Source organism: Bos mutus, chromosome 1 (assembly GCF_027580195.1).
Source record: "Bos mutus isolate GX-2022 chromosome 1, NWIPB_WYAK_1.1, whole genome shotgun sequence".
Classification (NCBI taxonomy): domain Eukaryota; kingdom Metazoa; phylum Chordata; class Mammalia; order Artiodactyla; family Bovidae; genus Bos; species Bos mutus.
The window spans coordinates 37,471,473-38,624,905 of NC_091617.1; the positions used below are offsets into that span (position 1 = coordinate 37,471,473).

The window sequence follows — 1,153,433 nt, forward strand, 5'->3', positions numbered from 1 at the left end:
AGAAGATCTCAGTGCCCACAAAATTTTCAGCCCCTTATTCCTGACACAATTAGGCCATATGTGTTTTTAAGCACTAAGTAACTTACTTTATAGATTTAAGGGTCTAGATCTGATAGATAGAGTGTCTGATGAACTATGGAATGAGGTTCGTGACATTGTACGGGAGATGGGGATCAAGACCATCCCCATGGAAAAGAAATGCAAAAAAGAAAAATGGCTGTCTGGGGAGGCCTTACAAATAGCTGTGAAAAGAAGAGAAGCGAAAAGCAAAGGAGAAAAGGAAAGATATAAACATCTGAATGCAGAGTTCCAAAGAATAGCAAGAAGAGATAAGAAAGCCTTCCTCAGCAATCAATGCAAAGAAATAGAGGAAAACAACAGAATGGGAAAGACTAGAGATCTCTTCAAGAAAAATTAGAGATACCAAGGGAACATTTCATGCAAAGATGGGCTCGATAAAGGACAGAAATGGTATGGACATAACAGAAGTAGAAGATATTAAGAAGAGGTGGCAAGAATACATAGAAGAACTGTACAAAAAAGATCTTCATGACCCAGATAATCACGATGGTGTGATCACTCACCTAGAGCCAGACATCCTTGAATGTGAAGTCAAGTGGGCCTTAGAAAGCATCACTACGAACAAAGCTAGTGGAGGTGATGGAATTCCGGTTGAGCTATTTCAAATCCTGAAAGATGGTGCTGTGAAAGTGCTGCCCTCAATATGCCAGCAAATTTGGAAAACTCAGCAGTGGCCACAGGACTGGAAAAGGTCAGTTTTCATTCCAATCCCAAAGAAAGGCAATGCCAAAGAATGTTCAAACTACCGCACAATTGCACTCATCTCACACGCTAGTAAAGTAATGCTCAAAATTCTCCAAGCCAGGCTTCAGCAATATGTGAACCATGAAATTCCTGATGTTCAAGCTGGTTTTAGAAAAGGCAGAGGAACCAGAGATCAAATTGCCAACATCTGCTGGATCATGGAAAAAGCAAGAGAGTTCCAGAAAAACATCTACTTCTGCTTTATTGACTATGCCAAAGCCTTTGACTGTGTGGATCACAAGAAACTGTGGGAAATTCTGAAAGAGATGGGAATACCAGACCACCTGACCTGCCTCTTGAGAAATCTGTATGCAGGTCAGGAAGCAACAGTTAGAACTGGACATGGACCAACAGACTGGTTCCAAATAGGAAAAGGAGTACATCAAGGCTGTATATTGTCACCCTGCTTATTTAACTTATATGCAGAGTACATCATGAGAAATGCTGGACTGGAAGAAGCACAAGCTGGAATCAAGATTGCTGGGAGAAATATCAATAACCTAGGATATGCAGATGACACCACCCTTATGGCAGAAAGTGAAGAGGCACTAAAAAGCCTCTTGATGAAAGTGAAAGTGGAGAGTGAAAAAGGTGGCTTAAAGCTCAACATTCAGAAAACTAAGATCATGGTATCTGGTCCCATCACTTCATGGGAAATAGATGGGGAAACAGTGGAAACAGTGTCAGACTTTATTTTTTTGGGCTCCAAAATCACTGCAGATGGTGACTGCAGCCATGAAATTAAAAGACGCTTATTCCTTGGAAGGAAAGTTAAGACCAACCTAGATAGTGTATTCAAAAGCAGAGACATTACTTTGCCAACAAAGGTTTGTCTAGTCAAGGCTATGGTTTTTCCTGTGGTCATGTATGGATGTGAGAGTTGGACTGTGAAGAAGGCTGAGCGTCAAAGAATTGATGCTTTTGAACTGTGGTGTTGGAGAAGATTCTTGAGAGTCCCTTGGACTGCAAGGAGATCCAACCAGTCCATTCTGAAGGAGATCAGCCCTGGGATTTCTTTGGAAGGAATGATGCTAAAGCTGAAACTCCAGTACTTTGGCCACCTCATGCGAAGAGTTGACTCATTGGAAAAGACTCTGATGCTGGGAGGTATTGGGGACAGGAAGAGAAGGGGACAACAGAGGATGAGATGGCTGGATGGCATCACTGACTCGATGGACGTGAGTCTGAGTGAACTCCGGGAGTTGGTGATGGACAGGGAGGCCTGGTGTGCTGCGATTCATGGGGTCGCGAAGAGTCAGGCACGACTGAGCGACTGAACTGAACTGACTGAACTTACTTTATACCTGTATCCCAAGAAATAAAAAAAAACAGTGAAGTGATAGACAATTTCCAGCCAGTGCTTTAATGATCACTCCTTATGTGAGAAGCAGAAAGACCCTAGAGCACACTGGACTTAAAGCATCTTATTTTTTGTTAATAACAGTGTTTGAGTTAATGAGAACCCCTCTCAGATTGGTGATACTCTGTCTTAGAATGTCCTGGTTGGAAAAAGGGGACTTGACACATTTCTGATTTCATTTAAGAATTATTTATTTCTTTTTTGTACTTGACACCACTTTGAAGGTATTGAGGAACAGCAAAAACAGCACCTCACAAGGACAGTGAGTTATCAATTACTTTTAATTACTCCCCAGCTCTTGCCTTTAATTACCTACTATGTTAGCTGGGATTTATTGCACAGTAATAATAGTGATGCTTTGCATTTACATTGCTTTTTTCTCCAAGGAGTTCAAAGGACTTTATAGATATGGTTTCAGTATTAATATAAAGAATAAAAATGTTGAAAAATATTTTCATGAATAAAGCAATTGTAAAGTAACTATATTCTCCTTTTTCAGGTAGAATGTAGTCTAGAGATAGTTTATAGTAAGAGTCAAATCTGAGGGACCCTGATAATAAAACTTCCTCCTCTACTCTATATTTTACATGGCTCTCATATTTACTGATTAAAAAATACTTTCCACGATAGATAAAATAAGAATATCACAAAATATTAACTAATAATAATCCCATGGGAAGTGCAATACTCTGCTCACTCTAAGATTTAAAATAATGTATATGAACTTTTTTTTAGTCTAAAAAAACTTAGTGTAGTAGTGAAATATTTTGAAGACACCAAAAAGATAGTAATTTCACTTTTGGGCCTGTTGATTGTAAAATACATAAATAGAAAATTTACTATTAGTTATGTTGGAATATTTGTTATTTCATCCATTATCCTAAAAATAATAGAAGTGAGGGTAGCTCTAATTAACCTCATTCTATAAATGCAGAATATTATTCACTCAGTCTGCATTTAATGTGCTTATATCTCTATTGCTTCAGACCGTATAACCTTATTGCTTTTCAAAGGTCTATCTCCCAAGATTGAGAACAACTGGCCTAAGTTTCAAAGCCAGGGTCTTCAGGAACAGTTGCCCATACACAGAATAATTATGTTGAACTCAAAATGAAGAGCTGAAGAACATCACTCAGCATTCAAGAGCTCCTCAGCAGTTGGTGAGCTACCCTTCAGGGTTAAAGCTACTTATACATTAAAACAATGGAATTTACATGCTTCAGAGGTTTTCTTTCCCCTTATCTTGTCTGTTAGAATTAATAAGTTAGAAGCATTCAGCTCAGAATGGAGGCTTGATTGCATGCCTTTTGCTAAGGATCTGAGACGTGAGGAGACTGCAGTTTGAGACATTTACAGAGTGCCTTTTGGACCTGAAAGTGCCTTGCATAGTTTCCATCTTTATACCCTATTATTTGTATTTAAATACACTCTATTGCTTATAGAGATACACTAAAAATTGTAAGGCTTTTACATCTAGGCTAGAAATCATAATGAAAGCAAAATGTTTTGTTTTTAATTGGTCTTATTTGAGTAGTAAATTATGCCACACAAGATAAAAAAAGCATGAGTATTATCTTCTTTTAGAATTTTGTTTACTAGTCTTCATCTCTGGTTGTTGTAGATAATCCTAGAAAACAAGTCAAGTTTGGAAAAAGGCAATGGAATTTTGATTAGGAAGCATGTATTTTTAATTCTAGTTTAGATTTTATCTTATATTGTTTTGAGATAAAATTACTAAACATAGGAAAAAAATTTAACATCTTTCTTTTAAAGAAATTGAAAGGTTGGAAGCAACATTTTTTTTTATTAGATACGATATTGAGAGGGAAATTCTAAATCAGTGATTGCCTCTGAATCAGTTACTTGATTATATTAATTATCTCTTCTACCTTGGTTCTCCATTTACTGAATGAGGTTAATTATAGCTACCCTCACTTATCCCATAGGATTTTTTAGGAGACTGGATAGAATAATAAATATACCAGTATACCTAGTGTGAGATAATCAGAACACAAAGTATTATACTATAACAGAATTTTAGTAAAGGAATGTATGTAGTATAAAAATGAATTTTTAAATGAGAATATTTACTCTAAAAGGAAGGATCTCAGAATTGGATGAAAAGAGAGTAAGAAGGTGGAGAGGGCAGGGATGAAAAAAGATAACAGGGAAGGGAAGGGATTAGATGATTCTAATAAGAAAAAGAATATAAGATCTCTGCTATGTCATATTATTGGAGATAATTCCAGCATTGGGTTTGGGCTTTGAGAACGACAGGACACATTAGTGGGGTGGGGGCCCATGGAATTCTGAAGGGCAAGGAATACAGTACATTACTGGGATCTAAACTGGGTATGTCTAAGGCTGAAGTTATTGGCTGTCCCCATATACTAGCTTCTGCTCCACTGTTTCTCCTAAGTTGTTCAATGAGATGATAATTCTACCCTGAACCCAGAAGTGAAGGCTTTAGTCATTGTTCTCGTTTCACTCTTCTTTATACTGCATATCAAGAAGTCTTCCAGTGCTATCGAATTTTTTCCCACCACTTCGCTTTCAATTCTTTCTGCCTCTTTGCTGTCAGCACTGCACTGTAGTCTTGCTACTCTGGTCTTCTACCTGGTCTCCAAGTCTCCAGTCATTCCCTTTTCTGAGAATTCAACAGACCATCACTCCTATTGCAGAATTACTATCCTGGGGTCAGATCTCTCTCTTCATCAGTCTTTGGTGAATCCTCACTTGCTACTGAATTGAACTTAGACCCTTTAGTACACTCTACCTGAAATTGCCAGATGTCCAATCCACTTTCCAAACTCACTATTTATACTCTAATCACACTGACCTTACACCGTCTCCCTTAATACCTTGTGTTTCACTTATACTTGAAGGTTTTATTCCAGCTATTCCTGTGCACTCTAATTTTTTTTTTTTTTTTTTTAGTTTAGTCAGTCTTTCAAACTTCCCCTTGAATTTTGACACTGGGGTGCTGGAGTATGAATTGAGTGTTTGCATCTCCTCTCAGCTCTATGTTCAGTGATATTTCATTAACAATTTAAAACCATCCATGGTGGAAATGTTTACACAATAAGTAACTAACAAATAGTAAAAATCAGGTACCACTCCCCAACCAGAACCAGTTTTAAACCAGCACATCACTGCTACTACTTCTAAATCTTTGATTGTTCCCACTGACTTACTTTCTGTATCTCTCAGTTGAATCCTTCTTTATGTATTAAAATAAATACTTTTAAAAATCATTTAATTTATGGCTTGACTTCCCAACCTGATAGTCTTCTGCAGTTCATTAGCCAGGTCCCATATTTTCCTGTGTATCTTTCTCAGTATGAAGAAAGGTACTTACTAAGTGAAGATGGAAGCATTAGTATACAGCTCTTCTAGGCTTCTCTGGCTTTGAAGATTATTGCCTTTTACAAATTTAGAAATTATATATTACTAATTTTTTCTTTCTATCCATTCAGTGCTAGTGTGATGTCTCACTTGTATGTATCCAAAACTGTTTGAATCACCTCTGAATTCTCATGGTGAATGGTAAGCAAATACAGACTTTTACATGATGATAAAGAGCCATATTAAAGTGGCTTTTTTCTACATTTTATTCCTAACATAGACCAAACTGAAGGTGTAATTTTATCTAATAATGTAATTTTAATACTGAACCAATATCTTTGATGTTGGTTAGAATTTGTGTGTCTCAGATATAATTTGGAAGTCATGTAGGTGAATAAAGCTACTAACTAGCTAACATGTACTGAGCATGTACTATGTGCACACACTGTGCTTTTTACATATACTTTCTCATTTAATCTTGATATCATCTTTCTGAGGTTAGTACAATTAATATGCTCATTTTATGATTGAGGAAACTGGCTCTGTTATAGTTATGTGACTGTACTCAACAGCACCAGCTTATTAGTAATGGGATGGCTCTCAGCCATTCTGACTCTCGAATTCTCAACCTTAATTCTATGCAAGAACAACACTTATTCTGTAAATTCCAATCAAGAACAACTCTACCATTATAGAACTGGTGGAATTGTACTGTATTTTCAGTGTTTGCACATACCAAGTCAGGAATATTCTGAATATTAAGCTAAATTTTTCAAACTAGTCTCTTAATAATACTTCTTTTGATTAGTGAAGTTTTATTTTCAACCTACTCTACTGTCCCGTTTTAAGATTAAATATATACATGCTATGCTATGCTAAGTCACTTCAGTCGTGTCCGACTCTGTGTGACCCCATAGACGGCAGCCACCAAGCTCCCCCGTCCCTGGGATTCTCCAGGCTAGAACATTGGAGTGGGTTGCCATTTGCTTCTCCAATGCATGAAAGTGAAAAGTGAAAGCGAAGTCGCTCAGTCGTGTCCAACTCTCAGTGACCCCATGGACTGCAGCCCACCAGCCTCCTCCATCCATGGGATTTTCCAGGCAAGAGTACTGGAGTGGGGTGCCATTGCCTTCATATATATATATATATATATATATATATATATATATATATTGTTGTTGTTTAAGTCATCACTTCATGGCAAATAGAGGGGGAAAAGTGGAAACAGTGACAGATTTCCTCTTCTTGGGCTCTAAAATCACTGCAAATGGTGACTGTAGCCATGAAATCAGAAGACAATTGCTTCTTGGCAGGAAAGCAATGACAAACCTAGAAAGTGTGTTGAAAAGCAGAGACTACTTTGCTGACAAAGGTCCATATAGTCAAGGCTATCATCTTCCCATTGGTCATGTAAGGTTGTGAGAGCTGGACCATAATGAAAGCAAAGTGCCAAAGAATTGATGCCTTTGAACTGTGGGGCTGGAGAAGACTCATGAGAGTCTCCTGGACAGCAAGATCAAACCAGTCAATCTTAAGGGAAGTCAACCCTGAAGACTTGTTGGAAGGATTAATGCTGAAGCTGAAACTCCAGTATTTTGGTCATCTGATGAGAACAGCTGACTCTTTGGAAAAGTCCCTGATACTGGGAAAGATTGAGGGCAGAAGGAGAAGAGGGCATCAGAGGATGAGATGGCTGGATGGCATCACTGATGCAATGGACGTGAACTTGGACAAACTTCGGAAGATGGTGAGGAACAGAGAGGCCTGGCATGCTGCAGTTAATGGGGTTGCAAAGAATTGGACGTGACTGGGTGACTGAACAACAAAAGCATCACTTAGGAAGCTCTAAAAACTATTTTTTAGTGGAGGTCTTACTTTGTGTTTCAGTGCTAATCCAGATGGTCTTGAAATTAAAAGCGGGTAGGAGAAGGTGTGATCAGATCAGATCAGATCAGTCGCTCAGTCATGTCCGACTCTTTGCGACCGCATGAACCGCAGCACGCCAGGCCGCCCTGTCCATCACGAACTCCTGGAGTTCATTCAGACTCATGTCCATCGAGTCAGTGATGCCATCCAGCCATCTCATCCTCTGTCGTCCCCTTCTCCTCTTGCCCCCAATCCCTCCCAGCATCAGAGTCTTTTCCAATAAGTCAACTCTTCGCATGAGGTGGCCAAAGTACTGGAGTTTCAGCTTTAGTATCATTCCTTCCAAAGAAATCCCAGGGCTAATCTCCTTCAGAATGGACTGGTTGGATCTCCTTGCAGTCCAAAGGACTCTCAAGAGTCTTCTCCAACACCACAGTTCAAAAGCATCAATTCTTCTTGTCATCAAAGACTTTATAATAAGCTGCTTGAGAAATGGCAGTTAGCATTTCTGCTACCTGAACACAGCAACCCACTTCAGTATTTTTGCCTGGAGAATCTCATGGACAGAGGAACCTGGTGGGCTACAGTCCATAGGGTCACACAGGGTCAGACATAACTGAAGTGACTTACCATGCACGTACATGTAGAACAATTAGAAGATTAGTTGGTAATTAGGTAATAATCTCTACAGTACTAATTGATAGAATATAAAAATTATAAGGTATCCATAAAAGTGAAATAACTGGTAACATCTTCAAAGAAGTGGAAGTGAAAACTTGAAGGTTGGTTTTGGAGGGCAGCAGATGCACAGATATGCAGAGTACATCATGAGAAACGCTGGACTGGAAGAAACACAAATTGGAATCAAGATTGCCAGGAGAAATATCAATAACCTCAGACATGCAGATGACACCACCCTCATGGCAGAAAGTGAAGAGGAACTCAAAAGCCTCTTGATGAAAGTGAAAGTGGAGAGTGAAAAAGTTGGCTTAAAGCTCAACATTCAGAAAACGAAGATCATGGCATCTGGTCCCACCACTTCATGGCAAATAGATGGGGAAACAGTGGAAACAGTGTCAGACTTTATTTTTGGGGGCTCCAAAATCACTGCAGATGGTGATTGCAGCCATGAAATTAAAAGACACTTACTCCTTGGAAGGAAAGTTATGACCAACCTAGATAGCATATTCAAAAGCAGAGACATTACTTTGTCAACAAAGGTCTGTCTAGTCAAGGCTATGGTTTTTCCTGTGGTCATGTATGGATGTGAGAGTTAGACTGTGAAGAAGGCTGAGCATCGAAGAATTGATGCTTTTGAACTGTGGTGTTGGAGAAGACTCTTGAGAGTCCCTTGGACTGCAAGGAGATCCAACCAGTCCATTCTGAAGGAGATCAGCCCTGGGATCTCTTTGGAAGGAATGATGCTAAAGCTGAAACTCCAGTACTTTGGCCACCTCGTGTGAAGAGTTGACTCATTGGAAAAGACTCTGATGCTGAGTGGGATTGGGGGCAGGAGGAGAAGCGGACGACAGAGGATGAGATGGCTGGATGGCATCACTAACTCGATGGACGTGAGTCTGAGTGAACTCTGGGAGTTGGTGATGGACAGGGAGGCCTGGCGTGCTGCGATTCATGGGGTCGCAAAGAGTTGGACACGACTGAGCGACTGATCTGCTCTGATCTGATCTGAGATGCACAGATATAGTCAAGAGAAGAAAAACAGCAAGTCAATGTGCTTAGGCAGAAATTGAACATGATACATTTGGTGACTCTTTGCTGAGGCTGTAAATTTCTGAATACTACTGAATTTTAATCCCAACACCTTTCAACATCATTTGTACAAATCTTAGGGCTTCAAGGCCATGACATACTTTATCCAGAAGAAACAGTTGCCTTGCTGACAAGGAAAGTCAAATTAAAGGCAGTGTTTACATCTTTATTTTGTTATGCATGTCAGCTCCTAGATACTCAAGCATTCATTTTCTTCTCCTTGCTCCTCAATCTTTTGATGGTGTCTGGCAACTGAAAGCTTTGGGGCCTTTGGCAGAAAGCACTGAAGCCTTTGACTGGGAGACTGTTGCAGGCTTGAGACTGTTGTTTTTGAACCAGTTATTGTCCTTTCTTTTTTCCAAAGTCAATTTATTACCTTGGAGTCTGTGATCTCACACTAGAGAGACAGTCATTGTCTCTACAGTGCTTTAAAGTCATTTTCCCCTGTGATTCAGCGAATGTCTGATTGCCCTTCTGCTCTTCTCCTATTTGTCTTGTTTTGCTCCTAGACAGGATTCCCACATTCACCCTCAGATTTGGGTAAAGGTAGTAAGTGTTCTGAGGTAGTTCTTTCTCTGCTTCTTGTTGTGTAAAGTAATGTCCTCGTTTAATTTATGGTGACAGGCTTTCGTTAAATTGTTCTTCTCTGGAGCCAACATAAGAGTGCATTCACTGAACTGGAAGGGGTTGCCTTTTTGTCTGGGTACTTCCCAGATGACTTGCTTATTCAGTGACCTCTTACCTCTTTCCTTCTTGACCTGTTTGGCTGCATGCAATCTTTTCTGATCAGTGGGTTGCTTTTCTTACTAGCACTCTGATAGACTGGGAGGAGAGTACAGGGAAAACTTTCTGTCCTTCTCCTCATTCTGCAGCATTTCTTTTTTTTTCCTGGTACATTTTAATTTACACAGTCACTCAATCATAAACATGGACAGCACTCTTTCCCAGGCCTCAGCTTTCCTCTTGTACATTTTTTTTTGGGGGGGGGCGGCGATAATTATTTATCAGCTTCTGGTTGGATTTCCTCCCAAGTTCTCAATATTGAATCTGGTTCTATAATGAATCTGAGTCAATATCTCCTTAAAGAAATTTTATAAAAAGAGATAAGTCCATTCAAGTTTTAATGCTCTCTTAAAATTCTTCAAAACAGGGGTTTCACCTGCGTGCTAGATGTGGAAGGCTCTTTTTGTTCCAAATGAGGCTCTCAGGTCTTAGCTTTATAGAAATTAAGTGTTGGGATGTATTTTCTCAGGTAATGATGCTGAAAACCCAGTCTCTCTGCACTGGTGCTGGATTGAATCTTGGAGATAGAGTTTTGGGTAAAATACAAAGAATAGTTTTATTGCTTTGCCAGGCAAAGGTGAAACTGTTTAGCTTGGATTGAGACTTGAACCCATGTGCCGGAACTCAAACCCAGCCAAAACCCATGGTCCTCCAACTGGGATTACAGACCTGGTTTCAGGAATGAATGAAACTCAGCTTCTTGATATCTCATCTCAAAAATAATTCACTGAGAGAAAAAGTGATAAGAAGTGGATTTATTCAGAGAGAAACACACTCCACAGATAGAGTGTGGGGCATCGCAGAGGGTGAATGTGGCCTCAAAATATGGTGGGGTTAACTTTTATGGGCTGAGTAATTTCTTAGGCTAAAGAGTGTGAGGATTATTCTGACCATTTTGGGAATGGGATAGAGATTTCTAGGAATTGGGTCACTGCTCACTTTTTGGTCTTTGTTGGTTGGCCTTGAAACTGTCATGGTGCCTCTGAGTGTGTCATTTAGCTTGTTCATGTGTTACTACTGAGGATCAAGGTCTCGTCAATGTTGACTTGTCTGCCATCTTGGACCCATTTGATTCTGAGCAGTTTATGTTGTTTATGTCAGGCTGTGTCATTCTTTCAAACACTGTGCCTTGCCTTCTTCCCTCTTGTTTCAAAGTGGGGACACAGCAGTCTCCTTCCCTTGAAAACTGTTTGTACCAACCCAGGAGGATTTGGTAAGGGATTTTATGGCAGTAGTTCAAGGGTGGGATTGCTGATAAGGATTAGGGTGTGTGCAGGGCCTGCACTCCTTTAATCTGGTCTCAAGTAATCTCCTGATGGGCTTCTCTAGTTCCTTTTAACTTGACCTCAGGTGATCTTCTCAGGAATGAAGAATGCTGACATCTTCCATTTGGGGGAATTTAGTTCTACAGGGCTTCCCAGGTGGCACAGTGATAAAAAATTTGCCTGCCGATGCTGGAGACACAAGAGACTCAGCTTTGATGCCTGGGTTGGGAAGATTCCCTGGGGGAGGAAATGGTAACCCACTCCAATATTCTTTCCTAGGAAATTCCTTGGACAGAGGAGCCTGGCAGGCTCTGGGGCTGCAAAGAGTTGAACATGATTGAGCAGGCATGCACTTAGTTCTATAAAGAGCTCAAAAGATATTGTTGTGTGTTTTCCTTGAGGCAGAACCAGGACCCTGCCCCCGAGGCTGCACTGCTGTTTCTTTGCATCTGGATCTCCCTTGTCTCTGCATCCATTCTCTTCCCTGATTAGCAGCTCTTTGAATCTGCCCTTTGGAATTCATAGAAGGTAATGAGGCTAGAGTCTGTTTTCTACAACAAGAAATGGGGGGCACAGAAAGGCTTCTGTGCCCCAGGAGCCCCACAGGGTTCTGCTCAGTTTCAGTATGAAACCTGAAACATGCTTACTTGGCCTGTGGCAAAATACAATATTTCTGGTTCACTCATCTCTCAAGAACTCTTCCCTAGACAACATTTTCAAAATCCATGAGAAATTAATTATAATAAAATTTAAACTTTGGAAAAAGCCATGCTTTCCATTTTTCTTCATTATTTCTAAACCAACATGAGAAAATAAATAGAAACAGTGGGACTTCTTGATGACTATAAAAATATGCTTTTATGGGTAGAGTGTGGGTAGAGTGTAGTTAGAGTTATTGATGGTAAGAGTTGTGCTGGTGTTTTAAAATGTCCCTGAGGCTTGTTTTAATCAGGTAAGTAAGACACACAGACACAGAAATGACTGTTATGAAGGAAGAAGTGTTTATACTCACAAATTCCTAGAAACATAAAGTATGGGACTCTATGTAAAGGGTGTCCCTGGTGGCTCAGATGGTACAGAATTCACCTGCAATGCAGGAGACCCATGTTCAATCCCTGGGTTGGAAATATCCTCTGAGAAAGAGAATGGCTACCATTGCAATATTCTTGCCTAGAGAATCCCATGAACAGAGGAGCCTGGCGGACTACAGTCCAGGGGGTTGCAAAGAGTCAGACATGACCGAGTGACAAAACACTCTCCCATGCACACTATATAGAGCCACCTGGCAAAATAACAGAGCTGATTAGGAGGCAGAGGGAAAGGAATGCAATGTGGGTAAGAGCCTTTATTATAGTTTTTGAGGGAGTGAATGGGTGAGCCAGTGTAGATGGACAGTGGCCTTGAGTATAAGAGCAAGATAGAGGAGGTGATTGTGAGATGTGGGTTTGGGATTGTTTGGTTTTCAAAGTACACTCTCAAGTGAGTTGTTGGCTATCTTTAGGATTTAACTAATGGTGGGAGGGGCAGTCCCATCCAGTGTCAGCAAAGTCACAAGATGTTAAAGCATGAGAATAAAAAAAACACGCTTAATACAGCTGGTAAATATTTTTTAAAATGTCTCTTGTAAAAACAGCACCCACAAAACACAATCAGATTTGTAGCACTTGCTGAATTCCACTGGAACTTGAGCAATGCTATGACATAAGAAAATCCGTTTTTAAGGACAACTTCTCTGACATGGCTATGTAGGAGGCCTTTGGTAAAGGAGAAATTAGAGTTAAGATGATAGGTAGGGAGTCATGATAATATTCCACTGTAATCACCAGAGGCTCACCTTGGTGTTGGGAGTGGATTTCAATCATCATCAAAGTTTAGGACTTCTTCCCTATGTATGATGAATTACAAATCAGATTGATTATATTCTTTGCATCCAAAGATGGAGAAGCTCTATACAGTCAGCAAAAACAAGACTAGCAGCTGATTGTGGCTCAGATTATGAACTCCTTATTGCCAAATTCAGACTTAAATTGAAGAAAGTGGGGAAAACCACTAGACCATTCCGGTATGACCTAAATCAAATCCCTTATGATTATACAGTGGAAGTGAGAAATAGATTTAAGGGACTAGATCTGATAGATAGAGTGCCTGATGGACTATGGACTGAGGTTTGTGACATTGTACAGGAGACAGGGATCAAGACCATTCCCATAGAAAAGAAATGCAAAAAAGCAAAATGGCTGTCTGGGGAGGCCTTACAAATAGCTGTGAAAAGAAGAGAAGTGAAAAGCAAAGGAGAAAAGGAAAGATATAAGCATCTGAATGCAGAGTTCCAAAGCATAGCAAGGAGAGATAAGAAAGCCTTTCTCAGTGATCAGTGCAAACAAATAGAGGAAAACAATAGAATGGGAAAGACTAGAGATCTCTTCAAGAAAATTAGAGATATCAAGGGAATATTTCATGCAAAGATGGGCTCGACAGAAGGACAGAAATGGTATGGACCTAACAGAAGCAGAAGATATGAAAAAGAGGTGACAAGAATACACAGAAGAACTGTACAAAAAAGATTTTCATGACCAAGATAATCACAATGGTGTGATCACTCACCTAGGGCCAGACATCCTTGAATGCGAAGTCAAGTAGGCCTTAGGAAACATCACTACTTACAAAACTAATGGAGGTGATGGAATTCCAGTTGAGCTATTGCAGATCCTAAAAGATGAAGCTGTGAAAGTGCTGCACTCAATATGCCAGCAAATTTGGAAAACTCAGCAGTGGCCACAGGACTGGAAAAGGTCCGTTTCCTTCCAATCCCAAAGAAAGGCAATGCCAAAGAATGTTCATACTACCGCACAATTGCACTCATCTCACATGCTAGTAAAGTGATGCTTAAAATTCTCCAAGCCAGGCTTCAGCAATACATGAACTGTGAACTTCCAGATGTTCAAGCTGGTTTTAGAAAAGGCAGAGGAACCAGAGATCAAATTGCCAACATCTGCTGGATCATGGAAAAAGCAAGAGACTTCCAGAAAAACATCTACTTCTGCTTTATTGACTATGCCAAAGCCTTTGACTGTGTGGATCACAATAAACTGTGGAAAATTCTGAAAGAAATTGGAATACCAGACCACCTGACCTGCCTCTTGAGAAACCTGTATGCAGGTCAGGAAGCAACAGTTAGAACTGGACATGGAACAACAGACTGGTTCCAAATAGGAAAAGGAGTACGTCAAGGCTGTATATTGTCACCCTGTTTATTTAACTTATATGCAGAGTACATCATGAGAAATGCTGGGCTGGAAGAAGCACAAGCTGGAATCAAGATTGCTGGGAGAAATATCAATAATTTCAGATATGCAGATGACACCACCCTTATGGCAGAAAGCGAAGAAGAACTAAAGAGCCTCTTGATGAAAGTGAAAGTGGAGAATGAAAAAGTTGGCTTAAAGCTCAACATTCAGAAAATGAAGATCATGGCATCCAGTCCCATCACTTCATGGCAAATAGATGGCAAAATAGTGGAAACAGTGGCTGACTTTATTTTTTTGGGCTCCCACATTGTTGCAGATGGTGATTGCAGCCATAAAATTAAAAGATGCTTACTCCTTGGAAGGAAAATTATGACAACCTAGACAGCATATTGAAAAGCAGAGACATTACTGTATCAATAAAGGTCCATCTAGTCAAGGCTATGGTTTTTCCTGTGGTCATGTATGGATGTGAGAGTTGGACTATAAAGAAAGCTGTGTGCCGAAGAATTGATGCTTTTGAACTGTGGTGTTGGAGAAGACTCTTGAGAGTCCTTTGGACTGCAGGGAGATCCAACCAGTCCATCCTAAAGGAGACCAGTCCTGGGTGTTCATTGGAAGGACTGGTGCTGAGGCTGAAACTCCAGTACTTTGGCCACCTAATGCAAAGAGCTGACTCACTGGAAAAGACCCTGATTCTGGGAAAGATTGAAGGCAGGAGAAGGGGATGACAGAGGATGAGAAGGTTGAATGGCATCAACAACTCAATGAATATGAGTTTGGGTAAACTCCGGGAGTTTGTGATGGACAGGGAGGCCTGGCATGCTGTGGTTCATGGGGTCGCAAAGGGTCGGACACGAATGAGCAATGAAGTGAACTGATGATCTCCTTGCAAACCACTAGAGCAGTTACAGTTCCATTGATGGTGATAAAATATTACCTTGATAAAATATTACCTAGTATAGATCAATGAGTGAAAGAATGAAATAAAATTTTCATTAAGAATTTTAGGAAGTAAAGAACAGTTTGTGAAGAATTTTACTTTTAGCAGCTATAAAGTAAGAAAGTAAACCAAACATTTTATTCTGAAGTATCTTTAAGCCATGACAGATATTTAGAGTTCTTAAAATAAAATTTTAAATAATTTTGCCTCTAGTAATTCATTTCATGTTTTTTTAAAGATACTTGTAAGTGGAAATCTTGATATCCTCACAAGCTCATAAGTACTTCCCATAGATATCTTTTAAAAAAGAACTGAAGAAGATAAATGGATAGGAACATTAGTTTTCTGATAAAAATGCTCTTTAATATTTGGAGACAATTCTCCATGGGTTTCTTACCTTTCTGTACATCTTTTAGACAGTTACTGCCTTTCACAAAATGTTTTCCAGAATATTTATGCAGAAAATATACTTGGAAAATAGAAATAGTGTCACTGCTGGAGCAAAAGTTGGTCAGGCTTATTGTCCATTATAAAAAAAGAAAGAAAGAAAAACCCTGGGTTCCCAAGTTTAGGATTCCTCTTCAGTCATGCAGCCCCTGTATTATGTACCTGCGTCCTGCTCCCTCTGTGTCACTCTGTGGGAATGGAGGCTCAGGGAACCAGCATGAACGTTGGCTGTCTGGCTCCTCAATTGCTGTGAGTAATAACTTGCCCTTTGCCTTTGACCCAGGAATCCCACGTCTTCTACCAGCACTCATGAAATTTTGGTAGGCTAATTTGTTAGTTTGCAGGCAGGGTATGATGTCAGACCCTTTATGCTTCTTGATACCTAGAAAAACTTTACACACTTGTACCAGGGTACATTGTAAGACTATTCAGGGCAGAATTGCTTTTGATATGCCCAAACTGGAAAAAACTAAATATCACAGAATAATGTGTCTGATCACAACAGACACAAGTAAGCTGTATTTTTAGACACAGATTCATTGGTATTAGTAGTATAAAGAAACAGGAAATATAATAAAAGTCATGGTAGTGGTGATCAGCAATGGATAAAGAGGATAAATTGCAGAAGAAACTCACTTATAGAGCCATTAGCACCCCATGTCCTCATCTAGGTGGTAGATACATGGGTGCTTGCTTTATATTTATTCACCATTCTGTGTATTTGTGTCTAATGTACTTTTTGTGAGAGTGGTATTTCACAATAAGAGTTGTTAAAAATTACTTTAGAAAGAATTCCTGAATCTATTATTCTTTGGTAGTGATAACCCAACATGTGAAAAATGTAAACAAGGAAAAAAGGAAACTTTATATTAAAGATTAAATAAACCTTTACAGTCATTAACCACACAGTTTTTAAAGCTTTGTTGAATAAGATTCCTTGAAATGCTACTGTTAAAAATTTGAAAGATTAATAAGATTGAGATGGAAATCAGAGTTTGTTTTGAGAATGATTCTTGTGTGTTTTTCATAGTGTTTGACTTCTGAGAGTAAGCACTGTAAATGTACACGTAAGATGAATGTGCTTTACAGAAGGCAGTGGTGATATTGCCCATTTTCAAGAAAATATCAGCATAATTGCCCCCGATTGATCTACTTTTAAGGAAAAAATGGTCCATTAACAAGGTAGGTATTTGGAATTATTTATGTTATCTCTGTGTGTTATGCTTTTGAAAGAACATAGAATATATGGTCATTTGATAAAAAGCATGTCGTGGTTAAGAAAATTTTCATTTTTCAACTCCCTTATGTTCATTCCTATGTATTAAATATTAATATTTCCTTGATCTGCCAATGTATGCATCTCTAGTATATCCTCTTTGCTCATTGCAGTATTTCTTTCTGTTTATTAAAATATACAGGAGATATACTCTTTTCAATCTTAAATATTTTTAAGGGAGAGGCAGTTTTCTTCAATTTGTCAATAATATTTAAACGAACAATAGAAGTAATAATTATGAGACTGATTTAGTGATGTAGTATGTTGAATGGCTAAAACATTAGAGTTTTCTTTATGTTTTAAATGGTTTGAAATCTTTTCATCTTTAGCTGCTGAAAATCATACTACAGTTTCATAGGAGGTGCTATACTCTAGGGATGAGGAAATGAATGCTAAACAAAAGAAGAGACTAACACAAGCCTATAGCATTAACAGTGGGATTCAAAATCAAGAAGTCAAGATTCAAACACAAGTTCAAAGCTCTTTTCTACTAAATCACAAGTTCTTAGTCCCAAACCAAAGCCATCAGTACTTAAGGAAATTCTTCTCTGGCACTGCTCCCTTCTTTCCTCCCTAAGGCCCCCGTTTGTTGCCTTACACTCGTCCATTGAAGTTGAATTCACAACTCTCTAATTTCAATCTCAGTCCTGTTCTCCAGCTAGGGTGTGTATGATGGAGAGAGAAGAATGAGAGATTTCTGGAGCCCTGAGGTCTGATTTTTCATTAGCATAAATATAAGCAACCAGGACAACAGAGGACTCAGCAGCAGATGGCTGTAAGTTCCCCTCTTGTTCAATATATTCTGAAACGGAATTAATTTTTAATATCACATATTAGCAGTCATCTAATACAGAGGTAATCTCCTTGAAGTTCCTTCCGGTAAGCACAGATGCTGTTGATGAGTAAATGGAAGTCTGAGTCTAATTGAAAGTGTTTTTCCACCTTTTCCTAGGATAGGCGTTTTGGTCTGAATTTTGCTGGTGTGTACTTATAAGACACTCAATAACTGTTAACTCTCTTAGGGTATGGCTGAGTGAATGGATCATAGTATAGTGGGGAAAGCACTGGACTGGAAGTCAGAGAAACTGAAATCTGTTCCTTGACTTTTTTGCTAACGAGTGGTGTGAGTGTAAATAAATCACTGACTGTCTTGATTTTAGTTTGTGTAAACAAATGGATATATGAATTAATCTGAGGATTTCTAAGATACTGTTAACGAGTTCTGTTTTTCAGACATTGTAAATGATAAATACTACTCATTGTCTTCAGCTATTCAAAGTAAAAAGATAACTATGTTTTTAATTCAATGATTTAAATATGGTATATTCTTTATGAAGCCCAGTTACCTGACATTTTTATTGCACATAATAATAAACAAAAATAAACACAATTTATAGAGCCCTTAGTGTGTTTCAGGAAATATATTAGGTACTTTATAAACACTATCTCATTTAATCCTTTATGAATTAGTCATTATCATAATTTTATAGATGATGAGACTTAAGCTTTGAGAGTTTGAGCAACTTGACAAGGCCCAGAAGCTGCTCCTGATTGGTAAGCCATGACTTCAACTCATTTCCGTGTTACTCCAGAGGCAGTGTCATAACCACAGCTGTGTACCTGAATGGAGCCTGATAATACAAGGTTATCAAAAGGAATTACTGGTTCAAGATAGGAGGTCTTAAAGTGGTTTTAACCTTAATTAAAAAAAAATTTAAAGGTAATATATAGTTACATTCTTTGTGCAAAATTCAGATAACTCATGGCAAGATGTGAAACTTCCTCTTTAGACACACTTCCACTCCCATTCTCCTTTCCAACAGTGTAATTGCTATCTATAGGAGAGTTTGGGAGGTGGTATTAGTGACCAAAAGGAAACCCAAAGGGCCTCCGAAGGATAATTGTTTTCTGATTCTTAATCTGGGTATCTGGTAACCCAGAGATACCCAGTTTTGTGAAAATGCATCAGGCTATATACATTTATGGTTTGTATACTTTGTGTATGTACATAATATTCCAATAAAAAGCTTATCCAAGAAAATGTCATTGTATAAACATACTGTATGATTAGTTATCCTCTCTTTTGGGGAACTTCGGGAAAAGCCTTATAAAAACTGAGTTTTCTCTTTATTTCTTGAGGATCCTACCCCATAATTTCTAGAATCCACTTTGGTTTTACCGTTTGTTGGGAGCCTCCTACATACTCAGAAAGCTCTGTGCAATGTGTTTCTCTGTGTCAGGCTGCCCATATTCTCAGACGAATACCTAACTTCAATCCATGCTTAATTTTTAATCTTAGTTTAATTCAAATCTCAGATTTTCACAGTGGATCATGTCAGGAAGAATACTTCTTCCTCATCCACTTGGTTTCTATGAGGAAGGATTTTACTTAAAATAGTGTAATCTACATGAAGCTCTGAGTGGCAGCTTTTGGTATTTGTTTCCTTTTCCAATGAGTAGCCTAACACTTCCATTTTCATGTCTCTTAGAAGGCACATGCTGACACAGAGCTCTTGCCCACAGTTGACCATAGAGGGCTTCATTGTTTCTGCTCACCAACATCCAGTGCTCTTCTCTGGATATGTGGAAGGCAGAATTTACTGGTGGGGTCATATTTATTAGTTTTGGACATGGCTCAGGATTGACAGTGGTATGCATTTTTGGAGCACAGCATGTGATTGCCAGAAAAACTGAGAGACTTTTCAGAACCCTGTCTTATCTTTTTACCATAATAGGCAGCAAAGTCTGAGATGCTGTTGCTCCTTCAGTTTTGATTCCAGAGAGAAGACTAGAACATAGAGCTGAGTCTCATCTGACCTGTGATGGATACATTAAATGAGCAAGAAATATGCCTTTGTGGCTTCAAGTCACAGAGATTTGGGGGTCATTTGGTGTTGCAGGACCATCTGGGCTCTTCTGACCTATCATCAGGAGTTAAACTTAGTAGCTGAGGCTCTGTTCACGGGTGTGAGGAGTCATTCAGCATTGCCTGTATGGGGCATGTGTGATAAGTCGTTTGGTCATGTCTGACTGTATGACTATGGACTATATACTATGGACTGTAGCCCACCAGGCTCCTCTGTCCATGGGATTCTCCAGGCAAGAATACTGGAGTGGGTTTCCATGCCCTCCTCCAGGGGATCTTCTTGACCCATGGATCGAATCCATGTCTCCTGTGGCTCTTGCATTTGCAGGCAGATTCTTTACTGCTGAGCTACCAGGAAAGCCCTCCTGTATGGGTGGGTGAACCTAACTCTCAGGTTGAGCTTTTAAGAATTTATTTATTAAAAGCTCAGAAGTTTATTTAGAGGCTATATTCTACCAAACCAATGTAATATGTGATAGAGATTTTTTAAAATGTCTCTTGTTTACCTTGCTCTTCTGCCTTAATTGTTGGTTTAGAATTTGTATGGAGTAGAGGAGCATTGTCTACTAGACTGCCTCTGTTGTAAATCTCTCAGGTTTTGAAGAGGACCAAGTGACCAGGAAAGGAACTGAAGAGGTAGGTAGAGAGGCAAGATCATGCCTGGTCTCCTGGGTAATGTTAGCGATTTGTCTTTAATTCCATTAGGAATTCAAAGAAAGTTTCAGGCAGATATGTGTCAAGACAGGATTTGCATTTTTCCAAGAACAGTCTGATTGGTGTGTAGAGAGTGCATTAGAGGATATGAAAACAGACCTGGGACTCTGGTTAAGAAGACATTGCTGGAAATCCTGACAAAGCATGGTGGTTGCCCAAAGACAAGAAATTATGTCGTGGTTAAAATGATGAAATAAACATGTCCTTTTTTCTCTTATGGTTTGACTCGATCTGGGGATACATTTTAGAATATTTAGAGGAATGGAAGCATCACATAGCCTTTGGGCAATCCTCCAAGTGTGTTATTCTCTCTTCTCAACAATCTTCCAAGTGTGTTATTCTCTCTTCTCAATCTCTTTGTTTCTCTCTCTCTCTTGTATTATGTATGCATGCACACACACATACAGAAACTTACACATAGCTTTTGATTTGAGATTATATTTTCGATAATAATTTTAAACTCCCAAGTTCTGTATGTGCTTTAACAATCAGTTGATATCTCTCATATCACTTAAGCATTAATGAGGACCACATTATCTCTATCCTTTCAAGAGGGTCTGAAGCCGGCTCTATATCACCTCTGGCTCACAGCCCCTTTGTAACAAGATATCTCTGTCCAGAGCACTACTATCTTGCAAGGCACTCTAATCTCTATCTTCTCTCATTTACAAAGAACCTCCTACACAACACAGATTCCCTTGTTATGAGAAGCCAATGGCCACAGAGAAAGGAAAAACAATTTTTAGAGAAGGAGATCCTTCACCGTAGAGGAGGGAATCTCTGACTGCTTGCTCAAGCTGGCAACAGGTCTATAAAATGCCAATTAAAAGGGACCAAGTGGCTTGTGGAGGTGAGGTACTTACTGCTGGGCACTCCTCTCATTTCTATTTGCTGCATAAAAGTTAGCAGTAAAGTGAAAATCTTCTTTTCCACACAGCACATATATCTGATTTGAAGTCCACATGACCTTGGATGAAAAGATGCCTAATGAGATTCTGTACATGAGGCCAAGGTTTTCCTAGCAAGAACATTTGGGATTATTCCAACACTCAGATGGGTGATTGATGCACTAAAGTTCTACATTATAGAACTTAGACACTGTGGTTTGAATCTGGAAAGATTTCAAAGGGTAGTTTACAAATATTCTGCTGCCACAATTAAAAACAATTCTCAAAAAGATATCCATAAAACATCTACTCATGAGCCCTATAAAACCAGATATAAAATATATAACTAATAAATTTTATTTTTTTTATATGAGAAGAGTTTGAAATCTCATTTGATATTGGAGAGTCCGAGTCCATAAAAGGTGAATTTTGTTTTGGGATAGCTTTTAAAATAGCAATAAAATAGTGAAAAGTGTTGTATGCTAAAGCTGCTTCAATTATAAAAGAGAGAGAAGGGGCAAAAAAACTCAGTGTATCTATATAAAGATTTTTTTTTTCCTAAAGCAAACATACGCTTACTTAGAAGTGTTAACTGAATTCAGTTTCACATTAAAAAAAAGTGTGAACTCATCCGTTTGCATCCTCAAAATTATCTGACTGACCAATAGATGGCGCTCTGATCTTAATTCTGGTGAAGATTTAATGATATAAACTGTGGATTTTTATAGAATTAAAAAAGGTTCACCGTGTCTCATTCATTCAAAGAACAATTAATGAGAATCCACTGTGGGCTAGGACTGTCAGGTCTCTTTCCACAGGGTCCAAGACCACTGTAAGGTAAATAAAAACTTCAACTTCTTTACAAAGTAATAATAGTTATTTATATTGCAATGTATTAAATACCGTCAAAGCTTAATGGCTTGCAGTAACAAGGATTTATTACTAATCGTTGTTTTTTCAGGTGAGTGGGTCCTCTGCTGGTTTCTCCTCAGCTCCCTCTTTCGTGTAGTTATATTCAGCAGGAGGATCCCCTGGACTAGGTCTGAAATGACCCAACTCCCATGTCTGGCAGTTGTTGCTGACTGTACTCGGGCGTAACTACATCTGCCTCCATGCAGGCTAGCCCTGTTTTCTCACCTGGTGGTCTCAGAACAGTGCTTCATATGGGTGAAGACAGAGTCATAAAGCCTCTGAGGCCTGTCTAGTCTTGTAAGTTACATCATGTCACTTCTGCTACCTTCTACTGATGAAAGGAAGTCCAAACCGGATTCAAGAGGTGAGGAAATAGTCTTCATCTCTTGATGGAAAGAGTGGTAAATCACATTGCAAATTGACATGCATCCTGAGATGAGAGGACTTAAATGAATCATCGTAGAATAGGCACTGCAGTCTAGTTCCTGCAGTCTCCTTGTAGAAACACTACTGGAGATGCCAGGACTTGCTATTTTTAAGGAAGAAAAGTGATATATCTTTAACACAAAATGTCCATTGGGCTAAGGAGGCTAGTGTTTTGGTGGAGAGTAAAGGGGTACGTGGATTTGGATTATCCATCATGTATGCTATGTGGATCCATTCATTATTAGTCTTTTCCATTATTCCTAGATATTTAGTTTTCTTTAGCAGTTGACTAACCTTGTAAGAGTCTGTTAACTCTTAATCTTCTGCAGAAGGTAAGGTGATGAGAATGGAATGAGACAGAATGAAGTAGTGAGCTACCCTGGCAAGTCAGTGTGATATAGTTCTAGTATTTGTTGGTATTATACATAATCAGATAATTAACTTTTCTACACCAACATTCAATAAGCATACAAAAATACATTTTATAAGTTACATCTCCTTTTGTTATTATTTCAGTGATTATCTTCTGTATGTCAAGACTTTTACATATGTTACCTATGCTTCCAAATGTTATAACAGTCCTGAAAAGTGTCAGTTCCTCTTTTACACAGAAACTGAGGCCTAAGTAAGATAGGTGAACTTCTTAAGCAGACTATTAAGTATATGACAGAATTTGGACATCCAGGTGCCTTCTCAGTATCCATTCTTCTCTTCTTTCTGAGCATCGAAACCCCAATTTTGCTGAAGATTTCAGCGTGCCCAGCCAAAGCTACATTTCACAGTCTCCTTTGCACAGTCGAGAGAAACTAAATGGCTGATGAAATGTAGCTGGAAATTGTTTCGTAGGGCTTCTGGGAAAGTGCCTGAGACAGAGGACTGACTTGGTTGATATGTACATTCTTGTATTGGTCCTTCCTACTGGAACAGGATATGATGCCTGGAGCTCCAGCAACCATGATGTAAGCATATGCATCTAGCTAGACTCTTAGGATGGTATAGCAGAGACTTTGATGAAACATGGGCTCCTGAACAAGCTGTAGAGCTGCTTTATCAGCTTTTATATTAGAGGAAAGTAAAATTACCATCTTGCTTATTTTATTTTTCTTATATAGGAAGTTATACTCAATTCTAACAGACACCAAAATATAATTCTACCATCCATCACTTTATCTCAATGTTTTATTTAAAAGAAAAAATATAAAATTTGAATTATAAAAGTAATAAAATATTATTGCCGGTTCAAGAATGTCCATGCACAATCACAAGCCTCAACCTCTGCAGAAGATTAGAAAGAATCTGAACTCCTCGATTCCAGCCCCTGTAAACTTGTATTTCCAAGGCTTGCCTTCCTGTTTTCCAATTTCAGTCCGTGGCTTCCACAGTAACATTTTCATGCTTCTGCCTCGGAGAATGAGAGTCCTTGTCTTTGCTTGAATTTTGTGGCACTAAGACTCCTGCAGTGCTCTGACCTTCAGTCACCACACCTGAAATCAGTGTGTCTTCAAATTTCAAGTGAATGAGAATCACATGGTATATTTGTAAATTAAAAAGTTCATTTTCAGATATACCATAGAGAATTTGAATCAGCTGTTCTCCAGCAGGGTCCAGGAATTTGCATTGTACCATATACTCCAGGCAGTTCTTAGGTATGTGATTCACAAGTTGACTTTGAGAAAACCTGCTAAGCCTTTCCCCCTATCCAGTGCCTTGTACCGTGCTATCTGACCCAAACTTGCAACGAGGTGGCAGATGACAATTATATGCGGTTATGTTTTCCTCTCATATAAGCCCTACTGTGGTATGAATATCAGAGATGATATCTGAAATTTAGTAAGTTAGGGTAATATAGCTTAGTTTTTGCTTACTATGGAAAATTTCTTACAAGTATTAAATTTGTACTAATTGGTATGGCTGGCACAAATTGAACCAGATGGATAGGTAAGTCTCCTATTTTCACAGACTTCCAGTTCCAAGTTGGCTTTTATATGTTTAATTATTAAAGATTAATTTTATTTTGCAGAACATTCACAGAGAATTGCCAATACCTTTTCTCATAGGACATAATTTAAAAACTTTAAAAGATGAAAATTTTAATAAAAGTTTGAAAATGTTGCCAATATTTTTATAGACGCTGTGAAATTATTCCAGTTCAATGCTGCATATTAGAGGCAAAAGTTATAAGAAACTGAATTCTAGCCACACCTTGAAAGAAAATATCTCCAGTGGCAAAATGGGCCATTTCCTGCTTCACAGGGGATGTGTTCTTGAAAAGTGCAACAAAATGCCAGGTGTAAAATTAAAACAGTCAACTTACATGTTTTAAGACAGAACTGGACTTTTTACAAAATTTGTAATTTTGTCTGACTACCTCGTTATATACTACTAGCATTTCCTACACGCTCTTATGTTCTTTAGTTTGTTCTTTTCCTTCACAGTTCCCTTTCTTTCAGCTAGGTTTAAGTTGAATTCCTCTCTTTTGTAATATGATCACTACTACTGCCGCTGCTGTTGCTATTACAACTATTACCACCACCACTACTACTGCTCCTGCTTTATCTCCAACTTCCCCAACTGTTTATCACCTCAACACAGTGTCAGTGTTACAGGTGTGCTGTCAATTTCACCCTTTTATCGACACCTCTCCTTGTTCCTCTATGACTGGCTGGTCTCTATAGAGGCCTGGTGCACAGTTACTGTCTAGACGTTTCTGTTCTTCATTACCCTGAGGATTCTATTTCTCTTTCATGCTGGATCTTATTCTTCTAATTCTCTTCCCTGGTCTTTCTTTCCTCATTATGATGGAACTCGTTTCTAGCATCCTGAAAGAGTTTGCATGGAAGGTAAACTTTTTGAGAACTTGCGTGCTTGAAGATGTCTTTTTTTTTTTTTAATGCCATCACTCTTAATTGCTTGTTTGACTGGGTTTAGAATTCTAGGTTGAAATTAATGTCCCTTTGTATTTTGTGATCATGATGCTCCATCTTCTTGAAGCTGACGTTTTAGTATTGAGAGATGCAATGCCATTGTATTTCTTGATCGTTGTATGAACTGTGATTTTATTTATTTTTTATTCTTAAAGCTTCTACAATCTTTTTGTTGTCCCCGGTGATATGAAATATCATACATACTTATACATAGTATAAGTCTATTTTATATATATGTCAGAACTTTGGTGAACATTTTCAATCTAGTGATTCAATTTTTTCATTTTGTGAACTTGCACTGAGTTGTTTATTGTTTTTCCTTCCTCTCTTTTTCTTGTATTTTTCTCTCTAGAACCTATTATTTCAGTGTTAGATTTTATGGATTTAATTCTGTGTTTTTTTTTTTTTAATTTTTCTCTTCTATTTTCTATTCCTTTGACTTTTTGCTATACTTTCTCAGGTCTATCTTCCGACTTTTACATTGATTATTTAATGATTGCTATTGTAGAATGGCTTCCCACTCCAGTATTCTTGCCTGGAGAATTCCATGGCCAGAGAGCCTGGTGGGCTACAGTCCGTGAGGTCATAAAGAGTCGGACATGACTGAATGACTAAAACTTTCACTTCACTTTCATTACACTTTTATTTTCTAAGAGCTGTTTTCTTGTGTTTTGTTTTCTGAATGGTCTTTTTATTTCTTCCTTTTTTTTTTTTTTTCCAAGTGTCTGGTGCAGTTAGCTATCCAATATAGATTTGTATCTCTTTCCTTAAAATAGAGTTGCTGATAGAAAGTGACTGCTCAGTCAGGGACCACATTTCCAAGCTCCTCTTGCATCTTGTTAATGGAAAGTGAACAAAAGTAACATGTTTTTCTAGGCTAAAGATTTAAGAACTAGGTATTTTTCCTTTTTCCTTTCTTTCTTCATTGGTCAGATGGATAGATAGACTCTAAGGACCAAAGGGATGGAGAATCCAAATTACTATGTGGAACAGAGCCCTTCCCTCCATCCTATTTCTAATTGAACTTTACGTAGGTGAGAAGTAAATATCTATGATGTCAAGCCTTTGAGATGGTAAGGTGTTTCTATTGCGGCAGTTAGTATACTTTAATTAATGTGTTATTTTGGATTGATTGATTGATGTAATATCTTCTTTTCTCTTAAACTATTGATGGTATTTTAAAAATCCACTTTTCTTCTACTAGTGTAGTCTTGTTTTCCCTCATGTTGCTTTTCTGGGTGTTTGTCACTGTCTGTCACTTGGGCCCTTGCCTCAAATATCCTTAGTGGCCATTCATATTTAAGAAGAAGGCACACACACACACACACACACAATCCTGTTTGGAAGTTGTGTGCATGTGTGGGGTGTCTGGACTGTGGGCTTCAGAGTAGAGTGATTTGACAGTATGTTTCCTTGGGAAATTCTTTGTGAGAGCATACTGTCTACAAATCCCTGAAAAGGTGTTTTGACATCCTCCCTGGAGGGTATAGTCTTCACAGCCATTATTCAGAGAGACAGTGTGAGAGAGAGGGCTTGGGTGAGCCATAGAATGATGGGAGTCTCAGTATTTAGTATGGGGACTTTTATTTAATTCCCCTGTTTTTATTACGGCACCTCTGCCTGCAGGTGTAGCAGAGACACCCTCAATTTCACTCCAACCACAGAGTAAACGTCTAGTCTGCCAGAGTGAGAGAAGAGTTGCTGTCCAGCCTCCACAGGGTGAGGGTCCAGGAAGACCAATGGTTTCTCAAAGAGGACTTTCAAACAACTCTGCTGTTTGTATCATCACTGTTACCCACAACTCTCCCAGAGATACCTGGTTCACTGAATCTTGGGTCTTTGGGGGATTCTGTTGCATATATCAGATTGCTTTTGAGCCTTTGCTACTGCTGGCTCAGAATTCAGCTTTCTCAGATTTGCCAAGTAATTTACACTCATCCAGCTGCTTCCTAGCTTGCAAAACGGTATCATTTTTGTCCCCTTTCCAAATATTCTTTGTCTATGTGAGTTCATGCCTTTATTAAAAATTACAGTGTGTTGGGCTTTTAGAAGACAGCAAAGGTCTAAAAGTGCATTAATTTGTCATCTTCATCTGGAAAGATTAAAAAAATTTAAATTAAAACCCACTCAATTTTATAATTTCCCAAATAGCAGGACATCCAGTATTGTTGCTCCTCTCTTCTGAATTGTTCAATGATCTCAGAAGATTACTCCCAGGGGCAGATCTTGCCTACAGTTGCCTCACCAAGAGAGAACTGGGGAATGACTGATTTTCTGGTGGGAGTCATTTTTTTTTTTTGGCTTCCATTGTATTCGTAGCTGGTGTACAGTATTGCTCTTGTAAATCGGTTTGGCATGGCTCATGGCTGCATTTATGCTCTGCTTTCTGGTGGTCTAGATTTCTGCATAGATTTTCTGATGGAGGTTAGCCTAATTCCTTCAGCCAAGAGTGGTCCATAATTTCTCTCAGAGTTGCATCCTTTTAGTCCATACTCACGTGCTCAGGTGCTGTTTTCAGAATGTGGCACATATTGGCTAAAATGAGCATCCAACTTCAGCTACAGCTGACCTAGAACGAAGCCTCACTGAATAAGCCCGGGGACCCAATTCAGATTCCTTGTCCATAATAAGTGCTTCTTAAAGCACCCCAGGGACCTTTTTGGCCAAGAGTCATTCTAGAAACCCAAAGTCTGGACACTGCTTGATAACTTTTAGCCCCAGACATAGGAGAAAGCACAGATTTTTCTGATTGGCAGCACTTGTATGAAATTTGGAAGGTAAGAGAGAACCAGAAATCCATTATTACTCCTCTTGGCAGTTCAGATATGTGGGTCTCAGCTGAAGTGAGATTTTGCAGGGGCCTCCAGTATTGTCCTGTGAGTGCCTCAGCTCAGTGCTAGAGGCAGCTCTGATTACTGTCAGTGTTTTCCCGTGGATTCTGCAAACTTTCAAACTCTGAATGCTAGTGGTCCAGTTTCCTAACCTCTGTTTCTCCAGCATGTCCGACAGTTTGGTAAGCACATAACTTCTTGTATTAATTCTCTTTGTGCTTAAAAAACACAAGTGGCCCGATTATGACTACTGTTGCACCCATCTTCTCTCGTGGCACACTTTTCTCAGGGCTTTGACGGCTTGTTGTCTACACCGAGAGGAACATGGTAACTTTCAAATGGAAATTCTCCTTGGGGGAACCGTGTGTGGGTTGTGAGTTAATTTCCACTGAACTAGGTAGGCACCCTGCTCCACACAAAAGTGTGGGGGAAATCCAAGAATCACTTGTAAATTATTTGAGGACTGCCTTAATTCTCCAACGGGGCCACGATATATGTTTAGAGGGAAAAAAATCAATTTCTTTAGGTAAATAAGTGAAAAGTTTTAATATTTTCTTCAGAAATCAAAGTTACATTGGTAGGCACTATACAAATGGTATAGCAACCAGAGCTATAATTCAGTGAATCCCAGCCTATCTAATTTAAACTTATTATTGTCCACACTGTCATCCTGTGGAAAAATTAGAAAACATTTTTTGGCTTCTTTTTCCTAAAGAGCTTTGATTATTGGATTTCTCTATTCATTATGGAGTCTCTTTTACATTAAATATAATAATTAATTTCTTAGTGACTTATTATTTTCAATTCCATTACTTCTGTTTCACTGGAGGTATAGTCTAAAAAAAATGCCTGAAGAAAGAGAATACATAATTCTAAGAGTTGCTGCTGCTGCTGCTAAGTCGCTTTAATCGTGTCCAACTCTCTGCGACCCCAGAGACGGCAGCCCACCAGGCTCCCCGTCCCTGGGATTCTCCAGGCAAGAACACTGGAGTGGGTTGCCATTTCCTTCTCCAATGCATGAAAGTGAAAAGTGAAAGTGAAGTCGCTCAGTTGTGTCCGACTCCTAGTGACCCCATGGACTGCAGCCTACTAGGCTCCCCTGTCCATGGGATTTTCCAGGCAAGAGTACTGGAGTGGGGTGCCATTGCCTTCTCCGAATTCTAAGAGTATAACCTTGTTATATCAGGTTTATGTATAAATTTATAAAGTCATTATATATTGGAAGAATCCATTAAGGTCAGGTAATTGAAACTTTTAGAATAGTCTTTTCAAAATAGTTTAAATATACAGAATATTACTTATCTCTTATCATTTTAATGGCAACTGTAGATAGGTTATGGGTTTCCCAGCTGGCACTAGTAGTAAAGAATCTGCCTGCCAGTGCAGGTAGACTTAAGAGATGCAGGTTCAATCCCTGGGTTGGGAAGATCGCCTGGAGGAGGGCACGGGAGCCCACTACAATATTCTTGCCTGGAGAATCCCACTGATAGAGGAGCCTGGCAGGCTGCAGTCCATAAGGTTGCACAGAGTTGGACATGACTGAGTGACTTAGCATGTATGCCCGTGGGTAGATTATAAAAGGATCTTCTGATTGATCCAAATATATTCTGATCCCAAATCATGAAAGTTCAGTTCAGTCACTCAGTCGTGTCCAACTGTTTGTGACCCCATGAATCGCAGCACGCCAGGCCTCCCTGTCCATCACCAACTCCCGGAGTTTACCCAAACTAATGTCCATCGAGTCGGTGATACCATCCAGCCATCTCATCCTCTGTCGTTCCTTTCTCCTCCTGCCCCCAATCCCTCCCAGCATCAGGGTCTTTTCCAGTGAGTCAACTCTTCGCATGAGGTGGCCAAAGTACTGGAGTTTCAGCTTTAGCATCATCCCTTCCAAAGAAATCCCAGGGCTGATCTCCTTCAGAATGGACTAGTTGGATCTCCTTGCAGTCCAAGGGACTCTCAAGAGTCTTCTCCAACACCACAGTTCAAAAGCATCAATTGTTCGGCACTCAGCCTTCTTCACAGTCCAACTCTCACATCCATACATGACCACAGGAAAAACCATAGCCTTGACTAGATGGACCTTTGTTGGCAAAGTAATGTCTCTGCTTTTGAATATGCTATCTCGGTTGGTCATAACTTTCCTTCCGAGGAGTAAGCGTCTTTTAATTTCATGGCTGCAGTCACCATCTGCAGTGATTTTGGAGCCCAGAAAAATAAAGTCTGACACTGTTTCCACTGTTTCCCCATCTATTTCCCATGCAGTGATGGGACCGGATGCCATGATCTTTGTTTTCTGAATGTTGAGCTTTAAGCCAACTTTTTCACTCTCCTCTTTCACTTTCATCAAGAGGCTTTGTAGTTCCTCTTCACTTTCTGCCATAAGGGTGCTGTCATCTGCATATCTGAGGTTATTGATATTTCTCCCAGCAATCTTGATTCCAGCTTGTGCTTCTTCCAGCCCAGCATTTCTCATGATGTACTCTGCATATAAGTTAAATAAGCAGGGTAACAATATACAGCCTTGACGTACTCCTTTTCCTAGTTGGAACCAGTTTGTTGTTCCATGTCCAGTTCTAACTGTTGCTTCCTGACCTGCATGTAGCTTTCTCAAGAGGCAGGTCAGGTGGTCTGGTATTCCCATCGCTTTCAGAATTTTCCACAGTTTATTGTGATCCACACAGTCAAAGGTTTTGGCATAGTCAATAAAGCAGAAATCATGAAAAGACTGTAGTAAAAACCTCATGCAAGTTACATGTTTGAAACTTGTAAAACATTTACCCATGGAAATAAATTTTTTTTTGTTTATGTGATATTTATATCCTACTTACTCCAGAAAAGACTGGGAGAAGCTCATGTAATTAAATATAAAATAAAATAAGAAAACTTTAAAATTGAAAGGAGCAGAGGGATAAATAATAAATGTTCCAGGGTATCCAAGGTTTTTTTTTTTTTAAGGGAGGTAGATTGGTATAAGTAAAATAGAAATTAATAAAACATATATCTATGTCCTAATCTTTCTGCTGGAAAAAAAAACTTGATTGTATGAATTTAACCAAACTTTGGAATCTCACTATCTACGTCTGTGAAATGGATGTAAAGTGTAAGTAACCTAGCCAGTGATTATATTCCGTGACACTGCCTTACTGGAAGATTGCTTCCTCCTCAGCTCTCCTTTGCATTTCCTCTGGGATCCCTGGTTTGGCAAGAACAGGGCAGCTCTAAAAAGTGCCACCTGTAGACCAGCAATTTCTCTTCTACTTTTGCTACATAACCTGGACCAGTTGCACCAGCCTCTGCCTGTGCTGGCGCTGAGCTCCTCTCATATGCTGACCTCCATGTCATTCACACAACCTGTGTGTGCTGCTGCCAACCTCTTTTACCTCCCTGACTCTTATTCATCTTCCCTTTCACTAGCCAGGAAATTGCCTTCACTTGTGATTTTCAACTTGAAAGCTGTTACATTGCTAGTGATGGCCAGTTCCTCTTGATGTTGCAACTTTGTGTTGCCCAGGGGACAGGACTTTTGGCAGGCTAGATGAAGGGATGGTCAAGCCTGTTCAGACCTTCATCTGGAACCTCTGGTTCCTCTGTAATCCCCATCTGGCTCTTCCATCTGGACTACTCGTCACTCACACTGGGTTCTTCTCTGAATTCCCAGAGATTCTCTCTAGTCTAATTCATCTTTGGGAAAACTTCCAGGCCTTTATACAAGATTACATCCCAGTTGGGACACGAGTTCATACTTTTCTCCTGCTGGTCACAGGATCCCAAAGAAACACAGTAACACAGCCTTACATCTGTTATGTCTGCTAATGAGGTTTCCCGTCCCAGAGCCAAAGAGACCACCAGAGGGCATTGTCTCCTAATCTTACATTCCACTGGAACACTCTTGCGGAATGCAGCTACAAACCTCTGTGTTGAAAGCAAGTTTAGATCCACTGTGAAGCCTAAATGAGATAATAAGTAGTTGCAACGATTGTTTCTTTGAAAGTGAAAGTGTTAGTTGCTCAGTAGTGTCTTTTGCAACCCCATGGTCTGTAGCCTGCCAGCTCCTCTGTTCATCAAATTCCCCAGGCAAGAATACTGGAGTGGGTTGCCATCCAGGGGATCTTCCCAACCCACCGGTTGAACCCCTGTCTCCTCTAAAGTCAGGCAGATTCTTTACCACTAGCGCCACCTGGGGAGCCCTCTAAATGTTACAGATTTTATGTATTATTTCATTCAATTCTCATGTACCTCAGATTATATTTGTGAGTTTCTCTGCCAATAAGATTTAAATGGTACTGCTTCAAATACTAACAATTCCATGGTCCCCCCCACAAGTTCTATTAATTTGTCTGTGTTGCTGCTGCTGCTGCTGCGTCGCTTCAGTCGTGTCCAACTCTGTGTGACCCCAAAGACGGCAGCCCACCAGGCTCCCCTGTCCCTGGGATTCTCCAGGCAAGAACACTGGAGTGGGTTGCCATTTCCTTCTCCAATGCACGAAAGTGAAAAGTGAAAGTGAAGTCGCTCAGTCATGTCCAACTCTTAGCGACCCCATGGACTGCAGCCTACCAGGCTCCTCCGTCCATGGGATTTTCCAGGCAAGAGTACTGGAGTGGGGTGCCATTGCCTTATCTGTGTTAAATATTCACATTTCTCTCTGCCTATGTCTCCTGAAATTGTCTGTTTGTACAAATCAGCTTAGTTTTTCTGAAAAAACCATAGGACATCCATTTCATTCACACAAAGTCTCTCGGGGAATCCACAGGTAAGGGTCAAGTTGTCATTTTTCTTTTTCCCTCCAGACTTTTTTTTTTTTAATTTTCTTCCTTAAGAACCAATCAAATTCCTTCCTCCTTTCTCTCTCATAACAAACAAATGAATGTGTTTGTTGCTTGAGCTTTCTCACTCAAGTTACTTATTCTTAAACAATGGGAAAAAGAAATCTGAAAGTGAAATCTTGGTGAAATAGTTTGGACGTGTGAACACTTTGGCAATGGAATGTTTATAATTTAGGAACTTTGAGCATATGCAAAAAGGCTCTTAAACTAATCAGAATTTCATAGGCTTGTTCTCTAGCAGTTACATGTGGAGTGAGTTAATTATGAACCAGTGCCTAAAAAAGTTTAGCACACTGAGAAGATATCAGCGATATCTCAAATGAATATTAATGTTTTGAAGTGTCTATGTAATTGAAATCAATTTGAATGTAAAAATAATTTGAAAAATGCTAATGCAATGGCAGAGTCCTGCACAGATAAATATGTCAAAACACAGCAGAATTTCTCTGAGGCTAAGGCAGAAACCTGTATTGCGAGCAGACTGTCAGATAGGTAGATTTGACTTTATTTTTGCTCCTTTAAGACTACCTTTTAGATTTTCCTATTTGTATTTTTACTGAGAAGATTTTTGCTTTGGCCTTGCTGATTTTTCTGGGAAATAGTACTTCTGTTTTTACTTTGACTTTGTTTAAAGTAAACTGACTTATCTAAATGTCCAAGTACTGGTTTAGGAGTCATAAGTAAACTTTAAAGTGATTAATGATTTGAAAAATATGTTGGTTAGATAAATACTATATTATTCCACTGATATGGGGTATCTGGGCTTCCCTGATAGCTCAGTTGGTAAAGAATTTGCCTGCAATGCAGGAGACCCCGGTTCAATTCCTGGGTTGGGAAGATCCACAGGAGAAGGGATAGGCTACTCACTCCAGTATTCTTGGGCTTCCATTGTGCCTCAGTTGGTAAAGAATCCGCCTATAATGCAGGAGACCTGGGTTCGATCCCTGGGTAGGGAAGAAAAGATCTCCTGGAGAAGGGAAAGGCTACCAACTCCAGTATTCTGGCCTGGAGAATTCCACGGATTGTATAGTCCATGGGGTCACAAATAGTCAGACACAACTGAGCAACTTTTACTTTCACTTTCATGGGGTATCTAAAATAATTAAACTGGTAGAAGCAGAGAGTAGCATGGTAGTTGTCTGGGGCAGTGTGGCGGGAGAAAAAAGGGGAGTTGTATAGGCATAAAGTTTTGGTTATGTGAGATGAATAAGTTGTAGGGATCTGCTGTCCAACATGGTGCCTGCAGCTAAAAATTTTGTAGAATTTGTAAAGAGGATAGATCTCATATTAAAATTAAGTTTCTTACACAAAATTAAAAAAAAAAAACCTAAAAAACAGTAAAAGAGAGGCATGAGGAAACTTTTGGACATGATGGATATGTTTATTATCTTGATTGTGGTGATGGTTTGCAGGTCTATATATCCAACTCATTCAGTTCAGTTCAGTTACTCAGTCGTGTCTGACTCTTTGCGACCCCATGAATCGCAGCACGCCAGGCCTCCCTGTCCATCACCAACTCCCGGAGTTCACTCAGACTCACGTCCATCGAGTCAGTGATGCCATCCAGCCATCTCATCTTCCGTCGTTCCTTTCTCCTCCTGCCCCCAATTCCTCCCAGCATCAGAGTCTTTTCCAATGAGTCAACTCTTCCCATGAGGTGGCCAAAGTACTGGAGTTTCAGCTTTAGCATCATTCCCCCCAGAGAAATCCCAGGGCTGAGCTCCTTCAGAATGGACTGGTTGGATCTCCTTGCAGTCCAAGGGACTCTCAAGAGTCTTCTCCAACACCACAGTTCAAAAGCGTCAATTCTTCAGCACTCAGCCTTCTTCGTGGTCCAACTCTCACATCCATACACGACCACAGGAAAAACCATAGCTTTGACTAGATGGACCTTTGTTGGCAAAGTAATGTCTCTGCTTTTGAATGTGCTATCTAGGTTGGTCATAACTTGCCTTCCAAGGAGTAAGCGTCTTTTAATTTCATGGCTGCAGTCACCATCTGCAGTGATTTTGGAGCCCCCAAAAATAAAGTCTGACACTGTTTCCACTGTTTCCCCATCTATTTCCCATGAAGTGATGGGACTGGTTGCCATGATCTTTGTTTTCTGAATGTTGAGCTTTAAGCCAACTTTTTCACTCTCCTCTTTCACTTTCGTCAAGAAGCTTTGTAGTTCCTCTTCACTTTCTGCCATCAGGGTGCTGTCATCTGCATATCTGAGGTTATTGATATTTCTCCTGGCAATCTTGATTCCAGCTTGTGTTTCTTCCAGTCCAGCGTTTCTCATGATGTACTCTGCATATAAATTAAATAAGCAGGATGATAATATATAGCCTTAACATACTCCTTTTCCTATTTGGAACCAGTCTTTTGTTCCATGTTCAGTTCTAACTGTTGCTTCCTGACTTGCATACAGATTAAGTTGTAGGTTTTAAATGTGTTCAGTCTTTTTTTCACATTAGCTATGCTGCAATAAAATTGTTTTTAAAAAGAAATATGTATGGTGAAGAAATTAAAATATGTTGATATGTTTTTTATTGTGCTATAATTATATATAACATTATATTAGTTTCCAATGTACAACATACTGATTAGATATTTGTGTCTATTATCAAAGGATCACCTCCATAAGTCTAGTTAACACCTCTCATCAAATATACTTAAAACCATTTTTCCTTGTGATGAGAATGTTTTTGTAAGCTTTTTATTTTGTATTGGGGTATAGCTGATTAACAATGTGATAGTTTCCGGTGAACAGTGAAGAGACTCACCCATATACACACATGTATCCATTCTCCAACCCACTCTTCCACGTGATGAGAAGTTTTAAGATCGACTCTCTCATCAAATTTCAAATATAGTGGTATTAATACATATTAATTAAATATAGTGGTATTAATCATAATCACCATGCTCTACATTGCATCCTCAGGACTTATTTATGTTGTAACTAGATGTTTGTACCTTTTGGTCGCTTTTACCCATTTTAACCACCTCCCACCACCACCTCTGGCAACCACCAAACTTTTCTCTGTATCTATGAGTTTGGTGTTAAATTTTTTTTTTTTTTTTAGGATTCCATTTGTCTTCCTCTGTCTGACTTACCCCACTTAGCACAGTGCCCACAAGGTCCATCCATGTTGTGGCAAATGGCAAGATTCCCTGGTCATTTTCTTATTAAAGCCTCTACAATGGTCATGTGAAAAAGGCAGAGGAATCAAGACTGTTCCCATTTTGTGGTTAAAAAAACCAAAGCTCAGATACATTACCCAGGCTACTGCATAATTCTTTACAGTTATATTGTGCTTGACCATTTTAAGGTGATTTCAGATATTAATACATTGTCTCATTTGAGAGTGTCTTCTACATTCTATGCAATGAATTATCAAGTTCTATCCATTCTCTCTCATTTGCTTTTACACCTGTCAAAATCTTTCATTCCTTGATTCACAGTATATCCAGCTTTTTTCCTAACTTCCAGTCATATGGAATCTACCCCTTTCGAATCTCCAATAGCATATAATTGTTTCAATCATATGATCCCTGCTGCATGGTTCCTTAAGTGTACTATTTTCCATATCTGATTTATTGATACTTCTTTATGACAATTCTAGAAATTATTAGTTTTTAAATACTTTCAAAGGCTTCCCAAATGGTTTTCCCATGGCAATTACTCAAGAAATGCTTGTTAAATCAATAAGACATTTCCTCTTTCTTCCTATTGTCTATCATTGATCTCCTTTCTGCCCAAACTTAATGCTATCTACCTATCAATGTTTTCCTTTGTCCCAGTCAAAGCAGTGATACTATGCACACTTTTCAGTTTAAAAACGAATAAACTAAAACCAAAACTAAACTAAACTTCCTGTGATTCTGCTGATATAATTTTTTTCCCGCTTGAGATTCTCTCTGAAATTCTCCTGAGCTATTCTGACCTAATTTATCTCTCCCTTCTTCACCCTCTTGTGTTTAAAGCGTGCATCTGTATGGCTGTATTTCTGTTTTCTGATTTTTCGCGGGCACTTAGAGGGCAAGTTAGAAATGATATGTGCCTTCCATGCTGATTACTCAAACCAAATAAGAAGACTGTAGAATGCTGTATTATTAGTGTGTTTTAAAATATCCCCCAGGTGCCTAGCACAGGATGAGGCAAATGGTAGGAATTGAAAAAGAATTGTGTTGAGCTGAATTGATTCACATAACTCATTTCCTGGGAGTCTGGCTTCAAGATTACATTATGCTCCACAGATATTTTCTTTAATGTGTTCTTCCATCTTATGACATTGCAAAACAGTTTGCATTCATTGTCTAGAATATTTAACACAAGAGTTTATTGACTTTGGTTTTATTTCCTGACCAAATTGGAACCCTTTGGACTATAAATTGGGTTGTAAATCTGATGTTATTAGATTTTCCATTACAAAATTACATTACCCTCATGTTCTAAATAGGTTAGATATTTTAACTATTTCTAGTTGTCTTCTGAAAGATCGTAACTCTATGGAAACTGAGAAATTTCCTTTGTAATTCCAAAAAAACATCAAGAAAAGAGATTGACTTTTCAGCACTGTAATATGGTCTTAGTGTGATAAAGTTTGATATCAAACTTCCTTAATGGAAAAGAAACACTCCAATATTTGTAGACATTTATAATGTCTCTATGGTCAATAGGAAGAAATTGATTTTTGTGTAATACTCTGCTCTGATTTCACTTCTGAGTTTATATATTCAGTGTTTTCCACTGTGTCTGACACATAGTGGGTTTTCCTTAAATACCGGTGGAATAAATACACGACTGTATCAATGAAAGCTTTCATGTGTACGTACATATTCTGTTTGTTCCATTTGATTTTTTGATTTATGATTTTATAACAAATTTGCAGTGAAAAGAATATTCCAATATTTTCCAAGTAAGGTTCATGGAATATCAGTCTTATAAGAAATTGATAAATGTTACTCAAAGAAGTGGAATGGTTCATGGAAAATAAAGAAGTCTCAAGTTAAACACAATTAAACAAATTTTTTTTTACAGCCAGACTTCTTGTGACTTTATATGCTAATCTGTACTAGAACTCTCTAGTATAGTATGCTGTATTACCCAGATTTAATCCCAGTAATATTAGAGTTCTTGGTTTTAAGTAACAGAAACACAACTCAAAATGGCCTGGCTTAAAAATAGAATTAATCTGCTTATGAAATATTCAGGGGTAGAGTGACTTCAAGCATGCATCAGTATGTTTGCATCAATTTCCCTTGCCCCAAGTCCCATGTAATATGGGGCAGAAGAATGCCTCATATGCAGTTCATTTACCCACACTAACTTTGGGTAATTCATTATTCTTACAGCAAGCAGTAAGCAAACCTTTTCTTTGTCTGAGGAGGAGTGTTACCTCATCCTTCAATAGCTCAGTGCAAAGACATTCCTGATAAAAGGCACCGTGTGAAGGGCAGTTATGGCCTTTCTTCCTGGCATACCTAGTGAGATGTGTAGAAGCAGGAGAACTACATGAAGGACTGTCACCCAACACCTAGCTTAAAGATATCACTTTAATCCCATTTCAACCAGCTGAGAAGTTGAACAGGAAATTCTGGAGTTGGCAGGGTTTTGTAGTATTTCTGAAGTTATGTCACATATACAATTGTCTCCTTTGTGGAGCTATGCTCATACCAGGAATGTTAGTTGCTCAGCGGTATCCAACTCTTTGTGACCCCAAGGACTGTAGCCATCAGGCTCTGCTGTCTATGGAATTCGCCAGGCAAGAATTCTGTGGTGGGTAGCAATTCCCTTCTCCAGGGGATCTTTCTGAGCCAGGGATCGAACTCGGGTCTCCTGCATTGCAGGTATATTCTATAGCATCTGAGCCACCAGAGAGGTGCTATACTAAGAGCATAAATTCAAGTACAGAAAAACTATACATGTGCTTTGGGGACACTGGGGTTTATTATAAAAAGGAGACAACATCTTTTACCTTTTATGATTGAAGAATGTGATTGCTTTGGTGTGAAAAAGAGGATAAATGAGATTATTTGGTTTTGTTAGGAGAACACTTAGCTATGCTTTCTTTTAATACATTTGACTTCCAATTATTAAGCAATTGCTCAGCATGCCCTGTAGAGTCCTCATGAAAACGAAGAGCCTGAAAGGTCTTCAGTGGGCCTTGTTCTAAATCTGGCTTCCACAGTGGTTTGGCAGTTTATCAAAAGCCACATTAATCCTTATAAGTAGTGCTTGATTGTCAAAAGACAGCCCCCTTATTCCAGCCTTGTAGATTGAGCTACACTTATTATTTTCCTTGACTCCTTGTACAGAGGCTGCATGATTACCAAATGATCATGTGTAAACAAAAGGCTGTTTTGTGCTGATAAATGAATCCCCACTGTTGCACAAACCCCTAGGAGTCTGCATTAAAAACAAGTTGAGATGCAAAACCAAACCTAACATTTATTTTAACAGCAGGCACTTATCATTGGTGACATTACCTGATATGGCTGATAATCTAAAGCATTATGATTTTGGAGCAAAGTTTGGTTCATAAAGACATACAAGGAGATGAACCATGGGTACTACTAGAAATTTTGAACAGTCCTTTGAATAGAATAATCTTATCTTCATTCATCATCCAGCTAGCTCTCTCCTCTCCCTGAAATGAGACAAGGTAAATGCACAACTCCCATTAATGCTAATAGCAGCTTCAGAAGCAAATCCCTTGTTCCTCCATAAGAGAGGATAGTTGCCCTCTCTTGTTTCAATATGCTATAAACCTGTGTCAGTCAAAGCTAATTGGTGAGAACTTGGAAGTACATGCAATTTGAAATTAATCTTTTTAAATAGTGGCCAATATGATTGTTGATGATAGCAAGTCACCGAATAGAAGGAAATAATGTTTCTTCTTGAAGTGCTGACTCTGGTGCTGTGTGCTGTGCTTAGTCGTTCAGTCATGTCTGACTTTTTGTGATCCCATGGACTGTATCCCACCAGGCTCCTCTGTCCATGGAGTTTTCCAGGCAAGAATACTGGAGTGGATTGCCATGCCGTTCTCCAGGAGATCTTCCCAACCCAGGGATGAACTCATGTCTCTTAAGTCTGCCTGCATTGGCAGGCAGGTTCTTTACCACTAGTGCCACCTGGGAAGCCCCTGAAGTGCTGACTCTGGTAGGTTGATACAAAGCCTTTACTGTTCCTGAGCCAGATTATCAGCTTGCTGTTTCTTTTTCTGATACCAGCCTGTCGGGGTATGTTGGGTTGGCCAAAATGTTCATTGAGGTCTTCGACTGACCCAATACCTGAGTAAACCGGGAAGGAAACCTATGGCTAAGGCATGGCAACTAGCACTTTTCTATAGTGGAATGTACCTCTGATACATGAAAAGTAAATTGAGGCATTTCTGTACTTTGTGAGGATAGGAGAGTAGCTTAATAATCTCTGCATCCCAGTTACTTCATCTGTAATATTAACTCTTCTAATATTTCACTCGCAGTGTTTTTCCTGAAGGCTAAATGAGATAATGTAATTACAGCAATGAGGGGTAAAAATAAGATGCTTGTAGAGCCTCCCACTCAAGGTTACTGAGAGATGATTCCTAGGAAGAAGGTGAAACTTCAGTTCAGTTCAGTCGCTCAGTCATGTCCGACTCTTTATGACCCCATGGACTGCAGCATGCCAGGCCTCCCTGTCCATCACCAGTTGCGGAGTTTACTCAAACTCATGTCCATTGAGCCAGTGATGCCATCCAACCATCTTGTCCTCTGTCGTCCCCTTCTCCTCCTGCCCTCAATCTTTCCCAGCATCAAGGTCTTTTCCAATGAGTCAGTTCTTCACATCAGGGGGCCAAAGTATTGGAGTTTCAGCTTCAGCATCAGTCCTTCCAATGAATATTCAAGACTGATTTCCTTTTGGATGGACTGGTTGGATCTCCTTGCAGTCCAAGGTATTCTCACGAGTCTTCTCCAACACCACAGTTCAAAAGCAGCAATTCTTTGGCGCTCAGCTTTCTTTATAGTCCAACTCTCACATCCATACATGACCACAGGAAAAACCATAGCTTTGACTAGATAGACCTTTGTTGGTAAAGTAATGTCTGTGCTTTTAATATGCTGTGTAGGTTGGTCATAGCTTTTCTTCCAAGGAGAGAGTGTCTTTTAATTTCATGGCTTTAGTCACCATCTACAGTGATTTTGGAGCCCCCCAAAATAAAGTCTATCATTGTTTCCCCTGCTTCCCCATCTATTTGCCATGAAGTGATGGGACCAGACACTGCTAGGTGAAACTTCAGGACCCAGCTTGTCTGAGGAAAAAGAATTAAAAAAACATATATATACAGAAAAAAGGAGTGAGGGATTTGACATTCCCATGGAAGAATCCAGAGGACTGAGGGAGGTGAGAGAAAAGTTGAATCCAGTGGTATAGAGGGATGATAAAAGATGAGGCTTGCACTTGACAGAGCCTTTGGGGAAGGGAAATGGCTAAACAGCGTATGATACCCAGTGGTATATCTGATATATGGCCATCATCTGTCCCTGCGACATCTCCAACAAATCTATAATGTTCACTAAGACATTTGCATAACTGAATTGTCTGGTGAACATAAGTCTTGATTCTGGGTATGGAACCCATGGTTGACTCAAGAGGAGGCAAGATTCTCATGTTTACCAGATGTTAATGTTGAAAATTTGAACTGAGACATCCAGAGAGACAAGAGGTAGGAAATCCTTAGTGACATGGCAAACCAAAATGCAAAAATTCAAAGAAAATGGTAATAAGTAGTTAGTTACTGTTACTTGCTCAGTAGTGTGTGACTCTTTGTGACACCATGGACTGTTACCTGCCAGTCTTCTCTGTCCATGGGATTCTCCAGGCAAGAATGCTGGAATGGGTTGCCATTTCCTGCTCCAGGGGATCTTCCAGACCCAGAGATCGAACCTGGATCTTCTGCATTGCAAGCAGATTCTTTACTGTCTGAGCCACCAGGAAAGCCCGATAATAAGTAGGGACACTTTAAACTTATGATAAGAAAGTGAAAGGATAAAGTGGAATAAAGAAACAGGACAAGGACATTGAACAGATCCTTTTTGTGGAGAGGACTGTTTAGGAGGAAGTTGTCCTTTGAGGAAGTTGTCCCATTACTCCTAAGGGGAAAAGGGATGGTGGTTGTCACTTCACTTCAAGGCCTGGTGAGGAAGGCCCTCAATGGGACCAATCAGAGAGCCTGATGTGTTCTCTCCTGTTTGCATACACCTTGCATGGATACCTGAGAAAGCAGCTTGGCCTGTAGCAGAGTAGAGAGAGAGTGCTCACAGAGAGCTGCATTTGGGAAGTTATAACACACCTCGTTGGCTGGTACTGGGGCAAGAAATGTGTGAGTGTTTTTCATGGCTCAAATCTGGAGAGAGAGAGTTGGCCTGGAACTGTTTTAACAGTTTCCCAAGGGAACCCCCTGGGGAGGTGAGCAGTTACCATCCAAAAATCTATGAGTTGAGTGGACTGAACTGCCAGAGAAACAGGACTCAGAGAACAGCCACTAGTCAAACAACAGGTGTCACCCTGCTCAAAGGAGCTTTGGTAGGACAGGTTCAGGGTAGGAGGCTCCAAAGAACCCTCAAACATGCCCAGGAAACAGAGTCAGCTTTCCACATCTGCCAGACCTACCTAGGGTGCATGAAGCCAACTTGGCACAGCAACAGTAGCCTATTAAGAACTTTCTAATTCCAAATAGAAAAAGGAGTTCGTCAAGGCTGTATATTGTCACCCAGTTTATTTAACTTCTATGCAGAGTACATCATGAGAAATGCTGGACTGGAAGAAACACAAGCTGGAATCAAGATTGCTGGGAGAAATATCAATAACCTCAGATATGCAGATGATACCACCCTTATGGCAGAAAGTGAAGAGGAACTCAAAAGCCTCTTGATGAAAGTCAAAGTGGAGAGTGAAGAAGTTGGCTTAAAGCTCAACATTCAGAAAACAAAGATCATGGCATCTGGTCCCATCACTTCATGGCAAATAGATGGGGAAACAGTGGAAACAGTGTCAGACTTTATTTTTCTGGGCTCCAAAATCACTACAGATGGTGACTGCAGCCATGAAATTAAAAGACGCTTACTCCTTGGAAGGAAAGTTATGACCCACCTAGATAGCATATTCAAAAGCAGAGACATTACTTTGCCAACAAAGGTCCATCTAGTCAAGGCTATAGTTTTTCCTGTGGTCATGTATGGATGTGAGAGTTGGACTGTGAAGAAGACTGAGCGCCGAAGAATTGATGCTTTTGAACTGTGGTGTTGGAGAAGACTCTTGAAGAGTGCCTTGGACTGCAAGGAGATCCAACCAGTCCATTCTGAAGGAGATCAGCCCTGGGATTTCTTTGGAAGGACTGATGCTAAAGCTGAAACTCCAGTACTTTGGCCACCTCATGCAAAGAGTTGACTCATTGGAAAAGACTCTGATGCTGGGAGGGATTGGGGGCAAGAGGAGAAGGGGACAACAGAGGATGAGATGGCTGGATGGCATCACTGACTCGATGGACGTGAGCCTGAGTGAACTCCAGGAATTGGTGATGGACAGGGAGGCCTGGCGTGCTGCGATTCATGGGGTGACAAAGAGTTGGACATGACTGAGCAACTGATCTGATCTGATCTGAGTCTTACTTTTCTTAACTGTCTCCTGCTCATATCCTTCCCCCAGCTAGCAGGGTGTATGCCAACAGCTTGCAAGTGAGGAGGCGATGACGGAAGACAGAATGCAGGGGTTGACAATACTCCCTTTCCAAGAGGCAGACAGCCCACTGCTGTACCAGACTTGAATAAGGAACACTGGAGGGCTCTTATCTTGAATTGGGATTGATATCTCGGTCTGGATACTTTTTTGAAAAGTTTATTTTATTGGAGTATGTTTGATTTTTAATATTGTGTTAATTTCTCCTGTAACAACAAAGTGATTCAGTTATACATGTATATACATTCTTTTCCATTGTGGCTTATCACAGCATATTGAATACAGTTCCCAGTACTGTACAGTAGGACTCTGTTCTTATCCATCCTATGCACAGCAGTTTGCATCTGCTAATCACAATCTCCCAGTCCATCCCTCCCATGCTCCCCTTCCTATTGGCAATCACAAGTCTGTTTTCTATGTTTGTGAATCTGTTTCTATTTCATAAAAAAGTTCATTGTGTTATATTTTAGATTCCACATGTGAGTAATATCATATGGTATTTGTCTTTCTCTTTCTGACTTACTTCACTTAGTATAATAATCACTAAGTTCATCCATGTTGCTAAAAATGGCATTATTTCACTCTTTTTTATGTCTGAGTAGTATTCCATTTTATGTATGTATATGTATATATATATATACATCTATATATATATACATATATATATATACACACATACCCCACATCTCCTTTATCCATTCATCTGTTGATGAACATGTCACTTGCTTCCATGACTTCGCTATTGTGAATAATGCTGCTGTGAATACAGGGGTGCATGTATCTTTTTAAATTATAGTTTTGTTCATGTATGTGCCCAGGAGTTGGAGAAGGAAATGGCAACCCCCTCCACTATTCTTACCTGGAAAATCTCGTGGACAGAGGAGTCTGGTGGACTGCAATCCATGGGGTCGCAAGAGTCGGACATGCCTTAGTGACTAAACCACCACCACCACGTCCGGAAATGGGGTTGCTGGATTATATGTCAATTCTAGTTTTGTGAGGAATCTCCATATTGTTTTCCATAGTGGCTGCAGCAATTTACATTCCCACCAACACAGTAGGAGGATTCCCTTTTCTTCACACTCTCTCCAGCATTTGTTATATGTAGATATTTTAATGATAGTCATTCTGACCAGTGTGAGGTGGGACCTCATTATAGTTTTGATTTGCATTTCTCTAAAAGAGTCAGACATGACTTAGTGACTAAATAACAACAAATAATTCATGATGTTGAACATCTTTGTATGAGCCTGTGACACATCTGTATGTCTTTGGAGAAATGTTTATTTAGGTTTTTTACCCATTTTTTGATTGAGCTTTTTTGTTGTTGTTGTTGAATTGTAATGAACTGTTTGCATATTTTGAAAATTAATCCCTTATTGATAGTATTATTTGCAATTATTTTCTCCTAGTTCATAGATTGTCATTTCATTTTGTTTATGGTTTCTTTTGCTGTACAAAAGCTTATAAGTTTGATTACGTCCCGTTTGTTTATTTTTGCTTTTATTTCTATTGCCTTGGGAGACTGACCTATGAAAACATTTGTATGATTTATGTCAGGAAGTGTTTTGCCTATATTCTCTTCTAGTTTTATGGTTTCATGTCTTATATTTGTCTTTATTGGCTTGGATACTTTTAATATCTATACTGAGATGATTTTTTTTTTGTATATATAGTAAAATGATGACCACAATAAACTAGGTAACTTCCATATCCATCACCTTACATAGTTATTATTCTTTTTTTCCTGTGATGAGAACTTTTAAGATCTACTTTCTTAGCAACTTTCAAATATATAATATAGTATTATTAACTATAGTCCCCATGCTGTACATTGCTTGTTTGATCACCTTCACCAATTTTGTCTACACATTGCCCCCACCCAGTCTTTGGTAGCCAATGAAACTGTGTTTTTCGACTTAAACTGACTATAGTAATGTGTGCTATCTTAGCATAAGCATAAAAGTCATAGGACCTGCAATGGATGTCTGAAGCCTCATTTTTGGAGCAGCAGCAGCACCTAGAAACACATTAGAATATAAATACTCAGTCTCTACTCCAGACCTCCCATACCAGGTAGGAGTAGGGCCTAGCCAGCCCTCTCGGTGACTCTGATGTGCACTAAAGTTTGAGAACCACTGAGCTAGAGAAATGAGGCAGCTCCAGCTTTACAGGGGCTTCTTACAACCTGCTAATAAAACAATATAGCAAAAGGGTGGAGAAATACAGTCTACACTTCACAACGTAACCACTGGGGATTATATGAGGAAATGAGTCAAAGATTTTTCATGATAAATGTTGGCTGACATACTTTTTTTCCTGCCAGGATGTCTGCCTGAATTTTGTGGGCAGCAAAAATCCTAGTTGGGGTGAATCAGCTGGGCAGGCTGCAAAGTTATGCTGACACTTGGCCACAGAGTCAAGGGGAAGCCTCCCCATATCTGCTAAATCCAACCCATGCATGCCGAGTCACTCAGGTGTGTCCAACTCTTTTGCGACCCTGTGGACTGTTGGGGATTTTTTTCCCCAGGACTTGGAAGCGACGAACCTGAAAGAATGACACTCGGACAGTCTCTTGCAAGGACTGACAAGTTTATTTCTGCAGTCAAGCTTTTTTATAGAAGCAGGAACAAAGAGCTTAAAGTATACGGCCAGCAGAGCGCATGCGGAGTTTACACATAATCAGTAAAAACATTTCAAGGACAGCGCGCTCTAAATGACTCATGGGCTTATCCACAACCCGCTCTCACAAGTAACATCCCTATTTATTATTAACTCTTGGCGCCGAGCATAACCAAAGGCAGAAGATGTTTTTCTGTCCGCAGTGCAAAGCCAAGTACTTCTGGCCCTTCTCCATTTTCCCAAGGACTTTCTCCTTTTACGGCTATTTTGCACTACACTTCCCAACAGTGGACTGTAGCCCATCAGGCTCTTCTGTCCACGGGACTTTCCAGGCAAGAATACTGGAGTGGGTTGCCATTTCCTCCTCCAAGGGATCTTCCCAACTCAGGGATCAAACCCGTGTCTCTGTGGCTCCTGCACTGACCAGCAGATTCTTTACTGCTGAGCTACCTGGGAAGCCACTGATCCCATGAGGGTTCCTGTAACTGAGGTGTAACATTTAGGCACGAGGAGGATAACCACAGGCAATATCCTAGTTTGTCAAAGACTTTCTGTTATGTTAATATATCCATATTGTACATGGAGCAAAACTTAAGTAAAAAACAAATTTAAGAATAGAATCTAAACACTTTCTTGGATTAAGGAAAGTAAGGACTAGCTGTTATAGCTATCAGTAAGTATGTAAAAAAAAAGTACAAATAAGCGATGAACAGATTTTCGAGCCCAAACATTGTGCCAACCCTATGTCATTTGTTAAATGAAAATACAGGTTGCCTCACAGAGGTATTACCAGGTGATGTGAATTATAATAGGTGTAGAAATGTGAAAATTAAAGAATTCCAAGCCCTTAAATATTAGGTCTAGTATAATATTAAAAGAATTTAAAATAAAATGTAAATTAGGAAGTACAGCCACTTAGAACAATGAAAATTTCATTCAAAAGCACTAGTATTTTTAAGAATACTTTTACAACATAAGACAAATATCCATAGTAGTACAAAGTTTTGCATGGTGATGGTGATATGTTTTCTTATAGCTGATTATAGTAGCGTAACAGCCAGGCTATGTAACCTCCTAGTTGTTATTTACTATATTATACGTTACTATACTATTCTGTAGCCTACCAGGCTCCTCTGTCCATGGAATTTTTGAGGCAAAAATACTACAGTGGGTAGCCATTCCCTTCTCCAGGAGATCTTCCCAACCCAGGGATTGAACCTGGGTCTCCTGCATTGCAGGCAGATTCTTTACCATCTGAGCCACCAGTGAAGCTGTAGTATAGTAACAACCAGGCTATGTAACCTCCTGGTTGTTACTATATTATAATATACTCTAGGAGAACAGAAGCCCTTGGTTATTAATGTGCTTCAATTTTTCTTTAAAAAACTGAGTTTTAAAAGGTTTACTTTCATCTTAAAATGAGTTTTTTCCAGAGGAATACTTTTTTGCATGGTTCCATTGAATCAAAAAATGATGGTGTGTGTATGTGTGTGTGGGTTTATGTGTGTGTGTGTGTTTGTATGTGTGTGTGTTTATGTTTGTGTGTGTAAGGGAATGGGTTGAGGTAGGGATATCATTAATTAAAATTCACCTTGTATAAAAGTTCCTTATGAAATATGCTTTTTAAAAATCATTCTCTCATTTCTCATTATTATGCTTTTTCTTTCCAGCTGGGTTGTAAGCTCCATTTTGAATTTCTCATTTTATTCAATATGGTGTAATAAACACAGTAAAGGCTCACCAAGTGTTTATGCAAACACTAAATAAGCTAGAAAAACACTTTTCACTAATACCATCATCTGTCTATTGAAGTCCTTTTTGTCAGTCCCTTAGCAGACAGGTGATTGAGTTAATTTGGGGTTAGGGTAGAAATAACCTAATATTTCAAACAATTTCACTGGGAATAGTCAGTACAAAGGTCATTCAGAAGCAGCCAGAGGTTATCACTGTCTCTCCCTATTTTTGCGCAGCAAGGCCCCTTTCTTTCAGAGAAGTGATTTTGAAAATTACTAAAATTCTCATCTTAAAAGCTTCCAAAATAAAATCAACTGTCCATGAAAATAGTATCAAAATATTATACTTGGAGCTGTATAGCATTACATTATCAAATGTGTATCCAGCCATATATACTGACTGGAGGAGGAAATAGCTACCTATTCCAGTATTCTTGCCTGGAAAATCCCATGGACAGAGGAGCCTAGTGGGCTATAGTCCTGGGAGTTGCAAGGACTTGACTGAGTGACTGAGCCCATACATACATACTGGATTTGGGTTTATCCCAAGAGATAGTAGGCTTATTGACACCACAGTCTTGCAGATATAGTTAAGTTCTTATACTTGGTTGGCTGCATAGTTTCTAGTTCCTCAATTAAGAGAGGAGGGATAATAACATCTGCTGGGGATGCAGAGGAAATTAAGTCATGTTGGGAAGCCAAAGTGAAGCTCTTTGGCTTCTGCAGAAAGACCTGATAATCGTGTCATGGCTGCACTTCTCTAAGCCTGTGGATTGAGAGTTTGACCTAGTGACAATCTGAATAGCAAAGCATGTTTTTTGTTAGTGCCAATTTTCCTGCAAAAGCATATTTTTGATTGGACTGCAGTCGAAAGCATAATTAAATGTTGCAGAGACTCTCAGAACTTTCAACCATTCTCTTTTTCCTTTTTAATTTGATAACACAAACAAGTCTAATGTTTCCTTTTGCTGGCTCCAGATGTCCATTGTGAATGTAAATGATGAGCCAGTAGCGCTGATGCTTCCACAGACCCGATATTCAGAGTAAAAATGAATCGCTGCACATCCTGCAGGTGCCTCTGCTGAGGGAATCTTTTCACTCTGAGGACATTTAACAGACAGAATATACAGCTGGTCAAAGAAAGCCTTTAGGCTATTTCAAAGTTTCTATATAAAATAAAATGCTTCATAAAGTTTGCTTGAAAGTAGAATTTTATAAAATATGGTTATCTCCACTCTTTCATTTTTATTCCAATAATCCCAGGCTCTTTTCAAGGCTGAAAACACTATTTTTAAGAATCAGGTAAATTTCAATATTTGGAATTCTGTCAGTGAGAAAAACTTCCATTTGGCCTGTCATTTGGAGGTTATATTCAAGTTAACAACATCAACAGGAATGCAGTGATTCTTGTATCTTGTCAATAATTGCTGCTTGCAGTTTGATTTTGAGCTTTGTAAGATCTCTGCAGCCAGTCACATGTTTGTGCCAGAGCCCTTCAAATGACACCTAATGAGAACCATTTATGGAGATGGCAGTGGTGTTTGGGGAGAGAGCTGTTCATATACTTAGCATTTAAACTAGAACACACTATCTGATTTTCTCAATCAGGGTCTGGGATTTGGGAAGAGTCTATCGCTGAGTCCAAATTGGCTATTGAAGTACTTGTGACTGCAGAATTTGGAATCAGAAAAAATATCTGGAGAGTGTTCCTTCCCTTCCTCTCCTCAGAAGCCCTGAACAATTGTACTCCCTGTGTCTGCTGGGCTCTCTTGTGATGACTCAACTGTATTCCTCTTCCCTCAAAGATCCCTGTATTCTGCAACAATTTTATTCCTTTCTAACTCTGTGCTAAAATCCAATTCTTTCAACACAGCTGACCACAGCAAGAGGAAAACAAACAGATGGAGTTAATTCACGCTAAGATGAGAAAGTCTGCTGGCCTCCATGGGGGTATTTGCTTCATAAAAATGGTTTCTTGAGATGCTAAATTTATCTATAATTTGCAGAACCTAGAAAATAAAGTAAAGAATTTCAATTATGGAGAAGAGTCTTGGATTAAAAAAAAATTTTTTTTTTCAGTATTTGGACCATAATAGATTAGAAAAAAGATTTGTAAACTTGCCTTATGCTGATCAGAAAAAACCAGATTGAACTATGATCAAATGATTGGCTTCCCTCCGTAGCTCAGTGGTAAAGAATCTACCTGCAATGCAGGAGACCTGGGTTCATTTCATGAGTCGGGAAGATCCCCTGTAGAAGGAAATGGCAACCCACTCCAGTATTCTTGCCTGGAGAATCCCATAAACAGAGGAGCCTGGTGGCCTCAGTCCATGGAGTCACAAGAATTGGACACGACTTAGCGACTAACGCAACCATGATTGAATGATTAATACATATAAGGAAAAATGTCTCTCAAAGATTGGTTGCTCCTGCAAGTATTTGAAAAGAACATTCACAGAGGCACATTTTGGCAAGGCCAGCTGTCTGAGTAAGCTTCTGATTCCTATTTCATTCCCAGTTAGTTTTGTCTACAGAGAAGAAATGTGCTGACCATATAGACTTGAAGAAAGCATGCAGGACTTGTTTTAGTTATTTTTTAAAAAAATATAAGTCAGGATAGGGTCAAAGAAACAGAACAACTACAATTTAAAAAAAAAAATAGAGATTATACCTTATACTATTGTGGGAGATGGTAAACAGTTTCTGTAAAGCTGCAGAAAGCGTTTTTCTGGCAGACAAGGGAAGAGAATCATGGGAAATATAGTTCCAGCTTAGCTAAATTGCTGTGGTTCAAACCTGTTCCACACAGAATAATAACACACTGGCCTTCTGGTTTTGTGTATCCTCTTCATAAATGTGTTGATAAGAATCTGACTCTAAGAGATGGATCTGCTCTTGGTGAATGACAAAATAAGAAACCTGGCTGAGGGCCAGAGCCTGGGGGGGAGTTTATCCCACAAAGTTACCAAGTGACACTTGGTGAAGGCTCTTAGACAGCCTACATTATCCCCTAGGCAGTGCAGAGGCAATCTCTCATCATTTTGCTTCTGGTCACTCTTCTTTTTCCTTCTGGTCATTCTCTTTTTCTTTTTGAATTTCTATACCTGGAGTGTCTCATATTCCCATCTCAGAGGTTACCATGGACAGCGATTTTTCTTTGGTATCCAGAAGACAGATATATAGCTATACAGATATATATATATATCAGTTCAGTTCAGTCACTCAGTCGTGTCCGACTCTTTGTGACCCCATGAATCGCAGCACGCCAGGCCTCCCTGTCCATCACCAACTCCCGGAGTTCACTCAGACTCACGTCCATTGAGTCAGTGATGCCATCCAGCCATCTCATCCTCTGTCGTCCTCTTCTCCTCCTGCCCCCAATCCCTCCCAGCATCAGAGTCTTTTCCAATGAGTCAACTTATATATAATTTTTTCCAGATTGTTTTCTGAGTTGTTACAAGATATTGAATATTGTTCTTTGTGTTATACACTAAACCCTTACTGCTTATCTATTTTATATGTAGTAGTGTGTATCTGTTAATCCCATACTCCAAATATATCTCACCCTACCCCACTTCTTTCCCTTTGGTAACCATGAGTTTGTTTTCTATGCCTATGAGTCTGTTTCTGTTTTGTAAATAGATTCATTTGTATTATTTTTTAGAACCCACATATAATTGATCATATGTTTGTTCTTCTCTCTCTGACTTACTTCACTTAGTGTAATGTTCTCTAGGCCCATTAGTGTTGCTGCAAATAGCAATATTTCATTCTTTTTTATGGCTGGGTAATATTTCATTTTTCTTTCTTCATTCATCTGTTGACAGACACCTAAATTGCTGCTATGTCTTGACTACTGTAAATAATGAAAGCTGCTAACTTTTGAAAGGATAAGTTGTATCAATATAAAAGCTATGTTTTCTCCTTATATGCAATTCTTTTGGCCAATAATTGTCCAAAAGTTCAAAAGCTATGTTATTTTGTCAAATATAGTCTATTTCAACATCACCTGCCACCTCAGGGGTTGTGATGCCAGACAGTAAGTGGCCATTAGATAAAGGACATAAGCCAAGGATGATAACTTGAATCTGGAATCAGAGTACATAGGGTGAGAACCAGGTTGTCAGGATGCATTTGAAGGACAAGGGTTGGGTGTGAGCAGGCTGTAGTTAGATACTAATGCTGCAACAAGGATTGCAGAGCTGGAAGGCAGGCTTATGGGAGACCAATGAAGAGGGAAGGAAGGAAAAGCAAGCAGATGAGAGACCTAATGCAGGGGTCAAAACTGACTTTTGTTCTGTGCTGCCCTTTTACCTTTGTCAGGAAAAGCTGAAACTCCCTACTTAAATCAGGAACTTCTCCAAGGTTGCTAGACTTGTGTCTGTGGGTGGAGTTAAATAGGGTCTTTCTGGGTGAAATGCAAGCAGAGAGTAAGAATAAGAGGGCAGTTGTTGGTAGGAAACTTCTCACACAGATTCGGACTTCTAGAAAGAGGGGTTGCTATGACATGGTGCTGATCAGTCAGTGAGCTCAGCCAAGTCAGGTAGAGTTTCCTCATTGTTTCCAAAGTTTTGTGTAGCATTGACTGTCTCTTTAAGAATCCCCCTCCCTCTCCCATCTAGATTTGGGTGTCTAGGATTTGGCAGCAAGACAGTCAAATCACAGAGAGTAAGATTTGGGGGAGAGGAAATAATTGAAAAGCTTGCTTGCTTATTAGGCAATAAATTATGTCCTGGGATTGATGCCAGGGTGGTTTTGGAAGGGCCAATACATATTGACCTCTAAAAAAATGGATTTATTGTCGAACAGTCTTTGTATGAAATCTTAACTAATGAGGGGCATGTCAAAGCAGCATGGTTAGGCAGCTCCCGTGCACGGCTGCAACAAGGTTGGGAGGTTGGATACTGTTGACATCTGTCTGGCAGAGACACTGTTGTTTGGAACCTCCTGCTAATCAGAAGCTTGTCCAGACCATCTCTCGCTATGGTAGATCATCCTTCCCTGAATTGTGATGCAGATTAGGGGAAAGAGGTGCTCAAATTTAAAAGGAACTGTCAAATGTAGTGGCGGTGTCTACCCTGTGAGTGTTTCTAAAACAGAGTATGAATTTTTGAATTAAATATTGCATTGTAGCCAGAGGAGTAACTGTTGAATTGAATGGCAAATGTGATCTGTTCCTTGTAGAGGAGCAGAGACCAAGATTATTTACCTTACTTCCTGAATAAAAAGATGAAATTATGACTATAAATATTGGATGAAATATTTAATTAGTGTCTATGGTTGGATAAGTTAGAAAACCCCTAAGCAAGTGGCTCAATCGAGGGGAAAATAATTATTTTGTCAATACTAATAAATATCTGTAGAGCAATTTAAAATAACCTCAGTTTTCTGAACAATACTGTGACATATAGTGTGATCTCTTCAGTTTACAAAAGAGGAAGCAGACCTATCTCACCAACACAGTGATTATCAACTAGGGGCAGTGTATACACCACCCACCCCCCACCCCCAACCCCGGGGACACATGGCAATGTCTGGAGACATATCTAGTTGTCATAACTGGGAGATGGGTGCTAATGGCATCTGGTGCATAGAGGTCAAGGATGCTGCTAAACCTCCTACAATGCACATGACAGCCCCCAGAACAATGAATTACCCAGACCAACATGTCAATATTGCCCAGGTGAGAAGCCCTGAACTAAGGTAATGTTATTACGTGGTAGAGACACGACTAGAATCCAGGGTTTTTGACCCCCTATGTGTTGTGCTCATTACAATATGTTGCATTCTCTCTCTAAATCAGATGCCTTTAGAACAGGAGAAACATTTGCAGCTGGAAAATGTTTTTATGATTTCCTAGACTATCTAAAGAGGGTTGTTCTACGTCTTTGTATTGAGGAAACTTTTGCCTGCTGGCTTTTCACAGAACTTAAGAAGCACCAGTTGAAGGGTGTGATGGACCAGGATAACAGGAGAAGGGATGATGTGAAGTTGCTCTGGAGAACAAAGCGGAGTGTAGCAAGCCTTGGGGAAACACTTTTAAATTGGAGTACAGATTCGGGAGGTGGGATAGGTAAGGGGTTGGTGTTGAAAGACGAAGAACTGGTGGAAAAACCAGGGAGTTTTGTGGAATAGAGCACAGGATTAATGAGAATTATAGAAATAAATTATATAATTCATTAAATAGAATTATATGAGATGATGTTTGCCTGGTTAATCTCCAGTTTCCCGTCACAAAAACACTGGTAAAATATACATAGCTCATTGGTGCTTGCAGAGCGGAGAACTTCCGTAGGTGTAGCCCTCATTTGGTTATAAGCTTATTAAAAGTAGTCTTGTCAAGAGAAAGGGATAATCTCGAAATATCAGTTTTTCGTTTTCCAGCTCATTCTTAGGATATGCCCTGAAAAATGGAGGATTGGAAGTTAGCAGGAAGGTTGAGTATCAGTTCTACCTTTTAAAACTGGTGTGACCTCTGAAACTTAATTTTCTTAACTGGAAAATAGGGATCATGATGCTTGTCCTGCATACTTTACAGGTGTATGGTTTAAATTAAATAATAATGATTTTGTCAAAAGTAAAGTGATTTACAAAGTCTTTATCATCTGCATGTTAATAATTCTCACATTTCTGTGTCTAGCCTAGGCCAACCTCAAAGTCACCAACTAGCCTTCCCCGTGCAGGTTCAGTGCAAGCTTAAGCTCACTGTGAAATCGAGAGACAACACTGAGATTGCCAAGGGGATTTGGTGTAGAAATCTATGGAAGGCTGTCACCTCTGCGTCTGGTGGTAGATCCAGGGTTGCTATTGGCCAGCAGAGCCCCTGAAGGGAAAGTGAATTAGATGTTTGCAGGGAGGACAAGCTGGAACCACCAGTACCTTCATTTCTGCCTCTCACTTCATCCAATGAGAAGGACCCTCAGAAAGTAATGGCTGCTATTTTACTTCTGTTGTGATGGTTATTTTTTTCTACTTGACTGGGTTAAGGGATGCCAGGGAGCTGGTCAAATATTACTTCTCAGTGTGCCTCAAAGTTGTTTCTGGAAGAGATTTGCATTCTAATCAGTAGACTGAGTAAAGAAGATTGAGCTCACCATTGTGGGTTAGCCTCATCCAATCTGTTGAGAGCCTGAATAGAATGAAGAGATGGAGGAAGGACAAATCTGCTCTTTACTTGAACTGGGACATCCATCTTCGTTTGCCCTGAAACATTGGCTCTCTTGGTTCTGGGACTTTCAGATTCAGACTGGAACTTAGAGCCTCAAATTTTCAGGCCTTTTGTACTCTGAATCACACTATTGGCTTTCCCAATTCTCCATTTTGCAGACAGTAGATTGTGGGACCTCTTTGCCTCCATAATCTGCGAGTCATTTCCTATAATACAGCTATCTATCTATCTATTTCCTAATCTCCCACAAATTCGGCTTTGGGAAGACTCTAAGCAACATTATACATGGCAAGTGATTCCAGTTTCAACAAAATTCCAGCTTCAACAAGTTAACACAGCACAAAACAACTTCAATATCATGTCATTTACATCTTTAATATGTTTTCTAGCTACGGTGTCATTGAAAGTAAGTGCCTACAAGGCAGAAGGATCTGGGTCTGAAACCAGTTAGCCCTGGGTCTGAAACAGCAAGAACAGTGACTGGCACAGAGTCGGTACCTGTTATAGACTGAATGTGTCTCCCCAGAATTCATATGTTGACATCTTAAGCATCATTGTGATAGGAGATGAGGCCTCTGGGAAGTGATTAAGTCAAGGAAGTAGAGCTCTCATGAAGGGGATTAATGCCCTTAAGAAGAAGCCCCTGAGGGCTTGGCCCTTCTTTTTACCATGTGAAGACACAATGATAATATGGTTGTCGATGAACCAGGAAGTGGGCTCTCATCAGACACTGAATCTGTTGGCACCTTGATCTTGAACTGCCGGACTTGAAAGCTGCAAGGAAGAAATGTTTGTTATTTGAGCCACTCAGCCCATGGTTATTTCAGTTATAGTAGCCCAAACTAGGACAGTGCCTAATAACTATTCATTGAAAAAATAAATGAAAGATAGAAGAAAGAAGAGTAAAAAGGAAGAATGGAATGAAAGCAATCAGTTCATTTATCTAAATTCTTAAATTTGGGACCTTTGGAAACTACCTTAAATTTGAAAATGCACCAGAAGGGCATTCTTGTACATAGAAAATACTATAGATTGCATCATAATAGCTTGAAGGAAGTCCACCAGCCTTCAGATATTTCTGTTTTACACCAAGAGAATGATGATCAGTTCAGTGGAATTCACTTTAATGTGAGTAATGACTTGCTGTGCCAAGAACTGAGCTGGATTTGCAGATATTTGAAAACATCAAAGCATCTTTCAAGTCAGGATTGTTCTTATATCTTGGAAAAAAGTGGTTACCATTGGCCTGACTTTGGGGTCTTTTTTGGCCAGATAAAGTTCATGCCAGGTGAAAATTTGTGCTAACCTCTGGCCTCAGAAATTTCTATCAATATAAGACTGATACACTGCCTGCTCTGATAAGGCACTAGAAATTATTATCAATAGAATTTTGCTTCTTTAGCTTGAAGTCATTTCATTTGTTTGTTTACAGCTCTCAGTTAAAAGTGCAAATACATGTTATTCCCACCTATTAGTGAGCATTTTAAGGCATCTCATATTACTTTAGGTGGGATCTGGGAGGGGATAGGGAAAAGGAAGGTACGTTGAAATGTGACGAATTTATGATATAACAAGGGATGTGAATAAGTTTGTTAGTCGCTCAGTCATGTTCAACTCTTTATGACCCTATGGATGTAGCCCACCAAACTCCTCTGTCTATGGAATTCTCCAGGCAAGAATACTGGAGTGGGTTGTCATTTCCTTCTCCAGGGGGTCTTCCCAACCCAGGAACTGAACCTAGGTCTCCTGCATTACAGGCAGATTCTTTACCATCTGAGTCACCAGGGAAGCCACCAGGGAAGTGATAAAGTTAACCAATGAATAGCCAGATATAGACACACAGGTGACTTCTGTGCTCATGGAGTTAGGGTGCACCACCTTCATGGCACCTGGATTTGTTCACCAATCTTGAAGCTCTGAGAATCCCATACTTTGGGGATTTTTATGGAATCACTATACAGGCATGATATGTCATTGCTGCTGCTGCTAAGTCGCTTCAATTGTGTCTGACTCTGTGTGACCCCATAGACGGCAGCCCACCAGGCTCCCCAGTCCCTGGGATTCTCCAGGCAAGAACACTGGAGTGGGTTGCCATTGCCTTCTCCAATGCGATTCAGTCTAAATCCTTTCTTCCCTTCCTGGAGGGATGGGAGATGGAAGAGAAAAAATTCGAAGCTTCTAATCATGGCTTGGTCTTTCTGGTGACCAGGCCTCATCCTGATGCTATTCAGGAGCCCACCAAAAATTTTCTCATTGGAACAAAATACACTCCTATCACTCAAGAAATTCTAAGTGATTTAGGAGCTCTGTGTTAGGAATCAGGAACCAGGGTTCAGTTCAGTTCAGTCGCTCAGTCGTGTCCGACTCTTTGAGACCCCATGAACCGCAGCACACCAGGCCTCCCTGTCCATCACCAACTCCCGGAGTCCACCCAAACCCATGTCCATTGAATTGGTGATGCCATCCAACCAGGGTGAAAAGACCAAATATCAAAGCAAAACATGCTCTTAGTGATCTTATTACCGAGAAGAATCAGAAGAGTTTAAGGAGCTCTGTACCAGAAACAAGGGACAGAGATCAATATATTTTCTCTTATTTCTCTGTGCCTCCAGCAGATTTCACCTTTGGCTTCTACTTGGTCCTACTTTATCACTTTGGGGGAAAAAAAGATGTTCAACACATACCTATATGCAAAGCTGTATAATTTCTATAATAACATATCTCAGCCTTAATTCATTTAGAAGGATCAATCTTAAAATCTTAACACTGTGAACTCCTGCAGGTCCCTAAAGCCTGTTTGGGATTTTTGAGGTCAAAACTATCTTTCCAACAACGCTAGAAAATTATTTGCCCCTCATATTTATAGGTGCACAATAAAGCTTCCCAGAGGCTAACTGATGTGTGGTGACATCACTGATCTGATGATCAGCTTAATAGAATGTGTGCTTCTGGATTCTTGTGCTTTAAACATTTATCAGCTTTAGTTTCTGATAGCTATATCCTACATAAATGAAAGCTCTTTGGCGTATTCAGTAATGCTTTTAGGAATGTGAAATGACTCTGAGACCAACAGATTTGAGAACTGTTAATTTGGGACAGCTGCTTCTAACACTGGTTGGGATATTGGACAAGATGAGATTGCTCAGGACCTTTTGTTTTCATTTCTGCTGGCTTCCCTTCCCTTATTTCAGAACTCATAGACTTAGATCCCCTAGGAAAAGGAGGGGAAAATCTTGTTAGAGTATTTTATGCTATTCAAAGACTTTTAGATCTAAAACCAAATGAGAGGAAATGGAATTTTTCGGTGGCAGAACCAGCCTTTTCCAATGTTAATCTTTTGAATCTTTAATCAGCTGTAAAATAGGATGAGGAACTAGCTAAATAGGCAATAGATATTTATGCCCATTTACAGGAAGGCAATAGGAGTCCCAATCATCCAACCAATCAGGGCAGAATAATTCTCCTACCTCAAATTAAGAGCTGTACAAGCCTGGCAAAGTAGTAAAGGACCTTTTGGGTAGGTCTGTGAGCCCTCAGAAGAACAATGGTGGCCAGGAAATGTTACTCAAAATAACCCCTCTTCTGATGCCACTGCTGAATATGTGTGTGCACATCTAGTTTCCCTAACAGTACAGAAACCATATCCTGAATTGTACTCTTGTTCACAATAAAAAGATAAACCCACGCTGAACAATCATCTTAAGGTTGATTGCATGGTTTATTTTGATTTAGAAAGACCCGCAAAATTCAGTTTTCATGAATCACAGAGGTAATTAAGACTATGAGCTTACATTTTTTGAATAATGTAGATGATAGGTCTCTGTCCTCCTTGGAAGTACCTGGGACACTTTGAAACATGATTTCTGTACAATAAACATACATAATTGTGGAAATAGGTAATGTCCACCCCCAAGAAATAGACTCATTTTGCATTCCTCTATTTTATCTGCATGGAACATTTAAGTCCTGCTTTTTGCAATTGTAGTTTTGAATTTCATTTTTGCCCAGTTTCTCACTTTTTTCAAAAAGACAAACTGAAAATATGTGGTCACATTGTATACTTTCATTGAAACATGTAAAATATCATGTAAGAAACGAACGATACTGGATGCTTGGGGCTAGTGCACTGGGACGACCCAGAGGGATGGTATGGGGAGGGAGGAGGGAGGAGGGTTCAGGATGGGGAACACATGTATACCTGTGGCGGATTCATTTTGATATTTGGCAAAACTAATACAATTATGTAAAGTTTAAAAATAAAATAAAATTAGAAAAAAACAAAACAAAACAACAAAAAAAGTACAGTTATTATAAAGTAGCTGAAATGAAGATGTGATATGTAATGGGAAGCAATGCCTATTTTCTCTTTTCTCTTTTGTTCTTGGAATCTTAGATTCAAAGAATTAAGGTAAGCATATTCTGAAGTTTTTGGCACACTCTTACCATCAGTTTTTGTAAAATCTGCCTTTTGTTTGATTTTATTATTGCTTCCCTCTCCATTTCTGATTCTCTTTTCCTCTCCTCTCCCTGTGGTCACCCACTCTGAAAGGTTTGAGATGGATGTGTATACATCCTTGTCATATAGATAGTGTTGTTATGTGTGAGAGGTATTTCTTAATTTGCTTTTATAGTATCATGTTTTGGAGTTCACTTTATATCTTTCTCTTTATACTCCATGCTGTGTTTTAAGAAATCAATGTTTCAATAAGCAAGGTTTATTGCTTCTGTTACAAAATATTCTATAGAATACATCTGCTCCCTCCTAGTTTCTTATCTCCTTAATGATGGCCACCAAACCCCACATCTCATTGATTAATTTTTCATCCGATTTTTTTCAGAATATAAATTGCATGGAGGCAGGGTTTTCTGTGTGTCTTATTTATAGCTGTATCCCCATCACTTGGAAGAGTCCCTGGCATGTATTAGAGGTTCAAGAAAATTTTTGTTGAATCAGTAATGACCTCCTTTGTATTTGGTTAGCATGCGGAATAGAGAGATGAATAAAAACTGCTTAAGCTTTAACTTCCTTGGACTGTTCTACCCTGAGTTCTTAGCTTAGGTTAGGTCTTCCTGCATACTTATAATATATATAGAGAGATGAATAAAAACTGCTTAAGCTTTAACTTCCTCGGACTATTCTACCCTGAGTTCCTAGCTTAGGTTAGGTCTTCCTGCATACTTGCTATATATACTGGCATTTTCTATGGAAGTACCAGTTATTTACAGTTGTGATTGTCCTGATTCTTGATTCAATTTCCTGCTTTGCTCATTTGTTGCCACCTAACACAGACAATTAACGTCACTATGCTTTTCCTCTGTCATTTGGCAATCTCTGCCACAGGTTCTCACTGGCATGTGATTCTTGGCCATAGGAGACAGTGCTGACTGTGGTAGTGGATTTGGGGACAAGGGAATCCTAAAATCTTCATTGGCATTGGCCCTGAGCCTGGGCAAATAAGTACGTAATCACTGCAAATACTGCCTTGATATAAGTTCTCCAGTTCCTTTCCCATTGCCTTTTCCCCACCAGATTGCTTTCCTAAACTGGTTCTATGTAGAGATTCTGGAAGAGCCTCTGACTGAGGCTGATAAACATTGACTCCTGTAGCTCCCCATTGTCAGCACTGAGGCAGAGTATTGTGCTTTTCTCTATCCCTTTAACTATAATTGTGAGACTTCTTTACCCTAAGAGAACTGTTTGAACAGAAGGAATGTGGGTGAGAGAAAGAGGGGAGAGGTCAGGAAAAAAGTGCACATGAAGTTCACAAGATTTTAGTGATGTTTGCAAATATTAAAGCTGATAGAATGCTCAGAAAGTTATATGTGAGAAGAATTACCAGTGGAGTTATCCTCAGGGTCCTAGCTTACTGTAGAAAATTGTATGGATTTATGTAATGGCACAACCTGGTTCAATTTGTGACTAGAACCTCATCAATGCAGTAACATACTCAACAAGGCTGAGTGTAATCTTCCCTTCTCCTGCTAAACTGTAATTTATCAAAATAAATTCAAGATCCATATTGCTAAGTATCATCCTAGTGCAGGGTTAATTATATAAACTTCAAAACATGCTAGCAGTCTTCATAGATAAATTAGTAGCTGGCATAAAATCTAATGGCAACAGAAATTTGCTCGCAGGCTGACAGTTTCTGGTAGTCAAGAGTACATAGAAAATGTAGTTTAAACATTCATTCTCTAGTTCAAACACTAATTGGCCAGTGGTTTGATCACAGACACTGGTATTGTTGACCTCATTAACTTCACCCTATCTCGACATGTTAAAAATACCGGGGGAAAAATAAGTGCATAAAACAGAAATTAGGCTTTAAAAATCTTCTATTGTCTTGAAAGCTCAATTAGCAGTGAAATGTCAGTTTTGGAGTGTGAGCTTTTTAGGACTAGGTTTGCAGCAATCTGACATTCACTTTCAAGTGGAAATAATGTAGTACCTGACAGCAGATTTTCACTTGCTTGTCTTTTGCTGCTGCTGCTTGTCTTTTAAGTGTTATTAAATCTGTTTTTCTTCCTTCCTTCATCTCTCCTTCCACTCCTCTCCCCCGCCCTCTCTGCCTCCCTCCTTCCTCTCTTTCTTTCATTATTTTCTCAGTGGAGGTGGCTAGACTTGAGGGCCCAGGCAGAAATGTACTCTAGGTTTCTAATGTTTAGAAAGTGTGAGTGTATGTGTGTGTGACTATCAAGAGAAGTCTTACTTAACATTTTGGTGACATATCTCATTTCTTATCCCTTCCTTTTGTTCTGAGCATTTCACCTGAGAGCAACATTTACAACCATGCTTTTCAAAACTTTTTTTTTTTTTTCATGGAAGTTAAAGAAGGAAAAAGTTATATTCTTTGTGACCTGTGAGAGAGATTCAGGATTTTTGGCATATAGTGAACCAGAAGGATTGATCTGAGTCCAGGGTTGCTGTGGGCAAATGGAATCTGTCTGTCTGGCAGTAGCTTGGGGAGGCAACTGTTGAGCATATTAATCTGCCCCACAGATCCCCTCTTCCCTACTCCAGAGGGGCCTCCCAGGCCTTCACCTGCTTACTCTTCCCCATTCCGAGCCACACACACCTCCTGATTCACAAAGGCTTGTTATCTTCTAATATTCACCCCCACTTCAAACCTCCACAGTCGTTATAAAGGTTGGACTACCCCTTACCTTTACAATACTGACACCTCCTACTGCACATAAGTTAAAGTTGGCTCAGATGGTAAAGCGTCTGTCTACAAAGCGGGAGACCCGGGTTCAATCCCTGGGTCGGGAAGATCCGCTGGAGAAGGAAATGGCAATCCACTCCAGTATTATTGCCTGGAAAATCCCATAGACAGAGGAGCCTGGTAGGCAACAGTCCATGGGGTCGCAAAGAGTCGGATACGACTGAGCTGTATTCATTAATAAACTTAACTTTAGCTATATAAGATGTTAATCAATGATTATTTTTACTTAATTGGATAATTATAAGAAAAAATGTATTATTTATGAGTGCTGCCTCTTAGGTAGATATACTTATTTTCTAAATTTCCATTTTCCATATGAATATAAAGATGATCATTTAAAATTTGACCAATTTGAAATAGATATTCAACTAACAGAGACTTTATTGAGAAGGGCTATCACACAGCTCATTGAAATTTCTGGTTTAGATCTTCAGACATATTTTCAGACTCAATTTCAGAAATTTTTTAAGGAGAATTTTAACACTGTATAGTCTACTGATTTTCAAAACTTGGGGAGGAAAGTAGGAACAAATCCTATTTTCATATAAATTCCTAGAGAAGACTAGAACAGAGCTACCTTGGAAATGAATGGTGCCATTGTCTTCTCCCTTTGTTTTCCTCTATGGAACCACAGGGCTTTATTAAACATCATTTTAAAGCCAGTGAATGTGTCCAGAATCATTTCTATTTTGACTAATAAATATTTCCTTTAAACATTTCATTGTTACACTGGAGCCCTCTGCAAAAAAACTGAGATCTGGTCTTCCCTGAATGGGAGGGCTAGTCCTGGAGGCTCCTTACCAAGGCATCCACCTTCTTCTTTTCCTGCACCTGCAAGCACTCAGCAGGTCCAACAAGACGTTTATTAATAGCTTTTGAATGTATCCCTTCTTTTCCATTTCTTCAGCTACTGTCTGTATTCTAACCAGTCTTCCTATTTCTGGTCTTTGCCTAACTCAAGTGCTTTAGTATTAGGGATAGACTTAATTTATCACAAGTAAGTAGGAAATTTAAAGTCCTTAATTTTCTTAAGAGCGAGCAAAACTGTTACACACCATCCATAAGACAAAGGGACATTGAGTCGATGAACCTTCATGCTGTTGTTTCTGGGTAGAATATTGGTTCTCTCCCTAGCAAATTTCATTATAAAGGGGTGTTCAGTTCTCTGAACATCTTTGAGAAGACATGGGTTAAGCGAGGAAAATAGTGATTATAGAAGTATAGCTTCTGTTATGAACTGAAATATTTTTCCCCAAATTTATATATTGATGCTCTAACCCTCCATACACCTCAGATTATGACTGTCGTTGGTGACAGAGCATTTAAAGAGGTAAATAAGACTAAATGAAGTCATATGGGCCCTAATACAATATGCCTGGTGTCCTTATGGAAGAGACAAAGACCCTAAGGTTGCATGCTGACAAAGAAAAGGCCGTGTGAGAGCATAGCAAGAAGACACCGTCTGCATGCCAAGGAGAGAGGCCTTAGGAGAAAGCAAGTCTGCTTACACCTTGCTCTAAACTCTCAGTCTCCAGAAGTATAAAAAAACAAGTGTTTATTGTTAAGTCATTCAGTCTGTGGTACATTGTTATGGGAGCCCTGGAAAACTGATACTGAATCTGAATGAAAGTTGCATTTCTTTGTTATTGTTAAAAAAAAAAAAGTTCATTAATTTTGATCCATCCCTTCCACCAGTATTCATGGTATGGAGCTGATTCTGCGTTCATGTGTTGAATTGTGATAGTAGCAAACAGGAACATATGAACTGTTGTTGCTCTTAATAGAAATATGGTATCTATGTGGGCTTGTATATTTTCTTTTTTCCATTTAAAATATAAGGATGGTACAGGGAGGGAGGTGGGAGAGGGGTTCAGGATGGGGAGCACGTGTACACCATGTTGATATGGAAACCATGTTGATAAAGTAATGGCAAAAATAAATAAATTTAAATTAAAAATTAAAAAAAATAAATTAAAAAATATAATTAAAATAAATAAATTTAAATTAAAAATTAAAAAAATAAATTAAAAAAAATATAAAATGAATAGAATGTGCAGTTTTCCTCCCCATTCTTTATAAGAAAAAATGAAAAAAAAAAAAAGACATGATATTCTACTGTTTCAATGTCACTCTCCTTTCTTCCCTATCAAGTGTTTCAGGATTATCAGATCAAATTCCATATATGCTAGTTTGTATTTCTGTTTTTCCTTCTGGCTTACTTCACTAAAAAGTCAGCTGAAATTGGACATTGTCATCTCAGTTCAGTTCAGTTCACTCACTCAGTCGTGTCCAACTCTTTGTGACCCCATGAACTGTAGCACGCCAGGCCTCCCTAACATCACCAACTCCTGGAGTATACCTAAACTCATGTCCATTGAATTGATGATGCCATCTAACCATCTCATCCTCTGTCGTCCCCTTCTCCTCCTGCCCTCAATCTTTCCCAACATCAGGGTCTTTTCAAATGAGTCAGTTCTTCAAATCAAGTGGCCAAAATATTGGAGTTTCAGCTTCAACATCAGTCCTTCCCATGAACACCCAGGCCTGATTTCCTTTAGGATGGACTGGTTGGATCTCCTTGCAGTCCAAGGGACTCTCAAGAATCTTCTCCAACACCACAGTTCAAAAGCATCAATTTTTCAGAGCTCAGCTTTCTTTATAGTCCAACTCTCACATCCATACATGACTACTGGAAAAACCATAGCCTTGACTAGACAGACCTTTGTTGGCAAAGTAATGTCTCTGCTGTTTAATATGCTGTCTAGGTTGCTCATAACTTTCCTTCCAAGGAGTAAGTGTCTTTTAATTTCATGGCTGCAGTCACCATCTGCAGTGATTTTGGAGCCCCCCCAAATAAAGTCTGACACTGTTTCTATTGTTTCCCCATCTATTTGCCATGAAGGGATGGGAATGGATGCCATAATCTTCGTTTTCTGAATGTTGAGTTTTAAACCCACTTTTCCACTCTTCTTTTTCACTTTCATCAAGAGGCTCTTTAGTTCTTCTTCACTTTCTGCCATAGAGTGGTGTCATCTGCATATCTGAGGTTATTGACATTTCTCCCAGCAATTTTGATTCCAGCTTGTGCTTCCTCCAGCCCAGCGTTCCTCATGATGTACTCTGCATGTAAGTTAAATAAGCAGAGTGACAATATACAGCCTTGACATACTCCTTTTCCTATTTGGAACCAGTCTGTAGTTCCATGTCCCATTATAACTGTTGCTTCCTGACCTGCATACAGATTTCTCAAGAGGCAGGTCAGGTGGTCTGGTATTCCCATCTCTTGAAGAATTTTCCACATTATTATGATCCACACAGTCAAAGGCTTTGGCATAGTCAATATAGCAGAAATAGATGTTTTTCTGGAACTCTCTTGCTCTTTTGATGACGCAGCAAATGTTGGCAGTTTGATCTCTGGTTCCTCTGCCTTTTCTAAAACCAGCTTGAACATCTGGAAGCTCATGGTTCAGGTACTGTTGAAGCATGTCTTAGAGAATTTTGAGCATTACTTTACTAGCGTGTGAGATGAGTGCAATTGTGTGGTAGTTTGAGCATTCTTTGGCATTGCCTTTCTTTGGGATTGGAATGAAAACTGACCTTTTCCAGTCCTGTGGCCACTGCTGAGATTTCCAAATTTGCTGGCATATTGGGTGCAGCACTTTCACAGCATCATCTTTTAGGATTTGAAATAGCTCCACTGGAATTCCATCACCTCCACTAGCTTTGTTCATAGTGATGCTTCCTAGGCCCACTTGACCTCATGTTTCAGGATGTCTGGCTCTAGGTGAGTGATCACACTGTCGTGATTATCTGTGTCATGAAGATCTTTTTTGTATAGTTCTGTGTATTCTTGCCACCTCTTCTTAATATCTTCTGCTTCTGTTAGGTCCATACCATTTCTGTCCTTTATCAAGCCCATCTTTGCATGAAATGTTCCCTCGGTATCTCTAATTTTCTTGAAGAGATCTCTAGTCTTTCCTATTCTATTGTTTTGCTCTATTTCTTTGCATTGATCACTGAGGAAGGCTTTCTTTTCTCTCCTTGCTATGCTTTGGAACTCTGCATTCAAATGGGTATATCTTTCCTTTTCTCCTTTGCTTTTTGCTTCTCTTCTTTTCACAGCTATTTGTAAGGCCTCCTCGGACAGCAATTTTGCTTTTTTGCTTTTCTTTTCCATGGGGACGGTCTTGATCCCTGTCTCCTGTACGATGTCAGAAACCTCATTCCATAGTTCATCAGGCACTCTATCTATCAGATCTAGGCCCTTAAATCTATTTCTCACTTCCACTGTATAATTATAAGGGATTTGATTTAGGTCATACCTCAATGGTCTAGTGGTTTTCCCCACTTTCTTCAATTTAAGTCTGAATTTGGCAATAATGAGTTCATGATCTGAGCCACAGTCAGTTCCTGGTCTTGTTTTTGCTGACTGTATATAGCTTCTCCATCTTTTGCTGCAAAGAATATAATCAATCTGATTTCGGTGTTGACCATCTGGTGATGTCCATGTGTAGATTCCCTTGTGTTGTTGGAAAAGGATGTTTGCTATGATCAGTTATTATCATCTCAATAACTTTGTAAAACAAAACCAAAACTTGGCATTGTTAATTATGAAAAAGAAATAGCAGTAAAAGAGTCATATGCAATACCAAACACAACATGGTTTAGTGGAATTAATAGATTTTTTTTAAAAAGAACTTAATGGGAATTCAATATAAAGCTGGCAGAGGCTGCCAAAGATGAAATAACTTACTTTAAAAGTACTGGAGCAAAGGTGCAAGTTCAAATGCTAAAGATAAAAATAAATTTGTAACAAATCAAAAAGGAAAAAGATATAATTCTAAAATTTGGCTCAGAAAATAACTAAATGCTGATGTTGAAGAGTGACTCTATGTCATTCATCATAACTATCCCCTGCTCAATGTCTACCAAGCAGGGATGACAAAAACCTTAATATTTCTCTTCTTCCGACACGCACTCTTTTCCCGACACATCATAAATACTGTTAATCATTAGCAACTGAGCCCATAACCATTCTGAATCCTTTAAGAACTATTTAAGAATAAATTAAACAGTATAGACATAGGTAAGTCCTCTTTGTATCTCAGGTTAAGATATCAGAGCAATTCCTCAAATGGATACTTAACTCCCAAGTTTATTCCAGGTTTATAAAATATTAGCATGTAAATGGATCTTGGGGCTTAGCAGTACAAACGTTTAATTTTTGTTAGCATACATGCTATAAATATTTAGAAGCATTTCCATACCACTTATTTGGAACATTTAATCTTGTCTGGCTCTCAAGCTCTCCCAGGCTTAATCATTTTTCCTTTAATCTGTAATAACATATATTTATGGAGAATTTAGCTTTTTCTCTTTTTTTGTTCTTCATAATCTCTCTTTTTCCCCCTTACCTGAAGTGAGTCAGAAGGCTTATGTCAATGTAGATTTGTTCATTTTTTGCCATCATTGCCTGAGTTCTAGCAGGATATCTTCTATAAATACATGTATGTTATGTAAATTCTTTGACTATGAAAATGTGTAATTTTACTATCTGCTCATTTTTCCTCATTTCCTCTTGAGTGTGGTTTCAGTGGACTTACCCTCATAATAATGCACCATTGCAGAAAAGACGTGTCCAGAGTCATCAACAAAGACCGTTCTAGGAGCATCTGAGTGTGTTTTAAACACAACTGTTTAATTACCACAACACGATGTGTTCTGGCCACCAAAGGGAAAATCCATTTCTAAAGGGCGTCCATCAGTTTTGAAAACATAAAAAAGAATAGTGCTAAACTGTCAGAAAGTTAATGACTTCATCATAATAATTTGGATTAATGGCAAATATTTCATTGATGTGATAAAGACACAATGTATTTTAAAGCATCTTAAAACCGCCTTGCCTTCCCCTCCCAAGGAAATTGAGCAGAACTTCCTGTTTCAAAAAGAAATTCTTTAAGATCATTTATCTGATATTCCCTCATATATGAAATATATCCATTGCATAGGTAACTGATGAATTGATCTAACTTGATCCACAAAATTAAATTTTCTCTTTTATCTAAGTAGGCATTTTAATGATTTCTGTGTGAAAACCTCAGCTAATGAGTAGTCTGCAAAATGGTTTGTTTTATAAGATGATTATTTTCAAGTTAATTCGTACTTGGAGAGCCATATATTTTTTCCTTTCATAGAGAAAACCATTGTGTATAAAATAGTCCAGGAAGATATGAGAGATCACCAGGTAGAACCCCCAAAAGAAAAACAAAATACAATTCACAATAGTATTAAAGTCTTGAATCTGAATATCACGAAGTATCACTTACTCCAACTCATTTACTTGACAGTGAATTGGTTGAAGGGAGAGCCAAGGGTGGAAGCCAGGTCTGTCATTTTTGCATAATTTTACACTGGGCCACTTTTCACTGTATGGTTTCTTTATGGTCAGACATTTTGGGGTAAGATATTTTCAGGACGAATGGTCTATTAACATCTTGTCCTGGTTTCATTTGGTTGCAATGGAAAGTTGTAGAGTTTGGAGACTGAATCCCTAACATGTCATCCAGTGATTTAAGAATGGGTGACAAAAAAATGTAGCTCATGTAACTGGGGCCTTTTGAGGGTTAGCCCTTCTCTGACTAAGTGTCTGGCAAGGTCTAGGGAAAATGCGATCTTATCTGAGTTCTAATTGATTGTATTTCAATTTAAAAAGGTTTTCAGGCATTTTGTGGGGAGGGAAGGAAAGGCTGGGAAAAAATTGGGGGGGCTAGGAAATTACTGCAATTTACTCACGTGAAAGGACTATCCAGTAATCATTTAAATAGGAACAAAATTGAAAATTAACCATCTTGCTGAAACCCATGCTGTTTTTATTTCAATTTGTGTGAGAAGTTTCAGGAGAAGGCTGACAGGGAAATGGGATCTGGAATTCAGAGGACAGGGTTGGCCACTAAACAGCTGTCCACCTTGGAAGTCACTTCACATCTCTGATTTATCTCATTGCCAGTTAGGAACACTGATGTAACCTAACAGTAATGGAACACTAATAATAGCTAACTTCTAATGAATGGTTACTCTGTGCCAGGCATTGTTCAGAACTGTTTTACATGTAAATATTAACTCGTTTAAATTTCATAAGACTTTATATTATTATAAGTTTTCTGCCACTTCCTAAATGAGGACATTTAAGTAACAAAGAAGTTGCTCAAAGTAACACAGTGAGTTGGAAGGGCCAAGATGCAAGCCTAAATGGCCTAAGTTCAAAAGCCTCTGCCTAAACCATACACTGTATGTGCTTGCTGTTTTAGTAACTTAAGCGGGGCTACTATAACATTCCTGTATTAGATGCATCTCATGTAAACCAATTTAATGATTGATTTAATCACTTTGTTGTTCCTAACCTAGAAATTAGTTTGGATCTAAACATTTTGAATTCTGTTCATTGAACTCTTTCGTGTTTTCAGTGCATGCTTATGTCCTGAACAGTCAAATGCTATCATTTCATTTGTTTGTTGACAGCAATTAGTTGTCATGCTGCCTTTGAGGATGGCAAAGAAGGAACATTTTCAATTTTTGCAAAGATTCTCACTTTTCTAATTTCCCTAATGCTTTTCAGTCTGCAGGTATTGGGGTCCAGGTTTATGGTTTATCTGCCTTCAAGTCACAGGATACAAATTCTGTGTGCACTGCTCATGATAAATTTAGGAGATATTTGTGTAAATGTCATGCTGCATGTAAAGTGACAAGAATTTCACTATAATTTGACGTGAGGTGAAGAATTAATTAAGGGATATACATACAAATGAGTTGGGGGAAAACATTTTGCTATCAGGCAGTTGGGAAAATGACCATAATGAACATTGTTGGCATTTTTGTGACCTATAAATGCTATATAAAGCTTTATCAAAAAATCTACCGAGGTCAGCAGCAGCAAAGCATTAACTAATGGGTACTTAAGCTACTTGCTAAATGAATCATATTAAAGCTTCAGAAGAATAAATCACTATTTACTGATGCAGAAGAGATTACATGATTATTGCAAGTCACAGCATATTAGGAAGTAATATCATTCATAAAATACAGAATAAAATAGATCTATTTACTGCAAGTTGTTAGTTTTGATTCACATTCTTTTTTTTTTAATTAGTAAAACAAATGTTAATGGCAAAAAGCTGGGATGCCCAGGCAGAGAAAAGTATTCATTCTACAGAGCTGAACTAGGAATTCAAAGCATTTAAAATTGTTTTATATTTAGTACAACCTCCCCTCAAATAAGTTAGTGTTCTTCAAAATGTTACACTGTCGAATTCTCTTAGATTGTTTTCTCATCAAAATTTTAGACTCTGATTTGAATCAAATATTTATAGGAGAACACCAGTAGGGTGATGATGAAATGGGCTGACCCCACTGGGTTGAATGATACCTTCTCAATTAGTCTTGGCTTTGCAATTGAGAGTAAGCTGTTCTCTGAAGTGAGCATCCTGTTTCTTGGTCACACCTGGATCTTTAGCATCAGTAAATTCTCAAAAGCAGGGACTGGAGAAATTTGAGTATCTGTTCCCATTGTCCATGGATCTTCTTTTCTGTCTCAGATTGTCTCTGTTATTTTTTTTTCGCCTGCTAGTGTGGTGCTTTGGCTTCTGTCTCTACATCCTTCCGAAAATGGAAGGCTAACCCTAGAAAGATTCAGCTGTTCATACTTTCGAACCAATCTTTATCTTAGGATATATGTAAGAATGTGGTGAAAAGCAGTAATAAATAATCCTACTTAAAAATGAAAAATTTAGATGCCTCAAACTGAAACAAGATTATTGTGGTTTTACTCTGACTATGGTGATCCAGTCTTCTAGAACTTGAGTTCTGTCTCCTAGTTTTCCTTCTTCTGGAGGGAGCCATCTTCTCTTCTGTTTTTATCACTAGGTATCAAGGCCTTAAATCCAGTCCTTCCTGTTATCCAGATCATGGTCATAAATATCTGTTCCACAGATATTTGTTACTGGTAATGAGTCCCACCCTATTTAAACACAGCATTTTCCTTTCCTAGCCTTATCATTGCTGTCTAGGCTGTAGACTCTCTCAGAGCAACAAATGTACGTGCTCTTCCAGCTAGAAAATCTTGGTGAGTTTACCCAATCCATTTATTCTGCTGGAGTCCACAACTAAATTGTTCTTTGTAGATCTTCATGTTTGGTTGAGACTAGTTCACTTGATAAAACTTAAGCAAAAGTCAGATGCCAGTTTCAGTTTGAGCCAAATAAGAGCAGATGTGCATTCTCTAAACCCTCTATCTCTCTCTATATCTGTCTCCTTCTCTCTCTCTCTCTCTGGCTCAAGTATGTATATGCAGATGCACATGCCTGACTCATGGATGCTATACTGATTGTGCAAACATATATTGAAGAGAGTGGAACTAAAACAAGTTTCCTTTGCTGAATGACTGCATACAGTAGAATCCCTCCTATAAATCTGCATTGGAATATGATAAGCCACAGAGTCTTTGGCTTTCTTTTTGAGCAACAAACCTATTTTAAATTATTCATAAATGATCTGTGGCCATCATAAAAATTGAAAGTACATGGTCATGGCAATAATTTGGTAACAGAACTCAGGGAAATGGATACTGAAGGCAGAAATGGATACAGGGAAATGGATACTGAAGGCGGAAATATGGCAGTTCATATAATGTACTGACAACACATGTGGTAAGACTATAACTTACCATATTGTGGGGCAGACCAAATGCCTTATCAGCTTGCAGTCCTAGGGAAGGTGCATTGAAATAATAAAGCTATTAGAGTATGTTGGCTAATAGTAAGTATGGTTGCCAAAGATAAAGGGCAGGAAGCAACAGTTAGAACTGGACTTGGAACAACAGACTGGTTCCAAATAGGAAAAGGAGTAAATCAAGGCTGTATATTTTCACCCTGCTTATTTAACTTCTATGCAGAGTACATCATGAGAAACGCTGGGCTGGAGGAAGCACAAGCTGGAATCAAGATTGCCGGGAGAAATATCAATAACCTCAGTTATGCAGATGACACCACACTTATGGCAGAAAGTGAAGAAGAACTAAAGAGCCTCTTGATGAAAGTGAAAGAGGAGAGTAAAAAAGTTGGCTTAAAGCTCAACATTCAGAAAATGAAGATCATGGCATCTGCTCCCATCACTTCACGGCAAACAAATGGGGAAACAGTGGAAACAGCGGCTGACTTTATTTTTTTGGGCTCCAAAATCACTGCAGATGGTGACTGCAGCCATGAAATTAAAAGACACTTACTCCTTGGAAGGAAAGTTATGAGCAACCTAGACAGCATATTCAAAAGCAGAGACATTACTTTGTCAACAAAGGTCCGTCTAGTCAAGGCTATGGTTTTTCTTGTGGTCATGTATGGATGTGAGAGTTGGACTATAAAGAAAGCTGAGCACCGAAGAATTGATGCTTTTGAACTGTGGTGTTGGAGAAGACTCTTGTGAGTCCCTTGGACTACAAGGAGATCCAACCAGTGCATCCTAAAGGAGATCAGTCCTGGGTGTTCATTGGAGGGCCTGATGTTGAAGCTGAAACACCAATACTTTGGCCACCTGATGTGAAGAGCTGACTCATTTGAAAAGACCCTGATGCTGGGAAAGATTGAGGGCAGGAGGAGAAGGGGATAACAGAGGATGAGATGGTTGGATGGCATCACTGACACAACGGACATGGGTTTGGGTGGACTCTGGGAGTTGGTGATGGACAGGGAGGCCTGGCGTGCTGCGGTTCATGGGGTCACAAAGAGTCGGACATGACTGAGTGACTGAACTGAACTAAACTGAAATGAAAGATAAAGGTGACCTCAGGAGAAAATTGACCAACCAGTAATCATAAATTAATGGAAATAGAGAAAGTCCAGTATAAAGATGCTTGAAGAGTTGGAAAAGTTGATTGTGGCTCTGAGACAACGGAGAAAAAATTTGATGCCAAAATGACCAAGAAAGCGCATGAACAAAGAAACCTGTTGAAAATAAGCTTTCTAGTCAAGCCTGATAGTCTCAAGGAAGTGGCCCTTATGGTTGGAGTGACCTGTTAGCAACAAACAAACAAACAAATAAATACATCAGATTTGGGAACTATGTCTGTGAAAAAACTTGGGTATGTTTGCTGTGCATCATGCTGTTTGAAGACTAAGAAGCCCAAATAAACAATAAGCCAGGACTGAAATTCTCTTACTAAATTTTAACTCAGACTAAAGTTTAGCTAAAACTCAACTCTTGGAACTTAAGCCTGCCATGAGCAGAATGTGAGTTCCCAAAACTTTTCTGTGTCCAGAGTGGGCAGAATATCCAAACTTTATTTAAATATGGCTATGAAGATTTTGACTTGGAAAAAACCACATTACCCTAACGGAGAAGGCAAGATCAAATGTAAAAGGAATGACGATGTTCTTTCCAAAGAACAGAATCAGATTTGTAATATTTATCCATAGGACTTCAGAATTGCTGTACACCAATAATTGTTTTGTGATTTCTATTCTTTTCTGAATATAAATGTTTACTGCAGTTATACTTTCATGGTTCCATCATTATTCAGTGTCAGAGGGAGGCAGATAATTTCTATTTTTGGTTCACTAGTCATAAGACCATGAGAAGTAACATCAACAAGTTAAGAAGAACCTTGTGTCACCAGGAGTTCTTGAACTTTCAACTGACTACAATGAATGCTTAGGACGTTAAATTTTCCTTGAGAGTGGACGAGTGTGTTCTACATGTGGGATGAAAGCAAAATGGATTTTCTATTGACTACAAAGGAGGATTATGGCAGAGACAGTGGTATGTGTTCAACAAACCCCTTTGTTTTTCCTCTTATTAGACTGTTTATATAGATAAAGCTATATGACTCATTCTGATGGAAGGAATGTGGCAGAATTATTATACAGCTTTTAAATCTGGACCATAAAATCACCAATGAACAATAACTCTCTTCCTTTTTTAGGGCATCCTTGGAATTTATTTTTTAAGATGATGACATCATAAAATGAAGTGAAGTGAAGTCACTCAGTCATGTCTGACTTTTTGCGACCCCATGGACTGTAGCCCACCAGGCCCCTCTGTCCATGGGATTCTCCAGGCAAGAATACTGGAGTGGGTTGTCATTTCCTTCTCCAGATAAAATGAAAGGAATCAAGTTTGTGAAGCAAAGTCCTGCCTGCTCCTATCATCATTTCATAAGATTATGGCATAAACATTCAATAAACTTTTATTAAATGACTGAAACTTTATATTTTTTTCCTAGAAGTTAGCCTTTCCTGACTAGTATACACAATAGTTGCAACTTCTGGTCTTTTTATGATACTGCTCTTGGATTTATTCTGTATTTTTTCTTTATACCTTGAGCATTTCTATTTTGTTTAATCTATGCTTTAACCAGTATGATAATCCATTCTGTTTCTTTAGATTGATTTCATAAGTTACTGAATTGAATACTTGGTTTATTTATTTTTATTCTTTGTTTAAAGTGAAAGCATTAAAATCCCTTAATTTTATTCTAAGTAGTACAGTTTACCCTGGTTTTCTGGGTACAACTTTGGCCACATCCCATAAATGTTGATGTATTATTTGATTTTAACATATTCTCTTGTTATTATTTTCCAAAGGGCACCCAGTGAAAGTTTTATTTCCTCACTGATAAAGAGTTTGGGAATTTTTTTTTTTTTTAACATATGGTTCAGCATACTGGTTATACTGGTTTTATATGGTGCTCTTCTGCTTAGAGCTGGGGAATTTGGATGAGTTTTTTAATTTTCTGAACTTTTCTTACATGCTTCATGGTATTGTTGAGGGTGTTAAATGAGAAATTTCAGGCAAAATCATTAGCATGGTGCCTCATCATATCACTCAGTAAATATTAGTGAATGCCATGAAATTGCTTTATCGTAGTATTTTACTGAACTGTAAAGATAGTAACTATGTCATGGAGGAAGAGCAGTCCAATTTTCCAGTTGAACCTGATTCTCTGAACACTAGGGCCAGTGGGAGAAGAGCACAGGATCTCTGATTCCAATATAAGAACAGAAGGATCCCTCTCTTTTATGTGTCTGTGTCAGGGTCTCTTGGTTATCTTCTTGTGTGGAATAAACCACCCAAAAATGCAGTGACCTAAAACAGTTACATTTAGTTTGCTTAGAAATCTGGTATTTGGGCAAGGCCTACTGGGGTGCCTCATCTCCGCTCCACACTGTATCAGCTGGGGCATTGCGAAGTCTGAGGGCCAGAATCATTAGAAGTTTCACTCATTTGTGTATTTAGTGGTTGATTATCCTGGCTGTTGGTTAGACCTTAGCTGATCCTGTTGGCTAGAACACCAACTGGCAGCCTCTCCATGTGGCCTGGGCTTCCTCACAAATGGTGGCTGAATTCAAAGAGAGACAGAGAGACAGAGAGCCAGGTGGAAGCAGCATTGTTTTTCTAACTGATCAACAGAAGTCATGCAGTATATCTTCCTCCATATTCGATCTGCTAAAAGCACATACTGCTGCTGCTGCTAAGTCACTTCAGTCGTGTCCGACTCTTAGCGACCCCATGGACTGCAGCCCACCAGGCTCCTCCATCCATGGGATTTTCCAGGCAAGAGTACTGGAGTGGGGTGCCATTGCCTTCTCCGAAAAGCACATACTAAGGAGATCTAAATTCAAGGGACAGTGAAATAGAGTCCACCTACTGATGGACAATCAATGTTATATTGTAAGAATACATAGGATGGAAAATATCAGTATGATCATCTTTGGAACATATTTGCTGCACTTTTTTTTTTTTTTGGCTAATTGTGATTTTTATTTCTACCCCCTACTCTGACACTAAGTGAAAATTTTTGTTAGCTTCTGGATTGAATATTGGCTCTAAGTCTTTACTCTTATCATTTGTTCCCTTCTGAATCCTCATAGGTATTTTAGTGGGACTATTAGAGAAATTGTATATTACACTCTTCATCAGAGCTTACTTAGACCATAGTGGGTGACTTTTGAATCTTTTCCCTTGTGCATAAACAAAGATTTTATCAGGAAATACCACCAAATTAACCTGGGTTAATTTGAATTTGGTGAAATAACTAAAATATACTTCCCTGTGGATAAAATTTCCTTCTTCATTTTAATTTAGCCGTGTACCCCTGCTTTGTTTATGGCTATAACATTTAAGGATGGTAGAATCTGGCCCTGGACTGGAAATGTCATGACGACTGGAGTTGTGATCTATGCTTTGAGCAGCCAAACCTAAATCAAACTTTGAAATATTACTTGGGTTGGCATGATGCAGCCTGGACCAAGGACATTACTGCAAGCCAAAACTTTTGGAACAGTAGATAAAGCTCTGCCATTCATACCAGCTGTGACTTTGATTAAGTCACTCTTCTTTGAGTCCTGGATATCTGCCTGAACTTTCTGGCTAGACCTGCTCACCCCCTTTTCAAAACTGATAGATAGGGAGGGCCAACACAGTAAGCTATTACTTACTAAATTTATTTAAAAATTAAGTAGTGCTACATGATCTATTGGCAGAACCTGGATCAACTGTACAGAACCTATTGCCTTGACTCAGTAAGTCAAGTCTAATAAACTCTTTAATAGCTTGAGCCTAGAATTATATTTGCTAATATTTATTGAATGCTTAGAACAGAGCAGGAACTATGCTGAACATTTTACATTTATTGCACATAATTTTCTTGAACAAGAAAATTGAGATAGGTGTTATTATTACCCTTAGAGGTAGAGAAGCTGAGGCTCGAAAAGTTAAACACTTAATAAAATTCAGCAACTGAATGGCAGAGCAGGAATTCAAACTGGAGAGTTTGTGACTTCAAAGTCTGTACTTGCAAACTTCACTGTACTGCAGATATGACGGAGATCAAGTTCAACTCTGCTTAATTTCATGATGAAATCATTTAGGCCCAGATGTTCTTTGACCTTCCCAAGGTCACAAAGCTAATCATCTGTCAGGCCTTTATGTAAAAATGTCAAAATATTTTGGTGATTCTGTACACATCATTGCATTGTGAAGATTTAGAATTTCATTTAGATGCTCTATATCACAAATTTTCACTGTCATAATCCAGATAATTAAATATCAGAATTATATTTCTAATCTATGTTTTGTCAGTACTTGAATTCTTAAAAAATTGTTGCTTGATAAAAAAAGTTCTCTAAAATAGATAGTGTCAACATCTCTATACCTCATGTCATGGAGATCAATGAAATAATGACTGTAAAGTACCCAGTGTAAAACACTAAACATTATTTAGATAAACTACAAGATGCCCATATCACTGTTGTGTTTGTGACTGAGATCATTTCTCGCTATCAGCTGACCACAGCGCAGAAATCCAAAAACCACAAGACACTCCCCTCCCATCTACCTAAAGTGGTTCTTTCCTTCTCTGGTTAAGCAGTTAGGAGCACAGAGTGTTGTGGTTGTTGAATTTCTTCACTGTGGGTAGCAAAGAGCAAAGAAATGATCGTAGTCACAAATTGAGCAATAGAACAAGCTTTACTGGCATGTTTAAATATTTCCTATAAGATTCTACACCAAAGTGCGATCTTGCATTTCCCTGAGGACCAACCACAAGCACATTACTGCATAATGAAAATTACCAGGATAAAGCCCAACACACTGCCATCTGGTGGTTTCCATCGAATAATAAAGTGGGTACCAAATAAATCCTTTCCCATCTCACTTTAGCTTCTTGTTGACTATAGAAAGCCAGCTTTGATCATGTGTTCTTGATAAAAAGTTCTCTATGTTATGGAAAATTTCAGAGAGTAGATGACTGTTTTATAGTGAAAAGATTCCCCAAGATTTTTTTCCAGACTTAAAATAATTATGTAACTCAGGGAGCTCAACCTGGTGCTCTGTAACAACCTAGAGGGGTGGCATTGGGTAGCGGGGGTGGGAGGGAGGTTCCGGAGGGAGGGGCTGTATGTATATTTATGGCTGATTCACGTTGTTGTATGGCAGAAACCAACACAACACTGTAAAGCAATTATCCTCCAATTAAAAATTAAAAAAAATAATTATGTGCACTTAATGTGGGGAGTGCTTTTAGATTATGGAAGAGGGAAAAAATGTCTTTCATTATTAGATAAGTATCATGTGCGTTAGTGTCCTCTCTTGTGTGATTTTTCCAGATTAGTTTCATGGATTATCTGTCCTTGCATGTATCCTTTTGGTAGCATTCCTAAGAATTTCTTTAATACAAAGCAGGTATCTTAATACTTTCCCAAGAAAATAACATTAATGCATATTAGTGTGAAATACAGCTATTCAGTGGTTGGTATATAACCACTGTGTCCCTTAAGACAGCAAACTCTGGGTTTTGAGAGTGACCAAAACACTTCCCAGGGTGGCTGGCTGGTGATGTGGGTGTCATCCTTAATGTGCCTGCTCCTAATCCAAGGGTGGGAGCCAAGTTAAATCATCTGCTTTGTTCTCATTGTTGTGACACTTCTGAAATCTATACATTACTTGCAAATTACCCATCTGTTTTGAGAACAGAAAGGAATCACTCTACTTTCAGCCACTTTTTTTCCTCTTTCTGTAAAACAATTGTTATCCTTAGTCATTTTTTTTCTTTTTCTCTGTGCAATATATGTTCTTTTCTTCAGTTTTTTTTCTTAACCTGAGGGTTATTTCTTGTTTTATTTGGTTATTTCTTCCCAATGCATTGGCAAAATATCTCTTATGCCCTAGCAGGTATACCATAACCGGGTATGGATTTGCTTGATTATATCTCTTTGCAGTTAAATCAAATATCCAGTTTTAAAATTTCATTTCAGCTCTGAATTATATAACATGAAATGAATGTTAACCTTAAATGGTTAAAAAACCCAGTGTAGAAATAGGTAATGCATTCTTAATCTACATTCTTCTGTGATTTAAACTACTTTTTCGAGGCTTGGCAACTTTGGAAAATTTCTTAACTCTGTCACGTCTTTAAAGCTGATAGGTGCTTCTTATAGCCAGCTGATAGTTTTTGAATTCATGGCAATTTTACATATCTACACATGAGGCAAAGTAAAGAAAAAAAAGCAAAATAGGAAATATTCTTTTTAATAGCTGCTCTGTACTTTTGCCTAAAATATAAATCTTTACAGAATCTCAAAGTGGTGATAAGTTTATTTCAGGATAAAAGAAAAGTAGGGAGGATGGTTGGGCATTTTATTACAAAGTGCTTTAGTTAGGACAGCAAACCTTTCAAACTCCAGAGTGAGAAGGACCCAGGGTTATGGAAGTAAAGGGTGAAGTGTGAGGAGAGAGGAACATTTCCTGCTCTCTGGTTCTCAAGATTTTCACCTTTAGACTTCCTATCATTCCCATATTTTATCCTTATCTGCCTTTTGGAGCTCAGGCCCCTGGCCCCGGGACTTGAAACTGAAGTACTTTTACTCTGATAGGAAATGTATCCCTCCCATTCCAAGTTGAGATCTTGAATGAGGTTTTTAACAGATACATCACAGCATGGCATTTAGATTTCAGATAATTCTCAGGACAGAACTTTGCTTCAGCTCTCTAGCTATCTGATTGTCTCTAGGGAAAATGCAAACGGAGTCCTAAATAAATACTCAGCAACCTGAACTCTTAGAACACAGTCCATGTGGAAGCTAGAGGGTGCTTTTATGTTTAGAAATATCAAAGAAATCCTTATTGGCTGCTCTCCAAGCTCTGGAAAATCTTGAACGTTCTGAGAAACCCTAGCAGAAGTCTGCAGGAAGCCGGGAGACACATATTACTGAACTTTTGAACTCTGAAACAGCATCTATTTTCATAGTTCTTTTTGTTGATTCCTCTTTGATCTCATCTTATTAGAAAGATTATACCCTAACATTTTAGCATATTTAAAATAAACTGCTTCTACAATCCTCCGGGGAGAACAGCTTAACTTCAGCCTTTTCTCAATCTCTAAAGCTCTTTACCAGCGTGCACTCACCTTTATGGAAATCATTAAGTAATTCTCCCTAACTGGGAGTTTACTTTTCCAAATATCCTCTAGGCAGGGATGTTTGTATTTCATCATTTAAATATGAACCTATTTTTAACTTTGTGCCTCTCTTTAAAAATTTACTAGTATTTATTCATATCAATGTATGGCAAAAGCCACTACAATATTGTAAAGTAATTAGCCTCCAATTAAAATAAATTAATTAATTAAAAAATAAAGATTTACTAATAAAACTAAAAACAATGGAAAGGAATAGACACCATGCCTATGGTGCTGGTGGTGGTGGTGAGGGTGGCCTTTCGCCCTCCTGCTATTTGGCCAGAACCTTACATTCAGAAAGGGCTTCCCTGGTAGCTCAGACAGTAAAGAATCTGCCTGCAATGCAGGAAACCTGGGTTTGATTTCTGCGTTGGGAAGATCACCTGGGGAAGGAAATGCCTACCCACTCCAGTATTCTTGCCTAAAGAATTCCATGGGCAGAATAGCCTGGTGGGCCACAGTCCATGGGCGTCACAAAGAGTCAGACATGACTGGATGACTTTCACTTTACATTCAGAAAGGGTCCCAAATTTACAACTTTTGCTATAATCTCAAAATGAGGAAATAATATAGTTTAAAGCATAAAATAAAGGATCGAAAGATGATCACCCTATATTTCAAACTTGTGTTTGTTACCAAACCACATCAGTGTAGCATATTATGAAGTGATATTTATTTCAAAACACTAATCCTACAATTATCTTTCAAATAGCAAAATATGTTGCATTGTAGTTTTTGTTTTAAAAGTGTCATAAATTTACCTGTAGTAAGGAATAGTATTAATAACATTTCTGGAATTCATTTCCTCCCTCCCCCATTCCAAATATCACCCAGATTTCTTTTGGCTCTGTCCCTCACTCATCAGCTCACTGTATCTTCAACCAGGAATGGCCCTGGATGGCTCAAACCAGCCAGCATGTTTCATTCTTGTAGCTGCAGTGACTGGCTCAGGAATGGGTACGACTTCAGTGGTCCTTCCTGATTGAGTTCCAGAACTCTTTTTGAAAGAGCTTTTAGATTCCTTCTCCAAATAGATTTAAAAAAGGAAATATGTACCTTGTACCATGAGGACAATGCACCTTAAGAAGGCAGAGAGGATAGACAAAGAAGCTGGATCCACTGTGTAGACAGGTGAGTGGAGAGGGAAAAGAGAACAGGGTCCCTCTTTTATCCAGTCATAGACATGTCAATCCAGAGGCCAGATATATCTGAGGAAATTTTTTCTTTGTGATGAACGATTATCCCCACTTTTGAAAGGGGAAGTTGAATTAGATTTTCTGTTACTGGTTATATAAGATGTCTTAACCTTTTTCTGTAAGCTTGATATGGAATTTCTTTCATTTTTAACGTCCATAGATCCTCAAAATCTTGAAGTGACAAAGGCCTCTCTTAGCTGTTGAGTGGCCCTGACTTGCTCTGATGTTTGTCACCCACTGCAGGGTGGTCTGTCCAGTCCAAGGTTTCCAATGAGTCAGAGGTCTGAGCTGAGAACAGCTGTCCCCAATTCAGGAATGTTCAATGGTTTTAAGAGTTTGTGATGTTGAGAATCCAGTATACCTACCCTCTGCTTTACATTCTTAATCTGATTTCAAAAAACAGTGAAACGTTGAAAGATGTTCACTGAATAGGATATGACCATGATGTAAAAATCTATCATATATTTTATTCCTTTTGAAGATCTCACCTTTGAGTACAAGTTAACCCTAGGCCAGTCATTCTCAGCCAAGATGATTTTGTCTTCTAGGGAACATTTGGCAACATGTGGAGCCCTTTGTTAGTTGTCACAGTTGTGGAAAAGGTGTTACTGGCAACCAGTGGGTTGAGGCTGGGGATGCTGTTAAGCGTCCTACAGTGCACAAGTCTGCCCCACAGCAAAGAATTATCCAGTCTACAATGTTAGTGATGCTGAGTTTGAAAAATTCTCTTCTAACCATTTTAGGTACAACTGAAACTGATGGTCTAGCTGTTGATCCTTTTTCACTCTTGCCCAGTCTTTATTTCCTGTCTCTCTGTGTATGTTGAATGAGCTGGGTGTTTACCGTTATTACAGAGCTTCTTGATTAAGATTTTGATATTTTTCTCTGTTATTGGGAGAAATTGATAACTTTGAAAATGGACAGTTTTTTCTATGATGCAATTAGACAATTTAAAGAAATATTCTGTAACCAAGAGATGACTGCACTCTCCTTCGCTGCTTTTCTTCCTCTTTTTTTTGCAGTAAGTCATAAAGGCATTACTCATTTTTTGTTTTTTGAAAGATTCAAAGTTGTGTACAATTTTTCCTGCATTCCAGAACCTCTCAATCTAACAGTGGAAATGGGCAAAACATTTAAATTACTTTAGTACAAGAGCATGCATGCATGCCAACTTGTTTCAGTGATGTCCAACTCTTTGCAACCCCATATGGACTGTCACCCACTAGGCTCCTCTGGCTATGGGATTCTCTAGCCAAGAATACTAGAGGGGTTGCCATTCCCTTCTCTAGGGGATCTTCCCAACCCAAGGATTGAATCCATGTCTCCTGCGGTTCCTGCATTACAGGCAGATTCTTTACTGCTGAGCCATCAGGGAAGCCCCTAGTACAAGGGAATACCTGTCATATTTAATAGTGGCATCACCAGAATGCTATTTGGGTACACATGAAAGAGAATCCAGGCATAATTTATAATTTACCTACTCCTGGGATAAATGCTGTTGGACAAATATGCCTGCTCTAAAGGGTCACTTCCCGCTTGTCACTTTCCTCTGGTGGCAGGCTTCTTGTGTGCCTTGGGGGTTGATCGACAGCCGCCTGGGGTAAGGATGTCAGCTTTAATCATTCACCTTCTCCTGTGCAAAGACAGCAAGGAGAAAATGCAGCTCAGCAAGGCTGAGAGGGCATGAAATTGTGTTAAGCAACACTCATGACAATGACTGGATTTGCTATTTTAGAGTAAGTGACTAAATGTTTTTTCTGAAATTGTAATTTTCCTGTGCTGTTAAGTGTAAAGGTGACCGCGCTGTGACGGGCTCTCAGCAGTTTGTACTCGACAGCTAATCAGGTTGATTCATTCGGTGAGGTGGGCAGTGAGCTCAGTCATAAAGCCGAACTGAGTTCTTACCTCACTGAGATGTACAATGCCACACATTCTTTTTCTTTCTCATTTTTGAAGGAAAGAAATCTCTGTGCAGACTTTTCAGGAAACACTGTGAAGACATGAGGCTTTATATTTGCAGTACAAAATATAATCATCTGTGAACAAAACCAGTTCCGTTGTTGAGTTTGCTGGCAGCCTTTCAATAAATGATTCAGGCTGCTGTCGCCAATGGGACTCAAAGTTTTTGGTAGGGACTATCCTGAGTTTATTCTAGCTCAATCCCAATGCTAGTGGAGTGTAAAATGTATGTTTATCTATTGCTAACTTCATCAGAGCTGACCAGAAGCAAGTTAGCAAGAGCTCAGTATTACCAAGCTTCCCCACAGGATGGCATCCACTGGTTGAAAACAAAATTTACAGCATTAGCAAACTCATAAAAATAGACATGGAGTAAATTTTCTATTAGGCTTTACAATGTTTAGGGTTTATTTTGATACACATTTTAACTTGATCATAGTGAGTGAAGGTGGTGTGGGTGTTTGCCAGGAGCTGGCATGGGAACACAGATGAAATTTGTGGTATGTGCAAAGAGAAAAATCAACTTGTGCTGAGGGTGGAGTTGCTAACAAATAAAGCTTAGCATTTCAGAGCCCCTGATCACCAGCTGGCCATTTATGGAATTAATTTTTTTCCCTCCTTCAGAAGATTAGCCACTATCAAGATATCAAATCAGAACAAGCAGAGTCTCAAGGCAAATTAAAGAACACAGAACAAGATGATTTACAGTTTTGGTTTGGTCATAACAGAGTGCTAATATTTTTATGGCATGAAAAGAATAAAAGTATAATATTTTAGCTAAATGACCACAAAAGTCACATGGACTAACCCTGAATGCTTCTAATGGGGAAGAAAGTTCCAAAGAGAAGGAGAAATTTTTCTTAGCCAGGACAAGAACAAGGGCAGTGGTCACTCAATATATCCACTTAGAGTGGACTTATCCAGTGGGAAGAGAATGAAGGGGTCTGTCTTGAAGCCATGTGTGCCCAGCAATTATATTTTATTTTTTTCGATGTTAACAATTGAATTTGTTACAGTATTGCTTCTGTTTTACATTCTGGTTTCTTGGTCCCAAGGCATATGAGATATTAGCTCCTTGACCGGGGATTGAACCCACACACCCTGCATCGGAAGGTGAAGTCTTAACTACTGGACCACCAGAGAAATCCTTATATTTTCAACATTAGATTTATGTTGCAATTCAATAAGAATAGCAGTTTTCTAAAGATGATTTAGTCACTGTCCATACTGAAGGATGTCATTATTATTAAAAACACTTGGGGCAGCTGGGAGGTGGTAGAAACTGGGAGTAGGAGCACTAAGACTCTTTCAACACACCCTTGGTATCTCTGTAGAATCTGAGCCTTCTGAGCCTTTGTCAGATCACTTTCCACTGTGGGATATTTTCCTGAATCTTTCAGAGCCCTGTACAGTGAATAACTGCTGTTTTTGCTAGGGATTATCTTCCTTCATCCACCTTTGAGACTCCTCTATGAGCCTCCTATCCTTTTGTCCATTACATCTCACAGATCTTGTATGGCTAGCCCTATCAAGCATTCTTCCCCAACACCTTGGAAAGGACACTGAAGTCCTCTTGGAGGAATTATTTCCTCACTAGTGAAAGTCAAGTCACAGTTCATTTTTTTCTACTACTAGCTGTCAATTTCATTTCGGCTACCAAGTACCTTGGAGCTCAATGTTTGTGGGCAGATATGCTTTTCTACACATCATTTGGACTAGAAGTATCTACTGTAAAGCTTATAGAAGTCAAGAGTGTTGTCTTTTTCAGCTCACATAGCTCTTGCAAATTTAAGTATTTCATTAAAAAAAGTGCAAAACAGCAAACAGAAGGAAGCTACTAGTGATAACATCTTGGTGTTTGAAAATGTCCCAACTGTAGGTATAGCAAATTGCATCTGGTTCATTAAATGTGAATTTTGGAAGGGACTGTTTAAGTAACAATAACTGTAACCCATTCATTAAAATGCTGATTCACTCTGAGTCTGGGAGTCTGTATTCTTAACCTATCTGTCGGACAGGTAGAGGTGAACTAATCCTATACAGTAAGTCCCCTACATATGAACCTGCAAGTTGTGAGCTTTCAAAGATGCGAACATACATTTGCATGTCCAACCATGTAAGTTGGTTCATGTGTCTAGCATTATTTGTAAAATCTGGGTGTCTAGGCTACCTTTTGTTGGATTTACGAACAAATTGGATTTACAAATGCATTCTTGGAACAGAACTTGTTTGTGTGTAGAGGACTTACTTACTGTATGACACTTGAATCTTCTGTTTCTGGAAACCCATTGACTCTTGAAGGGCTTAGTGGAATAATGGTGATAATATTTAAATCTAATGATCCTATTTCTTGGAAACAATAATAATCTTCCTACACATGTTTGTCTGTCTTATTTGTGCATTATAGAACTGGATATAGGAATCTGTGAATCTAATATGTTTTAAATCAGTTTGGAGTCCAGAGTTGAAGTATATAGAGAAATTAGAGCAATATTATTATGTATTGCAAAAGCAGAGAAGCCCCAGATCCTCTCATCTGCCCACATCTGTTGTGTTTAACAAAGAGAATTTTGTACTAGTGTTTTGAAAACAGGCCCATGTAACACCTAGACAAGCCCAGGACACCTCTTAGGTAGGAATATTTGCAAGAGCAAAATCTCCTCAAGCCACGTCAACAGTGCCTTCATCTTCCACAGTTATAAGTCACGGTTCTTTGATGATATTCTGTTAAGCAAAGAAGAAAAAAATAATACCAGGTTTTTTTTTTTTCTTTTACTTTTTTTTTTTGCTCTGTTATTATCAATGTAGAAGCCAAGACATAGAGAGGGCTTTAACATCTTTGCTAGCAAGCAAACAAAGTAGTTACAATTCTTCTGACAAGAAGGTGTGGAAGGGGTTGCCCTGGAAGGATCTTCCTCTGTCTTTCCCCACTCTTCGTCTCCTCCAACTTGACAAGCTGATTGCAGAGGCCAGCGAAAACACCCGTGTCTCTTTCAGGTTGAGAGCATTTGTTTGGCATCTGTGCGGGTGGCTTTCTTGCTGTGGGGTGTCAAGTCACGCAATGGGAAAGAAGGCAGCAGTCTCAGCCATCGCCTTCCTGTGAGCGCTGTGCTGATGAACAAGTGGCCCAATTAGAAACTGAAGAAAATACCTCACTGTGGGGGACACCAGCTTACTTTACCGACTGCGGCTTTATTAGTAGATTGACAGGGGCAGCCAGGAGAGGTTGCAGCGCCTGAGAGGATATGGAGACAGAGTTCATGTTTCCTCAAGAGGCAAGAAATCACTCTTTTTCTCACGGGTGTTGGCAAGTTGTTGATCTTGAAAATCAGAAACCTCATTCACAGCCTGTTTTCTAGACATTAATATCTTAAATTACTTTGAGAGATATTACCCAAATTTAATGTCCCACGATACTTAAAGTATTACAAATTTCTCCAGAAGCTCCCTTCAGCCTGTGCATCCACATGTGGCCATTTTAATAGTTCTCCTCAGGGTTTTCTCACACAGAGCCCCAAGTCCTTGGCTGTCTGCAAATGTTGCTTTTGGTTATTTCTTGGTGTTTTCAGGAGTTGCTTTATACATCCCCACTATCATGTTTTCGTACACCAGGCGCAAAGATGCCCATCTTGCCTGCAGAGCCTTTGTCTTCCTCAGTCAGACGTCAGTCAACCTTGTGTTCTGTTCACTGCTCCCAGGCACTGACACTGACTTACTAGACCCCTTTATCTGCTGGTTCTGTGTCCAGTCTAAAGCGGAGTGAATATATATATATATATATCTTTTCTTTTTGGGGACCATACTCTGCTTTCTTTCCTCTTATGCCTGGAGGCTCAGGGATCTTCATGTCCTGATTCTTCCCCTACACCTGCCCTGTAGACGCTCCACTACCTGGGTTTCCAGGCACTTTTGGAGATTGTGACATTATTGGACAGATTGGTGTAACTGCTATGTCTTCAACTTTGTATTAAAATCTTTTCATGGTAATTCCCTCTATGCTCCCCCACCTGCACATCAACAACCCCATATTCCCACCAATATTCTTATTCTGTTATCTCACCTTTCAAGGAGGACCAGGGATGTCAGGTAAAATGTTCTTAACCTCTTCCTCTCCACTCATAACATGACCTGTATATACAGAATCTAAGGTCTTTCTCATTCAGTGTAAGAAAAATCTCATCCTTCCTACAGCAAGCAAACAACATTGCTGAGGGTTTGGAGGCACAGATGATGGAGCCAGATCGCTGTTAGTATTCAGATCTTGTCTCAGCTTTCTCATCTGTAGTAGGGGCATACTTAGGTATATGGTTGTGAGGTTGTGAGGATGTAATGGGACTTTCCCACTTAAAGCAGTGGGCTCAGCATCATAGCTGACAGACAGTTATCACGAACCATATTGATTCACACTTCTGGGGCCCTGGATCCCATCTCTCATATTTGTAGAAAATATACTCAATCAATTGTGATGACCATCTTCTATGTAGTCATCTCTATCTTCCTTACTGGCTTAAGTGTGCTCTATATTTTTATTTCTTCTTCCTTTCATTCTTATTTTGGGACTTTAAATGACAGGTCATCCCTTTGAATACTGCAAGGTCAGTCTCACTTTTTAAAAATAATATATTAAGTTTTCTTCCCTATGTACCCTGATTTCTTTATGCATTTGCTTTGTTTTTCTCTTCCTTGATGGCCATATATGTTTGTTAGAGCTCATAGCATCTTCTTTTTATATTTCTTCCACTACATCTAAATTTATAATCTTTCAGTTTTATTAGCCAGCTTTGTTCAAAATGGAAAGCCTCAGATTTCAGTGGCTTACAATAAAATTATTTGGTCAAAACCTATCCTTTGAGGAGATAAGAGAGAGCTACCTTTAAATTGAGAAGAACTGCTTTGGAGAGCCATTTGGACTGTGTGGATATGAGAGCTCAGGTATGTTGAGATGTCTGATATTAGAATACTGTAAAATAATATAAAACAAATTTGTTTTTATTACCCCTATAGGCAGAGGGTATCATTGAAGAAATTAATATGATATTAACTGACTGTCTTTTAAATGCTTCTTCTTGATTCCATATATGAATTAAGAGGTCCAGGACTTAGGGGAAAAAGAGAGAAAAACATCAATCCTCTTTATTGTTATATGTATTCATTCACTAATTCTTTCATATATTCATTCATTAAGTAGATATTTATACTGCATATTTATCGATATGCACCATAGATATTTATAGTGTATATAGTGCAACATGCCATATACTCTGCTAGGTTCTGGGTTATAATAATGTCAGTTCAATTCAGTCACTCAGTCATGTCCTACTCTTTGTGACTCATGAATTGCAGCATGCCAGGCCTCCCTGTCCATCACCAACTCCCGGAGTTCACTCAGACTCACGTCCATCAAGGCAGTGATGCCATCCAGCCATCTCATCCTCTGTTGTCCCCTTCTCCTCCTGCCCCTAATCCCTCCCAGCATCAGAGTCTTTTCCAATGAGTCAACTCTTCGCATGAGGTGGCCAAAGTACTGGAGTTTCAGCTTTAGCATCAGTCCTTCCAAAGAACACCCAGGACTGATCTCCTTTAGGATGCACTGGTTGGATCTCCTTGCAGTCCATGGGACTCTCAAGAGTCTTCTCCAACACCACAGTTCAAAAGAATCAATTCTTTGGCACTCAGCTTTCTTCACAGTCCAACTCTCACATCCATACATGACGACTGGAAAAACCATAGGCTTGCCTAATGGATCTTTGTTGGCAAAGTAATGTTTCTGCTTTTCAATATGCTATCTAGGTTGGTCATAACTTTCCATATAAGGAGTAAGTGTCTTTTAATTTCATGGCTGCAGTCATCGTCTGCAGTGATTTTGGAGCCCCAAAAATAGAGTCTGACACTGTTTCCACTGTGTCAGATGTTTCCCCATCTATTTCCCATGAAGTGATGGGATCAGATGCCATGATCTTAGTTTTCTGAATGTTGAGTTTTAAGCCAACTTTTTCACTCTCCTCTTTCACTTTCATCAAGAGGCTTTTTAGTTCCTCTTCACTTTCTGCCATAAGGGTGATGTCATCTGCATATCTGAGGTTATTGATATTTCTCCCAGCAATCTTGATTCCAGCTTGTGCTTCTTCCAGTCCAGCGTCTCTCATGATGTACTCTGTATATAAGTTAAATAAGGTACAACCCCCCAGATATGGTCCCTGCCTTCTTAGACCCTTCAATTTTACCTCTACCCATGCTTGGAGATGAAACACATCAGAGAGTTGAGCCATAGCAAATGAAGTGGCTCAGAGTGAGCTTCACATGATAGAAGTCAGGGCAGCAAGTCTGGAGGGAGAGATGACTGGTGGTGGTCAGAAATGAAATGTGGTGTGGATTAGAACCTACTGGAGATGTTCAAAGCAGCAGCAATAATAAATTAGGACACAGGGCACAGGGCAGGATAACAATTTGGACTATTATCATTTGTACATTGAAGGGTAATGCAGAAAATTTGTAGTTATTAGTTCACTAGTGAACCTTACCTTGACTCCTTCCATCTTCCCCACCCCCATCTCAGTTAGTAGACTTGAGACAAAGTCTTTTATATCTTTTGTTATGGTGTCTTAATGGCTAACATACTGCATGGATGTAGTATGTGATTAAAAATTGCTTTTTTTCTAAGAATAAATAGATAAAATCATCTGGGCCAAAGCTTTTATGAATATATTCTAGTTTCTGAATATCTTTGGATATCAAAGCAGTTTTGAGAATTTAGAGAAGGACATATTGTGAATTTGAGACCAAAAAATGTGGCAAAAATTGGAATGCCTCAAGTGTAAGGGATGGCCATGTGGTGGAGACCTTGAATATGCATAGGAGCTTTATAGGCCATATGGTTTCCTATAAGAGAATGTTTCTTCAACAGCAGTAGCTCATATTTCCTGAGCATTACCCTGTGGAAGTCACTGTTCTAAATATTTTACCCAAATTAACTCATTTGATCCTCCCAACATCATAGCCTGTGTTTTGTTCTACTATTATTCCCAGTTTATAGATGAGAAGACAGAGGCCTGGGAAGTAATGTAGCTTGTCAAATCTTATACACTGACCATGTACTAGAGCTAAGATCAGATTGAAGAGGTCACATTCTCAAACAGCACACTGAATTACCTCCTTTACAACCCAGTGTGAATAACAATGGATGAAGGTTGTGATATTGGTCATAGAGCATAAGGAGTGACAAGTACTTAAGGGAGAGTCAAAGGAAGTAGAGCCTCCTACCCCTTTCCTTGAAAATCTGTTCTGTAAAACAGCTAAACAAAGCAGGCTTGATTTCCCAAAGGTTGATTAGGAGGAGCCAAACTGTAAACTGATGCTCCACTTAAGTAGAATAGAATCTATATTGCCCTTGATACGGGGTCCAGAAATCGATGGAATGCATAGTCAACACATTATTTACAGACACTAAAAAACTTATATTCTTTTTCTCAGGGATAGAAGGAGAGCAAAGGGTACAGGAGGGGATGTTCAGTGGTTTCTGGTTTGAAATGGATAACTAGCCTTCCTGTGGGGTTCCTGTGGGGTTGCTCAAAGGAGAGGGGACTTTGTCTCTTTGCATCAGATCGCCTATGCTATGCTATGCTAAGTCACTTCAGTCGTGTCCGACTCTGTGTGACCCCATAGACAGCAGCCCACCAGGCTCCCCCGTCCCTGGGATTCTCCAGGCAAGAGTACTGGAGTGGGGTGCCATTGCCTTCTCCACAGATCGCCTAAGATAGCTCCTATGCATGTTCTGGGGGTCTGCACTTGGGCTCTCAGGTGCATATTTAGAGTGATGGAGGTTATATTTATTTCTATTTTTATACTTATTTATTTTTAGGAAATAGATGGTACATACTATGCTCCATTCTAGAATTTATGGATTTTGGCTGATACATCAGTTCAGATGTTATCTCCTAGACCTAAGCCTTGAGATTGTGAAGCATGGTATTGTATTATAAGGCAGCAATTACTTGCTCAACCATTTACAATTGTTATCTCAGGAGGTGAACTTTTTGTCTCTCAAGAAAATGACAAAACGTCAACGAGGTTTCAGTTCAAGGGCTTAGGGGGAACTGGGAGTCTCACATTCACCAGTTGAATATGTTAAGCTAGGGATATTTTAAGCTGAGATTCAAATCAGAGATTCCCCTGAGGTGGATTCTGATGTTTTGTTTAACAAAGCAAACTATGAGTCCAAATTATTCATTACCATATTCATAAGTAGTCTATTTAGTAAGATGGTATGGAGATAATAATAAAAACAAATATTGAATAAAGCTCTTTCCCTGTCAACCTTCCAGCACATACAGTGTGTTGATTCATTGCTAGTCTGGAGTCGATGATTTAAAATTAATGAGCATATACTCTTGATTGCTAGGTGAGATACCTAAGAAATTGGAAATGTGTTGCTAGACTTTTGAGAGCTTTTCCTGTAGAACAACATAGGATTAAGAAAAAAATTCATTTTTAAAAGATATAATGAAGATCATCCATTAAAAAATATTTTTATTTATTTACTTTATTTTGCTGCACTTGATCTTCAATCTCCATTGCTGCAGGAAAAATCTTTTAGTTGTGGCATGTGGGATTTTGAGTTGCAGTGTGTGAACTCTCAGTTGCAGTGCAGCTGCAGCATACAAACTCTTAGGTTCTGCATGTGGGACCTAGTTCCCTGACCAGGGATTGAACTCGGGCCTCCTGTACTGGGAATGTGGTGTCTTAGCCACTGGAACACCAGGGAAGTTCCAAAATTCATTTTAAATGAACTTTGACATCTAAAATATATTGTAGATGGTTCTCTTACTTAAATGTAATAATAATCTGTACTAAATGGAAGTACTGTTACTAGAAAAGGGCTCACTGACCAGCGCACACAGAAGCCAATACCATGGCACTAGCTTTTGAGGAAAGAAAGAGCTTTATTGTGAGGTTGATCAGTAAGAAGATACGAGGCAGGGCTCAATTCTGTTTCCTTGATCAGGAGTTTGGTCAAATTTCTTGAGTTAGGGGAGGATGGCTTGGTATGCAGAAGTGCTGCTGGGGCAGATTTCAGTTAGAGGGCTTTGGATCTTGGTCATTTCTTTTTTTTTTTTAATTATTATATTAATTGGAGGATAATTATTTTATAATATTGTGATGACTTCTGCCACACATCAACATGAGTCAGCCATAGGCATACCTGTGTCCCCTCCCTCGTGAACCCTGGACCTGGTCATTTCTGATAAGATATGGTAAAGGCGACTTCAGCACCCATTTTCCTGGACAGCGGACCCTTTGTTTAGCATTCAGGCTCCTGTCTGTCATGTTCCAGTCTTTTGGTTCCGTGGAGGGGAGAAACTTTGGTTTCAGGTGTTTGAGATCAGATTTTCTCCTCTGCACATGCTTTGGGTATATGACTTGCAGTTTTGTTCTGGACAAATTCAGTATCTTGTTAGAAACAGGATAGGATCAGTTTGGGGCTGATTCTGCAGTTACATTCCCAGGCTGCTCCATGGTAAAGATTCCACCTGCCAGTGCAGGAAACACAGGAGATGTGGGTTTGATCCCTGGATCAGGAAGATGCCCTGGAGGAGGACATGGCAACCCACTCCAGTATTCTTTCCTGGGAAATCCCATGGACAGAGGAGCCTGGTGGACTACAGTTCATGGGGTAGCAAAGAGTCAGACATGACTGAGCATGCGCACACTGCAGTTACAGTCCCAACAGTATTTACTATCCTTTCTCATTTGCTTCCATTCTCTGTTTTTTGTATTTCTTGTATTTTATGATTTTGCAACTAGAGTCTGAAGACAAGTTGCAAGTAATAGTCTGGCTTGCGCTTGTCTTTGTGCATGTGTATGTGCTAAGTTGCTTCAGTCGTGTTTGACTTTTGCGGCCCTGTGGACTGCAGCCCTCCAGGCAAGAATACTGGAGTGGGTTGCCATGCCCTCCTCCAGAGGACCTTACCAACCCGTCTCTTGGCAAGATGTCTCCTGGATTGGCAGGCAAGTTGTTTACCACTAGCGCCACCTGAGAAGCCCCACTTGTCTTTATAATCTCTTGACTTTATATTCTCTTTTGTGCATCAGATTCTTTGCATAATTTCTGTGCATGAACTACCGCCATTTATAGCTTACCAAGTAGAAATATATGCCTGTTTCATTTTTGCATCCTGTTTACTAACAGTGTTTTAACAAGGTAGTAAAATTCTAGATCCTGATATGTTAATATGTTGAAAGGCTGTTTGCTTGCCTTGTAACCATCTCAGAAACAGCTGAACTGTGTTCTCCTTGGGGTGGTGGGTGGATGGGACTCACAGAAAAAAAATATGATTAAAAAAGTCTGCTGAAAAAAAAGTCTGGAAGGTAAATTAAGATCTGTTAGAAAAGAAAAGTTCTCTCTTAGTTCTTCAGAGACAGTACCATTGCACTCAAGGACAGGAAAATTATTCTTCCTTCATCATAAAATGTGGGAGAGGCAGGTTTGCCATGAAGCTAATGATGCTTGTGGGAGGGACCTTAGTAATGCATTTTCATAGACACATGCCTTCCTATTCCCGAGTCTATTTCTCTTTTGTAAATGAGTTTATTTGTATCATTTTTTAAGATTCTACACACAGGTGATATCATATGACATTTGAGCGAAAAGAAAGACTATTATATCACTTAGTATGGTAATCTCTAGGTCCATCCATGTTGCTGAAATGGCATTATTTGACTCTTTTTTATGGCTGAATAATATTCCATTATATATTTGCACCACATTGTCTTTATCCATTCATCTGTCAAGGAATGTTTAGGCTTCTTCTGTGTCTTGGCTATTGCTGACTCCCTTTGTGATTGAATCATTTTATGCTTTAATGTCTTTCACTTTACGGTTTGTATATTTACTTTGTATATTTTACTTTGTAGCTACCATGAGGCTTACATGTTTTATAGTTATAAAAGTCTATTTTAAGCTGATAATTTAACTATATTTTATCCATACAAAAGCCCTACATTTTCATACTCCCCCCTTTTTGTTTTTGATGTCATGATTTATATCTGTTTACATTGTGTATGCACTAGCGAATTATTATAGCTATAGATATATTTAATACGTTTGTGTTTAACTTTTATACTAGAGATAAATTTTACATATCACAAACTTAGAGATAAGTTTACATATCACCATTTCCAGGTGGTGCATCTGTAAAGAATCTGCCTGCCAATGCAGGAGACACAAGAGACACGAGTTTGCACCCTGGGTCGGGAAGATCCCTTGGAGTAGGAAACAGCAATCCACTTCAGTATTCTTACCTGGAAAATCCCATGGACAGAAGAGCCTGCCTGGCTATAGTCCATGAGATTACAAAGAGTTGGACACGACTGAGCTTGCAGCACTCTGCAGCAGCATTACAATATTATTTTAAATTAGACTGTATATTTGCCTCTACCAGTGAGTTTTATACCTTTTTTCAGCTGAAGAACTCCTTTAGCCTTTCTTATAAGGCATGTCTAGTGGTGATAAACTCCTTCAGCTTTGTTTGTCTGGAAATAACTTTATCTCTCTTTCAAATATGAAAGACAACATAACTGGATAAATTATTCTTGGCTGAAATTTTTTCTTTCATGATTTTAAATATACCTGATATATCTATTCTGACTAGCAAGTTTCTGTTGAAAAATCGTGGTAGGGGGTTCCCTTATATGTAACAAACTGCTTTTCTCTGGCTGCTTTCAAAATTCTGTTTCTGTTTTTAAACTTTGACAATTTGATTATGTGTCTTGGTGTGGGTCTCTTTGATTTATCTTATTGATATTTTTAGGGCTTTGTGGATCTGGATGTTAATTTTTCTCAGATTCGGAGATTTTTAGCCATCATTTCTATGAATAATTTTTTTGTCCCTTTCTCTCTCCCTCCTGCTTCTGGGACTTCCATATTTCATATGTTATTCCAGTGGTAGTATGCCATTAAGTCCCTTGTGCCACCTTCTCTATTTCATTCTTTTTTCCTTTTTGTTCCTCTGAGGGAATGTCTTTCACTGAATTATCTCCAAGTTTGTTGATCTTTTCTTCTGTTTGATCTAGACTAGCTTTGAGACCTTCTATTGAATACTTCAGTTCAGTTATTGCATTCACCAGCTTTATGATTCTGATTTGGTCCTATTTGTATTTTCTGTTTCTTTGTTGAAATTCTCACTTTGTTCATGTGGTTCCTGATCTTAGTGAATATATTTATGACTTTTATTTTGGATTTTTTTTTCTTGGATAAATCAATTATTTCCTGTTCGTAGGGTTGGTTTCTAGAGATTATCTTGCTCTTTTGATTGAAGCACATTCTCCAATTTCTTAATTTTCTTTGACTCTCTGTGTTGATTTCTGTGCGTTACATGAAATAGCTGCCTTTTCCAGTCTTAAAATATTGACCTCATGTAAAAGATAAATTTTGTCAGTCAGCCTGGTCTGAGATTCTGGGTGCTTCTTAAACCTTTCTCTTTGCTCAAACTGCCTCTGTTCTTAGTGTCCCCAGGAGATTAGTGTGTCAAGTCCTGTCAGTGACCAGAAGGTGGAGAAAATGCTACATGTCTGTTCAGACTCCCAGAGGACTACTAATTGTTTGCCTTGTCAGCTCCCAGATGCATACTAATTGGAAGCCCAATTTTTAGGTGGCAGCTGGGGAACTCAGAATGTTAGATTTGTGATCTAGACTCCATCATGGAGAAACTGGGAGCTGGGCATTTTTGTTTACTTGTTTTGTGCTAAACCTGTAGCAATAGCCACTAGGTCTGCTTGTGGACATAAAAAAACTTCTTCTTTGTGCTCTTTGGTCTGGAAAACTTGTGAATGCCAAGTCCTGTTAGCTCCCAAATTTGGTGACTTAGGAGCTAGTCCATCAGTAGGCAGGTGAAGAAGTTGGAGCAGTAGATGGGTGAACTAGATCCTTCTAGGAAAAAGCTGGAGAATTGTTTTTTTCTTCAGAATGAGCCTGGGGAATATGGTGTGGGAAGCTTTCTTTCAGGTTCCCAGAGAAACCCAATGAGGTCCCAGATTCAGGCTGATTAGAGGCACAACCCTCAAGAAGCATTTGGGAAAGTATGTAGTCAAACCTTTCCCTGGAAGGAGCAGGGAGCTGGGTGTTTTTGCCTGCTCCCTCTATTCTGAGCCAGGGGGTGAGGTGAGGGATGAGGAAGGGCAGCTGTGAGAAATGCTCATGAGCCCATTTAAAACCAACTCTTGATTTTCTGTGCTGCTCGGGTACTTAATGCTGAGCCCTATTGTCTCTCAGAGCTGCATGATTTCTAAGTCAGTTCTCAAGTGCTGCCCATAAAAACTGGGACATGATTTGTAGTTCAAATCCTTTGCTTCTCAGGGAGAAGCTGCTGCTAAGTCACTTCAGTCGTGTCCGACTCTGTGCGACCCCATAGACAGCAGCCCACCAGGCTCCCCGTCCCTGGGATTCTCCAGGCAAGAACACTGAAGTGGGTTACCATTTCCTTCTCCAATGCATGAAAGTAACAAGTGAAAGTGAAGTCGCTCAGTCGTGTCCGACTCTAAGCAATCCCATGGACTGCAGTCCACCAGGCTCCTCCATCCATGGGATTTTCCAGGCAAGAGTACTGGAGTGGGGTGCCATTGCCTTCTCCACAGGGAGAAACTGGGCATTAGTAATTCCCTACTGGTTATAAGGTGCAGAGCTGGGGTAGGGATTTATGATGTGAACACGTCTCCACCTTTCCTACGCATTTAAATGTGGATATGTCCTCAATTGCCTGCTATGTAGGAGTCAGTAACTGTTTCTTGCATTTATTTCAGAGGGAATTAATCTTAATGTAGCTGTTTATTTGGTGTGGTCCATGGGAGGCAGGAAGGGTGGTAGCCATATATTCCACTGTTTTTCTAACGTCTCCTTTTGTAGCTCTTAATTAAAGAAATTCACTAAGCAAAAGGGGCCAAAGAGTTCTTTGGAGTTTTAAATAGATTTCTTTCTGTAGGTTGCACATAGCAAGTAAACTTGAATATTCTCTTTTACTTCATTTTATTGTAATTTATTTAATTAGGAAATAATAGTATATGTTCATTATATACAATTTTGATCATTATAGAGATATGGATTGAAGAAAGTAAAGATTCCCATAAACCTATCCCTACAGATAACTCTTATCGACTATTTGATGCACACACACAGTCTTTAGTTTTTTTCTATATATTATTTTTATTAATGTTTTGTAAAAATTAAAATCATGCTGTAAATACTATTTTCAGCTCACATTTTTACTTACATTCTATTTGAATGTGGCTGTTTAGATCAACCTTATTCTTTCTGATGGCTGTGTTTGTATACCTTTGTTTACCTGATTCTCTTCTGTTGGATGTTTTTTTCTCAATCTTTGTCTATTACAAACATTTTCCTAAGTAATATCTTATATACTGCAGTACAACTGAGCTCATTTCACATGCTAGCAAGGTAATGCTCAAAATCCTTCAAGCTAGGCTTCAACAGTACATGAACTGAGAACTTTCAGATGTTCAAGGTGGATTTAGAGAAGGCAGAGGAACCAGAGGTCAAATTGCCAACATTTGTTGGATCATAGAAAAAGCAAGAGAATGCCAGAAAAACATCTGCTTCACTGACTACGCTAAAGCCTCTGACTATGTAGGTCACAACAAACTGTGGAAAATTAAAGAGATGGGAATACCAGACCACCTTACCTGCCTCCTGAGAAGCCTGTATGACGGTCAAGAAGCAACAGTTAGAACCAGACGTGGAACTAGTTCCAAATTGGAAAAGGAGTATGTCAAGGCTGTATATTGTCACCCTGTTTATTTAACTTCTATGCAGAGTATGTCATGTGAAATGTCAGGCTGGAGGAAGCACAAGCTGGAATCAAGATTGCCAGGAAAATTATCAACAACCTCAGACATGCAGATACCACTCTAATGGCAGAAAGTGAAGAGGAACTAAAAAGCCTCTTGATGAAGGTGAAAAAGAGTAAAAAAACCCCACTTAAAACTCAACATTCAAAAAACTAAAATCGTGGCATCCTGTCCCATAACTTCATGGCAAATAGATGGGAAATAATGGAAACAGTGCAGATTTTATTCTTGGGGTCCAAAGTCACTGTGTGCGGTGAATGCAGCCATGAAGTCAAAGACTCTTGCTCCTTGGAAGAACAGCTATGATGAAACTAGACAGCATATTCAAAAGCAGAGACATCAGTTTGCTGACAAATATCTGTACAGTCAAGGCTATGGTTTTTCCAGTAATCATGTACTCATGTGAGAGTTGGACTATAAAGAAGGCTGAGCACTGAAGAACTGATGCTTTCAAACTGTAGTGCTGGAGAAGACTCTTGAGAGTCTCTTGGACATCAAGGAGATCAAACCAGTCAAACCTAAAGGAAATCAACACTGAATGTTCATTGGAAGGACTGATGCTGAAACTGAAGCTCCAGTACTTTGGCCACCTGATGCAAAGAGCCAACTCATTGGAAAAGACATTGATGCTGTGAAAGATTTAGGGCAGAAGAAGGAGTGGATGACAGAGGATGAGATGGTTTGATAGCATCACCAACTCAAAGGATACGAGTCTGAGAAAACTCCTGGAGATAGTGAAGGACAGGGAAGCCTGGCATGCTGCATTCCATGGGGTTGGAAAGAGTTGGACACGACCAAACAACAACAATATATGTATCTTGAGTCACTGGTGGAAATAATATACATATCTTGATTCACTGGTGGGAATGTCTCAGTTTTATAAAATTCCCTAGGTGAAATTGATGGGTTGAATGAATAAAACATCATAATTTTAATATATACTGCAAAATTGCTCTTTAAAATAGTGGTATCCCTATTATTCTTACAGCAATGTATGAGTTGTACATGAGATTATTAATTCCTTTCTTTCAATGACTGACAATGAATAAATTAAAAAGTGTACCTCACTATGATTTTGTTGTTATTTGAGTGTTCTATTATATATGTGTTTGAACATAATTTAAAAAACTGGAAGCAACCTAGATGTCCATCAGCAGATGAATGGATAAGAAAGCTGTGGTACATATACACAATGGAGTATTACTCAGCCATTAAAAAGAATTCATTTGAATCAGTTCTAATGAGGTGGATGAAACTGGAGCCTATTATACAGAATGAAGTAAGCCAGAAGGAAAAACATCAATACAGTATACTAACGCATATATATGGAATTTAGAAAGATGATAACAATAACCCTGTGTACGAGACCGCAAAAGAGACACTGATGTATGGAACAGTCTTATGGACTCTGTGGGAGAGGGAGAGGGTGGGAAGATTTGGGAGAATGGCATTGAAACATGTAAAATATCATGTATGAAACGAGATGCCAGTCCAGGTTTGATACACGATACTGGATGCTTGGGGCTAGTGCACTGGGACGACCCAGAGGGATGGTATGGGGAGGGAGGAGGGAGGAGGGTTCAGGATGGGGAGCACATGTATACCTGTGATGGATTCATTTTGATATTTGGCAAAACTAATACAATTATGTAAAGTTTAAAAATAAAATAAAATTAAAAAAAAAAGAAAGAAAGGAAAAAAAAAAAACCTGGGATATTTGCTTGTCTCTGTGTTGTCTCTTTACATTTGACACATTTTTTTATTACTGTGTTAGATTTGTCAGAGGTCTCTGTTTTCTCTGTCTCTCTCTATTTACATATGTACATGAAATTATTTGTCGCACATGTTGCAATTGTTTTACCATTTAATTTTTAAATTAATTTGAATTATATTTTATTAACATGTTTCAAATATTTATGAAACTAAATCCATTAATCTCTTTTTAAAGATCTCTTTATGGTTATAAACATTAAAAAAAACTCTTTATCTAAAAATAGACAAATATTTTTCCATATTGAAATATAAAACTTTTTGTTTTTTATCTTTTACTTGTTTTCATCTTTTTATTAAAATTTTTATATTCTATTTATTTCCAAGTCTAGGCATTGATTACCTTAAGTAAAAATGATATTTGAACTTTACATTTACAAAATAAATAAACTGAGATTTAGTAAGAATTTCTTTTAATATCAAACTCTAATAGTATATGTAAAGTATAATTTACCAGAGACCATGTTATGCTGAATTCTTTGTAATTCAAGGTTTCTAGTTCCACCTTGGTTCTTATCTTTCCTTCTTGACACCAGCACTTTTCCTTCAGTAAAATAGGGCTATTTCACATATTTAAAAAGGCATTTTACCTTCCCTTGTGGCTCAGCTAGTAAAGAATCCACCTGCAGTGTGGGAGACCTGGGTTCAATCCCTGTGTTAGGAAGATCCCCTGGAGAAGGGAACGGCTACCCACTCCAGTATTCTGGCCTGGAGAATTCCACGGACTGTATAGTCCAGGGGGTCACAAAGAGTCAGACATGACTGAGCAACTTTCACTTTTTACTTTCTCTTTATAAGTTTCAATGAGAAGGTGAAAATAAAAGACTATTGAGGGTGAAAAGTGGAAGGATAGAATGTAAACATAAAAAGCTCATTAACCCAAGGAAGAGCAAGAGCCAGCCAGGCAGCCAACCAGATTACTAGCATCTGTCACTTCTGTCACACTGCTACCCATGAAACAGTACTATTGTACTCACTTTTCTGCTCAGAGCAAAAGGTTTACTTTTTAAATATAATTCTATTAATTCTCTATAAATAAGGAAGAGAAAGTTGCCTTTCTGACAGTTACCATCAAAAAGCATCTTTCTACTGTTGAAAGAGCTTGTCTAGGTCATTTTTTCCTTCCTATATCTGGTGTAAAAAGTTAGGCACATTAAACATGCATTGTATTTGGGAAGTTGCAAAAATGCTCGTCTTTACAGCATTCTATTTCAATTCTCCTGATTGTTCATTATAATTAAAATAAAGCTCTCAAACACAAACAGCTTTTCAAACACTTCTGGAAGTTTCTCCTGACTCAGGCCTTCAGTGACAAGAACACATTATAAACACTATAGGTGCTCTCCATTTAGTGGAATACGTCCTCCAAGAGAGTTAAGCTTATGGAGTCTTTAAATAAATTGAGACATGCTTTTCCCCTTGATGTTGTATTTCCATAAATGTATGGGACCTCTATGAAATAGTAATGAGGATGAAGATGATGATAATGATGCTAAATAAAGTAATGTTATCCGATCATAACTGAGGAGTTCTAACATAATATCAATAGTATCATATAACAACTACCATTCATCAAGTATTCTGGTTACTATGCCATGTAACAAGTAACCCTAATACTTAGTGGTGTAAAACAATGATTTATTTTAATCTCATAAATACTGTGGGTTAAGAATTTGGAAAGGGCACAGTAGAGATGACTTGTCTCTGATCTAGGATGTCTGAGGTCTCAACCAGGAGACTTCAAGCTGAGAGATGGCATGATCTAAGACTCCTTCACTCAAAAATCTGTTGGTTATTGATGGCTGTCAGCTGGGACCTTAGCTGGGGCTTTCAGCTGGAACATTTGCACATAGCCTTTCCATGTGTCCTGGGTTGGTTGTTGGGTTCCAAAGGTGAAAGTTTCAAGAGCGTAAGACTCAGGCAGGAGATGTATTATGTTTTATGATTTAGCTTCATAAGTCAAGCAGGGCCACTTCTACATTCTGTCTTGGTGTTAAGACAGTTACAAAGATCTACCCAGTTTCAAAGGGAAGTGAAATAGGCCCTGCCTCTTGATAGAGGAGTGCCAGTATCGTATGATAAGAAGACAGTGTGGAATAGGTGGAATGGGGTATATATTTTAATATATGTATATATTTATGTATTGTTGTTGTAGTTCAATTACCCAGTCATGTCTGACTCTCTGCAACCCCATGGACTGCAGCACGCTAGGCCTCACTGTCCCTCACCATCTCCTGGGGTTTGCCCAAGTTCATGTCCATTGCATCAGTGATGCCATCCAGCCATCTCATCCTCTGATGCCCTCTTCTCCTTCTGCCCTCAGTCTTTCCCAGCACCAGGGACTTTTCCAATGAGTTGGCTGTTCACATCAGATGACCAAAATACTGGAGCTTCATTTTCAGCATCAGTCCTTCCAACAATTATTCAGGGTTGATTTCCCTTAAGATTGACTGGTTTGATCTCCTTGCTGTCCAAAGGACTTTCAAGAATCTTCTCCAGCATAAATATACATCTTTGTGTATATGTATGCGCCAACCATCTTTAGAAAACCCCATTTTTGGTGGGTGTGGGTTAGCAGTCAAAGCATCATAAATTATTTAATTCAGAAACTTTAACCATAGAAACTTAAACTTTTCCAGAGCATTCTAACCTCTAAGGAAGCATAAAATTCTTTAAATGATGTATTTTTTGGACATAGCAATTTCTGGAAATTTTTGCCATGAAATTCTAGGCACTAGTCTTCTTAACTAAAGTGGTTTATAGTAGCTTCTTATAACAAGCTCTACTCATTTTTATTGGGGCATCATTGATAAGAACTTGAACCAAGATTTGTCCCAGTTGACACTATAATTGCCAAGATTCTCTGGTAAAATCTCTGAAAAAGTCACTGACAACCCACCTGAAGCTACTGAAAGGAACCACCTTTGAAACTGAACCATCAGGGTTGAGACAGTTTGGCATTCTCTGCTATCCCAATGTTTGTGACTTTAATCAGTATGAAAAAGAGAAGAAACATTGGTCTTTTATAATTTTATCATTAGATGGTATGACCAATTGTCTATCAGGAAAGTTAATGTTAAAAATTTGAGAAATTTGGGGAAGTGGACATGGCAGAAATTGAAACTTTAAATTCTGTTTCATACCTCAGAATCTCTGTGGAGTGTATAATCATGAAAAGAGTTAACATTTTGACTAATGGAAGATATATAAACTATAATCCAATAAACACAGAAGCCGAAAATACTGAAAATGGGTTAGTTAACTATAAATTGAGTCCATTATTATTTTCAAGCATTTAGGCCTGGAACCTACACTCTTATGAATATTTCTTCTAAAATTACCAGAGGAAAATAGAATAAGATCAATATTCTATTCACTTGTCACAAATAACTATTGCCTTTAGTTACTAATACCATTTATTTCAAAGAGGTGAGCAGACATTCCTAAAAGCTCCCATTTGCCAGTGACAGAAGACAGCCATAAAGCCGACTTTTCTATTTGTGGTTAGATTTCAAAATGCTGAAATAGGCTATAATAAAATGTGCTTTGTTCCTAGAAAACTGTGTAGCTTGTACGACTTTTTACACTCAACAGTTTTTTTTCTTTTCTCTGTAAGGATTTTTTTTTCCCCCAAATGTAATTCTCAACTAGCTCATATTGAATAGACCTTTGTAAATTACACCACGCTCTAGCTTGTTAGTGAGTCCAGAAGACTGAGATGCATATCTGACATTCTCTTTCTCATTCTCCACATTATGTTTACTGCTAAATCCTCATAATTTTACCTCCAAAATGTGTTTTAGGCCATACCTTTATATCCATCTCTACTTCTAGATTTCTAATACAAGTGAACATTATCTCTCGCCTGAACCACTGAAATAACCTCCAAATTCATCCTCTCATTCTGTCTCTTGTTCCTCTCAAATTCATTTTCTACATAACAGCCAAAGAATTATTTTTAAGTCTTCACTTAATTCCATGCTATTTCTCATCTTAAAAATTTTAAGTGGCTTTGCATGGCACTTAAAATGAAATCCAAATTCCTAATTTTCAGCTACAAGATCCCCATTGAAATATTTTCCCCATTAAGGTTATGTATTATGGATAATTTTTACTTACCTCTTCAGATTCAGATTTCTAGATGGGAGCAGAGTGACATCAAGGGATTTACACACTCAACTATCCCCCTGAAGCTGGTTGCACCAGCTCCATTCAGATGACAACTAACTACTCCATATTATCATCATCACTGATCACTCCCTGCCCCTTCAGGCTCAAGCAATAATGGTTTCTGACTGTTGGTATATGACTGATAAGATATATGGTAGTTGAAGTGTCCTAAAATATGGGTTCTTGGATTGAGTAACTCCATATATTTGAGAAACTCATAGACATTCTTTTGATAGGGAGGAATAGAACACTAGTAATTGATGGTAATCTTACTGTGTCATCATCAATTCTCAAATCTTCACTCATTTGACACAGGCTTAACTGCATGTAGAAAGCAAGGCGGGTAGGGGACCAAGTGCTACCGCAAATGGTCTTAGAGTAGCAACAGTCTCTATAAAGACTGTGGCTCAGTGGACTGTTTCTGAAGTCCTGGAGGTCATACATGGTAAAAAGGGACCAGTTTAAGGTCATAAAAATACAACCCAGAGTATAAGATGGAAGTCAGAAACCTTTGAGAGCATCTTTGAAAAGTCTTTCATTTCCTGTAGTCACAAGACAGATTTGGCTGAGTACCAAGCCCAAGGCCTGATTGTAAGGGTTGCGGAGCTGTAGTGCTAACTCAAGGCTCGGTCCAATTGGAATAATGGAATCTTAACTCCCTACCCTATCTGAAGGAACAGGACTTTCCTTGAATGAAACTTTAAAAATGTTTAAAAATTTTTTTAATATGTATAAATATATTATTGAAGTATAGTTGACTCATATTGTTTCAGGTGTACAGCAAGGTGATTCAGTTATGCAAACACACATATATTATTTTTGAAATTATTTTCCATCATAGTTATTATAAGATATTGACTATAGTTCCCTGTGCTCTACAGTAAACCATTGTTGCTTGTTGCATATCTATTTTTTAATTAGAAATCTAGCATTCTATTCATACTATGTCAAACAAGTGGAATCAAGATTTCATAATTTTTTAGTTAGGCAAAAATTTGTAAGCTTTCTAAAATATATTTACATATATATATGTATACAAAAGCTTTTCCACTACATTTGATAAAGGCTTGAGAAAGAACATCAAAAAAAATGAAAGATGGAGAAATTGGAGTTATTAAACTCCAACTGAAATGAAATGGGAGCACCGAATATGAACCAGAAAAAGTGAAACATGTAGCCCAGTTGTTTTTAAACATGATTGCTCATCAGAAATATATCTGGAGCTCTGGAGGAAAAAAAGCAATACCTGAGCATTTATATTTTTCAGAAAATTTCAAGATAAATCTGATATGCATCTGGATTTTAAAAAAGTGATTACAGGTTTTTCTATTAGACCCTAGTTTGGTGATATAGAATTCTATAATTTTTTTGTTGACCAATCATGATACAGTGGTATTGAGTAATAGTTATATAATCACAATAGTAAAAGATGTTTGCCAGTTTTCACAATCAATAGCCAGACAAAAACTAAAAGATAATTACAATTGCAAGCCATAATGGGAACATGATTAACAATATAAACTAATTACATAGAATTTGGGGGGCTCAAGCAGAGTGATGTGGTAAGTGGAAGTACATGCATGCATGTGTTTTCACCCAACCAACCCGTGTTTTGGTTGGTGTATGTAACCCATTTACATTTAAGGTAATTACCGATCTGTATGATTCTATTACCTTTTCCTTAATTGTCTTGTTTTTATTTTCTGTAGGTCTTTTCCATCTCTGTGTTTCCTGCCTAGAGAAGTTCCTTTAGCATTTGTTGTAAAGCTGGTTTGGTGGTGCTGAATTCTCTTAACTTTTGCTTGTCTGGAAAGCTTTTAATTTCTCCATCAAATCTGAAGAAGAGTCTTGCTGCATAGGGTATTCTTGGTTGTAGATTCTTCTCTTTCATCACTTTAAATATATCATGCTTTCCAACTGTGGCTTGTAGAGTTTCTGTTAAGAAATCAGCTGATAGCCTGATGGGATTTCCCTTGTATATTATTTATTGTTTTTCCCCTGTTGCTTTTAATATTTTATCTTTGCCTTTAATTATTGTTAGTTTGATTACTATGTGTCCTGGTGTGTTTCTCCTTGGATTTATCCTGCCTGGAACTCTCTGTGCTTCCTGGACTTGGTTGACTATTTCCTCTCCCACGTTAGGGAAGTTTTCAGCTATTATGTCTTCAAATATTTTCTCAGGTCCTTTCTTTCTCTTTTGTCCTTCTGGTACCCCTATAATGTGAATGTAGCTGCATTTAATGCATCCCAAATGTCTCTGGACATGGAACAACAGACTGGTCCAAATCAGGAAAGGAGTACATCAAGGCTGTATACTGTAACACTGCTTATTTAACTTATATGCAGAGTACATCATGTGAAATGTCAGGCTGAATGAAGCACAAACTGAAATCAAGATTGGTAGGAGAAATATCAATAACCTCAGATTCACAATAACCTCAGATGACACAACCCTTATGGCAGAAAGTGAAGAGGAACTAAAGAGCTTCTTGATGAAAGTGAAAGAGGAGAGTGAAAAAGTTGGCTTAAAACTCAACATTCAGAAAACGAAGATCATGGCATCTGGTCCCATCACTTCATGGCAAATAGATGGGGAAACAATGGAAACAGTGAGACTTTATTTTGGGGGCTCCAAAGTCACTCCAGATGGTGACTGCAGTCATGAAATTAAAAGGCACTTGCTCCTTGGAAGAAAAGCTTTGACCAACCTAGACAGCATATTAAAAAGCAGAGACATTGCTTTGCCAACAAAGGTCCATCAAGACAAAGCTATGGTTTTTCCAGTAGTCGTGTATGGATATAAGAGTTGGACTATAAAGAAAGCTGAGTGCCGAAGAATTGATACTTTTGAACTGTGGTGTTGGAGAAGACTCTTGAGAGTCCCTTGGACTGCAAGAAGATCCAACCAGTCAATCCTAAAGGAAATCAGTCCTGAATATTCATTGGAAGGAGTGATGTTGAAGCTGAAACTCCAATATTTTGGGCACCTGATGCGAAGAACTGACTGATTTGAAAAGCCCCTGATGCTGGGAAAGATTGAAGGCAGGAGGAGAAGGGGATGACAGAGGATGAGATAATTGGATGACATCACAGACTCGATGGTCATGAGTTTGAGAAAGCTCTGAGAGTTGGTGATGGACAGGGAAGCCTGGCGTGCTACAGTCCATGGGGTTGCAAAGAGTCAGACATGACTGAGTGACTGAACTGAATTGAACTGAACTGAAAGGTCTCTTAGGCTGTCTTCATTTTTTTTCATTCTTTTTTTCTATATTCTGTTCTGTGGCAGTGATTTCCACCATTCTGTCCTCCAGGTCATTTATCCATTCTTTCTGCCTCAGTTATTCTACTACTGATTCCTTCTAGTGTTATTATTAATCTCTGTTTGTTCTTTAGTTCTTCTAGGTCTTTGGTAAACAATTTCTTGCACCTTCTCAATCTTTGCCTCCATTTTTTTCCTTTGATCCTGAATCATCCTTACTATCATTATTCTTAATTCTTTTTATGAATGTTTGCCTATCTCCACTTCATTTAGTTGTTTTTCTGGGATTTTGTCTTGTCCCTTCATCTGGGACATAACTTTCTGCTTTTTCATCATGATTAATTTTCTGTAATATGATTTTTGTTTTAGCCGCTGTGAGACTGCTTCTTATTTCTTCTTCTGTCTACCCTCTGATGGATGAGGTTAAGAGGCCTGTGTAAGGTTCTTCATGGGAGGGACTGGTGATGGGAAAAACTGGGTCTTGCTCTGGTGGGCAGGGCCTTGCTCAGTAAAGCTTTAATTCAATTATCTGCTGATGGGTGGGGTTGAGCTGTCTCCCTGGTAGTTGTTTGGACTGAGGTGACATAGCCCTGGGGTCTACAAGCTCTATGGTAGAACTCCAAGAGGGTTTATACCAAGGAGGACCTTCCAGGGCCCCTGTCTCTGTGGTAAGCCCCTACTGTCCCATGCCTTCATGAGGTGCTCCAAAACTAGCCAGTAGCTTTGGTTCAGTTCCTGTGGGGTCGCTGCTCCTCTGCTCTCAGTCTTGGTGCATGCAAAATTTAGTTTGTGCCCTCCAAGATTGGAATCTCTGTTTCCTTTGTCCTCTGGAAGGCCTATAATCAAATCCCACTGGCTATTAAGACCAGATTCCCTGGGGATTCCCAGTCCCTTTGTTGAATCCCCAGGCTGGAAGGCCTGACATGAGGTTCAGAACCTTCACAAAAGTACAAGAACTTCTCTGATATTATCATTCTCCAGTCTGTGGGTCACTCACCCGGTGGGTATGGGATTTGAATTTTTTGTGATTGCACTCCTCCTACCATCTTCTTTGTCTTTGGACATGCATTATATTTTTTTGGTGGGTTCCAGTGGTCAATGGTTGTTCAACAGCTAGCTGCAGTTTTTGTGCCCTTGCAGGAGGAAAGAGCACACATCCTTCTACTCAGCCATCTTGAACCAGAAGCCCTCCTTGAATAAAACTAATGGCTGCTCCTGGGTGGGGTATCTTGCCCCTCTCCTTCATGTTTCCTCTGCCCATAATCAGATTTATATCCCAGTGTGGATCAGATGGAGGCATACAAAACGTACTTTGGAAAGGTGTAGCTTATACATCCAAAGGATTGTTGGATAACATCATTTTGTATTCGTAACAATTAGGAGCATGTGTAAGTGTGAATTTTATGGGTGTTATTTAATTGGACAAAAATGATTGATATATACATACCCACAGAAATTACAGAATTTAATGTACTGGTTTAAGCACCTGGGAGTGATTTTAATCAACTTGTGTTGTTCAGTTTCCAAGCTGTGTCTGATTCTTCATGACCCCATGGTCATTGATGGCCTACCATCAAAAAAGTGTTAATACTGGAATTTCCTTGGCATGTTACAGAAGGAATTAAAAGTCCCAGGGAGAGAGAAAATACTAAATTCATGTAATAGCATAAGCTGCTCAGATGCTCCTCTAATAATCCTTTCAGGAGAACTAGGAACACTTTCTCAAAAAGGCATTAAAAAACAAAAAACAATACGCCTTGGTGAGCAGTCACTAATGTCCTTGAAAAACTTTGGTGGCCATACTCTATAGGCTGGAGATCATGGAGGGGGTGCTGGTTAGCTTACTCTCATCAACTAGATAAGTCCCAATTTAGGGCTTGTGGATTTCAGTAATAACAAAGCATTAGTACTCTGAATGACACAATTAAAGAACAGAGAATAAAACTCCACTTCCAATATCTCTAAATCCAGGTAGTACATAGGTCTACCAGACATATGTACCAAGTAGTACATATGTCTACTACATATGGTAGTACATAGTACAACCTTATGTCTTTGTTTGACATAAGGTTGTAAATCAGAAACCTTATAAAGCAAAAATATGTTTTTTTTTTTATTGATTTTAAACAATTTGGTGATATTTCTCTTTGTGTCTTTTTAGTTAAAGTAATTCAAACTTCTATTTTCCTGCTGCTTGTTTTTTTAAATAGTTCATTGATTATTAATTTGTCAGTGTCAGATCTTAGTTGCAACAAATAGGATCTTTGTTGCAACATGCAGGATCTTTTTTGCAGTGCTTGGATTCTCCAGTTGTGGCGCACTGGGTCTGGAGCACATGCGCTCAATAGTTAGAGCATGTGGGCTTAGTTACTCCAGTGGCATGTGGGATCTCAGTTCAGTTCCCAGGGATCTCCCTCAGTTCCCTGACCAGGGATCAAACCCCTGTCCTTGCACTGCAAGGAAGACTCTTAACCATTGGACCACCAGCAGTCCTGCCTGCTGCTTGCTTTTAAACCTTTAACCCTTTCTCAAAAGTCAAGTCCAACTTATAAATTTTATGTTGTATAAATATATCATTTATATATTAATATATATTTAACATAAATGTATACTCCAATTGAAGTTAAAAGAGGAATGTAGATAAGCATGTGTGACAGATTAAGAAGATTTTAATAGGCTCTGAAGAGCATGGTTGGAAATCCATTGGTCAACTAGTCAAGGTGACTGGCTCGTTGCTTTTAGAATCGTCCTTTCCCTTTCTAAAAGGAAGGTGATGAATTATTGCTATCAAAGGCACTGCATCCTCATAGAACTCATAAATAATATTTAGTGACTCAGTAATAGCTTTAGTCAATTCCTTAAGTACCTTGGGATGTGTGTTATTCAGTTCAGTTCAGTTCAGTCGCTCAGTCGTGTCTGACTATTTGCGACCCCATGAATTGCAGCATGCCAGGCCTCCCTGTCCATCATCAACTCCTGGAGATCACTAAAACTCACATTCATCCAGTCGGTTAGGATCTGATAATTGGATGGAATCCAGTTTTTAATATAATCTTTTATATGAAGCTGACCAGTTTTTTTTTTTTTTTTTTTTTTTTTACCACATATCTAGTTAATGACTGGTATAGAAAACTAAGGAAAAGTTGCTATTATCATTGGTGGAGTTTTTTTTCCTTTTACTATAGGTCTAGTAAAATAAAAGTGAATTTCAAGTTTATTTTTCAGGATCCTCCTGAAAAATGAATCTGTATCTCAAGAAATATATTTTTAAGATCATATGAATAAGGATTAATGAAATGTATTAAATACGTTAGTGATTATTTTCTCATGATAATAGATTTTAATTCACAGGAAAATCCTCACCAGCTTGAAACTGAGTTTCAGAGGTTAATGTAACAGCAGTAACAACAAAAGTTACAAAAGTTAAGGCTGGTATTTATTGAGCATTATGTTCTAGGCCCTGTGTATTAACAGCTTTATACAGGTGAACTCATTGAAACTTCAGGTCATATTACTATCTGTGTGGTATCGTATACAATTTCATAAATGAGGGAACTAGGCCTAGAGAAGTTAAAGAAAATTTTCATGGTCAAACAGGTTCAATGCTGTTGAAACCTAGACAATTGAAACCTAGACAATGTCTAAATCCATAGTCCATGCTAAACTGTATTCCCCTTGATATTTCTCTCTAATTATGGTGATGGGGTAAGCAGAACTAAGAAAAACTGGCAGTTCATAGTCTCAAAGAAGTCTAAAAATTAGATACATGATGAAATTTAGAAGTCATCTAGCCAAACCATCTTCTTTTACTGATGAAAAACATAAATCCCAACAGTATAATGTAGAAACCATATTGTCTGGCATCACCTGCTACAAATTAAGGGAATTTAAGCTTCTCAATTCCTTAATGTTCTCATCTGCAAAATGGGGGTGATAATAAATAATGGAATTTACCTCAAAAAGTTGCTCCACAAGTCAATATTATCCATGTTATTTGTATCTAGCTTTCTCTCTTTCTACAGTTTAAGAACAAGAGAATTCATTAAGTGTGTTGGGAAGAATGAGTAAATACACAGCTATTTATGTGTCATTTTATAATATAATTCTCAGGCATATTAGAATAAAAAATAAAGGAACCTCCAACCAGGAGTATATATAGCAAAATAAAAAAAAATTAATTAAAAATTGGCAGAAATGAAGGCATTACATACACATACATGTACACATACATTCACTTTTTGTTTTTGGTTTCTTGGGGCTCTTTTGTAGACAGGAGGAGGTTTTCTATCTTTATCAAGATGCACACTTTAAAAGTAGCAGAAAACCCAACCAGTGCTTACCTCTCCATACTAAACAGTTACATTGATTAACAAGGAACGCTGAGTAAGCAGTTGGTGGCACTGGTTTATGTATAATCCGGTTAGGGTTTCTGTCTGTAAATTGTATTGGCTTTCCTCTCCTGGTCTCAAGATGGTCCTGCTGCTCCAGAAATCATGAGCTGTGTTAACACAGAAAAATAGGGAGGGAATGGAGTGAGCCTCCTCTATCCCTTTTTTTAGGAAAAACAAAAGCCTTCCAAGAAAACCCTAGCACATCTAATATCTTATTTGTCAGAACTAGGGCCATCATATTTCCAGCTGGTTTTCCAGTGCAGGCAGCCAATGGACAGTAGAGTTGAGAATGGATTTTAGTTAGTCAATTGTATTATTTAGATTTATGATGAATATATGTTGACCACACTTATATATTAGCTGGGAGATATATTAATGGAAATGGGGAAAGAAACTACCACTTACAGAGTAATTCTAGGCTGTAGGTTAGGTACTTCATGGTCATTGTTTCATTTAATCCTCAAAACACCTTTGGGAAAATAGATGAATAAACTGGGACTTGGGAAGGTGAAACCTATTGCAAATATCTTAAAATACATAATATTCTTTGAACCTCGGTTTGACTGACTTGACAGTCTGTGTTTACAATTAGAGCATGAAAAAATGAAAACAGCTGAATAGCCACAAATTAGTGAATGCTTATTAAATGCCAGGCATCATGAAAACCAATACATTTAAAAATAAATGATCACATCCCTCCTCACAATAATCCTGTGAGATATCTGTTCCTATTTTATAGCTTGGTAAATGGAGTCAGGGAAGTTGACTAGCTTGTTCAAGTTTATTCAACTAAAGCTTTGAGGCTGGAGTTGGTATCTAGTTTTGGTCTAAATCCAAATAATTTTCTCTCAAGCACTAAAACAGATTTCCATTTATCATCTATATTTAGGAGAATGTTGTTTAACTTCCCATCTTAACATGTTGATTCTAGAAGTATACAGAATATAACAACCAGGTAGGTATTGAAAATGTACAGTGGAGTTCTTCCCATTTGTTTGTAAGCAATGTTAGGATAAAGTTCTAGGAGAAGAAAAGGAAATATATGTAAGGTCAGGGATGTCTGGCATAGCTAATCCATCTTACCTGATGGTCTGGAATAGCTTGGGGTTGGAAAAGACAGTTAAATAGAAAAAGTTGCCTAGAAGCAACTTGTTCTATTCTTTGTGACTACAGTGCCATATATTCTTTATTTAAAGCCTTTTAAAATACTTCTAACAAAACAAAACAAAACCCACAACAACCTAAGACCAATATGTCCCCACAGTTGAGTAATAGCTTTAGCATTCTCTTTGCTTATTAGAACATTCTAGAACAAGCAGCTTTATAGAAATGAGGAAAAGGCAAGTATAAGGAATTGTCTTTGTTAATGATAAATGATAGTGTATACTTATCATGAGGTTTAGAATGGTCACCAGGGGCTGGAAAGATGAGGACTAATTTTTCCCCATATAAGTTATATTTAATTTAAAGATGCTCTAGAGGCCTAAATCCCTTCAAAGGCAGTCATGCAGGGTTTCAGAAAGAGATGCTTCAGCACAGTTCACTGAGCAGAGTGAAAACATTTGCCCTGTAGATATCAAACACCTAGGAAAAAGAGTACCTACAATATCTGACAGCAACCACCAATGGAAAACAAAGAAAATAAAAACAGGTGTGAGATTTTATTTCCAATACAACAGTGATGAGCTTATAAAGTGAATCTGTGCCTCAGATGTCTGGTCTGAATATCTGAATAATTTTATTTCTCAAGATGTCTGTCAGTGAGTCTTTCATTTTCCATTTGATCTATGCTTATGGGTGAGTTTGTCCATTCTAATGATTAGGAAAAGTGACTGCATGCAACACTAATCCCAAACAGAGGATAATTAGGCATTTCAAATCCCTCTGATCTCTTCAGATTAATAACCATCCTTTGTGTAATTTGAAGCTATAAACACATGACATTATATAGTAGTTTATAACATAGATTTTTTCCATTCTTGCTATAAGACAAACACATAATGAATCTTTGTGTTTTTCAGAATAATTTAAATATTTAAAACTTTATTCTGATCTTCTACTATTAATACATTCAATAATAGCATGACTGTTTCTAAGGATAAAATTGCAAATAATAGTTATAACTAACATTTATTGAGTTTTTTATAAGTGCTAGATTTGTAAATATTTCATCAGCCTGTTCTCACTTAATTTTCTCAGCAACCTTATGTAATCTGTGCTCTTATTATTTTTATTTTGTGGTGAGAAAATGATGCCCAGAGTGATATGTACTTGTCCAAGAGAACATAGCTTATAAGTGGAAAAGTTAGACCTGAGTCCAGAGTCTTAACATGTAAGCCAATGCTAGAGAAATTTCAGTTGTATAGCTATCTGAATTTAAAACCACACTGAACATTGGGCATGTGGAAATATGGACACTGCTCCTTACAATTTGTAGCAATGACTTTTGCATAGCTGGTGCTCCAGTGAATGTCTGATGAATGAATAAATGCATCAGTAATAAAATACAGAGGAAATGCTAATACCTGAGTAATTTAGAATAATTTTATTTCTTTATTATCTTCAATCATATTCAAAGTCTTGAAGAGTGGATATTTGCTGGTATTAAATAGAATTTCATTGTGTTGCATTGTTGACCATTTATATATGGATCATCTGTGTTCCGCATTATTTTTTCTATTGAAAATATATAAGGGAATTCCCTGGTAGCTCAGTTGGTAAAGAATCTGCCTGCAGTGCAGGGTTGAACCCTGGGTTCAATCCCTGGGTTGGAAAGATCCCTGGAGAAGGAAATGGCAACCCATGCCAATATTCTTGCCTGGAAAGTCCCATGGACAAAGGAGCCTGGCGGGATCCATGGGGTTGTAAGAGTCGTACACGACAGCAACTAAACCACCAATGTGTTTTGTACCACTTTTATCTGTTTTTACCCTGATCCTCTTGACCAAGACACTTGCTAAGAGCACACGATCCAAGCTTTGAGCTGACTGAGCAGATATAAAGACTCACATGGCAGCAGAATAATTTCCCGGAGAGATAGACTTCTTTATTTGTTTGCTACCCAGGAGAACAGCTTTATGAAACTGCTCCTCAGAGCAATTTTTCTTGCTTCAGAAAATCAGGTCATGGTCACAATCCGACAATGTGATCTTCTCATGGATTTTGGACTTTTCTTTCCGATGTTCCCATGTTGTGCATATAATTGAGAACTGACTAAAATATATACATTTTCCTTTAGGGTAATCAATAGAAATAATGGCTGTTAAAAAAATTAAGTCACTTTCTCATTGAGGTTCAAAGAAATTTACTTTATAAAACTTTAGCGCATAGTATCAAATTCTTCAAAAAAAAAAAAAAAGAGTACAATACAGATTTTATCATTCCACTTTTACTTCTTCCTCAGCGTGTAAATTGTACACAATTCTGCTTGATACTCAAGGCTTCCAAGCCCCAACCCAACATTTACTGTCAGCCTTAAATCCAACTTATTCCATATATATGCTATCTAGGGCTAAATTAGACTATAAATTATTTCCTGAATATTCACTATATATTCAATTCTTCATCTCTGTGGAAATCCTACTCATTTTTATAGGATGCAAACTCCTTTATGAAGTACTGACTGATGCCTTAAAATACGGCTGATTTATTCTTTTATTTCTTATTACTTGGTGATTCTCTTGCAACAGATACCAAGTTTTACTTTTGCTGCTGATATTTCTATATTTGTCATTTGAAACTCTTGGAGAGCCTGGAAAATAGCTTATCTTTCTGGAAGTAGGGTATATTGGGGAGTGGTAAATTAATGCATTGTGTAAACTGGAATTAGATGTGATGTATGAGAATCAGAAAATAGGAGCTTCAATTAGCAGAGAATTATTGGTATTTAAGAAAGACCATTTAAAGCCAACTCAATTTAAAAGGAGATTAAACTTTTATAATAAATTGTTAAAATATCTTACTGGCATTATATCTTGAGAAATGAAAATATGTTTTTTCTTATATTTAATTTATATCTGAATAACAAATCTATTCCAATTATTAAACTGAACAAAGAATTATTTAAGGAATGTTTTTTCCCAATATGATTTTCCTGACTAGCCTGTCATGTATTATTATTTCATTTGTAACTTTTGCAGATCATCATTTAGAGTATCACTTTACAAAATTATTCATTAGTTTTCCCAAAGCCTCTCTAGGTCCTTTGATATTCAGAATATTTCCTTTAAATTTCAAATTGTGTTACCATCCTTGTTGACCTTTCTTCAACTGATTAGTGTCTAGGCTTGCCATTTTCTAATTTGGCAATGATGGTTCTTGTGATTCAAGAAATCTCCAGTGTCACTCTCATTAACTTCATGAAATTTTGCTTATTATACTAGAAATTCAATATCTTTTAAAAATACTTCATGCTATATTTGTATTACAGACCAATACTCAATGAAAAATGGTCAGGCAAAAATGCTGAATTTAAGAACTGTTAAGTAGGTGGAATGTTTCAATTGAAAATAACCTTATAAATGATCTGTTTATTGTGTATACTTTTATGTTATTTCCCCACTATAGCTTTGGATAATGAATCATCTCTTGTGTACTTTTGAATCGACCTGCTTTCCTTCCTACTTCTTCCTTAGTGTTCTACCCAGGATCACTGAATATGATTTTGAAGTTCGTGTCTACAAAAGGTGCATCTGCGTGTGTGCTAAGTCGCTTCAGTCATGTCCAACTCTTTGTGACCCTACGGACCATAGCCCACCAGGCTCCTCTGTCCATGGTATTCTCTAGGAAAGAATACTGGAGTGGCTTGTCATGCCCTCCTCCAGGGGATCTTCCCAGTCCAGGGATCAAAACCACATCTCTTATGTCTCCTGCATTGACAGATGGGTTCTTTACCACCAGAGCCACCTGTTTGTTGTTCAGTTGCTCAGTTGTGTCCAGCTCTTTGTGACCTCATGGACTGCAGCATATCAAGCTTCCCTGTCCTTCACTATTTCCTGGAGCTTGCTCAAACTTATGTCCATCGAGTCAGTGATGCCATCCAACCATCTCATCCTCTCATGCCCCCTTCTCCTCCTGCCTTCAATCTTTCCCAGCATCAGGGTCTTTTCCAGTGAGTCAGTTCTTTGCATCAGGTGGCCAAAGTATTGGGGCTTCAGCTTCAGCATCAATCCTTCCAATGAATATTCAGGACTGATTTCCTTTAGGATTGACTTATTTGATCTCTTTGCAGTCCAGGGGACTCTCGAGTCTTCTCCAATACTACAGTTCAAAAGCATCAGTTTTTGATGCTCAGCCTTCTTTATGGTCCAACTCACACACCATCTGGGAAGACCACAAAAGGTGGATAGCTGAGGGCAATTGCTTTTTCACTAAGTCCAGGATAAACTGCATCTCCTTGGAGAAGAGATACCTTTATCTTTGCACAAAGTTCATGTTCACTAGTGGCACGCCTTTTAAGAAAATGAACAAAGATACTCCACAAGTTAAAGCTGGCCTTGGTCCCATCATTCCTCTCTTGCTTGTTCCTCTTCAGCCATGCATGCCATCTTGCAGGTTCTGCTGTACTCTATGCAAACTACCTCACCAGGGCCTTTGTACTTGCTCTTGTCTCTTCCATCTGATGTGCTCTTGATGAAAATGTGCACATGGTTCTCCAGCTCCATTTCTCGGGTCTTGGCTCAAGGAACACCTTTTCAGAAGGGCATGCTCTGGCCACTCTACCCCAAATATCATCATTCATTTTCTATCTCCTTTTCTTTTTTACTTTTCTTCTTCACATTGCTTACTTTTTTATTTTATACATCAAGAGTATACTACATATTTGTGTATTTCTGTCTTGCAGCACTTAGAAGAGTAGTCAGTCAATATTGTTGAATAAATGATTTTCTAAACCATCAAATAACCTCAATTTCACCTTTGCAGGTTGGTGGAAAGGCAACTTATTGTTAAGAAACTATAGAGCCATATGATAGATTTATTTGTTCTTAGCAGGCTTAGCAGTGCAAACAAGTTTTTTGTTTGTTTGTTTAACAAAAATTTTGTTTTATTCAGAAATTACTCTGTGTATAAGGGAAATTTAGCCAATTGATTGGTCTTCTAACCAATGCAAGAGATTGTTAAGAGATACAGGCTCTATCCCTGGATTGGGAAGATTCCCTGGAGAAGGAAATGGAAACCTACTCCAGTATTCCTGCCAGGATAATCCCATGGATAGAGGAACCTGGTGGGCTATAGTTTATGGGGTTGCAAAAAGTCAGACCAGAGAAGGCAATGGCACCCCACTCCAGTACTCTTGCCTGGAAAATCCCATGGACGGAGGAGCCTGGTGGGCTGCAGTCCATGGGGTCGCTAAGAGTCGGACACGACTGAGCGACTTCACTTTCAGCTTTCACTTTCATGAATTGGAGAAGGAAATGGCAACCCACTCCAGTGTTCTTACCTGGAGAATCCCAGGGACAGGGGAGCCTGGTGGGCTGCCCTCTACGGGGTTGCATGGAGCTGGACACAACTGAAGAGACTTAGCAGCAGCAGCAGCAAAGAGTCAGGCACAATTGAAGTGATTTAGCATGTATATACAATCAGTTGATCACCATCTAATCCCAGGAAATTTTATACAGCTTCTTGCACCTAATAAGGATTTCTGGGTCATCTGCTCAAAGAAAGCCAGATGTTACTTGAACTGAGATGAAACTCAGATCTGGTATCATTCACAGTGTGTGAAATTAAAAGCATTAGTCGCTCAGTTGTGTCCAACTCTTTGTGACCCTATGGTCTGTAGCCCATCAGGCCCCTCTGTCCATGGAATTCTCCAGGCATGAATACTGGAGTAGGTTGCCATTTCCTTCTCCAGGGGATCATCCAACCCAGGGATTGAACCTCAGTCTCCTGCATTGGCAGGAGTATTCTTTACTGTTGAGCCACCAGGGAAGTCACATCATTCATACTGTATATAGCTCTATTTTGCCCATTGGTGGTGGTCTTTGATGACCAAGTAGCATTGTGCAGCAGTGGGAATCACAAAAGATCTGCTGATGTGGCAGGAAGCAGAATTTATACATGTTTGGTACTTCAGTGCTTAGTATTTCCTGGAAAACTGAATTAAGTCACTTAGAGATCAGCATTATTGTTTCAAAATTTTAAAAAATTAAATCATGAACAGATTAAAAGAATAGTTTAATAAGTACACGTATCTTCCCCTTCAGTTCAGTTCAGTCACTCAGTCATGTCTGACTCTTTGCCTTAGATGTTCTAATTTTTATCATTTTGCTGCACATGCTTAAAAAGCTCTATCAATATATACATTTTCGTTTACACCCTTTTTGCTGAAATATTTGAAATTAAGTTGCAAATATACTGATATTTTACTCTAAATGCTTCAACTTGTACCTCACAATAGGACATCCTTTTACATGAACACAGTATCATGTTCATATATAAGAATAAGGATATCATTAGAGTCATATCTGAGATGCAGTTCTACTCAGATTTCTCCAGTTGTCCCACATTTCATTTGTAGTTGTGTGAATGTAGCTTTTATTTATTTATTTTATTATTTATTGTTATCTAATCAAGGATTCGGAGAAGGCAATGGCACCCCACTCCAGTACTCTTGCCTGGAAAATCCCATGGACGGAGGAGCCTGGTAGGCTGCAGTCCATGGGGTCGCTAAGAGTTGGACACGACTGAGTGACTTCACTTTCACTTTTCACTTTCCTGCACTGGAGAAGGAAATGGCAACCCACTCCAGTGTTCTTGCCTGGAGAATCCCAGGGACGGGGGAGCCTGGTGGGCTGCCGTCTATGGGGTCGCACAGAGTGGGACACGACTGAAGTGACTTAGCAGCAGCAATCAAGGATTACAATTTGCATTTAGTTGTTATGTCTCCTCAGTCTCTTTTAATCTATAACCATTCCTTTGCTTTTCCTTTCCTTTTCTTTTTTTTTTTTTGTCTTTCAGAACTTGAAACGTTTGTCAAATCCAGGCCAGTTGTTTTATAAAGTATTCTACAATTTGGACTTCCTTGCTTTCTTATAACTAGTTTCCGGTTTAAGTATTTTTCACAAGAATACGTCATAGGTGCTAGTTTATATTTCCTGTTGCATCATATCAGAAGAAACAAAATGCTTATTTTTCCCGCCCATTACTTATGATGCTTGATTTAATCCCTTAGTTAAGATTCTATCACTATTATAAAAATACCTTTTTTTTCATAATCAAAAAGCAAACTTAGTGAAACTTTGAGAGTGTAGGAATCCTTTTACTCTGTTTTTTAGCATCATTTGATAATTCTTGCCTAAATCAATTCTTACACTGTCATTTGTAAAATGATGATTTTCTAATTTTATTATTCCTTCTCCATCTAATAGCTAGCATTCTTTTATTACATAGAGTTTTTCCTCCCTTCCTCCCCCATACATTTAATTGACTCTTCTTAAATGTAATATATTATAGTTTGTTATTTTTTTTTAAAATGCTCCAATTGTCCCAGATTTGGCCAGTTGGATCTTTGAAGCTAGCCTCTATATTTTTGTCAGGTCTCCATCAATCACTGAGTACTTTTTTAAAGCTTTCTGACTCTACAAGAATATTTAGCAGTGCCAATGAAACTCTAGTTCCTTTATGTGGAGAATGGTATTCAGAAACCAAGATCTTGGCTCTAGATGAGCACATTGATGTTAGGGTAGCATGAGTAATTTTCACTTCTGTTGTGTACATTCTTCTGTTCCCGCTTGTTTAATTTTGGATTATATGCAATTAGAGCATTTTCTTCCTTTGTACTTTCTTCAGCTAAGTATTTAATTTCAAATGCTGGTACCTAAAATTCTCCAGGATTCCTAAGAATTGGCAGAGGGTGAGAATCCTCTGTCTTCATCTGACAGCATGAAAGCTTTAGACTTTCACACTTCGTTCAAATCTTTCTCAGTCACCTCTGTTTGTCTTTTATCTGATTTTTACAGATGTTCTGAAGTTCCCAAAATAAATAGAGATAATTAGTGAACCGCAGTATCTGGAAGATAAAGCAAGTGCTTACCTGTTTGCCTCGCCATCTGTTCCAATTTGGATTGGATAAATACATATTCAGTGGCCCCAAACAGCATGCAAGTCTCAAATACCCACTGTGGCTGGCTCCAGTTCTATCTGGTTGATTCTGATTATTTCATCACAACTGTTCAGATTTATAAGCCCAGCAATTAAAAGAATGTGGACATGTTAATACCTAAGTAGTCCTTAACCACCATGCCTTAAAAAAAAAGTTTTACAAAACATTGTTTCACTGAAGGACTATTATTATTTTAATGGAACATGTTATACATGCACATTATTTTAAAAGGTTTTTTCCTTCCTTTCTGGATTTGTCACGCCTTCATTTACAAGTAGAAAATTAACTGTACTTTGTTTTTAATTGTTCCAAATATGATGATGGTGAAAAGAAACAATACAAATCCTAACTTTCCTACCAATGTTTGTATGTGAAGATTAAGAGTGTCTGTGACTAGTTCAGAGTGATAATTTCTATTGGCTCAAGTCCATTAACTGCAGGGAAAAACACCTGGCAAGGAGGTTGGTAGTAGCCCGTTCCTGTTAACCTTTCAGCCTTCACAATAAGTACCAGCAGGCACAGAGTCAGGGCCTCTAATTAACTGGCATTAAAGCTTCTGACAGCTAATAACTTTTTAAGGGTTTCCAGGACTAAGTAAAAGAAAATGTTCTGATTAATTAAAATCAAAGAATTTTCAAATTCCATAATCTTAGAACTGAATAACTTTTAGGCATATAAAGTAAAATAAGGATCAGTGCAGCTTCTCAGGAGACATTTTCTAGAAACAAAATAGATTTTCAGAGTATATTATTTTAGCCACTTTAATCCAGTTTAATTTTCAGCTGCTGTGCTCTATTTTTAGTAAAAGGGAAAATAACTAAGAAATGGAAAACTTGAGAGTGTCAACTTTAGAAGTAAAGATTTAACTAGCTTCTTCTCACCTTTAAAATAATTTCTGCTAGTGAATTATAAAAGCTCTTTGTGCAAAGTTGCTTCAGTCGTGTCCTACTCTTTGCAACCCCTTGGACTAGCCTGCCAGACTCCTCTGTCCGTGGGATTCTGCAGGCAAGAATATGGAGTGGGTTGCCATGCCCTCTTCTAGGGATTTTCCTGACCCAGGGATCAAACCTGGGAAGTCCATAGAGACCCTTTAATCCCCTATAAATATGGGAGATTAAATCTCAGTCCTGCACAGGAACCACTCTAAGAAAAATATTTAAAAGCTTGACCTATGCCCTTATTTTTGTCTTGCCCATAAGAAAATCAAACAATTTGCATGTGACCTATATCTATAAAGAGGACCTGCTCCGCAATGCTTGTATGGAAGCTAAGATGGACTTGAGGAGAAAGCCAAAGATGGAGGATCATTGAAACAGCTATCATCCTGCAAAAACTGAGTCAGAAGTCATCTTCTTTCTTGTGTCCAACAGCTGAGGCTCTAGTACTGGACACAACTCTATTTGAAGAAGGTATGGATAAAGATTGGGGCAGGGAGGCAGTTCATGTCATTGCTGGCTTAAGGTAAAGAGAGTTGAGAACCATATTTGCACCAGAGTGAGGTTTCTTGGAGGAAAGTCTCAGCTACCTGTGGGTACAGGAATGTTTAAAAAAAAATGTGACATAGACACTCATGGTCCAGCTCCTCTGGATGGAAGGGATTAATACTATTTTTAAGACTGGAAAGGCTCCTCAGACAATGAACAGGGACCTTTATTGAAAAACCTACCCCATCCTTTGCCTCTTGTGTGTCTTCTTCCTTCCTCATACTCATGAAGAGCATTTTATTTCCCATCATTGCCAGTCACCAAACAATGCTGTGACCCCAGCTGGGTGCCTTACCATTTAACTCAATTCTGATATTATCTGCCTGGAGATAGCATCTGATTCTACAGACCAAAGGCCCAGTCTCATGAAACTGCTCCCCAATTCAGATGACAAGAGCAAACAGTAAGTCTCTAGGTTATCTACAACTTTTGTCCAACTTGGCTACAATTTAGGGGTTCCCATGACCTTCTCCCTCTTGGATTTGCCTTATTTGCTCAAGTGGCTCACAGAACTCAGGGAAAAACTTACTTATGTTTATCAGTTTGACAAAGCATATGCTAGAGGATGGGCTTCCCAGGTGGCACTGGTGGTAAAGAACCTGCCTGCCAATGCAGGAGATGCAAGATGTGGGTTTGATCCCTGGGCCAGAAAGATCTCCTGGAAAAGGTCATAACAACTTACTTCAGTATTCTTGCCTGGAGAATTTCATGTACAGAGGAGCCTCATGGGCTGCAGTCCATGGAGTTACAAAGAATCAGACATGACTGAAGCAACTTAGCACTCACCCACACATGGGAGAGGATACAGATGAACATCTAGATAAAGAGATACACAGGGTGAGGTCTGGAAAGGTCCTGAGATTCAGATCTTTTGTCCACGTCGAGTCGGGCCGCATCACTCTCCCAGTGTGGACATGCCAACTTGGAAGCTCTCTGAACCTTGTGCTATTTATTGGGATTTTATGGGGGCTTCCTCACTGAAGAATGACAAATCATCAACTTCATTTTTTCTTTCCCCTCTAGAGAACAGGATTGTGGCAGAGGGGGTAGGGGCTGAAAATACCACACATCTAAAACAGCTTGGTCTTTTTGGTGCCCAGCCGCTATCCAGGAGTCTTTAGGAGCCCACCCAGTGTTACCTCATTAGAACAAGAAATACTCCCAGTGTTCTTATCATTTAGGAATGATATGACTACATATATTTTATATTATTGATAAATATACATATTTTATATTACCTCGCAAGTACCCAATACAGTAAGGTAAAAACTTCACCGAGCTTCCAATCTAACTACCCAATGTTAAGGGGCCTGGAGAAGACAATATTTTTAGCTGTTTGCATGTACGAGGTAAGATTCTGGGGAAACAAATTAAAGTAAGGCCCTACCTTCTTAGCATGGCAGGTTCTTTGAAATAAAAAAAATTTTTCAGGGATGCAAATATTTCTAGTGAGAAAAATATGGCAGGTTAATACTTTGAAATGTTAACCACAGTTCTTTATAGTTCATCGCCTTTTTTCTAGAGCAGGCAGCTACAATATTCCACATTAACATTTCAGGAAATGGATATAACCAATATGAGAAATGAAGAGAGAAAAGAAGAAAAACTTTTGAAAGGACTTTTGAAAAGACTTTTGAAATTCCTTTTTAGGAGAAAGGCCTTTGGACTTTCCAAACCTCAAAGTTTGTTTGTTTGTTTGTTTGTTTTTAAATCAGACATTGGAATTAGAAGAAAACATGGTAGATGGAGTCAGTATTTTCTGAGCTTAGCAATTCAATAGAATCTCCTTGGACTGAGAAGGAATAATCAGATGATAAGCAAGGAAGTTCATATATGGCTGGCCTCTGTGTTCTGTTCCTCCACCCTTGCTCGAAAACTGGAAAGGCATAGACAGATCCCAAATCTCAGAGTAAGATTTGTTCCCTCTTTCCAACTGAGTACCCGAACAAGTCCCAAGATCCAGACCTCCTTCTTGTTCTCAGTGCTCTGTAGGGGCAAAAGGCAGACTGGGATGACATGTATAAGATGAGAGAGCCTGGAGCAGCCTCACAGAATTTCTCACAATCTACAGCAGCAAGGGAGGGCAGTTGGTTGTTTCCTCTGCCTCTGAGAGTCTGTGCAAGTAACACAGAGTGAGAGAGTCAGACCTGGAGCATTCCTAAAGAAGAGTGCATGAGAAAACACAGAGGCAGCCTGCACTGGTCAGTGAGTGAGGATTGGATAGGAATATGCTCATCCCAGAGGATGTAGATAGCAAGAGCTCAAGAATGAGTAAGGACCAATAACTATTTCCTCATTACTTAGAATACTAAGAACTCTTGATTTATGACAAAAACTCCAGGAATAAAGGAAATGGTCCGAACTTAAGATATTATTTTTGTTTGATCAAATAGAGACCCAAAAAACAAAATTAAGTTGAAGTATAGAAAAATAAACAAATTTACACTTCTTGCCCACCTGAACTTTATGGAATGGGATCTATATCCATTATATTTTAAATTTAAGTTATTCATGTGTCAGCTTTATTACATTCTATTAGAATGTGAGTTCCTGAGTGAAAGTGGTTTACATCTCTTTCATCTTTCTGATTTCCAGGGATCTCAAAAATAAAAGGAAGTTTATATTTACTCAATGGTTTTGAATGGTTTAATCCAAAAATATTCCTAGTAGCAAATTTTCTTGGGTAACCAATCAATCATCCACTATTATCAAGCCTAATGGTCAGGTACTTTTATTATTTCGAAGAGTCTTCAGACATAATCAGCTATAGTTGAACATCAGCTAATCCAAAGACTTTGTGAAAGGGCAGCAAACCAGAAGATTCTAGAAACTTGAGTATATAGGTACCCAGTCTCAATATCTGATATCACTCTACTTCTTGAAGTACTGTCTTCTGTATTCTCTTGGCTTCTAATATACTCGACTCAACTCATCTAGCCTTATTCTTATCTTTGTGTACCTGTTTGCATGGATGTGGCTTCAGTTGTCTGATTCTTTGCAACCCTGTGAATTGTAGCCTGCCAAACTTCTAGGTCCATGGAATTTTCTAGGCAAGAATACTGTAGTGGGTTGCCATTTCCTACTCCAAGAAAATCTTCCTACTCCAGGGGATCTTCCTCACTCAGAGACTGAACCCACATCTCTTGCATCTCCTACATTGGCAGATGGGTTCTTTACCACTGTGCCACCTGGGAAGCCATCATTGTACACTCTTACACAAGTTTTTGGGGAGTTTGTTTCTCCTTCATTGATCTTATTCAAACTCCAGGTTATAAATTCCATCTGGATAATGATGATTCACACATTTATACATCTGACTCATTTTTCTCTCCTGAGCTCCAACTGCCCCCTTGCCTCTGCATCTAGAAGTCTAATAGGCTTCTAAAATTTAACATGTCTAAAACTGAGCTCCTGATATACTCCCCCAAGCCAACTCCTTCAACAGTTTGTTGCCATCTCAGTAGATGGCTATCTTCTGTTTCCAGTTTCCTAATCCAAAAACCTGATTTCATTCCCAACTACTCCTTTTTTTTTCTCGAACTTCACATCCAAGCTCACACAGAAATCCTCTTGGTTCTATCTTTAAATATACCCAGAACCTTACCATTCTTATCATGCCTACTGCTGTCGCACAAGTCCAAGCCTCCATTGGCTCTTGTCTGGATGGTTGTAACAGCCTCCTAGCTGGCCCCTCTGTTTCTAACCTTGTCCCCCCATAGCCTATTATTAACATGGTGATCACAGTAAATATTTTAAATTTTAATCAGGTTAGGTCACTTCTCTGCTCCAAATTTTTCCATGGCTAATTCAGAGTAATCCCCCGAATCCTATCTATAACTCTTTCCAAGTGATCTGACCCCACAGGACCTCTCAGCCTTCATCACCTCCCTCTTAGGACCCAGTAACTCTGGCTGCCTTGCCCTTTCTCGAACATACCAGACATTTGTTCAAAACAAGTCCTCTGTGCTGCTGCTCTCACATTTGAGAATGTTTTTCCCTATTATATCATCATTGTTAGCTCCTTCACTTGCTTCATATTTTTATTCAGCAGTCATTTTTTTACTATGACTTCCCTGGTCACTCTAAGATTTCAAAGCATAATCCTTACATCATAGGATCTTTCCCTGTTTTATTATAGTTCATTCTTAGAACACATCATTTATTCTCACATATATTTTACTTTGTTTATCTTTATTATCTGTCTCTTGCTTGACAATCTTTCTTTCCTTACAAGCCCTATAGTAGTACTTGGCATATGGTAAGTACTCAGTGAATATTTGTTGAATGATCGTTTAGCAAATAAGTTGGTATTTACTAAACTCTTCCCAGATTCTTTTTTAGATTCATTAATTTGTGGCCATGTGAAAGAAATCCATCTTAGTAACAACATTTTTCAGCATAGGTTTTACTCTGCTGCTGCTGCTGCTAAGTCACTTCTGCTGCTAGAGTCACATAGTGTCCGACTCTATGCGACCCCAGAGATGGAAGCCCACCAGCCTCCCCCATCCCTGGGATTCTCCAGGCAAGAACACTGGAGTGAGTTGCCATTTCCTTCTCCAATGCATGAAAGTGAAAAGTAAAAGGGAAGTCGCTCAGTTGTGTCCGACTCTTAGAGACCCCATGGACTACAGCCTACCAGGCTTCTCCATCCATGGGATTTTCCAAGCAAGAGTGCTGAAGTGGGGTGCCATTGCCTTCTCTGGTTTTACTCTAGGTCATTACAAAACTCATTATTAAAATGCTTTGGTAAAACTAGTTTACATTTGATGAAATATTACTTTTCTCCTAGCAAATATGCTTTCTGACTACAATGCTATCTAGAAAAGACTCTTCTAGTAATTAACATAAAAGGTATTTTGCCTCACTGTAAATTGGTTCTTTATCCTAGGATGGTTTCTGGACTAAGTCTTAAAACAAGCATTATACTTTTAAATAAAATCTGTGTCTTTGTTGACAATCTTGTTTGCTTTCTTCTCTGCTTGTGTTGTGATTTTTTATTAGAATTTGCAACTTCCTCATTTCTGTTCATGGAAACCCTACATATTAAAGTTGTATACTTTTAATACTTGTTAATATTACTTTCCCTATTAGTGAACTGATTTTTGTCTGCAAATTGTCCACTGTTTTGGCATCAGGGAAGGAGAGAAGGACAATGCTCTCTCTGAAAGGAAGAGCATATGAAATTGGGGCAAAGTGATAGAATTTTAATCTATTTCCAATGCTTTAAAGCCCCAGAGTGGTGAAGTCCACTGCATGTGTAAGCAGAAAAAATAAGAGCAGAAAGGCTATAACCTTGCTCAGCATTTGCTCCTTCAGTAGGAAACTCCAGGCTGCTTCGGCTAACATATATTAAATAGTAGCTAGCTCAGCACGCAGGCTTCCCAGGTGGCAGTAATGCTAAAGAACCCACCTGCCGATACAGGAGACTTAAGAGGTGTGGGTTTGATTCCTGGGTTGGGAAGATCCCCTGGAGGAGGGCACGGCAACCCACTCCAGTATTCTTGCCTGGAGAACCCCATGGACAGAGGAGTTCAGCATAGTTAAAAGGGGTGGGTAGTTTGGTTTGGTGGAGAGAAGGATCTCAATGACACGTCCTGTATCCTCAAGTTTCAGAGGGTATAGATAGGGGTTTAAGGCATAACAAGAGAAAGTGTGGCAGGAGCAACCTAGCTCAAAGGATTAGATGAAAGGTGTGGCAATGACTCAGTGGTCTGCAGAATCATGGGGTAGGGGGAAGCTATGTCAGCTTGAAGGCTAAGTTGTCTTTGTTCTGTCGCTTTCCAACCCCATGAACTGCAGCACTCCAGGTTTCCCTGTCCTTCACCATCTCCCGGAGTTTGCTCAAATGGAGGACTGAGAGATCAGACAAAACTAAGAAATCTAGAATAATAGGGTACAGCCATAGAACAAAAAGTTTAGCTCTGGGAAGAGATCACCAGCTAACACTTTTGCCCTCAAGATTAGCTTGAGCATAGAGAATCTCTCTCTGTCAGTGCTGAAAGTCACCTAAGCTGCCCACACCCAGTATGCAATTACCAGGGGACAGCAAATTGTAGTCCTGAGGCCAACACTGCCTGCTGCCTGATTTTGAATGTCCTGTAAGCTAAGAATGGTTTTTACATTTCTAAGTGGTTGAAAAATAAACCAATATTTTATAATATGTGAGTATTATATGAATATCAAATTTCACTTAAAGTATCCATAATTAAAGTGTGATTGGAATATAGACTTCCTGCTGCAAGGGCAGAGTTGAGTGGCTGCAGTAGAGGCTGTATGACCGATAATACTGTCTAGCTAATTACAAAAAAATTTTGCCCATCTTTGCAATATGCTATCTTAGAAACTAGACTAAGAAGAAAGATAAATCTGAACTAAGCCATAACCTCAAAAAAGACTGAATTAACCCCAAAAAGGCAATTTAATTATTTAATCTACTAAGTTTAATTGGCACTTGTGGTAAAGAACCTGTCTGCCAATGCAGGAGACATAAGGGACTTGGGTTCAATCCCTGGGTCGGGAAGATCCCCTGGAGGAGGGCACAGCAACCCACTTTAGTACTTTTGCCTGGAGAATCTCAAGGACAGAGGAGCCTGGTGGGCTATGGGGTCACAAAGAGTAGGATATGCCTGAAGTGACTTAGCATGCACACAAATTTAAGTAGAAAAAATTAGGATTATCAAGAAATTCCAGGTGATGCCAATTCTTACTAATAAATGGCTCAATAGGCATCCTCAGTTATGAAGTACATCAGAGAGAGGTGCCCTCACTGGACTGAATAGATTCTGTACAGATTTCCTTTAGACCATCAGTAGATCCTGTTCAATCTACTCACACCTTATGTGATGATACTTTATCAGATCAGATCAGTCACTCAGTCGTGTCTGATTCTTTGCGACCCCATGAATCGCAGCACCCCAGGCCTCCCTGTCCATCACCAACTCCCGGAGTTCACTGAGACTCACGTCCATCGAGTCAGTGATGCCATCCAGCCATCTCATCCTCTGTCGTCCCCTTCTCCTCCTGCCCCCAATTCCTCCCAGCATCAGAGTCTTTTCCAATGAGTCAACCCTTCGCATGAGGTGGCCAAAGTACTGGAGTTTCCGCTCTAGCATCATTCCTTCCAAAGAAATCCCAGGGCTGATCTCCTTCAGAATGGACTGGTTGGATCTCCTTGCAGTCCAAGGGACTCTCAAGAGTCTTCTCCAACACCACAGTTCAAAAGCATCAATTCTTCAGCGCTCAGCCTTCTTCACAGTCCAACTCTCACATCCATACATGACCACAGGAAAAACCATAGCCTTGACCAGACGGACCTTTGTTGGCAAAGTAATGTCTCTGCTTTTGAATACGCTATCTAGGTTCGTCATAAGTTTCCTTCCAAGGAGTAAGCGTCTTTTAATTTCATGGCTGCAGTCACCATCTGCAGTGATTTTGGAGCCCAGAAAAATAAAGTCTGACACTGTTTCCACTGTTTCCCCATCTATTTCCCATGAAGTGATGGGACCGGATGCCATAATCTCCGTTTTCTGAATGTTAAACTTTAAGCCAACTTTTTCACTCTCTACTTTCACTTTCATCAAGAGGCTTTTGAGTTCCTCTTCACTTTCTGCCATAAGGGTGGTGGTATCTGCATATCTGAGGTTATTGAGATTTCTCCCGGCAATCTTGATTCCAGCTTGTGTTTCTTACAGTCCAGCGTTTCTCATGATGTACTCTGCATATAAGTTAAATACACAGGGTGACAATATACAGTCTTGACGAACTCCTTTTCCTATTTGGAACCAGTCTGTTGTTCCATGTCCAGTTCTAACTGTTGCTTCCTGACCTGCATACAGATTTCTCAAGAGGCAGATCAGGTGGTCTGGTATTTCCATCTCTTTCAGAATTTTCCACAGTTTCTTGTGATCCACACAGTCAAAGGCTTTGGCATAGTCAATAAAGCAGAAATAGATGTTTTTCTGGAACTCTCTTGCTTTTTCTATGATCCAGCAGATGTTGGCAATTTGATCTCTGGTTCCTCTGCCTTTTCTAAAACCAGTTTGAACATCAGGAAGTTCACGGTTCACATATTGCTGAAGTCTGGCTTGGAGAATTTTGAGCATTACTTTACTAGCGTGTGAGATGAGTGCAATTGTGCGGTAGTTTGAGCATTTTTGGCATTGCCTTTCTTTGGGATTGGAATGAAAACTGACCTTTTCCAGTCCTGTGGCCACTGCTGAGTTTTCCAAATTTGCTGGCATATTGAGTGCAGGACTTTCACAGCATCATCTTTCAGGATTTGGAATAGCTCCACTGGAATTCCATCACCTCCACTAGCTATGTTCATAGTGATGCTTTCTAAGGCCCACTTGACTTCACATTCCAGGATGTCTGGCTCTAGGTCAGTGATCACACCGTCACAATGATCTGGGTCATGAAGATCTTTTTTGTACAGTTCTTCTGTGTATTCTTGCCATCTCTTCTTAATATCTTCTGCTTCTGTTATGTCCATACCATTTCTGTCCTTTATTGAGTTCATCTTTGCATGAAATGTTCCTTTGGTATCTCTATTGTCTTGAAGAGATCCCTAGTCTTTCCCGTTCTGTTGTTTTCCTCTATTTCTTTGCATTGATTGCTGAGGAAGGCTTTCTTATCTCTTCTTGCTATTCTTTGGAACTCTGCATTCAGATGCTTATATCTTTCCTTTTCTCCTTTGCTTTTCGCTTCTCTTCTTGTCACAGCTATTTGTAAGGCCTCCCCAGACAGCAATTTTGCTTTTTTGCATCTCTTTTCTATGGGAATTGTCTTGATCCCTGTCTCCTGTACAATGTCACGAACCTCATTCCATAGTTCATCAGGCACTCTATCTATCAGATCTAGGTCCTTAAATCTATTTCTCACTTCCACTGTATAATCATAAGGGATTTGATTTAGGTCATACCTGAATGGTCTAGTGGTTTTTCCTATTTTCTTCAATTTAAGTCTGAATTTGGCAATAAGGAGTTCATGGTCTGAGCCACAGTCAGCTCCTGGTCTTGTTTTTGCTGACTGTATAGAGTTTCTCCATCTTTGGCTGCAAAGAATATAATCAATCTGATTTCAGTGTTGACCATCTGGTGATGTCCATGTATAGAGTCTTCTCTTGTGTTGTTGGAAGAGGGTGTTTCTTATGACCAGTGCATTTTCTTGGGAAAACTCTATTAGTCTTTGCCCTGCTTCATTCTGTATTCCAAGGCCAAATTTTCCTGTTACTCCAGGTGTTTCTTGACTTCCTACTTTTGCATTCCAGTCCCCTATAATGAAAAGGACATCTTTTTTGGGTGTTAGTTCTAAAAGGTCTTGTAGGTCTTCATAGAACCGTTCAACTTCAGCTTCTTCAGCGTTACTGGTTGGGGCATAGACTTGGATTACTGTGATATTGAATGGGTGCCTTGGAAACGAATAGGGATCATTCTGTCATTTTAGAGACTGCATCCAAGTACTGCATTTCAGACTCTTTTGTTGACCATGATGGCTACTCCATTTCTTCTGAGGGATTCCTGCCCACAGTAGTAGATATAATGGTCATCTGAGTTAAATTCACCCATTCCAGTCCATTTTAGTTCACTGATTCCTAGCATGTCGACATTCACTCTTGCCATCTCTTGGTTGACCACTTCCAATTTGCCTTGATTCATGGACCTGACATTCCAGGTTCCTATAGCAAGTACCAAACACACAAAGATTGTATTAGAACCCAAGCTTATGAAACCACTAGGCAAAACTGTGAATTAGCTTTTTTAAAAAAATCTTATCTCTTTCCTCCCCTTCCAAGGGAGTCCAATTTCTCTCCTTCCTAAGGTATCAACCTCACTCAAGCTGTTTTATTGATGTCTTGTGTCATTCTTGCATGTCCTACTCTATTCTCTACATGACAGTGGAAATACCTCATTTGTTTACATTGAAATATAAATGTCTGATAGTTATGAGTATCTCTCCCAGATATTTTGAAAATAACGGATTATTATTGAAAAGGAATAAATTCCAAATGGAAGACCATCATATTTGGTTATGTGCTTTAAGAATTAAGCTGTGGGCCCATGTTAACACAACAGGTCAATTTTTGAAGGAATCACACGTACATATGTGCTGTTTTCTTTTTTTTTAAACTTGCATTATTCACTGCAATTTTAAAAGAGATAAAATAGGAAGAGGTTAAGAATTGATGTATCATTATTTACAGCATTGGACTTTACTTCCATCACCAGTCACATCCACAACTGGTCATTGTTTTTGCTTTGGCTCCATCCCTTCATTCTTTCTGGAGTTATTTCTCCACTATCTCCAGTAGCACATTGGGCACCTACCGACCTGGGGAGTTCATCTTTCAGTGTCCTATCTTTTTGCCTTCATGCTGTTCATGAGGTTCTCAAGGCAAGAATACTGAAGTGGTTTGCCATTCCCTTCTCCAGTGGACCACATTTTGTCAGAACTCTCCACCACGACCCGCCCATTTTGGGTGGCTCCACACAACATGGCTTAGTTTCATTGAGTTAGACAAGGCTGCAGTCCAAGTGATCAGTTTGATTAGTTTTCTATGATTGTGGTTTTCATTCTGATGGCCCTCTGAAGGATAAGGATAAGAAGTTCATAGACAAATCTGTATGCAGGTCAAGAAGTAACAGTTAGAACTGGACATGGAACAACAGACTGGTTCCAAATCGGGAAAGGAAAGGCTGTACATTGTCACCCTGATAATTTAACTTATATGCAGACTATATCATGCAAAATGCCAGGCTGGAGAAGCACAAGCTGAAATCAAGATTTCCAGGAGAAATGTCAATAACCTCAGATAGGCAGATGACACCACTCTTATGGCAGAAAGTGAAGAACTAAGGAGACTCTTGATGAAAGTGAAAAAGGAGAGTGAAAAAGTTGGCTTGAAACTCAACATTCAGAAAAGTAAGATAATGGCATCCAGGCCCATCAGATCAGATCAGTCGCTCAGTCGTGTTCGACTCTGCGACCCCATGAATCGCAGCACGCCAGGCCTCCCTGTCCATCACCAACTCCCGGAGTTCACTCAGACTCACGTCCATCGAGTCAGTGATGCCATCCAGCCATCTCATTCTCTGTCGTCCCCTTCTCCTCCTGCCCCCAATCCCTCCCAGCATCAGAGTCTTTTCCAATGAGTCAACTCTTCGCATGAGGTGGACAAAGTACTGGAGTTTCAGCTTTAGCATCATTCCTTCCAAAGAAATCCCAGGGCCGATCTCCTTCAGAATAGACTGGTTGGATCTCCTTGCAGTCCAAGGGACTCGCCAGAGTCTTCTCCAACACCACAGTTCAAAAGCATCAATTCTTTGGCGCTCAGCCTTCTTCACAGTCCAACTCTCACATCCATACATGACCACAGGAAAAACCATAGCCTTGACCAGACGAACCTTTGTTGGCAAATTAATGTCTCTGCTTTTGAATATGCTATCCAGGTTGGTCATAACTTTCCTTCCAAGGAGTAAGCGTCTTTTAATTTCATGGCTGCAGTCACCATCTGCAGTGATTTTGGAGCCCAGAAAAATAAAGTCTGACACTGTTTCCACTGTTTCCCCATCTATTTCCCATGCAGTGATGGGACCGGATGCCATGATCTTCGTTTTCTGAATGTTGAGCTTTAAGCCAACTTTTTCACTCTCCACTTTCACTTTCATCAAGAGGCTTTTTGACCCGTGCGCTAAGCGCAGGCGGCTGTGACTGGTGCGCTAAGCGCGGCCGGGAGAGGAGCTACCCCACGTCCGAGGTCAGGGGCAGAAGCCGGGAGGACCCCATGCCCGAAGGGCTGCGGCCAAGACGAGTTACCCCATGTCCGAGGTCAGGGGCAGCGGCTGAGAGTGCCAGACTGGGAAGGCGCAGGACGGGCCGAGAGGAGCTACCCCGCTCTGAGGTCCGGGAGGCGGGGCGGGGGGGAGGCGGTGCGGCAGAGAGGAGATACCCAGCGTCCGAGGTCAGGGGCGGCGGCCAGGAGGAGATACCCCATGCCCTTAAGCCTGAGGCCAGGGGCGGTGGCAGGGAGGAGCAACCCCACGTCCAAGGAGCCGTGGCTGCGTGGGCGCAGGAGGGCCTAGAGGAGCTATCCCACGTTAAAGGTCAGGAAGGGCGGTGGTGTGGAGATACCCCTCATCCAAAGTAAGGAGCAATGGCTGTGCTTTGCTGGAGCAGCTGTGAAGAGATATCCCACGCCCAAGGTAAGAGAAACCCAAGTAAGACGGTAGGTGTTGCAAGAGGGCATCAGAGGGCAAACACACTGAAACCATACTCACAGAAAACTAGTCAATCTAATCACACCAGGACCACAGCATTGTCTAACTCAATGAAACTAAGCCATGCCCGTGGGGCAACCCAAGTTGGGTGGGTCGATCTGGTGGAGAGATCTGACAAAATGTGGTCCACTGGAGAAGGGAATGGCAAACCACTTCAGTATTCTTGCCTTGAGAACCCCATGAACAGCATGAAAAGGCAAAATGATAGGATACTGAAAGAGAAACTCCCCAGGTCAGTAGGTGCCCAATATGCTACTGGAGATTAGTGGAGAAATAACTCCAGAAAGAATGAAGGGATGGAGCCAAAGCAAAAACAATACCCAGCTGTGGACGTGTCTGGTGATAGAAGCAAGGTCTGATGCTGTAAAGAGCAATATTGCATAGGAACCTGGAATGTGAGGTCCACGAATCAAGGCAAATTGGAAGTGGTCAAACAAGAGATGGCAAGAGTGAATGTCGACATTCTAGGAATCAGCAAACTGAAATGGACTGGAATGGGTGAATTTAACTCAGATGACCATTATATCTACTACTGTGGGCAGGAATCCCTCAGAAGAAATGGAGTAGCCATCATGGTCAACAAAAGAGTCTGAAATGCAGTACTTGGATGCAATCTCTAAAATGGCAGAATGATCCCTGTTCGTTTCCAAGGCACCCATTCAATATCACAGTAATCCAAGTCTATGCCCCAACCAGTAACGCTGAAGAAGCTGAAGTTGAACGGTTCTATGAAGATCTACAAAACCTTTAGAACTAACACCCAAAAAAGATGTCCTTTTCATTATAGGGGACTGGAATGCAAAAGTAGGAAGTCAAGAAACACCTGGAGTAACAGGAAAATTTGGCCTTGGAATACAGAATGAAGCAGGGCAAAGACTAATAGAGTTTTCCCAAGAAAATGCACTGGTCATAAGAAACACCCTCTTCCAACAACACAAGAGAAGACTCTACACATGGACATCACCAGATGGTCAACACCTAAATCAGATTGATTATATTCTTTGCAGCCAAAGATGGAGAAGCTCTATACAGTCAGCAAAAACAAGACCAGGAGCTGACTGTGGCTCAGACCATGAACTCCTTATTGCCGAATTCAGACTTAAATTGGAGAAAGTAGGGAAAACCACTAGCCCATTTAGGTATGACCTAAATCAAATAAAATCCAAGCCCATCACTTCATGGCAAATAGATAATGAAATAATGGAAACAGTGACAGACTTTACTTTTTGGGGGTCCAAAATCACTGCAGATGGTGACTGCAGTCATGAAGTTAAAAGATGCTTGCTTCTTGGAAGAAAAGCTATGACCAACCTAGACAGCATATTAAAAAGCAGAGACAGTACTTTGCCAACAAAGGTCCATCTAGTCAAGGCTATGGTTTTTCCTGGATTTGAGATATGAGAGCTGGACTATAAAGAAAACTGAGTGCTGAAGAATTGATGCTTTTGAACTGTGGTGTTGGAGAAGACTCTTGGGAGTCCCTTGGGCTGCAACGAGATCCAACCAGTCCATCCTAAAGGAAATCAGTCCTAAATATTCATTAAAAGGACTGATGCTCAAAATGAACCTCCAATACTTTGGCCACCTGATGCAAAGAACTGACTCATTGGAAAAGATCCTGATGTTGGGAAAGATTGAAGGCAGGAGGAGAAGGGGACGACAGAGAATGAGATGATTGGATGTTATCACTGACTTGATGGACATGAGTTTGAGTAAGCTCTGGGAGTTGGTGATGGATAGAGAAACCTGGTGTGCTGCAGTCCATGGGGTTGCAAAGAGTTGGACACGACTGAGCAAATGAACTGAACTGAACTGAAGAATTGATGTTGGTTAAAGACATCTGAATTTTTAAGCCAAGTGGAAAGAAATATGCAAGTCATCACTTATTTTTTAAACTCAATATTGAACATTAACATTACTATTGATAGGGGTTATCATTTCTCTGATTAGTGACATAACAACCATACTATTATAGTTTTCTGTCATTGTTCAGTTGCTAAATTGTGTCCAATTCTTTGTGACCTCCTAGACTGTAGCACTCCAGGCTCCTCTATCCTCCAATATCTCTTGGATTTTGCTCAAATTCCTGTTCATTGAATCTGTGATGCTATCTAACTCTCTCATCCTCTGCCACCCTCTTCTCCTTTTGCCTTCAATCTTTCCCAGCATCAGGGCCTTTTCCAATGAGTTGGCTCTTCGCATCAGGTGGCCAAAGTATTGGAGCTTCAGCATCAGCAACAGTCCTTCCAATGAATATTCAGTGTTGACTTCCTTTAAGTAGACTCTTTGATTTTACTTAATTCCTAGAAACAACTCTGTGAATAGATATTTCAATTTCTGAGCTATTAGTACTAATAAATTTAATCATTTCCCACTGTAGGTTATGTAGCCTATAAGTGACAAAACCAAGAGTTAAGTTCAAGTCTGTGTAACTTCAAAGATTTTTTTAAGTTAAAAATTAACCACTGCTTGACTGTAATTTCTAATGTTTGAAATACATTTTTTTCAAGTGACTTAGCTTTTAAAAATAATTATTGAATTTTCTATCCATTGGTCCTTAAAGGCTTCAGCAGTCTATTTTGTTTCTTGAATCCTCAAGGTTAAAAGGCACAGTTTAACTATGATAGCATTCTTGGTAAAGGAGATATGGCAAGCTAGCAACACATTTTACAGAGTTAACCTTGAAGTTATTTGATATTAAATCAGTTTAACTTATGGATGTTTTTTCACCCCCCAAGGTCCCTTTTATCCTGTCATACAATTTGCTGTCAAACTAAATGATGCATTTAAATAAAATGACCAAAGATAATGACTATAACAAGAGAGAGACCAGGACAATTATTGTTGTAATGTCATTCTGATCTGAATGACCCTATTATGTTGGAGTCATGATATAAAGAGTGTCAGGTCATGGTAAACTGTTGCTTTTTCTCAGCCAAATAATGCAAGTTTCTAGCGGGTTGCCATTCAAATAAAAATTACCCAAAGTGTAAGTATTTGTTATAAGATAGACTCAGGAACAGTCATAACACTAATTGTAAGTAGAATGTAAGAAGCATGACATTAAAATCTGTTTCTTACCAGAGTTTATATAGCATGATAAAATAATGGGGAAGAACAGTGTGGTCACCAAATTGACTTGGCTACACTGTGAAATAGAAAGATAATTGACAAGATGTCTTTCAAAGACAACCAGGTTTGTGAACTTAAGAGTTGAATTTTTGTGTTGGATAAAAGCAACTGCAGATTTCCAGATTACAGTCTAAAAGAACATCTTTTCCTTCTTTGCTTCTTTTTTTCTTCTTTCTTTCCCCTCCCCTTCCCTTTCCTTCTCTTTCCTTCCTTCCTTGCTTGACTAAGGTGAGAAAATCCTGAAGCCTATTATTATTTTACTCACTTGCACAGGGGAGCTCTTATAATATTATTTTTACCTTTCAGTTTCAATCACATGAATTTAACACCTATATATACTTCACTTAAATGAATTAATTTCTGGAAGAAAATAATTATATTTTACAGCTATTTTTTGCTGCTTTGTTCATGCATCATTTACCAGATTTTTTTATTTCAGAAGCCAGTAGACAGATACCAGAAAGTTTTGTTTCTTAAAAATTTGCTCCTCTTATAAATATCTTAGTTTATTTCTAAATTGAACGTTTCATAATTTCCTTGTGACTATGTTTTTCTCATTTACTATATCATCTGTTCTTAATGCCCTAGTTTGTGGATTCACTCCATGAATATGGAGTCTATTGAAACTATATTTTGATTTTGTGATACTTATATGATCTAGGATTTTGTTCTCTTAACAACAATATTTTTGTTTTATAACCAGAAGCCAGACTTAAAGTACATCATCTTTCTTTCCATCAAAACTCATCAAATAATGAGTTTGCATGTCCTTATGTTAATTATATATTCTTTTCTCAATAATGGAACATATAGTTTTATGCTATTTATCTGTTATTTTAATCCTAAAATAACAAGCTTATTAAGGGGAGAATATAATTTTCCCCCTACCTTTTAAAGTTTTCAGCTGGGGGCCCTATCATTCCATCAGTTCTGTCACTCAGTCACGTCTGACTCTTTGAGACCCCATGGACTTCAGCACGCCAGGCTTGCCTGTCCATCACGAACTCCTGGAACCTACTCAAACTCACGTCCATTGAGTCGGTGATACCATCCAACCATCTCATCCTCTGCTGTCCCCTTCTCCTCCCACCTTCAATCTTTCCCAGTGTCAGGGTCTTTTCCAATGAGTCAGTTCTTTGCATCAGTTGGCCGAAGTATTGGAGTTTCAGCTTTAGCATCTGTCCCTCCAATGAACGTTCAGGACTGATTTCCCTCAGGATTGACAGGTTGGATTTCCTTGCAGTCCAAGGGATTCTCAAGAATCTTCTCCAACACCACAGTTCAAAAGTATCAGTTCTTTGGCACCCAGCTTTCTTTACAGTCCCAACTCTCACATCCATACATGACCATTGGAAAAACCATAACTTTGACTAGATGGATCTTTGTTGACAAAGTAATGTCTCTGCTTTTTAATATGCTGTCTAGATTGGTCAAAGGTTTTCTTCTAAGGAGCAAGCATCTTTTAATTTCATGGCTGCAGTGATTTTGGAGCCACCAAAAATAAAGTCTGTCACTGTTTTCATTGTTGACCCATCTATTTGCCATGAAGCAATGGGACCAGATGCTGTGATCTTAGTTTTCTGACTGAGTTTTAAGCCAAATTTTTCACTCTCCTCTTTCACTTTCATCAAGAGGCTCTTTAGTTCTTCTTTGCTTTCTGCCATAAGGGTGGTATCATCTGCATATCTGAGGTTATTGATATTTCTTCCAGCCATTTTGATTCCAGCTTGTGCTTCATCCAGCCTGGCATTTTGCATGATGTACTTTGCATAGAAATTAAATAAGCAGGGTGACAATGTACAGCCTTGAGGTATTGCTTTCCCGATTTGGAACCAGTTTGTTTTTCCATGTCCAGTTCTAACTGTTGCTTCTTGACCTGTATACAGTTTCTCAGGAGGCAGGTCAGGTGGTCTGGTATTCCCATAGGAAGCATCACTAAGAACAAAGCTAGTGGAGATGATGGAATTCCAGTTGAGCTATTTCAAATCCTAAAAGATGATGCTGTGAAAGTGCTACACTCAATATGCCAGCAAATCTGGAAAACTCATCAGTGGCCACAGGGCTGGAAAAGGTCAGTTTTCATTCCAATCCCAAAGAAAGGCAATGTCTTTAGGATTACCTAGCAAAGTAATGCTCAAAAGTAGCAAAGTAATGCTCAAAATTCTCCAAGCCAGGCTTCAACAGTACATGAACTATGAACTTCCAGATGTTCAAGCTGGATTAGAAAAGGCAGAAGAACCAGAGATCAAATTATCAACATCCACTGGATGATCAGAAAAGCAGGAGAGTTCCAGAAAAACATCTACTTTTCCTTATTAGGACTACGCCAAAGCCTTTGACTGTGTGTATCACAACGAACTGTGAGGCCCTATAACAAAAAATTAATAAAAGAAAACAAATAGAACACTTGCTAACATGAATAATTCATGTATACATGGGAGATAACAAGGAAAAAATGAGTAACTCTAAAATGTGGCTTAAAATTGACTCAAATCTAATTTTTGGCAAAGGACAAAGGGAAAAGGATGTGAAAGAGGTCAGTTATAGGGAGATGATCAGAAAAAGTATGATAATGAAAAATAAGAGAAAGGTTTGCTATGTAATTTAAGTTGGTACCTTCTGTATTGAAATGAATTTCTAGTGAGTCATCTTCTTCTTGGCATACGTTCAAAAATGGAGACTTCCTTTATAATATGATTTTTCCTTACAAAAGGATCACGTCTACTGTATTTTCAGAGGTGTCTGCTGTTTCTCAAAATAATCCTTATGTCCAAGAGATATTTTCTGGTGGCATCTTCTGCCATTCTTCATTCTGTTTTAATTTTGATATTTTTAATTCTTTGTGTGTGTGTGCGTTTTAAGGGAAAATAATTTTTAAGTATTTTCAACAGAACTTTAAAAAGGATATAAAAGAATCTTTCTATGTAGGACATTTGAAAAACCGGAGTTAGCTATTTAATAGGAACTTTCTTTCTTTCTTGTATTTGGTGGCTTCTCTCAGTGAATTTGATGGTATTTTCAATCTTGCTAAAGTACTGCAGTCAAATTCTGCACAACTCTTCCTTTTAATTTTGTACTGATGATAGCCTCTTCTTTCTGAGATGCTCTCACTCTTCTCACAGCCACACCATTCCTTACTCTTTTCCTAGCTCTTCAAGTTTTTCTGTGTCTTTGTCTTCCCCCTTAAATTTGCACTTCTCCAAGTATGATCCTTAGTCCATCTGCATGCATAATAGTCATTATAGTAGGATTCCTATTTTAAAAAGCAGATTTTTGATCCTAGTCTTGACCTTCTAAAGAGAAATATTCTAGTGATGGAGCCCAAGAATCTACCTTGCAGCAAGTTTCTTGCAGTGCAGCTTATGCACAGTAAAGTTTGGGATTTGCTGGCTTAAAATGATGAGTTGCTTCAGGATCCTTCCACATTTTTGCCCTAGTCACACCAAGAATCTTCCCATTATCTGAAAATGAAGTAAAACTTTTCTGACCTCCATGTTTGTGTCCATTCTAATTTCATTCCTGAGTCTGAGTTCTATCTCTTTTTGGAAGTGCACCAACCGTTAAATTTCTCTTGAATCTGGTGTTTTGACTATCAACATAGATGCCAGAACCAAAAACTGGAGAGTAACCCTAATTTTTGTTCTTTTCTTCTAGATTCATTCATTCATAGGCTCCTATTTATCTGGCTCCTAAATATTTTCTATGTTTCATCCAGTTCTCCCCAGTACCATTTTTACTACCCTGACTCTCTGCCCCATATTATTGCTCATCAAAATTATTACAACAGAAATTTTTATTCTAGTCCCTAATAAAGTCTCAATCATTCCCCATCTAAGGTCTTAATCTAATCCAGTCACTTCTGTGATTAAAAGCTTTCAATGGGTCTCATCTGCTTTTTTTTTTTTTTTTTTTTTTTTTTAAATATTTAGTTTTTAATTGACAGATAATTGCTTTACAGATTTTTGTTGTTTTCTGTCAAACATCAACATCAATCAACCATAGGTGTACATGTAAAATATAAACTCCCTAGTGTAACTTACAGGGTCCTTCATGATTGATCATTGTCTATTTATCCAATTTATTTCTTAGCTCTCCCAGCTTCACACTTTATAATTTGGTCACAGTCAACATTTCTTAGTTTTTTCAAGTTTCTATGCTGTTTCTTGTCTCTGGACTTTTATACACTTATACTTTTTTTCTTAGAGCCCTGTTCTATACTCTGATAATTTATTCCTAATATTTAGGTCTCAGTTCCCTGGTAGCTCAGACAGTAAAGAACCTGCCTGCAATGCAGGAGATCTAGGTTCGATCCCTGGGTCAAGATCCCCTGCACAAGGGAATGGCTACCATTCCATTATTGTCCCTGGAAAATCCCATGGATAGCTGAGCCTAGTGGGCTATAGTTCATTGGGTCACAAAGAGTCAGACATGACTAAGCACTAATAGTCCACACTCCTCTGGAAGCCCTCTGTCTCACCTCTTGGTTGGGGGACAGAATCACAACAGTGTCCCAAACAAAAAGGAAGAAGGGTTCAGTTCAGTTAAGTCGCTTAGTCATGTGTGACTCTTTGCGACCCCATGAATCGCAGCACCCCAGGCCTCCCTGTCCATCACCAACTCCCGGAGTTCACCCAGACTCACGTCCATCGAGTCAGCGATGCCATCCAGCCATCTCATCCTCTGTCGGCCCCATCTCCTCCTGCCCCCAATCCCTCCCAGCATCAAAGTCTTTTCCAACGAGTCAACTCTTCGTATGAAGTGTCCAAAGTACTGGAGTTTCAGCTTTAGCATCATTCCTTCCAAAGAAATCCCAGGGCTGATCTCCTTCAGAATGGACTGGTTGGATCTCCTTGCAGTCCAAGGGACTCTCAAGAGTCTTCTCCAACACCACAGTTCAAAAGCATCAATTCTTCGGCGCTCAGCCTTCTTCACAGTCCAACTCTCACATCCATACATGACCACAGGAAAAACCATAGCCTTGACTAGACGAACCTTTCTTGGCAAAGTAATGTCTCTGCTTTTGAATACACTATCTAGGTTGCTCCTAACTTTCCTTCCAAGGAGTAAGCGTCTTTTCATTTCATGGCTGCAGTCACCATCTGCAGTGATTTTGGAGCCCCCAAAAATAAAGTCTGACAGTTTCCACTGTTTCCCCATCTATTTCCATGAAGTGATGGGACCAGATGCCATGATCTTCGTTTTCTCAATGTTGAGCTTTATGCCACCTTTTTCACTCTCCACTTTCACTTTTATCAAGAGGCTTTGTAGTTCCTCTTCACTTTCTGCCATAAGGGTGGTGTCATCTGCATATCTGAGGTTATTGATATTTCTCCCAGCAATCTTGATTCCAGCTTGTGTTTCTTTCAGTCCAACGTTTCTCATGATGTACTCTGCATATAAGTTTAATAGGCAGGGTGACAATATACAGCCTTGATGTACTCCTTTTCCTATTTGGAACCAGTCTGTTGTTCCAGGTCCAGTTCTAACTGTTACTTCCTGACCTGCATGTAGATTTCTCAAAAGGCAGATCAGGTGGTCTGGTATTCCCATCTCTTTCAGAATTTTCCATAGTTTATTGTGATCCACACAGTCAAAGGCTTTGGCATAGTCAATAAAGCAGAAATAGATGTTTTTCTGGAATTCTCTTGCTTTTTCCGTGATCCAGCGGATGTTGGCAATTTGATCTCTGGTTCCTCTGCCTTTTCTAAAACCAGCTTGAACATCAGAAAGTTCACGGTTCACATATTGCTGAAGCCTGGCTTGGAGAATTTTGAGCATTACTTTACTAGCGTGTGAGGAGATGAGTGCAATTGTGCGGTAGGTTGAGCATTCTTTGCCATTGCTTTTCTTTGCGATTGGAATGAAAATTGACTTTTTCCAGTCCTGTGGCCACTGCTGAGTTTTCCAAATTTGCTGGCATATTGAGTGCAGCACTTTCACAGCATCATCTTTCAGGATTTGGAATAGCTCAACTGGAATTCCATCACTTCCACTAGCTTTGTTCATAGTGATGCTTTCTAAGGCCCACTTGACTTCACATTCCAGGATGTCTGGCTCTACGTCAGTGATCACACCATCGCGATTATCTGGGTCGTGAAGATCTTTTTTGTACAGTTCTTCTGTGTATTCTTGCCGTGTCTTCTTAATATCTTCTGCTTCTGTTAGGTCCATACCATTTCTGTCCTTTATCGAGCCCATCTTTGCATGAAATGTTCCCTTTGTATCTCTAATTTTCTTGAAGAGATCTCTAGTCTTTCCCATTCTGTTGTTTTCCTCTATTTCTTTGCATTGATCATTGAAGAAGGCTTTCTTATCTCTTCTTGCTATTCTTTGGAACTCTGCATTCAGATGCTTATATCTTTCCTTTTCTCCTTTGCTTTTTGCTTCTCTTCTTTTCACAGCTATTTGTAAGGCCTCCCCAGACAGCCATTTTGCTTTTTTGCATTTCCTTTCCATGGGGATGGTCTTGATCCCTGTCTCCTATACAATGTCACAAACCTCATTCCATAGTTCATCAGACACTCTATCTATCAGATCTAGGCCCTTAAATCTATTTCTCACTTCCACTGTATAATCATAAGGGATTTGATTTAGGTCATACCTGAATGGTCTAGTGGTTTTCCCTATTTTCTTCAATTTAAGTCTGAATTTGGCAATAAGGAGTTCATGGTCTGAGCCACAGTCAGCTCCTGGTCTTGTTTTTGCTGACTGTATATAGCTTCTCCATCTTTGGCTGCAAAGAATATAATCAATCTGATTTCGGTGTTGACCATCTGGTGATGTCCATGTGTAGAGTCATCTCTTGTGTTGTTGGAAGAGGGTGTTTCTTATGACCAGTGCATTTTCTTGGCAAAACTCTATTAGTCTTTGCCCTGCTTCATTGCATATTCCAAGGCCAAATCTGCCTGTTACTCCAGGTGTTTCTTGACTTCCTACTTTTGCATTCCAGTCCCCTATAATGAAAAGGACATCTTTTTTGGGTGTTAGTTCTAAAAGGTCTTGTAGGTCTTCATAGAACCGTTCAACTTCAGCTTCTTCAGCATTACTGGTTGGGGCATAGACTTGGATTACTGTGCTATTGAATGGTTTGCCTTGGAAACGAACAGAGATCATTCTGTCATTTTAGAGATTGCATCCAAGTACTGAATTTCAGACTCTTTTGTTGACCATGATGGCTACTCCATTTCTTCTGAGGGATTCCTGCCCGCAGTAGTAGATATAATGGTCATCTGAGTTAAATTCACCCATTCCAGTCCATTTTAGTTCGCTGATTCCTAGAAGGGTTACTACCCTAATATTTTATTTATCTTATAGTATTTTCCAGAATAAGATCAAACAGTCACCTGTAGATGCAAAGGAGACTGTAAATGAAAGTGTCTTTCAAAGGGAATGAAATATTAAGAATTGTACACATTGATCATGATTCATCACTCAGACTGGACAAATTGCTATGAAACAACAGTGGGATTCTGTTTTCAAGAAAGAAGGGAAAGTGGCCTAAGAGGAAGTGTTTGCCATGTTCCCCTTATAGATTGACACTCCAGGGAGCTGGGTTGAGTACCAGCAGGCCTATGCCTTAATCTATCCCTAGTTACTTCCCCCTCGCCTTAGACACTAAGGGCTATTTCCAAAGTAAGAAGCAAATGCCTGCAGGGCTCTGCCAGTCAAGGTTAATGTCTAGGCATCTTGTGTTTGCTGTCTCTTAAGGGACCCTTTTGCTACTTTGCATGCTACTTGTTTCTGGAGTTGAAGAAACACCACTTAAAAGGATTAATTTGAGTGGTGCTCCAGAGAATTTGGAAAGCAAACAACTGTTTCTTTTTTGTCAATATGGCAATTAAGAACGAGGAGATTAAAGAAAGAAAAGTAAATGCAGCTTTTATTTCTACAGTAGACTGATAGGCCAGTGAGTCACTGAATAGGTAATGAGCACCAGAACAGTTTTAGATTAAGAAATCCAGTTCAGGGATAAAGTCTCTCTTCCATCAACTACTTTCACCTTAAAGTACCAAAATATGGCATAGACAAAAACTTACCAACTTAGAATTGGAAATTAATGTTTGTTTTGATTGTATATAAAAGTATTTTTATACCAGTGAAAAATCTGTATGAAAATTTGGTTTCAAGTCAAACTAGATTTTTCTGCAGTCTTACTATTAATTTTACTGTGGATGACAAAATTATATAGTCATGTTATTAGAGTGAATGATCCAATAGGAGTATTAGTAGCTGATATGAAATGATATGAAATTATAGTCTTACAGAGTGAATCCTAGCTTCAGTTGTGTTATCAATTTACCTGTCAGTTATTTTGGTAAAGATAACTCTTTCCTGATATTTTATTTTATTTTTTTAAGTTTTATTTTATTTTTAAACTTTACATAATTGTATTAGTTTTGCCAAATATCAAACTGAATCCATCACAGGTATACATGTGTTCCCCATCCTGAACCCTCCTCCCTCCTCCCCCCCCCATACCCTCCATCTGGGTCGTCCCAGTGCACTAGCCCCAAGCATCCAGTATCGTGCATCGAACCTGGATTGGCATCTCGTTTCATACATGATATTTTACATGTGGTGATGATGCCTCCTTTACCGCTGGATTGAAGAGCACTTCATTGTACCCCCAACCCTAGCTTAGTGATTGACACATGACAGAAATTCAGTACTCATTAAACAGAACATAGAATTTAAAATAAAGTATATATATGGGGTTCCCTGGAGGCTCAGATGATAAAGAATCCACCTACAATGTGAGACACCTGGGTTTGATATCTGGGTTGGGAAGATTCCCTGAAGGAGGGCATGGCAACCCACTCCAGGATTCTTGCCTGGAGAATCCCCATGGACAGAGGAGCCTGGCGGGCTACAGTCCCTGAGGTTGCAAAGAGTCAGACACAACTGAGCAACTAAGCACAGCACAGTATGTGTGTGTGTGTGTGTGTGTGTGTGTGTGTATATATATATATATATATGAAAGTATTGTGAATGACTTTATAATTATTTTTATTTTCTTCCATGATGTGTCTTGTTTCAAAACCTACTGACAGAAATTAAGGGATACATTAAAATCACATCATATAAACATTTATTTTGCAATACTTTTAGGATTCCATTTGGCAGTATTGAGATTGACTTCATCTATAAACCTTCAGAATTATTTTTAGGAATACATTTATTTATAAGCCATTGCAACCATTTAAAACACGACTTTATAATCTTAGATTGTTTTTCATGCCTCATTCTACTGGGTAAGGGTACACCTGGAACAGCTTTTGATGTGCTGTGATTTTTATTATCAGTCATTAACAGTGAAATTAGTCAAAAGCTGAACTTGCTGAAAGGTGACCATGAAGAAGGGGCTGTACTTACTAAAACATAATTTCAGGATAAAATCATGATAGAGTATCCCTTGACTATTTCAATTCCTGGAAGAGTTGAGATAAAGTGGCCCTTGAGACTTGGTGGTGAGTATTGCTGAGAGGAAGGCATCAGGGCAGTTGCTGTCTCTGCAGCTGAGAATTCCACCTACAAATACCCAGTTATCTCACATGGTGAAACCTATAGGAAAGACAGAGAGGGTAGTGAGCCTAAAGAGGAGAAAGGACATTTTTTCCAGAAAACTTTGTGCTTTAGAAATCCCTTTGAAATATCAGGAAAGGGCGGAAATCTTGTTAAATTATTTAAGCAAAGAGGCCATTAGGCTGAGGTGTTATTTGAGGCCTTAGTAGCTTACATAAGCAAACCAAATCCTAAGCCTCTAATGCCTTAAGTTTTAGAAATTGGAACCTAAAGGATGATAAATCTCAAACAGCTAACTGTGCTTTCCCAAATAAAGTAACCACTTAAACTATAGTCAGCCCAATAATTTCCTTTTTTAGCTAATTCCTCTTCTCTATAAAAGTCTTTCCCCTACCTCCTGTTGGTACTGCTAAGTCACTTCAGTCGTGTCCGACTCTGTGCGACCCCATAGACGGCAGCCCACCAGGCCCCGCCGTCCCTGGGATTCTCCAGGCAAGAACACTGGAGTGGGTTGCCATTTCCTCCTCCAATGCATGAAAGTGAAAAGTGAAAGTGAAGTCGCTCAGTCGTGTCCGACTCTTAGCGACCCCATGGACTGCAGCCTACCAGGCTCCTCGGTCCATGGGATTTTCCAGGCAAGAGTACTGGAGTGGGAGAGATCCTAATCATTTCTGAGTTGGTACTTGATTCAAATAAATTTACTCAAATAAACTCTTGATTTTTAATATGTCTCAGTTTATCCTTGAACAATGTTAAATGCAAGGGTTATTTCAATAGTTGGCTTCTTCTCTCCTTTGCTCCTTGGGACCAGCAATAGCCATGTTTAATTGATGGTAGGTATAAACATGCTGTAATAAAGACCGTAAGGTATTATGAAGAGGTCTGATGGTAACCAAATGGTAAACTAATGCCCACAAAAATGTTAGTGTCAACATTGCCACACCTATAAACAAGGGTAGGTCACTATCCAAAGACAATCACTTGTATATAGAAGTGAAAATGAAATATTACCCACTTTGTTTTGCCTTCTTGACCATCGTCTTTTTTTAAACTAATGAATTTACTTTAGTTGGAGGATAATTACTTCACAGTACTGAAGTGATGGTTTTACCATACATCAACATGAATGGGCCAAAGGTATACATATGTCCCCTCCATCCTGAACCACCGCCCCCCGCCCCCACCTCATTCCCTACCCTATCCCTCTGGGTTGTCTCAGAGCACTGGCTCTGGGTTTCCTGATCATTGTCTTTTAACAATTTTTTATCAGAGCATGCTGCTGCTGCTAAGTCGCTTCAGTCGTGTCCGACTCTGTGCGACCCCATAGACGGCAGCCCACCAGGCTCCCCCATCCCTGGGATTCTCCAGGCAAGAACACTGGAGTGGGTTGCCATTTCCTTCTCCAATGCAGGAAAGTGAAAAGTGAAAGTGAAGTCGCTCAGTCGTGTCTGACTCTTAGCGACCTCATGGACTGCAGCCTACCAGGCTCCTCCATCCATGGGATTTTCCATGCAAGGGTACTGGAGTGGGGTGCCATTGCCTTCTCCTTTATCAGAGCTTAGTTGACTCCAAAGGGCTTCTACGGTAGCTCAGAGGTAAAATGTCTGCCTGCAGTGCAGGAGACCTGGGTTTGATTCCTGGATCAGGAAGATCCCCTGGGGAAGGAAGTGGCAGCCCACTCCAATATACTTGCTGGAAAATCCCACAAAGGAAGGAGCCTGGTAGACTAGAGTTCATGGGGTGGGAAAGAGTTCGACAGGACTGAGCGACTTCACTTTCACTTTCATAGTTGACTTACAATGTTGTGTGTTAGTTTCAGATGTACAGTAAAGTGAGTCAGTTATTCGCATACATACATCCATTCTTTTTTAGATTCTTTTCCCATATCAGAAATTACAGAGTATTGAGCACAGTCCCCTGTGCTATATAGTAGGTCATTAGTTATCTATTTTATATATAGCAGTGTGTATATGTCAATTCATGATTAAACTAGATGTGAATGTGAGAGTTGTTGCCCTAGGGAAAAAAGAACAAGAAAGAACCTGTAAAGAGAGTAAAACTCCTGACTTTATAGTTCCCAAGTAGGCTTTTGTAATTTTCTGTTGGAGATAGTCAAAAAGCTGAAGAATGTTTGAAAAGCAATAACTGTACACTATTCCAACAAAAAGAGGTTTGTCATAGAACAGCAGAAGTTGGGCTTGAATGTATACCAAGAGGACTCGAGCATTCAAAGCATGGAATCCACATTTAAAACTGCCAGACCAGGAAGAATGAACAGTAAGCCATTTCCTAAAGAGCATAAATATACAGTGTTTGAAATGAGAAAGATAATGTAAATTTTTTTTTTACTTTTAAATTAATTTTTTTTTTTACTGAGATATAGTTGATGTACAATATATAAGTTTCAGGTATATAACATTGTTATTCACAATTTTTAAAGGTTGTACTGCATTTATAGTTATTTATAAAATATTGGCTATATTCCCTGTGTTGTATAATATATTCCTATAGCTTATTTCATATATTGTAGGTTGTACCTCTTAATCCCCTACAGCTATCTTGTCCCTCCCTCTGCCCTCTCCCCCTGGTAACCACTAATTTGTTCTGTATAACTGTGGTTTGTTTCTTTTTTGTTATATTCATTAGTTTGTTTTATTTTTTTTTTAGACTCCACATGTAAGTGATATCATATAGTATATATCTTTCTCTGTCTGACTTATTTCACTTAGCATAATACCCTCCAAGTCCATCCATGCTTCTGCATATGGTAAAATTTCATTCTTTTCTCTGGCTGAGTGTATTCCATTGTCTATATACACCATGTATTTTTTAATCCATTGATTTGTTGATGGACACATAGATTGCTTCTATATCTTGGCTATTGTAAATAATGTTGCTATAAAATTGGGTTGCATGGATATTTTTGAATTAGTGGTTTTACTTTTCTCAGATATATACCCAGGAGTGCAATTGCTGGGTCATAGGTAGTTCTATTTTTAGTTTTTAGAGAAATAACCTTTGTCTTTTCCACAGTGCTGTGCCAGTTTACCAGGGTTCCCTTTTGTCCACATCCTCATCAACATTTGTTATTTGTGGTCTTTTTGATGACAGTCATTTCTGACTTGTTTGAGGTGGTTTTATTTTTGTTTGATTATGGCTTTAATCAGCATTTCTCTGATAATTAACAATGTTAAGCAAGAAAGGTAATTGAATTTGATGTGACTGGGGTTTAGATACTGATGGGACTTGAATAGGGCCATTCCCATACATCCTTAAGCAGATGACGATAATTCTCTTAAACCTCTAAGTACTAATCTTGGTTTTCCTTTTTATTATATGACTTAAAGAAACTGTTATCAAAACAGACTCATCCATTATATCATCAGTCTGCTAATATATATTTCAATGCTTACTCTGCTAGGTATTTTTATCTATAAATAGGTATTTTTATCTATACATATTTGTGTATATTTATATCTATAACTGTATCTTTTCCTGTACTTTATTTGCATCTGTATCTACACCTGTAACTATAACTGTATCTAAAAGTATTATGGCTTGGGAAATTCTGGGAATATATTGACAACTGGAAAGAAAATAAAAAATAAACTCATAGTCAATATTTATAGCACAACTAGGTCACAAACTATTGCTTTGGATTTCAAAATATAAACAGGTGAGAACAAGTCACCAATAGCCATAAAGCCTGCATAGCAACATCTTCATCAGAAGAAGCAAAAGGAAGTAATAGGGTGACTGAAGGTCCTGTGATAAGAACTCACTAACCAGCCAATAAATGTCACTGGAAAGTGTGGTGCATCCATTAGAAAATAACAGTTAAAAGTGGGAAAGGTTTCTTCTGTTTCCTATAGTGGGTGAGTGCTTTTAAGGATCTGGGGTTGGTTAACCCTCATGAACTTAAAGTGGAGAGTGAAAAAATTGGCTTAAAGCTCAATATCCAGAAAACAAAGATCATGGCATCTGGTCCCATCACTTCATGGGAAATAGATGGGGAAACAGTGGAAACAGTGTCAGACTTTATTTTTTTGGGCTCCAAAATCACTGCAGATGGTGACTGCAGCCTTGAAATTAAAAGATGATTACTCCTTGGAAGGAAAGTTATGACCAATCTAGATAGCATATTGAAAAGCAGAGACATTATTTTGCCAACAAAGGTCCGTCTAGTCAAGGCTATGGTTTTTCCTGTGGTCATGTATGGATGTGAGAGTTGGACTGTGAAGAAGGCTGAGCGCTGAAGAATTAATGCTTTTGAACTGTGGTGTTGGAGAAGACTGTTGAGAGTCCCTTGGACTGCAAGGAGATCCAACCAGTCCATTCTGAAGGAGATCAGCCCTGGGATTTCTTTGGAAGGAATGATGTTAAAGCTGAAACTCCAGTACTTTGGCCACCTGATGCAAAGAGTTGACTCATTGGAAAAGACTCTGATGCTGGGAGGGATTGGGGGCAGGAGGAGAAGGGGACGACAGAGAATGAGATGGCTGGATGGCATCACTGACTCGATGGACATGAGTCTGAGTGAAGTCTGGGAGTTGGTGATGGACAGGGAGGCCTGGCGTGCTGAGATTCATGGGGTTGCAAAGAGTCGGACACGACTGAGCGACTGAACTGAACTGAACCAAGGTTTCCTTTAGGATAGGGTCCCCTACTAGGGAGAAGCTTCCAGAAGTAGAAACAAAATTGGTCTGGATATGGACAATAATAAGAAAAGATGTTTCTGTAAAAGTGGGAAAGGGAAACAGGAACAGAAAAATCTCAGATAACAAGGGAATACATTTTTTAACACAACACACCAATACTAGAAGAAGGAAACTTTGAAGTTAGAAAATGTCATTTGAACTAAATCACTTCTAAAAGCTCAAGAAAATAATTTCACATGAAAATGAGTAACAAAAACGTATTGTTCTAAACCCCATTAAAAATTATCAAGATACAGGACTTCCTAGGTGGTCCAGTGGTTTTTTGAGAATCCACCTGCCAATGAAGGGGAAATGGGCTCAATGCCTGATCTGGAAAGATCCCACAGGCTGGGGAGCAACGAGGCTTGTGCATCACAACTCCTCCATCACAACTCTAGAGCCCGCAAGCCACAACTAGTGAGTCCACATGCTGCAGCTACTGAAGCCCGAGTGTGCTGGAGCGAGCGCTCCACAAAAAAGAGAAGCCACTGCAACGGGAAGCCTGCAGACCACAACTAGAGAATGGTCTCTGCTCTCTGCAACGAGAGAAAGCCTGTGCGCAGCAGGAAAGACCCAGCACAGCCAAAAATAGATATATAGATACACAAATAATTATCAAGATACAAAGAGACTAAAGATGAAAACAGGCTAGAATGATCTGTCTATAAAACAGATAAAAATTATAATCTGCTATTTCAAAACAAGTTTAATGACATTAAAATCTAATGTAAGATATAAATGAATGGCGTATCTGAATTTTTTAAAAGTCAGAAATAAGATTAAGGAACTCAAGAAAGAATTAGACATAAAAGGTCATATTGGATGAGGCAAACAAACACAGCAAATAATGTCTTAAGAAAAATGAAAGGTTAAAAGTTAAAGAAATCGACATCCCATTTTTTGGAAAAAGGAAAAGGAACAAAGACAGATAAGCAAAGAAGATACAAGCACAGATGATAGGAGTATCTGAAGAAGAAAACCAAAGCAAGGAAAGAACCAATACTCAAACTGTAATTCAAGAAGGTTTATCTGGATACTAAAAAAGAGACATTAAACTCTTATTGAAAGAACACATTTTATACTCAAGAATATCAACATAGAAAGACCAATCATCAAGATCTATGTTAGGGAAACTCCATGGCTCAGATGGTAAAGAATCTGCTTATAATGCAAGAACCTGGCTTAGATCCCTGGGTCAGAAAGATCCCCTGGAAAAGGGAATGGCAACCCATTCCAGTATTCTTGCCCAGAAAATTCCATGGACAGAGGAGCCTGGTGGACAACAGTCCATGGGGTCTCAAAGAGGTGGACACGACTGAGTGACTAACACTTCCCACTTTCCTTGGACTTGAAAAAAAAAAAATCCTTTGGGCATCTGGGCAAATTTTCCTCTTAGTAAGGGAAAATTGTATCATCATTATACTCTTGACAACAATGATTCACACCAGAAAATAATGAAAATATATTAAATATAACCAAGAGAGGAAATGTAAAAATAAGAACTTTATATCCAGCAAAATTATTCATAAATCAGGTAGAAATTTTTGTCAGTATACAGAACTCAGGGATATTGGGAATTTCTTATGAGCACATGTTGGAGGACTCTGCTGGAAAGTGAGTTGTTTCAGGTGACCAGACTGACCAGGGTGACACTGACATATGTAATTGTGATAATAACGTATAGAACTAGGAATAAAGAAGGGGTAAAGAGTATGGTGTGTAATGGACTTCTCAGGTGGCTCAGTGGAAAAGAATCCACCTGCCAATGCCTGAGAAGTGGGTTCAGTCTCTGGGTCAGGAAGATCCCCTGGAGGAGGAAATGGCAACCCACTCCAGTATTCTTGCCTGGGAAATCCCATGGACAGAGGAGCCTGGTAGGCTACAGTCCATGGGGTCGCAAAGAGTTGGACACGACTGAAACGACTGAGCAGGCACGCTCAGTGGGGTGAGTGGTAAGTGGAGGTGCTGGATTTGGACAACCATTCATCTTCCTGGCAGAGATTCTTTTAAGGACTCCTAAATACCTGAGTGTTGAATTTAGTCCAGTAACTTTAGACTGAGAAAATCTCCTTGAAGGACCTATGTGTGTGTTATCTATTTTTAAAAAAGGGATTAAATACTATAATTTTAACACTGGTAGAGCTCTAATAGTCTTCTTGTTAGTATTTGCAGGATATTCACCAGTGGAATATCTCTGTTTTTGCCTAACATTTTTCTTAAAATAATGTTGTTTTAAGAATAATGCTGCCATTCCAATCTGTCACTCCCTGGGGCAGAAGAGCATGGCTGAGCATCCAAGGTTATATTTCCTGTCTCTTAACATATATCTGGAACCTCTCTACAATAAAATATTTTGAACTTAATACCCCCTTCTTAATATGTATCTGAGACACATAGTCTGTCATATTGTTCTTCATCTTGTAGCTTTCACTTTTTAAATCAGATGCTCTTCTATATATTAAGGAAGTTAATAAAAAATTAATAAAAGAGTTAATAATAAAAATACTGTTTGAGGAATATATTAGAATATATATCAAATCAGAGGTACCTTAGAGATTTCATCAGCTCCTGTGATGTATAACAGAGGAAAGAGCTGAGACCACAGAAGTTATGACTTTCTAGTGTTTACAAAGCAAGTTCACAGCTAATACTTTTTGTAACTATACTCAGGATGTGAGTTAATTTACATTGTATCCATAGAAAAACAAAGAAAAATATCCCTGGATTATTAATGGTTTCAAAAAGATTGAGTTACCCGTGTGAACCCTCTGAAGTTACATGCAGAAAATGCATATTACAGATTGTATAACTGACTTTTCAGGGTCATGGGTACAATACCAAATAAAATGAGACATTTTAATATTGTTGCATTATTTATTCCATAATATATTCATTTTGCTTTGCATTATCTTTATGGTTCTTTAGAAATATTGGAAAAAAAAACCCCAGATGATAGGCGTTATGTAAGAGAGCTTTAATTAAAATAGTGTTTGATTATCAAAATTGATTTCAGTCATGATAAGTTATCATCCTCTTCCCTAACCCCTTGGCAGCCGTGCCATGCAGGCTGATTCTTTCTTGGAAAGGCAAACTTTTCCTTGTCTTAATGGCATATGCTCCTCTGATTTTTCCCACATATCCTGTGGACATTTTGCTCTTTTATTACTCCTATCTCTTAAAGTGGCAACCTCCAGTTTCTTTCCATGATTCTTTCAACTTATATCCCCATACTTTTTGTGTTTTCAAGTATTTCCACATATTCAACCATCATCTTTGCATATATGACTTTTAGTATTTTTGACTTGTTTCCAACTACTGAAGCTGCATTTCAAACTGCCTATTAAATATGTTTATTTTGATGTTTGCTGGTATATGAGGTTTAATACGTCCAGATCTGAATTCATTATTTCCTCAACATTTATACCAGCTTGTCCTCCTTATTTTCCTCTTTTTGTTGATGTCACATCTTTTTCCTAGTCACCTAGACTCAAAGCCTAGGAATAAAATTTCCTTATTGTATATCATTCCCTTATCGTTGACATTCACAGAGTTGTCAAGACTTGCAGATTTTAACCTTTGAAATAAGTGTTCCTTTATCTATCCTCAATTTTGCATTTCTCTTCTACAATTCTAGTTCATCTCTTTCCAGACTATTGCAGGAGTGAATTGTTGTTCTCTTTACATCTAAAAGTCTTTGTAAATTACCTTGTAAATATGTTATGCTAATCTGCCAAAAGCATAGCTCCTGCTTGCATGTTAAAAGGCTGCCAATGGTCCCTACTGGCTATCATTTTTGTCAAAGCATAATAACTTCTCTAGAAAATGGCTTTAGACTACCCTGCTATTCCCTTTTCTTTCACTTTACTACATGGGTGCTATTCAAGTGCTTCTCAAATTTAACGTGCATATAAATCATATGTAGATAATGCACTATTCTCAAAAGGGATTGTGTGCTTGCTTGGTTCTGCGCTATTCATTGCCTCTATACCTTGTCTCCTATCTCCTATGATAATCCTATTCCTCCTTCAAAATGAATACTGAAAGCCAACATATCCATGAGATCTTATCTGGATGAATTTTATGTCCTTTCTCAAATTCAGAAACATCTATATGTATATTGTTCATAACACAAACTATATTACCTTGTATGATATTTTCTCAAATAGAAGGTAAGAATTGTGAAGATGTGGCATGCTTTATTTTACTCTGAATTCCCTATAGACCTTGCACAACGCTTCATATGTTGTAGGTAATCAGTGACTACTGTTTAAATGGAATTACTCTGTGTTATTGAATGACACTGATAGAAGAAACCACTACCAAACAGACATGTGTTCGTAATTAATGTCTGTGATATTTCCTATAAACAGGAAAAACTTAGATTCTCTTTAGCTGTGGCCTTTCCAGAAATGTTTGTATAAATACCAAATATCAGACTCTGCCCTATTGTTAAAACAACAGAGTTCAAGTCAAGTTAATGTTTAAAATTAAAAAGGAAAATGTTAAGTAGAAACAGGGTGTTCTTGTGGCTGAACTGGATTCTTTTACTTAGTTCTTCAACATATTGTTTGAAAAATGCTATGTGTTCTCAGTGGTTGTCTTAGTTTGTCAGCACTCAAGCAGAGGGAGAATTGTGTCCATTGTAAAGTGAGAATTGCTAGAGCTTTGGACTTAAAGGGAAATTGTTCCTGGGGGTGTTCATTCAACCATTCACATTTCTTGTGCTATTAATATATGTCAATCAGTGTGTTATAGACACAGAATTGAAAATCATAATCATTTTCTTAGAATCTGCAAAAAATCTAGTGGGAAAGATGAAAAAATAACCTATTACTAACAAAGCAATGTGACAAGTGGTTAAAAAGATTGGGGGAAGCTAAGGAGTCTAAGAGAGTGAGTAGGATTCGTTTGGTAGAACAGGCAGGGGAGGACATTTCACAGTGAGCAGCATTCCTTAACATTTTTTTTTTTCATTATCACCCTCCTAAAGAGCATTTTTAGACCCTTTTTTCCTAAATGCTAGCCCGACCCCCATGAAATGTTAATACCACAGATATATTGTATGTCCCTTTATGCACTGTGGCATGTTGGAGAGCCATAGACCATTATAATAGCTAACAATTTTTTTGTTCCCGCAAGAGCCAATTTTCATTCCCTTGGGTCAATGTCACCCCCATTGAGAATGCTTGGCATGGAGGAACTAACTGCCTAGATCCAGTCAGTCAATTTGAATGCCTTAGGGTTAATCTTGCCAACCTTTTTAGTTTCCTACTGCCCCCAGATTGTTGTCTCTAACTTGCTGTCAGCAATTTTCAACTGATTATGGCTGTCAGCTAACTGGCTTTTGGGGTAACCTTCTTGGCATTTAGTAGGTTAAGATTCTGCTGTGAGTAACAGAAAAGTGAAAATTAGTAGTGCTTTATGCAAGATAGTTTAGTCCCTACTCTTTTCTTTATGTCAACAAAGGGCAGAGATGGGCAAGCCAGAGCTGAAATATATATGCCTCTGCTCTTGAAGGACCAAATATGCCTCTTGAAGGACCCAGGTTCCTTCCAGTTCATGCTGCCTTGTCACTTTAGACTGGCTCTTGTCCAGGTTGGCATCTGTAGCCTAGCAGCAGGAGGAAGCAATGTAGAAGTAGGAGGGAAGCCGCGTGACAGCCGTCTGGTAAGGTAGGGTTCAGGAAGCTGCTGCAGAGCACCCATATTCCTAGCACGTTGCCCAGGAACTGGGCACATGGCCATACTTGGCTACAAGGAGACTGAGCCATGTTGCCTTAATTCTGGTGGCCTTAAGCCCAGATAAAATTTTTGTGAAAAATGAGACTGGATAGTGAGGAACCACAAGAGTTTTGTTACCCACTGCCATGAATTTTCACTTTGAAGGAATTATTTTTGCTAGATAAATAAGATTGCAACATTGACTGGATCAAAATACAATGCATTAAAATGATCCACAGTCAAAGATTTAATGAGTCAAGCTTCTTTAAGTATTCTTTTCTCCCATATAATTCCTATCTAGGCATGATTTTTTAAATATTTATAATTAATAAACAGATATATCTGTTCTTTTTATTTAATGTTATAAATATGTATTTTCTGTTATAGAATCCTCATAATTTTAATAGCTTTATATTTGTTACACTAAATATTTTCATGTGTATTAACTTTTCCTTGTTTTTTATTATCTTTTTTATTTCCTTTATCTTCCTACCAAAAGTGAGATAATTGGGATAAAGAAATTCATATGTCTTAAAATATACTGAAAAATCATTTTTCAAAAGGAATCTTCCAATTTATTACTTTTTATGTTATGTATGAGAGTGTCAGCTTGATTACCAAATTCCCTCATTATTTTGGCTTTTAAAAAGGCACATTACTCTTATTTCAGTATGTTCTTTTAAGAACCAGCAGAGTTGAACATTTTATATATATATTTTACTTTATTAATCTTAAGTTGTTCATGTCACTTTTTTCATTTTAGTGTTATCTTTCATACTAATTTCCATATACTTTTTATATAGCATATATATTAGTTTATATATATATAAAATTTGCTGCAGATAGTTATCTAAATGTTTTCCTCTTCTTTTAAAAATCATTATTTTTATCATTCTATATATTTTTTACATAATGTAAAGAAATTTTACATATTGTAAAATAGCTATTTTATGCATGTGGAGCTTACATATCATATAATGATACATGTTGTGAGGTTGTATATGATTGATATTTATTTCTCCAAATTCCTCAGCAGTTATTTTTAAATAAATAACTGCTGAGGAATTTGGAGTATTTTAAAATAAATCCTCCCTTTACATCTATGATGCAGCATTTTTAATACATAAATATATAGCATATATGTGCATATATGTATATATGTATATGGATACAATTGGAATTATTACTCTATTTTATTTCTGTTTTTGCGGCAATTTCCACTGATTTAATGATGTTTTAAAATATACTTGGCAATAGAGAATAATGTTAGCTCTTATTTTACCTTTATAACCTTTCTTTTAAATGCTATATTTTGAAAGATTTATCCATTTTTTAAAGGATATATAATTTTTAATGGAGTATTTTTAAAGAGGACAAAAACCCAATGATGAAACTTTCTTTGGACACAGGGATTAAATTTTGAGAGTCATAAATGAGTACTGAGGAGTAGAGCAGCTCTCTTCATCCTCACCTGCCACCCTCAAGCAGTAATACCTGTGGAGAATGCGTGGAGAGTTTTCTGATCGCAGGTTGGAGGGAGGCTAAAGCTCAAATATCTTTACATTACTCTGACACAAAGTTCTAGGTTACTTGATTACCTCTCACCAATCATCCTTTGGGGAAGCGATCTATAGGAAACAACAATTGGTTTCTCCCAAACAACCCTTATCTTCTTTATACTGGTGTTCAGTTCAGTTCAGTTCAGTTCAGTCACTCAGCATGTCCAACTCTTTGTGACCCCATAGACTGCAGCACACCAGGCCTCCCTGTCCATCACAAACTGCCGGAGTTTACTCAAACTCATGTCCATTTAGTTGGTGAGGCCATCCAACCAAATCATCCTCTGTTGTCTCCTTCTCCTCCAGCCCTCAATCTTTCCCAGCAACAGAGTCTATCTCAAATGAGTTAGTTCTTTGCATCAGGTGGCCAAAGTATTGGAGTTTCAGCTTCAGCATCAGTCCTTCAAATGAATAATGAATTTCCTTTAGGATGGACTGGTTGGATCTCCTTCCTGTCCAAGGGACTCTCAAGAATCTTCTCCAACACCACAGTTCAAAAGCATTAATTCTTCAGCGCTCAGCTTTCTTTATAGTCCAACTCTCACATCCATACATGACCACTGGAAAAACCATAGCCTTGACTAGATGGACCTTTGTTGGCAAAGTAATGTTTCTGCTTTTTAATAAGCTGTCTACGTTGGTCATAACTTTTCTTCCAAGGAAGAAGCATCTTTTAATTTCATGGCTGCAGTCACCATCTGCAGTGATTTTGGAGCCCCCCAAAATAAAGTCTGTTACTGTTTCCACCGTTTGCCATGAAGTGATGGGACCAGATGCCATGATCTTAGTTTTCTGAATGTTGAATTCAGTTGTATTGGTATATGACCTGGCAAACCACTACTACTATTTTCCCAATCCCTGTTCTAGAGCCTGAGAGAAGATCAGGAGAAAGAAAAGGCAGGAGGGACCTTTAGCAGAAAAACCAACCTAAAAAGATGCATGGCAAGGAGAGGGGGAAAGTAATTAGAAAAGAATGACTGAGTTGATTCAGGTATGTGATAGTTCCTTTGGTTTCTCTACACATTTAAATGCATATGAACATTTAATGTGTGTTCCTTTGAGTTATGCTAATTTTTCTGACAGCTCGTGGCCTATACCAAACCAAAACACTGTTGTCTGACTTAAAATTATATGCAAGTTTAAACTCCTTCACATTGCAAGTTTTTCCTTTTTGTTATAAGAATATAAAATAACAGGTAAGGACCAATTTACATAAATTTGCTCACTTTAAGCAATCACAGCTTGAGATGAGTTTTTTGAACTTGCAAGTTGCAGTTTTATTCACTAAATTATCCAGGTTTGCAACTTACATCAAATAGTTCTTAAGGACCACTGATCCCTTTGTGTGTATATAGGTTCAATACAAAGAATGACACCACAAAGTATTAGTGTATTTATCTTATTCCTTGTATAATTTTTATGGGAAAATATAAACAGAAGGGAGGGTTGGTTATTTTGGCTAATTGATTCTTAAATCTGTCCAAGAGGAAGTCAACACCTGATTTATTACAAAATTTTGCAAAATTCAGCTGACAAATTTCACAAAGCTTTCTTTCCTCATCAGTTCAGTTTAGTCACTCAGTCATGTCCGACTCTTTGTGACCCCATGAACTGTAGCACACCAGGCCTCCCTGTCCATCACCAACTCCCGGAATCCACCTAAACCCATGTCCATTGTGTCGGTGATGCCATCCAACCATCTCATCTTCTGTCGTCCCCTTCTCCTCCTGCCCTTAATCTTTCCCAGCATCAGGGTCTTTTCAAATGAGTCAGCTCTCCGCATCAGGTGGCCAAAGTATTGGAGTTTCAGCTTCAACATTAGTCTCTCCAATGAACACCCAGGACTGATCTCCTTTAGGATGGACTGGTTGGATCTCCTTGCAGTCCAAGGGACTCTCAAGAGTCTTCTCTTGTTTTCAAAAGCATCAGTTTTTCAGCGCTCAGCTTTCTTTATAGTCCAACTCTCACATCCATACATGACTACTGGAAAAACCATAGCCTTGACTAGATGGACCTTTGTTGGCAAAGCAGTGTCTCTGCTTTTTAATATGCTTTAACAGAGACTGGTCGGATAACTTTCCTTCTGAGGAGCAAGCGTCTTTCAATTTCATGGCTGCAATCACCATCCGCAGTGATTTTGGAGCCCAGAAAAATAAAGTCGGCCACCCTTTCCCACTGTTTCTCCATCTATTTCCCATGAAGTGATGGGACTGGATGCCAACTTTTAAGCCAACTTAATGCCAACTTTTTAAGCCAACTTTTTTACTCTCTTCTTTCACTTTCATCAAGATGCTCTTTAGTTCTTCACTTCCTGCCATAAGGGTGGTGTCATCTGCATATCTGAGGTTATTGATATTTCTCCTGGCAGTCTTGATTCCAGCTTGTGCTTCCTCCAGCCCAGCATTTCTCATGATGTACTCTGCATATAAGTTGAATAAGCAGGGTGACAATATACAGCCTTGACGAACTCCTTTTCCTATTTGGAACCAGTCTGTTGTTCCATGTCCAGTTCTAACTGTTGCTTCCTGACCTGCATATAAGTTTCTCAAGAGGCAGGTCAGGTGGTCTGGTATTCCCATCTCTTTTTAGAGTTTTCCACAGTTTATTGTGATCCACAGAGTCAAAGGCTTTGGCATAGTCAATAAAGCAGAAATAGATGTTTTTCTGGAACTCTCTTGCTTTTTCAATGATCCAGCGGATGTTGGCAATTTGATCTCTGGTTCCTCTGCCTTTTCTAAAACCAGTTTGAACATCTGGAAGCTCCTGGTTCACATATTGCTAAAGCCTGGCTTGGAGAATTTTGAGCATTACTTCACTAGCGTAAATTTGAGGTCAGGTGGGCCTTAGGAAGCATCACTACAAACAAAGCTAGTGGAGGCCATGGAATTCCAGTTGAGCTATTTCAAATTCTAAAAGATGATGCTGTGAAAGTTCTGCACTCAATATGTCAGCAAATTTGGAAAACTCAGTAGTGGCCACAGGACTGGAAAAGGTCAGTTTTCATTCCCATCCCAAAGAAAGGCAATGCCAAAGAATGCTCAAACTACTGCACAATTGCATTCATCTCACACACTAGTAATGCTCAAAATTCTTTCCTCATACTCTCCATCTAAATGAATCTTTTAGAAAAATGAAATACAAAAGAGTAGTCAGAATGCAAGTCAAATATCAATGAAAAGTTGTTAAAGCCGGACTCTCTTAGCCAAGGAAACATTCATTTTAACAAATATCCCTCTCTGATTAGTTTTTGCCTTGAATACTGCTAAAATAAATACACACAAAATCAGCCTTCAGGGTTTTCTTACTATTTGCTGTGACTGTGTAGTTCAATTCACTAGAAAACTAGCAATACATATCAGTTTAGTTCCCTGCACTGCCTTGCATGGCTGCTATTGAAATGAGTTTCTGGCTCTGCACATGCAGGCAGAAGTCTCTTATGTTGGCTTCTCAAAAAGGAAGGAAACAGCAGTTATATCCACATCTAATAACACAAAAGCTATAGAGTCATTCCCAGGACTCATAAGTATGTTACTAAAGTAGTATGTCTTTTTCTCCCTCAGATAATATTTTTTTTTCCAAAAAGACAGGTGCAGATTTGTACCAGCTAAAGCCTAGGAAAAAGTCTGAGAAATTCATGTATTGTGCATTATTTATTCAAAATATTGTTTAACTGGGGTCTTTTTAAAATTTAGTTTTAACCAGAAGAAAAGAAACGACCAAATCCAAGAATCATCTATAACATTTCTGATACAGAAATCTTTTATGGATAAGGTGTTTGTTTTTAAAAAGTCTTTGTTATTAAAAGTATTATGAAAATAAACCAGTCTGAGGATGTATTCTCATATGCAGGGCAAGAGGACATAATCAATTTATGTTTTGTGGCACTTTTCTAAAAAATATGGTCGCTGAGCAATCAGAAGAATCTAAAGTTATTTCAGCATGTGCTACTCCAGTGCTCTGGAGACATATGACATCAGACTCCTCACTGGCGTTCCTTCTCACCAGAGGCAATGTGATATATGAGCAATTGCACTGGCCTTGAAGTCAGCTAAACTCGAGGACACATTACAGCCTCTCACTCTTTCTGTGTCCCTGGATAAGTTTCTTAACCTTTCTTTCTGTCTATGCCTATTGCAAGATTTCAAAAAATGATACAAATCTACTTGCTAGGCCATTGTGAACACCTGTGATGATGTGTACACAATATCCACTTTAATGGCTATAACAGCACAGGGATTCAATGACTAATAGCTATTATTGTTTTTTTTTTTTTTTCTTTTAACTATCTTACATTATTTTCCTAGCTCACGTGTATGAATATATCTTAATTACACTTAACATTCATACCCTCATCCTCTTTCCACGCCATGAAAGATACTGTTAATTGTTAAGTGCACTGTGTTTAGATGGTCTTAGAACCTAATCATCTTATAAATTTGCTGAGGGATACTGTGTTATATACTTTTTTTTGATAGGTGTTATAATTTCCAGTACAAATTGCATTCAAGAAAAGATACATTTGTTGCATCATCTCTCAATTTTGTCTTTTGAGTTCTATTATAGTTTAGTTTTTTGCAATACTGAAAGAACACAGTAAGTGGTAACTAGTTTGTGCCACCTATGTTTTGAAAGTAATTTTGAAGGCTGATAATAGGATCAGATTCCACTATGAATAGGTACCTACCTCCCACCTGTTAGTCTCCATTCATTTATGAAGAGATCCAGAATTCAAAAGGTAAAGAGTCCTCAACACTCTGTTCTTCCTTTCCTGAGAAAGTCCAAAACCGAGTATGCTTATGGAAACTAAACCTTTAGGGAATAGGGAAAGCCAGTGCTACCTCAAAAACTGGGCCCATGTTGTCCCAAAGAGGGACAACAGTTAGTGTCAGCCCAAGCGAAAATTCCCAAGGACAATTTCATCAAGACAGGTGGGGAGAGTTGTAATAGACAGTTGTAAGAATTGCCTTTATTTTCCTGTTATCTTTTTTTTTTTTCAGTTTTATTGAATACCATGATTTAGATCTCTATGTAGAGTAATGGGATCTGTCTGCAATTCTACCCTTACCCCAACTTTGCATTAGGAGGGTCCCACCAGCTCTCAATTGTGTTGCTTTTTTCAAAAAATATTAAACTTTTAGTTTTCTTTTTATTTTTTTTTAGATTTGTTCTCTTAAAATTGGGAAAGACTTCAGTAAAAGCATAAAACAATATATGTATTTAGAGATGCTGCTACTGCTGCTAAGTCGCTTCAGTCGTGTCCGACTCTGTGTGACCCCATAGACGGCAGCCCACCAGGCTCCCCTGTCTCTGGGATTCTCCAGGCAAGAACACTGGAGTGGGTTGCCATTTCCTTCTCCAGTGCATGAAAGTGAGAAGTGAAAGTGAAGTCACTCAGTCGTGTCTGACTCTTAGCGACCCCATCGACTGCAGCCCACCAGGCTCCTCCATCCATGGGATTCTCCAGGCAAGAGTACACTTATTAAGTGAATAGTGAACAAATTTCCTTTTAAGAAAGAAAAGAAAAATATTTCAACTCAGGGTGATGGCTTTCTTGATATGTTAAGCAGGATTCTGAGATGGCTCTCGAGATTCCTATCTTCTGGAGTATATAGTCTGTAGTATCCCCGCCCGTGGGTATGGAAAGAACCTGTGAATAGAATGGATGTCACTTCCATGGTTAGATTACATTATAGGACAAAGGTGTAGACATTTTTCAGGTGGAATTAAGGTTGCAGATCAGTTGACTTTGAGTTAATCTCAGGGGAAACGACCTTTGGTGGGCCTGGTCTAAACTGGTGACCCATTAAAAGAGTCTGAGCTTTTCCTGAAGTTGGAGAGATTTGAAGCAGCCAGTACTATTCTCTCATTGGCTCTGAGGAAGCAAATTGTCGTCTTGTGGAGAGGATAACATGAAAGGGACAGCTGGTGGTTTGCTAGCACAGTGCCTGGTTGATGACCAGCAATAAAGCAGGGACTACAGTTCACAGTTGCAAGGAATTGAATTCTGCAAACAACTAGTAAATTTAGAAGGGGACTTGAGCCCCAGATGAGGACACAGGCCAGCCAACACCTTGATTTTACTTCACCAGGCCCTGGGATGACTTAGGTAACCATTATCCAGCCCATGAAAACTGTGAGATAAGTAAGTTGTGTAGTTGTACACAGCTAAGTTTGTAGTAATTTTTAAGACAGAAATAGAAAACTAATACACTTAGATAAGAAAAAATTTGAATCCATTATTTTCTTTTTCATATAAAGAAAAAATACTTTCTCCCTTAAATTTAATTATTTCACTGGCAGGTGTTTTGATTCCATCCTGTATCTTCAAAGTCACTCTGCACTCATACTTCCAGTGAGCATTTATCATGCCAGGTCTTTTCCTCCTTAAGATAGTTTTTTTTTATCTATTCTATGTCCCTCTCTAAATATCTTTCCAACTCTAAAAGAGTTGTCTGTAATTACTTTTGGGAATTTACCTTCTCTTACTCACTGCAAGCTAAGTTGCCCCCATTAATCCAGAAACATATTCTTCCTGTGTTTGCTCATAACATTCTTGTTAATGAGTCCAGTAGATACTTTTCAGTTCTTATCATCTGTGACCACTCAGCAGCATTAATGTATTTTTTCTTATAAACGCTTTTTTTGGCTTTATTGTAGTTCACTCTTCTCATTTTCCTGTTTCATTCCTAACATTTTTTTTTTGCATTAAATTTTAGTATTATCTAGGCTCCATCCGTTGTCTTCTCTTTTTGTCAGTCTGAATAGTATCCCTTAGCAATCTCATCTACTTCCTTTATTTAAGTTGCCATATATGTTGCTGATGAGTAATCTCTAGACCTGCTGTTTCTTCTTTGCTTCAAACCTATGTGTACAGTTGCCAATAGAAAGAAAGTGAAACTGTTAGTCACTCAGTAATGTCTGACCCTTTGTGACCCTGTGGATTATAGCCCACCAGACTCCTCTGTCCATGGAATTCTCCAGGCAAGAATACGGAGTGGTTTGCCATTTCCTTCTCCAGGGGCTCTTCCCGACCCAGGGATTGCACCTGGGTCTCCCACATTGCAGGCAGACTGTTTTTACTGACTGAGCTACTGGGGAAGACCCAATATACATAAAGTTCAATAATTCCAGAGTTGGTCTTTTCCTACCTACCCTATTTTAGTGAATACATCAACTATCTCCCTGGTTGCTCAATCTGAGGATCTTGGCATTACCTTAGATCTTATCTGCCTCATTTATTCCTTTACCCATTCTGTTATGTCTTAGTATACTTTACTTATATTCTCTTTCAAATATTTAATTAAATACACTAGCATCTCCTTTCATTTTCTACAATATCCTGAAAGCCAATTTCTCTTTTCAATCCAGTCTATTTGTTTCTTTGCTCGGCACCTGGAGTAACCTCTGTAACACGCACATCTGATTAAGCCTCTTGACTGCTTAAAGATTTCAGGACTCCTTTCCTTCTGGGTAAAATCCCAAATTCTTTCACATAAACCTTTCTTTGTCTTCCTCTCCTTATAGTCCTCTCCCTTATTAACACCCACAGTTCTTTCTGTTTTCTCACTGCCACCTCCCCTGCTGAGAAATTCTTTCATGTCTGCCTCATTTATTTCAGTTGGTCAAGTTATCCTTTGCGATCAGGCTGAAGAAGCCTTCTTTGATCTATCAAACCAGCACTAGGTGTTCAACTTTTGTCCACAGTTGCACTGTGTCCTGAACTCTCAAGCTGTGTTATACTTAAATGGCTTTTCTACGCTTTTAGACAATAATTTATTTAAAGTGAGCCAGCCTCTTTTTCAATGTTGACACCTCTAACACAGTGCCTGAGACAGCATAAATATTTTAGGAAAATGTTACTGATCAACCAAACTATAGCTAACCTTTATCATGTCATAAAAATGCAGTAACAGTGGTACAATAATTACTCAGTGAATTTTTGTTGTCCAGTGATGAACGTCCCATATATAAAACTGTACTAAAGATGTTTACATGTATAATATTGCTTGAAAACTGAAATTATATAAGCAAATTCAGGCAAAAATTTTTGAGGAATATTTCTTTTTTTTTTAATTCTTTTTATTTTATTTATCTTTTAAATATTTTATTTTATTTTTTAACTTTACAATATTGTATTGGTTTTGCCATATATCAACATGAATCCGCCACAGGTATACACGTGTTCCCCATCCTGAACCCTCCTCCCTCCTCCCTCCCCGTGCCATCCCTCTGGGTCGTCCCAGTGCACCAGCCCCAAGCATCCAGTATCGTGCATCAAACCTGGACTGGCGACTTATACAGTCTGTTTATATATCAGCTCAGTTCCTATTGTTTCACTTTCACTTTTCACTTTCATGCATTGGAGAAGGAAATGGCAACCCACTCCAGTATTCTTGCCTGGAGAATCCCAGGGAGGGGGAGCCTGGTAGGCTGCTGTCTATGGGGTCGCACAGAGTCAGACACGACTGAAGCGACTTAGCAGCAGCAAGATTAGTGAAGCAAAGTCAGTCATGTATTTTATTTGCATAGCTATGCCTGGGAAGCCCTCCCTCTCCTATACCTCCTGCTTAGCTCTGAGGTTAAACTTTTTATCCATCCTATTATCAAGTTCCATAGTTTGTGTCTCCTCAATATCTCTCCTATCCATCTGATCCTCCTTGGCTTTCTCTTCCTGTGTATCTCCAAGACAGCGCTTCGATAGTTACTTTCTACCTAGTCTAATCTGTATTCAAATTCATCATACAGAAAGACAAATTATGTCTATTTCCTCTAATGCATTTAAAGATTTTCCATTGTTGAATCAAGAAAAAGGTCCTTAGCTTGCTAGTCAAGTGCCTCTATGACATGGCTCCCTACTAATTTATCAGCTGCCTCTTCACTTTTTTCTTATATGAACCCAAAAGGAAGTATACACACATAATTCAGCCAAACACATTCTATGTTTTCCAACCTTTCTATTTTTGTTGTAGCTTTTCCTAAATCTTCTTAATTTTTAAATTAATCCTTCTAAAATCTTGCACAAGCATCAGGGTCCCAATCATAAAGCATCTACTGCATGAAGCAGTTCTTGATTTCTCAACCCTATGGTATCACCCTTTTGAACCACATTAATGTTTTCTACCCTCTTACATCACTTACATTGATTGTTAATATAGATATTTGTAGGGTTGTCTAACCTTCTCCCCACTTCCCAGGCATTAGATCACCATCGTCTTGAGAGTATAGTTTATAGTTTATAATCTCACCCCCACAGTGGAGTTTTGCATCTTAGAACTAATATTAGTTACTATTTTTCTTTTTTGTTAAAACAGAATTAAATTTTCATTTATCAACATACATTAAAAAAAGCATTCCACTTATAAAATGAAGTGAGGAGTTAAAATAAGGAGTAAAAGTAAAGAGTTTCTTAGTTAGGATCAAATATATTAAGAAAATTTAGTGTTCAAGTTTTTAATTTACTGGAATTATATTTTACTTGGATTCACTTTTCTTTTTTTTAACTTTTTTGTCCTTTTCTCTTTCCCTTTTATCTTTGCCATATATGTCACATGTAGATATAGCAATAAGTATTTCTTTTCCCTGATGTCAAAGAATTCTCCTTCTATTTGATTTTCCCTAGGGTGAGCCAGAATGATTTAGAATAAGCTAATTTTGACTTGCATCCTTACACATTCCTGAAAATGTCGAAGTTTTAAATTGCATACCTCTGTACAGAATTTGTGAAGTCTTGACTTACTTCCACATTCTCCTTTGAGCAACAAAATACACTGTACTTAAAAGCAAGCTCTTTCAAGAATGCAAAGTAATGTCTGAAAGAAATATTACTCAGAGTATCACTTCTCGGAAATATCTCAATAAGCTCGACATACTTGTCTGCACAGTAGTAAACCTCTAGACTCAGCAAGTGAATTGGATTATTCGTCAGTGACTTTGGGAAAAAGGGGAGGCAGTGTTCATGGAGGGTAAGTGCTACATGAGGTGTATATATATTTGTGGGCTAGTTTCAATGCTGTACTTTCAGAAAGTCATTTCATTTATGCCTTTTTTGGGTGATGTTTCCATAAAATACTAACCTGGATACATTTATTTATTATTTTTTTTAATTTAATTTTATTTTTTAACTTTACAATACTGTATTGGTTTTGCCATATATCAAAATGAATCATTTAATCTTTACATTTTTAGGAGAAAGCTGCTCAGTTTGGAGTATGTTTACTTTTGTTAAAACGTTGCTGTTTGAAGCTGCATGTAGATCTTTTGAGAAGCCCCATGCTTGAGTCTCGATTTTTACATTTTCAAGACAGCTTTTACATGCTCCTGAGCATGTAGGCTCTGAGCTTCTACTGAAGCATGTAATTACTGGCGATGACTTAGTACCCTCCATGTGGTACCAAGTAATGGCAATTGGAAGCAGTGTCAATAAGAGAAAATTGGCAAGCTGGAGATAGCCAAGTGAGATAACTCACAGACTCACATGCTGTGGTAAGCACTTCCGCTATTGCTAGTAGCACAAAAGAACTTTATTTACAAAAATTTTTCTGTAATCTCCAAGGTGTCCACATCAGAGGAAATTAAAGGGCTGCTTTGTAGTTTAGAATGAGTTCATGGCTCTATGGATGATTTGCATGTTTTACTCTCCCAAAATGAGTTTTCGCCTAAACTGTCATTCTGTTTTCTGCCTCCACTATTTGATTTGCTTTTTTATTTGGGGCCAAATCTGTAAAAAACAGCTCTCAAGACACATAGCTATGACCTGGAAGATTTAGGAATGAGATTGGAGATGAACTTGTAACTTAGCCTTTGATCTGTACAGGAATCACATGGGGGAGATAATGTATTAAAACTGTAGATTCCTGGGTTCATTCCACAGAGATTCAGATTCAGTAGGTCTGCAATTAAGCCAAGAATTCTTCATTTTTCTGAGGCACTGAATTTTTGGACTAGACTGAAAAGACACTGCTTAAGTTAAAACAGTGCTTAAGTTAAAGGAAAAGAGTGACCTTTTAGCTTCTTTCTACTCAAAGTGTGATCTTTGGCTCAACAGGATCCTGAAGCAGGACAAAACTGCAAAATCACAGGCCCTGGAATTTGCATTTTGACAAGTGTGATTAGAGTGTGAGAATCATTGTTTTAGCAGACGCAGTGGATTTAATTATAGTTGCTTAGTTAATTAGATTAGCTGTCACCCCGAAGAGAGAAAGGAAGTAGGACATGAAGAGGAGCTCTTGGGTGGAAGGGGGTGTGTGTGTGTGTTAGGCACTCAGTCATGTCCAACTCTGAGACCCCATGGACTGTGGCCCGCCAATCTCCTCTGTCTGTGGAATTCTCAAGGCAAGAATACCAGAGTGGGTAGCTATTTCCTTCTTCAGAGGATCTTCCCAACCCAGGGGTCTAACTCTGGTCTCCTGTATTGCAGGCAGATTCTTTAGCATCTGAGCCACCAGGAAAGCCTGGATGGAAGGGTGAGCTACAACAATTGGGACATTAGGTTGGAAGCAAAACATAGGGAATTCAGCTATTTTAAGCATCCATAAAGCAGAATAAATTTTGTGAAGATAAAATAAATCACATAGCGGAGTGAATGTGCTTCTTGTCATTTAGCAAGATAGCCATTACAAGCTAAATACTAAAACTGTGTAATTTATAAAAGCATATTTATTACATTAGAAATAGGTAGAAGGCTTGAGTCATTTTGGTAGGAACAAGTTGTGTGTAGAACTGGCTACCAAGGTAAGCAGGGCAGATTTCACCAGGATTCCAGGGACCCTTCAGCCCAGTATTAAAAAGTGCTCAACTATATTGCTGCTTCTTTGGTCAAAACTATCCTATCTATGTCACTTATTTATATTTTGAATTTTTTTTTTTTTTTTTTTTTTTTCGGCGGGGGCCGCGCCAAAAGGCATTGCCATTGCAGCTGCAGGAGCCGGCCGCGTCCGATCGCCATGGATACCCAGCGCCGACGCTCCTCCTCCGGGCTGTCGCACCACCCCGGGCCACGCCCCCTCGACGCTGACGCCTATATTTTGAATTTTGAGCAAAGCTGCATGGACAAATTATTATTATAGTCTGTTCATTATGCTTTAATGTTTGATTGCTGGAACAGTGGAGAAGGAAATGGCAACCCACTCCAGTATTCTTGCTTGGAGAATCCCAGGGACAGAGGAGCCTGGTGGGCTGCCGTCTATGGGGTCGCATAGAGTCAGACATGACTGAAGCGACTTAGCAGCAGCAGCAGCAGCAGGCTGGAACAGATAGATGGTTTCTGAGCCCTCCCTATTTTGAATAGGGACTGACTGATATGACTGATACAGTCATAGCTGTTGAATAATTCAAGGAGAAGCTATCAGATCTTCTTTGGGTACCCATGATTGTTAAGCCTGGCTACAGATGCATTTTGCCTGAGTCAAGTGATCTCAATTAAGATTAAAGTTGCAAGCAAAACATAGAAGCTATGTTGTCTAAATGAGTGCTAAATCTGGTGAGATGAATTCAGCTATTTTAAGAATCTATAAAGCTGAATAAATTTTATGATGATAAATTAAATCACATAACCTAATGAATGTACTTCTTGTCATTTAGCAAGATAACCATTACAAGTTAAATACTAAAACTGTGTATTTAATTGATAGAAGCACATTTATATATTAGAAATACATAAAGTTACCCTGTAATGTCACTACCACACTGAGTTCTGTCTTATTAATTCCAAAGAAACACTGTGCGAGTTTTATGGTAATTTTGACAAATTAAATTTCTTGGTGTTTTAATTTGGATTTTGTAATCTTTCTTGCCAAATGATTACTTAACCTCTATAATGCTAACTTTCTAGTAATTAATTGGTATTTAGCTATCGTATCACCAGTAAGGTTATAATCTTACTTAAAAAAAAGTTTTTTTTTTTTTTCTTTTAAACTAAATGCTCATTTTAATTTAAATTTTTTTTTCAGAGTAGTAGTGGGAGTTTTTATACATGGGATGGTGAACTTGGTCATTTTTTCCAGTTAAGCAAACAAGGTTAACCTTTCAAAATTAGCAGGGAATTTAGGTTTCATTCTTGCTGAAAACTGCTCTGAAATTTAATTTTCTTTCTAAAACATAAATCCAAATCACATATCTTCCTCCCTTGGAAATTTAAATAGAATCATCATTTGGCTTATGACATAATTATTGAGTGCAGAGATAATAAAATGTGAAGACTAAGATTTAGTGCACTGATTTAGATAGTATTCTTGTCCCTCAATTAAAAGTAGCAAGAGACATACATATTTATTTCTTTATAATATATCACTCTTTCTTAAGAGATACAGAAGATGTGGGTTTCATCCCTGGCTTGGGAAGATCCCCTGGAGAAGGAAATGACAATTCACTCCAGTATTCCTGCGTAGAGAATCCCATGGACAGAGAAGGTGGGCTACAGTCCATAGGGTTGCAAAGAGTCAGACAGGACTGAAGAGGCTGAGCATGAGCATGACCTTAAATTTCCATAACGAGAAGAATCACCTGGGGGTACTTGTTTAAAAAATACCACTTCCTGGGGCTTTCTTGGAGATTCTGATTTGCCAGGACTGAGATGTGGCCATAGAATGTGTATTTTTATTAAGGGCCAAATAATTTAAATTACCAGGGAAGGCAGGGAAACGCTGTTCTCAAATTAATATCTGCACAAAGAGATTTCAGAATCACTTGTGCCAAAAAGAGTGTAGATCAATATGCTCAACCCAGCTGCACATTAGAAGCACTCTTTTAAAAATCTTAGTGGCCAAGGCACATCCCAACCGCTTTCATCATAATCTCTAAAGTGGCACCTAAGGGTCAAAATGAGTGATTGGGGAGCTACCTCACAGAAGAATGGAATGGCCACACCATCTAGTATCAGAAAATTTGAACAGATTTGAAAGTGAAAGTTAAGCAGATAAGCATTAGAGAAAAATAAAGCATAATTTTCATGGTGATAAAGTTACAGGGTTACTGCTTGTTTATGGAGAAAACATAATTAGAATGGTTGAATTAGGAATCTATGGTTTCAAAACCTTGAGCTTGTATTAGTATCACAGGGAAGGCTAGTTAAAAAGGATTGATTCATCCCACCCTAGAGTTTTTATCAGTTGGCTTGGGACAGAGTCTAAGATCTTGCACTTCTAATAAGTTGCAGGTAAAGCTCATGCTATTGATCCAAGGAATACATCTGAGAACCAATGTTCTAAGGAAGGAAGAGAGATACCACATGGGAGTATGGTGGAACTAAGGTCGAGTGAGCGAGCCCAAGCCTGGTTAAGATGTTTGTCTGAAAGAATAGCTACTACAGGGATTATATTAGAAATAGCTAACTGTGCTTCCCCGGTGGTTCAGAGAGTAAATAATCCACCTACAACATGGGAGACCTGGGTTCGATTCCTGGATTGGGAAGATCCCCTGGAGGACAGCATTGCAACGCACACCAGCATTCTTGCCTGGAGAATCCCCAAGGACAGAGGAGTCTGGCAGGCTACAGTCCATGGGATAAGAAAGAGTTGGACACAACAGAGCTGCTGAGCATAGCACATAGAGTTCCTGGGTCAGCCAGCTGGCTCAGAGATAAAGAGTTTATCTGTGAAGGCAGGAGACATTGGAGACATGGGTTCAGTTCCTGTGTTGGGAAGATCCCCTGAAGGAGGAAATGGCAAGCCACTCCAGTATTCTCACTTGGAGAATCCGATGGACAGAGGATCCTGGTGGGCTCAGTCCACGGGGTCACGAAGAGTCACAACTGAGCGACTGAACACACACACACACACTCACACACAGATAGAGTTGCTACTATGTTGAGATGTTGTACCAAAAATTTTATACATATCGAGTGGCTTAATCCTTAACATAATCTTATATGACAGATGCATGATTATCATTTCTTTCATAGCTGTGGAAGTTGAGGTATAGGGAAGTTAAGTAATGTTATCAATGGCAATGTAGTTAGTAAATTATAGATTTGGGATTAGAATCTAGGTGGTTTGGCTACAGGGTCCATGCAGTTAACTACTGTTATGCTCAGGGAGATGAAGGTGGACAAGCTTCTTTCAAACAATAAATGATTGTAGCAGATCTAGAACTCACTCACTTTACCTATTTTAGGATCCCCACAGGGAAAATCTTGAGAAATATGTGAGGGAAATAAAGATTGGACCACAAATCAAAGTAAAAGTAAAGACAGATCCAGAAACAAACTTACATAAAAGGAAGAAAAGGGCCAATTTATGGGGGATTTTGGGGATTATGGCCAATTTATTTATTTTAAAATATTATAGATCAGTTATGCCTTCCTGAAAGAGTTTGGAAATAGTAAAAAGGTATATAAACCACTAAGGGCATACTCCATCACTAGAGAAAAACTATATAGCATAAAGAAATATTATCAGTTCAGTTCAGTTCAGTGGCTCAGTCATGTCCGACTCTTTGCGACTCCATGGACTCCAGCATGCCAGGACTCCCTGTCTACCACCAACTCCCGGAGTTTACTCAAGCTTGTGTCCATTAAGTTGGTGATGCCATCCAACCATCTCATTCTCTGCCACCCCATTCTCCTCCTGCTTTCAATCTTTCTCAGCATCAGGGTCTTCTCCAGTGAGTTCTCTTCCCATCAGGTGGCCAAAGTATTGGAGTTTCAGCTTCAGCATCAGTCCTTCCAATGAATATTCAGGACTGATTTCCTTTAGGATGGACTGGTTGGATCTCCTTGCAGTCCAACGGACTCTCAAGAGTCTTCTCCAACACCACAATTCAAAAGCATCAGTACTTTGGTGCTCAGCTTTCTTTGTAGTCTAACTCTCACATCTATACATGACTACTGAAAACACCATAGCTTTGACTAGACAGACCTTTGTTGGCAAAGTAATGTCTCTGCTTTTTAATATGCTGTCTAGGTTGGTCATAACTTTCCTTCCAAGGAGTAAGAAATTTTAATTTCGTGGCTGCAGTCACCATTTGCAGTGATTTTGGAGCCCCCAAAAATAGTCTCTCACTGTTTCCACTGTTTCCCCATTTCCTCATCTATTTGCCATGAAGTGATGGGACTGGATGCCATGATCTTTGTTTTCTTAATGTTGAGTTTTAAGACAACTTTTTCACTCCCCTCTTTCAATTTCATCAAGAGGCTCTTTAGTTCTTCTTTACTTTCTGCCATAAGGGTGGTGCCATCTGCATATCTGAGGTTATTGATATTTCTCCTGGCATTCTTTTTCCAGCTTGTGCTTTATTCAGCCCAGTGTTTCTCATGACATACTTTGCATATAAGTTAAATAAGCAATATACAGCCTTGATGTATTACTTTCCCTATTTGGAACCAGTCTGTGGTTCCATGTCCAGTTCTAACTGTTGCTTCCTGACCTGAATATAGGTTTCTCAAGAGGCAGGTCAGGTGGTCTGGTATTCCCATCTCCTTAAGAATTTTCCACAGTTTGTTGTGATCCACACATTCAAAGGATTTGGCATAGTCAATAAAGCAGAAGTAGATGTTTTTCTGGAACTCTCTTGCTTTTTCCATGATCCAGCGGATGTTGGCAATTTGATCTTTGGTTCCTCTGCCTTTTCTAAAACCAGCTTGAGCATCAGGAAGTTCATGGTTCACGTATTGTTGAAGCCTGGCTTAGATAATTTTGAGCATTACTTTACTAGTATGTGAGAGGAGTGAAATTGTGCAGTAGTTTGAGCATTCTTTGGCATTGCCTTTCTTTGGGATTGGAATGAAAACTGACCTTTTCCAGTCCTGTGGCCACTGCTGAGTTTTCCAAATTTGCTGGCATATTGAGTGCAGCACTTTCACAGCATCATCTTTTAGGATCTGAAATAGCTCAAATGGAATTCCATCACCTCCACTAGCTTTGTTCGTAGTGATGCTTCCTAAGGTGCGTTTGGCTTCACATTCCAGGATGTCTGGCTCTAGGTGAGTGATCACACCATCATTATTATCTGGTTCGTGATGATCTTTTTGTATAGTTCTTCAGTGTATTCTTGTCACCTCTTCTTAATATCTTCTGCTTCTGTTATGTCCATACCATTTCTGTCCTTTATTGAGCCCATCTTTGCATGAAATGTTCCCTTGGTATCTCTAATTTTTTGAAAGAGATCTCTAGCTTTTCCCATTCTGTTGTTTTCCTCTATTTCTTTGCATTGATCACTGAGGACGGCTTTCTTATCTCTCCTTGCTCTTCTTTGGAACTCTGCATTCAAATGGGTATATCTTTCCTTTTCTCCTTTGCCTTTTGCTTCTTTTCTTTTCACAGCTATTTGTAAGGCCTCTTCAGACAACCATTTTGCCTTTTTTCATTTCTTTTTCTTGGGGATGTCTTAATCCCTGTTTCCTGTACAGTGTCACGAATCTCTGTCCATAGTTCTTCAGGCACTCTGTCTATCAGATCTAACCCCTTGAATCTATTTGTCACTTCTACTATATAATCATAAGGGATTTGATTTCTGTCATACCTGTATGGTCTAGTGGTTTTCCCTACTTTTCAATTTAAGTCTGAATTTGGCAATAAGGAGTTCATGATCTGAGCCACAGTTAGCTCCCAGTCTTGTTTTTGCTGACTGTATAGAGCTTCTCCATCTTTGGCTGCAAAGAATATAATAAATCTGATTTCGGTGTTGACCACCTGGTGATGTCCATGTGTAGAGTCTTCTCTTGTGTTGTTGGAAGAGGGTGCTTGCTCTGACCAGTGCTTTCTCTTGGCAAAACTCTATTAGCCTCTGCCCTGCTTCATTCTTACTTTAACGCCAAATTTGCCCGTTACTCCAAGTGTTTCTTGACTTCCTACTTTTGCATTCCAGTCCCCTGTAATGAAAAGGACATCATTTTGGGGCATTATACGAGGGCTGAAACATGCATATATGGAGTAATAACCACATCTGGAGAGGTTTTGGTTTTCATTAGGCCAGTGGGAGTACAGGCTTTGGTAACATCTATTATGATTTTCATTCATGAATCTGTTAGGGTGATTTTCAATTAGAGAAATTCTTGCACTTATTTATTTTTTTGTTCAACTATAATTTCAAATATTTACCCTATAAGCATTAAGGCACAAATGATTGAGCACAAGACAAGAACACATTCCTTTGGGATGGTGCTCACATTCTGTTGAGGAGAATGGTAATAAACAAATAAAATAATTGTAATATGTTAGATATTCATAAAATATTTTTGAAGAAAATAAAGCAGGATAAGACAGAGTATGTTGGGGATGGTGGCAGTGTGTGAAACAGTAGATGAGAGTAAAATTTTCTCATACAAAGTAGTCGGAGATGTCTCTGATAAGTTCTTAATTGAACAAAAAACTAAAAGAAATGAAGTATGAAGGAAAAGGAAAAGTGAAGCCTTAGCCAGAGCCCTAGAACTGATCACTGTTTCATTAAATGACACACAGGTGCCTATGTCATGCATGGTCAGGTCCGATAACAATATATTTCCTTGGCACTGAAAGAAACCAAATTCCACAGGACAGAAATCACCCAAGCATGATTGTAGTCAGAATTTCCTGAAGGCAAGCTTTCTCTTCCCTCTAACTGGCAAGTGGACTGTGTGGGTTTCCTACCAATACAATTCCTATGGGCTACAAATGGAGGCTAACTGGAATTATACATGTGCATATATTCTGGGCTTTGCTTATCTTGAAAGAGAAGAAACAGTAGGGAAGCAGTTAAATTTTGAACAGAAAATTCTTTTATTTTGACTCACCAAGATACGTTTCTTCTGATCAACAAAAACATTTTACTGCTACTGATGTACAAGAAAGAACAAGAAAATGTAACATTACATGAATATATCACATTCTTTGACCTGTTGAGCTATGTTCCCTAAAAGTTGGAATGGGAAATTAAAACATTTCATATTTAAAATAGATGGGGGCAAGTTTTGAAAGACTGTTTACTCAATTAAATATGAGAAGGTAAAGCAGATAATGCACATACTTTTGTTTTTTCTGCTCTGTTTATCTTGGGACTAAAATCAAATTTGTGCATGCCAGTAGGGAAAGGTATCACTGCATGAGACCTGCTATCTCAATCATTAACTTGGAGCACATTCCTAAAGATACTTTGGGAGTAGGTTATACCCTTATGTCATAAAACCAAAACAGGGCTAAGTGTAAATGAAGTACACTTGGTACACTGTAAAGGTAGTCTGTGATCCTTTACCAGAAAGATTCTATGATACTTTCCTGGAAATGGGGCATAGGAGAGACATTGGCAAGTCTATTGTTACTGTTTGCTTTATGAGTAAGCACTAGAGAACCATACCGTGGCTTGGAAGTTATGGCTAAAAGCAAGTACTAAATGGAAAGGTAGAGAGAGCAGCAAATGGGAAGGTCTCTCAGGAATGGATGCAATTATACTGTCCCCCAAGAAAGAGATTTAGAGCAAGAAAATAATACTGTTTCCCATAATGCATGTCGACTAGTGGTTGATGTTGGAGAATTCACTTGAATTGTTTTCTGCAGAGAAGAGAAACAGATGCCAGGTGAATTAAGAATTCTTTCTACAAACTCTATTTCATAATAGAATTTTTTCTGTTGAATGAACTTACTGGAAACTAGCTAAAACTACAGCTTGGTTCATAACCTATAGCCTTTTTTTACCACTTTTTTTTTTTTCAGTGTCCTGAGAGAAATACTACCATTAATTGGAAAGGGAGGAAGACACCCCCATCTAAAAATATTTAAAATAAAGGAAATCATGCAGAGACTAAATTCTCTGACCAGAATGGATTGTTATAAATAAATAAAAATAAAATGAGCAGGAAATCCCTAAGAGTTGGAAATTAAATTATCTAATGTCAACAATATGTGTAATGGCTTGACCATCATTGGCACCCATATGGCAGAAGTCCTAAGGGATTTTAGGAGGATTCAGTTAATTCAGGTAGGCTGGAATATGGAGGCCTATTATCAAGAACAAAGCAAACTGCTAACTTTCATTTCTGCCCAAGTTTGAGTACAAGTTGGCCAGAAATAAAAGGGTGATTTGGAGACTGAACAGCAAAGTAGCATTTTAGATTCAGAGGATCACGTATTTTTGGTTATGTCTACAAACAGTCCTAACTTATGATGTTTCTATTTACTATTCTTCAGCTTTATAATGGTGTGAAAGCAATACACACTCAACTAGAAACTGTACTTTGAATTTTGAATTTTGTCTTTTTTTTGAACTCTCTCATGCTTTTGGGCCGTGACGGGGAGCTGCAGCTCCTGGTCAATCATGTGATCACAAGGGTAAATAACCAACATACAAATAACAGTTTTGTGTCCATGAAACCACTGTTTTTTTTTTTTTTTAATTTAATTTAATTTAATTTTTTTAATTTTATTTTATTTTTAAACTTTACAATATTGTATTAGTTTTGCCAAATATCGAAATGAATCCGCCACAGGTATACATGTGTTCCCCATCCTGAAGCCCCCTCCCTCCTCCCTCCCCATACCATCCCTCTGGGTCGTCCCAGGGCACCAGCCCCAAGCATCCAGTATCGTGCATCGAACCTGGACTGGCGACTCGTTTCATACATGATATTATACATGTTTCAATGATTCTCCCAAATCTTCCCACCCTCTCCCTCTCCAACAGAGTCCATAAGACTGTTCTGTGTCTTATGTTTGCTGTCTCGTACACAGGGTTATTGTTACCATCTTTCTAAATTCCATATATATGCGTTAGTATTCTCCAAAGAAGACATACAGATGGCTAACAAACACATGAAAAGATGCTCAATATCACTCATTATCAGAGAAATGCAAATCAAAACCACCATGAGGTACCATTTCACGCCAGTCAGAACGGCTGCGATCCAAAAGTCTACAAGCAATAAATGCTGGAGAGGGTGTGGAGAAAAGGGAACCCTCTTACACTGTTGGTGGAAATGCAGACTAGTACAGCCACTATGGAGAACAGTGTGGAGATTCCTTAAAAAACTGGAAATAGAACTGCCTTATGATCCAGCAATCCCACTGCTGGGCATACACACTGAGGAAACCAGAAGGGAAAGAGACACGTGTACCCCAATGTTTATCGCAGCACTGTTTATAATAGCCAGGACATGGAAGCAACCTAGATGTCCATCAGCAGATGAATGGATAAGAAAGCCATGGTACATATACACAATAGAGTATTACTCAGCCATTAAAAAGAATACATTTGAATCAGTTCTAATGAGGTGGATGAAACTGGAGCCTATTATACAGAGTGAAGTAAGCCAGAAAGAAACCATTGTTTTTCACTTTCAGTACTGTATTCAATAAATTATATGAGATACTTAATACTTTATTACAAAATAGGGTTTGTGTTAGATGGTTTTACCCAACTATAGGCTAATGTAAGTGATCTGAGCTTGTTTAAGGTAGGTTAGGCTAAACTATAGTGTTCCATAGATTGGGTATATTAAATGAATTTTTGACTAATGATATTTTCAAGTTACAATGGGTTTATTGGGACCATCATAATTCCATCATAAGTCAAGGAAGATCTGTATCCAAATCTCTCATATGTTGTCACAGACAATATGTAATTGAATGGTCACAGACAGATTTGACCCATGGACTATAGTTTGCCAGCTTCTGGACCTCATCATATTATCTGTGATAAATTTTATTAGGTAAAAAAGTTGGTCATAGTGGAACTCAGAAATCAGAGGGAATTAATTTTTTAAAGATTTGATCAGTAGTTATTTTACATAGTTTACCTTATGTTTACATCTTCTGAAGTCACTGGGAAACCTAAAATTGTTTTTTATTGTTGCAACTGACTTTCACTCATAATGGCGTCTTTCCTTGTTTATTTGACAATTGTGAACTGTAGTTAATTTATAGGAATTTGTGGCCCAGATTGAAGGCAGAATTCCAAAGAGAATTTGCATTTGCTTTTACTGGATACCAGTGTTTGTAAAGAATTTGGGACCATTTAAAATATTCAGTTTGAGGTTTCCCCAACTATGATGCTGGTTAACCACAGGCAAAGAGATTTATGATGGTAAATATCCAGGGAAGGCTTTATTATTAGTATTTTTATTGTCATTATCATCATCATCACCAATCCTTTCCATAGAGAACCCTGGCAAATATAGGTATATTTCCATCTCTTTTTATACTATTAAATAGACTTTTTCTAGTCATTTCTTCACTTGTTCAGTTGCTAAGTCATGTCCAACTCTTTGTGACCCCATGGACTGCAGCATGCCGGGCTTCCCTGTCCTTTGCTTTCTTCCAGAGTTTGCTCAAACTTATGTCCATTGAGTCGGTGATCCTGCCCAACCATCTCATCCTCTGTCACCCTGTTCTCCTGCCTTCAATCTTTCCCAGCATCAGGATCTTTTCCAAAGAGCCAGGTCTTTGCATGAGGTGGCCAAAGTATTAGAGGTTCAGCTTCAGTATCAGCCCTTCCAATGAATATTCAGGGTTGTTTTCCTTTAGGATTAGCTGGTTTGATCTTGCTGTCCAAGGGACTCTCAAGAGTCTTCTCCAGGACCACAGTTCAAAAGCCTCAATTCTTTGGCTCAGCCTTCTTTGTGGCCCAACTCTCATATCCACACATGACTACTGGAAAAACCATATGACTATACAGACCTTTGTTGGCAAAGTGATGTCTGCTTTTTAAATATGATGTCTAGGTTTCTCATAGCTTTTCTTCCAAGGAGCAAGCGTCTTTTAATTTCATGGTTGCAGTCACCATCTACAGTGATTTTGGAGCCCAATAAAGTAAATCTGTCACTGTTTCCATTTTTTTCCCCTTCTTTTACTATGAAGTGATGGGACTGGTTGCCATAATCTTAGCTTTTTGAATGTTGAGTTTTAATCCAGCTTTTTCACTCTCCTCTTTGACCTTCATCAAGAGGCTCTTTGGTTCCTCTTTGCTTTCTGCCATTAGGGTGTTATCATCTGAGGTTATTGATATTTCTACAAGCAATCTTGACTCCAGCTTGTGATTCATCCAGCCCAGTATTTCACATGATATACTCTGCATATGAGTTAAATAAGCAAGATGACAATATACAGCCTTGATGTGCCCCCTTTCCCAATTTTGAACCAGTCTGTTGTTTCATGTCCAGTTCTGACTGTCGCTTCTTGACCTACATACAAATTTCTTAGGAGGCAGGTAAGGTGGTCTTGTATTCCCATACACTAAGTGGTCTTAAGTTCAGGAGCTCCATTTTGCACAGTTTCAAAGCCTAGTCCTTTGATCAGATCTTAATCTCCACATTCTTCAAAGAACTTATTATTGATAAGTTGGGAGTGCCTATCTACTTCATTCCTGTGTCTATCTTTTGGCTGCTTTTGAACTTAGTTTTGAAATATTTGTGTAGTTTATTAGGCCTCTTGAAGCTTCAACACTATGAAGATTATAAAGTCCTCACAATAAAATTGTTCATATATATATAAAATATATATTCATATATATATATGTATATATACACACACACACACATATATAGCATAAAATTGCAGATGGTACAGAGAATCCCTGGACTCCTTAGAATCAAGCCTTAAGAATATCTACTAATAAATTATTAGTCTATTTAAAATTTGACAGTTTTTTTGCTTAAAATCAAATTCAAAATTAAATTTTAGTACAAAATTGTATATTTTAAATTTTGCTGTTAGATTATATTGGTTCCTTAACATAAAAATGGAATTTTGGAATTTTGTGGGTATGTTAGGATGGAGAAATATGAATAGTGATTAGAGGTTTACCACTTATAACTGGAGTGGCATTATTGACATAAAGCAAAGTTCTCTGGTTGCCTTGTTAATTATGTGGTGTTATTTCCTGCTTTTGATTAAGTTGATAGTTTGAAGATAGTTATCAAGGAAAGGTTTATACAATATAGTTCCTTTTTCCATTTTTCATTTATTGATGTCTGTGAAATTTTTGTTATAGCACTGGGTTCTTTAGATTTTACAGAAATGAAAGAAGAGTTTATATTAGCATCACAAGTTTGAAGAGAAATCTTTCAATTGAACAATAGGTCCAATACAATATTTAAGATTATGTAATATATGTTTAAACTAACTTTAAGTATTTTATCTATTAAGCAGTCTCAGAGGCCCATATTTATATCAAAATTTTAAATGACATTAATTAGAGTAGCACTTCAAAATATTCATAGTATATTTGAAAAAGGAGCTTTATGGCTAAGTGAATTGGCAGTACTCTGGGTTAAACTTAGTGACACAGGTTTCTTTACAGCATAATTTTTCAGAAACTTTGAAATGCAAATAGAGTATTGTGAATTTCTAAAATAAGGCATAACAGGCTGCATTTTGTACTCTAATTTAAATATGAAATCCTTTTCTCTTGGTGCTTCTCATGGGACAATAGATGTAGAACATATTTGTATCCTTTTTGTACTACTTCTTTCTATTTAAATATGAAAGAAAATGTATACATATATTTTCATGAATATTTATTCTTTTCCTACATTGGATATACAGAAATTTAAATAATTAGTGCTTACAATGGAAGCTATGTATATAGAACATAGGAAGAGTAAATTGTTTTTAATGTAAATCTAAATTATCAAGATGACTAATAAGTAGAATTTGTTATATTATACTTCCTCATTTCTGTTCGTCCTAAATCTCCAAACAAACTGATGTATGCAGCTATCAGGACTAAATCCTTAAATGAATAAAAATACTAGTGCCTAAAACATATAGGTAAGCATGAACATGTTTTCCTTTGGGGGTTGGATTGAATAAATGAAAATTGAATTTTAAGATGCTAACTACTTATGTTAATACTATGTCTTCTTCAGTAACAATAGTCATTCATTTTCTATGAAAAACTTCTTTAATTAGGTTTCATAAAACTCAATAACTAAAAATTAAATAAAATCTGAAATATTTTAAAACACACTACCAGATCTTTGAAAATATTGTATCCTTTATGCTGACTGTCATGTAGTCACCACCAGGTGGTGGACTTTATGAATAACTCAATTTGTTTAGTTAATGGTACTATGTATATTAATATCTGGGAAATTTCACCCAACTTCCTTCAGTTGAGAATGGATTATCCAGAATCTTATAGAGGAAATATGTTTTATCCCCATCATATCACATCTTGTAAAGAATAAATAAATTTAGTTTTAAAAACAAAGATAATGCACGCGAGTAGTAACTGTTATAGGGGGCTGGCAATCTTCCTCCTCATGCCTTTGTATCTTGGCTAGAGAGCAGTGAGATGCAGGAGACTCAGGTTTGATACCTGGGTTGGGAAGATCCCCTGGAGGAGGGCATGGCAACCCACTCCAATATTCTTGCCTGGAGAATCACAGGGATAGAGGAGCCCGGCAGGCTACAGTTCAAAGGGTCACAAAGAGTCGGATACAACTGAGCAAATATCAAATACATACATGTAGTTTTACTTTAAACTTTTGTACAATACCCAATGAGTAACTTATAAACTCATAATGTTAGGACCCCAAGGTAGACAATATCCTAGAAATCTCACTTAAGATATTTTAACATATATAAATGCAAGTTACAATCTTATCTCATATGATTATTTCATATCTTTTGTGATATCCAAGTACATAGAAAGAGAAGAGTGGACTATGGGTTTAAAAAATAATCATATACTTATTTAGCATATTGAGTTAAAAATTTAAATTTGTAACCAAAACAGCTAAGAAAGTTCTTATGTACTTTTTCTGTTAAAATAATTTTCTTCATTAAAATTAAGACTAGAACACTTGTTTTTAGTTGTGGTTCTTTTCCTAATGTAATCATATCCTCCAAATCTGTGACTAGCTTACTGAATAAGAAGAGTTGCCTTCCAGTGACTTCACATTAATATACTTTGTGTATCTTTTGAAAATGAAGTATATGTCTAGATGTGATTAATAAAAAATATATATTAACACTCTAACAAAAATAAAAAGCATTATTTGTAGAAAATTATTGCCAATTACATTGTTCCAACCAGTGTTTTCAATCAATTTTATTTAACTAAAACTCCACCCCACTGACTAAAAATCACATCAGTGATAATGCAAAGAAAGAATGGCAAACTACATCATCAGCATCGACTCCAGGAAGGTCAAGATACCAACCTTGGATTAATACGAGGAGGCCTTCATAACTTAAGAGACTCGAGAAAACACGCAAGTTGCCTGACAGTCCTAACTGTGATGAAAATCATCCACTGAAGTGGGTATTACTGTAAATCTTTGTCTACATGACAGATTTACATCTCCTTACCTCCATAAAATTCACCGTTAATGGCACAACACCTATTAAGCTGAGATATTTCTAGGTGTAGTACGTCATGGTATTTTCCTATATAGTTTACATTATTCTTGGCATTTCATGGCCTGTCTCATGAGACGGCTAAGAAGGAAAATATAGTAACTTGCACTCACTTCTCAAGGACAAAATGCCATGTCTTACCAGAGGAAACATTCAGAAAGTGAAAAGCAAATATTGAGAATAATAAGATTGAAAAATGTGGAATATGTAAAATCTGGAGGCTTAGGGAAAAACACTTCATTTTGTGGAATGCGATTTTAATTCATTACTGAATTCCCAGTTTTTAGGGTTTTTCAAAAGGGAACAAATAAGCATTTACAAAAGTTCATTCTTAGAGCTGGGTATGTACAGGTGAGAAAATATGATCTTTGACATAAACCCAGTCGTAGAACTTGAGCTTCCATCGGTACTTGTATAGAGAAACCCTGGGGCCTCAAAAACATTTGAGTAAAACCACTGTAGCACTTTCTGACAATTCAAGCTGAGCAGGCTTTGTGTAACAGAGGCAATTAAAATGTCCAGGCTCTCCCTTGAGATACGTCAGCACATTGAGAACCTAGGTTATTGAATAACTTAATTCCTATTCATATAGTGCCTGAGAGGAAAATAATTTCAATTCTTACCACAGAATCTTTCTACTTTCTCTCTGAAAAAAAAAAAAAAAAAAGCAAACAGTTACAAGGGTGTATTAAACTTTTGACATGTTGTTATGAAGCTTTTGGCCATAATGTAGGGAAGAAAATTCTATAAGCTAATGTCACTACATGTTAGGTGGGATAAAAATAAATTTCAAAAACTAGATTGTAGCATTCCACAACTGAAAGCAATCTGTGCTTATTTTCTCTTTCAAAGCCTTTCAAAAATCTTTTCAAAGATTTTTGTATATGCTGCTGCTGCTAAGTCACTTCAGTCGTGTCCGACTCTGTGCAACCCCATAGACGGTAGCCCACCAGGCTCCCCCGTCTCTGGGATTCTCCAGGCAAGAACACTGGAGTGGGTTGCCATTTCCTTCTCCAATGCATGAAAGTGAAAAGTGAAAGTGAAGTCGCTCAGTCGTGGCTGACCCTCAGTGACCCCATGGACTGCAGCCTTCCAGGCTCCTCCATCCATGGGATTTTTCCAGGCAAGAGTACTGGAGTGGGTTGCCGTTGCCTTCTCCGGATTTTTATATATGAGAGCTGCAAAATGACTAACTCAAGTTCATATTATTAACTAATGTAGAACTAGGACTTAAGAAAAGAGTGTTCTTCAGAGTTTGAACCCAGATAAAGTTACAATCATGTTTGCTTCTCATGAAGCAAGCTTTGGGGAATGTTATACCATAGAAAGGCCTTTATACCTTTGTACTGTGGGAAAGGAGAAACAGAGAAGATGAAGATATTGAAATTCAAAGCAAAGTTTTAGAGAACGTGTACTTCTTTTGAGTGTCACATTTATGACTGCCTGATCCATTTCTTTCCTTACAGCAACATCCCTTTTATTTTATATTAGTAATAAAGGGCACAGTAGAAAGGCCTCACATGCAACAGTGTAATCATTACACCAAGTTTTGGGTGGATAGTGTTTATTAGTGCTACAAACTATTGGAAATAGCCATATAGATCTTGTGGAAAAGTCCTTCTATTATGGCTAATAATGTTTCCACATAATAGGGGTTCAGAAAATATTTGATTTTCTTCTTTTGTAAGTATTTTTTGTTGAGCCTACATTTAAGATAATCTGTCTGGAACATCAATGGCCTGAAAAAATTAATATACTGAGATGTTCAACATGCATCATGTGTTTATAGGTTTTTATATAAAAGGATTTTGTTGAGACTGTGCTGAACAATTTTCCTATCTTCACAAAGCAAGGTGGGAAAGTTCTCATAATGCTATGTACTAACAAGTAGTCTGTACTTCCTTTTGATTTACAGGAAAAGTACAAGAATATTTGGTTTAAACTGTTGTCCACTTCACAATTTCCCAGCTGTCAGTTAGGTCAAATCAAACCCACTATGCAGAGATTGATTTGCTCTGGTAGGTAGAATATTTCTATCATGAACCAATTGTAATGGTATTTCCCACCCCTCCCTAGATTTATATGTTGAAATCTCCAATTTCCAATGTGACTGTATTTGGAGATGGGGCCTTTATTGGGGTAATTTAAAGTTAATGAGGTTGTAAGGGTGGGGCCCTAATACAATAGGATTGGTGTCCTTATATGAAGAGACACCAAAGGGCTTTCTCTCTTACTTCTCCCTGTGAAGGGACAGTAAGAATGTGGCCTCTGCAGACTAGGAAGAGTTCTCATCAGAAACAGACTCCACCAGGCCTTACCTCAGACAGCTCCAGAGCTGTGAGAAATATATTTTCATGTTTAAGCCACCCAATCAATAGTATTACATTATAACAATCAGAACTAACGAATACAATTGCCATTTAAAACAAAGACGTGTATTTAAACAAATACAAATAAGCATTTTGGGGAAATTATTATATGCTTAAAGCTTTCAAAAATTACATTGTTATTTTTTTCTCCCTCTGCATATCTTTTTTTTTTTTTTTTTAACTTACCCACACTTTAGCTCATTGATAGCAAACTATTCTTGGGAAATTAAAGATACATATACAAACTTATAAAAATAGATGCATTGTAGTCTTTCTACCAGTCCAATTCCTTTGTAGATCCACTAAAAAAGAGATGAGAAGTTTTAAATAGAGTTCTATTATGTAAGAACATACTGTGTCATGTGGCTTTTCCTTACTTAAATTTGTTTCTACTTTTGCCCTTTGGACCAAGCATGTCATCTCCAAAGGCTTCATGAACAGCTACTGCTTGCATTTGAGCTGTTTAGAGTCAGAAATGCTGTTTCTCCAAGTTGAGAAATTATGTTGGCATAGCATAAAACATAGATTTAAGTTAGAAATATGTTGGAAAAAGTTATTTCCTTTGCAACCCAAACAAATTAAGAGGAAGGAAAATATCACTTAGTAGAATTCAGAACTTGTGAAATTTTGAAAGAGTTCCAGAAATTTTAACAAAACCTAAAATATTTCTTGGCATTTTTGCCCAGGGATGAATATTTTGGGAATCTGAATTAAACTTGTTGACAGAGATATACTGAGAATGTGTTAATGTATTGCTGTTTTTGTTTCTAGCTATAAGTACTGTCCTATGAGCTGAGGATTTGTACTTGAATATACTTACTACATATTTTTAAATCATGCTCATATGCCCATAGGGTAGAACATTTCACAATGCTTATAAAACTAAACAGAGAAAACCAAAATTAACAGATTTCAAGTTTACTGCTATGCTATATATCATCTACTAATTGAATAGAAAGTGGCAGATGCCATGGAAGTTAAAAATTCAAAAAGACTGCTAAAAAGCTCTAAACTGCTTTAATTCTGTAGATGATATGTGCTTTTAGATGCTGTATCTGATTGCCTTGAGCCATTATTACAGCTAGCTGTTCATTTCCATTTTAGCCAGCTTGGACCATTGAGTTGCATTAGTATTTCAATTTTACATGAGGTATTGGAAAAGCCAAGTTGCAGCTCAGGCAAAATGGAATTTTAAAGTGCACAGTAGGCTTTGTAGAAATGTTATGGAGGTCGAAGTTGTTATTGTTGAGAAAGTATAAGTCTAATTTTTAAAGCCAACTTCCTAAATTTAAAATTTAAAAATAAATTGCTGGTATTTTGAATTCTAATTCTATAAAATAATCTTAAACAATTACAATTCCCAAAGCTTTCTATCCTATATATTTGCTAAGTAAATAAAGTACACAACATCTAACATAATTTTTTGCATAAATTTAATTCCTTTCCTTCTCCTTCTTAACAGAGGACTAGGAATGGAAGAAAGTAATTCTTTGACCTTCTTTGACTACAGTGTGGATATTGCTCAGCTCTCTAATTTGGTGGTTATAAAGAAAGGGGAACAATGGAAACAAGCTGGGCTAATTCTAATGTCTCTGATCTAGGAAAAGGAGCATCTGATTTTAGAATCTTTTGGAAAATGCGATGGCTAATTTTATGTCAACTTGACTGGGCTAAGGAATGCCCAGATAACTGGTAAAAAAAATAGTGTTTCTGATGTGCCCATGAGGGTGTTTCAGGAAAAGATCAGTATTTGATTCAATAAACTCAGTAAAAGATCCACCTTCACCAATGTGGGGGCTTCCCTCATAGCTCAGTTGGTTAAGAATCCACCTGCAATGCTGGAGACCCTGATTCGATTCCTAGGTTGGGAAGATCTGCTGGAGAAGGATAGGCTACCCACTCCAGTATTCCTGGGCTTCCCTTGTGGCTCAGCTGGTAAAGAATCTGCCTGCAATGCGGGAGACCTGGGTTCGATCTCTGGGTTGGGAAGATACCCTGAAGAAGGGAAAGGCTACCCACTCCAGTATTCTGCCCTGGAGAATTCCATGGACTGTATAGTCACAGAGAGTCAGACACTACTGAGCGAATTTCACTTTCTCTTTCACCAATGTAGGTAGGCATAACCCAATTCTTTGAGGACCTGAATGGAACAAAAGGGTGAAGGAAGGGTGAATTTTTTCTCTTTATTTCTTGAGCTGATACATCTATCTGTTTCTGCTCTTGGACATTGTAAGCTTTGGTTCTTGAACCTTTGAACTCTGGGACTTACGCCAATGGTACTCTTCTTCTCAGGCCTTTGGCCCCAGACCGAATTATACCACTGGATTTCCTGGTTGCAGATGGCAGACTGTGGGGCTTCTCAGACTCTATAGTTGCATGAGCCAATTCCTATTATATATATATACACATATATATATGCTTCCTTGACTCCTCAGTTGGTAAAGAATCCATGTGCAATGCAGGAGACCCTGGTTCAGTTCCTGGGTCAGGAAGATTCCCTGGAGAAGGGAAAGGCTACCCACTTCAGTATGGCTGTGAAGTGTTAGTTGCTCAGTCATGCCTGACTCTTTGCAACCCCATGGACTATATATGTGTGTGTGTGTGTATGTATATATATAATTTATGTTTATATATCCATATCTATATATCTTCTATTAGTTTTGCTTTTTCCGTGAATCTCAGTGCAGAGAACAAAGACATTGGAATTGAGACAAATTCTAGCATACAATAGGCAATAAACATTTATTGAATGAGCAAGCTGATATACATAAAGATAATAAGTGCCAACATATGTGCAAGTGTTAACTGAACAGGCCAGAAACAGAAGTCATGGAGTGTATTAGTCTATTCAGTTTGAACCACAGACTGGGTGGTTTAAACAATGAAAATTTCTCACAGTTCTGGAGACTAGAAGTTTAAGATCAAAGTGTCATCATGGTTGGTTTCTGGTAAAGTCTGTCTTCCTGGTTAGCAGATGGTGGCTTTCTTGAAGGAGAGAGATCTCTCTCTTCTTCTTGCTATTGCTAATTGCTAAGTCACTTCAGTCGTGTCCGACTCTGTGTGACCCCATAGATGGCAGCCCACCAGGCTTCCCCTGTCCCTGGGATTCTCCAGGCAAGAACACTGGAGCAGGTTGCCATTTCCTTCTCCAATGCATGAAAGTGAAAAGTGAAAGTGAAGTCGCTCAGTCGTGGCCAACCCTCAGCGACCCCATGGACTGCAGCCTTCCAGGCTCCTCCATCCATGGGATTTTCCAGGCAAGAGTACTGGAGTGGGGTGCCATTGCCTTCTCCGCTCTCTTCTTCTTATAAAGACACAAATCCTATCAGATCAGGGCCCAGTTAACTTTAATTATCTCCTCAAAGACCTCTCTCCAAAAATAGTCATGTTAGAAGTTAAGGCTTTGACATAAAAATTTGGGAGCTGACATAATTCAGTTCATAACATGGAGGAAAACTGAGATTATGCTTTAGGCAGCTGTTGTCTATAACAATCCACACATCTTTCACCTTGAAAACTAGTTTTAGAACTATAAAAGCTGCTCTAATCTAGGATTTGCAGGGTGGAGATAGGAGGAGTTTTAAGTGGTTCATTGTATCTATTGTATGCTCAAAACTTTCAGATTTGAGGATGCCAAAATAAATTTTTTTTGAGAATGGCCTAAACGGCATTGTAGTGTCCAGAATGTGTGAATAAAGTTTTGGCTTCTTTTAAAATGTTTGCTAATTCTGCTTGATGATGCGCAAAGCTAAGACAAGCTCCATGAGAGTTACAGGACTTTTATACTGAGAAAAGATTTTCTAAAAATTTCCTTTAAAATTGTTCGGTTAGTATTCTGTGAAAAGCCATACCCATAGGATGTTGTATTCACCAAGATTCTTTGAGCAATAATAGGAAGAAATCTAACTTAAGGAAAACAACATTTTTTTAATTAGGAAGAAAATGACATAATTCATAAAAGAAGGGAAGACTGTTCTGCAGATCTCAGACATGGGACCTGGAGGCTCAGTGCTGCCAGGTTTCTTTCTCTTAGAATCTTATTTTTATCTTTCTGTGGCTATAGGCTTGTCTTTTAGACTCTTCTGTATAAATACATTTCTCTAGATCAGAGATTGCAGAGGAGGAGAGAATTTTATCCAAAATGTTCATTTAGAAAAATACTAAGGAGAAACTCTTGTTGGACTAATCTAGCCATGTAACCATCCCTGGAATAATCTCTGGGCTGGGGGATGAGATGCAGCTATGTGTGGATCATGTGTTTTCAGGTTTTTGACTAGAAAGGGAGGCTACTATCATTGGCAGTTCAATTGGAAAGACAAAGACCTTACCACTAAGGGGAGAGGAGAGGTTACAGGTAAGAAAACTAACAAATACCCGTAAGAATCTACTCTCCGAATGAATGCACAGCACCCACATCTGTTTTCCCACATGTATAATTTTTAAAGGACTATGTGTTATGTCTAACTCTTTCATGCATAATCACAAATTCTCTTACCCTTTCCCTCAAGGGGTAACAATTAAAACTGCTTAATTCAACCTTAAATTTAGACTCTTGAGGATGAGATGTCATTTCTATCAAGCCCAGATGTGGTTTCTCATGGGCCGGCCATTTATGTATTGAATGGTATATTTGATCACCTGATACTCACAGCATGCAATGAAGATTTCCATTCGGCAAAGGTGGAGTTTCTCAACTTTGTCATTATTGATATTTTTTGATATCAATATTGATATTTTTTGATATCAGTAATTATTGATAATTATTGATAATTCTTTTCTTTTGAGAGCTGACCTGTGCATTGTGGACTGTGTAGCAGCACACCTGGCCTCTACCCATCAGATATCAGTAGCACATCTCCTTCTTCTCATGTCATGGTGATGAAAAACATCTCCGAACATTACCAAATATCTTCTGAGGGGCAAAATCACTAACAGCAAGGAACCATAGAATTAGGGGGCAAATGTGAAGTATCACGAGTTGTCAAACGTCCAAACCACTATATTCATTAGAGTGCAGTAATTATGATCACTCTGTCTTGGAGTCAAATTTTTTGGGTTTAGATTTTGACTCTATCACACGTTTTCTGTTTGAGCAATGCACTTACCTTCTGTAAGCCTGTTTTCTTTTCTGCAAAATAATGATAGAAACAATCTAATGAGATTGTTTTGAGGATTCAATAAAACCTTAACACAGTGCCTAAACATGATATGCTAAGTGAATTTCCCACTAGCATTAGCTATTATCGTATTATCTAGCTAGGCTGGAACATTAAGATTCATTCATAGGTTGACTCACTTTCCAGAAAGCAGAGTGAGTTTCTTGATCATATATTTTGTTGTCCTGATTCTGCCAATGGGGAAAATTTCATTTTCCAATGTTCCTTATAGACATATCTAAAGAGCTATTAATAAGGCTTCACTGGCTGAAGAATGGTCTACCTCTAGAGAACAGTCTTACTGTCACCATGTGGATTGCTTCCTCAGTTAAATAATCATGTACCATTGTTCACCAGGGTTGGGGTTTCTCTTTCCTAAGTATTTTTCTTTCTTTGCTTCCTTCCTTTCTTCTTTCTAGCCCTTCCTTTTTCTTTTTCATTCCTTTCCTGCCCCTTCTTCTTCTTCCTCTCTCTCTCTTAAGCTCTAAGTACATGCTTAGTCGCTCAGTCATGTCTGACTCTTTGTGGCCCCAATAACTGTAGCCCGCCAGGCCCATGGAATTTTCCAGGCAAGAATACTGGAATGGGGTGCCGTTTCCTACTCCAGGAGATCTTTCCAACTCAGGGGTTGAACCCACATTCCTTTGTCTCCTACTTTGGCAGGTGGATTCTTTACCACTAGTGCCACCTGGGAAGCCCAAGCTTCCAAGATCTATGTGTAGTTGCCTGTAAATTTCATTTGTTGGAAATCTTTTAGCAGTAAATAAAGTAAGAAATTGCATCTGGGTCTTTGCTCTGCAGTTTCTGCTTCTTAGCAGGTCTTGTACCTTTTAAGTCTCTCAGGTCTCAGCTTGATTCCCTTGGCTTAAATGACTGCCCAAATCAGGATGAAGCAACAGGCTGGAGTGGTAAGGCAGAGCTTCCCAGTGCCCAGAATCTGCGTCTCCCTTGATGGTACTTCTCCACCAAGTAGGGAGTTCAGAACAGGAGATGTTTTGGGGGTAGCCTCAAACATATTTTATTGTTGGATGTGTCCTCAAATCAGTAGCACATTCTACTGACTCTTTCTGGATTCCAGTCTTAACTGCTGCAATGTTTCTCCCTTCCTAAACTTTGCAAGCACAAATTTTGATGTAAGGCAAAGAATCCAAGTGTTGTAATTCTTTAGAATACATTTAATATGAATTTTTGCAATTATAACTTAATGGCCATGGGAGAAAAAAAAAATCTCTTAAAAAAATCTATTTATACTCACTATGGTCTTTTTGTTTCCAGATGAAGAAGTTTGGATCAAAACTCATTTGGGAGTGGTATACTATCAGTGGCAAGTTTTGGTTCTCTCTGGATCCATTTTCTGTAGAGTAAAACTACCATTTTCTACTGGGGTTGAAAGGAACAACAACTTATTTTCATCCCCTGGGGTAGTCCTGGAAGACAGCTAGTGCCTCTACATGCTAAGACTTGATCCCGTATTGTAGGCTTGGCTTATCACTCTCTCAAGTGCTTTTTTAGCTCCCAAAATATTGCTACTGTTATGTTTCATTGTCTTTGTATGTTTATGCTGTTTATTATTTTTCTCAGAAAGTTTTCTGTCATTTAATTTCAGACTCAGAATATGTGTAAACTGTTATTTGTAAGTTTCATACAGGTGTGAAGTGAAGTAAAGTAAAAATTGCTAAGTTGTGTCCAACTTTTTGCAACCCCATGGACTATACAGTCCATGGAATTCTCCAGGCTAGAATACTAGAGTAGGTAGCCTTTCCCTTCTCCAGGGTATTTCCCAACCCAGGGACTGAACCCAGATCTCCCGCATTGCAGGCAGATTCTTTACCAACTGAACCACAGGGGAAGTCCTCATATAGGTGTACTTTATAAGAAATCTCATTAGACCATTTATCATTAAAAATCAACTACAACTGGGGCAGCCCCATCCAAAGTTTATGCAGTTGCTTTGGTAAAATCCCATTGATTAGATTTTCACTTTATCAGCATTCTTTAGGTCAAAAAGTTTATATTTAATTTTCCGATAAATTGATGTAATGGATGAGTTCATATAAAAGACAGTCATTTCCTTTAAGCTCTTAATTTTTTGGAGACATCTTGGTAATTTCATGTCATCATCTCTTTGCCATGGTATGAATAGATTGACCATGATTTGTAATGGAATTAGCCTGGTCTTTCCCAATATTTTTGTGCTATCATTGGAGGAAAGGAATCTTTTCACTGAAAGAACTCTATTGATTTCCACAATAAAATACCACATCTTTTAATATTGAAAAATGTTTCAAACTTCAAAAATGCTAACAAAGATTTTAGTGAGAGGAAAAGGAAGATATTTATATTTCATGTTGTTATGCAGTGACCAAAATTGTCATCTATGAGTTTTTACTTTTGCAAACACAGATATATACTGACAAATGTTGCCTTGTGGCTTCTGACCATAATACATCTAATTAATTATACTAACAAATAATAAAATAGTAGGTGGTATATTTTAAAAATAGCTAACTCCCATTTCTTCATTCCTGATACTGCTTATTTAGACTTTAATTATTCCTATATCTCAGTGTTCCCATATTGGAGTTACCTATGGAGCTCTTAGAAAATGTTGAGGTTCTGGCCCCAACCTAGACCAATTAAAACTGAATCTCTGAGAATGGCATCTGGACAGTAGTACTATGTAAGCTGTTGTTGTTTAGTCGCTAAGTTGTATCCAACATTTTTGTGACTCCATGGACTGTAGCCTGCCAGGCTCCTTTGTCCATGTTAAGCTCTACAAGTGATCATATTATGCAGGTGGAATTGGAAAATATTGATCTCTCTTATGTCCCATTGGAGCATGAAAATGAATATTTTTTTGCATTCTGATGGCATATCTGGCTTTGACTTTCCACTGTTTCCTGACCTCAGGATCTATGAGATCTCTGGGTTCTGAATATTAGTCCTTATTTTGCTTACAGAGTCCTAATGCCAGGGAATTCTAACATTTAAGCATATGGAATCCTAAAATATAAAATGGATTTAAGAGAATTTTGCTGTAGAAAAATGCTTGAAACACAAAACCTGTTTTGAATTTTTCTGTCTAACCTGGTCAGAAACTTCATGAAGTCTTAGTTATTCAAAGACAAATTATTTTAATTCATTTAAATTAATATTGGATTGTTTGAATGTATTTTATTAATGCATAAACATTCTTTTATGTTGTGGGTGTTTTATAATACTATATATAATATCTTGTAATTTTTTTCTCTACAATACTTGTTTTGGTTTCCCTAGATAAGAAACTAATTTTTTCTTACCTAACATATCCCATAAGTTACTTGAGGGTGTCAGGGTTTAAAAGCTTGTGGATACTATGAAGTCATGAAAAGTTGAAGACTTTAGAATCTGGATTACTTTTGACATTCCAATATAATTGAATGATTAAAAAAAAAAAGATAAAGACCTTAAAAGAGGACTTTCGTGCTAACAGCTATTATTTATGGAATGTTGCTTGTCATGGTAATAGAAGAAACAAATCATTTTTTAAATATTCAATTATTTATTAAAAATATTTATTTGTGTTTACTATGTGGCAGGGCTTCCCTAGTAGCTCAGTCAGTAAAGAATCTGCCTGTTGTGCAGGAAATCTGGGTTTAATCCCTGGGTTGGGATGATACCCTGGAGAAGGAAATGGCAAACCGCTTCAGTATTCTTGCCTGGAAAATCCCATGGACAAAAGAGCCCAGCAGGCTACAGTCCGTGGGGTCACAAAGTCGGACATGACTTAATGGCCAAACCACCACCATTGTGTGGCAGGCAATGTATTAGGTATTTTAAACAGAGAGCCAGATTGAAAAAGATTATGTGAAAACAAGTATGGACATATGTATACTCTAATTTGTATGTCAAAAATATTTTATATATACTTAAGATATTTGGCTCCATCTAATGACATTTCCTTATAAAATGGTTAAAAATGCCTCTTGGGATTCTTCAAGCCAGACTCTTTCTATCTTTCGATGTTACCTAGGCCCCTAAGTGATACACAAAAAAATGTGTAGAGAGAGAACGACCCTTGTTATTACTGAGAGCTTGATTCCTGAGAGTCACTGCTCCTCCTAATTCTTTACTTACCATCACTTTTTAACTGCCTTAATTATACTTGACCTTGTTTATCCTGGTTTAGGGTTTGTTTCCCCCATTATTTGTCACATTTCTTGGATAATTTACTCCCTCTTTGTGTACATACCATAGATCCAAGACCAGAAGTGATATTTTCCTATGTCATAATCAATATTTTCCTGTGCAAATTTTGGAATCACTATGATTTGATTTTATCTTTACTGGCCCCATAAATTCTCATGACCCCCAAGCTGTTTTCATAATTTGTGCAAATCTTGAAGATGTTCCATAATTTAACATCTTGCTCATTATTTTTCACAAACGAATACTTTCTACAGTGAAAATTATTAATAAGTAGGAATTTCATTGATACATATTATTTTTAAACTGTAGATTGATAGTAAAACCATTTCTTAAGACACTGGTTCTTAATAAATATAAAATATTTTATTAAATATAATAAAGACACTGGTTCTTAATAAATATAAAATATAAAATATTTTATTGTTGGAAGTGTCCTCGTATATGTTATGAAAATGTGTCATATAACTTTATTTTTGAATTTTCTTAATTAATACAAGAGAATGAAACATCTCTTTTAGAAGCCATCTCTGATCCTTCAGTCTGGAGCACACCCACAGCACTAGCAGTACGCCACTCTAAATCCACTCCCCAGATTGCTTCAACGTATCTATTTATGTTTTGTTTCCCACAAGTGCCTGCCAGTTTTTCTTTATAACGGAGGTCTGCCACATTGCTTGACTAAGGTAAAACCTCAGTGTGTGTTGACTTATCATGCAATAGGACAGGCTCTAAGCCAAAGATAAGCTTGATGTTAATGGCAAGCCCTGTTTCTTTTGGCTTATTTGTTGTTTTGAGTTAGTCTTGTTCCAGAACAACCTAAGTACGTGATCATATGAGTTAGAAACGTGTGCCTTCTATGTTCTTAAAAGAATTTCAGCTTTGTTCAGATAGTGATCTATCACCCTACAGCCCGTATGACTCAAGGGAAATGGTCACATTTGAAGCTGTAGGGTTAGTTAAACATGGTTAACTATGTTTACATGTTAATGTTAATGTGATGGTTAGTCCAGTAAGCCAATCTCAAAAAATTCAAGCTTCTTTTCACAGAATGATTTTGGGAATTCATAATTAAATCCCAAACACTTGGAACTTTCAGTGGGCTGTTTTTTGTTTGACTGTGCTGGGTTTTCCTTGTGGAGTGCCGGCTTTCTTTAGTTGTGTGCTGGTTTCTTTGTTGTGGGGCACAGACTCCAGAGCACATGGGCTGGCGTGTGGGCCTCTCGCTCTAGTTGTGGCTCTTAGGCTTAGTTGCCCTCTGTGGCATGTGGGATCTTCATTCCCTGACCAGGGTTTAAACTTGCATCCCCTACATTGGGAGGCAGATTCTTAATCACTGGACTGTCAGGGAAGTCCCTGGTTGGGCTACTTATTCATTCAAGGAGGTTGGCCTACTCAGATAGGAAGAAAAAATATTTACCCCACAATTAGGAAATTGAATTTTTTGCCCTGTCTTACTTACTATACATGAACAAGAAAGCATATCCCCACAGCTGCTACCGGCAATCGTCTTGCTACCATGGAGAAGGTTTTCTAATAATATAACTGACACATAGAGGAGGGGAGAGCTGAGGTGATGCAGAGAAGCAGAGCTAGATCTGTACTATATCATCCCTGGAGACTATCCCATTCTTTATTTATATTGTGTAAGAAAAATGTCTTTCTATAAAGGCTGTTGGAATAATAACTATTACCGTCTAGGTAACATAATGTTAAAAATTCTCCATCTCCTCCTTGCTTAAAAAAAAAATCATTTATATCTGTTGACTTTTCCCCTGTAATTCAGGCTATAATCACCCATAACACCTTCAGCTATTTCTTCTCTCTACTTACTCATGCTGTACCTCAAAATTTCTATTCATAACTTTTCTCTTACTGTAAGGCCTGCTGATAATTTCCTTTTGGGCCTCAACTTCCTCCAAGTAACTTATCAAGACCATTTTAGGATAAATAAACTCCTTCTCTGAGAGAAATTTCAGTGCCAGTTGTTAAGATGTTACAATTTTCACATTTCCTCAGTCTTTCCATCACTGAGGATACAAGATACTACAGAACCTAGAGACAGTATAGCAGTGTTTAGGTGCTCACATCTAGAGTTAGTCTGTTTTCAAATGTTGACCTCACTACTTAGTGACCTTGGGTGAGTTGTTTAACCTTGTTCAAACTCAATTTCATCATCTACAACAAGGATAGATAAACAGTGGCCCACAGACAAAATCCAGCTTGCTGCCCCCCAACTTTTTTTATAATAAAGTTTTATTGGAATACAGTTACATTAATTTGATTATTTGCAGCTTTTGCACCACAGTAGCAACTGAGTATCTGTGACAGACTGTAAAGCTGGCAAAGTTAAAAATATTTTCTATCTACCCCATACCAAAAATATTGGCTAACACCTGATCTATAAAATTATAGGGTTAGTGAGACTCATCCACATAGATGGCTAGCAGGGCAGCTGGTAACCTCAGTAACCCTCATTTAGCTGTCATTACTGTTAATTATTAACTGTTGTTGTTAATAATAGTAATGATCAGGAAAAGGTCAGTGCCTGTAAGTCAAAAGTTATTTGAATAAATAACCTCAGCACATTTTGCAGTTGAAGGGAATGACTACCATGAGGACACGTGATGTAGTTTCACTGAACAATATTTATAAGCAGGTTGAAGAAAATAATATTTCTGGAGTCAGTACCCCAGGTGAGGTATAAATAAAATTAGAAGGCTGCATTAATATATTTATATCACCCTAGTGAGACTGAGATACTTTAAATCTTATTTTTTATCCAGAGGAAAAAATGTTATTTAAAAATTATAATTTATTGCTATTGTTAATTCAATAATAACAATTGTGTTTGTGCTGCTTTAGAGGAGAGTGTTTGGCCAGACAGTGGAACAATGAATAGAATCTCTATTTCCCCTAAGAGGTTTGTTTGTCATGTCAAAGTTACTCTGGTCTGGTACAACACAGATGGTGTTGTGACAGCACAAAATGATGAGTGCCACACTGTTCCTCCTAATGATCTTCTTCTCAATTCATCTTGTTTTGCAGCCTTGGATCTCTGCTGCATGATTGTTTTGAAAATAGGGGGAATCAAGTAGGGAAAGTCACAGAAGATGCTAAATCATTATTTTTTTGATTGGTGTGTGGGTTCAGAATGCACTAAAACAATGTAAATATGAAAAAAAAAAGCCCACCATCGATATCCCATAAATAAGAAAAAAAAAAAAAACCTTAATACTTACTTTTATCAAAAACAGTGGAAGGGGACTTTCCTGGCAGTCCAGTGCTTAGGACTCTGTGCTTCCAGTGCAGGGGGCGAGGGTTTGATCCCTAGTCAGGAAAGTAAGATCCCACATGCTGTGGGGCATGGCCAAGTAAGTCGGAAAGAGAAAAACAAATATCTTGTATTAATGCATATGTATGGAATCTAGAAAAATGGTACTGATTAACCTATTTGTGGGGTAGGAATAGAGACACAGAGAATGAACTTGTGGACACAGCGTGGGAAGGAGAGGGTGGGTAGAATTGAGAGCACAGCAATGATATACATACATGTGTGAAATAAGCTGGTGGGAAGCTACTACAGAACACAAGGAGCTCAGCTCAGTGCTTAGCTCACCTAGAGGGTTGGAAAAGAGGGGATGGGAGGAAGGCTCCAGAAGGAGGGGATATATGTATATCTAGAGCTGAGTCACATTGTTATACAGCGGAAACTAACACAAAAGTGTGAAGCAATTATAAGCCAATGAAAAAAATTCAAAGGGCTAAAAAACACAGTAGAGGTATCATAGTTGTATACAAAATAAATTTGCTAAACTAATTTAATCATTTCTATGACATAGTGCTGGGTATGGTAGATAAAGAAAAGCTTTATACATAGTTGAAAAAAAGGATATATAGGTAAATCGTGATTATTTTGCTTAATTCACTAGTGCAAAGACATAAAACTAGTTAGAAAATTGAAGATGGAATCAATAAAAATAGTGTACATGTCAGGAGGGAAAACAAGTTCAAATAATGAAGAATATTAAATCCAAAAGCTGACATTATGATATTATGCTATTAATATATACTTTGATTTAAAGGGTGTTGACAGAGTAGAAATAAGATAATGCTATATTCAAATTAAAATTTTTCTGAAGTTTGCTGTATGGTTTTCAGCTTTTTGTACTTCAGTTATTTCTGCTTATGTAGATGTTGATGTGTGTGTGTGTGTGCTCAGTCGCTCAGTCATGTCCAACTCTTTGTGACCCCACGAGCTGTAGAAAGCTAGGCTCCTCTGTCCATGGAATTTTCCAGGCAAGAATACTGGAGTGGATTGCCATTTACTACTACTACAGAGGATCTTCCTGACGCAGAGATGGAGCCTATAATCTCTTATTTCTCCTACATTGGCAGGTGGATTCTTTACCACTGCACCACCTAGGAAGCCCACTCAATGCCAAATCAAAGTTTCCTTCATCCTGTACATCTTCCCTAAATAAGCAGAATAATTGTAAAAATTTAAGAAGAGATTTTCTCAAATATAACTCTTGGGAACATTCAACATATACATAAGCAGTCAATTTTAGATTAACAATATGTTTCAGCATTTAAAAAATAATATTAAAGTAGGAATTATATCAGCCTCCTAGGCATGAGAAAGATGATGATTTTGACAAAGATATATCTATTAAGTCTGATAATACTTAACTTGAGTGGCAGGTTAGAGTCCTCATCCAGCCAATTTTTGTTCTATATTCTTAATATTCATAACTAAAGTAGAAAATCTTATCTCACAATAAGGGTATCATGAGGTTTTAATAATTAGATCACTCTGGATATTTAAATCATATTTCTTTCTGAGTCAATGAAACTTTTCCATTTGGAAGTCAGATTCATTAGTTCCTGATCCAGTCTTTGTTTGTTTTCAACTTGGGAACATCTGTTCTATTGTTGTATGTGGAGGTTGTTTGTAAATTGCTTGAATTTTTTTAACCTATTTCTTTCTCCAGTCAATGAAAAAAAAAAAAAAAAAAATGCTAAGAAAGTGAGATTCTTTCTGAGTGACTGATCTAAGAAATTCTCCTGTTTTGGTTTTGTCTTCATCAATAAAAGTTCTGCTATTTTGGTGCTGAATTGGTGGCTTTAGGTCCTTTAAGATACTGAACATATCACTGAGCGGTACCACTAAAGCAAGCCATGTGTAATCATTCAAATGATTTTTCTAGGCTTTATTGTTGTCAAGTGTTTTTCATCTCATATTCTATTTTGAATTTGGTTAATAAAACTTTTCCTTACCAGTATGCTTCAATGAGGAAAGTTATTTGTGTAATTATTGTCAGTTTCTTGATATAATATGCTGAAAGATATACATGCTCAGTGGATGAAATGTGGTCATAATGAAAGTTTTCACAATTTTTTCCTCTCTGGATATGACAATGTGGTGGATTGGCATGCAAGTATCACATTTAAAAAATTGTTGAGTAGTGCTTTTCCTTGTTAGACACAAAAAAGCTGCTCTGTCAAGATTAATCCCAGTATATACTACAAAATAAAAATATTATCCCCTGTAGCACATTTTCCAGCAATAAACTATATAAAAAGCCATCAGGGACTTTTCTCTGTTATACTGCACATAGCAAAAGGCTTATTCACATGTTTTGCATATGCATGGTGTTACCTATTGCAAAATGACATATGCACATAATATTTTAGTAATTGCTTTTCCATATTATATGCCATGGATATGTTTGCCTAACTTTTAGGTTATACCATAAAAGGTAAGCACTCTCTTTTCTTTGTTAGGGCAGAAGGGAGTATTAGGACAGACCGCTGGGACCTAGAGATGGAGTGTGTTTAGAATGTGTTTAGAAGGGTAGAGGCCTCCTTTTAGCCCTGGATTCTATGTGACTGAGAAAGAAAACTTTGATCTTGTTAATCAGTTTTATTTATGCTTCTCACAGTAACTTAGCTGTGCTCTAATTAATATAAATACCAAATCTCCTAACTGAGAAAAATTTATATCAATAGTGATGAATCTGACTGTATCTATATCCATAATCATTAAAGAAAACCTCTAAATATCTTGGAGTCTCAGCTATTTAATCTGTAAAATATAGATGATAGCAGCTAATTCACATGGTGGTTGTGAGGATTAAATGGTATAAAATATAGAAATACTTTAGCATAGTTTGAGGAGCTGTGAATAAGTACTCAATAAATTTTAACTGTTTCTATTGAATTTGCTATTTAGATACTTTCAGTTCAGTTCAGTTCAGTTGCTCAGTCATGTCCGACTCTTTGCCACCTCATGAATTGCAGCATGCCAGGCCTCCCTGTCCATCACCAACTCCCAGAGTTCACTCAAACTCACGTCCATAGAGTCAGTGATGCCATCCAGCCATCTCATCCTCTGTCGTCCCCTTCTCCTCCTGCCCTCAATCCCTCCCAGCATCAGAGTCTTTTCCAATGAGTCAACTCTTCGCATGAGGTGGCCAAAGTACTGGAGTTTCAGCCAAAGGTACTTTGGATAGTCACTAAAATAATCATTAATTTATTATTCTTATGAATTGAAATTGTATTTAATGAAATAAGTTTCAGATAACTTTCTTGTTGCTTTAACTTGTTTGATGCTGAGATATGCATTAGCCTGGCTCTTGACCTAATAGATACATCTCCAACTAGCCAATGCACTTCTCAACCAGTGCTTGTGGGTCCCTTAATTCTTTCAGCTGAGTTCTAGTCTCTCTGTGTTTTATGCATTAATTAAAACAATAGTCATAAATTGATTGGTACATAGATATAGGACTCAATAAATGATAATTATTTTCAGTTATTATTTCTCCTTCACTTTAGTGATGAGGAAGAAAGATTCAAAGGTGTTAGGTGACATATTCAAAGTTTCTTCCATTTTTGATGTATTATTTACCCTTGGTGAAAGTAGAACAAATCAAACTATGCAAGAAGGGATTTGTTGAAAGGGTTTTATGGTAACTAACAGAGCGAGTGGCATAGCTGATTACTCAAGTCTGTGGAAGGATAGAAAACTGAGACACTTATGGTACTTGATGGCCAACAACAAAGACCCTAATGCTCTCATACTGTGTCCCTCTTGCTCAAGAAGACTGCATACACCTGGAGTTTTCAATTATCCAGTTTCTCAGTATTGGAAGATGTTTTCGTACTTTGGGAAAACTCCAATCATGTGGATATTTTGTATACACAAATAAGCATTATTTTATAATTATCATGTAATGATGTGGCTTGAGGTACTTTAGTAATCTCATTGATTTCTTAGCTCTTTGCTGTATCCTACTAAACAAATTCACTGGAGAAGAGAATATGAAATGGAAATGTACATTTTACTGCACATAAGTTAGATGCAATATTTACTACAGCACATAGAACCAATCACATTATTAGGCATTTTACATTATTTACCAATTATAAAAAGTGAATTGCTTCTTGGCAACTTCAGATCAGTGTTGAATTTTTTTTAAAGCAATTAACTTTAAATATCCATAAATCATTTTAAAAAGTATATTGCCATACTGTTTTAAGCGATTTGAATTTTGGGGCAATTTTCTACTGAAGATCTGCTGAATTAATTACAATTAAAAATCATTTGGATTTTAAATTCCTCAGGGAAGGATTTGATAAAAAAGTTCATATAAAAATGTCATTCATACATTAAAATAAGCATCGTGGTTAGGAGCCGGATTTAAGCAATAGATGTCAGGATTTGAATCCTGATTTTACCACATACTGGGTTTATGACCATGGGAAATAACTTAAAACCTCTGAGCCACAGTTCCTAACTGCAGATCAGAATAATAAAGATAGTTACCTTGTAGAGTTCTTGTGAGCATTAAGTGAATTAATCAGTGTGAAGTCCATAGAATAATGGTCATTGGTATGATTATTACTCTATAGAAGCATAATTTAAAAATATTTGCCTTGTGAATGAATACAAGATACTTTAAGTATCAAGAAAACTAATAGTAGATCTCAAATCTGAGGCTTTGTGTCTTCTGCAATTTTCTAAAATATTTGGCCTAATCTTTCTAATATGGTCTTTGGGTTCTAATTGCACATATGTTAGAGCTTTTCACCATATTTTATATTTCTCTTATGATCTTTTTTGTATATGCCACTATTTTCTCTCTCTATTTCAGTATAGATATTTTCTACTGGTGTGTTTTCTTCACCTCAGCTATGTCTGTATAATTTGCTATTAAATCAATTCAAGTTTTTGATTTCAAAGATCAAATTACCAACCCCCACTGAATCATCAAAAAAGCAAGAGTCCCAGCAAAACATCTATTTCTCCTTTATTGACTATGCCAAAGCCTTTGACTGTGTGGATCACAATAAACTGTGGAAAATTCTGAAAGAGATGGGAATACCTGACCACCTCACCTTGAGGAACCTATATGCAGGTCAGGAAGCAACAGTTGGAACTGGACATGGACCAACTGACTGGTTCCAAATAGGAAAAGGAGTACGTCAAGGCTGTATAATGTCACCCTGCTTATTTAACTTCTATGCAGAATACATCATGAGAAAGGCTGGGCTGGAAGAAGCACAAGCTGGAATAAAGATTTCTGGGAGAAATATCAATAACCTCATATATGCAGATGACACCACCCTTATGGCAGAAAGTGAAGAGGAACTCAAAAGCCTCTTGATGAAAGTGAAAGAGGAGAGTGAAAAAGTTGGCTTAAAGCTCAACATTCAGAAAATGAAGATCATGGCATTGGGTCCCATCACTTCATGGGAAATAGATGGGGAAACAGTGGAAACAGTGTCAGACTTTATTTTTCTGGGCTCCAAAATCACTGCAGATGGTGACTGCAGCCATGAAATTAAAAGACGCTTACTCCTTGGAAGGAAAGTTATGACCAACCTAGATAGCATATTCAAAAGCAGAGACATTACTTTGCCAACAAGGGTCCATCTAGTCAAGGCTATGGTTTTTCCTGTGGTCATGTATGGATGTGAGACTTGGACTGTGAAGAAGGCTGAGCGCCGAAGAATTGATGCTTTTAAACTGTGGTGTTGGAGAAGACTCTTGAGAGTCCCTTGGACTGCAAGGAGATCCAACCAGTCCTTTCTGAAGGAGATCAGTCCTGGGATTTCTTTGGAAGGAATGATGCTAAAGCTGAAACTCCAGTACTTTGGCCACCTCATGCGAAGAGTTGACTCATTGGAAAAGACCCTGATGCTGGAAGGGATTGGGGGCAGGAGGAGAAGGGGACGACAGAGGATGAGATGGCTGGATGGCATTACTGACTCGATGGATGTGGGTCTGAGTGAACTCTGGGAGTTGGTGATGGACAGGGAGGCCTGGCGTGCTGTGATTCATGGGGTCGCAAAGAGTCGGACACGACTGAGCAACTGAACTGAACTGAAATTTTAGTTGGAGAATTTTTGTTTGGTTCTTTAATATATTTTCTGAATTTCTGCTGATTCTCCAACCTTATTTTTCTTAAATATATTAATAGCACACATTTAAACTTCATGGTTAATAATTTTGATACAGATTTCACCTCTTTAGGAAAGTTTACATTACTTCGCTTTTATAAAAGACCTAAACTAGTACTTGCTTTTGCTAACAGAAAGAAATCTGAAGAGGACTTTGCTTTCACAAAAACAGGCAAAAGGGAACAGCAGTTCTCAGCATTTGTTTTGCCATTGTAAAAGCAGTATGCACCCCTACCAGTGAGATGGTATAACCAAGTTCCTTCCCGGGGAACTACACTCAGCATCTCAGCATCAAGCTGTTTCTGAGAACTCTGTGCTTTATCTCGATTTATCTTGTGCATCCATTAGCAAGATGTATCCCAAGGAAACTGCATCTATCTATGACTTTTGCTATTTTGGCTTCACAGAAATGCTCTACTTTTGGATAATGGGGAAAACCTGTATATGGATCTTCTGTGGGCATGTTTCTATTATCTCTTTTTTCTTTTGCTTTTTAGTATTTTGATCTTATTGTCTGATATGCTAGGTAGCTTTTGGTTAAATGCTGGATGTTGTAATTATTTTGGTGTTCTTTATGGCCCTGAATAATCTTTTCTTCCTTTAGCAATAACTTACTGTTGCTTCTGGCAAACTGTTAGGGAACATGCAGATCAATAATCTTATTTCAGTTTTTCTAAAGGTAAGATGACTTTTAATTAGCTCTGTATCTACAATATAGCCATTGAGGGGTCAAGCAGGAATCGGGATGTTTCTTATGATCCTCCTTGATGCTTCCTGAGCCTGAAAAAAAAAAAGTGAAAGTGTTAGTTGCTTAGTAGTCATGTCTGACTCTTTGTGACCCCAGGGACTGTAGCCTGCCAGGCTCCTCTCTGTCCAGGGAATTCTCCAGGAAAGAGTCCTGGAGTGGGTTGCCATTTCCTTCTCCAGGGGATTTTCCTGACCCAGGATTAAACCTGGGTCTCCTGCATTGCAGGCAGATTCTTTACCATCTGAGCCATCAGGGAGGCCCCTTCTTGAGCCTACTTCAGTGCTATTCAACCTTCCATGAGATTACCCCAAGTCTGCTTAGCGTCTCAGCCACTGCTTTCTACTCCCCTGCAGCCTGGACATAGGCCACAGCTTATTACACAGCAAATGGTTACTGAGGATAAGCAGGGTCAAATACCAGGTTTCTATGCCTTTTTTTCCCCCCTCTCTGGGATTTTGCCCCCTAAATTCTTCAACTACAATGGCTCTGTAGTCTCTTCCAACAAATTTTGAAACATTATTTTGGTTTTTCCAAATGTTCTCAGTGGAAAGGTTGGTATAAAAATACCCATCACCACAATCATGTGTGGAAATGCTAGTAATCATTCATTCTTGAGGAATCTATTTGGCTGCCTTTCATACTGCCAAATTCCTCTTTTACTTGCAAAAGCTTAGTGCATTTTTATCCAAACATCTTTTGCTCACATGTACACATAGACTTTCACTTTCATCTTCCTTTCTCTGACTCCTAATTTTTCTGATTCCCCTTATTTTTGGTTACTTATTTCAGGAAAATCATCTCCACTAGCAATTTCATATGGAAGTTCTAATTACTAAATATAGTACTAGTATTAAAAATACAACAATGAGGAGGGAAAGCCTATAAATCTTAATATGCAAAGAGACATCGAAATGAATCATTATCATTAAATACAGCTTTTAAAAAATTCTGTAATGTTCCGAATCTAAATCTCCACAAATCAAAATCCTTGCTTATCTCTTTTTCTTATATTTAAGTTGCTTTTCAAACAGCAACACTCAATAAATAAGTTTACGGTAGAATTATAAGAGCTAATATTTAATGAAAAAATGTTTAAAGTATGGGATCAGAATTTTATTACATCACTCTCTATTTCTCCCTGCCCCAATTATTTGATGCAAACTTTTGACCCCATTAGGAGAATCTGTTATTGCCTTTTTGAAGATTTTCTCTTTCAAGTTGTCTAAGCCAATGAGGTACTTATTTAGTCAAAAGAAATCAGTGCTGCTTTCAAATGTCAGGTGGCCCTTTACTTCTCGCATGGTTGAAAATTTAAACATCATAGATGAATACAACCTTGCCCACTTTGTGATGAAAAGCTCGGTGGCTCAAATTGCTGCCCGGGCCCCAATAGTTGCACCCTGTTGGGTTCTGAGGATTATAGCTTTTAAAACTTAAACTCTTTTTCATTAAGGCATACTTCTCAAACAGTGACCATTTTATGAGGGGAACAGAATTAACCTTTCTTTATCAACTTCAGAGCCTTAGGTGTTGAGCCCGAGTTCCTGGTTCTGACTTCTTTCTTCAATTGTGATTCCTTTTGGAGTCTGGTTTTCTTTTCCCCATTAGCAGTTCTCTCTTGAGACCATCTCAATCCATCAGAGCTAATATTAAATTGAAAATTAGGGCAAAAGATGTGATTCCCTTTCTCAAAGTCTCTTTGACCCTTATGTAAATTTCCCTCAAGAACCAAATCTAAATCAAAGTGTTTGCAAGAAGCAGATTTTGTCAGGCCACACAGGCTTTTGTTAGACACTTCCCTGGGGAAATAGCTGTTTTTGTAATTGTTTAATATAGAGGCTAATTAAGTGCTTAAGAGTTAAAAAGGTCTTCTCTAAGTGAGTATATATTCATCTTCAGTATAACTCATTTAGCAGTTTTCTTGTTCAAAAGTATCTTTTGGTTTTACCTGACTTTGATCATTTTAAGATACTTCATTTGGGAGAGAATTGACATGTACACAAATAACTGTAAGTCAGTATGGGAAAAGGATTCTGAAAGCCAAAAAACATATATATATATATTGGAGATATAGAGAATAAAGTGATAACTCTTTATAATTCATTTAAAGAAATAACAAAAGATAATAATTAGCAAAAAGAGTTTACCTGGGAATTAGGCTTTTTTTGAGCTAGTTTGGGAATGTGATCACTGTATCTGAAGAATAAATGTATTAATCATTCTAAATCACTGATGTGGAAATAGACTTCAGTACCAATCCTTTATAAATTGGAGGCTGCATATGTTTCTGCTACCTTTTTTTTTTTTTTTTTTTGCACTTTTCATGTTTTGCTCTGGAAAATGTTTAAAGTGGAGTCAATGAATGTGAGAGAATTTGGTATCTTGAAGAAGACAAAAAGATGTCTGATGTGTGAATCACTTGATTTTGTGGGAGTAATGTTGTAGGAATAAAGGTTTTGCTTAATTTATACTCAGGCATTCAGGAATTCCTCAAGAAGGTGTGGTATATCTGCTTTCTGTTAAGGATCAGAACTAGCTATTATACACAATATAGATTCCTGCCAGTATTCCCCCTCCCTTCTTTCATGTGTTAATGAAAGATCCTGGATGACTATTTATCATAAATTGAGTTTATTTCTCCCTGTCTTAGTTCTTATTACAGAGAACATCATTGGAAAGACATCATACTTTCATAGATGACTAATCTGTGATTAAGATAGATCACCCATTGCTTCATAAGTAACATCTGGCATCAAAAATAATTCCATTGACTTGAAATCTCATAAAATGTAACATCATTAGACTGAAGAAAAGACTATCATTCTCTCTGGTTATAATGAACCATTCCTACAGAAAGTCACACAAAGGTGTTTTATAATTTTCCCTAAAGATCTATAAAATGGCAAACACATTTTCTGGAGCTAACATGGAATTCAATTCCCCATGAAAAAACCATAAGAAAAAAGATATAATTCTGAGGCACAGATCATGTTTTACCAAGTACCTTCTAGTTTGCTGGTACTTGTTTTGCTGATCTATAACCATATATGCCAACAGTGGAGACAACTGATTTCTAATGAAAAATATGTTTTTGTAGCCAATATGGCCCATAAACAGTATCACTTTCCCTCCAGATAATAAACTTAAGTGAAAAAATTGTATACATAATTATATCACTGATAGGTTTAGATTGATGAGAAAGATTTACTGTTTTCTGGGAATAAATCAAGAAGTCATTTTTTTTTTCTTCCAGTCTCTAATGATGTCAAATCAACTCTGGGAACTTTCTGAGTTCATATGAGAGAATTATAGTTTTAACAAAAAAAGGTTAAGAATCACATTAATTAAAGACAATAAGGTTTCTTTGATGGACTAGTGGTTAAGAATCAGCCTGCAATTCAGGGGACATGGTCTGGGACATGGTTCAATCCTTGGTCTGGGAAGATCCCACGTGCCACGGTGCAAGGAAACCTATAGGCCACAGCTACTGAGCCAGTGCCCTGGGGCCTGTGGTCCGCAAGAGAAGCCACAGTGAGAAGCCCGTGTACCAGAACTAGAGAACTGTCCCCACTTACCACAACTAAAGAAAGCCCGTGTGCAGCAATGAAGAGCCAGCATAGCCAAAAACAAATGAATGAATAAATGAATAAATCTTAAAAAAGCAATAGTAATAGGCTTTAACATTATTATAAAATAATAGAATAAAAATCAAGAATATTTTCTTTAAAGAAACTTTTGATGCAGAGTTTTATTTAAAAAAAAATAGGTATTTTCAAGAGCTGGACTTACTATAATGCCAATTGCTTTATTGTTTTTGAAAAGTGTTGCTCACACTATCTTCCCGATGACACAATGAAAAAAATTCTATTCATACTTTCTCTATGAAACTAATATTTTACAGGAATTAAAACTAATATGTAGTAAAGGTGAAAACACTAGCGTGAATTGTTAATATACTCTTCTCATTTAAAATATATGAGTTTAAGAATGCAGTAAATTGAAAAATATGAATGGTATATATTGATAGTATTAATATATACACACAAATTTTGAAAGTATGTTCTATTTTTATGTAACATACTTTTAAATGTTGATTTATCCTTCTCTAGGGAACAGTACAATATAGAACAGCAGGAGATAGGTGAATTCATGGTATATAGAAAGTTATTTCTGTAGATACTGTCTTCTGATTACTTTATCACAAAGAATTTTTATATTTTTAAATAAGTAACTAACTGCAGAAAAGACATTATTCATATTACTGTGCCTTTTTCTTTACCAAAGAATTTCAATTTCCCTAAATTTTGGTTACTCTGTTAGTAAAAGAAAACAACAGCAAAAATGTCCAAGCCAGATTAGACTAGACTCTACAGTGCTCAAATGACTATAAATGTTAACTCTAAGAGGTTCTCTCCAACTGGTAGCAAATAAATTCCCTTAAACCTTTTTTTGGGTGAATGATTTATTTAAAATACAAAAGACTATGTGGAATGTACAGTCTAGTTTTAAACGCATAGTGGTAATCCTCAAAGGGAAGGGAATTAGCATTTTTAAAGTACTGACTGGTGCTCTGCCAGTTGCTCTAGAGTTGTTTGTTGCCAATTACCAGTTGTTTCCTAATCCTTTCTTTAATTCAGGGATACATTTCACCTGCTCAGACAACATGGCTTAGAGAATGTAAGTAAACTGTTCAAGGTGACATAGCTATTTCATGATGGGAATATATTTCAAACAGATAACTGTTTAACTCAAAAGACCATGCTCTTTCCATTATATCACCCTACTGACAAAATTGTTCAAAATCTATGTGTTGGCGAAGTCTACTTCTTGGGAATACATAGATCAGCTGTCAGCAGTAGTTAGACTTGAGGTTAGCATGCAGTGAAGCTGGTTTTCTTTGTAAGGCAAAGCTTTTTGAACTTAATATATTTCTGTTAAATAAGAGAAGAGAGGCCCTTTAAAGAGTAAGAGGGGTTCTAATAACCTGTTAGTTCAGAAACTGTAAAGAGTCTGATAATTTGCCACAGTTTACACACACACACTATTCATGGTGTTCTCCCAGCAATGCAAGGCTATACATTGTCACCCTGCTTATTTAACTTACATGCAGAGTACATCATGAGAAACAGTGAGCTGGAAGAAGCACAAGCTGGAATCAAGATTGCCGGGAGAAATATCAATCACCTCAGATATGCAGATGACAGCACCCTTATGGCAGAAAGTGAAGAAAAACTAAAGAGCCTCTTGATGAAAGTGAAACAGGAGAGTGAAAAAGTTGGCTTAAAACTCAACATTCAGAAAACTAAGATCATGGCATCTGGTCCCATCACTTCATGGCAAATAGGGAAATGGTGGAAACAGTGACAGACTATTTTTTGGGGCTTCAAAATCACTCCAGATGGTGACTGCAGCCATGAAATTAAAAGATGCTTATTCCTTGAAAGAAAAGTTATGACCAACCTAGACAGCATGTTAAAAAGCAGAGACATTACTTTGCCAACAAAGGTCCGTCTAGTCAAGGCTATGGTTTTCCAGTAGTCATGTATGGATGTGAGAGTTGGACTATAAAGAAAGCTGAGCACTGAAGAACTGATACTTTTGAACCGTGGTGTTGGAGAAGACTCTCAAGAGTCCCTTGGACAGCAAGGAGATCCAACCAGTTCATCCTAAAAGAAATCAGTTCTGAATAATCAGTCCTGATGCTAAAGCTGAAACTACAATACTTTGGCCACCTGATGCTAAGAGCTGACTCACTTGAAAAGACCCTGATCCTGGGAAAGATTGAAGGCGGGAGGAGAAGGGGACAACAGAGAATGAGATGGTTGGATGGCATCACCGACTCGATGGACATGAATTTGAGTAAACTCTGGGAGTTGGTGATGGGCAGGGAGGCCTAGTGTGCTGCAGTCCATGGGGTCTCAGAGTTGGACATGACTGAGTGACTGAACCGAACACACACACACACACACACACACACACACACACACACAGAGTAACATAGAAGAAAAGTTCTCTGGGTCAGAGAGAGAGAGAGAAATCTTTTTGCCTTCAGCAAAACATAGCAGCCAGAGAAATAACTTACATCAGCTTCTCATGGTCCTGTTACCAGAGGGTGAGAAGATGAGCCTGATACTTATTTCCATTTGCAGTGGGTTGTACCATGGGAGAAAAAATCCCAATCTAAGGAGAATCTGAGCTTTTACTGGGGCTGCTGGTGTTCTTATCTTCCATTCTGGAGAGAGATTACTGTGGAGAGTAAGAAGGTCTCCTCTGGGGTGGCTGAGAAAGGCATTACAAGATTTAGAACCCTGAAATGTAAGCAAAAACGTCAGGAAGGAAAGACCTTCCTTTTCTCTATCTTGGAATGTCTCTAAATCTCTCTGGAGGAAGATTATCTTCAGTCTTGATATTCAATCATGCACTTTTTTCAAAGGCCTAGAATTTGCAAGAATTCAAGAAGTTCTGGGTAGCTGTCTTAGCCCTAAAAAAGCAGAGCATGAAACAACTTAAATGCAAACAGTCTATTAAAAGTGTGATGTAAGGCAGCAGGAATTAGACACAGGGAATGAAATAGGAAGCCAGGGAGCCAATAAAAGGTTATACTATGAAATGCCTCCTTGTGGCCTTTTGGAAGATGTTCCACTTTCTCCTGATGGTGATTGACCTTTTTTACTGTGGAGCATGTGAAATGGTAGTTAGTATGGTACTATATTATATCACATTGGTTCACATCTCTTGTTCCCTCACTCTGTTTTTTCCCTCACTGTCACCTCCTGTGTTTGCTTAGTGAAGTAAAGTTGCTCAGTTGTGTCCGACTCTTTGTGACCCCATGGACTGTAGCCCACCAGGCTCCTCAGTCCATGGGATTTTCCAGGCAAGAGTACTGGACTGGGTTGCTATTTTCTTCTCCAGGGCATCTTCCCAACCCAGGGATCGAACCTGGGTCTCCCACATTGTAGGCAGACGCTTTACCATCTGAGCTACCAGGGAAGCCCTTGTGTTTGCTTACATGTCTTCAAATAAAGCATTTCTCTCTCCGCTTTGCTATAGGCTCTCTTTTCTAGAGGACTTTAGGCTGAGATGATGTGCTTTGTGATTTAAGAAGATACGCTTTTACAAACATCATATTAAATGTATCCTTTTAAATTTAAGCTTTTTTAAAAATCAAAATTATATATTGAACATTAATAAACTATTGTTTTTAAGTGTCTACATAGAAAAAAACAGTGATCTCCTGCTCTACTGCCCTTCTGCTTCTGCCTTTGCATATATTCAAACTCCAGAGGCAGTATTTTCCAACTCTTTATCGATAGCATGTATTATTTACTTAGATATCTCTTTCAATGCAGTTTTAGAAAACACCAATTTTAGGCAGTGTGTATTTACTACTATGATGTTGAGGGGCTATAACTTTTGCGGTGTTCAAGCTTATCCCTTCTGCTTATACCATCACATCGTTGTTTTTTGCCTGGTTAGTAACTGACTCATATTTCCATTTACTCAGTTTTATATATACCCATGATTATTTTTTTCCAGGATTTCCCAATATAATCTAATAAATACCAATGATAATATTTCTAAACACTCCAACTTATTAAACAATTTGTTCCATTTCATTTTCTTGTAAATCTCTTTACAAGAAACCTCTATCCCTCTGCTCTGATCTGGAAAAGTTATTGTGTAGAAATAACACTCATAATCATCCTGGTATTTCCCACAGTTTCTCCCCTCTGCTAGATATCTTATTTCTTGAATATTATTTCTTCCTATTTCTTGGTTTACTCCTTCCTTTGGTTGGAGTGTATTCTTTAGATGTCTAAAAAAGGAAGTAAATATTGGAAATGTTTTGAATTAGGCTGCTACATAGACCGCATCTAGGTTCAAGATTGGAGACAAAGATTACTTGCATTTGGCTCAAATTATTTTTACTTTGATTTGTGCTAAATTGGTAGACAAAATTGCAAAAATACATGAGAGGAGGTATAAAAATGGCTCAAATTGTTCTCAAAGTTCTGTGGCCAATGCAGCCTGCATAGAATGGGTGAATCTTATGATCATAAATACAGCTAACTGGATGTTTGCTGCTTTTTGTTTCATTGGATTGGGAGGAGGCACAATGTCAGCATTCAAGGGTCTGCCTGAAATGCTTTTGTTTTATTACTGGGGCATTTCAGTTCAGTTCAGTTTAGTCGCTCAGTCGTGTCCGACTCTTTGCGACCCCATGAATCACAGTACTCCAGGCCTCCCTCTCCATCACCAACTCCTGGAGTTCACTCAGACTCATGTCCATTGAGTCAGTGATGCCATCCAGCCATCTCATCCTCTGTCGTCCCCTTCTCCTCCTGCCCCCAATCCCTCCCAGCATCAGAGTCTTTTCCAATGAGTCAACTCTTCGCATCAGGTGGCCAAAGTACTGGAGTTTCAGCCTTAGCATCATTCCTTCCAAAGAAATCCCAGGGCTGATCTCCTTCAGAATGGACTGGTTGGATTTCCTTGCAGTGCAAGGGACTCTCAACAGTCTTCTCCAACACCACACTTCAAAAGCATCAATTCTTCAGCGCTCAGCCTTCTTTACAGTCCAACTTTCACATCCATACATGACCACAGGAAAAACCATAGCCTTGACTAGACGGACCTTTGTTGGCAAAGTAATGTCTCTGCTTTTTAAAATGCTGTCTAGGTTGGTCATAACTTTCCTTCCAAGGAGTAAGCGTCTTTTAATTTCATGGCTGCAGTCACCATCTGCAGTGATTTTGGAGCCCAGAAAAATAAAGTCTGACACTGTTTCCACTGTTTCTCCATCTATTTTGCATGAAGTGCTGGGATCAGATGCCATGATCTTCGTTTTCTGAATGTTGGGCTTTAAGCCAACTTTTTCACTCTCCTCTTTCACTTTCATCAAGAGGCTTTTTAGTTCCTCTTCGCATTTAGCCATGGCTAAATACTCCTTGTGTATATGAAAATGTTTTATTTTCTCAGTATGCTTGACTGATGATTTGTCTGGATGGAACATTCTAGATTGAAAATCATTTTTCCTCCCAATGGTGGATGCTTGCCTTCACTGCTTTTTAGCATCCAATATTGTTCTTAAGTAATCCAATGCTATTCTCACATATCTTCATTTTTGTTATGTTGTTTTCTTTATTCTCTCTTAAAAGATTTTTATTTTCTCTATACCATTAAGTTACATCTTAATGTAACTTACTGTGAACCTTCTCCAGCCCCTTGTTCACCTCCACTAGTATATTGATAGCAGTTGCAAGGGTAGAGAGGAAGGGAACTTTCTGCTTAGGTAGATACTTATTATCTGCCCTTGACTCCCTTCAGGTACTTTTCATGCTTCAGTAAAGTGATTCTGGGTTTCCCTTTCTTCCATTGTTTCATGGTACTGGGACTGTAAATTTCAAGGCAAATCTATATTCCAACTGATTAAAAGAACATATCTGACATGTTTGATAATGAAATACAGAGATGACTCAAAATAAAGAGTTTAGGAACTATAATGAGTTATAAACAAATGGACTGGTGCAATTATGATGAGTTATAAATAAATGGATTGAGCCTGTTTAAATCAAAACTAATGCCAAGTAAAAGTGAGATTTATGGTTAAAGAACTGAATACAAATTTATAAACATTGAAAATGTGGAAATAATAAATTAAATTCAATCGATTGTGTGAAGGAAGTTTGGAATTCCCATCTACACACTTTTTATATTTAGTGGATAATAAGTGGATAATGTCCCAGTCTAATAAGTATAGAAATAATGGTGAGTACAACAGTCATCCACTGTAAGAATTCAAATCAGATAGTCTCATGTAAAATGAAAGATATCAAATTACTAGTGATTGTTACATCCCCTTCTTTTAAGGAAGAAGTATTTTTTTATGTCTTGAATAAAGAATCCAAGTTATTGGCTAGAAGAAACATGGCAGGAAAAAAGCGTCCATGACAGTTTGAGTATCCTTTGATATAGGTAGAAGACTAGGAGTTTCATGAAGTTTTACGATGTGTTACTTTTTTCAGAGACCAATAAATACCTTAATTACTTTAAAATTATTCTTATTTTTTATTGGTATTTTCTAGAATGACACTGTGCTGCTATTGGGCTACAGTGTAGTTTAACTCTCTGTGTTGTACATCTGTAAGTGCTAGCTTATATACTTTGTAGGATTAAACTTACATATACTCATATTTTAAGAGAGGGGAAGTGAAATGGTTTGCTATCCTCTTCAATTCAAAAAGTAAAAATACAAATCATGGCCTGAAACAAGCTAGCTTTCATTCCTTTTCAGTTTTCCCACCACCCACTCATAGGTCTTACTCATCCCTATTATAAATAGAGGTCTATTTATTTCCTGTACAATTGTAGGGTAGAATCCATAAGATCTCAGAGTTTTAAGGTACCTAGAAGATTAAATGACTTGTCCAACTTCTCTCAGGTCGTTAGTAACAGACTTTTGACTGAGTTTCTTTGTACATTATCTCTTTAAAGTTACACTTCTCCAATTATGATAGACAACATTTACTAGAGAGTCAGACTTAGATCTGGGTCAAACCCAGAAATCTGTCATAAGAAATACTCCAGTTGTTATAATCCATGTTTGGGTATACATTGTTTTAGGTTTGTTTCTATCAAGGCAGTCAGTTGCCTCTTATCTCACAAAATCTTTATTTCATATTGCTTTCAGACCTGGTTAATAATAAAGGAATAATTTTTGTTTCAGTCCTTACAGAAAGAAAACAGATGAATATGACCACATTGTGCTTTATCGTTCAGTTTTCAGAAGTTGCAAACAACTAGTTATTGTCAAGATAAGACCCAAAGTGGCTCTTTCACATCATGGCTATGTTGGTTTAACCTGTTTGAAACTATGCAAATCTTTAGTAGCCATTTAAATTTCAGTCCTAGAAACCAATCTCAAATTCCTTTCTTATAGATAATAACAACTTGTAGGTAAATGGAATTTCTGTATATCTCATCTGCAGCCTTATTTCATGTTTTTCTTCATCTGCATTACAAAAACTTTATGAACCTGGGCTATAATACAACAATGTAGTTCACAGTCCATTGGTGTTGCTGAAATCAGTCTTCTGAGATGCCTGTATGGACATGATTTCACAGGTAATGGGCTGTTTCAGTTCTGCTTGAACTTTCATTGCCATTTCCACCCCAGCAACAGCTGTGTTTTACTGGTGTCATTTGGAATACATAAATAAAGGTGAGAACACTGATATTCCTTTTGATATTCGTTTCATAAATAATTAGGGTAAGTGCAGAGACTGTGCAGTTGCTTTGAATGAAAAATGCCATATAATTTTGGACAACTTAGCATATTTTCATATATTATAGATGCATTTATAAGCAGAGCATTGTTTATGATTGGTTAGCATTGGTTCTGAATCACATTCTAAAAACTCTCTGCCAAATTTTCATATGCCTTATTTTTGGCAAATTAATTTTTTAAAGTGAAACAAGCATATGTCATATCAGTAATGAAATGAGAAATAATACAAATAAAGTCATTGAGTTGGGCAGAAAATATAGAATTTTTCAATGCAGAGGCTGACAAACTATGACCTGTGTGCGAATCCAGTCCACTGCGTGTTTTTATAAACAAAGCTTTATTGGAACACAGCCACTACCATTAGTTTCTGTTTTTCTCAGGCAAGAATACTGAAGTGGATAGTAATTCCCTGCCCCAGGAACTGAACCCAGGTCTTCTGCATTGCAGGCAGATTCTTTACTGTCTGAACCATCTTGGTAGCCCCATCTATGACTATACATCAATTATAACAGTACAGCAGTTTTAACAGGTACAATGTAGTCCAGGAAGGCTACCTATATATTATTTGATGCTTTATAGAAAAAGTAACCCAGTGGTTTGTAGCCTTAACAGAATTCTTGGGAACATTTTGAAAAAAACACAGAATTATAAACTCCGTACTTAGGGATTTGATTTCACTTGTGCTGGAGAGAGGATTAGAGTTTCCTACATAAATTGAATGTGCAGCAAGGATTAAGAAACACTGTTTGACCTCTACAATAAGTTTACATTCCTCCAAAAGTACATTACATTGTTCTCAGAAATTTGGGGAGGAGGACAATAAGAATCAATGTTTGTCAGATCAGTCATGATCTCAGGTGAGAACAAACTCAGGATGACTTTCTTCTTTTCTTGGTTGACTTCACAAGTCACAAATGATCTGGCATGACTTGAGATGATCTTAGAGAAGTTGAACACCATGTAAAATATATTTATTTTTATTCAGAGGAAATAAAATTCATTTTGAGTTGAGGTTTCAGGGAAGACATCACAGTGTTTATTTTGAACTATGTGTAGGTACTTCAAATATGGATAGGATCCAATACCTCAAATAGGGTTGCTGTAGAGATTGCCTTGTTTAAATAAGTCTACTCTAAAATTCCAGAATCAGAGTTTATCCACCTTGGCTTACCTTTGCCCAATTCAGTTCAACAAAATATATTAATCCAAGCCCTGTTTAAGTATTGAGTACATCACAATGAACAGGAGAGACATGACCTTGCTCTACTGGAGACTCTGTACAGCAACAGTACATTGTGATAAACACATTGATAAGGGAAGTGTACCTTTTAGTCATATAGGAGAGATCCTTACTCAGCCTTTCATGAGCTGCTGCTGCTGCTGCTGCTGCTAAGTCGCTTCAGTCGTGTCCGACTCTGTGCGACCCCATAGACGGCAGCCCACCAGGCTCCCCCGTCCCTGGGATTCTCCATGCAAGAACACTGGAGTGGGTTGCCATTTCCTTCTCCAATGCATGAAAGTGAAAAGTTAAAGTCAAGTCGCTCAGTCGTGCCCTACTCTTCGCGACCCCATGGACTGCAGCCTACCAGGCTCCTCTGTCCATGGGATTTTCCAGGCAAGAGTACTGGAGTGGGTTGCCATTGCCTAGGAAACCTTTTCAGACCACATACATTCTAAGTTGGGACCTTTTGAAAGATTGGTATGGAGTAAGTTAGAGTAGGGCTGCTCCGAGCAAGAAGATAAGAAGGGTAAGTTTAAGCAGTGGCAATAATTTTGGAGTGATTAGCACAGAGTACTAGAGATAGATATGAATTCGGAGTTTAATTAGAGTTAAGATTTTTAGTGCCTTTTGAATGTTGTGTTGAGGTGTCTGGACTTTCCACAAGAAAACAGTAAATTCTAAAAGACTTTTGAGTTGTAGAATGACATAACAAGAAGGCAAAAATGTCATTCTACTTTTATGTGAGGGGAAATAGTCAAGAAAGAACAAGTGTTGAGACAGAAATAATTGTTATAGTCTTCTGGGGCACAGAGAGTGTATCCTATGAATAAAGACTGATAACACAAGGAGATAAACATAATTTTACAGGTAATTTGGAGGCATAAAAGTTACAGGACTTGGAAATCCTTATGTTTCATGTAAAGAGGGAGAAGAATCTGGAATGACAGAGGGTATAACTCTATCTTTGTTTAAGAAAAAAACAATTGTAGTGCCTGATATTGAACTATAGAATTTGCTGCTTCAGTTTTTCTTTATCTTTCTTGTCTCCAGTTCTGCTACTACTAAAATACCTATAAAAAAGCTCTGGCTCTACTGAGATCACCAAGGCAAAGTCAATTTGCTTCATGACCCTTGAGGAGAGGGTTGATTTTGAGGATTTCATTTTGTAATGGCTGGGGGCTCATACTGAAATGAGCTGTGACACATTCACAACTATTTTAATATTACAACATGTAAAAGGCAAGGATATTTGCATACCTTTTCTGCCAGCTTTGGACAAGAAACCCCTTCACCTTAAAGATCCATTCATCCTTCCAAATGATCCCACTTAATGTATGACTCATATGCATTCAACTGCTGTACTTGGAACATTTAAAGGATCCATGGGCCATTTACTTCTTTTAGAGATTGTTAGCAATGCTATCCTGGGGATTTATGCTTCCTTTACCATGTTTTGTGAACTGTGAGCTGGGCCTTTACTATTCATTTATCCTAGTCCTGAAAAGCCAAAGCAAGAATAAAAGAAAATAGTGAGGGAGGCGATGTTTATATTTATTGTTTTTACATTGAGCATTGGCAAAACAGTATTCTGCATTCAAATGAAAAATATTCAGCAATGTATGTATCAATTATAGAATTACCCAGTGAAAAGGATACATTTTATCTGCATTCATATTGATTCCAGGTTGTCATACAACATTTTTATTGAAAGTAGCACATGGTTTACTATGAAAATAGCAGGTTCTTGAATTCTCTTGCTAACTGTCTTCACTTTGCTTCTTTGCATTGTAAAGTTTTCTCTTTCACTTTAACAGCCAAATATTAAATGCAAGTAGGTGTGAGGACTGAAACTGCATAACTGATCAAATTAACTATCCTATTTTAAAAATGTAATTTCTTCTTTCTTTTGCTGTCCTTTACTATTAGATTGGAAAGCTGTCTGTAATATCAGAAGTTACTTCCTCTCCATATGCCAATTTCTTACCTCGATTCTAATCACAGTAGATATTTGATCTGTATTTAAAATTTAATTGAATTCCCTTTTCCACTCACTCCCACACTGAACTGTCTTAAAGACTCTTTCTCTTTAAATTTGTCTTACAACTATGAGTTATTTTTTATTTTTCTCTTTGCAGTGTCAGTTCTCTCACTTCCAAGTGTCTGAGGCTCTCACAGAGCTAGCATTCTTCTGGTAGGTTTTGATCTACTTGAGTTTGAAGTGTTTCTGCCTTCAACCCACCTGTGCTTGGCATTTCTAAAAGTGGTAAAAGAGTTTCATGGTTGTGCATAATTATAGATAGTGAGAATACTTTTATCTATAGAAAATAGCGAATTCTAAACTCAATATTTCTTTATTGAATCTCTGTAGGAAAATATACAAAAGAAATAGCTTTTGTCTTAAGATTTTCAGGGAAAAATCCTGCTGCTGCTGCTGCTGCTAAGTCGCTTCAGTCATGTCCGACTCTGTGCGACCCCATAGACGGTAGCCCACCAGGCTCCCCCGTCCCTGGGATTCTCCAGGCAAGAACACTGGAGTGGGTTGCCATTTCCTCCTCCAATGCATGAAAGTGAAAAGTGAAAGGGAAGTCCCTCAGTCGTGTCCGACTCTTAGCGACCCCATGGACTGCAGCCCACCAGGCTCCTCCACCCATGGGATTTTCCAGGCAAGAGTACTGGAGTGGGGTGCCATTGCCTTCTTCAGGGAAAAATCCTAGGAATCCCTTATTTAGAGCACAATTAAATGGCAAACATGACGATACTGACTATAGAAATAGCAATAGGTATTCAGAAAAGGAAGATAATTCTAGGAGTTGGGGTAATTGGAAATCTTTAATATCAAAGATAGGACTTGAACTGGGAAATGAAGGATGAACAAAATTAGAAGAGGCAGAGGAATGGATAGAGTGGAGGTGGCAAGGCACTGAGGGAAGATAACAGCTACTTTAAATAGAGAAAATGACCTAAACAAATAAGGAAGGTAGCTTCAGTTTATGGCAGAAACTCCACCTGGTGAAATCACGCACATGCCTCCACCACTTTACCTGACTCTGTCTTCTTGGACTGGGTTTGACTCTCATCTTTGTGTATCTGATTTTGGTTTGACAAACCAGAGCTGTAGTTCCTGTATTCTTGATGTTAATTTTTATTTCCCTAGCTTGCTTCATCCAGTATCCTAGGCTCATGGTACTAAACCAGACCCAGGTTTTCTTTTGTTTCTCTCCTTGATTTACCTTGCTGCTTTTGACTGATTTTGGTACCTACACCACATTCTGGTCCTTAATGATCTAGCAGAAGAAATAAGATGAAAAGTATAGTTTATTTTGAGTTACTTAAGTGCTATCACAGTTGAGTACTGATTTTATCAGATACATATGAACTTTCTCTAACCTACTTTTTGTCTTGTTTATCATAAATTTTCAAAAGAAAGATAATAAGAAACTATAACAATGTGCTTCAAAGCTTCCAAAAGATTTACTCATAAGATGGGAAAAATTAATCCTCTTATAAATAATGACTTCACTATTCTGTTGATCAGTGAGCTCATAAATATGTGTAATGCATGGTTCTAGGTCCTAGTCATAAAGAAATAAATACGTACATCCCTCAAGGAGCTTGCATATTGGTGTCAGGAAGAAGAAAATATACACAGAAAAATAACTGATTAATTTAATTTCATTTGAGAGGGTGATACTTAAGCTGAGGTGTTCAGGAAATTCCCTGGTGGTCCAGTGATTAGGACTCCAAGCTTCCACTTCAGGCACAGGTTTGAACCCTGGTCTGGGAATTAAGATCCCAGATGCCACCTGCCATGGCCAAAAAAAAAGCTGAGACGTTGAATCAGAGTATCTTTGAGGAAATGATATTGAAGGTGGGATGTGACAGGACAGATAAAAAGGAATTAGTCATGCAAATAATTAGGGGAAGAATATAAGCAAGAGTAACAAATGCAAAGGCTTTAAGTGGAAAAGAATTTGATGTATTCAAGAGATAGAAATAAGGCAAGCATGTTTTGAGTATAGTGGGAATAAAGATAAAAATAAAGCCTTGTATATAGTGAGAATAAGGATAAAATTGATAAATGCATATGTTAATATATTAGATTTCTAAGAAGTAGATACTTTCCCAATGCCCCATGTTGCTCCAATTTTTATGACATATTGTGACATTTCTATTTAATTTTTTGCTTACCTTTATGGGTTAACTGAAGGTCAGATATTTTGAAAGACTAAATCAGTTTCTAACCCTGTGGTAGGATTTTGGCTTGCAGCAATTTCATCACTTATCAAAAATCAAAGTAATTTTTCTTCCTTTTTAATATTTAAAATGTGATAAAACTTCCCTTCCTTATTACATTTTCCAGAAGGCTCAAAGTTTATGATGTTATATGTAGGCAATGCTAAATGAAGAAAATGCTAATAAAATTTAACCAAGGGTTCATTTTATGTGACTACAAAGTGGATGTGAGTTTGGCTTCTCCTTTCAGCATGGTCTGATGAACTTTGTGGCTTATAGATATGAGTTTGAAATCCTAGACACTTTCCTTATTAGCTCTGTCAACTTAGACAAATTAATAAATTTTGGAGTCTTCATTTCTCTCATTTATAAAATGGAAAATCATTTAATTAGGGCTTTATGGGGATTAAATTAGGAGATGAAGTATGTGGAAGCACCTAATGGTCGATAGCATATTATACAATAAATGCTTGAGTATGTGATATGAGTGTAAGTATGTATCTCCTCATTTTTGTTTAATGCTCTTTGCCTCCTCATTTGTCCACAGAAGAGTTCTGCTCTAAATAACATGGTGTTGAACAACAACAAAAGGATATGGATATTTGCATCAGAAAACTTTTGGGGGTACACCTTTTGTTTGGATGATGATTAAATTAAATATTTCAGGGCTCATTCCTACAATTTTATGGTGGTTTAGCCAGCTCTTCATGGGAAGAAAGAGATTTGCTATATAATAGGAATCTTAACTTTCTTCCAGGGCACCCTAGGCTTCAACTGTGATATTCTCATCTGACTTTTCATTTTCTTGCTTATTCTGTGATTCAGAGTCTGCATTTGTCATCCATTTTTATTCTTCCCTAGCTTCTACGTATTTGATCATGCAACTGATTTCTTAAGCTGATCCTTAACTTCATTATGTGCTAGTTTTGTGTTTATGATTATATGGTGGAAGTGAGAAATAGATTTAAGAGACTAGATCTGATAGACAGACTGCTTGATGAACTATGGACAGAGGTCTGTGACACTGTATAGGAGGCAGGGATCAAGACCATCCCCAAGAAAAAGAAATGCAAAAAAAGCAAAATAGCTGTCTGAGGAGGCCTTACAAATAGCTGTGAAAAGAAGAGAAGTGAAAAGCAAAGGAGAAAAGGAAAGATATACCCATTTGAATGCGGAGTTCCAAAGAATAGCAAGAAGAAATAAAAAAGACTTCCTCAGTGATTAGTGCAAAGAAATAGAGGAAAACTACAGACTGTGAAAGACTAGAGATCTCTTTAAGAAAATTAGAGATACCAAGGGAACATTTCATACAAAGATGGGCACAATTAAGGAGAGAAATTGTATGGACCTAACAGAAACAGAAGATATTAAGAAAAGGTGGCAAGAATACACAAAAGAACTATACACAGAAGATCTTCATGACCCAGATAATCACAATAGTGTGATCACTCACTAGAGCCAGACATCCTGGAATGCAAAGTCAAGTGGGCCTTAAGAAGCACCACTGCAAACAAAGCTAGTGGAGGTGATGGAATTCCAGTTGAGCTCTTTCAAATCCTAAAAGATGATGCTGTGAAAGTGCTGCACTCAATTTGCCAGCAAATCTGGGAAACTCAGCAGTGGCCACAGGACTGGAAAAGGTCAGTTTTCATTCCAATCCCAAAGAAAAGCAATGCCAAAGAATGCTCAAACTACCACACAATTGCACTCATCTCACGTGCTAGTAAAGTAATGCTCAAAATTCTCCAAGCCAGGCTTCAGCAATACGTGAACCATGAACTTCCAGATGTTCCAGCTGGTTTTAGAAAAGGCAGAGGAGCCAGAGATCAAATTGTCAACATCTGCTGGATCATGGAAAAAGCAAGAGAGTTCCAGAAAAACATCTATTTCTGCTTTATTGACTATGCCAAAGCCTTTGACTGTGTGGATCACAAGAAACTGGAAAATTCTGAAAGAGACGGGAATACCAGACCACCTGACCTGCCTCTTGAGAAACTTGTATGCAGGTCAGGAAGCAACAGTGAGAACTGGACATCGACCAACAGACTGGTTCCAAATAGGAAAAGGAGTACGTCAAGGCTGTATACTGTCACCCTGCTTATTTAACTTCTATGCAGAGTACATCATGAAAAACGCTGGACTGGAAGAAACACAAGCTGGAATCAAGATTGCCGGGAGAAATATCAATAACCTGAGATATGCAGATGACACCACCCTTATGGCAGAAAGTGAAGAGAAACTAAAGAGCCTCTTGATGAAAGTATAAGTGGAGAGTGAAAAAGTCGGCTTAAAGCTCAACATTCAGAAAACTAAGATCATGGCATCTGGTCCCATCACTTCATGGGAAATAGATGGGGAAACAGTGTCAGACTTTATGTTTTGGGGCTCGAAAATCACTGCAGATGGTGACTGCAGCCATGAAATTAAAAGACGCTTACTCCTTGGAAGGAAAGTTATGAGCAACCGAGATAGCATATTGAAAAGCAGAGTCGTTACTTTGCCAACAAAGGTCCGTCTAGTCAAGGCTATGGTTTTTCCTGTGGTCATGTATGGATGTGAGAGTTGGACTGTGAAGAAGGCTGAGCTCTGAAGAATTAATGCTTTTGAACTGTGGTGTTGGAGAAGACTCTTGAGAGTCCCTTGCACTGCAAGGAGATCCAACCAGTCCATTCTAAAGGAGATCAGCCCTGGGATATCTTTGGAAGGACTGATGCTAAAGCTGAAACTCCAGTACTTTAGCCAACTCATGCGAAGCGTTGACTCATTGGAAAAGACTCTGATGCTGGGAGGGATTGGGGGCAGGAGGAGAAGGGGACGACAGAGGATGAGATGGCTGGATGGCATCACTGACTCGATGGACATGAGTCTGAATGAACTTCGGGAGTTGGTGATGGACAGGGAGGCCTGGTGTGCTGTGATTCATGGGGTCGCAAAGAGTCGGACACGACTGAGTGACTGAAGTGAACTGAGTACATCATGAGAGACTCTGGGCTGGAGGAAGCACAAGCTGGAATCAAGAGAGCTGAGAGAAATATCAGTAACCTCAGCTATGCAGATGACACCACCCTTATGGCAGAAAGTGAAGAAGAACTAAAGATCCTCTGGATGAAACTGAAAGAGGAAAACGAAAATGTTAGCTTAATGCTCAACATTCAGAAAACTAAGATCATGGCATCTGGTCCCATCACTTTATGGCAAATAGGTGGGGAAACTGTAGAAATAGTGAGAGACTTCATTTTTGGGGTCTCCAAAATCACTGTGGAATGTGACTGAAGCCATGAAATTAAAAGATGCTTACTCCTTGGAAAGCAAGTTATGACTAACCTAGACAGCATATTAAAGCAGAGACATTACTTTGCCAACAGAGATCCGTCTAGTCAAGGCTATGATTTTTCCAATAGTCATGTATGGATGTGAGAGTTGGACTATAAAGACAGCTGAGTGCCAAAGAATTGATGCTCTTGAACTGTGGTGTTGGAGAAGACTCTTGATAGTCCCTTGGGATGCAAGGAAATCCAATCAGTCTATCCTAAAGGAGATCAGTCCTGAGTATTCATTGGAAGGACTGTTGTTGAAGCTGAAACTCCAATACTTTGGCCACCTGATGGGAAGAGCTGACTCATCTGAAAAGGCCCTGATGCTGGGAAAGATTAAAGGCGGGAGGAGAAGGGGACGACAGAGGATGAGATGATTGGAAGGTATCACCGACTCAGTGGGCATGAGTTTGGGTAATCTCCAGGAGTCTGTGATAGACAGTGAGGCCTGGCATGCTGCATGCAGTCCATGGGGTTGCAAAGAGCTGGACATGACTGAGTGACTGAACTGAACTGAACTGAACTTGTTCCTTCTAGACAAGATGTACATCCCAGGGTCCTTTGGCCCTAGTGAAAATTCTACTCTGTTGGTTTTTTTCAATTATGTTTTACTTTTGGATTTAGTGAGGTGCAAGTGAAATTCTTATCTATTCAAAAATAAAATTAGGGAAGGCCACAGAAATCAAGAGGCAGCTGAGAATGATTTGTTAGGTGTTGTTCCAAAACCCAAAATGATAGTGTTTTTAAAAAATGGTACTGTTTTATTTTATTCCCTTCATGGATCACAGCCTTGCTGTGGTGAATGAGCTTGCATAACTCATTGAAGCTCTGAGCCTTGCGCTGCAGGGCCACGCAAGATGGATGGGTTATGGTGGAGAGTTACGACAAAACATGGTCCAGTAGAGGCGGGAATGGCAATCCACTTGCCAGGAGAGCACCATGAACAGCATGAAAAGAGGAAAAAATATGACCCCGGAATATGAGCCCTTCAGGTTGGAAGATCTCCAATTTGCTACTGGAGAAGCTGCTGCTGCTGCTAAGTCGCTTCAGTTGTGTCCAACTCTGTGTGATCCCATAGACGGCAGCCCACAAGGCGCCCCTGTCCCTGGGATTCTCCAGGCAAGAACACTGAAGTGGGTCACCATTTCCTTCCCCAAAGCATGAAAGTGAAAAGTGAAAGTGAAGTCGCTCAGTCATGTCCGACTCAACCCTATGGGCTGCAGCCTACCAGGCTCTTCTGTCCATGGGATTTTCCAGAAGAGTACTGGAGTGGGGTGCCATTGCCTTCTTTATACTGGAGAAGAGCAGAGTGCAATTATTAGTATCTCCAGAAAGAATGAAGCTGCTGGACCCAAGTGAAAATGACACTCAGTTGTGGACGTGTCTGGTGGTGAAAGTTAAATTTGATGCTGTAAAGAACAATATTGCATAGGAACCCGAAGTGTTGGGTCCCTGAATCAAGATAAATTGGACATAGTCAAGCAGGAGATGGCAAGATTGAACACAGACCTCTTAGGAATCAGTCATCTAAAATGGACAGGAATGGGAGAATTTAATTCAGAAGACCATTACATCTACTGCTGTGGGCAAGAATACCTTAGAAGAAATGGAGTAGCCCTCATGTCAATGAAAGAGTCTGAAATGCACTACTTGGGTGCAATCTCAAAAATGACAGAATGATCTAGGTTCATTTCCAAGGCAAACCATTCAAAATTACAGTAATCCAAGACTACACCCCAGCCACTGATGCTGAAGAAGCTGAAGTTGATTGATTCCATGAAGATCTACAAGACTTTCTAGAACTAACACCAAAAAAAGAGATATTCTTTTCATGTTATGGGAATCGTATACAAAAGTAGGAAATCAAGTGATATCAAGAATAATAGGCAAGTTTGGCTTCAGCATACAAAATGAAGCAGTGTGAAACCTAACAAAGTTACATCAAGAGAACATGCTGGTCATATCAAACACCCTTTGCCAATAACCCAAGAGATGATTCTACATATGGACATCACCAAATGGTCAATACTGAAATCAGATTGATTATGTTCTTTGAAGCCAAAGATGGAGAAGCTGTATATAGTCAGCAAAATCAAGACTTGGAGCTGACTGTGTCTCAGATCATGTGATTCTTATTGCAAAGTTCAGGCTTAAATTGAATAAAGTAGGGAAACTCACTAGGCCATTCAGGTATGAGCTAAATCAAATACCATATGATTATACAGTGGAGGTGACAAATAGATTCAAGGGATTAGATCTGGTAGACAGAGTACCTGAAGAACTATGGATGGAGGTTCATAACTTTGTACAGGATGTGTGAAAGTGGAAGTCGCTCAGTCGTGTCCCACTCTTTGCGACCTCATGGACTTCTCTAGGCCAGAGTACTGGAGTGGGTAGCCTTTCCCTTCTCCAGGGGATCTTCCCAACCCAGGGATTGAACCCAGATCTCCCACATTGAGGCAGTGACCAAAGCCATTGCAAAGAAAAAGAAATGCAAGAAGTCAAAGTGGTTATCTGAGGAGGCTTTACAAAGGGCTGAAGAAAGAAGAGAAAGGCAAGAGAGAAAGGGAAAGATATGAGAGCGTCAGTTCCTAGGCAGGTTGATAAGAAGTCTGGGGGTCCTCGAGGAGATAGAGGTCTGGAATTCTCAAGGAGGAGGAAAGGACAAACATCTTTTTTCCCCCTCTACATTCCTTAGTCACATTAAACGTTTTTTTTCTTTAAGCCCGGAACTGATGATTACACAACAAACAACTCAGTTTAAACTCTGTACTAAGGATTATATGACAACAATGTATCCTGCTTGAGGACAGTTTGTCCTTCCTGAAAACCTTCTGACTAATCCTGATATTTAAGAATGTAAATTATGGGAATGAGTCTAGTAGGATCTTTCTATTGTTAAATTCTAATCCTGTTATCCTAAAATGTAAATTGTGGGAGTGGGTCTGGTAAAATTTTCACAAACTTGAGACATTCTTTTGATTTATTGTAATAACTAATTAAAAAGGTATATAACTCCCTTGCTAACATTAGGGAGGGGGCACTCTTCATCCCCCTACTGATGTCTATGTCAGAAGCTTTCTCTGTCCCTTTTTATGCTTTAATAAAACTCTGCTGTACAAAAGCTCTCGCATGATCAATCGTGGTCCCTGGTCCCGAAGTTAAATCTTCTTCAAAGATCACGAATCGTACACTGTTCACCATAAGCTATCAGGTATACCCAACTAAATGCAGAGTTCCAGAGAATAGCAAGGAAAGACAAGAAGATCTTAAATGAACAATGCAAAGAAATAGAGGAAAACAACAGAATGGGAAAGACTAGAGACCCCTTCAAGAAAATTGGAGATATCAACGTTGTAGCCACACGTTCCAGGAAACAAATTCTCTCAGAAGGACAATGCAGATAGTGGAGTGCAGTTTATTATACTGGCGGGCCCAAGGCAGAGTCCCCTCTAAGCCAAGGACCCCGACCAGTTTTTGTGAAAACCTTATATACCCTAAGTGTACGTGCTCAAACCCACCTCCCGAAATTCCTTGAAACTAGTCTGGACAAGGTAAAAGAGAGATATGGTCAAAGTTAACCCATGATTCATGTGTCATAAGCCTAGATAGTTAAACAGTGGCCATTCATCAATAGGCTTGTGGTCATACCCCAATAAGCATAATGGGATTTACGACTTTGTTTTCTTACAGAGATAATTACCATATTCTTTTAGGGGAAGGAGAATCCAGGTATAAGTCCTGAGGCTCCTTAATTGGGCGTGGGGGTGGGAGGAGGTCTGGTTTTCCATTGGTATGCCCTTTCCATACACCAGGTGCAAAGTTCAGAGTTCATTGGGAGGGTAACCATGCATGTAGCCTAATGTTCATAGCCTGGCCTAAGATGGAGTCCAGTTCTGTCTGTTTCCTTCTTCATCAAGGGAACATTTCATGCAAGGATGGGCATGGTAAAGAACAGAAAAGGTAAGGGCCTAAAAGAAACAAAAGAGATTAAGATGTGGCAAGCATACACAGAACTATACAAAAAAAAAAGTCTTAGTGGTCTGGATAACTATGATGGTGTAGTCACTCACATACAGCCAGATATCCTGGAGTTGGAATCAAATTGGCCTTAGGAAGGATTGCAATGAACAAAGCTAGTGAGGTGATGGAATTCCAGCTGACCTTTTTAAAAACATAAGAGAAATGCTGTTTTCAATATGTGAGTAAATTTGGAAAACACAGCAGTGGCCACAGCACTGGCAAAGGTCAGTTTTCATCCCAATCCCAAAGAAAGGCAATGCCAAAGAATGTTGAAACTACTGAATAATTATACTCATTTCACATGCCAGCAAGGTAATTCTGAAACCCTTCAAGCTAGGCTTCAACAGTATGTGAATTAAGAACTTGCAGATGAACCAGCTAGATTTTGAAGAGGCAGAGGATATAGAGATCAAGTTGCCAACATTTGTTGAATCATGGAGAAAGCAAGAGAGCTCCAGGTAAACATCTATTTTTGCTTCCTTGATTACGCTAAAGCCTTTGACTGTGTGGATCACAACAAACTGGAGTATTCTTAGAGATGGAAGTGCCAGGACACCTTACTCATCTCCTGAGAAACCCTATATTCAGGTCAAGAATCAGCACTTAGAAGCAGACATGGAACAACTGACTGGTTCAAAATTGGGAAAGGAGTCTAACAATGCTGCCTATTGTCATCCTGTATATTTAACTTATATGCAGCATACATCATGCAAAGTGCTAAGCTGGATGAATCTCAAGCTGGAATCAAGATTGCCAGGAGAAATTTCAACAACCTCATTTATGCACATCATACCACTCTAATAGCAGAAAATGAAGAGGAACTAAAGAGTCTCCTGATGAGGGTGCAAGAGGAGAGTGAAAAAGCTGGCTTAAAACTCAACATTAAAAACACTGAGGTCATGGCATCTGGTCCTGTTACTTCATGGCAAAAAGAAGGGGAAAAAGTAGAAGCAGTGACAGATTTATTTTCTCTATTTCCGTAATCACTGTAGATGGTGATTGCAGCCATGAAATTAAAAGATGCTGTTCCTTGGAAGAAAATCTACAACAAACCTTCAGTTCAGTTCAGTTGCTCAGTCGTGTCCGACTCTTTGCGACCCCATGAATCGCAGCACGCCAGGCCTCCCTGTTCATCACCAACTCCCGGAGTTCACTCAGACCCACATCCATCGAGTCAGTGATGCCATCCAGCCATCTCATCCTCTGTCGTCCCCTTCTCTTCCTGCCCCCAATCCCTCCCAGCATCAGAGTCTTTTCCAATGAGTCAACTCTTCGCATGAGGTGGCCAAAGTACTGGAGTTTCAGCTTTAGCATCATCCCTTCCAAAGAACACCTAGGGCTGATCTCCTTCAGAATGGACTGGTTGGATCTCCTTGCAGTCCAAGGGACTCTCAAGAGTCTTCTCCAACACCACACTTCAAAAGCATTAATTCTTCAGTGCTCAGCTTTCTTCACAGTCCAACCCTCACATCCATACATGACCACTGGAAAAACCATAGCCTTGACTAGACGGACCTTTGTTGGCAAAGTACTGTCTCTGCTTTTCAATATGCTGTCTAGGTTAGTCATAACTTTCCTTCCAAGGAATAAGCGTCTTTTAATTTCATGGCTGCAGTCACCATCTGCAGTGATTTTAGAGTCCAAAAAAATAAAGTCTGACACTGTTTCCCCATCTATTTCCCATGACGTGATGGGACCCAATGCCATAATCTTTGTCTTCTGAATGTTGAACTTTAAGCCAACCTTTTCACTCTCCTCTTTCACTTTCATCAAGAAGCGTTTTAGTTTCTCTTCACTTTCTGCCATAAGGGTGCTGTCATCTGCATATCTGAGGTTATTGATATTTCTCCTGGCAATCTTGATTGCAGCTTGTGCTTCTTCCAACCCAGTGTTTCTCATGATGTACTCTGCATATAAGTTAAATAAGCAGGGTGACAATATACAACCTTGACATACTCCTTTTCCTATTTGGAACCAGTCTGTTGTTCTGTGTCCAGTTCTAACTGTTGCTTCCTGACCTGCATAGAGCTTTCTCAAGAGGCAGGTCAGGTGGCCTGTATTCCCCTCTCTTTCAGAATTTTCCACAGTTTCTTGTGATCCACACAGGCAAAGGCTTTGGCATAGTCAATAAAGCAGAAATAGATGTTTTTCTGGACCTCTCTTGCTTTTTCCATGATCCAGTGGATGTTGGCAATTTGATCTCTGGTTCCTCTGCCTTTTCTAAAACCAGCTAGAACATCTGGAAGTTCATGGTTCATGTATTGCTGAAGCCTGGCTTGGAGAATTTTGAGGATTACTTTACTAGTGTGTGAGATGAGTGCAATTGTGCGGTAGTTTGAGCATTCTTTGGCATTGCTTTTCTTTGGGATTGGAATGAAAACTGACCTTTTCCAGTCCTGTGGCCACTGCTGAGTTTTCCAAATTTGCTGGCATATTGAGTGTAGCACTTTCACAGCATCATCTTTCAGGATTTTTAAGAGCTCAACTGGAATTCCATCACCTCCACTAGCTTTGTTTGTAGTGATGGTTTCTAAGGCCCACTTGACTTCATATTCCAGGATGTCTGGCTCTAGGTGAGTGATCATACCATCATGATTATCTTGGTCATGAAGATCTTTTTTGTGCAGTTCTTCTGTGTATTCTTGACACCTCTTCTTAATATCTTGTGCTTCTGTTAGGTCCATACCGTTTCTGTCCTTTATCAAGCCCATCTTTGCATGAAATGTTCCTTGGTATCTCTAATTTTCTTGACGAGATCTCTAGTCTTTCCCATTCTGTTGTTTTCCTCTATTTCTTTGCATTGATCACTGAGGAAGGCTTTCTTACCTCTTGCTATTCTTTGGAACTCTGCATTCAGATGCTTATATCTTTCCTTTTCTCCCTTGCTTTTCACTTCTCTTCTTTTCACAGCTATTTGTAAGGCCTCCCCAGACAGCCATTTTGCTTTTTTGCATTTCTTTTCCATGGGGATGGTCATGATCCCTGTCTCCTGTACAGTGTCACGAACCTCCATCCATAGTTCATCAGGCACTCTATCTATCAGATCTAGTCCCTTAAATCTATTTCTCACTTCCACTGTATAATCATAAGGGATTTGATTTAGGTCATACCTGAATGGTCTAGTTGTTTTCCCTACTTTCTTCAATTTAAGTCTGAATTTGGCAATAAGGAGTTCACCTATGACAGGTTATTTAAAAGCAGGAAATCACTTTGCCAATAAGGGTCCATATAGTAAAAGCTATCGTTTTTCCACAAGTCATTTATGAGTTGGACCATCATGAAGGCTGAGTGCTGGACAATTGATGTTTGTGAACTGAGGTCCTGGAGAAGACTCTTGAGTGTCCTTTGGACTGCGAAGATCAAACCAGTCAATCCTAAAGGAAATCAGTCCCAAATATTCATTGGAAGGACTGATGCTGAAGCTGAAGCTCTAATACTTTGGCCACCTGATACAAAGAGCTGACTCATTGGAAAAGACTCTGTTGCTGGGAAAGATTTAAGGCAAAAAGAGAAGGGAGTGGCAGAGGATGAGATGGTTTGATAGAATCACTGACTCAATGGACATGAGTTTGAGTAAACCCCAAGAGATAGTGGAGGACAGAGAAGCCTGGTGTGCTGCAGTCCATGGGGTTGCAAAGAATCAGTCATGACTGGGTGGCTGAACAACGACAACATATTTATTTTATTAACCAGATTTATTCTACTGGGTATATGCTTTGAATTAAATAATTTCAAATATGCATAAATCTTTCTGGCTGAAGGCATTTTTTATCCTTTCTCTGTCTTTTTTGTGTTCAAAGCAAACGAAAGAGTTGGAAATGTTTTGATTTGTATTACCATCATCAAAGTATTTACTAAACATTTACTCTTGTTAAATGGTGCCTATTTCAACAAGATAATGTAAGCTTTCTCAGGCTGTTTAATATTTATAAATAAGGCAAACTTCACATCATCTTGGGACGCTCCTGGCACCTGGCATTGTCTTCCTACCTTAAATTTGCCTTTTTTCCTGTCTCTCACTCTAAGTGCTGTAGTGGAGAGATGTGATCTTTAAACCAACAGGCATAGTAAACATTGTAAGTGTGATGATAAAACACATACACAATACAATGGGAACACGGGGAATGAAATAGCTGTGCTTTCTTTACCCAGCACTCAGTGGAAAGTTGAAGCTTGAATGGAGCTTTAAATTATGAGCAGGGCTTGCCAAGTGAATAGTGGAGATGAGAATTATAAGAAGAGGTATTGGTAGATGATGCCCATATTAGTCAGGGTTCTTTAGAGACACAGACCATTAGACTGGTTGTGATTAATTGATTAAGGGATTGCAATTGGTTCATGTAATTATGAGGCCTGGGAAGAAGTCTCATAATCTGCTGTCTGCAGGCTTGAGACACAGGAAAGCTGGTCCTGTAATTCAGTCAAAATCTGAAGTCCTGAGAACCTATGAAGTCAATAGTACAGCCTAGTCCAAGGGCAGGAGAAGTAGCAATAGGGGTGAATTCATCGTTCTGCTCTTTTTCTGTTCAGATTATCAGCAGATTGGATGATTCTCATCCACATTAGGAAAGGCAAGCTGCTTTAATCAGTCCACTTATTTAAATGCCAAACTGATCTGGAAATGCCCTCATAGACACACCAAGAAAAGATTAATATGGGCACCCTGTAACCTAGTGAGGTTGATACATAAACATGACCATCAAAATGTTCGGAAAATATACATTTGGAAAAAAGTCAGTAGTTCACTGTGACTAAGCAACTTTGAAAATTTAATCTTCCAAATATTTTAGACATACCTGTGATTTTTGTGAAACTTTTCTCTAATCTGCAAATCTATTGGTTCAACCAGGGAGTTTAGGGAGTCCCTCCTGTGTGACATGACTGGTACCTTACCTTTACTTTCTTCACCAGCCTGGTTATCAGAAGTTGAGTAAGAATGTAACTGTTTTTAAACTTTCTAGGATGATTGCAAATGGAATGAAAAATCCTCTTTATTCTTGACTAAATGGGAAACTTCACATGGAAATGTGTAAATTGAATCTTACATTCTTCAGTGCAACTCATCTCACAGAGAAGGAAAAAGCATATAATTTAAGAGTTCGAAGTAGACTGAGGAAGGATCTACTTTATTGCTTATCAGTCTGTAAGCTTCCAGTGACCTGAAGTGCTTATGACATATTTAGATTACTCTTGAGGCTCAGCCCCACAAAAATTTGCAAAAGTTATGTGGTATCCTCTAGCCCTCCATTTAGAAATGAGTCTAAATGTGTTCCAAAAGCATAATTTTTCCTCTCAAGTTCATAGACTCAATTGAATGGTAGAGCCCAACATGATAGAAAACTGTTTATTATTATAGCAACTTTCTTAATGGTTGATGAATATTAAGTAAGAATAAGACAATGAATCTTAACCAGAATATAAGTAAAATCAGAAAGTTATATTCCACTTGAGTATCACTAGGGCTTTCCTGAAAGCTCAGTTGGTAAAGAATCTGCTTGCAGTGCAGGACACCTCGGTTTGATCCCTGGGTTGGGAGTGGAAAATCCCCTAGACAGAGAAGCCTGGTGGGCTACAGACCACGGGGTCACAAGAGTCGAACATGACTTAGCAACTAAACCAACACTAGAATATCACAATGGAAAATTCATCCCTCAGACATATTGATTGTGAGTGTTCTCCTTCTCTGCATTTATTCACTTCTATCCCATCTTAGACTTTTATGCTAAGTGAAGCCAGATCAACTCCTAGATCCTTCTCTGATGAATTTTCTTTCCGTGACTGCTCCATAAATCATGTAGCCTCTGAACATCAAGTCTTCTAGCTACAGTGTAAAACTACAATGAGGTATCATCTCACACTGGTCAGATGGTGGTCATAAAAAAAAAAAAATCTATAAACAACAAACACTGGAAAGGATCTACAGAAAAGGGAAGCCTCTTGTGCTGTTGGTGGGAATGTAAATTGATATGCCACTGTGGAGAACAGTGGGGAGATTTCTTTAAAAACTAAGAATAAAACTACCATATGACCCAGCAATCCCACTACTGGGGATATAACCTGAGAAAACCACAATTCTAAAATATACATGTACTCTAATGATCATTGCAGCACTATTTACAATAGCCGGGACATGGAAGCAACGTAATTTTCCATTGACAAATAAATGAATAAAGAAATTGTGGTACATATATACAATAGAACATTGTGTGTTTGTGCTTAGTCGCTCAGTCGTGTTTGACTCTTTGTGACCCCATAGACTATAGCCCACCAGACTTCTTTGTTCATGGGATTCTCTAGGCAAGAATACTGAGGTGGGTAGCCATTCCCTCCTCCAGGGGATCTTCCTGATCCAGGGATCAAACCCTAGTCTCTTGCATTGCAGGTGGATTCTTTACCATCTGAGCCACCAGGGAAGCCCACAGTAGAATATAACTCAGCCATAAAAAAGAACAAATTTAAGTCAGTTTTAGTGAAGTGGATGGAAATAGAGCCTGTTATGCAGAATGAAGTAAGTCAAAAAGAGAAAGACAAATATTGTACATTAATGCATATATATATAATTTAGAAAATGGTATTGATGAACTTATTTGCAGGGCAAAAATAGAGACACAGACATGGAGAATAGATTTGTGGACACAGCTGGTAAGAAGAAGGTGGGACAAATTGAGAGAGTAGCACTAAAGCATATATATTATCCTATGTAACATAGATAGCTAATGGGAAGTTGCTGTGTGACACAGTGAGGTCAACCTGGTGCTCTGTGACAGCCTAGAGAGGGTGGTATGGGGTGGGGGGGGGAAGGAGGTTTAAGAGGGAGGGGACATATGTATACCTATGGCTGATTCATGTTGATGTACAGCAAAAACCAACACAACATTGTAAAGCAAATATCCTCCAATTAATTTTTTTTAAACTAGAATATATATACCTAAATATAAATTTACTTATGAATATATATGTGTATATACATATACATATATATATCAAAGTACTATCCTTCTTTCAGAATCATACACATAAATAGTCATACCTCAAGCACCCTATGACTTTCTATTGGCCTCTTCTCTATTCATTAACATGTTGCTTTTCTCCATCTATTGTGCCTTATTCTCTATCCATTAATTCCTCCATTTATCCATCAAAATGTTTTTTCTTCCTTCAGCTATACATTCGTGCTCCTCTATCATCTTCAAATATTTAATAGTGTTCTACACTAAACAAAAATTTATGATACAGAAAGGAATAATACATAGTTGCTATTAACACATATTTTAAAAATACTTAATTTTCTATTTATGTTAAGGTACTCACTCTATGTTCCCAACATAAAAGTCTAAGTGTTGAATAAAAGTCTTTAATTTTTTAATATTTTACTTTATTTGATTTTTAAATTTTAAAATGACAGATGACCATAGAAGACAAATCAAAGATATATAAAAGCATATTCCTAATACAAGGGCTACACTTAATACCAATTATCCATAACTTTACCACTTTGAAATAAGCACCATTGTGCTTTTTACTGAAATTTCCTAACCTATTTTTTGCTTTTGGATATACATTAGAGCTCAGAGTATGCTTTGGAGACTTCCTATATTAAGATTGCTAAATATATGAGGTGATTGCTGAATTCATGGGATAATTGTTAAAATATAGATTCCTGGGCAGTGTCTTCATTGAGCTATTGAATTAGTTATCTCTTGGGTGATTATAGTGCATACTGATGTTTGAGAACAACTAGTCGCACAGAGTCTGACATGACTGAAGCGACTTAGCAGCAGCAGCAGCAGCAGTACATGGATATACTGATGTTTTATTGCATTACTTCATTTTTTTTTTTTTTTGTCTTAATGTACTCTCCTTCTAAAGTCTCAGCTAATAGTCTACCCATGGAGAGAAGGCTTCAGATGTTTTTTCCTGATTATATTGAGTTTATACCTGGTTTTTAATCAAAGTGTAACAGAAAACAACAGAAATAGTGCTTTCCCATATCTAATGCTTACCCTGAACCCCTAGAAAATATCATAAAGACCACACATATTATACTAGACTCCCATATCCTGCTGTAAAACTCACAGCCCTCATCTGCCCAGTAACAACCCTGAACAGAGAGAGTGCCTTGTCAGGACTCCTCTGCTCTGCCTTTTTCTTCACTGAAAAGCACGACAGAGGCTTCTTGGTCCTGGAATTTTGCCTCTCGGCATATTGCAGTCCGACTTGGAAACAGATGAGGCAAATGGCAGATGATAACTGTCAACAGACTTCAGAGGAAATGAAATATTTGAGAAAAGTGTGGAAAGACTTGTTGATTGTTGTTTAAAAACCTCCTCAGTTTGCAATAATGATATGACTTCTCAGAAATTACACTTTCCTGTGAAAGATAGGCAGATAATACTAAGTTGTGTCTGATGCAGTATTTGGTAGAAAGATGGGGAAATCGTAAAATCAGCTGACTGCTTCCTCTATTTAATGACAAAGAGATCATTCACCTTGATTTTTTTTTAAACAGTAAAAGCAGAACCAATTCTTTATTTGAGTGTTATTCATATTCAGCTTGCTTTTTATCTTCATGTGCCAGAATTACGAAGTTTTTCAAATAGTTGCTTTTCTGTGTCTGAGTAATGAAATAATGAACCATAAGGAAAGGAAGAGATGGTTTATACCCAAGTAGATTAATGCAGAAGTATATCGTAGAATTGCTTTGACTTCATGCCAAACACTGAGCCAAGAGCTTCGGATACATTTTTTTTTTTCACTTAAAATGTGAATACTGGGTATAATTTCCTGATTAAATTGTTTATTTGCATCTTTCTACTTATTTTATTTATTTATCCTACCTGTTTATTGCTATGAAGGGAAGTAGAATATGGCATGTCTAAATATGCCACTTTGGTATTTTGTCTTGAATTAAAGGTAGGTACTTGAGGAACAGCCAGTACAAGGGCACTCTGACCCTCCTTGGTCCCCTGGAAGCAGGAAATAAATCTCTCACGTGAAATGTACTACCCCAGTTCCAGGAGGTAGAATATAGCCTTATCACTGGAGGTAGGGAAGTTAAGGCCCAGATGTTACTTATTCCACAACTTACTATCCCAAACCCAAACCCATTTGTCTTCTCAAGTCTTCACAAATTTATTATTTGTCTGAAAGATATAAAAATGTCATTTGGTTACTTCTTTGAGTCTTATGTATTTATGGGTCTTCTGGTAGCTCAGTTGGTAAAGAATCTGCCTGCAGTGCAGGAGACCCAGGTTCGATCCCTAGGTCAGGAAGATCCCCTGGAGAAGGAAATGGCAACCCACTCCAATCTTCTTGCCTGGAAAACCCCATGGGCAGAGGAGTCTGGTGGACTACCATCCGTGGGATCACAAGAGTCGACTTGGCGACTAAACCACCACCTGAACCTACAAAGTTAAATTTGTTTTTATTCTGCTAATCTGTCTTACATTAATTTAGTTATTATGTCAGTCAAAGAACCTTGAAGGGAAGAAGAGAAAAATTGTCTACCCCTGCCATTGTCTTTCTTTTTCCATGGATTATGAACATTGTTTTCCCAGGACCTAGAGTGCCTGGCATGTAGCAGATGTGGGAATATATACCCTAGGCCTGATCTTCCAGGCATTCTGGGGACGAACTGTCCAGTGATGGTTCTGTGTTCCTCCTGAGGGCAGCTCCCAGTGGTCTGCTCAAAATTCACACATTTCATTTCAAATAAAATCTATAGTCAAAGGCATATCATTTTAGGCTCTCCAGGATCAGGCTCTAACTTACTTAACTAGTCTGATCTCTCACTGTTTTCATACATGTATTTTCTCACTTCTAAACCTCTGCAATTTCATTTCTTTAACTTAAATGCTCCTGATTGCTCTTGAAATCCTACTTAGACTGCATGACCAAGCCTTGGTTTAAAAGTCCTCCTCTGATTTCCCTGGGTAGAAGGAGCTTCCCAGCCTTTGAGACGTCAATAGATTTTTAAAACTGTCTCAGGACACCTAACACATGATGTCTTATATCATTTTAATTGCCGTTTGTTCTTCACATGTGTATGTTTTCTTGGCACTAGATGATTACCTTGAGAGAAGTAACCTTGTCGCCCACTCAACCAAATATGAAATAAGTGCTCAGAATTTATTTATTGAATGAATAACTGGATATATGGGAAAAAAGAAACCTTCACTAGATACTTTATTATATAAATCCAGAAAAAAAACATTTTCCAGAATATGACACTATCTCTCAACAATACAGAGCTATCTTATTTACGCCTTTTATGATTCACTGCATAGTTCTAGTAGTCTAGAAGTTAGATAATGTTTGTATTTAACTGGCATTCAAATAATGTGGCTGCATAACTTGAATAATATAACTAACCTAGACCAAGTCAATGTTTATTTTCAGTAATTAAATTATTTTAAGATGTCTAATATCTCCTCATGCAGGTTTATTCAGTACTTCTAGATTTATTTGATTATGGCTATCAAAATTGATTGCTCTTGAAATTCATCTTTTTTATCATAGAATTCAATCTAATCCAGAAATTATAAAAAAAAATCTATAGTGGGAAATATATTTTCTGAACTCAGGGTATATCCTAATTTTGGTTATGAATATAGATTGAATATATGTTCTAGAAAAATCTTATGAGGTACTTTATGTGATTTAAAAATGTTTATTATCTAAAACTTCTCTAAATTATAGGGGAATTGAGAGTGTGTTTCAGTAAATAGAATAACCTATAGTTGGCTCTGAATATAGAGCAAAACCATCTTTGGATAACTATATGGGTAACTGGGCCAAAAAGGGCTCTAAAAGATTAAGCTAGGAATATTTTGTATTTTATTTCAATATTTTGAGATTGTTATAAAAATAAAAATAATACTAGCCTGTAGATTATCTGTGATCACTGCTAAAGATATAATTTGGGATGTAATGGATTGCCCTCTGTTTGAAGCAGCATTTCTCCATTAAAAAATATTTTTTAAAGGAATTTTTTATTAAGCCCCTTGCTTGTACCTGGCGACATGTCTTTAGAAGAATGAAAATGGATATTACATTAGATCTGATTTCTGGATGCCTAAGTACAGATGAAACTAGTACAAAGGAGTATTTTTGTTGGGAGTGGGAGGGAAGATGGTCCAGGTCCAGTCAGGTGGTACAGTGGTAAACTATCTTCCTGCCAAGGCAAGAGACACAAGAGATGCAGGTTTGATCCCTGGGTCAGGAAGACCCCCTGGAATACGAAATGGCAACCCACTCCAGTATTCTTGCCTGGAAAATTCCATGGACAGAGGAGCCTGGTGGTCTACAGTTCACGGTGTGAGGAACAGTCAGACACAACTGAGCACACAAGCACCAAGTTCAATGCCCCTACTTTGCTTTTCCGTTTCCTTTACTATTATATAGGAAAATCACTTTAAAAGTGACAAATCTCTATTTCAAGCTTATAAGAACAGAGAAGTTCTCACAAATGCATACACTACATATTTGACTCCTACCCCTTCCTCTCTGTCCCCACCCCTGCCAGTGGGCACCACAGAAGATACAAATAATCAGGTACTTGAAGAAATGCTTATTAGGATATGGATATTACTTCTCTCTTTCCTTGTTCTTTTCTTTCTTTTTTTAAAAAAGTGATTGAAATGTCTGACATAGCAAGGCATTGTGAGTACATGTCCTGTAGGAAATCTGTAGAGTTACACAGTGAGGGGTGGTGTTCAGAGGTTGACTGATTGATGTTAATAAAGAATATGGTCCCTTTGGAATAGATTTCTCCCCAACCCCTGGAGGTGCCTCTCAGGAGTGCAACACTTGCCTGACAGACGGGTGTTAACTGTGAATAGAGATATGTAACTGAAACCTCAGTAAGGAAGGATGCTGTCTGCAGTTCTGACTCAGATGAGAAAAAGAAGAGAGGACTGTAAATCCCACCATATCTTTCACCAGAAGCAGGTGGATAGAAAATGTGGTTTCTGAAAAGATTCTCAGTGCTCTGTGACAATCTACAGGAGTAAGATGAGGAGAGAGCTGGGAGGGGGATTCAGGAGAGGAAGACATATGTATACCTGTGGCTGATTCATGTTAATGTATGGCAGAGGCCAAGACAAAATTATAAAGCAATTATTTTCCAGTTAAAAAAAGAAAAAAAGACTCCTTGAAAAGATCTTGCCCACTACTTATCATTTAGAATCCTTACCTGTATGTCAAGCCTTTCAACATATTACTTTGATGAGCTTAAATTGTAATTATCCTGAGATACCTGTTTTTTAATTAGGTTCAGAAGAGGTATAAATGACTAATAACTGACTCCCTCTTGGGGGAAACTTTTGACCACAGGAAGAGTAGAAAAGACATAAGAGAAATGAGTAATTTGAGATTAGCGAGAACACACAGCACAGCAGGAAGGCAGAAAAGAAACTATGGTGTATACAATGACAAGCCTGGCCTGCTGAAATGTTCTTAGGGCCACAGAGCTCTATCTGCATGCATTATCATGAAATTACAGGACGTGAGTCAGAGAGACTGAGGGGACAGTGTGACTTAAATCTTATATAAGTGAGCTCTTGGAGTGGGGTGGCATTCTTGCTTGTATGTTCTTGAAATTGGCAACTGAGTAAAAAAGAGAACAACTGGAAGAAAAGAAAGAAAAGATGGAAGTGGTGTGGAGAAAATCTAAAGTAGATTTCCAAATGCAGATTTAGGGATTTTTGAAAATGAACTGATATGGTGTTAGCACTTGTTAAGATTTATTGTCAGTAGATCAGCACATAAGACTCCTGACTCCTACTTTGGGGTTAGATGATTTCCTGACTCTTCCTCTTTTTTTTTTTTTTTTTGGATTGTTAATGGAATATCTATCATAATGACAGGACTCCAGTCAACATCTGGAGACAATCCTAAAGCTAGCTAGACCCTTGGTGAAAGTCAACTAAGCAGCTAGTTATACTTTTTCCTATCACAACTGCTTTTGTCCTTTACAAAAAGCTATTTCATATTTTTTCCTCTCACATATTCTCTGTGCAGAGTTTTTGCAGTATGCAAAATCATGTTACTTTATTCTTTGTGTTGGTAATTTATGATTCTTCTTAACAAAGGCTGACTATAAAAGCGTTGTCTTCAGTTAGCTTGTTGTATTTGGTCCACGGATCTTCCTAGGCACGTGTGTAGTATTAGAAGGCAATGGCACCCCACTCCAGTACTCTTGCTTGGAAAATCCCATGGATGGAGGAGCTTGGTGGGCTGCAGTCCATGGGGTCGCTAAGAGTCGGACACGACTGAGCGACTTCACTTTCACTTTTCACTTTCATGCATTGGAGAAGGAAATGGCAACCCACTCCAGTGTTCTTGCCTGGAGAATCCCAGGGACGGGGGAGCCTGGTGGGCTGCCATCTATGGGGTTGCACAGAGTCGGACACAACTGAAGCGACTTAGCAGCAGCAAGAATCGTTAAGTTTTTGCAGGAATATCAACTCATGCATAAGTCTCCACTTAATTTTTGTAATAAATATTCTTCTTAAAACTTGTTCTTATTCTAGTGCTTATAAATGGATGATTTGAAGTAGTCAAGAATTTCCCAGTAAGGGTATCATACCTTCTCATATAGACTTTCTGTGAAATGGTACTGAATGGAGTGCAGTATCCCCAAATACTCCTCCTTGACCCTTTGGCAGGGTCTAAGTGTCAGGGGAGTGGGTAATTTTCCTCGGTTCTGTCTCGTCACAACAAAAATTTGAGGCAACAGACGTTAAAGCCCTCGGTGCGCCACAGCTCTCCAACAGTGTGTTACAGCTCCCTCAGTTTTATTTAGAAAATAAAGGAAAATGCATCCTCAAGGCGTGAGGGCACGCCGACCCAAAAGACGTGAAGAGAAGAGAGAGAGAAAATGAACGCGCCCGAGCGCGCAGGAGAGAAAGAGACCCCTGGCCCTTTGGCTCCTCTTTTTGTTTTTTCCTTCCCCTGGGCCTGCCCTATGTAAATTGGGCTAGCCAGGAGTGCTGTTTGTTCCACCTGAGGTCCTCACTCCGGTCCTCGGACCTTCCTTTGTTCTATTTTTGCGGGCTTTTCCCTTCCTTGTCTTTTAGCCACCACCATTCTGGACTCCTTTTCCCTATTCTAACTACCTAACATAAGCATTAAGAGAGAGAGGTATCCCTAAGTCTCTGTGTCTCTGATAACACAGAGTTATTGTGTGAGCTGTGAGCCTGATGGGTTGGTAGGTGCTGGAAGTGCCTGGAAGGCTGCTTCTGAACCATCTGCCAAGCAGGGTTCCTTACTGTTCTCTAAATGTACCATGTTCATTGCTGTGGCTAATGTTTAGAAAATGAGTATGGAGAGTAGGTAGAGAGTACAGATCTTTCAAGTCTCCTGTTAAAAGTCTCCTATTAAAATTCCTCCTCCATTGTTAAACTTTCTGATCATTCCAACCCCCTATCTCTAAATACTGTGAGTGTCTGTAACACTTATTATCATATTCTCTCATTATGGCTTTTAAACATGTGCTGTCTTTATCATTTTCTAAATGTTCCTAAGGTCTGTGTTATACTGCTCACTTGAAGTACAGGAAGATTGCCCATTTAACTTCCCTTGTCTTCTTTATGGGTTTTTCTAAGGGGCCACTCCATTAAATTCTATCACTGTTGAATAAATGAGTTATAAGCATTATTAATGATTTAAAACAGTTTAAAATTAATATTTTGTTTGAATAAGTAAAGTGGAAAAATGAGCTGATTATTATTAAACAAATGATGGAATAGATAGTGAGTTAAACAGCAGCACTTTTCAAAGTTCTGGAGTATATGGAAGACTACATGTTGTTAAAATATAGGGAATTCTGTGTGGATCAATAAGAAGAGATGGTGTTAAATGATACTCTTCTACTTTAGTTCTTTTTCTTTGAAATTTTTGAAAGCAATATCTGCCTGTCTACTCAGTATGTTTAGGAACACTGTAAATTGAGAGAGCCAATCCCTTGAGAAGAGATGGACTACTTGTACTTATTTGCACAGGAAACCTAAACCAATTTAGAAGCACAGGGAAGTTGGATCGAACTTCAGTTGACTGAAGAAAAGTGAAACATAACATTTCGGGTCAAGAGGAACATATCACAAGTGAGCTATCCTTTAGTCTCAGGATATAGCAGTAAGTACAGAGGGATTCTCTATGTCACTGGCATCATATTATAGGATCTTTGTTTGGATACTTCAACTTTTTCAGCTTCAAAATGGAGTCAGTACATCTTATTTTTCATTTATTCCCTCACTAAAAATATTTTTTTCTGGTCTCAATATTGACCAGAACCATTTCTAGGGACTAGGAGATTCAGCAGGAGAAAAAAGAGACAAACTCTTTGCTGTTCCATATCTTGTATTCTAGTATATTTTTTTGCATATGTGTGTTGGAGGGGTCATTATATAAGTGAAGATGTGCAAAACCTCTAGAATAGAGACATTAAATAACAATAGCTATCATTTAATGAGGCACTGCTATGCACTAAGAATTTTACATATGATTTCTCATAACACAGTAGTCCATATCTTAAAAATGAGAATATTTATGATGGTGACTGCAGCCATGAAATTAAAAGACGCTTACTCCTTGGAAGGAAAGTTATGACCAACCTAGATAGCATATTCAAAAGCAGAGATGTTACTTTGCCAACAAAGGTCCGTCTAGTCAAGGCTATGGTTTTTCCTGTGGTCATGTATGGATGTGAGAGTTCGACTGTGAAGAAGGCTGAGTGCCGAAGAATTGATGCTTTTGAAGTGTGGTGTTGGAGAAGACTCTTGAGAGTCCCTTGGACTGCAAGGAGATCCAACCAGGGCTGATTCTGAAAGAGATCAGCCCTGGGATTTCTTTGGAAGGAATGATGCTAAAGCTGAAACTCCAGTACTTTGGCCACCTCATGTGAAGAGTTGACTCATTGGAAAAGACTCAGATGCTGGGAGGGATTGGGGGCAGGAGGAGAAGGGGACGACAGAAGATGAGATGGCTGGATGGCATCACTAACTCGATGGACATGAGTCTGAGTGAACTCCGGGAGTTGGTGATGGACAGGGAGGCCTGGCGTGCTGCGATTCATGGGGTCGCAAAGAGTCGGACATGACTGAGCGACTGATCTGATTTGGCAAAAAATTGCTTTGGTAAGAATTATATGATTTTCAAGGACTCTTAAGTGACACAATCTGAAATAAATATTCACCTTCTCTTATTTACTTTCTCTTCTCTTGACATTGCCTCTTAGGACATAGCAGATTGTTAGGTTGTGATAGCATGTGCAGCTATTTTAGGAATTTTTTCTTCTTTTTCACCAAGAACTTTATTGAATGCATTCACCACTTTGTTCCACTACCTTCTGCCATTTTTTCAGGCAACTTCATAATTCTATCCCTCAAAACTTTTAATATTTTTGAGCAAAGAACTGTTCCAAGTGTACAGTCTTCCGGGGAATTGAAATCTTTTCCTTTAATAGAATTTTGTAATGACTTAAAAAAAGTCAAAATCCAAAGGTGTAATATCTGGTGAATATGGCCAATGAATCAGAACTTCCTAGTCAAGCTATACGGAGAAGGCGATGGCACCCCACTTCAGTACTCTTGCCTGGAAAATACCATGGACGGAGGAGCCTGGTGGGCTGAAGTCCTTGGGGTCGTGAAGAGTTGGACACAACTGAGCGACTTCCCTTTCACTTTCCACTTTCATGCATTGGAGAAGGAAATGGCAACCCACTCCAGTGTTCTTGCCTGGCCAATCCCAGGGACAGGGGAGCCTGGTGGGCTGCCGTCTATGGGGTCATACAGAGTCAGACACGACTGAAGTGACTTAGCAGTAGCAGTAGTCAAGCTATAAGAGTTTTTGCCTGGTCATCAAAAAACATGTGGTCTTGCATTGTCCTGATGGATGATTATGCATTTTCTATTGACTAATTCTGGAGGCTTTTCGTCCAGTGCTGTTTAAATTGGTCTATTTAGGAGCAATACTTGTTGGAATTAATCCTTTGGTTTTCCAGAAGGAGCTCATATGAAGGACTCCCTTCCAATCCCACCATATAAACAGCATCATCTTTTTTGGATGGAGCCTGGCCTATGGTGTGGTTGGTGGTGGTCCATTTCACTTGCCCCACAATATCTTCCATCTCACATTATTGTACAGTATCCATTTTTCATTGCGTAACACAATTTGTTTTAAAAATGGAACGTTTTTGTTATGATTCAGTAGATAATTACACGCAGAAATATGGTCAAGAAGATTTTTTTTTTACCTACTTATGTTGAACACAAACATCAAAGCGATTAACATAACCAAGCTGGTGCACATGATTTTCAACGCTTGATTTGGGTATTTTGAGTATGTTGGCTATCTCCCAAGTGCTATAACATTTTATCTGTGCTGTGTTCAGTTGTGTCTGACTCTTTGTGACCTTGTGGACTATAGCCCATCAGGCTCCTCTATCCATGGGATTTCCAGGAAGAATACTGGAGTGGGTTGCCATTTCCTTCTCCAGGTCAGGAATTATAATCCAACATGTATAATATATGAATTTTTGTAATCATGAACTATAATCATAGCTCCATTTTGACAGAAACAGGGCATATCCTGTATCATTCTTTCCCCTGCCTCTAAAACTCAAAATTATCTGATGAATGAATAAATGAATGTATAGATGAATATGCTGGTTATATGGAGGTCCTTAGTTTTACTGTTTATTTTTAATTATCCAAAGGGTATTATTGTCAATCCACCCTTTTGCTGAATTAGTCTTTTAGGGAAAGGTTTTACACCTTGACAGAAATGAGGTCTCTGTTACACAAGTCTTGTAAAAGTCATATTTTACTGACATAAACTCTAGTGATGCATTTTCTGCATCACTGCATCAAAGTGTTTATATGTATGATTTTATTTTGATCCTGGAAGATAGGTGTTTGATCATCTTTATCATTTTGCAACTTGAATGGCAACAAGAGTTCAGGAATACCAGAGGACTTCAAGCTGGCAGCAGTACAGTGGCCATAGCTTGTAAAATTCCCTTTTCGCAAGGGAGATGTGCTCTGATGGGTGATGGTATTCAGCCTGGCCCGGATGAAATCCTAACAAGTCTCCAGTGCCTTTAAATAGAAGCTACCCAGATTACTTTCACATCAACCATATAATTTCAAAACTACCTGCATAATTTTACTTCGGTTTCTCTGATGATTTAGCTCCAGGTATAATTTGTTTCTAACAGCAACACTTTTTGCTGCATTGTCCATGGCTTCTGTGATGGCACAAGGCATTCTATATGCATTTCAGGCTTGAAAGTATGACTGGTCTTTATGCATGTTCTGTCAGCAAATTTTTCCTGTTGTAAAAAACTCAGAAGGAACTGAATACAGCAGGCCTGGAGAGAGCCTCTAAAACAATGGCTTTTATTTACTGCTCAGATAATCCCTATTGATAGCCATCAGTTGCCTCATTGACAGTCTGGTGAATGATAGGTAAAATCATGGGTTCAAATAGATATGATGTATTTACATCTTACCATGTGCAAGGTATTTTGTTAGGCTCTTGTAGCATAGATGCATGATTAAGGCACAAACACTTGAAAAGTTTAAAAAAAAAGTTTAAATCCAACACTCTATGCTCTACGTGGTAGGAGCTTGCTCTTAGTATATGGCACAGGGTAGGGTTTTAATATATTTAATGAAATGAATAAAGCATAGCATTAGAACTCAAATCTATAAATTTTGGATGAATGAATGGTAATGGTCAGTTCTCTAGAAGTTTGTATTATGAAGTGATACATTGAGGCCTAGAAAAACTTTAAATGGGACTCCAAAATCACTGCAGATGGTGACTGCAGCCATGAAATTAAAAGATGCTTACTTCTTGGAAGGAAAGTTATGTCCAACGTAGATAGCATATTCAAAAGCAGAGACATTACTTTGCCAAAAAAGGTTCATCTAGTCAAGGCTATGGTTTTTCCTGTGGTCATGTATGGATGTGAGAGTTGGACTGTGAAGAAGGCTGAGCGCCGAAGAATTGATGCTTTTGAACTGTGGTGTTGGAGAAGACTCTTGAGAGTCCCTTGGACTGCAAGGAGATCCAACCAGTCCTTTCTGAAGGAGATCAGTCCTGGGATTTCTTTGGAAGGAATGATGCTAAAGCTGAAACCTCAGTACTTTGGCCACCTCATGTGAAGAGTTGACTCATTGGAAAAGACTCTGATGCTGGGAGTGATTGGGGGAAGGAGGAGAAGGGGACGACAGAGGATGAGATGGCTGGATGGCATTACTGACTCGATGGACGTGAGTCTGAGTGAACTCCGGGAGTTGGTGATGGACAGGGAGGCCTGGCGTGCTGCAATTCATGGGGTCGTAAAGACTGAGTGACTGAACTGAAGATACTATCTGTCTATCTATCTATCTATCTGACATCTATTTATCTATCTTTGAGGTTTGCAAAGCATTTATATGTATGATTTTATTTTGATCCTGGAAGATAGGTGTTTGATCATCTTTATCATTTTGCAACTTGAATGGCAACAAGAGTTCAGTATAAATGTAGAGATGGAAAACTGTCCCTTCTTCCCTTCTATGCTCTTTGGCTGGCCTAATAATGAAACTGACAAGACACATTAATAGGAGAAAGACAAATTTCATATGTATGGAAGCTGCATAAAAATATGAGACTTTCCAGAAGTCAGAAAACTGAGGCTTATCTACTGTCCTAAGCTAAGAAGAAGAAGCAGATAGGGGCCTGGGGCTTCAAAGGGAAGAAAGACAATTCACAGGAAGATGGGAAGAGCAAATGTTGAATAGACAAATGTCCCTGTATCATACAGATAAATCTTTCTGATATAAAATGTTATTCAGGATAGTGGCTCTCTTCTTGATACAGGGCCCCATCCAAAATCTTTTAGACGGTTAATGGGGAGGTAAAAAGCTTTTCCCGAGTCTGCTGAACCCCAGTTGTCTTCAGCTTGAAATAATCCACATGCCAAAATGGCATATTGTGGAGTGTATTCTGCTCTCCTTTATAACTTTTAAAAATGACATGGCTAGTCCCTAACAAAGTTAAACTCTGTTCATGTTATCCCCAGTCCAGTGCTCTTTCCAGCATAGTACAGTGCTATCTTCCACTTGAATAGAAGCACCACTACCTGTAGTAGGGTTTCACTAAGTTGGTATAGATGCTCTAGATGAAAATTACCTTCAGTTGCTCTCCTAGAATCTGAAGGAACGCAGTTGCAGTCATTCTTCCAGTCTTTTAGATGAATGTCTCCAAACACTGAATATTTATGCCTTCAGAAGAAAATTAGTGCTTATCAATAACAATGGTTGAAGAATCCATACAGTTCTTTCTAGACACTATTGCCTAGTATGTGGCTGTATGTGGGATCAATGAGTAGGGAACCAGCTGAGGACTGAAAGGAAGAACATTGGTGAGAATACAAAAATAGACAGATCTTGCAAATAACAGTCATTCACTTGCAAATGATTCTTGGGCAGTGATTGGATAAAGCACAAAGAGGGACATTAAGCCTTCCCTAGTTTGCTTGCTGATAAAAATTGTCCCCTAAGTGTGTTTTAGTCCATATGGCAGAGTACATTTCTGGCAAGAGTGCTTTCTAAACAGCAGGCTTCTTTTTAGGGGTCTGGCACAGATTTTACAGGTGATAACCTGCCTTGTGCCCCAGGGCAGATGTATTATTCTGCAACAAGAAGTTGATGCTTAACCTCTGCCTGGCCTCAGAAGCCACTCAGTGGTAAAATCAAGCAATTTCACTTACTTCAACCTAATGGACCTTCAAGCCTCAAGGCTGCCTTGCTCTATCTCTTGAATATCATCGCTTTTGTGTATAATCAACACCTCAACAGTCTGGCAAGGATGCTGTAATAAAGTGGGACCGTAGAACTCTGATGTTCTTTCTCCACTGTAAGGTCCCAAGTGGGGCTGTCATCTTGTCAGCTCTGACTAGCCCTGGAATAATTATCTTTATTGCCTGTCAGGTATGCAAGTTGCTCCTGTTCACATGACAAAGCATAAAGGACACAAGCCAAATTTGCATATATATGATTTGGTCCTGCAGACCTGGCATTTTCAACAAAAAAGATAGTGATTAGGAAATGATGCTGGGGGTCCTTTTTTTTTTGCATTTGACTCAAAGGTCTGTTTAAGAAAAATGAGCAAGACCCCATAAAATATCTAACTTTTTCTTTCCTACCTTTGCCCTATATTTTTATTCTAGTCATTTCAAATAAGGATTTTGAAAGTAACTCATCTTTTCTTGTTTCAAAGACATATATCAATATTCTTGATATGATTACTCTGGAACCTCTGAAATTCATCAAGAAGTTTCATTATTAGTCTGTTAGTATTTTTAAAGTTTCATCCCTTGAGACAATGAAGCCTAAAACTGCCTGTGCATCAGCTTTTAGTGTTACCCTATTCTCATCCCATGTGCCCTGATGGGAAAGTTTTTCTGTTTATCACATCTATTGAAATATCACTTATATTTTCTATATAACTTTTCCTAACATTTCAGGCCCTCAGTATTCTCATACTGTATCATCCAGATTTAAAATATCATATATAATACATTATTGTTTTTCATTTTATATGAGTTCAATCTACTTTTCAGGCTAGAAAATCAGCTATGTTATGTTGGGAGCCATGTTAGGCATTACTGACAAAATGGAGGCACGGCCCCAACCCCCTCTCCTCATCTCACAGGCACGGTCCCAGAATGAAGGAGTTAGGCCTTGTGATTCTGACTTGTTCTTTCCTTTCTTTGGTTGAGTTGGCTGGAAAGAATGTTAAAGTGCTAGAGAGAAGCATGAGAAAGCAAAGCCTTCTGCAGTTGTGCCCAGAAAATAATCTATAAAGTAACCATTGACATTTGTTCAAGTATCTTTACAAAGAATGTTCCAGGATGAGCACGCAGGCCACAGCTTGAAGCCATGGAAAGGATTGTTTTCTGAGACCTGTTTGTGAGGGAAATATTTATGGCAAAAGAAGTTTGCTGAGTTTAGGGTTTAGGAATAATTAAGAATAGCTAGAGGGCACAGGAGGGCCTAGAGGAGCTACTCCACATTAAAGGTCAGGAGGGGTGGTGGTGACGAGATACCCCTCATCCAAGGTAAAGAGCAGCGGCTGCGCTTTGCTGGAGCAGCTGTGAAGCTTCCTCAAATACATACGTATATTCTCCCCTTCTCCCCCATCAAGGCACATGGAATGAGAACAGAATACTAAAGTCTAACACACAGGGAGGTACAGCCTTCATTGCTTCAAGTGATGATATTTTAAAACAAAATATTAGTAGACTAGTAATGCAACTTCTTGGTTAATTTCAGAGTTTCCAGAGCAATTGCTTTTAGAAATGTTGGGATACATCCATGAAACCAGAAAAGGCAGTTACTTTTAAGATCTTTGTTTGAGTTGATTTGAATAGAAATATGGGGCAAAAATAGGAGAGAAAAAGAAAATATCTACATAAAAGCTGGAGCTTCATCACATTTGGAATATGGCATTCAATTACTTGGCCCTAGTGTATTTTAGCATAATTTCACTTTTTGTTATGTTAAAATTGTGATTAATTTGAAAAATATCAAGATTTACTAGAAGAATATCATGGAAGGTGGCCATATCAAACAATATTAAATTAACATTTAATGTTATTGTGACATTAAATGTATTAAAATTAAATTTTAGATTGAGAGTTTGAAGTAATAATAAACTCATTTTCTCAGGTAATTTCTTTTTCAGTTGTTAAACAGTTCAAGGAAAGGAATTGCTTAGGAGATACAGGTAAGATTCCTGGGTCATTAACCAAACATCAGGGACCTTAAACCAACAAGATTGATTCTGGTTTAGAGTTGAAGCTGAAGCTCTGATTCCATTGTTTGTTGTTATGCCAAGAGCAAGGAGTCTCTGGTGAGGGTTTTTGTTTGTTGTGTTTTTAACCTTTAAATTATTTTTATTTAGAATAGCAGCCATAGCCAGATGAATTGTTATTGTTCTAGATTTTGGGAATGTGCATTCATGCAATGGCTCTGTAAAAACACAAACCCATACCTACTTAAGATATGTGCTGAATGTAATGTAATGTAATCAAGACAAGGTATTTCAGAATTTTCACATAATTCAAGATTTTCATATTAATAGGTCAACTTAGTGCTTCAAAAGAAAGAATCACACTTCACTCACTTCTGTCAAAATAGTTGGGATCCCATCTTTGCTTTTAGGATTGGACTAGTTCTAGTATGCAGAGCATGAAAAAGTACTCATCCTAGTAAACTGCTTGACCTAGTGTTTTCTTCAAGGCCTAGAACCTATTCTAATTTTCAGAATTTTAATATTCAGAGAAGCTTTGGGGAGTCTGCATTAAATTAGGGTTCCTCCCTATCTCACTAACATAGGTGAATCCTGCAAATTGATTTCCATTTAGGAAGTTAATCCAATACTAAATTATATTCTGAACATTTATAATGAAAGTAGGGCCTTTGAGCTTTACTCCTGTTGAGTTCTGAAACTGGGGTCTGGAACTGACATGGACTTCTGAAGATGTAGGATATTGTCCTAGGAGAACAACTTACCATTTCTGGTACAGAGGCTAGTCCCTTGTTAAGTTCTTTGGAAGCAGATGATAGGATGGAATTTGTTGTACACGTATTTATTAGGGGAAAAAAAGGGTAGAAGAATGGAATGGAATGGAAAAGAGGAAGATAAAACTTTGAGGCAAGACTAACAAAGTTCCAGCCATTCCACTGAAAAGTTCTGGAGGGTGTATAGCCCATCAGAGTGTATCATGTTGGGCCACCACCTCCCCATAAGGCAGTTGCTGGATGTAGGCTGCCTTAAAAAGGAATTGACATCAATTCAGATGACTCTTTATAGCTGAGATAGACACAGTCTATGGAATTCTCCAGGCCAGAATACTGGAGTGGGTTAGTTGTTCTCTTCTCCAGGGTATCTTCCTAATCCATGGATTGAACCCAGATCTCCCACATTGCAGCCTGATTATTTACCAGCTGAACTACCAGGGACGCCCTTGCATAGCTTCAGTTCAGTTCACTTCAGTCACTCAGTCGTGTCCGACTCTTTGTGACCCCATGAATCGCAGCACGCCAGGCCTCCCTGTCCATCACCAACTCCCCGAGTTCACTCAAACTCACGTCCATCAAGTCGGTGATGCCATCCAGCCATCTCATCCTCTGTCGTCCCTTTCTCCTCCTGCCCCCAATCACTCCCAGCATCTGAGTCTTTTCCAATGAGTCAACTCTTCACATGAGGTGGCCAAAGTACTGGAGTTTCAGCTTTAGCATCATCCCTTCCAAAGAAATCCCAGGGCTGATCTCCTTTAGAATGCACTGGTTGGATCTCCTTACAGTCCAAGGGACTCTCAAGAGTCTTCTCCAACACCACAGCTCAAAATTATCAATTCTTCTGCGCTCAGCTTTCTTCACAGTCCAACTCTCACATCCATACATGACCACTGGAAAAACCATAGCCTTGACTAGATGGACCTTTGTTGGCAAAGTAATGTCTCTGCTTTTGAATATGCTATCTAGGTTGGTCATAACTTTCCTTCCAAGGAGTAAGCGTCTTTTAATTTCATGGCTGCAGTCACCATCTGCAGTGATTTTGGAGCCTAAAAAAATAAAGTCTGACACTGTTTCCACTGTTTCCCTATCTATTTCCCATGAAGTGATGGGACCAGATGCCATGATCTTCATTTTCTGAATGTTGAGCTTTAAGCCAACTTTTTCACTCTCCTCTTTCACTTTCATCAAGAGGCTTTTTAGTTCCTCTTTACTTTCTGCCATAAGAGTGGATAGCTTAATCAATGTTAAATTTCTTGTTAGACTCAAGATAGAGTAGGTCTAAGAATTCTTAGATTATTATCCAAACGGTACTGTGCCTCTAATATCACTGTATTTTAAAGCTATCCACCCTTAACATTATTTTATTTTTCTTTACAGCATGATCATAATTGTGAGCCAGAATAAGTTAATATGAAGTGATGCCCTTGGGTCTTATCCAAGTTGCTGTTTACTTCTGTGATCGAAGGAATGGTGACCTATAGAAAAATAACAAAGAACTGCACAGGCTTGAAATAGTCAGCTAAGGTGTTTCTCCTCTGAAAATACCCTCTTAAATAAAGCACCATTTCAATAATTAGCACTCTAAAGTACAAAAGGGCACCATTAACAAAAGGAAATTGCAAAACATATTAAATTAACATATCAAAAGATCACAAAAATTGTTCCTTAAAAAACATAGCCCCTAAAGGCAGGCATAAACAATTAGCAATGAGGTCATGCTTAGGTTAATAGTGTATTTGGATTACTGTTGAGACTTAAACAAAAAAAGATACATTTCTCAGAACCAGGTTAAGGAATCTTACTCAAATAGGAAGGAAATACAGTTTCTGTTACTAAACACTGCTTTCTAGCCCCAGACAATCTCCGTTTCCCACACAAATCAAGCACTAAGGAAAAGCTAGTTCTGATAAAATGCCCTTGTCAGTTTCAGTGCATGCTAGTGTTATGTGATTTATTTGGGGTCACTCTACCTTTTTGGTAGAATAATCCTCTTTGTTATTAAAAGTCTGTTAGAAGTTCTATCTCACATCTCAGGATCTGAGTGAAAAGAGGTCTGGGGCTCGAAGCAGTTGAGAGTTTAGGGTTAGAGTAATTGGAAGACTAAAGGTTCTAGATTTAAAGAGGTTTAGGCTTTGCATGGGCTTCCCTTGTAGCTCAGTTGGTAAAGAATATGCCTACAATGGAGGATATCTGGGTTCAATTCCTGGATCGGGAAGATCCCCTGGAGACGGAAATGGCACCCACTCCAGTATTCTTGCTTGGAGAATCCCATGGACTGTAGCCTGCAAGGCTCCTCTGTCCATGGGGTCTCAAGATTTGGACACGACTTAGCGACTAAACCACCACCACCACCAGGCTTTGCATGTAAGGGATGTCATACGATATTTCTCCTCTGTCTCACTTTACTCAGTATGACAGTCTCTAGGTCCATCCATGATGCTGCAAATGGCATTATTTCATTATTTTTAATGGCTGAGTAAGGCTGCAGTCCATGGGGTCGCTGAGGGTCCGACACGACTGAGTGACTTCCCTTTCACTTTTCACTTTCATGCATTGGAGAAGGAAATGGCAACCCACTCCAGTGTTCTTGCCTGGAGAATCCCAGGGATGGGGGAGCCTGGTGGGCTGCTGTCTATGGGGTCACACAGAGTTGGACACAACTGAAGTGACTTAGCAGTAGCAGCAGTAATATTCTATCGTACAACTTCCCTGGTGGCTCAATGGTAAAGAATCCACCTGATGGTGTAGGAGACGTAGGTTCAATCCTTGGATTGAGAAGATCACCTCGAGAAGTAAATGGCAATCCACTCTAGTAGTTTCCTAGGAAATCCCATGGACAGAGGAGTCTGGCAGCCTACATAGTCCAGTCCATGGGGTTGCAAAGAGATCAACACTGTTTAGTGATTAAGCAACTACAGCAATGATATTCCATTGAACATATGTACCAAAGAAATGATACAAATCAACTTATTTAAAAAACAGATACAGACTCACAGACTTAGAGAATGAATTAATAGTTGCCAGTGGGGAAGGAAGAAGGGAAGGGACAGTTAGGGACTTTGGGATCAACATATTCATACCACTATATTTAAAATGGGTTACCAATAAGGATCTACTGTATAGCATAGGGAACTCTGTTCAATGTTACGTGGCAGCTTGGATGGGAGGGGAGTTTGGGGGAGAATGGATACATGTATATGTATGGCTGAGTCCCTTTGTTGTCCACCTGAAACTATCACAATATTTTTAATCAGCTATGTGAAGTGAAAGTGATAGTCACTCAGTTGGGTCCAACTCTTTGCGACCCCATGGACTGTAGTCTGCTAGGCTCCTCTGTCCATGGAATTCTGCAGACAAGAATACTGGAGTGGGTAGCTGTTCCCTTCTCCAGGAGATCTTCCCAACCCAGGGATAGAACCCAGATCCCCCTCATTGCAGGCAGATTCTTTACCATCTGAGCCACCAGGGAAGCCCAAGAATACTGGAGTGGGTAACCTATCTCTTCTCCGGTGGGTCTGCCCTACCCAAGAATCAAACCAGGGTCTCCTTCATTGTAGGCGGGTGAATTCTTTAACAGCTGAGCTAATTGCCTATACTCCAATATAAAATAAAAAGTTAAAAAACAAATTAAAAAAAAAGGAGGTTCTAGGATTCTAGGTCAAGTTGGGTTTTAGGAGGATTAAAGAGGTTTTATGGACAAAACTGGAAGGATTTAGCCCTGAATTATGTGATAATATATGTTTTAACACATTTGGGTTTTCGAGTATGCTATTCATGATAATTGGAAATTTACAGGTGTGACTTTTGTCTTATTTATTTTTACTATTGACATTAAGCAAAATGTAGCTTTAATGTAACTTGAATTTGATCTAGTTTTGCAAGTTAAATTAATATACATTGAAACAATCATTTTGTAAATTCATACTTTATGTGTTATTAAAATCATTCTTTTAAGCAAGAATTCACTATGCTTCTAGGTCATTTTCCACAAGGAATTCCAGTTATTTCCTAAGATCTACTTTCTGTGTATTTATGATAAACATTTTATATTGTTTATAGACTTAAACATTCTGTGAACATTTTAGAATGCTTGTCTGTTCCACAAAGTTTTCTTGGCAGTTTCTCCTAACCTAAGTCATCCACTGGACATTATACCATGCTTCAACCTTACCCTAAAATGTTGGAAATTGCTCATTCACCTATCAATGCACTTTGTAGTTCCTCATCTAAAGAGGAGACACAACTCCTGGTTTCTGACAGTGAAAGCAGAGAATAGACTGCAACAATACATGAATTGTGAACTTCCAGATGTTCAAGCTCGTTTTAGAAAAGGCAGAGGAACCAGAGATCAAGTTGCCAACATCTGCTGGATCATCAAAAAAGCAAGAGAGTTCCAGAAAAATATCTATTTCTGCTTTATTGACTATGCCAAAGCCTTTGATTGTGTGGATCACAACAAACTGGAAAATTCTGAAAGAGATGGGAATACCAGACCACCTGACCCGCCTCTTGAGAAATTTGTATGCAGGTCAGGAAGCAACAGTTAGAGCTGGACATGGAACAACAGACTGGTTCCAAATAGGAAAAGGAGTATGACAAGGCTGTATATTATCACCCTGCTTATTTAACTTCTATGCAGAGTACATCATGAGAAACGCTGGGCTGGATGAAGCACTAGCTGGAATCAAGATTGCCGGGAGAAATATCAATAACCTCAGATATGCAGATGACACCACCCTTATGGCAGATAGTGAAGAGGAACTAAAGAGCCTCTTGATGAAAGTGAAAGAGGAGAGTGAAAAAGTTGGCTTAAAGCTTAACATTCAGAAAACGAAGATCATGGCATTTGGTCCCATCACTTCCTGGCAAATAGGTGGGGAAACAGTGGAAACAGTGGGAGACTTTAATTTTTGGGCTCCAAAATCACTACAGATGGTGACTGCAGCCATGAAATTAAAAGATGCTTACTCCTTGGAAGGAAAGTTGTGACAAACCTAGACAGCATTTTAAAAAACAGAGATGTTATTTTGCCAACAAAGGTCCGTCTAGTCAAGGCTATAGTTTTACTAGTAGTCATGAATGGATGTGAGAATTGGACAATAAAGAAAGCTGAGCACCGAAGAATTGATGCTTTTGAACTGTGGTGTTGGAGAAGACTCTTAAAAGTCCCTTGGACTGCAAGGAGATCCAACCAGTCCACCCTAAAGGAGATCAGTCCTGGGTATTCACTGGAAGGACTGATGCTGAAGTTGAAACGCCAATACTTTGGCCACCTCATTTGAAGAGCTGACTCATTTGAAAAGACCCTGATGCTAGGAAAGATTGAGGGCAGGAGGAGAAGGGGATGACAGAGGATGAGATGGTTGGATGGCATCACCGACTCAATGGACATGGGTAAACTCCGGGAGTCTGTGATGGACAGGGAGGCCTGGCATGCTTACAGTCCATGGGGTGGTAGAGAGTTGGACATGATCGAGTGACTGACTGAATTGAACTTAAACAACTTATTAAGAACATGTGGCTTTGGTTAAAAATTATAATAGATTAATTGATTAACTTATACTCAGTTCAGGTCAGTTGCTCAGTCGTGTCCTACTCTTTGAGACCCCATGAACTGCAGCATGCCAGGCTTCCCTGTACATCAGCAACTCCTGGAAATTGCTTAAACTCATGCCCATTGAGTTGGTGATGCCATCCAACCATCTCATCCTCTGTCATACCATTCTCTTCATGCCTTCAATCTTTCCCAGCATCAGGGTCTTTTCCAGTGAGTCAGCTCTTCACATCAGGTGGCCAAAATATTGGCATTTCAGCTTCAGCATCAGTCCTTCCAATGAATCTTCAGGACTGATTTCCTTTAGGATGGACTGGTTGGATCTCCTTGCAGTCCAAAGGACTCTCAAGAGTCTTCTCCAACACCACAGTTCAAAAGCACTGATTCTTTAATGATAAGCCTTCTTTATGGTCCAGCTCTCAAGCTTTATGGTCCAAATCTCAACTTTGACTACTCAAGACCAAAATCAGGCCCATATTTAAGGATTCATGCAATGTACTTTCCTCTTTTCTCTTGACGGTGTCATTTGATAGGACCAACTGACCTTCTTGTCTCCAAAAAGTGTTTAATTTACCATGTCTGTGCTATCTTAATTTTACCCCATCCAAACACAAGACTTGTGTTTGAGAGCTCTATTTTTACTTTGAACTAAGAAATCCATCTCCCACATATTTTGTATATTTGTACTGGCATCTTCCAAGTAATATTAAAAATAATATTAATTATAGTATTCCCATTGATTTGAGGGAAAATCTCTCTCTGCTCACGTTATGGCCTTGCCCTGTATATACACACAAAAAAGAAGTTCTACATCAGTTCATTTAGGTTAATCATTTTAGGTAACATTACATTTAAGATAACAATAATCCAAATCATGTTCTGTTGTTTAATTCAGTTCAACTCCATTTTACCTTTCTCATTTAGCTACCTACAGTTTTCCCTATCGGCATTCCCTGGTGGTACTAGTGGTCAAGTGCCTCCCCATGCAGAAGATGTAAGAGACATGGGTTCAATCCTGGGTCAGAAAGCTCCCCTGAAGGAGGGCATGGCAACTCATTTCAGTATTCTTGCCTGGAGGATTCCATGGACAGAGAAACCTGGCAGGCTACAGCCCATAGGGTTGCACAGAGTTGGACAAGACTAAAGCACGATGGTGTGACCACTCACCTAGAGCCAGATACCCTGGAATGTGAAGTCAAGTGGGCCTTAGAAAGCATCACTATGAACAAAGCTAGTGGAGGTGATGGAATTCCAATTGAGCTCTTTCAAATCCTGAAAGATGATGCTGTGAAAGCACTGCACTCAATATGCCAGCAAATTTGGAAAACTCAGCAGTGGCCACAAGACTGGAAAAGGTCAGTTTTCATTCCAATCCCAAAGAAAGGCAATGCCAAAGAATGCTCAAACTATTGCACAATTGCACTCATCTCACACGCTAGTAAAGTAATGCTCAAAATTCTCCAAGCCAGGCTTCAGCAATACGTGAACCATGAACTTCCAGATGTTCCAGCTGGTTTTAGAAAAGGCAGAGGTACCAGAGACCAAATTGCCAACATCTGCTGGATCATCAAAAAAGCAAGAGAGTTCCAGAAAAACATCTATTTCTGCTTTATTGACTATGCCAAAGCCTTTGACTGTGTGGATCACAATAAACTGTGGAAAATTCTGAAGAGATGGGAATACCAGACTACTTGACCTGCCTCTTGAGAAATTTGTATGCAAGTCAGGAAGTAACAGTTAGAACTGAACATGGACCAACTGACTGGCTCCAAATAGGAAAAGGAGTATGTCAAGGCTGTATATTGTCACCCTGCTTATTTAACTTCTATGCAGAGTACATCATGAGAAACGCTGGACTGGAAGAAACACAAGCTGGAATCAAGATTTCCAGGAGAAATATCAATAACCTTAGATATGCAGATGACACCACCCTTATGGAAGAAAGTGAAGAGTAACTAATTCTTGATTAAGATGAAAGAGGAGAGTGAGAAAGTTGGCTTAAAACTCAACATTCAGAAAATGAAGATCATGGCTTCTGGTCCCATCACTTCATGGTAAATAGATGGGGAAAAAGTGGAAATAGTGTCAGACTTTATTATTTTGGGCTCCCAAATCACTGCAGATGGTGACTGCAGCCATGAAATTAAAAGACACTTACTCCTTGGAAGGAAAGTTGTGACCAACCTAGACAGCATTTTAAAAAGCAGAAACATTACTTTGCCAGCAAAGGTCTGTGTAGTCAAGGCTATGGTTTTTCCAGTGGTCATGGATGGATGTGGGAGTTGGACTATGAAGAAGGCTGAGTGCCGAAGAACTGATGCTTTTGAACTGTAATGTTGGAGAAGACTCTTGAGAGTCCCTTGGACTGCAAGGAGATCCAACCAGTCCATTCTGAAAATCAGCCCTGGGGTTTCTTTGAAAGGAATGATGCTAAAGCTGAAACTACAGTACTTTGGCCACCTCATGTGAAGAGTTGACTTATTGGAAAAGACTCTGATGCTGGGAGGGATTGGGGGCAGGAGGAGAAGGGGACAACAGACGATGAGATAGCTGAATGGCATCACTGACTCGATGGTCGTGAGTCTGAGTGAACTCCGGGAGTTGGTGATGGACAGGGAGGCCTCGTGTGCTGCAATTCATAGGGTCACAAAGAGTCAGACACGAATGAGTGACTGAACTGAACTGACTGAAAGCGACTTTGGCACACACACAATCTTCCCCATATCAACTGAATGTCCTGTAAGGTATCACTTAGAGAAGAATGCACATATATCTTTATGAGCAAATAAGTTTTGTATGTATACAAATTTGTCAAAATGCATACTCCAAAAGCATTATTTTCCCCAAGTAACAATACAGTTCAAAGCCTATTCTCTGCTGAGATATATTCCCCAATGAAATTATCAGAGACATCAGTAAATTTCTTAGTGTGAAGTACCTACATTCAGGTTATTTTACTTTATTTAGGTCTCCTCCATAAACAGAAAGCCAAAATAAAACAAACATTGTTTGTGTTTTTGAAATGGTAACTTTTGCTGTCTACTAATCAAAGGTTCATGAAAGTGTATTTCCAGAATTCTCTGCTACTCTAGTTTTCTACTCACAAAGCTCTCAAAAAGTGCATAATAATATTTTGATGGCTTAAATCTCTATTGAAACTTACATATCTATGTTACATCTAAAATTGTGGATATTTCAAATAAAGACTGTCAAGATTTTCATTCCTGTATTACATAGCCTCTTTAATGATGTGGAATAGAGGGGGGGTATTTTTAAATTGTCATGGATCCATGAAGTTTAATCTGTGTTAGAATAATATTTGTATAGTTTTTTTGAGAAAAATGTTTATTTTAATTAAAGGATAATTGTTTTACAGTGTTATGAACATTTGTATAGTCTTTTGCAGTTTATAGAACAATTATCACTAAATGGATAAAGTATGAGCATCTTGAATTTTAATATACAAAAATCAATAGATTGCTGATTATATGTATCAATTAACATTTCCTTTGTAATAAAACATCCTGAAGTTGAGTAACTTATATAACATATCAATTTATGTAACCTATAGAAGGTATCATGGACAGAGAGAGGAAGTATTCCATTCCAAGTATTCCATTCAGTATTTTTGTAATCAATGTAGAATACTGTAAAACAATATGTTGCTTCAAATATAAATTGATACTCATTGCTCACTATACCTAAATGATCATCCTGAAGTATTCTACCAGTGTTAGATGCTAAATACTTCATTAAAGCTCTTTGAATCAAAGTAGTATTTGATTTTCATTTAGTCAGTCTTGATGATTAAAACCTGTGGTACATATACACAGTGAAATATTACTCAGCTACTAAAAAGAATGCATGTGAATCAGTTCTAATGAGGTGGATGAAACTGAAGTCTATTATACAGAGTGAAGTAAATCAGAAAGAAAACACCAATACAGTGTATTAATGCATATATATGGAGTTTAGAATTATGGTAATGATGACCCTATATGCGAGACAGCAAAAGTGACACAGATATAAAGAACACAGATATAAAGACTAAGAAAATCATCACTAATTTGGAAAAAGGATATACATGACATAAAATCTTGCCAAACAAGAATTTTGGGATGGGAAATGTTTGTGTTTAACATTGAATTGACTCTGTGGGAGAAGGTGAGGGTGGGATGATTTGAGAGAATAGCATTGAAACATGTATTTTACCATATGTGAAATAGATGACTAGTCCAAGTTCGATGCATGAAACAGGGCACTCAAAGCTGGTGCACTGGGACAACCCTGAGGGATGGGATGCGGAGAGAGTTGCGGGGAGTGGTTCAGGATGGGGGGATACATGTACACCCATGGCTGATTCATGTCAATGTGTGGCAAAAACCACTACAATATTGTAAAGTAATTAGCCTCCTATTAAAATTAAATAAATTAATTTTTTTAAAAAAGCACCCAATCTGATATTCTGTTTGTGGCTCTAGGTTATATACTTCCAGGAGAGCACAGGAAAACCCTATATCTGCACCCCATAAGCATATTAAACTTAGAAACTGGTAATTGAATGACTTAAAAAAAAAACCCACAAAAAGCAGTACCTTAAAATGAATGTTCATGCACTATGTTGTCAAGAAAGAACAGCTGGCAAGAATTCTGCTTCATGCTGATAATGATAGTTTCAAAGTCTGCAACCTTCTAATAAAACTATGTGGTAGTTAAACTTTTTCTATTTCTTCCTTTTCAGAGTTGCCAATAGTTGTCATAAACATTCTTTGAACACAAACATTTCCCATCCCAATATTCTTGTTTGGCAAGATTTTATGTCATGTATATCCCTTTTCCAAATTAGTGATGATTTTCTTAGTCTTGGAGGTTATTTGGAAGTATAATGTGATGACATGTTTTTAAGCAGAGTTAAACATCACATAAAAAAGAAAAAATAACCTCACTCATGAAAGTGATTTCCAGTTATTTTGATAATTAAAGAAATTGCAGCTATCATGTAAAAGTTTCAATAAGAACAAACTTGATTCCCATGACAAGATGACTTTATATTGCTGTTTAAATATGTGTTATATTCTGCTTATATGTAAATATGCTATACTTTTATTTGCTTTGATTTTAATCTGCAAAAGCTTACACAAAGTGAAAGTAAGTTTTAGCTTAACCTGTGTTAAAGTAGTTCTTAATATTCCTTAATTAAACAAACTGAACTTAATGGTGAAATTATGTATATATATATATATATTTATATGCATGTGCATATGTGTATCTGTGTATCTGTATTTATCTGTACATATATATATATATATCTGCATATATCATCTATCTATCTGTCTTTAGCAAAATTGGTAGGAAAGGCACATTGAACTCTTTCTCAGTTTATCCTGTTTTCAGATGGATTGTATTCAATGACTGCATTATTTACAGAATATAATCTGGTGAAGAGTTATCCTATTTATAAACAGGTGTCCATGAAAATATAAGAAAACCCATATGTATAAAATAATTAGGGATATCAAAGTTGCAAACATGGTTACGCTAAAACTGTGATCTAACACATTTATTTGTTCACTTATTTACTAAATATTAATCCTATATACTAGGCACTATAGTAAGTATGGAAAAATCACACTGCTTGCCCAGGTAAAATGAGTCACATGCTCTTAAGATGAGGTACGTGTGTGCAGTCAGTCATGTCTGACTCTTTGCGACCCCATGGACTCACCAGGCTACTGTGTCCATGGGATTTTTCTGGCAAGAATACTGGAGTGTGTTGCCATGCCCTCCTCCAGAGGATCTTCCTGACCCAGGGATGAAACTCACGTGTCCTGCACTGAAGATAAATTCTTTGCCACTGGGCTATCTGGGAAGCCTTAAGATGAGGTTAAGACCTCCAAACCATTCTGCCTGCTTCCTTTAGAAAGGAAATCAGGACCACGTGAAAATCAACAGAGCTGGTTCTTGGCAAGGTTAAAATTTTCAAAGAGACTTACATGCATCTATTTCCTAGACTTAAGCATGTTATAATTTTAAGGATATATACTGTGTATATTGATATGTGTAACACTAAAGAATTATAAAACCAAAGAGAAAAATGAGGTATTAGATTTTTTATATGTCCTTTTGCAATTCAGGTGTGTTTCTTCCTCATTCATGGATTGAAGTATTTTTTTTCACTCTTAAAACTTACAATCGTTTCCCTTTGCCTTGGAGTAAAGTGTTAAACACTTACCAAGTCAGTAAGGATGTTTCTCTGATCTAACTTTCCATTTTCTTTTTCTACATCATTTTACAAAACTTGTACAAATCCATACTTACATTTTTCCTACATATTGTATGCTTTTGTCACTCTATAATTTTATCTGCATAGAATCTCATTCTCCTAACTTTCCACCAATCAATCTCCTTTCTCTGATTAAAAGCATAGTTCAGATATTATCTGTTAAAAGTGTTCTACTAGGTTCACCTCTCATAAAAGCTTGGCTCATACGCATGCATACGTGTGTGCATGCGTGCTAAGTCACTTCAGTCATGTCCAACTTTTTGCAACCCTATAGACTGTAGCCTGCCAGGCTCCTCTGTCCATTAGATTCTTCAGGCAAGAATACTGGAATGGGTTGCTATGCCCTCCTCCAGGGCATCTTCCCAACACAGGAATCAAACCCGCTTTTCTTACATCTCCTGTGTTGGCAGATGGGTTCTTTACACTAGTGCCACCTGGGAAGCCCTAGTTTATATAGTAGATATTTATTAAATATTTGTTAAATAGTAGATATTTATTAAATTTTTAGTAAATATTTATTAAATATTTTACAAATATTAAACATTTGTAAACAAATGTTTTACTTAGTACTTATTTAATTTTGTGTTATATATAACGATTGTATCTTTCACCCATTAGTTTGTAAATTCTATAAGAGACAGGACCAAGTATTAATCATTTGGGACACCTAGTACAATATTCTCCTTGTAATACAAGGTTAAGAACTAAATCAAAATCAGGGCAGGTGCTAAAATTAGAGTGTTGGTAAGTGCTATCACATGACCAGATAAAAGGAAAGGAATTATGAATGTCAATGATAATGCTATAGGCAGAAAGCATCCCACTCGATTAAGATTACCATTTCTTCAGTTGGAATATGTTTCCAAGATGGCCTAAATTTCCTTCTACTTTGGGTCTCTGTTGAATTCCCCTTGTCATCTGAGAAGTCTTTTCTCAAGTTGAACTGTGTTACCACAGTTTTCCTCTTCTGCAAACGAGGGTGATATTTGCTTTGATGATCTCACAGGCTTTCTATGAGGATCAAATATAATAGAGTATTCACAGACAATTATAGACCCAAATCTGTATTATCCCAAATCTTCTTAGAACTGACTTTAAGCTTTCCCATGGCCTTAGCAAGGGAGCCAGGGCACTGGCATATTAAAGAACACTGTTATTTTTACTAGGGGTGGGGCGATCTCTTCATAGAGGTCTCTCCTTATCTATCTGCTTAACTGGTTTCCTGCCTTTGCCTATTTACTCTTTGTGATGCATCCTTTATTTCTTCATAGAGATGATCAAGTTTTGTAGTAATGGACTTGCATGTTTACTCATTTATTTTATGTTTTACAAGGCTATAGGTTTTATGAAAATATAAATTGGCTGTGATCTTTACTACTAAATAAAGGACATCTATGAGCCTATAGGGCAAGAGCTCAATACATTCTTATGAAAGGGAAAAAATAACCTTATATCAGTAAGCCTCCAATTTTGATGTGAATAAGAATCATGAAAGTGAAAGTTGCTCAGTTGTGTCTGACTCTGCTGCTTCATGGACTATAGCCTACCAGGCTCCTCTAACCATGGCCAGAATACCGGAGTAGTTAGCCACTCCCTTCTCCATAGGATCTTCCCAACACAGGGATCTTCCCAACCCGGCATGGGACCCAAGGTTTCCTGCATTGCAGGTGGTTTCTTTACCATCTGAGTTACCAGGGAAGCCCAAGAATACTAGAGTGGGTAGCCTATCCCTCTCCAACAGATCTTCTCAACCCAGGAATAAAACTGGGGTCTCCTGCATTGCAGGCAGATTCTTTACCAGCTAAGCTACAAGGGATAAGAATGATAAAACTTGCTAAAAAATATGGATTCTGAATTTCAACCTGGAATATTTTGATTTTGTGGTTCGGTCTGGGATTCAGAAATCTACATATTAACCCCTTCCACTTCCCTCCATGGTTTGGGTGTGAATGATCAACAGATTTTCCTTGATAAATACTGATGAGATGATACATGTCATACATATTGTGTGGGAATCCCTGCTGCCCTCAGTGATTTGGTAAGAGTTAGAACTGGCTTCTTGACATACCCAGAGAGGAACCCCTCTGGAAATGTACACTGTGAGGTTGCAGATTATTCTTTCATTTTGTCTCAGAGCGCAATTACAATTCAGACTCTTGAAGGGATGGAAAATGAGGTTTCCTAAGGATGCAGTTTGGCAGACCATAGCAGTGCTGTGTCTTTAGGCACTGGATGCCTGCCAGAAGCACTTGCCCAGCACTAATTGCAGAGCACCTGAACTTTTATCCATCATCTGTTCTGCTGCACAAAAAAACTTGAACACGCCAATGAATGGCTTGCATTCTTCCCAGCCACTCCAGGATGGGAGGAAAATCCTTTCATTAAATTAGGCTATTATTTTCCATTTGAAGCCTCAATAGAGATTTAGAAACAGGTGCCAGTTTCTCTTTTGCCTCTAGGCCTAGAAATCAGAGTAACTGCTACTGAGAAAAGAAAGCAGATAAGACCTTGGCAGCAATGCTGTTAAATTGCCTTTACCTATGCAGTCTGGAAGCAGATGTTAATGACAAACAGTACAGCTTCAACCTGAAAACAGCTTAATCATTGCTTAGGCTTACGTTGCTTGCGTGTTACTCTCTGCTGATTCTTCTATGTCTGGAATTCTCTATATATTTCTAGATCTGTGCCTATATCTATATGTAGATCTGTATCTACATCCATATCCATACCTATCTACATTGACATCTATTTTTTTCCTGATTTTTTAATATAAATTTATTTTAATTGGAGGCTAATTACTTTACAATATTGTATTGGTTTTGCCATACATCAACATGAATCTGCCATGGGTATACACGTGTTCCCCATCCTGAACCTCCCTCCCACCTCCTTCCTCATACCATCCATCATCTATTTTAATAGTGAGGTTTGTTTACTTTTAAAAATTGCTGACATTACCTCATTATAGATGACACCTCTAGGGCATTTTGTTTTCCTAAGACCATAGCCAGCAGTAGAGGCACTTATAACCATTTACATTGGATTTGTGAGGTTTGATTATTTCCTGGTATAAGACATGGCTTTCTATCTCCACCTCTATCCAAGGTTTAAAGCAGACTTAAAACTCAACATTCTAAAAGCTAAGATCATGGCATCCAGTCCCACAACTTCATGACAAATAGATGGGGAAAAAGTGGAAGTAGTGGCAGATTTTATTTTCTTGGGCTTCAAAATTACTGTGGATGGTGACTGAAACCCCCAAATTAAAAGATGCTTGCTTCTTCAAAGGAAAGCTATGACAAACCTAGATAGCATATTAAAAAGCAGATGTATCCCTTTGCCGAAAAAGGCCTGTATAGTCAAAGCTATGGTTTTTCCAGAAGTCATGTACAGATGTGAGAGTTAGACAATGAGAAGGCTGAGCACTGAAGAATTGATGCTTTCAAATTGTGATGCTGGAGAAGACTCTTGAGACTCCCTTGGACAACAAGGAGATCAAACTAGTCAGTCCTAAAGGAAATCAATCCTGAATGCTCATTGGAAGGACTGATGCTGAAGCTGAAGCTCCAGTGCTTTGGCCACCTGATGTGAAGAGCTGACTCATTGGAAAAGATCTTGATGTTGGGAAAGATTGAGGACAGGAGGAAAAGGGGAGTGACAGAGGGTGAGGTGTTTGGATGACATCATCGACTCAATAGTCATGAGTTTGAGCAAGCTCTGGGAGATATGAAGGACAGGGAAGCCTGGTGTGCTGCCTTCCATGAGGTCACAAAGAGTCAGACACAACTTAAGTGACTGAACAACAACAAAAATCCAAGGTTCATAAAAGTAATCTTACTAAGCAAGACAAAGCAAATGAAAAAATTCAGGCATTTACCTGAATAATACACTTTAAAATTCATTTCATTAAATAACAGTAAAACTTTTGTATTTAGATTATTTATTGTATTGCTACCTTTGAATAAGAAGGCTATTTTAGGGTATGGGGCCCAACAGTTGGAAGCAGGTATAACTTATTTTGTGAGTTAGAAAATTACTGTCTTCCTCTGGCTTTGTGATACTTGGGAATGACTGAATGAGTTAATGGGCCATAAGACAGCAGACTGCTAAGGGCAGTGAAAATATGAAGCTGGGGGATATTTAAAATATGTGACAAGTATAGAGCTGAGATTGACATCTTTGTTGACAGGGTAAAGCAACTAGAAAACCACATGTGACTATTTTGTGAGATGGCTTAATGTAAGGACGATTGGATCGACTGTCTCAGTGAGTAGATTCTTTGAGAGAGAATAAAATGAAAATTGATATATTATCAAGTTCCTTCAGGCCTAGAGAATCAGAGTCAACAGGCTTCTTTTGGCTCAAATAATTCACTCTGACTGCTTAAATCAGCGGAAGTAAACTCAAATTCTTATGGGGATCAGGAATACAAAATATAAATGAGCAAGTGGTCTGGATATAAGAAGTATTTCAGATATTTGTACTTTTGTACTAAATTTTATTTTCTTACTTTTGCTAGAAATCCAGGAATAAAAACATTTCACTTTCTCATAATTTTATGATTAGAAAAGAAACAATCTAGGTGAGACAATAAATAAGAATCAGATATGCTATGTTAGGGCAGGGAGTCCCAGCAAAAAAAAAGTGGGACCTGGAGCTCCTATGCCTCCTCAAAAATGGACAGTCACTCTGCTTTGCAGCTAGAGGTGGCTATGTGAGAATGTGGGCCCAGACCTGCTGGTTATTCCATTCTCAAGAGAACCCAGAGTATCAAGTTTTCAGATGGAAACTCTTGATTTTTAAACTGTGTCTGCTTAGTCAATTTTTTATGTAGTCTTTTTCCAATATAGATATTCCTCAGTTCAACAGTTTCATGAGTATCTCAGCATCTCCTGTTCTTAACCCAGAGCAAACTTCCCAGAGGCAAATGGGGTGTGATTTATGTCACCCTGAACCCTGGAAGATAGTTTCATAGTGAGTTGATAAACAACTGTCTCTCTCTCTCTTTTTTAACCTAGGGCTTAACTGATCATATTTCTTTTTCCATTAGTTTTGAAAATTCACTTTAAATGCATCATCAGAAGAATATAGGACATATAACAATAAGGTTTATTTTAAAGTAGATTTTAGTATCCACAAGTCAAATCTCTGTTCTCAATACATAAAGTGTATATGACAATAAATGATCATTAAACATGCCCAGTTAGAACAGTTAGAATTGGACATGGAACTGCATGGACTGCTTCCAAATTGGGAAAGGAATACGTCAAGGCTGTATATTGTCACCCTACTTATTTAACTTATATGCAGAGTACATCATATGAAATGCTGGGCTGTATGAAGCACAAGCTGGGCTGGGAGAAATATCAGTAAACTCAGAAATGCAGATGATACCATCATTATGGCAGAAAGTGAAGAGGAACTAAAAAGCCTCTTGAAATTCAGAGGAGAGTGTAAAAGCTGGCTTAAACCTCAGCATTCAAAAAACTAAGATCATGACATCTGGTACCACCACTTCATGGCAAATAGATGGGGAAACAATGAAAACAGTGACAGACTTTATTTTTTTAGGCTCCAAAATCGCTGCAGGTGGTGTCTACAGCCATGAAATTAAAAGGCACTTGCTCCTTGGAAGGAAAGCTATGACCAACCTAGACAGCGTATTAAAACGCAGAGACATTACTTTCCTGACAAAGGTCCATCTAGTCAAAGTTGTGGTTTTTTCAGTAGTCATGTATGGATGTGAGAGTTGGACCATAAAGAAAGCTGAGTGCCAAAGAATCGATGCTTTTGAACTGTGGTGTTGGAGAAGACTCTTGAGAGTCCCTTGGACAGCAAGGAGATCTAACCAGTCCATCCTAAAGGAAATCAGTCCTGAATATTCATTGGAAGGATTGGTGCTGAAGCTGAAGCTCCAATACTTTGGCCACCTGATGCGAAGGAATGACCCATAGGAAAAGACCCTGAAGCAGGGAAAGATTGAAGGCAGGAGGAGAAGGCAACGACAGGATGAGATGGTTGGATAGCATCACCGACTAGATAGACATGAGTTTGAGCAAGCTCCTGAAGTTGGCAAGGGACCGGGAAGCCTGGTGTGCTGCAGTCCATGGGGTCACAAAGAGTCAGACACGACTGAGTGACTGGACTAAACTGAAACCTGAAATATAGATCTCTTGCCACCATACTTTAATGTGTCTCTGTGGACTTGGTCAAGCTACCCAAGCTCTTACAGCTTCTCTTATTCTGAGTGTCTTCATTTCTCAAAGAAAATAATAGTATCTGCTCTATAACCTCACATGGGCATATGAAGATAAATAAAAATTGCATGTAAAATCACTTTTAATATAAAGAATACTACCCAAAATACACATTTTAAAAACCAGGCAAGTATTATCAAATACCTACAGGTAATATTTGGAAGAACTGAGCCAAAGAAATAAAGATTTAGCGTTCCACTTTGCCCATGTAATTATTAATTTAAGAGTGATTTTTTTTGCAAACAGTCATGCTGCAGAGTGATTTTTCTCTTTTACTTGCCCTCCCAGCTTTACTGATATATAATTGACACACAACATTTTGTAAATTTAAGGTGTACAGCATGATGATTTGGTACACATACATGTTATGAAATGATGACCATAATAAAGTTAGTTAACACATCCTTCAGCTAACATAATTACTCTTCTGTATGTGTATGGTGATAACATTTAAGATCTACTCTTAGAAATTTTCAAGTATCTGCTATAGTTTTGGTAAAAATGGTCACCATGTTGCATGTTAGATGCCCAGAATTTATTTATATCAGAACTAGAAGTTTGTACCCTTTGACCAACATGTCCCTACCCCTCCACCCACTAGACAGTGGAGACTACCATTCTATGCTCTATGAATTCAGCTTTTCAAGCTTCCATATGTGAGGACACACAATATTTGTTTTTTTCCCCTGAATTACAACATATACACTTTGGCAGTTATAATCCATAAAACGCTAATTCTCTTTTTGTATAATACTTCATCAGATGAATGTGTCAAGTGTTGACCTAACCAGAAGCATTATTCAAGAAGAGAAATCTTTAAATTATTTCAATCTCTGTTTTATTGAGGTTATGGCATTTTAAAAAACTTCCTTAAGGAAGCAAACTTTTGGACATATGACAAAAATCTAGATCCTCTGAAAAGCACCCTGTTGTACGTAAGAAAGCAGGGCATGCTGTGCTTTTGTAAGTTCACCTGGAGTAGGCTGCAACCAAATGCAAGAAAAAATCAGTTTTCCAAGTTCTGAAGGATTCAGAGAAAAAATTTTATTTTAAATTTGTCATGTAGTTGGAACAAATATACTTGAAAATATCCTTAATTGATGGCTATTCTGGAAACAGTGAACATAAAAGCCAGTTTTCTTAGTCTAAAATGATGCTGCTTCATTCGAAAGTGAGTCGCTCTTTTATTTTTGTGGAGAAAGAATGGGGAAATGTTTTCAGAGAAATGAATGACCTGAATGGCCAGATGGAGAGGGTCAGGGTTAGGAGGAGATGCCAGTGTAGCTGTGGTAGCCTGACATGGACTAAGTGATGCTATCTTGGTGCCACGGCAAGTATAATCTATAAGGAAAAAGATGTGAACTCAGAATGCATAAGCACCACATAAGGGGACAAAATTTAATTCTGTGAAAGTGGATCTATGTGAGAGAGAGAGTGTTTCTAGTGAGTACAGGCGGGTAGCTTCAATAATAGAGCCAAGCTGTTGCAGAGAACATTATGTGCTGGCCTGCAGTATAGACAGGAGGAAGAGTGTGCAGGAGCATCTCAAAAAAAGAAAAAAACTGTGAGGTAACATTGCTGAATAAAGGAAAGGTGATTCTGTAATAAGCTGCAATCAGGGCTGTTATATAGTTAGATAACAAAGGGGCATTGTACAAAAGGCATGAATAGATTTTCAGCAAGATGCCTGCAAAAAAAAAATATAGTCAAGGAAAGCATATGCAAAGGATAAAGACTATGTTCCTCTGACAAAATCTTTTTTTGTTGTTGTTATAACTTTTACTAGCTCCTTCTTAATGAGGGAATATTGATATAAATTGTTTTGAATATCCCTTATAATGATAGTGTTAGTCACTCAGTCGTGTCAGACTGTTTGAGACCCCATGGACAGTAGCCCACCAGGCTCCTCTGTCCATGTAATTCTCCAGGCAAGAGTAGGTTGGAGTCGGTTGCCATTCCCTTCTACTGGGGATCTTCCTGACCCAGGGATAGAACCTGAGTCTTCTACATTGCAGGTGGATTCTTTACCATCTGAGCCACCAGGGAATAACACTTACATGTGTGGCAATTAACACATAACAAAAACATGTTTATACTGAGGTCTGATTTAAACCCGTAATATTATTATGTTTGAGGAATTTATTATTATTCTGAAGTCAAGCATTTACTACTTCAGTAGATCCATAGTGTATGATGAACATTCTCAAATAAATTTTACATATTTTAACAACTGTAAGTTATGTTTATGTGTATGTAAATCTTGTTGGTTTCATAACCAATTCCCAAGGCAGGGAAAGACAGGGACTGAATTTACCTTTCTATAATCCTACACAGCTGATACAGAGAAGGGTTAAACATAGAATTGGCAATCCTAAAGGGGATTGTTGCTCTTATGTACTAACAGATGCCATTACTTCAATTACAAATTTGAGAAGAGAAAATATATTTATTTATTTATTTTCATTTTCAAATGTTGAGTTTTTTTTAAAATTTATTTATTTTAATTGGAGGCCAATTACTTTACAATATTGTATTGGTTTTGCCATACATCAATATGAATCTGCCACGGGTGTACATGTGTTCCTCATCCTGAACCCCTCTCCCACTTCCCTCCCCATACCATCCCTCTGGGTCATCCCAGTGCACCAGCCTCGAGCATCCTGTATCATGCATCAAACCTGGACTGGAAAATTCATTTCACATATGATAATATACATGTTTCAATGCCGTTCTCCCAAATCACCCCACCCTCACCCTCTCCCACAGAGTCCAAAACACTGTTCTATACACCTGTGTCTCTTATGCTGTCTCGCATACAGGGTTATCGTTACCATCTTTCTAAATTCCATATATATGCGTTAGTATACTGCATTGGTGTTTTTCTTTCTGGCTCAGTTCACTCTGTATAATAGGCTCCAGTTTCATCCACCTCATTAGAACTGATTCAAACATATTCTTTTTAATGGCTGAGTAATACTCCATTGTGTATATGTACCACAGCTTTCTTATCCATTCATCTGCTGATGAACATCTAGGTTGCTGCCATGTCCTGGCTATTATAAACAGTGCTGTGATGAACACTGGGGTACACGTGTCTCTTTCGATTCTGGTTTCTTCGGTGTGTATCCCCAGGAGTGGGATTGCTGGGTCGTATGGCAGTTCTATTTCCAGTTTTTAAAGGAATCTCCACACTGTTCTCCATAGTGACTGTACTAGTTTGCATTCTCACCAACAGTGTAAGAGGGTTCCCTTTTCTCCACACCCTCTCCAGCATTTATTATTTGTAGACTTTTGGATAGCAGCCAAAAGTGAAATGGTACCTCATTGTAGTTTTGACTTGCATTTCTTGACTTGCATTGTGGTTTTGACTTGCATTTCTCTGATAATGAGTGATCTTTTCATCTGTTTGTTAGCCATCCATATGTCTTCTTTGGAGAAATGTCTGTTTAGTTCTTTGGCCCATTTTTTGATTGGGTCGTTTATTTTTCTGGAATTGAGTTGCAAGAGTTGCTTGTATATTTTTGAGATTAATTCTTTGTCAGTTGCTTCATTTGCTATTATTTTCTCCCATTCTGAAGGCCGTCTTTTCACCTTGCTTATAGTTTCCTTTGTTGTGCAGAAGCTAATTTTAATTAGGTCCCATTTGTTTATTTTTGCTTTTAAAGTGATGAGTCTTGGCAGAGTTCAGAGATTAACTTGCCCCTTCTCATTTTAATCCAGAGTTGCTTAATCTCTAAAGTCACTTAAGTAGGGCATAAATTCTCATTAGACATTTACTTATTTCTTCCCAGCTAAAAAAGCACCCTTAAAATTCATAATTGAAGGTACAGAGGAAGAAAGCAAAGATGATATGACTGACAGAAGTGAGAAATTGCTTGCTCTGAGTTAGCTTATGATAGCCAAGCCTCTTGCTCAACTTGATCTCTCAAGGTGGCACAAGGAGAGAACCAAAGGTAGAGCTGTATAGGAAAAGGCAGGGCTCCTCACAAGCCCTACCTTCTGCCCATCACCATTTTACAAGACTGGTGGCACTTAGCCAGGTCCTTCTAGAAGCTTATTTTGTATTTTCCTTATGCCTGTTTCCTTAGCACCAACCTATTCTAAGATATTCTTAAAATGAAAGACTACATAAAGATGAGTGCAGTTTTCAGCAACCTTAAATAATTTTTCATAAAGAGTTCCATAGAAAAATAGAAACAACAATAAGTTCTCCAAAGCTGATTCAACATTTTCTTGAGATAAGTAAGAGGAAAACTTTCATGGTTGTTGTTGCTTTTCCTCTTATGAATTTCTTACATATTTTATATTTCTGATTTGACTCTAAGATTTCCTGATTTTATTCTTGTGACAGGTGATATGCAAATCCACTTATGAAGCATCTTATGAAATACAAAGTATTTTGAAAAACATTAAAGAGAAGTATTATATTTAAGTTCTCTTGAACCAGACTCCTTATTTCTATTTGATGCTATTAATTGGAAAGCTTTATTTTAATTTAAAAATGCATATTTTATTAAAAAATTTCTCTGATATAAGACAAGTTTAAAAAGTTACTGGAGAAGAAAATGGCAACCCACTCCAGTATTTTTGCCTGGAAAATCCCGTGGACAGAGGAGCCTGGTGGGCTATAGTCCATTGGGTTGTAAAGAGTAAGACATGACTGAAGTGACTGAGCAGTAAGTTATCATTAATGTCAAGTAAAGAGTAATCAGAAATTTGTTTCATTCATTACTTAACTCATTTTTTGGTATACTTTTACTGTTATTATTGAATTAATTTCTATATTAATTGATTCATCAAAGACTTTTATAATTCCTACATCCTTAAGTAGATTGAATCTCTACAACATTGGTCTCTGAAGTCATATGAACTCAAGCATGATGTACTGCAATGTGACTGAAGCCATTAGAACTTGTATCATTCTCTAATTCTTATAATATTTTTTGTGTGAGTAATAGTATGCCTATTTTATCAGTACAATAACATTTAGAACATATGAACAAAGATATTTCATATTTATATAGAATTTTTGAATAAATATGTTCTGTATTAAATATACATACATATACCAAGAAAGCATATGTTCTATACATTTACCTATACTGACTATATAATTTAGAGATACACTATCCAATAAGGTAATCAGTAACAAGAGATGCTGTTGAATACTTGAAAAGAAGCTAATGTGACATGCTGAAACAATAATATTTTGCACATATTGGCTTAAATTAAATATGACATTAAAATTAATCTCACCTATTAATTTTTACTTTAAAATGTGTGTTGCATAATTTAAAAGTAAATATGTGTTTTTCGTTCTGGCTTACTTCACTCTGTATAATAGGCTCCAGTTTCATCCACCTCATTAGAACTGATTCAAATGTATTCTTTTTAATGGCTGAGTACAGTATACTAACACATATATATGGAATTTAGAAAGAGGGTAACAATAACCCTGTGTACGAGACAGCAAAAGAGACACTGATGTATAGAACAGTCTTATGGACTCTGTGGGAGAGGGAGAGGGTGGGAAGATTTGGGAGAATGGCATTGAAACATGTAAAATATCATGTATGAAACGAGATGCCAGTCCATGTTCGATGCACGATACTGGATGCTTGGGGCTAGTGCACTGGAACGACCCAGAGGGATGGTATGGGGAGGGAGGAGGGAGGAGGGTTCAGGATGGGGAACACATGTATACCTGTTGTGGATTCATTTTGATATTTTGCAAAACTAATACAATTATGTAAAGTTTAAAAATAAAATAAAATTTAAAAAAAAAGTAAATATGTGGCTCACATTTTTATATTGAATAGAGATTTTCTAAAAATATATTTTGTCTAGATAATCAAGGTATTCTATATATTGCAAATATACACAGTGTACATGGGGATGGTTCTCAAAAATGTCTAATAATATATCTACATGATCAAATCATTATTATACAGTGCTATAAAGTATAGTTTATTTGAAATATTAATTGAAATAGCACAATTATAAATAGTTTATGTTTATATATTTATAGTTACTGTATTAGACACATTGTAATCTCTACAACTTCTCATTTCAGAGAACTGCTTTCTCTGACTTTTAGCTCTATAAATATGACTTTCTAGAAACTTTCCTATTAATTTTACTCTAGACAAAAATGACCAACCTAGACAGCATATTAAAAACCAGAGACATTACTTTGCCAACAAAGTTCTGTCTAGTCAAGGCTATGGTTTTTCCAGTAGTCATGTAGGATGTGAGAGTTGGACTATAAAGAAAGCTGAGTGCCAAAGAATTGATGCTTTTGAACTGTGATATTGGAGAAGACTCTTGAGAGTCCCTTGGACTGCAAGGAGATCCAACCAGTCCATCCTAAAGGAGATCAGTCCTGGGTGTTCATTGGAAGGACTGATGTTGAAACTGAAACTCCAATACTTTGGCCACCTGATGTGAAGAACTGACTCATTTGAGAAGACCCTGATGCTGGGAAAGATTGAAGGCAGGAAGAGAAGGGGACAAGAGAGGATGAGATGATTGGATGGCATCACCGACTCAATGGACATGAGTTTGAGTAGACTGGGAGTTGGTGATGGACAGGGAGGCCTGGCATGCTGCAGTCTATGGGGTCATGAAGAGTCGGACATGACTGAGCAACTGAACTGACTGAGACACAAATGATTGCAACTGATCTAAGCTAGATTGGTCAGAATATTTCTGAATTCTGAAAACTGAATCAGAGAATCATATTTTGTCTAGGTGGCCAATTAAGATGAGAGTTCAGGAGCAGATAGTGCGCATATGTTTAGTCCTGTGGAGAAAGCCAGGTTGCTCTGAGCAACAGTGAGGAAGAATGACAGAAGCAGAGATGAGATATGTAGACAGCATCTTTTTTGCATGATTCTAGGGCTACCTACATTTCTCACTCATTATCTTTGCAGTTATCTATCACTTGAAATAAAATGGTTTAAGGCAGTCATCAGGAGTATAGGGAAAACTTAGTTTATTAATAATTCATCTCATAGTTATTAAATATCATGGCTATAGGACTTTAGTCTACTTACTAATTGTAAAAGAAACAGAACCCAAAATTCAATTTTAATTTTTAAAAATAGCTTTTCTGATTTATATAAAATATACATGTTGATTAGTGATCAAATATGTAAAAAAACAAAGAAATAAAAATCACCTCATACCTGATTCAGAGAAAAGTCACTCTTTCATTTTACACATGATTTTTATACATTTAAAATCTTTGTATTTCATTTTATTTTCCCCCAAGTTTGTACAATACTAGATATTCAATATTCTATTCAGTATTTGATTCCTATTAAACATTATATCATAAGCATTTTATTGTTATGTTAAAATAGCATATATGTTTTTTAAATGACAGCATTAATTCTAGGCTAGAGATACATTGCTGCTGCTGCTGCTAAGTCACTTCAGTCATGTTCGACTCTGTGTGACCCCATAGACGGCAGCCCACCAGGCTCCCCCATCCCTGGGATTCTCCAGGCAAGAACACTGGAGTGGGTTGCCATTTCCTTCTCCAATGCATGAAAGTGAAAAGTGAAAGGGAAGTCGTTCAGTCATGTCTGACTTCGTGACCCCATGGACTGCAGCCTACCAGGCTCCTCGTCCATGGGATTTTCCAGGCAAGAATACTGGAGTGGGTTGCCATTGCCTTCCCCGAGAGATACATTATGTACATGTTTTTACCAATCTTGTAAGTTTTAAATCTTTTTTCAATTTTCTAGTAGTGTAAATACTGCTAGAAATAAATATATATTTTTGCCTGTAAGTTTTTGACTACATCTCTGTATGTTTCCATAGGACAGATAGTGAGATAAATTATAGATCAAAAGAGTATGGCCATTTTGACACACTAATTTGTGTTGCAAAGTTCCTTATGGGAAAGTTTGTAGCAAATTCATATTTTTAGTAGGGATGTTTAAGTGCCCAACTCACTGGAATTTCATCTGTATAGGATATGATATTTTAAAAATTGCCTAAATAGTGCTTTATATTTTGTTACCACTAAGTATATAATTCAATAAATTTATATAGATAACAATGAAAGATTTTTAAATAAAATATATTTATAAAATCAAATAACATGGGATTTCAGGAATTATACAGAACACAACCTTAGAAAATTTAAATACAATCTCAGAAAGTCTAAGTGTTAATAGTGATAAACTAAAATATCATAGTGATGAAAATGAAGGTATTTCAAACTGTAGAGGTGAGTTTGCAAAGAATTTTAGAATGATATGCAAATCTATATATGAAATATAATTATATCCAAGCAATTTAGAATTCTGTTATCAGAAAAGAAATGATGCATTAAAGAAGTAGAAAAATAATATAAGGACGAAAACGAGCATCCAAGTATGAGTTTAAAATATTGACTATAGATCAAGAGGTATGTTATGAAAGAAAGAGGGATATCTGGAATTGGACATAAGCCAGTCTTGGAAAATATGTAAATAAAAGAAAGAATAAGCACAATGCCTATTCCTCTGTGTACCACTGTAGCCCACATTTCTTTGATAATTGCTTTAAACTTGTCTTTGCCTTTGTAAACACATTTAAAGAGAATTCTCCAAGGGCAAAGAGGTGATAGATAATAGGTGAAGTAATAGGCTGCCAGAGAGAGTAAACAGAGAGTTTTACTTCTTAGACAGCTGTCCTCTGGAGAAGCAAGTTTCATTATTTGAAACCAACTTGTCTATTTTCCCCCTTTGATGTGTTGTTAAAGTTTTACAAATTATTTGAGATAGTGCTTCTCTTCTAATACTCTAAAATGTTGCTGATGCGGAGAAAATGCTCCAAGGTTAATAAGTTAATCTTTTATCATATAAAACTGCATATATATTCTAGCTGTGATCATGTTCCAAAATGTGCCTTAAAACACTTCATTAATAATAGCTGATGTCTTTACATTTTAAGGTGGGTCAATTATATTTGACATTATGGTTGAATTTCATTAAACAGTAGAAACCAGTAATTTTCCAAGTTTTAGAAATAACATTTTATTTTTTGCTCATAAAAGAGGGCCTTTGGGAGGAGTCTGAAATGCACAAAATGTAGCACTTTTGATATGAGGAAATGTGTAACTATATTTAATATTAAGTATGTGTTGTTAGAATACAAACTTTCAAGAGTAAATGGGCAATTTCTGCCTCAACCCTGTTTCCCCAAAAGCAGTGTTGAGAGATTTTGCTTGCAGGTAATTCACTTGGGAATTAGGTCTCATGGAGTGGGAATGACAGGGATATACAGTATGAGCTTCTGAGCAGACTAAACAATGTATTTTAAAACTCTAACTAAAAGGAGGGCATATTTCTATCAGCTCCTGCCCACACTGGTCAAGCATGGTCCTGTGGGCAATAACTCATATTTCTAGGTTAGATGTGCCACGCTGCTGCTGCTGCTGCTAAGTCGCTTCAGTCCTGTCCGACTCTGTGCAACCCCATAGATGGCAGCCCACCAGGCTCCCCCGCCCCTGGGATTCTCCAGGCAAGAACACTGGAGTGGGTTGCCATTTCCTTCTCCAATGTGTGAAAGTGAAAAGTGAAAGTGAAGCTGCTCAGTCGTGTCTGACTCTTCGTGACCCCACGGACTGCAGCTTACCAGGCTTCTCCATCCATGGGATTTTCCAGGCAAGAGTACTGGAGTGGGGTGCCATTGCCTTCTCCAGATGTGCCATGAATGAGTGCTAAATGAGTTCCCATGACCATCCCAAACACCATACCATTATGGAAAGCCTCATGTAGGATGTGGGAGGTATACACCCATCACAGATCTTTGGTGAGGAGCTTATAGTTTCCATCAGTGTGAAGCTGGTTGCAGTCTCTGCAGGTCTGGTTATCACAGTAAGGGTGACACTGAGAGGATTTGATATCAGGCACAAGGGAAGTATATGCAGTCCAGCCCTTGTAGCACTCAGATCTATTCAGACTCTCCGTAAATCCCCAGGATTATTTGAACAAGGCAGTGTTAGCAGCAGTGCAGCTTGTCCTGAGGCCATAATTGGTATTCATTATCTACCTCTTCATCCATTCTAGATTTAGCTCACCCTCAGTCAGAACTCCAGCTGGTCTACTCTGCGTGACTAGTGAAAGGATCCTTCAGCCCTGAAGGGACTGAATCTTTAATTGAATTGTTTTATGGTATTATAGTTGTTGCAATTGTTTGTTCACAGTTATTACTGAGTACAGAAGCACCAAGAGATGCTTCCACAAATCACTTATTTCCCAGACATGTTTCTTACTGCCCACTGTGTAGCAGCAATCCTAGTTCCTCGTTTAGAGCCACTCTTGAATGGGAGTACAGTACAATAGCGGTCTATTTGTGGCCAATACCAATACCAATCCATCTGTGAACCAGGGCCAAGTATTTTCCTTTTTGGTCAGTTAGCTCTAGGGCATGTCTCCAAAAAGGCCGAGTGTATTTCAGAGTTAGCTAAAGTGTGGTCTGGGCCTTTTCTTTTTGTAACTTACTTCCACATTCTGGATCTGCTCAGGCACCATGCTGAACATGTCATTTCTATCATGCAGTTGATTTTTGCCTGCTGTGTGACATAATGGACAACTCCAACTCACAGTCCCTAAATATCCCATGATCAGGTCTTACATCTTTACTAGGGCTATTAGTAGAGTAGGAACTATTTTTCAAGGACTGATTGCTCTGTGCCACAGAAAGCATGGGCTTGCTGGGAAATCCTCAGAGTCTGTACAGCGACTCTTCTACTGTGGCTTATCAGAGATTCCACAAAACCTTTTTAAAATATATTTCCATCATCATCAGATATGTTAGGTTATATGATCTTAATGTCCAGACAGTCTGCACCCAACTTAGACTTCCTGAAGGACCTTATGGTGCTCTGGAAACTATTCAAAACAGTTAGTATTGTAAGTCACCTAGTGAAAAGGTCAAAATAGAATTTTCAGATTTTCTCCGAATATCAAAAAGGGCCACCAAGTGATGGCCTCTTTTCTCATCATAGGTGGTGGTGCAAAATACATTAATTTGTCCTTTTTTAAATGGAATTCTTCAGTATTTTTCTCACTGTTGGATACATGTAAACTTCATAATAGAAACTTCAAATACCTGAGTCATCATTGTATTTATCTTTTGCATGTGTGCTCAGTCACTCAGTCGTGTCTGACTCTTTGTGACCCCATGGAAAGCCTGCCAGGCTTCTCTGTCCATGGAATTCTCCAGTCAAGAATACTGGAGTTGGTTGCCATTTCCTCCTCTAGGGGATTTTCTGGACCCTGGGCCATGTCTCCTGAGAATCCTGCATTGGCAGGCAGATTCTTTACCACTGAGCCACCCTACCCTCTGGCAATTCTACCAGGTTATTTACTTCTCTTGAGTTCCAATTAGTGTTATTTCACATTGTAATCAACCACTAACGTTCTTAAGAATGTCAGAGTAATCAAATTTCCTGTGAAACAGAATAGTTCCCTGAGGACAGAGAATGGGATAGTTAACAGTCTTGAGAAAGGACTGAGTGTATGGCTATCTTTCCCCTGTGAAAGAAAGCTTCTTTTTACCTCCTGTACTGTTAGCAATTGAAAAGAATGTGTCCAGTAGGTCAACAGCTATATAGAAAGTTCCAGAAGCTATGTCTATATGTCAGTCAAGAACTACTTCTAGCACAGAAGCAACTATGAATAAGGCTATCATTTGGTTAAGTTTATAATTGCCCATCTTCAAGTATTATAAGCCATCTTCTTTTTCAGAGACAAATAAGTGAACTGGAAAAATATTTTGGTGGGAAGTAGCAATAGTATCTAAAATTCTTCCTGGGTAGCAATATTGCTTCTTCTTCTTCTTTTTTTTTTTAAATTATCTGACAGAGTTCAGTGGTGGGTTAAAGTGCTTCCCCTTATCCTTCCTACCATATGATCTTATACCATAGGTCAGAGAACTAGTGTGAAGGTATACTAACTGCTTTATATATCCAGTCAATTATATACTTAGAGACTAAAGAATTAATCAATCAGCCTGAATTTTGGACCATCATGCTATGGATTTGGGTCAAAACTATCTCTATTACTCAGTTTTTATAAGTGAGGTGAAATGATAGTCGCTCAGTCGTGTCCAGCTCTTTGAGACTATACAGTCTATGGACTTCTCCATGCCAGAATACTGGAATGGGTAGCCTTTCCCTTCTCCAGGGGATCTTTCCAAACCAGGGATTGAACCAGGGTCTCCTGCATTGCAGGTGGATTCTTTACCAGCTGAGCCACAAGAGAAGCCCAAGAATACTGGAGTGGGTAGCCTATCCCTTCTCCAGGGGATCTTTACAACCCAGGAATCAAACCAAGGTCTCCTGCATTGCAGGTGGATTCTTTACCAACTGAACTATGAGGGAAGCCCTTCACAAATCAGAGCACTCACAATAAGCTTTCAGATCCTCTGGTGTCAGTATCTTAAAAGGCCTTGTATAGGGTCACAGATCTCTTTAGGAAGTTATTAAAGAAATTAAAGAAATGTTTATCATATACGCTTGTGTAGGCCTTTTGTCAAGGGAATCTAACTTCTTTGCTATGAGCTGAATTGTGTTTCTACCAAATTCATGTTAAAATTCTAATCTCCACAATATCTTAGAATATGACTGTATTTGGGGATAGTTTTTTTTTAAAAACAGTTAATTTAAATTGAGGTCATTAAGGCAGGCCCTAATCCAATAAGACTGTGCCCTTATAAGAAGAGGAAATTTGGACACAGGTAGATACAGAGGGGTAGAAGGCAATGGCAGCCCATTCCAGTACTCTTGCCTGGAAAATCCCATGGATGGAGGAGTCTGGTAGGCTGCGGTCCATGGGGTCGCTAAGAGTTGGACACGACTGAGCGACTTCACTTTCACTTTTCACTTTTCACTTTCCTGCATTGGAGAAGGAAATGGCAACCCACTCCAGTGTTCTTGCCTGGAGAATCCCAGGGATGGGGGAGCCTGGTGGGCTGCCATCTATGGGGTCTCACAGAGTTGGACACGACTGAAGTGACTTAGCAGCAGCAGCAGATACAGAGGGATTTGAACTATTCAAATCCCTAAAGGATGATGTCATCAAGGTTTTGCATTCATTATGTGAGCAAATCTGGAAGACCCAGCAGTGGCTACAGGACTAGAAAAGGTAAATCCTCATCCCAATTCCCAAGAAAGGTAGTACCAAAGAATGTCCAACAATTTTACTCATCTACCATACTAGTAAGCTTGTGCTTAAAATCTTGCATGCTAGGCTTCAGCATTATGCAAACCAAGAACTTCCATATATCCAAGCTAGGTTTAGCAAAGGAAGAGGAACTAGAGATCAAATTGCTAACATTTGCTGAATTATAGAGAAAGCAAGGGAATTTCAGTAAAATAGCTATCTCTCTTTCATCAACTACACTTAAGCCTTTGATTGTGTGGATCATGACTAACTGTGGAAATCTCTTAGAGAGATGGAAATACCAGACCATCTTACCTGTCTCCTGAGAAACTTGTATGCAGGTCAAGAAGCAACAGTTAGAACCCTGTATGGAACAAATAATTGGTTTAAGATCAAGAAAGGAGTATGGCAGGGCTGTCTGCCGTTACCCTGTTTGTGCAACCTGTATGCTGAGCACATCATGAGAAATGCCAGGCTGGATGAGTTACAAGCTAGAAAAAAAGATAGGTGGGAGGAACATCAACAACCTCAGATATGTGGATGATACCACTTTAATGGCAGAAAGTGAAGAGGAACTAAAGAGCCTCTTGATGAGGGTGAAGGAAGAGAGTGAAAGAGCTGGTTTATGACTAAATATTTAAAAAAAATTAGATCATGGCATCTGGTAGAAGTAGTGACAGATTTACTCTTGGGCTCCAAAATCACTGTGGATGGTGACTGTAGCCATGAAATCAGAAGACGATTGTTTCTTGGCAGGAAAGGTATGACAAACCTAGACTGTGTGTTGAAAAGCAGAGACATTACTCTGCTGACAAAGGTCCTTATAGATAAGGCTATGGTCTTTCCAGTGGTCATGTACGGTTATGAGAACTGGATCATAAAGAAGGCAGAGCACTAAAAAATTGATGCCTTTGAACTGTGGTGCTGGAGAAGACTCATGAAAGTCCCCTGGACAGCAAGGAGATCAAACTAGTCAATCTCAAGGGAGATAAAACCTGAATATTCACTTGAAGAACTGATGCTGAAGCTGACACACCAGTATTTTGGCCATTTGATGTGAACAGACGACTCATTGGAGAAGTCCCTGATGCTGGAAAAGATTGAGAGCAGAAGGACAAGAGGGCATCAGAGGATTAGATGGCTGGATGGCATCGCCAATGCAATGAACATGAACTTGGGCAAACTCTGGGAGATGTGAGGGACAGGCAGGCCTGGCGTGCTGCAGTCCATGGGGTCACAAAGAGTTGGACACGACAGGATGACCGAATAACAAGGTACAGAGAGAAGATCAGTGAAGATGTAGGGAGATGATCATCTCCAATCCAAGGGGTGATGCTTCAGAAGAAACCAACTCTGCTGAGACCTGAGCTCAGCTGTTCAGCCTCCAGAATTGTGAGAAAACAAATTTGTGAATATTATGCTACTTTGTCTGTGGCACTTTATTAAGGAAACCCTAAGAAACTAACACATACTTTAATTAATGCATACTGTAGGTTCTTTTTAGGTTCTTATGGAAAATTAACATCATAACATCATATCAACTATAAATATATATATATGATACTTAAATATCAGCCATGAAAATTGAAAGTGAAAGTGAAAGTCGCTCAGTCATGTCCAACTCTGTGGGACCCCATGGATGCACAGTCCATGGAATTCGCCAGGCCAGAATACTGGCATAGGTAGCCTTTTCCTTCTCCAGAAGAACTTCCCAACCCAGGGATCCAACCCAGGTCTTCCACATTGCAGGCAGATTCTTTACCAGCTGAGCCATAGTTCAGTTCAGTTCAGTTGCTCAGTCATGTCCGACTCTTTGCGACCCCATGAATCACAGCACGATAGGCCTCCCTGTCCATCACCAACTCCCGGAGTTCACTCAGACTCACGTCCATCGAGTCAGTGATGCCATCCAGCCATCTCATCCTCTGTCGTCCCCTTCTCTTCCTGCCCCCAATCCCTCCCAGCATCAGAGTCTTTTCCAATGAGTCAACTCTTCCCATGAGGTGGCCAAAGTACTGGAGTTTCAGCTTGAGCATCATTCCTTCCAAAGAACACTCAGGACTGACCTCCTTCAGAATGGACTGGTTGGATCTCCTTGCAGTCCAAGGGACTCTCAAGAGTCTTCTCCGACACCACAGTTCAAAAGCATCGATTCTTCGGTGCTCAGCTTTCTTCACAGTCCATCTCTTACATCCATACATGACTACTGGAAAAACCGTGGCCTTGACTAGACGGACCTTTGTTGGCAAAGTAATTTTCCACAAAAAACTATGGAAAATTCTTCAAGAGATGGAAATACCAGGTCACCTGACCTACCTCTTGAGAAACCTGTATGCAGGTCAGGAAGCAACAGTTAGAACTGGACACAGAACGACAAACTGGTTCCAAATAGGAAAAGGAGTACGTCAAGGCTGTATACTGTCACCCTGCTTATTTAACTTATATGCAGAGTACATCACGAGAAACACTGGGCTGGAAGAAGCACAAGCTGGAATCAAGATTGCCGGGAGAAATATCAATAACCTCAGATATGCAGATGACACCACCCTTATGGCAGAAAAGAGGAAGTAAAAAGCCTCTTGATGAAAGTGAAAGTGGAGAGTGAAAAAGTTGGCTCAACATTCAGAAAACGAAGATCATGGCATCCAGTCCCATCACTTCATGGGAAATAGATGGGGAAACAGTGGAAACAGTGTCAGACTTTATTTTTCTGGGCTCCAAAATCACTGCAGATGGTGACTGCAGCCATGAAATTAAAAGATGCTTACTCCTTGGAAGGAAAGTTATGACCAACCTAGATAGCATATTCAAAAGCAGAGCTGAGCCACAAGGGAAGCCCAAATATCAGCCATAAATACATATATATGATGCTTAAATATATATACATATATATTTATAATTATATATATATATAATTTATTAGTCCTCCTTTACCACTGATTTCTATGGGTTCAGATACTCTGCCATTCTAGTCTTACTCTAACTTTTAAGTGCTGCATTTGGTTTCTAGTATTCTGGAATTCTAGAATTCCTGTTGATACCATTGAGTCCAGTAGGAAGCATCTCCTACTCTTACCCTGTCTGCTGAGACCATATGCACTAAGCTTATCAAAGACGCTAGTGCCTCTCTCACTAGCACATTTCTTATAATCTTTGTGAAGATATGTCCCCTGGGTCCTGCCGGGAAACATAATCAGGTGGCAGGTTTTCTAGTCTCCTAGTTAATTTTTCAGGTGTTTTCATTTTCCTAAGTTTTATGATCCCTTTCTCAATACCGTTCCAAGGAAGTCTCATAATCTCTATTTAATAGAGAATTATCATTGGATCCAAGCTTCAAAGAGCCACTCATGTTGTATGTTAGGATCAAAGCTAGGTGCCCTTATTAAGATACTGAACTCTGAGTTACAGGATTCTAATCCAATAAATTGTCTTCTATTCACACTTATTTTCTGCTTTATCACCACCACCCGACCCCACCCCCCACCATTGACCACTACCCACTGCAGTAGCCTCAAAACTACTTTCTTGTTGTTCACCTGCCAAGTCATATCCAACTCTTTGAGGCCTCATGGACTGCCACACACCAGGCTTCCTTGTCCTTCACCATCTCCTGGAGTTTGCTCAAACTCATGTCCATTGAGTTGATGATGCCATCCAATCATCTCATCCTCTGTCATCTCCTTCGCCTCAAAGAAATCAAAGGCTTTAGTGTAGTCAATGAAGCAGAAGTAGATGTTTTTCCGGAATCCTCTTGTTTTTTCTGTGATCCAACGGATGTTAGCAATTTGATCTCTGATTTCTCTGTCTTTTCTAAATCCAGTGTGTACATCTGGAAGTTCTCATTTCACATACTGTGGAAGCCTAGTTTGAAGTATTTTGAGCATTACCTTGCTAGAATGTGAAATGAGGATAATTGTATGGTAGTTTGAATATTGTTTAGCATTGTCCTTCTTTGGGATTGGAATAAAAACTGACCTTTTCCAATCCTGTGGCCACAGATGAGTTTCTAAATTTTCTGGCTATATTGAGTGCAGCACTTTAACAGCATCATGTTTTAGGATTTTATGTATGAGTAAGTGGTCTTGCCTTTTCATTTAGAACCCCATGAACAGTATGAAAAGACAAGACCACCCAGTCACACATGTATTCCTCTGGTTTCTGCTGGTGCATAATAGCAGTCCTTGAAATTCCTTCAGTGTTTGCTATGCTATGCTAAGTCACTTCAGTCGTGTCCAACTCTGCGTGACTCCATAGACGGCAGCCCACCAGGCTCCCCTGTCCCTGGGATTCTCCAGGCAAGAACACTGGAGTGGGTTGCCATTTCCTTCTCCAATGCATGAAAGTGAAAAGTGAAAGTGAAGTCACTCAGTCTTGTCCGACTCTTAGCGACCCCATGGACTGCAGCCCACCAGGCTCCTGCATCCATGGGATTTTCCAGGCAAGAGTACTGGAGTGGGGTGCCATTGCCTTCTCCGCCTTCAGTGTTTAAGAAATTGTATTTCCCTGTTTGGATTGTACTGAGACCAATCCTTGGTTTTTGACCTGACAACAGTGAGGAGTTGCAAATATACACTGTGAAGAGGACAAGCAAAATCTGTCTAGATATTTTCCTTATAGTCTTTGCAGGGTAGTAAAGAATTGGAAGGTCACTTTATCAATGGGGAGAAGCCTGCTCTTCTACTGCCTTGAAGAGTTCATGGTTATCTGTGGATTTAAGGTTCTTAGAATTTTTTACCAAAAAATCTCCACTGAATTTTTTCAGTTATATTTTATACATTTTCTTACTAGGGCTCAGACTCTGACTTAGAAGCTCTATCAAGACTGTGCATTTCTTTGCAGCTCTACCAACTCACAATAAAATCTTGTGCCTGATTTTCAGTACAGTATATCCTGTGTGGCTATACTAGATATGGATTTTCTCAAACAGTCTTCTGGAGTCCTCCTTTCTTTTAAAGCATGCTTTAATTTGATAGTAGGCCAAATGGAACCTGTCATTTCTTTTCTCAATACTTTCGAAGCAATCAATTCATTTTATAAGATTAAATCCTACAAAATGGTATTTTGGTAGCCATGAATGCCAACACTTTAGGTTTCCATTAGTATTTCATTCTAATTTCCTAAAGGTGATATTCTCACAAATTGTGGTGCTTTTGTGTGCTATGGTCCTATCACACATCTGTCAACTGATTGGAGCTTTATCCAGTTTCCAAAACCCATTCTGGAGATCTGTTACATAGAATTAATTAAAATAACAACTGCCTTAGCGTGGGTACCAAAGAAGTATAGCCTGAGAGAAAGGATTACACACAGAGAATCAGAGTGAGGAATGAGAGAGTAAAATGGGGAAGGACAGAAAACTAAAATAAAGATGCATTATTAAGTTGGCAATCAGTATGAGAAGCTGCAGGTTGATTTCATTGCATTTTATGAAGTGTTTTATGAAATGTGTCTTAGAATGATCTGCCTGCGGGATGAAAGGAGGAAGCATTTATCCGTTGGCTTTCATCTCACATTGATTAAGGATGGCTTCTGGGCATTCACTCTCCCACACTTCTAGATTGGTCATGCTTAAATGCTAAGCAGGTATTTGCTGACATCCCACATTGTGGCATTAAAAAATTCCTAAAGGCAAGAGATATGAAGCAATGACCTAAAATTTCACCTATTTGAAGCTTATCAAAGTTAGTAAGGGTGGGTCACTGAAACAGCAGCTGGAATAAGAGATGGGGTCAGGAACATTTGAAGTAGGGGCAGAGGAAGTCTGATTTGTAGGCCAATAACTGGCTTTATTGGTAAATGATATGTTCAAATATTTCCTTTTATAAATTATTAGGTTTGTGAGAAAGTTTCATACAATTGGACTTTCAACTACAATGTAGATTGATTTTAGGTCTTGATTGTAAATAATAAAAGAATTGATAAAGAATTCTGTAGCTTCCTTGTGTGCAAGTTACAGCGTGGGTTCCCAGTTTGTCGGAAGTCTCATCATAATTCTTTTCTCCTAATTTCTATAGCTGCATTTGCCTATCACTAATTTAGCAATGATTTGTATCTAATAGATATTATACAACAGAGTGGTGTTGCTATGCATAAAATATGATGCATTATTTCACTCATAAATATTTGCTTGAATTAGATCAAAGCTCATTAGCAACTATATAAAAAGTGAAGTGATTTTTCAAGATTTCATTAGTTCCTGCTAGAAATACAAGTTGGAGTTCAGATGAGATGTGAGTTTTTTGCTCTTCATAGTTTTGGGTACTGGTTTTCCAAATGATCAAGGACAATGATGATAGTTTGTAGCTTTTTCATCATTATTGTTGTTAGGATCTCTGGCACACTAGAGATATGAAATAAATGAATATATATCTAAATTATTTTCATTTCCATGGCTTTTCTATTCATTTTTATATAACTTATGACCTCTTACTAGAATTTCATTTTTACAGGATGCAATGTGTAAAATGGAACTGAGATCTGAGGCGTTGAGGTATGTCTTATATTGTATACAATGCTGCTGCTACTGCCGCTAAGTCTCTTCAGTCATGTCCGACTCTGTGTGACCCCATAGATGGCAGCCCACCAGGCTCTGCCATCCCTGGGATTCTCCAGGCAAGAACACTGGAGTGGGCTGCCATTTCCTTCTCCAATGCATGAAAGTGAAAAGTGAAAGTGAAGTCGCTCAGTCGTGTCCGACTCTTAGCGACCCCATGGATTGCAGCCTACCAGGCTCCTCCGTCCATGGAATTTTCCAGGCAAGAGTACTGGAGTGGGGTGCCATTGCCTTCTCCGTTGTACACAATGAGTATTAATAAATAACTAACGCATCATCTTTCAGATGAATTATTTCCTTATTCTTTCCCTGTACTTTGTCATTACTAATTTAACCTTGGTTAATTTTACCCAAACCAACTTTTTTTTCTTATGGTAAATATTTTCTATTTGTGTCATGCTGCTGCTGCATCGCTTCAGTTGTGTTCGACTCTGTGCGACCCCATAGACTGCAGCCCACCAGGCTCCGCCTTCCCTGGGATTCTCCAGGCAAGAACACTGGAGTGGGTTGCCATTTCCCTCTCCAATGCATGAAAGTGAGAAATGAAAGTGAAGTCGCTCAGTCGTGTCCGAAGCTGATCTTCCCAACCCAGGGATCGAACCCAAGTCTCCTGTACTTCTAGCAGATTCTTTACTGACTGAACTACCAGGGAAGGCTATCTTACCATAGACTATTTGGGTAGGCCCTAAATGCCATCACAAGTGTCTTTATAAGAGAAAGGCAAAAGGAATTTTGAGAGACACATAGAAGAGATGAAGTTTCTATAAAAGTAGAAAAAGAAATTGGAGTTATGTGCCTCAAGCCAAGTAATGCTGGCAAGGAATGCTGGAAGATGCATGAAGCAGAATCTGCTCTAGGGCTTCCAGAGGAAGTAAAGCCCTGCCAGTACCTTGATTCTGTATGCCTGGCCTCCAGAGTATGTGTTTCTATCATTCTGCGCTACCAAATTTGTGGTAATTTGTCATCATAGCCTCAAATAATGAACATGATGACTTTCCAGTATTAGAAACATGGCATGCATTTAATCAGTTATGTACTTTTACCCAGGATCTTGATGCTCTGATGACAGTGAAGTAGAATATATTCACTGTAGTCAGTGGGCCTATGTTCTATGTAACTTGAGCATCTTGCAGTGCTCGTATCTATCCTGACAGTGTTCTGCTAATTATGCTTTGTTTTTTTGCATGTTAGAAGCTACCTTAGCTTCTATTTCCCAAGCTTGGTTCCCTACACTCCTAGGATATTGCCAGATTTCATGTTTTGTTGGTGGTGGTGGTGTTCGTTTGTTTTCAAAGAAATCCCTTGAAACCTTGGTGGGATTTTAGAAATTGCAATTCTTGATCTACCTGAAGGGTGTGAAGAAAAAGGAACCAGCCTACACTGTTGGTGGAAATGTAAATTTGTACAGCCATTATGGGGAACAGTATGGAGATTCCTTAAAAAACTAAAAATAGAGTTACCCTTGCAATGGCACCCCACTCCAGTACTCTTGCCTGGAAAATCCCATGGACGGAGGAGCCTGGTGGGCTGCAGTCCATGGGGTCTCGAAGAGTTGGACACAACTGAGCGACTTCCCTTTCACTTTTCACTTTCATGCATCGGAGAAGGAAATGGCAACCCACTCCAGTGTTCTTGCCTGGAGAATCCCAGGGACAGGGGAGCCTGGTGGGCTGCCGTCTATGGGGTCGCACGGAGTTGGACACGACTGAAGCGACTTAGCAGCAGCAGCAGGAGTGCTGTACTTAGTCACTCAGTCGTGTCTGACTCTTTGTGACCCTATGTTCTATAGCTGGCCAGGTTCCTCTGTCCATGGCGATTCTCCAGGCAAAAATACAGAGTGGGTTGCCATGCCCTTCTCCAGGGATCTTCCTGACCCGGGGATTGAACCCTTATCTCTTTTGTCTCCTGCACTGGCAGGTAGCTTCTTTACTACTAGCGCCACTTGGGAAGCCCAGAGTTACCATATGATCCTGCAGTCCCATTCTTGGGCATGTATCTGGAGAAAACTAATTCAGAAAAAGATATATGCACCCCAATGTTCATTGAAGTACTACTTACAATGGCCAAGACCTGGAAGCAACCTAAATGTCCACTGACATAGGAATGGATAAAGAAGATGTAGTGTATACACAGTGGAATATTACTTAACCATAAAAAGAATGAAATAATGCCATTTGTAGCAACACAGATGGATCTAGAGATTATCATACTAAATAAAGCAAATCAGACAAAGACAAATATCACATTGCTTATATGTGGGATCTAAAAAAAAAGATACAAATGAAGTATTTACAAAATACAAATAGACTTATACACATAGAAAGCAAATTTATAGTACCAAAGGGGGAAGTGGAGGGAGGGCTAAATTTGAAGTTTGCAATTAACATATACACTATATATAAAATAGATAACCTACAATGACCTACTGGATAGCATAGTGAACTGTACTCAATATTTTTGATGTTTTTGAACTGTGGTGTTGGAGAAGACTCCTGAGAGTCCCTTAGATTGCAAGGAGATCAAACCAGTCAATCCTAAAGGAAATCAATCCTGAATATTCATTGGAAAGATGGATGCTAAAGCTGAGGGCTCCAATACTTTGGCCACCTGACATGAAGAACTGACTCTTTGGCAAAGACCCTGATGCTGGAAAAGATTGAAGGTGAGAGGAAAAGGGGACAACAGAGGATGAGATGGTTGGATGGCATCACCGACTCGATGGACATAAGTTTGAGCAAGATATGGGAGTTGGTGATGGACAGGGAGGCCTGGCGTGCTGTAGTCCACAAAGTCACAAAGAGTCGGCATGACTGAGTGACTGAACTGAACTGAACTGATAAGGGAAAAGAATCTGAAAAGGATATATATATGAAGCACTGTGCTATATACATGAAACCAACATCACATTGTAAATCAACTACAGTTCAACAAAGAAACAGACAAATAAAAATTCCTTGAAACCATAGTGGGTTTTTATAAATTGCAATTCTGGATTTGTAACTGATTCAGGCAAAATATATTAAATGCTTTGCAGTTGTAAAAAGAGAACAAACAATTTTCCTAGTACTCAAGTCTGTTTTCTTCCTTTGATTAATAACTAAACATATAAAATGCTTCAGTTAATCATTTTTGGATACCTATCATTATCTCTTACATTTCTCAGAGGTCAAAATTTAATAGAAACAAATTTTTAATCTTGCAATAATATTATCCAATAACCCTTTAATAAGCAAAATCAACATCAAGTTCCCTTTGGAGTAGTGCTTTGGGTTCAATACAGGTGGATACAACAATCATATTTTACTCTTTAATATTCCTTTCTCCAACAATGATTAATTTTACACTTCAGGCCACTGTCCTCTGCACTCAAAAGACCTTTCCTATGTTGTTGTGTGTTACCAATATATCGGGTTTTATGTCACATCCATAGATGCCATCTTTTCCCTCTATGTTCTCACATAGCCAAATACCTTTATTGAAGTTTAATATGCCTTAGGGGCATAGTGAACTTTGCAGTGATTAATTGGAAAGGCTTTAGATTTACACAAGACATTTCTCAAAATATTGCATATATTAAAGAAGTGTTAGGAAACTAAATAAACAGGAGATGGACATTTGCACTACTATAATCCAAACAAACTTGGTGCTCTGTTTAGTGTCTTTAGCTTCTCTTAACCTCTGTTTACATAATGTCCTGTAGACAAACCATTCTCTGGGGGGAAATCAGTAAAAATGTTAGGTGACTCATAACAAAATTATGGCTTAATTACTTTTTTTTCACCAGTTGGCTATAGTTTTATACAGAAACAGCCTTTGGTAAAAGGCTTAGTTATTTCTCCTGTCAAATGGAATTCATAGAAAGTTAATTATAATATCCTATGCTCTTTATCCTTTACTCAAGTGGGATACTTGAACAATAAAAGGGAATTAAATAGCTATCCAAGATACTAAACACATGCCAATCTGGGACACTGGGGCTGAAGGTATATACTACTTGTTCCCACCCCCACAGTTCTCTCTGACAGTGAATGCCCAGCCTTCAGTTCAGTTCAGTCACTCAGTCGTGTTCAACTCTTTGCGACCCATGGACTGCAGCATGACAGGCCTCTCTGTCCGTCACCAACTCCTGAAGCTTACTCAAACTCATGTCCATCTGGTCGGTGATGTGATCCAATCACCTCATCCTCTGTTGTTCCCTTCTCCTCCCACCTTCAATCTTTCCCAGCATCAGGGTCTTTTCCAATGAGTCAGTTCTTCACATCAGGTGGCCAAAGTATTGGAGTTTCAGCTTCAGCATCAGTCCTTCCAGTGAACATTCAGGACTGATTTCCTTTAGGATTGTCAGTATTGATTTCCGTGCAGTCCAAGAGACTCTCAAGAGTCTTCTCCAATACCACAGTTCAAAAGCATCAATTCTTCGGCCCTCAGCTTTCTTTATAGTTCAACTCTCACATCCATACTTGAGTACTGGAAAAACCATAGCTTTGACTAGATGGACTTTTGTTGATAAAGTAATGTCTCTGCTTTTTAATATTCTGTCTAGGTTGGTCATAAATTTTCTTTCAAGGAGCAAGCATCTTTTAATTTCATGGCTGCAGTTACCATCTGTAGTGATTTTGGAGCCCAAGAAAATAAAGTCTCTCACTTTTTCCATTGTTACCCCATCTATTTGCCATAAAGTGATGGGACTGGATGGTATGATCTTAGTTTTCTGAATGTTGAGCTTTAAGGCAACTTTTTCCCTCTCCTCTTTCACTTTCGTCAGGAGGCTTTTTAGGTCTTCTTCACTTTCTGCCATAAGGGTGATGTCATCCGCATATCTGAGGTTATTGATATTTTTCCTAGCAATCTTGATTCCAGCTTGTGCTTCATCCAGCCTAGCATTTCACATGATGTACTCTGCATGTAAGTTAAATAAGTAGGGTGACAATATACAGCCTTGATGTACTCCTTTCCTGATTTGGAACTAGTCTATTGTTCCATGTCCAGTTCTAACTGTTGCTTCTTGACTGGCATACAGATTTCTCAGGAGGCAGCTAAGGTGGTCTGGTATTCCCATCTCTAAGAATTTTCCACAGTTTGTTGTGATCCACACAGTCAAAAGCTTTGGTATAGTAAATAAAGCAGTAAATGTTTTTCTGGAACTCTCCTGCTTTTTCCATGATCCAGGGGATTTTGGCAATTTGATCTCTGGTTCCTCTGACTTTTAGTTGCTTATGAAAAGAAAAAGTATTACATTTCATATGGTCTTCATACTTCGAATGATTAAAATCAACATTGTCACTATCTCCTTGTGGAAACAGATAAAACTGTCACTCTGGGGCATTGGTCTAGACCCTCAGTAGTTATTATCTACCATCCTCAAAGATATCTAAAAGCATAATATCTTCATAATACCATTGCTCTCTAGTGATGGGCTTCTGTATTTTTATTGTAACTATATTATTTCAATTTCAGAATAACATTTCTTGAGGTATCTTTCAAAAAATTAAATAACACAATTTATACTGTTAACTATACCACCTGTGTATATTTGTCTCTTCCAGAAAAAACCACATAGATAACTCTCCTTTAATACCATTCTAAAATGACAATATGGCAATAATACAGATAAATTATGGGGTCATGCTTTGCATTTGGGGGAATTTTTATATGTTCAGAATGATAAGGTTGAAGGGACTTGAGAGATTTTTTAAAATTAACATCCATATTTTTCAGAAGGAAAAAGATGAGTCAACGTGTAATGGCATGCCAAAAGTCATGCAGTTTATGGCAGAAGTAATACTGGTGTGTGAGTCTCCTGATGCCTGGTTCTATACCTTATCTATGATACAAGACTTCATAAATGATTCACAGCAGAATGTTTTAGGCAGTACATTTATTCAGTGCATATTTGGAAACATTGATTTGATAGTATTTTTTTGGATTCATATTTAGTTTATGTCAATAGTTTCATAGAAAGAAGACCCTGGGAATTAGTCCTGCCTTGGCAATTATTTTGTTATCACACAGATTACCTCACATTCCTTACCTGATGATCTGATTATGTCACTTCTAAGGCCTCTTCCAGTCCTTATAACCCTTGTTGCACTACAAATTTGTATCATCTACCACCCCCAGAATAGGAAATGGCAACCTACTCCAGTATTCTTGCCTGCAAAATTCCATGGATAGAGGAACCTGGTGGGCTTCAGTCCATGGGTTGGACTGCAGTCGCAGAGTTGGATGTGACTGAGCATGCGCACATACATATATTTTACCTGGGGGAACTCTTCATCATGGATGAATTGACAAAGCAGAATTCTTGAGGAATGGTGTTGTTTCTTACCTCTCTTTACAGTGGAGCCAGAATCAGCCTCAGAGCCCAGTCCCACAGGTTACATCCTGCCCGCTCCCAACAAAGCCTCTCCCTGTGACATCACCCAGCTGGGCATGGTCAGGTAGATATAGCCTGCCTGCCAGGGAGCACACCAGGCTAAAGTGCCAAGATGTTACTATAAGGAGCTTTGAATTTTTCTTTGAATACTTTCTGAGGATTGGAAAAATTTGTATTCCATAAATACATACAACATTTTAAATATATAAAAGTGATATTGTGAATAAGAAAAAAAAATCTATTTTAAGATGCTAGTGAATTCAGAGTAAATTTTATCTTTTATATTCTCAGATACTGAAATTACCTCATACTAAATGAATATTATCGTATGGGGAGTCAGCAACTACTTTGATTTTACCAGTGTCCTCATTTAGGAACAGGTCTGGAGGCCAGCCTCTAGTATCTCCCCATTATCTTTTGCTTAGAAATCAGGTGAGTGCTTTGTGTCTCAGGTAGGAAGAATCAAACCAATATGAATGAAGACATTTAAAATTGCTGGTGATTTAGTGAACAATATCTTCATAAAAAATAGTTAAAATTTTTCTTAGAGGCTTAAAGACTTCGGTGAGTCACAGTGGGGAGTTCCAGGTGTTTTGACAGGTTTCTAAATAACAAATTTTAGAACAAGAGGATTTTTGTTGCCTCTCCAATCACACCTGCTCTGGTGTTGGGTATTATCCACTCTGCATACTCATTTTAGTCCTGAAGTTCCTTTGATTATTAGGAATCTTCATGCTTGAAAAGCTGGCTCTGCTACTCCTCCACAGAGTGAGGGAGGGAAATGGTGCATTTTGCAAATTTCAGTGCTTTTGAAAGACATAATGAAAAGGAGGTGGTGCTGCTTCAGAAGGCGAGCTACAGATGGAACAAAAGGTTAACTCAAATTTCTGCTGAAAATAGAAAGTAAAAATAGTAATGATGATCTATACAAGAGCAGAAAACACAGCAAAGTGAATTTATTCAGTTTGAATCAGCAGCTTCTTTTAAAACATCCTCTGGTTGTTCAGAGGGTTTTATTTTACAAATTGTCATTCTGTAGGCATGTCTGACAACTGGTTCATTGTGTCTCTTTTACCAATTGTCAGCAATAGTCTTTCTTTGGATCCACCAAGGAACTTCACTGTTCTGAGATAGTTTCTTTGAGGACAAATGATCCAACTTTTTCTCTATGTTTGTTGAAAAAGAATTCAAAGCTTAACTTTGCACTCGGTGGCTTCTCTTTATATTAACAGGCGCTTTCCTCTTTCCCCATCACTAGAAATGGGAGTTTCCTTGCTTTTAGACATCAGTTTTTTGTCTGTCTGGTACCTCACCCATAAAAAAGATAATCTATCCTCACAGAGGTTGCACTGGTGTTAAAAAACTGCTTTTTATTAGAGACTTCTGTGGAATGTACAAGTGGTGTATGTATAGTAATGTGACTGAAATACAATAATCCCTGCTGAGCATTCCACAGTGTGGCTTTGAAAAGGTACCAAGCAATGTGACAGGATTGGCTTCAGTTACTTCTCACTTTTGAACAGTTTCAGAGCTCCTGAATTAGAAAAAAATCGTCCTTGCTTAAGAAAAAGAGAGTAATACATTCTCAGAGAGCTACAAGTGACAGAGACAGAAGAGGCATATTAAATCTAGTGATTAATACTTGAGAGTCATTTCTCTGTTATAAACAAAATCTTTAAAATTATATTGAAAAAGTATTGCTTTAAAAATATGTTGACTCGTGTCCAAACTGTTCTATTAGTAACACAACAGACTAGTTGCAGATTTTTTTTTCCATTCAAGGAGTCTTATGGACAAATAATGTCTTAGGTCTACATAAGGCTTAAATGTAAACACATTGGTTTACAAGTGTGACAGGTACGTTCAAATAGAATATGGCATCATCATCACATTCTGATAATATAGATATTAAAACCCCTGTAATATATGATGAATTTGCTGTTTAGGAAGGCAATGACACTGCTTAAGATCATTGTTTTCTTAAGATCAGTTTTCTGTCAGTATATTTCATGGAGTTTTGGCTATATCCATGACTGTGAATGTAGGCTGTGTTTCCCAGATTGCTTTGGATCTATGACTAAGTCTTGGCCTACACGCTATAAGTATACATTCTCTGTGTAGGGCTCTGCACAGGGCTCTGTGTACAGCTCTGTGTTTGCTCTCCTTCTTGCTAGCTCTAGTAGGGGTCTGATGGTGGGAGCTTGGCAGCCAATGTGGACACTCCTGATGGTGCAACAGAAAAATAAGATAGGAGGAACTTACCTTTGATTAGCATTCTTAAACATGGCAGAAGAAAAGTATGGGAGTTCATACCAGATTATATCTTTAATAGCCATAAGATATAATAAAATCTAGCCCATGTGTTAAGTTACAAACTGTACCACTTCAATATAGCCGGCATGTGTCAATATTGTAGATCTTTGCATTCCTTCTTGAGTCTAGCCTATTTAAGGTTTCTCCAATACTGTTAAAAACTATTGTTTTATCACATTTTATGGTATAGTAGACTGTATTATGATATGGATTCATTTAAAATACTTGAAGCACTAAGGATTTTAAAGTGCTTTTCAAGCATTAATTTTTATGTAAGTAAAAATGTCCACATTATAACAGTTTATAGAGATGTAAATGAAGATATTAAAATGCTTTACAAAAGTCACTGGAACTTGTAAGAAAGAGGGAACTAGGATAAGAATTGAAGCTGTTAGACTTGATTTCCTCTCCTATCACCAATCTGTCTTATTCACTTCCTTCCAGTGGATTCTTTTAGTAAAACTCCTATTTCCTTCAAACAGCTGGTAGTAGTCTTATCTCCTAATGATATACACCACATTAAAAAAAATACTACTAATCTAAAAATTCTACTCTGTGAAGATAAGTGTATGGTTTGAAAGATGAAAAATGCTGACTATATGATTACATTCCTGTCTACTTGTATAATACATGATCATGAAGCCATTCATCATTTTTTCTGTGGACTTAATTTTGGGGCTGCGTAAGGGGAAGATGAAGTAAGCAGAGAATCAATTAACTTTCACTTGGCAGACAATAGTTCTGGCTCTGATGTTCTACATGCTCTTTATTTTAAAGGCGATTATAGAGAACTTTAGTGACTTGTCAGTTAGCCACAGAGCCATGGCTTATCTCTGTATTTCAAAAGACACTACTTTAGGAATCTTTATCCCACTCCATGCTGTTTCTTTTATCCTTCCTTTAACCTTTTGGGAAGGAAGAAAAACGTCTAAAATCACAGCCAAGCCCCTTTATTATTTGGGTGATGATGAGGCAACTTGGTGAACTTCTTTCTCTAGTTATTCAAAGAATCTAATAATCATCTCTACATGATGTTAAAATGAGACAGTATATGTAAAATCCTTTCCACAGAGCCTGACACATTGTAAGTGCTTGGTAACTTATTTGTTCCAAAATTGTTTAATAAGCAATGACAAAACAATAGATAAGAGGAATACTTGGAGTGGTTAAGGAATTTATTTTTTCAAAGCTGAAAAAAATTACTTCTGAATTTTCAATTAAGGGAGAAAAACAGATTGGAAAAAAGTCTAATGTGGGTAAATGAAGGAGCATTAATTCTCTTTCATAGAAGCACAAACTTCAAGGAAGCATAAACAGTTTATGTTTGTAGAGTGCAGCAAGTATGAGTTTTGATCAGCCATAAATAGAATAGAATTTTCAAAAGTATTATGGTTTATGTTAATTTTGAAATGAATCTATAAGTTCATGCCTTTGAGTGCTTAAAACCTGTGAAGTACCTTTGAATTCACATTATTTTTGTGAGTATTTGTTGGACACATGAAGAAATAAATGTTTATAATATAATTAAGACAGACAGTCATTTTCTTAGTTAATAAGAGCAAGCCAAGATTTGTTTTTCAGAAATAAAGAAACAAACACATAAAACCCAGTCAACTAACCAGTGACTAGTTTAAGCTGAAGATTAAAAGTCATTATAAACATTTTGAGGGGATTTTCTGAAGTTCCACTGAAGGAATGCTGAATTCAAGTTTATTTATCACTGAATAATAACAGTCATTCTACTGATATTTATTGAGAGATTATAGGATTCAGTTTCATTAAGAAAGCACTTCTTTTCTAATAGTGAGGAGAACTGAATATGATTTTTCTACTTTCTCAGTTCATAGCCTAGAGAGGAAGATAGGCTTTAATTAATAACAAAAACATAAAACTGTCTCTAACCCCTACCCACAGAGGAGAAATTCAAGGTGCTATGAAATATTATAAATAAAGAATTTGACCTAAAAAAGGAGGTCAGGGAAGTGACAGTTGTGCTTAGATTTGAAGTAGGAGTGAACCCAATGAAGCAAAACTACCTTTTACAATGATATCATGGCTAGAAGAAGCATAGCCAGTGTGGCTGAAGCAGAGAAGGGAGCCCAATGAGAGACCAGAGTAGAAAGTCTCTTGGAGAAGACTGTGTGAGTGAGTGATAGTCACTCTGTCATGTCTGATTCTTTGTGACCTCATGGACTGTAGCCTGCCAGGCTCCTCTATGCATGGAATTCCCCAGGCAAGAACACTGGAGTGAGTTGCCATTTCTTTCTCCAGGGGATCTTCCTCACCCAGGGATCAAACACAGGCCTCCCACATTGCAGGTAGATTCTTTACCATCTGAGCCACCAGGGAAGCCTTTAAAGAGCACTAAAAACACTGGCAAGGAGTTTTGTGCTTATAGCTAAGCACATTGGAAGTTCATTTACATAGTTTATGTCTTTGTTGGGGGTAGGGGCATGACCTAATCAGATATGCTCTTTGTAAGGATCTCCCTAAATGCAGTGTGAAGAATGAATGGATTTAATACAGATCACACTTCTTTCTGAGTACTTCAGATGGGAGATGATGATGTTTCCTCCTCTCCCCAGATGCTTGTTAACTTCTTATGGGAAAATACTTTATATATATTTTATAGTGTTAGACTCAAATTACATAGCAAATTTATTTTTGCAGAGTAAATTAAAGAAGGGTAAGTTTATCAGTTATTTAGATAATAAAATAATTAGGTTGGTTACTTATTATCATTTGATTTAGTCATATGAAAAATCAAAGCTGACTGGATAATTAGTAATCCATATCATACTCTGTTTTGAATCCTTGAACTAATAGAAAGAAATTGAAATTTAGGTAACCTCAGATATGCATATGATACCACCCTTATGACAGAGAGCAAAGAGGAACTAAAGAGCCTCTTGATGAAAATGAAAGAGGAGAGTGAAAAAACTGGCTTAAAACTCAACATTCAAAACATTAAGATCATGGCATTCAGTCCGATCACGTCATGGCAAATAGATGGGAGAAAAATGGAAAGAGTGAGAGACTATTTTCTTAGGCTCCAAAATCACTGCAGATAGTGACTGCAGCCATGAAATTAAAAGACACTTGCTCCTTGGAAGAAAAGCTATAATCAACCTAGACAGCATATTAAAAAGCAGAGACATTACTTTACCAAAAAAGGTCAAACCTATGGTTTTTCCAGTAGTCATATACGATGTGAGAGTTGACCATAAAGAAAGCTGAGTGCCGAAGAACTGATGCTCTTGAACTGTGGTGTTGGAGAAGACTCTTGAGAGTCCCTTGGACTGCAAGGAGACCCAACCAGTCAATCCTAAAGGAACTCAGTCCTGAATATTCATTGGAAGGACTGATGCTGAAGCTGAAGCTCCAATGCTTTGGCCACCTGATACGAAGAGCTGACTCATTGGAAAAGACCCTGATGCTGGGAAAGATTGAAGGCAGGAGGAGAAGGGGATGACAGAGGATGAGATGCTTGGATGGCATCACTAACTCAATGGACATGAGTTTGAGCAAGCTCCAAGATTTGGTGATGGACAGGGAAGCATGGCGTACTGCAGTCCATGGGGTCACAAAGAGTCAGACATGACTGAATGACTGAACTGAACTGATCATAATCTGTTTTGAATCCCTGAACTAATAGAAAGGAATTGAACTTTAGGTTGTGCAAATAAAACTACAAAGTGGTTGCTGAGTTGTTAATTTTTAATTTTTTGTACATTGTTCTACATCAGACCTACATGTTATCATGAATTCTCTTTTTTTCAGAAAAAAAGAAAAACGAGCAATCTAATAAACAGATTGTGCCTCCTACTTGGGATTTTTTTTATTTTAATAATTCTATCAGCTCATATTGTGTTTTGAATTAAAAATGAAGTTGTTATTTTACTTAGTGGACATATTCTTGTAGGCTATGCTGAATTTTCCAGACTGTCATTTTACAGACAATTGTGCATAGAAATGGACCTACACAGGGAAAAAAATCACATATGGACACTTAAGTGACTATTCTTCGAGGGTTCTCATAACATCCTTCAAAGTATTAGACAAAATGTTAGATGTTATCTAGCATGCAGATATCTGGATCATTCCAAATAAGTACTCCAAAATTATCTTTGGGTCAAATTTTAAAAAATATATCAGATATTCCAAAAACAAAATGTTTTTTGAGTTCAACAGATGCTTATATCTTAAACATTCATTCAAATTGACTTTAAAAGTGTATAATTGTCATTTTGTTGTGATTCAGTCACTAAGTCTTATCTAACTCTTTGTGACCCCATGGACTGAACCTTACTAGGCTCCCCATCCTTCACTGTCTCCGAGTTTGCTCAAATAATGTCCGTTGAGTCTGTGATGCTACGTAAGCATCTCATCCTCTAATGTCCTCTTCCCCTCCTGCCCTCAATCTTTCCCAGCATCATGGTCTTTTCCAGTGAGTCAGCTCTTTGTATCAAGTGGTCAAAGTATTGGAGCTTCAGCTTCAGCATCAGTCCTTCCAATGAATATTCAGGGTTGATTTCCTTTAGGACTGACAGATTTAATCTCCTTGCTGTTCAAGGTACTCTCAAGAGGCTTCTCCAGCACCACAATTTGAAGGCATCAATTCTTCAGCACTCAGCCTTCTTTATAGTCCAACTCTCACATCTGTACATGACTACTGGAAAAGTCACAGCTTTGACTATATGAACCTTTGTCGGCTGTCTAGGTTGGTCCTAGCCTTCCTTCCAAGGTGGAAACGTTCTAATTTCATGGCTTCAGTCACCCTCCACAGTGATTTTGGAGCCCAAGAAAAGAAAAACTGTCACTGCTTCCACTTTTTCTCCATCTATTTGCCTTGAAGTGATAGGACCAGATGCCGTGATCTTAGTTTTCTGACTGAGTTACAAGCCAGCTTTTTTACTCCCTTCTTTCACTGTCGTCAAGAAGTTCTTTAGTTTCTTTTTGCTTTCTGTCATTAGAGTGGTATCATCTGCCTATTTGAGGTTGTTGATATTTCTCCCAATCTTGTTTCCAGCTTGTGATTCATCATCTTGATTCCAGCATTTCACATGATGTACTCTGCATATATGTTATATTCACAAGATAACCATATGCAGCCTTGTTGTACTCCTTTTCCAATTTTGAACCAATCCATTGTTTCTGTCTGGTTCTAACTGTCGCTTCTTGACTTGCATACAGGTTTCTCAGGAGACAGATGGTGGTATTATACCAGTATATTGCTGCTGCTGCTGCTAAGTCGCTTCAGTCATGTCCGACTCTGTGCGACCCCATAGACGGCAGCCTACCAGGCTCCCCCGTCCCTGGGATTCTCCAGGCAAGAGCACTGGAGTGGGTTGCATTCCTTCTCCAATGCATGAAGTGAAAAGTGAAAGTGAAGTTGCTCAGTCGTGTCTGACTCTTCACGACCCCATGGACTGCAACCTACCAGGCTCCTCCATCCAGGCAAGAGTACTGGAGTGGGTTGCCATTGCCTTCTCTGAAAAGGATTGATATACCCATAAAATCTATATCTGGGCTTAGAAATGTCCATCCACATTACTCCATCCACATTAAAATCTCTTTAAAAGATATAAAATTACATTTCTTTGCAGTATCATTCCAATAGCAAAATTGTTATTTATAGTTTTCTTATATTATGAAAAGAATTCTTGAGGCTGAGAGCAAAGCTCTAAATTTCATGTTGCCTTATAGCTTTATTTTTAATACAGTGAATATAGTTCAAATGATAATTTCAATCAGCGTCATTCTATATTGAAACATAAGCCATAAAAGCTGGTTGTTTAGCAGAACTTATTTTTATATTAAATTGTGTCATGCAATTCTTTAATATATGTTATCTGAGTGCCAATTAATTCCCAAACAGTAGTTAAGCACCCAGATTAATGTTTCCACTCACCACATGAAGTGATTCTGAAAATCCCTGTGGAGGTAATTGCAAACTTGTTTTAGGTACAAATGCACTGATTTAGTTTTACAGCCAGCAGAGTCAAATCTGAATGTAGCCTAAACAAGGTGTTATTGAACAAATTGTTCTGAGCATAATTGTCAAGAATGCTTCAAAGTGATAATTAGGATGGTAACAAATGATATCCCCAAGGGAGCAAATTGTCAGACAGCATAAAGCTGCAACCTTTTGACAGAATCTAAGAGTTAATCTATATTTAAAACAATTTCACAAAAATAAAAGTAAAATTTTGGGTTTTTTTGATGACCACATACTTATAAGTGCTACTAAGTGTAGGTAAATGAGAGAGATCTATTACATACTATCGAATGACACTATTTTTTCAGAATAAGAATTTTTTTTCAGTCATGATAAATAACTAGAGGGGCAAATGTGCTATTATATAGGATTTGTCAAATACAGGGGAGAATGCTCCTGCAGTATAGTTGTAAGGAATCCTCTTACCTCCCACCAGCATACAAGATCTAGCCTGTGAGCTTTTTTGTAGACAGGAGCTAAAATTTCTGGTCTTAGAGTGGCAGGCAACCCAAGCTAATGATAATAATAATGTTAATAATAATTGCCATAATAAAATCAATATTTACTGAACACTTAGTGTGACACACATTGTGTTCACCAATTTAAATACATAATTTACTTTTCACACCAATGTTGGGAGATGAGATTGTTATATTTCATTTGACAGATGAGGGAATCAATCAAAAGTAGCCAATAATAGAACAAGGATTAAAACTCAAATCTGTCTTATTCTATAGTTCTTAATCTTAACTGCAACATTATACTGGTGTAGTTATATCAGTTACATGGCATGGTTAACATCCTTTATTGGTATTAGAATGCTGTGCTATGATTCCAGAGTTCTCTTGAACATATACTTTACATTTTGTTAGGTGCTAGTTGGGTGTCTGTGCCGTGTACTTACTTTTCATCATTCTACATTTATTGAACTTGATACAGAGATGATGTAATACTGCTAAAGAATCAGGCAATGTCCTTTAAAATAATCTTTATACAACTTGTATCATAACCTATGATGAGACCCTATTGGCTTGTTATCATGCTTGAAATACTTATATAACTTTATATTTTAGCATTATCATTTCTAAACATTTTGGGAAACATGCATTGTTTTCTTTTCTGTATATAAAATGGATATAATATGACATTGTTGTGTTGATGATTAAATGAGGAAGTAGGAAGTATATTTCAAGGTCATGGCACAGTGCTGGGGAGGCCTACGCAGCTCAGATTACTGGTGGAAAGAGGGGCAGTCACTTATCAGGATTTTTCTTTGATGTAAAGGCACGCAATAAAAAGAACTCTACTAAAATCAAGTGTCATTTATAAAGGGCACCTTTTACACTGGGCTAGGCACAGTACTAGGTATTGATGTAATGGTGAATACAGTAGACTTCTTTTCTGAATGTTTATGAACAAGTAAATTGAAAATGTCAAATTATGATAAAGAAGGACCAGACCATGGTGTGATGAGGGACAGTGATGTGCTGGGGATCTAATCTGGAATCCACAGCTGGTGAAGGCCACTCTTGGGAAGGGTTATGTTTGTGATGAGACCCAAATGAGGAAAATGAAACCGGTAGACAGAATCTTTGAGGTAAAAGGAACAGTGTATGCAAAAACCCTGATGTGAACAGTTTGGTAAGTCGACAGAACTGAGAAGGCAGTGACAAAATGGAGCCCTTGGCTACCTTGGAAATGAGAGAAGGGTGTGGAGACAGGATACAACCTAGGAGGGATAGTCAAGCAAGGAGCAGGGTGGCACTGAATAGCAGCATGAAGGTATAGAGCTGAGGACCAGCCTGGGAAAAGTGCCAGTTCTTTTCCTGTGCAGGGCCTGTGGGGCCATGCCGACCTGTGGCCAGCAGAGCATCTGCTGGGGAGGAGCCTACACCAGCCTGCACCTCTCACTCACTCACCCACCCTCCTGCCTCCCAGCCCCTCTTATTTCCAGAGCCCTGAGCGTTTTTATAACCCAGTCACTAAAGCAGACACCAAGAAAGCAGCTTTGTGAAGTGCTCTGTCAGAGTGTATTTCCCTTGTAGGCTGCTGCTGCTTGACGAGATTATCTGTTCTTGGGCTCACAGGCCTACAAGGTCGCTTTTCTCAGTCAGTGTTGCTTTAAGTCTTTTAAAATTGGAGCAGGTCAGTGGAAAGTTATATTTGCAGTCTTTGTTGTTTAAAGGTGAAAGTAAACATGCCATCCCGTGTGAAAGTAAACTGACTCATTTGAAAAGACCCTGATGCTGGGAAAGATTGAAGGTGGGAGGAGAAGGGGACGACAGAGGATGAGATGGTTGGATGGCATCACCGACTCAATGGACATGAGTTTGAGTAAACTCCAGGAGTTGGTGATGGACAGGGAGGCCTGGTGTGCTGCAATCCACAGGGTCGCACAGAATCGGGCACGACTGAGAGGCTGAACTGAACTGAACTGAAACATGCTGTTAGCAGGAGGAAGAGCATTTTTAGCTGTGCTTTGAACTGAGCACTAACTTAGAAGAACTTGGAAAATTAAGGCAATTAGGCAGAGCTAAATGAAGGGCCCTACTAAAGAGCCTGCAGATTTGATTCTGTCACTCTTCTGACCTCTGCTAGTGACAGAATTTAAACCATTTGTTATTCTTTTTGCCTAAGTAACAAAATGCTGTGACCCAGGTAAGTACTGTGGCTCCTTGTTTATTTTCTGGCAGAGGTGGGGCATTGTTTGGAGATTGAGAAATGTGGGTAGGGGGTGGTGAGGATTGAGGGGTCAGAGAGAGAGAAACAGAAAGAATATGAGACTTGAGTGTACTAAAACAGATCAAGCTGGTTCAATAGATTACCGAGGCAGTTTTCTATTTCCCAAGAAGATATTGTTCCTTGTTACCTGTAACCAGACTGCATGCCAGAAATTTACTCAAAACAAATGATATTAATTAGAAAGATACCTAGCTCCCAGCCTCTTAAAAAGCAGATGCACCAATGAAATTGAGCTGACCTCTCTGTTTTCAACAGACACAGCAAGATGCATCAGGCTGGAAGGGCTGCACCAACACGAGGAGGGGGAAATGTCTCTGAACTGAGGCATTGTTTCTGAGTCCTCTCCCCAGAGTCTCTAGAAATGTCGTGTTTGTACTTGGCCAAGTGGCAGCCTGCTTTGTGAAATCACAGACACACCGATTGCCTTAGACACACTGCACAACCCTGCATTGTTTCCTGTGCTCTTGTCTCTGGCCCAGGAATATCCACGGGTATATTCTGTATCACATTCATTGTGTGGGAGGAGTTGCAAAGCTTCTGAGCTTGAACACCCCAGCCAAATGAGTCAGGAAAACGAACATTCCCACAGAAGACTTTAACAAGACTTCTCTTTCCTTGCTGTGATATTCAGATCTGGCAGATGAAAAAATAGCAATGGTTTATCAGAATGGCTGAGTAGGGTAAGGTATGAATGTTTTATGAAAGAGAAGGAAAGGCCTACACAGATATTCAAATGGCTGGAGACACTGGAGTAGCAGTGGCTGAGGGAGCTGACTAAAGATAGCTCCAAACTTCCTTGGAAAATGGTGGCATTAAGTGCTAAGTGTCAGCCCCTTAACTGACCAAGGAGTCACCACTGCAGCCCCTCAATGGAATTTTCAGGGTACTGGTTAACAGTAATGATATACAGGATTGGCTTTCTTTATATTTCAAGGCAACTTGTCACTTTCTCTTGAGCTGACTGAATCTTTGTGTGTGTGCTCAGTTACTTCAGTCGTATCTGACTCTTTGCGACCCTATGGACTATAGACTGCCAGGCCCCTCTGTCCGTGGATTTCTCCAGGCAAGAATACTGGAATGGGTTGCCGTACCTTCCTCCAGGGGTCCTTCCTGACCAAGGGATCAAACCTACCTCTTCCACGTCTCCTGTATTGCAGGCGGTTTCTTGAATGCTGAGCCATTGGGAAAGCCCCGCTTGCATCTACAGAACATCTATCGGTTATAATGTGCCTCACATTTTTAAAAACAAAACCAAATACTTCTTTCCAAACTCTGAATTTTTCTTTATTCTTCTTATTTCATCTCTGTCAACTTCAAGTCATTATTCCTCCTGCATTTCCTGCACCTGCATCTGAGCAGCTGAATGAGGTGGGAGAGAAACAAGCCATGCTGGTTACTTAGGCTTTAAATTCACGGTTATTATCTTTGTGGGCTTTTCGTGCCACAGCATAACATCCGATGCCTGTCTGATCTCTTTACGCTCTACTCTTCTAGATGCTTGTTGAATACATTTCCTTTTCTCCTTCAACCTGCAACAACTTTTCCTTTCAGTTGATGACCTTGCTTGCTTATTTGTTTAGAGAGGAGAAGCCACTGGGAAAGGGGTTCCACAAGCTCCCTCCAGCACACACATTTTCTTGCATTTTTGCCCACTGACTCTGACCTCATAAGCTTTACTTCGAATGAATGTCCCTGGTTTCTGCTTGAGCCCTGTATCTTCTCTGCGCTTACCCAAGAACATTGCTCCTGGGCTCTAGAGCAGAGGCTCAGTAGTTGTGGTGCATGGGCCTGTGGACCACAAGTAGTTGGCCCGGGCATGTGGGATCATCCTGGAACAGGGATCAGACCCGTGTTACTGCACTGGCAGGTAGACGCTTAACCACTGGGCCACCAGGGAAGTTCACTCCCTTTCTTTTACTAGATGATTTCTTCAACATACAGACATTCCTGAGATGTCTTACAACTGGTAAATTGTTAAACAAACGGTGATATATCCATACCATGTATAATGAAGTGGAAAAATTATTGATACAGCCAGCAACTTGGATGGATCTCAAGGATATGCAGAGTGAGAAAAAGCCAATATCAAAAGGTCACATACTGTATGATTCCATCTACATAACATTTTAGGAAAGGAAAATTATAGAGATGGCAAACAAATTAGTGACTGCCAGTGGTAAGGAATAGAATCAGGGAGGAGTGAGGTCATGGCCATTAATATGCAGTACAAGCGGGATCTTTGCAGAGTTGGAATAATAGTTCTGTATTTTGATTGTGGTGGTGGTTATATGAATTTGTAAAAGTGATAAGATGAATTAGAACTCTACTTCTACATTATACCAAGGTATAATTGATATTGTTAGGATAGTTATATATGATATAAACATAGTATAAAACTGGGTAAATATTTTTAGGACTTATGTGTACTATCTTTGCATATTTCTGTGAATCTATAATCATTTCAAAATAAAAAAGTAAAATATACCCACAGTTAAATATATATCAAATTTTAACATATCAAATGCCACCAAATACATTAACTTGTACTTCCAAATTGACTAACAAAAGAACACCAAACAAAGCAAAGCAAAAATTATTTTTAAAAATCAGAACAAATAAATTATGTAAAAATAACTCTCTTGATCCTTCATGCTTTTCTAACTACCGCTTCACTTCTCTGTATTCCTTCACGGAAAATCTAAAAGAGATTTGCTTACAGTCCTCATTTCCAGCTCCTCTCTCCCTATTCTACCCTAATCAGTAGTTAAAGCCCCTTATTCCAATGACATTGTTCTCATTAGAGCCACCATTGGTCATGGGCTAAATTGAATGTCTAATCTTTTCCCCTCATGTGAGTAAACCTACCAGTGGCATTTGAGAGGGTATATTACCCCATCTTCCTTTAAATATATTTTAAAGAGTGATCTGCAGGGCGTTACACTCTCCTGGCTTTCCTCCTTATGCCCAGCTATTTCTTCTTAATCTACGTGGTTTGTTCTTCCTTGTCTCTTAGACACATTATCCATGCATAGATCTAGGCATCAGAGTTTGGATTACATCTTTTCTATTTCTATATTCACTTCCATATTTAGATACCTTTACTTCAGTGTTTTATACTTCAGTATTAGCATACCCTAAACAAACCTTTGCTCTCACCCTCCCCCAGCCTGTTCCCCTTGATGCTTTACCTATTCAGTTAACAACAATTCCATTTTTCCAATCACTTAGGCCAAATGTCTAGGAGACATCCTTGACTCCTCTCCATTTTCTATACCATACATCCAGTATATCAGAAAATGCAGTAATGTCTGTCTAAAAATTTATGTAGGATCTGCCTATTTCTCACCACTTTACCATCATACCAAACTGGTTAAGCCACTGTTATCCCAATCCATATTATTGTAATGGCTTCCTAATTGTTCTCCCTCCTTCTGTTCTTCATTTTTCTGGAGCCTAGTCCAAACTCAAGGTGCAAAAGGATCTGTCTGAAACATAAGCCATGTCATACATCATATAAAAGTTCTATGAACATTCATGCACATGTCTTTCCAAAGACATATGCTTCTATTGGATAAATACCTAGGAATGAAATGTGTAGGTCACATTGTAGCTGTATGTTTAATTTTTAAAGAAACTGCCAAAAACTGTTTTCCAAAATATGTATAGAGTTTTATATTTCCATCAACACTGCATGAAAATTCAAGTTCCTTTATATCATAATGTATTGTGACAGAAAGCAGGTCAGTTGTCGTCTGACGAAAGGAAAAAGGATAGAGTTGAGATGGAAAGAGATGAGTGGATTACATTGAGTGCTACGAAACTTTTGAGGATAATGGTTGTATCCATTATCTTGATTCTGGTGATGGCTTCACTGGTATATATATATTTCAAACTTATTAAATTGTATGTTTTAAATATATAGCTTATTGAATATAAACTATACCTCATAATATAGTTGCATTTATGGGAAAGATAATAATAATGTTTCATCTAGAGATTATAAGTATTAGATAATACTCATACTAAGCACAAACCTGGCTTATGTTAAAGGTTCAATAAATATGACTATTATAATTTTATTATTGGTAATAAAAGAACTAATCTTGTACTTACTGCTCTATAGCTGTGTGGCTACTTCAAAGTTGGAGAGGAAAATAATCTTTTCCTAGTATAGTTAGCATAGTTGTACTTTTGAGAAAAATGTTCGACATTTCTTAATGTATCTGGACTTCTAAAACATTTCGTCCAATGTGAGTGAACGTTTTATTAATAACTCATCAAAAAAACCCATGAAAGTAGAATAAATTTTACAAAGCCTGATGAATGTGGATATAATTCCTTTGTTCAGTCCTTTAATCTGCTTAGAATCAGGGACATTACCCAGGGTATGAAGCAATGGCAATAGAACAGAGTAGGTCTAGGTGGTCAGCTCTGAACTTCCTTAATAGGAAGCTTTGTACTGAACCACTGCTCTTTCATTCAATAATACTACTGAAATATCCCACTTTTTTATTCACTGGTTCCTTTCTTCTACTGCCTTATTGCTAGAATTCAGGGCCATTTCATGATTCAGAAAACTTCTTAAATTATTTTTTGGTGCTTTATGTTTCCATTTCAGGAAAATATATTTTTGGCTTCTGTGTCTTCCAAGTAGCTCTATTTATAAGAATATGTTTCATTTGAAGGAAAAAAAAAAATTAAACAGAAACAAAGCAATAGCAACAGAAACCTGGATATGACTTTCTGACACTTTCCTCAGCAGCTGGATCATATAACACCACTTTTGTTAAAATAAATATGTTAAAAATAATCAAGATTGCTCCAGTGTAGTGGAGAAAAATACAATAAGGCTCTACTTACTATTAGGCATCATTAATGATGTTGATTTTCTAGGAAAAAAATTGCTGTTTTTTCCTTTAAATTTGATAAATTTGATAAATGAACATAAAAAATTGGAATTTTTTATGTTCATTTATCAGAGGAACCAAAGATCAAATTTCCAACATGTGTTGGATCATAGAAAAAACAAAAGAGTTCCAGAAAAACATCTACATCTGCTATATTGACTACGCCAAAGGTTTTGACTGTGTGGATCACAACAAACTGTGGAAAATGCTTAAAGAGATGGAAATACCAGACCACCTTAGTTGCCTCCTGAGAAATCTGTATACACGTCAAAAAGCAACAGTTACAACTGGACAGGGAACAGCAGACTGGTTCCAAATTGGGAAATGAGTATGTCAAGACTGTGTATTGTCACCCTGCTTATTTAACTTATATGCAGAGTACATCATGTGATATGCCGGGCTGGATGAAGCACAAGCTGGAATCAAGATTGATGGGAGAAATATCAATAACCTCATATATGCAGATGACATCACACTTATGGCAGAAATTGAAGAAAAGCAAAAGAGCTTCTTGATGAAAGTGAAAGAGGAGAGTGAAAAAGCTGGCTTAAAACTCAACATTCAAAAAACTAAGATCATTGCATCTGGTCACATCACATCATGGTAAATAGATGGGGAAACAATGGAAACAGTGAGAGACTTTATTTTCTTGGGCTCCAAAATCACCACAGGTGGTGACTGCAGCCATGAAATTAAAAGACACTTGTTCCTTGGAAGAAAATTTATGGCCAACCTAGACAGCATATTAAAAAGCAGAGACATTACTTTACCAACAAAGGTCCATCTAGTCAAAGCTATAGTTTTTCCACTAGTCATGTATGGATGTGAGAGTTGGGTTATAAAGAAAGCTGAGCACTGAAAAAGTGATGCTTTTGAACTGTGGTGCTGGAGAAGAGTCTTGAGAGTTCCTTGGACTGCAAGGAGATCAAACCAGTCCATCCTAAAGGAACTCAGTCCTGAATATTCATTGGAAGGACTGATGCTGAAGCTGAAACTCCAATATTTTGAACACCTGATGCAAAGAACTGATTTATTTGAAAAGACCCTGATGCTGGGAAAGACTGAAGGTGGGAGGAGAAGGGGATAACAGAGGATGAGATGGTTGGATGGCATAACAGACTCGATGGACATGAGTTTGAGCAAGCTCTGGTAGTTGGTGATATACAGGGAGCCTTGGCATGCTGTAGTCCATGGGGTCACAAAGAGTTGCACACAATGATATAGTTAAACTTCTTTTACTTCATTCTTGTGTTTATAAATAAAACAAGGAAAACATACACAACATGCCATTTTTAACCAACTATAGTAAACGATCACTGAATGTATTAAGAATCTTTGCTATAGTGGTTTCTTAAAGAGGTTTTCTTTTCACAAGATAACTATATTTTATTGTGAAGAAAATTTGACTTACAATATTAATAGCATTTTGGATGCTAAATATGAGGGAAATTTTGGTTGGGGTGTTCTGCCTATGTTGAAGTTGGTTTTGCTCTTCTTTATGTCTGGCCTTTCTAATTTAAACATTCCATGGTTATATAGTTTACTTAGCAGAGTATTTACTGTCATTATTGTTTTTAATTCTCCAGATATTTACAGTATATTGTAGGTGTTAACTGCAAGAGCTTTTGGCTGCTAGGCTCAGAATTAGCTAATACCATGCAATGCCATATAGAGAAGCTAGTAAGAGTATGGTTATCACACACAAAAACAAACCCAAGCTCTGTCATCCAGAACATGTGAGATGTTTTCTCACATATAAATATGAACTCACTTCAAGAGCTGCTAGGGCCAATGAGCTTGTATACTCGTGTGGTGAAATCAGGAGTGCTGACTGACAGAACACACATGGAATGGCAGTGATGGGCTGTATGATGAATAGAGAGGGGACATGGCATATGAATTGTATGAATTAAGTATGTAGTTTGCCTTTGATGCTTCAGTGCTTCAACCAAGTGGAAAGATGATGCCAGATGTGGCTATTTAAAAAGTGCTTCAGGGGGTGGTCCCAAGATGGCAGAGGAATAGGATGGGGAGACCACTTTCTCCCCCACAAATTCATCAAAAGATCACTTGAATGCTGAGCAACTTCCACAAAACAACTTCTGAACGCTGGGGGAGGACACCAGGCACCCAGAAAAGCAGCCCATTCTCTTTGATAGGAGGTAGGACAATATAAAAGACAAAAAGAGAGACAAAAGAATTAGGGACAGAGACCCGTCCTGGGGAGGGAGTTGTGAAGGAGGAGAAGTTTCCAAACGGTAGGAATTCCTCTCACAGGTGGGTCTGAGGGAAACTTTGGAATCTCAGAGGGCGACATAACTGGGAGAAAAATAAAAAGCCCACAGAATATGCGCCTAACCACAAGTGCCAGTGGAGAAGTAGCCCGGACACACGCCTGCCACCAGGGAGCGGGGGCTGGACAAGGAGGTGCGGGATGCGTAATCCGTGCTTAAGGTAAGGACCAGGCTTGAATGCCCTGAGGACAATCTGAGGGAGCTAATATGAGATAGCAACCCAAACTGTGGGATCCGGAGAGAGAAAAAAAAAAAAGACAAACTTCCCGCGAAAGGCTCTAACACGCAGTCTGGCCTGCTCACAGAACAAAGGATTGAGCGAATACCAAAGGAGAGCTAGCCAGCTGTGTACAGGCCCCTTCTCCCTGCCGAAGGCAGAGAGGCAGATAAGCGACAGCCAGAGCCTGAAGGCAAGGGGCTGCTGCAATTTTGGCCCCAGAGACTGGTATCCTCCACCAAACTGTGAGCAGACTCCCAGTTGCTAACCACATCTTCCTGGAATCCTGGATGGTTGACATCTGCCAGGAGGGTTGCAGCCTGAGATCAGCTCCCCAAAGGAGAAACATGGGACACTTGAAACGGTGCTCTCATGGCGCACCCTATAAACTGAGCAGACGGGACCCGAGAGGTGATTAAGATGCATGGTTCACCTGGGACAGCGGGCTTGCCAAGCTCCTGATCACCTGAGCTGCTTGGAACTGGGAAGGGCACAAAACGCACACCCAACCAAGTCTGTGCCCTTGCAGAGTACCTGAGAACCCAAGCGGCCTAGACCTGGGAAGTGCACAAAACGCAGGGCCTGCTTTGGACATGCCCCTGCAGACCACCCTGCAGCCCAAGCAGTGTAGACCTGGGAAGCACACACCGCCTTGAGCTGGAGCAAACCCAGTGTGGTCTATATACTAGGAGCGCTCCCCACACACGCCAGTGATATTTGTTTGCAGTGTTCCTCCCTCCCCAAAAACAGCTGAATAAATGAGCCTAAATAAGTGACCACCTAGCCCCCTTGTGTCAGGGCAGATATTAGACACTGAAGAGACTTGCAAACAGAGGAAGCCAAAATAAACAAAAAAGAGGGAATCGTTCTGGAAGTGACAGGTGCAACTGATTAAAACCCTGTAGTTAACATTGACTAAGAATTGGAGGGGGCCAATAAACCGTGAGAACAAGCTGGAACAGGGAACTATCTGAAACGGAACTTATCCCAAACTGCCCACAACAGCTCCAGAGAAATTCCTAGATATATTTTTACTATTTTCACTTTTTAAATTTTTTTAAATTTAAGTTCTTTATTACTCCTTTAATTTTCATTTTTATAACCTATTACCTTGCAAAAAAAGACCCTGTTTTTAAAGCAAGTTTCATATATATATATATATATAATTTTTGTGATTGATTTTTTGTGTGTTTTTAGTATCTTTTTTTTTTTTTTGAGAGTCTAACATCTACTCTAGATTGTTAATCTTTGCTTTTTGGTGTTTGTTAACAATTTTGTACCTTTAAGAATCTAATCTCCGGTATCCATTTTCACTTCAGTCAGTCATTTCAGTTGTTCAGTCATGTCCAACTCTTTGTGACCCTATGAATCACTTAGGTGTGTGATTACTGACTTGATTGCTCTCTCCCCTTTTGACTCTCCCTTTTCTCCCCCAGGTCACCTCTATCTCCTCCTTCCCCCTTCTTTTTTCTACTTAACTCTGTGAATCTCTCTGGGTTTTCCAGGCTGTGGAGAACACTTAGGGAACTGATTACTGATTACTGGCTAGAATTGTCTCTCCCCTTTTGACTCCCCCTCTTCTTCTCCTGGTCACCTCTATCTCCCTCCTGACTCTTCTCTTCTCCATGTAACTCTGTGAATCTCTCTGAGTGTTCCAGACTGTGGAGAGCACTTAGGGACTTGATTACTGGCTAGATTGCTCTCTCCCATTTTGACTCACCCTCTTCACTTCTATCTCTTTCCTCCCTCTTCTCTTCACCATGTAACTCTGTGACCCTCTCTGGGCATCCTTCACTGTGGAGAATTGTTTAACCATTAACCCAGATGTTTTATCATCTGTCCTGTGTGGATGGAGAAGTCTTGAGGCTACTGTAAGAGTAAGACTGAAAGCCAGAGGCAGGAGGCTTAACTCCAAAATTTGAGAACATCAGAGAACTCCTGAGTCCAGGGAACATTAATAGACAAGAGCTCACCCAAAATCCTCCATGCCTACACTGAAACCAAGCTCCACGCAAGAGCCAACAAGTTCCAGAGCAAGACATACCATGCTAATTCTCCAGCAAAGCAGGAATACAGCCTTGAGCAATAAAAGATAGGCTTCCCAAAGCCATGCCAAGCCCATAGACACCCCAAAACTCACTGGACACTTCATTGCACTTCAGAGAGAAGAGATCCATCTCCACCCACCAGAACACAGATGCAAACTCTCCTAACCAGGAAACCTTGACAAACCACTAGTCCAACCCCACGCACAGGGAGCAGGCTCCACAATAAAGAGGAACTGCAAACTTCCAGCCTGCAGAAGGGGCACCCCAAACACAGCAATTTAAACAAATGAAAATGCAGATTAATATTCAGCAGCTAAAAGAACATGATAAATGCCCACCAAACCAAACAAAAGAGGAGGATATAGGGAGTCCATCTGAAAAAGAATTCAGAATAATGATAGTACAGATGATCCAAAATCTTGAAAACAAAATGGAATTACAGATAAATAGACTAAAGACAAGGATTGGGAAGATGCAAAGAAATGCGTAACAAGGACCTAGAAGAAATAAAGAAGAGTTAATCAATACTGAATAATGCAATAAATGAGACCAAAAACATTGTGGAGGGAACCAACAGTAGAATAACTGAGGCAGAAGACAGGATAAGTGAGGTGGAAGATAGAATGGTAGAGACAAATGAAGCAGAGAGGAAAGAAGAAAAAAATTAAATGAGGACAAACTCAGAGACCTCTGGGACAATGTTAAACACCCCAATGTTTGAGTCATAGGAGTCCCAGAAGAAGAAGACAGAAAGAAAGGCCATGAGAAAATACTTGAGGAGATAATAGTTGAAAACTTCCCTAAAATGGGGAAGGAAATAGCCACCCAAGGTCAAGAAATTCAGAGTCTCAAAGAGGATAAACCCAAGGCAAAATACCTCAAGACACATATTAATCAAGCTAATGAAGATGTTACTCCTTGGAAGAAAGCTTATAACCAACCTAGATGGCATATTAAAAAGTAGACACATTACTTTGCCAACAAAGGTCCATCTAGTCAAGGCTATGGCTTTCCAGTAGTCATGTATGGATGTGAGAGTTGGACTATAAAGAAAGCTGAGCACCAAAGAATTGATACTTTTGAACTGTGGAGTTGGAGAAGACTCTTGAGAGTCCCTTGGACTGCAAGGAGATCCAACTGGTCCATCCTAAAGGAAATCAGTCCTGAATATTCATTGGAAGGACTCATGCTGAAGGTGAAACTTGAATACTTTGGCCACTTGATGTGAAGAATTGACTCATTTGAAAAGACTCTGATGCTGGGAAAGATTGAAAGCGGGAGGAGAAGGGGACGACAGAGGATGAGATGGTTGGATGGCATCACTGACTCAATGGACACGAGTTTGAGTAAACTCTGGGAGTTGATGATGGACAGGGAGGCCTGGCATGCTGCAGTGCATGGGGTTGTAGAGTTGGACATGACTGAGCGACTGAACTGAACTGACCGAAGATCAAACACAAAGAGCAAATATTAGAAGCAGCAAGGGAAAAGCAATAAATAACACACAAAGGGATCCTCATAAGTATAACAGCTGATTTTTCAATAGAAGCTCTTCAGGCCAGAAGGGAATGGCCTGACATGCTTAAAGTGATGAAAGAGAAAAACCTACAACCAAGATTGCTATATCCAGCAAGGATCTCATTCAAATATGATGGAGAAATCAAAATCTTTACAACTTTTGCTGTAAATCTCTCAGCTTTTGCTTGAGAAAATTCATCACCACCAAACCAGCTCTTCAACAAATTCTAAAGGATCTTCTCTAGACAGGAAACAGAAAGGGTGTATAAACTCAAACCTAAAAGAACAAAGTAAATGGCAACGGATCATACTTTTCAAGAATCACTTTAAATTTAATGGGTTGAAAAACCTGTGGGACACGGTAAAAGCAGTCCTAAGGGGAAAGTTCATAGCAATACAGGCACACCTCAAGAAACAAGAAAAAAGTCAAATAAATAACCTAACTCTACACCTAAAGCAACTAGAAAAGGAGGAAATGAAGAACCCCAGGGTTAGTAGAAGGAAAGAAATCTTAACAATTAGAGCAGAAATAAATGCAAAAGAAACAAAAGAGACCATAGCAAAAATCAACAAAACCAAAAGCTGGTTCTTTGAAAGGATAAATAAAATTGACAAACCATTAGCCAGACTCATCAAGAAACAAAGGGAGAAAAATCAAATCAATAAAATTAGAAATGAAAATGGAGAGATCACAACAGACAACACAGACATACAAAGGATCATAAGAGACTACTATTAACAATCATATGCCAATAAAATGGACAACGTGGAAGAAATGGACAAATTCTTAGAAAAGTACAACTTTCCAAAACTCGACCAGGAAGAAATAGAAAATCTTAACAGACCCATCACAAGCATGGAAATTGAAACTGTAATCAAAAATCTTCCAGCAAACAAAAGCCCAGGTCCAGACGGCTTCACAGCTGAATTCTACCAAAAATTTAGAGAAGGGCTAACACCTATGCTGCTCAAACTCTTCCAGAAAATTGCAGAGGAAGGTAAACTTCCAAACTCATTCTATGAGGCAACCATCACCCTAATACCAAAACCTGACAAAGATCCCACAAAAAAAAACTACAGGCCAATATCACTGATGAACATAGATGCAAAAATCCTTAACAAAATTCTAGCAATCAGAATCCAACAACACATTAAAAAGATCATACACCATGACCAAGTGGGCTTTATCCCAGGGATGCAAGGATTCTTCAATATCTGCAAATCAATCAATGTAATACACCACATTAACAAATTGAAAAATAAAAACCATATGATTATCTCAATAGATGCAGAGAAAGCCTTTGACAAAATTCAACACCCATTTATGATAAAACTCTCCAGAAAGCAGGAATAGAAGGAACATACCTCAACATAATAAAAGCTATATATGACAAACCCACAGCAAACATTATCCTCAATGGTGAAAAATTGAAAGCATTTCCTCTGAAGTCAGGAACAAGACAAGGGTGCCCACTTTCACCATTACTGTTCAACATAGTTTTGGAAGTTTTGGCCACAGCAATCAGAGCAGAAAAAGAAATAAAAGGAATCCAAATTGGAAAAGAAGAAGTAAAACTCTCACTATTTGCAGATGACATGATCCTCTACATAGAAAACCCTAAAGCCTCCACCAGAAAATTACTAGAACTAATCAATGACTATAGTAAAGTTGCAGGATATAAAATCAACACACAGAAATCCCTTGCATTCCTATACACTAATGATGAGAAAACAGAAAGAGAAATTAAGGAAACAATTCCATTCACCATTGCAACGGAAAGAATAAAATACTTAGGAATATATCTACCTAAAGAAACTAAAGACCTATATATAGAAAACTATAAAACACTGGTGAAAGAAATCAAAGAGGACACTAATAGATGGAGAAATATACCATGTTCATGGATTGGAAGAATCAATATAGTGAAAATGAGTATACTACCCAAAGCAATTTATAGATTCAATGCAATCCCTATCAAGCTACCAACAGTATTCTTCACAGAGCTAGAACAAATAATTTCACAATTTGTATGGAAATACAAAAAACCTCGAATAGCCAAAACGATCCTGAGAAAGAAGGGAACTGGAGGAATCAACCTACCTGACTTCAGGCTCTACTACAAAGCCACAGTTATCAAGAAAGTATGGTACTGGCACAAAGACAGAAATATAGATCAATGGAACAAAATAGAAAGCCCAGAGATAAATCCACGCACATATGGACACCTTATCTTTGACAAAGGAGGCAAGAATATACAATGGATTAAAGACAATCTCTTTAACAAGTGGTGCTGGGAAATCTGGTCAACCACTTGTAAAAGAATGAAACTAGACCACTTTCTAACACCATACACAAAAATAAACTCAAAATGGATTAAAGATCTAAACATAAGACCAGAAACTATAAAACTCCTAGAGAAGAACATAGGCAAAACACTCTCCGACATACATCACAGCAGGATCCTCTATGACCCACCTCCCAGAATATTGGAAATAAAAGCAAAAATAAACAAATGGAACCTGATTAACCTTAATAGCTTCTGCACATCAAAGGAAACTATTAGCAAGGTGAAAAGACAGCCTTCAGAATGGGAGAAAATAATAGCAAATGAAGCAACCGACAAACAACTAATCTCAAAAATATACAAGCAACTCCTACAGCTCAACTCCAGAAAAATAAATGACCGAATCAAAAAATGGGCCAAAGAACTAAATAGACATTTCTCCAAAGAAGACATACAGATGGCTAACAAACACATGAAAAGATGCTCAACATCACTCACTATCAGAGAAATGCAAATCAAAACCACTATGAGGTACCATTTCACACCAGTCAGAATGGCTGTGATCCAAAAAATCTACAAATAATAAATGCTGGAGAGGATGTGGAGAAAAGGGAACCCTCTTACCCTGTTGGTGGGAATGCAAACTAGTACAGCCACTATATGGAGAACAGTGTGGAGATTCCAAAAAACTGGAAATAGAACTGCCTTATGATCCAGCAATCCCACTGCTGGGCATACACACTGAGGAAACCAGAAGGAAAGAGACACGTGTACCCCAATGTTCATCGTGAGCACTGTTTATAATAGCCAGGACATGGAAGCAACCTAGATGTCCATCAGCAGATGAATGGATAAGAAAGCTGTGGTACATATATACAATGGAGTATTACTCAGCCATTAAAAAAAGAATACATTTGAATCAGTTCTAATGAGGTGGATGAAACTGGAGCCTATTATACAGAGTGAAGTAAGCCAGAAGGAAAAACACCAATACAGTATACTAACGATATATATGGAATTTAGAAAGATGGTAACAATAACCCTGTGTACGAGACAGCAAAAGAGACACTGATGTATAGAACAGTCTTATGGACTCTGTGGAGAGGGAGAGGGTGGGAAGATTTGGGAGAATGGCATTGAAACATGTAAAATATCATGTATGAAACGAGATGCCAGTCCAGGTTTGATGCAGGATACTGGATGCTTGGGGCTAGTGCACTGGGACGACCGGAGGGATGGTGTGGGGGGGAGGAGGAGGGTGGAGGGTTCAGGATGGGGAACACATGTATACCTGTGGTGGATTCATTTTGATATTTGGCAAAAACTAATACAATTATGTAAAATTTAAAAATAAAATAAAATAAAAAAAATAAACATACAGACTGAAAGTGAAGGGCTGGAAAAAGATATTTCATGCAAATGGAGGCCAAAAGAAAGCAAGAATAGCAATACTGATATAAAATGAAATAGACATTGAAATAAAGGTAGTGAAAAGAGACAAAGAAGGACACTACATAACGATCAAAGGATCAATCCAAGAAGAAGATAAAACAATTATAAATATATATGCAACCAACATTGAGCACACCCCAATATGTAAGGCAAATGCAAAAGGGAAATTAATAGTAACACAATAATAGTGGAGACTTTAATACCCCATCTTTAATACCATGGATAGATCAACCAAACAGAAACTTAGCAAGGAAACACAGACTTTAAATGATACAATGGGCGAGGTAGACCTAGTTGATATCTATAGGATATTTCACCCCAAAACAATGAATTTCACCTTCTTCTCAAGTGCATACAGAGCGTTCTCCAGGATAGATCACATCCTGGACCATAAATCTAGCCTTGGTAAATTAAAAAAAAACTGAAATTATATGAAGCATCTTTTCTGATCAAAATGAACTAAGATTAGATGTCAACTATAGGAAAAAAACAATTAAAAACACAAACATATGGAGGCTAAACAACACACTTCTGAATAACCAACAAATCATGGAAGAAATAAAAAAGGAAATCTAAATACACATCAGTTCAGTTCAGTTCAGTCACTCAGTTGTGTCCAACTATTTGCGACCCCATGAATTGCAGCACGCCAGGCCTCCTGTCCATCATCAACTCCCAGAGTTTACCCAAACTCATGTCCATCAAGTCGGTGATGCCATCCAGCCATCTCATCCTCTGTCTGTCCCCCTTCTCCTCCTGCCCCAATCCCTCCCAGCATCAGAGTCTTTTCAATGAGTCAACTTTTCGCATGAGGTGGCCAAAGTATTGAGTTCCAGCTTTAGCATCAGTCCTTCAATGAACACCCAGGACTGATCTCCTTTAGGATGGACTGGTTGGACCCCCTTGCATAGAAGCAAATGAAAATGAAAACACGACAACACCAAACCTATAGGATTAAAAAGCAGTGCTAGGGAAGGATCATAGCAATACAAAGCACCTCAAGAAACAAGAGAGAAATCAAATAAATAACCTAACTTTACACCTAAATCAACTAGCAAAAGAAGAAATGAATAACCCCAAGGTTATTTGGAGTGAATTTGGAGACCAGAAAAATAAAGTCTGACACTGTTTCCCCATCTATTTCCCATGAAGTGATGGGACCAGATGCCATGATCTTCATTTTCTGAACGTTGAGCTTTAAGCCAACCTTTTCACTCTCCTCTTTCACTTTCATCAAGAGGCTTTTTAGTTCCTCTTCACTTTCTGCCATAAGGGTGGTGTCATTTGCATATCTGAGATTATTGATATTTGTTCCGGCAATCTTGATTCCAGCTTGTGCTTCTTCCAGCCCAGAGTTTCTCATGATATACTCTGCATATAAGTTAAATAAGCAGGGTGACAAGATACAGCCTTGACGTACTCCTTTTCCTATTTGGAACCGGTCTGTTGTTCCATGTCCAGTTCTCACTGTTGCTTCCTGACCTGCAAACAGATTTCTCAAGAGGCAGGTCAGGTGGCCTGGTATTCCCATCTCTTTCAGAATTTTCCACAGTTTCTTGTGATCCACACAGTCAAAGGCTTTGGCATAGTCAATAAAGCAGAAATAGATGTTTTTCTGGAACTCTCTTGCTTTTTCCATGATCCAGCGGATGTTGGCAATTTGATCTCTGGTTCCTCTGCCTTTTCTAAAACCAGCTTGAACATGAGGAAATTCACGGTTGATGTATAGCTGAAGCCTGGCTTGAGAATTTTGAGCATTACTTTACTAGCATGTGAGATGAATGCAATTGTGTGGTAGTTTGAGCATTCTTTGGCATTGCCTTTCTTTGGGATTGAAATGAAAATTACCTTTCCAGTCCTGTGGCCACTGCTGAGTTTTCCAAATTTGCTGGCATATTGAGTGCAGCACTTTCACAGCATCATCTTGGATTCCAATCCCAAAGAAAGGCAATGCCAAAGTAATGCTCAAAATTCTCAAGCCAGGCTCAGCAATACAAGAACCATAAACTTCCAGATGTTCAAGCTGGTTTAAAAAAGGCAGAGGGAACCAGAGATCAAATTGCCAACATCCACTGGATCATGGAAACAGCAAGAGAGTTCCAGAAAACATCTATTTCTGCTTTATTGACTATGCCAAAGCCTTTGACTGTGGATCACAGTAAACTGTGTAAAACTCTGAAAGAGATGGGAATACCAGACCACCTGACCTGCCTCTTGAGAAACCTGTATGCAGGTCAGGAAGAAACAGTGAGAACTGGACATGGAAAAACAGACCGGTTCCAAATAGGAAAAGGAGTACGTCAAGGCTGTATCTTGTCACCCTACTTATTTAACTTATATGCAGAGTACATCACGAGAAACACTGGGCTGGAAGAAGCACAAGCTGGAATCAAGATTGCGGGACAAATATCAGTACCCTAAGATATGCAGATGACACCACCTTTATGGCAGAAAGTGAAGAGGAACTAAAAAGCCTCTTGATGAAAGTGAAAGAGGAGAGTGAAAAGGTTGGCTTAAAGCTCAACATTCAGAAAATGAAGATCATGGCATCTAGTCCCATCACTTCATGGGAAATAGATGGGGAAACAGGGAAACAGTGTCAGACTTTATTTTTTTTGGTCTCCAAATTCACTGCAGATGGTGACTGCAGCCACAGAAATTAAAAGACACTTACTGCTTGGAAGGAAAGTTATGACCAACCTAGATAGCATTTTGAAAAGCAGATACATTACTTTTGCCAACAAAGGTCTGTCTAATCAAGGCTATGATTTTTCCAGTGGTCATGTATGGATGTGAGAGTTGGCCTGTGAAGAAAGCTGAGCGCCAAGAATTGATGCTTTTGAACTGTGGTGTTGGAAGACTCTTGAGAGTCCCTTGGACTGCAAGGAGATCCAACCAGTCCATTCTGAAGGAGATCAGCCCAGACAACACAGACATACAAAGGATCATAAGAGACTACTATTAACAATTATATGCCAATAAAATGGACAACGTGGAAGAAATGGACAAATTCTTAGAAAAGTACAACTTTCAAAACTCGACCAGGAAGAAATAGAAAATCTTAACAGACCCATCACAAGCATGGAAATTGAAACTGTAATCAATGCTGCTCAAACTCTTCCAGAAAATTGCAGAGAAGGTAAACTTCCAAACTCATTCTATGAGGCAACCATCACCCTAATACCAAAACCTGACAAAGATCCCACAAAAAAAAGAAAACTACAGGCCAATATCACTGATGAACATAGATGCAAAAATCCTTAACAAAATTCTAGCAATCAGAATCAACAACACATTAAAAAGATCATACACCATGACCAAGTGGGCTTTATCCCAGGGATGCAAGGATTCTTCAATATCTGCAAATCAATCAATGTAATACACCACATTAACAAATTGAAAAATAAAAACCATATGATTATCTCAATAGATGCAGAAAAGCCTTTGACAAAATTCAACACCCATTTATGATAAAAACTCTCAGAAAGCAGGAATAGAAGGAACATACCTCAACATAATAAAGCTATATATGACAAACCCACAGCAAACATTATCCTCAATGGTGAAAAATTGAAAGCATTTCCTCTGAAGTCAGGAACAAGACAAGGGTGCCCACTTTCACCATTACTGTTCAACATAGTTTTGGAAGTTTTGGCCACAGCAATCAGAGCAGAAAAAGAAATAAAAGGAATCAAAATGGAAAAGAAGAAGTAAAACTCTCACTATTTGCAGATGACATGATCCTCTACATAGAAAACCCTAAAGCCTCCACCAGAAAATTACTAGAACTAATCAATGACTATAGTAAAGTTGCAGGATATAAAATCAACACACAGAAATCCCTTGCATTCCTATACACTAATAATGAGAAAACAGAAAGAGAAATTAAGGAAACAATTCCATTCACCATTTGCAACGGAAAGAATAAAATACTTAGGAATATATCTACCTAAAGAAACTAAAGACCTATATATAGAAAACTATAAAACACTGGTGAAAGAAATCAAAGAGGACACTAATTGCAATCCTATCAAGCTACCAACAGTATTCTTCACAGAGCTAGAACAAATAATTTCACAATTTGTATGGAAATACAAAAAACCTCGAATAGCCAAAACGATCTTGAGAAAAGAATGGAACTGGAGGAATCAACCTACCTGACTTCAGGCTCTACTACAAAGCCACAGTTATCAAGACAGTATGGTACTGGCACAAAGACAGAAATATAGATCAATGGAACAAAATAGAAAGCCCAGAGATAAATCCACGCACATATGGACACCTTATCTTTGACAAAGGAGGCAAGAATATACAATGGATTAAAGACAATCTCTTTAACAAGTGGTGCTGGGAAATCTGGTCAACCACTTGTAAAAGAATGAAACTAGACCACTTTCTAACACCATACACAAAAATAAACTCAAAATGGATTAAAGATCTAAACATAAGACCAGAAACTATAAAACTCCTAGAGAAGAACATAGGCAAAACACTCTCCGACATACATCACAGCAGGATCCTCTATGACCCACCTCCCAGAATATTGAAATAAAAGCAAAAATAAACAAATGGGACCTAATTAACCTTAAAAGCTTCTGCACATCAAAGGAAACTATTAGCAAGGTGAAAAGACAGCCTTCAGAATGGGAGAAAATAATAGCAAATGAAGCAACTGACAAACAACTAATCTCAAAAATATACAAAGCAACTCCTACAGCTCAACTCCAGAAAAATAAATGACCCAATCAAAAAATGGGCCAAAGAACTAAATAGACATTTCTCCAAAGAAGACATACAGATGGCTAACAAACACATGAAAAGATGCTCAACATCACTCACTATCAGAGAAATGCAAATCAAAACCACTATGAGGTACCATTTCACACCAGTCAGAATGGCTGTGATCCAAAAGTCTACAAATAATAAATGCTGGAGAGGATGTGGAGAAAAGGGAACCCTCTTACCCTGTTGGTGGGAATGCAAACTAGTACAGCCACTATGGAGAACAGTGTGGAGATTCCTTAAAAAACTGGAAATAGAACTGCCTTATGATCCAGCAATCCCACTGCTGGGCATACACACTGAGGAAACCAGAAGGGAAAGAGACACGTGTACCCCAATGTTCATCGCAGCACTGTTTATAATAGCCAGGACATGGAAGCAACCTAGATGTCCATCAGCAGATGAATGGATAAGAAAGCTGTGGTACATATATACAATGGAGTATTACTCAGCCATTAAAAAGAATACATTTGAATCAGTTCTAATGAGGTGGACGAAACTGGAGCCTATTATACAGAGTGAAGTAAGCCAGAAGGAAAAACACCAATACAGTATACTAACGCATATATATGGAATTTAGAAAGATGGTAACAATAACCCTGTGTACGAGACAGCAAAAGAGACACTGATGTATAGAACAGTCTTATGGACTCTGTGGGAGAGGGAGAGGGTGGGAAGATTTGGGAGAATGGCATTGAAACATGTAAAATATCATGTATGAAACGAGATGCCAGTCCAGGTTTGATGCAGGATACTGGATGCTTGGGGCTAGTGCACTGGGACGACCCGGAGGGATGGTGTGGGGAGGGAGGAGGGTGGAGGGTTCAGGATGGGGAACACATGTATACCTGTGGTGGATTCATTTTGATATTTGGCAAAACTAATACAATTATGTAAAATTTAAAAATAAAATAAAATAAAAAAAATAAAATAGATTATATACAAAAAAAAATTTAATGGGTTGAATGCCTCAACCAAAATACAAAGACTGGTTGAATGAATACAAAAGCAAGACCTCTATATATGCTGTCTACAAGAGACCCACTTCAAAATAAGGGACACATACAGACTGAAAGTGAAGGGCTGGAAAAAGATATTTCATGCAAATGGAGGCCAAAAGAAAGCAAGAATAGCAATACTGATATAAAATGAAATAGACATTGAAATAAAGGTAGTGAAAAGAGACAAAGAAGGACACTACATAACGATCAAAGGATCAATCCAAGAAGAAGATAAAACAATTATAAATATATATGCAACCAATATTGGAGCACCCCAATATGTAAGGCAAATGCAAAAGGGGAAATTAATAGTAACACAATAATAGTGGGAGACTTTAATACCCCATCTTTAATACCCCATGGATAGATCAACCAAACAGAAACTTAGCAAGGAAACACAGACTTTAAATGATACAATGGGCGAGGTAGACCTAGTTGATATCTATAGGATATTTCACCCCAAAACAATGAATTTCACCTTCTTCTCAAGTGCATACAGAGCGTTCTCCAGGATAGATCACATCCTGGACCATAAATCTAGCCTTGGTAAATTAAAAAAAAACTGAAATTATATGAAGCATCTTTTCTGATCAAAATGAACTAAGATTAGATGTCAACTATAGGAAAAAAACAATTAAAAACACAAACATATGGAGGCTAAACAACACACTTCTGAATAACCAACAAATCATGGAAGAAATAAAAAAGGAAATCTAAATACACATCAGTTCAGTTCAGTTCAGTCACTCAGTTGTGTCCAACTATTTGCGACCCCATGAATTGCAGCACGCCAGGCCTCCCTGTCCATCATCAACTCCCAGAGTTTACCCAAACTCATGTCCATCAAGTCGGTGATGCCATCCAGCCATCTCATCCTCTGTCGTCCCCTTCTCCTCCTGCCCCCAATCCCTCCCAGCATCAGAGTCTTTTCCAATGAGTCAACTTTTCGCATGAGGTGGCCAAAGTATTGGAGTTCCAGCTTTAGCATCAGTCCTTCAATGAACACCCAGGACTGATCTCCTTTAGGATGGACTGGTTGGACCCCCTTGCATAGAAGCAAATGAAAATGAAAACACGACAACACCAAACCTATAGGATTAAAAAGCAGTGCTAGGGGAAGGATCATAGCAATACAAGCTTACCTCAAGAAACAAGAGAGAAATCAAATAAATAACCTAACTTTACACCTAAATCAACTAGCAAAAGAAGAAATGAATAACCCCAAGGTTATTTGGAGTGAATTTGGAGACCAGAAAAATAAAGTCTGACACTGTTTCCCCATCTATTTCCCATGAAGTGATGGGACCAGATGCCATGATCTTCATTTTCTGAACGTTGAGCTTTAAGCCAACCTTTTCACTCTCCTCTTTCACTTTCATCAAGAGGCTTTTTAGTTCCTCTTCACTTTCTGCCATAAGGGTGGTGTCATTTGCATATCTGAGATTATTGATATTTGTTCCGGCAATCTTGATTCCAGCTTGTGCTTCTTCCAGCCCAGAGTTTCTCATGATATACTCTGCATATAAGTTAAATAAGCAGGGTGACAAGATACAGCCTTGACGTACTCCTTTTCCTATTTGGAACCGGTCTGTTGTTCCATGTCCAGTTCTCACTGTTGCTTCCTGACCTGCAAACAGATTTCTCAAGAGGCAGGTCAGGTGGCCTGGTATTCCCATCTCTTTCAGAATTTTCCACAGTTTCTTGTGATCCACACAGTCAAAGGCTTTGGCATAGTCAATAAAGCAGAAATAGATGTTTTTCTGGAACTCTCTTGCTTTTTCCATGATCCAGCGGATGTTGGCAATTTGATCTCTGGTTCCTCTGCCTTTTCTAAAACCAGCTTGAACATGAGGAAATTCACGGTTGATGTATAGCTGAAGCCTGGCTTGGAGAATTTTGAGCATTACTTTACTAGCATGTGAGATGAATGCAATTGTGTGGTAGTTTGAGCATTCTTTGGCATTGCCTTTCTTTGGGATTGAAATGAAAATTACCTTTTCCAGTCCTGTGGCCACTGCTGAGTTTTCCAAATTTGCTGGCATATTGAGTGCAGCACTTTCACAGCATCATCTTGGATTCCAATCCCAAAGAAAGGCAATGCCAAAGTAATGCTCAAAATTCTCCAAGCCAGGCTCAGCAATACAAGAACCATGAACTTCCAGATGTTCAAGCTGGTTTTAAAAAAGGCAGAGGAACCAGAGATCAAATTGCCAACATCCACTGGATCATGGAAACAGCAAGAGAGTTCCAGAAAAACATCTATTTCTGCTTTATTGACTATGCCAAAGCCTTTGACTGTGTGGATCACAGTAAACTGTGTAAAACTCTGAAAGAGATGGGAATACCAGACCACCTGACCTGCCTCTTGAGAAACCTGTATGCAGGTCAGGAAGAAACAGTGAGAACTGGACATGGAAAAACAGACCGGTTCCAAATAGGAAAAGGAGTACGTCAAGGCTGTATCTTGTCACCCTACTTATTTAACTTATATGCAGAGTACATCACGAGAAACACTGGGCTGGAAGAAGCACAAGCTGGAATCAAGATTGCCGGGACAAATATCAGTACCCTAAGATATGCAGATGACACCACCTTTATGGCAGAAAGTGAAGAGGAACTAAAAAGCCTCTTGATGAAAGTGAAAGAGGAGAGTGAAAAGGTTGGCTTAAAGCTCAACATTCAGAAAATGAAGATCATGGCATCTAGTCCCATCACTTCATGGGAAATAGATGGGGAAACAGGGAAACAGTGTCAGACTTTATTTTTTTGGTCTCCAAATTCACTGCAGATGGTGACTGCAGCCACGAAATTAAAAGACACTTACTGCTTGGAAGGAAAGTTATGACCAACCTAGATAGCATTTTGAAAAGCAGATACATTACTTTGCCAACAAAGGTCTGTCTAATCAAGGCTATGATTTTTCCAGTGGTCATGTATGGATGTGAGAGTTGGCCTGTGAAGAAAGCTGAGCGCCGAAGAATTGATGCTTTTGAACTGTGGTGTTGGAGAAGACTCTTGAGAGTCCCTTGTACTGCAAGGAGATCCAACCAGTCCATTCTGAAGGAGATCAGCCCTGGGATTTCTTTGGAAGGAATGATGCTAAAGCTTAAACCCCAGTACTCTGGCCACCTCATGCCAAGAGTTGACTCATTGGAAAAGACTGATGCTGGGAGGGATTGGGGGCAGGAGGAGAAGGGGATGACAGAGGATGAGATGGCTGGATGGCATCACTGATTCGTTGGACATAGTTTGGAGTGAACTCTGGGAGTTGGTGATGGACAGGGAGGCCTGGCGTGCTGCGAAGAATGGGGTTTTAAAGAGTCGGGCATGACTGAGCGATTGAACTGAACTGAACCGAATGGTCTAATGGTTTCCCTACTTTCTTCAATTTAAGTCTGAATTTGGGAGTAAGGAGTTCATGACCTGAGCCACAGTCAGCTCCCATTCTTGTGTTTGCTGACTGTATAGCGCTTCTCCATCTTTGGCTGCAAAGAATATAATCAGTCTGATTTCGGTGTTAGCCATCTGGTGATGTCCATGTGTAGAGACTTCTCTTGTGTTGTTGGAAAAGGGTGTTTGCTATGACTAGTGAGTTCTCTTGGCAAAACTCTATTAGCCTTTTCCCTGCTTCAGTCCCTATTCTAAGGCCCAATTTGCCTGTTACCCCAGGTGTTCTTGACTTCCTCCTTTTGCGTTCCAGTCTCCTATAATGAAAAGGACATCTTTTTTGGGTGTTACTTCTAAAAGGTCTTGTAGGTCTTCATAGAACCATTCAACTTCAGCTTCTTCAGTATTAATGGTTGGGGCATAGGCTTGGACTACTGTGATATTGAATGGTTTGCCTTGGAAATGAACAGAGATCATTCTGTCGTTTTTGAGACTGCATCCAAGTACTGCCTTTCAGACTCTTTTGTTGACCATGATTGCTATTCTATTTCTTCTAAGGGATTCCTGCCCACAGTAGTAGATATAATGGTCATCTGAATTAAATTTATCCATTCCAGTCCATTTTATTTCACTGATTCCTAGAATGTCGACGTTCACTCTTGCCATGTCCTATTTGACCACTTCCAATTTGCCTTGAATTTTGGACCTGACATTCCAGGTTCCTATGCACTGTTGCTCTTTACAGCATTGGACCTTGCTTCTATCACCAGTCACACCCACAACTGGGAATTTTTTTGCTTTGGCTCCATCCCTTCATTCTTTTTGGAGTTATTTCTCCACTGATCTCCAGTAGCATATTGGGCACCTACTGATCTTGGGAGTTCCTCTTTCAGTATCCTATCATGTTGCCTTTTCATACTGTTCATGGGGTTCTCAAGGCAAGAATACTGAAGTGGTTTGCCATTTTCCCCTTCTCCAGTGGACCACATTCTGTCAGACCTCTCTACCATGACCCACCAGTCTTGGGTGACCCCACAGGGCATGGCTTAGTTTCATTGAGTTAGAGAAGGCTGTGATCCATGTGATCAGATTGACTAGTTTTCTGTGATTATGGTTCCATATGTCTGCCCTCTGATGCCTCTCGCAACACCTACCATCTTACTTGGGTTTCTCTTACCTTGGACATGGGGTATCTCTTCACGACTAGTCCAACAGAGTGCAGCCACTGCTCCTTACCTTGGACGAGGGATATCTCTTCACGGCTGCCCCTCCTGATGAACGAGGAGTAGCTCCTCTCGGCCCTCCTGTGCCTGCGCTCCTTGAACGTGGGGTTGCTACTCTTACTGGACATTTTAAGATGTCTTGGTGTTTTCCATGTTTCTTCAGCATCCAGTGAGAAGGAGAACATGTAGCCCTTTGTGGTCCTGCCCAAGGAATTCCTGGTGTAGCTGTGGCAGCCTTTCCTGAGACACGGCTACTTCTGCTTCCAGGAGGCTGCTGACCAGAAGAAGTTCAGTGCTCTCCTGAGTAAGTGTATCAGACATCTAAATCATGGTACAGCACGACTTTCCACTGGTTCCAGCTGGGCTGCCTTTTCTAGGTTGGCCTGGTCAGTCATCTATAGAATGATTTCTTGAAAGAGCCACAGATGGTGTTGCCTTGGGGAAGGAGAGGGAAGCTGAGCCATTAGCCACATTAGTCATTAGCCACAGTAATGACAGAAGAAAAAGAAATAAGAGGAATCCAATTTGGAAAAGAAGCAAAACTTTCACTGTTTGCAGATGACATGATCCTCTACATAGAAAACCCTAAAGACTCCACCAGAAAATTACTAGAGCTAATCAATAAATGTAGTAAAGTTGTAGGATATACAATTAACACACAGAAATCCCTTGAATTCCTATACACTAATAATGAGGAAACAGAAAGAGAAACTAGGGAAACAATCCCATTCATATTGTGACAAAAATAATAAAATACATAGGAATAAATCTACCTAAAGAAGCAAAAGACCTATGTATAGAAAACTATAACACACTGGTGAAATAAACCAAAGATGACACAAATAGATGGAGAAATATACCATGTTTATGGAATGAAAGAATCAATATAGTGAAAATGAGTATACTACCCAAAGCAATCTATAGATTATGCAATCCCTACCAAACTACCAATGGTATTTTTCACAGAACTAGAACAAATAATTTCACAATTTATATGGAAACACAAAAAACCTTGAATAGACAAAGCAATCTTGAGAAAGAAGAATGGAACTGGAGGAATCAACTTCCTTGACAGCAGACTATACAACAAAGTGACAGTCATCAAAACGGTATGATACTGGCACAAAGACAGAAATATAGATCAATGAAACAAAATAGAAAGCCCAGAGATAAATCCATGCAAATATGGACAACTTACCTATGACAAAAGAGACAAAAATATACAATAGAGAAAAGGCAATCTCTTTAACAAGTGGTTCTGGGAAAACTGATCAACCATCTGTAAAATAATGAAACTATAACACTTTCTAACACCATACACAAAAATAAACTCAAAATGGATTAAAGATCTAAACATAAGACCAGAAACTATAAAACTCTTGGAGGAGAACATAGGCAAAACACTCTCTGATATAAATCACAGCAAGATCCTCTATGACCCATCTCTCAGAGTTATGGAAATAAAAGCAAAAATAAACAAATGGAACCTAATTAAACTTAAAAGCTTTTGCACAACGATGGAAACTATAAGCAAGGTGAAAAGACAGCCTTCAGAATGGGAGAAAATAATAACAAATGAAGCAACTGACAAAGAATTAATCTCAAAAATATACAAGCACCTCATGCAGCTCAATACCAGAAAAATAAATGACCCAATCAAAAAATGAGCCAAAGAACTAAATAGACATTTCTCCAAATAAATCATACAGAGCTAACAAACACATGAAAAGATGCTCAACATCACTCACTATCAGAGAAATGCAAATCAAAACCACAATGAGGAACCATCTCACGCCAGTCAGAATGGCTGCTATCAAAAAGTCTACAAACAGTAAATGCTGGGGAGGGTGTGGAGAAAAGGGAACCCTCTTACACTGTTGGTGGGAATGCAAACTAGTACAGCCATTATGGAGAACAGAGTGGACATTCCTTAAAAAAACTGGAAATAGAACTGCCATACGACCCAGCAATCCCACTGCTGGGCATACACACCAAGGAAACCAGAATTGAAAGAGACTCGTGTACCCCAATGTTCATTGCAGCACTGTTTACAATAGCTAGGACATGGAAGCAACCTAGATGTCCATTGGCAGACGAATGAATAAGAAAGTTGTGGTACATATACTCAATGGAATATTAAAAAGAATGCATTTGAATCAATTCTAATAAAGTGAATGAAACTGGATCCTATTTATTATACAAAGTGAAGTAAGTCAGAAAGAAAAACATCAATACAGTATATTAACGCATGTATATGGAATTTAGAAAGATTTTAATGATAACACTATACGCGAGACACCAAGAGAGACACAGATATAAAGAACATAATTTTGGACTCTTTGGGAGAAGGCAAGGGTGGTATGATTTGAGAGAATAACACTGAGACATGTATATTACCATATGTGAAATAGATGACCAGTCCAAGCCTGATGCATGAAACAGGGCACTCAAAGCTGGTGTACTGGGACAACTCAGAGGGATGGGATGGGGAGGGAGGTGGGAGGGGGATTCAGAATGGGGGACTCATGTACACTCATGGCTGATTCATGTCATTGTATGGCAAAACCCACAATATTGTAAAGCAATTAGCCTCCAATTAAAATAAAATAATTAATTTAAAAAACAGTGCTTCAGATTCCCTGACATAGTAGCCATTCATGATGGCTCTGCTGAGGAGAGATGCCCAATATGGTAAAAAAGCGATTGGACATATGACATAGCAAGCAATCTTTATTGACCTATTTGAGATTGACAGACTGAATATAACTGGATTCCTATCTTACTGTAAAGTTTGCATTCATCACAGGAGTAAAAGAAGCAAAGAGACTATAATTCAGGGACAGATATTTTGTTGTGCAGGAATTCATTTTCCAAACTTTGCTTCATAATTTGTAGTAAACAGTATTGAGGGATCCAATTGCAACCATCTAGCAATGAATTTACACTTACAGTAATATTATCTAAGCTACCTTTGCCTTTTGGAAAAAGAGCTAAGCAATTCTTAGGTTAATCTATTTTAGTACAAGCACATTTTTTGGGGAAAGCAATGGAAACAAACAGAGGCTAATGGAGTCCACACAATTTTTGGTGTCTGCCTCATAACTGTAACTTGTTTGGGAAGCAGGAAATGAATTCAATACGAGATATTTAGCATACTTTATTACTTCTACCTCCCAGACATTTCATATGTTTCTTTTTTAGCTACTCGCAATAGTGGTGATGATTCTTGGTGACACTCAGAAACTATGATGGAATAGTTTCTATTCATTTGGACAATGATTTAGATAATTTTAATGTGTTTTTTTTTTTTTTTTAACAGGGGGAGGTGGGGAGAGGGTTCATAATTTTCCAAAGAGGGTAAAATCAGGTTTCATTGTTTTAAAATTAGATTTTAATTTCTAGTTATATCATGGGGCAGAGATATTTTCTTGAATAGAGATGTTTTCTACTTCTCCTAGACCATAAAGTACCATGAGGGAACAAACTAGGTCATTTCATCTTTATATTCCTAAAGCCTGGTGTAGAAGCTGCCAGTCTACTCCTACTGATTGGAAAAAAGGAAGAAAGGAAAGATGCTAGTAATTTTACTATTGGCTTTTGAAGTTGGTTAGCCACCTTTTCCTAAGTGGCCAACAGATCATAAATTTGAGAACTATGTTCTACTTTTTGTGATACGTGTACTAGCACATCTGAGGGACAAGTCTTTGTGTAAAATCATTCTTTCTTTTCCCCAATATTTAGTGGAAAAGACCATGTGGTAAACATGAGTGCTGATTCACCATGTTATTTGCTTTGGCCAGTGAAATGTGTGCAATAGTGACATGTATCACCTCTCATGAAATTGTCTGCTTCTCCCTTATCCTTCTGTTATGGTTTCCAGTGATATTCTATAAAATCTAGGTCTCTAAATGAGAGTAATGTTGAGCTGTTACTCCATGGAACATAGAAGCAGCCTATCATAGATGTTTACAAGGAATAATTCTTCTTATTCTGGTCCCTGAACTGTATTTTTTGCTACCGATAGAGTTGAAATTCTAATAATCATTGCCTCCAATTATCTTATTATTTTTTGCCATAATGAGTCACAAGTAAGCAATTTAATGAACCTAAGAAAATAAAGAATTATTCTTCATGGTCCAAAGGCTATTGGAAGAGTGCTGGATTGTTTCTTCTGGAAAGTAATTTTTCTTTTCTAAATAGGTGTTTAGAACACATCATCTTGGAGAATTCTTTTTTAAAACAGTTTTAGAATAGTGGTTGAGACAGAAGGTTCTGAAGTCATTCTACCTGGGGATGAATCACAGATTCCTTACATACTAACTGTTTCACTTTGGGCAAGCTGTATAAAGTGTCTTTATCTATAAGTATAATAATTGAACACATCTCATAGAGTTGCCAGAAGTGGAGACCAAAAACTGACAGCCAGGATATGGGGACATATATTCACATTGTGTAATGAGAGAGACTCTTAATTCTAAAGCTTACTCTGACTGTCAAAGTACTATATGAAGTGGTATTTAAGAATGAATAATCCTGCTAGAGAAATGACAGAAAACTGTTAGATTCTGATGAATTGACTTAATGGCAACTTTAGGCAAAGCCAATCCATATTGTTTAAGGGCAGGGAAAACTATGCATTCATATTGCAAGTATCCAGGGAAGATTTTAACCCAAAGGGAAAAAATGTGGAACGTGAGTGACAAGCCTCAGACTGGCATATTGGAGGGAAATGTTTCCTTTTTGGGGTTCAGGTAGTTGGAGCTTGGATCCCAAGGGGAGGGAGACATGCTTCTGAGAACTTATTCTAGGAAGGGTGCATATGATGGCACCAGGTCATGGGGGGGGGTGCCAAATAGAAGAAATGACTAATGAAGGAACTTAAGGCTGTGAGGATGCCACAGTTAGGGTCCGGGTTTAAATCCTCAGCTTTGTAATTCCTTTGTACTATTACAAAGCCTCTGGAAAATCCGTGTGTATGTTGTAGTCTGGTTTACTGTCATTCTGGGGAATCAAAAAAGGGCTGGTGCTGCCATGAGGGACTGTGTGGTACAGGCAAAGCAGCATTGATTTTTGGGTTCCCAGCCTCAAGATAATAGGAGATGGACTCTGGAAGTGGGAGGTGGTTATCACAAGCTTGACTCGTGGCTAAGATAGTGAAAAAAGAGAGTGAATCTGGGAAACACATAAGTATTCTATAAAAACCCTCACAAACACTTAGGTACTGGAATCTGGTAGAATATTAAAAATCTGGTTGAAAATTAAGCAATCATGATTCACATATTTAAGGGAAATGGGAGCTTATAACTTAGTGAAGTCTGGAATATTTGTTTAACTCTATCACCACCACCACCACCATCATCATCATCTGTATAAACTGGACTCACAAATCTGTAATGAAAAAAAACAATTTTATTTTATATTAAATTCTTTCAGTAAAACCATTAGAATAATTGACACAAATTGCATGCCTCCAAGACTGTTCTAGATTTTCTCGTGATTTTTTTCAGGTTTCTGATGCTCATAACATCCTCAGATCTTCTGCTCCAGCCTTCTTGACTGGTCCCAGCTGTTGCCTCTTCTGCCTCTATTCCTGCTGCCCTGTTGGCACAGTCATCCCCCAGTGGTGAGTACCACTGATGCTGCCTATCTGACTTCTGGAAGGAAAGAAAGTTTCCTTTTATCCCCAACAGCACAGCTGAGACCAGGCTGTGACTTTTTATAAGACATTATAACATATTACAAGTGCAAATTTAAATTTCACTTACTTGTGTTTATTATTTTTGGAACCATCAGACTCCAGAATCAAAATCTGAATCATTGCGTCACCCCAAGAAGGCCTCCAATAACAGAAGGTCACCCACTTGTCAATGCCAGTGGGATTCTTCCTAAACATCACCCTATCTCAACTGTCTATGTCCCATCCCTGTCCTCAGCCTCATGTTTTTTTTCCTGCCACCCGTTTGATGTCTTGTCTCAGGATTAAACATGTTCCAACATGATAGGCAGTAAGTAGACCCCTCTCTTCAGAGGGAAATTACTGTTCCAGGCAGATGGCCGCAACAAAACAATCCCAATAGTTGATGGAATGTTTACAATCAGGTTGAATATTAAATCTTAAATAGCATTACATGGAGGACACCAGGTGTCCAGTACTGGCTGCTGCATCTAGTCAAGTTCCTTCTCAAAGCCTGTGCTTCATTATGAAATAGAGAGAGGGTCAGTTCTACCTGACAGTTAATCAATGAACTTATCTCAGGAAAACGCAAAAGCGTAAGCCAAATACTAAATATCGTTTCTCTCATTTTTTTTATAGCTTAGTGTTGTGAAGCATTATTAAACTTTGCAGTGACTTTTCATTGAGGAATCTTCACAACCTAAAGGACCCCCCCAATCGTCCTTTTTTAGTGTAAATGGTCCTTTTTAGTGTATTTTCACTCTGAAAACATAAATTACTACCAATCCCTAAAATGGTGAATTTCTTTTATGAAATGTTAAGATTCAGACTTTGCCAGGTGGGTTTGATTCTAATATGTCCATAATTAATAACTGATTTCAGAACACTGACCAATTTCTATTCCTATGGGATTAAAAAATGTGCAAAGATCACTATTCTATGGTGTTCTAAAGTTGGAATAAAAATACTAAAGTTAGCATTAAGTACTAATACAAATTCTAAAGTTAGAATAAAAAATTTGAATTATTTATGTATATATTCTTTACTAGATCTAGACAGACTTTGTGTTAATACAGATTTCTATAAGGGAGGCTTATTGGTCTCTACAAGGATTCTTTTACAAGGAAGTCAGAAATACTTACAATAATTCATTGAGAGTATCTTCCTCAAATCCTGGAATGGAAACTTTTATTTCCATCTCATCAACATTAGGTAATGACTCCAAATCCACGTAATTGAAGGGTCAGTGTTGATTCTGGGATGGTTTGGATTCCTTGTTGCATTGCCCAGTTCTGAAAATCATTTTTGCTGTGCCTTTGAAATCTTGTCTCAGTATTCTGGCTAGGATATCTTCTTTCAGGGTCCTTAATACAGATGGTAGATTTCATGAGTCTTTTCATTGGTAAACATTCAAAGAGTACTTTATGAAAGTTCTGTGAATATATTTGAAAGGTTTGCTTTGTTGCAATTTGCTGTGATAAGTGGCTATAAAGTATCTGCTTTGAAGTCAAATTACCTGTATTTTTTATCCTGACTCTGCCACTTACAAGTTATGTGACTTTGTAAAGTTACTTAATATTCTAATATTTCAGTTTCTTTATCTGTAATGTGATGATAATACTAGCATATACATGATACATATATTATGAGAATTAAATAGGATTCTGTGTGTGTATGTGTGTGTGTGCACATAAAAACTTTTTCTAAATTAAAGAGATGTTACCATTTAAATTTTGGTCACAAAGTAATTTTCCCATGTAGATGAAAAAATATTGGTTGGCTGCCCAATTTCTGCATGCCATTCTAACACTCTGTCTTTAATTTAAGCATCTTTGCACTGTAGGCCATATCTGGTGTTCTATTCAGAGATGAGGGAAGGAACATGTTGAACTGGGAAATGTCAGTTACAACCTGGAGACTAAATTGAAATCAGATCCCATTTGCATAACACTGTAATAACATCAAGCATAGCTCTCTCCTCTCCCCACAGGGGTATAGCAGTTCCAAGAAATTATTCCTTAATCACTTCATGTCTAATATCCTGTGGGCTATAACTGCACTCCACAGCTAGGAGCATTGCCCTTTACTAATAAATTCTGGTGAGTCACTGATTCTGAACCTCTAATTATTTTTGAAACAAAATAAACTATAAAAATCAACATTGTGGCATAAAATATGGAAAAGTTAAAGGTCTTTACATGAGAATCTTTTATTTCAGACAACTCATGAAATCTGACATGTCTAACTTTCTGTAATTATGCTGCCAGTATTAAACCACTGTTTCCAATTATTACATTTGACAGCTTTTCATCTCTTTGGCATTGACTAGATTAGAAAAAAGATAAGAATAAAATATAATTTTCAACTGGCCTTATTTCATGGGTATGGTCTTGGGAACTGAGTTTTGAAGTAGAATCTTGGAAGGAAGGAGTATTGTACAAATACTAACCAATATTAGAAAGGGATTGTTTTTGTGAGCATTATATCTGATGATAGCAATGTGTTGTCTTTCCTATAGAAATGGTGAGGAGCAGCATGTGTAGTATCAAAAGCCATCTATTTTACCTTGGGGCCAAGCACCTTGGGTTCAAATCTGGCATTGTTGCATATTGGTTCTGAGGTTTTAGTTTTTTCATTTAACCTCTCTCTCCCCCAGGTGTTAGCTAAAAAAAAAAAAAAAAAAAAAAAAAAGTACAATAATAACACAACTCATGGTATTGTTGTGAATCTAAATAAGTTAATGTATGTGACAACTGGAAGGGTGTCTGGCACATGGTGTGTACTGGATGATGCTAGTTCTTGCTAATAATTTCCATCAAAGATCATTATGTCTGAGTTGGCTTGTTCATATGGTACCTAAAGACAGTAGCAGCCACCTTTAATTTCTTTCTTCATAGCTAATCAGTCATTGAGTGTATTGATTTTTTAAAAAAGAATCCTTCTGAAGTTTTTATTCTGATGGACACCAACCTTTTTCAGTCTTTTATTATTTCTTCATTGAACTAATGCATTAGCTTTCCACCTGATTTCCATGTCTGCAGCCTTTATCCACTTTACTGGGTCCTAAGCATCACTGTCAGATCAATTTTCCTTAAAGTCAGATTGAGCCCATCACTGTTCAGCTTTGGATCTTTAGTAGTGCTCTATTTCTCACAGTATACAATCCAGATGTTTAGTCTTTATATTCAAGCTCCTTCCATGTAGCCAGCCTCAACCTTGAAAATCCTCCAGTTGTGTTGTTCTGCTCACTATTCCTATAGCATATTTTCCTTTCCATCTGTTGCAAGTGTGTTCTTTCCTTTGGAATATTCTCTTAATTTCTTATCACTTGAATTTCAGTTGCATTTGTGCACATCACAATAAATTACACATGCTTTAAAGGAAAGGAGAAATTGCTGACAACTTTCCCACATTAAGGCCTACATAAAGTAATTGCTCAATAAATATTCTACAAATGAATGCTTCTCATGTTACATTGGGTGCAGCTTTCCTTCTTAAAGGGCTTCCTTAGTGGCTCAGATGGTAAAGAATCTGCCTGCAATGCAGGAGATCCTGATTCCATCCCGGAGTCAGGAAGATCCCCTGGAGAAGGGAATGACAACCCACTCCAGTATCCTTGCCTGGGAAATTCTATGGACAGAAGAGCCTGGTGTACTACAGTCCACGGGGTCAAAGAGTCAGACACAACTGAATGACTAACACTTTCACTTTTCTTTCCAAAGAAGGGTGGGTTTTCAAATTTCCTTGAATATCCACATGAGTTAGTTGGGAAATATCCCTTTTGGAACTTCTCAAACTATTATCTTGTAATGTTAAATAATATCATTCTAAAGACATGCAGTTTTTGCAGTATTTTTGGGTGTCACCTTTTAGATCTATTTCTTTATGTTAGTTAATAATACTATTGTCTTTACTCTGTGCCAATATTGTAGTAAATATTCTATATACACATCTCATTTAATTCTTACAACAACCCGTCTCTTAAGACAATATATTATTACAATTCTTATTTATGTAACTGAAACTCAGAAGGTTAAGTTACTTTCTGAAGGTCTGTCAGCCTGTTTACATTCAGGGGGTGTATCTATGGTAGTTCAGTCATAAACAATCCATCTGCAAGTGCAGGAGATGTGGGTTCAATTCCTGAGTCAGGAAGATCCCCTGGAGAAGGAAATGGCAACCTACTCCAGTATTCTTGCCTGGAAAACCCCACAGACAGAAGGAGCCTGGTGGGGGTAAAATCTCTAGGATCACAAAAGAGTTGGACACAACTTAGCAATTCAACAACAACATACAAATTAGGGTTTCAGAGCTTCAAGCTGAGAAGGAAATGGCAACCTACTACCATATTCTTGTCTGGAGAATCCCATGAACAGAGAAGCCTGGTGGGCTACAGTTCATGGGATCTCAAAGAGTCAGACATGACTGAATGACTAACATACACAAATTTCTATTAATAGTGGTTTTGGGACTTACTCCCTTAGAGTTGATTATGGAAATTTAATTGGGAAGAAGCGTTAGTTTGGAAGGAGAAGAAACTGTTCTAGAACTATCTGTAGCTTCATGTCTCATTTCTCATCTTCAGGAAGTGTAATGCATAGTCAGTTTTAGAACATGATCACGATTTGGCATTAAAATGTAAAGAATGTTTAGCAAGCATGATGTGACAAACAGATGGCAGGTAACATACATGAGCCAGAGATATCTCAAGGTAGAGCAACATTCCCTTGTAGACGATGCACTAAAAACCAAGGAAGCAAGAGGTAACAACATCTTAGGTTGGTCTATGGAGTAACTTCAAACTGAGACACATTAACAGAGTATGTTATGAACAGTCACAAAATGTTGCTTACAGAAATAAGTTATATACAGCTCGACATGTATCACTGGTGTGAAAGAGAGTATCTTATATATAAATTAGAACCTCATACCTTCTTGAAGAAAACATTTAAAGCACCTGCCCAGATCCCTTAAAAGTGTATGTACATGTGTAGATAGAAAGATTTCTGACCTTCTCTTCTCTATCACTTTCTGAAAATACATGAATTCCATTTTTAAAATCCAAACTATATGTTGTGTCAAATATCACTGTCTTATCAAAAATCTGTAGTTTATTTGACAAAATTGGATTTATGTTGTCCAAATCAACTTTTGTGTGTGAACTAAATATAAATTCTGTGTATAGTCTTACAGATAAAAAAGAGTAAAGAGCATTTCCTCAGAAGTAAAACAAATAGTAATTCTTATATTAGAAATTTAATCTTAATTTTATGCTTTTGGGTGAATTATTTTCCTCCTCATAATTATCAGGTTAGTGCTTTTTTATTTTTTCTTTTGAGAGTTTAAGAAGTGCATTGAAAAATAAGGTATCTGATGGGTAAAATGGACTGTAATTAAAAATGTTGAGTGGAGGAGAGGAGGTCAAGATTTCACTGAACTCACCTCCTCCCAGGAATGCATCAAAATTGCAACCACTTACAGAGCAACTATGCATGGGAAAAGACTTTCCACAACTAAAGACATAAAGATGGAGAAGGCAGTGGCACCCCACTCCAATACTCTTGCCTGGAAAATCCCATGGACGGAGGAGCCTGGTGGGCTGTGGTCCATGGGGTTGCTAAGAGTCAGACATGACTGAGCGACTTCACTTTCACTTTTAACGTTCATGCATTGGAGAAGGAAATGGCAACCCACTCCAATGTTCTTGCCTGGAGAATCCCAGGGATGGGGGAGCCTGGTGGGCTGCCGTCTATGGGGTTGCAAAGAGTCAGACACAACTGAAGTGACTTAGTAGCAGCAGCAGCAGCAGCAGCAGCAAAGACATAAAGAAGGAACCAAAGTTCAATGGGTAGAAGGAGCAGATGTGCAGTATCAACACGACCAAAACCCTCCAGTTTGACAATCCACAAATGGGGGCTGTACAGGACTTCTTCAAAGAGGTTTGAGCCTCATATTGGACTCCCCAGCCCAGGGAAGATCACTGGAAGATCACCTGAACATCTGGTTTTGCAAACCAGCAGGACTTATGGTTGGGAGGATGGAGTGCTCTAGGAAACAGACTCTTCCCTTAAAGGGTGCATGTAAAATCTCACATGATCTGAGTCCTAGTACAAAGGTGATGATTTAAAAGAAGCCTGTATCAGAGGCACTTACTAATCTTGGAGAGCCTCCTGAAGAGATAGGAGGCAACTGGGACTCCCCCAAGGTTGGAGGCACCGGTTCATGCATTTGTGAGTGCATGTTCAGTCGTGTCGAGCTCTTTGCGACCTTATGGAATGTAGTTTGCCAAGCCCCACTATCCATAGGATTTTCCAGCAAGAATACTGGAATTGGTTGCCATTTCCTACTCCAGGGAATCTTCCTGATGGATCAAACCTGTGTCTCTTGTGTCTCCTGCATTGACAGGCAGCTTCTTTACCACTGAGCCACCTGGGAAGTCCTGTAGACACTGGAGGCAGCCATTTTGGGGAACTCATTTTACCATAACATCAGTGCTGGCAAGCAACAATTTGGAATCCTCCTTCCAGTCTAGTATTATCAGGGACTAGCCCCACACACCAGCAAGACAGCACCAGCCCTGAGCCCACCTGAGTCATACAGACAACTGCATGGAAATCTGGCCCTATGCTCCAGCAGACTGGTACCAGTATCAAACCCCCTTGAAAGTGAAAGTTGCTCAGTCATGGCCAACTCTTTTCAACTCCATGGTCTATACACTCCATGGAATTCTCCAGGCAGAATACTGGAGTGGGTAGCCTTTCCCTTTTCCAGGGGATCTTCCCAACCCAGGGATTGAACCCAGGTCTCCTGCATTGCAGGCAGATTCTTTACCCACTGAGCCACAAGGGAAGCCCAAGAATACTGGAGTGGATAGCCTATCTTCCCTCCAGTGGATCTTCCCAGCCCAGGAACTGAACTGGGGTATCCTGCATTGCAGGTGGATTCTTTACCAACTGAGCTATCAGGGAAGCCCTCAAACCCCCTTATTGGGCCACAAAGACAGTCATGTGGGGAACCAGCCCCTCCCTCCAGTGGATTGGCACAAGTCCAGAGCACCCGCAGAGTGCACAAGCAGCTGTGCGGTGACCTAGTCCTACCCTCCAGCAGGCGGGCACCAGACCAAGCCCTGCCAGGCCATGCAGATGGTTACACAAGGACCCAGCTCCACCTTCCAGTGGTCTTGTACTAGACCTGTGCCCTGTGGACAACATGCAGCTGAACAGGGATTTGATCTTGGCCATAGTGGGCCTACAGCAGTCCTAAACTCTTCTATTCAAACTCAATCTACTCAATAAGGAGTGCAATGTAATGCTCATAAAGATGATCACTGAACTCAGGGGAAGGATGGATGAAGACACTGAAAATTTCAACAAAGAGTTAGAAATTATATTAAAAAAAAAAAACAAGCAGAACTGGAGAACACAATAACTGAAATTGAAAAAAACACCATAAGCAATGTAGATTGAATGATGCAAACTAATAGACTGGTGATCTGGAAGACACAGTAGTCAAAATCATCCAGGTTGAAAGAGAAAAAGAATTTAAAAAACTGAGGCTAGTCAGTCTTTGAAAAATGCCCCTGGTAATTTGATAGGGATTGCATTGAATCTGAAGATTTCCTTGAGTAGTATAGTCATTTTGACAATATTGATTCTTCCATTCCAAGAACACAGTGTATCTTTCCATCTTTTTATGTAGCCTTTAATCTCTTTCATTAGTGTCTTGCAGTCTTTGGAGTACAGGTCTCTTGCCTCCTCAGGTAGAATTATTCCTACATATTTTATTCTTTTTGATGTGGTAGTAAATGTTTCCTTAAATTCTCTTTCTGATCTTTGTTGTTAGAAATGCAACAGACTTCTGTATATTCATTTTATGTCCTTCAACTTTATAGAATTCACTGATAAGCTCTAGTAGTTTTCTGGTAGCATCTTTAGGATTTTCTCTGTATAGTATCATGTCGTCTGCAAACAGTGGCAGTTTTACTTTTTCCTTTACAATCGAGATTCCTTTTATTTCCTTTTCTTCTCTGATTGCTCTGGCTAAGACTTCTAAAACTGTGGAATAAAAATAGCTAGAGTAGACATCCTCATCTTCTTCCTGATTTTAGAAGGATGCTTTCAGTTTTTCACATTGAATGTGATATTTGCTATAGGTTTGTCATAATCACAAACAATGATAAAATAAATTGTAAATGACAAAAACAAGTAGAAAGTTATATCATGCTCATGGATTGAAATAGTTAATATTGTTAAAATAGCTATAACCCTCAAGGCAATCTACAGATTCAATGTAATCCTTATATAAATACCTGAGGCATTTCTCACAGAACTAGAACAAATAATTCTAACAGTTATATGGGGTTTCCCTGGTGGCTTGGTGATAAAGAATCTGCAAGCCAGTTCAGGCAATGGTTTTGATCCCTGGTCTGGGAGGATCCTTCCTGTCGCAGAGCAACTAAGCCCGTGTGACACCGCTATTGAGCCTGTCACTCTAGAGCCTGGGAACCAACCGGTGGGCCCATGTGCCACACCTATTGAAGCCTGCACACCCTAGAGCCTGTGCTATACAACAAGAGAATCCACAGTAATGAGAAGCCTATACACAGCAACTGGAGAGCAGCTCCTGCTTGCTGCAACTAGAGAAAAGCCTGCAGAGCAGCAAAGATCCAGAACAGCAAAAGTAATAAATAAATTAATTAATTAATTAATAAAAGTCTATGAGTTATAGCTTAAAAAAAATGCAGGCTATGTGGAAATGGGAAAGATCACAAATAGCCAAAGCAATCTTGAGAAAAAAGAACAAATTGCTCCCTAATTTCAAATAGTACTATAAAGCTTCAGTAATTAAAACAGTATGACATTGGCACAAAAGCAGACATACAGCTTGATAGAACGGAATTGAGAACCCAGAAATAAACCCACATTTATATGGTCAATTATTCTATGACAAAGTAGACAAGAATATACAGTGAGGAAAAGATAGCTTCTTCAGTAAAACATTGAGAAAACTGTATAGCTATATGTAAAAGAATCAAACTGGACTATATTCTCACTCCATATACAAACATGAAGTCAAAATGGATAAAAGACAAGGACCTGACACCATAAAACTCTTAGAAGAAAAGATAGGCAGTACATCTTTAATGGGCTTCCCTGGTGGCTCAACTGTAAAGAATCCACCTGTAATGCAGGAGATGCAAGTTCAGTCTCTGGGTTGGGAAGATACCCTGGAGGAGAGCGTGGCAACCCATTCTGGTATTCTTGCCTAGAGAATCCCATAGACAGAGGAACCTGGCAGGCTACAGTCCATAGAATTGCAAAGAGCTGGGCACAACTGAAGCTACTTAGCATGCACACACATCTTTAATATTGGTCTTAGCAACATTTTTTGGGTGTGTCTCCACAGGTAAGGGAATAAAGCCATTAATAGCAAGTGGGACAGTATCAAACTGAAAAGATTTTGTGCAGCAAAGGAAAATACCAACAGAATGAAAAGACAGACTATGAATGGAAGAAGATATTTGCAAACAATATATCCAATAGGTGTTAATATCCAAAATACACACAGAACTCATAGAGCTCAACATCAAATAAAAAAAAAATGGGCAGAAGACCTGTGTAGATATTTTTTCAAAGAAAACAATTGCAGGTGACCAACAGGCACATGAAAAAGTCCTCAAGATCACTAATCATCAGGGAAATGTAAATTAAACCACAATGAGATACCACCTCACACCTGTCAGAATAAAAAAGAGATCAAATAACAAGTGTTAGCAAGGATGCGAAAAAAGAGAATTCTTATGCACTGTAGGTGGGACTGTAAATTGGTGTAGCCATTATGGATATTTCTCAAAAAAATGAAAATAGAACTGCCATATGATCCAGCAATTTCATTTCTGGGTATTTACCATAAGAAAACAAAAACACTAATTGGAAAATATATATGCACAGCGATGTTTATTTTAGCCTTAGTTACAATGGTCAGGATATGGAAGCAACTTAAGTGTCCTTTGATAGATAAAGAAGATTATATATATATAGATACATATATTATTCAGCCATAAAAAAATGAAATCTTGTCACTTGCAAGAATATGAATGGATTTAGAGTGTATTACGGAGAAGGCAATGGCACCGCACTCCAGTACTCTTGCCTGGAAAATCCCATGGATGGAGGAGCCTGGTAGGCTGCAGTCCATGGGGTGGCTAAGAGTCGGACACGACTGAGCGACTTCACTTTCACTTTTCACTTTCATGCGTTGGAGAAGGAAATGGCAACCCACTCCAGTGTTCTTGCCTGGAGAATCCCAGGGACGGGGGAGCCTGGTGGGCTGCTGTCTATGGGGCTGCACAGAGTCGGACACAACTGAAGCGACTTAGCAGCAGCAGCAGCAGCATAGTGTATTATGCTAAGTGAAATGTCAGACTGAGAATGATAAATACCACATGATCTCACTTATATGCAGAATCTAACAAAACAAACAAACCAAAATGAAAATGGATTTATATTGATAGATACAGAGATTATTGTTATTCCTAGAGGGGAGAAGGGTGAAGAGGCAACATAAGTGAAGAAGATTAAGTGAAGGTACAAATTTCCAGTTATAAAATAAATAAGCCAGGGGGTGTAATACACAGCATAAAGTGTGTGGTCAGTAATATTATAATAAATTTTTATGAGGATAGATGGTTTCTAGACTTATTGTGGTGATAATTTCATAAATTATGCAAATTTCAAATAACTATGTAATAATCTAAGTGAATAATACTGCAAAAGAACTATATTTCAATAACGTTCAAAGAATGCTGAGTGGATTTTATATGTAAATATGCAAAATTATTTTTCTTATAAAAGATATCTTTTATGCGTCCTTAGAGCAGTTTGCTTTGGCAAATACACAAGTTTTTAAAAGAACAATTCTAAAGGCACAGATGCACCAACAAGCAATGATATTCAGTATGCACCTTTGGGTGGGCTAGCCTGAGCAGATGGACCTTCAGTCTGTATTAAAAGTCAACTGATTTGTGCTTTTGCCAATCCAGTTTGGAAAAGTTTGAAATTCTGTCTTTCTAATAAGTGGTTCACCATGTATTTTCTGAAAATTCAAATTAAGCTGTGGTTGTTTCTAATTCTTCACAGAAATTCCTGGTGGCCAAACCTAATTTCTAAATAAAGTTTGAACTTCTTAGGTGAAATTTGGTATTTACAACTTACCTACTGACCCTTGTTCATCACATCAGCCTCAATATTTATTGTGTCCCGTCACAAATCCCTCTAATCCTGTAAAATAGTCCTCTCAACCAAATCATGAATTCATTAATTTTCTGAATCTGCAATGGTACTGCTTTAGCTATGTGAACAAGAGTACTTTCCCTCATGTTCTACTCTGAGTGTCTCTCATATACAAGGCTTTCTTTGCTTACTCTAATAAAATTCTTTCTTTTGCAAAACTCCTTTCGTCCTTGCTGTGTATTTCTTTAATTTTCAACCTTAAAAAATAATTCTAATTCTCTTTTAGGTAACTCTTGTCTCTACATGTGACCTGTTAAAATTAGGACTGTAATTCCTATCTGTAATTCTTATATTAGGGAGGAAAGTAACTGGCTTAGCAAGTATTATAATCAAGACTTTTTCTGGCTAAATAAAGACAAGACAACAAACATGGGGCTTTGGCCTTTTACTATCAGTTCTTACTCTCCTGGGGATTTCTTTCGCTACCAAACTTTCAGTTACATCTTCCTAAGTAATTAGAGATTACTTCCTAAGTAATTCTATGTCTTCCTAAGTACTGGGAAGTTGTTCCTTGTTTTCCTATGTCTTATGATGTTTGTTTACAAACTGAATTGGAAATCAAGGTGAACACATTCTCATTAGATTGGAACAGTTTTTTGGTCTTGCCTAATTTACCACTTCTTATATCTAAGATGTCTCATATAATTTTTATTCATACTTAAGGTTTTTCTAGTTCTTGTGTTTTACAACTAAAGGTTGTGTCACACAATTAAAGTTAATTCTAGGCCCAGGTAGAAACATTTGGAGAGAGCTATGAGTTACCCTTAGCAAATGAATCATAGTGGACTCTAGTGCCTATTTCAATAGCTCAGAGTTGGTTTTCTAGTATATTTCTTTCTATGTTCCTGAAGTTTTAGTTGTTTTTCCTCAAAGAAGAAGGACATGCTGAGATGGGTTGAAAGTGTTAGTCACTCAGTCATATTCGACACTTTGCGACTCCATGTACTGTAGCCCTTCAGGCTCCTCTGGCCATGGGATTCTTCAGGCAAGAATACTGGAGTGGGTTGCCATGTCCTGCTCCAGGGAATCTTCCCAACCCAGAGACTGAACCTGCATCTCCTGCACTGCAGGCAGATTCTTTACCGTTTAAGCTAAGGATGGAAAAAGAGGTAGTGTTTGGAGAATAAGGTGTGAAAAGAGGGAAGAACATGAAGAAGGAATCTGAAAATAAAAATTGATTCTCTTTTCTTGATTACCTGTGCGTTCTCCAGACCATAGATATGAACCATTCACTTGTAGACTGAAGTGAAGTTTCCTTTAGCTACAAATGTGTTTTATTTAGTTCTCATAACATTGTTCTGCATAGTGTTTTGGAAATCTTGATATAGGTTCTAATATTGCAAAATTGAGAAATTTTACACAAAAAATCTAAGTTGAGGCTTCTTTTGGAAAATTTTAAAATTCCTATGTAAAAACAATATGCTTGAATTAGGCAGTATTTTTCTCATTAGCCAGAGCAAGAGCTCTTCAGGTTTGGATAGGTCCTACCTAGCAGGATCCTTTTTTCCTTTACACAGCTGAATTGGCCCTGAGACAATAAGTTCCTCACTCATCTACTCCAGATTAAAGTTGATGTCAAGGGACTAAAAGTCAGATGTCCTAGAAATGTGCCTTGAGTAGTTTAAATAAAATATTTTTGTTGTTAAATTGATGAATAATATCACAAACTTAAAGACTCCAATTAAAATAATTTAAAAAACCCTATTAGATAGTACCTAAATGAACAAGAAATTTACAATTGTCCATGTTATTAAGTTGTCAAATGTATGAATTTTTTCCTGTTTTTGTAAAACTAGTTGAAAAATGTCTAAACACAGCTTTTCAACAATGTAATTCATCAAAATTTGGGTTTAAAAAATAGAATTAGCACTCAGTTTTAGCAATTTGGGAAGTAATTTGATGTATTCAGTAAGTTTCATTCCAAATACATGTCAGTGCTTTGCAAAACCAAATATGTTAGGTGCTAAATCATGTCTGACTCTTTGCAACCCCATGGGCTGTAGCCCTCCAGGCTCCTCTGTCCATAGCATTCTTCAGGCAAGAATACTGGAGAGAGTTGCCATTTTCTTCTCCATGGGATCTTCCCGACCGATGGATCTAACCCGAATCTCTTGCATTCAGGTTGATTCTTTATTGTCTGAGCCACCAGGGAAGCCCTTGGAAGTCAAAGTTATCATTTATTTGTACTTTACAAGGAATAGCTCTTGAATATTTCCCCTAAGTTTATAAAAAGAATAATAAGAATTTCCAGTAAATTGTTATTGAAAGGAACTATTCCTTGCAAAGCAGCTTGTGGGAAATTAAGAGGGCAATTTTTCTTCTTTTTTATTCTTAGATCAGTCCTTCTGAAAACAAATAGAATTTGTAATAAATGACCTTAAATAGTTCACTTTTTGTAAAATGTGAAGTCTTTAAAATTTCCTTCAAAAATTAGGAAGGTTGTTTAGACTAATGGAATCTACCAGTTTATTTCACAAAAGCTATTAGACAGCTTCCAAAGAGTAATGCCTTTTAGACATTATACAGAAGCGCAGGAAGAGGCAGTGTTAACTTTATGAAAACAATGTATCCCTGAAAAAAATTGGTTGTAGGAAGATTATATAGTTTTATGGGAAATTCTTTCACATTTGTAAACTTAAATTTTTTTTCAGAATACCTTTGGTGTTTTTAAAGATCTCTTGAAAAGTGTTAGTAGTTTATAGATACTTTAGATAAAGGGCTTTCAGTAGATACGGCTTGGTATAGAGAATATGTATGTATTATAAATTTGGTTTTGTCTGTTTATTGCAATCAGATTATTTTCCATTAATAAGAGCTTCATTTTCATTTAGTCCTGCTATCTAAATTTATGTAAGACCTTAAATTATGTGTTTGGTGGCTTCACCCCAGACAAAAGAAGCACAGTGCCACAAATTGATGCTATGCTTTTTGTTTTTCACTTTTTATTTTAGGGTAAAGGAGAAGAGCTGTAGAAAATATATTCCAGATTAATTGATCATATTTAGAAATGTCAAAGTGAGGCTGATGATTTCTCAAGGTGAATGCACTGCTCTTAGAAATTATCCACTGTTCTCTTGGCTTGATTTTATCACTCTGAGTTGTTCCTCCCTGAGTGAAGGCCTTTGGAGACACTTTATTCTTAAACCAATGATATGGATAGAGTTCTTTAAAAACACTCTGTTTTAGCCAATGTTGTCATTACAGTTAAGAAGAAAAGTGACATTTCATGAGTTGATACTAACTTACAAAATTTTTTCTTAATGGAAATATGACATGTTCTCTGTGTCCTTTGAAATCATAAAATTTATGAAATCTCTCATGAGCTGGAAAAGGAGAGATTGTTTAAAGTTGACATTTTCTTTCTGTTTCTCTGAAGCTATATGGTGGAATTGCAGTCTCTTTAGGGAATTAAGCTTTAAAATAGACTACTTCTACAGAGTAGTGAAATCTAGCTTATTTCATATTATCCTAGAAACACTGACATTAAAGGGATTATAAAAATTATCTTGTTCAACTATCATTGCAGGCTTGTATCTTCTCCATATCACATCTGACAAGTTAAAAACTAATTTCTACTTCAACTCACCCTGGTGTTGAGAAAGCTTTCTGCCCTGAGGCATCCTCTTTCATTCCTGCATATCTATGACTGTTACAAAAGCCTTCTCTGTATATTGTTGAAATCTGTTTTGTGTGTGTATGTGTTTCAATTCTTTTGTCCTAGTGATTCCTTCCAAACAAGTTGTATGTGCATGAATATATAGCATTTCAGAAGTCTGAAGACAGTCAATAAATTCTTCTTAAGCCCCTCTTTTCATGGCTAAGCATTCTCAACTACTCCAAAATGGATATAGCTTCCAATTCTCTAATTAATTTGCTTCTTCTTCTCCAGATGATATTGATATTTCAATATTCCTCTTAAATTGTGACTCTCAGAATTTTATACAGACTCCAAGAGTGGTCTCATTTATATAGAGTAACATGAGATTTTTCATTATATCATTGCAGATTTTCTATGTCCATTTGTTCATTTTATCATTGACTTTGTTGGATGATCTCATCACATTGCTGATTGATTGTGTTTCCTGTTAAGCTATAACCCCCAAATATTTCACAGGTGCTGCTGCTGCTAAGTCACTTCAGTCGTGTCCGACTCTGTGTGACCCCATAGACGGCAGCCCACCAGGCTCCCCCGTCCCTGGGATTCTTCAGGCAAGAACATTGGAGTGGGTTGCCATTTCCTTCTCCAGTGCATGAAAGTGAAAAGTGAAAGTGAAGCCGCTCAGTCTTGTCTGACCCTCAGCAATCCCATGGACTGCAGCCTTCCAGGCTCCTCCATCCATGGGATTTTCCAGGCAGGAGTACTGGAGTGGGGTGCCAATTGCCTTCTCCGTCACAGGTACTAGTATTAATCTTTACCTATCTGGACCTATATTTGTATAATTTTTAAAAATCCAATGCAGGTTCTTACTAATATCTTACATAATAGTTTTAAAATTTCTATTTAAGAAGTATTTATGCTGTTAGACTTGAACCATTATTCATTACACTGAACCTTGATTGTACTCTCTAACACAGTGGTCCCCAACCATTTTGGCATCTGGAACCAGTTTTGTGGAACACAATTTTCCCACAGACTGTGGGGTGGAGGGGATGGCAGGGGATGGTTTAGGGATAATTCGAGTGCATTACATTTATTGAGTGTTTTGAGCAGGAGGCAGAACTTGGCAGTAATGAAAGTGATGGAGAGTGGCTATAAATACAGATAAAGCTGTGCTCGCACTGCTCACCTCCTGCTGTGCATCTGGTTCCTAATAGGCCATAGACCAGTGCTTGGGGTTGGTCTAACATAATGACTTTCTTTACAAGGTTTATGAATCTACTAAATTTGCTATTAAATCATTATGGACATTTTCAATAAGAAAATAAAATGATCTAAGGATATCTAAGACCTGTTTAGTATATTTAGTATGTTTAGTATATTTAGTATATTTCACTGCTGCTTCTTTCATTCTTTCATTCCAGCTTCCCCTTGACTTGTACCAGCTAGGAGGTTGGGAGCAGTTGACTCATCATCTTCTTTAGGCTTGGTTAGTTGAAGCTAGTTATCATAATTTAACTATGTATGTCACTGTCCTTGGTTCATGGACAGTTCAATCAGAGAATAGATATTCTTTGATTGGATAGAATGTTAGGTTGAGAAAAAAGAAGTCTCTTTCTCCTGCTCTGGATAATGAGACATGCAGAAGTGAGGCCTAGAACTGCTTATACCTACTTTGCTAACATGAAGGATGCCAGCCTAAGGATGAAGTCAAAACACACAGCTGACAAAACTTCTTAATATAAGTGAAATTGAAATTCTAGTCTATCAATGTCTAAAGCTTTATCTTTCTGTAAACTTTTTCATTAAATGAATAACTATACTCAGAGAGCAAGGAAATTAATGTTAGCTACTTTAAGATACCATAAAATACGAGTAGATTAATACAACAAAAAGGCTATATTTTATCCACATAATATCTGATGTGAGTTGTCAGAGGCTGTTCTCTGTCTAGTCACACAAGGAACCAGACTTCTTCCATCTTATTCTGCCACCATCACAACTTGGGGCAAGTAGAGAGAGAGAATGAGAGGAAGAATTTGGCTTTTAACTGCCTTGGTCTAGAAATAAAATATGTGGCTTCTACTCTTAATTCATTAGCTTGTACTAGTCATATGGCCCCAAACTGAATACCTGGGAGGCTAGGAATTGTTGAAGAATATTTTGTGAGTATGAGTGGCATCTGAAAACCAACATCCTCTCTTCAAGGAATGTAGGTTTTCACAAAAGACTTGAGCCACTGATCAAAAACTCTGCTTTCCATCTGCAACAATCCCAGAGGTATGGATATATTAATGGCCTGACTACTGGCTCAGAGCAGTGTGAAAACACACAAATTATAGTAATACATTCGTCCAGTCCCTATCTCTTCTTTTCATTCTGAAAGTCAAGACTAAACATTAATAACTCTTGATTCCTGGTCACATCTCCTATTTTCTCTGGTGGCTGGAAGATTAGAAATTTCTGTTCCTATAGTTTACTATCTCATCTGTAAGTTTTTACCATACTCTAGTATGTAATCTTTTTAGGCCAGGAGACTTGAAATCATTTAGAGAAGCTAAATGGTATCTTATCATCTCTTTACATATCTTCAGGGTCAATTGCTTTTACCAATACTTATTCAACCTTCTCCAGGCTAAAAATTATTTTTCTGGTCAGAGAATATGGAAGTAAATAGAACTTTCTGAATCCAATTTTGTGTCACTTGTTCAATTTATAAAATCTTGCCAGAAAAATTACAGGTGAATTCTCTTTGTTCTTGCTCTGGATATAAACATAACTTAAAAATTTTTTATTGTCCTTATGCAATTTATTCACAGTCAGTCAGTTCAGTCACTCAGTTGTGTCCAACTCTTCATGACCCCATGTATTGCAGCATGCCAGGCTTCACTGTCCATCACCAACACCTGGAGCTTACTCAAACTTCCGTCCATTGAGTCAGTGATGCCATCCACCAATCTCATCCTCTGTTGTCCCCTTGTCCTCCCGCCTTCAGTCTTCCAATCAGGTGGCCAAAGTATTGGCGTTTCAGCATCAGTCCTTCCAATGAATATTCAGGTTTGATTTCTTTTAAGATTGACTGATTGGATCTCCTTGCAGTCCAAGGGACTCTCAAGAGTCTTCTCCAACACCAAAGTTCAAAAGCATCAATTCTGTGGTGCTCAGCTTTCTTTATAGTCCAACTCTCACATCCATACATGACTACTGGAAAAACCATAGCTTTGACTAGATAGACCTTTGTTGGCCAAGTAATGCCTCTGCTTTTTAATATGCTGTCTAAGTTGGTCATAGCTTTTCTTCTAAGGAGCAAGCGTCTTTTGATTTCAGAGCTGCAGTCACTATCTGCAGTGACTTTGGAGCCCCCCATAATAAAGTCTCTCACTGTTTCCATTGTTTCCCCATCTACTTGCCATGAAGAGATGGGAATGGATGCCATGATCTTAGTTTTCTCACTGTTGAGTTTTAAGCCAACATTTTCACTCTCCTCTTTCACTTTCATCAAGAAGCTCTTTAGTTCTTCGCTTTCTGCCATAAGGGTGATTTCATCTGCATATTTGAGGTTGTTGATATTTCTCCCAGCAATCTTGATTTCAGCTTATGCTTCATCCAGCCCAGCATTTCACATGATGTACTCTGTATATAAGTTAAATAAGAAGGGTGACAATATAAAGCCTTGATGTACTCCTTTCCTGATTTGGAACCAGTCTGTTGTTCCATGTCCATTCTAACTGTTGCTTCTTGACCTACATACAGATTTCTCAAGAGGCAGGTCAGGTGGTCTGGTATTCCCATCTCTTGAAGAATCTTCCACAGTTTGTTGTGATCCATATGGTCACAGTTTTTGGTGTAGTCAATAAAGCAGAAGATGTTTTTCTGGAACTCAACTTACTTTTTTGATGATCCAACAGATGTTTATCCACAAACATCAGTTGATTCTGTGTTTTCTGGCACTGTTCTCACAGGCTCATGTTTCTTTCATATTTGTGCTTGGTTTTATGTCACTATCCCTTTTCTGCACATAAATTTAAAAGTTAAAGCCATCCAAGTGATGTTTATGGAGCCCCTGTGAATCTTCAGATCCTCTCCTTTATGACTGTTTTTGTAGTTTCATAGGTGAAAATTCAAGTGATTTTCAAACTCTGAACTTTCCCATTTCAGAGTCTAAAACTACATGACTATTTATGTCTTTCACTTACTGTCTGACATTTTCCTATCTGAAGTTTAGGGTAGCTTTTTCTCCTGATTGACACAGCCACCCTATGTTTGGAATATCCTTGGTGTTTAATAAGTAATTTTTGAATGAATGTATTTGAACTAAGCACGAATAAAATTCCCTCTTCATGAGAATCCTATTTTTTAATTGAATGGTTACACAAGTCTTTAGACAAATTTGATGATTCAGTATATCTTTATTTTTAAATGGGAATTTCAATTTGATTTTTTAAATGACTTATGATAAGCTTTCTAATTATAGAGACTAAAATTTTAACCATTGAGTTTGTTAAATTCTTTTGAATGAGTGTAACACATATCATCAATGGCACCGCACTCCAGTACTCTTGCCTGGAAAATCCCATGGATGGAGGAGCTTGGTAGGCTGCAGTCCATGGGGTCGCGAAGAGTCAGACACGACTGAGCGACTTCACTTTCACTTTTCACTTTCATGCATTGGAGGAGGAAATGGCAACCCATTCCAGCATTCTTGCCTGGAGAATCCCAGGGACAGTGGAGCCTGGTGGGCTGCCATCTGTGGGGTCACACAGAGTCGGACATGACTGAAGCAACTTAGCAGCAACACATATCATCAAAGTCACAGGTTTAATATTCATATAGGCAGTTATTACTTAAGAGATAATTATATATAATCTTGTATTTTTGCCAATAAGCTTCATTGGCCATCAGAGAAGCATGGTAAGAGAACACAAATGTAATTCTGTTATCATTATTAAGGGCAGACAAACTTTGATATCTCTTTCATATCTGTTTCCCTAGTCTATATTCACTATTCCGTAACTTTTAAAAAGTTTTACTCAGTCTTATTGAAACTCTTCAATATTGCTTCAGAATAAAGGGAAAATGCATGCTAACTTTAAATGTAAGTTATTAACATTGACATTAGCATCAATTAAAGAAGCAGACATTTATAAACTATAACCAAAGAACTGTTATTTTAGAACAAAAGATTTTCTTTACCAAATCTAGACTTCCCATAGATTTCTCTACAAAACCCAAGGTAGATAGCTATTATGACTGTTTGAATATTTCCAAAAGCGAAAATCCCCTTTTTGGTAATTCCTTTTCTAATCAGTCATACTATAAATTCTCTTCATTACTTTCCTCATTATCTTCTGTTTCTTGAATTCTGAGTCTTCTTTGATGGTTTATGTGACTGTGGTGCAGAAACATAACATTAGTATTTTCCTTATGGAGCATATAAGGCAGAATTTCTGAATATTTAATGTTTATGAAGAAAAAGTGAAAGAGAGCTATTATAATTATGCTGTTACAGTAGGTACAAAATTAAAATAAAGCTGAACAAACCTGTATTAGTCATCTTATTGTTGATAAAATTCTAAACTTTACTCCCAATCTTTAATGATATCTTGACTTGGAATAGAATTTTAAATTGAAAGTAATTTATCCCTCAAACTTCAAAGACATTTTAGTTTGGCTTCAAGAGTTTCAGGTAGGAATTCTGAGATCACTTGGATTGTATAACCTCCTCTTTGCCTCCCTACTAGAAGCATTTAGAATATTCCTTTAATATTTGGTTCAGTATACAGTATCAATGTATTTAAAAAACTTTCAGAATTTTATACATTTTTAACATTCAAAAATTGGAATTTTAAAAATTTCATGTACATTAGCATCCACATATATAAATGAAAGCATAGTCCATACCAAGACTTATACACAGATATTTATGAAAACTTTATTTGTAAGGTTCAAAAACTGGAAATAAGATAAACATCATCTACAGGTTAATGAATAAGCAAACTGTAATATTGGAACACTATTCTGCAATCAGAAGAAATGTATTATTAATACCTATTTACAAAATGAATGATTCTGAAACTAGTTATGATGAGTGAATGAAATCAGGCTAAAATCAGTACGTAATGTTAAATTCTACTGCAAATTAATCTCTAGTGACAGAAAGCAGAATAATAGTTGGAAATGGGACAGTAGAGTGAGGAGAGGAGTGAATGGGGTGAGAGACAGGTCTTTAGGCCTTTTGTATTCAGTGAAATGCCAGGCTGGATGAAGTACAAACTGGAATCAAGATTCCAGGGGAAATATCAATAACCTCAGATATGCAGATAACACTACACTAAGGGCAGAAAGCAAAGAGGAACTAAAGAGCCTCTTGATGAAAGTGAAAGAGGAGAGCGAAAAATCTGACTTAAAACTCAACACTGAGAAAACTAAGATCATGGCATCTGGCCCATCACTTCATGGCCAAAAAATGGGTAAACAATGGAAACAGTGAGATTTTATTTTCTTGAGTTTCAGAATCACTGTAGATGGTGACTGCAGCCATGAAATTAAAAGATGCTTGCTCCTTGGAAGAAAAGCTATGACCAACCTAGACAACATATGAAAAAGCAGAGACATTACTTTTTCAAAAGTGATCCATCTAGTCAGAGCTATGGTTCTTCCAGTGGTCATGTATGGATGTGAGAGTTGGACCATAAAGAAAGCTGAGCACCGAAGAATTGATGCTTCTGAACTGTGGTGTTGGAGAAGACTCTTGAGAGTCCCTTAAACTGGAAGGACATTGAACTAGTCAATCCTAAAGGAAATCAACCCTGAATATTCATTGGAAGGACTGACGCTGAAGCTGAAGCTCCAATACTTAGGTCACTTGATACAAAGCACTGACTCATTAGAAAAGACCCTGATGCTGGGAAAGATTGAAGGCAGTAGGAGAAAGGGATGACAGAGAATGAGGTGGTTGGATGGCATCACTGACTCAATGGACATGAGGTTTAGCAAGCTCTGGGATTTGGTGATGGACAGGGAAACCTGGCATGCTGCAGTCCATGGGTGGCAAAGAGTTGGACACAACTGAGCAACTGAACTAGGATGATGGAAAGAAAGAAAGTGAAATTGTTCAGTTGTTTCCAACTCTTTGTGACTCCATGGACTGTAGCTTACCAGGCTCCTCCATCCATGGGATTTTCCAGGCAAGAATACTGGAGTGGGTTGCCATTTTCTTCTACAGGAGATCTTCCCGACCCAGGGATTGAATTCGGGTCTCCCTCATTGTAGGCAGACATTTTACCATCTGAGCCACCAGGGAAGGATAATTGAATATACTGCTAAAAGCTTAGTCAAAGCTCTAGCTTAGGGGCAACACTTTGTAGGGGTAAGGCACTGATCCCCAAGGAGGCTATTGTATAATGAACTAGCTGTTTATTTTCTGTTGGAGAATCCCTAAAAGCTAATATGAACAGCTCCATGCATTACATGTTGGAGATAGGAGTAGTTCCTATTAATATCTTTGAGGATTGTGGTTTTCAGGGAGGTAATATTTCAGTCATCCAGAGGACAAAGAATTTTACTGAATTGGGTGTTGTGAGTAGAAACAAATTGCTTTCAGCTCCTGTTCTTGACAATGAACCAGTAGACAAAAACAGGGACTCCTATAATATCAGAAATAACTAATGATAATTGACATAAAGTATTATTAGGAGGATGTCACACAATGGGAGTTAAAAAGGAGTATATCTGGGGATGTGCCCAGAGTTTCACTAGGACATTTCTTGTGCTTCTATGATTCTGTGCCCTGAACCATATTGGTAAATGGCCAGTTGCATCAACTATGGCCTGTCAAGGTCAAGACATCTAAAGACTCAGAATCTTTGGGAAGGAAGACTGGAAATCTCCATTTCAGCTGCCTGTAAAAATAAAAAAAAAACTTTCTATCTTGTGACTTTATACAAGGCATGTACTTGTTTTACATGTGTTGGTTTTATTAACATTCCTTTGTTTCTTTTTGTTTTCATTCCTACTTTTATGACACCTTAAGTATATGTTGAATTTCTTAATAAAAGTGATTTTAAAACTTTCAGTTTAAAACTTGAGGTGTGTGTTTGTTTTCTATCAAAGACATGGTAAATTTATCTTTTATTCCTAAATTCACCAGGTCAAAATCATTAAATATTAAAAGTATATTCTTTTTATATATTTTAAATTATTTAAAATATTTTCTACATGTTTTCCTAAGAAATAAGCACTTCATATTGTTGTTGTGTATTATCATCTATCTGTAGAAGCACCAGAAGTAAAAATTTTTCTGTAGTTAAGCAAACAAATCCTTTTCTCATCAACATCCTTTCCTTCCAAATAGGAATATTAACCCTAGGACATTATGGAAGAAGCCTTGTGAAACATTATAGCTATATTACAAATAACTTGGGAACACATCTTTATATTTGTTGAACATAGAAATATATAGAAGAATGTAAGAGAAAGAAGAAAAGGTATTATATCTACTTTCATGGCCATCAAAATCACAGCTGGTTCTATTTACTAAGAATTTAAAAAATGGGTGACAGTTTCAAGGATTGCCTAGATTTGTTACAAATTTAAAAATTTTTGCAAATGGATTCATAGTTTGTAAGCTGGGAAATTTGAAAAAAGCTGTTTCTAATAATCACTGATATGTTTTACATTGTATAATTTAGCCACTTAACACACTGTATCTATATGCAAGTCTTCACAGGTGGTACAGTCATAAAGAATTAACGTATCAATGCAGGATACATGAGAGCTGTGGGTTTGATCCTTGGGTTCGAAGACCCTCTGGAGTAGGAAATGGCAACCCATTTTTCTTGCCTGGAAAATTCCATGGACAGAGGAATCTGGTGGGTTATAGTGCATGGAGTCGCAAAGAGTCAGACATGACTGAGCATACACACACACACATGCAAATTATCTATACAATTTAAAACAAAAAGAATATTTTATTATTCAGGGAGGACATAATTTATGAGTGTAGAAAAATATATGAGAATTCCAAGTTAATAATTTCAATAGTTCCATTGTATTTTCATAGTTTATTCTCTGCATCTGATCAACCAAATGAAATCTTAGGATTTTTATCCTTATAGCCCCTGGAAACAAAATGATCTGAGGTCTTGATATCATCATGTTCCCACCATTGTGTACTTCAAGCTCTACACTAAAGGGCCTGAGAATGTTACTGACAGTGTTATGAATATTTGGTTATAAATTTCCTTTTCTTTTTTGGCTGTACAGCATGCTGCACGGCTGCACAGCAAGCAGTATCTTAGTTCCCCAGCCAGGGATCAAACCCGCTCCCTCTGCAGCAGAAATGTAGAGTCTTAACCACTGGACTGCCAGGAAAGTCCCTGATATAAATTCCTGATGCATGTATCAGTTTGATGACTTTCAGGGAAAAAAAAAAAATTCACAGTCTAAAACTAAACCACTCATTAAAACCTTTAGGTCCAAATTTTGATGATAAAAATGTAAAAATATTTTCTGAAGCAAATTTGTAAGACCTGATACTGTTCACTGAAGAACTGTTAGGAATCTAGTTAGATGACCTTGAAATCTGAAGATGTTCCCCAGAATATGCTTTCATTCAAATTCCTAACCACAGAGTTAGACCAATCAAATTGAACACCACTTTTTAGCTGAAAACTTATTAAACACTTTTACAAGCTCTTGTTCCATTATTATGCTTTTAAATTTATTTATTTTGAGTGGAAGTTAAGCTTTTCTAAAAGTACAATGCTGAATAACAGCCAGAATTCCAAAGTGTGTTCCTGTGTAGTGAGAGGGCCAGGAAAATCACATGCAAATGATCTCTAGATTTCAGAAATCTAGTAAAGATTATTTACTATTATATTTACAAGTCCTGGGGATTTGTGTTGAGTGTTCAGGCTGCAGAGTACTTTGCCTGTTCTCACCTGAGGAAGAACAGAGCCTGGACACAACAATTGGCAGAGTTAAGTGCTGCCTGTGTATCAGTGAGTGCACCTGCTTGAGGGAGTTACGAGTTTAATTGCTTGTGGGATAGCGATTTACCTCAGAGCAGGTTCCAGGCAGTCTTTACTAGGTTCTAGGATGTTCAAGGGCACGAACAGAGTTTGTATAGTCTCTCCAACATTCCTGCCTCCCCAACTGCTTATCCTGAACCATATGTACAGTTCAAGCCAAATAATTTTTATAAACGAATGAAGGAATTCTAACTTACCATGCAAGACAGAGTATGAATACTTCTTGTTCTTTATTTGTGTATGTTGAAAATGAATTTAAAAAGGCATAATGACAGCTTCCCCCTATGCTCAACTTATGCTTTTCTATGAGAGAAAGGACTTCTCTGTTAGACAAGTAAAAAGGAAATATTTTTAGAAAATCTGTGTCTGGACAGACATATTCCTTTTTAATGATTTTCATGGTATTTCTTAATTTTTTTTTTTTTTTACTTTTAATGGGTTAAATAATATATTTTCTAATCCTAATAAATGAATGCAGATTTTTGATAAATGTTGTGACCTTTGACAGATTTTTGAGTCCTTTAGTAATCAGAGAAAAAGTTTAAGCTACTTAATTATAAAAGTATTAATTATAGGAGATAAACAATAAGAAGGACTGAAGTTGGCATCAGCCTTGGTAAAACTTGGGTCATTTAAGTCACCAGATAATTGGGCTGTCCTAATTGCAGGCCTTGAAATGACCCTGAGTTCAAGAACCTTGTCATGACCCTGCAAATGCCCTAAGCAATCACTTATCTAGAAGAGCTAAGAAAGTGCTCAGAATGTTAAGGTGGTCTTATTCAGACCCAGAAATCTTGCCCCTATATGATAATGAACCATGGCTTATTCAGTACTGTAACATTGAATACAATGGAACTATTGAAATTATTAACTTGGAATTCTCATATATTTTCTCTATATTTTAAAAAACATTTGCTTTTTGTTTTATTTAAGATTAGGAGAGGGTCTTTTTTCTTTCTTGCAGACTAATTCTTTGTAAATGATTAATCTTTTTATGATTGTGACATTCTTCCTTATTTATCTTTTACTAGACTGCGTGTTCATTAGCTTTCTGACTTTGTTCTAAGTTCTGTTCCAATAGACTTAAGTGAGGCTATTCTTCCTTCTACTATATGGAGAGCCATTTCCATACTCCTTTCCATTGCCTTTGAGGCCCATTTTTGAGGGGGATTGTAGAGGGCTAGTCATATATTAATACCTCCATTTGGTACTAGTTTACTAAGTAGTGTTCATGCTCACTTGTGTCTGACTATTTTGCAACCCCATGGACTGTAGCCTCTCAGGCTCCTCTGTACACAGGTGCCATGGTTCTTAGTTATTTGCTTGTGTGGTTCACACATGTCTTCAGGGCCTGCTAGAGCCTTACTTTGTATATCTTACTTTTACTTTATATGGGAATACTGCCTTTTGAAATCCAAAGCTAAGGTTTGTTGAATTATCATAATAGGCAATTTGGTTCATGTGGTCATTAGATATCTCATGTTCAGTCACTTGGTCTGTACAAGGGCCCAGTCACAAGTCTGGAGCTGCTTTTCTAATGTAGAACATTTGCCAAAAGAGGAGGACATGGTCTTATTCTAGGGATTTTTCTGGTTTTCTTTCTGGGATCACCAGAGCTTCATATAGCATCTGTATGCTAAAGACAATTCTGAAACCACTTGAACTGCTGGGTCATTATGCCTAGTAGAAGCAAAATTATACTATAATCTAAATCTGATAACGTGAAATTTCTGTCTCCAGATCACACTGATAACAGGCACATTAGGTGCCAAAATAACCAATACAGGATATTTTGCCTCTAAAATCCATAGACATCTACAAAACATTGTGCTTATTCTTTTGAGACTGGTTCTATCTTTTACTTTAGAGAGAATATTCTGACATAATCCAAGCTACTAGACTCCTGGAAACTACACCAACAGGGCAGACTCGTGAGTATTTGTAGTTGCTTCCCTACCTTCGGGCACATGTTTGTCTTAATAAGCTCTCCAGAGCTTTAGTTAATTAACAAATTCTCTATATGAAAGGAAGCTAAAGAGTTGACATAGACCTGTGGCAAGACAGTAAAGTTACACAGTATTCTCTGACATGGAAATGCAAACCGTTTATTATTTTGCTTACAAACTTTGTTAGAAAATTAATTATTTACTATATACAAGTGCTAAAATTATGTTGAGTTGTACCTATAGAGACACCTAATCTGGAATCATAACTGCAATTGACATTAGTACTTGATTAAGTTTTTAATTATCTTCTGTTATTCTCTATGATCCATCAAGTCTTGGCAGTGACCAAACAGGCTAGTTCACTGGTGCTATGCTAGGAATCACAACCCTTGCACATGTCAAATCCTTGACTGTGCCACTAATCTCTATAATTTCCCCCAGGAATGGTTTACTATTTTCAGGAAGAGATGAGATAACAGGGAATTTTATTCTTTCTACAAAATAACCTTTGTTCCATATACTATGGAACAAAGATAAGACTCTTTCTTGATAATTAAATATATTCTATTTTTACTGCATGTTCTGAAGCCACTGCTAGGACAACCCAAGAGTCACTCTGATTAGTAAAATATAAAAATATTTTGGGTTTTTGAGGATAAGCATGAGTTCAGAGTCAGTAACTGAAAGATTATGAAGTATGGATATTTCTCTTTTTAAAATCATTTTGGAAAATGGTAATGGGTCCATTTGAGGAATTGGATGGAGGTTTAATTTTCAAACTGAACAGCTTCAGTGTTTTTCATGGGGAAAGCTCTGTCTTAACCAACTTGATGGATGTGAGTTTGAGTGAACTCTGGGAGTTGGTAATGGACAGGGAGGCCTGGCGTGCTGCAGTTCATGGGATCGTAAAGAGTCGGACATGACTGAGCGACTGAACTGAACGGAAACTGACTTTGGTGTAGTAACAAAGCTGTGAATCTCCAAATAGCAGTTTGGGTCAGAATTTTCTCAGCAAATCTAGAATTTATGATCCTATATATGTTAAGAAGCACTTAGTAGATTTCTAGGAATCAATTTATTTAGCTTCTGAGGGTATGAGTAATTAGCAATAGATTTCCATGGATCAAACACTATTGTAGGGATTTCTCTAGTGATTCGGTGGTTGAGAATCTACTTTGCAATGCAGAGCACTTGGGTTTGATCCCTAGTCAGGGAACTAAGATCCCACGTGCTGAAGAGAAATTAAGCCTGTGCACAGCAACAGAAGATTCCTCATGATGCAACTAAGACCTGGCACAGCCAAATAAATAAATAAATTTAAAAAGACCAGTATTGTAGCCACAGGCATTTTCTCCTTATGGCTTCTGTGCTCACATTTTCTACCACTCTAGAATCCCATTTTTACCATTGAGGTCACAGAGTCAATTTTCACTGTAGCATCTCACACTCTCATCTCTGGCCTACAGAGTATAAGCACCAGACAGATCAAGAATGTTCATACCTCCATCATGAAAGCATTTCTTAATGTCTTGTTGAGAGAATGTCCTCCCAGATATCCTAAGAGAATAAGGCTAGGCAAGCACCAAGAAGATTCCACTTAAAAGATCTATTCCAAGTGTATTTCCTTAAGAATTAAGACTTTGCATTACAGTATGATAGGTCTTTGTTGAGAGAAAGCTTAGATTAGCCAACCTAGTAGAATATTAACATCACACATAAGTGCTCAAGCCTAGCCTACACAATAAATTCTGAAACCAATGTGAAAGGATCTATGCCATTAATCAGAAAGCGAAGAAGAACTAAAGAGCCTCTTGATGAAAGTGAAAGAGGAGAGTGAAAAAGTTGGCTTAAAACTCAACATTGAGAAAACTAAGATCATGGCATCCAGTCCCATCACTTCATGGCAAATATATGGGGAAACAATGGAAACAGTGACAGACTGTATTTTTTTTGTGCTCCAAAATCACCACAGATGGTGACTGCAGCCATGAAATTAAAAGACCCTTGCTCCTTGGAAGGAAAGTTATGACCAACCTAGACAGCATATTAAAAAGCAGAGATATTACTTTACCAACAAAGGTCTGTCTAGGAAAGCTATGGTTTTTCCCGTGGTCATGTATGGATGTGCGACTTGGACTATACAGAAAGCTGAGCACTGAAGAGTTGATGCTTTTGAACTGTGGACTTGGAGAAGACTCTTGAAAGTCCCTTGGACTTCAAGGAGATCCACCTAGTCCATCTTAAAGGAAATCATTAGTGAATATTCATTGGAAGGACTGATTCTGAAGCTGAAACTCCAATACTTTGGCCACCTGATTGGAAGAATTGACTCATTTGAAAAGACCCTGATGCTGGGAAAGATTAAAGGCAGGAGAAGAAGGGGATGACAGAGGATGAGACGGTTGGATGGCATCACTGACTCAATGGACATGAGTTTGGGTAAACTCTGGGAGTTGACGATGAACAGGGAGACCTGGTGTGCTGCAGTCCATGGGGTCGCAAAGAGTCAGACAGAACTGAGCGACTGAACTGAACTGAACTGATCCTTAAATTCTACGTGTGGTCTAACACATTTATAACCAAATACCACACAGATCCCAAAGTTTATATTTGTGGAACATTTTAACTCATGTGGTATATACATACATATATATATGTATATCATCTTCTCCTAGAATAGACCACACTGTCTGGAAAATTCTGGGATATAAATCTTATTGTACATCTGGACAAAGGGGGAAAAAGAGAAGAAATTTCTAAAAAGAATTTTGTTATCTTATGAAGCTAATTGTCCCAGATGCAACCAGGAGTTGAGGATGGAATGATTTTTTTTCAGATGGAGGAAGTTTTAGGGGGAGTTAAAGTTTCAAGATCTCATTAATATCTGTTTAGTTGTCTGCATCCTGCTCCTTCCCTTCTAGTGGAGGAGTTGGGCATTTAACTGGTGCTGAAACTCAACTCTTACTATACATTCCTATACATGGTCTCAGCCACGTGTTCCTTCTGACTAGAGAAAATAAGAGTCTTCATGAAAGTTGTCACACATTTTGTTGTTCTACATGTATTTTTGGTTTCACATAGTTTCATATTTCTCTTTGCCTTATATTAATTCTCTAGGGGCATTAGAAGATATCAGGTGAACATTTGAACTTTAAAATCACTGTCTTTTCCATTGAATAGTGTCAAAGCACTCAATCTCACAATGCTGTTTCCTCCAACTATATTTATCCAATGTTACTCGCAGTAAAAATTTGAGCACTGATGCCATGTCATGCCATAGGTTACTTGTATCCTACTTTTCCCCAGAACAGAGGTTATCTATGAGCCCCTGGATTATATAACCAACCAAATCTCATAATCTCATTTTAAGGGTAAGTTTTTTAGGACACTCCTGATATTAATGGCTGTATCAGAAAATAGCACATTCATATTAAGATAATTTGAAGATGGTTTATTTATAAGGTGCCAAATTAAAAAGCAATGACTGGGAGCCTTGAAAAACACAAAGATTGGTACAAAATCCTAGAAGCTTGCTGACAGAAGCAAATGTTAGCCTTTCTAGGTATAGCAGTGATGTAGGATAGGAGAGGTTTTCAGAACCAAAAGGAATTGTGTAGAGTAGGCCATTTTGAGTTCGGTAGTGCCCTCTTTTCAAGGGGGCACAGCCAGCCTGAAATGACTTCAAAGGAAGAGAATTGGGGTCAGCAAAGCCTTGACCTTGCTCTCATCTCTACCTCCAGAATCCCCCAGGCTTCCCCAGCTGAAAGAGTGCAGGAGAACTGATTATATATTTCAACATGTTGGCCACCTGGAGCATGGTGTAAGTTGGAATACTGTGGGGGAATGAATACTGTGGGGAAGGGCAAATGGAGTTGCTAAGCACATCTTATCTTTTTCATTGATTTTTTTTTTTCTCTGAAATTCTGGTTATAGTCATGCATTTCATTCTTTTCTGATTGGGTTTATCCATAATTTATTAGAAGGCTGTGCTGTGTTGTCCTGTGCCTTGCTAAGTCTCTTCAGTCATGTCCGACTCTGTGTGACCCCAAGGACTGTAGCCCACCAGGCTCCTTTGTTCACAGGATTCTCCAGGCAAGAATATTGGAGTGGGTTGCCATTTCCTTCTCCAATTAGAAGGCTATTGTGAAAATATCAAGGATGCTATGCACACACACAAAAAGCTGGCAGTACACGTTCTTCACAGTCACTATGTACTTGATATGGTGATTACACAATTTAGAAAAATATCTTGAATAAGACATTCATTCCTGAAGACTGCATTTGGGTTTCTGCAGCTCACATTTACCAGTTGATTCATTGTTTCCAGTATAAACATGGAATTCAAACATTAAGATGCTATGATTCAGCCTTGTAAGTGAAGACTGTAACTCTGTTATAGTCTGTAGGTACTTTTCTCAGATTACAGGGTAGATTGATTTTTATAGTCATCTGTTATTTCTTCTTTGAAAATGTCACTGTAGACTGAGATAATATATTTCAGTAAAATTACACATTTAAGTTTGATATGAAATATACTGATGTAATATATAAGGTTTATAAAATAATATTTTATATGATAATTTAAATTATAAGACAACATGTACATATTTAAGGTCAAATATTTTTGACTCAGAATGAGTCCCTTTCACTACTAGCACCAAAAAAATTTATAGTTTCTTATCTTTTTATCTACAGCAGAGTCACTCAAGGAAACTAGAGAAATTTTAAGACCTGCTTCAGGGGAAAACTTTCAGTTTTCATTGCTCTGCTAAAAGCAATAATGATAAATGTATTGCTCAAATAAAATATGTAGTGGAAACATTTCCAGCACTTCCATCTGTTGTTACTTATCAGTTTAATAAGTTAAAACAGGATGTTCAACCTGCAAGCTACATTTACTTCACAGTAATAAATACCACTGATCTGAATATTTAAAATCCAGTATTATTGTAGAACTGAAAGGAGAAAAGAAGAGAATTTCTATTTCAAATGGTGCTATATTATAGAAAAGGACAAGTAACAACCACTTGGACTCACGCTACTTTTTTCTTTATATTTTGATGCAATGTGAGACATCAGAATCATAAATAAATAGAAATGAAAATGCTTTCATGGGGAAAAAAAAAAAAACCCAAATGCATTAGAGAATGATGATCACACTGTCAAAAACTTAATTTTAACAGTTTCTTATTTACACTTTGAAGGTTAAAAATAATATTTTTCTCAGACTTTACTCTGTGTCAGTCTGGGAGGAAATGTAAATATCTGATGTTAAAATACTCAACTGATAGATAAAATATGCCATTGAAAAGAATGATCATGGATTACTCCTAAGAAATAGCATTTAAAATGAAATTAAATTATACTACTAGGATAAAAGGCAAAGTATTAATTTTTGGTTGAAACCAATTATTTTGGTTATTGAACTACAGGCAACTGAGGATCAGGCTATAAAAATCTTAGAAAAAATCATTATCAGTCTGAAATTTTAGAGGTCCTAAGAAATAATGCTTCTTTATATTTACAATAGTAACAAATACTTACCGTGGAGTTCTCAGCATTTTTGATCTTAGAATAAAAAAAAAAATCTGCTTTGAAGATTTCTTTCTATTTATTAAGGTCATGGAAGAAACTATTATTCATTTGTGTTCTGTAATGCTTCAGTTCAGTTCAGTTGCTCAGTCATGTCCGACTCTTTGTGACCCTATGAACTGCAGCATGCCAGGACTCCCTGTCCATCACCAACTCCCAGAGTCCACTCAAACCCATGTCCATTGAGTTGGTGATGCCATCCAACCATCTCATCCTCTGTCATCTCCTTCTCCTCCTACCCTCAATCTTTCCCAGCATCAGAGTCTTTTCCAATGAGTCAGCTCTTCACATCAGGTGGCCAAAGTATTGGAATTTCAGCTTCAACGTCAGTCCTTTCAATGAACACCCAGGACTGATCTCCTTTAGGATGGATTGGTTGGGTCTCCTTGCAGTCCAAGGGACTCTAAAGAGTCTTCTCCAACTCCAAGGTTGAAAAGCATCAATTCTTCGGCACTCAGCCTTCTTCACAGTCCAACTCTCACATCCATACATGACCACTGGAAAAACCATAGCCTTGACTAGATGGACCTTTGTTGGCAAAATAATGTCTCTGCTTTTCAATATGCTGTCTAAGTTGGTCATAACCTTCCTTCAAAGGAGTTAAGCGTCTTTTAATTTCATGGCTGCAATCACCATCCACAGTGATTTTGGAGCCCAGAAAAATAAAGTCAGCTACTGTTTCCACTGTTTCTCCATCTATTTGCCATGAAGTGATGGGACTAGAAGCCATGATCTTAGTTTTCTGAATGCTGAGCTTTAAGCCAACTTTTTCACTCTCCTCTTTCACTTTCATCAAGAGGCTCTTTAGTTCTTTTTCACTTTCTGCCATAAGGGTGGTGTCATATGCATATCTGAGGTTATTGACATTTCTCCCAGCAACCTTGATTCCAGTCTGTGCTTCCTCCAGCCCAGAGTTTCTCATGATGTACTCTGTATATAAGTTAAATAAGTAGGGTGACAATATACAGCCTTGACGTACTCCTTTTCCTATTTGGAACCAGTCTGTTGTTCCATGTCCAGTTCTAACTGTTGCTTCCTGACCCTCATACAGGTTTCTCAAGAGGTAGGTCAGGTGGTCTGGTATTCCCATTTCTTTCAGAATTCCCCACAGTTTATTGTGATCCATACAGCCAGAGGCTTTGGCATAGTCAATAAAGCAGAAATAGATGTTTTTCTGGAACTCTCTTGCTTTTTTGATGATCCACTAGATGTTGGCAATTTGATCTCTGGTTCCTTTGCCTTTTCTAAAACCAACTTGAACATCTTGAAGTTCACAGTTCACGTATTGCTGAAGCCTGGCTTGGAGAATTTTGAGGCTTACTTTACTAGAGTGTGAGATGAGTGCAATTATGCAGTAGTTTGAGCATTCTTTGGCATTGCTTTTCTTTGGGATTGGAATGAAAACTGACCTTTTCCAGTCCTGTGGCCACTGCTGAGTTTTCCAAATTTGCTGGTATATTGAGTGCAGCACTTTCACAGCATCATCTTTCAGGATTTGGAATAGTTCTACTGGAATTCCATCACTTCCACTAGCTTTGTTCATAGTGATGCTTTCTAAATCCACTTGACTTCACATTCCAGGATGTCTGGCTCTAGGTGAGTGATCACATCATCATGATTATCTGGGTCATGAAGACCCTTTTTGTACAATTCTTCTGTGTATTCTTGCCACCTCTTCTTAATATCTTCTGCTTCTGTTAGGTCCATACCATTTCTTCCCTTTAGTGAGCCCATCTTTGCATGAAATGTTCCCTTGGCATCTCTAATGTTCTTGAAGAGATCTCTAGTCTTTCTGATTCTATTGTTTTCCTCTATTTCTTTGCATTGATCACTGAGGAAGGCTTTCTTATCTCTCCTTGCTATTCTTTGGAACTCTGCATTCAAATGGGTATATCTTTCCTTTTCTCCTTTGCTTTTTGCTTCCCTTCTTTTCACAGCTATTTGTAAGCCCTCCCCAGACAGCCATTTTGCTTTTTTTGCATTTCTTTTTCTTGGGGATGGTCTTGATCCCTGTCTCCTGTACAATGTCACGAGCCTCCGTCCATAGTTCATCAGGCACTCTATCAGATCTAGTCCCTTCAATCTATTTCTCACTTCCACTGTATAGTCATAAGGGATTTAATTTAGGTCATACCTGAATGGTCTAGTGGTTTTCCCTACTTTCTTCAATTTAAGTCTGAGTTTGGGAATAAGGAGTTCATGATCTGAGCCACAGTCAGCTTCAGTCTTGTTTTTGCCCACTGTATAGAGCTTCTCTGTCTTTGGCTGCAAAGAATATAGTCAATCTGATTTTGGTGTCGACCATCTGGTGATGCCCATGTGCAGAGTCTTCTCTTGTGTTGTTGGAAGAGGGTGTTTGCTATGACCAGTGCATTCTTTTGGCAGAACTCTATTAACCTTTGCCCTGCTTCATTCTGTACTCCAAGGCCAAATTTGTCTGTTACTCCAGGTGTTTCTTGACTTCCTACTTTTGCATTCCAGTCCCCTATAATGAAAAGGACATCTCTTTTGGGTGTTATTTCTTGAAGGTCACATTTCATACAAAGCAAAAACATTTTTAAAATTTTTACTGAATTCAGGTTCAGTTTCTTTCTACTCAAAAGCCAACATGAGAGGTAAGTGTTGGTGGAAAGTTGCTTTAATAAGAAAAGCTGGCAATCTGGGTAAAAGGTGGACTCATGTCTCAAGAATGGCTCTGCTCAGCTATGACAGTTTTTAAAGAGAAAAAAGTTTGTACATCATTCTCCATTGCATGCAGATTGGCTCTTTCTTCATATGTTATCTTGCTCACATGATCTGCCTGCTAAAATCTCTTTGCAGGGTTGAATACTAGTCATTCTTTAACTATTTAATTCTTCATTCTTACTTCTTTTAATCTAGGAAAAGGATCAACAAGTTAGGCAAGGCATTGTGTACACTCAGGAGACCATAATTCAGGAGTTTAGGTTAAATTGCTTAGTGACCTTGTCCCTATAATTAGGTTCCTTTAAGGTTAGGGGGGAATAGAAATGGGCAAACAGGAAACAGGAAAAAGAGCTGCTTTCAAAATGTTTCAAAATCCAAATAAATTACAAGTATTATTTACAAGTAATTGATTTTATTTGACCTGAATTATCACCATAACTTCTGAACACAGACAATATTTTAAAATTCTACTCAACAGTTTTATTGATTGGAGAAAAATGTGGATAAGGTAAATCCTCACAGTGAGCATGCTCTCTTCATTGGTAGACTATAAAAATTCAGCTTATTTCAGGTTTTAAAACTCTGAATAATTATTCTACCAGAAATCTAAAGAAACAATAAAGGTATGATAGTGATGAGATAATTTGAATGAGTCCAAACTTGTTATAAAACTCTTAGAAAAATGGAAACAAAAGATTAGACAGTGTGTTCTAACAATATTATAAACTATTACAAGTGCAAAACTTCTGGAAAAATGATTAAATCTTTCATTTAATTTTGTTATTATAATCATGTTCATTGATTCACCAAAATATATTGAATTTCTTAAAGTTAGAGACTAGACTGCTTTCTGCAGATTTTATAAATTTGCTTGTTCTCGAAATAGCATGATATTTAGTTTTTAAAAATTTGACGTATTATAGGGGAGCAAAATTTCCTACCCCAAAATGTCTCTTTTGGCATGTAGATCATTTTGAGCTGAGAACAGTCAAGGCCCAAATGATTCAGGAAGAAACTGTGGCCTTCCAGAACTGCCTGAAGAATATAGATAGAAGACCTGATTCAGGGGAAACGCTATCACCATAGATAACTATAGTAAAAACTAAGTGTGTAGCAGGGAGGAACCTGGCAGGGTCTATTTGTTAAAATTCTTCTCTTTGTCCCATTGTCTCTGTATGGCCTAGCAAACACTTGTTTACCAAACATTTACTTTTCCATCTCCTGTCAATAACCTTTCTCCCCTTCGAAATCCCAATCTACTACTTCCTAACATCCTCTTTTGTCTTTAGCTGAAGTATTTAAGGTAAATATTTCAGTCACTTTGATGAGTTACTCAGTTTTCCTGGGTCTCTCCCACATACACAGGTTACTAAACTTTTGTTTGATTTTGGTTTTTTTTTTCCTGTTAATCTATCTCATGTTGATTTAATTCTTAGACCGGCCAGAAGAACCTAGAAAGATAGAGGAAAATTTCTTCCCCTGACATCAACGAAAGTTATCAAATCTGGGCTGTATTCAAGAAATTTGCTTTGTACTTTTCAGAATATTTTTAAGCATGCTCTATTTGCAGTGCTTATAATAATTTGTTTGCCTTGCTTTTAGAAGACGATGACTGATTAAGTATCTGAAGGACTGAACCTTTTTTTTTTTTTTTTTTTGGCACTCTGTTTTATTTTTAGTGTGTACTAATTCTATGCTGAGCTCAGAGACGGCAACTTCTGAGTCTTCCTTAAGTGGATGAATCAGTTAAAGTTATGTAGTCACATAGCAGCCCTACTAATCTTTTGAAATGAAAAAAAAAAAAAAGATATATTAGTAATCACCAATAATAAAAAAATATTTTAGGTTTGACTAAATCTATCCTTACCACTAAAATAAAATAAACAAAAATAAATCTAGCCAGGAAATTAGAAGCTGAAAACCTTACATTTTAGGATCATCAAATTACTGTTCCTCACCAGAATGTCAATTCTTTGAGAACTGTAAAAACACATGCTTTGCAAATGGTTTTGGAAAGACAGTTATCAAAATGAAATCAGTGGCTTGGATATAATTCAATTGTATAAAGCATTTGTCATTGTAAGGGCAGAATGCTTAGTTCTTTGTAAAAAAGAGTGTTAAAACAGCTTTTAAATATAGCTGATTATTTGAAAGAAACAGTGAATCCTCTGTAACCATACCAACAAAGCACCATTTTTACGCAAAACCCCCAAAAAACAACTTTGATTAGTATTTCTGGATATTTTATGATACTGATCTCATTTTTAATGGGTTGTAATCTTATTTTATGTCTACTAATGCAAAGTAATTTTAATTGATTTATTTAATTTTGACCAGCATTCTCTTTAGCATCCATTTTGTGTACAAGACTGGATATACAAAATTAGTATGAAAATGCTCTTTTTTCTCAGGAAACTTATTATATGAGAAAGAATGAATTATATAGATTCTATAGTGCTCTGTATTATAACACTACACCATTCTACTTTTCCTTAAGGGTAACCACTTTTGTGTGATATGGTACACGGTGAGACCTTGGGCATAAAAGAATCATTTAATTTCTTGCCACTAATTAAGCAATTCTCCAAGTTACTTGATTAGAATCAATGTTTATATAATACTCTAATTGTATATAAGGCATTTAGTTTGTCTAATGTTAGTAGTGATAAAGGAACAATGACAGATAAGAAATGCACTTAACTAGAATTGTTTATTTTAGTGAAGAAAAAAATGTTAATCCAATTTCTATAGGTGGAGTGCCAATATAATCAACCTGCCATCAAGTAACTATATGGCTTTCCCAACTGTATAATTTTAGGAAACTTAAAGGGGTTACATTGCTGATAGCTGCCAAGGAAAAATCTTGCACTAACATTAGTGATTGATTGAATTAATGAGGGTAAGTCCGTTGTGCAGGCCCATGCATTTACCTCCTCTATTGCTAGAGATGCTTTTCCATGAGCTCACTGAGCAGGCACTACAGTGAATGAGAAAGTATGGTGATGGAAATGCACAAATTGATTTATCTTTTCATTTGATTATTAAGATTTTTTTTTTTTTTTACAAAATTGCAAACTACTGAATGTGAACACAAACATAATACCTAAATATATATTTTTAATGTGCCTATTTTGAGATAAGGGCTTTCCTAGTAGCTCAGTCAATAAAGAATCTGCCTTAAAGCAGGAGACCTGGGTTCAATTCTTGGGTTGGGAAGATCCCTTGGAGAAGGAACTGGCAACCCAACCCAGTATTCTTGGCTGGAGAATCCTATGGACAGAGGAGCCTGGTAGACTCCCAGTCCATGGGGTTCCAAGAGTCAGACACGACTTAGTGACTAAACCACCACAGCCATTTTGAGATAATGTCTTAGAAGTCCATATCTGTGTTGCCAGCACTTTGTATAAACTCATTAGGTTTAGTTTACTATGTTTACTTTTTCTTTGGGCAACTAATGTCAGAGAATACTCATGGGTTTGTGTTGCTAGTTTCTATTGATGGAGAGTTGAATTATAGCTGGAATACATACTTTGGAAACATGAGGAAATTTCCAGTGCCAATTATGAACATTTTCTGCATAAGACTGTGCCCTATTTTGTATGTATTCAGTTCAGTTCAGTTCAGTCACTCAGCCTGTCTGACTCTTCGCGACCCCATGAATTGCAGTATGCCAAGCTTCCCTGTCCATCACCAATTCCTCATGTCCATTGAGTCAGTGATGCCATCCAACCATTTCATCCTCTGTCATCCCCTTCTCCTCCTGCCTTAAATCTTTCCCAGCATCAGGATCTTTTCCAATGAGTCAGTTCTTCACATCAGGTGGCCAAAGTATTGGCATTTCAACTTCAGCATCAGTCCTTCCAATGAACATTCAGGACTGATTTTTTTTAGGATGGACTGGTTGGATGTCCCTGCTGTCCAAGGGGCTCTCAAGAGTCTTCTCCAACACCACAGTTCAAAAGCATCAGTTCTTTGGCGCTCAGCTTTCTTCACAGTCCAACTCTCACATCCATACATGACTACTGGAAAAACCATAGCTTTGACTAGATGGAACTTTGTTGGCAAAGTAATGACTGCTTTTTAAAATGCTGTCTAGGTTGGTCATAACTTTTCTTCCAGGGAGCAAGCATCTTTTAATTTCAAGGCTGCAGTCACCATCTGCAGTGATTTTGGAGCCCAAGAAAATAAAGTCTGTCAGTGTTTCCATTGTTTCCCCATTTATTTGCCATGAAGTGATGGGACCAGATACCATGATCTTAGCTTTCTGAATGTAGAGTTTTAAGCCAGCTTTTTCACTCTCCTCTTTCACTTTCATCAGGAGGCTCTTTATTTCTTTGCTTTCTACTGTAAAGTTGGTTTCATCTGTGTATCTGAAGTTACTGATATTTATCTGGCAATCTTGATTCCAGCTTGTGCTTCATCTAGCCCAGCATTTTGCATGATGTACTCTGCATATAAGTTAAATAATCAGGGTGACAATATATAGCCTTTATGTACTCCTTTCCCAATTTGGAACCAGTCTGTTGTTCCATGTCCAGTTCTGTTGCTTCTTGACTTGCATACAGATTTCTCAGGAGGCAGATAAGGTGGTCTGCTATTCCCATCTCTTTCAGAATTTGCTACAGTTTGTTGTGAACCACACAGTCAAAGGCTTTGGCATAGACAATAAAGCAGAAGTAGATGTTTTTCTGGAACTCTCTTGCTTTTTTGATGATCCAGTGGATGTTGGCAACTTGATCTCTGGTTCCTCTGCCTTTTCTAAATCCAGCTTGAACAACTGGAAGTTCACAGATTTGAAGTGTTAAAGACTGGCTTGGAGAATTTTACACTTTACTTTGCTAGTGTGTGAGATGTGTGCAATTGTGTGGTAGTTTGAGCATTCTTTGGCATTGTCTTTCTTTGGGATTGGAATGAAAACTGACCTTTTCCAGTCCTGTGGCCACTGCTGTGGTCACCTTTTATTCCTTAGTAATTTGGTCAGGCTCTATGAGTGTTTCTCAGCAAATCAAACAGGATTTTGCTAAGATGGAGAGTTAACTGATAAATAAGGCATACAACCAAATCTTCAGAGTTTCAGCTGGCATACCAATTTTCTTATACACCAGAGATTTTCAAGGACCACTGACTTCTATCAAGTCTTAATGGGCCTAGACACAGAGCTTCTTAGTTTGTAGACTGTATCACACAGGAGAGTCTTCTTGGATGAGGTGGGGATCCAATTAAAGACTACAAGTTTCAAGGACATCTGCAGATACATCTGAATGGATCACCAAATGTAGTTTATGTTCTTTGAAACCACAAAGATACTTTCTAAATATTGTCTTTCTTAATTGCAGAGAGTGAGAGTGAAGCAACTTAACCTTTCATTTTGGAGTAGATGTCCTAACATGCCCAAGACTTGAAACATATACATTTTTATGGGATTTATTTCTAGCTCTCTGTCATTTTCACATGTCTTTCCAAAACATGGGAGATTCATGAATTGTATTAAATTGTTCTGGTATTTGGACCACATCTGGAAGTGTAATTATAATTTGGAGTAATTCCCTGATTAAGCTTATAAAAATTTATTCCCCTTTTCAAAGACCCATACAGCAAACAGTCAAGATACATTTATCTTTCAAGTCTCAGTGGTGCTACTCGTCTCTATCATTTTCCCAGTTTTGTGATGTACCATATGATTTATTATTTTTGTAAAAAAAAGTGAGTTCTAGGACTTTATCTTTATTATTTTCACCATAATAACTCTTCACAGAGCAAGTAGACATGTAGGAACTTTTCCACTTGGTGAGCATCTTCTTCAAGAACTGGGAATGCTAACAGCATGAGTTCAGAATCCCCTGATATCCAAATGAAGGCTCCAGAGAGGAGTCACTAAATCCTTTTAAAAATAAAGGCATTTTTAAATTTCTCATATCACTCACAAATTTCTTGGTAAAATTAGCAAATTCTGAGGTTATTTTAGTGCACAGTCATTTATCTTTGGTGAGATCTTACTATTTTACTGAATCCTATCCTAATTCTTGTTACATCTCTAGAGTTAAAAGAGATAGGAGTGGTGGGGAAAGCATTATGATTTTTTTTTTTTTCTGATAAGATTTTAAACAAGAGAAGAAAAGATTTTCAGAGAAGGGGCCTTTTGTTGCTGTTGTTCAGAGAGTATCCCATGCTATTCAGATGTTCAAATATATTCTTTCAAGTTCATGATTCTAGTTTTTCCAAAACAGTACCATACCTTATGGGATTCCCCAGTGGCTCAGATGGTAAAGCATCTGCCCACAATGCGGGAGATCCAGGTTTGATCCCTGGGTTGGGAAGATCCCCTGGAGAAGGAAATGGCAACCCACTCCAGTACTCTTGCCTAGAAAATTCCATGGATGGAGGAGCCTGGTGGGCTACAGTTCATGGGGTTGCAAAGAGTCAGACTGGACTGAGCGACTTCACTTCACTCACCATACCTTATAGAAAATGATAGTGCTTGCCTTCAAATTCAACTGTCATTATAAATCAGCAACTTAGAGGATTCATGTCTACATTTGGTTTTCAGCTGCCTGTGAGTACAGGTGATAATAACTGTTTTAACACCATCATAGGAAGCCCCTAGATACAAGCCCATCACTTGAACTAAAACTTAGGAATCTGATGTTGTGCACGTCTTAATCTGTCAAACAGTGTTAAGAGCAACCACAATACTCTACAGTTTTTGAGTTTACCATTAAAAAAAATATTTTGTATCAGTTTCTTAGGGCTACCTTAACAAATTACCACACATCTAAAGTGGATAAAAACAAAAAGATATTGTATCGCACTTCTAGAAGCTAGAAGTCCTAAATCAAGATGTTGGTAGGGCATGATCCTCTGAAATCTGTAGGAGAATTCTTCCTTGACTCTTTGATTCTGATGGCTTTCAGGCATTCTTCAGTATTCTTTGGTTTACAACTGCAAACATTCAATCTTTGCAAATCAAGAAGGCAGAGTGGGAGGATGCTGAATTTACCTCCTTTCACAAGCACATTTAAAAATACCAGTACAACAATATAGAACAACTATTGCTGAAATCGACCTGAGGATTAGCAGAATGGCTCTTCTACAAACGAGGCAGTAAAGAAAGATCCACAGAGTCTAGTTAGGTAGGGAGGGGAAGCAATTTAAGGACCAGCACCCTAGTAGGGGATCCAGAAGAATAGTGAGGTATCATAGGCTCAGGGGTCCTCTCTTGGAAGCAAGGTATTTGAGCCATATGTTAGAAGCCCCAGCCTGGGGACTGATAAAGGGAAGGTGAGTCCCCTTAGCTCCTTAGCTAGGTTGGAAACCAGTGGGGTGGACTAAAAGGGCTGTGAAAACCTAAGACTCTGCTCTTGAAGAGTGCATGCACAAATTTGTTTTCTCCCTGTCATAGCACAGAGGCAAAAGATTAAAGACTAGCTGGGGCTCTGGCCAGCTTCCAGGACAGCCCTGGCACATGCTCCAGCCTGCGCCAGGCCCCTATTCCAGCTAGTCTTGGTCCAGTACTTCTCCCCACTAAGGCACTGGCTACCATTGCCCATGAGAGTGTGCACATTTAGAAGAAAAGGAGCCAGCTCAAGCCCTAGACCTACTTCTGACCATGAAGATTGCCAGCACATATGTCCCTGTACATACTTGAGAGGGACCACAAGCAACCCAGTAATGTGGCTCCAACCCCTCTGATCCTGACCCAGCCTCTAACCAAGGTGCACTCACCAGGGAAAAATGAAACCAGCACAGAAGTGCAACCCCAAGCCCTCAGGCCTCAGCCCTGCACCTAGCCAAAGTGGAGATTGCAGTCACACCCAGGAGAAACCCAGCTCCCTCAGGGATCCTGATCCAGTCCCTCAGGCTCTGCCCTTGCCTCCTAATAAGGTGGTGATGGCCACTGAGCATAGGAGAAGCCCCTGTTTGTGCCTGGCTCTGGTTTAGGCCCTCCAACTCTAGCCCTACCTCCCATTAATGTGAGTTGTCAGTGTATCCCAGGGGAAGATATAGCCTGTGCTCACTTCAGATCTAGCTTTCTCACAAAGCCACTGGGTACATGTAGATAGCTTAGGGACCCTTTCACACAAGGACAAACCTTCAATACCAGGAAAGATAACTGTTTCACCTAATTTCATAGAGACAGAAAAAGTTAAACAAGATAAGAAGATAAAGGAATATGTTTCAAATGAAATTACAATTTAAAAGTTCTGAAACAGACAAACAAAAACTAACAGAATGAAGGTAAATCATTTACCTGATGAAGAGTTCAAAGCAATAGTTATAAGATTGCTAACTGAACTTGTGAAAAGAACAGATGAACACAGTGAGAATAACAACAAAGAACTAGAAAATTTTTTGAAAAATCCAGTCAGAGCTGAATAATATGATAACTGAAATGAAAATGCACCAGAAGAAACTAACAACAGATTAGGTGACAGAAGAATGCATACTGACTGAGAAAATAGAATAATGGAAATCACCCAATCAAAACAGCAAAAAGAAAAACAAACTTTATTTTTTTTATTATTTTTAATATAAATTTATTTATTTTAATTGGAGGCTAATTACTTTACAATATTGTATTGGTTTTGCCGTACATCAACATGAATCTGCCATGGGTGTACACGTGTTCCCCATCTTGAACCCCCTTCCCACCTCCCTCCCTGTACCATCCCTCTGGGTCATCGCAATGCACCAGCCCCAAGCATCCTGTATCATGCATCAAGCCTGGTCTGGAAATTCATTTCATATATGATATTATAATGTTTCAATGCCATTCTCCCAAATCATCCTACCCTCTCCCACTCCCATAGAGTCCAAAAGACTGTTCTATACATGTGTCTCTTATGCTGTCTCACATACAGGGTTATCGTTACCATTTTTCTAAATTCCATATATATGCGTTAGTATACTGTATTGGTGTTTTTCTTTCTGGCTTACTTCACTCTGTATAATAGGCTCCAGTTTCATCCACCTCATTAGAACTGATACAAATGTATTCTTTTTAATGGCTGAGTAATACTCCATTGTGTATATGTACCACTGCTTTCTTATCCATTCATCTGCTGATGGACATCTAGGTTGCTTCCATGTTCTGGCTATTATAAACTGTTCTGCGGTGAACATTGGGTTACACGTGTCTCTTTCAATTCTAGTTTCCTTGGTGTGTATGCCCAGTGGGATTGCTGGGTCGTATGGCAGTTCTATTTCCAGTTTTTTAAGGAATCTTCACACTGTTCTCCATAGTGGCTGTACTAGTTTGCATTCCCACCAACAGTGTAAGAAAAACAAACTTTAAAAAATGAGGACAGTTTAAGGGATGTTTGAGACATTAAGTGTATAAATATTCACACTGTAGGAGGCATAGGTGGAGAAGAGAGAAAGGGGTAGAAAATGTATTTGATGAAATTATGGCTAAAAAAGTTCTTGAACCTGAAGAAGGAAATAGATATCCAGGTACAGGAAGCAGAGAGTCCCAGACAAGATAAACCCAAAGAGACCCACAGTAAGTTATATCATATTGAAGTGGCAGAAGTTAGAGAATTTTAAAGGCAACAAGAGAAAACAGTCACATCAAAGGAACGGTCTACCAACTGATTATTCAGCAAAAACTTTACAGAAGAGAATAACATAATGTATTTAAAGTATTGAAAGGAAAAATCCTACAATCTGAGATGCTCTATCCAGCACGTTTGTCATTCAGAACTGAAAGAGAAATAAAGAGCTTCTCAAACAAGCTCTTCCAAAAAATGAAAAGAGTTCATAAACACTAAATCAAACTTAAAAGAAATATTAAATAGTCTTTTTACTAAATGAAAAAGAAAAAGCTAAATTAATAAATAAGAAATTATATAAAGGGAAAATCACCCTGGGAAAGGTACATATATAGGAAAGTCAATGGTTTAATCATTTAAATAAGCTGGTATAAAGGTTAAAAGACAAAAATTTGAAATCAATTTTGACTACTATACAATAAACAGCTAAGGAATAAGCATGAAGATATAAAATATGACATGGGAATAAAATAAAACATGGGAATGTTTTATGACATGGGAATAAAATAAAACATGGGAATGGAAAATAAAACATGTAGATATTTTAGAATGTGTTTAACTTCAGTGATTATGAGTTTAAAATAAGTCAATGTATATGAACTCTATGGTAACCAATTTATATGAACTCTATGGTGAGCGGTGGCTGCGTGACTCTGAAGTGGCCAAGAGGAGATACCCCAAGTCCAAGGTCAGGAGAGGTGGACCTGAGGCAATACCCCATGTTCAAGGTCAGGAGCAGTGGCTGCACTTCACTGGAGCAGCCGTGAAGAGATACCCCATGTCCAAGGTCAGAGAGACCCCAGTAAGATGGTAGGCTCTGGAGCGGCTATGAGGAGATACCCCACATCCAAGGTCAAAGGGGAATCCCCAGCCAGATGGTAGGAGGGGTGAATTCACATTTAGAATCAAACCCAATTCCTGCCAGAGATGCTCAGAGGGCTCAAACAAACTTTGTGTGCACCAGGACCCAGGGACCCACAGAGACAGAGACGGAACTGTGTTTGAGTGTCTGCTGTAGAGGTACAGGTCAGCAGTGGACTGCCACAGGGACAGAGGCTCTGGGTGCAGCAGACTTGGGTATGGCATAAGCCCTCTTGGAGGAGGTTGCTGTTAACCCCATCATAGAGCTGCCAGAACTTAGGACTGGGAAATAGACTCTTGGAGGGCATAAACAGAACCTTGTGCACCATGACGGAGGAGAAAGGAGCAGTGACAACAAGAGACTGATCCAGACTTGCCTGTGAGTGTCCAGGAGTCTCCAGTGGAGGTGTGGGCTGGTGGTGGCCTGCTGCAGGGTTGGGGACACTGAGTGTAGCAGTACATGCATGGGATTTTTGAAGGAGGTCACCATTATCTTCATTACCTCCACCAAGGTTTGGCCCCAGGTAAATAGTAGGGAGGGAGCACACTTCCACCCATCAACAGAAAATTGTATTAAAGATTTACTGAGCATGGCCCTACCCATCAGGACAAGACCTAGTTTCCCCCTTAGTCAGTCTCTCCCATCAGGAAGCTTCCATAAGCCTTTTATCCTTTTCCATCAGAGGGTAGACAGACTGAAAACGACAATCACAGAAAACTAACCAATCTAATCACATGGACCACAGCCTTGTTTAATCAATGAAACTATGAGTCATGCTGCATAGGCCCTCGCAAGATGGACGGGTCATGGTGGAGAGCTCTGACAAAATGTGGTCCACTGGAGAAGGGAATGGCAAACCACTTCAGTATTCTTGCCTTGAGAACCCCATGAACAGTATGAAAAGGTAAAAAGATAGGACTGAAAGATGACCTCCCCAGATCTGTAGGTGCACAACATGCTACTGGATATCAGTAGAGATATTACTTCAGAAAGAATGAAGAGACAGAACCAAAGCAAAAGCAACACCCAGTTGTGGATGTGACTGGTGATGGAAGCAAGGTCTGATGCGATAAAGAGCAATATTGCATAGGCACCAGGAATGTCAGGTCCACGAATCAAGGCAAACTGGAAGTGGTCAAACAGGAGATGGCAAGAGTGAATGTCGACATTTTAGGAATCAGCAAACTAAACTGAACTGGAATGGGTGAATTTAACTCAGATGACCATTATATCTACTACTGTGGGCAGGAATCCCTTAGAAGAAATGGAGTAGCCATCACGGTCAACAAAAGAGTCCGAAATGCAGTACTTAGATGCAATCTCAAAAACGACAGAATGATCTCTGTTCATTTCCAAGGCAAACCATTCAATATCATGGTAATCCAAGCCTATGCCCAGCCAGCAATGCTAAAGAAGCTGAAGTTGAATGATTCTATGAAGACCTACAACACCTTTTAGAATTAACACCCCAAAAAGATGTCGTTTTCATTATAGGAAACTGGAATGCAAAAGTAGGAAGTCAAGAAACACGTGGAGTAACAGGAAAATTTGGCCTTGGAGTACAGAATGAAGCAGGGCAAAGGCTAATAGAGTTTTGCCAAGAGAATGCACTAGTCATAGCAAACACCCTCTTCCAATAGGACAAGAGAAGACTCGATACATGGACATCACCAGATTCGTCAACATCAAAAACAGACTGCTTATATTCTTTGCAGCCAAAGATGGAGAAGCTCTATACAGTCAACAAAAGCAAGACCAGGAGCTGACTGTGGCTCAGATCATGAAATCCTTATTGCCAAATTCAGACTTAAATTGAAGAAAGTGGGAAAAACCACTAGACCATTCAGATATGACCTAAACCAAATCCCTTATGATTATACAGTGGAAGTGAGAAATAGACTGAAGGGCCTAGATCTGATAGATAGAGTGCCTGATGAACTATGGATGGAGGTTCGTGACATTGTACAGGAGACAGGGATCAAGACCATCCCCATGGAAAGGAAATGCAAAAAAGCAAAATGGCTGTCTGGGGAGGCCTTACAAACAGCTGTGAAAAGAAGAGAAGACAAAAGCAAAGGAGAAAACAAAAGATATACCCATTTGAATGGAGAGTTCCAAAGACTAGCAAGGAGAGATAAGAAAGCCTTCCTCAGTGATCAATGCAAAGAAATAGAGGAGAACAACAGAGTGGGAAAGACTAGAGATCTCTTCAAGAACATTAGAGATAACAAGGGAATATTTCATGCAAAGATGGGTTGAATAAAGGACAGAAATGTTATGGACCTAATAGAAAGAAAATATATTAAGAAGAGGTGGCAAGAATACACAGAAGAACTCTACAAAAAAGATCTTCACGACCCAGATAATCACAATGGTGTGATCACTGACCTAGAGCCAGACATCCTGCAATGTGAATTCAATTGGGCCTTAGAAAGCATCACTACGAACAAAGCCAGTGGAGGTGATGGAATTCCAGTTGAGCTATTCCAAATCCTGAAAGATGATGCTGTGAAAGTGCTGCACTCAATATGCCAGCAAATTTGGAAAACTCAGCAGTGGCCACAGGACTGGAAAGGGTCAGTTTTGATTCCAATCCCAAAGAAAGACAATGCCAAAGAATGCTCAAACTACCTCACAATTGCATTCATCTCAGATATTAAAAAAGTAATGCTCAAAATTCTCCAAGCCAGGCTTCAGCAATACGTGAACCATCAACTTCCAGATGTTCAAGCTGGTTTTAGAAAAGGCAGAGGAACCAGAGATCAAACTGCCAACATCTGCTGGATCATCTAAAAAGCAAGAGAGTTCCAGAAAAACATCTATTTCTGCTTTATTGACTATGCCATAGCCTTTGACTTTGTGGATCACAAATAAGCTGTGGAAAATTCTGTAAGAGATGGGAATACCAGACCACCTAAGCTGCCTCTTGAGAAACCTGTATGCAGGTCAGGAAGCAACAGTTAGAACTGGACATGCAACAACAGACTGGTTTCAGATAGGAAAAGGAGTACGTCAAGGCTGTATATTGTCACCCTGCTTATTTAACTTATATGCAGAATATATCATGCAAAATGCCATGCTGGATGAAGCACAAGCTGGAATCAAGATTGCCAGGAGAAATATCAATAACCTTAGATATGCAGATGACACCATACTTATGGCAGAAAGTGAAGAAGAACTGAAGAGCCTCTTGATGAAAGTGAAAGAGGAGAGTGAAAAAGTTGGCTTAAAGCTCAACATTCAGATAACTAAGATGATGACATATGGTCCCATCACTTCATGGCAAATAGATGGGGAAACAGTGGAAACAGTGGCAGACTTTACTCTTTTGGGCTCCAAAATAACTGCAGGTTGTGACTGCATGCATGAAATTAAAAGACGCTTACTCCTTGAAAGAAAAGCTATGACCAACCTACACAGCATATTGAAAAGCAGAGATATTACTTTGCCAACAAAGGTCCATCTAGTCAAGTCTATGGTTTTTCCAGTAGTCATGTATGGATGTGAGAGTTGGCCTGTGAAGAAAGCTGAGCGCCAAAGAATTGATGCTTTTGAACTGTGGTGTTGGAGAAGACTCTTGAGAGTCCCTTGTACTGCAAGGAGATCCAACCAGTCTTTCCTAAAGGAAATCAGTACTGAATATTCATTGGAAAGTGTGATGCTGAAACTCCAGTACTTTGGCCACCTGATTCAAAGAACTGACTCATTTGCAAAGACCTTATGCTGGGAAAGATTGAAGGTGGGAGCAGAAGGGGATGACAAAGGATGAGATGGTTTGATGGCATCACTGACTCAGTGGACATTGGTTTGGGTAAACTCCGGGAGTTGACAAAGCACAGGGAGGACTAGTGTGCTGCAGTCCATGGGGTTGCAAAAATCAGACACGACTGAACGACACTGAACTGAACTGAACTGTGGTAACCAAAAATCAAAAAACCTACAATATATAAGCAAGAACTAGGGAGAAAGCCCAAATGTAACACTAAAGAAAATGATCAAGCCACAAGGGAAGAAACTAGTTAAGGAAAGAACAGAGAAGAATTGCAAAATCAACCAGAAAACAGGTAACAGAATGGCAATGTTTGTATCAATAATAATTTTTTTTTCTAATTTTATTTTATTTTTAAACTTTACATAATTGTATTAGTTTTGCCAAATATCAAAATGAATCCGCCACAGGTATACATGTGTTCCCCATCCTGAACCCTCCTCCCTCCTCCCTCCCCATACCATCCCTCTGGGTCATCCCAGTGCACTAGCCCCAAGCATCCAGTATCGTGCATCGAACCTGGACTGGCAACTCGTTTCTTACATGATATTTTACATGTTTCAATGCCATTATCCCAAATCTTCCCACCCTCTCCCTCTCCCACAGAGTCCATAAGACTGTTCTATACATCAGTGTCTCTTTTGCTGTCTCGTACACAGGGTTATTGTTACCATCTTTTTAAATTCCATATATATGCGTTAGTATACTGTATTTATGTTTTTCCTTCTGGCTTACTTCACTCTGTATAATAGGCTCCAGTTTCATCCACCTCATTAGAACTGATTCAAATGTATTCTTTTTAATGGCTGAGTAATACTCCATTGTGTATATGTACCACTGCTTTCTTATCCATTCATCTGCTGATGGGCATCTAGGTTGCTTCCATGTCCTGGCTATTATAAACAGTGCTGCGATTAACATTGGGGTACACGTGTCTCTTTCCCTTCTGGTTTCCTCAGTGTGTATGCCCAGCAGTGGGATTGCTGGATCATAAGGCAGTTCTATTTCCAGTTTTTTAAGGAATCTCCACACTGTTCTCCATAGTGGCTGTACTAGTTTGCATTCCCACCAACAATGTGAGAGGGTTCCCTTTTCTCCACACCCTCTCCAGCATTTATTGCTTGTAGACTTTTGGATCACAGCCATTCTGACTGGTGTGAAATGGTACCTCATAGTGGTTTTGATTTGCATTTCTCTGATAATGAGTGATGTTGAGCATCTTTTCATGTGTTTGTTAGCCATCTGTATGTCTTCTTTGGAGAAATGTCTATTTAGTTCTTTGGCCCATTTTTTTGATTGGGTCATTTATTTTTCTGGAGTTGAGCTGTAGGAGTTGCTTGTATATTTTTGAGATTAGTTGTTTGTCGGTTGCTTCATTTGCTATTATTTTCTCCCATTCTGAAGGCTGTCTTTTCACCTTGCTAATAGTTTCCTTTGATGTGCAGAAGCTTTTAAGGTTAATTAGGTCCCATTTGTTTATTTTTGCTTTTATTTCCAATATTCTGGGAGGTGGGTCATAGAGGATCCTGCTGTGATATATGTCGGAGAGTGTTTTGCCTATGTTCTCCTCTAGGAGTTTTATAGTTTCTGGTCTTACGTTTAGATCTTTAATCCATTTTGAGTTTATTTTTGTGTATGGTGTTAGAAAGTGGTCTAGTATCAATAATAATTTTAAACATCAATAGACTAAGTGCTCTAATCAAAAGACATAAGATGGCTGACTGAATAAAAAAGAAGACCCATCATTATGCTGTTCACAAAAATTCTCTTTAGAGCTCAATACACATTGACTGAAGGTAAGGGAAAAAAATATTGCATGTAAATGGAAACAAAAAGAATGTTGGGGTACTAATATTCTTATCAGACAAGGTAGACTTAAAAAAATGTCTAAACAAAAGACAAAGAAGGTCATTGTATATGATAAAAGGTCCAACACAAGAAGGGAATATAACATTCATAAACATAGGCATCTAATATAAGAGCAGTTAAATGCATAAAGAAATATTAACAGATATAAAGGGAGACATTGACAGTAATAGTAGGGGACTTTAACAACCCACTTCCTTCAATGGATAGATCATTCCAGACAGGAAATCAATAATTAAACAGTGGCCTTAAATGGCACATTAGACCAAGCTAATTTTATAGATATCTATAGGACATTTCAACCCAAAACAGCAAAACACACATTCTTTTTCAGTACATATGGCACATTATCCAGGATAGATCACATGCTAGGCTACAAAAGAGTCACAACAAATTTAAGAGTATAGAAATTATACCAAGCATTTTTACTGACCTCAATGATATGAAACTAGAAAGCAATACCAAGAAGAAGGAAGAAAAACATAAAACCATGTACAGACTAAACAACATGTTAATGAAATGGCCTCATCCTGACTTGACTAATTCCATATGCAATGACCCTGTTTCCAAAAAAAATTCACTGTGAATAAGTGTGAGATATTGGAGGTTAGGATTTCAATGTATATTTTTAGGTAATACAAATCAACCCATAACATATTCTATCCAGTTATAAGTACAGCCCCATAGGTTTTGCTTTTATGTAAATCTAAATTTTAATTCAGTTAACATTTTTTTTCCTTTGCAAGATTGATATTCTAATGTCTTAATACTCAAAAGAGTTTTACTGATTTTAGATTCATCTATAATAGATGAAGGAATTCCAGTTGAGCTATTTCGAATCCTGAAAGATGATATTGTGAAAGTGCTGCACTCAATATGCCAGCAAATTTGGAAAATTCAGCAGTGGCCACAGGACTGGAAAAGGTCAGTTTTCATTCCTATTACAAAGAAAGGCAATGCCAAAGAATGCTCAAAGTACTGCACAATTGCACTCATTTCACACGCTAGTAAAGTAATGTTCAAAATTCTCCAAACCAGGCTTCAGCAATATGTGAACTGTGAACTTCCTGATGTTCAAGCTGGTTTTAGAAAAGGCAGAGGAACCAGAGATCAAATTGCCAACATCTGCTGCATCATGGAAAAAGCAAGAGAGTTCCAGAAAAACATCTATTTCTGCTTTATTGACTATGCCAAAGCCTTTGACTGTGTGGACCACAAGAAACTGTGGAAAATTCTGAAAGAGATGGGAATACCAGACCACCTGACCTGACTCTTGAGAAACTTGTATGCAGGTCAGGATGCAACAGGTAGAACTGGACATGGAACAACAGACTGGTTCCAAATAGGAAAAGGAGTAAGTCAAGGCTGTATATTGTCACCCTGCTTATTTAACTTCTATGCAGAGTACATCATGAGAAACAATGGACTGGAAGAAGCACAAGCTGGAATCAAGATTGCTGGGAGAAATATCAATAACTTCAGATATGCAGATAACACCACCCTTTTGGCAGAAAGTCAAGAGGAACTCAAAAACCTCTTGATGAAAGTGAAAGTGGAGAGTGAAAAAGTTGGCTTAAAGCTCAACATTCAGAAAATGAAGATCATGGCATCTGGTCCCATCACTTCATGGGAAAGAGATGGGGAAACAGTGGAAACAGTGTCAGACTTTATTTTTCTGGTCTCCAAAATCACTACAGATGGTGATTGCAGCCATGAAATTAAAAGACACTTACTCCTTGAAAGGAAAGTTATGACCAACCTAGATAGCATATTCAAAAGCAGAGACATTACTTTGCCAACAAGGGTCCATCTAGTCAAGGCTATGGTTTTTCCTGTGTTCATGTATGGATGTGAGAGTTGGAAGGCTGAGCGCTGAAGAATAGATGCTTTTGAACTGTGGTGTTGGAGAAGACTCTTGAGAGTCCCTTGGACTGCAAGGAGATCCAACCAGTCCATTCTGAAGGAGATCAGCCCTGGGATTTCTTTGGAAGGAATGATGCTAAAGCTGAAACTCCAGGACTTTGGCCACCTCATGCGAAGAGTTGACTCATTGGAAAAGACTCTGATGCTGGGAGGGATTGGGGGCAGGAGCAGAAGGGGATGACAGAGGATGAGATGGCTGGGTGGCATCACTGACTCTATGGATGTGAGTCTCAGTGAACTCTGGGAGTTGGTGATGGACAGGGAGGCTTGGCGTGCTGCGATTTATGGGGTCGCAAAGAGTCGGACACGACTGAGTGACTGAACTGAACTGAACTGAACTGAATGATTCCATGAATATATTCTAACTGCCCAGACATTTTGGTCAGTATTTTAAGATTCAAGTCTTAGCAAGAGTTCAATTTGTTTCCATGTTATGTCGTAGCTGTTAGGGAGCAGGGAGAAGAAATATCTGCCTGTCCCTATTGGCTATCTTCAACCTATCTCTCTTTCTCTCTTGCTTTCTTCCTCCCTTTTTGTCTTTCCATTCTTTCTTCCTTCCTTTCTCTCTCTCTCTCTTTCTTCTTTATTTTCACTTTCCACCTAACTTGTACCACTGAGTTCAGTCACTCATTTCAGTCACTCAGTCTCGTCTGACTCTTTGTGACCCCATGAATCGCAGCACACCAGGCCTCCCTGTCCATCACCAACTCCCGGAGTTTACCCAAATTCATGTCCATCGAGTTGGTGATGCCATCCAGCCATCTCATCCTCTGTCGTCCCCTTCTCCTCTTGCTCCCAATCCCTCCAATCATCAGGGTTTTTTCCAATGAGTCAACTCTTCACATGAGGTGGCCATTTTGGAGTTTCAGCTTCAGCATCAGTCCTTCCAATGAACACCCAGGACTGATCTCCTTTAGGATGGACTAGGTGGATCTCCTTGCAGTCCAAGGGACTCTCAAGAGTCTTCTCCAACACCACAGTTCAAAAGCATCAATTCTTTGGTGCTCAGCTTTCCTCACTGTCCAACTTTCACTTCCATACATGACCACAGGAAAAACCATACCCTTGACTAGATGAACCTTTGTTAGCAAAGTAATGTCTCTGCTTTTGAATATGCTATCTAGGTTGGTCATAACTTTCCTTCCAAGGAGTAAGTATCTTTTAATTTCATGACTGCATTCACCATCTGCAGTGATTTTGGAGCCCAAAAACATAAAGTCTGACACTGTTTCCACTGTTTCCCCATCTATTTCCCATGAAGTTCTGGGACCAGATGCCATGATCTTCGTTTTCTGAATGTTGAGCTTTAAGCCAACCTTTTCACTCTCCACTTTCACTTTCATCAAGAGGCTTTTTAGTTCCTCTTCACTTTCTGCCATAAGGGTGGTGTCATCTGCATATCTGAGGTTATTGGTATTTCTCTCAGCAATCTTGATTCCAGCTTGTGTTTCTTCCAGCCCAGCATTTCTCATGATGTACTCTGCATTTAATTTAAATAAGCAGGGTGACAATATACAGCCTTGACGTACTCCTTTTCCTATTTGGAACCAGTCTGTTGTTCCATGTTCAGTTCTCACTGCTGCTTCTTGACCTGCATACAGGTTTCTCAAGAGTCAGGTCAGGTGGTCTGGTATTCCCATCTCTTTCAGAATTTTCCACAGTTTCTTGTGATCCATGCAGTCCAAGGCTTTGGCATAGTTAAGAAAGCAGAAATAGATGTTTTTCTGGAACTCTCTTGTCTTTTCAATGATCCAGCAGATGTTGGCAATTTGATCTCTGGTTCCTCTGCCTTTTCTAAAACCAGCTTGAACATCTGGAAGTTTACAGTTCATGTATTGTTGAAGCCTGGCTTGGAGAATTTTAAGCATTACTTTACTAGTGTGTGCAATTCCATCACCTCCACTAGCTTTGTTTAGATATTTTACAGATAAAAGACAAAGTTCAGAGAGGGTAAGTTATGTGTTCAAAATGGTACTAATCAAAGTAGTGCATCCAAAGCATAAATCCAAATTTTCTGACTATAGTATTTGACATTTTCCATTATTCTATGCTCTTCCTCAGTGGTTTACAAAGTAGATTTGATAATTGAAGTGATGACATAGAACAAGATGGTTGGATTGCATCACTTACTCAATGAACATGAGTTTGAGCAAGCTCCAGGAGATGGTGAACGACAGGGAAGCCTGGCATGCTGCAGTCCATGGGGTTTTAAAACATCAGACATGACTGAGAAACTGAACAATGACAACAACAGAAATGATAAATTATATATTGATATCATTAAAATCTTGGTTCTTTCCAAATTGATCTATAGATTGAATGCAATTTCAATCAAAATTGTGCAAATTGTTTTGTGGGCATTGATAAATTGATTTTAAAGTTTATAGGGAAAGGCAAAAGATCCAAAATAGACAGTAAAACATTAAAGAAAAATCAAGTCAGAAGACTGATCTGCTCTACTTTAACTATAAAGCCAAGACAGTGCAGTATTAATGAAACACAAATAGATCAGTGGAATAGAACACAAATATAGTCACCTGATCTGTGGCAAGAGTGATTCAATGAAGAAAGGACAGTCTTTTCAATACCATTGGAAAAAACAGGATAACCACAAGCAAAAATGTATTAATAAATAAACCTAGACACACACCTTATTCCTTTCACAAAAAAGAATTCAAAATAGAACACAGACCTAAATGTAAAATGCAAAGCTATAAAACTCCTGGAAAATAGTATGAATATCTAGATGACCTTGCATTTCACAGTGACTTTCTAAATACAATATCCAAAGCATTATCCATGAAAGAAAAAAGAATTGAGAGTTTGGCTTCATGAAATTAAAATTGCTCTGAAAAAAACACCATTACATAAATGAAAATACAAGTCACATATTTGGAAAAGTGTCTCTGCAAAAATGTCTCTGGAAAAATGTCTCTTTTAAAGGACTTAAAAGACTGGCATTAAGAATATACAAATAACACTTAAAACTCAACAGTGAGAAAACAAATGTCCCAATTTACAGATCGGCAAAGATTTCCGCAAACACCTCACCAAAGAAGATATATCAGATCACATCAGTCACTCAGTCGTGTCCGACTCTTTGCGACCCCATGGATCGCAGCACACCAGGCCTCCCTGTCTATCACCAACTCCCAGAGTTCATCGAGGCTCAGTCCATCGAGTCAGTGATGCCATCCAGCCATCTCATCCTCTGTCGTCCCCTTCTCCTCTTGTCCCCAGTCCCTCCCAGCGTCAGGGTCTTTTTCAATGAGTCAACTCTTCACATGAGGTGGCCAAAGTCCTGGAGTTTCAGCTTTAGCATCATTCCTTCCAAAGGAATCCCAGGGCTGATCTCCTTCAGAATGGACTGGTTGGATCTCCTTGCAGTCCAAGGGACTCTCAAGAGTCTTCTCCAACACCACAGTTCAAAAGCATCTATTCTGTGGTGCTCAGCCTTCTTCACAGTCCAACTCTCACCTCCATACATGACCACTGGAAAAACCATAGCCTTGACTAGACGAACCTTTGTTGGCAAAGTAATATCTCTGCTTTTGAATATGCTATCTAGGTTGGTCATAACTTTTCTTCCAAGGAGTAAGCGTCTTTTAATTTCATGGCTGCAGTCACCATCTGTAGTGATTTTGGAGACCAGAAAAATAAAGTCTGACACTGTTTCCACTGTTTCCCCATCTCTTTCCCATGAAGTGATGGGACTGGATGCCATGATCTTCGTTTTCTGAATGTTGAGCTTTAAGCCAACTTTTTCCCTCTCCACTTTCACTTTCATCAAGAGGTTTTTGAGTTCCTCTTGACTTTCTGCCAAAAGGGTGGTGTTATCTGCATATCTGAGGTTATTGATATTTCTCTCAGCAATCTTGATTCCCGCTTGTGTTTCTTCCAGTCCAGAGTTTCTCATGATGTACTCTGCATAGAAGTTAAATAAGCAGGGTGACAATATACAGCCTTGACGTACTCCTTTTCCTATTTGGAGCCAGTCTGTTGTTCCATGTTCAGTTCTAACTGTTGCATCCTGACCTGCATACAAATTTCTCAAGAGTCAGGTCAGGTGGTCTGGTATTCCCATCTCTTTCAGAATTTTCCACAGTTTATTGTGATCCACGCAGTCCAAGGCTTTGGCATAGTTAAGAGAGCAGAAATAGATATTTTTCTGGAACTCTCTTGCTTTTTCCATGATCCAGCGGATGTTGGCAATTTGATCTCTGGTTCCTCTGCTTTTTCTAAAACCAGCTTGAACATCAGGAAGTTCACGGTTCACATATTGCTGAAGCCTGGCTTGGAGAATTTTGAGCATTATTTTACTAGCGTGTAGGATGAGTGCAATTGTGCGGTAGTTTGAGCATTCTTTGGCATTGCCTTTTTTTGTGATAGGAATGAAAACTGACCTTTTCCAGTCCTGTGGCCACTGCTGAGTTTTCCAAATTTGCTGGCATATTGAGTGCAGCACTTTCACAGCATCATCTTTCAGGATTTGGAATAGCTCAACTGGAATTCCATCACCTCCACTAGTTTTGTTTGTAGTGATGCTTTCTAAGGCCCAATTGAATTCACATTGCAGGATGTCTGGCTCTAGGTCAGTGATCACACCATCGTGATTATCTGGGTCGTGAAGATCTTTTTTGTACAGTTCTTCTGTATATTCTTGCCATCTCTTCTTAATATCTTCTGCTTCTGTTAGGTCCATACCATTTCTGTCATTTATTGAGCCCATCTTTGCATGAAATGTTCCTTTGGTATCTCTGATTTTCTTGAAGAGATCCCTAGTCTTTCCCATTCTGTTGTTTTCCTCTATTTCTTTGCATTGATCGCTGAAGAAGGCTTTCTTATCGCTTCTTGCTATTCTTTGAAACTCTGCATTCAGATATTTATATCTTTCCTTTTCTCCTTTACTTTTCACTTCTCTTCTTTTCACAGCTATTTGTAAGGCCTCCCCAGAGAGCCATTTTGCTTTTTTGCATTTCTTTTCCATGGGGATGGTCTTGATGCCTGTCTCGTGTACAGTGTCACAAACCTCATTCCATAGTTCATCAGGCACTCTATCTATCAGATCTGGGCCCTTCAATCTATTTCTCACTTCCACTGTATAATCATAAGGGATTTGATTTAGGTCATATCTGAATGGTCTAGTGGTTTTTCCTACTTTCTTCAATTTAAATCTGAATTTGGCAATAAAGAGTTCATGGTCTGAGCCACAGTCAGCTCCTGGTCTTGTTTTTGCTGACTGTATAGAGCTTCTCCATCTTTGGCTGCAAAGAAGATATTCAATCTGATTTCGGTGTTGACCATCTGGTGATGTCCATGTTTGGAGTCTTCTCTTGTGTTGTTGGAAGAGAGTGTTTGTTATGACAAGTGCATTTTCTTGGCAAAACTCTATTAGTCTTTGCCCTGCTTCATTCCGTATTCCAAGGCCAAATTTGCCTGTTACTCCAGGTGTTTCTTGAGTTCCTACTTTTGCATTCCGGTTCCCTATAATGAAAAGGACATCTTTTTTGGGTGTTAGTTCTAAAAGGTCTTGTAGGTCTTCATAGAACTGTTCAACTTCAGCTTCTTCAGTGTTACTGGTTGGAGCATAGATTTGGATTACTGTGATACTGAATGGTTTGCCTTGGAAACGAACAGTGATCATTCTGTCATTTTTGAGATTGCATCCAAGTACTGCATTTTAGACTCTTTTGTTGACCATGATGGCCACTCCATTTCTTCTGAGGGATTCTTGCCCGCAGTAGTAGATATAATGGTCATCTGAGTTAAATTCACCCATTCCAGTCCATTTCAGTTCGCTGATTCCTAGAATGTCAACATTCACTCTTGCCATCTCCTGTTTGACCACTTCCAGTTTGCCTTGATTCATGGACCTGACATTTCAGGTTCCTATGCAATATTGCTCTTTACAGCATCAGACCTCCTTCTATCACCAGTCACATCTACAGCTGGGTATTCTTTTTGCTTTGGCTCCATCCCTTCATTCTTTCTGGAGTTATTTCTCCACTAATCTCCAGTAGCATATTGGGCACCTACTGACCTCAGGAGTTTCTCTTTCAGTATCCTATCATTTTGCCTTTTCATACTGTTCATGGGGTTCTCAAGGCAAGAATACTGAAGTGGTTTGCCATTCCCTTCTCCAGTGGACCACATTCTGTCAGATCTCTCCAACATGACCCGCCCATCTTGGGTTGCCCCACGGGCATGGCTTAGTTTCACTGAGTTAGACAAGGCTGTGGTCCTAGTGTGATTAGATTGACTAGTTTTCTGTGAGTATGGTTTCAGTGTGTTTGCCCTCTGATGCCCTCTTGTAACACCTACTGTCTTACTTGGGTTTCTCTTACCTTGGTCATGGGGTATCTCTTCATGGCTGCGCCAGCAAAGCGCAGCCATTGCTCCTTACCTTGGATATATATAGATGCCAAATAAACATGTTAAAATGTGCTCAGCATCACATGTCATCAGGGAAATGCATATTAAAAGAATAATGAGATACCACTACAAACCTATTAGAATGACCAAATTCCAAAACACTGACACACCAAATGTTGCTGAGAATGAGAACAGGAACTTTCATTCATTGCTTACTGGAATACAAAAATGATATAGCCACCTTAGAAGACAGTTTTGCAGTTTCTTACTAGCTAAATATACCATTGCACATTATCTAGCAATTGTGATACTTCATTGGAGAAGACTCTTGAGAGTCCCTTCGACTGCAAGGAGATTCAATCAGTCCATTCTAAAGGAGATCAGTCCTGGGTGTTCTTTGGAAGGAATGATGTTAAAGCTGAAACTCCAGTACTTTGGCCACCTCATGTGAAGAGTTGACTCATTGGAAAAGACCCTGATGATTGGAGGGATTGGGGACAAGAGGAGAATGGGACGACAGAGGATGTGATGGCTGGATGGCATCACCGACTCGATGGATGTGAGTTTGAATGAACTCCGGGAGTTGGTGATGGACAGGGAGGCCTGGCGTGCTGCGATTCATGGGGTCGCAAAGAGTCGGACACAACTGAGCGACTGAACTGAACTGAACTGAACTGTACTTTACCCAGATGAGTTGGAAAAACTACACACAAAAACTTTCACACAAATGTTTAAAGCAGCTTTATTCATAATTGCCAAAATTTGGAAACAAAACCAAGATGTATTTCAATAGGTGAGTGGATAAGTGTAGTGTGGTACACCCAGACAATGAAATGGTGTTCATTGCTAAAAGAAAGAGTAATCAAGCCCATGTTGATAGCTTAAGCCTTATGTTTTAAACAGACATTGAGAAACCTTCAGTGCATATTAATAAGTTAAGGAAGCCAATCTGAAAAGGCTACATATTATGTGACTTCTGATATATGACATCATGAAAAAGGCATAACTATGGAAACTGTATAAACCTTGGTGATTTTCAAGAGTTCAGGGGGACGGAGGAAGGGATTAATAGGTGGAGCACAGATGTTAAGGACAGTGCTATTATTCTGCAAGATACTATAACTGTGTATACATGTCACAAAACTTTGAGTATACAAGACAAAGAGCAAACTACAATGCAAAGCCATGAACTTTAATTAATAATAATATGTCAATATTGGATCATCAATTGCAAAAAGTGTACCAGGCTAACGTAAGATGTTTATTACAGGAGAAACTGTATGTAGGGTGTTGAGGGTGTATATGGAAACCCTATGCATTTTGCACTGTTTTTCTGTACATATAAAATCCATCTAAAAAATGAAGTCTATAAAATAATATACATATTGATTAAAAAAAAGGTCAAGAACACATTGAGATGGCAAAATAGCATGGAAGGACCCATGCAGGATACATTTCAATGATTGAAATATTAGGTTGTTTTGGAACCAAGTGAAAAGTTTGTTTTGGGAGCAGAGTTTAACAGGAGGCTAAAGAATCTTTGAGCAGAGAAGTGAATTGCTACCACTAGACTTTAGGAATTTGAGTTGAGAACATGCAGTAACTGGTATGTCATAAATCATCCATTATTTTAAATAAAGAAGTCACGAGTTACATGTTTAAAAAAAAAAAAGATAACAAGTAGGTATTAAGAGGCCTGGACTAGAGCATAGTAATATATGAATAAGAAGCAATCTCTATCAGGAAGGCTCCTGTGGAAATGTATTAAAAAATTGGTATTGGAACTCATACTTTCTCGCTGTTCATCTCCACTGGCTTCTTCTACTAAGTTTACAGATTTGCTTCAATTGTATTCATCCACAAGAAGATGTTTTCTTTTTTTTTTTTCTACTTAAGCTACTATCTAAACTCTTTCTTTTACTACATTGTGCTTCTTAAAAGAGTAATTACCTTCACTGCATTCACATTCCCATAGACCATTCTCTTCTTGCAAAATCTCTCCCCCGACACCCCACCTCCACTATTTCTTTTAACTTGGATTTTTTTTTTTAATTCTTCACCTGTTTTGTTAAGTATTCTCCTTCAGCTCACTTGTTAATGTTGGCACTCTTGAACAGTGCCTATCTTTTCAGTGAATGTGGAAGGAGAGTTTTACACTCAGATCAGTTTTTTTCACAATATACACCTCACCTGGAAGCAGTCTCATTTGCACCCAGGAATTTAATTGTTATATACACCCTGAGGTCTTCTGCTTCACTCTCTGCATCCAGATGCCATTTCTCAACTCTAGAGATGTATTTCTGTTTTTTTACCTTCAAATTCCACAATCAACTCAAACTTGAAATGTTTTAAATCAAACATTTTTCTTCCTTATGTATCTTCTGCTAACTATCTTTTAATATGGAAATGTTATATTTAACACTTCCACCTTCACATCATCCCTGCCTTCCAATGTATTTGTCAAGTTCAGTAAATTCTACCTCTAAAATTATTTTCAGATCTGCTTTTCTCTATCTGCATTCCCCAAGTTTTCATTATTACTTACCCAAATCACTGAATCAGTTTCTAACAGGTTTTTCTGCCACCATTATATCTTTCCTTTGACATCACTTTGTATTGCTGCCAAAATTCTCCATCATGTGCATTTGGCTATTCTGATTTCAAAGACCTTAATATAGGATAAAGTTTAAATAATCTAGCATGTCATTCAATCCCCTTTACAATCTAGCTTCAACTTTACTCTCTAGGCTCATTCTTCTTAAACTGTCTGGAGAGAAGACCAGGCCAGTTTTCCTTTCCTCCTTTTAATCCATTGTGAGCAACAGTTTTATAAAATTGAATATAAATTCTTTATCAGAATAATTAAAACTTTCTGGGGCATTGTAGCAATGTCAAATTACCATAAAACACTTAGGTTGTTAATCATATTTTCTCCAGTTTCACAGACACTCATAGTTTATAGTTCAGCACCAGGAGTACTGATCTAGGTTAGTATGTTCTCTTTCCCTATAATATCAATACTTTTGTGTAACTTTTGTAGTAATCATGCCAACTATTTGAGGGATCTGATAAAAGATGAAAAATGTTTGCTGAATAACTCATAGAGGACATACACATAAAGGAATTAAAAATTTTTGACTTTCCATGAGATCATAAAATCTGTTTCTAAAAACATCTAACTATCTAAAGACCTTGATGGTGGAATAGAAGGATGTGTGCTCATCTTCTGTGAGAACACCAAAATCCCAACTAGCTGCTTGTGATTTCAGAATTTTGGTGCTATTGATTGCAATGGAGGAGTGGAAAAGTATTTCAAAAATGTTAGCTTTACAAATATAATACACACATTGGATCAAATTGTAAATTGGATCAACCATTGTGGAGCAGTATTTGGTAATATTTATTAAAATGGAACATATATATCCTCCATGACCAAGTACATCTACTATTCAGATCAGATCAGAGCAGTTGCTCAGTCGTGTCCGATTCTTTGCAACCCCATGAATTGCCAGGCCTCCCTGTCCATCACCAACTCCCGGAGTTCACTGAGACTCATGTCCATCGAGTCAGTGATGCCATCCAGCCATCTCATCCTTTGTCGTCCCCTTCTCCTCTTGCCCCCAATCCCTCCCAGCATCAGAGTCTTTTCCAATGAGTCAACTCTTCGCATGAGGTGGCCAAAGTACTGGAGTTTCAGCTTTAGCATCATTCCCTCCAAAGAAATCCCAGGGCTACTATTAGGTGCAGTGAAATGACAGAAGTGTTTTATGCTTCCCAGACATATATACTAATCTTTATATCAGCAGTATCCATAGTAGTCCCAATCTGGAAACTGTCCAAACATCCACCTACCATGGGAGAATGGCATTAAAACATGTATAATATCATATAAGAAATGAATCTCCAGTCCAGGTTCAATGCAGGATACAGGAAGCTTGGGGCTGGTGCACTGGGATGACCCAGAGGGATGGTATGGGGAGAGAGGTGGGAGGGGGATTCAGGATGGGGAACACGTGTACACCCATGGTGGACGCATGTTGATGTATGGTAAAACCAATACAATATTGTAAAGTAAATAATAATAATAATAAAAACAAAAAAAACAACAAAAATAATATCTCCCTTAAAAAATAGATTTTAAAAGTTTGTATATTAATTCAATGGGATGCTACTTAGTAGTGAATATGAACAAATTGCAACTATACTCAATAGCATAGTGGATATCTTAAACATAAGGGGAGTGAAAGGGGACCATCACACAAGAGTAAGTACTTTACAATTCTATTTAAATCAAGTACAAATAAAGGCAAAGTTATTCTACCTTGTTAGAAGCCAAGTTAGTGATTACTTTTAAAGGAATAACAACTAATAGTGAGAACTACAGGGGTTCATTGATGTTACTGATATACTATTTCTTCACATGTGTGCTCCACAGATCCTCAGACTCCCATTATAAAAGTCCATTAAGCCATGCAGTTATGATTTGTTTGTTTGTTTAGGTATGTATATTGTACTTTAGTAAAAAATTTACTTTAAAATAGTTCTCAACTAAGTTTCTGCTAGTGACATGATATCTAAGAGGGAATTACCTATGGGCGGGTAATAATAAATGACTCCTACTAGGCTCCTCCATCCATGGGATTTTCCAGGCAAGAGTACTAGAGTGGGGTGCCATTGCCTTCTCCAAAAATATGAGAACTTAGATACTGGAGTCAAACAGAAAGAGATGACTGCTAAAATCATCCACATGTCATTTTGGGTGAGTAAGTGGAAAGCTGGAAAATAAAAGTCAAATTTTCAACTTTAAGGTACACAACATGTGCACATCAGGAGGAAAAATTGTAATAAAAGAATCAAAGAAAGAGGGTAGAGGAAAAATTAGAGAAAATTTTCAGAGTTGAATAAGCCAAGAATTTATTTTGACACGCAGTTGTTCAGTAATAGTAGAAAAAAGCAGGGAAAAAATAAATAAAATAATAGTCGATAGCAGAAGAATTGATGCTTTTGAACTGTGGAGTTGGAGAAGGCTCTTGAGAGTCCCTTGGACTGCAAGGAGATCCAACCAGTCCATCCTAAAGGAGACCAGTCCTGGGTGTTCATTGGAAGGACTGATGTTGAAGCTGAAACTTCTATACTTTGGCCACCTGATGCAAAGAGCTGACTCTTTTGAAAAGACCCTGATGTTGGGAAAGATTGAAGGCAGGAGGAGAAGGGGACAACAGAGGATGAGATGGTTGGATGGCATCACCAACTCAGTGGACATGGGTTTGGGTAGAGTCTAGAAGTTGGTGATGGATAGGGAGGCCTGGCGTGCTGCAGTTCATGAGGTTGCAAAGAGTCAGACACAACTGAGCAACTGAACTGAACTGAACTGATCTTATAAGGGATAACTGGTCTCTTTGGAGTAATGTCAATACTTTGGCCATAATTTAAATCAGAGTTGATATTAGTAATCAAATAGGTGGTGAAGAATGGAGTAAGAATTATTGCACACATTTTTGAATAGTTTCATTTGTAAATATGGGGGGAAAATGACTTTGCAAAGAACACTTGCAACATTTTCTGCAGTAAAAAAAAATCTCCTGGAAATATCAACTAAGTCTTCCACTTCATTTCTCTGAGACACTGATACCAGAAACTCTAAAACTGAAACATATACAAATCACTTTATCACCTAGATAAATCTTTTCTAAGCTATATATTATAGCTCTGTCTATGACCTTATGTAGTTCTTATAATGGCTGCATATAATGAATGTTACATAAAATACCAAAAAAGCACTATAATTACTTATTAAAATTATGAGGACATGTAAACATTTTCAAAATAGACAAATTAAAAGCTGAAGTACATAATCAACTATGAATTGAGTTATCAATGCTCAGACAGCATAACTGATTCAATGAAACATGGCTCCATGCACTTCACATTTGTGAAAGTTTATTACATTTATTATAAACTAATTAGCATTGCAATGTAATAGTATAACCTAGGGGGCTGGCTTGCCTTCAGTAGTTCTGAAGGTAATGGAGGTTGAAAGCCTGTCTATTCTGGTAAATAGTTCTCCTCACTCATGAATTATCCTAATATAATATGTAAAATAAGAATATGATGCAGTGTAAACTTGAGAGTTTTGAACTATGTGAGATGAAAATGCTGAAAGGAGCTTTTAGAAACAAGTTTAGACTATTTGTTAGGATATAAGTTGGGACTTCCCTGGTGGCTCAGTCGGTAAAGCGTCTGCCTACAATGTGGGAGACCTGGGTTCAATCCCTGGGTCGGGCCAATCTCCTAGAGAAGGGAATGGCAACCCACTCCAGTACTCTTGCCTAGAAAATCCCATGGACAGAGGAGCCTGGTGTCCACGGGGTCGCAAAGAGTTGGACACGACTGAGAGACTTCACTTCTAGAATATAAGTGATACTGAATCTGAATGGTGTTTCTAGGTAATGTATTACTAGCAATCAACAAAGTGAGTATATAACTAGATAGACAAAACTAAATCCTCCCTGTTTTCACCCCATGTGGACTTTCTCTTGGAATTAATTGCCTATCTACAGTCTTCCAAATACAGTGATAGTGTTGCATGATGGTTGATTGGAATCATTGTGGTGGTGGTGGCTTAGTCACTAAATGGTGTTGACTCTTTGCAACCCCATGGACTGTAGCCTGCCAGGCCCCTCTATCCATGAGTTTTCCCAGGCAAAAATACTGACGTGGGTTTCCATTTCCTTCTCCAGGGGTTCTTCTCAACCCAGGGATCAAACCCACTTCTCCCGTGCTGCAAGCAGTTTCTTTACCACTGGGCCACCAGGGAAGCCCATATTGCCTGGGTTCACATCCCAGTTCCACTACTTCTGGCTGCTCCACTACTTCTACCTGTGGTTCTGACAAGTTCTTTAATCTCTTTGTGTCAGAGCTTCCTCAACAGTAATAGGGAGTATTGTAATAGTCACATTATCATAGGAGAATGGTGAAGATTGAATGACGTGATGTATGTAAAGTATTTAGACTAGTCTGGCACACAGTCAGTCCTAAATGTTAGCTCCTGTTTACAGTACTTGACCTCAGTCTTTGGATGTTTAAATGAAGGTCTGAGCTGAGGACTGGAATAAATATATGGTTCTTCATGATAAAATGTAAGCATTTGTGTGTTTTTGTTGTTACTGAGAGAAAAAGAGAAAAGGAAGTAGCAGCAAAGAGAAAAAGAAAGATAAGGGTCAAGAAACATGAGGAACTGGACTTCAAAGACAGGGAATGCTTGAGGTATCTTTTTTAATTCATTAAATTTTAAAGAAAGTTATTTATTTAAGAACTTTTGGTAGACAAATTTTCAAACATAACAAAGAAGAAAAAAGAGTATTATATACTCCCCCATATATTCATCTCCTAGCATCAACAATTAACAACACATGTTTTGTCTATGCACTCACTCATTCTCTGTCCCCTCAGTTGGACCATTTTAAACCAAATCCCAGTATATCATTTATTCTATATTCATCAGCATATATGTCTATAAGATAAGGTCTCTTGATATATATAATAATCACAATTATCTCATTTGCAACAAAACATAATTCCTGGGCATTATCAAATAGTCAGTGTGCAAATCTTCCCTCTTTCTTAAGAGAACACAGATACTTATGAAAAAGTGAAAGTGTTAGTCATTCAGTGGTATCTGAGTCTTTGTGACCCCATGGACTGTAGCCCACCAGGCTCCTCTGTCCATGGGATTTCCCAAGCAAGAATACTAGAGTGGGTAGCCATTCCCTTCTTCACGGGAATCTTCCCATCCCAGGGGTCAAATCTGGGTCTTCCGCATTGAAGGCAGATTCTTTAGCATCTGAGACACCAGGGAAGCTCATATTCAATTTAAAATCGGTTGCCTTGATAATATGTAAATTATATTTTTTCTTGGTTTAATTGAAACTAGTTACATACAAAAGCTTGCTTAAGATGTGTGTGTGTGTGTGCGAGTGTGCGTGCATGCATGTGATGGATGTCTAAATAAAAAGGTTGGTCTAGGTTGATAAGATCTCTTGATATATATAATAACCACAATTTTATTATCAAATTTGCAGCAAAGCATAATTCCTTGGCATTATTGAATACTCAGTGTCCAAAATTTTCCCTATTTCTCCAGAGAACATGCATACTTATATTCAATTTAAATTTTATTTTCTTGATAACATGTAAATCATATTTTCTCTCAGTTTAATTAAAACTAGTTACATACAAAAGCTTGCTTTAGATGTGTGTGTGTGTGTGTGTGTGATGGGCATCTAAATAAAGAGGTTGATCTAGGCTGAAATTGTATGAAGTGGGAAGAGCAATGCATTCTGATAGAAAGTGTATTAGTCACTCAGTAGTATCCTACTCTTTGTGACCCCATGGACTGGAGCCCACTAGGCTCCTTTCTCCATGGAATTCTCCAGGCAAGAATATTGGAGTGGGTTGCCATTTCCTTCTCCAAGTTTCATATAAAGCCTTGATTACCTTCCATTGCTGAGCTTCTGGAATCATAATCTTTTCATCTAACATATACCATCCCCTTAGACTTATTAACCCCTTATGTTTAGCCCAGTTTTCTTTCTTGGTATAGCAAAGTTGTGGCATTTCCTCTATCAAGCCTAGGGCTTTTAAAACTGCCTGTGTTTTATCTGTTGGTATGTAATCTGCTTTCTTTACTTCTTGGTCAGCTCGGTGATTTCCTTTTCCAATTTCAGACCTGGGAATCTGAGACTGATGTCCTCTACAGTGAACAGTCATTTCTTGAGGCTCTTGTATAGTAACCACTGGCTGGACCTCTTTGGCCAGATCTGGAACCTTGATATTCTACATTCCAGGGCCTATTATGTCTTCTATTTCAATTTTAGATTCAATCTGTCTCTTTCTGTTTTCTGTTAAAATCATTTGGCGATGAGGGTGGTTCCTTTGCTCTTCCAGAAACAGAGTGGCCCACAACTTAGTTAATAAATCTCTTCCTATTAAAGGGATGGGGCAATCAGGCACAAATAGAAATGAATGTAAAAACAACTGACCACTAGCATTGCACAAAATGGGCTCTAGGAAAGTGTGTCCCTGTTTCTTCCCTGACAAACCCATTACATATTCCTTATGATTGTTAAGGTTTCCAATCCTTTGGGTTAAGACTGAGAAGGTTGCACCAGTGTCTATAAGTGGCCAGCCACATCAATGATCACCCAAGACTGAACATTAGTTATGTAGACAGTATCTCTAGGCAGAGCCACTTTCAGCCTCGGGTCCCGTTAGTTTTCTGATTGCAAAACCATCAATGTCTGAGGGGCCACCGTTGCTCTCCGGCATCTGGGGCATTCACTCTGACAATGCCCTGGCTGCTTGCAAAAGACACATTGACCACAGTCCTTCCCCCAGGGTGCCTTTTGTCTACACATGATACACCAGTCTTGTATGGGTACCCATGGGCCTTGTGGTCTGCCAGGACCAGATAGATTGGCCCAGAAAAGGCAGCCTCCTAGTTGGTGCTCTTTGAGCAGACAGAGCCATTGCAATCATTTGGGTCTCTTGCATATTTCTCTGGATGCGTTCAGTCTTTTCAGCCATATCCTTATTATTGAAAACTGAATAAGCCAATTGGAGTAAATCATGCATTGGAGTTTGAGGACCAGCAGTTGCTTTCTGAATTTTGTGCCTGATGTCTGGGGCAGACTGAGCTATTAAATGCATAGTCAAAAGGACCCATCCCTCAGGGGAGGAGAGATCCACATTTGTATACTTCCTAAAAACCTCTTCTAATATCCTTTGGAAGACTGCAGGATTTTCATCCTGTCCCTGTTGGACCTCTTTCACCTTTTCATAATTAATAGGTTTTATAGTAAGTTTCTTCATACCCTCTGTTAAACAGTTAATCGTATGATCCCATCCATCTCTGTCAATAGAATTCAGCTGGTAATTCCATTGCGGATTTGTATAAGATATTTAGGTATTTAGTTTAACTATCTTGCAATAAAAGTACGGTTATATTTGGCTGTAGAACATCCAGAAAATTTAATATTAAGATTCATTATGCCCTAATTTCAAATCTTTGTATTTGTTTGTGTAACAATAGAAGAAGCATGCTTTTTGTAGCCACACAGACCTAAATTAATTTTTGTTCTCTACACACTACTTTTAATGCATTCAACTCAATTTCTGTTTGATCTTCATCTGTTCTTTTAAAATGGTAATAATTGCGCCAATTGTGACATGCTGAAGTGATAATTAAATAATTATGAAGACATTTAGCACAGAGACTAGTATAGGAGATACTCAAATAATCCAAGCCTCTCTTTACTAGAAAAGGGGACTATTAGTTCTGATTATAACTACCAAGCTATAGGCAATATTTATTTGCCATCTGTTTAACAACTTCATATGACAAATAAATATGATTTATTGACAAAAACATATAGATTTAAAAGTTTGCAGCTCAATGTAAAGTTGTCAAGTGACAAACTCAGCTAGATTTATTTCCTAATATGATTACATGTGGAAATTTTTAAAAAGGTAGCCCATTTGGGGAAGCTCTGATAGAAATGTGTAGTAGCTAGTGTGTGAAAGACATGGTAATTCTCCATTATTTTTACTGGTATGATCACACTTGGACTGATGTGTTCGATTTTGGACTCCATGTATTATGATGCTATAGATTGTGATTTTACTTATAAGTAACAAAACAAATGAATAATAATAACAATACAAAACAAAATAGATAAGAGAATAAACAGGTGATTGTTAGAGGGGAGGGGGCTGGGAGGATCAGTGAAATAATTGAGGGAAATTAAGAATGGAGAAATAAATGAAGTACAGTGTGGGAAATAGAGCAAATAATAAAGTAATGTCTTTGCATGATGATGAAGGTTGTCAAAAGATACAAACTTCCACTATAAATAATTACTAGGGATGTAGTGTTCATGATTAATATAATAGTAACACTGCTAAATATTGTCTATGAAAGATGTTGATAATAAACCCTAAGAATTATCATTATAAGGAAAATATTTTTCTTTTATATCTATATGAGATGATGGATATTCACTAAATTTATGGTGATAGTCACTTCATGATTTATGTAAGTAAAATCATTATGCTGGTAGGCTGCAGTCCATGCGGTCACTAAGAGTCAACGTGACTGAGGGACTTCACTTTGACTTTTCACTTTCATGCATTGGAGAAGGAAATGGCAAGCCACTCCAGTGTTCTTGCCTGGAGAATCCCAGGGACGGGAGAGCCTGGTGGGCTGCCGTCTCTAGGGTGGCACAGAGTTGGACACGACTGAAGCAACTTAGCAGCAGCAACAGTGCACCTTAAACTTACACAGCGTGTATATGTATGGGTGTGTGCTCAGTCATGTCCAACTCTTTGTGACCCTATGAACTATAGCCTACCAGGCTCCTCTGTTCATAGAATTTTCCAGGCAAGAATGCTGGAGTGGGTTCCCATTTTGTACTCCAGGGGTTCTTTCTGACCCAAGGATTGAAATCTGTGTCTCCGGTGTCTCTTGCATTGCAGGCAGATTATTTACCCACTGAGCCATCAGGAAAGCCCATGTTGCAATTTTGTTCATTGTTCTCTGGTTGTATTTTATGCTCTATGCCTTTTTTCTTCTCGTACTCTCTTCCTTTGTGGTTTGATAATTTTCTTTAGTGTAATGTATGGATTCCTTTCTCCTTATTTTTCTGTGCATCTACTATCGGTTTTTGGTTTGTAGTTACCATGAGGTGGGTAATAATAAGCTATGTATACAGCAGTCTGTTTTAAGTTAATGAACTTAAAAGTTAAAGTCACAAGTTCAAATGCATTCTGAAAACACTACATTTTTACTCCTCGTTCCCATCTTTTCTACTTTTGATGTCATATTTCACATCTTTTTTAATGTGTGTCCCTTAACTATTGTACTTATAGTTGATCTCACTACTTTTGTCTTTTAACCTTCATCATGCTAGCTTTGTAGGTGATTGATTCACTACCTTTACTATATGTTTGCTTTCACTAGTGAGTATTTTCCTTTCAAATATTTTTTTTAGTTCTAGTTATGATCTTTTCTTTTATACTTATAGAAATCCCTTAGCATTTCTTATATGATTTGTTTAGTGGTGGTAAGCTCTTTCAGTTTTGCTTATTTGGGAAACTACTTATTTCTCCTTCAATTCTGAATGATAAAATTTCTGGATAAAGTATTCTTGGCTATAAGCTTTGTATCTTTTAGAACTTTGGTTGTATTGTGCCATATCCTTCTAGTCTATAACATTTCTGCTGGAAAATCAATTCATACTTTCATGGGGGGTCCACGTATGCTTGGTCACTCAGTTGTGTCTGACCCTTGGCGGTTCCATGGACTGTAGCCTGACAGGATTCTTTACCCATGGAATTTTCCAGGCAAGAGCACTGGAGAGCAGAGCCATTTTCTACTCCAAGGGATCTTCCCAACCCAGGGATCAAATGCATGTCTTTTATATTCCTTGTACTGGCAAGCAACCATGCCCTCCTCCAGGGGATCTCCCAACCCAGGGATCAATTCCAGGTCTTCCACATTGCAGATGGATTATTTACCGTTTGAGCCACCAGGGAAGCCTAACACATTGCATAGAAGGAAATAAAATTTAAAATTCTGTAAGCTTCTCATTAGAGACTATGACAACCAGAAAAGAGTAGAACAAGATCTTTAATTTAGTGACAAAATTAGAAGTTTTGCTATGTGCTGTTTGCTCTGAGCCTATATTTCCCATGGGATGCTTGCAGCTAATGACTAAGAACAGGATGGACACTAAGGCAGGCCCAATCCTATGAAATATGGGATTTTTCTGAGTGATGACTTTGGATCCAAAATTCCTCATCAGTCTGGCCAAGATGTTGTTAGAACTGTGCTGTATTCTGAGACTCTTTCCTCACAATCCTTCTTTCTTCTCTGTCTGTCCTTGTGAAGGGGCTTCCCTAGTGGCTCAGACAGTAAAGAATCTGCCTGCAATGCAGGTGACACAGGGTTGGTCCCTGGGTTGGGAAGACCCCAGGGAGAAAGGAATAGCTATCCACTCCAGTCTTTCTTGTCAGGAGAATTCCATAGACAGAGGAGCCTGGAGGGCTACAGTTCATGGGATTGCAACGAACTGGACATGACTGAGCCACTAACACTTTCTCTTTTTACTTCCAAAGACCAGACACACATCATAATCTTATAGTTCTCCTTACTTTCTCTGACTCTCTAACTTTTCTGTCATGGACATCTACAATGCAAACCTCTTGTGTGTCTAATTCCAATCTGACATTTACTTCTTGGAGAATCAGAACTAGTGCAAGGTTGCCACATTGTTTTTCTAGAGCTGATGAAAGAAGGGTCTGTTTTATAGAGGACATATCTAGGAAAATAGTCAAGGAAAGAAAAATATTAGAAAACTTCTTAGTTGAGTCTTTATCTTTTTGTAAATTAAGGATGTTAAAAGCCCTCTAAATATACTGCCCCTCTATTATTCTGTTTCTGAATGATAAAGATACATTTTGTGCCTCTGGAGCTTCTGTTCTGAAGCCTCTGTCCTAGAAATGCATTACTCCACAATCATTGGTATTGAAAAGACTGAATGAAAAAGTTGAATTAGATCAATAACATTAGAAAAATATTGAGTTGCTGGTAGGTAAAATTCTATATTATTTTATGAGACAATATAAGCATTGTGTTAGATAGTTAAATAGATCTTACCAAAAAAACCCTCATTAAGAACTTTAGTATTACTATGTATTAATACTTTAAAAATAAAATTAAATATTGAACATCCAAAAATGTAAATTAACTGATCAATTTTAAAGTTGTTAAGAATGATTTGAAAAATAGCTTCATGTTATTTTAAAAACTTATTTTCCACCTTCATTGCTTATAAACCATCGCTTAAAACTTTTAATTTTATCCTGTTATAGTTCTCCATTTTCATTGTCATCACCCTAACACAGACCTTTGGCTTTTCATATCTAGATTGCTGAAATAGCTCTTGACATGCTTTCTCTAACCCACCTGTGGTAAGTAACATTCTTTGGACTCAGAATTTGGACTCTGAGTTTGAATTCCTTTGTTATATCATGCTAATTTTGTGATTGCATAAATATAAACTTAAAATTTATACATCTCTATTTCTCACCTGTTCAAAAGATTAAATGGAAATATATATGCAAAATATAAGGTACAAATCTTGAACATGTCTGCACCAAGTCAGTGATGAATATTGCTATCAAATATCTATTTCTAGCATGACATTGCTTGAAATCCTTCAATGTTTTCCTGTTTGCTTTGGAATCGGCCTTAATTTTTCCTTTTGATTTTAACCATTTTTAAGTGCTCTTTCCTAGTTTTCCACCTGAGAAATATTTATTGAGCACCCAGTGTGTGCCAGCTATGGCATTTATTTTTTTTTTTTCTGTTTCCAACATATACAGCTAGCTCCAAACTCTGGAGAGGCCTGGCCTCTCAATGTACCATCAAAATGTTTGGTTTGCATCTGCTTCAGAATATTCCCTTCTTTATTATTTATTTTAATTTTATACCAAAGTATTTTATACTCAAAGTATATATTGAATGCATAATATGTGCCATGCACTGTGCAAAAATCTGACAGCATATACAGCAAAGATGGTTTTGCCCTCAAGTTGCTTATGATTTTTTAGTGAGGAAAACACACAACCAAATAGTAAGTTAAAAAGCTTCTGTGTTAAGTTCTATTATAATAGAAAGTATCATGTAGTTTTAATGAGCAAAAAAGTAAATAACCCAATATTGGCTTGAATTTGAAACCTGAAGAATGAAAATGAATTGGGCATAGCTGTGGGAAGATGTTTGGAATGGGGCATGTAGGGAATGTGGCCAGTGATGGGAGGAGTGTGAGCAAGAAGTTGCAAGGAGACGGTGCAGCTTGTGAGCTGCCCACTAGCCAAGAGGAGATGTGGTGTTTTCCGTGGACTAAAATAACTTTATTATAATTGGACCATAGTGTGAGTGGAAGAGTGCTTAAAAATGAGCCAAGAAGGTAATCTAAAATAATATATAATATATATATATATATATATATATATATATATATTGAGACCAAGGAGGTGATAAAAATGAGATTATATTGAACCATGTAAACACTTGTTAAATAATTTAATATTTTCATAAGGACAGTGGGAAGGGTTTTTAGCAGTTGAATGATGTACTTAAATTTGAGTTTAATCTAATCAGATCATCTGATAAGAACTGAAAAATGGGGCAAGTATGAAGAAACTGAAAGGAACAGGGACCCATAGGAAATAGTCAAGGTAAGAGGTAATGATGACCTGAATTAGGTAGTTCAACAAGACTAGACGATTAGAGAGATATAGATATAAGTTTACTTTTATTTGTAATATCATTTAAATTTTATTTTTCATTTGACTCTAAGTTCCATAGGGTGCTATTTTTATTTGTCATGTATTTTCTATGCATAGGAAAATACCTAGAATATCTAGTAGTTCAAGATATATTTTTGAAATATGAAACTTTGAAAAATAGATTAGGAAAAAATTTATATTGAAAAGTTGACAAGAAATATGACTGATTGGATGTGGGAGCTGAAAAAACCTAGTAAAATGTCTTGATCTGGCTTGATCAAACAGGTAGGCGATGGCACAAATAACTAAGGAAGATAATATTATGGGATATGAAAGAGGTTTAGTGAAGAAGAAGAAAAATGCAGTTTTGGATATATTAAGTTTAAAATGACTGGGGAATTACATTTGGAGGTTTCTAGTAAATATCCTTTGAATATTGAGCTCTTGAGCTTAAAAGTACATTTGAGCTGGAGACAGAGCTCTAATAGTTAATCACAATACATGTCACCTATCCAGTAATTAAATGTTGCAGACCTGGTTCCAATAGAGATATATATTTAATGTAACAACATTTTGAAATAGGTATGCAGTTATTAGCCTCATTTCACAAATGGTAAGTTTGAGGTTTATTTAAATTACACACACACACACACACACACACTGAAATTGTTTTCCCCAAGTTTACACGGTTTGCGAGTGATAGAGTTCTGATTTGAACTCAAGTATCACGTAATTTTAACCACAATGATGCATTGTCTCTCTTCTAACAACTTGTTAATATAGATGCTAGCTAAAGAGGAGGTGCATAACACAATGTCAGGGAGAGGCTATTGTCAGAAAAGAGGTGATAAGAAACACAACCTTGGGGTTATGAATGGAAGGGAGCAAAAGGATAGAAGTTGGGCATAAAGTGGAGTTTAGGAAGTATTTATGGGGTTGAAGTTGTTTGCAGAAAAGAAAAAAGTGACGTTTAGAATCTGACAGAAACTATGTGAAGGCTTAAACTGTATGCATGTGGAAGTTGGAGTGATGGGTAGTAAGGGAGGCCTTCCCTAGTAAAATGGCATAGAGCCCACAGTGGGTAGACATTCAGGAAAAGTCATAGATGTTGTGGTGAGAAATTGAAAGTGTCATTTTGATAGCTTATACTTTGTGGAGTAGAAGGTAAGTTCATCTTTTGATAAAAGGCAATTGTTTGAGAAGAAGACAGAAACAGAGAATTGAGACATAGGGTCATCTGACTTTGTTTTCTAATAGATACTTATTATTTCTTAGATACTTAAAGGAAAAATGTTCATAGCTGACAAATTCAGGTAAAAGAAATCACTGTTTAAAACTTTATTATGCTACTTCCAAATTCAAGTGCAGAACTTGAGTGATGTAGGATATAGACTTGTAGTTAGATCCTTTTGCCTAGACAGTCTAAGGCCTCAACAAAATTACAAACAAATGATTTACTTTGTCCTTTTTCTTTAAATACATCCAAAATCTCAGATTTTAAGATTCCAATGGAAAAGAAAAGCAAATTAGTACTAATCACATCGGTTAATGTGCTAAACAAACAACTTAAAAATGCAATTCCTACTAACAGCCCTATCACTATGTTGAATAACTCATAAAAAAACTTCCCACCTTCTCAGACTGGAATAAAGATAATGAAGAGTGTGGCAGCACAGGAGAAATAGAGAACAAGATTAATTTTTTTGGTAAATCATAGATACAAACTTTAAGAGGACACAGACTTCGAGAAAAACATAGAAAAAACTTATATGAATTCCTGGAAATGTTGAGGATATAGGAAAAATTAGAATATACAGGAGACATAACCTATACCGTTGCATGATTTTTCTCTTACCCAATCAATAACCTAGATATAGATATGGAAAAATCAGGCAATTTTTAAATTCTAAGTTGAGGCTTATCTTGTTACTGGTAAGGAAAAACTGTAGAACAAAAAAATTGATATTAAAAGAATTTAAGTTAAAAAAATAAAAATATGAAACAAATGATAAAGTGAAATATTAGAGATTTTAAGATACTGGAGATTTCTACACAATAAAGACGCTTTGGGAAGCACTTGACTTAGTATGATGGACAATAGGTCTTGATTACAAGAAAATGTTTCCTTTATTTTTAAACTAGAATATTTCCATATGATGACACATCAAAAAGTTTATCTGTAAAAGATGTAATGGTTTGGATTATTGTTCAAGCAAATATTTGCTCTCACCTCCTCTGACACTGTGGATGGAATATACTTTTGTGCTCCATTAATGTTGTGTTTGAATTGGCCAATGACATGTAAGCAGAAATATCTGTATATCAATGATTAGTTTAGGTCTTGAGAAGTGTCATGTATCTAATTTAATTTGATTCCTAAAGAGTCACAGATATTTGAAGCAGAGCTACCCAAATTAAATTTCTGTCCTGCCTCTGGAAACAGAGCCACCCTGGTCAACTTGTAAACCCACAGCTCTCCATGTGATCTGAAGACCTGGGAGTGTGATCACTGATGCTTACTTCTTAATGTCATAGAGTTATGGGATGCCTGTTGAGAGTGTCAACTGAAAAAAATGCACAATGTGAAAGTTGTGAGTTAAACTTCACTGGGGGACAAAATGAGGACTCTAGGTGGGAAATAGCATTTCAGATAACTCTGGGAAATTGCTCCAAAGCAGTAGGGGGCAATGTCAGTGTAAGTGATTTTGGTGAAGGGGGAGGTACACGCAATCAAGCACACATTTCTACAGAAGGATCCTGCTAGTTTCATGAAGTTTACTGTTAGTCATGAGGGACAGAGTTAGTGTCTTTCTATATATAAGCAGATGCAAAAATTAGGCTTATAAACTCTTCTAAAAATATCTATCTGAAGGCCTGTTCTGCCAGTTTTCCCCAGAGCACAGGGTGTCTCATTCTTGATCTCCACCCTGAGATCTTTTCAAGGTGTGTTGAAAGTCAGCAGTTACAGCAGTTTGTGATTTAATACTTGTAGAGGCAGATGACAAGTGCCAGTTTGTAGTCAGCAAGAGAAAGGGACAATGATGGAGTAAAATCAAGGGAAAAAAAATCTCTGGCGGTAAAAAGTCAAGAAATTGAATGCTGAAGTGTTGAAAGAAAGAACCTGAATGTTAATAATATTGGGGGTGCAGAGGAAAACAGAGAACAAAATCCTAAATTCTCCATTTACTTATTATGAGGAATGGGAGTTTGGGAAATGACAATATTTAAGAGAGAAAAAGAAAGAGAGGATATTGCAACAGAATGGCAATAATTCCAAAAATGCAGAAATTTTTAATATGAAGATGAAGTAATGATCTGAAAGTAATACTAGAGAACATAAGGAAATGAACTCCACTTTTTTCTTTCATTTTTATTGAGATCTAATTGACATGTAGCACAGAGTAAGTTTAAGGGGTACAGCATAATAACTTATATATGCTGAAAAATGATTGCCACTACAAGTTTAATCAACATTCATTACCTCATGTAAGTAAAAAAAATTTTTTTTTCTTTTATTTCATTGAGATGAGAATTTTCAGGATCTACTCTCTTGGCAATTTTTCTATTCTTAAATGTGTAGAGTGTCAAAGAGAGTGTAGCTTTTAATTGAAAGGTGCATTAATCAAGGTTCTCTAGAAGAACAGAACCAATAGATTCTTTCTCCCTTCCTTTTTCCCCCTCTCTCCTTCTCTCTCTCTCTTTCTTTCTTGGAATTGACTCAAACTTTTATGTAGGCTGAGAGATTACAAGATCTGTAATCAGAAAGATGGAGAACCAAGGCAGTCAATGGTGCGATTTGTTTGCACCTAAACATCTGAGAACCAACAGGGTCAATAGCATAAATTCCAGTCTAAGTGCAGGAGACAGATGTCCAAGCTCAATAGTCAGATGAAGAACAAACTCTCTTTCATCAACCTTGTTGTTCTGCTCAGAACTTCAGTGGATTAGATTTAGCCCACTCACATTGGGCAGGACAACCTGCTTTAGTCTACTGATTCAAATGTTAATCTTATTCAGATACACCCTCACAGATACAATCCATATAGTATTTTACCAAATAACTTGGCTCCTTATGACCCAGTTAAGTTGACACATAAGGTTGACTATCACAAAAGAGTATCAAGGGAAGTATATCCTTAGAGGAAAGTGATATTTCATCAAGACAAATAAATTAAGGGAGTTTCAATGAAGAAATTGAGGACATATGAAAACTTCTGTTTTATTTTTCTAATACTTGAATCTTGAAAATTGTGTTCTCTGGCAAATAGTAAAACTGAGTGTTAATTTGGCTTGTTAAATTAAGGGAGCTTCAGCCTCTAATGTTCAGGATGTGCCATTCTGTGCTAAGTCACTTCTGTCATGTCTGACTCTGTGACCCCATGGACTCCTCTGTCCATGGGATTCTCTAGGCAAGAATACTGGAGTGGGTTGCTGTGCCCTCCTCCAGGGGATCTTCCAGACCCAGGAATTGAATCTGTGGTTCATACATCTCCTGAACTGGCAGGCAGATTGTTTGCTATTAGCACCACTTGAGAAGCTTGTGTTCAGCATCAAATGCTGCAAAGGAGAGAATAGCAGCCTGCAGAGATGCTATAAAACACTACTAGAGAGCAATAGAGTGTCACAAAAGTATACAAAAGAGCACTAACATAAAGGGGAGAAAAGAGCACCGGTGTTAGTTTGTAAAAAACTTTAAGGACGTTCTGATCACTTTCAGTGACTATAAGAACAGAGAACCCTATAAAAGATATGGCAACTCTACAGCCATTCAGGATTCAAATTTAAACTAGATTAAGATCTATGGGATTCAGTTATTTGAATATATTCCTCATCTTTACTGTAAGTAGAATGCATTCTTTTCTTAGCACAAGTGACTGGCATAAAAAAAAAAACTTGCAATTAATAGAAGTGACTTCCTTTTTTTTAAGGGCATGTTTGCAGTTATTCTTTTTGCATAGACCTCTAGGAAAAGTTTAAATAATGCCATATCAAAGAAATTTTGAATCTGTCTCTTTTAGAGACAAATTTTAACACTGTCTTGTCATAAGTTTTATCATGGAAATTATCTTCTGTTGTAAAATAGTCAACTATGATTTTTTTTTCAATAAATATGGAGCACCAGTGGCTAGTAGGGCCTTGTGCTAGTTACTGCCAGATGTAGAGTTGTTTACAGTACTATTCCTGCCCTTGAGTAGCTAACAGTTGGAGATAAGCAGAGTTTGAATTTAGATAATTGAGAGCATCATGCACTAAGTATGATCCAATTATTATAAACTAAGCTTTACAAGAATAGAGAGAGAGTATTTGTAATTTGACTCAGAAAAAAATTATTCAGATCTTAAGGGACAAGAATGATATATTAAATTACTTTTGCTGATGGAATAAACTACGACAAACTTTGTGACTTAAAACAACACAAATAGGTCTCACTGGACTAAAATAAATTTGTCAGCAAGATTTTATTTATTTTTTGGAGGCTCCAGGTTAAGAATTACTCCCACTGAAGTAGTCCCCTCTCTTTGAGTAAAGACAGAACCTGTGATTTGCTTCTAACCAAAGAATAGGGAAAGAATCCACATCCAAGGTCATTTGTGCTGTTGGTAGAATCCAGTTTTTGAGGCTATTGGGTTGAGGCCCCCATTTCCCTGCTATCAGTCAGAACTTGGTCTTTGCTCCTGGGGACTGCTGTCATTCTTTCTCATGGCCTCATCTATCTCCACCAGTGGCATGTTGGAGTCCCTTCTTGCTCTTCCAATCTCTCTTACCTCCTCTTCTACCATTAGGTAGAGAAAACTCTGTTTATAATAGGGCTTGTGGGATTTAAATCATGTTCACATGAATAATCATCCTATCTTAAGATCAAATGTGCTATATAGAATGATAATCATTGAAGTGATATCTCAACATATTCACTAGTACTGGGGATTAGGTTATGGAATCTTGGGAGCTACGTTTTAGAGTTATGACTCTATACTTAGGATTTAGACCCTGTCTTAGCAGATTGTTGAGAAAGGGTCTCCTTTTGGCTTTGAGGAAGCAAACAACCCTATTGTGAACTGCCTATGGGAAGGCCACGACTGCAGGGTGCCTCTAGAAACTGGGAGTGGCCTCCAGTCAACAGCTCTTAATAAACTGAGACTCAGTCCTATAGGCAGAACCTCAAGAATTTGAATTCCTCCAACAGGGTTTAAGCTTGGTAGAGGACCTTGAATGTTGGCAAGGTAGTCTGAATGATTCTTTGATTTCAACCCGTGAGACCCTGAGCAGAGTACTCAGCTAAACTGTGCCTCCTCTCCTGATCCTCAGAAACTATGTGATGATATGTGATAATAAGAGCCTCATTTTTTGTGTGTTTTGTTTTAAGCCACTAAACTGTGATAATTTGTTAGAAGCAACAGAATACTAGCACATGGGACTACCTTTTGGAGATCTTGATTCAGAAGATCTGGGGTCAGAATTAAAGCCTGTAGTTTATCAAATAACAGAGGGGAATTTGGTGCAGATAGTCTCTTAGCTAGTTTGAGAAACCCTGAATTATTTCTCACAATTTCCGTCTTTCATTAAGATGTAGGAAAAGCTCATCATTGTGATTTTGTGCCTGGGAGAACTGCATGCAGCCAGAGTCTTCATTCCTTCATTTCCTTCAGGAGAACATTACTCAGTGAAAGTAGCTTAAAATCTGTAATAACCTGAGAAAGACCCCAGAGCAAGAGAATCTACAAAATCCATGGCACTCGAGACATAAAACAGCTTGTTCCTTCCAAAGATTGGGTAATTCAATCATCTTCCAGAAGGCCACCAGCAGGAGAATGATAGAAATGACGTGTTTGCTGTTCACAGAAGAAGAAAAAATGTAATTGGAAGCAAATCAGACAAGATGTTCACAGATAAAGGAGGAAATATCTGCTGATTTAAAAAATTGTGTGCTAGTTTACTCACTGGCCAACAATAAATTTCTATTTTCATCTTCACAATTGAACCTTGATTAGAATTAAATGTGAATGTTTTTGCATTCAGAAAGACAGTTTTTTTTTTAAATGCCTACAGATAGATTTATAAAGAATAAAGATTAGTCACTTTATAAGTAGAAGGTGCTATTTATCACTTCATAAACCTAATAACTGATTTCCTAAAAAATAGTAGTGAGTACCAAGGCTGCAATTATAATTTCAGTACTTAGAAACAAATTCAGTTTTTTTGTTAGCACACAAACTGCCTAGCTTGTGCCTATTGGACTATATAGTTTTGAAGTGGTTCTGGAGCTTTGATCTGTAAAGTCTTTTACAGGCTATATTAATCACAGGTTTGTTTTTTTTTTTTTTTTTGCCTAAAGTATACTTTGGCATCACTGAGGAATCAAAATAGCTAATTCTGAATTGAGGGCAAAGCCTAGTGGCATGTTGGTACTAAGCTTGTTAAATCATGAGTATTTGGGAAGGGTGGATCAAACTGTCACAATAAATGTTACTCTAAACATAGGAGAATTTTTTTTGATCAGCAATATCACTTAAAATTCAACTATAACATTGAAATATTTCTTCAAAAATAAATTTTCATAGTTCATAAAAGACAGGAAAAAAAGAGATTAAGGCCTTACCAGAACTTTTGTGGGTAAAGAGTTGAGGATTGATTGATAAATAATATTTTATTTAAATAACAAAAAATTATTGAAATAGACTGATAATATTTGTAACATGCATCTGAATGGCATTTTAGAATTTATTGAAAAAGACCCTAAGAATCTTGCCTATGATATAAGACTCCACTTTTAAAAGATTAAAATAAAATATACTGCAGAAGTGGCACATAGCCTACAAAGCCTAAAGTATTCCCTTTTACAGAAGAATGACTGATCTCTGCTCTAGTATTAGGTAGGACAATTTGATGACAACCACATGGCTGGGATAAATTTTATAGTGCTCTCTCTTTACCAACAGTACTCTCAGGATTTCCATGATAAAATACCACAAACTAGATGACTTACACAGCAGAAACTTATTTCCTCATGGTTCTGGAGACTAGAGGTCCAAAGTAAAGGTGTTGGCATGGTTGTTTTGGAGGGCTGTTAGGGAAGGATATGTTCCAAGCCTCTCTTCCTGACTTATAGATGGACATCTTTTTCCTAAGTTTCTTCACTTACTCTCCCCCTGTGTGTGTCTCTGTTAAAATTTTCTCTTTTGGATAAGGACAGTGATCATCTTGGACTAAGGACATATACTTATGACCTCATTTAAACTTGATTATCTCTGTAAAAAACCTATCATCAAATAATGTCACATTCTGAGTAGTGAAGGTTAGGAGTTCAACATATGGATTTGGGAGGGACACAATTCAATGGTTGAATAACAACAGAATTCATTAATATTCTCTCCATCACTCCAATGAAATTTTAAATTGAAAGAGAACTATATAGACTATATGATTTTCCCAAGGTCAAATGGCTAAGGATGAGGAGCACAGCAGCTGGCCATCGAAATTTGAGAAGGACCAATTGAGAGGATCACTGAAGCTGATCCTCTTACAACTATATGAGAAGTTGCCAAAGAACCCAGCATTTGAAGCAAATTGAAAAGGTGAAAAAGCTCAGTAAGTGGGTACTTCATGGGTTGACAGAGACCTCAAAAAAAAAAAAAAAGTCATTTTGAAGTGTTGTCTTCTCTTATTCTATGCTAAAACAATGAACCATTTCTCAATCCTATTGTGACATGTGACAAAAAGTGGATTTTTTATGACAATTGGTGATGACCAGCTCAGTGGTTGGACTCAGAAGAAGCTCCAAAGCACTTCCCAAAAGCAAACTTGAACAACAGAAAAAGGTCATGATAACTGTTTGGTGGTCTGCTGCTGGTCTGATCCACTACAGCTTTCTGAATCCTGGGGAAACTACTGCATCTGAGAAGTATGCTCAGCAAGTTGAGAGACGCACCAAAACTGCAATGCCTGCAGCCAGCATTGGTCAACAGAAAGGGCCCAATTTTTCTCCACAACTCCAGACTATACATCACACAACAAACGCTTCAAAAGTTGAACAAATTGGGCTACAAAGTTTTACCTCATCCTCCATTTTCACCTGACCTCTCACCAACCAACTACCGCTTCTTCAAGCACCTTGACGACTTTTTGCAGGGAAAATGCTTCCACAGCTAGCAGGAGGCAGACAATGCTTTCTAAGACCTCACTGAATCCTAAAGCATGGATTTTTATGCTACAGGAATGAAGCAACTTATTTCTCGTTGGCAAAAATATGTTGATTGTTACTCTTTCCATTGTAACTTTTCCTATTTTGATTAATAAAGATGTGTTTGAGCCTAGTTATAATGATTAGCAATTCATGGTCTGAAACTGCAATTACATTTGCACTGACCCTAGCGGTAAAGAATCTGCCTGCTAATGTAGGAGACATGGGTTCAGTCCCTGGGTTGGGAAGATCCTCTGGAGAAGGAAATGGCAACCCACTCCAGTATTCTTGCCTGGAAAATCCCATGAACAGAGAGCCCTGGCAGGCTACAGTCCATGGGATCAGAGTTAGACACAACTGAAGTGACTTAGCCCGCATGTAACGCTATGTATAAAACTGTCCTCTAAAACTCTAGAGGACAGTTTCTCCTCTAAAACTGTCCAAGTGGACTTGCCCTCCTCCAAAGCATGTTGTCTACCAAATGCTGGCTTCTGGGCTCCTGTCTCTGCTTTCTGCTCATGATAAGGCTCAGCCTCCCACTGGGCTAAACTAAGCTACATGGTAGGAGGATCTTTATAGATCCTCAGTCTTGGCAAGATGAGAACAGCTTCCAAAATGAATCTAAACTGAGAATATCTCTTCCATTGCACAGATGTCATTGACTTAATTATATTTCCTGTGATAAAATATTGAATGTCTCCTCCAGCCACTACCACCTAGAGTTTTATTGTTTAACTACAGCAGGCTTATTTTTGAAACATCAACTATGATGTATGAATTCATCATCTTTTTAAATGCATCATTTAATTAGAAGCCAGAAAAGAACACACTCAAAGTGAATTGTTCCATCTAAGTTTGGCCAGCATTCTTTTTACACTACAGTTTAACCTGAATGATAAATATCAATATTAGTCTTTCTCCAGTTAGGCTTACCAAGTAACAGGTGTCTAAATAATTTAAGAAACATATTTGCATTGAATTATGTAACTTGAATTATGCAGACTACAGGTCCAAACTCTTCTAAGAAATGCTAAATATTTATGTTACTTTGTTGACAATTTTTTAGAACTTTCTTTTTTTTAATCTGAGTAAAGGCATATTTCTCTACACATGTAATCATCTTATTCATGGCTCTCCTCTTCTGTCTTAATAAAAATTGCATTGATTTGTTTATAAACCTGTTATTACTTTTATGTATAACATTACTTAGTTATATTTGTATATAACATGGCTTTGTCTACAAATATGATGATTTATATTAATTATTCTGCATTATTGTTTGAAATTAGGGAAACAATCACACAGTAAAACTGTGTGCTATTTTGCTTTTATACCCTGGTCCCATCATTCCCATGGATATCCATGATGCCAGCCTGGTGACTGCCTCTCCTTCCATCAGCTCTGGCTTGAAGAGGGGAGCATGTGGAACTTATAACTGATGCTGATCATTTTCTCACTGAACATTTATAATAACCTTGATCTTGGACAGTTCCTGAGTGGGGCATTTGTTGCCATTTGGGGGAGATATAATTGAAATGTCCTCCAGAATTGGGAAAATGTTTGCTCTCATTCTGGAAAGGTAGGCCAGCTTTCTCAAGCCAATATCCTCAGAGGACTTTATCCAAATGTCTCTATACCATTACTCAGAATCCCACACTTTTATTACCAGGGCTCTGATCTGAACAAAATTGATCTGTCTAAATGAGGTTCAAATACCTCTGGAGCTCTGTAAGTCTATCAACGGTTCAGTTTCTTGATTACCTATGTTAAATTTGACCATTCACTACTTGTCATTGGTCTTCAGTTTCTCATTATTTCTCTGCAGGCTATCAATACATATTAATAATAACCAGTAAACTCTACTATCATATGCATGGATCATTGGACCTACACATTCCTCTCCACTGAACCTTGCCCAGGTCATCACCAGTCAAAGTTTTAGCTGTTGTGCCAGAGACTATCTATACCTCATCCAACTCCTTTGCCTACTGTGCACTGAGTCCTAACTCTAAATGTTGTTGTTTGTTTTGTTGGCCACTCTCAGTAACATTTGTGTCCTTAGAGTGAATTTGTGTGTGTCCTCAGTGAATTTGTGTCCTCTGAGAGGCAGGTGCTAAGGCAGGATTATACATTTTGGATTTATTTGGGGAAAGTGTCTATAAGGGAAAAGGGAATGGAGTCAGAGGACCATCACACAGGTCTGACCCCTATGAAGGAGAAGGAAGGGTTGTGTAGAAAGAATCTCAGATTATAGTATGTTTCTGAGAAAGTTTGGATAGGCCCACGGTGGAATCCTTAAGCCAAAGGCCCTCAAGTGAGGAATCACACCTCTTGTAGGACTGAAACTGTTTTAGTATCCTTATCATACTCAGTAATTTGCTGAGAGCAGCCTGGGGGAAGCGTGGTCTCAGTGTAGCTGCAATGGCTTCAGAGTGTAGCACCTCAGGTTGTCTGTCAATTACATGCCCCACAGCAGGAGAATCATGCAAAAAATCATGGAAAACTGAATGCATTTAATAATATCTGATTCAAACTAGGCAGCCATTTAGCTGCCTGGGAGTGTTTTTTTTTTTTTTTTAATCAACAACTGGGAATTTTTTGCCCACTGTTTGCCATCTCCAGGGGCAAAGTGAAATGAGTAACTGAGATCCTTATGGGTTTTTCTGAGATGAGTTAAGTCCTAAGTATAGTAAAATATGAACCTAGAACCTCTTAGGCTAAGTATTTCTCCTAAGGGGAGTTTGCTCAAGAATAAGCTCCAGATTCACCAGTGTATCTCCTTGGTGTACCAGTAGGAACGCCAGCCAAGTTGTATTTTCCCTGTCATCAGTCCCTCTCCTGCTGTTGTTGTTGCTGCTGAAAATAGACTTCTACCTTAAGAATTTTGCAGAGTTTGCTATGTCAGTGTCTGTCAACCCTAAATTCAAAGTTACACTATAGTGGATACTTTTGTTTGCAGGTATTGTTTTGGAGTTGTGTCTGACTCTTTGCAACTCCATGGACTGTAGCCCACCATGCTCCTCTGTCCATGGGATTTTCCAGGCAAGAGTACTGGAGTGGGTTGCCATTTCCTTCTCCAGAGGATCTTCCTGACCCAGGGATTGAACCCAGGTCTCCTGCATTGTAAGCAAGATGCTTTACCGTCTGAGCCACTAGGGAAGTCCTAATTGTTTTGGAAGTTACTTCAGAATTTTCTATATATTTTTTTAATATCCTGTATAAAATGTAATGTGGTTTGAGCATTTGAATATCTTTTCAGAATAGGGTGCAATGGATTCAAATAACTTGTAAGAAGATCATTCAAACAAAATTTTGAAAAGTGCTCCAGATATTTAAAAATTGTTTAAATTTATTGAAGGCATTTTAGAAACCTTTCCGTCTCTACTAATGCTTTTCATTTATTGACTATTTTGGAATTTAATATGGTATTAATTTCTGCCTAATTAAAATAGAGTGCTAAAATTGTTCTATAACAATTATAAAAATTTAAGTTAAGAAATGGAATCTGAAATAGAGGGCTTATTGCTTGCAGAAACCTAATATCCTGAGACATGGCACGTAATGGACAATGTAGTTGCTTCTGTTGGTAAAGCAATTATTAGTGACGATTGTGTGCAGATTAGAATGATATTAATACGTATGGTAGTAATGTCTGTTCAGTTCAGTTCAGTTGCTCAGTCGTGTCTGACTCTTTGTGACCCCATGAATCACAGCACACCAGGCCTCCCTGTCCATCACCAACTCCCAGAGTTTACTCAAACTCATGTACATCCAGTTGGTGATGCCATCTCATCTTCTGTCATCCCCTTCTCCTCCTGCCCCCAATCCCTCTCAGCATCAGAGTCTTTTCCAATGAGTCAACTCTTCACATGAGGTGGCCAAAGTATTAGAGTTTCAGCTCTAGCATCAGTCCTTCCAAAGAACACCTCAGGACTGATCTCCTTTAGAATGGACTGGTTGGATCTCCTTGCAGTCCAAGGGACTCTCAAGAGTCTTCTCCAACACCACAGTCCAAAAGCATCAATTCTTCATCACTCAGCTTTCTTCACAGTCCAACTCTCACATCCATACATGACCACTGGAAAAACCATAGCCTTGACTAGACAGACCTTTGTTGGCAAAGTAATGTCTCTGCTTTTTAATATGCTATCTAGGTTGGTCACAACTTTCCTTCCAAGGAGTGAGCGTCTTTTAATTTCATGGCTGTAATCACCATCTGCAGTGATTTGGGAGCCCAAAAAAATAAAGTCTGACACTGTTTCCACTGTTTCCCATCTATTTCCCATGAAGTGATGGGACCGGATGCCATGATCTAGGAAACTAAAAAACATATCTTGCTCAAATTCTGACAAAAATTAAATAAATATAAAATGCTAAACTTTGGCCATTTTTAAACCATTAGAGAGGAAAGTTCTGATATTACCCTGAAAGAATCTAGACTAGCGGAATCATAAAAAAGTGACTTTTAAAAATAGAGGTATAATTCCATAGAGGTATTCTCTATTCCACAGAGATATAACTGACATACAACATTATATTAGTTTCAAGTGTATGACATAATGATTCGAAGTTTGTATATATTGTGAAATAATTACCACAATAAGTCTAGTTAATATCTGTCATTATATAGCTAAGAAATTTTTTCTTGTGATGAGAACTTTGAAGATTTACTCTCTTAAAAACTTTCAAATATGCAACAAAGTATTATTGACTATAGTCACCATGTTGTATATTACATCCCATGATATGTTTATTTTATAACTGGAGGTTGTACATTTTGACTCACTTATTTCAGTCCCACCCATCCCCACCCTGCCTCTTGCAACCACAAATCAAAAAAAAAGTGATATTTTAATATTGATTATCTCTTTGAGCCATCGACTTGATGCTTTTCCTTTACATAATACATAATACAGCTTCACTGTGATTAGCTGCAAACTTCTGAAAGAAGCCAGCACTGTCATAAAAATGCCTAGTACTATTGCCTAGATTATCTTGCCATCTCTTCACAGGCTCCAGGAGACCATTTGCATCTCCCCACTTTTGTTCTTGGTCAATTCTCACGCCTCTTCCACTGTCCTCATATTCTGCACTTAGCAGAGTATTTCACCTGGAACAAGGTTATCTAGTTTCTCATCTTTGTGATTATTTTAGACATTATTTGTTTTAATTACTAAAGTTCAGAAGTATTTTGAAAACACCAAATTTGTGTCAAAGCTTGTTGAAACTCATGTTTTTATAATTTTTTTTTCTGTAGTCTTAGTGGAAATATTAAAGATAAAATAACTTACAAAATTATCTGGCATAGTTTTTACCTCTTGTAGTATTCAGTAAATATTATTCTATGCAGTGGTGTGCTCATACATATTTAGCAACACGTTCTCAAAATAGAAAAAAATAAAAAGATTAATTTGCAAATGTACACATTTCTATGGTGTTATTCCTTCCACCACAGCTGATTCCAAACTACCCATGCGAAGCCACTGACTGGGGACTTATGGAAGGATATGCACAATCAGATTTTGAAAGTGAGCGCAAGCTGGCTTCAGTATACCACTGACTCTCTGGCACAAGCTATCATTGCCTTGCCATATTCCTCACAACCATAACATTTATTGCACCCTGCTCTAGTTTCCAACTGCTAGTTTCTGCATGTCTCAGTCTGAGGGTTATCTGTGGATATGGAGTTCCTTTCTGCTAAAACAGTAGTGCCAAGAAATTATTTTGGCAGGAAAAATAAGCGGTAGCAGTTTAACCAATGACTGACAATGTTTGGTGCGTCAATTCACCATCTTTCTCAACTATCCAATGGGATAAGTCTGAAGTTTTTGTTCTATCAATAAAGCCATGCTCATTGTTCCCCAGAAGTAAATCTCAGGGTAATGCTATATTGTCTTCCCTTCCCTTTGTCACTTTCCTACTCCTTTAATAGGATCTCTTCCTAATAAAACTACCTGCATCTAATACTATCTCAAGATCTACTTCTGCTGGAATGCAAACTCCTATTCCATATCCATTTTGGTAGATATCTTTAGAAAATTAATGTCTAGCCAAATTCATGTGTCTATTTGATATTCCCACCATTACATCAAACTCAGAATGATCTCTTTTATTCTACCAGATTCTTTTCTTACTATATCATTCTGTAATAGATGGGATGGCTCCAGGTGCTTCTTGTTTTTGATAAAAAATATTAACATCTCATAGCATTAGGGCTCCATGAAATCCTTTGCAAAGGAGATAATTTTGCTACCAAATATGATCTATTTGCAAGCCTGGGCAAGACAGGGTCTGATTCATTTAAAGAAATAATCTTAAAAATGTATTTATTTTTGGCTGTGCTAGGTGTTTGCTGCTGAGTGAGCTTTTCCCTAGTAGCGCTGGGCGGGCTTTTCTTTGCGGTGGGTTCCTTTGTTGCGGGGCACGGGCTCTAGAGTGTGTGGGCTTTTGTAGGTGCAGCTCCCGGCTCTAGAGTACAGGCTCAGTAGTTGCGGTGCATGGGTTGAATTGCTCTGCAGCATGTGGGATCTTCTAGACCAGGAATCCAACTTGTGTCTTCTCTATTGGCAGGCCAATTCTTTAGCACTGAGCCACCAAGGAATCCAGCAGGTTCTGTTCTTTAGTTGTGATTTTCAGGTTTTATTGGAAAAAATGCGGAGACCCAAGTATGAGCAAAGGATTGCACCTGATGGGAGAGAGGCCAAAGAAAAGAGCAAGTGAGTGATATGGAAAATGGCATACTAATATCAGTGGAACTTAAATTCCTGGAGGTGTTTTAGATGTAATATTCATGTTCGTATAATTGCTTCCTCTTTTTTCCTCTTCCACATTGGTAGCATTTTCTCTAAGCTACTTTTAAACATAAATTTGCTTCATTTTGTTTCATTTTTATGCTCAGTTATTTTGTTTTGGCTCTTTTCTTTTTGACACAAACTAGCCAAAAACACAGCTATGGTCACCAAAAAATAATGTTAATGTCTATTTCAGTCTTCGAACTGGGAGTAAATGTTTGCTAGGGAAATGAAAAAAAATCTGCCAGAAGGAAATATCTGAAATGTTTGACTTGTTTAAAAAAAAAGAAAAATTCTTTTTGTTATACATAAGATATCTACAGTAACAATTTCCTTCTTCCTAGCTGGTGATGTAAACAGCATAGAAACAGGAACACAAATGAAAGGGAGAATATACCAAAATTATTAATGTCCCCTTTCTTTTGTGATGTACATTCTGCCTGATTATGATAGAAGAGATGCCATCTATGTTATGTCTTTAGACTGTTGGCTCCAAATTGCCTTGCTTCTTCTCATGTCTGCTACAGGAGTCATAAATCCTAATGTGGGAATGACAAGAAATGACAAGTACAGTCCAGTTTACAAAGCTGGCTTTCAGTGCCACGCCTGGTATTAAGATAAGTTCTTGCATTTACCAAGGGACCTAAATATCACCATGTGTCTTGTGAAATCAGTTTACAGACACTTGAAGTGAGTCCTTTTCTAAAACACTTGGAACAGCCAGGCAAATGCATGTTTTTGAGGTAAAAATTAAATCTTGAAATAAAGCACTTCATGTCAATGTAAGATTTCCTCTGGCTGTCATCACATATTGGCTGTTCTCATTATAAGATAAATTAGAACAATATTTTTCTTTCACTCAGAGCTCTTAGGGAAGATTTCAAGCACAGTTAAGCTGTTGTAGACTTAAGGCTGGGCTTCTGTGAGAACACATACTTAATCAGTGAATACTGAATTAAAGGAGAAATTAAGGAATAAGCATGTGAGTCAGACACCATATGAATTAGCCAAATCATTTTTAATATTTCGAGTTGCTGAATAAGCAAGTCATTCAATGCCATTTCTTTTGTTTCTAGGGCAATAATGATTCAAAACAGGCAATGGCCAGTAGCAGATGTTATTGTTGGAACCCGGGCTTTATATTGGAATCAGGGTAGTACAGATCAAATATACTCTTCTTAGGGAATTTTTATTCATATTTTCTACATTGTTGAAGGATGCCACTTTTCATGATTATTCCAGCTGAAAGGAAATATTTTTTCATTATATGTTCGCTGCCACAGTTTCTTATAGTAAGACTTCTGATCTTTGATTTGTGCTCTTCTTTGGTCACCAAATCTCATTTATAAGGAATAAAGAAGATTTTTGTTTCTGAGGAAGTTGTTCTTTTTTGTGACTGCTGTTATGGCCAATTATCAAAGAAAAAGGGAGCAACAGATAATTTCTTATTGAATAAGATCAGAAAAAATAAGAAAGTTGTTTTCTGGTTATGTGGAGTTGAATAAGTGGCTCATTATGGTTTCCTAATATTTGATAGATTTTGTTCTTATCTTTTAATATTAAAATGTATTTTGTAAGATATCTTTACTCCCTAGAATGGCAAAGTGACAAATGCTTTTAAAAAGATCAAAAATATTTATTTCAGATAAAAACCCTCTCATAGTACTATATCAAAATTTGGCCCCTCAACTGAAGACACATTCTGAACACTTTGAAGATTCTTTGAAGAGCAGAATTTTAATTAATGAATCAGCATATTAGGTCACAGTGGTGACCTAGGCAGAATTTAAGTTGGTATTTTCTTTGGTTCCTTTTCCGTATCTTTATTCCCCCCTATCTTGTTCCATGTCTGGTTCCTTATTACTTTATCTAGATACCCATTAACCATTGTTTTGAAAAATTGCTCAGGTCTCTCCTTATACAATTTTTGTCAGTTGGAATACAGAGGCATGGATGACATGTGAGCTAAAGCTTTCTGGACACGACTTCTATTTTCAAATGCATTAAATCAGCCTCTGATTAGTCAAGTTCAAGCAGTTGTAGGGAGATCATTTGAAGCCGAGAACCATATAAACAATCCTCCCCAGCCCACTATGTTATTTTCTTCAAACCAATGTTTGCAGCTTATCCATCCATGAGGAAAGAACCCCAAGGAGTCTTAGAAGGAATTTGATTGAGGTCATGGAAATTCTAAAATTTTTTATATAGAAAATGATCAAAGGCTAATATTTCACATCCAATGAAAGTACAAAAACACATGATTCAAGACTAATACCTGAGAGTGTTGAGATTTAGGTTGTATATAGTATATGTTTGAAAAAGCCACTTAGATCAATGTTTCCAAAATATATTCTGAGGAAAACGAGTCTTTCAACTTCTTTCCCCACCTCCTGCCACCCTCTCTACCCTCTGAATTCATCAAAACAAGAACAAAACTTCAATGGTCTTGGGAAATTACAGTGTAAATTAGTAAAGTCAAGTCATGCAACGCTCTGCAGTGGATCAACCTCTTTAATGCAGATTACAGTTCAATATCTTCAAGATCCATTTGACTCTTAAGGATCTGTCTTATCTATAAATGAGCATCTATGGGGGTAAAAGCAAAATATTCATCTTCCTTGGGTTTTATCTTTGCTATTTACAGAGTGAAAAAGTTGAAAATAAGTGTGTTTTCAAACATAGTCTTGAAGATCACCTAATGGTGACATAATATAGAAAAATCCATACTGATATGGGAATACACTTGAGATAACCCTTCTTTCAGTTCTAGTTTTGTGAGATTCTATGACTAAATGAACTCTGAGTTTGTTTACAGATATAAAATTTCTCAACTGTCAGGACTCTACATCAATTAAATTTGTTAAGTATTCAATTGTCCATAAGAAAAAATTTAAGTCTCTTCCTACTCCATTAAGTATAATGTCACTCCATTGTTTAAAGTTGCTTGTGGACTCATCCAGGAGTAGATAGTTACTGTGCTTGTAGGAACAACTGGTTTTGGGGTACAATTAGGAATTATCTGTGAGGTTAGTAAATTTATCTTTTTTACGTAGATGAAGAATTTTTAGGCAAGCAATGATACTTTGCCAACAAAGGTCCGTCTAGTCAAGGCTATGGTTTTTCCAGTAGTCATGTATGGATGTGAGAGTTGGATTATAAAGAAAGCTGAGTGCCAAAGAATTGATGCTTTTGAACTGTGGTGTTGGAGAAGACACTTGAGAGTCCCTTGGACTGCAAGGAGATCCAACCAGTCCATCCTAAAGGAGATCAGTCCTGGGTGTTCATTGGAAGGACTGATGTTGAAACTGAAACTCCAATACTTTGGCCACTTGATGCGAAGAGCTGACTCATTTGAAAAGACCCTGATGCTGGGAAAGATTGAAGGTGGGAGGAGAAGGGGACGACAGGATGAGATGGTTGAATGGCATCACCGACTCAATGGACATGAGTTTGAGTAGGGTCCGGGAATTGGTGATGGACAGGGAGGCCTGGTGTGCTGCAGTTCATGGGGTTGCAAAGAGTCAGACACGACTGAGAGACTGAACTGACATGTGATGATGATGTGTTCTCCTTATTTCTCCCCATATGCACATTTTAGCTTTAAAAACATCAAAACTTCCTATATTTTCTGCAACTTATTTTTTTCTCCTTCCTTCAGTTTTTTTCCATTATTACCTTTTATTTTTTCTTTCCTTCATTTCTAGACTTTGTTATAAGCAGTAAGGATCCAGGCAAGTGTTAATATAGCTCTTGTTCAAATATTTTCTCTCTTAAACAGGGTGCTTACCAACCACTTTTATATAGATTTTTTTTTCTTCCTTTTACTTTTGTCTCCTTTACAGCTTCAGAAACCTAGAAGGGTCACAGTTTATGTCCAACTTTTCCCTTTGATTTCCTTTTTTACAAAATTTCATTTCTTTAAATTCGTTCTACAGGACATTTCTGTCTTGAAAAATGAGACAGACTGTGTTAAGCACTGTTCATTACTACTGTATTCTTCTGTTCCACTATCGTAAAATACACTGAATGCCATGTTCAACTGTGGTTGTGTCAAAACAAAAAGAGATAGCAGTTTAAGGCCTCTGTTCATTTCCTTTCTATTATACTTGGAGTACTTCATACTGTGAAATAGTTTCAGTTCATGAAAGAAAATTAAAAACCTATATCCTTTTTACCCCTTCAGCAAAAGAAGGCAGTAACTTTTAATTTAACCATTTTTTCTATTAAAAAACAAAACAAAACCGAGTTTGTGGTTTTATGTGTTAAGGACCAAACAAACATGATACAATGCCTGCTATTATCTTGGGAAATTAGCTGTAGAGCATTCAAAGGCTTTCTGCCAAGAGCTTCAAATTCATTTCTTTGATTTTTGAATAGAAATTTGTCTGGCCAAGCAGATGTATGATTCAGAGGGAACTTTTCTCCCCCTCAGAAATGACTCTTGACATCTCCAGTCCTGCCATCTATCTTTGTGTGTCTGTTTGTCTGTGTGACTCTGTAAAAACAGGCTTCATAAGATCACATTTTTCTGTCCCACAGAAGACTGTCTGATCCTGTCTTTGAAATCCTGCCAAGAATCCTAAGAACCCACGTGTTCAGGCAGAATGCAGTCCAGTAGCAAAGTGTTTAGGGAATGTGTGTAGCAAGAAAAGTCTTATCAATAATGTGACTAGGAATTTAGATGTGACATTGTGACCCATAATAAGTGGAGGGAAAGCATCCAGATGTGGCCAGTTGCAGTGTATTGTAGGATTTTTTTTGCACAAACTAAGTCAGAGCTCATGCTTGTGACTGTTTCCAAAATCACCCTAGCTTTAGACAGGAACTGGTAATCAGCAAACCCAAGGACTTTTTTAGATTTTCAGGATAAATGATAAGAAAAAAATTGTAGTACATGGAGAGTGAAAATTACAAAGAACATCAGAAATAGTGTGGGTATCCCAATGAGATAGGAAATAATGGTTGATAAATTTCCAAAAATCTCCAATGGTGTAGCGGAAAGTGTGTTGATGTGACATCAGACAGACTAGATCCTGATATCTGTTGTAGAATTGTGGTCATTTTGCTTAATCTCTGTGAATCTCAGTTTTCTCAACTGTATTAACCTGACAGTATTGTTGAGAAGATCGTTAACAATAAAGTGTATAAAGTGCTTCACACGGTATCTAATGCATATGTGTTAATTGTTATGTTATTATTCATTTTTTTAAGTATCAAGCTAGATCTCTTTTCATTGCTGCTGATAACAATATTAATGAAATCAGGGCCACAAAGGAGAAATTGTAGCTGTAGATTTATTGTGCATATTCCAGACATCGTGCTGTGAAAGAATTAATCTGAGAAAAATACATTTGTTTTTTAAATATGTGTTTTGTTGCTTGGCTTGTTGATTAAAATTGAGAAAAGCAAACTCCTGAAGGTGGGTTTAGAGCCTTTTATTGAAAACTGCATAGATGTGAAAATGTTGTATGAAGTATATTGGAAAAATGAAATGAAAAGTTAGTTGCATAGTTGTGTCTGACTTTTTGCGATCCCGTGGACTGTAGCCTGCTGGACTTCTCTGTCCATGGAATTCTCCTGGCAAGAATACTGGGGTGGGTTGCCATTTCCTTCTCCAGGAAATCTTCCAGACTTGTGGATCAAATCTGGGTCTCCTACATTGTGGACAGATTCTTTACCAACTGAGCCACTAAAGCAAATTTAAATATGTTTCATTCAGGATCATCTTCCCACTCTTTTCCCTTTTGTGGTCTTACTCTCTATTTTTAAATCCTCCTTTTTCTTCATCAATTCCTTTTTTCCTCTTTTTTGTCCATCTTTTCTTTTATTCATTTTCCTTTGTCATTTAAGGTTTCTGTTTGTTTTCTTCCTCTTTTCTGCTTCAAAATCTCATGATTAACATATTCAATTAATAAATCATCTGTTGTCATCATTTTGGAGAGTAGGGATGGGGCAAGATATACTTAATATATCAGTTCAAAAAAGGTTTGAACTGGTTATGGAAGCTATAACAATATGAGTTTTTGTTTTTACAACAGAATAATCTATCTGAAATTCTTCCCTCAGAATGTAAAATTTATTTAGAGGCAGAAACTTGTAAAAAGTATTATTTAAAGATTTAAAGAAAGCTGTGGTACATATACACAATGGAATATTACTCAGCCATTAAAAAGAATACATTTGAATCCGTTCTAATGAGGTGGATGAAACTGGAGCCTATTATACAGAGTGAAGTAAGCCAGAAAGAAAAACACCAATGCAGTATACTAACGCATATATATGGAATTTGGAAATGGTAATGATGACCCTATATGTGAGACAGCAAAAGAGACACAGATGTATAGAACAGTCTTTTGGATTCTGTGGGAGAGGGAGAAGGGGGGATGATTTGGGAGAATAACATTGAAACATGTATATTATCGTATGTGAAACAGATCGCCAGTCCAGGTTCGATGCATGATACAGGGTGCTCAGGGCTGGTGCACTGGGATGACCCTTAAGGATGGGATGAGGAGGGAGGTAGGAGCAGGGTTCAGGATGGGGAACACATGTACATCCATGGCTGAGTCATGTCAATGTATGGTAAAAACCACTACAATATTGTAAAGTAATTAGCCTCCAATTAAAATAAATAAATTAAAAAAAAAAACTCATTGGATGAATTAAAAAAAAGAAAGATTTAAAGAAGCTTTGTCTCTCTAAGAAATATAACTTTGAGTTTTAAATTTGTAAAAAGTTATCTTTTGAGGGGATGTGCATGGGAAAGTGTGTCATAAGGAGACCTACTTAAACTCACAGATAACATTGCCCAAGATTGTTGAAGAAACAGTGAAAGCATAGGAACATGTGTTTCAGATTTAGAAATCGAAATCCAATCATTCAATAATGTGAAATACCCTTAATGGTTGAGCCACAGCTATGTGTCAGAGACTTGGAGATAAAGAGGTAGCTTTGTCTTCTTTGTGTGGAGTATAAGGTATTAACTTATAAACTCTGTCTGTTCTGGTGTGTGGTGTGTATTTGAGATGAGAAGGTGAAACAGTTGGGAAAGTAGGATAATACTTAGGCTGAATCAGCATCTTTTCCTGAAGAGGTAGCTAAAAAAGAATTGTTATTGTAAATAGAGCTCAACACCAGTTAGTATGTAGAGATGTGTCTGGATAACAGAAATTGTACTGCAATTGGACTATTCAGTTCTGATGCAACTGTTGTATTTGGATCCATAGGTGAGTACACACTTTGCTCTTAGGGGATTATAGTTTTTCTCAAAGGCAACAAGTGTTCCCACAGAAAGTCAAACTGAGACGAGGCTTATCCTTGAATAGAAAGAGATAGCTAAAGAGGTGGACTTGTATTAGTATACTCAGAGTGTTCCCTGTGTTCAGGATGACTAGGTCTAACAAAGAAAGACTAATCAGAGGTTAATAGGCTGTGACAGCAGCAGTGCAGAGTGAAGTAATCTCAACCATTATATGCAACTGAAAGGTTGAGACTGCTTCATAAATGGGAAAGTTTGGCAAAAATGAGGGCACCTCTCTTATACTTCCCTACAAGTAAGCCAACTTAGTGTAGAATCAGACTCTTCTTGAGGGGGAGGCAGTGGTACCAAAGCTGCCAGAATAGTTAGAAATGGTGGCTGAATGTAGAGACTGAGGGAGTGGAAACACAGCTCATGTATTTGTTTGCAGATACCAGTACCCTTGCCTGGAGAATTCCACGGACAGAGGAGCCTGGCGGGTACAGTCCATGGAGTTGCAAAGAGCCAGACAGGACTGAAGTGACTTAGCATGCATTCATGCAACAGAACAATCTCTTACTTGATTCTGGAATATTCCTGGGAACTCTTTGAAGTGACTCAATGCCCACAATAAAAATGTGACCTCAGATAATACAGGCTGGTGAAGAGAGGATACCAGCAAAAAATAAGCCTAATTTTCTGAAGAGGTCTGGTCTTTTTTTGGAAAGTAATAAGTACCAAAAAAATAAAAAAAAGATTGATTAAAATTAACAAATCCCTTTTGTTATTGAATTTTAATGGAAATAATCAAGTGCAATTTTATTGAGTTATAATTTATGTACAATAAAATACAATAATTTTTAAGTGTATAGCTTGATTAAAAAGCGTATAAGCACTATAACCAACATTCACATTTCTGCTCACATGTAGTTTCTAGAATTCATCTCTGATGCTGTGTATGCTAGGTCACTTCAGTCATGTCCAACTCTTTGTGGCTCTATGGACTGTAGCCCGTCAGGCTCTATTACTTAGACTAATATTTAAACTAAAAAAGGACTTATATTCCTTTTTGTTGCTGGATAAGAAGCAATTTTAATCTGTCTTCTTTGTACAACTATGAAATAAAAGAGAAAAATAACTCAATTTGGTTTTCTTATTTAGTTTAAGTAATAAGGAAATGGGCATTATTTTCTTATGAATATGAAGTAACTTGGATTTAAAACATTTTTAATAGAAATAAATTGTTAATCAAACTATGATTTAATGAGCAATACCAGCTTATGGAAAGCTGTATGGATTTTCCAAAAATTTTACTTTCATTAGAACTACAATTCACTGTGTCTTTATTAAATATCTTGAATCATTGCATTGTTTTATGAAAAACATATTCATAATTGAATGTGTTAATTTGCATTTTTCATGGACAAAATCTGTTCCTATAACAATGGAGATGTGAATTTTCTCATAGCAATTTAAATACAGTAGTTTTCTAATTTGATTCTAAGGACTTGGGAAGATTGAAAGGGGCATAAGGGTGTAAATATACATTGTCTGAAAATATAAACTGTATACGTAAGTACAGTGTGTCAAACATTTGCCTACACCCTGTTTTTGGTTCCTGTCTGCTTTTTCTTGATCCTTACTCTAGAGGTACTCTTCTCATTTTTATATCTTCAGCATATTCCTCCCAACTGAGTCCTTGTCATGGAACACTGAATCGTCACTAGCTATTCTCATCTTAAAACACACACATTCCATAAACAGATATATCTACAACCTCCTAATTCCCATATTTCCCTTCTCCACTTCTCCATTTATTGTCTCTTTTCCACATCTAAATTTCCCAAGCATTGTCTGTGTATTCTGTCTTCAGTTCTTAATCACAGATGTATCCTTCAACTCAGTCTAATCTAGATTTCACATCACTACTTCCCAACCTCCTTAAGACCTCTCACTAAGGTAACAGGTGATTTCAAGATAGCACAGCCAATGCGTATTTAATCTTTCAGCAGCATTTGACAAGGCTGAGTGCACTCATTTTCTTGAACTTCTATTTTCTTTTCAATTTTATGTCACTGTTCTGGGTTTACTCTGATCTCCCTGGCCACACTTTGCCAGTATCTTTGCTGGCTCCTGCTTTTTTATCTAACCTTCAAATACCAGGGTGCTCAAGATCCCCTTCTCTTCTCTTTCTATATTCTCCTCCTATATTGCTCTCATTCTAACCATAGCTTTACACATTTCTTATGGAACATAAAATTAAATCCTTGTAGATCATACTGGCCATGTGAGGTCTGGCCCCTATTTCTATAGTCCTGCCTTAAATGACTCAGTTCTCTATGTATCAGCCTGAATCCTTTAATTACTTGAGTGTTTTGTGCTTTCTCCCACATATTGGCCTTTCATATATTCATTACTAGCCTAGAACACTAGTCAATGCCCCAGCTCCTCAGGTTAGGGCAATGCTTTGTCATCCATCAGACCTCAGATGAAAGGTCACTTCTATAGCAACCCTTCCTCAACACTCATATTGCAAAGCTCTTCTTGCCTACTTCCTTTGCAGCTTTTCTTTTCCAATGGATTATGGGTAACATCTAAATCTTACATTAGGTTCTAAACTACATTAGGTAGGACAAGACCTTTGTTTTGCTCACACTTGTATCCTCAGCTCCTGGAACAGTGCTTTGTTGTTGTTGTTCAGTCACCAAGTTGTGTCAGACTCTTTGTGACCCCATAGACTGCAGCACCCCAGGCTTCCCTGTCCTTCACCATCTCCTGGAGTTTGCCCAAGTTCATGTTCAATGAATTGGTGATGCCATCTAACCATCTCATCCTCTGCACCCTCTTCTCCTTCTCCCTTCAATCTTTCCTGGCATTAGGATCTTTTCCAATGAGCCAGCTGTTCACATCAGTTGGCCAAAGTATTGAAGCTTCAGCTTCAGCATCCATCTTTCCAAAGAGTATTCAGGGTTGATTTCCTTTAAGATTGACTGATTTGACCTTGATTTTCAAGGGACTGTTAAGCGTCTTCTCCAGCACCACAGTTCAAAAGCATCAATTCTTCGGTACTCCACCTTCTTTATTGTGCAGCTCTTTATTGTGGCAGCTCTCTGTATGTGACTACTGGAAAGACCATGGCTTTGACTGTGTGGACCTTTGTCAGCAAAGTGATGTCTTTGCTTTTTAACACACTGTCTATAGTGCTTGGTAAATAATAGCTCTTTACTCAATATTTGTTTCAGGAATGCTTATTTATATATGGTATTTGAAATATCTTGTCAATTCATACACTACCAGATGTTGAAAAAACTTAGAAGCTCTATAAGATATACATACACAGGGAAGGGGCTGTTTACATAGGGTTTACTCAGACATTTTGAATAATACCAACATGATTTGTTACAAAGAAATTAAATTACAAAGAAACCTTGTTTAAAAAAATAAAGTTTTTTTTTTTTTTTTTTTTAATTGAAAAACCCTATTCATGTTTCTTTTCTTTTGCTAGAAAAGTATGGGGTATTTTCTACAGTATACATGATATGGACTAGCTACTACCACTGTATTTTTACTATTAAAAACTGAAAAATTTAGAAATACCCAGAATTTTGAGATGTTCCTATATACATTAATTCATGTTGTATGTCATTTACTAAACTATCTCTGTTTCTTCTATATTGATTGCATTGTTTCCTAAAAAAATATTGAAACCATTGGGGCACTGTTGAACACATATAAATGAGTCTTTTTGCAACAAAGGAACACTAGTTTTGTTGTGTAAGCAAGGACAAGCCCTGACTAGATCTGGCAGGCCATCTGTTATATTTCAGATGTCTTAGAAGCTTTATTTCCTATTAAGATTGGTCCATAGATCCAAAGTACGTGTCATGTCTTCATGAAGCTACCTTCTTTTCTAGATGACTAGAAGGAAATGATTGATGAATACCATGTTAGAGAATAATCACTGGTACTAAAATAATATCTTGGTCCAAAGTATGATTCATGCAGGTTTCTTCTTTTGTCTCATTTTCTAGTTTCCTAGACATGAAGCAACAACAGCTCTAATATTCTCAAAATTCTGGGAGTCATAAAGTTGAGCAGGGCCCAGATAGAGTTGTGGTTTGAGTTACCAGAGATAGATAGAGAGCTTTTGGTTCTGACTGTCAAATGAATCCCTTGATTCTTCTACACATCAGTTCACTGGGGCCGAAATGTCCAAAATGGCTTTCTCACTCCTTTGTGTGGTGCCTGAGTTAAGAACACTCTAAAACTGAGGCTGACAAAGGAGCTCTCTCCCCATGCAGTCTCTCTACATGGCTGGCTTGGGGCAGGAAAGTAAAACTTCTCATAGGTGCCTGGCTTTTCTAATTTAACATTGTTTTTAGGTCTAGAAAGCTGCAGTAAAAGAATGCCTGAGACCTAACAAGTTACTAACAAAAATGATTTTGTTAAAAAAATCAGTTGTATCTTACCGGTTGAAACTTACTTAAATACAGACTTAGGATAGAGACTTTACCTTCTTTAGCCTGTGATATATTCTTCCCTGAAATAGCAAAACAAACTTAAGCTCAGGCTATGTTCACACTATAGAAAGGCTATGTTTATAATATAAAAGAGCAGACTTCCATGGTAGTTTCTTCACTATATGAGCCCAATCAAAACAGATAAATCAGGGCTCACTGTGTAAATCTACTCTTAACATCACTTAACAGTTATTTACTGAATGTCTATTATGTGTCAGGAACAATAGCAAACTCTGGAAATATTTAAATATATATGAATATATATTTCATATATTGAAATATATATTGAATATATATATTGAAATATAATCCCTGCCATCAAAAATCTTGTGTTCCAGAAGGAGAGACAGGCAGGTTGGCAAATAAATAGAATATACTCATCAAATGCTGTAGGGAGCTGGATGAAGAAGTCTTTTTTTTTTTTAGACATTTGTGGGAGGTAAGGAGAAATTATACAAACGAAGTGACACACTGAGCAACATTTTGTGGCCAAGGGGACATGTGTAAGTGTACAAGCAAACAGAAAAGTTATTACTAATTGAAGCAAAGCTTTTTATGATGTCAAGTTTGAGATTTTAAGATATAATAATAGCTTGCTTTCATATTAGAATTCCTAATATTATCTAAAAACTATTATGTGTCTCAAAAATAGAAATGAAACAAATGAGACATATGACAACAATGAATTCTTATAGCTCAAATGTCTTTGCATATCCCCAAAGAAATAAAAATTCAAGTTAATCAAGAAATGAAGCATAAACAAGCTTGTACTACATGTGCACTTGGTACACACACTAAATAATATCTAGCTTTGATTCAAGAATACTCATCTACTACTGATTTAGATTTAAATTTTTACTTTCAACTGAAGGTGACTGGATATTTTAAATTTCTCAGAGTCTTATCTAATATTAGTAGTGTATGTAAATTATAGATGGTTTTTATTTTCAAAGTTAAGAAAATTCAACTATTATTTAACATGGAACTCAGTTTCTTTCTTGTTTTTTTTCAAATTTTCAGTTATTTTGCTTTATACCTAGGTGGACTCTCTTTGTGGTCCTAAAGGCTACTGGTCTACTTGTCTCTTCATTATTTATTTTTAGAAATGAGAGTGAATGTCTTTTACCAGTATTCCCAGATAGCATCATGAATTTCATTTTGAGTGGACTGGATCACTCAAACCAGTTGGTTTACTGTTAAACCAGTCATGATGGCAGAGGGATGGAATGTCCAATTGGTTTAGGATAACTTACACATGACACTGTGGGATTTGGCACACATTCAACTTGAAAAAATTGAAATCAACATGGTTAAAAGGAGAATGTGGGATGCTTCTGTGAAGGCAATTAATAATCATCCACCACAGAGATAAACATATGGATAAACAGTAGATTAAATGATTCAAAAGGCTAGAGTTTTCTGTTTTTTTTTTTTTTTTTTTTTACTGTTCTTGTTATAAAGACAAAAACAAATATAAGTTCCATTTCAAGTGTGCTGTTTTCCCAATGAAATAGTGATATAACTGCTGGAAAGGTACTAACACTCACAGCCTAAAGACATATGTTCACTTAAACTAAGTGAGAATGAAAAAATACCTTACAGAGATAGCTGCACAGAGCCAATGACGCAGTGACATATCTTGCAGTTTGGAAAGATTACTTTGCCTTTAGGTTCCAATAGGGTGCTACTTCTGCCAGGGATGACACCTGACGGTTACAAAGACACCATCACATTCCTCAAGAATTTTCCTTTGCATCCTCATAGGGTGAGGGTTTTACACGTGCTATTGGCCCCTGTCAAGTAATCAAGAAACTGGCTCTCTACCTCCTTGCTCAACAGAGGAGTATTCCTGAGTGCTTACTGGATATATGTGAACCAAAGGTCGATTTTCCCTCAGTTAATAGTGACAAGAATTCCAGTGAGAATAAAAGACTTAGAGTTCCCAATCAGAGAGGACACCTGGGTTGTTTTCCAAATGTACCATTTTCTAAAAGGCCAGAATTTTGGTCCTACCTGAAGCCTATTCTTGCAACATTGTTATTTAGGGAAATGCACAGTCTGTCCTCATTTTTGATAGACATTAAAATACAAATTAGCTAATAATCAGTAACCATTTATACTCCCTTTGGAGTCTTTGTGTGAAAGTATTAGTCACTCAGTCATGTCTACCTCTTTGAGATCCTGTGGACTGTAGCCCTCCAGGCTCCTCTGTCCATGGAATTCTCCAGGGAAGAATACTGGAGTGGGTAGCCATGCCCTTCTCCAGGGGATCTTCCCGACCCAGGGATTGAACCTGGGTCTCCTTCATTGTTGGCAGATTCTTTACCATCTGAGCCACAAGGGAAGCTCAAAATAATGGGGGTATAGGGGATTGAACCCAGGGTCTCATGCTTGCTAAGCATACTCTGCCACTGAGTCATACCCCTTTAGCAGGCTATAAACTTTATGAAATAAAAGACTGCTTGTATATTTATATATTTCATAGTTTTAAAATTTAGTGTTTTTTATATATGTAAAAAAATTGTAAAAACTTAGAAGTACGTATTTTAAAAATCACCTGAAACCTCACCAATCTAAAGTCAATCATAATTGACTTTTTTTTTTAAGGGCCAGAGGATCAAATTGCCAACATCCACTGGATCATCGAAAAAGCAAGAGAGTTCCAGAAAAACATCTATTTCTGTTTTCTTGACTATGCCAAAGGCTTTGACTGTGTGGATCACAATAAACTGTGGGAAATTCTGAAAGAGATGGGAATACCAGACCACCTGACTGCCTCTTGAGAAACCTGTATGCAGGTCAGGAAGCAACAGTTAGAAATGGACGTGGAACAACAGACTGTTTCCAAATAGGAAAAGGAGTACATCAAGGCTGTATATCGTCACCCTGCTTATTTAACTTATATGCAGAGTACATCATGAGAAACGCTGGGCTGGAGGAAGCACAAGCTGGATTAAGATTGCTGGGAGAAATATCAATAACCCCAGATATGCAGATGACACCACCCTTATGGCAGAAAGTGAAGAAGAACAGAAGAGCCTCTTGATGAAAGTGAAAGAGGAGAGTGAAAAAGTTGGCTTAAAGCTCAACATTCAGAAAACGAAGATCATGGCATCTGGTCCCATCACTTCATGGCAAATAGATGGGGAAACAGGGGAAACAGAGGCTGACTTGTTTTTCTGGGCTCCAAAATCACTGCAGATAGTGATTGCAGCCATGAAATTATAAGACGCTTACTCCTTGGAAGGAAAGTTATGACCAACCTAGACAGCATGTTAAAAAGCAGAGACATTACTTTGCCAACAAAGGTCTGCCTAGTCAAAGCTATGGTTTATTCCAGTGGTCATGTATGGATGTGAGAGTTGAACTATAAAGAAAGCTGAGTGCTGAAAAACTGATGCTTTTGAACTGTGGTGTTGGAGAAGACTCTTGAGAGTCCCTTGGACTGCAAGGGAATCCAACCAGTCCATCCTAAAGGAGATCAGTCCTGAGTGTTCATTGGAAGGACTGATGTTGAAGCTGAAACACCAATACTTTGGCCACCTGATGGGACGATCTGACTCAATGGAAAAGACCCTGTTGCTAGGAAAGATGAGGGCAGGAGGAGAAGGGGACGACAGAGGATGAGATGGTTGGATGGCATCACTGACTCAATGGACACGGGTTTGGGTGAACTCCGGGAGTTGGTGATGGACAGGGAGGCCTGGTGCGCTGCGATTTATAGGGTCAAGAAGAGTTGGACAGGACTGAGTGACTGAACTGAACTGAGAGGATGTATACAGTGCTTTGTTGTTTTTTAGTCCCTAAGTCGTGTCTGATTCTTTGCTAGCCCATGGACTTTAGCCTGCTATGCTCCTCTATTCATGGGATTTCCCAGGCAAGAATGCTGAAGTGGGTTGCCATTTCCTTCTCCAGGGGATCTTCCTGACCCAGGGATTGAACTCATGTCTCCTGCATTGGCAGGCAGATTCTTTACTGCTAAGCCACCACAGAAACCCTATTCAGTGCATATTGCTCAGTAAACATTCAAAATACATTTTCTGTATTTGAACACTAATGAATATAAATAGGTTATATATTTGCTTATAAACATTTGGTGATATTCGTCTTTTAACATGGATAGCTTAGTTCTCTTGTAAACATTTGTTCTATCAAGCTTGATTGAAATTTAAAACAAGATGTGCTCTGAAGTATTTTGCAAGTTGTTTTTCTTTGACAGGAATTCACACTTTCTCATCCTATTTGTATGATACCGTTTTAATTACCTGTCACTGCCTAAGCAATGGGAGAAGGCAATGGCACCCCACTCCAATACTCTCTTGCCTGGAAAATCCCATGGATGGAGGAGCCTGGTAGGCTGCAGTCCATGGGGTCGCGAAGAGTTGGACAGGACTGAGCAACTTCCCTTTCACTTTTCACTTTCATGCATTGGAGAAAGAAATGGCAACCCACTCCAGTGTTCTTGCTGGAGAACACCAGCAAGTGGTGGGCTGCCGTCTATGGAGTCGCACAGAGTCAGACACGACTGATGTGACTTAGCAGCAGCAGCAGCAGCCTAAGCAATGGGTGAGTGATTATACCTCAGTTTTGGCAGATGATGGGGGAAGGGTTGAAGGAGATTTTCAGCTTATTATGACTCAGTGAGGCACTAAACATAATATTCCAGGACAAGGAGTATGTTACCATCAACTTGTCACTAGTGCTAATCCCTTATCCATCACAGGAGTTTTCTTGACTACACTTGTGAAAACCCAAGTCACTCTCTGTTCAGAAGGTTGACAGTTTAATGCAGGGAAAGGTCAAGAGACAGGGAGTAGTCTATGCTGTTCACTGAAAAAAAAAAAAAAAAAAAGCCCTAGTTCTTGTATCTTGTGATACTCACAGCAAACAGAGCTGGGAATACTTAATGATGGAAACAAGGGAGTAAAAAAAATTCAAGAACCTGTTAGGTATAAGTAAGCATCTATTATCAAGATATGCCATAAGGTTTCATTCTAAGAGTTTTCAGGGAAAAAACTTTTCCAGTGATATTTGGTGGTTATATTACAATCTTCCCAATACACTAAGAAAGTAAGTATATCATTTTTAACTGGGAAAATTTATTGATACGTTTTTCTTATGTTGACAATATTCTTGTGATTAATTTGCTTACTTTTCATGGTGAATTTATGATATTAATCCAAAATGAAGCTAATAGAGAATAAAGGATAATAACTCAGGCTACAGACTACACTCTTGCAGTCATTTGCTTTCTGTAAGTAATGAAAAGGAAGGTTTATATAGGATGCCATGAAGTGTGTGCTAAGACAAAATTAAACTATCATGTTTTCAAAGAAATATGTTACAAGTCCCATGTAGTGGAGTAAATAGAGGCAAGAAATGGGAAAGAAAAATAAAGAGAAATAAACTTTTAAAAGAGAAAGGAATAAGGATGAACTTCTGTGGTCTAAACTGAGCTCCACTACTTACTAGTTATATGACTTAGGATGGGTTTTTGTATTTCTTCTCTCTTATCTATAATATGTAGTTAATAATAGTGACTATCCCATAGAGTTATTTTGGAGATCCAACGAGTTAATAGATTTGAAGTACTTAGACATTTAAAAGAGTAACTGGCACATAGCAGGAGAGAATAAGTGTTAGCTTTAATTATTACGTCTTAAAATTAAATTTTGAGTGGACTCTGGGAGTTGGTGATGGACAGGGAAGCATGGCATGCTGCAGTCCTCGGGGTTTCAGAGAGTCAGATATGACTGAGCAACTGAACTGAACTGAACAGGAGTTGAGATATATATAGGTAAGGTACAAATAGCATAAGATACTTGTACTATAACTTTTCAGTGTTCTAGGATATTCTTGTTAACCTCTTCAAGATAAAAAATCTTTTGCTTACCAACCACTAAGAAAGAGATGGTTGCTGGAGTAAGTGTTTACCCATTTTAGATGTTTTCTCGGATTAATCAGCAAAGCTTTAAGGTTTGATTTGATCCCAGAACAAAATAAATTCTCCCAGGAGGTTTAGAATATAATATTACTATTTACTTACTTGAATCCAATGGCTGGCTAGATATTAGAGTTATCAGGAGATTGAAATGCTACTTGGAACCTGTGGTAAATAAGAGAGTTACTGAGGAGTCCTATTTGATTTCAGCGAAGGCTGTGACATCTTCAATAGATTCATTTTGAGAAAACTCTCCTACTATATTCTGGTGATGATCAAATGCCTGACCATGAGTCAACAAATGATCAGACACCTCAAGGTGTCTTTGTATGGCAAAATACCCATCATGCACTAATTTCTGTTGTATCTACCCAATGGAAAATTCTGTGTTTCTTTCAGCATTTCAACATTAAGTGGTATAATTGGGACAAGGATTTCATAAATCTTCTGAAGTAGGCAGACATCTACTCTGAAGTAGTCAGATATCAAGGCTTATACTAGTTCTTATGTAAGGAATGCAAAATCTTATGCCAGATTGTAGAGAGTTTGGATATAATAATATTGAGAAGAAACTTTTGAAAGTATTATAGGGGTAGACATTTCATAATAGCTCAGAATTGAAAATTTTCATATCCATGTGAATATTTACCAAAAAAATTACCTCTATGAACACTTTCAAATCAAACGGACTGTTTCAAGATCATCCATCTTCTTTCTTCTGTAAATCTGATGCTTGCTCAATGGCTTAATGAAAAATGAGGCCTTGAAGTAATCTTTTTCTGAATTAGTATCCATTTCCAATTTAGTTATAAACACTGCTGAATGCTCAGTGTATCAGAAACTAAGGACTTCCCTAGTAGCTCAGCTGGTAAAGAATCCACCTGCAACACAGAAGACTCCGGTTTGAATCCTGGATTGGGGCGATCCCCTGGAGAGGGGATAGGCTACCCACTCCAGTATTCTTGGGCTTTCCTGATGACTCAGATGGTAAAGAATCCACCTGGGTTTGATCCCTGGATTGGGAAAATCCCCTGGAGGAGGGCATGGCAACCAACTGTAGTATACTTGCCTGGAGAATCCCTATGGACAGAGGAGCCTGGATGGCTACAGTCTATGGGGTTGCAAAGAGTTGGACACAGCTGATTGACTAAGCACAGCAAATAGCACAAGGGTCTCTTACATGGTTCATGTGAATTGGGAAGATCCCTTTGGAGAAAGGAAATGACAACTCGTTCCAGTATTCTTGCCTGGGAAAGAGGAGCCTGGCTGGTTACAGTCCATGGGGTTGCAAAAGAATCAGAGATGACAGCAAATAAGCAACAACAACAGGTCAGCTTCTTGGTGGTTATTCCATTGTATGAGTACCCTCTATCATAAACTTTCATCATCATAAATTATTCTAAATTTGAGTTGAATTTGCCTCCGTGTCATTTTTCTCCTTATTTCACCTCCTGTGGATTTATGAGTCTTCAATTTCAACCATATATATATGTATACATTTCACATTATTGGAGAAGGAAATGACAATCCACTCCAGTACACTTGCCTGGAAAATCCCATGGATGGAGGAGCCTGGTAGGCTACAGTCCATGGGGTCGCAAAGAGTCGGACATGACTGAGTGACTTCACTTCACTCACTTCACTCACTTCATACTTTATCACTGGAGAAGGAAATGGCAACCCACTCCAGTACTCTTGCCTGGAGAATCCCGTGGACAGAGGAGCCTGGCAGGCCGTGCTCCATGGGGTTGCAGAGAGTCGGACACGACTGAAGTGACTGAGCACGTGTGCACACACATTTCAAATTATTAAATCCATAAACCATATTTCCAATCCAGACATACATTCTTGGCTAAGGAATTTTCTTATATATGGTAGGTAGATAGATGATAGGTAGGTAAGTAAATAGATAGAGGATGTTTTAGCTTTAAGGAAATGTTCAGCTTATTATGCAGATATTCAGATGACAAGAGACAAACTCATCTAGTCATTCATATGCTTCCATATACACAGTGTTATGTCAGGAAAACATTATAAGAATGAAATAATTTAATTTTTTATGGTACATTTGTTGTCATAGGTACATAGACTTTTATCTTAACACAATTTGGGCAGGATTTGGTGTACTAATGATAAATTATACACATTCTAAATAATACTTCACCAAATAAATTAGTTATTAAATGCAAATTGCCTAAAGACACCTGCTTACCTATTTTTTTAAATCCATTGCTTGATCAGAAGATGTAATGCAATTTGTCATGCTCTGATTTCCCAAACATGCCTGTCCTTGGAAGTCATTTTCTAAATGATGATTAAAGAAACAGACACACTCTTCTACAATAAAAAATATTGTAAAAATAGTTTTTGCCCACGTTACTGCAATGCGAAATTGACTAGTAGAACAATGAATATTGCTCGATGTGGTGATCCTATGAACATAATATACTAAGCAAAACGCATTTCCTTTCGAGCAATGTCTGCCCTCCAGTATATAATTTCTCTTGAGTTTATCATTTACAGACTTATTTCTGGGCATTTATGAAGTTTGGCCATAGTTTATCTTTGTAAGAGAAATTATTTTTAGAAAAAAATGACCACATTTGTATGATAACTTTTAGCAATCAAATATGTGATGTATACCTTCTAAGGTCACATTGATATATGAACTTTGGAGTTACTAGCTTATTTCTGATAGTTGAATACATAAAACTATAGAATTATAATATTGAAAATGAATTTATGTATCACAGATTCCTTGTGATCAACTGCTATTTAACCCCCCATTTTTCTTTACAATATTCTCAAACAGTTTAACTATTTTTACTGAAGTATAGTTGGTTTACAATGTTCTGTTAGATTCAGGTGTACAATAAAGTGATTCAGATATATATGTCCATATGTATATGTAGATAAATATATCTATTTATATATTATTTTTCAGATCCTTTTCCATTATAGGTTATTATACTATGTTGAATATAATTCCGTGTGGTATGCCATAGGTACTTGCTGTTTATTTTATTTATAGTAGTGTATCTATCTTAATCCCATACCTAGAATTTATTCTACTCCCTTCCTCTTTGGTAACCATAAGTTTGTTTTCTATGCCTGTAAGTATAAGTAAATAAGTTCATTTGTAATGGTAATTTTTACATTCCAGATGGAAGTGATATCATATGGTGTTTGTCTTTCTCTGTCTGACTTATTACACTTAGTATGATAAGCTCTAGGTCCATCCATATTGCTTCAAGTGGCATTATTTTTGTGTGACTGAATAATCTTTCTTTATGGATGAGTAGTATTGCATTGTGTATTCCACGTGGTATATTCATATACACACACATATATTATATACAACATCTTCTTTATCTATTCAGTTGTCAATGGACATTTAAGTTGCATAAATAGTGCTGCTATGAATATTGGGGTACATGTATCTTTTCTAATTAGAGTTTCATCTTTTCTGGATATATGCCCAGGTGTGGAATTTCATGATCACATGGTAAGTATATTTTTCATTTTTTGAGAAATCTTTGTATTATCTTCCATAGTGGCTGTGCCAATTTACATTCCCACCAACAGTGCAGGAGGGTTCCCTTTTCTTCACACTTTTTCCAGCATTTATTATGTATAGACTTTTTGATGATAGCCATTATGACTAGTGTGAGGTGATATCTCATTGTAGCTTCAATTTGCACTTCTCTAATAATTAGCCATTTGGAACATATTTTAATGTGCTTTTTGTCCATTTGTATGTCTTCTTTGGAGAGATGTCTATTAAGATCTTTTGCCCATTTTTTGATTGGGTTACTTTTTTCTTTTTTTATATTGAGCTGCATGAGCTGTTTATATATTTTGATGATTAATTCCTTGTCAGTCACTTCATTCACAGATATTTTCTCCCAACCCAAAGATAGTCTTAAATGTTTGTTTATAGGTTCCTTTGCTGTGCCAAAGATTTTTGAGTGTAATTAGGTCTTATTTATTTATTTTTCCCTTACTTTAGGAGATGGATCCAAAAAAGTATTGCTGCAATTTATGTCAAAGAATGTTGTACCTATGTTTTCCTGTAGGAGTTTAATAGAGCATCTGGTCTATCTGATCCCTTTATGAAGCAGTTATCTGTACTTTGAATAGTCTAGTCAACTAATCACTTGCAAAGCAGCCTCTTACATTTTTGAACAATTAAACTTTTGCTTTTCTTTTAAACTGGGTGGAGATCTGTCTTTCTATAATTTTCATTTATTAGTCCTAATTCTTCTTCCCCATGAGACTGCTTCAGATATTTGAAGATTGCTGATATGTTCTGGTAAGTAACATCTTTCTAAAATTAAGTTCCTGGGTTCTCCAACTCACCTTAATATTATATTGAATAGGTTAATATATTATTTCTAGACATTGTTATTTTGCTCCCTTGAAAATTTTGTTATATTTTGTTCTAAAGTTCAAGATAACTAGATCAAAGAACAATTTGTGCTATCGTGTGAATTTTTATATCTGGATGCTTGGGACTTTGTTGACCAATATTGTATGTAGTGGATTGGATTTTTCACTTTTTATTATTTTATGAATATTAGAATTTATATCATGTATTTCTTATGGCAGGAAATGAAGAAGAACTAAAGAGCCTCTTGATGAACGTGAAAGAGAAGAGTGAAAAAGTTGGCTTAAAGCTCAATATTCAGAAAACTAGGATCATGGCATCTGGTCCCATCACTTCATGGCAAATAGATGGGGAAACAGTGACAGACTTTATTTTTTTTGTGTGCTCTAAAGTCACTGCAGATGGTGACTGCTGCCATGAAATTAAAAGACTCTTGCTCCTTGGGAGAAAAGGTATGAGAAACCTAGACAGCATATTCAAAAGCAGAGACATTACTTTGCCAATAAAGGTCCATCTAGTCAAGGTTATGGTTTTTCCAGTAGTCATATATGGATGTGAGAGTTGGATTGTGAAGAAGGCTGAGTGCCGAAGAACTGATGCTTTTGAACTGTGGTGTTGGAGAAGACTCTTGAGTCCCTTGGACTGCAAGCAGATCCAACCAGTCCATCCTAAAGGAAACCAGTCTTGAATATTCATTGGAAGAACTGATGTTGAAGCTGAAACTCCAATACTTTGGCCAACTGAAGCAAAGAACTGGCTCGTTTGAAAAGACCGTGGTGCTGGGAAAGATTGAAGGTGGGAGGAGAAGGGGACGACAGAGGATGTGATGGTTGGATGGCATCACCAACTCAATGGACATGAGTTTGAGCAAATTCTGGGAGTTGGTAATGGACAGGGATGCCTGGTGTGCTGCAGTCCATGGGGTCACAAAGAGTCAGACACGACTGAGCGACTGAACTGAACTGATTTCTCATTATGCAAATTTCTATTTCCCTCAATTTTTTTTTCCTCAATACTTTTACCTTATGACAACATCAAATGAGAAAGGATCAGGGATATATATTTTTTCCTTTTGAGTAGGCTTGCAGATTTCTTCCAAAAATAGGTTTTAGAAGAGTCATATTTTGTAATATGAAGTCAAAATGGAGAAGAACCCAAGCACACTTCAACCAGTAAGACTTTATCTACGTGCATTTGAAATGAAAAATGAGACTTAAAGGATCTTGACTTAAATGGATGAACAAGCAGATCTAGAGCAGAAAGAGGTTCTAGTGAGTGTAACTCCATTTAGGACTGTCATCATGCAAGACAGATATAAATATGTATTTCAAAATATTTTTAGAAATTTTCAGTATGAATAAGAAAGACTAATCAATGTCAAGTTTAGATTTTTTTCCCTTGACTCCTTAACTTGATGGCCACAACTCTCAAAAATACTTTGCTACAAACTGGGACATTTTAGTTTATAATAACCTTATACTTTTCAAAATTAAGATATTGATATTTGATACACTCTCACTGTCTAATCATCAGACTTATAGAAGTTAAACTAATAGTCTCAGTAATGTATTTTATGGCAAGTGAACCCAGCTCCAAGTTACATATTACATTTAGTGTTCATGTCCCATTTAGAAAGATTTCTCTGTCTTTCCTTATGTTGGTACTTTTAAAGTTATTGTAGAATGCACCCTAGTTTGGGTTTGATATTTTCTTATATTAAGATTCAGGTTATGAGTCATTTGTTGAATAATTATAGAAATGATGCTGTGCTCTTCTTTGCATCCTATAAGGTGGAATATAATTTGGAACATGATGTTCAGTTTATTTAGTGTATTAAAATAGTGTGTCAGGCTTTTCCAACGTAAAGTTACTGCTTTCTCTACTATAATTAAAATTGATTTTGTGGGCAATTATTCTGAATCAATGTAAATAAATTCATTGAACATTTAACTAATGAATATCACTATGGATTTATCATTTCCCATTTTATTCAGTGGATTTTGATCTTACTACCAGCTTTTATTTTGATGTTCATATTGTCCCTGATGACCAGTGGGAGCCCTCTCAAGCCATGATCTGTTGCTTCCTTTTAACAGGTACCTGCCATTTTTTTTTTTTTTTTGAGTATTTCCTTGCTTTTTGGCATAGACAGATATTGCTGGCTCACCTTGTATGTTCTGTGCCTCAGCCTAGAATCAAGTATTTCTCTAAAGAGCCTTTATTCCTTTTCATGGAGAACTGTGTTTAGAAGCCAACACTCAACACCAGATACGCTCATTGTTATTGCGGTTTTGCGTCTCCCATCCTCTCAGTGGACAGAGTAGGAAATAAATGCATTTGCATCATATTTACATACCAAATTATGTGTAAATAAATACTATATACATAACATACACATGCACATAACATATGCCCCTTTATATTTGTTTTATTCCCATCTCTCTATCCATCAAAATCACTGACTTAGCATTGATATCTCTGATTCTAATTCAACCATTCAGGGTTCATTTTACTTTCCTGTGTTTTCTTACTTCTAACTCCCTTTCCCAATAGCGACAAACTTGGTTTCCATTACACTTAGTATATTAAGAATTTAATTATTCTTTCTGCATGCAACCGGTCTCCCATCTCTACCACCACACCCTTCCAAGCTGATGCCCTTTTCATTCACTAGGACTCCCACCCTCCGTACTGTGCCTCCCCCATGCAGACACTCTCCTTACCATGACTGGGCTCCTGAACCTCATGTCAGCTTTTACCCACTGCATGGAAACTGACCTTGCCCTGCTCAGGCTCTGACACTCTGTGCTATGGGTACGCCTTCATCAGAATGCTCGTGATCTGAAAACCTGCACCCTGACTTCTTTTCATGGGTCTGTCTTCTTCATTCATCTTATCTGGACTCTGACACCTTGAGGTGGACTGGCCTACCCCATCCTTGCCAAGTGGATGTGCTTCTGCTCAGGCACTGACACCCCAGGCCAGGTGGTGCTGCTTTGTGGGCACCTTCCTTGTCCTGTTTGAGTTATGATTCCTGAGACCAGGCAGTCCCCACCCCATGCATGGACATACATCCCACCCTGCTCTGGCATTGACACCATCCAGCAGACTGTCCCTTGTAGGGACTGGCCTCCTCTTTCCAGATGCACACCAGCATCTTATGCCAGGTTGCTATGGATGCCATTTCACCCAATTCAGGCTGTAACACCATGCAGACTTTATCTCACTCATGCCTTTCTCAACTCCCTCGGGCTTTCCCTGTGCTGGGCTTTCCCTCCTGTGTACCTCATCTTCCTTTGCTGAGGCTTTGGTACCTTGACCCAAACAACCTTGATCCACCACTCACACTGTAACACAACACTAGATCACTATGGCTTCTCCCCACACCCATCTGCTCGAATGTCTACTTTGTTCTGTCCACATATGTCTTTGGAACTAAATTACCAGGAAGGGGGGAAAAAAAAAAGAGGAAGAGGGAGAGAAAAGCTAAAAGAGATGTATTATTTAGAAGAATTTAATTAGTAAACTATATATATAAAACAGACTACATCTCTTCTTTATAGACTTGATTAATCACTCTATTTCATTCAGTTCCTTTTCATTCCCAATGGGCCTGAAAAATGTACCAATTTTGGAATTTAGGAAAACTCAGTGTGAATAGGATCTTGGAGGAAGAATTGGGGTCTCTCTGAAATTCTGCACTTTCTGTCTTTTAAGATCAGGACACACACTCCCACATGAGATATATTCTCTTTTGGTACCAGGAAAAGTGTTAAATTAGACATATGTATATTTCTAAGCAAACTGACTCTGAAATTCTACAGAGAAACCCTATGCTATCAACAGTTCAACTGTTCATGCCAAGAACACTGCTAACCTAAGATGTTTCTGCCTTTCTGAATTTTATGCCAAAAGCAATTAGAGTTGTGAAAGTTGGCCTTGGAAAATTAAGAACCTGTTCATGTTGACATAACATTTGCAATGTTGATGTTTCCAGTCCCAGCATGGATTTTCCATTTAAACTCATATGCAATCCTTTTCTACAGAATTTTTAAAAAGAATCTGAATATAGACTGAAAAAAAAAAAGAAACCTTGATGTATGAAAGCAATCATTAAAATCTACATCAAAAGAAATCTCCTACAAAGTTTCAGTTTATCAGCATAAGATGTGTTTTCCAAGCTAATTGACTGCCTGGGACTTTAGTTTTTTTTTTTTTCCTTTCTCTATTTCTTCCTTTTCTCCTGTCCTCTCCTTTCTTTTCTTCTCCTTTTCCTTCCCTTCCCTCCCTCTTCCTGCCTCCTCTCTCTCTCTCTATCTCTTTCTGTCCTCCCAAATACTGATTTCTCTGTCATGTTTTGATTTCACTTTCCATTCTCCATTAGTTGATTGCTTGATCCATAGAATGAAATTATCATTTATAAAGACTTAGCAGTATCCTTGATGGAATAAACATATCTGGGTCAATTCCCCTTCCTTTCCAGAAAGCTGAGACGGAGAAGGATAATTAATAATATGTGGTGGATTCATGTTGATGTATGGCAAAATCAATACAATATTATAAAGTAATTAGCCTCTAATTAAAATAAATAAATTTAAATTAAAAAAAAAAGAAATATGTCAGTCTATATTCTGAAAATAGAATACTTCTGGCTCGTTCAGTGAATTTACTCAAAATTGTCTTTAATCAGCCAGTTGTTTATTGCACATGATGCCAAATATCTGGGAAGACTGGCCACTGAATTGCTTAACTATTTTGATGCTCCATGTAGGCTTAATCATTATAGGATATTCCACTGAATCACTTGATTTTATTGGAGACTTTGATGATGGGCAAATAATGCTTTTCCTATGTAAGACTTTTCATATGTTTTATGCAGGCATCTTATATGTGTTTTGATATATAAATGAGTATCTTGGCAACATACACAATATTTATGATTAAGATCAAGAGTCAGTCTTCAAAACTTGTTGTGGCCACATTTGTAATCCACTAAAATTTTATAATGTTGCATTTTCTTTTACATAAAACCAAGCAAGCTATGACTATGGTTATACAATGTCATGAATTTTAGATTTAAACTGCATAGTTTTGATATTTACCCATCTACAAGGTAATAGTTGAAGAATGACTATTCTTATTAACATATATGCAAATAGAATAACAAGTCTTAGGCCAAACGGTAAAAACAAAAATAAGTTGAATGTAAGGTTCAGGGCCTTACAGCTAGCAGATGGTAATGTGTGTGTGCTAAGCCACTTCTCTTGTGTCCAACTCTTTGCGACCCTATGGACTATAGCCTGCCAGGCTCCTCTGTGATTCTCCAGGCAAGAATATTGAAATGGGTTACCATGACCTCCTCCAGGGGATCTTCCTGACTCAGGGGTTGAACTACATTTCTTATGTCTCCTATATTGGCAGGTGGGTTTTTACCACTAGTGCCACCTATGAAACCCAAGCAGACATTAGAGATGGAATCACATCCAGTTCTGTCCAGCTGGAATTGTGACATCTTAGCAAATAAAGTGGATGAATTTTGAATAATGGGCCTCATCTTACCATTTAGATATGCATTTGCAGGGGGGAATATATGTGTGTGTATATATTTGTATGCATGCATTTAAGTGAAACTAAGAGTTTGAATCATTTCAAAATTAAAAGAGAGTTTTTTTCCCCTTGGCTGTAAATACGATATGGTTTTTGTGTAAGTTGAAACAATATACGAAAGTGTTACAAAGAATCTAACTGTTAGTATTCAAACAAAAAGCAGTGGTTATCTTTGATGGAGATTTTATAACATATAAATGCGTCTCATAGATAAAAAAACTGATACATAATCTTACACGATCAATTTCACACTATATATGCTTTTTTTGTAATCACAGAAATTGTATTATAATTAATTCTCAATAGAGCTTTCATAAATGTTTTATGTTTGGACAAAATTACATTTTATGGGTATGTTGATGTAACTGAATACTTATAATATTTAGGTAGTTATGATTATATAATCCTTTTTATTTATGATAAAATAATCACAACGATGTGATCACTCACACTCACCTAGAGCCAGACATCTGGAATGTGAAGTCAAGTGGGCCTTAGGAAGCATCACTACGAACAAAGCTAGTGGAGGTGATGGAATTCCAGCTGAGCTATTTCAAATCCTAAATGATGATGCTGTGAAAGTCCTGAACTCAATATGCCAGCATATTTGGAAAACTCAGCAGTGGCCACAGGACTGGAAAAGATCAGTTTTCATTCTAATCCCAAAGAAAGGCAATGCCAAAGAATGCTCAAACTACCACACAGTTGCACTCATCTCACATGCTAGTAAAGTAATACTCAAAATTCTCCAAGCCAGGCTTCAGCAATATGTGAATGGTGAACTTCCAGATGTTCAAGCTGGTTTTAGAAAAGACAGAAGAACCAGAGGTCAAATTACCAACATCCACTGGATCATCAACAAAGCAAGAGAGTTCCAGGAAAACATCTATTTCTGCTTAATTGACTATGCAAAAGGCTTTGACTGTGTGGATCACAAGAAACTGTGGAAAATTCTGAAAGAGATGGGAATACCAGACCACCTGACCTGCCTCCTGAGAAACCTGTATGCAGGTCAGGAAGTAACAGTTAGAACTGGACATGGAACAACAGACTGGTTCCAAATAGGAAAAGGAGTACATCAAGGCTGTATATTGTCACCCTGCTGATTTAGCTTATATGCAGAGTACATCATGAGACAGGCTGGGCTGGAAGAAGCACAAGCTGGAATCAAGATTGCCGGGAGAAATATCAATAACCTTAGATATACAGATGACACAAGTAAAGAAGAACTAAAGAGCCTCTTGATGAAAACGAAAGAGGAGAGTGAAGAAGTTGGCTTAAAGCTTAACATTCAGAAAGTTAAGATCATGGCATCTGGTCCCATCACTTCATGGCAGATAGATGGGGAAACAGTGGCTGACTTTATTTTTTTGGGCTTCAAAATCACTGCAGATGGTGATTGAACCCATGAAATTAAAAGATGCTTACTCTCTGAAAGGAAAGTTATGACCAACCTAGGCAGCATGTTAAAAAGCAGAGACATTACTTTACCAACAAAGGTCCTTCTAGTCAAAGATATGGTTTTTCCAGTAGTCATGTATGGATGTAGAGTTGGACTATAAAGAAAGCTGAGCCCTGAAGAACTGATGCTTTTGAACTGTGGTGTTGGAGAAGACTCTTGAGAGTCCCTTGGACTACAAGGAGATACAACCAGTCCATCCTAAAGATCAGTCCTGGGTGTTCTTTGGAAGGGCTGATGTTGAAGCTGAAACTCCAGTAGTTTGGCCACCTGATGTGAAGAGCTGACTCATTTGTAAAGACCCTGATGCTGGGAAAGATTGAGGTCAGGAGGAGAAGGGGACAACAGAGGAAGAGATGGCTGGATGGCATCACCGACTCAATGGATATGGGTTTGTGTAGACTCCGGGAGTTGGTGATGGACAGGGAGGCCTGACGTGCTGCAGTTCATGGGGTCACAAAGAGCTGGACATGAGTGAGCAACTGAACTGGAAGTGGAATATTAATTAAATGTCTTACTGTATGTTAAAAATGTGTATTGCATAAATAAGATAAAAAATATAACCAATTAAACACATACAGAGCCAGTTTTTAGTTTGAGAAGACTCTAGTCAATAAGCTGATGTTTGGGGCTTCCCTAGTGGTCCAAGTGGTTAAGAACTGGCCTTGCAATGAAGGAGACACAGGTTTAACCCATTGTTGGGGAACTAAAATCCTACATGGCACAAAACAACCAAGCCCATATGTCACAACTAGAGAGTCCTCAGTGAAAGATCCTGTGTGCCAAACACAGCCAAATAAAATACATAAATATTACAAAATGTAAGTTGATTTTTTTTGCATATCCATTCCTAAAGACATGTTTCTTTCTTGTGAACTGGAGAATTTATCTTATTTTTGCTTTATATTATAGTTGCATTACATGTATATTTATCCTTAACAGACAAATTGTTCATTTTTGGTTTTGTTCAGTTGCTAAGTCACATCTGACTCTGAGCAACTACATGAACTGTCACACAGGCTTTCCTGTCCTTCACTATCTCTAGGAGTTTGCTTAAACTCATGTCCATTGAGTCAGTGATGCCATCCAACCAACTCATCCTCTGTTGCCCCCTCTCCTCCTACCTCAATCTTTCCCAGCATCAGGGTCTCTTTGTACCAGGTGTCCAAAGTATTGGAGTTTCAATTTCAGCATCACTCCTTTCAGTGAATATTCAGGAATGATTTCCTTTAGGATTGACTGGTTTGATCACCTCGCTATCCAAAGAACTCTCATGTGTCCTCTCTAGCACCGCATTCAAAGGCATTAATTCTTTGGCATTCAGCCTAGTTTATGGTCCAAATCTCACACCCATATATGACTACTGGAAAAAACATAGTGTTAAATATATGGACTTTTGTTGGCAAAGTGTATGTCTGTACTTTTTAATATGCTGTCCAAGTTTGTCATAGCTTTTCTTCCAAGGAGCAAGCATCTCTTAATTTTGTGGCTGCAGTCACTGTCCACAGTGATTTTGGAGCCTGAAAAAATAAATCTTTCACTCTTTCCACCTCCTCTTCATCTATTTGCCATGAAATGATGTGCTAGATGCCATGATCTTGATTTTTTGAGTGTTGAATTTTAAGCCAGCTTTTACCATTCTCTTCTCTTACCCTCATCAAGCAGCTCTTTAATTCCTCCTCAACTTCTGCCCTAGAGTGGTTATCATTTGCATATTTGAGGTTGTTGATATTTCTCCTGGCAATCATGATTTCAGCTTTGAGTCATCTAGTCCAGCATTTCACATGATGTACTCTGCATGTAAGTTCAATAAGCAGGGTGACAATAAGTAGCCTTGACATACTCCTTTCTCAATTTTGAACCAGTCCGTTTTCCTTGTCTGGTTCTAATTGTTGCATATTGACCTGCATTCAGGTTTCTCAGGAGGTGGGTGTTTTTAAGATTGTATGTATTTTTTTGAAACCTGTATTTTTTTTTTCAAAATTATGTTTTTGAATTTATGTTGATACAAATAACTCTACTTAATTCATTTTAGCTGCTGAGTAATATTCCATTATATGATTTTATTCATTTCTCACTCTATTATCTTAACAATGAACACAGATATTTTGTGTCATGGACAATGCTTCTATCAATATATTGAGTCATACACAGAATGTTTTTCCATTCTGGCTAATAGATATGTTATCCTAAAAAGTAAAAAGATATAATATTAGAGAAAACTTTTTGTGAGTACTTTGTAGGAGACACATAATATATAGAATACTATGATAAAGTACGTCTCAAATATCCCAAGTGTGAGATTGCTGAGTTTTCTGGTAAGCATATCTTCAAATATATTAGAAAAATTTACATTTATTTCTAAAATGGTTGTGCCAATTTATATTTACAATATCAGAGGATGACTGTGCTATCACATTACATATTCTTGGAACTGACAGATTATAAAAGCTTTCTTATTTATCTGATAAGCATGAAATTGTATTATCTGGTAGATTTTTACTTTCAATTTGTTCATCATCTTCTGTAAAAGTTCATTAATAGTGTTTGTCCAAACAAGGTGAAAAGAACCCTCAGAATGGGAGAAAATAACAGCAAATGAAACCACTGACAAAGGGTTAATTTCCAAAATATACAAGCAGCTCATGCAACTCAATACCAGATAAACAATCAACCCAATCAAAAAGTGGGGAAAAGACCTAAATAGACATTTTCCCAAAGAAGATGTACAGATAACTAACAAGCACATGAAAAGATACTCAGCATCACTCGCTATTAAAGAAACGCAAATCAAAACTACAATGAGATATTTTCTCACACCAATCAGAATGCCCATCATCAAAAAGTCTACAAACAATAAATGTTGGAGAGGGTGTAGAGAATAAGGAACATTCTTACATTGTTGGTGGGAATATAAATTGATACACCCACTATGGAATATAGTATAGAGATTCCTTAAAAAAAAAAACTAGGACTAAAAGCACCATATGACCCAGCAATCCCACTCCTAGGCATATACCCTGAGGAAACCAGAATTGAAAAAGTCGCATGTACCCCAGTGTTCATTGCAGCACTATTTACAGTAGCTGGAACATGAAAGCAACCTAGATGTCCATCGACAGATGAATGGATAAAGAAGCTGTGTTATGTATATGTGATGGAATATTACTCAGCCATAAAAGGAACACACTTGAGTCAGTTCTAATGAGATGGATGAACCTAGAGCCTATGATACAGAGTGAAATAAATCAGAAAGAGAGACAAATATCATATACTAACACATATGTATGGAATCTAGAAAGATAGCACTGATGAAATTGTTTCCAGGGCAGGAATGGAGACACAGACATAGAGAACAGACTTACAGACATGGTGAGGTGGGTGAGGGTGAGCAGGGAGGAAGGAGAGGGTGACATTTATGGAGAGGATAACATGGAAACGTACAGTACTATACGTAAAATACATAGCCAATGGGAATTTGCTGTATGATTCAGGGAGCTCAAACAGGGGCTCTTTAACAACCTAGAGGTGTGTGGGATGGGGAGGGAGATGGGCCAGAAATTCAAGAGGGAAGGGAGATATATATATATATATCTGGCTGGTTCATGCTGATGTTTGGCAGAAAACAGCAAAATTCTGTAAAGCAATTATCCTTCACATTAAAAAATAAATAAATAAAAAAACAAACTCAGTAATGAAAACAAAAACTAATAGGAACTTTAATGCAATACCAAAGAGTCACAGAAATAAATATCACCAGAATGCAGAAAAAAAAAAAAAAAGATTTTGTCCATTTATATATTGGAATTTATCCAATTACAATTGGAAATTTTATTGAATTTGTTTCCTTTGTATATTCTGAATGCCAGTATGCTACGCTCTATCAGTTATAGCTGTTGCAACTACATTTTCTCACTCTTCTGTATTTACTGATACATAATTTCTTAAGTATAATATAGCTGATTTTGGAAGTATTTGTCTGCCTTTTCTGTACTTTTTGTGTCTTGTTTTAAAAATCCTTCTTTATTCAGAGTTTACCAATGTATTTTCACCTAAATATGTTAGTTATATTTTTCATATATAATACTTTATTCTATCTAGGATTCATTTTTTTAACATGATAAAGAGTATATATCCATTTAAATTGCTTTAAAAATTATAACAGCTAGGCAAGCAGTATCTAACTTTCTCATTTATCTGTGTAATACATTTTAAGTCATAGATCATTTTTTCTGTATATGTGTATTTCCCTTCCATAATATTGTTTTCTCCTGTCCTTGGATTTGTGAGGTAGACAATCTGCACTGTTATATGTAGTCTCTTTTCTCAAAAGAAATACTTAAAATTTTCCCATCAAGTACTATTACAGATTTTTCCCTTAATCTCTTACATCAAGACTCTGTATTCTCAGTTTACTTATAGTTTTATCACTACATTTATTTTACCTGAATGTTTATATTCATATATTGAGATGATAAAATGTGTTTCCTCTTTAATCTGACAATGTGATAAATTACCTTAAATGTGCTTCTAATATTAAACTAACTTAAAAAAAAACCAATATGATGATTATTATTACTATTTGAAAGTGAAACTGTTAGTCATTCAGTCATGTCCAACTCTTTGTAACCCCACGGACTGTAGCCCTCCTCTGTCCATGGATTCTCCAGGCAAGAATACTGGAGTGGGTTGCCATTCCCTAATCCAGAGAACCTTTCCCACCCAGTGATCAAATCCAGGTCTTTTTTTTTTTCGCAGGCAGATTCTTTACTGTCTAAGCCACCACGGAAGCCCATTGGACTTCAGTAAAATTTGTTTTTCAATTTTTTTGATTTTTTCATCTAACAATATTTATTATCTTATTTAATTAATTTATGTATTTTTATTTTGTATTGATTTTTATTGGCATATAGTTGCTTTACCGTGTTGTGTTAGTTTCTGCTCTATAACAAAGTGAATTAGCATCTAACTATATTTAAATTTTCATTAATGTTTGTTCTTTGACTCATACATTGCTTGTGAGTATGTTTTTAAAAGTCCAAATATTTGTTTTATTGTTTAGTTTATGTGTCAGTATATAGTTCTAAGTTAATTTCATCATGATCAACAAATATAATCTATATGACACTAATTTTTACAATTTATTAAAACTTGCTTTATGGCAAATACATGGGTTATTTTTTATTAAAAACTATTTATGCTGAGGAAGAATAGGCCTTAAGGTGGTGGTGTTTTTAGCTTGCTAAGTCGTGTCTCATTCTTTGTGACCCATGGACTGCAGCACACCAGGCTCTGTCTTCCATCATCTCCCCTCGTTTGAGTCAGTGATGCTATCTAATCATCTCATTCTCCATCACCCCCTTCTCCTTTTGCCTTCAACCTTTCCCAAGCATCAAGGTCTTTTCCAATGAACTGGCTCTTCACATCCGGTGGTCAAAGTACTGACGCTTCAATTTCAGCATCCGGTCCTTCCAATGAATATTCAGGACTGATTTCCTTTAGGATTGACTGCTTTGATCTCCTTGCAGTCCAAGGGATTCTCACGAATCTTCTCTAGTGCCACAAATTTGAAAGCATTGAGTTCTATACATGTCCATGTGATAAAACTTGTTTAGTGCATTATTTAAAAATTTAACACTTTGTCAATGAGAATGATGTGAAATCATTTATAAACCTTATGGCATATATGTCTAATCAGAATAGGTGTAAGCTTAAAGAACTGGCACATACAGGCAGATGGGTAACAATCAATAAGTAATATATATTCTACTTGTCTTTTTTTTAAGAAAGATGTCTTGAAACTCTCACCATTATGGTTGATTTTACAATAATTCCTTGAATTCTAAGAATATATTCTTTTATTACTTGCATATGCATTAAGAATTGTGATAACAGTGAATGAATTTTTAAAAATTCTGATTCAATGACTCCTTCATCCTTAATAGACCATCTATTTGTCTGTTAAAATCTTTCATCTTCAGGTTGGGAATCCAGAGCATCTTTAAAGGGAGATTTCAGAGCAGCAAGAGAGTGAGAATGCAAGTTGCAACACCTCCCATTCCATCATTATCACTTTAGCTGTAGATCATAAGGTCAGTCAGAGTCAAAAAGTAGAGAAATAGACTCTTTTTTGATGGGTGAAGCTGGAAAGAATTTGTGGATATTTTGAATCCTCCATAGACTATTTACCCTCTCTTTTAATATTGCAAGCTATCAGTGTCCAGTATTTTAGAATGACTTTTTAAAAAGGCTTTATTTATTTAGAGCAGTTTTAGGTTCACAACCCAGGGATTGAACCCAAGGTCTCCCATATTGTGGGCAGATTCTTTACCATCTGAACCACCAGGGAAGCCCTCACTTAAAAAAAAACTTTATTTGTTTAGAGCAGTTTTAGGTTCACAGCATAATTGAAAGGATGATACAGAGCTTTTCCTACATTTCCACTCCCCAACCCACACACATGCATAACATCTCCTATTGATTAGTATCCTCCACTCAGTTCAGTTCAGTTCAGTTGTTTAGTCATGTCCGATTCTTTGCGACACCATGAACTGCAGCATGCCAGGCCTCCCTGTCCATCATCAACTACCGGAGATCACCCAAACCCATGTCATTCGAGTCGGTGATGCCATCCAGCCATCTCATCCTCTGTCATCCCCTTCTCCTCCTGCCCTCAATCTTTCCCAGCATCAGGGTCTTTTCAAATGAGTCAGCTCTTCCCATCAGTGGTCAAAGTATTGGAGTTTCAGCTTCAACATCATTCCTTCCAGTGAACACCCAGGACTGATCTCCTTTAGGATGGACTGGTTGGATTCCCTTGCAGTCCAAGGAACTCTCAAGAGTCTTCTCTAACACCACAGTTCAAAAGCATCAATTCTTCAGTGCTCAGCTTTCTTTATAGTCTGACTCTCACATCCATACATGACCCCTGGAAAAACCATAGCCTTGACTAGATGGACCTTTGTTGGTAAAGTAATGTCTCTGCTTTTTAATATGCTGTCTAGTTTGGTCATAACTTTCCTTCCAAGGAGTAAGCGTCTTTTAATTTCATGGCTGCAATCGCCATCTGCAGTGATTTTGGAGCCCAGAAAAATAAAGACAGCCACTGTTTGTTTCCACTGTTTCCCCATCTACTTGCCATGATGTGATGGGACCAGATGCCATGATTTTCGTTTTCTGAATGTTGAGCTTTAAGCCAAGTTTTTCACTCTCCTCTTTCACTTTCATCAAGAGGCTCTTTAGTTCTTCTTCACTTTCTGCCATAAGGGTGGTGTCATCTGCATATCTGAGGTTATTGATATTTCTCCCAGCAATCTTGATTCCAGCTTGTGCTTCTTCCAGTCCAGCGTTTCTCATGATGTACTCTGCATAGAAGTTAAATAAGCAGGGTGACAGTACACAGCCTTGATGTACTCCTTTTCCTATTTGGAACCAGTCTGTTGTTCCATGTCCAGTTCTAACTGTTACTTCCTGACCTGCATACAGGTTTCTCAGGAGGCAGGTCAGGTGGTCTGGTATTCCCATCTCTTTCAGAATTTTCCACAGTTTCTTGTGATCCACACAGTCAAAGGCTTTGGCATAGTCAATTAAGCAGAAATAGATGTTTTCTGGAACTCTCTTGGCTTTTTCGATGATCCAGTGGATGTTGGCAATTTGATCTCTGGTTCCTCTGCCTTTTCTAAAACCAGCTTGAATATCTGGATGTTCACGGTTCACGTACTGCTGAAGCCTGGCTTGGAGAATTTTGAGCATTACTTTACTAGTGTGTGAGATGAGTGCAATTGTACGGTAGTTTGAGCATTCTTTGGCATTACCTTTCTTTGGGATCGAAATGAAAAGTGCCCTTTTCCAGTCCTGTGGCCACTGCTGAGTTTTCCAAATTTGCTGGCGTATTGAGTACAGCACTTTCACAGCATCATCTTTCAGGATTTGAAATAGCTCCACTGGAATTCCATCACCTCCACCAGCTTTGTTCGTAGTGATGTTTCCTAAGGCCCACTTGACTTCACATTCCAGGATGTCTGGCTCTACGTGAGTGATCACACCATTGTGATTATCTGGGTCGTGAAGATCTTTTTTGTGCAGTTCTTCTGTGTATTCTTGCCACGTATCCCCCACTGCTGCTGCTGCTAAGTCGCTTCAGTCGTGTCCAACTCTGTGCGACCCCATACGTGGCAGCCCACCAGGTTCCCCCATCCCTGGGATTCTCCAGGCAAGAACACTGGAGTGGGTTGCCATTTCCTTCTCCAATGCATGAAAGTGAAAAGCGAAAGTGAAGACGCTCAGTCGTATCAGACCCTCAGCGACCCCATAGACTGCAGCCTTCCAGGCTCCTCCATCCTTGGGATTTTCCAGGCAAAGAGTACTGGAGTGGGGTGCTAGTGCCTTCTCCATCCCCAACTAGAGTAGTACATTTATTACAACTGATGAATCTACATTTCTACTTTAAAATTTTTTCAAATTTAATATTTATTTTGCTATTTTATGCAAACAATGCAAGTGTACCACAATGTTTTTGGTCACCTTTTTATTTTTAATTCATATTTCTACTAGATTCGTGCTCAATGTAAACTAAGTCTTTTAGCTCTTTCTATCTGTTGACACTCAGATTCCTTCAGTTTTTTTTTTTTCCTCATGAAAATATTATTTGCCTTGTTGTTGAAACACTATTTTGATCATTACTTAATTGGGATAGCACTTCTCTCAGCTGTCACCTGAATTTCCATGCACAGGAAAAGATAATAGTGATTAAGAGCCTAACTACTGGGGCCAAAATTTGTTGGCTCAAATCTGGATTCCCCTTCGTAGTATCTGGGGAATTTGGGATAAATTAAGTAAATTTTCATCATTCAGTGTATTCACCTGCAAAAGGAAAAAAAAAGTTTGTGTCATAGAGTTAACTAAATAAACCATAGTATCTGTAAAATACCTTATGTATTTTATGCACTCAATAAAATTTAGCATTTATAATTTTTCCTATTGCTCTTGGGAAGCATATTTTCAATGGTCTTTCTTATACCTTCAAGATTTTATCTTTGCTTTAGAATGTTTTATTTCAAGTAGTCTAAATGAATTTATTTTTCTTTATACTACTTTGAATATAATATGGCTCTTGAGTATCATGATTTTTGTCTTTCACAAACTTTGGAGAATTAACAGCATTTTAAACATTTCCTTTTCCTTTTTCCTCTGTCTTTTCATACTAAATCTCCAATTAAATCTTATGTTTGATATTCTTATTTTGATCTTCAGGTCTCTTAGAATCACATGCATTTTATTTATTTCCTTCTTGTCTCTCTGTGCTTCATTCCAGGCTAATTTACATATATATATATATATATATATATATATATATATAAATATATACACATATATGTTTTCCAAATAACTGTAAGAATTATGTCAAAATAAGCAGTAGAAGAAATTACAATCTATTGATGGGAGTGCATTCCTAGACACTGGAAAGAAGTAATTTTGTTTAGAATAATTAAATAAACTAAGTTCTTTGTCAATAAAGATTTTGTTTATTAGATGTCTAATGGAACTTTGGAGAATGCTTGATATATGGTAGATGCTCAATAAATATTTGCTGAGTGTCTAAATAAATGGTTGACCAAGGAGAAGGAACTGGCAATCCACTCATCCACTCCAGTACTCTTGCCTGGGAAATCCCATGGACAGAGAAGCCTGGTAGGCTACAGTCCATGGGGTTGCAAAGAGTTGGTCAGGACTGAGTGACTTTAGTTTCAGTTTAAGGTATGAGTTGAAATTAAAAATATTTAAGCTATTTTGAGGTTTATGTAGTACATGACAGATGACTAGGTCTTTTTTGAACTAATCCTTAGCAGAGACAAAATACTGCATTAGATAAGAATCTGACTTTAAGCCATTCCTGTTATCTCATGGATTGACATTTTCTAACTTTGTATATCAGTTCCTTTGTTCTTCAACTTTGGTAGGGAAGTGATGAGAAATTTTGCTGTCAGTAATTTAAAGGGTAGGGCTTCTTAGTTTCACTGCTGTTTGATTTGTGTGCTTTGTTTATTGCCTGTGACATGAAAAATATGACTTAGTTGGGGTTGACTGCTGTCATGAGTTAAGCTACACTCTGCACTGTGTATTCAGATTTTATTTGTAGTGTATTAGGCAGCTGAAAGCAGCTTTTTATCAGTTCTAAATGAAGCAATTAAAGTGACCTACTCCAAAGAGCTCATAGCAGTAATCATGAAATTTTTGAGTGCTTGAATATGGATAGTATCCATGACATAAAATTCTGGATCTGAAGAATTGCGGCTTCATAATTTTCCTATACTGTATTTTGCATGCCCATTTTGCTTCATGAGAGTTTCAACTCAATGAAATTTAATTTCTGTATCTCAGACATTGTGCCTGACAATAATGCCAGGAGGCACCTATACATAAAAGTCAATATGTAATAGCAAGTATTATGAGTTGAAATTGTGTGACCTTACAAATTCTCACGGTGAAATCCTAATCCTCAGTATCTCAAGAAGTGACCTTTTTTAGAAACAAGATCTTTATAGAGGTAATCAGGATAAGATGAGATCATGAGAGTGAACTCTAACCCAATATGACTGCTGTCCTTTTAAAGGGGGGAAGTTTGGAGATAGATTGGATCATAGGAAAGGCTAGAGAATTCCAGAAAAACATCTACTTCTGCTTCATTGACCATACTAAAACCTTTGACTGTGTAAATCACAACAAACTGTGGAAAATTCTTAGAGATGGGAATCCCAGACCACCTTACCTGCCTCCTGTGAAACCTGTATGTATGTCAAGAAACAACAGTTAAAACTGGACATGGAACAAAATTGGATGGAGTCAAAATTGGGAAGGAGTATACATCAAGGCTGTATATTATTATCCTGCTTATCTAACTTAGATGCAGGGCACATTATGCAAAATGCCAGGATGGTTGAAGCACAAGCTGGAATCAAAATTGCCAGAAGAAATATCAATAACCTCAGATATGCAGATGACTCCATCCTTATGGCAGAAAGTGAAGAGCAATTAAAAAGCCTCTTGATGAAAGTGAAAGAGGAGAGGGAAAAAGCTGGCTTAAAACTCAGCATTCAAAAAACTAAGATCATGGCATCCAGTCCCATCATTTCATGGCAAATAGATGGGGAAACAATTGAAAGGGTGACAGACTTCATTTTCTTGGGCTCCAAAATCACTGCCATATAATTAAAGGATGCTTGGTCCTTGGAGGAAAGGCAATGGCAAACCTAGACAGCATATTAAAAAGCAGAGACATTACTTTGCCAACAAAGGTCCCAATAGTCAAAGCTAGGTTTTTTCCAATAATCATGTACAGGTATGAGAGTTGGACACTAAAAAAGGCTAAGCACTGAAGAATTAATGCCTTCAAACTGTGGTGCTGGAAAAGACTCTTGAGTTCCTTGGACAGCAAGAAGATCAGACCAGTCAATCTTAAAAGAAATCAACCCTGAATATTCATTGGAAGTATTGATGCTGAAGCTGAAGCTCTAATACTTTGGCCACCTGATGCCTGCAAGATTGAAGGCAGGAGGAGAAGGGGACAACAGAGGATGAGATGGCTGGATGGCACCACTGACTCAATGGACATAAATTTGAGCAAGCTCCGGGAGATGGTGATGGACAGGGAAGCCCGGCATGCAGTCCATGTGGTCACATAGAGGTGGACATGACTGAGTGACTGAACAATAACATCAATGAATAGAGAAAGAATGCCATGTGAAGATGAAGGTAGAGATTGGAGTGATGCTTCTACATCAAAGAGTGACAGCAAAACCACCAGAAATTATGTAAGAAACATGAAACAGATTATTTCTCACATACTTCAGGAGCAATCAACCCTGTTGACACCTTGATCTCAGACCTGGAGCCTCCAAACTGTGAGCTAATAATTTTCTTTTGTTTTAAGCCACTCAATTTGTGGTATTTTGTTATAGCAGCTCCATCAAACTAATACACCAAGAAACTTGATCCCTTTTTGTTGTTCTTAATTAAATTACTTCCTTTCAGCTGCTAAGGATATACTCGCAGATGAGGAGCTCATCTAAGGCTAAAACCATTTCTTTCTTGTTGAAAATTTAGAAATGTTCAGTGTTTTTGATGTGAGCATTGACATGCTGAAATTAATATTTTGGAGACTATGAATACTGAGATTTGGCTTGTATTTGTAAAGTTTTTTGATGTTTAAGGAGAAAAGCATTAGATAAAGTACACATTAAAACATTATGATCAGTGTGAAATACATTAAGAGTCAGCTAGGATTATGCCCAGTGGGAAGTTAGCTAATTGCAGTGCCTTTCTGATTAAGTCATTATAAAGATACCTAAAATAACTGACTCCCTACTTGGCCAGTTGATTATGTTCCACCATGATTTTCCCTAAAATAGGTGAATCGCTTGGGTTATAGTCAGTATACAGAACTGTGGCTTACAAGTCTTATGCAATGTTTTGGGGTCTTCACAGAAAGAAATATATAGTTTAAAAATCATCTTAACTTTATGTCTTTAACATGAATATGGGAGGCAGAATAATACCATGCACTGCTCCCCAATATGTCCACACCTCAATCTGCAGAAACAGTTTAGTTTCTCAGCTGAGTTCAGAGTCAGAGGGAGATATGTCTAAGGAAAAAGGATCAGAGATGCAATATTGTTGAGTTTCTGCTTTGAGGATGCAAGAAGGAGCCATGATCTGAGAAACAAGGGCAGCATCTAGTAGTTGGAAAAGGCAAGGAAGTGATTCTTACCTAGAAACTCTGGCAGGGAATGCAGCCCTGCCAACACCAAGATTTCAGCTGAGTGAGATTTGGGTTGGACTTCTAACCTACTGAACTGTAAAACAGTAAATTTGTGTTGGTTTGAGCTTCTAAGTTTGTGGTAATTTGTTACAGCAGCAATACGAACCTAATAACAATGGATAAATTGTTAATACATGTTAATTATCTAATTGTGCGAGATGCTTTAAATTTTATGGGACAGATTGTAAATAATAATAATAACAATTCATTGTGAAACTGAATGAGATACAACACTCAGTATTTTTAAATCCCATTTATGTTCATCAGTTCAGTTTAGTTTAGTCACTCAGTCATGTCTGACTCTTTGCGACCCCATGGCTGCAGCACTCCAGGCTTCCCTTCCTAAATTGTTACCTCCCCTCTTTAAAGAAAAAATTATTGCAGTATAGTTGATTTACAACACTGGGTTAGTTTCAGGTGTACACCAAAGTGAATCAGTTATATATGTATACATATATCCACTCTTTTTTAGATCTTTTCCCATATAGGCCATTACAGAATATTAAGTAAAGTTCCATGTGCTATATACAAGGTCTTTATTTTCTATTTTATATATGATAGTCTGTATATGTCAATCCCAGTCTTTTCATACATTCCTCTCCCCTTAACCCCTGATAACCACAAGTTTGTTTTCTACATCTGTAACTCTACTGCTGTTTTGTAGATAAGTTCATTGTACCTTGTTTAGATTCCACATACAAGCAGTATCATATGATATTTGTCTTTTTCTGACTTACTTCACTCAGTATGACAATCTCTATGTCCATCCATGTTGCTGTAAATGGTATCTGTTTATGGCTGAGGAATCTTCCATTGTATATATGTACCGCGTCTTTATCCACTCCTCTGTCATTGGACCTTTAGATTACTTCCGCGTATTGGCTATTGCAAATGCTGCTGCAATGAACATCAGGGTGCATGCATCCTTTTGACTTTTGGTGTTCTCTGGATATATGTCCAGGAGTGGGATTGCTGGATCATATGGTAGCTCTATTTTTAGTTTTTTGAGGAAATTTCCATAGTATTCTCCATAGTGGCTGTACCAATTTATATTCTCAAAAGTTTAGGAGAGTTCACTTTTCTCCACACCGTCTCCAGCATTTAATATTTGTAGATTTTCATGATGGCTGTTCTGACCAGTGTGAGGTGATATGTCATTGCAGACTGAACTGAATAATTAGTGATGTTGAGCACCTTTTCATGTGCTTTTTGGTCAGCTGTTTGTCTTCTTTGGAGAAATGCCTAGATATTCTGCCTGTTTTTTGATTGACTTGCTTGACTTTTTGATAGAGTTGTTTGATTTTTTGATATTGAACTATGTGAATTGTTTGTGTATTTCGGAGATTAGCCACTTGTTAGTTCCTTTATTTTCAGTTATTATCTCCCATTCTGCAGGTTGTCTTTTTGTCTTGTTTATGATATCTCTTGCTATGCAAAAGCATTTAAGTTTAATTAGGTCCCATTCATTTGTTGTTGTCTTTATTTTCATTACTCAAGTCAATGGATTGAAAAAGATCTTGCTGCAATTTATGTCAAAGAAAGTTCTGCCTATGTTTTCCTCTTAATTTTTTTTTTTAGTATCCAACCTTACATTTAGATCTTTAATCCATTTTGATTTTATGTTTATTTATAGTATTAGGAAATATTTTAATTTCATCATTTTACATGTAGCTGTCCATTTTTCCCAGCACCACTTGTTGAAGAGATTGTTTTTTCTCCATTCTATATTCTTGCCTATTTTCTCATAGATCAGGTGACCATAGATGTGTGGGTTTATCTCTGGACTTTTTATCCTGTTCCATTGAACTATGTTTCTGTTTTTGTATCAATACCATGATCTTTTTATGACCGTAACGTTATAGTATATTCTGAAATCAGGAAGCCTGATTCCTCCAACTCCATTTTTCTTTCTCAAGATTGTTTTGGCTATTCAGGATCTTTTGTTTTTCCATACAAAGTGTAAAATTATTTGTTCTAATTCTGTGAAAAATGTTATTGATAATTTGATAGGAATTGCACTGAATCTGTAGATTACTTTAGGTACCATAGTGATTTTCATAATACTGATTCTTCCCATCCAAGGACATGATATATCTGTTTGTGTCATCTATGATTTCTTTAGTATCTTATAGTTTTTTGAGTACAGGTCTTTTGCCTCCTTAGGTAGGTTTATTCCTGGATATTTTATTATTTTTGTTGTGATGACACATGGGATTGTTTTCTTATTTTATCTTTCTGATATTTTGTTGTTAGTATATAGGAATGCAAGAGATTTTTGTGTATGAATTTTGTATCCTACAACTTTACAAAATTCATAGATGAGCTTTAGTAGTTTTCTGGTAGCAGTTTTAGGATTTTTGTATAATATCATGTCATCTGCAAACAGTGTTACTTTTACTTCTTATTTTCCTATCTGGATTCCTTTTATTTCTTTTACTTCTCTGATAGCCATGGCTAAGTCTTCCAAAACTGTGTTAAATAAAAGTGGTGAGAGTGAACATCCTTGTCTTATTTCTGGTCTTAGAGGAAATGCTTTCAGCTTGTCACCATTGAGTATGATGTTAGCTATAAGTTTGTCATATATGGCCTTTATTATTTAAAGTGGGTTTCTTGTGGGTTTATCATATATAGCTTTTATTATGTTAAGGTAGGATTTCTTTGGAAGGAATGATGCTAAAGCTGAAACTCCAGTACTTTGGCCACCTCATGCGAAGAGTTGACTCATTGGAAAAGACTGTGATGCTGGGAGGGATTGGGGGCAGGAGGAGAAGGGGACGACAGAGGATGAGATGGCTGGATGGCATCACCGACTCGATGGACATGAGTCTGAGTGAATTCCGGGAGTTGGTGATGGACAGGGAGGCCTGGTGTGCTGAGATTCATGGGGTCACAAAGAGTCGGACACGACTGAGAGACTAATCTGATCTGATCTGATCTGATGTTCCTTCTATTCCTGCTTTCTGGAAGGTTTTTTATCATAAATGGATGTCGAATTTTGTCAAAAGCTTCCTCTGCATCTATTGAGATAATCATATGGCTTTTATTTTTCAATTTGTTACTGTGGTGTATTACACTGATTGATTTGCAGGTATTGAAGAATCCTTGCATCCCTGGGATAAAGCCCACTTGGTCATGGTGTATGATATTTTTAATGTGTTGTTGGATTCTGATTGCTAGAATTTTGTTAAGGATTTTTGCAAATAATTTTACAATTTTCATGGAAATACAAAAAGGCTCAAATAGCCAAAGCAATCTTAAGAAAGAAGAATGGAGCTGGAGGAATCAACCTGCCTGACTTCAGGCTCTACTACAAAGCCACAGCCATCAAGACAGTATGGTACTGGCACAAAGACAGAAATATAGATCAATGGAACAAAATAGAAAGCCCAGAGATAAATACATGCACCTATGGACACCTTATCTTTGACAAAGGAGGCAAGAAAATACAATGGAGAAAAGACAATCTCTTTAACAAGTGGTGCTGGGAAAACTGGTCAACTACTTGTAAAAGAATGAAACTAGAACACTTTCTAACACCATACACAAAAATAAACTCAAAATGGATTAAAGATCTAAACATAAGACCAGAAACTATAAAACTCTTAGAGGAGAACATAGGCAAAACACTCTCCGACATAAATCACAGCAGGATCCTCTGTGATCCACCTCCCAGAATACTGGAAATAAAAGCAAAAATAAACAAATGGGACCTAATTAAAATTAAATGCTTCTGCACAACAAAGGAAGCTATAAGCAAGGTGAAAAAACAGCCTTCAGAATGGGAGAAAATAATAACAAATGAAGCAACTGACAAACAACTAATCTCAAAAATATACAAGCAACTCCTACAGCTCAATTCTAGAAAAATAAATGACCCAATCAAAAAATGGGCCAAAGAACTAAATAGACATTTCTCCAAAGAAAACATACAGAGCTAACAAACACATGAAAAGATGCTCAACATCACTCATTATCAGAGAAATGCAAATCAAAACCACATTGAGGTACCATTTCATGCCAGTCAGAATGACTGTGATCCAAAAGTCTACAAGCTGGAGAGGGTGTGGAGAAAAGGGAAGCCTCTTACACTGTTGGTGGGAATGCAAACTAGTACAGCCACTATGGAGAACAGTGTGGAGATTCCTTAAAAAACTGGAAATAGAACTGCCTTATGACCCAGCAATCCCATTGTTGGGCATACACACCAAGGAAACCAGAATTGAAAGAGACACTGTACCCCAATGTTCATTGCAGCACTGTTTATAAAGGCCGGGACATGGAAGCAACCTAGATGTCCATCAGCAGATGAATGGACAAGAAAGCAGTGGTACATATATGCAATGGAGTATTACTCAGCCATTAAAAAGAATACATTTGAATCAGTTCTAATGAGGTGGATGAAACTGGAGCCTATTATACAGAGTGAAGTAAGCCAGAAAGAAAAACACCAATACAGTATACTAACACATATATATGGAATTTAGAAAGATGGTAATGATAACACTATGCGAGACAGCAAAAGAGACACTGATGTATAGAACAGTCTTTTGGACTGTGTGGGAGAGGGAGAGGGGGGATGATTTGGGAGGATGGCATTGAAACATGTATAATATCATATAAGAAATGAATCGCCAGTCCAGGTTTGATGCAGGACACAGGGTGCTTGGGGCTGGTGCACTGGGATTACCCAGAGGGATGGTACCGGGAGGGAGGTGGGAGGGGGGTTGAGGATGGGGAGCATGTGTACACCCGTGGCAGATTCATGTTGATGTATGGCAAAACCAATACAATATTGTAAAGTAATTAGCCTCCAATTGAAATAAATAAATTTAAATTAAAAAAATAAAATAAAATAAACCAGTTAAAAAAAGAAAAGTAGGTTTCCTCTAAAACCACTTTCTGGAGAATTTTTATCATAAATGGGTGTTAAATTTTGTCCGAATCTCTTTTTGCATCTACTGAGATGATCTTATGGCTTTTATTCTTCAATTTGTTTATGTGGTATATCACATTAATTATTTTGCATATATTGAAGAATCCTTGCACCCCTGGGATAAATTCCACTTGATCATGGTGTATGATCCTTTTAGTTTGTTATTGGATTTGGTTTGCTAGTATTTTGTTCAGGATTTTTGCATCTATGCTTATCAGTGATATTGGCCTGTAATTTTATTTTTGATATCTTTGATTTTGGCAAAAGGGTGATGGTGGTCTCATAGAATGAGCTTGGGAGTGTTTCTTCCTCTGCAATGTTTTGGAATTTTCAGAAGGTAGGTGTTAACTCTTTTCTAAATGTTTGAAAGAATTCTCCTGTGAAGTTGTCTGATCCTGGCCTTTTGTTTGTTGAGAGTTTTTTAATCACACATTTTATTTCAGTACTTGTGACTGGTTCTGTTCATATTTTCTGACACTCCCTTCTGGCCTGCAGATTTTCTGCTGAATAATCAGTTAATAACCTTATGGCAATTCCTTGTAGATTATTTCTTGCTTTTAATATTTTTTCTTTGTATTTAAATTTTGTTAAGTTAGATTACTATGTGCCATGGTGTGCTCCTCTTTGGATTTATCCTATATGGGACTCTGAACTTCCTGAATTTGAGTGGCTATTTCCTTTCCCACTTTAGGTAAGTGTTTCATTATAATCTCTTCAAATATTTTCTCAGGTCCTTTCTCTTTCTCTTCTTCTTGGGACCTCCTATAATTTTAATGTTGTCATGTTTAATGTTGTCTCAAAAACTGTCCCAATTTATTTTCTTTTCATTTATTCTGTCTGCAGCAGTGGTTGCCACTATTTTGTCTTCCAGCACACTTATCTGTTCTTCTGCCTCAGTTATTCTGCTATGTATTCCTTGTAGAGTATTTTTCATTTCCATTGTTGTATAGTTCATCTCCCTTTACTTTTTCTTTAGTGCTTCTGGGCCTTTGTTAAATATTTCTTGTATCTTCTCAATCCATGCCTCAGTTATTTTTCTAAGATCTTGGATCATCTTAATTATCACTATTCTGAATTCTTTTTGAAGATAGATTGCCTATCACCTCGTTTAGTTGGTCTTATAGGTTTTTACCTTGCTCCTTCATTTGCAACAGATTTCTCTATAGCCTCACTTTGTCTAACTTATTGAGTTCATGGTCTTCTTTCCACAGGCTGTAGGATTGTAGCTTCTCTTCCTTCTGATGTCTGCCCACTGGTTGGTGAGGGGGTTATTGAGCAGAACCTCAGCTGTGGTTTTAGCCCCACCTCTGCTTGTGTTCCTCCCACAGCATCTGTTCCCAAGGTTTCCCTGGAGCACAAGTGCCCATGCAGGCCAGTGGGGGTGGAGACATCAATGGGCATGCCCATCATGGCCAGCATAGCCCAAGGAAGCTTGGCAAGGGTGGAATATGGGAGGAAGTTCTTTAGACATATGAAAAATAAAATCGGCATAGGCCAAACTGTAAAGAAGTGTTTCTATTGATAATAAAAAGCCAAACATTAATGAGGTTTTTCACAGTACATATTTTGAACTGCTGAAACATTTGTTTTTCAGAAGCAATGTAATGTTTTCACAAGGCTCAGTGTTAGAAAGTTAGTGCTCTATCATTAAACTATATATATAGTCTAATTTTATATATTATTACTCTTTTTGTTGTGAACCACTGGAAGTATATTTATCTATATTAGCACTTATTATCTGAAAGGATTGTTGACTCACCTAATGAAATAATCTGGAAGCAAATCTTGCTTCAGGCATTGAGACATTTAAATTAGAAGCAAGAAAAATTGAATCCATGCTACAATTAATATAGATAGGTAAGTAGATAAGTGATAAGTAGATACACAGATAGATAGAATTGCAAAACTATTCTAGGTAAAGTTTTTAAACAATTCAGACTAGAAAAATGTAACTGAAACATTGAATTGGAGGAAAGGAAAGAGATTTTATCAGGATCCTTGTTTTTGTTTGTTTTTTTCTAGTCTGAGGTTTTATGCTTCTGTGATGGCACTAAATCAAATCCCTTATGATTATACAGTGGAAGTGAGAAATAGATTTAAGGGCCTAGATCTGATAGATAGAGTGCCTGATGAACTATGGAATGAGGTTCGTGACATTGTACAGGAGACAGGGATCAAGACCATCCCCATGGAAAAGAAATGCAAAAAAGCAAAATTGCTGTCTGGGGAGGCCTTACAAATAGCTGTGAAAAGAAGAGAAGTGAAAAGCAGAGGAGAAAAGGAAAGATATACCCACTTGAATGCAGAGTTCCAAAGAATAGCAAGAAGAGATAAGAAAACCTTCCTCAGCGATCAATGCAAAGAAATAGAGGAAAACAACTGATTGGGAAAGACTAGAGATCTCTTCAATAAAGTTAGAGATATATATAAAGGGGACATTTCATGCAAGAATAGGCTCGATAAAGGACAGAAATGGTATGGACCTAACAGAAGCAGAAGATATTAAGAAGAGGTGGCAAGAATACACAGAAGAACTGTACAAAAAAGATCTTCACAACCCAGATAATCACGATGATATGATCACTCATCTAGAGCCAGACATCCTGGAATGTGAAGTCAAGTGGGCCTTAGAAAGCATCACTACGAACAAAGCTAGTGGAGGTGATGGAATTCCAGTTGAGATATTTCAAATCCTGAAAGATGATGCTGTGAAAGTGCTGCAGTCAATATGCCAGCACATTTGGAAAACTCAGCAGTGGCCACAGGACTGGAAAAGGTCAGTTTTCATTCCAATCCCAAAGAAAGGCAATGCCAAAGAATGCTCAAACTACTGCACAATTGCACTCATCTCACATGCTAGTAAAGTAATGCTCAAAATTCTCCAAGCCAGGCTTCAACAATACGTGAACCGTGAACTTCCAGATGTTCAAACTGGTTTTAGAAAAGGCAGAGGAACCAGAGATCAAATTGCCAACATCTGCTGGATCATGGAAAAAGCAAGAGAGTTCCAGAAAAACATCTATTTCTTCTTTCTTGACTATGCCAAAGCCTTTGACTGTGTGGATCGCAATAAACTGTGGAAAATTCTGAAATAGATGGGAATACCAGACCAGCTGACCTGCCTCTTGAGAGACCTGTATGCAGGTCAGGAAGCAACAGTGAGAACTGGACATGGAACAACAGACTGGTTCCAAATAGGAAAAGGAGTACGTCAAGGCCGTATACCGTCACCCTGTTTATTTAACTTATATGCAGAGTACATCATGAGAAACGCTGAACTGGAAGAAGCACAAGCTGGAATCAAGATTGCTGGGAGAAATATCAATAACCTCAGATATGCAGATGACACCACCCTTATGGCAGAAAGTGAAGAGGAACTAAAAAGCCTCTTGATGAAAGTGAAAGAGGAGAGTGAAAAAGTTGGCTTAAAGCTCAACATTCAGAAAACAAAGATCATGGCATCTGGTCCCACCACTCCATGGGAAATAGATGGGGAAACAGTGGAAACAGTGTCAGAGTTTATTTTTGGGGGCTCCAAAATCACTGCAGATGGTGACTGCAGCCATGAAATTAAAAGACACATACTCCTTGGAAGGAAAGTTATGACCAACCTAGATAGCATATTCAAAAGCAGAGACATTGCTTTGCCAACAAAGGTCCATCTAGTCAAGGCTATGGTTTTTCCTGTGGTCATGTATGGATGTGAGAGTTGGCCTGTGAAGAAGGCTGAGCATGGAGGAATTGATGCTTTTGGACTGTGGAGTTGGAGAAGACTCTTGAGAGTCCCTTGCACTGCAAGGAGATCCAAACAGTCCATTCTGAAGGAGATCAGCCCTAGGATTTCTTTGGAAGGAATGATGCTAAAGCTGAAACTCCAGTACTTTGGCCACCTCATGCGAAGAGTTGATTCATTGGAAAAGACTCTGATGCTGGGTGGGATTGGGGGCAGGAGGAGGAGGGGACAACAGAGGATGAGATGGCCGGATGGCGTCACTGACTCGATGGATGTGAGTCTGGGTGAACTGCAGGAGTTGGTGGTGGACAGGGAGGCCTGGCGTGCTGCGATTCATGGGGTCACAAAGAGTCGGACATGACTGAGCGACTGAACTGAACTGAACTGATGGCACTAAACATAGTCCTTCCAGCTTCCATGTGCTTTCTGAGAATGCACTGTTATATCAGTAAATGCTTATGGATTCTAAGACATAGTTGATAAAGGTGATTCTTTAAATACTAAAAAAAAAATCACAGTATGAGCACACTTTACAATGTATGTCAAGGGAAAACCACAACTACAAGGACCTCCACCTTAATGCTAAATATGACTAATTTGAGTAATTCGAGGTTCCTTTCTGAAATATTTATAAACTCTGAAATTTATAATCAATTGAAATGTTCTTCTTCAAAATGATTACTTTTAATCATTTGGATTTCATGATTTCATAATTCTAAAAATGGTTTAGCATTCTTTAAATTTCAAACCACTAGTTAATTCTTTTCAGATAAACTACAAGTTCTTTTAATAATACTGGTAGGGAAAAGTATTTGCTTTTCAAGCAAACTAAATGTGACAACTAATCATTCAGGCTATTTGCCACCTGGTGCAAATATTGAATAATAGCTCCTACTTATCTCTAGTGTGATTCAGCAATAAAGAAGTGTCATGTACTTCCTAAAAGGTCAAGTGGATTATGAATTAAAAACTAATTATACCACTTATGAATTCTGTATGGTTAATTTGCACTCAGTAATTCTTGATACTAAGTTTACTAGGAATCATTTTTCTTGGCTATTGTTAACTTTATAGATATGTTAACTGTAATATTTATAGAAAATAAAATGTATATTGAAATTTAAAATCCACAATTTTTCCAGGCTCATATTATAAACTAGTTAAAATAAATTCCTTTTAACTTGCTAGTGAATTAGGCACATTTATAATTAGCTGAGTTTCAATTTATGAAGGTATGCATTGTTTTATATTACTTCCTCCATTTATATTGCTTTGGATTTTATTGTCAGTTTTCCTTACAATATAATTTTCATGGATTTATTTTGCAGATACTTTATACATTTTGGTGTGAATCTCCTTTTCACATACATTGATGCATTATTTATTTAAATGAACAAATCTGTTTTGGTTTGGTGGAGAAAAAAATACTCATCAGTCTGCCTCACACAGAAGCCATAATATTCATGTTCTACACCAGTTCTGATGCCTATGAGACTATGTATAAAGTAGATTTACAGGAATCATCTCATCAGGTTCTTTGAATTCTCTTCAAAATTAGAAGCGACTTTGATAAATTCCATGCTGTGATATCATAAATTGTGGTCAACACCTAGGCTGCATATTCTCTTGGAATATTATGGTAGGTATAACTTGAGAGTATAGACTTTTTCATGGGATGTAACAACACTTTAAATTGATACAGTTCCTGTGTTTACAAAGCACTAAATCTTTATAATAACACCGTGAAATAGATATTATTGAATTTTGAATCATTCATATAGAATAAATCAATAATGGATGAAGCATAGGTTTGTTGTTGTTGTTTAATATTTAGAGTTCAGGATAGGGAACACATGTATACCTGTGGCAGATTCATTTTGATATATGGCAAAACCAATACAATATTGTAAAGTTAAATAAAATAAAATTAAAAAAAAATATTTAGAGTAGGATTTGGAGTCTGGATTTTACTTCTCAATATTTCAAAGTTTCTTAGAATTTTATAGTTTCAATTTCTTTGATCTTACAAACAGAAACAAATACTACCTAATGACAATATTGTCAATCAAATTTTATTGTAAGACATAGGTACCATTTATCATGAGTTTATTATCTGTGAGGCACTATGCTAAGAAGGGATTTTTTTTTATATTATATCATTTGGTTTTTACAACCACAATATGAGGTGAATTATAAAATAGCTTATATTTATGTACTTTTTATCATGTTTCAGGCACAGTTCTCAGTGCTTCTATATATTATTCCATTTAATAATCACAAAATATTGCAAATGAATCATACACCTTTGCTATTATTGACATTTTACAGATCAGTCAACATTGGCATAAAGAACTTAAGCAACTAACCTGATCACATGACTTTTCAATGGTGGAACCAAATCTCAAACTTAGGAAGTCTGCCTCCAAACTCTACTCTTCACCACTGTGTTTCAGATCATATCAGATCAGTCGCTCAGTCGTGTCCGACTCTTTGCAACCCCATGAATCTCAGCACACCAGGCCTCCCTGTCCATCACCAACTCCCGGAGTTCACCCAGACTCACGTCCATCGAGTCAGTGATGCCATCCAGCCATCTCATCCTCTGTCGTCCCCTTCTCCTCCTGCCCCCAATTCCTCCCAGCATCAGAGTCTTTTCCTTGCTCTCTAATAAATACATCCTCCAGTAGAACCTAGTAAGCAATGTTAGTGATGAGCAAAAACTGCCTTTCATTCTCCTTTCCCCTGTCCAGTTTACAAATTAAGAAGCTGAAAGAAAAAATTAAGCATCCTATCAGAGGTCACATTATGAAATGTGAAGCTGGACTCAGACCAGCCTTACATTCACATTTAGTGTTTTGTTTTATTTTGTTGTATTCTTTCCCTTTTATCACAGCTGCCTTTTACACATTCATGTGCAAGCCAAAATAAACAGTCAGACTTTGGCAGACAAGTGTCTTGATTATATACATCGTAGTTTTTGTGAAGATACTTCAGATTCAGAACATTTCCAAAACAAATTTATTCTCCTGTTTTATGTGCCCTGGACAGAAATCCCACAAAAATGCTAAAACCTCCAATCCAGAAGTTATCTAGGCTAAATGTGCACTCTTTAACAGTAATATATTCCTTCTTGAGTATTTATGAACAATATTAAAGCAAGATATTGTAAAAGCTTTAAAAGACTTATATAAATTTTAAAAACAGTAATTTGAGTGATATGGCTCTTAAGTTTTAAACTAACTTCATATAGAGGCTGCATCAGAAAATTGTTCTCTAGTTTTATTTTCTAGAAGAAAATCAGTGAACTTTCAGATATTAGGTAAGAGTCACTTTACTGCAGAGTGGCTGAATTGTCAAATCTACAACTTGTCTTATGATTGGCTTGATGAAGTTTGTTTCCCTCAACCCCCAAATGGAGCTCCTTGAAAGCAAGGCTCGTGTCCTATTTGTCCTTGCATTCCTAGTGCTCTGTTCATGTAAACCTGTCCTCATCTGCCTTGCTCTCATTTCAGTCACATCTGCCCTGTTTACCTGTGTTCTGAAATTTATGTCCTCTCATCATTGCAAGGACCACACTGTATTAAAGACGCTCCTGTTCATACACGTTCCTCTGGTTCTTCCCTAAAGCTTTAAACACACCATGGTCTGTGCATAAGGGTAATAACAACAGCCAAGCCACATAATTCTCTCAACACTAAGTCCTCCTTAGCAAGCACACTATTTCTTTTCTTTCAAAGTCAACAGTCTTGGAAAAATAACCCAACAGTCTTGGAAAAATAACCCATTTTTCTCATCATCACTTTTAACACATAACCGTCTGACTTCACCCACAACCAGTCCAATAAAACTGATGTAATTATGATTTCATGGTTATTTGTAACCACACTATACCTACATTAGATGGATGCTGCTGCTGCTGAGTCACTTCAATCGTGTCCGACTCTCTGCAACCCCATAGACGGCAGCCCATCAGGATGCCCCGTCCCTGGGATTCTCCAGGCAAGAACACCGGAGTGGGTTGCCATTTCCTTCTCCATTAAATGGATGAACAGTATTCAATTTTTATTATTGATGTTTGAACCAGTTGATATGTAACAGGCTTCTCTTTCATGCCTGAGTTCTGAAACATTTTAGAAAATAGGACATGGGTCAGTGAAAAGGGAGATTAAAATGTCAACATTATCACTTACAGTATCTAAGTTGAAGGGCACGGATTCTGTGTGCAGTCAAATAGGCTTTCTAACACCTCCATGAATCAGATGTATCCCAAGCTGTAAGCCTCCCAAACAGGGATAAGAATTTTTGCCATGGCAGGGAATAGAAGGTGAGACCTATCTGCAGGTTCCTTTTTCCAACTCACTTTTCTCTGGGGAAAGAAAAGCTGGGAAGATCACTTTAAGAGCTGTTTCTTCACATGGAATCATGAGATCAGGGATAAAAGATGTTCTTTTGTAACACTTTTCTTACTTGAGCTTTTTGTATAGTTCAGCCTATACAAAAAGGCTACAGCCTAAAACTACAGCCTTTAGTTACAAAAACTACAGCCTAAAGCAACATGGGTTTGAACTGCATGGGTCCACTTATAAATGGATTTTCTCAATAGTAAATATTACAGTACTATGCAATCCACAGTTGGTTGAATTGACTGATGTAGATAAAAAGCAGATGCAGAGGACCAACCATAAGTTATAATTGGATTTTCAGCTGCTTGGAGGATGAGTCCCTCTAACTCCTGCATTGTTCAAGGGTCAACTGTACATGTGACAGAATTATCATATGCATGCATCCTTAGTCACTCAGTCATGTCTCTTTGTGACCCCATGGACTGCAACCTCCCAGGGTCCTCTGTCCATGGAATTTTTTGGGAAAGAATATTGAAGTGGATTGCCATTTCCTCCTGCAGGGGATCTTCCAGACCCAGGAATTGAACCCAGGTCTCCTGCGTCTCCTGCATTGGCAGGCAAATTCTTTACTAACATGCCACCTGGGAAGCCCAAATTATCATATGCTCACCATTAGATTTTTCTTCTTCCTTAGCCTATCTTTTAATTCTAATTTCTAACATCTTTTGTTGTTTCTTGTCAAACTCTTCATAAGTTTTTATATTTAACTCTTTAAATGAGTTGTTCTTTAAGTTTCCATTCTCTTTTCGTCTTACACACTGTATGCTGTCCTTAGGTCTTTACCTGCCCATTAGTTTATCTCCCAGTCTTATGCTCTTGATTCTAGAATAAATATCTCTAGCCCATATCTCTTTTCAGGGATTAAAAGAGATGAGCTAAACCATCTGTTAAAGTGCTCTTGGGAATAAATGATAAACAATGCAAATTCAGAGTTCACACCTGAACTCATCATCTTTCCTCTGAAATCATTTCCAGTTAATAGCACTGAAATTTGCATATTGCCCATTTAAGAAACTCAAACATTGTCTTTTTCTACTTCTTTTTTATCCTATAAATCTTATATTTCCAATGTGTCATGTATTTTTACCTTCTTTTATATCTCTTCTCAAAATTTTAATTCAGGCCTTTACTTGCATTTTGATAAGTATAATAGAATTTATATTTGTATTTCAGACATGTTTATTTTATTTCCCTCTAATCAATTTTCTAAATGATCTTAGAATAAACTTTTTCAAATATGAATCTGGTTTTATTGTGTTCATGCTCAGTGCATGAAGCCTCAGGTAATTTGGCCCAAAAGGACAAGGTCAATAAGTTGGTGAAAACAAGTTGGTTGACCAGTATAATTTTATTGAAACTAAGATTCAGTTAAAAATAGAGATCTTCAGATCTTTTTTCCCAAGTGTTGCAAGTATTATAGTCAATGGTGTATTATATGCCTATTTTTAATTTGCTAGTATGATTTTGGTAGTTTTGTTTTCCTGAAAGTGTTTCCCAAATCAATTATTTTTATTGTCATTGTATATAAAATTTCAAAATTTGAAATCAATATAAATATTCAAAGATAGTAAAAATTATTAGAGAACTTAATACCATAAAAAAAAAGAAAAAGAAAAAGCTTAAAAAGTAAACTAGTATTTGTAAATTTCAGCTTAATAGTAGGGAACTAGTTGAATAATAGGGAATTGGTTATAAAACAATAACCATTTGAAAAAGATCTGCCTCAAATATACACAGAAAACTCTTAAAACAAAATAAGGTAGTACCAGAGAAGTTGTCTTCTGGTTAGTAGGTAACTTCTTTTTGCTGGCTTTTCTAATTAAAAAAATTTTTTTACGATGAATTTAATTTTAAATGAACGTAATAGTAAATAAAAAGTATTAAAAGAAAGTTGAAGTCAAGAAAGGAGTCTGGTGTTTTCTAAATTATTTTTAGAAACTTATTTTTGTATGCCTGGCAATGTTTTAATAATCTTAAAAATATTCAAAATGGAAACTTACAATTTCTAGTTCATTTTTTAAGCTTCTTCTTTTTTTTTTTTTTTTTGTATTACAGTGACTACTTTGTAATCTGCCACAATCTATAACTAGCTTTTTATTGTCAAGTAATTCTTTATCACATTTCTGTATAATAACAATGCATAGCAACAATAATTGTTGGGGAATACATTAAAAATATAACTGGATTCCCACTTAGATCAGGAACAAGGCAAGAATGTTCTTTTTCACTACTCCTTTTCAATATTGTACTGGAAATCCTAACCAATGAAATAAGATGAGAAAAGGAAATAAAAGATATGCAGATTGGGAAGGAAGAAATAAAACAGTTCTTGTTTACAAATGATATGAGTGTCTATGTAGAAAATATATGTAAGACTAGGATGAATTTTTGAAGCAGTGAACAAATAAGTAATATTTTGTTGAATCACTGAGTGATTAATTAATTAATTAATACCCCAGACTAATTTTGGGTACATGTAGAAATATAGCTGTGAAGATTAAGCTTGGTTCCAAAGAACTCTTACATATATTATTGCTTTTATTTTTTAATTTTTTCCCTATAAAGGTAAATCCTTCCTCTGTATCCCTTTCTCAGAGAAAACTTACTCTTCGTTGAAAAACTGTCTGATCTTCACTTCTTTTTTTTTTCTAATTTTATTTTATTTTTAAACTTTACATAATTGTATTAGTTTTGCCAAATATCAAAATGAATCCACCACAGGTATACATGTGTTCCCCATCCCGAACCCTCCTCCCTCCTCCCTCCCCATACCATCCCTCTGGGTCGTTCCAGTGCACCAGCCCCAAGCATCCAGCATCATGCATCGAACCTGGACTGGCAACTCGTTTCCTACATGATATTTTACATGTTTCATTGCCATTATCCCAAATCTTCCCACCCTCTCCCTCTCCCACAGAGTCCATAAGACTGTTCTATACATCAGTGTCTCTTTTGCTGTCTCGTACACCGGGTTATATGATCTTCACTTCTTAAAATGTATTTCAAAAAGCAGTGGCTGACACTGGAGCTCTATTGATATAGATGGGTAAGAAAAGAGTTTAAACTTCTCAATGATGTATAGACCTAATTTTCCTTTTAACAATCAAAACAGCCTTCATCTATTCCTATTATAATATCCAATCAAGCATTTGGATAAAGCAATCCTTTAGTGAACAGCAAATCAAAATGAAGTGAAAATATAAAGTATTTACAAAAATTACACCTAAACACATTATTAATATATAATTAATGACTGACAAGTTGACTCTTCAAGTTCAAATAGTGGTAGAACTCAACCTTGCAACACTAATAATTTCATCCCCTTTCTCACTTTTCAAAAATGTTGACTTTCCTGAGTTCTTATTGTCTTCTTCATATGCATGTCAGAGGCAGAAACAAGTACTAATTGAGCTTGCACTCTCTCACACCAAATAAAACCATAATTGTCAACAACCATCAGCAGTTTCACAGAAAGAAATTGGAACACCAAAAATACTCATCACTATTTTAATTTTATTCATTAGGGAAAACAAGAAGTTTTTTATATGTGGCTTTTTTCAGTGCTGTTCTGCAATGTTGCCAAAACTTTACCTTTTTCAGGGAAATCAGAACTAACAAGGATTTAGACCTTCATCTAGAAAACTAAATGAATGTTCCAATGTTATTCCTATAATGGCTGATAGATGAAGTGGCAGCTGTCATCAAAACACAAAACAAAACAAAACCAAAAAAACTCTCTAATGCTTTAGTGTAGTGTCTATTCAGCAGTTGAATACAAGACACTGCTTGAAGCTCATGATGGCTGCCAAAAGTTTCATTGCCTTGATATTGCCTTTGTCTTTGAAAAACAGTTTTCCCCAGGCATGGTCAGTAACAGAAACACAGTTTTTTCTTTTCTCCTAGACAGAATCCAAGCTGCTCCCTGTGAAAAGAACATATTACCCTGCTCAGAGAGGAGTACGTCACAGAAAGACATTCTCATCAAAGGGGAATTATGTTTTTTGATCAAAAGCATTTTCAAGGTCAAACATGTTACAGTTAAAAGAGACAGAGAAAAAGGAAATGACACATATATTGCATGCCAAAAATTCTCTTGGTAAAATTACCTTGTTTCTAAGTATTTGAAAATTTGGGGTTCTGTTGTTTAAGTCAAACTGAGCATTTTATACATGTGACAGCAAGGCTATTTTTTTCTTTCTTAGATAAGATTGTACAATTTCCCCCCCCCCCCCCATGGAGGAGACTTATGGTCCCTATGAATACTTAGGGACCATAATTCCCCTCTATGAAAAAAAAAATTGTACAAGTGTGAGCCAACATTCTACCTTCTAAAACATAATAGTAACAATATTTTAACCTTTCTCTTGAAAACTTTTGACTCTGGTATGGGGAAAACCAGAGTGTGTTAATCTTTTCATCATGTATTCAGTATAGAGAGCTCTTTGTTTTGTACTTAAAACTTTGTTTTTTGTATTAAAGGCTTGGAAACTTTCGTCAATGAAAATTTGATTTTGATTTTCCTAGAATCTTATTATACTTAATTAGAGGAGATAAAAGCTTTTGGGACAAAGAGTTGAGAAGGGGCTGGAGCAAAGGCTGTTGTCCTGTCCTAGAAAGTCATAGCGAGGAGAATGTGGGTGTAGAGGACCAGATTGAATGAGGCTTAGTGTCTACTTTAAAATGAAAATCTTTGGGCATGCATTGGGTAGTTATTTAGTGAGATTTTTCCCTACTAAAGTTTTTTTTCTTTTATTTCTTTATCAATGAAAATCATTCAATAAACTTTTAATAGAGCACAGTTCTGCTTGAAAGATTTCTATATAGTATTATGTCATTTGAAAATTCTTATAAATCTCTGTAAGAAGCAATCATTTATCTAGATAACTTGACCTCCAGGATCTACTTTTATGTTTTCCACTACCATAAATAAATGAAAAGAGACAATGCTGACTAAAATAAAAGTTGACTTCATAAAAAAATTCCCTATTTTACCTTTTATCTCATCATGAAATATTCATTATTCATTTAGCTTTAACCATTTTTCTTTGGTTACAGTATATTTTATTTAATGAAAGCTATTTAGAGTCCTAACAATTATATATATATATATATATATATATATATATATATATATATATATAAAAAACTGTCTGGGACAAGATCAGCAGACTCTTTCTAAGGATTTAATAAGTCCACTAATTACATTGATATATATTAAGCCAAGAGTTTAGTTCCCTTACTAAGAAACTTCACTATACCAATACCTCAAAAGTTAATATATCATTCAGCTGCCAAGAACATACACACATTTACCAAGTTCACAAGATAAGTATATAAAACCAAGATGATGATTTATGCTTGTAAAGTAAGATGTATCCCTACCCACAGATAGAAATATCTAACTTAGTATATGTATCTCTTTTACATTGTCAACTCCTAAACATATCACATAAACATCACATATGACATATCTCTAAACATATCAAATATCACATATCTCTAAACATATCACAACTCCATATTGTCATACCTTCAAGCGTGTTACTGAGGTTTTCTTTGCACAGAATGTTCTTCAGAGGGAGATTTCGAGGTTGAATCTTGATCATATAACTCTCCTGCTCAAATGCTATAACCAGGATAATGTCTGTTCCTTAATTTGGTTTTCTATGAACCAGTATGATTTGGCTTCTACCTGACTCTCTATAATTATCTTTCACAAGTCCCCACCACACTGGCACTCTACTTCAGAATACTGATCTTCTTTTATTTTCTTGAAAATATTTTGCTGTTTCTCAACTCAAAATCTTTGCCCATGTTATTCCCCCTCATGGTCTCACTACACTCTTTCTCCTTCACCTGTCTAGCTATTACCTCAGCTCAGGTTAATGGAATTTCTCCAAAAAGTATTCCTTGATCCCATTTTTAAAAATATAAATACATTACATGTCCCTGAAATAAACTCACCATAAGATCTCGAATTCTCTTGTCATAGTACTCATCACACTTTACTGTATGTGCTTGCTTAGCTGTCTTGGAGAAGGCAATGGCACCCCACTCCAGTACTCTTGCCCGGAAAATCCTATGGACGGAGGAGCCTGGTAGGCTGCAGTCCATGGGGTCGCTAAGAGTCGGACACGACTGAGCGACTTGGCTTTGACTTTTCACTTTCGTGCATTGGAGGAAGAAATGGCAACCCACTCCATTGTTCTTACCTGGAGTATCCCATGGACTGAGGAGCCTGGTGGGCTGCAGTCCATGGGGTCGCACAGAGTCAGACATGACTGAAGCGACTTAGCAGCAGCAGCAGCTGTCTACGTTCCTCACTAAAGCATAAGCTCAGTGAGGGTGGGGACAATGGCCATTTTGTGTATTTTTCTTGTCATCTATCATGATTTCCAGTATTATGGAAATATCTTTCAATATTGAGTGAATAAAGAAACATTTTCAATGGTAGTTTCTAATTTTAAAATGATGATTTTTTAACACTCCATGAAAGAGAATCAAAAGTTCAGCCTGAAAAGCTCATTATTTACTTGCTAAGTCATGTCAGACTCTTATGTGACTCCATAGACTGCAGCCCGCCAGGCTCCTCTGTCCATGGGATTTTCTGCATTCTCATGGTCATGTTCTCTCTATAAAAATTGGACTTTGACTTCCCTGGCAATCCAGTGGTTAACATTCCACACTTCCACTGCAGGGGTTGTGGGTTCTATCTTTGGTGAGGGAACTAAGATCCTGCATGCTGCATGGTGTGGCCAAAAATAATAATAAATAAATAAAGGACTTCAATGATAATTCAAATTATAATCCTGATCTAGACACTGGACAATAAATCTATCAAGGAGATGAAGATATCTTTAAACACATTCAAGTAAGATAGCCTGCACACTGAAACCATAATCACAGAAAACTAGTCAATCTAATCACACTAGGACCACAGCCTTGTCTAACTCAATGAAACTAAGCCATGCCCGTGGTGCCACCCAAGACAGGAGGGTCATGGTGGAGAGGTCTGACAGAATGTGGTCCACTGGAGAAGGGAATGGCAATCACTTCAGTATTCTTGCCTTGAGAATCTCATGAACAATATGAAAAGGCAAAATGATAGGATACTGAAAGAGGAACTCCCAAGGTCAGTAGGTGCACAATATGCTACTGGAGATCAGTGGAGAAATAACTCCAGAAAGAATGAAGGGATGGAGCCAAAGCAAAGACAATACCCAGTTGTGGATGTGACTGGTGATAGAAGCAAGGTCTGATGCTATAAAGAGCAATATTGCATAGGAATCTGGAATGTCAGGTCCATGAATCAAGGCAAATTGGAAGTGGTCAAACAGGAGATGGCAAGAGTGAACGTTGACATTCTAGGAATCAGCACACTAAAATGGACTGGAATGGGTGAATTTAACTCAGATGACCATTATATCTACTACTGCAGGCAGGAATCCCTTAGAAGAAATGGAGTAGCCATCATGGTCAACAAAAGAGTCCGAAATGCAGTGCTTGGATGCAATCTCAAAAACGACAGAATGATCTCTGTTTGTTTCCAAGGCAAACCATTCAATACCACAGTAATCCAAGTCTATGCCCCAACCAGTAATGCTGAAGAAGCTGAAGTTGAATGGTTCTATGAAGACCTACAAGACCTTTTAGAAGTAACAACCAAAAAAGATGTCCTTTTCATTATAGGGGACTGGAATGCAAAAGTAGGAAGTCAAGAAACACCTGGAGTAACAAGCAAATTTGGCCTTGGAATACGGAATGAAGCAGGGCAAAGGCTAATAGAGTTTTGCCAAGAAAATGCACTTGTCATAGCAAACACCCTCTTCCAACAACACAAAAGAAGACTCTGCACATGGACATCACCAGATGGGCAACACTGAAATCAGATTGATTATATTCTTTGCAGCCAAAGATGGAGAAGCTCTATATAGTCAACAAAATAAGACCGGGAGCTGACTGTGGCCCAGATCATGAACTCCTTATTGCCAAATTCAGACTTAAATTGAAGAAAGTAGGGAAAACCACTAGATTATTCAGGTATGACCTAAATCAAATCCCTTATGATTATACAGTGGAAGTGAGAAATAGATTGAAGGGCCTAGATCTGATGGATAGAGTGCCTGATGAACTATGGAATGAAGTTCGTGACATTGTACAGGAGACAGGGATCAAGACCATCCCCATGGAAAAGAAATGCAAAAAAGCAAAATGGCTGTCTGAGGAGGCCTTACAAATAGCTGTGAAAAGAAGAGAAGTGAAAAGCAAAGGAGAAAAGGAAAGATAAAAGCATCTGAATGCAGAGTTCCAAAGAATAGCAAGAAGAGATAGGAAAGCCTTCCTCAGAGACCAATGCAAAGGAATAGAGGAAAATGACAGAATGGGAAAGACTAGAGATCTCTTCAAGAAAAACAGAGATACGAAGGGAATATTTCATGCAAAGATGGGCTCGATAAAGGATAGAAATGGTATGGACCTAACAGAAACAGTAGATATTAAGAAGAAGTGGCAGGAATACACAGAAGAACTATACAAAAAATATCTTCACGACCAAGATAATCACGATGGTGTGATCACTCACCTAGAGCCAGACATCCTAGCATGTGAAGTCAAATGGGCCTTAGAAAGAATCACTACGAAAAAAGCTAGTGGAGGTGATGGATTTCCAGTTGAGATATTTCAAATTCTGAAAGATGATGCAGTCAAAGTGCTGCACTCAATATTCCAGCAAATTTGGAAAACTCAGCAGTGGCCACAGGACTGGAAAAGGTCAGTTTTCATTCCAATCCCAAAGAAAGGCAATGCCAAAGAATGCTCAAACTATCATACAATTGCACTTATCTCACACGCTAGTAAAGTAATGCTCAAAATTCTCCAAGCCAGTCTTCAGCAGTACGTGAACCGTGAACTTCCAGATGTTCAAGTTGGTTTTAGAAAAGGCAGAGGAACCAGAGATCAAATTGCCAACATCTGCTGGATCATGGAAAAAGCAAGAGAGTTCCAGAAAAACATCTATTTCTGCTTTCTTAACTATGCCAAAGCCTTTGACTGTGTGGATCACAATAAACTGCGGAAAATTCTGAAGAGATGGGAATACCAGACCACCTACCTGCCTCTTGAGAAACCTGTATGCAGGTCAGGAAGCAACAGTTAGAACTGGACAGGGAACAACAGGTTCCAAATAGGTTCCAAATAGGAAAAGGAGTACATCAAGGCTGTATATTGTCACCCTGCTGATTTAACTTCTATGCAGAGTACATCATGAGAAATGCTGGGCTGGAAGAAGCACGAGCTGGAATCAAGATTGCTAGAGAAATATCAATAACCTCAGATATGCAGATGACACCACCCTTATGGCAGAAAGTGAAGAGGAACTAAAAAGCCTCTTGATGAAAGTGAAAGAGGAGAGTGAAAAGCTTGGCTTAAAACTCAACATTCAGAAAACGAAGATCATGGCATCTGGTGCCATCACTTCATGGGAAATAGATGGGGAAACAGTGTCAGACTTTATTTTTTTGGGCTCCAAAATCACTGCAGATGGTGACTGCAGCCATGAAATTAAAAGATGCTTACTCCTTGGAAGGAAAGTTATGACCAACCTAGATAGCTATTGAAAAGCAGAGACATTACTTTGCCAACAAAGGTTCGTCTAGTCAAGGCTATGGTTTTTCCAGTGGTCATGTATGGATGTGAGAGTTGGACTGTGAAGAAAGCTGAGTGCTGAATAATTGATGCATTTGAACTGTGGTGTTGGAGAAGACTCTTGAGAGTCCCTTGGACTGCAAGGAGATCCAACCAGTCCATTCTGAAGGAGATCAGCCCTGGGATTTCTTTAGAAGAAATGATGCTAAAGCTGAAACTCCAGTACTTTGGCCACCTCATGCGAAGAGTTGACTCATTGGAAAAGACTCTGATTCTGGGAGGGATTAGGCGCAGGAGGAGAAGGGGATGACAGAGGATGAGATGGCTGGATGGCATCACTGACTCGATGGGCGTGAGTCTGAGTGAACTCCGGGAGCTGGTGATGCACAGGGAGGCCTGGCATGCTGCAATTCATGGGGTCACAAAGAGTAGGACACAACTGAGCGACCGAACTGAACAGAACTGAAGATAGCCTGCTGCAACTATTTGACCATGTGTGCTGAACAAGTCAGATCACTGGCTAAGGTGCTCCTTTTCCTCTTTAGTGTTTAGAACGGCCTAGGGAAAGTTTACTTCTGTGTTTCTCTCTCATATACACTTTCTATCTATATGATTCACCTGCTGGCTAACATGGTCCTTCTTTAATTATTTAGAAATTGTGACTCTATCTCAGAGGCAGCCTACATCATACCTCCATAGAGGGAGGGAAAATGCTACTTTTTGCATTAGAACTGACCAATGAATATATCAAATAAAAAATTACTGAATAAATTAATTAAAAGAAGTAGCCATTGTTGATAACAATGGAGAAGTTACATTAGATCAGTAGAGATAAAATTATCTGAAATTCAAGATCACATGGGAGTTTTGTAAAAACATAGATGTCTAGTCTACATTCTTTGAGATTTTTATTCTCTAAATAATGAAATGATCAAGGAATTTATGGAAATCAATAAGCTTAAAAAGACTTTTTAATTTTTTTCTTTACTTAATAAATATAATATCTATATAGTATATGTTGGTCATCCTCATTTTTATTATCTCACCATAAGATTCTTTTGATTAGATGTGTTAGGAAACAGCTATTTCCTTAGGTGAAACATGCTAGCTTTCAGTGTTTACAGTATCATGTATGTTTGTGCATATTTATTTATATAACTGCACAGGAATAGATATGCTTGTTCTCCTCCTGTAGAATTGGCAGATTTTGTTGTGTCCCTGATGGCTTCACTCTAATCTCATCTTTACTGGCAACACACTCTTATCAGACATTTCACAGAGCATTTCATTTACAACCGTACAAAATACACTGACACATCACATTGATTTGAAGACTCTAAAAGCTAGATTGTGAAAAATTTTCAACTTGAATGAAAACAGTTTTAATTAAACTTTATAGTTTTAGGCCACAATTCCATCACTTAGTTTAACCAGTACCTAGAAATATTTATAAATCTGAAATTTAGTTACATTACATCAAAAAATGATATCTTAGTAAAAATATGTAACTGAGGTGTTTTCTATCAGGTGCAAACTGTTGTAACAATGTGCAGGGTTTTTTAAATATATGGATTATTCAATACATACTCATTGTGTTTCCTCTATGTATTAGGTGCTGTGGAAGAAATTGCAGATTCCTGGAGTAAACAAGGCAGATATGACACCCATCTTAATAGATCATACAGTCCAGTATGTAACATGGTTGTTAAGTAAGTTTATACTTATAATTATACCTGCTATGCAAGAGAAGATCAGAGTAACTATTCATCAAAATTCCTATAAAAGAATTATACAATATGTGACCTTTTGTGACTTTTCTTCACTTAGCATGATATCTTCAAAGTTTATTCATGTCTTAGCATGTATCAGTACTTCTCTTTCTATTGCTAAATAATATTCCATTGTATAGATATGACATATTTTGTTGATAGAATTTTTGCTGCATCCTTTCCCACTCTGCAATCTAAGGCAGCTTGACCCAAAGAGCCTGGGGTTGCAGAGATGTGCAAATTCTCTAAGCAGGTTCACTGGGCATGAAGAGAGTTACTTCTACTTTCATACTGTGGTTCTTGAACTCATGTATTCTACCTATTAGACATACAACACCATATAATTGTCATTGATTTAGGGCATACACTATTTCTTGGGGGATGGTTTCCTATTCTCTTAGAGTTTTCTCTCCAAGGTTGCAGCTCTAAAGGTTGTTTATCATTTTGTCAACTGCAACTTCTAAGCAGTATGATATGTGAAATGACTCATGAATCCTCTGGCTATGTGCCCACTGCTGAATCTCATTTGCTCTAAAACAGATCACTGTCCCAAATTAGATATGATGGAGGATACTATGCTGATGAGTCAAGCACTCTGAAAGCCTTGGGTAAGTGGTGCTGGAGAAGGCCTTGTGGGAAGAATAAGCAAACTAGATGATTTGCCATCCCTTGCAGGATATGTGGGTTCAATGTAATCAGCCTGTCACCAAATGACTAGTTGTTCTTAGGGATGCTGACATTTTTGGTCAACCTCATTAACAAGTTTAGTAATAGCAATAGAAGTTTGGTAATAGCAATAACTAAAATGACCTTGGTGAATGAGAGCTTATGTTGTTACATCTATTCCCACATCCTATTCATGCTGCCATGGGCCAGTGCACAGTGTTGAGGTGGATCATGAAAGTATTTGGCTGGTATCAACTGCCTATTGTTACATCTACTTGGTTGTTTGAGAAACCTTCAGTGGCTTTCTGGAGACATGTTTGTATGCGACGTAAGATCTTCACACTCTGTGCTCGGTATAATGGATCTCTTTACATGCCTCTTCCCTAGGATTTTTTGTTCTCGATTTTCCATTATTTTTCTTCCGGATTCCCTGACCGACTAAACACTGCCCGTTAGTCTTTGTATAGTCTTTCTTCATGCCATTTTCCACACAAAGTTGATGACCAGGTGCATCTTCCAAAGCTATAGCATTTGGGAAGTTTTTGCTCAATGTTGCTTTTCAAGTGCTGAGATATTGAAATCATACTCTGTTGTACCCATATCTGAGCTGAATATTTTGTCAACAAAGTCAAACTTTTCCTTTTCCATCAGTTGGTCATTAGGGATACTCTCCTTCCTGACTTGTCTCAGAAGCTTGAGTTGAAGATAAATGCAAGAAAAATGTCAAGTTCTCTGGGCCATTTGCTTATGCATTTTACTTGCGCTTTCTAACTCTGTTCATGTCTAATCCAAGATGTACCATTCCATCTTATGATAAATTGCTGTTCTGCTGGCACTAGTTTATCACTTTGTGTAAATATAACAGAGTTCAGTTCAGTTCAGTTGCTCAGTCATGTCCGACTCTTTGCGACCCCATGACTGTAGCACGACAGGCTTCCCTGTCCATCACCAACTAATGGAGCTTGCTCAAACTCATGTCCACCAAGTTGGTGACGCCATCCAACCATCTCATCCTCTTTCATCCCCTTCTCCTCCTCCTGCCCTCAATTTTTCCCAGCATCAGGGTCAGCTCTTCACATCAGGTGGCCGAAGTCAGCTTCACCATCAGTTCTTCCAATGAATATTCAGGACTGGTTTCCTTTAGGATTGACTAGTTTGATCTCCTTTCAGTCCAAGGGATTCTCAAGAGTCTTCTCTAACACCACAGTTCAAAAGCATCAGCTCTTCAGTGCTCAGCTTTCCTGATGGTCCAACTCTCACATCCATACATGACTACTGGAAAATATAACAGAACTCAGATTATAAAGAAAAGCTTCAAGAGCATCTTTTCTATTTATCTTATAATCAGGCATCCCTTCTCTACTATGACCCATTAGGAATCCAAGACTTTGTATTTGAATGGATATTCTCTTTGGAACGAGCGTGGTCATGCAAGTGACTTACAATGAGGTACTTGTGGGAATAATTCCTGTAAAAGAATGAACAAAGCAAGATTGGTCAGAGAAAGAAGTTAAACTGTAGTGAAGTTACAAAAGTGAACTCAGCTAACCTCTCAGGGATGTCTGAGGCTGAGATTTTTAGAGATATTCCAAATTAAAGAAAGGGCTTTTTTCTTTGTACCTATACATCAATCCATTATCGGAAGCTGAATTCTCCTAAGGAAGGGAGGGCTTTATCCTTGGACAAAGTTGTCATGGAGGGTGCCTCAGTTATGGAATTGGGGGAAATGAGTTCCAGGATCCTGAGGGAGCAATCTGGATTGTGTACCAAAACGTTTGCTTCTGAATAGGTGTAGAATAAACATCATAATCTATATTCGGTATTTTTCTCTTCTTTCTATTGAATTTTTAAAGTTCTGCATAGTGAAGCCTATGTAAAGGCTTCAGTAGTTCCATCTTTCAAATATCCAAACTTTTGACCACACTTTTAAAGAAATTTCTTCCTAGAGAAAATAGAGGAGAATATAGCAAGCAGGACAAGAAAGGGAAAGAAGCCCAGCAAGACTGTGGGTCAGGCACAGTTCCACAGAGGTTTGCTTCTCCTGATCCTGGAGGGTGACTCTAGTGTGAATTATACTTCAGATGATGGAATTGCAGTTTCAAAGTTCCAAACCCTGAAGTCATTGGTTAACTGGGTCATAACTCCCAGGCTTCTAGCTCTGTACTGTGAGGTCAAATAGGTCCAGCAACCTCTGAAGAGCACCCTAAAGAAAATCGAAGATGTGGGCCACGAAAAGCAAAAGAACCTCAAAGAAAGAAGGGGGCACATTTACAGAGTCAAAAGGAGATAGAAAGGAATCTGAATTGAACACCGACAGTGTTTGCTACTGGGAGTGATATGGGAGCAACCACTTAAAAAAGTAGTATGCAACCTAAATTACTTTTTTAACTTTCTTTTCTGTTTTTTGCTTTTTACTCTCTAACATTTGCAAATATTAGAATATTCAATTATCCCTATCTTTTCATGTTGAACAGAGTGATAATTTCTTTTGCTTAGAGTATTTTAATTTCCCTTTTTTCCAAGCTGATGTAGAAAATAAATGCTATTTTGGTATGATTAGATTCATTGATTTTGGAAATTGGTGAACAACTATGAAATATCTTAGGTGTCAAGATATCAAATAAAGGCCTGAACTACTTGGAAACATTTCAGTTTTTAATGTGGAATGCATACGTTGCCAAGACCTTATAAAAGATGAAACTGTAAAGAACAGTCACCTCTAAATAAAGGAGAATGTTACATTCATAGGCTGATTCCTTCCATATCTCTTCCTAATTTCTCACCTGCTTGATTTAGGACGTCTCTTGGTATAGTACTTGGGGGAGAATGGAAGTTAGAATAAGACAGCAAAATGCCAAAATGAAAGAAAAGTTTATGTGTGTATGTATGTGTGTGTGTGTGTGTGTGTCTGTGTCTCTGTGTGTGTGTTATATGTTTTAGTCAAAAGGTAGTTCTTTGAGTCATAGACTTGTTTCCATTAATTAGCAAATTTAAGGTCATAAAATATTTTATGATTTTGCAAGTCAATCTAGATCCATCTTCTGTTTCTAATCCATGGAGCCTCTAATCCATCTTCTGTGTCTAATCCATGGAGTATGGTAGGGTTCTGATACTTTTATCAGGATAACTAAAGCACTGCTTCTTGTTAAAGCCTTTGACTAACCTTAAAGCATATTCATAGTCATTCTTTAGAATAATTTTCTTTTTTCTGCCTATATCATACAATTTTCACTTAATAAATTAATAATTCACAACAAGCAACTCATTTTTGTACCAAACATGTACATATTCATTCAAAGCATGAATATGTTGTGTTTCTTTCTGAAGATTTTCTGAAAGAAAGGCATTCATTAACCTACAGCTCTCCCTATTAAAGTCTTCAATAACTTTTCATTGCTGTCAGGTAAAATGATGACCTATACCAGTTTCTCACCATCTAGGCTCTGCCGGATTCTCCAGTTTCTTTTTGTACTTTTATCTATGGGGCCCAAACTTCACCTATGCCAAGCACATTTACACAGTTTTCTACATGGATCATACTTTATCCTATATGTACTTATACTATAGTGAAAGTGAAGTCGCTCAGTCGTATCCAACTCTTTGCAACCCCGTGGACCGTAGCCCGCCAGGCTCCTCTGTCCATGGGATTCTTCAGGCAAGAATACTGGAGTGGGTTGCCATTTATACTATACATACACATAAATATAATATATAAATATAAAATCATATAGTATAAAGACATATATATTATGTGTATATACATATGTATATATATGTATACTGTGTATATATATATATATGTATATACACATAATATATATTTTAAATTTTCATTTTCACAGTTCATCACTGTACTGATTCCTATTTTTCAGAACTTATTTCATGTCCAAAGTACATGTTCAAAGCTTTCTCTAACTTGTTCCCTTCTAGGATGAGTTGAGACTCCTCCCATTTTTCCATATGTAGGGTTAACACTGCATATATTCTACTGTTTTGCATGTGTTGATTATTTGTGTCTCTCTCCTGTCATAATTCATCAAAAGAATTTTTACTGATTATTTAAAATTTTCCAGTCCAAGTGCTTGGGTTATGAAGATGAATAAAATAGTCCCTGTTCTCTAGTAACTCCAAAAGTAATACTATCTATCATATCATAAAATAAATAAGTATAAAATAAATATCTATGAGTCTATTATTATAGAAAAATGATTAAATAAATTAAAAATGAGACTAATGGAAAAATCTCTTGAATCTCTTGAATTTGGAACCCCCCCCCCAATTTCCAAATAATGTATTTAGATACCCACCTCCTCCTTAAGAAGCTATGACATAACTCTCTAGCTCTTACCAAAGGGATGCCTCTAGTGACTTCTTTTAAAGATAACTGTGTGGAAAAGGGAAAAAGAAGAACATCACAGTGGAGAAGGCTGATAAACAGTAAACTCTACCTTCACCAGGTGATCAAGGTCAGCATCAGTAGTGATAAATCGTATGGATTGCATGAATCCTTAATATGACGTGATGATAATGGCACACAATCTCAGCCTAATCATGGGAGAAATATCTGACAAACACCAGTTGAGTGACATTATACCTAATGCCTGAGCAGTATTTCTCAAAACTGTGAAATCAAGAGCAAAGTTAGAAAAAGTGTCACAATCAGGAGGAAAGTAAGATGCAATGACTGAATGTAATGTGGTATACTGTATGTGATCTTGGAATAGAAAGAAAAAGTACATTACACTAAAAACTCAGGAAGTCTGAAGAAAGTATGGATTTAAGTTAATAATAAAATGTAAACATTGTCTCATTATTTGGATAAATATGCCATACTAATGTCAGATATTAGCACTATGGGAAACTGGGTTTGGGATATATGGAAACTCTCTACTGTATTCATTTTTTTCCCCTGGAAATGTAAAATTATTATAAAATTAAAGGTTTATTTTTAAAAGTCACTATTTCTTCTCTCACTTATCACTTTGCCAATTGTAAAGAACAAGACTTTAGTGGTTGCCCTAAATACGAGTTGCCAGTCCAGGTTCGATGCACGATACTGGATGCTTGGGGCTGGTGCACTGGGATGACCCAGAGGGATGGTATGGGGAGGGAGGAGGGAGGTGGGTTCAGGATGGGGAACACGTGTATACCTGTGGCGGATTCATTTTGATATTTGGCAAAACTAATACAATTATGTAAAGTTTAAAAATAAAATAAAATTAGAAAAAAAATATGAATCATTAAATGCTATTCTTATCAAAGAGTGAACACCTGCTAAGGGAGGCCATGAGTTTGATTAAAATTTCAGAATTTGGGCTTCCCTACCCATTAAGCCAAAAAAGGGAAACTTAAGCACTATTATTTTAAAAAAAATCACTAAACAGAGTATTAATTTTAGTAGATTATTCCATTCCCTTGTATTTCTCAAATAATCTGTAACTGTACTGTCCACTCCAGCCACACACTTTGGATTCCCTTTATGTAATTGTATGAAATAAAACTATAATCTCTTTCCATATTAGTTGTAAGCTAGATCTGCAAGATTCTTCTATTATTTTATTTCTAAGATTAGATAATTCTGAAATTCTAAAATTTCAGAAGAAATTGTGAAGAAATTTGACTAGATAGTCAGAAACATGTATGCATAAAGGACAATGCTTTTTGTCTAGTTGTTATTATTTGATTTGCAAGACACCGTTACTGATATTTTCTTTCCCAATGATCTTTGTTTTCAAATTATTTTTGGATAGGATTTTCTTGTATTTACCATATTGCTTCCTTTTTTTCTCCCTAAGTTCAAATACAAGTGATATACTTTTTGTCTTTTAAACTTCATATTATGTGAATATAACACAGAATGGGAACCTGAAATTGAAAAAAAGAATGATTCAGTTATAGAAAAATAGAACCATTTTTTGTATATCTGAATCTGTGCCTGAGATTGTTGTTGACTGAATACCCCTTTTTGTGCTATTATGATTATTATTTCAAGAAGTGGGAATAAAGGGATGTAATAAACAAAATAGAATTGTGTCCTAGGAGTTAAGGTAGGGGTTTCAAGTTCTGGGGCTTTCATGCATCGAGTATTTGACCAAAGCAAGATCTAAATGTACTCAACTACAAAATGGAATGATCACTTTAAATAATTTCTAGAATCCTTCCTGGATTTAACCTATTTTTGAAACACAATTAATAGCCAAAACTCAAGTGTAAAGGTGTTTGAAAAATGAGCCAAAATTATGTGAAATTCTCACGGTAACTCTTTCCCAAAACCAACTCATATTCACATGAAGGGCCTGAGTTCTTCCATCAGGGTTGTTACTTCATTTTTGTATTATAATGTTAGTGTTAATGTAGCTCAGTAATTAAGTAAATTGCAAAGCATAATTTGGATATCAGATAGAGGGAATAGAGACTTCTTAATCACTATTTTTAAATGAGCTTCAGAAATAATTTCAAGAGAACTGTGATCTTTTTAAAAGAATTCTACTGTGTGTAAAAAATAGAGACACAAAGATTCTTTCCCTCTTTCACCTCATCTCTCTTTAATACTTACTTTCTCTGCCTATTTGGCCTGTATGACTGCATTAATTTCCTGAGGCTGATATAAAGAAGCACCACAAATAGTGGGGTGGATTAAATTAAGATAAGTTTATTGTCTCACAGTTCTGGAGGCTAGATTTCCAAAAAGCAGGGCCAGGCTCCCTCTGAAATCTGTAGGGCAAAATCTTTCCTTGCTTCTGCCAAGCTTCTGGAGATGGCCATCCGCCCTTGGCATTTCTTACTTTGCAGCTAAATCCACTCCAATTTCTACCTCTGTCATCAAATGATATTCTCCCTCTGTTTTGGTTTCTTCTTTCTTATAAAGACACTGGTTATATTGTGTTAAGAGCTCACCTTTCACTGGTATGACCTCTCTTATTGAAATTACTGATTACATTTGCAATGACCCGCTTCTAAATGTTACCTTCTGAAATGGCAGTGGTTTAGATCAGTATTCTTGCCTTGAGAACCCCATGAAACGCATGAAAAGGCAAAATGATAGGATACTGAAAGAGAAACTCCCCAGGTCAGTAGGTGCCCAATATGCTACTGGAGATCAGTGGAGAAATAACTCCAGAAAGAATGAAGGGATGGAGCCAAAGCAAAAACAATACCCAGCTATGGATGTGACTGGTGATAGAAGCAAGATCCAATGCTGTAAAGAGCAATATTGCATAGGAACCTGGAATGTCAGGTCCATGAATCAAGGCAAATTGAAAGTGGTCAAATAGATGACAAGAGTGAATGTCGACATTCTAGGAATCAGCGAACTGAAATGGACTGGAATGGGTGAATTTAACTTAGATGACCATTATATCTACTACTGTGGCCAAGAATCCCTCAGAAGAAATGGAGTAGCCATCATGGTCAAAAAAGAGTCTGAAATGCAGTACTTGGATGCAATCTCAAAAATGACAGAATGATCTCTGTTCGTTTCCAAGGCAAACCATTCAATATCACAGTAATCCAAGTCTATGCCCCAACCAATAACGCTGAAGAAGCTGAAGTTGAATGGTTCTATGAAGACCTACAAGACCTTTTAGAAGTAACAACAAAAAAAGATATCTTTTTCATTATAGGGGACTGGAATGCAAAAGTAGGAAGTCAAGAAACACCTGGAGTAACAGGCAAATTTGGCCATGGAATACAGAATGAAGCAGGGCAAAGACTAATAGAGTTTTGCCAAGAAAATGCACTGGTCATAACAAACACCCTCTTCCAACAACACAGAGAAGACTCTATACATGGACATCACGAGATGGTCAACACCAAAATCAGATTGATTATATTCTTTGCAGCCAAAGATGGAGAAGCTCTATACAATCAGCAAAAACAAGACCAGGAGCTGACTGTGGCTCAGACCATGAACTCCTTATTGCCAAATTCAGACTTAAATTGAAGAGAGAAGGGAAAACCACTAGACCATTCAGGTATGACCTAAATCAAATCCCTTATGATTATACAATGGAAGTGAGAAATAGATTTAAGGGCCTAGATCTGATAGATAGAGTGCCTGATGAACTATGGAATGAGGTTCGTGACATTGTACAGGAGACAGGGATCAAAAAGAAATGCAAAATGGCTGCCTGGGGAGGCCTTACAAATAGCTGTGAAAAGAAGAGAAGCGAAAAGCAAAGGAGAAAAGGAAAGATATAAACATCTGAATGCAGAGTTCCAAAGAATAGCAAGAAGAGATAAGAAAGCCTTCTTCAGCAATTAATGCAAAGAAATAGAGGAAAACAACAGAATGGGAAAGACTAGAGATCTCTTCAAGAAAATCAGAGACACCAAAGGAATATTTCATGCAAAGATGGGCTCTATAAAGGACAGAAATGGTATGGACCTAAGAGAAACAGAAGATATTAAGAAGAGATGGCAAGAATACACAGAAGAACTGTACAAAAAGATATTCATGATCCAGATAATCATGATGGTGTGACCACTGACTTAGAGCCAGACATCCTGGAATGTAAAGTCAAGTGGGCCTTAGAAAGCATCACTACGAACAAAGCTAGTGGAGGTGATAGAATTCCAGTAAGCTATTCCAAATCCTGAAAGATGATGCTGTGAAAGTGCTGCACTCAATATGCCAGCAAATTTGGAAAACTCAGCAGTGGCCACAGGACTGGAAAAGGTCAGTTTTCATTCCAATCCCAAAGAAAGGCAATGCCAAAGAATGCTCAAAGTACTGCACAATTGCACTCATCTCACATGCTAGTAAAGTAATGCTCAAAATTCTCCAAACCAGGCTTCAGCAATATGTGAACTGTGAACTTCCTGATGTTCAAGCTGGTTTTAGAAAAGGAAGAGGAACCAGAGATCAATTGCCAACATCCACTGGATCATGGAAAAAGCAAGAGAGTTCCAGAAAAACATCTATTTCTGCTTTATTGACTATGCCAAAGGCCACGACTGTGTGGATCACAATAAACTGTGGAAAATTCTTCAACAGATAGGAATACCAGACCACCTGACCTGCCTCTTGAGAAACCTATATGCAGGTGAGGAAGCAACAGTTAGAACTGGACATGGAACAGACTGGTTCCAAATAGGAAAAGGAGTACGTCAAGGCTGTATATTGTCACCCTGCTGATTTAACTTCCATGCAGAGTACATCATGAGAAATACTGGGCTGGAAGAAACACAAGCTGGAATCAAGATTGCCAGGAGAAATGTCAATAACCTCAGATATGCAGATGACAGCACCCTTATGGCAGAAAGTGAAGAGGAACTCAAAAGCCTCTTGATGAAAGTGAAAGTGGAGAGTGAAAAACTTGGCTTAAAGCTCAACATTCAGAAAACGAGGATCATGGCATCTGGTCCCATCACTTCATGGGAAATAGATGGGGAAACAGTGGAAACAGTGTCAGACTTTATTTTTCTGAGCTCCAAAATCACTGCAGATGATGACTGCAGCCATGAAATTAAAAGACGCTTACTCCTTGGAACGAAATTTATGACCAACCTAGATAGCATATTCAAAAGCAGAGACATTACTTTGCCAACAAAGGTTCGTCTAGTCAAGGCAATGGTTTTTCCAGTAGTCATGCATGGATGTGAGAGTTGGACTGTGAAGAAGGCTGAGCGCTGAAGAATTGAGGCTTTTAAACTATGGTGTTGGAGAAGACTCTTGAGAGTCCCTTGGACTGCAAGGAGATCCAACCAGTCCATCCTAAAGGAGATCAGTCCTGGGTGTTCATTGGAAGGACTGATGCTAAAGCTGAAACTCCAGTACTTTGGCCACCTCATGCAAAGAGTTGACTCATTGGAAAAGACTCTGATGCTGGGAGGGATTGGGGGCAAGAGGGGAAGGGGTCGACAGAGGATGAGATGGCTGGATGGCATCACTGACTCTATGGACGTGAGTCTGAGTGAACTCCGGGAGTTGGTGATGGACAGAGAGGCCTGATGTGCTGCGATTCATGGGTTCGCAAAGAGTCGGACATGACTGAGCGACTGATCTGATCTGATCTGATATCTTTTGGGGGAGTGCACAATTCAACTCATAACAATAATACAATACGGATTAAAATGCACAGAAACTCAAATTGGAATCATTCCAAAATGACATTTCAAGTATAACAAGCATAGTTTATGTAATTGATTGATGCAAGGTTATGGTAATGGCAGCTCAGTGTGACTTTAAAATCAAGTAAACAAAGAATAAGCTTGTGGAAAAGGTGAAGAGGTTATTTCTAGATAAATAAACATCATATCAAGACTCTTCCCAGGAAGCGGTTTATATATTAAGCTGTCATTTGCACTCATGGGAAATAATAGGAAACCATTTGGTGTTCTTATTTTTCCAGCACATCTTATATGCATATGGTATATCCATGTAGTTTTCTGAAACATCATGGAATGAATAGCACCTGTGACATTCAGATAAATAAGAGTTGGGCATTAGGGCATGCTATTTGCTGCCCGTGGCTCAGTTGATTACCATGTAAATGATTCACTGGCATGGCATCCTGTTAGTAATTTTTGATCAACATGTGGTCCCTGAGTATTTTAATATATACCACCAGAATGCATTAACCTCTAAAACAATTCCATTTTCATTAGCTCTCAGACTGAAACCACCTAATTTAGACATTAAGATAAGGTATTGGAAGTCTTTAACAATTACTCTTTTTAATGACCATTATGGCTTTTATCAATGTCTCAGCATATAACTTGTTTTGTGAAGTATTTATCTTTAAAATAAATTTTAAAAAGTTAACATATATTATTCAAGACATTTTGTTTCAATCTGGCTTTTTTTTTTTTTAATTTTGAGCTGAATTATCTATTCAAATAAAACTCCTCAATAAGCAGCATTTATGAATACACTGTTTAATTATACATTTTGTTAAAAAACATATTTCACAAAACTTACTATCCTAACCATTTCAATATACAGTTCAGTAAAGTAAGTCAAATTACATTGTTCTGCAAACTGTATATTATGTTTTGCAAATTCTACATTTTCTTATGCTAATTTGTTTTGTGTATGTGTGTACAAATTGCCATTTGATAGTTTTTTTTAGAAATCTGTATCAACAGGTACACACAATCATTTGTATTATATGATAGAAGAGATTGCTTAGGCTAGTTATTTCCATGTCCTTTTGGAATACTATAGAGTCTCTTCAACTATCTATTGTTTTGTTGTTTCTAGTCACTAAATTGGGTCTGACTCTTTTGCGACTACATAGACTGTTACCTTGGAGAAGAAAATGGCAACCCATGCCAGTACTCTAGCCTAGAGAATCTTGTGGACAGAGGAGCCTGGTGGGCTGCTGTCCATAGGGTCGCATAGAGGTGACTAAGCAGCAGAGACTTAGCAGCAGCAGCAGCAGACTGGTGCCTGCCAAGCTCCTCTGTCCATGAGATTTCCCAGGCAAGAATACTGGAGTGGGTCGCTATTTCCTTCTCCAGGGGAATCTTCCCCACCCAGGGATCCAACCCCATGTCTCTTGCATTGGCAGGAGTATTCTTTACAACTGAACCACAAGGGAAGCCCTAGTAGAGTTAAAATTCCTTTAAATATACTGTGAATGATAATTCATTTTATAAAGCCCAGGCAACTTCTCACTTATTACCATATATTTCTTTGAAACCACTGGGGTCGGAGCTGAAGGCACAAGTAGAAAATAATTAGGATCTTTGTAGGGTCTGTGGCATTCTTTTGTTTAAATGGAGATTGTGTTCCTATTGGGAAATTTAGTACCACCTCGATCATAGCCATAAGGCCCCATATTCTAAAGCACAGAAAATTTAATATATATCTTAATTTTAAAACTTAAGTTTAAATGAATATTATGTACATTTACGTATAATAAATCGGAATTGATCTTGCTATAAATTTGCTTTAAATTTTTATTAAATGTTCTATAAACTGACCATCATGTTTATAATAAGCAATATTTAAATAAAGTAAGATTATATCCTGTCTTAGAATATTAACATGTTTTGCCAATTTCAAAGGAACTGTAACTCTTAAAAATAATATCTCAAAGATTTGCATCAATATCATTTATTCTGTTAAATTTCTTATAGCAATAATAGATAAGCAAAATATTGGCTCAATCATAAAGTTCATTCAGGGAAAAAAACCAAATGAAGTTTTTGGCCAACCCAGTATTTCTGTTAAATTTAGAGTTGCCTGCAGAATATTGCAGATTTACTTCTATTATGAAACACTTTATATCTACCAGAGAGACTTATAAGTAACTGCCTGGTCATCTATCAGGACTTTTAAGGAAAAACTTCCTTGTAACACTGTGAAAGTTACTTGGAGTTTTATGCTGATGCCACTGACTCAGTTTCTATGTGACCTTGAGCAATTTACTCAAATTCTGAAGTTCCCTTTGTCCTGATTTGTAAAAGGGAGTGACTCTGAGTCTCTGATTTCCAAAAATTCTAGGCAGTTCACACACCCTGTGAATAAGTTACAGAATTTTAAAAGCTGTCCTAGTATAATACCCTATCCATATGCTCACATTTGTGCTTTAACCTGAAAGGTTAGAAAATTTTGAAAGTACAGAGATTTTTGGTTTGATTGCAAGAGTGGAATGTATATGTGAACTTTTTCAAGATAGTTTACACCTGCCAAAATTCACATGTTTTATTTTCATGGAGTTTCTTCTTTTGATTTTAAATCCTGGTAATATTTATTAGAGAAAAACAATATAAAAAATTCTCTTTAACAGCTAATATCCCAACCAATAGACTTTCATGAATAATTTTAATTTCATTTTCTTAGCTTTTGAGATATGGCATCCCACTCCAGTACTCTTGCCTGGAAAATCCCACGGATGGAGGAGCCTGGTAGGCTGCAGTCCGTGGGGTCACGAAGAGTCTGACACGATTGAGCGGCTTCCCTTTCACTTTTCACTTTCATGCATTGGAGAAGGAAATGGCAACCCCCTCTAGCGTTCTTGCCTGGAGAATCCCAGGGACGGGGGAGCCTGGTGGGCTGCCGTCTATGGGGTCACACAGAGTCGGACATGACTGAAGTGACTTAGCAACAACATACAAATTAAAGAAGTAAAAATTGTAATGATGATTGCATTTAACTATTCTTAATGTCACAAAATTTCTTTCTTTCTTTTTTTTTTTTTGTTTTATGGGGTAATATTTTTTTTTATTTTACTTTTTAACTTTACAATATTGTATTGGTTTTGCCATATATCAACATGAATCTGCCACAGGTATACACGTGTTCCGCATCCTGAACCCTCCTCCTTCCCCGTACCATCCCTCTGGGTCGTCCCAGTGCACCAGCCCCAAGCATTGAACCTGGACTGGAGACTCTTTTCATATATGATATTACACATGTTTCAATGCCATTCTCCCAAATCATCCCACCCTCTCCCACTCCCACAGAGTCCAAAAGACTGTTCTATACATCAGTGTCTCTTTTGCTGTCTCTTATACAGGGTTATTGTTACCATCTTTCTAAATTCCATATATATGCGTTAGTATACTGTATTGGTGTTTTTCTTTCTGGCTTACTTCACTGTGTATAACAGGCTCCAATTTCATCCACCTCATTAGAACTGATTCAAATGTATTCTTTTTAATGGCTGAGTAATACTCCATCGTGTATATGTACCACTTCTTTCTTATCCATTCACCTGCTGATGGACATCTAGGTTGCTTCCATGTCCTGGCTATTATAAACAGTGCTGCGATGAACATTGGGGTACACGTGTTTCTTTCCCTTCTGGTTTCCTCAGTGTGTATGCCCAGCAGTGGGATTGCTGGGTCATAAGGCAGTTCTATTTCCAGTTTTTTAAGGAATCTCCACACTGTTCTCCATAGTGGCTGTACTAGTTTACATTCCCACCAACAGTGTAAGAGGGTTCCCTTTTCTCCACACTCTCTCCAGAATTTATTGCTTGTAGACTTTTGGATCACAGCCATTCTGACTGGCATGAAATGGTACCTCATAGTGGTTTTGATTTGCATTTCTCTGATAATGAGTGATGTTGAGCATCTTTTCATGTGTTTGTTAGCCATCTGTATGTCTTCTTTGGAGAAATGTCTATTTAGATCTTTGACGCATTTTTTGATTGGGTCAACAAAATTTCTTTAATTTAATTTTGAATCATATCCTATCAATGTGAAAGTCATTCTTAATATTGCTTCTAGGAGCATTAATGAGCATTTGTTTCAATAATATGTCTTGTTTATGCTTATCAAATATGATAGGAAATTATATGCTTTTCTATGTGTAATTTCTGTAAGTATAAATACAAAATTCCCTCTGGTAATCATTTTCAGCTTAATATAATCCCTCTAAAGAAGTATTATTTTAAAAGTACAGTATTAAAATCACCTATTGTTTAGGATTATACTTTAATATATTTGATACAGTCAATATGTATTATTTTGAATCTTAACCATAAAATTTTGAAATTATAATCTGGAAAAAGTGTATTTACAAATACATATATATGATACATAATTATATGCCTAATTATATATAATATATATGATTATATGCATGACTATGTTATTTCATTCTGTATATATATGATCAGTTTAATGCTGGCCATTTTCCTAACAATTCAGAACCAATGCAGCATCTTTGTCTATTAATTTAACTCAATAAGCTATATTTAGACAGACGTGAGCATATCAAACAATAAACCTCAAAAGTAAGTAGGACTTTTATTTGCAGTAGCTCTTATATCAGAGCTCTATTTAGTTTGAACTATTTGTCAAATAATAGAGGAAAAAAATGAATCTGGAACAGAGTTAAACTGATGATTCATGGGCTGAGTTCTTTTCACAGACGCATTTTTTTGTCTTCATGGTTTATTCAAAGAGTGATTTAAAAAATTTTCCTGCTGCTGCTGCTAAGGCGTTTCAGTTGTGTTCGACTCTGTGCGACCCCATAGACAGCAGCCCACCAGGCTCCCCCGTCCCTGGGATCCTCCAGGCAAGAACACTGGAGTGGGTTGCCATTTCCTTCTCCAATGCATGAAAGTGAAAAGTGAAAGTGAAGTTGCTCAGTCGTGTCCGACTCTTAGCGACCGCATGAACCACAGCCCCCCAGGCTCCTCCATCCATGGGATTTTCCAGGCAAGAATACTGAAGTGGGTCGCCATTGCCTCCTCGGAAAAAAAAATTTCCTAGTCTAAGGTTAACCATAAATCATTAGTAGCATGAAGGCAGTGGTCTTTGCTTTCTGCAGTTCCCACATGCCAAAACTTTGCTGTAGTTGTTCCACTTGCAAGGGACATGCTTTCTAGACCACCCTACTTAGTCTGATTCACCCAGTTACATTATTTTCTGGTTCATGGATCTTTTAATCCATTTATTACAGTTTATTCTGCCTCTTCACTGCTTCTTGAGCACTGCTTATCAATGTCATTATATCTTAGTTATTAGTGCAATTGACAAATTACCAGGGGCATAAGCGTCTTAGTTTTTTGCTTGTTTGTTTTATCCTCATCTTAGCCCTAATCCTTTTCTCTTCACTTTTCTGAGCATATTCAAAGACAAAATTGTCATTGAACCCATGCTTATACTTGATGTTGCATGCATGCTAAGTCATTTCTGTTGTGCCCAACTTTTTGTGACACCATGGATTGAGGCCCACCAGGCTCCTCTGTCCATGGGATTCTCCAGGTAAGAATATTGGAGTGGGTTGCTATGCCCTCCTCCAGGGAATCTTCCTGACCCAGGGATCAAACTTGCATCTCTTATGTGTCCTGCATTGGCAGGAGGGTTCATTATCACTTGTGCTACCTAGAGAGCATGTTGCTGCATAACAGGCCAGTAAATCGAGAGATGAGGTGCTGGAAAATAAATGGTGACTTTATTCAGAAAGCCAGCAGACTGAGAAGACCGTGCACTAGTGTCCCAAAGCACCATTTAACCCAAGTTACAATTCAGGATTCCTTTATACTAAAATGGGAGGAGGTGTGGTTGCTACTGCAAACTTTACCAGACTTCACAGGGAAAGTGATAATCTCTGTTATTTAGCTGTCCTCTTAGATCTGGGCACAATGTTTCTGTAAACCTCCAACAAGACAATTGTTATTTTCCGTTCTGTAACTTTTTATCTCTTTAGGAATGCAAAAGTGTCATATCTTCAAAGTTCAAGTCTGGAAGGCAGATCCTTGAGACTTGGTCATCATGTATATTTCAGTCTATAAACAACATTATCTTACAGAGATGCAGAGTCAGCAAGGCTAAGCACAGGGCAACAGAGCACAAAGTTTAGAGCCAGGGAAATAGATTCAGTACAGATTCAGGTTTTTTCTTTTTTTATAAAATCATGACTAAACTTTACTAAACTCTTTTTTTTTTTTAATAAATTACCTAAACTTGAAATGGAGAAGGGGAGGAACATAACCCCATATTCTTAGGGAGGTTGGTTTGGAGGGAAAATCATGGCAGTGAAAGAAAATAATAGGAAAGAGTGAAGGAAGGAAAAAGGGAACTCTAAATGTCTTCCCCGTCAAAGCATAAAGAATATTCTTCAGATCTCTAGGAAGGAACGACAAGAACAGAAATTAGAACTAGAAACCAGGCTTTAAAGGCTGTAACAAACTAAATGTGCTAAGAAATAGGTCACAAGGGCTATATTCCTATATTGCTTAAAGATTAGCAAAAACAAAGCCAATGAAAATGTATACACAAAGATACAGCTCTATTTACTCATCCTGCCCCACCTTTTCCATTAGAGAAAAATGAAAATTCCCAATTAACTGAATACAATGTTTAGAAGGGCTTGACATTAGACACATTCAGTAGATAATCATGCATTCATATTCATTTTGCATATACGAGAGCATTTGAATAATGTGTAATACTTTTGAATTCAGTTCCATCATATAAAGGATCCAGTTATGAAGAAAACTGATTTTCTGAGAACTTGTGTTTAAACATGTACATCATTTAAAATAATAAGTATCAATACATAACTAATTAGCTTACAGGGAGAAAAGAGTGATATATTAAAGAGAGATATTAAAATTACATTCAGGCTTCCTTATTTGCCATTATCAGAATAACAAATCCTTTTTTTCCTTTTATAGGAAAGCTAGCTTTCAGTTGACAAGACCTGTCCCATAATTCCACACAATCTAAGTTCTGAAATCTGAGTTAAATTGCCCAGTCTTTGTGGAAAAATTGTCTTAATGGAATTATTCTCAGTATTTAGGGGACTTATATAACCTGATCTGCCTCTTGAGAAATGTGTATGCAGGTCAGGAAGCAACAGTTAGAACTGGACATGGAACAACAGACTGGTTCCAAATAGGAAAGGGATTACATCAAGGCTGTATATGTCACCCTGTTTATTTAACTTATATGCAGAGGACATCATGAGAAACGCTGGACTGGAAGAAACACAAGCTGGAATCAAGATTGCCGGGAGAAATATCAATAACCTCAGATATGCAGATGACACCACCCTTATGGCAGAAAGTGAAGAGGGACTCAAAAGCCTCTTGATGAAAGTGAAAGAGGAGAGTGAAAAAGTTGGCTTAAAGCTCAACAATCAGAAAACGAAGATCATGGCATCCGGTCCCAGAACTTCAAGGGAAATAGATGGGGAAACAGTGGAAATAGTGTCAGACTTTATTTTTCTGGGCTCCAAAATCACTGCAGATGGTGATTGCAGCCATGAAATGAAAAGACGCTTACTCCTTGGGAGGAAAGTTATGTCCAACCTAGATAGTATATTCAAAAGCAGAGACATTACTTTGCCCACAAGGTTCGTCTAGTCAAGGCTATGGTTTTTCCAGTAGTCATGCACGGATGTGAGAGTTGGACTGTGAAGAAGGCTGAGCGCTGAAGAATTGATGCTTTTGAACTGTGGTGTTGGAGAAGACTCTTGAGAGTCCCTTGGACTGCAAGGAGATCCAACCAGTCCATCCTAAAGGAGATCAGCCCTGGGATTTCTTTGGAAGGAATGATGCTAAAGCTGAAACTCCAGTACTTTGGCCACCTCATGTGAAGAGTTGACTCACTGGAAAAGACTCTGATGCTGGGCGGGATTGGGGGCAGGAGGAGAAGGGGACGACATAGGATGAGATGGCTGGATGGCATCGCTGACTCGATGGACGTGAGTCTGAATGAACGCTGGGAGTTGATGATGGACAGGGAGGCCTGGCGTGCTGCGATTCATGGGGTGGCAAAGAGTCGGACATGACTGAGCGACTGATCTGATCTGATATAATAATTACATTTGAATCAGTTTTAAAACTGAACAAAATGACTATTGAAAATTTGAAAGAAAAAACAAACAAATTTAAGCCAATTAGTTTGAGAATGACTATTTAACCAATATTGATCACATTCAGTGCAGTTCAGTTCAGTTGCTTACTCGTGTTCAACTCTGCAACCCCATGGACTGCAGCACACCAGGCCTCCCTGTCCAGTGTCAACTCCTGGAGTTTATTCAAACTCATGTCCATTGACTTGGTGATGCAATTCAACCATCTCATCGTCTGTCATCCCCTTCTCCTCCTGCCTTCAATCTTTCCCAGCTTGAGGGTCATTTCAAATGAGTCAATTCTTCACATCAGGTAGCAAAACTATTGGAGTTTCAGCTTGAGCATCAGTCCTTCCAATGAATATTCAGGACTGATTTCCTTTAGGATGGATTGGTTGGATCTCCTCGCAGTCCAAGTGACTCTCAAGAGTCTTCTCCAGCACCACAGTTCAAAAGCATCAAGTCTCACATCCATACATAACTACTGGAAAAACCATAGCTTTGAGTAGATGGACCTTTGTTGGCAAAGTAATGTCTCTGCTTTTTTATATGCTGTCTAGATTGGTCATGGCTTTCCATCCAAGGACCAAGTGTCTTTTAATTTCTGGCTGCAATCACCATCTGCCGTGATTTTGGAGCCCCCCAAAATAAAGTCGGTCACTATTTCCATTGTTTTCCCATGTATTTGCCATGAAGTGATGGGACCAGATGCCATCATCTTAGTTTTCTAAATGTTGAGATATAAGCCAACTTTTTCACTTTCCTCTTTCACTTTCATCAAGAGGCACTTTAGTTATTCTTTGCTTTCTGCCATAAGACTGGTGTCACTGTATGTCTGAGGTTATTGATATTTCTCTCGGCAATCTTAATTCCAGCTTGTGCTTCATCCAGCCCAGCATTTCTCATGATGTATTCTGCATATAAGTTAAATAAGCAGAGTGACAATATACAGCCTTAACCTAATCTTTTCCTGATTTGGAACCAGTCTGTTGTTCCAATTCCAGTTCTAACTGTTGCTTCTTGACCTGCATACAGATTTCTCAGGAGGCACATAAAGTGGTCTGGTATTCCCGTCTCTTTCAGATTTTTCCAAAGTTTATTGTGATCCACACAGTCAAAGGCTTTGGCATAGTCAATAAAGGAGAAGTAGATGCTTTTCTGGAACTCTCTTGCTTTTTCAATGACCTGACAAATGTTGGCAATTTGATCTCTGGTTCCTCTGCCTTTTGTAAATCAAGCTTGGACATCTGGAAGTTCATGGTTCATGTACTGTTGAGCCTGGCTTGGAGAATTTTGAGCATTACTTTACTAGCATGTGAGATGAGTGCAATTGTGCAGTAATTTGAGCATCCTTTGGCATTGCCTTTATTTGGGATTGGAAAGAAAACTTACCTTTTTCAGTCCTGTGGCCACTGCTGTGTTTTCCAAATTTGCTGGCATATTGAGTGCAGCACTTTCACAGCATCATTTTTTAGGATTTTAAATAGCTCAGCTGGAATTTCATCATATCCACTGGCTGTGTTCATAGTAATGCTTCCTAAGGCTCACTTGACTTTGCATTCCAGGATGTCTGCTTCTAAGTGAGTGATCATACCATCGTGATTATCTGGGTTGTGAACATATTTTTTATATAGTTCTTCTGTGTATTCTTGCCACCTCTTCTTAATATCTTCTGCTTCTCTTAGGTGCATACAATTTCTATCCTTTGTTGTGCCCATCTTTGCATGAAATGTTCCCTTGATATCTCTAGCTTTCTTGAAGAGATCTCTAGTCTTTCCCATCCTATTGTTTTCCTCCATTTGCATTGATCACTGAGGAAGGCTTTCTTATGTCTCCTTGCTATTCTTTGGAACTCTGCATTTAGATGCTTATATCTTTCCTTTTCTCCTTTGCCTTTTGCTTCTCTTCTTTCACAGCTATTTGTAAGGCCTCCTCAGACAACCATTTTTTCCTTTTTGCACTTCTTTTTCTTGGGGATGGTTTGATCCTTGCTTCTTGTACAATGTCACAAACCTCTGTCCACAGTTCATCAGGCACTCTATTATTCAGATCTAATCCCTTGAACTTTTTATCACTTCCACTGTATAATCATAAGGGATTTGATTTAGGTCATACCTAAATGGTCTAGTGGTTTTCCCCACTTTTCTTCACTTTAAGTCTGAATTTGGCAATAAGGATTTCATGATCTGAGCCACAGTCAGCTCCTGATCTTGTTTTTGCTGACTTTTTGGAGTTTCTCCCAGAGAAGGCAAAAGCAACCCACTCCAGTACACTTACCTGGTAAACCCCATGGATGGAGGAGCCTGGTGGGCTGCAGTCCATGGGGTCGCAAAAAGTCGGACACGACTGAGAGGCTTCACTTTCACTTTTCACTTTCCTGGATTGGAGAAGGAAATGGCAACCCTGTCCAGTGTTCTTCCCTGGAGCATCCCAGGGACGGAAGAGCCTGGTGGGCTGCCGTCTATGGGGTCGCACAGAGTCAGACACAACTGAAGCGACTTAGGAGCAGCAGCAGCATGGAGCTTCTCCATCTTTGCTGGCAAGGAATATTAGATCAGATCAGATCAGTCGTTCACTCGTGTCCGACTCTTTGCAACCCCATGAATCGCAGCACTCTAGGCCTCCCTGTCCCTCACCAACTCCCGGAGTTCACTCAGATTCACGTCCATCAACTCAGTGATGCCATCCAGCCATCTCATCCTCTGTCATCCCCTTCTCCTCCTGCCCCCAATCCCTCCCAGCATCAAAGTCTTTTCCAATGAGTTGACTCTTCGCATCAGGTGGCCAAAGTACTGGAGTTTCAGCTTTAGCATCATGCCTTCCAAAGAAATCCCAGGGCTGATCTCCTTTAGAATGGACTGGTTGGATCTCCTTGCAGTCCAAGGGACTCTCAAGAGTCTTCTCCAACACGACAGTTCAAAAGCATCAATTCTTCAGCGCTCAGCCTTCTTCACAGTCCAAATCCAACATCCATACATGGCCACAGGAAAAACCGTAGCCTTGACTAGACGAACTTTTGTGGGCAAAGTAATGTCTCTGCTTTTGAATATACTATCTAGGTTGGACATAACTTTCCTCCCAAGGAGTAAGCGTCTTTTAATTTCATGGCTGCAGTCACCATCTGCATTGATTTTGGAGCCCAGAAAAATAAAGTCTGACACTGTTTCCACTGTTTCCCCATCTATTTACCATGAAGTGATGGGACTGGATGTCATGATCTTCATTTTCTGAATGTTGAGCTTTAAGCCAACTTTTTCACTCTCCACTTTCACTTTCATCAAGAGGCTTTTGAGTTCCTCTTCACTTTCTGCCATAAGGGTTTTGTCATCTCCATATCTGAGGTTATTGGTATTTCTCCCGGCAATCTTGATTCCAGCTTGTGTTTCTTCCAGTCCAGCGTTTCTCATGATGTCCTCTGCATATAAGTTAAATAAACAGGGTGACAATTTACAGCCTTGACGAACTCCTTTTCCTATTTGGAACCAGTCTGTGTTCCATGTCCAGTTCTAACTGTTGCTTCCTGACCTGCATACAGATTTTTCAAGAGGCAGGTCAGGTGGTCTGGTATTCCCATCTCTTTCAGAATTTTCCACAGTTTATTGTGATCCACACAGTCAAAGGCTTTGGCATAGTCAATAAAGCAGAAATAGATGTTTTTCTGGAACTCTCTTGCTTTTTCTATGATCCAGCAGATGTTGGCAATTTGATCTCTGGTTCCTCTGCCTTTTCTAAAACCAGCTTGAATCAGTCTGATTTTGGTATTAACCATCCGGTGATGTCTATGTGTAGAGTCGTCTCTTGTGTTTTTGGAACAGGGTGTTTGCTATGACCAGTGCGTTCTCTTGGCAAAACTCTGTTAGCCTTTGCCCTGCTTCATTCTGTACTCCAAGGCCAAATTTGCCTGTTCCTCCAGGTATTTCTTGACTTCCTACTTTTTCATTCCAGTCCCCTATAATGAATAGGACATCTTTTTGGGGTGTTAATTTTAGAAGGTCTTGTAGGTCTTCATGAACCATTCTACTTCAGCTTCTTCAGCATTATGGTCGGGGCATAGACTTGGAGTACTGTGATACTGAATGATTTTCCTTGGAAATGAGCAGAGATCATTCTGTTGTTTTTCAGATTACATCCAAATACTGCATTTTGGGCTCTTTTGTTAAATGTGATGGCTACTCCATTTCTTCTAAGGGATTCTTGCCCACAGTAGTAGATATAATGATCATCTGAGTTAAATTCACCCAGTCCAGTCCATTTTAGTTTGCTGATTCCTAAATGTTGATGTTCACTTTTGCCATCTCCTGTTTGACCATTTTCAGTTTGCCTTGATTTATGGGCCTAACGTTCCAGGTTCCTATGAAATATTGCTCTTTACAGCATCAGAGCATGGCCCCATCTATCAGAACAAGACCCAGTTTCCCCCTCAGTCAGTCTCTCCCATCAGGATGCTCCATAGCCTTTTATCCTTCTTCATCAGAGGGCAGACAGACTGAAAACCACAATCACAGGAACCTAACCAATCTGATCACATGGACCCCAGCCTTGTCTAATTCAATGAAACTATGAGCCATGCTGTGTAGGGCCACCCAAGACAGACTGGTCATGGTGGAGAGTTATGACAAAATGTGGTACACTTAAGAAGGGAATGGCAAACCACTTCAGTATTCTAGCCTTGAGAACCCCATGAACAGTATGAAAAGTCAAAAAAAATAGAACACTGAAAGATGAACTCCCCAGCTCAATAGGTGCCCAATATGCTTCTGGAGATCAGTGGAGAAATAACTCCAGAAAGTATTGATTCCATTATCCTGAATAAATTACCAACAAAGACAATCATGTTAAAAATGCAGTTCTTCAGAAGGGGCTTATTTAATGTGTTCTAATCACTTTTAAGCTATAGATAAGAACTTAATCTCTGAAAACAGTAAAATTAGGATAGTTTACAGCTTAACAGTAGCTGACTTTTACTCTTTAACCACGCTACATACATGTAAAATTGTATTTTCCATTTGGTCTACTTCTTTTCATGTTGTAGATATATCCCCCCTTTACATAGAATAGGCTTCTTATCCTCCATCTATAGGAATCTCAAGGGAGCCTTACCCTAGCATATTATGAGAGAAACTGTCTATTCTTCCTTATTCGAATCTTACAGTGTCACCACTTCTATCTGATTCCAGAGTATGTGAACTAATCCCTTAGTGACAGGTGTCTCTGTCAATGTCAGACACTACATGAAACCCCAGATTTCCAGGTCATTATTTCTCTACATCTAATCAGTGTTTTTCAAATTTGACCAATCATAAGAATCACCTGTAGACTTGTTAAAACATAAATTTATGAGCTCAACTCTTGGAAATTCTGACTTAGTAGGTAATGCAGAGGTTGTCAGTCTGTAGATTACATTTTGAGACTGCTGAATCTGTGTTCTGTCTGTTCCCATTTTTCACTGTTCCTCAGCTTCTAGGTTGAGTCCTTTCCAATATGCTCTTTGACCCTTCAGTTCAGTTCAGTTCAGTCGCTCGTTTGTGTCTGACTCTTTGCGACCCCATGAATCACAGCACGCCAGGCCTCCCTGTCCATCACCAGCTCCTGGAGTTCAGCCAAACTCATGTGCACTGAGTCGGTAATGCCATCCAGCCATCTCATCCTCTGTCGTCCCCTTCTCCTCCTGCCCCCAATCCCTCCCAGCATCAGAGTCTTTTCCAATGAGTCAGCTTTTCACATAAGGTGGCCAAAGTATTGGATTTTCAGCCTCAGCATCAGTCCTTCTAATGAACACCCAGGACTGGTCTCCTTTAGGATGGACTGGTTGGATCTCCTTGCAGTCCAAGGGACTCTCAAGAGTCTTCTCCAATACCACAGTTCAAAAGCATCAATTCTTTGGCGCTCAGCTCTCTCCACAATCCAGCTCTCACATCCATATATGACCATTGGAAAGACCATAGCCTTGACTAGACGGACCTTTGTTGGCAAAGTAATATCTCTGCTTTTTAATATGCTACTTAGGTTGGTCATAACTTTCCTTCCAAGGGGTAAGTGTCTTTTAATTTCATGGCTGAAATCACCATCTGCAGTGATTTTGGAGCCCCAAAAAATCAAGTCTGATGCTGTTTCTGCTGTTTCTCCATCTATTTGCCATGAAGTGATGGGACCAGATGCCATGATCTTAGTTTTCTGAATGTTGAGCTTTAGGCCAACTTTTCCACTCTCCTCTTTCACTTTCATCAAGAGGCTTTTTGGTTCCTCTTCACTTTCTGCCATAAGGGTGGTGTCATCTGCATATCTGAGGTTATTGATATTTCTCCCAGCAATCTTGATTCCAGCTTGTGGCCCATCAAAAAATTCTTATAGCTTCATCTTCTATGAATGTTTCCTCTGCATGTTTAACAATCAAAAATACTTTTGTCACTGTTTTCAAAAAAGTGTGGGCTCTTTCAATATGTACTTTCAAATCTTTTTCTAATTATTTCAGTGAACCTTTCCTTAATTAAAGATTTTTGCATTTGTTTTTCATCCTTTCTTCTTCAGAGATGCTATTATATGCAGCAATCTTGCTACCTATAGCAATCAATTGCTATTATATGCTGCTGCTGCTGCTAAGTCGCTTCAGTCGTGTCTGACTCTGTGCAACCCCATAAAAGGCAGCCCACCAGGCTCCCCCGTCCCTGGGATCCTCCAGGCAAGAACACTGGAGTGGGTTGCCATTTCCTTCTCCAATGCATGAAAATGAAAACTGAAAGTGAAGTCGCTCAGTCGTGTCCGACTCTTAGCGACCCCATGAACTGCAGCCTACCAGGCTCCTCCGTCCATGAGATTTGCCAGGTAAGAGGACTGGAGTAGGGTGCCATCGCCTTCTCCGTATTATATGCTATTGTATGTTGAATCTTCACCTATTAGTCACGTTTTGTTTGTTTTCTCTTCAAAAGAAAAAAAGCAACTCTATTGAGATATAATTCACTTACCATACATTTCACCTATTTAAAATTTATAAACTAATTATTTTTAGCATATTTACAGATATTTGAAATAACTGCCATGGTCAGTTTAAGAGTACTTGAATCTCTTCAAAAAGAAACCCATGTCCTGCAGTTGTTACTTCCATGGGGTGTAGTTCAGGAGAGCTTTTCTAACCTCACAGAGCTTCCTCCTCTCTTGATTTCATAGAGTGTCTGAAGATACGGTAGTTTGTTCTCTGAGTTTTCTGATCCATTCCTATTTCTCAGCTTTATCTAGACTTTCTTTTCCTTTTGTATGTTATATCTTGTCAATTTTGTTCTATTGCCAGCAATTTCCTATTGGCTTAGGGATCTCTCTGAGAAGGGTTTCTAGTTAGATAGTTTCTGGAGTTGAAATAGGCTACATGACTCCAGCTCCATCAGACCTATCCATGGGCTTTTTGTACTTAACTATTTTTAGATTTTAAGTTGGGTAAAGTCACTCTCATTTTCAGTGACTGTTCCTTATTTGGTGTGTAATGCTTTCCAGTGAATACTTGTGTCTACTGGAGAGTTTCCTGTGAGATGTCCCATTGCTTTCTTCTGCTTCTTGCTACTCTTGTTTCTACTACACAGAAAATGAAAGTACAGTATACAGGGCTTATATTAGTGATGTTTGTTCCTACCTGCTTATCTTTGGAAATTTATCAATATATTTAATGGTTATCTTTGACAGTAACATTGTCCAAGGGTTTTTGGTTTGCTGCTAGTTTCTCTCTGGCTTTTGTTTTATTATTTGATATAAATTCTGTAATCCAGTTATTAATTGTTTGATGTGGGGGCAAGAGTCATACTTGAAAATAACAAGATAAAAGAGTTGAATACGTTCTAGAAGTATTTGTTGATGATCATAGCCAGAAAGTTAATAATTTACTAATAATATAAAAATTATACAATCAAGTTTTATAATAATTTTAATTAATTTTAGGCTTTGTCATGTTTTTCTTTTTTATGCTTATAATTAATCCAATAGCTCATCAGATTCCATCATATTACCAATTTGTTTCTGTTCTTTACAAAACTAAGTTAAATAAACTTGATTATGAGTTTGACAAAGCTAAGCTAAATAAACTTAATTATGAATTAATCTGTTTTGTTTGTTCTGCCTTTTATGTTGGCAATTTTTTTATTTATAGTTTAGGGAAAATAACTTTAGACTATTTTCCCTTCATTTTTGTTACATGAAACTACATTTTAATACCTTATCAAAATTTGTTTTAAATTTTGTTTTCAATACTTAATTGGGGAGGAAAAAATTTCCCTTCTTCTAGGTTATTTCAGTTCAGTTCAATTCAGTCGCTCAGTCATGTCTGACTCTTTGCGATCCCATGAACTGCAGCACACCAGGCCTCCCTGTCCATCACCAACTCCCAGAGTCCACCCAAACTCATGTCCTTTGAGTCAGTGATGCCATCCAACCATCTCATCCTCTGTCGTCCCCTTCTCCTCCTGCCTTCAATCTTTCCCAGCATCAAGGTCTTTTCAAATGAGTCAGCTCTTCACATCAGGTGGCCAAAGTATTGGAGTTTCAGCTTCAACATCAGTCCTTCCAATGAACACCCAGGACTGATCTCCCTTAGGATGGACTGGTTGGATCTCCTTGCAGTCCAAGGGACTCTTAAGCATCTTCTCCGACACCACAGTTCAAAAGCATCAATTCTTCTGGGCTCAGCTTTCTTTATAGTCCAACTCTCACATCCATACACGACCACTGGAAAAACCATAGCCTTGACTAGACGGACCTTCGTTGGCATAGTAATGTCTCTGCTTTTTAATATGCTGTCTAAGTTGGTCATAACTTTCCTTCCAAGGAGTAAGTATATTACTTGCAGCCCCCCAAAATAAAGTCAGCCACTGTTTCCACTGTGTCCCCATCTATTGCATGAAGTGCTGTGATGGGACCAGATGCCATGATCTTTGTTTTCTGAATGTTGAGCTTTAAACCAACTTTTTCACTCTCCTCTTTCACTTTCTTCAAGAGGCTCTTTTGTTCTTCTCCACTTTCTGCCATAAGTGTGGTGTCATCTCTATATCTGAGGTTATTGATATTTCTCCTTGCAATCTTGATTCCAGCTTGTGCTTCTTCCAGCCCAGCGTTTCTGATGATGTGCTCTGCATAGAAGTTAAATAAGCAGGGTGACATATACAGCCTTGATGTACTCCCTTTCCTATTTGGAACCAGTCTGTTGTTCCATGTCCAGTTCTAACTGTTGCTTCCTGACCTGCATACAAATTTCTCAGGAAGCAGGTCATGTGGTCTGGTATTCCCATCTCTTTCAGAATTTTCCAGTTTATTGTGGTTATTTGGCAGACTTAATAATTAAATTGACTCAAAAGAGAGTAAAAGAAAAAAAAAAACATTTAATTTCATATGTCCAGAAGCCCCACAAAGATATGAGATTCCAAGGTAGTCAGGCAATTGAATTTTATAAACCATCCTGAGTTAAGGAAAGGGATGAGGTCTTGAGGTTCAAAGGGAAAGAAGACAATTCACAGGAAGATGAGAAGAGTAAATGTTAGATAAATAATTTGTCTTGCTATACAGATAAGTCTTTTAGATATAGAAAGTTATTTCTGGTAATAGTTCTCTTCCTGATACATGTCTCCTTTCTGAATTCTTTTAAGCAGTTAAGGGGGGAGATAAAAAGCTTTTCCTGAGTCTGCTTGGTTTTGATTGCCTTTAGCTCAAAATAATGCAGAGGACAATGTGGCACATTTTGGGATGTGTATTTTGCTACTTTTAACTTCTAAAATTTAAGAGATTTAGATAGATTCCTAACTTCCCTAACATCTTTTATCTATTAAATAGTACTAAAATTCCATAGTTCTCAACATTCCTTCCCCAATGCCACATATGAAGAATAAAATACCCATGAAATACATGGTCCTTCTCTAGATGGTGTTTGAGATGTAAGTGAGAGTGATGTTATTTATTGGGATAACCTTGACCAGACTGTAATTCATAAAAAAGTGGATCATTCACAAACTGTGGTGCCTTAAATATTGTTTGTAACAAATTACCTGTAATACATCCCTATGACTGATTACAACACACCAATTTGTCACTGCTCTGTAGCGAAAAACCACTGAATGACAAAAAGTTGACCTTTTCAGTGGCTTTCTAAAGGGTTTGTGCAAACCTTACATTTTAAAGGAAGCTTCTTTGTGTTATAAAATGTCATCATAATTTGTCTTCACTGCCGTAGGTATTTTTATTTACTCAGGAGAATTACCTTGCCTTAGGAAGAAGATTTTTGTTCCTGGCATTCTTTAACTTCACTAGAGAGCAATCCCTTCTAGAAAACATTCTAAACTTTATAAACATAAACTTATTAACATACAGTTTTCCTTTGGTAACAGAACAGTCATTTATAGCTGTCAGAGTTTTGTGGCTCTGTTGTTAAGTAATGGTATATAAAATAAGTGCTCTTTTTCTGGTGCTACTATTCTCTGACTGCTCTTTAACTTAAAAAAAAAAAAAAAGAAAGAAATGTATTGAGATACACTTAAGACTTCAGTCTACTCATTTTTTAATCAATGAAAAATAATATTCTAATGTCTAAATAATATTTGTTTCAGAAGATACTTGAGATAGAACTTCTAGCCTATAATCACATTATGTTTATCATCAATTTTTATTGAGTGTTTGATTAAGGGCTAGAGCAGGCAGAAATAACACAACACATTACTCTTTGGAAAAATGAAAATTGTTTTGAATTATGAAATTAAGATTTATCTCCCAAATAGTTTGTACATTTTGAAAGCGAGTCATCAGAATTTGACCACCCTCACCCCATGACCAATGGTTCGCAGTTGCAAGCCACACAGAAATGGCTTTGGCTGTGTTTACTAGAAAATTAATTTATCAAAATAATATGTTGTAGCTCAAAGAAAATTCTAAAAGACTAAGCAGCCTGGGTGTACCTAAAATTAAACTGCAGATCTAGTATAGTGAGGGTGCAGTTCTTTAGTAGCAACACACACCCTAACTTGATAACACTTCCACTGTCTACACTGGACCCTGAATGTTGTGACAGCAAAACTCCAAGTCCTTCTTTGGGAAATTTGTTGCTGTTTTTACCACTGTGGGTGGCATTTAGGAAGCACTAAGTCATTGTTCCTAATTCACAGTCCAGGATAGACTTTTAGATTTTACTGGAAGATCTAGGTCTTATGTTCACACTAACACTACAGAGAAGACTGGGAAAAGTGACTATTCAGAATTTTCAGTTTCTATCATAAGCTTTACCTCTCATGTAGACTTACAAAGTCCCCCAAACATAGATAAGGAAATGGCAACCCACTCCAGGATTTTTGCCTGGAAAATCCCATGGACAGGGGATACTAGCAGCCTACAGTCCATGTGGTCACAAAGAGTTGGACTGGACTTAGCGACTAAACAACAACACAAAAATATAGAGAGGAGGTTTAGATACAGATGAGTGAATTAAAGGAAAAGTATCCCATACAAAGTTTCTCATTTTTTCTGCCAGATGACTTTTTTTAAAAACAACTCTTTATTTTTCTTTTGTGTTTTACTGGTGTGTATCCTGCAAACACTGATGAAACTGAACAAAAGCTACTACTCCCTGGTCACCATTTAAAATCTAAAAATGTCCAAGTAATTTCCTTCAGTATTTCAAGCTACTTCTATGTACGTCCTGTGTGTCCAAAGAAAACACTGTAATCATTTTCAGAATGCGAATTCCTTAGTCTCTCTTTTGATTCTTTTTAAGAGATATAGAAAGCCCGTCCCAGTGATGGTTGTCTATTCATGAAATAAGTACTTTGATTGTGAACGATTAATCGTCAATCAATGTGCCTTTAAAAACTGTGAAGAAAATGCACTAACCTTTTCAAGTTTCTATCCAGAGCTTGGCCTGGGGGCTCAAGTGATTTAGTAACTTATTTGATTTTCTTTTCCTAAAGTTTAAAAACACAAAGTTTCTTTGATTTAGCCTTTTATATTCTCTGTGTTGCTTCCTGGACTCTGATATCTGACAAAATGTCAAATAACTTAGGGAGAAGTTTTATTAAACGTTGCCTTTATGTCCTGCCACCTGGAGGTGATTCTGATTCTGATTTAAATCCAGACTGCTGCCAGGATTTGGAAAAGTTCCTGTTTGGCCTTGGGTCATACTCAAGCTGTGTATACTCAAAAGCCTCTGAAAGTTTTGAAAATAGAATAGAGGATTCAGTCAGAGATAAAGGCCCTCTGTATGGTTCATTATTGCCTGAAAGAATCTACTGCCACCATCATAGTTTATTAGCAACATTTTCTGTCTTAGGGATACATACCTAACAGAAATGTGTATATTTATTCACAAAGTGCATGCATTATAATGTTCTTAGAAATTCTATTTATAAGAATCAGAACTGGAAAGAACCCAGATGTTCATCAACAGTACAATAGATGAATTATGTTGTAATTAGTAAAATGAACACTAAAACAGCAATGAGAATGAACTATTGATACAGTAGCAACATTTGAAAAACACACAAAAAAATGATTTGAGCCAAAGAAGCAAGACGAAAAGATATATATATGCTAAAGGATTCTACTTTTTCTCTAAGTATCAAAATAGGCAAAAATCAAACTCTGCTCATAGAAGTAATGACATTGGCTTCCTCTGGGTGAAAGATAGTGACTTCAAGGTAATACTTGGGGGTTTTCAGGTACCAGTCACATATTTCTTCATGTGAGGGCTATTTTCATGGGGATGTTCACTTTGTGCAAAGCTCTTGAGTTTGATTCCTGGGTCGGGAAGATCTGCTGGAGAAGAGATAGGCTACCCACTCCAGTATTCTTGGGCTTCCCTGGTGACTCAGCTGGTAAAGAATCCACCTGCAATGTGGGAGGCCTGGGTTCAATCCCTGGGTTGGGAAGATACCCTGGAGAAGGGAACGGCTACCCATTCCAGTATTCTGGTCTGGAGAATTCCTATGTCTCAAAGAGTTGGACACTACTGAGCAACTTTCACTTTCACTTGAGTTGCAAACATAACTTTGTACTTTTTTTAGGTGTATGTTATGCTTCAGTAAAAGTTAAATATCAATTTCATTAATCTTTAAATAATTCATATAAGTTTGAATATTGCTTTTACTCCTTTTTTTTTACTGAAAGTGATTTACAATATTATGTTAGTTTCAGATGTACAGCATAGTGATTCAGTGTTTTTGCAGACCAAATTCATTATAGGTTGTCACAAATATGCTTTCACACTTAAAGCTGTGGTATTATTCTCTAGATCAGAGGTACTTTGAGATTAAATATATATATATATACATATTTGTTTTTAATTTATTTATTTACTTGGCTGACCCAGGTCTTAGCTGTGGCACTCAGGATCTTCCATCTTAGTTGTGGCATGCAGGATTTTTCAGTTGCAGCATGTGGGATCTATTTCCCTGACCCGGGATTGAGCCCAGAACCCCTACATTGGTTGCTCAGAGTCTTAGCCACTGGACCACCAGAGAAGTTCCAAGATTCTTTTTTTTTTTTTTTTTAATATTGATTCTGACTGTCCTGAACATTATTACCATGCTCTATGTATAGGCAATCCACGCAACTCTATTACTGGATAGTTATTTAGTAATAAAATGTAAGTTAATCATTTGAGAGTGGTATCATTTTAAAGTAAAAAAAAAATGAAACATTTTTATTTGATTCTCATAGAAAACTGAAAGACACACTGCTTGAGAAATATTCAGTGTTATAAAAGCACAGAAAGTAGTGTTCCTCTACTGCACCTGATTCAATTCAAATTTCTATACTTAATCATATAAATGCCTAATAGTATCACCAGCCTATGTAAGTGCTAATTGCCTGTATTTTATTTTAATATGAAGAGGACACTACTGAATGACTGAGCATGGGCTTAATACCAAACTTCTAATTTGTGTTCTTAAAACATCCAGCACTTTCCAAATGTATTCCTGTCATACCTCATTGCATTTTCTTGATTAACTGATCGTCTTTCCAGCTAAAAGGTAAGCTCCATCAGCGTCTATACAATGTCTATCTTATTTACTATTTCATCTTTAATCTTGCACATTAAATAACACATATTAGATATTTAATATTTGGAGATGACTAAATAAAATAATCCAACTAAAAGTATTCAAACAGGAACATTTTCCTGGCTTTTCTTGAAAAATTTGTACAGTCTTCTAAATTCCAAATCCTGATTATAAGCATTTGACAAAGTGGGGAAATAAAAAGTACATATATAAATGTGTATACATTATACTATTACATATAATTTATTAAATTCTCCTGTGAGAATTAAAGCATAACTCTAAACATGAAGACTACTGATTTGAAGGAACCTGTAAATAATGAGACAGCAGCAAGAGGAGGAAACACTGGTACACATTTAAAATTAAGGTCAACATTTTTGAGAAGCTGTGTATTTTTGCTGTCAGTTGTGATTTTCAATATTCTGAGTAAATCCAGGATATTGAGAAAAAATCCACAGTTTACCTTAGAAATGTAAGTTTGAAATGTCTATTAGACAAATATTAGTTTTTAGCTGGTGAACCATGATTTCAAATCATTGATTTCCTTCAAACATTACATACATCTTAGCATTTATCTTTGTTCTGTTGAAAAATCTGATAGTGAAAATGATTTACAATTACAGTTGGTTTTGGTAAGAATCTTTTGGCCCACAAATTGCATTTGGAAACCTTATAAAATCACTGTTGAGTTGCTTTTTTAAAATTTATATTTGGAATAATTTAGCAACTATGAAATACTAGAGTACCACATAATTTCCTTTTAAAAATTAGACCCAGATATTTAGAATAACATCATACTTGCAGAATTCAGAAATGACTAATTATGTGGTGGAAAGAAAGTAAATAATAATTTTAAAATAAATATATTTAAAGAAAATTTTTTCTATTTTAAAAGCTTTTCTTCATTTTCCTCTTCTCTCCAACTCCTCTAATATCCCCTTCCTTCCCCCCTCTTTCCTTCTTTCCTTCCATACTTTTCCTTTAGTTATAATTTAATTGAGTATTATTATATTCCAGGCACTAAACTAGGCATTTAAAAAGATGCAAGTGTAAGTAAGTCACAGATGCATTTGAAAACTTATTATAGGATATAAAACATTGTCCTAACTATATATATAAAACACAATTTTTAAGATGTTTAATGGAAAGGGAAAGGTACAGATAAACTTTTAAAAATTGATTATTTTCTGTTGTCCTATATTCCATCTTATCTAAATAAATTTTATGTGCAAAAATACTTGTCAGTTTTGTGCTTTAGAGTGCCAGGTTCCTAATGGTTATCCAGGATTTATTATCAAGTGAACTCATAATTACTAGGGAAAAAGTTAAAATATAAAGTTTCTACACATTCTCTGTGACTATAAACATTCAAGATTAGAGGAGAAATAAAGTGCAAGGGCAACTGAGATCTTTTTATCTATACAATATTAAATACATATCATGCTTACATGAGTCTTAGAAGTGTTCTGTAGAACAATTCAACCTTATTTTCAAATAACCCTTGGAAGGTAGTATCCCATGAGGTCCTTGAAATTCCTACTAATAATATTGTCTGAAGGTCACATGAAACTGCTATGTTTAACTCTCCATTTTATTCCCATCAACTTACCGAATTGCTAGATTCAGAGTTTGAATGTAGCTGTCTGACCCTGAGAAAGCAGGGTAAACGAAATACAGAGATATGTCATTGGTTTGAATAAAACATATCTGTCCGTAGAAGGCCCATTTATCTCCATTACACAGAAAGGTCTCCTGGGCTGAAGTAAGAGCTATAAACGCATGGACTTGGGTGCTGTTTTTTACTCAGTTGCTGGCAAGGTAGACCAGAATTTTGTAGATAAGGAACTTAACTTACTGAAAAAATTTCATGAAGAATTTGTAATGGCTTCCTATGGTGGCAAAATTATGATATAAAAATGATATACTGATATTTAGAAATTTAGAAATGAAATATTAGCATCTACATCTTTGTTGGAAGCCCCACTGATAACCCTAACATTGAGAATATAACACTCTCCAGCCTTGACTCCAGGAAAGGATGAATCTCTGGATGATCAATTTGAGAATATGGATTCCAGAGACATCAAGCAACATATAAGTATGCCTTGTTATCTTAAAAAGAGATAATAGAACTGTGGAGCATAGTAAAATGCCTACAAACATATGAGTAGGCATCTGCTGATAGATGTGAGATTTACTAAGGAAACAGTATAGAAATAAAGAGTAAAAATGTGAACCCTTCTGGATGTCAGATCAATTGTGGTCTCTTGTTAATGAATAGTCCTTTGAGACTTAAGTTCAGTTTTAATTTCTTTGATGTCTCAAGGACTTAACCTTCGGGTCATAAATAAATCCTGGGCCCTCCTGCCTCATCACACACGTCTATTCTTATTTAAGCTTTGGCCAAGATTTCTTCAATATTGCACAAGCCCGTCTTTAATTTGCTGGGTTTTACTTAACCTAGCAGTCTGCTTTCAGTGTATTTCAGTCTATTTCCAACACAACCGCACTCCTTTCTATGAGAGCTGACACAAGCTCCATTAGGAAACAAACCCATTCAAAATTTTCATCACTTTTTCCACTCTGATTGTTTTCAATGTTGCTTCTCTTGAAGCTATGTGGTACAATTTTTAAAGAGGGATGGTACGGGGAGGGAGGAGTGAGGGGGGTTCGGGATGGGGAACACGTGTATACCTGTGGTGGATTCATGTTGATGTATGGCAAAACCAATACAATATTGTAAAGTAATTAACCTCCAATTAAAATAAATAAATTTATATTTAAAAAAAAGAATCATATTTGGGGTTAGAAGCACTATGGTAAAAATTCTAAAACACCCTCATGCTGCTATGAGAATAATAAAAAAAATTTAATTTGAGTAAAATTTTATTGAGACATAGGATCCATGAAGGGGTTTTCTGATAAACTTGTTCTTCAATTTGACTCCAATTTTTTTTCCAAATGTTGTCTTGTGTTTCCTCAAAAGACAATAAATATTTTTGAAATGTACATCTGTGTTTGTTGAAATAGAAAATGCTTACATTTATGAGCTAATAGGACAAGCAATGCTCATCAGATTGTGTTTTTTTCTCGTTTTACTGTGTTCAGTGCTCCTTAATGTCTCTCATATCCTTTAGAGTAGTAATACAAAACTGAGTTCTAGCCAGTGAAAGATATATAAAATGATACAGACTACTTCAAAGCTCATAAAAATCCTATGTGTAAAATTCTATTCCATTTTCCCATTGCATGGCAGGTATGGAGACAACATTGAAAATCATAGTGACCAAAATTAAAATGCCAGGGTTCCTAAATGATTCTATGGAACACTGTAGCTCTTCCCTACCTAACTGACTCTTTTTGGAAGATGCTGTTCCAAAAGGAGCCACATATGACCCAATAGATATGACTGAACAACAGAACACCTCTACTATAGTCTTTCATCTGGAACCAAAGATGGAATTTGGGATCATCTCCTTCAGAGAGAATTTTCTATGTGTGAAAATAAAAAGGCAAAAGAAAGATGTGATCATAAGGCAAACCATCGGTGACATAGGTTCCTGAGTTTTGGGGGGCTACTTGATAAAACAGCATACAGATAATACTAAAACTAAAATCTTAAAGTAGCGTGCTACTATAAAGAACCCTCAAACCATATGGTAATGGCATAATTGTCTAAGGGAGCAAAACACAGAGGGAAAATACAGTGTGGGCTGTGCTTAGTTGTTCCGTTGTGTCCAACTCTTTGCAACTCCATGGACTGTAGCCCATCAGGCTCCTCTGTCCATGGGGATTCTCCAGGCAAGAATATTAGAGTGGGTTGCCATGCCTTCCTCCAGGGGATCTTCCCAACCCAGGGATCAAACTCAGGTCTTCCACATTGCAGGAGGATTCTTTACCGACTGAGCCACCAGGGAAGTCCAGGTGAGCAAAACACAGAGAGGAAATACAGTGATATATATGTTAATGACATATCAGAATCCTTGATAAAAATGTTGCCTCTATTAATTTATGACTGATTGAAATCATAATGGATTAATCTTAGTTCAGGCATACAAAATAGAGCTGTGGAAATTTTACACACAGAAATTTTATAAAATAAAATATGAACTGAGGATCTAGTCTCAGATGCATCCCTGCACCATTGATAACTTGAACTTTCTGTGAACTTTATGCTGGTAAAGAATCTATGGGCAAAACTAATACAATTATGTAAAGTTTAAAAATAAAATAAAATTAAAAAAAAAAAAAAAAGAATCTACCTGCAATGCAGGAATTCTCAGTTCAATTCCTGGGTCAGGAAGTTCCCCTGGAGAAGGGATAAGCTATTTATTCCAGTATTCTTGGGCTTCCCTGGTTGCTCAGATGGTAACAAATCCACGTGCAATGCAATACCTAGGATCAATCCCTGGGTTGGAAAGATCCCCTGGAAAAGGGAAAGAGCAACCAACTCCAGTATTCTATACCATAGAATCCCCATGGACAGAGGAGCCTGGCAGGCTAGAGTCCATGGTGTCGAAAAGAGTTGAACATGACTAAGCACACACTTAATCCATGTCTCAAGGTTGTTTTAACTATGCAACCATTTTGGACCCCAACCAATCTTTGTTTAAGAAGCACTTTCTTGCCAGTTCATGTACTGTGTGACCTTTCAGTGTTTGCCTTTAAGAAAGTGAAAGTGAAAGTTGCTCAGTCCTGTCCCACTCTTTGTGACCCCATGGACTATACAGTCCCTGGACTTCTTCAGGCCAGAATACTGGAGTGAGTGGCCATGCCCTTCTCTAGGGGATCTTCCTAACCCAGGGATCAAACCCAAGTCTACCACATTACAGGCAGATTCATTACTAGCTGAGCCAACAGGGAAGCCCTTGTCTTTATGACCCTCCTCCAATTTTGTAGTTTGGAGAAACACAATTCAAGTGCTTCTTGAATCTGTGTCTCCCAAGCAGCAACCCTAACAAACTTAAAATAAATGCCTCTTTATTTCAATCAAGTTTCAGTTTCTGAAAATTTGGTTAACGTAATGTTAAAAACAATCTATACACCTATTGAGCTAGCATCACTAAAGAAATTGACTGGGAAAAAAGAGTTAGTGACTATTGATACTGGCTTTTTAGCAGTTTTTCAACAAGTGATGACTACAGAAGAGAATTACGAATTGAATGGTTTGAAAGCAAAAATAAAGGAAACTGTCTTCTAAATATTATATAGGAGGCAATAGAGTGGGGAATTTTTCACCACTAAAGATTCATAAAGACCCAGACTTGGGTCAAAGATTACATGAAAGGTAGCTTTCTCTTGTTCACACCTTATAACATCAGTGTTATTTCCAGCCAAATGAGAGAGAAGCATAGAGGCAAAGAAGCAAATATAAAGAAAATTTAATTCTTGTGTCTAAAAAGAACTTCACATGTTTTTCTGGTAAATGGAATTTTAAACCAAATAACTTATAAGTCTCAGAAGTACCAGACAAGGTTCACTCAATCCTAGTTTCAGTTATCTCCTAAGGATATCTTATTCCTAACCTGTCACTGAATTTTCAGTGTGGGGTTTCAGGGAGAGCAGATAACCAGCATTATAGATGATGGAATAACACATCTAAAATTTCTGGTTTTTTAGCTGAATGCAAAGGTGAAGTAAAATGTGAAGATTTTTTCTTTGGGTAAGGGAAAGACAGTATTCTATGTGTGGATAGAAAAGAGCAAAAATATATTTGATGATAGAATGTGGCAGAGAAATCTAGTGCTTGCGTGTTTTCCCTCTCTTTTCTAGCCATATAAACAAAGGGCGCTTGTCTTTCAGTTAAATTGGAAACATGTTTCTGAGCTTTGGTGAATGTAATGTGGGTAGACATGTGGTATGCTGCTTCTGGGCCTGACACGTGAAAATCCGTCAGATATTACCCACCGTCTATCCCTCCATTCTGTATATCCAGGGTTGGAGTTGAGGATGGTGGCACCACAGGGTGGAATAAACTGTGAAATCTGAATAACTGCTTAGCAAAATCCCTTTTCCTTCCTATTCCTCATTATCCAACCTAGACAGGAATGTAACACAAAAAGCAAATAATCTTCGTTTACTTGAGTTAAGCCATTGATATTTGGAGTTTGTCTTTTACATGGTTAGAATACTCTATTAAATACACAGATCTTGACACACATATACATAAGAAATTGAGACTTTCTGAAACATATAAGACACATATTTATAGTATACATTATATAAAAACTGATTTCAAGTAGTGAATTATAAAGCCCATCTTGTCATCTGAAAAAAGAAAAGTGACCAAACCTGTAGGAGAGAAATCTACTGGGAATGAATGGTGCGCAATGATTTAGAAGGAAACTTAAAATATCCTACTCTCCCTTTCCTGAAGACAATTTAAAAATGGACAGAAAAAAATGCAGAAAAACTCTAGGCTGAGCTTTGAAACTTGTAGAACGGTGTGGTGTATATACCTCAGAGTGCGCAATACAAAGAAGTTCTTTTTAATAAGGGAAAAAAGGAGGGCAGAGATAGGGTATATCATGTAGTACAAATATATAATATAGCAATTGTGGAAATTAGGATGTCCTTAAAATGCTAGTGACTGAGAGTTCTAGGCGGAGAAGGCAATGGCACCCCACTCCTGTACTCTTGCCTGGAAAATCCCATGGACAGAGGAGCCTGGTGGGCTGCAGTCCATGGGGTTGCTAAAAGTTGGACACGACTAAGTGACTTCACTTTCACTTTTCACTTTTCACTTTCATGCATTGGAGAAGGAAATGGCAACCCACTCCAGTGTTCTTGCCTTGAGAATCCCAGGGATGGGGGAGCCTGGTGGGCTGCCATTTCTGGGGTCGCACAGAGTCGGACATGACTGCAGCACCCTTTATGTTTATGAGAGTTCTAGGTACCCAAGAGACATTGGTACAACAGGCCAGGAAGTTAGTGTAGTAAGTCTTAGAGAAATGTTGGAGGATCAAATTGCCAACATCAGTCGGATCATCAAAGAAGCAAGAGAGAAAAACATCTACTTCTGTTTTATTGACTATGCCAAAGCCTTTGACTGTGTGGATCACAACAAACTGTGGAAAATTCTGAAAGAGATGAGAATACCAGACCACCTGACCTGCCTCTTGAGAAATCTGTATGCAGGTCAGGAAGCAACAGTTAGAACTGGACATGTAACAACAGACTGGTTCCAAATCTGGAAAGGAGTATGTCAAGGCTGTATATTGTCACCCTGTTTATTTAACTTATATGCAGAGTACATCATGAGAAATGGTGGACTGGATGAAGCACAAGCTGGAATCAAGATTGCTGGGAGAAATATCAATAACCTCAGATATGCAGATGACACCAACTTATGGCAGAAAGTGAAGAAGAACTAACGAGCCTCTTGATGAAAGTGAGAGGAGAGTGAAGAAGTTGGCATTAACTCAACTTTCAGAAAACTAAGATCATGGCATCTGGTCCCATCACTTCATGGCAAATAGATGGGGAAACAATGGAGACAGTGAGACTTTATTTTATTTGGCTCCAAAATCACTGCAGATGGTGATTGAAGCCATGAAATTAAAAGATGTTTGCTCCTTGGAAGGAAACTTATCAACCTAGACAGCATATTAAAAAGCAGAGACATTACTTTACCAACAAAGGTCTGTCTAGTTAAAGCTATGGTTTTTCCAGTGGTCATGTATGGATGTGAGAGTTGGACTATAAAGAAAACTGAGCACCAAAGAACTGATGCATTTGTGGTGTTGGAGAAGACTCTGGAGAGTTTTTGGACAGCAAGGAGATCCAACCAGTCTATCCTAAAGGAAGTCAGTCCTGACTGTTCATTGGAAGGACTGATGCTGAAGCTGAAACTCCAGTACTTTGACAATTGATGTGAAGAACTGACTCATTGGAAAAGATCCTGATTCTGGGAAAGATTGAAGGTGGGAAGAGAAGCAGAAGACAGAGGATGAGCTGTTTGGATGGTATCACCTACTCAAATGGACATGAGTTTGAGTAAGCTCCAGGAGTTGGTGATGGACAGGGAAGCCTGGTGTGCTGCAGTCCATGGGGTTGTAAAGAGTCAGACACAACTGAGTGACTGAACTGAACTGATCACTCAATAAAGTATGAAAATGCATAAGTTCAGTTCAGTTCAGTTACTCAGTTGTGTCTGACTCTTTGCGACCCCATGGACTACAGCTTGGAAATGCATAGATCCTGGTTAATAGCCCATATCTATCTCCAAACTATGAATGACTATGTAACAGATGGGAAGACAGAAGTGGAGGGAGTACAGGAGTTCAAGGAAATCCAGGTCCTCCTTAGGGGCTGCTGAAACAGAATTTAGTCGAGAAAAAGGGCTTATATGAATTTTTTGGTTTGTTTCTTTGTTGCTTTGCTTTCACTGTTGCTCCTCCTATGAAAATAAATTTGACAAAGGTTGCATCTCTGTCACCTGGAAAAGTGTTTGGCAGATGGACAGACTCAGTAAGAATGTATTCAATAATTATTTGAATTATATCCTGTTGGTATGAGTCTCCCCAGTTGTATTCTCATATATGTGTATTTGTTGTTGTTGTTGTTTTTGGTAGAGGGAAGAGTGGTTTCTAAGTGTTAAGAGAAAACAGAACTTGAGTATTTTTTTCAAAGTTAAAATCTGAAATAATAGTCTGTATAAAACTATGAGTATATTATTACAATTGTGAAAAAACTACTGTAATTTCATCTTTGTCTTTTTATCATGCTATTTATAGAAGAAATAAAATGAATTTATTCAGGATGATAATTAGAATTTATTATTGTCCTACAGGTATCCACTGATGGATGAGGATAAGAGTCTTGTACAAGTTTCCTGATGGGAGAGACTGGCTGTGGGGAAAACTGGGTCTTGCTCTGGTGGGCAGGGCCACACTCAGTAAATCTTTAATTCAACTGTAGGCTGATGGGTGAGGTTGTGCTCTCTCCCTGTTGGTTGTTTGGCCTGGAGTGACCCAATCCTGGAGTCTACAGGCTCTTTGGTAGGTCTAATGGTGAATTCCAAGAGGGTTTATGCCAACACACCCCTTCCAGGACTGCTGCGACCAGTGCCTCTGTCCCTACACCAGGTTACTGTCAATCCAGGCCTCTGCAGGAAACCTTTAGGAAGGCCTGGCTCGGTCTCTTGTGGGGTCATTGCTTTTTTCTCCTGGGCCCTAGTGCACACAAGGTTTTGCTTGTGCCCTCCAAAAGTCTCTGTTTCTTCACTTCTGTGGAAGTTCCATAATCAAATTCTGCTGTCCTTCAAAATTTGATCCCCAGGTTGGGAAGTCTGATGTGGGGCCTAGAATCTCTGCAAAAGTGTGAGAACTTCTCTGATATTTTTATTCTCCAGTTTGTGAGTCATTCACCTGGGGGGGTGTGGGATTTTATTTCAACCTGATTACATCTCTCCTACCATCTTGTTGTGGCTTCTCCTTTGTCATTAGATGTAGTGAATCTTTCTTTGGTAGGTTCTAACATCCTCCAGTCAATTGTTGTTCAAAAGCTAGTTCCAAATTTGGTGTTCTTGCAGGAGAAGATGAGGGCATGTGTGTCTACTTTGCCATCTTGGTTGCCATCAGAAAGCTTGCATAGGCCTCTTATTCTCCTCTGTCAGAGAGCAAACAGAAGAAGCAAGAAATACAATCCTACAGGCTCCAGAACAAAAGCCACAATCACAGAAAGCTAAACAAAATGATCACGTGGATCACAGCTTTGTGTAACTCAATGAAGCTGTGAACCATGCCATGCAGGGCCACCCAAGATGCATGGGTCATGGTGGAGAATTCTAAAAAAAACGTAGTCCACTGGAGAAGGGGGTGGCAAATCATGTCGGTATTCTTGCTTCAAGAACCCCATGAACAGTATAAAAAGGTAAAAAAAAAAAGATACTGAAAGATGAGCACCTCAGGTCAGAAGGTGTCCAAAATGCTACTGGGTGGGGAAGAGCAGAAGACAATCACTAATACCTCCAGAAAGAATGCAATGGCTGAGCCAAAGCAGAATGACACTCAGTTGTGGATGTATCTTCTGGTAAATGTAAAGTTTGATGCTGTAAAGACAATATTGTATAGGAACCTGGAATGTTAGGTTCATGAATCAAGGTAAATTCAGATCAGTTCAGTCCCTCAGTCATGTCCGACTCTTTGTGGCCCCATGAATCACAGCATGCCAGGCCTCCCTGTCCATCATCAACTCCCAGAGTTAACCCAAACTCATGTCATTCGAGTCGGTGATGCCATCCAGCCATCTCATCCTCTGTCGTTCCCTTCTCCTCCTGCCCCCAATCCCTCCCAGCATCAAAATCTTTTCCAATGAGTCAACTCTTCGCATGAGGTGGCCAAAGTATTGGAGTTTCAGCCTCAGCATCAGTCCTTCCAATGAACACCCAGGACTGATCGCCTTTAGAATGGACAGGTTGGGTCTCCTTACAGTCCAAGAGACTCTCAAGAGTCTTCTCCAACACCACAGTTCAAAAGCATCAATTCTTTGGTGCTCAGCCTTCTTCACAATCCAACACTCACATCCGTTCATGACCACTGGAAAAACCATAGCCTTGACTAGATAGACCATTGTTGGCAAAGTAATGTCTCTGCTTTTGAATATTGTATCTAGGTTGGTCATAACTTTCCTTCCAAGGAGTAAGCGTCTTTTAATTTCATGGCTGCAATCACCATCTGCAGTGACTTTGGAGCCAAGAAAAATAAAGTCTGACACTGTTTCCACTGTTTCCCCATCTATTTACCATGAAGTGATGGAACCAGATTCCATGATCTTCATTTTCTGAATGTTGAGCTTTAAGCCAACTTCTTCACTCTCCTCTTTCACTTTCATCAAGAGGCTTTTGAGTTCCTCTTCACTTTCTGCCATAAGGGTGGTATCATCTGCATATCTGAGGTTATTGATATTTCCCCCAGCAATCTTGATTCCAGCTTGTGCTTCTTCCAGCCCAGCATTTCTCATGATGTACTCTGCATATAAGTTAAATAAACAGGGTGACAATATACAGCCTTGACGTACTCATTTTCCTATTTGCAACCAGTCTGTTGTTACATGTCCAGTTCTAACTGTTGCTTCCTGACCTGCATACAGATTTCTCAAGAGGCAGGTCATGTGGTCTGGTATTCCCATCTCTTTCAGAATTTTCCACAGTTTATTGTCCACACAGAGTCAAAGGCTTTGGCTTAGTCAAGAAAGCAGAAATAGATGTTTTTCTGTAACTCTCTTGCTTTTTCTTTGATCCAGAGGATTTCAGCTTTTTGATCTCTGGTTCCTCTGCCTTTTCTAAAACCAAGTTGAACATCTGGAAGTTCACGGTTCATGTATTGCTGAAGCCTGGCTTGGAGAATTTTGAGAATTAGTTTACTAGCGTGTGAGATGAGTGCAATTATGCAGTAGTTTGAGCATTCTTTGGCATTGCCTTTCTTTGGGATTGGAATGAAAACTGACCTTTTCCAGTCCTGTGGCCACTGCTGAGTTTTCCAAATTTGCTGGCATATTGAGTGCAGCACTTTCACAGAATCATCTTTCAGGATTTGAAATAGCTCTACTGGAATTCTATCACCTCCACTAGCTTTGTTCATAGTGATGCTTTCTAAGGCCCACTTGAATTCACATTCCCGGATATCGGGCTCTCAGTGAGTCATCACACCATCGTGATTATCTTGGTCGTGAAGATCTTTTTTTTGTACGGTTCTTCTGTGTATTCTTGCCACCTCTTCTTAATATATTCTGCTTCTGTTAGGTCCATACCATTTCTGTCCTTTATTGAGCCCATCTTTGCATGAAATGTTCCCTTGGTATCTCTAATTCTTTTGAAGAGATCTCTAGTCTTTCCCATTCTATTGTTTTCCTCTATTTCTTTGCATTGATCACTGGGGAAGGCTTTCTTATCTCTCCTTGCTATTCTTTGAAAGTCTGCATTTAGATGCTTATATCTTTCCTTTTCTCCTTTGCTTTTCACTTCTCTTCTTTTCACAGCTATTAGTAAGGCCTCATCAGACAGCCATATTGCTTTTTTACATTTCTTTTCCATGGGGATGGTCTTGATTCCTGTCTCCTGTAGAATGTCACGAACTTCTGTCCATAGTTCATCAGGCACTCTATCGGATCTAGGCCCTTAAATCTATTTCTCACTTCCACTGTATAATCATAAGGGATTTGATTTAGGTCATACCTGAATGGTCTAGTGGTTTTCCCTACTTTCTTCTATTTAAGTCTGAATTTGGCAAAAAGAATTTCATGATCTGAGCCACAGTGAGTTCCAGTCTTGTTTTTGCTAACTGTAAAGAGTCTCTCTGTGTTTGACTGCAAAGAATATAATCAATCTGATTTCAGTGTTGACCGTCTGGTGATGTCCATGTGTAGGGTCTTCTCTTGTGTTGTTGGAAGAGGGTGTTTGACATAGTCAAACAGGAGGTGGCAAAAGTGAACTTTGACATTTTAGGAATCAGTGAAGTAAAATAAACAGGGATGGGTGAATTAAATCAGATAACCATTATATCTACTACTGTGGGCAAGAACCCCTTAGAAAAATGGGGTAGTCATCACAGTGAATGGAGCACTATAAAATGAAGTACTTGGGTGCAATCTCAAAAACAATAGAGAGATCTCGATTCGTTTTCAAGGCAAATCATGCAACATCCTGGTAATCCAAGTCTATGCCCCAACCACTTTTGGGAAGAAGCTGAAGTTGACCAGTTCTCTCTTGACCTATAAGATTTTGTAGAACTAACAACAAAATAAGATATCCTTTTAACCATAGGAGACTGGAATGCAAAAGTAAGAAGTCAAGAGATATCTGAAATAACAGGCAAATTGGCCTTGGAGTACAAAATGAAGCAGGGCAAAGGCTAACAGAGTTTTGCCAAGAGAACACAATGGTCATAGCAAACAGCCTCTTCCTATATAAGAGATGACTCTACCTGTGGACATTACCAAGTGGTCAATACTAAACTCAGATTGATTACATTCTTTGCAGCCAAAGATGGAGAAGCTCTATACAATCAGCAAAACAAGACTTGGAGCTACCGTGGCTCAGATCATGAGCTCCTTATTGCAAAGTACAGTCTTAAATTGAAGAAGGTAGGATTGATTTGATCTAAGTATAACCCTTATAAATATGTATAACCTTTATAAATCAAAACCCTTATGATTATACAGTGGAAGTGACAAATAGATTCAAGGGATTAGATCTTGTAGACAGAGTGCGTGAAGAACTATGAACAGAGGTTGGTAACATTGTACAGGAGGTGGTGACCAAAACAATTCCAAAGGGAAAAAAAATACAAGAAGCTGATTGATTGTCTGAGGAGGCTTTATAAATAGCTGAGAAAAGAGCAGCAAAATGCAAAGGAGGAGAGGAATGATATATCCAACTGAATGCAGTATTCCAGAGATAGCAAGGAGAGATAAGAAGGCCTTCTTAAGTGAGCAAAGCAAGGAAATAGAGGAAAATAACAGAATGGGAAAGACTAGAGATCACTTCAAGAAATTTGGAGATATCAAGGCAACATTTCATGTAAAGATGGGCACAATAAAGGACAGAAATGATAAAGATCTAACAGAAGCAGAAGATATTAAGAAGAGGTGGCAAGAATACAGAGAACTATATTAAAATGATCTTAATGACCCAGATGACCACAATGATGTGATCACTCACCTAGAGCCAGACATCCTGGACTTCAAAGTCAAGTGGGCCTCAGGAAGCATTACTAGGAGCAAAATTAGTGGAGGTGATGGAATTCCTTCTGAACGGTTTCAAATCCTAAAAGATGATGCTGCACTCATAATGGCAGCAATTTGGAAAGCTCAGCAATGGCCACAAGACTGGAAAAGGTCAGTTTTCATTCTAATCCCAAAGAAAGGCAATACCAAAGAATGTTCAAAATACTGTACAATTGTTCTCATTTCACATGCTAGCAAGGTATATGCTCAAAATCCCTCAAGCTCTCCTTCAGCTTAAGTGAACCAAGATCTTCCGGATGTACAAGCTTGTTTTAGAAAAGGCAGAGAAACCAGAGATCAAATTGCCAACATCTGTTGGATCATAGAAAAAGCAAGGAAATTCCAGAAAAGCACCTACTTCTGCTTCACTGACTATGCTAAAGCCTTTGACTTGTGTGGGTCATAGTAAACTGTGGAAAATTCTTGTGGAGATGAGAATACCAGATAACCTTACATATCTCCTAAGACACTGGTATGCAGGTCAAAGAGGAACAGTTAGAATCAGACATGGAGCTACGGACTGATTCAAAATTGGGAAAGGAGGACTTCCAGGCTGTATATTGTCACCCTGCTTATTCAACTTCAATGCAAAATGCTGGGCTAGATGAAGCTTAACCAGGAATCAAGATTGCTGAGAGGAATATCAACAACCTTAGATATGCAGATGATACCATTCTAAAGGCAGAAAGCAAAGAGGAACTAAAGAGTCTCTTGATGAGGGCAAAAAAAGAGAGTGAAAGAGCTGGCTTGAAACTCAACATTCAAAAAGGAAGTTCATGGCATCCGGTCCTGTCACTTCATGCCAAACAGATGGGGAAAATGTTTAAACAGTGACAGACTTTATTTTCCTGGACTCCAAAATCACTGAGGATAATGACTGCAGACATGAAATTTTAAGACTCTTGCTTCTTGGAAGAAAAGCTATGATAAACCTAGACAATGTACTAAAAAGCAGGGACATCACTTTGCCAACAAAGGTTCGTAGAGTCAAAGTTATGGTTTTTCCATTAGTCATGAATGGATGTGAGAGTTGGACCATAAAGAAGGCTGCCGCCAAAGAATTAATGCTTCCTAATTGTTGTGCTGGAGAAGGCTCTTGAGAACCTTGGACAGCAGGGAGATCAGTCAATCCTAAAGGAAATCATCCCTGAATATTCATTGGAAGAACTGATGCTGAAGCTGAAACTCCAATACTTTGGCCACTTGATGTAAAGAGCTGACTCATTGGAAAAGACCCTGATGCTGGGAAAGATTGAGGGCAGAAGAGAAGGGGGTGGTAGAGAATGAGATGATTGGATGACATCACTGACTCAATTGACATGAATTTGAGGAACTCTGGGAGATAGTGAAGGACAGGGAAGCCTAGTGTGCTGTAGTCACAACTCTTGGGTTACCAAGAGTTGGACATGAATTAGCGACTCAACAATAACAACCAGTGTCCAAAGAATTTAGGTTCTTAGTTTAGTCTTTGAAATGCTTATTTACTGAAAATGTCTCTAGTGTTTGGACTTTACTAATTCTTTTTTGAAGGTCCTCACTGCTACAGTCCTACAGAGCCTACTCTCCCTTCACACCACCCCTGTACCACATTTGTTCTCTTCCTTTCTTAGTTCAAAAAAAAAAAAGACAAGAAAAGCAACTGCTTGAGTGCAGGAGCATTTGATGAGTAAAGTTGCTGTGGATATAGTGATACACCTGACATTGCCTTTCTTGTTATTAATGGGATTCTAATTAGAGCAATCAGTTTTAATTAGTATGCTGCTGTGTAGCAATCTAATAAAATACTGTGTCTAGGAAAATTGATCTGGCCCTGATGCTAATTACTCTTCTAGACTCTAAGCTTTATAAAAATAAGAATTGATTGCTTCTAGGCAACCTATGTTTTTTTTCTCCTTTCCTTTGTCTTCTCTGGCTTTCTTGTATACAGTTTTCTACTTAAGTTGTCACCTTAGTTCATATTGTGTTTTCTTTCTCTATTTGTGCCAAACCTTGGATTTGGTGTAACCTGAAAGGAGCATGGCTTCATCACTTGTCATAGAAAATGGTCCTCAGTTAAACTTTTCTTCTTGGGAATGTAACAGATCAGAGCCTCATAATCTTAAAGGCTGGCTTAGAGTTAAGGCTGACAGGGTTAGTCTCAGGTTAGCCTCCACATAAATCAGAGTCAGAGAGAACTGGGGCTGTGGCTGAAATCAGAGAAGACAGTAACAATAACATTAGAAAAGAAATATCTTAATAATTTTCATGTGGGATGTGCTACTGCTGTTTTCTCAAAGCAGCATGGCATTTTTAACATTAAATAAATTATTTCCAATAATCAGGTGGCTGGTTGGTATTTTCCTAGCTTCTATTTAACTTTAAAATCAGAACAATCTGAGATAACTGGTGTTTTCTTTTAGTTATAAGGTACAGGGACTACAAATCTTGAAGGCTGCCAAATTTTTAGATGCATTTTTAGCTCATTAACTGTGTCTCCAGGCTTTTTATGAAATTGCTGTTGGAAACAAAATTTAAACATGTCATCCTACCTAATAATAATTTGAATTCTATTTTTCTCCATTTCTTTTAAACACAATTAATTGTAATAATGTTTTAAATTCAAGGGCAAAGTGAGAGATTTCTTGATCTTCATAAAAGTTTTTTTTTTTTTTCCTGTTATGTTAGCATAACCAATCTTCAAACACTGATGATCTTCATTAACAGTCTAAATTTGTTTTGGGAGGTGGTCCTCAAGAAGTGAGTAGCTCTAAAATTTCATGAAATCCTTAGTAAATGTCTTATGAGGTTACTGGGCACACATGCATGGCTTCATGCATGTTTGTCTTTAGGAATTCATTCAATTTTACCTTGTGAGGTTAAAGGAAAGTTAAATTGAAGTGGTACTGAACCCTTAGATCAGCGTGTTTCACACTGTGATGAGGCACATCCATGAACTATTTGTTACCTGTGCATAATTGGGTTTCCCTGGTAGCTCAGAGGGTAGAGCCTCTGCCTGCAATGCAGGAGACCTGGGTTCGATCCCTGGGCCAGGAAGATCCCCTAGAGAAGAAAATGGCAACCCACTCCAGTACCCTTGCCTGGAAAATTGCATGGAAGGAGGAGTCTGGTAGGCTGCAGTCCATGGGATCGTGAAGAGTTGGACACAAATGAGCAACTTCACTGGTTCATAATTGTTACTGAAAGAGTGTGGTGGGTCTGCCTTCTCGCTGCTCAAAAGCCAATAAACAGTCCACCACGTTAGTGGAAAGGAAACTTAGCTTTATTTCAGATGCCGGCAACTGGTCGGGGAGGGTGGCAGAAATCTGTCCAAAGGTCAACTCCTTTCCCGCCCATGACAAGCAGGGGGTGAGAGCATTTATAGACAGAGTTGGGAGTGGGAGGGGGGTTACATGCAGAAACAGCACAGTCATCTCTAACAGTCATCTTCAAGTTGGTCATCAGTGGTCTGACCAGCATCATCTTGGTTGTTTTAGGTACAGTTACTCTTCAGTTCTGGGGTGCACTTGTTCCCATTTATTTGCAATCTATTCTCAGAATTGTGGCAGCTCAAGTCCTGAGTACAGTCTGGTCATCATGGAGTGAACTCTTCCACCTGGAGTTTTAGTATCTATAAGAACTCACAGGATATGGCTCAGAGTGTTATCTATAGCCCTTGAGGAAGAACTAAACATCCTGAACCATGCTTAATGACTACATTGTTATTATTTAGTCTTTCTTGACTGCTTTCCTTTGTTTCAGCATTTCTCACTTCTCCAATTAAACTTATTCTTGGACTAAAGTTTTGCGCAAGTAAAAGGCAGAGGACAGGTGGTGGGGGTGGGCAAGGACCATACATTCCTGCTTCATTTCATAGAAATTTATGCCAAAGTGAAAATCATGTAAGCCATTAAGCACAGTGTTTAGGTCACCTGACTTTTTTTTTTTTTTAATAACAAGTGTTTATCAATGAAGGTAGCAAATTTAATTGCATTCTAACACAAGCTCCTTATTTCATTTTCACTTATGCATTGTCACTATGAGTAGCCCTGATGTATTGACAGTCTGGCCATAATGAAAAGATAAAATATTTTTTCCAACAATTATTATGTATGCAGATCATATAATAATGATGGAAGATGTGAGCTCCAATGATCCTACCTTCATCTAGAAATTTTAGTATGTTCTAAGCATGTCATTTGTTACGCAATTATCCTCACTGGAATTTCACTGTTGGAATGTGAAAGAAGCAATATCAGGAAGGAGTAATGTTTATTTCATTCTAACCAGCAAATAATATCTGACTGATAATTTGAAAGTAATGAAAATTTTGAAAGAATATGGCTTATCCATGGAAAAGGTCTTGGAAAAATTATAAAGAACATTCTGACCATAGTTAGACATGTAAATGAAAATATGAGAGAAATTAAAAAATAAAAATCAGGGAAAGGATTTGCTGAATCTTATAGTCAGAGAGACTACAGGAGAGACTATAAGAAAAATTCAAGGCATTCAAGTATGATATTCTTACTCCAAATTGAGGATAAAAACTACTTTGTGCATTACTTAGTCTGTTGTCACCTGGCCCTGGCCTTCTTTTTTCTCTTCACTTGTGCATAGCAATAGGATCTTAAAATTGATCATTTAGAGAAATTTCCTGTAACTCTTCGAATCTTTATGGGTCAAATACTAAGTGAGACTGACACTGGAAAAGCAAAATGGTGAGAAATGATTGCTAACTAGCTGTTCTGCCTAAGGAAAGGGAAGGGGTAAGAAATAATATCATGAATCATCTGCCTTCCCAGAATTTGCTGAGGCAGTGAGGGTGTTTCTCATAGTCCAGATATGGGTCATTTGGGAAAATAATCAGCTTTGAGTTGTTAAAGTAGCTTTGATGAAGAGGTCAGATTAAAGCAGCAAATGAATTTCAACAGGTAGAGATTAATAGTGCAGATTTCAGAAAACCAGGACTGAAGAAGGTCACACTTCCAGTCACAGTAAATGTCTGAATTAGTGAACTACAGGAAAGAGATCCCCCATGATAAAAGAGAGAAATCTCTGCAGAGTCATGTAAGTAGATGCTCAGCTAAATACTCTGAATACTCAGGAAGCCCAGCGAGAGTCAGGTATAAACAATATCCCATCCAGAGAAAATTTGGTATCAGGCAAATACAACCTCTCCTGACTTCAAACTTGTCTCCTCTTCATACTTCTCTCCAACTCCAGAGAAACTAAAAGGCAGCCTAATGATGATGTGGTAACAGGGGTGGCAGAAGATAGAGGTTGGTGTTATAGCCCATTATACCCCTTATCCCACTCCAGACTTCTCAAAGATTTTCATTTTTTTCCCACGAAGTAGCAGATAAAATAGTATAGAAAAGAGTATTTAATTGAGGGCTAGTTCTATTTCCAGACTGAAGAAGGAAATGGCAACCCATTCCAGTACTGTTGCCTGGAAAATCCCAGGGACGGAAGAGCATGGTAGGCTATAGTCCATGGGGTCGCAAAGAGTCGGACACAACTGAGCAACTTCACCTTCACCTTCACCTTCTATTTCCAGAAGAAATAATATAACTTATAGATTTCAGGTAATGAGTAGAAAACATTGTATACTTTCTCTTTATGAATTGTTTCCTTCAAAAAATTTTTTTAAGTTTTGGTTCTACCTCTTAAGATGGATGTTACTGACAAGCTATATGGATTCAGATTTGGATAAACAAAATGGTGAAGAAATGTATGAGAAGCAGTGAAAGTAATTGAGAATGTTGAGCTGTGAGCAAAGGGAATCTTGAGGGAGCCAAATATCTGAAAAGTTTTTAGAGAAACGGAATTAGACTTGTTTGTCACATGCTTTTCCCTATCAGGTGGCGATGAGATTAGACAGAGCTATGGAACTCTAGATGCTAGATGACAGAGATCATGAAATATGGGGCAATCATATGGTGGTTTGGCAGTCAGCTTCCAGTCCAAAGTTCTTCTGGTATGCTATCCTAGTCTTGAGGTTTTAGGAAGCTAAATCCCACTGTTCTCAGTTTCTCTTTCAGATAAGATTCCCTCAAATAAAGTTGTTATATGTAAAAGTTTGAGGGCAAAATTAAAGAAAATGTCATATTCCTACTGCAGATATTGGATTATTTTGTTTATTCTTTAAAACTGTATGTGTCCCCAAGCGCTTCCCAGCTGGAGTTAGTTTTAAAGAACCCACCTGCCAATGCAGGAGACCTAAGAGGCTTGGGTTTAATCCCTGGGTTGGGAAGACCCCTGGTGAAGGACATGGAAATCCACCCCAATATTTTTGACTGGAGAATCCCTTGGACAGGAGAGCCTGGTTAGCTACAGTCCATAGGGTCTCAAAGAGTCAGACATTACTAAGGTGACTTAGCAAGCAAAAACAGATGGGTTGTTTTGGGCTCAAGTTTTCAGTGACTACTGCAGCAAAGAGCAATTACAAAGGCAACAGGAAGAGCTCCCTTACTCCTATGTCACAGTTGTATTATTCATTCATGCTGAACACCAATAGTTCACGCATTCTTCTTCCAAACATGTGGTAAGTTTTCACATCATTAACCTCTTGAAACAGGCAAAGTTATGTTACATGTTTTGTTTAATAGAATGTGAAGGAAGTGGCATATATATCACTCCCATGTTGAAGCATATACAAACTGGTATGTAGTTCCTTATTTTTTCTCTTCTTTTGGTCACAGCAAAGGTGGAACTGTGTGTTACAGAGCAGTTAGAATGTTCAGCCGTCACATGTGTGACAGTCGCCCTAGTGACTCTTCCAGATTTGCAGTAGATCTTGTCTGGTAAGAAATATATCATCATTTTTGTTTTGGATTTTTCCCCCATTGTTTTATATCATCATGATTTTGGAATTATTTGTTACTATTGCAGGACCTAAATTAGTCTCAACACTGCAGAAATTGACATCAGGCTTGGAATGTAATAACAAAGCCTAAAATAGGTAACATTGACTTGGGCAGAATTGTTGAGGAGACTGGAGTCCAAAAACTAACAGTCCATGCTATTCATTGCTGGAAATAATTTGTTAAATGGACTTCTGAGTTAACAGGGAAGGATATCACATACTTAATGACCTTTCAGGTCTAAACGAAGATGATAGCAAAGTGAATATGGGTTGTGTGTATTGATTACTATTGACTGTGGTTGGAAGGTATTATATGAAAGAAGTAAGTTCAGAAAAGAATTGGACAGTTTTACAAGCAAGAATAAAATGGAAGAGAGATAAATTATAAACTTGAGGGTTTGTGGTATTGAAAGAACCTTTCTTAGCCCTTAACAGTACATGTGAAAACTAAAGGAGGCTTTGAATCACACAAGTCAAATTAGCTGGCCACCACATCTGTTATTTTAATCTCTGAATGGATTAATCTATCTCAGGTTTAAGATCCAATTAAAATTGTGGCTGAGTAAATCTTTTAATTAGTTAAAATGTCTCAAGGAAAAGAGATTAAGGTATGTCTCAATTACAGAGCTACCACAATCAAAGCACATAGAATCACAATTGGTCAAAAGAGAGAGATGGTCATGGGACAGAAATTAAATAAATACTACAAATTTTAAAACAATTTTCTAAGAGGAACTCTGCATTTGACTATTATCACTTGTTTTTGATTGGACTCAAATAGTCTACTAAATTTTTTCAAGAGGTTTTCTATCAAAAGGAATAAAATCTAAATTAAAAGTAATCTCTAGCTGAAGAATTAAAGGAAACTTTGGCTCACAAACTAGTATAAGCAGGAACTGGTCTGAGAAAATTGCTCAGTCACAAAGAAAGTATATTTCCCCAGTTCCTAGTTGTTACGCCAGTTCTGAGAAGGAAAATGGCAAAGGAAGAATTTCTCAGTGACCGCAGAGTCAGGAGGAGGAGCTATTTCTCCTGAGCAGAGAAGGGGCGTAATGAAGGAACAGTCCATTGGGAATTCTAAATTGCTACAGGAGAGTATCTTCCATGTGTATCCCATTCTTCTCCTCTCAGAATGGAAGTGTTCATTGAAATAATCTTGTCCACTCCTACAAATTGGGTGTTTTGGCGCACTATTTGCCTTTTAGTTTATAAAAGCACGGGATCAAGAGTAACTATATCTGGACCTCATGTAGAGACTATCATGAATGCCAAGAAGCTCTTGACTGTCAGCTTAAATGATGCAATTAATTTAGATTTGGGGGCATTAAAAAGGCATACTATGTTAGTCATTAGTACTGTTCACCAATATTGTTAAACATTTTCCTTCCAGAACAAAGGTGTGGATAAATTTCCCTGCCAACTAGAAGTTAGACATACTCATGTGACTTGCTTTGGCTGATGAGTAAAATACACCATATATAATTTTGGGGAGAAATTATTTAAGAACTGTTAAATTATTTTTTAATCTGTTTTCCCCCTGCCATGGGGTTCATATATGTCCATATTTATAAAAAGATGCAACTATGAATGAAACATCTCATAGGAGATCACAATCTGGGAGAATTTCCATAATCTAGAGTGAACTTTGTATGAGTAAGAAATAAGGTTTTATCATTTTAGCCTAATGAGATTTTTAGGTTGTTCTTTATTGCAACATGATTTGGCCCAAACTTAATAATACAACACAGATGGGGTTTTGATCCTGAACCCAAGTTCTAGTATTGACCACGTGATTTCCCGTCTCCCTGATTATGATAGAAATTGCAGCTCCTTGAAAAGCTAAGGCTAGAGTAAAATTCTGTGCTCCAGGTCTTCTAATAATTTTATAAGTACCTAATACTCTATTAAGCCCCATTCTTTGAAAGTACCTGCAATCTATTCTGTTTCCTAAAGCTGAACCCTGACTTATCTGCCAGTCAAGGCAGAATGCTACAGGTCAAGAACTAAGATAGAGAATCTATACCAGGTAGATAATCTTATAGATAAGATGGCAGTAGAAGCAAAAAATTAAAAACTTGAAATTCAATTACGAAGATTATAGAAATGAATACAGCCTGGATTATGGAATGGAAATCTGAACCAGTTTCCAAAATGATTTGCTTAGGAATTTTAAATGATTCCAGTATAATCCTGTGTGGGCATGGTAGATTAACTCAAGGAAATTTCAATGGTTGCAGAACAGTCTGGGTGTGGTCCAATGTAGGGTATAGGGTTAAACCATTATACTTAATATATGACACAATTTTCTAAAGCTCTAAGGACAGTTCAGCCTTCTTAACCTTCCTGTGAGGCAATGAGCTTCTTTTCACAGGAAATGTTCAAGCATTTTATGCATGATATTGGTAACAGATATTGCTGAGAGACTGTCTATATCAGAAAGTTGTCACATTTTTTTATTATCATGTCAACAAACAAACAAAAATAATTAATGGGAAACTTCCATTTATATCTGTTAAATTTGTATTAACAAGTTTAAAGTGCATATGTTTATACAGGTGCATACAGATCTACACATACATTTCATCTCATGCTGTAAAGATTTGTAGGGCTTTAAGATGCATGATATACAATCTTATCAAGCTTGGGAAATCCTTGCTTTTGGATGACTCTAAAATGAGATGAGTAGTCAGAGCCTTGGGTAATTTCATTGCCAGAGTGTGGGAATTTGGAAAATGAGCCAGATGATGCTATGAGATACTTTACTTCTAAGGTTGTGTGAATGACGGAAATAGACTGAAAAGGAAAATGTAAATTATTTCAGTAATGGAACTATGTTAGCTCTAATGAGGCTACTGATAATTATACAATATATAGAAAGCACAGATCTTCTAGAAGAAGTATACACTAAGAAAAGTACTATGTTCCTAAGATTATAACTACCGTTTGATTTGCTTTTGCAAATGAAACTAACTTGATACTTTCATTAAACTGTAAAGACATTCTTATTTCCTGATAAAAATTTATAACTGAAAATACTGATTCTGAGAAAGTATCTCATTTTGAATAATCTTTGGTTAAAATAAATTAAGTACATATAAGCTAGTTTCTGCTAAAGCAGTTACTAGAAAAATAAACAATACTGGAACCTAAGAGATTTGTAGGATATTAGAAAGAAAATAATAAATGTTAATGACATTAGCAACAGGATGCCACCTAACCAGTTTGAGAATACAGCCTATAAAATGTGTAATTCTCCCTTAGATATTATAAATTGACCACATAAAAATATCAAAATTTTACTTGGAAGAAAAATGACATAACATGTATAGGCCAATTGTTCTGAAGAGAAACTGTAAAACAAGGTAAAATGTTATCTGAGATTTATATTATGATACTTGACATTTGCTTTATTTTGAAGTTCCACATTTGCTTTCAAAAGTTCTGTGCTAGAAATCAGCCTTGTGCATGACTAGCTTTAATGGTGACTATTAAAAAAAAGTCTTTTGAGTATTTAGTAACCCACTTTCCCCTTTACATTATCTTGAAGGCTGGCAAGTCCAAACCCTGCAGCTCAGGCAGCAGACTGGAGACCCAAAGAAGAATTGACATTGCAGCCCCAGTTCACTGAGGCAGAATTCCCTCTTTTTCAGGGAACATCAGATTTTTTTTCTCTTAAGGCCTTCAACTGATTGATGTATATCCACATTATGGAGAGTAATCTCCTTTACTAAAAGTTCACTGACTTAAATGTTAATCTCATCTAAAAAAATACCTTCACAGAAACATCAAGACTGGTTTTTGACCAAAGGTCTGTGTACCATGGCTTAGCCAAGTTGGCACAAAAAATAACCATTATAATCAACTTTATATAGGAGCCTAGAACTCTCCCAGTTTTTACCTTTCCCCTACAATGTATATTATATGATTGACTCTCTGGACTAAATCCCTAATAACAGTTTAACATATCACTCCACTTTTAGAGGGATTTGTATTTTAATGAGATGAAGTTTCTAACCAAAAATGATTAAAGTCTCAATATATAATTTCAATTTTATTTGATCAGCAGAAAATTATTATTTTGAGTAATAAATTTTGCTTTGGTCCATAAGTCTAACACCTAATCAGATTTCTTTCTACACAGACACACACTTTGTCCTGGTTATAAGCATCCAGACACACCAATTAATTCAACTCAATATCATTGATTAATTGTGCCAGGACTGTGCTAGAAACCTGAAGGTAAAAATAGATAATCTCATAGAAGACCTCATAGTCTGGTGAGGGAGATGTGCACACAAATAAATAAAAGATAGTTTGACAAATGGCTGCACTAATTGTACAAACAAACTATTATAGGAGAGAAAGGAGATAATAATGGTTTCAATCTAGGGTTGTCAAAAAAGCTTTCAAAAATATAAGATGACAGTCATGTGTTGAAAGATGACTCACTAGATGAGTTACAGGTAGGGAAGCAGGAAATGAAATTTAGCAGACAGGGAAAAGCAGGGGGTGCTTGTGGGAAGAATTGAAGCTACCTGGTTCAGAGCCTGGATGAAAAGATGGGTGGGGACCAAGCCAAGGGAGATGGGTTGGGCCAAGTTTGAATGTATACTAGGAAGATTGGACTTGATCCTGTAGAAAATGCAGAGCCATTGAAAGTACTTATGATGAGAAACAACTAGATCAGATCTTTGTTTTAGATATTTAATTCAGATAGGTAAATGGAAGAAAAATTAGAGTCTCAGAGAGACTCTAGTCAGATAATCATTTAAAAAACAGTTATAACTGTTCCTTAAGAGAAAATCTAAATATAGTGGTGGAAATGGAAAAGAGAAAATTGATTTGAAAATGTGTTTGGAAGGACCTTGACAACACATTTGACTATGTGAATGCAGAGATGAGGATTCAAAGGTTATCTCTGGGTTTATTACATAATAACTCCAAATGTCATAATTCTTGTAATTGAAGTCTTTCTGAACATTATTGGACACTCTCCTACATTTTTTAAAAAAGCTAATGAACATAATTTCACTTTAGAATAAAGTCATCAATATGAACAGTATTATTTTACTGTAATTTATAGGAGGGCTTCCCTGGTGGCTCAGTGGTAAAACAACAACAAAAACACCTGCCAATTTAGGAGATGCATATTTGATCCCTGGGTCAGGAAAATCCCCCGGAGAAGGAAATGGCAACCCACTGTGGTAATTTTGCCTGGGAAATCTCATGGACAGAGGAGCCTGGCAGACTGCAGTCTATGGTCACAAAGAGTCAGACATGATTTAGAGACTAAACAACAACAAACAATTTATAGCGTAGCTTTATTTACATCTGTAAGACTTTATTTTCTTTTTCTGTTTTTACTCTACTTTTTGTGGCCATTATTGAAGTCTTTATTAAATATTTTTAATAATTTTTAGTTTCTTATTTCTAATAAAAGGTGCACTGGGAAATCAGAACAAAATCACAAAAGTAGTACAGTGCTGCTGCTGCTGCTAAGTCACTTCAGTCGTGTCCGACTCTCTGCGACCCCACAGACGGCAGCCCACCAGGCTCCCCCGTCCCTGGGATTCTCCAGGCAAGAACACTGCAGTGGCTTGCCATTTCCTTCTCCAATGCATGAAAGTGAAAAGTGAAAGTGAAGTCGCTCAGTCTTGTGCAACTCTTCGCAACCCCATGGACTGCAGCCCACCAGGCTCCTCCGGCCATGGGATTTTCCAGACAAGAGTACTCCGAGTAGTACACTAGTGAGTGGAAAATTTATGAGCAAGAGTATTGGAATGGAACATTTCTTACGGCATAAAAAGAAAGACGACTTTTGTCCTGAGCTTTTGTGACAAGTTGAATGTGTACATGTGTGTACACACTTAGAGATTTTCTTCGCTAACTTTTTATTTCATAAGGACATATTACAGAGTTTAGCTTGACTGTACCCTAATGCTAGATGGGAAAGATTTTATTATTAATACATAGGTCTCATGTGTTGTATATGTACAAGTGAAGATCTTTAATTATTAGTTATTTGATTATTAGTTCATTGTCTCGAGCTTCATTGTTGATAGTAGAAATGCACTGTTCTAAAAATATTGTTATAGGTCAGACATTGGCAAAACTATGACCCATAGGCCAATCTGATCTGCCAATGTTTTTTAATTCAATATCCCAGGAGCTAAGAATGTTTTTTACATTTTTAAAGATATATAATAAAAAGTTGAATATAAGAAAGAGACAATATAAGGCCCATAAACCCTAAAATATATAGCATCTGGACCTCTACAGAAAAAAAATTTGCTGCCCCTAGTTATGAATAAAAATTTATTTCTTATGTCTTCTTTTTGTTGTCGCTTTCATTTTTGTTTGCATACACACCATCTTGCTAAATGAATGATCAACTCATTGAAGGGAGGAATCAGGCCTTGGGACTGTGTAGCTCCTTGACATTTGGTACTGTATATTCCTATGATCTGTTGTCATAAAATCTGTATAGATCACAAAGATTCCTAACATTTGTAGCTGAAAAAGAAAGAGGGAAAATGATAAATTCTGCAGAAAAAGAAATAAAATACATTTTTATAAGAATTTCAGTTTGAGATGTCAAGAACCTTCAGAGGTTCACTTCTCATTAATTTTTTAATCCTTCTACAAATAGCAGTTTAAAAGATTTTTCTAAATCACTACCTTGGAAAGAAGCAGATAGCTAACAAAATGTAAAACCATCTGAGTTTTAAGCATTATGTGACTAACTGTGGTGGTTTAGTTGCCAAGTCATGTCTGACTCTTGTGACCCCATGACTATAGCCCACCAGGTTCCTCTGTCCACGCGATTTTCCAGGCAATAATACTGGAGTGGGCACTTCCCTTTCCAGGGGATCTTCCCGATCCAGTGATTGAACCCAGGTCTCCTGCACGGCAGGCAGATTCTTTACCGACTGAGCTACTGGGAAAGACTAATGCCCTAACTAATGTGTCTAACTAATGCCCTTTAAATTAAGAAATAACTTTATGATAAGTAGAATGGGTGCTTTATTGATCTTCTAGAGAGGAGATCCTATGAAAAATGTATGGCATAACAATGAGACCTGAATTTTAAGAGGACATAGTAATCCTTTGATCATATCAGTTTACCTCATCTGCTTTGAAATTAAATAATTACTTCTATAACACTCTTTTGGGCTTCCCTGGTGACTCAGATAGTAAAGAATCCACCTGCAATGCGGGAAACCTGGGTTTGATCCCTGGGTTGGGAAGACTCCCTGGAGGAGGGCATGGCAACTCACTCCAGTATTCTTGCCTGGAGAATCCCCGTGGACAGAGGAGCCTGGTGGGTTACAGTCCATAGGGTTGCAAAGAGTCAGACATGACTGAGCAACTAAGATAGCACATAACCCTCTTTTAAAGATCCATATCAGTTTTAAATATGTATATATTTCTGAAATATATTCATCTGTTTAACAAAGAAGATAATGAAATAAAGAAAAGATAGGCAACACTCTAGTGCTCTCAGCCTCTAGCTTGAGATTGTTTTAATTTGAGTACCACTTCTTTCTTGGACTGTCCCTGAAAAAAAGGTAAATGAGAGCAGTTTCATCACCTGTAAAATGGGTATAATACTAGGGCCTTCTTTATAGAGTTAATGAAAATATTAAATATAAAATTTTATATAGACATTTATAATAGTATTTAAAACATAACTAGCAAAGAGAGAAATAAATGATTGGCTATTTTTTTTCTTCTGTCTGTTAGAAATACTTACTGGCTAGCTCCTATTCTTCTATGAAGAATATTCTATCTATCATAGCCAAAAGTGTCTTTTAGTTCTATGACAAGATAGGAGTAACTGGGCCAACTGCAAGCATCTCTTCAGGGAATTTACAGTTGATTATATTTTCTAAGAAACAGTGTAACTTTCATGTACTTAGTTTTCTACATGGATCTGTTACATGCTATTCCAGTTTGCTCCATCTTCCCTTCCCTGTTACCAATTGTGTGCCAAGAAGTGTTTGGCTTTATTCACTGCAGGAATGGAAAGTATGGATTTTTTTTTCAAAAGAGCTTTACTTTTCAGTCTCAAATCTCCATAATTTCTGGAAAACCTTTTCAGGAAAGGGCTTGAGGGGAAAAAGTATCATTCTGCCTTTCTGCAGCTATTCTACTTAACCACGAGGAATATAAATTAGTACTCACAATACTTCTATATTTTGTACACTGTACTGTATTTCTAAAATGATAAAGATATTGCAATTTTAATGATTCTAGAGTGAAAAATTAACTTAGATGCTGATGATCATAGATTTCCTCTTCTGGTCTCATGACTAGAGAACAACGTAAATGTGATTCATTTCTGTAGCCATTATAGTCATCAACTGACATCACCATCAAAAATCAGGGGACAAAAGGGTCCCTTATTTTTTATTAAAACAATTGTAAGAAAAAAAATATTTAAAGGGGATCTGAATAATAAGTTGATGCTGATTTCCACTACAGGGAGCAAACCTGAGAAAGATCATACACAATGTAGCTGATATATTAGCAATATTTTGCTTCAGGTTGTATATAAACTTAATAGAAAAATTGAATCTGTTTTCACACAGATGTTAGATACTAAAAAGTCAAAAGCAATCCTTAGCAGCTTAAATATACCAAGTGAAAATGTATATGCATGCATGATCATTTGTGTCTGACTCTTTGTGACCCATGGACTGTACCCCATCAGGTTCCTCTGCCCATGGAGCAAGAATACTGTCATTTCCTACTCCAGGAAATCTTCCCGACCCAGGGATTGAACCTACATCTCCTGTGTCTCCTGCATTAGTAGGCAGATTCTTTACCAATGAGCCACCTGGAAAGCCACAAAATATACACTTGCATATAAAAGCCATATCTTGATGTAGGTTGTAATTCAAACCCGTATTTGTTCATCTATGTAGAATGTAATGCTCTTTATTATGATTATTATCCTTAATCATTAATGCAATACAGCACAAACTCTTTAACATTTTTGACTTTCTGTTTGAAAGGTGCACTAATACCCAAAATAGGGATGGGGGGATTCAGCCCTGGAAAGGTAGTGCTGGTCTAAAAATGACAATGTGATATGAATTCACTGTATGGTGTTATAGGAAAGGAAAACTTATAGAAGCAGTAAAAACAATGATTGCCAGAGAAGGAACAAATATGTGGCATGCAAGGGATTTTTAAGGTGGTGAAACTGTTCTGTAAGAAACTTTAAGCGTGAGTTCATGACATTATGCATTTTTTAAAACATATAGAACTGAACTCTAATGTAAACTAAGGACTTCAATTAGTAATAATATATCAATATTTATTCATCAGTTGTAACAAATGTGCCACACTAATTTAAAATGATAACAGGGGAAACTGTGTAGCCCGTAGAGAAGATGAGCCATATAAGAACTGGGTTATTGCTGTTGTTGTGGCTAAGTCATGTTCAACTCTTTTGTGATGCTATGGACTATAGCCCACCAGGCTCTTCTATCCATTGGATTTCCCAGGCAAGAATACTGGAGTAGGTGGTCATTTCCTTCTCCAGGGGATCTTCCTGACCTAGGGATTAAACCCACGTCTTCTGCATTGGTAGGTGGATTTTTTACCACTGAGGCACCTGGAAAGTCCAAGAATTCTCCGTACTTTCTGCTTAATTTTTCTGTAAATCTAAAACAGCTTTGACAAAATCTATTAATTAACTTTAAAAAGTTGCATTCCTATCAGTTGCAATAGATGGATCTGCTAAAATGATCTCAAAAAAGAAATACCACAATCATCTCATCATCAAAGAATTATAGAGCTAAAAGACACCCAAAGGAAAATATCTACTCTAGTCTCAAAGGTTTCTAAGAAGAGAGATTCTACCACTTTCCAGTTTTAGGATTTAATTACTTTCTGAGTCTAGTGAACTACCCTGTGTATTAATAATACTGCCTTCTCTGAGGCAGAGAGTGAGTTGATCAATAGCCCCCTTAAATAACCATTTTCTACTAGAGTTTACTTCTCAAGTAAATTACCACTTTACTTTTTTGTCTGGTTCTGAATAAATGGATCCAACACCTTTAATCTTTTGTTACAAATGCAAGCTATAATGAACTAATAGGAAGCTGGTGAACAAAAATAATTAATCTATGGCAAGCCTGTCATGTAAAGTTTACATTTATCATGTAGAAGCTGTCAAATTCAAAAAGATTGAATGTCTTGAAGAATATACTCAAGTAAAGGAAAATTTCTTTTTATTAATATATTGACCTTTACAACTTTGTTCTCACACTGGATTATGTTCACTTTTAAATGCAATAGTGAATAAAATTTTTGACTATCCTAAAATTAGTGTGACTAAACTCATGTTCAAAACCTAATTTAATTCACTCCTTTGATGATGTCAATACCGACAGCTCTAATTTTTCAAATAAAATCTCTCTGTTGAAATAATCAAATGCCAAATATCCATTCTCAAGAAGAGGTAAAACTGTAAAAGATAGTTACGTGTTGACACTGATATTTGCTCAAGGGAAGATGTAATAGGGAACCCACATTGTATATAGCTCATTTCTGAAATAAGTCTGTAGATGAATTAAAATATTAATGTTTGAACCTTTTAAACTGCCAATTGTCCATGAAATGATAAATACCACTGAAGGCATGGTAATAAAATGTGCAACAAAATTATAAAGGGCATAATTTCTGTGAACATGTGTTCTTTCTGAGTATAATAAATTCTACTCATTATAACCACAAGAGAACAAAAGAAATTTTCTTTTGTTTTCACAGGAAGAATAAGCACTAGATCCTAGCATATTTCAAATCAATTTTATATTGTCTAATAGCATATTGAAAAGTAGAGACATTACTTTACCAACAAAGGTTCATCTAGTCAAGGCTATGGTTTTTCCAGTGGTCATGTATGGATGTGAGAGTTGGACTGTGAAGAAAGCTGAGCGCAGAAGAATTGATGCTTTTGAACTGTGGTGTTGGAGAAGACTCTTGAGAGTCCCTTGGACTGCAAGGAGATCCAACCAGTCCATCCTAAAGGAGATCAGCCCTGGGATTTCTTTGGAAGGAATGATGCTAAAGCTGAAACTCCAGTACTTTGGCCACTCATGCAAAGAGTTGACTCATTGGAAAAGACTCCAATGCTGGGAGGGATTGGGGGCAGGAGGAGAAGGGGACAACAGAGGATGAGATGGCTGGATGGCATCACTGACTCGACGGACATGAGTCTGAGTGAACTCTGGGAGTTGGTGATGGACAGGGAGGCCTGGCATGCTGCGATTCATGGGGTGGCAAAGAGTCGGACATGACTGAGCGACTGAACTGAACTGAACTGAATACTCAATATTAAGAGCTATTTTATTATCTCAAAATTATTTTTTGTATTAATTTGTATTTCACTTATTTGGAAATCATGGATTTCTGTTTAAAATGATTCATGGAATCAAGATAAAGATCAGAATATATTTTTCCTCTATCTTTATTGTGCTTAAAATTTATACCTCTCTCAATTTGTAGGTGTTAATCATAAGCACATTTTTTTTTTTTTCTCTTCTTTACTAGAAGACAGCTGTTAATACAAGGTTATGAGATTATGGCACTTTTACATAGTAAATTGAAAGCTAGTAGCTTGACTATTCAGTCGTAAGTCTTCCTTTTGATATCTTTCATCCTCTGTTGACAGTATAGTTATCAATCACAAGAGTGTCTAGAATGTCTTGCTTTATCAGGATATAAAAAAATCATCATTCCCATATCACTTCCTATTAATCTAGTTGCAAAGTGTTATGGTATTAAAATCTTCTAAAAGATCTTTCCTTAAGGACATCAGAGAATGTATGAAGACTGGCTAGTTGAGGCAAGCTGGATTCTCTGGGAAGCAGATGACAAGATAAAGTTAGGTGTGTGAAAGATTTTATGAGTTACATCCATGGAAGGAAAGGAGGGGAAGCAGGACAGGATGAGATAGTCATCAGACCTTGTTGTTGACTCTTCAAAGTCTTTTTTAGCCCAATTAGAGACCAATTAGAGGAGTCCTGTGTGGAGAGAGAATGGCTAGGTTCAAATCAGAATTGCTGTTCAATGAGCACCACCTTAAACAATCATTGGTTGAAAGTCACTCTAAAGCAGAAACAACTTTGCTTTGAAATCTGAGATGAACATTTTGAATGAGTTAACAGCTAGAGGCCACCAGATAGTCAACACTCATTAACAAGCAAGGATCTGTGTGGCTCATTTCTGCCGCAGTCCACTCTTTGGGCCATGTAGCGTAACCTCTCCACACAGATTCAATTCATTCAAGCACTGATGAGATTTTTTTCCTGAGGGAAAACTTGGAATAAGAGGGTCAAAGACCCTCCTGCAGTTGGTCTCGAGACTGGAACTGGCACTCAGTACTATCTACAATAAATTTTCCTTGCCAAACTTCTGTTAATCTTGATAGCTTACCTCATAGAATGATCCAGACCTCATTCCTTAAGATTCTGAAGCCTTGGCAGCATTCCTTAAGATTCTGACTCTTTTCAGGTCAGAATTGCTGTTCATTCATAACTATGACTGCTTACCCAATTCATTCAGTTATATACTCTGAGATAGTACTTCAGCTACACCTACATCAGGTAATTCTAATGTTCTATCAGGCTGCTATCTTACTGAAGGTGAATGTGACTTGTAGATTCTATGTTTATGGGACTCCTTCCACATGGCTTTTTCAGTGTAAAGTAGGCTTCCTGTTTATTTATGGCCCCAAAGTTCCAATTCTACCAGGGCCCAGCATCATGCCAGTAGCTATATTTTAAAACATATGTAATTCTCTGCTAGAGTTGACATGGTTTTAGTCCAGGAACCCAGGGCTCCATTTGTGATTTTTCCAGTGGTACTCTCCATAAGGTCCACAATGAATATTTTCCACCACTGAAATCTCTAACACAGTATGGTGTGCCGGATCATATGGTCTGAGTGGTAGGACTGCTTGCACTGCAGCATGACCTGGTGCTAGACCTTCTTTGCTCCAGGTCTCATTCAAACTGGAAGCCTCCTATATCACCCTATTTCTGGGCCAGAAGACAATTTCTAGGTATGGAATATGGTATTTGTACAATTTTAGAGGCCTTCTGAGCAATGAGCTTCATTTTTGGTACAAAGAGATGAAAGATACAACAAAGTGTCCTTTGTTTTGAAGTGGAGGGATTGGCATGCCCCTGAATATTGGTCTTCTAATTTTTTTTCTTCTTGTTGAAGTAATAGATTCCTAATTCATCATGTTGTTTAACTCCCAACTTTAGGAGCTAATGTCATTTAAAATAATCACATAGACACCTCTTGCTCATCTTGCCTAATTATTATTTTAGTGAATCAACATGATATTTTGTGAAAATATCTTTTGAAGATATATTAAGAGGATAGAGTGTTCAGCCATCAGTTCAGTTCAGTTCAGTCACTCAGTCGTGTCCGATTCTTTGCCACCCCATGAATCACAGCACGCCAGACCTCCCTGTCCATCACCAACTCCCGGAGTTCACTCAGACTCACGTCCATCGAGTCAGTGATGCCATCCAACCATCTCATCCTCTGTCATCCCCTTCTCCTCCTGCCCCCAATTCCTCCCAGCATCAGAGTCTTTTCCAATGGGTCAACTCTTCGTATGAGTGGTCAAAGTACTGGAGTTTCAGCTTCAGCATCATTCCCTCCAAAGAAATCCCAGGGCTGATCTCCTTCAGAATGGACTGGTTGGATCTCCTTGCAGTCCAAGGGACTCTCAAGAGTCTTCTCCAACACCACAGTTCAAAAGCATCAATTCTTCGGCGCTCAGCCTTCTTCACAGTCCAACTCTCACATCCATACATGACCACAGGAAAAACCATACCCTTGACTAGATGAACCTTTGTTGGCAAAGTAATGTCTCTGCTTTGGAATATGCTATCTAGGTTGGTCATAACTCTCCTTCCAAGGAGTAAGCATCTTTTAATTTCATGGCTGCAGTCACCATCTGCAGTGATTTTGGAGCCCAAAAAAATAAAGTCTGACACTGTTTCCCCATCTATTTCCCATGCAGTGATGGGACCGGATGCCATGATCTTCGTTTCTGAATGTTGAGCTTTAAGCCAACTATGTCACTCTCAACTTTCACTTTCATCAAGAGGCTTTTGAGTTCCTCTTCACTTTCTGCCATAAGGGTGGTGTCATCTGCATATCTGAGGTTATTGATATTTCTCCCGGCAATCTTGATTCCAGCTTGTGCTTCTTCCAGCCCAGCGTTTCTCATGATGTACTCTGCATATAAGATAAATAAGCAGGGTGACAATATACAGCTTGACATACTCCTTTTCCTATTTGGAACAAGTCTGTTGTTCCATGTCCAGTTCTCACTGTTGCTTCCTGACTTGCATACAGATTTCTCAAGAGGCAGGTCAGGTGGTCTGGTATTCCCATCTCTTTCAGAATTTTCCACAGTTTATTGTGATCCACACAGTCAAAGGCTTTGGCATAGTCAAGAAAGCAGAAATAGATGTTTTTCTGTAACTCTCGTGCTTTTTCCATGATCCAGTGGATATTGGCAATTGATCTCAGGTTCCTCTGCCTTTTCTAAAACCAGCTTGAACATCAGGAAGTTCATTGTTCATGTACTGCTGAAGCCTGGCTTGGAGAATTTTGAGCATTACTTTACTAGCATGTGAGATGAGTGCAATTTTGTGGTAGTTTGAGCATTCTTTGGCATTGCCTTTATTTGGGATAGGAATGAAAACTGACCTTTTCCAGTCCTGTGGCCACTGCTGAGTTTTCCAAACTTGCTGGCATATTGAGTGCAGCACTTTCACAGAATCATCTTTCAGGATTTGAAATAGCTCAACTGGCATTCCATCACCTCCACTAGCTTTGTTTGTAGTGATGCTTTCTAAGGCCCACTTGACTTCACATTCCAGGATATCTGGCTCTAGGTTGAGTGATCACACCATTGTGATTTCCTTGGTCATGAAGATCTTTTTTGTACAGTTCTGTGTATTCTTGCCACCTCTTCTTAATATCTTCTGCTTCTGTTAGATCCATACCATTTCTGTCCTTTATTGAGCCCATCTTTGCATGAAATGTTCCCTTGGAATCTCTAATTTTCTTGAAGAGATCTCTAGTCTTTCCCATTCTGTTGTTTTCCTCTATTTCTTTGCACTGATCGCTGGGGAAGGCTTTCTTACCCCCCCTGCTATTCTTTGGAACTCTGCATTCAGATGCTTATATCTTTCCTTTTCTCCTTTGCTTTTCACTTCTCTTCTTTTTACAGCTATTTGTAAGGCCTCCCCAGACAGCCATTTTGCTTTTTTCCATTTCTTTTCCATGGGGATGGTCTTGATCCCTGTCTCCTGTACAATGTCACGAACCTCATTCCATAATTTATCAGGCACTCTATCTATCAGATCTAGGCCCTTAAATCTATTTCTCACTTCCACTGTATAATCATAAGGGATTTGATTTAGGTCATACTTTAATGGTCTAGTGGTTTTCCCTACTTTCTTCAATTTAAGTCTGAATTTGGCAATAAGGAGTTCATGGTCTGAGCCACAGTCAGCTCCTGGTCTTGTTTTTGCTGACTGTATAGAGCTTCTCCATCTTTGGCTGCAAAGAGTATAATCAATCTGATTTTGGTGTTGACCATCTGGTGATGTCCATGTGTAGAGTCTTCTCTTGTGTTGTTGGAAGAGGGTGTTTGCTATGACCAGTGCATATTCTTGGCAAAACTCTATTAGTCTTTGCCCTGCTTCATTCCATATTCCAAGGCCAAATTTTCCTGTTACTCCAGGTGTTTCTTGACTTCCTACTTTTGCATTCCAGTCCCCTATAATGAAAAGGACATCTTTTTGGGTGTTAGTTCTAAAAGGTCTTATAGGTCTTCATAGAACCGTTCAGCTTCAGCTTCTTCAGTGTTACTGGTTGGGGCATAGACTTTGATTACTGTGTTCAGTCATAGGGCAAATCTAATAAATGTTGTAGTACATTCTAAGTGAATGTGAATTTTGTTGATTTTCTTTCCTGATAAACAAGGAAACTCTAAATCATTGACTGTTTAATAGGTTTCTGAGGCTCTATTAATCTGCCCTAGTAACAATACTGCATCAGATCTGACAGTTCAGTTGTGATTAAACCTACAATTTAATTGATTTTGTGGTGGTCTATACTGACTCTTCATGGTCAATTCAAGTTTGGCAGAGTCCAGATTTATGGATTAAAACCACAATGAGATATCACCTCATACCTGTCAAAATGGCTATCATGAAACTGTCTACAATTAACAAATGTTGCTGAGGATGTGGAGAAAAAAAAAAAAAAAGAACCCTCATATACTATTGGTGGGAATGTAAATTGGAACAGCCACTGTGAGAACCAGTATGGAGTTTCCTCAAAAAACTAAAAATAAAATACCATATGATGCAACAATTCTACTTCTTGGTAAATATCTGAAGAGAACAAAGGCACTAATTTGAAAATATATACACATGCACCCCAATGATCATAGACAAGATATGGAAGTAATCTAAGTGTCCATCAACAGATGAATGGATAAAGAGTTATTGTATTGTTTGTATTGTATTGTATTATTATATTGTATTGTTCAGTCACTAAGTTGTGTCCAACTCTTTGTGACCCCATGGACTGGAGCATGCCAGGCTTCCCTTTCCTTCGCCATCTCCCAGAGTTTGCTCAAACTCATGTCCATTGTATCAGTGATGCCATCCAACCATCTCATCCTCTGTCATACCCATCTCCTCCTGCATCCAATCTTTCTCAGCATCAGTCTTTTCCAATGAGTCAGCTCTTCATATCAGGTGGCCAAAGTATTGGATATAAACATACATGTAATGGAAAATTCAGTTTAGTCACTTAGTCATGTCCGATTCTTTGCAACCCCGTGGACTGCAGCACCCCAGGCCTCCCTGTCCATCACCAACTCCTGGAGTTTACTCAAACTCATGTCCATTAAGTCGGTGATGCCATCCAACCATCTTATCCTCTGTCATCCCCTTCTCCTCTTGCCTTCAATCTTTCCCAGATTCAGGGTCTTTTCACGTGAGTCAGTTCTTCACATCAGGTGGCCAAAGTACTGGAGTTTCAGCTTTAGCATCAGTCCTTCCAATGAACACCCAGGGCTGATCTCCTTCAGAATGGACTGGTTGGATCTCCTTGCAGTTCATGGGACTCTCAAGAGTCTTCTCCAACACCACAGTTCAAAAGCATCAATTCTTCAGTGCTCTCCTTTCTTTATAGTCCAACTCTCATATCCATACATGACTACTGGAAAAACCATAGCCTTGACTAGACGAAGCTTTGTTGGCAAAGTAATATCTCTGCTTTTTAATATGCTGTCTAGGTTGGTCATAACTTTTCTTCCAAGGAATAAGTGTCTTTTAATTTCATGGCTACAGTCACCATCTGCAGTGGAAAATTAGTCAGCATTAAAAATAAATTCTGCCATTTGCAACAACATGAATGGGTAGAGAGGATATTATTCCTAGGGATATAAATCAGAACAAGAAAGACAAATCTATGTGTTATAACTTACATGTGGAATCTAAAATATAGAACCAATATATCATGTTGATATATGGCAAAACCAATACTATATTGTAAAGTTAAAAAATAAAATAAATACAGAACCAATGAATGAATATAATAAAAGAGACTCACAGATGTAGAGATCAAACTAGTGGTTACTAGTGGGAAGAAGGAAGTGGGAAGGTGAAAAATAGGGATAGGGGATTAAAAGGCAAAAACTATGTATGAAATAAGTTACCAGGATATATTGTACAGCACAGGGAGTATATCCAATATTTTATAATAACTTTGAATGGAGTTTATCTATAAAAATATTGAAGCACTGTGTTGTACACCTAAACTAACATAATATTATAAATCAACTATACTTCAATTTAAAAAAGAAATATGATTAAAATAAATTCCCTTATACTTTTGAAGGCTTATGGCATATCATTCATCTCTACTTTTTCTCTGTGGCCTATTCCCCCAGAAGGGATACTATTCAATCCTAATCATAGAGGCAGTTTCAGAGGCTTACTCTTGGCCCTCATCACTGTTATAGCTTTTACCCCCTTGCCCCAGGATCCAGTGTGAGCATTACTAAAACTACCGACTGTGTAAATCTGCCCCCAAATGCATCTGGGGACCATACAGATGATCAAAGCTTGGATTTATAGACCCAAGTCACCTAGGGTAGGCTGGAATAAGACCAAGACTTCATTTATTGTTTGACACATGTTCCCACTCTTACCAGGGGCCATGATAAATCTTGAAGTCTGCAAGTGTCAATGTCAACTGAAAACTGTGTCCAATATTCTCTGAAACTCCTCCTAACCCAGGCTATAATCACTGCAGTAAGTAGCCATAGGTAGCCTTCCATTTGAGGAAGGTCTGGGGGAATCATAACAGTATATGTTGGATATGGTATTTGGGGTCCTTCCTTTGGGATTCAGGTCATCTAACCAGTCAGCATGTTCTGGCCCAGGTTTGAAAACATCTCAGATTTGGAAACTGGACAAAGTATTTTAGTTTTTATTGGAGTGACTGCTTTCAGCTTTTGGCTCATCATCTACACACAACCACCCACCCCCACCCCTCAAACACACATTTTAGTGGTATATTTGTTAGCTGCCATTTATTTGATCCCTAGGGACACCATGGCCCTTGAAACATCCCCATGGCTCTATATGTGTTAGGTGCCCTTAGACAAGGGACCCTCTCCAATCTGTCTATGATTATGATCATTACAACTCCTCTGATTTCTTCCCTGGTAGCTCAGTTGGTAAAGAATCTGCCTGCAATGTGGAAGGCCCTGGTTCAATTCCTGGGTTGGGAAGATCTGCTGGAGAAGGGATAGGCTACCCACTCCAGTATTCTTGGGCTTCCCTGGTGGCACAACTAGTAAAGAATCTGCCTGCAATGTGGGAGACCTGGGTTTGATCCCTGGGTTAGGAAGATCCCTGGAGAAGGGAAAGGCTACCCACTCCAGTATCCTGGCCTGGAGAATTCCATGGACTGTATAGTTTATGGGGTTGCAAAGAGTTGGACACAACTGATCAACTTTCAGTTTCAACATAGATACCCGGACCCTGCTTCTTTGGGATCATATCATTGTTCTCTTTTGCTTTCAGCAAGCCAAGTGTGTGACAGCCTGTCTACCATTAGCCCTGACCTGGAGAGGAGACCTGCAACTGAAGTTCCTAACTGTCCTGCCATGAAGTATTTTTCTCATGAGTGTGTTTCTGACAGACTTTGTGAATGGTGCAATTTGGAGGCCATGGAATAAAATTATCTGAATGTTCTCATAATTCTTGAGTGACCTCACATAATCGTTGTTGTTGTTTAGTCACTAGGTTGTGTCTGACTTTTTTGTAACCCCCTGGGCTGTAGCTCCACTAGACACTTCTGTCCATGGGATTTCCAGGCAAGAACATTAGAGTGGGTTACCATTTTGTTCTCCACAGGATCTTCGCAGCTCGGGAATTGAACCCACGTGACTGGCATTGGAAGGTGAATTCTTTACCACTGAGCCATGTTGTAAGCCCTTCCAGTGTGCCCAATTTCCTTGACCTTTAATCCCTTTCCTATCTATGTTGGCTATGTAGGCATTTTAATCTCTCTCAGTGTGGGCCATTACGTTTTCTAAGTTTCTAGATCCAGCAAGTTTGCAGTGTGCCCTGTTAGGGAGTTAAATCCTGTTTACTGAGATGGTGCCCTGAGTCAACAAACTGCTTAGTTATTTCCATCAGGCACCCTCAGATCTCTGTTTCACTGTTCCTAGTGATAAATGCTTTTGTTTTCCAGCACTGACTTTAGGATCTAGTCTCTCTGCTTTCCTATTAACCCCAGCATGGCATGGCTGGGTTATGCAACCACTTAACTCTAACCACCAGTCTTCAGGAGAAAAAGTGGGGGTATGTCCATAAGGTAGCAACTATGCCTGTGAGAAACAGTATCTGTATTTTCTTCCTGAAGTAAGTGCTAACTGTAAACAGAGAGAGGCAGGATAGATCAGTTCTTTGTTTCAAGTGGTTTAGAAAAATATGAGGAGTCAGAGTCTTTGGAGGCAGTCACACAGATGTCCTCAAATAATGTGTCAAAGGCCCAACTTTTCCTAATTTGGGTCCTGACTTTGGCATAACAGACCTACCTCAGTTGTTTCAAAGATCTTTGAAATTCAGCCACTTTGACTAAAATTCTTATGCTGACCTTCACCTTTTTCTATTTGTCTGCTGTGTGAGATGGAGCATCTTTGTATTCCCAGAGACTCTGGTTCTCATACTGTTTTCAGTTCTTAGTACTTGCCTTCAACTTTTTGTTATCTGCCTGCAGGAATAAATGCATCTTAGTGACAACATCCAATGCCTCAGTCCTTATATCTGTTATTTGCATTGTATGTTTCAAATGTCTGAATCACGGCAAGGACCAGGGTAGTTCTGTCCTCTATCAGGCCAAACCAGCATGCCCTCAGTGAGCGGTGGAAACTGAGACTGCCACCTTGTATCAGGGCAATGGCACTTACCACAAGTCCTATCCTGAATAGGATTGGAGTGATGCATTCTCCTGTCTGCCACAACAGATTTTTAAGGTTAGAATATCCAGACGCTTTGCTCCTTTCCCCATCTTTCTTCTATAGAACATGTAATATAAGACTAAAATTGGAGACAAAATTGGAGAACTATTTTTTAAAGCACAGCTACCATGGTATTATTATGTTCTTGGCCAGAGTCTTACAAAACAAACATGCTATATTTGTTTTTACTGCTACTTTAATGAATTCCACACATTTAGGGGCTTAAATCAACACAAATTTACTATCTTACAGTTACAGAGGTTAAAAGTCCTAAAATCAAAGAATCTGGAGGGTTACCTTCTGGAAGTTCTAGGGAAAAATCCATTTCCTTGCCTTTTTTTCATGTATAAGCTTCTGTGAGACAACTGTATTCTTTGGTTCATGGCAACATTTTGCATTTTTAAAGCCAGCAATGGACACTCCCTCTCTCTCTCTCTCTGCTTCTGTGATCATCTTGCCTTTTTTTTTTTTTTTTTTTAGCATTTCTCCTTTAGCTTCCCTCTTATAAGGACCCTTGTGATTACAGTGGTTCCATTCAGACAATGCAGGGTAAGTTCTCTGTCTCCAGATCCTTTCCATATACAACAGAAAACATTTGAAGATATTAACTTGGATATGCTCTTTACACCTTTTTTATGACACTTCTCTTTCAGATCCCATTAAAGTTTCTATACTCTCTTAAGGATAAAATTATAAATAAAGCAAAATTTCAGTGTTGAAACTGGATTCAGATGCATGTTCTTAAAATCATAGCAGAAGTTGCTGTGACTAAAGTGTTTGAGAAAGAAAGACATTGTTTGTTTTTTCCTGTTGATACTTTTAATTCTAAAAATTTCAAAGGTCAGCTGGAAATACCAGGGCCTCATCATGGATCTGGGCACAATAGGCTTTGATATCCAAGAACAAGTAGTGACTTCACAAAATGAGTAAAACCGCAGTGGATGTGTTCTATCTTTCTGATGTCAGAGCTACATGTAAGGTTCTAGGGTTCTGGATGATATCTGGGAAAGAATTGAAAGAAAAGAGAAAGAGAGGAGGGTTTCTGCATTGATGTTCTTTTTATGCAATAAGAAAGTAAGAGTTTACTGTAGCTAATAAATATAAATAAGTGTTTGATAATAAATAAAATGATACCATTGAGCAAAACAAGAAGACCTTTTTATAGATTTATACAGAAATTTAATTTTTTGTTGAGCTAGATGTACTTTCTAGCACTGGAACAATTTAATATATTGAAAAATTCTGTAAAGCAGATGTGATTGCTATTTCAATGATTATTTGATTGAAATTTAGAGAGGTATTGCAGCCAGTGAATAATGTTGGAAAGCACCTCTCCATGGTCTTTCTGAATCTCTGCACTTTTTGTGGAGAAACATGGATATTTTTTGTTCCAAACTATCTGTTCAAGGATGGCAGCACCCTAATGGCAGAAAGCAAAGAGAAACTGAAAAGCTTCTTGATGAAGGTAAAAGAGGAGAGTGAAAAAGTTGGCTTAAAACTCAACATTGATAAAACTAAGATCATGGAATCCAGTTCTACAACTTCATGGAAAATAGATGGGAAAACAATGGAAACAGTGACAGATTTTATTTTCTTGGTCTCCAGAATCACTGCAGATGGTGAGTGCAGCCATGAAATTAAAAGACACTTACTCCTTGGAAGAAAAGCTATGACAAACCTAGACAGCATGTTAAAAAGGAGAGACATCCCTTTGCTGACAAAGGTCCATACAGTCAAAGCTATGGTTTTTCCAATAGTCATGTATAGATGTGAGAATTGGATCGTAAAGAAAGCTGAGCACCAAAGAATTGATGCTTTTAAACTGTGGTGTTGGAGAAGACTCTTGAGAGTCCTTTGTACAGCAAGGAGATCAAAAGAGTCAATCCTGAAGGAAATAAACCCTGAGTATTCATTGGAAAGACTACTGTTGAAGCTGAAACTTCAATACTTTGGCCACCTGGTGTGAAGAGTCAACTCACTGGAGAAGACCCTGATGCTGGGAAAGATTGAAGGCAGGAGGAGAAGGAGGTGACAGAGGATGAGATGGTTGGGTGGCGTCATCAACTCAATGGACATGAATTTAAGCAAACTCCGGGAGACAGTGAAGGACAAGAAAGCTTGATGTGCTATATAGTCCATGGGATAGCAAAGGGTTGGGCATGACTGAGTAACTGAACAATAGCAACACTCTATTCAAGGACGTTGGTATAGCAAACAGCCTTGGAAGATAGAAATAGCAACATCTTTCTCCAGAGCAAAAGATTTGTTTTCAGACTGGGAAAATTATGATAATGTCTCTGTACAGGGAACATTTGGGGCAGGTTTGAAACCAACAACTCATAAGATAGGGACTTCTTAAGGTCTGAGTTCCTCACTATGATGTGAACCTACTGTTTATATAGCATCTATTTGTACCTCTCAGCATGGCACTCTGGGCCCAGGGTGAAGGGGAACACGTTGAACATGAAGTTCATGATGCCTTCCGTGCTTTGCAATAAAAGTCCTCTGTCTTTGACTCAATAGTTTCATGTCTTTCTCCACTAATGATGACACTGTGACAGGCTAAGTTGTTAGCTTGCAAGCAGAGTAAAATTTCAGATCACTCATAGTTTCTTGAGTATGGTAGAAGCAAGATTGCAATTTTGGCCATTTCCGACTCAATGGACATGGGTTTGGGTGGACTCTGGGAGTTGTTGATGGACAGGGAGGCCTGGCGTGCTGTGGTTAATGGGGTCGCAAAGAGTTGGACACGACTGAAAGACTGAGCTGAACTAAACTCTAGAACCTGGACTTGAAACCAAGCATTTGAATATAATCAGTCAGTGTCTACTGAGGGAATCAGCTAAAATGAAATTAGCATGAATATCGTGAGCAAATTTGCCCCTTCTTTTAGTAAAATCAGACCTTGATCTTTCAGTTTGGTAATAGGAGAATTTATTTACTTCATAAGCCACTTTACCAATATTTTTTGTTTTCAAGGTATAATCAGTGAAACACTACTCTAGAAATAAATCCTGGCCAAGAAAATTGTAAGAAAAAAGGCCACCTTGATACACCTTATCCTTCTTGAAAAGTGTGTTAGTCACTCAGCTGTGTCTGACTTTTTGCGACCCTATGGACTCTAGCCTATCAAGTTCCTCTGTCCATGGGATTTCCCAGGCAAGAATACTGGAGTGGGTAGCCATCTCTTCTCCAGTGGATATTCCCAACCCAGGGATCAAACCCAGATCTCCTGCATTGCAGGCAGATTCTTTACCATATAAGCCACCAGGGGAATCCTTATTCTTCTTAGAAATGGTTGATACATTAGTATTTAAACTTTCTGAGAAATTCTATAATGAAGTTTGACTTCTTTATTTGGAATCTTATTTCAAATATCCCAGATTATTTGATAGCAAAATTTCTCCTCTCCTCTATGGATCTAGGATCCCAGTGAACACATTTTGAGAATCACTGATTGGGATAGATGCATCTTCTCAGCCTATTCTCATCCTGTTATCACAAGGCTTTGAATAGCTTCTAGTTTAAATGGTTGTACCTGTACTAATAGAGATAAGGAAAGATTTATGAGTCCACACTTGAGCTTCAGCAATTACTCTGAGCCTTAGATTCCCTATAAAATCGTCATGATGCTAAAAAGTTGATATTTTTAAAACTCCCTAGGCTACTATAATGTGTAGCCAGAGTTAAGTACCATGTGATAGAGCAATAAAGCAGGAACTCACTCCTGGGGAAATCATAAAGAAAGTATAGAGTCTATATATTATTCTGTCAATATGGTAACTGCTAGCCACTTGCTACTTTATAAATTTTAGTTTAAATTAATATAATTAAATGAAATTTAAGCTCTATTTCTGTCATTCTTAGTCACACTCCACATACTCTGTTAGCCACATACAGCTAGTGCTATAGTATTAAATATTACATATATATATTATAACATATATATGGTATATATATACATATATACACAATATATCATATATACATATATTATAACATATATTATATATATAATATTTATACATAACATAATGTTTCCATCATCACAGAAAGTTCTGTTGGCCAGTGCTGCTATGTAAGCTACAGAGTTCTCTCATAGCCAAACTTAGAAGTTCTAGGTTTGGTTTCATTAAGGCAGTCAGCGCTCTTTCCTAATGGGGACTAAAGAGGATATGAATGGGAATTTTCATGGAATGTGCGTGATATATGTATATGTGAGTGCATGTGAGTATGCACACATGTGTGTTCACGTGCTGTGGAAATAATTGTGATAGTCTAACTCCTTTAGCCCTATGAAATGTATCATGCTCTAAATTCATGCTAATATAAGAAAAAATTGTAATGACTTAATATCCTTGGAACCCAACTTTAAGAATGTTTCCAAACAATCAGGACTTATTGTCTTAATATTACTTCCCTAAAAGATTTTCTCTAAAGTTATTATTTTTGGTTTTCTTCCTAAGGGTCCCTGATTTCTCTAATTCTTGTCTGGGAATCACCCCATAGTTAGAGAAGAAGTCATGATCATTAATTAAATTCAGTTTTATAAGATGTTGCCATTAGCTACAGGATCTAAAACTATAACCTAAATTTTTAACTAATATGTTCAAAAGGGCTGGGAAAATATTTTAGGAAACAAATGAAAACAAGCAGAAGGAAATTATTTTGTGCTATAAAAACACCTAATTTTTATTTCTTTAGTCATTAAGTTCTGTCTGACACTTTTGCGACCACATGGATTGTAACTCGTCAGACTCCTCTGTCCATGGAATTTCCCGCAAGAATACTGGAGTGGAGTGGAGTGCCATTTCCTTCTCCAGGGAATCTTCCCAACCCAGGAATAAAACCATTGTCTCCTGCATTGGCAGGCAGGTTCTTTACTACAGAGTCACCAGGAAAGCCCACATTGTTTTGTTAGATAAGAATTATTTTTTTAACTTCTTGCAAAGATAGTTTTAATATTTAGCTATTCAGTATAAGCTGAAGATAAAAAAAGGTCCTCTATAAAAGTTTATGGTTATCAAGTATGTGTCATTTAGTGAATGACATGAAGTGTGTAAAGAAAAAAATAATCCTTTTATGATCACTCATGTAATTTTTAAAATCAGGGCTCACCTATAGGGAAGGGTGATTTGCTGTTTTCTTACTATGGAAAACTTGAGAAGGGGAGAATCCAAGAACATAATTTTCTGACTTTAATCCAGGTTTATTAGCCACAAACTTTGATCAAATAGAAAAATACAAATACTTTTGAATGATAAAACCTCCATTCTTAATACTCTAATACTGTCTTCATCTTAGCAGAGTGAATAGTCCCTACCTCATTCTATGAAATCCCTCCCTGTGTTAGTTACTCAGTCGTGTCTGACTCTTTGCCACCCCAAGGACTGTAGCCCACCAGGCTTCTCTGTCCATGGGATTCTCCAGGCAAGAATACTAGAGTGGATACCCATTCCCTTCTCCAGGGAATCTTCCCGATCCAAGGATCAAACTTGGGTCTCCTTCATTGCAGGCAGATTCTTTACTATCTGAAGCCCCAGGGAAGCCAATTCTATGAAGTCAGAATTACCCTAATACCAAAACAAAGACATTACAAGAAAACTATATAACAATATTTCACATGAACATTGATATAAAAATTCACAATGAAACATTAACAAATAAAATTTAACAATGTATAAAAAAATTATGCACAATGCTCAAATGGATTTGTCCCAGGTATTGCAGTCTTGGTTCAGCATTTTAAAACCAATTAAGTAATCTATTACATCAAAGGATAGTGAAGAATATTACATAATCATATCAATAGATACAGAAAAATCATTTGAAAAAATCTAATACCCATTCATAATAAAAACTCTGCAAACTAGTAATAGAGGGGGATTTCCTCAAATTGATAAAGATCCTCTACAAAATACTTAAAGGTAACATCATACTGAATGGTAAGAAATTTATAATTTCCCCACTAAGATTTGGAACAAGGCAAGGGTGTTCTTTGTCACCACTGCTTTTCAACATTGTAGGAATACACCTGGAAAATGCAGTAAGACAGAAAAAGGAAATAGAATATATACAGACTGGGAAAAGAAATTCTCTTTGTTTTCAGATAAACTTGAATACATAGAAAACCCAAAAGAATGAACAAAATGACTACTCAAAATAATGAGTAGTTATACCAAGACTGAAGAATATAAGGCTGATATACAACAGTTGATCATTTTTCTATGTATGAGCAATAAGCAAGTGGAATTTTATATTAAAATGTAATACTATTTATATGAGAACCTCAAATATAAAACACTTATGTATGAGTATAATTAAACATATTTAAGATGTGTAGGAGGAAAATTACAAAACTCTAAAGAGATATATCAAAGAATCAATAAATGGAGAAATATTAAATTTTCACAAATAGACTTGAGATGTAAGTTTTACCCATAAAAATCTATAGATTCAATGCAATAACCTAAAATTTGGTTAGGTTATTTTGTGGATACTGATGTACTACTTCTAAGCTTCTAAACTATACTGATGCACTACTTCTAAACTTTCTTGAGAAATCTGTAATACAGGTCAAGGAACAACAGTTAGAGTTGGGCATGGAACAATGAACTGGTTCCAAATTGGGAAAGGAATACATCAAGGCTGTATATTGTTACCCTGCATATGTAACTTGCATGCAGATTACATCATGCAAAATGCCGGCCTGGATGAAGCACAAGCTGAAATCAAGAGTGCCAGGAGAAATATCAATAACCTCAGATACGCAGATGACACCACCTTTATGGCAGAAAGTGAAGAGGAACTGAAGAACCTCTTGATGAGAGTGAAAGAGGAAAGTGAAAAAGTTGGCCTAAAACTCAACATTCAAAAAACTAAGATCCTGGCATCCAGTTCCATCACTTCATGGGAAATAGATGGGGAAACAGTGGAAGCAGTGAGAGACTTTATTTTCTTGGACTCCAAAATCACTGCAGATGGTGACTGCAGCTATGAAATGAAAAGACACTTGCTTCTTGGAAGGAAAGCTATGCCTAAGCTAGAGAGCATATTAAAAAGCAGAGACATAACTTTGAGTCAAAATTCCATACAGTCAAAGCTATGCTTTTTCCGGTAGTCATATATAGATGTGAGAGTTGGATCATAAAGAAAACTGAGCACCTAAGAATTGATGTTTTCAAACTCTGGTGTTGTAGAAGACTCTTGAGAGTCCCTTGGGCTGCAAGGAGATCAAACCAGTCAATCCTGAAGGAAATCAGCCCTGAATATTCATAGGAAGAACTGATGCTGAAGCTGAAACTCCAATAATTTGGCCACATGATACAAAAAACTGACTCACTGGAAAAGACCCAGATGCTGGGAAAGATTGAAGGCAGGAGGAGAAGGGGACGACAGAGGATGAGATGGTTGGATGGCATCACCGACTTGATGGACATGAGTCCTTCTCTAGAGGATCTTCCTGATTCAGGGACTGAAACTATGTTTCCTGCATCTCCTGCATTGCAGACAGATTCTTTACCACTAAGCCAGTGGGGAAGCCTGTAAATCTACAGAATAAAATAGAATGCATAGAAATAGCCCCACATAAATATGGTCAACTGTTCTTTGACAAAAAAGCCAAGGCAAAACAATAGAGCAATTACAGTTTTTTTCACCAAATAATGCTGAAACAACTGGACATTAATGTGTAAAAAACAGGTGAACTTGGGAAAAAACCCTAGGTCTGATCCAAGGTTTTTCCTGTGAGTATCAGTTCAGTTCAATTGCTCAGTCATGTCTGACTCTCTGTGACTGAGAGAGTCAATTCCTAGGCAGGTTGATAAGAAGTCTGGGGTACCTGAGGAGGAGAAAGGGGTCTGGGGCTCTTGAAGTGAAGATAGGATTCTGGGGTTCTCAAAGAGAAGGAAAGGAGAAATTTTTTTTCCCCCTCTACTTTTCTTAGTCTTAGTCACATAAAGCATTTTCTTTTTTCTTTAAGCTCAGAGCTGATGATTACACAACAAACAACTCAGTTTAAACTCTGTCAGTTCAGTTCAGTTCAGTCGCTCAGTCGTGTCCGACTCTTTGCGACCCCATGAATCGCAGCACGCCAGGCCTCCCTGTCCATCACCAACTCCCGGAGTTCACTCAGACTCATGTCCATTGAGTCGGTGATGCCATCCAGCCATCTCATCCTCTGTCATCCCCTTCTCTTCCTGCCCCCAATCCCTCCCAGGATCAGAGTCTTTTCCAATGAGTCAACTCTTTGCATGAGGTGGCCAAAGTACTGGAGTTTCAGCTTCAACATCATTCCTTCCAAAGAAATCCCAGGGCTGATCTCCTTCAGAATGGACTGGTTGGGTCTCCTTGCAGTCCAAGGGACTCTCAAGAGTCTTCTCCAACACCATAGTTCAAAACCATCAATTCTTCAGTGCTCACCTTCTTTATAGTCCAACTCTCACATCCATACATGACCACTGGAAAAACCATAGCCTTGACTAGACAGACCTTTGTTGGCAAAGTAATGTCTCTGCTTTTTAATATGCTATCTAGGTTGGTCATAACGTTCCATTTAGGCATTATATAACAACAGTGTACCCTGCTTGAGGACAGTTTCTCCTTTCTGAAAACTTTTGATTAATCCTGGTATCTTAGAATGTAAATTATGGGAGTGGATCTAGTAGGATCTTTCTATTGTTAAATTCTAATTCTGTTATCTTAAAATGTAAATTGTGGGAGTGGGTCTGATAAAATTTTCACAAACTTGAGACATTCTTTTGATTTATCATAATAACCAATTTAAAGGTATATAATTCCCTTGCTAAAGACTAGCAGATGGGGCACCTCCATCCCCTTCTGATGTCTATGTCAGAAGCTTTCTCTGTCACTTTTCACTGTAATAAAACTTGTGCTACACAGGAGCCCTGAGTGGTCAAGCCTGGTCTCTGATCCCAAAGCTAAATCTTCTCCTTCAGAAATCACAAATCTGACTCCATTCACCGTAAGCTATCATGACCCAATGGACTGTAGCACACCAGACTTCCCTGTCCATCACCAACTCCCAGAGCCTATTCAAACTCATGTCCATCGAGTCAGTGATACTATCCAAACATCTCATCCTCTGTCGTCCCTTTCTCCTCCCACCTTCAATCTTTCCTAGCATCAGGGTGTTTTCCAATGAGTCAGTTCTTTGCATCAGGTGGCCAAAGTATTGGAGTTTCATCTTCATCCTCAGTTCTTCCAATGAATATTAAGGACTGATTTCTTTTAGGATTGACTCGTTGGATCTCCTTGTAGTCCAAGGGACTCTCAAGAATCTTCTCCAAAATCACAGTTCAAAAGGATCAATTCTTCAATGCTCAACTTTCCTTATGGCCCAACTCTCACATCCATACATGACTACTGGGAAAACCATAGTTTTTATTAGATGGACATTTGTTGGCAAAGTACTGTCTCTGCTTTTAATATGCCATCTAGGTTGGTTATAGCTTTTCTTCCAAGGAGAAAGTGTCTCTTAATTTCATGGCTGCAGTCACCACCTACAGTGATTTTGAAGCTCAAAAAAATAGTCTCACTGTTTCTATTGTTTCCTCATCTATTTGCCATGAAGTGATGATACCGGATGCCATGATCTTAGTTTTCTGAATGTTGAGTTTTAATCCAGCTTTTCCCCTCTCCTTTTTCACTTTTATCAAGAGGCTCTTTAGTTCATCTTCACTTTCTGCCATAAGGGTGGTGTTATCTGCATATCTGAGGTTACTGATGTCTCCCGGCAATCTCGATTCCAGCTTGTGCTGGAAGCATGATGCTTCCATCATTCATTTTGCATCATGTACTCTGCATATAAGCAGGGTGGCAATATACAGCCTTGATGTACTCCTTTCCCAATTTGGAACCAGTATGTTGTTCTATGTTCAGTTCTAACTGTTGCTTCTTGATCTGCATACAGATTCTTCAGGAGGCAGGTAAGGTGGGTAAGGCAAGGCAGGTAATGCATCTCTTTAAGAATTTCCACTGTGTGTTGTGATCCACACAGTTTGTTGTGATCCACACAGTTAGTTGTGATCCTATGAGTATGATGATACCTCTTTTTGATACATCACAAAAAGCACAATCCATGGAGAAATGAATTGATAAGGTGGACTTAATTAACATTTAATATTCCCTCTCTTCAAAGGATATTTGAAGAGAGAGTATGAGAAGAATGAGAAGAAAAGCCAAAATTTGGGAGAAAATATTTCAAAAGACCAATTTGATAAAAGGCTGCTATGCAAAATATACAAAGAACTGTTAAATTGAACAATAAGCAAGAAATAATCCAATTTAGAATTGACCTATGATCTGAACTGGAAAAGGAAATGGAAACCCACTCCAGTATCTTGCCTGAAGAATCTCATGAACACAGGGGCCTGGTGGGCTGCAATCCTTGGGGTTGCAACAACAAAGATCTGAATAGACAACACACCAAAGCAAATATGCATATGGCAAATGAGCATATGAATAGATACTCGGTATCATATGCCATCAAGGAATTAAAAGTTGAAACACAGCAGAGATATCACAACATATCTATTAGAATGACTATAATCCAAAACACTAACATCAAATGCTAGCAAGAGTGGGGAGCAATGGTAACTCTTATTTATTACTGTTGGGAATACAAAATGGTACAGCCACTTTAGAAGACAGTTCAGCTGTTTCTTACAAACTAAATATACTCTTACCATATAATGCAGCAGTTGTGCCCCTGGAAATATATGATGGAATGATTTTTTAAGCTGAAATAAATGTGCTTCAAGCCATGAAAAGATATGGAAGATTCATAAGTACATTACTAAGTAATTAAAACAGTCTGAAAAGGTACATAGTGTATGATATCAACTATAAAACATTTGGGAAAAGGCAAAGCTGCAGAAACAGTAAAAGAGTTAGTGGTAGTCAGAGCTTAACTGTGAGGGAGGGAGGGATAAATAGGCAGGGCACAGAGGGCTTTTAGAATAGTAATACTACTTTGATACTATACTGGTATACACATGTTAAACTTTTGTCCAAACCCACAGAATGTACAAAACTAACAGTGAACCCTGTTGTGAACTGTGGACTTTGGGTGATGATATGTCAATGTGAGTTCATCAACTGCAACAAATGTACCACTCTAGTGTGGAATTTTGATAGTGAAGAAGGCTATGCATATGTAGGGACAACAGCGTGGGTATATAGAAATCTCTATAACTTCTAGAATTATATTGAATTATCTCTATAATTTCTAAATCTCTATAATTTACTATGCTGTGAACTCAAAACTGCTGCATACAATAGAGTGTATTAAAAATATCACATTTTTTGCTTTTCATCTTCTATAAAGCCACACAGTTCAGAAAATGCAGTTACATAGGGAATTAATATATATATGCATATATACACATATTATAGTTTTTCTAAGTATTTATTGTGTGTTAAGTCACTTCAGTCTTGTCTGACTCTTTGCAACTCTATGGACTATAGCCTGTCAGGCTTCTCTGTCTATAGGATTCGCCAGGCAAGACTATTGGGATGGGTTGCCATTCCCTTCTCCAGGGGATATTTCTGACCCAGGGATCGAACCCACATCTTTTATGTCTCCTGCATTGGCAGGTGGGTTCTTAATCATTAGCACCACCTGGGAAGTATATATTAGGTTGATGCAAAAGTAATTGCAGTTTTGAATGGTTGAACTTTGCCTTTTGATACTGGAATACATTCATAAATAAATATGGTTATGCTATACATTATTTTAATGCACATTTCTTGCTTTATTTATTTATTTTTTGCTAATGACTTATTACTTTCTGTTTATTTTATATTTATTTTAGACTAAGGAAATGAAGTTAGACAAAAAGCAAATTTGAGCAATTTTCTTATTTGAGTTCAAATGGATCATAAAGCAGAAGAGATAACTCACAACATCAATAACACATTTGGCCCAGAGACTGCTAGTGAATGTACAGTGCTGTGGTGCTTCAAGAAGTTTTTGCAAAGGAGATGAGAGACTTGAAGATGAGGAGCATTGTGGCCAGCCATTCAAAGTTGACAATGACCAACTGAAAGGATCATCGAAGTTGATCCTCTTATAACTACAAGAGAAGATGCCAAAGAACCCAGCATTTGAAGCAAATTGAAAAGGTGAAAAAGTTCAATAAGTGGGTGCCTCATGAGCTGACAGAAACCTCAAAAAAATTATCATTTTGTCTTCTCTTATTCTACACAAAAACAATAAACCATTTCTAGATCAGACTGTGACATGCAATAAAAAGTGGATTTTTGATAACCATCAATGACCAGCTCAGTGGTTGGACTAAGAAGCTCCAAAGCACTTCCCAAAGCCAAACTTGCATCAAACTCACACATGGTCACTGCTTGGTCATCTGCTGCAAGTCTGATCAACTACAGCTTTCTGAACCCCAGGGAAACCATTACGTTTGAGAAGTATGCTCCACAGATCAATGAGATACACTGAAAACTGCAATTCCTGTGGTTGGCATTGGTCAATAGTATGGTCCCAATTCTTCTCCATGACAATGCCCAACTGCACATAGTACAACCAATGCTTCAGAAGTTGACTGAATTGGGCTGTGAAGTTTTACCTACTCCATCATATTAACCAGGCCTCTCACCAATCGACTACCACTTCTTCAAGCATCTTGGAAAATCTTTGCAGGGAAAATGCTTCCACAAATGGCAGGAGGTATAAAATGCTTTGCAAGAGTCTGTCGAATCCTGAAACACAGATTTTTATCCTACAGGAATAAATAAATTTATTTCACATTGGCAGAAATGTGTTGACTATAATGGTTCATATTGTGATTAATAAAAATGTGTTTGAGCCTCTTTATAATGGTTTAAAGTTCACATGGACATCACTAGATGATCAACACCAAAATCAGATTGATTATATTCTTTGCAGCCAAAAGAATGGAGAGTATATGGAGTGTATGGAGAAGCTCTATACACTCAGCAAAAACAAGACCAGGAGCTGACTGTGGCTCAGATCATGAACTCCTTATTGCCAAATTCAGACTTAAATTGAACAAAGCAGGGAAAACCACTAGACCATTCAGGTATGACCTAAATCAAATCCCCTATGATTATACAGTAGAAGTGAGAAATAGATTTAAGGGATTAGATCTGATAGACAGAGTGCCTGATAAACAATGGACAGAGGTTAGCGACATTGTACAGGAGAAGGGGATCAACACCATCCCCATGGAAAAGAAATGCAAAAAAGCAAAATGGCTGTCTGGGGAGGCCTTACAAATAACTGTGAAAAGAAGAGAAGTGAAAAGCAAAGGAGAAAAGGAAAGATATAAGCATCTGAATGCAGAGTTCCAAACAACAGCAAGAAGAGATAAGAAAGCCTTCCTCAGCAATCAATGCAAAGAAATAGAGGAAAACAACAGAATGGGAAAGACTAGAGATCTCTTCAAGAAAATTACACCAAGGGAATATTTCATGCAAAGATGGGCTCGATAAAGGACAGGAATAGCATGGACCTAACAGAAGCAGATACAAGCTGCAATCAAGATTGCTAGGAGAAATACCAATAACCTCAGATATGCAGATGACACCACCCTTATGGCAGAAAGTGAAGAGAAACTAAAAAGCCTCTTGATGAAAGTGAAAGAGGAGAGTGAAAAAGTTGGCTTAAAGCTCAACATTCAGAAAATGAAGATCATGGCATCTGGTCCCATCACTTCATGGGAAATAGAAGGGGAAACAGTGGAAACAGTGTCAGACTTTATTTTTCTGGGCTCCAAAATCACTGCAGATGGTGATTGCAGCCATGAAATTGAAAGATGCTTACTCCTTGGAAGGAAAGTTAGGACCAACCTAGATAGCATCTTGAAAAGCAGAGACATCACTTTGCGAAAAGAGGTCTGTCTAGTCAAGGCTATGGTTTTTCCTGTGGTCATGTATGGACGTGAGAGTTGGACTGTGAAGAAGGCTGAGCACCGAAGAACTGATGCTTTTGACCTGTGGTGTTGGAGAAGACTCTTGAGAGTCCCTTGGACTGCAAGGAGATCGAACCAGTCCATTCTGAAGATCAGCCCTGGGTGTTCTTTGGAAGGACTGATGCTAAAGCTGAAACTCCAGTACTTTGGCCACCTCATGAGAAGAGTTGACTCACTGGAAAAGACTCTGATGCTGGGAGGGACTGGGGGCAGGAGGGAAGGCGACAACAGAGGATGAGATGGCTGGATGGCATCACTGACTCGATGGACGTGAGTCTGAGTGAACTCTGGGAGTTGGTGATGGACAGGGAGGCCTGGTGTGCTGCAATTTATGGGATTGCAAAGAGTTGGACACGACTGAGCGACTGAACTGAACTGAACTAAACAGAAGTAGAAGATATTAAAAAGAGGTGGCAAGAATACACAGAAGAACTGTACAAAAAAGATCTTCATGACCCAGATAATCACAATGGTGTGATCACTCATCTAGAGCCAGACATCCTGGAATGTGAAGTCAAGTGGGCCTTAGAAAGCATCACTATGAACAAAGCTAGTGGAGGTGATGGAATTCCAGTTGAGCTATTCCAAATGTTGAAAGATGATGCTGTGAAAGTGCTACACTCAATTTGCCAGCAAATCTGGGAAACTCAGCAGTGGCCACAGGACTGGAAAAGGTCAGTTTTCATTCCAATTGCAAAGAAAGGAAATGCCAAAGAATGCTCAAACTACTGTGCAATTGCACTCACCTCACACGCTAGTAAAGTAATGCTCAAAATTCTCCAAGCCAGGCTTCTGCAATACATGAACCATGAACTTCCAGATGTTCAAGCTGGTTTTAGAAAAGGCAGAAGAACCAGAGATCAAATTGCCAACATCCACTGGATCATGGAAAATGGAAGAGAGTTCCAGAAAAAACATCTATTTCTGCTTTATTGACTATTCCAAAGCCTTTGACTGTGTGGATCACAATCAACTGTGGAAAATTCTGAAAGAGATGGGAATACCAGACCACCTGACCTGCCTCTTGAGAAACCTGTATGCAGGTCAGGAAGCAACAGTTAGAACTGGACATGGAACAATAGACTGGTTCCAAATAGGAAAAGGAGTATGTCAAGGCTGTATATTGTCACTCTGCTTATTTAACTTATATGCAGAGTACATCATCAGAAACGCTGGGCTGGAAGAAGCACAAGCTGGAATCAAGATTGCCAGGAAAAATATCAATAACCTCAGATATGCAGATGACAGCACCCTTATGGCAGAAAGTGAAGAGAAACTAAAAAGTCTCTTGATGAAAGTGAAATAGGAGAGTGAAAAAGTTGGCTTAAAGCTCAACATTCAGAAAACAAAGATCATGGCATCTGGACCCATCACTTCATAGAAATAGATGGGGAAACAGTGGAAACAGTGTCAGACTTTATTTTGGGGGGCTCCAAAATCACTGCAGATGGTGATTGCAGCAATGAAATTAAAAGACGCATATTCCTTGGAAGGAAAGTTATGACTGGCCTAGATTGCATATTAAAAAGTAGAGACATTACTTTGCCAACAAAGGTCTGTCTAGTCAAGGATACAGTTTTTCCAGTGGTCATGTATGGATGTGAGAGTTGGACTGTGAAAAAAGCTGAGCACTGAAGAATTGATGCTTTTAAACTGTGGTGTTGGAGAAGACTCTTGAGAGTCCCTTGGACTGCAAGGAGATCCAACCAGTCCATTCTGAAGGAGATCAGTCCTGGGTGTTCTTTGGAAGGACTGATGCTAAAGCTGAAACTCCAATATTTTGGCCACCTCATGTGAAGAGTTGACTCATTGGAAAAGACTCTGATGCTGGGAGGGACTAGGGGCAGGAGGAGAAGGGGACGACAAAGGATGAGATGACTGGATGAAATCACCAAGTCAATGGACATGAATTTGAGTAAACTCCAGAAGTTGGTATGGACAGGGAGGCCTGGCGTGCTATGATTCATGGGGTCGCAAAGAGTTGGACACGACTGAGCAACTGAAGTGAACTGAATGTCAGCCAAACTACTAAAAATGTAGTGTTAAATTAATGCCTTTTTTTGGGTAATACATAAAAAATTACACATTTAGTACTATATGGAGAGGGAAATGGCAGCCCACTCCAGTCTTCTTGCCTGGGGAATCCCAGGGACGGAGGAGCCTGGTGGGCTGCAGTCCATGGGTTCACACAGAATCGGACACGACTGAAGCGACTGAGTGAAAGAAATGGCAACCCACTCCAATATTCTTGCCTGGAGAATCCCAGGGACGGAAGAGGCTGGTGGGCTGCTGTCTTTGGGGTCGCACAGAGTCAGACACGACTGAAGCGACTTAGCAGCAGCAGCAGCAGAAATAAGAAATAGAAAATAAGAATGAATTTTTCTTGAGTTCATACTACAGAACTGACTTAAATTTTAACAAAATATTTTAATTAACATTAATATTGAAATACATTGAACACTATTTCAAATGTCCATTTTTAGGAAGTTCCAGACAAAAAGGTCCTCAGCCTGAAACAGATGCAATTGAATTAACCGTCTCTTTCAGATGTGCACTTGTAGATACAATTTTCTAGCAAAATATCATTGGAAAGTAACCATGTAGTGAGGGGCGATATTTTTGTTAGTAAATGATGCTGCATTTTAAGCCAGTTTTTAGTAACAATCACAATAAAAAGATACATTTGAAAATAAATATAGCATGTTTGGCAAAATTAACTATCTGGCAAAATAAACTATCAGATTATGATATTTTTTTCTGGAAAGTGACTATAAACTTGATTAATCTATGCAATGCAAATATGCACTTAAATCTCCATTAGGTCAAGTTATTGATATTTTTTACTGTAAATATTTCTGCTTTTTGTAATATTTTGATCTTGTTCCCACTAAAAAAAGGAGTATCTAACTCAGATTTTTGTCTCTGTTATATTTTTTTCTCTTTTAACTCAGTAAGTGTAGCTTCAAATGTTACATTTCCTTGCTAGCTCAGGTGTAACATAGAGATTTTGTAGGTAAACTTCCCCCCTTTTGTCCACTGCTGCTGTAGAAGTCATACCCCTTTTTCATTCACCAGCTGACCAGTGTCTTCTCCAAGTCTTTCTCCAGTCCGACTTTCTTTCTTTCTTTTTTTTTTTTTTAAATTATAATTGTATTTATTCATTTATTTTTGGCTGTGTGAGTCTTTGTTGCTATGCTGACTTTTCTCTAGTTGTGGTGACTGGGGGCTACTCTCTAGTTGCAGCGCTCAGGTTTCTCATTGCATGGCTTCTCTTGTCGTGGAGCACAGGCTCTAGCATGCATGGGCTTTAATAGTTGCAGCTCCAGGCTCTAGAGCACAGGCTCAATGGTTATGATGCAGGGCTTAGTCACTTCATGGCATGTGGTATCTTTCTGGATCAGAGATCAAACCTAAACCCATGTCTCCTTCACTGGCAGGCAGATTCTTTACTCTTGAGCTGCCAAGGAAGCCCCAGCCCTACTTTCTTAAACAGGCTTCTTCTTTATCAGCCACCTCCTCCACCTATTTTACCACTCCCCCTAAGCCACAATCTCCATATTTCATAAACATGAAATTCAAAAGATGTATCTGTGATTTTGCTTCTATCAACCTTAAGATGGTACATTGAATATGGTATAAAAAGATCAAAGTTAATTTATTTACCTTATTGTTCTTTCAAAATAGGTCTGCTGCTAGCAGGTCTCTGGGCATGCATACAAACTTCATATAGCTATAAAAGGAAAGAAACAAATGCCAGGCACATAGCACCAAGCTGAGAAACCAAATGTTAAGCAGAGATAATGAAGGGGCTGAGCTTGGAAGTTATCTGTGAGACTCAGTACTGACTGCTATTTGGAATATCAAACATTCTAATGAGTATGGAGCATTGTAGGCTTCCCAAGTAACAGAGAAGATTGGCATCAGGGTCCATGTTGTAGTCATACTATAGTCAATAATTTAAGGATGAGATGATAGAAGGAAAAAGCATTTCATAGTCTCCATCAAAAAAAGGAGTAGAGTGGTAATTTCAATGCTCTCCCCCTTTAAGGCAGATAGATAAATAATATAATAACAATTTGAATAAAATATAGTAAACGCAGAAATTAGTCAAGGAAAAAATGGTGCTCCTTTTAACTGATCTAAATTCACCAATGGACCAAATCCTACTGAATTCCCTGTAAAATATTTCAGAGAAGTTTTGTTTCAGGATGAAAGGGCTTGTGTGCATTGTTCCAAGTAAACCCTCCGACACTGGAGTCGAAGTGCAATTTGCTGCATCTGAGAGATTTTTGGTGACTTACCAAGAAATTTCCAGTGTGGATCAGTTTGCCATTAATTTTGAAACTGTAGGTCCCATCTTGGGGAACACCATCCTCTGGGTCAGCTACTATGTGTCCTGTGATGTCAGGAACTACAGATTAAGTGCTAATGCCCCTTCCCTTTCACCAGTTGTAGTTCATAGGAAAGCTGAGGAAAAGGGAAAGAATCAGAATTTCTAGCTGTCCCATGGTCCTCAAGCCTCTGTCACAACTTCTATATTCAGTCCTGGCAAAAGGGTTTGAAAATGAGTTTTCCAGTTATTTACCTGAAATTTCTTCCTTGTTCACAAGATAGGCTCCCATCCTCATCCTTGTGTTTCTAAATACTTTTATAAGATTTGTAATCATTTTGGCATTTTGAAATCAGCTTTCCTAAATTAGAATTCAAGTGCCTTATAAATTCCCCAGCAATTTTATTTGTAGATAGACAGGGACATTTTATTTTATTAAAATGTTAATGGCTGTTTAGTGATTTAAAGTAATGGGCCAGGCTGATAATACACCATTATGTACTAAGCATCAGAAAAATGTCTATAAAATTTTGATGTATACTTTCTCTAAGGTTTTTTTTTTTATATATATTAAGTTAATCCTAAATGCAAAGGCCTTTGAAAAACAAAGGATTAAAAATTAATTTTTCTTGGCTAACTCCATGGTAGCTGACAATTAAGAAATATTTCAAATTAGTTCATTCTAAATGATTTATAGAGAAATGGTATGGACCTAACAAAAGCAGAAGATATTAAGAAGAGGTGGCAAGAATACACAGAAGAACTGTACAAAAAATATCTTCATGACCCAGATAATCACAACAGTGTGATCACTTACCTAGAGCCAGACATCCTGGAATGTGAAGTGAACTGGGCCTTAGAAAGCATCACTACGAACAAAGCTAGTGGAGGTGATAGAATTCCAGTTGAGCTATTTCAAATTCTGAAAGATGATGCTGTGAAAGCACTGCACTCAATATGCCAGCAAATTTGGAAAACTCAGCAGTGGCCACAGGACTGGAAAAGGTCAGTTTTCATTCCTATCCCAAATAAAGGCAATGCCAAAGAATGCTCAAACTACAGCACAATTACACTCATCTCACATGCTAGTAAAGTAATGCTCAAAATTCTCCAAGCCAGGCTTCAGCAATATGTGAACCGTGAACTTCCTCATGTTCAAGCTGGTTTTAGAAAAGGCAGAAGAACCAGAGATCAAATTGCCAACATCCACTGGATCATGGAAAAAGCCAGAGAGTTCCAGAAAAACATCTATTTCTGCTTTATTGACTATTCCAAAGCCTTTGACTGTGTGGATCACAATCAACTGTGGAAAATTCTGAAAGAGATGGGAATACCAGACCACCTGACCTGCCTCTTGAGAAACCTGTATGCAGGTCAGGAAGCAACAGTTAGAACTGGACATGGAACAATAGACTGGTTCCAAATAGTAAAAGGAGTACGTCAAGGTTGTATATTGTCACCCTGCTTATTTAACTTATATGTAGAGTACATCATGAGAAATGTTGGACTGGAAGAAGCACAAGCTGGGATCAAGATTACTGGGAGAAATGTCAATAACCTCAGATATGCAGATGATACCACCCTTATGGCAAAAAGTGAAGAGGAACTAAAAAGCCTCTTGATGAAAGTGAAAGTGAAAGAGGAGAGTGAAAAAGTTGGCTTAAAGCTCAACATTCAGAAAATGAAGATCATGGCATCCAGTCCCATCACTTCTTGGGAAATAGATTGGGAAACAATGGAAACAGTGTCAGACTTTATTTTTCTGGGCTCCCAAATCACTGCAGATGGTGATTGCAGCCATGAAATTAAAAGACGCTTACTCCTTAGAAGAAAAGTTATGACCAACCTAGACAGCATATTGGAAAGCAGAGACATTACTTTGCCAACAAAGGTCTGTCTAGTCAAGCCTATGGTTTTTCCAGTGGTCATGTATGGATGTGAGAGTTGGACTGTAAGGAAAGCTGAGCACCAAAGAACTGATACTTTTGAACTGTGGTGTTGAGAAGACTCTTGAGAGTCCATTGGCCTGCAAGGAGATCCAACCAGTCCATTCTGAAGGAGATCAGCCCTGGGATTTCTTTGGAAGGACTGATGCTAAAGCTGAAACTCCAGTACTTTGGCCACCTCATGCGAAGAGTTGACTCATTGGAAAAGACTCTGATGCTGGGAGGGATTGGGGGCAGGTGGAGAAGGGGACGACAGAGGATGAGATGGCTGGGTTACATCACTGAGTCGATGGACGTGAGTCTGAGTGAACTCCGGGAGTTGGTGATGGACAGGGAGGCCTGGCATGCTGTGATTCATGGGGTCGCAAAAAGTCAGACACGACTGATCGACTGAACTGAACTGAAATGATTTATACCTTTACCACAAAACATCCAAAAGTTATATGAGTTATATGAATTTTCCTAAGACACAATTGCTTACTAAGAGCTGAGCCTTTGCTACCTTTCCAAGGTACTGTGCTGTGCTGTGCTAAGTTGCTTCAGTCATGTGCGACTCTGCGACTCTATGGACTATATCCTCCAAGGCTCCTCCTCCGTCCATGGGTTCTCCAGACAAGAATACTGGAGTGAGTGGCTGTGTCCTCCTCCAGGGGATCTTCTGGACCCAGGGATCAAACTCACATTTCTTATTTCTCTTGTATTGGCAGGCAGGTTCTTTACCACTAGCACCGCCTGGGACGCCCCACCTTTTCAAGGTGAACAGCCCTAAAGTCAATTCAGCAAACATTTGTAGAGGACTTCCTAAGCTTAAGTCAACAGTAAGCATTATGGGATTCAAAGATAAAAAGTAAGTGATGAATCCTGTTTTCAAGGAATATGCACTATTCAGTGTGATAGAGTGCAGAATGAGGTAGATAGAATAGTTAAACCATAAACAAAATTGCTCAGAAAAACTAGAGGGAATAATCAGTGAGAAAAGAGAGCTTGATTAAATAAATGCTGATTGTCCTGGACTCTAAACAATGAATTGAAATAAAGTAAGCAAAGAAGAGAATAATTCATTATAGATACAAGTTTATATGAAGATAAGAAAGTAATCCATTATGGGCAAAATAAGATCAAAACTAGTCTTATGATGAACATGGCTTTATTCCCACTATTAAGCATTATTAAGAGTCTAACATAGATTAGACACTCCCATCTCTCATTTCAACTTTTTCTTTAAAACACATTTTACACTGTAACATACTCGATAACTTACATGTTCATATTTATCATCTAACTCTCAGTAATAGAATTGCTAGCCATGCACACATACACACTCCACACAAATACTTTCTATTCTTGCTTGACTTAGCTTAGTACTTTAAGAACTACATTTCCATTCACCCTTGTAATTAGGTGTATCCATGTGAATGAATTCTAGTCATAGCCACTGTTGGAAAAAATAAAAAAGACCCAGGGAAATATTTTTGTGGGGCCCTTATCTAAACAATTTGACTAAAAGTGTGTTATTGGCACACTTTTTGGCAACTGGTTTGCCTCCAGGACACAGGTGTCATGAAAACCACTGTTAAACCTAAGCAAAAATGGGAAAGGAAAACCCACAACAACATCGTTGTCATTGGGCATGTAGATTCAGGGAAGTCTACCACGACTAGCCATCTGATCTATGAATGTGGCGGGATCGACAAGAGAACTATTGAAAAGTTCAAGCAGGAGGCTGCCAAGATGGGAAAGGGCTCCTTCAAGTATGCCTGGGTCCTGGACAAACTGAAAGCTGAACGTGAGCATGGTATCACCATTGATGTCTCCCTGTGGAAATTTGAGGACAGATTTACTATCATTCATGTTACTATCATTCATGCCCCAGGACACAGAGATTTCATTAAAAACAGGATTACAGGCACATCCCAGGCTGACTGTGCTGTACTGATTGTTGTTGCTGGTGTTGGTGCATTTGAAGCCAGTATCTCCAAGAACCAGCAGACCCGTGAGCATGCCCTTCTGGCTTACACTCTGGGTGTAAAACAGCTAATTGTTGGAGTTAACAAAATGGATTCCTCTGAGCTACTCTACAGCCAGAAGAGATAAGAGGAAATTGTTAAGGAAGTCAGCACCTACATTAAGAAAATTGGCTACAACCCCAACACAGTAGCATTTGTGCCAATTTCTGGCTGGAATGGGGACAACATGCTGGAGCCAAGTGCTAACATGCCATGGTTCAAGGGATGGAAAGTCACCCATAAAAACGGCAATGCCAGTGGGATCATCCTGCTTGAGGCTCTGGGTTGCATCCTGCCACCAATTCACCCAATTGACAAACCCTTGTGTTTGCCACTCCAGGATGTCTATAAAATTGGTGGTATTGGTACTGTCCCTGTGGGTTGAGTGGAGATTGGTGTTCTCAAACCTGGCATGGTGGTCATCTTTGCTCCAGTCAATGTATCAACTGAAGTGAAGTCTGTAGAAACGCACCATGAAGCATCGAGTGAAGCCCTTCCTGGGGACAATCTGGGCTTCAATGTCAAGAACGTATCTGTCAAAGATGTTCATTGTGGGAATGTGACTGCTGACAGCAAAAATGACCCACCAATGGAAGCAGCTGGCTTCAAAGCTCAGGTGATTATTTTGAACCATCCAGGCCAAATCAGTGCTGGATATGCACCTGTGCTGGACTGTCACCCTGCTCACATCGCTTGCAAGTTTGCTGAGCTGAAGGAGAAAATTGATCGTCGTTCTGGCAAAAAGCTGAAAGATGGCCCTAAATTCTTGAAATCTGGTGATGCTGCCATTGTTGATATGGTTCTTAGCAAGCCCATGTGTGTCGAGAGATTCTCTGACTATCCTCCCCTGGGCCATTTTGCTGTGAGTGACATGAGATAGACAGTCACTGTGCGTGTCATCAAAGCATTGGACAAGAAGGCAGCCAGAGCTGGCAAGGTCACCAAGTCTGCCCAGAAAGCTCAGAAGGCTAAATGAATATTATCCCCAATACCTGCCACCCCAGTCTTAATAAGTGGTGGAAGAATGGTCTCAGAACTGTTTGTCTCAATTGGCCATTTAAATTTAATTGTAAAAGACTGGTTAATGATCACAATGTACCGTAAAACCTTCAGAAGGAAAGGAGAATGTTTTGTGGACCATATGTTTTGTGTGTGGCAGTTTTTTAAGTTATTAGTTTTTAAAATCAGTATTTTTTAATGAAAACAACTTGACCAAAAATCTGTCACAGAATTTGAGACCCATTAAAAAAAAGTTTAATGAGAAAAAGAAAAAGTGTGTTATTGAATCCATGGGCCTATGTGAGATATGATAATTTATCAGTGAAAATTTAGAATAATTAGTAAAGCATAGTTACTTCTGAGTTGGTTTATTGTCCAATAAGTGCATGGAAAGAATCTCTACAGGGTCCAGGTACCATCTCCTCTTGCTCAGATTAAGAGGCCCTTCTGGGCTCTTTATTGTCAAATGTGACATTCCTGACTAATTTCTTATCTCATATTGTGAGAAAAAAGTAGCAACAGTATGATTACTAATGATTCCATGGCTTTATAGAACCTATTTGTATTTAAACCATATATATTCCTCTTGCATCTAATTTTTCTAACTCCATTTGTTTAATGCCTATTTCACCTTTACTTCAGTTCAGTTCAGTCACTTAGCCATGTCCGTCTCTTTGTGACCCCATGGACTGCAACACACCAGGCTTGCCTGCCCATCACCAACTCCCAGAGTTTGCTCAAACTCATGTCCATCGAGTCAGTGATGCTATCCAACCATCTCACCTTCAGCTGTCCCCATCTCCTCCTGCCTTCAATCTTTCTTAGCAACAGGGTCTTTTCCAACGAGTCAGTTCTTTGCATTGGATGGTCAAATATTGGAGCTTCAGCTTCAGCATCGGTCTTTACCACAACACTGCATTATCCATCATGCTGTTAGAGACTATGGCCATGGTAAGTCACTTCAGTCATGTCCAACTCTTTGTGACCCTATGGACTATAGCCCCCCAGGCTCCTCTATCCACGGAGATTCTCCAGGCAAGAATACTGGAACGGGTTGCCATGCCTTCCTCCAAGGGATCTTCCCAAACCAGTAATTGAACTCGTGTCTCTTGCACCTTCTGCATTGGCAGGCAGGTTCTTGACCACTTGCACCACCTGGGAAACCCTGTTAGAGACTACCAGCTTTCAATGACTTTCTCAGAAATTCTTATTGTGTCTCATTGGTGATGACAAATTCAAGAATTATCCAGGGAATATAGACTAGTATGAAAGATAATTCATTTTCTGATCATTTTAAAGTTACCATTTGGAAAGGATAATAGTACATCTTCTAACCATGCCTTCTCTTAAAGCCTTTACATCATAATCACTATAAGAGTATGATCTCTTAGAATGTTGAGTACATCACTGGCTTCCATATACTATTACCAGTGGAGAGGATAGATAAGGGACCAATGGGTCGAGCAAAAAAAGAAGCTACATCTATCTGAGAAATGTCTATCTGGCAGGGCTTAAGGCTGACTGGGATGAACATAGTGCCACAATGTCTATTGGAGGCAAGAAGGCAAGAATCATAGGAACAAAATTATCATTGTGGAACAAAAATCTCAAAATCATTTGAAAGACATGGGTGTAGACACTTCTAAGGGATAGCCTGACATGTGGTACTAGGTACCATCAGAATGGAGCTTACAGAATAAAAGACACCTTCTTCCACTACTTACCACCCGTGGATGCTACAGACAAGCATCAGCACCATAGTCACAATGTGGACAAGTGACAACTGATGCATGGGCTCATATGTGTGGTTCAAGCCCAACTGTTGGTGCTAGCTGTAGGTGGTCTAGATCTCTAACTCAGCATATGTCTAATCTGAGTGACATTCACCCAGCATCAGTATGCCAACTAATTTAGTCACCTTAATTTTAGGCAACCCTGCAAAGAAATACCACAAGAGCTAATGGGAATGATTTGCTCATCAGGCTGCCTTCCTGAAACTAAAACCTGGGCACTGGATTCACAATGATCTCATAGACTTAAGTTCTGGAGCTTTTTGAAGCATCCAGTTTTCCTTGCACATGAGGCAGAGGATCACAGGATGACCCAAGGTGAGAACTGGAGATGAAAGTTCACAGAGGACCTAGTCTAGGTATACTTAGACATCAAAGTCTATATATGTCTATCTACTTAGGCAGGACTTCTGGCCAGTTCCATGCCAGTCCCAGGCAACCAGGGCGTTATATAATTATGAAGAAGGCACCCTAGAGAATGGGCCTCATGGGGTGAAGGGCTTGAGACAGAGGTCCTACATTCTCTTGTCTAAGGACAATACTTGTTCTATCCAATGGAATAGCAGGAGAAGTAAAGAATACTGATTTTAGAATATAAAGGCATACAAAGATTCCACATTTATTTATTTTCCTTTGCCTACTGGATACTGTATCCCAGAAATATCTTAAAGCCACATGTTGAATGGATGTGTTCAGCAAAGTAGCCCTACCTCCACCTTGAACCCAGAGTAACTCCTTTGACAATTTATCTGTATGTGATATTTTGTTTGAGTCATTATATATTTGGGGGTTTGTTAGCTACTCTAGCTAATATAATTACTTCTTAAAGTGAAAACTCAAGAAGGGTTGGGTCTTTTGCTACTTTGTTCCTGTTTATTTCTAGTGTCTGGAAAAATGTCAGACATGGTAGTGATCTGTTATGATTGATATTAGGCATGCTGCTGCTAAGTCACTTTAGTCGTGTCCGACTCTGTGCGACCCCATAGACGGCAGCCCACCAGGCTCCCCGATCCCTAGGATTCTCCAGGCAAGAACACTGGCGTGGGTTGCCATTTCCTTCTCCAATGCATGAAAGTGAAAGTGAAGTCTCTCAGAGGTGCCCAACTCTTAGCGACCCCATGTGTTTAATGCTTATTCTAAAGTCATCAGTTAAGAAGCTTTAGGCTACAGGTGACTTTCAGAACAAATTCGAGAAGTATATTAACATGCCTTATTTCATGTTCACAGGAAGTGTGGTGAATTGAGGATCCCAATGGAAGGCTTCAATGATTACAACTGAGGAGGATGCAAAGTCAAGAGCTGGTGCCGACAGTTTGTAAGTGTTATATCACAACCTGAAGCACCTTAAGTGTTCCTGTAAAATGCATGCATTTCCAGAATGCATGGGTCTCAATGAGTGATCTGAAATTTTATTTAAGGGAATCAATATTGCATTACCATTATGGACAAGCTTTGTAGTTCATTCAGTTCAGTTCAGTTCAGTCGTACAGTCGTGTCTGACTCTCTGTGAGCCTGTGGAATGCAGCACGCCAGGCTTCCCTGTCCATCACCAACACCCAGAGCCTATTCAAACTCATGTCTATTGCCTCAGTGATGAAATCCAACCATCTCATCCACTGTTGTCCCCTTCTCCTCTCGCCTTCAACCTTTCCCAGCATCAGGGTCTTTTCAAATGAGTCAGTTCTTCACATCAGGTGGCCAAGTATTGGAGTTGCAGCTTCAGCATCCGTCCTTCCAAAGAATATTCAGGACTGATTTCCTTTAGGATGGACTGGTTGGATCTCCTTGCAGTCCAAGGGACTCTCAAGAGTCTTCTCCAAAACCACAGTTCAAAAGCATAAATTCTTCAGTGCTCATCTTTCTTTATAGTCCATCTTGCACATCCATAGGTGATTACTGGAAAAACCATAGTTTTGACTAGATGGGCCTTTTTTGGTAAAGTAATGTCTCTGCTTTTTAATATTCTGTCTAGGTTGGTCATAACTTTTCTTCCAAGGAGCAAGCACCTTTTAATTTCATGGCTGCAGTCACCATCTGTAGTGATTTTGGAGCCCCCCAAAATAAAGTCAGCCACTGTTTCCCCATCTATTTCCCATGAAGTGATGGGACCGGATGCCATAATCTTAGTTTTCTGAATGTTGAGTTTTAAGCCAACTTTTTCACTGTCCTCTTTCACTTTCATCAAGAGGCTCTTTAGTTCTTCTTCACTTTCTGCCATAAGGGTGGTGTCATCTGCATATCTGTAATTGCTAATAAATAAGTAAAAATATTGGCATATAGAGGACAGAGTGGATAGATGGGCTATATAGAAGCTGCAGTTGTAGTAGGAGCACAGGCTCATGCCCCAGGCCTTAGTTTTATTTTTATTTCAAACCAGATAAATAAATATCACTGATATCCACAGAGGTTTGGAAGCACAAAATGATGGTGACTATCTAATAGTAACTAGATGACTGTCTTATAATCATTAGATGACTTTCTAATTGTGATTGGGGAAGGCAGAATAGGACTATTGGAAGGCACAACAGAACCTTGTGCAACAGGACCCAGGAGAAAGGAACAGTGACCCCCACAGGAGACTTGCCTGTGGGTGTCCGGGAGTCTCCAGTGAAGGTGTGGGTCCCTGGTGACCTGCTACAGGGTTGGGGGCATGGACTGTAGCAGTACATGCATGGGATCTTTTGAGGGAGGTCACCATTATCTTCATCACCTCCACCATAGTTTGGCCTCAGGTAAATAGCAGGGAGATAACACAGTTCCACCCATCAACAGAAAATTGTATTAAAGATTTACAGAGCATGGCCCCGCCCATCAGAACAAGATCTAGTATCTTCCTCAGTCAGTCTATCCAATCAGGAAGCTTCCATAATTCTCTTATCCTTCTCCATCAGAGGGCAGACAGACTGAAAACCCACAGAAACACAGAAATCACAGAAAACTAATCAATCTAATCACATGGACCACAGCCTTGTCTAACTGAGTGAAACTATGAGCCATGCCATGTAGGGCCACCCAAGATGGACGGGTCGTGGTGGAGAGGTCTGACAGAATGTGGTCCACTGGAGAAGGGAATGGCAAACCACTTCAGTATTCCTGCCTTGAGAACCCCATAAACAGTATGAAAAGGCAAAAAAAAATAGGACACTGAAAGATGAACTCCCCAGGTTGGTAGGTGCCCAATATGCTACTGGAGATCAGTGAAGAAATAATTCCAGAAAGAATAAGGAGATGGAGCCAAAGCAAAAACAACACCCAGTTGTAGATGTGACTGGTGATAGAAGCAAGGTCTGATGCTGTAAAGAGTAATATTGCATAGGAATCTGGAATATTAGGTGCATGAATCAAGGCAAATTAGAGGTGGTCAAACAGGAGTTGGCAAGAGTGAACGTCAGCTGAGAATCAGCAAACTAAAATGGACTGGAATAGGTGAATTTTCTCAGATGACCATTATATCTACTATTGTGGGCAAGAATCCCTTAGAAGAAATGGAGTAGCCATCATAGTCAACAAAAGAGTCTGAAATGCAGTACTTGGATGCAGTCTCAAAAATAACAGAATGATCTCTATTTGTTTCCAAGGCAAACCATTCAATATCATGGTAATCCAAGTCTATGCCCCAACCAGTAACGCTGAAGAAACTGAAGTTGAACAGTTCTCAGAAGACCTACAAGACCTGCTAGAAGTAGCACCCAAAAAAGATGTCCTTTTCATTATAGGGGACTGGAATGCAAAAGTAGGAAGTCAAGAAAACCTGGAATAACAGGCAAATTTGGCCTTGGAGTACAGAATGAAGCAGGGCAAAGGCTAATAGAGTTCTGTCAAGAGAATGCACTGGTAATTTCAAACACCCTCTTCCAACAACACAGGAGAAGACTATACACATGGACATCACCAGATGGTCAACACCGAAATCAGATTGATTATATTCTATGCAGCCAAAGATGGAGACGCTCTACACAGTCAGCAAAAAGAAGACCAAGAGCTGACTGTGGCTCAGATCATGAAATCCTTTTTGCCAAATTCAGACTTAAATTGAAGAAAGTGGGGAAAACCACTAGACCATTCAGGTATGACCTAAATCAAATCCCTTATGATTATACAGTGGAAGTGAGAAATTGATTTAAGGGACTAGATCTGATAGACAAAGTGCCTGATGAACTATGGATAGAGGTTTGTGACATTGTACAGGTGACAGGGATCAAAACCATCCCCAAGAAACAGAAATGCAAAGAAGCAAAATGGCTGTCTGAGGAGGCCTTACAAATAGCTGTGAAAAGAAGAGAAGTGAAAAGCAAAGGAGAAAAGGAAAGATATACCCATTTGAATGCAGAGTTCCAAAGAATAGCATGGAGAGATGACAAAGCCTTCCTCAGTGATCAGTGCAAAGGCGCAGAAGAAAACAATAGAATGGGAAAGACTAGAGATCTCTTCAAGAACATCAGAGATACCAAGGGAACATTTCATACAAAGGTGGGCTCAATAAAGGACAGAAATTGTATGAACCTAACAGAAGCAGAAGATATTAAGAAGAGGTGGCAAGAATACACAGACGAACTATGCAAAAAAGATCTTTACAACCCAGATAATCACGACGGTGGGATCACTCACCTAGGGCCAGACATCCTGGAATGTGAAGTCAAATGGTCCTCAGGAAGCATCACTGTGAACAAAGCTAGTGGAGGTGATGGAATTCCAGTTGAGCTATTTCAAATCCAAAAAGAAAAATGGTATTAAAATGCTGCCCTCAATATGCCAGCAAATTTGGAAAACTCAGCAGTGGCCACAGGACTGGAAAAGGTCAGTTTTTATTCCAATGGCAATGCCAAAGAATGCTCAAACTACCACACAATTGCACTCTTCTCATATACTAACAAAGTAATGCTCAAAATTCTCCAAGCCAAGCTTCAGCAATACATGAACCGTGAACTTCCAGATGTTCAAGCTGGTTTTGGAAAAGGCAGAGGAACAAACCAGAGATCAAATTGCCAACATCCAGTGAAACATGGGAAAAGCAAGAGAGTTCCAGAAGAACATCTACTTCTGCTTTATTGACTATGCCAAAGCCTTTGACTGTGTGGATCACAATAAACTGGAAAATTCTGAAAGAGATGGGAATACCAGACAACCTGAGCTACCTGTGAGAAATGTGTATTCAGGTCAGAGAGCAACAGTTAGAACTGGATGTGGAACAACAGACTGGTTCCAAATAGGAAAAGGAGTACGTCAAAGCTGTATATTGTCACCCTGCTTATTTAACTTAACCAGGGCTTCCCTGGTGGCTTAGAGAGTAAAAAGTCAGCCTTCAATGAGGAAGACCCAGGTTCAATCCCTGGGTCAGGAAGATCCCCTGGGAGATGGCAATGGCACCCCACTCCAGTACTCCTGCCTGGAAAATCCCATGGACAGAGGAGCCTGGTAGGCTACAGTCCACGGGGTCGCAAAGAGTCGGACACAACTGAGCAACCTCACTTTCACTTTATTTAATTTATATGCAGAGTACATCATGAGAAACACTGGGCTAGAGGAAGCATAGGCTGGAAGCAAGATTGCTGGGAGAAATATCAATAATCTCAGATATGCAGATGGCACCACCCTTATGGCAGAAAGTGAAGAAGCACTAAAGAGCCTCTTGATGAAAGTGAAAGAGGAGAGTTAAAAAGTTGGCTTAAAGCTGAACATTCAGAAAACGAAGATCATGGCATCTGTTCCCCTATTTGTTGGCAAATAGGTGGCAAAACAGTGGAAACAGTTGCAGACTTTATTTTGGGGGGCTCCAAAATCACTGCAGATGGTGATTGCAGCCATGAAATTAAAAGACACTTACTCCTTGGAAGAAAGTTATGACCAACCTAAACAGGATATTAAAAAGCAGAGACATTACTTTGCCAACAAAGGATCTGTCTAGTCAAGGCTATGGTTTTTCCAATAGTCATGTATGGATGTGTGAGTTGGACTATAAAGAAAGCTGAGAGCTGAAGAATTGATGCTTTCGAATTGTGATGTTGGAGAAGACGCCTGAGAGTCCCTTGGACTGAAAGGAGATACAACCAATCCAACCTAAAGGAAATCAGTCCTGAATATTCATTGGAAGGACTGATGCTGAAGCTGAAACTCCAATACGTTGGCCATCTTATGCAAAGAGCTGACTCATTTGAAAAGACCCTGATGCTGGCAAAGTTTTGAAGGTGAGAGGAGAAGGGTATGACAGAGGATGAGATGGTTGGATGGCATCACCAAGTAGATGGACATGAGTTTGAGTAAACTCCAGGAGTTGGTGATGGACAGCGAGGCCTGGTGTGCTGCATTCCATTGGGTCACAAAGATTCAGACACAACTTAGTGACTGAACTGAACTGAAAGCTGAATAGCTGTATTGAAACCTTAAATTAAAATAAAATGAGGAAAAATTGACAAGTAGAAGTCATTCGTAATGCAAACTTTTGTTCTCATGGGGTTAGGTCAGGCTGATCTCTCTTAGCTCAGTTTCCTTTCTGTCCTCTGCTTGGCCTGTCCCTATTCATCCATCTTATGGGTTGAGAAATAGCTGGTACAACAGTTTAACCCAGAGTAGCCTGTGCTATCTCATTTCTTCAAGTCACTCTGAAGTGTGTTAAGGTTTAGAACATCAGTGATGAGCAGGAGGTGGGAGTGGTCATAGGTAAAGGAAAACAAATTTTTAGTAGGTTGGTGGTAGGTTCAAATTTTTTCTCATAATCTACATGTAAAATGTGAAAATTACAATCTAGAAAAGTAGAATTAGCTTTTAATAGTAGCATGGCATGGCAGTAATGAGATTAAACTTTGAAGCCAGCTTCCCAGTTTTAAATTTCAGCTTTACTACCTACTAGTTGTGCATCTTTGCTCAAACTGTTTAATCTCTCTGTGCTTCAGTTTCCTGATATTTAGAATAGAGATAGTAGTAATACCTATTTTATGGAGACTGAATGAAACAATATTTAGAAAGTTCCTGGCCTAAAGCATATACTACGTAAGGGCTCTATAAAATAAATTACTGTGTTTAAAATTATTTTTAAAGTCCATTTAATGATTCACTCAATATGTGTGTGTGTGTGCTTTTCAGACTACTTTTATCTATTACCTTATGATTAACTAAATATTACACCTGAAAATGAGAAAGCTCCCTTTACAGCAAGGAACTAGTCTGGCACTTAAAGCTGCAGATCAAGAGGTTTTCAATCCTGTAAATGATCCAGAACACCAAAACACCAACCAAGGCCACTCTAAGACAATGAAATGACACACAAAAAGAGACCACTTTGTGATTGTATTCAAGCACCTCCCATCCCCTCTTACACACAGTACTCTCCACTTCCAAGTATCATGAGAGCCCAGCCAATACTTTTGTTGTGGTTATTGTTCAGTTGCCAAGTTGTGTTCAACTCTTTGCAACCCTATGGACTGCAGCATGCCAGGTTTTCCTGCCCTTCACTATCTCCTGAAGTTTGCTCAAATTCATGTCCATTGAGTCAGTGATGCCACCCAACCATCTCATTCCCTGCTGCCTTATACTCCTTTTGCCTTCAGTCTTTCCCAGCATCAGGGTATTTTCCAATGAGTTGGCCCTTTGCATCAGGTGGCCAAAGTATTGGAGTTCAGCTTCAGCATCAGTCCTTCCAATGAATATTCAGGACTGAGTTCCTTTAGGATGGACTGGTTGGATCTCCTTGCAGTCCAAGGGACTCTCAAGAGTCTTCTCCAACACCACAGTTCAAAAGCATCAATTCTTCAGTGCTTAGCCTTCTTTATAGTCCAACTCTCACATCCATACATGACTACTGGGAAAACCATAGCTTTGACTAGATGGACCTTTGTTGGTGAAGTAATGTCTCTGTTTCTTAATATGCGGTCTAGGTTGGTCATAACTTCCTTCCAAGGAGCAAGTGTCTTTTAATTTCATGGCTGCAGTCACCATCTTTAGTGATTTTGGAGCCCCCCAAAATAAAGTCTCTCACTGTTTCCATTGTTTCCCTATCTATTTGCCATCAAGTGATTGGACCATAGGCCATGATCTTAGTTTTTTGAACATTGAGTTTTAAGCCAACTTTTTCACTCTCCTCTTTCACTTTTATCCTTCCTCTTAGTCAAGATTAATTAGATATGTAATCATAGAATTACCCCTGCTTCTTTACATCATTTTCTCCAAAGTGAACTGATGCTTCTTCAAAGATCCCCCCCCCCCCACCCAACAAGTCATCATCTAACAAAAGCACAAATCCTGTGGTAAGCCCTCTCAGAAACCCTCTTACTGACACCCCATGGTACCCCATGGTGTGTGATCTGCCTCACTGGAACTTGTTCAGCTATAGGTCGATTGTTGGTTATCTTTGGCTGGAGGGCACTGAGACATTATTTCCTATGTTGGTATTTTTATTCATGTAGAATAGCTGTGCTTTTAATACTAACACAACTCAGTCTTGGCTATTTGGAGACTTTGAAAGTGTTAAGTCTAGAATCACTTCAATTTTTACAACGTAAAATGAATGGACAAAAGAATATCTGTAGTGGAATGCAATTCCCTATGCTAGAAGCAAGTTTTATGCACATTTTGCATGTAATATTATTGTCATCCATATTACATTTCTGTTCCAAGTAAGAGAGAATTGTTCATTGTTTGATTTGGTAGGGTTGTTTTTTCTGAGGTGTTTTTCTCCTTTTGTTTCCTCAGATTTATGAGCCTGGCACGCTTTTCTGTCTGCTGCTGAAAAGACTATTGTGCCCATGTATACACAGTCTCGGCAAATCATTTATTTCAGACCATTAAGAACATTCTTTTTGCACCCTCAAAAAGAGGAAATTTTCATTTCAGTCATCTGTCCCAATATTAGTAGTGATTCTATAATGTCAGTATTCATTTTTTTAAAAATATAGATTTATTTATTTTAATTGGAGGCTAATTACTTTACAATATTGTATTGGTTTAGCCATACATCAACATGAATCCACCACGGGTGTACATGTGTTCCCCAACCTGAACGCCCCTCCCACCTCCCTCCCCGTACCATCCCTCTGGGTCATCCCAGTGCACCAGCCCCAAGCATCCTGTATCCTGCATTGAACCTGGACTGGTGATTCGTTTCTTATATGATATCATACATGTTTCAATGCCATTCTCCCAAATCATCCCACTCTCGCCCTCTCCCACAGAGTCCAAAAAACTGTTCTATACATCTGTGTTTCTTTTGTTGTCTCACATACAGGGTTATATAAAAAAAGTGAAGTTACAGTTGAAGGGACTTTGACACAGATGAAGGCAGTGGTGGTGAAAATGGTCTTGGATTTTATGCCATCATCATAAAAATTTTGGTCAGGGATAAACTTAATTTTTAAATACTTAATTTTTCTTTTGTCTTCTGTTTCTTTCATCCTAACCTCAAATGTCATGAAAATAAATCTATTCCAGTTTTAGCAACAATACAGTGAAATGGGAGCTAATAATTTATTAATTCAGAGAACAACATATTTTAGTTAAAAAGAATAATCTTTTGTCTTGACCTATCTGAATGGTTATCTGTGTTACCTTGTTGAGGAGTATAATTTATTGACAGAATTATATTATTATTTCTCCATTTTACTTTTATGACTTTAATAATTGTCCCCAAGAATTTATAAGCATCTGTCCCACCACTTCATGGGAAATAGATGGGGAAACAGTGGAAACAGTGGCAGACTTTGTTTTTCTGGGCTCCAAAATCACTACAGATGGTGACTGCAGTCATGAAGTTAAAAGACGCTTACTCCTTGGAAGGAAAGTTATGACCAACCTAGATAGCATATTCAAAAGCAGAGACATTACTTTGCCAACAAAGGTTCGTCTAGTCAAGGCCGTGGTTTTTCCTGTGGTCATGTATGGATGTGAGAGTTGGACTGTGAAGAAGGCTGAGCGCCGAAGAATTGATGCTTTTGAACTGTGGTGTTGGAGAAGACTCTTGAGAGTCCCTTGGACTGCAAGGAGATCCAACCAGTCCATTCTAAAGGAGATCAGCCCTGGGATTTCTTTGGAAGGAATGATGCTAAAGCTGAAACTGCAGTACTTTGGCCACCTCATGCGAAGTGTTGATTCATTGGGAAGACCCTGATGCTGGTGTAGGAGGAGAAGGGGATGACAGAGGATGAGATGGCTGGATGGCATCACTGACTCGATGGACGTGAGTCTGAGTGAACTCCGGGAGTTGGTGATGGACAGGGAGGCCTGGCGTGCTATGATTCATGGGGTCGCAAAGAGTCGGACACGACTGAGCGACTGATGTGATCTGATCTGATTGCCTATTAATCTATGCCTTTTTATCTATAACAAAATGTCTGATCGTGTCACATTACATGCATGTAATTACATATATTGTCACATTATTATGTTATAGGGCTACATGAGACTATGAAAATGTGTGTAACTCATCCTGTTAGGTACAAAACAAGCTTTGCTATAACTACCCCTAAAAATAGCCTTTCCTTCAAGTTCCCCAAAGAAGAAGATGATTCTTCAACCTCTCATTCTGAAAAGAAAACTGTCTTTTAAAGAAATGACCAGAGAGACCTTGACCATACGCATAAGAACTTGACAAAGGTACACATTTATCATTTGCTTTTGAAGGTCTCCTGCTATACCTTGTGATACTGGCATTTCATAGAGTCAGTGGATATTACGTTTTCTTTTTCCCCTGTCCTGGTTATTCCTTTGTCTACTTTAACGTCAACTATGCTGGGATTAAATGCCTGAATAGTTTAACAGGAAAAGATGAATCTCATTTTAGTTCCACTATTGGCAGCAGGACTATTCCCAAACCATGCTTATTGCAGTTCTTATGAAAACCAGCTGCAGGTCTCATACAAGGGCCAAAATTAGCATGCATTCTGAAGGATTTCTATGCATATTTTTATCAGCTAAAATATGACAGTTTTTTCTAGAATATATAATATTTTTATCAGCTAAAATATGACAGTTTTGTCTAAATATATAATCAAACCTCAGGAATCGTTTTGTCAACATTTGTGAAAAAAGAGATAGTATTACTTATCAAGAATTTTTGTTAGTGAACATGGGAGAATCACATAGTCACTCTCTTGTTTGTATTTTTCCATCTCAAAATTGAGACTATTTACTTCTGTTAAACTCACATAAAACGTGTATTGACATTGAGTTAAATACTCCCATTCTATAAACTTTTAGAGAATAATTCAACATTTTGGGGGGAAAAAAAAGGAAAAAAAGACTATCAGCATGTAGCAAACCAAGAAACATCTTACTCTGTAATATTTTCCAAAAGCCAAGGTAATACTTTCCATAAACATTACAGAAATGAAAAGACACTGGCTTTGATGAATTGAAATATAGTTTTCATAGCCATTTGTTAGTAGGAAGTCATTTATCTATTTGGCATTTAATATACTTCCCAGGTGGTGCTAGTGATAAAGAATCCTCCTGCCAATTTGGAGACACAAGAGATGAGGGTTCTGTTCCTGGGTCAGGCAGATCCCTTGGAGCAGGAAATGGCAAGCTACTCCAGCATTCTTGCCTGGAGAATTCCATGGACAGAAGAGCTGGTGGGTTACAGTCCAAGAGGTTGCAAAGAATTGGACATGACTGAAGCAACTGGGCAGGATAACACGTGCCCTATCTCATGATTCCTTGTTTCTCTGTTTTTAACATTTTTGTTGTTGTTTTTTCTTTTCCGTTGGTCAACAGCACAACTTTTCATATACCATTGTTTAAAGACAAACATTCCTTACCTGCAACTTGTCCTTTTTGAGCATGGAGTCTTGGTAAAGATGTGTTTATTTAAAAATTTACACTTAATGCTCAGATATGTGGTCTGAATAGTTATTGTTGTCCTTTGGTCATTCAGTCGTGTCTGACTCTTAGTGAATCCATGGACTGTAGCCTGCCAGGCTCCTCTGTCCATGGGATTTCCCAGGCAAGAATACTGGAGTGGGAAGCCATTTTTCTCTCCAGGAGAACTTCCCAACCCAAGGATTGAACCTGCAGCTCCTGCACTGGCAGGTGGATTCTTTATTGCTGAGCCACATAGTAGGGAGGCATAATTAAAATTTTAAAAATAAGATTGCTCCTGAAAAATCTCAGGTTTATCATTACTTAAAGGAGAAGAGGTAAAGGTCATCTGGATAAACTAAGTCATACAATTATATGAATATATGACACATGTCGTGTTGGTGTTATATTCACATTTAACTTAGCCAGGAATTGACTTCTTATATTTCCCTAAGCCATTTATGGACTTTTGGAATTGAGAGTACTATTAGTGATCTCTGGCTGATCCCTTTATTTCATAGAGTAGGAAGTTAAACTCAGAAAGTCAAGCAAGGAATAGAAACGGAATTTCTTTTGATCCCATCTCTGTTCTTTCCAGCAGCAAGCCCGTTTTCTCTATTTCCCCTCAGGTTTCTGGACTTCCACTGCATTCCTCATTTCAAATAGCTGATTCATATGTGATCCTACTTTATTTTTGCAACTGCTGTAGCTTCAGCAACCAGCAATTCTAAGGGAGGATATCACAGAGTTGCTTCAGCAGCAGCATTCCCACTCCCTCCACCCATGCTCACCATCCCCTTCAATGTTCAGATGAAGAGGGGTTTCTCATTTTTATCATATGATCTGGGACTATGGCCTTTACATCCACAAGTCAACGTTTTGCTTATGTATCCTACAGAGACCTACGTGACTAGAATTCAGACCTCTTTCCATGCAGGAACTGCCTTCAGCAAGAAGTCTGGCCTGAATTTCAAAAGATTATAATAAAAAGCATATGAAATAGATGACTAATAGGGACCTACTGAATAGCTCAGGGAACTCATCTCGATATTCTTTAAGGACCTGTGTGGGAAAAGAATATTAAAAAAAAAAAAAAGATATATGTATAACTGATTCACTTTGCTATCCACCTGAAACTATCACAAATTTGTAAATCAACTATACTCCAGAAAATTTTTTAAAAATGTATGTTAAGGAATACCTAAATGGTTCCCTTGAAGTGAAACTTGCCTTCTCTCTCATCCTATGTCTTATACATGAGAATAATGAAGGTGTTTGATCTCTATGCATCTAAACATGGATAACTGGTGTTTGATCTCTATGCATTGACCTAAAGTTTAGTGCTAGATAGATCTCAAGCTTAGCCCACAGAGACCAGCATTAACCTCATTGTCCACTAATGAGGTAATTATTCAATCGATTTGTAAATCTCAGTCATTCCTCACTCTTTATCTTTGCCTATACATAACTTTTGTTAACTCCAAAAGTAAATTAAAGATTGCTGATTAAAGATGATTGAATCCTTGTTGTTATTCCTCTCATTGAGATGCAGAGTTCCTCCCTGTGCCTGTACTAGCTTTAGTTAAGTTTGACTAATAAAAGAGAGTGGAAATGATATCCTGGGACTTTTGTGCTAGTCCATTAGAAGTTTTGCAACTTCCACCCAGGTCCCTTGGAATGCTTGCTTTAGGTCTGACTGTAATTAGACCACCAGACAATGAGGAAGTCCACATGGAGATGCTGCATGGACAACGGAAAAGCCCAGAGAAAAAGAAGCAGGCTTACGGCTTTTCTATCCATTCTAGTCTAGGGACTAAAACAATGAGTAATAAGCTTCCCTTGAATATATCAGGCTCTAGCAAAGATGATATGAAGAAGTGTAGGATCTATATGGCAGCCAGAACCAAGAACCAAGATATATGATCTAGTTCAACCATCCCAGCCATATCCTGGCATTTGAACTGCTCCACCTGAGTCCCAGTCCTTATGGTATAAAGACAAGCTGTCCCCACTATGTGCTGCCCAAACTCCTGAACCACAAACTTGCAGATATAATAACATGGCTGCTGTTTTATGTCATTAATTATTGGGGTGACTTCTTATTCAGCAATAGATTGCCAGAAAATGAATTGATTCTAAAACTTGTTCCAGTTGAACAGAAACCTAAAACATGTAGCATGGGATCTGAGACGAGGGAGAGGGTATAAACAAGATGTGAAGAAGGGGAGGTTAATGACAACATGCATGAGCAGAAATGGTCCTTGGTGCCTCACTCTAACTTTGAGAACATAATGCTTGTTGCTTTAAAATCTCATGTAATTTCTCTTTGGCCAAGCTAACCTGGAATAGCACAGGAAAAAAAGTCTGTGAAATGTTACTTTTGCTTAACTAAACTGATTCAATACCATCATACCATGTTGTACATGACTGTTGAAAAGCTTGGCCACAGTCATGGCTGATGTCTTATAATCACTTACTTGCAAACTATATCACAGTGCTGATTTCTGGCCTATTGTTTCCACAGTTCCTCCACTTTAGGTCTTCTCTAGAATGACCAACCTCAGCTTTCAAAATAATTGGATGAACTATAAGTTCTTCTAAATAAAATCCTCTGATTCTTGCATTAAATGCTCTGCAGGTTAAAATCTATAGTCATCATCTCCTATGTGTGTATTCATTTTGGCTCTAGCCATCTTATATGCTAATATAGTGACCCAGGTTTCCTATGCTTCTTGGAAGTTCATGCTCCTTGTGTTTTTCGAACAATTTAAGCATTTTATGCTTTTATATTTCTCCCTTGTAAATTTCTGCTTATTGTTTTAGATCAAACTCAAATATCACCTTTATTCTTCCTAACCAACTCCATTGCATTCTTCTCCAGTCAATGAAAACTATTTCTTCTATGGACATTCTGATACAATATTTTGAATATTTATTATAGTGTTTTTTTTTTTTTTTTTTGCAGTATACTTTTTGGACACTCAGTCTATAATCCCCAGAAGACTTTGAAATCTTTAAAGGTGTGGACAATTTGACTTATTCCTTTCCGTGTCGTCAGCATTTACAAAGGTTCTGAGAGTTTCCAAGCACTTAATATATATTTGATGAAAAAAAAAACAAACTAAATTTCCATAGGCGGTGAAAGTATAGCTAAAGAAACTTGACAAATCTTTTTGTGTGTGTGACTTGTGTAATCACTACATTGTCTGAAAAAATAGCTATACAAGAGTTTAACTATTTATAACACCAAATATCTGTATGAAGCTGTGTTAGAAGTATGAAAAATGCAAATTTTAGGTAGAATATAGTCTTGAACATATAGACATTTAATTCTTCTGCATTAAATACAACACAGAACATTGAAAATTGTATACTACTATTCTCTTTATTTGGATCTTTCTACAAATGAGTCAATCCACTTTGATAAGTCCAAAATAATCAGTCAATTGTCCAACTTTTATATTCTTTAGGACTGATTCTCCAAACTTTACTAAAATTTTCCCATATCCTTTACAGTAAAAGTTACATATTGTAGTTCTTAGAACTGTAGTGTTTACTCTTATTATTTTTGAAATCTTTGCACCAAATACTTTCCACAAATCATTATGTTTAAAAAAGGCATATCTCATAATTCTCTTTGCCAGATGTGGAATGCTGCCTATTGAGGAAGATTTCCATATGCATATCTCATTTTGGTCTTTTCCCACTGATTTTATAAAAATAGAAATATTTGACATAATATATAAACTATATGATATACTAAAATGTATTGGTTGAATATGATGATTTATCTGTGTCTGTGTTTGTGTAATGTGTACCTGGAGGGAGGGCTTCCCTGGTGATTCAGACAGTAAAGGATCTGCCTGCAATCCGGGAGACCTGAGCTTGATCCCTGGGTTGAGAAGATCCCCTGGAGAAGACTCATTCCAGTATTCTTGCCTGGAGAATTCCATGGGCAGAGGAGCCTGACAGGCTATAGTCCATGGGCTCGCAGGGTCGCAAAGGGCTTCCTTCATAGCTCAGTTGGTAAAGAATCCACCTGCAATGTGGGAGATCTGGGTTTGATTCCTGGGTTGGGAAGACCCCCAAGAGAAGGGGAAGGCTACCCACTCTAGTATTCTGGGCTGGAGAATTCCATGGACTATATAGTCCATTGGGTCACAAAGAGTAGGACACAGCTGAACAACTTTCACTTTCACTTTCATACCTGAAGGTAAAAGAGTATTCATTTGACTTATAATTTGCGTGATACACATAAAAATCACACAGATTCACATGTATAGCCTTAGGCATTAATTATATGCAATTAGCAATTCTGTAGCAATTACACTAATATTTATCTGACAGTTCCTAAACAGTCCTCTTAAATTATTCTCATAAAAATAAACCACTCACTTACGCCACTGTATTGGAGGATCTGCTTTATTTACTTTGTTACCAAATGATTTTGCTATATTGATGATTTTTATTGATATAATTGTTACAAATAAATACTTTCTTAATTCAAACTCAAAATACCACCAAACTGTTCCTCAAAGATTCAACAAGCCTTTAGATATTTCCTACCTCTCTAGAATGCAAACTAAAAGCAGGGGATTTCAGTCTATGCTGTGCTTGCTGTGCTCAGTCACTCAGTTGTGTCCAACTCTGTGACCGCATGGACTGTAGGCCACCAAGCTTTTCTGTCCATGGGGATTCTCCAGGCAAAAATACTGGAGTGGGTTGCCATGCCTCCTCCAGGGGATCTTCCCAACCCAGGGACTGAACCCAGGTCTCCCGCATTGCAGGTGGATTTGTTACCATCTGAGCCTCCAGGGGAAGCCCAAGAATACTGGAGTGAGTAGCCTATCCTTTCTCCAGGGGATCTTCCCTACCCAGGAATTGAACCAGACTCTCCTGCATGGCAGGTGGATTCTTAACCAGATGAGCTACCAGGGAAGCCCCATTTCAGTTTATAGAAAGACAGAAAGAAAGAAAAAGAAAGAAAGAAAGGGAAGTCGCTCAGTCGTGTCCGACTTTTTGAGACCCCATGGGCTGTAGCCTATCAGACTCCTCTGTCCATGGAATTTTCCAGGCAAGAGTACTGGAGTGGGTTGCCATTTCCTTCTCCAGGGGAGCTTCTGGACCCAGGGATCGAACCCGGGTCTCCGTATTGTAGGCAGACGCTTTACCATCTGAGCCAAATGACCTTAAATGCCTCAGACACTTATTATCATTAAAATAGCTTTTCACAATCACCTTGAAAAGTGATACCCAAGTTATGCTGGAACACCCAGTGACAGTGAAATAGCAGCTTCTCATTCCATCTACTTTTTGGGGGCAACAATCAATATTAAAATACTTTGAACTCAAATTTCTTCTCTGTTTCCTTCCTACCATTAGCATGCAGAACAAATCTAATCTTCCACAGAAAAGCTTTTAAATAATATCATGACAGCTATCCTGGATACCAGTGTATTGTCTGTGCAAGGACATTTGGCTTTATTAAGTCTGCCAGAAAGTTTTAATATACTGAGTACCTACTCTGTGCCAAGGATTGTGCTAGACATTTGAAATACAACCTTAAACCAAGCAGATCTGGCCCTGGGCTCATGAATTCACCATCTAGTAGAGGAGGTAGATAATCACTCATTCAAAAGTAAGATGAACTTTTTTAAAAAAAGATTTAAGTCCCCTCCTCTCACTTCTCTGAACATACTCATCTTCCTCTATATTCCATTTTGTTATTCCCAAACAGATGCAATTATTCCAAATATGATCTGATTAGTAATTAAGCATTACTCTCATTGTCTTAGTTCCCTTAATGATAAAAGGGGTAATTGAAATATCTATATCCTTAATTGAGAGTTTTAAACAGCATAAAATATTTAAAGTATTTAGTATAGTGCTTGTCACTTAGAAAGTACTTCATAGATGTCAGCAAGTATTACTACATGCAGCAAAATCATAATTATCTTCCTTCTTTTTCCTACATGGGACTTCAGTCACATTAGTTTTAATGGTGAATATATTATACTACTATTAGGACTTTTCCGTGCATCTTGCTTCTTAACTCTGACTGAATCATCATGTAAATCTTAGATGTTTTACTTTTTAAATATAGCTTTTGCTTATGTAAAATTTTATCTTTATAGAAAAGATGCACCATTTCAGATGCAGTCTAAAGCTCTTGATCCTCATTGAGTTATGCAGCGTTATTTCCTTCCCACCCATTTTTAACATCCTGCACTTAAATAACGTGCCTATTATTTTAAACATTGGACTGTACAGGTCCAAAGCTAGAAATTTTGTGGTAATTCACTGAGCTATCTGGGAGTTAGATACTTTGGAGGGAGTTATATTTTTTAGTTCTTCTAGAGCTGAAACTTGATATATAATATTGATAATAATAACATTAAGCCCTAAAGTTTCCTTCATAAACACAAGCATATTGTAAGTTTTTCCTAAGTCCCACTCTAATTAGTTAGAAATGCTGCTATAGCTACACTGAACCTTGTTTGGCTCTGTGAGTGAGGGCTAAAATGAAATTTGCTACATAGATACAGACTATCAAATCAACAAGATCACCAATTTACGGACCAGAGGGACAACTCCTAAGTAATCATAATCATATCCATAACAGCCATAATATTTATGATTGGTTAATTGAGACTTACCATGGTGACTACAAAAAAAAAAAATGTAGAAAGGAAGAAGGAAAAGGCAGACTTAAACAAAGCAGCAGATGCCTCTATTGTGGCTGCCAAGAGACACAAGTCCTTTTCATGCAGACCATCTGAAATTTACTGTAAAACTTTGGTTGGCTGAAAGCTATCCACACCTACCAGACATGCTGTTAAGGGAGATGTGCCATCTCTTTTACATAAATGATACAATGCCCAGAACAAGTCATCTGTGGGATAATGGCATCACTTTTGATATCCCTGCAAATGGTATCAAATAAGTGGCAGACAGATTCATTTTACTTGTAAATGCATGCTTGTCTAGCACCCACTCATACGCTGATATCTGTTTAAAGGGTTATTTCTCTTTATGGTCTCCTTATGTACTGCATAGGCATTTAATACCATCTGCAGGGAGCAGACAAGACTAGAATCATCACCATTTCACACATTTGTGAATAGCTGTCCATTTAGACCCTTGGGAGAGTGTCTCCTTTGAGCTACCTTTTAAGCACTTGGTTATACTGCAAGCTGGTTATAATTATAGCTGCTAATTCAAAATCTGTTCAAGCCCCCTAATTATTTAAATGTATTATTCTTTTTAAAAATATTTACTGCAGGTTTTTGGAGTGGTTCATGAGTTCTGACAGAGGGAGAAAAGAGAGTTTTATCTGGGGTCTTTCAACTATTCTTAAAGGACTTATTCACTGTTTTTCTAGACAAGAACCCATTTTAAATGTTTTATTGCCATTAGAAGTAGCTACAGATTACCAATTCCTAAAGATGCCAGTTTACAGGGTAATACAGTAGGCCAGCAAAGTGATGATACATTCTTTTGATTCCTCTATGGCTACCCAGTTGAGGTTATTTAATCCCCTGAAGACTCAGTAGTGGTGTGTGTGTGTGTGTGTGTGTGTGTTGGGGGTAGGGAGTGGTGAAAGCTTAGCACCATCTCTCTTCTTAACACCTACAATATTTAACATCTTCTCTTTGACCTTCATCACGACTCAGTTCAATCTTTCATCCATTTGGTTCCTTGCTTATTGCAGAAGACTACCAGTTGATCTCCTGGCCTCCAATCTAGCCTAATCAGCTCTGAAGAAAATCAAGGCAAGTCTGACAGGAATAGAGCCTTTGAGGTAGGCAAGACTGGGTTCTGAGCAAGGCACCTAGAGTCAGAGAATATTGGATTCCAAGGGCAAAGAGAATCAAAGAAGGCCAATGGCAACAATACTGGAGAAAACGAACTTGTTGTCAGATCTAAACAGAAATGTTCAGAAATGTTGGACAGTTTATTGTTAGAGTAGCTTAATTTTAAAAATACAAAAAGAATGCACACATTTTTACTGTACCAATTCAATTTTACTCAAAAGCTGAACATCACAGCTTCCTTCTAAACATTCATCCACAAGAGGATGATATTTTATGTATATATATATATATATATATATATATATATATATATATCAGTTCAGTTCAGTTCATTTCAGTCACTCAGTCGTGTCTGACTCTTTGCGACCCCATGAATTGCAGCATGCCAGGCCTCCCTGTCCATCACCAACTCCCGGAGTTCACCCATGTCGAGTAGGTGATTCCATCCAGCCATCTCATCCTCTGTCGTCCCCTTCTCTTCCTGCCCCCAATCCCTCCCAGCATCAGAGTCTTTTCCAGTGAGTCAACTCTTCGCATGAGGTGGCCAAAGTACTGAAGTTTCAGCTTTAGCATCATTCCTTCCAAAGAACACCCAGGGCTGATCTCCTTTAGAATGGACTGGTTGGATCTCCTTGCAGTCCAAGGGACTCTCAAGAGTCTTCTCCAATATCACAGTTCAAAAGCATCAATTCTTCGGCACTCAGCTTTCTTCACAGTCCAACTCTCACATCCATACATGACCACTGGAAAAACCGTATATATATATATATATATATACACACACACATATATATATGTGTATATATATATATATGTATATACATACATACATACATATAGATAGAGAGAGTCTTTAAGAGAGTGTCCCATACTGTCTTTGTTTGGGCTACTACAACAAAATAAGATAGACTGAATGGCTTATAAACAACTCGCTTCAGTTGTGTCCGACTCCGTGCAACCCCATAGACGGCAGTCCACCAGGCTCCCTCGTCCCTGGGATTCTCCAGGCAAGAACACTGGAGTGGGTTGCCATTTCCTTCTCCAATGCATGAAAGTGAAAAGTGAAAGTGAAGTCGCTCAGTCGTGTCCGATCTTAGCAACCTCATGGACTACAGCCTACCAGGCTCCTCCGTCCATGGGATTTTCCAGGCAAGAGTACTGGAGTGGGGGAGGCTAAAGGTCTAAAATCAGGTGACTTCTGAAATTCTCTGGTGGTGAAGGGGCAAGGGAACTCTGTGAGATCTCTCTTATAAGGTCACTAATCTCAGTCATGTGAGGGCTCCACCCTCACAACTTAGTCACCTTCCAAAGACTCTCCTTGCTGATACTGTCACATTGGGTGTTAGTATTTCAACATATTAATTTTGAGGGAGCACAAACATTCAGACCATAACACAATATATTACACAGTCAATAAATTTTTTGAATACTAGCTATGAATTAAAAAAAAGTAATTTCTTTAATTTCTTTCCTTACAAAAGTAAAAAGTCAAAGTAGAAAATTTCTGAAACCCTTAATTTTAATAATCTCTAATTGTATGATCTGAAGGAAAAATAGCAAATATTAATTTCATAATTTTTGAGTCAGAATTGTTCATTCTTTCAATGGTTCTGTTTCCAATTTAACTAGCGTTAGAGTTTTATTTTTACTTTCTAGTTTATGACTTCTGAAATCGGGTCTATAAACTGGCCCCTTCTTTAATAGTGTTGGTTATTCCAGGAAAGCAAAAAAGCAGGAGGAGGGACAAGGTATTCTTTGGACATTGGACTTATTTGAGACATGTTTCAGCTAGAGTTCAAGATTTTTTTTTAGTAAAAAAATTGCTTAGATTCCATCCATAACTATTCCTAAAGAGCTGGTAGTTACTTTAAAAGTAGAAAGGTAAAAAAAAAAATAATAATAGGAAATATGTTTAGTTCTTGAATCCCTACTCAATTATTTTATTTCCAACACTATACTTACCAAACCTATAGGTTTAAGAAGGGAGGCTATACATGATAATGGAAATATTTGAACTGGCGAGAAATGGACCTTGTAACTTCCAAGACTCTGAAATTCCTAATTTTAATAACTGGTGATGAAGCATACTCTTTTTAGTATCCTTATGCTGCTGCTGCTAAGTTGCTTCAGTCGTGTCCAACTCTGTGCGACCCGAGACGGCATCCCACCAGGCTCCCCCGTCCCTGGGATTCTCCAGGCAAGTTAATATCCTTATAGTTTATAGTAAATATCAATTGATGCTGAACTCATATGCATTAGAGCTGTTGATTAGATAGCTATGCAGGGAAATACAGTACATGATTCTGGGATGGGAGTTGGGAGGGTGGGGAGAAAGGTGCTCTGTGAATTATGACTGCTTGATGAACATTTTCCCTGGCTACACACAGTAAAATTTCCAGTATTATTTTCAACCATAACAAAAAGCAGAAAAAGTGGAAATTTATTTTAGAAGCTAAATGGACTGGAGAAGATATGTAAGCCTAAAATATTAATTAACATTCTCAATGCAATTATTGCTGAAATTTTTTAAAATGAGAATGAAATACCTATAATGCAATTAATACTAGCTGTGAATTAAACCTTCCACTGTAATAAGTGGAGGTAAACTTCCTTATATTAAATATTACCTGAAATAGGAGTCTACTAGCTAACTATCAAATACAGTTTTATTGTCAAGGCATCATTATGTTTAAGAGACTAAGACCAACTCCACGAAAAGAGATTTCTAATGAAGGTGATTCCTTAGTTTCAAACTGAATGCTTTATAAGAAATTCTATGGATTACTTTAGCCATAGAAATTGACTTATTTGGGGACTTCCCTGGTGGTCCAGTGGTCAAGGCTCCACACTTCCCTGAAAGGGGCACAAATTCAATCCCTGGTCAGGGAACTAAGATCCTTCATAGCACACTATGGCCAAGAAAATAAATAAATAAATAAAGGACTTACTTGACAATTTATCTTCTGCTGAAAAGCAGAATAACCATGTGTATTTGTGTTTCCAAATATAATGGAAATACCTACTCAAATTATGAATAAGTATCTTACTTACTTACTTCCTGAACTTCCCTGGTAACTCAGGGAAGCCTAATGCTGAGTTAAAGAATCTGGTAAGGTAATGCTGGTAAAAAATCTGCCTACATTGAGGGATACCTGGTTTGATTCCTGGGTGAGGAAGATCCCCTGGAGAAGGGGTACACTACTCACTCCAGGATTCTTGGGCTTCTCTGGTGGCTCAGTAGGCAAAGAATCTGCCTGCAAAGTAGGAGACTTGGGTTCAATCCCTGGGTTGGGAAGATCCCCTGGAGGAGGGCAAGTAAGCCCACTCCAGTTTTCTTGCCTAGAGAATCCCCATGGACAAAGGAGCCTGGCAGGATACAGTCCATGGGATTACAGAGTCAGACATAACTGAGCAACTAGGCACACATCTTACCTATTATTGTGTTCTTTTATTAGTAAACACTGGAAGAAAAACCTAACTTCAGCTGTTCTGATTCATTTACACTTAAACCATCCAATTCAATGCTTGCAAAATGTTTTTAATGCACAAGAACTATAATTATATATATAATAGCATTTTTATTTCTGTACCATAGAGGTCATATTTTTTGATGTTTTATGAATCTTATTTAAGAAGAAAACAAATGAAAAATGTAAATGAAGAGAAAGTAGTTTTACTTGATTTCAACTATTTCTGTGTGATATTTCTACAATCATTTTAAAATGAAAGAGTTGGTGTAAAATACAGCTAGATTTTGTTTCTATATAGAGGCAAAGACATGGTCAGTATTATTTCTTTCAGTTTAATCGAGATGTAATTGAAATATAGCACATAAAAGTTTAAGATATATAGCATAATGATTTGACTTACATATATAATGAAATGAATTTGTTCACAATAAGTTTAGTGAACATTTATTATGTCATATAGATTCAAAATAAAAGAAATAGGAAACAATTTTTTTCCTTGTGATGAGAACTCAGGATTTGTTTTATTGACAACATTCTTATATAACATATAACAATGTTAATTATGACTTCCCAGGTGGCCCAGTGGTAAAGAATCCGCCTGCCAGTGGAGGAGATACAAGAGACAAGGATTCGATCACTGGGCCAGGAATATCCCCTGAAGCAGGAAATGTTAACCTGCTCCAGTATACTTGCCTGGAAAAATTCCACAGATTTTCCTGAAGAGCCTGGCAGGCTGCAGTCCATGGGGTCACAAAGAATAGGGCACGACTGAGCACACAGCACACACACACAATGTTGATTATATTTTTAGTGTTGTACATTGCATCCCTAGTACTGGTGTATGTTATAACTGGAAGTCTATACCTTTCAGCTGCCTTCATCCAATCCCACTACCCCTCAAACCCTTCCTCTGGTAACCACAAACCTAATCTTTTTTTCCCCTTATGTTTCCTTGTTTTTTTTTTTTTAAAGTATAATTTACCTATAACTCTATGTTAGTTCCAATTGCATAGTGATTTGATATTTCTATACATTTCAAAATGATCACCACAATAAGTGGTTACCATATGTCACCATACAAAGATATTGCATAATTATTGACTATTCTTCCCACTGTACACTTCATACCCATTACTGATTTATTTTGCAACTGGAAACTTATAGCTTTTAATCTCCCTCATTCATTTCTCTCCTCCCCTTTTCATCTCTCCTCTAGCAACCACATGGTTGTTCTCTAATTATGACTTTGTTTTGTTATGTTTATTCATTGGTCAGTGTTATTGAAGGCTCTGCTTGTATAATATGAAACCTACTTATTACTGGGAAAATTTGGTAACTTTTAAGCTTCTCAAATCCATTTCAGTTAGACTACTCACAATTCTGTCATATTCTCCAATTCTCTGTGCCACGCTATATTAGCAAAATGAATTTGATTTTCTTGCTAGTTATTTTACAGATAATACTAAACTGCCTTGCATAAAAAGTTTGAATGAGTTACTACCAGGATCAGGATTCAGTGGTTAATTGAATCCAGAGATTTAGTCTGAGTTATTTTAAAAAATAAACCACTAATTGCATTTATGATGTGACCCAGGAAATGATCAGCAGCTATGATTAGAAACAGACATAGAATTCTGGAGAGGAATCAAAGTTGTGTATCATGTTTTGCACTACAGTTCTTAGTGAAAAGGTGTCTCCATTGATAATATAAAGTAATAATGGTCAAAGGAATAAAAGCAATAAAACTGAACTTTTCACTTTTGCTACTTTGAACTGGGACTTCCCTGTAGCTCAGATGGTAAAGGATCTGGCTGCAATGCAGGAGACCTGGGTTTGATACCTGGGTCGGGAAGATCCTCACGCAGGTCACTGTTCCAGGCACAAATGATAGAGCAATAAGAAGTGAGTTTCCTGTCCTCTTGGAGTTCCCACTCTATCTTGGAGAAACACGGAGTAAACATAATAAACACATGATATGCTGCATGGCGAAAACTATTCAGGACAAAAACAAGACTGGATAAGTATTAAGCATTTTAGACAAGGTTATTATTATAGGAAGGCCCGTCTGATAATGTGGAGTTTCAGTAGATATCAGCAAACCACATGGATATTTGGGGGAAAACTCCATTAGGTAGAGGGGAGAGTAAGGGCAGTGGCCTCAAGAGAGGACCAGGCTTGTCATGTACAAGAGACAGCAGCAACGTCAGTGTGGATGGAGGAGGGAGGGGAGGGCAGACTGACAGAATCTGAGGCCTGGAAGACATTACTGAGAGCTGCTCACACACACAACACACATCAGTCCTGTAGGGAGCATAGATATACAACAAAGCTTTTATTCTGGAAGAAGCCTAAGACTAATTTACATAGAGAACAACATAATGCTTAACATGACTAAATTATTAATTGTGTAGAGCAGATTTTATGATAGCAACTAATTGATCTAAAATTGCTTAAAGTCTCCTAATGTTGTAAGAATGATGTTAACTTATAATTACCTTCAAACTATTTTTTTTTGTAGTACATGAAACACCCTACAGAATAATTCGAAATGCACAGTTATAGTTTCCAAAAATAGACCCTATTATATTCTGTAAAATAAAGGATGACAAATTTAAAATAGATATGACACACATTTCTCAAATATTTATTATGCTCTGGTTTATGGGCATTTGAAGAAAAAAATAATAATCAGGAGTCAGGTTGGTTGATTTAAAACAAGCTCTTTTTTTCTTTCAGTATTGTTATCCTGGTATCCTAGAGAAATGTGTTAAGCATTGACATTCATTAATATTATTTGAATCTAGATTCCATAAGTTATTTATTAAGGTCCCTTGGAATATATTGGATATGAGACAAATATAAATGTGATTATTATAGCATTTTGTAGATTAACAACTGGAAGTAACAACTTTATTGTAGGCTGTATCTTGGTTTATAAGACTCTTGTCATATACTTGCAATTAATTTTTTAGAATTAACCATGCCACCATGCATTGGGAATACACTGGTGAATAAACAGATACATTTTTTTTGCAGTGAGGTAATTTGCAATTAGCAAAGAGGACATAATATACACAATTTAAAGGGTGTCATGTGCATTCAAAAAGTACCTTCTAGATGAAAGTGTTAATATAGACCAGGAAGCTTCTGGAAGAGGTGACGATTTAAGATGTGTCTGGAGAATAAGTAGTTTTAGCTAAATGAATAAGGAGATAGCTATAATGGAGAGTATTATAGGTAGAAAGAAGATAGAATATTCTGATACCAAGATCATTATGTCAGAAAAATTGAAGAAAAAAAGTATAAGTGGAACATAAAAAGCAAAGAGTGGTGTAAAAGTGGAGATATGGGCAGATGTCAGATGAATACATTTATATATTGCATTTTATTCAGAATTTCAATGGGAAGACATTAGAAGATATTATGTAAAAAAGTAAAAGGAAGCTTATCATGAGATTAATGATAAAGCTAAACAAATTTAATTTTAAAATAGGCTAATAATAAAATTATGTGTATTAGTTGTTCAGTCATGTCCAACCCTTTGCGATCCCATAGACTATAGCACACCAGGCTCATGGGGTTCTCCAGGCAAGAATGCTGGAGTGGGTAGCCATTTCCTTCTCCAGGGGATCTTCCCAACCCAGGGATCAAAGCCAATAAAACTGTAAATGAACCCATATTTTTACTAGAGTTCACTTCAGCATAAGCACTAAATCAGAGATATACTTTATTTACAAATGTATTTCAATTCCTTAGACAGAACCTGCAAAATAATAGATATAGATAAATATTTACGGAAATGAACTAGGGAGACCTTATAGACAAAGCACTATAGCATTAAGAATATGTGTTTTCAATTGAGTTGACAGCTTTATAATTTCACTAAAAGAACTATACTCCAGTCTTGGGGAAACATAATAAAGTAGAAGAATAAAACTAACATTTGAGGTATTTTAAAGTTCCTGACATTGTCCTCTTTTATTCCACTCAAATCTAAGTCATCTATTTTTGATATAATTTTATTAAAGAGCACTCACATGACAAATAAAAAGAAGTTTAGAATATCTTTGTACTAAATCCCAAATTAGTTTTGCAGAAATATCTAGTTGGCATGTAATATTAGTGCAAAAATAAGATGAAAGATAATTACATAAAAATCAGTGATAATTTCCTAACTTTTATCAATAGGTCAATTTTTAAACTAGATCAGTGGTGTTCAACTCTGTGACCCCATGGACTATAGCCCGCCAGGTTCCTTTATCCATGGAATTATCCAGGCAAGAATACTGGAGTGGGTTGCCATTTTCTACTTCAGGGAATCTTTTTGACCCAAGGATCAAACCTGGATCTCCTGCATTGTAAGGGGCTTCTTTACCATCTGAGCCACCAGGGAAATCCCAGAATGAGATCTATTAAACACATTTTTCCAGAGAAATAGAACCAACAGGAGTAGCATATATATGTATATACAAGGAAATTTTTCATGAGTAATTGGCTCATGTCATTATGGAGGCTGACAAGTCCCGATCTGTAGTATGGGCTGGAAGCCTGGACACCCAGGAGACTTGATGATGCAATTCTAATCTGAGGGAAGTCAAATGGAGCATTCCCTCATGCTCAGGGAGGCTAGTCCTTTGCTCTACTCAGATCTTCAACTGATTAGATGAGGTCCTCTCACTTTATGGAAGTCAGTTTAAAAGTTTATGGATTTAAAAATTAATCTCACTCAAAAACATCCTCCAGGGTGATACATACAACTCACCACCACACTAGGTAAATATTCTATGTCCTGTAATCTTAATCACAACCAAAACTGAATATGAAGAACAGTAATGAGAAAATGTGTTTGCAGTACTCAAAAAGACCCCATTATATGACTTAAGTGTCCAAATCTTCCTGATATGTATCTTTTATATGAATAGCAGTTGTGAAACAGAATTTCTGGTTATAAATAGCTGGTATTTTCTGAAGGTCTTTGTTTTTTATTTTGATAAAAGAGTGGAGTGAACATTATGCTTCCTGGACCTCCTGCTCCACTTTCAGGATCAAGGCATTAATTTTTTCAGCTGCTCAGAGTGTTGCCTGCAGACAGCTTACTGCTGAGTCTCTCCCCAGAATTACTCTAGGAATTTAATAATATGCTTCTGCATTACTAAGAAAGGAAGGGGATGATTTATATCTGGCAGCGACTTCAGATAGCATTTGGGCATAGTGAAAATTTATGTAGATAGTCTGCATATGTAGACTAATCTGATTATATTTTCTCTGTTAAACACCAAATTTTGTTCTTAAGGGAAATTGATAAGTCATGTTATACTCAAGAATGATATTCCTTCACTGCTTTTACTCAGACATGATCTTAATACCATTTAAGATACCCAACCACATGAAGTACATTAACCAAATGGTTTTAGGTATAATTTATATTTTATAATTGTATATTCTCACATTTAATTGGTTTTTTGTTTTTTCTCTTTATTGGAATATAATTTACAATGTTGTGTTAGTTGCTGCTATAAAACTTTGTGAATCAGCCATGTGTATACATATATCCCCTCCCTGTTGAGCCTTCCTCCCACTACCTGCCCCCCGCCCCATTCCACCCATCTATGTCATCACAGAGCACTGAGCTGAGCTACATGTGCTATACAGCAGCATCCTACTAGCTAGCTATTTTACACATGGACGTGTATACATGTCAATGCTATCATCTCAGTTCATCCCACCCACTCCTTCCCCCTCTGTGTCAACAAGTCCATTCTCTCTGTATCTCTATTCCTGCTTTGCAAATAGGTTCATCAGTACCATTTTTCTAGATTCCATATATATGCATTAATATATTTGTTTTTCTCCTTCTGACTTCCTTCACACTGTATGACAGTTCTAGGTTCATCCATATCACTTCAACTGACTCAATTTCATTCCCTTTTATGGCTAATATCCCACTGTATATATCCATTTATCTGTTGATAGACATCTAGGCTGCTTCTAAGATCTAGCTATTATAAATAGTGCTGCAGTGAACATTGGCATACATGTGTTTTTTTGAGTAAAGAATTTAAATTGACATACATCATGTCTCAACGGAGTGATAGCAGAATGTTCTTGATCATTTCAGTGACTGCTGGCCTGGCAAAATATAAAATTCATTCATTTTACACAGCAGTTCCATTATGTTTTTAGTACCTTGGTGTATGATTTGAAGTCCTAAGTAAAATTCATCAAGAAAACTATTTAACAGACTAAAGCAATTTCAATAATGAAAGAAAAACATGGCACTAAACTCTTCCCGGGGTGGTGACAGTACCATAAGTATTTTTATATAGATATTGGGGTATAGATAGAGTTTTGAAATAGGCAAAAGCTCTCCCGTGTGACTTTCTTTCTCTTTCCTAAATCCTTATACCTCTTTTTGGTGTGTTGTCTCCTAGTCAAACTCCTTCTCTTTTCACTACTACCTTCCATTACTTCAATTGACTCTCCTCCCCATCTGATACTGCTTAAGAGAAAGTAATAAACATTTAGCATTCACTCCATTCTCTCCTTTTACAAGGGCAGAATCTCCCGACAAATAACTAAGGAAGGAGACACTTCAACTCTCCTCTGTAGACCCTCTAAAAACAGAGTACTCTGAAAATTAACCAGTGATAATTGTTAGCCAAAGAGTCTTTGGATGTGTAATCTTTGTAGCAGAATGTTCCTACTCTAAGGTTGCCTATTTTAAACAAACTTAGAACTTTGTGTTTATGGCCCAGGTCTTTCTTGAAAATGTCACAAAAGCTATGAAACTATCTTAGTATTAAATAGGATGGTTCATGCTGAAATGGCAGGTTTTGTGTAAGTAATATAGATTTGTAATTACTTAGGGCTGGAGTGCATTCTGATGAGGAGAGAAAGGGCCAGATAGACCTGAGGGTACTAGACCTCTCCTTGCATCTTCTCTGCCCTGTAGTTCCTTGTGTCATTGAAGCATTAACACAGTTGATACTGGGTAAGACCTCCACTTCTTGTATTTCTGATTTGCCAGTCTAATCCTTTGTGCTACCTCAGCATTCCAGGATCCATGGTGGATCATCTCCAGGTTTGTCATACTGAATCAGAACAGATTGTTATAAAAAATGACTGCATGCTAACATGATAAGATGGTTATTAATGCATTGTTATTGTTTAGTCACTCAGTCGTGTCTGCCTCTTTCTGACCCCATGGACTGTAGCTCACCATGCTCCTCTGTCCATGGGATTCTCTAGGCAAGAACACTGGAGAGGGCTGCCATTTCCTTCTCTGTTAATGCATTGTGTGTGTGTGTGTGTGTGTGTGTGTGTGTGTGTGAAGTCGCTTCAGCCATGTCCGACTCTGTGTGACCCCATAGACGGCAGCCCACAAGGCTCCCCCGTCCCTGGGATTCTCCAGGCAAGAACACTGGAGTGGGCTGCCATTTCCTTCTCCATTAAAGCATTATCATCCATCAAATTAAAAACAGTACTGTAATTAAAGATATGACTCCAATTTGAAAAAAATTAGTGTCTTAGAAAACTCAAATATGTTAAAAAGTAGATATCTGTCCACACTTAGTATCACATTTATAGGAGTAATCTCTATATATTTGCTTAAAAAACTGAAGCATAATTCAAAAACAAATAATCTAATCTATCAGCATGTCTCCCTGTTAAAAGAACATATTATCAACAGGATACAAAAACAGAGGAAGGAAAAATCTACATAGGAAAAGCTTTACCACACGGAGTAAAGTGTCTTATCTTTAAACATGAATTTGACATGAGTTTGAAGTTGGATGTGAGTCTGAGCAAACTCTGAGAGATAGTGAAGGACAGAGAAGCCTGGTGGCTATAGTCCATGGGGTCACAAAGAGTTGGACACCACTTGGCAACTGAATACCAATTCTTAAACTATTTGATATGAATTTTTAAGAAGAGCCTAATAGAAATTTCATTGAAGAGTATACAGAAATAGGAATCTTCACTACTTGCTGATGCAGGTTTGAACAGATTTTTTAAAAAGATTAAAATACTTCTTTTTATATCATATTTAGAGATTTTTGTTCACTTGGAAATAGAAAGGTTGTATTGACAAAATGAAGTCAGATGTGTTTAATTATGAAGAGCTTTTTCCACTTTGAATTCAACATAAAAATGAAGGTTTGTGAAATGAACTATGTTTCATTCAGGCATTTCTTAATGAATTATAATATTTCAGGCAAATTCCTACAGAAGTAAATATGTTTTCAGTTTCTGCAGGTGTAAAAAATATTCAAAGGAACACTATTTCCCAACAAATGAAACTATTTCCATCACCAACCAGCCTTGAAAATGTTACCCCTAGGAATAAAGAACTTTTCTATGGTTCTAAGGCTCTTGTTCAGGACCCATTATGTCAAAGGTAGATTAAGATATAACATTTTCCCATCTGTGAATTTAGTATTTCAGTACTTATGCTAGTTCTCCTTTCTCTTTTCTAAGAAATAGAGATATTTCTTTTTAATGATGATGATGACTATAGACTGTTATTATCCTCATGAGACTAAAAAGGTAATAACAGGAATACAACAGCTATCATTTAGAAATTATGCTCAGAATGCATCAGTATGAGCTCATCGAAGTAAATAAAGGGCAGCACTATTTGTAATTAATTAAGAAGTTAGCTTCAGTTTTATGTATACTAAAACCAGATTCAACAGGTTTCTTATTGCTTGAATTTATATGAACCATAAGTCAAATTATGTCTTTCAATGTTTCTAGTGGTTATAAGCAATAAGAGTCTGAGTATTATGGCCTAGAAAATGAATGTTCATTCTGTCTGTGCATGATGCAAGAGTAACTTAGTAAAAATGGGAAGCTATAGCTTTTTTATTTCGAAAACTGTTTACTTCTTTTAATTAGTATTGATATGTAGTTTAATTTGAACAGAATTTAAATAGAAAGTATATCACATTTCCTATGTGAAAATCAGTTTTCTAATAATATCGTTTAATAATATTCATAAGAAGTCAGCAAAGTACAGGGATAGAACGTAGCTCACAAATAATTTAAATATTTATGTATATGATTATACCTAAAAATAAACTATTTTTTATGAATAAACTTTTTTTAAGTATAAGCATATGCATAAATATTTAAATTATTTGTGAGCTACGTTCTATCCCTGTACTTTGCTGACTTCTTATGAATATTATTAAACGATATTATTAGAAAACTGATTTTCACATAGGAAATGTGATATACTTTCTATATATCATGAGAAACAAGATTGCGGGGAGAAATATCAATAACCTCAGATATGCAGATGACACCAATCTTATGGCAGAAAGTGAAGAAGAGCTAAAGAGCCTCTTGACAGTGAAAGAGGAGAGTGAAAAAGTTGGCTTAAAGCGCAACATTCAGAAAACTAAGATCATGGCATCCTGTCCCATCACCTCATGGCAAATAGATGGGAAACAGTGGCTGACTTTATTTTTCTGGGCTCCAAAATCACTGCAGATGGTGATTGCAGCCATGAAATTAAAAGACGCTTACTCCTTGGAAGGAAAGTTATGACCAACCTAGACAGCATATTAAAAAGCAGAAACATTACTTTGCCAACAAAGGTCCGTCTAGTCAGGCTATAGTTTTTCCAGTGGTCATGTATGGATGTGAGAGTTGGACTGTGAGGAAAGGTGAGTGCAGAAGAGTTGATGCTTTTGAACTGTGGTGTTGGAGAAGACTCTTGAGAGTCCCTTGGACTGCAAGGAGATCCAACCAGTCCATCCTAAAGGAGATCAGTTCTGGGTGTTCATTGGAAGGACTGATGTTGAAGCTGAAACTCTAATACTTTGGCCACCAGATGTAAAGAGCTGACTCATTTGAAAGGACCCTGATTCTGGGAAAGATTGAGGGCAGGAGGAGAGGGGGATGAAAGAGGATAAGATGGTAGGATGGCATCACTGACTCAGTGGACATGGGTTTGGGTGGACTCCGGGAGTTGATGATGGACAGGGAGGCCTGGTGTGCTGCAGTTCATGGGGTCGCAAAGAGTCAGACACAACTGAGCGACTGAACTGAACTGAAAAATAAACTTTAGGCACACATAGAAATACAAATAAAACTCCATAAAGAAGAAAGGTGACAGGATTCTGAATGATGAATATCTCAGCTTGTGAGATTTAGGAAAAAAGCTTGTGTGAGTACCTAGGATTAGATATGCTGCTGCTGCTGCTGCAGCTAAGTCGTTTCAGTCGTGTCCGACTCTGTGCGACCCCATAGATGGCAGCCCACAGGGCTCCCCAGTCCCTGGGATTCTCCAGGCAAAAGCACTGGAGTGGGTTGCCATTTCCTTCTCCAATGCATGAAAGTGAAAAGTGAAAGTGAAGGTGCTCAGTCGTGTCCGACTCTTCATGACCCCATGGACTGCAGCCTACCAGGCTCCTCCATCCATGGGATTTTCCAGGCAAGAGTACTGGAGTGGGGTGCCATCACCTTCTCCGAGGATTAGATACAGGTTTGCCCAAATCCTTTCTTTATTTCCTTAAACTCTGTATTGAAATGTAAACTTGTTATAGAAAAGTACACTGTCACAAATACATAGTCCAGTGGGTTTTTACAAACTATACACACCCTTCTAACTCTCATTCAGATTAAGAAATTGAATATTAAGAGTAAACTAGCAATTCCCTCATGCTTTCTCTCAGTCTTTATCTCTTATTCCCACCAAGGGTAAGTAAACTTTTTTCCTGACTGCTAACATCATGGATTAGTTTTTGCTCGGTTTTGTAATATATATAATAAAAGTCATACAATATGTACTCTAGTATCTGCTTTCCCCCCCCCTCAAATTAGACTTGTGAGATGAATCTATATTTTTTAATATTTGTTTATTTGTCTGCACTGGGTCTCAGTTGCACCCTGCAGGATCTTCATTGTGTCATGAGGGATCTTTCCTTGCAGTGCACAGTTGCTAGTTGTGGCTCAGGCTCAGTAGTTGTGGCCACATGGGCTCCCTAATGGTGTCATGAGGCCTTCAGAGCACAGGGACTTCAGTAGTTGTAGCATTTTGCCTCTTCAGTTGTGGCACAAAGGCTCCAGAGTGCACAGGCTCAGTAGCTGTGGTGCATGGGCTTAGTTGCTCTGTGGCATGTGGGATCTTAGTTCCCCAATCCAGGATTGAACCTGCATTCCCTGAATTGCAAGGTGAACTTTTAATCACTGGATCACCAAGGAAGTCCCAGTCCACATTTTTGAGGTGTTGCTATAAAGGGCTAATTGTTGATGCATAATTTATTTGTCTTGTTGTACAGTCATCCAGTATGCATGCCCAACTCCTTGCTACCATGCCAGCTTCCCTGTCCATCACCAACTCCCAAAGTGTGTTACAACTCATGTCCATCTAGTCAGTGATGCCATTCAACCATCTCATCCTCTGTCATTCCCTTCTCCTCCTGCCTTCAGCATTTCCCAGCATCAGGGTCTTTTCCAGTGAGTCATTTCTTCACGTCAGGTGGTCAAAGTACCGGAGCTTCAGCTTCAGCATCAGTTTTTCCAATGAATATCCATGACTGATTTCCTTTAGGACTGACTGGTTTAATCTACTTGCTGTCCAAGGGACTCCCAAGAGTCTTCTCCAGCACCACAATTCGAAGGCATCAATTCTTCTGCATTCAGCAGGAGATGTAAGAGATATGGGTTCTATCCCTGGGTTGGGAAGATATCCTGGAGGAGGAAACAGCTACCCACTCCAGTATTCTTCCCTGGAGAATCCCATGGACAGAAAAGTTTAGTGAGCTACAGTCCATAGCGTTGCAAAGGGTGAGACATAACTGAAGTGACTTAGCATGCATGCATGCCTTCTTAAAAAAAATATTTTAATTGGAGGCTAATTATAATATTGTGGTTTTTGCTATACACTGACATGAATCAACCATGGGTGCACATGTGTCCTCCATCCCAAACCCTTTCCACCTCCCTCCCCACCCCATCCCTCTGGTTTGTCCCAGTGCACCAGCTTTGAGTGCCCTGTTTCATTCATTGAACTTGGATTGGTGAACTATTTCACATATAGTAATATACAGGTTTCAATGCTATTCTCTCAAAGCATCCCATCCTTGCCTTCTCCCACAGAGTCCAGAGTCTGTTCAGTGTCTCTTTTGCTGTCTTGCGTATAGGGTTGTCATTATCATCTTTCTAAATTTCATATATATGTGTTAATATACTGTATTGGTGTTTTTTGTTCTGACTTACTTCACTCTGTATAATAGGTTCCAGTTTCATCCACTTCATTAGAACTGATTCAAATGCATTCTTTTTAATAGCTGAGTAATATTCCATTGTATATTTCCCACAACTTTCTTATCCATTCATCTGCTGATGGACATCTAGGTTTCTTCCATATCCTGGCTATTGTAAACAGTGCTGCGATGGTAATTGGGGTCCCTTTCAATTAACATGTGTCTCTTTCAATTCTGGTTTTCTCAGTGTGCATGCCCATGAGTGGGATTGCTGGGTCCTACCACCTACTCTATGGACATGAGTTTGAGCAGACTCCAGGAGTTGGTGATGGACAGGGAGGTCTGGCGTGCTGCAATTCATGGTGTTGCAAAGAGTCAGACATGACTGAGCGACTGAACTGAACTGAACTGATGGCAGTTCTATTTTCAGTTTTTTAAGGAATCTCCACACTGTTCTCCATAGTGGCTGTACTAGTTTGCATTCAAACCAACAGTGTAAGAGGGGTGCCTTTTTCCCATACCCTCTCCAGCATTTATTTGTAAACTTTTTAATAGCAGCCATTCTGACTGGCATGAGATGGTACCTCATTGTGGTTTTTATTTGCATTTCTCTGATAATGAGTGATGTTGAGCATATTTTCATGTGTTTGTTAGCCATCTGTATGTCTTCTTTGGAGAAATGTCTGTTTAGTTCTTTGGCCCATTTTTTGATCGGGTCGTTTATTTTCCTGGTATTGAGCTGCATGAGCTGCTTGTATATTTTTGAGATTAATTATTTGTCAGTTGCTTCATTTACTATTATTTTCTCCCACTCTGAAGGCTGTCTTTTCACCTTACTTATAGTTTCCTTCATTGTGCAAAAGATTTTAAGTTTAATTAGGTCCCATTTGTTTATTTTTGCTTTTATTTCCATTATTCTGGGAGGCGAGTCATAGAGGATCTTGCTCTGATTTATGTCAGAGAGTGTTTTGCCTATTTTTTCCTCTGGGAGTTTTATAGTTTCTGTTTTTACATTTAGATCTTTAATCCATTTTGAGTTTATTTTTGTGTATGGTGTTAGACAGTGTTCTGGTTTCATTCTTTTATAGGTGGCTGACCAGTTTTCCCAGCACCAGTTGTTAAAGAGATTGTCTTTTATCCATCATATATTTTTGCCTCCTTTGTCAATGATAAGGTGTCCATAGGTGCGTGGATTTATCTCTGGGCTTTCTATTTTGTTCCATTGATCCATATTTCTGTCTTTGTGCCAGTATCATACTGTCTTGATGACTGTAGATTTGTAGTATAGTCTGAAGTCATGCAAATGGATTCCTCCAGTTCCATTTTTCTTTCTCAAGATTGCTTTGGCTATTTAAGGTTTTTTGTATTTCCATACAAATTGTTAAATTATTTGTTCTAGTTCTGTGAAAAAATACCCTTGGTAGCTTGATAAGGATTGCATTGAATCTATAGATTTCTTTGGATAGAATACTTATTTTCATTGCATTGATTATTCTGATCCATAAAAAGGTATATTTTTCCATCTCTTTGTGTCACTTTTGATTTCTTTCATCAGTGTTTTACAGTTTTCTATATATAGACCTTTTTTTTTTTTCCAGGTAGATTTATTCCTAAGTATTTTATTCTTTTAATCACAATGGTGAATGGGATTGTTTCCTTAATTTCACTTTCTGTTTTCTCATTGTTAGTGTATAGGAATGCAAGGTATTTTTGAGTATTAATTTTATATCCTGTAACTTTACTGTATTCATTGATTAGCTCTAGCAATTTTCTGGTGGAGAGTTTAGGGTTTTCTATGTAAAGGATCATGTCATCTGCAGACATTGAGTTTTACTTCTTCTTTTCCAATCTAGATTCCTTTTATTTCTCTTTGTTCTCTTATTTCTGTGGCTAAAACTTCCAAAACTATGTTGAATAGTAGTGGTGAGAGTGGGCACCTTTGTTTTACTCCTGACTTTAGGGGAAATGCTTTAAATTTTTTGCCATTGAGGATGATTGCTGTGGGTTTATTCTGTATAGCTTTTATTATGTTAAGCTATGTTCCTTCTTAGTTTCATTGAGTTAGACAAGGTTGTGGTCCGTGTAATCAGATTGGCTAATTTTCTGTGATTATGGTTTCAGTGTGTCTGCCCTATGATGCCCTCTTGCAACATCTACCATCTTACTTGGGTTTCTCTTACCTTGGACGGGGGTATCTCTTCATGGCTTCTCCAGCAAAGTGTAGCCGCTGCTCCTTACCTTGGACGAGGTCTCCCCTCCTGACCTTGAAGGTGGAGTAGCGCCTCTTGGCCCATTTGCGCCCGTGCAGCTGCCGCTCCTTGGACATGGGGTAGCTCCTCTTGGCCACTGTCCCTGACTTCAGATGTGGGGTAGCTCCTCTTGGCAGCTGTCCCTGTCCTCGTACATAGGGTAGCTCCTCTCAGTTGCTGCCCCTGACCTCAGACGTGGGACCACAGCCTTGTCTAACTCAATGAAACTAAGCAATGCCGTGTGGGGCCACCCAAGATGGATGGATCTTGGTGGAGAGGTCTGACAGAATGTAGCCCACTGGAGAAGGGAATGGAAAACCACTTCAGTATTCTTGCCTTGAGAACCCCATGAACAGTATGAAAAGGCAAAATAGGATACTGAAGGAGGAAATCCCCAGGTCAGTAAGTGTCCAATATGCTACTACAGATCAGTGGAGAAATAACTCTAGAAAGAATGAAGGGATGGAGCCAAAGCAAAAACAATACCCAGTTGTGGATGTGACTGGTGATAGAAGCAAGGTCCAATGCTGTAAAGAGCAATATTGCATAGGAACCTGGAATGTCAGGTCCATGAATCAAGGCAAATTGGAAGTGGTCAAACAGGAGATGGTAAGAGTGAACGTCAACATTCTAGGAATCAGCGAACTAAAATGGACTGGAATGGGTGAATTTAACTCAGATGACCATTATATCCACTATTGTGGGCAGGAATCCCTTAGGAGAAATGGAGTAGTGATCATGGTCAACAAAAGAGTCCAAAATGCAGTAATTGGATGCAATCTCAAAAATGACAGAATGATCTCTGTTCGTTTCCAAGGCAAACCATTCAATATCACAGTAATCCAAGTTTATGCCCCAACCAGTAACACTGCAGAAGCTGAATGGTTCTATGATGATCTCCAAACCTTTTAGAACTAACACCCAAAAAAGATGTCCTTTGCATTATAAGGGACTGTAATGCAAAAGTAGAAAGTCAAGAAACAGCTGGGGTAACAGGCAAATTTGGCCTTGAAGTACGGAATGAAGCAGGGCAAAGGTTAATAGAGTTTTGCCAAGAGACGCACTGGTCATAACAAACACCCTTTTCCAACAACACAAGAGAAGACTCTACACATGGACATCACCAGAGGGTCAACACCGAAATTAGATTGATTATATTCTCTGTGGCCAAAGATGGAGAAGCTCTATATAGTCAGCACAAACAAGACTGGGAGCTGACTGTGGCTCAGATCCTGAACTCATTATTGCCAAGTTCAGACTTAAAGAAAGTGGGGAAAACCACTAGACCATTCAGATATGGCCTAAATCAAATCGCTTATGATTATACAGTGGAAGTGAGAAATAGATTTAAGGAACTAGATCTGATAGAGTGCCTGATGAACTATGGATGGAGGTTCGTGACACTGTACAGGAGACAGGGATCAAGGCCATCCCTAAGAAAAAGAAATGCAAGAAAGCAAGATGGCTGTCTGAGGAGGCCTTACAAATAGCTGTGAAAAGAAGAGAAGCGAAAAGCAAAGGAGAAAAGGAAAGACATAAGCATCTGAATGCAGAGTTCCAAAGAATAGCAAGGAGAGATAAGAAAGCCTTCCTCAGCGATCAATGCAAAGAAATAGAGGAAAACAACAGAATGGGAGAGACTAGAGATCTCTTCAAGAAAATTAGAGGTACCAAAGGAACATTTCATGCAAAGATGGGCTCGATAAAGGACAGAAATGGTATGGACCTAACAGTAGCAGAAGATATTAAGACAAGGTGGCAAGAATACACAGAAGAACTGTACAAAAAGATCTTCATGACCCAGACAATCACGATGGTGTGATCGCTCACCTAGAGCCAGGCATCCTGGAATGTGAAGTCAAGTTGGCCTTGGAAAGCATCACTACGAACAAAGCTAGTGGAGGTGATGGAATTCCAGTTGAGCTATTTCAAATCCTTAAAGATGATGCTATGAAAGTGTTGCACTCAATATGCCTGCAAATTTGGAAAACTCAGCAGTGGCCACAGGACTGGAAAAGGTCAGTTTTCATTCCAATCCCAAAGATAGGCAATGCCAAAGAATGCTCAAACTACCGCACAATTGCATTCATGTCACATGTTAGTAAAGTATGCTCAAAATTCACCAGAACTTCCAGATGTTCAATTTGGTTTTAGAAAAGGCAGAAGAACCAGAGATCAAATTGCCAATATCTGCTTTATCATCAAAAAAGCAAGAGAGTTCCAGAAAAATCTATTTCTGCTTTACCGACTATGCCAAAGCCTTTGACTGTGTGGATCACAAGAAACTGTGGAAAATTCTGAAAAAGATGGGAATACCAAACCACCTGACCTGCCTCTTGAGAAATCTGTATGCAGGTCAGGAAGCAACAGTTAGAACTGGACATGGAACAACAGACTGGTTCCAAATAGGAAGAGTATGTCAAGGCTATATATTGTCACCATGCTTTTTTTTTTTAACATATATGCAGAGTACATCATGAGAAACGCTTGGCTGGAAGAAGCAAAAACTGGAATCAAGATTGCTGGGAGAAATATCAATAACCTCAGATATGCAGATGATGCTACCCTTATGACAGAAAGTTGAAGAGGAACTAAAAAGCTTCTTGATGAAAGTGAAAGAGGAGAGTGAAAAAGTTGGCTTAAAGCTCAACATTCAGAAAATGAAGATCATGGCATCCAGTCCCATCACTTCATGGGAAATAGATGGGGAAACAGTGGAAACAGTGTCAGACTTTATTTTTGGGAGCTCCAAAATCACTGCAGATGGTGACTGCAGCCATGAAATTAAAAGACGCTTACTCCTTGGAAGGAAAGTTATGACCAACCTAGATAGCGTATTCAAAAGCAGAGACATTACTTTGCCAAAAAAGGTCCATCTAATCAAGGCTTTGGTTTTTCCAGTAGTCATGTATGAATGTGAGAGTTGGACTGTGAAGAAGGCTGAGCACCGTAGTATTGATGCTTTTGAACTATGGTGCTGGAGAAGACTCTTGAGAGTCCCTTGGACTGTGAGGAGATCTAGCCAGTCCATCCTAAAGGAGATCAGTTCTGGGTGTTCATTGGAAGGATTGATGCTGAAGCTGAAACTCCAACACTTTGGCCACCTTATGCGAAGAGCTGACTCATTGGAAAAGACTCTGATGCTGGGAAGGATTGGGGGCAGGAGGAGAAGGGGACAACAGAGGATGAGATGGCTGGATGGCATAATCTACTCGATGGACATAAGTTTGGGTACACTTCGGGAGTTGGTGATGGACAGGGAGTCCTGGTGTGCTGTGATTCATGGGGTCGCAAAGATTTGGACAAGACTGAGTGACTGAACTGAATTGATGTTCCTTCTATGCCTTCTTTCTGGAGAGTTTTTATCATAAATGGGTGTTGAATTTTGTCAAACGCTTTCTCAGCATCTATTGAGTTAATCATATGGATTTTATCCTTCAATTTGTTAAATTGGTATATCACATTGATTGATTTGCAAATATTGAAGAATCCTTGCATCCCTGGAGTAAAGCCCACTTGGTCATGACGTACGATATTTTTAATATGTTGTTGGATTCTGTTCGCTAGAATTTTGTTGAGGATTTTGCATCCATGTTCATCAGTGATATTGACCTGTAGTTTTCTTTTTGTGTAGCATCTTTGTCTGGTTTTTGTATTAGGGGGATGGTGGCCTCATAGAATGAGTCTGGGAGTAACCTTACTCTGTAATTTTCTGTAAGAGTTTGAGAAGGATATAGGTTAGCCTTTCTCTACGATACAGGATGCTTGGGGCTGGTGCACTAGGACGACCCAGAGGGATGGTACAGGGAGGGAGGAGGGAGGAGGGTTCAGGATGGGGAACACGTGTATACCTGTGGCGGATTCATTTCGATATATAGCAAAACCAATACAATATTGTAAAGTTAAAAAATAAAATAAAATAAAAATAAACAAAGACTATGCCAAGACCTGGCAAAAAAAAAAAAAAAAAAAAGAAAGGAAAAAAAATTTTTAGTAGAATTCACCTGTGAAGCCATATGGTCCTGGGCTTTTGTTTGTTGGAAGATTTTTTAATTACAGTTTCAATTTCTGTGCTTGTGATGGATCTGTTAAGATTTTATATTTCTTCCTGGTTCAGTTTTGGAAGGTTATACTTTTCTAGGAATTTGTCTATTTCTTCCAAATTGTTGATTTTATTGTCATATAGTTGCTGATAGTAGTCTCTTATGATCCTTTGTATTTTTTTGTGTTGTCTGTTTTGATTTCTCCATTTTCATTTCTAATTTTGTTAATTTGATTCTCCTCCCTATTTTCTTGACGTGTCTGGCTGTGGTTTGTATATTTTATTTATCTTCTAAGAGCCAGACTTTATTTAGTTTTGCTGATTTTTGCTATAGTCTCCTTTGTTTCTTTTTCATTTTTTCTGCCTTAGTTTTTATGATTGCTTTCCTTCTACTAACCCTGGGGTTCTTCATTTCTTCTTTTTCTTGTTGCTTTAGGTATTAAGTTAGGTTATTTATTTGATTTTTCTCTTGTTTCTTGAGGTAAGCTTGTAAAGCTATGAACCTTCCCCTTAGCACTGCTTTTACTTCTTTGTGGTCTAACTCTCACATCAGCACATGACTACTGGAAAACCTGTAGCTTCAACTATACAGGCCTTATCAGCAAAGTAATGTCTCTGCTTTTTAATACATTGTCTAGGTTTGTCATAGCTTTCCTTCCAAGGAACAAGCATCTTTTAATTTATTTGTGAGAATATACCAAAATGTATTTGCTTTTCTATGAAAAGGCCTAACTTAGTTTCTTTTTTTTAAATATATATTTTATTTTTAACTTTACAATATTGTATTGGTTTTGCCATATATCAACATGAATCTGCCACAGGTATACATGTGTTCCCCATCCTGAACCCTCCTCCCTCCCCATACCATCCCTCTGGGTCGTCCCAGTGCACCAGCCCCAAGCATTCAGTATCGTGCATCGAACCTGGACTGGCAACTCGTTTCATATATGATATTATACATGTTTCAATGCCATTCTCCCAAATCATCCCACCCTCTCCCTCTCCCACAGAGTCCAAAAGACTGTTCTATACATCAGTGACTCTTTTGCTGTCACACATACAGGGTTATTGTTACCATCTTTCTAAATTCCATATATATGCATTAGTATACTGTATTGGTGTTTTTCTTTCTGGCTTACTTCACTCTGTATAATAGGTTCCAGTTTCATCCACCTCATTAGAACTGATTCAAATGTATTCTTTTTAATGGCTGAGTAATACTCCATTGTGTATATGTACCACAGCTTTCTTATCCATTCATCTGCTGATGGACATCTAGGTTGCTTCCATGTCCTGGCTATTATAAACAGTGCTGCGATTAACATTGTGGTACACGTGTCCTATTATAAACGGTGTCTGTATAAATAATGCTCATACTTGTTTTTGATGAACATGGGTATGTGTATATATGCTTAACATATATACAAAAGAATAATGGCTGGGTCATAGGATCTGCACACCTCTGAATTTAGTTCAGTTTAGTTCAGTCACTCAGTCATGTCTGACTCTTTGGGGTCCCATAGACTGCAGCACGCCTGGCCTTCCTGTCCATCATCAACTTCTGGAGCTTACTCAAACTCATGTCCATTGAGTCAGTGATGCCATCCAACCATCTCATCCTCTGTCATCCCCTTCTCCTCTCACTCTCAATCTTTCCCAGCATCAGGGTCTTTTCCAATGAGTCAGTTCTTTGCATCAGGTGGCCAAAGTATTGGAGTTTCAGCTTCAGCATCAGTTCTTCCAATGAATATTCAGGACTGATTTCTTTTAGGATGGACTGGTTGGATCTCCTTGCAGTCCAAGGAACTCTCAAGAGTCTTCTCCACCACCACAGTTTAAAAGAATCAATTCTTTTGCGCTCAGCTTTCTTTATAGTCCAACTCTCACATCCATACATGACCACTGGATAAACCATAGCCTTGACTAGATGAACCTTTGTTGACAATCAACAGCTTTTTGATATGCTGTCTAGGTTGGTCATAACTTTTATTTCAAGGAGTAAGCACCTTTACATTTCATGGCTGCAATCACCATCTGCAGTGATTTTGGAGCACCCCAAAATAAAGTCAGACACTGTTTCCACTGTTTCCCCATCTATTTGCTGTGAAATGATGGGACTGGATGCCATGATCTTAGTTTTCTGAATGTTGAGCTTTAAGCCAACAACTGAATTTAGTAGATGCTGCCAAATAATTTTCCACAAACATAGTCATTTATATTCTCATGTTCCACTGTCATACTCCATATCTTTGTTAGATTTTTTTTTTTTTTTAACACTTTAGGCATTGTGTCTAATGGGCATTACATTTACTGGGTTTGAATTTTCATTCTCCTTATCACTGATGAAGTTTAATTTCTTTCCATTCTTTTATTGTTCATTTAATATACTCTTTTGTAAAAGGTTTATGTGAGTCTTGTGCCATTTTTTTATTGAGTTTCTTTTTCTTGTTCATTTGCTTTCTATATCTGACTCCTTCATCACTAATCTGTATTGCAAATACTTTTTTTTTTTGCTCCATTTATTGCCTATTCACATTGAATGGTGTTTTAGTAATAAAATATATACAAATAGTTTGCTCTGATATCTTTGAAATATTTTCTCTTGTCTTAGACATATCTATAGTTGTGTATGGTATGAAGTAGGAATCAAGATACGTATTTTCCCTATGTGAAACTCCAACTTAACTGGTACCATTCTTGAAAAAAAAAAAAACTCTTTCCTTACTTCACTGTACTAAATATTGCTTTTGGCAGTGAGTTATAATTTTTAATTACATTATCAGAAATGATTAAATTAAAAATCAACTAAATGAAAATAAACTATAAATGGAACAAGGATTGTATTTAATCCAATTCTGAATGTCTTGTGTATAATAAATAAGTTTTAAAAATAAAATTAAAAGTGAAAAATATATGTAAGTCAGACTATAAAGCCATGATAGAATTTAGCTAGGAAGGGCTTCCCTGGTCATTCAGTGGTAAAGAATCTGGCTGCCAGTTCAGGGGATGCGGGTTCAATCCCTGGGTTGGGAAGATCCCCTGGGGAAGGAAATGGCAACCCACTCCAGTATTCTTGCCTAGAGAATCCCGTGAACAGAGGAGCCTGGCAGACTACAATTCATGGGGTCATAAAGAATCAGACATGACTTATTAACTAAACAACAACAATTTTCGGGGGAGAACAGAAATCACACTAGATATATTAATAAAGGGAATTTAAAACAGGGTAACATTTACATAACTATGGAAGGGTGAAAAAGCAAAAAGGCTCTTACTCTCTGGGTTGTATTATACCCAGAATTATTAACTATGGAAAGCAGCTTCTACCCATAGACCTGGGGAACAAAGGAGCTAGAGTTCAGGCTAGCTATTGAGCAGTGACATATTCACCACTGGCACCTTGTGAGCCCAGGGAAGCTGGTTCCAATGATACCAAACGAAGTTGGAAGCTAAAAGGAGCTGCTGAGACTCTGGCAAAGTTGTGCTCACAGCAAGCATACAGATATGCAGAAGTTTCTTCTCCATTTTCCCTGTTTTCCCATCTATCTCTGCTCTTTATTGGCAAAATATATTAATAATAGAAAAATGGGGGCTTCCCTGGTGGCTCAGCAGTAAAGAATCTGCCTGCAATGCAGAAGATGCAGGAGACCTGAGTTTGATCCCTGGGTCAGGAAGATCCCCTGAAGGAGGGCATGGCAACCCACTCCAAGCCTTACCTGGAGAATCCCATGGACAGGGGAGCCTGGCAGGCTACAGACCTACAGACTCTGGTCACAAACACAACTAAAGTGACTGAGGATGCACGCACACGAATAGAAAGCCACTGGCAAAGAAAAATTAGTATTCATAGAGGTATCAACTTCAGCATAAGAAAGCAAAATCAAACAGAGTGCATTTGAACCTGAGAGATAATAGGTTAATAATGGCACGATGATACAACACATTTAAACATCAAAGAATACTATGCAATTTCATTCACATTTTGATTTAGATTTACATTTATTATTTGATGATGTGTATTAAGGCATAAGTCAAATAACAAGTTACTTCATTCAGAGTGTGCTTATACTTATTTATATGGCACTAAATTTCACATATAAATGTGAAGGTTACAACTGAATAAGTTGATTTTCATTTTTTTTAATCTTATAGATATTTATAGTACAAATTTATGACTTAAGTGTGACAAACTGCCTTGGATAATGGTTATAATCTAAATGTTTCTTATTTTACTGGGTGCATTATTTTTTTTATTAACTAAATATTGCTCTGTCTTCATCTTCTTCCAGTATCTATGGTGCCTGTGCTAAGTCACTTCAGTCGTGTCCCACTCTTTGTGACCCCATGGACTACAGCACACCAAGCTCCTCTGTCCATGACATTCTCCATGGGTTGCCATACCCTCCTCCACAGGACCTTCCCAACCCAAGGATGGAACCTACTTCTCTTATGTCTTCTGCATTGGCAGGTGGGTTCTTTACAATTCAAATTTTCTAAATGGTTACCATCATCATCCTTTATGTGTCAAAATATTTCAGCCACTTCCTTTAAGATTATATTATCAAGTGTATTTCCCATGATAAATAAGCAAAGTAAAAAATGTTCTGATAACTTGCAAATCAAAAATTGTACATCTCAGTCTATTAAGAGAATGATATGGGAAAGGATAAAAATCCTCATTTGAGTGTTATTGTTTTTATGTGGGCTGCCCTAAAAAATGATTAGGAGGTTACTTAAAAATGTGTTACAAGCTTATGGAGGCTGCACAGAGCCATTTGGGAGAGAGGTAAACATAGAACTGAAGAACATAACTTTAGCCTGTATAAATTTACTGGTTCTGTTGACTCCCTATCAGAAGAATGAGGTAATACAATGAGAAAACATCTATAAAACAAAGTGGTTGTTATCAGGTATGCCAATAAAATATCACCAGTTAACTATATTTCCTCCTCTATTTATTTATTTGCTATGTCAGAGAAATGCACGCTCATAGATGATACCACTCTAATGGCAGAAAGTGAAGAGGAACTAAAGAGCCTTTTGATGAAGGTGAAAGAGTAGAGTACAAATTTAGCTTGAAACTCAGCATTAGAAAAAAGCTAAGATAACTTCATGGCTAGTAGAAGGAGAAAGGTGGAAGTGTGACAGACTTTATTTTCTTGGTTTCCAAAATCACTGCAGATGGTGATTGCAGCCATGAAATTAAAAGATGCTCGCTCTTTGGAAGAAAAACTATGGCAAACCTAGGCAGCATATTAAAAGCAGAAACATTACTTTGCTGACAAACGTCTATATAGTCAAAGCTATTGCTTTTCCAGTAGTCATGTGTGATGTAAGAGTTGGACCACAAAGAAGACTGAGCACTGAAGAATTGATGCTTTTGAACTGTGGTATTGGAGAAGACTCTTGAGAGTCCCTTGGACACAAAGGAGATCAAATCAGTCAATCCTAAAGGAAATCAACCCTGAATATTCATTGAAAAGACTGATGCTAAAGCTGAAGCTCCAATACTTTGGCCACCTTTTCTAGTGACTCACTAGGCCCTGATTCTGGGAAAGATTGAGTGCCAGAGGAGAAGGAGATGAGATGGTTAGATAGCATCACCAACTCAATGTACATGAATTTGAGCAAACTGGGAGATAGCAAAGGAAGGGGAGCCTGTTGTTCTTCAGTCAGTCCATGTGGTTGCAAAGAATCAGACATGACTTAAGATTGAACAACAATAATGGCAACAAATTAAGGTTTGCTGCTGCTGCTGCTGCGTCGCTTTAGTCGTGTCTGACTCTGTGCGACCCCATAGACGGTAGCCCACCAGGTTCCCCCGTCCCTGGGATTCTCCAGGCAAGAACACTGGAGTGGGTTGCCATTTCCTTCTCCAGTGCAGGAAAGTGAAAAGTGAAAGTGAAGTTGCTCAGTCTTGTTCGACTCTAGCGACCCCACGGACTTCAGCCTACCAGGCTCCTCCGTCCATGGGATTTTCCAGGCAAAAGTACTGGAGTGGGGTGCCATTGCCTTCTCTGAAATTAAGCTTTAGGAATAGTGAAAAAAAAAACCAAAAAACAGCATAACTTAAAGAAAGAGGCTTATTTCCCACATCTCCTACCATAAACCTGTCTCAAAATATGGGAGTTCCAAAATTTCCATGGAATAAAGTTAACTCTGATTGTAATGTTTCAAATCTTTCAAAGTGGGTAATAAAATAAAAGTTAATGTGAGCCACTGAAAAAAATTAAAGCTCAGCATTGATAGCAAATACTGGTTATTTTCTCATTGTTCTTATAATTATTGTATGCACAAATACTTCTTTCAAAATTAACTTAAAAGAAAATACATTAGAATATCTAGCTGTTGATTTCTGATATAAGCAAAAAAAGAAGAGATGATTCTTTAAAAATATACCTTAACTTTCTGTCTGTTGCATTTGTGTTGATGCCCAGTTTTTCAGATGATGTGCTATCCTTAGTCTCTCAGTCGTGTCCAACTCTGTGACCCCATGGTCTGTCAACCCCATGGTCTGTTGCTTCTCAGACTCCTCTGTTCATGGGGATTCTCCAGGCAAGAATACTGGAGTGGGTTGCCATGACCTCCTCCAGGGGGTCTTCCCAACCTAGGGGTCAAACCCAGGTTGCCCACATTGCAGGTGGATTCTTTACCAGCTGAGCTATCTAGAAAGCCCCTTTTCAGATGATACAGATGACCAAATTCTAGTTATGATTACAAAGTAAAGTGAATCATAAATTGTAATGTATTTTACCCAAAAGATTTTATTAGCAACACTAATAAACCAATACACAAATTTCCTTTTCATTTTTTTTTTTATGTTTCTTTTCCTTCACTGTTGAAATGGCTGTTAACAATCAAAGGCTGCCAGAAATGGGAAAACAGGAAATGAAATGACTGTGGAATTAGACAGTACATGCCAAGCAGGCTCCCATGGGAGCTGGCCAGCAGGGAGAATTCTCAGGCATAGAGCACCACAGAGCTGATGGCTTCACAAACTTTAAAATTGGGAGCAGAATAAATATCACAGGTGAATGAATATAATTTCCAGAAATAGATCAATTCCTGAGACAAGTCAGGTCTTGAAGAAATGAAAGTGGATTCCATTTTCTTCTAAAAGTTTCCATTTCAATTTGTTAAACTTTTTTGGATAATGATGATAGAGTTATAGGAAACTAAAATAAAAACAACTGATGAAAGTGAAAGAGGAAAGTGAAAAAGTTGTCTTAAAGCTCAACATTCAGAAAATTAAGATCATGGCATCTGGTCCCATCATTTCATGGGAAATAGATGGGGAAACAGTGGAAACAGTGTCAGACTTTATTTTTGGGGGCTCCAAAATCACTGCAGATGGTGATTGCAGCCATGAAATTAAAAGACACTTACTCCTTGGAAGGAAAGTTATGACCAACCTAGATAGCATATTAAAAAGCAGAGACATTACTTTGTCAACAAAGGTCCATCTAGTCAAGGCTATGGTTTTTTTAGTGGTCATGTATGGATGTGAGAGTTGGACTGTGAAGAAAATGAGTGTTGAAGAAATGATGCTTTTGAACTGTGGTGTTGGAGAAAACTCTTGAGAGTCCCTTGGACTGCAAGGAGACCCAACCAGTCCATCCTAAAGGAGATCAGTCCTGGCTGTTCATTGGAAGGACTGATGCTAAAGCTGAAACTCTAATACTTTGGCCACCTCATGTGAAGAGTTCACTCATTGGAAAAGACACTGATGCTGGGAGGGATTGGGGGCAGGAGGAGAAGGGGATGACAGAGGATGGGATGGCTGGATGGCATCATTGACTCGATGGACATGAGTTTGGATAAACTCCAGGAGTTGGTAATGGACTGGGAGGCCTGGTGTGCTGCAGTTCATGGGGTCGCAAAGAGTCAGACACAACTGAATGACTGAACTGAACTGATATATACACACACATGCACAAATGTAAGTGCATGTGATTTAATATAAAACATATATTATTCACATAAATTACTTATGTGAATAATAAGGATCAACATGGATTTCAAATTCACATTTACTAAAGCTTCTTTTATTTTACTGTGGCCCCTGCATCACATCTTATCCGACTATTTCCTAAGCTAGTTGAAGTAAACAGCCATTCAACAAACTGCGCAGGACACCTGCATTTGGTCAGTTTCTCGCCTGCTGATCCCTTCGTAGATCAAGCAGTCATAATCTCAACTCGTTTAACTGTGTGTATACCTAAATGCACTCATTGGCAGAAAATGATGTTAGAATTTAAGATAATGGCAGTAGCAAAAACTGACAGCTGAGAGTAAAAAGAAAACTAAAATGTTAAAACAATAAGTGAGGAGTTATACACTTCTATATTTAAATGGTTAACCAACAGGAGCCTACTGTATGGCATAGGGAACTCTGCTCAATGTTATGTGGCAGCCTGGATGAGAGGGGACTTTGCAGAGGATTAGATACATGTATGCTTATGGCTAAGTCCCTTTGCTGTCCACCTGAAAGTATCACAACATTGTGCACTGGTTATATTCCAATACAAAATAAAAAGTTTAAATAAATAAATAAATGAGGAATTACTTTAGGAGAGTTTATGTCAGGAATTTGCAATTCTTTAGGTCCTCAAGGTTTTTAAGGTATCACTTTAACAGTATAGTAATTTACTTGAATGGTAACTATTTTTGAATTTTAAATTCATTTAATCTATATGATAACAGCAATGATAACTTAGTCAATATTCATTGACTAATTATAAAATGACACACTATTATGAATGCTAATTGGCCTGTTAAAAGATTCTATGGTATTTCAAAGAACACAGAGATTCAAATAATCTTCAACTATTGCAACAACTTTTTGTGGAAAGTTTATTAACATTCCTATTTGTAGTTTAGGGAATTCATATAAAAGTTAAGTAAATTGCCCAAGAACACTTCACTTGTCAGTGGAAAACAAGGTTTTAAATCAAAAGAATTTGGCTTGAAAGGCAATATTAAACCTCTACATTAAACTGGAGAATGAGATACAGTAAGATAAAATGTAGAATTTATTCCATTTTTTTAAAAACTGATTTAAATCAAAGTTTATATATACAACAAGGCTTCCTAGTTGGCTCAATGGTAAAGAATCTGCCTGCCAATTCAGGAGACATGGTTTGATCCTTGGGTCAAGAAGATTTCCTAGGAGTAGGAAATGACAACACTTTCCAGTATTCTTGTCTGGAAATTTTCCATGGACAGAGGAGTTTGGAGGGCTATAATCCATGGGTCTTCAAAGAGTCAGACACAACTGAGTGACTGAGCATGCATGAAAGCTCAAATGCCACAAAATACACATTACTCTGTTTACATTATTGACAGCTCCCCTCGCCAAAAAAAAAAAAAAAAAAAAATCTGCTACACTGTGTGTGTGTGACAGCTCAAAAAAAAAAAAAAAAAAAAGAAATAAAAAAAAAACCTACATTGAATCACTTTAAAAAGGAAACTTCATAAAATATTGTTATAGAACAATCTGAGAGAAGTTAGACTCATTTAAGAAATTTTCAGCCTATAAATACTCTTAATATGTGTTAAAAATGATATATATTATTATTTCTGCTCTTACTGTTTATTCATCAAGGCACGGTTTCATTCAACACTCATTATTTAATTATCAAATAGTTACAAACACCAGGTAGTGAACTGGGAAGTCAGTCAGTTCAGTTCAGTCGCTCAGTCGTGTCTGACTCTTTGCGATCCCATGAATCGCAGCACTCCAGGCCTCCCTGTCCATCACCAACTCCTGGAGTTCACTCAAACTCATGTGCATTGAGTTGATGATGCCATCCAGCCATCTCATTCTCTGTTGTCCCCTTTTTCTCCTGCCCCCAATCCCTCCCAGCATCAGAGTCTTTTCCAATGAGTCAACTCTTCGCATGAGGTGGCCAAAGTACTGGCGTTTCAGCTTTAGCATCATTCCTTCCAAAGAAATCCCAGGGCTGATCTCCTTCAGAATGGACTGGTTGGATCGCCTTGCAGTCCAAGGGACTCTCAAGAGTCTTCTCCAACACCACGGTTCAAAAGCATCAATTCTTTGGTGCTCTGCTTTCTTCACAGTGGATTAAAAAATAATAATGTCACAGTCTCTATCCTCAAAGATTTCAGAGTCTAGAAATATTAACAGATGGATTTAACCTCTGTAAGGAAAATACATTAGTTTTTATTGGATATTAAGAGGACCAAGCCTAGAAATGTGGGATAAAGCAATGAAAACAGCATCCTCTAGGATTTGATATTTGATCAGAGTTCTGACGAATACACAAAAATCACCCAGACCAATTATGGCAGGAGAAAACAAAGGATTTCTGTGAGAAATACAAAGGCAGGGAACACAGTTTCCTTGGAGTAGGTGATGTGAAGTAGAGATTAACAAGAAAGATAATGGAGGTATAAATTTAATTTACTTACCTTCCAATCTGCAGGTGAGAGGAACTGACAAGGCCAATTTGAAATTTGAAAGATTTTCTTTGAAAAATATATGGAGAAAATAATTGAGGAAGAAAAACATGGAAGCAGCATAGTGGTTAAGGCATTTTTGTGGAGGTCTAAGAAAAACTAATGAGGAAATAAATGAGGGCAGTAGTAGTATGGTTAGAAATTGATTAATAGATTAATAATTGAGGATATATTATTCAGCATGTTGAGAGTGATTAGGCATATGTTCAAGGCAAGGAGTGTGAAAAGCCTTTGAGGCATGTAGATTCAGTACCTTGGTGGAGAACGGTAACACTAAGATACAAAATACATTAGGGGCAAATTGAGAGAAAATGATATATCCAAATATGCCTATACCACAGGTAGGTAGAAAGTTTTAACAGGTGGTTTAATAGATGTATTTGAAATACAGGTAAAAGACTGAAGCTGGATAATATATCCTCTAAATTATTAAATTAGTAATTATTTTCAAACCATACTACTACTGCCCTCATATATAGAGCTATATAGTATAGTGGCTATTATCACTGATTGTGTATCATTCTTTATATTTGAAAATTGATGTGCCGTTCATGGGCCAAATGCCTTTGGAAAAATTACTAAATATGTCTGTTTTAATTTTTTATGTATAAAATGAAACAATAAAACCCTTATTTACAGAACAGAAACAGACTCACAGAGAACTAACTTATGGTTACTCTGGGGGTGGGGGTAACCATAAGTTGGTTCTAAACTACCCCCAGATATATCATATAGTTCAATTTCCAGAACATTTTCCATTAGCATGATGCTTCGCAAGACATCTGTTATGGAATCATACTATAAAAAATGTTTTCTCTTTGCATTGGTTCAGTGGACATTGAACAAGACAGTGATCAGATGGTATGTGACTTAAGTCGAATCAACACATACCTTTTTCCTTTAAATATTTTTGTTCAATAGTAATTAAGTCCTGAGACTATTGCACATAATCTCCCATACAGATAGGTTTTGGTACCTTAAGTTTCAGTTGTTATGGTATTCCTTAAGGAAAGAAAATAATAAACTACACTATTCAAAATTTGCTTGACTGACATGCAATTTTTGATAAAACAATTCCACATACACTTTGAATTGCAGTTTAAAATTTTGACATTCTTGACTCGTTCAATATCTTGATGGAAAGCTATGTTCAGATATAGTGATAGCAATTATATTTGGACACTTCATGGCTACCAGATGAATTCAACAAAATAAATTTATCTTCTTTCATATCATGAAAGTCTCATGCTCAGTCTCTCAGTCGTGCTCAACTCTTTGTGACCCTGTGAACTCTAGCCCACCAGGGTCCTCTGTCCATGGGATTTCCCAGATAAGAATACTGGCATGGGTTTTTCTCTTTCATATATTCTTTTAAAATAATGTTTCCTCATGACAGAACAAACCACTGCACTGAAGTATTATATATAGCAAATTGTCTGAATAGGGCAATTCAAAAATGTTTCTAGAAGGCAATGGCACCCCACTCCAGTACTCTTGCCTGGAAAGTCCCATGGATGGAGGAGCCTGGTGGGCTGCAGTTCATGGGGTTGCTGAGAGTCGGACACGACTGAGCGACTTCACTTTCACGTTTTACTTTCCTGCTTTGGAGAAGGAAATGGCAACCCACTCCAGTGTTCTTGCCTGGAGAATCCCAGGGATGGGGGAGCCGGTGGGCTGCTGTCTATGGGGTCGCACAGAGTCGGACATGACTGAATCGACTTAGCAGCAGCAGCAGCAGCAGCAGCAGCAGCAGCAGTACAAGTATTTAGAACAAATATTAAAAAGAAAACATTTCATCAATGAATTAGAAATAGCAAGTAAATGAAATATCTATTAATTAACAACTATAACATCCCAAATGGGTAAAGTTCTACTTAAAAGAATATAATCTTATAAATATTAAGATTTTTGACTTATCAAAGGCTACAAATTTTATTTCTTTTGACAACTTTGGCCCAAGAGGCCTAGTGTGTTAAGAGTCATCATGCATGCCAGTTTTGTTTCTAGAAGTTTTGGCTTGATTTTTCTCCACATTCCTCATATTCCTACATAGAGTAAAATGGAATCCACCTTAAACTACCTTCAATATACTAAACGAATAATAATAATATCAGGGTCAAATTCATGGAAACATTCTGCCCACTTGAGAAAATTAGGTGATTAAAAAATAGGTGACTAGTCCCATGCCAGACCTCTGGCCAACATACTTTAACATGTGTCACTTTTCAAATTAGTTTTTTCTCTTGAATCTCTAATATGAAGTCATCGATTGCTTTCTTTAGGAGTCCGAGATTTAGCTCTTCTTATTTCTTTTCATATATTATTTGTCAATGTTACATAGAAACATACATTTTTGATAGATATGACCAGTTTAGCTCCCTGTAGAAAAATATCTTTCTTTCTGACCCAAGTCCATTTTTTGTTTCCATTTGAATTTTGTGAAATGTTTGGTTAAAGCTATGAAGGACATAGACATTCCTCACCCAGAACAATGTCAGTAGAGAGAATAGGACATTGATTTTTAATACTGTAAGAGACTAAGATTTAACTCCTCTCTCTCTCCCCCCCCATATATATATATTTTTATGGAATAAGATAAATCTTTATAATTCAGAACCTGAAAATTTTACATTTTATTTTATTTCATCTACTATTACAGGCAAATTGTCTCACTGTAATTTTACCTACGAAACAGGGTGAACATATGAAAAGTAGCAGCAAAAAATATATATGAATACTACTTGATCCAATTTCCTAGAAACCATAGTAAATATTCTCTTTTAAGACTGGATATGACTATACTTTATTAGACTTGAATGGTATTCTGGGTAATTGTCCAGTAATAACCTTTGTTAAATTATACAAAGTCTTTACTTAACAGAGAACACAGACTCCCCAACTTCTAATATTATCATCATTCAAGATAATGAGCAACACAAACCATTCTATTACCAATCTAAAAGCAATAAATGTCAAAGTAAAGAAGTATGCAATATTCTGGCCTGAAAGAACAAAGGACAAAAGTAATGATAATACCTCTTTATATTTGCAGTCTATTATATCATGCATAACAAATGATGCCATAATTGCAGACAGTGTTATTTTAACAGGTTATAAGGAGAAGATAGTGGGGGAGGTGAGAGGGTGTTTTGACTATTGCTATGAAAAATGCTTCAAGCTTCTTAATTTAAAATGTATAGCAAGAAGAGAACATTGTTTGTAGAGTACGTTTGATGTTAGTTCTTTGAGTCATATAAGCTGAAGATTTCAGTTTGATTACTCATCCAATTCACTGGATTGGTGACTTCAAGGTAGTTGGAACAAAGGACTTTAACAATATATTTCTTAACTAAATCATCATCAGAATAAATAAGGAGTAGATAAATAGTTTCTAGCTAGTCATTTCAAACATTCTAGTGGAAATAAAACCCTGTTCCCCTAGTGGATGTTGAACAATAAAAATCATATCCATCCTTCAGCATTTGAGCTCATATATGTCTATGGCCCTGTGAGATACTAAGGTTTCAAGACTGTGGAGGGAAAAGATACTGGGGCTGCAAATGAAGTCTCAACTCAAGTTCTGACTCCTCCCTTGATTAATAAATGAAACTATTTTAAAGTATATTTTTTGAGTGAAAAGAGACTTGAAGATCCTGTACTTCACAGAATTGCACAAAATACAAGGATAGTCAGGAAGTTCTCACTTGTTGTTGTTGTTGTTGTTTTTCATACAACTTTACCTCTTTAAACTTATCCTCTCAAGTTTATCATCAAGCCAGGCTTCAACAGTACATGAACCGTGAACTTCCAGATGTTCAATCTGGTTTTAGAAAAGGCAGAGGAACCAGAGATCAACTGCCAATATATGTTGAATCATCAAAAAAAAACAAGAGAGTTCCAGAAAAACATCTATTTCTGCTTTATTGACTATGCCAAAGCCTTTGACTGTGTGCATCACAACAAACTGGAAAACTCTTAAAGAGATGGGAATACCAGTCCACCTGACCTGCCTCCTGAGAAATCTGTATGCAGGTAAAGAAGCAACAGTTAGAACTGGACATGGAACAACAGACTGGTTCCAAATCAGGAAAGGAGTACTTCAAGGCTGTATATTGTCACTCTGCTTATTTAATTTATATGCAGAGTACATCAGGAGGAATGCTGAACTGAATGAAGCACAAGCTGGAACCAAGAGTGCAGGGAGAACTATCAATATACAGATGACACCACCCTTATGGCAGAAAGTGAAAGAGGAGAGTTAACAAGTTAACTTAAAACTCAACATTCAGAAAACTAAGATTATGGCATCCAGTCCCATTGCTTTATGGCAAACAGATGGGGAAACTGTGGAAAAGGTGACAGACTATTTTTGGGGGCCCCAAAATCACTGCAGATGGTGATTGCAGCCATGAAATTAAGACTCTTGCTCTTTGGAAGGAAAGTTATAACCAACCTAGACAGCATATTAAAAAGCAGAGACATTACTTTGCCAACAGAGTTCTGTCTAGTCAAAGCTATGGTTTTTCCAGTGGTCATGTATGGATGTGAGAGTTGGACTATAAAGAAAGATGAGCACCAAGGAATTGATGCTTTCGAACTGTGGTGCTGGGGAAGACTTTTAAGAGTCCCTTGGACAGCAAGGAGATCAAACCTATCAATCTTAAAGGAAATCAGTCCTGAATATTCATTGGAAGGACTGATGCTGAAGCTGGAGCTCCAATACTTTGATGTGAAGAGTTGACTCACTGGAAAGACTTCTAACATTGGGAAAGATGGAGGGCATGAGGAGAAGGGGACAACAGAGAATGAGATGGTTGGATGGCATCACTGAGTCAATGGACATGAGTTTGAGCAAACTCGATGAGATGGTGAAAGACAGGAAGCCTGGCGTGCTGCAGTCCATGGGGGTCACAAAGAGTCAGACACAGCTTAGCAACTGAACAACAACAACAAACAAACAAAAACAAATTGGAGAGGTTGAAATTCTTTCTCAGTATTTTCTCTTTTTGGTCCACAAACAAAATTACCTTTGTAGTCTGGCCTGTGAACAGCATCCACCAACTGGTTTTCATAGAAATAAAATACAACATATTTTTCCCCTTCAGGATATGTACAGCTAACCATAACTTACATGAGAGTGATTAAATACAGTTTGTAAATAAATCACTGAGAGTAACTAGAAAATTCACTAAGAGAATGGAAGCATTTTGCTTTAGAATAATTGCATTGCTCCACCCTATGGGTGTAGGATTCTCTAAGGTACTCTCTGCAGCAGGATTAGTTATGAGTTCCTGCCTCACAACTTTGTTTCTGCTGTCAATCAGCCAATCCTTGCCTGCTTTGCTCCAAGGGCATCACTGTACTGGTTGGTAGGTGATATTTTTGTATTGGATGTTATTACAAAATGCTCTGGGCATTAGTCCCATCTTGTGCTTTTCTTTAAAAGATCATTATAGAATAATATGCCTTCATAGAGTTAGTATACAAATTAATAATATTCTGAGGTATACAACCATTTCAGTCTCAATACATTTGCTATAGTGCAAGAAAGTGAAAGTGAAAGTGTTTCTCAGTCATGTCTGACTCTTTGTGACCCTATGGACTGTAGCCCCCCAGGCTCCTATGTCCATGGGATTTTCCAGGCAAGAATACCAGAGTGGGTTGCTGGGGAATACTTTCTCCTCAGTAAGTTTTGTTTCAAAACTAATGGGATGGTTTATTTTCTTTCTTAGAAGGACCAGAATACTCTGTACATATAAGTAACTTGCAAATTACAGTATTTGTGAAAATATTTCTTATTTAATTCAACCAATATCCAGTGTAAGTAATTTCTTTAGAACTAGCATATTTTACGGAGAAGGTGATGGCACCCCACTCCAGTACTCTTGCCTGGAAAATCCCATGGATGGAGGAGCATGGTGGGCTACAGTCCATGGGGTCGCTAAGAGTCGGACAGGACTGAACGACTTCACTTTCACTTTTCACTTTCATGCATTGGAGAAGGAAATGGCAACCCACTCCAGTGTTCTTGCCTGGAGAATCCCAGGGATGGGGGAGTCTGGTGGGCTGCCATCTATGGGGTCCCACAGAGTCGGACACGACTGAAGCGACTTAGTAGCAGCAGCAGCAGCATATTTTAAGGGTGACTTTGGAAGCTGTACTTATTTTCTGATTGGACTTGCTACAAAATTCAACATCTTATCTCCTTTTAAGGGTGTTCTTTATTCTGAATAAGTGGAAGACATTTTTTAGGAGTGTCCATCTCTGGCAAGTACAGTCTAAATTTCAGCTGATGATATTTACCTTTAATGCTCTCAGACTCTTATTGAGTCATCTGTGGAGTCTCCTCCAGTACACTTTCTTTGATTTGTCATGAGAGCAATCTGATAAACTTGCTTGGAGATTGATCATTGCAATTTTGTTTAATGTTTTTTATTAAATTTGCTAAATAATATCTCAAAGTATATAACTCCATCTCAGAAGACCATTTTTCTGGTAGAAGCTTTTGGTCCTAAACCAAAATATTCAAGGTATTTTCTGTTGTATGTAGGATGATTCCTTTTTTAATGCTATAAAATTATATCACATATGTGACCTATTAAGAGGGTATTTTCAGGTTGTAATGTTAGATCTGAAATAATTAAGAAAGCCAAGTATTACAAACATACTAGCTAAAATAAAAATATATGAGCTAACCCGTCTTTCAAACTACTAATTTATAACTCTTATCACAAAGGGCCACATTCTGCTCTCACATATGCAGGTAAGCTAATCTGTATTTACTAGAGAAGTTCAGAATAATTTCCCAACAATACAATTTAGCCCAGTGAGTTTAATTAAAATTAATAACCCATTATGGTGCAGTCATTATTTAGAAGGAAGGAGATCCAGACTTTAGCAAGATAGTCAAAATTAGAGGGGAATAGTTTTCTTAATAAAACGATTCACTGATGATGCTACTTTAAGTGACTTTAAAATTCACTTTTAATGTTTCTGAAGAAAATAGAATAAATTAATGCATTTTTTCCTACCTGAAGCTACCAAATAATATAGTGCTTGCATTTTGAATTAGCATAAACTTTTCCACTCCACCTTCAAAAAACATGTTAAGGTTTAAGGCAATTTATTCTTAACATTATCTTAAAAACTTTGTCTCTAGTACTTGTTATTGACTTTCTTTTCCATTTGGCTCTAGATTTTGTTACAAAAGTAGAAAATTGGTTACATTTGAATAGTCAAATTCATTTCATAATTTTTACAGCATATCCAAAAGTTCATTTGCTTCAGGTCATTAAAAAGAAAGGCCATTTTAAAAACAAACACCATTTTCCATTTATACAATGCATATTTTAAAAAACTGAGCAACCTTGTTGGGAAAAGCCAGCATGTGTGTTATTTCTAAGCCAAAAACAAACAAAGCAGCTGAATATCTATTTGTCATTATGTAACTGAGAATTAACAGCTGTAATTTATGCAATACTTAACTTGGTTTAGACAATGACTACACACACAACTTGAAAACATAAGAATGATTTTCCCTGTAAACAGATGAGGAAAATGAGGCATAAAGATATTCTTTTAAACTGCTCAGGGTCAGATATTTAAAATAAAACCCAGTTTTTTCCCTAAAGTGACTATCCCCTTTCTAAGCATGATACTTCACTGCCTCAAACTATGCTGTGAACAATTTTGCTTGCAGTCCTGAATGTGTGAGTCACCAGAGAGAGCACAATGGCTCAGTAATCAAAAAATGGTGGAGATATCCTAATAAATTGTGCTAGATGGATATAAATTTAACTTTAGGATATCTCCACCATTTTTTGATTACTGAGCCATTGTGCTCTCCTAATATGAGAATCTATCCAGAGAAAGAAGAGTTTTTTTTTCCTCTTTCCCCCCATATTTGGTAGAAGGTGGATCCAGGCTGAATTTTCTTGAAGCTAAAAGCCATTACACAAGAAATAGTATCCTTAACAATAGTGTTTATATTTTAAGTATATACATTTGCATAATAAAAACCAAATATGATTTCTTCTGAATATTATGCAGAAGTGCATAATATGTATCAGCCAAACATATTATTTCAGTCTTGGTGAGCTGAACAACTCCTTGCAAAAATGAAACTGCAAATATTAAGACCAACATGTAAAAGAAGTTAAAGCAGATTCTTGCTTGGATAGTGGAAAGAGGTGAGCTGAAGCTACTATCCAACCATCTCTCTCCAGTGATTCTGGGACAGGAGAGTCTCTACAGGATCTCTTGGTCCTTTACATTAAAATTGTTTGGGGATCTTTAAGCCAGATTTTCAAAATGTAAATTTGTAATATCTTAAGAATGTATTGGACAGGGAGGCCTGGCATGCTGCGATTCATGGGGTCGCAAAGAGTCGGACACAACTGAGCAACTGAACTGAACTGAAGAATGTATTACTTACATTTTAATTCTCTCTATATGCAAAAATAAAAATGATTAAGACAACCAAGCAAAACTTAGATGTTCTATTAAAATAAATGAAGGTCAAGCCTTCAGCAGACAGATTATGTTCAATAGTGAGTAGATTATGGTCAGTAGTTTCAGTAATGGGAAACCTGGATGGAGTTTCAAGACAGAGAGAAGAATGGACTATGAAAAAAGCTTTGGAAAGACAGGCTGCCTCTCTAAAGCTAAGATGATGGATCCTCTAACAAAATAAGGAACTTAAAGTAATAGACCACTAGGTAAATAAAAATAAAATTTGTATAGCAAAAATATGTAATGATTACATTAGAATTGTTATATTATCTAGTTTCAAGGGAAAAATTTGGAATAAACAAAATTATAAAATCTAAACTTTACCATAAAAATCAGTTGGTTAAATGCTATAGCTTGTTGTTGTTCAATCAATTTTCATGTCTGACTCTTTGTAACCCAATGGACCACAGCATGCCAGGCTTCTCTGTCCTTTACTGTCTCCTGGAGTTTGCTCAAACTCATGTCCATTGAGTCGATGAGGCTATTGAACTCTCTCACCCTCTTCCCTTCGTGCCCTCAATCTTTCCCAGTATCAGGGTCTTTTCTAATGAGTTGACTATTTGCATCAGGTGGGCAAAATATTAGAGTTTGAGCTTCAGCATCAGTCCTTCCAATGAACATTCAGGGTTAATTTCCTTTAGGATTGACTGGTTTGCTGTCCAAAGGATTCTCAAGAGTCTTTTCCAGTACCACAGTTCAGAAGTATTAATTCTTCAGTGCTCAGCCTTTTTTATGGTCCAGCTCTCACATCCATATATGACGACTGGAAAAACCATGACTTTGACTATATGGACCTATGTTGGCAAAATGATGTCTCTGTTTTTTAACGTGCTATCTAGGATTGTCATAGCTGTCCTTTCAAGGAGCAAGTGTCTTTTATTTTCGTGGCTGCAATCACAATCTGCAGTGATTTTGGAGCCCAAGAAAGTAAAGTCTGTCACTGTTTCTATTTTATCCCCATCTATTTGCCATGAAGTTGTGGATCACAATAAACTGTGGAAAATTCTGAAAGAAATGGGAATACCAGATCACCTGACCTGCCTCTTGAGAAACCTATATGCAGGTCAGGAAGCAACAGTTAGAACTGGACATGGAACAACAGACTGGTTCCAAATAGGAAAAGGAGTACCTCAAGGCTATATACTGTTACCCTGCTTATAGAGTACATCATGAGAAACGCTGGGCTGAATGAAGCACAAGCTGGAATCAAGATTGCCGGGAGAAATATCAATAACCTCAGACATGTAGATGACACCACCCTATGGCAGAAAGTGAAGAGGAACTAAAAAGCCTCTTGGAGAGTGAAAAACTTGGCTTAAAGCTCAATATTCAGAAAATGAAGATCATGGCATCTGATCCTATCACTTCATGGGAAATAGATGGGGAAACAGTGGAAACAGTATCAGACTTTATTTTTGGGGGCTCCAAAATCACTGCAGATGGTGACTGCAGCCATGAAATTAAAAGACGCTTACTCCTTGGAAGAAAAGTTATGACCAACCTAGATAGCGTATTCAAAAGCAGAGATATTACTTTGCCAATAAAGGTCCATCTAGTCAAGGCTATGGTTTTTCCTGTGGTCATATATGGATGTGAGAGTTGGACTGTGAAGAAAGCTGAGCGCCAAAGAATTGATGCTTTTGAACTGTGGTGTTGGAGAAGACTCTTGAGAGTCCCTTGGACTGCAAGGAGATCCAACCAGCCCATTCTAAAAGAGGTCAGCCCTGGGTGTTCTTTGGAAGAAATGATGCTAAAGCTGAAACTACAGTACTTTGGTCACCTCATTTGAAGAGTTGACTCATTGGAAAAGACTCTGATGTTGGGAGGGATTGGGGGCAGGAGGAGAAGGGGACAACAGAGGATGAGATGGCTGGATGGCATCACCTACACGATGGACGTGAGTTTGAGTGAACTCCAGGAGATGGTGATGGACAGGGAGGCCTGGCGTGTTGCTATTCATGGGGTTGTAAAGAGTCGGACAGGACTGAGCAACAGAACTGAACTGAACTGAAATGAACTTATGAGATCAGATGCCATGATCTTTTTTTTTTTTTTTTTAATATTGAGTTTTAAGCCAGCTTTTTCACTCTCCTCTTTCACTTTCATTAAGAGGCTTTTTAGTTCTTTGTTTTCTGCCATCAGGGTGGTGTCATCTGCATATCTGAGGTTATTGATATTTCTCCTGGCAATCTTGATTCCGGCTTGTGCTTCATCCGGTTCAGCATTTCTCATGAAGTACTCTGCATATAAGTTAAATAAGCAGGGTGATGATATACATCCTTGACGTACTCCTTTCCCAATTTAGAACCAGTCTGTTGTTCCAAATCCTGTCTTAACTCTTGCTTTTTGACTGTACACAAGCTATAGCTTGTAAGTGTTATTTAATAGTTAAGCTTCACACAGCTGGTGAAATGGTTGCATTTTTTATATTAAGCAGAGAAGAATATTTGCTTAATCTTGTATAGACTGTTTTAGCACTTGGGAATCATTTCAAAATTAGATATATTATAAATGTGTTGATTATAAGTCCATATATAACTGCAGTATTAATATAATTCTTATTGTGTCAAACAAAAAATTAACTTAAAAAATTCACCCCAGATAAGCACGGATACAAAATGGTGAAAATGTTGAATGAGGAGAGAGTGATTTTAGAAAAATATGAAGGCAAGCTGGATCATTTAGATAAGCATTCCCTTCCCTTTTCCCCCACTCCATCTCCATTTTATATTTTAGAAACAAAAGTGATATCTTCATTTTGTTTGAATCAACCATGTAATCATTGGAATCCTTCCATCTCATTTAACTTTCCTATTGAACTGTATTGACAAACTCTCAGAGGTAGTTTGAATTGACACAAACACAGTATGTAGGCTGCCCTTCCCAAATTTTGCTGTTGCTTGGAACAATGTTTATCAGCAGGGAATCACTCAGGCTGCACGGATCATAAGTTAATGTCAATTGACCCTGCTTCTTGTTATCTAAAGCTGTGACGTTTTTCATAATCTGGAAAAATGTAGAGGAGTACATCCGAACTACTCATTTCTATAAATATGACACTATATGTTCCACTTTATTTTATAAATTGGTTTCTCAATTTGTACGGTGAAAGAACAGTATTAAATGACAAGTAAGCATTTTTGCTGTTGTTCATAAATGTCTTCATATGAAATTGAATAAGATTCAGATAGCTTATGTAATTATGACAAAATCACAACATCAGAAGTATTGCTTTAAGACATATGTTTATCTATGACTAATTCATGTTGCTATTTGGTCAAAAACAACAAAATTCTGTAAAGCAGTTATCCTTCAACTTGAATAAATAAATAAATAAAATCAGATTTTAAAAAGTATTGCTTCCATTTTAGAAACCCTCTAGAAGGGGTATAACACATCAAGTTTTATTGTAAAAGAAATAAATTTGCAAAAAATGTTCCACTTCCAGGGAATTTTTTTCCTTAAAATAAAGCTCTTGATTTTATTTTTCTATTATTAAGTAGTTCCACCATTGGTATATCAAAATTTCACAGCACTTATATTACCCACTAATATTTCAAGTGCAAGTAAAGTGAATTTTATGTTGTCAGTTGTTTGTTCACACTTCACAACTTTGATTTCTCTTCAAAGAGAGATGGAGCTGTCACTGGAGTTAGAGATTTTCAAACCTGGAGTAAGTTAAAGTGCCAATGACCAGGCTGTTTATAGGACTTCTGTCTATTATACTGACAGATCCTCTCTAGAACAACCAGAAATTCTCTTTAGGGCAATCTAAAATTTACAATCCTGTTATGAGGAAGAATATGAAGGTGTTCCTATCTGCCTTTCCTTTCTACCTCTGGTCATACATAACCATCATTATTTCTCTGCTCAGCCATCGCAAAGAATGAGAACATAAGCAGAACAAGGAAGGGTTTGGCAGCAGAGAAGTTTATGGATCAAAATATTTAACTGACCAAAGAATTTTTTAAAATTCAATATTTTACAAATAAGCTTCAATCAAGTTCTCTGCTGGTGATTAAAGGTGTTCAGATAGAAAAGAAGAAAATATATATCTTCAAAGTGAAGAAATTTTGGCCTATCATTGATTAGCTAGCTGAACAGAGGCTCTGTTTGTTTTCAATCAAATAGGTAATAGTATTTTCCCATCATGTTGTGGATGATATTTAAAAATAAATTGATTTTATATCTTAAAAAATAATGTAATTTTCTCTTATAGTGACCACAGTATTTTGAAAAGTAAGATACAAAAAAATTTGCTTCCACAAAATAAATAGCTAAATGAAGGCATTTTGTCTTTACATTTTCTGTTGTCTTGTTTCTTGGGAAAAATGTGTTTCTTAGCGATTAGAAGGAGAAGGCAATGGCAACCCACTCCAGTACTCTTGCCTGGAAAATCCCATGGATGGAGGAGCCTGGTAGGCTGCAGCCCATGGGGTTGCTAAGAGTCAGGCACGACTGAGCAACTTCACTTTCACTTTTCACTTTCATGCATTGGAGAAGGAAATGGCAACCCACTCCAGTGTTCTTGCCTGGAGAATCCCAGGGACAGAGGAGCCTAATGGGCTGCCATCTGGGGTCGCACTGAGTCAGACACGACTGAAGCGACTGAGCAGCAGCAGCAGCAGCAGCGATTAGAAATGGCTGTCATTTGCATCTTTTGCTTATACATATCACACACATTCATGGTCACACACACAGCCCATGATTATGAAGCAATGGGCCACACTGGGGAGCCCTTTACACTCATGAAAGATGTCATAGCTTATACAGTTGACCCTTGAAAAACATGAATTTGAAGTGCACAGGTTCACTTATGCACAATTTTTTTTTTGCTAAATATGTATTACAGTACTTCATAATGAACAGTTAGTTGGCACCTAAGTTGTAGGACCACAGATACAGAAGGCAGCCTTCTGTAAAGCTATATGCAAATGTTTATACAGTTATATGCAAATGTTTGTGTGGAGGATCAGCCACTGTAACCCCTGTACTGTCCAAAGATCAGCTACAGTCTCATTTTAATTGGCTTAAACAAAAGGGTTGGCTTCTTTTAGCCCATCACTGTAATGTACAAACTAATGAGATTAATGTTTCTAACTTACTTAACCCTCCTTAGTTTCTATAAGGAAAGAGAAAAATGAAAGTGTACACATAACAAAAGTGGATATATTAAAAGCACAAGATGAGATAAAAACACAGCTATGCTCATTTAAAAATAATTAAAGGCAGAGGAACCAGAGATCAAATTGCCAACATCCATCATCATTGAAAAAGCAAGAGAGTTCCAGAAAAAACATCTATCTCTGCTTTATTGACTATGCCAAAGCCTTTGTGTGCATCATCACAAACTGTGGAAAATTCTGAAAGAGATGGGAATACCAGACTACCTGACCTGCCTCTTGAGAAATCTGTATGCAGGTCAGGAAGCAACAGTTAGAACTGGACATGGAACAACAGACTGGTTCCAAATCTGGAAAGGAGTACGTCAAGGCTGTATATTGTCACCCTGCTTATTTAACTTATATGCAGAGTACATCATAAGAAATGCTGGGCTGGATGAAGCACAAGTTGGAATCAAGATCGCTGGGAGAAATATCAATAACCTCAGATATGCAGATGACACTACCCTTACGGTAGAAAGTGAAGAAGAACTAAAGAGCCTCTTGATGAAAGTGAAAGAGAGTGAAAAAGTTGGTTTAAAGCTCAACATTCAGAAAATGAAGATCATTGCATCTGGTCCCATCACTTCATGGCAAATAGATGGGAAAATAGTATAAACAGCGCCTGACTTTATTTTTGGGGGCTCCAACATCACTGCAGATGGTGACTGCAGCCATGAAATTAAAAGACGCTTACTCCTTGGAAGCAAAGCTATGACCAACATAGACAGCATATTAAAAAGCAGAGACATTACTTTGCCAACCAAGGTCCACCTTGTCAAGGCTATGGTTTTTCCAGTAGTCATGTATGGATGTGAGAGTTGGACTATAAAGAAAGCTGAGTGCTGAAGAATTGGTGCTTGAACTGTGGTGTTGGAGAAGACTCTTGAGAGTCCCCTGGACTACAAGGAGATCCAACCAGTTCATCCTAAAGGAAATCAGTTCTGAATATTCATTGGAAGGACTGATGTTGAAGCTGAAACTCCAGTACTTTGGCCACTTGATGCAAAGAGCTTACTCATCTGAAAAGACCCTGGTGCTGGGAAAGACAGGAGGAGAAGGGGACGACAAAGGATGAGATGGTTGGATGGCATCACCAACTCGATGGACGTGAGTTTGAGTAAACTCCAGGAGTTGGTGGTGGACAGAGAGGCCTGGGGTGCTGCATTCCATGGGATCTCAAATAGTACAACATGACTGAGCAACTGAACTGAACTGAACTGAACTGAATTGATGACTCATGAGTCAAATCCTCTTTTCAAAAATATAGCTAAGAAAATATAGTAAGAACTGCTCTTGATAAATCCTAAAGTACTAATTTTTCTGCCAAATCAAAGTCACCCAACCAAGATGGCCTTAACATTATCTTCAGCTTGACTAAATTACAGACAGACATTTTTCTCACTGTAGGCCCCTGACCTGTGAGAGTAAGTTTACTTTAGAAAACTTGTAAATCATTTCTCTATCCCTTTAAGATGTAATTTTTTTTTTTTTTTTAGTTTTTTCCAGTTTTGTATTTCAGGAATGTCTTTCTCAAGATGCTGAGAGTCATCTCTTTGAAATACTATAGTCAAGCAAGATAACAGCCCTATATCATGCTTCAAGTCTAAACTACCCTCTGTCATGAAGCTAGGAGCATGTATACAAATATTATCAGTTAGTAAACACAGATGCCCTCTGATCTCCCCACCCCAGCTCTTAAAACTCTCTACACCTTGTTTTAGTGAAGTTGAGCTCAGACTCAGTTCTGGCCTTTATCTCCTAATACAGTAGCATTGAATAAAGCCTTCTTTGCCTGTTTGACTTTTTCCAGTCCAACCTTTGCTTCAGTTCACACCCCCAGTGCTCATATAAATTAATGTGGTCTTTTGCATATGTCTGAAAGTTAGTCACTCAGTCATGTCCAACTGTTTGTGACCCCATGGACGGTAGCCCACCAGACTCCTCTGGCTATGGAATCAGAGAACTCAATGACGTGACTGAGTGACTAATTTTCACTTTCACTTTCGCATAGATCTATATGGCTTATTCTGGGAGTGATAAACAATGGGAAAATTAAGTTCACTCATTGCCTTCAGTGATGAACATAAAAATTTGGATGGGTGATTTTGTACTGTGTGAATGTATACATATCCTTAACACTAGATAGAAGCTTTGTGTGTGTGTGTTTTTCCCTTAATATTAAATTGAAATTTTAATTATGAAAATGATTATTTTTTAAAAGGTCATACAGACTTCTTTTTTTTCATTCCTATGGTTCACAGCAAGTGTGCATTATGAATGAACTCATTAATTAAGATCTTTGTCATATGTGATTAGTTGTAATAAATGAAAGTGAAAAGTTAGTTTCTCAGTCGTGTCCAACTGTTTGTGACCACATGGACTGTAGCCCCCAGGTTCCCCTGTCCATGGAATTCTTGAAGCAAGAGTACTAGAGTGGGTTGCCATTTCCTTTTCCAGAGGATCTTGCTGACCCATGGATCAAACCTAGGACTCCCACACTGCAGGCAGGTTCTTTACTGACGAAGCCACCAGGGAAGCCACTAATTCCTGAGAATTTTATAGCCTTTTTGTAAAGACAATATTTTTAAATTCCACTTGCATGTTAAATATTAAAAGGTACTAATGATCAACCAATCATGACTCTTGTTTTGCAGAAAAGGAAATGAAGCTTATAAAGATTAGATAACTTTTCCAAGATTGCACAGTTACTTCTATGCAGAGGTTGGCCTAGGGCTAAGGTATCTTTTTGTTTTTGTTTATCTTTTCTTTTTTGTTGCTGTTATTTTCAATTTCTAGGTCAATAGCAATAACTCAATGAAGTCAAATGTTATCAATTAAATAACATAGTGACATGGTTGGTTTGTAATTATAATGCAGAAAGTCACTAGACAGTTTGTCATTATCTCTTTAGATCTAAATGTTTCAGTGTATTTAATTTACTCTCTTCAAATCTATATTGATACCAACTACTTCTGCACTTAGTCTAGGCTCAAAAATGTGAGACAGACTCATTGCAAAACTGTTGATTACTGGAATTCAATTCTTAGGCCATGTATCTTTTTACATCAGTATTATGATGGAAATGTATGCCTTGCTTAAACACTTTTACCGTCTTTCCTGCTGCTGCTAAATCACTTCAGTCGTGTCCGACTCTGTGCGACCCCATAGACTGCAGCCCACCAGGCTCCCCCGTCCCTGGGATTCTTAAGGCAAGAACACTGGACTGGGTTGCCATATCCTTCTCCAATGCAGGAAAGTGAAAAGTGAAAGTGAAGTTGCTCAGTCGTGTCCGACTCTTTGCGACCCCGTGGACTGCAGCCCACCAGGCTCCTCCATCCATGGGATTTTCCAAGCAAGAGTACTGGAGTGGGGTGCCATCACCTTACTGTCTTTAGCCCTGCTCAAATACCTGCTAAGGTAATAGTTGATCTAATAAAATAATTTCAGCAGAAGTTATATTGCTCAAAATAGATTTTAAAAGTTTCTTTGGAATATATTCTTGTGGGCATTCAAATGTCACTACATCCACTACTATCTAATCTAAGAAAGTAAAAAGTTAGTATGAGTAAGATGTTCATGACACTGTAAGACCAAGCAAATGTTAAATATGAACGGAAACAAGAATTTGCTTTTAAATTAAACGCATAATCAGTGACATGTCATTTCATTTCCTGAAACTGACTCATCCCAATATTATAATGTCAATTATGGTTTTTATATCAGATCAGATCAGATCAGTTGCTCAGTCGTGTCCGACTTCCTTGCGACCCCATGAATCGCAGCACGCCAGGCCTCCCTGTCCATCACCAACTCCCAGAGTTCACTCAGACTCACGTCCATCGAGTCAGTGATGCCATCCAGCCATATCATCCTCTGTCGTCCCCTTCTCCTCCTGCCCCCAATCCCTCCCAGCATCAGAGTCTTTTCCAATGAGTCAACTCTTCACATGAGGTGGCCAAAGTTCTTGAGTTTCAGCTTTAGCATCATTCCTTCCAAAGAAAGCCCAGGGCTGATCTCCTTCAGAATGGACTAGTTGGATCTCCTTGCAGTCCAAGGGACTCTCAAGAGTCTTCTCCAAAACCACAGTTCAAAAGCATCAATTCTTCAGCGCTCAGCCTTCTTCACAGTCCAACTCTCACATCCATACATGACCGCAGGAAAAACCATAGCCTTGACTAGATGGACCTTTGTTGGCAAAGTAATGTCTCTGCTTTGGAATATGCTATCTAGGTTGGACATAACTTTCCTCCCAAGGAGTAAGCGTCTTTTAATTTCATGGCTGCAGTCACCATCTGCAGTGATTTTGGAGCCCCAAAAAATAAAGTCTGACACTGTTTCCACTGTTTCCCCATCTATTTCCCATGAAGTGATGGGACCAGATGCCATGATCTTCATTTGCTGAATGTTGAGCTTTAAGCCAACTTTTTCACTCTCCACTTTCACTTTCATCAATAATAATCTATAATTTGAAATTATAAATATTGGATATGAATAATCTTTTGCTATGTCTTCTATAAAGGTTTCATTTATTAAAGTTTATCACATGATGATGGTGTTAGGTGATAAATGTAGGGGAGAGCAAAATATTTCAGCATTTGTATTTGTAAAAGAACACTGAGAGTAGTCATATTCCTTATTTTAAAATATCTAGTCTGTGTGAGAATAGTAAAAATATACTTTTTTTTTAATTGTAAAATGTGTCTTTAAATTCCTAGTATAATTTTATGAGTAAAGGAACTATTTTATAATAGTCTCCAACATTTTAATAGAAGTAAATGGCATTTAAAATAAAATAAAACAGTAGTTGAGACTATGGCTATGATTCCAGTATAACTAGCATTCCCTTTCATTTGCCCCAGCATGTCTTTTTCACACCTGATATTATTTGTCTACTGTCTTAGTTATGAAACCAAGTGAGAGAACAAATAGTTATATTTGCACTGATCAAATAGTTCAGGAAAGGTGTTTTCAGCAGAAAGGTTTTGGTAACTAGTTCCTCAGGGCACTGCAATAAAATATGTGCTTTCTGGATGAAAAAAGACTTCTTAAAGTATTTGAGAAAAGAAAAAAATCTGCAGATTTTGAAAGGGGCCAAAAAGCTCAGCCACCAGGGCCTTAATCACAAGGATATTGTTCTGCTAATTATTCTTACTACTCACCCACTCTTCGCACTCACTCCTCTCCCCATCTGTTCACCTTTGTTTTTCTTTGCCTATGGATCATTTCATATTCACCCTCTGTTTTAAATTTTCCTCTTGACCCAAACCTTCTGCTAATTAAATATATTGGGGCTAATTAGAAATAGAGCAAATGGCTACTCCTTTCGTTGATTAAAAAGTTACCAATTTTTCTAAATTGTTTCATTTAATAACACATGGAAGTGTATTTCACCCTAAATTTAGTAACAAAAAGGGATCAATAAACTGCCTTCAAAGAAGTGTTATGTTTGGGGATTTCTTTCCCCCCTCACTGAGAATATTTTGTAACTTGCCTTTTAGCCCTGAGATAACCTTAGCCTCTTTGGAGCTAAGGTCAACTCTGAGTTTTCAGTAAAAATGTAAATTGGTCCATGCTTTTAACATAATAGTCCATTCAACTCAGGTAGAGGATGGATCTCTAGCTTCACTCAATTCTCAGGCTGCATAAGGAGATGTAGTGGGGATTTCGATTTCTTTGGTCACCTTGGAGTAGTCTCTGGAAATAAGTGAAATCACTGTTAGGACTTCAAAGCATTATTAAAATGTAAGAAATTTTTGTGAATTTTATGCCTCTTGGGGTATATCTTTGTCAGAATGAGAACTAAAAGAACTTTGCTATAAAAATGTTGCTCACAAAACAATTGTAATGTAGGAAATGGAACACAGAGGATTTTGGCACTGTCAAAGTAAAACCTGTACACATCATCTTTAACTTACAATGGGATTTGTTCTTCATAAACCCGTTGTAAGTTGATAATATTGTAAGGTGAACTTTTGCAAGTCAAGGACCATCTGTACTGGACAAAACTGAACAGGCCAAGAAGACTTTATTCAAGGCTATTGCTGTAGAGAAAAAAGGCCCTAAGTGAGTCTAAAATTCAGCTCTGCTGAAACAAAGCACTGGAATGAGTTAGTTGAAGAGTATTTCTGGATGTTAGGAAAGAAGTCGATTGGTAGGACATTTCCAGCACCTTGAGTTAGTCCTGAGTTTGGATTTTTTCTTTTTTTTTCCTGTGATCAGGCCATCTGCATTTGCTAATTGAACTTAGGATACTTACCCACCCACTGAAGCTGCGTTATATAGCACTTCTTCCTTCAGTTATAAAGACAGCCAGACCCTAGGTCCTTGAAAAATACACTCCTGGGTTGTGATACTAGCAAGAAGCTTGCAAGAATATGCACATCTCAAAGGGATAGAACAAGAATTTACTATTAGAAAAATTTCTAAAGTAAATGCTCAAAGAAAAAGGAAGCCAACGGGCCCTAGAATTAGGAGGAAGATTAAAGTTTAGTCAAGTTGAGGAATAAATTAAAGCCTTCCTGGTAAGTACATTGAAATACTATAGGGCATAAAAAGCCATTAAGATATATGAGGATCTATTATTCCTCTAGAGACAGCATCAGAAAAGGTAATAAATCTTCTCATAAATGATCCCTTTTGGCAACAACAGTAACACAGTCCTGGACTAGATTGGTTCTCTAGGAAATTCCTTTGTTGAATTGAGGCTTTGAGGCTTTTTTTAAGATACATCTCAGCTTTGCAGTTTAGGATAGAAACCAGAGTCATTAAGTAGTTAAAAGGCACTACTCAGTTATAAAAGCTGGAAGCAGAGTTGATTTAAACTGATGACCAGATAACCAGAAGATTTTAAATCAAGCAAAAAATTTTTTCCCATTATTTGGTTATTCCATTGTACACATAATTGAGTATAAAAAGTCACCTTGTATTCTCTTTTAAATAAAAGGAGCCTTAAGAAACTTAATATAGTTAAGCATTTTAAAGATGTACATGCTCAGTCATGTCTGACTCTTTGAGACTCTGTGGCCTCTAGCCTACCAGATTCATCTGTCCACGGCATTCTCCAGGCAAGAATACTAGAGCGGGTTGCCTTTTCCTTCTTCAGGGAATTTTCCCAACCCAGCGATGGAACCTGTGTCTCTTATGTCTCCTGCATTAAAAGACGTGTTCTTTACGAGCTGAGCCACTGGGGAAGCCCCTAAAATTCTAAAAATCACACACACAAGAAAAGGGATTGCTAAAAGTTTGTCTTCACTTGAATTGAGAGGCAAGTTGCATTTATCCTTCAGAAGTCTTATACCTGTTTAATTAGTTTTTATGGGGAAAAAAAGGAGAATTATATCAATATATTACTTTTGCTTAACTAATGATCCTTTTGCCCTTTTGGTTAAATATTGTCCTCACGTAAAAAACACAGCTTTAGAGGCAGTCCGGAAAAAGGATGGAGACATACCTAATTGTTGTTTTGATTTGAAATCTCTTAAAGCCAAATGAAGTGGAATAATGCAATTCTTTATTTATATTCTTTGGCTGCAAGGAGATAAATCCTCCAAGATTAAGTTCAGAAGATACAAAGAATCAAGATTTTATTTTAAAGAAATAGATGCAAAACATAGATTTACAGCAGCAGCCATAGGATTTTAGAGAAAATTCTGGGTGAAATGATTATTTAAAAAAAAAAAAAAGACTAAAAAATCATTCAAAGAAATAATGTTAAATAGTATTCGAGGGACTATAATTAACTAAAATTGTATAAAATTGTCCACCTGAACCAACAAAAACACAGTTCAGTTCAGTTCAGTCACTCAGTTGTGCCCCACTCTTTGAGACCCCGTGAACCACAGCACGCCAGGCCTCCCTGTCCATCACAAACTTCCAGAGTTCACCCAGACTCATGCCCACTGAGTCAGTGATGCCATCCAACCATCTCATCCTCTGTTGTCCCCTTCTCCTCCTGTCCTCAATCTTTCCCAGCATCAGGGTCTTTTCAAATGAGTCAGCTCTTTGCATCAGGTGGCCAAAGTACTGGAGTTTCAGCTTCAACATCAGTCCCTCCAAAGAACCCAGGACTGATTTCCTTTAGGTTGGACTGGTTGGATCTCCTTGCAGTCCAAGGGACTCTCAAGAGTCTTCTCCAACACTACAGTTCAAAAGCATCAATTCTTCGGTGCTTAGCTTTCTTTATAGTCCAACTCACATCCATACATGACTACCGGAAAAACCACAGCCTTGACTAGACAGACCTTTATTGACAAAGTAATGTCTCTGCTTTTTAAAATGTAGGAGCAGCGGCTGCATTGTTCAGGAGCTACCCCATGTCCAAGGTAAGGAGCAGCGGATGCGCTTTGCTGGAGCAGCCTTGAAGAGATACCCAACGTCCAAGGTAAGAGAAACCCAAGTAAGACGGTAGGTGCTGAGAGAGGGCACCAGAAGGCAGACAGACTGACACCACAATCACAGACAACTAGCCAATCTGATCACACGGACCACAGCTTGTCTAACAAAAACACAAGAACCTTTCAAATGAAAAACATCTGAGAGAATACAAATAGCTTTCTTTAAAAATTTCAGACTTTAGAGAGAATAGGAATATGAATTATGACCTAATTTTTGAAAATTTTTCTTCAAGACCTTTCCATTTAACCAACTGTGGAACATTCTAATCTTATAGTATAGGGATCAAACATGCGTCCCTTGAGTTTCCTGCATTGGTTGTCAGATTCTTTACCAATTGCACCACCTTGGCCAGTGGGTATTCTTAGTGCTGTTCAAATTAGTAATCATTTTCCTCTTCCTAAAAAGATGAATCAGTTAGGTTACCTCCACTGATAAAAGTGAACAGTGATTATCTCTAATCTAGGTGATCTGGAGGGGAAAGTGGTGGTGGGTGTTGTTGTACTCTTCACAACACAATTCCTATGGTGGTGGGTGGGAAGTTACTCTTCACTTTCCAAAATACAGCCTTCATTTCCCGTGATTTTGTCCTGCTTTGAGATGTAACAAAGCTAGGAAATTGAGTTCTTATAGCACTAAAGTATTCATAAATTCTGATTTCCTTATCGTTTAATTTTTACTCTTACATTTTTCTTTCTTCACCTTAAAGATTCCATATGTACCCCATACAAATACATTTTTGATATTTCTCTCATTCTCTGCCTCTGTTTTGGGATAGTAGCTAACAAAATGAAAACAAGCATGAATGCATAAAGCTTCAAAAAAACAATAATAAAGAAGGCCAAGGGATTGTCACAGCTATGAAACACAAGAGATATCCTAGTTAAAGCATTATCTGTTAAAGGATACCATAAATAGATTTCTTTAATTTCTTTGTTTCCTAAATGAGAAAATTGCGGCCATGTTAAAGGTCATGTCCCAGTTCACACTGGAAAGTGGAAGCCACATAAGACTTAGAATTCTGTGTTCTTAATTACATACAGCACTTGTTTGATCAAATATCAAATTTAGTGAAGAATAAAATAAAAATAGGCATGGGGAGAAGTGCTGCAAAAGTCTTTGTGGTTCAGTTCTGTTTCACAACAGTCAGTGAAATTCCAGCAAGAATGTTCCAAATCCTGTGAACAACATAAGTATCTGTCTGCACTTGATAAATATTACCATTTTGAAATGATTCCTTTAATGGTATTTTCACAAGCTGTTAATGGCTGTGGTTGAAAGAGGCTACCTCACATAGTCTGATGTGTCATAATTCATGCCATAGTCACTGTTTTTTCTTCTAGGTTGATGGCCTCTTGTTGACTTTAAGTATAGCCTGCATGCTTTTGCTAACCTTACATTTAATACATCACACGGCATGATACGATTACACAATACTGAGAGCCTGCGGTCATAAATGCCACTTCTGTAATTATATAGCCTGCTATCCTTCATCCATAGAAAAGCTGCAGAAACAGAAACAGTTGAGCATTTAAATTAAGGCAGGCAGCACATGGTCCTTTCTAGCATTATTTACGTGATACAAAAGTTGGAATTTATGAAACTGGAGTTGCAAAATAAAAAATGGAAGACGGAAGTTTACCAAACATATAACTTTCACAAAAAATGTTAATTTATTCCTTATAAGAAAGATAATGGATTGAAATAATTGTATTCTGGCTTGACAAGGACTTAATGCCAAAGTGAATCAATACATTCATGTTTGTTATTTGGCATGTAGATTATGGATGATTTATCTAATACAAAATATGATAACATTGATTTCCACCCCTTATAGCAGTTATGGAGTACAGTTTTATCAGATTTCATTGCCACAGTCATATAATAGCAAGTGATTATTTGTGTGGGGAAGATTAGTGCTATTTCATCAACCTTACAAAATTACTCTTTTCATGTTTATGTTAGCATTTGCTACCATGCACATGTCATCACAGTTATTTAGTGATATCAAACATATGCTTTTTATGTTTTTTGAAAGATTTTGCATGTCTAAATTTCTCTTTGTAGCTATTACATAATTTACTAAACCATTTCCCACTGATTACATATTTAGTTAATCTCTAATTTTTATTCTTATAAATAATTCTATATTGAATATCTGCATTATTAAAACTAGTCCTTCCATATAAATAATTAATTTCTTATGATGAATTTTCAGAAAGTAGATTGCTTAGGAAAAGAGCATATTTTTAAGTTTGTTTTTTTTTTGATTCAGGTTTAGATAGTGATTTTCTACTAGTGTTTAAATTATACCCCACAACCTATTATTCATGATGGAAAATGAGGGTAACATTAAATTTTAAAACAAGAAATGCTTGCGGTTTTTGTTTTATACTATAAGATTTAAAACACAATATTATGAATTATGGAATTAACTGTTAGAATAAAACATGAAGAGAAATATATTGTCCACATGTAATCAGAGTTGAGTTATTTTTGATTTTGAATATTAATGAGCAACATATATTTTATATCACAAGAATTTCTATTGTGCAATATAATGAAATACATTACAAAGATTGCTTAGAATAAAAGGAATTACAGAGACATTTTAAGTATTAGACTGATTTTCAAGATCTTAAAAGCAAATATTTTTAGTAAATGTATGAAATAAAGTTGTGTGATACCTGATCATGCCACTGTTAGAAAAACCATGAGGTATTAGTCATCTGTTCCATATTCTGGGAAAATCAAGATATATTTTCATAGTGTCTTGCATGATTCTGGGATTAAAATATGAATAAATTTTTCATAGAGGATAAAGACTGCTATTTTTCTTTCTTTCTTCCTTATTCTTCTTTTCAATCTTAAGGCCTGATCATCACTGTGGGTTAAACAGATCCACATAAAATCTCCATGGGAACTAGTAATAATGTGTGGCTACATTTGTCTTTAATTTTTATTTAGCTAATTTCCCTAAAAGTACTTCTTTCTACTGAATGAATTACAACTCCCCTTTGGAGCCATTAGATAAGCCTCCGAACAAATGATGGATTTTTAGATCTACCGTCAATAAGCTAGTCTATGTAGATTTATTTCTTTTTATTTAAATAGAGATCTGCTGAGTTAATTACCCATCTGTTTACATGTCTACGCTCTTCCTATTCCAAGAGGATTTGAAATGACTCCCTGTTATTTATTGATAATTCTAAGTAAAGTTTCCTAGCTTATTTGAAATATTCAAATTATCCCAGAGGAAATAAAAATAACAAGTCTTTAAGATAATGATGGTGAAAATGTAAGGATGCCCCTAAAGTTCAACTCATTTCCTCTTTCCTGGTCTATCTATTCCTCTTTCTTAGGCATTCATCATTATCAGGTTTTGTATTCATTGTAAGAGAATACTTGATCTAGGCTAAGTCTAAAATCGTATCAATCTGAAAATGTATCAATTTTATATAGCACAGGGAAAGAGTATCTTGAGTTTCTTTTTGAATGTTTTTGTGCATATGTTAGGTTGAATTGTCTATTCCTTTGCTGAAATCCCTAGGTCTTACAGATTACAGTTTTTAGCCTCTACCTTATATCTTTTAGTTTTTCTCTATCCATCCATAATTCTCACAGCTTCTCCAACTTTCTCCTTTCTCTCTGGAAAACTATTTTAAAGAATCTGAGCCTGAAAAGGATTTAGTGTATATTCTGGAAACTTTGGAGATAAAGGAAAAGCTCATGTATGATTGGCAGTCTAGGATGGAAGGCAGAAAGTAGATGTTTTCAATATTTCTACCAAAAAATTGTATTAATTCAAAAGAGCACCTTTTGCATTTTGGCAGGAGCTGTGTATTATGCATGTGGTTGGTTGTATTCATACATTCATGAGTGGCATTCATGGCATTTACTGACCCATGTGCTTTGCTTTGTCTGTTTTCTGAGACAGAAAGCTGAAGATGTGTTAAATGTATTTATTAGAAACCCCAAAATGCTTTTTAGGAAAAATTTTCACATATATATACTTTAAAGTTTGCCTATATATTTCTTATCAAAATTAAGTAACATTCAGAAAAATCAAAGAATAAGTATTAGAATCAGTACCAAGAGAGTTTATATGTAATTGTCCTGCTAGATATATACACCAAAAATAATTCATTCACATTATAAACTATTTTGAACATACGCTTTTTTCAAACTACATTTTGAATAAAAATGAACTTTTGTCTTATCATTCTTTGTGTATTAATAGTATTTTAATTTTGTGTATTCTGATTATTATTTTTAAAATATTAAGTAACACAGTTTAAAATATTCCTCAAGCAAATATTAATCTTTATACTGAATTTATCATCACTAATGTCATTTTTCCCTTTGATTTTTTATATCTAGAAACCTCACAGGTATAGATTATATATATTCCTGTGTTTCTCTAAGAGTTCAAGAACAGTATTGGATATACTGTTGTTGTTGTTGTTTAGTCACTAAGTCCTGTCTGACAGTTTTGAGACTCCATGGACTGTACCTCTTCAGGCTCCTCTGTCCATGGGGTTGTCCCAGGCAAGAATACTGGAGAGGGTTGCAGTTTCTTCCACCAGGGGATCTTCTTGACCCAGGGATCAAACCTCTGTCTCCTGCTTGGCAGGCAGAATCTTTACCACTGAGTCACATGCGAAGCCCATTAAACTGATGGACTGATGGGTTTTTTATATAAGCTTATTTTATGAGTTCAAATAATGAATGTGTATACTGTTTACATAACTCCCTTATATTCAATTAGATCTGTGCATTGTAAATTCAAATACTTTTTTTAGTAATGTTTAGAGTCTCTTCGGGTATTCCTTTGCAATTATGCAAAAAGCAAGAGAGTTCCAGAAAAGCATCTATCTCTGCTTTATTGACTATGCCAAAACCTTTGACTGTGTGGACTACAACAAACTCTGGAAAATTCTTAAAGAGATGGGAATACCATACCACCTGACCTGTCTCTTGAGAAATCTGCATGCAGGTCAGGAAGCAACAGTTAGAACTGGACATGGAACAACAGACTGGTTCCAAATAGGGAAAGCAATATGTCAAGGCTATATAGTGTCACCCTGCATATTTATCTTATATGCAGAGTACATCAGGAAAAATGCTGAACTGGATGAAGCACAAGCTGGAGTTAACATTGCCAGGAGAAATATCGATAACCTCAGATACGCAGATGACACCACCCTTATGGCAGAAAGTGAAGAAGAACTAAAGAGCCTCTTGATGAAAGTTTAAGAGGAGAGTGAAAAAGTTGGCTTAAAACTTAACATCCAGGAAACTAAGATCATGGCATCTGATCCCATCACTTCATGGCAAATAGATGGGGAAACAGTGGAAACAGTGGCTGACTTTTTTTTTTTTTGGCTTGAATATCACTGCAGATGGTAACTGCAGCCATGAAATTAAAAGACGTTTACTCCTTGGAAGCAAAGCTATGACCAACCTAGACAGCATTTTATTTATCTATTTATTTATTTTTATTTTCAATTTTATTTTAAAGTTGAATTTATTTTTAAAAATAATTATTTTAATAAACATGAGCTCCCATTGAAAGTGAAAGCTGCTTAGTCGTGTCTGAAAGCATTTTAAAAAGCAGAGATATTACTTTGCCAACAAAGATCTATCTAGTCAAAGCTATGGTTTTTCCACTAGTCATGTATGGACGTGAGAGTTGGACTATAAAGAAAGCTGAGCACCAAAGAATTGATGCTTTTGAACTGTGGTGTTGGAGAAGACTCTTGAGAGTTCCTTGGATAGCAAGGTTATCCAACCAGTCCATCCTAAAGGAAATCAGTCCTGAATATTCATTGGAAGGACTAATGCTGAAGCTGAAACTCCAATACTTTGGCCACCTGATGAAAAGAACTGACTCATTTAAAAAGACCCTGATACTGGGAAAGATTGAAGGTGGGAGAAGAAGGGGACGACAGAGGATGAGATGGCTGGATGGCATCACCAACTCAATGGACATGAGTTTGAGTAAACTCCGGGAGTTGGCAATGGACAGGGAAGCCTGGCGTGCTGCAGTCCATGGGGTTGCAAATAGTTGGACACGACTGAGTGACTTAACTGACTGAGGAAGCAGTTTGTTATCTATGTATTCTGTTCAATTATTCTGTTCAGGCTAATGCACTGTCATAGGTGGAAAACAGTCTAGCCTAAGACCAGATAAATCTGGGTTCAAATCTCAACCATATCCCAATCCATTGTATAATTTCATACAAATTGTATTACATCTTTTTAGTCTTTTATTTTTATTATATTTGTCTGACTCTTTGTGACCCCATGGACTATACAATCCATTTAATTCTCCAGGCCAGAATACTGAAGTATGCAACCTTTCCCTTCTTCAAGGGATCTTACCAACCCAGGGATCGAACCCAGGTCTTCCACATTCCAGGTGGATTCTTTACCAGCTGAGCCACAAGAGAAGCCCAAGAACACTGGAGTGAGTAGCCTATCCCTTCTCCAGAGGATGGTCCCGACCCAGGAATTGAACCAGGGTCTCTTGCATTGCAGGCAAATTTTTTACCAACTGAGCTATCAGGGAAGCCCAATTTCTCATTTATATAATAGTAACAAAAATGCAAATTTTATGGTCTGTTTAAAGGATTAAGTAAAATACATCTCAATAATTAGGTTTTTCTTTCTAACATAATGTTTATCATTTCCTATGAAACAAACCAAATTAAGTAGGTATTTTCTAAGTAGGGGTTTTCTAATCAAGAAACTCTTCTGTGTAGAGCTGGGTAGCATCTGGCTTTTATTCCCCATGAGTATCATCGTGTTTTTTCACAATGCGACTGTATTGCCTCAATGAGTGAAACAGTGACTGCGCATAAAACACTCTTTGGTCAAGGTGTGTGTTTTCTTAGAAATGCTACCATCAACTGATCCATCATCATTAGCTCTATAATAACCAGCATTGATTACAGCACTCAGTTTGTTCTACAAGGATTCAGGTGGTATCAAGCTTCCTTCTTACTTAAAGGATTTGAATTTCCCTTATCTTCACAAGAGACTTGTTTCAAATGAAAATATACTATAACAGAACTGCAATTGATTTATAAAATTAAGCATTCGGAATAGCTCTGAGCACAATACCAAAAATGTATTATTTGTATAAAAATAGAGAATTACAGTCATTAAAAGATTGCAAAGTCAAGGTGCCTTTGACTTTGTATAAGTAAAATGAGTGATTCTAAGACCCTTTACAAAGAGGAAATAAAATATTTTCCAGTCCCCTTCATAAAGTAAATTTGAATGCTTTCACAGAAGTAACTGAAACTGTGGTTGAACTAGAAAGGAACTAGTTCCCTTTGTAGATTGCTTACTGTGTTACTGAGTCAAACTAATTCATTGATCAAAATGAAGGCAAATCAATTCTATATTTAAAACAATAGTGGTGGAGGTGCCAGTGAGCAGATTTGCTGGAAACCAGCAACAAACATGATTCACATGGCAGGTGCCGACTTGGGTGTATTTGTAACTGAGTTTGAGGCCAGGTCCTGAAAGCCTATTTCAAATAAAGTATTATTAGATGACTCCTTGATAGAAATTCTATCTGAAGCTTTGGGTCACAATTGGATAGGTTTGTAGTTTGACAGATAACATATGATCCAACTAAACCTGACTCAGACAGACTAGAAATATATGATGTTTTCTTTGTGCTATCTGTAACAAAATGAATTCGATAAAGCAAACTGAGGAGACTGCGTTGACATCATTTCAGTTTTTTTCTTTTTTAACAATCTCTTTTCATCTAATCTTTTGAAGAGTTAGTGTCTCAATTTTTTTTTCTGCTAGTATTTCATAATGAACCTCAACTAACATTCAGAGATTCCCCACGCCTCTGCTATACACGCATGTTAGATAAACATAGCTCTGTTAGCACATGTATGTGTTGGACCAAGTTAATCTTGGACTTATAGTCAATTATTTAACTTGTGATGAAGTGCATTGTTTTCTAATACCAATTACTTAAAAGCATTTTAGACCCAGACTTAATGGTGTATAAATTACTTGACGTGGGTTAACAAGGCAGGATGACTATCTATCTGGACCCCAATTTGAGTGATTAATCCATTGGTTTATTTCTTCACCTAAGAATCATTTTCCTCCAATTCACCCTCTGGGAAATCATGATTTTATTTTCTCCTGACCCTTTGATTTTATCCAACCATTTGTGCCACTCTGAGCTGAGGATCTTTAGTCTACCTTTTATCAGTTAGAACTATCTGTAAGTTTTTGGCTAATTTTTCCTTGTCCTCTAAGATTCAACAATGTCTCAATAATAATTTAGATGACCTCAGTGCTAAAATACATGGACTGTATGACTTTACCCAAGGGAAATGATTACTGGCATAGCTTCAAATAAGACTGTTCTGTTAAGTGGTGGCAAATATAAAATTAACAATAGTAACAAGGTGATAATTACCTGTGCACACAATATTATTTTGGATGTAATTGCCAATGCCATGAAAGTAGAAAAAGAAAGAAACCTCAAAGTTAAGAAATCAGTACAATAAACCAAAACTAGAATTCTGTCAATGTAGGAACAAGGCAATATACTTGTCAGCCAATGAAAACATGACATTTAAAATGAGAAAATGCTGGTTAGGTATATAATACTAAAAACACAGAAACTTTACCGCTTTTTAGTTTTTGCTATATCGTTTCAACTATAAATGCCATCAAATTGTGCAGAAATCAAAATATTAAAGTATTTAGAATTTTAAAACTCTACAGTATTCAGTTAGGTTCATTTTAGCAATTTGCCTTTTCTTAGAGATATTTGTATTTTCCAGTATTTTAAGTTATCAGCTTCTATATAATCTACGTTGAATTTGAAAAAATTGTGTTGGAAAATAAACTCATGAAGATTATTACTATTAATGTCTTACTCCGAGTATGCATTTAACTTTTACTTCAAATAATCTTGAAATTGTTCTTTTTAAATTGAACATTGCCTCAGTAACTATTTTACATGTCTTCATATTTTGAAAAAAGGTTATTTTGTTTTCCAATAAATTACAATATTTAAGAGGAAGCAAGAGATACCTGGACTAACAGGAAAGTTTGGCCTTGGAGTACAAAATGAAGCAGGGTGAAGGCTAACAGAGTTTTGCCAAGAGACCACACTGGTCATAGCAAACACCCTCTTTGAACAACACAAAAGACGACTCTACACATGGATATCACCAAATGGTCAATACTGAAATCAGATTAACTTTATTCTTTACAACCAAAGATGGAGAAGCTCTATGCAGTCAGCAAAAACAAGACCTGGAGCTGACTGTGCCTTGTATCATGAGCCCCTTATTGCAAAAAGTAGGCGTAAGTTCAAGAAAGTAAGGAAAGCCACTGGGCATTTCAGGTTTGACCTAAATCGAATCCCTTATCATTATACAGTGGAGGTGGCAAATAAATTCAAGGGATTAGATCTGGTAAAGAGCCTGAAGAACTATGGACAGAGGTTCATAATACTGTGCAGGAGTCAGTGACCAAAACCATTCCAAAGAAAAAGACATGCAAGAAGGGAAATTGGTTGTCTGAGGAGGTTTTACAAATAGCTGAGGATTGGGAACACATGTATACCCATGGCTGATTCATGTCAACGTATGGCAAAAACCACTACAATATTATAAAGTAATTAGCCTCTAATTAAAATAAGTTAATTAGTTAAAAAAAAAAAGAAAACAAATAGCTGAGGAAAGAAGAGAAGCAAAAAGCAAAAGAGAAAAGGGAAAGATATACACAACTGAATGTGGAGTTCCAGGGAACAGCAAGGTGAGATAAGAAGGCCTTCTGAAATGAACAATGCAAAGAAATAGAGGAAGACAATAGAATGGAAAAGACTAGAGATTTCTTCAAGAAAATTAGAGATATCAAGGGACAATTCATGAAAGGATGGGTGTGATAAAGGACTGAAATGGTAAGGACCTCATAGAAGTAGAAGATATTAAGAAGAGGTAGCGAGAATACACAGAAGAACTATACAACAAATGTCTTAATTACCCAGATAAACATGATGGTGTGGTCACTCACCTAGAGCCAGACACCCTGGACTGTTGAGTTAAGTGGGCCTTAGGAAGCATTACTATGAATAAAGCTAGAGGAGGTGATGGAATTCCAGCTGAGCTATTTCAAATCCTAAAGGATAATGCTGTTAAAAGTGCTGCACTCAGTATGCCAGCAAATTTGGAAAACTCGGCAGTAGTCAGAGGACTGGAAAAGGTCTGTTTTCATTCCAATCTCAAAGAAGGGAAATGTCAAAGTATGTTCAAACTACTGCACAATTGTACCCATTTCATATGCAAGCAAAACAACGCTCAAAATCCTTCAAGCTAAGCTTCAACAGTAAATGAACTAAGAACATTAAGATGTACAAGCTGGATTTAGAAAAGGTAGAGGAACTAGAAATCATATTGCCCAAATCCATTGGATCATAGAAAAACCAAAAGAATTCCAGCAAAACATTTACTTCTGCTTTATTGACTATGCTAAAACCTTTGACTGCATGAGGCACAGCAAACTGTGGAAAATTCTTCAAGAGATGGGAATACCAGATCACATTACCTGCCTCCTGAGAAACCTGTATGCAGGTCAAGAAGTAACAGTTAGAACTGGACATGGAACCACAGACTGGTTCCAAATCAAGAAAGGAGTACAGTCAAGGCTGTATATTGTCACCCTGCTTATTTACCTTATATGCAGAGTACATCATGAGAAACGCTGAACTGGATGAAGCACAAGCTGGAGTCAACATTGCCAGGAGAAATATCAATAACCTCAGATATGCAGATGACACCACCCTTAAGGCAGCAAGTGGAGAAGAACTAAAGAGCCTCTTGATGAAGTGAAAGAGGAGAGTGAAAAAGTTGGCTTAAAACTCAACATTCACAAAACAAAGATCATGGCATCCAGTGCCATCACTTCATAGCAAATAAATGGGGAATATTGGAAATAGTAACAGATTTTATTTTCTTGGGCTCCAAAATCACTGCATACCCAGGATTGCAGACATGACGCTTACCACTTGGAAGAAAAGCTATGACAAACCTAGACAGCATATTAAAAAACAGAGACAACTGTTTGCCAACAAAGGTCCATATAGTCAAAGCTATGGTTTTTCTAGTAATCATGTGTGGATGTGAGAGTTGGAGCATAAAGAAGGCAGAGTGCCAAAGAATTAATGCTTTCAAAATGTGGTGTTGGAGAAGACTCTTGAGAGTCCCTTGTACAGCAAGGAGATCAAACCAGTGAATCCTAAAGGAAATTAACCATGAATATTCATTGGAAGGACTGATGCTAATTGCTGAAGCTCCAATACTTTGGCCACCTGATGCGAAGAGTGGATTCATTGGACAATACCCTGATCCTGGGAAAGAATGAGGGCAGGAAGAGAAGAGGGCAAGAGAAGATAAGATGGTTGGATGGCATCATCTACTCAATGTACTTGAATTGGAGCAAATCCAGGAGATAGTGAAGGACAGGGAAACCTGGCGTGCTACAATCCATGAGCTCACAAAAAGTCAAACGTGACTGAGTGACTGAACAACAACACTCCTATTTTTATTATGGACATACTTTTTCATAATGACAAAGCCATGTTTGTCATAATGACAAAAACTTTTGTAGTATGAATTATTGTATAGGTCAGATAAAACTTTGTAAATAAAATTTGAATGTAAGACTCTTTCATTGAGCCACTTATTGAGAGTTGTCACAAGTGAAAACAACTCTCATTTCCTCTGTGACATTAGCCAAGTCAATGAACCTTCCTAAGACTTGAATTCATTTATTTTCCATATACATATAAAGAATATGAATTACCTAACATTACTATATAGACTATCCCAAACTAAGAAGCTCTTGGCTCTTTGTGTATGTGTATATGAGTTGTATGTGTGTTTGTGTGAGAGAGAGAAAGAGAGGAATTTTTGCTTTCCCTAAAAGTTGAGCTCACTTTGGCATTAATTCTGAGCAAGAGGTGTAGACTGATTTTACCTTAATTCATGCTCTGCTTCTAAGAAAAGCAAAAATGAATATGAAGTGGATTCAGAGCTATTTGTCAGTAACAACCAGTTTGAAGAGACCCTGAAAGCTGTTGTCAGATCCCATGCAAGCTGGGCATTTTGACTAAAAGCTTGACTTCTACTTGACTTCCAATCAGTTTAACATTTAGTGATCACTGAAGCTTAGGGCATGCCTTCAATGCTGGGATATCCTGAGACTTTTGAGCTACATAAATAATCATATTTCCATTTTCCATAGCATTCTCATTATCTGTGGTGTCTGTTCTTACTCAACCTAAATTCACCTTACCTAATACTAGTCTTGTGTTCTTGTCTGCCACAATTGTCACTGTTTTTAAGCAGTAAATATTAAATTCCTTAGGTACTGAAAAATAATAATCTAAAAAGGCAGAACATACTATGAAGTTGACTTTATATGGTTAAAAAGACTAGTCTTAGAACTCAAAACATTAAAAAAAATTAATGTAAAAAAAAGTTACATTTTCAAACGGAAATTTAAACCATTACTGCTTACAGTAGAAAAAAAAATAATCAGAAGAAGTTAGGGCAAGTGAATGTAGACACAGGAGAGGCCAGATTCTGTTACAATTATTGTTATGCAGATATAGCCAAACATTCAATTTTATGCATTTATACACATATATCTTTTTTTGCTAAAACATAGCTCTTACAATTTAACCTTCTTTCTTTGTCTCTTGCTTTGAAGTAGCCCATGGTAAGCTATCTAATTTTTGTTGTTTAATTGGTCATTTTCTAGAAAATTCATGATTTAGCATATTAGGAATACCCTAATGTCCTTTCAAAGTGCTGGTATGCATGTTATTTTCTGATGGGTGAAACATGCTTTAATATTTGTATTTTTGACGTCATTCTAGGCCTACAGTTTGAGGCTTCATGAAGACATATGGATTATATAATACTTTAAAGCCTATGATAAATGAATTCTTGTCGGCATACTTCACAATTTGTGACAGGAAACTTTCTGCCACAGGCTTATGGGTAGTAATTTGAGTGATTTACATGTTAATCCTATCTAATTATCTTTTAAGATTTTCTGTAGCTGTGAACTATGATCCATGTTAATATATGTCTAGGTACTCAGTTCAGTTCAGTTCAGTTCAGTCGCTCAGTCGTGTCTCACTCTTTGCGACCCCATGAATCGCAGCACTCCAGGCCTCCCTGTCCATTACCAACTTCCAGAGTTCACTCAGACTCACGTCCATCGAGTTGGTGATGCTGTCCAGCCATCTCATCCTCTGTTGTCCCCTTCTCCTCCTGCCCCCAATCCCTCCCAGCATCAGGGTCTTTTCCAATGAGTCAACTCTTCGCATGAGGTGACCAAAGTACTAGAGATTCAGCTTCAGCATCATTCCTTCCAAAGAAATCTAATCATTACTAATTAACAACTTCCGTCAAAAATTACTTTTTATATTATTGGATTGGCATAAATATTTGATATGCAATTTATTTAGAAATTCAATGATTTATTTCAGAAATTATAAAAGCAAGTTTTCAGTTTTCTCTTATTATTCAAACATAGTTTGATTTTAGATAGATAAAGTCCATTTTACATAGATAAAGTCCATTTTCTTCAGTAAAATATACTGAAAAGGAACCTAAATTTAGATATAAAACCTCTACTTCAGCAATAGATTTTGTGAAGTTTTTTCTTTGATTCCTTGCTATTCACAAAAATAGCAATTCTCTGACTTGAATGCTATATTTTAAAATGGATAATCTATTATTATCACTACTTCTATCCTGAGTAACACTGATCTATGGGTACATTTTATAATTAAGGTCAATTAAATCATCTCAGAAGCAACTCTGTACAAGGAAATGTTAAGGTCTTTCAGGACTTCCCGCGTGGTGGCTTCCCTGGTAAACGGTCTGCCTGCAACGTAGGAGACCTGGATTCCATTCCTAGGTTGAGAAGATCCCCTGGAGGAGGGCATGGCAACCCACTCAGTATTCTTGCTTGGAGAATCCCCATGGATAGAGAAGCCTGGAGGGCTATAGTCCATGGGGTCACAAAGAGTCTGACATGACTGAAGTGGCCTAGCTTGCACAGACAGCTTTAGTTGGGGGAATTTCTTGCAACATATTGATGATATCATTGAAGACATATCTCCATGTGACTCATCTCTACTACTGCCATAGTGGTGGGTTTTAAACACCACCCAAAGTCCTTTATTTCCTATCTCAACTTTAACTTGATAACCTTATTTCTTGTCTCCTGTAGACATACTTTTGCACTGAGCTTTCTTCCAATTAATTGTAGTTACCATTTCCATTTTTTTCTCCTGTTCTGATCTCATCACTTTTATCTTACCAGTTGCTCTACTTATACAGCATGAATTATTCTCATAAACATTAAGTACCTATGGGCAAGTTGAGGTAAACAAAATTAGAGTAATTAATTCAAGCTGACACAACTATTTTTCCTGATAGTTTTGAAGAGTGTGTAAGTTTTAAAACCTGTCAGATTATATACACATTACAGAAACGTCAATGTCCTGAAGCATATGTTTCTTCTCAGAGTATAGGATGATATATAAATTAAAATTTTTGAAAAAATATGATGACCGTGGCTGATATAAATGATGCATATAAACCAGATAACATATGAATCCAAAATCTAGGAAGTTAGTGATATTTTTAATTGAGAGGTCGATGAAGATAAGAGCTAGAAAAGGAAGTGTTAGGTACTGAATGTATCCCCCAAAATTCATAATGGAGAAGCCATAACCCTCAATGTGGTGGCATTAGGAGGTGGAGCATTTGGGAGGCAAGTATTGATAGGTTACCACTGAGCTACCTGGGAAGCCTGCTTGGTAAAGAATCCACCTGCCAAATAGGAGATGTGAATTCAGTCTCAGGATAGGGAAGATCCTCTGGAGAAGGAAATGACAACCCACCCCAGTATTCTTACCGAGGAAATCTTAAGGACAGAGGAGCCTGGCAGGCTGCAGACCATGGGATGGCAAAGAGTCAGACATGTCTTAGTGACCAGACAACAACAACAAATTGACAGGTAGATGGAGGTAATGAGAATGGAGCCTTCGTGATGGGATTAGCGCTTTTACAAGAAAAGGAAGGACATGAGAGAGCTTCTTTTACCAAGTGAAGATAAACCAGAAGGTATTTGACTGCAAACCAGATAGCAGGCCCTTATTGAGAACTGAATCAGCACTTTGATCTTGGACTTCCAAGCATCCAGAACTGTGAGAACTATATTTTTGTTATTTGAACCACCATCTGTGGTATTTTGTTAATAGGAGCTCAAGCTAATTAAAACGGTAATAGTCATCTCTATCTTTCTAGATGTGGTTAATCTAGAATTAACTATGAAAATACAGTTACAGTCAGAAGAATGACCTGTTGCTTCTTTTGTTACTATGTTTTGAAAATCTAATGAGATATTTCTGAAATCCAGACCACTTCAGAATATGCAAGATGATGGCTTGTGAAACTTGAGAATATAGAGAATTTCAGCCTGTTGTATTTAAATTTGGAAGACAATCTAAAAAAAAAATTAATCACTAAGATAGCAATCAAATGATCTTAATCATTAATGTAACTATTTTTTAGTCAAGTACTGCCATTTGGTCCTGAGTGTATCTGTGAATTTTGTGGGGGCCAAATACAATATTTTAATTTTATTAGGCAAATGCAGAAAATTAAAGTGTACTAAATATATAAATCATGCCTTCCTTCCTGGTGAAGACCACAAGTCATAGTGCCCTAAATTTGTAAAAATTTCATGGGGACTTGGAATATAGAAATGAGATAAGAGAACTGAGTTGTCCAAGACAGTCAGTTCTGTAGTGTAACATGTATATGTGCCTGCCAAGTAGCTTCATTCATATTTGACTCTTTGTGATCTATGAACTGTAGCCCGCCAGGCTCCTCTGTCCATGAGATTCTCCAGGCAAGAATCCGAGGTGGGTTGCCATGCTCTCCTACAGGGGATTTTCTCGACCCAGGGATCAAACCAGCATCTCCTGCAGCTCCTGCATTGCAGGCGGATTCTTTACCACTGAGTCACCAGAGAAGCCTGTAATGTAACATATATGTTTTTAAAAATCACTTCTCTACGCAAAATCACTACATATTAGGTCATAACACTAAAAAACTTTGTCAATGACAACTAAAAATATAAGAAGATAATAAAAGCAGTTTTACCCATTGGTGGTGGGGGGTGGGGGAGGGGAATGGTTAAGAAATACACAAATACGACAACATATAAGGTAGTTTACCTTAGGAATATACCTGAAGTGTTGAGTGTAGAAGTGAGCACCAAAGGATTGCAGCTTTGGACTTACTGTGAAGCAGTTAAAAGGGGCTTCTTTGTAAACAGATGGAAAATTATAACACCACATGTGGATGGGTGTGTGTCTCAGAACAAATAAGTTGGACTGAGGTGGCTGGGGGATGTTTTAAATGCATACTCTATTTGTTGGGGCTTAGCCCGTTACAGTTTTCTGCATTCATGTAATGGTTTTCATGGGAGTATCCTATAAGCAAACATTAAATTTGTGTTACATTTTTATTATTGCTTATTATAGCATTCATCTTGAGACAAATCTGCATTTTTAAAACCAACTTTGTAGTATAACTGACTGTACATAGATAGACAGACTGTGGTGGCTGTCTGTACTCTTCATGTTTTGAAGTTCAAGTTTGCTTTACCGAAACAGCATTATCTGTGTCATTATATATTAGCCATTTGTCTGATTTTATTTTAAATTTCAATTTTTTCAATTTAAAATTTGTATTGACTTCATGTTTTATTGCACAAGACTTATGTGCAAGGAGATTTTAGACCAAAGTTGCTTATTTGTATGTCACTAACAAAGAAAGCTCAAACTACAGCACAATTGCACTCATCTCACACGCTAGTAAAGTAATGCTCAAAATTCTCCAAGCCAGGCTTCAGCAATACGTGAACCGTGAACTTCCAGTTGTTCAAGCTGGTTTTAGGAAAGGCAGAGGAACCAGAGACCAAATTGCCTACATCCGCTGGATCATGGAAAAAGCAAGAGAGTTCCAGAAAAACATCTATTTCTGCTTTATTGACTATGCCAAAGCCTTTGACTGTGTGGATCACAATAAACTGTGGAAAATTCTGAAAGAGGTGGGAATACTAGACCACCTGACCTGCCTCTTGAGAAATTTGTATGCAGGTCAGGAAGCAACAGTTATAACTGGACATGGAACAACAGACTGGTTCCAAATAAGAAAAGGAGTACGTCAAGGCTGTATATTGTCACCCTGCTTATTTAACTTAGATGCAGAATACATCATGAGACACTCTGGGCTGGAAGAAGCACAAGCTGGAATCAAAATTGCCGGGAGAAATACCAATAACCTTAGCTATGCAGATGACACCACCCTTATGGCAGAAAGTGAAGAGGAACTAAAAGCCTCTTGATGAAAGTGAAAGAAGAGTGAAAAAGTTGGCTTAAAACTCAACATTCAGAAAACGAAGATCATGGCATCTGGTCCCATCACTTCATGGGAAATAGATGGGGAAACAGTGGAAACAGTGTCAGACTTTATTTTTCTGGGCTCCAAAATCACTGCAGATGGTGACTGCAGCCATGAAATTAAAAGATGCTTACTCCTTGGAAGAAAAGTTATGACCAACCTAGATAGCATATTCAAAAGCAGAGACATTACTTTGCCAACAAAGGTCTGTCTAGTCAAGGCTATGGTTTTTCCAGTGGTCATGTATGGATGTGAGAGTTGGACTGTGAAGAAAGCTGAGTGCCGAAAAATTGATACTTTGAACTGTGGTGTTGGAGAAGACTCTTGAGAGTCCCTTGGACTGCAAGGAGATCCAACCAGTCCATTCTGAAGGAGATCAGCCCTGGGATTTCTTTGGAAGGAATGATGCTAAAGCTGAAACTCCAGTACTTTGGCCACCTCATGCAAGAGTTGACTCATTGGAAAAGACTCTGATGCTGGGAGGGATTGAGGGCAGGAGGAGAAGAGGACGACAGAGGATGAGATGGCTGGATGGTATCACTGACTCGATGGATGTAAGTCTGAGTGAACTCTGGGTGTTGGTGATGGACAGGGAGGCCTGGTGTGCTGCGATTCATGGGGTTGCAAAGAGTTGGACATGACTGAGCGACTGAACTGAACTGAACATTCTAATTCAACATGATTTAGCACTCGAGTTCCAAGACAATATTTTCCCTGAAAAATTCTTAGATTTTCAAGCTTGCTAAGTCACATCAGTCGTGTCCGACTCTGTGCGACCCTATAGACGGCAGCCCACCAGGCTCCCCTGTCCCTGGGATTCTCCAGGCAAGAACACTGGAGTAGGTTGCCATTTCCTTCTCCAATGCATGAAAGTGAAAAGTGAAAGTGAAGTCGCTGAGCCTACCAGGCTCCTCCATCCATGGGATTTTCCAGGCAAGAGTACTGGAGTGGGGTGCCATTAGGATGTGATATATTAGAGAGCTGTTGTCATCTGTCCTCATTGCTATTTTCCTTATTACTTTTTCTCAAATATCAAGAATCCTACTATATAACCAACAAATACTCATGCTAAAATAAATGTACTATAACCTGGTGGATTTAAATAATATGCATTCATTGCAAAGCACCTTACTTTCAACTTCCATTTCCCTCTCTTTTGGTTTCAATTAGTCCATAAGCGTTTAAACAGGAAAATAAGAGAAAAATGTGAGGATGTTGTACATATGACTGGATTCAAATTTAAAATTTCTTGAAGTTAGAGATTAATAATATTTTTTGCAAATGTTAAAATAAAAATAATCTATTCTCTAAGAGCATATCTAGGATTTCAGGAAAGTATGTTAATTACTTAAGTCCAAAAATGTACCAAGAAGCATATAGTGTATGCATTTTATATTTGATTTGAAACAATTAATGCATATGTCAAAACCACAAACATTTTCCCCTGGGGATAATCATAGAGTCTTTTCTATTTTCAAAAAGAATTTGATAATTAATAACTTCTGGACATTTTAGCAAATACAAATACCTTCCTTCATTTTTCAATATTTCAGTTAAAAAGTATTTCTTGGTTTTGAGTCATCTCTTATTATTGCTTTATTTCTTCACTCCATTATTCTTGGAAGAAATGTGCATTTTGGATCAATATATATTAAATATTGTACATTAAACGGGCCAAATTTTGCTGAGTTGAAGACAATCTTCTAAGGGAAATAATGCATCATCTTCTATGGGAACTTCTGTTAGAAAGTGGCTGTTGGCAGCTGTGTTTAACCATCATTGCTGTAAGCCTGATTTAAACTGTTCTAACAAGTAAACCTCACACTTCAGTATGAACATAGAAGTTCTCTGGCATAAAAAATGCTTAGTTTATTGTTCTTATTTTCTTGAAAATTAAAAATTGCAAAGCATTTTCTCTTCCTCCCTCTCTCGCTTGCTCCCTCTCTTCTTTCCCTGGCTCTCTTGTCAGCACTTCCTTCACAACATATAACACAATCAAAATATTTTTGTATATGCTCTAAAAGAACAATTTTCACATACTTTTAGTAAAAAAATAAATATGTTAAATTATATGTAAATATGAAACTAGTTTATCTATTTAGACTAATTAAAACTCATTTTTTAATTATAGGATATTTTAAGTTAAGGCAGATTTATGAGGAAAGGCATTCATTTAAAAAAAAAAAACAAACTGTGAGTTCTCCAAAGTAAAAACAGATGTTAGAATCAAAAGAGTCACAGTTCAGAAAGAAAGGAAGTTAGGGAAAGTTGAGACCTGAAACAAATACTACTTGTTAGCTTAAGCAGAAGTGAGCTAGAAGTCAAGAAAATACATTTTTGCTTATAGGACTGTATGTATGGATGGCCTTGGGATAAGGAAATGGCACAGGTAGAAGAACTGAAAAAAATTCATGGTAGCTGAGTGTAGAGGGATTTCATATGAGTGTTACAGAACAAAGCAAAAGACAGGGAAGCAATATCAAATAAGTCAGGGTTTTAAAGTCCAAGGAAAGAATTTGGTCTTTATTTTGAGGACAATGGAAAACAATCAAAAGGATTTTAGTTCGTAGTTGTCATGGCCAGATATATCTCATAAAATATCACAAGATCAAAAATGAATGAAGAAATAAAGTGAGAAGGTGGAAATAGAATTTAACAAGCTATTGCATTAAAATAATATGATCTGATCATGACATACTCCTGTAGCATTTTATGACATTAAGAGAACACTGTAACTAGGACTCCCAGAATCGCTGTGGAGATGGAGGTGGCTCAGATGGTAAAGAGTCTGTCTGCAATGAGGGAGAGCCGGGTTTAATCCCTGGGTTGGGAAGATCCCCTGGAGAAGGAAATGGCAACCCACTCCAATATCTTGCCTGGAAAATCCTGTGGATGTAGAAGCCTGTTCATTTTATGGACATGGAAAGGAAACATACAATTTTGTTTTCTCAAGACAAATTATATTGATTTTAAATTTTATAAACAGATTATGAACCAACATCAAATCTAGATTAATATATCTATGATTCAAGTCACTTCTGTTTAATCATCATGTCACACACTATCCTAGAAAGTCACAGCCTGTTTACAAGTGTATTTCCCAGATATATTACTATTTTAAACACCAAAAAACATACGAAACTTTTTTTTAATGAAAAATTGTCTGTTTTCAACTTACCTTGTAATCAAAGCTTCCCAGTGGCTCAGCGGTAAAGAATCTGCCTGCAGTGCAGGAGACATGGGTTCAGTGCCTGGGTGGGAAGATCCCCTAGGTGAGGGTATGACTACCCACTCCATTATTCCTGCCTGGAAAAATCCCATGGACAGAGGAGCCTGGCAAGCCACAGTCCACAGTGTTTCAAAGAGTCTGAAGTGACTGAGCATGCAGGCACGCTCCTTTTTGAATTTAAAACACGTAACTGTAATTAAAGCTGAGTGAAAGTTTATATTGACATTTGTGAAAAAATCCTTAGTAAGGTTTTTATGGAGAGCTTAGATGACTCAGTTTGAGAACTGAGTACTGGAAAAGGAGAGGTATGGGATACATGGGATTTGTGCTGGGGACTAGGTATTCCTGCATTCACAGAGGTCAGAATAAAGTGGAGAGATAGGAATTACTGGGGAAAAAATATCAACCTAAGATTCATTGAAATCTAGTGATGGAAAAAAGGCCATTTGATTTAATGGGTTTTATGTATAATTGTGAATATCCTTGTATTATCTAATAAAATGAGAGAAGCAGTGGGAAAGTAAAATTATTTAAAGATATAAAATATATCTTCATGTGAAGATTCAATGAGATTGCATATTTAAATTATGGTGATGGGCAAAATGGTAGCAATTACAACTCCTATAGTTCCTCTTGATGCTACTAGATCAACAAACCACTTCAAACTGAAATAGCTTTATTCTTCGTAACCTTGCTCTTAATTACATATCTTTTGTAGTGTCCAAAAGGGAAATGTACTTGCATATGCTTATGTATTTGTTTTGATATGAACAAACATTGTTTGACATTGAACAAACCTGTTTTGGAGCTGGATTAAACACATAACAAATGAGGAGCAAGAACAAGAACATTGTCTGGATGCCTAGACACTTCTTCATGGGGTGTGATTTTCTGTTAGAAGAAATAAATGAAGATAAGCACTTTGTTGGGCAGAGTATGGTGAGTGAGATTTTTGACTATATGAGAAATACAGAAGAACATATGGGAAAAAAAAAAAAACTGGAGATGTCTCTTTCCTCACATACTTAATAACTGAAGCCATGAGAATAGAGGAGATGGCCTGAGGAGGCAGTGGTGTATGTGAGAGTACAAATTCAAAAACAAATTTGAGACACCCCAGCATATAGTGTTCTTCCTGACAAGATGAACCCTGAGGAACTGATCAAAAGAGATGCTGGTATGAGAGAAAATGTGGACTGAACATGGAAGGAAGTAGTGGCCCTCAAGGTTTAGGGAAGCTGAAAGGTCAAGTAAACTAAAGTGAAACGAGTAGTTTTTAGGTTCAGCTGGACAAGTTATAAAAGCTATTTAAAAAAAAATTCTAGTACATTTCAGTCACATTCCAATTTCTCTGTTCATACAAAAGACCTCGAACTTGGAAAACTTAGGGGACTTTTCTCTACCTAATTTTCTTAGGTATATGTGTTACTTGATGAGTTTGCAAAAATGTATTATACTTAATTAAAATGAAGTAATTAGCTCAACAATTTAATAAAATTCTAGATTTGGGAGAAGTATACCATAGAATTTTTTATGCAAACAATTAACATGTAAGTTCTCTAAGCACCTTAATTATTTATTATTTTGAAAATAAATGACATTTGAGGATACTGTAAATAATTTGAATATAAAATAGAGCCATATGGATTATTGATATGTTAACTATGCCTTCTATACATGTACTAGGTATATTGTTTTTTGTATGGTTGGAGGGGGTTTGGTTTTTTAAAAAAGGTAACAAAAGTTGAGATACATGACCCTTTTGTGAATTTTACTCCTCTTTCTTAAAGTGCTCAAGCACTACCTGCTCTATAAAACATCCCCTCTAGGCCATCTTCTTGATGGAATAAATCATCCCGCCACTGTATACTCACACTGTAACTTGGGTACAGTGAGTACATTTTAACAACTACTTTAGATGATGTTGCCTATTAACCAGGTCCTATGTATCAAGTCTTATTCTTCTGTGTCACTAGTGCTTAGTTTATGGCTTAGTATGTAGTATCAGCTCAAAGAATCTTTATAAATTATTGTATTAATTTTCTTTGAGAATATAGATTATAGAACTAGAGATGATCTTACATTATTTTAGTTTAGAGAACGTGAAGCCTCCCTTCATTTTCAATGTGACAATACTGACAGTGTGAGGTAATAAATGCCTTGCTCAGAAAATTATTTCTTATCAAAGAAGGATTTTAATCATCATATTTTAACCTGGAAATACATGTATAAAATTATTAACATTACTACAATTACTGTATTTATTTTAGAAAGCAAAAATGCGCCAACATAGCATTTGGGATATATGTATATATCAGATCAGATCAGCCGCACAGTCGTGTCCGATTCTTTGCGACCCCATGAATCCCAGCATGCCAGGCCTCCCTGTCCATCACCAACTCCCGGAGTTCACTTAGACTCACGTCTATCGAGTCAGTGACGCCATCCAGCCATCTCATCCTCTGTCGCCCTCTTCTCCTCCTGCCCCCAATCGCTCCCAGCATCAGAGTCTTTTCCAATGAGTCAACTCTTCGCATGAGGTGGCCAAAGTACTGGAGTTTCAGCTTTAGCATCATTCCTTCCAAAGAAATCCCAGGGCTGATCTCCTTCAGAACGGACTGGTTGGATCTCCTTGCAAGCCAAGGGACTCTCAAGAATCTTCTCCAACACCACAGTTCAAAAGCATCCATTCTTTGGCGCTCAGCTTTCTTCACAGTCCAACTCTCACATCCATACATGACCACTGGAAAAACCATAGCCTTGACTAGACAAACCTTTGTTGGCAAAGTAATGTCTCTGCTTTTGAATATGCTATCTAGGTTGGTCATAACCTTCCTTCCAAGGAGTAAGCGTCTTTTAATTTCATGGCTGCAGTCACCATCTGCAGTGATTTTGGAGCCCAGAAAAATAAAGTCTGACACTGTTTCCACTGTTTCCCCATCTATTTCCCATGAAGTGATGGGACCAGATACCATGATCCTCGTTTTCTGAATGTTGAGCTTTAAACCAACTTTTTCACTCTCCACTTTCACTTTCATCAAGAGGCTTTTGAGTTCCTCTTCACTTTCTGCCATAAGGGTGGTGTCATCTGCATATCTGAGGTTATTGATATTTCTCCTGGCATTATTGATTCCAGCGTGTGTTTCTTCCAGTCCAGCATTTCTTATGATGTACTCTGCATATAAGTTAAATAAACAGGGTGACAATATACAGCCTTGATGAACTCCTTTCCCTATTTGGAACCAGTCTGTTGTTCCATGTCCAGTTCTAACTGTTGCTTCCTGACCTACATACAAATTTCTCAAGAGGCAGATCAGGTGGTCTGGTATTCCCATCTCTTTCAGAATTTTCCACAGTTTATTGTGATTCACATAGTCAAAGGCTTTGGCATAGTCAAAAAATGTGTGTGTGTATATATATATGTATATGTATATATATATCTGCCTCGTTGAAACCCCATGGACTGCAGCATGCCAGGCTTCTCTGTCCTTCACTATCTCCCTGAGTTTTCTCAAACTCATGTCCATTGAGTCATTGATGCCATCCAACAGTCTCATCCTCTGTTGCCCTCTTCTCCTCCTGCCCTCAATCTTTCCCAGCATCAGGGTCTTTTCCAAAGAGTTGGCTCTTTGCATAAGGTTGGAGTTTCAGCATCAACATCAGTCCTTCCAATGAATATTCAGGAGTTGATTTCCTTTAAGATTGAGATCCTTGTTTGATCTCGCTTCTTGTCCAAGGGACTCTCAAGATTCTTCTTCAACACCACAGTTCAAAAGCATCAATTTTTCAGCACTCAGTCTTCTTTATGGTCCAAGTCTCACATCTGTACATGACTACTGGGAAAACCACAGCCTTGACCAGGTGGACCTTTGTTGGCAAAGTGATGTGTCTGTTTTTTAATATGCTGTCCAAGTTTGTCATAGCTTTTCATCCAAGGAGCAAGTTTCTTTCAATTTCATGTCTGCAGTCACCATTTGCAGTGATTTTGGAGCCCAAGAAAATAAAGTCTATCACTGTTTCCATTGTTTCCCCATCTATCTGCCAAGAAATGATGGGACTGGATACAATGATCTTAGTTTTTTGAATGTTGAGTTTTAAGCCAACTTTTTCACTCTCCTCTTTCACTTTCATCAAGAGGCTCTTTAGTTCTTCTTCACTTTCTGCCATAAGAGTGGTGTCATCTGCATATCTGAGGTTATTGATATTTCTCCCTGAACTCTTGACTCCAGTTTGTGCCTTATCCAGCCCACCATCTCACATGATGTGCTCTGCATATAAGTTAAATAAGCAGTGTGACAATATACAGCCTTGAGGTATTCCTTTCCCAATTTTGTACTAGTCCATTGTTCCATGTCCAATTCGAAGTATTGCATCTTGACCTGCAAACAATTTTCTCAGGAGACAGGTAAGGTAGTTTGGTATTCCCTTCTTTTAAGAATTTTCCACAGTTTGTTGTGATCCACACGGTCAAAGGCTTTAGAATAGGCAGTGAAACAAAAGATGTTTTTCTCTTAGTAGCTTGAAATTGTTCATGAAGGAGAATTTACACCATAGAAGTCAGTGAACACTACAAATATGTATTTCAGTTGGTTATTTGTTTTACTTGGTTTTGTTTTGTTTTGGAGAGCTGATTGTTAAACCAGCACATCATCTTTTCCTGTGTTCGGAGTGCCTCTCTCCCACACGTGTGGGATGCTGGTTTTTAACCAAAGACTTAGTTCTATGACTATAGTTGCTTAGGCTAGTGGCAAACATACACTGTGTCATTTTAGACAATTGAAAATAATATTTATTCTATGCTATTACCATATAACATTTATTAAAATCTTAATCATATCAGGCTGACCCTCTGTAAATGTATTTACTAATCAGTCATTTAAAGTTAAGTTCCTTTACTTGGTCACAATGAAACCAATATATAAGCCAAGTTGGAGAGGCTTCCTTGCCTTATTATTTAAGCCTAATCACCTCTGAATGGTCTGACTACTCTTCATATGGAAAATATCTGCCATTCCTTTTTTTTTATTGCTGCTTTCAATTTATACAGGGCTTCCCATGCGGTGCAGTTGGTAAAGGATCCACCTGCCAATGCAGGAGAGGCAGGTTCAATCCCTGGGTCAGGAATATCCCCTGGAGTAGGAAATGAAAATCCGCTCTTGTATTCTTGCCTGGAAAACACAGGGGTCCCTGTAGTACGTACCTATGTTTTCCAAAATTCAGTAAAAGAGTCACCACTTTCTGAGAGGCTCAAAAATATTCAGAGACTTTAATTGAAATTATATAACATTCTTATAATCCTATATGGGAATAAATCAATATACTTATGCTTTTAATAAAGATCTTTGTAATTAGGCAACATAACAAAATGGAAAAATAACCCACAGAAAATTCGAGTAGTAAAACTAGGTCTCAACAAGTATACAAATCACTTGCCAGCTGCTCCACAAAGAGTATACTTAGCAGAGTATCTGTGAAGTTTACTCGACTAATACCTGTGACACCTAATTATATATAAAACAAAAGGGGGAAAAAGCTGACTAAAGGAAAGCATTTTTTTCATAAACTCCTAAACACAGAAAATATCTATGAAATTACTGTGGAGGTGGTTGGCTGCTTTTGTTCTTTTTAACTTGCTAAAATTTAAGGAAAATGATAATTCACCTGTATTGTTTGGCAAACCAAACCATTAACTGAAATTATTATGGTAGCTCATCAGTATTTGCAAAAATTTCCAAGAAAAGAAAAAGGAGCTTATTAAATGTAAATGCATGGTTTTATGAATCAAAGGCTTTGAAATTTTAGCAAGTGAACAAAGAATTCACACAGGTATACAGAAATACACAATGGCAAATTGGGCAGAATTTAAAAAAATAAAATCGTCTCATGAAATTAACTAGATTCTCTGGGAAGAAAGGTCTATTAAAAAAGAAAAAAAAGTTCAATCAACTCTAAATCCAGATTGCAGTAATGCCCAAAATGCACAACCAATGGCTTCCCCTTTAGGGCAGCTTGGGGAAATTTTCTTGACATTTATGCTTCATTACTTTCATTATTACCACTAGACCAAATTGGGACTTCTGTATTTAGCATACTTCAATGGGCTTCCCTTGTAGCTCAGTCAGTAAAGAATCTGCCTGCAGTGCAGGAGACCTGGGTTTGATCCCTGGGTTGTGAAGAGCCCCTGGACAAGGAAATGGCAACCCACTGCAGCATCCTTGCCTGGAAAATTCCATGGATCTCATGGACAGTGGAGCCTGGTGGGCTGCAGTCCATGGGGTCTCAAAGAGTCAGGCATGACTGAGCAACTAACACTTACTTACTTAGTGGAATCTAAGGCTAGCAGCTCACTATCACAGAGCTGGAGATTGAGGCCCACCAAAAGTTTTCTGGGTTTTACCAGACTTTGTCTTTTCCCTATAGTTTCCTTTTTGGAGGATAGGTGATTCTATAATAGACTGATATGCATGTACAAAATTACTTTTCTATTTATTAATACAGTAGAATGAAACCTCGTTTGTTAAGTTTAGGTAGGTAATCTATTTTATCAGATTACTGGAGTCGGTTGACATTTCCTTCTCCAGTGGATCTTCCCAACCCAGGGATTGAACCCAGTTCTCCTGTATTACAGGCAGTCTCATTGCAGGTGGATTATTTACTGACTGAACCACTGGGGAAGCCCGTTTCACCACAGATAGAGTCTAGTTAGAATTTTCTCCTGAAGAGGAATTCTAGATGATTCTGACTTAATTCATGTATTTCTCAGAATCTATTCTCCAGGCGACCATATTGCTAGGGATCCTTCCTTCTCTATTGCCCATTTTTGTTCTTAACACCTGATAATTCATATTTATCCAATATATCAATTCATTTAGGATACATCTATTTCTGCTTTATTGACTATGCCAAAGCCTTTGACTGTGTGGATCACAATAAACTGTGGGAAATTCTGAAAGAGATGGGACTACCTGACCTGCCTCTTGAGAAATCTGTATGCAGGTCAGGAAGCAACAGTTAGAACTGGACATGGAACAACAGACTGGTTCCAAATAGGAAAAGGAGTTTGTCAAGGCTGTATATTGTCACCCTGTTTATTTAACTTATGTGCAGAGTACATCATGAGAAACGCTGGGCTGGAAGAAGCACACTGGAATCAAAATTGCCGGGAGAAATATCAATAACCTCAGATATGCAGATGACACCACCCTTATGGCAGAAAGTGAAGAGGAAGTAAAAAGCCTCTTGATGAAAGTGAAAGAGGAGAGTGAAAAATTTGGCTTAAAGCTCAACATTCAGAAAACAAAGATCATGGAATCTGGTCCCATCACTTCATGGGAAATAGATGGGGAAACAGTGGAAACAGTGTCAGACTTTATTTTCCTGGGCTCCAAAATCACTGCAGATGGTGACTGCAGCCATGAAATTAAAAGACACTTACTCCTTGGAAGCAAAGTTATGACCAACCTAGATAGCACATTCAAAAGCAGAGACATTACTTTGCCAACAAAGGTCCGTCTAGTCAAGGCTATGGTTTTTCCAGTGGTCATGTATGGATGTGAGAGTTGGACTGTGAAGAAGGCTGAGCGCCGAAGAATTGATGCTTTTGAACTGTGGTGTTGGAGAAGACTCTTGAGAGTCCCTTGGACTGTAAGGAGATCCAACCAGTCGGTTCTGAAGGAGATCAGCCCTGGGATTTCTTTGGAAGGAATGATGCTAAAGCTGAAACTCCAGTACTTTGGCCACCTCATGCGAAGAGTTGACTCATGCTGGGAGGGATTGGGGGCAGGAGGAGAAGGGGACGACAGAGGATGAGATGGCTGGATGGCATCACTGAGTCGATGGATGTGAGTCTCAGTGAACTCCGGGAGTTGGTGATGGACAGGGAGGCCTGGCGTGCTGCAATTCATGAGGTCGAAAAGAGTCAGACACGACTGAGTGACTGAACTGAACTGAACTGAACTTCTACTAAAACACTTCTCAAATTTCCCTGATAGCCTTTCTGTATCAATGTTTCTCATTAAAGAAACATTAATTTGTACTACCGCAGTCAATCAATCAGTTAATCAATCTTCTAGTCAATTCTTATTTTCTTTTTCATATCAAGTTCTCTGGTATCTTGGATTAGAATTCTCTAAGCCTACACTGAAAGTTTCTCTTTATTTCCTCGAATTCTCAGAACATTGTATGAGTCTCTTTCCTGGATATTCCATCTTTTATTCAGTATTATCAGTGACCTTATACTCCCTCCTCATTAATATTTGAATTAAAAAGGAATTCATAATTTTCTTTCATTTTTCACCATAGGGACTATAAGCCTTTTAAAGAGTTACAGTTATGCTTATCCTGAATGTTTTCCTTAGGACAGAATTGCTCTGTAGCAGAACAATGCCTGTCTTCTTCCTGAGTGAGGGCTATCCTCAAAATCACAAGGTCAGCTACAATTTCATGAATGCTTACCTTACTGGACACGATTGACTGTTGTCAACAATGGATAGTGAGAAAGGCTTCAAGGGCTAGTCCCCTATTACATTCAATTTAGACTTACACGTGAATCCTTAGTCACAAACAGCTATAGATTTTCAGCCTCAAATAAACCATTCTCAAGCTTTGGGATTATGGTCCTTGATTAAAATGCATTTTTACCTGATGTTCTTGTGAGAAAGGAGTTGCCTTAAGAATATTCATGAAAATGAATGAGAACGACCAATACCCAGTTAGCCAGTAAAACTCACTTTAAAGCAGAAGGCAGAGTTTTCCCAACTTCTCAAGTTCAGTGGTCAGCTGCTATGATGTAAGGGCTTCCTCCTCTTTGTTCTCAAATCTTCTCTCTGGGGCTATTTTTATAAACTGTATAATACATTCACAAAGTCCAGAAGAAACCCCCCCAGTTTATGGCAAAGATATCAAAATATAAACTGAGAGTTTCTTCTTTCTGTTGGCCATGGTACATAAACTCATCTCATACTAAAATCTGACTGACAACTTTCGAAATAATCAGACAGAAAATACCTCCTGAGTGTTGTTTGGTAATTGCCTCTCTGACAAAATCTCATGATTACTCAGTGACAACCCCATGTATAATTCTGGTCTGACTATTTTTTTCTCTCTCTTACAGATGGGTTTTGACAGCATTTTTTTTTTTTAATTTCTTAGGAGAGCTATTTTCTATTATTTTTTTCCCATATATGAAAAGGGAGAAATATTTCCTTTGGCTTCCAGTTGAACTTACTGCTCTCTTTTCTGTTTTATATTCTTGCCTTTTCTAAAACCTGTTGACATTTACACTCATACTTACTGTACATTCGCTATGGTTCATGGATAAAGAAAACCCGAAAGCAATGAATTTCTTATCTAAAAAGGGGTATGCTTTCAAATGGCCATTATGTTCACTTTCTTTAGGATCTCTTGTTAACCAGCTTCTACCACAAAAGATGCTATGGTGATGCTACATATGGGAATGATCTGGTTGATCTAAACAGAAGTTATTTTTCATTTGCAAAACTGATGAACTTTATTGGTAACATTTTTCTCTTGAAGAAGTTTTTATTCTTTTAGCATTTATTTTGCTTTATAAACTCAGATTAACCACCCTTTTGCTTTATGCTTAGTGAGACAACAAATTCCTCCAAGTGGAGTTTGTACAGCCTAAGATTTATTTTGTGTGTGTTTGCTTTTCAGTAATTTTATGTATTTCTTTTCATTTTATACATCTAGGTTTAATTTTTATAAAATACATGAGATTGAAATCTGTTTTTCCAGATTGCTAAAGACGTTTGAACTAATAATTTGTGTTGAATAACTGATTTTCTGCTTTTCCTTCAATGTTTAAAATACCTAATTTATCATGTTAGAAAGTCACATTTTTGGGTCTGTTTCTGCACTCTCTGTTCTGCTTATTATTTCTTTTCATCATTTTATTAATCAATGTCAAAATGTTTCAGTTAATGTATTTTCCTAACAGTTTTCATATGTGAAAGGCTAGAAGTTTAAATTCTTTTATTGTAAATCTTTTTTTTTTTTTCTGTCTTTTCATGCTTAATTCTCCAGAAACTTTATAAATCACCCTGTTAAATTAAAAAAACTAGACCTCTGGGCATTTGGGGGGATAAATTCCATTTTGTTTATGCATTAGTTTAGAAAGTATTGATATATTAAAATATATTCTCCTCAACCAGAACAGATTCTACACTAAAGATGTCTTCTTTATATGCCTAGGTCAAAATTCTGACAAAAGTCTACTGGACTAAATTATAATAAACCATACTCCTTTCAGGAGCTCTAAGAGGAGAGTATATTTGCTGCTTTTTCAATTTCTAGAGACCTCACACACTCTTTGTGTTCTTTCATCCTCAGTGTCATAAACTCTCTGATGCTTCATTCATTGGCACATTTTTGGATTTTAGGAGTTAGGACAGATATCTTTGGGGGTCAATATTCTACCTACCACAATTATCTGAGAACTTTCTTTCTCTCTTATTTTAATTTATAAAATTTATTTTTTTTAATTTCTACATTATTTTAGTATCAATAAGGTTCTGTTTCTTTATAAATTAATTTTAGTCTCAAGTTATTTAATTTAAGATAAAAAAGATAAAAATATCATTCATTTAGTAATTCTACCAAGTTTTTTTGATCACCCACCAGTACTCTATTCTAGTTACTGGAATTATATTATTGAACAAAATGGGAAGAAAATTCTGCTATCTTGAAGCTTACTTTTCAATGATTGTATAGAAAACAAGCAAGAAATGCATAGTATGTCAGAAGATAAATATTATCAATAACAAAAAAAAAAAGGAGGGAAGGAAACAGGGTAGAGGATAAAGTCTATGATTTTATGTAAATGCTCTAATTAGGTGACATTGGGTCAAAATATAAAGAAAGTATGTTGAAGGAGTGAAACAAGTAGATATTGAGAAGATTATTCCAAGCAGAGAAAACTTCAAACAATAAGAACCAACAGCTGAAACATGCTGAAGAGTTAAAAATACATAAAGAAGACAATTGTACTGGGAAAGGCAGACCAAGAGACAGAGGAGTGGAAGCTTCAGAAATGTAACTGGGGGCTAGATCACAGGCTGCTGTTGGATTACTCCAGGCTTTTGTGAGGAGCTTGCTTTTACTGAGTAAAATTTTAATCCATCAGAGGGTTTAGAATGAATGGATACCATGACTTATTCTACGTTTGAAAAGAATTCCGCTGACTGCTGTATTGAGAAGGAAAAGGCAATGGCAACCCACTCCAGTACTCTTGCCTGGAAAATCCCATGGATGGAGGAGCCCTGGTAGGCTGCAGTCCATGGGGTAGGGAAGAGTCGGACGCGACTGAGCGACTTCACTTTCACTTTTTACTTTCATGTATTGGAGAAGGAAATGGCAACCCACTCAAGTATTCCTGCCTGGAGAATCCCAGGGACGGGGGAGCCTGGTGGGCTGCCGTTTATGGGGTCGCACAGAGTCGGACACGACTGAAGTGACTTAGCAGCGGCGGCTGTATTGAGAATAGTCTTTAGGTGAGTACTGAGAGGAAGCAAAGAAACTATTAAGAAGGCTACTACAATAATCCATAGGATAGATATTAGTAATGTTGGCAACAGTGGTAGAAGTGGGAGGAAATAGTCTGATTCAAAATATACCTTGAATTCAGGCATGTATAAATTGTCAATGGAATCAGTGTAAGGTATGAGAGAGGGGAAAAAAAAAATCAGTGAGACCTTTAAGAAGACTGTGTCAAGATCAGGTTTCAGAGATGAAGTAGGAGGGAGAGACGTGAGTTGGGTTTTAAAAATATGAGACACCTATTGAATATCAAAGAAGAATATTAATAAGGAATCTCAATAGATGAATCTGGAAATAAAAATTAAGTGCTATAGATATGAAAAATAGAAGGATGGATAATATATAGCTATGAAAGCGTCTTAGGGATTGAATTCTTGTAACTCCCATATTTAGAAGCTACACATTTGAGAAGGAATCAGCTAAAAAAAAGAATAAGGCAGACTAGACCACAATCAAGAAAATGGAGTGATAAATTGCACACCAAGAGAAAAACTTCACAAACACACGAAGAATATTTATTGGCAAAAGATCTTTGAAAAAAAGCTATTTTGGGTGGAATAGTAATAACAAAGCCCAAACTGAAATGGATTCAAAAAATGGTTGAATTGAAGAGTTGAATATTTAATATGGAACTTAAATGAATTCCAGATGAAACAAACATATTATGTGGGAGAAAGAAGACTCAAAGATGGCAGCAAGAGTTTTCCTCTTTATAGTTGGAAGGATGAGAATGGAATTTAATAAGTGAGGACCATTTTGAGGAGTTTAGTTTTTTTCTAAAAAAAGAAGCAGGAAAAACAGAAAGTTCCATTCCTTAGGAGTTGACATATATAATTATGTTTGAATTTTTGTTATGAGACCACTACAATACTCTTCAACTCATGGTATGGCCTCTATATTCCTCTTATTGAAAATTGAATGTATTTGTCTGTCAAAAAACCATCTCATATTTTCCCCTTCTTCGTGTGTCTTTACTCACAGACTACTGGAATTGATTGAAATAACACACTTTCCTCCTTTTTAGATATGCTTAAATGTGTTTCATTATTTGTATTTCTGGGAATACAGTAGACATACCATGAGATCATTTCCTACCTCTAAATGTTTAGGTATTCTGGAGAAAATAAATCTTTTTTTAAAAATGCATTGCTCAATTTTAAAAATTAAAAGGAACTCCCGAGGTTATTTGGAGAAGGAAATGGCAACCCGCTCCAGTACTCTTGCCTGGAAAATCCCATGGACTGAGGAGCATGGTAGGCTACAGTCTATGGGATCGCAAAGAGTCTGACATGACTGAGCGGCTTCACTTTCACTTTCCCAAGACTATTAATATAAATAGCAATAAAATATATGAGAAACATAGCTAAAAGTCAAGAGGGAAAGACAGAACTATGCTTTTTTAAGATTATTATATAACGCATTAAGTAGTATCACTTGAAGCTGGAATGTGACCTCCCGCATTGCAGGCAGATTCTTTACCAGCTGAGCCACCAGGGAAGCCCTAACTGTCATTAGAATACTACATTCAAAAACAGTAGAATACACATCTTTTCAAGTGTACATAGCTATGCTTCAGGATAGACAATATTTTGGAAGGCTGTATAAGTTTTAATAACTTTAACTTCCATCACCAAAACTAGGAGGAAAGAGGGAGGTAACATTGCCTTAGTTCCTCTCAGTATGGAAGTGATAACCACAGAAATACAGAATCAATTGTTTGACTCCTAACTTCTCCTTTTACTACCTGTATGCCATCAAAAGGTTTATTTAATACACCCAACTATGACTTTTGTATCTATAAAGCAGTAGTATTAATGTGATAATATTTGCCTTTCATTAGGTCAAAAGTTAAATGAAAATTTTCTATTGAAGTTTTTGTTATGTAAATATTATATAAATATTTTCACCTCTTACCAAACACACAGCTGTTTCAGGACACAAAAATCTAAATCTTTTTCAATGAGTCCATTTTCATTAACCTTCTACCTCTGCTATTCATGCATTATTAGCTATAATTTTCACAAGAGTCCAAAACTTTCTTTCATGGGAAAAATGTAGAAAAATAAAGAGCATAAGCAACAAACTATGAAAAAGTCTCAGAGATAGGAATACCAGACCACCTTACCTGCCCCCTAAGAAACCTGTATACAGATCAAGAAGCAACAGTTAGAACCAGACATGGAACAACAGACTGGTTTAAAATTGGGAAAGGAGTACATCAAGACTGTATGTTGTCACCATGCTTATTTAACTTATATGCAGAGTACATCATGTGAAATGCCATGCTGGATGAAGCTCAAGCTAGAATCAAGATTGCCAGGAGAAAGAGCAATAACCTGAGCTATGCAGATGACACCACCTTAATGTCAGAAAGCAAAGAGGAACTAAAAAGCCTCTTGATGAAGGTGAAAGAGTAAAGTGAAAAAGCTGGCTTAAAACTCAAAATTCAAAAAACTAAGATCATGGCATCTGGTCCCATCACTTCATGGCAAACAGATGGGGACATGGCAAACAAAAGGAGACAGTGATAGAATTTATTTTCTTGGGCTCCAAAATCAACACAGATAGTGACTGCAGACATGAAATTAAAAGATGCTTGCTCCTTGGAAGAAAGCTATGACAAATCTAGACAGCTTATTAAAAAAGCAGAGACATCACTTTGCTGACAAAGACCAATCTAGGCAAAGCTATGGTTTTCCCAATAGTCATTTACAGATGTGAGAGCTGAACCATAAAGAAAGCTGAGCACTGAATAATAGATGCTTTCAAACAGTGGTGGAGGATAAGACTCTTGAGAAGAGTCCCTTGGACATCAAGGAGATCAAACCAGTCCATCCTAAAGGAAATCAACTGTGAAAATTCATCAGAAGGACTGATGCTGAAACTGAAGCTTCAATACTTTGGTCACCTGATGCCGACCCGTTGGAACAGACCCTGATCTTGCAAAAGACTGACGGCAGAAGGAGAAGGGGGCAACAGATGATGAGATTATTGGATAGCTTCACTGAGTCAATGGACATGAGTTTGAGCAAACCCTGGTAGACAGTGAAGGACAGGGAAGCATGGCGAGCTGCAGTCCATGTGTTTGCAAAGAGTCAGACAGGACTGAAAAACTGAACAACAACAAGAATACATGATGCTTTGGTTTCAGAATCGAAACCTCTCAAGAAATATCCTTCAATATTAAATTATTTATTCAAGTTTAAAGTAGTGCTACTCCAGTGGCTCAGCTGGTAAAGAACCCGCTTGCCAATACAGGAGATGCAATCTTTGGGTTGGGAAGATCCCCTGAGAAGGAAATGGCAACCCACTCTACTATTATTGCCTGGAAAATTCCATGGACTGAGAAGCCTGGAGGGCTTCAGTCCATAGGGTCGCAAAGAGTTGGGCGAGTTAGTCGGAAAGAGTTAGGCAGGCACTAAAATAGAATTCAAAATGTCAGTATCTATTCCTTTCTTTCTTAGACAATTCAACATACTGATTTTTTACTATTGGAAGAATTATGCATATCACACGCTTTTAAAAATGTAGTCTTTATCTCAAAAGAAATTACTTATATGTATACATAGAGGTGGGAAATTGAGTAAATCATTTCATTCACAATATAAAGACATCAAACTTGTTTTTAGAAAATTATTGACAGAAAGATACTTTATGTTACAGTAAAACTTTTAGATTATTTAAACAGTATGTAACATATATATGTGAGAAAAAATGCTTGGAAACATATATATTAAAATATTAATAATATAAAGAGAACTGAGGCCTCCCTGTCCATCACCAACTCACGGAGTTCACTCAAACTCATGTCCATCAAGTCGGTGATGCCATCCAGCCATCTCATCCTCTGTCGTCCCCTTCTCCTCCTGGCTCCAATCCCTCCCAGCATCAGAGTCTTTTCCAATGAGTCAACTCTTCACATGAGGTGGCCAGAGTACTGGAGTTTCAGCTTTAGCATCATTCCTTCCAAAGAACACCCAGATCTCCTTTAGAATGGACTGGTTGGATCTCCTTGCAGTCCAAGGGACTCTCAAGAGTCTTCTCCAACACCATAGTTCAAAAGCATCAATTCTTCGATGCTCAGCTTTCTTCACAGTCCGACTCTTACACCCATACATGACCACTGGAAAACCCATAGCCTTGACTAGATGGAAATTTGTTGGCAGAGTAATGTCTCTGCTTTTCAGTATCCTATCTAAGTTGGTCATAACTTTATTCCAAGGAGTAAGCATCTTTTAATTTCATGGCTGCAGTCACCATCTGCAGTGATTTTGGAGCCCAGAAAAATAAAGTCTGACACTGTTTCCACTGTTTCCCCATCTATTTCCATGAAGTGATGGGACTAGATGCCATGATTTTCATTTTCTGAATGCTGAGCTTTAAAGCCAGCTTTTTCACTCTCCTCTTTCACTTTCATCAAGAGGCTTTTTAGTTCCTTTTCACTTTCTGCCATAAGGGTGGTGTCATCTGCAAATCTGAGGTTATTGATATTTCTCCTGGCAATCTTGATTCCACCCTGTGCTTCTTCCAGCCCAGCATTTCTTATGATGTACTCTGCATATAAGTTAAATAAGCAGGGTAACAGTATACAGTCTTGATGTACTCCTTTTCCTATTTGGAACCAGTCTGTCACTCCATGTCCAGTTCTAACTGTTGCCTCCTGACCTGCATATAGGTTTCTCAAGAGGCAGGTCAGGTAGTCTGGTATTCCCATCTCTTGAAGAATTTTTCACTCCAGATCACAGATGATTTTATTTTCATGATATTTTTACATATTTTGAAATAAATGTACATTACTTTTGCAATAAGAAAAATGAAAGAAAAATATATTTAAATTAAACTGTTGATTGAATGATGGAATGATTGTATTTACAACTATCAAGTTAGACAAACATGCAATTAGTTTAGTCAGATGCCTTATTTTCACCAGAACTGACTAATGTTTGGTTCACCTAAATTGACCAGCAATCTGTTCTGGTAGCTGTACTCTTTAAGTACTCTTTAAGTACTTTGGAAGAAATCCTGTACCTTGAACATAGTTTGCTTTATTTTTAACAGTAATTTTTCAGAATTCATTTATTGCTACCTGTGCTGCCTTATGAATATATTAGTTGCCCATTGGGCATTCAAGTGGTTAATAGACTAAATCTCTCTAATTACAGAGGAAATCAAGATGTGTTGACATGTCTGCTATCTGGGTGGAGTGACAACCCTGGGTGCCTGCCACATTCTGACTTTCATGCTACATTTGCTTGTATCAAAAATTCTCTGTAAAAATAATTTCTCTGGAAGTAGCTCACAGAAAAAAAAAATATATGTATTTTCTCAGATTTGTCTAGTCAGCTGTGACATCAGTCCCCTCCCATTCTTACAGATTTAAAGTCCCAAGAGTAAGCAACAGAACATAGTGCATTAATAACCTCTAGGATCCTTTCCTCTCAAGGCTAGTGTGGAGCTGCAGAAATGGCATAAAGTTGGGGAATAAGAGACTGGATTCTGAAAAAAAAAAAAGAGAGAGAGACTGGATTCTGGTCGTGGTCCTCATTTGTGACCCTTTCAGTGAAACTTGAATGTAATTCACTTTTTAGTTAGAGAATTAGACTAAATTTTCTCCAAGCTCCATTTTGGATTTAAATTTCTGTGACTTTATTTTTCATTTATTTCTGGATTTAGAAAGGAATTAGTTTAGTAAGCCTTTAGGACATTTCCATTTCTCTTAAACACTAACTTTGATCCTTTTGCAAAGTATTCATGGCACATTTTCTCTCTTAATTCCCGTTTCATTTTCACCATCATCAGAAGAAATATTTTCTTACACAAGAGAGTTTGGACACTTATATCATTTGCTTATAAATGACTTCCAATCATTTGATAGGTGTGGCTACATTGTTATATTTTTGTAATATCTACCTATCAACATACAGATGTACATATGAAAAAGCTACATATGAAAAACATACAAATGAAAAAGCTACATGAACCTTAATTTATGAAGTTTTTTTGACTATTTCACAACTTCTGATGAATTAAAAAATGAATTTTCTTAATAGTGATTAATTTTCTCACTTCACTAATCAAACAGAAAAATTTAGGAAATACATTCTTTTTATGCTTCTCAGATTCCTAATTTGTTTAATTCCTAATTTGTTTAAATGTTTAATTAAGAACAGTGCAGCTAATATAGCTAAAATAAAGTGAGCTGAAAGATGAATGTGGAGCTTTTTTCTTACAGCACAGATAGGGGTTCCCTGGTACCTCATCTGGTAAAGAATCCACTTGCAATGCAGGAGACCCAGGTTTGATTCTGGGTTGGGAAGATCCGCTGCAGAAGGAACAGGCTATCCACTCCAGTATTCACAGGCTTCCCTTGTGGCTCAGCTGGTAAAGTATCTGCCTGTAATGTGGGAGATCTGGGTTTGATCCCTGGATTGGGAAGATGCCCTGGAAAATGGAATAGCTACCCACTCCAGTGGCCTGGAGAATTCTACAGACTGTACAGTCCATGGGATAGCAAAGAGTCAGACAGGAATGAGTGACTTTTTAATCTAATCTAGAAGAACAGTGCAGCTAATTTAGCTAAAATAAAGTGAGCTGAAAGATTTATGTGGAGCTTTTTCTTATGGCACAGATATGGTCCACTTATTAGAAATAAAACAATTCTTAGATATTTGTGAAACTTTTGGAATATAATTTGTATTTAAAGATACATTTTAGTTTTTTTTTTTTTTTTAAGATCAACAATGTATGTTTACCTCTAAAATAGTGTATTGGTTGATTTCCTTAAAATTTCAAAATTAGTAAAAAGAGAATATTTGCTGCTTTATTTTCTAGGAGATCTTGAATGATTGACAACATATTTGAACTCATTAAATCAATAATCCAGAAAAAAATTAGAAATTAGTCAGTACATTTAAAAGCAACCAAGTAGAACTCACTTAATGACTTCAATTAAATGGTGGCTAAAGTAATTTCTTAAGTCTCTTCCTGGTGATCACCATTTGTCATGTCTGAAATTGTGAAAATTTGGGAAGTGTGTTTCAGTCATATGTTTTAGTATAAAGCTAACCAAATTCTTTTGAACTGTGGTGTTAGAGAAGACTCTTGAGAGTCCCTTGGACTGCAAGGAGATTCAACCAGTCCATCCTAAAGGAGATCAGTCCTAAGTGTTCATTGGAAGGTCTGATGCTGAAGCTGAAACTCCAATACTTTGGCCACCTCATGAGAAGAGTTAACTCATTGGAAAAGACCCTGATGCTGAGAGGGTTTGGGGGCAGGAGGAGAAGGGGACGACAGAGGATGAAATGGCTGAATGGCATCACCGACTCGAAGGACATGAGTTTGAGTGAACTCTGGGAGTTGGTGATGGACAGGGAGGCCTGGCGTGCTGCAATTCATGGGGTTGAAAAGAGTAGGACACAACTGAGCAACTGAACTGAACTGAACCAAATTCAGGTCATTTTTATCTAATCTATAATGAATTTTGATTATCCTGAACATATATTATGACTTGCAATTCATGTATTTTCAAATAAGAAAATAATCTCACTTATTTTCCTCTATAGTATAAATATATTTTTACTAATCAGTTTTGTTTCCTTTTCTTGTCATATCCCAGCTTCTGTTACTTGAGCTATTTTACTCATTTCTATTTCTACCTTTTGTGTATCACCATACTTTCTTTACTCACAGAAAAAAGAGGCGCCTCCATTATACTAATTGTCAGAATGATGCCTGTGCTTAGTCACTCAGTCTCAGTCGTGTCTGACTCTTTGTGATCCAATGGAATACAACCTCTAGGCTTCTCTGTCCATGGGAATACTCCAGGCAAGAATACTGGAGTGGGTTGCCACACCCTCCTCCAGGGGATCTTCCCAACTCATGGATGGAACTGGGATCTCCTGCATTACAGGCAGATTCTTTACCAGCTGAGCTACCAGGGAATGTTGTCTACCATGACAGTAATACCACCAGCTTCTATAACTTGTTTAGAGAACTTTGTACTTTTTAATGTGCATAATACATGTGTGCTTATGAATCTCTTTATCATACTCTGATTTTTTCAAGATGGAAATCTCCCCTTAGATATGTAGTAGATTTCAACATTGAACTCAAGTCTCCTCTAATTTCTCTATCCTTGACCTTTGCCTTGTAAATTTGCAGCTGTACCTAATCCCCTGTCCCTCCACTCATTATGTTTTGGCCAATAGGATATCAGCAGATCAGATGCAAGGAGCATTGAAAAAGATTTGTGTAACTGGATTTTTGTCTCTTATTCTTGTGCCATCACAGTGAAGAGAAGATCCCCAACTTGCCTGCTGGTCACCCAAGGAGGAGAAACATATATTGATGTCCTAGTTCAAAATGACTCAGCTGACCCTTTGACACAAGAACAAGGCTGACAGAGATCAACCAAAGCTCCCAGCTAATACCCAGACTTGTGAGAAGTTAACACATACTGTATAATAGTATGCTACTGAGGTTTCATGCTTGTTTGTTATACATTAGGTTTGAGGTGATAACACACTGATAGAAGAACTTTCCAAAATCATCAGTCATATCATTAATAGTTACAGAAAGACTGGCTATCTCAAAGATAGCTTTCACAATTGATATTGATTTATCTGATGAAAAACAAAGGCCTGAAATGCCAAAGGAGAAAAGAGAAGGATGAGATATGCAGACTCGATTCTTTTTTTTTTTTTTTTTTCAGCCATACTTCTGACTTGGATTTACCTTACTTGGGGGTTTTTGCCCTCTCCAGGGTTCAGCAGGTCAGAACTATTTCTTAATTGTTGGTTTCATTTTACTTTTTTCCCCTCAGATTCATCAGGCACTACTCCCCTACCTGATTTATATCATCTAGAAAATGCTCTATTTATTGCACCTAGTTGAGTTTTTGTTTGTTTTGTTTTAATTTGTTTCACTTCTACTGTAATTGCATTATGATATCGCTCAGTCCTATCCGACTCTTTGCAACCCTGTGGACTGTAGTCCACCAGGCTTCTCCGTCCATGGGATTCTCCAGGCAAGAATATTGGAGTGGTTTGCCATTTCCTTCTCCAGGGAATCTTCCCAACCCAGGGATCGAACCCAAGTCTCCTGCATTGCAGGCAGACGCTTTAACCTCTGAGCCACTAGGGAAGCCTGTGATATCATGCTATGCTATGCTATGCTAAGTCACTTCAGTCGTGTTTGACTCTGTGTGACCCCGTAGATGGCAGCCTACCAGGCTCCCCTGTCCCTGGGATTCTCCAGGCAAGAACACTGGAGTGGCTTGCCATTTCCTTCTCCAGTGCATGAAAGTGAAAAGTGAAAGTGAAGTTGCTCAGTCATGTCCGATTCTTAGAGACCCCAAGGACTGTAGCCTCCCAGGCTCCTCTGTCCATGGGATTTTCCAGGCAAGAGTACTGGAGTGGGGTGCCATTGCATAAATGAAAGTGCTCAGCTCATAACCCTGAAGTAGATTATCATTAGAAGGTGGATGATCTCTACTATGTTGTCATTGCTTAAAAAATTGAATTTCACTTAGTGCCCTTTAATGAAGAATAGTAAACTAGGCATAAAGTTCAGGGTTTTTAGTCCTTATGGCCAGGAAAATAATATTGAAATATAATAATTTATTCCCTATTATAGTTGAGTTATTATGCTTTTGTTCATAGTATTTTTTTAAAGTAATACTGCTTTTTAGTCATGTATTTAAAATAATAGCTAAGTCGCCAAGTAAAAGACCTCTTCCAGTATTGAACATGTTTTCTAATCTATCAAGCAACAGTGTAATAAAACACCCTGCATGACACAATACTGTAAAACGCTTCAATATATCCTTGTGAGTATAATAATTAACTTTTGTTAATTTAGTATTTTATAAAATTATTCATTAACTGTGTCTCTGAAAAATTATATTCAAATTAGAGAATTTTATAATAATAATGAAGAGATTAGTTACAATGAATAACAAAATTCCCATCCTTTGCAACTTAGTGCGTCAATTTAATGAAATCTGAAATCTGTTCAAATTTAACTCTTTTAAAATATCAAAGAGTTTGTGCACAGAAGATTCAATCATATCATATTTATATAGAGAATTTTGGATTATGCAAAGTAAAGTATTCATTATTTATGGAGTATAGCAGTAGTTATAAAAGTTGGCTTTTCTATCATATTAAAATTCCACAAAAGGAAATAAAAACTAATAACCTTCCAAAGAGTGAAAAATTTTTTCTATTAGATATACATTAATTAAAGCAAAGTTAAATGAAATTTAAAAGCATATTATCATTGTTTGCTCAAACAATAAAATTACCTGATCATGCAGTCATTAGCTTTGAGTAGTTTGCTCTGAATTAATTCCACTCTGTTGGGAGATAATTACAAAACTTTCTAATTTGTAAGGTATGCTGAGACAAGAAATTATGTTCTGTAACACATGGTAAATTGGACTATAGTCAGCATAAACTAATGGAACACAGAGGATTTACTGTCTTTACATATCAGGCCACTGTTGTCTTCAGTTGTAACAGTTTAAAGTTTTATACCCAATACCAGTCCCATACATTAGGAACCAGTTTTGTCTCACTTCCAAATTTACCTTGGTAAAACTTAATGAGTCTGTAAATAAAATGATTTGAAGCTAAAGACACTGTTAGGTTATTTGGTTCTTTAATAACAGCAATTTTTGTAATGGTCTATTAAAATATTGTTCTGAGCTATTATTTACATTTTCAAATACATTTTCACTGTCATGAGAAATGAAATTGTTATGAATTTGATACACTTTTACTTATGACATGGGTTATCTTTCATATAGATATGTTTTTTTGATTAATAGATATAATTTTATAGTTTTTCTTTTTTTTTATTACTTCATTTGTTGTTTTATATTTTAAGTATAACTTCAGAACAGTGGAGGGATAGACCTCATAGAACATCACTACAGGAATAACAAAGACTGGTATCTATGATAACCTAGCACTGGTTTTTCCAATGGTCATGTATAGATGTGAGAGCTGGACTGTGAAGAAAGCTGAGCACAGGAGAATTGATGCTTCTGAACTGTGGTGTTGGAGAAGATTCTTGAGAGTCCCTTGGACTGCAAGGGGATCCAACAAGTCCATTCTAAAGGAGATCAGCCCTGGGTGTTCTTTGGAAGGAATGATGCGGAAGCTGAAACTGCAGTACTTTGGCCACCTCATGTGAAGAGTTGACTCATTGGAAAAGACTCTGATGCTGCGGGGGATTTGGGGCAGGAGGAGAAGGGGACGACAGAGGATGAGATGGCTGGATGGCATCACCAACTCGATGGAAGTGAGTTTGAGTGAACCCCGGGAGTTGGTGGTGGACTGGGAGGCCTGCCGTGCTGCAATTCATGGGGTCACAAAGAGTCCGACAGAATTGAGCGACTGAACTGAACTGAACTGAAGCATATCTAAATTTTGTAGGCGACATTGTACCCTGTTGAAATACTGTATTTTTTAGCACCTTCTGAACAAATAGGGGTCAAAAGTGCATAAATGAATGCTGATATCTGACTCTCCCAGAAAGTTTCAGAAGACAGATTAATTTGGCTGGTACTTTTTGTCTTCAACGTTTCTTTTTTCTTCCTGGCTAAAATTCAGACTTCATGAACTGAAGCTGTAAACTGACTATAAAGGAAAGAACAGATTCACATTGACCTACATCCATTTTTCTAGTTATTTGAGCGGAAAAAAAAAAAAAGCCTTCAATCTTCAGTCACTATCATTTAGAATTTTCTTACATACAACTGGACTTAATCCTTAATCGTAATATCGGATTTTAGCAAGACTCTAAAAGAAAGTGAAAGTGAAGTCACTCAGTCCTGTCCGACTCTTTGGCACCCCATGGATTGTAGCCCACCAGGCTTCTCCCTCCCTGGGATTTTCCAGGCAAGAATATTGGAGTGGGTTGCCATTTCCTTCTCCAGGGGATCTTCCTGACCCAGGAGTCGAACTCAGTTCTCCCTCATTGCAGGCAGACGCTTTAACCTCTGAGCCACCAGGGAAGCCGCTAGGCTCTTTACCTACTGAGCTATTGCGGAATTCCTTGGTACTTAGGGGAGTATTTAAGTATACCATTACCGAGACTCCATCCATTCAGGTAATGTAACCAATAAATTCTGGGTGAGATAGGCATTGATAATTTAAAAAAATCTCTCTAGGAAAACTAATGTACTGCTCAGGTTGAGAAAACAGCCTTTCAATTGTTCTACTTGGTCAATCTACTATAAGATGGTATCTTGAGTGAAGTCATCAGTTCTGATTCAGAAATCAACTTTGAAAATACTTTAATTTTTTTCCTATGACTTAAATTTTGAAAATGACTGTGCTACCACTGTGGACTTTTTAGTAAGATAGTTTTTAATAGTAAATTAAATAAGATTATAATTTTTAAAATCAAAATAGTAAGCAATGATTTTCTGAAATTATCTTTTAATACCTTCCCTCTAACTGAAATATGGTGAATCAAAACATTTCCACTCTGACTGAAAATGATATATGTACATGTGAGTGCTTATAAATAAAATAACTTTAAAAGGCTAGTGTCATGAGATATGGGAATAAATTAATTTGAGGATTTTAAATATTCCTTGCATGTTGAGTTATGTCTACTAATTTCAGATAAATCAAAGCACTGGCCTTATTCAATGACTCCTGTATTAGGAATTATATGATAAACTCGCCTTAAAATTTAGACTAAGATCAGTATGGTTTAAAACAGTAATAAATCTTTATATTGAAAACTGTATAGTTTTATTTTCCTTATCTATTTTCTGATGGAAGAATTTTGATTTTTAGGTTATCAATGTTATTAATTTTTATGATATGGGATTGTAGAGAATATATTTATATATTTCTGCATAGTTCATGCTTTCTGAGAAAAATCTTAGTGAAGCTTGGAACCTAGTCTAAAAAAGTGAGTCTCAGAAGTTAATGTACAACCATGAGAACCCAAGAGAAATTTATCTAACTCTGGAAGTATGCATTTACTTTCAAAGGGTTGAAAAGTAATATCCCTTTTCAGTGAGACGTCCCTGAGTTGCAAAGCTAAAGACAATATTCTTATCTTTCCCCAGGAGAGATTTATTTACATTCCAAAAAGTGTAATATGAAAACAGAATCTTCCAAAGGGATAAAAGTTTTTCTCCTTCCTTCAAGGATGGGAAAAGGACAGTGTGTACACAGGTATGCAGATTAATTTTTGTGGTGTTTTTCACATTCAGCACATACCCCATTGTGTATAGGTGACATCTAGTTCTAGTCACACTGCTCTAGGGGAAAGAATTAGGCTAAAGGAGACTCAGTGCAACTATTATTATGTAAATATAATAGTCTCTGCTCCAGAAATCTTATGGATGCATCAGATTATTATGAATAAACATGACAATTGCAAACATAACGCATGCCTTTTGGTTTAAAACTGGTTTTTGTGTTCTGAAACTTTGCCCTTGGTTTTGTAACTTCAAAAATTTCTGATTAATTTGTAGTTCTTCTTAATACACATTGTGTGGTAAATAATAACTATATACTTTTACATGTGGCTACCAAGTTGGCCAAACACAATTTGTTAAAGTATCTACACCCCTCTGTTTTGTTTGTTTTGGCTTTAAATGTTTCATAAGGATGAAGTGGTATCTGGTATGACACCTAAAGCACATCCTGTGAATATCTAGAGCTTGGAACAAACAGAATGGTAAAACTGCAGAGCTGGAGTCCCCAAACCAAGAACTCAGTCTCTTTGTCTTGAAATCTATTTTATTTGATGCTAAACTAGCACCTTCAGCTTTCTCATTCTAACAACCAGACAGATCTTTTTCCACTCTATTACTTTCAAACTATCTGTATTTGTATTTTAAGTGTATATTTCATAGGCAGCATGACTTATTCATTCATTTGATAATCTGCTGCTGGGAAAGGTAGAAGGCAAGGAGAAGGGGTGGCAGAGGATGAGAAGGTGAGATAGCATCACTGACTTAATGGACGTGAATTTGAACAAACTCCAGGAGATAGTGAAGAACAGAGAGGACTGGCTGCAGTCCATGGGGTGGCAAAGAATTGGACATGACTTAGCAACTGAACAACAAAAACAATCTCTGCTGTTTAACTGGCATATTCAGAATGTTAGCATATAATATTAACTATTGATGTTGAATTTAGATCTACTATATTACCATTTTTTCACTTTTCAACTATTTTTGATTTCTCTGTTCTCTCTTCCATGTCCTTTTGTATAATTTTTATCAAAATTCCATTTTAATGTATTTATTGGCATTTTTATCTATACCTATTGGTGTTACACTATGCATCCTTGAATTTTCATACTCAATTGAGGGTTAATATTATATCACTTTAAGTCAAAATTGAAAACCTTTAAAACATATAAGCTCTTCCCATCTTCATTTTATATATTTGTCATATTTTTTTAACTATAATTTTTAAAAACATAAAATAATATTTTAAATTTTGCTTTAAAGTCAGATATTTTAAGTGACTTAAAGAAAACTAGTGCTTTTTTCCCCTTTCCTAATGCTTTCCCTTCATTCCTCAGGATGTAAGTTGCACTTTCACAAACTTTCACATGTATAAATGAATACATAATATATAAATACATACTTTTTGTAGCACAGGTCTCCTACTGACAGTTTTTGTTAATTTGTTAATTTTGAAGTGCCTTATTTTGCTTTAATTCTTGATGGATACTTCATTGATTATAGAATTATAAGTGGACAGATTTTTCCCCTTATGAAAAGTTGGATTTTTTCTTACAAAATTTATCTTAAAACTCTTTTCTCATTTTTATTGTTGCTTTTTTGGAAGTAATGGATCCACCTTTCTGACTCATATAGGATTTCTTTCATTGGTTTTCAGAAGTCTTTCTATAATATGTCTATATATCAATTGGAAATAATTAGAATTTTTTTCCTGGATATTAGAAGTCCTTTTGTATATTTTACCTGGTGAATTTTATCTGTTAATCTCGTCTCTGTTTATAGATTCCAGTTTCCATGTATTAGATTTTTATACTATGTTTCATTTGTTTTTATACTCTTTCTGAATCTCCTGCCTTTTTTCTCTCTGTGCTTCAATTGGTATATTTTTTCCTAAGCAGTTTTCTAGTTTATTATTCCTTTTTTTAATGTCTAGTGTATTACTGATACATCCTAGTTATATTTCTGATTTTTGAGTTTTAGAATTTCTATTTAACTCTTTTAAATTAAAGCTGCATATGACATAGTCAATAGGCAAGCAAATTTGGAAAACTCAGCAGTGGCCACAGACTGGAAAAGGTCAGTTTTCATTCCAATCCCAAAGAAAGGCAATGCCAAAGAATGCTCAAACTACCACACAATTGCACTCATCTCACACGCTAGTAAAGTAATGCTCAAAATTATCCAAGCCAGGCTTCAGCAATACGTGAACCATCAACTTCCAGATGTTGAAGCTGGTTTTAGAAAAGGCAGAGGAACCAGAGATCAAATTGCCAGCATCTGCTGGATCATCGAAAAAGCAAGAGAGTTCCAGAAAAACATTTGTTTCTGCTTTATTGACTATGCCAAAGCCTTTGAGTGTGTCGATCATAATGAACCGTGGAAAATTCTTTAAGAGATGGGAATACCAGACCACCTGACCTGCTTCTTGAGAAACCTATATGCAGGTCAGGAAGCAACAGTTAGAACTGGACATGGAACAACAGACTGGTTCCAAATAGGAGAAAGAGTATGTCAAGGCTGTATATTGTCACCCTGCTTATTTAACTTATATGCAGAGTACATCATGAGAAACTCTGGGCTGGAAGAAGCACAAGCTGGAATCAAGATTGCCAGGAGAAATATCAATAACCTCAGCTATGCAGATGACACCACCCTTATGGCAGAAAGTGAAGAGGAACTAAAGAGCCTCTTGATGAAAGTGAAAGTGGAGGGTGAAAAAGTTGGCTTAAAGCTCAACATTCAGAAAACGAAGATCATGGCATCTGGTCCCATCACTTCATGGGAATAGATGGGGAAACAGTGGAAACAGTGTTAGACTTTATTTTGGGGGGCTCCAAAATCAGTGCAGATGGTGACTGCAGCCATGAAATTAAAAGATGCTTACTCCTTGGAAGGAAAGTTATGACCAACCTAGATAGCATATTCAAAAGCAGAGGCATTACTTTGCCAACAAAGGTTCACCTAGTCAAGGCTATGGTTTTTTCCAGTGGTCATGTATAGATGTGAGAGTTGGACTGTGAAGAAGGCTGAGCACAGAAGAATTGATGCTTTTGAACTGTGGTGTTGGAGAAGACTCTTGAGAGTCCCTTGGACTGCAAGGAGATCCAACCAGTCCAACCTAAAGGACTGGTGTTCATTGGAAGGACTGATGCTGAAGTTGAAACTCCAGTACTTTGGCCACCTCATGCGAAGAGTTGACTCATTGGAAAAGACCCTGATTCTGGGAGGGATTGGCGGCAGGAGGAGAAGGGGATGACAGAGGATGAGGTGGCTGGATGGCATCACCAACTCGATTCCCATGAGTTTGGGTGAACTCTGGTGATAGACAGGGAGGCCTGCCGTGCTGCGATTCATGGGGTCGCAAAGAGTCACATGAGTGACTGAACTGAACTGAACTGATACTTTAAAAAATTGAAATAGAAATTTTGTGTTTAAAAACACTTTTAAATTTATAGATAAAATGTAGAGGTAGTACAGAGTCTCAATACCCTTAACCTTTACATGAATATGGTGCTTCTGTTCAACTTAATGAACCAATACTGATATTAACATATTACCAACTAAAGTCTATACTTTATTCAGATTTCCCTAGTTTTCATCTAATATCCCTTTTCTGTTACGCTATATTTTAATCCTGTTGCTACTGTGGCAAAATGTTGGGGAGAAGAGCCATTCTACAATCTTATAAATAAATCTTATTCTTTTATTGAGCCTGTGTTTCTGGTCTATAACTTTTATAAGTATTTCTTTTTTGATACAGTATTTTTTTTCCTGCAAGATTGAAAGGGAAAAACAGAAAGACTAGAGGTTGTTTGAATGTGAAGAATGCTCTTCTTCTACATGGAATTAGACTCTGAACAAGTCTTTCTCCTCCAGAGAAGGCCTTTGTTAAAGAGAATGCTCCGCTTGTACTGTATTCTACGATGACTACTCTTCTCCTGCTGCTGCTAGTCGTAATGGATCTTTTTTTGGCTCCTGACCTTGAGAACCCGGTGTGTTTCCTTGAGGTAAAATTGATTAAAGTATGAGTGTTCCCTAAGACTGTGGCTTCCCAGGTGGCTCAGTGGTAAAAAATCTGCCTGTTGATGCAGGAGGGTTGGATCCTTGGGTCAGGAAAATCCCCTGGAAGAGGAAATCGCAACCCACTCCAGTATTCTTGCCTGGAGAATCCCTTGGACAGAAGAGCCTAGTGGGGTCTGTTCAAGGGGTCCCAAAGAGTTGTACACGACTTAGTGACTGAGCACAAGACTGCAGCTCCAAGAATCTCTCACACCCAGCCTTACAAATTTACCGTGTATAATAATCACCATACAGGAATCTACCAGTGTTTGTAACTCCAGTGGCTTCTGGTCCAAGTAAGCAGATCTAAACTGTGAATTTCCAGGTTTGAGGATGGCAGTTTGCCCTTCAATCTCAGTTCTCCAGTAGGTCAAAGGAATTTACCACTTTTCAGTCTAAGCTTTGCTTGTAAATATTGCAGTAGTGACTTCTAAGGTTTTCCATTTTGGAGCTGAAGCCAGCATTCCTCAATCTCTTTTGGTAGACACAGAAACATTAACTAATGTGTTTCATCTGGCTCCTTTAGGGTCTCCTCCTTTGGAATGCCTATGATCTCTTTTTGAATGTCAGAAACTCTTTAATGAAAGTTGACAAGGCTCTGACTTATGTTATCTTCATCTCAAAAGGATTTAATGTTTTTCTGGGAAATAGAGAGCTTAAAGACCACCTTGTTCTAGGTAACAGTGTTTGTTAAGCTGTGTTACTGATGGTTATTTTCAATTACCTTTCCTCCTGAAGAATAATTCTTGGTTTTAGCTATCATGTGATTTCAGCTTAATCTCTCTCTCCCTCTAATACCCCCCTCTTTTTTTCTTGCTCCCTGTCTGTTTTCTTTTTTTCCTGTTAACTATAAAAAAAAAAAAAAAAAAAAAAAAAAAAAACAACTTTGTCTTGGTGGGAGCTGAATTCCAACTTCTGTCACCTCGGCATTGTAAGACTGCTGAAATCTTTGTGGAGCACTTCACCCACAAAACTACTGCTTTCTGCTTTGTGTGTATCACTCTTTGAAAAGGTGGCTTAAGAATGAACAAATACCTTATTATGGGTTGGGGCTTCCCTGGTGGCTCAGACAGTAAAGAATCTACCTGCAACTACCTGCAATGTGGGAGACCCAGTTTCGATCCCTGGGTGAGGAAGATCCCCTGCAGAAGGGAATATCTATACACTCTAGTGTTTTTGTCTGGAGAAAGCCACTGACAAAGGAACCTGATGGGCTACAGTCCATGGGGTTGCAAAGAGTCAGCCATGACTGAGTGACTAACATTTTCATTTTTATTATGGGCTGAATTGTGTCCCCCAGATTCCTATGTCTAAGTCCCAGGGCTCAGTACCTCACAACATAACCTTATTTGGAGTTAAGATCTTTAAAGAGATGATTAAGTTAAAGTGAGGCTCTTAGGGTGGAGCCCTCATTCTATATGGCTGCAATGCTTACAAGAAGAGAGAGGGATCAGGGATGTGCGTGCCCAGAGGGATGACCATGTAAAGAGATAGCAAAAAGGCAACCCTCTGAGAGTAAAAGAGAGAGGCCTCAGAAAAATCCAACTTTGCTGGCACCTTGATCTTGGACTTCCAGAATCCAGAAGTGTGAGAAAACAAACGTCTGATGTTCAAGCCACCCAGTGGGGTATTTTGTTAGGGCAGCTTTAGCAAACTTATATTTTATGAGCAACTCTGAAACACAATTGTAGTCTCATAAGTATAAAGCGCTGACTTTCCTGTTATGTTTCAGTCTACCTGGCTATCTCACAGTATAACTTCACTACTGTTAACTCAGTAATACCTTGGATATCACTTTCCCTAAGCCTTTACTATTCCTGTTGTGACTTGAAAAATCATTCAAGGGATGAGGCTAAAGAACCTGGCTTGGTATGACTTTCTTCTCTTAAGAATTTTCACCCCTTGAATGTTGTCTGCCTTGTGCATTTTCCTAGGCTTTATGATTGATCCTTGTTAGGAGAGTTAGTCTTGTACTAGTTGCCCTAACATGAAGTTGAAATGTCTTTTCAATTGTTTTAGTGTTTAATTTTTTATTGATGGTTGAAAAAAAATGAAGACATAATAGACAATGATGCTGTAGTTTATACAGTGTATAAATTGAGGTTTGGGTGCTCAAATTTTTCTGCAAATTATTCATTTTTCTCTTTCTTTCATTGAATGTATATATAGCTACTTCTAAGTTACCACTGAATTTCCAAAGTGAATGCTTTTTTAAAAAAATTCCATCTGCCTTCAGGATGTTTTCTTCCATAAATAAGTCAAGTTCAGACTTATCAAAAGAGATCCAAAGATTTGTCTCTATCTCTATCACAAGATATAAATAAATATATAAAGGGACAAATCCAACTCTCTCTGTGAGTCTTTAATGACAGTACACTAGTATCTGGATTAGTGATTTAAACATTTAATAAAATGAGAAAGCTAAGTGAAATAATCACTTGTGGTATCTTTAAAAGCCTACTATGTCATGATAGACACTAAAACCATTGCTAGCTTTTATTCTCTTAGTTGATTTAGGTTGTATCCTTACCTGCAAATTATAAACTACAGTTATATAGGATATAATTATATATACTTGTACCATATGATTCATATCATCAACTTTAAATGTGATAAACATTATTTCAAACCATAGCATTTATTGATATTTTGTTGAACTTACTATTTATATATTTTTACCCAAAGGCAATTTAATACTAAGAGAAGAAGCAATAAAGTTTTTTATTGAGAATTTCAAAGTTAAGATACCACCTTTCTTTAAAGCACAGGAAATCTAGATGGTTTCTATATTTGGAACCACACTCTTATCAACTTGATTTTCAGGTTTGTACACAACTGTCCTAAAATAATGATATTGGTAACAGTAACTTCATGATTTATGAGGCTTGTGGGAAAAGAAGAAAAGCACAATCAATTTTTTTTCATGAGAGGTTGAGATCAGTAGGTTTCCTTCAAAGGAGTTCTTTGTCCACACATGGAAAGGGTTAGGGGAAAAGAAGGGAAAAAAGCCTCACTCCTTTTTAATACAGTCTGTGAAAGTGGTGCAGTGAGGCAGAAAGCTTCACTGAAGGTCTATGATATAGGTCCTGTAATAAGCAACAAAGAGAAAGTCAATTTCAAAAGTCTTTTCAGAAAGTAGATTAAAAAAAAAAAAAAAAAACACACACACACACTGAAAGGCCAGCTCAAATAAAGAGTTGTACCATAAAAAATAAAAAAGTGCTAAATAATTGTACTAGAGTATCCACTCTTATTGACTTCCTTTTGTCATAACATATTTAAAAAATATTTTTCCAAATATGTATTTCTAAATATTTATATTCCAAAGAATGAAAGCCTAATGTTCAACTTAGACAAAGGAATTATTGTTTAAAAAAAAAAAAAGCAGAAAATATCACATTCATTTGGCCTATAGTATTTTGATCCATAGCATATAAATTTTAACATTATCAACCTGTAAAATTCATGGTAAGTCACATAAAGATACCATCTTTTCAGCTTCTTTGGAAGAAAAAAAAAAATATATATATATATATAAATGCCAGGCCAGCAATCTTACATAAAAACAATATCCTGATACCCAGCTTTCTTTAGACTGAGTGTGTGTTCTCCTTTTCCATTGTGTTTACTTCTTATTGTCTCCCAAGTGTGAGATGTCAGCTACATTTATGACAGAATTTGGATTACCTAATTATATATTTAAGAGAAAATTTTAAATTCACATTTCTATTAAAAGTGGAAAAATTTAAAGACCAGTGGTCTGTGTTTCAGATAATGGTACTAATCATTGCTCTTAGTAAAGGTAAACTATATCTATACATTTTGATACTCAAAATGTTATTATGAAAAAAAAGTAAAGACGTTGTTAAAAATTAAACAACACTAAGATAAAGGCCACAATTCAGAAATGTCAAATGACTAAAAGAAAAAATGAACTAAAAAAAATACAAATGGCACTCTGTTGCATGCTTTCTTTGTTGTGGGTGTGTGTGTATACATTAAAAAAACAAAAACAAAGTGTAGCTGACTTACAATGTTGTATCCCAAACATACAACAAACTGATTCAGTTACGCATATATATGTATATATGTACATATGTATATTCATTTCTTCAGATTATTTTCCATTATATAGACCAGACCAGACCAGATCAGTCCCTCAGTCATGTCCGACTCTTTGCAACCCCATGAATCGCTGCACGCCAGGCCTCCCTGTCCTTCACCAACTCCCAGAGTTCACTGAGACTCATGTCCATCGAGTCAGTGATGCCATCCAGCCATCTCATCCTCTGTCGTCCCCTTCTCCTCTTGCCCCCAATCCCTCCCAGCATCAGAGTCTTTTCCAATGAGTCAACTCTTCGCATGAGGCTGCCAAAGTACTGGAGTTTCAGCTTTACCATCATTCCTTCCAAAGAAATCCCAGGGCTGATCTCCTTCAGAATGGACTGGTTGGATCTCCTTGCAGTCCAAGGGACTCTCAAGAGTCTTCTCCAACACCACAGTTCAAAAGCATCAATTCTTTGGTGCTCAGCCTTCTTCACAGTCCAACTCTCACATCCATACATGACCACAGGAAAAACCATAGCCTTGACTAGACGGACCTTTGTTGGCAAAGTAATGTCTCTGCTTTTGAATATGCTATCTAGGTTGGTCATAACTTTCCTTCCAAGGAGTAAGCCTCTTTTAATTTCACGGCTGCAATCAGCATCTGCAGTGATGGTTTTTTTTTTTTAATTTTATTTTATTTAACTTTACAATATTGTAATGGTTTTGCCATATATTAAAATGAATCTGCCACAGGTATACAGGTGTTCCCCATCCTGAACCCTCCTCCCTCCTCTCTCCCCATACCATCCCTCTGGGTCGTCCCAGTGCACCAGCCCCAAGCATCCAGTATCGTGCATTGAACCGGACTGGTGACTCGTTTCATATATGATATTATACATATTCCAATGCCATTCTCACAAATCATCCCACCCTCTCCCTCTCCCACAGAGTCCAAAAGACTGTTCTATCCCAATGTTCATCACAGCACTGTTTATAATAGCCAGGACATGGATGCACTGATTTTGGAGCCCAGAAAAATAAAGCCTGACACTGTTTCCACTGTTTCCCCATCTGTTTCCCATAAAGTGATGGGACCGGATGCCATGATCTTCGTTTTCTGAATGTTAAGCTTTAAGCCAACTTTTTCACTCTCCACTTTCACTTTCATCAAGAGGCTTTTTAGTTCCTCTTCACTTTCTGCCATAAGGCTGGTGTCATCTGCATAACTGAGGTTATTGATATTTCTCCCAGCAATCTTGATTCCAGCTTGTGTTTCTTCCAGTCCAGAGTTTCTCATGATGTACTCTGCATATAAGTTAAATAAACAGGGTGACAATATACAACCTTGACGTACTCCTTTTCCTATTTGGAACCAGTCTGTTGTTCCCGGTCCAGTTCTAACTGTTGCTTCCTGACCTGCATACAAATTTCTCAAGAGGCAGATCAGGTGGGGTGGTATTCCCATCTCTTGAAGAATTTTCCAGTTTATTGTGATCCACACAGTCAAAGGCTTTGGCATAGTCAATAAAGCAGAAACGGATGCTTTTCTGGAACTCTCTTGCTTTTTCCATGATCCAGCAGATGTTGGCAATTTGATCTCTGGTTCCCCTGCCTTTTCTAAAACCAGCTTGAACATCAGGAAGTTCACAGTTCACATATTGCTGAAGCCTGGCTAGGAGAATTTTGAGCATTACTTTACTAGCGTGTGAGATGAGTGCAATTGTGCGGTAGTTTGAGCATTCTTTGGCATTGCCTTTCTTTGGGATTGGAATGAAAACTGACCTTTTCGAGTCCTGTGGCCACTGCTGAGTTTTCCAAATTTGCTGGCATATTGAGTGCAGCACTTTCACAGCATCATCTTTCAGGACCTGGAACAGCTCAACCGGAATTCCATCACGTCCACTAGCTTTGTTCGTAGTGATGCTTTCTAAGGCCCACTTGACTTCACATTCCAGGATGTCTGGCTCTAGGTCCGTGATCACACCATCGTGATTATCTGAGATTATTATTATTGTGTAATACAATGTTATTACAAGATGTTGAATATAAGTCCCCACACTATACAGCAGATCCTTATTGTTTATTTTATATTTAGTAATGTGCATATGTTAATCTTCTTCAGCATTACAGGTTGGGGCATAGACTTGGATTACTGTGATATAGAATGGTTTGCTTTGGAAATGAACAGAGATCATTCTGTCGTTTTTGAGATTGCATCCAAGTACTGCATTTCAGACTCTTTTGTTGACCATGATGGCCACTCCATTTCTTCTAAGGGATTCCTGCCTGCAGTAGTAGATATAATGGTCATCTGAGTTAAATTCACCCATTCCAGTCCATTTCAGTTTGCTGATTCCTAGAATGTCAACATTCACTCTTGCCATCTCCTGTTTGACCACTTCCAATTTGCCTTGATTCATGGACCTGACATTCCAGGTTCCTATGCAATATTGTTCTTACAGCATCAGACCTTGCTTCTGTCACCAGTCACATCCACAGTTGGGTATTCTTTTTGCTTTCATTCCATCCCTTCATTCTTTCTGGAGTTATTTCTCCACTGATCTCCAGTAGCATATTGGGCACCTACTGACCTGGGGAGTTCCTCTTTCAGTGTCCTATCATTTTGCCTTTTCATACTGTTCGTGGGGTTCTCAAGGCAAGAATACTGAAGTGGTTTGCCATTCCCTTTTCCAGTGGACCGCATTCTGTCAGACCTCTCCACCATGACCTGCCATTCTTGGGTTGCCCCGCAGGCATGGCTTCGTTTCATTGAGTTAGACAAGGCTGTGGTCCTAGTGTGATTAGATTGACTATTTTTCTGTGAGTATGGATTCAGTGTGTTTGCCTTCTGATGCCCTCTTGCAACACCTACTGTCTTACTTGAGTTTCTCTTACCTTGGGCGTGGGGTATCTCTTCACGGCTGCTCAAGCAAAGCACAGCCGTTGCTCCTTACCTTGGACAAGGGGTATCTCTTCACTGCCGCCCTTCGAACCTTCAATGTGGGATAGCTGCTCTAGGCCCTCCTGCGCCCGCGCAGCCACGGCTCCTTGGAAGTGGGGTTGGTCCTGAAGTTGAACAGTTCTATGAAGATCTACAAAACCTTTTAGAACTAACACCCAAAAAAGATGTCCTTTTCATTACAGGGGAATGGAATGCAAAAGTAGGAAGTCAAGAAACACCTGGAGTAACAGGCAAATTTGGCCTTGGAATACGGAATGAAGCAGGGCAAAGACTAATAGAGTTTTGCAAGAAAATGCACTGGTCATAACAAACACCCTCTTCCAACAACACAAGAGAAGACTCTATACATGGACATCACCAACAACGAAAATCAGATTGATTATATTCTTTGCAGCCAAAGATGGAGAAGCTCTATACAGTCAGCAAAAATAAGACCAGGAGCTGACTGTGGCTCAGACCATGAACTCCTTATTGCCAAAATCAGACTTAAATTGAAGAAATTAGGGAAAACCACTAGACCATTCAGGTGTGATCTAAATCAAATCCCTTATGATTATACAGTGGAAGTGAGAAATAGATTTAAGGGCCTAGATCTAATAGACAGAGTGCCTGATGAACTATGGAATGAGGTTTGTGACATTGTATAGGAGACAGGGATCAAGACCATCCCCATGGAAAAGAAATGCAGAAAAGCAAAATGGCTGTTTGGGGAGGCCTCACAAATAGCTGTGAAAAGAAGAGAAGTGAAAAGCAAAGGAGAAAAGGAAAGATATAAACATCTGAATGCAGAGTTCCAAAGAATAGCAAGAAGAGGTAAGAAAGCCTTCCTCAGTGATCAGTGCAAAGAAATAGAGGAAAACAACAGAATGGAAAAGACTAGGGATCCCTTCAAGAAAATCAGAGATACCAAAGGAACATTTCATGCAAAGATGGGCTCGATAAAGGACAGAAATGGTATGGACCTAACAGAAGCAGAAGATATTAAGAAGAGATGGCAAGAATACACAGAACTATACAAAAAAGAGCTTCACAACCCAGATAATCATGATGGTGTGATCACTGACCTAGAGCCAGACATCCTGGAATGTGAAGTCAAGTGGGCCTTAGAAACAAACTACGAACAAAGCTAGTGCAGGTGACGGAATTCCGGTTGAGCTGTTCCAGGTCCTGAAAGATGATGCTGTGAAAGTGCTGCAGTCAATATGCCAGCACATTTGGAAAACTCAGCAGTGGCCACAGGACTCGAAAAGGTCAGTTTTCATTCCAATCCCAAAGAAAGGCAATGCCAAAGAATGCTCAAACTACTGCACAATTGCACTCATCTCACACGCTAGTAAAGTAATGCTCAAAATTCTCCTAGCCAGGCTTCAGCAATATGTGAACTGTGAACTTCCTGATGTTCAAGCTGGTTTTAGAAAAGGCAGAGGAACCAGAGATCAAATTGCCAACATCCGCTGGATCATGGAAAAAGCAAGAGAGTTCCAGAAAAGCACCTGTTTCTGCTTTATTGACTATGCCAAAGCCTTTGACTGTGTGGATCACAATAAACTGGAAAATTCTTCAAGAGATGGGAATACCACCCCACCTGATCTGCCTCTTGAGAAATTTGTATGCAGGTCAGGAAGCAACAGTTAGAACTGGACCGGGAACAACAGACTGGTTCCAAATAGGAAAAGGAGTACGTCAAGGTTGTATATTGTCACCCTGTTTATTTAACTTATATGCAGAGTACATCATGAGAAACTCTGGACTGGAAGAAACACAAGCTGGAATCAAGATTGCCGGGAGAAATATCAATAACCTCAGTTATGCAGATGACACCAGCCTTATGGCAGAAAGTGAAGAGGAACTAAAAAGCCTCTTGATGAAAGTGAAAGTGGAGAGTGAAAAAGTTGGCTTAAAGCTCAACATTCAGAAAACGAAGATCATGGCATCCGGTCCCATCACTTTATGGGAAACAGATGGGGAAACAGTGGAAACAGTGTCAGGCTTTATTTTTCTGGGCTCCAAAATCAGTGCAGATGGTGACTGCAGCCATGAAATTAAAAGACACTTACTCCTTGAAAGGAAAGTTATGACCAACCTAGATAGCATATTGAAAAACAGAGACATTACTTTGCCAACAAAGGTTCGTCTAGTCAAGGCTATGGTTTTTCCTGTGGTCATGTATGGATGTGAGAGTTGGACTGTGAAGAAGGCTGAGCACTGAAGAATTGATGCTTTTGAACCGTGGTGTTGGAGAAGACTCTTGAGAATCCCTTGGACTGCAAGGAGATCCAACCAGTCCATTCTAAAGGAGATCAGCCTTGGTATTTCTTTAGAAGGACTAATGCTAAAGCTGAAACTCCAGTACTTTGGCCACCTCATGCGAAGAGTTGACTCATTGGAAAAGACTCTGATGCTGGGAGGGATTGGGGGCAGGAGAAGGGGATGACAGAGGATGAGATGGCTGGATGGCATCACTGACTCGATGGACATGAGTCTCAGTGAACTCTGGAAGTTGATGATGGACAGGGAGGCCTGGCGTGCTTCGATTCATGGGGTGGCAAAGAGTCAGACACGACTGAGCTACTCATCTGATCTGATCTGATCTGATATGTTAATCACAACTCATAATTTATCCCTCCCTCGACCTTTTCCCTTTGGTAACCAGAGATTTGTTTTCTATATCTGTGAATCTATTTCTGTTTTATAAATAAGTTCAACTTATATCATGTTTTTAGATTCCACATATAAGCAATATCATATGTTTTGTCTCTGTCTGACTTATACAGTATTATAATTTCTAGGTCTATTCATGTTGCTGCAAAAAGCTTTATTTCACTTTTTATGACTTATATTCCACTTTGTATGTGTTTGTATACCATGTATACCACATTTTCTTTATCCATTCATATGTTATTGGGCATATAGGTTGCATCCATGACTTGGCAACTGTAAATAGTGCTGCTCTGAACATTGGGGTGCATTAAAATTAGTCTGTTCATCTTTTCCAGATATATACCTGGGAATGGGACTCCTGGATCAAATGGTCACTCTATTTTTAGTTTTTTTTTAAGAGCATGTGATTTATTTCTGGTATGGTGTGGTATACATTAGCCCTTCTCTTTGGACACTAACATCTGAACAACTCTTTTAAGTTTGGGGAACTTGAAATATTTTAATTATATAGAAATGATACATAATGAATATTATCATATCAGTTGGTTTGCTTCCGTTGGAATGAGTGTTTTAGAAGTTACTATTTAAGAACAAGACAATTTTATTTAGAGAATGGAATATTTTAATTTGAGAAAATAGTCTGTTTCAATCCTCCCCTTCTAACTTTTGTCCTATTAATGTCATACATTTTACTTCTACACATGAGTCCCATTATTATTATTTTTGTTTCAATAGTCAATTATTTTTTAAAGAGATTTAAATAATAAGAAAAAACAGTCATATTTACTCATGTAGTTACCATTTCTTCTATTCTCCCTTCTTTTGTGGTGATCCATTTTACATCTGGTATAAATTGTTTCTTCCTGAAGGACTTAATCAGTTTTTGGACTGTGAGTCAGCTGCATTGCTTCAGCTTTTCTATGTCTAAATTCATATTCATTGTTTCATCTTTTGCATGTTTTAAAAAAACTTAATTTTATCTTTGTATTTGGAAGATTTTTTTTTCTTTAAGTATTTGAAAGAATTTGCTTAAGTGTCTTCTCACATTCATTGTTTCTGATGAGCATTGTGCTGTCATCTTTTTTTATAGATAATGTGTCACTTTTCTTTGGCTACTTTTAAGACTTTTCTTCATCATTGATTTTAAGCAATTTAATCACAATTTCTTCATGTCTCCATGCTTGATTTTGAGTCTCTGGGGTCTATAAGTTCATTCTTTTACATTTTTTTCTCTTACAATTTTAAAGATATTTCTTTCCTTAATTATTAACATAAGCAAGTGATTTGAAAGTGTTCTGCAGTTACTGTTTTTAAAACTTATTTTAAAACAGGACTTTCTTTTGCTTTTCAAAAAGCAATAGTTCCCTTAACTTATGCATTTGAATTTTTCACATTTCCATGTTTGTTAGCTTAAGTTAAAACTTAACTCTTAAATTAAAAAACTTTTTTTTTTTTTTTTTACATTTTATGCAGTCTCATATGCTGGAATTATACTGGCACCTCTCACTATCCAAAGTAAAGTTAAATTTTTGTTTCTTACTTCAGTGTTACTAAAAGTTTGTAGCTACTTTCTATTGTTTGGCAGTTGTATATTTAAACAGGCTCTGTTGTACTACAAAGTTCTTTCCCTGCATGCTTAGCTCAGGCTATATGGAAGATTATTTTTGGAGAACTAGAAGTTTCCCATAGGGCTTCCCTGAAGGTTGAGTGGGTAAAGAATTCGGAGACACAGGAAATGCAGATTCTGTCCCTTTGTTGGGAAGAACCTCTGGAGGAAGAAATGACAACCCACTCCAGTATTCTTGCCTGGAGAATCCCATGGACAGAGAAGCCTGGAAGGCTACAGTCCATGGGGTCTCAAAGAGTCAGACACAATTGAGTAACTAAGCACACAGCACAACATACAGAAGTTTCCCATAGTCAGCATAAATGTATAAAACAACACTGAATCCTTATTGTTCCTCTCTCGTTTCCTATGTTTTTCACTTTGTAGCATCTCAAATTATGGTAATGCAAATAATATTGTGTAGTACTATTTGTATAGCACAAGCTGGAATCAAGATTGCTGGGAGAAATATCAATAACCTCAGATGTACAGATGACACCATCCTTATGGCAGAAAGTGAAGAGGAACTCAAAAGCCTCTTGATGAAAGTGAAAGTGGAGGGTGAAAAAGTTGGCTTAAAGCTCAACATTCAGAAAATGAAGATCATGGCATCCGGTCCCACCACTTCATGGGAAATAGATGGGGAAACAGTGGAAACAGTGTCAGACTTTATTTTTCTGGGCTCCAAAATAACTGTGGATGGTGACTGCAGCCATGAAATTAAAAGACGCTTACTCCTTGGAAGGAAAGTTATGACCAACCTAGATAGCATATTGAAAAGCAGAGACATTACTTTGCCAACAAAGGTCCGTCTAGTCAAGGCTATGGTTTTTCCAGTAGTCATGCATGGATGTGAGATTTGGACTATGAAGAAAGCTGAACACCAAAAAATTGATGCTTTTGAACTGTGGTGTTGGAGAAGACTCTTGAGAGTCCCTTGGACTGCAAGGAGATCCAACCAGTCCATTCTAAAGGAGATCAACCCTGGGATTTCTTTGGAAGGAATGATGCTAAAGCTGAAACTCCAGTACTTTGGCAGCCTCATGCGAAGAGTTGACTCATTGGAAAAGATCCTGATGCTGGGAGGGATTGGGGGCAGGAGGAGAAGGGGACGACAGAGGATGAGATAGCTGGATGGCATCACCGACTCGATGGACGTGAGTCTCAGTGAACTCTGGGAGTTTGTGATGGACAGTGAGCCCTGGGGTGCTGCAATTCATGGGGTTGCAAAGAGTCAGGCATGACTGAGCAACTGAACTGAACTTATTTGTATAGCAAATGTAATCTTAAAATAGATAAGGAAAGAGAAGTCCTAATTGGAGTGCTGATTATAGGAATATGATTCAGAAAGTATTATGTTCCTTTAGTAAGAAAAAATTTCTTTCTCTTTAATTAGTTAAGAACCTGTGCACCTAAAGTAAATCTGTAGATACAGTAACAAAGGGTTATAGTCACCCCTTGTATAGGGTCCAGACTCCATTAATAGTTCTCAAGGTCTCTTCCCTGCTTTAATCAATAAAAACTTCTGGAACCTGTGATATGTTTGATCAACATACCTAGTTTCCAGAGCTATTGAAAATCTATATCTCTTTGTCTGAATATCCTTTTAGTGTTAAACCAGACTTTATCTTACATCAATATTTCATAGACTAAAACATACATTCTTCAGCAGCTTTGCACATCTCACTTAAACCTAGTTGAATGGCGATATACTTAAATTCTCTTGAAGCATGGCAGCAAAAAGTATCAATGTTGCCTTGAAAAAAGCAAAACAATCTAGCAATGAAAATTAATTCCAAAGGGGAAAAAAGTCTATAACTTGAAAGCCAGAAACACATTGAGTTTAGTTCTTGAAAATGTAACCATTATTTCTAAAGATCATGTAAAACAGTAATGTAAAATGTGAATTTTTACAATTTTTTAGAGTAATATCAACAGCTTTGATAAAATATAAAATGACTAGAGAACTTAGAGCCCCTGCAAAAGACAGGCAGGGGAAATACCTGCTGTTCCTCTTGGCGCAGTTAATAGCAAAGTACCTGCCAATAAAACCTTGGCAGAATATTTAAACAGCAGAATTCTGCCAAATTTATTCTCATATACTTTTTGTTTTGTTTAAATAAATTGATAGGAAGTATCATTGTTTTATGAAGATAAGTAATCAAAGAACTATTTTTTCTTTTTTTGGAGAAAGAATTTTAGCATTATAAAAGAGTTGTCTAATGTGTCTTAGTATTCCCAGTGTGACTGATAAAAATTTGATCTGCATGCACAGTTTGGAACAAACACAAATATATGCTACTCCTTACTTTCCCAGAGCAGGATAGCTCTCCAATTCTGATGCTCACACCTACCTTCAAACCAATACATACACTGTTTATTACAAAGATATGGTTATGTTCCAAAAGGAAACATATTTTTTCAAGCTACACATTATACCATCAGTTCACCTAATTAGTTATGGACAGTCATGTCCATGTATGAGTTGTTACTAATGATTTTGATGCTTTTATTTTACTTATTTATATGGTTCCTGTACTACTGACCAGTGTATATTAGGTAATCTTGGCCATCCCATATTCTCTTTCTTGGGGAAAAATAATGCATTAATACATACAAAGTAAAATGAAGTGGTCCAGGTGTCTACCTTCCTGAAAAGATTATGAGATGTACACAAAAGCTTAGTATTCATTTATTAGATCATAGAGATATTATCTACAAAGAATTTATCCTCAGTCTCTTGTTAAAATAAAGTTTCTCTGAAGTCTTTTCCTACATATTTTCCTTATAATTACGTGGCATGCTTTCTGTACCTCCCAACTGCCACCGAGAACATCACATGCACGTGTCCTATTTTATTTTTCTTTAATTCTAGATAAAATTCCTCTACTTTTGCTGCAGACTTCTCAAGTAATAGTAGGAATAGTTATTACATCTTGAAGACCTATTAATAGAATTCAGACAGCACTGTGATATATTGTCTGTAATCTTATAAACATTTCTTGCATTTTGAATTATTATTTCTAATTTTTAAAAAGAAATTAAAACTTAAAACAAATATCTTTCAAAATGTGTATACCATAATTTATGTTAATTTCTATTTTTATGTTAACCTCCTTTTGCTTCTAAAAACACTGTTGACTACTTATTCTAATTCACTTAATAAGCTCTGAGCTCCCTTGAATATATAAAATATACATCATTCATATTTCTATCATTATCATGCTTTGTTTAGAACCTGAAATTCAGTAAATGTTTAATACATATGATGAATATAAATAAAAGAAAGTATTTTTATAATTCTGAACTTCTAAAAGTCTAAGTGACTTTGCCACTGAATGCTAAAATATTTCATACACATCATGTTAATATAAATTGTTTTATCAATTATATACATTATTCACATTTATCAATGTATATTTTGGAGTTAGCTAGAAAAAGCCAAACACTCATTATTATATCAGACTGGATATAAACTACAAAGCATCAGGTATGCATGAATCCAGCTGGAAGATCAGTTAAAACTGGGCTCTTTGAAGAAACTTGAGAAAAACTTATAGCACAATCTGTGATTATGATATTACAGTTGCCATAAAAACTGCTTGAAGAATAAAAAATTTGAGGCCTTCTTGAAAAACAAATTACTGAGCTGAGTAATTCCTATATCTTATATCCTACTGAAAAAATAAAACTGCACCTTCAGAAAAAATCCCTATTAACATCCTCTTGCTGATAGTTAGGGTATATCTTTCCCATAATCCTGGATGTTTAGTTCTTTCTCATGTAACTGCAATGCGCTTAAGCCACTGAAAATGTACTCTTCCAATTTCTGAACAATGGTGTAAGAAAATATTATAAGAATGTAGAAACCATGTTGCATATAAAATTGGTATATTTCTAAACATACTATTCTAAGCTAATTAACAAATCCTAACTGGATGCTTCATCATCTGTATATTATATTTTGTTATTTAATAGTAGAAAAAACTTTATTCTTGAAATTTTTTTGTGCTTGGTTTTGATATTCTCTGATTTATTCATTTGCTATGGGCAAAAGGAATTAAAAAGTGTATTTAATCCTTGATTTCAAGGAATGGCCAATCATGGGGAGAAAAGGCACATGTATATATGAAACAATTAAAAGCAATGCAGGTTGGTATACAACTCATTGTAATGATTATAATGACTGATACCATCAATAAACATAAAAATATTTCAAGAGCATTCAGAGCCTTTATTGTTTTATAAGTAGTCAAATATGGATGGAGGAGCCTAGAAGGCTGCAGTCCATGGGGTCGCTGGAGGGTCGGACACGACTGAGTGGCTTCACTTTTCACTTTCCTGCACTGGAGAAGGAAATGGCAATCCACTCCAGTGTTCTTGCCTGGAGAATCCCAGGGATGGGGGAGCCTGGTGGGCTGCCATCTATGGGGTCACACAGAGTCGGACACGACTGAAGTGACTTAGCAGCAGCAGCAGCAGGGTTTACCAAGTACTGAGAAATATGTGTAATTTTGAACACTTGTGATGCTTGCAGAAAAAAAATGTGTATGTATGTTTGTAAGTGTATATGTGTGCCTGTGTGTGCTTCCTTTTATAGCACAGATTACTTTTACTGTGACTCTGATGGAATTCTGTAATTGGTAAAGGTACATTTGTCCTGACCTAATTGCTCTGATACAGTGAAATTTAACCTACAGTTTGTTTCCAGTTTGCTGAAATATATTTAGAATCTAATCTCATAGTAAACCTGAGATTCTCAAACCTCTTGTCTACATAATAATCAGTCTTGGAAATTCTTAGAAAAGTACAGATTGCTAGGATCTATCCTTAGATATTCTAATTTTTTTTGTCCTCATGTTGGCCTAGAAGTCTGCATTTTGATTAGTTTCCTCCCTACCCAAAGGATCCTGACATAGATGGCTGGTAGAAAACTTACTGGAAAATATTATACTACGCCATCCAGTGAAAGCAAAGTTCTGGTTATCTTAATTGCTAATGCATCACCAGTATCTTGCAAGATTTTGTAAAATGACTGTTTTAGAGAGCAGTGTTGTTTTTTTTTTTTTTTCATTGTGTAGTTGTTTATTTAGTAATTTAGAACTTCTTATTGTTATTTCTGCCTTATTAACTATGCCAAAGCCTTTGACTGTGTGGATCACAATAAACTGTGGAAAATTCTGAAAGAGATGGGAATACCACCCCACCTGATCTGCCTCTTGAGAAATTTGTATGCAGGTCAGGAAGCAACAGTTAGAACTGGACATGGAACAACAGACTGGTTCCAAATAGGAAAAGGAGTTCGTCAAGGCTGTATATTGTCACCCTGTTTATTTAACTTATATGCAGAGTACATCATGAGAAACTCTGGACTGGAAGAAACACAAGCTGGAATCAAGATTGCCGGGAGAAATATCAATAACCTCAGATATGTAGATGACACCACCCTTATGGCAGAAAGTGAAGAGGAACTAAAAAGCCTCTTGATGAAGGTGAAAGTGGAGAGTGAAAAAGTTGGCTTAAAGCTCAACATTCAGAAAACGAAGATCTTGGCATCCGGTCCCATCACTTCATGGGAAATAGATGGGGAAACAGTGTCAGACTTTATTTTTCTGGGCTCCAAAATCAGTGCAGATGATGACTGCAACCATGAAATTAAAAGACACTTACTCCTTGGAAGGAAAGTTATGACCAACCTAGATAGCACATTCAAAAGCAGAGACATTACTTTGCCAACAAAGGTCCGTCTAGTCAAGGCTATGGTTTTTCCTGTGGTCATGTATGGATGTGAGAGTTGGACTGTGAAGAAGGCTGAGCACCGAAGAATTGATGCTTTTGAACTGTGGTGTTGGAGAAGACTCTTGAGAGTCCCTTGGACTGCAAGGAGATCCAACCAGTCCATTCTGAAGGAGATTAGCCCTGGGATTTCTTTGGAAGGAATGATGCTAATGCTGAAACTCCAGTACTTTGGCCACCTCATGTGAAGAGTTGACTCATTGGAAAAGACTCTTATGCTGGGAGGGATTGGGGGCAGGAGGAGAAGGGGACGACAGAGGATGAGATGGCTGGATGGCATCACTGACTCGATGGACTTGAGTCTCAGTGAACTCCAGGAGTTGGTGAAGGACAGGGAAGCCTGGCGTGCTGCAATTCATGGGGTCGCAAAGAGTCGGACAAGACTGAGCGACTGATCTGATCTGATTGTTATTTAGGGCTTTCCTCGTGGCTCAGATGGTAATGTGTCTGGCTGCAATGTGGGAGACCTGGGTTAGATCCCTGGTCAGGAAGATTCCCCGGAGAAGGAAATGGCAACCCACTCCAATTCTCTTGCCTGAAAAATTGGAGGAGGAACCTGGTAGGCTACAGTCTATGGGGTCTCAGAGTTGGACCCGACTGAACAACTTCACTTTCTTTCACTTCCTATTGTTACTTATGAAACTACAATATTAATTGTGACAATATAGATTAGCTCTTAGGAATGCAGCAATACTAAGACAAGAAAGCACATCATGAGAAATGTTAGAATGTGGTAAATATATCAGTAAAGATTGGCATGGGTTGCAGGGAGTCTGAGAAAGGTTATCATTTCTCATATTGAGATCAGAGGGAAGACTTTCTAGGTTAGGTGATGACTGTGCTAACCCCAGAGAAGAACTGGAATCAGTGGGTCAGAGAAAACTGGTTGAAGTTTGTTCCTGTCAGAGAACAGATCAAGACAAAAGGCACGGAAACATGTGACATTGTTGCTGTGGAGGAACCGCAAATGGGCAGGGGCAAGGTCATTTGATATGGAGGATGCAGAATGAGGAAGAATGTAGCAGGAAATACAACCAGAGAGAGAGATAAAGGCAGAGACTAGATCATTGCAGGGTGGGACAAATGACAAACCTGAGCTGGATGTTCTCTTTGTATATCATGCTGCTGCTGCTGCTAAGTCGCTTCAGTCGTGTCCGACTCTGTGCGACCCCAGAAACGGCAACCCACCAGGCTCCCCCGTCCCTGGGATTCTCCAGGCAAGAACACTGGAGTGGCTTGCCATTTCCTTCTCCAATGCATGAAAGCGAAAAGTGAAAGTGAAGTTGCTCAGTCGTGTCCGACTCCTAGAGACCCCATGGACTGCAGCCCACCAGGCTCCTCTGTCCATGGGATTTTTCCAGACAAGAGTACTGGAGTGGGTTGCCATTGCCTTCTCCGTTTGTATATCATAGGGTCATACATATTTGCTCTGGAAAATTTATGATATTCAAATCAAAATTATAATTCTCATGAAACAGCTATAGACAGCAGCTGGCCTGTTGTGCATTCATTGAGGAGAAAAGAGGGATGACTAGACCTAATCACTGCCATTCAATGTCAAGGTTAAAACATCAATGATATTTGCTAAGAGGAAAAGGCTTTATCTCTGAAATACCAGTAGTGGAATGTCTCCTGTTGAGGACTGGTAAAGAAAAGAGAGCCCAGTTATCTTCTGGTCCATAGGCTAAGGCTTCCTGCAGATGCTAATGGAAACTATGTAACTCTCTGGGATAAAACTAGAGGTGTTTGAAAACTCATCCACTCCTCCTGCTATAACCTCACCCAGAGTCTTCATCTATTTTCCTGGCATAGAGGGCACATTTCTGTATGACCCGGGCAGCTTCTCTGGATGTCCTAGATTCCTCTCTACATCATCTGAACCTACTGATTGCTTCCACACAGCAAATTATTAGTGAAGTTTGATACAAAGCAAGATGTTTTGTTTCTATCAGTCTTACTTGACAAATCAATTATTTGTGCTGTCTCAAGTGATAGGTGGCAAAATTAATATAGAATAACACCATAAGTTTTTTGGAGAGAAAAGTAGGGATGGATACTTAGAAAACAAAAATTTTACATGCTATGCTAAAATTACCCTGGTAATTTTAGACAGAAGGGCTGTGTAATATTACTATTTTCTCATCATAAAACCAGGATAAACTAGAAATGCTTTGGGTTATAGAACAAAGTGGAGAAGGCAATGGCACCCCACTCCAGTACTCTTACCTGGAAAATCCCATGGATAGAGGAACCTGGTAGGCCTCAGTCCATGGGGTCGCTAAGAGTCAGACACGACTGAGCAACTTCACTTTCACTTTTCACTTTCATGCATTAGAGAAGGAGATGGCAAGCCACTCCAGTGTTCTTGCCTGGAGAATCCCAGGGACGGGGGAGCCTGGTGGGTTGCCGTCTATGGGGTCGCACAGAGTCGGACATGACTGAAGCGACTTAGGAGGAGGAGGAGGATAGAACAAAGAAGCAAAGACAAAACCACTTATCTTCTGTTGATTACTAATTCTAAATTTTATGCCACAAATAGAAACCTTATTAGGAAAAAATATCTCTAAACAGGATTCAGAGCTAACCTCATTTACAAAGAAGTCCTGGGAAAGTGCTTGAAAGTGATTAAAATAAAGGTTGGGATAACAAAGAATGAGATTGCTTCTATAGTGGGAAGTGTTTTTCTTGGAATTAAAAATAAAATGCTGAGTTTTAATTCTTGCACACTTATGACATCTCCTACAAAACTAGTCAGCTATTGCAAATAAACAACACTGTTTATAAATCCATGTCACCTTACCTATTCTATGTGATGGCCATTGCTTCATAGGAAGAATCACAGATTTGGGATAAAACTGAGCCTATTCTGCTGGCATAGTAACCCTTGTATACTAGCTGTATGCCTGGAAATCATGGCCTACTTGTTTTTCTTGACGTTTACTGCTTCCAAAGGGGATAGATCGGGTATGTCTAAAGCGGGTAAACGGAGTGTAGATTGTTTGGTGTTGTTTTAAATATATTATTAAAAAAGAACTAACACTACAAATGATTGTGGCCTAAAGTCTTATAATGCTACAGGAAATACAGTATTATGCAGACAAAAGTTTTTCAGAGAGTAGGTCATGAAGTTTTGGCAAAGAAGAAAAAAGGAAAAACATAATGTAAAAAATAACTGATAAATTGATGTTGTATAAATCCAGAGAGTTAACATCAAGATCTTAAAAATCAATTCTCTGCTTTTGGGGGGCTTAGTGGAATTCTCTAAATACAGAGGTAATGTGATGGAAAATCCCTATTCCTAGCAATATGAGAGGCATTCTGTTCTGTTCTGAATACAAATAGATCACAAGTGAAGAAAAACTGAATCAGTAGATAACATGTAAGAAAAAAGGGCCAAGGAAGAAACCTGATTTTTCAATCATTTAAGTTTTTTTCTACTGACATAAAATAACAAAAGTAAAACATAAAGCTTAAAGATACAATGCAGTTAAATAAAATAAAAAGCAAAATGTTTTAGAGTTAATGGCTGATAATTTGTGCTGGGAGAGGCAGGTAATGGAGCTCTATTTGTACAAAATGTATCAGTGACTACACTGACATTTTCTGTTATATTTAATTCTATACTGAGACATCAATTTATGAAAAGAGTGAATCAAGCAAAGAGCTTTCAGATATCAAATGCAGCCTAGAAAACAATTTGATTTAAAGACTTTTCTCATTTTGTCTAATTGCCAAAAGAATTTATTGGGCTAAGGAGACAAGAAATATTTTTAATAATATCAACTATTCAATCTAGATTTTAAACAAATCAAAAATTTTAATCTGGTTGTCAGTTTAATAGATAGAGATAGATACTGTGAAATTGCATTTTAGAATTAACTGAATGTGCTGGTAGTATTTTAAGAAGTTAATTGTTAAACATTTTTTCTGGGTGTTTTTTACTTTAAGGTAAAGTGATATACCCTTCTTTTCTTTCTTCCTTCCTGCCCTCCCTTCCTTTCTTTCTTAAAACAACATTACTATCCATCCTTATGAAACACCAACATTTAGTCCCTAGTTTTTACTTTACAGCCAAGAAAATAAGATTCTGGGATAGAAAACAATATTTTCAATGTTAACACAATAAAGAAATGACAGAATCAATTATAACTTATTTCAGAATAACTGTAAGGGTACCTATTTTGAGGGAAAGGAATTACTTTTTTCACAATAATTTTCAAACTCAGGTAATGATCTATAGGGGAAAAACTGAGCCTATTACTTCATCAGATCAGATCAGTCACTCAGTCATGTCCGACTCTTTGCGACCCCATGAATCAAAGCATGCCAGGCCTCCCTGTCCATCACCAACTCCCGGAGTTCACTGAGACTCACATCCATCGAGTCAGTGATGCCATCCAGCCATCTCATCCTCTGTCGTCCCCTTCTCCTCCTGGCCCCAATCCCTCCCAGCATCAGAGTCTTTTCCAATGAGTCAACTCTTTGCATGAGGCTGCCAAAGTACTGGAGTTTCAGCTTTAGCATCATTCCTTCCAAAGAAATCCCAGGGCTGATCTCCTTCAGAATGGACTTGTTGGATCTCCTTGCAGTCCAAGGGACTCTCAAGAGTCTTCTCCAACACCACAGTTCAAAAGCATCAATTCTTCGGGGCTCAGCCTTCTTCACAGTCCAACTCTCACATCCATACATGACCACAGGAAAAACCATAGCCTTGACTAGATGGACCTTTGTTGGCAAAGTAATGTCTCTGCTTTTGAATATGCTACCTAGGTTGGTCATAACGTTCCTTCCAAGGAGTAAGCATCTTTTAATTTCATGGCTGCAGTCACCATCCACAGTGATTTTGGAGCCCAGAAAAATGAAGTCTGACACTGTTTCCACTGTTTCCCCTTCTATTTCCCATGAAGTGGTGGGACCGGATGCCATGATCTTCGTTTTCTGAATGTTGAGCTTTAAGCCAACTTTTGCACTCTCCACTTTCACTTTCATCAAGAGGCTTTTGAGTTCCTCTTCACTTTCTGCCATAAGGGTGGTGCCATCTGTATATCTGAGGTTATTGATATTTCTCCCGGCAATCTTGATTCCAGCTTGTGTTTCTTCCAGTCCAGCATTTCTCACGATGTACTCTGCATAGAAGTTAAATAAACAGGGTGACAATATATAGCCATCTCTTATTCCAGTTTGAATATAGTACCACTCACAGTTTTACTTTGTTGGTTATTTGTTCTCCACCCTTTATTATGTGTTTCAGTTGGAAAGATCTAATATAATATTGATTACTCAAGGAGTTTATTTGGGAGACACCTTGATATAATGTACTTACTAAATAAAGGAATCAAATCTTAAAATATATATGTATATTTCTAATTTTTTAAAATTGGAGAATAATTGCTTTACAATATTGTATTGGTTTCTGACATACAAAAACATGAATCAGCCACAGGTATACATATGTCCCCTCCCTCATAACTGCCCCATCTCCATCTGAATCCCATCTCTTTAGATTGTCACAGAACACTGGACTGAGCTCTGTGTGTCACACGGCAAATTCTCACTTGCCATCTATTTTATGTACGGTAATGTGTTTCCATGCTATTCTCTCAATTTGTCCCACTCTTTCCTTTCTCACTGTGTCCACAAGTCTATTCTCTATATTTTTAATGTTATGACTGTTACTGAACCAAACTTATATCCACTCACCCTTGTACAATAAAGCCAATCTACTGGCATAGGTTGTGGTGAAGTAAAGTACAGCTTTTATTGCAGGCACCAAGCAAGGAGAACAGGCAGCTCATACTTGACACCAGAAATCCCCAATGACTTTCAGGGAAGGGGTTTTAAAGACAGTGTGAGGGAGGGGGCTACAGGATATGTGATCAGATTGTGCACAATTCTCAAGTTGGTTGTAATCAAGGTAAAGTTTTATGCTGCATCAACCTCTGGTTTCAACCAGTCTAGGCTCTATGTTCTTGTGGTCAGTAGTTTTCATATGGTGAGAGTCTGCTTTCTGTAAAAACAACTTAGAAATATATGTCAGGTCTTTATATATATCTTTCAGTGAACTACAAGTTCAGTGATTTTGCTATGTGATAGATTTATAGTTCAAATTATAACCAGTTTTCCAGCCCAACAGCTATTCTTTATTTCTGCATCTTCATATTTTATAATCATTAACTTTTAAGTCAGCTTTTAGAGACTCAATGGAGGCCTGGGAGACTAAAGCAAAAGCCTTTTATTTCAAATGACAGAGACACAGGGCCTTGTATATGGTTTCATTACCAACTATGTAGTCAATTCCAAAATTAAAGCTTCCATTAAACCCTACCACTGGTATATGAGTTTTTTACTGACAAAATGAAAATCTTTTTTAGAAAATATTTGTTGTAATGTTTTTCTAACAAACAGTATAAGATATAGTTTTCTGTAGCTTGATCAATGACCTTTCCTGAATCATGCAAACTAAATTTTAGTTTTCAATGTATAAATATCCTATACCTTTAAGCACAATTTCCATTGTAAAATTAATTTCATAATTTTAATTTTATTTGAATGAATGCCAGTTTTAGTATCTCAACTCCATTTCTCACTGAAAGCTCAAATTCCAATCCTCTCTATGTTAATTCATTAATATAACCAATATTCTTGTCCTCATGTAATAGAGTCTTTGAAATGTGAGAAATGATGAAAACAAGCTGTTCCAGGAAATTGGGATTCTACAAATGAATGCATAAGTGGGCATGTTTTTAATGGTTTCAACTATAGCAGTTTCCTATAAACAGGTTTAAAAAAGTCAGAAGTGAATTGCATGATTTTATATAGCCTCACTATAAAACAATTTGCTTCATTTTGTCTCTTTTTAATATATATAATATATTATATATGAATAAAGATTATGTATATTCCATTGGTTTGAGATTTAAATATCAGTTTTGTTTTGTTTTGCTTTTTTAACCAAGGAGACTGGCCTTATAGGTATGGACTTGGACCAAACCTTCTCCCATTCCTGATTTATCTTCTATGATTGGAAATAAAGTGAAAGTGAAAGTGTTAGCCACTCAGTTGTGTCCAACTCTTTGTGACCCCATGGACTGTAGCACACCAGGCTCCTATGTCCATGGAATTCTCCAGGCAAGAATACTGGAGTGGATAGCCATTCCCTTCTCCAGGGGATCTTCCCAGCCCAGGGATCAAACATTGTGGGAGCCCAGGTCTCCCACATTACAGGCAGATTCTTTACCATCTGAGCCACCAGGGAAGCCTTCCATGACTAGAACTCCTACAAAAATATGTATCTGACAAAATGAGACTATTAGGGCTTGTAGAGAATGATTGGTCCAAGCTTTTAGGAAGCCTTTGGTGTTAATATCTGATGTTAAAGGAATTAATACAATTATAAAACCATTATATTACACATAAATAACATGTAAATAAGATGTTTAATATTTTATAGTTCTAACACGCTTAAATGTTACTTTATTTTGCCATAAATATTTGGTGACACATATGTTATTATACATTTTATTATATAACAAATTATTCAGAATAAATTCCTCTTTTAAAACTACATAGACCATATAATTTAATGGACATGGAACATTAAAAATATTTCCTATTAGTGTTTAAGAACTTATAGCTTGAAATTTGATACTGTGACCATTTTATCTGAATATTTGTATTCACAAAAGAAATCACCTAAGCAGTTCTACTGTGATTTATAAGGTAAAATAATTCTTTCAAAAACTCAAATATGGTCTTGAAGTGAGGACAAATAGCAATGACTGGGACATTCTATATAAATTGTTCACCTGTGATGTTCCAGAGTTGAAGGGGTAATAGCATATTTTACTGGACTAATCAAATAAAAATATAGAATTCAACCAAATTCTTCCTTCTGTATTTTGTCCCTACAGTGCTTCAATTCCTTCTGTTATTTGTAGCTGGTTTGTTTTGGATTATAATGACCATTATGAATGTTGAATTGTTTTCAGTGAAAAATGACTTTTATTGATTTGGTTAAATCTGACCTTTTATCTTTCTGACAAATGTGACAAAATAATCCTTATATCTCCTCCATTTGCAATAGCCCAAAGCAGAATTCAAGAACAAATATGTTGCTTTACCTAGTTTTTCCAAATCTAATTGCAATAATGGAAAGGTTTTTTTAATTCCTTATAATAATTTTCATCCTAGAGGGTAGTTCACATAGTGAACACTTGATATTTGCAAAGAGCCATGGATGGTAAAGAGCCTAGAGCTTGAGAATATCTTTTTTTGTGTGCTGCAGACAACAGGGTGTGCCATCAATTAAGATAGTAAACCATCAATTAAAATAGATACATGAAAATTCTAAGAAGTAAAAGAAAATCATGTACTTCCATCTGATCTATGGATGAGACTAGCTTCTTCATGGCTATAATAATTTAGACAATATCAAAAATTCATTAGTGGGAAAAACATGGTGAATTTGAGAAGAAAAAGCAGGTGTCTTGGCCATCCCATTGTAGAAGGATCAATACAAGAAGAGAAGGATAATTTGTAATTACTAAGTTTGTTTCCCTAGCCTGAACTTACTTACACTTAATATTACCTGTTATACTGTGCAATCATTTGTCTTTAACTAGCACTCAGACACATACACTAAAACATATACATAGTTTTTTGAATATATAATTGAACCATGTATCACAAACTGTGATTTTTTAATTATCTTAAAAATAAAATAAAAACTTATTTTACGTTAAAGCTTCCATAATGTGCTTGCTGCCTATTCAGAAATATATATATTTATATATATATATATATTTAGCTATGCCAGGTCTCATTTGCGGCACATAGGATCTTCGATCTTCATTGAGGCATACAGGGTCTTTTCCCTTTCAGCAGCATCTTACAAACTCTTAGTTGTAGTATGTGGGATCTAGTTCCCTGACCCGGGACTGAACTTCAGCCCCCTGCATTGGGAGTGAGGGATTTTACCCACTGGACCATGAGGGAAATCCAGGACTTATTTTTAAGGAGTTGGAATCAAAATGAACTAAGGGAGAAAAGGGAAATGAAAGCAATATTTTTTAACTTGAGAAATTTGGTTATTTTAGTAAATGCCATTGTTAAATACACTTTCTGCAGTTTTTTCCTTCTACAAGTGTAAGGCTATGTATAATTAAAATATAATACTGTAACTATATTGAACATAAAATATTTAACATATGTGTTATAATTTAAAAATTTTGTTCCATGGTGTTCTGCAATTAATTTTTTAATTAATTATCTCTGTTTTAATTTTTTTTCTGGAGTCTCCTCTACAGAGAATTACCCTCCCAAGTATCCCAAGCATAGTTTCTAGGAGTCTGACATTTCTTACCTGCCCATGCCACCTCTCCCATGCTTCACCTCCCTTTCCACCTTCAGTCATCAAGGAGTCTGCAGTGTGGCTAAAGTACTGAGTTTAGTGTTAGACAGTACCACAGAATGATGGTTAGAAACAAAACATTATCTCCTACCTTAGAAATCCTTTCAACAATGGTGGTAGGGAAAGAACACCTTTATTGTTGAAGAATTGTTAAACCAGAATATGATGCCCATAACAGTCAGCTCAGAGGTTGCAAAGACAGCAAAGATTATGCCCTTATATATCCAAACAGATGCAACCCACTACATGTATGCTTTCAAGATAAACAATAACTAGTTCTCAAGTAAAAGGACATGCTGTGCTTAGTCACTCAATTGTGTCTCTTTGAGACACTATGGACATAACTTGCCAGGCTTCTCCATCCATGGGATTCTCCAGGCAAGAATATTGGAGTGGGTTGCCATGCCCTCCTCCAGGGGATCTTCCCAACCCAGGGATCAACTGAACCCAGGTCTCCACCATTGCAGGCAGTTTCTTTACCATCTGAACCACCGGGGAAACCCAAAAGATGTGAAAGAACTATTTTTCACACAGTTCACATAACATTACCTGATAACTGGGGCGACCATTGGTGGGGTCAATGTCTGCTTTAATTAGTTGGTTTTGTATCTTTTCCTGTCTTTACCAGGAGGAAGTTTTGCAGCTTAGGGTAAGGCTCCCACTGAAGTTAGGCTCCTACCTTCCCACAGAAACTGAGAGAAACTCTCTTGAAGTTTGCATTTCAAAGCTAAGTTTGCAGGTCCTTGAGAAAGACATTCCTGGGTCATAAAGCTGACAAAAGGCCAATCTAGTCTTCAGAAGGATTTATACACATTTCAAACAGGAGAAAGCACTTACAAGTTTTCTCAAGTAAATGTTCAAAGAACAAGTTGAGGGAGGGAAGTGTATTCCCTTATTTTCAACAGGGAGAATTAAGTCTTTAAGTTGTATTTTTGCTTAAAGTAGAAACACAAGAGTATCTTGTGTTTGAGTCTTCTTAAAAACATTTTTATACAATGATTTGCCATCATTTCCTTTAAAAAGTTTCTTGTGAACTGCCCTACTGTGCTATGTTTCTCTTTCCTTTTACTAGCCTTTTTGCAAGGCAAAAGGTGAAAAAAAATATCTTTAATAAGTTAAACATAACTTGATAAAAAATATAGTTTCTGGTTCAAAGTTCATCCTTTGCCTTACATTTTATTTCAACTTTAATGTTTAAAGTTGATGTTTGATTTTAGTTATGATGAGAAAGTAAGCTAATTTAAAAACTCAGATTGAAATCTCTGTATTACACAATGCTTGATTACAGTCACATTAATCACAGTTCATATTAATCCCTGGATACTGTAGATTGCCTTTCTGAATAATGATTGCTCTCTAGGGTTATCACTTATTAAAATAGAAGTCGTTTAGAAGAATGGTCTATAGCATTTCTAGGTTCATTGATTTCATAGCATGCATTTAGTAAGCAAGGTAGAAGAGTTAACATTTTTGGATATTTTTCAAAATATTCTTATTGAATACACATGTCTTTTGAAGTTATCTTTGATCCAAGAGTTGTGTGTGACTTGAGAATTGTCTTCTATTCAGAGTTTGTTTTCTTCTGATTAGAGTTACTGATATATGAATACTTGCAATATTCATATATGGAACAGTGATCCAAACCAAGAGCTGTAGAAAACTTGCAATACACTATCCTTACTTGGAGATTAAGAGAAATATACGTAAACTGTATCATATACATTAATATTAAATTCATGCCACAAGACTGAAATAAATAAACCGGATATGAAGCTAATAATTGGAGAAGGAAATGGCAACCCACTCCAATGTTCTTGCCTGGAGGATACCGGGGACGGGAGAGCCTAGTGGGCTGCCGTCTATGGGGTTGCACAGAGTCGAACGCGACTGAAGTGACTTAGCAGCAGCATGAAGCTAATAAGCAAAAGCATTTGATGAGATATTCTTCTCCGTTAATCATAAATACTGAAAGTGAAATAACAACATATGTGCTTAATTATACACAATGCCATATTGTATACAGTCTATCTCTTACTTTAGATTATTTGGAAAATAAAACAGTTTGACAATAGAAATAGAAATATGTTTTTTTTTAATTAAGTCCATTTTTTTTTCAATTTGTGTGTTATTTTTTGCTCTATGTCAATCAACTAGTCTACTTTCTCACTGGCAATCACTAATGAACACATAATTCTATTAATCAGATCAGATCAGATTAGTCGCTCAGTCATGTCTGACTCTTTGCGACCCCATGAATCTCAGCACGCCAGGCCTCCCTGTACATCACCAACTCCCGGAGTTCACTCAAACTCACGTCCATCGAGTCAGTGATGCCATCCAGCCATCTCATCCTCTGTCGTCCCCTTCTCCTCCTGCCCCCAAGCCCTCCCAGCTTCAGAGTCTTTTCCAATGAGTCAACTCTTTGCATGAGGTGGCCAAAGTACTGGAGTTTCAGCTTTAGCATCATTCCTTCCAAAGAAATCCCAGGGCTGATCTCCTTCAGAATGGACTGGTTGAATCTCCTTGCAGTCCAAGGGACTCTCAAGAGTCTTCTCCAACACCACAGTTCAAAAGCATCAATTCTTCGGCGCTCAACCCTCTTCACATTCTATTAATGCTACTGCTACTGCTGCTAAGTTGCTTCAGTCGTGTCCGACTCTGTGAGACCCCATAGACGGCAGCCCACCAGGCTTCCCGGTCCCTGGGATTCTCCAGGCAAGAACACTGGAGTGGGTTGCCATTTCCTTCTCCAAAATTCTATTAATAGTTATCTACAAAAGCAATTGGCATCCAGTTTTCAGTCATAAATTTATGACTCTTGAAACTCTCTTTTTAATTGCATTTTGTCCTGTTTCATCAGAGGACCTTTCCTCTTGATCTTTCGGTTCATGTAATTTTGCTCTGAAATTTTTAAATTACTAAGACCTGTTATTTACTTATTTATATTCTCAAGTCTATAGTTTAAACTTGTTTGTCAATAGTAATTTTACATGATCACAGAAAAGTCTAGATTCCAGATTTTCTGTCTCACAGTGTCTCTTCTTGAATCCTGTTTACTAATTTCAAGCCAGTCTTGATGAAAGTATGTATGTATGGTAAGCACTAGACAGGGCATCTTTGCACAATTCACAAAATCATTCAAGTAAATTTTTATATTTCTGTAGTGACATGACCTGTCTCCAAGATATTTGGTATGGATCCCTCATTATGAAACAAATTAAAGGAAAAGTCCTTGATTGAAAGGATAAGCAGATGTGTTGAACTTCAGATATTTTCCCCACACTCATTCTAGTTTTCACTGTCCTGAAATATCCATGTGAAACTAGATGGGCTTCTTCAGAAAACACATTTAAAAAATGGAGATTAAAAATATGTTGATACTAGAATTCCCAATGAGTGTGACCATAACCAGTAAGTCAGAGGTAGCAGTATTAGGAAAAAGCATTTCTGTAATATGTTAATCTGACTTTAAGATGTATTTTCGAGTTAAAATGAGAATGCATAGAATATATTTTTTATTAACTCTCAAGAATATATTTGACAGTTTGAAAAGCAACTTTGAAGAGAATAAACTCTTTGTTAAAGGAACATATCTGAATTTTTACTTAATTGTTATAGGATCCAAAACCAAAATAATGATAAAAATGTCTCTCTGTACCCCCCTTTTCAGTATAATGAGCCCATTTTCTAGCATATCAAGTTTGTTTTTTATTTATCTGTAACTCCTTCAAACTATCTACAGTGTTCTTGGATCCAGTATTCTATGATTTTCTCAACATATATACTTCCATTTTTTCCAGTAACGGGAGTTATGACAAACCCTTCAGTTTTTCAGTTTCACAATTAAGGTACCAAATTTGGTGGGTTCCCAAATAAATGAAAGCTTTTAGAGTGTTCAAATCTTTATGTATTCTTTCTCAGATCTATCATAATTTCATCACATAGTAGAATTCACAATAGCCCATTTTGTTTTGATTGCAGAGGTACCAAGAAAAGTATTTCATGGGTTTCTTATGGGGCTGTGTCATATTTATCTTGCTGCACAATAAAGCACTCCACAATTTAATACTTTCAAACAGCAACCCCTTATTATTGCTCACAAGTCTATCAGTCAGTTAGATAGTTCCTTGGATCTGAACTAGCCTCAGCTAATTTCTACTGGACTCATTCATGACATTTATAGCCAGTTGGCAGAGTAAGGTCTGATATGGCCTCCCTCATATGTTAGGGATTAGCTGGCAATCAGTATGAGTGATAGGAATGACTGAGCCATTTGTCTTCATCTAGTAGGTTCTCGGGAGAAGGCAATGGCACCCCACTCCAGTAATCTTGCCTGGAAAATCCCATGGATGCAGGAGCCTGGTAGGCTGCAGTCCATGGGGTTGCAAAGAGTCGGACACGACTGAGCGATTTCACTTTCACTTTTCACTTTCCTGCATTGGAGAAGGAAATGGCAACCCACTCCAATGTTCTTGCCTGGAGAATCCCAGGGACAGGGGAGCCTGGTGGGCTGCCATCTATGGGGTCGCACAGAGTCGGACACTGAAGTGGCTTAGCAGCAACAGCAGCAGTAGGTTCTCTACTATTGAATCACATGCTGGCAGCAGGATTCTGAGAGGGAAGAACAACACCTAAACTCAGAACTGGTGCGTCGTCAGTTCTGCTACATTCCATTGTCTACAGTGGTCACAAGGCTAATCCTCATGCAACCATAGAATAGTATAAACTCCCACTTGATGAGAAGCCCAGCAAAGTCCAATTGCAAAAGGTAGTTAAAATAGGAGATGATTGAAGCCATTTTTGAAATAATCTATGACAAAGACTGAGACATCTTCCAATAAATCTTGTCATTTTACAAATCAGCAGACATCAATAAAAAAATCAACTTTCATAGAAAAATTGTGAGCATGGCATTAAATTTGAATCAATGCCAAATTATAATACTAAATCAAAACTAGATTAAGCAAACATTTTGCAACCTTAGAGGTTTTAAAACATATAAATTTTGTTTCCTCTTAAAAATTCAGAATAATGTTGATGAATTTTTTAATATATCCATTAAAAATGTAGTCTTTACTACTTGACCAGAATTCACTTATGATCTTCAGATATTGTATAAGTGCTTTCTGAAAAAGGAACTTAAGTGTTATGTGGTCATGTGGAGAACAAAGTGTTTTTATTGTAAAAGGAAGCCATTACAATGAATTTCCTGATTACTATGTAATCAAATAATATAAGAAAAATACACTTAGTTTAATGTGCCATTTATTTTTATACTGTTCTGATAGTATACTAAGCGATGATAAATATAATAAATCACAAATACTCAGCTTTTTAAAAATTTATATACTGTTAAGTTAATACCTTTTTTAATAATGTGGAGTTTCTTAAGGTTTGGCCCTGAATAACGATCTTTAAAATATTTTTAAATCATCATTATTTCTTATAACTCTCTACAGTGTTAAACTTTTTTATAAGTATATTGTTTCTTTAGAACCATCAGTCATAACTCAACTAATTATAAGCAGAACTATTTTGAATTTTAAGGCTGAAAAAATACACAAGGCTTGTCTATGGAGTTGTTTAAATATCTAGCAAATAAGTGGTGTTAAGATTTTTCTCCACATTTTAAACAACAACCTAGACAATGGAAAATAAACAAAAAGTGGCCCTAATTTTTAAAAATTCTATTCTACATGTAGGTGGTTCATCGGAGAAGGCAATGGCACCCCACTCCAGTACTCCTGCTTGGAAAAATCCCATGGATGGAGGAGTCTGGTAGGCTGCAGTCCATAGGGTCGCTAAGAGTCAGACACGACTGAACGACTTCACTTTCACTTTTCACTTTCCTGCACTGGAGAAGGAAATGACAACCCACTCCAGTGTTCTTGCCTGGAGAATCCCAGGGACGGGGGAGCCTGGTGGGCTGCCATCTATGGGGTCACACAGAGTCGGACACGACTGAAGTGACTTAGCAGCAGCAGCAGCAGGTGGTGCTTGCATGGAATAGAAACATAAGAGAATTGTTTTGAATTTTATTCATTGATTATATACCCTTTTTTACTTCCTCAGTCTCTTACAATAGTTAATAAATTATGATACAGATTCCTAGAGAAAGAAAAAAAAAACTTGAATTAGGACAGAGATAACAATTTCATGCTATAGTCCTGCTTTTTTTACATGTGAATCTTTTTAAGGGTCATCAGGCTTGTCACCAAACGCTAATATTAAGGTATATAAAGAATCTGCCTGCAGTATAAGAGACCCGTGTTCGACCCCTGGGTTGGGAAGATCCTCTGGAGAAGGAAATGGCAACCCACTCCAGTATTCTTGCATGAAAAATCCCATGGACAGAAGAGCCTGGCAGGCTACGGTCCATGGAGTCACAAGAATTGGACTTGACTTAGCGACTAAACCACATTATTAATATAAGTGCTGAATTTTATTTTACAGATTTCTGGAAAATAAAATAATATGCCTGGGCAGACTGAGGCAAGGTTAAAGAACATGGAGTATGGCAAAGGGAAAAGCTAATATGTAGTAGAAAATAATGGCAATAGCTTGCAAGATACAATATTCAAATATTGGACTATTAGTGAAAGAAAGTAAAAGTGAAAGTTACTCAGTGTCTGACTCCTTGTTGCCCCATAGACTATACAGTTCATGGCATTCTCCAGGCCAGAATACTGGAGTGGGTAGCTTTTCTCTTCTCCAGGGGATCTTCCCAACCCAGGGATCAAACCCAGGTCTCCCTCATTGTAGGTGGATTCTTTACCAGCTTAGCCACAAGAGAAGACCATTGGACTGTTACTTATCTATTAATTATCTTAGTAAAGGAAATAAAGTTAGCAGGTACTACCACTAATGAAATTCCCTCGTATAAAAGACATTTTCAAACTTTATTCTGCAAGAATTTTCTAATCAAAATCAATGGATGAACAAACAAAAATCCACTCTCTCCACATTTTAAAATAGTTTTGTAGGTGTCAACCATTTCAAATTCTCTTAGCTACTGAGCTCCATTCTCATATGCAGGACAACATGTTACTCTTAGTTTTTATATGTATGGAATGACTCATAGACTATTCTTGTTTATACAACTTTAATAGCTGTTCCTACTTGTCACGCAGCACAATATTATGACAATGTAATATTGTCAGACTTAGTTGCTTCCCTTTCCTTCCATCCTCTGACCTCTGAGAGATGCCCTATCCCCAATTGCTGCTGCTAAGTCACTTCAGTTGTGTCCGACTCTGTGTGACCCCAGAGATGGCAGCCCACCAGGCTCCGCCATCCCTGGGATTCTCCAGGCAAGAACACTGGAGTGGGTTGCCATTTTCTTCTTCAATGCATGAAAGTGAAAAGTGAAAGTGAAGTTGCTCAGTCATGTCCGACTCTTAGCGACCCCATGGACTGCAGCCCACCAGGCTCCTCCGTCCATGGGGGTTTCCAGGCAAGAGTACTGGAGTGGGGTGCCATTGCCTTCTCCGTATTCCCAATTAGTCAGACCAAATAGCAAGGAAACCTATTGATACAGTATATATACGTGTTTGACTTCTAGATTTTAAGGCAGTGTGGGCAAGGGTTGTGAGTGAATTTGAAGGGTCAATAGACTGCAAAGTATCCCTATCTAATTTTTCCCTAGTATGCACTCAGATCTTATCTCCTACTATTTTTGTGGGCTTTAATGAAAGTTAATAAGCCAGGTTTTCACAAAAGTGTTCCTCCACACTTATCAGTGGCCACAACCCCTTGGGTCTCTTGCCTAGGGCATACAATTCTTGCTACTGGTTTCCTGGGAGCAGGGAGAGAATATGGTTGATAATTTCATAATTCAGTTTCCACATTTCTACCTAGACCCTTGTTTTGAGCACCAGCCTCACACTGTCTCTATTCTCCTCTTTTCTTTTTTTATCAAAGTTTTTTTTTTCTTTTTTGATGTGGACCATTTTTTAAAGTCTTTGTTGAATTTGTTGCAATATTGCTTCTGCTTTATGTTTTGGTTTTTTGGCCATGAGGCATGTGGGATCTTAGCTCTATGACCAGGGATCAAGCCTGCACACACTGAATTGGAAGGCAAAGTCTTAACCCCTGGACTGCCAGGAAGTCCCCCTCTCTTTGCTTATATAACTTTAGTACAATTACTCCCACATTACAACTGTGGTTTCCTGCTGAATGAGTGGGAGTAGAGTCCTAAGATGGTAAATTAGGATTCTAGATCCTAAACTAGGGTCCCCATCAATCTATTAGATTTTAGCCCTTTATCCTGTGCCACCAGGCTCAGAGCCCCTCAGTGGTAGCTTCTTCTTGGATTCCCTTTCTGTAGTCGCTGTAGCTATTTTATTTATTTATTTACTAATTTACTTTCCATTTTGCTTTGTTTAATAAAAATCTCTCTCCAATAATCACTTTTAAACTTCCAAAATTATTGAAATTTCTTTTTCATGATGTCTTCACTTATTGTGGATATACCCTCTTGTATTACTCATATAGTGTTCAGTTCAGTTCAGTTCTGTCACTCAGTCATGTCCCACTCTTTGTGACCCATGAATTGCAGCACGCCAGGCCTCCCTTCCATCACCAACTCCCAGAGTTCATTCAAACTCATGTCCATCAAGTCGCTGATGCCATCCAGCCATCTAATCCTCTGTTGTCCCCTTCTCCTCCTGCCCCCAATCCCTCCCAGCATCAGAGTCTTTTCCAATAAGTCAACTCTTCGCATGAGGTGGCCAAAGTACTGGAGTTTCAGTTTTAGTATCAGTCCTTCCAAAGAACACCCAAGACTGATCTCCTTTAGAATGGACTGGTTGGATCTCCTTGCAGTCCAAGGGACTCTCAAGAGTCTTCTCCAACACCACAGTTCAAAAGCATCAATTCTTCGGCACTCAGCTTTCTTCACAGTCCAACTCTCACATCCATACATGACCACAATAGAAAAATCATAGCCTTGACTAGACGGACCTTTGTTGGCAAAGTAATGTCTCTGCTTTTCAATATACTATCTAAGTTGGTCACAACTTTCCTTCCAAGGAGTAAGCGTCTTTTAATTTCATGGCTGCAGTCACCATCTGCACTGATTTTGGAGCCCCCCAAAATAAAGTCTGACACTGTTTCCACTGTTTCCCCATCTATTTCCATGAAGTGATGGGACCAGATGCCATGGTCTTTTCTGAATGTTGAGCTTTAAGCCAACTTTTTCACTCTCCTCTTTCACTTTCATCAAGAAGCTTTTTAGTTCCTCTTCACTTTCTACCATAATGGTGGTGTCATCTGCATATCTGAGGTTATTGATATTTCTCCTGGCAATCTTGATTCCAGCTTGTGCTTCTTCCAGTCCAGCATTTCTCATGATGTACTCTGCATATAAGTTAAATAAACAGGGTGACAATATACAGCCTTGACAAACTCCTTTTCCTATTTGGAACCAGTCTGTTGTTCCCGGTCCAGTTCGAACTGTTGCTTCCTGACCTGCATATGGGTTTCTCAAGAGGCAGATCAGGTGGTCTGGTATTCCCATCTCTTTCAGAATTTTCCAGTTTATTGTGATCCACATAGTCAAAAGCTTTGGCATAGTCAATATAGCAGAAATAGATGTTTATCTGGAACTCTCTTGCTTTTTCAGTGATCTGGTGGATGTTGGCCATTTGATCTCTGGTTCCTCTGCCTTTTCTAAATCCAGCTTGAACATCTGGAAGTTCGTGGTTCATGTATTGCTGAAGCCTGGCTAGGAGAATTTTGAGCATTACTCTACTAGCGTGTGAGATGAGTGCAATTGTGTGGTAGTTTGAGCATTCTTTGGCATTGCCTTTCTTTGGGATTGGAATGAAAACTGACCTTTTCCAGTCCTGTGGCCACTGCTGAGTTTTCCAAATTTGCTGGCATATTGAGTGCAGCACTTTCACAGCATCATTTTCAGGATTTGAAATAGCTCAGATGGAATTCCATCACCTGCACTAGCTTTGTTCGTAGTTTGTTTCTAAGGCCCACTTGACTTCACATTCCAGGATGTCTGGCTCTAGGTCAGTGATCATACCATCATGATTATTTTGGTCATGAATTATTTTTTGTACAGTTCTTTCATGTATTATTGCCACCTCTTCTTAATATCTTCTGCTTCTGTTAGGTCCATGCCATTTCTGTCCTTTATCGAGCCCATCTTTGCATGAAATATTCTGTTGGTATCTCTAGTTTTATTGAAGAGATCTCTAGTCTTTCCCATTCTGTTGTTTCCTCTATCTCTTTGCATTGATTGCTGAGGAAGGCTTTCTTATCTATTCTTGCTATTCTTTGGAACTCTGCATTCAGATGCTTATATTTTTCCTTTTCTCCTTTGCTTTTCACTTCTCTTCTTTTCACAGCTATTTGTAAGTTCTCTTCAGACAGCCATTTTGTTTTTTTGCATTTCTTTTCCATGGGGATGGTCTTGATCCCTGTCTCCTGTACAGTGTCACGAACCTCATTCCATAGTTCATCAGGCACTCTATCAGATCTAGTCCCTTCAATCTATTTCTCACTTCCACTGTATAATCATAAGGGATTTGATTTAGGTCATACCTGAATGGTCTAGTGGTTTTCCCTACTTTCTTCAATTTCAGTCTGAATTTGGCAATAAGGAGTTCATGATCTGAGCCACAGTCAGCCCCCAGTCTTGTTTTTGCTGACTGTATAGAGCTTCTCCATCTTCGGCTGCAAAGAATATAATCAATCTGATTTCGGTGTTGACCATCTGGTGATGTCCATGTATAGAGTCTTCTCTTGTGTTGTTGGAAGAGGGTGTTTGCTAGGACCAGTGCGTTCTCTTGGCAAAACTCTATTAGCCTTTGCCCTGCTTCATTCTGCATTCCAAGGCCAAATTTGCCTATTACTCCAGGTGTTTCTTGACTTCCTAATTTGCATTCCAGTCCCCTATAATGAAAAGGACATCTTTTTTGGGTGTTAGTTCTAAAAGGTCTTGTAGGTCTTCATAGAACTGTTCAACTTCATATTCTTCAGTGTTACTGGTTGGGGCATAGACTTGGATTACTGTGATATTGAGTGGTTTGCCTCTGGGAAAGAGGCATCTATAAATGCTTGTGGTCTGTCAGCAATGTTTTCCCAGAACTGTGAAAATTCACTAAATACCAAAAAAAGAAAAAAAAAAAGAAACAAGAAAAATATTACTGGTCATTAACAGAGATTTGAGGAGAAGAGCTTTTGTAGAGTCTGAGGAGACAAAAGATTTTTAATTTCTCATTTTTCTAAACTAATGATGTTTCTTAATTTACAATTTTGCTAATTCTTGTTTTAATGACAAAGGGCTTATTTTAGTGGAAGAGTTGTCAGGTGTTATAGAAGGATAACCTTTCGTATCATAAATAAAACATAAGGGAATGTTGCTATCATTTCGTGATCAGTATTTTTTACTTTAAATTTCATTTCATCAATTTTAATTTTATTTTTACACCACCATATTTCCTTATCCATGGGGTTGCAGAGAGTGGGACACAACTGAGCAACTGAACTGAACTGATTGCCTTATCAGGAAAACAAAGCTCATACCAAGTAGTTCAAGAGAGCAAATGCAGGAATTGGGTACAGTTAGTAAAACAAGGGAAGATAAGATATAAATGGTGAAGAACAGAGTGATTCATAACTGTAGGAAGCTGCATCCTGGGATAAGAAGAATAAAAGTACTAGGTGATATTATCAGAGGCCAGAAGTTAATACCACCTAGTATTGGCTTAATCCACATCAGAGGTGTCAGGTCTGAGTAAGATCATGGAAATGACACAATCATTTTAGAGACCCTAAAATGGAAGGAGAATACCTTAGTTTTTCCTTTCTCTTGCCCTACAGTCTTCCACCCAGTGGTTCCCTTTACTGAAGGTAACAGGAAGAAAAACCTGGGAATGCAGAGGCAGATAATTGATATGAGACAGGAAAACCACATCACCAGCCACCTTCTCTATTCTCCTTTTCTACTTTCACTTTACTTGCTGTCACAAAACAGCATCATAATTAACAACTCACATTTTAGTTCAATTAGGCTAGAATCCTTGCTCTTCCACTTAGGAGAAGTGTGACTTTCAACAGACTGTTTAAAGTCTCTCAGCTTCCCTTTACTTAATCTTCTAAATGAGGGTGATAATTACAGAACATGCATGTTAGAGTTGGTTTAGGGATTAAAAGAGCTCATAAAGTGCCTTGAACAATGCTGGGGATGTAGACACCTTAATGCTGATGCTGTTTAGTTGTTAAATTGCTCCTGACTCTGCTACCCCATGGACTGTAGCTTGTCAGGCTCCTCTGTCCATGGGATTTCCCAGACAAGAATACTGGAGTGGGTTGCCATTTCCTTCTCCAGGGAATCTTCCAAATCCAGGGATCAAATCCACATCTCCTGCTTGGCAGGCAGATTCTTTACCACTGAGCCACTTGGGAACCCTAGACACCTTAATATATTTCAGCTACTATTATCACCACTCTGTAAACTTTAAGATGAGTCTGAGAATGGACCCACTTTATAGGGATAAAAGGTGGGATTCCAGAAATGTTGAAGTCTTGGCTATTTATTATTATTTTTTTTAATTTTATTTTATTTTTAAACTTTACAATATTGTATTAGTTTTGCCAAATATCGAAATGAATCCACCACAGGTATACCCGCGTTCCCCATCCTGAACCCTCCTCCCTCCTCCCTCCCCTACCCTCCCTCTGGGTTGTCCCAGTGCACCAGCCCCAAGCATCCAGTACCGTGCATCGAACCTGGACTGGCGACTCGTTTCATACATGATATTATACATGTTTCAATGCTATTCTCCCAAATCTCCCCACCCTCTCCCTCTCCCACAGAGTCCATAAGACTGATCTATACATCGGTGTCTCTTTTGCTGTCTCGTATATAGGGTTATTGTGTTTAAATTCCATATATATGCGTTAGTATATTGTATTGGTGTTTTTCTTTCTGGCTTACTTCACTCTGTATAATAGGTTCCAGTTTCATCCATCTCATTAGAACTGATTCAAATGTATTCTTTTTAATGGCTGAGTAATACTCCATTGTGTATATGTACCACAGCTTTCTTATCCATTCATCTGCTGATGGGCATCTAGGTTGCTTCCATGTCCTGGCTATTATAAACAGTGCTGCGATGAACATCGGGGTACACGTGTCTCTTTCCCTTCTGGTTTCCTCAGTGTGTATGCCCAGCAGTGGGATTATTCTTATTTATTTATTTTTTACTTGTGCCTCTTGACTCTGGGCTGGTATCACAATAGAATCAACTAGTGTGTGCGTGTGTGTTAGTTTAGGTGCTCAGTGTGTCCGACTCTTTGCAACCCATGGACTGTAGCCCACCAGGCTCTCTGTCCATGAGATTCTCCAAGCAGTAATACTGGAGTGGGTTGCCATTCCCCGCTCCAGGGGATCTTCCTGACCCAGGGATTAAACTCGGGTCTGCTGCACTGCAGGCAGATTCTTTACTGTATGAACTAACAGGAAAGAAGAATCAACTAGGGAACTTGTTAAAATGCATATCTTAGACAACATCAGTGACAAATACACCACAATGGAGAAGCTGGGAACACAAAGTTATATTTAAAAAGCTTTTTTGGTAATTTCTGTGCACAAAAACAGCTGATAAAACATTGCCAAAGGGGTTCATGAACAAACAACTCTCCCTTCCTTATCTCCCATTTATAGTAGGTGGAGGAATTCAGATTTGTACCTGATGACATGGACATTTCTACTGAGAACCAGGTAGGATTTTACTACCAAGTTGTCACAAATTTGAAACTGGCTTATGTTTTAACTTTGATGCCTCTTATAAATTTCTTCTCCCCTTTGACTATTTCCACCTTTACTGGAGACAAAAAACCCCAGCAACACTATATTTTTGTTTTTCTTAATATCCAAGGGAGGGATAAAGTTGGCTAAGCTGACCTCACAGTATCTTGATAGTTTTTGTTGCTGTTGTTTTCAGTAGAACATTTTTTTAAAAAGAGAAAGCATACAGTATTATGGATTCAGCAACATCTTTTAAAAAATACTCTGAACATACACATCTGCTGAATTGGTACTGTGTTTATGTTCTTCGTAGGTATACAGCTTTTTCTTTTGTTGTTGTGTTACTTTTTAATTTATATTTCAAGTTTTTCTTACATCATAGAATTTCCCATAATTAAGTCTCACATTTTAAAATTATACTGTTAAAAATCAGTTTTTGTATAGCTTATTAAAAACTAGAAAAATTATACCCCTAAATGGGATATTTTTAAAGTGTAAAATTTCACCTGTAGTCTGAAGATGCAAATGTTTTCTATTGAGTCATATACAGGTGTTTTGTTTTAGTTTCAGCCTATCAACAACCAGTGGTATTGGACTAGCGCTTGGTTTTGAATTATGATTGCAAGAGGCCTTTCAGTGCTAACCATTAGGAAACATTAAAAAAATAAAGATTTGTCACTGACAGGACCTGGAAATTACACAGCAAGCTTGGGGCCGCACAGTAAGGTAGCAGGTGTGGGGTTCTGCTCTTATTGGGGTTGAGAGTGGGAGCCTAGAATTTCAGGATCACTCTTTATTGATGAATTTAAAACAGGAGAGAGAGAATTTAAGCCTCAGGAAGAGAAAAACAAGTGGCCCAACTGGTCAATTATGGAAATCAACCAAGATCTCTAAAACAAAGGAGCCTCAGTGTGGGAGGCAGCTGAGCTCTTTATCTAGTTATGTGGCTGGCCGGGTGTTTATTCGCGATAGCTGGCTTTGAAGCGGTTGCCCCTTTGAAGTGGATGCCACGGCAATTAAAGCTTAAGTCAGGCACTTGCGTTACAAAAAAGAAAGAAAAAACTGTCAGGATTTACACTGCACTGTGTTATCTATATTACTGCTGCATTAGAGGGATGTGGATAAAGATCTTTTCATTATGGGAAATCTGAACAATTTAGTGGAATGATTTACTCGTAAAATACCAGACATGTCAATTAAGCTAAAAGCAAAAGATTAATAAACAGTAGTTGTATTTCATGTTTTATACAAGTTAAATGAAATTTATCATAATTAAATTAGCTTTACAGAATTCAGTCATTAAATGACCCCAAACCATGATCAAATTTAAAATATTCTATACAGTGTGCACATTATGAGGGACTCTAAAAGGAATCAAGTTGGGCTCAATTATCTATCAGAGTTTGCTCTACAGATTGTAACTTGAATTATTTCCTTTCTCTTCATTTGAAATAAATTGGAAGTGATGAAGTAGTTTGGAATTTATTCTCATTTTCAAGCATTGCTAGAACTTGGGTTAACCACTTGCATTTTTAAATTCAACTTTCCCCATAACATTGACAGCTTTCAAAATAGGTTTTCTTTAACCATTTTCCATCTGAAGTACTGAGTCTTTTACACAGACCCAAATAAATGTTATGGCGAAGAATAAAATTCTAGTTGCCCCAAAGATCATGATTGTTACCCCACCTTCTCTTTCTCATGGAAGACTCAGCAAAACCCTTGTTTCCTAAGGGTTTTACAAACCACTGTCAAATCACCATGTCTCAACAGGTTGTCCTCTTTCAATGTTCATACACCCTTTATTTAACTCACACCCTTTACACCCTCCTATCACTATCCAGGACAGCAGCCCAGAAAACTTTAGCCTAGAAAAACTTTAGCCCTAGAAAAACTTTGGCAGGAGATTCAGATCTTTTCCTTTGTCTCTGCCTTCCCTCTATTTACAGTAACAGAAGGTTTGGTACCTTCTCAAATACTTTTGACACATATTCACGTCCTCACCATTTTAATAATCTTTATTTTTTTCATTTCACTTCAGAAGTCTTCAGACTAAGGCAAAATGAAACATTTTCAGTTAGAATTATTCTACTTCTAATATATAAAATAATCTCAATTCATCTTTTTTCTTGTAAAACTGAGAAGTGATTCTTCTGTAGTAAGCACATTCTGTGCTATTCTCATAAAATTCACCAGTTACTAATTGTCTACAAGATTAAATGAAAAATTTCTGACTAATATCAAGATTGTCTACAAACTGGCCTCATTTATTTTTCTAACCTACATCAGTTATTTTGCTGATAGTGCCTAGATTGTAGTTTCCATTTTATATTTGATGCTTGTATATTATTTGTGCTAAAACTTCCCTCTTACCAGAAAAAGTCATGTCATCCCCTTAATTTTGCTATGTCCATGTCTTAACTATACGTTGAGAAAATATTTAAATATGAGCTCCTCTAAGATGTCTTAAGAGCAAAACAAGTACTGTTTATATTAATATTGGTAGTAGAATCCTGATTTCACAGTTGAGAAAAGGAGACTGAAATATTGTAGTTTTCTATTATAAAGATACCAAGAACTTTTACTGTTTCTGAAACATAATAGGTATTTTCCTCAAATACATAAATTCATGTAATGATAAACCTAATGTTTCTGAGAAGTATAAATCAATTCCACTGCAACAACTTTCCCAGAGTTCAGGCCATTCAGCAAATGTCATTTGGACTCCTGGCCAAATTAATCTTTGCACCAAGCAATTCTTCACACTACAGCCAGGGTTATGGTTGTAAGATTTAAATATGATTGTAACATTCCATAATTTTTGACACTAGAGCAATTCCACATTATTGCAATATGGATTTCAATTTGTCAGGGTGGCTTGCAAGTCTTTGAGGATATTTTATCCTATTTAACTCATTTCCACTCCTCTCCTTCAGAGCCACCTCTTGTCCTCTACAACTCCATGTTCACCAGACTTCTGTAGTTGTCCTAACATCATATGCTCTTTCAGTGCTGACCTCATCATATCCTTTTCTCTTAATTTAGAACATCATTTTTCCTGACTCTCACAACAATCTTTGTCTAACTCAAGGTTTTTTCTTTTCAAATCCTAGGCTAGATATCACTTCAATTTATGTTATTAAGTCTTTCTAAATATGATAATACTGTACTTCCACTATCATAATTATTGCATACTCTATTGTAGTTACTAGTTTCTCATCTGTATCCCTTAGTATAGTATTTTTTCACTGTGTCCAATAACATATATTGGTTGGGCTTTATTGTTTGATCACCACTTTAAATATGGAGGAGGGTGTCCTCACACAACCATGCAACAAGGACAGCCAACTGTCCTATGATTCAACTCAATTCTAACACTCTCCATCTGGAAATACCACCAGATTCTGAAGCCATTTACCTCAGATTGGGACTTGAACCCAGGTGCTGGGACTTGAACCCAGCCAAAGCCCACAGCCTTCCAACTGAGTTCACAGACCTAATGAAGTTCTGGTTCTTGATGTCTCATTGAAGAAAGAATTCAGTGAGAGACAAAGTGATAGATAGGCTAATGAGGGGAAGGGTTATTTTGGGGAAGGGGGTAGAGATTTCCAGGAATTAGGCCACATGTCCACTTTTTGGTCTTTTGATGGTGCCTTGGAACTGTCATGGTATCTCTGGGTATGTCATTTAGCGTGCTGATTGACGATCCATGTTTGGTCAGAGGTTGACTTGTCTGCATCTTGGACCCATTTGATTCTAACTGGTTTATGTTGTGTCCTTAAGTGTGTTAGTCACTCAGTTGTGTCCAACTCTTTGTGACCCCAAGCACTATAGCCCACCAAGCTTCTCTGTCCGTGGAATTCTCCAGGCAAGAATACTGGAGTGGGATGTCATTTCCTTCTTTAGGGGATCTTTCCAACTCAGGGATTCAACCCGGGTCTCCTGCATTGCAGGCAGATGTTGTGTTCTTGGGTTATGTCATTCTTTCAACAGTTGTGCCCTGCACCCTCCCTCCTGTTTCAGTTCTACAAGTTAAGGGCTCAGTTTCATAAGATTGCCTTAACTTCAGGTGCCAATCACAAACCCACATTGTTATCCTGTGCTTCTGACCCACTGACTATAGACTGGAGAATCCCACAACATGTTCCTGGAGTTTGATAAATTTCATAGAATTGCTCATAGAACTAAGGATACCTATTTATTCACTAGACTTTTGGTTCACTACAAAGGAATTGGTGGCATTAGTAATTCAATGGCCATAAACTTGGGCAAACTCTGGAGAATGGTGTAGGACAGGGGAGCCTTGCAAAAAGTCAAACATGACTTGGTGACTGAACAACAGTCAGTGAACCCACAGCCAGATGAAGAGATAAATAAGGTGAATAAACAAAGGTACTTCTATCCTCATGGAGTTTGGGGCCTGGGACAATGGCATGTGGAATTGTTCTGAACTCCTCTTTTTGACTATTTTTAGTGGAGACTTCATTACATTGGCAAAATTGATTGAATCATCACTATAGGCAGCCATGTTCCCAGGGAGCATTGCTAGAAAAGTAGGTTTAAAAAAGAGAGAGAGGGAGAGAAAGTTCATTGGATCAAAACTAGGAAAACTCAAAATGGGCAAATTTTATCATAAACATCCCCAGCACTTATGTCAAAACCCAGCTGAGAATCTCTGTTCTAGTGAGAGAACTAATTCTTAGGTAGGTTAATAAGGAGTCTGGGGCCTTCAAGGAGAAAGGGGTCCAGGGCCCTCAAGAAGGAGAAAAGGACAAACTTCTTTTTTTTTTCTACATTCCTTAGTCTTAGTCAGTAAGAGATTATTTTCTTTAAGCCCAGAGCTAATGATTACACAACAAAACAACTCATCTTAAACTCTGTACTAAGGATTATATAATAGCAATGTATCTTGCTCAAGGACAGAATACATGTTTCTCTTTCTTCACAGGAACCTTCTGACTAACCTTGTTATCTTAAGATGCTGTGGGAGTGGGTCTGGTAAGATCTTTCTATTTTTAGTTCTAATCTTGTTTATTTAAGATGTATGTTGTGGGAGTGGGTCTGGTAAAAGTATATAAGGCCTTGATAAGACTAACTAGGGAGGCACTCTTCACCCCCCTTCTGATGTCTATATCAGAAGCATTCTCCGTCCTTTTTCACTTTAATAAAACTCTGCTATGCAAAAGCTCTTGAGTGATCAAACCTGGTCCCTGGTCCTGAAGCTAAATCTTCTTTGGAGATCAGGAATCCAATATCATAAGCTAGGAACCTTCTTTAAGCCCTGGTCAAGAGTTGGGAGTGCCTCGTTTTTTGGTTCTTTTGTCATCCTGCTCAATCCTCTTTGTTTGCACTTATCATATTACATGAAAAGTCTATTGAACAACCTCCTCAATAGACTGGAAAGCCTGAGAGCTGTAAAATTCTATATGATGTGTGAGTGAAATTGAGTGCCCCTCAAACTGAGTTCTCTTACTGTGTTTGTGATTAACCTCTCTACTCAGAACTTTATTCCTTTTCTTGAACCACCCCTATTGCCTTCAGAATTGAAAAGTATCAAAGAAAAGAGGGGATTGAAACCAAGCAGGACCACATGGGGCTTTCCTGGGTACAAAAACCTCTCTGTGTCCCCTGTTTCTTGATGGTAGGGAAAAAACAAGCAAAAACCTTTAGTCTCTTAGGCCTTCCCAGAGTTCCATAGAGCAGGCACAGGCAGTTAATGATTATGAAATAGTCATAGAACTCCTAGTTCCTCTGGAAGGGATATAAATAACAATCCAATGTGTATCTTTGAGTTGTTCTAGAGAAATTAAGATACCACCCCTGCCCTCAGTGGAAGATGGTGATTTCATGCTGACCACAAAACACAGACCTCAGACTGGTTGGAACCAGGAAGTTGAGATTCCTGAAACATCGCCCTGTTACCTAACCACCAACCAGTCAAAAGAAGGCCAGGCATCCTATGATCCTCCCTCCTAACACTGTCCCTGAAAACCATTGCCTGAAAGCCACCAGGAAGTTGGTATTTTGAACATGAGTTTTCCATTCTCCTGGTTTGTGCCTTACAAGGATACCCTTAATTTGCTGTAAAAACCCAGTATCAGAGCGGTATCAAGCTCAGGTTCAGCTGCTTACCACTTGAAAGCCAATACTGGCAAGATGAGTGTTGGTTGGAAAGGAAAAGTTGCTTAACTCAGGAGGTGGACAACCTGGGGAGAAAGTGGACTAGTGTTTGAAAACCAACTCTGAAGATTCTGCTCAACCACGAAAATTTTTAAAGTGAAAATCATTGGTGGGGAGGTCATGTCCGAATCTTTGTTATCTTCCATTTTGTGCAGACTTTCTTCTGAGTGGGCGGCAGTGAGGTAACAGGGTGTATTCCAGAAATCTTGAGTTCAGCCTGACATGACAATCCTTCACCTGGGTGGGGGCTTTAGCTTCTACACAAGAACTCAAAAATATTGTTATAAATAATATATATATATATATATATATATATATATATATATATATATATATGGAGAAGGAACTGGCAACCCATTCCACTGTTCTTGCCTGGAGAATCCCAGGGACAGCGGAGCCTGGTGGGCTGCCATCTCTGGGGTCACACAGAGTCGGACACGACTGAAGCGACTTAGCAACAGCAGCAACAGCATATATATATATATATATATTCATTGCTGCACTATTATTTCTTGACCACCCCTCCTTTGTTTCTGCATTCTCTTTCTTCCCTGATAAACAATTGCTTGAATTTTCCCTTTGGAACTCAGGGAAGTTCAAGGGGGTTTAGTTGGTTAGTGTTAGTTGCTCAGTTGTGTCAGACTCTTTGTGATCCCATGGACAGCAGCCTACCAGGCTCCTCTATCCATGGAATTCTCCAGGCAAGAATTCTGGACTGGGTTGTCATTCACTTCTCCAGGAGATCTTCCTCACCCAGGGACTGAACCTGTGTCTTCTGAATTGCAGGCAGATTCTTTACCATCTGAGCAACATCAGGGAAGCCCATAGGGCTGAATGAAGCCTACTTCCAATAGAGAACAGGGAAATAATTTGTACCCAGAAGGGTACCCAAGGTCCTGATAAGTTTCAAGAGTTTATTTTTTTTTTTCTAACATGGGCGTATGAGCCCTTGCTTGGTAACATTCAGTTCAGTTCAGTTTAGTTGCTCAGTCGTGTCTGACTCTTTGTGACCCCATGAATCGCAGCACACCAGGCCTCCCTGTCCATCACCAACTCCCACAGTTCACTCAAACTCATGTCCATCAAGTCGGTGATGCCATCCAGCCATCTCATCCTCTGTCGTCCCCTTCTCCTCCTGCCCCTAATCCCTCCCAGCATCAGAGTCTTTTCCAATGAGTCAACTCTTTGCATGAGGTGGCCAAAGTACTGGAGTTTCAGCTTTAGCAGCAGTCCTTCCAATGAATACCCAGGACTGATCTCCTTTAGGATGGACTGGTTGGACCTCCTTGTAGTCCAAGGGACTCGCAAGAGTCTTCTTCAACACCACAGTTCAAAAGCATCAATTCTTCGGTGCTCAGCTTTCTTCAGTCAACTCTCACATCCATACATGACCACTGGAAAAACTATAGCCTTGACTACAAAGACCTTTGTTGGCAAAGTAATATATCTGCTTTTGAATATGCTATCTAGGTTAGTCATAACTTTCCTTCAAGGAGTAAGCGTCTTTTAATTTCATGGCTGCAATCACCATCTTCAGTGATTTTGGAGCCCCAAAACATAAAGTCTGACACTGTTTCCACTGTTTCCCCATCTATTTCCCATGAAGTGATGGGACCAGATGCCATGATCTTCATTTTCTGAATGTTGAGCTTTAAGTCAACTTTTTTACTCTCCAATTTCACTTTCATCAAGAGGTTTTTTAGTTCCTCTTCACTTTCTGCCATAAGGATGGTGTCATCTGCATATCTGAGGTTATTGATATTTCTCCTGGCAATCTTGATTCCAGCTTGTGCTTCTTCCAGCCCAGCATTTCTCATGATGTATTCTGCATATAAGTTAAACAAGCAGGGTGACAATATACAGCCTTGACATACTCCTTTTCCTATTTGTAACCAGTTTGTTGTTCCCTGTCCAGTTCTAACTGTTGCTTCCTGACCTGCATATAAGTTTTTCAAGAGGCAGGACAGATGGTCTGGTATTCCCATCTCTTTCAGAATTTTCCACAGTTTATTGTGATCCACACAGTCAAAGGCTTTGGCATAGTCAATAACGCAGAAATAGATGTTTTTCTGGAAATCTCTTGCTTTTTTGATGATCCAGTGGATGTTGGCAATTCGATCTCTGGTTCCTCTGCCTTTTCTAAAACCAGCTTGAACATCTGGAAGTTCATGGTTCACGTATTGCTGAAGCCTGGCTTGGAGAATTTTGAGCATTACTATACTAGCATGTGAGATGAGTGCAATTGTGCAGTAGTTTGAGCATTCTTTGACATTGCCTTTCTTTGAGATTGGAATGAAAACTGACTTTTTCCAGTCCTGTGGCCACTGCTCAGTTTTCCAAATTTGCTGGCATATTGAGGGCAACACTTTCACAGGATCATCTTTTAGGATTTGAAATAGCTTAACTGGAATGCCATCACCTCCACTAGTTTTGTTCATAGTGATGCTTTCTAAGGCCCACTTGACTTCACATTCCAGGATATCTGGCTCTAGGTGAGTGATCATGCCATCATGATTATCTTGTTCATGAAGATCTTTTTTGTATAGTTCTTCTGTGTATTCTTGCTACCTCTTCTTAATATTTTGTGCTTCTGTTAAGTTCATACCATTTCTGTCCTTTATTGAGCCCATCATTGGATGAAATGTTCCCTTGTTTCTAATTTTCTTTAAGAGATCTCTAGTCTTTCCCATTCTATTATTTTCCTCTATTTTTTTACACTGATCACTGAAGAAGGCTTTCTTATCTCTCCTTGCTATTCTTTGGAAGTCTGCATTCAAATGGGGATATCTTTCCTTTTTCCCTTTGCTTTTCACTTCTCTTCTTTTCTCAGCTATTTTTAAGGCCTCCTCAGATAGCCATTTTTCTTTTTTGCATTGAGTACTTTTTGCATTGATCCTTGTATGGGAGACAGGGATCAAGACCATGCCCATGAAAAAAGACTATTCAGGTATGATTTAAATCAAATCCCCAGTGGGTATACGTGGATGTGATGAATAGATTCAGGGGATCAGATCTTGTATATAGAGTGCCTGAAGAACCATGAATGTAGTTTCTAATATTGTACAGGAGGTGGTGGCAAAAACCATCCAAAGAAAAAGAAAGGTAAGAAGGCAAATTGGTTGTCTTACAAATAGCTGAGAAAAGAAGAGAAATGAAAGGCAAAGGTGAAATCTGAAGATATACTTAACTGAATGCAGAGTTCCAAAGAATAGCAAGGAGAGATAATACAGCCTTCTTAAATGAACAATGTAAAGAAGAGGAAAACAATAGAATGGGAAAGACTTTAGATCTATTTGAGAAAATTGGAGCTACCAAGGGAATATTTCATGAAAAGGTGGGCACAATAAAGGAAAGACTCAGAAAGGACCTAACAGAAGTAGAAGAGACTAAGAAGAGGTGGCGAGAATACACAGAAAGACTATACGATAAAGACCTTAATGACCGAGATAACTAGGATGGTGGGGTCACTCACCTAGAGCCATACATCCTGGAATGTGAAGTCAAGTGAGCCTTAGGAAATATTACTATGAACAAACTCAGTGGAGGTGATGTAATTCCAGCTGAGATATTTCAAATCCTAAAAGACATGCTATTAAAGTATTGCATTCAATGGGCCAGCAAATTTGGAAAACTCATCAGTGGCCACAGGACTGGAAATGGTCAGTTTTTGTTCCAATGCCAAAGAAGGGAAATGCCAGAGAATGTTCAAACTACAGCATTGTGTCAATTTCACATGCTAGCAAGGTAATGCTCAAAATCCTTCAAGCTAGGCTTCAACAGTACATGAACTGAGAACTTTCAAATGCTCAAGATGGATTTAGAAAAGGCAGAGGAAACAGAGATCAAATTGCCAACATCAGTTGGATCATCGAAAAAGCAAGAGAGTTCCAAGAAAACATCTGCTTAAGCTTCGTTGACTATGCCAAAGTCATTGACTGTGCGGATCACAACAAACTGTGGAAGATTCTTGTTGTTGTTGTTCAGATGCTCAGTCATGTCCAACTCTTTGTGACCCCATGGACTGCAGCATGCCAAGCTTCCCTGTCCTTCATTATTTCCCAAACTCATTATTTGCTCAAACTCATGTCCATCGAGTTGGTGATGTCATCCAACCGTCTTATCCTCTGTCACACACTCCTCCTCCTGCCTTCAGTCTTTCCCAGCATAAGAATCTTTTCCACTGAGTAGGCTTTTCATATCAGGTGGCCAGGCCAAAGTACTGAAGCTTCAGCTTTGGTATCAGTCCTTCCAATGAATATTTAGTGTTGATTCCTTTAAGATTGACTGGTTTTATATCCTTGCTATCCAAGGGACTCTCAAGAATCTTCTCCAGTACCACAGTTCTAAGGAATCAATTCTTTGGCTCTCAGCCTTTTTTATCATCCAGATCTCACATCCATATATGACTACTGGAAAAAAAAAAAAAAAAAAAAACACATAGCTTTGACAATACAGACCTTTGAAAGCAAAGTAATTTCTGTGCTTTTTAATACACTGTCTAGGTTGTCATTGCTTTTCTTCCAAGGAGCAAGCATCTTTTAATTTCACGGCGGCAGTCAGAGTTCACAGTGATTTTAGAGCCCCCCATAATAAAGTGTGTCACTGTTTTCATTGTTTCCCCATCTCTTTGCTGTGAAGTAATGGGACCAGATGCCATGATTTAGTTTTTTGAATGTTCAGTTTTAAGCCAGATTTTTCACTCTCCTCTTTCACCTTCATCAAGAGGCCCTTTAGTTCCTCTTCACTCTGCCATAAGGGTGGTGTTATCTGTATACCTGATGTTATTGGTATTTCTCCTGGCAAACTTGTTCCAGCTTGTGCTTCATCCATCCTGGCATTTCATATGATGTACTCTTCATATAAGTTAAATAATCAGGAAAGCAACTACAGCCTTGATGTGCTCCTATCCCAATTTTGAACCAATCCGTTGTTCCATGTCTGATTCTAACTGTTGCTTCTTAACCTGAAGACAGGTTTCACAGGTGGGACCTAAGGTTTCTGGTATTCCTATCTCTTTAAAAATTTTCCACAATTTGCTGTAATCCTCATTGCTCAGTTGGTAAAGAATCTGCCTGCAATGCAGGAGACCAGGGTTTGATTCCTGGGTCGAGAGGATCCCCTGGAGAAGGAAATGGCAATCCACTCCCATATTCTTGCCTGGAAAATCCCATGGACAGAGAAGCCTGGCGGGCTACAGTCCATGGGATCACAAGAGTCAGATATGACTTAGCAACTAAACCACCACCACCACACAGTCAAAGGCTTTAATATAGTCAATGGAGCAGAAGTAGATGTCTTTCTGGAATTCTCTAGCTTTTTTTATGATCCAATAGATTTTGGCAATTTGATCTCTCATACCTCTGCCTTTTCTAAATCCACCTTCTAAATTCTCCTTCATATACTATTTGGAACACATGTTCTCACTTCATTTTGATATTTGGCTAAACTTGTAGCCTATGTAAAGTTTAAAAATAAAATAAAATTAAAAAATAATTAAAAAAAAAAGCCAAAAAAAAAAAAAAAAAAGATTTTCAGCATTACTTTGCTAGCATGTGAAATGAGTAAAATTGTGCAGTAGTTTGAGCATTCTTTGACATTGCCCTTCTTTGGGATTGGAATGAGAACTGACCTTTTCCAGTTCTGTGGCCACTGCCGAGTTTTCTAAATTGCTGGCATATTGAGTGCAGCACTTTCACAGAATCATCTTTTAGGATTTTAAATAGCTCAACTGGAATTACACCACCTCCACTAGCTTTGTTTGTAGTGATACTTCATATGGCCCCCTTGATTGCATACTCCAGGATGTCCTGCTCTAAGTGAGTGATCATACCATCGTCATTATCAGGTCATTGAGATCTTTTCTGGTATAGTTCTGTGTGTTCTTGCCACCTCTTCTTAATATCTTCTGCTTCTGTTAGGTCCATACTATTTCTGTCCTTTATTGTACCAATCTTTTCATGAGATGTCCCTTCAGTATCTCTAATTTTCTTGAAGAGTACTCTAGTGTTTCCCATTCTATTGTTTTCCTTTTTTTTTTTTTTGCATTGTTCACTTAGGAAGCCTTTCTTATCTCTCCTTGCTATTCTTTGGAACTCCGCATTCAAATGGATATATCTTTCCTTTTCTCCTTTTCCTTTCACTTCTCTTCTTTTCTAAGCTCTTTGTAAGGCCTCCTCAGGCAACCATTTTGTCTTTTTGCATTCTTTTTCTTAGAGATGTTTTTGAACACTCTCTCCTGTACAATGATGCAAACCTCTGTCCATAGTTCTTCAGACACTGTCTATCAGATCTAATCCCTTGAATCTATTTCTCACTTCTATGGTATAATCATAAGGGATTTGATTTAGGTCATACCTGAATGCCTAGTGGTTTTCCCTATGTTCTTCAATTTAAATCTGAATTTGGCAATAAGAAGTTCATGATCTGAGCCATAGTCAGCTCCTGATCTTGTTTTTGCTAACTGTATAGAACTTCTTCATCTTTGGCTACAAAAAATATAGTCAATCTTATTATGGTATTGACTATCTGGTGATATCCATGTGTAGAGTTGTCTCTTGTGCTGTTGGAAGAGGGTGTTTGTTATGACCAGGGCATTCTTTTGGCAAAACTCTGTTAACCTTTGCCCTGCTTCTTTTTGTACTCCAAGGCCAAACTTTTCTGTTACTTATGTGTCTCTTGACGTCCTACTTTTGCATTCCAATCACCTATGAGGAAAAGGATATCTTTTTTTGATGTTAGTTCTAGAAGGTCTTGCATGTTTTCATAGAACGTTCAACTTCAGCTTCTTTGGCATTAATGGTTGGGGCATAGACTTGGATTACTATGATACTGAATGGTTTGCCTTGGAAACAGAGATCATTCTGTAATTTTTGAGATTGGACTCATGTACTGCATTTCAGACTCTTTACAGCATAGGACTGTGCTTTTAACACCAGACACATTCTCAGATGGGCATTGCTTCTGTTTTGGTTCAGCCTCTTCATTCCTTCTGGAGCTTATTTCTCTGCTCTTTTCTAGTAACATATTGGATATCTACCAACCTGAGGGGATTCACCTTTTAGTGTCATATCTTTTTGCCTTTTCGTACTATGCATGGAGTTTTCAAGGCAAGAATGCTGAAGTGGTTTGCCATTCCCTCCTCCAATGGAACACGTTTTATCAGAACTCTTCACCATGACCCATCTATCTTGGCCCTGCATGGCATGGCTCATAGTTTCATTGAGTTAGAGGCTTGATCCATGTGATCAGTTTGTCTAGTTTTCTGTGATCATGGTTTTCATTCTGTCTGCCTTCTGATGAATGAGAATAAGAGGCTTGTGTAGGCTTCCTGATGGAAGGGATGGGCTATGGATCTAGTTTTTGTGGGCAAGGCCATGCTGAGTGAGTCTTTAATCCAATTTTTGGCTGATGGGTGAGGCAGTGTGGTAATGGCACTAATGGCCACCTCTTTCAAAGGACTTATGCGAGGATGCTGGGCATCTCAGGACTATTGTAGTCAATGTCCTTGACCATGTGGTAGGCCACTGTGGACCCACACCTCCACCAGCAGCTCCCAAGCACACACAGACAAGTCTGGCTCAATATTTTGTGGGGTCACTGCTCCTTTTTTCTGGGTCCTGTTGCACACAAGGGTTTGTTTGTGCCTCCGAGAGTCTCTGTTTACCCAGTCCTGTGGCAGTTCTGTAATCAGATCCTGCTGACCTTCAAAGTCAAATTCCCTGGGGATTCTCAGTCTCTTTGCTGGATCCCCAGGTTGGGAAGTAGGTTTTGGGGCCTAAAACTTTTGCAGAAGTCTGAGAATTTCTTTGGTATATTGTTCTCCAGTTTGTGAGTCGCCTTCCCAGAGACTCTATAGTGGAGCTAATGACGATTTCCTTCAGGACTGCTGCTGCCAGAGCCTCTGTCTCTTAAAGAGATGGGAAAATTCTTAAAGAGATAGGAATACCAGACCACCTTACTTGTCTCCTTAGAAACTTGTGTGCTTGTCAAGAAGCAACAGTTAGTACCAGACATGGAACAATGGACTGGTTCCAATTTGGGAAAGGAGTACGTCAAGGCTATATATTGTCACCCTGCTTATAAAACTTATATGCAGATTACTTCATGCAGAATGCAGGGCTGGATAAAGCACAAGCTAGAATCAAGATTGCCTGGATAAATATCAATAACCTCAGATATGCAGATGACACCACCTTTATGGTAGAAAGTGAAGAGGAACTAAAGAGCCTCTTGATGAAAGTGAAAGAGTAGAATGAAAAAGCTGGTTTATAACTCAACATTCAAAAAACTAAGATCATGACATCTGGCCCCATTGCTTCATAGCAAATAGATGGGGAAACAATGGAAACAGTGACAGTCTTTATTTTCTTGGGCTCCAAAATCACTGTGGATGGTGACTACAGTCATGAAATTCAAAGACACTTGCTCCTTGGGAGAAAAGCAATAACAAATCTAGGCAGTGTATTTAAAAGCAGAGACATCACTTTGTTGACAAAGGTCATTGTGCTCAAAGCTATAGTTTTTCCAGTAGTCATGTATGGATGAGCGAGTGGGACAATAGAGAAAGCTAGTGCCAAAGAACTGACTCCTTGGAACTGTGGTGTTGGAGAAGACTCTTGAGAGTCCCTTGGACAATAGGGAGATCAATCCAGTCAATCTTAAAGGAAATAAACCCTGAATATTCATTTGAAGGACTGATGCTGAAACTGAAGCTTGAATACTTGGACCACTTCATGTGAAGAGCCAACTCACTGGAAAAGACGCTGATCATGGAAAAGATTGAAGGTAGGAGGAGAAAGGGATGATAGAGGATGAGATAGTTGAATGGCATCAGCGATGCAATGGGCATAAGTTTGAGCAAATTATGGAAAATAGTGAAGGACAGAGAAACCTGGCATACTGCAGTACATGGGGTCACAAGGAGTCGGACACCACTGAGCAACTGAACAGCAAAAACAACAAGACTCTTGAGACTTCCTGGGACAACAGGGAGATCAAAGCAGTCAATCTTAAAGGAAATCACCCCTGAATATTCATTGGAAGGACTGATGCTGAAGCAGAAGCTCCAATACTTTGGCCACTTGATGGAAAGTGCCAACCCATTGGAAGAAACCCTGATACTGGAAAATATTGAGGATAGTAGGAGAAGATAGTGACAGAGGAAGAGGTGGTTGAATGACATTACTGACTTGATGGATATGAGTTTGAGCAAGTTCTGTGAGATAGTGAAGGGAAACCTGGAGTTCTGCAGTCCGTGGAGTTACAGAGTTGAACAGGACATAGTGACTGAACAAAACAACATCTGCATCTGCCTCAGTATGCTGTAAGTTCCTTGTGGGAGTTGGAAGCAATATTCATTTCTAGTAAATAATACAGTGCTTATCATATGGCTGGCATGTTACAAACATTTTTTGAGTACCCTAAAAATTAATGTAACATAGAATCTCTAGATCAAAACTTAGAGTTTAATGGTCAAGAGTGCTGTAATTCTTTTCCTACATTATTTTATTTAGACCATGATGTTTTTGGCTCTGCATAAGGCTTATGATCTTACTGATGACAAGGCTCAGTTGGAGATAAATGGCTATAGACAGGAACTGATGCTATTCTATTTTGGCACAAACAAAAATTATAACTTGAAGTTAATAAGTGATAAGGTTTAAGAGTTAGTTAATAAGTCAAGTTAAAATAAAGGGGCTTTGAAAGTATTCATAAACCATTGATATGACATTTTACTTCTTTTCTAATTATCTACAATAGATTGTGGCACAAAACTGAAAGATACAAGTAAACAATTCTTTATTATTAAAAGTTCAAATCATTTCATCTGCATTTAAAAAAATAGTGTTACTCTGAAAATATGTCTTTGTCAGTGACAGAAAACTCAACTCTATTGTTCTGTTTTTATTTAACCATCTGTCTTGTTTTACATTTTCAAATTATTCAGACTAGAAAACATAAGGTGTTATTTGTTAAACAGCATCCACCTGATGATTCTGATCTTCTTCAGCTTTAAAGTGTCACCCAAGATGGTGTCACCATAACATATTTAGATGCTGTCACCACATCCTTCCAATACTATAGTATTTGATATAGTATCAAATACTATAAATGTTCATTTTCTAATCTTACTCTTTATCCTGTTCCTTTATATCACCTTCTTGTCAAGTTTCCATGGGAACTCTAATGGAAAAAAAAATGATAAATTTTCTAGGTGTACCAGTTTACTAATATTTTCACTGTGGGTTTTAATGCTGAGAGAGTTTTTACCTCATCACAGATATGGATGTACATTCTTTAACAGGAATAAGATGACATGTTCCATATGAGATTTAAAAATTTTTTCCCTTTCTTATGCAACTGAATTATTTGACCTTTTATGTGAAACTATTTGACTGTAACCATTTATATGTTTATGAAATGTGATATATACCTACACTGATCTCAGTAGTTTTGATTGTTTGCTTCTATTCATTACTCTAACGTTAGGAAAGTGTTAGTCACTCAATTGCGTCTGACTCTTTGTGATCACATGGCCTGTAGCCCACCAGGCTCCTCTGTCCATGGAATTCGCCAGGCAAGAATATTGAAGTGGGTTGCCATTTCCTTCTCCAGGGGATCTTCCCAACCCAGGGACCGAAACTGGGTCTCCTGCACTGCAGACAAATTCTTTACCATCTGAGCCACTAAAAGCAAAAGTAACAAATAAGGAAAACCTTGGGAATTTTCTTATGACAAATAGTAGTGGTGTGACAGTTATAAGCACAAGTGATTAGTTTTAGAAAAACTTTAACACTGCTCTTCTAATATTGCAGATTATCCATATCTACAAAGTAAAACTCATTAGAAGTCAAAACAAAAAACAAGATGGCATTATGAGTCTGTGAAATGATGCTTGTTTTTAAACTACTTTGTTGCTTCTGTTTTCTCCTCTACTAACCTTCCAAAGGGAAAGATAGGTTGTTATCCATAAATGAAAAGCATATAAAATTACATTTCATAAGTCTACTTCCCATGAAAAAGCAAAAAAAAAAAAAACAAAACAACAACAACAAAAAACAAAAACAAAAAGTAATGACTAAGGCAGATCAAAAATATCCTCATTTAATGAAGTATCTAAGAGAAATTAAAAAAATAATATTGTAGGTTAATTAATAAAGGCAGATCACCTATTTTCCCACATTTTTACTTGTATGAAGAGTCAATTTTTGACAATTAAAAATAAAAAATATTTGTTAGTTGGAGCTTTCCTGGTGGCTCAGATGGTAAAGAATCTGCCTACAATGCAGGAGATCATTATTTTGCTTCATAAAACAAATATCTTATTAAAATTGCCTGAAGCAGAATTCATCTGAATCTTCAGTTAAACAACAGCAGAACCCACTTGCTTTCCAATCAAGCCCCAGACATTTTCTGGTTGAAATATCAAAGATTTTACCTGAGTCTGCCACCACCAACTGGAACACAACAGAGACAATAGAGGTTAATGAGCTCCTCTGTGGAGAAGGAGGGTTTAAATCCAGTTAAGGGCTTTCCTTGTGGCTCAGCTGGTAAAGAATCCACCTGCAATGCGGGAGACCAGGGCTCGATCCCTGGGTTGGGAAGATCCCCTGGAGAAGGGAAAGGCTACCCACTCCAGTATTCTGGCCTGGAGAATTCCGTGGACTGTACAGTCCATGGGGTCGCAAAGAGTCAGACACAACTGAGTGACTTTCAAACTTCACACAAGGGACTTCCCAGGTGGTGACAACGTTAAAGAATCTCTCAGCCAACGTAGGAGACACAAGAGACAAGAATCCAATCTCTAGGTTGGGAAAAATCCTCTGGAGAAGGAAATGGCAATCCACTCCAGTATTCTTGGAGAATCCCATGGACAGAGAAGCCTGGTGGGCTCTAGTTCATAGGGTTGCAAAGACTCAGACACTACTGGGTGACTGAGCACAGCATGAGCACATGCACATGTGCAAGAGTTTCCTATAGTATGTTGCAAAAAATCCTAATTTCCTAGACTTTCAGCTTTAGCATCAGTTCTTCCAATGAGTATTCAGGGTTGATTTCCTTTAAGATTGACTAGCTTGATCTCCTTGCTGTCCAAGAGACTCTCAGGAGTCTTCTCCAGCACGACAGTTCAAAAGCATCGTTCTTTGGTTCTCTGCCTTCCTTTTGGTCTAGCTCTCACAGCTTTATGTGACCACTGAAAAGACCATAGACTAGATTATATGAACAAAGGCAGAGTAATATCTCTATTTTTGAATACACTGTCTAGGTTTGTCACAGGTTTCCTGTCAAGAAGCAATCATCTTCTGATTTCATGGCTGCAGTCACCATCTGCAGTGATTTTAGAGTCCAAGAAGAGGAAATCTATCACTACTTCCACCTTTTCCCAATCTATTTGCCATGAAGTAATAGAGTCAGACTATTTTTGGGGGCTCCAAAATCACTGCAGTTGGTGACTGCAGCCTTGAAATTAAAAGACGCTTACTCCTTGGAAGGAAAGTTATGACTAACCTAGATAGCATACTCAAAAGCAGAGATATTACTTTGTCAACAAAGGTCTGCCTAGTCAAGGCTATGGTTTTTCCAGTAGTCATGTATGGATGTGAGAGTTGGACTGTGAAGAAAGCTGAGCACTAAAGAATTGATGCTTTTGAACTATGGTGCTGGAGAAGACTCTTGCAAGTCCCTTGGACTGCAAGGAGATCCAACCAGTCCATCCTAGAGGAGATCAGTCCTGGGTGTTCATTGGAAGGACTGATGCTGAAGCTGAAACTCCAATACTTTGGCCATCTTATGCGAAGAATTGACTCACTGGAAAAGACCCTGATGCTGGGAGGGATTGGGGGCAGGAGGAGAAGGGGATGACAGAGGATGAGATGGCTGGATGGCATCACCAACTTGATGGACATGAGTTTGAGTGAACTGTGGGAGTTGGTGATGGACAGGGAGGCCTGGTGTGCTGCGATTCATGGGGTCACAAAGAGTCAGACACGACTGAGAGACTGAACTGAACTGAACTGAACTGAATAGAGCCAGATGCCACAATCTTAATTTTCTAATATTTAGTTTTAAGCTGGCTTTTTCACCTTCCTCTTCACCCTCATCAAGAGGCTCTTCAGTTCCTCTTTGCTTTCTGACATTAGAGTGGAATGATCCACATATCTGAGGTTGTGTATATTTCTCCTACCTATCTTGATTCCAGCTTGTAACTCATCTGGTCTGCCTTTCTCATGTGTTCAGCATATAGGTTAAATAAACTGGGTGACAACATACAACCCTGTCATAGTCCTTTCTCAATCCTGAATCAATCAGTTGTTCCATACGTGGTTCTAACTCTTAGAACAATAACTAATTAGAACCCAGTTAGAGATGCTGTTTAGGAGAGTTTTAAAATCAAGAACAACATTTATGCTGGTGATATGGATTTGAGAACCATTAATTATTAGATATCAGGCCAGGGAGACCAGAGTATAAAAAGAGAAGGATCTGAGACTACAATGCTGGAGAGTATTAATGTTTAAGAAACATACAAAAAGAATTCAAAGGCAACATGAAAAGGCATGAATAAGGTATGTAGAGGAAAACAATAAATATTAGGAAAAGATCATTTTTAATAATAAATAATAATTTTGTATTCTAGGTAACAGTTTGATATATGTTGACATAGAGGAGGTCAAATGACAAAAAGAACAGAAGCATATATTTAAAAAAAGAAGTACTGAATTATAAGAATGTTGCACACTTACACATGATTTTTCTAGAATCATCCCTAATTTATTAGAGCAAATCAAAGTTAAATAGTAAGTGTTTTCTTGTCTACACCACTTTTGTATGCATGTGTGTATAAAATATGCTTGTGAATGCATTAAATTATTTTTAATAATCAATTTATACAGAAGTCTGATTCTATTATAATCAGAGCCAATTATTATGCTATGGTAGTTAGTAGTAGCAAAGTGTGTTTATAAAATATTAAAAAGGCTCCCAGGGACTTACACTATATTCATTAATTTTTTAAATTTATAATTATGAGGAAGTTTATACATTTGTAAAGTACACAGAATAGCATAACAAATGTGTATGAACTCATCATAAAGTTTCAACAATTATTAAGTCATTTTATGTGTAATATTTTATAATATGCATTTATAATAAGAATTCTATTTAAGAAAATGAGCTACCACATTATATGTTCCTAAAAAAATGAGATTTTTAAAGCAATTCAACACTAATAGGATATGTGACATGAAATTTCAGATATCTCAACATTTTTGACCTATAATTCAATTTAATATCTTCAAATAGTGTTCAAACTTAAATGTTTCATAAGTGTGTGCATATGTGATCTTTATTCAGTATGTATGTTTATTATTTAATGGCTTAGAATTGTTTTAATCAGGATCTCATAAACTTTAAATGTTGCAATTGATTATATATCTCTGAAATTTATTTTATTCTATAGAGCTCTCCTTGATAACTTTTGTTCCCCTTGAACATTTTGTTGAAAAACTTGGATGATGTTTTTCATAGGGTCCTTACAATCTGAAAAAGTTTAACTACATCTTCATGCTTTCATTTAACTCAATCTTATATCTCCACATTTCATTTATATTTTATATTTTCATAAATATTTTGTATAAAAATTTATTTCATATTTTTACCTATTGGATTTTTTTTTCAATTTTTGTTTAAGAATAACTCTGCATGTGTGTGTATATGTGCTCAGTCATGTGCAATTCTTTGCAACCCTATGGACTGTAGCCCAACAATTCCAGGTGGTGGTCATTAATTAGGAGCTATGTAGTAATTGATTGGGTCTGTTTTTAAGATAGTTGGCACTCTCCACCCTCAGGTTCTACATGTGTGGATTCAATGAAACATACATGGAAAATATTTGAAAGACAATTCCAGAAAGTCCCAAAAAAGGAAAACTTGAATTTGCTGCTCACAAGCAACAATTTCCATAGCGTTTACACTATATTTACAACTATTTACATAGCATTTACATTGCAATGAGTAATTTCAAAATTATTTTAAGTGTATACGAGGATGTGTGTAAGCTATATGCAAATATTACAGCATTTTAAACAAGGGACCTGAGCATTCGTGGTTTTTGCTATCTGAAAGGGTCCTAGACCAATCCCCCTTGGATACCAAGGGATAATTATATTAACAGACACTGATATCATTACATCTATTCTTATATTAAGTATTACAGAATTATCACATTGTTATTTTATATCTCCTCCTTATTGAAAAATTAGAATAGTTCTATGTAAAGAAACTTTTTCTTATCAATAATTTGTTTACTCTAAAACACAAATTATAGAGCGAGCAGCAGGATAAATAATGGATCTTCCAATGTACTTATTGAGTCTTTATAATCAAGTTTTTCTTGAAACAGTTTCAGATTTACAGAAAATTTGTGAAAATAGTAGAGATTTCCCTTAATTGAGCCCAAACACAATTTTGCTTTTTATTGATTTCAAACTTTAGCATATTAGTTATAATTGATAAATCAATACTGATATATTCTTATTAACTAAATTGTTTACTTTATTACTCAGATTTCCTTACTTTTTACTCAGTATCCTTTCTGTTTCAGAATCCTATCCAGGATACCACATCAAATTTAATCACCATGTCTTTAGGTTAGACTTGCTTGTGACAATTTCTTGGAAGGTGCTTATGTTATCGATTACCTTGACAGAGTTGAAGTGCAGTGATCAAGTATTTTCTAGAATGCTTGTCATGGTTAGACTGGGCTTATGGGTTTTTGAAAGATAGACCACAGAGGTAGAGTACCTTTTTATCACATCATGTCAATGGCACATACTTTCAACATGACTTATCACTGTTGATGTTGACATTGATCACCTTGCTGTGGTAGTATTTGTCAAGTTCCTTTACCATAAAGATGTTCTTTTTATTTCCCCTTTACAGTACTCTGAGAAATAAATGACACTATTCAGTCCATACTTGGAGTGTGCAGTCATACTCTACATCCTTGAGGGTTGAATATTTGCATAAGTTATTTGGGATTTTTTGGCACAAGTTTTAGCTCTTCTCCCAAATTATTTATTTATTTATTGAATCACTTCTTTAAATCAGTGTGGATTCATTGATATTTATTATTTGGATTATGATTCAGTACTTCCTTCTTTATGCAAATTATTTTAGCTTTGGCTTTTGAGGACTCTTTTACTTTGCTCCTATGTCCCTTTAATATGTTCCATCAAAGGAAGTGCTTTTGCACTTCTCTCCTTTCTGGCATTATAGGATGTTGAGGCTCATTTTATATTTGTCCTGCCTTAGTTCTCAAATTTGTCATTTGTCTGAGGAGCCTGGGATTCTTTTATTAAAAAGTGGTAATAGAAACGAAGTTCTGCATACTAGATATGTTCATTGTTTATAAATATTTCCATAATTCTCTGTATCTGTTAGCCTAAGTAAGAGTTCATATGGATGTCTCTAGCTCGAATCCATTGCCACATGGTTCATTCTTAGCTCCTCCTCTACTCTTGTAACCTTCCAGTCTAGTAGTGAGAGCTTGGTTCTCAACATCTGCTACACATTTACTTAATTATGTGATTCTAAAATACTTATGCATAGTAGTATCAGAATTGGTAACCTAAACTTACTTATATACAGTCTTCACTCTTATTTTTTCAGACACTATTTATTTCTAAAATAACTTGGATCAGCACCTCTCTCCCCACCTGCCACTGTTAGTGAGGTTGTTTCACTTGTTTATAACACAGTTAGATTGCAACATTTCAGTCTGTATTCCATCTAAAGTTAGATATTTCCCTAACTCTTACTTCTGTTGACACTGTTGCAGATGGCATCATCCTACACATAGAAAATCCTAATGATGCTACTAGAAAACTAATAAAGCTATCAGTGAAAGGAGTAAAGTTGTAGCATACAAATTAATACACAGACATCTCTTGCATTTCCATACACTAAGAATGAAAGATCAGAAAGAGAAATTAAGGAAATTATTCCACTTAACATTGCATCAAAAAGAGTAAAATACCTCGGAATGAACCTACCTAAGGAAACCAAAGATCTGTTCTCCAAAAATTATGACACTGATGAGAGAAATAAAAGATGACACAAACAGGTGGAAATATATACCATGATCTAAGATGGAAGGAATCAATATTGTCAAAATGACCATACAAGATAATCTACAGATTCAGTGAAATCCCTATCAAATCACCAATGGTATTTTTCACAAAACTAGAACAGAAAAACATTTATAATGTGTATGGAGACACACAAAAAAACAAATAACAAAAAAAAATCTTGATAAAGAAGAACACAGCTGGAGGAATCATTCTCACTGATGTAAGACTATAATGCAAATCTACGGTGATCAAAAACTGCATGATACTGGCACAAAAACAAAAATATAGATTAATTAAACAAGATAGAAGCCCAGAAATAAATCCATGAACCTATGGCCTATTAATCTGTGATAAAGGAATCAAGAATATATGAAGTAAAAGGCAGTCTCTTCAATAAGTGGTGCTAGGAAAACTGGACAGCTACATGGAAAAGAATAAAATTATGATATTTTCATAAAACCATTCACAAAAATAAACTCAAAATGGAATAAAGACCTAAATGTTGAGACACTCTTAGAGGAAAACAGGCAAAACACTGACCTAAATTTTTGACCTAAATTGCAGAAATATTCTTTTTGACCCACCTCCTAGAGTAATGAAAATAAAAACAAAAATAAACACTGGAAACTTAAAAGCTTCTGCACAGCAAGGAAACAATTAAAAAAATCAGAAAAAGACAAATACACAGAGTGGGAAAAAATATTTGCAAAAGAAGCAAAGAAGGAACAATTAAAGGATTAATCTCCAAAATATACAAACAGCCCTCATAGTTCTGTCAAAAACAAAAAGAAAAAAAAAAAAACAACAAATAAAACAATCAAAAAAAGGGCAAAAGATCTAAGTCAACATTTCTCTAAAGAAGACATACAGATTGCCAAAAAACATTTGAGAAGATACTCAACATCACTAATTATCAGAGAAATGCAAAGCAAAACTACAGTGAGGTATCACCTCACACCAGGCTGAATGGCCATCATCAAAAAGTCCACAGATAATAAATGCTGTATAGGATGTGGAGAAAAGGGAACCTTCCTACACTGTGGTGGGAATGTAAATTGATATAGCCACTATGGAGAATGGGGTGGAGATTCCTTGAAAAACTAAAAATAGAACTATCATATGATCCAGCAATCCCACCCAGAGGCATATATCCAGAAAAAAACCATAATCTAAAAAGATATATGCATCCTAGTGTTCACTGCAGCTCTATTTGCAAGAGCCAAGAAATTTAAGCAGCCTAAATATCCATTGACAGAAGAATGGAGAAAGAAGATGTGGTACATATATACAATGGAATATTATTCACCCATAAAAAGAATAAAATAATGGCATTTGTAGCAACATGGATAGACCTAGAGATTTTCATACTAAGTGAAGTAAGTCAGGCAAAGAAAAGTATCATATATAATCATGCCTGTGGAATCTAACTTTTAAAAAATATTATACAAATGAACTTATTTGCAAAACAGAAACAGAATTACAGATTTTGAAAACAAACTTCTGGTTACCAAAGGAGTGACTTAGTGGGAAGGGAAAAATCAGGAGCCTGGAATGAACATACACACATTACTATATATAAGATATATAACCAACACGTATAGCACAAGGAATTCTATTCAATATTCTGTGGTAATCTATAAGAGAAAATAATCTAAAATGGATTGTAAAGTAATTATCTTCCAGTTAAAAATATAATTAAATTTTAAAAAGAATCTAAAAAAGAAAGAATACATGTATATATGTATATGTATATATAGGCTTCTCAGGTGGCTCAGCAGTAAACAGTCTACCTGCCAATGCAGGAGACACAAGGGACACAAGTGAAATCCCTGGGTCAGGAAGACCCCCTGGAGAAGCAAATGGCAACCCACTGCAGTATTCTTGCCTGGGAAATCCCATGGACAGAAGAGCCTGACAAGCTGCAGTCCTGGGGCTGTAAAAGAGCTGGACACGACTTAGCAACTAAACAGTGTCATATATCTAACACTTCAGTGTCCTGAAAGATAATCTCCACACTAAAATTTCTCTTGTGCCTCACCTATTCAACCTTCACTCTTCTATCCCTAAATCCCATGTTAAACACTATCTTTTTATTCTCAATATAGATTTTGCCTTTTCCAGAATATCATATAATTGAGATCATAGAGTGGGTAATTTCTCAAATTCGCTTCTTTCAGTTAACAATGAATCATTAGATTCACTCATGCATTTTCATGATTGGACAATTCATTTTTGTTTTTTGTTTTTCATTGAATAATAATACCTCAGTTTATCCACTTACCCATTGAAGGGCATCATGGTTGTTGACAGTTCATGAGGAATAAATAAAGATGCTATAAAAATTTGTGTGCAGATTTTTGTGTTGATACAAGTTTTCAAATTTGTTGGATAAACACTTAGGTGGATTGCACATTAAGACTATGTTTAGCTTTGTAATAAATTGTACAAATATCAAGAGTGGATTACCACTATTATCTGTGAAAAAAATTTCTTGTTCTGTATCTTCGCCAGCTATTGATATCATCTTTTTTTTTTTTACTTTAAACATTCTAATTGGTGTGTAGTGACATCCCATTCTTTTATTTGCAATTCCCTAATGATAAATACCATTGAGAATTTCTTCATATGCTTATCTGCCATTTATATATTTCATTTGGTGAAGTATCTCTAGGTCTTTTGTCCATATTTTAATATCTTAATTGAGTTGTATTTTTTATGGTTGAGCTTTATTTTTGAGGGATCTTTTTGTATTTTGGGTACAATTACTTTATCAGAAATGTGTTTTGTTGCAAATACTTTCTTATGGACTATGGCTTGTTATTATATTTTTAACAGTGTTTTTCTCACAGAGGAAATCTTTAATTTGAGTAATATTCAACTCATTGAAAAGCTTTTCTGTATTCAAAAACTCATTGCTAAACCTATGGCCATCTAGATCTTTTCTGTTTCCTTCTAGCAATTTACGATTTTGTGTTTTACAATTTTGGCTTTATAATGCATTTTGACTTAATTTTGGGGAAAAATCTATATTTTGTGTCTTATTTCATTCTTTTTAACATATGAATGTCCCACTGGTCTAGTATCATTTGCTGAAAAGATCGTCCTTTCTACACTGAATTGCTTTGAGTCTTTACCAAAGACCAGTTGACTGTATTCTTGTGGGTCTATTCTGGGGCTCTATATTTTGTTCCTCTGATATAGTGTGCTGATTCTTTCACAAACAACACACTATCGTGACTGTTGCAGTTTTCTAGTAAAATCTTGAAATGCAGTAGTTAGTGAGTTCTCCAACTTTTCTTATTGAGTATTGTGTTAGATTTTCTAGGTCTTTTAGAGGAAAAGGTTGAGTGATGGGTTGAGAGTGGGAGTGAAATACTCTGTAAATTAGCAAAAGGTGCAAAGTGACCTAGGAATAATCTACACAAGCTCTACACTTTCAATGTGATTCTGAGAGGACTTAGTCGACATCATGGTAATCGGGTAGGTAAAGAAGTTATACCTGTAACTTAATTTGATCAGAACTTTACCCTTATGACTTCATTGAAATTAAGAGAAGACTACCCTTATACTTCTGATGTCTACCTGTAATTTTGGAATATTGCTGTGAATACTGTGTCAGACCACCAGAAAATTACCAGAACTAATCAATGATTATAGTAAAGTTGCAGGATATAAAATCAACACACAGAAATCCCTTGCATTCCTATACACTAATAATGAGAAAACAGAAAGAGAAAATAAGAAAACAATTCCATTCACCATTGCAACGGAAAGAATAAAATACTTAGGGAATATATATACCTAAAGAAACTAAAGACCTATACATAGAAAACTATAAAACACTGGTGAAAGAAATCAAAGAGGACACTAATAGATGGAGAAATATACCATGTTCATGGATTGGAAGAATCAATATAGTGAAAATGAGTATACTACCCAAAGCAATTTATAGATTCAATGCAATCCCTATCAAGCTACCAATGGTATTCTTCACAGAGCTAGAACAAATAATTTCACAATTTGTTTGGAAATACAAAAAACCTCGAATAGCCAAAGCTATCTTGAGAAAGAAGAATGGAACTGGAGGAATCAACCTACCTGACTTCAGGCTCTACTACAAAGCCACAGTTATCAAGACAGTATGGTACTGGCACAAAGACAGAAATATAGATCAATGGAACAAAATAGAAAGCCCAGAGATAAATCCACGCACATATGGACACCTTATCTTTGACAAAGGAGGCAAGAATATACAATGGATTAAAGACAATCTCTTTAACAAGTGGTGCTGGGAAAACTGGTCAACCACTTGTAAAAGAATGAAACTAGAACACTTTCTAACACCATACACAAAAATAAACTCAAAATGGATTAAAGATCTCAATGTAAGACCAGAAACTATAAAACTCCTAGAGGAGAACATAGGCAAAACACTCTCTGACATACATCACAGCAGGATCCACTATGACCCACCTCCCAGAATATTGGAAATAAAAGCAAAAATAAACAAATGGGACCTAATTAAACTTAAAAGCTTCTGTACATCAAAGGAAACTATTAGCAAGGTGAAAAGACAGCCTTCAGAATGGGAGGAAATAATAGCAAATGAAGCAACTGACAAACAACTAATCTCAAAAATATACAAGCAACTCCTACAGTTCAACTCCAGAAAAATAAATGACCCAATCAAAAAATGGGCCAAAGAACTAAACAGACATTTCTCCAAAGAAGACATACAGATGGCTAACAAACACATGAAAAGATGTTCAACATCACTCATTTTCAGAGAAATGCAAATCAAAACCACTATGAGGTTCCATTTCACACCAGTCAGAATGGCTGTGATCCAAAAGTCTACAAACAATAAATGCTGGAGAGGGTGTGGAGAAAAGGGAACCCTCTTACACGGTTGGTGGGAATGCAAACTAGTACAGCCACTATGGAGAACAATGTGGAGATTCCTTAAAAAACTGGAAATAGAACTGCCTTATGATCCAGCAATCCCATTACTGGGCATACACACTGAGGAAACCAGAACGGAAAGAGACACATGTACCCCAATGTTCATCGCAGCACTGTTTATAATAGCCAGGACATGGAAGCAACCTAGATGCCCATCAGCAGGTGAATGGATAAGAAAGCAGTGGTACATATACACAATGGAGTATTACTCAGCCATTAAAAAGAATACATTTGAATCAGTTCTAATGAGGTGGATGAAACTAGAGCCTATTATACAGAGTGAAGTAAGCCAGAAAGAGAAACACCAATACAGTATACTAATGCATATATATGGAATTTAGAAAGATGGTAACAATAACCCTGTGTACGAGACAGCAAAAGAGACGCTGATGTATAGAACAGTCTTATGGACTCTGTTGCAGAGGGAGAGGGTGGGAAGATTTGGGAGAATGGCATTGAAACATGTATAATATCATGTATGAAACGAGTTGCCAGTCCAGGTTCGATGCACGATACTGGATGCTTGGGGCTAGTGCACTGGGACGACCCAGAGGGATGGTATGGGGTGGGAGGAGGGAGGAGGGTTCAGGATGGGGAACACATGTATACCTGTGGCAGATTCATTTTGATATTTGGCAAAACTAATACAATTTGTAAAGTTTAAAAATAAAATATATTTTAAAAAAAAAAAGAAAAAAAAAAAAGAAAAGTTAGAGCTCATGAAACCAGAAGTTTAAACTTTAAAGGGAAGGAAATCTTATACTTTTAATATAATAACAAGAGACTATTCCTCACAAAGGTGCAAAAAAATAAATCTAGAAAATACACTTTATTTTCCCTGAGGAGGGTTAATACCAAAAGTATTTTTAGAAACCAGTCCGACATAGACACTGATCAAACCAAAGCATATCTAAATCCCTAGACTGCCTTGGTGGTTCATACTTGCTGTACCTCAGGACTAGTTCTCTGTCTCTGTCTCTCTCTTTTTTTTTTTTTTTTTGTCACAAATCACGAGAGTGGGAGATTCTAATTCCCTTCCAACTAATCAGAGTGATGTTACTAGTAAATCAATTACTTTTAAGTGCCAAACTAAATAAACACTCTCTTGTAATCTGATCTTACATATCCCTGATCTTTGAAATGATTTTTCTAAGTACCTTAGGTTTAGTTTTTCAGAAAGTGGAACTGATGGATACATTTTGTGTTCACTGAGTTTCTTTTCACTAGATAAGAACTAAAAAGGAATTTCTGTCAAAGGGAAAAAAATGATTTATTTTATATGATGTGATGGTTTCATCCATCATAAAATTAGCTTGCAGTAATTCAGCTCTTAAAAGGATCTCTTAAAAGAATCTTGGTAAGTTGACAAGACTATTTTTATAGCTTTGTTTCTTTAAGAATTACGCTGATTCCTTAGTTTCTTTTCTAAAACACTTGGGCAATTTGAAAAGAGCAAAACACGTAAACATAAATTCAACTTGTATAAGATGAATCATACACTAATTCCCAGTGGATAAAATGAGGCTTTGAGTTGTAAAAATTTTAGCTGATACCAAATATAAATCTAAATTTCTGATGGTGTTATTTCAAGTACAGTATGGCATCAATAAGGAAACATTTTTAGTCAGATCAGGAATATAACCTTACTTATAAACAAATCAGAACCTATTAAGCATTTATAATATGCAAATTACTGCCATAGATGTGACAAGATGCTATGGAGATTACACTGAAAGAATGCCCATAGAAATCTCGCAAAGTCAAATTTATGCAGATATAGACATTTTGCTTGCAATAAATGTTGTGTAACATTTACTGGGGAAAAATGATTTCTGAAATTTTAATATCATTAATTACAAACAAAACCAAATTAAGAACAACTGGATCAATAAAAGCAGGTCTGTATATCTGAAAATTTTTTCCATTTCCTTTAGATACTCTGATGTGTTGGATAATAAGTTTAGGGCTGAGACTGTTAGAAAGGGAGCCAATATGAAATTGCATATTTAAATATTTTGGACACTACTCAAAAACAATGGTATGATTAAAAAAAAAAAAGCAAAAACAAACAAATACTTCCTTGAGGAACAAAATTGAACAGAAGGTGGCCAGAGAATTCCTTCTAGTAATGGAGTTCTTTAGAACTCCAAATAAAACCTCAAAACCTCAAAATAAAGCTGACTACCATTATGCAAAGCATGGAATTAAGAATAAAACAAAACAAAAAATCTTCTATATTAAAAAGTCTACATATCCAACAAAAGTATACATTAAGGAATTAAGTAAAAAAAAAAAACTGATTATGTGAGTAATCATCCAAATATATCTACTCAGTAATTTTAATGCAATAATGTTACAGTTCAGTGTATTAGGAATCTATCTGCCTATGATTTGTTAACACCCCTTGGTAATCTCCACTTTAAAAAAATGGATTTAGACAGTTTTCCTTCGTATCTGATTAACGTCTCATAAATACAAATAAAATATATCTTTCTTTCCCTGGCTGCCTCTTTGTGGGAGTTCTGATGGAAGAAAAGAAGACGTTGGACATACAGGAATTCTTTATGGAATTAAAGTAAAACAATATATAGACTGAATGTAAGGGAAGGCATCATTATTTTACTGATTACAGTAAAAGACCTTTTCTCTTGAAGATTACTTTGGAAATTCACAAACAGCATAGATTTCATTATGATAACTTTCCTTGTTTAGTAGCAGGCATTTCATCAATGACAGTTGACTTGAAAGCATTAAATGTACTTCAATTTGCCAGAATAAGACACTTTTCTTCTTGTACTGTCTTCTTTATGTACATGAAGAAGTATTACCTTTTCCCCAAATTTTGATCTAATGGTGTTTGATGTTATGCATTTTCTCAGACAATTATGTAGTGAAAGAAAAGCAATTTCTAATCATTCCTGCTGCTGCTGCTACTGCTAAGTCGCTTCAATCATGTCCGGTTCTGTTCGACCCTAGAGACGGCAGCCCACCAGACTCCCCCATCCCTGGATTCTCCAGGCAAGAACACTGGAGTGGGTTGCCATTTCCTTCTCCAATGCAGGAAAGTGAAAAGTGAAAGTGAAGTCCTCAGTCGTGTCCGACTCTAGCAACCCCATGGTCTGCAGCCTACCAGGCTCCTCTGTCCATGGGATTTTCCAGGCAAGAGTACTGGAGTGGGGTGCCTGCCATTGCCTTCTCCAAATCATTCCTAGAATAAAGATATTGAGCATAGAAAATTCAATAGATGCTAAGAATTCTGACTACTCAGGTGAAACAGGTTTCTGTAATTCATTTCTTATTATCTTTCTAAATTAACTGAATTATATTATTCTCTAATATTTAGACACTGGTATTTGTGTATAATTGCTATGGCTAGTGACATTTATTAAGTACTTATCCTACTCAAAATGTATGATTTTGTTCATGTAACACTTAGCACCATCCTATGTGTGTGTGTGTGTGTGCGCGTGTGCACGTGTGTGTGTGTGTGTGCATGTGTGTATGTCTATTCCAGATAAAGAGTTTCTGGTCCCTCTGATGCCATAATTTAGTGACAGAAAATGGGAAGTATGAGCTCCTTAAGTCAATCAAGATATCTTACTTGAATTAGCACAGTGGGAAACAGAATAGATGCTCCTGCCCTCAAGGATCTTAAGAATTAAATGCAAATTTAGGCAATGTTGGATTACATACTACAGAGTGAGAATTCAAGCACCAACCACACACAAAATACATTGTGTGATATCTGCCTGGGTATAGGCAATTACAAAGTCTATGAGGCGGATCTCTGGTAGGAAGCTGCCCTCGAAGCAGAACTGGGGCCCAGCCAGTGCACTGCAGTCGCTGAAGGGACTGCAGACTAAGACTCAGTTCCCAGGCTCTCATGCAAAGCTGTATTTCAGCCCAGGTGCCTTCATTTGGAGGGGTTTGTGTGTGTGTGTGTTAGTCATTCAGTTGTGTCTGACTCTTCATGACCCCATAAGTGTTAGACTGCCAGGCACCTCTGTCCATGGAATTCTCTAGGCAAGAATACAGACATTGGTACTTGTGTATAATTGCTATGGCTAGTGACATTTAAAAGAAATGCAAAAAAGCAAAATGGCTGTCTGGGGAGGCCTTACAAATAGCTGTGAAAAGAAGAAAAGTGAAAAGCAAAGGAAAAAAAGAAAGATATAAGCATCTGAATGCAGAGTTCCAAAAATAGCGAGAAGAGATAAGAAAGCCTTCTTCAGCGATCAATGCAAAGAAACAGAGGAAAACAACAGAATGGTAAAGACTAGAGATCTCTTCAAGAAAATTAGGGATACCAAGGGAACATTTCATGCAAAGATGGGCTCAATAAAGGACAAAAATGGTATGGACCTAACAGAAGCAGAAGATACTAAGAAGAGGTGGCAAGAATACACAGAACTGTACAAAAAAGATCTTCATGACCAAGGAAATCACAATGGTGTGATCACTCAACCTAGAGCCAGATATCCTGGAACGTGAAGTCAAGTGGGCCTTAGAAAGAATCACTACGAACACAGCTAGTGGAGGTGATGAAATTCCAGTGGAGCTACTTCAAATCCTGAAAGATGATGCTGTGAAAGTGTTGCACTCAATATGCCAGCAAATTTGGAAAACTCAGCAGTGGCCACAGGACTGGAAAAGGTCAGTTTTCATTCCAATCCCAAAGAAAGGCAATGCCAAAGAATGCTCAAACGACTGCACAATTGCACTCATCTCACACGCTAGTAAAGTAATGCTCAAAATTCTCCAAGCCAGGCTTCAGCAATACGTGAACCATGAACTCCCAGATGTTCAAGCTGGTTTAAGAAGAGGCAGAGGAATGAGAGATCAAATTGCCAACATCCACTGGATCATAATAAAAGCACGAGAGTTCCAGAAAAACATCTATTTCTGCTTTATTGACTATGCCAAAGCCTTTGACTGTATGGATCACAATAAACTGTGGAAAATTCTGAAAGAGATGGGAATACCAGACCACCTGACCTGCCTCTTGAGAAATCTGTATGCAGGTCAGGAAGCAACAGTTAGAACTGAACATGGAACAACAGACTGATTCCAAATAGGAAAAGGAGTACATCAAGGCTGTATATTGTCACCCTGCTTGTTTAACTTATATGCAGAGTACGTCATGAGAAACGCTGGGCTGGAAGAAGCACAAGCTGGAATCAGGATTGCCGGGGGAAATATCAATAACCTCAGATATGCAAATGACACCACCCTTATGGCAGAAAGTGAAGAGGAACTCAAAAGCCTCTTGATGAAAGTGAAAGAGGAGAGTGAAAAAGTTGGCTTAAAGCTCAACATTCAGAAAACGAAGATCATGGCATCCGGTCCCATCACTTCATGGGAAATAGATGGGGAAACAATGGAAACAGTGTCAGACTTTATGTTTTGGGGCTCCAAAATCACTGCAGATGGTGATTGCAGCCATGATATTAAAAGACGCTTACTACTTGGAAGAAAAGCTATGACTAACCTAGATAGCATATTCAAAAGCAGAGACATTACTTTGCCAACAAAGGTCCATCTAGTCAAGGCTATGGTTTTTCTAGTAGTCATGTACGGATGTGAGAGTTGGACTGTGAAGAAAGCTGAGCACCAAAGAATTGATGCTTTTGAACTGTGGTGTTGGAGAAGACTCTTGAGAGTTCTTTGGACTGCAAGGAGGTCCAACCAGTCCATTCTAAAGCAGATCAGTCCTGGGTGTTCTTTGGAAGAAATGATGCTAAAGCTTAGACTCCAGTACTTTGGCCACCTCATGCAAAGAGTTGACTCATTGGAAGAGACTCTGATGCTGGGAGGGATTGGGGGCAGGAGGAGAAGGGGGGACGACAGAGGATGAGATGGCTGGATGGCATCACTGACTCGATGGACGTGAGTTTGAGTGAACTTGGAGTTGATGGACAGGTGATGGACAGGGAGGCCTGACGTGCTGCAATTCATGGGGTCGCAAAGAGTCGGACACGACTGAGCGACTGAACTGAACTGAGTGACATGTATTAAGTAGCTGCTGCTAAGTCACTTCAGTTGTGTCTGACTCTGTGTGACCCCACAGAGGGCAGCCCACCAGGCTCCCCCGTCACTGGGATTCTCCAGGCAAGAACACAGGAGTGGGTTGCCATTTCCTTCTCCAATGCATGAATGTGAAAAGTGAAAGTGAAGTCGCTCAGTCGTGTCCATCCCTCACCGACCCCACAGACTGCAGCCTACCAGGCTCCTCCGTCCACGGGATTTTCCAGGCAGGAGTATTAAGTACTTATCCTACTCAAAATTTATGATTTTGTTCATGTAACACTAGCACCATCCTGTGTATGTGTGTGTGTGTGCGTGTGTGTGTGTGTGTGTATGTCTATTCCAGATAAGGAGTTTCTGGTCTCTCTGACACCATAATTTAGTGACAGAAAATAGGAAGTATGAGCTCTTTAAGTCAATCAAGATTTCCTATGTGAATTAGCTAATTGCAGTGGACAACAGAATAGACGCTCCTGCCCTCAAGGATCTTAAGAATTAAGTGCAAATTTAGGCAATGTTGGATTACATACTGCAGAGTGAGAATTCGAAAGATATAAGCATCTGAATGCAGAGTTCCAAAAATAGCGAGAAGAGATAAGAAAGCCTTCTTCAGCGATCAATGCAAAAAATAGAGGAAAACAACAGAATGGTAAAGACTAGAGATCTCTTCAAGAAAATTAGGGATACCAAAGGAACATTTCATGCAAAAGATGGGCTCAATAAAGGACAAAATGGTATGGACCTAACAGAAGCAGAAGATATTAAGAAGAGATGGCAAGAATACAGAGAACTGTACAAAAAGATCTTCATGACCAAGATAATCACAATGGTGTGATCACTCAACCTAGAGCCAGACATCCTGGAACGTGAAGTCAAGTGGGCCTTAGAAAGAATCACTACGAACACAGCTAGTGGGAGGTGATGAAATTCAGTGGAGCTATTTCAAATCCTGAAAGATGATGCTGTGAAAGTGTTGCACTCAATATGCCAGCAAATTTGGAAAACTCAGCAGTGGCCACAGGACTGGAAAAGGTCAGTTTTCATTCCAATCCCAAAGAAAGGCAATGCCAAAGAATGCTCAAACTACTGCACAATTGCACTCATCTCACACGCTAGTAAAGTAATGCTCAAAATTCTCTGCCAGGCTTCAGCAATACGTGAACCATGAACTTCCAGATGTTCAAGCTGGTTTAGAAAAGGCAGAGGAACCAGAGATCAAATTGCCAACATCCGCTGGATCATAATAAAAGCAAGAGAGTTCCAGAAAAACATCTATTTCTGCTTTATTGACTATGCCAAAGCCTTTGACTATGTGGATCACAATAAACTGTGGAAAATTCTGAAAGAGATGGGAATACCAGACCACCTGACCTGCCTCTTGAGAAATCTGTATATGCAGGTCAGGAAGCAACAGTTAGAACTGAACATGGAACAACAGACTGGTTCCAAATAGGAAAAGGAGTACATCAAGGCTGTATATTGTCACCCTGCTTGTTTAACTTATATGCAGAGTACATCATGAGAAATGCTGGGCTGGAAGAAGCACAAGCTGGAATCAAGATTGCCGGGAGAAATATCAATAACCTCAGATATGCAGATGACACCACCCTTATGGCAGAAAGTGAAGAGGAACTCAAAAAGCCTCTTGATGAAAGTGAAAGAGGAGAGGAAAAAGTTGGCTTAAAGCTCAACATTCAGAAAATGAAGATCATGGCATCGGTCCCATCACTTCATGGGAAATAGATGGGGGAAACAATGGAAACAGTGTCAGACTTTATGTTTTGGGGCTCCAAAATCACTGCAGATGGTGATTGCAGCCATGATATTAAAAGACGCTACTACTTGGAAGAAAAGCTATGACTAACCTAGATAGCATATTCAAAAGCAGAGACATTACTTTGCCAACAAAGTCCATCTAGTCAAGGCTATGGTTTTTCTAGTAGTCATGTACGGATGTGAGAGTTGGACTGTGAAGAAAGCTGAGCACCAAAGAATTGATGCTTTTGAACTGTGGTGTTGGAGAAGACTCTTGAGAGTTCTTTGGACTGCAAGGAGGTCCAACCAGTCCATTCTAAAGCAGATCAGTCCTGGGTGTTCTTTGGAAGAAATGATGCTAAAGCTTAGACTCCAGTACTTTGGCCACCTCATGCAAAGAGTTGACTCATTGGAAGAGACTCTGATGCTGGGAGGGATTGGGGGCAGGAGGAGAAGGGGACGACAGAGGATGAGATGGCTGGATGGCATCACTGACTCGATGGACGTGAGTTTGAGTGAACTTGGAGTTGATGGACAGGTGATGGACAGGGAGGCCTGACGTGCTGCAATTCATGGGGTCGCAAAGAGTCGGACACGACTGAGCGACTGAACTGAACTGAGTGACATGTATTAAGTAGCTGCTGCTAAGTCACTTCAGTTGTGTCTGACTCTGTGTGACCCCACAGAGGGCAGCCCACCAGGCTCCCCCGTCACTGGGATTCTCCAGGCAAGAACACAGGAGTGGGTTGCCATTTCCTTCTCCAATGCATGAATGTGAAAAGTGAAAGTGAAGTCGCTCAGTCGTGTCCATCCCTCACCGACCCCACAGACTGCAGCCTACCAGGCTCCTCCGTCCACGGGATTTTCCAGGCAGGAGTATTAAGTACTTATCCTACTCAAAATTTATGATTTTGTTCATGTAACACTTAGCACCATCCTGTGTATGTGTGTGCACGCGTGTGTGTGTGTGTGTATGTCTATTCCAGATAAGGAGTTTCTGGTCTCTCTGACACCATAATTTAGTGACAGAAAATAGGAAGTATGAGCTCTTTAAGTCAATCAAGATTTCCTATGTGAATTAGCTAATTGCAGTGGACAACAGAATAGACGCTCCTGCCCTCAAGGATCTTAAGAATTAAGTGCAAATTTAGGCAATGTTGGATTACATACTGCAGAGTGAGAATTCAAGCTCCAACCACACACAAAATACATTGTGTCCCAACCCAGGATCAAACCCGAGTCTCCTGAGTTGCAGGCAGATTCTTTTTCCTCTGAGCTATATGTCAATCAACTGAGTTCAAAATAAATAGTTGTTATGATAAATAATCTAGAAAACAGTTTTCAACATTTTTACTCTTCTTTAGATAAACTAAAAGTGGAAAAATCTGGATTATGATGAAATTTATAAGTAAGACAATTGTTTTCCAGATTTACTATAGATGTTTATGATTAACTTTCTAATATGTGAATATTATCTTTTCACATATAATTAAAAATAATTTTTAAAATTGTACACCTTTGTCAACTATTTACAAATCATTTATTTATCATAACAACTATTTATTTGAAGTTAATTACATAGTTACCATAATACTTGCTAGTGACGGAAACAGAAAACCAAGTGCTTTCCATGACACAGTTTAAAATGCAGGAAAAAGTGTGTATATATACTTAGTGCGATTTACTGAATCATAAACCTTTAACATCTGTGAGTACTACTCAGTATTTTTTCATATAGAGAAGGCTATCAGTTAATTAGGGTAAGTGAATTAAATGGATTTCCTCATAAGTGTTTCCACTAAAATTGTCATTATTTTTCAAATTCTCACTTATTTACCTTTGAACATGCTATTCCCTCCACTGAAAAGGCTGCTGAGTTATAATCCTGAGAAATTACTACTACTTTTTTTTCAAGATTCCAGGAGAAGCAGGGATTTCCCTGGAATTATTTTCAAATTATTTCTCATTAAAGAATCAGGTAGCCCTACATTTGTGCTCAAAATCTCCCTCTCTAAACCATTATTATTAATCTTTTTACACAAACACCAGTCACAGCGGACAATTATTAAGAACTTTGTTATTATATGCTAGGTCTTGTTTACATCAAATTACACATATTAAATTATTTAATCTTCTTAATATCCTATGTGCTGCTGCTTCTTCTAAGTCACTTCAGTCATGTGCAACCTCATAGACGGCAGCCCACCAGGCTCCCCCGTCCCTGGGATTCTCCAGGCAAGAACACTGGAGTGGGTTGCCATTTCCTTCTCCAATGCATGAAAGTGAAAAGTGAAAGGGAAGTCGCTCAGTCGTGTCTGACTCTTAGGGACCCCATGGACTGCAGCCTACCAGGCTCCTCCATCCTATGCGCTAGGTACTAATATTTCCTTCCATTTTATAAATGTGAAAGAAGCTTGTAAAGTTTTAGTAATTTATATGAAGCAACATAGCAGGGAAAAACATCAGGATACAAACTTAAGAATTTTGGCTTCAAAGGTCATGCTTTTCTGGACTTCACTTATTTCTCAAACATCAATCATTGTATTTTGGTTGCTGATACAATAAGTGGTTAGTTCTTGCTATCAGAATTATGTCCATTTCACCTTTCTATTCTTGTTATAGAGCACCAATTATTTGAACATAATATTACTGTTTTTTAATAAATGAATGATATTTTAAATGGAAATACTGTTTAGCTTGACATTTAGAGGACTGTCTAACTATATCGGGCATCTTTTTATAGCAGGACATTTTGTGATAAGTAGAAGGAACGCTGCATGTTTCTAATCGCTTAGGTCCTCTGTTTCTTTGAAGATCCATAGCAGCTTATTTTTCACCTGAGAATAGTATCAGCATTATTTGGTATTTGATTGTGTATTCTTGTTAGGTTAATAAATCATGGAGACTGAAAATTGAAATATCATTGAATAAATCCAAATTTGTTTTCAGTTCTGCCATTCTATCCATAAAGTTCAAAGTGCTGGTTGTCTGAGTTCATAAAATTTCCACTAGATAGATAGGTTAGAGCCACTCCATAGAATCAATGTCACACAAAGCATGTGGGCTGATGGATTTTTTCACATCAAACTGTCATCTTGTCTCTACTGTTACATTATATTTCCTATCTCTACAGTGACTCAAATTGTTATTTTTTACAGCTGGTGCCCCACTACAAAATAACCCAGTATATTTTTGACCACCCATTTAACAGTTTATTGATATCCAAAGGTTTTAGTTAGTTTTTTTTTTTTTTTTCCTAAGTTTGAGTCTAAAAACTGTCTAGATTTTTTTTTGAGGTGGCACAGATCTAAAAACAGATCTATACATAGAAATCTCACTGTGACAGGAAATCATTTTAGGAGTCAAGGTTGACTTATGATGTAACATTTTACTTTCTTCTTATTTATATCTTTATATCAGTTATCACCCAGCTTAACTTGATGATGTTTGATGATGACTGATGTCAGCGGTGCTCTGAGAATTAACTTTGGGAATTTTGCATTTGTGTAGGCAACAGTATCTTCAGTCAAGGAACCATACATGTAGGCAGATCCCCTGGAGAAGGAGATGGCAACCTACTCTAGTCTTGTTTGAGGAATCCTATGGACAGAAGAGCCTGGTGAGCTTACTAGGACTGTGATTTCATTAACATAACTTGTTTATCAACTGAGATTCTGCCAAATTGAATTTTATAATTGGTGTTTATATCCTAATAATCAGTAAATGTATTTTAGTATATTTCTCCTCACATAGATTTAATTAAAAAGTTGTGGTTACTCTCTGCTATCTCTTGTCAAATAATGAAATCTGGTTTGTGTTGTTTTTTCATTTCTATACTACTTATGCAGAAGAAAAATTAACTACAAAATAACATTGTTAGAACAACATTAATGTCAAACAACTATTGCTTCAGTAGGAATTAGTATTTCAAGCAACCATAAAAAATTTTAATTGCTCTCAAAAATTTTACAATTTCAGCAAGCCCCCCCCTTTTTTGTAAACAATACAGACTATAGGTTTTAAATATTCTATTATGACTTATAGAAGTAATGGAAAAAGTTAAAATGTTAGTGTAAATTAAAGTTGACTAAATAAAAAATTTGTAATTTACTTCCACATAATATTATTTAAGTATTGCTTTTAATTTTGAAATATGTAGAACAATTACATATTTTTCTATGCACAGTATCTTATAAAACACTATTCTTCCTAATGTGTATGCTTGTGTGTGTGCTCAGTCATGTCCGACTCTTTATTGCCCCATGGACTGTAGCCTTCCAGGTTCCTCTGTCCTTGGGATTTCCCAGGCAAGAATACTGGAGTGGGTTGCCATTTCCTCTTCCAAAGGATTCTTCCTAATAACTTGAGCTAACTCAAGCTTTTAAAAAACATGTAGGGAATGTGATTTAGCTAAGTACATCTATTACTAAATGTGGGATGATTTGCAAACATGTAAATATTAGATATTTTACCACAATTAAATAGTGACAAAGGATTATCAACCTGAATAACAAAATGAAAACTAATTTATGTAAAAATAATCATTGTATCTTCCTTTTGTATACTGGCAAAACACCATAAATTCAGTTGAAAATAAAACTTTTTCTCAAATAGGTTCAAAATTACCATTGTCTTTTTTAAAGAAGCAAGTGGAATAATATTTATATTAAATAGGCATCTGTATTAGTTTCCAAGGCTGCTGTAAAACAGTACAGTTGGGGTGGCTTAAACAATAGAAATTTGTTCTTTCACAGGTTGAGAGGATAGAAATTTGAAATCAAATTGTCAGCAAGGCCATACTTTTCCTTGAAGACTCTAGGGGAGAAATTTTCTTTGCCTTTTTCTAGCTTTGGGTGGTTTCTGGCCTTCTTTGGTGTTCCTCAGCTTCTAGGTATGAGACTGTATGAGACTCCAGTTTCTGCCCTATCTTCATATGGTCTTTTCCTGTGTCTTCACATCACCTTCCACATGTCTCTGTGTTCATGTCTCTGTGTCTCTTCAACTCTTATTATAAAGGACCAGTCTTACCGAATTTAGAGCCTGAAAGTGAAAGTGTTATTTGCTCAGTCATGTCTGATTCTTTGTGATCCCATGAACCAGATCCCACCAGCCTCCTCTGTCCATGGAATTTTCTAGGCAAGAATACTGCAGTGTGTAATGATTCCCTCTCCAGGGGATCTCCCTGATCCAGGGATCTAACCTGGGTCTTCTGCATTGCAGGCAAGATCCAAATTATTTTCAGTTACCACAAAAATAATCAATGTTGTACTTTTCTTTCAGCTGACAATATAATTTTTTCCAGGAATATTCAATAAACAGTCTAAACACTTTGAGCCTAGCATAAAAAAATATAAAATATATGTTAAAATTACTTATTTAATACATCCTATATTGAACTAGATTTGTTGTTGTTCCGTTGTGTCTAAATCTTTGGAACCCCATGGACTGCAACACCCTAGGCTTCCCTGTCCTTCACTGTCTCCTGGAGTTTGCTCAAACTCATGTTCATTGAGTTGATAATGCCATCCAACCATCTCATCCTCTGTTGTCCCCTTTTCCTTCTGTCTTTAGTCTTTCCTAGCATCAGTCTTTTCCAATGAGTCGGCTCTTTGTATCAGGGAGACAAAGGATTGGAGCTTCAGCTTCAGCATCAGTACTTCCAATGAATATTGAACTAGATAGTGTGCTCCAAATTCAAGACCTTCTTGGAATCACAGAATTGGATCTTATTTGAAAAGAAAGTCTGTAAATATAATTAGGTTAAGATGAGAACATACTCCAGTAGGGTAGGCTTCCCTGGTGGCTCAGATGGTAAAGAATCTGCCGGCAGTGCAGGAGACCCACATTCACTTCCTGGGTCAGGAAGAGCCCCTGGAGAAGGAAATGGCTACCCACTCCAGTATTCTTGCCTGGAGAATACCATGGACAGAGGAAACTTTACCCTATATGGGAGATAAGAATTTGCCTAAAACATCTGTGAAAGCCTAAGTGCCCAAATAAAACTTGAAGAAGGAACAAGTTGCAAAGGCCAGAGACCTGGAAGGAAACAGAGAACAAGCTACATGTTGGTCATTTGCACAGAGTTTAGTTAAGGAATTATTTATAAAGATATGAAGAGAATGCACACATGCATGCTAAGTCATTTTAGTTGTGTCTGACTGTTTATGGACTGTAGCCTGCCAGGCTCCTCTGACTATGGGATTCTCCAGGCAAGAATACTGGAGTGGGTTGCCATATCCTCCTCCAGGGGGTCTTCCCAACCCAGGGATCAAACCTGCCTATCTTATGTATTCTGCATTGGCAGATGGATTCATTACCACTAGTGCCACCTGGGAAGCCCCATGCAGAGAAAGTTGGGGTAGTATTAAATGTGCAGTGCCCAAGAGCTACTGCAAGGTCATACTGCAGTTGGGTAGGCTTTCCCTGTAGCTCAGTCAGTAAAGGATCTGCCTATGATGTGGGAGATCCATGTTTGAATCCTGGGTCAGGAAGATCCTCTAGAGAAGGGAATGGCAATTCACTCCAGTATTCTTGCCTGGAGAATCCCATGGATGGAGGAGCCTGGAGGACTACAGTCCATGGAATTGCAAAAAGTCGACATGACTGAGTGACTAACACACACAAAAGAGCTAGTAACATTAACAGAAAGAGTCCTTTTCCATGCCTAAGCCCAGAAGAAGAAGTTACCTGGAACCAAAAACAAAGAGGCTTTGGGGAGATGGCCATGCTATAGAAGCTGGTACCCTAGATCATGCACTCAATCAAGTGAAGCAACCTTGCAGGTGGAAGCTAGGGTAATAATTAATCTGACTTCTATTTCCTCCTTCTACCTCCCTGCCAATGATCCTATTATCAGATTCCAAACAGAAGTCTTCCAAACAGAAGACTTTATATTTTGGGGCTCCAAAATCATTGCAGATGGTGACTGTAGCCATGAAATCAACAGACACTTGCTCCTTGGAAGGAAAGTTATGACCAACCTAGACAGCATATTCAAAAGCAGAGACATTACTTTGTCAACAAAGATCTGTCTAGTCAAGGCTATGGTTTTTCTAGTAGTCATGTATGGATGTGAGAGTTGAACTATAAAGAAAGCTGAGCAGCAAAGAATTGGTGCTTTTGACCTGTGGTGTTGGAGAAGACTCTTGAGAGTCCCTTGAACTGCAAGGAGATCCAATCAGTCTATCCTAAAGGAAATCAGTCCTGAATATTCATTGGAAGGACTGATGTTGAAGCTGAAACTCCAGTACTTTGGCCACCTGATTCGAAGAGCTGTCTCATTTGAAAAGCTGAGAAAGACTGAAGGCAGGAGGAGACGGGGACGACAGAGGATGAGATAGTTGGATGGGATCACTGACTCAATGGACATGAGTTTGAGTGAACTCTGGGAGTTGGTGATGGACAGGGAGGCCTGGTGTGCTGTAGTCCATGGGGTTGCAAAGCACTGGATAAGACTGAGCGACTGAACTAAACTGAAACAGAAGCCAGAAGCCAGAAAGCTCATTGATTTATATCCATAGAGATCAACCTCTCAGAGACATCTTTGGGTGAACAATCTTGTAGTGAAGATTTGAAAGTTCATCTCGGTTTTGTTTTGTACCTATCCTAGAATGTCTCTCTATCTTACCTATCCTCGTTTATACTTTCTGATCAAAGCTAAAGAATAATACTATTTACTTTTCATTTTTAATATGTTTAGTCCTAATGTCAATCTTCTTTTTTGTTTGACAACTGAAAGATGAATTTAGCTAAATTCTACAATCCAAGCAATGATAGGAGGTAGCAAATCTCTATGTCACTTTTTTCTTTGTTGTTACATGTAGAAACACTCTGCAACTGACAGTGACATTACACAGTGCTTGTGTAGTAGGCAGCAGATTCATTCTAGCATGCTTTACAGCAGTTGCTGCCATTTGATAAGTAACTCCATATGGACTGATGTTGAAGCACTAAATCATTGTGTCTCCTTCATGCCAAAGACTGATTCATAGCAGTAACTTACTCTGCAACTCATTGCTACCAGAGTTTAGAAAATATACTTGTTTTCCACAATCACAATGGTGCCTTCAGTTTATTCTCTCTTTGGCTGGATTTGACCGTACTGGTATTTTAGCATCATCATGTGTGTTAAACTAGTTTCAGTCAGGCATCTACTTATACTCATAACAGGATTTGAAGGGACCTTAAAGGTCACATAATCTCCCTTCTCACTAGATGCATACCATCCCCAAATGAGAGTCATATATCTGGCTTCTTCTCAAATAATCCAATGACAGGGAACTGACTACTTGAGATGCAGCCTTCTCTATGCTTGGATAGGTTTCATTGCTAAAAGTTCTTCCTTATGTTGAGGGGAAATTTATTAACTCTATTTTTCAAATCTTAGTCTTAGTTCTAGTCTCTAGGATAATAAATTTAACTTTATACTTTTTACTAAGTCTTAAATATTCACTACCTCAAGATATTTAGCAAAGCAGTCACAATTTAGTTAAGGTATATATCCCCTAATAACCATACAGAACAAATTTAATCTGGTTGTAGTTTTCCAAAGCAGTGAGTTCTATGTCACTCTAATTCTACATAGAAATTCAAGTTAAAAAATCAATGAGAATTTTAGAAGTGTGGAATTCAAAGACCTACTCAAAATTATATATTGATGTCCTGATTCTTCTTCAGAGTTATAAATGAGCAGGTGATACATGGGAATTTCCAGAAAATAATTGTTCTCATTGTATGTAAATGACATTGCTCATAGAGTGTTCTTACTTTCAAAATCCAAACTTAAACTTGATGTAGAAAACAAATCTGAATTTTTAGTGAAATTCCTATTAATATCTTTGATTTTAATTTCTATCTAAATCTGAAGTGTGTTGTCATTTCCTTCTCCAAGGGATCTTCCTGACCCAGAGATATAATCTGGGTCTTCTGTATTGGCAGAAGGATTCTTTACCACTAGCATCACCTGGGAAGTGCCCGCCAAATCTGAAATAGAGAAAATGAATAAATAAAAACATTCTAAGAATCCCCGCAAAACATAACCATTGACTACATATTGATCACTAACTAAACATTTGATTACTGAACATATACACAAAGTGGGGCTCCCCAGGTGGCACTAGTGGTAAAGATCAGCCTTCCAAAGCAAGAGACATAAGAGACATGGGTTCAATCCCTGGATCAGAAAGATCCCCTGGAGGAGGACATGGTCACTCACTCCTGTGCTCTTGCCTGGAGAATCCCATGGACAGAGGAACCTGACTGGCTACAGTCCATAGGGTCACAAAGAATCAGACACGACTGAAGCAACTTAGCACAGCACAGCACACAACACATATATAAAACATGCTATCTCCAGGCTGCAGCTTAAGTGCGCTTTTCTCAAAATGGTTCTCCAGTGGTCTATTATCCACTATGAAGATTACTTGCATTTCTTATTCCCCCGCATCTAGTTTATCTAATCTTCCAAACTTTCCTCACCTAGACAATGGACTAAATATCTGCTAAGCTGGTTTTACCATGGATTTATATCAATATAGTTCATTTATTTATTAAGAATTCAATATTTACTCAGGTCAGGCATGGAATAAAAAAGAACAAGAGTCAATCTAAACTGTGAAAATATCTGGTAACATTTTCCCCAGATTTAGTTCTGCACATCACATTCTGTCTACATTCTAGTCCTTAACAATACTGTCTTGAGAATGATTTGTCTTGTTCATCTTCTTCTAATATTATCTTATCTGAATTCCATCCATATTTTCAGATATTCAGATTTTGCAAATAGCTCTGAGATTTGCGTTTCAATGCAGATTGAGTCCAATTTTGCTCTTGGCATAAGCTGTCCCTCACATCACAAGAATTTTGTTCAAATTTCTTTTTCATTTTATCATTGAATAAGGCAGAATTTAAAAAAATAAAGTTTTATGTAGATGTTACCATAGCTAAGGATCTTATAAATGCTGGCAATTGACTAAATGTAAAAAATTCTCAACTTATCTAGAATATTTAATACTTCAATATTTTATATGTACCCTACTCAAGATACTTATTTGCTTATTTATTTTTCCTGAATGAAGTGCTTAAAATTGTTTCCAAAGCAAATCAGTCCCCAAATTCACTTTATGTATAACCATAAGAAAACTGCTGCTGCTGCTGCTGCTACTGCTGCTGCTACTGCTGCTGCTAAGTCGCTTTAGTCGTGTCCGACTCTGTGTGACCCCATGGATGGCAGCCTACCAGGCTCCCCCGTCCCTGGGATTCTCCAGGCAAGAACACTGGAGTGGGTTGCCATTTCCTTCTCCAATGTATGAAAGTGAAAAGTGAAAGTGAAGTCCCTCAGTCGTCTCCGACTCTTAGCGACCCCATGGACTGCAGCCTACCAGGCTCCTCCGTCCATGGGATTTTCCAGGCAAGAGTACTGGAGTGGGGTGCTATTGCCTTCTCTGATAAGAAAACTATTGATTATTTATTATTATGTGAATTATTTATAGCTAAATGAACTTATAGTCTCCAAAAACTTGTCAACTACAAATTGGCACTAGCCAAGGGCATTTGCTATCTGCCTCTGAGGAGATTGGATCCTGTGCTGATGCAGCTCTTGACCTTCCGCACACCCTGAAGGGAATTAAGCATGGAGAATGAGGCACTTAGGGCTCCAGGGAAACTGGTAGAACAGGTCTTTAGATAGGTAAATATTTTCAGGAATTTCTTGATCCCAGTCCTTTTATCTCCTCATATCTAGAAAAGCACTAAATCCTTTCATGATGACATCAGCTCCTTGTGACTACCAGAAAGCCTTTTGTGAAATAAATTCTGGACTGCATTGAACTCCCCCTTCCCCACAATCTTATATATTGACCTTTTTTCATTGCCTCTTTGGAGCAGTTTCTCAGACCTGTCTGAGGTGCTGTATCCTTGGCTGCAGTCCTCATTTTGCCCCCAAATAAAACTTAACTCACAGGTCTCACATTGTGGATCATTTTTTAGTTGACAAATTCATGCAATATTTGATGAATAACACAACTAAAATATAACTGAATTGAAAAAATAATAAAATTTAATGATTACACTGACTTTACATATAATCATAGCAATTTTTTATGCCATTTTCACTAATTTGCATCTCTAATTAAGGCTTGTTAATAAAGTATAACACCATTAGAAAACATAGAGTAAAACATCTGAAAAGGCAAAACAACATAATTGTGTCCTTGTCGAGAAGCAGCCCTGACTATGGGTACACAGAGATACTTTTTATGAAGACTTGGTTTAAGATGATTTTTAGTATTTTTATTTAAATATAAAGTATCAGAAGCAAAATAATTTCCTACACAAGCCCTTGTGAAATTAGTTTTCAAAAAATGTTTGGATAATGAGTGAGTACTTTTTTCTGTAGAACAGAACAGCTGCGTACTTTAGGTGATGTCAACATATTTATGGAACTGTTGCATCATTTGTTCAATGCACTTTGCAGACTGCATTACACAGATGAGGTGAAAACAGCAGGATATTATTTATGCTGCACTATGGCTTTGAAAGTGACACCACAATCTGTCTAAAAGTTACTAATTTAGCAATACAAATGTAGATTTCTTCCTACTTTCTGATGGTGCTGTGCTGGGCTTAGTTGCTCAGTTGTATCTGACTCTTGCGACCCCAGGGACTGTAGCCTGTCAGGCTCTTTTGTCCATGGGGATTCTCCAGGCAAGAATACTGGAGTGGGTTGCCATACCCTCCTCCAGGGGATCCTCCCAAGCCACGGGTTGAACCCAGGTTCTCACAATTGCAGATGGATTCTTTACCATCTGAGCCATCAAGGAAGCCCATGGATATTGGAGTGGGTAGCCTATTCCTTCTCCAGGGGACCTTCTCAACCCAGGAATCAAATCAGGGTCTTCTGCTTTGCAGGTGGATTCTTTACTAACTGAGCTACCAGGAAAGCCTTTATAAATAGGGGGAAAGGTCATGTTCCATTAAGGATATTCATTCATCTAAAGTAAATCTAGACTGGGTTGTCATTCCCTTCTACATGGGATCATCCTGATTCAGGGATCAAATCCGGGTCTCCCACATTGCAGGTGGATTCTTTACTACTGAGCCACCAGGGAAGCCCCTTTTCTGATGGTGAAAGTGAAGTCACTAAGTCGTGTCCGACTCTTTGCTGTCCCATGGCCATGGCCCAGGGATTCTCCAGGCAGGAATACTGGAGTGGGTTGCCATTTCTGATGGTAACAATATGCAATTCTTTAAAAGAAAAAATATACTTCGCATGTTTGAAACTTATTTCCATTATTTGCTTGCATTTTAGTAAAAGGTAAACATAGGAGAAAGGGGCAACAGAGGACGAGATGGTTGGATAGCATCACTGACTCAGTGGACATGAATTTGAACAAACTTGTGGAGATAGCAAAGGACAGGGAAGCTTGGTATGCTTAAATTAATAGGGTTGCAAATGATTGGACAGGACTTAGTGATTGAACAATAACAAACATAGTGAAAGGGGAATAAAAAAATAAACTTTCCCCAAGGCTTCAAGATGTAACCTATTTGATCAACAAGTTTTGAAAAATTTTGCAGAAAAGTGTGATCTCAAAAATAATTCTACCTTAAATGAACTAAACTGGAATAATCGTGGGATTGGGAATCTAGATAGGCTCCCTGAGCTCTATCGGTGATTTATTAACTGAGAACCTTTGGGGAATCTGTCATGAAAAAAGGCTTCCTCTAAGATCCCTGCAATTTAAATCTCAATAATATGGAAATTTTAATTCTTTCCATGTTTTCAAACTATGGGCTTCAGCTTCCAACTTCTTGGTTTAACAGCACTGCCCCAGAGCACAAATGAGCAGCCAAAATGCGATTACCCAGTATCTGATGTCATGGTGCCTCCTCGCTCACACATTAGAAACAACAATCTTGCTTCCTTCTGTCCCAATGGGCTCTCACCCTCCCTCTGATTTAGGTTCTTGTTAGCTGCAGTGTGATGATTAAGCACAAGTAAGACCAGGAAAGAAGGAAGTCATATTTATTATACAGCTAATTAGGCACTGTGCTAGTGCCTCACATATGTTATTATTCAATTTCCTTTCTGCTTTAATGACTCTTTACATCTCTCTACCAATATATTCAGTTTTCTGTTAAGACTTCCCAGTGAAATGTGCAGTTTTGATCCCTGGCTGGTCTTTTCCCCACAATCCATGTTTACTTTCTTACAAAGGAACTGTTTTCCTTTTTTCTCCTTTCTAACTCATCTTCTAGAATGTCTAAACTTCAGTCTGGTCTGAGAAACTGACTACAATCACTATCCCTCTTCCTGGGTCTTATTCTGAACTCCTACTCCTTTCAAAGTGGAAGGTACTTCTCAAGAAAGAACACTTAATTTTCTCGCTCTCTGTCTCTCTCTTTTTTTTTTTTTAATTTTTATTGTTTTAGTCTTGAAAAACTTAAGTAGTTAAAAAGAATTCTGAGCATAACTTTTCTATTCCCTTGTAAGCCATAAATGAAAGAGAATGAGTTCTCTTTAATTCCAGATATATAATCATTTAAGTACTTTTCCACCTCAAAAAGAAAATGATGATGTTATTTCTCATCACAGGTTGTTGGAAGAGAATGGTAGAGTTTTGTTCTAATGGGGCCCAGTTTGGTGTACCTGATGTCCTGCAATGTAACAATACAGTCTGGACTTGCCTATCTCAGAAATGTGAGGTGATAAGAGTTAAGTAGTCTTCCCTTGTGGCTCAGATGGTAAAGAATCTGCCTGCACTGCAGGAGACCCAGGTTCAATCCCTGGTAAGGAAGATCCCCTGGCAAAGGGAATGACAACCTACTCCAGTATTCTCATCTGGAGAATTCCATGGACAGAGGAGCCTGGCGAGATATAGTCCATGGGGTCGCAAAGAATCAGACACAACTGAGCGACTTTTCACTTTTACTTTGACTTTCACTTTCAACAGTTCAGAGAAAAAGAGAAACTTCATAGTGAAAACAAACCTATAGGATAAAAATTGTTATCCAAATTCTGTAGGTGAACAAAACAGAAAATCATGAAATTTTAATGTTTGTTTATTCAATACAAAGTGTGGCAGTTTTGAACTCAGATCTCTTTAAATTCAAAGATAACGGACTTTGCATTATAATATGTCTTCATAGCAGAACATGTCTTTTATAGAACCCTGTCTATGACTTATTTCCACTACATATTAATTTGCTTGAGAGTTTATAACCAAGAGTGTCAGTATCTTATGACAGTCACAAATTATAGATGATATATAGTAAATGGTTAACCAAAGTTTGAATCATCTTTTTTGTAAGTGAATTATGAAATAACTTTCATAAAGTAAATTTTCATACAATAAAGTAGTTGTTTTAAGATCATGGATTCATGTTTTACATTTAACAACTGCATGTGCTTGTCTAACTTCTGCCCCCAATCAAAATCTAGAATATTTCTGTAAGTTTAAAAAGTTTCCTCTCCCAAAGAGTCCAGAGAGAGGGAAGTGGGAAGGGGGTTCAGGATGGGGAACACATGTACACCTGTGGCAGATTCATATTGATGTATGGCAAAACCAATACAATATTGTAGAGTAATTAGCCCCCAATTAAAATAAATAAATTTATATTAAAAAAAAGTTTCCTGATTCCCTGATGTAGTCAATGCATGGGGTCTTCACATCTCAGACAATCCTTATCTGATCTCTATCAGAGATATAGGTTTAGTCCAAATCTAGAATTTCATATAAATGGAAACAGTATGTACTACTTTGTGTCTGGTTGTGCCTGGTTTGTTATTTTCAGTATAATGTTTTGAATTTCATCATTATTGTTGTAATATCAGAAGTTCATACTTTTTATTACAAAGTGCTATCTCATTATATGTATGTAGCTTGGTTTATTTATACATTCACCAGTTGACAGATATTCAATTTGTTTCCAGTTTTTGCTTTACAAATAACATGGTTATGAATATTTGTGCACCAGCTTCATTGTGGCCCATATTTTTTTTTTTTTGAATTAAATAAGTCCCATTTTTTTTTCTGAATTAAAAAAGTCTGTACAACATGTATACCTGTGGTGGATTCATTTTGATATTTGGCAAAACTAATACAATTATGTAAAGTTTAAAAATAAAATAAAATTAAAAATAAAAAAGTCTGTACATATTTTGGATATAAGTCCTTTGTCAGATAGGTATATCACAAGCATTTTCTTTGAGTCTGTGGCTTACCTATTATTTTCAAATGCTGTTATCATTTGAATATCACAAATATTTAATTTTTGACTAGGGTACAGTTGTTATATGCTGCTGCTGCTAAGTTGCTTCAGTCATGTCCGACTCTGTGCGACCCCAAAGACGGCAGCCCACCAGGCTCCCCCGTCCCTGGGATTCTCCAGGCAAGAACACTGGAGTGGGTTGCCTTTTCCTTCTCCAATGCATGAAAGTGAAAAGTGAAAGTGAAGTTGCTCAGTCGTCTCCGACTCCTAACGACCCCATGGACTGCAGCTTACCAGGCTCCTCCGTCCATGGGATTTTCCAGGCAAGAGTGCTGGAGTGGGGTGCCATTGCCTTCTCCGCAGGTGTTATATATATTGTATAAATTTCATGTGTACAGCTTTATAGCCTGTTATTTGTATTCACTACAAAGTGATCACCACAATAAGCTATTGTCTATCACCATACTATTGACATCCTTTCCTCATTCCAACCGCTCCTTAACTGTCTTTCCTTCTTGTATTTGTTTTCTGTATCTGTAAGATTTGTTTTGTTTATTTATTTTGCTTTTTAGATTCCACATGTAGGTAAAATCATACAGTATTTACCTCTCTCTGTCTGACTTACCTCACTTAGCATAAAACCCTCAGGTTTTATCCATGTTGTTGCAAATGGCAAGATTTCCTTCTTTTCTATGGCTGAGTAATATTCCGTTGTGTAATGTGTATGCGTGTGTGTTGTTGTTCAGTCCCTCAGTTGTGTCTGACTCTGTGCGATCCCATGGACTGCAGCACGTCAGGCTTCCCTGTCCTTCACAATCTCCCAGAGTTTGCATCTCATCCTCTGTCATCCCCTTCTCCTCCTGCCTTCTATCTTTCCCAGCATCAGGGTCTTTTTCAGTGAGTCAGCTCTTTGTATCAAGTGGCCAAAGTATTGGAGCTTCAGCTTTGGCATCAGTCCCTCCAGTCAATATTCAGAGTTGATTTCCTTTAGCATTGACTGCTTTGATCTCCTTGCAGTCCAGTGGAGAATTTTCTCCAGCACCACAGTTTGAAAGCATCAGTTCTTCAGCAGTCAGCCTTCTTCATGGTCTAGCTCTTACATCCATACATGAATATTGGCAAAACCATAGCTTTGACTATATGAACCTTTGTTGGCAAAGTGATGTCTCTGCTTTTTAATATGCTGTCTAAGTTTGTTATAGTTTTTCTTCCAAGGAGCCTTTTAATTTCATGGCTACAGTCACCCATCCACAGTGACTTTGGAGTCCAAGAAAATAAAATCTGTCACTGTTTCCATTTTTTCCCCTATTTGCCATGAAGTGATGGGACCAGAAGCCATGATCTTAGTTTTTTGAGTGTTGAGTTTTAAGCCAGCTTTTTTACTCTCCTCTTTCACCTTCATCAAGAGGCTCTTTAGTTCCTCTTCACTTTCTGCCATTAGGGTGCTGTCACCTTCATATTTGAGGTTTACAATGTATACTTCTTAAAATCACAGTGTACCTTCAAATAGTATGATACTGCTTTTTCTAAACAGAGAAGGTGATGGCACCCCACTCCAGTCCTCATGCCTGGCAAATTCCACGGACAGAGGAGCCTGGTAGGCTGCAGACCATGGGGTTGCAAAGAGTCGGATACAACTGAGTGACTTCCCTTTCACTTTTCACTTTCCTGCATTGGAGAAGGAAATGGCAACCCACTCCAGTGTTCTTGCCTGGAGAATCCCAGGGATGGGGGAGCCTGGTGGGCTGCTGTCTATAGGGTCACACAGAGTCGGACATGACTGAAGTGGCTTAGCAGCAGCAGCATCTTTTTCTAAAATCCAAAAACACTACAACTGATTGTTATTTAGACTACTGAGTTGTCTGAGTTCTTCCTATATTTTTTATATTAACCCCTTATCAGATAAATGACTTGCAAATATATTTTTCCTATTTCATAGGTTACCTTTTCAGTTTGATGATGATTTCCTTCACTGTGCAGAAATTTTTGAGTAATCCCACTTGTTTAATTTAGCCTCCGTTGCTTTTGTTTTTGGTGTCAAATTTAAAAATTATTGCCAAGACCAGTAGGAAGGAGTTACTGCTTTAGTTTCCTTCTAGAATTTTATGGGTTTAGGTCTTAGGTTCTTTCAAGTCAGTAATTCATTTTGAGTTGACTTTTTTGTTAATGGTGTAAGATAAAGATTCAGTATCATTTTTTTTCCTTTCCTTATTGTGTATTCTAGGTTCTTTTGTTGTAGATTAGTTGCACATGTATTGATGCATTTATTTCTGTGTTCTCTGTTCCATTGATCAAAAATAGTAATACTAAATTTAAAAAAGTTATAAAATATCATTCTGTTTTTCCCCTGTCCTCTATGCTAGGAAAGTCATTGGATTTATTTTTACTTATAACTTTCACTGCACATTGGTTTGGTTTTGCTTTAAGAGCCAAATATGTTTGAAGCAAGCTTTATTTTTAGTGAGAAGAGAATTTTATATTTATTCACATTCTTATCATTAGTAAAACTTTCAATTTCTTTCTAAAAATTTGAGTGTTTATCTGAAATAGGCTTCCTTTAGATTATAGAATGTCTTGAATATTTTCTGTATTGTGAACTTTCTCAAATTTGTTTTTCTGAAAATGTTTCATTTCACCTTTATGTTTGATTTATTTTTCCAAGTATAACTTTCTGAGTTGAAATTTTAAAGTATTTAAATCTGCTAATAATTTATTGCATTGTCTTCTGAGTAGCATTTTTTCCAATGGGAAGTGAGCTATTTTTTTTTTAATATTTGTTTCCCTATACATAATTATCTTTCTTTATGGCTACTATTAAGGTTTTCTTTTGACTATTGGTTTTAAGAATTTTTATCATGATGCCCAGAATTCATTTAAAAATTTTTTATCCTACTCTAATTTTACTGAATTTCTTGTTCTTGATTTATATTGGTCCTAAAACTAGATGGTATTTGCTCATTATTTCATCAAATATTTTTTCTTTCCCATCTTACCCCAGGTTACAATTTCATATATGTCAAGTTACTTATTTTACTTCAGATTACTGAATTTCTAGTCACTTTCAGCCTCTGTCATATTTTATTTTGAATTATCTCTGTTGATCTACCTAAATTTTAGTATCTTTTTCTTTATAATGTCTAATCTGCTATTATGCTCACCAGTGATGACTTTTCATTTCAGGTTTTTCTAAACACAAAATTTCATTTTTTTCTTTTTTAATAATTTGTTTTCTTTCTTATGTTTATAGTTTTCTTTAAAATTCTATACATATTTATCATAGCTATTTTATGACCACATTATATTAATTTTTTTCTGTTCTCTTATATTTATTGATTTTTTCATGATCATGGATGTTATTGTTTTACCTAATAAAAATTTGTTTTGAGTTGAATTTTATTGTTGAATATATGAATCTTAACTGTTTTCCTTTAAGAATGTTTAGGTTTGTTCTTGTTGGCAGTAAATGTATTTGTAGCTCAGTTAGATTTTTTCACATCTTATAAATAATATGTTTTTTCTATTTATTTTTATAAATAAGTATCATTAGTTTGAATCTAGACTAAGCTTCAGGGTCAGTTTAATTATACTCCTAACCACATGACATGGAATCTTTGCTAAAGTCTGTGTGCTCAATATGGTATGTTATTTCCAGTTTTGTCAAACTTGGATATTTCCTAAATTTATGTGTTGTAGTAGCTTTTTGGTTTATAGGGTTTTGGTATTTCTTCTTTTCTTGGTTTAATTGAATCTTACCCTATGACATTTGAGTTATTACTCAGCCAAGGTCTATGGTATACCTAAACAGATTTCTACTTGCCTTTCCTCTGTATAGCTTCCTACTCTGACAGTCTGTCTTGACAATTCCAGCTGCATCAGACTTCCAGACTTTTGATCCCTCCTTTCCAACTTCACCAAAGTCATTGTACTCAATCCTCCCTACTCCAGTTTTTGGTAAATGTTTCAGGACAGAAAGCCAGTATGAGCAAAACATTCATTTGATTAATTTCCCTAGTTAAGGTAAAGCAATAACAATTTCTTTAATGAACATACACTTAATTGAAGAAAAACAATAACAGCAGTAATAGTAATCCAAAAATAGGTTCATGTTTTTACTTGCTTTGTGTAGGTAACTCAGTGTGCTGTGCTTAGTCACTCAGTCGTGTTCAACTCTTTGTGACCCCATGGACTGTAGCCCACCAGGCTCCTCTGTATGGAATTCTCCAGGCAAGAATAACTGGAGTGAGTATTTGTTTCTCCAGGGGATCTTCCCAACCCAGGGATCGAACACAGGTCTCCCATATCGCAGGTAGATTCTTCACCATCTGAACCACGAGGGAAGCCTAGATAACTCATGGAGCTGAATAAATCACCTACTTGTTCACCTCAGCTTCGGTACTTTGCATATCTACAAACAGCTTACTAGCATATGAAAGGCACATTTTTCTCCCAAACAACAATAGCAACAACAATAATAATACCTTTTCCAAAATAAAATTTGAAAATAAATATTTCCCCAAATGAACTTTTATGAAAGAAATAATACTAGTCATTTATTCCATTTTATGAATAAAAATTTCTACAGGGAAATCACCAGAGAATCTGCATTTGTCAGCTAACAGTTATAATCATCTACCTTCACGCACAGTTTGAAAAGCAATATGAAACTTTACAGAATTTTATAGAAGATTTATGCAACAATCTTTTAAAAAATTACCATGCTTTTCTTTGCTTTTAGAAGTAAGAAAGGAATATGTATTTACTGATGACAAACAATGCACCAGGCAATGTTCTGGTGATCTGATACACTTTCATTTAATCTTAATAACAATCCTCTGAGTTATCTGTTCTTCTTCTTCTTTTCTGAATGAGTAAAGAAAGCTGAGTGCCAAAGAATTGATGCTTTTGAACTGTGATGTTGGAGAAGGCTCTTGAGAGTCCCTTGGACTGCAAGGATATCCAACCAGTCCATTCTAAAGGAGATGGGTCCTGGGTGTTCACTGGAAGGACTGATGTTGAAGCTGAAACTCCAATACTTTGGCCACCTGATGCGAACAGCTGACTCATTTGAAAAGACTCTGATGCTGGGAAAGATTGAGGGCAGGAGGAGAAGGGGACAACAGAGGATGAGATGGTTGGATGGCATCACTGACTTGATGGACATGAGTTTGGGTAAACTCCAGGAGTTGGTGATGGACAGGGAAGTCTGGCGTGCTGTGGTTCATGGGGTCGTGAAGAGTTGGATACGACTGAGCAAATGAACTGAAAGTTAACATATAAGCTTATTCATTTTCCAAGATCTAACAACTACTGGTAGCAATGCTGCAATTTAAACCTAATTATTCTAATCCAAACCACTTTCTTTTCCCCAAACAATGCATTTTCCCAAACAGAATGCATTTACCTATTGCTATTTTCTAATTGCACACCACATGTTATAATCTTAAACCTAACATTTGTACAAGCTCAGAGGGCCACATGTGTCAGATGATGTTAGCCGCTGTTTTCCTTCCCTCTGAACTCACACTCACACACATATATTAGTGGGAAATACAATATTTACTAGAGCTGAAAAAAGTAAGAGAGGCTTTAGATATAACAGAAAAAAAAATCCAAACAACAAAATTCCTAAATTTTGATATTTCTGTTCTTAAAAATTGAAGTGTTTTTCAGATTGCTTTATTACAAAGTCTTTAGCTTTTTCTCTCCTTTTTTTTTTTTTTTTTCTTTGAAGGAGACTCCTTCAAAGGAGAAAAATCATGTTCATTACTCTTTCACTTAGGTATTTGTCCTAAAAGGTTTATCAAATCAATATACCAATTAAGCCAAACAAGATGTCATAGACGCTATTAAGAAAATACATATTGCTTCTTGTAATTATACACATAGACTTTTATTTAAAAAGTCAAATTTCACTGACAATATAAGTTAACATAAGTAAGAACAAAGGACTAGGAACTCTAATGCTTCCAAGGCATTGTCGCAGAACAATTACTCAAATTATACCTAATTTATCTTTTCTTACTCTCTGTACAATTTAGGTAGATTCTAGTACAGTAAAAACAGTTGGTAGTGATAAAACATTTATACTGGAGAAAATAAGGCCCAAATAACCTATTTTAAATACTTGTACAATCCACAGATTATCAATAACATCATTGATAATTAATAACTTTATAAAGACATGTACAGAGTCAGTTGCTACATAATAATTACATGTTTAAAGGGTGATAATGTAGAATTGTTTATGTAAATAACAAAAGAATGGTAAAAAAATAATGTATCTTTTTTGTAAATGACTTTACTAAGACTCTTGAGCATTTTATATTCACATTTATATTACCAACTGTCCCAAGTTGGCCCCCAAGTATCCTGCTCAATGTTGCTTAATCCAATAGAATGAGACAAAGCTAGGTTCAGAAGCAAATAAAAGTTTTATTCCTTGACCAGAAAGCAGACACCCGTCGGGCACAATTGTTCTGCTCATGCTCCAGATCACAGTGCCGGGTGCAGTATCTCTACACACAGCCTTCTGCTGCTGTCTTGAATTGAGGTGTTCTGCCTGGCATTTCTGCACAGAGTTGCAGAGCTGAGGTGTCGGTGCAGCACTTTGCATTAAGAACTCTGATCTAGGTACCAGTGCAAGGCTTCTGCATATGACATCCTATAAGCAAGTGAAACTAGACTAAGCAAAAAGGAAAAACAAAAACTAGACTTTATTACCCAGATTCTATTTTTATTTCCCTGGAATTATTAATGAGCCTTGCTAGTCACAGTCATACCAATGAAAAAATGGAAGTAATTATATCAAAGTGCCAGGTAGCAGTTTTGATGTTCTTTATACTGTTTTACTTTATATTTAATGACATTGACAAAATAGAGCAATGATGTATTTAACAATTTGTTTTCCAATCATACTGTAACATTTCACTTCACCCATGTGTGTGTTTAAGTAGACTTATGAGAGTTTATCTTTTTTCTTTTTAAAAGACACATACATTTGATAAAATAAAATAGCAAATTTTCCTAGAAATTTGACCCCAAGGATTTGAGAAATGGATTATTTAAGAAAAAATGTAACATTTTCCTTGGAATATGAAGTTATTGAGGAATCATTTCAGAATCGTTTCCTAAATCTTGTAACTTCTTAAATGAATGAAGACATGAATCATCCAAATAGTTATGTTTAAATAATTTTACCTAGGATCTTAGGAAGCTAAAACTTACTTTATGAAGAGTACCATACTGATGAAATAAACAAGTCTTAAAATTTGGACAAGTACTTGGGATATATATCCTAAATTTGTCACGGTGGCATTGAAATAGTACAGTTATGAGAGATACTCCTATGAACTATTTTATTAGGAAGTTATTTAAGAAATTAAAGTGTCTAGAATGTAGAATCATAATTTGCTCACTATATTCCAGAATTTCTGGGACCATAAGCTCATTACAACTCAAGAGCCAATTGTAAGAATTTTTATGAGACTATTATGCTTGTCACAGTAGTTTTTTGTCTAGAAATAGTTTTCAAAATAAAATGCAAAAATAATTCAGCAATATTGCTCTAAAGTATATATACAAAAATTAAGCAATTTTAGTTGCATTTGATATTAGAAGAAACAATAATATAAAATTTTTCTTAGTTAAGACTAAAAATGCCATTAGCCAATATTAATAATAGAGATAAGAGATTAAATGCTAATCTACAGGAGACTTATGAGACTTTCAATACATAGATATCTAATGCCAGTCTCTTTTAATAACTTTTTAATTGCATGTTAATTATTTATTCATTAAATTGTTTATTCTAGTACTTTATCTGGAGTCTCTAGTGGCTCTGAATGAAAGAATCCAAGCCCCTAGTTGCTTGTAAACAACAAAGCGGACATTTTTATTGCATTTAAATTAGTTGTTATGGGAAAACATGTGAGGATATGCACGGAGCTTTCTTAGCCTTCATGAGCTTAACTTACTGCTTAAACCAGAAATCTCAACATTCAAATATTAATTTTAAAATTAATTAAAAAATAATTATATTGACTCTATTTTTGACTCAAAACTAGAATATGTGAATTTATGGTAAATGCATGTCACAGGAAGATTTAGAACATACTATCTATAATCAAGACTTCCTATAAATTGGACCTATAATTAAGGAAACAATACATACCTTGTTTTTTTCTTTTTTAAAAAATTACTTATTGTAAGCCAGGATATGGAATGACATAGCATGGTCTTTGTCCTTAATGAAATCATGTTCTAGTACAAGATACAGCTGTGAAAACAAAGTATCAAAATATGATGAGAAAAGTGTAAAATACTATGAAGTTACAAAGGAAGGGGCAGAGATTGCTGCTGCTGCTGCTGCTAAGTCACTTCAGTCGTGTCCGACTCTGTGCAACCCCAGAGACAGCAGCCCACCAGGCTCCCCTGTCCCTGGGATTCTCCAGGCAAGAACACTGGAGTGGGTTGCCATTTCCTTCTCCAATGCATGAAAGTGAAAAGTGAAAGTGAAGTCACTCAGTCGTGTCCGACTCTTAGTGACCCTAGGGACTTCAGCCCACCAGGCTCATCCGTCCATGGGATTTTCCAAGCAAGAGTTACTGGAGTGGGTTGCCACTGGGGCAGAGATTAGGGGATCATATTTAAACTTGTTTTTGAAGGATGACTACATTCAACCAGGCCAAGCAAGTTATTTCTATGGAAATTTAGAGAAATTAAAAGATATTTGAGGAACAGTAAGATTAAAGGGATAGAATATAGGGACATACAGACTTGGAATAAAACTGAAAGTAGATGTGCAATTGACTAGTAAACAATATTGTATACTGGAATTAAAATTTTCATTTCATTTTGTATATAGCAAACTGAGAATCAGTACATGTGTTTTTGAAGATAGTTGGTTTATTTTTCTTTTAGAAAAATAACTCTGACATCGGATTAAAATATGATGGAAGCACTGATTTTCTGTAGGCAGTGGGGAATGAAGTAAGAATAATTAAAAACTATAGATGAGAAATAATAGAAGATCTGAACTACAGAAATGGCAGTGAGAGTAAACAAATGAAATGTGAAAGTGAAAGTTGCTCAGTCCTGTCTGATTCTTTGTAACCCCGTAAACTATACAGTCCGTGGAATGCTCTGGGTCAGAATATTGGAGTGGGTAGCCTTTCCCTTCTCCAGGGGATCTTCTCAACTCAGGGATCAAACCCAGGTCTCCTGCATTGCAGGCAGGTTCTTTACCAGCTGAGCCACAAGGGAAGCCCAAAAATACTGGAGTGGGTAGCCTTTTGTTCTTCAGGGGACCTTCCGGACCGAGGGATTGAATTTTGGTCTCTCACATTGCAGGCAGATTCTTTACCAGCTGAGCTATCAGGGAAGCTTGGGATCAAACAGGGGCAGGGCAATTGCAAGAAACTCTGTTTGGGTGGAATAAATGTTAACTGACTGGATATGAGCAGAAAGATAAGAAATTGTTTAATATAATTATGAAGTTTTTTAGTTTGAGGTTATCATGAAGCTATTAACTAGCATAAGGGATTTCACAAAGTGGAACCAGTTTTAATCATGCTGGTGGATCTTAATTTATTTGTCCTTACACATCAAGTGGTCAAATGTGACTTTTCCTTCCTAATGGATTCTGCTATATTGGATCACAGAATGGGGCAGCGTTGGAATTATAACAAGTCTTTTCACTAGTTTTCTTAATGGGACAAGTCTATTGAGTCATATATAATCTAAAGAAAGAGGAATGACAATATAAAAATGTCCTGATATTTAGTTTCCTAACAAATGTGTGCACATTATGTGTGTGTGTGTGTGTGTGTGTTAGTTGCTCAGTCACATTTGACTCTTTGCGACCCCATGGAGGGTAGCTCGAAAGTCTCTTCTGTCTTTGGAATTCTCCAGGCAAGAATACTGGAGTGGATTGCCATTCCCGTCTCCAGGGGATCTTTCCCACCCAGGAATGGAACCTAGGTCTTCCACACAGCAGGCAGATTCTTTACCATCTGGGCCACTAGGGAAGCTCCTTGTGCACATTACTTGACCTCAAATGTGAAAGGAAGTTTTCAGTATATTAGTGTACATATAAGAAGGTAGAAACTTGATTTCAGTGGATTTGCTCAGTCATAAGGAAAAGTCAGGAACCATTCAATGCAAGTCTCTGTGAAAAGGATCCAGAGCCCTGGTTTGAGTTCCCTGAGTCATACAGCATATCTCATTGGTTATCTATTTTACACATGGTAGTGTATATGCTTCCATGTTACTCTCTCCATTCGTCCCACCCTCTTCTTCCTCCCCTCCACTCATGTCCATAAGTCTGTTCTCTATGTCTGCATCTCCATTCTTGCCCTGCAAATAGGGAGGGAGATTAACGAGGGAGGGGACATATGTACACCTATGGCAGACTCATGTTGATGTATAGCAGAGGCCAACACAATACTGTGAACCAATTTTCCTTCGATTAAAAATAAATAAGTTTGGGGAAAAAAAGAAAGTAAGCAACAACAACAACAACAACAAAAAGTGTCCAGAGAACAGGATATTACAAGAGATAAGACGAAAAAGTACATAATTCTAAGGTGAATTCCAATTATATGGTAAAATCCATTTAAATATTTCTTACAGTTCATATAAAAATGTTAAGACAGAGGAAAAGGAAAAAAAGGAAGAAAAATGGGTTCTTTGAAAGTGACATGAAGAAGTATTTCAAAAAAGGGATGGGGTATAATTATTATATTCAGGTAAGATTGCATGGAACTTTCCGGGTAGCTCAAACAGTAAAGAATCTGCCTGCAATGAGGGAGACCTAGGTTTGATCCCTGGGTCAGGAAGACACCCTGGAGAAGAGCATGGCAACCCACTCTAGTATTCTCGTCTGGAGAATTCTATGGACAGAGGATCCTGGAGGGTTCCAGTCTGTGGGGTCAGAAAGAGTAGGACACGACAAAGTGACTAACACAACAACAAGATTGCATGATTTCTATTTTTGGAAAATTGTGCTTTCTAATACAAAGAATAGAATTTAACATATTTACCTTCTTAGAATTGACAGAACTGAGCCTTGGCAGGTCTCTACTTCCAGTAACAGAGCCTGTCCCTATAGAACAAAGAAACAGTCTGCTCTGTAGTCTTATTATTCTACCAAGACAGAGCCTGTCCCTATAGAACAAAGAAACAGTCTGCTCTGTAGTCTTATTATTCTACCAAGACAGAGGAAGGGTTCCATGACCAATGTCTTCTACTGAACTTAGCAACTAGTTGCTTTACTTCCCCTGCTGCAAGGAAAATGAACACTGAGAAGTCTGGAGCTAATGGTACCACTTTTTCAGGAAAGACTCCTCTTGGAATTAACCATTAAACCAATGATCCATCAAATATTTGGCTATCCTCCCAAGGGAAGACAAGGTCCACAGGTCACAAGATTTCTTAAAAGACCTTTTTTTCTGTTTCTCTGAATCATTCAAATGAGATATTATCTTGTCAGACATAGAATCAAAAGCCTGAATTATACTTTTTCATCTTTTACTCATTAGTTTAGAAAGTAATTACAAACAATGTCTGTTAGTTCATTCATTTTAGGTCTTAGTATATTTACATTCATAATCTTATCTAAGGTAAATGTTATATTAATTAAACAATTTGTTACATATTTAATTGTAGTTTTTTTTCCATTCATAATCCGGGAATTGTTCTAAATACTGATAGGAAGACTACTAGCTTTTTTTTTTAAAGATCAACATTTTGCTACTGTAGATTTTGCATAGCTCTTAATTCACCCTTTTGCAAACCAAGTATTGCTTTACTCATTGTGACACATAAAACAGATGTGGAAAAATCAGTGGAATCCTAAAAGTAAACAGTGACTCTCAATTTAGCTACCATCACTACAGGAAACCCATCCCTATAGCACAAGATTAAAAGATCACAAAACAAGTCAGTCTTAAATATACTTTGGTTTTCCTCAGAACACACACACCCAGAAATTGAAAGGATGAAAAACCATGGTTACTTTTTATATGTCACTGACTCCCAGTTTAGGTTTCTTATATGATAGTATAAAATGCAGTGGTTATATTTACTATTATTTCAAATTACATTTTGATAGAAATATTCCTCAGTGTCTTATTATTGGTCTTTGGAGAAGTGAACCAGTTTTTAAAATACAAATACTTACCCTTCTACTCTATTTAATGTTTTACATGCTAACCATGTAGCAGATTAATATTTTCAGGATTTTATCTCATTTATACAACTTAAATTCTATTGTATATTTGGACACCATTACTGTTAATCTAAAATCATGTATGTATTAATAAATTTTTACAGCTCAGTCGACCAAGGAGATTGATACCTTTCCCACAGTAAATTAACAGTATTTATTACAAAGGGCCAATAGAAACTCTCTCTGAATATTTTGAGTCGATTTTAAAATGACCTGACTTTACAGAATCCAGGGCTGCTCTAGCTTTCTGAGCCTATCTATACTTGGGTTCCAATTTTGATTTGGTTTTCTAACCCTGAAATCTACATATTTAACAAACATCATAGTCAAATCTGCTCTAGATGTTCTTTGGACAAAACTGAGAACATAGTCTTAATCATTATTACTTTGTTCTCCAAAGATTTTATATAGAAAATCATTGGTCTAGACATGGTGTGTGGACTTCCCTGTTGGCTCAGATGGCAGTAAAGCATCTGCCTACAATGCGGCAGACTGGGGTTCAATCCCTGGGTGGCGAAGATCCTCTGGAGAAGGAAATGGCAACCCACTCCAGTACCCTTGCCTGGAGAATCCCATGAATGGAGGAGCGTTGTAGGCTATAGTCCATGGGGTCCCAAAGAGTCAGACACGGCTGAGCAACTTCACTCACTCACTGACTTACTCAGACATGGTGTGTGTGTGCATTTAGTTGCTAAGTCATGTCAGACTCTTTGAGACCCCATGGACTGAAATCTCAAACAGGTAGAAATTAGTAAATGTAAGTTAATTATTTTAATTAAACATGTAATATGCTAAATAATTAATTAAATATGTAATAACTTACAATAATAAATTATAATTATTTAATTTACAGAAAAATTAAAAGTAGAATTATCTAAAAGAATACATTGTCTTAAGCAGTGGTTCTCAAATGTAGCTTGTATCCAATACACCTGGAAAGTGAAAGTGAAGTCAAGTTCAACTCTTTGTGACCCCATGGACTATAGCCCACCAGGCTCCTCCGTCCACGGGATTTTCCAGGCAAGAGTACTTGAGTGGGTTGCCATTTCCTTCTCCAGGGTATCTTCACAACTCAGGGATGGAAACGGGTCTCCTCCATTGCAGACAGAAACTTTACCAGCTGAGCCACCAGGGAAGCCCATTATACCTGGAAGGCTACTTAAAAAAAAAAATCCTGGGTCCTACCTGCAGAATTTCTTATTCTTTAGTTCCTGTGTGGAAGCCAAGAATTTGTATTTCTTAAAAGTTCCCAGATAATGCTGATGCTGCTGTTTCAATAACTGTATTTTGAGATCCATTGCCTTAAAAGATTCAAACTGAATTCCATTTTCAAAACTTTGCTTTATATACAACTTTACATGGAATGTTAGCAATGGAAGAAAACATATAATCTAGCATCATTTTGTAAACTAATACACCCTTTATTTTAGAAATTAGAAAACCAAGGCACAGGGAACTAAGCAATTAATTTAATTCAGGGTACTTTACACTGAAAATGAATTGAAAGATATGTGGGAAGGTTCATGTCTTTATGTGCTTCAAAAAGGAGCCAGATTTAGTAATGGATATGAAAGGGATTTTGTGAGAGAAAAAAGATTCAATGGACTACAGAGATGAAGAATATCAGAAAATGCATTAGGAAATAGCAAAAAAAAAAAAAAAAAAATGAAGCTGATTCAGTTCTAGTTTCTACATGTTAAAAATTGGAAGCAGTCACCTTCATCCTCGTACTCAGTCGCTTCAGTCGTGTTGGACATTGTGATGCTATGGACAATGTCCCATCAGATTCCTCTGTCGATGGAATTCTCCAGGCAAGAATACTGGAATGTGTTACCAAGCCCTCCTCCTGGGGATCTTCCCGACCCAGGGATCAAACCCACGTGTCCTCCTATTGTTGTTCAGTCGCTCAGTCGTGTCTGACTCTTTGAGACCCCATGGAAAGACTTCAGCATCAGTTGTTCCAATGCATATTCAGGATTGATTTCTTTTAGGATTGACCAGTTTGATTTCTTTGCAGTCCAAGGAACTCTCAAGAATCTTCTCCAGCACCAAAGTTCAAAAGCATCAATTCTCTGACTCTCAGCCTTCTTTATGGTCCAACCCTCACATCCATTCATGACCACTGGAAAAACCATAACTGACTATACGGGCATTTGTTGGCAAAGTAATATCTCTGATTTTTAATATGCTGTCTAGGTTGACCCTAGCTTTTCTTCCAAGGAACAAGCGTCTTTTAATTTCATGGCTGCAGTCACCATCTGCAGTGATTTTGGAGCCCAAGAAAATAAAATCTGTCACTGTTTCCATTGTTTCCCCATATCCCAAGTCTCCTGCATTGCAGGCAGATTCTTTTACAGCTGAGCCACTGGAGAAGCCCTTCATCCTACAACAAGATAAAAGCTGAATAAACTGAAAATTAACAATCTTTCTTACCTGTTAGACAGATGAAACTAAAGTGCAAATTGTTGCTGCTGTGTTGTTCAGTTGCTCGGTCATGTCCAACTCTTTGCGATCCCATGGACTGTAGTATGACAGGTCTTCCCTTTCCTTCACTATCACCTGGAGTTTGCACAAATTCATGTTCATTGAGTCAGTGATGCTATCCAAAGATCTAGTCTTCTGTTGTCCCCTTCTTCTCCTGCTCCTAATCTTTCCCATCATCAGGGTCTTTTCCAAAGAGTCAGTTCTTCGAATCAGGTGGCCAAAGTATTGGGGCTTCAGCAACTGTCCTTCCAATGAATATTCAGGGTTGATTTCCTTTAGGATTGGCTGGTTTGATCTCCTTGATGTCCAAGGACTCCCAAGAGTCTTATCCAACAGTACAGTTCAAAAGCATCAGTTCTTTGGTTCTCAGGCTTCTTACAGTCCAACTTTCACAACCCTACATGACTACTGGAAAAACCGTAGCTCTTTGACTATCTGGACCTTTGCTAGCAAAGTGATGCCTCTGCTTTTTAATACACTCTCTAGGTTTGTCATAGCTTTGCTTCCAAGGATCAAACATATTTTAATTTTGTGTCTGCAGTCAACATCCACAGTGATTTTGGAGCCCAAGAAAATAAAGTCTATCACTGTTTTCATTTTTTCACCATCTATTTGCAATGAAGTGATGGGACTGGATGCCACGATCTTTGTTTTTTGAATGTTGAGTTTCAAGTCAGCTTTTTCACTGTCCTCTTTTACCTTCATTAAGAGGCTCTTTAGTTCCTCTTCACTTTCTGCCATTAGGGTGGTGTCATCTGCATATCTGAGGTCACTGATATTTCTCCTGGCGTCTTGATTCCACTTTGTGATTCATCCAGCTCAACATTTCATATGAGGCACTGTTAAATGAGCAGGGTGTCAATAAATAGCCTTGATGTACTCCTTTCCCAACTTTGAATCATTCTTATGCTCCAGAACCTGACAGGTAAATACATAAAATCACTGCTGAGATCTGCCAACTTGGACATACACTGATTGGAATAGTCCAATGATGAGGATTGTAGACCAACATGAGAGTGAGAAACTTCTGCAGTTTCCAATCTTAGGAGGTTCCCACACTTTCATGGATTTATTTTAATGAACCCCACCAGGTTTTCAAGAAAAAGAGCCAAGAAGAATCAGAGGCAGAAGTTTGGAAACAGTAACCATCAAAGAAAATACTCCCAGCATATTTTCCACACCAAAAGCCTACTCTCTATTGTAAAGTATTTTATAAGAGCCTTATCTGGCATATACTAAAGGGCAATTAATTATTCTGCCTACTATACTGACAATACTAACTACCAATTCCTGGGGAAAATATGGAGTAAGGAAATGTAAAATGGTTCAGCCACTTTGGTAGACAGTTTGGTAGTTACTTAAAAAATTCAACAGTCTTATAACCATGTTCCTAGACATTCACTTAAAACATTTGAAAACATGTCCACACAGAAACTTATGTTCTACATAGGAATGTATGTAGACGCTTTATCCCTAAACACCATAAGTGAAGCAAACCAGATGCCCTTCAATAAGAAAAAGAAGAAACATAATATGGTACATCCATTTGTTGTTCAATTGCTAAGTCGTGTCCGACTCTTTGTGACCCCATGGACTACAGCATGCCATGCTTCCCTATACTTCACCATTTCTCTAAATTTGTTCAAATACATGTCCATTGATTTGGTGATGCTAACTATCTCTTCCTCTGTCACTCCTTCTTTTTCTGCCATCAATCTTTCCCAATATCAGGATCTTTTCCAATCAATGCATCAGGTGGCCAAAGTATTGTAGTTCAGCTTCAGCATCTGTCCTTCCATTGAATAATCAGGATTGATTTCCTTTAAGATTGACTGGTTTGATGTCCTTTCAGTCCAAGGGACTCTCAAGAGTCTCCTCCAGCACCACAATTCAAAAGCTTCAATTTTTCAGAGTTCAGCTTTCTTTATAGTCCGACTCTCACATCCATACATGACTACTGGAAAAACCATAGCCTTGAGTAGATGGACTTTGTTGACAAAGTAACGTCTCTGCTTTTAACGTGCTGTCTAGGTTTGTCATAGCTTTCCTTCGGAGGAGCAAGCATGTTTTAATTTCGTGGCTGCAGTCACCATTCACAGTGATCTTGGAACCCAAGGAAATAAAATCTGTCACTGCTTCTACTTTTTCCCCTTCCGTACATCCATACCACTAGTATATTACTCAGCATTTAAAAATGAGCTATCAAGTCAAGGAAAGACATAGATACACCTAAATGCATATTTCAAAGTTTAAAAGGCTGTCAAAAAATCTATATACTAAAAGATTCCAATTATGTGATATTATGGGAAAGGCATAACTGTAGAGATGATTAACATGTGTGGTTTCTGCAGACCATGGATAAGATGCAAAGGAATTCTTATATGGTGAAACTATTCCGTATGATACTATAATGAAGGATACATGACATTGTGCATTAGTCAAAACCCATGGAACTTTACTGTTTCCCTGGTGGCTCAGCAGTAAAGAATCCACCTGCAACTGAGAAGATGCAGGAGACCTGGGTTCCATCCTTGGGTCAGGAAGATCTCCTGGAGAAGGAAATAGCAACCCACTCCAGTATTCTTGCCAGGAAAATCTTATGAACAGAGAAGCCTGGAAGGGTACATTTTCTTGGGTCACAAGCATTCAGACATGACTGAGCACAGACATGGAACTTTGCAGGATATACTTTAATGTATGCAAATTAAATATCCTTTAGGGGGTAGAAGATCACAGGATGGTATTCAGAATGTGACTGAATAAGCTAGCTGTATTACAAAAGCATGAAACAATCTCACCAAAGTGGATATGGGAAAAGATAGAGCCTTAGAGAAACTTTGGAAATGAGTGGAATCTGTAAGATTGAAACAAAGAAGCTGAAGCTAAGCTTTATACCATGATTAAAAAGGTTGTTTCTAGGGGTACTGTCCTGTCTGACTCTTTTGCAACCCCATGGACTGTAGCCCACCAGGCTTTTCTGCCAGTGAGATTTTCCAAGCAAGTATATGGGCATAGGTTGTCATTTCCTCCTGCAGGGGTTCTTCTCGACTCGAGGACTGAGCCCATATCTCCTATGTCCCCTGCACTGCAGGTGGATTCTTTACCACTGAACCATTGGCAAAGCCTTCCAGGGGTACACATGCATGCATGCTAAGTTCCTTCATTTGTGTCAGACACTTTGCAACTCCATGGACTGTAGCACACCAGCCTCCTCTGTCCATGGGATTCTCCAGATAAGAATATTGGGGTGGGTTGCCATTTCCTCCTCCAGGGTATCTTCCCTACCCCAGGATCAAATTCATGTCTCTTCTGTCTCCTGCATTGGCAGGCAGGTTCTTTACTACTAGCACCACCTGGAAGCCCTTCCAGGGGTAGTAAGTTAAAAATTGTATCGCTACTGTACATGTATCCTGGAAACGAACAGCTAAGTAAATGGATGGCAGATTGTGGGAGGCAGGTTTCTCACAGTTTGATTGAGTTTGCAGACCAACAAGGGGACGGGGCTAAAATGATTTGTAGCATCATGGATTATAGTTGGAGATTCTATGAACTCACAGTTAGCTTAACATAGATACACATATTTGCATATAAAATACTTAAAGAAATATGTATATGTACACATATATTTCCTTGTTGTGCCAACCAAGACAGCCTCACAATACTAGCAACATCCAGTAGCAATGTGGATATCTATGCACATATCTTGGTTTTTATTATTGTTCAAAAAAGGACCCAGAGCTATCGGAGAATTATCTAAATCTAGAACTGAGACAGAGTCTATGCAACAGGAACCTCATGTTGCCAGAAATTAAGAAAATGCTCAATAAGAAAAAAAAATCCCTATATTTATGGCAGTATTTCAAAGAGAAATAAGGGTCAACCAGAGATCCCAGTGGCCAAAACTGGAACAGTTTAAGCAGTAAGATAAAATAGTATTGGATTATAACTCAAAGTATAAGACCAGTATACTGATCTGAGTATACTTGTCTGAGCTCATATAAATATGAATAATTCAAATAATCTGATAAATAAATAACTGGGAAAACAAATCTCTCTGTTAGAAAAATTTCATTTAATTTATGTAGATTCTTCCCCCTCAAGGAGGAGATTCATGCAACCCACTCTTGAAGTGTGAGCTCTGTGTAGAGATTTCCTTCCAAAAAGTACAGTATGAAAATATGAAAAGGAAACGAGTAACTTTGCAGTGGAGAATATCACAACCAGGTGATCAAGGGCAGTATCAACAGTGATAAATCATGTTGATAGTATGTCTCAATATTATGGACAAAAATACTTTATAGTTGCGGTCTTCTCCCAAATAAATCATAAATTCAATCTGACCATGAGAAAAACATCAAACAAATTCCAGTAGAGGGAATCCTGCAAAATCACATTCAAAAACAGGAAAGTCTGAGGAACTGTCACATCCAAGAAAAACCTAAGGGGACACAAGTAAATTTAATGTGATATCTTAGGTAAAAACTCAGGTAATCTGAATGAAGTACGTAATAGTATTGTAGCAATATTGGTTCATTAATTTCAACAAACATACATAGTAACAAACATACATAGTATCATTAATGTCGTACTTAAATTCAGTGAGGGGGTGTATGTACCATCTTCTCATATTTTCAATAATTTTAAAAGTGCTTAAAAATAAAGCATATTAAAATATTTACTAGTTACATTAATAAATATATTTTTATCTGAAAAGACTTATTATCCTTGCAAAGTTTAAATCAAAATCAAAATCTTGCTATTTTCCTAGACACCTGTCATAAATGATAGCAAAACCTACATTCAGATTCTTTAATGCATCTTTAAACTCTCCTGTGTTCAGAAACGAATGGTAAATGGCTTTGCATTATGTGTCTGTGTGTGTTTAAATCTCTTTTTCTTTCATATCCAGGTCCTCTAACCCTTTTAGAAGCTAAATTTTGTCGTTTTAATATGATGGTAATTGCTGTATGCTGTTCTACTCAGTATCCGAGGGTATTGCCTTGGGGGAAAAAAGAGATAAGTGCTCTCTCGAGTTTAAATAGATTTGCTCTGAAGATATGCCAAAGTACATTTTATTATTTTTTGAAAACCTCTGAAAAATGAATCTGAATCTATTTCAATTGCTTCATGTTACTGATGGTAGAACTTTTGAATGAGATTTTTTTTTTTTTTGGTCCTAGATAAAAAATCTGAGAAAAAACAAATAACCTTTCGGTAAAAGTGTTAATATAAACCTGTTGTCTGTGATTTTACTGGAGAGTTTCTTTAACTAGACAACTCTGCATTCATTTCCCAGGAACGAACTGTGAAATGCACAGAACAGTTTATGGTAACCTGTAGCATCTTTTTTTTCTAAAGAAGTAATCTATATATTTTAAGGGTGAGTACATGTGTTGCTGCTGCTGCTAAGTCACTTCAGTCATGTCCGACTCTGTGCGACCCCATAGACGGCAGCCCACCAGGCTCCCCCGTCCCTGGGATTCTCCAGGCAAGAACACTGGAGTGGGTTGCCATTTCCTTCTCCAATGCATGAAAGTGAAAAAATAAAGTGAAGTCGCTCAGTCGTGTCCGACTCCTAGCGACCCCATGGACTGCAGCCCACAAGGCCCCTCCGTCCATGGGATTTCCCAGGCAAGAATACTGGAGTGGTTGCCATTGCCTTCTCCGGAATACATGTATTGCAATCATTCAAATTTTTTAATACATTATCCTAATTACATCAACAGAAAAGTATATTTATTAGATCTAATGGTTGAAAATAGTATTAAATAATAGAATATACTTCTTCCCTTTTTTAAGTTGGTTAAGACTGTTGGAAATGTCTAATTCAAAGCTTTCAAATTTAATTCTGGGATACTTTTATCTAATAAAATCTTTAAAATGCATAAATAGTGAAACTGTTCAGGTTGAAAGGGAGTGGAGGAGGTGGAAAAGTCCTTTATCTTTGTTGCTAACTCCTCCATCTCTACCATCACAGAATCTTGTAAATTTCAGAACATGGTCTGAAAATTAAATGACACAGATCCAAGTACCTTCATTTATCAATATGCTTTTTAAAGGAATCCTTTTGAAGAAAAGTGCAAGTCTGAAGGGTAGAAGAAATTACAAGATGTTGAGAGACTTATTGATGTTTCTTATTGAATGGCAGAACTAAGCTTGATAAATATTCAGAAATATTCAGAGAGAATAGAGACCTTGAGTCCACGACTGCCTCTCTTTCCACTACACCACACATCTTCAATCATAATTATGATTATGAAGGAGAAAACGTGAATAGTTATTTAAAATATGTGATTTAATTTAAAGAAATTGGATTGCCTAGATAAATTTGGGGATGTAGTTCTCCAATTCAAAACCACAAGTTGTTCAGTTACTTCATTTAAAATTTTCCCAAATCACAGCTGATATCACAAGATATTTGTTGTTTTACTCAATCTCAGTACTACCTATGCTGTTATTTAATTTTGTTCTTAACAGCAGTAACTTGCATAGTAAAGTTTTACATGTCAATAAATTTATTTTCAAAGAAACATGTACTTAATACCAGTTGTCTTTAATAGAAGTTAACTGTCAAAATAAAATCATTGGAATTCAGGAAAATTCTCTCTAGAAACTGTTATGTGTCAAAAGCTGCTCTTGTTTTGTTAAAAAAAAAAAGATTCATCTTATTTAAGACATTGTAATGCAACTTAGAACAAAACTGAAACTTCTTTTTAGAAAGTTGGGAAAGAAAATTAGAGTGTCGTTACAATTATTGGGCTTTCCTGGTGGTTCAGTGGTAAAGAATCTAACTGCCAATGCAGGAGATGTGAGTTTGATCCCTGGGCTGGGAAGATGTCCTAGAGAAGGAAAGGACCACCTCCTTCAATATTCTTGCCTGGGAAATCCAACAGGTAGAGGAGCCTGGTGGGCTACAATCCATGGGGTTGCAAAAGAGTCCAACTTGACTTAGCGACTAAACAACAACAATTAGAATCATTAGTGACTCCATAATAATTTCCATCAGCCTCCTAAAAGCCTACCATATAAACACGTGATTCAAATAAAAACAGTGTGTTAGCTATGCAAATCCAGTCTCAATTTATTGGCAATTCTCTTCCACCTAAATTGTGAATTCTATGTCCCTCCTGATATGAAATAAGGACCAGTCACTGTGCAGGAAAAGAGACTGTACAGAAGAACCAGAGACCCACTGGACCTGAAGGCCAAGTGGACAGGCAAAGGTAACAGATACCTCAGAGGCAATGAGGCCACAGAGATCCGCATGCTATTCAGTTGCTCAGTCATGTCTGACTCTTTGCAACCCCGTGGACTGCAGCACGCCAGGCCTCCCTGTCCCTTGCCAACTCCCAGAGTTTACCCAAACTTATGTCCATTGAGTAGGTGATGCCATCCAACCATCTTATCCTCTGTCATCCCCTTCTCCTCCTGCCTTCAATCTTTCCCAGCATCAGGATCTTTTCAAATGAGTCAGTTCTTTGCATCAGGTGGCCAAAGTATTGGAGTTTCAGCTTCAGCAACAGTCCTTCCAGTGAATACTCAGGACTGATTTCCTTTAGGATGGACTGGTTGGATCTCCTTGCAGTCCAAGGGACTCTCAGGAGTCTTCTCCAACACCACAGTTCAAAAGCATCAATTCTTCAGCGCTCAGCTTTCTTTATAGTATAAACCTGAATGCTTGAGGTTATGTAAAAAAGATCCTGAATCATAATATGATTCTAAATAAAGAGCAATCCCCTGAGATGCACCGTTTTATCACCTAGGTCATGTAAATGCTAAAAACTGAAACATTATATAAAATAAAAATATGCTTTTGGGCACTTAATTTTCAAACATGTAATTTATAGTCTTGTGTGTTTTTAAAGAAGAGATTCTGTGTGCTAAATCACTCAGTCATGTCTAACTCTTTGTGACCCCATAGGCTGTAGCCTGCCAGGCTCCTCAGTCCATGAGATTCTCCAGGCAAGAACACTGGAGTGGGGATCTTTCTCCAGGGATCTTCCTGACCCAGGGATCAAACCTGGGTCTCCTGCATTGCAGGCAGATTCTTTACTGTTGAGCCACCAGGGAACCCCAGAGAAGAGATTATCTACATGTAATTTTCTAAGTTTAATAGATTCACTCATTTAATAGTATTTTGGCCAACTGCTAGATGCCTACTCCTTTGGATTAGAGATAGAAAACTAAATAAAGCAAATAAATGAGGTCCTGTCCATTGAACAAAGAACATTTTTCTTTGTATGGCAGTGTACATATCCCATGGAAGGATCTCCAGTACTAGTTTGTTTGTGTGTGTGTGTGTGTGTGTGTGTGTGTGAAAAAACAAATCAAGGCATACTACCTTAAGCCAAGAAATCAAGAAATATTTGTGGGGTTGTACTATGTCCACAGTAGCATCCGAGGTACTATAAATTTTTTCTTATTTGATGGGAAAACACTAACTTCATAGACTACATTGTTTGATTCTCAAACATTGCTTTTTCTCTTTTTCAGTTGGTTACTTCTTTCCTTCTCTCTCTCTCTGCTTTCCTCCCTCCTTCACTCCACCATCCTCTTTCTTTCTGGGATGATTTCTGCAGTTCCTTTGAAATTAGTACCTTAGGAACCTTATTTAGGGAAATACTAACACAAAAGAAAAACAAAGTGGAAAAATTGCTCTTATTCATTTCTTATAATGATATTTTATGCATGCTAAATTTCTATTTTTGTATTAGCTCATCACAGGTCAAATTTTACTTGAATATAATTAGTATTTGTAAATAATGTTTGATCTAATTTTTGAATCAGACATTAGCATTGGATCATTCTTTTTCTACTTTATAAATCAATAAGCTCACTTTTTGCTTCCAACAAGTTGAAAACCAGTTTTTACTGTCTGTTCTTAATAAAATGTGCCTTTTTTGTTTAGGAATCTGAAAGACTGCACAGTGCCAAATACTGAGGGCTATGTTACAGTGTACAGAGTGATTTTTATTTTTTTCACCCTTTGGAAATGAAGCCACACAGAAACACAATGGGGTAGTCCTTCTTTGCATACACAGTGTGCTGCAATCCTAGAGGACTCTTATTCACAGTAACTGATGAAAGACTGAAGAGTGGATCTCGCTGAGATCAGCTCCTTCTGTGCTCACCTGATTGACTAATTATGTGTTTCGCTTAACTGCTCAATAATAAAACCAAATAGATGCCATTGCACAGACTGTAATTTCTGATTAGTAATTTTCATCAGAAAATAATTTTCCTTTTCTAAAGCTTTGTATGCTTCAAGTAGATGAATTTGGAGTAGCCCTCATAGTCAACAAAATAGTTCAAAATGCAATACTTGGGTCTAGTCTCAAAAATGACAGGATGATCTCTGCTCATTTCCAAGCCAAACCATTCAGGATCACAGTAATCCAAATCTATGCCCCAACCAATAATGCCAAAGAAGCTGAAGCTGAATGGCTCTATGAGCACCTACAAGAACTTTAAGAACTAACAACTAAAAAGAATGTCCTTTTCATCATAGGGGACTGGAATGCAAAAGTAGGTGGTCAAGAGATTCCTGGAGTAATAGGCAAGTTTGACCTTGGAGTACAAAATGAAGCAGGGCAAAAGCTAACAGAGTTTTGCCAAGAGAATGCACCAGTCATAGCAAACAGACTCTTCCAACAACCCAAGAGAAGACTCTACACATGGACATCATCAGATGGTCAATACCAAAATAAGACTGATTACATTCTTTGCAGCCAAAGAAAAGAAGCTCCATACAGTTAGTGGAAACAAGACCAGGAGCTGACGGTGGCTAGATCATGAACTCCTTATTGCAAAATTCAGACTTAAATTGAAGAAAGTAGGGAAAACCATTAGGCCATTCAGGTATTACCTAAATCAAATCCCTTACGATTATACAGTAGAAGTGACAAATAGATTCAAAGGATTAGATCTGATAAACAGAGTGCCCGAAGAACTATGGACAGAGGTTCATAACATTGTACAGGAGGCTGTGATCAAAACCAACCCAAAGAAAAAGAAATGCAAAAGGGCAAAGGGTTGTCTGAGGAGGCCTTACAAATAGCTGAGATAAGAAGAGAAACAAAAGGCAAGGAAAAAGGGAAAGACATACCCATTTGAATGCAGACTTTCAAAGAATAGCAAGAAGAGAAAAGAAAGGTTTCCTAAGTGACCAATGCAAAGAAGGAGAGGAAAACAATAGAATGGGAAATACTAGAAAATTACTTATACCAAGAAAATTAGATATACCAAGGGAATATTTCATGCAAAGATGGGCACAATAAAAGACAGAAATGGTATGGATCTAATAGAGCAGAAGATATTAAGAAGAGGTGGCAAGATAACGCAGAAGAGCTATACAAAAAAGATCTTAATGACCCAGACAACCATGGTGGTGTGATCACTCACCTAGAGCCAGACTTCCTGGGGTTTGAGGCCAAGTGGGCCTTAGGAAGCATCACTACTAACAAAGCTAGTGGAGGTGATGGAATTCCAGTTGAGCTATTTCAAATCCTAAAAGATGATGCTGTGAAAGTGCTGCACTCAATATGACAGCAAATTTGGAAAACTCAGCAGTGGCCACAGGATTGGAAAGGTCAGTTCTCATTCCAATCACAAAGAAAAGCAATGTTAAAGAATGTTCAAACTACCACACAGTTGCACTCATTAAACACACTAGCAAAGTAATGCTAAAAATTCTCTAAACTAGGCTTGAATGGTATGTGAACTGAGAACTTCCAGATGTTCAAGCTGCTTAGAAAAAGCAGAGGAACCCAAGATTAAATTGCCAACATCTGTAGGATCATAGAAAAAGCAAGAGAGTTCCAGAAAAACATCTACTTCTTCACCGACTGTGCTAAAATCTTTGACTGTGTGAATGACAACAAACTGTGGAAAATTCCTAAAGAGATGGGAATATCAGACCACCTTACCTTCCTCCTGAGAAATCTGTATGCAGGTCAAGAAGCAAGTTAGAACCAGCCATGAACTGGTTCCAATTGGAAAAAGAGTACGTCAAGGCTTATTTGTCACCTTGCTTATGTAACTGATATGCAGAGTACATCTTGAGAAAAGACAGACTGGATGAAGCATGAGCTAGAATCAAGATTACCAGGAGAAATATCAATAACCTCAGGTATGCCACCCTTAAGGCAAAAAGTGAAGAGGAACTATAGAGCCTCTTGATGAAAGTGAAAGAGGAGAGTGAGAATACTGGCTTACAACTCACCATTCAAAAAACTCAGATCATGGCATCCGGTCCCATCACTTCATGGCAAATGGTTGGGGAAACAATAGAAAGAGTCACAGACTTTATTTTCTTGAGCTTCAAAATCACTGCAGATGGTGACTTCAGCCATGAAATTAAAAGATACTTTCTCCTTGGAAGAAAAGCCATGACCAACCTAGACAGCATATTTAAAAGTAGAGATGTTACTTTGCCAAGAAAGGTCCATCTAGTTAAAGCTATGGTTTTTCCAGTAGTCATTTATGGATGTGAGAGCTGGACCACAAAAACTGCTGAGCACTGAAGAACTGATGCTTTTGAGCTGTGGTGTTGGAGAAGACTCTTGAGAGTCCCTTGGACCGCAAGGACATCCAACCAGCCCATCCTAAAGGAAATCAGTCCTGAATATTCGTTGGAAGGACTGATGCTGAAGCTGAAGCTCCCATTCTTTGGCCATGTGATGTGAAGAACAGACTCATTTGAAAAGACCCTGATGCTGGAAAAGATTGAAGGCTGGAGGAAAAGGGGATAAAAGGGGATGAGATGGTTGGTTGCCATCATTGACTCAATGGACATGAGTTTGAGCAAGCTCTGGGAGTTGGTCACGGACAGGGAAGCCCGATGTGCTGCACTCCATGGGGTTGCAAAGAGTTGGACATGACTAAGTGACTGAACTAAACTGAACTGTAGACTTGGAAACATCTGAGCCAAAGGCAGAACAATTGATTTTTCATATATAATATTTTGTTTCAAAAATATGTACGTCATTTTCCTCTATTGCTCATTTTAGAACTTGAATACTTGTTTGCTGTAGATGTATCTTTTCTCTTGAAAGTAAGGTTCACAAATCCAGAGACCAAATTTTATGCTTTTAATATGGGTCTCAGACAGTGAAATATCTGCCTGCAATGCAGGAAACCTGAATTTGATCCCTCTCTTGGGAAATCCCATGGAGACAGGAATATCTACCGAAGAATACCCCAGTATTGTTGCCTGGAAAATTCCCATGGACAGAGGAGCCTGGCAAAGGTTGCAGGTCCATGGGGTTGCAAAGAGTCACACACAACTGAGCGACTAACACACAAACTTATTTGTGGAAGAAATTTTCATAGCAGATCCGGTTCAGTGACTGCTTATTTAAATGGTGTCTGTCTCTCTGCTCTCCTCCGTCCCCAGTTCCCAGTCATTGTGACATTTTCTTCATCCAGGAAAGGACTTGTAAAGAAATTATTTTTTCCTGTGTCTGATAAAGTAAGAAGAACTACTCCTCTTCTTCTAGAGAACTGGGAGTGCCATGTGCTGATGAACTGAGGCTGCTTTTCCTGCCATCCAAGAACTGCCTGATGGTATTCCAAGGGAGGCACAGGCTGAAATGGTGACTCTCAGATTCAAAAGACCTCTGGAATTTTCTAGTTTAGGAGGGATACAGCCTCTGGGTTTTTATACAACTTGAATTTTAACTGCACTTCTCCAAACATGTAGAAGTTTATGACTTTTCATTTGTATAAAAGTCAACATCTGTCTTTCCAAATCAAGTGACAGGCTACTTATTTCCTTAGTGAAAGAGATAAAAAAGTACTTGGAAGAAATCAGTTCTAGGGACAGAAATTCCATTTTTCCTGTTTCTGTTCCCCAGTATTTTTTTTTTTTTAATTTGATTTTTTTAAAAACGACAAATTGTATGTGTCCCAAATATCTTTTCTTTCTTTATATCTTTGCTTTTCTTTGGTTTATGCTGCTGCTGCTAAGTCGATTCAGTCGTGTCCGACTCTGTGTGACCCCAGAGACGGCAGCCCACCAGGCTCCCCTGTCCCTGGGATTCTCCAGGCAAGAACACTGGAGTGGCTTGCCATTTCCTTCTCCAGTGCATGAAAGTGAAAAGTGAAAGCGAAGTCGCTCAGTCGTGTCCGACTCTTAGCGACCCCATGGACTGCAGCCCACCAGGCTCCTCCGTCCATGGGATAATCCAGGCAAGAGCACCAGAGTGGGGTGCCACTGCCTTCTCCTCTTTGGTTTATACCCCTATAAAATTGCTAGCATTGTGAAAAAGGAGAACTATAGTTTTAGATGCATTCTTTCATACTTTTATACATTCATGTTTAATTCTCTATTTTACTCAGGAGTGGATTATAATGTGATACAAACACAAAAATCCCTTTTTAAAAATATTATTATGTTTAGAGATAATCCTATTATATTTTCATCTAAGATAACTTTTAGTGACATTAGCTATAATATAGTTTTATGTATTTAATGCATAAGGCAGTTAGTGTTTTAAAACATAACAAAATATATCCATTAACAATTATCATATAAATTTGAGTATAAATTTATCTACTAGTAATTGTAAAATATTTTAGAAAGAGTATTATTGAAAATTATTTTTAATTCTATGATCAAAGTAATCTCAGAAATATCAGTTTGCTACCAGCAAGTTTTTATTAAGATGAACTGAGTCAGGAGTGTGAAATAGATTCTTCCTTGTCATTAAGAATCAGCCTCGGTGGCAGAAGTTGGTACAGTTGCTCAAGAGGAATAAAGAGCAACAAAGCGCACAATGAATAATGCCCAGGCACAAAAGGAGAATAAACTATTATCATCTGACTCTTGTGTGCCCAGTAATCTGCAGAAACTCAAAGGTCAAAATTTGCTACTAGTAAGCCAGAAGTTCACTGGAGTGTCAGCAACCACAGTTGCCAGAGAAAATGAGGTATGAGCAAGAGACTCTTCTTAATTACTTTGTTAGTTAGAAGATGTCTGTGTTGTACCATATTTGATGTGTAACTGGCCAGAGTCCCTGGTACTAACATTCTTCTTTACTCTATTGTTGCCACTCATGCCTGCCTGGATAGAGGCAGGAAAATGTGTTTGTGTGAGAGGAAGGAGATCAAGAAACAGGCTCCCTCCTTTTGGAATTAACTGTGAAGCCTAAATTTTGTATGTAATTAAAAGCAGGCAGAAATCTGTTAGTTATTATTCTTAAAAAGACTTTCCTTTGCAGAATCCTTATAATTCCTTCTTATATCAATTATTTAAAACAGTATCAAGGAGTTATATAGGTATGATATGACCTCACTTCAAAATATTTTAATCATTTTTTTAATGTGAGAAATAAAAGTAAAAATGATCAATTACTAGAAATATTTTTTAAAAATATTTGTGCCCTTTCAGAATATTAATTTGTGTCAGATTGTAATACTATAAAAAAAGGCCACAAATTTATAGCCAGTTTACATACCAAAGAAAATCACTGAAGTAAATACATGTACTTGGCTTAAAATATGAGCAACAAAGTTAGTATTTTACTCTGTGATTTCAGATACCAATATAATCTATATTTATTTAATTAAAATGTCCAATTGATCCTGTCTTTTTAATATCTGTATAACAAAATAATTGACTAGCTATTTAGCTCAATCCACCAAGTAATTATTTCTGAATAGTCTATCCTATTTTATCCCCTGTAAGTATTACTTTAGTTTATTGATAGCAATAGCCCACCCACCAACTGATAGCCCACCAGGGGCTTCCCAGGTGGTCCAGTGGGTGAAGAATCCACCTGCAGGAGAATCCATGTTCAGGAGACGTGGGTCTGATCCCTGGGTTGGGAAGATCCCCTGAAGAAGGGCTTGGAAACCCAGTCTTATATTCTTGTCTGGAGAATCCCATGGGCAGAGGAGCCCGGGGTGCTACAGTCCATAACGTTGCAAAAAGCCAGACATGACTGAGCAACTGAGCATGGATGCACACATTAATAGCAATAGTAACAAACTTTTGGGGAGTGTCTACTGTATTGGAACACATACTTTCCAGAAATTCTCTCTAATTTTTATAGTATAGTTGCAAAGTAAGATGTATTACCATGCACACTTTTTAGATAAAAATTGATATAGTTTGAAGATGTATATATAGTACAACTAAATTTCTTGATATTACAAAAGAGAAAAAAGCCCACTTGAAAAGTCTAAAATTTATATTTATATTTTTATTTACACCAAATTGCCTCAGTTATTAAACTTCCTGTGTTTAATTCTTGACCAAACAGCAATAACTTTTTACCTTTTCCATTAAAAAAAAAGTAAAACAGATACCAATTCCTTAATTGTGTATCAGAAAAAAGAAAAAAAACTTAATAAAAGGGTTAAGAAAGTGTGCAATGGAGCCTGAATCCAGCATAAGATGTCACAGTTGTACATGTATGAATGGCGTGCATTATACCATTATTGTCTAGAGTCAAGATATATGACTTTACTAGTACAGTCTTCATCTGATGCTGATGATACCATGATTGTTGACTCTTCATGGAAATAAAAATACATGACAGGTTAAGGACTGGAGGCATACATCTGACAAAGAAAGACTGGTGAAGAATCTGGAAAAACATCAAAGTTTGGTTCAATCTGTGAAATTCTGAGTAACTAAGTGTGCCATGGATATGACAACCATAGATGTCCCTGAAAATATTAGAAATATTTTAGTTTTCCAACCTCACCATTTAAAAATATTCCAAGCATCTGCCATGGCTATTTGGGTTCAGATGAATCCCATTTCCCACTTAGGAATTTTGCTGGCTATTACTTATAAGGTTGCCAAAAATGAAATCAAAATTGGGATTGGGTTCTGAGCAGAGGGGGGAAAAAAAAGATTAACAAAAGGCAGTTATTCAGGAACTCTCAGTAGTACATTATAATGGCTCATAAGATTTTAAATATGCTTGTGATCAGAGCTTTATGTAGACTGAATTCTTTGGCAGAAATGAATTCATCCAAAACTTCTTGTGTTTTGAGCTCTAAAATAGCCTGACACAGCTATTTTTATAGATTCTTTGAAAGACACTTTCTAATTTGTTATTGGGTGTTGAAGAAAAGTGCTATTGCCACTGAAGGATGTCAGATAATTCTGAGACCATAAATATCTATCATGTTTTAGGTAATGTTGGAGAAAGTCCAATAGAGAGAGTAGCTATGCCCATTGATAAAATGGAGCTGGTATTTCATTATGAGTTCACACATTTGAAGCCTGGTTTCTTCACTGCTTTCAGAGTTCTATGATAGAGTCCTTGAAGGCCCGCCCTGTCCTTATCCCAGAATAGTTTGAAGACGATATTTCCTTTTCAGCAAAGCTAATCATGCTGTTTGGTCCACATTAGTGTTTTAAAATTAAGAGTTGAATAGGTGTTTCGGAAACTGGCTGCAATATACTTGACAGAAAGTATAAAACCTTACTGGGGAAGGACAAGACAGAGTTAATACTACTTGAAGCTGGGAGCAGTTTATTCATCAGGCATGGGTGGAATTAGGCTCCCACACTGAGAACAGCAATTGGAACTTTGTTGACCCTGTGTTATAGCCAGTGGCCTTACAGTACAGGTTGATAAGGAAGTCTAGCTAGTGAGATAACAAACTCTACTCCTGTTTGAATTACTCAGTTATGGAAGTCTCTTTGGTAATTTATAGAAATGATGAAGGTAATTCATGTAGATGCCCTCCAAAAGGACCAAATTGCCAGATAAGAAAACAGATGGAAAACTATGGAGATACCTAGATCAGATCCAATTAGTTATTTGATCTCATAAAATGAATAGGCATGGGTATGTTCGGGCTTGTCACCCTGATTATTTAACTTATGTGTAGAGTACATCATGCAAAATGCCAGGCTGGGTGAAGCACAAGCTGGAATCAAGATTGCCGGGAGAAATACCAACAACCTCAGATATGCAGATGACACCACCCTTATGGCAGAAAGCAAAAAGGAGCTAAAAAGCTTTTTGATGAAAATGAAGGAGGAGAGTGAAAAAGCTGGCTTAAAACTCAACATTCAGAAAACTAAGATCATGGCATCCAGTCCTATTATTTCATGACACATAGATGGGGAAACAATGACAGACTTTATTTTCTTGGGCTTCAAAATCAATGTGGACCATGACTGCAGCCATGAAGTTAAAAGATGCTTGCTCTTTGGAAGAAAAGCTATGACAAATCTAGATAGGATATGCAAAAGCAGAGACATTACTTTGTCAATAAAAGTCCATGTAGTCAAAGCTATGGTTTTTCCAGTAGTCATGTATAGATGTAAGAGCTGGATCATAAAGAAGGCTGAGCACCAAAGAATCAATGCTTTTGAACTGTGGTATTGGAGAAGACTCTTGAGAGTCCCTTGGACTGCAAGGAGATCAAATAAGTCAATTCTAAAGGAAATCAAACCTGAATATTCATTGGAGGGACTGATGCTGAAGCTGAAGCTCCAATACTTTGGCCACCTGATGCAGAGAGATGATTCATTGGAAAAGACCCTGATTCTGAGAAAGATTGAAGGCAGGAGGAGAAGGGGACGACAGAGGATGAGATAGTTGGATGGCATCACCGACTCAATGGACATGAGTTTGAGCAAGCTCCAGGAGATGGTGAAGGACAGGGAAGCCTGGCAAGCTGGTCTCAAAGAATTGGACATGACTGAGTGACTAAACAACAATGACAACAATGCTCAGGCTGAGTAGGGTTCAACCTCAAGTCAAGTGAAACCACTAATGTGGTAAGAGACTGCTCTCAGCTCCTGCCAATAGGAAAGAAATGTCATTAAGATGCCAGTGTGTAAAATTCTTATTTCTCAGGAACCAGCACTTTGTTGAAATACATGGACTCCTATCAGGAGCTTTAGGGGACTACAAATGGGTATTGTTTAGAATCGAGACTTTTTTTCACTCTGTGTATGCTAAGTCACTTCAGTCATGTCCAACTCTGTGACTCCATGGACTATAGCCCACCAGGCTCCTCTGTCCACGGGATTTTCCAGGAAAGAATACTGGAGTGGGTTAGCATGCCCTCCTCCAGGGGGTCTTCCTGATCCACTGGTTGAATCCATGTCTTTTATATCTCCTGAATTAGCAGGCGAGTTCTTTACCACTAGCACAACCCATTTCACTCTGTTTTATTTATTCAGTTTCATAAGCATCTGTGGAAAATATAATTAAAGTTTGGAATAACAAATAGGCTAGCAAATTTCTGCACCAGCCTGTATTTCTTTTGATCAACATACAAACTTTACTGTTATCAATGTATGGTCATAACGAGAAAATATATTAAACAGATTTATATCTTATTCCTTAATATACTGTGAATTGTGATTTCATTGAATATACAATTTACTCAGTTCAGTTCAATTCAGTTACTCAGTCGTGTCTGACTCTTTGGGACGCCATGGACTGCAGCACACCAGGCTTCCCTGTCCATCACCAACTCCAGAGTTTACTCAAACTCGTATACATTGAGTCTGTGATGCGATCCAATCATCTCATCCTGTCATCCCCTTCTCCTCCCACAGTCAATCTTTCCCAGCATCAGGGTCTTTGCAAATGAGTCAGTTCTTCACATCAGGTGGCCAAAGTATTGTAGTTTCATTTTTGCATCAGTCCTTGCAATGAATAGTCAGGACTGATTTCCTTTAGGATGGACTGGTTGGATCTCTTTGCAATAATCCAAGGAACTCTCAAGAGTCGTCTCCAACATCACAGTTCAAAAGCATCAATTCTTTGGCACTCAGCTTTCTTTATAGTCCAAATCTCACATCCATACATGACTACTGGAAAAACCATAGCTTTGACTAGATGGAAATTTCTTGGCAAAGTAATGTCTCTGCTTTTTAATATGCTATCTAGGTTGGTCATGGCTTTCTTCCAAGGAGCAAGCATCTTTTAATTTCATGGTTGCAGTCACCATCTGCAGTGATTTTGGAGCCCGATAAAATAAAGTTTGTCACTGTTTCCACTGTTGCCCCTTCTATTTCACATTAAGTGATGAGACCAGATGCCATGATCTTAGTTTTCTGAATGTTGAGTTTTAAGCCAAGTTTTTCACTCTTCTATTTTACTTTCATCAAGACGCTCTTTAGTTCTTTTTTGCTTTCTGCCATGAGTGAGGTATCTTCTGCATATCTGAGGTTACTGACATTTCTCCTGGCAATCTTGATTCCAGCTTGTGCTTCATCCAGTCCATCATTTCTCATGATGTACTCTGCATATATGTTAAATAAGCAGGGTGATGAATAAGCCTTGCCATACTCCTTTCCCAATTAGGAACGAGTCTGTTGTTCCATGTCCAGTTCTAACTGATACTTTTTGACCTGCACACAGATTTCTCAGAAGGCAGGTCAGGTGGTCTGGCATTCCCATCTCTTTAAGAATTTTCCACAGTTTGTGGTGATCTACACAGTCAAGGGCTTTGGCATAGTCAATAAGGCAGAAATAGATGTTTTTCTGGAACCCTTGGTTTTTTGATGAGCCAATGAATGTTGGCAATTTGATCTCTGGTTCCTCTGCCTCTTCTAAATCCAGCTTGAACATCTGGAAGTTCAAGGTTCATGTACTATTGAAGCCTGGCTTGGAGAATTTTAAGCATTACTTTACTAGCATGTGAGATAAGTGCATTGTGCAGTAGTCTGAGCATTCTTTGGCTTTGCGTTTCTTTGGGATTGGAATGAAAACTGGCCTTTTCCAGTCCTGTAGTCACTGCTGATTCTTCCAAATTTCCTGGCATATTGAGTGTGGCACTTTCACAGCATCACATTTTAGGATTTAAATAGCTCAACTGGAATGCCATCACCTCCACTAGCTTTGTTCATAGTGATGCTTCCTAAGGCCCACTTGACTTCACATTCCAGGATGTCTGGCTCTAGGTGAGTGATCACACCATTATGATTATCTGGATCATGAAGATCTTTTTAGTACAGTTCTGTGTATTCTTGACACCTTTTCTTAGTATCTTCTGCTTCTGTCAGGTCCATACTATTTCTATCCTTTATTGTGCCCATCTTTGCATGAAATGTTCCCTTGGTATCTCTATTTCTTGAAGAGATCTCTATTCTTTCCCATTCTATTGTTTTCCTCTATTTCTTTGTACTGATCACTGAGGAAGGCTGACAGAAATCAGAAAGTATCCCTAAATTAACTTTAGGTTAAGACAGAATTCTGGCCCTTGTAGCTGTTTTAGATATAACTATGACTCTGTCCCCATTACCAAGTGCTAAGGACAGTCTTGTAATTTTTATTCAAGTCTTAAGACTTCCTCCTGGAAAGAGGTAAAAGCTGGACTTTTTGTAGCAATTATTTTTGACACTTATGTCTTTGTTTAGATAAGCACTTTGTCCAATCAGAGCCCTCCAGTAAGAAGTGTATGAATTAAAACATGTAATAAAAAGAAAAATAAATTTATGGGAAATATGAAGAACATCCATATATAGGTTGTAATTTCAGGGAAAGATGCAGTAACTTTATTCCCATAAAGTGTCTCAGAGAAATAGAATAATTCTTCTAGCTGTCTCTAAGACCTCATATTCATTATTGGAAAATGTTGGGAAAAAATCTCACTTGTTTTGTACAAAGAATGGAAATTGACTTATGCTGACTTATGTGTTCTGCCTAAAAGCTCAGTCTGGATAATTTGGAGAAAAAATATGGTCACACAGCACCCTGATGATTCAATTAATTAGAACTAATATTGAATTCATGATACATAGGAAGTATTTGCTACTTTGTTTCTTTTAGAGTATATCACATATTAGAAGCTAATATGCTTAGCTTCTGCATATGACATGGATTTGAAATGAGTATGATGAGAAGCCAATTGATGTCATTTTCCCATAAGGTTAGGACTTGACTTGCTTCTTTGATATACTAAATGGGAATATAGATTAAATGACTTTTTAGAGAAGCCACATGGAAATGAGGTAGTCTCAGGAGAAAAAGATTTCAGGTTTATTTGGCAGACATATCACAAATGACTATCTTTTTGAGATGTGTATGCCCCATTTATGGTAACTCATAATAAGCTGTATTTAGGTTTACACTCTGCCCAGTGGAGAGTTAATGCACTCCACAATTCTACTGCACGTGTATCCAGCCTATCCTTTGTCAAAACCACCCTGATAACAATATATGTGGTGACTTGATGAGAACAGACATGTTAGGCAAAATGTGGTACAACTTTTAGTTTAGTGTCTCATGGTTCTAAGAGTATAATGGGAAAATTATTTCAGGAGACACATCAGCAGCCATTTAGGGAAGATGATGAATAATTTATAAGTTGTCTAGGCATGCTAGTAAACTAATAAAACACCAAACTCATTAATAATTCTGACAGAGGGCTTATTCCTTCTCTTAAGGAAGGACAGAATGGATTCTGGTGTTTTAGAGGATCTGTAGTAAGCAATGTTAATGCCCCAGATTAAAGTGGTCTATTTTTAAGGATACTTTACTTTGGAAAGCCTAACCTGTGAAAAGATGCCACAGGGGCAAGATCCTGGTTTGCTATTGTTCCAGGTACCAAAGATAAAGAGAAAAATCCCCCCTCCTATTATTCAACTGAGATTGAATACATAAAGAATCAATGCCATGCTGTCCCTATGTGGGGAGCTGAAGTGTTAGTTGCTCAGTCATGTCCTGCTCTTTGTGACTCCATTGACTGTAGCCCACCAGGCTCCTCTGTTCATGGAATTCTCCAGTCAAGAATACTGGGTGGGTAGCCATTTCCTCCTCCAGGGGATCTTCCCAACCCATGGATCAAACCCAGGTCCCCTGCATGGCAGGCAGATTCTTTACCACTGAGCCACCAGGGAAGCCCTCTATGTGGGGAGGCATGGACAATGTCATATGGTTCTGAAAACCTATATCGGTGAAAGTTTATGGTATGATATTCAGGATATGCTTATATTCATAAGTCAGAGAGAATCTGCACTTTCCTGAATAATGGCCTCTAGTTGCTAACCTCGCTACTGAGAATATGGGGAAAGGTAAGATTTCTATGGAGATGAAACAAAACATAATAGTGTGACTTTTAAATTTCTCTGTCATGTCTATGTGATGTAATAAGAATTTGTATATTCATTAATATAATTAAATGAAGTAAAACCTATATACATGATGCCCCCATAACATCCAAATGAGAAAATATTTAGGAAGAGTGATTTGAAACACACTAATGGTGAAAAATCACTGGCCAGGGAAAAAAGTGAAAGTGGCTTTAAATTATATAGGAAGATAATAACAGCAGTATTTCCTTTCTCTGAGATCCAGGGTACAAGCAACTGATCTAAGACTCTGTTCCTAAACATGATAGGGTATTTACTAGTGGAAAGGTAGGGGTGGTATTCTCTAGTTAGAAAGAAATGCCTTTTTATTTGGGTCTGTTAGTAGGCCTAGATTGCTTATTGTACAGTACACTTGAGAGTTTATAGATTTTTTGGAGAATAGCTGACTGTAGAATAGTAATAAGGCATGTAAACATATTTTATGTGTGAAACTGAGGAGCCCCCAAAGCAAATGACTTCTGAGAATGTTTCCACACACATTGTTCAGAACTTGTCCATTAATCCAAAACCACAATGCCTAGTAAATTGTGAGTAGTGATTTGTTTTTTTTTCTGAAAGTATATCCAAGATTTGGTTTATTTTATATAACGTATATATATTTATATCAATAGAATTATTATTTATCTTGGGTATTGGCTAAGAACTATATTTTTATGAGTCTTTGACCACCTACCTTCTGTGTTATTATGTCATGAATTTAAATATTACCTATATATAGGATAATTTCACTTTATCCAGCTGGGACCTATATACTGAGCTGCAGACTCATAAATTTTGTTTCCTTGATGTATCCACTTGAATTTCTCACTTAATTTAAAATTTCATCACTTGATTTACATCTCTTTGATCCATTTCAAATCTGATTTTGTTTTTACCCCCATTTTACTTTTATTCTCCCTCTTATAAATGGGCCAGACATAGACATTTTCACTTATTTCTCCCTTGCCATTACCTTTAACACAAAAAATCCATGCTATTTTCCAATATCTCCACCATTTATCTCATAGTGAAAAACATGAGTATCTCTCACACAGATCATCACAGACCATCAAATTGGGTTTTCCAAGTTTCCATTTGCCACTAGGGACATACATTGTAATAAATATCATTGGAAAACTTAAAAAGTGTTTACCAATTTGTTAATCATGACTGATCTCAAATAGCAGCCCCTATATCCCTGCAGAAATCCTAGTATCACTAATCTTCTTAGGTGGATGGAATATAAGATTAAAAAGGGTAAAAACCTTAGCTAGGAAAAGCCAATAAGAGAATAATAAGAGCTTTAAACTTATTATCTCACTTAATCCTTGCCACACTCAAGCCTGTTAGATACTATTATTGTTCCTATTTTGTAGATAATGAAGCTGAGGTGCCTAGAGATCAGTGGTAGCATCAGAATTCAAAATTGCAGCAGAGGCTGCTGCAGGATACTATACGAAAGGAAGATGAAAAGAGCCAGATACAAGAAAATGGAGAGACCCGAGAATCTAAAGTAGGAGATGCAGTAACCGAGACAGGATTTATCTTCCCACTTAATCAACAAATAAAAATATATGGAACAGTAGTTTTTAGGACAGTGGGCATCAGACAATGAAAGACAGTAATCTCTGAAAGAAAGGACATGAATGAGGGTGAGTCATATGATTGCCCCAGTTTACTGCCATGAGAGTGAGCTGTATTACAGAGAGGAGACATTCAGATGGAGCACAGTGAATTTGCTGGGTTGAAGAAGTGGTAGTCTAGGAAGACAAATACAGCAAGAGACACAAGAGCTGTATAGATAGAGAGCTCCAGTGTATTCCACTATAGCTCATGATTTTAGTGTCTTACCTAAGAAATCTTTCAGTTCAGGTCAGTTCAGTTCAATCGCTCAGTCGTGTCCAACTCTTTGCGGCCCCATGAATTGCAGCATGCCAGGCCTCCCTGTCCATCACCAACTGCCGGAGTTCACTCAGACTCACGTCCATCGAGTCAGTGATGCCATCCAGTCATCTCATCCTCTGTCATCCCCTTCTCCTCCTGTCCCCAATCCCTCCCAGCATCAGAGTCTTTTCCAATGAGTCTACTCTTTGCATGAGATGGCCTACCTAACAAAAATTCCTCCTGTTTTCTTCCAAAAGCTTTATAGTTTTAAATTGTACAATTAAGTCTTTAATCCATTTTAAATTAAACATTTGTGTGCAGTACAATGTATAGAAGTTTGCTGTGCATATGAATACCATCTATTCTAGTACCATTGGCAAAAGACGATTTTGTTTACTGTATTCCTTTCAAAGATCACTTGACCATATGCATAATTCTGAACTATTCTGTTCCATTGATCTATTTGTCTGTCTTTAAACCACACTGTCTTTTCTTCATCTTTATTGAGGTGTAACTGACAGAGGATGAGATGGTTGGATGGCATCGTGGACTCAACGGGCATGAGTTTGAATAAACTCCTGGAGTTGGTGATAGACAGGGAGGCCTGGTGTGGTGCAGTTCATGGGGTTGCAAAGAGTCTGACACAATTGAGTGACTGAACTGAATTGAAGTGACAAATGAAATAATAAGATATTTAACATGCATAATGTGATTATTCAATATACACATATAATACACTGTGAAACAACTGCCCCCATTGAATTATTTAACACATACATTACCTCATCTACTTATCTTGAACGTGAACAGAAATGTCAGATATCATTCCTGTGATACATTATAGTTTGAAAGGAAATTTTGCAGATGTAATTAAGAATACAGATGAATTGACTTCAGGCTAATCTTTGTTGTTCAGTCACTTAGTCATGTCTGACTCTTTGTGACATAATGGACTGTAGCACTTCAGGCTCCTCTGTCTTCCACTATCTCTTGGAGTTTGTTCAGACTCATGTCAATTGAGTTGGTGATGCTGTCTAACCGTCTTGTCCTCTGTCATCCTCTTCTCCTGCCTTCAATCTTTCCCAGCATCAGGGTCTTTTCTAATTAGTTGGCTTTTTGCATCAGGTGGCCAAAGTATTGGAGCTTCAACTTCAGCAACAATCTTTCCCATGAATATTCAGCGTTGATTTTCTTTTGGATTGACTGGTTTGATCTCCTTGCAGTACAAGGGACTCTCAAGAGTCTTCTCCAACACCATAGTTTGAAGTATCAGTTCTTTGGCAGTCAGCCTTCTTTATGGTCCAACTCTCATATCTGTACATGACTACTGGAAAAACCATAGCTTTAACTATATGGAACTTTGTGGGCAAAGTGATGTCTCTGCTTTTTAATATGCTGTCTAGGTTTGTCATAGCTTTCCTTCCAAAGGAAGGAAATGACAAAGCTATGACAATCTTTTAATTTCATGGCTGCAGTCATGGTCCACAATGATGATGGAGACCAAGAAGATAAAGTCTGTCCCTGTTTCTTCCTTTACCCTTTCTATCTACCATGAAGTGATGAGACCAGATGACATGAAATTAGCTTTTTGAATGTTGAATTTCAAGCCAGGTTTTTCACTCTTTTTCACTGTCATCAAGTGACTCTTTAGTTACTCTTCACTTTATGCCACTAGGGGACAGAAATAGTAAGTACCTAATTGAAGCACAAGAGCAGTTAATCACAAAGCAGATTGAGTCAGTTTGGCTTAGTTATATGGTCTACAGATAAGGGACAGAGAAAGACAAAATTTGGAAGCAACAAATATGATCTTATGAAGGAACAAATGCCATAATGTACAAAAGACCAAATGGCAAGAATGGTAGGCACCTACTAGGATCCAAAAATAACCCTTGTTTGAGATCCAGCAAGAAAATAGGGTCCTCAGTCCTACAGCTGTAAGAACTTGAGTTATACCAACCATCTGAATAGGTCTGGAAGAGGCTGTTGAGCCCCAGATGACTTCTCAGTTTCCACCATGTGAAACCTTCAGCACAGTACCCAGCTATGATATGCCACACTTCTGACCAATGAAAACAGTGAGATAAATTTGTGTTGTGTTTAGCTGATAAGTTTGTGGTAATATTTTTGAAGTAAAATAAGCTAAAATCGTTATAAGTTGTGTTCATAAGATATATTACATGAAAGCAATATCACATGCTAATTGTTCCCTTGGACTGTCTGAAGAAATGGCAAGACTTAATTCTCCAAGAGTTAAAAACATGATTCTTATGGAAGTACTTTGTTAGTAATGACTAAATTTTACTTAACTTGTTAAGAATGGAATCAGGAGGGCAAAAATCTTTGTTTAAAATAAATATATAAATGGAAAAGAAAGAATGGTATAATAAGACTGCTCTATGAAGAAAAAGGAACACTTCTACACTGTTAGTGGGAATGTAAATTGGTACACCCACTATGGAAAACAGTCTGAAGATTCATCAAAAAAACAAAAATAGAGTTTCTATATGTTCAGCAATCCCATTCCTCTGCATATTCCAGACAAAACTGTAATTAAAAAAGGTACATGCACACCTATGTTCATACCAGCACTGTTTGCAATAGCCAAGACATGAAAGCAATCTAAATGTCTGCCAAAAACTGAAGGAATATGGAAGATGTGGCATATGTGTACAATGGAATTCTACTCAGCCATTAAAAGGATGAAATAATGCCATTTACGCCAACATGGATGGACCTAGAGATTACCATACTAAATTCAGTCACACAAAGATAAATACCACATGATACTACTGATATATGGAATCTAACATCTGACTTAAACAAACTTATCTACAAAACAGAAATAGACTCACAGACATAGAGAACAGAGCTGTAGCTGCCAAAGTAGGATAGGGGAGGAATGGATTGGGAGTTTGGTAAACTGTAATGAAAAGGAATATGAAAAATAATATGTCATATATATAGCTGAATCGCTTTGCTATACAACAGAAATTGACACAATATTGTACATAAACTATACTTCAATAAAATAAATATTTAAAAATCAAAGATTGTTCCATGAGATCCAAAAGTTGTCAGTGTCCTAAATGGGCACTTTTAGAAATACCTTCTCTACCAAACAAAGAATCATTTTCACATTAGTTCTCTACAAATTAACCCCTAATGTAGCATTTGCTTTCTAATCAATAGCAACTTCAAGTTAAACAAATTAGATCCTCTAAATAAATAATCCTTAGGTGATTTTGTTAGGCAGTGTTCTGGTATGATATTGAAAGGACATGAAATCACTTTTCCCTTTCATTTCTAAGTTTGATTATTATTTATTAATGAGTGCTACTGGGTATGGGATAAAATGATGACAGAGGGCCTGCCCACTAATGAATTATGGATCTGAATATTAAAGTGATTTTAAAATATTTTATACTTGAAGAAGCCTAGAAATATTCAGAGCCTATAATAATCAAAGAGGCTTACTCTATTAAATAAATATATTTGTGATAACTAAATATAATCACATTAAAATTAAAATTATTCTAAAATTAGTGTATCTATATTTCTATATTATTTGAATACATATTAAGAAAATAACAATAAACATTTCCTTTTTTATGTCAATTAGTTGATTGAGAATATGTACAAGAATGTTTTTTCAAACTATTTGCCTTAGAATTGCAATGAGAACTCTAGATCCATTTAATATTTTAAGATTTCTGTCAACTAACCAATCATTTCCTCCTAAGTCAGTCTCATTTTTATCTGATTTCTTTTCAGTGCTTTCACCCACTTGATAATACAGTCATAATGTAAGTCCAGCAGCTTAGTAACATTTGTCTGGGCAAGCTGACACCAATCCATTAATCACTAACCTTTACTGAAGAAAATCCCACAATACAATGTACTTATCTTTATAAGGATATAAGAATACTTGTGTTTTATTGTTTATAGTTATTTCCACCAGAATATTTCTTAGAAGGAAGAAAATATACATTACTGCTTTTTATTCACACAATCTAATACAATGAATACTGGCATATATTCGAAGAGTAGGTGTAATTTAAGAGGGAGGTTAGTTAAGGATGAACGCTTACATTCTAGTGGGTGATTACTGACCATACCTATGAAGGAAACAGCTTCTTGAGAAGGTGGAAACAGCTTCTTGAGAAGGTTTAAACACCCTGTGTTGAACTAACTAGATTTAGGATTCTAATTTAAGATTTTTTAAGCTTCTGGAAGCTCTCTACTATTATTCTCTGTTAAATCTATTATTATCATCACAAGTTTCTATGGTGTTAGCCACCTGTTTAGAAATCCAATGCATACAGATCAAATAAAGATTAAAGAAAGAAAAGCACTTACATTAGTGTTCTCTTTGTTTCTTCAGCAGCATTTGTCATTTTAACTCATACTGACCCCAATTGATGTCTATTTTATAATTGTAGTTTAAATTTATTATAAATGAAAGATATATGCCTGTGTATTCTAATAGAAATCTCCAGTTTGATACAAGTCAGTTGCTTGCTTGTTAGGATCGTGACCAATTGTAGTATAGAGACTGTGGAGTTTAGTCTTTGTTTACATTTAAATTAATATAAAAATTTTGTTCTTGGATGAATTTGAACTGGTGTCACTTTTTCAAGCTTTTTCACCTTGTGCTAAATGAGAACATTATCCCTAATATTGCTTTGCTCTTCTCTATTTCCTGTTGGATGAATGAATCTACCCTCTTTCAAATATGATTACCCTCTCTTCACTTCTACTATTCTTGTGGAATTAGATCACCTTATCAAGTACAGCAGCTCAATAATAGCCTTCCTTAAATAGGTACATGAAGGTCAACTTGAGACTTCCTTCTCCACAGGGATTAAAAAGAGGTATGAAAAGCCATTACAACCTAAATTCTGATTGTCTCTAACCAAGAGGAAGGTGTTTTTATAAATAAATCCAAGTTTATAACAGTTGATTTAGCACAAGCAGAAAAAGAATCAATGTGAAATGTGAAAACATCTATAAGCCAATGAATATTAACAGCTTAATATTAAAAGGACTGCATGAATTCACAGCAAGTGTATATATCAATATTACTTCAGAACTCTTATTTTTAATAAAGAAAGGATATATTACAGTCATGTGATACAGTTTATTCTTTCAGTACATGCTTATCTCTAACAGCTGTTTTCATACAATTCTAAACTAAAGCAAATTACAGATAAGACTATAAATAAATGGCATGCTTATATTTCTGCATATTCTGTGAATATACCATTTATTGCTTTTATAACTATAAAAATGCCACAAGTTTTCAGCTCTACCACCTGCAATAGAATTTGTTTAAAATGATCTTTATAATTTCCCAGATGGTAGGATAGAGAAGTTTTTGCACATGTTTATGAATTTTTATGTCCTTGAATATTTTTTCTTTAAAAATGGAATGAATTTTTCTCTTTTCATTCAAAATTTTATTGCCAGTGAAGCGCTTAATGATAGAAAATCTCCCCTGAAAGTGAACTAGAATTCAATTACTTTCAATCTCATTTTAACTTATAGTTTCTGTTAAGCTCTAGGTAAAAATATGACTTGTTATGTAGTCATATATTTTCACTGAACTGAATTTCTTATCAAACTGACTTCTTTTGCAAATCCGTAAGACTACTGCAGACACATTCTATCTTTTCCATATTCTCTCATGAGTCTTGAAACCTGTTTGTCTCATATAATAATTACACTTTCAGTTCAGTTCAGTTCAGTAGTTCAGTCATGTCCGAGTCTTTGCAACCCCATGAACTGCAGCACACCAGGCCTCCCTGTCCATCACCAACTGTCAGAGTCTACCCAAACCCATGTCCATTGAGTTGGTGATGCCATCCAACCACCTCATCCTCTGTCGTCCCCTTCTCTTCCTGTCCTCAGTCTTTCCCAGCATCCGGGTCTTTTCAAATGAGTCAGCTCTTCGCATCAGGTGGCGAAAGTATTGGGAGTTTCAGTTTCAGCATCAGTCCTTCAAATGAACACTCAGGACTGATCTCCTTTAGGATGTACTGGTTGGATCTCTTTGCAGTCCAAGGGACTCTCAAGAGTTTTCTCCAACACCACAGTTCAAACGCATCAATTTTTCTGTGTTCAGCTTTCTTTATAGTCCAACTCTTACATCCATAAATGACTACTGATTAACCATAGCCTTGACTAGATGGACCTTTGTTGACAAAGTAACGTCTCTGCTTTTTAATATGCTGTCTAGGTTGGTCATAACTTTGCTTCCAAGGAGTAAGTGTCTTTTAATTTCATGGCTGCAATCACCATCTGCAGTGATTTTGGAGCCCCAAAATATAAAGTTAGCCACTGTTTCCCCATCTATTTGCCATGAAGGGATGGAGCCAGATGCCATGATCTTAGTTTTCTGAATGTTAAGCTTTAAGCCAACTTTTTCACTCTCTTCTTTCACTTTCATCAAGAGGCTCTTTAGTTCTTCTTCACTTTCTTCCATAGTGTGGTGTCATCTGCATATCTGAGGTTATTGATATTTCTCCCTGCAATCTTGATTCCAGCTTGTGCTTCCTCCAGTCCAGCTTTTCTCATGATGTACTCTGCATATAAGTTAAATAACAGGGTGACAATATACAGCCTTGACATACTCCTTTTCCTATTTAGAACCACTTTACACTTTAGTGAAACTTTAGTGAAACTTTAGTTACACTTCAGTGAAACTTGATTTTATCTCTGAAATGTCTAGGACACTGTAACTCCACAGTGGAATATATGTAACCTGGGGTGTGGGGACATGATTAAATCATTGGCCAGGTCCATGAAGCCTCTTCTTAGCAAGTAGTTAGAGCACTTGTATGGTGTAGATGACTGTTCTCTTGCTCTCTGTACATCCCTTGCTCCATTAGGTCCTGCTTCACTCACATGACCATACAATCCTCCCAATTATAGGGCTTCATCAATACTCCCTATGTACTTGCATGTGGTTTCCCTGGTAACTGATGAGCCAACCTGATGTCAATTCCCTCTGTAAATTGTAGTTTCCTCCCCCATTAGTGAGGATTGCTGCTGATTCCTGCCTCTCCGCTGTGCATACAATGAGAGCATCACTTCAGCACCTTTTCCTTCAGATAAGTAAGTTGCCCGGGTCCATAAACCACTGATGCGCCTGTCACTGTCTCTAGGCTCTTTTTTCAGTCTTGAAGCTGAACAACTACAAAGCTTTCAGGCCTGAAGGGTGTAGCCCAATAGTACCACGTTTCAAATATATTGTTAGCCTACATTTCTGCTCAGAACCCACCAATGGTTTTTCTGCATTATTCAAACATAACTATCCCAAAACATGACTGAGTAAACTCGTCTCTTACTTTTTCTACCTTGCTCATTTAGCTCCAGCCACAATGGCCTCCATACTCTTCCTTCATCACTCAGGACACACTCTACCTCAGTTTTTGCATTTGCTGTTGTCTTTGCCTGGTCCGCTCATCTCAGGTACACGGCAAAGCCCTGGCTGGGTCTGTCACCTCTTTTGGGTCTTAATATAAATACTGCCTTCTCCATGAGGCCTTTCCTGTCTGCTGTGCTGCTTAATATTGTAACCATACTGCACTATGTTATTTAGTCTTTTGTTGCTTTAAGTTTTACTTATTATTATCTAATATTGTGTGTGTCTGTGATGTACTGGGCTGTCCAAAAAGTTTGTTCGGGTTTTTCTGTAAGATGTTACAGAAAAGTTCAAAGGAATGATTCGGGCAAACCAATATTTCCTTACTCTATTTTTTTTTAATTAACATTCTCTCTCTCCCCTTGCTCCTAATCTTCATTTTCCTGACCCTGTGTCCCAGTCTGTAAATACTCCTTGCTTTACCTTCCAAGTATAGCTAAGGTCCTAGGCACTTGTAGACACCCTCTGACGTTCTGGTTACATTTCAGTTTCTTGCACTTCACTATTCTGGCATGAGATAGCAGGTCTTTATTTCCTAAATTTGGTTTTCCACCATTCCCTTCAGATGAATCCCACATGGGGCCTGCCTCTGCTGTTGACTATGGATTCTCTTAGAACACTGCCTCTTGCATCCTTTCTCATGACTCAGATTGTATCAACTGCAACCTGAATCAAGCAGGTGGACTCACTTTACCATGTGTGAGTTTGTAGATTAGGTACGGGAGGTGTCAGATAATTTATTAACATGTTGAAATGAAGTGGAATACGGATAGCACCTTTCTGAAAGTTGTGGTAAGTGAGCCTGCAACTGGCTATCTGTAGTGAGGACAGGTGCCAACAACCAGAGAGCTAAGCCAGCAGTCTTCTATCAACAGATGATCAGCATGCCCTGCTAGCCTATCACAATCATCTCCAATAGAAACATGGAAAAATAAAATAATTTTTCTCTTATTTTGTTATCCCAACAAATTCTTCAAGGTAATATTTCTTTCAGTTCAGTTCAGTTCAGTCACTCAGTTGTGTCAGACTCTTTACTTAATACTTAATATTCAGATAATACTTTACTTAATATTCAGATCAATAGTTTCCAAAATAGATTACGATTTTAATTTGGATTTAAAAGGAATTCAGTCTTTCAACTAATCTTTAAAACATGGCATTGCCTTTAAATTTCAAAATACACTAGATAAAAATGTATTGTGGGGAAAAAACATCATTTTAAGATGTTCTTATTTGCCTGACACTAGCTGATAATAATCGTTTGCTCTTTGCAAATTTATTAACAAAATATTTCTTTTGTAAATGATTAATGATTTTGAATAGATTTCCATTCAAAATCTGCATAGATTTCTATCTGAAGCTGCTTCTAATCATTAATAAAGCAAAGACATCATGTCTGAGGAGTTAGATTACACAAAGCTTTAGCTAAAGTGAGTGCTCATTAATGAGAGAAGAGATGGCATTTTCCCAAAAGATAGATATCATTATTGTCTAGAGTGAATTCAATATTTAACAGAAAATGAAGTTGCTTATAGTTTCTATTTTCTTCTATTGCTTAGAGAAAGATTATAATCTGATGTGTGAATGAAGGAGAAATAATGGAGAACCTAACTATAGAATGTTAAAGATGCCAGAGTCTCTAGATAAAATCTAGTTTGGCAACCTTTATTCAGGTGAAAACAATCTGAGACCTCTGAATAATAACACTAGTTAGTATCAGACGCAGGTCTGAAATCCAGTTACCCTGACAGCCTGGTCCTGCTTTTTTTCACCTGATGTAGATAAAACAAGATAGTTAAAGAAACAGCTCACTAAATCAACAGTTAAAAAGAAACAAGTTAAAACATGTTTGTGTTAGCTTGAAGTCACAGAATATAGTCAAAGCCATTAAAGGATTTAGAAAATACCTAAATCTTTGGTAAGACAATGAAGAATTAAATTTGAATGAGAACTAATCTTCCAAAATCTAATATAAAAATGAAGATAGGGAAGTATAGCATTTACTGTATTGACTCTATAATTTTCTTTCTCTCTCTCTCTCTCTTTTTTTCTTTTTTGCTACATGTAATTTTTGCTTGGTGTGTTTTAGGAATTTTGTATAAGTATTTAACATATATTTAGATATATTTTTTATGGATCTAGAATCAATAAACCTGTTGCCATGTATCTTCAGAGTCAATGAGTAACAATTTCACTAAAGAATTATACCAGGCATCAATAAACATCAATTTAGATGGAGAAGCAATTGTGAGTAATCTCATTCTCTTTTTTTTTTAAGTTTTTAAACTGAAGGGTAGTTGACTTGCAATATTATACTACAGTGATTTCAGGTGTACAACATAGTGATTTAATATATTTATAAATTACATAACATCAGTTCAGTTCAGTTGCTCAGTTGTGTCCGACTGTTTGCGACCCCATGAATCGCAGCACGCCAGGCCTCCCTGTCCATCACCAACTCCTGGAGTTTACTCAAACTCATGTCCATTGAGTCAGTAATGTCATCCAGCCATCTCATCCTCTGTGGTCCCCTTCTCCTCCTGCCCCCAATCCTTCCCAGCATCATGCTTTTGAACTGTGGTGTTGGAGAAGATTCTTGAGAGTCCCTTGGACTGCAAGGAGATCCAACCAGTCCATTCTGAAGGAGATCAGCCCTGGGATTTCTTTGGAAGGAATGATGCTAAAGCTGAAACTCCAGTACTTTGGCCACCTCATGTGAAGAGTTGACTCATTGGAAAAGACTCTGATGCTGGGAGGGATTGGGGGCAGGAGGAGAAGGGGAAGACAGAGGATGAGATGGCTGGATGGCATCACTGACTCAATGGACGTGAGTGTGAGTGAACTCCAGGAGTTGGTGATGGATAGGGAGGCCTGGCATGCTGCGATTCATGGGGTCGCAAAGAGTCGGACACGACTGAGCGACTGATCTGATCTGATCTGATGAGAAGACATAAAGCCTTCTGCAGCTGTGTTCAAAGAATAATTCATAGAATTAATCACTGACATTTGTTCAAGGACTTTTGCAAAAAAGTGCTCCAGGGTGAGCACACAGGCCGCAGCTTGAGGCCATGGGAGGGATTGCTATCTGAAGTCCATTTGTGAGAAAAGTTTATGGCAAAGGAGTTTGCTGAATTTAGGGCTTAGGAATAATTAAAATAGTTAGAAGCTAAACATTTAAGGATTGCTGTAATGTTAGCATATTCTACTATAGCTTATAGAAATTAGGGACTTTAGAGATATTATTAGGTAGAAGCCCTTTCTAAGAAATAGTGAGCTTAGGATACTAGGGGCAAACAGGACTTAGAAAGATAAGAATTAAACTGAGGGATGTGGTAGGCAGCCCAGACATTAGCATGAGTTACAGTGTATTCACAGGGACACATGAGAAAAAGTAGATAAGAGAATCGCTGAGGAAGGAACTCCTTTTGAGGGGCAACAATGATTTTTGGAGAAAAATAAATCTGGGTCCATGGGAACTAAAAATATCAAACCTCTGACTTAATGCTTTTGTAAAAGTATAAAAGAGAATCATTAGTTTGAAATAAATAGGCAGTCCAATAAAACTGAGAGGCTGCCTCAGTTTCTTTCTTGCCGACACCACTCACCCCTTCAGGTTGAATTCCTGGCTGCTGGAGCTGGACTCCAGGAACCAGATACTGTTAAACATCTGTTCCTGTGCCTATTGACCACATGCATGTCTTCAGAGTAATGCCTATTCAGTTCCTCTGTCCATTTTTAAATTGGATTTTTTAAAAATGTTAAGTTGTTTGAGTTTTATATATTTTGGATATCAACCCCTTATGGGACATGTAGCTGACAACTATCTTCTCCCATCCAGTAGGCAGCCTTTCTGTTTTGTCAATTGTTTACTTCACTGTACAAAAACTTTTTAGATTGATTTTCTCCCATTTGTTTGTTTTTGCTTTAGTTGTCCCTGCCTGAAGAGATGTTACCAAACATATTACTAAAATTGTTGTGAAAGAGCATACAGCCTATGTTTTCTTCTGGAAGATCCATGGTTTCTGATCTTACAATTAAGTCCTAACCCATTCTGTGTGTGTGTGTGTTGGGGGGGTGGGGTTGCTTGTTTTGTATATAATATAAAAAAATGGTCTAGTTTTATTCTTTCACATGAAGCTGTCCTGTTTTCCTAATGCTATTTATTGAAGAAATTGTCTTTTCTGCATTGTATATTCTTTCCTTTTCTGTTGTAGATTAATTAACCTTATATGTGTAGAGGGTTCCCTTTTATCCACACACTCTCCGAATTTTATTACTTGTAGACTTATTAATTATGGCCATTCTGACTGATGTGAGGTAGTACCTCATCATAGTTTTGATTTGCATTTCTCAACAATTAGTCATGTTGAGCACCTTTTCATGTAGTGTTGGGTATCTGTATATCACTGGAGAAGTCTCTGTTTACATCTCCTGCTCATTTTTTTTCATTTTTCATTGGGTTGCTTGTTTATTTGATATTGAATTGTATGAGCTTTTTGTAAGTTTTGGAGATTAATCTTTTGACAATTGCTTCATTTGCAAATACTTTCTCCCATCCTGAGAATTGTCTTTTCCTCTCGTTTATGGTTTCCTTTGCTGTTCAGAAGCTTTTGTTTTCTCTCTGATCTTTATTTCCTTCTTTCTGCTGACTTTGGGATTTGTTCTTTTCTAATTCTTTTACAATTCACATGTTAGCAACATAATGCTCAAAATTCTCCAAGTCAGGCTTCAATAGTACATGAACTGTGAATTTCCAGATGTTCAAGCTGGATTTAAACAAGACAGAGGAATAAGAGATCAAATTGTAAACATCCATTGGCTCACTGAAAAAGCAATAGAGTTCCAGAAAAACATCTACTTCTGCTTTATTGACTACGCCAAAGCCTTTGACTGTGTGGATCACAACAAACTGTGAAAAATTCTTCAAGAGATATGAATACCAGACAACCTGACCTGCTCTTGAGAAATCTGTATGCAGGTCAAGAAGCAAAGTTAGAACTGGACATGGAACAACAGACTCATTCCTAATTGGGAAAGGAGTGCATCAAGGCTGTATATTGTCACACTGCTTATTTAACTTATAAGCAGATTACATCATGAGAAATGCTGGACTGGAAGAAGCACAAGCTGGAATCAAGATTGCTAGGAGAAATATCAATAACCTCAGATATACAGATAACACCACCCTTATGGCAGAAAGCAAAGAAGAACTAAAGAACCTCTTGAAAGAGGAGAAGGAAAAAGTTGGCTTAAAGCTCAACCTTCAGAAAACTAAGATCGTGGCAACTGGTCCCATCACTTCATAGAAAATAGATGGGAAAACAATGGAAACAGTGACAGACTTTATTTTGGGGGGGGGGGCTCCAAAATCACTGCAGATGTTGACTGCAGCCATGAAATTAACAGACACTGGCTCCTTGGAAGAAAAGCCATGATCAACCTAGACAGCATATTAAAAAGCAGAGACATTACTTTGCCAGCGTTGGTACATCTAGTCAAAGCTATGGTTTTTCCAGTAGTCATATATGGATGTGAGAGTTGGACTATGAAGAAAGCTGAGCACCGAAGAATTGATGCTTTTGAACTGTGGTGTAGGAAACAACTCTTGAGAGTCCCTTGGACTGCAAGGAGATCCAACCAGTCCATCCTAAAGGAAATCAGTCCTGAATATTCATTGGAAAGACTGATGTTGAAGCTGAAACTCCAATACTTTTGCCACCTGATGTGAAGAACTGAATCATTTGAAAAGACCCTGATGCTGGGAAAGATTGGAGGTGGGAGGAGAAGGGGATGACAGAGGATGAAATGGTTGGATGGCATCACCAACTGAATGGACATGAGTTTGAGTAAACTCCAGGAGTTGATGATGGACAGGGAAGCCTGGAGTGCTGCAGTCCTTGGGGTCTCAAAGAGTTGGACACAACTGAGTGACTGAACTGAACTGAACTGAATTCTTTTACAGGGTAGGTTAGGTTGTTTGGAATTTTTCTTGTTTCTTAATGGCTATATCATTAATTTCCCTTTAGAACTACTTTTGCTGCATAGATTTTGTTAGGTTATATTATCATTATCAATTGTCTTGAGGTGACATGATTTCCTCTTTAATTTGACCCATTAATTTTCTAGTATTTCGTGTAATTTCATATGATTTTTCTCTTTTTCTGTTTTCTTCACCTGTGGTTGATTTTGAGTTTCATAGAGTTATGGTCAATAAGTCACCTGAAATAATTTCTATCAAGGTAAATTTTAATTTTGAATGTGTCATGCCACTTCCTTCTGACTGGAAAAGTTTCTGCAGAGAAGTTAGTTGATTGGCTTATGGTGTTTTTTTTTTTTTTTTTTTAATAACTGAATCTGGTTTTCTCCTGTTTCCTTTAGAATCCTCTCTCTCTTTATCTTTTGCCATTTTAATTATAGCATATATTGGTGTGAGTCTTTTTGAGGTTATCTTGTTTAGGACACTCTGTGTTTCCTGAACTTAGACATCTGTTTCCTTTAGGCTTGGGAATTTTTTAGCCATAATTACTTCAAATACATTTTCAATCCCTTTCTTTCTCTCTTCTCCTTCTGGAACACATATTATACATAGGTTGGCATGCTTTGTATTATCCCATGGATCTCATACGTTGCTTTTCTTTCCCTTATTCTTTCTATCTCCTGTTCTGGTTGGGTGTTTTTCATTATTCTAACTTTCAGACCACTTAGTCATTCTGTGTCATTTACTCTGCTACTCATTGCTTCTACATTGGTTTTTATCTCAGCAACTGAGTTGTCTAACTTTTCAGTGATTCCTCTTTATAGTTTCCAGCTTCCTATTTTAGTGATCTGCATTTCTCTAATAATCTTAATTTCTTAAGCATTTCATTACCTCTTTTTTGAACTTAGGGTCTAGACTGTTGAATTCTGCTTTCTTATTTGTTCTTTCAGGATATTCTTCCTTTTTAATGGAGTAGCTCATCTGCTTTTTCATTTCACATAACTTTCTCTGTCTCTGTGACTTGAGATACAGCTTCCTACTGTGATCTGGAAAGAGTTTTTTCTTTTTCTTTTTTTCAACTCCTCATTCAAATTTATTTTTGTGTATTTGTGACTCACTTACATACAGAGTGTCAGACTAGTACTGTTTGGGAATAGGCTGAAGTCATCAGCGTTTGGAGGGAGGGGGCAGGGGGAGAAGTGGCCTTATGCAGACTGGGTGAGTGCAGTGTTTTTGTGGAAGGGCTATTCTTGGTATGGATGCCAATTATGTTTTTACTCAGTGTGTCCTTGATAAAGAGTGTGATTGGTGTCCAGGTTCTGGCATCCAGAGCCTGTACTGAGAGGGTAACAGGCAGGAAGGCCAGGGGTCTCCAAACGGAGGAAATAGCCTGCAAGTGTCAGACATTTTTCTCTCTCTTAAGAGGCAGGAGGAAACAAACTAAGCGATATTTTTTCCTTCTCTATACAAATTTAATAGGAGGTTTCTCTTAAAATACTGTGTTGCCATAATGACACCTGGTTTCACCTGAAGTTAACTATTCTCAAACCTAGAGATAACCAATGCCTTTTTCTTATGGAAATGTTTGTCTTAAGCTATGCTAATGCGCTATGCATTTACCCCAGACTCTGTCTTCAAGTCAGTTCCCCCTCTTGGCTCAGAACCTACTTGACAAACCAGTATGTTATACTCAGATATTGTTCCCCTAATCTATGTAAATGAAACTATTTGTATGGTGGTCTGCCCTTCTTCAAATTCAAGTTAATCATTTTGTGGCCCAGGATAAACCATTTAGTGCCAAGATTATCCCAAAATGCATCTTATGGGTGAGGGGCCTGGTGCCATTCTGAGTGTTAAGACATTCCTTTCTTTCATTAACAGACTGCTAGTGACTATATAACATTCAGCTGAAGACTAGCAGGGGGGTGCTCTTTCTGTCCCCTTCTGATGCCTATGTCAGAAGCTTTCTCTATCTCTTTTATACTTTGATAAAACTTTATTACACAAAAGTTCTGAGCGATCAAGCCTCGTCTCTGGCCCCGGATTGAATTCTTCTCCTCCGGGGGCCAAGAATCCGGGCGTCTTTGAGTGATTCAACAACAACCTTTCAGTACCAGATTTTGGATGGGGCCTCCTCTTTGCTCCATGGCTGTCACAGCCATTTTGGGGGTGGAGTCTTCTCCCCAGTTGTTGGATTAGAAGTCTTAAGGGTCCAGTTCAATAAATATGTCTTTAAGTGCATATTCTGTATCAAAGGAAGTGAGCATGGGAGCAAGTGAGGCCTGTGTAGTCACAGGGAACCTATGCACTGCCCTTGTAGGCATCCACAGTTCTTCCTATCAGCAGCCCGAGATTGTGTCCCTTTCTTTGTTGTGTTCATCTCAGACCTATTGCTAGGTTGGGGACTGCGGCTAGAGCACTGTGACTGCCGGAAACAAGGTGGTTGTGCCCTGCCTGGGACCTGGGCTGCCACTGTGACTTCAAAGGAACTGTTTGCCCCTGATCCTACTCCAAGTTGGGGGGTGAGGTGGGAAGCAGAGAGCTCCTGCTAGGAAAGGAGCCACTGCATGTTCCTCCCCAGAGGCTATCTGCTGGAAACCTGTGATTCCACAACACCACCTGGTGAGCATACCAACACAGTCTGTTTCTATGGGACCCACCCCCACTGTTCACAAGCTGACAATGGGTTCCGAGTTTTAACCTAAATCACAATCAATGCCATCCTGGCTTTCTGCACACAGTTACACTAACACCAAATCATCTCCCAGAGCCTGAGATTCAATGCTTAGCCACTGGGCATACTAGCAGCCCTGCCCAACATGAGTTTTTGCTAGGAAGTGTGGCAAAGTGGTAGCTGTCAGTGCCTATCTTTCTCTACCCTGATTTCTAGCAAGCCAACACATGCCCACTCCTCTAGTGGAAAGTCCAGACTCCTCCAGGCTCTCTGTCTGTCCCGGTGGACCTTGTAGTAGTCAGGGGAACTTCCCAGGGTGAGGGCTTGCCTATGCTCTTTACATATTCTTCCTAGGGTCACCAGTCCCTTTCTGATGCCTTTTTTTTTGGGAGGGTGGGTGGGTGGGAAGAAGTCCTACCCAATTATGTGGCAATCTTTCTTGCATCTTTGGTTGTATAATTCTGCCAATTTCCTGGAGTTTTTCCTGTGTTTGTGTGTGTGTATGTGTGAGATTTATTCTACTTCTGATGTATTTCAAACTGGACATCAAAAAAATCAATGTATTTTCATATAAGCCTTGCTTTAGATATATAAAATAGAGGCCAAGATTAGATCATGTCTGCTCTATGATTATTGTTTTATTTAAAAAAATGACAAGTAAAATCAGGGAAAATCTGAAGTTGAATAGTTATTGCTCATGATTTAGGGACAAAAAGTCTTGTTGTTCAGTAACTAGAAAATAAATGGAGGACATGAACTGAAATAATATAACATTCTAGCTTTTATAAATTAGATTACTATAATGGGATAATGGATAAAGTGTTTCAAGCAGTTTGCTTTTGGGCTATCTGGTGCCAGACAAAACTGCTTTGTGATTTTCATGCAATGCGCATGAGTCTAGTTTCCCCAGCTTTCAGGGGTCACTATTTGAATAATATGTAACTAATATTATGTAATCCCTCAAACTGAGTAAATGTAGAATTTTCAGTTTTTCTCTCACCTTTCCTTAGAATCACTGATCTCTGTAAGGAACTGTTCAAAAGTTGCAGAAATGTGTCATAGTTCCCCTCCTTGTCACATTCTACTAATGATCACTGCTCGTATTTCTCACTTTACTGCTTTCTTTCTTATAACTAAGTTCTTTATTTTGTTTCAGCCTAATTCCCAAATAGCTCTAAGCCAAAGTACAAAATAGGTAGAAAGTTTAAAAATACTAATACTATAAGGAAATTGCAGTGCTGTCACAAAGTACAGTGTATTCATACACACCAAACTGTCAATATCTATAAAGTTTACATTCTTTACCTCTTTAACAGTATGCTGCAAACATTTTCTATACCATTGTATATGATCCAAAGACACTATTTTAATGCCTACAAATTAAAGTAAATCCTTTTTGTTGTTATAACTAAAAATGAGACATGTATTTTATACTTTAATCATTTTTTCAACTCGGATTTCATAAACTTTACTTGAAGAAGAGGTAAGATAACATATGCTGGGAAATACTTTCAATTTGCCAATGTAAATATTTATTACATTTGATATCACCTGTTTCAATCCCCAAAACAACTACATTAGAAATCATGATTAGTATAATTTTTCTTTTTTTTTTTTTCAGAGCCTGTAATTGGTGTACTGGTTCTTTGCTCATTTTTCGCTTGTGTAGAATAAGTGATGAGAATTGGGTCTGTATTGCTCAGTATCCATACACAAAAACAATATTTAGAACCCCTGATCATTCCTCTGGCTTAGGAAAATAAGCCTATTTCCTATTTTACTTAGGAAAATGATAGGTAAATAGAGACTATAACAGAAGCTTAAAATGACAGATTTCTATTATGAAATCTGTAAATTAATCTAGTTTATCCTGTCCAAAGAATTTTCTGAGTTTCATTCTTTTCAAAGAGCTGCAACATTTGTGCAGAAAAGATTCAGTGACTGATTTGATTCTGAACCAGTTTATCTGAGGAAATTTCACACTTTTCTGTAGACTTTTAGAAATTATTTTTCATAAGCATGCATATTTCAAACATGAGCCTTTGCTTGGAGGATCAGTGTTTTCTGGAGTCATTATACTGGAGTTTATTTCCTGTAAAAATACTAATCATTATATAGTGTTTATAGCTATTAAGGAGTTATGAAAAGAAAGGATAAAATTAAGTATTTCAAATTGTCACAGTTTTACTTAAGTTTAAAAATAAAATATAAAATCCCTCTTCGTTATTGGTATAAGGTGAGACTTGGTGTGAAGGTCATTTAAGTGGAAAAAAGCAAAATTCCAGCTTTTTGGTTAAGAAATGTTTATCAGAACTGCTTCAAACTCAGTCAAACAAATAGCCAGAGTTCTCATGGACCACACTGTGGCTGATATAATTGACAGTTTATTTCTACTGTATAGTGTCCATTTGAAAAGTATATGTGAAACCATTACTAATAGTTTCCATCCTGAGCATAATGATAATGAAAATAAAGACTTCCAACATTTTTAGAGATTAAAAATCGTGAATTTTTATCATTTTTTTCAGAATTCCATTTAATCATGCAAATACCTTGCTTAAGAGAGTAGAGTATAGAAAAAGTTAGCTTTCACCTTGCTCTTGAATTTTGGGGAGGAAAGCTGCAGTTTTGAGTAGAGGAGGACATGCCTGGGTGTAATAAAAGTCAAAAGGGTAGATCATAGCATAGCTATTTGTTCAGATCACAGAAAAGATACCTATTCAATGTCAGTCAACATTTTCAAAAATAAAAGTATTTTAGGAAGTAATCATGTCAATTTTGCTCAGAAACTCCCCACATTTCCTGATACAGAAAAATAAGTGACTGCTTAAAGTATCAAGTATTTTGAGGAAGTAAATGCAAGTCTTGAGAAGGATAAATAATAAGCTAATTAGTTGGTAGATGTCAGCTTACTTTCTTATGCTGACATGTAAGGAAATGTAGTTTACACTGATATTTTCACTAATTAAAAACTGTGTTACACCAATCTAAATTTACATTAGCCATTTAAGTAATAATAGTCTGTAAAGCATCACTACTGTCATCTACCCTGTTCCACAGTGGCACAAATCTAAATTACCACAATTGGGTCAATCAGTGACCAAAGAGAGAAAGACATATAGCAAACTTATACAAACGCATAGGTGCAGTGTTCAAAAGAGGATTTTATTTCAATGTCATTTACATAAAAAATTTAAACAGCTTCATTTAGAGCTTTTAACATCAATATGCTTTAGTAAATACATTCATTCACGTTCATTTCCAGGACCTCAACAGGACAAAGTCTGTCACAGAACTAGAATATACTAAGCAATGTTGAAGTCAACATGTTATTTATTTATTAAGGTTGAGCTTCAAAGTACTCAGTCATTTATTTAAACCAGTGTGTGTGTGGATTTTCTGTGTAATTTAAGATACTTCCAACTTGTGATTTAGGAATAGAAATCTTCACAGTAAATCTATATATTATCTATATAGGTTTACAACATTGCATTTGATAGCATTTTACAAAAAAATGTAATATATTCCAGTGTCATCTGAATTATAAACAATTAGCTAGCATCTGATTTTCACATTATGGGAGGTGACTAGCACTGTGTACTTTACACTAAGTCATCTTTTGTGGTTGGTCAAAGGTAGACATTCATGAGCATGCATATCTAAACCTCAGTAAGTGGTTTAATGTTTATAGAAAAATCATTTTAGGTGGGGTAAGACTTGAATTATGGTGCTTGATTGTTACATAGAAAAATCATGACAATAAATTTTGCAGGTGGCATTGGTTTTTATTTAAAATGCTAAAAAAAGATGTTAAGAGCAAAAAAGACAGAGGGTCATTTTTTAATGAACCATGTATTATGGTTGACATCTCTTAAAAAAGGGAGTAACTTTGTTATCAATTCAAGAATTACCGTAAAAGTGAGACTCTATGCACTTAACCTTTACAAAATGTATATAATGGAGAAGACATCTATTTCTTTACGATTTTTGTGAAATATCAGCTTTGAAGTTATAGCTGTGCAAAATGCCAACCTGAAATGCTGGGTTAAATGACAGCAAACAATGTAACTTGACAGCATTTCCCTTTGCAACACCAGAGGCACAGCTAAGCATTAATCTCTAAATCAGATCGAAAGAGTAAAGAAGAAATGTGAACTTTCTGAGGGTTTTAAACTACTTGACCATATCCTGATATGCTTAGAAATGAACTGATTTTTATCACATGAGTGGTTTCAAAAAGTTAGTAGCAGAAAATTTTCTTAAACCCTATGAAATACCCCAATATGTATTTAAGTGAGATGGAATTCCAGAACCTCCAACCTTCTTCTCCCTAGTTATTTTTTGTCTGCCAAACAACAAGGGAACTTTCTTGGGAACCCCTGAGACTACACTGCTAGCCATGAGATCAACTTTCAGTTTTAAAGCTTTCTCCATATCCTCAGTTCCCAAATGTTTTCCTGTATTTCTACCAATGAAAATACCTTTTTCAATTTATGCTGCTGTGAGGTCCATGGCAAATGTTTGATACACATTGTGGAAAAGATTTCTGAAGAAGCTGGAGGGAGACTGAGGGTCTTGATGGATGTCTCTTGTAAAATACCCTCAGTGAGGTGATCAGAAGGTACCTTTGGATTTACAAAGGGAGGCAATCCTTAGCTCTGAGCCAGTCTCTGACACAAAGTCTAAGGTATACTACTGAAGCTGAGAGGATGGATCTCCAAATGTTCCCCTCCAACTGACTTAAACTATATTAATACTCAGTCTAAGATTAAAGTTGGAGGAATGCAATTTTAAGTGACTGCTCTCAATGAATCCAGTTCTGAAATTCGAATAACCATTAGGAGCCTTGTTAAAGCTTGAGCCAAAGGAAATAAGCTATCCTGCAAAAAGACAGACAATTTTAAAATCTTCAGGTTGGAGAAGTCACATATAGACATTCTGACTGACAACCTGGCCCAACGGCCATTTGGGAGTGAGTCACCTTGAATGTGCAAATGAGGCAAACCTTCAGACTTCAACTCCATTGACATCTTATGACAATTTTATGAGAGGCCTCAAGTGAATACTTCCTGCCCAACTTTTCTAAAGTTCTGACCTACAAAATTTTGAACTTAGTATGTAGTTATAAGGCACTGAGATTTGAGGTAATTTGATATACACATTTGGGTTTCCCTGGTCATGGCATCTGGTCCCATCACTTCATGGGAAATAGATGGAGAAACAGTGGAAACAGTGTCAGACTTTATTTTTTTGGGCTCCAAAATCACTACAGATGGTGACCGCAGCCATGAAATTAAAATATGCTTACCCTTGGAAGAAAAGTTGTGACCAACCTAGACAGCATATCAAAAAGCAGAGATATTACTTTGCCAACAAAGGTCCATCTAGTCAAGGCTATGGTTTTTCCAGTAGTCATGTATGTATGTGAGAGTTGGACAATAAAGAAAGCTGAGCACCGAAGAATTGATGCTTTTGAACTGTGGTGTTGGAGAAGACTCCTGAGAGTCCCTTGGACTTCAAGGAGATCTAACCAGTCCATCCTAAAGGAAATCAGTCCTGAATATTCATTGGAAGGACTGATGCTGAAGCTGAAACTCCAATCCTTTGGCCACCTGATGAAGAGCTGACTCATTTGAAAAGTCCCTGATGCTGGGAAAGATTGAAGGCGAGAGGAGAAGGGGGCAACAGAAGATGAGATGGTTGGATGACATCACCAACTCAATGGACATGAGTTTGAGTAAACTCTGGGAGTTAGTGATGGACAGGGAGGAGTCGGACACAGAGCAACTGAACTGAACTGATATATATCAAGAAAAATTGGAATGGCAATTTTCAGTCACACTTGCTTACATGAGCATAACAATTATATATATATATATATATAAAAGCAGATATTTGATCACAAATGAGTTAATACCAATTCTGAATTTGATTATATTTCACTTTAAACCCTATAGTTAGGGTAAGTTGAAGTCAAGATGTCAAATTTGATTTTTATAACTTGATTTAGGGAAGCACGCCATTCAAGAAGAACAAAAATCTCTTGGTTCTACACTCTAAGGAAAACTGATTCACATCAATCATTAAGTAACAGAATTTGAGCAGTGTGCATTTAGTTATTCAGCAACTACTTTTGAGGACTGTTAAAAGCCAGACATTATTTTAGTAACTTTAAAATGAACAGTGTCCTTTTATATTAGAGCTTATATCTTTTGAATTATGTGTATAAGAATTCATTTCTCCAATCTCTTATTTTTCAATTATCCAGACAGTGAAAAATTGGAAGTATAGCATAATGAACCTACATTTATTAAAAACTCTCTCTTTTATGTTTGTTAATTAGTATTTTGTTAAATTGCTTTCTTTTCTTTTTCATAAATTCTCCCCCTCCTTCTTCCCTTCATATCTCTTCTTTCTTTTTCATTCTTTTTTCTCTTTCCTCCACTCCCCCAATTTTAACGGTATGGTATGGGAATAAATCCTAAGCAGGTTGCTTCCATCAATTAATGGTGTAGACATTTAAAAGTTAGATCAAATGTAAAAAGGTCCACAAATTAGGCTATTTTTCAAGATATTAAAGGGATAATTTAATGGGAGACCAATTCAAATTTTGTGGTCAGGGCAGCCGTATCTGAGGAATTGAAATAAAGTAAGATAAATAAGAAAGGGTCCTGGTTAAAGAGGCAAGTGGGAGGATAGAAGAGTGTGCTGTGCTCAGAGATTTAGAATGTGACTGCCAACGTGTATAGAGCAAAATGCAAGCTTGATTTCATATGACTTTGGAAAGTTAGGTAGAAGTAAGATCGTATGTGGTCTTCATGTTTTTTTTATGAAGATTGCTTTCCATCCCGGATGTGACAGTCACTGAAATGTTTTTAAGCATTCATGTGATGGGATTTAATTAACATTTATTTAACATGCACTCTGAATGCTGTGTAGAAAGATCTTTGGAATAGTCAAGAATATAAGTTAAAAAATACTAGGTTATTACAGTATGAAATAAAATAGGATAGTGGATTGGACTGTGCTATGGATAGAAAGAAACATATTTTAGATATATTTTTAGCAGTTTTGAGATAGAATTCACTTTATAATTTACCAGTTTAAAACATGCAACTCAGCTGTTTTTAGTATATTCACAGATATGTACAATCATCACCAGAGGTAATTTGAGAGCATTTTACTATGCCCAAAAGAAACCCTGTATGGTTAGCACTGACCTTCTGTACCTCACACTACCTCCCTCACCCAGCCATAGGCAGCCGCCAATAAACATCTTAATAGAAATCCAAGTTCTGAACATCTCATACAAATGAAATCATATGTGATCTATTGCTACTAGCTTTTTTTTTTCATTTAGCATAACATTTTCAAAGTTCATTTATGATGTACATGTATGTATTAATGTTTTATTCTTATGCCTAGATAGCACTCCACTGTATTTTCATAACACATTTTGCTCCTTTATTTATTCATTGATAGACATTTGGGTTGTTTCCACCTTTGGCTACTATGAGTAATTCTGCTATAACAGTTACATACAAATTTTTATGTTGATTTGATTTTGTTTCTCTTGAGTTTATATCTGGGGGTGGAATTTCTGGGTCTTATGGTAACTGTTGAATTGTTTGAGTGACTGGCAAACTCTTTTCAACAGAGTAGTATCATTTTATATTCCCATCAGTGGTGCATGAGGGTTCTGATTTCTCCATATCCTCAGGAACACTTGCTACTATCTGACTTTTTGATCTTACCTACTCTAGTGAATGTAAAGTGGTATTTCATTGTGATTTTGATTAGCATTTTCATGATGAATTTGACCATCTTTTCATGTGTTTAGGATCAATTTGTATGTTTTCTCTGGAGCCTGTTTGAATAAATACAAACATGATTCCATTAATAAGTGGGAAAAAATCAAAAGAAACAGTCACTAAAGAGAAATCCCTAATATAGAAATAAGTAGAACATGGTAGATAAATGAAGGAATGGAAGGAAAATATGTATACCACAACTATAAATATTTTATGAATTTGATGGCAGAAAGATGCCATCCCTCAGACACACCAGCTGAAAGTGAGATGGGAACAAGAGATTTGAGGAATGTTTTGTGGCTCAGCTGGTAAAGAATCCGCCTACAATGTGGGAGCCCTGGGTTCAGTCCCTGGGTTGGGAAGATCCCCTGGAGAAGAGAAAAGCTACCCACTCCAGTATTCTGGCCTGGAGAATTCCAAGGACTGTATAGTTCATGGGGTCACAAAGAGTCAGACACTTTCACTGAGTAGAATGAAATTGATGTTGTACTGTTGGAAGAGCATAGTTCCTGGGAACAACAAAAACAAAAACTAAGCAGGTGTTCTGGATAGTGTAGAGTGACGATTTAAAGATAGTGATCATGAAATAAAATAAGGAAAGAATAACAAAAGGATAGAAAAGATTAGAAAGTTATCATGATACTAATAACAGTGATTGTTAATATTTAAAGCACATCTGGAATGTTCCAGAAATTACTGTAAGCATTTTCTTAATACATTAAAAAAATATTTATTATATTTTGGCTATGGTGAGTCTTTGTTGCTGCGTGGACTTTTCTCTAGTCACTGGGAACAGGGGCTACTCTCTTGTTGCGGTGTATGGGCTTCTCGTTGCAGTGACTTCTATTGTGGAGCATGGGCTCTAGGGTGCATGGGCTACAGTTGTCATGCTGCGTGGGCTCAGCAGTTGTGGCTTCCAGGCTCTAGGGAACAGGCTTAACAGCTGTGGCATGTGGCCTTAGTTCCTTTGCAGAGTGTGGGATCTTCTTGGACCAGAGATTGAACCCATGTCTCCTGCATTGGCTGGTAAATTCTTTACCATTGAGCCATGAGAGAAGTCCCTGTTTGAAGCATTTTATAAGAATTAACTAACTTATTCCTTATATCTATATTAAAAGAATATATCTATATTAAAAGATTATATCTTTTAATATAGATTTAATTATATCTTTTAATATAGATTTAATATAGATTAAAATTATATCTATATTAAAAGAACATAATATCTATATTAAAAGAACAATTATGTTTATTTAACATGTGATGAACAGACGTCAAATAGCCTACTGAAAATCAGATAGCAAGATCTGCAAGATCACTATATTTGACTTTTTTGATGTTGAGAACATATTATAGTAGGAAGTTTAAATTAGTGATTCAAGAGAGTTTATGATAATGTCGGTATGCAGAGTGTGACAATGATAAGGTAAAGTAAAGGAAAAGTCTTTGGAGTTGAATATGTTAAGGAGCAAGCTGAGATACACAAAGAGTACTGAAGTAACATAGAATAAAGTTGAAGTTAAGTCCCATGGACTACCAGGAAAAGTCTATAATGAAGGGAGTAATGCCTGAGACTTTGGTTGAGAATCATTTAAAATAATAGAGCAGTATGAAGCTAAAAAGCTAAATGTTGAGAACTTCCATGACAGAAGAAATAGTGATCTGGAAGAAACAATGGAGAGCAAAGAGGATACCAGTCCTGGTCTCAAGTGTATGATACATGGCGTGTGAAAAAGTAGCTTCTTATTGAAAGGACTGCAGGGAATGTTATATCAAAGAGGAAAACTATTTCACTGAAGGAATATGTGAAGGGAAAATTCAGAAATGAGTTTGAGAATATATGGTATTTGATGAGCAGACAATCCAGAGAACAAAGTAGGGGAAGAGGCTGGGGAGAGGAGACTAATCAGCTACAATGGTGAGTTAGACAGATGGGAATGAGCGCTCAGAAATGAATGGGTAAGCAGAGAGGTTGTTTACGCTCATGCTGACAAACAAGTAAGGATGACGTGACATTTGGTGGATTTCACTTTGATTGTATCTGTGGATGCGGGTGGGCATTTTAAGGCCTATATAAAAAGGGTATTGGCCTGGACAATAGGGCCTATGGGTATAATCATTTTTAATCTTTCAAATGGAGAAAAATATCTTAATATGGTGAAAATTACATTTGTACTGGATATCTCACTTTATCATCCTCCTCCCAAATATTCTGACTTTTACTCCTATTAGATAGTAGAAACAACATTAGAGTTTCCTGGGCAATGTGAGTTCAGATTTTAGCGAGTTTTCCTGAAGAATCAGAGCACCTAGTTGCCTCATAGTTCATTTTTAGAATTGTCATATTGCAACCTAATAACTAGTGCTTTAAGTATTAGAAATAGTGTTCAGTTCAGTTCAGTACAGTCACTCAGTCGTTTCCGACTCCTTGTAACCCTATGAACCCCAGCACGCCAGGCCTCCCTGTCTATCACCAACTCCCAGAGTTCACCCAAACCCATGTCCATTGAGTCGGTGATGCCATCCAACCATCTCATCCTTTGTCATCCCCTTCTCCTCCTGCCCTCAATCTTTCCCAGCATCAGGGTCTTTTCCAATGAGTCAGCTCTTTGCATCAGGTGGCCAAAGTATTGGAGTTTCAGCTTCAACATCAGTCCTTCCAATGAACACCCAGGACTCATCTCCTTTAGGATGGACTGCTTAGACCTCCTTGCAGTCCAAGGGATTCTCAAGAGTCTTCTGCAACCTCAGAGTTCAAAAGCATCAATTCTTCGGTGCTTAGTTTTCTTTATAGTCTAACTCTTACATCCATACATGACCACTGGAAAAAATATAGCCTTGAATAGACCTTTGTTGACAAAGTAATGTAATGTCTCTGCTTTTCAATATACTGTCTAGGTTGGTCATAACTTTCATTCCAAGGAGTAAGTGTCCTTTAATTTCATGGCTACAATCACCATCTACAGTGATTTTGGAGCCCAGAAAAATAAAGTCTGACACTGTTTCCACTGTTTCCCCATCTATTTGCTATGAAGTGATGGGACCAGATGCCATGATCTTAGTTTTCTGAATTTTGTTTGAGAATCATTTAAAATAATAGAGCAGTATGAAGCATAAAGCAAAGCAGTATGAAGCTTTAAGCCAACTTTTTCACTCTCCTTTTTTACTTTCATCAAGAAGCTCAATAGTTCTTCACTTTCTGCCATAAAGGTGGTGTCATCTGCATATCTGAGGTTATTGATATTTCTCCCGGCAATCTTGATTCTAGCTTGTGCTTCTTCCAGCCCAGCTTTTCTCATGACGTACTCTGCATATAAGTTAAATAAGCAGGGTGACAATATACAGCCTTGACGTACTCCTTTTCCTATTTGGAACCAGTCTGTTGTTCCAGGTCCAGTTCTAACTGTTGCTTCCTGACCTTCCATACAGGTTTCTCAAGAGGCAGATTAGGTGGTCTGGTATTCCCATCTCTTTCAGAATTTTCCACAGTTTATTGTGATCCACACAGTCAAAGGCTTTGGCATAGTCAGTAAAACAGAAATAGATGCGTTTCTGGAACTCTCTTGGTTTTTTGATGATCCAGCAGATGTTGGCAATTTGATCTCTGGTTCCTCTGCCTATTCTAAAACCAGCTTGAACATTTGGAAGTTCACAGTTCACGTATTGCTGAAGCTTGACTTGGAGAATTTTAAGCATCACTTACTAGCATGTGAGATGAGTGCAACTGTGTGGTAGTTTGAGCATTCTTTGGCATTGCCTTTCTTTGGGATTGGAATGAAAACTGACCTCTTCCAGTCCTGTGCCCAGTGCTGAGTTTTCCAAATTTGCTGGCATATTGAGTGCAGCACTTTCACAGCATCATCTTTCAGGATTTGAAAGAGCTCCACTGGAATTCCATCACCTCCACTAGCTTTGTTCGTAGTGATGCTTCCTAAGGCCCACTTGACTTCACATTCCAGGATGTCTGTCTCTAGGTGAGTGCTCACACCATCGTAATTATCTTGGTCATGAAGATCTTTTTTGTACAGTTCTACTGTATATAGGAGAACTTCCCTTGTGGCTCAGCCTGTAAAGATTCTGCCTGCCATGAGGGAGACCTGAGTTCAATCCCTGGGATGGGAAGATCCCCTGGAGAAGGGAAAGACTACCCACTCCACTATTCTGGCCTGGAGAATTCCATAGAATGTATAGTCCATGGGGTTGCAAAGAGTTGGACATGACTGTGTATAGGGGACTGGAATGCAAAAGTAGGAAGTCAAGAAACACCTGGAGAAACAGGCCAATTTGACTTTGGAGTACAGAGTGAAGCAGGGCAAAGGCTTATTAGTTTTGCCAAGAGTTTGGCCAAGAGAAAGCACTGGTTATAGCAAACACCCTCTTCCAACAACACAAGAGAAGACTCTACACATGAACATCACCAGATGGTCGACACCAAAATCAGATTGATCATATTCTTTTCAGCCGAAGATGGAGAAGCTCTGTACAGTCAGCAAAAACAAGACTGGGAGCTGACTGTGGCTCAGATCGTGAATTCCTTATTGACAAATTCAGACTTTAATTGAATAAAGTGGGGAAAACCACTAGACCATTCAGGTATGACCTAATCAAATCCCTTATGACTATATAGTGGAAGTGAGAAATAGATTTAAGGGACAAGATCTGATACAGTGCCTGATGAACTATGGATGGGGATTTGTGACATTGTACAGGAGACAGGAATCAAGACCATACCCATGAAAAAGAAATGCAAGAAAGCAAAATGGCTGTCTGAGGAGGCCTTACAAATAGCTGTGAAAAGAAGGGAAGCAAAAAGCGCAGGAGAAAAGGAAAGATATAAGCATCTGAATGCAGAGTTCCAAAGAATAGCAAGGAGAGATAAGACAGCCTTCCTAAGTGATCAATGCAAAGAAATAGAGAAAAACAATAGAGTCAGAAAGACTAGAGATCTCTTCAAGAAAATTAGAGATACCAAGGGAACATTTCATGCAAAGATGGGCTGGATAAAAGAAATAGAGTAGTCTCTCAAAAAAATCTTAATTTCTGCATCTGCCAACCTGCCTCCTTTTTCTTATTTTTGTATCTGGCTGCTTTTGGACTCAATTACACAGGGAGTTCAGCCATTGAATCTTCAACTGAATGAGAGACATTGATTTGTTTTACTTATTTTTAGGTTGATAGCTAATAAATGAGAAATAATGCCAAAGTTTTTTTTTTTTTTTTTAAACCTTACAATATTGTATTAGTTTTGCCAAATATTGAAATGAATCAAACACAGGTATACCTGTGTTCCCCAAAATAGTACTTACCTTGTGAGTAAATTAATTATTGGGTAACACAGCATGTTGGTTTTAGTAAAACTTTGTAGTTAAGTCAGTCCTGTTATGACTACCATGTTTCTTTTTTCTTTTTTATTAAAAATTAAGAGAAAAAGAAAAAGGGTATTTCAGAAATTGCTTGTAGGTAAAAAAAAAATTATTTTTTAAAACTGTCAAGCACAGCAATGCAACAGAATTCATGTGGTGAGAAGCACTTCTCACAATGCACAAGCTGTGAAAGTCACACATTTCATTAAATAAAGCATCTCTGAGCAAAGCACCAAGTCACACAAGCAAACATGGGAGGGAGAAAGGAGTCTCTGGAAAAGCAGTTATTCCCTAGAGATCCTGAATCAGCTGCTCTCAGCTGTAAAAATTCCTTATTCTTAATGTTTTGTTATCCTCAGGTCCCCTGAGCTTCCATTAAGTAATGTCAACTCTTGGAACTTTGAAAACGGATTTTAAAATTTGTGCTTTTATATATATATATATATATATATATATATATATATATATATATATATATATATATTTTGGGATGGAGTGGAAGGAGCAGAGATGGGAAATGATGAAGTGAATAATATTGACCTTATACCAAGATAACTTCATCAGGGGTTATGTAAACAAGCCCTCTCCACCATAGATTTAAGAACTTGGGCAGAAGGGACTTGAACAAAAATTGAGGCAGCAGATGAAGAAGAAATTTTCTTTTCAAAATATTTGCAAGAATTATTTAAAAACACACATAGCCTTTTTCTGCTTGTAAAGTTAAAACATGTTTCTTATTGAAATGTATGTTCAGTTCAGTTCAGTCACTCAGTTGTGTCTGACTCTTTGCGACCCCATGAACTGCAGCACACGAGGCCTCCCTGTCCATCACCAACTCCCGGAGTTCACCCAAACCCATGTCCATTGAGTCAGTGATGCCCATCCAACCATCTCATCCTCTGTTATCCCCTTCTCCTCCAGCCCTCAATCTTTCTCAGCATCAGGGTCTTTTCAAATGAGTCAGCTCTTTGCATCAGGTGGCCAAAGTGTTGGAATTTCAGCTTCAACATCAGTCCCTCCAATGAACACCCAGGACTGATCTCCTTTTGGATGGACTGGTTGGATCTCCTTGCAGTTCAAGGGACTCTCAAGAGTCTTCTCCAACATCACAGTTCAAAAGCATCAATTCTTTGGCGCTCAGCTTTCTTCACAGTCCAACTCTCACATCCATACATGACTACTGGAAAAACCATAGCCTTGACTAGATGGACCTTTGTTGACAAGTAATGTCTCTGCTTTTTAATATGCTGTCTCGGTTGGTCATAACTTTCCTTCCAAGGAGTAAGTGTCTTTTAATTTCATGGGTGCAATCACCATCTGCAGTAATTTTGGAACCAAAAAAATAGTCAGCCACTGTTTCCACTGTTTTTCCATCTACTTGCCATGAAATGTATGTAAAACCAATACAATATTGTAAAGTAATTAGCCTCCAATTAAAATAAATAAATTTAAATTAAAAAAATAAATTAAAAAAAAAGTGCATAAAACTATAATAACAAAAATAAAATGATCCATAATCCTATACCAAGGTATATAAATATTAATATTGAGGTGAATTTATTTCAGAAATGGGAATGTGTATTATCTCTGTAAATTTACACTTTATATACATAAAAATAACCAGATATAATGATGAGTATCTGAATATATATATATAAATATATATCAAATATATACTTTTAAACTTGCTTAAATTATTCAAATACTCAGCTTTACACATGTGTAGTGACTGTGTTCTAGGTAAAATGATTAATTTTGCAAATTTAGTTTACTTGACAAGGAAAGGAAAGAGAAATCTAATGATGAATATTAAAACCTTTTATAAAACATTTTTACATTGATTTTATAATAATTATGAATATTATACTATATCTAACACAGTTCATTATTTAGTATCTTCCATTGAATAACTCATTTCCCCCTATTCAGCATTTATTTTGTTTAATATCTATTTCAGCAGATTCTATTTAAGTAGCTATTTTAAAAGTATAAAAGAGATGTTATGTTTTCTAAAAATTTACCTATGTAATTATTTTTCATTGTCATCACACATACAAAAATAAATCTTCTGGATTTTTAAGTTTGTGGATGAGACAGTTTTCCAATGTAAAAATTCAAAAGGTGCTCTATTCTTTTAAGCATTAATGTTTTATTTTTTATTGTTTTATTTATACATCAACTACTGAAGTATAGTTGATGTACAATATTATGTAAGTTTCAGATGTATAATAAGTTGAGTCATGAGTTTAAAGATTATACTCCATTTATAGGTATTCAGAGAAGGCAATGGCACCCCACTCCAGTACTCTTGCCTGGAAAATCCCTTGGAAGGAGGAGCCTGGTGGGCTATAGTCCATGGGGTCACTAAGAGTCGAACACAACTGAGCGACTTCACTTTCACTTTTCACTTTCATGCATTGGAGAAGGAAATGGCAACCCACTCCAGTGTTCTTGCCTTAACAATCCCAGGGATGGGGGAACCTGGTGGGCTGCTGTCTCTGGGGTTGCACAGAGTCGGACACAACTGAAGTGACTTAGCAGCAGCAGCAGCACAGTTACTCTAAAATACTGACTATATTCTTGTTTTGTACAATATATCCTGTAGCTATTTTATACATAATAGCTTGTACTTAACCCCCTAACCCTACATTACCCATCCTCCTTTCCTCTCTTCACTGGTAACCACTAGTTTGTTTTCTATATCTGTGGTTCTGCTTCTTTTTTTATTATATTCATTAATTTATTGTATTATTTAGATTTCATGTTTAAGTGATATCATATTTGTCTTTGCCAGATTTATGTCACTCAACATAATACCCTACAAGTATATTCATGTTGCTGCAAATGGCAAAATTTCATTTTTAAGGTTGATATTGGATGGCATCACCAAGTTGATGGACTTGAGTTTGAGCAAACTCTGGGAGTTGGTAATGGACAGGAAAGCCTGGTGTGTTGCAGTCCATGGGGTCACAAAGAGTTGGACATGACTGAACAACAGAACTGAACTGTACATCCCACTGTGTGTGTGTGTGTGTATACTACATGTTTGTGTATATATATATATATACATATATACACCACATCTTTTTTATCCACTCATCTGTTTATGGATACTTAGGTTGCTTCTATGTCTTGGGAATTGTAAATAATGCTGCTGTGAACACTAGGGTGAATGTATCTTTTCAAATGAATGTCTTTGCTATTTTTAAGATACCCAGAAATGGACATGCTGGGTCATACCATGATTCCATTTTTAGTTTTTTGGGGAACCTCCATAATGCTGCAATAATTTACATTCCCATCAATGGCTTGCACAGGTTCCATTTTCTCCACAACATTGGCTATTTGTATTCTTTTTGATGATAGCGATTCTGATAGGTGTGAGGTGATGTCTCATTGTGGTTTTGGCTTGCATTTCCCTTCTAGCATTAATGTTAAAGAATAAGTCTAAGGACAACACCCTTTAAAAAGAGACACTAGTTCTTTAAAAGGAAAAATTGCAAAAAAAAAAAAAAAAAATAGTTGGCAGCATTCTTTTTCCTGCTTCCCTCCCTTATTCTCAAGTCTAAGTTAACAGAAGCCAACTGTGACATATTCAGTGTAGACTACTGGCTGTGAAAAATCCATTGCTGATGATAACCCACAGGAGATACTAAATTTGCCTCGCCTAACCCACCCCTAAACTTCCTTTCCTGAAGCTAAAACAGACAATATATAGAAAAATGTAAGCAGCTTATTGTATCAGCTTGTGATATAAAGTCTAAATTTAAGGCTGATAAAATGTACTACCTTGTTATTTGGTAAAATTGGGAGGACTTTGAGTGACCTAATCACACGTTCTCTTTCCCTCTGCTCCTGCAGAAAGGTCCCCTAACCAAACAGGCTTCCTTACTAAAAGCACAAAGCAAGATATACCTATTTATCCCTGAGGAGTGGGTTTCAGCCCACCAAATTATTCAAATAACAGCAATCAGTTCCTCCTGTGGGGACCAGGGACCACTTTATCAGTACTCCAAAGTTTACTTTCCCCAGACCCTAGTTCACTCTCTTCCCAAGTGTAACCCCTATGTCTCCTGTGTGGTGTTTGGTGTCCTCTCCCTTTGGCTGTGGCATACATGTCTTTCCAGGGTCAGGTATAGTGTGTTTGGCCATCCCACAACCCCTTGGGCAGGGATCCCTCCCTCATTAATGGAGTGAATAAGCTGTGATTAAACATTGGTCACTCTTATAATTCAAAACCATTTTCAGGATTGACCACCTATGAATCCTTTTTTTTTTTTTGGTAATTTTAAATGAAATCTTATAATTCCCTCTGAATTCCTTTTGAATCATTTTTTCATGCCTTCTAATCTCCCCTCTGTTCTAAAGTTTTCCTTAATTTAAATTTTTATTGAGCAACTATTTTATACTAGACACTTATCAAGGTACTGATAAAATAGTAGTGAATAAGGAAAGACAAAAATGAATGTGCTTATTGAGCTTTTATGGTAGAGAATATATAGTGTATGAGATAGCACTGTGGGTCATAGAGGACGGAGATAGGAGCTGAATGTGGTAGCTACAAGTTTAGTAGGGTGATATTACAGCTCTTACCTGGAAAAGTGAAGGGAAAATCACATGGATATTCAAGGAAGAAGAGTTCCAGGCAAAGGGAATAGTGTGTACAAAATATTGAAAGTGAAAGAATGTGTCTTTTCATCTTGAGTACTTAAATGATTGGTTTGATCTCCATTTCTCTGCATCAGAGCTATCTACATAGGTATGATCTTTTATCACTACTATTAATTCTTTTTTCCCTCCCCAAGTGTATGGATAGGTTCTTGACATGACAGAAAATTGTTAAGGCTACGGAAATATTTTTCAGAGTAAATTAATTTTACCCTCTTTTCTCTCAGAACCTTCGCAAGGGGCAAATATGCATTTTATGCAGGCATCTTACACATTTTATATGGCCATTCATGGCTGTTTGAGAGAATACATGGTATTAATGGAATTAATGAGTAACTGTCTTTGCACAGATGCTTAATACATTTAATATAAAATATACAGACATGTAGGTTTGGCCCTGGAAAGTTTTGTACACTCATTTACGTGACAACCCTCCCACTCTAATACAGGGATTATGGGAAACTCTAATTTCAATCTAGTTAAATTCAGCTATTGACTTTGGAACTATATTCAGTGTGGTCAGAGACCTCTAAATAAACCTAAGTATTTGAAATTATTGTAAAATCAAATTTAATTTCTCCTGTGTGACTTTGGGCCAGTCACTTAACCTGTAATACTTAGATTCTCATCTGAATATAGTAACAAATTTTACACTTTCTTGTTAAAATACAATAATGCATGGGAAACAGATTATATAAACCAGCAAAAAAAAGCTCGCTCTTATTTCACTGTATACCTTATGCCTGTATAAATGTCTCACATTCGCTCACCTCTGGAGAAAATTATGCAGAGCATAAAAGTGTGAGAGAGTGAAAGGATTTTATTATATATGTTTTTCAAGAGGAGAAAAAGGAAGATGTAAATTTCACACCTGTATATTTTCTCAGTGAGTTGTTGATATGTAAGGGCGCGCTGGTATTTGGAACTATAAGAGTGAAGAAAACAATTAGAAAGTGTGCCATAGGAAATTCAAAATAAATGAATTGTATAAAACAATTGAACTAAAAGGGGGAAAAAAAAAAAAAAAACCTAGAAGCAGGAAAAGTGTTTAAGAAACTATTTTCTTGAATATAGGAAAAAAAGTCCTTGACAGTCTGCTCAAGAATAGAGTTAAAAATTAGAATATTCCATGAATGTTGGTTTTAAAGTCTTCCCTTATAAACAATGGTAGCATAAATGGAAATTAATTCTTGTTAGTTTATTAACCTAAATTTGTCTGTAATACAAAGTTACTTGATGCAAAACTAACAGACTAAAGGAAACTACAACCTTATAAGTTAGCATACCTAATGAAAGACAAATCAGTTAAAATGCCCATCAATTAAGTTAACTGTTATTTCATGCCAGTATAGCAGGTAATTAACATGCTATAACCTTACAGAAATTGCTTTTACTTCTGCCCATTCATCCTCACCCCAGTTTATGATCTCATTTATCTACACCTGTGAGTGTCAAATTAGATTGTACTTGGGAACATATTTCTGTTTTTACTAAAATATACTTAACCCTGAAAAGATGTGGGGCTTGGCATTTAGATAGCAATATAATGTGTTTTATTAGATACACTGAGTTTTTTTTTTTTTTTTCCTGGGGTTTTCTTGACAATTTGAAACTCCAATACTTTGGCCACCTCATGCAAAGAGTTGACTCATTGGAAAAGACCCTGAGGGATTGGGGGCAGGAGGAGAAGGGGATGACAGAGGATGAGATGGCTGGATGGCATCACCAAGTCGATGCACATGAGTTTGGGTGAATTCTGGGAGTTGGTGATGGACAGGGAGGCCTGGCGTGCTGCGATTCATGAGATCACAAAGAGTCAGACACAACTGACTGCTGAACTGAGCTGAACTGAAAGTTTTAGAAATCCCACTGTGTTCTGCAGAATGGCATTTTTATTCTCTTGGATCATCTCTATCATTTGAGTTCATTAACTATCAGATATTTTTCTGACATTTTCTGTTTATATTTAAAATAACTTTACCCACTGTCTTCCTAAAACTTATTTTCCTCTCACCAATATATATTCCTGACCTTAAAGAAGGGGTAGGTTTAATAGATATTCTCAGTTAAATTTGAATTTTAATTAAACAAAATAGTTGTTTTTAAATTTAAGTATGTCCCAATTTTTTGTGGATTTATCAATTTTTATTGTTTTTACCAAGTCTAGAAACCCTAAGAGAAATGAACAAAACTGAGATACAGTAAATATAAAATATTTAAAAGTTCAAATGAGAACACGGCTTATAATGTAATGTTAAAAAGATGTGCATGTGTACACTAATATATTCCTATTTTTTTCTCGCATATATTGTTGTTTAGTCACTCAGTCGTGTTCATCTCTTTGTGACCCCACAGGCTGTAGTCTACCAAGCTCCTTTGTCCATAAGATTTTCCAGGCAGCATTACTGGAGTGGGTTACCATTTCATTCTCCAGAGGATTTTCCCAACCCAGGGACTGAATCCAAGTCTCTCAAGTCTCCTGCATTGGCAGGCAGATTCTTTACAACTAATGAGACCTGAGAACCTCTCAACATGTATCTTTCTTGCAGGATTGAATCTCCAAAATGATGCTTTAATATTATATCATAAATAAAATTAGATTTTGCTATATTTTACTTTTATAAAATTTTCTCTCTAGGAAAGACTTGAAAACAATTGAAAACTGTTAATGTATACCGTGATAAGTAAAGTAATATTTTATTGGAAGCCTTAAGAAGCCACATTTCTTTTTGGTCAAAATGAATTAAAATTTCTAGAAAATGGCACTTCTAGTTTTAGGTCATATGGAATAGTAAAGGAAAACATCATTCCCACTAAAGAGAATCTTCTGTTGAGAGACATCAAAGAGCAGTTAAAACAACATGGGCTAGAAAGGCTAAAACTCTGGAGAGGCGAGGTCCATGGAAAGATGAGCTGAGTTTTATAGCTGGTTATCCATGGGTTCATTAACAAGTACAAGGAAGTCATAGTTTGAATTTAATTAAATACATAAGATTAGAAGCTGGGAATTCAAAGTTTGCCCAGTTAGATGGTTAATGCTGGAGAAGAAAAAACAGCAGAAATTTTGGTTATTACATGAAGCTAGAGAGACAAAAGTAGCAATTCGTTAGCTTGTAGTATTGAGTTTTTACCTTCAAGACATCACAGGTCTGAAACTAAGTTGCACAGAGAGAAAACGCTTGGCAAAGAGCCTCTGGAAATTAAAGGATACTATTCCACTTACTGTGTTCTGCAAAACTATCATAGCTATTTTATTTAAAAAAATTATTTATTTGGCTGTACCGGGTCTTAATTGTGGCATGCATGGTCTTCGATCTTTGTTTAAACATGTGGGATCTTTAGTTGCAGCATACATGATCTGTTTAATTGTAGCAACAGTCTAAATATTTTGTATTGTCTAGTAAACACTTTCTTTATTTTCTCTTAACTCCTCTGAATTGTTTGAAATCAAGCTAAAAAAATGATGCTTATCATTTTCAATGAAAGTTAAAGTCATGTAGTTGTGTCTGACTCTTTGAGAGCCCATGGACTACAGCCCAGTAGGCTCCTCTCTATGAGATTCTCCAGGCAAGAATACTGGAGTGGGTTGTCATTTCCTCCTCCAGGGGATCTTCCTGACCCAGGGATCAAAGTCAGGTCTTCTGCATTGCAGGCAGATTCTTTATTGCCTGTGCCACCAGGGAAGCCCATTATTTTCAAATACTTCAGTATTATTTTGTGTATAAATAAGGATGTGGTGGTTTAGTCACTCAGTCATGTCTGACTCTTTGTGACCCCATGAACTGTAGCCCATCAGGCTCCTCTGTCCATGAGATTATCCCAGCAAGAATACGGGAGTGGTTTGCCATTTCCTTCTCCAATGAATAAGGATATTGTTCTATATAACCACAATACAACCACCAAAATCTGGAAGTGAATATTGATATATTGCTATCATCCAATCAAGAAAAATTCCATCCTAAAGATATTAGGTAAGGCCATGAAAGATAGCTGACTATACTGAGTTGGAGAGGAGCATGGTTTGCAGATTGCTGTGTTGAAATCTGAGAAGACTAAGAAAGAGAATAACAGTGGTGACAAAGCCTAATGCAGGGCAGCAAAAGCCGAAGTGAAGAAAGTTGTATCCAGTTGGAGAGACAGCCTGGTGTATGGAGGTCAGAGATTGAATATATTAAGAACATATTTTTCATGAGAGGGTAGCCTGGCTAAAGACATCATGGTCAGACAGAGCAAATAATGTATCCATAAGGGGCAAAGGGTAAGGGACAGGCTATTATAAGTGATTGAGATGAAAAGGATATCCATGTGATGGAGAGTGGACTGTTGCAGGGTGAAGACAGCAGGCTGAAAGGAATACTCCATGGGGCTGGATATCAGAGTTCAAGTAGAGTAAGGAAGATGTCCTCAAAGATCAAAAGCCTAGGATGGCATGTTGGCATGGCATTGTGGTTTATTTACAATTTGGCTCAAATCATGGAAATTTGAGTGAGTTTGAACCTCTTCTTTGTTTTTAACTTTGATCATCTGTGGTTTGTTTCTTTAGATTTATTTCAGTTGGTGTAAGGTAGATATTTTGGTAAATCAATAGTTAGGCCCTTATTTTTGCAAGGCAGATTATGAATTTTATGTACTTTATAATCTAAGTAGTTTTTAGTCATTTTGAGGAAGTATTTTATAATCATTTCAAAAAGTATATATTATATATTTCTGTGATAAAAGTTTTATATGATTGATATAAAATCAATTGACACTTTGAAAATTTGACTTATAAATAATAAGAGCTTGAGAGTACAGACTCATAATTATGTTACTCAGTATCCAAAATGGATTCCAGATTGAAGTTCTTATATGAGGTATATAAATAACATATGTCCATGTACAAAATTGATCAAAACTATCTACTTTTTGTTTTCATTTTGGGGTATCTTTACATTTAATAATTAACATTTGAAGGTATTGAATATGATAAACTAGGAGAAAACAGATGATCAAAGTAATCATATTTATAGAATGCAATGTATAAATTTACTTCATCTCTTCAGTGTAGTTACAAAATAGAACTTTTAAGGCTTTTTTAAAAAAACTAGTGTCTAGTAACCAATGTATGTTTTCTCATTTAGTTCTTTTTGACTATGTGGGCATTTCAGATGATCAGTGCCAACTCTTAGAAAATTAATGTGGCATATTAATTAACTGAGCTAATTTAGAATAGAGGATTACAGATGGTTTTATAAATGCATCTGAATTTTCAAAATCTTGACAATTAAAAAGAAATATGTGATACTTTCAGTATTTTCAGTTAGATGAAAATGGCACTTGTATATCTTTCCTCAGCATAAAAGAAGAAGATTTCCTAATCAATGAGAAAATTAAGAATAAAAATATGAAATGCTTGGAAATGTTTATAATGAACTATTCATAGGTAATTTAAATGCCAACTCTGTATCTATGCATAGTTAATCATAATATATACTAAGAAAAATCAAAGTCAAGGAAATGGTTACTAAAGTGACAGATTTCTTTAAAAATGAGAATATAACCAAATAACAAGGACTCACATTTTGGCAGGGAAGGAGCAATAAGAGAGATGGAAACAAGGAACCAAGTGGGTCTCCATGGACATAATTTCTATTACCATTTAAATGTGAGTTTATAGCCCAAGCAGACAATGGGGTGAGTTAATATGAAGTGATTAAAAAAAGCACGTAAAACTTACATTTATATCATCCATAGAAATAATCATAAGCCCAGAATCAAAAAGTATGCAAAGTACAGAAAAGGCTATAAAGATGTATGGGGCATGGGAAAAAGTTCTCATCTCTGTGTAGCTGAAGTCTTAGAAAGAGAATAGAGAGAGATGAGAAGACAAATATTTATTAAAACACTGGTTAAAGATTTTCAAATGCTGATTGAATACATCAAACTATGGATTCAATCAATTATTTAAACTTCAAATAGGACAAATATAAAGGAACTCACATATAGGCTTTATCATAGTCAAACTGCTGATAGAGACAAAAATAAAAGTTTGAAAACTATTGGAGAAAATTCATCATTAGTTTCAATAGTGCTGGAAAACAAATCTGCTAGCCTAGAATCCTATACTAGCAAATATGTTTTTCTTAAAGGTAAAATAATAACATTTTCAGAATAAATGAAAACCAAGGAACAGGTATGTAATAAGGGACTATTAGAGTTCTGGCAGAAGAAAACTGATCCCAGATGAATCCATAGGAAATATATGAAAGAACAGCAAAGGAAGAATGAAATAACATCCTTCTTTTTAAGTAAAGTCTTAAGGAGTCTAAGACATATGTGGAAATAACATATATGGTAATTGCCTAGGAGTTTCCTAAGACTCAGTTCAGTTCAATCGTGCTGACGTGTCCAACTTTTTGTGACCCCATGGACTGCAGCATGCCAGGCTTCCCTGTCCATCACCAAATCCCAGAGCTTGCTCAAACTCATGTCCATTGAGTCAGTGATGCAATCTCATCCTCCGTCGTTCCTTTTTCCTCTTGTCCTCAATTTTTCCCAGCATTGGGGTCTTTTCCAGTGAGTCTGTTCTTCACAACAGGTGGCCAAAGTGTTGGAGTTACAGTTTCAGCATCAATTCTTGAATATTCAGGATTGATTTCCTTTAGGATTGACTGGTTTGATCTCCTTGAGGTCCAAGGGACACTCAAGAGTCTTCTGCAAGACCACAGTTCAAAAGCATCAATTCTTTGGTACTCAGCTTTCTTTATAGTCCAACTCTCACATCCATACATAACTACTGGGAAAACCATAGCTTTGACTAGACAGATTATGGTCAGCAAAGTAATGTCTCTGCTTTTTAATATGCTGTCTAGGTTAGTCATAGCTTTCCTCCCAAGGAGCAAGCGTCTTTTGATTTCAGGGCTGCAGTCACAATCTGCAGTGATTTTGGAGCCCAAGAAAAAAAGTTTCTCACTGTTTCCATTGTTTCCCCATCTATTTGCCATGAAGTGATGGGACCAGATGCCATGATCTTCATTTTTTGAATGTTGAGTTTTAAGCCAGGTATTTCACTCTCCTCTTTCACTGTCATCAAGAGGCTCTTAAGTTCCCCTTCACTTTCTGCATATCTGAGGTTATTGATATTTCTCCTGATAATCTTGATTCCAGTTCTTGCTTCATCTGACCCAGCACTTTGCTTGATGTACTCTGTACGTAAGTTAAATAAGATAGGTGACAATATACAGCTTTCCCAATTTGGAACCAGTCCATTGTTCCATGTTCAGTCCTAATTATTGTTTCTTGACCTGCACAGATTTCTCGGGAGGCAGGTCAGGTGGTCTGGTATTCCCATCTTTTTCAGAATTTTCTACAGTTTGTTGTGATCCAAACTGTCAAAGGCTTTGGGATAGTTAGTAAAGCACAAGTAGATGTATTTTCTGGAACTCTTTTTCGATAATCCAACAGATGTTGGCAATTTGATCTCTGGTTCCTCTGCATTTTCTAAATCCAGCTTGAACATCTGGAAATTCTGTGTTCATGTACTGTTGAAGCCTGGCTTGGAGAATTTTGAGCATCACTTTGTTAGTGTGTGAGATGACTCTAATAGTGCAGTAGTTTGAACATTCTTTGGCATTTTCTTTCTTTGGGATTGGAATAAAAACTGACCTTTTCCAGTCCTGTGGCCACTGCTGAGCTTTCCAAATTTGGTGACATATTGAGTGTAGCACTTTAACAGCATCATCTTTTGGGATTTGAAATAGCTCAACTGGAATTCCATCATCCACACTAGCATATTTTGTAGTGATGTTTCCTAAGGCCCACTTCCTTTTGCACTCCAGAATGTGTGGCTCTAGGTGAGTGATCACACCTTCATGGTTATCTGGGTCATGAAGATCTTTTTTATATAGTTCTTCTGTGTATTCTTGCCACCTCTTTTTAATACCTCTGCTTCAGTTAGGTCCATACCATTTCTGTCTTTATTGTGCCCATCGTTGCATGAAATGTTCCCTTGGCATCTCTAATTATCTTGAGATCTCTAGTCCACCATTCAATTGTTTCTCTCTATTTCTTTGCTTTGATCACTGAGGAAGGCTTTCTTATCTCTCTTTGCTATTCTCATTGGAATTCTTCATTCAGATGGGTCTATCTCTCCTTATCTCCTTTGCCTTTAGCTTCTCTTCTTCTCTCAGTTGTTTGTAATTCCTCCTCAGACAACCATTTTGTCTTTTTGCATTTCTTTTTCTTGGGGATCATTTTGATCACCGCTTCCTGTACAGCGTCAAGAACCTCTGTCCATAGTTCTTCAGGCACTCTGTCTATCAGATCTAATCCCTTGAATCGATTTGTCACTACCACTGTATAATCATAAGGTATTTGAGTTAGGTCATACCTGAATGGTCAAGGGGTGTTCCCTACTTCTTCAATTTAAGTCTGACTTTTGCAATGAGGATTTCATGATCTGAGCCACAGTCAATTCCCAGTCTTGTTTATGCTGACTGTATAGAGCTTCTGCATCTTTGGCTACAAAAAATATAATCATTCTTATTTTGGTATTGACCATCTTGTGATGGTCATCATGTGTAGGGTCATCTCTTGTGTTGCTGGAAGGGGATGTTTGCTATGACCAGTGCGTTGTCTTGGAAAAACTCTTGTAGCCTTTGCCCTGCTTCATTTTATACTCCAAGGCCAAACTTGCTTGTTACTCCAGGTATTTCTTGACTTCCTACTTTTGAATTCCAGTCCTCTGTGATGAAACTGACATCTTTTTGTGTATGTGTGTTAGTTCTAGAAGGCCATGTAGGTCTTCATAGAACCATTCAACTTTAGCTTCTTCAGCATGGTAGTTGGGGCATTGACCTGGATTACTATGATATTGAATGGTTTGCCTTGGAAATGAACAGAGATCATTCTGTTATTTTTGAGATTGCACTTAAGTACTGCATTTCAGACTATTTTGTTGACTATGAGGAATACTCCATTTCTTCTAAAGGATTCCTAAGACTACGGCTACAGCTAAGTCGCTTCAGTCGTGTCCGACTCTGTGCGACCCCACAGACAGCAGCCCACCAGGCTCCCCCATCCCTGGGATTCTCCAGGCAAGAGCACTGGAGCGGGTTGCCATTTCCTTCTCCAATGCATGAAAGTGAAAAGTGAAAGTGAAGTCGCTCAGTCGTGTCGGACTCTTAGCGACCCCATGGACTGCAGGCTACCAGGCTCTTCCACCCATGGGATTTTCCAGGCAAGAGTACTGGAGTGGGGTGCCATTGCCTTACCCACATCTATAATAAGTCACTTGAAGTATTCATGGTCTCAGCATAGTTGGCCCTGTTGCTCAGGTTGATTTCAGAAGCACAGCAGCATAGTACATAGTAACATCAGATACACAGATGGTTCAGCAAGGGAAAAAGATAAGCAGAGTATGGAGCAATCCATTTGCAGTCTTCCTACACTCTCTTCCTGACATGGGAAATTACACAGGGTATCCCAACCCTGTAGCAAATAAAATACAGCTTCACAGTGCCGTGCTTCTGCCCAGAGAGGTCCATCTGAGTCTCAGAGTTTAGGCTTTTTTTATTGGGAACTTTTCATGTGGGCATACTTTGCTCAACTACTAGACTCTCAGAAAAAAGCAGATGTTCACTATGAATCACACTGTAGCACAGAGAAACAACTTATCAGTTAGGGAGCATTTCAGAATCTGTTTACAGATGCAGTGAAGCAGGCCCTTCCAAAGACAGAAGCTTCAGGCCTGCTTTGTTAAGTATTTCTGCATAGTAACAGTAACCTCTAAAATAGGAAGGGGGAGGTAAGTTAAATTTTTAAAGCATTCTTTCATTGCTCAGAAAGTGATAAATTTTTTTTTCTTGTAATCTCTAGGTTATCAACTAAAGGAAAAAGAAGGGATTGTGACACTCAAGATGAGTAAAGTGAACTAATATGAAAACACCTGGCTAATGTAATAGAAGGAAAGAAGTAAGGTATCAAAGGAAAAAACTAGTGCTGTAAATAGGTAAGACAGAACAAGTTACCACATACTGATACCACATACTGATGCAATAGTCCACCATAAAACAGATTGCCAGACTGGGAAAATAAATAAAAAGACAAACTAAAACCCAACTATGATGTTTATAAGAGATACACTTTAAATACAAAGATGTGGAAAACTTGAAAGCAAAGGAATGGAAAAGTTGTGCCATATAAACGTACCACCAAAAATCTAGTAGTAAAATCAGACACCAGGATGCATCCAACAAGAATAAATAGCAGTCCTAATTTGTATGCATCAAACACTGTATAAAAAACACAATAGACACATATTAAAATAGTATTTGTGGTTGCAAATGCCAAAGGACAAATTTAATGAACTATTTTCAACACTTCTACATTGAAATCTAGAAACCATGATTGAGGAAAATTTTAATAAGGCCTAAGTAGATAAAGGAAAATACTGTGTATATTGACATGAAGTATATTATTGTAAAAATATGTTTCCCACAAATTATAGATTCACAGCAAGATCAATAAAGATTCTGAAACCAAAGCAATCTCTAGAGGAACAAATCTAGAAGATTTTACTATCAGATATCAATCTCAGAAAATTATATGAATTAAAACTGTTGTACAGCTGTGGAAAATAAAAAGACCAATAAAAGTATTAATAAAAAAAATTGGCTGCATATGTGTCATCATCTCTTTGACAGTGAATGGGGGAAAGAATGGTCTTTTCTATTAATTATGTTTGGCCACATGATTGGAAGAGGCATATGGAAGTTTTCTGGGTTGCTGTAAACATTTCTCACTTGACTTAGATCATGGTTACACAAATGTAGACATATGTAAAGACTCATCTAGCTGTTTTCCTAAGATCTATATACTTAATGAAACAGTGTTTTATGAATTCCATAGCAGTAATTAATATCTGTTAACAAGGCAGGGGTTTATTTCATGTGGAGTGATTCCAGCAGCAGAGAAAGATCCAAAGGTTAAAACTCTGCACAACAAAGGAAACTATAAGCAAGGTGAAAAGACAGCCTTCAGAATGGGAGAAAATAATAGCAAATGAAGCAACCGACAGACAACTAATCTCAAAAATATACAAGCAACTCCTGCAGCTCAATTCCAAAAAAATAAACAACCCAATCAAAAAATGGGCCAAAGAACTAAACAGACATTTCTCCAAAGAAGACATTCAGATGGCTAACAAACACATGAAAAGATGCCCAACATCACTCATTATCAGAGAAATACAAATCAAAACTACTATGAGGCACCATTTCACACCAGTCAGAATGGCTGTGATCCAAAAGTCTACAAGCAATAAATGCTGGAGAAGGTGTGGAGAAAAGGGAACCCTCTTACACTGTTGGTGGGAATGCAAACTAGTACAGCCACTATGGAGAACAGTGTGGAGATTCCTTAAAAAACTGGAAATAGAATTGCCATATAACCCAGCAATCCCACTGCTGGGCATACACACTAAGGAAACCAGAATTGAAAGAGACACGTGTACCCCAATGTTCATCGCAGCACTGTTTATGATAGCCAGGACATGGAAGCAACCTAGATGTCCATCAGCAGATGAATAGATAAGAAAGCTGTGGTACATATACACAATGGAGTATTACTCAGCCATTAAAAAGAATACATTTGAATCAGTTCTAATGAGGTGGATAAAACTGGAGCCTATTATCCAGAGTGAAGTAAGCCAGAAAGAAAAACACCAAAACAGTATACTAACACATATATATAGAATCTAGAAAGATGGTAACGATAACCGTATAGGTGAGACAGCAAAAGAGACACAGATGTATAGAACAGTCTTTTAGACTCTGTGGGAGAGGGTGAGGGTGGGATGGTTTGGGAGAATGGCATTGAAACAAGTATATTATCATATGTGAAATGAATTGCCAGTCCAGGTTTGATGCAGGATACAGGATGCTTGGGGCTGGTGCACTGGGATGACCCAGAGGGATGGGATGGGAAGGGAGGTGGGAGGGGGGTTCAGGATGGGGAACACATGTACACCCATGGTGAATTCATGTTGATGTATGGCAAAACCAATACAATATTGTAAAGTAAAAAGAAAAAAAGAAAAAAACAAAACAAAACAAAGGTTAAAACTCATTCAGAGCCTCTGCACTGGGTGACAAGTAATGAATTCACTGGGCTCAGTGGAGACTTAGTGTCCCACAAGCGACTGGGTTGAAATAAACTAACAATGGAAGGTGAATATGTGTTGGAAAAATGGTGTACAAACAAATCTAAAGACATAAGAGTACTAAAGTTTTCTCTTAGTAAGAATTATGCTATGAAAACTTTGGAAACATGATATTTGGAATCCATCTTGTGGGGAAAAGATTGTCATGAGAGTTAATGATCAAATGATTGGAGATCTGACAAAGTGTCAGAAAGCAACTCTGAACATGTAGAAGGTTTGGGGGCACAGAAAATTCAGATGATATGGAGAGCAGAAGCCCAAGTATTAGCACTGAAATTCTAGTGTGGTGTGTGGATAGCATAACCTATTTCCACCAGATGTTTTAGGAAAAATTGAGAAAAACTGAAATAGGCAAATGAGATTATTGTTTGGTATCTCTAAGGCAACACTACTTTACTGCCACTTTCCATTGTCTTAAAATACTTTGTTGTTGTAGAATGGCTCAGTTGTGTCTGACCCTGTGACCCATGGACTGTAGCACTCCAGGTTTCCCTGCTGTTCACCAAATCCTGGAGCTTGTTCAAACTCATATCCATTGAGTCAGTGATGTCATCCTACCTTCTCATCCTCTCTTGTCACCCTCTCCACCTCCTTTCAGTCTTTCCCTTCCTCAGGGTCTTTTCTTATGAGTTGGATCTTCACATCAGGTGGCCAAAGTATTGGAGGTTCAGTCTCAACATCAGTCCTTCCAATGAATATTCAGAATTGATTTCCTTTAGGATTAACTGGTTGGATCTCCTTGCAGTCCAAGGGATTCATTCTCAAGGATCTTCTCCAGCACCACAGTTCAAAAGCATTAATTCTTTGGTGCTAAGACTTCTTTATGATACAGATCTCCACATCCATAATGACTACTGGAAAAACCATAACTTTGATTGTGTGGACCTTTGTCAGCATAGTAATGTCTCTGCTTTTTAATATGCTGTCTAAGTTGGTCATAACTTTTCTTCCAAAGAACAAGTGTCTCTTAATTTAATGGTTGCAGTCATCATCTGCTGTGATTTTGGAGCCCAAGAAAATAAAGTCTTTCATTGTTTCCCCGTCTATTTGCTATAAAGTGATGGGACCTGATGCCATGATTTTAGTTTTCTGAATGTTGAGTTTTAAGCCAGCCTTTTTACTCTCCTCTTTCACCTTCATCAAGAAGCTCTTTTGTTCCTCTTCGCTTTCTGCCATAAGGATGGTGTCATCTGTGGAGGTTATTGATATTTCTCCCAGCAATCTTGATTCCAGCTTGCGTTTCATCCAGCCCAGACTTTCTCATGATGTGTTCTTCATATAAGTTAAATAAGCATGGTGACAATATACAGCCTTGACATACTCCTTTCCCAATTCAAAACCTGTCTGTTTTTCCATGTCTGGTTCTAACTCTTGCTTCTAGACCTGCAATCAGGTTTCTTAGGAGCCAGGTAAGGTAATCTGGTATTCCCATTTCTTTCAGAATTTTCCACAGTTTGTTGTGATCCACACAGTCAAAGGCTTTGGCGTAGTCAATAAAGCAGATGTTTTTCTGGAACTCTCTTGTTTTTTTTCTATGATTCTACGGATGTTGGTGATTTGATCTCTAGTTCCTCTGCTTTTCTAAATCCATCTTGAACATCTGGAAGTTATCAGTTCACATACTGCTGAAGCCTATCCTGGAGAGTTTTGAACATTACTTTGCTAGTGTGTGAAATGAGTGTAACTGTGCAGTAGTTTGAACATTCTTTGGCATTGCTTTTCTTTGGGGTTGGAATGAAAATTGACCTTTTCCAGCCTTGTGGCCACTGCTGAGCTTTCCAAATGTGCTGGCATATTGACTGCAGCACTTTCACAGCATCATCTTTTAGGATTTGAAATAGCTCAGTTGGAATTCCATCACCACCACTAGCTTTGTTTACAGTGATGCTTCCTAAGGTCCACTTAACTTTGCATTCCAGGATGTCTGACTTTAGGTGAGTGATCACACCATCGTGATTATCTGGGTCATTAACATCTCTTTTGTATAGTTCTTCTGTGTATTCTTGCCACCTCTTCTTAATATCTTCTGCTTCTGTTAGGTCCATACCATTTCTGTCCTTTATTGTGCCCATCTTTGCATGAAATGTTCCCTGGTATCTCTAATTTTCTTGAAGAGATCTCTAGTCTTTCCCATTCTGTTGTTTTCCTCTGTTTCTTTGCACTGATCACTGAGGAAGGCTTTCTTATCTTTCCTTGCTATTCTTTGGAAATCTGCATTCAGATGTGTATATTTTTCATTTTTTCCTTTGCCTATCACTTGTCTTCTTTTTTCAGCTATTTGTAAGGTCTCTTCAGATAACCATTTTGCCTTTTTTTCATTTCTTTTTCTTGGGAATGGTTTTGATCAAAGCATCCTGTACAATGCTATAAACCTCTGTCCATAGTTCTTCAGGCACTCTATCAGATCTAATCCCTTGAATCTATTTGTCACTTCCACTGTATAATCATAAGGTATTTGCTTTAGGTCATACCTGAATGGCCAGGTAGTGTTCCCTACTTCTTCAATTTAAGTCTGAATTTTGCAATGAGGATTTCATGATCTGAGCCACAGTTCCAGTCTTGTGTGTGCTGACTGTATAGAGTTTCTCCATCTTTGGCTACAAAGAATATAATCATTCTGATTTTGGTATTGACCATCTGGTGATGGTCATCATGTGTAGAGTTGTCTCTTGTGTTGTTGGAAGAGGGTGTTTGCTATGACCAGTGCATTGTCTTGGAAAAACTCTTTTACCCTTTGCCCTGCTTCATTTTATACTCCAAAGCCACACTTGCCTGTTACTCTGGGTATTTCTTGACTTCCTACTTTTTCATTCCAGTCCTCTGTGATGAAAAGGACATCTTTGTGTGTACATGTGTGTTTAGAAGGTCATGTAGGTTTTCATAGAACCATTCAATCAGCTTCTTTAAGCATAATGGTTGAAGCATTGGCTTGGATTACTGTGATATTGAATGGTTTGCCTTGGAAATGAACAGAAATCATTCTGTTGTTTTTGAGATTGCACACGAGTACTGCATTTCAGACTCTCTTGTTGACTATGAGGAATGCTCCACTTCTTCTAAGGAATTCTTTCCCACAGTAGTAGATATAATGATCATCTGAATTAAATTCACTCATTCCAGTCCATTTTAGTTCACTGATTCCTAAAATGTCGATGTTCACTCTTGCCATCTCTTGTGTGACCACTTCAAATTTACCTTGATTCATGGACCTAACATTCCAGGTTCCTATATAATGTTGCTTTTAAAAGCATCAGATTTTACTTTCACCACCAGACACATCCACAACTGGGTGTTGTTTCTATTTTGGATCAGCCCCTTCCTTCCTTCTGGAGCTATTTCTCTGTTATTCTCCAATAGCATATTAGGCACCTGATGACCTGGGAAGTTCATCTTTCAGTGTCATATATTTTTGTCTTTTCATACTGCTCATGGGGTTCTCAAGGCAAGAATGCTGAAGTGGTTTGATATTCCCTTCACCAATGAACCACATTTTGTCAGAACTCTCCACCATAACCCAGTCCATCTTCAGTGACCCTATATGACATGGCTCATAGTTTCATTGAATTAGACAAGGCTGTGATCCATGTGATCAGTTTGGACAGCTTTTTGGTTATTTGGTTAAAATACTTTATAAGATGATAACTGTAGAAAATAAGATATTATTTTCTATAAAAGTACTTGCATTTTACTGCATACAAGTTAATTGTGATTGTTCATTTGTGGATATTGTTCTGTTTTGCATCTAGTTGAAAATTCATTTCAGCTTTCATGATTAAGTATTTTATGTGCATTCACTGAATTCTCCTTTGAATCAATATTAATGTTATGTAAAATTTTGATATGTGTTCATTCCTACTTGCATGCAAGTCATGCTACCTTTTGTAAGAAAATATTCCTCAGTAGGTGGAAGATAAGGCTCTCAAACTGTGAATAGTATCTATTAAAATGGTGCTTTGAACTTCTGAGGTTGAAATGTCAGATTAAAGATCTATCTGATCTTTTGTACTTCTTACTCTCATATGACATAAAATGGTGCAGCAGCTATGGAAAACAGCATTAATATTGCTCAAAAACATTTAAAATAGAGTTACTGTATGATACAGAAACTCTACTTCTGGGTATATAGCCAAAAGAATTGAAGGGAAATGTGGAATTCTTGTTCTAAGGATAGAGAATTTCATTTATACTAGGTGAAATAAATCCTAGAGGTTTGCTGTATGATGTAGTGCATATTATTAACAATGTGGCATTTTGAGTTTCAAAATTTGTTAAATGCATAGATTTCATGTTATGATTTTGACATACATACACACATGAAACAAAGGAACACAAGGAAACTTTGGGAGGTGTTGGATATGTTTAATACCCTGATTGTGGTGATGATACCATGGGTATTTGCATATGCCCAAACTTATCAAATTGTACACACTAAATTTGTTCAGTTCTTTGTGTATCAATTATACCCTTAGGAAGCTGTTAAAAATATAACATGGAAAACAATATACTTATTTCTAATAAATTTCTATTAAATCAAAGAAAAACTCTCTAAAAGTGTCTATGTGGAAAACAAAGAAACACATTGAAAAATAAGACCTAAAAAGTTCTTCAGATATAGCACAGCCATTGTTTAAAAAATTCTTTATTGTAAAGCTGTCAATTTACTGAAAATTTATCAATAATTTCAATGCAATTCAAACTGACAATTCCAATATAACTGATTCTAGTTTATAGTGAAATGCAAGTGCCAAATATAGGTATGACACTTTTGAAGGAAAATTAAAGTGGAAACTTGTATTGCATATCAAGTCTCTGTATAGTCTCAAAATTAAGATTGTGGTATTGGGCAAAAATAGATTAATGAAACAGAATAGAGGGCTCATAAAAAGACGTAGGTGTATATGGTCACTTGACAAATGATCAAGTGTAACTTAACCAGTTAACATGTGAAATAATGCCCAACTCTATTAGTAAAGAAGGAAATGTACTTAGTCTTCTTTTAAGTGGAAAAATCCAGTCAACTTCCTTAAAACCTGTATTGTCTGCCCTCCTGGTTACTTATGGCTTATGGATACCTATGCTGTGCAATGGGTTTTGTTTCATCACTGTTAACAAGATTTTGTCAAACTGGATGCTTATCCACCTCCTAGTAATCCCAATTTCAGTTTTGTGAGATTTGTATTGTTTATATTGTATTATCAGTACTACAATATGAAATAAATAAGACTATAAATATATAACTATTATGTTGCACTTAGATGATTTATTTTGGATGTTTCACTATGATCATTTTGCATTTTAAATTCTTCTTAATGTTTCGTCAAAGGATAAAATTCTAGGTTTATGAACTTTGCACATTTGTTCTTCAGTTATAATCTGTGACTAATTTGCTGACAAAATAACTAAAATTCAGAAATATTTAAATAAATATTTTAAAAATATTTAAATAAGTAAATATTAGTTGCATTTTTATGTGCCACTTTACCAAAAATAAGCTTCTGACAATTTAGTCTGTTGAGTTCTCTATTAACTGAATTTATCTTATAGACATATATGGAATTCACCAGAGTGCAAGGGGACCTTCCATCAGGATGAATGTCTTCACATTTTGAATAGTGGTAGGGCTGAAAATTGTTAATGTTGGGCACTCTCATATGATAACAAAGTGTTAAAACTTTTAACACACTTTAGAAGATACTTGAATTATTATGTCTTGATTTATATATTTCTTCAATAATTAATTTTGTGTATTTTCAAGTAGAAAAAAATAGCAAACAGGAAAAAAAGCATTTCCTTTGTTCTTTTTAAAAAATGATTTGTCAAAATTCAACAACAAAGGTACACCATTTCCACTTGTGCCATTTTCAAATACCGGGGTCAGGGAAGGAGGCATTTCATAATATTAGGCTTATAGGAGTTTGACTTCACAAAATAATTTCCAAAGTGGGCATTTTTTTTTCCATTTCAGTATTAATTTTGTTTTTATAGTATCTTGTAGGAATTGTTTTTATTCATAGATTAAAACTATCAAATTTACATAATTTTGGATTTCCATGTTCTTTATTCACCAGAATATATTTCACCTCTGTATTTGTACTGGTCTCAGACAACTAAGAATTCTATATTTAAATTCTATATTTAAAATTCTATATTTATTCTATCTATTAAAATAGCCTATTATAGAGATTTATTAAAAGTTATTTATTCAAATAATATTAGATTATTTAATTAACATTACTTATTAAATGATTTTCTAATTATATTTTCCCTAAATTTGCAAAGTAATGTCTTTACTAAAGTGGATTTTACATTTATCTTTTTGATCACTTGATTTCCTCAGGTTAGAAGTTAATAAATTAGTGCTTTTACAGATGTTTTAAAGCTGAATTGACTCACCTAATGATATCAGTTTTGTTTCTGGAATTCTATTGTTTCATTTTTTATCTTTCTTTGTGACCACTTTACATTTTAAAAAGTGTATCTAATGGAAATAATTAGACAATCCACTACAACACCATCTGCTGTGCATCAAAGTCATGTTTTATTGTGGCTCACTGACAAAAATTTCCTGTAACTGACATGTTCTTTTTTGATAAAGTCTGAAAATGGCAAATTACCTGACATAAAATCATGTAAAGCACATCATAGCTTAACACATTTATTTCTCTTCCTACTATGTTACTATTTTTTATCTAATTGAAATTTATTTTGCTGATTATTTAATGGGTTGGGAAGTTTTTTTTTTTTTAATATAAATATCAATGATTTAAGCAAATGAAACATTCAAGATTTGATTTAAAATTTATGTTATTTGAGATGTTTTATTTATAATATCTATGTTTATCATTTCTTACATCACTACGAACAAAGCTAGTGGAGGTGATGGAATTCCAGTGGAGCTCTTTCAAATCCTGAAAGATGATGCTGTGAAAGTGCTGCACTCAATTTGCCAGCAATTTGGAAAACTCATCAGTGGCCACAGGACTGGAAAATGTCAGTTTTCATTCCAATCCCAAAGAAAGGCTATGCCAAAGAATGCTCAAACTACCATACAATTGCACTCATCTCACACGCTAGTAAAGTAATGCTCAAAATTTTCCAAGCCAGGCAATATGTGAACCATGAACTTCCTGATGTTCAAGCTGGATTTAGAAAAGGCAAGGAACCAGAGATCAAATTGCCAACATCTGCTGGATCATGGAAAAAGCAAGAGAGTTCCAGAAAAACATCTATTTCTGCTTTATTGACTATGCCAAAGCCTTTGACTGTGTGGATCACAATAAACTGTGGAAAATTCTGAAAGAGATCAGAATACCAGACCACCTGATCTGCCTCTTGAGAAATTAGTATGCAGGTCAGGAAGCAACAGTTAGAACTGGACATGGAACAACAGACTGGTTCCAAATAGGAAAAGGAATTCGTCAGGCTGTATATTGTCACCCTGCTTATTTAACTTGTATGCAGAGTACATCATGAGAAACGCTGGACTGGAAGAAACACAAGCTGGAATCAAGATTGCTGGGAGAAATATCAATAACCTCAGATATGCAGATGACACCACCCTTATGGCAGAAAGTGAAGAGGAACTCAAAAGCCTCTTGATGAAAGTGAAAGTGGAGAGTGAAAAAGTTGGCTTAAAGCTCAACATTCAGAAAACAAAGTCATGGCATCCGGTCCCATCACTTCATGGGAAATAGATGGGGAAACAGTGGAAACAGTGTCAGACTTTATTTTTCTGGGCTCCAAAATCACTGCAGATGGTTAATGCAGCCATGAAATTAAAAGACGCTTACTCCTTGGAAGGAAAGTTATGACCAACCTAGATAGCATATTCAAAAGCAGAGACATTTCTTTACCAACAAAGGTTTGTCTAGTCAAGGCTATGGTTTTTCCTATGGTCATGTATGGATGTGAGAGTTGGACTGTGAAGAAGGCTGAGCGCCAAAGAATTGATGCTTTTAAACTGTGGTGTTGGAGAAGACTCTTGAGAGTCCCTTGGACTGCAAGGCATTCCAACCAGTTCATTCTGAAGGAGATCAGCCCTGGGATTTCTTTGGAAGGAATGATGCTAAAGCTGAAACTCCAGTACTTTGGCCACCTTATGTGAAGAGTTGACTCATTGGAAAAGACTCTGATGCTGAGAGGGATTGGGGACAAGAGGAGAAGGGGACGACAGAGGATGAGATGGCTGGATGGCATCACTGACTCGATGGACGGGAGTCTGAGTGAACTCCGGGAGTTGGTGATGGACAGGGAGGCCTGGCGTGCTGTGATTCATGGGGTCACAAAGAGTCGGACTCGACTGAGTGACTGATCTTATCTGACAGCTGATATTTCTTTATCAATTAAAAAAAGTTTTGTTTCCTAAATATTTTTCCTTCAAATTAATGAACTCATTTTTATAATTGGATATTTTAAATATGATTTCATGATTTTATTAAGTACTTTCATTCTTTCAATTTGAAACAAAATATGAAAATAAATTTGATAAAGAATCAATAGTTCCATTTGGCAAAAAAATAAATAAATAAATAAAAAGAATCAATAGTTCCATTTCTGGTTTCTCAGTAAGACAAAAAATTAGATAAGGCTACTCAAATATGAAAATGAGCAAAAGTGAGAATGAAGTGTATGAATCTGAGTAAAAATATTAAAATGTTGGAAGAAGCTGCTGGGAGAGAGAATATTCTTTTTCTTCTACTCTTTTGTTGATTTTTGTTGTTTTAATTGAGCATTTTGTGTGATTTCATTTCTCTCCTATTTTAGTATTTCCATTATACTTCTTGTTTAGTGGTTGCCTCCCATTTTGCAATATACATTTACAACTAACATAAGTCTACTTTTCAATAATACTATTCAGTTGGTTCCCTGGAGAAGGAAATGGCGACCCACTCCAGTATCCTTGCCTGAGAAATCTCATGGACAGAGGAGCCTGGTGGGCTGTAGTCCATGGGGTCGCAAAGAGTCAGGCACGACTGAGAAACTAACACTAACACTTATACAATTGGCTTTTTGTATTCACTGGTTCTGCATCCAAGAATTATATTTGGGAAAAAATCCAGAAAGTTTCAAAAAACAAAAATGGAACTTGCTATGGGCCAGCAACAATTTATATGGCATTTATACTGTATTAGGTCTTCTAAGTAGTTCAGAGAAAATTTAAAGGGTACAGGGGGATTTTAATAGGTTAGATGCAAATACAATATTATTTTTGTAAGGAATTTGAGCATTCCCAAATGTTGACATCTTCAGAAGGTCTCAAACCAATCACCTATGGATATAGAGGGAAGAAGGTATATACCACATCAGAGGTGGTGTGAGTGCCTTATAGTAACAAAATTCTTATGTTTCCCCCCAGTCCTTGTTATCATAGTTGTAATTTATTTTACTTATACATAAACATACATAAGTATACATTATATAAATATATATACATAGGGCTGTCTAGGTGGCTCAGTGGTAAAGAATCTGCCCTGCAATGCGGGAGACCTGGGTTTGATCCCTGGATTGGGAAGATCCCTGGAGGAGGGCAGGACAACCCACTCCAGTATTCTTGACTGGGGAATTCCATGGACAGAGGACTCTGGCAGGCTACAGTCCATAGGGTCATAAAGAGTCAGAGATGACTGAAATGACTGAGTTTGCATATATATACATGTATAAGCATGCATGGGCTTTCCTCATGGCTCAGTTGGCTGGGAAGATCCCCTGGAGTCAGACATGACTGAAATGATTGAGCTTGCATATATTTGCATGTATAAGCATACATGGGCTTCCCTCATATTTCAGTCAGTACAGAATCCGCCCTGCAGTGCGAGAGACCTGGGTTTGATCCATGGATTGGGAAGATCCTCTGGAAGAGGGCAGGGCAACCCACTCCAGTATTCTTGCCTGGAAAGTACCATGGACACAGGATCCTGGCAGTTTGCAGTCTGTGGGGTCACAAGAGTCAGATGCGACTTAGCGAGTAAACCACCACCAAAGACATAAACATACATAATCAAATACTTTGCTAAATTATTTTGTACAAACTGTCATCTGTTAGATCAATTAAGAAAAAGAAAAAGAAAAGTTGTTATTTTATCTTCACTTATTCCTTCTTCTATACTCTTCCTCTTTTTTTTTTTTTTTTGTGGATTTCAAGACTATCTGTATTATTTTCTATCCCTACAAAGGACTTATTTTAATATTTCTTATAAGACAGGCCTACTAGCAACAAATGTCTTCAATTTTTTTTGTTCAAGAAAGTCTTAATCTTTTCCTTCACATTTGAAGGACAATTTCACAGGTTACAAAATTGGCATAATAGGTTGGTTACAGGTTGGTGTTTTTATCTCTCAACACTTTAAATATTTTACTCCACTCTCTTTTTGCTTGCAGGATTTCTGAGAAGTTAGACATAATTCTCATCTTTGAACTTCCAAATATAAGGTGATATTTTGATTTTCTTTTTTTCAGGACTTATTTCATCTTCTATTTTCTGTAGTTTGAAAATGATATGTGCGGGTAAAGTTTGTTTTTGCCAATTTTTACTGCTTGGTGTTCTATGCATTTCCTGAATGCACTCAATTGGCATTTCCTTTTTTTCCCCTTGCCTAATTGCTAGAGTTAGGACTTTCAGTGCAAAGTTAAGTAAGAGTGGTAAGAGTGGGCATTCTTGACTTGTTTCTGATTTTGGAGGAAAATTTTTCTGCTTTTCACTGTTACATATGATTTTACCTGTGGGTTTATCATGGGCTTCCCTGGTGGCTTAGAGAGTAAAGCGTCGTCTGCCTGCAATGTGGGAGACCCAGGTTCAATCCCTGAGTTGTGAAGATCCCCTGGAGAAGGCAGTGGCAACCCACTCCAGTACTCTTGCCTGGAAAATCCCAAGGACAGAGGAGCCTGGGAGGCTGCAGTCCATAGGGTCGCAAAGAGTCGGACATGACTGAGCGACTTCACTTTATCATGTACAGCCTTTATTATGTTGAGTTGTGTTCTGTGCCTAATTTGTTGATAATATTTTTTATGAAAGATCTTGAATTTTCTCACATGTTTTTTCTGCATCTATTGAAATTGTCCAATGATTTTTATCCTTCGTTTTGTTAATGTGGTGTATCACAGTACTGATTTGCATATTTTGAACCATCCTTGCATTTGAGGGACATACCCACACTTGATCATGACTTATGATTCTTTCAGTGTGTTGTTGAATTTGGTTTGCTGCTATTTTGGGGGGGACTTTTGCATCTATTCATTTAGGGATGTTGACTTACAGTTTTCTTTTTTCTGTAGTACTCTTATCTGGCTATGGTATCAGGATAATTATGGCCTCATAAAATAAATTTTGGATTATTTCCTTTTGTTCAAATTTTTGGGAAGAATTTGAGAAGGATTGGCATTAATTTGTCTTTAAATATTTGGTAGAATGCACTAGCGAAACCAACTCATCTTAGGTTTTTCTTTTGTTGGGAAGATTTTGATTATGGTTTCAATTTCCTTAATTCTTATTGATCTATTCAGATTTTCAGTTGCTAAGAGAATAGAACTTAAATGTTCTCCACACACACACACACATGCACACACACATATGCAAGGAATTATGTAAGGTGCTGGATATGTTAACTAAAATATTCAGTAATCACTTCCCAACATATACATGAAGCAAATCATCATGTTGTACACTTTAATCTTATACATTATATGTCAATTATATCTCAACTAAAGCTGTAAAAAAGAATAGCATATTAATATTGTCTCATCCTTTGTAACAAATGCACTGTACTAATGCAACATATTACTAACAGGGGAAATGAAGAAGGGGAAAGGAACTAGAAATAGTGTCACTTTCTGTGTGTTTTGCTCATTTTCTATAAATCTGACACTGCTCAAAAAAGAAGTCTATTGTTTTTCAAAAAGCCATCATTCACAATAGCAAACAAACACATAGAATATCCAAGAAGTTAAACAAGAAATATGTCAAATTTATTAGAGGGAAAACTATGGGTATTCAATGAAGTATATATAACAATACAAAAATATAAAAATGTATTTTACTTAAAAGGAGAATATAAGAAAGTTTACAGTTTTTTAAATTGAGAATTTAACTTATTTTTAATCAAAATTGTGCTTTGAAATATACATAGAACTACTACTAATAATCTATTTTAAATTAATTTTATTGAGGTAAACATATAAAATTAATTTATTTTAAGTGAGCAGTCATTGCATTCTGTACACAGTCCTTTCTAGTGTTACCATAATGAAAGTAAATATTTCCATCATCCCAAGGCATTTCCTTATGCTTCTTTGCAATCAGTCTCTGTCCCAATCCCAGAAAATGACAATCACTGATTCTTTTCTTTTTTTTGCAGCTAAGGTTTGCCTTCTTTTTAACTTCAAATAAATGGACTCACGTAGCATTAAAAAAAAGAAAATTGGTATTGGACCTCAAGAATAGCTTGTGCCTGTAGAAGTTAAGCAAAGCACCTGACATTGACTCTTTAGTGATAGACCGTATCAGTGTCAAAACAAACGTCTGCACCTTCATATCTAAGCAATGGGTTTGTGTGCATGCTCAGCTTTGTCCACCTCTTTGTGACCCCATAGACTGTAGCTTATCAGGCTTCTCTATCCATTGGATTTTCCAGGCAAGAATACTATAGTGGGTTGTCATTTTCTCCTCCTGGGAAACTTCCTGACCCAGGGATTGAATGCCAGTTTTCTGTGTCTCCTGCATTGTCAGGCAGATTCTTTAAACAGTGGGTTTCAGTTCAATTCAGTTCAGTGGCTCAATTGCGTCTGACTCTTTGTGACCCCATGAATCGCAGCACGCCAGGCCTCCCTGTCCATCACCAACTCCCGGAGTTCACTCAGACTCACGTCCATCAAGTCAACGATGCCATCCAGCCATCTCATCCTCTGCCGTCCCCTTCTCCTCCTGCCCCCAAATCCCTCCCAGCATCAGAGTCTTTTCCAATGAGTCAACTCTTCACATGAGGTGGCCAAAGTACTGGAGTTTCAGCTTTAGCATTATTCCTTCCAAAGAAATACCAGGGCTGATCTCCTTCGGAATGGGCTGGTTGGATCTCCTTGCAGTCCAAGGGACTCTCAAGAGTCTTCTCCAACACCACAGTTCAAAAGCATCAATTCTTTGGCGCTCAGCCTTCTTCACAGTCCAACTTTCACATCCATACATGACCACCTAATTAAATATTTTTAGCTCAACAAATATGATCAATCAGAAGAATGATCTTTATCTACTTCTGAAACACAGGATTCCAATTAGAAATATGGTCTAAAACCTAGCAATATAAAATGGGAAAAACTACCCTTGGAACCAATTACCAGGATGAACCATTTTATTACCTAGTTATGGTGTCTGGATCCATTGTTAAACTTCTTTGAGACTCAGTTTCTCAAAATAAGGACACTCTATGATCCAAGGCTTCCACTATTGTAGAAATACAGGGAAACACTCAGGCATGCAAGTATTATCTCTGATTCTGACACCTAAAATGCTCCATGTTCTAAAGGTGAGAAAATCTGTCATATTGTAAAACAGATACCCACTGTTACTAAAGAATGGATTCAATTTTTCACTGAATAGACTCAATATATCACTGAGTGAGATATTGTTTGTTTACATGTTGTATATACATATTTTTGTATATATATACACATATATTGTGTTCAAACATATATAATCATGTATAAGAATATATGAACTACATGTATTAATATACATAAACATATATATAATCATTTAAAGTCTTTTAATTAGTTATGGATAGCATCACAATAATAAATACTTAATAAAATATTTTTTATGGTCTTACATTAAATATTTTCATTTGGTATGAGTATAGAGACATATTTTCCACTTTTTACTGTGAAATCATGCTGTTCCTTTATCCTTGTTTGAGATTCACTCTTTTGTTTAAAAATCCACAACTGTGGCCATGTTCAGTGTTCTTTCATCTTCTTTGTCTTGGAAGTGTCATAATTTTGACAACTAAGCAAATATATTTAACATTTTGCGAAAATTTATGGAGAGATGATGACATCACACAGCTATATTCAAAGCACTGCAAAGAAATGTTGCCATTTTTTTGTGTGTCTAAGTAATTGAACTGTGACAATACTGGGAATTACTTGTTAATTATAATATAGAATGGTTTATATGATCTCAGTTGCCCCAAAATGCATGCTTTCAGAGCAGCTGTTAGGAAGACACCTTACTACTACTACTACTAAGTTTCTTCAGTCGTGTCCGACTCTGTGTGACCCCATAGATGGTAGCCCACCAGGCTCCCTTGTCCCTGGGATCCTCGAGGCAAGAATACTGGAGTGGGTTGCCATTTCCTTCTCCAATGTATGAAAGTGAAAAGTGAAAATGAAGTCACTCAGTCGTGTCCGACTCCTAGCAACCCCATGAACTGCAGCCCACCAGGCTCCTCTGTCCATGGGATTTGCCAGGCAAGAGTACTGGAGTGGGGTGCCATTGCCATCTAAAATTTCATCTCATTAATGAATTTTGCATAAAGACATTTCTGTGCAGAGAGAGTGCTTGCACCTTGTTTTTATATTTGAATGAATATTCATATGAAGAAAAATGTTAAAGAAAAACTGTTTTAGATGGGGAAAAATGAGGGATTTTTAAAATAAAAATTTCCAAGTTTCAGGTAAATTAAAACATATTAGTGTAATGTGTCAGTAATTTTTATAACTCTTAAGTTCTTATTAGCAAGTAATTTTATCTATTTGGCATCAGTTGTTTTATTGATGGGGGCTTCCCTGGTGGCTCAATGATTAAAAAACCTGTCTGCAAATGCAGGAGATGCTAGTTTCAACCCTGGGTTGGGAAGGCCCCCTGGATGAGGAAATGGCAACCCACTCCAGTATTTTTGCCTGGAGAATCCCATGGACAGAGAGCCTGGCAGGCTAGAGTCCATGGGGTTGCAAAAGAGTAGGATGCAGCGTAGTGATTAAACAGCAGAAACAACAAAATTTTCTTCATAAATGGGGACCCTAGTCTAAACAGTCTCAAATTGCCCTCAAACTCTACTTTGTGTATAGTTTATAAGCCTATATTGTTTTTGTTTTGTAATAAGGAAAAAACTGTATGATAATTTAATAATAGATTAAAAGATAATTATTATATTAAATTTTTTCCTTCAATATACCAATTACCAATACATTGTTGATAAGCATACCATTAGTGTAAAGTTGGCTTTAGCTGCCTGCATATTAAAAGTCTGTATAAATCATGGGTCAGCAAACTATGGTCCATGGGTCAAATCCTACCTGCCCTCTGCCTTTGCAAATAAAGTTTTGTTGGCTAATAGTCCCATCTTTCATTTACATGCTGTCTGAGGTAGCTTTCATACTACAACAGCAGAACTGAGTGGAATTGGCAAAGATGTTATGGCCAAAAATGCATACAATCTGTCCCTTAATAGAAAATGTTGGTCAAACCTTGTTCTGTAATCAGATCTAACAAGGTCCTAACCACCTTAGGCTGAAGTTTTCAGATCAAATATTACTAAGTGATACAAAATCACAAGGAAGCAACCAATAAAATTTAGATAGAGAGTAATTTTGTAAAACAAAGGACGCTGTCTGTGTTAGGGGTGTATGTGGGAAACCTAAGATTTAATAGAGGTTAAGAGACAAAAGTAACCAATTGCAAGGCATGAACATGGTTTGAATCCCAATTTGAACAATTTTTTAAAATGTTGAGGAAACAGATTGTGAAAACTTTCTTGAATATTTAATTATATTTTAAAAGTATTATTTATGTATGTGATGGTATTTTAATTGTTTAAAATTTAGTTCTTATCTGCAGAGATACAAATTCAGATCTAAATTCAGAGATAAATTTCAGATCTTATCTGCAGCCAAAATAGTTAAAGGAAACTAATGTTTTTCATATTTGCTTCAAAATAATTCTTTGATTGTTGGTGGGATGAAGTGAAACAGGAGTTTTATATTATTAGTACTTAAAATTATATTATAATTCTTATAATTAAAATTATTTAAAATGTCTGTATTTGAGGAATGGTGCTGAGGATGAGGTGAGGTGGGTTGGAATAGATATCTACTATTCTCATGATCAAATTGTTCATGATATTTGACTCTGTTTAGTTATGTGACTGTACTGCTAGAAACTAAATATCTGCAGATGGAATTCCAGATGAGCTATTTCAAATCCTGAAAGATAATGCTGTGGAAAGTGCTGCAGTCAATATGCCAGCAAATTTGGAAACCTCAGGACTGGAAAAGGTCAGTTTTCATTCCAATCCCAAAGAAAGACAATGCCAAAGATTGCTCAAACTACCACACAGTTGCATTCATCTCACAAGCTAGTAAAGTAATGCTTAAAATTCTCCAAACCAGGCTTCAGCAATACGTGAACACTGAACTTTCAGATGTTCAAGCTGGTTTTAGAAAAGGCAGAGGAACCAGAGATCAAATTGCCAACATCCGCTGGATCATTGAAAGAGCAAGTGAGTTCCAGAAAAACATCTATTTTTGCTTTATTGACTATGCCAAAGCCTTTGACTGTGTGGATCACAATAAACTGTGGAAAATTCTGAAAAAGATGGGAATACCAGACCACCTGACCTGCCTCTTGAGAAACCTGTATGCAGATCAGGAAGCAACAGTTAGAACTGGACATGGAACAACAGACTGGTTCCAAATAGGAAAAGGAGTATGTCAAGGCTGTATATTGTCACCCTGCTTATTTAACTTATATGCAGAGTACATCATGAAAAACGCTGGGCTGGATGAATCATTAGCTGGAATCAAGATTGCCGGGAGAAATATCAATAACCTCAGATATGCAGATGACACCACCCTTATGGAAGAAAGTGAAGAAGAACTAAAGAGCCTCTTGATGAAAGTGAAAGAAGAGCGTGAAAAAGTGGGCTTAAAGCTCAACATTCAGAAAATGAAGATCATGGCATCTAGTCCCATCACTTCATGGGAAATAGATGGGGAAACAGTGGAAACAGTAGCTGACTATTTTTCTGGGCTCCAAAATCACTGCAGATGGTGATTGCAGCCATGAAATTAAAAGACGCTTACTCCTTGGAAGCAAAGTTATGACCAACCTAGACAGCATATTAAAAAGCAGAGACATTAATTTGTCCACAAAGGTCCGTCTAGTCAAGGCTATGGTTTTTCCAGTGGTCATGTATGGATGTGAGAGTTGGACTATAAAGAAAGCTGAGCACTGAAGAACTAATGCTTTTGAACTGTGGTGTTGCAGAATATGTTTGAGAGTCCCTTGGACTGCAAGGATATCCAACCAGTCCATCCTAAAGGAGATCTGTCCTGGGTGTTCATTGGAAGGACTGATGCTGAAGCTGAAACTCCAATACTTTGGACACCTGATGCAAAGAGCTGACTCATTTGAAAAGACCCTCATGCTGTGAAAGATTGAGGGCAGGAGGAGAAGGGGACGACAGAGGATGAGATGGTTGGATGGCATCACTGACTCAATGGACATGAGTTTGGGTGAACTCAGAGTTGGTGATGGACAGGGAGGCCTGGTGTGCTGCGATTCATGGGGTTGCAAACAGTCGGATACGACTGAGCGACTGAACTGAACTGATGATATTTAATTAATTACCAAAAGTCTTTCTCCCTCTCTTATAAAGCATAATGTCCAGATGGTCTTATGTGTTAAATTAAGTAAAGTTTATTTAAGACATCACAATTGATTAACCAATTTAATGAGAATAGACACTCAATTTTGAATTAAACTGCTATAAATTCTAATAAATTAAGCTAAAGAAAATGTTAAGAAAAACATCATGAGCTAATTGACACTTTGGAGAGGTGTTTTTTGCTCGGAGCCTTTTCCCAGATTAATAAAAATTCACCTCCTCACTTCATTTTTGTCCCACTTCAATTATCACTTTATGAAAGGCTTTCCTCTAAATGCTCAACTCAACCTAAACCAGGCTGTGTGTGTTTGTGTGTGTGTGTGTGTGTTGTGTGTTGTGTGTGTGTGTGTGTGTGGTGTGTGTGTGTGTGTATTGTGTGTGTGTGTGATGTGTGTGTTTGTGTGTTTTCCTATCATATGACTTCCCTAACATATTGTATCCCTAAAGGTGTGTGCTGTCTGACTCTGTCTCCTTTCAGCCTACAGTGTTCTTCTTAGCAGGTGGAAAGTACATATACATTTAGATAGATTAATATAGTATAAAGAGAAAACATAAGCATTTAGATAGCTTTCATTCTGTATAAGTATGATTTTCAGTAAATGCATAGAACATTTTTCCATAAAATATGTTTTTGTGTGTTTACCTCAACTACATAAAGTATTTGAACATGACCAAAAAAGGCTATCAAATTCCATTCTTAAAATGTTACTGGTCTAGCTAGACTTTGTCCCCTATATCAATAAGTTCATTTTTATTTATAACTGGCAAAATTCAGGATTGTCTCTAATATATTTGTATACTGTTGATAGGGATATGCAATAGCCATTATTGTGAAAAAGGGAAAATTAATGATTTCTGGCAGTGCTTTTTATTTCTCCTTTCATGCTTGGGAGAATAATTAAGAGTCTATCAGGTGTTGTTTTTTTTTTTTTTTCCCCACTTTTTTCTTTAATTTTGTACATAGATTTTGGAGTTAGGGTAAAAAGAATGGGATAATTACTCATGAAAATTGATTCTAAATGCTATACCATAAATGATTATTTTATTTTCAAAGCTCACAAATACTATTTATCTTCCAAATGCTTTCTGTATAATTTATGTCATAACCATTATCCTTTTTTTATCAACATGCTTTAGTGAACATTTATTTTTAAAAGATCAAAAATGATTTAGAGTGGTTAATGTTGTGTGAGCCTGGCTAGAGATTTCTTATAGTAGTTATGTCTTGAACTTTCTAAAGTGAATTAGCTACATTTCCTTCTAAAAACTGTGTGATTTAAAATTGACTACAATTTTATTAATCTTTTAATAGGTATATTATACATTTTTTTTGTATGTTTGCATGTGTAAGTTCACTTTATTTTGTCTAAAAATAGGGAATGACTGGAATTGTTGAAGAGTTGAGTTAGCTATAATAATATGTTTTTTAAAATTATGTCATCATTAGATTACTTCTTTCATGTGTATTAAAACCAGTTTCACTTAATGATTCATCATCATGGATTTTTTTTTTAAAGTATATGATGTATGTAAGCAAGAATATGTGATTGTGTTTGTAATGGCCTTAGTGTTAGAGAGAGATTAATGAATTGCTAGAAGGAAATGTTAAAAAAAAAGGAATAAAGAAAAAGAAGCAATTACTCAGCCATTAAAAAGAATACATTTGAATCAGTTCTAATGAGGTGGATGAAACTGGAGCCTATTATACAGAATGAAGTAAGCCAGAAGGAAAAACACCAATACAGTATACTAACACATATATATGGAATTTATAAAGATGGTAACAATAACCTGGTGTACGAGACAGCAAAAGAGACGCTGATGTATAGAACAGTCTTATGGACTCTGTGGGAGAGGGAGAGGGTGGGAAGATTTGGGAGAATGGCATTGAAACATGTAAAATATCATGTAAGAAATGAGTTGCCAGTCCAGGTTCGATGCATGATACTGGATGCTTGGGGCTAGTGCACTGGGACGACCCAGAGGGATGGTATGGGGTGGGAGGAGGGAGGAGGGTTCAGGATGGGGAACACATGTTTACCTGTGGCGGATTCATTTTGATATTTGGCAAAACTAATACAATTATGTAAAGTTTAAAAATAAAATAAAATTAAAAAAAAAAAAGAAAAAAGTCATGATAACAGGAAAAGATGATGGAAGGAAAGGAGGGAGGGAGGAGGAGAGAGAAAGGGAGATATGAAAAAAAAAAAAGAACAAAAATGGGAAAGAAATAAACAGGGAAAGCCAAGCTGTAATGGAGCTTCTTTTTGTAGTCATTTGATAAAACCGTGATTAAATAAAATAAAATTTTGGTTTGTGAAAATTGCCATAAGGGAAAAAAAAAAGTATAATTTCAGAGTTTAATAGAGTTGTGGTGGGCTAATTTTAGATAAGGGTTACTTGGTAGCTCAGTTGGTAAAGAATCCACTTACAATGCAGGAGACCTAGGTTTAATCTCTGGGTCAGGAAGATCCCCTTGAGGATGAAATGGCAACTTATTCCAGTATTGGATTAAAACTCAACATTTAGAAAACTAAGATCATGGCACCCAGTCCTATCACTTCATGGCAAATAGATTGGGAAACAATGGTAACACTGACAGACTTTATTTTTAAGGCCTCCAAAATCACTACAGATGGTGACTGCAGCCATGAATTTAAAAGACGCTGCTCCTTGGAAGAAAAGCTATGAAAGCTATGGTTTTTCCAGTAGTCATAAATGGATGTGAGAGTTGGACCATAAAGAAAGCTAAGCGTCAAAGAATTGATGCTTTTGAACTCTGGTGTCTTCACTCTTGAGAGTCCCTTGGACTGAAAGGAGATCCAATCAGTCTATCCTAAAGGAAATCAGTCCTGAATATTCACTGGAAGGACTGATGCTGAAACTCCAGTACTTTGACTACCTGATGCGAAGAACCGACTCATTGGAAAAGACCCTGATGCTGGGAAAGATTGAAGGTGGGAGGAGAAGCCGACACGATGGACATGAGTTTGACTAGGCTCCAGGAGTTGGTGATGGACAGGGAGGCCTAGCGTGCTGCAGTCCATGGGGTCTCAAAGAATTGGACACAACTGAGCAACTGAACTAAACTTAACTGACTCCAGTTCTTGCCTGGAAAAATCCCATGGACAGAGTACCCTGGCAGGCTACAGTCTATGGGGTTGCAAAGAGTCAGACACGACTTCCCAACTAAATAACTCCAATATTTGGGAAGGTCTATCTCAGATGATGACTAAGTGAGCATGAATTTGAGCAAACTCCAAGAGATAGTAGAAGACAGAGGAGCCTGGCATGCTACAGTCCATGAGGTTGCACAGAGTGAGACACAACTTAGCAAAAACACAACAGCAAAATCCCCCAAATTAGTTAAAATAAATATATATATATTTTTTTTTTTTTTTTTTTGAAAGAGAAACCAGAATCAAGTGACAGTGAACCATGGAGCTCTGGGAAAAGATAGGTCCCTGAAGAGGAGAAAACAAGAGTCAAATTCTTGGATAGGAACAAACTTGATGATCTAGGAATAAGATGAAGTGCTAGTATTGTACCCAGGAAGGATTGGGAGAAGGAAGCATTATAGAAGAAGTTTCAGAAAGGTGAGAAGGGAATTCTTCATTTATATTTTTTAGTTTAACATAAAAAGTTAGATTTTATTCTGTATGTGTGTTAAGGCATTTAAAGTTTTAAGCAGGGGAGTAATACAACTATTTCTCTAGCTGTTGTACTGAGAACAACTTGGCTGTTAGGAGCAAACTGAAGCAAGAAATGAAATATAGTATTATAAGAGTCAGGTGAAAGGCTTTGGTAGATAATATCAGAGGGGTAGATATGGTGATTGTGAGATGTGGTCAGATTTGAGATACATTTTAAAATTGGAAAGGATGAGGTTTGCAGGTAAACTGAATGAAGAGTAGAGGGAATTTTGGCCCAAATAATTGGAAAGCTCATGATATCAAATAAAGGAGATGGGGGTGGAGACCTGGGAAAAGAAAATTAAGTGGTCTGTTTTCTACATGACATTTATCACACCAGTTAGACAACCACATTGAGCATCTGAAGTAAGCATTTGTATTATTGTGAAATGATGCTCAAAAAAGAAGCCACAAATTGTGTAAAACAAAGGACATAGTTAAATATAAATACAAAATCATTAGCATAGAGATCAAGTCAACAGGAAACAGAATAGAGACAATCCTGGGATATTACGGCATTTAGAAAACTAGCACATGAGGAGAAGCCAGCAAAGCACCTGAGAATAAGCATTTAAAGAGAATAGTTTATCAATTACATAATTATAACAGGTACAATGTTGACTGTAAGTATATACGGATATTTGCAGGCTTGTAGTTTGGATGAGTACTTTAGTTCAGTTCAGTTCAGTCACTCATTCGTGTCCGAATCTTTGCAACCCCACGGATTGCGGCACGCCAGGCCTCCCTGTCCATCACCAACTCCTGGAGTTTACTCAAAGTTGGATGAATAGAGGGGATGTCCATTCTACAAATATTTATTGATTAAAATCAAAGATGAAATAATTCATTTTTGAAAGAAAATTATGGTTGCTTTGACTAATTCTTAATAAATTTTTTATTAAAATGTATTTCTATTTGCACTTTAAATATCACATATGTATATACACATGGTTACTTGTGTATGCCAACAAAGATCTGTATAGTCAAAGCTATGGTTTTTCCAGTAGTCATGAATGGATGTGAGAGTCGGACTATAAAGAAAGCTGAACACTGAAGAATTGATGCTTTTGAACTGTGGTGTTGGAGAAGATTCTTGAGACTCCCTTGGACTGCAAGGAGATCAAACCAATCAATCTTAAAGGAAATCAGTCCTGAATATTCACTGGAAGGACTGATGCTGAAGCTGAAACTCCAGTACTTTGGCCATCTGATGTGAAGAACTGACTCTTTAGAAAAGACCCTGATGCTGGGAAAGATTGAAGGCAGGAGGAGAAGGGGATGACAGGACCTTGGTATCAATGACTTGATGGACATGAGTTTAAGCAAGCTCCAGGAGTTGGTGATGGACAGAGAAGCCTGGCCTGCTGCAGTCCGTGGGGTCACAAAAAGTCTGACAAGACTGAGCGACTGAACAACAACTTGTGTATGCACTTAGGCCAAGAAGCAATGATCAAATTTTATAGAAACTGAAAAATAGAAATATTTTTTCTTCTTGCAAAAGTTTATTAAAAACTAGAACCCAGTTCCTCTAAGTATTTACACTTTATATTGGCAAGGGAAATGTGTTACAAGTATTGAATAAATATTGATATTCTATTATTAACTAAAGGGCACACTTTATTCAGATTTTCTTAGTTTTACCAAATGTCTTTCTTTTGTCCCAGAATCTTAACCAGGATGTCATATAACGTTTCATAACCGTGTCTCCTTAGAATTCTCTGGGCCGTAACATTTTCTCAGCATTTCCTTGTTTTAATGCCTTTGTCAGGGGTATGGTTCAGGTATTTTGTAGAGGTTCCCTCAATTGAAATTTTTCTTCTATTTTGTTTTTTGCTTATCACTAGACAGGGTTATGGGTTTTAGGGCAGAAGATCACAGAGAAAAAGTGTTCTTTTCATCTCATCACACAGAGTATACACTATCAATGTAACTTTGCATTGATGCTGATCTTGATCATCTGGCTGAAGTAAAAATATTGCACATATATTTTTAAAAGAAAGAAATTATTACTTGAGGGAGGAAGAAATAAAGATAAAATATAATATATTCAGTTTAATTTCTCTGATTAGTTAGGTGGTAATAATTTAGTATTATAAAAGTTATCTGGTTAGTAAAAACCTAATATAACATCTACCAATTCAACTGAAATTTAAAAGAGAATAAGATACAGAAAGGAAACTTTTGTAAATAAACTTATTTTTAAGATTCTTGAAAACAATGTACAAAGAATTTGAGGATGTGCACTAATATCATAAACTGTCAAAAATTCAACTAACATTTTACCATTAAATTGACAAATGTTTATTGACCAACATAATGGGTTTGAACTTATTGTGCATATAGTCCCAAGCTAATGATATGCATCTTCCCATTTGACTTTTGAAAAGATATTCTGCAAGACTTACAATAGCTTAGGGAAAAATAAATGGAAATAAACCAATTTCAGTTTACAGGCATTATTAGGACTTCTTGACATTTTGCTTAAATTTTGCTTTCAGTGTGCCATAAGCTCTAGCAAAGAAATAGAAAAATATATATGTATACTTTTTAGTACATGTTTATGTATTTCCACAATGACCCCAGGAAACTGAGATCCTAAGAGATTAACATGGAATACCAAAATATCACAATGAGGGCTTTAAAAAAGATTACTCACAATCTGGAAAAAAAGAATTACACCCATATACATTCCAACAAACTCTCCTTTATATCTCCTATGGGATAAACTGATTCTCATAAGAAGTTTTATAAAAGCTCACATGAAAGAAAATGAAAGTTATTCAGTCATGTCTGATTCTCTAGGCCATAATACTAGAGTGGATATCCTTACCCTTCTCCAGGGGATCTTCCCAACCCAGGGATCCAATCCTGGTCACCCACACTACTGGCAGATTCTTTATCAGCTGAGCCACAGGGAAGCCCAAGAATACTGGAATGGGTAGCCTGTCCCTTCCCTAGTGATTCTTCCCAACCTAGGAATCGAACTGGGGTCTCCTGCATTGCAGGCGGATCCTTTACCAACTGAGCCATCAGGGATGCCAAAAGGTCACATAATTATTGCCAAAGATTTTACTGAAATTATTATCTTGAATTTATATTTTAATTGGGCATGTTCATGTACTCAATAGTCATATAAAAATGAGACCAGTCAGTTCAGTACAGTCACTCAGTCGTATTCTGACTCTTTTTGACTCTATGGATTGCAGCAGGCCAGGCTTCCCTGTCCATCACCAACTCCCGGAGCCTAGTCAAACTCATGTCCATTGAGTCGGTGATGGCTTCCAACCATCTCATCCTCTGACATCGCCTTCTCCTCCTGCCTTCAATCTTTCCCAGAATCAGGGTCTTTTACAATGAGTCAATTCTTCTCATTGGGTGGCCAAAGTGTTGGAGTTTCAGCTTTAGCATCAGTCCTTCCAATGAATATTCAGGACTAATACCCTTTAGGATGGACTGGTTGGATCTCCTTGCAGTCCAAGGGACTCTCAGGAGTCTTCTCCAATACCACAGTTCAAAAGCATCAATTCTTCCATGCTCAGCTTTCTTTATGGTCCAACTCTCACATCCATTCATGACTACTGGAAAAACCATAGCTTTGACTAGATGGACCTTTGCTGGTGAAGTGAAACCAAGATAATGAGATAAAAATGAGATCAGGAAAGTAGAATTATTTTCTGGTTAGCAATTAATCTTTTAATTGGTCACATCTTCTTACAGTATTACCTTCAGTTTAGTATATTTTGGGAGAAATAGTTACATCTAAAAAAAAAACTATAAAGTTAGCTTTCATTCATAAATAAATTATTTTCTAAGAATAAGCCAATCAAAAATTTATTCCTATTTACAATTTTGGGAGATATAATGTTAGTGTTAGTCCTCTTATTCTTAAAAATATAATTTTAAAATATGCTTAAAAACTATTATTGCCTGAAATAATATTTTAAATGATTCATTCATTTTGAAGAATGTTTATGTACAATCAGATTTTTGCATATGCTTATTTATATACAATTTTTATTTCAAGTTTTTAAACACTGTATGCCTTTTTATATGCAAAAATTATTTCCCTAAAGACTTCTGGTCTCTCATTTGAGCAACTGTTTAAAGGAAATAGCTGGCCCTTGGTGTACAATAGAATCTATTTATCGTGAGTTAAATAATTGTATAATTAGATACAGGTTTGTCTACAAAAATAACATTAATTATTATGCAGCTGAAATACATGTTCATAAATTATGATGTTTTCATTTTAAAGTGTAATATACTAAATTAAATAACTGTAAGAGATAGCTGAAAGGCCAATACTTTGGCCACCTGATGAGAAGGGCTGACTCATTATTTCTGTTTCTCCTTGAATTTATATTCATCTATATCCAATGGACAGAGGAGCCTGTCAGGCTATAGTCCATGGGGCACAAAAAGTCAGACATGACTTTATGACTAAACAACAACAACAAGGACTGATGCTGAAGCTCTAATACTTTGGCCACCAGATGTGAAGAACTGACTCATTGGAAAAGACTCTGATTCTGGGAAAGATTGAAGGCAGGAGGAGAAGGGGACGACAGAGGCTGACATGGTTGGATGGCATCACCGACCCCATGGACATGAGTTTGAGCAAGCTCTGGGAGTTGGTAATGGATGTGGAAGCCTGGCGTGCTGCAGTCCATTGGGTTACAAAAAGTTGGACATGACTGAGTGACTGGACTGAACTGAGTGTGAGATATCAGCAGAATCTAGCTAGTTTATTTCATTTTTCATCAATGAAATTGTTGATATTTTAAAACAACTATTTTCTACTGGGAACTGCCATGTGTAAATATTTGAAGATAGGTAGGTAGATATTTTACATTTTTTGTATACTTAATCAGGCACACCCTTTTGACAATCTTCTTTCTACAATGCATTTTTCAGTCTATACTAAATACCAAGTAGTGCACAGCACAGATACAACTTATCCGCCCAAAGTTTTAAAATGATTATAATAAAAAATAATCAAGAATAGAAAAATGCAAAAGTTTTGCATTTGAAGATAGAGACTATTTTGTGTAAGTTATCTGAGAAAAGGCAAATCAACAGACCTAAGCCTGGGTACAGACACAAGTATAGTAGAGTTGACACACTGGTTATAAGGTGGGATGAGTAATGGCAAGAAATGAAGGTAGAAAGAGTCCAGGTGACAGGAAGCTGGAAACCTTGTTGAGGTGTTTGTACAATATATGGAGAATGATGGGGAGAGTGAAATGAAAAAGGTGTGAATGTTAAGAAGACCAGGTTTCATGTAGTTATGTTAAAGGTTTTGGTCAGTATCTGAAGATCAGATATAAACAAGGAAGATTTCAACACAGTAGTGCCTGAGGTTTAGTTGTATTTAAAAAATAATCTAATTATCAGTTCAGTTCAGTTCAGTTGCTCAGTCATGTCTGACTCTTTGCGACCCATGAATCGTAGCACTCCAGGCCTCCCTGTCCATCACCAACTCCCAGAGTTCACTCAGACTCACGTCCATCGAGTTGGTGATGCCATCCAGCCATCTCATCCTCTGTTGTCCCCTTTTCCTTCTGCCCCCAATCCCTCCCAACATCAGAATCTTTTCCAATGAGTCAACTCTTTGCATGAGGTGGCCAAAGTACTGGAGTTTCAGCTTTAGCATCATTCCTTCCAAAGAACACCCAGGACTGATCTCCTTTAGAATGGACTGGTTGGATCTCCTTGGAGTCCAAGGGACTCTCAAGAGTCTTCTCCAACACCACAGTTCAAAAGCATCAATTCTTCGGCGCTCAGCTTTCTTCACAGTCCAACTCCCACATCCATACATGATTACTGGATAAACCATAGCCTTGACTAGACAGACCTTTGTTGGCAAAGTAATGTCTCTGCTTTTCAATGTGCTATCTAGGTTGGTCATAACTTTCCTTCCAAGGAGTAAGCATCTTTTAATTTCATGGCTGCAATCACCATCTGCAGTGATTTTGGAGCCCCAAAACAGAAAGTTTGACACTGTTTCCACTGTTTCCCCATCTATTTCCCATGAAGTGATGGGACCAGATGCCATGATCTTTGTTTTCTGAATGTTGAGCTTTAAGCCAACTCTTTCACGCTCTTCTTTCACTTTCATCAAGAGGCTTTTGAGTTCCTCTTCAAGGTCTGCCATAAGGGTGGTGTCATCAATTATACTGGAGAGAATAAAATGAGGGAAATCTCTAGACTAAAGGTTGCTACAGCAGTGCAGGTGAGAAGTGATAATAGCTTAGAAGGGGGGGGTGATATTGAGATAGAAAGATATTTACAAATTTAAAATGTACTAAGTAGGAGGATAGATTCTGTATAGAGTGAGAGGCTGTTTGTAGGAAGAGAAGTCAAGTGCTAATTTACAGATTTCTGGATTGAACAACTGGGTGAGAGTGTTACTGAGTTTGGAGATTGATTAGTAGGAAGAAAATAGTGAGTTTGATTTTAAATCAGCAGTTTTATACATTTTGAATTGTAGATGTGACAAAATTGAATTTGGCTTGAGCCCTGTGCTCTTGGCAAAGAGCAAGGATAAAGAGGTCTCCCTGCAAGGAACTACCCTTCCCCTCTTATTTAGATATGACTCATGAATATCCTCTCAGTTACCTATGAAGAGGTCAGACACATGTCATGCTGCTGTGCTTCAGACACGATGAGCTGAACTCTTTTGTCCCCACTGGTCAATTGGAATAAAATGCCTGTTCAAAAAAATGAAAACTTCAGATATATTTCCCTTGTTTCAGGGCCATGTACTTTGACACAACCTCATCTTAAGCCAGCATCCAGGCCTTTCTTACAGGCACTTCTAAGAATAGACTGACTTCAGGTTCAAACATTCTGTGGTCTACTGTCACATCATGTCACCTTCACTCATCCCACTTCCCAATACCTGGTTATCTCTAGTTTAGTTTACTTCCCCCAATAAAAGAAAAGCACTTTTCTGCCTAACCATTAAAATGCTTGCGGATCTCATGCCCTGTTTTCCCTATTAAAACAGCTCCCTTCATCCTGGCCTCGGCTTCCCTTTTCCCCTCACTTCCTTTCCCCACTCCCTCCTTTCACAGGAATAAACAAAAGTCGAGAGACAAAACTCACATTGAGGAATCAAGGTAGACTTTTGCTTAACAGATTAAATTGGACATAGCCTTTTTAATTTCATCTAGAATTTTAGAAGAAGATGAAAGAAGACATAATTCCTCCATTTGCTCTTATCATAAAATACTATAATCTTTTAATTTATTTATTTGAGTTTTTAAATATGCTGCATGAAATGGCCTATTGCTACATAAATTGACTTTTGAAATTTTTTCATTTATCACTGTCATCTGTCATCAGTTCAGTTCACTCACTCAGTCGTGTCTGACTCCTTGCGACCCCATGGACCACAGCACACCAGGCTTCCCTGTCCATCACCAAATCCTGGAGTTTACACAAACTCACGTCCATTGATTTGGTGATGGCATCGAAACATGTCATCCTCTGTTGTCTCCTTCTCCTCCTGCCTTCAATCTTTTCCAGCAGCAGGGTCTTTGCAAATGAATCAGTTCTTCACATCAGGTGGCCAAATTACTGGAAATGACTTCAGCATCAGTCCTTTCAATGAATATTCAGGACTGACTTCTCTTAGAATTGACTGGTTGGATCTCCTTGCTGTCCAAGGGACTCTCAAGAGTCTTCTCCAACACCACAGTTCATAAACATCAATTCTTTGGCGATCAGCTTTCTTTGTAATACAACCCTTACATCCATATATGACTACTGGAAAAACCATAGCTTGGACTAGACAGATTTTTGTTGGTAAAGTAATATCTCTGCTTTTTAATATGCTGTCTAGGTTAGTTATAACTTTTCTTCCAAGGAGCAAGTGTCTTTTAATTTCATGGCTGCAGTCACCATCTGCAGTGATTTTGGAGCTCCCAAAAATAAAGTCTGTCACTGTTTCCATTGTTTCCCCATCTATTTGCCATGAAGTGATGGGACCAGACGCCATGATCTTAGTTTCCTGAATGTTGAGTTTTAAGCCAACTTTTTCACTCTCCTCTTTCACTTTCATCAAGAGGCTCTGTAGTTCTTCTTTGCTTTCTGCCATAAGGGTGCTGTCATCTGCATATCTGAGGTTATTGATATTTCTCTTGGCAATCTTGATTCCAGCTTGTGCTTCATTCAGTCCAGTATTTCTCATGATGTACTCTGCATATAAGATAAACAAGCAGGGTGACTATTACAGCCTTGATGTACACCTTTCCCAATTTGGAACCAGTCTGTTGTTCAATGTTCAGTTCTAACTGTTGCTTCTTGACCTCTATACAGATTTCTCAGGAGGAAGGTCAGGTGGTCTGGTATTCCCATCTCTTGAAGAATTTTCCACAGTTTGTTGTGATCCACACAGTCAAAGGCTTTGGTATAGTCTATAAAGCAGAAGTAGATGATTTTCTGGAACTCTTTTGCTTTTTCGATGAACATTGCCAACAGATGTTGGCAATTTGATCTCTGGTTCCTTTGCCTTTTCTAAAACCAGCTTGAACATCTGGAAGTTCATGGTTCATGTACTATTGAAGCCTGGTTTGGAGAATTTTAAGCATTACTTTGATAGCATGTGAGATGAGTGCAATTGTGCGGTAGTCTGAGCGTTCTTTGGCATTGCCTTTCTTTGGGATTGGAATGAAAACTGACCTTTTCCAGTCCTGTGGCCACTGCTGAGGTTTCCAAATTTGCTGGCAATTTTGTTTCAAATTTGTTTCCAATTTGAGTGGAGCAATTTCACAGCATCATCTTTCAGGATTTGAAATAGCTCAACTGGAATCCCATCACCTCTACTAGCTTTCTTCATAGTGCTGCTTCCTAAGGCCCACTTCACTTTGCATTCCAAGATGTCTGGCTCTAAGTGAGTGATCACATCATTGTGATTATCTGGGTCATGAAGATCTTTTTCGTATAGTTCTTCTGTGTATTCTTGCCAATTTTTCTTAATATCATCTGCTTCTATTATGTCCATACCATTTCTGCCCTTTATTGTGCCCATCTTTGCATGAAATGTTCCCTTGGTATCTCTAATTTTCTTGAAGAGATCTCTAGTCTAGTCCATTCTATTGTTTTCCTCTATTTCTTTGCACTGATCACTGAGAAAGGCTTTCTTATCTCTCTTGCTATTCTTTGGAAATCTGCATTCAAATGGGTATATCTTTCCTTTTCTCCTTTTCCTCTAGCTCGTCTTCTTTTCATAGATATTTGTAAGGCCTCCTCATATGATCATTTTGCCTTTTTGCATTTCTTTTTCTTGGGGGTCATCTTGATCCCTGTCTCCTGTACAATGTCACCAACCTCCATCCATAGTTCTTCAGGTACTCTGTATATCAGATCTAATCCCTTGAATCTATTTGTCACTTCCACTGTATAATCGTAAGGGATTTGATTTAGGTTATACCTGAATGGTCTAGTGGTTTCTCCTACTTTCTTCAATTTAAGTCTGAATTTGCAATAAAGAGTCCATGATCTGGGCCACAGTCAGCTCCTGGTCTTGTTTTTGCTGGTTGTATAGAGCTTCTCCATATTTGGCTGCAAAGAATATAATAAGTCTGATTTTGGTATTGACCATCTGGTGATCTCCATGTGTAGAATCATCTCTTGTGTTGTTGGAAGAGGGTGTTTGCTATGACCAGTGCATTCTCTTGGAAAAACTCTTTTAGCCTTTGGCCTGCTTCATTTTGTACTCCAAGGCCAAAGTTGCCTGTTATTCCAGGTATTTTTTTTATTTTCTGCTTTTGCATTCAGTCCCCTGTAATGAAATGGACATCTTTTTTGGGTATTAGTTCTAGAAGGTTTTGTATGTCTTTATAGAACTGTTCAGCCTCAACTTCTTCAGCATTACTGGTTGGGTCATAGACTTGGATTACTGTGATATTGAATGGTTTGCATTGGGAATGAACAGAGATCATTCTGTTGTTTTTGATATTACATCCAAATACTGCATTTCGAACTCTTTTGTTGACTATAATGGCTACTCCATTTCTTCTAATGGATTCTTGCCCACTGTATTAGATATAATGGTCATGAGAGTTAAATCCAGTCATTCCAGTCCATTTTAGTTCACTGATTCCTAAAATGTTGATGTTCACTCTTGCCATCTCCTGTTTGACTACTTCCAATTTGCCTTGATTCATGGACCTAACATTCCAGGTTCCCATGTAATATTGCTCTTTACAGCATCGAATTTTACTTTATCACCAGTCACATCTGCAGCTGGGTGTTGTTTTTGCTTTGGCTCTGTCTCTTCATTCCTCTGGAGTTATTTCTCCACTGATATCCAGTAGCATATTGGGCACCTGCTGACCTGGGGAGTCCATCTTTCATTTTCCTATCTTTTTGCCTTTTCATACTGCTCATGGGGTTCTTAAGGCAAGAATACTGAAGTGGTTTGCCATTCCCATTTCCAATGGACCATGTTTTGCCAGAACTCTCCACCATGACCTGTCTGTCTTGGGTGGCCCTACAGGGCATGACTCATAGTTTCACTGAGTTCGACATGGCTGTGTTCCATGTGATCAGACTGGTTAGTTTTCTTTGATTGTGGTTTTCAGTCTGCCTGCCCTCTAATGGAGAAGGATAAGAGGCTTATGGAAGCTTTCTGATGGGAGAGACTGACTGAGGGGGAAACTGGGTTTGTTCTGATGGGCAGGGCCATGCTCAATAAATCTTTAATCCAATTTTCTGTTGAAGGGCAGGGCTATGTTCTGTCCCTGTTATTTGACTTGAGGCCAAACTATGGTGGAAGTAATTAAGATAATGATGACCTCCTTCAAAAGGTCCCATGCAGGCACTGCTATACTCAGTGCCCCCAACCCTGCAGCAGGTCACCACCAACCTATGCCTCCGCTGAGATTCCTGGACCTGCACAGGCAAGTCTGGGTCAGTCTTTTGTGGGGTCATGGTTCCTTTCTCCTGTGGGTTCTGGTGCATACATTGTTCTGTTTGTGCCCTCCAAAAGTCCATTTCCCCAGTCCTGTGTAAGTCTGGCAGCTCTATGGTGGGGTTAATGGTGACCTCCTCCAGGAGGGCTTATGCCATACCCAGGTCTACTGCATGCAGAGTCCCTGCCCTGCACAGTCCACTGCTCACTCATACCTCCTCAGGAGACACCAAGATACAGTTCTGTCTCAGTCTCTGTTGGGTCTCTGGGTCTTGGTGCACACAAGGTATGTTTGAGCCCTCTGAGCATCTCTGATGAGTATGGGGTTTGATTCTAAATGCGATTTCACCCCTACTACCATTTTGCTCAGAGAAGGCAATGGCACCGCACTCCAGTACTCTTGCCTTGAAAATCCCATGGACGGAGGAGACTGGTAGGCTGCAGTCCATGGGGTCACGAAGAGTTGGACACGACTGAACTACTTCACTTTCACTTTTCACTTTCATGCATTGGAGAAGGAAATGGTGACCCACTCCAGTGTTCTTGCCTTAACAATCCCAGGGACGGGGGAGCCTAGTGGGCTGCTGTCTATGGGGTCGCACAGAGTCGGACACGACTGAAGTGACTTACAGTACCATTTTGCTGGGGCTTCTCCTTTGCCCTTGTACACAGGATGTCTCCTCACAATAGCTGCTGTGCAGTGAAGCTGCCACTGTCATCATGTCCCATTACTATAATATTTGTTTATATTTATTAACTATAATGTATATCTATTTTGTATTTATATAGTTTAGATAATCTTAGTACTTTAAAAACCCACAAAATTATTTCACACATATAAATTATTAGTTGGAAATATAATTATTTTCCAGTGTACATCATAATATGCTCCAATCATAGATATATCTAAAAAACTCTGATTAGGTAGGTGTTCTAACAAACCCCCAGATAAAACTAAGAAACAGTCTCTATCATGTAAAACATGTAAGTATGCATGGAATACAATTATTCCCAGAAGAGAGTTCTAAATTAAAGTAACTCTTTGATGCAAAAATTGTTTAGTGTATAATCTGAATACTTATCAAAATGTGTAATATATAACAGTGTATGAAAGATACTTGATTTTAAAGGACATAGAGTTTTCTTTCTTCCTTTTCCTCCTCATTTTGTAAGTTAGAAAGTCATTTGTTGTATCTCAAATTCTAAAATAGCATTAATACTGTATAATAGATATTTTTAAAGATTTTAAGATACAGAATAGGATTATGTTAAATGGTTGTAATGCTCTGTGACCCCATCCTCTAGTGCATGAAGAGACTGAAGTATTATTAAAAAGCCCACATAACCTTGATTTCAGGGAATCTTCTGAGTGTCAGAACTGCTTCATTAGGCAAACTGGTTGTCATTGCTCTGGGGTGATACAGAATAAGAATTTACTCTTTGTCCTTTTTAGTTGCAAAATTCAATAAAATTATCCTGAAGAGAGAACCCAGGTTAAAAAAAAAAAAAAGTAATTATGTCAAATGCCTTCTTCCTAAGTATGACAATGGGATACATCTATGAATTATCCATGTAACTTTAGCTGGCTGATAAATGTAATACAATTGTAGAATCTAGTCAGGAAATAATGAAAACCATGCTGTTTTTGACAAAGTCAGTTGGTAATGTGGATGCAGATGACAGAGAATGTGACTAGGTTTATTTATAATGTGAATATTTTTGTTTTGATGTTTCATTATTAAATTCTGAAGAAATTATAATTTCAAGTATTAGATTCATTCCCTCATATTTGAATCACATTTGATATATGCCAAGTCTGATACTTCTAAGAGAATTTAGTTTCAACATCTTAGAAATGCAACATTCTGTTTTGTATTGTTACATCATCTTGAAGAATGTCCTTTATACTTGATAATCTTCCTTCTTCTGAAATCTGTTTTGTCTGAAATTGTTACAGCTATTCCCCCTTTGCTTTTAAATTTGCTCCATTTAAATTTGTTTTTTGTTTTTTGTTTTTTTTTACTCTGAATCTATTAGAATGTTTATATTTAAAATGGGTATTAGGTAGAAAAAAATACAGTTAGATTCTCTCTCTCTCTCTCTTTTTTAATCCACTCTGACAATCCCTCTATTTTAATTGGTATGTTTAGAAAATTCAGATTTCTGTATATTCCCCTATTGTTTCTTTTTCTCCTGAGAGGTCATCAATAAGCCAGTTGGACCTGGGGGCTACCAGGGCAGTTTTAGAGTTTAAGTAGAACATTACAAATCATTAGCCAGCTAGGTTTTCCCACTCTCCCTTTCATGGCCAAAAGTTAAAGTCAGTCTTTTTCTAGGGATTCCTAGAGTTAAGCATAGAGTATTCCCAATTTAGTTGCACATAATCCATGAATTCCTGTTTGAAATTTCAAAAAATGTGATCAAGTAAATGATATATGTGTTTCCCAGGTGGTGCTAGTGGTAAAGAACCCACCTCCCAGTGCAGGAGAGGTAAAAGATTCAGGTTTGATTCCTAGGTTAGGAAGATCTCCTGGAGCAGGGTATGTCAACCCACTCTAGTATTCTTGCCTAGAGAATCTGTAAGGCTGATTTGTCTAATTTGGTTTCAACTTTAAGCCTTATTGTGGCAAAGGGGCTTGCATATCTCAGTGAAGCTATGAGCCATGCTATGCAGGGCCATGCAAGACTGGCAGGTCACGATGGAGAGTTATGAAAAAACATGGTCTACTGGATGAGGGAATGGCAAACCACTTCTGTGTCCTTGCCACAAGAACCCCATGAGCAATATGAAAAGATTAAAAGACATGACACTGGAATATGAGCTCTTCAGGTTGAAAGGTGTCCAATATGTTACCAGGGAAGAGCAAAGAGCAACTACTAATAGCTCCAGAAAGAATGAAGAGGCTGGATCAAAGCAGAAATGATGCTCAGTTGTCGACGTGTCTGGTGGTGAAAGTAAAGTCTGATGCTGATTTACTTGCATAGAAAGAAAGAACAATCTTACATAGAAACCTGGAATGTTAGGCCCATGAAGGAAGGTAAAAGGGACATGGTCAAGGTAAAGATGGTAAGAGGGAATATAGATATCTTAGAAATCAGTGAACTAAAATGGATGAGAATGGGAGAATTTAATTCAGATGACCATTATATCTACTACTGTGGGCAAAAATTCCTTAGAACTAGAGTAGCCCTCATTGTCAACAAAAGAGTCTGAAATGCAGTACTTGAGGCAAAAATGACAGAATGATCATGGTTCATTTCTATTTGTTGAAAGGCAAACCATTAACATCAAAGTAATGCAAGCCTGTGTCTCAAGTAGTAATGCCAAAGAAGCCAAAGTTAAATAGCTCTATCAAGACCTTCTAGAACTAACACCAAAAATGATGTCCTTTTCATTATAGGGGATTGGAATGCAAAAATAGGAAGTCAAGAGATATCTGAAGTAACAGACAGGTTTAGCCTTGGAGTACAAAATGGAGCAGGACAAAGGCTAACAGAGTTTACCCATAGCAAACATTCTCTTCCAACAACACAAGAGGCGACTCTACACATGGACATCACCAGATATTTGGTCAATACCAAAATCAGATTAATTATGTTCTTTGCAGCTGAAGATGGAGAAGCTCTATATAGTGAGTGAAAAACAAGACCTGGAGCTGACTGTGGCTCATATCATGAGCTGGTTATTGCAAAATTCAGGCTTAGATTGAAGACAGTAGAGAAAACCACTAGGCCATACAGGTATGACCTAATTAAATCCCTTATAATTATACAGTGGAGGTGACAAATAGATAGATCTGGTAGACAGAGGGCCTGAAGAACTATGAACAGACCTTTGTAATATTGTACAGGCAGCAATGACCAAAACCATCCCAAATAAAAATAAATGCAAGAAGGCAAAGTGGTTGTCTGAGGAGGCTTTACAAATAGCTGAGAAAAGAAGAGAAACAAAAGGCAAGGAAGAAAGGAAAAGGCATACCCAACTAAACGCACAGTTCCAGAGAATAGCAAGGAGAGATAAGAAGGCCTTTCTAAGTGAATAATGCAAAAAATAAAAAATAGAGGAAAACAATATAGTGGGAAAGACAAAAGATCTCTTCAAGAAAATTGGAGTTATCAAGGGAACATTTCATTCAAGGATGGGCATGATAAAGGACAGAAATGGTAAAGATCTAACAGAAGCAAAAGAGATTAGAAGAGGTGGCAAGAATATACAGAAGAACTGTACAGATAAAGTCTTAATGACCCTGGTAACCACAATTATGTGGTCACTCACATAGAGCCAGATATCATGGAGTGTGAAGTCAAATGGGCTTTAGGAAGAATTACTACAAACAAAACTAGTGGAGGGGATGGAATTTCAGCTTATCTATTTACAATCCTCAAAGTTGATGCTGTTAACGTGCTCTACTCAATGTGCCAGCAAATTTGGAAAACTTAGTAGTGGCTAGAGGACTGGAAAAGATCAGTTTTCATTCCAATCCCAAAGAAAGGCAATGCCAAAGAATGTTCAAACTACCACACAATTGTGCTTTTTTAACATACCCGCAAGATTATACTCAAAAATCCTTCAGGCAGTACAGGAATTGAGAACTCCCAGATGTACAGCTTGGTTTAGAAAAGTCAGAGGAACCAGAGATCAAATTGCCAACATTCACTATGTCATTAAAACATGTATAATATCATATAAGAAATGAATCGCCAGTCCAGGTTTGATGCAGGATACAGGAAGCTTGGGGCTGGTGGACTGGAATGACCCAGAGGGATGTTATGGGGAGGGAGGTGGGAGGAGGGTTCAGGATTGGGAACATGTATACACCCGTGGCGGATTCATGATGATGTATGGCAAAACCAATACAATATTGTAAAGTAAAATAAATAAATATATAAATAAAAAGAAAAAGCAAGGGGATTCCAGAAAAACAACTACTTCTGCTTCATTGACTATGCTAAAGCCTTTGTCTGTGTGGATCACAACAAACTGTGGAAAATTATTAAATATATAGGTATACCAGACCACCTTACCTGTCTCCTGAGAAACCTATATGCAAGTCAAGAAGCAACAGTTGGAACTGGACATGGAAAAATGGACTTGTTCCAAATTGGAAAGGACAACGTCAAAGCTGTATATTGTCACCCTCCATATTTAACTTATATCCAGAGTACATCACACAAAATTTTAAGCTGGATGGTTCACAAACTGGAATTAAGATTTCCAGGAGAATTATCAACCACCTCAGTTATGCTGATGATACCACTCTAATGGTAGAAAGTGAGGAAGAACCAAAGAGCTTCTTAGGAAGGTGAAGAAGATAGTGAAAAACCTGGCTTAAAATTCAGCATTCAAAAAACTAAGATCATGGCATCCGATCCACCAGTTCATGGCAAAGATTGAAAAAAGTGGAATTATTGACAGATTTGATTTTCTTGGGCTCCCAAATCACTGCAGATGGTGACTCATTTCAGTTCAGTTCAGTTCAGTCGCTCAGTCGTGTCCCTTTGTGACCCCATGAATCACAGCACGCCAGGCCTCCCTGTCCATCACCAACTGCCGGAGTTCACTCAGACTCACGTCCATCGAGTCAGTGATGCCATCCAGCCATCTCATCCTCTGTCGTCCCCTTCTCGTCCTGCCCCCAACCCTTCCCAGCATTAAAGTCTTTTATAATGAGTCAACTCTTCGCATGAGGTGGCCAAAGTATTGGAGTTTCAGCTTTAGCATCATTCCTTCCAAAGAAATCCCAAGGCTGGTCTCCTTCAGAATGGACTGGTTGGATCTCCTTGCAGTCCAAGGGACTCTCAAGAGTCTTCTCCAACATCACAGTTCAAAAGCATCAATTCTTCGGCACTCAGCCTTCTTCACAGTCCAACTCTCACATCCATACATGACCACAGGAAAAACCATAGCCTTGATTAGATGAACCTTTTTTGGCAAGGTAATGTCTCTGCTTTTGAATATGCTATCTAGGTTGGTCATTGGAGAAGTCAATGACACCCCATTCCAGTACTCTTGCCTGGAAAATCCCATGGATGGAGGAGCCTGGTAGGCTGAAGTTCATGGGGTCGCTAGGAGTTGGACACGACTGAGAGACTTCACTTTGACTTTTCACTTTCATGCATTGGAGAAGGAAATGGCAACCCACTCCAGTGTTCTTGCCTGGAGAATCCCAGGGACGGGGAGCCTGGTGGGTGCCGTCTATGGGGTTGCACAGAGTCGGACATGACTGAAGCGACTTAGCAGCAGGTTGGTCATAACTTTCCTTCCAAGGAGTAAGTATCTTTTAATTTCATGGCTGCAGTCACCATCTGCCGTGATTTTGGAGCCCAAAAAAATAAGATGTGACACTGTTTCCACTGTTTCCCCATCTATTTCCCATGAAGTGATGGGACCAGATGCCATGATCTTTGTTTTCTGAATGTTGAGCTTTAAGCCAACTTTTTCACTCTCCTCTTTCACTTTTATCAAGAGGCTTTTTAGTTCCTCTTCGCTTTCTGCCATAAGGGTGGTGTCATCTGCATATCTGAGGTTATTGATATTTCTCCCGAAAATCTTGATTCCAGCTTGTACTTCTTCCAGCCCAGCGTTTCTCATGATGTACTCTGCATACAAGTTAAATAAGCAGGGTGACAATATACAGCCTTGATGTACTTCTTTTCCTATTTGTAACCAGTCTGTTGCTCCATGTCCAGTGCTAACTGTTGCTTCCTGACCTGCATACAAATTTCTCAGAGGCAGGTCAGGTGGTCTGATATTCCCATCTCTTTCAGAACTTTCTGCAGTTTATTGTGATCCACACAGTCAAAGGCTTTGGCATAGTTAGTAAAGAAGAAATAGATGTTTTTCTGGAACTCTCGTGCTTTTTCGATGTTTCAGCGGATGTTGACAATTTGATCTCTGGTTCCTCTGCCTTTTCTAAAACCAGCTTGAACATCTGGAAGTTCACGGTTCATGTAGTGCTGAAGCCTGGCTTGGAGAATTTTGAGCATTACTTTACTAGCGTGCAAGATGAGTGCAATTGTGCAGTAGTTTGAGCATTCTTTGGCATTGCCTTTTTTGGGATTGGAATGAATACTGACCTTTTCTAGTCCTGTGGCCACTGCTGAGTTTTCCAAATTTGCTGGCATATTGAGTGCAGCACTTTCACAGCATCATCTTTCAGGATTTGAAAGAGCTCAACTGGAATTCCATCACCTCCACTAGCTTTGTTTGTAGTGATGCTTTCTAAGGCCCACTTGACTTCACATTCCAGGATGTCTGGCTCTAGGTGAGTGATCACACCATCGTGATTATCTGGGTCATGAAGATCTTTTTTGTACAGTTCTTCCGTGTATTCTTGCCACCTCCTCTTAATGTCTTCTGCTTCTGTTAGGTCCATACCATTTCTGTCCTTTACCGAGCCCATCTTTGCAAGAAGTGTTCCCTTGGTATCTCTAATTTTCTTGAAGACATCTCTAGTCTTTCCCATTCTGTTGTTTTCCTCTATTTCTTTGCATTGATCGCTGAGGAAGGCTTTCTTATGTCTCCTTGCTATTCTTTGGAACTCTGCATTCAGATGCTTTTATCTTTCCTTTTCTCTTTTGCTTTTCACTTCTCTTCTTTTCATAGCTATTTGTAAGGCCTCCCCAGAGAGCCATTTTGCTTTTTTGCATTTCTTTTCCATGGGGATGGTCTTGATCCCTATCTCCTGTACAATGTCAGGAACCTCCGTCCATAGTTCATCAGGCACTCTATCTATCAGATCTAGGCCCTTAAATCTATTTCTCACTTCCACTGTATAATCATAAGGGATTTGATTTAGGTTATACCTGAATGGTCTAGTGATTTTCCCTACTTTCTTCAATTTAAGTGTGAATTTGACAATAAGGAGTTCATGGTCTGAGCCACAGTCAGCTCCTGGTCTTGTTTTTGTTGACGGTATAGAACCTCTCCATCTTTGGCTACAAAGAATATAATCAATCTGATTTCAGTGTTGACCATCTGGTGATGTCCATGTGTAGAGTCTTCTCTTGTGTTGTTGGAAGAGGGTGTTTGCTATGAACAGTGCATTTTCTTTGCAAAACTCTATTTTTCTTTGCCCTGCTTCATTCCGTATTCCAAGGCCAAATTTGCCTGTTACTCCAGGTGTTTCTTGACTTCCTACTTTTGCATTCCAGTCCCCTATAATGAAAAGCACATATCTTTTGGGTATTAGTTCTAAAAGGTCTTGTACGTCTTCATAGAACTGTTCAACTTCAGCTTCTTCAGCATTACTGGTTGGGGCATAGACTTGGAGTACTGTGATATTTAATGGTTTGCCTTGGAAAAGAACAGAGATGGTGACTACAGGCATTAAATTAAAAGATGCTTGCTTCTGAATGGACATGGAGCCTGGCATGCTGCAGTCTGTGCGGATGAAAAGAACTGGACATGACTTAGCAACTGAAGAACAGAAAAATGATTGTAGTTGCTATACATTGTTTAATGTATGCATATCTATGTACATTTGAATGCAGAGTTCCAAAGAATAGCAAGGAGAGATAAGAAAGACTTCCTCAGTGATCAGTGCAAAGAAAGAGAGGCAAACAAATAGAATGGACTAGACTAGAGATCTTTTCAAGCAAATTAGAGATACCAAGGGAACATTTCATGCAAAGATGGGCACAATAAAGGACAGAAATGAATGGACATAATAGAAGCAGAAGACATTAAGAATAAGTGGCAAGAATACACATAAGAACTATACAAAAAAAGATCTTAATGATCCAGATAATCACGATGGTGTGATCACTCACCTAAGCCAGACATCCTGGAATGTGAAGTCAAGTGGGCCTTAGGAATCATCACTCTGAGCAAAGTTAGTGGAGGTTATGGACTTCCAGTTGAGCTATTTTGAATCCTAAAAGATGATGCTGTGAAAGCATTAAAATTCTCCAAGCCAGACTTCAACAGTACGTGAGCCATGAACTTACAGATGTTCACGCTGGATTTAGAAAAGGCAAAGGAACCAGAGATCAAATTGCCAACACCCACTGGATCATCAAAAAAGCAAGAGAGTTGCAGAAAATCATCTACTTATGCTTTCTTGACTGTCCCAAAGTCTTTGTGTGGATCACAACAAATTGTGGAAAATTCTTCGAGAGATGGGAATTCAAGACCACCTGACCTGACTCCTAGGATATCTGTATAGAGGTCAAGAAGCAACAGTTAGAACTGGACATGGAACAACAGACTGATTCCAAATCAGGAAAAGAGTATCAATAACCTCAGATATGCAGATGACACCACCCTTATGGCAGAATGCGAAGAAGAACTACAGAGCCTCTTAATGAAATTGAAAAGGAAAGTAAAAATGTTGGCCTTAAACTCAACATTCAGAAAACTAAGATCATGGCATCTGGTCCCATCACTCTGGGAAATAGATGGGAAAACAATGACAGATTTTACTTTTTCGGGCTCCAAAATCACTGCAGATGGTGACTGCAGCCATGAAATTAACTCATGCTTCTCCTTGGAAGAAAAGCTATGACCAGTCTAGACAGCATATTAAAAAGCAGAGACATTACTTTGCCAACAAATGTCGATGTAGTCAGGGCTGTGTTTTTTCCAGTAGTCATGTATGGATGTGAGAGTTGGACTATAAAGAAAGCTGAGTGCCAAAGAATTGATGCTTTTGAAGTGTGGTGTTGGAGAAGCCTCTTGAGAGTCCCTTGGACTGCAAGGAGATCCAACCAGTGAATTCTAGAGGAAATCAGTCCTGAATATTCATTGGAAGGACTGATGCTGGAGCTGAAACTCCAAATCTTTGGGCACCTGAAATGAAGAACTGACCCTGCTGCTGGGAAAAGATTGAAGGTGGGAGAAAAGAACGACAGAAGATGAGATGGTTGGATGATATCACCAAGGAGAATCTCATGTGTTTGAGTAGGCCCCAGGAGTTTTGGTTATGGACAGGGAGGCCTGGGGTGCTGCAGTCCATGTGGTTGCAGAGTCAGACACTACTGAGTGACTGGAATGAACTAGCAACTGAAGGACAAAAAAAAAAAAAAAAAAAATTATTGCTATAGATTGTTTAATGTATGCATATCTATGTGCTTACAGTAAAGAAAAGCAATGGAATAATTAACATATTATCTTTAATTAATGAATCCTCTTAGTTGGAGGAAAGGAAAAAGGTGGGATTTGTGGCAAGAATATGGGAGTTTGCTAAGATATCAGTATGAATTTCTTAAGTTACCTGGTGAACATGGGTGTGTTTCTTTTACCAGTAAGTATACTCCATATATATGCTTTAAATACCCTAATATCCTTGGACTTATTTTTCATGAACTATTCTAAATGTTCTTTGCATACAAATTATAAATATCCATATTTTTATCCTTATTTTACCAAAGTGATAAAAGGTATCCTCAGTTTACCAAAGTGAAAACTGAAGAATAGGGAGGCTAAGTAACTTTCCTGACACACATAGTAAGTCACTGAGCCTGTATTCAAAACCTGGCATTCTGGCTCCAGATTCTTACATATTTTATCATATATAAATTGAAGAATGCTCTAAAATAAACAAGAATCAAATCAACAAATACCTAGATTTATATTGTATGTTGGCATGTCTTTAACAGCTCTAAGTAGAGTAGTAAGTGAGGACTGCAGCAATCTTTTCACAAAGCAATATTCCGTGGTTTCCAATGGTTTCTTGGGAGATGGTTCACCATGTGTGATTTGAAATAAGCAAGCAAGGGAGCAACATAGATATACTTCTTGTTGTTAGCTTACTGGGAAATACTAGGAAAATACAAAGCATAGTCTTAGAGGTCTGAATTCCACATTAAGTCACATTCAGATCAGATCACATTAAAAGCAGAATAAAAGACATTTCCTTGTATCATTTGATGGTACTACCTACTTTGCACAATCCTGACTAAAGACTAGCTTATCACAGGGAGTGTCATGTGGTTTTTCTGTCTATGGAGACGGAAGCTACTACTTTATGTTTATGCTAAAAATGTAATGTACAATGAATTTATCTAGTTTGTTTAGATTATGCTCTATTTCCTCTTCATCTTTTTTTTTTTTTTTTACACAAAAAGGCAGTATGTCAGTGTAGAAAAGGTATCAGTAGCCATGTTAATTTCTAGAATCAGTGGGATCCAGATTGTAAAAATGCAACCATGGGTTGTGTCAGCTTGAGCAACTTATCTAAATTCTCAGACATTTTTTATTTCATCTGTAAAATAAACATATAACTAGATTATAAGTTATGTAAGGTTTAAAAGATATAATAGAAGTTTACTACCTAAGAAATTTTGTCTTAAACACTCAGGAACATCAAGTTAAATCCTTATATCCTAATTCCACTGAGTTATTATTTCTAAAAATATTTAGATGCTTTTGTGTATATTTTTGCTTGCTCTAAAAATCTGAAAAGTCAAACTATTGTAATTTCCTGAGATTTCACTCAATGTGTCATGAATAAGATAAAGTCCCAAGAGGTACTGCTGCTGCTGCTGCTAAGTCACTTCAGTCATGTCTGACTCTGTGTGACCCCATGGATGGCAGCCCACCAGGCTCCCCCATCCCTGGGATTCTCCAGGCAAGAGTACTGGAGTGGAGTACCATTGCCATTTCCTTCTCCAATGCATGAAAGTGAAAAGTGAAAGTGAAGTTGCTCAGTCCTGTCTGACTCTTAGTGTCCTTATGGACTGTAGCCTACCAGGCTCCTCCATCCATGGGATTTTCCGGGCAAGAGTACTGGAGTGGGGTGGCGTTGCCTTCTCTGCCCAAGAGGTAAGCTACCTTCAATCTGAAGCTTCAGGGCACTGGCACTGTATTAGGAGTTCAGATTTTGGCTTACCAACTGACACGCTTCACCTTTATAAATGGGATAGGTGTTAGACTTTATTGAATGTTATGGGAGTTTTAAAATATAGAGTTTATAACTAAGCCAATTAGATTGAAAAAATAAATATATATAAAGTAAGATTTCAAACAGCAAGAAAAGACTAATGGGGTACCTGGTAAGTTTAATTAAAAAGCACTTGTTCTGTACGTTAGCCTAATGGGGAAAATAAAATTGCAAAATATATTTAGTAAACAATATTTTATCCCACAAATATGATATGCTTAAGAGGTACCCAAACGTTTAAAAAAGCAAACTGTTTATCATCTGGAAAAATGCCTTTGCCACTCAACTCTAACATATGCTGAAAGAGAGGAAAACCATGAAGATGATTTTTTTTTTTTAGCTTCACTTATATATGAGAACCTGCTTGCAAGTAAATTTTACAGGATAACTGCTAAAAACAGCTGTGAAGAGCCACCATGAACTGTCATGTTTGGGGATGGTTGTCACATCACTTAAGTCTTACAAGCTGTTTTTCTTCACACTCTATTAAGACTGTTGGAAGTTATAACATCACTTTATCTATAACTTCACCCATTTTAATATAATATTAATTTATAATGATATACAATTTTATATTTAAATATAACTATTTCTAATTTACCTATTAACAATTGCAGTGCAAAGGCAGTTAGCACTTTGGAGCCATGTGGAAGGATATTTATATTTTAAAATTTGTTTTCAAACATCTATCTTAATGCATGTTTGACTTTACTAAAAGCATTGCATCAAATGATAGACACTTACCAAATATGTAGACAGTTATATAAAACATTCTTTTGTCCACTAAAGATAATGATTCGAAAGAAAAAAAATATTGATTCTCATAATACTCTGAAATATTTTGTTTAAATTCATTTGTAATTTGATAGGGTTTTAACATCAGATCAGATCAGATCAGTCGCTCAGTCGTGTCCAACTCTTTGCGACCTCAAAAATCCATGAATCGCAGCACGCCAGGCCTCCCTGTCCATCACCAACTCCCGGAGTTCACTCAGACTCACGTCCATCAAGTCAGTGATGCCATCCAGCCATCTCATCCTCTGTCGTCCCCTTCTCTGCTTGCCCCCAATCCCTCCCAGCATCAGAGTCTTTTCCAATGAGTCAACTCTTCACATGAGGTGGCCAAAGTACTGGAGTTTCAGCTTTAGCATCATTCTTTCCAAAGAAATCCCAGGGCTGATTTCCTTGAGAATGGACTGGTTGGATCTCCTTGCAGTCCAAGGGACTCTCAAGAGTCTTCTCCAACACCACAATTCAAAAGCATCAGTTCTTCAGCGCTCAGCCTTCCTCACAGTCTAACTTCACTGTTATGTTTTAACATAACTTCCTGTAATTTATTAGTATGATCTGGACCAAACTCCAAACTTCATCTGTAAAATCAAAAAACAATTTATACTTTCAACACACCACTGTTTAATGAGGAGGGAAAACATACCGACAACTATATTAAAGCCATTAATTAGTGATGGGAATATAAAAAAAACAAATTTTTTTTTCTTTTGCAAGGAATCTATGTTATAAATTTTACCAAGTACAACGCAGGAAGAATTTAATTATTGCTGTTGTTTAGGCTAGGCTGTGTCCAACTGTTTTGTAGCTGTAGGCTTCCAGGCTCCTTCTGTCCATCGGATTTCCCAAGCAAGAATACCAGAGTATATTACCATTTCCTACTCTAGGGGATAGTGCCGACCCAGGAATCGAGCCTGCATCTCTTGCATTGCCTGCAGTGGCAGGCATTTTTTTTTACCACTGAGCCACCAGGGAAGTCACATAGTTTATAATATGAGATAATTATTACCTTATGGAGGTAATAGTTTAAAATTATGAATATATTTATTGCATAAATATCGACAACAGTTTTATCTCTAATAATTCTACTAATCACTTCTAAGCTCTTAAGAAGTACAATGGCAAGAACTTTATATTTTTACAATTAGTATTCCTGGCAGGAAGCCCATGAATACTGGAGTGGGTAGTCTATCCCTTTTCCAGGGGATCTTCCTGACCCAGGAATCCAACTGTGGTCTCCTATTTGCAGGCAGATTCTTTACCAACTGAGCTCTGAGGGAAGACCCTGGCAATCACATGAGTTAAATATCATTAACCGTAATTACCAGATAAACAGCAACAGCAAAAAGATAATAACAGCAAAAGGAAATGAAGTCTGGGGTGTTTAGAAGATCACTGACATTCCTGGAGATAATAATTATACACAATATTCAACCGAGGACTGCTGGATTACAAGAACCCTGCCTGACACACCGTGGCCCAGGTATAGGCTGCAGCAGCTGTGAGGGAAGAGGTGGGAAGCACTGAGTGTAGGTTCTCTCCAAATAGGAGGTCTCGCCATACATCCTGGAATTGAATTCATCCTATTGAGAGCCGGAAGCTCAAGTTTCATTTTGCATGTGTCTTGTAAAATAGCCTTCATTACCTGTTCTTAAAAATATTCACGTCAAATTTTCATACAAACTTAATCAATTTCAAAGCCCATAAGACTCTCTTAGCCAGGATGCTAGTGCACAAATTTAACCCTAGAAATACAATGGCATAAGCTTACCATGACCCCTTTCCATGTAAAATAATATAGGATACATAGTCTTAGGCAACATGATAATTCAATAAAAGTGCTTCTGTAATGGCACACCCTAGTAACTAAAGCCGTTTTACTTTTTTGAGTACTGATCTGAAATCTAACTCCTATAAAATTTTATACTGGGTTAAAATTTTAGCAATTTCATTGAAGGGTGTTTTATTTGTTGTCATAATATTTATATGTATTATACAAATCACTCATGGGTTTCTGTTCCACCGTGATGATCAGTCCATGGCAGAAGTGACTGATGCTAGGGATTCTCCTATAAAATAAAATTATACTCAATTATTTATAAAATCAAGCAATAGTCGGAGCTTGTAATTCTAAATTAAAGATAACTTAAACCAAATCACTGATGAAAATTGTCAGAGCAGTGTAAACATGCATCTAAATAGTGAATTATTTTTTCACTTCATATATATTAGACAAAATTCTTCTTTCTTGTGACTATATACGCAAGAAATATTGTGCATATCAAATTCAAAATATTGAATAAGTTAAGTTGTTCCTTTATATATAAATTTCTTTGTATTACACACACAAAATAGGTGGTGGGTTTTTTTTCATTTTAATAACTTTTTAAATTATTTAATTGGAGGCTAATTACTTTACAGTATTGTGGTGGTTTTTGCCATACATTCAGAAGAATCAGCCATGGGTGTACATGTGTTCCCGGTAGTGTTTTATACTTTATCTCACAGTCACCTTGATGCTCCCTGCCCTTTCATGTGGTTAATTTAAAAGTTACAACCTCAGGAAAGCCAATAGAGAACTCACTGCAGTTTTCAACTTCACAGCACCACTCAATTAGTTGTGTGTTGATCACTGTTTGAAAGTGAGTTGAAATGTGTCCTGGAAAATTATCGAACAAATGTTCCAATTCATCTGTTTCAAATTAGACTTTTCAATCCTTTTATACTGAAGGCCTCACCAGGCCCTTTGCTGATAGAAAGTCATACAAGCTCTCCTCGAGACACCCTAAAATAAAACTTTTATAAAGGGAAGATCATAGACACTAAAGAGGAAAAGGCATGTTACATTAAAATTAAAAAGTAATTGCAAATTCACAGAGAGAACCTGATGAACTCATTGGTGGTGAAGGTTGATTTCAAGTACTGTCCCTCCCAGCTGTTACAGTTTATGGTGAATGTAAATTTTGCATGTGTTTTATTTTAAAAGAAGAACAAGAAACATTCATGTTCTTCCATTATCTTGACCTAATTTTACAAATGAAAAAGCTGTGCAGCCATCTAATTTTGATTTGATAGTCATTTTTTAAAACACTTTTCGGCAACTGATTTTGCTCCTCCACCATTGCCCTTCCCTCTAGCTTATTTTTCTTGCTAAAAGAGAGCATTGTGTTGATGAGATAGTTAATTTATAGAAAAGTACCTTGAAATTACAACTTAGTTGCTTTAACAAAGAAAATTCAAAATCAGTGTACCATTCATAATGCTTACGCTAAAACTTCCTAGAATATAGACTTGTTTGCACTCTAATGAGTCCAATCCTAGATTTCTTTTTCCTCAGGTAGAGAAAGGAAAAAGAAAAAAAAAACAACTGAGTAAAATGGAAGGAAGAGACCAAGACAAGTATTTCCTGTATTTTCTGTGGAATGGAAATAAAGTGAAATTTAAGCATATTTCTGACTGTAGTCTTATAAGAATTCTGAAAAATAATCAGAGCACTTATTTCTTCCTGAAATGTAAAATTTATTTACAAATGGATGTAATAATAAAAAGAATAAAATAAGATAAAACATATATTGAAACTAATCTTCTAATATTTTATCCAGTAATTTTCAACATTTCCTGAGAACTCTTGGGTGACATCTTCAGAGAAACAGTGACTATGCCAGATTTTGCAAGAGGCAAAATATATTTTAAATTTCCCTTTTATTTCTCTTTAGTCACTGGTTAATACTCCTATGTTTTCTAACTAGGTATAATTTCTAATTTACTGTATTTTATTTTGTTAATGTTAATATCAATAACCTCAGATATGCAGATGACACCACCCTTATGGCAGAAAGTGAAGAACTAAAGAGCCTCTTGATAAAAATGAAAGAGGAGAGTGAAAAGGTTGACTTGAAGCTCAACATTCAGAAAACTAAGATCATGGCATCCGATCCCATCACTTCATGGGAAATAGATGGGGAAACAGTGGAAACAGTGGCTGGCTTTATTTTGGGGGGCTCCAAAATCACTGCAGATGGTGATTGCAGCCATGAAATTCAAATATGCTTACTCCTTGAAATAAAAGTTATGACAAACCTAGATAGCATATTGAAGAGCAGAGACATTACTTTGCCAACAAAGGTCTGTCTAGTCAAGGCTATGGTTTTTCCAGTGGTCATGTATGGATATGAGAGTTGGACTATAAAGAAAGCTGAGCACCGAGGAATTGATGCTTTTGAACTGTGGTGTTGGAGAAGACTCTTGAGAGTCCCTTGGACTGCAAGGAGATCCAACCAGTCCATCCTAAAGGAAATCAGCCCTGGGTGTTCATCGGAAGGACTGATGTTGAAGCTGAAACTTCGATACTTTGGCCACCTGATGTGAAGAGCTGACTCATTTGAAAAGACCTTGATGGTGGGAAAGATTGAGGGCAGGAGAAGCAGATATCAGAGGATGAGATGGTTGGATGGCATCACCAACTCAATTGACATGAGTTTTGGTAAACTCCAGGAGTTGGTGATGGACAGGGAAGCCTGGTGTGCTGCAGTTCATGGGGTTGCAAAGAGTAAGACAGAAACTGAACTGAACTGAACTGAATGCTAACATATCTTTAGAGTAGCTTCACTTTAGTTTTTTATGAATAAATTTTATTTTAGCATAATTTTAGATTTACAGAATGATTGTCAAGGTGATCCAGAGTCTCTATGTATTCCAACTGATGTCTTCCTATTATTGACATTCTGTATTAATATGCCACATTTGTCACAATTAATGAACCAATATTGGTACAGTATTATTAGCTAGAGTTTATACTTTGCTCAGATTTATTGTTTTTTCTCTAAAAGAGATCTGTCTCTTTTACCCATTTATTTATGTATTCAATCATTTATTTATCAATATGCACTTTACTCATAGATATTTTTAATATATTTTGTGTGAAAACCCAACACTACTTTTTATTTTTATTAAAATTTTTCACCTTTGGCCATTGGAACTCTTTGAGTTGGCTCTGTGTCCCTTTGAAATGTTCATCACTGGGTTATCTTTATTTTGTTTGGATTTTTTAACACCTTCTTAATTTCTGATACTATATGATGATTCAGGCTATCCTTTGTATCCTGGACTTATGTTTAAATTTCTTAGCAGTGGTTAGCTTGAGTATAAGAATTAGTTAAGTTGTGTGTATTGTGTTAGTTACACAGTCATGTCTGACTCTTTGTGACCCCATGAACTATAGCCCGCCAGGCTCCTTTGTCCATGGAATTTTCCAGGCAAGCATACTGGAATGGGTTGCCATTTCTTTCTCCAGAGGATCTTCCCAACCCAGGGATTGAACCCGGGTCTCCTGCATTGCAGGCAGATGCTTTACCATCTGAGCTACTGGGGAGCCCAGTAGTTCAATTAATATATCTATTTATTTGTATTATATATAGTGAAGAATCTGGAAAAGCATAATATACACCAATTAAGACATTATGCATCAAAATATATAGATCAAAGTATATTAGAAATGAAAAATAACATATATTACTATTTATTACAGGTTAAATTATGTCTTCCAAAAAAGATATGTTGACATTTTAAACCCCAGTCCCTTTGATTATGACTCATTTGAAACAGGATCTTTGCGGATGTAATCAAGTTAAGGTATGAGCATTCTGCATTAAGGTAGGTTCTAACTTGGGCTCATGTCCTTTTAGAGGACACTTACAAGAGGAGAGGAAACAGACAAGACACACATAAGAATAAGATGGCCATGTGAAGACCAGGGCAGAGATTAGAGTTATGCTGTCACAAATCAAGGAACACTAGGGATTTCCAGAATCTGGGAGAGACAAGGAAGGATCCATCCCCTTGAGACTGAAGTGAGCATGGCTCTGCCAATATCTTGATTTTAAACCTCCATTCTTCAGAGTTATGAGAGAATAAATTTCTATTGTTTTAAGTCTCTCAGTTTATAGTACGTTTGTAACATCAGTCCTAGGAAACTAATAAAATTGTTAAACATCAAAGTTAGTGCAAAATTCAAAATACTACATTTAGTCCTTAATAGATCATAAGGGAAAGTACATGACCATAAAATATCAGAGTAAGTATATTATTAGAAGATATCTATTTGTGTTCAATGATAGGTTCTCTTCTAGCATGGATTATGGCATAGAACTTCTGGGATGTATACTAGCTATTCCCATTTTATATGCTTACGGAGTGAAACCTAAAGCAGTTAAATGGCTGATATAGATCAGAGTCAGGATCTGAAACTGGTCTATTGACACAGTGATCAATAAACTTCTAACTTTCTCTCTCTCTCTCACTTACACACACATGCATGCACACATACTTCTCTGTCTACCTTTGAATTTATTTTACAGTCTTTGTGTCTATGTATTAATTCTTGTTTATTCCATGTCTCTTCCTCGGTCCCTTTTTGAATCTTTCTATTTTATCCATTTTTGTGCCCATCTTGTTCCTTTTCTTTTATTGTCAATTCACTCTCTCTGTTTCCTTTTCCTCTGAAATGCTAGCATTCTTCAAAGAGAACATATCTCTAGTTTTTTTAAATATCTGTGGAATATTTGTATAAACTGGTCATATAAGACCAAAATGAAACTCTCATGAAATTCCTAAAATAAGACTTAATTTGTTGCATTCTTTGACCCTGCAAAAGGCAATTAGATTAAACATAACTGTCTATACTTTAAAGGTTGTTTTTTTTTTTTTTTTAATGTCTGGTTTTACTTGTATATTTGCTTTTACAAAACCCTTGGAAAAAGGAAGTTAAACTGAAAATTTCAGGCTACTCAGAAAATCACCAAGTATAAAATATTAAAGCCTATGATAGCCTAAGGATGTTCTTAGATACAAAGTTGGAGCTTTAAATATTTATTTTTTTAAAAATCATAAAATTATGTTAGCTCTGTTATCAGCTCACTTACATATCAGCAGTGGAGAAACAATAGCTAAACAGTGAAACAGATCAGAAAACATATTTCACACATTTGAAACTTCTTATTTTGTTGAGGGTTTATTATAAAAGGAATGTTGTGTAGCTGTCCCACACAAAGATGCTGCATTAATCTAGAGCTTACAGTGGGCAAGCTGTGACCATCTTTGGCTCAAGGATAAGAGGCATGGGAGGGATAGCAGAATACTGTCAGAAAGCTTGGTGGAGACAAACTTTGAGGCCACCATACAGGAGTGGTTCTCCAAGGAGGGAGCCAAGGAAATAACAAACCTCAGACTCACTCATCCCTCCCTCTGACCTCCTTTCTGGGATGCAAATTGGCCCAACCCAACCTAAGCTGAAAACATGGAAGCCATTGATGCAGCCATTACAAGTGAGCCACTAGGAAAAAAGGGAGGTGCCAACAGATGGGCAGTAAACTTGAAAAGTAAAATGGATAAATTGTTATACTTAGTGAATAGCTTCTCTGATTGAATTCTGACTAAATTAAGCCCAGAGGTCATACTGGTGGAATTTATAGGGTTAACCTGCTGGGACTCTCACTGCTTAGTATATTGTACTTTATTCTAGGTCACTATAAACTCCTTCCACTCTCAGCAAGCTTGAGTCCTAGAGTCTAGTCTCTCAGTTTCAGCCTCTCCATAAATTGTATATATTCAATATAGATGAAAATTGCTGTGCAGTGGGAAAAGATACAGGGTTCTCCAGTCTTACTTTTTAGCTTGCCCTTAGCAGGAAAGAACTTCTTTTTAAGGAAAGAACTAATTCCTGTCCTTCCTAGGGTTCATTTGCTTCTACTGAAATCTCAGTTTGGATAGGTCTGCACAAGCTTGTGTGTTTTTATCTGCTAATCACTTCCAAAATGCAATTTATGTTTCTTTCTTCATTTTAATTTTTCTTCTATTTTAAACTTCCTTTACCAAAGTTTTAATGCAATTTCAAGGGAGGTAGATATAAAATTGGATGTCCATATTGTCATCTTTAATCTAAAAGCATGCTTTAAAAATGTCTCCAGCACTTGATATGTGCTAGTCACAAAAAAGAAAAAAACAAAACAAAACACAAATCTCTGCTATAACTTACATAAGGTTGCTATTCACTTTTTTTTTTTTTGAAGTGAAATTGTTAATGTATTAGTCAAAAATGATGTTCTCTGTGAGGAAGGGATTGAAGTATAAGTGATGCAGAACTGTGACATAGGGAATACTTGTGTTACTAAAAATATTTTTAATGATCCATCAGGGGCAAACATATAACAACATCCTAGAGAGGCATTCAACAGTGAAAGAGATCCATTATATCCATATCCTAGATGGAGGAGGCTCAGCATGCCATGCAGGGGGCCGCTGAGAGAGTCAGACTTGGTAAAGTCAATGGAGAGACTCTACCAAGCAGGTGGGGAAGAAATAGAAAGAAAACCCATGGCAAGTGCCTTTCCTGGGGGTGGTGTATTAAGCAAAAGTCATGAGAAGATACCTTTGGCATGTTTGAGCATCTTGAGGTCATAGTCAGGGGAGGGAAAGGGAACTTGTGGCTGGGTCCAGCTTTATCACACTGCTGCCCTGGGTGGGGTGCTCACAGCCTATTTGTAAGGATGTTGATATTCAGGAAAACATGAAATTTAAGCTAAAATGGAATGGATAACACTTGTTACCTAGGCTGTGGAGATGTTAAAGGTGAGACATTTTGATTTAGCCACCAAAGGCAACTTTGATAAAAGTGACAACAGAGAACCCAGTTGACAACCAAGCATTGCACTTGGTCAACCATAGACAATAGGACAGACATTTCTGATTTTAAGAGAATTTATTGGAAGATTTTAGTTATGTTATGAAAAATCATTATCTCTTTACTTATTCCTTATAGTTTGTTCTTTACCTGTCCAGATTCAAAATGTCCATACAAGAGGAGGTACCCTGAATAATACAAAACCCTCTTTTCTTGACTAGCAAGTAGTCGAGAGCCAGTCTGTTATCCCTCACCACTTGGGCTAGAGACTCATAGGCCTGTTGTATAAGGAACAATATTTCTTACAGCCTTTGAATCTGATCTGAGAGAGTTGTGGAAAGCTGATGGTTGACATTTATGATTTTATTTTGTTTGACGAAGGCTGCTGTACTGGTGCCAAAGCTGGTGGCTGGCTCCTGTGGCTATGACAAGTTCTATTAAGATAGGAATAAATATCATGTTTTACCTCTAGTCCTTGAGTTGTTGGAAATAGGGCAGTATCCAGAGAATAAATAACTATGGGAATCCCCAGTGAATTATGGTTTCATTAGGGAAAACACATTGAAGAGTCAGCAAGGAAAAATATATGAGATGCTATGTCTTTGATTTGGGGCCATTATAAAACCCAAAGATGCCGTCATTTAGAGTATAATGTACTTGTTAGAATGTGGTATTGTGCATAACTAAGGGAAAAGAGTGTCATGGTGGTCAGGGGTGGAGATGCAAGGTGAGGGTTTGTGGTAGAAAGCTGGAGGGGTTAGGAGGAAAAGACATCCTAGAGTGGGTGGTCCTCTCTTCAGAGAGTCAAGTGATTGAGTGATATGAGTCAGGTACCTCCTGGGGAAAACAATAATCTTCATGAATTTTAGGAACCTCTACTAAATGCCTTATTAAGTATATAGGTATATGTTTTAGCAGAAAGCATGGAGTATATTGGGCCTCCTTGGTGGCTCAGAGATAAAGAATCCCCCTGCCAATATAGGAGACACAGGTTCAATCCCTGGATTGGGAAGATCCCCTGGAGAAGGAAATGGCAACCTACTCTAGTATTCTTGCCTGGGAAATCCCAGGGACAGAGGGTTGCTAATGAGTTAGACATGACTTGGTAGCTCAGACAATAAAGAATTTGCCTGCAATACAGGAGACCTGGGTTCAATCCCTGGGTCAGGAAGATCCCCTGGAGAAGGGAATGGCTACCCACTCCAGTATTCTTGCCTGAATAGACAGAAGAGCCTGGCAGGCTACAGTCCATGAGGTCGCAAAGAGTTGGACAGGATTGAGTGACTGATACTTTCACTTTCTGGTGACTAAACAATAAGAAGTATACTAGAATTGTGGGACAAGCAGACAGTGATTTTAGAAGAAATACATCCTGTGTCCAATTTGTGCCTTAGAGAACCATGGGCATTACTGAGGTGCTGATTTTAATGTAAGAGCTAAAGTCATCTCTAGCACAGGAGGTCAAGCCATCCCCACAGTGAGGTCTTGGGTTGGGATGATATCATCTGAGGTGAGGGCATCTGCAGAGGTGAGATTTGGGGGCCAAGGTGATGTTATCTGGAGTCTCGAACTGTGGAATCCTTTCTGAGTGGGAACCCACCGGAGTTGATAAGGGCCTCTTCATTGTAAACCAGTGAAAGTACCTAGGCTGGCAGCAATAAGCCCAACCTGATGGCGTGTTTGTTTTTGGTGAAAGTTTAAGTTCGGATGGGTCCCACATCAGATGAGTATCTGCCTGGTTGGTCTATGAAACAATCTATGGTTGATGAGTTCTAGGAAAGTAGGTACCCGGATCTAGCTTCCAGTCTTCATGGGATAGGGATAAGATGAAAATTTATAAAATTAGGTTAAGGTCTGGAACAAGATAAAAAATTTCAGGGGTTTATTGCTAACTGGAATTTGAAAATCAATCATTTGATACCATTAAACTAGCTATTTGGGATCTATTAGGGACTTTAAAGTTCTTTGGAATGCCTTTTCCAAGAGCCTGTGTGCTGTGTGCTGTACTTAAGTTATGTCTGACTCTGCAACCCCATGGACTGCAGCCCACAGGCTCTTCTGTCCTTGGAGATTTTCCAGGCAAGAATGCTGGAGGGGTTGCCACGCCCTCCTCCAGGGGATCTTCCAACCCAGGGATTGACCAGAGTTCTCTCATATTGCAGGCAGATTCTTTACCCTCTGAGCCACCAGGGAAGCCCAAGAATACTGGAGTGGGTAGTCTATCCCTTCTCCAGCGTATCTTCTGGCCCCAGGAATGGAACTGGGGTCTCTTGCATTGCACACAGATTCTTTACCAGCTGAGCCTCCAGGGAAGCCCTTCAAGAGCCTAACATGTATTTTAGCAAGTGAAATATGTCATGTGTCCTACCAATAACATCTCTAACTCTAGAGGGAATAGGAGTGTCCTTATACTCTCTGTATAAAGCATCACAAAGCAACACCTTGTATTGTGGCCTAAGTGTATGTAGTGGCAACTGTGATTTTTTTAAAATTATTTATTTTAATTGGAGGCTAATTACTTTACAACACTGTGTTGGCTTTTGCCATACATTGACATGGATCAACCATGGCTGTACATGTTTTTCCCCTGTCCCTCCCACATTCCTCCCCATCCCATCCCTCTGGGTTGTCCCAGTGCACTGGCTTTGAGTGCCCTGCTTCATACATTGAACTTGGACTGATCATCTATTTCACATATGGTAATATACATATTTCAATACTATTCTCTCAAATCATCCCACCCTCACCTTCTCCCACAGAGTCCAAAAGTCCGTTCTTTACATCTGTGTCTCTTTTGCTGTCTTGCCTATAGGGTCATCATTACCATCTTTCTAAATTCCGTATATATGCATTAATATACTGTATTGGTGTTTTCCTTTCTGACTTACTTCCTGATATTTATTTGTATTTTGGGTACATGTGAAGCAAGAGATTCCCAGATGGGGTTTTTCCTCCCTTAAAGGGCACAATTTTTAGGCAGTAGCCCAACACTTCATTATATAGGTGAAGATGGGGTCATTGTTAGCCTGAGCATCTATCACTAAGATGACTGCCTGAAGTTTGGCCTAGCATCTGGTTTCTAGGTCCTGTCCTTTGCTACAAACATTCTGGCAAGTGGGTGGAAAGCAGAAACATCCCACTGAGCTGCATCATTTGAGATCAGTGCCTTCATATAGCTCATGAACTCCCACTCTTGTTCACTCAGTGAGTCTCAAGGGGCTCCCCAGGCTGCCAAGGTGCTGGAGGGAGGGATGACCTCCTCCAACACCCTGACATCTGGCAAGGAACTGATGAGAAGGGGAGCCACCCCCTCATGAAGGTGAAATATGCCAACGGGTCCAGATCTAACGTCCTCCTGTCTTAGGAGGTAGCTGTGCCTGTAGCTGTGCCAAGTGAGTGGGGTGCTGTTTCCATGATCCAATGTGTAACAAAATGCTGGGTACTAAGGGTGACAAATTCAGGGTCTGTGAGAGCTTCTATTTCCAAGCAAGACCAGGAGGTAGGCAGTCATTTTTTGGAGTATAGAACGAGGCCAAGAGGGGCAGGTTTTTTTCTTTTCCTTTTTTTGCATCAGAAGCCCTGGGGCAATTTATGGTCATCATAAATGACCAGAGACTCCAGGAGGCAATGAGAAGAGACTGCCAAAGTCTCTATAGTGACGCAGTTTTTTGAGGGCACTAGTAGGGGTGACTGTGGATTTTAATCTGTAAGTAAGACTTGTAAATGAGGAACATGTTGCCATTAGAACTCAAAAAAGGACCAAAAGATGTTGGACTTTATGTGTCCTTAATGAGTATGTCAAACAAATCTCCTTGAAGGAGGATGTTCTGTGTACTGTCATACCTGTCCTCCTGCAGAAAGGAGGATGTAGCTAAGATCTTGTCTGCAGAGATTGTATGTGATGGCAAAGCTGATGAAGTATGTCCCCAGGGAGTCTGGAAAGGGAACACTCTGTCCCTTTGGAGGTGAAGGCAAACTGAAGTTGAGAGGCTGTTGAAATAGGTGTTGAATAGAATGCATCAGTCAACTTGTAAAAGCAAAATATTTACCCATTGTTTTTGGAATAGAATCAGTAATTTTAATAATACTGAGTATTGGGTATGGGGGCCTTGACAGATGGAATTATAGAGTTAGGGTTGTAGTAATCCATTAGGAGTCACTAATTGTTTACTTTTTTTTTTTTTTCAGATTTAGAACAGGTGAAATTGAGCTGTCAAATGGAGAAGCAGTGGAGATAATCACCCTTTTATTTATTAGGTTTTGAATAATAAATTTTAATCATTGAAGCCCTGTTTTGACTTACTCTGGGTCCCATTAGATATTTTAACTGGAGGATCACAGAGTCTTATTTTATGAAGCCAGTTGGTAACTGTTAAAGACTTACTTTAATCTTAATTATTTATTGTTTCAGAGCATCTCTGACCAATGTAAGATATTTAGTGTAATGAATATCTGTGGGAAATTCATGACTGTGGGAAAGTTAGCCAACACTACAGTTAAAGTGAGGCATATTAATTTTTCCCTCTGCTTTCTATTTAGTTACATTCTTAAGATTATAAAAGGTAGATGTTTAAATTTAGGGGACTCTCTGGTATAATTATAATCTGAGCTTAGTGTTAAATCCATGATGTTTGTTAATTGATACATTTTTAGGAAATGTTAAAGTTATGCTAGAACAAAAGCCAATCAGTGTCCATTTCATCTCTTGTTACATAAGTTCTTCTAGTATATAAATTTTGGATTTCCCATTATAACAAATTATAGAACACTGTTTAGTAATATATTATACATACATATAAAATTTCTTTTATTTTTATATTAAGATATATGTTCATTTAATTATCTTTTATTTCCTTCCCTTGTATTTAGAAATTTGTTTTTTAAATTGATAAGAAATTTAGGGCTAGCATTATGTTTGTTAGACTTTACTTTTTCACAGTTTCCCCACCCCCTTTGGCTCTTAGCTACCTAAAAATCATGGTTTGTAGTTGTTGCCTCTGATTGATAAGAGGGAAAGGGGTAAGGTGGATGGGGCCTGGTGCCTGGGACACCCCACCACAATGTAATCAGTCCTCATATCACCTCCCCCAACCTTGTTTTTTCTCCCCTAAGCAAAATCTTTTAGAAAAGCTTGTTTTTCTAGAAGCTTTTTTCCCCTTTCTCTCTTTTAATGTTATCCAACAAGCTCTTGGTGGTCCCTGAGTAGTCTCTGCTGGGACTAGGGAGCTTCCTTTTTTGAGTCCCCCATTCAACCACAGAAGGGCTGATGTCTACATCTAGGACAGCAATGGTGGGCTCAGGTTTAACTTTAAAATATATATTAGATGACAATGTAATTTTAAGAGGGCACTCTTGTTCACCTGATGCAAAGAGCCCAGTCTTTGGAAAAGACCCTGATGCTGGGAAAGATTGAGGGCAGAAGAATAAGGGGGCAATAGAGGATGAAGGCAATGGCACCCCACTGCAGTACTCTTGCATGGAGAATCCCATGGACGGAGGAGCCTGGTGGGCTGAAGTCCATGGGGTTGCTAGGAGTCAGGCACGACTTGGCGATTTCACTTTCACTTTTCACTTTCAAGCATTGGAGAAGGAAATGGCAACCCACTCCAGTATTCTTGCCTGGAGAATCTCAGGGATGGGGGAGCCTGTTGGGCTGCCGTCTATGGGGTCACACAGAGTCGGACATGACTGAAGGGACTTAGCAGCAGCCGCAGTAGCAGAGGATGAAACAATTGGATGGCATCACGGACTCAATGGAGACGAGTTTGAGCAAACTCAGGAGATAGTGAAGGGCAGGGAAGCCTGGCATACTGCAGTCCATGGGGGTGGCAAGGAGTCAGACATGACTTAGTGACTGAACAATAGCAACTCTTGTCATGTCAGTCAGTAGCAGTACTTGCAAATGGGCATTGACCAGGAGATATGTAATCTCAAATGAGCTGAGAAACCTCCTCAGGTGTCTTGGGGGAGTCAAATAAAAATAACCCCAACCATTTTCCAGTCTTCATGGATGGAATCTGTGATACCCTATGGAGATGTGGAATGAAGACTGACAGCAGGAAGAAATCCAGCAGAGAAGGGGCTGGCAGCTGGCAGCGTCAACCCTCTAGGGTGTGCTATTGGGCTCTCTGAGAGAAGGAACACTTCTGACATCAAACTGAAAGGGAATAGTACTTTTCCTTCACAAGTCTCACTCAAAGGCACACTGACCCATGTGACAGGGTCATCCAACCAGTAGCTGAGTGCACACTCACACCTCTGTTTTCCTGGCTAACCCTCAGCTTCTTCAGTGGACATTCAATGCCTTGATTAAGACCTGGCAGGGAGTCTTTCCTCATTAATCTCAGTGAGGAGACTGTAGAGGGTCTAATCTTAGGCACTGTTTATGTAAAATGATAGTCAATGTGTCCAATGCCTTTGTGTCTTGGAGAGAGATAGAATGACTTTACCCCTTTTCCCAAGATCATTGTTTGGAAAACAGGATCTTGGGGTGTTCTACTTGGGGTTGGGGCAAGATCTGTAATTTAGGGTGGGGAGTCTTTGTAGCTTTTTCAAGGGGCAGCAGAAAGCAACATAAATCAGTGTAGAACAATCTTAGGGGTAGAGGGGCCCAGTTGGGACATTCAGTTTAAAAGCATGAGCACTCCCACCAACAGTGTAAGAGGGTTCCCTTTTCTCCACACCCTCTCCAGCATTTATTGCTTGTAGACTTTTGGATCGCAGCCATTCTGACTGGTGTGAAATGGTACCTCATAGTGGTTTTGATTTGCATTTCTCTGATAATGAGTGATGTTGAACATCTTTTCGTGTGTTTGTTAGCCATCTGTATGTCTTCTTTGGAGAAATGTCTATTTAGTTCTTTGGCCCGTTTTTTGATTGGGTCATTTATTTTTCTGGAATTGAGCTGTAGGAGTTGCTTGTATATTTTTGAGATTAGTTGTTTGTCAGTTGCTTCATTTGCTATTATTTTCTCCCATTCTGAAGGCTGTCTTTTCACCTTGCTTATAGTTTCCTTTGTTGTGTAGAAGCTTTTAAGTTTAATTAGGTCCCATTTGTTTATTTTTGCTTTTATTTCTAATATTCTGGGAGGTGGGTCACAGAGGATCCTGCTGTGATGTATGTCAGAGCTGGTACACTGGGACGACCCAGAGGGATGGTATGGGGAGGGAGGAGGGAGGAGGGTTCAGGATGGGGAACACATGTATACCTGTGGCGGATTCATTTCGATATTTGGCAAAACCAATACAATATTGTAAAGTTAAAAAAATAAAATAAAATTTAAAAAAAAAGAAAAGAAAAAAAAAAGCATGAGCACACCTCGGTGGGATTTTTTCATCCATTATTTAGATTATGTTATGCTGTTGCCAATTGTGATGTAAGGGATAATTATATGACTTTAAAATAGGGTCTTCTGGTGCACTTATATGCAGAGTATATATATTTAGATTATATGCAGAGTACATCAAGCAAAATGCCAGGCTAGATGAAGCACAAGTTGGAATCAAGATTGCAGGGAGAAATAATCAATAACTTCAGATATGCAGATGACACCACCCTTATGGCACAAAGTGAAGAACTAAAGAGCCTCTTGATGAAAGCAGAAGAGGAGAGTGAAAAGGCTGGCTTAAAACTCAACATTCAGAAAACTAAGATCATGGCATCTGGTCCCATTATTTCATGGCAAATAGATGGGGAACAGTGGAAACAATGAGACTTTATTTTCTTGGGCTCCAAAATCACTGCAGATGGTAACTTCAGCCATGAAATTAAAAGACACTTGCTCCTTGGAAGAAAAGCTATGGCCAACCTATACATCATACTGAAAAGCAGAGACATTACTTTGGCAACGAAGGTCAGTCTAAACTCTGAAAAAAAAAAAGAATACATATAGCCTCAGTAAATGTTATAGGAGTCTTTTAATAATCAAAATATTGAAAATTAAGTAGCTCCTAATCTGAACTTGAATTTCAATTGGAATCTAAGCAGAGCATGTTGATAGCAAGTCTCTTTGAACTGCTTTTGGGGAAGACAAAATATATAAATTTCCATTTGAACTTGTGATATATTTATAGTAACAGAGCTATTTTTTTTTTTTTTGCTAGTTTTTAAAGTGTTATTCTATAGGGATTCACTTGTGATATACATTGAACTAATCTATGGAAGGCTCTTATAGTAACTAATAATATGGATATTTATTAAAGTATTCTATGATTTATATTGTAATAATGTTAATCTAAATTTAAGACAATTTAACAGATGAAAACTGTATAACTATACATGAAAGTATACATATAATTTTAGTGTTTTCAGAAAAAAATAGATTTTAAAGTGTGCTATACCATTTTTTTCTTTTCTCATAAAAATATTTTTTTTTGCAATTTTAACTTTGAGAAATGTTATTATTCTATGATTTTTTTCATTCTGTTAGCTCTTGAATTGTCCATGTGTATTTTCTTTTAATCTATGAAAATATATGTGTCCTTTAGTTTTTTTTTTCTTTTTTTACAATTGTTTTTAGAGACTATTGGCCAAATACTGTGCTAAGATATCATTAGTGCTGTCTTCCAGATCTTTTTTTGTCAGATTTGCTAACTGCTATAAACAATGATGTAGGTCACATGAGAAGTGTTTGATGCCTGTGGATAGTTTTCCCTAAGACTGACATGCCCTATGGAAGTTTTTCAGTATTTGTATCTCGCAGCACGACTGCTCTGTGTTTAGGGATTAGACAACTTTCTTCCAAGATTATTTTGAAATATGTTGTATAAAAAAACCTTATATAAACAATATTATAGCTTGAAATCTACTGTTATCTTGTTAACAGATTAGTGCACATGTGTTTCTTCCTCATAATTCACAATGAGACAAACATTGTTCTATATTTTTGTTAAGTTCCTTTGGAAAATTAAGCCGGTTGACTGTGCAAGCAATTGTCAAGAGCTATAAATGCTACACCATAAAAGCCCTCTTTTGGAACCAAACCTGATTTTTCTTAACTGGCAACAGACTTTCACAGTTATCAGAGATTATACATTTTGGATTTTTGTATCAAGCATCTATTCTTATTATTTACAGTTTTCATGAATCTTAAACTACAATTCCCAATTTTAATACAAAGATAATATGGAAGGATAATTTTATCCTTATTAACTTGTAAGAAATAATAATAATGTTCATATTTTGATTTTAAAAATTGAAAGCTATGCAGGAATATAATTATTTATAGTTGTGGAATAAATCCTATGGATGGAGGAGCCTGATAGGCTGCAGTCCATGGGGTCACTAAGAGTCGGACACGACTGAGCGACTTCACTTTCACTTTTCACTTTCATACATTGGAGAAGGAAATGGCAACCCACTCCAGTGTTCTTGCCTGGAGGATCCCAGGGATGGGGGAGCCTGTTGGGCTGCCATCTATGGGGTCGCACAGAGTCGGACATGACTGCCGCGACTTATCAGCAGCAATCTTTAACAATTTATTAAATAGAATTGAATTATAAACAGAATGTCTGTATAACCTAGGCTGGCTTATATAACTATGTGAAAACATTTGAAACTTACCTATAAAATGTGAAAAATACCTATCAGGAGGAATTTTGTAAAGCTTAAATGTAATAATATGTGTAAAGCAATTAGCAAAGTTCCATGCATAGGATAGGCATTCAAGAAATAAAAAGTGTTATTTGGCTTAGGGATTATAATAATTTTACAAATTTTATGCATAATTTTGATGATTAATTTTAATGTATTTTCCATCATATACACTAGGGAGTATTTCATATTTCCAAATTTAAATATTAGTAAAGTGTTAAAATTTGATTCAATAATAAATAGACAAAGCAGGAAAAATCATTAAATCTTATTTCTTATGCAAATTGAGACAATAAAATATCATGGAAGAAATATGGCTGAATATGTATATGAGCAGAATGCAATGAATTACTGCAAAATATAAATTATCCAGACTAGTGTTATCTTCACTGCAAGATCTACAGGAAAAGAAGTTTAATCATCCAGAAGCCTAAACTTGTAAAAGCCAACGTTAGACCTTTATATTCAGGAAGTAAAACCCCTGGCTCTGTCTTTAAGTATAGATAAAATGAAGGGATGGTTATATAAATGATTACTATGATAAGTGTCGGAGAAGGCAATGGCACCCGACTCCAGTACTCTTGCTTGGAAAATCCCACGGACGGAGGAGCCTGGTAGGCTGCAGTCCATGGGGTCAGGAAGAGTCAGACACTACTGAGCAACTTCACTTTCACTTTTCACTTTCATGCATTGGAGAAGGAAATGGCAACCCACTCCAGTATTCTTGCCTGGAGAATCCCAGGGACAGAGGAGCCTGGTGGGCTGTCATTTATGGGGTCGCACAGAGTCAGACACGACTGAAGTGACTTAGCAGCATAATAAGTGTATTCACTGTTGCTGCTGCTGCTGCTGCTGCTAAGTTGCTTCAGTCATGTCTGACTCTGTGTGACCCCATAGACAGCAGTCCACTAGGCTCCTCTGTCCCTGGGATTGTCCAGGCAAGAATACTGGAGTGGGTTGCCATTTCCTTCTCCAATGCATGAAAGTGAAAAGTGAAAGTGAAGTCGCTCAGTCGTGCCTGACTCTTAGCGACCCCATGGACTGCAACCTACCAGGCTCCTCTGTCTTTGGGATTTTCCAGGCAAGAGTACTGGAGTGGGGTGCCACTGCCTTCTCTGAAGTGTATTCACTGCTGCTGCTGCTAAGTCCCTTCAGTCGTGTCCGACTCTGTGTGATCCCATAGACGGCAGCCCACCAGGCTCCCTCGTTCCTGGGATTCTCCAGGCAAGAATACTGGAGTGGGTTGCCATTTCCTTCTCCAATGCAGGAAAGTGACAAGTGAAAGCGAAGTCAGTCAGTCGTGTCAGACTCTTAGCGACCCCATGGATTGCAGCCTACCAGGCTCCTCTGTCCACGGGGTTTTCCAGGCAAGAGTACTGGAGTGGGGGTGCCATTGCCTTCTTCAAGTGTATTCACCAAACATATGCAATTATATGTTGAATTTAAATTATCTGATTATATAATGGGTATCAAATCAGACACATAATTGACATATCAGCCATTTCTCTCTTCTGCATATAAAATCAGAGTGGATAATGAGAATTATGTTGTTTTTGGTTGTCAATATACATATTATAATACTTTTAAAGAACTTGATATACATTTATAATACTTGTGATTAAATTTTATAACATATGGTTGATAAATACAACTAGATCATATATTTGAAAGTTATCAAATGGCAAGCAAGGGGAATCATTGCTAGTGGATTGTTAAGTAACCAGTGGCATGCTTTAGATTGATCAAGGATAATTTCCACTATGATTCATGTTCCAGAAAATCAAAACTTTAATATTTTAAAAATATATTATTATACTGAAATAATATATAAACATTTTTGCAAATGATTTTATAGTTTGTGATTTCAAAAATACGTCTTACACTAAAGGATTTTTCTCTCTGAGTGGATGTTCAGCAATACAGACCTCTTTTTTTCAGTAAATGTGTGTCATAACATCAAATGTTTCAGCACACGGAGTAAAACTCTCTGGGTCTATGTGGATGGCACCATCTGTTTAGTCAACAGTATGCAACCGTAAGTTTAAATTTATTTTTAAAAAACCTCAACTAATGTCTTACAATTGCTTTCATGTTTTTGTGTGAGTTCAGTGTACCCTAAGGGATTTAACCTAAGTACTACATCTCAATTGCAAAGACAGGTGAGGAATCAGTTCAGTTGCTCAGTCATGTCTGACTCTTTGAGACCCCGTGGACTGCAGCATGCCAGGCTTCCCTGTCCATCACCAACTCCCTGGAGCTTACTCAAACTCATGTCTATTGAGTTGGTGATGCCAACCCACCATCGCATCCTCTGTTGTCCCCTTCTCCTCCCATATTCAATCTTTCCCAGCATCAGGGTCTTTTCAAATGAGTCAATTATTCACATCAGGTAGCCAAGTATTAGAGTTTCAGCTTCAGCATCAGTCCTTTCAATGAATATTCAGAACTGATTCCCTTTAGGATTGACAGGTTGGATCCCCTTGCAGTCCAAGGGACTCTCAAAAATCTTCTCCAACACCACAGTTCAAAAGCATCAATACCTCAGTGCTCAACCTTCTTTATAGTCCAACTCTCACATCCATACATGATGATTGGAAAAACCATAGCTTTGACTAGACAGACCTTTGTTGGCAAAGTAATGTCTGCTTTTCAGTATGCTGTCTAAGTTGGTCATAGCTTTTCTTTCAAGGAGCAAGCGTCTTGTAGTTTCATGGCTGCAGTCACTATCTGCAGTGATTTTGGAGCCCAAGAAAATAGTCTCTCACTGTTTCCACTCTTTCACCATTTATTTGGCATGAAGTGATGGGACCAGATGCCATGATCTTAGTTTTCTGAATGTTGAATTTCAAGCCAGCTTTTTTGCTCTCTTCTTTCACATTCATCAGGAGGCTCTTTAGTTCTTCTTTGCTTTCTGCAGTAAGGGTGGTGTCATCTAATATCTGAAATTATTGATATTTCTCCTGGCAATCTTGATTCCAGCTTGTGCTTTATCCAGCCCAGCTCTTCTTATGATGTACTCTGCATTTAAGTTAAATAATCAGGGTGACAATACACAGCCTCGCCGTACTCCTTTCCCGATTTGGAACCAGTCTGTTGTTCTATGTCCAGTTCTAACTGTTGCTTCTTGACCTGCATACAGATTTCTCAGGTGGCAGATCAGGTGGTGTGCTATTCCCATCTTTTTAAGAATTTTAAACAGTTTGTTGTGATCCACATAGTCAAAGGCTTTGGCATAGTCAATAAAGCAGAAGTAGATGTTTTTCTGGAATTCTCTCGCTTTTTAGATGATCCAATGGGTATTGACAATTTGATCTCTGGTTCCTCTGGCTTTTCTAAATCCAGCTTGAACACCTGGTTTTCAATGGTTCACATACTATTGAAGTCTGGCTTGGAAAATTTTGAGCATTACCTTGCTAGCATGTGAGATGAGTGCAATAGTGCAGTAGTTTGAACATTCTTGGCATTACCTTTCTTTGGGACTGGAATGAAAACTGACCTTTTCCAGTCCTATGACCACTGCTCAATTTTCCAGATTTGCTGCCATATTGAGTGCAGTACTTTCACAGCATCATCTTTTAATTTCAACTGGAATTCCATCACCTCCACTAGCTTTGTTCGTAGTGATGCTTCCTAAGGCCCACTTGACTTTGCATTCTAGGACGTCTGCCTTCTAGGTAAGTGATCACACCATTGTGGTTATCTAGGTCAAGAAAACATTTTCTGTATAGTTCTTCTGTGTATTCTTGCCACCTCTTCTTAATATCTTATGCTTCTGTTAGGTCCACACTGTTTCTGTCCTTTATTGTGCCCATCTTTGCATGAAATGTTCCCTTGGTATCTCTCATTTTCCTGAAAGGATCTCTAGTCTTTCCCATTCTATTGTTTTCCTCTTTTTCTTTGCATTGATCTCTGAGGAAGGTTTTCTTATCTTTCCTTGCTATTCTTTGGAACTCTGCATTCAAATAGGTATATCTTTTCTTTTCTCCTTTGCCTTTAGCTTGTCTTCTTTTTATAGCTATTTGTAAGGCCTCCTCAGGCAACCATTTTCCCTTTTTGCATTTCTTTTTCTTTTTTTTTAAATTTAAATTTATTTATTTTAATTGGAGGCTAAGATGTGTTTCTTTTTCTTGGGGATGGTCTTGATCCCTGCCTCCTGTACATTGTCATGAACCTCCATCCATGGTTCTTCAGGCACTCTATCAGATCTAATCCTGTGAAGCTATTTGTTACTTCCATTGTACAATTATAAGGGATTTGATTTAGGTCATACCTGATTGGTCTAGTGGTTTTCCCTACTTTTTTCAATTTAATTCTCAATTTGGCAATAAGGAGTTCATGATCTGAGCCACAGTCGGTCCTGGTCTTGTTTTTGCTGACTGTATAGAGCTTCTCCATCTTTGGCTGCATAGAATGTAACCAATCTTATTTCGGTGTTGACCATCTGATGATTTCCATGTGTAGAGTATTCTCTTGTGTTGTTGGAAGAAGGTGTTTGCTATGACCAGTGCATTCTCAGGGCAAAACTCTGTTAGTCAAGAGTTCTGTACTCCAAGGCCAAACTTGCCTGTTACTTCAGGTGTCTCTTGACTTCCTACTTTCACATTCCAGTTCCCTATAATGAAAAGGACATCTTTTGGGGGTGTTAATTCTAGAAGGTCCTGTATGTCCTTACAGAACTGTTCAGTCTCAGCTTCTTCAGCATTACTGGTTGGGGCATAGACTTGGATTACTCTGATATTGAATGGTTGCATTGGAAATGAACAGAGATTATTCTGTCATTTTTGAGATTGAACTCAAGTACTGCATTTCAGACTCTTGTTGACTATGAAGAATATTCCATTTCTTCTAAGGGATTCTTGCCCATGGTAGTAGGCAAGGTAGTGGTCATTTGAGTTAAATTCACCCATTCCACTCCATTTTAGCTCACTGATTCCTAAAATGTCAGTATTCGCTCTTGTCATCTCCTTTTTGACCACTTCCAGTTTACCTTGATTCATGGACCTAACATTCCAGTCTTCTATGCAATACTGTTCTATTCAGTATCGTACTTTACTTCAATCAACAGTCTTATCCACAACTGTAAAATAATTAGCCTCCAATTAAATTAATTAATTAAAAAAAAAGAAAAAAAAATCACAGTTGCCTCTCCATACACTAAGGTCACAATACAAGATGTTGTTTTGTGAGTTTAAGTAAGCTCCAGGACTTGGTGATGGACAGGGAAGCCTGGTGTCCTGCAGTCCATAGGGTCACAAAGTGTTGGACATGACTGACAGATGTAACTGAACTGATCACATCCATACAAGACTACTGGAAAAGCATAGCTTTGATTATATGGACCTTTATCAGTAAAGAAATGTCTCTTTTTAAAAAATATACTATCTACATTTGTGATAGCTTTTCTTTCAAGGAGCAAGAGTCTTTTAATATCATGTTTGCTGTCACCATCCACAGTGATTTTTGAGCCCAAGAAAATACAGTCTGTCACTTTTTCCATTGTTCCCCCATCTATTTGCCATGAAGTGATGGGACTGGATGCCAAGATCCAGTTTCTTGAATGTTGAGTTTTAAGCCAGCTTTTTCATTCTCCTCTTTCACCTTTATCAAGAGTCTCTTTAATTCCACTTCAATTTCTGCCATAAGGGTGTTGTCATCTGCATATCTAAAGTTATTGATACTTTTCCTGGAAATTTTGATTCCATCTTGTGCTTCACCCAGCCTGGCATTTCACATGATATACTCTTCTATAAGTTAAATAAGCAGGGTGCCAGTATATAGCCTTAAGAGAAATGAAAACATGTCCACATAGTCTTATTTGAAATAAGCACAGCAAGTTTCTTCATAATTGCCAGAAACTAGAATGACTAAATATTTATCAGCACTAAATATATAAAAAGTTGTGGTAGGTGTGAACTAATAGTCAAGAATCCACCTGCCAATACAGGGGATGCAGGAGACAAGGATTTGATGCCCAGGTGGGAAGATCCCCTGGAGGAGGAAACAGCAACCCACTCCAGTATTCCTGATGGACAGTCTCATGGACAGAGTAGCCTGGCTGGCTACAGTCCACAGGGTCGCAGAGTCAGACACAACTGAACATAAGCATTTCATTTTACTGTATTGAATAATTCTTGAGCACATATTGATGTCACAGTTTATCATATTCAACATTTACTAGACATGTATACTGAATACCAGAAATTCCAAACTAAGATTTAGAATATAATTTTACTGTTTTTTCATTATTATCACATTTTAGGTGTTATAATTCATTTTATAACAGTATAATTCCTAAGTCAGAAATTGCATCTCTATAATTTTCTGTAGGAAAATATACATATTGCACTGTTCTTTTCAAGATACTATTCTAAAGAACATCTTAGATCAAAGGAAGACTAGAAACTGTGTTTAAGTATTTGCCTAATTAATCTGTTAACTCTGAAGTTTCTGTACAAAAGGATGTAATAGAATTCCTTCAGAAATTTCACAATTTGGTCAACAAGCAAAGGCAGGATGTCATATTTTACCTTGCCATAAAATTTCAGGAAATTAATATCTGTGGAATGAAATAATTGAATGCCAGGGCAAGTTTCTACATACCCTGCAGTTCCCCAAACAGCAGGAAGCTATTATCCCTTTTGTTGAAAAATTGAGATTCTTAAAGAGTGTATTATTGTTAAATGTAACCATGAAAAAGCTATACTATTTCCAGATCTGAACTTTACCATCTATCTGACAGTACAATAGCATTTATATTTCTTCTTTTAATTTTTGAATTTGTAAAATGGGAATACTTATTTGTACTTTAAAGTCTTTGAAGATCACATAAAATTATAAATGTGAATATATTTTGATACTACTTTCATACACAATGAGTGTGAAGTCTGTCTATAGAAAAAAAAAGTTGAATTCATTAAGAAAAAATGATTTTGCTAATTTTATAAAGCCAAGAATCACAAACCTTTATGATATTAGTAACATACTCAATTCTAAGTTTTAAAATTAGTTCTTAAATTAGGAGCTTAGAACTTAACAGCATAGTTCTTAATGTTTTGTAGACGATTAAAATAGGTAAAATTAAAATAGGTAAAAATATTACAGTATATTAGGACTTTTTTAGCCAATGTACTTATATTTTTTTACTATTGAAATTGAAAAAAAAGTATGTAAATTTTCAATTAAGTTGTTTTAGACTTTTAAAAAATTTACCAAATAACAAAGATAAACTTTGTCAGCATGTCAAGATGATGGACCAAAGAAAAGAGTGAATGATTAATTGATGGATTGATTTATAGGTATATATTTAACAAATACTCTATGCCTGGCATAGTATGTGTTTCAGGTACTGGGAATAGATCAGTGACCAAACTGACAAAAATACCTGCCCTCTGTAAGCTTATATGCCAATGCAGGAAAAAACAGATAAAATTAAAAATATGTATGGTATGATTCATTGTAATAACCTTACTAATATGAAACCACCAAAGACAGTAGTAATTATAATCTCTGTTGGAGATTTCAAAACAAGATGATATGAAGAAACACTAGTTCCTAATATAAAAGCCATGGGAATCCATGGAAGCTATGCATGTCTTGATACAAACAATCAAGTGTGAGAACAAGATGATGTTGGCTGACTCTCAGGATGAACTACAGCTGCTGCGTTACCCAGTTGTTTAGTTGCTAAGTCGTGTCTGACTCTTGCGACCCCATGGACCATAGCCTACCGGGCTCCTCTATCCATGGGATTCCCTAGGCAAGGATACTGGAATGGATTGCTATTTCCTTCTCCAGAAGAAACAAGCCAAGCTACTGAAAATGCAGGCCCTGTGAAGATATTAATGTGTCTTACTTCCAGAGGGTTCATTTCTATCACATCACATCCATATCCAGTCAAACTTGTTATAAAAGGCAGCAAGTTGACTGTGAGATTTCTTAGGAAAATAATGTAAAATTGAAGGATGATTCATTGTTGTCGCTTATACTTTTCCCTTTTATGCTTCTGCCTACCAAAAGTATAAGTCTGTTTTCTCAGTTTCTGGTATACACTGTGCTTACTTTCATTAAATCTTTTGCCAGGTCTAAAAATAATTGAAATTTGCTATTGCCCTTTAGAAACTTTAAAGTCAGTGTGTACTATTTCTAGCATTTGGATCCTCTCAAGGATCTATTCCTCCTGTGTTATTTTTCTGGTTTCTTTTCCTTGGCATACTTAGTAATTTTTTCTTTTAATCTCATCTGAAACATTTGTATAAAAGATCACAGAGGCTCTGGATGAAGAAGTTTTTTTCTCACTCTGTCCTCTGTTAGGCAAAGAAATCCCTCAACTAATGCAGAGACCAAGATGACTTGAGTCAAGTGTCAAACCTTGTAAGCCCCATTCTACCTCTGGTTTGAGCTTAATCTTTGGATCAAGACTTTAGGGGTCCTCAGCCGAGAGCCTGTGAATTTTACTTGGGCCACTTCTCTTTTGTTTGTCCATTTTTCCCTCCATATCACAAGAATAGCAAAAGGTCCTCTCAGCTTTTTTGTCACTTTCTGCTGGTTTTCTTAGCTTTTCATCCTGAGCAGCTTAAGAATCACAAATGCTTGTGAAGGGAATCAGTACACAGACCCGAGTTTAATTGTCTGAACCTCCTGCTTTCTAGGATCTTGAACCTGCAAGTCCTCCAAGCCCAGTTTCAGCCTTCTTGCCTGTGACATAATATAATACTATATGTATATTAGTCTCTGATCCTAGTTCCTGCTAATATTTGGTGTCTGACCCTGGTTCCTGACACAGAGCTCCTAAAATCCTTATAATTTCCTGAGTGACCAAGTGATTGACGTGGAACTCCTAACTAAATCTCCTGGACTTCCCTGGATGATAGGAGTGTCTTTTGTTCTAACGAGGCAACTGTTGGATGGGGCTGCTCACTACTAGAAAGATCAGGTCATGACTAGAAGGAGAAGCTTCCAAATTTCAGCCCTACCCATGCTCCATCCTCTGAAGAGGAGAGTAGGGTTGGAAAATGGGTTAGCAATTAATCAAGCCTGATGAAGCCTCCACAAAAGTCCCTAAAGTATGAGAATCAGAGCTTCCAGGTCGGTGAACACATCTAAGTGCTGGGAATGTGTTATACCTCACTGGGACAGAAAATCCTGCTTCTCAACCCTTGCAGACCATGCTCTATATATTTCTTCACCTGTGTGTTCATTTGTGTCCTTTATTATATCCTTTTGAAAATGAAAGTGTTAGTCACTCAGTCATGTCTGACTCTTTGCAACCTCATGGACTGTGGCCCAACAGGTTCCTCTGCCCATGGGATTGTCCAGGCAAGAATACTGGAGTGTGTTGCCACTTCCTTCTCCAGGGGATCTTCCAACCCAGGAATAGAACCCAGGTCTCCTGCACTGAAGGCAGATTCTTTACCATCTCAGCTACCAGGGAAGCCTAGTAAATAAACTATTTATGTACTGTCTGAGCTACCTTTGTAAGCAGTGGTAAATAAACTGTTTTCCTGGGTCCTGTGAGCCATCTAGCAAATTATAAAACTTGAGGAGGGATAGTGGGAACCTCCAATTTCTTTCCAGTGGGACAGAAGTTATTGGTAACCTGGGGATCTGAAAAACTTGCAATTAAGGTTTCAAGTGTAGAATAACTGGGCAATCAATCGGTGAACTCTGGTTAGTGTCAAATGGAATCAAATTATAGGACACCCAGATGGTATCAGAGAATTGCAGAGTGTGAGAAAAAAACCTACACATTTGGTACCAAGTGGGGAAGTGAAGTGTGAGAGTCAGGTGTATTGTTCTGTATATTGCTGCATTCTATTTTCTTGTTGTTTTTGTCGTTCAATTGCTAAGTCATGTCTGACTCTTTTTGTGACCCCATGGACAGCAGCAAGTCAGGCTTTCCTGTTCTTCACTACCTTCCAGAGTTTGCTTAAATTCATGTCCACTGAATACGTGATGCTATCTAACCACCTCATCCTCTGCCACCCACTTCTCCTTTTGCTTCAGACTTTCCTAGCATCAGGGTCTTTTCCAATGAGTCGGCTCTTCGCATCAAGTGGCCAAAGTATTGGAGCCTCAACATCAGCATCGTTCCTTCCAGTGAATATTCAGGGTTGATTTCCTTTAGGATTGACTGGTTTGATCTCCTTGCATCCCAAGGGAGTCTCAAGAGTCTTATCCAGCACTACAATTTGAAAGCATCAGTTCTTCAGGATTCAGCCTTCTTTATGGTTCAATTGCACATTCATACATGGCTATTGGAAAAACCATAGAATTAACTATATGGACTTAAGTCAGCAAAGTGATGTCTCTGCCTTTTAATGTGCTGTCTAGGTTTGGCATAGCTTTCCTTCCAAGGATCAAGCTTTTTATAATTTCATGGCTCCAGTCACTATCTGCAGCGATTTTGGAACCCAAGAAAATAAACTCTGTCACCGTTTCTACTGTTTCCCCATCTATTTGCATGAAGTGATGGGGCTGGATGCCATGATCCAGTTTTTTGACTTGAGTTTTAAGCCAGCTTTTTCACTCTCTTCTTTCACCTTCATTGAGAGGTTATTTAGTTCTTCTTTGCTTTCTGCCATTAGAATTGTATCATCTGCACATCTGAGGTTATTGATATTTCTCCAGGCAATCTTAATTCTAGATTTTGATTCAATTCATCCCGACATTTGGCAGGATGTACTCTGCATATAACTTAAATAATCAAGGTTACAATATACAGCCTTGTACTCCTTTTCCAATTTGAACTCGCCCATTGTTCCATGTAAGCTTCTAACTGTTTCTTCTTGACCTGCATAACAGTTTCTCAGGAGACAGGTATGGTCTAGTTTTCATTTGACTTTCAGTTAAGTTCATTTCAGTCACTCAGTTGTGTCCAACTCTTTGCTACCCCATGGATTGCAGCACGCCAGGCCTCCCTGCCCATCACCAACTCTTGAAGTTTACCAAAACTCATGACCATTGAGTCGGTGATGCCATCCAACCATCTTATCCTCTGTTGTCCCCTTCTCCTCCTGCCCTCATTCTTTCCCAGCATTGGGGTCTTTTAACATGAGTCAGCTCTCCGCATCAGGTGGCCAAAGTATTGGAGTTTCAGCTTCAACATCAGTCCTTCCAATGAACACCCAGGACTGATCTTCTTTAGGATGGACTGGCTGGATCTCCTTGCAGTCCAAGACACTCTCAAGAGTCTTCTCCAACACTACAGTTCAAAAGCATCAATTCTTCAGCACTCAGCTTTCTTTATAATCCAAATCTCACATCCATCTATGACTACTAGAAAAATGATAGCCTTGACTAGATGGACCATTGTTGGCAAAATAACGTCTCTCCTTTATAATATGTTGTCTAGGTTGGTCATAACTTAGCTTCCAATGAGTAAGCGTCCTTTACTTTCATGGCTGCGGTCACCATCTGCAGTGATTAAGGAGCCCCCAAAAATAAAGTCTGACACTGTTTCCACAGCTTCCTCATCTATTTGCCATGAAGTGATGGGACTAGATGCCATGATCTTAGTTTTCTGAATGTTGAGCTTTAAGCCAAATTTTTCACTCTCCTCTTTCACTTTCACCAAGAGGCTCTTTAGTTCTTCTTCACTTTCTGCCATAAGAGTGGTGTCATCTGCATATCTGAAGTTGTTGATATTTCTCCAGGCAATCTTGATTACAGCTTGTGCTTCTTCCAGCCCAGGGTTTCTCATGATCTACTCTACATATAATTTAAATAAGCAGGGTGACAATATACAGCCTTGACGTACTCCTTTTCCTATTTGGAACCAGTCTGTTGTTCCATGTCCAGTTCTAACTGTTGCTTCCTGACCTGCATACAGATTTCTCAAGAGACAGGTCAGGTGGTCCCCATCTCTTTCAGAATTTTCCACAGTTTATTGTGATCTATGCAGTCAAATGCCTTGGCATAGTCAATAAAGCAGAAATAGATGTTTTTCTGAAACTCTCTTGCTTTTTCCATGATCCAGCAGATGTTGGCCATTTGATCTCTGCTTCCTCTGCCTTTTCTAAATCCAGCTTGAACATCTGGAAATTCACGGTTCACATATTGCTGAAGCCTGGCTTGGAGAATCTTAAGGAATACTTTGCTAGCGTGTGAGATGAATGCAATTGTACGGTAGTTTGAGCATTCTTTGGCACTGTCTTTCTTTTGGGATTGGAATGAAAACTGACCTTTTCCAGTCCTGTGGCCACTGCTGCATTTTCCAAATTTGCTGGAATATTGAGTGTAGCACTTTCACAGCACCAACATTTAGGATTTGAAATAGCTCAACTGGAATTCCATCACCTTGCTAGGTTTGTTCGAAGTGATGCTTTCTAAGGCCCTCTTGACTCCACATTCTAGGAGGTCTGGCTCTAGATAAGTGATCACACCATCGTGATTATCTGGGTCATGAAGATCTTTTTTGTACAGTTCTTCTGTGTATTCTTGCCACCTCTTCTTAATATCTTCTGTTTTGTTATGTCCATGCCATTTCTGTCCTTTACTGAACACATCTTTGCATGAAATATTCTGTTGGTGTCTCTAATTTTCTTGAAGAGATCTCTAGCCTTTCCTATTCTATTATTTTCCTCTGTTTCTTTGCATTGATCACTGAGGAAGGCTTTCTTATCTCTCCTTGCTATTCTTTGGAACTCTGCATTCAGATGCTTATATATTTCCTTTTCTCCTTTGTTTTTCCCCTCTTTTCTTTTCACAGCTATTTGTAAGGCCTTCTCAGACTGCCAGTTTGCTTTTTTGCATTTCTTTTTCTTGGGGATAGTCTTGATCCCTGTCTCCTGTACAGTGTCACAAACCTCCATCCATAGTTCATCAGGGACTCTGTCTATCAGATCTAGGCCCTTAAATCTATTTGTCACTTCCACTGAATAATCATAAGGAATTTGATTTAGGTCATACCTGAATGGTGTAGTGGTTTTCCCCACTTTCTTCAATTTAAGTATGAATTTGGCAATAAGGAGTTCATGATTTGAGCCACAGTCAGCTCCTGGTCTTGTTTTTGCTGACTATATAGAGCTTCTCCATCTTTGGCTGCAAAGGATATAATCAATCTGATTTTGATGTTGCCCATCTGTTGATGTTCATGTGTAGATTCTTATCTTGTGTTGTTGGAAGAGGGTGTTTGCTATGGCCGGTGCATTCTCTTGGCAGAACTCTGTTAGCCTTTGCCCTGCTTCATTCCGTATTCCAAGGCCAAATTGGCCTGTTACTCCAGGTGTTTCTTGACTTCCTACTTTTGTATTCCAATCCCCTATAATGAAAAGGACATCTATTTTGGGTGTTAGTTCTAAAAGGTCTTGTAGTTCTTCATAGAACCGTTCAATTTCAGCTTCTTCAGCATTTACTGGTCAGGGCATAGACTTGGATTACCCTGATATTGAATGGTTTGCCTTGGAAACAAACAGAGGTCATTCTGTCATTTTTGAGATTGCACCCAAGTACTATATTTTGGACTCTTTTGTTGACTATGATGGCTACTCCATTTCTTCTAATGGATTCCTGCCATATCTACAGTTGTAGATATGATGGTCATCTGAGTTAAATTCACCCATTCCAGTCCATTTTAGTTTGCTGATTGCTAGAATGTCGACGTTCACTCTTGCCATCTCCTGTTTGACCACCTCCAATTTGCTTTGATTCGTGGACCTAACATTCCAGGTTCCTATGCAATATTGCTCTTTACAGCATCAGACCTGGCTTCTATCACCAGTCACACCCACAAATGGGTATTGCTTTTGCTTTGGCTCCATCCCTTCATTCTCTGGAGTTATTTCTCCACTGATCTCCAGTAGCTTATTGTTCACCTACCAACCTGGGGAGTTCATCATTCAGTGTCCTATGTTTTTGCCTTTTCATACTGTTCATGGGGTTCTCAAGGCATTAATACTGAAGTGGTTTGCCATTCTCTTCTCCAGTGGACTACGTTTTGTCAGAACTCTCCACCAAGACCCATCCATCTTGGGTGGTCCTACACCTCATGGCTTAGTTTCATTGAGTTAGGTAAGGCTGTGGTCCATGTGATCACATTGGCTAGTTTTCTGTGAATATGGTTTCAGTCTGTCTGCCCTCTGATTGCTGTCTTCAGTGCCTACTGTCTTACTTGGGTTTCTCTTACCTTGGACGTGGGGTATCTCTTCACGGCTGCTCCAGCAAAGCGCAGCCACTGCCACTTACTTTGGACGTGGGGTATCTCCTCTCAGCTGCTCACCAGTCCAGTGCTGCGCAGCTGCTGCTGGCCGCTCCAAAGCCCATTCTACTTTATTTACTTATTTATTTTTATTTAGAGGCTAATTACTTTACAATATTGTATTGGTTTTGCCTTACATCAACATGATTCCGCCACAGGTGTATACGTGTTCCCAATCCTGAACCCCTCTCCCACCTCCCTCCCCGTACCATCCCTCTGGGTCATCCCAGTGCACCAGCCCTAAGCTTCCTGTATCCTGCATCGAGCCTGGACTGGCGATTCATTTCTTATATGATATTGTACATGTTTCAATGCCATTCTCCCAAATCATCCCCCACTCCCTCTCCCACAGAGTCCAAAAGACTGTTCTATACATCTGTGTCTCTTTGGCTGTCTCGCATACAGGGTTATCGTTCAAATTCCTCAAAGGAGTGCTTGCATGTACAATGTTTGGGTTCATCTCCAAGAACTATCCTTTCTTCCAGGATCATGACCCCTCAAATTCTGAATGTCACAGAATTTCTGGGATGCTGTCAAAAATAGTTTCCCTGTTTTATACAACTATAGTTGTTCTCAATGAATAAATGGTTTTGCTATAAGCTATATTGGAAAAATCAAAAGTACTATAAGCTATAAGCTATATTGGAAAAATCGAAAGTCAAAAGTCTAGAGTGTTTATAAAGTAAACACTATAGTTCAGAACTCATGTTGCCAGAAGAGATGATGCTAGCAGAATTTCTCACAAAATGCTTTAAAACTCTAATAATATGCATGATAATGGGAAGATATGTGACAGGAAAGGCATAGAAAGAAATGTATAATTAATTTCTTCTCCCAAAGGCTTTACTTTCATTTTTTAATGTCAGATCATATGAACAAGAATTTTAACACAGGGCAAAGGAAATTTCATTTTAATTTTCCATACACTATAACCTTGTTAGACTTTTGAAAAAGTGTCACACCATCATAAATTAGCATTTTAGCTTTTTTCCTGTAAACATAATTAGGAGACTTTAGTGAGCTAGGATAGCTCAAAGTGGTATCTAAAAAGAGCAAAGAATTAGCAATGGCATCCTCTTTGTTTTACCTGGCATTGCTGGGTAGGAGTCACCCTTTCTTTCCTAATTCAATTGCCTTTACTCTAAATCAGTTTCATGCTTCCTTCTTCAAACAACTGCTCATGATTGCGTTCAGGCTCATGCTAATAATTGTTCCACTGGAGCATAAGTGCAAGCTTCTCATTGACAGAGTGAGCATTATTTTCTATCACATAGAGACCTCTTTGAAACTTTAGACCCATCATAAGTATTCATTGGCTACCTTAAAGACACATTATTTTTAGAAATTTCCAGGGAACTTTTCTAACCTCCAGCAAAGGACCCTTACATTTTTCAGGCAAACCACCTCAAATACATGCTAAATAATTAAAACTCTTTTCCTTATAAAATGAAGTATAGCACACATATTTTTAACTGGCAAAACTTTGTCTCAAAGCATCCATTTCTTTTTTAAAGCTATAAATCTAATGGTATTTTGAAAAGCAGTTCATATTGTTTTGTTTTTGTGGGTTTTGTTTTATAAATTACTTACTGACCAAAAAACCCAAAAGTGTTAACTGTGTGCTTGGAATCTCTCTCTCTCTCTCTCTTTTTTTTTTTTTTAAGTAAATACATTCTTGCTGTGGGAATACTCAGAGAGACTTGAACTGTGTGGGATTTTACAGGTGCAAAACACATCACATTGAATACCATCGACGAAGGGCTAATGGGAAATAATTTGACAAATGTCTGTTTCTCTCTTTGAATCCAGAATCTAAATTCTAGTGAAAGTTGTTTAAATTTCAAAATTGTATACTATGCCTTCACCTCATTTATATTCCTACATAGTTATGCAGTTTCAAATAGCATAATATAACACTCATACAGTCATAAGTATGTGATGTTTTCCCACATAGATTTCCATTTCTGTGTAAGTATTGATGAAATATAACTTCTTATTCATAAGGTTAGTTTTCCTAATCTAATAACAAGTAACTAGTAGAACTCTGGCATGCCTACAGAGATAAGCAGAATTCTTTCTTAAGCATCATCTTCCTTTAAAAGTAATTACTGTGTGATTACCTTTCTGGAAAGGACTTCCCAGGTGGTGCAAGTGGTAAAGAACCTGCCTGCAATGCAGGAGACATAAGACATACAAGTTCGATTCCCGGGTTGGGAAGATCCCCTAGAGAAGGGCATGGCCTCCCACTGCAGTGTTCTTGCCTAGAGAATCCTATGGATAGAGGAGCCTAGCAGGCTACAGTCCATGAGGTGGCAAAGAGGTGGACATGACTGAAGCGACTTGGCATGCATACACCCTTCTGGAAAATCAGTGATATGTGGGTCAAAATACCTAAATATACAACATTTGCTTTTAAAAAAATTGTTTTCATAATATTTTTATGTTTCTGTATTGTAAATATTAAATAATAGGGTATATTATAAATAACATAGAGAGCCAGGTTCATGGCGTTAGTGGTAAAGAACCTGTCTGCGAAGGCAGGAAACCTGAGACCCGGGTTTGATCCCTGGGTTGGGAAGATCCTCTGGAGAAGGAAATGGTAACCCACTCTGGTATCTTTGCCTGGAAAATCCAATGAAAAGAGGAGCCTGATGGGCTACAGTCCAAGTGGTCACAAAGAGTCAGACACAACTAAAGCAACTTAGCACATAAATAGTATAGAATTTCACACAAAGAAATAAGGCAATCACCTGAATAATTTAGGCTTAAAAGAACTCTTTGTTCCCAATTTTTATAATGTATTTTGGTAAGAGGTTTTGTTTTGTTATGTTTTGGGTTTTTTTTTGGGGGGGGGGAGGGGGACCTAGATTCATTAATTTATTTTCTTAATTCTCTTAATTTAATTCATTTGCATTCTTCATTGTTGTACTGGCAACCCCAAACTCAGGCATTAGAAGTATTAATTATAGTTCCTCACACAGAGGGAAAGAGAATTTACTGGAATACTGTAAACCTGTTTTCCATTTCTGGAATATTTCCATTTTGTGTTTCTCTGAGGATTGTATTTTCAGTGTCAATAAATCATATTAGGTAATGATGATAAAGTAAATGCTCTGGTTTCTGTTGACTCAGCTTTATATGTAGGAGGATTAATAACTTCTTTTGTAATGATTGAGGTTTATTGATATCTTTTCTCACGTATCATTTAGAACTGTTTTGCAATACACTGAAAATTTTTGAAAATCTTATAATGCCAACTAATTTCTGCTTTCAAATGGCATAAGTTGTGTCTTTCAGATTAAATGACACTTTTTTTAATGGAAAAAAAAATCTAGTCAGCTGGATTACAACAGTTGGTTTGACTTCTGTGCTGTTTTGAATTATTTGACATCAGATAAAATAGACTAAATTCACTAGTTTACCTGATGCTATAAGTAGCCAAAAAACCACTGGTCTAAATAAATTACTTCAGAGATCTGTATGAGCTGAAAATTTTGCCTTTGTTGGTTGAATGCCCTGGGATTCTGGGCACTCTCTCAAACCAAGAAATTCAAGTGGTTATGATAATGTTGCTACCTCTTCACTACCTTATAATCACACTTAATTAGTTGCAGCAGGTGGTAGTAGCTGGCATGGTTGAATAGCTCTACTTACTTCACAACAATTGGCTATTTGTTCAGCAAATGAAAAGAACTCAGTATGAGAAATGAACAGAATATAACTATGCAGTAGCTGTTGTTGTACCAATTATTTTATTCTCTTTACCTTTTCCACTACAGAATTTGTCCATTTTAAACAGATGAAATGGTGTATTATTTTTTCAGGTAAATAAACTATAAAGTGTGTGTATATATATATATAAATATATTCAGTATATATGTATTTAGTAATTATATTTTAAAATGTGTAAATTAAATTTAGAGATGTGAAATCCAAAGATTGTTTTTGGCTACTGAAAGTTGTTTATTTTCCAGATGCTTGTTTCAGTGAAGAAGTATATATTCAATATATTTTTACAAAGAAAGAAGGCCTTGGTCATGTAACCATGTTTTCTAGACATAAAAGATATAATATGGACTTCTTGAAGGTTCCCATTGAAATATTTTATTTAAAATCTCATATTAAATAAAAACATATATAAATGTATTTATATACAATAAACTAGTAATAAATATATATACATTACTAGTTTACCTTATATACACAGAAAGACTTGGAACTTTTGCTAAGAGTGTGAAACATTATGGCATTTAAAAACAAATGACAGTTTGTCTATCAGTGTCATCTTATCTCAAAATGACATTTGCTTTTTTTTTTTTGATTAATTAAATTAATACTTATTTTTTATATCTAAAAATGTTTAATAACTAAGATAATTCATTACTGCAATTGATATTCTGTTTCAAATGGTTTTCAAGGAGTCTTAGTAAGTCTTGTTCCTTTGGATTTCCTTTTATATATTCTGTAATATAATTTTACAAAATAGAGATATTGTCTGATTTAGATAGAAAAATTTTTTTTTTTAATTTTTTAAATTTTATTTTATTTTTAAACTTTACAATATTGTATTAGTTTTGCCAAATATCGAAATGAATCCGCCACAGGTATACCCGCGTTCCCCATCCTGAACCCTCCTCCCTCCCCTACCCTCCCTCTGGGTCGTCCCAGTGCACCAGCCCCAAGCATCCAGTACCCTGCATCGAACCTGGGCTGGCGACTCGTTTCATACATGATATTATACATGTTTCAATGCTATTCTCCCAAATCTCCCCACCCTCTCCCTCTCCCACAGAGTCCATAAGACTGATCTATACATCGGTGTCTCTTTTGCAGTCTCGTACACAGGGTTATTGTTACCATCTTTCTAAATTCCATATATATGCGTTAGTATACTGTATTGGTGTTTTTCTTTCTGGCTTACTTCACTCTGTATAATAGGTTCCAGTTTCATCCATCTCACTAGAACTGATTCAAATGTATTCTTTTTAACGGCTGAGTAATACTCCATTGTGTATATGTACCACTGCTTTCTTATCCATTCATCTGCTGATGGGCATCTAGGTTGCTTCCATGTCCTGGCTATTATAAACAGTGCTGCGATGAACATTGGGGTACACGTGTCTCTTTCCCTTCTGGTTTCCTTATTGTGTATGCGTAGCAGTGGGATTGCTGGATCATAAGGCAGTTCTATTTCCAGTTTTTTAAGGAATCTCCACACTGTTCTCCAGAGTGGCTGTACTAGTTTGCATTCCCACCAACAGTGTAAGAGAGTTCCCTTTTCTCCACACCCTTTCCAGCATTTATTGCTTGTAGACTTTTGGATCGCAGCCATTCTGACTGGTGTGAAATGGTACCTCATAGTGGTTTTGATTTGCATCTCTCTGATAATGAGTGATGTTGAACATCTTTTCGTGTGTTTGTTAGCCATCTGTATGTCTTCTTTGTAGAAATGTCTATTTAGTTCTTTGGCCCATTTTTTGATTGGGTCATTTATTTTTCTGGAGTTGAGCTGTAGGAGTTGCTTGTATATTTTTGAGATTCGTTGTTTGTCCGCTGCTTCATTTGCTATTATTTTCTCCCATTCTGAAGGCTGTCTTTTCACCTTGCTAATAGTTTCCTTTGTTGTGCAGAAGCTTTTAAGATTTAGACAGAAAAAAATTTTTAAATTGTTATACATTTTTGGAATAGCAAATCCTGAAAGATGATGCTGTGAAAATGCTGCATTCAATATGCCAGCAAATTTGGAAAAATTCAGCAGTGGCCACAGGACTGGAAAAGGTCAGTTTGCATTCCAATCCCAAAGAAAAGCAATGCCAAAGAATGCTCAAACTACTGCACAATTGCACTCATCTCACACGTTAGTAAAGTAATGCTCAAAATTCTCCAAGCCAGGCTTCAGCAATATGTGAAGCATGAACTTGCAGATGTTCAAGCTGGTTTCAGAAAAGGCAGAGGAACCAGAGATTAAATTGCCAACATCCACTGGATCATGGAAAAAGCAAGAGAGTTCCAGAAAATCATCTATTTCTGCTTTATTGACTATGCCAAAGCCTTTGACTGTGTGGATCACAATAAACGGGGAAAAATTCTGAAAGAGATGGGAACACCAGACCATCTGACCTGCCTCTTGAGAAACCTATATGCAGGTGAGGAAACAACAGTTAGAACTGGACATGGAACAACAGGCTGGTTCCAAATAGGAAAAGGAGTATGTCAAGGCTGTATATTGTCACCCTGCTTATTTAACTTATATGCAGAGTACATCATGAGAAACACTGGGCTGGAAGAAGCACAAGCTGGAATCAAGATTGCCAGGAGAAATATCAATAACCTCAGATATGCAGATGACACCAGCCTTATGGCAGAAAGTGAAGAGAGTGAAAAAGTTGGCTTAAAGCTCAACATTCAGAAAATGAAGATCATGACATCCGGTCCCATCACTTCATGGAAAATAGATGGGCAAACAGTGGAAACAGTGTCAGACTTCATTTTTTGGGCTCCAAAATCACTGCAGATGGTGACTGCAGCCATGAAATTAAAAGACGCTTACTCCTTGGAAGGAAAGTTATGACCAATCTAGATAGCATATTGAAAAACAGAGGCACTACTTTGCCAACAAAGGTCTGTCTAGTCAAGGCTATGGTTTTTCCAGTGGTTATGTATGGATGTGAGAGTTGGACTGTGTAGAAGGCTGAGTGCCAAAGAATTGATGCTTTTAAACTGTGGTGTTGGAGAAGACTCTTGAGTGTCCCTTGGACTGCAAGGAGATCCAACCAGTCCATTCTGAAGGAGATCAGCCCTGGGATTTCTTTGGAAGGAATGATGCTAAAGCTGAAACTCCAGTACTTTGGCCACCTCATGCAAAGAGTGGACTCATTGGAAAAGACTCTGATGCTCGGAGGGATTGGGGGCAGGAGGAGAAGGGGACGACAGAGGATGAGATGGCTGGATGGCATCACTGACTCAATGGACGTGAGTCTAAGTGAACTCCAGGAGTTGGTAATGGACAGGGAGGCCTGGCTTGCTGTGATTCATGGGGTCGCAAAGAGTCGGACATGACTGAGCAACTGAACTAAACTGAACCCTACATAGCACATTCAAAAGCAGAGACATTACTTTGCCAACAAAGCTCCGTCTAGTCAAGACTATGGTTTTTCCAGTGGTCATGTATGGATGAGAGAGTCAGGCTGTGAAGAACGCTGAGCGCCAAAGGACTGATTATTCTGAACTGTGGTGTTAGAGAAGACTCTTGAGAGTCTTCTTGAGAGACTGAACTGAACTGAACTGAAGCAATGCAGTAGTATGCACATGGTTTCATTTACTGTGCAAAAGCTTGAGTTTGATTAGCTTCAGTTCAGTTCAGTTCAGTCGCTCAGTCGTGTCCAACTCTTTGCAACACCATGAATCACAGCACGCCAGGCCTCCCTGTCCTTCACCAACTCCCGGAGTTCATTCAAATTCATGTGCATTGAGTCACTGATGCCATCCAGCCATCTCATCCTCTGTCGTCCCCTTCTGCTCTTGCCCCCAATCCCTCCCAGCATCAGAGTCTTTTCCAATGAGTCAACTCTTGCATGAGGTGGCCAAAGTACTGAAGTTTCAGCTTCAGCATCAGTCCTTCCAATGAACACCCAGGACTGATCTCCTTTAGGATGGACTGTTTGGATCTCCTTGCAGCCCATCAATTCTTCAGTGCTCAGCTTTCTTCACATTCCAACTCTCACATCCATACTCACCCACTGGAAAAACTATAGCCTTGACTAGACAGACCTTTGTTGGCAAAGTAATATCTCTGCTTTTGAATATGGTATCTAGGTTGGTCATAACTTTTCATGAAGTGATGGGACCAGATGCCATGATCTTCGTTTTCTGAATGTTTAGCTTTAAGCCAACTTTTTCACTCTCCTCTTTCACGCTCATCAAGAGGCTTTTTAGTTCCTCTTCACTTTCTGCAATAAGGGTGGTGTTATCTGCATATCTGAGGTTATTGACATTTCTCCCAGCAATCTTGTTTTCAGCTCGTGCTTCTTCCAGCCCAGGATTTCTCATGATATACTCTGCATATAAGTTAAATAGGTAGGGTGACAATATACAGCCTTGATATACTCCTTTTCCTATTTGGAACCAGTCTATTGTTCCATGTCCAGTTCTAACTGTTTCTTCCTGACCTGCCTATAGGTTTCTCAAGAGCTTATGTTTATTTTTGCTTTTATTTCTATTGCCTTGGGGAGATTGACCTGTGAAACCAATGGTATGATTAATGTCAGAGAATGTTTTGTCTGTGTTCTCCTCTAAGAATTTTATTGTATCGTGTCTTATATTTAAGCCTTTAAGACATTTTTAGCTTATTTTTGTATATGGTGTAACAGTGTGTTCTAAATTCATTGATCTACATATGGCTATCCAACTTTCTCAGCATCTCTTGAGATGATTAGCTAATTTTAAATACCAAAACAATCAGATAGCATTGCAACCTTTATTAAGCTAATTTTTGCATAAGGGAACTAAAGACTTTGTAGATAAATTTGTCTAGGTGAAGTGCCTACAGTACAACAAGTTTACATTTAAAATTTCTTTTCATTTAATCAGAATTTATAGGACTTTTGAGTAAACAATTTTTGGATATCTATTCTTTATGTTGTGTCAGATAAAGACTGATATGTTGGAAATATTCCACATACCTGACCATAGAGCAATATAAAATATTTAACATAAATTGATAAACCAGAATCCATATACTTTTGGTATAAAAATTTTTAGAAAGAAATTCACAACGTAAATAAAATTAAACTGAACTCTAAAAAATATATCAGATTAAACACCAGTACCAGATATTAATACTTAACATATCACTATTGTAAATGGAAGAGTGGCAAAGGAATAGATGATATGGCAAATGATTAGATATGCTCAGTCATGTCCAACCCTTTGCGACCGCATGGACTGTAGCCTACCAGGCTCTCCCCTCCATGGGATTCTCCAGGCAAGAGTACTGGAGTGGGTTGCCATTTCCTTCTCCAATATTAACATAGTTGAGCTGTATTAGTATTACATATCATATTTTAAACTACATTATATTAGATATATCAACATGGGTTAAACTACCAAAGAGATTTATATAAAGAGTATAACTATTGATAGACCTTGGCTTGCAACCTGGAGAAGCACAAATTCTTCAATTAGTGATTTTTGAAGTTTTTGGAAAAAATAGTGAAACATGAAAGCTTAAAATGAAACATGTGCTGTGCTTAATTGCTCAGTTGTGTCTGACTTTTTGCGACCTCAAGGACTATAGTCTGCCAAGCTCCTCTATCCATAGAATTCTCTAGGAAAGAATACTGGAGTGGGTAGCCATGCCCTTCTACAGGGAATCTTCCCAACCCAGGGATCAAACTCAGGTCTTCTGCGTTGCAGGCAGATTCCTTACAAACTTAGATGTAGGGTGAAGTGAAAGATATTATAAAGGGGGAAAGTTACATTATTTATAAAAATATATAGGATATGTTTGTGTCCACATGACATAAAAAATTTCTTTAAAAATATGAAAGATGCACAGACCATATGCACACATTTTTATGAATTTATACTTAATTAGTTATATATGTTTATTCTGTATCATTATGTAGAAAATGAAAATGTATAATTTGAGGAAGGTGTTTACAACATGCATAATTGAGTAAAAGGTACTAAATTAAACATAAAACACTTAAAGATAGATTAAGGCTTAGATTTCTTAGTAAGGGTACAGTACAAATGAAAACCACAATCAAGTAATATCTAAATCTGTCAGTATTGCAATCAAGATGTATCAAGTGTAGAAGAAACAACAGAATAATCAGAATCTTATATATACTTTAGTGGAATGGTAAATCTGAACATGAAAAAAATATAGTTGAAGATACTCCAACTGGATGACAAAGCCAATACACTCCTAGATCTTCTTAGAAAAATGATATTCAAACTGTGAGACTACTGACTCAAAGAAAGAAGTATATATTTCCAGGTAACTCAGACAAACACACACACACACACATACATACACACACACACACACATATAGAAACAAACATGACTATAAGGAAATTTAGTGAAAAGGAAGTAAACCTTACCATTGACATTTTGCCTGCATATTTTGTCCTATTGTGTTTTATTTCCTTATTCCATTTTATTCTTTTAGGTGATGTTTATGGTAATTAAATTGATTTACTAATACAGAAATTGGTCACAACATCAATCTTGAAAAGCATTTCTCAAGAGAGATTATTGCATCTGTAAAAACTCATAGCTCCAATGTTTTAATAGCAAAATCCTATGGGTTGAGGGTGTTAAGTGTCCAATAATAGATTAATGAATAAAGAAATTGTTTTTATTCATGAATCAAATGCTATATATCAATAAAAATTAATGAGTTGCAACTACATATGTCCACATGGATGGATTCCAAGAAAATTAAAATTGAATGTAAGAAGTAAAAGACAGTTTCCAGTTGTGAAATTCAAACATAATCATACTTGAAAATATGTATTTTAGCAATAAATAAATAAGATATAAAATTAAGGGAAACCAATTAAATGACAAACAGAACATGAAATACGTAGTTTTGTGGGTGACAGGAAAGAGAGAAAGGATGGGTGTGGTAAAAGTTCTGCAAAGCTAGAATTGCCTTTGCTAAAGGCAAAAATGATATTAAAAGACTGCAAACTTCTGTTGTTAAGCTGAGTGGTAAGAACATTAGTGCTTAATTCTTATTAAACTAATTCAGTTCAGTTCCATTCAGTCGCTCAGTTGTGTCCGACTTTTTGCGACCCCATGAATCACAGCACTCCAGGCCACCCCGTCCATCACCATCTCTCAGAGTTCACTCAAACTCACGTCCATCGAGTCGGTGATGCCATCCAGCCATCTCATCATCTGTCATCCCCTTTTCCTCCTGCCCCCAATCCCTCCCAGAATCAGAGTCTTTTCCAATGAGTCAACTCTTTGCATGAGGTGGCCAAATACTGGAGTTTCAGCTTCAGCATCATTTCTTCCAAAGAAATCGCAGGGCTGATCTCCTTTAGGATGGACTGGTTGGATCTCCTTGCAGTCCAAGGGACTCTCAAGAGTCTTCTCCAACACCACAGTTCAAAAGCATCAATTCTTTGGCACTCAACTTTCTTCTCAGTCCAACTCTCGCATCCATACATGACCACTGGAAAAACCATAGCCTTGACTAGATGGACCTTTGTTGGCAAAGTAATGTCTCTGCTTTTGAATATGCTATCTAGGTTGGTCATAACTTTCCTTCCAAGGAGTAAGCATCTTTTAATTTCATGGCTGTGGTTACCATCTGCAGTGATTTTGGAGCCCCCCAAAAATGAAGTCTGACACTGTTTCCACTGTTTCCCCATCTATTTCCCATGAAGTGATGGGACCGGATGTCATGATCTTCATTTTCTGAATGTTGAGCTTTAAGCCAACTTTTTCACTCTCCTCTTTCACTCTCATCAAGAGGCTTTTGAGTTCATCTTCACTTTCTGCCATAAGGGTGGTGTCATCCACATATCTGAGGTTATTGATATTTCTCCCGGCAATCTTGATTCCAGCTTGTGCTTCTTCCAGTCCAGGGTTTCTCATGATCTACTCTGTATATAAGTTAAACAAACAGGGTGACAATATACAGCCTTGACCTATTCCTTTTCTTATTTGGAACCAGTCTGTTGTTCCATGTCCAATTCTAACTGTTGCTTCCTGACCTGCATACAGATTTCTCAAGAGGCAGATCAAGTGGACTGGTATTCCCATCTCTTTCAGAATTTTCCACAGTTTATTGTGATCCACACAGTCAAAGGCTTTGGCATAGTCAATAAAACAGAAATAGATGTTTTTCTGGAACTCTCTTGCTTTTCTGGGATCCAGCGGATGTTGGCAATTTTGTCTCTGGTTGCTCTGCCTTTTCTAAAACCAGCTTGAATATCTGGAATTTCACAATTCACATATTGCTGAAGCCTGGCTTGGAGAATTTTGAACATTACTAGTGTGTGAGATGAATGCAATTGTATGGTAGTTTGAGCATTCTTTGGCATTGCGTTTCTTTGGGATTGGAATGAAAACTGACCTTTTCCAGTCCTGTGGCCATTGCTGAGTTTTCCAGATTTGCTGGTGTAGTGAGTGCCACACTTTCACAGCATGATCTTTCAGGATTTGAAATAACTCAACTGGAATTCCATCACCTCCACTAGCTTTGTTCGTAGTGATGCTTTCTAAGGCCCACGTGACTTCACATTCCAGAACTTCTAGCTCTAGGTGTGTGATCACACCATCGTGATTATCTTGGTCATGAAGATCTTTTTTGTACAGTTCTTCTGTGTATTCTTGCCACCTCTTCTTAATATCTTCTGCTTCTATTAGGTCTATACCATTTCTGTCCTTTATCGAGCCCATCTTTGCAAGAAATGTTCCTTTGGTATCTCTAATTTTCTTGAAGAGATCTCTAGTCTCTCCCATTCTGTTGTTTTCCTCTATTTTTTTGCATTGATTGCTGAGGAAGGCTTTCTTATCTCTTCTGGGTATTATTTGGAACTCTGCATTCAGGTGCTTATATCTTTCCTTTTCTCCTTTGCTTTTCACTTCTCTTCTTTTCACAGCTATTAGTAAGGCCTCCCCAGACAGCCATTTTGCTTTTTTGCTTTTCTTTTCCATGGGGATGGTTTTGATCCCTGTCTCCTGTACAATGTCACCAACCTCAGTCCATAGTTCATCAGGCATTCTATCTATCAGATATAGTCCTTTAAATCTATTTCTCACTTCCACTGTATAATCATAAGGGATTTGATTTAGGTCATATCTGAATGGTCTAGTGGTTTTCCCTACTTTTTTCAACTTCAGTCTGAATTTGGCAATAAGGAGTTCATGGTCTGAGCCACAGTCAGCTCCTGGTCTTATTTTTGCTGACTGTATAGAGTTTCTCCATCTTTGGCTGCAAAGAATATAATCAATCTGATTTTGGTGTTGACCATCTGGTGATGTCCATGTGTAGAGTCTTCTCTTGTGTTGTTGGAAGAGGCTGTTTGCTACGACCAGTGTATTCTCTTGGCAAAATTATATTAGCCTTTGCCCTGCTTCATTCCATATTCTGCCAGGAGCCAGCATATTGCATATTGAGTGCATATTGCAAATTGCATATTGAGTGCAGCACTTTCCACAGCATCATCTTTCAGGATCTGGAATAGCTCAACTGGAATTCTATCACTGCCGGGAGCCAGCGTGAGGAGCTCCACCCATGACAAAGGTCATGAGGAAGGAGGCTCGGCATACGCAAAGGTGGGATCGAGCCTCAGGAGTCCCCCTGGAAATTCTCGAGCATCTACCCCCAAAACCAGAGTCTGCCTACTTTCTGCTTTGTGCTTTCACCTACACCTCTGACTTTACGGGGGGCTGTCCCCCACTACCTCTCTGTGAAAAAAAGAGTTAGCTTACAGCTCCAGTTAATAATTCCTGGGTGTGACAGTGTTTAACCTACAACCTCCTTTGGAAATCCTCTAGCCTGCCTGAATAGGTTTTTCTGGGCACATGTGATTGTTCAGAGCCTCCCAACTGTGAGAGGCAGGAGATGTTCTAAACTGTCTAAACACAGATTCCTTTGAGTAGTTAAAAGATTGATTAGAAATTGTATTGGTGAAGGGTTTTTCACTTATTGGGCCAATGTTTGCTGCTAAGTCTCCATACTCCTTACCTACTGTGTCCTTGGCAGTGTATTGATTGATATAATGGGTGTATAAAAATTTAAGTAGTAGCCTCAATGTTTGTAACCTTGGACCCTTGAGTTAATTCTTTTCTTGATTGAGCCCACCTCACCTTTGCCCTATAGGAATGCAGCTTTGTCCAGTGCTTTTTTGGAGGCTGGTACCTGACTTTGGAATAATCACCTTTAGAGAAAGATAAGTTTCTTAAAATGTTAACAGGCCTCCTGGCCAGAAGATGATGTAATTCACCTGAACTTTTGCATATGATAAGTTTGAAAGCCTGGCTTCGATTAGGACCAGGAACTGCTGTCCTTCCATGACTCCACCCCTTCCCCCATTATCCTCTATGCACAACTTAAGGTATAAAAACTACTTTGGAAAATAAAGTGCGGGCCTTGTTCACCAAAACTTGGTCTCACCATGTCGTTCTTTCTCTCACCTTCTGGCTGAATTATTCAGCCTCTTTTCTCCACTGAATTTCCTCACTGAGCTATCCTTACTTCAGCCTCTTTTCTTCACTGAATTTTCCTACTGAGCTATCCTTATTCTATTACTCTTTATATCCTTAATTAACGTTTAATTAAGCAGTTGTTTCCTGATCCTTGCCGACGCCATCCCTGCTTCGAATTCCCTGGATCCACTGGGGCTGGACCCCGGCAATATTCCAAGGCCAAATTTGCCTGTTACTCCAGGTGTTTCTTGACTTCCTACTTTTGCATTCCAGTCCCCTATAATGAAAAGGACATCTTTTTTGGGTGTTAGTTCTAAAAGGTCTTGTAGATCTTCATAAAACCGTTCAACTTCATCTTCTTCAGCATTACTGGTTGGGGCATAGACTTGTATTACTGTGATATTGAATGGTTTGCCTTGGAAACAAACACAGGTCATTCTGTCGTTTTTGAGATTGCATCCAAGTACTGCATTTCGGACTCTTGTTGTCCATGATGGCTACTCCATTTCTTCTAAGGGATTCCTGCCCGCAGTAATAGATATAATGGTCATCTAAGTTAAATTCAGCCATTCCAGTCCATTTTATTTTTGCTGATTCCTAGAATGTCGACGTTCATTCTTGCCATCTCCTGTTTGATCACTTCCAATTTGCCTTGATTCATGGACATAACATTCCAGGTTCCTATGCAATATTGTTCTTTACAACATCGGACCTTGCTTGTATCACCAGTCACATCCACAACTGGGTATTGTTTTTGCTTTGGCTCCATCCCTTCATTCTTTCTGGAGTTATTTCTCCACTGATCTGCAGTAGCATATTGGGTACCTACTGACCTGTATTAGTCAGTAAACTGACTAAGTAATTATAACTAAATTATAATATTTAATTAATTTCCACTTATAATTAATGTGAGTGGGGAAAATGTCATAAATCAGTTTGGATTTATATATAAGCAAAGATACCCCACATCAGGGAAACGTAAATTAAAACAATGGGATAGCACTACATATCTATTTTAATAGTTGAAATTCAATATACTGACAACATCAAATGCAGGTAAGGATGCAGAGCAACAGGAATTCTCATTCATTGCTGGAAGAAATGTCAATTGATGCAGTTATTTGAGCATGGCATTTGGTGTTTTCTTACAAAATTAAACAAGCTCATCCTATAATCTAGCAATTGTGCTTTTGGGTTTTTACCAAAGAAATTGAAAATGCATGTCCACAAAAAACTTGCATGTGAATGCTTTTATCAGTTTTATTTGTAATAAAACTTGGGAGCAATCGAATGATCAAACAAGTAGGTGAATGCATAAATTGTGATATATGCAATGGAATATTATTCAGTGCTGAAAATAAATAGTCTATTGAGGCTTTAAAAGACAAGCAGGAATCTTAAATACATATTGCTAAGTGAAGAAGCCAATCTGAAAAGGCTACATAGTATATGATTCCAACTATATAACATTCGAGACAAGGGAAAATTGTGGAGAAAGTTTATAAAAGGTCTATGTAAGAATTTTAACTTATATTCAGAGTACATCATGAGAAATGCTAGGCAGGAGGAAGCATAAGCTGGAATCAAGATTGCCGGGAGAAATATCAATAACCTCAGATATGCAGATGACACCACCCTTATGGCAGAAAGTGAAGAACTAAAGAGCCTCCTGAAGAAAGTGAAAGGGGAGAGTGAAAAAGTTGGCTTAAAGATCATGGCATCTGATCCCATCACTTCATAGGAAATAGATTGGGAAACAGTGGAAACAATGGCTGACTTTATTTTTCTGGGCTCCAAAATCACTGCAGATGGTGATTGCAGCCATGAAATTAAAAGACACTTACTCCTTGGAGGGAAACTTATAACCAACCTAGATAGCATATTCAAAAGCAGAGACATTACTTTGCCAACAAAGGTCCATCTAGTCAAGGCTCTGGTTTTTCCAGTGGTCATGTATGGATGTGAGAGTTGGACTGTGAAGAAACCTCAGTGCTGAAGAACTGATGTTTTTGAACTGTGGTGTTGGAGAAGACTCTTGAGAGTCCCTTGGACTGCAAGGAGATCCAACCAGTCCATCCTAAAGGAGATCAGTCCTGGGTGTTCATTGGAAGGACTGATGTTGAAGCTGAAACTCCAATACGTTGGCCACCTGATGCAAGGAGCTTACTCATTTGAAAAAGACCCTGATGCTTGGAATGACTGAGGGCAGGAGAAGGGGACGACAGAGGATAAGATGGTTGGATGGCATCACCGACTTGATGGACATGAGTTTGAGTATGCTCCATGGACAGGGAAGACTGGGGTGCTGTGGTTCATGGGGTTGCAAAGAATTGGACACGACTAAGCAACTGAATTGAACTGACATAAGAATTAAGTAGCAAAATACAGTAACAATTTCTTTAATCCAAAATACAGAAATTATGATAATGTGATAGGGGAATTTTCTATGAACAAAGCTAGTGGAGGTGATGGAATTCCAGTTGAGCTATTTCAAATCCTGAAAGATGATGCTGTGAAAGGGCTGCACTCAATATGCCAGCAAATTTGGAAAACTCAGCAGTGGCCACAGGACTGGAAAAGGTCAGTTTTCATTCCAATCCCAAAGAAAGGCAATGCTAAAGAATACTCAAACTACTGTACAAATGCACTCATCTCACAGGCTAGTAAAGTAATGCTCAAAATTCTCCAAGCCAGGCTTTAGCAATATGTGAACCATGAACTTCCAGATGTTCAAGCTGGTTTTAGAAAAGGCAGAGGAACCAGAGACAAAATTGCCAACATCTGCTGGATCATGGAAAAAGCAAGAGAGTTCCAGAAAAACATCGATTTCTGCTTTATTGACTATGCCAAAGCCTTTGACTGTGTGGATCACAATAAACTGTGGAAAAATCTGAAAGAGATGGGAATACCAGGCCACCTGATCTGCCTCTTGAGAAATTTGTATGCAGGTCAGGAAGCAACAGTTAGAACTGGATATGGAACAACTGGTTCCAAATAGGAAAAGGAGTACGTCAAGGCTGTATATTGTCACCCTGCTTATTTAACTTATATGCAGAGTAGATAATGAGAAACCCTGGACTGGAAGAAGCACAAGCTGGAATCAAGATTGTTGGGAGAAATATCAATAACCTCAGATATGCGGATGACACCACCCTTATGGCAGAAAGTGAAGAGGAACTAAAAAGCCTCTTGATGAAGTTGAAAGAGGAGAGTGAAAAAGTTGACTTAAAGTTCAAAATTCAGAACACAATATCATGGCATCTGGTCCCATCACTTCATGGGAAATAGATGGGGAAACAGTGGAAACAGTGTCAGACTTTATTTTTCTGGGCTTGAAAATCACTGCGGATGGTGACTGCAGCCATGAAATTAAAAGACGCTTACTCCTTGGATGAAAAGTTATGACCAACCTAGATAGTATAGTGAAAAGCAGAGACATCACTTTGCCAACAAAGGTCCGTCTAGTCAAGGCTATAGTTTTTCCTGTGGTCATGTGTGGATGTGAGATTTGGACTGTGAAGAAGGCTGAGTGCTGAAGAATTGGTGCTTTTGAACTGTGTTGTTGGAGAAGACTCTTGAGAGTCCCTTGGACTGCAGGGAGATCCAACCAGTCCATTCTGAAGGAGATCAGCCCTGGGATTTCTTTGGAAGGAATGATGCTGAAGCTGAAACTCCAGTACTTTGGCCACCTCATGCGAAGAGTTGACTCATTGGAAAAGACTCTGATGCTGGGAGGGATTGGGGGCAGGAGGAAAAGGGGACAACAGAGGATGAGATGGCTGGATGGCATCACTGACTCGATGGACGTGAGTCTGAGTGAACTCCGGGAGTTGGTGATGGACAGTGAGGCCTGGCCTGTTGCTATTCATGGGGTTGCAAAGAGTCGGACATGACTGAGGTACTGAACTGACTGACCCACTATTCTTAAATTGATTAGAAATTATATCATCAATCATGAAATTCTAAAAACCTGCAAATTTTGAGAGAGAAAAGATAATGCATTTTAATAGCTAACACAATACTGCCAATGAATGTAGTTAAGTGAGCAGTTTTTGGCACTAAATAGGTTAGTGAGGGTTAAGCATCATCAAACAACAACAACAAAAAAAATAAAGTTTCTTAGGAAATTAGCCATGGGAAAAATCTGAAAATAGTTTCCTGAGCATGGGACTAAGTTGGAAAAAAATCTTGATTTGAGAGATTGCCTGGCATACATGAGGAGAACTAAAAGGAAGCTACTATAACTGAAGCATAGTGAGCAAGGCAGAGTCAGAGAGAGTGATCAGAGAGGTAATAGGGTCATCTCAGTCACCTTCTGGAGACTAGCCAAGTGCTTTGCCTTCTTTTCTCTGAATGGAATGGAAACAACCTGCAGGGTTTCAAACATAGTGACAGGTTCTAATAAGTTTTTAAAGATAAATCTGCCTTCTGTGCTGAATGTGAAGTCAGCATGCAGGGAGCATGTGGATAAAAGTAGAAGAAAAGCCTGTTTTAGGATATATAGCATTAATCCACCAGAAGAAGGCAGAAGCTTACAGCAGAGTAAGGAGCAAGTGGACATGATGAGCTGTCCTTGGATTCTAGATACATCTTAGAACTAGTCAGGGTATTATGGTGGTGGCAATTGCACAGACCTTCATCATTATCGACTGGTCACTTAAGGGTAGATAATTTAAAAAGATAAACTTTCATCATGACTAGTGAGTTGCCTTTGTTGTAAAAAATTAAAATGTGTAGTTTATTATCATCTGTGCGAGCTAGGTTTGTCACATTGACAAATTTAATTTTGGAATTTTACAATCATTTTGAAGTTTAACTTTCAATATTTTGAGGTGTTAACAATATCAGCTTGACTTTTAGCTCATTAAAAGTCTTTGTGTTTCTGTTATCACATGCCATGAGATGGTCTTTTTCACCAGGAGTGTCACTAGCACCATAATTAACATAACTACTCCTAACCAGAGATCATTAAGATGCATTTTGCTTCACATTGGAAATCTATGTATTGTTCATCTTAAAAGTCAACATATGTTTTTTTTGTTAATGAACTGAAGTGGTATGGGATTTCTAATTTACTTAAAACGAATACCTATTTTCTTTCAAGTGTCTGACTCTAAGAGAAATCTACTTCAGGGCACATTTCAAGGTACATTAAACACCATCAACTTTATCCACACAATGCTTTTATTATTGGAACATTAAATGATCCCCTCCTCAATCTGAGCACAGCATCTAGTCTCTGTAGAAATGAGCAGTTAACAGAAATCTTTCCTATAAATGGAATAGATGAACTGTATCTAGGTTAAATAATAATTATTTCATACATAAAAGGTTAGTTCAACCTTCAGAGCACCTTTGTGTTTAGGTAGTAACTTGCTCCCAATACTAGAGAAAATCTGGATCCTATAAAAATAATTGATAATGTGATTTGAAAGAATCACTTTTGAGCATCTTTACCTGTCAACATTCTTATATGATGAACTATAATATTTGGCCATAATTCTCTTGATGATACCTTGGTGGCATATTGCAATTATATATCACATGAGAGCCACTACTATGCTGTGCTTTAAGATAAATTTCACCTTATAAAACTAACCTAAGTACCAAAATTTAAATATTTCTTTCCTGAGAACTGTATTTGGAGTGAGATATAGCACCTTAATTTTAGAAATCACCACAAAGGTTGTGTGCATGAAATTACTATATATGTAAGGAATTTTAGATGTCATATCAAAACTTTTACACAAGGGATGTGGTAACTAACACCAAATGATATGATATAGCTTCCCTAAGCACACAGTAACATCATTAGAAGTAAATCCATCTATCCTAAGCCCATATTCTGTGCTCCTTGAGTGATGCACAGTGTACCTTCTGGATTTCAGTATCATTTCTAAATTTGTCTATGACATTATAAAACAATTTTCTATTTTGTAGTTCAACATCAAAAATATTATTCAACATTGATGCAAATAATTTCAATAAAATATAATAAACTATTATAAATAAAATAAAATATGTTAATGAACATATTTTTAGTTATTTCCTCATAGGTTTACATGCTTTAGAATTCATCAGTTCTTTTGCATGCAATTAATTCTTTGACAAGAAGGATTTTTAAATCTAATACAAATGACTTTCAGTCAAAGTGAATATCTGGGGAGATTTGGTTAAATTAAATTCTAATGTAGCATAACAAATCTAAACCGAAAAAAAAAAAAAAAAACTGTTAAATAAAACCTTGTCAGAGACTATATGAAAATGATATTGAGTTGGACAGTTAAATACGTATTTTGTGCACATAATACTGAGGAAAAGGCTAGAAAATGTTGATGAAGGGCCATATGTGACAAGCCCACAGCTAATATCATATTCAACAACTGTAAATTTCTCCTCTCATATCAGAAATCATATTCAATAGTGAAAAGCTGTAAGTTTCCCCTCTAAGATCAGGAATAGAATAAGAATGCCCACTCTTGCCACTTTTATCCAACATAGTATTGAAAGTCTTAGCCAGAGGAGTTAGGCCAAAAACAAAACCAAAAACAAAAAATGAAGTTAGAGAAGTTGCAGGATACAAAATCAGTATACGGAAATCTGTTCATTTCTGTACACGAATAACAAAATATTTAAAACAGAAATTAAGACTATAATCCCATTCACAGTTGCATTAAAAACAATAAAATACCTAGGAATACATTTAACAGAGAAGGTAAAAGACCTTTCCCTGAAAACCATGACACTGATGAAAGAAATTGAAGAATACACAAATGACTGGAAAGATGTTTCATGTTCATGGATTTGAGGAATTAATGTCATTACAATGGTCATACAACACAAAGCAATCTACAGATTGAATGCAATTCCACTCAAAATTCCAATGGCAATTTTTAAGAAATAGAACAGATGATCATAAAACCTTCATAGAATCACAAAATACCCTGAATAGTCAAAGCAATGCTGAGAAAAAGAACAAACCCAGAGGCATCGCACTCCCTGATTTCAAACTATACTACAAAGCTAGCATAACAAATTAGTATGGAAGATGCATAAAAACAGACACACAGATCAATGAAACAGAATAAAGAGTCTAGGAATAAACCCACACCTATATGGTCAATTAACTTATAACAAAGAAGCCAGGGATATACAATGGGGAAAGGACAGTATCTTTCTTTAATAAATGGTGTTGGAAAAACTGGACAGCCATATGCAAAGAATAAAACCTACCTTGTATATACTCAAAATTCAACTCAAAATGGGTCAAAGATTTGAATATAAGATCTGAAATCTCTTACAATCTATGAAGTAAAATCATTGCCCAAGTGGAGTAGGTGTCCTAGGCTAGTGTTTGTTCTTTATGTCAAAAGTTCAGAAGTAGCTGAAGTAAACCCAGTGAATTATTGAAGTATTAATGAATAAAAGTTTATTGTGCACACATCAAAAAGACAGTTGCTGATCCAAAAATACTCAAACCAAAACATGGAATGAGTCACAGGACTATACTGTTATAAAGCAGTATGTAGTGAGGAGACGATGATTGTTTATTCTTCATAGTGATTGGTTATAATAGAATTCTCTTAAGTGACAGGGAATCGGTCAATGGTTGATCCATGAGAAACCTTGAGAAACAAAGTTTTGCTTATGATTTCCAGAAGTGTAAATTAGGAATAACCCAGGTCAAGTAGGTCTTGTAAAATAAATTGTTTTGTTTGTATGACTAAACTGATTTTGTCTACTCAGGGAATTTTCGAGATTGGTTTCTGTTTGCTTTGTACTTTAAAAATTGTCCCCTATTGGTCATTCTTTTTTTGATAGCAGTCTGAGAGTGTGACCAACCAGTAGAACCTTATTCTCAGTCACCAGCATTGATATAGTTGGGCCAAAAAAATCACATATTTGCTCTTTTAGTTGGTTGGGGAATCAAGCCAGAGGGCCATGAAGTCACCATCTTCATCATTTGTGGGGTTATTGTTCATTTCATCCAGTTGTCTGATCCTGATGGATAAAGTTTGGCACATGAGTGGCTTCTGACAGGCGTAAAAAGCTTTGAGAGGATACAAAGCACTAGAGAGTAATACAATGACTTAATGAGACTAATAGCCAAGGATTGAAAAATTCCCCAGAGCAGAAATTTATAGGAGCCAAACTTTAACCAATTAAATAGAGCTCTTTAAAAAATATCACATGTGCATAATATATACACATAGACATACAAAAACATATAGCAATTACAAACAGAGATCTTATAGCTTTTGTTTTAAAAATTTGACTCATGTCTCAGGTACAAAATTCAAAAGAATAGTTGGATCTATTTTGTGTTTCTAGTATATGGATTAAGTGAAAGTTATTTGCTCAGATGGTCAAAGTTTTATACTAAAGATTTTTTATTTGCATATTAAAAGGATCACAGTTGAGCTATTTTTTTCAGTTACTTTGTCTTTTAGAAGCTTCTGCATATCAAAGAATTCATTATATTTTTTCTGAGGGCTTAGGAATCCTTTATTTTAAGGGTGCCCAATAAGGTGGACTCATCCAAGTTAAGGTTTCTCCAAAGTAGCCACTACAATTCCAAATTTTGCAAAAGATCACCTGTTTTCGAAAAAGGCACAAGATTCTGGTCCATAGACCAGGGGGAGCCTATCTTTGCCATTAGATTCCCTAAGATGTCTTAACTATGAGGGTCTTGTTTTTTAACAGCTGTTTCAAAACATAGGGAATCACGTATGTTCCCCATCTCCCACCACTGCCCCATAGCCTTTTGAATAGAATATGACTTTACAAACTTCATTCTGTGGGCCTAGGTTCTTGTAAGTACATAAAGAAGAATCTGAGGTCTTATCCATTGCAAGAGAGTTTATTGAATATTAGGAAAGAGAAAGAGAGATCACCTCAAGAGAGAGGTGGGTCAGATTGAGGAATACAATGGTCCCAGAAAGCTGGGATGTAGAGTTTTTAAGGCAAGGTTTTTGGCATAATTCAGGAGGTCTTTGACAACCTTGATTGACAGCTAAGGTTATATAACAAGAGGCTTTATTGTGTATAATTTAGTAATTCAGTAATTATAATTCCCATAATTCAGTCTGTTATAATTAGATGTATGTATTCATAGAATGACTTCCCTGGTGGCTCAGTCGGTAAACAACCTGACTGCAATGAGGGAGACCCAGGTGGGATCCTTGGGTGGGGAAGATCACCTGAAGAAGGTCATGGCAACCCACTCAGTATTCTTGCCTAGAGAATTCCATGGACAGAGGAGCCTGGCAGGCTACAGTCTACAGGATCACAAAGAATCAGACACTAGAGAGCCACTAAGTACAAACACACAATGAGTCCCAACAGGCTTCCTAGGTGGTGCCAGTTGTAAAGAACCCACCTGCCAATGCAGGAGAAATAAGAGGCTGTGGGTTCAGTCCCTGGGTTGGGAAGATCCCCTGGAGGAGAGCATGGCAACCCACTTCAGTCTTCTTGCCTGGAAAATGCCATGGACAAAGGAACCTGGAGGGATACAGTCCATGAGGTTGCAAGAGTGGGACATGACTGAAGTGACTTAGCATGCACATGCTCAATTGAGTCCAATAGCCTCCAAAGGTTATAAGTACATGATAGTGTAAGGCGTGTACATGTACCAGAGTAGGGAATGTCCCTCCAGTTGGTCAGTGGGGTTTTTTCCCTTCCCCTAACTGTTTTGAAGTACTGATGGGGACGTGTTTGGGTGGGGTTGGTAATAGATTGGCAGGATTAGGCAGCTATTGGATATCCAGCTGATAAGGCCAACTCTCTTTGCTCCTGGCTAACATTTATAAGACTAAACTGAGTTTGTCTGGGCAACAAATTTTTGAGACTGGTCTCCATTTGTTTCTGATTTTAACTTTGGTCAGATAATAAGAAGAGCATCAGTTCAGTTCATTTTTTTAAATTTTATTTTATTTTTAAACTTTACAATATTGTATTGGTTTTGCCAAATATCGAAATGAATCTGCCAAAGGTATAAATCAGTTCAGTTCAGTTCATTTCAGTAGCTCAGTCGTGTCCGACTCTTTGCGACCCCATGAATTGCAGCATGCTAGGCCTCCCTGTCCATCACCAACTCCCAGAGTTCACTCAAATTCATGTCCATCGAGTCGGTGATGCCATCCAGCCATCCCATCCTCTGTCGTCCCTTTCTCCTCCTGCCCCTAATCCCTCCCAGCATCAGGGTCTTTTGCAATGAGTCAACTCTTTGCATGAGGTGGCCAAAGTACTGGAGTTTCAGCTTTAGCATCAGTCCTTCCAAAGAACACCCAGGACTGATCTCCTTTAGAATGGACTGGTTGGATCTCCTTGCAGTCCAAGGGACTCTCAAGAGTCTTCTCCAACACCACAGTTCAAAAGCATCAATTCTTTGGCACTCAGCTTTCTTCACAGCCCAACTCTCACATCCATACATGACCACTGGAAAAACCATAGCCTTGACTAGACAGACCTTTGTTGGCAAAGTAATGTCTTTGGTTTTGAATATGCTATCTAGGTTGGTCATAACTTTCCTTCCAAGGAGTAAGCATCTTTTAAATTCATGGCTGGAATCACCATCAGCCATGATTTTGGAGCCACAAAAAATAAAGTCAGCCACTGTTTCCACTGTTTCCCCATCTATTTCCCATGAAGTGATGGGACCGGATGTCATGATCTTCATTTTCTGAATGTTGAGCTTTAAGCCAACTTTTTCACTCTCCTCTTTCACTTTCATCAAGAGACTTTTGAGTTCCTCTTCACTTTCTGCCATAAGGGTGGTGTCATCTGCATATCTGAGGTTATTGATATTTCTCCCAGCAATCTTGATTCCAGCTTGTGTTTCTTCCAGCCCAACGTTTCTCTGGATGTACTCTGGATATAAGTTAAATAAGCAAGGTGATAATATACAGCCTTGACATACTCTTTTTTCCTATTTGGAACCAGTCTGTTGTTCCATGTCCAGTTCTAACTGTTGCTTCCTGACATGCATATAGGTTTCTCAAAAGGCAGGTCAGGTGGTCTGGTACTATCTCTTGAAGAATTTTCCACAGTTTATTGTGATCCACACAGTCAAAGGCTTTGGCATAGTCAATAAAGCGGAAATAGATGTTTTTCTGGAACTCTCTTGCTTTTTCGATGATCCAGCGTATGTTGGCAATTTGATCTCTGATTCCTCTGCCTTTTCTAAAACCAGCTTGAACATCTGGAAGTTCATGGTTCATGTATTGCTGAAGCCTGGCTTGGAGAATTTTGAGCATACAAGCAGGGAAAAGGCATCTTCCCCCTTCAGAATCAGCAGGCTTTGTGTAACAGCCAGAATTCTGGAAACAGAGCTGCTTTTAGGAACCAGTGTTTTCTTGCAAACTGAGAATGCCAGTGTGAAAGCACAAGACAGGAACAAGCCGGTGGAGGCTCCCTGGCAGCTAGACTTGCTGAGGACTCAGAGCTTCTGATATGAATGTGGAAGTGAGAACTGCTGCTGTGTGGCTTCTGGTGGGAACAACAGCCTGAATTTCCTGATAAAATACATACTCAGAGTGCTTAATGAATGCTTAAGACTTGAAAGACAATCTTACCTCCACTCTTAGCATCTTAAAAATGCTAACACAGCAATTTGCTTATTCCTGATACTCATTCAATTAAAATTCAACAGTTTATTTTTCTTCTTATTTTGAAATGATTTTAACCTTATAATAATGTAGCAAAGATACAACCGTATTTTTTCTTGAATAATCTGAGGCTGTTTCTGACATAAATGTCTCATTTCTCATGAATACATTACTACAGGTGAGCATATTATCCTATATCACTATATAATCACTGAAATCAGGAAATTAACAGTGATTCATGACTATCATGTGATCCTTAGTGTTCTTTCGAGTTTCAGTTGTTGCAAATGCTCTTTATACCAACAGGAGGCAATTCAGATTAAACATTCTATTTAGTTATCATGTCTCCTTATTCTCTTTTAATCCATAGTAGCTCATCAGTTGTGCTTTTTGAGATTCCTGACTACGACATTTTTGACAATTATGGGGCAGTTGATTTTTAAAATGTTCATTGATTGAGGGTTCATTTATATTTTATTAGATTCAGCTCATGCATTTTTGCCAGAAATATGACAGGTTTGATATTGTTTTCTTCTCCTTGCTTTTAGTCAGGTGTTACATGATTTTGATTTGTTCCTTTATTTTTGATATTAAATTCATTCCCCTGATTTAGGTAGTGACTAACAATCTTTATTGTAAAGTTACTTTTGCTGTTTGCGGGGAAAAGTCTTTTACCACCTTTACTAACATAGATAATTTACCATTAAATAACACAGATTTACCCATTTAAAAGTACAATTCAATGACTTTTTCTGTTGTTGTTGTTCTTTTTCTTTTTTTTAATTTTATTTTATTTTTAAACTTTACAGTATTGTGTTAGTTTTGCCAAATATCAAAATGAATCTGCCACAGGTATACATGTGTTCCCCATCCTGAACCCTCCTCCCTCCTCCCTCCCCATACCATCCCTCTGGGTCGTCCCAGCACACCAGCCCCAAGCATCCAGTATCGTGCATCAAACCTGGACTGGCGATTCGTTTCATACATGATAGTATACATGCTTCAATGCCATTCTCCCAAATCTTCCCACCCTCTCCCTCTCCCTCTCCTACAGAGCCCATAAGACTGTTCTATATATCAGTGTCTCTTTTGCTGTCTTGTACACAAGGTTATTGTTACCATCTTTCTAAATTCCATATATATGCGTTAGTATACTGTATTGGTGTTTTTCTTTCTGGCTTACTTCACTCTGTATAATAGGTTCCAGTTTCAGCCACCTTATTAGAACTGATTCAAATGTATTCTTTTTAATGGCTGAGTAATACTCCATTGTGTATATGTACCACTGCTTTCTTATCCATTCATCTGCTGATGGGCATCTAGGTTGCTTCCATGTCCTGGCTATTATAAACAGTGCTGCGATGAATATTGCGGTACATGTGTCTCTTTCCCTTCTGGTTTCCTCAGTGTGTATGCCCAGCAGTGGGATTGCTGGGTCATAAGGCAGTTCTATTTCCAGTTTTTTAAGGAATTTCCACACTGTTCTTCAGAGTGGCTGTACTAGTTTGCATTCCAACCAGCAGTGTAAGAGGGTTCCCTTTTCTCCACACCCTCTCCAGCATTTATTGCTTGTAGACTTTTGGATCGCAGCCATTCTGACTGGCGTGAAATGGTACCTCATAGTGGTTTTGATTTGCATTTCTCTGATAATGAGTGATGTTGAGCATCTTTTCATGTGCTTGTTAGCCATCTGTATGTATTCTTTGGAGAAATATCTATTTAGTTCTTTGGCCCATTTTTTGATTGGGTCATTTATTTTTCTGGAGTTGAGCTGTAGGAGTTGCTTGTATATTTTTGAGATTAGTTGTTTGTCAGTTGCTTCATTTGCTATTATTTTCTCCCATTCTGAAGGCTGTCTTTTCACCTTGCTTATAGTTTCCTTTGTTGTGCAGAAGGCTTTTAAGTTTAATTAGGTCCCATTTGTTTATTTTTGCTTTTATTTCCAATATTCTGGGAGGTGGGTCATAGAGGATCCTGCTGCGATGTATTTCAGAGAGTGTTTTGCCTATGTTCTCCTCTAGGAGTTTTATAGTTTCTGGTCTTACATTGAGATCTTTAATCCATTTTGAGTTTATTTTTGTGTATGATGTTAGAAAGTGTTCTAGTTTCATTCTTTTACAAGTGGTTGACCAGTTTTCCCAGCACCACTTGTTAAAGAGATTGTCTTCAATCCATTGTATATTCTTGCCTCCTTTGTCAAAGATAAGGTATCCATATGTGCGTGGATTTATCTCTGGGCTTTCTATTTTGTTCCGTTGATCTATATTTCTGCCTTTGTGCCAGTACCATACTGTCTTGATGACTGTGGCTTTTTAGTAGAGCCTGAAGTCAGGTAGGTTGATTCCTCCAGTTCCATTCTTCTTTCTCAAGATAGCTTTGGCTATTCGAGGTTTTTTGTATTTCCATGCAAATTGTGAAATTATTTGTTCTAGCTCTGTGAAGAATACCATTGGTAGCTTGATAGGGATTGCATTGAATCTATAAATTGCTTTGGGTAGTATACTCATTTTCACTATATTGATTCTTCCAATCCATGAACATGGTATATTTCTCCATCTATTAGTGTCCTCTTTGATTTCTTTCACCAGTGTTTTATAGTTTTCTATATATAGGTCTTTAGTTTCTTTAGGTAGATATATTCCTAAGTATTTTATTCTGTCCATTGCAATGGTGAATGGAATTGTTTCCTTAATTTCTCTTTCTGTTTTCTCATTATTAGTGTATAGGAATGCAAGGGATTTCTGTGTGTTGATTTTATATCCTGCAACTTTACTATAATCATTGATTAGTTCTAGTAATTTTCTGGTGGAGTCTTTAGGGTTTTCTATGTAGAGGATCACGTCATCTGCAAATAGTGAGAGTTTTACTTCTTCTTTTCCAATTTGGATTCCTTTTATTTCTTTTTCTGCTCTGATTGCTGTGGCCAAAACTTCCAAAACTATGTTGAGTAGTAATGGTGAAAGTGGGCACCCTTGTCTTGTTCCTGACTTTAGAGGAAATGCTTTCAATTTTTCACCATTGAGGATAATGTTTGCTGTGGGTTTGTCATATATAGCTTTTATTATGTTGAGGTATGTTCCTTCTATTCCTGCTTTCTGGAGGGTTTTTATCATAAATGGATGTTGAATTTTGTCAAAGGCTTTCTCTGCATCTATTGAGATAATCATATGTTTTTTATTTTTCAATGTGCTGTATTACATCGATTGATTTGCAGATATTGAAGAATCCTTGCATCCCTGGGATAAAGCCCACTTGGTCATGGTGTATGATCTCTTTAATGTGTTGTTGGATTCTGATTGCTAGAATTTTGTTAAGGATTTTTGCATCTATGTTCATCAGTGATATTGGCCTGTAGTTTTCTTTTTTTGTGGGATCTTTGTCAGGTTTTGGTATTAGGGTGATGGTGGCCTCATAGAATGAGTTTGGAAGTTTACCTTCCTCTGCAATTTTTTGGAAGAGTTTGAGCAGGATAGGTGTTAGCTCTTCTCTAAATTTTTTGTAGAGTTCAGCTGTGAAGCCGTCTGGACCTGGGCTTTTGTTTGCTGGAAGATTTTTGATTACAGTTTCAATTTCCATGCTTGTGATTGGTCTGTTAAGATTTTCTATTTCTTCCTGGTCCAGTTTGGGAAAGTTGTACTTTTCTAAGAATTTGTCCATTTCTTCCACGTTGTCCATTTTATTGGCATATAATTGTTGATAGTAGTCTCTTATGATCCTTTGTATTTCTGTGTTGTCTGTTGTGATCTCTCCATTTTCATTTCTAATTTTATTGATTTGATTTTTCTCCCTTTGTTTCTTGATGAGTCTGGCTAATGGTTTGTCAATTTTATTTATCCTTTCAAAGAACCAGCTTTTGGCTTTGTTGATTTTTGCTATGGTCTCTTTTGTTTCTTTTGCATTTATTTCTGCTCTAATTTTTAAGATTTCTTTCCTTCTACTAACCCTGGGTTTCTTCATTTCTTCCTTTTCTAGTTGCTTTAGGTGTAGAGTTAGGTTATTTATTTGACTTTTTTCTTGTTTCTTGAGGTATGCCTGTATTGCTATGAACTTTCCCCTTAGGACTGCTTTTACAGTGTCCCACAGGTTTTGGGTTGTTGTGTTTTCATTTTCATTCATTTCTATGCAAATTTTGATTTCTTTTTTGATTTCTTCTGTGATTTGTTGGTTATTCAGCAGCGTGTTGTTCAGCCTCCATATGTTGGAATTTTTAATAGTTTTTCTCCTGTAATTGAGATCTAATCTTAACTGCATTGTGGTCAGAAAAGATGCTTGGAATGATTTCTATTTTTTTGAATTTACCAAGGCTAGATTTATAGCCCAGGATGTGATCTATCCTGGAGACGGTTCCATGTGCGCTTGAGAAAAAGGTGAAATTCATTGTTTTGGGATGAAATGTCCTATAGATATCAATTAGGTCTTTCTCAGAGCTGTGAAACTATTAGCACAGCCCACTTTTAAAGTATTTCTGTTACCTCCCCCAAAAGATCCTTATGCACACTTGTAGTCCATTTTTGTTTCACTCCTAGCTCGAGGCAACCACTGATCTATTCTTTTCCCCCTAAAGTTTGCCTTCCTAGATATTTCTATGAAACCATACAAGATGTAGTCTTTGTTGGAAAAAACTGTGAGACTTGTCAGCGTAATTTTCTTCATCAAACTTTCATAGTTTTATGGACTCATTGATGTTTAATGGCAAATGTATCTAGAGTCAATATGCGTTCACTGAATGACAGAGTAATGGGAATATTTTCAGACTTAGTTGCAATCTATGTATCTTCGGTGTCGTGTATGTTCAGATCATCTGTCTGTATTTGGGTTTTTATTTCCTCTTGTTGAATTTCAAGTGTGTGCTCAGTTGTATCTGACTCTTTGCAACTCAGTGGACTGCAGCCTGACAGACTCTGCTGTTTATGGGATTTTCCAGGCAAGAATACTAGAATGTGTTGCCATCTATCATTTTTTATTCCTCTTGGATCATGCTTTTGCTGTTATATCTAAAAACAACACCAAATCAAGATCATTTAGATTTTCTCCTAGGTTCTATTTTAAATGTTTTATATTTTGGCTTTTACATGTATATCTTTGATCTAATGGAGATATTTTTTTTGTAGAGTGTAAGGTCTGTTTCTAATTTTTTTTAATTTTCTCTGATTTTTTCTTTACTCTTTGACAAAGGTCAGTGGACTATGTTTATGAGTCTGTTTCTGGGTTTTCTATTCTATTCCATTGATCTATGTGTATATTCTTTCACCAATATTATGTTGTCATGATTACTGCAGCTTTTTAACAAGTCTTGAAAGCAAGTACTAGGTCCCTTCAACTTTATTCTTCAATATTATGTTGACTATTCTTATTGTTTTGCATATCTACATAAATTTTAGAATCAACTTTTCAATATCTCCAAAATAGCTCACTAGGATTTTGATTGTGGTTGCATTGAACCTATAGTTCAAGTTGGAGAGAAACAACATTTCAACATTTGTGTCTTTCGATACATAGAAAAAACAATGCTCCATTTATTTAGATATTTTAAAAAATTCCTTTCTTCAGTGTTCTGTAGTTTTCTGCTTGAAAAACCTAGGATTTTTTTTAGATTTCTAAGTAACAATTTCATTTTCACTGTTATTGTCAATGATACTTTTTAAAATTTTCAATTCTTTTTGTTGCTGACATTTCAAAAAGCAATGGATTTTGTATATGGCCCATGTATGAATTGACATACCAACTCACTGCTTTATTTCCAGAACTTTTAATTTATTTATTTACTTTTTTGATTCTTTGGTTTTTCTACATAGACAGTCTTGCCTATATGAATAAAGACAGGTATTCTTCTTTCTAACTAACTAACTAACTATATATATATATATATATATATATATATATATATATATATACATTTCCTCTTGTCTTATTGTATTAGCTCTTTTAATATTACGTAGGAAAACAGTGTTTAGAGAAGACTTTCCTGCCTTGTTCCTAGTTCTTAGGGGAGAAGAGTTTAATTTCCCATCTTAACTCTAAAGTAGACCAGTTTGTGTGTGTGTGTGTGTGTGTGTGTGTGTAATTTTTTTTTATTAAGTTAAGGAAGTTCACCTTTTAGTTTCTGGAAAGATTTTTCTGTTTTTTTCATGAAGGGGTATTGCAGTTTGTCAATGCTTTTTATACTATAGGATTTTGTCATTGGTTTGGTCAAAAAGTTCACTTGGGTTTTTCCATGCCATCTTAAAAGAAAACTCAAAGGAACTTTTTGGCCAATCCAATATTTAGTATGATAAATTGGTACTACAATGTTTGTGTCACAAATGTTGATAGAACCTTGGATTTGTGGAATAAAAACTTGGTTTTGATATAATATCTTGTTTTGTATTTCTGAATTTGATTTGCTCACATTTTGTTCAATGTTTTCCTCTCAATATTCAAGAGAGAGATTGGACTATCAGATCAGATCACATCACATCAGATGCTCAGTCATGTCCAACTCTTTGCAACCCCATGAATTGCAGCACGCCAGGCCTCCCTGTCCATCACCAACTCTCGGAGTTAACTCAGACTCACATCCATCGAGTCAATGATGTCATCCAGCCATCTCATCATCTGTCGTCCCCTTCTCCTCCTGCCCCCAATCCCTCCCAGCATCAGAGTCTTTTCCAATGAGTCAACTCTTCACATGAGGTGGCCAAAGTACTGGAGTTTCAGCTTTAGCATCATTCCTTCCAAAGAAATCCCAGGGCTGATCTCCTTCAGAATGGACTGGTTGGATCTCCTTGGAGTCCAAGGGACTCTCAAGAGTCTTCCAACACCACAGTTCAAAAGCATCAATTCTTCGGTGCTCAGCCTTCTTCACAGTCCAACTCTCACATCCATACATGACCACAGGACAAACCGTAGCCTTGACTAGACGAACCTTTGTTGGCAAAGTAATGTCTCTGCTTTTGAATATGCTATCTAGGTTGGTCATAACTTTCCTTCCAAGGAGTAAGCGTCTTTTAATTTCATGGCTGCAGTCACCATCTGCAGTGATTTTGGAGCCCAGAAAAATAAAGTCTGACACTGTTTCCACTGTTTCTCCATCTATTTCCCATGAAGTGGTGGGACCGGATGCCATGATCTTCATTTTCTGAATGTTGAGCTTTAAGCCAACTTTTTCACTCTCCTCTTTCACTTTCATCAAGAGGCTTTTGAGTTCCTCTTCACTTTCTGCCATAACGGTGGTGTCATCTGCATATCTGAGGCTATTGATATTTCTCCCAGCAATCTTGATTCCAGCTTGTGTTTCTTCCAGTCCAGCGTTTCTCATGATGTACTCTGCATATAAGTTAAATAAACAGGGTGACAATATACAGCCTTGATGAACTCCTTTTCCTATTTGGAACCAGTTTGTTGTTCCATGTCCAGTTCTAACTGTTGCTTTCTGACCTGCATACAAATTTCTCAAGAGGCAGATCAGGTGGTCTGGTATTCCCATCCCTTTCAGAATTGTCCATAGTTTATTGTGATCCACACAAAGATTTTGGCATAGTCAATAAAGCAGAAATCGATGTTTTTCTGGAACTCTCTTGCTTTTTCTATGATCCAGTGAATGTTGGCAATTTGATCTCTGATTCCTCTGCCTTTTCTAAAACCAGCTTGAACATCTGGAAGTTCGTGGTTCACATATTGCTGAACCCTGCCTTGGAGAGTTTTGAGCATTACTTTACTAGCATGTAAATTGCACTTTGTGCAATTTTGCGGTAGTTTGAGCATTCTTTGGCATTGCCTTTCTTTGGGATTGAAATGAAAACTGACCTTTTCCAGTCCTTTGGTCACTGCTGAGTTTTCCAAATTTGCTGGCATATTGAGTGCAGCACTCTCACAGCATCATCTTTCAGGATTTGGAATAACTCAACTGGAATTCCATCACCTCCACTGGCTTTGTTCATAGTGATGCTTTCTAAGGCCCACTTGACTTACATTCCAGGATGTCTGGCTCTAGGTCAGTGATCACACGATCATGATTATCTGGGTTGTGAAGATCTTTTTTGTACATTTCTTCTGTGTATTCTTGCCATCTCTTGTTAATATCTTCTGCTTCTGTTAGGTCCATACCATTTCTGTCCTTTATTGAGCTCATCTTTGCATGAAATGTTCCTTTGGTATCTCTGATTTTCTTGAAGTTTTCTTATTATGTCTTTATATGATTTTAATATATAATACTAGCCTCATAAAATTTAGTTAGAAGAAATTCTCTCTTTTACCGTCTAGGAGCTTGCTATTATTTCTTTGTTAACTTTGGTAGATTTCACCTACACAATCTTTAGTCCAGTACTCTATATTGTTGGGGGAGTTTAAATTATTTTCATTAATTTAATAGATAAAAAGCTATTCAAATTAATTATCTTACTGTAAGTTTTAATAGTTTCTATTTTTCAATAACTTTGTCAGCTTCATCCATGTTATGAATTCTTGGGACATAATGTTTCTTGAAATATTCCCTTATTTTTCTCCTAATGTCCATTGGATTAGTAGGAATGACCCCTATTAATTTTTTGATATTTATAACCTGTGCCTCATTTTTTTCCCCCTAGTAGTTAACCTGGTTAGAGGATTATCAATTTCATTAGCTTATTGAATAAAACAGTATTTGGTTTCATTTGTTTTCTCTACCATTTCCCTTAATTTAATAGATTTCTGCTCTTCTTTTTCTTGTACCCATTCTGCTATTTCCTTTACATTTAATTTTATTCATCTACTTTACCAAAATGTAAGGTAGATACATGCATATAATACCATAAATTTCCCTTTAAGCACTTTTATTTTTGTATCCCCAGAATACTCCTCTTTCATGGAATTTTCCAGGCAAGAATACAGAATCAGGTTGCCATTTCCTACTCCAGGGGATCTTCCTGAACCAGGGATTGAACCTGAGTCTCTTATGCCTCACACACTAGCAGGCCGATTCTTTACCACTGCATCACCTGAAAAGCCCAACTATACTAGTATACTATAGTAATGTGGATAAATAGATGCATATACCTTTTTGAATTAGTACTTTTAAATTCTTTGGATAAATTCTGAGAAGAGGAATAGCTAGATCATATGGTAATTCTATTCTTAATTTTTTGAATAATCTCCATACTATCTTACACAGTATGTCTGCCTCCATTTATATTCCAATAAACCATGTATGAGGATTATTTTCTTCACGTCCTTGCCAAAACATTGTTTTTTTGATCATTCTTGTAGATGTGAGGTGAAATCTCACTGTGGTTTTGATTCATATTAGTGATGCAAATGAAATGATTAGTGATGCTGAATATCTTTTCATTTGCCTGTTGATTGTCTGCATGTCTTCTGTGGAAAACTGTCTATTAATTTCTTTTGCCCATTTTAAAAATCAGTTTTTTTTTGTTGCTGTCATTGAATTGTCTGTGTTCTTTATATATTATGGATTGGCTTGCTTGTAAAGTTGCTCAGTCATGTCCAGCTCTTTGCAACCCCATAAGTCTAGCCTACCAGGTTCCTCTATCCATGGAATTTTCCAGGCAAGAGTACTGGAGTGGGTTGCCATTTCCTTCTCCAGAGGGTGTTCCCAACCAAGGTATCAAACCTGGGTCTCCTGCATTGCAGGCAGACACTTTACCGTCTGAGAACCAGGGAAGCTTGTGGACATTATGGATATTAACCCCTTATTATATATACGATTTGCAAATATTTTCTCCCATTTAATAGATATATATATATATTTTTTTTTTTTATCTTTACCAATTTATTTACTGTTGCTTCTTTTTTTTTTATTTATTTATTTTTTTTATTAATTATTTTTTTCTAAATTTTTAAAAGAAAATCCATCCTGAACCCTCCTGCCTCCTCCCTCCCCATATCATCCCTCTGGGTCGTCCCAGTGCACCAGTCCCAAGCATCCAGCATCGTGCATTGAACCTGGACTGGCATCTCGTTTCATACATGACATTTCACATGTTTCAATGCCATTCTCCCAAATCTTGCCACCCTCTCCCTCTCCCACAGAGTCCATAAGCCTGTTCTATATATATTTTTTTAATTAATGGTTTCTTTTGCTGTGTAGTAGCTTTATATTTTGAGGTAATCCTATTGATTTATTTTTGCTTTTGTTTTCCTTGCCTGAAGAGAAATATCTAGAAAGATAAGACTATTGAGGAGTATACTGTCTATTTTTTCTTCTACTATTTTAGGAATCAACTTATATTAAAAATCTATAGTAATCAAATCAGCATAGTTCTGGAAGATACATAAATGGAACAAAACTGGGAGCCTAGAAACAATCCCAGGGATAGATGCACATTCAAAAAAAAAGAAAGAGAGAGAGAGAGAGAAAGAGAGAAAAAAGAGAGAAAGAAAGAAACTAGGCCACTGTCTCACACCATACACAACAATAAACTCAAAATGGATTAAAAACTGTTCTTATTTTAAAAAGAAATGATGATAGATTTGAAGGGGAGGTAACGTCTACAATTATTTACTAATGATGTTACTAACTACATGAAAATCTAATAGATCAACAAATCACTATGACTAAACTGAGAATTCAACAAACTTGGCAAAGACAAAATCAACTTTCAAAAAGCTATGGCATATACTTCCTTCAGCAATAGCCCACTAGAATACATGATGTGACAGATAACTCTAGATTCCTAAAATGTCTATAAATCAACATTTGAAAATATAAATCTAGGACTTTTGGATCTACCATGTATGTCCCAAGACCATATTTTCCTTGGGCTGCTCCCTGCAATGTTTGAGTATAGTAAATATTCCTATAGGTAAACTTTGGCTTGAGGACTACCCATTAGCCTTCTAAGACTTTCTCAAAAGAGTGGTAAGGTATGATATTCTACTTATAAAATCTTATCTTCCTTTTTTGCTGCCTGAGAGTTTTTATTGTTTACTTCTGCATCTGAGGTTAGTCAATAAGATGTACTGAGAACAGTGAGTTATTCTTGACCCTAGAAATGCTTTTCTCTGTGATTATGCCAACTGTGTTTTCTAATTTATGGTCATTGGATTAAACTCCTATTTTCACACAGAGATTGAGGGATTTAGGCCAGTATTCCTGGGTAGTTCTATTTGAAAGGGATGGGATGGATCTAAGATCCTTGCTCTAAGTGTCTTTCACTTTGGGGTTGTAAAACTAGCAAGAGAGCTATTGAAAGGAATAGAGAAAGAATGTACAGTTATGTATAATATGAAATAAATACTTCTTAAAAAGTCAAGTCAGAGGCCTAGAGTTGGAAGAATCCTTTCTAACATTTAGTCGTACTGAGGGGGACATCAAAGCCATTTTAACCACTAGTGGCTCAGAGGTTAAAGTGTCTGCCTGGAATGCAGGAGACCCGGATTTGATCCCTGAGTCGGGAAAATCCCCTGGAGAAGGAAATGGCAACCAACTCCAGTACTCTTGCTTATAGAATCCCATCGGGGAGGAACGTGGTGGGCTACAGTCCATAGGGTCGCAAAGAGTCAGACACAACTGAGTGACTTCATTCACTCACTCACTCACAGAAAAATTGAATTTAACAACATTTTAACATAGTATACTAAAGATGGGTAAACATCCACTTAACTGAGTGTATAAAAACATAAGATTAAATGACACTAATTATGTAGCTTTGATAACTTACCACATGTTCCAGGAAAGAATTTTTCAAAAGTTTGATATACTTTTGAAAATATATGATCTTGAAAACATAAAGGTTTTTCCTGGGGTATTTTTTGAGTTACATGGATTCCCTCTTTCTTGGTTTGTGAAAAATTAGAAGAGATTGGAGATACTATATCATTGGCATCTTCCTTGATCTATATTCAGGAATCTTAAGTTTCATAGTATCTCTCTACTTCATCTCAGTCAAGATTTATTACCCATTAGTTTATATTTTATTAAGATCTAAGGTGTATCAGTTCAGTTCAGTTCAGTTCAGTCACTCAGTCATGTCTGACTCTTTGCAACCCCATGAATCACAGCACGTCAGGCCTTCCTGTCCATACCAACTCTCGGAGTTCACTCAAACTCATGTCCATAGAGTTGGTGATGCCATCCAACCATCGAATCCTCTGTCATCCCCTTCTCCTCCTGGCCCCAATCCCTCCAGCATCCAGGTCTTTTCCAATAAGTCAACTCTTCGCATGAGGTGGCCAAAATACTGGAGTTTCAGCTTCAGCATCAGTCCTTTCAATGAATACCCAGGACTAATCTCCTTTAGGATGGACTGGTTGGCTCTCCTTGCAGTCCCAGGGACTCTGAAGAGTCTTCTCCAACACCACAGTTCAAAAGCATCAATTATTTGGTGCTCAGCTTTCTTCACAGTCCAACTCTCACATCCATACATGACCACTGGAAAAACCATAGCCTTGACTAGATGGACCTTTGTAAGGTGTATCAGATCAGATCAGATCAGTCACTCAGTCGTGTCCGACTTTTTGCGACCCCATGAATCGCAGCACACCAAGCCTCCCTGTCCATCACCAACTCCCGGAGTTCACTCAGACTCACGTCCATTGAGTCAGTGATGCCATCCAGCCATCTCATCCTCTGTTGTCCCCTTCTCTTCTTGCCCCCAATCCCTCCCAGCATCAGAGTCTTTTCCAATGAGTCAACTCTTCGCATGAGGTGGCCAAAGTACTGGAGTTTCAGCTTTAGCATCATTCCTTCCAAAGAAATCCCAGGGCTGATCTCCTTCAGAATGGACTGGTTGGATCTCCTTGCAGTCCAAGGGACTCTCAAGAGTCTTCTCCAACACCACAGTTCAAAAGCATCAATTCTTCGGCACTCAGCCTTCTTCACAGTCCAACTCTTACATCCATACATGACCACAGGAAAAACCATAGCCTTGACTAGACGGACCTTTGTTGGCAAAGTGATGTTTCTGCTTTTCAATATGCTATCTAGGTTGGTCATAACTTTTCATCCAAGGAGTAAGCGTCTTTTAATTTCATGGCTGCAGTCACCATCTGTAGTGATTTTGGAGCCCAGAAAAATAAAGTCTGACACTGTTTCCACTGTTTCCCCATCTATTTCCCATGAAGTGATGGGACCAGATGCCATGATCTTCGTTTTGAGCTTTAAGCCAACTTTTTCACTCTCCACATTCACTTTCATCAAGAGGCTTTTGAGTTCCTCTTCACTTTCTGCCATAAGGGTGGTGTCATCTGCATATCTGAGGTTATTGATATTTCTCCCAACAATCTTGATTCCAGCTTGTGTTTCTTCCAGTCCAGCGTTTCTCATGATGTACTCTGCATATAAGTTAAACAAACAGGGTGACAATATACAGCCTTGATGAACTCCTTTTCCTATTTGGAATCAGTCTGTGTTCCATGTCCAGTTCTAACTGTTGCTTCCTGACTTGCATACAGATTTCTCAAGAGGCAGATCAGGTGGTCTGGTATTACCATCTCTTTCAGAATTTTCCATAGTTTATTGTGATCCACACAGTCAAAGGCTTCGGCATAGTCAATAAAGCAGAAATCGATGTTTTTCTGGAACTCTCTTACTTTTTCCATGATCCAGTGGATGTTGGCAATTTGATCTCTGGCTCCTCTGCCTTTTCTAAAACCAGCTTGAACATCAGGGAGTTCACAGTTCACATAGAGTATACCAAACTGCTACTGCTTTAAAAATTAAACTTACTTTGAGAGATACATTTAATGAATGAAAACATCACTTTGATTAGTTCTGGTAATCCATAAAATGTTAACTTTTGATGAATGCTGTGTTTTATCATAACAGTCTAAATAGAGGAGAAACAAAGTAGCAGCAAAATTATCTTAAATATTTGAAAAACATCTTTAACCTCTTAAAGGTGAACCTCTCCATATGAGATTCCAGGATACAGACTCTGAGTTGTAGTTAATGTGCATAAGTGTCCTTGGGATAAAAGCTGTGGAAAGGAAGTAGGATTGCATACATGGAGTTAAACTTTGACAGAAGTCCAAAACTCCATAAACAGCTTAAGCCTAGAATGACTTTTCATGGTTGCATAATGGAGGTTGATGTCTAGGCTTTTATCAGTTAATCATAGTGTATAGCCTGCCCCAGAAAGGCTTGTGTTCTGGATTAAAATTAGTCTCTGCAGTCAAGATCATCCCTGGATGGGATGACAGAAAAAGGGTAGTGCATGCAGAGAAAGATATTTTCCCATTACATAGGAGTGTTAATCCCATAATGGGGACTCCACCCTCATGATGTAATTTAACCCTAATTACCTCACAAATGTTGTACCTCCAAATGCCATCATATTGGGGGTTAGCATTTGAACGTATGAATCTGATAGGGTGCACAAACATTTGGTCCGTAACAAAAGGATTTGGGTAGAATATCACAACACAGTCTCCTAAATTTTTTAATCATAAGCAAGCAAACAGTATTCACTATACTCATAAATAATGACTTACATGTCATTATATTACAATCCAGTAAAAGAGATATAAACTTTAGAAGTTCATTCCTTGAAATTTCAATAGGAAATATAGAACCCTCGTTTCAAAACAATGAACATTAGCAAGATTTAGTCTCTTTAGAATATTAATTAAATTACACATTTGGGAGAATGGCATTGAAACATGTATAATATCATATAAGAAATGAATCGCCAGTCCAGGTTTGATGCAGGATACAGGATGCTTGGGGCTGGTGCACTGGGATGACCCAGAGGGATGGTATGGGGAGGGAGGTGGGAGGGGGGTTCAGGATGGGGAACACGTGTACACCTGTGGTGGATGCATGTTGATATATGGCAAAACCAATACAATTTTGTAAAGTAATTAGCCTGCAATTAAAATAAATAAATTTAAATTAAAAAAATACACATAAAATATGTTCCTATAAAATATTCCAATATGGTGGAAGTGTAAGGGTAAAAGTAGAATGTCTTCTTCATAGTTTACAACCATTAACTGTACTTTACCCTAAGGTAAATGGTTTTGTATAATTTTTCTATGACTTTATACAACTATGACTCCTTATAGGTTTTAAGAGTATTTAAATTTTAGTATTTTTAAAAGGTTTTCATAAAAAATGAAGCCCATGTTCTGATGGACTTTCAATCAATGCTTTTACTTTCATTCGGCTCCATTTGAACCCTTGGTTTAGTTCCCAGGACTCTTCTACTCCTGGGCTTCCTCAGATTCAAGAAAGGCTTAGCTTACTGCATCCCTCTGGTGCTGCCTTTAATTTCTTCTGACCTGTTAAAGAAGTTGCTACTTGTCTATCTGCTACTTGTCTACTTGTCTATTAAAGTTTCTAATATTTTTGCTGCCATTTTCTTACTTGTTCCATTCGACTTTGTAATGTTTATTGATGTCTCAGAAGGAAATAATATTAAGATTGTATATTAAATTTGTCTTCATTAACTAGAAATTCATGTATAGGGATAGATCTCAGAAAATGTTTTTAAGAATATCCATGCCTACATTTTTGCCCAGATAATTCTGGTTTAAGTGGTCTGGTAGGGGAGTTCAGATAATTTGGATATATTGCCAAGAGTAAATTGTATACCTGTTTATTTTCTCTATTTCTTTTTCTGTAACTCTAAAATAGTTCTACAAAAAATCTATCAAATAAATACATGAAAATTGACATGTATATTTTTATAATTTTATTTTCTTGAGAATCTAAATAGTAATGGCTATTGGTATTTCATTCTCTCTTTGGATAAGAAATAAGAAACTAAATCTTACGGTTGCATTTTGCCCTTCTTGTGAATAGTCACTTTTTCCCCCCAGAGTTACTTAATAAATCATTTATCTCTCTTTTTTAAAAACTGAGGCCTGCCCTCTTACTTTTTGGTAAAAATATGTATTTATTGTCCCTCTTTACTCAAAGTGATTATCTATTGATGATGTTAAATAGTTGCAAAATATGTACATTAGTGTCATTTAATAATCCTTTATTTCTCAGCTTTTATTCCAAAGTTTTAAGTGTGTATATATAACAACCATCGTACTCTGTATCCTAATTAGTTACTTTGTATTATAGCTTCACACATACTTGGGCTTTTCTTCTGGCCTGTGTCATTAGAACTTAGAGATTCAACTTGAAAATTCTTACCTTTAAATTTTACAGAGTTTTTGGCACGTTGAGCCTTTGCGTTTATAATGCAAACATTATTTGTATTATATTTGGACACTGAATTTGGACTTGATTTCTGAGGTAAGGTCTATACTTTCAAATAATTAGGCAAGTTCACAAATTAGAGAGAAATAATTTTATGTACTGTTGATACCAAAATTCACACATAGATACACACGCATCCATGCACAGACACACACAAACAAATATAGTTAATATACTAAACAAAAATTAGTATTCATTACATTAATTATGAAGGACAGAAACACTATGGTTCTTGGACAACTGTTAAAAGGAATATTTGAATGATTAGTGGTGCTAATTTTTAATGATTTTCCAATTAGATTCCAGATAAGTAACTTAGAATATAAGGCATTTGGAAAAACAAGATTGCAAATTCCATCTTTACACTCTCATAAAACAATTCCTATTTATACATATGTACACTTGACCCATACAAAGATGTTTCCTTCAAAAAAGTAAAATTAGACAATGATGCTATCAGCTTGTAGTAGAGTAAAAAAGAAATTAAAAATTATTTCATTTTTATTTTTCAACATGTTTATGTTAAAAATACTTCAGAAGACAAAGAAAATATAAAATGTTTATGTTCAATTATGTCAGGTGGTTACTAAGTTCACAGACTCTAAAATATTAGGTTTTTAAAATTTATTTGCAACATAAGCAGCTAATGTTCTATACATTTGTTAGAGGAAATTTGTTTTCCTCCAAAAGAATTTGAAGCTTTCTGACTCACATCCCATCATCAAGCCATATGGCATTTTTCTCATTACTCTTTCATAGGGAAATAGCTTATCAATTATTTATCTTTCCTTTTGGAGATTTTTTCTTTGTTAATAGGCATAAGTAATTTCCCTTCTACTTTACAAAAATGAAATGGCTACAGACAAGTAAGAGATAAAGTTATTGTAGTTTCACATTGTATCTAAGTGCTTCATAATATTACCCCCTTGATATAATTTTCTCAGTCATAAAAATTACACTGAGTATTATAAAAGCCCATTACATGCTAAATAAAATAGATGTTTAAAAAATGACAAGCCAATTTATAGTGCTGTGATCAAATAAATATAGAGTAACTGGAAGTAAGAAACTGTATATCTTTCCAGTAGATCAGATGGTAAAGAATCCACCTGCAATGCAGAAGACCTGGGTTTGATCCCTGGGATGGGAAGATCCCCTGGAGAAGCAAATACTCACTCCAGTATTATTGCCTGGAAAATTCCATGGACAGAGGAGCCTGGTAGGTTACAGTCCATGGGGTCACAAAGAGTCAGACATGACAGCAACTTTCATGCTCATAAAAATGCTGTGTTGTTGCAGGTTACAGGGAAGTTAAGAAAATTCCTGTGATTTTTGTGCCTATAGTCTGTTTTTTCAAATCTGAAATGTACATTTATTTTGTAATAATGAACAGAATAACCATTTGTAATTAATTAAAATATAGCTCTCTTTGGTAAACTTAGTAGCATATTGATGATAATTTATTTAACATACATTTTTAAAAACATACTCAAGGTGGTTCAGCCATATCGTCTGAAAGTTTACTTGAATCTCGTATTGAAATTAGTCATGGTTTGGGGACTGGTGATTTAGGTGCTATCATATGTTGGTTTTACAACCTCAGGGCTTAACTTCCTTGTCAATCTTTGTCTTGCTAGTTTTATGTAAAATTTTCTTCTTTTGGGGCAGAAGAACAAGCAGAATAGCAGTTGAGTGTATTTACAAATGCTTTTGCTATGTGTTTCCTTATTCATGCTTCATGCCATGTACACAATTTTAAGTATTGTTTTACTTCCAAAGGCAGCTAAGAAATTAATGTTAATGGAATAGTGGTATAATAATAATACTGAACTGAAATAAATTGTTGATAAAAGAATCAAATAAATGTATCTTTCCATTAAGAATGTGTCATAAAAATACAAATTTAATAAAGTCTTGGTAAGCAGAAATTTTTAATCACTATAATCTCTTTAATCATTTATTCCGAGTATATATAAACATGTTTCTAAAGAAAGTTATGACACATTTTTGATTGGCATTGTTTCAATTCAATGATTTCTCGGCTTTTAGAATCATGCTTACACATTCAATTCAACACTGAAAATTTTTATGTAGGAAGAAATTACCAGCACTTAAAACCAAGCTTCTCCTTGCCTGAATCTGAATGATCATACATTCCCAGGGAAATTGGTTCCTGTGCTTATAGAAAGATCATTTCTTTGAAGCACAAGCATCCTATCTCTTTCATAAGGCCAATGTTTGCCACTGTGTGTGTGACAGAATGTGTTTGTATTTGTGTATTTAAAGTACGTTCCAAAAAGTTGGTGTTTTGATAGAGTATATTTTTCAAATGTTAACTTCTCAATGAGTTTTAATTAGTTTTTACATCTGTGCATGATACCTATAAAGTTTGAGCACTCTTTGGGCATTACTTAAGTCTAGAATGAAGAATGAATTAAAATGATAACATTGGAAAAAGTAGGTAAAAATAATAGTCTATTTGCAAGGGCAGATATATTTTTAATTGCTCATTTGTTACTGCAATTCATTAATTCCCCTAGAGTTTTATTATCCTGTAAAAATTATACAGGAGAGAAAATGACCTGGATTAATATTTCTGCAAAGTAAATCGGAAATCACTTTTCATTTATTAAATCATTGGCAGCTTTGAAACATACTTTTCCTGAAAACCAGGCAAAAAAAACAAAAAGCAAACAAACAAATAAAATACCCCAGAGTGTAGATGGTCTTTTGCCCTTTTTTCTGAGGAATTAACTAACTACATCTTACATTCAATTTAAAGACTGGAATTATCGTTTTTCAGGTAGACTACCTGGTCAATTTCCCTAACACTTGAGGTAAATTTGATTCTTATGGAGCATGTATAGCTCTCACTGGTTTCTAATTAAAGTCACAAAACTTTACCTTCCTTTCTCTCCCACTGCTACAAAATTTTTAGAGTGTGTCATTTTCTTTGAGTTTCATGTAATGACTCAGTCAATGCTAGCAGTTTATTCCTTTGGGGCATTGATTGGTGTTTGCAGATTATTAACTTTCTCTGCTAATTTGTTCAATTTAGATTTCAAACCTTTATATCCCCTTTGCATACTATCTGTCTTTTTATCAATTTTCATTAGTAGGGCATGAATGCAAAGCTACTAACAACAGTTCTATTGGTTCACTTGATTGCTGTACTGCCCACAGAATGCTCCAAGTATTGGCTGGGAAAAATATAACTCAGCATTCATACTGACAGTTTTCCTACCTCCCTTGATTTAATCTAACCATTCTAAAGCTTTGAGTCAAAGCACATGAATCACATACCTTTTCTGCAGATCAACCATTTTGCATCTTGATTGAACATCTGGATTCAGCCTGCTTATATTACATTTCATTGTGTGATGCCAGGTTTACTTCTAGTAAAAATAAAGTATAATGGGTTTTTGAAGATTTGTAGAGTTCATCAAGTTAATTGATTATCCAGTTTTTAATGCCAGACCTCAGTATTACAATAGATGTATTTTTTTTTAATTTGTGTAAGTATAATTTAAGATAAAAATTTACTATATTAATAGGTAAAATTGAAATAAGAGAGATGGAGTTTTTGTTTATGAAACCTTTGCAAGCAGAAGTATGGTCTCTAACGACCATGCTGCTGCTGCTAAGTCACTTCAGTCGTGTCCGACTCTGTGTGACCCCACAGACAGCAGCCCACCAGGCTCCCCCGTCCCTGGGATTCTCCAGGCAAGAACACTGGAGTGGGTTGCCATTTCCTTCTCTAATGCATGAAAGTGAAAAGTGAAAGTGAAGTCGCTCAGTAGTGTCTGACCCTCAGCGACCCCATGGACTGCAGCCTTCCACGCTCCTCTGTCCATGGGATTTTCCAGGCAGAAGTACTGGAGTGAGGTGCCATTGCCTTCTCCATCTAATGATCATAGTTTACGTTTTTTTAATATGCTAATAAAATATTAAGTATAGTTCTTTCATGTGCATTTTTGTGTACTTAGCAATATTTTAGATATCTAAATGAATAATTTGTGCCACAGTCTTCAAACTTGTAACTTCAAGTAAAAGCTTTCCTTTAAAATTACCGTTAATACCAGTAAAAGTCATTATGGGGATGTATACCTGTGATAACCAATTGATCACAATTGCCTTGGTCTTAATAAAGCATACATTTCTTAAGATATAAAAAATCAAACTACATGGTTATGTGTGTGCTCAATTGCTCAGTTGTGTTAGACTCTTGACAACTCCATGGACTGTAGCCTGTCAGGCTCTTTTGTCCATGGATTTTTCCAGGCAAGAATACTGGAGTGGGTTGCCATTTTCTCCTCCAGGTGATGGTCCTGATCTAGGGATCTAACCTGTGTCTCTTGCATCTCCTGCATTGACAAGCAGGTTCTTTACCTTAGTGTCACCTGGGAAGCCCTGTACATACATTAAATGTAATATAAATGAAATCTCTTTATTATGTTAATTACATGATATCATGAAAGTCTTTGAATAGTTGCTATCCAGAATTATATGATCCATAGTTAATATTTAGAAATACATTCTTATTCTAAGTAGGAGATTTATACTATATTAAAACTTACTATGGAGAAGGAAATGGCAACCCACTCCAGTGTTCTTGCCTGAAGAATCCCAGGGATGGGGGAGCCTGGTGAATTGCCGTCTATGGGGTCTCATAGAGTCAGACAGGACTGAAGCAACTTAGCAGCAGCAGCAGCAGAACTTACTAATAGAATGTTTTACCATTTACACTTGATAGCATCATACTGACTATAATATGGTATTTTTGTGTTGCTATTTCAAAGTGTTTTGCAAGGTGTCAGCAGTCGTTATGGTCTCAAATATTAGCCTGAAGAAAGATATTAAAAATAAGTAGAAAACAAAGCAGTTTTCTTAGGAGTAGAAATTTGCTTCTCTGAAATTTGCAGTTACAGCTGTCTTTATAAAGTAACACTAGTCAAATATGTGAAAAAGAGAATATGAGTTTATACTTATCTATGTTTTGTTATAATAAAATATAGCCATTGTCTTTATGGATGAAGCTAACCAAATAACATATCTGCTTAAGTTCTATTTACCTCTTTTGAAACAGTATCTCGTGAAAAATAAGATAAAGGGCATCATAAGAAAGTCAGGTATCCTAAAGTTTATGTTTCTGGTCTAGGATTGAGAAAAGTTTCAAAATTTTTCAGTGAATCAAATTCCAAGAATTAAACATATTCATTAAAATATCTGAACACTAATATTAAAAATCAGAATTAACATGGAAGCTTATTGCTATAAATTAGATTTAAATCATTTTAGAAGTATCCAAAAAAATAGGCATTATCAAATATTTCAGTGTATTGTCACTTTCTTATAACTAAAAATTATGTTGGCACATATAAAATTTCAAGTTAAGACTCAGTATTATTATATTATAAAAAAAAACATTCAGTTCTTTGGCCCATTTTTTGATTGGGTCATTTATTTTTCTGGAATTGAGCTGCAGGAGTTGCTTGTATATTTTTGAGATTAGTTGTTTGTCAGTTGCTTCATTTGCTATTATTTTCTCCCATTCTGAAGGCTGTCTTTTCACCTTGCTTATAGTTTCCTTTGTGGTGCAGAAGCTTTTAAGTTTAATTAGGTCCCATTTGTTTATTTTTGCTTTAATTTCCAATATTCTGGGAGGTGGGTCATAGAGGATCCTGCTGTGATGTATGTCGGAGAGTGTTTTGCCTATGTTCTCTCCTCTAGGAGTTTTATAGTTTCTGGTCTTACATTTAGATCTTTAATCCATTTTGAGTTTATTTTTGTGTATGATGTTAGAAAGTGTTCTAGTTTCATTCTTTTACAAGTGGTTGACCAGTTTTCCCAGCACTACTTGTTAAAGAGATTGTCTTTTATCCATTGTATAAGCCAGAAAGAAAAACACCAATACAGTATACTAATGCATATATATGGAATTTAGAAAGATGGCAACGACAACCCTGTATGCGAGACAGAAAAAGAGACACTGATGTATAGAACAGGCTTTTGGAGTCTGTGGGGTGTCGGGGGGGGGAATGATGTGGGAGAAAGGCATTAAAACATGTATAATATCATATAAGAAGCAAATCGCCAGTCCAGATTTGATGCAGGATACAGGAAGCTTGGGGCTGGTGCACTGGGATGACCCAGAGGGATGGTATGGGGAGGGAGGTGGGAGGGGGTCAGAATGGGGAACACGTTTATACCCGTGGCAGATGCATGTTGATGTATGGCAAAACCAATACAATATTGTAAAGTAATTAACCTCCAATTAAAATAAATAAATGTATAGTAAAAGAAAAAAAGAAAAAGAAAAAAAAACTACTATTTAAATCCTAAGACAAACCATAATGTAGAAAGATCATTTTATGTAAACTTTACAATAATAGCAGGTATGTCCACACTAATAAAACTAAAGGAATAAAGTTTTCAAAAGAATAACAGTAGCATATGTACTTAAAAACATCATTCTAAAATAGTATAGTATTAAATTAAGTAGTCAGAATTAATTTTCCACCCACAGGAAATATGTCAAGACTTAAGATATGACTAAGTGACACATTAAGTCAGGGGCAGAATGTATTTTTATAGTAGCATGCAGTTGGTAATTATTGTAATTTTCATTGAATTCTCAAAATTTTTTTTTTCTTCTAACTGCTTTGTGGGAAAAGAGGATGCTCAGTAGTTAAAGTCAATTTATGTAGCTTCAATAAAATGTAATAGACCAAATTTAGTGGGAACTGTATAGAGTTAATACAATAGATTTAAAGGAATGTTAAAATATTGAAAAATCAATGAATCAATCACATCCCCCAAAGACATTCTGTAGCATCTGTTTTATTGATCTTAGATGTGGGGAGAAGTGCCCGGATTGTCTTTATAGATTACCTCAAATAAACATTGCTAACAAGTTACCTTCTTTTATGAATATTTAAAAAGTCTACAAGTTTAGAAGCAAACTCAATGTTCCTGTGACTGTTATTTTAAAGAAAACATTTAGATATAAAACTATGATATAGAGAATATAAATAGCTGCTCTTAAAAACATCAGCCTTGACTCAGACCAGACAGTTTTGTTCTCTGCCTCCTCATGAGTCAAACGGAGATAGTCACACCTCTGCCTGTTCTCTTTACAGGCACAGAGCTGTCCTCACACCTTTGTCAAGTATGCTCTGGCAGGATGACATTAAATCAAATGTAGTAAAATAGTATATTTTTGTTCAAGACTCTGTTAAGATTCAGCCTGTACTTTATTCTAACCCCTCTAGCTATAAGATGGAGAAGGAAATAGAAACCTGCTCCAGTATTCTTGCCTGGAAAATTCCATGAACAGAGAAGCCTGGTGGGCTACAGTCCATAGGGTCACAAAGAGTCAGAAATGACTGAGCACACACACACACTATAAGAACTCCTAGTTCAGTACTTAGCAAGCTAGGCTTGTCAGTTCTGCTCTTACCTTTCTCTGCAGTTTCTTATTAACTGGGTTACTGCCACTGTCCCAACTCCTAGAATCTCATGTCGCTGCCTCTAAAAACAGTGCTTAGAGATAAGTCCTTTGATTGTCCTCTGCCAGTTTCAGACATGGTGACTTTAAGACAAATTAGTAGGGATTTGGCAAAACTAATACAATTATGTAAAGTTTAAAAATTAAATAAAATTTTAAAAAAATTAGTAGGGATGGAAGCAAGAGGCACAATTCAGGAGGAAGAAGTTAATGGGGACAACTGTTAGCAAAGTGTATACAACAGGTTGTGTCTAGGAAGCAAGAAAATTTGCTGTATGTTTAAAATTACAGGATGAACTGCAAAGAGGACCTCAAAGGAAAACTGATTTTAAAAACATGTCCAAAGAATGGAATCAAGTCAGTAATAGTGTATAAGATCAGAATCTAATTAAAGATAGAAATCAGTAGATCCTGAAGCTCCAGCAGTAGGAATTATCCAGCTATTTCTCTGATCTGAAATAATTCAGGTCTTTATCAGTTATCCTACACTTGAGAATCAGGGGGATTGGATAGGGATTATTTATAAGCCATTAAGAGTCAATCTATCAAGGAATATTATAATCAATCAGTGAAATAGCTATATTCATATTCTTTCAAAGCATGCCTAGGCAAGACAAAAAGAATGTAGAAAATAGAGATAGGATTTACTTCTTAAATGGCTAAGACATTATATTTATTTATCTATTGACAGATATTTGTTTACATTTCTTGGTATTCATGAATATTGCTGTAGTAAACATCAGTTCAGCTGCTCAGTTGTGTCTGACTCTTTGCGACCCCATGGACTGCAGCACGCCAGGGGTCCCTGTCCATCACCTACTCCTGAAGCTTGCTCAATCTCATGTCCTTCGAGTCGGTGATGCCATCGACAGAGGAGTAGATGGTTGGATGGTAGTGAACAGAGAAGCGCAGATACCATTTCAAGATCATGATTACAGTTCTTTTGGATATATACCCAGAGTAGGATTGCTAGATCATATATGATAGTTCTATTTTTAATTTTGAGGAACCTCCTTACTGTTCTCCAGGGCAACTGCACAATTTTACATTTCTACCAATAGTATATGAGGGGTCCGATTTATCCACATACTCACCAAAACTTGTTTTCTTTTCCTTTTTTTTCCTTTTTTTTAAAAAGTAATGGCCCTTCTAACAGGTATGAGAAGATGACTCATTGTGATTTTCATTTGCATTCCCCTTTATTTGTATTAGTTATGTTGAGCATTTTTACATATGCCTGTTGGGTATTGGAATATCTTGTTGGAGAAATGTTTGTTTGTTTGTTTGTTTTGGCTATGGAGCTATAAGAATTCTCTTTACATTTGAATAGTAACCCTTCATCAAATACAGGGTTTGGAAATATTTTCTCCTATTCCATAGGTTATGTTCTCATACTATTATTTTCTTTGCTGTGCAGAAACATTTTAGTTTGTAGCCTCACTTGTCTACTTTTCTTTGTTATCTGTGCTTTGGTATCATACCCAATAATAACTGAGACCAACGTTATGAATTTTTCCCCTATTTTAATGTCTGTTATCATACTGAAAAAATATAGACTCCACATTTCTAATGTTCATTTACCATAAAATGGGCTGGTTGGAAATCAGGAACAGAAAAGACCTCTAGAAGTTGTAAATAATAGTAAAATTTAGTTCTGGGATTTTATAGAACTTAAGATGATCTCAATAAAATAACTAAAATAATTATTTCCTTAAAGGTATCCCAAGGAGACTATTATTTATTTCCCTCCACCAGTGTTGATTTTATTATTTGATAACAAATCTAAAATTCATATTTGAAATATATATACGCTGTTACATTCCCGAAAGGATCCTTGGGTCAAAATGGCTGCAAAATGTTATATTTTATCAAGGGTTTCCCTGGTGTGTCAGTGGTAAAGAACCCACCTTCAATCCAAGAAACACAGGTTCAATACCTGGGTTGGGAAGATCCCATGGAAGAGGATACGGCAACCCACTCCAGTATTCTTGTTGGAAAAGTTCCATGGGCAGAGAAGCCTGGTAGGCTACAGTCCATGGGGTCGCAAAGAGTCAGACATGACTGAAGCTTGCATGCATGTATGCATGTTTCTTCTATACAGTAATTTCCCTACATACGAACTAGTTCTGTTCAAAGAGACCATTTGTAAGTCCAGTTTGTTTGTAAGTCCAACAAAGTTAGCCTAGGTACTCAATTAACACAATTGACTATATAATACTGTACTGTAATAGGTTTATAATACTTTTCACACAAACAATACATTAAAAACAAACACAAAAATAAAACATTTTAAATGTTACAGTACAGTACCTAAGAAGTATAGTAGTACCAGCTACATCATCACTGCTTTACATTTGCTTCTGGACATCCTAGCCTTGAAATAAAGATGCTGTACTACTGTACTCTATATAGTACTGTACAGTAGAGTACACAAAGCACAACCACTTGTGGAGGATGTATGCTAGACACAAACTATCTTACATGACTAGGCATGCGAACACACATCCACATTTTGAAAGTTTGCAACTTGAATGCTTTTATACAGTGCCTTTACTGTACTCACTTTGTTTAGAGTTTTTGTCGTAAATGGATGTTGAATTATGTCTAAAGATTTTTTTTGCATCTATTGAGATGTTGTTATTGTTCCATTGCTCAGTCATGTCTGACTTTATGACCCCATAGACTGCAGCACAACAGGCTTCCCTGTTCCTCACTGCCTCCCAGAGTTTGCTGAAACTCACATCCATTGAGTCAATGATGCCATCCAACCATATCATTCACTTTTGCCCCCTTCTCATCCTTCCCTCAATCTGTCCTATCATCAAGGTCTTTTCCAATGAGTTGGCTCTTTGGATCAGGTGGCCAAAGTATCAGAGGTTCAGCTTCAGCATCAGTCTTTCCAATGAATATTCAGGATTGACACCCTTTAGGATTGGCTGGTTTAATCTCCTTGCTATCCAAGGGAATCTCAAGAGTCTTCTCCAACACCACAGTTTGAAAGCATCAGTTCTTTAGCACTCAATCTTTATGGTCCAACACTCATATCTGTACACAACTACTGGAAAAACCATAGCTTTGACTATACAGACTTTTGTCAGCACAGTAATGTCTCTGCTTTTTAATATGCTGCCTAGGTTTGTCATAGTTTTTCTTCCAAGGAGTAAGTGTCTTTAAATTTCATGGCTATCACCATCTGCTGTGATTTTGGAGCCCAAGAAAATTAAGTCTGTCACTGATTTCATTTTTTCCCCCATCTATTTGCCATGAAATGATGGAACTGGATGCCATGACCTTCATTTTTCAAATGTTGAGTTTTAAGGCAGCTTTCTCACTCTCCTTTTCCACTTTCATCAAGAGGCTCTTTACTTCTTCTTTGCTTTCTGCCATAAGGGTGGTGTCATCTGCATATCTGAGGTTATTGATATTTCTCCCAGAAATCTTGATTACAGCTTGTGCATCATCCAGCCCAGCATTTCACATGATATATTGTACTCTGCATATAAGTTAAATGAGTGGGGTTATAGTATACAGCCTTGACATACTCCTTTCCCAGTTTTGAACCAGTCTATTGTTCCATGTCCGGTTCTAAGTGTTGGTTCTTGATCTACACATAGGTTTCTCAGGAGGCAGATAAAGTGGTCTGGTATTCCCATGTCTTTAAGAATTTTCCACAGTTTGCTGTGATTCCCACAGTAAAAGGCTTTAGCATAGTCAGTGAAGCAGACTTCAATGTTTCTCTGAAATTTGCTTGCTTTATCTATGATCCAATGAATGTTGGTAATTTGATCTCTGATTCTTCTGCCCTTTCTAAATCCAGCAAGAACATCTGGAAGTTCTTGGTTCATGTACTGTTGAAGCCTACCTTGAAGGATTTCAAGCATTACCTTGCTAGCATTTGAAATGAGTGCAGTTGTATGGTGTTTGAACATTCTTTTGCATTGCCCTTCTTTGAAATTCAAGTGAAAACTGACATTTTCCAGTCTTGTGGTCACTGCTCAGTTTCCCAATTTGCTAGCATGTTGTGTGCAGCACTTTAACAGCATCATCTTTTAGGATTTGAAATAGCTCAGCCAGAATTCCATCACCTCCACTAGCTTTGTTCATAGTGATACTTCCTAAGGCCCACTTGACTTCACACTCCAGGGTGTCTGGCACTAGGTGAGTAATCACACCAATGTGGTTTTCCAGGTCATTAAGACCTTTTTTGTACATTTGATCATCTGATTTTTATTTCTCCTTTTGTTAACATGGCTTATCACATTGATTTGTGGATACTGAACCATCCTTGCATCCCTGGAATATATCCTTCTTTATTCTTACGTATAATGCTTTGTATATATTGTTCATTTTTGCTTGCTAATGTTTTCTTGAGGATTTTAGCATCTATATTTTTCCGGTATATTGGCCTGCAAATTTCTGCTTAAAAATTAGCTAATAGCTTAATGGAAGTTCCCCAGTATGTAGTTCCTTGTTTTCTCTTGCTGTCTTTAGAAGTGCTGTATTTTTAACTTCTATCATTTTAATTATGATAATTGTGGCGCTTTTTTGGGTTTTTCTTGATTGAGACTGTATGATTCCTTTTCCAGGGTATCTGTTCCTTTCTTCAGGTTCTGGAAATTTTCAGCCATTGTCTCATGAAATATATCTTCTTCATTTTTCTCTTTTCTTCTTCTGGGACACCAATAATGCAAATGCTGGCATGCTTAATGTTGTCTTGGAAATTCCTTAAACTATGTTTTTGTCGTTCAGTCACCCAGTCATGTCTGACTCTTCGTGACCCTGTAGACTGTAGCACGCCAGGCCTCCCTGTCCCTCACCATCTCCTGGAGTTTGCCCAAGTTCATGTCCATTGCATCGGGATGCCATCCAACCATCTCATCCTCTGTCCTTAAACTGTACTCATTTTAATTCTCTATGCTGTTCTGATTAGGTTATTTCCATTATTTTGTCTTCCACATTACTTGTGTATTCATCTACATTGCCTATATTTTTTCATTACAGTTGTTGTACTCTTGTCTTTATCTTTTATTTTCCCCAGCCTAAGATAAATTATTTATCTATTTAATTAGGGTTTTTTCAGGGTTTTCTCTCATTCTTTCATTTTATGCATATACATCTTCATTTCTCATTTTGTTTGACTTTGTCTCTGTGAAATTAGGTGAAACATTTATCTATCCAAGTCTTGAGGTGATGTCCTTGTGTGAAACATACCTATATAGTCTGCAGGTGTCCAAGGACTTCAGTGGAAGAGCTTACCCTTAGTGAGCATGATCTGTGTCTTCCCCCAATGTGACTGGTAACCTCCACACTGGTGGGAGGTAGGGTTGGAGTTGGAGATGCTAGAGCTGAGCCAGCTGCAAGCAGCGGCTTCTCTTAAGTTTAGTGGCCATCACCATGTGGTGCATGATCAGGGCTCAAGGGGCTGGAGCAGGAGGCCTGAGTAAGTTTCTCCCCTGTGTTATGGCAGGCCCTACCTTTGTCTGGGACATGGCAGGGGCGTGAGGGCTTGGAACTGTATTAGTTCTGATTTTACGTTTTCCCCTGGTGTGTACACTTTAGTTGGTAGCTGGATTGGGGCTGGAGGGATTGGTACCCCACCACTGAATGGCCCCCACTCCTACCCACATGCACATGGGACTTTGCCCTGTGTGCGCTGGTCTCTGCCCTGGAACTAGCTTCACTCCCTTCAAAGTGTGGACACCAAGACACGTCCTAGCCAGAGAAAGAGCCTGGGTCTGACCTGGATATTTTTCCTTCTAGTGTCAAAGGTAGCTTTTGTCTTAGTGGGGAGCAGCACTGGAGAAAGAGGTGCTGGAACAGGAGCCATGTGTGGGCTGTGGGACCCACTGGGGTGGTCCTGGTAGGTTGGCCAGTGTCACTTGTTCAGTCAGGTCTGACTCTTTGCAACCCCATGGACTGTGGCCCACCAGGCTCCCTCTGTCCATAGGATTCTTCAGGCAAGAATACTGGAGTGGGTTGTCATTACCTTCTCCAGAGGGTCTTCCCAGCCCAGGGATTGAACCCATGTCTTCTGCATTGCAGGCAGATTCTTTACCATCTGAGGTAGCCCCAGAAAATTTTTGGTTTGCTTCCTCTGCACTGTGACTGGAAGTAAACAAGTCTAAGCATGTGCTCTTAACAATGAATCTTGGTTTCTTATATCCCTCCAGTAAATCTCACTGGTTTTCAAACCAGGTAATGGGCTTGTCTTCCTGGTATTGGACTCTAGAGATGGAGTCCCTAATATGTAGACCCTCAGGTAAGATCCCCAAGGTTGTGATAAGTCTCTTCTTTCTTGTCCCCTGCTAGAGGTGCATTTCCTGACCAGACTGCCTCTTGTGCAAAGTCTGTGTTGTTCTTTTCTTTATAGCTTTTGTTGTAGAAAGGCTATTCTGCTAGTTCCCAGGTCAATTTCAGGGAAAGTTGTTCTATATATGTATTTATAATTTTGATGTGTTCATGAGGGTAGGTGAGTCCAGTGTCCTACTCTGCCATCTTGATCTCTTTCTAAAGGCATGGCCTTTTGTTTTTAATGAGACATAGTCAGAAGTAATCACCAGGCTTACATGAATTCATAAAATGATAACATGCCTTTTTTGAAGCAAAGTATCATAAATAAATAAATTATAGCCCTTGCTTACCGTGAATCTTTCAGTTTAGTTGCTCAGTCATTTCTGACTATTTGCGACCCCATGGACTGCACCATACCAGGCTTCCCTGTCCATCACCAACTCCCAGAGCTTGCTCAAACTCATGTTTACTAATGCCAAATTTTTTACTCTGTGTTGAATATCTTGCAGTGTGTTGATAATGGTTACTTAAGATTAAAGATATTTATTTCAAAGATATAAATTTGTCTTCCATCTCCTTACAAGTTTTCAGCCTATCTTTAATCAAATACTTTAGCAAGATATCAAAACATGGAATTTTAAATATAGCAATGTGTATATGTTGATCCCAGACTCCCTGACTGTCCCTTTCTTCCATTCTTCCCCTGGTAACCATAAGTTCTTTCTCCAACTCCGTAAGTCTGTTTCTATTTTGTAAGTTCATTTGTATCATTTCTTTTTTAGATTCCACATATAAGGGATGTCATATGGTATTTCTCCTTCTCTGTTCGACTTCACTCAGTATGACAGTCTTAAAATGGATAACAAGGTCCTATTGTATTGCACAGGGAGCTCTGCTCAATGTTATGTGGAAACCTAGATGGGAGGGGAGTTTGAAAATAATGTGTGTGTGTTTGTGTGTGTGTATGTGTGTGTGTATGTATGAGTCCTTTTGCTACCCACCTGAAACTAACTCAACATTGTTGACAGGCTATACTCCATTTTAAAATAAAAATTTAAAAAAATGGAATTTTGGAGGATGAAAAAAATGTTTCACTAATTTTCATGTCAGTTATAGTTTTACCAATTAAGATGGATTCCTAATTATTTATAAATTAGAAAAAAATTCTTATCTATGCAAATATTTTTCACAAATCAGTAGTAAATAGAATTTTTAAATTCTTTTTTATCCCTCAGATGATGTTCATATTGCTACATTTGTATTTTATGATTTATTTCCTAAAGCTATGGTACTTATCTTTCATTTTATAAAAGATTAGTGATTTTCTAGAATAACAAGTAAGATCAAGAATGCATTGCTGAGCTATCTAGTAATCTCTTTACAGCATAAGGTATAGTTTGTATTCATTTTCATCAGTTATTCTTGTGAAAACTGTATTCTTATTTCAATTTGTGTACCTTGAAATCCTCTGAATATATCCATCTGAGTTAATCATTTTGAAAATATTCCCCTTGTACAATAAATTATTTTACATATGATCCATAGTAACCTTATAATGAGATTAACACTATGGAAATGCTAGACTGTATAGCCTATGTAATATTAGGTCTAAAATAAACATTAATGACAATTATAAATAATATTTCTCAAAACATAAATACTAAAACATGTGAGGAAAAAATCTGAAGCAATTAAATATGTTTGCGCTTCTGGAATACCAGTTTATGACAATACTGATCTGTGAAAATATAGGAAAGAAGTTCTGGTAGATCAATATAAATATTATAGGGGAAAGATTTTTAAATGAGGTGAACCTGAGGAAATCTTTAAAAAGCATCACTATCAGGAAACAGAGGGAAAAAGATACTTTGGAGAACAGATATTAAGAGGAAAAATAATGAACAGGGGATATTGAGGAACTTTTAAGATGAAAGAGAACAAAGATTTAGGAATCACTATCTTACCAAAAAAACAAAAGCACAAAAAGCCAATTAAACTGTAACACTGTCTTTTAACACTGTAAAACTGTAACACTGTTAGATTAATGAAAGAGGATGTTCTTGAATCTTACCTACAATGTAAGTAGACAAAAGTATTAGTCAACATTACAAAGCAACTCGGAGAAGGCAATGGCAACCCACTCCAGTATTCTTGCCTGGAGGATCCCAGGGATGGAGGAGTCTGGTGGGCTGGCGTCTATGGGGTCACACAGAGTCGGACATGACAGAAGTGACTTAGCAGCAGCACAAAGCAACTATAACAAAGTAAATTATCAGTTTAATTCTTTACATGAGAATTAACCCTGTAAATTAATGTAATAAAATAAGGCAATGATTGATTAAAATCAAAAAAATACATGGGGGAATAGATTACTTTTCAGAAATGAAAGCAAAGATATAATGTCCCCAGGAGAAGAAAACACTATTATGAAAATTGACTCTTACAAAAATTTTTTTCTTTCAAGTGTATTTTGGAAAATAACAAATTGTGTGATGTCAAATGATCTAAAATTAGATTCCTTTTATATCAATCACCCTATCATTTTGTGATGATAAATAAATCATTTATATTGCCTGAGTCTCATTTTCGTTTTTTTGAAACCAATTTTCTTATGTTAAATTTTGTTATATTTTCTAAGATATTTTATCTATTTCATCATTTAAATTCAGTCATTGTGTATCATTATTGACATTCTCTTGCTGTTATCTAACTTTGAGTTTTAATTTACCCTTCTGCTGAATTTTTACCATGTTTCTTCTTATGTCTTGTATCTGTGTCTCCTTCAGGGGCAAGGTACAATATCAGTAAAAATCTGTGAGGTTTTAGATCAGAAGCACTGGAAAACCAGAAGTTTTCGATATACATGCACATGATAGTCAGCAAAGCAAATTAAGGTAAGAGTGTATATTTGGTTATTTTCTTGATAGAGAATATGAAACCCAACAGATGATCAGATTGTATGTACCCACTTTGTAATGGAAATTGAGAAGTAATCTCAGAACTAACATGGGAGACCTATTAGGGCCTTAAACTGTATAAGGGCAAGCTGAAGTCGACTTGGTTGTCTATTAATGGTCAATTACTCAATTCCTATAGCTCTAATAAAAATTTTAGGGTATTACTTCCTGCATTTATGTGCCTTTATCAGGTAAATGTTTTTGTGGCTTTAATATTACATACAGCAGATTTTAATGACTGTTTCATTTTTTTATTAATAGTTGAAAGCTCTAAAGTCATTCAAAATCTCTATAAGGCTTAGTCTTCTATTTTGTTCATGGATTATTCATTTTCAAATTAACAATTCATGTGGTCATGTATGTAAAAATGTAATCCAAGGTATACTTTCCTTTCATTATTTATTCTTTCTATGTAAGTTAATATAAATCTGCTATTTCCTTGAGGGTAATTTAAAGTACACTGCTTCAGGATTAATGAACTGTAACCAAAATTTTAAAAATAATTTTTCAGTTATTTGACTCAAATTGAACATTTTTTCATAGCTATGTGTGGCTTAGTTGTGAATATGTTCACTAAAATTACTTATAAGCACATTGATATTCATTTCTGAACTGTGCTTATTGTGGCTTACAGCAAATGTACCTCCTACTCTCTCATAGATGGTTCAGTGGAGATGTGACACTTAATTTAACTCTATTTATCTGTGGTAAACATGCATAGCAGGTTTTGTTCATTCTATCTTTCTTATTTCTAAAATTAAATAATAAGATATGGTGAAAAAAAGGTGGAGGTAGAGTTGTTCTAAATAAAATAAAACCAACAAAACAAAATTAAAATAACTCAGAAATTGTAAGATTACTTTATCAAATAAAGAAAAACTGAAATAGGAAGAATGTCAGTGAAGAAGTGTTTATTCTTAAATTGTTGTCTTGCTTTTTATCATTAATGACCAACTATTACACCACTTAGCAGAAACAGTTTTACACTAATATCTCTTAGCTAAATTTTATCTTAAAAATCTAATTTTGTGGTTGTTGCAATTGTTTTATATTTCTTTTGAAGCAGCATTTCAGTAAAATATGCTTCTAGTTGATGAGAGTAGAATAATCTCCTACTACCTCCCTTCATACTGTAAGATCCTCTATGCCTATGTTTAAATTCATGTTTAAATCAATTTGTCATTGTGATCATTTTATTTACTTATAACCTTTATTCCTCATTTGCTCTCTTTGTATCTCTTGTCTTAAGAGTATATCCCTTTCTCTTTGTTTCTTCTGCTGTGTTTCCTCTTGATTTGTCTTTTCCCCTATCTTTTTGCAAGATTCAGAAATTATACTCAGAAGTATCAGACTCACTTTTCTGTCTATTACAACCTCTGGTATTGAGTCAAAATATGATGTACCTATGTTTCGTTGAGCAACTGGGAAAACCTAATGTGTGGGATACTAGTAAAAAAGATCAGAAAACAGAGTAATTTAAAATCACTGTCTATTATGGAAAAGGTAAAATAAATGAATAAGGTAAAATAAATAATTAGTTGAGCATGAGTATGAATAAATTCCAACCTAGTTATTTTGAAAACCTATAAAATTTATAAATGCTTAATGAAACATAAAAAGTCTATTAACCCAAAATACCAACAGAATTCACTAGGGATGATTAAGCCTGTTAAACAACAGATAAATGAACAAGTCACAGTATGAAAAGTAAAACCATGGGTAAGAATATCAGTTACCTCTTCCAACACTGTATTCACTCTCATTTCATTTTGTTAAATTCAGAGTAAAGCAGAAGAATGAATATAAAAGCAGTATTAACTGAAGTTTAATTTCCTTATCCTATATATTAGAACTTTGAAGAAGAAAAGAAAGATATCTAATTCATATAATTTCCTTTCTTTAAAAGATTTAATGGCTTAAAGTCAGCTTGTGGTTAGGTGGCATTTTTTGACATTCTTAATTATATAAGTTTTGTATTAAACATTCAGAACAAATGTATTATTTTTAAATTACATCAGTATTGAATCAATATTACATTCTCAAATAATGTCACTCACATAATTTTAAATTATAAACTATTATAAAATATTATCTTTTACATTTCACACTTCAAATGAAAGTGGGTATTATCAAAGAATAAGCTACTTTTTAATTTATTTTTGTAACCATTATACATTTAATGATATCAAAATAAAATTGGTACAGTGAGAGAGAAAAGATTTACAAAGTCATGTCAATGACTTAATTTCATGTAAACATTACTTAAAACATGGTGTTTGAGCATGTTATAAATATTGATTGTGACATTGATGAATAGTTAGTATTGATGAAAGTTAATTACATATGGAAACTCACAAAATGGAGGCCATGTAAGTGGTCCAGTCTACCTTACCAATCCAAACATAAGTTAGCCTGCACTTAAAAGAAATCATGGTAACTGAAACCTAACATAAACTCATCACAGTCCTCTAACTCAGGTTTAGCTAGTTCCTTACCCTAGAAAATAGAACATACCAATCTTACAAGGAAATTCCTGACCTTCTAGCCAATCATGACCTGTTTCCACATTGTGGTTCTAACTCTCTAAAATACTTTGCAGGCAGCCGCTGATCCATTGAGGAAGTCCCTATAATACTCAATCTTATCCAAAATCCAAAATCCATTGGAGTGAGTGCTAAACTGTTTGTGAGGCACTGTCATTCCCCAACTATGTTGCTTTCCCTTGAATAAAGGACATCAACAACATTACTAAATTATTTTACTTTGTCACTGATAGTATATTCAACTTGAAAATTAATAACAGTATCATAATTACATACTTTTTAACATCTACATTGACAGATATTCATGTATCATAAAATTCAACAGAGTACATAATTCAATGATTTTATTACATTTTAAGAAGACCTTTATAAAAATCACCACAATAGGTTTAGAACATTTTTGTCATTCCCAAAGTAAATATCTACCTATTAGCAATCTCTCCTCCTGCTCCCTGCATCTACATAAATGCTCATCTCCTTTCTATGCCTCAATATTTGCCTATTCTGGACTTTTAATATAAGAGAAATCATGCAATAATAATTTTTTGTGAGTGCTTTCTTTTACTGTAATGATTTTAGGGTTCATGCTATATCATGTACCAGCACCTGCATCATCGACTCAATGGACATGAATTTGAGCAAACTCCAAAAGATAGTGAAAGAGACAGAGAAGGCTGGTATGCTACATTCCATGGGGTCGCAAAGAGTTGGACATGACTTAGGGACTGAACAACAATAAAATTCTATTAGACAGATATGCTATACTTTATTGATGCATTCCTTAGCTGATGTACATTTGAGTTATTTTTGACTAGTATAAATAATGGTGTTATGAACAGGTGTGAACAAGATTTTGTGTGCACATGTTTGTTTCATATATATATAACCATAAAATCATATATTATATATATCATATATGATGTATCATATATATATATATATAGCACCAAAAAATGACTTAATTTCATATGAACATTACTTAAAATGTGGTGTTTGAACAAATTATAAATATTGATAGTAGTATTGATAAAAGTTAACTGCATATGAAGATTCACAAAATGGAGCTCTCTCTCTATATAGAGCTTCCCTGTGGCTCAGATGGTAAAGAGTCTGCCTGCAATGGGGGAGATCCAGGTTCAATCCCTGGGTCAGGAAGATCCCTTGGAGTGGGGCATAGCAACCCTCTTCAGTACTCTTGCCTGGAAAATCCCATGAATGGAAAAGCTTGGTAGGCTATAATCCATGGGTTCAAAGAGTCAGACACAACTGAACGGCTTCACTATAAAATATATACCTGAGAGTGGGAAGGTTAATAGGGTAACTCGGTTTAACTAATTGAAGAACTTGCCAAAATAGTTTTCCAAAGGCCAGAACCATTTAATGTTTTCTGTAATATTGTAAGGGTTACAATTATTTTACATCCTTATCAAAGTTTGTTATTTATCTTTTTGATTGTAGTTATCCTGGTGAGTATGAAGTTTGATCTCATTGTGGTTTTGATTTGAATTTCCCTAATGGTGAATAATTACCTGGAGTAACAGACAAATTTGGCCTTGGAATAAGGAATAAAGCAGGGCAAAGACTAATAGAGTTTTGCCAAGAAAATGCACTGGTCATAGCAAACACCCTCTTCCAACAACACAAGAGAAGGCTCTACACATGGACATCACCAGATGGTCAACACCAAAATCAGATTGATTATATTCTTTGCAGCCAAAGATGGAGAAGCTCTATACAGTCAGCAAAAACAAGACCAGGAGCTGACTGTGGCTCAGATCATGTACTCCTTATTGCCAAATTCAGACTTAAATTGAAGAAAGTAGGGAAAACCACTAGACCTTTCAGGTATGACCTAAATCAAATCCCTTATGATTTTACAGTGGAAGTGAGAAATAGATTTAAGGGACTAGATATGATAGATAGTGCCAGGGTCCAGCCCCGGCTGATCCAGGGTATTCGAAGGGGAGATGGCTTAGGCGACCTATTCAAATGTTAATTAGAGATATAAAGAGTAATAGAATGAGGATAGCTCAGTAGGAAAATTCAGTGGAGAAAAGAAGCTGAGTAGCTTGGTTTACGTGGAAAATTAATATAACCCGTGACACCAGGTTAGCTCTGACCACGGAGGCTGCAGGCGCCCTCTCGAATAGCGGAAGGTGCCCCACCTTAGACACCTTCTCGAGTGGGTCTTAGAAGCCCAGGCAAATAAATGGTCGCAGAGGATATCCGCGCTCCAGATGGAGACTCAGCTGGAGGTTAAGGAGAAAAATGACATGGGGAGACCAAGCTTTGGCGAGCAAGGCCCGAAGCTTTATTTTCAACAGGGGCTTTTATACCCTAAGTTACACATAGAGGATAATAGGGGATGCAAAGTCAGCAGTTTTTGATCCTTATCAAAAACCAGGGTTTCTTTCCTGCAAATTTATCGTATACAAATGGTTTAGGTGATTTACATCATCTTCTGGCCAGAAGCCTATTAACATTTTATGACTCTTGACAAAGACTTATCAACTGTAAGACTTATTTTCTCCAAGAGTAATTATTTTAAGGTTTGGCGCAATCTTCTGAAGATAAAATTGCATTCCTATAGGGCAGATGTGTAATGGGTTTACAACAAAGGAAAGAATTTATTACCGTAAGGGTCTAAAGTTACTAACACCAAGGCCACTACTTATTTTTTCTACATACCAACAATATTAATTAGTACACATTCAAGGATACAATTCAGGGGATGTGAAAACTTGGCAACAAGCATTGGTTCATCAATGAAATCTTTTACTAGTTTTATTCTGACAATTTCTAACTCTCTGAGAGGCTCTAAGCTATTTGAATATCTTAAGCTTCCCGTGCCTCTGGAGGCTAGGAGACTGTAAACAATCGTATGCATAGCTGCAGGAGTCCGGGTAAACTTGTCAGGCGAGTTAGAGAGCCATCTGAGGGGTTTGGATTTAAACACTCCTAGTTGCCCAGGAACTTTATTAATTGGAGCTGCAAGTTAACTCTTTGACAGAGAGAGCGAGATGGTGGTAGGGGACAGCCCCCAGTAAAGTCAGAGGTGCGAGCCAAAGCAGTGAAGTAGGCAGACTCTGGTTTTTGGGGGAAGATGCTCGAGAATATCCAGGGGGACTCCCGAGGCTCGATCCCACCTTTGCGTATGCCGAGCCTCCTTCTTCATGACCTTTGTCACGAGTGGAATGTCTCTCGCCAGCTCCCGGCAAGATAGAGTGCCTGATTAACTATGGATGGAGGTTCGTGATATTGTACAGGGGACAGGGATCAAGACCATCCCCATGGAAAAGAAATGAAAAAAGCAAAATGGCAGTCTGAGGAGGCCTTACAAAAAGCTGTGAAAAGAAGAGAAGTGAAAAGCAAAGGAGAAAAGGAAACATATGCACATCTGAATGCAGAGTTCCAAAGAATAGCAAGAAGAGATAAGAAAGCCTTCCTCAGCGATCAGTGCAAAGAAATAGAGGAAAACAACAGAATGGGAGAGACTAGAGATCTCCTCAAGAAAATTAGAGATACCAAGGGAACATTTCATGCAAAGATGGGCTACATAAAACACAGAAATGGTATGGACCTAAGAGAAGCAGAAGATATTAACAAGAGGTGGCAGGAATACACAGAAGAACTGTACAAAAAAGATCTTCACGACCAAGATAATCATGATGGTATGATCACTCACCTAGAGCCAGACATCCTGGAATGTAAAGTCAAGTGGGCCTTAGAAAGCATCACTAGGAACAAAGCTAGTGGAGGTGATGGAATTCCAGTTGAGCTATTCCAAATCCTGAAAGATGATGCTGTGAAAGTGCTGCACTCAATATGCCAGCAAATTTGGAAAACTCAGCAGTGACCACAGGATTGGTAAAGGTCAGTTTTCATTCCAATCCAAAGAAAGGCAATGCCAAAGAATGCTCAAACTACCGCACAATTGCACTCATCTCACACGCTAGTAAAGTAATGCTCAAAATTCTCCAAGCCAGGCTTAAGCAATACATGAACCGTGAACTTCCAGATGTTCAAGCTGATTTTAGAAAAGGCAGAGGAACCAGAGATCAAATTTACAACATCTGCTGGATCATGGAAAAAGCAAGAGAGTTTCAGAAAAACATCTATTTCTGCTTTCTTAACTATGCCAAAGTCTTTGACTGTGTGGATCACAATAAACTGTGAAAAATTCTGAAAGAGATGGGAATACCAGACCACCTGATCTGCCTCTTGAGAAATCTGTATGCAGGTCAGGAAGCAACAGTTAGAACTGGACATGGAACAACAGACTGGTTCCAAATAGGAAAAGGAATACGTCAAGGCTGTATATTGTCACCCTGCTTATTTAACTTATATGCAGAGTACATCATGAGAAACACTGGGCTGGAAGAAGCACAAGCTGGAATCAAGATTGCCGGGAGAAATATCAATAACCTCAGATATGCAGATGACACCACCCTTATGGCAGAAAGTGAAGAGGAACTCAAAAGCCTCTTGATGAAAGTGAAAGTGGAGAATGAAAAAGTTGACTTAAAGCTCAACATACAGAAAATGAAGATCATGGCATCCGGTCCCATCACTTCATGGGAAATAGATGGGGAAACAGTAGAAACAGTGTCAGACTTCACTTTTGGGGCTCCAAAATCACTGCAGATGGTGACTGCAGCCATGAAATTAAAAGACGCTTACTCCTTGGATGAAAAGTTATGACCAACCTAGATAGCATATTGAAAAGCAGACACATCACTTTGCCAACAAAGGTCTGTCTAGTCAGGACTATGGTTTTTCCAGTGGTCATGTATGAATGTGAGAGTTGGACTGTGAAGAAAGCTGAGCACCGAAGAATTGATGCTTTTGAACTGTGGTGTTGGAGAAGACTCTTGAGAGTCCCTTGGACTGCAAGGAGATACAACCAGTCCATTCTGAAGGAGATCAGTCCTGGGTGTTCTTTGGAAGGACTGATGCTGAAGCTGAAACTCCAGTACTTTGGCCACCTCATTCAAAGTACTGTACACTCATTGACTCATTGGAAAAGACTCTGATGCTAGGAGGGATTGGGGGCAGGAGGAGAAGGGGACGACAGAGGATAAGATGGCTGGATGGCATCACTGACTCGATGGACATGAGTCTGAGTGAACTCCAGGTGTTGGTGATGGACAGAGAGGCCTGGCGTGCTGTGATTCATGGGGTCGCAAAGAGTCGGATACAACTGAGCGACTGAACTGGACTTAACTGAATGGTGAGTAATATTGTAATAAAATCATAAACTCATTTTTCATTTATCGTCTTTAAGAGGAAAAATTATACAAAGACAGTGTCATTTATTAATTGGGTAATGTGTTTTTATTACTGAGTTGTGTTTTAAATATTCTGGATATCAGTCCACCATCCAGCATCAGATATAGTGCTGGGCACCTTGATGCTGCTGCTGTTTAGTTGCTACATCATTTCTGATTCTTTGCAACCCGATGGACTGTGGACAGCCAGGCTCCTTCTGTCTGTGGGATTTCCTAGGCAAGAATACTGGAGTGGGAAGCCATTTCCTTCTCCAGAGGATCTTCCTGACCCAAGGACTGAACCCACATCTCCTGCTTGGCAGGTGGATTGTTTACCACTGAGCCACCTGGGATGTCCAATTAATTGGGTAACCTGAATTTTTATTATTGAGTTGTGTTTTGAATATTCTGGGTAACAGTCCACCATCAGATATATGGCTTATAAATATGGCTGTGGGTTTATCTTTTATTTTCTTAATGATACTATCTTCAGCACAATGTTTTAAGTTTTCATGTAGTTTAACGTTATTATTTTTGTCACATGTGCTTTTGCTGTCATAACTAGAAAACCATTTCCTTAATCAAGATCATGTATCCTTTGAAGAGTTTTATAGTTTTAAGCTCTTACATTTAGGTCTGTATTCCATTTACAGTTAAATTCTATGTATAGTGTAAATAAGGACTTGGTTAACTGGTTTACATGTGAATATTCAATTGTTCCATCACTATTTGCTGAGAAGTAATATCTTTCCACTTGCCAGAAATCAATCAGTTACTAATGTTAGGATTTGTTCTGAATTCTAAATTCTATTACAATTTCTATGTGTCTGTCCATGTGTGAGTACCACATTGTCATGTTCCTGAAGTTTTCTAGCAATTTTTGCTATCTGGAAGTATGATTTCACCAACATATTTGTTTCAAGATTATTTTGGCCATTTTAAACTCCTTTCATTTTCATATTAATCTTGGAGTCCAGTGTGCAAGTTTCTACAAAAAATAATAGCTGTGATTTGTCAGCCTTGTATTTCTGATTGTTGAATTTGTAGACAACTTTGAAGAATATAGTCATCTTAACAATATTAAGTCTTCCAATCCATTAATGTAGGATGTTTTTGCAATTATTTTAAAAGTCTTCTTTAATTACTTTTAATAATGCTATGGAAATTTTAGTGTAAGGAGTCTTGTACTCCTTTGGTATATTTATTCATAAGTGTTTTGGTACTTGGATTTTATATAGTGATCTTCTAAATTTTATTTTTGAATTTTGAATTTTTCATTGTTAGTTTTTAAGTTTTTTTCCTAAATGTTCTTCTAGTTTCTAAATTCAATCTATTTAAACAAGCTAATTGATTCCTAATTTTATTCCACTGTCATCAGAAAACATACTTTGTATGATTTCAATCTCTTCAAAATTATTAAGGCTTGTTTTATAGCCTAACTTGTGGTAGATGGCCATTCTCTTACAGAGAATGCTCCATGTGCACCTTAAAAAATGTGTGTTCTACTGTTGGTTGAAGTGTTGTTGGGTGATCCATTAGCTCTAGTTGGAATTTCAATTATTCAGTCTTCCATTTTATTTTGATCTTCTGCATAATTATTCTATTTATTATTGAAAATAGAGAACTGAATTCTTTAGCTTTAATTTTGCATTTTCTATTATTCTCAAATTCTGCCAGTTTTTGCTTCATGAGTTTTGCAACTTACATTTGTCGTCATTAATAATATGGTAGAATCAACATCTGTCATGTGATTATAGTTTTCTATGTGTCTCATGACTTTTAATTCTCCTGTTTAACTTTAATGCCTTCTTTATTAAATGAATATTTGCTAGTATAACATATTCATACCTTTAGTAGTTCTATGTATAGATTTTAATTACTTTCAGTTTAGTTCAGTTCAGTCGCTCAGTCGTGTCCAACTCTTTGCAACCCTGTGAATCTCAGCACGCAAGGCCTCCCTGTCCATCACCAACTCCCAGAGTTTACCCAAATTCATGTCCATCAAGTCGGTGATGCCATCCAACCATCTCATCCTCTGTTGTCCCCTTCTCCATCTGCCCACAATCCCAGCATGAGGGTCTTTTCCAATGAGTCAACTCTTCACATGAGGTGGCCAAAGTACTGGAGTTTCAGCCTCAGCATCAGTCCTTCCAATGAATACCCAGAACTGATCTTTACGATGGACTGGCTGGATCTCCTTGCAGTCCAAGGGACTCTCAAGACTCTTCTCCAAAACCACAGTTCAAAAGTATCAATTCTTCTGCGCTCAGCTTTCTTCACAGCCCAACTCTCTCATCCATCCATGACCACTGGAAAAACCATAGCCTTAACTAGATGGACCTTTGTTGGCAAAGTAATGTCTCTGCTTTTTAATATGCTGTCTAGGTTGGTCATAACTTTCCTTCCAAGGAGTAAGTGTCTTTTAATTTCATGGCTACAATTGCCATCTGCAGTGATTTTGGAGCCCAAAAATAAAGTCTGACACTGTTTTCACTGTTTCCTCATCTATTTCCCATGAAGTGATGGGACCAGATGCCATGATCTTCGTTTTCTGAATGTTGAGCTTTAAGCCAACTTTTTCACTCTTCTCCTTCACTTTCATCAAGAGGCTTTTGAGTTCCTCTTCACTTTCTGCCATAAGGGTGGTGTCATCTGCATATCTGAGGTTATTAGTATTTCTCCCGGCAATCTTAATTCCAGCTTGTGCTTCTTCCAGCCCAGTGTTTCTCATGATGTACTCTGCATATAAGATAAATAAGCAGGGTGACAATATACAGCCTTGATGTACTCCTTTTTCTATTTGGAACCAGTCTGTTGTTCCATGTCCAGTTCTAACTGTTGTTTCCTGACCTGCATACAGATTTCTCAAGAGGCAGGTCAGGTGGTCTGGTATTCCCATCTCTTTCAGAATTTTCCACAGTTTATTGTGATCCACACAGTCAAAGGCTTTGGCATAGTCAGTAAAGCAGAAATAGATGAGTTTCTGGAACTCTTTTGGTTTTTTGATGATCCAGCGGATGTTAACAATTTGGTCTCTGGTTCCTCTGCCTTTTCTAAAACCAGCTTAAACATCTGGAAGTGCACAGTTCACATATTGCTGAAGCATGGCTTGGAGAATCTTGAGCATTACTTTACTAGTGTGTTATTGCTTATTATTTTAGGGCTTAAGTTAAACATCTTAACCTCTTGGATATATTTTAGACATATAAAACCTCTGTTTTAAAAATTAAAACTCAATTTTAAAATAACTTTTGCTTTTTATAGTATTTTCCAGCCCTCCTCTTTGTGCTATTATTTTAATATACATTCCTTTCATATGTTACAAAATCAACAAGAGATCATCATCATTATTACTTTATATCATACTATATTTCAAATAAGCTGCAAGTTGTAAGGAGAGTGGAGAAGGCAACGGCACCCCACTCCAGTACTCTTGCCTGGAGAATACCATGAACCGAGGAGCCTGGTAGGCTGCAGTCCATGGGGTCGCTGAGGGTCGGACACGACTGAACGACTTCACTTTCACTTTTCACTTTCATGCATTGGAGAAGGAAATGGAAACCCTCTCCAGTGTTCTTGCCTGGAGAATCCAGGGACAGCAGGGCCTGGTGGGCTGCTGTCTATGGAGTCGCACACAGTCAGACACGACTGAAGTGACTTAGCAGCAGCAGCAGCAGTATGGAGAGTGAGTATACACTTACAAAATCTGTTATATATTTTTATCTACCATTTTGATTTCTGTGGATTTTCTCCTGTGAGTTATTTTCTTGTGTGATTTCCTTATTCAAATATATCTTTACCTCCGCATCACCACTTCTGTGTTCTTACTGTATGATATAATACATTTCTATATATTATAAACAAATTTAAAAGTACAATTAGATATATATTTTATATATTTACTTTTTAAGTCAATTAAGAATAAAGAAATATACAATTTTTATGTATTTTATAATTACATACATAATTACCTTACTCAACATTACTTAAACTTTTTGCATAAATTTTAGTTATTTTCTGTACTCATTTTTTTTTTTGATCAGCAAAATTTGTGTTTTTAAAAAAAATTTATTGGAGCATAGTTGATTTACAGTATTGTGTTACAGGTGTACAGCAAAGTGAACCAGCTAAACACATACAAATATCCACTGTGTTTTAAGACTCTGTTCCCATATAGGCCATTACAAAGTACTGAGTGAAGTTCCCCTGTGCTCTACAGTAGGTGTACTGCACCTACTGTATACATGTCGGTCTCAGTCTCCTTGTTTATCCCTCTCCCTCCTTCTGTCCTGGTAACCATAATTTTGTTTGCTGTATCTGTGACTCTACTTCTGCTGTGTAAATAAACTGATTTGTACCACTTTTCTTTTTTTATAAATTCCACATATAATTGATATCATATAATATTTGTCTTTCTGTTTATGACTTATTTCACCCAGTATTGTAGTCAGTTTTAGCATGAAGAACTCTCTTTAGTATTTCTTGGCTAGTAGAATACCAGTGACAAATTTTTTCAGCTTTTGCTAACATGGAATATCTTTATTCCACCTATATTTCTAAAATACAGTTTAGGTAAATCTAATATTTTTGAGTTGTTTTTTTTTTTTTACTTTCACTACTTACAATATATAATTAAAGTGCCTTCCCACCCCCACCCCCCCATTTTGATACACAGTCAGGTTTAATCTTATTAAGTTTCCTTTTATGTTTTTTTTTTTGTCAGTATTTTTAATATGATATTTCTGAGAATGGTTCTTTCGTGTTGATCCTACTGGAATTCATTGAAAATCTTGGATGTACACATTACTATTTTTTTTTTTTAATCAAATTTGGAAAGTTTTCAGCTGTTATTTCTTTGAATATTTTTATGTTCTTTCTCTCTCTCCTTTCCATCTGATACTCTCATGCGTATATGTTGATGAACTATGGCATTCAAAATTTTCTGAGGTTCTTTTAAATTTTCTTTATTCTTTTTAATCTCTTTGTTCTTCAGACTGTATCATTTCTATATATTTGTTTTCTCAAGCTTGCTACTTTTCTAACAGCTTAAATTACTGTGAAGTCTACTAATATATTTTAAAATTTTCATTTAAATTTTCATTTTCAACCACAGGATTTTCATTAAATTCTTTTTTATAAATTTTTACTCTTTTGACATACTTTATTTAATGCCATACTGTCATCATGTCTTATGTTTTTTTAGCGAAGTCTCCTTTAGTTATTTGAACATATTTATAATAGCTGATTTGAAGTCTTTAATCAAGTTTAACAGGGCTTCTTCAAAAATAAATTTTATTACCTGATGTTTTTCCTGTATAAGAGCCACACCTTCCTATTAAATTATATGTCTTTTATGTTTTATTGAAATTTGGATATTTTTGATAATATGGCTACCCTGGACACTCAGCCCCTGAAAGTGATCTTTTCATGGTCATTTTATTTGTTTGTATAATGGCTTGGCTAAACTTTCTACATGAAATCTCTTTCCCTGCAGTACATAGCCTCTGATTTTTTGTTTGTTTATTTTAGTCTTTCAGCCTGGTTCTTTAAGAAGTTCCCCAGACTGATGTATGTCACTTACAAGTCTAAGGTTATACTTAATCCTAGCAAAGCCTTTAGCAAGTTATGTTCTACCCTGCACAATTGTATGAGTGTGTGCGCATGTATAAGTTCAGTTCAGTCATTCAGTTGTGTCCGACTCTTCGCGACCCCATGAATCGCAACAAGCCAGGCCTCCCTGTCCATCACCAACTCCCAGAGTTCACTCAGATTCACATCCATCGAGTCAGTGATGCCATCTAGCCATCTCATCCTCTGTTGTCCCCTTCTCCTCTTGCCCCCAATCCCTCCCAGCATCAGAGTCTTTTCCAATGAGTCAGCTCTTCATATGAGGTGGCCAAAGTACTGGAGTTTCAGCTTCAGCATCATTCCCTCCAAAGAAATCCCAGGGCTGATCTCTTTCAGAATGGACTGGTTGGATCTCTTTGCAGTCCAAGGGACTCTCAAGAGTCTTCTCCAACACCACAGTTCAAAAGCATCAATTCTTCGGCATTCAGCTTTCTTCACAGTCCAACTCTCACATCCATACATGACCACAGGAAACACCATAGCCTTGACTAAACGAACTTTGTTGGCAAAGTAATGTCTCTGCTTTTGAATATGCTATCTAGGTTGGTCATAACTTTCCTTCCAAGGAGTAAGCGTCTTTTAATTTCATGGCTGCAGTCACCATCTGCAGTGATTTTGGAGCCCCAAAAAATAAAGTCTGACACTGTTTGCACTGTTTCCCCATCTATTTCCCATGAAGTAATGGGACCGGATGCCATGATCTTTGTTTTCTGAATGTTGAGCTTTAAGCCAAATTTTTCACTCTCCACATTCACTTTCATCAAGAGGCTCTTGAGTTCCTCTTCACTTTCTGCCATAAGGGTGGTGTCATCTGCATATCTGAGGTTATTGATATTTCTCCCGGCAATCTTGATTCCAGCTTGTGTTTCTTCCAGTCCAGCATTTCTCATGATGTACTCTGCATATAAGTTAAATAAGCAGGGTGATAATATACAACCTTGATGTACTCCTTTTCCTGTATATATATATATATTTTTTTTTTTTTAATCACAGGAAGTTGTTATTTTGTCCCACTTTCACTCTATAACTAACAGATTATATTTTTCCTCTTGAATCACTTTGATCACTCCTGAGAGTATGCAACCTTAGATGCAGATACATACTTCCATATTTTATTTTATTCCTGGTTTCCTATAAGTTGCTATGGGTATAGTAGCTTATTGTTCACCCTGTGCTTGGCAGAGGTTTTGATTAAACTCCTAGTGCCATTGAGACTTCCACTCTTTGTTTACTCGGAATGTTTTCAACTTGACTCCATTTTCTGCTCTAATTTCTTTTGAGTAGAGACAACCTAGCAGTTACTAACAGTCTTCCTAACTACTAGAGTTGAAACTGCTAGACTGTAGGAAAACAGTCATAATTTAGAATTGTACTCTAAAACTTTCTAGGTGTGTGAACATTGCCAAATTTCAGAAACTCTCTTGTGTTGATTTATCACATCTTCATCACAGATCTAATTGTTCCTATTTCATAGTAGTATTTGGAAAATTAATTATATGTGTGTGTGTGCTTAGTTGCTCAGTCATGTTCAACTCTTTGTGACATCTTGGACTGTAGACTGCCAGGTTACTTTATCAATCAGATTTTTCTGGCAAGAATACTGGAGCGGGTTGCCATTTCCTCCTCCGGGGGATCTTCTCAACTCAGGGATTGAAGTCACATCTCTTGCATTCTTTACAGTTCTCCTGGATTCTTTACCACTGAGCCACCAGGAAAAATTAATGAAAAGTAAATTACACAATTACATAAATCATGATTACTTTCATTCTATAGTCATTCATTCTATAGTCAACATTAATAGTCATTGTTATCAACTATGATGTATTTTTGAAACAATTAGATTGAATATAAAGATTTATTATGTGCTTTAATTATCAATAAATATGTGACCCTTTTTATCTTGGATTGCAACTCACAAATACCTTAATAATTATACAATATTCTATCCTATGAGAGATTATAAATTAGTTGGTATTCTTTTTCTTAGGTTTGTGTTATATCATCTGACTCCTCGCTTTTCACTCTTTTCTCTTTATTTTCAATCTCTTCTTTTGATGATATAGATTTGTAGATTTTTTGAAAGCATACATCCTACTAACCTGCTAGTGGTTATCTTTAATAAACCTAAAAAAAAAAATTTCCTATTTGCTGTCAAAGTTGAAGTAAAATCAAATGTGATACCATCAGTCTAACTTCATGAATTAAATTTTAGCATATTCTCATGACCATAATTCACGGCATTTTGTTGATATAATCTGAATGGTGGTGGTGATGGTGATGTTAGTTGATCATTTAAACTAGCTACATTAGACACTGACTTTGTTTTACCCCATGATTTGAATCTTCCCTAATTATTTTTATGTGTGTGATTGTGTTTTTTGGTTTTGTTTCACATCCAGGTTAACATAATACCACATTCAGTTCAGTTCAGTCACTCAGTCGTGTCCGACTCTTTGCGACCCCATGAATTGCAGCACGCCAGGGTTCCCTGTCCATCACCAACTCTCGGAGTTCATTCAAACTCATCCATCGAGTCGGTGATGCCATCCAGCCATCTCATCCCCTGTCATCCCCTTCTCCTCCTGCCCCCAATCCCTCCCAGCATCAGAGTCTTTTCCAATGAGTCAACTCTTCACATGAGGTGGCCAAAGTATTGAAGTTTCAACTTTATCATCAGTCATTCAAAGAATACCCAGGACTAATCTCCTTTAGGATGGACTGGTTGGATCTCCGTGCAGTCCAAGGGACTCTCAAGAGTCTTCTCCAGCACCACAGTTCAAAAACATCAATTCTTCGGCACTTAGCTTTCTTCACAGTCCAACTCTCACATCCATACATGACCACTGGACTTAACTTTTATTCAGAAAGAATTGTCTCTGTTTACCAATATTCTAAAAATGATTTTCTGTATCTCTCAGAGTTTTGTGACTACCTGAATAATTATATTACTATAGGCCACATTCTTTTTTAAAGTTGTGGTATTTTGTATTTCAAATAATTATATAGGCCAAGGTGATTTTTGCTTCATTTTTAGTTTTATCTTTTTTTCTGATTGAAAGCTTTTAGAAACTTACTTCATAGTTTAATTAAATAAAAAGAATATATTTAGATATCAAAACATGAATGTTAATTTTGCCTTTCAAAAAAGTTGATTTTTCTTAGCATTCAAGTCTCATATTATTTCCTTTCCATTAAACTTACTATTTCTTCCTTGAATCTAGCTAGTTCTATAGTAAATAAATGGGATTTTTGATTCTGTTCCCAGGTTTTCTTAAATTTTACTTTAAAAATTTAATTAGTGTCTTTACTTGCTTTATATTACCTTAGTTCTGAAGAATGTTTCAAATTCTTCATCATTTTTATACTAATTATTCTGCACATGCCGTTTTTTCCTTGGTTTCATTATAATTTATAATAGACAATTTTGTTTTTATCTCCAAATGTTTTTTTTCAGTCGCTCAGTCATATTCGACTCTTTGTGACCCATGGACTGCAGTATGCCAGGTTTCCCTGTCTTTCACCATCTCCTGGAGCTTGCTCAAAATCATGCCCATTGACACCATCCAATAATCACATGCTCTGTAGTCCTCTTCTCCTCCTGCCTACAAACTTGCCCAGCATCATGGTGTTTTCCAATGTGTTGGCTTTTTGCATAGGTGGCCAAAATAGTGGAGCTTTAGCTTCAGCATCCGTCCTTCCAATGAGTATTCAGTATTGATTTCTTTTAAGATTGACATGTTTGATCTCCTTGCAGTCCAAGAGACTCTTCAAGAGTCTTCTCCAACACCACAGTTCAAAAGCATCAATTCTTTGGTGCTCAGACTTCTTTATGGTCCAACTCTCACATCCATACATGATGACTGAAAAAACCATAGCTTTGATTACATGGACCTTTGCCAGTAAAGTAATGTCTCTGCTTTCTAATATGCTGTCTAGTTTGTCAAAGCTTTTCTTCCAAGGAGCAATTTCAATTTCATGGCTGAAGTCACCATCTGTAGTGATTTTGGAGCCTGAGAAAATAACGTCTGTCACTGTTTCCACTGTTCCCCATATATTTGACATGAAGTGATGGGACCAGATGCCATGATCTTAGTTTTTTGACTGTTGAGTTTTAAGTCAGTTTTTTCACTGTCCTCTTTCACCTTAATTAAGAGGCTCTTTAGTTCCTCTTCACTTTCTGCCATAAGGGTGGTGGTCATCTGCCCATCTGCACTTATTGGTATGTCTCCTGGCAGTATTAATTCCAGCTTGTGTAGTTTTACCTAAAACTCAAGTCATTTCAATTGCTCATAGTTTTTATAGATACAATATCTCCTTGGCTGTTGTTAAAAACCTGAGTTAAATATTGTCTAAATATTTGTGGATTCTTATAGTATTTTTTAATTAATTTAAAGGATAATTGCTTTGGAGAATTTTCCTGTTTTCTGTCAAATCTCAACACGAATCAGCCATAGGATTCTTATAGTATTTTTTTTTTAAAGAGAGAAGCATTTTCTTTCATTCAGTATATTTTCATGGATTTTTAGCTTTCTCCTTTGCTCATTTTATTTTTGTGCACATTTCATAGTTTCCCTTTGTTTGTTTTAGCTTGTAGTTACCCTCAGAAAAGAAATCCTGCTGTCTTAACCCAGCCATCTTGACATTTTCCTTGAAATAACTGCTTGTTTGAGAACCTGTTCTCTCCTCTCTGATTTTGGGATGGGTAATGAGGTATGTGAATGTTATTCTCCACCTATGTCATGGCATTCTCTAATGAGATACTCTCATAAATATATGATGATTTTCTGTAGAGAGAAAAGAAGTAATTGTTAGGTTTCATTAGCACAGATCAGATCAGCTCAGATCAGTCGCTCAGTCGTGTCCGACTCTTTGCGACCCCATGAATCGCAGCATGCCAGGCCTCCCTGTCCATCACCAGCTCGCAGAGTTCACTCAGACTCACGTCCATCGAGTCAGTGATGCCATCCAGCCGTCTCAGTCTCTGCCGTCCCCTTCTCCTCCTGCCCCCAATCCCTCCCAGCATCAGAGTCTTTTCCAATGAGTCAACTCTTTGCATGAGGTGGCCAAAGTACTGGAGTTTCAGCTTTAGCATCATTCCTTCCAAAGAAATCCCAGGGCTGATCTCCTTCAGAATGGACTGGTTGGATCTCCGTGCAGTCCAAGGGACTCTCAAGAGTCTTCTCCAACACCACAGTTCAAAAGCATCAATTCTTCGGTGCTCAGCCTTCTTCACAGTCCAACTCTCACATCCATACACGACCACAGGAAAAACCATAGCCTTGACTAGATGAACCTTTTTTGGCAAAGTAATGTCTCTGCTTTTGAATATGCTATCTAGGTTGGTCATAACTTTCCTTCCAAAGAATAAGCGTCTTTTAATTTCATGGCTGCAGTCACCATGTGTAGTGATTTTGGAGCCCAGAAAAATAAAGTCTGACACTGTTTCCACTCTTTTGCTATTTCCCATGAAGTGGTGGGACCGGATGCCATGATCTTCGTTTTCTTAATGTTGAGCTTTAAGCCAACTTTCTCACTCTCCACATTCACTTTCATCAAGAGGCTTTTGAGTTCCTCTCCACTTTCTGCCATAAGGGTGGTGTCATCTGCATATCTGAGGTTATTGATATTTCTCCCGGCAATCTTGATTCCAGCTTGTGCTTCTTCCAGTCCAGCATTTCTCATGATGTACTCTGCATATAAGTTAAATAAACAGGGTGACAATATACAGCCTTGACGAACTCCTTTTCCTATTTGGAACCAGTCTGTTGTTCCATGTCCAGTTCTAACTGTTGCTTCCTGACCTGCATACAAATTTCTCAAGAGGCAGATCAGGTGGTCTGGTATTCCCATCTCTTTCAGAATTTTCCGAAGTTTATTGTGATCCACACAGTCAAAACCTTTGGCATAGTCATCAGCACAGGCTTCGGTAACAATGCCATAGACTGGGTGGCTTTTTAAAGAATAGAAACATATTTTCCGCCACATTTCTGAATTCTAAAAGTTCAAGATTAAAGTCTCAGAAGATCTGGCTTTTAGTAAGACCTCTCTTCTCTGCTTGCGGTTTGCTACTACTCCCCTTGTCTTTATATGAGCTTTCTTCTGTGCACTCTGTGGAGAAAGAAGTGCCTCATGTCTCTTCCTCTTTGTGTAGGGACATCAGTCCTATTGGATTAAGGCCACACTCTTACTGACCTCACTTAAACTTTACTACACAGTTATAGGCCCTTCTCCAAAATATAGTCACATGAGGCATTTGGGCTTCAACATGTGAATTTAGGGGAAACATAATTCAGTCTATAACATTGTTGTACATTATATTTAATAGCAATTTCTTTTCTTCAGAACGCTCAATACAATTATTTTACCACCTGGAATTATCTGTAAGAATGAAAAAAAACTTTCCTTTGTTTTCACAATGTTACATTTTCTGTAAACATTTGTTTCTCCAATATAGAAATTTAATTTCACTGAAACATTAATATGCACTCTAGTGGTTTGATAACAACATTCAAATATACAGAGCTATAAGAGCTGGTGGTGTCCAGTAACTATTATTTAACCACTGGAATGTTGATAAATTATATTACTGTGTCTCCTTAGATTTATATGTTGCTATGTTCATATTGGCATATTCTGTGTTTTTTTTTTGTTTTTGAGAGTATAACATTTTTACATAAGAGAAAATTTGTTATTTTCCTCAGTTGTTATTGAACTTAACCCATGTTATCCAAATTAGCTTCTACATGGTTGCCATGGATTTCAAAATGCAATAATATTTAAATCAAATGCATAACTCATGTCATCTCCCTCACACTTTGCTTTATTAACATTTGTTTTGTCACAGTGGATTCCTTGAGTATATAAGCTATGGATTCAAATTTATTTTTCTCTTCTCTCCACTATTTATCAAAAAACTCCCACTTATATGAAATCAGAAAACCCAGAAATGATTTACTAAATATTATCTCTTCTTCCTGGAACAATTTTAAAGTAAAGTTTTACCCTTTTCTTTTTATAAATTAGACTTCCTTTATTAGGTAAAAATAATCTTTCAACATATTATCTAACTTCATGCATTTGGTGCAAAAATTGCCTAATGACTATCTTCTGTGACGTACTGAGCTAGATTCTCAGAATTCTAAGGTAAAAGGAACAGAAATTATACTCAAGAATTTCACTGAAGTGCAGAAGACAAACATGAAGATAGGAAAAGAAAGAAAGTGAAATAGTCGCTCAGTCATGTCTGACTCTTTGTGACCCCATGGACTGTAGCCCACCAGGCTCTTCTGTCTATGGGATTCACCAGGCAAGAATACTTAAGTGGGTTGCCACTGCCTTCTCCAGGGGATTGTCCCAACCCAGGGATTAAACCTGGGTCTCCTGCATTGCAGGCAGATTTTTTACCGTCTGAGTTACCAGATCTTAACTGAAGATAGGAAAGAGGGATGATGTTTTATACATATTAAATACTACAAAATTATCATCTGGGTGATACAAGGGATGAATTCCATTGTAATATATGCCACATATTCTAAAAACAGTCATGTTAGAGCTCTTGGGCTTCTTCCATGTCTTGGCTGTCGTAAATAGTGCTGCTATGAATACAGGAGTATGTGTATCTTTTCAAATTAGTGGTTTTAGACTTTTTAATGAGAGCCATTCTGTCAGGTGTGAATTGGTTTCTCATTGTGGATTTGATTTTCATTTCTCTACTAACTGAGCATCTTTTAGTGTGTCTATTAGCCATTTGTATATCTTCTTTGGAGAAATACCTGTTCAGGTCTTCTGCTCAATTTTTTGACTGCATTGTTTGTTCTGTTGATGTCATTATATAAACTAAGTGTATATTTTGGATATTAATTAATAGCTTGTCTGTCACATCATTTAGAAATATTTTGCTCCTATTCTTTAGGGTTTTTGTTTTGTTGATGGTTTCCTTCCCTGAGCAAAAGCTTTTAAATTTAATTAGGAACCATCTGTTAATTTTTGTTTTCACTTCTTTTGCCTTGGGACACATATGCAAGAAATTATTGCTACAAGTTATATCAAAGAGAGTTTTGCCTATGTTCTCTTCTAGGAGTTTCCTGGTTTAAGGTCTTAAATTTAGGTCCTTAAACCACTTTGAGGTTATGTTTGTATAAGTTGTGAGGGAATGTTCTAACTTCATTGATTTACATTGAGCTGTCCAATTTTCCCAAAACCACTTGTTGAAAAGACTGGATTTTCTCCTTTGTATAATTCCTGCAGCCTTTGTCATACATTAATTTACCATAGGGGTATAGGTTTATTTCTGGACTCTCTATTCTGTTTCATGGTATATATGTCTGTTTTGGACGTGAGTCTCAGTGAACTCCGGGAGTTGGTGATGGACAGGGAGGCCTGGTGTGCTGCGATTCATAGGGTCACAAAGAGTCGGACACGATTGAGCGACTGATCTGATCTGATCTGATCTGATGTCTGTTTTTGTGCCAGTGCTATACTGTTTTGATTACTGTGGCTTTGTAGTATAGCCCAAAGTCCAAGAGCATTTTACCTCCTCCTTTGTTCTTTTCTTCAGGATTTCTTTGACAGTTTTGGCCTTTCATTGTTATGTATAAATTTTAAGATTTAAAAAAAAATTATTTGAAAAACATCAGGGATATTTTGATAGAAATTATATCAAACCTGTAGATTTCTTTTGGTAGTAAGGCCATCTTAAAAATGTTAATTCTTCCAACCAAGAGCATGGGGTATGGTTGCATTTCTTTGAATCATCTTTAATTTCCTTCATCAATGTTTTATAGTTTTCACAGTGTAGGTCTTTCATCTCCTTAAGTTTATTCCTAGGCATTTTATTATTTTGATGAAAGTATAGACAGTATTGTATTTTCTTTTGCATTCTCTTTTTCATATTTAGTTACCAGTTATAGATGTGAAACAAATTTCTGTGTATTAATCTTTTATCCTTCAGCCTTGCTAAAATCATTTTTTAGGCTTATAGTTTTTGAATGGAGACTTATGATTACTGTCTGTGTAGTATTGTGTAATCTGCAACTGGTGACTGTTTTATACTAGTTTCCTTCCAATTTTTTTATGTTTCATTTCTTTTCCTTGTCTAGGTAGGACTTCTAGAACTCCATTAATAGATATTGGGAAAGTGTTAAATTTCTCCATCTTACTTAATTTAGTAGGAAATCTCTCAGCTTTCCATTGTTGATTATTGACTGGAATTAGTGTAAATGGCCTCTATTATATTGAAATATGTTACCCCTTTATGCACTTTGAATCATGAATGGATGCTTAATTTTGTCAAATGTTTTTTCTGTGTCTATTGAGATAATCATGGAATTTCTATCCTTTCATTACTGTGGTTTATTAACTTGTGGATATTGAACCAGCCTTGCATTCCTGGAATATACCTCACTTGATCATAACATATGATCCTTTTTATATATCAAATAATTTAGTGTGCTAATATTTTGCTAAGGATTTTTGTGTATATATCCATCAAAGATATTGGCCTGTACTTTTCTTTATTTGTAGTGTCTTTGTCTGGTTTTGGCATCAGGGTAATAGTGTCTTCATACAATGAATTTGGGAGTGTTCACTCCTCTTCAGTTTTTTGGTCTAGTGTGAGATGGATAGGTACTAATTATTTTTTATATATTTGATAGACTTCCCCCTGAAGCCATCTGGCCCTGAACTTTTTTGCTGGGTGCTTTTTAAATTACAAATTTAATTTCACTTATAATTGTCTGTCTATTGAAATTGTCTGTTTTCTGTTCAGTTAGTATTGGGAGGTAAATATTTGTGGAAGTTTATTCATTTCTTTTATATTATGCAATCTGTTGACATAGATTGTCAATGACAATCTTTTGATATACAGATATGTCAATCTGTTGGCATATTCATAGTGTTTTCATGAATTTTTGTATTTTGGTGGTGGTTATTTCTCCTCTTTTATTTCTTATTTTGTTTATTTGGGTCCTCTATTCTTAGTGAACCTGGCTAAAAAAATTATTATCTCTTAAAAACAAAAAACAAAAAACAAAATTGTTCTTGGTTTCTTTAATACTTTGTACTTTTTTAAGATCTCTGTTTTATTTATTTCTTATCTGATTTTTATTTCCTTTCTTCTGCTGACTTTGGGCTTTGTTGGTTCTTCTTTTTCTAATTTTTGTAGATGATAGGTTAGTTTGAGATTTTTCTTGTTTCTTGAGGAAGGACTGTATTATTATGAATTTTCTCAATAGAGCTGCTTTTGCTGCATCCTATAGCCTTTGGACTATTTTTGTTTCCATTTGATTTGTCTAGAAGTATTTTCTTGTCCCCTTTTTGATTCTGTCATTGACTCATTCATTTTCTAGTCACATGCTATTTAGTCTCCATGTGTTTTTTTTGCTTTTCCCATTTCTTTATGTAGTTGATTTTGAGTTTCAAATTGTGTGGTCAAAAAAAAAAATGCTTTATCTAATTTCTATTCTCCTAAATTTGCTGAGGCTTGTTTTGTAATTTAATATGTAATCTACATTGGAGAATATTCCATGCATACTTGAAAAGAATATAGTATCCTGTAGATATCAATTAAATCCAGCTAGGGTTATGACAAACCTAGATAGCATATTAAAAAGCAGAGACATTACTTTGCCAACAAAGGTCCATCTAGTCAAGGCTATAGTTTTTCCAGTAGTCATGTATGGATGTGAGAATTGGACTGTGAAGAAAGCTGAGCGCCAAGGAGATCCAGCCAGTCCATTTTGAAGGAGATCAGTCTTGGGTATTCATTGGAAGGAATGATGCTAAAGCTAAAACTTTGGCCACCTCATGCGAAGAATTGACTCATTGGAAAAGACTCTGATGCTGGGAGGGATTGGGGGCAGGAGGAAAAGGGGACAACAGAGGATGAGATGGCTAGATGGCATCACTGACTCGATGGACATGAGTTTGAGTGAACTCCAGGAGTTGGTGATGGACAGGGAGGCCTGGTGTGCTGTGATTCATGGGGTCTCAAAGAGTCAGACATGACTGAGCTACTGAACTGAACTGAGCTGAGTCTATTGTGTCATTTAGAACCTCTGTTACCATAATGATTTTCTGTCTGAACTTTCTAATGATGTCAATGGGGCATTAAGTTCCCCTACTTTTATTGTATTATTGCCAGTTTCTCTCATTTTGTGTGTTACTTGCTTTATATATATAGGTGTTCCTGTATTGGATTTGTATATGTTAATGAGTGTAATATCCTCTTCTTGCATTGTTATCTTTTTAATTATGTAATGCCCTTCTTTGTATTTGTTCCAGCCATTGTTTCAGCATTCTTAATACACATTTGCCTTTCCTACAGGAATTTTCCCTTTTCTATAGATTCTTGATCTTTTCTATTGAAAGACCCTGCAACATTTCCTTTTATAGAGGCTTAGTATTTCTTTTAGTTTTTGCTCATCTGAGAACAGTTTTCTTCTTCTATTCTAAGTGATAATATTGCTAGTTAGAATTTCCTAGATTGAAAAATTTTCCCTTTTTGGCACTTTGAATTTATTATGCCACTTCCTTCTGGCATGCAAAGTTTTTGAAGAGAAATCAGCTGATTGACTTATGAAGGGTACCTTACTCTTTGTCTTTCTCTTGATGCCTTTAGAATTCTATTTTTAATGCTTGGCATTTAATTATGATATATTTTGTGGATCATTTGTGTTCATATTGTTAGGGATCCTCTGTGCTTTCTGGATATTTGTTTCCTTCTTTAGCTTTGGAACATTTTTAGCCATAATTTCTTCAAATCTATTTTTTATAACCTCCTCTTTCTCCTTCTTAAACCTCTATATTGCAAATGTTGATATGTTTAATGTGATCTCATATGTTGCTTTTTCTGAATTTTATTTTTCTGCCATTTTGATTGGGTGAATTTCATCCTTTTACCTTCCAAATTACTTATATGTCCTTCTGTGTCATTTCATCTGCTATTTATTGCTTTTATAGTGCTTTTTATCTCAGATATTTAATTCTCTTTTTCAGTCAGTTCTTTATATTTTCTATTTCCTTATGAAAACAATCTGTACTTAGATTAATTCTTTTTCCTAATTCAGTTAGCATTTTTATTATCAACGTTTTGAATACTTTGTCTGATAGACTGCTTATCTCTCTTTCATCACTCATTATTTTCATAATTTTTCAAGGACTTTCTCTTGCTCTTTCAGTAGTCTTTCCCTGTCACTACAAATTTAGGTTAAACAGTTATCCATTGTTAGCTTAAATGGGTATTCTTATGTGAGAGTGTCTCTATGTGGACTATATTTTCACAATGCTGTTGTTGAAAGGGCTGGATTTGATTTAGATGCCAGTCATGACTTTGCTTAGGGTCTGCTGCCTACTTTCACCTTGTCAGCAGATGTGGCTGGTGATGGAGGAGCTAGAGCTTATGCAGAATGTGAGGTAGTCATCATCATTCTGTCAAGGGCATGGTTTGCTTCCAAGTTTCTGTAGTGGAAGTCCTAAAGTTTCCAGTCAAGCTGGCCCTGTTCTACTTAAGTATGCATTTAACCTTTTCCTTGTACTGAGGCCTTTGCCTCAGAGGGTAGTACTGATTTGCTCAGAGGTAAGTGGGCTAATTCACTTATAGGGGCCTGATGTGCTGCCCGTGTAGGTGTGTGTGTGCCTGTGTCAGCTGTGCTCACCCACAGCCCATGGTCCTGTCTTTTCCCCTGTCATAGTGACCCTGGATATAGTGTTAGGCTGTGGTGTGGGGTGGGCAAGGCTGGACTATATGATTGGCTCAATCTGGGAAAGACAACATGGTGGTGTGGGGATTTAAGCAGCCATGTTGCAGCCAGAAGTCTGAGCTGCTTCTGGGGCACTATTTGAATAAGTGCTAACAACGGTCACTGCCACCATACCCAGGCTATACTCCAGGTCCCTGGGTAACCTCTGCATTCCTAGATCAAGTATTTTCCTAGGCCATGATTTGCCCCAGGTCTGATACCAAGGTGTGGCATGGAGTGAATGGAGCCTGGGCATACAGTTGGCTCACAGTTTGGCACACAGCAAGGTGGCAGCCACTAGGACACACATTTCTTCATCCTATCTGGAGGCAAGCTAGTACCTGCACACTCCTTGCAAGTGGAGTCTAGCTTTCTTCATACTTTTGTTCCCTCCCAGACTTTCTCCAAGCAGCCAAGGATGCCTGTTTCCCATAGGTAGGGCTCCATGACTGGGACACTCAGTCTCTGGCTTGACCTTCTCACTCCCCAAGGCAAGTGATCACCCTTGTTATCTCCCTTTTTGTTGTGGTCTCCTACCAGGGACATATATCCTGAGGTAATACTTTTCTTCTAATCCTACCTAATCACATTTTTATCTTTCTTGTAGCCTTAGTTGTAGAAGAGCTCCCCTGTGGGTTTCCATTCAGGTTTCTATGACTGTTGCTACACATGTAGATATATTTTTGTTGCATTTGTGGGATTACTTGAACTCTACATCCTCTTACTCTGCCATATTGATTACACTCCAAAAAATGCTTTTTTATGTTTTGAGTCTCTGCTTTAGATTTATGTTTTGCAGTTACTATTAATAGAGCTTCCCAAGTAGTACTAGTGGCAAAGAGCCCGCTTTCCAATGCAAGAGACATAAGAACCATAGGTTCAGTCCTGTGTCAGGCAGATCCTCTGGAGAAGGAAATGGCAGCTGACTCCAGTATTCTTGCCTGGAACCTGGTGGATTACAATCCATAGTGTCACAAAAAGTCAAACTGACTACAGCATTTTAGCACACATTAATTAATATCATGATTATATAAAATATCTCATAGAAAAAATTGTCCTTTTAAAATGATTATATCTTATCTTAATTCACCTTCCCTGGTGGTTCAGAGGGTAAAACATCTGCCTACAATGTGGGAGACCCAGGTTCAATCCATGGGTCAGGGGGATCTCCTGGAAAAGGGAATGGCAACCCACTCCAGTATTCTTGCCGCCACCCCCGACTCCCCAAAAGAACTGTACAAAAACGATCTTCATGACCAAGATAATCATGATGGTATGATCGCTCACCTAGAGCCAGACATCCTGGAATGTGAAGTCAAGTTGGCCTTAGAAAGCATCACTACGAACAGAGCTAGTAGAGGTGATGGAATTCCAGTTGAGCTATTTCAAATCCTGAAAGATGTTGCTGTGAAAGTGCTGCATTCAATATGCCAGCAAATTTGGAAAACTCAGCAGTGGCCACAGGACTGGAAAAGTTTAGTTTTCTTTCCAATCCCAAAGAAAGGCAATGCCAAAGAATGCTCAAACTACCGCACAATTGCACTCATCTCACATGCTAGTAAAGTAATGCTCAAAATTCTCCAAGCCAGGCTTCAGCAATACGTGAACCATGGAACTTCCTGATGTTCAAGCTGGTTTTAGAAAAGGCAGAGGAACCAGAGATCAAATTGCCAACATCTGTTGGATCATCGAAAAAGCAAGAGAGTTCCAGAAAAACATCTATTTCTGCTTTATTGACTATGCCAAAGCCTTTGACTGTGTGGATCACAATAGACTGTGGAAAAATTCTGAAAGAAATGGGAATACCAGACCACCTGACCTGCCTCTTGAGAAACCTATATGCAGGTCAGGAAGCAACAGTTAGAACTGGATATGGAACAACTGGTTCCAAATAGGAAAAGGAGTACGTCAAGGCTGTACATTGTTACCCTGCTTATTTAACTCATATGCAGAGTACATCATGAGAAACACTGGGCTGGAAGAAGCACAAGCTGGAATCAAGATTGCTGGGAAAAATATTGATAACCTCAGATATGCAGCTGACACCACCCTTACGGCAGAAAGTGAAGAAGAACTAAAAAGCCTCTTGATAAAAGTGAAAGAGGAGAGTGAAAAATTTGGCTTAAAGCTCAACATTCAGAAAACTAAGATCATGGCCTCTGGTCCCATCACTTCATGGGAAATAGATAGGGAAAGAGTGGAAACAGCATCAGACTTTATTTTTTGGGGCTCCAAAATCCCTGCAGATGGTGATTGCAGCCATGAAATTAAGGGATGCTTACTCTTTAGAAGGAAAGTTATGACCAACCTAGATAGCATATTCAAAAGCAGAGACATTACTTTGCCAACAAAGGTCCATCTAGTCAAGGCTATAGTTTTTCCAGTGATCATGTATGGATGTGAGAGTTGGACTGTGAAGAAAACTGATCGCCAAAGAATTGATGCTTTTGAACTGTGGTGTTGGAGAAGACTCTTGAGAATCCTTTGGACTGCAAGGAGATACAACCAGTCCATTCTGAAGGAGATCAGTCCTGGGTGTTCTTTGGAAAGAATGATGCTAAAGCTGAAAGTCCAGAACTTTGGCACCTCATGTGAAGAGTTGACTCATTGAAAAAGACTCTGATGCTGGGAGGGATTGGGGGCAAGAGGAGAAGGGGAAGACAGAGGATGAGATGGCTGGATGGCATCACCGACTCGGTGGACAGAGTCTGAGTGAACTCTGCGAGCTGGTGATGGACAGGGAGGCCTGGTGTGCTGCAATTCATAGGGTCACAGAGTCGGGCATGATTGAACAACTGAACTGAACTGAACTATCTTAATTCATCTATATAGGTCCTGTCCTGTCCCTCTTTAATGTTTTTCTTGTCTCAAATTATTTGTGTTAATTTATGAGTTCATTACCAATTTAAAGTAGTGTTGTTCAGTTACTAAGAAGCATCTGCCATTTTGCAACCTCATGCACTGGAGCACACCAGGCTTCCCTGTTCATCACCATCTCCCAGAGCTTGCTCAAAAATGTCCACTGAGTCAGTGATGCCATCCAAATATCTCATCCTAAGTTGTCCCTTCCTCCTCCTGCCTTCAATCTTTCCCAGCATCAGAGTCTTTTCTAATGAGTAAGTTCTTTGCATCATGTGACTAAAGTCCTTCAGCATCAGTCCTTCCAATGAATATTCAGAGTTGATTTCCTTTAGGATTGACTGGTTGGATCTCCTTGCAGTCCAAGAGACTCTCAAGAGTCTTCTCCAACACCACAGTTCAAAAACGTCAATTATTCAGCACTCAGCCTTCTTAATGGTCCAAATCTCACACCCATCCATGCCTACTGGAAAAACCATAGCTTTGACTATATGGACCTTCGTTGGCAAAGCAATGTTTCTGCTTTTAAATATGCTGTCTAGGATGGTCATAGCTTTTCTTCCAAGGAGCAAACATCGTTTAATTTCATGGCTGCAGCCACCATCTGCGTTAATTCTGGAACCGAAGAAAATAAAGCCTGTCACTATTTCAATTGTTTCCCCATATATTTGCCATGAAGTAATGGGACCAAATGCCATGATCTGAGTTTTCTGAATGTTGAGTTTTAAGCCGGCTTTTTCACCCTTCTCTTTCACCACCAAGAAGTTCCTCTTTGCTTTCAGCCATAAGGGTGATGTCATCTGCATATCTGAGGTTATTGATATTTCTCCTGGCAATCTTGATTCCAGCTTGAACTTCCTCCAGCTCAGCGTTTCTCATGATGCACTCTGCCTATAAGTTAAGTAAGCAGGGTGAAAAATTATAGCCTTGACATACTCCTATCCCAATTTGTAACCAGTCCATTTTTCCATGTCCAGTTCTAACTGTTGCTTCTCGACCTGCATTCAAGTTTTTCAGGAGGTAGGTCGGTGGTGTGCTATTTCCATCTCTTTAAGAAACTTTCACAGTTTGTTCCGATCTGCACAGTCAAAGCCTTTAGCATAGTCAATAAAGCAGAAGTAGACGTGTTGCTGGAATTCCCTTGCTTTTTCTATGGTCCAACAGATGTTGGCAATTTGATCTTTGGTTCTTATGCCTTTTCTAAATCCAGCTTGAATATCTGGATGTCTTCAGTTCATGTACTGTTGAACATAAGCTTGGATAATTTTGAGCATTATTATGATAGCATTTGAAATGAGTGCAATTGTGCAGTAGTTTGAACATTCTTTGGCATTGCCCTTCTTTGGGATTGAAATAAAAACTGATCTCTTACAGCCCTTTGCCACTGCTGAGTTTTCCAAATTTGCTAGTGTATTGAGTATAGCACTTTATTTATTTGTGTTGCTTTACCCCTTACCCTTTATGTTATATGTTTAACAACCTATATTTATGTTTAGCAACCTATTCTGTTATAGTTTCAATTTTCTCACAGAGAACAAAATTCTTTTCAAAGTTTTATGTACTTTTGCCTTTTTCACTTCTGATAAAAGAGCTCGTTCAAATATTTCTTGTAAGGCAGGTATAGTGGTGATGAACTCCCTCAGATTTTGTCTTCCTGGGAAAGCCTTCATTATTACCTTTTTTTTTTTTTTTTTGCATATCTAAAAGATAACTTTGCTGTATAGAATTTTCTTGGCTGACAGCGTTTCTCTTTCAGTATTTTGAGTATGTGTTTCTACGGTCTGGTCTGTAGAGTTTTTGCTGAGAAATATGCTGATAGCCTAGTAGGAGTTCCTTTGTAGGTTACTGTAATCCCCCCATGCCTTTAAAACCCTTTATTTGTAACTGACTTTTGATAGTTTTACTATGTCTTGGAGAAGAACTTTTTTTGTGTCGTGGTAATTAGATGTTTTCTTCGCTTTATGGATTTGGAAATCCAACCCCTTTCCCAGATTTGGAAATTCTCAGCTATCTTAAAAATAAACTTACTGATCCCTTCTACTTTTCTTCTTCTTTTGGGATTATCTATTATTCTTATGTTGCCCTTCCTAATAAATTTGGATAGTTCTTATAGAATTTTCTTATAGAATTTCCTCATATGTTTCAGATTTTATTTCTCTTTTACCTGCTTCATTTACAGATTGCTATCTTCAGGATCACTAATTCTCTCTTCCAGATGGTGTGCTCTCTTTTCAATGCTAATGTGTTCTTCATGTCAGTCATTGAGTTTTTCAGCTACAGAATTTATTTTTGCTTCTTTTCTCCATGAATGTTTCAATCCTTTTTTTTTTTTTAAAGCATTTCTTCTGTTAATTTTATTTCTGAGTTCATTTAACTACCTTTGTTAATTTTCATGTAGTTCATGGTTTTTCTTTTTGACAGCTTTTTGAATTTTCTATCAGTTAGAGTAGAATATTCTTTGACTTTAAGTTTGGTTTCTGGAGAATTGTCCTTTTGGTGATACCATGTTACAGTTTTTCATGGCGTTTGATAAGTTGTCCCTCTGCTGGCACATTTGAAATAGTAAATAGCTATCTTCTTTAGGTAAACACTATTTTTTTTTTAACTTGATTCTAATAATTTAAAGGTTAGTAATCAGATCAGATCAGATCAGATCAGTCACTCAGTCGTGTCTGACTCTTTGCGATCCCATGAATCGCAGTACGCCAGGCCTCCCTGTCCATCACCAACTCCCGGAGTTCACCCAGACTCACGTCCATCGAGTCAGTGATGCCATCCAGCCGTCTCATCCTCTGCCGTCCCCTTTTCCTCCTGCCCCCAATCCCTGCCAGCATCAGAGTCTTTTCCAATGAGTCAACTCTTCGCATGAGGTGGCCAAAGTACTGGAGTTTCAGCTTTAGCATCATTCCTTCCAAAGAAATCCCAGAGCTGATCTTCAGAATGGACTGGTTGGATCTCCTTTCAGTCCAAGGGACTCTCAAGAGTCTTCTCCAACACCACAGTTCAAAAGCATCAGTTCTTCGGCGCTCAGCCTTCTTCACAGTCCAACTCTCACATCCATACATGACCACAGGAAAAACCATAGCTTTGATTAGACGAACCTTTGTTGGCAAAGTAATGTCTCTGCTTTTGAATATGCTATCTAGGTTGGTCATAACTTTCCTTCCAAGGAGTAAGCATCTTTTAATTTCATGGCTGCAGTCACCATCTGTAGTGATTTTGGAGCCCAGAAAAATAGTCTGACACTATTTCCACTGTTTCCCCATCTATTTCCCATGAAGTGATGGGACCAGAGGCCATGATCTTCATTTTCTGAATGTTGAGCTTTAAGCCAACTTTCTCACTCTCCTCTTTCACTTTCATCAAGAGGCTTTTTAGTTCCTCTTCACTTTCTGCCATAAGCGTGGTGTCATCTGCATATCTGAGGTTATTGATATTTCTCCCAGCAATCTTGATTCCAGCTTGTATTTCTTCCAGTCCAGCATTTCTCATGATGTACTCTGCATATAAGTTAAATAAACAGGGTGACAATATACAGCCTTAACAACTCCTTTTCCTATTTGAAACCAGTGAAGCCTTTATTTTTGAGTAAATTATTTTATAGTGTAAGCTTTTCTTTCTCCTTTATTTCTCTTGCCTAAGCTGCCTCTGACTTTATTTGAGACTTGACAGTTTCTACTCTCACCATTTTTGCTAGAGGTGTTGCCTGTTGCCCTAGTTGTTACTGCTTATGCCTGCAGGGTCACTGCAACTGCCTGTGCTATTGCTCATGTCACTGCCCATAACTCCAGTGTGATGGGTGTCTTTACCTCATCTGGGTTTGCTTAGGTGGTGGGCTCTGCCAATGCAGAGGGAGTGGGAAGGTGGAGCAGTGCTGGGGGAATGGCTACCTCTGCTACATCTTATTATTCAAGAATAATCCCAATAAATTGAGAACTCTGAGATCCTTTCAACTTCTCTAATGACACGGGACCTATCTCATTCTTATACTTTGTCCGTCAAAGCAGTGTTTGTTATAGGAAGTGCCTCTAAAGTGAAATGAAGTCTTGCAAGGAAAACTGGCCCAATCTTCCAGAGTAGTGGAAGTCAAATGATAATTATGATCCTCTGTTTCAAATAATTCATGCATTCAAAATATATTTTATATAGAATGGTACCACTTTATAAATGAGGCCTCTGAAATAGAGTGATTTTTTTGAAAAAAGTTCAGAAATAAATAAGCCTGTCATGTATATTTTAGGGAGAAGTGTGCTCAAGGAAGGTAAAATATAAGGGTCCTGAAGTATGAGAATGCTTGGTTGTTAACATTGGAAGCCATTTGACCAGTGAGGATGGAGCAGAGTAAATGATAGGGATATTAGCAGCAGATGGTGTGTTATGTGGCCAGAGGCGAGATATTACATGGAGACCTGACTGAGGGTAGCATAGCAGAGAGATAAATCAAGGGCTTTTTCAGTATCCTGGGTGAAGATCATAGTGGCTTAGTTTAGTTCAAGGATAGAGATAACAGGTAGCTGTCAGATTCAAGTCATACTTTTAAGAGAAATCTGAAAGTGTGGGATTCCAGAATTAATATGAGGTGTAAGAGAATGAGTTCAAGGGTGATTTCAAGAATTTTGGCATGAGCAACTAGAAGAATATAGTTGGCATTTAGATAGTGAAGACTGAGACAAAGGGTAAATGTAGTGTGGAGACAGAAAAGACTTACAATGGTATTGGATTTGGGCATACTGTGTATTAGCTAACAGATGGCAATTTTGTGGAGAAGTATGAAGTCAGAACCAAACGAATAGGTTAGAGATGAAAATATAGATGAGGAGACAAAATTTAAATTCAAATTCTGTTTTTGGCCTAAATTAGAATGTTAAAGAGGAACATTGGCATATTGTAGCTTATAAAAATATGCATTTTTCCCCCAAAACTTGAATTCAAATGTAGCTCAACCACTTTAGAGTTATGTTATCTTAGGCAGATAACTCAACCTTTCTAAATATTAACATCATCATCTTTTAAATAGAGATAATTATATCTAACTTCTGGTATTTCAACGATAGGTATTCTTCATGTATGTGTGTTTATATAACCTTAGTGTGTGTATATGTGCTTGTAATAAGTATCCTAGCAAAGTGTCTGACACACAGGCACCATGTCATATATACAATAACTGGCAACCATCATTGTTGTTGTAGATATTTAATGACTTGTTGAATCTTAAAATACAACAGTTTTTTTTTTTTTTTTTTTTGACCCTTATTAATTCCAAATATTTTCAGTATTTATCTTGGAAGCATTGGATAGCACATTCCCAACAAAAATAATCAAGTGTTTCCATAATGGATAGATAAAAATCTGATTATCTGCTGTTAGCTTTTAATTCTTAACCTCACAGTCTAGTAGGTTTCCTGACAATCACTGAAAGAAGATGGCAAAAGTGCTATCAAACAAAAGACAAAACACATGATAATACAAAACATCAAACTAAATAAATGACAGCATTTTAAAAGATAGTTAACATGTAAACTTAAACCTCTCTCAAGTTTATTCTGAAATACACCCAAGCTATTTTTTTCCCATTGAAATCTTCACAACTTATAGTACTTAATTTGTTTTTCTTCATTAATTGCATTGTTTCCCACTTACTATAACCTCTTGAATCCATTGACTATTCAGTGCTTACAATAGTGTCTGCCCTGAATTGGCTGAACGAATGAAAGAAGTAAAGAATAATCTTTAACTGGAAGTTTAAGTACAGATAAGAAATACATTTAGAACTTTTGTTCTACTACCATAATGTTTAAACTAAATGATAAAATAGCAAACATTAATGCCATTTAGTAACTTTAATTTCTAGTGGTATTGATCTATGCCAGCCTCATTTATGGCACAGTATCTAATTTAACCTAGCAAAATACTTTAAAAAAGAAAAGTCAACTCATACTTTGATCTATCCATCAATTTTTTTTTTAATTGGAGGATAATTCTTTACAGTGTTGTGGTGGTCTGTGCTGTCTATCACTTTTAGTAATGATTTTCTTAAGCTTCTAGTAAGTTTAGTTAGCATTTAGACCTCTAATGATTAGAAATTCTTCATTTGTTAAGATTATTTTAAACCTTTACCTATCTACAATTTACAGGGGTAAGAATTTTAACTGGAACGTGCCAAATTAAATAACAGAATAGGAAGATCAGTTACTGTTTTGAAGTGTTTAAGGTGATGTTAAAATCTAAATGGCTTGCTTCATTTTCTGTTATAAAAGTTTTGCTTTTGTAATATATATTGATAGGAAATTCTATGCAGGGGCATAGGGTTGATCACTGCTAGTTAGTTGCTCAGTCATGTCGGACTCTTTGCAGCCCCATGGACTGTAGCCCACCAGGCTTCTCTGTCCATGGAGTTCTCCAGGCAAGAATACTGGAGTGGGGTGTCATTTCCTCCACCAGGGCATCTTCCTTATCTAGGAATTGAAGCCGTGTGCCCTATATTGCAGGCAGATTCTTTACTGTCTGAGCCACCAGAGTTGACCACTGTTCTTTCACATTTTTCTAACAGATTCTGTGTGTCTCGTTTAAGAGGTATTAAGTTTGTATGATTTATTTGTTGAAATATAGTATTTTCAACATATAGAAAAGGAATTTATGCCAATATAAACAGGAAAACAAAATAAATTTTAACAACCCTTCCTTTGGAGATAGCTTGGTTTGGTACAAATTATTTGTACTTTGAAATAGGGTAGATATCAGTTTAAAAAACCCTAATCTCTGCTAATAAGGCAATAAAGATGGGTGGGTAATGACATGTCATGAAAGAAATTAAACAAAATACTATGAATAATTCGCAAAAAAACAGCTGACAGATTGTACATGCTCGGTTATCAGTTTTCTCCTGCCTTTCACAAAGCATAGCTCTGTTTTATAGGTGGATGCAGAACGGTCTAAACCAGTAGGCTTCCAAGCCCAGGATAAACTCAGATTGCCTATATTGAGGGTCAATTTTCTGTCAAATTCCTAAAATTAAAGTGGGAATTGTAAGATGAAATGTCAACAGTATGTTATCTTGACAAATTAAATTTTAAAAGTTGTCAACACCTTCCTGATGACTAAATGTCTCAAGATGAAGAGTTTGAAAGAGCTAAAGGTAACCCTCAATCAAGAAGATTATATGGTAAAAAGTTGCCTTGAACATTGTCTTTCTAAGTGCTCTTACAAATCTGCACTTGAAAAAAATTGTAAATTTTACTGGAGAGGAAAATCATACCAATTGTGAAGTAATGATATCTGGCCTTTGAAAAGTGCAAGTAGTCCCTGATTATAAGGTTACTGATTTATTTAGACAACATGCTGTGTGTAGCTCACACTTTCAGCTGTCATTTAAATTGTATTCAACTTCAATGCGACTTGTATTCAGCTCATTGTAAGCCTTAGGAAACCAAATTTAATGTTGTTTCAGAAGATAGGGAAAATGTACAGTCTCTTTCCAGCTCAAATCTGGCAGACGAAAACAACTGATTGCTTTCTCAGTCATTCAAATTAATTGTGAAACCAAAAGAAACAAATAATGATTGACTGGCTTGAGTGCCAATGAGTGACACTTGAGTGCCACTGAGTGCCACTGAGTGCACTTGAGTGACATTCCTAGCTTTAGTCTGTATCTAATATAATTCTAGTTTAAAATTTGAAGAAAAGGCAAAATGATATTTTAACTTATAAGATATTATTTCTGGCAAGTAGATTAGCCTTGAAAGTGAAGACATGAAAGTGAAAGTCACCCAGTAATGTCCAACTCCTTGCAACCTATAATATAGACTAAATACTTAGAAACAAGAAATATATATTAATACTTGTCTTAGTTTTTTAACATGTTTTTGAAAAAACAGAAATATGCAAATATATAGGTGTATATATTCATAATTTGGGTTTCCCTGCTAGCTCAGCTGGTAAAGAATTCATCTGCCATGTGGGAGACCTGGGTTTCATCCCTGATTTGGGAAGATCCCCTGGAGGAGGGCATGGCAACCCACTCTAGTATTCTTACCTGGAGAATCCCCAGTGGATAGGTGAGTGGACAGTCTGTGGGGTTGCAAGGAGTTGGACACAACTTAGTGACTAAGTGCAGCACATATGCATAATTTATATATATATGTATGTGTGTGTGTATGTATATATGTATATATATATATATATATATATATATATATAGCTGATATGTGCATCCTATATCTCCCTGGTATATAATTATAGATTTACCTATGGAAGTATTGAATTTGCTTTACAGTGTTAGCTTGACTAACATTATATTAAGATAGTTTAGAAGCACAATACAGATCATTGATATGAAATTAAATATACTGATCTCAATTATACATTTATATGTTTCTCCTTTATCCCTCTAAATTTGAGATGTTTTCAATTTTATTTATTTTTACAAATGTGATAATGACATTTAAAATCTCTGTATCTTTCTCCTTCTTGGGCTGTTTATCTAGCTGTTAATTACTATTTTTTTCCATAGATGTTTGCATCTTGTGGAAATTTAGTGTTTTCCACGATCTCTAAATATACAGAACTATATTTTGAACATATTAGGTTTATGATTTAGGGGTTAAATTATAAAAGTTATTTGCAAATGTACCATGTACACTTATCAATCACAAAAAATAACTCAAAGTCTATCAATAAGTAGCATAATATTCATTTATGAAGAACAGATAATGTGTACATTCTAAATTGCCTGCTGCTGCTGCTGCTGCTAAGTCGCTTCAGTCGTGTCTGACCCCATAGATGGCAGCCCACCAGGCTCCCCCGTCCCTGGGATTCTCCAGGCAAGAACACTGGAGTGGGTTGCCATTTCCTCCTCCAATGCATGAAAGTGAAGAGTGAAAGTGAAGTCGCTCAGTCGTGTCCAACTCTTAGCGACCCCATGGACCCCTACCAGGCCCCTGGGTCCATGGGATTTTCCAGGCAAGAATACTGGAGTGGGGTGCCATTGACTTCTCCTCTAAATTGCCTACAGTGACCAAAAAAAAAAAAAAAATTTTGGACTTGGGTCATTTAGTCATATATTTCTCAATCTCAAACATCATTTGTAGCTGAATATATTTTATCCTTCTTACTCAACACTTCATTTTAATTCATCAAATCCCAGTCTGTCTTTTGAATGCATGGTCTCAAGGTCAGCCAGAAAATCAGGAAGAGTTTGTAGGTAGAATCTGGGGCTCCCTGCTCTTGCAATTCTCCTTCCGATTCCCTCCTGACATTTTAGGGGCTGTGCTTATTTACAAGTTAGTCTGCTGTTTCATTTGACTTTAGGTTTTCTATCAGATTTACATTCACTAGTGATTCTGATCTCATCTAATCTTGAGGTTAAAACCTTAAAAATGAGTAACTCACTCTGTATCATTCCTTTCTCTCCAATTTCCATTCTCTTCCAGAATTTTCCTCCTTGTTTTTTGTTGTCTTAGTGCATTCAGATGACTGATTTTCTTGTATTTGCCTGAAATTTTTAGTTGTTATCTTTGGAAAGGCAGGAGTTGAAAGTTGAGTAGGATCTGACTTGTTCAGACTATAAGCAGGCCCTCAGGTTTCCTCTAGAGCAAGAAAGTAACTATAATAATAAGAACGCAGAAAAAGGAGACAGAGAATTTGTTGGCCCCAGGTCTTATTCTCCAGAGAAGACTATATTTGAGATTGCGAGGAGAGGAAAAGTTATCAGATATATTATTTCAGGGCAATTTTAGGGTGTTATGGAAATAGGTATGCCAATGGTGACCTGTGGTGTTGGGAAAGACTCTTGAGAGTCCCTTGGACAGAAAGGAGACCCAACCAGTCCACCCTAAAGAAAATCAGTCCTGAATATTCACTGGAAGGACTGATGCTGAAGTTCCAATACTTTGGCTACCTGATGTGAAGAACTGACACACATGAAAAGACCCTGATGTTGGGAAAGATTGAAGGTGGGCAGAGAAGGGGATGACAGAGGATGAGATGGTTGGATGGCATCATGGACTCAATGGACATGAGTTTGAGTAAGCTCTGGGGAGTTGGTGACGAACAGGGAAGCCTGGTGTACTGAAGTCCATGGGGTCACAAAGTGTTAGACACTACTGAGCAACTGAACTGAACTGATGATGACCTTGGAGGCTTGATGCCTTTGGTGCAGGGGGGTGGAGTATATATAAAAAATGGTGGGCTGTTCTTTCTTAGGCTCATTATAGAATCAAGGTGGATAGTGTCCAGATTATCTAGCTGGGGAACAATTCTTTAGTCCTGAGCTTTGGGCTATGCTTAGCTTCTCAGTCATGTACAATTCTTTTCTATCCTGTGGGCTGTAGCCCACCAGACTCCTCTGTCCATGGGGATTCTCGACAGAAGAATATTGGAGTGGGTTGCCATTCCCTCCTTAAGGGGATCTTACCGACCAAGGGATTGAACCCAAGTCTCCTGCATTGCAGGAAGACTCTTTACTGTCTGAGCCACCAGGGAAAATCCTTGAGTCCTGTAGCTCCAGATAAATAAGAAGCACATGTGTTGTGAGATGGCCTACTGAGGACTCCAAAGAGAACTCCTTGACTTGTGCCAGCTTGAGGTAGAGGGTATTAGAGTGTGACTTACTGGCAACTTGATAGAGAGCTTAAAGATGGTAGCAGACTGTAGGAAGGGGGACACTTGAAAAAGTAGGTGAAGTGGAAGACTCTGCCCGAGGACAGTTGATGACATCGAAGATAAATAGCATAGATTGAAGACTATTATTTTCTTCCTTTGACTGATAATTTATTTGTATTAATGTTTGGAAATGCTTTAAATGAGTAATACTATGTGATTTTTAGTATTTATTTGTCTGCACCGGGTCTTAGTGCCGTACACAGGATCTTCCTTCTTTGTTGCGGCACTGTGGAATCTTTTAGTTGCTGCAGGTGAACTCTTAGTTGCAGCACGTGGGATCTAGTTCCCTGTTTAGAGATCCAATCTGGGGCCTCTGCATTGCGAGTGCAAAGTCCTAGTCCCTGAACTACCAGGGAAGGCCTGATACCATGAATGTTAATTGTATTCTTTTGGCTTTGTTTCTGAGAAATATTTGTGTATCTGTGGGCATATGCATGATTTTTAAACCTGTCAGATTTCTGAGAAGATATGACATGTCATAGGTTTTTTATAAAAGTGTACAGAGCTAATGCTTTGCAGGCATTACATAGTTTGAGATAGATTTGGAATAGATAGGAGTTTTAGTTATTGTAATTACCCTAATTGTACTAAGATGTTTTTTAGCAAAGTATGTTTTATGATGAATAGAGTGTCACTTACTCAATAGTTTATACACACTTAATACTGATTTCATATACACTCCCTTGTATGTTTTTACCCTTCCATCACTGTAGATTTTGTACAGTAAATCAGTTCTTTTTGACCACAGCTTAACAGCTTTGTCAGCTCCAAACTCTATTCTTCTCTTTTATGCCCAATAATTTTCATCCTATTATAAAATAGATTTGGCCAATGGGAATCCACTCTCTGAGGTCACAGTTCAGGTATATTTTTTTGTTCTCATGCAACACATCCAGCCCATCTGTTCTTGACTCCATAGGCAGCTTGGATAACATCTGTTTTACTTGTTTGTTGACATACATCAGGATTTGAGATGTGGCTGCAAATAGAAATCTGCACATTCATCATCCAGTTGATCCTTGCAGAACAGCTAGGATTCTTCTTAAGATTTAAAGCTCCCTTATATGTTCATTGTGTTGTATGAGACAACTGATGAGTTAATGTTGGCATTGTTTGCTCTACTTTTTCTATTCAAATGAAGTTACATTCTCTTGCATTTATTTGTTTTTACTTATTAAGGACTGCTTTCAGTTAAATTCTGTTAATTTTCATTTTTTAAGTGTTAACCAGTTTTAAAAATTTTAAATGCTAATATTCACTATAACTAATTTTCCTTAAAAATAATTTTAATCTGTATATGTGCATGTATATATGAAGAAACACAATACTATTGACACTTCAACAACATGGTTTTGAATTGTGTGGATCCACTAATATGTGGATCTTTATCAAAAAAGATATTTGAAAAAATTTTAGAGATTTTTGACAATTTGAAAACCTCATAGATGAATCAGGTAGCCTAGAAATATTTTAAGTTGCATCATGAATGTGTAATATATATGTAGATAGTAGTCTAGTCTTACATATGTGTAAGGTGAGTTGTATTTAATATAAAGTAAATAATGTGTTAGTTTATACACACACACACACGTATGCATGTTCGGTCTTTATAACTTTGCTTTCAAAGACTGACATTCATGTTCAATATGCCTCTCTCGTAGCTGGGGAAAAAAAATGTATTATCAACATATTATCACAAGAATGTGTTTACAAAAAACGGTAAACATATTTCTAATACTTATAACTGTAATACTGTATGCCATAAAATTTTATAATAATGCATTCATTAGTGCATAGGTTAGGTTACCGTGAAGCAATCGTATTGATTACACCAGGCTACATAAAGCAATCCTATTTCTGCTTTTTCCTTATCAGTGCATGAATTGTTATACCTGTAAATGAGAATTTCTTTTTCACATTACCTTTTCATTTTTGATATCTAGTGTTAGTAATGTGTATAACATATACCTGTTTTGTGTTACATATGCAATATTGATGTAGGTAATGACTGACATTTCATCTTACAAACAGATGATGTAAGTTTATAGTATCAGTAATTCAGTAGAATAGTGTAAATATATTTTCTCTTCTTATGATTTTCATAACATTTTGTTTTGATTATTTTATTATAAGATCACAGTATATATAATACATATAATGTACAGAATAAGTATGAACTGACTGTCTATGCTATCGGTAAGGTTTCTGGTCTACAGTGGACTATTAGTAGTTACATTTTGGCGGGGTCCAAAATTACATTCAGGTTTTTGACAATGTAGGAGGTCAGCACCCCTCACCCCTGCTTTGTTCAAGAGCCAAATGTATTTCAGTTCTACAAAAGAAGTCTAAATAACATGTATTATATAAATATTTTATTTTTTTATTTTTTTATTTTTTTTTCCAATTTTATTTTATTTTTAAACTTTACATAATTGTATTAGTTTTGCCAAATATCAAAATGAATCCGCCACAGGTATACATGTGTTCCCCATCCCGAACCCTCCTCCTCCCTCCCCATACCATCCCTCTGGGCCGTCCCCAGTGCACCAGCCCCAAGCATCCAGCATCGTGCATCGAACCTGGACTGGCAACTCGTTTCCTACATGATATTTTACATGTTTCATTGCCATTCTCCCAAATCTTCCCACCTCTCCCTCTCCCACAGAGTCCATAAGACTGTTCTATTCAGTGTCTCTTTTTGCTGTCTCGTTTTTGTTACCATCTTTCTAAATTCCATATATATATAGTATACTATATTTATGTTTTTCCTTCTGGCTTACTTCACTCTGTATAATAGGCTAGTTTCATCCACCTCATTAGAACTGATTCAAATGTATTCTTTTTAATGGCTGAGTAATACTCCATTGTGTATATGTACCACAGCTTTCTTATCCATTCATCTGCTGATGGACATCTAGGTTGCTTCCATGTCTTGGCTATTATAAACAGTGCTGATGAACATTGGGGTACACGTGTCTCTTTCCCTTCTGGTTTCCTCAGTGTGTATGCCCAGCAGTGGGGTTGCTGGATCATAAGGCAGTTCTATTTTCAGTTTTTAAGGAATCTCCACACTGTTCTCCATAGTGGCTGTACTAGTTTGCATTCCCACCAACAGTGTAAGAGGTTCCCTTTTCTCCACACCCTCTCCAGCATTTATTATTTGTAGACTTTGGGATCAAAGCCATTCTGACTGGTGTGAAATGGTACCTCATAGTGGTTTTGATTTGCATTTCTCTGATAATGAGTGATGTTGAGCATCTTTTCATGTGTTTGTTAGCCATCTGTATGTCTTTTTGGAGAAATGTCTATTTAGTTCTTTGGCCCATTTTTTGATTGGGTCTGGAGTTGAGCTGTAGGAGTTGCTTGTATATTTTTGAGATTAGTTGTTTGTCGGTTGCTTGATTTGCTATTATTTTCTCCCATTCTGAAGGCTGTCTTTTCACCTTGCTAATAGTTTCCTTTGATGTGCAGAAGCTTTTAAGGTTAATTAGGTCCCATTTGTTTATTTTTGCTTTTATTTCCAATATTCTGGGAGGTGGGTCATAGAGGATCCTGCTGTGATGTATGTCGGAGAGTGTTTTGCCTATGTTCTCCTCTAGGAGTTTTATAGTTTCTGGTCTTACGTTATATAAATATTTTAAATAACATGTATAATATAGATATTTTTAAAGTACCTATGAAATTCTCATATAAAGAAATATGATTTATGATTTCTTACATAAATAACTATGATTACTTCTCACATAAATAAGTATGAGCTGTCTGTTTATCAGACAGCTCCATGAACAACTTTTGAAAGGTCTATATGTACTGAATTTTTCTGACTTCAAAAGTTAATTGATAATCATGAACATATTATGGTAAAACACAAAAATCTGGGGACAAATATCCTATTGGGACTTCCAAAAAGTGTTTGGCTTTTAACCAGGGCCAACTTCATGTGTATGTGACCAGTATTGTCACACTGAGCCTTGCACTTAGAAGGGTGCCACACTTGCTTTAATAATCTGCAGTCATCATATTTAAAATTCTAAATGATTTTATCTTTAAACTTGTGTTCTGTAAGTGAAGAATGATGGGACAATGAATCATCTGTGTGAGCAGAAGATATGCATGAAGTTTGCATATCCACTATTCCGTCTCATTCCATTCACGTACGTAGTTCACAGTGTCCCATGAGCAGAGAATTCCAGAGGACCCAAGGTGCACAGAAGTTCTGTGTGACTCAAAACAAATTGACGTAATTCATCTATAGCCAAGTAAGCAAGGGCAATGATAGCCTTGAGAGTCAGACTTTTCACTTGGACCAGAACTAGCTTTGAAGACTTGATGTTCTTGGTGTTCTAAGACACACAAACAATTAGAGGGTCAATATATTCTTTCTTTGGAGAAGGAAATGGCAACCCACTGCAGTATTCTTGCCTGGGGAATCCCATGGACAGAGGAGCCTGGCAGGCTACAGTCTATGGGCTTGCAAGAGTCAGACACAACTGAGCAACTAAGCACACACAGCATACATACTCTTTCTTACTCGTGTTACCTCCCTGTGTTAGCTAGCCATTTATGCTGAAAATGATGACATGGAAGAAAAAGGAAAGAACAATCCATGGTTTCCTTTACCTTTCAGTCCCTTCTTACCTATCGGTGAGCCAGAGGTAGAGAGGTAAAATAAAGCAGTGGAGTTAGATTTCTGAAGTGTTTCCCCTGTTCATACAAAATGCATATGCTTGTGTGAGCTATAATATACAAATTGTGTGATTTCAGGGATTTAGAATTTACATTACACAATACGGGGCTTCCCCAGTGGCTCAATGGTACAGAATCTGCCTGCAATGCAGGAGATGTGGGTTTGATCTCTGGGTCAGGAAGATTCCCCTGGAGAAGGAAATGGCAACCCACTCCAGTATTCTTGCCTGGGAATTCACATGTACAGGGGAGCCTGGCAGGCCATGTGGTTGTAAAGAGTTGGACATGAATTAGCAACTAAACAACATTACACAGTATAAAGATAATGATAAAACTCATGCTAATTATCTAACTTTTCATTTTTACCTATAATGGCATTATATCGTAAATAAAAAATGCAATAACAATTTGAGATGCACATCATGGAAGAATGGGAAAAACTTTATATTTATTACCTTTAACAGCACTCTCCCTCTGCTTTTCTAACAAGGAATTTCACATTTTTATTTTTACTAGTTTCTGCAAATTAACTAGATGGCCTTGAATTTCACCAACCATTCTAAACTTGTAGGACAATAATATGATATGGACATTAATATGAATTTATGGTTGCTAAAGCAGCAGCCAGGCAGTTTTTCTAGTTAAGAAGATTGAAGAGAAAGGAGAGCTTGAGTTGAAAATTAGGTTGAGACCAGATCTGTTGGAGCTTGTCCAAAATATTCACGTCTATGAGATTATTCATAATTATCTCACCCTGCACAGAAATGTGAAAAATGATAGATAGGTGACATACTACAATATTGACATTACATTTTTGACATATATGATATAAAATATGTCCTCCACAGTGGAAACAGTTTCACTTATTTTAATTTATGCCACACACAAATACTGTCAGGCTATCTTACTGTCACCATTTCACTGTGTAATAGAAATGATCTGCTTGACTATGCTAGGAGCAGTGACATTCCTGTGTTCAAATTAGCAATGTCTGTAAAGAGAGAAAATGTAAAATTAACACAACATCAAGAATCAGATATGGGGGGGGGGTCAGCTTTAAACAATGCCCTTACGTTATCTAATACAACTGTAAAGATTTTCTTTGCCTTTGCAAATATTGTACTGATGTATGTGTGCTAATTCTCTCCTCATTATCAACAGATACTTATTGCTGCTGCATAACCTGTGGTTTAATATGTTAGGATGATCACAGTCCAATTAAATTGCTCTAAATCCCTATATTATGTACTATTTATGTCTCCAATCCTTGTTTTTCTCTATATTATTTTATATATTTTTGATTAATTTTTTTATCAAAGGATAATTGCTTTACAGAATTTCATTGTTTTCTGTCAAACTGCAACATGAATAAGCCATAGGTATATATATATCCCCTCCCTTTTGAACCTCCCTTCCATCTCCCTCCCCATACCACCCCTCTAGGTTGATACAGAGCCCCTGTTTGTGTTTCCTGAGCCATACAGCAATTTCCCATTGGCTATCTATTTTACATATGGTAATGTAAATTTCCATGTTACTCTTTTCACACATCTCACCCTCTCCTCCCCTCTCCCCATGTCCATAAGTCGATTCTTTATGTCTGTTTCTTCATTCAGTTCAGTTCAGTTCAGTTGCTCAGTCATGTCCGACTCTTTGTGACCCCTTGAATCACAGCACGCCAGGCCTCCCTGTCTACCACCAACTCCCAGAGTTCACTGAGACTCACATCCGTCGAGTAGGTGATGCCATCCAGCCATCTCATCCTCTGTCGTCCCCTTCTCCTCCTGCCCCCAATCCCTCCCAGCATCAGAGTCTTTTCCAATAAGTCAACTCTTCGCATGAGGTGGCCAAAGTATTGGAGTTTCAGCTTTAGCATCAGTCCTTCCAATGAACACCCAGGACTGATCTTCTTTAGAATGGACTGATTGGATCTCCTTGCAGTCCAAGGGACTCTCAAGAGTCTTCTCCAACACCACAGTTCAAAAGCATCAATTCTGCGGCTCTCAGCTTTCTTCACAGTCCAACTCTCACATACATATATGACCACTGGACAAACCATAGCCTTGACTAGACAGACCTTTGTTGGCAAAGTAATGTCTGTGCTTTTTAAATTGCTGCCCTGTAAATAAATTCTTCAGTACCATTTCTCTAGATTTCACATATATGCATTAGAATATATTTATCTTTCTCTTTCTGATTAACTTCACTCTGTATAATTGGTTCTAGGTTCATGGACCTCATTAGAACTGATTCAAATGTGTTCCTTTTTATGTCCGAGTAATATTCCATTGTGCACATGTGCCTTATCTTATTTATCCATTCATCTGCCAATGGACATCAAGGTTACTTCAATGTTCTAGCTATTGTAAATAGTGCTGCAGTGAACAATGGGATACATGTTTCTTTTTCTATTTTGGTTTCCTCAGGGTATATGCCTAGGAGTGGGTTTGCTGGGTCATATGGTAGTTTTATTCCTAGTTTTTTAAGGCATCTCCATACTGTCTTCCATAGTGGCTGTATCAATTTACATTCCCACCAGCAGTGCAAGAGTGTTCCCTTTTCTCCACACCGTCTCCAGCATGTATCATTTGTAGACTTTTTGATGATGGCCATTCTGACTGGTGTGAGGTGATATCTTATTGTAGTTGTGATTTGCATTTCTCCAATAATCAGCAATGTTGAGCATCTTTTCATGTGTTTGTTAGCCATCTGTAGGTCTTTGGAGAAATGTCTTTGGGTCTTTTCCCCACTTTTTGATTGGGTTAGTTGTTTTTCTGGCATCGAGTCATATGAGCTGCTTGTATATTTTGGAAGTTAATCCTTTATCAGCTGTTTCATTTGCCATTATTTTCTCCCATTTTCAGGGTTTTTCACCTTGCTTATCATTTACTTTGCTATGCAAAAGCTTTTAAGTTTAAACAGGACCCACTTGTTTATTTTTGTTTTTATTTCTGTTACTCTAGGAGATGGGTCATAGAGGATCTTGCTTTGATTTATGTCATCGAGTGTTCTGCCTATGTTTTCCTCTAAGAGTTTTATAGTTTCTGATCTTACATGTAGGTCTTTAATGCATTTTGAGTTTATCTTTGTGTATGGTGTTAGGAAGAGTTCACATTTCATTCTTTTACATGCAGCTGCCCAGTTTTCCCAGCACCATTTATTGAAGAGGCTGCCTTTGCCCCATTGTATATTCTTGCCTCCTTTGTCAAAAATAAGGTACCCATTGGTGCATGGATTTATTTCTGGACTTTCTATCTTGTTCCATTGGTCTATATTGCCATTTTTGTGCCAGTATCATATTGTCTTGATGACTGTAGATTTGTAGTTTAATCTGAAATCCGGAAGGTTAATTTCCCCAGCTCCATTGTTCTTTCTCAAGACTGCTGTGTATACTAGAGGTCTTTCTTGTTTCCATGAGATTTGTGAAATTTTTTGTTCTAGTTCTGAGAAAAATGCCATTGGTAATTTGGTAGGGATTGCACTGAAACTTTAGATTGCATTTGGTAATATAGTCATTTTCACAATATTGATTCTTCCTACCCAGGAACATGGAATATCTCTCCATCTGTTTATGTCATCTTTAATTTCTTTCATCAGTGTCATAATTTTCTGAGTACAGTTCTTTTCTCTCCTTAGGTAAGTTTATTCCTAGATATTTAATTATTTTGGCTGCAATGGTGAATGGGATTGATTCCTTAATTTCTCTTTCTGATTTTTCATTGTTAGTATATAGAGATGCAAGTGACTTTGGTGTATTGATTTTGTATCCTGAAACTTGGCTAAATTTACTGGTTAGCCCTAGTAATTTTCTGATACTATCTTTAGGGCTTTTTTAATGTACAGTACCATGGCCTCTGTAAACAATGAGAGCTGTACTTCTTCTTTTCCAATCTGGATTCCTTTTATTTCTTTTTCTTCTCTGATTGCTGTAGCTAAGAATTCTAGAACTATGTTGAATAATAATGGTATAGAGGACACCCTTGTCTTGATCCTGATCTTAGGGGGGATGCTTTCAGATTTTCAACATTGAGAATAATGTTTGCTGTAGGCTTATCATGTATGGCCTTTACTATGCTGAGGTAGGTTGCTTCTATGCCCATTTTTTGAAGAGTTTTAATCATAAAAGGGTGCTGAATTTTGTCAAAGGCTTTTCCTACATCTATTGAGATTAATAATTATAAGTTCAGTCACTAAGTAGTGTCCAACTCTTTGTGACCCCATGGACTGCAGTACGCCAGGCTTCCCTGTCCATCACCAACTTCTGGAGCTTATTCAAACTCATGACCATTAAGTCAGTGATGCCATCCAATCAGCTCAGCCTCTGTAATCCCCTTCTCCCGCCTTCAATCTTTCCCAGCATCAGGGTCTTTCCCATGAGTCAGTTCTTCGCATCAGGTAGCCAAAGTATTGGAGCTTCAGTTTCAGCATTAATCCTTCCAAGGAATATTCAGGCCTGATTACCATTAGGATTTACTGGTTTGATCATCTTGCAGTCCAAGGGACTCTCAAGAGTCTTCAACATCACAATTCAAAAGCATTAATTCTTTGGTGCTCAGCTTTCTTTACAGTCCAACTCTCAGATCCATACATGACTACTGGAAAAACCATAGACTTGACTAGATGGACCTTTGTTAGCAAAGTAATGTCTCTGCTTTTTAATATGCCGTCTAGGTTGGTCATAGGTTTTCTTCCAAGAAGCAAGCTTTTTAAAAAATTTCATAGCTGCAGTCATCCTCTGCATAATTTTGGAGCCCCCCAAAGTAAAGTCTCTCACTGTTTCCATTGTTTCCCCATCTATTTGCCATAAAGTTATGGGGCCAGAGGCCATCATCTCAGTTTTCTGAATGTTGAGTTCTAATCCAACTTTTTCACTCTCCTCTTTCACTTTCATCAGGAAGCTATTTAGTTTCTCTTCATTTTCTGCCATAATGGTGGTGTTATGTGCATATCTGAGGTTATTGATATTTCTTATGACAACCCTGATTCCAGCTTGTGCTTCATCCAGCCCAGAATTTTGCATGATGTACTCTGCATATAAGTTAAATTAGCAGGGTGACAATACACAGCCTTGATGTACTCCTTTTCTGATTTGGGATCAGTCTGTTATTCCATGTCCAGTTCTAACTGTTGCTTCTTTACCTGCATACAGATTTCTCAGGAGGCAGGTGAAGTGGTCTGGTATTCCCATCTCTTCAAGAATTTGTCACAGTTTGTTGTGATACACAGTAAAAGGCTTTGGTGTAGTCAAGAAAGCAAAAGTAGATTTTTTTTTTTTTTTCTAGAACTCTCTTGCTTTTTCAGTGATACAATGTTGGCAATTTGATCACTGGTTCTTCTGCTTTTTCTAAATCCAGCTTGAACATCTGGAAGTTCATGGTTCATGTACTGTTGAAGCCTGGCTTGGAGGATTTTGAGCATTACTTTGCCAATCTGTGAGATGAGTGCAAGTGTTCAGTAGTTCAAAATCCTTTGGCAATGCCTTTCTTTGTGACTGGAATGAAAACTGACCTTTTCCAGTCCCATGGCCACTGCTGAGGTTTCCAGATCTGCTAGTATATTGAGTGCAGCACTTTCACAGCATCATCTTTCAGGATTTGAAATAGCTCAACTGGAATTCCATCACCTCCAAGACCTTTGTTCATGGTAATGCTTCCTGATGCCCATTTGACTTCACATTCCAGGATGTCTGGCTCTCAGTGAGTGATCAAACCATTCTGGTTATCTAGGTCATGAAGATCTTTTTTGTATAGTAGTTCTGTGTATTTTTGCCACCTCTTCTCAATATCTTCTGCTTCTGTTAGGTCCATACCATTTCTTTCCTTTATTGTGCCCACCTGCATGAAATGTTCTGTTGGTATCTCTGATTTTCTTGAAGAGATCTTGAAAAGATTATCATATGGTTTTTATATTTCAATTTGTTAATATGGTGTATCACATTGATTGATTTGTGTATATTGAAGAATCCTTGCATTTCTGGATAAACCAAACTTTTCATGGTGTATGAGCTTTTTGATGTGTTGCTGAATTCTGTTTGCTATTTTATATCTTTAAATATATAATATAAAATTATATATTATTTTACATCTTAAACTATTTTTGTTTTAGCCCTTTGATGTTTATAAAATATAATTCTCTCCTCTCTGAGTTGAAATTAAATTAGTTGCTTCAAATGGATACATGCCAGTTTAGCCTAGTCAAGATCTGAGCCACTTTGCTAATGTAGGACTTTATTTCCCTTTTCTTAATTCTGTTTCCACCAGATACATTTGACAGGTAGTATCTTTCAATCAATCAAATTCATATTAGATATGTACCAGAAGGCATACAGGAACTACAGGAATGGCAGAACTTTAATTGTGTAAGAGACACTAATTAATCGATTTGACTGGAAATGTTTCTATTACGTGACGAGATCCATGGTTTTAAATAAAACATTCATTTTAAAGATTTCTTGGAAAATCCAGTTTAGATGTTACAGCACTGGTGCATAGATACATGTAGCTTATTCCATACCAGAATTCTTTCCCTCCTCCTGTAAACATGTTTTGAATTTGTAGCATTATTCTTCAGAAGCATAAAAAACACTATTATATCAAAAAATAAATGAGGATGTGCAAGTGAAAATGAAACATTCAAGATAAATGTTTGAAAATATTAACAATTTATTTATGAGCTTTTGTTCTCAAGGGAGTTCCCCGGCTGCCCAGTGGTTAGCACTCTGTGATTTCACTGCCCAGGGCCCTGGTTCAATCCCTGATTGGGGAACTAAGATTCTGCAAGCCACCCAGAGCAGCCAAAAAAAAAAAAAAAAACTGTACCCAATAATCTACCATACATAATAGTTTTACACTGTTTTAATGGCTTCATCAAAACCTAGCAAGTCCTTAAACATATTTTAAAAATTTTAAATTACCAAGTGAATTACATGAAAATGGAGTTGTGAACTACACATTGTAATATGTTATATGCTAAATTTAGGACATGAAACTGTGCTTTGTTAACTTTTTGTTGTTGTTGTTACTTTATAAAGGCAAGCATCAAGTCACATCGTATAATTCTTCCCACCGATTTGTCAGTAATTTTGGCTTGTATTAATGGTAATTACTTCACAAAATCTGAGAGTTTCTGTTTAGAAATTAAGTAAACTGTGTACCACTACATGGGCCACACACTATCATCCAGATGGTAAAACATATGGTATTGCTAGAATTGTCACTCCTAGTACTTCACGTGCTACATTTACTTGTTGACAGAAGGAGCTTACTACACAGTTTTCTAATCATGTTGGAATGAGCAAAATTTGCCACTGGTATTACATTTGGATCTTAACTATCTAGATTCCATTAAAATTAAAAAAAAAAAAAAAAAACTCTTAACAGCATTATTTAATTAAGTGGAAGTGCATACTAAATATTTTCAACAAAAAATTTCTGGAGTTATCCAAATGTCATCCTCAAAATTCAGTCAATTCAATCGTATTTTGGGTTGTTTATTATATGCTGTTAAGTGAATAAATTGACTGGTTTTGCTTTTACATAAGAACAGTGTTTTGATTTCATGGAGATATAGTTGCAACCCCTTTTTGTACTAAAAATAAAGTAGAGAGAATTAGAGTTAAGGACCTTAGTGCGGCAATAATTTAACTAGAGATTTTCCCTTGTTTCTTCAAGCCTTTTAATGATATCAATAAAGATATGAAGTAGTTCACTTGTCCTTCTGTATGTTTCTGTTGTTTTAACTGCTTCATGGAAAAAAAAATGGCTCATATTGGTGCTGTAAATTATTCCATGAAGAGATGATGCTGTGACTAAATGTTGAGAGAAAACTGGAAGTGACGATTTTTCAAAGAAGCAAAGTGTTAGTACCTTCCCTGACTTTGGCTTTAAAACTTGATGGCATCATGTTCTTCGAGCAAAGACTGAGTGACTCTTAAACCCAAATAATACAAGCAGATTATATCCTAGTAATTTATACATGTAAGTTATTATTGGTCATTAAAGATGCAGCATAGCCCCACATATACCTTTTCACTTAATTTCTCAAACCCACTAATTGGAAATGAGATTTTCTGTTAATGATTTTTGGGAAATGCCTTGCAGTTAACTTAGACTGTGAGGATATGTCTATTTTTTCAGTAGTGGGAAGAAATGAGAGAAGTTTGCTATTCTGTTAGAGCTCTAAAGATTATTATTCAACAATTTGACAACAGAAACAGAAAAAAAAATGTATTATAGCTAAATGTTGAATGTTGCCTTTAGAAGGAAGAATAGACTGAGCAAGACAGTCGTCCACTAAGTTTTGACTGTATGGCCTCAAATACGTTAAGATAATTTTTCTAACAGGAAGTTAGATATACATTTCTGAATAGAGCAAAAAAAAAAAAAGTCTGTGTTAAAAATAACAGTTTGCTAGTTAGAACCACATTTTGACAGAGAAATGGGTTATGGAGCAAATACTTTTGTGATACCATTATAAGAAGAATATCTGGAAAGAAAAGGCCTAATATTTGCAATGTGATACACAGAATATAAAATGAAAGTAGTAGTATTTTACTTTATTGTTTTCCTTTACACCAAAAAAGAAAAGGAAAAAAAGGAATAAAATCATTTCAAGGAACAGAAACATTTGAAAGCTGTTTCATTGAAATTTAATCTCTAGGTGGTGCCAGTATTTATCTATAGAAGATAATGTACATATTTCATATTCATTGAACCTATCATTAAATGGTGATTTATAATTCACAGTTTATAGAGATGATAGTTAAACATGAAATTTTAAGATTAATAGCTCAGGATAATTCCATAGGAAAAAAGTCTATTTTTAATATAGAAATCATGTTAAAATTTAAAGGAGCACTTACAACTCAGTGAATTTGTCATTATTTAAAAATTATATATACTCTAGCTTTTTTGAAGGATTGAGACAACTTTGTGGATGTTCTCTATTGAGATCTTTGATTATTTTCTTTAAATAGCTATTAATAGTTGAGCCAAGTACTTTTTAAAAATAACTTGCATAAGAATACCTAAAAAGAAAATCAGAAAAAAGTTGTCAAGCCTGCTGCTATAGAGGACCAAATTATACAAAGTTAAATTTAGCAATAAAAAATCAAATAAATGTGAAAAATACTCTATAAGTGGTGAGACTGAGTTTATTAGCAGGTAGGGGAAGGGATAAGAAAAAAAATTATCCTGGAATTTTTATTGATGTACTCATATAATACAGCTAATAAAATGATTAAAATATGTATTAGGACTAATTGATCATGGCATCCAGAGCAAGAAAGGGAACAGCCTTACTCGGTGAAATCTAATCTAAGCACATTATATATTGTGTCCTCTTTCAAAATACCACTTAAGAAGGACATGCATAAGTTAGCATGTGTATGAAAGGTAAGCACAGGAAGGAGGCATCGGAAAAGTAGTATATAATAGCTGAATATTAGTGAATAGGGTTTTAATATGGAAAAGGTTATATGCATATAGGATACCATAAAATTCCATATCATGTATTCTAACCACCTGGACTACTTTGAGTGATATTGTTCTATAACTTTCTACATCCATAGTTTTATATCAGTCCCTCAAACTGCGATGCCATATCTTTCTTCATTTTTTTCTCTAGTGATAAATTAAAATTCTAGTGATGCTTTAAAGTTAGCCTCTAAAACTATCTCACTGACTATCCCTCTGTACTAGAGGATCTTCCTCTTCCCTGCTCTCCAATTGAATGTGATACAGGAAGGATCACATTCTTCCATGTATGATAACATCCTAGAAGTTTATTTTATCCCCATAGAAGTGAGAATGCATCTTTTTGAAGCTTATGACTCTCACAGTCTTTGGCATAGTCTAAAACATACTTAACATAAACATTCTGTTAATTAAACATCCGTTAATATTCAATTCAAAACAATATTATTCATCTTTCTTTACATAGAGGGGAATAGACACAATACAGAGGAGAGAGGACATGCATCAATTCAGTTCAGTTCAGTTCAGTCGCTCAGTCACGTCTGACTCTTTGCACCATGCCTAATTGTATTGCTATAAGAAAATGCTGAAAGTGATTAAATTGAACATGTTTTAGAAATTTCATGATGATTATTTAAAGAAAGACTCCCATCCATGAATGCATTATAAGAGCAAATTAAAATTAGCATTGGTAAAATGTGTTTAGAAATAAAGGAAACACTTTCAGAAAGATATAATTTGAACAACTGTACAAATTAGAGGTGAGGTCTTTTGTAATAATGAAGAATAAGCCTTTGATAAATGCACATCAAACTTTAATGCTTTTAAAGGATTTGAATTTTCATGAAATCAGCAATAAAAATAAAATAGCATTAATAAGTAATTTTTAACAGCATGTTGTGGGGGTTGTGTGGTTATCAGAAAGAGGATTTCCAAAATTTTTTGTCAACTTAAAGAACAAAAGTACAGTTCTAGAGGCAACATGTTTATTTGGAATAAATGATCACAATTTAGGTACATAGATTTAGATAGAAGCCCACATGGTGTCCCAATTACATGAGAGAAGCTCAGGATTTTTATGAGAGAAAAAAGAGAGAAAGAAGATAGCTTGCTTTTTGAGAAGAGTTCATTGGTACATAAGAAGATAATCAGCCAGATGAGATGTTAAATGGTGAAAGATGAGGTAAAGCTAGATTTGTACTTCATTGGTAGATCAGGTGAAGTGGTTCATTTATCAGTCCTTAAAATAGGACATTTTAGTACCTTTGCTTACTTTGCATACTGTTGGAACTTAGGCCTGTTCAGAGGTATAGAAAATAGGACATGCAAGGCATTTCTTCTGGAATGACTGCTACAGTTCTATTTTAAAATCTTCCAGTTTTTAGTAATAACAACATCTAGATCTTTGCTATAATTTAATTGTAATACTCCTTTCCTTCCAATTCTAAAATAATAGAGGACTATAGAGGAGAACCAAGGAAATACAACTCTGATTTGGGTGTTGTTTCTCTGAAGGAGACAAAGTTTTGACCTTCCATGACATTAGCTAGGAATATTTCTTAATGCTAACTAAGGGACAGTTGAAACATATTAATAAAGCAAATAGATCACAAAAAATCTTGTGGTCTTTATCAAAAGAGATACAATTACTACTCAATGTTTAGCACTATGAGGACATTTGGCATAGTAGACTCATTTATTCATAATGCACTGTTTTTTTCTGGCATTAATTTCAGTGTCATTCACTGAGGAGAGAAAAATATTTGGCACAAACTGAAGACTATAGTCTTTCAAAAAGAGGTTCTTGCATGACACTATTCCTAAGAGATTTGCTTCAGGTAAAAGCATTCTTATGTCCTATGGATATTTGTGTACATGTCTGATTGAGTGGAAAAAACCGCTAGAGAAAAATGAGATCACAAATGTATGTTTGGGCTGCCATCAAGTCAATACAGTAATAGGTTGGTGAAAACATCAAAACACAATCAAAGCTGCCTTCAATGTCTGAGTGCAGAATTCACTGGGCAGTCAGCCAGAAAAGGTCATTTTTTCCCCATTTTATCAGTAATCATGAAGGAAATAAATAAGATGATCATGATTATTTAAAAAAAATTGTGTTTGCTCTAAGAAGATGGTCTCTTAATATTCTTATTAAGTATATTTTTATTAGGTTGATAAGCCAAAAAGTAACAGGCATTGACAAGCAAGTGAATCTGTACTTGCAAATGATTAACAGAGAAAAATAGATATTTCAAGATGCACTTATGGAAACTGACATATATTTTAATGCAGAAATGCTTGGAAAATCTTTTGGCACATTTTTGAATGTATTAAGAGAAATAAAAATTTGTAGGACCACAAAAGAAAAGCTTGGCATCAATAGTTTCATGTTAATTACAATAAAGGATCTGTCTGATCAAATCAATATTACCTCAACAATTCTTTAACAGTTGTATGAATATATAAATCATAAGAAAAAAAGCTAATATATAGTACTTAAAGTTCAAAATCCTTTGCTTCATTGTGTTGAAAATTTGCTCTTTTTAGTACACATTTTAGCTATATACCTATAGGAGAAAACAATTTTGAATATAAAAACAATAAAAATCAAACCCCATTTATATATATATATTCATATTATATATATGTGTGTGTGTGTGTGTGTGTGTGTGTGTGTGTATGTGTATGTAGTGCTAACTGGTAATCATTTAAACCAGAAACAATGTAGTTATAAGTTGAGCATGAATATAAAAGCAGAAAAAAAGTGGTTTCTGATATCTAACCATGCTTGCAATCAATGTGTATTTTATGCTAGGGAGTATAAATGGTTTGTGTTCTACAATAACTCAATTTTTTGTCAGAGTGGGAAGAATAGAAATATAATTATAATGTAATATGATAACATAATTACAAAGAGTTGTGGAGAAACAAAGAAAAATCAATTATCATATTGGACAATATCTTTATGATATCTAATGTGGTATAAACTGGCAGTTGTTAAATATTCTTACCGAATTATATTTAGCTTAAACAGAGTTCTTCATACTGTCTTTATTAATTATATAGGAGATTGTAGCAGAGTATTTCGGAGAAGGCAATGGCACCCACTCCAGTACTCTTGCCTGGAAAATCGCATGGACGGAGGAGCCTGTTGGGCTGCAGTCCATGGGGTCGCTGAGGGTCGGACACGACTGAACGACTTCACTTTCACTTTTCACTTTCATGCATTGGAGGAGGAAGTGGCAACCCACTCCAGTGTTCTTGCCTGGAGAATCCCAGGGACGGGGGAGTCTGGTGGGCTGCCGTCTCTGGGGTTGCACAGAGTCAGACACGACTAAAGCGACTTATCAGTAGCAGCAGCAGCAGAGTATTTTACCTAGATGTAAAAAAATATGTAGACTACATATATGGGATATAAAAGAGGATAAATTATATATAATATTATTTGTGATATTTCAGTTTGTTGAGTGAATAAAGTATATTTTATAGAATTGTTATTTTAAATTTTTGAAAACCTTTTGTAGAATATCTAACAACTTCTAAAATAGGAAAACAAAACTATAGTAAATTAAATGTCAATATTCTTTCCTCCTGAATTTCCCTAGTGGCTCAGTGGTAAAAATCTGCCTGCCAATGCAGGAGATGTGGGATTGATCCCTGGGTTAGGAAGATCCCCTGGAGAAAGAAATGACAACTCACTCCAGTATTCTTCCCTGGAAAATCCTATGGACAGAGGAGCCTGGCAGGCTACAGTCTATTGGGTCACAAAAGAATCAGATATGACTTAGAGATTAAACAACAATTCCTCCCATGACACAAAGAAAAATTCAATAGTGAATATTAGTTTATAAACTAGGAATATCTAATGCAAGAGTAAGATATTCATATCTTATTCAGTGAGAATAATTGTGAAGATGATTATGTTAACAATAAAAATGCATTTATCTGTAATACAATAAGTATTTTGATTTTCTTTGTGTAGGAATTTTTTTGGAAGAGTTTAGACATAGCTCTTTAATCCTTATTCCTTGCTCTTTAAGATAACTCTAGGAGAAAAATATTAATATACTCATTGTACAGATGCAGAAAATGCAGTAAGAGAAATTAAAACATTTGAACAATTCTAGAACATAGCAGATAAAATCCAAGGATTATTCTGCTAATCACTACACTATATGACTAGAGATGTTGATGAGATTTACAGGGAAGGTCTTATCCCTGATAGTTTTAACCTGGAGTAGGCATGGCAGATCATATTTAGAACAATCTAATTATTTCCATTATTTCACACATCAACATGTATTGGAATCATCTGCAGAGTTTTAAAAACACAGATTACTGAACCCTATCCTGAGTCTCTGAGGAGGCACAGTTGTTCATTCATGAAGTTGTGTCTGCCTTTTTGCAGCCCCATGGACTACTGCATGCCAGCCTTCCCTGTCTTTCACTATCTCTTAGAATTTTCTCAAACTCATGTCCACTGATTTGGTGATGCCATCCAACCATCTCATCCTCTGTCACCCCCTTCTCTTCTTGCCCTCAATCTTTCCCAGTATGAAGCTCTTTTCCAATAAGTTGGCTCTTTGCATCAGGTGGCCAAAGTTTTGAAGCTTCAGCCTCAGCATAAGTCCTTCCAATGAATATTCAGGACTCATTTCCTTTGGGATTGACTGATTTAATCTCCTTGCAGTCCAGGGGATTGTCAAGAGTCTTCTCCAGCACCACAATTCAAAAGCTCTTTAACATTCAGCCTTGGGTATGGTCCAACTCTCACAGCTGTACTTGACTACCGGAAAAACCATAGCTTTGACCATATGGACTTTTGTCAGCAAAGTGATATCTGCTTTTTAACATGGTGTCTATTTTTGTCATAGATTTCCTTCCAAAGACAAGCATCTTTTAATTCCGTGGCTGCAGTCAGTGTCCACAGTGATTTTGGAACAAAGAAAATAAAATCAGTCACTGTTTCTACTTTTTCCTCATCTTTTTGCCATGAAGTAGAGGAATTGTACGGTAGGGCTGACAAATTTGCATGTTTAACAAATTCTTAGTTGATGCTAAAACTGCTGGTCTAGGGATCATACTTCGAGATTCCATTTTGTAGGAGTTTCTAAAATGCACTTGAAATGGGAAACCACTGATTGGGACAGAATGTATTGGATCATCTCTGAATAAAATTTAGCCGTAGGAATGGGAGAACGCTTTCCTGAGAAATCTAATGCAGAGTATGATATTAAATCTATTGACCATTAGGTATATTGAGGCATTCTGAGGAATGAAAACATAGCTAACTGTCCCAAAATATTTTTTTTAAGCTTGAGTCACATAATTTTTATCTTATGTCAACCTGCTTATTTAACTTATATGCAGAGTACATCATGAGAGATGCTGGGCTGGAGGAAGCACAAGCTGGAATCAAGATTCCCAGGTGAAATATCAATAACCTCAGATATGCAGATGACACTACCCTTATGGCAGAAAGTGAAGAAGAACTAAAAAGCCTCTTGATAAAAGTGAAAGAGGAGAGTGAAAAAGTTGGCTTAAAGTTCAATATTCAGAAAACTAAGATCATGGTATCCAGTCCCATCATTTCATAGCACATAGATGGGAAACAGTAGAAACAGTGGCTGACTTTATTTTTTTGGGCTTCAAAATCATTGCAGATGGTGATTGCAGCCATGAAATTAAAAGACACTTACTGCTTGGAAGGAAAGTTATGATCAACCTAGACAGCATATTAAAGAGCAGAGACATTACTTTGTCAACAAAGGTCTGTGTAGTCAAGGCTGTGGTTTTTCTAGTAGTCATGTATGGATGTGAGAGTTGGACTGTGAAGAAAGCTGAGTACTGAAGAATTGATGCTTTTGAACTGTGGTGTTGGAGCAGACTCTTGCGCGTCACTTGGACTGCAAAGAAATCCAACCAGTCCATCCTAAAGGAGATCAGTTTTGGGTGTTCATTGGAAGGACTAACGTTGAAGCTGAAACTACAATACTTTGGCCACCTGATGCGAAGAGCTGACTCATTTGAAAAGACCCTGATGCTGGGAGGGATGGGGGCAGGAGGAGAAGGGGACGGCAGAGGATGAGATGGCTGAATGGCATCACTGACTCAATGGACATGAGTTTGGGTAGGCTCTGGGAGTTGATGATGGACAGGGAGGCCTGGCATCCTGTGGTTCATGGGGTCACAAAGAGTCAGACATGACTGAGTGACTGAGCTGAACTGAACTGAATGATATTTATCTTATTATAAGAACATAGCTACTGCCCTATTCACCAATGCCCCCATACACATATTACTTTTTGCTTTTTTCTATACCTGCTTTCCCCAATTATAGCAATGAGTAAGAAATCTAAGCAAACACCCACCTCAAAATAAAATATATTTTAATTGTAAAATGTAATAAAGTGTTACGAACAAAGCAATTTTACTACATGCACCAGGTTATTAAGTTATCCTGAGTCTATAAGTGGGTCATAATCCTAATTAAACATGTTTTTATATAAAACATGAAGAAGAAATAATAAAAAGATTATGTCAGGGACAGTGGAGGCCAGCAAAATATTTATTATTGCTAAAACAAAAAAACCTGGAATTGAGGCAAATGAGAGGATAAATCAGACGCAGATTTAACAAGATTCCTTTCAGAAGAACAAACATAGCTGGGTTTGTAGTGGGGAAAATGGAGTCATTTATCTACTGAGTGAGAATTACCAGGGAGAAGCAAATGGGTCTTTAGGATTTTGAAATCATAACTTCAGTAGCAGGCATGTTTGGGTAAGATCAGCTATGGCATGCCCACATTATTGACAATTTTTCATGAGGGAAATAGTTTTCAAGAAAATTGCCACAAGCTTCATGTCTATTTCCAAAGAATTTTATAGGGAATCTTCTGGCTTTTGTGCATTCATAGTAGAATAGGCTGTGTTAAGATACCTTGACTTATATTATCTTAAATCCAGTTTTAAAGGGGGCATTTATCTCAAGTAATTTATTATTATTTTGTTACAGCAAAAATATTAAAAATAAAACTACAGCAGCTGACCTATAGAATTTCTACTATATTTTTTATATTATTTTGAGATGATGGCAAAGGCATAAATAAAGAACCTTTTTTGTCTACATAGCTAGAGAGCTAAGATGAAACTATAAGACAGTGTTGATAAAGGGGATACAGGAATAAAGTTGAAAAATGAGGTGGAATTTTTAAAATGAAAGAGTTTACGCTGTATACATATTTGCTTCAAATCAAGATGGAAGGAACAGGGATAATATGAACTTTCAGTTGAGTCACAAATGTTATTATTCTGGTATGCTAATGAAACTTTTATAGGTGGAAGGCACATAGCATTTTGGTTTGCATATTATTAAAGTTGTATTGTATACTGACAGAATACCTCAGATTGATTATTACAGATACTATGTTTAAAGAATTTAAAATGGTCAATTGTGAAGCATAGCAAACCCTTCAGAACTTATGCTGCTGCTACTGCTGCTGCTAAGTCGCTTCAGTCATGTCCGACTCTGTGCGACCCCATAGACGGCAGTCCACCAGGCTCCCCTGTCCCTGGGATTCTCCAGGCAAGAACACTGGAGTGGGTTGCCATTTCCTTCTCCAATGCATGAAAGTGAAAAGTGAAAGTGAAGTCGCTCAGTCATGTCCAACTCTTTGCGACCCCATGGACTGCAGCGCACCAGGCTCCTCGGTCCATGGGATTTTCCAGGCAAGAGTACTGGAGCGGGGTGCCATTGCCTTCTCCGAAAAGAATTTATGGGTATTGTATAAAGAAGAAAAATAACAAACAGTAGTGTAACTAATACCCAGATTCAGATATAAAACAGCAGTATTTCTAAGGCCTCCCTCTTCTATGCCAAGCTTTATGTTATAGGTCCTGAGATAGTCAACAAAGTTTAAATATACATGATATGGCAAATGCAAAGCTGGATTTAATCCTCAACTTACCTTCCCTGGTTCCAAGGTTCACACAGTCTTCAAACTAATTATTCTGTGCTCTTTGTCAGCTTATTTTTACACTTATAAGATCTCCTTTAATAAATACATTGTTTCAACATAATAACTACTTGTAATATTAGGAAGGCTGGTTTTGCATGTTCCATTGCTTCAGTTGTGTCCCACTGTTTGGGACCCCATGGACTGTAGCTCTCCAGGCTCCTCTGTCCCTGACATTCTTCAGGCAAGAATATTGGAATAGGTGGCCATTCCCTTCTCCAGGGGTTCTTCCAGACCCAAGGACTGAAGCCAGGTTTCCTGCATTACAGATGATTCTTTACCATCTGAGCTACCAGGGAAGTCCATTACAACATAACTTAATAGAAAGACTGGTCAGTGTACCGTAATCCTTCATGAAATATTAATTAGTGAAATATGTCTTTATATTTGAAATACAAGTTAATAAATATCAAGTTGACTTTAATCCAACCAGGGTCATATTTTATCCATGCAAATGGATTGCAGATCATTATAGTAAATAGCAGGAAGATGGCAGAAACACTTGATATTATAAAGGAGGGGACATACATTCACTTTTCCAAAAGTGTTCTTTTACAAATTACTCTGAAGATATTAGACTAGAGCATTGGAACCTAGAATATTTTCCATTCCCTGCAAATGTGGCAACAGAATAAGACCAAGGAAGGACAAAATTATATTTTATTAAAATAGTCAAAGTACCAATTCTGGAAACTGCCAAGAGGGCTGTAAAGGGAAACACACACACACACACACACACACACACACACACAATATTATTATGATGTGAAGAGACAAAAAATTGTGGTGCTTTCATTTCAAGAAACATTTTCTCTACCCAAGCAATTTTTGAGAACTTAATACAAAAATAAAACAGATAGGGAAGCTGGAGTAAAAAATAATGGCATCATGACAGATGTTTCAGGCACACTCAAAATGGTTATTGCGGCAATAGCTCAGCAGTAGTGGGACAAAGGATGGAAGATAAGCAATGGCATTATAGCTAGAAAGAATGACAATTTGCCCTACACCAGCATCATGGGCTGGTCAAAATGCATTTGATTGATTATCAGTAGTGTATTTTGAGATACATATGTATCACTCTGATAACCACTCTCCGAAGGAATATCTAACAGAATGAAGTACTAGAATTTGACCTATTTCTTTATCTTTTCACTTAAAATAACCTAAAATTATAAAATTTGAATGACAAAAAATTCTGTATATCTCTTTATATCATTGCTCTTTTAAAATGTAAAGCATTCCAGGAACTATTTGAATAGAGATTAGACCTCTCTTCGTTATGGTTTTCTCCTTTCTAGAAAACTAAACTCAAAATCCTTTTTCTTCTAAAGCATAGCTAATTTAACTGTATTTCATATATTCACAGCTTGCATTTGTATTTCTGTTTATGCATATGTTTGAAAGAACCCTTGAACTATTCAAGAGTGAGAGGGTAGGCTGAAAGATTCCACCTACATCATTCCTTGCTCCAAAATATCTCAGATTTTAGCTGTAAATTGGTGATTCTGACTTAATTTTCATCTATTCAGAGAGTTTCCTGGCTTCACTTTTCTCAGGGGAAAAATATAGTCTCTGAACATAGAATTGACACAGAGATCATATTTTGCTTCTATTTTAAGCTAGACTATGGTTTTGCGTTTCCCAGGCAGCGCTAGTGGTAAAGAATCCCCTTGTAAATGCAGGAGACATGAGAGACACAGGTTTGATCCCTGGGTGGGGAAGATCCCCTGGAGAAGGAAATGGCAACCCACTCCAGTATTCTTATCTGGAGAATTCCATGGACAGAGGAGCCTGATGGGTTAGAGTCCATAGTTTACAAAGAGTTGGACTGGACTGAAGTGACTTAGCACAACACGTGATTTTCAGCAATTAATTAATTATCCAATCATTCCTAACAATTATTATAATGATCAAACAAGGATACTTATTTGAAAGTATTAACAAAAGCAAAATATCTTATTTGAAGGATTTTAAAACTACTTTCATCATAATGTCTATATTTGACAACATTTTCAATATAAGATTTGTTTACTGAGAGAGTAATTAGCCCTGTTTTCCAGCCTATGTTCAGTCTAAAAACATACATTTAGAATAATGTTGACTATTTTTAGGAGGAGAAAAATACAGGTGTTTCAAGTAGACATCTTTTCTGAAGCATTTTCTTGTATAAAACACTCTATAAATGGATACCAGTGATGATTCTTTGCTGACAAAAAAAGTAAGAAATGTAAAGCGTCATTTTTTTTTAATATAGTGTTTAAAAAAATTTTTTTTTCTGTTCACTTTATTATTACACGATTGACATTTTCAGCAGTGGGAAATCAGTGATGTTTTTTCAGACTTCATTGTTAATCTGACATGGCTTTTGTTTTCTGTGATGGGCTGTAGTAGGAATGAATAGGCTGATAAGGACTTCTAGCTGTTAAGACATGAGAGCAAATTTGCCCTTTTTTTCCCCTTTTTTAAATAAAATTATTGAAATAAAGTTGGCTTACAATGCTCTTAATTTCTTCTGTAAAATTATCATTTTAAAATTATTTTCAAGTTTAAAATCATCTCAGTTCAGTTCAGTAGCTCAGTCGTATCCGACTCTTTGCAACCCCATGAATTGCAGCACACCAGGCCTCCCTGTCCATCACCAACTCCCGGAGCTCACTCAAAACTCATGTCCATTGAGTCGGTGATGCCTTCCAGCCATCTCATCCTCTGTCGTCCCCTATTTCTCCTGCCCTCAATCCCTCCCAGCATCAGAGTCTTTTCCAATGAGTCAACTCTTCGCATGAGATTGGACAAAGTACTGGAGTTTCAGCTTTAGCATCATTCCTTCCAAAGAACACCCAGGACTGATCTTGAGAATGAACTGGTTGGATATCCGTGCAGTCCAAGGGACTCTCAAGAGTCTTCTCCAACTCCACAATCCAAAAGCATCTATTCTGCGGCTCTCAGCTTTCTTCACAGTCCAACTCTCACATCCATACATGATCACTGGAAAAACCATAGCCTTGACTAGACGAACCTTTGTTGGCAAAGTAATGTCTCTGCTTTTCAATATGCTATCTAGGTTGGTCATAACTTGCCTTCCGAGGAGTAAGCATCTTTTAATTTCATGGCTGCAGTCACCATCTGCAGTGATTTTGGAGCCCAGAAAAATAAAGTCTGACACTGTTTCCACTGTTTCCCCATCTATTTCCCATGAAGTGATGGGACCAGATGCCATGATCTTCGTTTTCTGAATGTTGAGCTTTAAGTCAAATTTTTCACTCTCCACTTTCACTTTCATCAAGAGACTCTTTAGTTCCTCTTCACTTTCTGCCATAAGGGTGGTGTCATCTGAATATCTGAGGTTATTGATATTTCTCCTGGCAATCTTGATTCCAGCTTGTGCTTCTTCCAGCCCAGCGTTTCTCATGATGTACTCTGCATAAAGTTAAATAAGCAGGGTGACAATATACAGCCTTGACATACTCCTTTTCCTTTTGGAACCAGTCTGTTGTTCCATGCCCAGTTCTAACTGTTGCTTCCTGACCTGCATACAAATTTCTCAAGAGGCAGGTCAGGTAGTCTGGTATTCCCATCTCTTTCAGAATTTTCCACAGTTTATTGTGATCCACACAGTCAAAGTCTTTGGCATAGTCAATAAAGTGGAAAATCATCTCAGTAAACCTGTATACTATCAATATTTTTTAAAAGAAGCTTCAATAAAGCACATGGAATTATAAATTTATAGTTTTAACCCCTTTCTCCAATGTCACACTCATTTCTTTCTTGTTAGTGAAAATTTCCCTGGTATAAAAGTTTAAACGGCATTTCTAATTTTTAAGAATTTCAGTATTTTAATTAAATTTGTTCAACTATTCATATTATGCTTTTTTATTTACTAAAATGTGTTATTTGCCTTAATTTTAAAGAAAACAAAATCAAAGGTTCTATTGCATTCCAGTATTTAAGTCATATTCATATGATATTGGGTTTCCCTTGTGATTCAGCTGGTAAAGAATCCACCTGCGATGCAGGAGACCTGGGTTTGATCCCTGGGTTGGTAAGATCCCCTGGAGATGGGAAATGTTACCCACTCCAGTATTCTGGCCTGGAGAATTCTATGGACTGCATGGGGTCACTGTCCATGGGCTCACTGTCATATGATATTAATTTTAATTGAAAGTAATTATTCAAAATTATGTTTTCTTTTCTTCATATTAGTGTCGGTTACTATTGTTACATCAGATATCTTGGAGATATCTTAAGGAAAAATATTTTCATATAACTTTTCAAAAATATATTTTTGTTAAAAATAAAAATGTACTGCTCTAGAGAGAAAGCAGAAGGCAGGTTAACAATAAAATTTTAGTAGCAGTATAACTTTTATATTTACCGTACTGTCTACTTGCACCACTGCAACATATCTCACCCAAATATCTTTGTTGAAAAGGAGGTAAAAATGAGATAAGTAGAAAATAGAATTATTATTAGCATACGCTGGTGACTTGTGATGATGAAAAAGGGATATTATTTACAGATATAATTTTCTTGAGTTGAACAATTTATAAATAAACATGAAAATATGAAAGATGTTGAATGAGACAATTGTTAATTACGGCTATGTAAAAATCTGTGGGTGTAGAATACAGAAAGTTCCATGTCAATTCAAGATAAGAGATGTCACTCAGTAAACACTGATACTTTAAGACAATTCCTATGTTGAGGAGATACTGAGATGAATGTGAAAATTTCTGAATAAAGAATGCAAGTAGAGTTGTACAGTCACTTTCAATTGGCTATGATTGCAGCAGTAGCATATGCTCATCCCTATAACTTAAGGGACATTCTGTGAGATCTAAGCTACCTCAGTTTGGTGAATGGGAAAAGTAAAAAGCTAAAGTCAGTAAAATGGCCGGGAATACAAGCCCCCTCTTTGAAAGCTTGATTTATGCCACTTTACTTTAGGAAACACCTAATTAGTACTAGTTTCTGCTAATGGAAAGAAATCGGAAGAGGATTTTCACTTTCACGCACACACACACAAAGCCAAAAAGTGAAAACAGAGTTCAGCATTTATCTTGTCAGGAGCTGTTAAAGCAAAAGCATGTACTCCCAGCAGTGAGGGGCACCACTGAGCCCCTTCCCCTGTACTTCCCTAGAAAGTACACTCAGCAGCTCAACTTTGATTTGTGTCTGTGAGCATCTGTGCTTTATCTTGATTTATTTTGTGCATTCATTAGCAAGATGTGTTCTAAGATACTTGCTTCTTTACTTTAGGCCATTTCAGTTTAAAAAAGATTTCGTAGGAACACTCCACTTTCGGATAGCAAGGGAAATCTGTATCTTCAGGTATGCCTAAGTAAATGCACATGGGAATGTGTATATGTAGGAAGAACACAGCCAAAGTACCTTTTTAGATGGATATGATATAATTTTTATTAGATTATTTTAAAAATATACCAATGGGTTATACTCTGCTGCTTCCAACTCTAATAAAATATCATTTAGAAATATCATTTGATTTTTTTTCTCAGTCTGTGCCTAGGATAAGGAGGAAGAACTTGGCTGACTAGTTAATTGTAATATTTTTAGAGTTTGATAGATTGCCTCAGTAAAAATGTGATAGATTTTGCACCTATTTCTTATTGTTGTTTTATTCACTAAGTCGTATTAGTCTCTTTTGTGACCCCGTGGACTGTAGCTTACCAGGCTTCTCTGTCCATGGGATTTCCCAGGCAAGAATACTGGAGTGGGTTGCCATTTCCTTCTCCAGGGGATCCTCCTGACCCAGGGGTCAAACCCACATCTCCTGAACTAGCAGCTGGATTTTTACCACTGAGCCACCTGGGAAGCCCTGTTATACAATGCTTAAAGAAAAGCTCACTGGAGGAAAACCATTCTTTTTTGTTTCCCTCTCAGCCAGCCTGAAGCTTGAGTATGATAATCTTGAATGTCCATCTTCATTCTGTCTCCTGGATATAGTATTGGACTATGAGGAGGTGTGCAGGTGGTTATTGAAGTTTTGATCAATATACATATCAGTGAGAAATTTGGCATTACTAGATAATCCATTTGATAAGCATACCTCTGTATAACACTCAATGATTTTATTTTTTCTTCCCCTAAAAAAGCTTCAGTTAATTCTTTACTGAAGAAGGAATACTTTCCTTATTAGGAGAATTGTATGTTTTCCTTGTAATCAGTGAATCTTCAATGCAGAGCGTAGTCACAATAGGGATCTCTGACTATAACAGTAACAAAAATTAGCATATAAGTAATTAAGGGATTTTTTATTGGTTTCCCTTATGTTGTTATTCTATTAATTGATATGATCCATAGTCTTCTAGGGTATATACAATTAGAGAGTATTGGTGAAAGAGATTTGCCTATTTGTCTTAACTGTATGCATTCAAGCAATCATAGTGAAAAATTAGTTATAATTAGATATTACTGTCAGTGAATCTTGGAAGGAAAATACTGCATATATAATAATGTGAGCAAAAAAGACACTGATCAAATATTGAATTAAGCATTTATTTACTTAAGACTCATAATACAGTGCTATAACAAATTATCTAATAGAGCAAGTAGACTGTGATGAAAATATTAAGAATGAGTAAAGGCTGAAGCTAAGACCCTGGCCAACTGAAATCACTGTCAGAATTTTTACAGTTAATTTTGATTTTTTTCCCTCCAAGTTCTAGGAATGTGCTGTCATAAATATTCTCAAGGAATATGCTATAAGGTCTGCTATAAATAACCCATATTGTATTCTTATGGATTGTCACACTTTTATCTAGTATCTAGAATAGAAAGCAATATTTGCTTTGCTCATTTTAGCTAGTTTGCTAACAAAACAGGGCTTCCCTGATGGCTCAATGATGAGATACGCCTGCCAGTGGAGGAGATGTGGGTTCAATCCCTGGGTTGGGAAATCCCCTGGAAAAGGAAATGGCAACAATAGTCTTGCCTGAGAAATCCCATGGACAGAAAAGCCTGGAGCAGTTACAGTCTATGGGGTGGCAAAGAGTTGGACATGACTTTGTACCTGAGCAGTCACTAACAAAAGAGTTCAGAAAGCCTAAGTATCTTTTTAGGTGAACTTGATACAATTTTTATTAGATTATTATTAAGATACACCAATAGGTTTTACTCTTATGCATCCAACTCTAATGAAATATCATTTAGAAAAGAATTCTTTTCCTCCAATTGTTAAGCTGGGAAGACATTTTTCGGTTTAGTTTGTCTTTTTGTGACTAATCTCTTTGGAACTTGATAGTTTTATGAAAAAGCTTATTTTCTAATGAAATAGGAAAAAGGGAAAGGAAAAAGAAAAATGTATAGTTACAGAAGCATTTTGTTATAGGTTGACTTCTGTGCCCCAAGCCCACCACCCCAAGCCATGGGGGGGAAAAAAAAAAAAACACCCATGCGGGAAAAAAAAAATACCCATTTTGTTGAAGCCTTAACCGCTAGTATGTCATAATGTGACCTGTTTGGATGTAGTCAAGTTCAAATGAGATCATATGGATGAACCTAAATCCAATCTGACTGCTATCTTTATAAGAAGAGGAAATTTGGATACACTAAAGAGACAACAGAGAAAAGGTTATGAAAGAGTGAGAAGATGGCTTCTGCAAGCCAAAGAAGGAATCCTCAGGAGAAACCAAACATACTGACATTTAGATACTGGGCTTTGAGATTTTAGACCTGTGAGAAAATAAATTTCTGGTGTTTCAGCCACCCAATCTGTGGTATTTGTTATGGTAACCCTAACTGCCTGATATAGGTGGGTAGGATGGCACAATTGACCTATGTTAATAGCTGAAGGAAGAGTAAGTGATTTCATGCAGTTAGTGGCATAGAAACACAGGTAAACTGTGACCACGTGGCAGGATATGATAGCAATTAGTGAAAAGCTTTTTTATACCACGGTAACATGTTTGATCTTTAATTAGGGGGTGATGAAGAGCTATCAAGTATTTTCAAGAAAGAGCAATAAGAGTGAATTGGGGAATAGAAGGCTCAAGTAATGAGATAAAAAATTTTGTGTCCAGGGTTAGAAAAGACATTTTGAAGAATTAATGTTTTTTTAAGTTTAAAAATAGTTACATGAGGAAAATAACTATCAATATGAGGAATACTCTGAATTCAGAAATGTTAAATTAATTTAAATAATTATAATTATTTTTTCTTAAATATGAATAAGTTAATAAATACATATGGAAGAATCACTGTATAATTTTATATGATACAGTAATTAGTGCTTATATGACATTTGTACTGTCGCAGTCAACCAATGGCAGCTTTTTTTTTTTTCCAAATTTTTATTTTAAACGGTGTTTTCTGAATAGATTTGACTGATGTTTAGTGTTTATCAAAAAGGAAGCCATAAATGGATTCCAAGAACTAATTTTTTTTTGTTTCATTTGAAAAATAATGAAGTCAAGGAAGTCCATCTAATCTGAGGTACTTTAGAAGTCTTAATTTAAAAACAAAATCCAGTGGGAAAAAAATGCTGTGTACTGACTGAAACTTGCCTGAAACACAAAGATGTAAAAGTTAAGTGTAAGTTATTTGTGACATAAAAGTACCTGTAGCTCTGAGTTTCAGGAAAGGAATAAAACAGAAAAGAAAAGACTTTGATAGATGCCTTATAGCCCTCAACTTCCCAGGAGTTTTGATTCTGATTCTTTATTTATGTCCCTGTAGGATTGTTATATAATCTGCTATTGTGAGTAACCAAAGCAATACTGGACTAATGTTTAAATATGCTACAGAATTCTGAGTCCTGCAGGCTTAATTATGGGGAGAATATAATAAGAGAAAGGGTAAAAAACATCATGTATTTGATATATCCTTTCAGTTTTATGACTCCCAGGACACAGGTTTGTTTCCTAGTTTCTAATGGCATCCATGATGTCAAGATTTAGTGTAAGGATGCACTCAAAGTGACATTTATATTAAAGAAAGCCGCCAAGACCAAGGTATCTTGAAAATTGGTTCACTATGAGGATTACCTTATAAAAGAAATATAAAAAGTACAGTTATGGAGTTAGTGTGATATGTATGAGGTGATACTGTATGGTTGGGGCATCATTTGATTTTATTTTTACTTAAAGTTTTTGATTAGGGTCTTTGGAAACATAAGCTGTATCACCCCTAAGTAGGCTTGCACTTGCAGACAGTTTTATGAAGAGGCTGGCTTAACTGATGGTCACAACAAATTCATGATGAATACTTCCAGGAGAGGAAACCTCATCAAGGTACCTCTTCTGTGAAAGGAATTCTAAAGTTGATTGAAAAACGATTCTAAGTATCCAGGTACTCATAAATCTCCATAAAGGCAAAGAACTATCACAGGCATGATATTTCTAAGTTTTTGGGAAATGAAAATGTGCACATCAGAATATTTTTACAATGCAATTTTTTAAAAAGTAAGAAAAGTTGTGAATAAGAAAGTCAAATGTTTTTTTAAAATAAGGAAGCAAGCCTTAGATTGCAAAATAGTTGCTTGCTGTTTTTGTTGTAAATGTTCTGCTAGAAAACCTGGATTTCTTGCAAACACAATCTCTATGGCTTTTCAAGGGGACATATTAAGAGGGAAAGAAAATTTTCATTATTAACATTTTGTCCTCAAGGCAGATATTTGCATGCTTACCTCCTTCAACTTTCCCCTTTATACTGTACAACATCCATGCAGCTTGAGTAATTTTTTGTCTGGATATGTGACATTTTCAAGTGACTCTTTTCCAGGGTCCATGGAAGATTAACTAATGGTAATGTAAGTCAGAACATCTTAAACTTGTTAATTTTTTTTAAATGTCAAATTTCAGCAGGCAAATACTAATGGGAAATGGGACAATATACTTCATCCTTTCTGAGCAAGTTCATATATTTGAGAAGATTCTCCTGTGTCCTTAATTTTGTTTTCCTAAGTCTCATAAATGTCACAGCTCTCAGGCACTCAAATTTCCTTTTATATGTAGAAAGTTTGAGGCTCTCATCATATTTAATTAGTGCAAGTGCTTTGCCTATCCCGGTGTCCAAGCAGGTTAATGATTTGAAGGATTCAAGTAACACACTCTGAATTATTTTAATTAACATTTGTTTTTTTTTTAAATGATTTTTATTTATTTATTTTTTACTTATTTTTGGATGTGTTGGGTCTTTATTGCCGCATGGGCTTTTCTCTAGTTGCAGCAAGCCAGAGTTGTTCTTCATTGCTATGCATGGGCTTCTCATTGCAGTGGCGTCTCTTGTTGCGGAGGATGGGATCTAGGGTACACAGACTTCAGTAGCTGCGGCACATGGGCTCTAGAGCACAGGCTCAATAGTTGTGGCACATGGACCTAGTAGCTCCATGGCATGTGTAATCTTCCTGGACCAGGGATTAAAACCTGTGTCTCTTGCATTGGCAGGTGGATTCTTTACCACTGAGCCACCAAGGAAGCCCATTTGGTTTTGAAGTGCTGTTTTTCATGGGAATAAAAGTACAGAACCCAGAATGTTGTAGCTAGAAGAATTTAATGGTCCTGTTTCATTTTCAGAGTAGAGCCTAAGCAATTCAAGAGTTGTTTCCTGAGATCTAGGGATGAGGAGTGAGTGATAGGGATAGAGTAAGTAAAAATCCCAAGGAAAGGCAATGTGCATTCTATCTAGATTACTTTTATCAGTATATTTACCTTGAAGTTGTATATAACAACCAAATGTCATATTTCAATATCCTTCTAACCAAATAATTGCTGTTGTTTAGTCACTAAGTCATATCCAACTCATTTGTGACCCCATGGACTGTAGCCCAGCAGGGTCCTCTGTCCATCAGATTTCCCAGTCAAGAATACTGGAGTGACTTGTCATTTCCTTTTCCAAGGGATCTTCCTGACCCAGGGATCAAACCCATGTCTCCTGCATTAGCAGGTGAATTCTTTACCACTGTGCCACCAAGGAAGTCCAACCAAACAATATTCACTCATTTATCTATTCATTTGTTAATTTATTCTTACATTAGGTGATTATTAGGCTGAATTCTGGGACTCATGCTAGGTACCAAAGGGGAGAAAAAAGGCTTAAGATACAGCTCATGTTTTTATGTAGGTTATTTATAAGATATTTCAAAACAAATATTTTAAAAAGTTAAGAAAAACTAGAAATGCATTTTATTTTTTGTTCTGTCAGAGACTCATTTTACAATATTATAATCAGAGAGTTTGGTGATTTTGTCCCTGAAATTCTTTACATTCTCACTTTATATTACTCAATCATTTTTGATGTTATACATGTTAAACATATTTTGTTCTCCTAAAACCCTCATTTCCAATTTTTAATTAGTGTAATATTTTCTCTTCCTTTATCCTCTTCATCATGATTATTTTTTAACAAGGTGAAAATTAAAGTTGTATGTTCTTTTAGTTTTCAAAATAACATTGAGGATATACTCTTGGGAATGGTCCCATGATAGATATTAGAAGATTTCTTGAGAGTTTGATTCTTTGATTATAGTTTGTAATACAGGAGAGAAATAGACAATTTGTACAGTCAAAGATATCCACCTAAATACTAAAAGCTAATGTCATAAATACATTTTTTTCAATTCCCCCATTGGGTTAATTAGCATATCATTAAACATATTTAATTAAAACATTTTTTAGAACATTTAAGATATACTTTCTTAGCAAATTATAATTATATAATATAGTGTCAACGATAGTCACCAGGGTATATATTAGATATTCAGACCTTATTTATCTTGTAAGTAAAAGTTTACACCTCTTCGTAGCCTCTGGTAATCTCTTTTTTACCTCTGTTTCTATGAGATCAACTTTTGTTTTTCTCGTTCCAGGGAGAAGTGATACCATGCAGCATTTGACTTTGTCTTTCTGGCATATTTCAATTAGCATAGTGCTCCTCATGATCATCCATGTTATTGAAAATGACATAATTTCCTTCTTTTTGAAGGCTGAATTATATTCCTCTCTGTGTATATATCACATTCTTTCAAAAATTATTTATCTTTTTGGCTGCACTGGGTCTTCACTGCTGCACGCAGGCTTTCTCTAGCTGCAGTGAATGGCAGCTGCTCTTCCCTGCAGTACACAGGTGGCAGCTTCACTTGTTGCAGAACATGGGCTCTGGGTGCATGGGCTTCAGCAGCTGCGGTTCATGGTCTCTAGACTGTGAGCTCAGTAGTTGTGGCTCATGGGGTTAGTTGCCCATGGCATGTGGAATCTTCCCGGACCAGGGACCTGTATCCCCTGCATTGGCAGGCTGATTCTCAACCACTGGGAAGGGTGGTTGGGAAGTTTTGTGTTTCACATTCTTAATGCATTCATCTATTGATAGACAATTAGGTTTTTTCCATATCTTGGCTATTGTGAAAAATGGTGCAGTGAACATGGAGTAGAGATATTTCTTCCAGGTAATGATTTTGTTTCTTTTGAAAATATACTCAAAAGTAAAGTTGCTAGACCATACGGTAACTCTATTATTAATTTATTGAGAAGCCTCCATATTGTTTTCCATTGTGGCTGTACCAATTTATATCCCCAACAGCAGTGCACAAGGGTTCCCTTTTCTCTACATCTTCACCATCATTTTTCTCTGTTGTCTTTTTGATAATAGCACCCTAATGATGTGAGATAATATTTCATTATGGTATTGATTTGCGTTTCCTGGCTGATTAGTGATGTTGAGAATCTTTTTATATACTCATTGGCCATTTACATGTCTTTTTGAGAAAAGTGTCTATTCATCCTAAGCCCACTTCAGGGGAGTTATTTTATATTTTTTGCTACCAAATTGTATAAGTTTCTTATATATTTTGGATACTAACCACTTAGAAGATGTGTTACAAATACCTTCCCCTATTCCATAGATTGCCTTTTCATTTTGTTGATGGTTTCCTTTGCTAAGCAGAAGCATTTTTTAGATTGATGTATTCCCACTTCTTGTTTGCCTTAGCTTTTGGTGTTGAATCCAAAATAATCATTGACAAGACCAATGTTAAGAAACTTACCTCCTGTATTTGGATGTTACATATAAGGAAAACAATGATGAAATGACTGGTCTTCATGTCAGAAACATGACAATGAAAATTTTAAGGCTTTAGTAATAAATATATCAACTTAGAATTTTTATATAAGTATTTAAAATTACAGTAAACATCAAATTTGGGAAAGAATATATTCAGTACCATTATGTATGTGCAAGTGTGTAAAACAGCGTAGTCAGTTACAAAGAACTATGAGTGGTCTGAGACTTACCATAACTTGCAATTTAACATTTTAGAATTTTACTGTTTCTAGAATGCTAGCAGAAAATGTGAGATATTTGGGTCGTATATACTCTATTACTCATGGTACAGCAAGCAGCATAATAATTATGTTTTCATAAGTTTATTCTGACTACAGAGTGCCATTAAAACAGTGCAGAGAAAACCAAATGGATGGGCCCAGTGGGTTGTGTCACAACTGAGGAATTTATAGACTTAGAGAACTTAATTATTTTATAATGTACACTCAACTTGACTGACCCCTGCCCCTAAGGAAGTCATATTTTCATACTGTATAATTAATTAAGGGCATCCCTTGTGGCTCAGCTGGTAAAGAATCCTCCTGCAATGCGGGAGACCTGAGTTCAATCCCTGGGTTCGGGAGATCTCCTAGAGAAGGAAAAGGCTACCCATACCAGTATTCCAGCCTGGAGAATTCCATGGACTGCACAGTCCATGGGATCACAGAGTCAGACATGACTGAGCAACTTTCACTTCACATAATTAATGAATCTGGAGGGAGAGTATATGTGTGTGTGTATATATATATACATACACATGCACACACACACATATATACATACACATATATCTTAATATACATAAAGATATGTAAGATTATCTTAACAAAGGCTGTCATTGTCTTTGTTGGGAAAAAATGCAGAAATATGAGAAACCCATGGAGAACTATCTGAAACACCACTTTGAAAAATAATTCTATCAGTTTCTTAGGTCTAAACGTACATCTGCTTTATGACCAGCAATCCCAGTTCCAAGTATTTTATCAAAGAAAAATAAATACATATTCACAAAAAAACTTGCACAAGAATGTCAATAGCAAAATATGTGAGTAACATATACCACTCAGTAATAATTCAAGCAACTCAATTAAAAAGTGGGCAAAAGATTCAAACAGCATACACTTAATCCATAAGCCCATGAAAAGATTCTCTAAACCATTAGTCACTAGGAAATTACAAATTAAAACCACTATGGCTTACTTTCAGATACCCAATAGAATAACTAAAATAGGAATTTTTGAAAATACTGAAAATGCCAAGTGTTTGTAAGAATGGTGAGCAACTGTAACTCTCATACATTATTAGTGGGATATGAAATGATGCAGTCAGTCCCTTTGGGAAATAGTTGGGCAGTTTCTAATAATATTAAATATCCACTTATGGTAAAAGGTAATGGATATTTACCTTTGTCCTTAAGCATGATGTTGCAACACATTGGCGTTGAAAGCAAGGGGAAAATCAATAGAACAAGCCATATGTGTCTCTTTCCTGTTTAGGAAAAATAAATAAATGATTAAAACTTGTGTAAGACATTCCCCAGAAAGTTTTTGCTTATACCTTATTATCCAGAATTGTGCCACATGGTCCACCCCTATCAATCAGAAAGGCTTGGAAAGTCAGTATTTTACTACTACAGTGGAGGAGAAAATGAGATTTGGGCATTGGTGATAAAGCATAAAAGCACTGAAATTGTGGGGAAAATAGATTTTGCATCCAAGAGCACAGAGAATCTCATTCAAAATTTGTTTCCAGAACATTAAATACAATTATCATGATTTCTAAGGGAAATCCTTCCAGTTAGATAAAATTTCTGTGTGTGTGTACATTAGAAAATGTTTGCCATGAATTGTTTCTTTTTCATCTTTTCAAAGAAAAGACAAGCCAAATTTCTACTCATGATTCTGTTAACAAGTGTTTAATACTGAATTTATTTAAAAATGGCCATAAATATAACAGTTCCATAAATATATTTCAACTTTAACTATGTTAAATGAGCCATTTTACATTCCTAGAGCTCATAGGAGGCTGAAATGCATGTTATGAGACAAATGAATTATATATAATATGAAAAAACATAGCTAATGTTCTAACCACCTACTATTTTGAACTTTTCATAGAGCAAGCAATTTTAAAATCATTTCAAAGATCATTATAGGAAGTTCATAAAATTATTCATAGATAACTAAATTTATATAATTTTGATATAAAGCAAAACAGACTGCTCTTATGAAATTAAAAAAATAACCAATTTGACTATGTATTCTATGGTCATTCTTCTAAATATAGCCTTTGTTTTCATACAAATCAGTCTTATAAGGGCTTGCAATCTATATGAAATAGTATATTCTGTTGCTTGACTTGTCAAGATAGATTGCCCTCCTAATTACTCAACAGACAGATAACATTGTTCCTCTTTTCACTTGTAGTCCATTGATGTGCAATTACCTGCTTTTCTCAAAATACACCACATTTTTTTACTTTTAAACATATTGTTCCTAGTGTCTCAATTTTCTTCTCTAATTTTACCTACAATATTCTATGCTAATCAAATAAATTGATTCAAAAATTACTTCCTCTAAAGAACTTTTACTATCCCAATAATCTGGGTTTTGTTCCCTTCTCATAGTGTCCTTGCCTGGTGGCTCAGACAGTAAAGAATCTGCATCTGCCTGCAGTGTGGGAGACCTGGGTTTGATCTCTGGGTTGGGAAGATCCCCTGGAGAAGGGAGTGGCTACCCACTCCAATAGTCTAGCCTGGAGAATTCCATGTACAGAGGAGCTTGGCAGGCTACATTCATGGAGTTGCAAAGAGTCATACATAACTGACTTTCACTTTCATAGTGTCCTGCAGGCTCTGCATTGATCCCTTTCTGTTGTTTTATAATATTCCTTATTCTGAAATTTCTTAGCCAGTAGATTGTGATGTTTTTATAGACATGCACTCTTTCCTTATTTTTTCCCCAGCACTTAAATGTCATGCTCTAATTATCATACCAACACAGTATATATTTACGAGAAAACCATTTAATCTTGTACATACATATACGATGGAGAAGGCAATGGTAACCCACTCCAGTATTCTTGCCTAAGAAATCCTAGGGTCAGAGGAGCCTGGTGGGCTACAGTCTATGGGATCGCAGAGTTGGACATGACTAAGAGAATAATGAGCAAGCAAGCGTGAATACATATATGAATTTATGAAGTCCAATCACAATTCTGGTACCTTCAGCTATCATCAGTATATTATTGGCTGGCTAAGGCCAAACTTATGATTCTGATTAAAACTTGGTGAAATCATGCTGAGTATCTGAGTAGGAATTTTTATTATAGAGCTAAGTATTATTGAAAACATTGATAGCCTCACTATTCTAGAGATTAGAAAGTAAACTCTTTACTCAACTAAATTTGTTAAACTCTTTCCACTTGGAAACATAAGAGACTTAAGATATTTTCCAACTAATCCCACAGTATTCAAATAAAAATCTGAGCCTGTTACTTTACTTAGAAAAACATTCAGTAGTCTGATTACTTTTATGTGTCAGTTTGACTAAGTGATGCCTCAATAGCTTCTAAGTGTGTCTGTGAGGGTATTTCCAGAAGAGATTAGTGTTTGATCATTAGACTAACTTGAGGAGATCACCCTCACTGAGAGTGAGCGTCATCCAAACTGCTGAGGGCCCAAATAGAACAGAAAGTCAGAGAAAGGGTGAATTTGTTCTCAGCTTGAGCTGAGACATCTGTCTTCTCCTGCCCTTGCATATCGGTTCTCCTGGTCCTCTGACTTTCAGATACGGACTGGGACTTACACCACTGACTCCTGAGTTCTCAGACCTTTAAGTTTGGACTGGAGCTTTTCCATTGTCTTTCATTGCCTTCCAGTGTGCAAACAGCAGATCATGGGGCTTAGGTTTCATAAATGTGTGAGCCAATCCCTCATTATAAATTATCTTTCTATCTACCTACCTATGTACCCACCTATCTTGTATTGGTTCAGTTTATTTGGAAAAGTCTGGCTAATACAAGTAGTTTCCCTTAGCTTTTAGTGTAACAAGGCCCAAATGGTTCTCACCATACTTGCAGTAATTCTCTAGCTTTTTCTCAGTTCTAATTTTCTTCCTCCATTAGGGTTTTCACATATGCTCTCCCAATCTCCCTGTTTCCACTCCTGATGTCAATGTGTCATGTTTTTTAAAAATATCATCAATATGTTATACTTTCCTTCTGATCCTTATAATACCACAATTGTATGTTGAAGATTAAGAATAACTTTATAGTATGGAAATTGCAGGAGGAGTCTTCCCCTAACCCAGAAGAGAAGTATAAAACACAGGGTAGGAAACAAACTCATCACTAGCTTGAGGGCATTATCGTAAGACTCCTCCATCCAGGGTCAGCCCCACTCTTGAAATCAGGAGAAAAGATCAGAGTATTAGTGTAGGAGATGAAAATAACATAAAGAGTTTGGGGGAAAAAGAGGATTATCTTAACTTACATTTTAAAAATCTTTCCTCTTCCATTTGACTACCTGATTTTGTCTTCTATGCTATGTTAAAATATGTTAAACTATGCTCGGTACAAAATAGATAAGTATAATTTTTTCAAACCTACATTTTGATTCAAGGAAAATGGTTACTGATATCTGGCATCAAGTTGAGGTTAAAGAGGGATGAAAGATCACATTTTTACATTCTCTCTATACATATTTAACATATACATACATATATATGCTTATAAATATACACACATGCATATATGTGCATGTATATGAATCATAATGTGAATCCAGCAGTTATATACATCATTCATGTAGCATCTAGCTATTTATCACTTATGAATCTTACATACCTTTATCAATTTGAAACTTGCAAATGAAAATTGGTAGAGAAAACCAAAAAACAGGTGACAAGAGTTTAAAATTGCTGGTTATTTTGCAAAATAAGGACTAATAGGAACAAAAACTGAGAACTTTAGATGATGGGAATAGAAATATCTTTAAGATCTAGAAGGAACAGTCATAAAAGAATGAATGTATGGTCAGTTTTAAATCAAGCCCCACTAGGTCTAAGGTCAAGAAGAGGAATGAAAAAATTTGTAATATTATACATATTTTGTTTAAGTATGAGATTAAAAAATATTGTGATATTTATGTGTACAGAATACACCAATAATATAGAATTGCTTTACCTTTTTGATATAATTGTTATAAAAAAAAACAAACTATAGTGCATACTTTAAATCAAAGACATAATTTAATGGTGAAGAGGGGAAATCAATTCAGTTCAGTTCAGTTGTTCAGTCATGTCTGACTCTTTGAAACCCCATGGACTGCAGCACACCAGCTTCCCTGTCCATCACCAACTTCTGGAGATTGCTCAGACTCATGTCCAATGAGCTGGTGATGCCACCCAACCATCTCATCCTCTGTTGTCCCCTTATCCTTTCGCCTTCAATCTTTCCCAGCATCAGGTTCTTTTCGAATCAAACAGTTCTTCATTTCAGGTGGCAAAAGTATTGAAGCTTCAGCTTTAGCATCAGAACTTCCAATGAACATTCAGGACTGACTTCCTTTAGGATTGACTGGTTGGATCTCCTTGCAGTCCAAGGGAATCTCAAGAGTCTTCTCCAACACCACAGTTCAAAAGCATCATTTCTTCAGCACTCAGCTTTCTTCACAGTCCAACTCTCACATCCATACATGACCACTAGAAAAACCATAGCCTTGACTAGATGGACCTTTGTCAGCAATGTAATGTCTCTGCTTTTTAACATGCTGTCTAGGTTGATAATAGCTTTTCTTCCAAAGAGCAATCATATTTTAATTTCATGGCTGCCATCACCATGTGCAGTGATTTTGGATCCTAAGAAAATAAAGTCTGTCACTGTTTCCATTGTTTCCCCATCTATTTTCCATGAAGTGATAGGGCCATATATTATGATCTTAGTTCCCTGAATGTTGAGTTTTAAGCCAAATTTTTCACTCTCCTCTTTACTTTCATCAAGAGACTCTTTAGTTCCTCTTCCCTTTCTTTCATAAAGGAGGTGTCATCTGCACATCTGAGGTTATTGATATTTCTCCCAGCAGTCTTGATTCCAGACTGTGCTTCATCCAGCCTGGCATTTTGCATGATGTACTTTGCATATACATTAAATAAACAGGGTGACAATATACAGCCTTCACAGACTCCTTTCCAAATTTGAAATCAGTCTGTTGTTCCACGTTCGGTTCTAACTGTTGCATATTGACCTGCATACAGACTTCTCAAGAGGAGGGTGAGATGGTCTGGTATTCCCATCTCTTGAAGAATTTTCAATAATTCGCTGTGATCCACACAGTCAAAGTCTTTGGTGTAGTCAATAAAGCAGCTGTTTTTCTTGAACTCTCTTACTTTTCATATGATCCAACAGATGTTGTCAATTTGATCTCTGTTTCCTCTGCCTTTTCTAAATCCAGCTTGAACATCTGGAAGTTCTCAGTTCTCGTACTGTTGAAGCCTGGCTTCAAGAATCTTGAGTATTACTTTGAACACTCTGACATTGCCTTTCTTTGGGATTGGAATGAAAACTGAACTTTTCCAGTCCTGTAGCCACTGCTGATGTTTTAAAATTTGCTGACAGAGAGCTTCAGAAGATGGCGGAGGAGTAGGACAGAGAGAACACTTTCTCCCCCACAAATTCATCAAAAGAGCATTTAAACGTCGAGTAAATTCCACAAAACAAACTTCTGAATGCCGCAGAGGACATAGGCACCCAGAAAAGCAATCCAACTCTTGAAAGGAGGTAGGAAAAATATAAAAGACAAAAAAAGAGACAAAAGAGGAGGGACGGAGCTCCGTCCCGGGAAGGAGTCTTAAAAAGAGAGAAGTTTCAAACACCAGGAAACCTTCTCACTGCGAATCTGTGCCGAGCTTTGGAAGCACAGAGGGCAACATAACAGGAAGAAAAATAAATAAACAATTAAAACTCGAAGATTGCGAGTCCTACGGTAACTCCCCAGTGGAGAAGCAGCGCAGACGCCTGCAGGCGCCATTAACAAGCGGGGCTGGGCAGGGAGCGCAGCGGGGCTGCATCGCTTAGAGTAAGAATCTGGCCTGAATACCTGAGCACTATCTGAGCGAAATAATTTGGGCTAACAAACCAGACTGTGGGATATCTACTACGCGAAAAGCCAGCCCCAACCTAAGACCGCCAGGCCCGTTGGAACAAAGAATTGAACAGAGATAGCCGGCTGCAGACCTTCCTCCGGTGATAGGCAGCCAGAGCCGGAAGGGGGCAATCAGCCCAGAGAGACATTATCTATAAAACTGTAAGCAGGCTTCTTTGCTAACTAAAAACTTCTTGGGGTCTGGGCGGTTAACATATGCCTAAGAAGGTGCGCCGGTTTTGTGCCCAGATAACCGAGTGGCGGGGAGGCGATAAGTCGCAGCATTGGCGCTCGCCAAAAACCTCATCACTTGAGCTGCTCGGACCTGGGAAGAGCACAATACTCAGGCCCAACTGAGTCTGCGCCTCTGAGGACTATCCGAGTGCCTGAACCTGAGCGGCTTGGACCTGGGAGGTACATGCAACCCAGGGCCAACCTCGGATTGTTCCCAGCGGAACAACCTAGAGCCCGAGCAGTGTGGGCAGGAGGCTACACGCGCAGTGAGCGGGGCAGACCCAGTGTGGCTGAGGCACTGCGGCGCCGTCAGTGTTATTTGCTTGCAGCATCCCTCCCTCCCTCCCCACAGCGACTGAACAAAGAGAAGAAATACAGTTCCACCCATCAGAACACTGACACAAGCTTCCCAACCAGGAAACCTTGACAAGCCACCTGTACAAACCCACACACAGTGAGGAATAGCCACAATAAAGAGAACTCCACAAACTGCCAGAATACAGAAAGGACACCCCATACTCAGCAATTTAAACAAGATGAAGAGACAGAGGAATAGCCAGCAGATAAAGGAACAGGATAAATGCCCACCAAACCAAACAAAAGAGGAAGAGATAGGGAATCTACCTGATAAAGAATTCCGAATAATGATAGTGAAATTGATCCAAAATCTAGAAATTAAAATGGAATCACAGATAAATAGCTTGGAGACAAGGATTGAGAAGATGCAAGAAAGGTTTAACAAGGACCTAGAAGAAATAAAAGAGTCAATATACAATGAATAATGCAATAAATGAAATTAAAAAACACTCTGGAGGCAACAAATAGTAGAATAACAGAGGCAGAAGATAGGATTAGTGAATTAGAAGATAGAATGGTAGAAATAAATGAATCAGAGAGAATAAAAAAAAAAACAATTAAAAGAAATGAGGACAATCTCAGAGACCTCCCAGGACAATATTAAACGCTACAACATTCAATCATAGGGTTCCAGAAGAAGAAGACAAAAAGAAAGACCATGAGAAAATACTTGAGGAGATAATAGTTGAAAACTTCCTAAACTGGGAAGGAAATAATCACCAAGTCCAAGAAACCCAGAGAATCCCAAACAGGATAAACCCAAGGTGAAACACCCCAAGACACATATTACTCAAATTAACAAAGATCAAACACAAAGAACAAATATTAAAAGCAGCAAGGGAAAAACAACAAATAACACACAAGGGAATTCCCATAAGGATAACAGCTGATCTTTCAATAGAAACTCTTCAAGCCAGGAGGGAATGGCAAGACATACTTAAAATGATGAAAGAAAATAACCTACAGCCCAGATTATTGTACCCAGCAAGGATTTCATTCAAGTATGAAGGAGAAATCAAAAGCTTCTCAGATAAGCAAAAGCTGAGAGAATTCTGCACCACCAAACCAGTTCTACAACAAATACTAAAGGATATTCTCTAGACAGGAAACACAAAAATGGTGTATAAATTCAACCCCAAACAATAAAGTAAATGGCAACGGGATCATACTTATCAGTAATTACCTTAAACGTAAATGGGTTGAATGCCCCAACAAAAGACAAAGACTGGCTGAATGGATACAAAAACAAGACCCCTACATATGTTGTCTACAGGAGACCCACCTCAAAACAGGGGACACATACAGACTGAAAGTGAAGGGCTGGAAAAAGATTTTCCATGCAAATAGGGACCAAAAGAAAGCAGGAGTAGCAATACTCATATCAGATAAAATAGACTTTAAAACAAAGGCTGTGAAAAGAGACAAAGAAGGTCACTACATAATGATCAAAGGATCAATCCAAGAAGAAGATATAACAATTATAAATATATATGCACCCAACACGGAGCATCGCAGTATGTAAGACAAATGCTAACAAGTATGAAAGGAGAAATTAACAATAACACAATAATAGTGGGAGACTTTAATACCCCACTCACACCTATGGATAGATCAACTAAACAGAAAATTAATAAGGAAACACAAACTTTAAACGATACAATAGACCAGTTAGACCTAATTGATATCTATAGGACATTTCATCCCAAAACAATGAATTTCACCTTTTTCTCAAGCGCACATGGAACCTTCTCCAGGATAGATCACATCCTGGGCCATAAAAAACTAGCCTTGGTAAATTCAAAAAATAGAAATCATTCCAAGCATCTTTTTCTGACCACAATGCAGTAAGATTAGATCTCAATTACAGGAGAAAAAAACTATTAAAAATTCCAACATATGGAGGCTGAACAACACGCTGCTGAATAACCAACAAATCACAGAAGAAATCAAAAAGAAATCAAAATTTGCATAGAAATGAATGAAAATGAAAACACAACAACCCAAAACCTGTGGGACACAGTAAAAGCAGTCCTAAGGGGAAAGTTCATAGCAATACAGGCACACCTCAAGAAACAAGAAAAAAGTCAAATAAATAACCTAACTCTACACCTAAAGCAACTAGAAAAGGAAGAAATGAAGAAACCCAGGGTTAGTAGAAGGAAAGAAATCTTAAAAATTAGAGCAGAAATAAATGCAAAAGAAACAAAAGAGACCATAGCAAAAATCAACAAAGCCAAAAGCTGGTTCTTTGAAAGGATAAATAAAATTGACAAACCATTAGCCAGACTCATCAAGAAACAAAGGGAGAAAAATCAAATCAATAAAATTAGAAATGACAGTGGAGAGATCACAACAGACAATATAGAAATACAAAGGATCATAAGAGACTGCTATCAGCAATTATATGCCAATAAAATGGACAACGAGGAAGAAATGGACAAATTCTTAGAAAAGTACAACTTTCCAAAACTCGACCAGGAAGAAATAGAAAACCTTCAAAAATCTTCCAGCAAACAAAAGCCCAGGTCCAGACGGCTACAGCTGAATTCTACCAAAAATTTAGAGAAGAGCTAACACCTATCCTGCTCAAACTCTTCCAGAAAATTGCAGAGGAAGGTAAACTTCCAAACTCATTCTATGAGGCCACCATCACCCTAATACCAAAACCTGACAAAGATGCCACAAAAAAGAAAACTATAGGCCAATATCACTGATGAACATAGATGCAAAAATCCTAAACAAAATTCTAGCAATCAGAATCAACAACACATTAAAAGATCATACACCATGACCAAGTGGGCTTTATCCCAGGGATGCAAGTTCTTCAATATCCATAAAATCAATCAATGTAATACACCACATTAACAAATTGAAAAACAAAAACCATATGATTATCTCAATAGATGCAGAAAAGCCTTTGACAAAATTCAACACCCATTTATGATAAAAAAACTCTCCAGAAAGCAGGAATAGAAGGAACATACCTCAACATAATAAAGCTATATATGACAAACCCACAGCAAACATTATCCTCAATGGTGAAAAATTGAAAGCATTTCCTCTAAAGTCAGGAACAAAACAAGGGTGCCCACTTTCACCATTACTATTCAACATAGTTTTGGAAGTTTTGGCTACAGCAATCAGAGCAGAAAAAAAAAATAAAAGGAATCAAATTGGAAAGAAGAAGTAAAACTCTCACTATTTGCAGATGACATGATCCTCTACATAGAAAACCCTAAAGACTCCACCAGAAAATTACTAGAACTAATCAATGATTATAGTAAAGTTGCAGGATATAAAATCAACACACAGAAATCCCTTGCATTCCTATACACTAATAATGAGAAAACAGAAAGAGAAATTAAAAAACAATTCCATTCACCATTGCAAAGAAAGAATAAAATACTTAGGAATATATCTACCTAAAGAAACTAAAGACCTATATAAAGAAACTATAAAACACTGGTGAAAAGAAATCAAAGAGGACACTAATAGATGGAGAAATATACCATGTTCATGGATTGGAAGAATCAATATAGTGAAAATGAGTATACTACCCAAAAACAATTTATAGATTCAATGCAATCCCTATCAAACTACCAACAGTATTCTTCACAGAGCTAGAACAAATAATTTCACAATTTGTATGGAAATACAAAAAACCTCGAATAGCCAAAGCGATCTTGAGAAAGAAAAATGGAACTGGAGGAATCAACCTACCTGACTTCAGGCTCTACTACAAAGCCACAGTTATCAAGACAGTATGGTACTGGCACAAAGACAGAAATATAGATCAATGGAACAAAATAGAAAGCCCAGAGATAAATCCACGCACATGTGGACACCTTATCTTTGACAAAGGAGGCAAGAATATACAGTGGATTAAAGACAATCTCTTTAACAAGTGGTGCTGGGAAATCTGGTCAACCACTTGTAAAAGAATGAAACTAGAACACTTTCTAACACCATATACAAAAATAAACTCAAAATGGATTAAAGATCTCAACATAAGACCAGAAACTATAAAACTCCTAGAGGAGAACATAGGCAAAACACTCTCTGACATACATCACAGCAGGATCCTCTATGACCCACCTCCCAGAATATTGGAAATAAAAGCAAAAATAAACAAATGGGACCTAATTAAACTTAAAAGCTTCTGCACATCAAAGGAAACTATTAGCAAGGTGAAAAAGACAGCCTTCAGAATGGGAGAAAATAATAGCAAATGAAGCAACTGACAAACAACTAATCTCAAAAATATACAAGCAACTCCTACAGCTCAACTCCAGAAAAATAAATGACCCAATCAAAAAATGGGCCAAAGATCTAAATAGACATTTCTCCAAAGAAGACATACAGATGGCTAACAAACACTTGAAAAGATGTTCAACATCACTCTTTATCAGAGAAATGCAAATCAAAACCACAATGAGGTACCATTTCACCAGTCAGAATGGCTGCGATCAAAAATCTACAAATAATAAATGCTGGAGAGGGTGTGGAGAAAGGAACCCTCTTACACTGTTGGTGGGAATGCAAATTAGTACAGCCACTATGGAGAACAGTGTGGAGATTCCTTAAAAACTGGAAATAGAACTGCCTTATGATCCAGCAATCCCACTGCTGGGCATACACACTGAGGAAACCAGAAGGGAAAGAGACACGTGTACCCCAATGTTCATCGGCACTGTTTGTAATAGCCAGGACATGGAAGCAACCTAGATGTCCATCAGCAGATGAATGGATAAGAAAGCAGTGGTACATATACACAATGGAGTATTACTCAGCCATTAAAAAGAATACATTTGAATCAGTTCTAATGAGGTGGATGAAACTGGAGACTATTATACAGAGTGAAGTAAGCCAGAAGGAAAAACATAAATACAGTATACTAACGCATGTATATGGAATTTAGAAAGATGGTAACGATAACCCTGTGTATGCGAGACAGCAAAAGAGACACTGATGTATAGAACAGTCTTATGGACTCTGTGGGAGAGGGTGGGAAGATTTGGGAGAATGTCATTGAAACATGTGAAATGTCATGTATGAAACGAGATGCCAGTCCAGGTTCAATGCGATGCTGGATGCTTGGGGCTGGTGCGCTGGGAAGGCCCAGGGGATGGTATGGGAGGTTGGGAGGAAGAGGGTTCAGGATGGGGAGCATGTGATTTTTTTAAAAAATAAAAAAATTTAAAAAAAAATGAAAAAAAAATAAAATAAATAAAATAAAATTTGCTGACATATTGAGTGCAGCACTTTCATAGCATCATCTTTTAGGATTTGAAATAGCTCAATGGGAATTCCATCACCTCCACTAGCTTTGTTCGTAGTGATGCTTCCTAAGGCCCACTTCACTTTGCATTCCAGGATGTCTGGCTCTAGGTGAGTGATCATACCTTCGTGGTTACCTGGGTCATTAAGATCTTTCTTGAATAGTTCTTCTGTGTATTGTTGCTACCTCTTCTTAATACCTTCTGCTTCTGTTAGGCCCATACCATTCTGTCCTTTATTGTGCCTGTTTTACATGAAAGGTTCCCTTGGTATCTCTAATTTTCTTGAAGAGTTTTCTAGTCTTCCCCATTCTATTTCCTTCTATTTCTTTGCATTGATCACTGAGAAAGACTTTCTTATCTCTCCTTGCTCATTCTTTGGAACTCTGCATTCAAATGGGTATTATCTTTCCTTTTCTCCTTTGCCTTTAGTTTCTCGTCTTTTCATAGCTATTTGTAAGACCTCCTCAAACAATCCTTTTGCCTTTGCATTTCTTTTTCTTGGGGATAGTCTTTATCACTGCCTCCTTGCAATGTCATGAACCTCTTTCAATAGTTCTTCAGACACTCTTGTCTATCAAATCTAACCCCTTGAATCTATTTACCACTTCCACTGTATAATAATAAGGGATTTGATTTGGGTCATATCTGAATGGTCTAGGTTTTCCTTACTTTCTTCAAATTAAGTCTGAATTTTGCAATAACGAAATCATGATCTGAGCCACATCCTGCTCCTGGTTTCATTTTTGTTGACTGTATAGAGCTTCTCCATCTTTGGGTGCAAATAATATAATCAATCTGATTTTTGTATTGACCATCTGGTGATGTCCATGTGTAGAATCATCTCTTGTGTTGTTGGAAGAAGGTGTTTGCTCTGACCAGTACCTTCTCTTGGCAAAAGCCTTAGACTTTGCCCTGATTCATTTTGTATTCCAAGGCCAAACTTGCCTATTACTACTCCAGGGATCTCCTGACTTCTGCCTTTTCCTTCCAGCTTCAGCTTCTTTGGCATTAGTGATTGGAACATAGACTTAGATTACAGTAATATTGAATGGTTTGCCTTGGAAATGAACAGAGTTCATTCTGTCATTTTTGAGATAGTTCCCAAGTACTGCATTTCAAACTCTTGTTGACTATGAGGGCAACTCCATTTATTCTAAGGGATTCTTGCCCACAGTATTAGATATAATGGTCATCTGAATTAAAATTCACCCATTCCAGTCCATTTTAGTTCACCAATTCCTAAAATGTCGATATCCACTCTTGCCATCTCCTGTTTGACCACTTTCAATTGACCTTGATTCATGGACCTAACTTGCCAGATAACTATGCAATATTGTTCTTTACAGCATCGGACTTTACTTCCATCACCAGTCACATCCACAACTAGGTGTTGTTTTCACTTTGGCTCCTTCTATTTATTCTCTCTGGAGTTATTTCTCCACTCTTCTGCAGTAGTATATTGGGTATCTACCAACCTTAGGAGTTCATCTATCAGTGTGATATCTTTTTACCTTTTCATACTGTTCATGGGGTTCTCAAGGCAAGAATACTGAAGTGGTTTGCCATTCCCTTCTCCAGTGGACCACATTTTGTCAGAATTGAGGTTAACAAGTGTAGCAAATGTGTACTGATATGTATCTGCTATCAGGTCAGTCAGTTCAGTTCAGTCACTCAGTCAGGTCTGACTCTTTGCGACCCCATGGATCGCAGCACGCCAGGCCTCCCTGTCCATCATCAACTCCCGGAGTTCACTCAGACTCACGTCCATTGAGTCAGTGATGCCATCCAACCATCTCATCCTCTGTCGTCTCTTTCTCCTCCTGCCCCTCAGTCCCTCCCAGCATCAAAGTCTTTTCCAATGAGTCAACTCTTCACATGAGGTGGACAAAGTCCTGGAGTTTCAGCTTTAGCATCATTGCCTCCAAAGAAATCCCAGGGCTGACCTCCTTCAGAAAAGACTGGTTGGATCTCCTTGCAGTCCAAGGGACTCTCAAGAGTCTTCTCCAACACCACAGTTCAAAAGCATCAATTCTTTGGCTCTCAGCTTTCTTCATAGTCCAACTCTCACATCCATACATGACCACTGGAAAACCATAGCCTTGACTAGACGGACCTTTGTTGGCAAAGTAATGTCTCTGCTTTTCAGTATGCTATTTAGGTTGGTCATAACTTTCCTTCCAAGGAGTAAGCATCTTTTAATTTAATGGCTGCTGTCACCATCTGCAGTGATTTTGGAGCCCAGAAAAATAAAGTCTGACACTGTTTCCACTGTTTCCCCATCTATTTCCCATGAAGTGATGGGACCAGATGCCATGATTTTAGTTTTCTGAATGTTGTTTTAAGTCAACTTTTTCACTCTCCTCTTTCACCTTCATCAAGAGGCTTTTTAGTTGCTCTTCACTTTCTGCCATAAGGGTGGTGTCATCTGCATATCTGAGGTTATTGATATTTCTCCTGGCAATCTTGACTCCAGCTTGTGCTTCTTCCAGCCCAGCATGTCTCATGATGTACTCTGCATAGAAGTTAAATAAGCAGGGTGACAATATACAGACTTGACGTACTCCTTTGCCTATTTGGAATGAGTCTGCTGTTCCATGTCCAGTTCTAACTTGCTTCCTGACCTGCATACAAATTTCTCAAGGGGCAGGTCAGGTGGTCTGATATTCCCATCTCTTTCAGAATTTTCCACAGTTTATTGTGATCCACTGTATCTGCTATATTTTTATGTTAACGTGTCCATGCCTATATATAGCCCTAAATGTCTTGCTACCCAAGATTTATATATGTAGTGTATATATATGTTTTATGTACATATACAGTTACACATACACATACATAGTTCAGCAGTAATCCTTTTTGTGTGCACAGAGCTGCAGCAGGACAATTGAACATGTAAGAGCTGTGCTTTTCTACCTAGTAATTGTAATTTAATAGAAGTATCTTGGGAACAGTTGAATGATTTGTAGTTGTTCTTTGTACTTATTTATTTATTAATTTTATTTATTTATTTAATTTTATTTTATTTTTAAACAATAATTGTATTAGGCAAAATTTAATCCAAACATTAGATTTTTTCTAACCAACATCTGTTCATCGAGTGGACTTTTTAACTAATATATTTTTAAACAAAGACAATTTACTCCAAAAATTAGATTTTTTTTTTTTTTTAACCAATATCTGTTCATGTAGTTTGACTTTTTCAGGATGGTCAATGCTTGCCTTTCTTTTAAAATGAAAATAATTTTAGGTACTCAATGTGTTTTAAACACCATCACCAACCATACTTCTGCTGAGCACTTTTCCTTGAGATTAAAACTTCTGAACAATCGTTCAGATATGGCAACATTCAATTAAAGATAAACATGTCTAAAGGACAGCATTAGCCTGGCATTTTACCTCTAATACTTTCCAATAGAATTTTCTTTGATAGTAAGGTGTTCTATAATCTGAAAATTCAGTGTGGTGTGTGGTAGTTTGTGTAGTTTCTGTGCATTTGAAATATGCCTGCTGCTGCTGCTAAGTCGCTTCAGTTGTGTCCGACTCTGTGCGACCCCGTAGACGGCAGCCCACCAGGCTCCCCCATCCCTGGGACTCTCCAGGCAAGAACACTGGAGTGGGTTGCCGTTTCCTTCTCCAATGTATGAAAGTGAAAAGTGAAAGCGAAGTCTCTCAGTCATGTCCGACTCTTCGCGACCCAATGGACTGCAGTCCACCAGGCTCCTCCGTCCATGGGATTTTCCAGGCAAGAGTACTGGAGTGGGGTGCTATTGCCTAGGGAGGCTTAAAATTTTAAATTTCAATTTAAACTGCTTTAAATTTAACTTAAAATTAATTAATACAAATTTAAATATAAGGGAATTCCCTGGTAGCTCAGTTAGTAAAGAATCTGCCTGCAATGCAGGAGACCTGGGTTCGATCACTGGGTTGGGAAGATCTCCTGGAGAAGGAAATGGCAACCCACTCCAGTATTCTTGCCTGGAAAATTCCATGGACAGAGGAGCTGGGCGGGCCACAGTGCAAGGGGTCCAAAGCCCAAATTTAATTAATACAAATTTAAATATATGTAGCTGCACATGGCTTGTGGCAACCATATAGTAAAAACGGTCTATTCTAAAACTAAATAAAAAGTTTTTTGAAAGTCAGAGAACAAAAAAGCCAGCTTTATTTATGCTTTATTCCTTTACCTGACCTGTCATTCATCATTACTATTTATGGTACTGTTGTTCAGTCACTGAGTCATGTCCAACTCTTTGTGACCCCATGGACTGTAGCACAAAGCTGCAATACTTTGGCCACATGATTCAAAGAACCAACTCCTTTATGTTATACTTACTTTTTTCCAGAATTGCACTAATTAGAAAGTATCCAATCATGAAAACATTGTATATGCCAGAGGAAGACTCTAGGCTAAGTAGCACCATTCCCCATTCCCCAAGACACACTCAGCATACATGAAAATACTTTTAGGGTGAAGATAAGCAACAAAACATGGATGTGTCATATTTATGTCTGTGTGTTTAAGAAGTGGGTGTATCCATATATATGTGCATGTTTATATGTTTTTGAGTCACTGACCAGATTTGCTGGTGCAAAGACTCCAGGAAAAAGATATTTGTGTAGGAAACTGAACAGGGATTGTCTTAAGATTGGAGAAAAAAAACAATTTTGAGTTGAAATGAAGTTGCAAAAAATATTTCAACTAGTACTACAGGGAACTCTGGGATTAGTGGGTAAGGTGGAAGATTGGAGGGAGGAAAAAAGAGTAATGTATTCATCCTTCAGTGTCATTCTACATTTGCACCCTGAAGTGGTATTATGTATTTCTTACCTTGGAAAAAATACATATGATTTCTTTATATGTAAATCATTTATATATATAAAAGATATAGGTAACATTTATCTTTCTTGGATATGCCAAAATATAGAATCTGGAAGGAATATCTAAACTAGTTTGAATGATTGTAAAATTAGCCTACAATAGTATACATCATAATGTTAAACCATTTAGTAAACTTAATTGCTTGACCATTTGGATGCAGCTTGCATGCATAAACGTATAGATGCATACCATTAGGATTCCTGGTTTTCACCCAGGCGGCCTGGGTTTGACCCCCAGTGTGGGAATGCCAACACTTTTTAGGCTTCCCTGGTGGCTCAGAGGCTAAAGCGTCTACCTGCAATGCAGGAGACCTGGTTTCGATCCCTGGGTTGGGAAGATCCTCTGGAGAAGGAAATGGCAATCCACTCCAGTATTCTTGCCTGGAGAATCCCGTGGACAGAGGAGCCTGTTGGGTTACAGTCCACAGGGTCGCAAAGAGTTGGACACGACAGAGCAACTTCACACACACATAATATGATTGGGCTTTCCAGGTGGCATTAGTGGTAAAGAACCTGCCTGCTAATGCAGGACACAGAAGAGACCTAGGTTCAATCCCTGGGTAGGAAGATCCTCTGGAAGAGGGCAACCCACTCCAGTATTCCTGCCTGGAGAATACCATGGACAGAGGAGCTTGGCAGATTACAGTCCATGGGGTCAGAAAGAGTCAGACATGACTAAAGTGACTTAGCATACATGCATGCACATAATATTATTACATCAAGCAATATTTATTAAAAGGAGAAATTGGCTTTCACAATAGTTTATAGCAGTAGTGTATGTTCTGTATCTTCCTAACATATTTAAAATAAACTTTGAACTGTTAGAATAAAAATTATCACACACTCCTGGAAAACAATCAAAAGACAGGAAGAAGAACCTGAACTGTACTCATTCTAGAAATGAAGGAAATAAGTTATGATAATAAAATATCTTTGGTAACAGTCACATGTGAGGATCTTAGTCCATTGATTTTTTTTTTTCACTTTTCAAAATTCTGTCAAATGTTCGACAAATACATATCAAATCTTAGATATCCTGTAGTTTACTTTAATGTGACTTTTTACTGGGGTTTCAATAATCATTATAAGATTTTTGTATCTATTCCAACCTAACATGTGGCAGGCTGAGTTATTCAAAAACAAACATCAAGTCATTCTTCTCTTCCTAGATAGAGTACTTCTCATTTTTCAAAATCATATTCCAGCACACAGTAATGCAATCATCATGCTGAGACTGTCAGTAATAACCTTCACTACTTAAGTGGCTTCTTTGAACAGCTGCTCTGAAACAATTTAAAATCCCATATTACTCAAAAATAAAACAAATAATGACTATGACTGTCGAAACATTGGAAATCTTAATGAGATATTGTATAAATACATTTACATGATATCATCAGTGCGTCAGCAAAGAGTGCCCATTTCTGTACATCACCCATTTATTGTCTTTAAACTTTCTGGAAACATCAAAGATATGATGTGTTCTCTACAAATACATTCAAAAACATGTGAAATTTGAGCATATATTAAGAAATATTGAGCATGTTTTTCCATTCCATGTATCATTTCAATTTTTTATGCACCAGTGTTTCTGACATAAAACACTGTTATAAAATTATAGAAAACATGAAAATCTAAATTATGAATTTCAGACCAGTTACATTCAGTCACTCAGTTGTGTCTGACTCTATGTGACCCCATGGACTGCAGTTTGCCAGGCTTCCCTGCCCATCACCAACTCCCAGAGCTTGCTTGAACTCATGTCCATTGAGTTGGTGATGCCATCCTTCTATCTCATCCTCTGTAGTCCCCTTCACCTACTGCCTTCTGTCTTTCCCAGCATCAGGGTCTTTTCCAATGAGTCAGTTCTTCACATCAGCTGGCAAAATATTGGAGCTTTAGCTTCAGCATCAGTTCTTCCAATGAATATTCAGGACTGATCCTTTAGGATTGACTGGTTTGATCTTGCAGTCCAAGGGATTCTCAGGTTTTCTCCAACACCACAGTTGAAAAACATCAACTCTTTGGTGCTCAGCTTTATGGTCCAACTCTCACATCCATACATTACTACTGGAAAATCCATAGCTTTGACTAGCTGGGCCTTTGTCGGCAAACTAATGCATCTGCTTTTTAACATGCTGTCTAGGTTTGTCATAGCTTTTCTTCCAAGGAACAAACATCTTTTAATTTCATGGCTGCAGTCATCAACTGCAGTGATTTTGGAGTCTAAGAAAATAAAGTCTCTCACTGTTTCCATTGCTTCCACATCTATTTGCCATGAATTGATGGGACTAGATGCAATAATTTTTGTTTTTTGAATGTTGAGTTTTAAGCCACCTTTTCCACTCTCCTCTTTCACTTTCATCAAGAGGCTCTTTAGTTCCTTTTTGCTTTCTGCCATAAACTTGGTGTCATCTGCGTATCTGATGTTATTGATATTTCTCCTGGCAATCTTGATTCCAGCTTGTGCTTTATCCAGTCCATCATTTTGTATGATGTACTCTGCATATAATTTAAATAAGCAGGGTGACAATATACAGCCTTGATGTACTCCTTTCCAATTTGGAACCAGTCCATTGTTCCATGTTTGGTTCTAATTGTTGCTTCTTGACCTGCATACAGATTTATCAGGAGACAGGTAAGGCGGTCTGGTATTTCCATCTTGAAGAATTTTCCACAGTTTATTGTGATCCACACAGTCAAAGCCTTTAGCATAGTCCATGAAGCAGAAGTAGATCTTTCTCTGGAGTTCTCTTGCTTTTTCTATAATCCAGTGGATGTTGGCAATTTGATGAATTTCAGACTTATGGAAAGTAATTTTTTTGTAACTCATTAACATTTTATATGGCTATTTTATGCCACAAATATCATATCAATTCATTTTTGCAAAAACATATAACTCATAGATTGAATAGCTTGATAAAAATTCAGAAAAGTGAAGGAAAAGAGATAAAAACTATTGAGCAATGTAAGTTAATGAACAGGAAACTCCTTTATGCTAGAAGGTAAATATTATAGAAAACAGTTTTCAGCTTTCTACTCAGTTCAATACAGTTTTTGTGTTGGTTAGATTCAATATGACCACATCATTTTGTTCATTTACTCAGTTGTGTCTGACTCTCTGCAACCACATGGACTGCAGCACATCAGGCTTCCTTCGCTATTTCTCAACCTCATGTCCATTGAGTTGATGATGACCACATCATATTTTTGCTTAATAATTCTGAATTACAGCAAACATGCACAATTATATTATCTTTGCAGTGTTAACCAAAGGATTTGGGATCCTCTTCAACTTAATGCGTTGTTGGAAAGATTCATTTTCTTGCATCTGGATAAAGCTTGCTTCAGGAAAGAGAGTCTGTCTTTTATCACTAAGCATTCTTTCAGAGGATCAACTGAATTGATCATGCTCACACAAGATAAACTTCCTTTTATTAGCCTAAAGTCAACTTATTGCAGAATGTAATTACATCTGTGAAACTTCCTCACTTTTCCCTTTAATTCTTGAAAAGTTTGGAAATTAAATAGCTTTATGTTGGTTACTTGATTTTTTTCTGAAGACCAAGTATGTCTTTTCAATTTCCTGATTTCAATACTTTCTCATCAAAAATGTTCTTGAACTTCATGTCATTTTTCCTCTTTTATTTATTTATCTATTTTTTTGTGAATTTTTTCACTTCTCTCTTTCATGCCCCATATTGCATCCTTTGTGCTACCTCAGGTAATTTTTTTCCTCTAAGACAGATTTTTCTGTTATGGTTTTTCTCAGAGCTTCATTAATTTCTCTAGTTTGATATATTGTCCCTTAAAATTTTATGTCTGTTTTATACTCTAATTTCACAAAAGTAAAATGACATTGTTTTATTATATATTTTCTAAAAGTGTAATGAAATTTTTGGTCACAGTGCTTACATTTCTCAGTATTTTTTTTTTTTTTTTTTCTGATGAGTACAACCATTTGGATGTTCATTATTTTCTTTTGTCCATATATCTTATTGATTCTATGGTTGATATTTTTCATTTTACTTGTATTCAAATAATGTAATTAGTTCCTAACTAACATTGATCAGAACAACTAGGGTGATATAATAGTACAGGAAAGATTTTGTTTTTGAAAAGAAAGCAACTATTTAAGTATAGTCTTTTAGTCTTAATTTCTGCCAACAGTCAGCTGCTTATAGGCTACTGCTTATAATGTAACATAATTCTCCCCTAACAGCCAGCTTCCCCGCAGAACATGCTTTCTTTAATTACTTCTCTTTGAAATTACTCATACATAGAAACCTTCGTGCTGCTTTTTCATGCCAAATGATGTTGGAAAGAGGAAACACTGTCACAGCCATAATATATGTCCCCTGTTTCAAATAAGCAATTTTGGTTTTGAATCTCAAACTGTCTCACTTAATTTGGAGAAATGCCTCAATGATACTTGTGTGAAGTTTTCAGCCATGGGTACCTTTTGTTGACATCTTTCCAAACCATTATCTATGAATAAATTGGCCTCCATTTAGCAGACTTATTCCATATAATAATGTCAGAATATACAACTGTTCCTGTTATTGTTCCAAATATACATTGCATTTTATATATTTTTAAATTAATTTATTTTATTTTTTAATATAAATGTATTTATTTTAATTGGAGGCTAATTACTTTACAATATTGTATTGGTTTTGCCATACATCATGAATCCATCATGGGTGTACATGTGTTCCCCATCCTGAACCCCCTCCCTCCCCATACCATCCCTCTGGGTCATCCCAGTGCACCAGCCCCGAGCATCCTGTATTATGCATCAAGCCTGGAATGGTGATTCATTTCACATATGATATTATACATGTTTCAATTCCATTCCCCCAAATCATTCCACCCTTGCCCTCTCCCACAGAGTCCAAAAGACTGTTCTATACATCTGTGTCTCTTTTGCTGTCTCTCAAACAGGGTTATCGTTACCATCTTTCTAAATTCCATATATATGCGTTAGTATACTGAATGGGTGTTTTTCTTTCTGGCTTACTTTACTCTCTATAGGCTCCAGTTTCAACCACCTCATTAGAACTGATTAAAATGTATTTCTTTTAATGCTTGAGTAATATTCCATTGTGTATATGTACCACAGCTTTTTTATCCATTCGTCTGTTGATGGACATCTAGGTTGCTTCCATGTCCTGGCTATTATAAACAGTGCTGTGATGAACATTGGGGTACACGTGTCTCTTTCAATTCTGGTTTCCTCGGTGTGTATGCCCAGCAGTGGGATTGCTGGGTCATATGGCAGTTCTATTTCCAGTTTTTTAAGGAATCTCCACACTATTCTCCATAGTGGCTGTACTATTTTGCATTCCCACCAACAGTGTAAGAGGGTTCCCTTTTATCCACATCCTCTCCAGCATTTATTGCTTGTAGACTTTTGGATAGCAGCCATTCTGACTGGCGTGAAATGGTACCTCATTGTGGTTTTGATTTGCATTTCTCTGATAATGAGTGATGTTGAGCATCTTTTCATGTGTTTGTTAGCCATCTGTATGTCTTCTTTGGAGAAATGTCTATTTAGTTCTTTGGCCCATTTTTTGATTGGGTCGTTTATTTTTCTGGAATTGAGCTGCAGGAGTTGCTTGTATATTTTTTGAGATTAATTCTTTGTCAGTTGCTTCATTTGCTATTATTTTCTCCCATTCTGAAGGCTGTCTTTTCGCCTTGCTTATAGTTTCCTTTGTTGTGCAGAAGCTTTTAATTTATATTTCTATCCTTCTTGATTTTAGGAGATTTCTGAAAGAAATGAAAGAAAAGACAATGAAAAGGCCACATACCCCATGAAAATGTAAAAAAATATAGCTCTACTTGGGACTTTTCCTGTGGTTCAGTGGTAAAGAATCTGCCTGCAATATAGGAGACACAGGAGACACAGGTTTGATTCCTGGGTAGAGAAAATACCTTGTAGGAGGACATGGAAACCTACTCCAGTATTCTTACCTAAAAATTCCATGAACAGAGGAGTCTGGTGGGCTATAGTTCATAGGGTCGCAAAGAGTCAGGCACAACAGAGTGACTGAGCACAAGCATGAGCCACTTTAGAATTCCAGGCCTACCTAGGATATTATCTTAATCTAGTCAGTACTTCTAAGGTTCTATAGTCTTGCTAAATAAGATCCTTTTTACTAGTTTTATTTTATATTTATTGATGGTTAGATAGCTGGCTTAGTCATTGTAGAGCTCAAAATGCAATCTTGATTTTTTTTTTCTCAGTTTTGAGTTAAAGTTTAGCTACTATCCTAGGTTTAAGCTATTTTTTTCAGCATTGCTTCAGATATTCTTTGCAACTGGTAAGAAAAAAAAAATCAATTTGTTGTTGTTTACTAGCTAAGTTATCTCCAATTCCTTGCAACCCCATGAACTGCAGCATGCCGGTCTTCCCTGATCTTCAGTATCTCCAGAGTTTTTTCAAACTCACGTCCATTGGGTCAGTGATACTATCCAGCCACACTTTGCCAGGCCCTTCTCCTCCTGCACTCAATATTTCCCAGCCTCTGAGTCTTTTCCAATGAGTTGGCTCTTCACATCAGGTGACCAAAGTATTGGAGTTTCTGCATCACTCCTTCCAATAAATATTCAGTGTTGATTTTCTTTAGGGTTGACTGATTTGGTCTCCTTGCAGTCCAAGGGACTCTCAAGAGACTTCTACATCACCATAATTTGAAAGAATTAAATCTTTGAAGTGCAGCCTTTCTTATGGTCCAACTCTCACATTTGTAAATAACTACTAGAAAAGCCATACCTTTGACTATACAGATCTTTGTTGGCAAAGTGATGTCTCTGCTTTTTAAAATATACTACCTACATTTGTCATAGCTTTCCTTCCAAGGAACAAGCATTTTTTAATTACAAGGCTGCAGTCACCATTTGCTGTGAATTTGGAGCCCAAGAAAATAAAGTCTATCACTGTTTCCATTCCCCCCACCATTTCTCATGAAGTATTGGGCCCAGATGCCATGATCTTAGGTTTCTGAGTATTGAATTTGAAGCAAGCTTTTCCACTCTGCTCTTTCACAGTCATTAAGAGGCTCTTTAGTTTCTCTTCATTTCTTCCATTAGAGTGGTATCATGTGCATAACTGAGGTTGTTGATATTTCTCCCAGCAATCTTGATTCCAGCTTGTGATTCATCCAGCCTGGCATTTCACATGATGTATTCTGTGTATTAGTTAAATAAGCAGAATGACAGTATACAGCCTTGATGTACTTTTTCCCCCAATTTTGAACCAGTCCTGTTGTTCCATGTCTGGTTCTAACTCTTGCTTCTTTACCTGCATACAGGTTCTCAGGAGGCAGGTCAGGTTGTCTGGTATTCCCATCTGTTTAAGAATTTTCCAGTTTGTTGTGATCCACACAGTCAAAAGCTTTAGCACGGTCAAAGAAGCAGGTGTTTTCCTGAAATTCCCTTGCTTTCTCTATAATATGGTGAATGCTGGCAACTTGATCTCTGGTTCCTCTGCCTTTTCTAAATACAGCTTGTTCATCTGGAAGTTTTTAGTTCATGTAATGCTGAAGCAAGGATTGAAAGATTTTGACCATAACCTTGTTAGCATGTGAAATAAGTGCAATTGGGCGATAGTTTGAACATTCTTTGGCATTTCCCTTTTTTTGGGATTGGAATGAAAATTGACCTTTTCCAGTCCTGTGGCCACTTCTGAGTTTTCCAAATTTACTGACATATTGAGTGCAGCATTTTAACAGCATCATCTTTTATGATTTTTAATAGCTCAGCTAGAATTCCATCACCTCCACTAGTTTGTTCATAGTAAAGTTTCTTAAGGCCCACCTGACTTCACATTCCAGGATGCCTGGCTCTATGTGAGAGTTCACACGATCATGGTATCCAGGTTATTAAGACCTTTTTTTGTATAGTTCTTTGTATTCCTGGCATCTTTTCTGTCTATTGTGCTTCTATTTAAAGGAATACAAACACACATATGTTTAATTATTTATTTCCAAATTTTTCAACTCTTTTTTTGAAATCATAAACTTATTTCATTCTGCATTTCATAATACCTTTTGTCTTTAAAATTTTTTATATAAATACTTGAACATCCCAAATATATGGAATCTAATCTCTTCTTTAGACATTTTATAAAGTCATTTTCATCTATATTTAATTTACATACTAATTGAATATTTGCTTTTACTGGTAGCTTTTATTTTTCTTTCACATTTTAGAATTTGATGCTTTTTATTTGAAAAAGAGTTCTTTTTAACATATTTATAATTTTTATTTGTCTTTGTTTTGAATTTCTTCATTATGTCCTAACAAGCAGTTTACTAGTTTTCTGTTCTGTGACCTACTAGTCTTTAAAATTTAAGACTTTTGATGAAATTTTATAGCCTTATGAAATTAATAAAATTTTGGGTTTTTAACTCTAAGGTGTTATTAGGGAGTCAAATTTAAACACAGACATAGTGATTTTTTTTTTTTTTCAGATTTGAAACTATAAGTGTTTCGTTAAACTGCAGCTTCAAAAATATGGTCATCAGATAAAATACAGATTTTCCAGTTAAATCTGATTTAAGACAAACTGGGTAAAATTTTAGTATCAATATGCCCCATCACCTTTGGTATTTCTGCTTACTAAATATGACATTCTGTTGAAGTGGTAGTTCTTCAGTACTATTACTAGCCTCATTTGCTGAGATAGGGAGCTTGATTGCCAATTCTTATATTTAAGCAATGATCCTCTTTTTCTCTTCTTACTTGGCAAGCATGTTGGCCTTTTCATATCTGGACCAAATCTTGATCATCTCTGTGTATTTATGATCAAGGATGGTTTCAACACTATATTTGTTTTGTCCACTCCTTTTTTACCAGCCTGGTTATATTTATAATATTTCATTTTTATATATTTAGAGCTAAAAAAGGGCATTGAATTATCTTGACCAGAAACCTCTATCATCTTGACCAGGAATCAATTATCCTTTTAAGAATTAGATTGAAATACATTGAAAAGAAAGCACAATATTTTTCAAAGGGTATCCAGTTATCTAATAAATATATTCTGCACACATATGCAGGGAAAGATAATCATAATTCCACAATCAAATCTAAAATCAGTCTGATGTACTACTGAAATTCAAGTGTTAATATTTCTGTAGAATCACAAGCCCAGCAAATGTTTCAGAAAACTTGTTGTTTGTATTCCTGCTTGAGTACAGCACTGAACTTTTATGAAGTGTTTTATTATTTGGGATTAACTATAATATTACCTTTTAATGGAATCATAAATCTTTAATTACAGTTCAATATGTTCCTGACTTAAATTGCTTTTTGACTGAAACAATTCTATTATAATATATAGAGTATGAAGAAAGAATTTCTTTTCACTGAAATAAATATCTTAATTTCTAAATGTAAAATAGATGAACTTTGCAGTACATATCATTTTGAGGAGGAAAAACTGTACATTACCTTTTTTAGCAAGGAGATGTTCACCTCTACAGTGTAACATTATTCACATGCTTTTTTTAAATTTATTTATTTATTTTATTCACATGCTTTTTATTAAATAGGAGAAAATCAGAATGGGAGGAAAGACTTTAAAGACCATTAGTTTAAACCACAAATGGAATTAGGATTTCTTTTCATTGCATCTATAGGATTCAATAATATTAATACAACAATAGCAATAATAGCAGCAGCAGAAAATATTCACTTAAACATGCTCAATTTATTGTATATACAAATCATATTTTATATGATTTCCATAGGGAAACTCATTTATACACATTTATATGTAAATACACTTACATAAGTGCACACACACGTTTATGTGATTCAACATGTTTAAATTAAAACATATGCCAGTTATTTAAGTGTAAATATAATATTAGATCAGTTTTATCTTAATATTTTCAATCTAACAGAATAAAAAATATTTTGCAATAAGATGATCTTTATTTTTAATCACATCACATTCTTTTAATTTTCTTAACCTTTTTCAAGTAACAAACTTTTTTCAGTTTCATTATTATCCTATATAAAATTGAGAAGACTGATAATGGGCCAATAGTAAGAAATGATTAAATAATGAGTGAACCATTCTTAGTATACCCTGAAAAAAGTGTTAGTTGCTCGGTCATGTCTGACTCTGGTGACTGCATGGACTATATAGCCCACCAGGCTCTTCTGTCCATGGAATTCTCCATGCAAGAATACTGGAGTGGGTGGTTATTCCCTTCTCTAGTATACTCTTTGTCATTGTAATTATACAAATAAAGGCTCCATTTCTTATTCCACTTACATTCCAAATAATCATTACTAAAATTTATAGTAAATACTTATTCAAAAGTTTATTATGCCAGGATTTATCATAGGTATGCTAGGTTTATTCAACAATTAAAAGTAAATCAACAGTATTAAAAGAAAAATAATATGATTACATCTGTAGAAAATCATTTGACAAAATCCAAACCTATTCATGATTAAAAACTCTGAGCAAACAGGGAATAGAAGTGAACTTCTTAAACTTGTTAAATAATATTTACATAAAACCTATAACTAACATCGTCTATATATTGTTTGAAATCTGAGTAAAAATCCTAGCATGTTATCATAATGCACAAGCTGATTCTAGGGTATATATACAAAAATAAAAGAATAGCCAACACAATAACTTAAAGAGAAAAAAGTTGGAGAACTGACATTGCTTGACTTTAAGACTTACAGTTATCAAAACTGTGTGGTATTGGTAAAAGAACAAATAGGTCAGTGGAACAGAAAAGAGAGGCCAGAAACAGAATCTTGAAATGTAGTCAACTGATCTTTGACAAAGGAGAAAAAGTAATACAATGGAGCAAAGATAGTCTTTTCAACAAATGGTGCTCAAACAACTGGCCGTCCATATTAAAAAAAATAATAAATCTAGATACAGATTATATGCCCTAATAAAAACTAACTTAAAGTAGATCACACCTAAATGTATTATAAAATTCAAAGTTATAAAACTCCTAGAAGATAACATAGGGGAGAACCTTGGGTAGATGACCCTGGGTATGATGATAACTATTTAGATAACAATGACAAAGGCATGATCCATGAAAAAAATTTTTTTGAACTGGACTTCATAAAAATTAAAAATTTCTGCCCTACCTAGACTATGTCAAGAAAATCAGAAGATGGGCTACACCCAGTTCAGTTGGTTCAGTTCAGTCACTCAGTGCTGTCCGACTCTTTGCGACCCCATGAATCGCAGCACGCCAGGCCTCCCTGTCCATCACCAACTCCCAGAGTTCACTCAGACTCACATCCATTGAGTCAGTGATGCCATTCAGCCATCTCATCCTCTGTCGTCGCCTTCTCCTCCTGCCCCCAATCCCTCCCAGCATCAGAGTCTTTTCCAATGAGTCAACTCTGCATGAAGTGGCCAAAGTACTGGACTCTCAGCTTTAGCATCATTCCTTCCAAAGAAATCCCAGGGCTGATCTCCTTCAGAACGGACTGGTTGGATCTCCTTGCAGTCCAAGGGACTCTCAAGAGTCTTCTCCAACACCACAGTTCAAAAGCATCAATTCTTTGGTGCTCAGCCTTCTTCACAGTCCAACTCTCACATCCATACATGACCACTGGAAAAACCATAGCCTTGACTAGACGAAACTTTGTTGGCAAAGTAATGTCTCTGCTTTTAAATATGCTATCTAGGTTGGTCATAACTTTCCTTCCAAGGAGTAAGCGTCTTTTAATTTCATGGCTGTAGTCACCATCTGCAGTGATTTTGGAGCCCCCAGAAAATAGTCTGACACTGTTTCCACTGTTTCCCGTTCTATTTCCCATGAAGTGATGGGACAGATGCCATGACCTTCATTTTCTGAATGTTGAGCTTTAAGCCAACTTTTTCACTCTCCTCTTTCACTTTCATCAAGAGGCTTTTTAGTTCCTCTTCACTTCCATAAGGGTGGTGTCATCTGCATATCTGAGGTTATTGATATTTCTCCCGGCAATCTTGACTCCAGCTTGTGTTTCTTCCAGTCCAGCGTTTCTCATGATGTACTCTGCATATAAGTTAAATAAGCAGGGTGACAATATACAGCCTTGACCTACTCCTTTTCCTATTTGGAACCAGTCTGTTGTTCCATGCCCAGTTCTTACTGTTGCTTCCTGACCTGCAAACAGAGTTCTCAAGAGGCAGATCAGGTGGTCTGGTATTCCCATCTCTTTCAGAATTTCCAGTTTATTGTGATCCACAGAGTCAAAGGCTTTGGCATAGTCAATAAAGAAGAAATAGATGTTTTTCTGGAACTCTCTTGCTTTTTCCATGATCCAGTGGATGTTGGCAATTTGAACTCTGGCTCCTCCGCCTTTTCTAAAACCAGCTTGAACATCAGGAAGTTCACGATTCACTTATTGCTGAAGCCTAGCTTAGAGAATTTTGAGCATTACTTTATTAGCATGTGAGATGAGTGCAATTGTGTGGTAGTTTCAGCATTCTTTGGCATTGCCTTTCTTTGGGATTGCCAAATTTGCTGGCATATTGAGTGCAGCACTTTCACAGCATCATCTTTCAGGATTTGGAATAGCTCAACTGGAATTCCATCACCTCCACTAGCTTTGTTCGTAGTGATGCTTTCTAGGGCCCACTTGACTTCACATTCCAAGATATCTGGCTCTAGGTCAATGATCACACCAATGTGATTATATGGGTCGTGAAGATCTTTTTTGTACAGTTCTTCTGTGTATTCTTGCCACCTCGTCTTAATATCTTCTGCTTCTGTTAGGTCCATACCATTTCTGTCCTTTATCGAGCCCATCTTTGCATAAAATGTTCCCTTGGTATCTAATTTTCTTGAGGAGATCTCTAGGCTTTCCCATTCTGTTGTTTTCCTCTATTTCTTTACATTGATCGCTGAGGAAGGCTTTCTTATCTCTTCTTGTTATTCTTTGGAACTCTGCATTCAGATGCTTATATCTTTCCTTTTCTCCTTTGCTTTTCACTTCTCTTCTTTTCACAGCTATTTGTAAGGCCTCCCCAGACACCCATTTTACTTTTTTTTGCATTTCTTTTCCATGGGGATGGTCTTGATCCCTGTCTCCTGTACAATGTCAGGAACCTCATTCCATAATTTATCAGGCACTCTATCTATCAGATCAAGGCCCTTAAATCTATTGCTCACTTCCACTGTATAACCATAAAGGATTTTATTTAGGTCATACCTGAATGGTCTAGTGGTTTTCCCTACTTTCTTCAATTTAAGTCTAAATTTGGTAATAAGCATTTCATGATTTGAGCCACAGTCAGCTCCTGGTCTTGTTTGTGTTGACTCTATAGTGCTTCTCCATCTTTGGCTGCAAAGAATATAATCAATCTGATTTTGGTGTTGACCATCTGGTGATGTCCATGTGTAGAGTCTTCTCTTGTGTTGTTGCAAGAGGGTGTTTGCTATGACCAGTGCATTTTCTTGGATACACCCCGGAGAAAATATTTGTAAAAGACACATCTGATAAAGAACTATTATCCAAAATATACAGAAATGTCTTAAGATTCAACAATAAGAAAACAAAGAACCCCATTTAAAAAATGAGCCAAAAACTTGACAAATGCTTCACCAATAAAGATGTAGAAATGGCAAATACATGTATGAAAAGATGCTTCACATAATATGTCTTCAGGGAAATGCAAATTAAAATAGCTATATGATTTCACTACTTCACTATTAGGATTATCTAAAGAAGAAACACAGTCACTGCTTAATATTTTAAACTTCCAAGCTAGGTACAAAGTTTAAAGATATTAAACATAGCCTGTCTTTTGAATTGATTTTTCATGTAAACATAGTTTGGCCTTCTTACCCACTTGTTCATTTTGCTGATTGCATCTTTTTATTCCACTCCAATCTACCTACTTCATATTCTTAATTATACAATATCAACTCATTTGATTCTGAGGAACATGGCATAGAATATACATTTTATAAAATTTTAAAAGATAAATCCTATAAGAGTAATCATTTAGGTGATCCATTATTATATGATTAAATCATATTGAAGAAGAAAATATTTTATAGCATATAATATATATATAATGAAAATTAATTTCAAATGTTGATCATCATTCAAAGATAGGGAAAGGATTATTAAGTATTTATTGTATGCAACATATGAAAAATGCCATATTTAATTTTTATTCAAATATAATTGACATACAATATTACACTACATTCATGTTTACACCATAGTAATTCTATGTCTATTTATATTAAGAAAGAATCACCACCATAAGTCTAGTTATTATTTGTCATCATACAAAGTTAAGAAACTATTATTGACTATATTCCCCATGGTGTAGATCATATACCCATGAAGTATGTACTTTATAATTGAAAATTTATATGTCCTAACACCACCCCCAATTCATTTTTCCTATCCCCAAACCTCCTCTTCTCTGGCAGCCACAAGTATGTGCTCTGTCTATAAGTATAGTTTTGCAGGGTTTAGGGTTTGTTCATTTGGGTTCGATTTTTTTAAATTCCACATATAAGTGAAATCACACGCTATTTGTATTTGTCTGACTTATTTTACTCTGCCTGACTTATTTTCATGTAATATTTCAGGTCTATCTAAGTTGTAATAATGGTAAGGTTTCATCCTTTTTATGAATGAATTATATTCCATTTTATATATGTAGGTGTGTATGTATACATACACATATATGTATAGATACAGATTCATTCATCTATCCTTGAACACTTAGCTTGCCTCCATGTCTTGTCTATTGTAAATAACACTGCAGTGAACATAAGGTTGCATATATCTTTTCAAATAAGTGTTTTAGTTTCCTTCACATAAATACCAAGAAGTGGGAATTGTTGCACATAAAGTAGTTCTATTTTTAATCTTTGAAGAACAACACACTGTTTTCCATAGTGGCTTCATCAATTTATATGCCAAACAACACTATTCAAAGTTTCCTTTTTTTCCACATTCTCTCTCACTTTTTCGTTTTCTTTTTGTCTTTTTATTTTATAATGGCCATTTTGACAGATATGAAGTGGTATCTAACTGTAATTTTGATTTGCACTTTCTTGTCTTGGTGATTAGTGATGTTAAACATCTTTTCAGAGGTTTATTGGCCTTATACATATGTCTTTCTTTGAAAAAATACATATTCAGTTCCTCTGCTCATATTTTAACCAAACTATTTGAACACTGAGTTGCACGATTCCTTTATATCTCTTGGATATTAACCCTCTCATCAGATATATCATTTGAAAACTTCCCCTCCCATTCAGTAGGTTGCCATTTAATTTGTTGATGGTTTCCTTCATTATACAAAAGATTTTTAGTTTAATGAAGTCCTATTTGTTTCTGCTTTTGTTGCCCTTGCCTATGGAATCAGATGCAAAAATTATTTCAAAGTCCAGTGTCAAGGAGCTTACCACCTATGTTTTCTCTTAAGAGTTTTATGGTTTCAGATTTTACATTCAAGAATTTATTCATTTTAAGTTTTGTATGTGGCATAAAATAGTGGCCCAATTTCATTCTTTGGCATGTAGCTGAGTGGGTTCTCAATACTATTTGATGAATACATGGGTTTTTTCCTCATTATATAGTCTTGCCTCCTTCATTGTAGTTTAATTGGCTGTATATGCATGGATCTAATTTTGGGCTCTCTATTCTGTCCTGTTCATCTATGTGTCTGTTTTGTGTCAGTGCCATACTGTTTTGATTATTACAGCTTTGTAGTATAGTTTGAAATCACAGAGTGTGATTCCTCTAACTTTGTTCTTTCTCAAGATTGCTTTGACTATTCAAGGTATCTTGTGGCTCCATACAAATCTTAGGATTATTTGTTCTAGTACTGTGAAAAATGCCTTTGGTATATTCATAGGAATTACATTGAATCTGTAGAAACACAAATTTCCAACACTGAATCATGAAGAAATGGAAAATCTGGGGAAAGACTGGTTACTATTAACAAGATTTAATCAGTCATTACAAAACTCACAACAAACAAAGGTCCAGGATCATGGTGATTCACTAGTGAATTCTATCAATATTTAAAGAAATTTAATAACTATACTTTGGGCAGTATGGACATTTTAACAATTAACTCTTCTAACCAATAAGCATAGTGTATTTTTCCATTTTTTGTCTTATTAAATTTACTTCATCAATGTCTTATGATTTTCAAATTTTAGGTATTCTGCCTCCTTGTTTAAACTTATTCCTAAGCATTCTATTACTTTTTATAAAATTATAAATGGCATTGTTTTCTTTAGTTCTCTTTCTGAAACTCTTGTCATTAATGTGTAAAAATGCAACATATTTCTGTGTGTTAACTTGTATCCTGCAACTTTACTGAATTGGTTACAGGTTTTTGGTAGAGATTTTAGGATTTTCTATATATGTTATCATGTCATCTAAACAGTGACAGTTTTACATCTTCCTTTAAATTGATGCCCTTTTTTTTTCTTGCCTAGGGACTCTAGTTATTATTTCCAATACTATGTCAAATAAGAAAGGCAATGGTGTGTATCCTTTTCTTGTTCCTCATTGTCAATAAAAGGCTTTTAGTCTTTTAATGTTGAGTATAATATTAGCTGTGGTTTTATCATATATGTCCTTTATGATATAAAGGTACATCCCCTCTATAACTCATAAATGGTTTTTATCATAACTATATATTGAAATTAGCCAAATGAGTTTTTCTGCATCCCTTGAGATGACCATATGATTTTTATCTTTCATTTTGTTATTGTAGTATATTACATCGGTTTATGGATGTTAACTGCAAGGATATCCAACGAGTCCATCCTAAAGGAAATCAGTCCTGAATATTCATTGGAAGCTGAAACTCCAATACTTTGGCCACCTGATGTGAAGAGCTGACTCATTTGAAAGACCCTGATGCTGGGAAAGAATGAAGTTGGGAGGAGAAGGGGGCGACAGGGGATGAAATGGTTGGATGGCATCACTGATGTAATGGAAATGAATTTGAGTAGGCTCCAGGAGTTGGTGACTAACAGGGAAGCCTGGCATGCTGCGGTCAACGGGGTCACAAACAGTTGGGCATGACTGTGCTACTGAACAGAACTGAACCATCCTGTGTCTTTGATATCCTACTTTATTATGCTATACCAGTTTTGTAATGAATTGTTGAATTGGTATCTAATATTTTGCTGAGAACTTTTGCATTAAGTTCATCATGGATCAGTTCAGTTTAGTTCAGTTGCTCAGTCGTGTCTGACTCTTTGCAACCCCATGAATTGCAGCATGCCAGGCCTCCCTGTCCATCACCAACTCCCAGAGTTCACTCAGACTCACGTCCATCGAGTCGGTGATGCCATCCAGCCATCTCATCCTCTGTCATCCCCTTTTCCTCCTGCCCTCAATCCCTCCCAGCATCAGAGTCTTTTCCAATGAGTCAACTCTTCACATGAGGTGGCCAAAGTACTGGAGTTTCAGCTTTAGCATCATTCCTTCCAAAGAACACCCAGGACTGATCTCCTTCAGAATGGACTGGTTGGATCTCCTTGCAGTCCAATAGGCTCTCAAGAGTCTTCTCCAACACCACAGTTCAAAAGCATCAATTCTTCAGTGCTCAGCCTTCTTCACAGTCCAACTCTCACATCCATATATGACCACTGGAAAAACCGTAGCCTTGACTAGACGGACCTTTGTTGGCAAAGTAATGTCTCTGCTTTTGAATATGTTATCTAGGTTGGTCATAACTTTTCTTCCAAGGAGTAAGCGTCTTTTAATTTAATGGCTGCAATCACCATCTGCAGTGATTTGGGAGCCAAAAAAAATAAAGTCTGACACTGTTTCCACTGTTTCCCTATCATTTCCCATTAAGTGATGAGACCAGATGCCATGATCTTCGTTTTCTGAATGTTTAGTTTTAAGCCAACTTTTTCACTCTCCTCATCAAGAGGCTTTTTAGTTCCTCTTCACTTTCTGCCATAAGGATGGTGTCATCTGCATATCTGAGGTTATTGATATTTCTCCTGGCAATCTTGACTCCAGCTTGTGCTTCTTCCAGCCCAGCATTTCTCATGATGTACTCTGCGTAGAAGTTAAATAAGCAGGGTGACAATATACAGCCTTGACGTAATCTTTCTCCTATTTGGAATGAGTCTGCTGTTCCATGTCCAGTTCTAACTGTTGCTTCCTGACCTGCATACACATTTCTCAAGAGGCAGATCATGTGGTCTGGTATTCCCATCTCTTTCAGAATTTTCCACAGTTTATTGTGATCCACACAGTCAAAGGCTTTGGCATAGTCAATAAAGCAGAAATAGATGTTTTTCTGGAACTTTATTGCTTTTTCCATGATCCAGCAGATGTTAGCAATTTGGTCTCTGGTTCCTCTGCCTTTTCTAAAACCAGCTTGAACAACTGGAAGTTCACAATTCATGTATTGCTGAAGCCTGGCTTGGAAAATTTTGAGCATTACTTTACCAGCATGTGAGATGAGTGCAAATGTGCCTGTAATTTTTTGTGTGTAGCTTTTTTGTCTGGTTTTGGCTTCAGGGTAAAGCTGGTCTTATAAAATGACTTCAGGAATGTTCTTTCCTCTTCATTTTTTGGAATAGTTTGAGAAGTATAGTTATAAAATCTCTAAATATTTGATAGAATTCACTGTTGAATCATAATGGTCATGGAGATTTGTTGTGAGTTTTGTGATTACTGATTCAATCTTGTTACTAGTATCCAGTTTATCCAGATTTTCCATTTCTTCATGTTTCAATCTTGGAAATTTGTATGTTTCTAGATATTTTTCTATTTCTTCTGGATTGTCCAATTTGTTTGCTTATAATTATTCATATTGTCATCCTGCTTATTTTCATGCAGAGTACATCATGAGAAACGCTTGGCTGGAAGAAGCACAAGCTGGAATCAAGGTTGCCAGGAGAAATATCAATAACCGCAGATATGCAGATGACACCACCCATATGGCAGAAAGTGAAGAGGAACTAAAAAGCCTCTTGATGAAAGTGAAAGAGGAGAGTGAAAAAGTTGGCTTAAAGCTCAACATTCAGAAAACGAAGATCAAGGCATCTGGTCTCATCACTTCATGGGAAATAGATGGGGAAACAGTGGAAACAGTGTCAGACTTTAGTTTTGGGGGCTCCAAAATAACTGCAGATGGTAACTACAGCCATGAAATTAAAAAAACGTTTACTCCTTGGAAGAAAAGTTATGACCAACCTACATAGCATATTGAAAAGCAGAGACATTACTTTGTCAACAAAGGTCCATCTAGTCAAGGCTATGGTTTTTCCAGTGGTCATGTATGGATGTGAGAGTTGGACTGTGAAGAAAGCTGAGCGCCGAAGAATTGATGCTTTTGAACTGTGGTGTTGGAGAAGACTCTTGAGAGTCCCTTGGACTGCAAGGAGATCCAACCAGTCCATTCTGAAGGAGATCAGCCCTGGGATTTCTTTGGAAGGAATGATGCTAAACCAGTACTTTGGTGAAACACCAGTACTTTGGTCACCTCATGCAAAGAGTTGATTCATTGGAAAAGACTCTGATGCTGGGAGGGATTGGGGGCAGGAGTAGAAGGGGACGACAGAGGATGAGATGGCTGGATGGCATCACTGACTCGATGGACCTGAGTCTGAGTGAACTCCGGGAGTTGGTGATGGACAGGGAGGCCTGGCTTGCTACGATTCATGGGGTTGCAAAGAGTCGGACATGACTGAGCGACTGAAATGAACTGAACTGAACTGAATTATTCCTAGACATCTTAAGATCCATATTGTTTTCATTTGTATCATAGTGTCCTTTGATTTTTAATAACAGTTATTGAGCATAATAAACATCCACTGTTTAAAAACAGTAATAATTAAAAGTAGCAATGATCTACTGTTTAAAAACAGACACAGTCGTGTTAGCAAAGTAGTATAAATAGTTTGCTAGCTCCACAATGAATACAAACAAGTATGTTTCCAAAAATCAGGTAGACTGGGTTACACTTGGAATAATGAAAGAAAATATCTAATTTTCATATAAATATGTGCATTCAACAACTAGAACAGGGTGGTATTTTTTTTTTATTTAATAAAAAAAAAAACTGCATCAGCTACTCTATGCCTTAGTAGGAAATGCAAAGATAAATACGATATAGAGCCATTTTTCATGCAAAGAAACATATACTTTATTGTAGGAGAATGGCACATCCTTCAAGTATGTAGATAAATGGTAAAGGGAGAAAATACTTTTAAATTAAAGCATGTATTATATGGAAAGTCCATTTTACTTCAATATTAAAAACTCTTCTTCCTATCTCCCCGTAACAGAATATGCAATGTAATAAAAAAATAAAAAAAAAACACAGTAACTTGTATTTTTCCCTTTAAGAGTAGAAAAAAATATTTACAAAGGAATTACTATTGCAAAATACGCTCAAAATTTTATGGGAAAAAAGTACATTCTGAAAGAGTATCTAATATATGAGCCTTATTTGGTTCAGAACTAAAATGTGTGTGTGTGCACATGTAGATATAAACCCTTATTTGAGTGTATGTTTTCCATAAGTTAATTATGGTTGTTTTTCAGATGTGCTACTGTTGGTTTATATTCTCTGATTCTCTCATATTCTCTGACTTTTAGTAGTGACTTTACGTATATGTAATGTAAAAAACATCTTATATAAATGTGACATTTAGAATATATTTTATTTTCTATACATATATATAAAGTAAGTGTAAGGAATACATAGTTTAAACATGAAAATCACTGGTTTGAACTGTGTGGGTCCATTTACACACAATTTTTTTTCAATAAACATAGTATTAGAAAATTTACTGTTGGATAAATCTGGTTGTGGAAGGAGGGCTGACTATGGGACATGAGCACATGGAGATTTTGGTATTCATGACTGATTCTGGAAGTAATCTGCCATGGGTACAGGTGTTGACATGCTAAAAATACAGTGCTGTTCCAGGGTCAACTGTTTATTAGTTTACAAGTACTCCAGTTAGATGTTAGAAATATAGGGTATTTTCCAGAATGTAGAAGGACAGACATGTAAAGGTATATTAAATAAGTTTAAATCTCTCTGTTGAGGGGGAGTAGCAGTCAGTTATTGAAACTATATAATAATATTAATATAAAGTAGTCACTGATGCCTACAGGTCTGATTCAAGGCAAAAGTGAGGAATTAAACATGAATAGAATACAATTAAATAAAATAGAAAATTATTTATTTTCCAAGGTATCATACCTGCAAAATAGCAAGAGAAAAATCTCAGTTAAGACCTGGGAAATATTTAAAATAGCTTATTTACAGTAATAAAATATACTTAGTACATCATTGTATTTTAAAATGATAGCACAGTGTCTCAGAAATGTTGGGAATCTTTGACATTTATATGCTATGGGGAGATCTATGAAAAGTGAAATTTCAGTCAATCAACCAGATGGTTTCTCTGCATGATGCCAAATTGCCACCTGCTTAATAACAGTTGCATGATTAACTGTATTTCTTTTTATTTTATCCACGTTTGGCAAAATGTAGGAACAATCATTATTTTATAGAATATTTTGCTTAAAAGCATTTAATGGTACCATATATTCCAGAGCAAGTAAAAGTTTAATATTTCATAAAAATAGCACTTGTAATAAATAACACAAGCAAAAAAGTATATCATATGGAATAAGTGTCCATATCATTGTGAGTCTTGCACTTTTTTTTATTACTTCTAGAAAATATAGTTAGACTCAGTCTTTCACCTACCTGCTACTATGTTATTTTGATTAAAAAAGTTCTGAAGGAGAATATTTATATGCAATTTTCTTGGCACAGAAATTACTTTGCAATCCTACTCCCAGAAATTTGATTGGTAAAGTAACTTAGAGGGCATTGTGTGTTTTGTGCAACTCATAATATGGATTTCATTTACATAAATATTAGGAAATTTAATGAATATTTTGTGTATTAACACATTTAATAGCCCTGTTGCTATCACACAACTCTGGCAACTCAACATTAGCTGTATAAATATAGATCATAAGCACAATTTGTCTCCCTTACAAAATGATAAATTAATAAATTACGCACTGATAATAAACTGCTGCTGCTGCTGCTAAGTTGCTTCAGTCGTGTCCGACTCTGTGCAACCCCATAGATGGCAGCCCACCAGGCTCCCTCGTTCCTGGGATTCTCCAGGCAAGAACACTGGAGTGGGTTGCCATTTCTTTCTCCAATGCATGAAAATGAAAAGCGAAAGTGAAGTCACTCAGTCGTGTATGACTCTTAGCGACCCCATGGACTGCAGCCTACCAGGTTCCTCCGTCCATGGGATTTTCCAGGCAAGAGTACTGGAGTGGGGTGCCATTGCTTTAATCTAAAAGCATTTTAATATTGAGGGTGAACTGTGCATAGACTTTTAAAATAGACAATATAAAATGGAATTGAGAAAGTAGTCGAGTTAGTTTGAAAGACAGTATTTTTAACATTAATGTAGCTTTAAATAAATATAGGTGTCCTCAGTTCAGTTCAGTCATTCAGTCGTGTCCAACTCTTTGCAACCCTATGGACTGCAGCATGCCAGGCCTTCCTGTCCATCATCAACTCCAAGAGTTTATTCATTGAGTCAGTGATGCCATCCAACCATCTTATCCTTTGTCATCCCCTTCTCCTCCTGCCTTCAATCTTTCCCAGCATTAGGGTCTTTTCAAATGAGTCAGCTCTTTGTATCAGGTGGCCAAAGTATTGGAGTTTCAGCTTCAGCATCAGTCCTTCCAATGAACACCCATGACTGATATCCTTTAGGATGGACTGATTGGATCTCCTTGCAGTCCAAGTGACTCTCAAGAGTCTTTTCCAACACCACAGTTCAAAAGCATCAATTCTCCTACAGTCAGCTTTCTTTATAGTCCAACTCTCACATCCATACATGACGACTGGAAAAACCATAGCCTTGACTAGATGGACCTTTGTTGGCAAAGTAATGTCTCTGCTTTTGAATATGCTATCTAGGTTGGTCATAAATTTCCTTCCAAGGAGTGTCTTTTAATTTCATGGCTGAAGTCACCATCTGTAGTTATTTTGGAGCCCCCAAAAATAAAGTCTGCCACTATTTTCCCATCTATGAAGTGATGGGATTGGATGCCATGATCTTAGTTTTCTAAATGTTGAGCTTTAAGCCAACTTTTTAACTCTCCTCTTTCATTTTCATCAAGAAGCTCTTTAGTTCTTCTTCACTTTCTTCCATAAGAGTGGTGTCACTTGCATATCTGAACTTATTGATATTTCTCCCAGCAATCTTGATTCCAACTTGTACTTCATCCAGCCCAGCATACATTTTTCCTTTTTCTGAACATCATAGTATTCAATTTACTGTACACAAAAATTACTGAAGTTGTTTGTCTGCTTCACATATATTATATATGTATTTGCAAATGCTATATGAATGTTGCTACTTTGTCAACGTCTTCCACATTAAATATTTTAATCATCTAGAATGGTTTATTGTTAAAACAAGGCATATTCAAGGTTTTTGTTTTTTCCCCCTTTAGTCTCACAATTGGATTTAATTACAGAACCAGACATTCAAAAACCTTGACTATTACTCTTATAGTTTGAAATTTCAATTTAGGATACCTTGCTACTTTTAGAATCCTTGTACTTCTAAACCTGTGATAGAATATGCATATCCTTTCGACACACAAGTCCTTAATTTTTTTATATAACTTTTGATTAATTAAATTTTTGAGCCTAATTCTTAAACTCTTCTGAGTAATTTTTCACTCTTGGAATTGAGCTTAAAATGGCACAAATTTTTTCTAGAATCTACTTTTATCTTCTAGAAGAAAATAAATAGTTTATAGGCTTTTAATTCAATATGATAAAAATTTAGAATTAGACACTGAACATATTTTGGTTTAACATGTAATAAGGAAAACAAGAAGATTTGCATAAAGTCCCAATATCATCCTTAGCAAAAAGTAAACCTATATTAATATGTAATATTTATAGAACAAAGATGAATTGTCCTAAACCGTAGCATATTGAAAAGCAGAGACATTACTTTCCCAACAAAGGTCCGTCTAGTCAAGGCTATGGTTTTTCCAGTAGTCATGTATGGATGTCAGAGTTAGACTGTGAAGAAAGTTGAGCGCCGAAGAATTGATGCTTTTGAACTGTGGTGTTGGAGAAGACTCTTGAGAGTCCCTTGGACTGCAAGGAGATCCAACCAGTCCATTCTGAAGGAGATCAGCCCTGGGATCTCTTTGGAAGGAATGATGCTAAAGCTGAAACTCCAGTACTCTGGCTACCTCATGCGAAGAGTTGACTCATTGGAAAAGACTCTGATGCTGAGAGGGGTTGCGGGCAGGAGAAGGGGACGACAGAGGATGAGATGGCTGGATGGCATCACTGACTCAATGGATGTGAGTCTGAGTGAACTCCGGGAGTTGGTGATGGACAGGGAGGCCTGGCATGCTGTGATTCATGGGGTCACAAAGAGTCGGACACAACTGAGTGACTGAGCTGAACTGAACTGAAACTGTGATTAAAGTTAAATTTTACTTCATAATTACTTTAGTTTGATATATGCTTTAATTTCTAATAGTGCTACATGTGTTCAATGAAATAAATTTCATATAAATGGGATTAAACAGATTGATGAAACTATAGACTGAATTTTTAAAAATTTATTTATTTGCTTTTGGTTGTGCTGAATCTTTGCTGCTGCTGTGTGGGCTTTTCTCTAGTTGCAGTGAGGGGGGGCTACTTTGTAGTCACGGTGCATGGGCTTCTCACTGCGGTGGCTTCTATTGTTTCAGAGCATAGGCTCTAGGGCGTGCAGGGGCATTCAGTAGTTGTGGCACATGGGCTCAGTAGTTATGACTCCTGGACACTAGAGCACAGGCTCAGTAGTTGTGAAGCACGGACTTACTTTCCCCGTGGCATGTGGGATCTTCCTGGCTCAGGGATCGAACCCCTGTCTCTTGTGTTGGCAGGTGGATTCTTTACCACTGAGCCACCAAGGAAGCTCAAATATAACCTGAATTTGAAAGGACTTGGAAGATACAGACTAAAAGAGGGCCCAAACCTCAGAAAAAGGAACATATATCTTGCTTTTTCAGATACGGTGACACTCAACAGGACACTATAAACTTACTTTGTAAAAACAAGAAAAGAATTCTCGGGGTCAAGCTAAGTGCAGCTTGATCTTTTGGACAAGCAGATACGTTAATCAATATCTCAATGGTCCCCAATCAGATTTTTGCTAAGGAAGAATGCTTAGGTTCTGAGAATCTCTGAATTTTGTACCTAGCTTGGAAGTTTAGAGTATTAAGCACTGATGCCATTTCTTCTTTTATCATTGTCTCCCACACCCAGCATTCCTTGACCTTTGTATTCAATAGAGTTTATATTATTGAACCTTGCAGGAAGAAAGAACTATTCTTTCTGAAGATAAATTAACTTTGTGGAAGCCAAACTAAAAAAAAATAGTATTTTGCATATCTCATGAAAAATTATACATATTTGTATCTCTTGCTAACTTTGTGTATTTATCTTGAAAAATAGCCATTTACTAGTGTTTTTATCACTTTTCAATTTACATTAGCTCTCTCATAACACTTATGCCAGGTTTGGCTTAATTTACCAGCACAATGGCTGAAAGGCCACCCCAGGAGACATTTACCCTTTGTGTGTTATGTGCCACATATTGTCCATACTCCTCAGAAATTTCCCTACCAATTGTTGATGTCAAAACATTAAAAACCTTTCACATCACTGCTATGGGTGAAGTCATACTCCATTTACATATGAGAAAAAATGAGAAGAGAGTTACTGAATCTAGTTTTCATGACAGGTAAAATAAGTAATCCTTTCAAAAGCTGGGTACAAAATTGCGTGAGTCTTCTGAAAAATAATGAAGGAAAAACATGGTTTATTATAGAAGAATCCATATAATCCTGTGTCTATACACTTATAAATAATATGTAAGGGTATATCTATATGAATATATACATATAGATATATGGATCTGTATTGATATATGTTGGTGTTTATCTTCTGACTCTGACATTATTAAGCTATCTTAACTATATGTTTTCTGTTTCTCACTTTAAAAAACCATCATGTATATGCTGAGTGAAATTAAATGCAAGTTTCTAAACTCTTAATGACCAATAAAGTAATTTCTGAAGGGTTCAACTAAAATTACATGAAATGTTTCTTTTTCTCTTTGCTTCTCCCCTACTTATTCCCCTACCCCGCCCTCCCCGCC

General features: G+C 37.6%; 1 pseudogene; it reads left to right on the forward strand.

The window, feature by feature from the left end:
• The first annotated feature begins 588,638 nt into the window (after window positions 1–588,638).
• On the forward strand, window positions 588,639–596,761 carry LOC102278746 (elongation factor 1-alpha 1-like; annotated as a pseudogene).
• Window positions 596,762–1,153,433: the final 556,672 nt, after the last annotated feature.